At 45.8% G+C, this 1,153,433-nt stretch overlaps 8 protein-coding genes, 10 long non-coding RNA genes, 1 other non-coding gene and 1 pseudogene across 49 annotated transcripts in view; 9 read left to right on the top strand and 11 right to left on the bottom strand.

The window, feature by feature from the left end:
* Positions 1-58,278: 58,278 nt before the first annotated feature.
* On the top strand, positions 58,279-72,605 carry ERRFI1 (ERBB receptor feedback inhibitor 1). The gene is made up of 4 exons (XM_038537857.1): positions 58,279-58,420; positions 68,591-68,784; positions 68,904-68,980; positions 69,895-72,605. Exons 2-4 carry the CDS (start codon positions 68,663-68,665, stop codon positions 71,055-71,057), a joined length of 1,362 nt encoding a protein of 453 aa, XP_038393785.1. The 5' UTR covers positions 58,279-58,420; positions 68,591-68,662; the 3' UTR covers positions 71,058-72,605.
* Positions 72,606-88,407: 15,802 nt separating this feature from the next.
* Positions 88,408-88,506, bottom strand: LOC119872116 (annotated as a pseudogene).
* Positions 88,507-102,008: 13,502 nt separating this feature from the next.
* PARK7 (Parkinsonism associated deglycase) lies at positions 102,009-118,730 on the bottom strand. 4 transcript variants are annotated; one of them, XM_038537854.1, is made up of 7 exons: positions 117,862-118,018; positions 116,795-116,907; positions 115,309-115,410; positions 113,324-113,383; positions 112,442-112,511; positions 108,952-109,038; positions 102,009-102,603 (listed from the first exon to the last, which is right to left on the bottom strand). In XM_038537854.1, exons 2-7 carry the CDS (start codon positions 116,882-116,884, stop codon positions 102,443-102,445), a joined length of 570 nt encoding a protein of 189 aa, XP_038393782.1. In that variant the 5' UTR covers positions 116,885-116,907; positions 117,862-118,018; the 3' UTR covers positions 102,009-102,442. The 4 variants fall into 4 exon arrangements, 3 of the variants coding, with proteins under 3 accessions (XP_038393782.1, XP_038393781.1, XP_038393783.1); XM_038537853.1 differs by having other exon boundaries at positions 117,836-117,994; XR_005359856.1 differs by lacking the exons at positions 112,442-112,511; positions 113,324-113,383; positions 116,795-116,907 and having other exon boundaries at positions 102,551-102,603; positions 117,836-118,708.
* Positions 118,731-123,591: 4,861 nt separating this feature from the next.
* Positions 123,592-128,169, top strand: LOC119871908. The gene is made up of 2 exons (XR_005359854.1): positions 123,592-124,524; positions 124,675-128,169. It is a non-coding gene; the product is annotated as an uncharacterized LOC119871908 (long non-coding RNA).
* Positions 128,170-132,357: 4,188 nt separating this feature from the next.
* Positions 132,358-145,389, top strand: TNFRSF9 (TNF receptor superfamily member 9). Of its 2 annotated transcripts, none has more exons than XM_038537851.1 (8): positions 132,358-132,931; positions 133,672-133,855; positions 134,233-134,340; positions 134,938-135,075; positions 136,524-136,590; positions 138,218-138,348; positions 138,859-138,993; positions 142,844-145,389. In XM_038537851.1, exons 2-8 carry the CDS (start codon positions 133,741-133,743, stop codon positions 142,930-142,932), a joined length of 783 nt encoding a protein of 260 aa, XP_038393779.1. In that variant the 5' UTR covers positions 132,358-132,931; positions 133,672-133,740; the 3' UTR covers positions 142,933-145,389. The 2 variants fall into 2 exon arrangements, with proteins under 2 accessions (XP_038393779.1, XP_038393780.1); XM_038537852.1 differs by having other exon boundaries at positions 132,362-132,931; positions 138,218-138,306; positions 142,844-145,388.
* On the bottom strand, positions 138,141-139,076 carry LOC119871909. The gene is made up of 2 exons (XR_005359855.1): positions 138,866-139,076; positions 138,141-138,333 (listed from the first exon to the last, which is right to left on the bottom strand). It is a non-coding gene; the product is annotated as an uncharacterized LOC119871909 (long non-coding RNA).
* Positions 145,390-153,276: 7,887 nt separating the features above from the next.
* On the bottom strand, positions 153,277-175,468 carry LOC102155268. Its single transcript, XR_005359853.1, has 3 exons — positions 175,397-175,468; positions 164,375-164,612; positions 153,277-153,907 (listed from the first exon to the last, which is right to left on the bottom strand). It is a non-coding gene; the product is annotated as an uncharacterized LOC102155268 (long non-coding RNA).
* Positions 175,469-178,578: 3,110 nt separating this feature from the next.
* UTS2 (urotensin 2) lies at positions 178,579-190,594 on the top strand. Its single transcript, XM_038538817.1, is given in 7 exon segments — positions 178,579-178,701; positions 185,861-185,936; positions 185,939-186,024; positions 187,101-187,215; positions 188,532-188,642; positions 189,684-189,725; positions 190,409-190,594. Coding segments are annotated over 7 exon segments (675 nt in total). The 3' UTR covers positions 190,531-190,594.
* Positions 190,595-194,601: 4,007 nt separating this feature from the next.
* PER3 (period circadian regulator 3) lies at positions 194,602-248,348 on the bottom strand. Of its 12 annotated transcripts, none has more exons than XM_038537839.1 (22): positions 248,284-248,344; positions 247,610-247,917; positions 247,021-247,166; positions 246,063-246,178; positions 244,652-244,853; positions 239,957-240,005; positions 236,504-236,646; positions 234,587-234,665; positions 233,032-233,138; positions 232,415-232,571; positions 230,133-230,238; positions 229,136-229,264; positions 228,549-228,678; positions 217,941-218,073; positions 217,376-217,500; positions 216,971-217,144; positions 211,443-211,685; positions 210,378-211,042; positions 208,654-208,762; positions 197,725-197,908; positions 197,035-197,185; positions 195,496-196,004 (listed from the first exon to the last, which is right to left on the bottom strand). In XM_038537839.1, exons 2-22 carry the CDS (start codon positions 247,771-247,773, stop codon positions 195,921-195,923), a joined length of 3,396 nt encoding a protein of 1,131 aa, XP_038393767.1. In that variant the 5' UTR covers positions 247,774-247,917; positions 248,284-248,344; the 3' UTR covers positions 195,496-195,920. The 12 variants fall into 12 exon arrangements, with proteins under 12 accessions (XP_038393766.1, XP_038393767.1, XP_038393768.1 ...); XM_038537840.1 differs by having other exon boundaries at positions 247,610-247,865; positions 248,284-248,321; XM_038537838.1 differs by lacking the exon at positions 248,284-248,344 and having other exon boundaries at positions 194,602-196,004; positions 247,610-248,238.
* Positions 248,349-253,249: 4,901 nt separating this feature from the next.
* VAMP3 (vesicle associated membrane protein 3) lies at positions 253,250-263,184 on the bottom strand. Its single transcript, XM_038537837.1, has 5 exons — positions 263,081-263,184; positions 260,627-260,708; positions 256,957-257,115; positions 256,147-256,198; positions 253,250-255,095 (listed from the first exon to the last, which is right to left on the bottom strand). Coding segments are annotated over exons 1-5 (315 nt in total). The 5' UTR covers positions 263,083-263,184; the 3' UTR covers positions 253,250-255,075.
* SCAMPER (sphingolipid Ca2+ release mediating protein of endoplasmic reticulum) lies at positions 260,540-261,780 on the top strand. Its single transcript, NM_001003197.2, has one exon. The coding sequence runs from the start codon at positions 260,905-260,907 to the stop codon at positions 261,235-261,237; it is 333 nt and encodes a 110-aa protein (NP_001003197.2). The 5' UTR covers positions 260,540-260,904; the 3' UTR covers positions 261,238-261,780.
* A 1,625-nt stretch (positions 263,185-264,809) lies between the features above and the next one.
* CAMTA1 (calmodulin binding transcription activator 1) lies at positions 264,810-1,112,972 on the bottom strand. 16 transcript variants are annotated; one of them, XM_038537825.1, is made up of 27 exons: positions 1,112,843-1,112,972; positions 1,102,626-1,102,689; positions 1,096,933-1,096,996; positions 1,084,431-1,084,500; positions 1,079,093-1,079,211; positions 829,176-829,243; positions 692,447-692,582; positions 509,264-509,335; positions 370,176-370,329; positions 355,547-355,687; positions 352,147-353,993; positions 346,576-346,702; positions 341,033-341,167; positions 295,424-295,575; positions 292,835-293,031; positions 292,360-292,438; positions 291,862-292,177; positions 290,885-291,408; positions 285,695-285,882; positions 284,943-285,189; positions 283,843-283,914; positions 282,081-282,101; positions 280,434-280,627; positions 279,648-279,722; positions 276,992-277,022; positions 272,988-273,166; positions 264,810-268,106 (listed from the first exon to the last, which is right to left on the bottom strand). In XM_038537825.1, exons 1-27 carry the CDS (start codon positions 1,112,865-1,112,867, stop codon positions 268,052-268,054), a joined length of 5,352 nt encoding a protein of 1,783 aa, XP_038393753.1. In that variant the 5' UTR covers positions 1,112,868-1,112,972; the 3' UTR covers positions 264,810-268,051. The 16 variants fall into 16 exon arrangements, with proteins under 16 accessions (XP_038393753.1, XP_038393757.1, XP_038393754.1 ...); XM_038537829.1 differs by lacking the exon at positions 1,096,933-1,096,996 and having other exon boundaries at positions 1,112,843-1,112,920; XM_038537826.1 differs by lacking the exons at positions 1,096,933-1,096,996; positions 1,102,626-1,102,689.
* LOC111095978 lies at positions 361,862-387,027 on the top strand. The gene is made up of 6 exons (XR_005359847.1): positions 361,862-361,947; positions 367,071-367,132; positions 382,098-382,231; positions 384,132-384,431; positions 385,695-386,047; positions 386,362-387,027. It is a non-coding gene; the product is annotated as an uncharacterized LOC111095978 (long non-coding RNA).
* LOC111095980 lies at positions 560,733-562,810 on the top strand. The gene is made up of 2 exons (XR_005359849.1): positions 560,733-560,959; positions 562,155-562,810. It is a non-coding gene; the product is annotated as an uncharacterized LOC111095980 (long non-coding RNA).
* Positions 698,943-699,049, bottom strand: LOC119872109. The gene has a single exon (XR_005360292.1). It is a non-coding gene; the product is annotated as a U6 spliceosomal RNA (small nuclear RNA).
* LOC111095981 lies at positions 824,026-832,132 on the top strand. The gene is made up of 3 exons (XR_005359850.1): positions 824,026-824,269; positions 825,718-825,849; positions 826,423-832,132. It is a non-coding gene; the product is annotated as an uncharacterized LOC111095981 (long non-coding RNA).
* LOC111095979 lies at positions 955,757-958,943 on the top strand. The gene is made up of 3 exons (XR_005359848.1): positions 955,757-956,384; positions 956,513-956,627; positions 958,451-958,943. It is a non-coding gene; the product is annotated as an uncharacterized LOC111095979 (long non-coding RNA).
* LOC119871907 lies at positions 1,022,036-1,028,760 on the bottom strand. Its single transcript, XR_005359851.1, has 2 exons — positions 1,028,303-1,028,760; positions 1,022,036-1,022,230 (listed from the first exon to the last, which is right to left on the bottom strand). It is a non-coding gene; the product is annotated as an uncharacterized LOC119871907 (long non-coding RNA).
* A 10,401-nt stretch (positions 1,112,973-1,123,373) lies between the features above and the next one.
* LOC119871905 lies at positions 1,123,374-1,142,204 on the bottom strand. The gene is made up of 6 exons (XR_005359844.1): positions 1,142,093-1,142,204; positions 1,141,838-1,141,992; positions 1,139,995-1,140,196; positions 1,138,021-1,138,104; positions 1,126,036-1,126,181; positions 1,123,374-1,125,546 (listed from the first exon to the last, which is right to left on the bottom strand). It is a non-coding gene; the product is annotated as an uncharacterized LOC119871905 (long non-coding RNA).
* Positions 1,142,205-1,150,783: 8,579 nt separating this feature from the next.
* Positions 1,150,784-1,153,433, bottom strand: part of LOC111095977 — a 4,684-nt gene continuing 2,034 nt past the window's right edge. Inside the window, exon 2 of the long non-coding RNA XR_005359843.1 lies at positions 1,150,784-1,151,060. This is a non-coding gene — a long non-coding RNA (uncharacterized LOC111095977). The remainder of the gene's footprint in view (positions 1,151,061-1,153,433) is intronic.

The raw sequence follows: 1,153,433 nt of genomic DNA, 5'->3' as shown, positions 1-1,153,433 counted from the left end.
GTACTCATCCCTTCCACCCCCACAGCCCTGGTAACCATTGAACTTTTTACTGTCTCCATAGTTTTGCCTTTTCTGGAATGTCATAGAATTAAAAATCATCTGGTACATGCACCCTTCAGGTTGGCCTTTCACTTAGTAATATGCATTTAGGGTTCCTCCATGTCTTTTGCTGGTTTGATGGCTCGTTTCCTTTTATCACTGAAGAAAATCCCATTGTACAGGTATAACCATCTGTTTGTTCATTTGCCCACCAAGGAACATTCTGGTTGCTTCCAAGTTCTGGCAACTATGATAGAGCTGCTGTAAACATCCATGTGCCGGATTTTGTGTGGACATAAGTTTTCAACTCATCTGGGTAAATGCCAAGGAGTGCAATTGCTCGATCATTGTGAAGAGTAAGTTTAGTTTGGGAAAACCTGCGAAACTGTCATGCAAAGTGGCTGTGTACCATTTTGCATTCTTTCTGTGCACTTTTAAACCGTAATGTCTCTTGGATTTATGAAATCTACAAGTATCTTTTTTTCTGGGTTTGTTGTTGTGGTTGTTTGTATTCCAAGAGAGAGGACAGACTGCCTTGCTTCAAAATTTCAATCACTGCATAGAATTTCATGACATCCCTCCAAATCATTATCCTTATGAACCATGCCATCTGAGCTCATCTGCTGTTTCAGGAGTAGGGGCTATGAAAGGATTTTCCTCCCAGATCCACAAAGTCACTTCCATCAATTTTCTCCCTTTTCCCTGCTGGACTCCTCCACCTATTTGTCCACTTAGACATGCTCTTCCCCTGGTCTTTGATTAATTCATCTCTCTTCTGTCTTTCTTCAAACTCTTCCTCTCTATGAGATCATACTTGTCAGTGCTCCAACCTTCTCCACGGTCTCCTATCCTCCAACAAGAAGATGAGGAGCAAAGAACCCAACAAGATGTCCTGGGCCCCACAGCCTCCTTCATCACCTTCTCGCTCTGCTCCCTTTTGTAGACATGTCCTCAAGAGTGGTCTACATACCTCTTCTTAATATTTTAAAAATCTCTTCCCCTCTAGAGTCAAGGTGCCTCCTCCCCAAACCCAATCCAAGCTTGCCTTGGGTTGCCTTCCAACCCAAGCTTCCTTTCCAAACAGTACCATGAATGAGTTTTAAACATCCAATAACAGAATATCCTTTATTCAGATGATTTCAGTAAAAAGAAAAGAAGAAAGGAAAGAAGAAAAGAAAGGAATAAGAAAAAATCGAGGGAAAAATTGTCCAATAGTTTAATGAGAATAATATAACTCTGATTCCCAAACTGAAGACTGGATGAGGACATTTAAAAAAAACAAAAAGTAGGCAAATTTCACTTATAAACAGAGATGAAAAATTTGGCAGTGGAGATGGATATGTGAATTACAGAAGGAGATTCCCTAGCAGTAGGATAAGCTGAGAGAATATTTACATTTTATTTAATTTCAAATAATTTTAATAAGAGTTATGTAATAAAACACTGTGTTCCACAAAGGTACAGGTGGATTAATGTCAGGAAATCCACAAATATAATTCACTATGTTGATGATTTAATAGAGAAAAATAATATTATTTTAATAGATACAGAGGAAACATTTGATAAAGGTCAACATTTATTTAGTAAGGCTGTGCACCAAGAATATAAAACAAATGTTACACTTAATAAAGAAATTTTAAATACAAAAAAAGTCGATTATGCGAAAAATTGTGAAGAACACTTATAAAAGAATGATTGTAAAATATACAAAGGCACAAGTACACACCCATAATCTCACTATGGGTTGGTTGGGGCACCTGGGTGCCTCAGTGCTTGAGCATCTGCCTTTGGCTCAGGTCATGATCCTGGGGTCCTGGGATCAAGTCCCACATCAGGCTCCCTGCAGGGAGCCTGCTTTTCCCTCTGCCTGTGTCTCTCATGAATAAATAAATAAAATCTTTAAAAAAAACAAAAAAACAAAAAACAAGGAAGTCAGAGATTTCAAGCATGAGGGACATTCAGCCCACAATTGCTGGCCTGAATGTAAAGTGGACTGCCTGGCAAGGAATGTGGGCAGCTTCCAAGTGCAGAGAGCAGCCCCCCCCAGCTGACAGCAGGGAAACAGGACCTCAGTCCTCCAACCCCAGAGCTAAATATCTCCCACAAGAATGAGCTTAGAAGCAGATTTTCCTGCTGAAATTCCAAAGAAGAACTAAACCCAGTCCATATGTTGATTTCAGCCTTGTGATATTCTGAACAGAAAACTCAGCCACACCATGCCAGACTTCTGACCTACAGGACTGTTAGCTAATTAAATAGGCATCAAATAAATTTTTTAAATCTTAAAAAAAATAATTAAACAAGTGTTGTTTTAAACTGCGACATTTATGCTACCTTGTTACATAGCAATAGAAAACAATCCCCCCATCCAACATTTTTTCCAGAGCATTTATGCCTGTCATAAATGTGCATATTTTCCTTCTACAAAATGAAATCTTATTGTATAAACTATTTTATAATCAGCAAATTAAAGATTCAGTTTGCCAGGTTCCACCAAAAGCAAACAAAACGTAAACAATTGGTTGAAATTTTCATCAGAATAACAGGGAATCAATAAATCACTTAGAAGACAATTGACATGTTTAGGAAGTTATGGAAATAAGTCAGATAGAGAAAGACAAATACTGTAGGATATCACTTATACGTGGAACCTTAAAAAGCCAAACTCATGGAAACAGAAAGTGGGGGGTTACCAAGGGATGGGGGAGATGGGGAGATGTTGGTCAAAGACTATGAACTTTTAGTTAAAAAGTTCAGGATCCAGGGACAGTGTTGTGATTATAGGTAACAATATTGCACTAGACACACTGGTAAGTTGCTAAGAGGAGAAATCTTAAATTTTCTCACCACAAAGAATAGATGGTAATTGTGAGATGTGATGAAGATGTTAGCTAACACTGAGGTGGTAATCGTACTGCAATATTTAAGTGTAGCAAAGCAATAGGTTGTACACTTTAAAGTTACACAATATCATGTCACTTATATCTCAACAAAGTTGGGGTGCAAAAGAGCTCATGTCTTCAAAAACATGATATAATTTTTCACTTATTTAGGTCTTTAACATCTGTTGGACAAATCTTATAATCTTATAAAATTCTTGCTTATTTTCATTATGCTTATTTGAAGCATTATTGCAAGTGGTATTGTTTTTATTACCTATTTTTCACTAGCTGTTGTTGGTTTAGCAATGCTTTAGAAATGTAATTGATTTTTGTACTTTGATTTTGCAGCAATCTTTCTTTTTCCCCCCAAAGATTTATTTATTTATTTATTTATTTATTTATTTATTCATTTATTTATTTGAGAGAGAGATATAGAGAGAGAATGCGCGAGGTGAGGGGGCAGAAGGAGAGAATCTTCAAGCAGACTCCCCACTGAGCACAGGGCCCAATGCAGGGCTCAGTGCTGGGCTCTATCTCAGGAACCATGAGATCACAACCAAGAGTCAGAGGCCTAACCTACTGAGCCACCCTGATGCTCTGAAGCAACCATTCTAAAACCCTCTATTCATATATGTGTGCATTCTTTAGGATTTTCTCAGAAGCCAAATACATCTCAAATGGTTTCTTTTTACTTTTTCCTTACCAATCCTATAACTTTTCCGTTTCTCCTTGTCTTGCCTCGCTGACTAGTACCTCGATCACCATGTGGACTAGCAGAGATAGAACTTGGTGTCTTTGGGTTGGTCTGAATTTTAAAGAGAATGTTTTTAGTGCTCCAGCATTAAATTTGAGGTTTGCTGTCTTTTTGTTTGTTGAAACTGTGTTTATTATGTTAAGGATATCCTCTCCTACTTGTAGTCTGCTAAGATTTTGCAGGGAGGGGGATAATGGATGAATGTTAAATTTTATAATTTGCTTTTCTGCATTGATTGAAGCACTCCATAGTTATCATTCTTTAATCAATTGAGAGGGCAAATTACAATAGATTTTCCTAGGATTGACTTTATCTTCCTTGTACCTTCCTTCATTTTGTTTGTTAATATTTTATTTAGGGGCAGCCCAGGTGGCTCAGTGGTTTAGCACTGCCTTCAGCCCAGGGCCTGATCCTGGAGACCCGGGATTGAGTCCCACGTCAGGCTCCCTGCATGGAGCCTGCTTCTCCCTCTGCCTGTGTCTCTGCCTCTCTCTCTCTCTCTCTCTTTCTGTGTCTCTCATGAATAAATAAATGAAATCTTTTTTTTTTAAAGGATATTTACAGCTAAATTCATGAGTGAAACTTGCCAGGAATTCCCCCTCCTTGTATCATTCTTGCTGGCTTTGGTGTCATGGTTATACAAATTGATTTGAGTTTCAATCAGTTAAGATATGTTCTCTTCATTCCTATTACTTGGGAGAGTTAGTGCAATGTTGGAATTGCTTCTTCTTGAATGTTTGGTAAAACTTATCTGCAGATCAGCCAGGCTTGACATTTCCTCAAAAGAAGATTTTATCTTGTGTTTCAATTTCTTTAATGGGTTTAGAACCAGGTAGTTTTTCTATTTCTTCCTGAGTCACTGTTGATAAGTTACATCTTCCCAGGAACTGCCCTATTTGTAGTCCTAAAGATGTTTATAATATCCTTTGCCCTATCTGTATTTATGTGTCCTAATTCAGCCTTGGTTCTATTTGCTCTGATCAATTTTATTGGGGTGTGTGCTTGGCACAGGGCATGGACAGTGCTTGGAACAAATGATGAATGATTCTCCTATTACAGCATGTGTGTACGTTATGGTTAGCTATGTTATATGCAATATGGCTAATGTATATTATATCTTATACCAGTTGTTAAGCTACACTGCCATTTGGGCAGAAGGTAGAAGGGAGATAGGATCGGCACATCTCCCTGGTGATGGTCAAAGCCAATAATCTTACCAATAAAGGACCATATCAATGACACAGAGCCTGCAGACCAATTCTTGTCACCACACCAGCCAAGATCTAATTTCTGGTTAAAAGACTAGAAAAATTTTTCCTTTTACTACATACCAACTTTGACTGGATCTCAATGATGCAATTCCCTTTTTTACAATTACTGAATAAATGTATTACTAAATACTAAGTATTAGTAAGTAATACCAAGTACTACTAAATACTAAGAAGATAATCTAAATTTTAAAAGTCTACATATATTCTATGGATCGCAAATCTATTTTGATTTTGAATGCGGGGGAAAATCCCCCCAAAACACTTTCCTTTTCCCTGATTTGTCCTCACACAGTCACGGCTGGACTAAATAATCCATTTATTAGTCAATTATGGTTTTCCAATCAAGAGGCCTCACATTTGAAACCAAAATTAAGAAGGTATCTTGCTTCAAGGAGAATCTTGCTTCAAAGAATAAGAAAAGGTACATTATAAGTAGAAAAGCTATTTAGGGGGGTTTGTCCTGAGAGCCAGGACAACAAATAATTCACTAAATTTGTTCATTCATTCATTCATTCATCCATCTGTTCACCATGTATTCATTTGATGGTGTGGTAATATAATGTGTTTGTCTCCAACATCCCTACAAATGATCCCTAGCACTCTGTTTGACTTGATAACTATGATTTATAGATGTCCTTCCTGGAATATAATCAACGCCATGAGCTGCATCTTCCTCCTAAATATAGTTTAGCTTATGTTTCCTTAAGTGTCTGTACGGCATACTTATCCACATGATGCTTATTTACTATTCGTCCAATCACTCACGTGGCCCATGCAACTGGTCTCCATTACTTTGAAATTTTAAGTAGCTGTGGCCACACGGTCTCTCTGTGCTGTTCCTTATTTGGTAATCATAATAAGTGTGTAGCACCTTAGGGTCCCCAATAAACATGGAAATAATAACAGATTCCATCCTTGATAACTACTGACTTCACAAAACTAATGAGGCAGTTGCTTTTGTACCTCAATATATTCAATACAAACTGTAATTATTTGCTGCTATGAAATCTATCTGCCAATGACAATAGGAAACTGGATGATTTGGAACACATGTCCTAGCTGCATGTCAAGCTGTGAGTTCAGGCATTTCGAGGTATGTCTGTAAAGGCAGATCTACCGGCACAGGAAGTCAGTGTCCCTGGGGCCTCAGGGGATGTCCTGATCCTAGTCTCATTCCCTTTGACTTACTCTCTTCCCTGAGTGAAAGGACTTTCACTTCCCCTTTCTGATAGAAATTCTTACCTAATAGGTCCCTTCCTCCCAGCCTGTGCACTTCATTATTCTGCTTTCAGTTTTAAAACCAGTGAGATGGGGGGTGGTAAGAAAACATCCCCACTGCAAGATGGCATTGGTAGAGCTGTGATGGTGACAACCAAGAAGTAACAAGAGTGATGGTAAGTATCATGAAGAGTGATGTCAATGCAGAAACTGGGATATGTGGGGTGAGAGATGGGGCAAAGGGGCAAAGAGGAAGGCTACTGTGTGCTCTAAAAAATCACTCTAATAGCACCTCAGAAATTATATTTAAATGGATGAACCTTGAGGACGTTATACTAAGTGAAATGAACCAGTCACAAAAAGGGAAATACTGTATGATTCCATTTCCATCAGGTACCTAGAATAGTCAAAATTCGTAGAGACAGAAAGTAGAATGGCGGTTTCCAGAGTCCATGGGGGAGGAGGGAATGGGAAGATGTTAGTGGGTATTGAGTTTCAGTTTAGCTAGATAAAAAGAGTTCTGGAGATTTGAACTCATATAATACGTACTCTTGTATCTGGCATCTGTCACTCAGCGTGTTTTTAAAGTTTATCCGTGTGAATCACCAATTTGTTCCCTTGAGTTGCAAAATAATATTTCATTGCATAGGTGTATCACAGTTTATTTGCGCATTCACCTGTGGATGGATATTTTGGTTGTTTCTAGCTCTTTGCTAATTATGAATAACGGTACCATGAACATTCATGCACAAGTTTTTATGTAGACCTGTGTTTTCATTTATCCCAGATGAATACCTTGTAGTGGAATTGAATCATATGTGTTACTTTATAAGAAACTGCCAAACTATTTTTCAAGATGGTTGTACCATTTTATATTACTATCAGTAATGTGTGAGAATTACAGTTGTTCCACATACTTACCAACACTTGGTATTGTCATCTTGAATTTTAGCCATTCTAGTGGACATGTGTGGATTTAGTTTGTATTTCCCCATGCCTAATGATGTTTCTGTTCATGTACTTATTGTATCGCAAGTACTGTCTCCTGGGAGAAATGGGACTCACCTTTTTTTTTCTCTTAATAGCATCTTGCCAAGAGCTAATGTTTTTAACTTTGAAGTCCATTTTTCAATTTTGTATCATTCATATTTTTTGTGTCTTTAGTTTATATTACAAAATATGGTTCATTTCAAGTTAGTTTCGTTTAGAGTGTAAAGTAAATACAAGGTTCCTATTTTTCATGTGGATATCCAATTTTTACTGCAAATTTGTTGTAAAGATTCTCCTTTTCCCCAGCTGAATTATCCTGGCCTTTTGTCAAAAATCAATTGACTATATATATATATATATATATATATATATATATATATAATGGGTCTATTTCTAGTACCCTCTAAATTATTTTATTGATCTATAAGTCTATCTTTCTACTATACTACAATGCCTTAATTACTGTAGTTGAATATTAAATCATGAAATATTGTGTTTTTACTTTCCTTCGGTTCAAAATATTTCCTAATTTCCACTGTGATTTCTTCTTAGACTCATCGGTTATTTAGAAAGGTGTTGTTTATTTTCTTAATTATTTGAAGAGTTTTCAGAGATTTTTCTGTCCTTCGTTGTTTAATTCCTTAACTTTAGCCAAGTTCCGGGTGGCAAGGGATTGGTGAGGTGCTGTCCCTTGGCTGAAAGCTTCTCAAACACTTAAACCATTTAATTTACTTAGCCAGGATGCCTGGGTGGCTCAGCGGTTGAGTGTCTGCCTTCAGCTCAAGGTGTGATCCTGGGATGTGAGATCGAGTCCCACATCAGGCTCCTTGTGGGGAGCCTGCTTCTCCCTCTTCCAGTGTCTCTGCCTCTCTCTCTGTGTCTCTCATGAATAAATAAATAAAATCTTTAATAATAATTTACTTAGCCAACAGTTTTTTCCCATGGCCCCTGAAAAGGTAAATTTCAGACACACGTTCTGCATTAATGAAATCTTAATGTTGACATTTAATATTTGATATTGTATACTTTAAGCAAAAAGTATTACTGATTTTAAACAAATATTAATTTTAAGTTAACACTTGAGTTCTTGTACTTTTTTTAACTTCTGGATTTTCACTCATATTTAGATCACTTAATTTGAAACTAGAAAATAAGATGTCTAAATAGGCAGGACACAGAGGTTTTTTTAGGGCAGTGAAAACTACCCTATATGCTACTATACTGATGGATACATGTCTTTATACATTCACTGAAACCCACAGAATATACAACGCCAAGAATGAACCTGAACATAAACTATGGACTTTGGGTGATTATGATGTGTCAGTGTGGGTTCATCGGTTGTGACCAAGGTATCACTCTGGTGCAGGCCATTGATAGTGAAGGAGTCTATGCATGTTGCGGTGGGGGGCAGGGGGGCAGGGCCATATGGGAATTCTGTACTTCCGACTCAGTGTGGCCATGAACCTAAAACTGTTTTTGAATAAAAATAAAGCCTATTTTTTAAAGTAGTCATAAGATCTTATGATATTCTGAATATTAGATTAATGTTTTATAATATTTTCACATTTGTTACTGCCACTAAATTAGGTTCTCGAATCCCATACGGTTTCAAGTGTGACTTTTTAAAAATCCCCCTTAAACTTTAATAACTCGACCAGTTGACAGTAAAATTACTTAGATTAAGCTATATTATTTTAGAAATGAAGCATTTTGAGGACTCCATCAAGTCCCTGGGATGTGAGTCAGCTATTAAATTAATTATGATCTTAAGGAAAAAGCATCCCTTTTACTACTCACTCATTTGCCTTCCCTGCTGAGTGTATAAGATTAGCATTACATGTGTTGTACAGCTGCCTCTCCTAGCAGTCCAGTAGAGCTTGGTAAATAATATCAGAACTGAGTCATTTATGGTTGAATGACACAGAATGAAAAATAAATGACTTTCAGGCAGTTCCTGTTGCCTAATATGGGCTAAGAAGCAGATACTTTAACTAAAGTGCCCCACCTGTGACCCAAATGAACCTTTCCCTATAAGGATATTGATCTGATTTCCTGATCAAAAAAAGGAATCCAGAAACAGTAAATGATCCGTCTGGGCCTGAATGCAGGTGAATTTTCTCTACCCGGAAGCCTTGTCAATGTCAATGTATCACATTTATTTCTTCACTAGCTAAAGATGTTTTGTCTTGTTTTGAAGAGTTACAGTTAAAGCTGCTATTCCATCCTAGTGGAAAGTCATCCAGGTGGCTCAAGTTTATTGCACTGGGAAGAGGAAACAAGATAACTGAAAAGAGATTTCACGTTTAGAACTTGGAAAACCAGGACTGGTATTTCCATAGGGTTTTGTTTTGTTTTGTTTTGTTTCAATACAACTCTCCATTCTGCAGTGACTAAGAAGCCCAGAGCAGTGACATCTCGTACAATTTAGCCCCCGGCCTCTTACCTGGCAATAAAGGTGAGATTGGTATATAACATCCTCTTTCTTTGAGAAGTAGGAAACAGGAGGCTAACATGACAGCTTTCAGATAACCGAATCAAACTTTAGAAAGCCATAAGAAAAAGACGGCCCTTCTCTCTAAGGAAGTGACAGCAGATTCACAAACTGAATGATTCATCAGTTGCTTTCAAGTTGCAAAACTGATTATGAATCACCGAAGAAAAACTTAAGATCTCACCAAATCTGAGTTTTCTTTTAAGAATCAACAAATGTACCCTCTGCTGTTCATGAACATATCCTTATTCACCGACCTGAAATAACCTCTCGGTGATGCTAAAATAGGTCAACTTGTACAACACATTCCTTAGAAATATTTGTTTAAAAACCTTGATCTGGCTCTGGATTTCTTTTGAATGAATCATAAGAGTCTGGATGATAAAAAGAATTATGTTTAGAAAAATGTATTAGAAACAGAAACATTGGATAAAAATATATAGAAATTTCTTTTGGTAGAAATCTATGTATTTTTGAACCCTTCTTCAGAAGACTGTTCCCTTGAAAAAGGATTCTGGTTGAATAACAACCTGATAAAGGAGGAAGTGACCTTGGCGATCATGACTACCAGTTAAGAGGGGAAATGTTTGAAAGTGGAAATCTACAAGTGGTTCTTTATATAAAAACCATTAACAATAGGTGGAATTCTCTCGAGGTCAGAATGCATACTGTGACGTTTAAGAATCCACTTTATGCTGTTTCAGAACTGCAAACTAATGGATGGGCCAGGAATGCTCCCAAGAAATGATGAATAATGTCAACGCGAAGATTTTAATCATTAACTTCAGAGCAACATCAGACTCACGTCCAGGTTCAGGAGCAAGTACAGGACGGTGGTCAGAAAGATGACATATTTGCTAACTGACTGGAAGCTTCGAGATAGTGAAGGTAGATAAAAATAATATTTGAGTGTTGGGAATTCTTCTCGTGTTTATATAAGGGCAGTTTTACTATCAGCATTTAGGAAATTGAAATATAAATAGACAATAAAAATTTATCTAGACCATGTAAACATTATGGGTTTTACAATTTGGCCTGAAAATCTCCTAAGATTTACTTGCTGGATTTCCATGTGATAACCTCGTTGAACATTAAACCCCAAAATGGAGAGGGGAGATAGATGACAAGGGATCCTCAAACCAAACAGCCCTCAGCTCTGAAGTCTGTTTATCAAGAGGATTTTTAATTCCCTTCAGGGTGTAGGTAAACTTGTTTCCATGGGCCCAGATGGGTCTGTTTCTGGCATTTTTTCTCATGGGGCGCCCTTGGTGGAGTAACAGAGAGGAGAATTTACAACCTGGGCACCCGGGCTTCAGTTCCCGTCCTGTCACTCACTAGAATGAGGTTGGGGAAGTTACTCAACCTGTCGGAGCCTCGGGGTCCTCATCTCTAAAATGGGCTGATAAAACTGCCTCATAATGTTGTGGTCACTGAATTAGAGAAGGTATGTGTGACAGCGTGATGTGGGCACCCCATGAATGTAGAGCCAGAGTAAATCTTAAAGCTAATGGGAGTCCTCTTTTATGTTTGTAGTATTTCCTAGTTAGAAGTATCTTAAGAATCGCAATTATCTGGCGGGGGCGGGAGGTGGGGTGTGCAGAGTACTTTCAGTGTCATTACCGCCAAGGATACAGGTTTCAAAGACTGTATTTGTGAAGGCTGCATCGCACACCAACAAAGGATTCTAAATTCTCTCCTGCAAATCCCTCTAATTGCCTGAGAAACTATTCTAGGCCAATAAATAAATTGATTACAGTAACGAACAGAAACTCTCTTTCGTGTTGGAGAAATCTTCTCACCATAGGCAATACTCAACAAGCACATGTTGAGATGAGTGTACACAGAAATTTGAAAAGATTCCAGTGTTTTCTTCTGCCTCTTCAGTTCATTGCCCTGTGGAAAGCGTCCCTGGTGCCGGACCACAGGACCAGCTGCCAGCCTCTCCTGATTTACAGCTTTTCCTGAGAATTGCTTTCCTCAGAGCTAAAAGAGGATGTTACGTTCATATTTGTTTTACTTCTCCCCTCTCACCAGGCATTTGAATCAACTCAGGTCAAGAAATGTCCAAAATGTCCAGCACGCTTTTTGATCTTTAGTGGAAGTGTAACGTGTGAAACACGCTCACTGGCTACGGACACCTTGCCCTGCTCTCACTTCCAGTGGATGGTGCGGAGAAGGTCACCACATCTCAGTGAGAAATACAGAACCGGCTGGTGCTTGGAGAATGGATGTGTCTTCCTACGAGGCCTTGTGGCTCTCATGAGAGTACGGCATTCAAACTTTTGGGTTCCTTTAAAAAAAAAAAAAGTCATTATTAAATCTCTGCCAAGATTTAAAAAGTGAAGTGGATGTAGTGACTTCATGTTTGAATGAAAGAGGCAGTTCATTGGGTGGAGTTAATGAGGGCAGAGGTGACTCATGGAGTCCTGAGTTGTGCATATAATTACAGCTCATTTAGAAATAAGCACGTATGTACATGACCTTTATTCTCCACCAAAGCTGCACAAACGTCCGCTTCCATGCTGACACAGACAACCAATGGAAAGAAATTCAAACAGCAGGAGCCCGACATCTGATCACGTTCCAGGAGATTAGATGGCGCTGAGCGGATGAGGCGTTGAGAAATACCACGCGTACATTAATCACACACCTCGAGAGGTCAAGGTGCCCAACTGACGGCGGCTGGTCTCCACCACTGTGCTGGCTTGGGTTGATAATAGTTCTCCAGACTGACACTGCATCTCTGAACTTCCCTATTCCTGTCACCAGCTTCCAGCTTCTCGCACGTTCAACCCTTTAGAGGAAACTGCCTCTTCCTTCCCTTCAATAATCCCTGATGCTTGGATTCTTCTTCATGGTTCGCAGTCCCCTGTCCCCGAGTCGTGTTAGTCTTTGCCCTTAAAATCTCATCCTTGGGGCACCTGGGTGGCTCAGGGGTTGAGGTCTGCCTTCATCTCAGGGTATGATCCTGGGGTCCTGGGATCGAGTCCCACGTCGGGCTCCCTGCATGGAGCCTGCTTCTCCCTCTGCCTGTGTCTCTGCCTCTCTCTGTGTGTCTCTCATGAATAAATAAATAAAATCTTAAAAAAAAAATCTCATCCTCGCCCTTCTCTCCTGTTATTTCCTATTTACGTGGATCCTCTCCTCTCACCTCTAACTTCCTCCACCCTTCAGTTCATCCCATACATCACTGCCAGATTTGGGTCCCTAAAATGCCCTTTGCAGATGTCACACCTAAGCTCAGAGATCACCCCTCCCCTGCCTGCAAGCTTCTCAGCCTGACTTTCAGATATAAAATCTGGCCCAAATCTATTTCCCCAGGGTTTTCACCCGGAGCTCCCTTGCACCTGAATGGCCACCTTTCTGTAACACCCTCAGCGGGTTTCAGCTGGGGCCCTTGGCCCCAGAACACCCTCCTCTTGCCTCCCCTGTGCCGGTGGAGCCCTCCCTGGCAGGCGTACCCCCTCTGAGAAGCCTTACCCAGCCATCACTTGGCTTTTTTATTTCTGCTACTTGAATGCATTGCTGCTCTCCCTCCCTCTCTCCTCCGCGCCCCGCCACCCACCCCGAGGCATCAGCTCCTCCACAAAGCATTCCTGATCTCCAAGTCAGAAGGATTCTCCCCACTGCCACCTCCACAGCACCCTCATGACTGCTCATGACACATGTCACAAACTGCCTGATTTTATAGTTATTTCCCTGTTAGATTATAAGCTCATTGGCAAAAGGCACCATGTCTTACTCATCCTTTTATGCCTTGTAGCACCCAATAGAGTATATTATCAAGAAACATCTGTTGAATGAATAAAGAAAGCATCTAAATAAAGGACCTTTTCAGAGCAACAGACATCTTGACCCTAATTGACAGAAGTCCTTTAGTCCCGTCTTTTAGGCAACATCATACTAATCATCTTGCGTCTTTAAGGAGGATCCACCGTGGTCACCTCATTCTTCAACAAAAGTTGTGCCAAATTATTTGTGATGTCACAGTTTTGTTTGATAAATTAATGTGTAATAAGGAAAATAAATACCATATTTCAATATTTCAAAATCGTAGGATTATCCACTGGCACATCCATTAGAGGTCAACCCTGCCAGCCTGTGTAACACATTGCTAAAAAATACAAATTATTCAAGTCAAACAACAACTGAGTATGAATAAGGTAGAAAGATGACACATGCACTGGGTGTCAGACCCCAGGTCCAGGAGGTGATTCACCTTAACACACACTCTCTCTGTCCTGCATCCTGCTAAGTGTCCATCCCTTTATAGCAGCATTGCAAAATCCCGGACCGAATACATCAAAAGGTCCTGAAATTAAATGTCATTCTCCTCACCACTCATCTCTTTCCAGCTTCACACTAGTCACTCCCCATCGCCCACAGTTTTTCCTGTCCATGAGCCTTTTTGGTGCTAAAATGCCCTGTGTTCCCTCTAATAGTGACACTAATTGGTCACCACCACGGTTCTGTGTCATGCCTATTTCAAAGACACTCTGAGTACTTTATGACCGTCAGATTATTAACATGTTATTAATTGACAAAATAATTCCATGAAGTAATTAACAATTATGCTCCCCACTGAGGAAACTCAAGCTCAGGATGATTTACGTAACCAACCCCAGGATCACAAGGTCAAAATCAAGGCCCAAACTGGAAAGAAGGCCTTCTAATTTGGTGCTATACTTGGAAGGTCAGGCTTTCTTATCTTTTCCCCATGGTGTGCTCTAAAAGATACAAGAAACCAGTAGCAAGGCATTAAAAAAAAAATGCTATCTTCTAAAAATAGCATGACACATTTAATCCCCAACTGCTCAGTTATCTGAACAAGTGCTCTGTGCTCTTATTTTTCCTTGTCTGGTGAGACCTGCCCTGTCTGTAAACACTGGAAATCGTCTTTCCCTTCTTCACAAGACCTTCTGTTCTGCAGTCCCTGGTTCAACAAAGCCTCTCAACTGCTCTTTCTGCTTTGAGTGCTAAGACACAGTTCAGATCAGGTCGCTTCTCAGCTCAAAGCCTGCCAATGGTTTCCCTCAGCTTTCAGAGTAAAAGCCAAAGTCCTTACTGTGAGGCCTTTCAGGATGTGGCCCCTGTTCACTCTCTATCCTCATCCCTAACTCCTCTCCCCCTCATTCACTACATTCCAGCTATGCTCTTGCATTCCTCAGGCACATTCCTGCCTCAGGGCCTTTGCACATGCTCTTCCCTTTGCCTAGAATGTTCTTCCCCAGATGACTCAGATACTATTGAAGGCTTTACACAAATATCACCTCCCCAGTGACGCCTTTCCTGGCTGTCTGATCTATCATTTCAACCACTCTTCTGCCTCTATCCCAGCATGTTCAAGATCTGCCTTTGCCCGGTTTTTTCCCCTAGTACTTGACATTATCCAACATATTTTACTCATTTATCTTATTTGTTGTCACTACCCAGTACAACAGCGTAGTGAACATAGTTGTGCCAGAAACACACATCTTTGTGTGAGGGATACTATGTGCAATTGTGACTAATGCTGTCATAAACTGTGCTCACTTGTTGCTCTTTATACTACTCCTAAGCACTATTACAAAGTCACTTGTGGTTTGAATTACTTTAAAACTCGGAATACTATTAATTTCCGGTGAATAATTCCAAGAAACATGGTACTTGGGGAAGAATTAAGATGTTTTCAGAACAGCACAAAAGGCTGCCTGCTGTGGATCTAGTGGAAAAGACCATCCTGCTGAAGTCATTTTCCTGTTTAGTAAACCACAGCAGGCAGTTTGGTGGATATTTTGAGATTTACTGTACTCTGATTCATTCAAAATGAGATTCCACACGATAATTTGTTTCTTTAAAGTGTTTTGAAAGAAAGTCATTTCCATTCCAGTTCATATTTTTATTTAAAAAAAAAAAAGCATTTATCATTTCTAAGTCTAGAAGTTACTGAATTTATACCAAAAACTTTCTTATAGGTTACTCCATAAGACTTTAAAAAGAGAGCAAGAGAGAGACTTTATTTTTTTAATGATTTATTTATTTGTTGTGAGAGAGAGATTTCACGTGGACACATCTTTTCAACCACATTAGCATTCATCGAGTGCCTTCTGAGGTGTGTCCTAGAGCAAATCATCGAGCCACGCTTTTCTTCGTTTTGTGCGTGATAAGGGGCAAAGGGGTCTGTGGCCTCCTGTGGATGCTGACTGTAGGTGTCCCCTCCTTACCATGCCTTCTTGGGGTGTAGGGATAGAGGCCCGTGCGGTGCTTGGTGGCCTGGTGCAGCACGATGCCCTGCTCTCACATGCATCTCAGGGGCTGCTGCTAGAGGTGAGAGCTGGCACCACATGTTCCAGAAATGCCTCCTGGTGCCATTTGGCACTAGAGCTCGGGGCCTGTGGGAGCTCTGATTTTCTTCTCACAGAGTCCCCACTCCTGCTGATCCCTCTCCATGACCCTGAGCGTGCACACGACAGCTGCAGAAACCACGGCACAGCTTCTCTCCAAGGACCACTGGTTTTGAAGATTGCCGCATTTCTCACACGATTTGGAGCAAACACATGGGATGGTGATTGGGACTCTTCACAGGAAATCCTCTCTCTGCCGGTGTCCCAGTGTTTCTTGAATGCTTCAAAACATCCATTAACAGGCCTCTGCCGTCCTCATGCCTGTATCCCCAAACATCTAAGGCAGTAACTCGCATATAATAAATGTTCAAGAAATAGTTACTGAATAAAGGCTTTAGTTGGATGAATTTTTCAATGTTAAATGTCTTACAAGACATTTATCTGTCTACACAGAAAGCCTCTAATCATGTTTCAACACTGAGCTTTTTGAAAGAAAAGCACTATGCATATGTGCACAAGGCAATACGTTTAAAGCTGAATTATATAAAATAATTTAAAATATATGTAGCATGGCACTGTAACACTAAAAGAATCTGATGCATCAGGTGCTAAAAGGCTAACTCCATATAAACAGAACATCTTCACTGTTCATCCTGCGTACGCTGGTATGTTTACACAGTAACGTGCTAATGCAGTAAAAGGAATGAACTAGGGATACACACCACAACGTGGATGTATTTCAAAGACAGGCAGAGTGAAAGAATCTTCACACATTGTATAATTCCATTTATACAAAGTCTAAGACAGGCCAAGCCAATTGATTTTAGGAAAAATTAGAATGCCAGCTGTCTCGAAGCCAGAGCAGGAAGTAACTGGGAAGGAGCACGATGTAACCTTATGAGGTTATGGGAACGCTCCACATTTTGTTAGAGGTTTGCTTTTACACAAGCATATACACTTGTCAAAACGTATCTGATGGTATACTCAAGATTCGTGAGTTTTATCATTCGTGCATTTTACCTTAAAATGAATAAAAAGGGAGAAAAATGTATATAAGTTGAAGCCTAGTGAATGACAGGCATGCCAAAGTGTTTAGGGTAAAAATGTACCAACAGCCACCACTTACTATGAAATTCATCACAAATAAGCTGGATCCATGTAGGAGAGAAAGGGATATGTGGAGGTGTTCATGAATCTGCTAATGTGTCCGAAAGAAATATAGGAAGGATAAATCAGACATAAATGAGATTGGTCACCTGTGAGGAGTAGATGGGAATGTGGCAGAAAGAATAGCAAAAAGGCAACACTTCTCTGGATGGACATTTCTTTATCACTCCAACTTCAGAATCATGGCAATATTGTCATTCCCCATACACACCAAAAGAGTATTATTATTTTGAATCAACCAAGATGTGGAGGTAACTGAAAATAAATTACAAGCAGTAACAAATGAACCTAACTGTATTACAAAAGAATAACACAACCACACTGAAGAGGGTAGGGAAGAGAAGAACTAAGCTAAGCAATTTTTGGCTACAAACTATAATGCTAAAGATAAAAAGATTGGTGTATAAACATTAGACTCGAGTTAGTAAAGAGGGAGGCTATGGATTAGCAATTCTGAAATCACTTTATGTGTGTATGAGGACTAGATAAATAAGTAAGTATACTGTGGGTAATGAGAAGCCATGTCTTCCACTGTGGAGCTAGAAATTATTTGTTAAGAAAAAGAGAAATCCGGAAGGAAGCCCTGCTATTGAATTGGACCCAGAGGCATCAGCATGAACTCATGATTTCATATATATGGCAATATATGTATGCAAATATATATGTGCACACATCTACTCACACAGATGGATAAATATGGAAATACAGATGTTACACATTAATAACACAATACACTTCCTATCTCCATCCACGGGGAGGGGTACAGTACTCCAGTAGCAGTAAGCACATTTAGGGCCTAGATCTTGATTTCTAAACACCATTCTCTCATAAAAGAACCCACTGCTCCTTGGAGAAAGTAGGGAAAAAGCAAAATAAGCCTACAACATCTTGTGTTGCCAGAAAGTAAGAAAGTGCTCTAAAAATGTCGGGGTAGGTCAAAAAGATGTAGGAGTTAATCTGAAGGGAGCTTTGAATGATCCAACAGACAATTGGCGCAACAAAATAAATTGTGATAATACTGGATTATAACCCAAAGAATGAAAGAAAGATCTTTGGCTCCATCTTGATATAAATAAACAATTCAATAGATAGATAGACAAAGAGGGGATGCCTTTTATCAATGTAGCCAATCAATGTAGAAAGAACCAGGGACATAGGAAATCACCATTAGAGAGCACGGGCACAACTCCTCAATGCCAGCTATAATTTGTAGGTAAAGTTTAAGGAGAAGCAGAAGATCTACATAGCCTCAAAACGTCTCCTCCAAAACACTTATTATTTATTTACAAAGTGAAAAATAATAAATTTATAGTGGAAAAGCTGGCACATAGCCCCGTAACCAAGTGATAAAAGATACATCTGTAGCAATTACACAGAGTGCCATGATGCCCATTCCCCACCATGTGATGAACAGAGAAGGGCGTAATCTCATTTCTGTGGTCTACCTGCAAAAAAAATGCATAGTCTCAATTTAATCATGAGAAAACTTCAGACAGACCCAAATTGAAGGAACTTCTACAAAAGAAGTGGCTAGTTTACCTCAAAAGAAATACATCATAAGAAAAATAAAGACAGAGGAGCTGTCCTAGATTGGAGGCGAAGGACACACAGCAACTGTATGCAGGGTGGGATCCAGAATTGCATTCTGCACCAGAAAAAAGACCTTAGTGGGAAGATTGAGGAACTTCAAATAAGATCTGCAGATTCATTGATAGTGTTGTAGTGTTTTTCCCCAAGTTTTTATTTAAATTCCAGTTGGAAAAACAATTTTTAAAATAAAAAATGGGGCACTTGGGTGGCTCAGTTGGTTGGTTAAGCATCCAACTCTTGGTTTCAGCTCAGGTCATGATCTCAGGGTCGAGGGATTGAGCCCTGCTTCAGGCTTCAAACTCGGCACAAAGTCTGCTTGTCCCTCTCTCTCTGCTCCTTCTTCTCTCTCTCTCAAATAAATAAGTAAAACTAAAACAAAACAAAACAAAACAATACAAAACAAAACAAAAAACAACCAAACCCTCGCTATTTATTAGAAAGGTTAAAAAAAGCAGTGTTGTAGTAATGTTAATATTTTGTTAATTAATTTCAATGATGACTCGATCATTGTACTGTGGTTTTGTAGATGCTAATCTCAGGGGAAGCTGATGAAGGATATTTGGGAACTCTATGTATCATTCTTGCAACTTTTCTGTAAATCTAAAATTATTTCAAAATAAGAAGCTAAAAAGATGAGATGGGTTGATGGATGGCTAGATGGTTATATAATATGCATATATGAAAATGATCATTGTAGACTCTGAGCGACCAGTACAAGGTTGTTCACTCTACAGTTCTTTCAACATTTCTGTATATTTGAAGCTTTTAAAAATAAAATGTTGGAAACATTTTTTAATTAGGTTTTTTAAATTTTAATTCCAGTGTAACATAGAGTTATGTTAGTTTCAGATGTACGATGCATCCAAACATGATGTATAGAACAGTTCTATACATTACCCTGTGCTCATCATGACAAGTGCAGTCTTTAATTCCCATCACCAATTTCCCCCATCTCCCCAGCTAGGAATATCCAATTTTTAATAAATTCCACTTAACTGGGATCCCTGGGTGGCGCAGCGGTTTAGCGCCTGCCTTTGGCCCAGGGCGCGATCCTGGAGACCCTGGATCGAATCCCACGTCGGGCTCCCGGTGCATGGAGCCTGCTTCTCCCTCTGCCTATGTCTCTGCCTCTCTCTCTCTCTCTCTCTCTCTCTGTGTGTGTGTGTGTGACTATCATAAATAAATAAAAATTAAAAAAAAAAAAAAAAAAAAAATTCCACTTAACTTCGGTTCTCGTAGTAACTTATTTCTTCCTAAGGGAACATCAAGAGCTTTGTGACCAGTAATTTGACACCAGCAGAGTGGAATAAAAAGACTCTGATCAGGATGACATAGGACAGGAGAACCTCATACCAGACTTGGCAGTCAGAACAATGTTATCTAAACAATGAAGGGTCAAGTGAGCAATAGCAAGAGAAGAACACTCAAGACCTTAAAAGTAAAAATGAAATCATTAATGAGAAGACTGCCTGTGTATTTAGATTCACGACGCCCTCTTATTCTCAAAGTCCTGAGTGGAGACAGGCCCTGTTGGGAAGCTCCTGCTCCGTCTCCCCAGCAGGCCCATCCCTGTGAGTGCGGCTCAACCTTATCAAGCCACTGATTAGGAGAGGGCAGAGGCGGTGGACCCAGCGAAGCCAGGGCTGGTGTAAGTTGGTACAGTTGCCTTATTTAATATTCTTTAATTGCTAAATAAACTGATCGAGTGAATCAGCCCCGCAGTAAAATGATGTAACGAGCAATAAATCTGCACTGGTAACCTTTGGTGTCGCGTATGAATGTACACACTGTAACCCACATATTTATCACCAAACGCGGGAAATGGTGGAGTTGTAAAGAAACACACACATGCTCCTTGGAGACTGAGATCAGGAGATGATGAGGGGAAAAACATGATCTTCATGCTTTACAGATTCACAGATCAGGAAATGTCCTATGAGATAATTCAGAAAGCTTCTGGTTCCCAGTATAGAACAGGAAACGCCAAAGGTTCGATTCAGCCCGAGCAGGATAGACATTTAGGGAAAATTTCAAAACCTAGTTCTCCTGGGACCTCAGAAAGGAATTGACTCAGGAGGGGGAGATTTCGTCGGCTGCTAAACTTTTCTGTTTCGACCAGCCAATTGTGAGTGCTTGGAGCCTCATAACACAGAAGCCAGTGTCAGAGTCGCAGTAGAACTGAAAAGCGCTTTCGCAGAGGCGAATGGTCTCCTTGGAACGGGCGGTATAAAACCTGGGTATGTCAGTGTAGACCTGAGAGACCACATGCATGGAGAAGGAAATGTAGTCCATAATCGTGACCCTTTGGGGGCACAAATTGAGTCCTAGGAAGTGAATAATCCCAATCATCATGTTTAAAAATAATGGTTAATATTCATTAAATACTACAATGTGCTACAATCAGCAATCATGCGTATTAATTCACTTCGGAACAGTAATTTCTTCCCAGAGTGCTAACTGAACCTCAAAAGGATGCAGAGCTGACCTATTGTTTACTGGCAATTCCAAGAGACAGAGTGATGACCACTGAGTACATCCAGCGCTTGAGCCTCCTCCCCAGGTGTGGGGTGGGTGGGGGTTGTACACACTGCAGGATTGCCAAGGGTTGAATCGAAAATTATTCCAGCTGCATTTACTTCAAGACTGCCAAGTGGGGGGTGGGGGAACCACTGCTGCGGCCGGTACTGCACTGTTCATTTCTAAGTCCACGTGGCACACTTGTACCACGATTCTCCCTCTGATCTTCAAAGAAGCCATGTCTTAGAGTGAAAATCCATTTTGTGACAAAGCTGCGCTCAGGGTGCCTGGAAAAGACTACAAGTCACCAAAAACACATAGATCCACTCAGAGATTCTGCAACAAGGGTCTGATGTGTTGAGAAGAGTCCAACTCTACCACAACTGTATCGAAAGTCGGTGGGGGGGGGATCCCTAGGTGGCGCAGCGGTTTGGCGCCTGCCTTTGGCCCAGGGCGCGATCCTGGAGACCCGGGATCGAATCCCACATCAGGCTCCCTGCATGGAGCCTGCTTCTCCCTCTGCCTGTGTCTCTGCCTCTCTCTCTCTCTCTGTATGACTATCATAAATAAATAATAATAAAAAATGTTAAAAAAAAAAAAAGAAAGTCGGTGGGGGGAGATGCGCATGAACCCCTCAGTATTATTTTAAAGGTCAACGAAAAACTCTAATTCTTTTTCTGAGCTAAGGCATTAAACGAGCACATTGGTTTGGCGAGCCCTGACACACAACTTCTCACTGCGTCCTTTTGAGTGAACTGAAAATCAGCGTTGGTTTTTAAAGATCGATTGATTCCACTGCTGCTCCTATAGCTGGACTTTATTGTCAGTGAGAAATGCACATTAACGTGCCGTTTGAAATTCAGGCTTGTGCGGATGCCTGGTCCGAAACACAAAGATCCAGTTCTCCTGAGTAATAATTCGAGTGTCTGAGATTTGTGCTCTTGCTCATGGACCACACCCACCCACCCACCCCTCATCCCAGCTGTCGAGCAAACCACTTCATGGATTTGGGGGAAAGAAGATTTCTGGGACGCCTGGGTGGCTCAGCGGTTAAGCACCTGCCTTCGGCTCAGGTCATGATCCCGGGGTCCTGGTATCAAGTCCTGCATCGGGCTCCCTGCATGGGGCCTGCTTCTCCCTCCGCCTCTGTCTCTCTGTCTCTCGGTCTCTCGGTCTCTCTGTCTCTCTGTCTCTCTCTCTCCTGAATAAATAAATAAAATCTTTAAAAAAAAAAAGATTTCTTAACACAGCTCAAGATATCTCTTTGACGTTAGGACATGCGAAGACTCCCTGACTGTTTCCAATTATAAAACCAAAGTACTGACTCGGCGAGGTGCTAGGAGGGTCAGACAGTGTTCGTGTACAGACACAGATGGCAACTGTGTCCCTTCTGTGAACCATCCCAGAGCTTCTTGCTGTTCATCCTCCACAGCCTGGGGTTACCCTATTATTTCGGGTCACAGGCTCACCCCAAAACACATGCAAGCCCCATTTTGTGGATCGAGTCTTCAATCCTCAATTCGCCCCCTTTCTACTGTAACCACACCTCCACATTCACCAGCCCCGTCTTCTCCATCTAGGGAACAGTGTTTCTGATTCTAGTTCCCGTGTCTCCCCTCCTGGTTTGTATTCCTTCAAGTCCTCTCTCTCAGTTGCTCTTTCTTTTTGCCAACAAGTGAGCTTCAGTGTCCTTCCCTGAAGAAAAACTTTCCCTTTTGCAGGTCCTCCCTAAATCGCAGTGTTCTCTCTCCTGCCTTCTGGTGCTGTGTCAGCTCCTGCATGATTCCCGAATCCCTCCACTTCTCTTCACCCTCGTTGCCAGAATGCTGGTCCAAACTCCCATTATTTCTCACCTGGATTCTTCTACTTTATTTTGAAACACAAAACTATGTTCGACCATCCACAAGTTAGCTGTTTCCTAAATGTTCTTAGATCCTTATTGTCACTTAAAAGAGCCAATATGGGCTCGGGTCACTGGGCTTCCTCTCTCTACACTTTGCTCTGGCTTTCTTCATTGCCTAGAATATTCTGCTCTCTGCCCCCACCCCCAACCATTTCACTCCTGTTCACCCTTCAGGAATGAGCTCAAAGATCGTGCCTGCAGCGGTACTTTGTTGAACCCAGATTGGATCATGCTTCAGTGCTGGGCACCATGTTTTCTTCCATCAAAGCCCTGACCCAAGGGGTAGTGGAAAAGGAGGTGGGCAGGGGAATGGGGAGACTGGGTGATAGGCACTGAGGGGGGCACTTGATGGGATGAGCACTGGGTGTTATGCTATATGTTGGCAAATCGAACTCCAATTAAAAAAAATACGCACACACACACACACACACAAAGCCCTGACCCAGTTTGTGACGATAGACTTACTGTGTGTCATTTGATTAGCATCTAGCTCTCCCATGAGACCCTAAGATCCATGAGAGCAAAGCTTACATCACCTGGCTCAGGTTTATGTCTACAATGAATGGCACAAGTTCCAACCTTTCTCAGGAACTCAGTAAATATTCACTCTTGTCAAATGTTAACCTTTCAGAAAGAGAAAGCTAGACTTACTTCCCCTCCCCACTTCCCATTCTCCACTTATCACATGTGTCTTCCATTCACACTGCTCTCCTGAAAGTCACCGGTGATTTCCTAGTGGTCAATCGAATGCGTTCTTTTAATCCCATCTGACTTGAAGATACCGTTGGACCTTGCTGCCAATGCTCCCACGCGTTCCATTGCCTTCTGCATCCTCCTGACTTCCGGGATAGAGTTCTGCCCTGCTAATCTCTTTGGCCTCTTTGGCTCCTCTCTGCTAACTCCTTAAATGCTGATTTCTCCTCAGAGTTCTGACCTTCTTGTTTTCATCTTCCCATTCTACAGCAGTGATTTCTTAACCTTTGATTACCTCTAAGAATCTGACCAAAGTTACAGATATGCTCCATCCCAGCATGCCAGGTGGAAGCTCACAGAAAATCCTGCTCACAATTTCCAGTGGTTATAGAGCCTTGAAATCCAGTCACTGGAGCCACCATGGATCCCAGCGAAGGACCCCATTCCACCTGTTCTCCCCAGGTGCTGTCCCCCACTTCTAACTACCACTTTTGTTGCTAAATCTCTTTCCAGCTCTGACTTCTCTCCAACTCAAAGCCCTGATTCCAAATGGCAATTTTCAGCTCTTCCTTGATGGCCCACAAGTACTGCTAGCACAGAAACTCACTTATTTCTCCAAACCTGCTATTTCTTCCTGCTTTCCCTGTCTCAAGCAGTTGCCCCAAGCTAGATATCTTTCTGGTTTTAAAGAATTCCTTTTGGTGGTGGTTGAGTGGCTCAGTGGTTGAGCATCTGCTTTCGGCTCAGGTCATGATCCCAGGGTCCTGAGATCAAGTCCTGCATCGGGTTCCCTGCAGGGAGACTGCTTCTCCTTCTGCCTGTGTCTCTGCCTCTGTGTGTGTGTGTGTGTGTGTGTGTGTGTGTGTCTCATGAATAAATAAATAAAATCTATTTTAAAAAAATAGAATTCCTTTACTTCATCTGTGGCATCTCTATAAAGTCATCCAGGGTCCCAGGAGAAACAGAAAAGCAGGAAAAGAAAAAAGAAACCCATTTTCTCCATCTAGTTTTCAAAAAGGTTTTCAAAATGCCTTCAACCTTTTTCCTGAAAACAAGCCAATTCCAGAACAAACTAATTAACAAATAAAACATATGCATGTAAAGAAAGGAACTATGAAGTCACCTGAACAGACCCTGCCTGCCCCTCAGCACCATCAAGAATATAATCAATGTGCTAAGGTACAAATGAAGAGTGCGTCCTTAGCAAGAAATAGGGAGGGAAAGAAATGCTCTCACTTTGGTGAACGTCACCCACAGCACCCCTGTCAGGCCCTGCTGTTATATCTAGCCACACCAACACCCCAGTTATGCTCCACAACAACGCCTTGGCCGGCCTCCTCCCTGACCCCATATTTCGTCAAACTAACACTCGGCTCTGCTGTAGCCCATTCCTTCAACCTGGCATGTGTCTCTGCTCTGTTTTGACTTTGCAAGTATTTCCTCAGGCCCAGAACAAATGACTCATATATGGGCAGCCTGTCACCGCCCAGCCTCCCCTCTCTATCTAAAGCCCGAGCTCGGCCTCTTCCACAAAGCCTTCTCCTATGCAGTTATGTCAGCAAATGCTTCCCTGGCATGCATTCTGTATAAAGTGCCGTGTACCATGCAGAGGCCAGAATGTACTAGAACAAGGAGGAGATACTCGGCAGGACAAGCTCTGTGAAACAATGCTAACAGCAAGTAAAACACGAGGCTGGGAGACACAGGCATTGGGGTTCAGAATGATGCAAAAATATAATCTCCACTCTCCCTGAAATTGCATCTCCCTCGTGAATCTGTGAGTTGAACATGTTAATCTGTAGCCACAACTGGTCTGGAAGCTCTCTGAGGGCAGGTGCCTACTCTCCCTGGCTCTAGTGAAGCCTCTAGAACTGGCCTCTGAGCAGAGGAGAGGCATGCCGGAGAGCAGAGGAAATGCAGCCAGAGGTCATCTGTTTAAGGAACACATTCTTATAAAGGTGGCTCACCTCCTACGGATCGTAATAGTAGCGAATAATGACCATGAGTATTAATAGGCATCTCGAGGCTTGATTCCATGACTGGGCCTCAAACTGAACCCAACCTTGATTTTTCAAGAAAGTGGTCACTTATGCACCAGAGCACATGCAGTGGAATTTTCAATGATGCTTGGTCTTCTTAGCAATCCTCAACTGAAGTTAGGCTTCAGGATGACCTCCAAGATCTTGTAGTAGCAATCGAGAAATACAACTTGGGGAAAACGAATAATAGCATCTAGGTATCTGAACCCTGCTTTAACTGTCCCGCAAAGGTGAGAGCAATGGTCAATAGCACAACACATGGGGTCAGGCCAAGCAGCTGCCGAGCCGCGTCCGGGCCAGGGTCTGCGGCCAGCTGTTACAGTAGGTGGCTTGCTCCCGCCTGTGAGTCACACACAAGGGAAGCTGCAGTTCTTGACCAGTGCTGTAGGCGCTAAGATCCGGTATTTGCTTTTAGACCGTGGGAGCAAAGACTAACAAGGAAAATGCACCAGAACAGCTGGGAAACCAATTCCCCTCTGACTGCACAAAAATCGCTACTGCCAAGGCATGTTCTATCTTCGAGACAGGGGAGGTCTTCGAGGGATGTGTGCTTTTATATTTTTTGACCCTCAAATTCATGTCTTTTGCCTTTCCCCCAGCTTCACGTATCACTTTACATACCAAGCTTAAAATGATACTGAGCTACAACCCTATTTTATAACACAAAGGATAGCAAAAACATGTCATGGTAAAAAAAAAAATATATATATATATATTTTTTTTTTTTTAATGTATTTTATCCTTTCAAACACTGCATATTCGGCAACTTTGTGATTATGGATACACACTATGTTGGTGTTTGCTTTATGGTGGCATGATTTTACCTCGTCCTACCAAGACAGTTTCCTAACTTCATACAGTCTTATTGTCTGGACAGTAGAAATGAAAATTCAGACTTCATCAAACACTACTGGCCTAAGAGAAAATTCTATGGCCTAAGAGAATGCAATTTTTTTAAAGGATTTTTATTTATTTATTTATTTAAGAGAGAAAGAGAGCAAAGCACAAGTGGGAGGAGGGACAGAGGGAGAGGGAGAAGCAGGCTCCCCCTTGAGCTGGATCCCAGGACCTTGAGATCATGGCCTGAGCCAAAGGCAGCCAATTAACCAACTGAACCACCCAGGCACCCCTAAGAGATTGCAAATAATCACCCCTTCTCTTGGCTTTAAAAACATGTGAACAGCTTCATCAGAAAACAGTTCTCTTGAAAAACCACTTAGATTCCAACAAAAAACCATATAATCAGAGTAAATCCACTGCTGGAAAAATCCATCCATTTTAGGAACTATGGTTTATCATTCAATGCTTAGAATTAAAAGTAATTTTTTTAATCAGGCACTCTTTTTTTTAAAGTTAACTCGGTGATAAATCCATTTTTCTGGATACAAATATCTGGCAACATAGCTTAGTTTTTAAAAAGATTTTATTTATTTATTTGAGAGAGAGAGAGAGCAGAAAGAAGAGGGATAGAGAATCTGAAGCAGACTCCCCACAGAGCTCAGAGCCCAGAGACCATCTCGAGGCTTGATTCCATGATCTGGAGATCATGATCTGGCCCAAAACCAAGAGTCAGATGCTATTCGACTGAGCCATCCAGGTGCCTCACAACATATCTTACTATGTTAACATTAATTTTCATGGCATAGTTTCAATTAACACTTCCTTCTACCTAGCTCTTCCTGCTAGGTATGAGTTATCAGCAGCAGGAACTGGGACATCCTATGTAAAAAAGGCTATTCTTGGGGAGAGTATGTAAAACTATCTAGTTGAAGTAAAGGATACAAACTAGATGCATAGAAATAGTAATGCATATGCTTTTGATTATCTGTATCCAGTCAGATCTGACCGACTAGTAGCTTTTCCGCATCAGCCTGGCCCTTCAGCTTTCTGGGCCTGTAAGTATGCAGGATCTTATGCAAAGAGTAGTTTAAAGTTGCAGACGGGAAAAGGCAAAATTAATAGGAGCTCACTTATCTGAGAATCACCTACACAGCAACCTCAACTGGTTGGAACCCTGCTAGGAAAAACAGGAGAAAGAAAAGGAAAAGAAAAAGTATTTCAACAGTCAGAACAGAAGGGACAAAGCAGGTGCTCTGAGTATCATCTATGGGGAGGAGTGGACACAAGGAAAACAAGCAGAAAGGCAGAATGAGCCAGTGTCATGGCAAAAACCCCAACACGCTCCAGAGCCCTCGCACATGCACATCGGTCATGGTAATGGGACAGACAAGCCACCAGCACCCAGTAGGCCCTCAGTGTGCACACACTGAGGATGATGGACAGCTGATGATTCTGTGCTGATCCAAGACCTCCGTCATTAAGATTAAGATAAATCATACTTAATGTAATTTTACTCACGTGTGGCCAGAAGTAGAGTGACATTTTACTTTTTTTCCCAACAAGCTTATTATAGAAATAAATTTATTTTCTTTTTTTTTTAATAATAGAAATCAATTTCTTTATATAATGAAGCAAGCATAAGCTTATGGAAACAGTTCTGCTGGTTCTAAGACAGGATATGGGTTGATGTCTACTCTAAGGGAAATGGAATCGTGGTGCGCCCCCACAGGAAATGGCCAGGTGTCGAATTCTATACAAAAGGGCCATGTTAGTTTCCATTCTTTGGGGGCAACTTTTGATATTTCTTTGCTCCCATGTACAGATTAAAGAAAATTGCTCTCTTAGAGTCATTACTTTAGAACTCAAGCACATGCTGGGTAATTAATAGGCATCTCAAGTATATGGAAGCTGAGCTCCCCATCTGTCCCCCAAAACCTGCTCTACCAGCCACCTGTCCATCCCTTTACTGGCAGCTCCATCCTCCGGTCACCCAGGCCAGAGCCCTGGGCATCATTCTTGACTCCCTACTTTCCCTCACATCCCACATTGGGCCCATCAGCAAATCCTCTTGGCCCTTCCTTCAAAACAGATCTAGAATCTAACCATTTCTCACCACCCCCACTGCTAGCTACTAGGTCAAGTCACCACAGTCCTTCCGCCTGGATTTTTGCAAAGCTTCTTAACTAGCGTCCTGGCTTCCTGCCTTACCTCCCTCTGAGTCCATTACCTATACAGACGTCAGAGGGATCCTTTTAAACTGCAAGTCCTAAGTCGGATTTCCCCCCACCTCCTCTGCTCAGACCCCCTTTGCCTGCAGAGTAAAGTTCAAAGTCCTCGCCCCCGCCCCTCTCCCAGATCACCCTGCTCCAGCCTGCTGGCCTCCAGGCTGTTCCTTGAAAACACCTGCTCTGCAGGCTTTCCCTCTGCCTGAAATGTTCTTCCCCAAATGTCCCTCCAGCTCACTCCCTCACTTCCTGCAGGCTTTTGCTCAAATGCCAACTCCATAAAGCCTTCCCTACTACCTACACCCCCACCACCTCACCCGGTGTGCCCCATCCTCCTCTCCTGCTTTCTTATTCTCCATCATCTAGCATACTACATATTTTACTTAATTTATTATCGATCTCTCCCTCCTAGGATGTAAACCCCACGAAGGCAAGAATCTATGGCTGTGTTGTTCAGTCCTGTGTCTCTCGCCGGGCACAGAGTAGGGCATCAACAACTGAATGAATGAGTACAATAATAGGAAAGTAAATGGGATATCTTTGACTAGGTGTCACTCTTTTTTCTATTAAAATGAACATAGAACAGCCACACTCCTATGTGCAGCACACAGCACTCGGCAGGCTCCGGGGGGTGCAGAGGTGAATAGGAGAGGCACGCCCCTGCCTTCAGGGAGCTCCCAGACAAGTCTAAAGAATAGTGGAAGAGTCAGGAACAGAGATGTTCAGGAAGCCCATCACAAGGATGCTCAGTCTAGTTTAGGGGAAATCAGGAAAGGCCCACTGCCGAGAAGTAACATTCAAACTGAGACCTAAAGGACAGTACAGTTGGCCAGGCAAAGAGAGAAGAGAATTTTCTAGGCAGAGGGAAGAGCAGAACTAGGTCTGGGATTGAGAGAACTGAGCCTGGCTAGTTGAAGGAACTCCAAAAGAAGACAGTGGCAGAGAGAGAGGGAGACAAAGAGAAGAGAATACTGAGAAACAGCCTCAGACAGGCAGGGCAGCATCCTGAGGGGCTCTTGGTCATAGGGATGTGTCAGACCCACGTCCTTTTAACATTTTCTCTGTGCTGTGAAAAGTGAATTGGAGGAGGCAAGAAGGGGCTCAGGGAGGTACGTTAGGAGGCCAGAGCCGACGAGAGCTTGAACAAAGCTAGTGGTAGTGGGAACTGTGTACTAGGAATGGAGTGTGGGTTCATATAAAACCCTCAGCCTAATTCAGGTACTCTGCTTCCCTCAGATCTCCATGACTCAAAATCACCTGACAGCCTGAACAAACAGAAAGGCTGGCGTTGTATTGGGCAAAACCACTTCCATTATTACAATTTTACCAATCATTTTAGAAACCTTGCAAAGCAACTTAATATTATCATTTTTCAGGAATTATCAAAACAAAGCATTGGAGAGCATTTGCCAGATTAAATGTGCCATTAGCAAAGAACAGAAACCATATCTCAAGGATAGCGCTGAAGAAGATGCACTCAAAAGTGTTTTTATTCCATTTTACGAAGGAGGAAATTAAAGCGCAGAGAGGTTAAGTTACTCCCCCAAGCTGAGAAATGATAGCACAGTTAGAGGAGTCCCAGGGATGTACTGATCACATAGCCAAGCAGTGATAGCCCGGGGACTTACACCCAGCCTTTGGGACACCAAACCTGGCTTCAATCCTCTGACTGTCCCATACAGTGTAAGCGTCCAGTAGAATCCTTTGATGTGTGACCCTGTCTGACTAAATGCTTCATTCAGGACTTTGCTCATGAGAAATACTTCCACCTGTCTACCTAGTGTCCCTATGTACACAACGCCAGGCTCTGTGGACACTGTCACAGATGAGACCAGGCCCTGACTTCATCGGGCTTACGGTCTTGTAAACGGACAATGATAACGCTACCTGCAAAATGCTACAGGACCAAAAGCACAGAGTGTTAGGGGCATATGTCAGGGGCAAGGACCTGGTTTTGGAGAGGATAGGGCCAGGCAAAACTTCTTTGAGGAATTGTCATTTAAATTACCCAAGGAATGGGGTGCTGGAAGAGCATGAGACTCTTGATCTTGGGATCATAAGTTCAAGCCCCACATTAAAGTGTAGAGATTCCTTAAAGAAATAAATAGTAAATTACCCAAGGAAGACTCTTCCCAATGACCACCGCAGTAACCTCGCTCCAGAGTGAATTCCCAACACAGATGCCCTTTTTTGCCTGTGTCATGTTTTCCTTCCAAAATAATAATGGCAGAGTGTTTTCAGGACGAGCTTGAGCGTTCATGGAGTGGCTTTGTGCACAGAATCTCATGTGATTCCCACAGCCGCCTCGGGAAGCTGGCCCTATGGATGTTAGAATTCTCACGTCACACTCGAAGGAAGTGGGGACTCAGGAGATTCCATGAAATGGTGCAGTTTCACACAACTGATAAGAAGGGAGCTAAGCCTAGAGCCCAAGAGTTAAGATCCAGTCATAGCTCTTCTGGCCGTAAATTTCTCGTTTAGTTTACATTCTAACCTCCACTCTTTCTCTTCTTTCTGACCAGTTTCTTCTCCTATCAAAGGCTTCCATTCTTGCACCATGCATGGACAAGAGGACGCAGGATGTCCGGGAGGTGGCTGGGGAGGGGAAATTTCCAGAATCATGTGCAATGAATGAAAGAGCTCACGCTAGATTAATGAAGAACTTTCCAACACAACTTGTGATGATAATTTTGCAGGAAAGGGAGAGATAAAGGATGACAGGAATGAACGGTGCAATTTACTCCCCTTTATCGGGCCTGGAACGAAAAGTACTCCTAAATTCCAGGAGTACGTGTTGGTTTTATTTAACCAATTAGTCACCGGTTAGATGAAGCAACTTTTTGAAAAAATGGCGCAAGAGGGAATCCACGCACAGACACTGGTCATCAGAGAAATGGAAATAAATGCATCCTGAACGATGAAAACAAAGTCACCTAGAATCAAAGGGCAGCATCAAGGTCGTTTTTACTGAAGAGCTAATCTCACAATAAATGTGAAAGGAATCAAGGGCTCTGAACAAGGATTTGTAGAGTTAATCACCACCACGGGTGTCCTGTGGTGCCAGGCCCTGCAGGATCTGTTACCGTGGCTGGGGTGCAAACCTGAGGCAATCAGGGACACTGTCTCACATTCATGGGGTAAATGCTGTTCAAGGGGGTACTGCAGGATCACCTCACTGTGCGAGAAAGTTCTGGAATTCATTTTCTACAAGTCTGAGATAGCAGCCAGATCTAATGCACTTTTTCTCTTGAACAAAGGAACAGCCATTCCCAAGCCCAGTCCAACCTGAAATACCAGATTTCCTAATGAGAAGTCAGCCCAGAGGCCTGTCCCAGGAACCTCCTGCCATGCTTAACCCCTTCCTTCCCTCCTGCAGGTTCCTAGAATTTTACTTTCTTTTTTTGTTTGTTTGTTTGTTTTTAGAATTTTACTTTAAATATCATGAAGGTTACTTGATTTTTAAATAATAATAATAAAATACAGTGAAAATCCTCATGTCTAACTACTTTTTAGCTATAAACTTGAATTAACATTCCTGTATACATACATACATAATCATTCCAAAGAGTACCTAACAAGAAAACTGTAGGAGGTTAATAAACAGTACCATCAATTATCACAAAGTCAGGTATCAATCTTTCTAATTCATATAATTTTTTGGATAAAAAGAGAATGGAATTAACAGTTCTGATCATTTTTAAAACAATGTCACCAAGAGATCTTGAGTAGGTCGCAAGCAATATATGCCAGATGTCTCTTAAATTATCTAATGTCTCTCTGTTACTAATTAAACTCTACACAGTCTCATTCCAGACTGAGTTTCTTTGATTCTAATTGTTGGTATTCCTGTTGTCCTTTTTAAAAGTCAGTCTTTGAATTCTGGAGTTTAAAGTCTTTGTGATTCCTCTCAATCATAATTAATACATGTAATGGCAATATTAGCAGGCTTTTTGATCTCTTGCATTTAATTTATGAAGATTTAAAAGAAACTTACTGGATATGAAAATTTTTGATTATTAAAAATCCTGTGATCAGGGTGCCTGGGTGGCTCAGTCAGTTAAACATCTCCCTTTGGCTCAGGTCATGATCTCAGGGTCTGGGGATTGAGCCCAGCATCAGGTTTCCTGCTCAGCAGGGCTCAGCTTCTCCCTCTGCCTCTGCCCCTCCCCCTGCTTGTGTTTGTGTGTGCTCTCTCTCTCTCTCTCTCTCTCTCAAATAAGTAAATAAAATCTTTTTTTAAAAAATTCTGTGAGGGCAGCCCGGGTGGCTCAGTGGTTTAGCACCACCTTTGGCCCAAGTCCCACATTGGGCTCCCTGTGAGGAGCCTGCTTCTCCCTCTGTCTGTGTCTCTGCCTCTCTTTCTCTCTGTGTCTCTCATGAATAAAAAAATAAAATCTTTTAAAAAATAAAATAAAATTAAAAAATTCTGTGAAGGATGCCTGGGTAGCTCAGTGATTGAGCCTCTGCCTTGGCTCAGGGCGTAGACCTGGGGTCCTGGGATCAAATCCTGCATTGGACTCACTGTGGGGAGCCTGCTTCTCCCTCTGCCTATGTCTCTGCCTTTCTCTGTGTATCTATCATGAAGAAATAAATAAAATCTTTGAAAAATAAATAAATAAATAAATAATCCTGTGATCATAAAAATAATGGACTCTGAAGCATAAATCTTTTGTTAGAAACAAATAATTCTGAGGCACCTGGATGGCCCAGTTGGTTAAGTGCCCAACTCTTGGTTTTGGTTCAGGTCATATTCTCAGGGAACAACTGAGCTAGATTTCAGGACCCTTATGTGGGGCTCTGCACTCACTTCAGAGTCTGCTTGAGGTCCTCCCTCTCCGTCTTCCTCCCTCCCCTGCCCACTGCTTGAGTGCACATATACTCTTTCTCTCAAACAAATCTAAAAAAATTTTTAAAAAAGGATAAATTAGAGCAAATGAGGGTGAAGATTTCCCCCTACACAAGCAAGACCTTCTTCATTTGTCTTTTCTTTCCTTTGGCTTATGAAGGTAGGATAGATGAAAAACAAGATAAATACTCAGTGATAGCAAAAGTGTGGAGGCAATGGACACTTCCAAGTACTGTTGGTAGGAGTATGAATGAATAAAACCTGTTTGGAAGGTAAGCTAGCAATTACTATCCAAAGACTCATTTATTTCCTTTGACTCAATCATTCTACTTTGATCAATTTGTACTAAGGAAATAATTAAAGATGCACAAGAGTTTGGGGGTAAAGGATGTTCATTTCAGCATCATTTATAATGGTGAAAAGTGGAGTCATCCATGGCGAACTGAGGAACCATATGACCGTTCCCTGATTCACGCAGTCAAGGAACCAACACCAGATGTCTTTACTTCTTACTCACGGTTCTGCTGTGTGGTTAAGGTAACACCACATGAGGCGCTTAATCTACCCACTGGATTCTTCAGAAACCCAGTAAATGACCTGAGTAAATTACAGATAAGCTACCAATCAGCCAAGGCTCTGACTAAGATTACTAAAATCCAACAACTGCAGTAAACTTCTCTGCCCAAGAGTACAACGCTCCTTTATTTTAAAAGATTTTTAGTTTTCTAAGAAATCTACCAACAAAGAACAATCTGTTGCAATAGATTTTTAACATTATCTGATTATCTATTTTACAAATAAACACAACAACAACAAAAATAAAATGTTTTTACTGTATTTTCTCAAATAAAATCTATACAACTCACATAACAGCTTCTTTATGGAATGAGTGAAGCACTAAGGTTGTCACAGCCAATGTTCCAAGCACTTTGCACACGCTAATTCACTGAATCTCCACTATAGTCCCAGGAAGTAGGGGCTACCATTATCCCCATTTCACAGATGAGTAAACTGAAGTACAGAGAGCTTAAGTAATTTGACCACATAACCCACTAGGAAATGCAAAATTGGAATCCAAATTCAGGCGGTCAGCATTCAGAGCCCAAGGTCTCAACCACCACACACACTGGTTTTAAAATACAATAATTAGATAAAAATGTAATAATTAAAATATATGGCACCTAGATTAATATTGGAAATACATTGGGATTTTTGTTAAACAGAAGCAGAGGAGAGAGGGAAGAGATGGTCAGGGAAGGCTTGTTGAGGAGGTGATGATGCCAAAACCTTCACTCAGCTTGGGGATGGGAGGCAGTCTAGTGAAGAACATTCTGGATCAAAAGACAGACCTAGGAGTCACTGGCTTGTCCCTGAGGCTAGAATACCAGGGATGATGACAGCGAGGTGGACAAGGTTTATGAAACAAGAGATCTGTGCTTCATCTTGTCTTTGTCTTTCTTTGTCTCTATGTTCTATGTCATCTTTTTCTCCTTCCTCCTCTTCTTTTGCTCCTCCTCCTTCTTCTTCTCCCTGTGAGAAATGAAGGATTCTCAGTGGTACAGTGATATGATCAGGAACATATTTCTCTAAAAGCCACCACCATGGCAGCAGGGCAAAAGTCAGATCAGAGATCGGAAGATCCTGAGGTCAAGAAGACCAGTTCAAGAACAAGAGGTAGAGTAGCCGCAGGGCAGCTGAATTGTAGAGGAAGGCACAGATTAAGAGCGTCATTTAGCAGATGGAATTCAGGCTTTGATCACCAATTAGATGTGAGGAATTAAAGGAACAGTGATGTGACAGAGATAATTGGCTAAGGAAAAATTACTTAAGCCCATGCAATATATTTTAGAGAAACCATGCTCGGTAGATTACTTTTCAGCAGACCACTTGAGTTCTGGAAGGGGAATTTACTTTCTTCCTTCCTTATTAGATCTCCCATCTTTATATTAGCATCATGAATCACCATCATTCTGTTTTCTCTTTGAATGACTGGATTATCTCAAAATAAACAAAACATAAACAGAGTTAGTTTCTCAGCCACCTTTCCATAATCAAATTTCCTTTGATTTCGTTAGGGACCCACGAACTCACAGTTAATGCAGGCATTTCCTCATATCCTTGTTTTTTTAAAGCATAAAAATAGTTTTAAAGTATAGACCTGATTCTGCTTTAGAAATTCAATACCATAAAAATCTCCACTTTACCTCGCTCAAACCTTACCCCGAAAATAGTCAGTTCCATTTCCTAACATACATCTAAAGGAATATAATTATAAATCTATGTCCTGAAGGATAATTAAATAACCAGGCGGAGTATCTCAGCCCACAGTAAATGTGCCCTTGTCTTGTCTAAACTGCAATTCAGTCTAACCAGGATAGCAAGTTGTTGAAACCATTTTCAGAGGCCGATTAAATTATGAGCTGAGAATTATACATTTAAATTAAATAATAAAAGCCTTTGAAAATGACTAAAAGCACTAGAAAACAATTCTCCCCAAAGAACCAGAAAGCTGCATCTGAAAAGCCCATACTGGACACAGTTGGGATGACACATCACAGAGGCATGAAACAGCTCTGCTGTCCCCAAAGACGGGACCCAGATCTCTGCTAAAGCTGCATGTCCCGACCTCCGTGGCTGGGATGCTAAATGACAGCCTAATTAGGCCCTAAAAAAGAAGGCTTTGTCTTTCTTCTCCCAGGAGGTGCAAAGGTAAAGCTGGAATTGTAATTTGCTGGATGGCCCAGACCAAGCGCAGCTTTTGCACCACCCTCTGAAGTATAAGCAAAGTATAGAAGGGAAAAGCTTTAATGGAAATATGAGACATTGCAACAATTACCCCCCAAAAAAGCTATTTTGGACAAATGACATTTAAAGTCCATTTGAAGTATTTTCTAAACCTAGTAACATTCCCTCTTAGCAATAAATGCTGTCACTAAGTAATAACAAGAATAAGAAAAGTACATCGGCTTTGAGGTCAGATAGGACCACCACCGCTGAGTAGTTGTGTGACCTCATGCAAGTTACTCAACCTCTCTGATACCTCATTTCTTTCATCTGCAAAATGGTGGTAAGTATATCTACTTTCACAAGATGGCATAAAGATTAAATGAAATAATATGTGTAAATAAATACAGCCTCTAGCACAGTGCCTGCTATGTGACAGTTTCCTATGAATGATTATTACAATAGTATGCCTGGAGCTTCTTCCTTAACTTTGTATTTCTAGGGATGTCTGGGTGGCTCAGCGGTTGAGCGCCTGCCTTCGGCCCAGGGTGTGATCCTGGAGTCCCAGGATCAAGTCCCACATTGGGCTCCCTGCATGGAGCCTGCTTCTCCTTCTGCCTATGTCTCTGTCTCTCTCTGTGTGTCTTTCATGAATAAATAAATAAATAAAAACTTTAAAAAATAACATTGTATTTCTAAAAAATAAGTTATGAGAGATTTTTTCCCCCTTTTGCACCAAGTAGAGGCAAAGTTGGCTCTTCTCTTCCTGCCTACCCAACCTGCCTCAGCTCATGATTTGAATCATGGAAAAAACACAACTAAACACTTGCTTTTTTTTTTTTTTTTTTCTGTGTGCAACCATTATCTTACTAAATGCTATGGTAGATTTGACAGAAAAGAAGGGACAAGCTGTGCCATCCTAGGTCTTAGGACACAAGCAAGGAGGTGAGACCTCCAAAGATGAAACAACTAGAATAGAGCTTAAAAAAAAAAAAAAAAGATTCAGTGCCAGATTTTATGATACACACTGACTTGCCATGGTGAGTCACAAGTGGAATTCTCGAACTATCTGTGGTGAAGAACCATTTTTGTTTTAATTTCCAACCCATCATGAACCAACAAGTGGTCCTATTGCCCATCCCTGTAACATAGCTCATGCTACATCCAACTCATCATGTGAGTCTGACAGCACCCAGAATGGATTGTGCCCTGTCAACAAGACTAACTCACGGACCACATCCTTGGATGTTGTGGTAATGCTAAATTGCCCAAAGTCTCTCAATTTCCCTACTCATCTTGTCGCAGACCAGTAATAGTTTTTGAAATAGTTTTGAACTAGTAATCTGTGGACTTTTTTCTGAGTCATCCTGAGCTGGACCTAACGGGGTAGGATTCCTATTTTTCCAGGGGCATCCCAGAAGGAGCAGTGGAGAACAGATAAAGCAAGCACCCAGAAGCTAGAATAAGCCCTGTATGTGCTTGGGATAAATATTTTTTATCACAGCTTGGAACAAATCAATAGATTTTGGGTCAGGGTCTAAAAAAGAATATCAAGAACTTCTGTATCTCATTATTCAAGGAAACAGTACATGCAGTACGGCTCCCAAAGACAATATAAAGGAGAGGATCTACATGAAGGCATTCCAAAACCATCGCCTAATTGGCTTATCAGCTATTGAGGAACAGACTCCAGAAGTGCACTCTTTGGTAAGAACAGTCAACATCTTTGTTTGCACACACATCTTAGGATTCCTCTTAGGCATCAAAGGTAAGGAGACAGGAATGAGTCCAAAGCTTGGGTCAAGCCCTGCCTGTCATGAGCTAATGAGCTCAGGCTCTCAAGCCACGCTCCTAGGCCTCAAATCCTGGCTCTTCCATTTACTAGCTATGTAATCTTGGCCAACTGGCTTGATAGCTCTCTGGTTCAGCTTCCTCAACTAAGTGGTGACAACAACCATGCCTCCCTCAAAAGGTTGTCATAAGACCTGAATGAGGTCATGGGTGTAAACCCCTTAGAACAGCACTTTGATGGGCCACCTGGGGGACTCAGTCAGTTAAGAATTCAACTCATGATTTCAGCTTGGGTCTTGATCTCAGGGTCATGGGATGGAGCCCCATGTCAGGCTCCATGCTCAGCAGGGAGTCTGCTTGAGACTCTCTCTCCCTCTCCCTCTGCCCCTCGCACTTGTGCTTGCTCACTCTCCTCTCTCACAAATAAATAAATCTTTAAAAAAAGAAGAACAGTGCCTCACACACTGCCAGCACCAGCTGCTGCTGTTAGACTTTTCTCCTCCAGCAGGTTCATCCTCAAGGCCAACTCTAGAGGTATTTAGGAAACTGTGGTCTGGTACCCTTTAACTCAGATGATGAAGCCCTGGTATTCAAAAGCCTGAGGTCTAAGCAGAGCACATGGGAAGTGCTCCTGCTTTGCTTTCGCTTCTCAGATAGTGGCTACTCATATCCTTCAAAGGCCAGTTCAAATGCCACACCCTCAAGCTGTATTAATTAGGAACTGCATATAGTAGAAACCCATCTCCTGTGGTTTAATCAAATAAGGGCTCATGGTGAGCACCTCACAAGAATTCAGGAGATAGACACCAGTGGGCAGCAGATCCCACATAGCATCTGTACCCCAGGCTGTTTTAGTTCTACCATCTTCATCCCGTGACTTCAATCTTCATATCACTCCATGGAAAAAGCAGAAGGAAGCACTGAGGGTGAAGAGGTGGGACCCATACCAGGAAAGCCATACTCAGCTGGTGCCATCTACTTCACTCCCACTATGTGAGCAATCAATGTGATGTCAGGTAGCCATCTCTAATTGCAAGGGAAGTACAAAGATGAATACCTTGCTGATCCAAACAAAATCAGGGTTCTGTTCATAGCAAAAAGGAGAAGAACGTTTAATGGAGAGGCAACTAGCAAAGCTTTCCTTGACCCCTAAGACCAGCTTGGGTCCTGCTGTAAGATACTTCCATAGCATCATATACTCCTTCTTTGTGTGTCACTTACATGTAAATTGTAATTCAATAACTTCTGATGAAAATAATGTTTAGTATTTGCTTCATACCAGAACATAAGCTTGGGGAAGGCAAGAACCATGTCTCTTCTGCTCTGTTTGTCCCAGGATCCCCAGAATCTAGCCCAAAGCCTCGTAACCGGTAAGTACACAATAAATATATGTGGAATTGGTAAACAAATCCCTTCATAAAAGCTTATTGTTAGACTTACTAACTATACACAATTAACTTCACTTTTTTCTTGTTTAAACTCAGACTAGAAATATTTATATGCCTTATAAGGTTAATGTTATGAAGAATATGTGAAAAGAAAAAATCAAGAAACACTGGGAAAATATGTCGAGTAAAAACTTAATATGTGTGGCAAGAGAGAAAACAGAGCCTTAGAATTCATCAGGGATATGCTTTAAGGTCATGGGAATAGAAAAATGTCACACAGGAGAATGCCAGGAATATAATTGTATTATTTCATGATAAATATGGGAGGTGGGAACATATTTAGATATGGTTGCTTTTTCTTTTTCTTCTCCTCTTCCTCTCCTCCCAGGAAAAGAGAAACATGTTCTTATAAACTGAATTTAACAACTCAGCAGAACTCATTTAACAATGGAAGTTCATCTTCATTTATTCACTCTACCAACAAATCAAACACTTGCGGGGAACATGCACCATCTTGGATCCTCAGAGCACAACAGTTATCAAATGAACATGATCTTGACCCACACAGCACTTCTGTGCCAGTTGGGACAGTGGGGCAAGACAATAAAGGAATAAATAGATGTACTGCTGGTGATAAATGTTATGAGATGCTGTGGTAACAGAATAACGAGAGGGAGGTGATATTTAAGCCACCACCCAAGAATGAGAAGACAACTATTAGAATAGCCAGGGAAAGAACATGAGGTGATCAGAACATTATGGGAAAGGGGAGAGGGGCTTGATATGGTTCCTTTCTCTGATCCTTTCTCCTGTTGCTCTCTTTTACTCACTAGCCAACTCTGCTGTTACTTGAACATGCCATGCACACTCTTGCCTCAGGCCCTTTGCATATACTGCCAACTTATGCTCCACTTAAACATTCCCATATATCTCCTTATTCACTCTGATTCAGATCTCTGCCCAGTAAAGTGATAGGGAAATGGATGATGCTAGAACTGTATTCATTCTCACATTAATTCAGTGCATTTTGGTTGAACTCTTACTGTTCTAGGCCCTGGGGATATCTGGTTAGATGCACGGTGAATTTCTTGCTGTTGCAGGTCCTACACTGTACTTGGGGCAAGAGCCAAACATAAAATGTCAGACAATGATCCATGTAAGTGGACGAGGGATTCTATTTTAGAGAGGGTGATCAGAAGAGGCCTCTTTGTTTTGTTTTTTTTTTTTAAATAATAGCTTTATTTTTTTTTAATTTTTATTTATTTATGATAGTCACAGAGAGAGAGAGAGAGGCAGAGACACAGGCAGAGGAAGAAGCAGGCTCCATGCACCGGGAGCCCGACGTGGGACTCGATCCCGGGTCTCCAGGATCGCGCCCTGGGCCAAAGGCAGGCGCCAAACCGCTGCGCCACCCAGGGATCCCAGAAGAGGCCTCTTTGAAGAAGTTTTGAGCAGAGAGCCAAACGCTCTAAGTAAGCCATGAGAAGACTAGAACAAAGATACAACAAATGCAAAAGTCCTAAGGCAGAAACTGTCTCAAAAATCCACAAGAAGAGATCTCAACAAGGATGTTAAAAAATGATGTGGAAACTATATTAAAATTTTGTGTCCCCCTCAAAAGATATGTTGAAGTCCCAGCCCCCAATACTTTACAATGTGATCTTACTTGGGGAAAGGGTCTTGCAGGGTTCTACTGCGTACATTTACATGCTGAATCCAATATGACCAGTGTCCCTTACAAGAAGGTAATTTGCAGAGATTGAAGAGACGTGCAGCTTCACGTCCAGGAATGCCCAGGATGGGTGGCCATCACCACCAACATGAGGAGGATTCCCCCTAGAGTCTCAGGAGTGTGGCTCTGCTGACACCTTAATTTTGGACTTCTGGCCTCCAAAGCTGTGTGACAACAGATTTCTGTTGTTTGAAACTTTCTGGTTTGTGGTACAGTTGATGGTAGCCCTGGGAAACAAATAGATAACTTTTAGACATCCAAGTTCTGGAGGTGAAGGGAGAGTTTGGGGTCAAGACATTCATTAGGAGATATAATTGTAATAAGATGAGCAAAGAGGCTAGACTTCAGTCGACAGCAAAATCCAATAGTCTGTCATTCACAGGAACTACATGACCATGAGCAGATGCCAGCTTTTGAAGGAACCAGATGGCTTACATTCTAACATGCTTGTACAAATATAAGAAGAGCCAAGTGGGGCCATAGTGTTGGATTCAATCAATGCCACAGCAATAATCATCAGCAGATAAAAATCACCATATGATGTAGACCATTAAATGATAAAACCATAACACACAATTCATGATCCAATAAACATAATAAATATATTTCACCTTAAATGGTGAAATGCTACCAATACACCTATATATTGGTAACTGGTGACCTCAACAATTACCAAAGTGACAGAATTAAGTATCAGAGAACAGACAAAGAGGTAGCCCAGGATGATATAGCAAGTACAACAGAATTATCAGGTATAAGTGGAGAACAGTGAGGAAGAGAACTTATTTTTTTCCCTATGCTTCCTTTGCAAGTATACAGGTATCTCCAATAAAAAGTCACCAAATTTTAGAGCAGACATTGGCCACATTCTTAGATCCAAACCACAATAAGAACAAAAAAATGAACAAAAGGAAAAGGTACCTTGAGGTAATCAAAACTTAATAAAGCATGGAACAACATGGAGGATGGGATAAAATTCAGAACTTGTCAGACCATTTTCACGGTGATCAAGATAATACCTCAATTTGTAAGATGCTCTCTTAAGTTAAAAAATCATGTCCATTGGGTTCTAGGGTATGAGAAAAGTCTGTGTGGTAATGGCGTCATCCGTCTGATTGCCGGGGTCAGCTTGGTGGATAGGTCAGGCCCCACCCAGAGGGAGCAGGCTACGCTTTTTGTGGAGAAGCTGTACCTCCCCCCACCCTTACAGAAATTCTACTGTTTTCTTTCTAACTTTCTGCTATGTTTTTCTAACATATGCCCATTTTTAAAGAAATCTAACAGATGCCCATTTTTAAAGAAATCTCATTGCATCTAAACTCCAGGTCCAAATTTTTATTCCAGCAGCCTGATCATCAAATTAAAAACTGTGTAGAATCCATTTTTAACAAACGATGATCCTCAGACTCAAGAGTGTAAGTGGGTGTCTGGCAGCAGCAGGGATTTCCTGCCTCTTCTGTTGGATGAAATCTCTAGTTATGACATTGTTATGTCACCAAGACACAGAGCTTGCCAAACCTCATCTTCAACATTTATGTGGGTTTTCCCGAATTCCCTTCAGCAATTTAAATCTGAGATGTTATTGCCAGCTACCAGGGAAATTAAATAGGGAATATTCAGGAAATATAAAGTGACTAACAGTTAGCATTGCACAATTCTTTCTCATGGGCATTTTCCATGGCTGGGAAACAAACTTGAGGGTACAGTGGAACACAGTAAAATGTTCACAGACATCCTGAGGTTCAGAGTCTTCAGACATATGGAGAAATTTCTGGTCCTGTTCCTGGAAGGACTGAATGTTTTCACAGTAAACCTCTCTGCCTGGGGCTTGTTCGATTGTATCTCAGTAGTCGTGATTAAATACAATCGGCATTGGGCATGAGCAAAAGTCAAGATTAAATTGATGGACACACAGTCAGCCCTCTCTCCTAAAGGCAATGAATTCCTCGTCACCTGAAATCAAGAACTGTCCTTAGAATCACATCCAGGACTTCCTATCCAAATGTCACATTCCACAGTCATTTGAGATTGAATTATTACGCCTTCACCAGAAACAGGGAATCTAAAGAGTAAGTGCTAACTTGCTGCCTAAATAAAGAATGGAGACAACGTTGAGAGATAACCCTGGTGTGGACCTCACTCCACAGTGTGACCCAACTGGAGAGACATGGCCCAGGAAGGGCTTTTAATTCTTGGAGGAATAAAGGATGTGAACACTATCAGCTGAGAGTGTTCTCACATGTAGAAGATGGAACAAGGACAGAAAACCCTACGTGCCGGCTTGATGTGAACTAAAAAGATACATTCCAAAAACAGAAAATAGAGTTTTTTGGCCAGGATCCTTTCCATCTGGAATCTCCTCTGTTTTCCAGCATAAAAGGAATCAAAACCTTTAGTGAAAACTTGACTTTTAAAACAGGTGTGTTTTATCTTAGACTTTTTTGTAGAGATTGAGTTTGTTGTTCATGTCAGTGTTAGCGTGTGAATGCACCCAACATAGGGAAGGAGTGAGAGGTAAGTTTGTTCTCTCTCTCTCTTCCTGCCCTTAAATTTATGGAACAATAAAACTTTAAAAACATACTTGTTGGGCATGTGGGTGGCTCAGTGGTTGAGCTTCTGCCTTCGGCTCAGGTTGTGATCCCGGGGTCCTGGGATGGAGTCCCACATCAGGCTCCCTTCAGGGAGCCTGCTTCTCCCTTTGCCTATGTCTCTGCCTATCTCTCTGTGTCTCTCATGAACAAATAAATAAAATCTTTAAAAAAAAAAACTTGTTATTTTCACAAAACACGTTTATCTAAACTTCTGTGCCTTATATCCTAGAACAAGGAAACATTTACCTCTTTCCTAGATACCACTGTATCTGTACATTTCTAATTTCCTTAGAAGACATCTATCTACAATCTATTTTTGTATTTTTAATCCAAAATGAGTAGTATGTGCTTTCTCTGTCCCCATTCATCCTGTAACTACCAAACACAGGGGGTGAGGGGTGGGGGTGGCAACGCAGAATCTATAAAATCCTGCTTCTGTGAAATGTTCTTTGTACCTACTGATCCTGTCTCACAAACTAATAAACTGTCTAACTCCATGCTAGTCTGCCCTCCAGAATACACATGAGAGCCAGATGGAAATTCCACTGACCAAATTAAAACAGACTAATTGGGCATCAAATTTCTCCTGAAAATGTTCCTTCCCAGCATCATAGATGAGGTACCGTGTGGGTGTCGGATGTACAGCTAAGAGGAAATTCATCCTTTCTGTACAAATAAATCATTCATATTCACTTTACTAAACTTTCTTATTGGCTCCTGGAAATGATCAAATGTAGGATGTGGGAAATTTAACTGCTCAAATATTTCAAAGGTTTATTCAGTGAAAGGACACAAGAATATTGGAAACAAGACAACTAAATCGTTTTTTAGATAACACATGTTCCTTTGCAAAAACAATTCTAGAAAAATCCAAGGCTATATCTCGGATACAGACATACAGATGCTCTTAGCTTCATATGGATGCATGCAAAAATATCTGCCATTCAAATATGCTAAATGTTTAAAGAATTGATCTTAAGACTAATGTAACATTAACTCCTAGTTCAAACTATTCACCAAAAACACATTGTATAAAATTAACCTTCCAATTAGGGAATTCCCATCAACATAGCCAGCTCCATGAATTGCAATGAACTTTCCAGCTATTGTACAATTTTCATGATGAAAAATAATAGAACATCCAAATTTTTTTCAGAATAGTTGACCCAACCTAAATGCCACTGATTATGTTTATAGAGGCCTTAAATAATTCTGTATTCCTCGGTCAAGGTCAACATCAACAGTGACAAATCATGTTAATACCATATACCCTTGATATGATGTGATAAAAATGGCATTTTACCTCTCTACGGTCTTCCTCTTTTAAGCCAAAAACATCATGAGAAAAACATCAGATGAATTCCAATAGAGGGACATTTGACCAAATACCTGACCAGTCTTCCTCCAAACTGTCAAGGTCATCAAAAACAAGAAAAGCCTTAAATTGTCACAGCCAAGAGGAGCCTAAAGGAGACATGATGACTACTGTTATATGATGCTGTGGATGGACTCCTTAAACAGAAAAAGGACATCAGGAAAAGTGGACATCAGAAAAAGGACATCAGGAAAAAAAATTAAGGAAATCCAAAAAAAAAAAAAAAAGAACAATGGACTTTAGCTGATAATAATGTATCAATATGGGTTTATTAATTGTAAGTAATGTCAACCCATGGGAGAAACTGGGTGCAGAGGACATGAGAACTATAGACTGCTTTCTCAATTTTTCTTTAAGTCTAGAACTGTCCTAAAAAATAAGAACTATTTAAAAAATTTTTATGGCTATCGTTTAAAATGTCAGCTTCATGTCTGTAAGTTATCTGTAAATGGTTCAAATAAAAATTATATAGACAGAGAAAAAGAAGATTAAGACAAATGTAATAAAATGTTAAATCTGAGGACACTGGGCAAAGGTATCTGAGAATTCTTTATACTAATCTTGAAACTTTGATGAAAATCTGAAACTATACAAAAATTTTTTTAAAAATTTAGGGTAAAGAATTGCCGTAAACCACCACAACAAAAAAAAAGACATATCCTAAAAAGGGAAAATATTTGTAACATATGTGATAGACAATGAATTAATTAGTTCATATAGAAGTCATAAGAATAAGGCAATACCACAATAGAAAAGATAAATAAACAAGTCACAAAAGAAGTATAAGGGCCAATCAACATGTGTACGTATGTATGAATGTATATACATATATATGTATGCATACATGCACACACATATCTACTCAACTTTAGTATCAATAAGGGTGATATATATTTTCCTAAAATAAAATTTTACTTAATAAATTGACTCTCAAAAACAAATAAAGAAAAAACCTAAAACTAATCAAGAAAATCCAAAGTTGGAGAATGTATCATTAAATGAGCACTGTACTGCTAGTGGGTGTCCCAACTGGTCCAATAATCTGGTTGTAATTTGGGAATCAAAAAAGTTTTGAAAGATGTTCAATCCCTTTGATTCAGTATTTCCTTTACTTGATAGCATTTATCCCGAGGAAATAAGCAGAGGGGTAGAAAAATTATATACAAGGCAGTTCATTATAACATTATTTATAATATTATGTAAAAAGCTTAACCATTGGAACTGGTCAGGCATAAATCATGCTATATCCATATGATGGATTACTAAGTAGCCATAAGAATATCATATTGTGAAAGAGTGCTTATTGACAGCAGGAAATGTTAATATATACACTGCTAACACTAGTTATCTTTGGGTGATGTCATTACTGTACTGGCAATAATCTCAGACCATGAAAAGAGATTCTGTATGGGTTGTAAGACATAAGTAAGGTAATTCTATTTCTGAGGGAACACAATGGCTGCAATAAGTAAATAACAAGCCTAAGGATCCACCTTTGAAAAATGACATGGACTTTACAGTAAAATATTGAGTTTTCCCAACTTAAAGAGATGCTATGTGTTTATTCATTTTGCAAATATTTAAGTGCCTGCCATATTCAAAATATTATGCTAGGTGCTCTGCAAGGAAAGAAGAGAAGCCTACCAAGTTGGATATGGGACTCTCTCTGTCCTCCATGAATTTACAATGTAGCAAGGATGCTCAAAACAGTTTTGCAAATAACTGTAACATAAAGCGGAATGCTGGAGGAGGGAAGGAATGTGACCAATTGAGATGACATGGGAGAAAATGGTATCTGAGATTAAATGGAGCCATCTTTTAACTGGTTGCTATTGCTATGGGGAAGGCCAGGAATGAAACGTGTAAGGATAGTGCAAGGAACAGTATGATCATGGAGGAGAAGTGATCAATGGAAGGTTTATTTAGGAAAGTGTGAGTTTTCTAATTTGGCTGAAAATGTGAAGTAGCGTGAGCTAAGAACTGGAAAGATAGGCTAAAGACAAAGACCAAAAAACCTTAAACGCCCATCTGAGAAGTCTGCACTTACTATGTTAGGCAAACTTGGTTATTAAAGGTCTCTGAGCAGTTTCAAATCTGAGAAAATGTGTACTGATAAGACAAATCTGACTTTCATTGCCAGGAAAAAGGTGGACTAGGTATCCAGAGAAGCCCTCCTGGTTGCAGAGCAACTCAACTACAAGCACAATATTTGAAAACATCTTTGAAGTACATGACTGGACTGGCATCTTTGAAGTACATGACTGGACTGGACTGGCAAAATAGTAGATGAAATCCTCAGAGATCTGACATAGGAAAAAAGTATGACTCCAAATGGGTAAGAAAATGAGAAAGTTAGCATCTGCCAACTCCTAATGGCCAAGAGCAGGGGGTCAGCAAACTATAGCCCGTGGGCTACATCTAGCCAGGCACCTGCTTTTGTAAATAAAGTTTTACTGGAACTCAGCCACACCCATTCATTTATGTATTGTCGATGGCTGATTTCATGCTATAATGACAGACATAAGTAGTTAGAACAGAGACTATGTATTTTAGGCCTGCAAAGCCTAAATTATTTGTATAGAAAATGTTTGCTGATTCCTGGCCTTGAGTTTTAGTGGGTTGAGTTTGTGGGATTTGGGAGACAACGCCAGGAATCTGCATAGAGTGGGATGCCATAGAAAAGACTACAAAAAGTTGGAACCCTAAAAGGTGACACTTTTAGTAGATGAATTAGGAAGATATTTATTCAAGAGAGAGACAGAGAGGATACTTCTTGCCTATCTTGGCTGTGGTGGAAAGGAAAAAAATTCCCCTTAAAATTTCTTATTATTAACCCATCCTCAGATCCTACATTATCTGTGTGTGTGTTGGGGGGAGGGGGTGTCCAAAAAACCCTCAGCCAAAAATTTAGTTTATTCAATTAATCCTGGTTCTGTAGGCCTCTTGGTGTCTAGCATCAACAAAAACCAATCTTTGAATTCTCACGAATAAAGTTCCAAAAAATAGAAGCTTCAAATCAAAAAGCAGAAAATGCAGGAGTTAAAAAGGTTAGTAAAACAAAAGCAGAAAAAAGCAAACATCAGGAGTAGACCCATAAAATCATAGATATTAGAATTATTAGACTCCAATATAAAATGTTATGTTTACTATAAGAAATAAAAGAAGATATAACCAAAGGAAAAGATATTATCAAAAATGACCAGCACATTTAAGATTGAAACAAATAAAACACCAAAAATGATAAATATAATAATTGATATCATAAAGTCAATGAATGTTAAAGTAGCAGATACAGATAGAAAATAGTAAACTGGAAGGCAGATTTGAAAAAAAATACACAAAACTCAACACAGAAAGACAAAAATAAAAAGTACAGAAGAGTTAAGAGACACAAAGGACAAAGTAAGAAGGTCTCTTACTCATCTAGTCAAAGTTATAGAAGGAGAAAAAAGAACAAGGAATGTACAATAGAAGTAAGAGAAATAATACCTAACAATTTTCTAGAACTAATGAAATATAGTGATCCTCAAATATAAATGAAATAATTTCCATAGACTAATTATAACTGCAATGCACCAACAAAAAGAAAGGCTTTAGGAGCACCTGGGTGGCTCAGTCAGTTAAATGTCTGCCTTTGGCTCGGGTCATGATATCAGGATTCTGGGATTGAGCCCCACACTGGGCTTTCTGCTCAGCAGGGAGTCTGCTTCTCCCTCTCCCTTTCTCTCTGTCCCTTCCCACCGCTTGTTCCCTCTCTCTTTCTCTCAAATAAATAAATAAAATCTTTTTAAAAAAATCATAAGGAAGAGAAAATACATTTACAGTATAGTACTGTATTTATCAAAAAAATTCATGTGTAAATGGACCTGTGCACTTATATTTCCAAACCTCTGTTGTTCAAGAGTAAACTATATTGACTATATAAATAGTAATAATAATAATAATAATAATGTCCAATCAGTGGTGTTAAAGAAAGAGAGATTAGAACTATAGATGAGAAAATAAAAATTGGGAGGCAGTGATATGAGTTCACATGGTCTTAATGTGTTCTTTATATTTTTCAGGATAAAGATATTACCTTTAGACTACTGTTAAGTATGCATTTCATAATTTCTAGATAACTATTAAAAAGAGAACTAGAGAGTATAATTTCTAAATTGGGGGATGGGATGTGAAAAAAATATAACAACTACCCAAAAAACAAGAAAGAAGTAAAAAGAAACTCCCTAGCGCAAGATAAATAGAAGGTACAGAATTACATGATAAAAGTAAATAATGATTTTTAGTAAATATATCAATAATCACAATATATATAAGTGAACTAAACTATCCAGTTAGAAGACAACTTTGTTTTTAAAAAACTAGCTCTGTGCTTTTTACAAGACACACCTAAAACTTAAGAAAACCTAAAGATTAAAAAGAAATTTTGGGAGAAGATTCACCAGAGTACAAACTAGAAGTCACTAGTGTGACTATAGTAATACCAAACAAAACAAACTTTAAGGCAGAAGTTATTACTAGTAGAGGCTCATTATATATTAAGAGAATATTCAATTTACCAGAGACAAGTTTAACAATTCTAAACTTATATGCACCTAATAACATAGCCTCAGAATATCTAAGTAAAAATGTCAACTACATTACCAGAATAGAATGAGGGAGAATAGACCAACAAAAGCCAGGGAGAACAAAAGGTAGCTACTATAATGAGCTACCTAGATCCCCTGAGGGCTGAAAGTCTTACCTCTGGGATTAGGCCCCATACTTCTATGATTGCTGCCAGAAAATAACCCTTAGCTGTCAACACTCTTTAGAGAATGTCTCAGCCGAACTAAACTGCTTTGCGCAAGATTACTCTTCCTCCCAAGGACAGCCCACATCCAATGACTGGCCAATGGGGGTGGAAGGAATAAAGACCCAGCTCCCTTGCCCACGCTAGGACAACTCTGGAGGGCCAATCCAACTCCAAAGCTTTCCATATGATCAGCTAAGGCCTACCTTGGGCCTGCAACACAGCTCAACTTCTCCTTCTGCCCAAATCTACTCCTTCCTCCTCCCTTTAATAGATTCCAAAAGCACATTCTAATAAACTATCCTCCATCCCAAAGCTTGCTTCTCAAGGAGGCCAATCTGCAACAGATATCCAAGGGATAAGCACTAGAAGCATCCAAAATCACGGAATTAGAAGTCAGGAAAGAAGATAGGGCTACAATTAGATTTTGGTGTAATTCATATACAGGCGATAATAAAAGTTTAGGAATTGAATGAGATGGCTAAGCTACGAACAAAGATTGTTCCAGAGGATGCCTGCAGTTAAGCATCCTAGGAAGAGAAGACCAGAAGGCTGAGGAGGACCAAGGAGGAATGTCAAAAATGTGTGACAGTGTAGTGTCATCAAGGTCAAAGATTAGAAAACTTTAAGGTCTTTGTAAGTTGCAGTGTTAAATGTTTATCCTATGGACAAGAAAATTGTTGTTGTAGCTACTTGACATATACCAAAAACATCCATTTCCCTTTTCTCTTAGTCCAATGTCCAATTTGACTGGAGGAGATTACCACCTCCTCTGCTTTTAGGTGATGTGCTTCAGGTGTAGCTGATTCTACCCATGGTTCCAAGGGTGGGTTCATGCTCAGGCTTGGCCTATCAGAACACTCATTCCCTGCTTCACTGTTTGAAGTAATGAGAATCAGGCCCAGGGTTTTTCTCAAACTATTAAATAAGTTTTTGGGGTTTTTGCTGGTTTTTTGTTTTTAATTAAATGACCCAGAGTTTGCTGGCTGCCATCTTACCTCAGAGCTGCTGACAGCCATCATGCTTCCCAAGGAACCTCAAAAGAACAAGGAATGTACATTAGAAGTAAGTGAAGAATAGGACATGAAGTCACTGCAGAATAGGACAGAGCCAAAAGTTGGAGAAAGCCCTGATCTGGGTGACATTAACTGAGCACCTGAATAAAGCAATGCATGCAGCCACACACCCTTAGACTTATCCATAACAGAAGCACTGAATTCCCTTTTTTTTCTTTTTTAAAATTATTTATTTATTTATTTATGATAGTCACACACACACAGAGAGAGAGAGAGAGAGAGAGAGGCAGAGACATAGGCAGAGGGAGAAGCAGGCTCCATGCACCGGGAGCCCGACATGGGATTTGATCCGGGGTCTCCAGGATCGTGCCCTGGCCCAAAGGCAGGCGCTAAACCACTGTGCCACCCAGGGATCCCCCTTTTTTCTTTTTTTTTAATGAATCTGAGTTGGATTTTTCTATCACTAGCACACTAAAAAAGTCCTGAAAATGTGAGGATAGATATTCCACATATTCAATTTCATATTCCACTTTTTACACCAAGCTTGATAATGGAAGAATTTGTAGTGCTTGAAAGTAACTGTCTCGGCTTAAACCCACAGTTACCAGTTTTGTAATCTTGGGCATATTACTTCACTCAGTCATAAACTGGGTATAGTAACAGCATGGACTTCACAGGGTTGTGTGAAGGTTTAATTAACTCATATAGGTAAAGCCTGAGAACAGAGCCCACTTCCTAGTAAATGCTATAAAAGTGTTAGTTCTTATTAGTTATTATTATTCTTAATTATAAAATCTGCATAAGCATAATTTTAATAGCCAAGTACATAGTCAATATTTTATGTGCCAATTGTCCTACTCACAGGCCAGTTTTTCACTATTATGAACGACACTGCATCAGACAACTTCGGGTGGAAAGCTTTGTTTATGATTATTTCTTTAGTGTAGAGCTAGTGAAAATACTGGTTCAAAGAATCTATTTGAGTCTCAAAGTTTTTTAAGAAGGCGGAATCTACAGTCTTGTTATAAAGACTCTTTTGCATTTTTATATCAATTAGGTTTCCTGTGTGCTTGTTTATAATCCCTACCACCCAACATTCTCTGAACATTTCTCTAGCTCTCTGCCCAGTACCTAGCATGGACTGGCACATATTGAGTTCAATAAATTAAAAAAAAGAGTTCAATAAATATTTATTGATGATTGTATGAATGAATAAAGGTAGAACCCCTGGAAGTGTTGGCATTCACTGAGTTCTCAAAATGCTACTGTACCTAGTCACTGGGTATATCCCCTTGTCCTTGCATGATAAATGATACGAGAAAACGATAAATCTGTTCGTGTTTAAAAGTTCTGCAGGGGTTTTATGTACAAATGAAATCTGTTTTTCTAAAGGACACATGTCTATGGATATTTATGAGTATGGTTTTACAAGATGATGCTCACAGATTTGTGGCTACTTGTTACCTTCCCTTCAGAGATGCTAAGATTCTTCCCACCACCCCAAGTGGATCTGCCCAAGGATTGCTGGTGTCTGAAATTTCACTATGGCGGATCCTCTTCTTTGGCTTAAAATTTTATAGCCTCTTAAGTGGAAATAATGCAGATCAAGTAAGACATTTTATCTTATAAATCGGTTATGCTCCTGGTATTTAACGAAACAACTTACCAGACAAATTAGATCATGTATACTAATAAGCAATAGAGAATTTTGGAATCTTGCAAAGAAAGGTATTTAAAAATCCCTCAACAAGTATGTTACCAGCCATCACAATGAGAATATAGCAATAATGATAAAAACAGGTATTTTTATTGAACCCTGCCTGGTGCCTGGTTGTGTTCTAAACACTTTCCCACGTACAATCTCATTTCTCTGGCCGGGAACCCTGTGGAGTAGGAACCACTATTATCTAGTAAGTGTTTGAATCACTTAGCTGGTGAGAAAGGATGTAAGCCCAGAGCCTGGGCTCTTCTTCACTGCACCAGATTTCTTATTTTCCTTTTACCCAGAATAAAAGAAAATATGTGTCACTGACAGATCAATCTGGTAAAATAACAGCAAATAATTTCGGAACTAAATCCAAAGAAGTAAACATCTCAAAACTTTCTTTTTTTAATGTAATAGTTTTGCTCTCCATTTATGTTGAGCATGCTGAGTAATTCGCCTGTGTCTATATAGACATACCTCACCTTTGTTGGTGGCAATGAAGGAGTGAAATAGATTTCTAAAATCTCTTCATGAAGGGTTTACATTAATATTTTTATTTTTATTTTTTTTTTTTTTTTTTAAAGATTTTATTTATTTATTCATGATAGACACAGAGAGAGAGAGGCAGAGACACAGGCAGAGAGAGAAGCAGGCTCCATGCACCGGGAGCCTGACGTGGGATTCGATCCCGGGTCTCCAGGATCGCGCCCTGGGTCAAAGGCAGGCGCCAAACCGCTGCGCCACCCAGGGATCCCTACATTAATATTTTTAATTAATTTATCAATTTATTAATTTATTTATCTGGCAAGGGACTAGAGCGCACCCTACTGGCCAGCTAATAGGAAATACAGCATTTACTTGGAGGAAAATGTAAAACGTTAAAATTTGAAGATAAAATCAGATTCACGTTTTAAAAAACCTGAAAAGCACTGTCTTGCAAACATCCACGTATTCAGTTAATGCACCTATTGGACACTAAAATGTTTCTAGTTATAAGTTCCAGAAATGGGCTAGAACTGGAAATACAATAATCACCAATAGCATCACAGGTTTCTTAAGGAAGAATCAGGTCAATGAAAAGTGGTTCAATTTAAAAACAAGCAACTATAGAAATAGGCTCCCTAAAACTCATACTAAGAAAAAAGTAGTTAAACCATGACCCTGACATTTAAACAATAGAATGATACATTAAAATCAGCCTGCTCAGTCTTCTCACAGGCTTATACTGCACATATGTTTTTTTCATGAATGAATCTCAGCTCTTACCAGGGTGGATGTTTTGCAGTAACCCACAAAGGTTATTGGATATATAAATATATATCTGTACCTGGATGTCTCCAAATCATAATGTGGCATATTAACAAATGACCTATAGGAAATGCAATTTTTCCATTATCGTGTATTTTTTTGTACACTTAGCTATAAATTAATAAAAAATAAAGGTGCATAGTCACATTTATATCATGAATAGACAAAAGCAAATGCTCTAGAACTAAGAGGGTAAATCAGAAAATGTCTTACTTTAAAATACTTCTTCATAAACAACATGGAAACACAAAACTATCTATAATCAAGAAGAATAAACACCAAAATGTGTATCCTTTTCTGCAGGATTCAATAATATTCAGACATAAATTTGGGAGGGTTGTAAGGCCTCTGTCCAGCATGTTCCTGCTTACACATGTCTCGTGGTATTGCTAAACAGGAGGAAAAAGAACAATGTCTTTAGAAAAGCAGTGTCTGTGATTCTGTGGTTTCTGAGCCAGAACTGCTCCTTGCTCTCACTCCAAGGACAGCTTCTTCTTACACCAAAAATGGGCAAGTGCAGAGGGACAATTTGGGTCAATGTAATGTAAGTCTAACATTTTAGATGTTATCTTTAGGTTTTTATATTAAAAAACAATCGGCTAATATAAATTCCTTGGGAAGTGCTTCAAAATTAAATGGACTGTAAGAAATGTAAAAAAAAAAAAAAATGTCTGACTTTAAACTTCTCTCTTACCAGAGACAATTTAAAACAAGTTAGGTTCAGTACAAAGGGAGTATTTTTATCCTAAACCTCTAGTTAGTCTAGTGTTCTAATCTGTTAAAAGTCCATGGATGCTCACTTGATAAACACAATATGCTATTATTTCAAGTCGCTTAGCATTTTCTTTTTAAACTCTTCCCAAAATATTCTACAATATTACTGACATGACTGTGTTGTTACAAAATATCACTACTAAAAGATCTGTGGGATGTAAGTCTACTCATGCAATTCAGCCACAGCTGAAAGAGCAATATTTACATGTACATAATTGTAAACAAAATTCAGTAAGTTATCAGCTATAACTGTTTTTTTTCTCCAAAAATGAATAAACCAAGATGTTGATTTTGCTGGTTTAAAATAGATCAGAAGTGGGGCACCTCAGTGGCTCAATGGTTGAGCATCTGCCTTTGGCTCAGGTCATGATCCCAGGGTCCTGGGATCGAGTCCCACATCAGCCTCCCCATGTCTCTGCCTCTCTGCCTACATCTCTACCTCTTTGTCTCTCGTGAATAAATAAAATCTCTTTAAAAATAGATCAGAAGAAAAAAATGTATTAATTGTATATTACTCATGTGATTTTATGAATTTTGATAATTTACCAAAACAGTACACCATACAGCTCATAACCATATAGCAAGTATCCTGTTGATCTTTTTTCTCTAAAGAAGAGGTGTGTTTGATGGTTGCTCTGGTAATTATCACTGTTAATGAATAGGGGAATGTAACAGCATGCCAATAAGGCCAAAGCACAAATTACAACTGTATTGTAGTGGCTTGAAATAGCGTAACGAGGGTTCCTTTTGGATGGAACTTGAGCTCATCTAGGTCCCCATTCAGTAAATGCCGCACTGTGAGGTCTGAAAAGATGTTCTCTGGCAAGTTCTCAGGCAGGTCCTTTTGGTACACTGATAACAGCATTTGGGTAAGTCTGAAACATAAATGAGACCAAATTGGGAGGAAATGATCTGAATAGATTTTCTGTGAATCAAAAAACCTAATTCAGTAAGAAAACCAGCAAGTAGTTGTGACTGATTTCCATCATCCTAAAATAATATTAAACAAAGGGCAATAAGATCGTAAGTTGATAGTCGGACTAACTGAATTGTTGGATAAGCAGCACAGGCATGAAAATGACCCAAAAGCCCCTGCAGGCCAAAAGGAGCCCATCCAAAAGAAGAGTAGAGCTCTGCTAAACATTTATTTATCCTGCAGCTGAAAGGGGGCAAAGGGATCCTTCAGGGGAGTGTGTGTGTGTGTGTGTGTGTGTGTGTGTGTGTGTGTGTGAAGGCTTCCAATTCAAAATTAGGCCTTGGAATTAAATTTAAAAGAATGTAAGTAAACAATACAGGAGAAAAGGCAAATCATTTCATGGAGTGCGTGAGTTAATAATTAACCCGATAATGAGGTCAGAATCTCATTCTATATGTTAAACCACCCCAATTAGGGAGTGCTAAATGTGTAACTCTCAGGCACAATTGCTGAACCCCAGAAGGGGCTCTAGGAGACTAAGGAGGTCAGCCGAAGGTCTGTGGCCTCCACTTAAAGAGACAGTACCATTGAGGGGACTGTTGTAGTTAAAACTGGAGGGTTTCTGTCTGTTTGCTTTTTTTCTTACTTTAGTTACTCTTGGTTTGTTATCATTTGTATTATTTATTTTATGGTTAAACTATAAGCCTAAGTTGCATCACCATCCTGAGGAGAAGCCTCCTCCCTTGGGCTTGCGGGAGTTTTGTCCTTGGGCATCACTGGCTGCCCAGGTGCCCAGAGATGCTGAGAGCAGCGTGAGTCTCCTAAGTAAAGGCAAGACTGGAGGGACACCTGGGTGGCTCGGCGGTTGAGCATCTGCCTTCGGCTCAGGTCGCGATCCCGGACACTCAGGATCAAGTTCCACATCAGGCTCCCTGCATGGAGCCTGCCTCCCTCTGTGTGTGTCTCTCATGAATAAATAAATAAAATCTTTAAAAAATTTTTTAAAAAAGGGCAAGATTGGAGCCGGAAAGAGGCCTGCCTGGGGTTGGGGGTGTTCCTTATGGAAGCCCAGGGGCTACCCTGGGCAGGGCAACCGCCACCAGCGCCTGGCACTGATTTTCAAACACGTGGTAAGAGGAGAGGTGGCTGGCAGACCTGCGGTAAGCGGTCTCATGAAAGGCCTTCAGCAGGGTGGCCTCGCTGCCCCTCGAGGTCTCATCCTGTCCCAGGCAGTCCCCTCCGCCCGACACCGTGCAGCTTTGTCCACGTCCACACTGTCCATCAGTGCTCCACTCTGCCCCGCAGATGAGCTCTGTTCATGTCCATGCTGTCCCACACTGTCCATCGGTGCTCCACCCTGTCCCACTCTGTCCCCCTCTGCCCCACACTGTGCAGCTCTATGTCCCTCACTGCCTCACACTGTCCATCAATGCCACACTCTGTCCACACTGTCCCCCTCTGCCCCACACCATGCAACTCTGTCCCTCCACGTCCACGCTGCCCCACACTGTCCATCAATGCCCATCTCTGTTCACGCTGTCCCCCTCTGCCCCACACCGTGCAGCTCTGTCCCTCCACGTCCACGCTGCCCCACACTGTCCATCAATGCCCTCAGTGTCCATCAATGTCCCACACTGTCCACGCTGTCCTCCTCTGCCCCACACTGTGCAGCTCTATGTCCACGCTGCCCCTCACTGTCCATCAGTGCCCCTCACTGTCCATCAATGCCCCACTCTGCCCATCAGTGCCCCTCACTGTCCACCAGTGCCCCGGGCTGCCCATCAATGCCCCACTCTGCCCATCAGTGCCCCTCCCTGCCCACCAGTGCCCCTCCCTGCCCACCAGTGCCCCACTCTGTCCACGCTGTCCCCTGCTGTCCCTCCCCCGCCCGGCCCGCCGGCCCCCGGGGGTGCGGGGCCTCCAGGACGCAGAGGCTCCCCCAGCCTCGGCCCCGGGGGTCCTCGGCCACCCTCGCGGGGGCTGCGGCCCGTGGACGCAGCAACGGCCGCCGAACCCCGCCGGGGGTTCCCTTTGGCGGAACGCGGGCCGAAGTCGAGCTGCCCGCACACCTGGGAGAAGAGTTCAGCGTGAGGATTGTGGGGGGTCGGCCGCTGCCGCTCGGACGGGGCAGGGGGAGGCGCGGAGGCCGCCGAGGCCGGGAAAGGGCTCGCTCCGAGACAAAGGCGGCATCCTCGCTGGGCCGCGCGACGCCGGTGGACCCCACGCCAGCGCCTGGGTCGCGGCATCGCCCCTTTAAGCGGCGCGCGGCCCGGATTGGTCGAGCGGGGGAGGTGGGGCGCCGAGCGTCGACGTCACGGCCCCGCCACTCGCTATATAAGGCGGCGTCGGCTGCCGCGCCGACGGCGGCCGAGTCGAGCGGGGAAGGCGAGTGGGGAGCGGCGGCCAGCGAGCGGCGAGGCGCCTGCGCGGTGTCCGGGCCCCTGAGCCCGCGGCGCTGAGCCAGCCGGGACGGACATGCGCGGGAGGGCGCCGTGGGGCAGCCGCGGCTCCGCGGGGGTAAGGGGCCTGCGGGCCGGGTAGTGTGGGGAGGGCGGCGCTGCCCCGCGCCCCCGCCGGGCCCCTGCGCCGGGCTGCGGGCGGCTCCCGACGCTGGGCGGGTCCCCGGGGCGACGCGGAGTCTCCCGGGACTGACGGACGGAGGGCCGGGGCGGGGGCCGGGGCCGGGGCGGGGGCCGGGAGCGCGGCGCGGGGCCGGGGCTTCGGGCGCGGGGGGCCGGGGTCCTGCGCCCGCGGGGCTGGCGGCGGCCTCGGCGGCGGCGCTCCACAATGGGGCTGCGCTGCCCGGCGCGCTCGGTGCCCGCCAGCCGTCCGAGGGCTGCGCGGGGGGCGGCCTCGCGGCGACCGCGGTCGTCCCCGGGCGGAGGAGTCCCGGCCCCCGCCGCCTGGCTCCCGGCTCGGCTGCGCGGTCCTTGGCCCCGAGCGCCCGCAGCGCCGCTTCCGAGGGAGCCGCAGCGCGGAGCCGTGTGTTGGGAACGTGACTGCTCATTGGGTGTTTTCTCGTGTGTATTTCTGTGTATATGTCACAGCCTCGTACACATGAGATGACTTCTCCGCGATTGGTGCTGGATTGGTGCTTGCTGAGTCTTTATTAGGATTTCGTCATTGCTTGAAAGGAACCAGTCTCTTACCTGATATAAAAAAAAATTATACATATGTGTGTATCTATATGAATAGATTGTTAGTCATAAACTTAAGTGCAGTCAGAATAGACTGTAGCTTTAAAAGAGATGTGTTGGTGACTTTAGGTACACCTGCAACACAGGTAGGGCCGGACTGGTTCCTAAGCAACTGTCAGAGGTGAAGAAAGGTGAGGTTAAAATGCCTTCCCCCCCCCCCCCCCACCTTCTGAAGGACAGTATTCTGCACGGTTGTCAGCTTTTATAAATCTTGTAAGAACGCAAAGGGTATGTGTTTGTTGAGGCTACTGAAACACTCACCATGCCGAGTCTTGCTTTTTTTTTTTTTTTTTTTTGCATTTCTGTAATTATACAGTTTTCAGCAAAGTTTTACGTAAACAGATCAAAAACAGGAGGCCGGGTATCCATTTGAAGAAATGACCAAATTTTGCCAAGACAAAAAGTTGGCTTCTTGCGAATTATGCTATGATTGGTTACCAGTATGTTATCAAGTCACATACTGCTCTCTTTTCCAGATATGAGCAGATCTGAAAAGAAATGCATAGAGCTTTTTAGCCTGAGCTTCAGACACTAATTGTCAGCTTCTTCACTTCACTCACAGGTTTATTTTCAGCTGGGTGTTTCAGTGGAGTCTGGCTAATCGGTGATAGAGGTCCTGGTCTAACCATTTATAACCTGACATATATTCGATTGTAAACTCCTTAAGGGCAGGAACTCTTCCTTGTACAGCTTCTATCTTGTGCAGCCTTGCACATAGTTGATGGTTGATAAATAATTGCTTGAAAGCATATTGTACATCTTTAAAGCTCAGCAGGATTGGACCAGTCACTGATAAGGGTGCAAAGCAAATCTTTTTTTATGGCTGTTATGAAATGCCTGAATTATTCATATTTTCGACAGGTGAAATTACGGTTTCAGTAAATTGTTTCTCCTCCTTTCAGCTCACAATAGCTACTGGCCACTCTTTCTTGAGGTTTAATTATATTATAGACTTGAGTTTTTGTGTGAAAATAACTCTTCACTGATGCTTCTCAGAAGTTGAACCAGATAATACTCCCTTTCAGCTAATACTAATGGTAGCTTTTAAAAGCAAGTTGCCTAAATTACAGGTACAATCTAACATGCTTGAAACTGACCTGAATGTCTGCATACCATCAGGTTGCTTTAGAAAGGTGAGCAGAGGAGGGAAAGGTGGTGCCAAGGGTAATTCCAGGAGTTTGAATGTCATCAGCTCCCTCTGCCAGAGAAACAGCTCTCCTTTTAATCTAAATAAATTTGAATTGGTACCTCTTCGTGAGGATTCCTTTTGCACCTTTTGGTGCTGGTGTTTGGCCATGCTTTATAAAAGCTAACAAATAACCTACTAGATAAACAAGATCCGGTTGTGGCATTCTGGCATTATGGGCATGGCATTAGTGTATGCTCTGTAAAGGTGGGTAAAACTGCTGAGTTTCAGGGTGCTGAATGTTAGTTACTAGCCTAATAGAGAAATTTGATTTAAGGTAGGGAAAAGTTAGTGTGGGATTCAGATTTCAAAAGGAGAAATGGATTCTGCAATTTGAAGTCATTGTTGATGCTTCAGCCCAGTTCCTCATACTGTAAAATGGGGCAGTATTACTAAAAGGTAAAATCTGCTAGACCTCAGGGAATATATTTGTAAAATATGGGGCTTGGCTACATGAGCTTTAGTCCTGTCCCACTCCAGAGTGCCATGATTCAACATTTCAAGGGAAGCAATAGGAAGGTAAGGATGAGAAGACATTGTCCAAAGCTCTTCTTGAAGACCCACAAGAATATGAAACCTGGCCAGGTACAGATTACTTCAAATAGTATTCCCTCTACGTGGAATGCCCTTCCAACTCTTCTCATGGCTGCCTCTTTTTCATCCTTAAATTTTAATTTAAAAAATCACCTCAGGGAGGTCTGCCCAGTTGGCCCTCATGACTCCAACCTCCCCTCCCTGTCGTCCCAGGGAAGTCATCACAATCTGAAATTGCTGGTTGTCTCCTCATTAGATTGAGGCTTTCTCAGGCAGCAGCCACATCTCTTTCACTAGCATAGTATCTACTCCAGAATAAGCACTTGAGAACCATTTGTGGAAATAACTCATCCTTGCCCTCTAAGAATTTGTGAGCAAAACCCTGTGCGTGGAGCTCCAGGTCCTATCTCTGTGATTGACACTCACTTAGGTCTTGAGCTTAGCCATCCCCTCATCAGTTTCCCCACTGATAAATAAGAACATTAGAAAGAGAAGTGAGGTTGGGGGTACCTGGGTGGCTCAGTCAATTAAGCGTCTGACTCCTGATTTCAACTCAGGTCATGATCTCAGGGCTGTGAAATGGAGCCCCACTCCCACCCCCACCCCCAGCCCAGTCATGCTCTGCACTCATTGGGGAGTCTGCTTGAGATTCCCTCCCCCTCCTTGCACATGCTCGCTCACACTCTCTCTCTAAAATAAAATCTTTAAAAGAAAAAGTGAGGTGGTTATCTAAAATGAAGAGACCGTGGAGAGGAAAGGAGTGAAAGTGTAGCAGGGGTGTGCTGCATCAGAGGACAGAAGAGCCTCACTGGCCTTTCTGCTAACAGGAAGATGTTTGGCCTCACTTCCTCATCTGCAAAACACAGAGTAATCCCTGCCACCTCTCACAGGGATGTTGTGGGGATCAGGTGAGATGATGTGTCAGAAAGTGCTTTGTAACTTGTCGAGTGCTTTCCAAGTACAAGATATTCTGGTATTAAATCCCAGACTTTAAAATGGAGCCTGATTGTAGGACCACTGCTGGGAACCATGCTGCGAGAGTGTATTGAAAGGAGACCCATGGGGTTTATGTAGGGACCCCTTCTTATGGGTAAAGACAGACCGGCACGGGGAGGCATCAGCTGGCATCAGCATATGCTCCGATTGAGAGCTTTGAAAGAATTGCTTGAAATGGTCACAGAGTATAAAATTGATACCTTAACCCACCCTTCCAGAGGATACATAGGCCAAATCTGAAGTTAATAAAATAACTTTCACAGGAGGATTTGAGGAAGTCGAAGTAAATCAGGAACTTTCATAGTCTAAGGGTTACCCAAGAAAAACTTACCAAGCAGCAAATCCCTAGAAAAGCCATGTGAGCCACCCTTCACATAGGCCTTGTAGTGGGTCAGATCTTATTACCGGTTGAAGATCATGAGGGGTTTGGAGAGGCCAGGTGGTGTGGTGAGAGCCTGGCCTAAGTCTCTAGGCCCCACCATTCACCAGATGTGACCTGGAGCCATCTCATCCCTCATCTGTAAACCGGGGTCATAATAGTAACTCACCCTTCAGGCTTGTTGAGAGGATTAAATAACTTATATGTATAAATCACTTAGAACAATGCCTGTCAAATAAGTTTCCAAGAATTAGTTTATTATTTGTACTGGTTTTATGTCCATTGTAACAGTCTGGAGTTAGCCATTGGGTGACTCCAGTGCTCATTAAGTAAATTTAAAGTTTGTAAAATTGGGCTATTGTGCTCCTTGTCATTAAGATTAGAATAGAACCCACGTATTTTTTCCATTTGGAAATCTATTATGTGTATGTCTAAAAGGAATAATATTTTTCCATCCTGTGTGTGTGTTGCTACTCATCGTAGCATCTGTAGGAAGAGTACAAAGGACAAGAGACTACATCCCCGCTGACGCACATTTCTGCCACTGCCTGAAGACTGTGTAGACACAAAGTGAATCAAAAGGCTATTGATGACGATGGCTGTAGAACGAATAGGTTTTTTGTTAGTTTGCTGTTTCTTAAAATACTCAGCTAGAAAATACTCTGAATTATTCGAGAAATTATGTCACTCGGCTTTGATTTTGACAGTCTGAAGATAAATTATTTTCCTTGTTGCCTCAGTTTTTACCACCTACAAGTGGGTTGTTATGTGCTCGCCTGCTCAAGGGAGGATGGGAGCCACAGGGGACAAAATGTCTATCCTCACCCCGCAGAACTACGTCGCCACAGGTCCTGAAACCATCACATTTACCTTGATTTCATGCAAGAGCATTTTACTTACATTTTATTTATTAACATAAAAGGTGTTAAGTCCTCTGTGCTTTTAACACGAAGGCATTTATGCTTCCTGTGGTAGCAGGGGGCCACAGAGGACATTCCTGCCTGCCTCCCCCTCCACTCTCTTCCCCCAGATCAACGTCTGTTGCAGTGAAATCTGAGAAAAACCCTGAATTAGGGCCTTTGATTTTGAGAGTCCTTTGCTCAGTGAGTAAACTCAGGTCATGCAACACTGGAACTGTCATAGACACTGCATGTGTTAGATGACTGTTAAATCAGTAACTTTCTCATATTATTAATAAAAGTCAAAGTCTGTAAAACAGCTGCACTAATGTTCAGTGTGTCCGATAGCTCAGCTGCTAGTGCTGTAGACACTAATCACAATAAAAACGATGGGATTTTGTTCTGTTTTTAATTTTCTCAAAGGTGATTATTTTAAGCATTTTCAGACTGAAGATAAGCATGCAGATGGTAGTTTATTTGGGGAGGATCTAAAATCATGGAATTAAAACAAAATTCTTTTTAAATAAAAAATAAAATCATGGAATTTGTCATGTTCTGTAATCAGTTTCTTTTTACAAATCTTGGCTCCGAATAGGATTATCTTCTATCTCTCTCTGTAAGGAAATAGTCTTGTAGGTAGTTGTTAAATAAGGTTGAAAAGACCATTTATCACCCTGAATAAACAGAAATCAGGTTCTAAAACCAGATTGAAAGAAGGAAATTACATCACACTTTTAAATAAGGAAGCGCTGGGCAGAACTGGATGAGTTGTATGACAAAAATGTGCCCCTCCTCCTCCTGTGGATTGCTTTTGAGATTTATTAATGAGATCTGGTGGCAAGGTAAGCACATCTAGGTTACTGTCTTAAGGTAGCCTGGTTTAAAAAACAAAAACGTTTCAAAGTGACTTTGTCAAGCTAAAGGCATGTGATTTCACCTTAATAAAGCATATATGATATGCTTTTCAGTGTGGCCGTTTTTGGTTTGTTTTCCTTAAGGAAAGTGACCTTAAATTTAACAACAACAACAGTAGGTGCCGAAGGAATCATGTGGAAGAAAAGGTGAAATTCATTATTTTCAGAAACCTTCCCCCTGGTTGCTTAAGTGAATGTACAGTAATAGAAACCAATTGAGAAATTTACACTGTTAACCACTTAAGTTTAGGGTTTTTACCCAGCCTGCAAGCTGTCCATTTTAGATTTTGGAAATAAATTTAATGAAAATTCCTTGCCTGCTGCTTACCTAAACTGGCTACATTATTATTGGGGGGCGTCTGCCCATGTTAGGTTGATCCCTCAGTTCTTCACTGATTTACACTAAATGTAAACCTGTCATGTCATTACTTCTTTTAAAAATGAGATGAATATTTTCTCAATATCCATTTAATAAATATTTTTCAGAAATGAATGATAGCAGGATCCACACAGGAGAGGGGAACAGAGTCCCATCCCAAAAGATTTGGAGGATGATCAAAGAATTGGGACACAAAGTAACTCAAGGACATAGAGACCCTGCCCTGGCCTTCAGAAGGGAGCCAGTTAGTGTACAAGGTGGTGGGACAAGTGGCTTCCAAGGAAAAGGTGAATTCTAACAGAGATTGGGGAAAAGAGAAGCAAGATCTTGAAAAAAGGTGGTTCAGGGCCTGCCTTGTTGCAGAGGCCTTAGGGCCAGCCTGCAAGAGCTTTTATTTAGAGGCTTTGGAGACTTTTGAGCAGTGGAAGATCCAAATTTGAGCTCCAATTCAGGAATATAGATCTGGTACTGGTGTGTTAGGCGGATTAGGTTATTTTCAGACCCAAGGCAGAGCGATGCCCGTGAACAGAAGGAAGGTAGGTCTGAGAGGCAGTGTGGAAATAGGCTCTGGGACTGGATGATTGAACATACGTCTGTTGGGACTCAGGTTATGAAAAATGGTGCCTGTGGGAGAAGTGGGGTCCTCGCAGACCCTGAACTGGTTTGGAAAGGGGGAGGGGGTGTGAAGTAAGTGACAGGAGTTGGGTCTGTAGAGTTGCAGATGCCAGAAGCCCAGCCGAGTGGAAAGATAATCACCAGACAATAGGAAATGCAAAGTGGAAGCTTGAGCCCGGCCTGGAGTGGAGATGCAGGAGATTGAGAAGCTGTCTATGCAGGGTTGAAGCCACAGAAGTGGATCAAAACTCAAAAGGCGCAGGGTGGGGGAGGGGGCGTGCAAGGAGAGCAAATCAAAGTGCAGCCGCAAGAAACAGATCGTTTTACGAGATACTGTTTCTTGTCTTTTTGAAAAAGTGATGTTAATAGGAAAGAGTAGTCCACATTTGGGATTGGTATTTAACTGCAGTTTTGACACTAAAAAGGGTAAAGATCAGTTCACAAATTTTAGGGACATTCTTTTGCCCAAGGTCATTCCGATCCTGTTCTACACCACGCTGCCTGGGTTCACATTCGCTCTCACATTTTGCATTTCCTAACAGAATGCCATCTTATGCTTAGAGGTCCTGATTTCCCCACATAGGAGTATTTTTGCAGTTGCTTTTCTAATGAATTGTCAGGTAGAACTGGCTTAACAGTTCCAGAAACAGAACTTGAAACACTGCAGCACTGGGATGCCCTGGTGGCTCAGTGGCTGAGCGTCTGCCTTCAGCTCAGGGCCTGATCCCAGGGTCTCAGGATTGAGTCCTACATCGGGCTCCCTGCATGGAGTCTGCTTCTCCCTCTGCCTGTGTCTCTGCCTCTCTCTCTCTCTGTGTCTCTCATGAATAAATAAATAAAATCTTAAAAAGAAAAGTAAGAGAAACCCTACAGCACTAGTGAAATTTCCCTGGACCATTGTGTTTCTTTTTAACTTGAGGTTGCCCGGGCTGATTTTTCCCGAGGAGTGTACGTACTGCAGATGTGGGGAGGCGGGGAAGAATCGCAGGTCGCCTCCTGCCTCTGCTGGCATTCCTAGGACCATGCTGAAAACATTTGCTTCCAAACCTACGGGTAGGTCACCCTTCCTGAGTCTATGGTTGGAAGTTACTTCCCAAAAGAGAACATGCAGTTATGTCTCCCTCCTCGCTTCTCCCATGCAAGCTAGTAGGAAGTTCGGACAGTTTCATAACACGTCCCATTCACAATTCCCCATTGAAATGTAGAGGCAGGTCACCTTCTATGAATACACAAAGACACTATTGTGGTCAGAAGTGAGCTGGCTTAGTGAACACAATTCTTTTTATACTAAAAAAATTTTTTTCTTAAGAAAGCTAACAAGTAGGTGATAGAAACAATGAATAAAAAATAACTTTCTAGAACATATACATAATTTTAAGGGGCCACTGAAATGTGAGTTTAGAATTCCGAGGCCATTCCAGCAGAGGCGATAGTTACACAATCATTCTGTTGAAAGCTAAGATTTAGATGGCATTAGGAGGCTGACACACAGTAATTACGAGGAGCACTTGCTGGCCTGCAGACAGGTGGGGGTTGGGCCTCCAGAATCCCCCGCAGCATTTTCCTGTAATCTGGATGAGCGATCTCTAAACGTGTGCTTTCAAACTACTTAAATACCATATTCTTCTTCCTATCTTGGCCTTTCGTTTTTACATCACCACAGATACTTTCCCTGTGCTCATGCCCGTGCTTGTAGGGTGCTCCGGGAAAGCGCCACATACCACCAGGCCAAGTGCCCGGAGGGGGCGCCAAGCAGTGTGTTCTAAAAATGGGTTGTTGGTTGTTTTTTGTTTTGTTTTGTTTTGTTTTGTTTAATTTTGCGTAGCTTTCCTTAATCCACGTAAAGTAAAAACACGTGTGTTCATTTCAAGCCTCTGAAGACCAAAAATTTAAAAGATCCCCCAATAACTTAGATTTCTTAGATGGTGGGGTTTTCTTTTCCCTGTTCTTAATCCTATGCCTTGGAGAGACTGCTCACAGGAAAAGAGCGCTTGACTGTTTGAAATCCTGTTTGAAACCTATTTAAGTCTCTGCCTAATGTATCAGAGCAGCTGGCTTTGGGATAATAAAAAGCTGAAGAACAGCCCCATGTTCGCTTTGTCACCGAAACATGACTGTCTCTCCATTTCTTTTTGCATGAAGCACAAGCACTTGCAGAGTATTTGTTAGATCTGTAGCTAAAAAAGAAAAGACCCCGTGCTCTATTCATCGTGTACATCCAGTTGATACTGGTGATGGTAATAATTAGATGGCAGAGTGTAGTACTTCATTCAGTGAGCATTTGCTTCTTGAGCACTTGCTGATGTGCCAGGTAGGGATGATTTATGATTAGAACCTAGCCTCTTTCCTGGACTCACAGTCTAGTGGGTGACAGATGTGTCCATAAAACAAATGACCTGTGTACCCCCTTCCCCACCCCCACTGCATGCTCGCCTCACTCATCTGTGTCACCACCAGTCCCCAGCACACCACCCAGCTCTGGGTGGCTGCACACATGCTTGGTGAGCACAAGATAGAGCGTCACAGAGTGTCTTTGCATGTCCCAGAAGGGGTCAGTGTTACACAGAGAGTTAACAGATTGTGTTCTGGTGTCTAAAAGAAAAAAAAAAAAAAAGCCTGCACTTTCTCTAAAGAAGCATGTATCTGAAGAGAACAGGGATGGATGCTAACGAACACTTCTAGAAAGAAGGCACGGGGCGAGCTACTGGTTGACTGCAGACATAGACCATCTGATGGGGAGAGGGGGGTCCTCACGCTGGGGAACTACTAGATTAAGAAAAGGGCATTTACTTAGGCCCTGTAATCTTGCCTTGGAGCGAGGCAAGACAGGAATCACGAGGCACTTCATACAGGAGAATGTGAAGAATGTGCCTTTAAGTTTGTCTTTGAGAGGGAGGAGGAAACTGTCCCAGGCCTCTGCTGAAGCTGGTGACCTTGCAGAACTTGATTTTTACAGGATAATGGAAATTAGGATCTTCATATCTATTTCTTTATTCTCAAGTAGGTAGTAACTGGAGAATTTGTCCTCCCAGGGTCAACCCTGAAATAGAGAATCCAAACAAATGCTTGGCCATGGAGTAATCCGGTGCCACTGTGGACTCTCTTGTTCAGAGCATTGGGTTTTAGTGAATGTTGATTCTGCAATATTGAATACAGTCATTTCTGAGATGGCCCTGGTGGCCTGGGAGACTGTGAGCTCACTATGCGCACGCTCTGGAAGGTCGGGTCATAGTTGGTTAGAGAACTGTGTGCGCGCTTTGGCCAGCAAGCAGGATCTGTTGTGCAGCTGTCGGGCTGCAGTAGGAGGTCTGCCTCTGCTTGCTGTGGATCGTTTCTCACTTTGCTGAAAACATTTCAGAGCTTTGATTAGTATTTCCAAAAAAAAATTGTTCTCAATGTCTCCGTTTAAGTACCATCATGAGAAGTAAGAATTGGTTCATGCAAAAATGTGAGGATGAAGTGAACATCTGTAACTAAATTTTTCTGTCCCACGTCCCCCACACCCCCACCAATTCTCTGATATTAGCTGTGCGTGGGTATTTCCGAATTGTTTATTCTCTTGTCTCTTCTGTCTCGCCCCCCACCTAGGGAATGCAAGCTGCTGGTTAACTGCAGATCCCCAGGCCTCAAGGGTGTGGAGACCTCCCAGAGTAAGGCACCATGTCCACGGCAGGAGTTGCTGCTCAGGAGATTAGAGTCCCATTAAAAACCGGATATCTGCATGATGGCCAAGCCATGAGGACCGTCAGGACCTGCTGGGGTGGCCGCAGTGAATTTGAAAAGTAAGCGCAGGATGGAATGGCCCTGAAACCTCTAAGCCGGTACTGTCAAAATGAGATCTGAGATCGGGGACATGACAGCTCCTTATTTGTGACCCAAGATGTCTTTGCTTTCATTTCAGTCACTTTTTGAGCATCGACCCAATCACCATGGCTTACAGCCTCGACTCTACTGCTCAGGAGCGCCTAACTTCTCTTGGTACGTGTCCTGGAAACTAAAGCAAGGCTAGTGCTTGAGCAGGAAGTCCACAGTCGGGATAGTACTGGCTGGTCCTCCAGCCTGATGTTCGAGTGAGGAAGCCACCTGAACTGTTTCCAGCAGCAGCCTGACCCCTGGTGGCAGCAGGTTCTGGAGAGAGCCGTGTGCTTGGCTTTCGAGCCACCCTGCCTTTACTCTGAGTCACCGATGCCCTGACCACACCTTTTTGTGGAAGTGTGATCTTTCACAGTCAGTGAATTCTGATCCCTGCTCTGATCCACACTTAACTTCTAGAGACCTTGGACAAGATCTCTCCTCTCACGAGTTTCGGATGCGCGTCCCAGGGCGATCGAGTAGTGTCCACGTGGATAAACACTTAGGAGAGAGTGTGATGTGCAGTCTAGGACTTCTGACGTGGGCACTGTGTTCCTTAGATTTTGTCAGGAGCATTTAGCACATTGCCAGCAGGTCTGCACTCTTCCTAAGGTCATGATGGCACTAACAGTGCAGACCCAGTCTCGCTTTACTCACACCCTGCCTGCCTCGTGTCACCGCGTCTCTTAAGTGGCGGGCTACTGTGGTGTGGTCTTCACGTAAATTATATGCTGCTCATCATCTGCGAGTTTTGCACACGTCACAAAACCTGCCAAGGTGTGTGGGTGTGCACCATGCACATGTCCAAGGGAGATAGAAGAGATAGCTTGTTCTTTGAACCCAATCATGTGCAGGAACAATCTCCTGGCCCCTAATTAACACCTGTGGCTCTCCCATGGGTGTTCTCAGGGTGGCAGCCGTCAGGTGTGTGCTGCCTTCGCAGGGAGCCGTGGGCACACAGGTAGCTGGGCTAGGCCTCGAGCGGTTGGGGAGGGTACTGCGCATGCGGGCCTTTCCCTGACCTCTCTCGTTCCTTCTAGGGCACGCTGCGACGTCTGGTCCAAGGAACGGCCCTACTCAGAAGCCCAGCCTCGCCCCTCTTCTTATTCCCCCAGGCGAAGACTTGGGGCAGCGCGAAGAGGAGCGAGTCGTGTGTGGCTTTAAGAAACTCTCAGTGAACGGGGTCTGTGCTTCTCCTCCTCCGCTCACACCCATAAAGAACCCCCCGTCCCCCTTCCCCTGCACTGCCCTCTGTGATCGGGGTTCCAGGCCCCTCCCGCCGCTGCCCATCTCCGAAGACCTCTCTCTGGATGAGACAGACTGCGAGGTCGAATTCCTCACCAGCTCGGACACGGACTTCCTCTTAGAAGACTGTACGCTGTCCAGCTTCAAATACGATGTTCCGGGCAGGCGAAGCTTCCGTGGGTGCGGACAGATCAACTACGCATATTTTGATACCCCAGCTGTCTCTGCAGCGGATCTCAGTCAGGCTCCTGACCAAAATGGAGGGGTGCAAAGTTCAAATCCTCCTCCACCTCAGACCCACCGAAGATTAAGAAGGTCCCATTCGGGACCAGCTGGATCCTTTAACAAGCCAGCCATAAGGGTGTCCAGCTACATACACAGAGCTTCTCCAAACTCCGATGAAGACAAACCTGAGGTTCCCCCCAGGGTTCCCATACCTCCTAGGCCAGTGAAGCCAGATTACAGAAGGTGGTCAGCGGAAGTTACTTCTAGCACCTACAGTGATGAAGACAGGCCTCCCAAAGTGCCACCAAGAGAACCTTTATCCCGGAGTAACTCCCGCACACCCAGCCCCAAAAGCCTCCCGTCTTACCTCAATGGGGTCATGCCCCCTACTCAGAGCTTCGCCCCTGACCCCAAGTACGTCAGCAGCAAAGCTCTGCAAAGACAGAACAGCGAAGGGTCTGCCAATAAGGTCCCTTGCATCCTGCCCATTATTGAAAATGGGAAGAAGGTTAGCTCAACACATTATTACCTACTACCTGAGAGACCCCCGTACCTGGACAAATATGAAAAGTTTTTTCGGGAAGCAGAGGAAACAAATGCAGGCCCCTCGACCCAACCCCTGTCTGCTGACTGCAGTGTCATCTCCACCACAGAGAAGCTGGACTCAAAGACAAAACTGGACCTTGGTGGCCACGTGAAGCGCAAACATTTGTCCTATGTGGTTTCTCCATAGGCTTTGGGGTGGTGGCTTGACAGGGGCTCCCTGGGAGCAGATGGTCCTTAAGCCACTTTCTGGTTTAGTTGAGGTTCACAGGGAAAGGTTTTCAGATCCCAGAATGAAATATTCGAACCCACCATCTGAAAGAGACAGGGTTAGAGCGGCCGGGACGCATGCTCAGGCTGGGAATCCCTGATTTTGCTGTTCCGACCCGGAGTGTAAAGATGTGCAGGCAGAGAGAGAAGGCTTTGTGAGCACGTTAGTGACCCATAGAAGCCTGTGGTGGAAGCACAGGCTATAGTTGCAGGTTAACCAATTAGTTGCTACCTTAGAGTCACATATATTCAGAATGATAAAACAAGCCAGAGGATGGCTCCTGACTGAGAATTGAGCAAATGGAAGAAAACACAGTATTCCTTAGATCAGAATCATTAAAAAAAAAAAAATGCAAAAAAAAACAAAAAAACATAAAACAAAAAAAAACAATTTTCACCTAGTCCATTTGAAACTGCCCAGCTCTTGGGCCCGAGAAGCTCTGTCTCCTTTCTGTCTGCAAGCAGCCTGTGCCACCCAGGGCAGGGCGCGCGTCCGTCCCGTGGCTCTCCCTGCCCAGGTTCAAAATCGTCCCAAGACCTGGCTCCCCACAGCTCCTCACTCTCTGCTCGTGGAGGGGAGGATGGCGGTGTGCCGGGCAGCCATGCTTTCACCTGTGCATGCATGTCTCGCATCTCGAGAAATGAGAAGATGACAATTCATTAATCATTTCTCCCCCAGAACTTCCTGCTCTGTTCTATCCACTAACGTGGCCTGTTTGTAGCGTGGGCCTCACAGCCACAGGGGGCCTGTTAGACTCATGTCGAAAGCAAACCGTTCATCAGTGTTTGGGATGTCAGTCACACAGTCGTGAAACAGTTTGCTGCATGACAGCGTCACCAGGGAGCATGTGTTGTGTTTTTGTACTGGTTGTGTTTTTTTTTTGTTGTTTTTTGGGTTTTTTGTTTTGTTTTGTTTTGTTTTGTTTTTTTAGACTGTATTAAGAAACACGTACAGCACAAGCTGGCCTTGTGTTGCTGGTTCCTGTTCAGTATTTCCTGGGGATTGTTTGCTTCTTTAAGTAAAACACTTCTGACCAATAGTACAGTATGTCTTAATGGCACAGGTCACATCAGCATCTTTCTGCTTTTGAGACTCTCTCGGCTGGCTGCTTCACCTGGATTCAGGGAGACCCGTAGCCTGTGCTTGGGTTTCCACGTGCTGCGATGTATCTTGTATAGATAAGCACAAAAGAGAAGGTGCTCACTAACAGAGGTACATTACTACAATGTTCTCTTAACAGTTAAACAAGCTGTTTACAGTTTCAACTGCTGAATACTATTTGAGCTATTTAAAGCTTATATTTTAGTATGAACTAAATGAAGGTTAAGACATGCTTTAGAAAAATGCACTGATTTCTGCATTATGTGTACAGTATTGGACAAAGGATGTTATTCATTTTTGTTGCATTATTTTGAATATTGTCTTTTCATTTTAATAAAGTTATAATACTATTTATGACACCGTTAACAATGTTTCTTGCCTAAACTCTTATAAAAGTTTATGTCTCAAGTACGTCGACAAGTATTACCATCTTTAAGCACGAGGGAAGATTTTTTTTTTACAGCTTCCTAAATGCTTGAAATACACTGTCATCCCTAAAAGAAATGTGAACGATTGATACACACGCACAGTGAAAACGGGCTGTTTGTTTTTACCTTCAACAGTTCAGAGAGGGGACTGGAACTGATGCCAGGGTGTTGCTGTCAACACAGCTACTGCCTGGAGAGAGGAACATACGGAAGAAATGGGCTTTTGTACACACCCGATGTGGCCCACACTGAGTTTCAGGACTAGGTCCAGATTATTGTGGGCCCTTTGGGTGGCTCTGCTTCTTGCCAGACATGAGGCCACCAGAGGAACCCTAGCCTGCCCTGGCTTCTCATGGAGAAGACAGCCATGCTTCTCGCAGCTTCTGGACGCAGGAGTAAGCCGGTGGCCGAACGTGAGGGCAACTCTCCAGCGCTGCCGTGCCCTATGCCCAGCTGTCCCCTCTCCTGGGCCCTGTAGCCAAAACCCAGCTGCTCTCTCCACTCCACGAGCTCCTGGACAATGGTGAAGTTCTCTGTGAGCTTGATGGAGACCTTGAATGTGCTTGGTATCCTCCAGAGTCAAGAGTGAGGGCTCAGAGGTCAATGAGTAGACCACCTCCACCTCTATGTGTTGGGCAGATTCTTTAACATCTCTGTCCTTGGGTAGAATTGGAGTGGGGGTGTCGTGATACCCACTATAGGGAATTATCTGTGGCAACTGCATATAAACCATGGCAGTTGGTGTGTGGTGAAGGCCTGGTATGTGCGTGGATTTTGTAGTCCTAGTTTACTTGCAGTTGCCCTGACAGGTATTATTTCTGACACTTTATAGATGAGAAATGGGCTCAGGGAGTTGGTTCAACAGACACTTGTTGGGGAATGCCAGCCACATGCTAGATCCTGGGACATGGGCATAACCTCTGCCCTCTAGAATTTATTTATTTATTTAAAGATTTATTTATTCATGAGAGAGGCAGAGACCTAGGCAGAGGGAGAAGCAGGCTCCCCACAAGGAGCCTGATGTGGGACTCGATCCTGGGTCCCCGTATGAGCTGAAGGCAGACAACCGCTGAGCCACTCTGGTGGCCCTGCCCTCTAGAATTCAAGCAGTCCCTCTTTATGTCTTGCGGAGAGCGCCAGCATGGGGTGAACAGTGCTGGTAGGTAGCAAGGGGGCTGTACTCTCTAAGGTGATATGATGTAAAGGGTCAGACTCTAAGCTGAAGGAAGTGGAATGAATAGGGAGGAAAAAGACTGAGGGAACAAGTTATGTGGGAGCCCCTGAGGCTGGAAAGAAGAGGCCGGTGTTTTCTATAAGCCAGACGTTGTGGCAGCAGGAGGATGGACGCTGAGCAAGGTAGTGACCACTCAGAGATCCAGGCAGGGGAGCGACGGGATCGGATTTATCTTAAAAAGATGACAGTGGCTGTTGCAGGGGGAACAGCATGAAGAGAAGCCGAGGGGATCGATGATGCAGGGGGCACAGCAACGCCGGGATGTCAGGACCTGGAGAGACAAGGGGACACAGGGGAGGGGTCGGGACCGGAGATGGAGAAAACTGGCTTAGAGAGAACCTTTGAGGTAGAAGCAGCAGCTTGGATACCTCAGGGGTGGGATGAGCCCAGGAGCCTGTGGCTGTGACGCCCCCACCCCCACCCTCACCCCTGTGTGAGTTCCAGGGGAGCAGACAAGGTCCAGGAGAGGTGAATGGAGCACTCCCACTGACCTGTATCTGCATCTCACATCTTTTGCCTCTTTTCTTTCCCTCCTCTATTGTCTCTACTTGTATTGTGGTTAAGACCATCTTTTCTTTTTTTTTAATCATTTCTTTATTTTATTTTAGAGTGTGGGGAGTGCTAGGGGAGGGACAGAGGGAGAGAGAGAATCTCAAGCAGATTCCCCACTGAGCACAGAGCCCAAGGTGCGTGGGGCTCGATCTTACCATCCTGAGATCATGACCTGAACCGAAATCAAGAGCTGGACGCTTAATCCACTAAGTCACCCAGGTGCCCCAAGACCATCTTTAATTAGCTCATATTTGCTTCCCTCTGAATCTTGATGTTGTTCCTTGATTTCACAAGAACACGCCTTTTCCCCTATCTTTTCATGGCTAAATGTGCCTCGCCGCAGCGCTAATCCTCTACAACTAGAACGCTGTCCGGAGCACCAGCTCAGTCCTCCGGCAACACACAGAGCCAGTGGAGCTCTGGAGAGTTCTCTGGCACAGGCCAGCCCAGGCCTGCACTCTCAGCTGTTGCAGAGACCAGCAGCAGGGGGAATCAGCTATTGGCCGCCACTGGATGCACTGTTACTAGGCAGGTCCTATATAGTGACAAAGCTCTGTCCTCAAGTCAGGAAATGTAGGCTCCAGTCAACCTCCTACATTCGATGCGAAGGATTCCCCTAGCTTCCCTGAGCCCCACTGTCCCCTCAACGTGAGACCAGGCCCCAGCAGGCCCAATACCACACAAACCACAGGGATTTATTATTAGGGACTGTGTCATGGCAGACAGCAGATGCTAAGGTCAGGAGGACCACTTGTCAGTCAACTCGAAATGCAGATAACATTAAACTTGAAGTCTTCCCAGGCTGCAATAATTGATCATGTGTTGCCTATCTTGTTTAAAGGCCACATGCTTATTTATATGTTGCTTATTTCTCTCTACATCTCTAGGGATGTCTCAACTAAGTAATGAACTTGAAGATGTCTCGACAAGTAATGAAAAGAGACTGTCTCTTCACTGCTAGGGGCCCTGTTCGAAAAAAAAAAAAAGGCCAACAGATTCTTCCAGAGAATTTCATAGTTGGAGAAAAGAGGTCTACATCCCTCTGTCTGTTGCCTTGAGGATCAGAATATATATTAAGCTATTCTCTATGGTAGTTTTCAATTTCATCACCTAATTTGTAGCTTTTGAGGTACATGGAAACTTTTTCTTAAAAATGAACTCTTGGCATGATTATTTCATACATAGTTTATTGACTTTATTTTATAGTAATTATGGACTCACAAGAAGTTTCTTTTTCTTTTTTTAAAGATTTTATTTATTTATTCATGAGAGACACAGAGAGAGAGAGAGGCAGAGACACAGGCAGAGGGAGAAGCAGGCTCCCTGCAGGGAGCCCGATGTGAGACTCCATCCTGGGACCCTGGGATCATGATCTGAGCCAAAGGCAGACGCTCAACTGCTGAGCCACCCAGGCATCCCTCACAAGAAGTTTCAAACTAGTACAGAAAGATGCCCTGAGCCCATTACCCAGATTCCCCCAAAGATAGCATCTTACAAAATTATAGTCCAGTGTCAAAACCAGGAAATGGACATTGTCACAATACTCGTATTCAGTAGTTGGTTTAGAAAGAGTTCCTATCAGAAGGGACTTGGGTCCCACTTTTAAAAAGTAACTTAGAAATCAATTCTGGCATTCTGCTAGGCATTATGTGAAGAGCTAATAAAGCCTTAAAAATACATTGCCGTGTAAATATTTATCCATTATGCTCATGGTAATTGAGGAGCTAAAGCTGATGTGTGTTAACTTGGATCGGCCAAGATTTTCTGCAAGATTACTTTGCCTGAGCTCCAGTAAGCTACGATTTCCAACCTTGAGGATTCGCGAATGGTTTCCCAGAGCCTTGAGGTACCACAACTTTGAAACGTTGTAAGCAAAGCAGGAGATGAACTGAATTTCCAAGGTGGTCCGAAAGCTTTGAGGTATCCTCGTCTGGAGGAAGTAAGTCGGGCTCAGACTACGATGCAGAGACAAGTTTTCTCTGCAGACTAGACCATCTGACAAATGTTCCGGTCCTCTTCCCCCCACATGCGAATCCTACCCCTGTTAAGAGACGTTTTGGGGTCTTGTTTAGGGAAAAGGGGAGAGGGGAGGAGAACAGGGAAGAAGGCCCGAATGTGCCCGAACCTGATTAGCCTTGCCTTTTACTCCTCGTGGCGGAGTGAAGTGACCACATCTCGGCATGTCTAAGGCAACTGGAGGGTGTGAATTTTCGTGCTTGCTTTTCACTCGAATGTATCAAACTTCAAGAACATTCTGCCTAAGCCCCCGAGAATCTGTCCCTGGAGCGAGTCGAAGCAAGCTGGCCCCTGCTTTCATGTCACCTGCGCAGAAGTCAGAGTGGCAAACCTACGTGGCGTGTCTGACTCTAGTGTCCGGGGAAAGCCTTCCCAACAGAGCTGCCCTGTAAGCTGTCCCTCGGGGTCACCTGCCACCCGGATGGGGAGCGAGCAAAAGCTGGTCAGAAAGGACTCTTCGGGGCTCTACCTTCACCTGCTAGATCTAGGAGCGTGGCTATCAGGCTGCGGCGCTTACAGGTGCCTCTCGATGCTTCCAGAAAACTGCCCGGAACCCCCAGCTGGTAAACCTGCTTCAAGTTCACTAACACAGCGTCCGTGACCGTGCATAAATCTGTTTCTCCCCACTCCCCCTGGCCACGAAGTAAAAAGCACCCCCACCCCGCCCCCCAAGAGGAGGCAATTTGTCCTAACCAGGGGACCAGCCTTGGGGAGTGTTTGTGTGTCCCTTGACTTGACTTTGTGGCCTCCTGGAGAAAGGCAGCAACTTCATTCCTTGGAAATAACTCTGGATCCATGTCAAATAAACATCTTAATCACATGCTTCCTGCATATTTCTTCATTTTACAGTCATGAGGGCTTAGCCCGGTGCCTCCCCCCGGGACTGCCTGACTTTTGCACCCTCCCCTCTTGTGTAAGGCAGGAGGAGTCTGGCGTCCGGGCCTGGGCCGGGAGCCAGCGCTCCCGGGAAGCTGTGTTTGGGGCTGTGTCTGGTCCGCAGGCGCCCCGGTGTCCTTGCCCAAGCTGGCGGCCTCGTACCCCACTTCCACGGAGGGATGGGTCAAAGTTCGGGGCTGAGCAGACGCTTGGACAGTTCCGGAGGCTCAGAGAGGCCCAGGCGCCGGCTCAGCAGCTCCGAGCTGCAGAGAGAACTCCCGCACCCACAGCGGCCCAGACACATGATAAGACTTGTCTGCGCATCATCCCGGCCCGGGAGCCTCTAATTACACGTCTGGGGCTTGCAGGAGCCCAGGTGGCCGGGCTCACATGATCCCAGAACTGTGAAGATAGCGCGGGCCGGGTTCTCACTGCCTGCGCAGCCAGGTGGGGGAGGCACCTCGGAGTCCCGTGCGTCATTTCAATACAAATTAGAATAACTGCATTCCAAAGACAACAAGAGTCCTTTTAACCGGGGCTGTTCCTTCTGCCCAAAGCATTGCCACAGTGTTTCCCCTCGACCTTTGCGGCTGTTCCGTCTGCCCCCTTCCTCCTGCTCCCCGACCCCGGGACAGCAGACAGCTGCCGGGCACTGCAGCAGAGCTGGGGTGCAGAAGGGCACAGTGTCGTGTCCCCGTGTCGCGTGCTTCCTCCACGCCACGGAGCTCTGGCCCCAGACTGCCTCGTGTGACAGCATTCGAGCCAGCGGAACATGCTCGCAGCTGTCCTTCACCGTATCAACAGCCCCTGGTTCTCAGACACCTGTCACCGCCCGGCGCTGCGCTGGGTGCACCGAGTGTGCAAGTTGCTCACATCGGAATCGGCCTTAGAACCAGGAGGCCTGGCTGGCAAGGAAACACACCTGTCCGGAGCCAAATGAGAAAGTCCCTGGGGTCGGGGCCAGTGAGTGGCCCACTGAGGAAAGCCTCGCTGTGGGAGCGTGTAACCCAACAGTTGTCGATCCTGTCGGTAATCAGCTGTGTAGGAGGATTCCGAGGACCGCAGCCAGAGATCTGTTTTTGTTTTTTGTTTTGGAAGACTCGTTTTGTTTTTTTTCCTTCCAGGCTCTGTGGATGCTGAATCAGTCCGATTGTTCCTTTTGCAAGAATCCACAAATTTTTAACAGTGATAGATAAACCGCCATGTGTCATCTGGTCATTGATAAGGATCCCATAAAGAAACGGATGTACTGAACTGAAATGCTTATTTAAAATGTTTTTCTCCAAAATCTTCCCTACCAGTCTGTAGGCAACTTCTCTCCTTTTTTTTTTCTTAAATCATACTCCTCAGGATTCTGTGTATGCATGCATTAATTACAAAAAGTTTTCTGGATACTGAGTTTTCTCTGAACAGCCTTGGTATAGGAAAAAAAAAAAAAAAGGAGGTGTTACCACCCACCAGCATGCATTATAATTCTGTCCTTGCTTGATCCCCACCCAAATGCCCATTTCCATGTATACAAACTCATATTATTCTTTCTGAATCATACCTAAGTGCCACACCCTGAGTTGCACATAAAACTTGGCCATATTATTTATACACCAGTGTGTACTCACACAGCTGTGGCTGACTTAGAAGTCCACTTATATTTCTCTCTGGGATTATTTATCACTTTACTTCTCCATTACTGATTCTACGTGGGAAATTCCCTGAAAGGTTTTCTTCTAAAATTTGGTAGCTTCATTTTAAGGACATATGTTCAACTCCTTTTCTGCTTACCAATCCTGACGTTGGCGGGTCTCTTTAAGTTTGAATCTCAACCAACACAAGCTGAACTAATTATTCAGAGTGGTGCAGCATCCTATTTTATAACTCACAGCCAGGAATGCACAGTAATAGAGTTATGGAGAGTCTGTCAATAGCCTAATATGTGGGGGCCTCTCCTGTTGCCCTCCTAAGCATCTCCTGAAACCTCCTGAAATAAAGGATCAATCTGTCTATTGGCATACCAGACCGTTTGTCTATTGGTATAAGTAAAACCCAAAATTGTCTATTGGCATATCAAACCATTTCAGGAATTCATGAAAGATACAGAGCAAGCAATTGTGATATGATGAAGAAATAGGATCAAAGGAAAAGAAAGGCTAAAATAGTCATAGGACATGACTTCTGTGACAGCCCCTCTGAAAATTCTGAGAAAACTCTGCCTTTACGGACATGGAACAGAAAGGAACACTGGGGCAGGCGTCAGGGTGATTATCTGGGGGAACCCCTTCCAGAGTACCGCCCAACTTCTTCCCCTCTCCCCTTGTGTGAAGCTGTGTCAGTGAGTGTGTGCCTACAAGCTGGATCATTGGTGACAGAGACATAGCAAGGCCCCAGGTAGCAAGAGATATCTAGGCAGGATGGGAAGCCCTCCCACTGGAGAGTGCCCATCCCAACACTGTCTAGAAGCATGGCCTTCCCACTTCCAAGCCCATGCAATCAGAAGGTGGACCTACAGACAGGAGAGTGGGGATTTTCAAACACAAATATGAGGATAAAATGAAAAATCACCAAGCACTTGGGGAAAATTAATGTCAAGAGAAGCACAATTCAATAAACAGAGACCAGCACACATGCAAACATTTCACAAAGCAAACAGATGTTAAAATAATCCTCAGCAATTAGAATATTATATCCACAAAAACAGGCTATGGTGAAAAAGAGCCCAAGGACAGAAAATAGGAGGAAAATTTAAGAGGCATTTAGTATCTGAAAAGACAAGAATAGAGAGTAGCAGAAAAGAAATACTTAAAACATGTATTTGTAATGTATATAATTGTCAGATCACTAAATGATTTTAGGTTTCATACTGAAACCCGAAACTGATATAACATTACATGAAATATAATATGTATATGTAATATATATTTTATAAATATAACATATTATGTCAACTATCCATCAATTAAAAATTTTAAAAATAATAATAAGAAAAAATTTCCCAGATCTGAAGACCCGGGTCTTCTTACAGAAAGGACTCTCAGATAACAAGTAATTTACTTGAAAATAAGACACACGCAGAAGCACCTGGGTGGCTCAGTAGGTTAAGCAGCTGCCTTTGGCTCAGTTCATGATCCCAGGGTCCTGGAATCAATCCCCATGTCAGGTTTCCTGCCCAGTGGGGAGCCTGCCTTCCCCTCTGCCTCACTCCCCCAAGCTTGTGCTCTCTCTTTCTCTCTCAAATAAATAAATAAAATATTTTTAAAAAAGGAAGGAAGGAAGGAAGGAAGGAAGGAAGGAAGGAAGGAAGGAAGGAAGGAAGGGAGGGTGGGAAGAAAGGAAGGAAGAGAAAAAAGAAAATAAGACACACCCAGATACATTTCCCAAACTGCAGAATATCAAGCTTGGGGCGCTGGGGGGGACTACCTTCCAAAGGGAAAAAACAAGCAGGAAGTTACCCACAAGGAACAAGAATTCTATGAGCCCCAGCAGCACAGGATGCTGGAAGAAAATGGAGCTGCATTATCAAGATTCTAAGAAACAGGGATTCTGAACCCACAGTCTTGTACTTAGCCAAGTTAGCATTCAAATGAAAGGTCAGAATGAAATACTCTGGGCATACAAACCTCAGAAAGTCTGTCATTCTCAGATGGGCTTTCTGAAAGCATTTCTCAAGGATTGCAACACAGCAAGATGAAAAGAATCTAAAGAGGAGGAAGATGTAACCAATGGGCAATGCCAAGTAGAAAAGCCATTATAACTTATAGTTGCCAAGTTTACATGATTTTTTATGCATGACTAAAGAATTAATACTAATGGAGAACTAAGATCCCAGGTTAATCCCAGGAGGAAGAGAATGAGGAGGAAAATGAAAACAGACTAAAGTTTTAGTCTTTGGAAGGAGAGGATACAATTGACTAATTCTGGTTATTGTTGTTATTATTATTAAATGTACATTTACAAATTAGAGAATAAATTCCACTTTAGGTAATAGCAGAAAAATTTGCATCATATTAACCATCTTGCCTGTGACAATTATAAAGTCAAGGTAAAATATTTTAAAAAACAACTATGTGAAGGTAGTAGAGAGCAAAAGTGCCCTGGGATAAAAGGAAACAAACTAGTGCAGATCCATGTATAACCAGCTTTCTCCCAAGACAGTTTCTTAATTCTCTCAGCATACAAGAAATAGAGTTCAAAGTGAAAGTGGCAGTTTTACTGGGCTGAAAAAACAGAAGTTAGAGTTCAGGGTTTCCTGCCAGAGTAGATGGAATTGAGGGAGGGTAGATCCTGGAAAGGAGGAAGCCCCAAAATCTGTGTACAAACATCCCCCCAAATCCTTGGTTGAATCCTGAACTATGCATGTGCAGGTCACATCTCCAAGGGATCAAGTGGAAAGCAGCAACCAGAAGGCCAAAGGAACTGAGCAGGAATTTCAACAGCTGTCCACCTACGGAGATAGAGTTTAGATATCATGTCCAGTCAAGTTCAAGGTGCTTGATAAACCCATTGGGCTTTCTACTAAAACCCCAGAAAGAACACATCCCAGACTGAGGGCAAAACTGAAATAAACACCCTAAGAAAGCCTATAAGCAAACAACCACAGGATCAAAGTTATCTGATGGTAATTTGTTTGCCACCTAAAACAAAATGTATCACTTTTTCAAAGGAAAATAACAGAAACCATTGTATATCATCCACAATGTTCAGTATATGATAAAAATACACAAGGCATGAAAAGAAGCAGGAGAATGCATCTTATAATTAAGAGGAAAAAGCAGTCAATAGAAGCAGACCCACAGATAACCTTATGCTTAATTAATAAAGATGCTAAAATAATTACCATAAATATAAAGATTTCAAGGAAAAGTGGATAGAATGGGTGAAGATATAGGGAATTTTTAGAAGTAACACAGAAAATATAACAAAGAACCAAATGGAAATCTTAGATCTGAAAAATGCTATATCAAAAAAAATTTTTATTGTTTTAGAGGATTAACAGCAGATTGGATAAAAAGAAAGAATCATAACATGAACATAAAGACATATGAATAGAAAGTATTCAACCTACAACACACAAAAAGAAAAAATGATCAGAAAATTGTCTCTGTTAGGATACTAGAAATTGGATGTACAACTTCTAAATCATTCAATGAAAAAGAAATTAAAACTTTAAAAAATGATGAATCCAACAAATGGAAAGAAAAAGGGGGAAATGTAACATTAAAAAATCATAGTAGGGGCATTTGCCTGTCTCAGTCAGTAGAGCATGTGACTCTTGATCTCAAGGTTGTGAGTTCAAGCCCCATATTGGGTATAGAGCTTACTTAAATATAAAATCTTTAAAAAAAAAATCATGCCAAAAAGTATGCAAAGTAAGTTTACAGGAATAAATCAGAACAATTGGCAATCACAAAAGAAGAATGAATTAAATCCCCATTTTAAAATACAAAGACTTTTAGATTTATTTAACAACAACAACAACAAAATCTATACATTATTTACAGAAGACACATAAAGAGAAAGTTATGTATTGGTTAGAACACACTACCCAGGGAAGGATTCATATGGTGTTGTTTTGCATTTCCATCGTAACTTAAAGGGAAATGTTAACAATGTCCAGAGTCCTTGATGTTCTCCAAATGAAGGAGGAGGATGTCCTCAAATTCCGTGCAGCAGAAACCCACTTAGGTGGCACCAACGTTGACTTCCAAATGGAACATATACAAAAGGAAAAAATGATGGTATCTACATCATAAATCTGAAGAGAACCTGGGAGAAGCATCTACCAGCAGCTTGTGCCATTGTTGTCACTGAAAACCAAGCTGATGTTAGTGTCTTATCATCCAGAAATACTGGCCAGCAAGCTGTGCTGAAATTTGCTGCTGCTATTGGAGCCATTCCTATTGCCAGTCGCTTCACTTCTGGAACTTCCACTAACTAGATTCAAGGCAGCCTTCCAAAAGCCAAGGCTTCTGGTGGTTTCTGATGTCAGGGCTGACCACCAGCCTCTCATCTTATGTTAACCTGCCTACTATTGCTCTGTGTAACACACTCTCCTCTGTACGATGTGGACATTGTCATCCCTCCCAACAACAAGGGAGTTCACTGAGTGGGTCTGATGTGGTGGATGCTGGCCCGGGAAGTCCTGCTTAGCCTGAAGTTGCAGACTGGTCTGAAGGCATGCAGGTGCCCTCTGTGCCTATTCAGCTGTTCCCTACTGAAAACTGGATCACTCAGCAGACCACTGAAGACTGGTCTGCAGTTCCCACTGCTCAGGCCACTGAATGGATAGGAACAATCACTGAGTGGTCTTAAGCTGCTCTTCCACAAAGGCAAACAAAATGGAAATAAGGTTGATTGAAAATAAACAGTTTCTAAAAGTTGAAAATAAAAACTACTTTTGAGTATAAATAAAAGAAACACCACCTAACAATAGCTGACAAAGCAGGTTTATTTTTCTTGTAAATGGAAATGAAGTCTGGGAGTATGTGGCTGCTGGTCTTTGTTCAGTAGTGTAGGGATGGTGTCTCAGCATTTCTCTTGACCTTCTCTTCATGGTCACAGAAGTGAAGGCTAGAAAAGAGCAATACTAGTCACATTGTTTCCTTTTTCAGGAAAAGCAAAAACCTTACCAGAATTCTCAACAGATTTCTGCTTGTGTTTCATTAATCAAACCACTTGCCACCTGACAAGAGAAGATAGTCATCCCTACACTTTATAGTGAAAGCATACAAGAGAGAACAGAATTAGAAAATAGTGCTCAGTGGCCAGTGAATAGTGTCCCCCATAGGTTCAAAATAGGGGGATGGAAAAGATACACTAGACACATGTTGACCCAAGGCTAACAAAACTGAGCTGTTACAGAAGCAATGAGAAGCTAAATGGTGGTTCTATACTGAATATGATCAGCAGGACTCAGTACACACTACTGTTCCTACATTGTAGAGGCTAGAAAGTAAAAATTTCATTTCTGAGGGGCTCTTGCCACTAGGCTGTCTGGCCAATTGCACAGACCTGTGTGAGATTTGGTAGATGGAACTGAGGCAGAGGCGGTCTTTCTGCTCACAGCTAAGGTCACGGAGGCAAGTGTGAAAGACAGTTGTGGCAGTGGCCAGCATTTTAGGGTTTTATCAGCAGCTTTCTGGGTAGATATGGTTGTTATGGTAACAGCTTCAGTAGCTTTAGTGGCTTCATAATCCTGGTTTCCTTATGCCTGAATCAAAACTATGGTGATATGGTCTTCAACTGAACAGTTCCAGGGAGGCCTCCTGATTATGACTCCTCTATTTTCCCAGGGATTGTATAAACATCTAATTTCTTGTTTGAAACTCCTTTCTGCATAAAATATACTGAGTGGTTTCTATGTTTTGCACTGAACTCCAAAACTAATACCAAGTGTGTACACATGCAACACACACACACACACACACCCCACACACCACCCATGTTGGGATAATAGGGCCCTCAGATGAGTTGCAGAAGCAAATGCAAACCCTCTCTGGAAGAAGTTAACCTCAATCTAAACCTCAAAGAATTCCTATAGAATGAAAAATGAAATAGAGGAAAATGAACACTTCCCAAGCAAAAATCACAAGACACATAAGGAAACAAAGTGCCATAAAATAAGAACTGCAGAAACCACAGACAGCAGACACAATTACAACTTCCAATTTTAGAATTATCAGATACAGAACATAGAATACATGTATTTGGGATGTTTAAACAAATAAATATGTGCATAGAATAGATTTTAAAAAGAACAAAATAAAACATTTAAAAATAAACTTTATATGTAATGATTACAATTCATAATTCAGTGGATGCTCCAGTCACCAGATTGGACACAGATGAAGAATGAACTGGCTGATAGATTTGAAAAAAAAAAAAAATCACAGAGAATGCAGCACCAAAAGACAGAGGGAAAGAAGACATGAAAGAGAAGTTGAAACAAAATATAGGATGAAAGGAAATAAGTTATATTGTCTGGAAAGAGAGACCAGAGAGAATTAGAAAAAAAAAAAAAAAGCAATATTTGAAGAGACAATGGATAAGAATTTGCCAGAATTGTTCAAATATACCAAGGCTCAAATTCAAATATCTAATAAATCCCAACACATTAAAAGAAAGAAAAGAGAAAAAGAGAAAAGGAAGGAAGAAAGTAGATCCACAAATCATAGATTTGCACTGAGACTGAAAGATACCAAAGAAAAGAAAACGTTTTGGAGGCAGCCAGAGCAGGGAGAAGAAACAAATCATCTACAAAGGAATAACAAGTAGATGACTAACTCCTCGACTACAACAAAGTCAAAAGGAAGATGCTAGTTAAGAGAAAACATTGTTGAGCCAGATTTAAAAAAATAATTCCTCTACATATTGTTTGCAAGACATCCTTCCAAAACATAAAGACACTAAAAAAATTTGAAAATACAGATAAAGATAAACTGGAAAAGAGTAGCCAAGAAAAGACTGCAATAGCTATCAAACGCCAGACAAAATAGATAAGAAAGCAAAAATTGTCACCTATGATAAAGAGGACTACATAATGACAAAAAATTCCAATTCACCAGGAAGAGATAATGATTCTAAACTTGTAAGCATCCAATAACACAGCCTCAAGACATATAAAGCAAACATTTGCAGATCTATGAAAAGAGACTGACAAATCTACTGTTATGGTGGGAAAGTTTAGCACAACTTTTCTTAGTTTGACAGATCAAGTGTGTAAAAAATAAGTAAGGATAGAGATTTGACCAGAACAATTAACAAGCTTGATTTAAAGAGATTGATTTTATTTTATTTTTAAATAATCTTTACACCCAATGTGGGGCTCGAACCCACAACCCAGAGATCAAGCATCACAGGCTCCACCAACTGAGCCAGCCAGGAACGTCTAACAAACTTGATTCAATGAATATATAAATATTGTACCTAGTAATTAAACACCACACATTCTTTTTTTTAACTGAAAATTTTAAAAGATTTATTTATTTGAAAGAGAGAGGGAGAGAGAGAATCCTCAAGCAAACTCCCCACTGAGCATGGAGCCTGATACAGGGTTCCATCCCAGGACCCCAAGATCATGACCTGAGCTGAAAACAAGAGTCCAACATTTAACAACTGAGCCATCGGGTCACCCTTAACTGAACTTTTTTATTGAACAATAACATATATACAGAAAAGTATGCAAATCAAAAATATATGACCTAATGAATTCCCATGAAGTTGACACACTAGAGACTCAAGACTTGGATTAGATCAGGAAATAGAACTTCATGGTACCCTCAAACCCTTTATCCTGCCACTGCTCCACCCCCAGTCATAGTACATGTTACAAGAAACCATCACCCTAACTTCAAATGTATAGATTAAATTTGCCTATATTTACTTAATATAAATGAAACCATAGAGTAGTATTCTTTTGTGTACCTTTTGCTCAATACTATGTTTGTGAGATTTATGTGTGTGGAAATATCTTTTTCATTCTCATTCCATTGTATGAATGAACTACATTTATCCGTTCTGTTGATGGACATTGAGATTGTTGCCTCTTTGCAGGTAGCATAAATGGTGCTGGGATGAACATTCTTTTGTTTTTTTTTTACCTTTATTATTATTTTTCTTTTAGTAATCTCTACACTCAATAAGGCATTTGAACTCGTGACCTTAAGGTCAAGAGTCATGTGCTGTACCAACTGAGCCAGCTGGTGGGTGTCCCGGGATGAACATTCTGGTAGATGTCTTCTGATCATGTGTGTATGTATTTCTGTTAGGTACGTTTAGCCTTTGCAGACATTACCCAAAAGGTTTCCAAATGGTTGTAGCAATTTATATTCCCACCAGCAGTATGTGAGCCTTCTAGTAGCTCATACCTCATCAATGCTTGGTAGTATTCCACTCTTCATTTAAGCCATTCTGGTGAATGTGAGAAGACCCATTCTTTTCAGTCACACTTGAAATATTTACAAAAGTTGACCAACTGTTAGGTTCCACATATTTCACAGGATTGGTACCACACAGACCAGGCTCTCTGACCACACTACAATTAAGTTAGAAATTAGTGGCAAAATACAGCTAAATTAAATTGGGATAAAATGCATACACTTGGGAGGAATCAGAACTGAACACTGACACAAACTGAAATCAATGTATAGAAACAGGGAGTCCCTGGGTGGCTCAGTGGTTTAGTGCCTACCCTGGCCCAGGTCGTTTTCCTGGAGCCCCTGGATCAAGTCCCGCATCAGGCTTCCTGCATGGAGCCTGCTTCTCCCTCTGACTGTGTCTCTGCCTCTCTCTCTGTGTCTCTCATGAATAAATAAATAAAATCTTTAAAAAAATGTATAGAAACAATGTTTAGTCCTGGATATGTAAGTTAGGAAAGAAGAAAATCTCAAAATAAATGAACTAAACATTCAATTTTAGAATTTAAAAATTCTGGAAAAGAAAGAACAAGAGTAGAAGTTTCTGAAAAGCAGGAAAAACATAAAATAGAAAGTATTATTGAGGTGCCTGGGTGGCTCAGTCAGTTAGGTATCCAACTCTTGACTTCGGCTCAGGTCATGATCTCAAGGTCCTAAGATTGAAACCCCGAGTTGGGCTCTATCGGTGCTGGGCATGGAGCCTGTTTAAGATTCTTTCTCTCTCTCTCTCTCTCTCTCTCTCTCTCTCTCTCGGGCAGCCCCGGTGGCGCAGTGGTTTAGCGCCGCCTGCAACCCCGGGGCGTGATCCTGGAGACCCTGGATCCAGTCCCACGTGGGGCTCTCAGCATGGAGCCTGCTTCTCCCTCTGCCTGTGTCTCTGCCTCTCTCTCTCTCTCTCTCTGTGTCTCTATGAATAAATAAATAAGATATTTTTAAAAATTCTCTCTATCCTTCTGCCCCTCCCTACCCCTCTATCCTATCTCTAAAAAACAAACCAAAAAAAAGTATTATCAAAGTTAATATCGACATTTTCGCCAATACATTTGAAAACTTAGATAAAGTAGTAGGTACTTTCCTAGAAAAAACACAACTTACTGAAACCATCTCAGGAAGAAATAAAAAACTTGAATAATTCTATTACCCAAAAGAATTTTTTTAAAAATATGGAACATTTCACGAATTTGTGTGTCACTTTGTGCAGGGGCCATGCTCATCTCTGTATCATTCCAATTTTAGTATGTGTGCTGCCAAAGCTATTTGAAAAGAATTTGAATGGTGGTTTCTTAAAAAGTTAAACATAGAATTACCATATGACCCAGCAATTCAACTCCTAGGTATGCGCACAAAAGAAATGGAAATAGGTACTCAAAACAAATGATTGTACATGAATATTCATAGCAGTACTATTCACAACTGCCAGAACGTGGAAACAACCCAAATGACTATCCATGGATGAAGAGATGAACGAAATATGTCAGGTCCATACAATAGAATATCATTCAGGCTTAAAAATGAAATTCTGACACATGCAACATTAACAAACTTGAAACATTCTGCTAAGTGAAAGAAGCCAGACTCAAAAGGTCACACACAACATAATCCCATTTATATGAAACATCCAAAATAGGTAAATCCATAGAGACAGAATGTGGAGGAGAGATTACTAGGGCCTGGGGGGCAGGGTTGGAATGACTGCTAATGGGGACACAGTCTCCTTTGGGAGCACTGAAATGTTTTGAAATTGGATAGAGGTGACGGTTGCACAACATTGTGAATGTTCTAAATGCCACTGAATTGTACGCTTTAAAGTGGGTAATTTTGTCAGGCTCCCTGCTCAGCAGGAAGTCTTCTTCTCCCTCTGCCCCTCCCCACCCTCATGTTCTCTTTCTCTCTCAAATAAATAAATAAAATCTCTTAATAAAAAAAGTAAATAAAGTGGATAATTTTATATTATATGAATTTTAGCTCAATTAAAACAAAAAGACCAGACCCAGATGGATTTAAAGGCAAATTGCACTGAATATTCAAATAAATGAACGTATATATATATGAATGATTAAAATTACATCCTTATGTACATGTATATATATGTACATGTATATATGCACATAATTTTAATCATTCACAAATGTTTATCTAGAAAAAAAAAAAGAGGGCCCCTTCCTACTCAAGGTATGACCTTAGCATAACCTTGACACAAAAATCATACCAGAAAGAATACCAGATCAACCTTCCACATGAGATGCAAAAGATCCTAGATTAAATACTTACCAAACAGAAGTTAGTAATGTATAAAAAAGATAAAACATGATAACCAAGTTGGCTATCTCAAGCATGAAAGAGTAGTTCACTAGAAAATGTACTAATATAATTCATCACATTAACAGATTACAGAAGAAAAACCATATGATCTTAACTGAGAAACTTAGGACAGTCATTTAATAAATTTCAACATCTATTTATGACAAAAACTTAGCAATCAAAGAATGGAAGTGTATTTCCTTAACCTAATAAATGATATTATGGTAGATGTGAGACAGGGAAACTAAAGGAATCTCATGAAAAACTGCTTTTTTTTGTGTGTGTGCTCCTTTTCCTGCATCTGTTCTTGCTAGGACCTGCCCCCACCTTATACACGCCTTAGAGCATAGATAATGTATGTCCTCCGAGTAGAGGTCAAGGATTTAACAATTTCTTTGCAGGCTTCCAGCACAATAGATAACATCCAAGGAGTGACCAGGCAGGGTCGTCATGGGCGTTTCCTAGACCACAGGCTCACCCAGTCCCCAAGTGCCCTGGCTCCAGGGCATAAGTGACTTGTAGAGTACACCTAAACACTCACCTTTGTTTTAACGAGTTCCTGGGCACCTGAGAAAACACATTGCCAGATTACAATTCTCAATAAAAACCCCCAAACCCGAGCAATGATGAGACTCATTCTCCTTTTCTTTCCAAGTCTCCCGATTGCTCTGTCCATTATCTGCACTTTCTCTGTCTTCAATAAACTCTGCTGTGATTTCCTCTCGGGTCCCATTTGATTTCCATTCTGCGTGAGGCCAGGAACCCTCTTGACTGGTGTTTGTGGGACTCTCTCTTGGTCCTCGGACCCAGCCAGCCTACACTGGTTGGAATAATGCTGCCTGCAACCTGCCTCCCAAATATGTCCCATTCTTATCTCCAAAACCTATACATTACCATTCAGGACCTTGAAATGGGAGATTATTTTGGATTATCCAGGTGGTCCAATCTGATCATACCAATCCTTTAATGGGGAATACCTTTTCTGGCTGCAGTGGGTCAGACCAGAGGGACATGTGACCATGGAAGGATCAGAGATGCAGCATTCCTGATTTTGAAGTTGGAGGGTCGGGTCACAGCCAAGGAATGTAGGTGCCTCCAGAAAAAGTCAAAGAAATGGCTACTTCTCTAGTGTCTCCAGAAGGAAGCATAACCCTGTCCACACCTTGATTTTTGCCCAGTGAGACCCCTGTCAGATACCTACCCTCCAGAACTGTAAGATAATATATTGGTGTTGTTAAACCACTAAAATTGTAGTATTTTGTAACAATAACAATAAAGGTGGAATACAAGTATATGCCAAAAATGACAACTCTACAATAAATGTTATATTTAACTCCCTTTAAAATCCAATGTGACATATGTTGCCCATTTTGATCACTTGAATTTAGCATTGCACTGAAGATCCTAACCAGGATAGAACAGCAAGAAAGAGAAAACATTTAAGGATCGGAAAGAGAGAAATAAATTGTCATTCTTTGCTGATGATATGAATAGATATGTGAAAACTTTAAAATAATTTATGGCTACATTATCTTAAAATAGGAGAGTTTTTAAAGATTGGATACACAATCAATATATAAAAGTATATATCTGCATTTTTATATACCAGCAACAATGAGAAAACAATTTTTTAAAGGTCCTTACAATATCAGAAATAAAAAAGAAAGAAATGAAAGGTGAGAAGGAAGGAAGAACTAATAATAATTCTAACAAAAGATGTGTAAGCCTTTGCTAGAGAAATTAACAAAACTTCATTGAAAAGACATTACATGTTAAAGAAGATCTAGATGAATGAATGACTATATTCTTGGATAAGACTCAATAACAGAAGGATGTCAACTTTCCACAAATTGTACTACAAATTCAATGCAATCCCAGTAAGAATTCCATGAGTATTTTTTGTAAGATTTGGCAAGCTTATTCTAATATTTCTCTAGAAGAGCTGAAGCTGTGAATAGCCAGGGTACACCTGAAAGAAATGGAAGACTTGCCTCCATCAGGTAAAGAAATTTGGCTGTGGGGATGCCTGGGTGGCTTAGCGTTTGAGCTTCTGATTTGGGCTCAGGTCATGATCCTGGAGTCTAGGGATGGAGTCCCACATTGGGCTCCCCACAGGGAGCCTGCTTCTCCCTCTGCCTGTGTCTCTGCCTCTCTCTCTGTGTTTCTCATGAATAAATAAATAAAATCTTTAAAAAATAATAAAAAGAAAGAAATTTGGCTGTGTGGTATTGATGCCAGCAAGGAACAATAGATTGTTGAAACAGGGTAGAGCCCAGAAACAAAGATAAGCACTTAAGGAAGCTTGATTTTGGACAGAACTGGAACTGCAGATTAGTGGGGAATAAATAGATTCACCAACTGGTACGGGACAACTAATTAACCATGTGGGAAAATAATGAAATCAGATCCCTACCTCAACATACACAAAATTAATTCCAGGTGAATTGAAGACTTATATGTGAAATACAAACCTGTAAATAATTTAGAAAACAATAAAAGTGGAAGTCTGCATGATCTTAAGATAGAAAAGAATTTAGCACAAACTATAAAGACAAAACGTTGATAGATTCTACTATATTAAAATTAAGAATTTCTGTTTATCATGGATACCATAATAAGGACAAGCCATCATCCAGAAGAAGATACTTGCAATATATATAAATAACATGGGTTTTTTTTATTATTTATTTGAACAAAACTAAAAACACTTCATCCATTTCTCCCCATTTCTTCTCATATAAAGAATTCCTACAGGGGTGCCTGGGTGGCTCAGTGGGGTAAGTGTCTGGTTTTGGCTCAGGTCATGATCCTAGAGTCATGAGATTGAGCCCTGCATCTGGCTCCTTGCTCAGCAAGGAGCCTGCTTCTCCCTCTCCCTCTACCTGCTGCTCCCCCTGCTTGTGCTCTCTCTCTCTCTGTCAATAAATAAATAAAATCTTTTAAAAAATTGTTTTAGGACAGCCCCTGTGGCACAGCGGTTTAGTGCCACCTGCAGCCTGGGGTGTGATCCTGGAGACCCGGGATCGAGTCCCACGTCGGGCCCCCTGCATGGAGCCTGCTTCTCCCTCTGCCTGTGTCTCTGCCTCTCTCTCTCTCTCTCTCTCTCTCTGTGTCTCTATGAATAAATAAATAAAACCTTTAAAATAAAAATATTAAAAAAAAATTTTTAAAGAATTCTTACAAATCAGAAAGAAAAACCAAAAATCCAACAGAAAAATGAGCAAAAGACAGATATTACACAGAAGGAAAAAAACACATGGGGGATCCCTGGGTGGCGCAGAGGTTTGGCACCTGCCTTTGGCTCAGGGCGCGATCCTGGAGACCCAGGATCGAATCCCACATCAGGCTCCCGGTGCATGGAGCCTGTTTCTCCCTCTGCCTATGTCTCTGCCTCTCTCTCTCGATCTGTGACTATCATAAAAAAAAAAAAAAAAAAAAAAAAAAAAAAAAAAAAAAAACACATGGAAAGATGCTTCATGAATAATCAGGAAAATGCAAATCAAAGTCTCAAGAAGATACCATTTCACATACACCAAACTGGTACCATAGCTGGTGCTGTCACGAAATGAAACAGCAGTCAGTCAATTCACCATGCATGGAGTATAAAGCACCATAACCACTTGGGAGATGGGTTAGCATTTCTTAGTGAGAGGATTCTTAACCTGGGGTACGCAGATGGAACTTGGGGCTCTATGAACTTCAATGAGTAAAAAAAAGGAAAACTATGTATTTTTGCTAATTTGTAACTGAAATTTGTATTTTCTTCTATTAGGAACCAAACTAAAGTAGTATTAGTAGTAGCCTGTGACTTCCACCAAAAGAATATAGGTTATCACATTAAACTTGTTGCTGATATCTCAAAATATCATTTATGTTTATCATGATTTCAAAATTAGGGTAGGTATGGGGCACCTGGGTGGCTCAATTGGTTAAGTGTTTGACTCTTGATCTCAGCTCAGGTCTTGATCTCAGAGTTGTGAGTTCAAGCCCTGTGCTGGGTCCCATGCTGGATGTGGAACCTACTTAAAAAGAAAAAAGAAAAAAATTAGGGTAGGTGTGAGACTGATTACTAAATATTACCATTTAATTATAGGAGGACATGGATTTTATCACGAATTTGCTTTCTTAATATTTTGAAAACTATATTCCAATATAATTGGTTTTCTTTGTAATCGTATGTATTCTATTTTATATATTTTTAAATGTTTTTCTAGGAAAGTGTCCAATGGCTTTACTAGTGTGAGAAAAGGGCCCATGAAAAAAAAACCAGCTAAGAACCCATCACTCCTACAATAAAATATGAGTGGTTCACAGCAAAGTGTCTGCCCTGGAGAAGCTCCTGCACATGTACTTCAGGGGACATGTGCACAGCATTGGAAGTGACCCAAAAGTTCAGTGTACAATGGACAAATTGTGGGATATTCATGCAGTAAATTCATGAAAGTAGTTACCTTTGGGTATCAGGTTGGGGGCTATGACTGGGAAGAACCATCCAGTAAAACATTGGTAAAGTTCCTTTTCTTAATTTGGGTGGTGAGGAAACAACCATTCATTTAAAACTGCATTTTTCTTTTTTTATTACTTATTATTTATTTATTTTATTTTTTATTTATTTATGATAGTCACACAGAGAGAGAGAGAGGCAGAGACACAGGCAGAGGGAGAAGCAGGCTCCATGCACTGGGAGCCCGACGTGGGATTCGATCCAGGGTCTCCCGGATCGCGCCCTGGGCCAAAGGCAGGCGCCAAACTGTTGCGCGCCACCCAGGGATCCCTATTTTTTTTTTTTAATTAATTTTTTTTTTTAGAGAGAGAACATGCAAGTGGTGGTGGGGTTTGGAGGGGGAGGTGAGGGAAAGGGAGAGAGAGAGAGAGAGAGAGAGAGAGAGAACCCCAAGTAGGATTCATGCTCAATGCAGAGCCCAATGTGGGGCTTGATCCCAAGACCCTGAGATCATGACCTGAGATGAAATCAAGAGTGGGACAACCAACTGACAAGCCACCCACGCACCCCATGTACAGTTGCATCTTCATCCAATCTTAGTATGTAAGCTATTTCACAATGAATATTTGTAAATAAAAAGATGGATATGGAACCAACCCACATGTCCATCAATAGATGAATGGATAAAGAGGAAGTGGTATGCATATACAATGGAATATTACTCAGCCATAAAAAGAATGAAGTATCGCCATTTGCAACAACATGGGTGGATCTATAATGCTAAGTGAAATAAGTCAGTCAGAGAAAGACAAATACCATATGATTTCACTGGTATGGAGAATTTAAGGAACAAAAATACAAGGTCACCCGGTTGGCTCAATCAATAGAGCCTATGACTCCTCATCTTGGGGTTGTGAGTTTAAGTCCTGTGTTAGGCATGGAACCTACTTAATTAAAAACAAACAAACAAAGAAATAAAGAGACAAACCAAGAAACAGACTCCTAACTATGGAGACCAAGCTGATGGTCACCAGAGAGGAGGTGGGTGAGGGGAATATATGAAGGGGATTCAAGACTACACTTGTCATGATGAGCACTAAGTGATATATAGAATGACTCACTATATTGTGCACCTGGAAGTAATGTAACACTGTATGTTAATATATGGATAATAATCAGAAAAGTGGATAGTAATCAGCATTGTTGAGGACAGAGGGAAGCAGGCAAATTGGAGAACAACTTGGCCATAGCTATCAAATTGATGTAAAAAACTTTCTAAAAATATTCATACTTGCACAAAGATATACACACAAATTTGTCCCCTAAAATATTTTCTTAAATATTGAGTAACTGTTTAAAAAACTTAAAAAGCAAAACAAAAAAAAACAAAAAAACTTAAAAAGCATTTAATATCACCAACAAGAAAACTAAACAATCTGATTCAAAAATGGGCAAGACTACATAGACATTTCTCCAAAGCAGACATACAAACATCCAGTAAGCACATGAAAAGGTGCTCAACATCATTAATCATTAGGGAAATATAAATCAAAACCACAGTGAGCTATCACACCCATTAGGATGACTACTCTCCTTTTCTTTCTTTTTTTTTCAAAGAAAAGCTTAAGCGTTGGGGAGGATGTAGAGAAACTGGAACCTTTGTGCACTGTTGGTGGAAATGTAAAACTGGTATAGCCACTGTGGAAAACAATTTAGTGGTTCCGCAAAAAATTAAAAATGGAATTACCATATGATCCAGCAATTCCACTTCTGGGTATATACCCAAAAGAATTGAAAGCAGCCTCTCAGAGAGGTATTTGTACACCCATGTTCACAGCAGCATTACTCACAGTTGATAAAATGTGAAAGCAGTCTGTCCATCAACAGACAGATGATGGATGAGTAAAATATAGTACATCCACACAATGGAATATTATTCAGCCTTGAAAAAGAAGGAAACTTTGACATGTGCTACAACCTGGGGAAACCTTGAGGACATTGAACTAAATGATATAAGGCAGTCACAGAAAGACAAATACTATATGATTCCACTCCTAACAAGTACCAAGGAAAGTCAAATTCATAGAAACAGAAAATGGAACCATGGTTGCCAGAGAGGGAGGAATGGGGAGTCAGTGTTTAATGGTGATGGAATTTCAGTTTGGCAAGAAGAAGAGTTCTGGAGATGGAAGTTTGCACAACAATGTGAATGTGCTAAATGTCATTCAATTGTCTATTTTTAAATGGCTTGTATGAGGGGCACATGGTTGGCTCAGTCAGTAGAACATGCAACTCTTAATCTCGGGGTTGTAAGTTCGAGCCCCATGTTGAGCATAGAGAGTACTTAAAAAAATAAAATCTTCAAAAAAAAAAAAAAGAAAGAAAAGTTGCAGAACTTCCTTTGGCATTTGAAAGAATTATTTTTAAAATGGCTGAGATGACAAATTTCGTGTTATGTATATTTTATCACAATTCTGAAAATAGGAGGAAAAAAATCCATCCGTAGGGGAGTGGTTACAATACATCTGTGCTGTTCGATGGTCACATAGATAAGGTCAATCTGATACAGTCAGATCTCGAAGACATTCTAAGTTTTTAAAAATGAGAGACACACAGAGAGAGGCAGAGGGAGAAGCAGGCTCCATGCAGGGAGCCCGACGTGGGACTCGATCCTGGGTCTCCAGGATCACGCCCTGGGCTGCAGGCAGCACTAAACCGCTAAGCCACCCGGGCATCCAGAGTTTTAATTTTTAAAACTCTAACGTGCATATCTATGTGTGTGTGCAACCTAATACAATGTGTGTGGGTGTAAATGCGTATTATCACACATTTGTAAGTTCATAGAAACCAGGCTGGAAGAGAGACCCAAGTGGGACTCTGGGGCAAGGCTGGGGTGAGGGAGGGCATGAGGGAGCACTTCCAGGTCCTGCTTCGTGCATTCATGTGTCATCTGAGTCTTTTCCAACGAGCAGGTATTGACGTATCCATGGTATAATTACATTTTTTAAAAAGCGTTTTAAGACTCAGGTGGCACTGAGCTAGATGGCTCATGGCATAATGACCTAGTATTATCCACGATCCAGAGGTAATTTGCTGGGCCCTAAGTGTGCTGAGTGGCTGTCATTCTTGGATAAGGGATGTGGAAGTATAACCAGGTATTAGAAAAGACGATGACCTCATTCCTACTCTCGAACCCGCACATTTTATTCTCTCACTGATTCGCAGCTTCAGTGCGAAGGAAGGGATGGTCTCAGACCCCAAGGCTGGTGGACCATCTTCTACCTGCCTCCCACCTGGCGAGTCACCCTTCCCAAGGCTGCGTTCCCGGGGCGTCATTTGGCAACACGCAGGGGGACAATTCTGCTTTTTGTGAAATTGACCCGCAGGTGGTATTGGGGCCTGGGGCTCAGGACAGGCGGGGTCCAAGGCCTCCCCACAATAGCCGGCCTGGAAGGACAGACCCTCAGAACACAGGAAGTTAGAACAGACACCGGCTACATTCCATCTGGTTGTAAAAACAAAGCATGACTTTCTCTTGGGTAAACGTGGTGAAATGATTCTCCCTTTGAAAGAAGAAACCTCAGACAAGCATGCTTTTTATGGCATGCTCACCTTTATCTGGCTTAAAAAAAAAAAAAAAAAAAAAAAACACTCACACAGAGATGTGGACCCAGTGAGGCCCAGCGCCCTGAGCCTGGTTGCTCTAGCTCCCCAGATCCTCTCATCCCCACCCAGGGGGCTGTGCCTGTGTGTGGCTCCTGCACTACCTACAACTTTGTTCTTGTCTTTGTTCTTTAAGACAATGAACTTTTCGTTTTGACTTTTTTTTTAAGATTTTATTTATTTATTCATGAAAGACACACACAAACACAGAGAGAGAGAGAGAGAGAGAGAGGCAGAGACACAGGCAGAGGGAGAAGCAGGCCCCATGCAGGGAGCCCGATGCAGGACTCGATCTGGGGTCTCCAGGATCAGGCCCTGGGCTGAAGGCGGCGCTAAACCACTGGGCCACCCAGGCTGCCCACTATTTTTTTTTTTTTTTTTTTAAGAATTTTATTTGTATTTTTTTAAAAAGTCATCTCTACCCCCAACATGGGGCTCAAACTCATGACCCTAAGATCAAGAGTACTGCGCTCCACTGACAGGCTGCCAGGTGCCCCTCTCATGTTCTTTTTAAGCCTAGTAAAAATTTCCAAGAGCAGACCGAAACTCAAAAACAGATTATGTTTTAAAAAGAGAAGACCCGAGGATGCAGAACTGAAAAAGCAAAATAAAGCAGCAGCCCATGAGGGCTGGCGGGGCAACCTCATCTGGCTCCTCGATCACTGCCGCCGGCAGTGGTTCGGGAACCTGGAGCAGCCCCTTCGGGCTGCAGGAAGCAGAGTGGGTGGTGATGATGAAGATGATAGCCATGGTGGAAATGGTGAGCACGTGAAGCCTTCCTCCAGGTCCCAGGGGAGCTCGGGGCCAGAACTGGGACAGTGCCAAGGGCCAGCTCCAGAAGGACCCCGCCCTAGGAGCAAACGCTAGGATTTCTTGCGCCTTCCTGCACCTCACAGCTGGCCTCATGAAGGAGGCTGAGGACTCGGCAGGCAGGCGGGACTTCGTAGAGTCCCCTAAGAGCAAAGATAGGAATTTCCTAAAAAAACCTAGATTATTCTGCAGGAAGAAAAATTTTTTAAGATTTTATTTATTCAGGGGGATCCCTGGGTGGCGCAGCGGTTTAGCGCCTGCCTTTGGCCCAGGGCGCGATCCTGGAGACCCGGGATCGAGTCCCACGTCGGGCTCCCGGTGCATGGAGCCTGCTTCTCCCTCTGCCTATGTCTCTGCCTCTCTCTCTCTCTCTCTCTCTCTGTGACTATCATAAATAAAAAAAATAAAAAATTAAAAAAAAAACTGCTTTAAAAGATTTTATTTATTCATTTATGAGAGACACAGAGAGAGAGGCAGAGACATAGGCAGAGGGAGAAGCAGGCTGCATGCAGGGAGCCCGATGTGGGACTCGATCCCAGGACCCCGGGATACACCCTGAGCTGAAGGCAGACACTCAACCACTGAGCCACCCAGATGCCCTGCAGGAAAATTTAATGTTCACCTCATTTCTTGGGGAACAGACACTGTAGGATAGAAAAGATGTAACCAGATTCTAAAATGAGACAGTAAACATAACACTCTACATTTGAACGTTTCACAGTGTAAGAAATGTACTGACTGCCCTTGTACTGTCGCCTTTGATCCTATAGAGCACAGGACAGACAGAGTCTTGACCTCTGAAGGGACGAGGTTTTTCTCCTTTCTTGGAGGGATGGCAACCTCGGTGGCGCGCTGTAGGGCTGCTGGCGCTGGAGATGCTGCTGAAGGGGGTAGCGTGCGAAACGTCTCCGTACTGCTAGACAACACTCTCTCTCCAACATAATCAGAGCCCAGACAAGGGGCAGAATGAGGTGACACTCCTGCATAAAGTGTGAAAGAATTGAGTCACCCAGCTCAGTGACTGGTACACAGTAGACGTTCAGAAAGCTGTGGCTCCTTCCCTGTCCTGCTATTCAGCACCTGGGGACTCCATCAGAGCCTCTCACGTACCCTAAATCACACTGAGGGACAGTTACAGTCGTCCCCTTCAGAAGAGCCATGTGGCTGGTCACCTCCCATGGGCCCCAGGAACGTGTCCCGCCAGGATGTCTTCTCCTCTCTCAGGGGGACTGAGAGCCAGGCTGGAGCTGAAGTTCTGGAGCGGCTCTCCTCCATAACCATCAGGGTGACGAGGGGAGTCTGAGGGAGTGCTCAAAGCTGCGGCCAGTGTCCCTAAGGGAGAGCGCACCAAGTGGGGGCCAAAGTCCCATCACCTTTGACCTTCGGTGACCTCAAGCCTAGGCGGGGGTCATCCAGGCAGGCTGGACAGACCACACTCCTAAGCTCCAACACCAGGTATTTTCAAATGTCCCCAGGTTTTGTTGGTCCCCCTCTCCCCAGATTCCTAGGTGGAGGCAGGTGTGTTTAGCACAGAAAAGCAGTAGCTAGAGAGGGTGGAGGCTCTTATCAACGTGCCTAAAGCCAGTAATTCTCGACCCAGCCAGAAAGGGCCTAGGTTTAGATAAGGCGGCTGTGCTGCCCCTGCCCGAACATTGTCAGGGGAAAACCCTTCCCTACAACACCTGAGCCCTGATAAAGGATCCTCTTAGAAATGCTCCTTCACTGTCCCTTCTGCAACCACTTTTCCTGGCTGCCCTAAGGGCACAAAAATTCAAATCTTTACTTCGATGGTTCCCTTCCTGTAGATCCTTCCTGTAGATCTGGCTAAAATTCCAGGGGGCTTATTTGGAGCTCCAGGCAGCTGGTCAAACCCAAGTAATTCAGGAGTTTACAAATGCTCACTGTTCTCAGGTTAGTAATTTGTGACTTTCTGGTTTCTCTTTCCTTAGTGAAAGTGTATTTTTTTTTTTAAGATTTTATTTATTCATGAGAGACACAGAGAGAGACAGAGAGAGGCAGAGACAGAGGCAGAGGGAGAAGCAGGCTCCATGCAGGGAGCCCGACATGGGACTCGATCCCAGGTCCCCAAGATCCCCAAGATCAGGCCCTGGGCTGAAGGTGGCGCTAAACCGCTGAGCCACCCCGGCTGCCCTCAAAGTATATTTTCTAGACACCGCAAGTTCGTCCAACACTGCTCTAAATTCACCCCGCCCACCACAAACCACCTCCTCCTGCTCCAGACACAGAGGCTCCACTTGACCGTGTTCAAGTAGGAGATGCAGCCACATGCCCCAGGTACACGCCTCTTCCCCCGCGAGTGCACAGGCGCCCCACTGCTGCCTTCTGCACCATGCCTCAAGCCTCCCACCCAGGGACCCGCAGCAGCCCTTCTCAGCAGGGTCTTTGAGCCAAGTAGGACTGGGTTCCTCCTTGATGGCTCTGAGTCAGTTCCAAGCCTTGGCTCTGGCTGCCTCCCCAACTTCACCTCCTCGAGTTCCCCCCTCAACCAGCCCCCTTGCTGTCCCTCCACACCTCCTGTGCTCCTGCCTCAGGCCCTTTGCACTTCCGGCTTCTCCTTCCTGGAATGCTACCAAACCTGCCTCATTCACACCCAAGTCTCCAGAGCTTCCGAGGTCCCTTTCCAGAGAGGCCTCTTCTAACCAGCTGCAGAGAGTAACCCACCACTGCCTCCTTTACCCTACTTTCTTCTCAAAACGGTCTCTCCTGTTCTCTCTCCCTTAGCAGTCTCCATAGCTTCAATAGTTTATCATATGATAAACAGTTACAGGTCTGCATTAAAAAAAAATTATCTGCCTTGCCTCCCAGGCCAGGGGTCAGCAAAGCATGGCCTGAGGGCCAAATCCCCACAGCTGCCTGCTTTTGTAAATTTTGTTGGAACACAACCAGGATTATTGCCCAACGTGTCTTGTCTGCTGCTTTGGGGCTACAAGGCCCATCGAGTCGTTGTGAGAGACTGTATGGCCCACAGGTTTAAAATAGTCACCAGCTGGCCTTTCCAGAAAGCTTGCCGTCATTTGTTCTTTGCCAGAGGCGGGAAGGGGTAGAAGAAAGAGGAAGGAAGAGAAGGTATCTCCCGAAGAGGCTGTTCAGGTAAGAGTTGTACTTACCAGCTCCGTGGTCCGCAGCCTGAACCTCCCCCCTCCAGCCCTTTGGAGCTCGTCGTGAGACAGAAAAGCCAAGGGAATCTGATGGCTTCTGTGAACAACCCAAGAGCCGTTCTTGCTCGGCTTACAGCTGGCTCCCAGGTCAGGTACTGTTCTCAGCGTGTCTGGGCAGGCTCTCCTCAGTGACCCCAGGATGGCTGCCAGTGGGCCCAGGATGGAGTCCCACCAGCTGACGCGTCTCCCCAGGGTCCTGTGGACAGGGACAGAGGGGGCTCTGGCTGGTGGGCCCAGGCCACACACGTCAGCCCCTGGAGTCTGTTCCCTGAAAAAGGGAAAACAGACCTCGAAACGTTTTCCCTTCTGAGGGCCCTTTCCACAACGGGAAAAGGAGGCGGTCGCAAAAATCCACTACGACTAACAACTTCACTGGTATTTTTAATAGCACATTAACAATATACAATTAACAAATGGGGGGAAAATCACAAGCTTCTTAAATCTTTGCTTTTATGCTTTTCCTCCTTGCCATGTCAAACATGTTCACTGCTCTTTTATCTCAGTCGCTGTATCAACACTTAACAGCTGCAAGTGACGCTGACAGTGAATTTGGTTTCACACACAAAAAGGAGGAATTGAGAGATAAATGGAGTAACAACCAGTAGTTTGCTAAATGCCATTTACTCTGCCATCAAGGCTCAGGACCATGAGGACCTGGGCGCAGGTGGGGAAGCTCGGTGAGGCTGCCACTTCGCAGCCAGACTGCGCGGGAACTGCCCATTTTGCTTAAAGTGAACACAATGAGAAGGATGACAAACGGCACATTTCTCTACTTCATCATCGAAGATTTCTGCTTTAATCTTTAAGAACAAGCGGGGCCTTCACTTGGTCAGCCACATCCTTGCCGCTCAGCGCCTCGACAATTGCAAGCGCAAACTCAAAGCTGGTTCCAGGCCCACGGCTCGTGAGGATCAGGCCGTCCTTCTCCACACGGTTCTCAGAGTAGCTGTAATGACCTTCAAAGTAAGAACAAAAAAGGGTTACATCCTAACAGGCTCATATAAATTTCAAAAAACCAAAAGCCACCCTGTCGCCAGCCACAGGAGAAGCTTCGGGAGGCACTTGGAGCTCTGGCAAGGAGGTGCCGAGACTGAAGCAGCCGCCTGCCGCAGGGAGGCGAGGACAAACAGCTGTTGAAATGAAATAGATAAGGACACCCAGGTTAAAAGCAGTTGCGAAAGGCCTTGTACATGCGAGGGTGAGTAGGAGTGAAGGCCGATTATTCACGTTTCTATCATCAACAGATGCTCAGGGGTCCGCCCGAACACTGGCATGCCGGCAGGTAAGCAGCGCCTGCCACCTCAGAACGTGCTGTCTTGCCACCAAGCAGTAAATGTTTTGAGCTGAAGGCCCTTGCAAAACAGCACTCGTTGGGAGAGGCTTCCTCTGGAGCCCCCTCTACTGCCTGAAGACAGGTCCTCCTTGGCTGTCTCCCCTCAGGAGTCCATCAACTGGGGAGGAGGGACTCATGTCCTGGGAGAGGAGACCAGAAGTCCACGCCACACACAGGCTTTGTCACCAACAATCACACCTCCCATCTGTTCTCCCAAGGGCCCTTTCATCTTTCTTGAAAACCATTTATTCCCTCCTGAGAGGCCCACCTTCCTTTCCCCTTGTCAAGCAGGCTCCGTGTCACACATACTCCATGTAGGAGAGTGGACATGCCTGCCAAGCAGACTTCCTATTGTACAGACTCCGTGTCACACACTACCTATCATATAAACTGTTACACAGACTCCCTGTCACACCGATTCTCTATCATACTCTGTCATGCAGACTGTCACAGACCGCCTGTTACAGACTCCTGTCATACAGACTCTGTCACAGAAATGCCTGCCAAGCAGACTTCCTACCATACAGACCCTGTGTCACAAACTACCCATCACAGAGACTCCCTGTCACACAGACTGCCTGTCATACATACTACCTGTCACAGAATCCCTGGTACAGACTGCCTGTATCACACACACTCTGCTGTCTCAAAAACAACCAATGTTCTAAAAATTACATAGGACACGCAGGGAGGGGAGGAGGCGGATCACAGAGGGAGCAACCATTCATTTCTTGGTCACCCCCTTCCATGTTCCCCAACTGGCTTTTTGGAGACAAATATCATAAAACAAGAATGTGCTTCTCCTATATTTGAATTCGGTGAATGATGTGACATCTGGACAAATCACAGCCACAAAGCTGGGCTTCCTCAGCATCAGCTTCCCCAATGCCTTACCCTCTATAGAAGTCGTCAGCAAACCCACCCTGTGCATGGACTGACTAGGCCTGAACTCATGACCTGGCCCCCCTCCTTCCCCAACCTGTTCCCACTGGGCTCCCACCTGGCACTTCCTGGCCCCCCTGCTCCCACTGCCTGGAAAGCTCTCACCTCCTCCCACCACCCCTCAGAGGAAGCATATGTGATCACTCCCTCAATCGGGTCCCTCAGGTACCTCGCAGCACTGACACGATATGAAAATAGTCCCCATTTGCTGTCTGCTCTTTAAAAGTCTGGGCCTTGGGACACCTGGGTGGCTCAGCTGTTGAGCATCTGCCTTTGGCTCAGGGTGTGATCCTGGGGTCCGGGGATCGAGTCTGCATCAAGCTCCTTGTGAGGAGCCTGCTTCTCCCTCTGCCTGTGTCTCTGTCTCTGTGTCTCTAATGAATAAATAAATAATCTTTAAAAAAAAATAAAAGTAAAAAAAAAAGAAAAAGCTGGGCCTCCATCAGCCTCCTGTGGCCTAGAACACTAACAGTACCACGGAGATGCCCCTAAGTATCAGGCGAACCTATGAACATTCCTGTCTTCTCCTCTCTGCATCTGCTGCCTTCATGCAGGATCTCCGTGTTCCAGCCCTCTGATCCAGCTGCCCTTCTTTCCACTCCCTGCTCAGCCCATAAAAAATGTCACCTTTCCAAAGTTTACGTCAGAACATAGCCAGTTCTGTCCCCAGGAGAAGCCTCTGCCAACTTTCTCCAGCACCTAAAGGTGACTCTGTACTCCACATCCTGCTGGGCAGGCCCCCTCTGGGTCTGGCCTGCACAGAGACTGGACTGGAAGGAACCAAAGAAGACAGTAGGAGCTACTGGTGACCTGGGTATGGACAGTGGTGACAGGGAAGAAATGAAGGTTTGCGAAAACTCTGAGACAAAATGCCCACAGCTCAGCGCTGGACTGAACGTGGGAAGGTGGGGAGAATGACTCTAGCTGTCTGTCCTAGGTGATGGAGGGGCTGGCAGCGCCACACAGACACCACTCTTCTGCTGTTCACGCCCTTTCCCAGTGATCACAAACACCTAGAGTAGCTGCTATCTTACTAACCTCACCAGAGATCAAGTCACCCACTGAAAAACCCAAATACAGCACTTCACAAATGTACACTAGTTACACTACTGTAGAGAAGAGGACCTCTAGTTTGAAGGGAAAAGGCTTGCAAAATCTAATGTCATTTACTGATGGTTAAACCGGGCCAAGACCATTTTAGATGCTAAACCATAAAACCGGCTGGGTCCAGTCTCCCAGAGCTATGAGATGGACTGCCCAGACTGCCGCGGTGTGAGGCAATTTTTAAATGGCTCACCGGACAATCTCTTCGTGGGCAAAATATTACAAACACAGCTTAGACTAGTTAAAGACATTTCAAGGTTCCACGGTTCAAAATTTCAACCAGGAAGAGCAAAAAGGTCTACACTTACCAACTACCTCCACCTAGTGGCAAGGACAGACAAAGACAACGCACACACACCAGGCCCACCAGCCCCGTGCATACACACAGCTGATTCAGACTGGGGAACTCTGCATACCTACACCCCACAGTCACTGGCATAAAGCATTAGTTATTAATTTCTTGTTAACTTTAAGCAAGCACCCCAAAGCCGGGAAGTCTCTTCAAAGAAACCCAACCGGGGACCCTAGACGTGAGGGGTCAGCACCAAACAGCTGCTTTTACCGGCACACAGGGCACCTACCAGGTCAGTGGCTCTGCAACAGCAGAGCACTTGCTATACAGACCTGAAGTCCCTGAGAGCCTGAAATATTTACCATCTAGCCCCTTAAGGAAGTCACTGACCTCTGAGCACAGCAGCTCTTGGTTCAACTGTGAGGGCTGATGTTTAGTAGGTGTCTGATCTCTTTGAGCCTCACTTTCCTCTTCTGTAAAATGAGGAGGATACCAACCTCCCAGGACTGCTATGGGAGTCCAGTCACATGGATACCAGGACCAAGTGGTAGTGTTATTACAACAGGGTACTCAGCCCAGAGCTGGGCATGGACCAGCTCCCCCTTTCCCTGTGCAGGCTCGTGCCAGGCAACATTCTGTGTGCATTACACACACAGTAACTCACAGGGCCTGTCAACAGTGCCATGTGGGGGGGGCCACTGGGATCCTTAGAGGACAGGTGAGAAACCGAGGCTGGGTGGGGGAAGGAGACAGCCCACAGCCAGGAGCCACACCCACAGGGCCTGGCCCAGGGGACGCAGCTCTTCACTGCTCAGCTACAGGATGGGGCCTTCAGATGCTTGCTAGAACAATGGACAGGTAGGAAATGAAAAGATTATCAAAGTCACTATTTCTTCATTTAAGAACTGAGAAACAGGAAGACCTTGTCCTTCAGATTGAATTGCTTATCTGAGCAAAAATGTCACGCTGATCTAAGTACATGATGAGGACAAGGAGGAGGACCAGAGGAGACACCCAGGAGGTGACGACAGCTCCACTTCTCGGAGCGCTCTGAAGGGGCAGATGTTTCAAACATTTTTTTTTCCCCTCACAGTAGGATTTACTGGCTGAACTCAATACCTCGTAACTTAAACATGTGTGGGAGCCTCACTGGGACAGAGGCGGGGCCAGAGTTCCAGCCTGACTCTGGGCAAGTTGCCTGGCCTCTCAGAGCCGGTATCCTCATTTGTGAAGTCAATACCTGCCTTGCTAGGCACCAGTGGAGATAATGCTTGTGAATGTACTTTATAAACCTTGAGAGTTAACAATCTAATCTTCCTCTATTCCTAATCAACCTCAGTGTTCTTGAGGCATTACAGGGAAACAGACACAACAGATCCACCTTCAGATAAAGGAGGAACGTGGCCTACTATTCGACCCTTCCCCCCAAATGTTGTAACTACTAAAAAGGAAGCCTGATTCCAATCTGACTCTCCAGAACCTATTAGCTCCAAGTAAATTCTATTTCTACATTAAAAAATGCCCAGCAGCCAGGGCCTTTTAATTAAAAAAATAACTTTTCACACAGATGGTTTTATTGACAACTTAGTATCTCTCTAACAACTAAAATAAAGTTAGAGACTTTTAAGAAAATACTACTTTGGATCAAATTTAAGAATATTCACAATCTGGGGCACCTAGGTGGTTCAGTGGTTGTGTCTGCCTTTGGCTCAGGGTGTGCTCCTGGAGACCTGGGATTGAGTCCCACATCAGGCTTCCTGCATGGAGCCTGCTTCTCCCTCTGCCTATGACTCTGTGTCTATGTCTCTCATGAATAAATAAAATCCTTGGGAAAAAAAATATTCAGAACGTGCAACAGTTAGCACGAACACTTAGGTAAATGATGGACTCGGGGAGCTGACAACGCGTAAGGATAGGTTCATGGACTGTAACACAGGTACTGCTCTGGTATGGGAGAGGAAGGCAGGGAGACTGTGGGGGGGTGGGCAGGGCATGTGTGGGAACTCAGCATTTTCTGCTTAATTCTGCTGTGAACCTAACACTGCTCTAAAAAGCAAGGTCTGTTACTTAGAAGGAAAAAGCACTACAGTGAAAACGTACAACTTCACGTGGCTGTAGAGAGAGTGTAAGAGATGCTACGGCCCTCTTTGTTGTTTTAGTTCAGAACCAGCCTCCAGCAGGACTGAAAGAGGGGAGAAAATGTATCTCTGGCACCGATGTTTCCAAAGCAGTGCTGATGTTACTGTTTTGTCTTTTTGTTTATTCACTGAAATAAGGCTGGCTGATGTTTTACCTGGAGCCAGTCACAGTCTCCTTGCTGGCCAAATGCCAACTGAACCACTTTTGGCTTCTAACTGGAAATTTTAGATGTTCTTGCAATGACCCACACTAGTGTTAGTTTTCTTTCTCTGTGCAAGTTCCTGGGCCTCTGCCTCTGTTACAGACACTCAACGGACAGACGGCAGAGGAAAACACCACCTGTCTGACAAAAGACACTATTTGGTTGGTGTTCGGAATGTCACACTGAGAAGCGTTGGCTGTTATGAGGGAGGATCAGTCAGTACATAGTTGTACATTCAGATAGTTATACTGCTTTGCTGTGAATTATACATCGCTCTCTACTTAAAGAAATATTCAATAGATGACCCCCCCCCCACTGCCAAAAAGATACAATCTTAAGTTTAAAAAGCAAGCTGCAGAACAATACATTTAGCAGATCTCATTTGAGTAAAAATATTAAACTGCAGAGGATAAAGAGTATGTGCACAGAAAATCCTGGGGTTACACAGAGAACTTTCTAACAAAAGTTACCTCTGAAAAGCAAAAAAGGGGTGAGGAAGTAAGAAAAGGCATATGTATGTTTTTACTTCACCCCCTACCCATACCATCTGCACTCTACCTGGAATAAAAATTATACTTATAAAGATAAATTAATAAAAATTAGCTGTCTAGCTGGTATTTATGAAAGAAACAAGTTATCCAAGAGGGTGCCTGGCTGGTTCAGTCAGTTGAGCAACTGACTCTTGGCTTCAGCTCAGGTCACAATCTCAGGGTCCTGGGATCTAACCCCCCATTGGGCTCCATGCTCAGCGGGGAAGTCTGCTTGTTCCCCTCCTTTTGCCCCTCCCCACCACTCACACTCTCTAAAAGTAAATAAATCTAAGGAAAAAAAAAAAAAAAACAATAAAAACAAAACCCTGTCACCCAAGGAAACAGACCTGCCACCCATGAAGAGAGTAATATTCACTTTACTTTGGACTGTGGGCAAAAGGGCATTTTCTGAAATTGCTGTCGAGGTTTAAAGTTTACCCTCAGGCTGCTGGCAGTGTTTAGTAAAAAAAATCCTAGTTAACCTGGCATTTCATAATCATTCCCATTGAGGACAATAGGGTCTCTGGCTGGCCTTTACTTAGTCCCTGAACCCCCATCAGGGCACAAACAGAGACAGGCACGCACCACCTCTGTCCCACTGCCTGTTCCCTCTCTAGGTGGAACACTTGAGAAGAAAGCAAGGAACACCCCACACCTGAACTCCTAGAGTCCCCCTACACAAGGTTATCCTGGGTGGGAAACAATACTAAATAGCAGCTGAGAAGGTCTTTCTGTATATTGAAAATAGAAGCATATACTTACTTCCATTCATCATTTTGTCTTTAGCAAGTGGGTGTGTTGTAACTTTGCTTCCAAAACCTATTTCATGAGCCAAAAGAGCTGTAGGACCTAAAAAGATTAATAAAAAAGACTTCAGTGTGGATACAAAAAAACCAATGGTTTAAAAATTGCAGCAGCAGAAGTATTCCTCAAAACCAGGAGGCTTTTTACCTAAAATATACTTATGATTTTGAAATTAAACACTTTTTCATATGAGGTAAAATATGTTTATAATAAGCCATCTGCTCGGCACATCTGGCAAAAGCGTACAAACTCAAAACACAACAATACCCATTTAAATATAAATCCTACCAAGCAGCATCCAGATAAACAAGAGTGTGGCCCCCCTCAAGGAACTGCAGGCAAGGGTCCCAGGGGTCAGAGGGGAGGCCACCAAGGCCTTCCTCTTAGCAAATGATCTAGTCGCACATGAAAGGCAGCCAGTGCTCTCCGAACTTCTGGATTTGATTGCTATCTCAGACTACGGTTTTCTACTTGAAAATGAAAGATTAGCAGTCATCCCTCCACTTACCTACCCAAACATCCCAGGCAGTAGGATTATCACAACGAACAGGACATTGTCCAGCTCTGTGAACTGTCTAGAAGTCTGAGATGTAAGGGTACTAGCATTTCTTTATTAAAAACCACTTAAGACCATGCACAAATATCAGTAATGGTCCACAAATAAGGACTAGAACCAAAAATATTTGAAAATATCTGAATATTTGTTATGATGCCTTAAAACTTAAAAAAAGTAACTATTCTAACTTTTTTCTCTAAGCCTCATGTCACACCTAGAAAAATATGCTTCAGAACAGCAATGTGACCTTGAAAAATGGGTTAGGGTGCCATGGCTAAGACCCGAGGACAAAGCCTGTATGCTTTAGCTTCAGCCAACGCACACACCTGCTCTCACTGACCTTTCATTTATCAACACAGTTCCAAGGAAAAAGGAGTTGTAGACTATACCTACCGGCTAGATCACAGCTGCTGTTCACAGGAAGATCAACAAATAATACTTAATTACATGAGCCTTCCGCCTGACATCAGGCCAAGTCCCGATTTATATCTCCTAAATCAAAAGCCTCAAATAGATTTGATGTCTCTCTCTCCATCTTAATTTTATCCCACATACCAGACAGCCATGGTAGCAAATTTTAAGTCTGTAAAAACTGAATAATTATCACTCAATTTTTATTTGAATGGACTCATCAATTACCCTTCATTCTTCCTTTGTAAGATTTTAAAATATAAGAAATAATTCTCTACATGATTTTGGATTTAAAAGTGAATCTTGAGAAGCAACCATTCAGTGAAGAGAGAGCAATCGTAGTGAGTTAGGAATTTTTAGGCCGTTGCCTTCAGCAAATAAAACTGCTGCCTACAGTAACGTTAATAAATTTCTGTTTCGGTTGAATGTAGGACTTTAGTGACGCCTTACTCATCATGGTAAGCCCATAATTACTCCTTCTGGGGCTTAAAAATCCTATTTGGAGAATTCGAGAAGAGATATCTACCTGCCATTACTTGAGACCCTGGCGGATGAAAATGTTGCTGAGTCTGCAGCAGGGACCCAGCTGAGTGAGAGCAGAGGGCACCACAGACAGGAGCCTCTCGGCCGCCACTACACTGAAGCCAACAGCGCCACCACGCGGTGATTTATGGAGAGAACACAACGCAGTCAGCCCAGGCCCTCCAGGTCCCAGGGCTCAGCCAGCCAGGCACCTGACAACTCCTGGGCCCCTCACCTCCAGGCTCCTTTCCCTCCCTGACCCAGAGTGAGTATCATTTTATTTTCTGATCAAGACAGTCTCCCTTCCAGTCTCTGTTTCAGTCCCTCCACATCAGGGGCTAAGCAAACACTTTTTCAGCTCAGTACGCAGCTCCCAGCCCCTAACTGCAACACTTATGAATCGCCTCGTTTTTCATCACATCTCCTATTTTTGCTGTACCCAGAGGACAGTACAGGATATTCAACACAAACAGAAGGCTAGCGTGCTGTTTATGGCTAACATCGATTTAAACGATTATAAGGTCTAAGCTCCTTAGCATGGCCTTCCAGCTGCTTGAGCATGAAAACAGTGAGCCAGATGTAGCTAATAATTCTGCCCCCTTAGCGACATAGAAGGACCAACTGACATGTGGTTTTCACTTTCAGCAGAGCATGAGGGAACAAATCCAGCACAAACCCTTCCTTTCTTCCTTCCACTAGGGAAACTAAGGATGAGGCTGTGGCCAGGTGCTGGGGGGCAATGAAACTAAGTCCTCACACACCTAACAGGACCTAAAACTTCCTACCCAGAGGGATGGAGCTGCATGGGCTGCAGTGACTGCAGTGTCCTTCAGCCAGAAAGCCCTGTGCCCTGAGGGTAGGTCAAGAGGCCAGTGCTGGCTGGAACCCAAGGACCGGGCCTGCCAGTACAGTCACTCTAAGGTCCTCAAACATCCAGGTCTTAGGACCCTTGAGCTCTTATGTGGGTTACAGCTATCAGCAACTGCCGTGTTAGAAATCAAAACGGAGATTTTTACAACAATACTTGAGCATACATGCCACACCCAAATGATGGCAGCATCCCACTGCCAGGTCACTCCTGTGAGAATGAGAGGGCAAAGAATGTCTTGTCTTAGTACCTGCTTTCACCTTATGATACCTTTGAAAGAACTCTGAGAATCTCTGCTGTAATTAATGCAAAGTCCCCAGGATCCCCGGCTTATACTTCTTTAACAAGTCCACTGTACTGAACAAAACATCATGTCATTTGATCGAACCATCCATTTATTCATTTTATTTGTTGTTTTGACAAACATTTCATAAAGACCTAGGCACTGGCTAAAATTACACTCTGGAAAAAATGCAAGATTGCAGAATATCACAATGCTGGAGCATTAAGACTTAATTTTACAACGGTATCAGAAATCAAATCATTACTAAGTTTAAAAGATGTGGGGACATCTCTGAAGCACCAACAACCTTCTTCTAAATTACGTGACAGATATCACGGTGCCTAAAATCTAACACTTAACACTAAGGATCAGATGGAAAGCACCCGAGGCCTCTGAATCCGTAGGGCAAGAACAGGACAGAGCTGTTATGTTTATGTCTGACCGATTCTTGCTGACTGGCTGCTGGCAGATACACTTTCTGGCACAGAGATTTGCTGGAACAAGCTGTTTACTGAATTCCAGAGGGCATTATTTTCCTCAGAGGTCAACCAAACATGGAAAACATTAAGTTTCACGGAACATAGACCAAAAGCACACAGAGGCAGAAAACAGAACTGTACTCGTTTCTGAAATGACACCAACTTCATGCTACCCAAATGAAACATGCCAAGACGGATACCCTTCATGCTTTGAAGGGAAAGAGGTATTTGGAACAAAACCTTCTAATTCGAGACTACCCCATCACATTTTTTTTTTTTTTTGAAGAAAACCAACAGCACATTTTATCCAGGACAGTTCTGCCCATTACCTGCACAGATGGCGGCTATGAGGCCCTTTCTGTTTTCTTGTTCCTTCAGTATCTCCTTCACGGCAGCAGACTATTCAAAGAAACCCCAAACACATCAAGTTATCATGAAGCCAATCTCCAGCTGGAAAGCTTAGGAGGATCTGCTTTTAATTTAAACTGCAAGACCTTCAGTCTGTTTTCTGACAATATTTCTAATTCATTAATAGAAAAATTAGCAAATTCATACTCTTTCTACATCATTAAACCTGATCAAGGCATTTATTGCAAGAGAAAGGCATAGTTTTTTTAAATTTTTTTTTTTTTTTTAATATTTTTAAAGACGAGATGAGAAAAGCAACTTCCCTGGGGCAAACTGACCCTTGCCATCTTATGATCCTGGGAGAAAGGAGGAGAAGGGTGCGTGGTGTTTTCAGATGGCAGAGCAAGGAACAAGGTCCGGCAGAGTGCCAGGTATCTGACTAAACCTGCTTTGTAAACATCTATTGGCCGTGCCCCTTCTTCCTTTCCCGCTATTCCTGCAGGCAGACCCCTCACAGAAGACTTCAATGAAGAAGCAGTGGCCTCTTCTGATGCCATTTTTCACCTCTGCTGGCAGTTTCAGTCCCCTGCAGCTCCCTGCCCCCAGCCCCAGGGTCTTTTAGCTTTCTACTCTTAAACCTTCATGAAACACAAAATTAGATTCACAGAATATATTCATAAATAATAGTTCCACCAATTCCACTTACTTGTGTAGTAAATATCACTAGAGATGTTTTTAAGCTAGAACACCATTTTGTTTCACCTGCTCTTAGTTTATTCCCAGCCTCCTTCCCGAAATATTTTAGTAACAAAACCAACATAACACAGGCAGATACTGAAATACTTCCTTTATATGGTCTTTACCTCACATAAATTCTGTGCACCCAGATTACCTCCCGGCAGAATCACTACGTCATAAGGTCCCTGTAGTTAAGACCAAAAAAAAAAAAAAAAAAAAAAAAAAAGAGTGAAAACATTTCATTTGAAAGGTGCACTATAGTGACAGTCCTAAATGTGGGTCAGAGCAAAGAACTGTTAACAGAAGAGCAGTTAAATAAATCAAAGTATATCCCTACAACACAATGTTGTAACTAGCAAAAAAATCAGAATATGGTAATGTGAAAGGATGTCCATGTTGCAGAATTACAGGTGTAGCATGATCTCACTCTTCTAAAAAGAAAAAAAGGGGCATGTGGCTGGCTCAGTCGGGGGAGCATGTGACTCAACGTCAGGGGCTGTGAGTTCAGGTCCCATGTTGAGTCTAGAGCTTACTTAAAAAAAAAAAAAAAAAGTATGCAGTTGGCAGTTGTGTGTATATGTCCCTGACATACATGTGTACAGTCTATAGATACTCACAGACAAAAGGCAGCCAGGTTCTAATAGGGTATGGTACAGGACAGGATGGTGGCGAGGGGACATAAGAAAGGAACATTTAACATTTGGACTTTCTGTAGGTCTACAGTGTATAGGAGTTATTTTTTCAACAAGAATGCACACAATCTTAGAAAGAATTAAAAGAAAAACAAATTTTAAGTGAAAGGCACAGACAAGTTTTTACCTCTTTGAGAAGTAGGACTTAGGGGAGAAGATGATGGCAGTATTTTATTGTCCTAAACACCCAACACCCCCAGAAACCTACTGAGGCCAAACTTGCTGAAATTATGAAATGGAAATTGGTTTAACAATATTTTAAGATGTGAAAAAAGATTTTTTAAAATTTAGTTATTTAGCAGATCACAAAGTGAAAATTTAGTACACACTTAGGGCAACACATACTGCTTAGAATTACTCTTAAAGACAATGAACATCCTCCTGTCGTTTTAAAACCAAGCAAAACTACAAACTACACAGAAAGTGTGAAGTGCAGAATTTCTTTCACTCCTTTTAGAATCTGAATAAACAGACACAAAACGTAACCACTGTTCTAAAATACCCAGACACCACAAGATGAAAAAGAACAAAGAGGGAATATTTTCTTCTACTCAGCCACTTTTAACATGCTATTTAGAATGGTTCAATAATTTGTATGTAAATACCAATACTCCTATACTCCACAATCTGGCACTGAAATAACATGAATTTATTAGATAGGAATAAACTTTTCTCTGTGCATTTGAGGACAGCGAGCATAGGAATCATGCTCTGGGCTCCTTCACATGGCACAAATGGATCTGCATCCATGAGCTGGCTCTGCCTGTTTTCCTGTCATGTTGACACTCCCAGAGCATACAAGTCACACCCACTATCACAATGGCCATTAAGCAGTGAACTACATGAAAGGGTGTGCAAAAGTGCCTACGCACGTTTGGGTGGGCTCGCTCCTGAAGAAGGGACCTCAGCTCTTGATGGAGTCCCAAGTGTTAGTTGCCATCAAAGGTAATGGTCAAGATAAAGAAAAAGTAGCATAATTTAACTAGAATTCTTACTCCTCCTTTCATCCCACCACTAATCAACTACAAGCTGTTCCATGTAAAATAAATCACACAGCTATGTCTATATCACTGAAAATGGAAAGGTAAAAAGCAGCTTTCAAATAAAGAAACAGGAAATGTGGCAGTTGGTTCCTTGTATCAGGTAATGAAGTTATAACAGGAGGCAAAAGGGCCTTTGAGGCCAGATGAACACTGATGAAAGTGTCCCACCACCAAGCACAGGCAGCAGGAACTGCCAGCTTCCTTGAATACAGAGTCCTTGACTTCCCTGGGCTTATTATAGTGGGGAAGACATCCAAGGAAAGTAACTTCCTTAAAATAAGTCTGTGCTAACAGCCTGAAATATAATCAAAAGACATTTCAAGAACCTGATAGAGAAGCCATAGGAAGGAATAATTCCATGTATGGAGAACAAACCTCTTTTTTTGCATCTTCCAGACTGGCATCAGGACAAATGATGACGTCTCGGCTACACTGTACTGGGTCTTTCCCAGCCAGACCCGCAACGGTGACTTTAATCTAAGAGAAAGACGTCATCACATTTAACATTGAAACATAAATTTAGAGTAACATTTTCACAACTGCTGTTTTAAAATAACTTGGCAGGAAATACTGCAATGAAACCATGCTGACTTTATGCTACTAAGTTAGCTAAATATATTTAATAACTAGGTCTGTCCCAGTTTGTCTGGGACAGTCCTGATTTACAGATACTATCCTGGTCCCCTGCCTGGTTAGTGTCCTTTCTCCCACAAGCTTTCTGGTTTGGGCCAACATCCTGCTAATAATCCATCTTGCAAAGTTACTGTTGCTATTTAAATCTCATGGTATTTCCTTAAAATAGAAAGACAAGTTAGAACAATGAAATACTACTTTAGCTTGCAAAAAGTTAATAAAACCAAGAGCTAGTCCTGGAAAAATGGGGATTGTCCTACACTGCTGGTGGGCCCACACGCTGGTACTCTGGGGAGTCACTGGACAAAATCTGGTAATGCTAACTATGGGCTGTCCTTTGGCCAAGCAATTCCATTTTTGGGCATAAAAACCAGGAAAACCTCCCACACATTTGCATAAGGAAACCTGTACAAGAATATTAGAGTATTGCAATGTCCTGAAACACCCTAACAAAAGAATGGAGAGACAGCAGCATATTCATGCAACGTAACAATAAGCAGCAATTTTAAATTAAAAAACCAGATCTAGAGGTGTCTTCATTTACGAGAACCAGAGAGATGAAGGGCTAACAGACTCTGGGGCCAGACTGCTGGGGTCTAAGTACTGGCTCTTCTCCTCACTAAGACAACAACATGGACACTTCATGTAGTGTCCCTGTGCCTTAGTTTCTTCAACTGTACAACGAGGACGGTCAATAACTCATAAGGTTGTTATAGGACTTAAGCAAGTTCAGATGCTTAGATGAGCATCATCTAGCATCAGTCAATACTACTCGTGTTCACTAGGGATATATATGTACATATTATATATATATATTATATATATAGAGAGAGAGAGAGAGAAATAGATGTAACTGTAACTGTAAAATGTAATTGTAGTGTAACACTACTCTGAAGACATCCATGGGATGGATACACATTAATGAGAGAACAGAGTTATCCCTGCCGTTGAAGGGGAATAGTATCCAGGAAATTTACAAAGAGGGCTGTGCAATGCTTTATTTCTTTTTAAAGCATCTGTTCCTCAAGAAGAGGAATATTTACAAGAAATTTGGCAAAATGTTAACAAGTATTAAATGCGGACAATAGACAGGCATTTATTGTTATATAGTCTCTGCATTTTTGTGTTTGAAATATTTTATAAAGTACACTGAATATTATTAAAAATGCCTTCAAAACCCAAAAATGTTTGAGAAGGGGGAGGGCTGGAAAATGTTGGGAGGACTTACTCCAGCTCGTCTCATGACATCTACAGGAATGACTGTCTCCATCTCCTCTGCTCCTTTGGCCAGGATGACCAGAGCTCTTTTCGAAGCCATTTTTATGTTGTATTTTTAAAAGACTTAATTGGGAGAAGAAAAAAAAAAAAAACAAGATTTTCAAAACACTTGCATGGCAACCCTAAGATAGTCAAAAACCTCAAGTTTAAAAAAAATCTCAAGTTCAGGAACATTTTTAAGCAAAGTGACCAAGTGCCTCCTAAGGAAAAGATCCTGAGAGACAAAACAGTACGTGAAAAAAAGCATTTTAAGGTTAACAGTGGTTTACACAGAATTTCAACTGCTGTTATTTTTGAGATGAAAACACAGCAGGGTTGCTAACACGTGTCAGTACCGTTTGGATTTTCTCTGACCATGTTTTTTATTTTGTTTTGTTTTAACTCAATATACAAAACTTACTGCAACCAGTACTTTCTAAAACACACACACGTGGGTCTTGCATTTCACACGATGCGGGGAGATAAGCCTTATTCTCGGAAGCACTATTTTCAGAGAAACGTCCAAACTTAAATTTCATGGGCAAAAAGCTACACACAGTCTGCGATTTTTGGAGGGGATTTTCTTTGAAGTTCCAATAACTGCACAAAACCCTCTTGAAAGTTAACAGTGTTAAATATTTCACCATATATATATTTTTAAATGATGTCGAAAGGTGGGAATTCCCCCAGTAAATTCAACGCAACGGGACCCTCATTGCTCTTGGCTCTTCGGTAAACGGCAGCTGCCAAGCGGGGCTCCAATAGTTTGCAGCCTGTTCTTTCTGGGGAGTCCGCTGTGCGCGCAACACAGACGCTAAGGAAACCCCGTCAGCAAACAGAGCCCTGACGAGTTACAAACTGGGGGGACGCCACGCACACAACCCCGGAGGGCCCGAGGCCGCCCGCCCGCAGGCGCGGCGTGACTGCGACCTGCGGCGCCCCCTTCCGAAGCCCGCTCCGGGCTGCCCGTGGCCCCCTCGCCGCCCGCAGCTCCCCCCGCAGCGACCCGAACCTCGCCTCTGCCCACAGCCCCGGCACCTCGGCCCCGTCGGCAGCAACTCCGCGCCGGAGACTACCGAACCCAAACCGGCCTAAACGGGGACGTACGTGTGTACGCACGCACGCACGCCCCCCGAGCGCGAGCCCTCGGCGCCGCACTGCGCAGACGCACGCCGCCCGGCTTCTGGTTCGGCCCCGCCCCTCCCCCGGTACTGCGCAGACGCCCGTCGCGCAGACCCCTCCTCGTTCTCCCTTCGTCCCCAGGCCCTGCACTGCGCAGACGCACATCGCCCGGCTTCTCTTTCTGCTCGTTCGTTCCCCTAACCACGCCCCCCTCGGTACTGCGCAGACGCACGCCGCCCAGGCCCCGCCTCCTCCCCAGCTGCGCACGGCGGAGGCTGGTGGCGCTCGCTCACGTGCGTCACGTCCTCCCGGACCCACGTGGGTTAGCATCCTCCCTGGACAGCTGGGGATGTTTCCATTTGGTGCACCCGGCACCACGAGAATCCCGCGTGTTCGCGCAGCCTCACGAACGCTCCCGTCCCCCGTCGGCGCGGTCCGGCCCGCCGCTGGCGCCCACGGGCGTTAACCCGCCTGTGACCGCAGCCTGCCCGCGCGCGGTCCCCTCGGGAGCTGCGGCGCTTTGCTGCCAACAGACGTTTCCGTGGAGTTGCACCTTCACGCTTCTCCCGCACTCTCGGCGTCCCTATCCGGGAGCGCCTTCTCGTTTCCCCCCGACCTGTTAGGACTTCAAGGTTTTCCCCATCCTGGGTCCCCACGGTGGGCGCCCGGGCCTCGGGATCCTGCGCGGCTCCCAGCACGGGTTTGCGTGCGGTGATTGCCCGTGTGATGGTTTCTCAAAGTTGTTTTTTTCCCTAACATCCCAGCGCTGCTGCTGCTGCTGCACCCACAGGCTTAGAGCACTGCTGAGCACCCGGACCTGATAAGTACTTGGTGACATTTAAGTCAGAATCCCACACTTTGTTCTTAAAAGTTTGCATTGAATATTGATACTTTTACCCATTTCAAAAACCAAAGTCGGGCATCCCGGGCGGCTCAGCGGTTCAGCGCCGCCTTCAGCCCAGGGCCTGATCCTGGAGGCCGGGGATCGAGTCCCACGTCGGGCTCCCTGCATGGAGCCTGCTTCTCCCTCTGCCTGTGTCTCTGCCTCTCTCTGTGTGTGTCTTTCAGGAATAAATAAATCTTAAAAAAACAAAAACAAACAAAAAAAAAACCAAAGTGCTGAAAGTTAACGTTGAACCGATGGACTCCTTCCTATCCTTGTCCCCACTCTCTTCCACAATCCCCGCTCCCTGACTCCCTGCGGGTAACTTTATAGTCGTTTCCGGAGCATCTTTCCAGGATTTCCTCACGCAAGCACCAGCAAATACTTTGTTTTACATCTTTTGTATAGAAATGTAGCAGACTGTATGCATTGTTCCGTCCTTCTCTCTCTGCTGCCACCTTAAGTGAATGTTGGAGATCTTTCCTTATAAAAAGGAACTTCCTTTTTTTTCTTTTTCTCAGACAGATAATATGCCATTGTGACATGTCCCGTAGTTTATTTTATCGGTGCCCTGCTGATAATACTTAGGTTATTTCCAGCCCCCTTTTTTTTTTTTTTTTTTTTGAAGTAGGCTCCACACCCAGCATGGAGCCCAACCCTTAGTTTGAACTCTTGACTCTGAGCTGAAATCATGTCAGATGCTTAACGGACTGAGCCACCCAGGCCCCCCTGTGGTCACTTTTTTTTTTCTTTTGTGTGGACAGCACTGCATTGCATACCCTTATTCATACGCCCTACTTGTGTAGGTATAACTGGAGGGTAAATTCCCAGAAGTGGTAAATGCACTGGAGCAGCTTCATACCACTTGAGTCACTTATCACTCTCGCCAGTAATATGTGAGGTTGAACAGTATTTTAAAGTATGTCAATGTTTTTGAAGTTTCAGTTTAGATATTAAAGACGCCCTTATTTTCAAGAAATAACTTAAAAGCACTTTAATGTTATTTCATAAGATCCTTACAATGGTGTTGAGAGTGGCTTTAACTTTAAGATTTGCAAACAGATTTTTACAAATTACAACACTGCATTGTGCAAAATTTTTAAGTGTCTTTAAATAATCATTTGGCATTTTAAGAAAACATTTTGGGAGTTCTGGAATATCTTCATCTCTGGTTATTTGCAAAGGAAGCAGGCAAAAGCCATCCCCTTTCAGTTTTGAAGTATGGTGGAAAATAGGCAAGTGGTCAGACGTGTGTTTTCAAAAACCAAGGAGGAATTTAGCTAGTTGAAGGAAAACCAAGAAAAGATGGGCTGTTGTGGTCCAGTGCCCTAGTAAACTCTTGTAAGGAGACAACCATGCTGGTGTCCTGCTGCAGGATGAGCTAGCCAGCACAGAACAAAAATGGCAAAACAGAAGTTCTTAGCAGCAGAAGGAAAAGAGAGAGAATGAACCTGACTTAAGATTCCTGAAACATCTGCATCACCATCTAGATCTGAAATGGACCTGGGTCATCATTGATTTTTATCAGATGAATAGCATACAGTGTTTACAACTCAAGTATTGCTTATGGTAGATTGGCTTATCTTTCAGAAATGTTCATTCTTTCCTCACCTGCATGAGTGGCAGATAATCCCTGCCCCTGGACTTTGGCCTTGTTTATTTTTTTTCTTAAGTTTTTTTTTTTTTTTTTTAATGTATTTGAGAGAGAGAGAGAATATGAGCAGAGGGGAGGGCAGAAAGAATGGGAGAAGCAGACGCCCAGCTGATGAGGGAACCTGATGCGGGGCTCATCCCAGGACCTGGGGATCATGATCTGAGCTAAAGGCAGACACTTAGCCAACTGAGCCACCCAAGTGCCCCAGGTTTGGCCTAATAGAATGTTAGCAGGTGAGGTACGATCAAAGCCTTGAAAAGCATTGACCTGATGATCAGGCTTGCTCTCTTGTACTTTTGCATTGTCATAAGAAGAGCCCCTGGGGCTGCTGCTGCTTCCCATTCAACCTGGATTTCAATGAACACTTGTGGAACAGAGCTGCCCAGGTCAACCTGGACCTGTGCCCGAGGCAGTCAGCACAGCCAAATGACAGACTGTTGTCCTCAGATTCTGTTACACTTTGTTTTTTTTTGTTTTTTTTTTTCTGTTACACTTTGATAGCTCAGTGATACAGCTCTTAAGAGGCTCATAATGAAGAAGTCTTCTGATTTAGTTATTCTTGCTTTCCAGAGACAAATATTTTCAACTTTTTAAATTATTTCTTGTAATAAATAAATAAATAAATAAATAAATAAATTCTTGTATTTATCTCAGTACACCATAGGCCTGAATTGCATGGGTCTGCTTATGTAGATTTTTTTTTTCGAAGAACACAGTTCAGTATTCTAAATATATTTTCTCTTATGATTTTCTTAACATTTTCTATTCTCTGACTTTATTATCAGAATACAGTGTATAGAAAATATAACAGAAAAAAATATATGTTTATTCACTTTGTGTTATTAGTAAGGTTTCTGGTCACCAGTGGGCTATTAATAGTTAAGTTCTGGGGGAGTCAAAAGTTATATGTGAATTTCAGATCACACAGGGTGAGGAGTGTTTGGTGGCCCTAACCCTTACAACAATATGCTCATACTGTTATTTTTCCTTATTGGTTTTAGACATTATATATTAACTTCCTGGAAAACATACTTTTCATTTCACAGTTGCAGAAGTTGGAGTCTGGAGGGCTAAAATGACTGTAAAAGGTCCTGTAGAGTCTTGGTCAAAATCAGGTGTTCTGAGACCAAAGTTCATACTCTACCCACCATAAACTCTATCAGTATTACTCAATAAGTCCACAACAATCATGACACTCTCCTAACTATCTAGTTCATACCTATTTCTTATCACACATTTGCAGAACAAAACAAAAAAATTAAACCATTCACCAAAAAATGTTGCTCTATTACTGGCAGTGAAGACACCTCATAATTCAGTCTCTGATTTCCAGGCACAAAAACCTCATCCTATTCACCACTTCTTTTATTCAGCACTTGACAAGTCTTTGTGCACTGTAGGAAGTGCCAACTAAAAGTCTGGCTATTTTCACTGATCTTAACATCTCCTTTTCTTGGGGCACTTGCAACATCTAATTGAAAGATACTGTTCTGCTTTGCTGAAACTCACAATCCAACTGCTGTTGATAATGTGAGTGAAGGAGTTCAAGACATGGTACCTTGGCATATCGTTTGGAGTTAAAGGCATTTTTTAAACAACAGGCGCAAGAAAGGCACTCAGATTCCCAGTTTTTCATCCTGAACGCAGAAGATGAAACTCTCAGGTAAGAACTGCCCTCCCAGTGTCAAGAGGAAAGAAGCATCACCAGAGAGACACTTGAATCTGCACATGGAGAATGGAAGAATTTGCACATAAGAGACCTTGTTAAAATAACTCCTACCTTCCTTCAGTCTCCCTGGTTTACTATATCACCACTCTGTGTTCAACCCAATATGTAAACATTTAGCTTTTGCCACCTCTTTGGGTCCTCATTTTCTTACAAAGGCTCCTGGGTCCCGTCAGACTTACATTAAACTGTATGCTTTTGTTCTGTTAACCTTTTCATGTCCATTTAATTCTCGGGCCCTGCCTGCCAGAGACCCCAAGGAGGTGGAGGTAAAAAAAATTTTTTTTGCCTGCCCTACATTAACAGCAGCCACCAGCGGCCATTCTGATCCTGGTTCCAAAAAACAACCCTTCCCCAAATTAGTCTGATCACGATAAATAGCAAAGAATCTGCAGCCGGAGTACTGTATTATTTATTCTTCCATGCATCACATTTTGCATCTCAGCTCACTACTCATTTTCTACGAATGTGAATGTATCTTGGATCTCGTCCATAGTATTTATCTGGCAGCTTGTCTTTGGTTTACTGTGTTTCCTTCTAACCCTGTGAACCCAGTAGGACCTTCCTGTCCGGTCGCTGCCAGAGCCCTGGCATCCGTCTGTTACAGTCCCTGGCACATGGCAGGTGCTCAGCAAATACTTGCTAAGCATGATCTTAGTCTCACCCTAAAGATGATGTTCCCTCCTTTGACTGTGGCCATTGATTAATGCTTTACATGCGTAGAGCACTGCAGTTTACAATGGGGCCCCAACCGACGTCTCATGCCTATTTTAGTCTTTTCCAGGTTAAATTCATGTCGCCCGGCGGCGAACGGGAGATATTTTGTGCAGCGGCTCGGGTGACTTTATTTTCACCGTTTCCTGGGCTCACTAAAAAGGGCGAGGGGCTAAACTGCCGGTGTTGGGTTCAGGAAGGCATTTGCGGCCTTCACCATCCACCACCGGCTGCTCGGGGCAAACTCCCGAGAGGTCCGGCAGCTACGGCGAATTTCCCCCGCGAGCCCCCGAAAGGTTAGGTCGGCGAGACAGGAGCAGAGTGGGCGAGCCCTGACATTTGAGGCAGCGCTGGCGCCAGGGGGAAATTCTGACGCCGAGGTGCGCGAGGGGCCCGCGGGCACGCCTCGCCTCTGCTGCCGCCGGGTGTGAAAGCCCCCCCAGCGGGGGCCCCCGGCGCCACGCCCACCGCCCGCCCGGGGCCACCGGGCTGCCCGCGACCCGCAGGACGTCAGGCCCGCTTCCAGCCCCCGGGGCGGGCGGTCCCCGGCGGCGCTCGGGATTGGCCGAGCCGTGCCGCAGGGGGCGGGGCTGCGCGGGGGGGGCGGGGCTGCGCGGGGGGCGGGGCTGCGCGCGGGGGCGGGGCTGCGCTCGACTCTGGGGCGGGGCCGCGGTGGTCGGCGTCGCCTGTGGGCGGCCGGAGGGACCGGAGGACGTGCTGGCCGCGGTGGGGCCGCCGGGGCAGCGCGGTGACCCTGCGAACTTTTGGGGGAGTTTGCGGCCGGCGTAGGCGAGGCCGGAAGCCGACCCTTCCCACCTCCGCCTCCCAGGTTGGTTCCGGCGGCGGCGGCGGCTCCAGGACCAGCTGCGGGGCCCTGTGTCCCTGGCTTTGTGGAAGGCCCCGCCCGGCGCTGCTGCTCCTGCCATTTTGTGGCCAGCCCCGGGAGTAGGATCGGACGACGGTGTCCATCTGGGGTCATCAAAAGCGATCAAAACACCTTTCGTATGTGCAGCGGGGACAGCCAGGCCTGCCCGGAGCTTGCGGAGAGCCTAGAGGCTTGGAGATGCGGGGTCCCTTCCGGCGGCTTCCTGCCGGGGCCGCCTCGGTCCGCCGCCGTGTTTGCAGAGTGCACGACCTGGGTCGCCGCGTCGCGGTGATCAGCATCCCGGGCGGTGATCAGCATCCCGGCCGCAGCGCACACTGGGGTCCAGCCGGCGTTCTGGGTCCTTGCTCCCGCCCTTGGTGTCCTGTATCCCTTTGTTTTCTCAAGCCCACTTACTGCACGTGCCGTTGAGCTGGGGCTGCGTCCACAGTGAAGCCCAGATACCGTGGCGACCTTTGGCGAGCCTGCAGAGGGCTTTGGCAGCGCGCTCCTACGGAGGGGTCACAATCACTAGAAGCCGTGCTTAGGGCGTTCGGGCCCCAACACTGTGCTTCCTTGTCTTCCACGTTCTTACCTCTTACTCTCCCTCACTCATTTTATTTTATTTTATTTTTTTGTTCGTTGAACACAACCTGCGCTTTGCTTTTTCCACGCTTCGGCATGAAGCAGTTCCCTCCAACTGGAGTGCCATCTGCTTCCCTACCCAGCAGCCTTTCGAGGTATTCATTTTGCAAAACCCATTTTTACGGCGCAAAAGCGCTCCAGGAGACCGTCTATTCCCACAGCGCTTTGTTCTCCTATCATAGAATCCGTATGGCTGTGTGGCCTTATCAAAGTTAACTTGTGTAAACTTCTTCCTTCCTTTCTAGGGTGTGAAGGCTGTTGGCATGGTGTCCTATCTAGAGATGCCGCACAAGGCACCCAAACTCATTCAAGAAGCGTTGAGGGCCTGTCATGTGCACAGCCCTGCTCCGGGTGCTCCCGGATACAGCAGTGAAAAAAAAATCAGTGTTCCCTCTGATGGAGCTCATGTCCGTGAGAGTGGGAGAAGACAAACAATAAGCAATACATGCGAATGACTCTATGTGCCAGGGGGTAATATGTACCATACACGAAAGCAGAACGATGAGAGGAGATGGAGAATAACAGGGAGAGGAGAAAACCCGAGTGAGATGACGGGACAAGTCATCTAGAAAATGAGAGGACGAGATTTTAGATGAACAAGCCACAAAGAAGGCCCCTGAAGCAGGCATGTGTTTCCTCCATCAAAGTAACAGCAAGGAAGGCTGCCTTGAGGGGAGTAGAGTAGAAGGATGCAAAATGGGAGAAGTAATGGGTCAGATCATGTGCACACACGCATCAGACATTCAATAAATGCTCCTGAATCAAATTTATTGAATTGAAAAGGGACTGAGAATAATCTAATGATAGTAACAATCAAACCTGGAAATTGCTGGAGTGGGATAGACCTCAGGCATATATTAGATATTCGCAACTTACATGAGTATATATTGGAACTCTTATTTCGTGGGACGGCATTTAACCAAAAAAAATTTCAGTGAAAACCGATGGTGTATGCAGTGGTCTTCCATTATAATGGAAATCTGGAAGAAAGGCAGATTTTGTAGAGGATGAAATGGATTAGTGTGTGATTGGAATCATTTGGTAGATATTGATCAGAATTTAAAAGTCCAGAAGGAAATGAAATCCTCCTTCTGATGTTGTCTTTCTTTTGATTTAGAGGGAAAAATACTTGTACGTTAACCGACAAAAGTTGAGTTTGTGAAATAATTGGATAAATTTGTATATTTGTTCATGATAAAAGCACTATTTCTCCAGGGCTAAGGAGAATGCTAGGGACAGGGGCCACAGGCCGAAGCTGACTTTCAGCAGAAAGTCATAAGCTTCAAGACAACATTGCTTGTTGGGGTGAGTTTTATCTTTGATCACAGTTGTCACTTGCAGTCCAAAGAACATTCCCCCCAACTGACCTATGGCAACTCTCCAGTGGAATTTCAAAGTATAAAACACTTGTTTACTTAATAATTTTTGTTTACATGGCCTTAAATTTTAAAAAGTCCATCTAACTTCCTCCAAAAAGTGGCTACTATTGATTGCACTCTTCATCACATTTCTCAAAGTTGAGATTGACTGTCAGTTTATTGGCAATCATTCACATAGATGAGCTCAAATGTGGTTTCCGATTCAGCTCTCAAACCACTACTTCGGCAGTCTCAGGCTCCGCTGCTGAGTCAACAGATCTTTTTATTCATTCACAGGAATGAGTAGCTCCTGAGTTAGTCATCACTCTTGGCATGATGTTAAGGTAACCTTGGAGTGAGAACAGTAGGAGTCCGGCCCTGGCTTCTTTCCCTAACTGCAGCTGTCCATTGTGCTGAGAAAATACACTGTCTTGATTCCAGCCTGGCTGGGCTTAAGCCCAGCTCTGCCCCCATGTTAGCTAGATGATCCTGAGCAAATTAACTTGACGTTCATGCTTCAGGGGGCCCCTGTCTCTACAACAGGGATAACTTTGCAGGGTTATTCTGAGGTTTAAAGGAGTTAACAGAGATGAAGCTAGAATAGTGACCCATAGTAGACACTGATGCTGTCATTAACACTTGGCTTGGTCACTTGAATTCTCTCAGTTTCTGTTTAACATTAGAAGACTAAATGATACTTCTTGCCTTGTAGAATTGCTAAAAGGCTAAATATTTAGTGTGCTGAGTCCAACAAAATCTGCAATGCAGGAAGCAATCAGTAAGTATTAGCTGTTATTAAGTATTAGAAAACATTTGTCAATATCGCAATCTGTTTAAATTCATCAATGAAGAGCCCATAGGAGAGGAACATGGAAAGTGATAGACTGTAAAAAGTGTCTCATCTTGATGGGGATGATGAGGGATACAAATTGTATCGATAGAGCTTTTTTTTTTTTTTTTAATTTATGATAGTCACACAACAGAGAGAGAGAGAGAGGCAGAGACACAGGCAGAGGGAGAAGCAGGCTCTATGCACCAGGAGCCCAACGTGGGATTCGATCCCGGGTCTCCAGGATCGCGCCCTGGGCCAAAGGCAGGCGCTAAACCGCTGCACCACCCAGGGATCCCTCGATAGAGCTTTTACCATAAAGTGCGGTGACAGGATCCACATAAGGATTCAAAAGAAGAAAGAATTGAAGATTAAGAGCAAATTCCCAGAGCTAAAACTAAGTAATGAGTCTATCTGTCTCAACACAAGACATGAAAGGCAGCAAGGAGGCTAGAGTACAGGGGTTGTGATCCTGGGGTCTGCAGAAGCCCAAGGGGCACAAATAAAAATCAGGGGTCTGTGAACCTGGTTGGGGAAAATGATATCTTTTATTTTCACTAACCTCTAGCAGACATCTAGTATCTCCTACAATCTTGAATTTAAAAACCCACAGTGCATAGCTAGAGACACAATACCTGTGATATCACACCAGTAGAAATCAGTTCACATTATAGTTATTGCAGGCATCCCAAAATACCATTTACACTCATGATTGATTTGAAATTATGACAGGTATGTGTTAATGATGAAGTCCATATATTACCACATTGCAAGATGGCTTTTTAAATATTTGGTGAGTAGATTTCAAAACAATTCATTTCCTCTGTAATCCTTTGTGTTGTATTTTACAAAACTACGAATATTATTCTTTGAGGAGTAAATATAGCATCTACAGGATGGAAGGGTATAGTGCACAGAAAGGTTAAGAGTCTTTGTCGAGAGCATGGGCTCCAGAGTCAACCAGCCAGGGGTGAACCCTTCCTCTGCTTCTGACCAGCCAGGTGATACTGGACAGGCTACTGGGTTCTCTGTGCCCCCGTTTTCTCATCTGTAAAGTAAGGATGAAGGCTGTTGGAAGGTATCATTGGGGAAACTATGGAAACACATAGAATAGTGCCTTGCAGGGAGTAAACCCTCAGTAAATGTTAGCCATCAACAGAAAACCATCTTCAGTGAGACTCAAGGAAGGAAATGATACAGCTTATTCGGGGGTACACACACCAGAATGATTTCCCAAGGGAGAGAGAGAGAGAAAGAAAAGGTTAGGTCATGAAGAGATAGGCAGACTAGGAGACTGGAGTTAACAAATTCATCCATTCATTTACTCATTCATTCATTCAATAAAGGTTTCTTGAGTGCCTGCTACGTGCCTCTCAACACTTGCACTAACTCTTGTGGGGTCTGGAACAGGTGTAGAAATGGAACTCACATACCATATGTCTAAATATTTAAAAGTGGCAAATCAAGCCAAAGATGTGTTAGATGTGTTCTATTTTTCTACTCCGACAGAGATGTGTTCAAAATAGCAAAATAAAAATATTGTTTTTATATCACAAAGTTCAGAAAATATCAATGATAACCAAATTTGATTATTGCAGATATCTGAATGTACTTTGATGGTCTTGAAATATTTAAATGGGTGGTAAAGACACATAATTCATAAAATACTATGTAATTACTCCATAAAATTTATTTTTTATGCCTTTATTTCATTTTTTGTAATTGAGAATTCACATAATTCGTGCTTTGTTGACAATGCTGATAAAGGAGTACAAAAACATAGATAATTATACTCAAAACACGCAGAATTTATATGCATGTAATGTAAAATGTAAATGTACATATGTATAATTTTTCAATTAAAATTATGTTTCATGTTTGCTTTTAAAAAGTTACTCTACTAAAAACTTTAAAATTTTCTATTAAGATAAAATTATAATTGGTAAATATCAAATATCTAAATTATCTCAGTATATCTGAGACTTTATTTTTGAAATGTAACTAAATTTCATTAACTTTTTTTTTTAGAGAAAATGTGGGAGTGGAGGGGGAATGGGTAGGGGCAGAGGGAGAGGGAGAGAAAATCTCAAGCAGGCTCCTAGCTCAGCACGGAGTCCAATGCAAGGCTCGTTCGTTCTCATGACCCTGAGATGGTGACCTGAGACGAAATCCAGAGTCAGATGTTCAGCCAACTGAGCAACCCAGGCACCCCTGTTTGTTTATTTATTTAAATAACCTCTACACCCAACGTGGGGCTCAAACTCACAACCCCAGGATCAAGAGGCGCATGCTCTACACTGAGCCAGTCAGGCACCCCCAACCTTGCAGTTCTTATGTTTCTTACTATGCATATGCATATTTTAAAGGAATATGAATTAATATTGCAAAGGGTTCCTCAGACTTAATGTATAACTGTTATGAATTCCATGCTAATTTGCAAGGACTTTCAGAACCACAAGCAAGAACGTAATTAGAATCAGGAAGATGGACACTTCGGTTAAGGGAGGTTAAGAAATCTGTTCAAATAATAGATTATATGAGAATCTATTACATCCCAGGTATTTGAGAAGGATTTGGCTAATTAGTCTTTCCCAGCCACAGTACTCTGGGGCTCGCACTGTGCCTGCCTCTCCGAGGGAGTAGCACAGCACAGAGACACTGCCACCATGTGTTTCCAGGCCGCAGACAAGAGGTGTGGGGAAGCGTTTACCTTTGGTTAGCTTGGATAGTACGTGCATCAGGTTAATGAAAGAATTTGCCTTAGCTTCCTGTGATGGTTTTATCAAACAAGAATGTGTCAAAAGAACAATATACAACTCCTTGAACACTTGAATGAGGCTATGCAGAGCCTTCAGTAGACTAATTGTCCGGCGGTTGACTTTGTGTAACATAGGCTGGTAAAACTAATCTTGAGAATCTCTCCTCTCAGTAAAGGCTTTTATGTCACTAGCCCACCTTGAAAAAGTGAGCTAATTACTGTGCTGGGAAATGAAAGACGTCATTTTCAGAGGAGGTAGTATCTCTGCCCACAGACTATCCAAAACGTAGATTAGTAAGTATCATTTAGTTAAACGAAAATGTAGTCCAGTTAAATGTCATGCTGCACTGTTAAGTAGAGTGTCACATGTAAATGAGGAGGCGACTTGGTTAGATCGGTGACTTTGATAATGTTAGGTGATCAGCAGTGTCATTTTTTATATGGTATGAAATTCCTGCATGGGGCCAACTCTGCTGAAGCCCGTGGAGGGGATCCCACAGTTATCACAGGTAAAGCAACTCTCCGAGAAATTTCAGAATTTGGGAATAAGTTCTGTGGACAGCCCATGCATTTTCCTTCTCTCTTGCTACTTGATCTAGTTGCTTTACTGATGACCTGCTTGGGAAGCTAGGGAAGGAAAATTTGAAACAATAAGTCTTGTAATAACAGTTGCTGTTTTTTTTGAGGACTAAGTGCCAGGCATTGAGCTAAGTAGTTCATATTCATTGTTTCATTTAGTCCCCGCTAAATGAGGATAAAGCACAATATTACTGTATTTGTAAGACATGGGTGGAAAAATTGACTCAGGGAGGTTAAGAAATTTGTTCAAGATCAAATAGCAGAGCCTGGATTCAATCCAAGTCAGTTTTACAGCAAAGCTTGGGCTCTTGTGCATGTGCTATGCTCTATTGCTCCCAGCATATAGGAGCACGCAAGGAACATAATAAAATTAGGCTAAGGGTAGCAAATGAAAACCACAATGAAGTACACCTACCAGGATGACTATAATAAAAAGATTTTAAAATTAAAAATAAAATGAAGGGCAACCTGGGTGGCTCAGTGGTTTAGCGCTGCCTTCAGCCAAGGGCTTGATCCTGGAGACCTGGGATCGAGTCCCATATCGGGTTCCCTGCATGGAGCCTGCTTCTCCTTCTGCCTGTGTCTCTGCCTTTCTCTCTCTCTCTCTCTCTCTCTCTGTCTCTCATGAATAAATAAATAAAATCTTTAAAAAATAATAAAATGGAAAAATAACAAGTGCTAGCATGGAAGTTGGAATCCTTATACATTGCTGGTGGGGATACAAGATGGTGCAGCTGCCATAGAAAATAGTCTGAACATTCCTCAAAGAGCAAAACAGATTACCATACAATGCAGCAATCTCACTCCAAGGTATACACTAAAGAGAACTGAAAACATGCTTACTCAAAAGTGTACACACAAATGTTCAAAGCAGCATTATTCATAGTAATCAAACACCAGAATAATTCATATGTCCATCACCCAATGAATGGATAGACAACACGAGGACATTCATGTGAAATTATTCTAAGTGAAAGAAGCCACTATGAGTCTATGGATATGGAATATCCAGAAGTGAGTCTATGGATATGGAATATCCAGAAGTGACAAATTCATAGAGATAGAAGGCAGATTAGTGGTTCTCCGGGGCTGAGTGGGGGTGCTCTGGGGAGTGACTGCTCATGGGTATCTTTTGGGAGTGATGAAAATGTTCTGGAATTCTGTACTAATGATAGTTTCACAACATAGTGAATATACTAAAATTCACTGAAATATATACTTTAAAATAGTGAAATTTATGTTATGTGAGGTATATGTTAATTTTTTCAAAGGCGACTTCAGGCCCCAGAGGTCCTTGAATACTAGGCTAAAGTATCTGGGTCTCCTTTAGAGACAACAGGGAGCTGCTGAAAGTTTCTTTCTTTTTTTTTTTTTTTATTTAAGATTTTTTAAAGATTTATTTACTTGTGAGAGACACACAGAGAGAGGCAGAGACACAGGCAGAGGGAGAAGCAGGCTCCATGCACTGGGAGCCCGACATGGGATTCGATCCCGGGTCTCCAGAATCGCACCCTGGGCCAAAGGCAGGCGCTAAACCACTGCGCCACCCAGGGATCCCTATAGCAAGTGTTTAATAAACATTAGCTCCTTCCTCCCCTTTCTCCCTCCCTCAATTTGACACTAAGCCCCCATGTCTCCTGGAGGAAAATAGCTCTTTTTTGTTTGGATCCTAACAGAAAACCTTCTGTTTTAGTTGAAACCACTCTTGCTATAGTTCTCCTGGTTCACTTCCTGGGGGTTCCTAGCCTCTGGCTGCTGGACAGGTTTACCCTAGAGCATCTTCTTCCTCTTCCTCCCTCTTCCTCACCACATCTTCCTCCTCTCCTCCAGCACTTTCTCTTCTTCCTCTTTTTTTTTAATTTTTAGAAAAGTTTTTATTTATTTATTTAAGTAATCTCTACACCCAACATGGGGCTTGAACTCAGAACTCTTGAGATAAAGAGTCACATGCTCTTCTGGCTAAGCCAGCCAGGCACTCTTTCTTCCTTTAAAACTTTTTTTGAAAGAATGGTTTTCTAAAAAACTGTTATAGATTTTTAACTTCACCCAAAAATCATTCACCAGATAAGTTCTATACCTTCCTTATCTCCACTTTTCTTCATTTCTCCCTCCTTCTTCCCCCATCTCACCCATACAGCAAGGAACTCAGCAGAAAAAAATCAGGTTGCCCTGGTTTTTTTTTTTTTTTTTTTTTTTTTTTTTTTTAATTTATGATAGTCACACAGAGAGAGAGAGAGAGAGGCAGAGACACAGGCAGAGGGAGAAGCAGGTCCCATGCACTGGGAGCCCGATGTCGGATTCGATCCAGGGTCTCCAGGATCACGCCCTGGGCCAAAGGCAGGCGCCAAACCGCTGCGCCACCCAGGGATCCCTGCCCTGGGTTCTAATTCTGGCTCCCCATCCTGCTGATTATCTGGCTACACTCATAGGCTCAATGCTCTCATTTGCATAATGCTGTTCTAATAATAATGATTGTATCAACTCCTGGGGTTCTTTTGAGGATGGTATTCGTTAAAGAGCTTATGTGATGCCTGGTACATCCGCGCCCTCAGTGAATTATGGCTGGAGCATCACTTACTATACAGGTAGGGTGTCAGGCATGGCAAAAGTCCTGATATTTATTTAGAAATGGATATCATCCCTTGAATCTCTATGTGTAGGATGCATTAAAGGCTTTGACATGGAGGACTACTTTAAGTGACAACGCTCTTCCCAAAGTCCTAACAGTAGATAGCAGCTTCCAAGAAATGGTTTGAAGTGCCATTATCAAGGGGGGACGGGGGCTTTAGGGGATTTTAGGGTCAGCAAACATCAAATGAGTGAACTCACAGAGTTTGGCGGGGATTTCCCACGAGGCCCCGCCCCCGGCTGAGTCACCAAACCCCTGGGTTTGACCTGCAGCCCAGCTCAGCAGCAGAACCTCACTGCTCTTGAAGATCAAGGAGTGGAAAGTTCTTCACCAGCCCTGAGATCTTAAGGTTTGTTCCTCTGGGGCAGCTGGGGGGAATGGAGTTGGGGCGAGGATAGAAGCTTTATTCCCTTTCTCCATGTCTAGACTTTTTTGCCTTCCAATTTCTAATAACTTTTATTCCATAGCCTATTAAATAAAGCTCAAGTACCTGGTCAAAAAACATTTCTTACTTCTTAGTTTTGTTACTTTATGAGCTTTAAATCTCAAAATGGGCAAATGTATGTCTGTTAAGAAAATGTGATAATGTGTTGAGTAGAGCGGTGCTTCAACATTTTAGCAATTGGGTGTTGAAATTTTCACATATTGTTCCGACAAACGAGAAAGAGTGATAATGAGCTATTTCCCCACTGAGCTGAACTGCTGGATAAGGACGGACAGGTTGTCATTTTAACAACTCTATCTCAGAGGCAGGAAACAGCTGGCATTGTTGAAATCTGGATGCTGATGCTAAGTGTCTATGAAAGTCCCCAAAAATTCTTGTTATTGTTATTTCTGCATTTTGGCAAAACATGTTGGAAAGTGCACTCTTAGCCTTTGGCAAATCTGCACAAAACTATATGTGTAGTCATGCTTTACTATCATAGAAGTATCTCTGCATTTGCCACCTTTCCCATAATATTCCATCATTAATTGTTTCTGAAAAACCCTGAGTTATGGTCTTGTAGAATTGCATGGGCAGTGGTTGAAATATAGATAATCCTAAAAAGGAGAAACTATCTCATTCTTGGAAATTTTTACCTTTTGCAGAGTGGTATTTGTGAGACCAGCTACTTTGATTAAAACTCTTTTGGGATCTGCTTTGCACGTATCCTATTTATGCAAGATTTCACCATGGGCAATGGCTATTACAACATAGTGGCTACCGTGTTGTTGGTCATGAATTTTGAGAGGACAAGATCCATACAGGATTCCTGTAGTAAATGCCCAGCTGGTAAGAACCAAATTAACATGTGTGTTTCATTATGGTTCATTAGCTAGTAGCCAGGGTTAATGAGTTCTGTTTCAATGATCTTTTTATTCATTCATTTTGAAATATTTCTCAGATGCTACATCTTAACTGTATGAATGTAGCCATGTTTTCTTTCTATCAGTTTATTTGTTGTAATATCTATACTTTGTAATTCTGTGACTATGCTAAGGGCAGTTTTGCAAATGTATAATTTTAAAAAGTCAAACAAAATAAAATGTAAAATGTGCCACCTAGAAACTGAGCATTGTTTCATACTTTAGTTTTCGTGTGAACTTCATAATACCTGGGGTGATGACTGTGCATTGTCAACCACATACGCCTATTATCTACCTTCTTAGGTACTTTCTGTGGGAAAAACAAGAGTCAGATCTGCATTCCTTGTCCTCCAAATAGTTTCTCCAGCACCAGTGGACAAAAGGCCTGTGACATTTGCAGGCAGTGTGAAGGTATGCTTTAAAAGATGCATGTTGATCTGGACATATTGGGAAGACAGGTTTTTATTCCCTAGTGTATTGATCTTTGTGGAAAGTATTAAGTGTTAAATATGCTGTTTCCTCTGTCAAAAGGCAGGTCCAGTACAATAATTCGCTATAAAAGCAATAATTTGTAGATTGAGCTTTTAAATATCAGAGATATTTTGACGAGAGACAAGCTTTTAATTAGGAAAATGTAAAAACATCTTCTATAGAGATTTATTTATTTATTTTTAAAGATTTTATTGATTTATTCATGAGAGGAACACAGAGAGAGGCAAAGACACAGAGGGAGAAGCAGACTCCTCAAGGGGAGCCCAATATGGGACTCGATCCCAGGACCCCAGGATCATGACCTGAGCCCAAGGCAGATGCCCAACCACTGAGCCACCCAGGCGTCCTTTCTATAGAAATTTAAAAATAAGCTTTATACTTTTAAGGTGATTAGGAACATTATAAGAGTGCGCATGGTTTTCATGGGGTTTTTTAAATTATGATTTTTATTGCAGAATATAAACTTGCTTCCTGAATTCAGAGGTCAAGTGTAATATAACTTGGGGAATTTTGTAGGTGTTTTCAGGACCAAGAAGGTGTGTTCCCCCATCAGCAATGCAGAGTGTGAGTGCATCTCAGGATTCCACTGCTTGGGGGCAGGATGCACTATGTGTGAACAGGATTGTAAACAAGGTCAAGAATTAACCAAACAGGGTAGGTTTGTTCTTCTTCAATCCAGATCAAGTTTGTTTATCTAGACATATGCCATTAGTTTAAGTCTTGGTCCTTTGAATATAAAGTAAAATATAGATGGGTAGAACCTTAAAAATCACCACTGAGTCACATATATGATATTTACAAAATTATTTTTCAGTCAGTGGAAATAATTTGAAGTCACATTTGTTATTCACCAGGGTCATGCATTTGCATACATTACATATATATACATATATATATATAGTGCGTGTGTATATATATATATATACACACACACACACAATAGTCTATGTACAGTTAGAATAAAAATATTAGTTGTCTTGGGATTTTGTTTCAAGAAGCATTACTGAACAGTCTGTAGATTGTATTAACTTAATGACTATTTTTTTAATTTATTTTTTATTGGTGTTCAATTTACCAACATACAGAATAACCCCCAGTGGCCGTCACCCATTCACTCCCACCCCCCGCCCTCCTCCCCTTCTACCACCCCTAGTTCGTTTCCCAGAGTTAGCAGTCTTTACGTTCTGTCTCCCTTTCTGATATTTCCCACACATTTCTTCTCCCTTCCCTTATATTCCCTTTCACTATTATTTATATTCCCCACATGAATGAGAACATATAATGTTTGTCCTTCTCCGACTTCACTCAGCAGTTAATGACTATTATTAGGTAACTATGTTCATCTTAGGAAAACTTATGAAATCATGAAAATATTCCTTTTTTTCCCTTGATAACCATTATAGATTCTCTTTATAAATACCATTTATTTGCTATATGACATTCCACTTGGGTGACTAAGTCCTTCCCTTTAAAAATTTTTTTATTTAAATTCAATTAATTAACATATAATGTATTATTGGTTTCCGAGATAGAGTTCAGTGATTCATCAGTCTTATACAACATTACATCATCTGCCCTCCTTAATGTCCATCACCCAGTTACCTTGTCCCCACATTCACCTCCCCTCCAGCGACCCTCAGTTTATTTCCTATGATTAAGAGTCTCTTATGGTTTGTCTCCCTCCCTGATTTCGTCTTTATTTTTTCCTCTCTTCCCCTATGATCCTCTGTTTTGTTTCTTAAATTCCACATGTGACTGAGGTCTGATATGAGGATTGGCACCCGAGCTTTCTTTCAATGTCCATTAGCATGATAAATGGTTTTCCACCCCCTTACTTTCAGTCTGGAGGTGTCTTTGGGTCTAAAATGAGTCTCTTGCAGACAGCATATCTATGGGTCTTGCTTCTTTATCCAATCTGATACCTTGTGTCTTTCGATTGGAGCATTTAGACCACTTACATTCACAGTAGCTATTGAAAGATATGAATTAGTGCCATTGTATTACCTGTAAAGTTACTATAAAGTTACTGTTTCTGTATGTTGTCTCTGCTCCTTTCTGGTCTAAATATTCCCTTTTTAATTATTGCTTTAATTTTTATGCAGGTTGTAAAGACTGCCGCTTTGGGACATTTAATGATCAGAAACATGGCATCTGTCAACCCTGGACAAAGTATGTATAATTTCATTTTGCTTTCAAAATAAAGGATCTCAGTTAACCTTTTAAAACAAAGAATGTTATAATTGAAACTTAAAAAAAAAATCTATCAAGTATCCTGGGGAACCTGGCTGGTGCAGTTTTTGGAACGATCCAGGGTCTTGATCTCAGGATCATGAGTTCAAGCCCCACATGCACGTGCAGCCTACTTAAAAAGCCTATCAAGTATAGGCATAGAAGAGCATACAAATAGGCAGCATTACCTATAAATAGGTAATAATTATTTGATACACAAAGTAGGCATTTTCTATAGAAATAATGCCCAGAGCATTTAGCTCAGATGGCTGGAACTTTGTTACTGTCTGCCCCAGCTGTTCTGTTCTGTTTCCTTCCAATCTCTTTGCTGCCTCTTACCTTTCCTTACTGATCAATCAGCCCATCTTCAAGAGTGCAATGCCACAGCACTGAGAATGATACAAGAAGGGTAAAATATGTTTCCTACCCTCAAAAACATAACACCTACTTGGGCAAACAAGCCCATCACAGAAGTAAAATAGCCAACAGCATACATGGGAATTTGTCTGTTGACTTGTGTAATCAGGATCAGAGCTACTCAAAGTGTGGTCTGCAGATGGGTGCTAGCCCATGGACAGTTTGTGGTGTTCATAGCAAAAACACTACACACACTAAAAGTGAGTGTTTAGAATCGTTTAAGTCAATTGACAGTGGTGTGCCTGTCAACTCTAATAAAAATGGAGGTCTTGTATTTTGTATACCTTTGTTCTTTTTTTTTTCATTTGATTTTCTTACTAGAAAATCATTTTTATTATTATTTTACATTGACATTCTTAGGTTTTACAAAAATATTGGTTGGTACACATTGGTAAATTTTTTTAAGGTCTTTCAACACAAATAGTTTAGAGAAGTCAATGAGTCTGCATGGAAAGCGGGATTAAATTGGTTTTGGAAGAAGAGTGGGTTTGCATTAGATAAAGGGATGAAGGAAAAGATATAGGACAATGATGATGGTGATGATGATGATGATGATGATGATGATAGCTACCATTTATTGGAATGTATGTGTCTGGGTTCATAAAATCCAGCCCCTGCAAGTGTGTCTCTGGGATCATTCATCTGCTCTTCACAACAGTGCTGGCAGTATGTATACCTTATTTTACAGATGAGAAAATAGGCTTAGAGAGATTTTCTTAACTTTCCCATGGTCATTCTGCACAGGGACAGACCCAGGGCTCAAACCCTAGTATGTCTGAGGCCAACATGTCATAGGGTTAAGAACTCCTAACCCCTTATATATGCCAGAGATGGTCAAATATGCTTAAGAAATTAAGGGTGAGAGACTAACCAGGCAAAACAGTCTGGGGACAGTTGTGGGACAAGGCTCCCCAGCTGGGAAGAAAGAAGAACCCAGTTAGGTCAGTAGAACAGGGTGAATTATGGAGAACTGTGAACGCTGGAGGAAGCCAGCCAGTCAAGTGTATATTTTCCATAATATCTTTATGAACTCGGACCCACACATCTTTGTCACTAGGCTGCATTACTGGATGGAAAATGTCAATATTTTTTATTAGAATGATCTGTACCTAAATTAATTATTTGAATTCTTTTCCTTGGATTTTCTAAGCTGTTCTTTGGCTGGCAAGTCTGTACTTGTGAATGGGACGAAGGAAAGTGATGCAGTATGTGGACCAGCCTCGGCTGGCTTCTCTCCAGGTACAGCCTCTGCCACCACGCCAGCCCCTGCAAGAGATCCAGGTAGCTGGTTCACTGCTATTAAATCAGAGTGGATGTATTGTGGCTATTCTGATTGGAATCTAATTTGCCTCAATACTGTGACATCTCACATCTCTGCCTAAAACAGGCACCTCCTGCATGCCTTCCTTCTTTTATCCTGGCATCAAGAAACCCATCAATATTTTCCAAATATTTGTCATGAAATCTGAGACATGCATTTGTAAGCAGAGCAAGGTGAGACTTGACCCAGATAAATACTATACCTTTGATAATGTGAAATAAAGGGGATTATAGAGTCCCAGATTTTCTATATTCTAGAGAGGTCAAGCCACTTAACTTTTGTGGATGTCTAGAAAAATTATTCTAAAAAGGTTTTCCTATATGCAGGCAAGTGTATTAAGTTAGCTGGTTGGAGATGACCAAGGCACTGCTTCTCCTTGTGATCAGGGGTTTACCAATGTAACTATAAATATAAATATACTTGCAAAACTGAATATCTGCATGCATTTCTCCTTTTGCTCTTTTTTAAAGGTCATACCTCCCAGATCATCATCTTCTTTCTCGCACTGATGTCAGTTGCCGTGCTGTTCCTGGTGTTCTTTCTCATCCTCCGTTTCTCTGTCATTAAACATGGCAGAAAGAAACTCCTGTATTTATTCAAACAACGTAAGATCAATATAAACATATTTGATGCGAGCTCTTTTGAGGCAAGGCTTTTTACAGGACAAAGGAAAAGATTCTTTTTTTTTGGTTAGGATAGCACAGTGGTTATCAAGGAGGGGCAATTTTGCCCTGAAGCGGACATTTGGTAATGTCTGGAGACAGTTTTGGTGGTCACAACATTGGGGGTGTGGAAGGTATCTAGAAAAGAGTCAGAGATGCTGCTAAAATTCTATAATGCACAGGAAAACAATTATCCTCCCAAGCTCTCACAAAACCTCTGATTTAAAGAATTATACTTCCCACCTTCACCCCCACCTACAATGAAAATGCTTTGCAAGAGTAATGATGAGTAATTAGTGAGCTGCAATGAAAATGTAATCCATTTAAAAAATTTTTAGGCTATTTAAAAAAACTTTCTATTTTGAAATAATTATAGGTTTACAGGAAGTTGTAAAGACAGCACAGAAAAGTCTCATGTGTCGTTTATGGGGTTACATCTTCTACACAGTATGAAGACCAGGCAGTTGACATTGGCATGTTGTGTGTCTATAGCTGTATGTCATTTGATCGCATGTATAGATTGGTGTAACCTCCAGCACAACCAATACAGATGTATTCCCTCACCACCGGGATCGCACTCCTGCTGGTCCTTTGTGGTCACATCCACTCCCTCCCAGCAGCCACAAGTCTGTTTCCCACTTCTACGCTTCTGTCACTTCGAGGATGTTATATAGATAGAAGCATGCAATGTGTAAGAGGATTATACGGGTGTGACCTTTTCAGATTGTTTTTTTCATTGTCAGCTTAGTGCCACTGAGATCCATCCAAGGCATGATGTGCTTCAACAATGGGGTTTTTGTTTGTTTGTTTGTTTTTTAATTTTATTTATTCATGAGAGATACAGAAAGAGAGGGAGAGGCAGAGACACAGGCAGAAGGAGAAGCAGGCTCCATGCAGGGAGCCTGATGTGGGATTCGAGCCCGGAATTCCGGGATCACGCCCTGGGCTGAAGGCAGGTGCTAACCCACTGAGCAGGGATCCCTGTTTGTTTTTTTAATTGCTGACCAGCATCCGTGGCATCATTGAACCTCACTGTTCACCAAATAAGGGACATTTTGGTTGTTTCTAGTTTTTAACTATGATGCCTTTGTGATTTTATTTATTTATTTGAGAGCGAGAAAGAGAGAGCATGCATGCACATGAGTGGAGGGAGGGCAGAGGGTGAAGGAGAGAGAATCTCAGGCAGACTGTACATTGAGCCCAGAGCTGGATGCAAGGCTTGATCTCGCAACCATGAGATAATGACCTGAGGTGAAACCAAGAGTCAGGTGCTTAACCAACTGACTCACTCAGGTGCCTACATTTTATATTTGAAGTGAATTTCTTATAGACAACATATAATGGTCACTCTACTAATCTCCACCTTTAATTGGTGTATTTATTTTTTTATTATTTTTTATTTTATTTTATTTTTTTTATTTATTTATGATAGGCAAACAGTGAGAGAGAGAGAGAGGCAGAGACACAGGCAGAGGGAGAAGCAGGCTCCATGCACCGGGAGCCTGACGTGGGATTTGATCCTGGGTCTCCAGGATCGCGCCCTGGGCCAAAGGCAGGCGCTAAACCGCTGCGCCACACAGGGATCCCTAATTGGTGTATTTAAACCATGTATTATTTAATGTAATTATTTATATGTTAAGGCTTAAGATACTATTTTATTTTTTGCTTTCTGTTTGCTTTCTCTGGTTTTCATTTCTCTGCATTCCTAGGATTATTTGAACATTTTTTTAGAAATCCACTTTGACTTGACTATACTTTTTTTTTTAATGTAGCTCTTTGAATAGCTCTTGTAATGGCTGCTTTAGTTATTATAGATAATTTATCCATCTACTAGTATCAACATTATAACACTTTGAATAAGGTATGAAATATTACCTCCCTTTGCGTCCTTTAACTCCCCCTAATTTATAATACACATACCTTCAATATTACCACTACGTACTTTGAGAATCATATTAGACACTGTTATAATTTTTGCTTCACTGTCAAACATAATTTGGAAAACTCAAGGGAAGGAAAATTTACTGTATCTACCCATATATTTGTTCATTCCTTTTTTCTTTATTCCTTCTTGATGTTCCAAGATTCTTTCTTTTATCATTTCTCTTCTATATAGAGAATTTCCTTTAGCTATTGTTTTAGAATAGACCTCCTGGTCTCCTTCTGGTGACAATTCTCTTAGCTTTTCATCTGAGAATATCTTGATTTCCTCTTCATTCCTGAAAGATATTTTCACCAGGTATTGAATTTGGGCTTTCAGGAGTTGTCATCAAGCCTTCTGGTTAGATGGGGCTGGAAGACATTCTCCACATCAGGTGGAGTTGTAATTTAACTCTTTGCCTGGGCATGGGCAAATCAAGCTCTATAGCAGGCAAAACTCCTTGTTTGAGGATCTGAATCAGGCAGATTTCACCTCCTCAACTTCCCTGGTCAAGCTGAGCCTTCCACTTGGTTCTGTGGATAAACAAAGCTACTGGTTGGGATTGCTATTTGGACTCTGCAAATATGTACTCAGTCTGCCAATATCTGTGTGCTGGTTGCTGCAAACTCCTCTTGCTTCTCCACCACAGTTAGAATCCTGGTGGTGGGTCCTACAGATTCCCTTGCCATCCCTGTGGTGTGAGATCAGAATAGGAGCCCCTGTAAGGTGACTCCAATACTGGGAGAAAGTGGTAGTTACCTTGAGGTTCTCTTTTCCCACTGGAGGAACCAGAGGCTTAGCGAGACCTATCGGTGTAGTGCTTGCTGGTCTGCAGCAGGGACAATGTGGTCAACATAACTGCTTCTCTTACCCTCCTAATACAATCTGTTGTGGTCTCTGTGCTGCAAAGGTAGGGATGCTGCAGTTTCATCCTCATGTTCTAGGATCTATCTGTGGAGTCTTGTTCTTAAATGGTTGTCAGTTGTTCTTCTTATGAAGGAGACCAGTCAGGAGCAAACTGTGTTGCCAACTTGTGATGTCACTCCCTTTGATTACTTTTTTTTTTTTTTTTTAATAGTAAGAAACATGTAATATCAAGGCAGGCCCTTTTGCTTTGTTGGGCTATTTTATAAAATCTGTTTAAGATGAAAAGTTGCTCAGGGTTGGGTGGCTCAGTTGGTTACGCATCTGACTCTTGTTTTTGGCTCAGGTCATGATCTCAGGGTGCTGGGATCGGGCCTGCATTGGGCTCCACAATTGTCCCTCTCCTTCTGCTCCCTCATCCATGGAGAGATGCATGGATGCTCTCTCTCTATTTTACATAAATAAATACAATCTTTAAAAAAAAGATGGAAAGTTGCTCAGCAGTAACATAAATACTTCACACTAACATGTAAAAGAAAACAAGGAAGCTAATGCACAAATCAGTTCTTTAATTGCTGGTCAATGGAAGTAGTGGGAGTATCTTTAATATCTTGGTGCCAGATGCATTTCATTTAAAAGAAACTGTCTGGTGTGTAATCTGAGTAACCCTCTAGACTAAAATATATACTGTTTAATTGAAACTATGGTTATGTTCGGGATATGACTAATTTTGTACTATGGTGATTCATGCTCAAGTTTTTAGCCATTGTAGAAAATAAAGAAAATCATTTTTCAGGACCAATAAGAGTCATTGGTAAGAAGAAATTGTAAATAATCCTGAGAAAAACCTCCTACTTGCTGTCATCTCTCTTACTGATGAACTTGTTCAAATTAGAGTTGAGCATGGTTGCTACTTAGAGATGTTCTGTGACTGTGATTTATGGAAAATGAATATTAAATGGTTAAAACAAACAATGAAAGATAAGTTGCTTTTAAATTATTTTTCAGCATTTATGAGACCAGTACAAACTGCCCAAGAGGAAGATGCCTGTAGTTGCCGATTTCCAGAAGAAGAAGAAGGAGAATGTGACCTGTAAAGCAGAAATCCAAAACTCCACTGGGACGGTCTTGAGAAGAATCAAGGGAGAAACTTGAGTGATCCCACCATAATATCTTTCTAAATTGAAAAACATCATCCTAGATAAGACTCAGGATTATCCCCAAGTTTTCTTGAAATGCTTATAGGTTGGCCTTTAAAAACATACCCCTTTTAGTGCATGAATGGGACAGAGCAGATGGGAAAGGGGCATTTTCCAGATAATGCTTAATAAGCTTCAGCAAATTTGCTTTTGAAATCCAAAGAAAATGATACTTAAAATTACATCATGTAGGCCAATGGTCCAGTTAAAATGATAATCAAAAATCAATTCTGTTTTTTTTGTGCGTATGCTAATTTAACATATAACAAAAAGCCATAAGATGCAGGAAATACTCTCAACGAAATTTTCCATTAGTTCAGATATTCAATACAATGAGCTCTATTGATGTGAGGGGTGGAGGAGTTATGACAGTGCCCAAATTTGAGGTCAAGGGAAAAATATCTCAGACCTTGAGGAAGAGTTTTGGAAAGCATTCCTGTGTCTTTGCACATTTTGTGGTCCCTCTATCTTTGTGTCTTCTACTTTTATGCTGCTCTTCTTAGAACCAGGGCTTATGTTTTGTTTTTTTTTGTTGTTGTTGTTTAAAATTTTATTTATTTATTATTGAAGTATAATTAGCACAAAGTGTTGTGTTAATTTCAGGTGTATAGCATAGTGGCCCCACAATTCTGTACATTACCCAGTGCTCACCATGATAAGTGTTGTCCCCATCTGTCACCATACAATATTATTACAGTACTATAGACTGTACTCCCAATATGATACTTTTCATCTCTGTGACTTATTTATTTTATAATTAGAAGTTTGTGTCTCTTAGTCCTCTTCATCTCTTTTGCCCATTAAAAAAATTGGCTTATGTGTTTTTAATTCTTAAGAACATTAAAAATAATCTCTGATAAATGGAACAGGTAGGAATGAACAATCCCATGAACCCATAGCCCATCCAGAGTACTAAAGCAGGAGTGCTTAAATTCCCATGGGCCAAATCTGAGGGGTCGTGTGCCTTTGTAGGGTTTATGAACTAAAAATTATTTTTACATGTTTAAATAATTAAAAACAAATGAAAATAAGAGTAATATCCCACGATTTGAAAAAGTATGCCAAATTCAAATTTCAGAGTCTGTAAATAAAGTTTTATTGGAACACACAGCCACAGTCAGGTGGTTTTGCATTATAACAGCAGAGTTGAGTAGAGACAAGAGACTGTATCTCTATCTCACAAAGCCTAAAATATTTCACATCTGAGCCTTTGTAGGGTCAGAGTCAAGGTCAGAGTGTCCATCTGTGTGTTACTTCCCTCCCTCATCTTCTGCCTAATTCCCCACCTTGCCCCCGGGCGCACCCTCTTTCAGGACCATCAATTCAATCCATTCCTTTGCTCAAAAAAAAAAAAAAAAATCATTGCTGCTATATTTATGTATCCCAAAGCTATGTTAGTTTTGCTTGTTTTTGAGCTTTATAAAAATGATACTGTGCTGCATGTGACTTGCTTTGATCACTCAAAATCCTATTGATAAGACTTGTTCACGTTATTGTGAGTAACTAGAATGCATCCTTTTGATGATTGTATAATTTTGCAAATATACCACAATTTATCAATCCACTCTGAACCAAAGGACATTTGAGTTGTTTCCAGGTTTTTTTTACAGTTATAGACAATGTTGGTATGAAGGTTCTTTTGTGTATGTTCTGTGGAAGAGTGTCTCTAGGGAAATTTCCTTAGAGTGAAATTTCTGGATCTTAGGGCATATGAATGTTCAACCTTTTGATCTAAGTTATGCAGAAATAACAAACAATCGTCCTTACCCTCCTCACCTTCTCCACTCCCAAATCTTAATGGATCACAGCAAAACAGCAGAGATGCATTTCTTTTGGTCATCACAGGCTAATGGCAGGCTGGCCATGGCTTCACCCCACATTGTTTCACTCAGATATAGGTGGAGGGAGAAGCTTCTACTTGGAATATTGGTCATCTGATGGCAAAGAGGGTACTGGCCACTTTGCTCAGAGAGGATTGGTTAGGTTCTAGCCTTTAGAGCAAGTCATACAGCGAAGCTGTGCATCAACAGAGCAGAGGGGAAAAAAAAGAAACAGAGCAGAAGGCATAATCTTCACACAGGGAGGACCAGAAAATATGTCTGTACCATAAGAAGTCGGCTCTGGTGCTGAACTGCTTTTCAGAGCAGTGGTTCTAAGTCATGCTCCTATCAGCCTCACTGAATCCCATCCTTGCTACCCTCTGGGATTGTCAGACCCTTAATTTTGCCCATTTAGTGGGTATAAGAGGGTATCTCACTGTGGTTTCATTTTGCATTTCCTGAATTACTAATGAGCATCTTGTTACATGTTTTTTTTTTTTAAGATTTTATTTATTTATTCATTATAGTCACACAGAGAGACAGAGAGGCAGAGACACAGGCAGAGGGAGAAGCAGGCTCCATGCACCGGGAGCCCGACGTGGGATTCGATCCCTGGTCTCCAGGATCGCGCCCTGGGCCAAAGGCAGGCGCCAAACCGCTGCGCCACCCAGGGATCCCCATCAGCATACATTTTGATTGGAACACTTTCTTTTTTTTTTAATTTTTATTTATTTATGATAGTCACACACACAGAGAGAGAGGCAGAGACACAGGCAGAGGGAGAAGCAGGCTCCATGCACCGGGAGCCCGACGTGGGATTCGATCCGGGGTCTCCAGGATCGCGCCCTGGGCCAAAGGCAGGCGCCAAACCGCTGTGCCACCCAGGGATCCCTTGTTACATGTTTTTATATCATTTGTGTTTCTTTTTGTGAAATGCTTGCTCATGTTCTTGCTCATTAAAAAAAAAAAAAATTTACTTATTTATTTGAAAGAAAGAAGGCATTCATGGAGGGGCAAAAGGGAGGGAAAGGAGAAAGAGAATCCTCAAGAAGACTCTCCACCGAGTACAGAGCCCATTCATCTCAAGACCACAAGATCATGACCTGAGCCGAAATCAAAAGCCAGACACTTAACCAAATGAGCTGCCCATGTGCTCCATTTTTTGCTCATTTTTAAAAACTTGGTTGTCTTTTCCTTATTGTTCATAGTTCTTCATATATTCTAGATAATAATCTTGGACACTTGTATGTATTATAAATATCTGCTTTGTTTGTAATTTTTCCCTCATTTACATTGTGGCTTTTCAGTCTTTCTAGTAATAAGCAAAAAAATAATCTTACTTTAAGTTTAAAGCTCATTTCTTTTTTTTTTTTAAGATTTTATTTATTTATTCATGAGAGACACAGAGAGAGAGGCAGAAACATAGGCAGAGACAGAAGCAGGGACTTGATCCCAGGATCCTGGGATCACTGAGCCAAAAACAGACGCTAAACCACTGAGCCATCCAGGTGCCCCTACAGCTCATTTCTTTTTTCTTTCTTTTTTTTTTTTATGATAGTCACTCACAGAGAGAGGAGAGAGAGAGAGAGAGAGAGAGAGAGGCAGAGACATAGGCAGAGGGAGAAGCAGGCTCCATGCACAGGGAGCCGGACGTGGGATTCGATCCGGGGTCTCCAGGATCGCGCCCTGGGCCAAAGGCAGGCGCCAAACCGCTGCCCCACCCAGGGATCCCCCTACAGCTCATTTCTTATACAGTTAACACTTTTTTGTGTGCTGATTAAAGAAGCCCCTCTCTACCCCAGTATCATATACTTCCTTATCTTTTTTTTTTTTTTTTCTGAAAGTTTTAAGAGTCTATATAAGTCTAAGCTATCAAGAACTGGTTATTGTGTATGTTGTGAGGTCATGTTCAACTTTGAGTTCTGTGCGTGGATCATCACTAGACCCAGTACCATTTATTCCATGGTCCATCTTTTCCCCAAGGGTCTGCACTACCACCTCTGCCCTTCACAGATTTTCCACATGTCTGAGCGTCTGTTCCTGGGTTCTCTACTCTGTTCAGTTGGTAAAGGAGTCTGCCTCCACGCAAATACCACACTTTGTTACTGTAGCTTTATAAAAGCTCTTGATACCTAATAGGACAAATATTTATTTATTTATTTATTTAGACAAGTATTTAATGTCCAACAAAGTTTTATAAAGTTTCTCCAGGCTTTGTTTTTACATCCTTTATCAGACTTATTTCTAGGTACCTTGCTTTGTGTTTGCTTCTTATTTTAGAATTTATTTATTTATTTATTTATTTATTTATTTATTTATTATTATTTTTTTTTAATGCAGGCTCCATGTTCAACGTGGGGCTTGAACTCACAACCCTGAGATCAAGAGTTGCTCACTCTATTGACTGAGCCAACCAACCAGGCCTTGCTTTTTAGGTGGTTTTGTTTGTTGTCAGAGTATAAAGATGTAGTTGATTTGCTTATATTAGTTTATAGCCAGCTTCCTTTCTAAACTTATTATTTCTGATAGTACATATGTAGATTCTTTTGGGTTTTCTGTACAGATAATCATGTTATTTGCAATAATAATTGTTTCTTCTTTTCCTAATCCTTTGTCTTTTATGTCTTTTCTGCTTGATTTAGTGCTGGATCTTGCAGTACAATGTACTAGTCTTTTCCATCTTATTTATGGGGGATATTTTCAGGACTTTTTTTGGTAAATATACTTGATCAAGTTAAGTTCCCTTCTGCTCTTGGCTTGTGAAGAGGGCTAGTTTTTATTTTTATTTTTATTTTATTTATTTATGTATTTATTTATTTATTTATTTTTTAGTTTTTATTTTTAAATCATGAATGTGTTTTGAATTTTACCAAATGATTTTTCTGGGAGAGAAAAGAATAATTTGCCGATGACTCAGCCAGTTGTCCTATCATCTTTGATTTGGATCTGAATTTCAGCCACATTCCAAGAAAATCACTACCTGAAAGAAATTTAATGTAATAATAGATATTTCTGTTTTTCCCCCTTCTTTAAAAGATGCATTTTTAAAAAATGCTTTGGTGCATGATGTAATTATATATGCTCAAAAAATTTGTTGTTTTATTTTAAATAGATAAAGTACCTTCATTTGTCTTTGAATCTTGAGGATTACCAGTGCCATTTCAGGAACAAGGCTGGAGTACAAATTCTAGAGTGGCATCCCCTCTCAGCTTTGGACACAGGGTGTATAACTCTCTGTTGTCCATTATCCACATACACAAAGGGATTGGTCAGGCTCTCCCATCTTGGGTCCCCCTCTATAACTCAACTAAACTTATCTGTCCCAGATTAGAAATACAGAAAATAAACAAATAGTTTATTGTGTTTATTACACAGCCTGTACGATACTTTTGTCATAGTATATTTTAGTATAATATGCAAAACTTAAAAGTGAAAACCACAGGAACTTAGGGTAGGAGTCATTTTCCCCCTAAATAACAGTTAACAAAGAAAGAAAATCAAGACAGAATATTATGATTCCCTTTGGGGGTTAATTTAGGAATCCAATAGTTAAATTTGATAGAAATGAGTGTACCTTTTTTACAAAAATAAATGAGCATATTTAGGGATGTGCATATTGGAAACATTTTTCTAAATGCTTAAAAACAAGCTTAAGTTACTTCTGAAACACGTTTTTATTTTCTTTTTGTTGGAAGGTATCATTCTGATGGAAACTTTTTTTTTTATTTTTTGATGGAAACTTTTGATATGAGGGGCACATGGCTGCTAAAGTGGGTGTCTTTCTTCTGTGCAGACCAGACCTTTCCATTTGTGGGTGAGAGGTACCCATGGACCTCAGCTTGGGTGCGTTATTTGTGGTCAGTGTGTGGTGGGGTGGGGAGACTGACTGGTCATTACTGATGTTTTTTGAAAAGCACTCTAGAATAAAACACAAAGCTATCATTTTCACAGAAAAAAAGAATAAGAAAAGCTTATTTTAAAAAAATGTCTTATTACTATTGCAACATCAAATTGTAAAGGCTAATAATGAAATAACATGCCATTCTTTGTAAACCAGGGAAGCAGGCTTTAGTGCCAGGGTATGTGACAGATTTAAAGTTTGGGATTTCTTAAAAAAATAAAATAAAATAAAGTGTGGGATTTCTTGCTCCCAACAATATTACCAATATTGATTCTGATGGCTGTGTTTCAAATTAATTATCATTGAAGCCTTTCAAATAGATCTTTTACAAATTTATTGAAGAGGCTGACTCTGACTCTGAAATACAGAAATACATCCCTTCACTAAACTAGCATCTCTCCAGTGCTCTACACCAGGTACCATGTGAAGGCGTAGAGATAAAGGACCCAGTGGCCACCTGAGGGCTTTGAGTCCAGGGGACTAACCAGTACAACCAGAGAAGAGACACCAAGACCTACTGTGTGCCAGGAATACCACTGTGATAGAAGTTGGAAGGAGTGCTGCCTGACTGGTGCTCCAGCCTGGTAGGGAGACAACTGTTGTGATGGGGTAAGGGGGTAGGGCTCTGTGTGGTGGGAAGCTCACTCAAGAAGGGGTGGAGGGAAGGCTTCCGGGTGAGGAGGAGCTATCTACTTCCACTGTGCATTTCCCAGAAGGAGCAAAAGGCTCAAGAAATGGGAGGGAGGGCCAGGGCTGGGGACTGAGGGCAGATGAAGGCAGCTTCAAGGCCAGCAGGGACCAGATACCCAGATCTTACACGCTATGTTAGGAAGCTTGGATTTTAAACTGTAGACACTGACTTTGAAGCCAGGAAGGGATTTGATCAGATATGCACTTGGGAAAGATCTCCCTGATTACAGTAAGGAAATGGATCAAAGAGAGGCAAGACTAGACTCCAAGCCAGATGAGGGGGCTCCTGCAGGAGTCGGGGTGAGCCTGTTGGGATGAGGCACGAGGCCTGATTTCTGACCCAGGCAGCTGCGGGGAATGGTGCGTAGGCAGAGCCAAGGTCCTGCAGGAGGCGCTGTTGGAAGAAGGAGCTGGTCCAGTGTCAGCACAGACCCGGGGGTTGCCCGGCAAAGGGCTATGTTGATGGTGGGAGAGAGGGACAGGGGAAAGTGGCTTTCAGAGGCCAGGGCAGGGTCTCCAGAATCCAGTAGACAAGAGAAGAGTCAGGCTCACCAAAGGTCACCAAGATGCCAGGAGGTGACAATAAAACATACCTTACATTTAGCAACTTTGGAAGGCCTTTTGGGGGAATATTAACTGTGAAAGCCAAGCCCTGAGACTGAGAAAGGCATGGGAAGTGACAGTAAATGCATTCACACTTTTCAAGATTCAGACAGTGAAAGAAAGGAGATGATGTGAGACCTGAGGGCTGCCTGCGGCCTTGGGGTAGAACATCACATAAAACATGGGATACCCAGTTAAACCCGATCTTCACTTAAACTGCAATGACTTATGCTCAAGGCAACATTTGGGTCATGCTTTTACTAAAAATTATCTTAAATTCAAATTTATCTGGAGTTCTGTATTTCTATTTGCTGAATTTGGCAAACCTAGTAAAAGGGGACCTAGTTGGGGGTTTAGGGGGTGCCTACACCTCTGCCCCCACAGTTAAAAATCTGCCTATAACTTTGGACTTCCCCAAAACTTAACTACTAACAGCCTACTGTTGTCCAGAAGACTTAAGGCTAACAAAACAGCCAATTAACACATGTATGTGTAATGTGTATTACATGCTGTTTTCCTATAATAAAAACAGCCAGAGAAAATAAACTGTCAAGAAAATTACAAGGAATAGGCTTGCCTGGGTAGCTCAGCAGTTAAGTGCCTGCCTTCAGCCCAGGGCGTGATCCTGGAGTCCCGGGATCAAGTCCCACATCAGGTTCCCTGCATGGAGCCTGCTTCTCCCTCTGCCTGTGTCCCTGCCTCTCACTCTCTCTGTGTCTCTCATGAATAAATAAATAAAATCTTAAAAAAAAAGAAAATTACAAGGAAATATACATTTATAGTACTGTAAAAAAAATCCCTATATAAGTGGATCTATGGAGTTCTAACCCGTGATCTCTTTATCACTACATGTTACTAGTTTACTTACAATATATCTTGGTGTCACTGTGCTTTTGTTGATTTTGATGAGCCTTCTTTGTGCCTCCGGGATCTAGATGTTTGTTTCCTTCCCCAGATTACGGAAATTTTGAGCTGTAATTTCCTCAGATAAATTCTCTGTCCCCTTTCCCTCACTTCTTCTTCTGGGACTCCTATGACATGAATGTTATTACATTTGATGGAGTCACTGAGTTCCCTAAGTCTATTCTCATGATCCATGATTCTTCTCTCTCTGTTGTTGATCTTCCTTATTTTCCATTACTTTGTCTTCTGTGTCACAAGTTCATTCTTCTCCTTCTTCCAGCCTGCTGCTGTTCATTACTTCAAGCCTGTTTCCAATCTTGTTTATTGGGCTCTTCATCTCTGATTCTTTTTTAACTTTTTAAAAATCTGTGCAGAAGGGCTCCCTGATGTCTTCCACTATTTGCTGAAGCCCAGTGAGTATTCTTATGATTGCTGCTTTAAATTCTCCATCAGGTATGTTACTTATATCTGTTTCACTCAGATCTCTGGCCATAATCTTTTTTTTAAAATTTTTTTCTTTATTTATTTATGATAGTCACAGAGAGAGAGAGAGAGAGAGAGAGAGAGAGAGAGGCAGAGACACAGGCAGAGGGAGAAGCAGGCTCCATGCACCGGGAGCCCGACGTGGGATTCGATCCCGGGTCTCCAGGATCGCGCCCTGGGCCAAAGGCCGGCGCCAAACCGCTGCGCCACCCAGGGATCCCTCTGGCCATAATCTTATCTTGCTCTTTCATTTGGGATGAATTCCTTCATCTTGGCATTTTGTCCAAGTTTCTGCCTTCTTCCCCAGGTCAGAAAATGTCTACTTTTCTGTTATGTCTCCTGCTCCTAAAATAACAGTTATGTCTCCTGCTCCTGAAAATAATGGTTTTTTTGAAGAAGAGGTCATATGCTGTCCAGGGTCTGGTGCTTCATGGAGTGTCTCTGGTGTATGCTGCATGTGCTCTGTTACTGTGTTCTGGCTCCCCTATCCTTCAAGCTAGTCATCTGCAGAGGCTCTCTTTGCCTGCTATAGGCTGTGTTTGGTCCCTGGCCTGAGTGTGGTGAGTTTTAACGAGGTGGGCTCTGGTCTGCTTGTGAAATGAGACCTGACACCACCTCCACCAGAACTAAGGCCCTGCAGAACTCTCTGGGCAGGATACATGGTGTGGGCAGGGTTTTGTGCTGGTCTTCTGGAAAAAGGGCCTTCCTCGCTGGGACTGAGGTAAGCATGCCTGAGAAGCACAAACCGACCAGAGTACGGGGGTGTGGCACCGTATAAGCAAGTTAGGCAGCCAGTGTCCATGCTGCCTGCCTCCTGAAGGTGGCTCTGTGTTTATGCTGAGAGGTGGCAGGGGTGGGTGGGTAGGGGCAGTTATGAAATGGTGCCAGCCAGCTCCTTTGTTCCCAGAGAGGCATCTCACTGAAGGTTTGCCTCTCAGGGACGTGCTCTGAGAAGATTTTCAGATGGCTGTTTCTGTGCTGTATGCTCCCAGGTTGTTTGCCTGCCTTCTCTCCAAAAGCAACACAGTGCCCTTTGAGCTCTACCCCCATCAAGCCACTGACCTTTAAAACTCTAGGTTTTAAGCCCTGCTGGGGGGATCCCTGGGTGGCTCAGAGGTTTAGCGCCTGCCTTTGGCCCAGGGTGCGATTCTGGAGTTCTAGGATCGAGTCCCGCATCGGGCTCCCGGTATGGAGCCTGCTTCTCCCTCTGCCTATGTCTCTGCCTCTCTCTCTCTCTATGTCTATCATAAATAAAAAAAGCCCTCTTGGTTGCAGGAACTCACAAAATTCAGCCTCTCTCATTTTCAAGTCAGCAGCTTTGAGGAAACATTCTCCTGGTGCATTCCTTTGTGAGTTCCTTTCTCGTGTCCTTCTCTATGACCAGGGCCCCTTCCTCTCTACAGCAGCCATGATCTGTTTCTTCTCCAAATCACATCTCTGCACTTCCTACCTTCTTCAATATGGTCAATGTGGAGTTTTTTTCTGCCAGTCTTAAGGTTGATTTCTGGGGTATTTGAGAAGATTTGATAATTATCTAGTTGTGTTCATGGGACAAGACAAGCCTAGGGTCTTCCTACTCTCCTGCCATCTTCCTCCTCTTCTTCTAACCCACATTCTCTCCCTTCCCCCCACCTCTCTTTCTCTCCTAAGTAGGCTCCATGCCCAACATGGAGCTCAACACAGGGTTTGAACTCACAACCCTGATATCAAGACCTGACCTGAGATCAAGAGTCCAACGCTTAATGGACTGAGCCACCCAGGTGCCCTCTTGCATTCTCTTTTAATAAGAGAGACTCAAGGTGAGATGCAGATGCTTCAGAGAGTCTAGAATGGGGGTTGCAGCAGCTGGTGCCTAATGACCCAGAGTGCAGGGAACAGGGAGGATGGAAGATTCCGGCTTCATAGGAAGATGGGGGCCAGATGAATGCAGAGGCTGATAGTCTCCTGATCTTGATGGAGGAGAATAGAAAGGGTGCCTGCTAGAAAATTCTCTGGGGTCCTCTGTGGGTGTGGAGGATAATGCATGGGAGGCTGGAGGATGGGAGAACGGGACTTGTTTATGGGAGACTTGGATTGCTGCCAATCCAAGGCTCAGGAGAGGTGGAGCAAACTGCCCCCCAGGCCGAGGTTTTCCAGGGGGGGAGTGACAGAAGGTCAGAGGGACAACGAAGTTGAAGATACTGGCAAGAGAGTAGTAAAAGGATTCCACATTCAGATTTTACACATTAATTGTGTATTTGATATAAGGGCCATTTAAATTCCTTATTCAATCTTCCTGAAGACAGGTTAACAAAAACAAACACACAGGTTGATGATAGCAGCAGCACCCTACAAAGCAGCCTCCTCTGGGAAATGGGGTGTGAGTGTTTCACAGGAACAGAGTTTCAGTTGTGAAAGATGAAAAAGCTGATGCGAACAGATGGTGGTGGTGACTGCACAGTATGAATGTGCTTCGTGTCCATAACCTGCACACCTAAAAATGGTTAAAATGGTAAATTTCATGTTATATATATTTTACCTCAATTTGAAAAAATAAATAATTCTTTAAAAACTACAACGAAGGCAGAGACAGGCTGTTTTATTGACTGCTCTGTCTCCCACACCGCCCACAGTGCCTGGCATGTAGGAGGTATTCAGTAAAGGCAAAATGAACAAGTAAATCAGCGAATGGCTGAATTCATCCAAGAGTCAGAGATGGCCAGAGGGTAAGTCAAGTCAACCGGCCACATATGCACACATAGTCTTTTGTTCTTGGGTTTCTTTCTTTCTACTTATGTGCTCAGGAGAGGTTTCTAAAAATTATCCAGCTTGGCAAAATACATCTTTTCTTCCTGACATATTACATCAAATACAAAGAAAAACACATGCCAGCTAAGAACTTGTCTGCTTTCACTTTGGGGGCCCCTTCCTCCTTCCTTTCTCCCCTGCCAGATATTTTCTCATCTTTCTGCTCTTTCTGCAGCTGTTCTCCTGAAAGCTCCAGCTCAGCCCTCTGCTGGTCCAGACCTCAGGGCCACATTTCCGGGGATCTGCATCCAAAAAAATCCCCAGGATCATTCATGTAACTGTGCTTAGATATGCCACACCTTAAGATCATAGCTTTATTTTTATAACTTATAATTTTTTATTAGACAAATAACCTTTATAGATAATTAGGAAATACTGATAAGTTTAAAAAATAGTAAAACCACCATTTGCTCATATGGCTTTGTAATAGAGGAAGGGTCTGTTGAAGATGATCCACGTATGACACTGGGATGTGGATCAGGGAACCTTCCTGCCAGTGTTATTTTTTTTCTAGAATAATCTAAGTGTTGAATTAAAATTTCCTCCTGGTTCCAATCAAAGAAAGGGAAGCAAACAAGAGCTTCCCAGCATTCCCAGGGTGAAGTTCAAAATCTCAAGTCTGCATCCCAGCCAGCATGGAGCCAGTCTTCCACTGCGTATCACTTCTCCACACACACCATGCTGTTCCATGACTCTGGGTTTGACCATAGGTTTTCCCCTCTGCTTGAAATGCCCTTATCTGCCTGACAAAATCCTGCTCTTCTTTCAACATCTGCCAAAGCAGCCTCCTTCTGTGAGTCTGACCTCCCTCCATATAGCCCTCTCTCCCTCTTGGGTTCTCCCCTGCGCCTCCTATGTCACCCCATCCCTGTGCCTCTTGCAGTCTGCCCTGTGTCCATCTGTTGGTCTCCCTTACCTGGCTGTAAACCTCTTGAGAGCAGGAACTGTGGCTTACTCATCTCTGAATCCTCAATTCCTATGTAGTGTACTTTATGTGCTTAATAAATGCCTCCTAAATATATTGAGTGTCTCCTTTAAACCTGAATGGGGGACGGATGCCTGGGTGGCTCAGTTGGTTAAATGTCAGACTCTTGATATTGACTCAGGTCAGGGTTGTGAGATCGAGCCTTGCATCGGGCTTTGCGAGCTTAACATGTAGTCCGTTTGAGATTCTCTCTCTCTCTTCCTCTGCCCTGCCCCCTACTCACACTTTATAAACCAACCAACCAACCAACAAAATCTTAAATAAAGCAGAGGTGCAGGGAAACCTTACATATCACCTTAAGGAACACTGCAAGGAAAAGAGAGGCTTATCTGACTGACTAAACTTTTGGTGATTCTTGACAAATACCAGCAGTTTTCTCCTACGGAGTTCGTGAGTTCTTGACCACTTACACTAAAGAAAGAAGAAATGGTATGAAAATGGAGTAGTTTATATTTGAATTGTAATTGACCTAGGCAGGTGTTTGACTAAGGTTTTAAACTGATTGACTTTTGCATTTATACTCTTTTGTTATATAACATTCTCCATGGATACCCTCATGCAGCAAAAGATGGAAGGAAGGAGCAAGGCTCATCACCTGGGATTTTCAATCTGTCCCATATAATCCATGTATGGATTAGTTAGAGTTGGTACACAGGAAGTTTAAAAACCTTCCAGATTTAAACAGTATGGAGGTTCCTCAAAAAGTTAAACATAGAACTATCCTACAATCCAGTAATTGTGCTACTGGGTACTGACCCAAAGAATACCAAAACACTCATTCAAAAGGATACATGCACCCTTATGTTTACAGCAGCATTATTTACAATAGCCTAACTATGGAAGCAGCTCAAATGTCCATCTGTAGATGAATCGATAAGGAAGAGGTCACACACACACACACACACCCCACTGGAATATTATTCAGCCATAAAAAGAATGAAATCTTGCCATTTGCAACAACATGGATGAAGCCAGAGTGTATTAGTTTAAGTAAAATCAAGCAGAGCAAGACAAATACCATATGATTTCATTCATTTGTGGAATTTAAGAAATCAAACAGGGATCCCTGGGTGGCGCAGTGGTTTGGCGCCTGCCTTTGGCCTGGGGCGCGATCCTGGAGACCCGGGATCGAATCCCACGTCGGGCTCCCGGTGCATGGAGCCTGCTTCTCCCTCTGCCTGTGTCTCTGCCTCTCTCTCTCTCTCTCTCTCTGTATGACTATCATAGATTAAAAAAAAAAAAAGAAATCAAACAAATGAGCAAAGGGAAAAAAGAGAGAGAGAGAGACAAACCAAGAAAACTGTAGAGGACTCTTAACTGTAGAGGACACGCTGATGGTCACCAGATGGGTGAGATGAGGTGATGAGCACTGAGTAACCCATACAACTGTTGAATTGCTATTTAGTACACCTGGTCCTAACGTAACACTGGAATATGTAACTATATATAACTAATATAACTGTACTGGAATTAAAATGAAAACTTAATAAAAAAATTTAAAATAATCCTTCCAGATTTTACAACTATCTCAATCACAGTATTTCCAGCATAATTCGTAGAAGTTGATTTCAGAGGATTGCTTCCCTGGCCAAGGTCTGACTTGAATGAGACTGCTGAGTGGACACTGCTGACCTGACTCCAACCAAATACAGCCTAGGATGCTGTTCCTGGCCAACTGCAGGCTCATCCTTCTATCCTATGATGTCCTACATGAACTTCTCTTTTGTGCAGCCTGCTTTCCTGACAACCCAGGACAGTCAGAGCTCTGCTTCCTTTCACAGACTTCCATTCATTGTTTCAGTTTCATCCCCCAAAATGCTAACACTGGCTAACAGACATATTTATTTGACACATTCCTTAAAAACCAACGGTAAACACCAAATTTATATTAGAACCACACAAATTAAAATATACTGAAATTGACAATAAATAAATTCTAATACAATTTAGGAAAGCGTTTATTCTGAGATCTGAATTTTTGAAATCACAAAACCTAAAAATTCTAACTGCGGTAGTTGAGGGTCAAAAAATTCTTTCACCTAATTTTTATTGTGAAAAGTACATACTTTTCACAAAGTGATGAAACACATGAAGTTCATTTCCAAGATCCAAATTCAGAGTACTAGTCAAGGAGAAATAAGGTAACCATTTGTTTGGAGCCCTTTGGGTTCTCTCTCTCTCTTTTTTTTTTTTGAAGCTCTATGATTTTGATTTTTTTTTAATTTTTATTTATTTATGATAGTCACACAGAGAGAGGGAGGGGGGGCAGAGACACAGGCAGAGGGAGAAGCAGGCTCCATGCACCGGGAGCCCGACGTGGGATTCGATCCTGTGTCTCCAGGATCGCGCCCCAGGCCAAAGGCAGGCGTCAAACCGCTGCGCCACCCAGGGTTCCCTGCCCTTTGGGTTCTTGCACAGAATCTAAAAGGTGGTGGCTTCGTTTTCTTTGCTTTTTCTTCCCTCCCTCCCTTCCTCCTCACTTCCCTTCTGCCCTTTCCTTTCCCTTGCTATCAGCAAGCATGACACTGAAATATAAACATAGTAACACATGTGTGTAGGCCTTTACTCTTGGAACATTTGATCTTTTAGATTCCAGTAGAAGCTTTTCAAGTCCATCACCTGGAAAGAACAGGAGCCTTCTGCCACAAGAGGGCAGTAAACACCACTCAGCAGAGGGCTGGCCAGGGATCAGAGGGAGGGAGAGCTGGCGGGAAAGGAGAGGCCATGGCATTCCTGCCTTTCCTATGGATGGAAAGAGGGAAGGTTGTAGAAGTTGGGAGGCTTGTCTGAGATGGTGGAGCTAGCTGCCAGAGTCTGCTATCCTCAAAGGTTAACATGCCCCCAAGTGAAAGAATGAAACAGGAGATGCCCAGGTAGGGATGCTGTTCCCCAAAAACTCAGCAGTCAGATGATGATGTACAACTCACCAGAAGAAAGAAAGTATAGGCTCTTGGACAGGGAATGAGAAACTCTTTCCTGCTTTAGGACATCTGAGCATTTGAACTTGCTGTTCCTTCTGCCTGAAATGCTTTCCCCCGACCTAGCTCCCAGGACTCAGTCTCATGCACTGAATTATCTGCTGGACGAGCCTGTGTGGACTCGCACAGACATCTCCAACTCAAGACGTTCCAAAGTGGTTAAGGGTTGTTGCTTGGGGTTCACCGACACTGAACCGACCCTCCTCACTGTGATGGTGACTGGTTACTTAACCTCTCTGGGTTTGTTTCCTCATTTATTAAATGAAGATAAGAACATCTGCATCACAAACTTTTCCTGAGGCTTTGGTGAGGTAACACATTCAATTAGATTGTATTTCTCATGTGGCATGGTATGTGATCTGTAGAACATCTTGATGAATAGCAGCTTCTTCCTCCATAAACCAGCCCTTCTCACTTCGTCTCCCAAGGCCAAAAACAGATTAGCATCCCTAGACCATCTCTTTTACCATCTGCAACTAACTAACCAACAAGTCTCAGTGTACATTTCCAGAATCCAGTCCCACCTTTCCATCCCACTGTCACCCTCCTAATTCATGCCTTCAGTACTTTCTGCCTGGACCACTGTGGCTGATACCCAGCAGCCTGCCCCCCATCCAGGTTCCACAGCAGGTAAAGTGGTCTAAGTAGGATGGAACTTCACCATGTAATAAGAGATTACCAGGAACAGTGAAGTCACATGGGTTTAGGGCTTAATTTGATCAAGATTTTAGCCTCTGTTTTGATTGATCCATTTGGAACTGGTTTTTATGTTTGGTGTGAGGCAGGGATTCCATTCCATTTCTTCTACATGGACAACCAACCTGTCTCCTCTTCATCTGCAATGTCTCCATTGAAAACTCAAGTATGGGGGCACCTGGGTGGCTCAGTGGTTAAGCGTCTGCCTTTGGCTCAGGTCGTGATCCTGGGGTCCTGGGATCGATTCCTGCATCAGGCTCCCTGCAAGGAGCCTGCTTCTCCCTCTGCCTCTCTCTTTATGTCTCTCAGGAATGGATAAATAAAATCTTTAAAAAAAAAAAAGGAAAGAAAACTCAAGTATCTAATTATAGATGAAGTGAAGACACAGCTTTTGGGCTTCATTCACACATTAAGGTTCAAATAAAGCCTAGGAAAAAATTCGCTCTGCACTTCACACATTTCCCTTAGAAAATGTTTTCAGAATGAGCTAAAATGGGGAAGTGGCACTCAGTCTCCCACACTCATTATCTTGTCTAGACGGCAAAAACACAGAAATTTTACTCAAGCTCTGATTTAAACAAACAAGCAGACAAGGTTGCTTCTAAAATTTAGCCTATCAGTGACCTGAAAAATGGAGAGAACATCCCATAATGTACATTCAGGTCTTCTATTCCAGTTGTAATATGAAATTCTTTAACGAACTCTAACAATTCTTTTTTTTTTAAGATTTTATTTATTGATGAGAGAGACACACACAGAGAGAAGCAGAGACACAGGCAGAGAGGAGGCAGGCTCCATGCAGGGAGCCCGACATGGGACCCGATCCCAGGACTCCAGGATCATGCCCCGGGTCGAAGACAGGCACTAAACTGCTGAGCCACCCAGGAATCCCCGAACTCTAACAATTCTTGATTGTTAGACTCTGACAAGTCTTGATGAGGACTGAACAATTCAACTTTTATTTGGCTTTGAGTATGAAGGACTATTTTTCAAATGATAGTTATCTTTACACAAATAATTGATGAATTATTGATTCTAAAAAAGTGATGTGAGGTGCACCTGGGTGGCTCAGTTGGTTAGGCATCTGCCTTCAGCTCAGAGCATGATCCCTGAGTCCTGAGACCGAGCCTTGCATCAGGCTCCTTGCTGAGCAGGGAGTCTCCTTCTCCCTCTACTCCTCACCCTGCTCATGCTCTCTCTCTGTTTCAGATAAATAAAATCTTTAAAAAAAATAAAACTTCTCTGTGTTGTTTCTCACCTCCCCTTTGCCACCAGCATCTATGCTGTGAATTTCCTGCACTGAACACCTAGCTCGGAGCCACTGTCTTCCTTAAGAGCAAAGGGAATGGCATTAAGAGGACAATAGTCGGTTCAGACCTTCTAGGTAGGGCCAATTGGAACTGATGCAATGGATGAAATCTGGACATTTATAATGATATAAAAAAACCAGGAGACAAAAAAAGTCAGTTAAAGATTAAAAACAATTTCTAGGTCTGAACAGTGGCTTGCTTTCTTCCCCTCTATTTCTCAGTGATCTGAAAAGCTCCTTGTTGTTGTAAACTTTCCACATATTCTATTGACTTTCTGGGTTTTTGTGTGATTTTTTTCCTCCAGTGAATGTGGCAAAGATCCCATAGAAGCATCTGGATCTGTTATGGTAAATTCCACTGTCAGATTGCAACTTGTGTGTGCCATGGATTCAAGGGCAATAAGGTCATTGTCCCAGACAACTCCCTGGGGCTAAGGGGCACAGGGTGAGGAGCAAATCCTGATAGGGAAGCTGAGAGGAGGGTCCTCTTTCCTGCCACTGGGATGCCAGAGCGCGGAAGGTTGGCCTGGGAGGGTCTGAGCCCTGAGACTCGGAGAGAAGGTGTCAGGAGCACTGTCCGCACTCTGGTGTGTCTGAGGACCAGGAAGAGAGGATGCCCCTAGCAGCATGGCCTTCACCTACGACGCATACCACCAGCTCAGCTCTTCTGGGCATTGGGCTGCTTGATTCATTTTAAAGACAATGTTTCTCTTTCATCTCATCCTTACCTGTGTCAGTTATTGATCAAACCAACATAATCGGCGTCTTTCTTCCCTTTTCTTTCCTTTCTTTTCACAGAAGGATCTCTATAAACCTCATGACCAGCACTCTCCCTCTCTGGTTTTGTAAGGCCCACCATTCCTTCAGGAGGATCCCTTAATACTTATCCACATAGTAGTCATCTAAACTGGCTGGATTCTGTCTGTACCTCAAGCCCCTTGAGCAGCCACCCTGCTTGTGTCTGAGGGAGCCCCAGCATCCAGCACAGTCCCTGGCACAGGGCAGGCGCCCCAGGTAAGGGCCACCTGTAGAGACAAGAGAGGATGTTCCAGCAAGATAAGCCTATCGAAGGGCCAGTGAGCTTCATCACTCACTAATCCTAATGAAGGCAGCAGAGTGAGGTATCACTTACCGAAAGAAGATTTGCATCCAAACACACACATCCTTTTGGGAATGAGGAAGAAATGAAAGTTGGGATATACTTTTGTGGATGTGGTTAATGTTTGGAGAAAGCAATTACTGGTTTTTCATACATTAGTTGTTGAAGGTGGAACTTGGAAACTTTTCTTTCCAGCATTTTTGTTTCTTTCCGCTTTCTGGCTATTTGAACATCTTTCTAAACAAATTTCAGAATTTTTGAAAGTTTTTAGGAATCGATTTTAGAAAGGTTGTCAGAACAAAGGTAATTGTTAATTTGTAAGTCTCATCTTAGCTCTTTGCTTTGAGACCTATTTGCTCTTCAATCCTCACAGAATTTTTTTTAACTGCAAATGTTAGCTAAGTATTCTTTAATAATTTTCTGCAGGTGAGATCTTGTTGTAACACATTACCATGAAGAAGTTTAAGCAGAAAGTAAAGATTCATAAATCTCAGCCATAGCCCCACTTTCTGATAAAATCAATGGTTTTTAGGAACAGAAGAACCTGGGCAAGCTGCTAGTGTCCACTGAAATAGGATCTCACCTGTATTGTGGCTGATTCTGCTCTTAAATCACCACTTTCCCCATGGTGTCAGCTTCCTGCTTCCACGACCAGCCCGACTTGGGGTTCTCTCATGTGTATTCTTATCTCACAGAGAGGTAGGGCTTTGCTGGTACCATGCTCGCCCAGGAAGGACAAAACTGGGGGCATTGTTCACTGAACAGCTACATGGTCCCTTAGACACTTATTTCTGGACTCACACAGGAAGACTCAGCAAAATGGCACCAAACACCCAATTTTCCATGTTGGCACTCCGTGTTATGTTCTAAATGAGCTGTTTCCCATCAGTCTGGCCATCATCATTCCTAGATTCAGCATTTCAGGGGCCAGCAGAGCAGTGGGTCAAGAAAAAGTTTCTGAAGCCCGACTGCTTCATCCTTCCTGGGAAAACGAGGCTCCTCGCTTCACCTCACTATGGTCATGGCCTCACCCAGAAGGGCTCAGGGCCTGTCATGAGGAAGAATGAGTTGATGTTTGCAAGGGGTTCAGGACACAGTGAGAGCTAGGTTCGATGTTCATTAACCAAACACATAATTTTAACATTCTCAAAAGGTAAAAATAAAAGGATATGAACTCTACAATTCAAATCCATTCTCGGACAGTGGTCCTGAGGAGTCCTTGCACACTCTAGTCTTTCCTTTGTTAATAGTTTCAGATGAACACGTGCCTGCAAACTGCACGCTACTTGTCCTCTAGCACCCCGGCAGAAGGGCCAGCAGGCCGGTCTTACCCCCGGCCTTTGCACTGAGGCAGGTATATGCATAATTTCTTTTTTTTTTATTATTCATGAGAGACACACACAGAGAGAGGCAGAGACACAGGCAGAGGGAGAAGCAGGCTCCATGCAGGGAGCCCTACGTGGGACTCGATCCAGGACCCAGGATTATGCCCTGAGCCAAAGGCAGGCGTTTCAACCGCTAAGCCACCCAGGCGTCCCTATGTGTAACTTCTTAAGGTATACATAATATGATTTTTAAAGATTTATTTATTTATCTATGTATGTATGTATGTATGTATGTACGTATCTATTTCAGTGAGAAAGAGAGCAGAGGGGAGGTATAGAGGAGAGGGAGAGAGAAACTCAAGCAGATGCAGGGCTTGGTCTACAACTCTGAGGTCACAACCTGAGTTGAAACCAAGAGGCGGATGCTTAAATGAGTGAGCCACCCATGCATCCCCATAATATAATTTTTTTTAACAATATATTGTGAGAGGTCTTTCGATGTCAATAGCTAACATGCCTCATCATTTGTATGCTGCTAGAAGCATCTTTGCAAGTAAACATTTGTGTATTTTCTGATAATCTCTTTGGGATGTATTTCCTTAAGTGGTGCTACTACATCAAACATGATCTACCTTTTCGAGATTTTTTGAGCCATAGTCCCTGATTTGGGATGGAAAAGCCTTCTGCCTACGTGGCCCTTGGGGTGAGGGTAGACATTCAGATGTCCACTTGAAAAGGCTTTGAGGGAGAGGGAAACCCGGTTCTAGTCTGCTGGACTCAGTCAAGGCAGGAGAGTGAAAGGAGAGTGAAAATGATTTTCAAGCATTTTTCTAAAAAAGATCGTCTTACATTTGGTTTTATTAGTATTTTTCTTGCAATCTTTTTTTTTTAATATTTTGTTTATTTATTCATGAGAGACAGAGAGAGAGAGAGGCAGAGACATAGGCAGAGGGAGAAGCAGGCTCCATGCGGGGAGCCTGATGCAGGACTCAATCCCAGAACCCTGGGATCATGATCTGAGCCAAAGGCAGACGTTCAACCACTGAGCACCTAGGAGCCCCTTTTTTCTTGCACCTTAATGAAGTGCAGTCATGGGGAGGCTGGGGAGAGGGGCTTTATTTATTTATTTATTTATTTATTCATTTATTCATTTATTTGTTTATTTTAAAGATTTACTCATCCATTCACTTGAGAGAGAAAGAGAGAGAGAGCAGGAGCGGCAGTGAGAAAAAGAATCCCAAGCAGACTCCATGCTGAGCACAGAGTGCGACATGGGGCTCCATCTCATGACCATGAGATCATGACCTGATTGGAAACCAGGAGTCAGATGCTCAAATGACTGTGCCATCCAGCACCCCAGGGGCTCTATTTTTAAAGGCTGTATTTAAAGGACTATCTTATATTGAATTGAAGTCTCTGTCCTATGTCTTCCACAAACTGGACCCCTTTGTGTTCTCTGAGGTCTCTAGGATGGAAAAGCCTATCATGCCTGCCATCATTATCATAATTAACATATGTTGAGCTCCTCGCCTTATTAGCATCTTTCACCCCCACACAGCCCCTGGAGGTGAACACTGTTCTTGTCCCCAGTCTGTAGGAGGAGAGAACTGAGAAGCAGAGGAATTTGGCCAAGGTCCCACAGCTGGCCTGAGGCAGGGAGAGGTTCCCACCCCGGAAGTCTGCCCAGAGCCTCCTGGGCCCAGCTGGCATCCATAGGACCTCCCTCACAATGTCAGCAAATGGTCCCTATGTCCCTCCAACCTGCACAGTTGCTTGACTTCTTCCTCAGTCCGAGGGATGGTTTCCAGACACCCAGCCACCGCCTGCACACAGTTGAGTTCATCAAACGTTAGGCCTGAATATCACGTTTTCCATGTGGTCTGACGAGGCAAGATGCCAGCACTTTAACCTCCTTTGTCTCAGACATCATGTCTTGGATGATATGACCAGGAATTTTCAGCAGCAGATGCCTGTGTGGGCTCTTGTAGACAACAGAAACCTTGAAGTAGACAGAGAGGAGATGATGAAGGGCACAAAAGAGGAATGCTACCTTGTAATGGAATGACCAGGGGCCATAAGGAGAACAGTGACTTGCAGATGATGCATCAGGAGTTGAGGCTGGTCCCCAGGGGCTGGAGGGGGGGTGAGTTAGACAGTGGTATTGGGACCAAGAAGGCTGAAGCTGCTGAGTGCTCTTTTGGAATCGTTACATTTCAGAGGAAAGTGCCACGTACGTGAAAATGAGTTGTGGGGAGTTTTCCAGTTGGAAACACAGTTTAGGTGAAAAAGGATCAGAGAGACAGATGTGAGTCATAAACACAGACACAAGGGTTAAAGGTGAACTGTAAGGGAGACCCAAAAAAGCAGAGCCTGGACACAGGATGTGGGGGTGTTTTTGTGTCTTCAGTTGATGGAGAGACACAAAGGTTTAACATCTTAACTCTTTTTTTTTTTTTGACATTTTATTTTTAAGTAATCTCTACACCCAAAATGGGGCTTGAACGCACAACCCCAAGATCAAGAGTTGCATGCTCCCCTGACCCAGTGAGGCAGACATGTCTGATTTCATGTGCTTCTTTCCTTGAATGATTCCCCAGAATCTCAGCCTACTTCTGCCAGAACCAGGCAAGAAGGCTTAACATCTTCCATCGGTGCAGCTTAGGCTTTGGAAAGAGAACCCTGTGGGGTTCTGCTCCTATGGCAGATGGCTTTTGCCCTTTGAGCGTAGCTGAAAGTCAATGCTATAAAATATCAATCTTCATTTTTGAAGAATGATAACTCATGAATATCCCAAGTTCACTTCTAATCTGTTTTTATATTTTAGGTATTTTTTAAAAACAATGCATTCATCATTGCTGCAGGTAAAGATTTAAACTTGCTCTGTGTGTGATCACATTCATTACTCGAGAGAAGAATTCAGGGGCGCCAGGGTGGCTCAGTCAGTTAAGTGTCTGCCTTCGGCTCAGGCCATGATCTCGGGGTCCTGGGATTGAGCCCTGCTTCAGGCTCCCTACTCAGCGGGGAGTCTGCTTCTCCGTTTTCCTCTGCCTGTCCCCCCATTCATGCTCTCCCTCTCCAAATAAATGAATAATAGTGTTTAAGAAAAAAACAGTAATTTGGGGGGAAAAAAAAGAAAGCAAGAAGAATTCATCCTTCTGCTTCCTTGATTTTTGCCTTGGTCTTTGGATCACAAATGTGCCCGAGGCCAAAGGTGCCTTAGATGCTCCTCTGGATCCAGACACCCTGCCAGCGGGAGAGAAGGCACTAAGAGGTGCTGTCTGCAGGGAGAGGCCCTGCTAGAAAGGGCCAGTCCAGCTACTGCGTCCCATAATGGGACCTCTCAAGAACTGGGCAAAAGAAATTGTGCCAAAGGAGCAGATAAAGAGCTGGAGAGAATCTATAGGCAAAGGAAAGCTCTAGGAGCACAGCAGAGGCTGAGTCCATGTGAATTGAAAACTGACCCACGTTCCAGTTCTAATGCTGTGTAACAAACAGTCCCAAAATGGAGTGACATAAGACAATTATTTTAATATGTTCATGGATTGTGTGCATCAGGAATTCAGACAGGGAAGATATGTCTCTGCTCCACCAAGCCTGGGCCTTTAGCTAGGAGATTCCATGGCTGAAAGTGATAGGCTATCTGGGAGATGAGCTCATCTGGAGGCTTCTTCACTCACATGTCTGGTAGTTGACGCTAGCTGATAGTGGGAGTTCAGCTGGGCTGTGAGCCAGAACACCTACACATGGCCTCCCCTGTGCCCTAGGATTTTTCCTGACATGGTGACTTCAGGATGGTCAACTTCCTGCATAGTGACTCACACCTCTAAAGGTGAGTGTCTTAATGAACAATGAAGAAGCTGCATCACCTTTTATGACCCAGCCTCAAAAATCACGCAGTGCCACTTCCCTGCATCATATTTGCTGGAAGTCACAGGGTGTAGGACTTTTTTAAAAGGTCCACAAATCCTTTGATTCTGCCTTCCGAGGGTGCACCCAACTCTCCTACTCTGTACTTAGTGACTCTTGTGTCATGAATAGAATATGGCAGAAGTGACAGGAAACAACCTCCCGGACTAGGTAATAAAAGCCACTGCAGCTCCTTCTTTCCATGCCCACCCCCACCCTATTCTTGAAGCCAGCTACGATGTCGTGATGACCCTCAAACGGCCCTCCAAGGAGGTCCTGCCAATAGTCATGTGAGCCAGCTATTGTGGACATGGATTGTCTTTGTTTGTTTGGGCTGCTGAAGCAAAATACCCTGTACCAGGGGAGCTTAAACAACAAAAACTGATTTCCCACAGTTTGGGAGGATGGGAAGGCCAAGGTCAATGTGTTGACAGATTTGGTGCCTGGTGAACACTTACTGGCTTCTTCATAGATGGTCAACTTCTTGCTGTGTCTTCACCCAGCAGAAGGGTGAGAGAGGTTTCTGGGACTTTTTTTTTTTTTTATATTAAGGCACTAATCCCATTCATGGGGGGCTCTACCTTCATGACCAAATCACCTCCAGGCTCCACCTCTAAATACCATCATTTGGGATTAGGTTTCAACATGAGTTTTGGGAGGACACAAACATTCAGCCTATAGCCTGGATCGAGCCTTCAGCCAATATCTTGACTATAACTTGAAACCCTAAACCAGAACTATCCACTTAAGCCATTCCCAGATTCCTGTGCTCAGAGACGGAGATAATTAATATCTGTAGTGTTACGTTGCTAAGTGTTAGGATAACTTGCTATTCCACCATAAATGATTAATACACAGGGCTAAGACACATTTGAGGGAAGGTGACATACACTCCACTTATTAATGGGGAAAGCATAAAGTAATATGTGGACATGTTTTAAAACTGCCTTAATTTATACAATAAAGAACTATTTTCTTCCCCATTCACCCACAAAAATAGCGAGTGTTCTGTGGAAGCTTCACCATAAGACCTGCTGTTATTATTTGTTCTTCTTAATGTCAAACGGTAACATGTATTAGGAATCCTGGGTACTTACTTGGTCAAAAAAGAGTTCTTGATGAAACTGGCCTTTCACCAATGGCTTTATTAAAAATATGATTCCTTTTTTCCAGAATTTCTCTCAAGGAGCTTCCCTGAACATATTATGCTTGATTTCACCTTTAATCACACTATTCTCATGCTGGTCCCTACTCTCCTCTCCAATTTCCATTAGTGGGAAATGAACTCCTATTCATCCGTTATGTCTCAAGCCAGGAATTCACCATATCTAAAAACACACTCACTGAGAGAAGGCTTCCTAGGAACCCACTGTTGCCTGGGACTCCCAGTGTCACTTCTCTCTTATCGTATTCACTATTCTGTATTATGAAGATCTGTTTGTGTGTCTGTCTTCCCCATCTGAATGTGCTGCATCAATTGTGTCTTATTTTTCACAGTAGTGCCAGCACCTAGCACATTGGGAGCACTGCCTGTCAGTAAACAGTGATGATGGTGTGATCTCCACACCTAAAGGACGACAGTAAGAGCTGATACCATACGCCATGATAAGCACATTTTCACACCCTCTCTTTTAATCCTCACAGTGAGAAGATTGACTGCAATTCCCCTTTGGCAAATGAGCAAACTGTAGCACAGAGAGATTGAGAAATTGTGTTACCCAGTTGGTGAGTGGGACCACCCACCCATTCACAAGAGTCATCTTGTTCACAGAGTCTGCACTACTGTCACTACTGCAATTCTACATTGAAATCTAGATTCTCAGTCCGAGCAAAACCAGTTTCAACAGCTAGGAACCTTTAAATAAGTAATGCCTCTTAGATATTCTATAATTATATACCATGTGCCATACTATTAAGTGGTAAAAGAGAGGATGAAAGAGAATAAAGTATGACAGAGTCATTTTCATAACAAATTTAATGCATCTTAAATAAAGTGTGTGCACAAAAAAATGCAGGAATAGGTAAAGTTGGGAGACTGTAAGACCCACTCGCACTTAGAAACCTATAGGCTCAATGACCAGGAAAGAAACCATCGAATTCTTGAGCTGCATCCTGACATTTTTCATTTTGAAATCAGTGACTCCATTCTTCCCTCTAAAAACTTTGGCTCCCCCAAACAATTAACACAATCAGCCTGCATACAGGGAGAATGAAAGGAATGAGACTCCAACCCTAATCCACTGTAAAGACTAATAGAGACCTCACATAAACTTAGGAGTTGTATTTCCTGGAAGTGGGATCTCCTGCTGTAATGTAAGTATACTCCAATGCAGCCATTGTTCTCTAAAATGCATTTCAAAGCACACTGGTTAAGTTAGCTGCTCCATATACACAGGCTAACAAAATGGCGGTGGGGTGAGGTATACAGGATGCAGAATGAACATGAGATTGACCTTGCAAAGGTCAAAAGAACAGACGCATTCTCCAGGCTTTTAAAACACTAATCATGCAGGGAACATTTTTTTTTAATAATAAATTTATTTTTTATTGGTGTTCAATTTGCCAACATACAGAATAACACCCAGTGCTCATCCCATCAAGTGCCCCCCTCAGTGCCCGTCACCCACTCACCCCCACCCCCCGCCCTCCTCCCTTCCACCACCCCTAGTTCGTTTCCCAGAGTTAGGAGTCTTCATGTTCTGTCTCCCTTTCTGATATTTCCTACCCATTTCTTCTCCCTTCCCTTCTATTCCCTTTCACTATTATTTATATTCCCCAAATGAATGAGAACATATAATGTTTGTCCTTCTCCGACTGACTTACTTCACTCAGCATAATACCCTCCAGTTCCATCCACGTCTAAGCAAATGGTGGGTATTTGTCGTTTTTTTTTTTTTTTTTTTTTTTTTGTATTTGTCATTTCTAATGGCTGAGTAATATTCCATTGTATACATAAACCACATCTTCTTTATCCATTCATCTTTCGATGGACACCGAGGCTTCTTCCACAGTTTGGCTATTGTGGACATTGCTGCTAGAAACATCGGGGTGCAGGTGTCCTGGTGTTTCATTGCATCTGTATCTTTGGGGTAAATCCCTAGCAGTGCAATTGCTGGGTCGTAGGGCAGATCTATTTTTAACCCTTTGAGGAACCTCCACACAGTTTTCCAGAGTGGCTGCACCAGTTCACATTCCCACCAACAGTGCAAGAGGGTTCCCTTTTCTCCGCATCCTCTCCAACATTTGTGGTTTCCTGCCTTGTTAATTTTCCCCATTCTCACTGGTGTGAGGTGGTATCTCATTGTGGTTTTGATTTGTATTTCCCTGATGGCAAGTGATGCGGAGCATGTTTTTAGGAGCATCCCTGCTCAGAAGCTTACTGGTCTACAAACTGGGCAAACGAGGTGTGTATGTGTGCAGTTTATTCCTTTGTGTTCTGAATGCAAATGTTATTATTTGAGGATTTGCACAAAATGTGACATAGAGACATCATGAAGAAAAAACAAAGAGCAACTCTTTCATAATTGTGAAAGGTAAACAAGAAGGTAGACTGGTAGGGAAATCAAACCTGAAGATTTGGGAGGTAAGTGGAAAGTTTCTGATTGTTTCTCCTCTTTTCTTTCCTGTCTTTGAGTTTGGCTAAGGGCAACTCTGGTCATAGAACTGTGTAGCTCTGGGATTTGTTTATTTGTTTTGTCTTTGTTTTTTTTTTTTTTTTTGCCAGAGAATCAGGAAAAAGGGTCCTCACAAGAGAGTATGGAAGAATCTTTTTTCTTTCTTTCTTTCTTTTTCGGGGTTAGCTTGAGTGATGTTATGTGAGGATGGAGGGAGGCGGGAGGGAGGGGAGGGGTGGTGGAGGGAGGTTGAGGTGCGGGCTTCTGCGAGTATTCTCTTGCCCTTTATTTTCGTTGTTCTTCTTTCTTTCTTTCTTTCTTTCTTTCTTTCTTTCTTTCTTTCTTTCTTCTTTCTTTCTCTCTTTTCTCTATTTTATCTCTCCAGGCCCTGACCTGACATCAACCCCAGTCTCTGATCTATAAGGTAGCAGAGAACATAGTGATAACTGAGAGAGAAAGTCTGGACTGCTGGCCACAGGACTGAGAAATGGGCCCCTGAGAGCGAGAGGGTGCTCAAGGGATTAGAGACAGGAGAGCTGGTGAAGGGGATCTCTTAATTCTATGTATCAATGGGCACATGTCCTCAGCTTGCCCTTGGGCTGTGCATATGCAGGAGAGACCCAGAGCAACACAGCAAAGACTTTGAGAACTGAACTGCAAACATAGCATCTGCCTGCACCCCAGGCCAACCTCCAAGTGCTACATGCATGAAACAGACACAAAAGAACACAACAAAGATTTGAAAAACTTAAGTGACATTGAAACCACCATTGACAGAAGGTAAAATAGACCTTCTGGTAGGAATGTAGCCAGGTAACTGCCCACTAAACAGCAAGTCAGTGTTCTCCAGAGGACTTTAGCAGGACACAGAGTCTCATAACAAAATCAAAATGTCAAACACTGGCACAGGAAAGGCCAGGAATATATAACCAACTATCAAGAGAAAAGAAAATCAACAGATACCAACCCTGAGTTCACCCCGATATTGGAATTAACCAGAGGCTTTAAGGTGGGTATTGTAACTGTGCTCCAGGGGGTAAAGGTAAATACACTTCAAATGAATGGAAAGATATAAGCCCTCAGCAGAAAAATAAAAAGCATAAAATAGAAATGGAAACTTTAGAACTGAAAAATACAATGCCTGGAAGAAAACAGAATGGAGTTGACAGAGGAAGGAGTTAGTAAATTCAAAGATAAATAAATGGAAATTATTTAATTTGAAAAATGAAGAGAATGATTAACTACAAACAATTGAACAGAGCAGAGACTCAGGGACCTCTGGAATAATAACAAAACATCTAATATTTGTGCCACTGAAGGTCCAGAAAGGGAAGAGAAAGAGACTGGTATGGAAAAATATTTGAAGAAATAATAACTAAAACTTCACAAATTTGGTGAAGGATATAAATCTATAGATCCAAGAAGTTCTGTGAACTATCAAACAGGATAAACTCAAGGAACATCAGGCTGAGATATATAATAAACTGGTGAAAACCAAAGATAAAGGAAAGATCTTGACAGCAGCCAGAGAAAAGTGACATCTTGTACAGGGAACAATTGGAATGACTGTAGATTCCTCACCAGATCTTACAGAAGACAAAAGGCAGCAAAGTATCATTCTATATTCAGTGCAGATACTCTCTAGGAATGACAGCAAAACAAAGACATTCTGAGATGAAGGAAGACTAAGAGAATCTGCTGCCAGTACACTTGCTTAAAAACAAATACTAAATGAGATTCTGTAGGCCAAGGGGAAGTGATACCATAGGGAAACTTGGTACTCAAGAATTCCTTTAGGAATGAAGGAAGAACAATAGAAGTGGTATATACCCGACTCAGTATAATGGACTATTTTCTTAATTTCTCTAAAATATGTATACTGCTGAAAGAAAAAATATAGTATTGTCTGGTAGAATTTTCAGTGAATATAAGTGTAATATGTAGAAACAATTATAATATAAGCAGAGAGTAGGGGCATCTGGGTGGCTCAGTTGGTTAAGTGTACAACTCTTGGTTTTGGCTCAGGTCATGATTTTAGGGTTGTGAGACCGAGCCCTGCAATGGATTCTGCACTTAGCGCAAGGTCTACTGGAGATTCTCTCCCTCTCCCTCCCCTCTACTCCTCCCAACTGATGCTTTCTAAATAAATAAATAAATAAAATCTTTTTTTAAAAAGGGAGGATAAAAGGACTTAGATGCTTATAAGATCTAAATAGACCGTGAAAGTTAGGTATGCGTATCATAATCCCTAGAGTAACCACTATAAAATAATATGAAGAGAAATGGGCAAATAAAATTGATAAATTAAAATGAAGTACTGAAAACATTCAAATAGGGACACCTGGGTTGCTCAGTGGTTAAGCATCTGCCTTCGGCTCAGGAGGTGATCCCAGAGTCCTGGGGTCGCATCCTACATCTGGCTCCCTGCGAGGACCCTGCCTCTCCCTCTGCCTATGTTTCTGCCTCTCTCTTTGTTTCTCTCATGAATAAATAAATAAATCTTTTTAAAAATAAAAACATTCAAATAATCAAAATAGTGTAGAAAATCGGGGACAGAGGAACAAAAAACATTGAGAGAAAAAAATACATTCTATAAAATGGTCAACATTTTATCAAGTCAGCAATATCAATAACTACATTACATGTAAATGGTCTACATTACATCAACTAAAAGAGTGATTGTCAGGATTGGAAACACAAGACCCAAATATATGCTATATTTAGAGAAATATAATGACGGGTTAAAAGCAAATGGATAAAAGAAGTATACTATGAAAACACTAGTCAAAAAAAAAAAAAAGAAAGAAAGAAAAAAAAAAAGAAAGAAAATACTAGTAAAAAAAAAAAAAAACCCTGGAGCAGTTATATTAATATAGACAAAGTAGATTTCAAAAGAAAAATGATGAATAGGGGATCAAAAAGAACACTACATAATAGTAAAAAGACCACCAAGAAGGCACACCATTCCTAAATGTGCCTGCTCTAAATTCATGGAACAAATCATCATAGAATGAAAAAGAAAGTTCATAATTATTCCTGGAGATTTCAACAGTCTTCTCTCAATAATTAATAATGTTTAGTGCAGAAAATCAGCGAAATATACAAGACCTGAACTATAAATCAACTCAATCTAGATTTATAAAACATTCTATCCAAAAACAATAGGATACACATTCTTCTCAAGTGCACATGAGACATTCATCACAATAGGCCATATTTTGGGTCATAAAACAAACATTAACAAACTTGAAATAATTAAAATTTTGCAAAGTACATTTTCTGGTCATAATGAAATTAAACTAATAATCAATTACAGTAAGATATCTGGGAAACACCAAAACATTTTGAAATTACAAAGTACACTTCTAAGTAATCTATGAGTCATAGAAAAGTCACAAGAAAAAAAATCAGAAAATATTTTAAACTGAATGAAAAAATATAACATCAGAGTTTGTGGATTCTAGCTAAAAGTTAGTGGTTAGAAGGAATCTACAAGGTAGTTCCTAGAACTACAAATTTAGCCAGATCACAGGATATGAAGTAATATACAAAAATAGAAAGTATTTTTAGATACTAGCTGTGAGCAATTAAAAATAGGAATTATACAGACAGGATCCTTCTAATAGCACCAAAAACCACAATGTTACTCCCAAGTGAAAAAAAATTGTAGAGTGATACAGAATCTGTATGCCAGCATGTATAGCAGTGTTATTCATAAGTGCCAGAGACTGCCCTTCAAATGGTGAATGGATAAATCACGGCACATCAAAATGGAATATAAAGTAATAAAAAGAACCGAAGTATTGATTCAGATGAAATTCAAATGCATTATGCTAAATGAAAGAGTGAGTCTCAAAAGGTTGTGTGCCGTAGGATGATTCATTGATAATGATATTCACACAAAGACAAAACTTTAGGGATAGAGGGGGCACTGTTATGGATGTGGGTAGGAGGAAGCACAGACCACAAAGGGTCAGCATGAGGGAACTCTGGGGGCAAATGGAACTATTCTGTATCTTGATTGTGGTGGTGGTTACATGATTATCAACTTGTCAGGTCTCAAAGAACTGTTTGGCAAAAAGGGTACATTTTACTGCATGATAACTTAAAATTAAATAAAAAATTTAAAAAAAACAACGAAATCCACACTCCTTAACTGAGTCAATCTGAACTAACAAATCCAGTTCAAACCGGTGTGGGATTGCAAAGCAGTGTTCTAAATCAAGGACATTAGAGGAAATCCATTTTTGTGAAATAAGGAAATACGGGAAATAAATGTGCTGTACCATGTTATAAAAATAATGATATGGCCAACAGCTGTCAATGGATTTTTTTTTTTAAGTCAGAGGATATTTCCCTTTAGAAGAAAAATACTGACATAGGGAAACCCTATTAGAACCAATTGCTTTTGTTTGGAGTATTCTAGTGAGTGACGGGACTGTTCACAGCCCTAAATCTGATCTACCTTGACTGATGTAGCATGGGTTTGCGTCCTATGGGTTAACATAAAAAATAATTTATTTTAGGGTCACCTGGGTAGCTCAGTGGTTGAGCGTCTGCCTTCCGCTCAGGTCGCGGTCTGGAGTCCCACATCCGGCTCCCTGCAGGGGAAGCCTCCTTCTCCATCTGCCTATGTCTTGCCTCTCATGAATAAATAAAGTCTGAAAAAAATAACTTCTTTTATATTTATTTAAAATCCACACGAGCTTGAACACTGTCTTAAGCATCCCTGTCTGAGCTGGATAGGACTCTCTGGCAATGCTAAAATGGATTCTCCGTGTCTGGAGATAAATAGTAACCATTTGCGTCGCTTGGGGCCAACTGTCATCTGTTGCCGCAGCTGGGCGGGGACAGGTTTGGAGCGAGCCGTCGGCACTGCGGGAAAGGGCCAGAGCCCTGAAAGCCTCTGAGCCCCCAGACTCGGCCAGACCTTCCCCCGTGTTGTCAGGGAGACGGGTGGCACGCAGGTCCCCACGGAGACTTAAACCTGGACACCTGGAATGCCTTATAACTCGAACAGGTGCGGTGCAGGCGACTTCCAAGGGCCCGCGAGACCAGAGCCCTTGACTTTAGGGATGCAGCAAGAAACAGGGCCCGGGTTTCAAGCACAACAGTCCAAGTACCAACACCCCCCCTGCCAGAGCTGTGTCTCAGCAATCGGCCCGGGGCTCCAAATCCCTCCCACCTCCTGGGGCTCGGCCCCAGAAGCCCCTCCTTACCCGCCCCCCACCCACATTCCTGGGGGCCTCCCCGTCTCACTCACCAGGCTCCACCCGCGCAGTCCTGGGAGGCCTCGCCCAGTCTTGACCACAGGCCGCCCCGCCCCACCCGGCCCGGCCCCGCCCCGGCCGGCCCCGCCCCGGCCGGCCCCGCCCCGGCCGGCCCCGCCCCCGTCCGGCCCGGCCCGGCCCCGCCCCAAGGCCCAGTCCCTCAGGGCGTTGGCCACGCCCCCTCCGCCAGGCCACGCCCCCTCGCTGCGGCCCGCCACGCTTTGCCCCACCTTACCCAGCCCCAGCTCCGCCCCATCACCCCTCCAGGCCCCGCCTGCCCGGTTCGCCCCGCCCCCGCCCCTTAGCCACGCCCAGGGCCCGCCTCCGCTCTGGCCGGCTGGGACGAGAGGCGGCGCCCCCGTGCGGATCCGCAGTCCCCCTCTCCCTGCGCCCTGTACCCCTGACCCCGGGTGGTGGTCCTACGCGGGACTACTGCACTGCCAGGGCCAAGGCACTTCCTGACCTCGTGCTCAGGCCACCAGTGTTGCCTCCCAGACCCCCCGGCCCAGCCCAGATGTTAGCGAAGCACCTGATACAGCAGTCCTATGATTATAGACACATGGACACAGAAAAACAAGAAAGGAAAACTCTTTGGGAAACGTTCCAAAGATGTTCGCTTTCTGAATGAGACCTATGTATAAACCAATAAAAGCTGTAAGCGGGTGGATGGATGGTGGGTGGCAGGTGGATGGATGGGTGGATAATGGGTGGGTGGATGAGACTGCTGCTAATTATCTTTTAGAATAATGGCCCTGGAAATCAGCACATTGGGTAATTGTACTAGAAAAGACCAGGTGTGATTTGGCCAGGCATGTATGTATCATACAGATAACACATTTTTTTTTCTTTAAAGACTTTGTTTGAGAGAAAGAGAGAGAGGGAGAACCACCATGTGGAAAGGGCAGAGGGAGAAGCAGCAGAGTCTCCGCTGAGCAGAGAGCCCAATCCTGATATCATGACCTGAGCCAAAGGCAACACTTAACCAGCTGAGCCACCCAGATGCCCCCAGATAACACATTCTTTAATTAAAGTTCAGCATCAACAAATTTTTAAGGACCTGCTATGTTCCAGGTCATGAGAATACAGCAGTGACCAGAGCAGAAGGCCCTGCCCTCATGGAACACAGAGACACTAGATAGACCCACTGCATGTCAGAGGCTGTGGAGAAAAGCCAGAGCAGGGTGAGGGGACATAGGAGGTGAGGGAGGATCGTAAGGCAGCATTTGATTAAATGAAATTTGTGCTCACAAATCACTGAGTGTCCATCACGGAGAAAGCTTACTGTGTTATGTATTTGAGAAATAAGCACACAGATGGATGGTAAGAGCTCCTGGCAGTGGGGCTGGCCCCCACAGCTGGTCCTGTTGAACACTGATTTCATGGAACCCCATCAGACAAGGTCACCTTGTGTCTGTCCTGGACCAAGACAAAACAACAGCGCCGGAAAGCAGGTCTGCTCAGACAAAAACAACTCATTGGAAACACAAAAATAATCCAACACCCCCTATTCTGGCTTACATGCGAGATGGCTGCTTCTCTTCCAATCAAAGCAGTAGCCTCAGATGGTTTGTCCTATTTTCTGGATTAGAATTATTGAGATATCCAAGCAAAGAATCACCTCTTCATCCAATCCAGAGCACAGCCCTGCTTCTTGGAGCCCCCACCCCGCCGTATCACCCACCCCAAATCCCGTAGGTCCTTTTCAATACCTCCTTACTGAGATACTGCATGGTTCCTCGTGATACATGGTTTTATGAAATGAGTCAAAAAACACAACTTTGTTTGGCTATCAGTGTGCAGTTTTTTTTTTTTTTTAAGATTCTAAAAAATTTGTTGACTTGAGAGAGCCCACACAGAGGCTGGAGGAGGGGCAGAGGGAGAGGGAGAAGCAGACTCCCTGCTGAGCGGGAAGCCCAATGTGGTACTTGATCCCAGCTGGGCTCAGCGCCCATTCTCCTCATAGATCTACGGTTCCGTTGAACTCCACACCCAGACCTCAGACACAAGGAATATTCTAACTAAAAGCCTCCTGTGACATCAGAAATATGAAAAAATGTTGGCGGAAGCCTTTTGGGCCTCATTCAGGTGACATTTGAGTCATTCCCTTGAACATTGCCTAAAAGGGGCTCCTATGCAATTGGATGAATCAAATCAATAAAGAGAGTGGATATTTACCTGGCACCCTTCCTCTCCCGCCCTCATTCGCAATGCGTGACGCATCCCCCGGCGCATTAAGTCCAGACCCGGAGTGTCACAGCTTTGGCAGCTCATCCTTCTTTGGAAAGTGGCCTTCTAGGTCACAGGGATGGGGATGGACGTGTCGGCTAGAAAAATGATGCCTGAAAGTGAAGATGCAGCCCATCTGTGGCTGCCTACAAGGTCTCATGGAAATGTGACATTTTCAAGACAAATGGATGGACTTGTCTTTTAGTTTATAAGAATCTAGGCCCATCGAGTAGTGCTGTTATCACTAGACACGTTGTGGTCACTCCCTTTTCAGGGAGGGCTGGGCAGGGCCATACTCTTCCAGTTCCACAAAGTGGCTCCTCTCAGGCATCCCTGCAGTGGAAGGACCCCTGAGCACCCAGGGCTCCCCTTGAAAGCGCTTGGTCACAGAGCTCCCCCCTTCCAACAGTGTCAAGTACGGCGACACAAGCAGCCCGGCCAGACGTGGGGCCCTGTCGCAGGCCCAGCGCTCATAAGCTGCAGGAACTTGGCAGGCTTCTGGACCTTGTGCCACCTCCCTTCAGTCATCTGGAGAGCAGAGACGTTGCTGTAGCTCTGTCCCTCATCCTGGAGACTCTGGCACATGCTGCACGCACGGCGCAGAGCTGGGACACCTGCGTTGCCATCATTGTTACTATTCCACCGGAAGAGGAGGTGCTCAGCCTATGAGGCTTTTCCATGTTATTTCCTGAGCCCATTCTAATCAGTCTCTCAATGCTCGACGCCATCAAAATTGCTCTTGCCAAAGACTTGGTAGGTCTCCTGGGCCCTCATCTGCCCCTCCTGTCTGCCCTCACATTCTTGGGGACTCATGAGGCCCTTGTGGCTTTACACACCTGCTGATCCAGGTATTATCTACGGTCCAGGTCCTCCTCCTGGACCCTGCACGCCTCCAGCACCTTCTTGACCTCTGCCCAAGGTGAGGGGCTAGTAGGCACCCCAAACCAACATGTCCAAAGCACTCTTGACAATCCTGTGCAAACCTGCTCCACTCATGGCTGTCCACATTTTGTCTACAGGGGACACCGCCCTTCCAGGCTCTCAGGCCAAGAACACTGAGGTCATCCTTGATGTCTGTTTTTCTCTCGCACCTGATTCTCCAGCAAATCCTACTGGTTGGTCCTTCAAAGTAGCTATAGTCTGGCCATTCCCACCACCCCCAGTTCCAGCCTCCAGAGGGCGGTCTCTCCACTTCTGCCCTGCCCCCCTTGAGGACCTCCCCACACAGGGGCCTGGAATGAGTCTTTTAAAACATAATTCACGTATTGCCATCTTTCCTCCAAATGGGCTTCCTACTATACTACTCACCTTAAACTGCAAGTCCTTAAAATAGCCATCAGGAATCTGTATCTGTCCCTCTACCACCTTTCTGTTGGCAAAGCCTCACTGTTCTCCTCCTTGATCAACTCTACTGGAGCCACACTGACCTCCTGGGTGTTGCTCAAAGAAGGCATCACCCAGTCCTACCCCAGGGCCTTGGCAATCACTATTTCTTCTGCCTGGAATGCTTTTTTTTTTTTTTTTTTTTTTTTTTTTGTTTCCTCAGATAGCCACGTGGCACTCTCCTTTTGTTCCATATAGATCTCCTACCTAAAAGGGCCCCCCTGCATCCCAACACCCTCCTAAGCCTGGTGTTTTTTCATGGCATCTATCATCACCTGATAACCTGGATGAGAACGACACAACTCCCTAATTTAAAACCCTTTCTTGGGGCAGCCTGGGTGGCTCAGCGGTTTAGTGCCGCCTTCGGCCCAGGGCATGATCCTGGAGACCCAGGGTCAAGTCCCACATCAGGCTCCCTGTATGGAGCCTGCTTCTCCCTCTGCCTGTGTCTCTGCCTCTCTCTCTCTCTCAATCATGAATAAATAAAATCTTTAAAAAAAAAAAAAACCTCCCTTGGGGGCACCTAGGTGGCTCAGTGGTTGAGCGTCTCCCTTTGGTTCAGGTCATGATCCCGGGGTCCTGGGACCAAGTCCCACAACAGGGAGCCTGCTTCTCCCTCTGCCTATGTCTCTGCCTCTCTCTCTCTGTGTCTCTCATGAATAAGTAAAATCTTAAAAATAAATAAATAAAATCCTTCCTTGCCTCTCCTCTTCGCTATTGAAGGACAAAAATCCAAATTCCTCAACTTTGTGATGTGATCTAGTCCCATCTACCTCCCAAGTCTTAGCAAGCTGGGTCCAGCTTTCTGCAAACACACTAAGCACCTCCTCTGCGCCTTGGTTCAGGCTGTTTTTTCAGTCGATCCTCATTCACCTCTCCCACGAAGCTCCTGATACTCCTGGGGTGGTGCTGGGTGGCTGTGATTCCCAAGGGTTAGCGCTGTAGTGCAATCAACAAGGGAGGCATTCAATAGCCACTTACATGCGATGGTTATCTGAGATATAAATTAATATAAATTAAGCCTATAACGAATATAGATTAGGTTAAATTTTTCATTAACATACATTAACTCTACATCTGTATAACCTATGATTTTACATGAATAGAAATGAGTGGATCCCCATGATGTCTGAAATGTCATCGGAATGTGTCAGGGACGAAGTTCTGCCTCCAGACTGGTGTCAGCGCTGCACTGTTGGTGCAACTGTGCAACTGTTTGTTCACTGTTTGTGTCACAGCGCAAATACGTTCCTGATAGATTGTCACTGAATTTTGATGGTCAGTGCTAAGAAAGTGCTGAAAAGGTTCAAAACACCTGGCAAAGTCACTCTTATCAACTTCTTTCTAGGGAGCTGTCATAACTGAGGACCATACGCAAAAAGTTATGCCCACAGGACACAAGGGTAGAGACGGCAGCAGAGATGGTGAACTCAGATCAGTTTCAAAACAGACCAAAAAGAGATTTTTGACTTTTATGTTACCCAATAGACTCTGGTGCTCCATGGGTACAAGTCACCCAAAACACATCATATTAACTGTTTGCTTCTGCAAGACACAAAAGATATCTCTCTGGTTTAAAAAGGTAATTTACAGGGTGCCTGGGTGGCTCAGTCCATTAAACATCCGCCTTCCGCTCGGGTCATGATGCCAGGGTCTTGGGATCAAGTCTCACATCAGGCTCCCTACTCAGTGGGAAGTCTGCTCCTCTCTCTGCCCCTCCCGCACCCTCTGCTTGTTCTCTTTCTCTCAAATAAGTAAAGTCTCTGAAAAAAAAAAAAAGTTAATTTGCAACAAATAAAAGGGACTCCATCTCTTCCAAAAGGTGGTCATCGTCCACACCTGTTCTGCCATAAACACAAAGCTGCGTTGCTTAACGCAAGGACTGTTAGGACCGAATGATGTGCTGTGCATTTCTGGGACAAGGTGACATTGTCATTGATGGTCTGTTGAAGGAAAAGAAGCTAATTTTCTTTTGAGCTTAAGCCTTTAGTAGTAACTTAATTAGGCCATCCTGTAAAATCATCACTAATAACTGTCAGAGGAACCCCTGAGTCACCAGAGGATGACGAAGCTTGGCAGAGAGCCTCTTCCAGAGAGAAGAGGCGTCTAAAGTTCACCGCACCTCTCTCAGAATTGTCCTCAAGGGACACCAACAACCCCCACACTTCAGTCTGCCTGCTTCCCGACCTCACTGCAGGACTTTGCTTCATGGGTGTCATAATATCACACACGTGTAATACATACATACATACATACATACATATATGTAATATATAGGTATGCAATATATACAATAAAATAGTATTTTAATGGAACAGCCCTTTACCCTAACACAGCTTTTTTACTTTTGAAATATTACATGCTAGTTCTTGTCCATAGTCCTCTTTTTTTTTTTTTTTTTTTTACATAGGGTCAATCTCCTTGTATCCTACTTCTTTAACATTATTCTGTTTTCCAAGTTTCCTTTTTAAAATTTTTTTTATTTTTTTATTGGAGAGAGAGAGAGAACACAAGCAGAGGGGAGCAGCAGAGAGAGAGAGAGAGAAGAAGAAGACTCCTCGCTGAGCAGGGACCCGGATGTGGGACTCAATCCCAGAACACCGGGATCATGACCTGAGCCCAAGGCCTGAGCTACCCAGGCACTCTGCCTCCCCCAAGTCTCTTTTCTTTTTTAAAAAATTTATATTTAGGGCAGCCCCGGTGGTGCAGCCGTTTAGTGTCACCTGCAGCCCGGGGTGTGATCCTGGAGACCCAGGATCGAGTCCCACATCAGGCTCCCTGCATGGAGCCTGCTTCTCCCTCTGCCTGTGTCTCTGCCTCTCTCTCTCTCTCTCTCTCTCTGTGTCTCTCATGAATAAATAAATAAAATCTTTAAAAAATATATCTATTTATGAGAGAGAGAGAGAGAGAGAAACATGTAGTGGGAAGAGGCAATCTCAAGCAGACTCTGAGCTGAGCATGAAGCTGTATGTGGGGCTCCATCCCACGACCCCGAGATCACAACCTGAACTGAAACCAAGCGTCAGAAGCTCAACTGATTGAGCCTCTCAGGCGCCCATGTTTTCCAAGTTTCTATAATCAGTTATTATTTGAATGATCACTAAAACTATGTGTTGCTAAGCTCCATGATCTTCTAACTTATACATTTATTTTGGGCATTTAGGGCTGAACCAGGTGCCTGTGGGTGTGTACTATTTGACAGACATAGTGGACTTACAGAACTTTTTATCATTCTTGTTTTTTTCTTAATTTTATGTTTATTTATTTAGTTAGAGTGCACGGCATGGGGAAGGACAGAGGGAGAGGGAGAATCACAAGCAGACTACCTGCTGAATGCAGAGCCCCGATGCAGGGCTCCATCCTTGAGATCAAGACCTGAGCAGAAATCAAGAGTTGGATGCTTAACTGACTGAGCCACCCAAGGACTCTTGTTATTCTTGTTTTTTTAATTAGTTGCCAAGAGAAATCATGAATAGCCCTTAAAATTCAGATTTCTAATATTGAGATTTGGCAACCAGCAGTAGGAGTCCACCCTCAGAGAGAACATAAACTTTCCACTTTGCCACACTCCTCACCACTCACTATTGTCATTCATAAAGCCAGCTTTGCTCATTTACATGATCACTTCTTGAGTCCTGTATGCAGTTCAGTCTGCATCCTTTGACTCAATGTTTTGGACTCCACAGATAAGGCTGTAGAGGATGCCTTCAGATAATGTTTTGCTTCTGCTGTATTATTTCCTTAGGGTATATTTCTGAAAGCAGGATTACTGGGTGTACTTCTTCTCCTGCTATATGGTATTCCATTTGGATGTCTGTTGGGTCCACGGTCCTCTCTTGGGCAATAGCTGCCCCCAGGCACCCTCCCTGCGGGCGTTCAGCAAAAGCTGGGCCAGTTTAACGCTTTATCCCAGGAATCTGCAAACTGGATTTAAAGATAAGATGTAGGAGCTGATCTTCTTAAACTGAAGAAAGGCCAATTTTGGGCAGTGGGGTGTATGTTTGGTCAAATACATGTGGGAAAGAAAAGAAAGCCAGTTCTGCAAAGAGCAAAAAGATGAGCTAAAAGGCAAGGAAATTTGGAGCCAGAGAGAGGGAGTCTCCTGGTCCAAGGCTGTGTCCACCACCTGGCAGTGGAAGAGTGCTATAGGTGCTCAGGTGTCCACTGAATGCATAGACGAATCCACCCTCCATCCCACTAGACCTGTGAGCATGTGAAATTTCCCTGACATCGTCACTGTCCCTGTCCAGGAATTGACAATCCCTTGCTGCCCATCCCAGGGATCTGGACCATTCCTGCCCATTAGCAGCATGCCCCTCCTTCCTCACCAGTAATAGGACGCTCAGGCCATTCCCCTATTTCCTCTGGGAGATCCCCCAAAGTATGGCTCCCCAACTCCACCTGGGTCTCTGCTCACATTTCCCCTTCCCAGAGGCTACTTGACAGGCCCTCTGACCGTCTACCTCACTGTGCACCGTCTCTTCCCTCTGCTTTATTCCTCCTTATAGCAATAAAAAACTATCACAGCAAATACTTATTTTGTTGGCTATTGCCTCCAGTGAGACAGTTCATGAGAGGAGAAAACTTACTTTGTTCACCATTCTGTCCCTGAAACAAGGCCCGACACATGGTTGACACCTCATTCATTGGTTAAACATATTTACTGAGTGCCTATTACATACAATGACCTGAAATATGTAACCATGCTGGAAGGTGCTTAGTACAATGGGATAAATTGAGAGAGGCAAGAGTATGAGTAATGCTGGGGATAGGTTTGTTGCAATTTTTAAAAAAGGTTTTATTTATTCATGAGAGACACACACAGAGAGAGGCAGAGACACAGGCAGAGGGAGAAGCAGCTCCCTGCGGGGAGCCTGATGCGGGACTTGATCCCAGGATCCTGGGATCACAACCTGAGCTGAAGGCAGACACTCAACCATTGAGCCACCCAGGCGCCCCATTTGTTGCAATTTTTAAGTAGTCAGCTCAGGGAAGGCCTCATGTAGGAAGCAGCATTCTGGCAAACACTCAAAGAAGGCAAGGAAGAGAGCCAGGCACACATCTGAGCAAAGAACATTTCAGGAGGGGAGCAGCCACTACAAAGATCTTGAGGCAGTAATGTGTTCAGGAAGCCGTCGAGTTAAGCTCTAAGGGGAGAGCATCATTGAAGAAGTGAAACATGAAATAGGAGGGCAGCCCCGGTGGCGCAGCGGTTTAGCGCCGCCTGCAGCCTGGGGTGTGATCCTGGAGACCCAGGAAGCCCGAGTCCCACATCGGGCTTCCTGCATGGAGCCTGCTTCTCCCTCTGCCTGTGTCTCTGCCTCTCTCTTCGCTCTCTCTGAATGAATAAATAAATAAATCTTTAAAAAAAAGAAAAAGAAACATGAAATAGGAGCCAAGGGAGATTTAAGACACAATCAACCTTATTAGGTATCAGTTACATAGGATAAAATGTACCCATGTACAGTTTTGGTCAATGCATATATATAACCATGTAACCACTGCCTTGGGCAAGATATAGAACATTTTCATTCCCCCCCAAAAGTCCCCGAGTCTCCGCACAGTCAACCCTCCACCTCCTGTGGAAGTGTGCTGCAAGTTCTAGAATTTCATTTAAATGGAATCATGCCACATGACTCTCCTGGGTCTGGCTTATTTCACTCTGCACAAAATTTTTTCAGATCACGCTGTGTTTATCAGCAGTTCCTTTGTACGTTAAGTAGAACTCCATCCTAAGACTTAGTATGGCTTGTTTATCCATTCGTCTGTGGATGGACCTCTCGGGTTGTTCGCAGTTCTCTGCTATTATGAATAAAGCTGCTATGAATGTTCGCATGCAAGTGATTATTGCATCTATGTTTTCATTTCACTTGAGTATATGGAGACCTAGCAGAAGGATTTCTGGGTTATATACTTTAATGTATGTTTAACTTTATAAAAAAGTTACAAACTGTTTTCCAGGGAGGTTGTGCTGTTTTGATTCCCCCAGGGGCTCTGCATCTTTGCCAACATTTGAGATCATTGGTCTTTTAGACTGCAGCCCCTCACTGTGATTTTAATTTGCATTTCTCTGATGAGAACAATGTTATTTCTTCATGTCCTTATTAGAGACTTGCACACTGTCTCTTGTGGAGTATGTATGCATTCCTTTCATTGGGTTGTTGGCTTACTGGGACATGGTTCTATATAGATATAGATATATTTTATATCAATGGAGAAGTCTTTCATCAGACATGTTTTCTGACTTTTCTCATAGCTGGTCTTTTCATTTCCTTACCAGTATCTTTCTCAAAGAGCAGATGTTTCTAATTCTGGTGCAGTTCAATTTATCCATTTCTTGCTTACATGGTTGATATCTCAGCTAAGAGATGTCTGCTCGCCTCAGGGTTGTGAAGGGGTTCATGTTTTTTTCTAATAATTCTGTAGTTTTAACTTTTATTTCAGGTCCATACAGAGTTCTGAGCAAGGACCTGACATGATCCGACTTCTGTGTCAGAGGCATCCTTGTGCTGTGTGGACGCCAGTGGGGTGGAGTGTGGACCTGAGGGCACCCACAGGGAGGCCATGTGATGGTCCAGGCTGGGGCCAGGCCGGGCAGAGTAGGAGCAAAACACAGCAGTTAGGCTTGGGAAATACTCATCAGTGAGGTTTTCAGGTTTGTGTTCCATCCCTCCTCAATGAATAATATTGAAATTTAAGACATGCTCTGATCCTGAGTGTTTGCTGTGCATTTTAACTTAGCTTCACTAATGTAAAGAACCGGTTTTAAGTTTTAATCCAAATATTGTCATTCTTCCGGTATGGCAGCCCTCAGTACAACAGGACAACTCATCAATCACTCTTGAAAGATTAAGGAAAGGGAAACTAACACATTCCATGTCATGCTCTGCATCACTCCTGCTAGGACTCACAAATCCATGTCTTTTCCCTTGGCCACTTCAACTCATGTATGACCCTTTCTTTGACTCATGATTTATTGCTCTCAGTTACTCCTTTTGCCAGATTTATAAACGTAACTGTTCTGTCTTTATATAATACCTACTTGGGACACTAGGCAATGACAGTAAATTTATTGTCTATGAGTTGTTACCTTGAAAAATTACATCAATGCAAAGTGATTGCCTTTTAGCCTCCATGGCCAATAAATTTAATTTTTTGGAGGGGGTGATGTGAGTCATAGGATCATATATATAATCACTGATCACAGAATGAGGAGCAAGTTGGAAGTTCTGAGCAACAGAAGCCAAGAAGGGAGACTCCTATCTCTTGCTCGACATGTATAAGCTGATATCCTGTTTGCTTTTCCTCGGATGCTTACATCCTCATTTCTCTCTGCCTGTCCCTGACCCCAGGGAAGAGGTCCTACAGCTCTCAGGTAAGATGAATTTGTTCCCCTTCTGTTTGTCTTGAAAAAGTCTTCAAGGGTCTCAAACGCAAAGTTAGAGATAAGAATGGGAATTCTTGTTTGCAGGAGTCTTGTTAAATTAAATCCTAGATATGGAAAAAATACTAGAGGATCCTTACAGAGCACATTTTAGTTTTTTTTTCTTTCTAAAGTGTAAGAGGAAATAAAAGGTAGCTTTGCTTATTTCATGTCATATCTGCAATCCAAACTTTTGGTCAATTTTTTTTTCGATTAAAAAATTGTACTACATTTTAAACATCATTACTTTTAGTTTCTATTTTAAATGAACTGATTAGATGTAGAATTTTGTTGTTCCAATTATAGATTAAAACTCTTTTATATTTAGTTAAAAAGCAATCATCTGACATGTGCTATATGAAACAAAAATGTTTATTGAAGAATTAAAAAGGGACAATCTGGAGCTAGAGATGACATCATTTTCCAGGTCAAGTATCTTGTCCTTTTGATTGATGTTTCATTCAGTTTAAGTGTAGGTTGAATTAAAAAAAATCATATTAAAAAATAATAGTTTGGCTATTTCCTCTTAATTTAGTTTAAGACATAAAACAACTGATGCATAAAAATTTTAAGTGGATTTTAACTTGTCTTTAACTTTGGGTACTTTTAGACTTTTTTTTAAGGAAAAAAAAACTCTTCTATACCATTGATTTTGTCATTCCTAGTGTCTAAGTTTCTCCAAGAGGCTTTTTGATGATAGGCAAGCACTGTTGGCCACTCATGTCTGCCTACCCACTGCTACAGCTCCTGACCTCCTGTCCTGTTCCTGGCTAAAAACAGGCATTAACTTTGTTGAATCTCTGCTATTTAAAAAGAAAAGTGCAAAGCAAACATGAGATGAAATCAAGATTGATTATATCACTGTCTTCAATGAAAATGTACATATTATTATGACTTTTTTTTTTTAAACTCAGATGAGTGCATTTTATGTAAACCCTTAACAGGTGGTAGCCTCCCTTCAAGTTCTTGCCTCAATTTTTCAAATTTATTTGTTCCAACATAAATGAGCCTCATTACACACACACTTACGTGTGGCCAAATTTTACAGGTTTTTCATTAATATTCTTCAGAAATATTGTGAATGTACTCAGATGCCTTTATAATGAATTCAATTCATTGTCTTCCAAGTGAAGTTGTAGCTAAAGATCTGTAAGCTGCAAGCATGCTGGTATTCTGGGACTCCTGGAGCCTCTGACTTCAGCACAGCAGCAGCCAGCCAAGAGAGCTATCCTGGTGCCAAGTCTCCACTGAGTGTGCCTTCCACCGTCCATGCGCATCCCATACTCATCTTACACATCTTAACCATACATCTTATATTAAGCTGACCAAATTTCACATTAAAAATGTTACTATCAAAGTCTTGAAAGAGTATTTCAAAGGCTGACTTTTTTTTAAGATTATTTATTTATGATAGACATAGAGAGCGAGAGAACGAGAGACAGAGGCAGAAACACAGGCAGAGGAATAAGCAGGCTCCATGCAGGCAGCCCGATGCGGGACTTGATCCCGGGACTCCAGGATCACGCCCTGGGACAAAGGCAGGAGCTAAACCGCTGAGCCACCCAGGGATCTCCTGATGTTTTTCTAATAATGATTATATTCAAATCTTGAAGGCTAGGAAGATAAGGAGTGGTGCCATCTTATTTGGTTTACTGGAACATAAACAATCTTGGCTCCCAGAGAGGCACCCCTTCATTTTCCCTCTCCAATTTTATCCTCAAATATCTACAAGTAAAATGTAATGAGCAGCAGTAAATAGAAACCAAAAGGCACCACTTTTGGAGTGGAAACATTTTTTAACTGGTCCTGTGGCTCAGCTCTGCTCTCCTATTCAAGGCAGCTGAGCAGCTTGGCAAAGTCACACATGGCAGTGAAGAGTCAGACTTAGATCCACTCCTGATTTTCTGTCCTGCCAGCTTGCAAATCAGACATAGCATCTTCACCTCTCTGTTAAAATACTACTGACAAATCATGAACACAGCATTTGAGGCATCTCTAGTATTCTCTCCCTGCCCCAGTGCCCCCCAAAGACAATAGGGAACAGAAGTAATTAAAGGGCGAACACTGTTACTAACCTGTATTATTACTCTGTGTAGCACATGATGGAGATGCAAGATTGGCCTTGGATGAACTGGAAAGAGTGTCCCTCTTGCAAATGCTGCTGGAGAGACCAGGGGCAGAGAGGGAGGACGGTCTTAGGGAAGCAGGTAAAATAATTCTTGCATGTCTAGTGGTCTAATTTTTATTGCTACTGAATTACTCTCTATTTCTATCTACTAGATGAGGTTAAACACCCGTTTAAATAGAATAATAATTAAATAGAATAGAAAGATGACCTATAATACAGGCTAATAAATTGCCCAACATTCTCCCTTTCTGGTGTGAAGACTCCTCTGCAATCTTGTTTTCTTTCTCATTGACTCCTTGCATGCATCATGCTCTCCTTGGCACCTCAGCATAATATAAATTTTTTAATGCATAGATTTATTTGGATAAGGAGGGTGTTATTGCAGTTTCCAATAAGTGCCATTTTAAATCCTGCTCCCACTTGCTAAAATCTTAAGCAAGCTACTTAATCATCTGTTACCTCAGTTTCTTCATCAGTAGGCAGGGTTTGTATACATACCTACCTCTCAGGGCTGTTGTGAAGTTGATGAGAAAATGCAAGGAAAATGCTCACCACAGTCACACCCAGCCCCCAATAAACCATCAGCTTTTACTGTTTTCTGACTGTATGCCTCTATGCACTGACACAGGTGATCAGAACATTCTGGAAATGAAATGGAGGCTTTTTTTGAGGGGGAAGGGCAGAGCAGAGGGAGAGGGAGAATCTCAAGTAGGCTCCCTGCTGAGCATGGAGTCTGAGGGGGCTCGATCTCAGGACCCTGAGATCATGACCTGAGCCCAAATCAAGAGTCGGACACTTAAGAGACTGAGTGACCCAGGCGCCCCGAAATGGAGCCTTTTAATAGACACTGTTTAATATTAAGAAAACTCGTTCATTTAAAATGTTTCTAATAAACTACTGAACTGATAACTTCTTGGGGAGAATGCAGTGCCCTCTGGGAATTCTATCAGCAAGAAAGAATAAGGGTCCCTGCCTAGCTGCCTTCAAGTAAGTATCGCTACAGAGTGAAAACAGAAAGATTAGAAACTAGACATGACTTAGTCCTCTTATAGTCTAAGTAAAACAAGCATAAAACAGAAATCACAGATTTGATGAATAGTTTTCAAATACTGTCTTACAGGTCTCAGTACCGACATTGCTAACCATAAAGGAAGTATGAGAAAGGTAAGTGACTCTATTTATCACAGTTAGGTGAGGCATTTTATACTTCAAACGGTTCTAAATTCTTGAACGGGGTTTGCCCTGGGTGAAATCATACCTTCAAGCATGTGTTGAAATCGTACCTTCAAGCCAGTGTTATTTCAAAGCATTAATTTTTCTAAATTCTGATTCCTATATGTGACCCTAAGAACTCACCTAGTGCCTGTTTGGGGTATATTATTGTAACAGGTTTAAAAGAACAAACAAGAGGTAAAGCCATCCTCTCCAGTCTGTCACCCCTGTGCTTTCTCTTTCATCATTCCCACTTATGGTCCAGGGGCCAGCAGCCCTGCTGTCACTGGAAGTTTGTGAGAAATAAAGGTTAATTTCAGGGGAAATATAGGATCTATTTCACACAGAAGATAGTAATGTAGAGAACAGGCTACTGGTCGAGTATTTAAATAGAAATAGGTCAATGAGGGCTTGGGACACATCATGGCAATCAGAGGGCTCAGTGGACGGGGGGACCCCTGGCTGGGTGCAGGGAGTCCTTCCAAAGCCATCACACTCCAGGCTCTCACCACAATTACATTCCACACAACAGAGCACACACACTTTTCAAAGGTCCTAAGTCTTAGCTATGGTTCCTTTTTCTTGTAGGGGTCTTAATTCACTGATAACCTATGTTTGTTTGTTTGTGGATTTAATTTCAGGCTTTCTCTGGACAAGATCCTAACATTTTCCTGAGTCATCTTTTGGGCAGAATCAGGAAACCAGATAAGAAACACGGACCTTCCTCTGAATGCTTCTGGAAATACTGTGTCTGAAGTGAAATGAACACCTACCTACTAGTCAACTCAAAAACAATCATCTTAGAAAGTTAAAAACAAAAATGCCTGATTTGAAAATAGGAAAAAAAGAAACCTAAGCAAAATAAATCCTCTATGTTTTGCAAATATCATGAGTGGTTATTTTACTTATAGATGTGTCCTGAAAATTTGCAATTTTTCCTTCCATCAATTTATCCTTAAAGAATTCTTTGAGGGATGCCTGAGTGGCTCAATGGTTGAGCATCCACCTTTGGCTCAGGGCATGATCCTGGAGTCCCAGGATCGAGTCCCACATCGGGCTCCTCACATGGAGCCTGCTTCTCCCTCAGCCTATGTCTCTGCCTCTCTCATAAATATAAAATAAAATAAAATAAAAAAGAATTCTCTGAAAAATTAAAAGTAAAGCTAATAAGTGAAAATTAAGAAAAAGTCACAAAAATAAAATTTAGTTAAAATAGTTAAACTACAAATCGCGGGCAGCCCTGGTGGCGCAGCGGTTTAGCGCTGCCTGCAGCCCAGGGCATGATCCTGGAGACCCGGGATCGAGTCCTGCGTCGGGCTCTCTGCATGGAGCCTGCTTCTCCCTCTGCCTGTGTCTCTGCCTCTCTCTCTCTCTATAAAAAAAACAAACTACAAATCGCTTAAATATTATCTTATTTCTATGTCCTATTAACCTTGAAAATAACATTATTACTTAAAAAAAAAATCAATACCTTGGAGTGGAAAAATTCCCTAGGTGAAGGATATATAAAGATGTGAGCTGGTAAATGTCTGACTTCTCCTCAGTTTTTGGCAGGTGAGTTCACATGCTCAGATCCCTCTTAGCTGCCAAAGTGCTGAACACTTGAAAGCTTTCATCTCTTAACACTGACATCCATTTGATCTCGGTTCCTGTGAGCTCAGGGCTCACAGCTCACTTACACTAGATCGTCTCCTACAGAGTGAAGAAAGCTGAAGAGGGAGCTCAGATTGTGGAATGAAAGGAAGAGCCTGGTTTGTTCACTTTACTTTTATTATTATATTTTAATTTATTATTTATTTTTTAAAAAAGATTTTATTTATTCATGAGAGACAGAGAGAGACAGAGAGACAGGGACACAGGCAGAGGAAGAAGCAGGCTCCACATAGGGAGCCTGATGTGGGTGGGACTCGATCCCGGGACCCCGGGACCACGCCCTGGGCCAAAGTGGGCGCCAAACCACTGAACTACCCAGGGATCCCCTATTAACGTATTTTTAGAGAGTGAGCGCATGAGTGAGAGTGAGAGTGGGGTAGGGGGTATGGAGGGGCAGAGAGACAGGGAGAGCTTCTTGAAGCAGACTCCATGCTTAGAGCTTGGAACCCAATGTGATGCTCGATCCCAGGACCCGTGAGGTCATGACCTGAGCTGAAATCAAGAGTCAGAAGCTCAACTGACTGAGCCATTCTGGCGCCCCCCGGGTTAAAACCCACTTATGTCTGTGTACACACTGACTTAAATTCTGTTAAAGTGCCCACACAGATGCAGCTTCAACATGTACAGAATCCAGAGTGTGAGCTCCCAGCCTGAAGCAAACACACGGGAAAGCGCAGCCAACACGAACTGCCCTGCTGCTGGTCTCTTCCATCAACCACACAGCAGTTCAGAAGGAATGGAGCTTCAGAGCTGTACCAAACTGCCCCACATAATCACTGCTGTGCTTGTCAAGCATCAAAGATCTCTCCTACAACACACGTTTAAAAAAAACTTTCACTTTCTGAGGGGCATCTGGGGAGCTCAGTTGGCTCAGGTCATGATCTCATGGATCTTGGGATCAAGCCTCTCACAGGGCTCCCCTACCCCTCTGTGCCTGCCCTCTCTCTCTCAAATAAATAAATAAAATCTTAAAAAAGAAAAAAGCTTTCACATTCTGGGTTTAAGACAAGGACAAATCTATAGAGAAAGATGTCTCAAACTCAAAGAATGGATGCACTGTCTCAGAGATCATGTTGACAGTAATAGCTATGATGACACCGTAGTATCTCACGTTGAAAAGAAGCTAATACTAGTTCTCTAACACACAACTCTGGCACCACAAAACTATTTTATATTTATGATGCCAGAAAGAGCTTCTGTGGAATCCCAGTGCAGGGTAACTGTGAACCCTGGCCCTTGTTTCAGTGACATTAGGCAACTACTCCATGGATGGGGCTCTGGGGTGGGATTCAAGCATTCCAATCCCTGCTCTCTACATACAGGGCACAGGGTGAGTCCTTGACCCCATTAGGACTCCCTCTGCTTCAGCGTCCTTGTCTGCAAAATGAGGATTCCAACAATGCTTCTCTCTAAGGTGGTTGTGAGCATGAACAATTCATGGAAAGTGCCTGGAACAGCCTCTCATAGAGCCATGTACACTGATAAACACCTAGCTATTTTTACTTCCTGGTGTTATTGGTTTGCTACAGAAAGGTGAAAACGATGTGATGAGGATAACATGTACAGTGTCGGCTTCAGGACCTTGTCCCATGTTTTAATTCTGAAATTCTGTTGCTGCCAGTTACACACTTTGTGAAGTATAGGTTTGCTGTATGGAATCTGAATGAGTGCTTCTGATACTGAATTTTATGGACTAGGCACTGAAATGAGTGTTAACAATATACACGGTGCTGCTGGGAGGGCTTGATGAGATAAGGAATTTGAAAACATAGCAAGAGCTCAGATGCTGTGACAAGGCAAACACAAAGTGCTGCTGAGAAAACCAGTGCTGATCTGTGCACCTTGCAATGCATTTTATCATGATGATAAAAAAATCCATATTCAGGGCAAAGGTTTATTGACATAGTACAAAAACGTCTCAAGTTCCACATGTACCCAGTTTGTTTTTACTTAAAAAAGATAACTGACTGAAAATATTAATAAGCATTAAAAACAAGTAAATTCATATAATTAATTATAAATTCAGTTGAAACAAAATTTCAGTTTAGATTAAATTTACCTTGTGAATTATAATGAAGTTTTTCTTAATTACCAAACAACTCCATTCACAGAGCATTCTGTTTTTCATAAATCCTGACCTCTTACCCAAGGAAATGCAGCCTTTTGGGTAACATTTATGTAAACATGGAAACCTATAATATATATTTTTATTACCAATTTCTGTAGTTATTAATATAAAAAGTTAATATGGGGGATCCCTGGGTGGCTCAGCAGTTTAGCGCCTGCCTTTGGCCCAGGGCGTGATGATCCTGATGTCCTGGGATTGAGTCCTGTATCAGGCTCCCTGCATGGAGCCTGCTTCTCCCTCTGTGCCTCTGCCTCTCTCCCAACCTGTGTCTCTCATGAATAAATAAATAAAATCTTAAAAAAAAAGTTAATAAACTTTAAACAACAAAGTGTAAAAGTGGGTACAGCCCCCTTGTGGGGCAGCAGTGTCACTGCTCAGCCTCCTCTCCCCCCTCCAGCAGTGCGAGCATCATGGTGCAAAATCTCTAAATATGCCTAGTCTACTTATCACCATAGGAAAGTCATCAACAATATTACAGATCTGCCTACAACAAGCACCAGTTTCATATGAAGTCTGGTATAATACGCACTTTTTAGTACATATAAACTGTGTACTAAGGCAATGAGATCAGCAAATTCAAACAAATATCCAGAAAGAATGAAAAAGAGGTGCTTCTGTGACTGGAGAGCGTAAGGTATAAAATGTGCTGCATGAAGCAGAATGACCTCTGACAGCCACACATTATTTCTGATTCATATAAATTAAAATTTTTGCCCCTACAGAAGGTCGTGATGACTCCACTGATGGACAATATCTGAGCTGGTTAGTTTTTTAAAATTTGATTTTTCACCAGTGGCAAAAATACTGCGCCACTTAACCAACATGACAAGGGCTTCAGAAATCACCCAGCGATCAGGGTGGAGTAGATTATGAGAGCTCCTGAGTTACCACATTGGAATATTTGCATGGAACAGCTCAGCATCTGAAAATGGCTCTGACACACAGAATTACCTTCCAGGAAAATGTACTTTAGAAAGGAGATCCAAGCTATGGGAGTTGAGAATCAGGACCCAACAGTCATCATGGATAAAAAGGACAAGTCTCCTAATTATTATCAGGATGTATTTTTATAGAAAGGTTTAAAACTTGAAAGGAGGAAGTGTATTTTCTTAAAACAAACAAAACAACAACAAAAAGAAAAATCAGCCTGTTACATAAAGATAAAACGTTACTGCTCCTTTACTTGCTTCTATTCCTCTTTCTGGTCTGCGTGGGTCATCTGTCATTCCAAGTCTGGGCAGGAATTACTGACTTCTCTAAAGAACAGGGAGCTAACTTATCAAGTAAACAATCCACTCACTTCCTAGAAGATACAATGAAGGCTGGCCAGTGCAGTGCACTGATCTCTGGCCAAGCCTGTACCCCTGCGAAGATGAGGATGGCTGTGCTCTTGTGGACACCCACTGTTACCGTGCAGCCCGTCTTAGCACTTAACAGATCTCCAGCAAAAATGGCCAGACCTCTTGTGTGTAAATTGATTGGAAAGAAAGAGTTAACTGTTGGTTTTGGTGAGGCAACATTTAAACACCAAGGCATAAAAGAACAATAATTATTTTTTACATAACTTCTGAAACTTTTTACAATCATTATTTTAAAAACAAAAACATTAGAAAGGGGAATATCACTGATTAAGCGAAGAGCTCTTTCTGTTTTAACATCACACATCCAAAAGCTAACTTCAACTCTCCAAGGAATAAGCTCATGGTAAATAGATTGATTATTAGGATAAGACTTTGGGAATTTCCGTTGAAGGTGGAAAATTAAAAGAAAAGGCGTCTACAAGAACAAAGCTCAAAATCCAACCCTAACAACTAGGTATTTCCAGTACCGATGGGTGGTATTTGTTACTACTGGTAAATACCAAAGAGACTTGTGTTGTGGGCAAATGAGAATGTTTCATCTGAGCCATGGAGAGAAGCTGTACCAAGCTGTACAAGAACCAGATGAAAGTACTACATTTATGGGAACCATTTAGGTAGGATGTCCTCAAGGTCTCTCATGGGGAAAATGATTTCTGTAACAACAGAACGAAATAAAGGAAGCCAAGGTTTGGGGCTATTTCTGGCTATACCTCTGGCTACCACTGTTTTCGGGTGCCATCTGTGTACACAGTTCTCTAGAGGCCATCCAATCTCAGAGGACAGCGGAATCAGAACCTGACAGCTTCAGTGCACCAGGAACAGATATAAAAGACTGTATATACGATATCCGCTTCAGAAAAATGATGCTGATTAAAAAAATCAAGAAGGGAAAACCATAACATTCTGTGACAACTTCATGGTCACTTGGAGTCAGGGGTTTAAAGAGATGCACAAAGAGGTCTGGTTGTCCAGGGGGTCCCGGCAAGTGTGTCTCCACAGTCCCTCAACTGCTGTTCGCTGCTGGAGTGTGACCACAGGATTCTGCGAAGACACGGACGGATTCCTTGCTTTCACAAGTGACACAGTCCTCCAAGAAAGAACAAAAGCAGACAGCATGATGTACCATCATCTGAAAAGTTTTAAAATCCATAATACGCTGGCCAAACACCTTATTTCTAGTCCCCAATTTATTCAATTCACATCTAAGAAGAGCTTATGTGACAGTTCATTCCTTATCATTAGAAGGAATAGGATAATTGTTTACACACTTTTGCTTACATTACTTTGGGGCTCATTCATACACTCTTCTCAAAACCCACAAAATAGTATTTTGAGAATGAAAATGCTTAAAATGAGTAATGGGCTCAGCTCCCGCTTTTCAGCAATGCCATCTGTACCAGCCTTAAGTTCCAGGAACTCGTTCTGTTCTTTAAAAATGAGGGTGGGGAGGATTCCAGCACATATTTATTTCAGAAGCCTTAATATCACACTGTTCTGAACACCTAGTTTACTTCTCTTGCTAGAGTTCTTAACTTCACATCATCACATCCCACATTCACATCTTGACTCCTGAGGGAATAAAGGGCTCATTACTGGTACAACTGTCACAACCATTCCACAGAGCCACCATGAGGACCACTGGCAAATCAAAGCTCCATTGCCCAGGCCGTTCGCATATGATCTTATTGAGAAGATCTCATAACAGCAAAAGACCACCTGGGTCTCACGGAAAATCCTGCATGAACACTTCCTCTAGTATGAATCTTACTCCATTCACACACAAATTGAGTATCTGAAATGCAAATCTCTTAGTCCCCTCCTCCCCTCAATCATATATCAAAGCAGGTGCCCTGCAACATTCCAACCAATAAATACGCTCTCAGTCAAAAAGACCTGTGGTCAAAATGAGAGGGACTGTGCAACCATATATAAATTATTTAATATCTATACATGTTACTTTGGTGTTTGTAGGTAAAGTAGGGAGACTAACACCTACGGTGGAAATATCTGTAAGGACTGTATTTTCAGTGGGATCAGTGGGAAGTGTATGAAGTGCCTCGGGCACCACCTGGCCCAGAAAAACATCCACACTGGATAGCTGCTGTCACTGTGCTTACCTGGATGTCTATTCCTTGAGGGACAGTCTGGCTCTGAATCCAGGAGTGCACAGTGGCCAGCTCCTGCCTCTGCCCACGTGAGAACCAGGGCTGCTGCCCCTGCATGCTGGCCAGCTTCTCCAGGTCCTCTCTCAGTACAGCCTCTGTAACTCTGGGGACAAACAAGCAACCTCAGTCCTGTATAAGGCACTTTTTGGGTTTGCCATATATTTTATATCTCTTGCTAATATACAATGTGCATGTTAAATAACAGAATCCACACTTTGTCAGGTCGGTGAAGCCAGAACATTTTTTTCTGGTGCAAAGCATCTGTGCAGTGCTTGAAGGACGCTGACAGAAGAAACAGATTCCCCTCAGCTCCTCTCTCTTTTTAGAATGGGAAAAACCAAGGGACAAAAAGAAAAGTTCTGGCACTTGTGTGCTATCTTGTGAAGGGCTGCTTTTCTTTGTTTTCTGGTCTCATGATGCACAGCATGCTGGTTGAGCATGGGTCTGAGTGTGTGTGTGGTACAGTCACTATAGCCACTGTTCTAGGATCATTCATCACTTGACCTCGAATGAATGTGAAAATATATTTCTCTAAAAGCATGTATAAAAGACGTAATTTAAAAGTCACTTTGTATTAAACAACATACTTAAACTATAAAAAAAAACTCATATAAAAGTAGGTCTTCTAAAGTGCTTTCTTACCTCTCAGGTACCTGATATGTCATCAGAATGCACTCAGGTGTTTGTTTTATTATTCTCCACATAGACTCTTCAGCTAAACCGGGAAATGTTTCTTTTCCCTGTACACCTTGAAACTGCTGCCCATTTGAGGTGATTTCAGAAGAATAATCACTACTAGCAAGGTATATACTGCTGTCACTGCTTCCTATCAAAGATCAACAATAGTTACAGGTTAGGAGAAACCTGTTAGGGGTCAATTTGCCAAATTTATTCTTCAAAGACTCTGGCAACCAGCTGACAGTCTTTGTTGCCACCCAGCCCAGCCAAGCCCTGGGTGACCCCACTTCCCAATTTTTCTATCTTCTCCTCCATCTTCCCTAGATCTCCCTCTCACTCTTCCCAACCTGTCCACACTAAAGTCCATGCCTCACTTTTTCATCATTAGCAACTATTTCATTGCAGCTCCAACTCCCAAATCACTAACATCTCAGCTTTACTTGTTCATCTGCTTGTTCAAGTGTACCAACTACGAAGCTCAAACAGTGCCTCAGCCTTTCAGCTCAGAGCCCAGAGTCCATCACTCAGTAACACACTTTGCAATACCTGAGATTTCTTTTTCCCTCTTTCACAACTATTCAAATGTCAATTCTCATAAAGCCAACTGTCAATTCTGTTCTTATGTAAATCCAAATAGCCAAAGATATGGAGAAAAGTCATATATAATAAGGCACATTGGTTCATCATCAGCAAAAGGATCATCCAAATGCTGCGTAATTCTGTGACAATCTCTAGCCAGCACACCAGCCTGTCCCAGCAAGCACTACTTTCTACTTTTCTGATCCCTCACTCTCATCTATTAGAAATGGAATTCATTATCTTGATACTAAATGTAAGTTTACTCATATCTACACTCTCTCCTCACCTCTTCCTGTTACAATAGAGAAGCCATCCATTCATCCTAAGGCCCATCCCTTTATGGCTGCTTTGAATGAGCCTTGCAGATCATTCCTTTCCTATCTTGCATTTAACCTTTCTAGATCCTTCTAATCAACTCTGAAACAATAGAACAAACAAAAACTCCAAAAGTACCTAATTTTTTAAAAAGTATACGGGCAGATATAAAAGATGTTTTTCCTCATTAAAAAATATTTAAAATTTAAAAAATTCCCTAAAAGGTAATTGTTTAAAGCAACTATAACAGTAATTTTATTGTGGGGTTTATAATACATGTAGAAATAATATTTTTTGTAAGCAAAAATAACACAGAATATGAAGGGGAAATGGAAGTACTCTTTTAAGGTTCTTAGACATAAAGTGATATAATACATATAACGTTTGAAGGTTAACTGTGATAGGTAAAAGATGAACTTGTAAATCCTAGAGCATTGACTAAAAAAGAAAAACAAAGAGAGGTACAGCTGAGAAACCATCAATGGAGAGAAAATAAAATAATTAGAAATACATAATTATCAAAAAAGGAAGAAGGGAGGAGAAAAAAAAGAGAAGATGAGACAAACATAAAATATATAGCAAGATGGAAGATTTTATTTAAACTTGACCATATAAATAATCACACTAAATGTAAATGGTCTAAGTATTCCAATTAAAAGGCAGAGGCTGTGATATGAATTTAAAAAATATCAATATCCAATCATATGCTGGTTATCAAAAACCAATTTTAAATATACAGATAAGTTAAAAGTAAAAAAAGGAAAAATATGCCAGATAAACACTAACCAAAATAAAGCTGGAGTGGATACACTGATACATAAATAGATATAAAGCAAAGTACTTTCCACTATAAAGAGTTCAATTAATCAAAAGGCCTAACAATCTTAAATGTGTATGCACCTAATAAAAGAGTATCAAAATATATGAAGCAAAGATTGAAATTACAGTGGGATGATGTAATGTCTCAGTAAACCATAAAACAGAAAATCAGAATGTAGAAGATTAGATCAACATTATTAGCCAACTTGATGTGATTTACATTATAGAAGAAACTACTCAACAATAGCAGAACACACATGCTTTTTAAGTACACATGAAACTTTTATCAAAATAGACCAAATTCTGGACCATTAAACAAGAGTCAGTACATTTTTAAAAAAATATAATGTTTTCTGACTATAAGTTAGAAGCCAGTAAGATATCTGAGAAAATCTGAAATTAAAAACATTTTTAATAACCTATGGCCAACAAAGAAAATACAAAGGAAATTATATTTTGGACTGAATGAAAATGAAAATACTCATGTCAGAATTTCAGTAATGTAGTAAAGTAGTGCTTAGAAGAAATTAAAAGCATCAACTGTATATATTTAGAAAAGAAAAAACAAAAAAAAAGAAAAGAAAAAACAATCTCAAAACAATGCTCTGAACTTAAGAAATTAGAAAAGAGCAAATAAAATTCAAAGTGAAAAGAATAAAGATTAGAGTAGAATTGGATGATACAGAACCAGAAAGCAATAGGAAAAACACTCAATGAAATCAAACGTTACTTCTCTGAAAAATTATAAAATTGGCACCTATCCAGCCAGAATGATCAGGAAAAAATTAGTATCAGTAATAAGAGAGAAGATGTTACTACAGATTCTACAGACCTTAAAAGAATAAGGGAATATTATAAGCAATTTTGTGCCAATATATTCAACAACTTAGATGAAATGGAGAAACTCCTTGAAAGATATAAATCACCAAACATCACTCAAAAAGAAATAGATGACCTAAGTAGTTCATATCTACAAAAGAAATTGAATTTGTTGCCAAAAGCCTTCTCACAAAGAAAACTTCAGGCCCAGAGAGCTACTACACTGGTGACTTCTACCAAACATATAAAGACAGAATATTATTTCATTATAAATTCTTCCAGAAAACAGAAGAGAAGAGAATATTTCCCAACTTATTTTTTAGGCCAGCATCACCCTGGTACTAAAATCAGGTAGAGATATTACAAGAAACGAAAACAAAGGGCCAATACTTGCTATAATAGTGTGATAATCCCTAACAAAATCTTAGGAAAGAAAATCCAGCAATATAAAAAGGGTAAAATAGCATGACCAAATACAAGGTTTGTTTAATGTCTGAAAATTAATGTAATTCACTGTATTAACAGAATAAGGGAAAAGAACCATATGGTTACCTTGATAGATGCAGAAAAATAATCTCAGCAAATTAGCAGAAAAGAATTCCTCAATTGTACTGATAAAAGGCATTTATTAAGACCTACATTTAACATCACATTTAATGGTGAAATTCTGTCTGCTTTCCCCCTAAGACTGCTAAAAAGACAAGAGTATCAGTCTCACCACTTTTGTTCAACATTAGGGGTCGTAACCATTCCAATAAGGGAAGACAAATAAAGACATGCAGATCAGAAAAGAAGTAAACTATATTTGCAAACAAGATTGTCTACATTGAAAAGTCCTACAGAACCTACAAAAGAGCTACTAAAACTAATAAATGAGTTTAGTAAGATAGAATATACATTCAAAATAAAAATTCAATTAGATTTCTATATGCCAACAACAAATACTAGGAAACTGAAATTTTATAATGCCATTTACATACAATAACATAACAAAATGAAATCCTTAGGGATAAATATAGCAAAATATGTGTAAGACTGGTACAGAAAACTACCAAATGCTGCTGAGAAAGATTAAAGACCTACATAAATAGAGAAATACATCATACTTGTAGATCAGAGGACTCAATACTATTAGGATGATAATTTTTCCCAAATTGGTCTATTGATTCAACATGATGTCAATAAAAATCCCAGCAGGACTTTTTGTAAAAACAAACTGATTCTACAATTTATATGGACAAAGGACCTGTAATATCCAAAAATTTTTTGAAAATAAGAATAAAGTTGGAAGAGTTTACTTCCTTAGATTTTAAAACTTATCTGAAAGCTACATTACTCAGGCACCTGGGTGGCTTAGTTGGTGAGTATCTGCTGCCTTTGATTCGGGTAATGATCCTGGGGTCCTGGGATTAAGTTCCACATCAGGCTCTTCACAGGGAGCCTGCTTCTCCCTCTGCCTATGTCTCTGCTTCTCTGTGTCTCTCATGAATAAATAGATAAAATATCTTTAAAAAATTTAAAAAGCTACATTATTCAAAAGAATATGGTATTACCCTAAAGCTAGCCATAAAGATAAGTAAAACATAAAAGAGAGCCTACAAAGAGATTCAACATATATGGCTAATTTATTTTCAACAAAGGTGCCAAGATAATTCAATGGGGAAAAGACTAATCTTTTCAACAAATGGGACAGGAACAACTAGAGATCCATATGCAAAGAAAGTGTATCAATCCTTACCTCACACCACATATAAAAATTAACTAAAAATGGATCACAGATCTAGCTACAAAAGAATATTAAAAAAGGGGTGCCAGGGTAGCTCAGCGGGTTGAACACTGAACTCCTGGTGTTGGCTCAGGTTGTGACTTCGGGATTGTGGGCTCAAGCCCCACACTGGGCTCTGTGCTCAGTACAGAGTCTGCTTGTCCCTCTCCCTCTTTTCCTCCCCTTGTGTTCTCTCTTAAATAAATAAAACCTTAAAAAAAAGATTGTTAAAAAAGATACAAAAGGAGCACCTGAGTGACTCAATCAGTTAAGTGTCTGATTCTTGATTTTGGCTCAGGTCATGATCTCAGGGTTGTGAGACTGAGCCACAGATTTGGGATTCTCTCTCTCTCCATCTCTCTGTGCCCCAACCCCCATTCGTTTGCGCATGTGCACTCTCACTAAAAAAAAAATAAATAAAAATAAAAAATAAAAAACAAGATACCACAAAGGAATCACTTGTGCTAAGTCCTATGTCAGCAAACCAAGACTTAGCACCGTTAACCTAACTGCAGTTTCATCTTCCCAGGAATGTAACTTTTAATCAGTCAACATGGAATTACCTGGTCAGGACTAATGATATAATCCACCTGATAAACCCCTTCCATTTCCCTTAGGACTGTGACTTTGCCTGAAATGCATTCTTTACTAGTAACTTCCTTTTTCTGCCCCCTAACTGCCAAAAATAACCCCCAAACCAAAATCAAAACCAAAAAAACCCTTCCATTTTGTAGAGCCCTTCAGAATTCCTCTCTATTGCTGGATGGGATATTGCTCAATTCATAAATCATTGAGCAAAGTCAATGTGATCTTTACATATATTCAGTTAAACATTTGTTTTTTAACAAGATAAGCCTATTAAACTTCAAAAGGAAATAGAAGACCATCAGTGACAAAAAAGAAGAGCATTACATAATATTAAGGGGATCAATCCAACAAGAATCTATAACAATTGCAAATATCTATGTACTGACAGTAATATAATAATATTGGGAAACTTTAACACCCCATTACATCAAAGGACAGATCAGACAGGAGACAATGGCTTGGGAAAACACATTAGACCACACAGGACTTATATAAATATTCATATTTATTTAGCTATTAGTTACTTAATGTTCCATCCAAAAGCAGCAGAATACACATTATTTTCAGGTGCATATGGAATATTCTCCGGGATAGATCACATGTTGGCCCACAAAACAAGTCTCAATAAGCTTTAAAAGACTGAAATCATATCAAACATCTTTTCTGACAATAATATAAAACTAGAAATTAATTATAAGGAAGAAACTGGAAAAAACACAAATACACAGAGGCCAAACAACTTGCTACTAAACAGCCAATTGATCAAGTCAAAGAAGAAAAAAACACATGGAGACAAGTGAAAATGTAAACATAATGGACTAACGAGAAGCAGCAAAAGCAGTTCTAAAAGGGGAGTTTATAGCAATAAGGGTCTACCTCAAGAAACAAGAAAAATCTCAAAATAATATAACTTTAACACCTGAAAGATACAGATAAAGAGCAAACAAAGCCCAAAGTTAGTAGGAAGAAGGAAATACAGATGAAAGTGGAAATAAGTGAAAGGAAGACTGAAAAAAAACAGAGAAAAAGATCAATGAAACCACAAAGTGATTCTTCAAAAAGAAAAAAAAAAAAACAAATCGATAAAACTAGCCACACTCATCAAGAAAAAAGAGAGGACTAAAATAAATAAAATCATAAATAAGAGAAGTAACAACTGACACCACAGAAATGCAGAAGATTAAAAGAGACTACTATAATAAATTATATGCCAGTAAGTCAGACAACCTGAAAGAAATGGATAAATTCCTAACAACATATATTCTTCTAAAAACAAAATCAGGATGAAATAAAAATCTGAATAGACTGATTACTTGTAATGAAATTGAATCAGTAATCAAAAAACTGTCAACCAACAAAAGCTCAGAACCAGATGGCTTCACAGGTGAATTCTACCAAATATTCATTAAAAAAAAAATTTAAGTCCTATTTATTTAAGTAATCTCTACACCCAGCGTGGGGCTTGAACTTATGACCTTGAGATCAAGAGTCACATGCTCCACTGACAGAGCCAACCAGGTGCCCCTAATTCCACCCAACATTTAAAAAAAATATTTATTTATTTATTTATTCATGAGAGACACAAGAGAGAGGTAGAGACACAGGCAGAGGGAGAAGCAGGCTCTTTGCAGGGAGTCTGATATGGGACTTGATCCCAGGACCGGGATTACACCCTAAGCTGAAGGCAGATGATCAACTGCTGAGCCACCCAGGCATCCCTCTACCAAACATTTTAAGAAGAGTTAATACCTATTCTTCTCAAACTATTGCAAAAAATAAAATAAGAAGAAAAGCTTCCAAATTCATTCTATGAGGATAGTATTACCTTGATACCAAATCCAAAGACACTACAAAACAGAAAAACTACAGGTCCATACCCCTGATGAACACAGATGCAAAAATCCTCAACAAAATATTAGCAAACTGAATTCAACAACACGTTAAAAGGATCATTCAGCAGGACAGAGTGGGATTTATTCCAGGAATGCAAGGATGGTTCAATATCTGCAAATCAATCAATGTGATACACCACATTAACAAAATGAAGGATAAAAACCACATAAGCCTTCTCAATTAATTGCAGAAAAAGGATTTGGCACAATTCAGCATCAATTCATGATAAAAACTCTCAACAAAGTGGGTTTAGAGGGAACACACCTCAATATAATAAAGGCCATAAACCCACAGCTAACATGCTCAATGGTGAAAAACTGAAAGCTTTCACTCTAAGATCAAAAACAAGAAAAAGATACCTATTCTGACCACTTTTCAACATAGTACTGGAAATCCTAGCTTCAGCAATCAGACAAGAAAAGGAAATCAAAGGCATCCAAATTAGTAAGGAAGAAGTAAAACTTCACTGTTTGCAAATGCCACGATACTATATATAGAAAACTTTAAAGACTACCAAAAGCCTATTAGAACAAATCAATTCAGTAAAGTCGTGAGATACAAAATTAATCTAGAGAAATCTGTTCTATTCTTACACTAATAATGAAGTAGCAGAAAGAAAAGTTAAGAAAATAATCCCACTGGGGTGCCTGGGTGGCTCAGTCAGTTGAGCATCTGCCTTTGGCTCAGGTGGTGATTTCAGGGTTCTGGGATCCAGCCTGGTGTCGGGCTCCCTGCTCAGTGGGGAGTCTGCTTGTGCCTCTCCCTCGGCCCCTGCTCATACACTCTCTCTCAAATAGATTAATAAAATCTTTAAAAAAGAAAATAATCACATTTATATAACTACAGCACGAAAATATTTAGAAATAAACTTAACCAGAGATTAAAGGCCTCTAAAAACTACAAGACCCTGATGAGAGAAACTGAAGACATAAACGAATGCAAAGATATACCATGTTCATAGATGGGAAGAATTAATAGTTAAAATGTCCATATTACCAAAAGCAATCCATAGATCCAATGCAGGAGCTACCAAAATATCAAAAGTTTTTTTTCATAGAACTAGAACATATAATACTCAAATCTGTATGGAACCACAAAAGACTCCAAATACCCAAAGCAAATTTAAAATAAAGAACAACACTTGAGGTATCACGATCCCAAATTTCAAGATATACCACAAAACTACAGTAATCAAAACAGTATAGTACTGACACATAGACCAATGGAACAGTATAGAGTCCAGAAATAAATCCATGTTTGTATGGTCAATTACTCTATGACAAAGGAGGCATGAATATACAATGGGGAAAAGACAGTCTCTTCAATAAATGGTGTTGGGAAAACTGGACAGCTACACGGCAAAAGGATGAAATTGGACCACTTTCTTATACTACATGTCAAAAGAAACTCAAAATTGATTAAAGACCTAAATCTGAGACGTGAAACCATAAAACTTCTAAAAGCAAACATAGGCGGTAATCTCTTGGACACTGGCTTTAGCAACATATGAAATGATATGTCTGAGGACACCTGGGTGGCTCAGTGGTTGAGCGTCTGTCTGCCTCTGGCTCAGGGTGTGATCCTGGGGTCTGGGATCGAGTCCCACATTAGGTTTCCTGCAAGGAGCCTGCTTCTCCCTCTGCCTATGTCTCTGCCTCTCTCCTCTGTCTCTCATGAATAAATAAATAAATCTTAAGAAAAAATAAATGATGTCTGCTCATGCAAAGGAAACAGAAGCAATAATAAACTATTGGGACCACATCAAAATAAAGTTTGTGTACAACAAAGGAGGCCATCAAAAAATGAAAAGGAAAACTACTGAATGCAAGAAAATATTTGCAAATAATATATTTGATAAAGGGCTACTATCCAAAATATATAAAGAACTCCTACAACTCAACACCAAAAAAAAAAAAAAAAAAAAAAAAAATCTGATTAAAAAAATGGGAAGAAGACCTGAACAGACATTTTTCTAAGGAAGACATACAGATGGCCAACAAACACAGAAAAGATGCTTAACATCACTCACCATCAGGGAAATGCAAATCAAAACCACAATGAGATGGTACCTCACACCTGTCAGAATGGCTAGAATCAATGACACAAGAAACAACAGGTACTGACAAGGATGTGGAGAAAAAGGGAATCCTTGTGTACTATTGCTAGAAATGTAAACTGGTACAACCACTGGGGAAAAAGTTCCTCAAAAAAATTAAAAATAGAATGACCATATGATCCAATATTGGATGTTGGATATTTATATTAAAAACAAACAAAAACGCTAGCAGTGCCTCAGTGGCTCAGTTGACTAAGTGTCTACCTTTTGGCTCAGGTCATGATCCCAGATTCTGGGATCCAGCCTCATGTTGGGCTCCCTCTCCCTCTGCTCCTGTGTGCTTATTCTCTCTCAGATAAATGGATAAAATCTCTTCAAAAAACCACCAAAACACTAATTTGAAAAGATATATGCACCTCCATGTTCACAGCATCATTATTTACAATAATCAAGATATGGAAGTAATCTAAGTGTCCATCAATAGATGAAAGGATAAAGAAGAGGTAGTTTATATATAACAGAATATTACACAGCCATAAAAAATGAAATCTTGCCATTTGTGACAATGTGGATAGAGCTAGAGAGTATAATGCTGAGCAAAATAAGTCAATCAGAGAGAAGTATCCTATGATTTCACTCGTGGAATTTAAGAAACAAAAGAAACGAACAAAGAGAGACAAACCAAGAAACAAACTCTTAACTACAGGGAACAAACTGATGGTCACCAAAGGGGAGCTGGGTGGGGGGATGAAGGAACTAGGCGATGGGGATTAAGAGTATACTTGCTGTGATGAGCACCGTGTGTTATACAAAAGTGTTAAATCACTATATTCCACACCTGAAACTAATATAATACTGTATGTTAACTCTACTTAAAATAAAAACCTTAAAAAAATATGAGATGTGTGTGCATGCATGTGTGCACGCGTGCGCACACACACCAGAGTATTACTCAGCCTTAAAAAAAGAAGAGATCCTGTTATCTGTGACAGCATAGAGGACCTACAGGGTATTATGCTAAGTGAAATGAGTCAGACAGAGCAAGACAAATACCATATGATTTCACTCACATGCAGAATCTAAAAAACAAAAGAACAAAGCAACCAGAAACAGACTCATAAATACAAAGAACTAGTGGTTTCTGGAGGGGCAGGGGTTGGGGGATACGCAAAAACTTCCAATTATAAACAAGTCACGGAGATGAAAAGTACTGCACTGGGAATATAGTCAATGATATTGTAATACTGTTGTATGGTGACAGATGGTAACTATACTTATCACGGTGAGCACCTTATCACCTAGAACTGTTGAATCACTATGTTGCACGCTGGAAACTAATATAACATTGTATACAAACAAGACTTTACTAATAAAAGTAAAATAAATAAAGTTAACTATACACTTACCGCACAACCTAGCAATCTCATTCCTAGGTATTTACTGACTAGAAATGGAAACACATGTCCACCAAAAGACTCAGACTCAAATGTTCATAGTGGCATTATTCATTATAGCTCCAAACTGGAAGCAACTGAATAGTCATCAACTGGTGAATGGATCTCCATACAATTTAATTCTACTCAGTAATAAGGACCAAGCTACTGATACACACCAATAAGAATGAATCTCAGCAGCACTGTGTTAACTGAGAGAATTCTAATACAAAAAATTACATACTGGACAAATTAATTAATATTACAGAAAAATTAAAACTAGTGTTAGAAAGTGATAAAATTAGTGATAGAAAGCAAATCAGTGCTTGCCAGTAGCTGGAGCATCAGGGCAGAAATGGATTATAAAGGATCACAGAAGAAATTTTCCAGATGATGGAAATGCTCTATAAGATAACTGTGATGCTGGTAACATTAATGTATATATTTGTCAGAATTCTTATTTTGTATACCAAATCTGGTAAATTCTGTTGTATGTAAATATACACCAAGGAGGCTTTCAAAAAAAAGAAAAAAATACTTCCACACCAGTGCCAAAACCAAATGGCCTATCACACAGTGATTTCTTGGCCACAGAGTGTGAAGAATTCCTTATTTTGATCCACTACCTGATGCTGTAGAACCCGCTCCAGATGGAGACTCCTCAGGAAGTAATGCCATGGACAGTTCACTGGCAGTAAAAGGATTCTTCTTACTCCCACTTCTCCCTAAGACACCCTGCAGGAAGTAAGGACACAAAAACAGATTTTAACAACCTGAGCATCATATGATACAATAACTGGTGGATCTTTGATGCCACATATTAAACAGAATAAACTGGATAAACTGCATACATAAGGGATATGTCAAACAGTTTAGCCTGTCCCCAAGAATGCAGTTTTGACCTTTCTGTGTAATACTAAAGATACTGCTGGTTTTTGAGCACCTACTACACACCAGGTACCATACGGTTATATTTTGTTGTTGTTGAGTCATTCCAAAAATATATACTGAATGTTTTTGTATGTTTTAAGCACTATTCCCAAAACTAGGAATATAATAGTGAACAAAACAAAGTTACAGCTATTTTGAGCTTATATTGCATGGGAAGAAGGACTATAGGAATATTACTTCATATACTCCTCAGAAAAAGCCATCGAAGATTAATCTCTTCATTTTTCACATAAGGAACAAATAAGGAAGGCTGACTAACTTGGTTCAGCAAACAGGCTGAACAAGGGACAGAGCCTTTGAACACGTGTATTATTCTACAGCCTGGTTTTGCTCACTGGAATATACCACCTTGCACTACCCTTCAAGCAAGTGCCCTAATATCAGCCTTTCAAATTTGAGCATATTTTCTTGACTTGGAACATCAGATTTTGAATATTTGTCAAAAAAGGGTATTATGCCTTAAAGGGAAAACTGAAGAAAAACTATATAGATTCACACTTGTCTTGAATCCTATACCTAAATATAGTAATATCATATTGCAAAGTTCAACTGGATAAATACATCTGAGAATTTTTTTTTTTTTAGGTAAAGAGATGAAAAATTAAAGGAAAATGACCAAGCCATTTTTGGGCTTAAAAAGGTGCGTACTTTACTGCCCACTTTACTGAGAAGTAATGACCAGAAGTGGCTCTTCCTCCCTCTGTACATACCTACTGGCCCTCAACCATGCCTGCAAGAGTGCACTCACTCAATTCAGGTCCTATGAGTATGGTTTACTCCTGTCTTACCAAACCATAATCCAAGTTGTAAGAAAGAAAATACATTTTATAGGCAATGGATATGTTATGTTTAATAACTAGATACTAAATTTTTAAAAATGATTTTCTTTTTTTGTTTTACAGAGAGAGAGCATGTGTGTATGAGCTGGGGGAGCGGCAGAGAGAATCTCAAGCCGATCCATGCCCAGTGCAGAGCCTGACATGGGGTTTGATCTTGACTCTGAGATCATGACCTGAGCTGAAATCATGAGTTGGATGCTTAACCGACTCAGTCATCCAGGTGCCCCTGGATATCAAATTTTAAAGGTGGGGAACCCAGTGCACACAGAAAATGTGAAAGATAGTACTTTGGGGAGAAAACCCCACAAAGCAAGAAACCAGGACATAATAAATTCTTTAATTCTTGCTTTTACAATGGAGCCAGATAGAGACCGTGCATATTTCTGGAAAACAGAGCTGTATCAGCTCCAGCTGTGATGTCCATTACCCGCTAAGTCTTCAGTGTTCAGCCCTAGTGCAAGAACCTTAATTTTAATGAGGACCCACATTTATGTTCTCGCTCATGTGCTGGAGATTAGTGTCACTTCCATATTTAACTTCTGGTAAATATCCCCTCTCACCTGATCTGACGATTCACAGGATCTGAGCATGTCTTCCTGCAGTAAGTTGAGCTGTAGAGGTGAGCTGCTCCTCGAGTTAATGCAGTGGTGCTCTCCATGTGGCATCTCCCATCTTCCCTCCGCCTGCCTTTGGCTGAGGACTGAGGACAGCTGCTCCAGGTGTGGAGCCACCGCTGATACGAAGGGTGGTGTTCCAGAAGAGCCTGCTGCTCCCAGGAATGCATAAGGACAGAATGATGGTGACAACAGGGGACAGCCAGTGGGGTCAGGCAGGAAAATGGTCATCACAGTATCTGAGGAAGGAGAAGGGAGAGCAGGAAAAGAGTGCAGGCCATTCAGTAAAGGTGGCTTAAGCAGATAATCGAGTGTGGTCAGTGATGCTCCAGGCTCTCTTTGGACAGAGGGCAGGGCTGGGATCCGGAGGGCCGGGACGAAGTAGGGAGCCAGGCTTGGAACCATCATGGCAGCTGGGAATGACAGGCCAGGGGCCTGCAGACAGGAGGAGAGGGCAGGGCCCCAGGGCTGCCTGGACTCGCTCTCCCCTCCAAAGTGGGGACAGAAGGTGTCCTGAGTGCCTCTGCTGTCCGACAGCACCGGCAGCTTCTTCTGCTTGCTCTTCCCCTTCTTGCAGCCAGTGGATCGGGTCTGCTTGCCAGCACAATCTCCTGAAAGCATACAGAGGGAGGCATATTGTGGAAAACTAAAACCAAAAAAGATGACAGAATGCCACTTACAGGTAAATCTAAGTAGATTAGGAAGGAAGAAACACTTGTCAACAGTAACTATGTCCACTAACACTGCTACTGAAAACATGAACAAGATCCTGGATAAAAGCTGTTGCTATAAAATAAACTTATTTAGTATCTCTCAATCACTTTCTTATAAAATCAGCTTCTCAGATCCAGTATCTAAGAAAGATCCCACATAACAAATTGCTTTGAGTTTATGTCAGCATCTCTCAGTTTCTTAAAAGCAAATCCCCAACTCTTTACTCCATATCTCCCAGTATTTACTTACACTATTTATAAAAACTGATAAGTGAAATAGTTTTTAAAATGTAATCACCTTGAACATACAAATGTTTAGCTCTGCTTCTGCTTTCTTGCTGAAGACAGGATCTGTAGGGCGATAAGAAGATCTTTTCCCGTAATTTATCAACATAGTTCTGTTCCTCCTTCTGGGTGTGGGCTGACAGGACAGCCTTTGTGAGCCCTATGTGTTTAAATTCCTCTGACATCAGTGGAGCTGGGCTTGTGCTCAGGGTCCAGGGCTCACACACTGGGGCAGCATCCTCTGTTGGAGTCACTTCTGCTGAGGTAGAAGGGGACAGACTTCATTGTAATTGCTACCAATGATTTGCATTTATTTCTTTTCACTAATTTAACTGATTTTCAATAAATTCTTACAACCATTATTACATCAACTGGAAAATAAAAAACTTCAAGCTAGCAAATAAATTGGTATTTTTTTCTTTCTTTATACTCTTTGTATACCCGTTATATACATTTTAGAGAGTTGTAATACTCAGTGTGCATATACATATTTATTAAAATCTTATTGCAAATATTTTATCCTAGATTCTTCAAAAATTTTATCTTTGAATTAATTTTACAAATTGGTAATAAAATTCATGTGGTTCAAAAATCAACAATGAAAAGGCAGGCAGTAAATTCTCCCCACTCCTACTATGTGCCTAGTTCTTTATTTTCTCCTATTTCCTTATCTACAGTCCCGTTTCTTTATGCACCTATAAATAGGCATGAATACAGATTTTTACCCCAGAGGCATGTAATAAGTACACTATCTACAGCATATTTTTTCATTTAATGATATCCTTTTTACCAGCACAGCAACCACTATCTTATACTTTTTACATATCACAGCCTTCCATTTTATGTGGATACCATAATTTATTAAGAGTCTACAGACAGACTTTGAGTTGCTTCTGAACATTACTTCTCCCCAGTACAAAAGATTTCATGGTGGACATGGTGGCAGGCTCCCCCCCCCCCTCTGTGCAGTATCCAGGCAGCGTGGGTGTGCCTGGCCCCACTCCACTTCCAGAAGTAGGCTCTGATTCCTCTAAATCAACACAGCACAGCTGAGATGGAGTAATAGAAACTGGATTTACCTTCCTGCCTGAACCAACTAAGAAAATGGACCAAACATATGAACCAGTAAGTTCCAAGACACCGAACATCAGTGAACGAAGGAGAGTGACCCCTGGGGAGGGAAGACAAATGAGGTGAGCCCTAGGGCTGTCCCAGCCTACTGCCTTGAGAGTTTCTGAGGTGCAGGGTGGGGAAACAAGGTGGAGCCTGTGAGCCCCCAGAGCTGAAGAGGCAGAGCTGAGAGTCTGGTTGGTGGCTAGAGTTTTCAGGGAAGAGTACCAGGGAGGACAGCTGCATAGAGTGGGCTCCACACAGCCAGAGAACGTTCTGGTGTACACACCAGTGCATCATGGGGGATGCTAAAGAGAACATCCTCCAAGCTGCTGGAGAGAAGCTGGGCTGCAAACAAATCAAGGATGGCAGTGGATTTCTCATCAGAAACAGTGCACTGAGAAGATGGCAGAGCAACATCTCTAAAGTACTGAAAGATGAGACTGCCACCCAGAATTCTATCCTCTGCCAAAATACCTTTACAACATGAAGGTTGTTGTAAAGGTATGTGTAGTCCAGACACACAAAACCAGAAAGGCTTCACCACCAGTTGATCTATACGACAAGAAAAAGTCAAGGAACTCATGCAGGGAGAAGGAGAATGATCCCGATGAGTCTACATGATGAAATGAAAGCACTGGAAGAGGTAACTACATAGTAACTAGCTGAAAAGATAACCACTACCTACATGAGAAGAACAGTATAGGGTATGATTTACAATATATGTAGAAGGAAAACATAAGCCGACAGACAAAGGCCAGAAGGAGGAGGCAGAAATACCCTATTGTTGGTTTTTCACACAATATATGAAGTGGTATAATATTTCCAAATGGTGGAATGTGGAAAATTAAACATGTATACCATGAGCCCCCCAAAGCACCCACGAAAATAAAGACCACTCTAAATACTAACATACCCAGGTTAAAAGTAAAAAGGTTGAAAAGACAAAACAAGCTAGTACCAATTAAAAAAAATGCTGAAGTGAATATATTAATACAAAACAAAGTATATTTCAGAGCAGAGAATATATGAGGGAAAAAGATCATTTCCCAAGGCAAAAATGGCTGCTTCATCAAGAGGACATGACAATTCTAAACACTTATGCACAAAACAGGAGTACTTTCAAAATGCATGAAGAAAAAACCAGTAACACTGGTTTTAGAAACAGACAAATCCACAATTATGGTCAGAGATTTCAGTTCTCCTCCTGAAGCAGAACAAGTACTGAGAAAACTATTAAGGAGTGACAGGACCTGAACAAAAGTATCAAACACCTTGACCTGGTTTACACCGAGAACATTCAAACCTACAGCAGCAGAGTAAACAGTCCTTCCTTCTAGTACACACAGAATAGTCATCCACAGAGACCATATCACAGACTGTAAAACTCTGGTTCTTGACAAATAGAGAATTTGAGTTCTGTATTTTCTCTTACCATGATGGGATTAAATTAGAAATCAGTAACAGAAAGAGCTGTGGAAAAGCCCAAATATGTGGTACTGGACTAATGTGTGATGATGAACACAGAGACATGTGACCATGAATGATTTCAAAGGAGATAGCTAGGGGACAGAAGTCAGTATTGGAACACGATGTAAAGGGCACCGTCCATCAAAAAGCGTGGGATGCAGCTAAAGGTAAAAAGAAAATTTGTAGTAAAATCTATTAGGAAAGAAAAATGTCTGAAATCAACTACCTCAGCTTCCATGTTGAAAAACTCTTCAGAGAAGAGCAAGATAAAATCAAAGCAAGCCAAAGAGGAAATAACAAAGACCAGAGCAGAAGTCAGTGATGTAGAAAACAGGAACACAATGCACAAAGCCAGTGCAAGCATAAGCCGGTGCTTTGAAAAGACCAAGCAAACTGACCAAACTCCAGTCAGACTGATGAGGAGAAAGAGAGGAGACAGACAGAAGGTGCTAACCTCAGAATGCTGCCAACTCAGAAAGAAAAGGGAGTGTCATTAGAGATTGTACAAGGGTCAAGGGGAGAATAAAGGAGTGTCATGAACACTTTTATTCCAATAAACAAATAACAAAATAACATAAACATAAACAACATAAACAAAATACACCAATTCTTTGAAAGACACAAAGTTCACTCAACAAGCAGAAAACCTGAACAGCCCTGTATCTATGAGAGAAACCGAATCTGTAGTTAAACACTTAGCCAGGAAAACTCTAACCCAAGATGGCTTCACTGGTTCCTAATTGAATGATTTTCAATTTGAGACATGTTACAACCCAACATAGTTTATATCTCAATGAACGTACCATATACGCTTGAGAAGAATGCATATTCTTCTCAACACGTATTATGATTGCTGTGTCTCCTTGATGAACTGTTTGCCACCCAAAGCATCTCTGAGAAGACCCTATCTTCAAGTCTGAATCACTACTGGCATGCCACCTTTCTTATGCTTATCGTTTGCATTGTGCCTCTTTCTCCATTTGTTCTCAATCCATTTGTGGATTTATATTTAAACTGTACTTCTCAGGCAGTATATGGATGGGTCTTGATTTTTTAATCTGTTCTGACAATTCCTGCCTTTTAATGGAGTGAATATAATTGGGTTTAGAGTGATTATTATTAATCTGACATGTTGCCTCTGGTAGTGGCAGCTGTTGTTCTCTTCCTCCCTTTCTGCTCTTCTTTTGGATTATTGGTGTTTATTATGATTATTTTTTGTGTGTGTGAGAGAGAGTTTGTGTTGCTCAAGTGGTGGTGGTGGTGGGGGAGGGAAATAGACAGAGAGAGCACATACCCATACCAGCACAGAGCTCAATCCTATGACCCTGAGATTATGACCTGAGCCCAAACCAAGAGTTAGATGCTTAATCAAGATTCAGATGCTTAATCTACAGCCACCCAGATGCCCTAGGATTATTTGAGTGTTTCTTAAAATCACATTTTATCTCCTGGCTTTATTTCACACTCCATTTTGACCCTACTACAGATTTAAAAATGTGTTAATGGAAATGGTTTCTGAAGATTAGTTACTAATGTCTGATTCCCTACTCTGCCATTCATCTGCTATGTGACTTTGGGCACATAAGGATTAAGGAACTTAATCTGTTTGTACCTTAACTGCTCCATGACTGGCAGGGAAATGCGTTTGTGATCATGGTCCTCAGATCCAACTCATTGGAGGAGTTATAGTGTAAGCTGCAGAAATATAGGCTTTCCAGAAAACAAAAGACACATAGATACTCTACAGATCCCTTGATTCTGTTTCCTGTCCTTGGAATAAAGACATGGCCCCACACAGGCTGAGACTGGTTTAAGATCAGGAGAAACAACTATTATAAATATTCCCTTAAATGAAAGCTCAGAGACTTCAGTATGAAATCCTTCAAAATGGTAATATATACCAGAGTACAAAAAGTTCAGTGGCATAATAAAAAAAATCTTTCCCCATTGGATGAGACCCACCTTGTGTGGGCTGTGTCGCTGGCAGCTGTATGTCCATATTGGAATCAAAAGTGTTAAGAAAAGATACGCTAAAAAAATATGCATCTACTCCTTCCTGAGAAACTAGTTCAGCTATGATAAAACTCTATTTTCAGTTCATTAAAAACATAATCTTAAAAAAAAACACATAATCTAATCTCCCAATGGCTGTGTCTCTGGTATCTTCCCATCAACGCCCAGCCTGCCTGTCAATAATATACTATATAATACTCTCCATCTCCCAGGGTCAGTGTGAGAATTAAATGAGTTAATTCCCATGAATGACTAAGGACAGAGGGTGGCACAGAGTAAGAGCTCAATACATGTTTACAAATATGCCACTGATGCCCAGCAAAGAGAAATAAGAGCCCCCAAACCAGATTTAATACCTTTGTCCCCAGTTCTTTTCCACCAAATTACAAATTACAAGGACAAAAATCAAAGGATAGGAATCAGTAAAAAGGAACAAAAGGAGGATATTAGAATAATTTACCAGATATATACTGTTAAAAGGAAGGGAGTTTTAAACACACTCTCTTCATTGTCATCAGGCCAATACAAAAATCTGGACATATATACCGTCAATCTAGTCACAGCCACAGTCAAAGCTTGACAAGGACACCTTCTTTCAAGGGCAGCAACAAAGTGTCTTAATACAGCCCCCAAAAAAGACTTCATTAGTGACAGTTAATGCTAACTTTGCTATGTTATCAAGTACTATGTTACCAGGTATCATTCTAAGTGCTTCCTACACTTCGGCTGATGTATCAACAAATGACAATGACTTAGAAATACAGTCCAAACTATATAATCGATACAAACATGGTGGTTTTTCCAAAAATGTTTTCACTGAAATCAAAGAAAGGAAAATGTAATTATAATTTAGAAGTCATTGCTAAGTAACTGTATGAAGGACTTCTGTTTCTCATAGTAGTGTGTCTCATGCCCAGCGTATGTTAGAGCAGAAGGTAAACGTGGCACCTGACTCTGGTGGTGGAGCAAGAACCATGGTGCTGCTGTAGCTGCACTGGCTCATGCCAGAGCCCAGGCTCAGCGCCGCTGGGGCCAGGGTCCTTGGAGTGCCTTCTGTAGCATGTGTGGACTGCCAGGCAGTCGGTATCTCCAAGTTAGCTATGGCCGGAAGCTGAGACACAGCTGGGGGCACAAGAGACATTGACAATGAAAAGAAAAATCTCCAAAGAAATTTATGTTAAAGACCCAGTTTGCAGATGTTAGAAGCTGTTGAGCTAAAACCTACCGGCCACAAAGGAACGATATGAAACTAGGCTTTTTATGATTAATGAAATAAGACAAAAATTTAAAAAGAAACAGAAAAGGATGGCTTTGCAATCATCCTCTATCTACTTAGGAGGGCATTCGTGTTACCTTGCAAGGCTTGGGCATGATGTGCCTTGTGGTTCTGTCCGTCTTCTTCTGAGGATGAAGAAGTTGTATTGGTACAGGATATGCACTTTCTTTTCAAAGCTGGAATGTTGTAGCTCTTCAGGTATCTGCAACAACATATTAGGTCATGTATGCCTGCCTGTCCCCTCACTCTGCACAACCCACATTTCTGCTTTTCTTGCAGCACTTCTGTGTGGGTACTTTGTACTCTCATCTTTAAGTATCCCAGCCTCAATCACTGGCCTGTCTCTTTTACTGAAACCTTAATCTCCAAATCTTGCCTCATTTAATTTTTATGATCAAGATCTTATCTTCTCAACCAAACCATGGCTCCTTCTAAGAAGGGATCCATCTTCTAATTTTTTTGCCTCCTCTAAAATGTTCAATTTATTATAAACTATAATGTAAGTAGGCACTCCATAGTATCTACTGACTTGGAGTGAAAAATCCAGACAACCAATATTAAAAATGATGTAGGTTGTGTGCTTACAATGACGATGTATACTTTTGGAAAAACTGACATGTTCTCAGAACTTGTGTCTCACACCTGATAACACTGTCAATGCAGTTTATTTGCTGATAGGATGGGCTATGCTGGTCTTTTCTCCAACCTTCACAAGACTCCATGTGCACGCTGTTGTTTTTCAATGTCTGTAAGGGAGAAGAGGCCTTCTGCTCACCTGAAACAGAATGAACGGATGTGTAATTAAAAATATCACACATACCTAAAAACTTATCCAATAAAAAGAGATCAGGTCCCTTAGCGTGTATCCATTTGATAGAATATTAAATAGGTATTAAAGACGAGTTCATCCACCCCAAGATTGCTAGAACTCATACACCAATTTGGCAGTGTGGCAGGATACAAAATCAATGACCAGAAGTCAGTGGCATTTCTATACACTAACAATGAGACTGAAGAAAGAGAAATTAAGGAGTCAATCCCATTTACAATTGCACCCAAAAGCATAAGATACCTAGGAATAAACCTAACCAAAGAGGTAAAGGATCTATACCCTAAAAACTATAGAACACTTCTGAAAGAAATTGAGGAAGACACAAAAAGATGGAAAAATATTCCATGTTTACGGATTGGCAGAATTAATATTGTGAAAATGTCAATGTTACCCAGGGCAATTTACATGTTTAATGCAATCCCTATCAAAATACCATGGATTTTCTTCAGAGAGTTAGAACAAATTATTTTAAGATTTGTGTGGAATCAGAAAAAACCCCGAATAGCCAGGGGAATTTTAAAAAAGAAAACCATAGCTGGGGGCATCACAATGCCAGATTTCAGGTTGTACTACAAAGCTGTGGTCATCAACACAGTGTGGTACTGGCACAAAAACAGACACATAGATCAATGGAACAGAATAGAGAATCCAGAAGTGGACCCTCAACTTTATGGTCAACTAATATTCGATAAAGGAGGAAAGACTATCCACTGGAAGAAAGACAGTCTCTTCAATAAGTGGTGCTGGGAAAACTGGACATCCACATGCAGAAGAATGAAACTAGACCACTCTCTTTCACCATACACAAAGATAAACTCAAAATGGATGAAAGATCTAAATGTGAGACAAGATTCCATCAAAATCCTAGGGGAGAGCACAGGCAACACCCTTTTTTAACTCAGCCACAGTAACTTCTTGCAAGATACATCCACGAAGACAAAAGAAACAAAAGCAAAAATGAACTATTGGGACTTCATCAAGATAAGAAGCTTTTGCACAGCAAAGGATACAGTCAACAAAACTAAAGGACAACCTACAGAATGGGAGAAGATATTTGCAAATGACGTATCAGATAAAGGGCTAGTTTCCAAGATCTATAAAGAACTTCTTAAACTCAACAGCAAAGAAACAAACAATCCAATCATGAAATGGGCAAAAGACATGAACAGAAATCTCACCAAGGAAGACATAGACATGGACAACACGCACATGAGAAAATGCTCTGCATCATTTGCCATCAGGGAAATACAAATCAAAACCACAATGAGATACCACCTCACACCAGTGAGAATGGGGAAAATTAACAAGGCAGGAAACCACAAATGTTGGAGAGGATGCGGAGAAAAGGGAACCCTCTTACCCTGTTGGTGGGAATGTGAAATGGTGCAGCCACTCTGGAAAACTGTGTGGAGGTTCCTCAAAGGGTTAAAAATAGACCCGCCCTATGACCCAGCAATTGCACTGCTGGGGATTTACCCCAAAGACACAGATGCAATGAAACGCGGGGACACCTGCACCCCAACGTTTATAGCAGCAATGTCCACAATAGCCAAACTGTGGAAGGAGCCTCAGTGTCCATCGAAAGATGAATGGATAAAGAAGATGTGCTTTATGTATACAATGGAATATTACTCAGCCATTAGAAACGACAATACCCACCATTTGCTTCAACGTGGATGGAACTGGAGGGTATTATGCTGAGTGAAGTAAGTCAATCGGAGAAGGACAAACATTATATGTTCTCATTCATTTGGGGAATATAAATAATAGTGAAAGGGAATAGAAGGGAAGGGAGAAGAAATGGGTAGAAAATATCAGAAAGGGAGACAGAACATGAAGACTCCTAACTCTGGGAAACGAACTAGGGGTGGTGGAAGGGGAGGAGGGCAGGGGGTGGGGGTGAATGGGTGACGGGCACTGAGGGGGGCACTTGATGGGATGAGCACTGGGTGTTATTCTGTATGTTGGCAAATTGAACACCAATAAAAAATAAATTATTAAAAAAAATAAAAAATAAAGACCAGTTCAGATATAAAAAAAAAAATGCACCAATACTGAAAAACATCGACATGGAATGACTACATGAATGATTACATTTGGTTTTTTGTTTCTTACAAAAAAGGAATGAAAAATGTTTCAGGTAAAGACTAATAATAAAACTATCAGGTGAAAGGCTGATGGGGACTTTACGATAGTGAGCTGACACTACCTGGCAACTGACCAATTTTGGCATCCCTGGGAGTGGGGTGAGCAGATACAGTGTGAAGTGCGAGGCATTGCACTACAGACCTGTGCCCAACAAAACTTTCTGCAGTGAGAGAACTGCTCTTAGTCTGTGCTGTCCAGCATGATAGCCACCAACACCACAGGGAGTGATTAAGCATGTGCAGTGTGGCTACAGCAACTGAGGAACTAAATTTTAAATTTTATTATTTGTGACTTATTTGAATCTAGATTGTGGCCAGTGGTTGCCACACTGGATGGCAGAGGTACAGGCTTCAGGTTGGGGCACTGATGAATTAAACCTTGTGTGGAGAACGATGAGCCAAGAATGGAGTCTGAGAAAGTGCACGGAGCCTGCCAATGTGGCGTTCTGGAAACCAAGACGTAAAAGTGGCTCAAGGAACGAGGAACCAGTTATTTCAAACCCTGCTGGGAGGCATCTTAGCTTCCTGGATGACGATGCTCCATTTCCAGAGGGAATTATAGAAAAAGACCTGCTTTGCTTAACTTTCACTCAGTAACTTTTACACTTAAAAACTTTTAAGATTTCATTTTTGCAAGTAATCTCTACCTTGAATTTATGACCCTGAGAGCTGGAGTTGGAAGCTCTACTGAGCCAGCCAGGAGCTCTTATACTTTTATTTCTAAATAATTTGAATCTTGAAGGGGGCTACAGAAACAGTGGAGTTTCTGTATACGCTCCTCGCTGCTTCCACTAACGTAACATCCTACAGAACTGTAACAGAGTGAACAACACTAAGAAATGCACAGTGGTGCATGGCCTATGTGGATCTTATCCGTGAGATTAGATCTCCGTGAAACGTCATTTTCTGCCCCAGGATCCAACCAGGGATCTCATGGTTGATTTCAGCTGTCAGTGTCTCTGTCTTTCCTGGTCTTTCCCAATCTCAACTCTTGTGAAGACAGGAATTCTATGGGAATGCTGAACTTGAGTTTCCCTGATGTTCCATCATGATGAGGTTGAGGGTGTGCATCTTGTGGAAGATTCTTGCAGAGGTGCTGTGCTTTTCTCAAGGCCTCACACCAGGGGTACATGATCTTGATGTGTTTACTATTGGTGTGTCAGCCTTGATCATTGGTTAAGTTCCTGTCTGCCCGATTTTTTCCGTGTAAAGTGACGATTTTATTTGTAAAACATAATATAAACGATAAAGGTTTCAAAGGAATACTTTGAGACCACTCAAATATCTATTTCTCTTACATTTTCTTTTCATTGTCTTACCAATGTCAGACAAGTTTTTAATTTTGATAGTCTATCTCATAAATTTTTTTATCCATCATGCTTTTGATGTCATATCTAAAACTTTTTTGCCAAACCCAAGATCACAAAGGTTTTCTCCTAAATTTTCTACTAGTTTGTTTTAAGTTTTTTTTTTTTTAAAGATTGTATTTATTTAATCATGAGAAACACAGAGAGAGGGGCAGAGACACAGGCAGAGGGAGCAGCAGGCTTCCCATCAAGCCCAATGTGGGACTTGATCCCAGAACTCCAGGATCATGCCCTGAGCCAAAGGCAGATGCTCAACTGCTGAGCCACCCAGGTGTCCCACAGTTTTAAGTTTTATATTAGGTCTATAACCAATTTTAAGCTAGCTTTTATATGACATGTGAGCTATATGTTGAGGTACATTTTTTAACATATGTGGATGTCTCATTGTACAGCACCATTTTTTTTTTGGAAAGGCTATGCTTTGTCATTGACTTGACCTTGCACCTCTGTCAAAAGCTGACTATATTTGTGTGGGCCTGTTTTGGGACTCTCTAATCTGTCCATTGATCTATTTTTTCACAGATTATTTTTTCAAAATTGTTTTGGCTGTTTTCATTTTTTTTTTCCATTGAAGTTAGGGGATCTGCTTGATGATATCTATACAGAAAAACAATCCTGCTAAGAGTTTAATTGGAATGACACTGAATGTACAGATCAACCTGGGGAGAACTGACAACAATATTGAGTATTCTAGACCATGAACTTGATGTCTTTTCATTTACTTAGTATTTTTTATTTTACAGTTTTTCTTTGTTTTGAAGTTTTCTTAGTATCAATTATTTCACATATTGTTGGATTTTATATCTAAGTAGTTTGGTTTTGGGTTGTTTTAAAAATTTTTTCCAATTGTTCCTTGTTAGTACACAGAACTTTTAAGTGATCTTACACACTGGCCATGGATCTTCTAACCTTGCTAAAATCAGTAGGAGCTTTTTGGGGTAGATTCTTTAGAATTTTTCTATGTAGACAAACTCTATCATCTATGAATAGAAAGTTTTATTTCTTCCTTTTCAATCATTATGTCTTTTATTTCTCTTGCCTCCTGCATTGAACAGGACTTCCAGTCTGATGTTAGGACAAGGTATCTTTAACTTGTTCTCCAGGTTAGGGTAATAGCATTTTCTCACCATCAAGCACGTTAGCTATAGGTTTCTGTGCGTGCCTTTTTTGATAGATTAATGAAATCCCATTTCTACTGCTAATTTTTGAGCATTTATCATATGCTTTTTCTCTATTAAAATAACCTGCTGGGTTTTTAAAATTCTGTTAATATGGTAAATAAAAGTGGCTGACTTTCACATATTGAACCAGTTGTACATTCCTAGGATAAATCATACTTGGTTGTGATATATTTGTCCTTTTTGTACTTACTGGATTTAATGATTTGCAAATACACTGACAAGGGATCCCGGTCTGTAGTTTTCCTGAACTGTCTTTATCTTGTTTCAGTATTAGGGTATTAGGGTAATAATGAGGTCATAAAAGGAGCCTGGGAGTTTCCTTTCCAAACTTCCTCCTTCTATTTTCTCCTGTCCTCTATTTTCTGAAAAAGATTACATAGAAACTGGAATTATATCTTCCTTGAATGTTTCTCAGTGAAATCATCTGGGCCCAGACTTTTCTTTTTGGAAGATGTTAAACTTCAAATTCAGTATCTGTAATAATTATGTCTATTCTAGCTGTTTCTTTTTCATGGAGTTCCAATAGGTTCTTTCAAGTTATTAATAGACCAAAGTTTTGGGAGTAGAGTTGTTTGCAGTCCCTTTAACATCTGTGGGGTCTTTCATTTCCAACGGTGGGTATTTCTGTCTTCTTTTCCTGTTCAGTATGGCCAAAGGTTTGTTACTTTATTTTCATCAGCTTTTGAGTTCATTAATTTTCTCTTATTGACTTCTCAATTCCATTGACATATGGTTTTTACAATTTCTTTCCTTCTGCTTACCTTGGATTTAATTTGCTCTTCTTGCTTTTGTTTCTTAAGGAGGAAGCTTAGATTATTGATTTAAGAACTTTATTGTTCCCTTGTATCATTTAATGCTATAAATTTACCTTTAAGCACTACTTTACCTGTATTCCACAAATTTTTTGTTTTTCAATTCATTCAATTCAAAATGTTTTTAATTCCCTTAAGGTATGACCTATGGGTCATTCAGAGGTGTGTTCTTTAATTTCCAAACATTTGGGAATTCTCCAGATAAACCTATTAATAATTTCTAGTTTAATCCATTAGGTCAGAGAATATATTTGGTATGATTTATATTTTAAAAAAATTGTTAAAAGGCTTGTATTATGGCCCAGAATAAGGTCTATCTTGATGAATGGTCCATGTGCCATTGAGAAAATTAAGCATCATGTTGCTATTGCTTGGAGTGTTCCATAAATGTCCATTACGCCAATCTTGTTGACAGTGCTTTTTAAGTCTTCTACATCTTTAATGATTTTCTGTACACTTGTTTGATCAATTACAGAGAGAGGTGTGTTACAGTCTCTACCACTGCAGATTTATTTCTCAAAGTTTTTATCAGTGTTTAAAGTATTTTGAAGCTCTGATGTTAGGTGTATAACCTTTTAGGACATGCTCTCAGAGAATCAACCCCTCTGTTGTCATGCAGTATCCCTCTGAAACCCTGATAATGTTCCTCGTCCTAAAGTCTACACTACCTGGTATTAATACAGCTCTCCAGCCTTCTCTGGACTCCCGTTAGCATGTGTATCTTTTCTAATATTTTGCTCTTCACCTATGTTTTTATTTGCAAAATGGATTCTTGTAGATACTATATAGCTACCTCTTTTTTTCATTCAACTGATGATTTCAGTCTTCCAGCTAGTACACTAAGAACATTCACATTTAATATGATTATTGAAACAACTCGATTAAAGTATGCCACTTCGCTGTTTTCCATTTGTTCCATCTGGATTTTTGTTTCCTTTCTGCCTCATTTTGCATTAAATGTTTTAAATTCCACTTTATCTCCTCTACTGATATTATTTGTATTTTAGAAACTAGTTCTAATCATTGTTATAAAGTTCACAACATACACCTTTAAGGAATCAGTTTTTACCTCCAAATAACATATTGCTTCTGGTGTAGGACTCCACAGTATGTTCCCAGTGCCTCTCCTGATCCTTTGCAATTTTTTACATAGGCTACAAATGTAGAAGAATATTTCTGCTTTAATAAGCTACCTTCTAGGGCAATTTAAAATAAGCAAAATATAAAATTTCTTCATTCATTGTTTCTAGTGCTTTTCATTTCTTTGAGTAAATCCAAGTTTTACGTCTGGTACCATATTACTTCCACCTTTAGAAATTCCCTTAGTGTTTCTCATTCAACAGATCGCTGGCAATACATCCCCATTCCCAGTTTTTGTTTGAGAACTTTTTATATCTCCTTCATTTCTGAAAGATACTTTGGTAGAGAATTCTTCCTTAACAGTTTTTAGTCTTAACATTTAGTCTTCTACTGTACATGGTGTCTAAAGGAATGTCTACTGTAATTCTTTGTTCCTCTGTATGTAGTCTTTGTTGCTCTGGCTGCCTTCAAGATATCCTTTTGCTTTTGTTTTCAGCAGTTCGAATAGGATATTTCCAAGTACGTGGTGGATTCTTTTTTCACGTTTGTGGCGTTTTCATTTTGTGATTGGTTTGTTTGTTGTTTTGTATCCACACTAGTTGATGTTTCTCATATCTGTGGGAAATTCTTGATTATTTTTTCAATTATTTCTTTTTTTAAAAAAAGGATTTTACTTATTCATTCATGAGAGACACACAGAGAAAGGCAGAGACACAGGCAGAGGAAGAAGCAGGCTCCTCACAGGTAGCCTGATGCAGGACTCGATCCTAGGACCCTGAGATTACAACCTAAGCTAAAGGCAGATGCTCAACCCTTGAGCCACCCAGGCTCAGTCCCTTCTTCAACTATTTCTTCTGGGATTCCAATCACTCTTATGATAGATCATTTGACAGTGTCTCAACATTCTTAAAAGCTCTATTCTATATGTTTCTTTCTCTCTGTGTTTCAGTTTGTGTAATTTCTATGTATCTATATTCAAGTTTATGGATTCTTTTTCTTGGTTGTGTCAAGTGCCCATCAAAGGCATATGTGCACCTCTAACATCTCCATTTGATCCTTTTTTAAAAAATAAGTTCCATCTCTACATTGTGACTACTCATGTGGTTCTGGATATTGCTTACTGTCCATTAGAGCCTTTAACATGTTATATATAGATATTTTAAATTTTCTGCCAGGTAGTTCCAACATCTCTGTCGTATCTGACTCTTGTGTTTTTTTTTTTTTTCTTTTTTTTAATTCACAAGAGACACAGAGAGAGGCAGAGACATAGGTAGAGGGACAAGCAGGCTCCCCCCCCCCCCCCCCCCCCGGGATAACTAACGCCTTGAGCCATACGCAGATGCTCAACTGCGGAGCCACCAGGCGTCCCCTGACTCTTGTTCAGATGACTGCTTTGTCTTTTGGGAGGGTTTTTTCCCCCCCTTTTGTATGTTTCTTAATTTGTTGGAAACAGAACACCTTGTGTAAGACAGTGGAGACTGGGCATGTTTTTCCTTCTGCTGGGGCTGTGTTCGAGTTAACATAACTAATTTATTGGCCAGGTCTCAGGTTAGTTGTTGCTATGGTTTCATTCAATGTATCACAGCTTTCAAATTCCTCTAGTGACACTTTGTGCTTTCATGGTGGCTGGTGTGCTAGAGAGCTTTCCTTTTTTTTTTTCAATATTTGCTCCACTTGTAGCCTCTAGTCTTCCTTCTGCACTGTGCCTCAGAGGCCTGCCTCTTACAAGTACTGATTCCATCAGTCAGGCACCAGTATCCAGGGCTTGATCTCACCTCTCCCTGCAAGCATGTATCCCCCTTGTATTTTAAACCTGCTGGCTGCCCTATAACTGCAGTGCTCTGATAGGTCCAAGAAAGCTCATGAATTCACTGCCACGTGGCTTTCTTCCTTGTCAGTTTGGAATGATGCTCCTTCTACTTCTCCCTGAACACAAACCAAAGCACACTCACCCTAAATAAGTTCAGTTCATGGATCAATGTTTCTCCCTCAGGTGCTGCCACAGGAGTGGAACAGTCGATTTTCTCTAAGTTCCCAACTGCTTCTGGCAGCTGGCACCGGTATTTGTAGCTGATGAAGAGGCTTTGTATCTTTGTTACTCCTTGCCTTTCCATATTCATTTCTAAAATTTTCCTTCTTACTCTATTTCAAGGCCTAACCTGCCCTCGTAAGAAAGATAAAAATATAAACTTAAAACCTTATGCTCCTGTTGGCTCTGGTACCCTGTATATAAACCATGTATATAGTGATTTTTTAGTATTTTGCTTTTGATTGGTGCTATTTCTAGTATTTACACTATAACATTTCTATCTTTAAGTTGCATACTAGTTTCCTTTGATTAGAAAGTAATAAAGATTTTTTACTAGCTCTTTAAACTTGTAGGTCTTAAGATGTTAATAAAATCTGGATGCCCAAGTTACATTATGTCCCCGCAAGCAATATCAAAATGGCAGATTTTCCCTTTCCCAAAAGTCACATCCTATGTGTTTGAGAGTCAAATAGAGCACATATCTTAGTAGGATAATGTTAATTTCCAGACTACCATCATAAATACACAGAATTAGTTATAGGTTGAATTTTATAAAATGGTGAATGATAGAATATTGATGTCTGCTTTAAAATACAGCCTCTGAACCATGGTACTGATGGCAGTCCAGACCAATGGCAGATGATAAAAAATGGAACAAAGCAGAACGTGAGAAAGAATTTGTACTCTGGCAAGAAATACAGAGATCAGGATATAAAATCATGGCCCTAACATGAGGTCCTAGGCCCAAGCAGCAGTGAGCAGCACAAAGTGGACCAGACCATTAAAAAAAAATTAGAAATTTTATGCTTCATATCTTCCTAAAGAAGTTCCAATGCTAGGATACGGGATAACGATATACAACAAGGAAGATACTTAAATTATTTTGCAATGAAGGAATCTGATGGCTTCAAGGGACAAAAAAAGGTGTTGTTTCTATCTTGTGCCCTTCTACCACAAAAGAAACACATAGAATGTTAAATCTCCTACTAAGGAGACAAGAAAAACTCAAGGAAGGACAGGATGTGCTCTATCAGGAGGGGAGCCTAGCCTGTGATATCACCTGTAGGAGTAGTACGTAGATATTTTTGTTTTATAAATCACGGCAAGCCCTGAAAAGTGTAGCTATTTTTTTTTTTAATTTATTGACCTTAGAGAAGAAATTTCACCCCTACTGTGTAAAACACCCACATCTGACAATGACAGAAACCATTAATAACATCCAGGGTACCAAACCTGTAAAGACTTCCAAAGTCATATTAACATTCAGAAAAACAAACGAAGGAAAGGTAGCTAAACCAAAAAGTTAGTATAATTTCATCTCTACATTATAGACCTTTCCTCTGCTATTTAAGGCCAGTAGTAGATTGACTTTTCTAAATAATGTCAATTGTCCTAAGTGATCCAATTCCTATGGAATGCTCTCCCTTACCTCCTATTTGAGAAAAGTAAACACGTATCAAAAAGAAAGTCCCCAGTTTTTCATTCAATTTAGGATATACATATCTTTCATTTGTTTTAAGTGACAGGAAGGATTATGACATTCATTCTAAAAACAACTCTTTTGATTGACAAATGCCTCGTATGGGAGAATCTATACATCTGTTGGTATTCTCGAAAACATTAATTCCTCGACGGAAATGTACAGAAATTACACCCTAATAGCATTTGGCTTCCAGCGCAGTATTTGCTGCTACCATTAGCATTATTACTGTCATCCTCTGAGCTGGTAAATGTGAAAGGTGGCAGCAACGGGGAAGAGGCAGAACCAGGGGAGGAGGTTGGGGGCTGCCCTGCTGACTTACCACCAGGCCGCGCTGGGTGTGTCCCCATCGCGTGTTTATCTGGTGACCTGGCCGCTGCTGACTCGATGTGGAGCTGCCCACCCAGTTTCTTCATCTTGTTTACGCTGGCACAGACCCGCTGCAAGGCCGTCTTAGGGAAAAAAGCGATAGGATACGTTTCAAAACTGTAAGATTAATTAAAAGATAGGTAAACAATAGACGAAATCAACATATTGAAGATAAAACACATTTAACTTCCGGTTCTCTGAAGGCTGAAGGCGCTGCGACAGGGTTAAGCCCAAATGCTGCGTTAGTACAAGTGTTCGTTAGCCGCTAATTAGGAGAGCGCGCCACGAACCCAGACCTCGCCGTCCACAGGTCATGCTCTCACTTCCCAGGCACGGTTTCCAACCAAAATGCATGAGGTCGCCTGTCAGTCAATAAGGTCCCCGAACGCGCAAGAAGGCCCACGTGCCGAGGCGCAGCGGCGGCGCCCACGCGCTCTGCACCACGCGGCGGAGGGGGAAGGAGCCTGCACGCACGCGCACGCGCACGCCCCCACGCAAGCGCGCAGGCCCACGCACACGCACACGCCGTCGGCCACGTACCGGCGCCCTGCGTGCGGCCTCGCCGCGAGGCCCGCCGGACTCCCTGGACGACGCGAGGCTGGCGCGTGGCTCCTGCGAGTCGCCGCTGCCCAGGCTCCCGAAGCCGCTGGAGGCGCTGGCGGGAACGGGCTGAAGGAAGGAGGAGGCCCCGCTGTAGAGTCTGTGGACGCGGCCCAGAGGAGAGGCTCGGCGTCCACCTCAGGGCCCCCGCGCGGTCGCCCGGCGTGGGCGCGAACCTCCGTGAGATCCTGAGGCACACGCCTCGCCTCCGCTGGCCGCGGCGCCCGGCAGGGCCCTGCCCTCCCTTCTCAGTAACTCGGGCAGGGCTCGGTGCCTCGCCTGGGCGGGCGCTTCCAGAACAGCCGGCGCTGGGAGAGCCACACGGGGACTCCGGCGCTCCGTGAGGAGTTTAGGAGGGACGAGAAGTCAGATACACAGCCTGTGCGTCGGTGGCCGCCACCGTGGACCTGCAGAGGCTGCGGAGGGAGACGGGAGCCGCCGGGCTGTTCCCTGCGGGACCCTCCGCAAACGCTCTGGCCTGCACCCGCTCACCAGCGGGATCAAGGAATCGTTTCTGGCATTTGTTCCCACAGAGGGTTTCGGCCACGTTTGCCCGGTAATAACCGGACACCGAGAGCTGCCATCCCTCTGCCCCCACCTTTAAAATACTGGGCGCCTGGGCAGGGTCTGGAACACGAGGAGGATGCTCTCGCTGAGAACCAGCTCCCTGCCCGACCTGCTCACTGGGACCCGCTCTGCCCTCCTAGAGTGGGATCTCACAAGAATGTTCTGTGCATTCACTCAGGAAAAGGAAAGCAAGATGAGTAAAACTGAATTTAAAAACAAAAACAGGAAGACAGAACTCCCTGGAGCTCAGAGGATACAGATTTCTCTCTCCTCGCTTCGTATTTTTGGGAGGTGGCTTTATGAAGATCGAAAGTTAACATAAAACACAATTATGGATATTTTGTGTTTGCTTTTTAAAATCTCACTTTACCTGTAAGAGAAGTTTGTGAATTTGTTCTTGTAGTTCTGTTACGTCTTTGTCATTACTGTTCATCTTTTTTATTCTGGTAGCAAAAACATCCTCATTCAGTGGACTCCTACAAAGTGTCAAGTAAAAGATGGAGTCAAGCAATTCAAAATTAATTTACAATAAAGTCTAAAGAGATTTTTAAACAGAATGTTCAAACACTAAATCTGTATTTATACAAAGCAACTCTTGGGGCTCCAAGTAGAAAACATGAAGCTTAAGATCTCATCCGTGGAAGCAGGAAAAAAACTGAAAAACAAATGAGACGTTAAGAGCCTTCTTTGGATCATCTAAAGCTGTAATCTTTTAACATCTGTGTCAGCACTGTATTTGTAGAAATCTAAAATAAGTGACAAGTAACCGTAGCCACCAAGATACCTTCAACAACTACTGGTCTCAAAATTTAACATTAACTGAGCAACCTATCGTAGGAATTTTAAGACCCTAGATCCACCAAATATTAAATGTTTAATGTACCTAATCACTTCAGCAACCCAACTATTGGTGAAAATGTGGCTGTTACAACCTGCAGTCCTGTTAACACTAGAGCGTTCCAAAACTACTATCTGAACACAGAGGCAGATGTGCCAACAGAAAATATCACACAGGAAATGACGTTCATTTAGGATCCTCTATGTGACAGGAACCATAATGCTCTTATAACATATAGCAAGAATAACATTTCCTAAACCCATATGATGTGCCAGACACTGTTCCAAGAGCTCTAGCAAGTTTTATCTCCTTCACCGGAGTTGAAAACTTCTCAAGGTCACCTAGCTGGTAAAGTCTAAGTAGGTATTCATGAAGGGACCAGAGTCTAGGCTCTGACTTTATTTTCACTTCCCCACAGATTTCCCTACTGGAGGGAAAAGGTCCTTTCTGACCAATACGCATAACTTATATTTACTTGGCAGTCATATTTCTTGATTATTACATTAGTAATAATGTAATAATACATTATTATAGTATAGTTATAGTTACTATATTATTATAACTATAGTATAGTTACTATACTATAATATAGTATAGTAATAATATATTATTATAGTATAGTTCCAGACCTGTTCTTTTGAGAGGCCAAATCCCAGAACACAAAGACCTAGGAAGACCTTGGAAACATTTCTTACCATGGTTAGGTATCCTCTGTTATAGTATCAAGACATGACAAAAATAAGTCTTACCAGTGAGACCTACTGTTCTCCATTTTATGCTCATGTGCACAAAGCTTTACAATAAAACACAAAAGGTGTTATTTCTCAAACTCAGCATGATCCTAAAGAGTTAGGTGTAATTTCCATTATAAAAAAACAAAACAAAACAAAACAAAACAGACATCACCAGGTTCCCTCTGGCCCAGGTGAGAAACCTACAGGTCAATTTTAAATTTAACCCAAAAAGTCAAGAGACTGGGAGTATTTTAGGCTAGAAAGAGTGGCAGCATAAGTTGTTCTAGATCCATTTCACAAGGTTCTGTTACATGGATAGGTAGCAGTAATCAAACAGGCTTGAGTCGGTGTGTTGGCAGGAATATAAAAACCAAAGCATCTAATTTTTAAAAATAAAGATTTGATAGAATAGATGCAAATAAGTGGAATTTGACAGAAGAAGCTGATATAAAAAGATTTTTTTTGATATAAAAAGTTTTACGTGGTCGCTAAAGAGAACTTTAAAATTCAGAAAAGATAAAAAAAAAACCTTCATCCATTAACCATACCCATAGCCAGAATTTATATTTTATTTCGTTTCCTCTTCTTTTTCCTACTTCACAATGTTTGTGTGTCATTTGAACATATTTATATTCATACGGTATAAATAATTTTGTATGCTGCTTTTTTAATCTTTCCATTTTTCAGTAAATTTCAGAAATTTTCAAATTTCTTTTTGATCAGTAACATGTCAAATAGTCTAGAACTTACTTAACAACTGATATAAGCTAGCTACTCTAAGTCCACCGTTATGATTAAAAAATGGTACAAAATATATCTTTGCTTTCTAAAGCTCATTCTAAATAGGCCTGTATTTAGGCATATTTCCTTAGACTGTTTCTTTCTATAAGGAAATCATGGGGTCAGAGACAGAAATCTTCCAAGGTTCTTGACACATACTGCCAAACTGTCTTCAAAAAGCATTTAGAAAAAATTATCTGTGGTTAATTTGTGTGTCAAATGAATCAAAGGGAGTCAGTGGGTGGAAGAATACTATTTGGTAAAAATAGTCTTCAAAAACATGGACGTTGACTGACTTACATTCGAACTTTATGGCGACCAATGATGAAAGACACCTTTCGGCTCCATGGATTCACAAAACTGGACCAGCTGGAGTCCAAGATGATGTAATCTCCATTTTGAGTACAAAATCGAATGGGTGAGTGTTCAAAGGGAGGGTGGCCTGCATACTTCAAGACTATATAAGATAATACGAGATTAGAATTTATTTTATTTTATTTTATTTTTTTTAAGATTATTTATTTATTCATGATAGACATAGAGAGAGAGAGAGAGGGGCAGAGACACAGGAGGAGGGAGAAGCAGGCTCCATGCCAGGAGCCTGATGTGGGACTCGATCCCAGGACTCCAGGATCGTGCTCTGGGCCAAAGGCAGGCGCTAAACTGCTAAGCCACCCAGGGACCCCCGAGATTAGAATTTATTTAATGCAGCTATTTATTGCAGATGTCTTTTTCTAGGCATTTATAAGTTTTTCAGAATGCCAGAAGAGAAAAAAATTGTTTTTAGCACCTTCAACACAGGGCTCACCTGTTAAAGGTTGAGTGATTAGAACTTATGAAAAGGTCTAAAAAGAAATGAAAAAGAGCAGATGAGTGGCTACACAAAAACCTCTGACTATAAAGATGCAGATCCTTACCTTTTTGGTGTACAGTGAGCATGAGAGAACGATCTTCTGGATGCAGATATGTTAAGACAGACCTTCCCATCAGATCCTGAGGCAGGTAACCCAGCAGAGGCACTGCTCTGGGGTACAGACAGAGCACAGACAGCACATTACATGCAGCAAGTAATTTCTGTACTTGTACACTTTAGAAAATACTTTTAAACTTAATTCTAAATATAAAAATAGAAGGTATGCAAAAGATGTCATTCCAGCATTTTATACAAGGAGCAAACTACCTCAGAGCCCATGCCATGGGGAAATGGCTCCAGAATCTAAGAAATGCTGGGCATTAGACATAGTGCATCAAAGCTGCCTACGGAACTTGCTAGAAAATGATTCATTGGCTTACCACAGGCTAACTCAATCAGAGTTTCTAGGGTAAGACCAGGAATCTATATGTTTAGCAAGTTCCTTAGGGGTCTCTGATGTCCCCCTACATTTAAATAGTTTAAAAAGATCACATCATAATGTAGAAGAATGCTTATGGTGTTAAGTAAATAAAGCAGGCTACAAATTTATACAGCACCATTAAAACTGCCCAGAGACAGTGTCTCCCAGAAGGTAGTAACAAATAGACAAAAGGAACACAGAGACACATGCAGGGTGAAGCTTCATGGGAGAGCGGTGAATGCAGAGCTTTCAGAATGATTTAGAAAGAACGGACTCCATAAATGTTTTCTGTGTGCACAAATTCACATTTTCTAATGCAAGAAATTTAAGCCATTACCAGTAGGCTATTATCTGCTGCTAAATATTCTTACTTTATACAAACTACATGATACAAAGTATGTCACCAATTACTGTTTAGTTTGGAAGTATCTATTATTAAATAAATCTATTTTCAGATGTTAAGATTTTTTAAAAATCAAAATTAACAGCTATCATAACTGTGTCAGCTGTCTGGACTTTGTTGCCTTATATGTATATGTGCCATGGTGCACTGATTCCCCAGATTTTCAGATGTCACAAATAAGTAAAATGTAAAAATAAACGGGGGGCATGGGTAGCAGAGGGTACTCATCAGGGGATAACATTTATTTTTCCAAATAAAACTATTAAAAAACAACAATAAGCAACGACTACCATCTCCTATCCCAATTTTTTAAGGAAGACCACTTCAAGACCAACAAAAAAGTAGAAAAAACATATAAGTTCAAAATCACTGATAATGTTTTAAATTAAATAAACTTAGCTTTACCAAAAAAAAAAAAAAAAATCTGAAGCTGGAGGCCAAGGTTGGAGTTTTGGTCTCCTTCTGAGTACAATCACATACCATGTGGCCAGGTACATTGTCCTCTTGTGTAACACAGAACAGTAATTACTGACTTACTACTGTGAAATCATATATAACTTATAAATCATATAATATACAAGATACTTAAAACATAAACTTCAAGCTAACATCAAATGGGTAAATGCACAGATATCTACTTCATAATGTAGAAGTATGTAAACATGATGTAAATGTTCTCACATATCTACCTGTACTCAGAAACAAAATTTCTTTTAGGCTTAAGGAAGTGCTTACCTTTCATCTATTTCAAGAAAGACACACCCAGGGGTGTGTGTTGTGGTAAAAATTCTTTTATCCACCGGGATTCGAGGAGCTAGGAAAAACAGAAAGACTCACCTAAAGGCAAATATCTAATTACTCACCTACTTTACCGAACACTTACATTAAAAAGGGAACAATATCTCTATACAAAATGGTAGAGATCTCACTTAGGGGCCTGGCCTTCAAGAAGCCAAAACTGTGGTGAAATTATAATACCTGTCATTATTTACTACGTTCTGATTGGGTCAAAACGCAATGCCTATTAAAGTTAATTTTAAGTAGAGTTTGTATACACGGAAAGCTTACTCAACACAATGCAGCAGTCAAAGCTGGAGGAAATTAAAGGTCAGGACTAGCCCAAGTCTGGTCATATTTGGTGATTGTGTATAACTAAGTACATTTATTTGGTGTGTGATATGGATATTTTAAGTCTGTGTAAGAAAACCCGACATGGTCAGTTCTACTGTTGTTCACTTTGAAAATGTAGTGATTTGAAATCATGCACAATTTCATCTGCAAGAAACGAGAGGTGAATGGAGTCACCCAAGAATACACAAGCACATGCACACACCTCAAACATCTACACCTCTGTGCACCCCATGTTGCAAGACATATATTACAAGACATGCCCATCCACATTTGACTTCTGGCACCACAGTAGCTCAGGAGCTGTGACCCTGCCAACACCCAAGTCTACAAGCCACCATGGGCCTTTTCCAAGGCGAGGCACTGTGTTTATTGTGCCATTTGTGTCTTTCTTAACCATTTAACGTGTGTAAAGCTGTGTTACTATTTTTATTAGATCCCTGTATTATTTTCAATGTGTGGTTAAGTTTTTGAGTGTTGTGCCCCTAAACCCATTTTTTCCTTAAGCTCTGTGATTTTGTGTGTGTGTGTGTGTGTATGTATGTGTGTGTGTGTGTCTGTGTGTTTGCATAGGACAATAATTTTTAGGAAAGCATATGTCAGATTACAGCAGAACTGACTTTAATTTCAAATAATAAGTGGAGGGCAGCCCGGGTGGCTCAGTGGTTTAGCACCGCCTTCAGCCCAGGGCCTGATCCTGGAGACCCGGGATCAAGTCCCGCATTAGGCTCCCTGCATGGAGCCTGCTTCTCCCTCTGCCTGTGTCTCTGCCTCTCTGTGTGTGTGTGTCTCTCATGAATAAATAAATAAAATCTTTAAAACAAAACAAAACAAAAAAACAAATAATAAATGGAAGCTGCTCCTGTATTAACATATGAGTTTAGAAATGTAGCTCTGCCATCAGAGGACATAAACTACAGTTTTCATTCAAGGGCTTTTAGAACACCTAAAAAATATAAGCTTGTTCTTGTGAAATTACAATTTTCATGCTCTTTTTAAAAAAATATTTATTTATTTACTTGAGAGAGAGTATGTTGTGGGGGGAGGAAGAGAGGGGGTATCTTAAGCAGACTCTCCACTGGGCATGGAGCCCAACATGGGGTTCGATCCCACAAGTGGTGAGATCATGATCTGAGCTGAAACCAAGAGTCAGGTGCCTAACCAACTGAGCCCGCCCACAGTCGCCCCCAAGTTTCACACTCTTATTTCACACAGGGCAGAAGCAGAAAGCCCCGGGATAGTCACCAGTACAGAAAAGATTAGAGGACCATGTATCGGTGGCCAAGTCTATGCTTAGACCCTTAAGCTGTGCCAGCCTTGAGGGAGACAACCACTGAGAAGTTCAGGGTCAGTACACAGAGACTTTAGGGAAGATCAGCTCTCAAAGCCCAAGAGCTTAGGGCCAATGTGAAGCCCTGAGCATTCTTTCCTGGTTCTGTGGCTGCATTAAGCAGGCTTTCACATGTTTCTCCCTAAGGTACTGTCAGGTTACATGTGACCTAAAAGCAGACGCTCCTGAGTTACCTTCATAACCAGAATGAATCTTCTCCACCAGGGTGAGACAGCAGGGCTCAGGTTCTGGCTGGGCAGCTCTGTGTACGTGTATCAAATAGGGGATAATCCTGAATGGGTAGTAATGCTTCTCTTGCTCTGCATCTTTGCCTCCCCTGAAAAGCAGGGAAATGATGGGTCAGTGAGCCCACGTGAAACTAGGCCAGGAGAAATGCCTTCTTGGTGATTTCTGAGACAGATGTAGCCAAATTGAAAATGTTCAAATTTGTTTATATTAAAAAGAAATGTTAGTGTATATTTTCAATACCCAAGGGTAATTATACTCATTGATTATTCAATGGAAGAGAGGTTTTACAGAGAACCAGTTTACTGAGTTGAAGATAGAACCAGCTGTCCTACAACTTTTCTTTTGACTTCGAAACCATAACTTCCCAGTCTTACCTCCTGCGTCTAAATTAAGTACCCCGTGACAGAAATAGGGTTCCCTGTGATCATACTCCCCAAAGCCAGCTCTCCACCAGCCCTACCTACCCTCCCTCAAGGGACTGACTGCACCTCACAGCTTCAGACACAACCCGGATGGGCACAGGGCCCCAGGTGTGGTGAGGCTCTCCTTGCTTGCCTGCTGAGCAGAAAGGCAGAGCTGGAACCTGCTCGCCAAGCCCTAGCCCCAGCTGTGGGGCCTCTCCCAGGCTTCTACCCAGTTTAACAGCCCCAGCTGCCCACTTCTCCTTGGATACACCATGGTCCCCTTTGTGTCAGCATGCCCACAACTGAATTCATGCTCCCCCGTTTCTACCAGTCACATCTTGCCTCTCCCACCACTGCTTGAAGTGATGCCAGGTGGTCCTCAGCTGCCTGGAAGCTCCGCATTCATGTCCACATCTGCGTCCACATGCACTCGTGCTCCCACCCCCGCCTGGCTTCCTCGCCTCTCCACAGACTCTGGGGCCTCCACCTGCACCTCCACTCTCCACCACAACCCTGCTTCCACAGCTGAGGGCCTGAATCTGACCCCGACCCTGACCCTGACCCATCAGCTATACTGTCTCCCAGGCTCATCCTGTCCCGTATGTGCTGAAGACCCAGTACTTGCTGCTGCCCCGCCTTCTCCCTAAACTCCATACCTATGCACCACAAGTTCGATTTCCAACACCGTAAGGCAGTCCAACTGGTCTAAAACCAGGCACTGTGCTCTTTCCTCTGCACTCCAGGAAGCAGCTCTCTCAGTGTCCTCTGCTCCAGTAAAGGTCAACTGGAGCCAGAGACCCTCATGTCACCCCTGACCAATCCTGTTTCACACCTGAAACCAGTCCATTCATGAATCCCAATAGCTCTGCCATTTAGAAATATCCAGAATTCCCAAGATATTCTCACGTCCTCCTGCTACCACCTCCTGGTGTGACAGGTGTGACAGCCTCTCTCTTCCCAGACCTTCCCCGTCTTCTCGTCCCTGCACAGTGTCCAATGTGGTCCTTTTATGTCAAAATAAGGCTGCTCTGTTTCTGTCCACTGAGCAGTCCCAGAGGCCAGGATAAGCCCAGCAACACCTCCCCACTACCATCCAGAGCCAGTTACCATACGGTGAAGGCCGTGTTTCCCCACAAGGAATGGGGGATCCTCGGAGAAATGACTGGCTCATGTCTGGGGTAGGAAGTGTCCAGGTTGAGCCTGGGTTACTGTCTGAAGCAAAGGAAGCTGTCACCGACCACAGGAGTACCCTCTCATGGCACTGGAGCTGACCGAAGCGGCTCCGGCTGGTCACAGACAGGACAGTTTGAGCATCATGAAGATTAACAAGAACCTTCTCTTTTAGCTCACGTTCTGAAATGCTTATGGGGGAAATGCTCCACAGTCTGAGATCTGCTGCAGAATAACAGGCAGGGGCTGAGGAGCAGGCAGTGGCAGAGATGACACGAGACTGGTCACGGGCTAAAGTTATTGAAGCTGGATGGTAAGTACATACCAGGTCACTGTACCATCTCCTCTACTTCCACATTATTTTGCAAATTCCAAAAGTAAAGTTTTCAAATAAATGATTAACCTGAACAAAACATTTCCTTCAGATGTCAAAGCTCCCCATGTTCTGGTCCCTGTTTCTTCGTTTCCTTCCATCCTCTGCTCCAGCCACATTAGCTTCCTTGTTACTCCCCTACAGGCCAAGCATCCTCTCCCCCGGGGCCTTTGCATTTGCCTGGAACACTCTTCCTTTAGATAGAGGTATGGCTCGCTCCCTCACCTCCTTCAGGCTCAGGCTGCAATCAGGCTTCTTATCAGAGAACATTCCTTAACCACCCTGAATATACTAGTAATCTCTCCCTTGCCCAGAATTCCCTAACTCTCCTTCACTGTTCCACACAGAACTTTCTGTCAGCTGACATATACATAGGTACCTGTTTATTATCAGCAGTTTCCCCACACACACAGAATGTAAGGCCCATGAGGCAAGAACTTTACACCTGTAATCCTGCCTGGCTCAGAGAAGACACACAAATATATTTACTAGCAAAACAAACACAAACAGCGCTTAGTAGGTGGCAAGCACTGTTCTAAGATCTTTGTAACAATTCCTCTGTGAAGGACTGAATGAACACAAACACAGCCCTCCCTCCTGCCCTGGACCCCTCTCCCCAGAGTTCCCTCCCTGAGCACTGGAATGCTGTTAGCTCAAGAACCCCTAACCCCACGGAGTGCTGACTGATTCATTACAAGGAGTTTTGTCTTTAGTTTTCCTCATCTGGAGCAGTTAGTAACTTCAGTACTCATGCTGGCAATCGTGATGTCACTGAACCACATTTTCTTATTGCAAAAGTAACGTGAACGCATTACAATAAATTCAGGAGAGAAAAAAAATCACTAATAAATCCTACCAGAAATCAACTATTATTACAATTTTTGTCTGTTTTCTTCCAGTTCACTATATCTTGACCTTTTAAATCCTTCTCTGAAACACATCTATCTAAATTTCTTTACAGTTATTAAAATTTTTTTAAAGTTAGGGGCGCCTGGCTGGCTCAGTTGGAGCATGTGACTCTTGATCTCTGGGTCACCAGTTCACATTTGGCACAGAGCTTGCTTTAAAAAAAAAAGTAAAAAAATAAAGCAAAATTTCAAAAATTAAATGTGACCAAAGGGCAAAAAGCAAACAAAGCTTCCCTAAACAGTGGGCATTTGAAAGTGTACTTAACATCATCCAGAGGTGCTTTTAGAGAGAGAGAGAGAGAGAGAGAGAACACAAAAGACTGAGAGTGCGAGCGCTGCCAGGCTAAGAATGATCTTTCTCCTGACTGCATTATTATCTAGTCATTTTGTGAGTGAAATCTGCATTTCTTCCCCTCAATCCAAATACAAATTGCTTGTGGCAAGAACCCAGCACTAGATGGATACAAAAGAATCTATAAAGGGCCAAATAAAATCAGAGTATAGCCCACCCATTCCAGGTCCCCCATAAGCCCCCAAACTTACCGGATCCTGCAGAAAAAGGATTTCACCGGAGCGAATTCATACTGAGATGCTGTGGGAAACAGAGACAAGTGTTAATCACCCACTCCCAGAGCCACAGGGCAGAGCGGCCCCTCCTCAGCAAGACAAACTCCAACTCTCCCCATGGAAGCAAGAAATGAAATTACTCTTTCAAAGAAGGAGATACTTTTGATCTCCAAACAGGGCTCCTGCTCTCACTTTGAGATCTAGTCACAACCAGTGCTTTCCAGGGGGCTTTCGTACTGTAGCAGTGACCCTCAGGGAGATAATGTGGATGTGTGGGAACAGGACCTCATCCTCCTGTTCAGACTGCCCATGTTCCTCCTTCCAATGTCAAGGCAATAATCTGGGGACACATTTACTTCGGTCGTAATATGCTATTTCACCATGATGGTCTGGATGGGCCTCAAAAACTGCTGATTTGGACAAGTTACAGCATTTAGGTATATGATACATATATGTCTTTCACTTTTTTCTTTCCTTGGACAAAGTCCCCAAAGTTGGGGTCCAGGGTTAAACAATACGATCTTAGAGGATTCTCCCCATATAGCACCACACTGATCTACAGAAGATCATACCATTTGCACAGGGTCTCTAAGGACATTTTCTCACAACCCTCAGGCTAATAGTTCCATCAGTTTTAATGATTTCTGCATTAATTTTATGAATTTGTGAGGTGGTAATTCAGAACTCTTTCAATTTGCCTTGATCAAGGGGCTGAACCTTCTCCCAAGTGTTTGTTGACTACCTCTCCTCTGCTAGAGCTCCTTGAATTGATATTTTGGGCATTTGCTCACTGGGGTGAAAAATCCCCAGTTACAGGAACCAAGGAAATGCTTAAAAACAAGGAGATGTTTTTAAAACATGCACCGATGGAGCATAAACAATGAGAGCTCTGAAGAATCAAGATGCTGCATGTGATCCTGCTCTTTGCACTTCTGAGGAGAGGATCACAGGAGGGGTCAGAGAATGGGCTTTTGAATGATCAGGGAAACTGTACGTGATTAAAAAAGAAAAGAAGTCAAACCACAAAATACTCCAGTTTCAAAGACAACGACCTCACTATCAGAATTCAGAAAACTAGGAAAGTCACAGGAGGTCCTGAAATTCTGAACCTGGAAGACCATTCATAGAGCTTGTGTGTGAGAAAGCAGGGAGGGCGCTGCTGACAAAGGAGACTCTCCAAACTCCCTGCACTGCTCAGCAGCCCTCACAGGGACGCCACCTCAGGAGAGGCTCAGGTGAGTTTGCAGAGAAGTTATGGCAAGACAAGGACATTTCGAAAATATTCATTTTTTGAGATGGTTTGTAGGAACAGGAACCAGTCTGTGGTGTGGCTTTCAAAAGCCTGCCTTAAGAGTGCCTGGGTGGCTCAGTGGTTGAGTGTCTGCCTTTAGGTCAGGCTGTGATCCCGGGGTCCTGGGATCGAGTCCTGCATTGGGCTTCCTACAGGGACCCTCTTCTCCCTCTGCCTGTGTCTCTGCCTCTCTCTCTGTGTGTCTCTCATGAATAAGTAAAATCTCCCAAAATAAAATAAAATAAAATAAAATAAAATAAAATAAAATAAAAGCCTGCCTTAGTTTGACCACACGTCTCCCATCTGAAGGCAAAAATCTCCCAGGGATAGCTGTGTTCACCAGGGGCCATGGCTTGGGGTGAGGGTCCTGGACTCTGCCCACCAGGGTGAAACCTGCCATCACCTCATGACTGGCAGTGTGACCTGGGGTGAGTTCCCTTAGCCCTGGGCCTCTGTGATGGCAGGGCCCGAGCCTGGAGGGCCATACCTGACCATAGGCTCCAGCCACTGCCCTGTGCCTATGCGTGAGCAGTCCTGAGGTGGGATGCAGGGCTGTTCTGGGGCCTGACCATGACTTGGATTTCCCTTTGACTGGCCGGCCAAGACTCCTCCTCCTGCCCCATCCCCCTTGTTCCCGCTCCTTCCACAGGTGTCAGACATGCCTAGTGGGCCGAGGGCACCGCTCCCCTCCTCCCCCCAGCCAGTCTCTCAAATGGCTAACCCTATCTTGGCATTGGCTATGCAACAGACCTACTGACGCAGTCACCTCATCTGTCAACAGGGATGACGACAGTATCCATGCCTCATAAAGGTTTTTGTGAAGATTAGTCAACCCACTGAAACCTGGAAAAAAGTCCCTGCCACATGGTAACCATTCAATAGATGGGAGCAATGAAGATGACCCCTAATGTTGCATAATGTGCCAAATACCTCAAGTGCTTTCCCCGCCATCAGCCTGCTTGCTTCACACAGCAGCCCTGTGTTAGCAGGCTGGAAGGAGAACTATCACTATTTCATGACGAGAAGCTAAGTGGCCTCAATCATTCATGAAGGGACAAAGATCAATTTAAAACTCGGATCTTCGTTATACAATTTCATTCATATGGTGAACATAAAAAACAGTGATAGGGATTATAGAGGAAGGAGAAAAAATGAGTGGGAAATATCAGAGAGGGTAATAGAACATCAGAGACTCCTAACTGGGAAACGAACAAGGGGTAGTGGAAGGGGAGGTGGGCGGGGGGATGGGGTGACTGGGTGACGGGCACTGAAGGGAGCACTTGACAGGATGAGCACTGGCTATTACACGAGATGTTGGCAAATTGAACTCCAATAAAAATATATACATCAATCAATCAATCAATCAATCAATCTTGGATCTTCAGATTCCTTGCTTAAAATTCTTCACACAGGAAATACTGCAACCCTACCGGAAGATAGACTTGGGAAAACTATGTGTAGAGTACACCAGGCACCTGAATTCAACTGCATTCTCCGGGGGTCGTGTAGGATGCAGTACCAGATTGTGGGATCTCAAACAGTAAATTCTAGCCCTTATCATTTCCACACCTCAGCTGTAGCAGGTGAATCCTTGTTTTCGGAAGTGCATTATAAAGAAACAGCAGTCAGATCTTTCTGTGAGGTCGGTACAACAAAGTTGAAACGTGCTCTGAATGCCAGGCCAAAGTCTGACACCCTGCTGAGCTTATAGCTTCCTATGTTCCCCTAATGTTCTATGAGCTCAAAGGAAGGGGCAGGAGGAAACATGGGCCCAGCCCAGAAATGGCGCAAGAAAGAGCTGGAATTGCTGAGATGTGCGAGGTGAAGCCCAGGGTGAGCAGTCACAAGAGGCACCTCCTCTTTAAGGAAGATGTCAATATTGAGGTCCAAAAGACAGCAATTTCAGGGTATATTATATGTTTACATGGAGAGGAAACAGCATGGTAATAACTAATTTGCAAAGATAACACAGCTAAAAAGAGCAGAGACCATAGAGGCATCGCTGGAGGGATGGTGGCTGGAAGGGCAAGAGAGTAGGCAGACAACCTTGTGGTGTGTCTGCCCCGCTCACAGCTCTATCTCAGCACCAGGAACAGCTCCGGGCCCACAGTGCTTGCTGAATAAACATTTATGGAGTGGATGAACGATCGATCGATAAAAGGAGAGAAACAAAGATGGACACTTAAAGGCTGAAAATATGTGTTAAAGAAAGAGGAAGCGAAATAAAATCAATGTTTTTGAGTGAGGGGAACAGGAAAGAGCTAGAAGCAAGCAAGGAAAACAGGTGTGTGTTCTGAAGTGTACACAACCTGTGCATAAGAGATGGGGCAAAGGTCTGCCACTGAAAAAAGCTGCATCTGAGACTGTGCCCACTGGACCACGTCCTGCCTTAGAAAGTCAGAATGGGCAGAGGGCCCTAGACTTGCAAGATGAGAAGGTTCTGGAGGTGTGTTTCACATCCATGCCAATGTACCTACCACTATTGAACTGTACACTTAAAAATGGTTAGGATGGTACATTTTGCTAATGGGATTTTTTTACCATAATAAATCAAATTTAAATTTTAAAAAAATTAGAAAAAAAGGGCTTGGAATTAGAAGAAAAAGGTTCATCTACACTCAATTCTTTAAGATACACTTCACAAAGAATATGAAATAAGAAATATAGAGTGACTTTAAAAGAAATAATGAATAATTTTTAAAAATTATACAGGACTGAATGTCACAAAGGAAACTAGGACTAGGCATTCCTCAGTTCAGGAAATTAAGCATTTCAGAAAAAAACAAAGTAACAAGATTCATGAACTTTTAGGGAGAAGAGAAACTAGAAGGGGAAATAACCATGAGAAGTTTATCTCCAAATAAAAGCAAAGAAATAATGAAGTCAATGTAAGAGAGAAAACATTTAATTTTATTAACTTAGAGAAAACAGAGTCTTTATAACAACTAACTTGCTATATGGTGTGCAGCTTGCCAAATCATATTTTTAAAAAAACCATATTTATGATAACAGAACTTCTAAAATTAACTTGACTACATGAAAGCATATTAACTGGAACTTTGTTATTAGAAGCACTTAAAATGCTATTTCTATCACAATCTTTTTATTTATTTACTTATCTTTATTTTTTTAAGCTTTATTTATTTTTAGCAATCTCTATACTCAACGTGGGTCTCAAACTCAGGACCCCAAGGTCGAGAGTTGCATGTTCCACCGACTGAGCCAGCCAGGTACCCCACATTCTGACTTTGAAATAAGGAAATAAGAAAAACCATATAGCTTACAGGTTCAAAATTATGTGTTAATTCTGGTACTATTTCTGAAATAATGAAGCTGATCTTTAAGAAGCAAGGTAAACATCTGAGCCTCGGTCCCATTACCTCTTTGGGTCCAATTGTTCCAGAGGGGAAGCTGAGTGTGGGCAGTGTGTGCACAGAACACTCTCACATCTTGAGGAGCAAGCAGTTCCATAAAGTGAGAGGACTCCAAGAAATCTTTCTTACAATTCAGGATCAAAGTAGCCTGTTCAGAAACGTGCACTAACCTTCCAGACAGAAATGAAAAAACTGCCACAAAGGTATCCTATGAAAAACATTTAAAATAATGAAAAGATTGAGATACTTACAAACAATATTCCCTGAAACAGAATTTCTTCGAGACTCCTAATGTGATCAACACACACAAACACATATCCTGCAAAGGCAGCATAATTCTCCAACATATCCCTTAATAATCATCATAAAACCTGTGTTTTATCTTCTGAAGGACTGATTTCTATACCAAACAATATACCAGCTCTTCCTGCATCGACTAAATGTGCGTATGACGTACCCACTTTTGATTCCTTCTCTTTTGCAAACTGAGGGGAATGTCTTGTCTTCACCAATGCCTGATTCTAAGCTTCAAGACCACACTCAAAATTCTCTTCCTTCATGACACTGTCTTTGACCAACCTCACTATGTAAGAATCATTTCTCATGTCTGTCCCATCAGACATCAATAACATTTACAGTTGGCCACGGCTTGTGGCTGCTAGCATTGGCATGTCTTCCTCTCTAGCTTTATTCTGAAGATCTTAAAAAGGGAAAATATCTTCTTAAACTTTTCCTTCTTATATTCCGCCATATTCAGTAGTGTCCCATAAACACACAAGTCAGTAAAACAAGTATCTATTGTGATACCAGGGACAGCTCCTGTTCCACTATTACAAGATCTTGAAGTTACAATCTTGTTGAGGTCTAAACATAAAACTAAGGGATATCCATCACATCAGTAAGGCATGAGGCTGAATTATTTTGTCCACATGAAGAGATTAAAAAAATGATACGCTAAATGTCTCTTCCAAAATTTTACAGAAAAATGACAGCATCTCAACTCACCTGTTCTATAAAATCCAGTTGTTACAACTTGAAGTAGTAGGTATTGGAACTAAGAATGATATAAATACAAATTAACAATTCGGAGATTAGAATAAAAATGGGGGCAATTACTCTGCATTTTATGTTTTCCTCTTAATTCAAGAGAACTCAAGGATGCTCAGAAGGCAGGGGCGGCACGGAAGGGAAGCCCAGTAGACCACCCCTCACGTGCTGCCTCTTGGGTTGAGATCTGTGCTCTGGCAAGGGCAGGAGAAACTATCTATACAATGCCTCTTGGGCAGTGTGCTTCTATTCTTTGCCTCGCACTGTGGTTACTAAAACTCTGAGGTTATTAGGCTTAAAAATCTACGTCTTGATAAGGTTGTCAAGAAATATCACCCAGGTTGAGACTGCAAAATTTGTGAATTCTTACTGTGTTTTTGGAAGTATACCCTGAAGCAAGAGTGGCCAGCTCCTCAAGACTGTACACGGTCGCATCTGTTTGAAGTGTTCCACTCTGACTGAGAATCTGGAAAAACTCACTGCTTGCTAAGAAACACAGGAAAATAAACAGACAGTCCAGTGACAGCAATATCTTTAGGAAATAATTTTTACCATAATCAAAGTTGGCTTATTTTTTAGATGAGGACACCTTGGCGTGTATGCCTCAAAACCAGATCATCTTCTTTCACCTATAACACGAATAGCTGTACAAATGTAAGCTTTTGAATTTTAGCATTTCCTGATGTTCTGCATTGCCAGGAGCAAGATCCACATAAGGTACTGAAACCCAAAATTCCAAACACACACAGGTGATGTGTTTATGGCAGAAACATTACTTTCGTATCCAAGAACTGTGTGTCATACATGAAGTTAGAGAGATTTGTTTTAAAGAAAATGTATACTTTATTAAATCCCTGGAAAAGAAAACTCAGAGATAAAAAGGAAAAAAGTTTGCAACTGTTCATTTTTAATTTGGCAAATTCCTGATATATCATGAATGCACTCTAATTGTATGTGGATAACGGCAAGGTGAGCTGTATTTAATCAAATGTATTTTTTCCCCAATATCCTTAGAAGATAACGATTGTGAAAAAGTGACTCTTTAAAATGTGCTAAACCCTACTCTCCTGCAACAAATCATCAAAATCTGGCACAGTCACTAAGCAGCAGTTCCTAAACTATTATACAAATAAGATCCTCCTGATGTTCCTAATTTGCAAAACTAAGACATAGTTTCTGTGTAGATTTGCTCATCTCACATCAAGCACCATAAAAAGCTCAAAACATTTCAGGGACTAGAAGCACACTGACAACTCTTCCAGCTTGGCCAATGTTTATGAGCAAATTGATGCACTTGCATGACTGCAATTCCTCCCCAGCTCATTTACCTTGTACACTGTGTACACAGCGAAGGGCATAGTTGAGAGCATCTAGGGTACTTGGCTTACTGTGTCTGCCTGATGGAAAGTATTTTTTCATTTCTTGCACAACCATTACAAGTTCTTCAGAAACTCTGTTTCGATCTTGCTGTTCACTGTAAGATAAAAAGAAAAAAAAAAGCTTGTCAATTCACACTTTCAATTTTAGGAGCAATCAACATCTACTGTATGAACAGCATATGATGTGCCAAGCAACTTTCTAGATGCTTCCCATGGATCAACTCATTTAGTTCACAGGTTTATTTTCCCCTTTGGACAGGTGGTGGGATCTCAGCCAAAGAAACTGGTCAACATCAAATATTTTCCATCCATTCTCATTCCCACTTCAGCCCCCCGCTCAGCTAAATCCTTCACCACTCTTTCTGTGCTTCTGGTATTCTTTTTTGATAATCCTTCAGTTTCCCAGAGCGTTACGTCCCAAGTTGTCTGAGCATCCCCCCTGAACTTTCTCCTAGGCTTATCAACGAAGGAATAAAACGATTTAAGCTCTCCTTTCCCTGTACTGATCATCCAAGAACAAACAGATCAGGGGGGTCACCTGTTGGTGCTCTCCACCTGTGGGCTCTGCAGTTGGGATTTCTCGCTCCACACCTCCTCCTGTCCTTTCCCCAGGGCCTCAGAGCAACAGGCCTGTGGTTCCCGAGGCTCGGACCCCCTGGAGTCCAGAGATTTGGACACTCCCAGGTCTTCGCGGGGGTCCATCTTTTTTGCACGGCTGCTCTGGGTCTGTTGCCCGCTTCTTTTTCACTTTGCAATCAGCGACAGAAATGTCTCATTTTGGTCCATGCCATTGCCTTAGGGAAGGTGATCTGTCATCAGGAGCCAGCAGACACTGATCCCTGTCACCTGGAGGAAGCGTCCTCTGCAGGATCTGCATGCAGTCTTGGGTGGCTCCGCTCGCAGGGGCAGCCCGGGGCGGGGCAGGAGGCCGAGGGACAGATGCCCAGTCACACGGCTCCTGTGGGCTGCAGCCGGGCTGTGACAGCGCCCCCGCCCCGACCCCGCCGGCCGCGCGGCCAGACCCTCCCATTCAGCAGCCTGCCCCCCGGGGCTCCGCAGGGGTGGCCGCGCCCGAACACTGGACCCGGGCACGGGGAACTTCCAGCGCCAAGTTCCGGGGCCCCGGGTTCCCGCCCGGCGCCACCCGGCCGCCGGCCCCAGTACGGAGGGCGGGCTCGGGGAGACCGCTCCCGGCCCCGGGAGAGCACTCACCCGCCACGGCCACCGAGCCACCGCCGCCGCGCGCCCCGCCCCGCCCGCCGGGAGCAGTCCCGAGGCCCGCCGCGTGCTGGGGGGAGCCGCCGCCGCGCCCCCCGCGCGCCACGTGACGCGGCCCCGCCCTCAGCCACGCGATTGGCTGCCGCGGCCGGCTCTGCGCGCCCCCATTGGCCAGGGGGCGGGGCCGCGCCGGGGGGGGGGGGGCCGGGTTACATAAGCGGAGGCGGGTGGGCGGGAGATGGCCCCCGGGCACGTTCCAGAGCGCCGGGGGTCCGGCGGAGGGCGGCGTGCGGCCAATCCCGGCGGGCCGGCGCGCAGCGGAGGGCTGGGCGGCCCCGAGGGGCCTGGGGCTGGGGCCGGGCCAGCCGAGCGCTCCGCCCCCTCACGGCGCCGGGAAAGGGAGGGGCGGAAGCCGGCTGCGGGGCGGGGATAGGGCGCTCGAGCCGCCAATCACGAGGGGCCGGGACCCGGGCGGGGTTGGCCCGCCTCCAGGTGAGGGGCGGGGGGAGCCGGGCGGCTGCGAGCGCGGGTGGCGGGGGCCGCCAGCTCGCGGATGGGGGCGCACCTGGGGCGCGGGTCGGGCGGCTCCCGGGCAGAGGGAAGAAGCGCGTCCGAGCTCCGTGTCTGCGCCGTCTCGTTCCCTTGTTTGCGTCTTGCTCATCCTTCCTGCTCGGGCGCCCGCTGGTGCTTGAGGCTCCGAGATGCTTGAGGCTCCGGGGGTCCGGGCAGTAAGCAGCCCCACGGAGATCACAGCCGAGTCCGGAAACGGAATACTGACGACGGACTCTATACACATTTTCCTGGGCTTTCCTGAAGTTACAGGTTGATTTGGCAACTGGGGGAAGACGAGTGTATGTAAAAGACGCGGTTTCAGAGAAGGAAGGTGTAGCGAAGTCCTTTTAAAAATAGCAGTCTGAAGGGCCTTCAGATTGTATGTGGGCTCATCCGAAGTGCAGAACTCCGCCCCTTTCCAGTGCCTGGAACGTGAAAAATCTTCAGTGTTTATCGGATGAATGAAAGGAATTGTATAGAAAGGGAAGGGAGGGGGGAGTGACGTGCGGCAATTGTTCATACCGTGTATTGGATGAACCACTGATACCAGAGCTGCCTCTCAAGCTTTGTTTTGTCAAACTGCGTTCATTCAACAGATAGTCATTGAGTGGATGATCTAGGCCGAGGGGATTGTGGTCCCTGAGACGGAGTGGTGGCAAAAGTCCCTGCCATTCAAGGAGTCAACCTTTTATGAAGACGTAAAACACAAACGAGTGCACAGAGGTCAGAAGTGGAAAGCGCTGTGTGGAACGTGAAACAGTATTAAGTGTGGCTGGACAGGGATGGAGGGTGAAGCAGGTGGCAGATACATCAACCTGGTGATGGCGGAAGCCTCTCTGAGAAGACGAATTGAAACCTGAGTGTGTGGGGGGAGGGAGATGGGGGCAGGACACCTGCAGTGCCGCTGATAGAGCAGGTGTGTTGTTAAGAAAGAGAATGACGGTCTGCTTTGGTTGGAGAGTTCCCAGAGCGAGGCGGAATGGTGTGAGGGGAGGTCAGGAAGTTAGGAAGTGCTGGATTATAATTAGGGAATGCAATTTTGATTTTTTTTTTTTCTAATGGTAGTGGAAAGAGGATTTAAAGTAAGACAGTGATCTGTATCAGCCAGACTTCTACACAGGAAGCTGTTAGTTACACGAAGAGGGCTGAGGATCCTTTGGACTAGGCTGGTGCCAGGAAGGATGGTGAGAGGAGGCTGGAGGTGGGATGCTTCTGGAGCGCAGACCCTTGCTGATGAGTTGAATGTATGTTGTGAAATGAGAGTTATCAGGCATGACTCCTGGATCTTTGGTTTAAGCAGTGCTGAGTGTCATGGGTCATCGAGTCATCAACTTAGATGGACAAGTCTGGGGATGGTAAGTTTTGATGAGGGGAGAATGGAGACTTGTTTCCCACACACTGTTTGAGACATGCATTACATGTGCCAGTGGGATTGTCCGGTGGGTGATTGGCTCTCCCAGTCTGGGATGTAGGGGAGAGGCCAGGGATGGAGATAGACCTGACATTTGGGGGAGGCCAGAGTCCCTATGGTATTGATAGACATGGGTGAGATGGTGTCAACATGGGAATGCAGACAGAGGGATCCCTGGGTGACTCAGCAGTTTAGCACCCGCCTTCGGCCCAGGGCGTGATCCTGAAGACGTGGGATCGAGTCCCACATCAGGCTCTCTGCATGGAGCCTGCTTCTCCCTCTGCCTGTGTCTCTGCCTCTCTTTCTCTCTGTCTCTCATGAATAAGTAAATAAAATCTTTAAAAAAAATAAAAAAAGAGAATGCAGACAGAAAAGGGCCAAAGGCCAAGACTGAGACATGGGGTGGGGGTGGGGGGCAGGGAGATTCAGAGGAAGAGCAGAGAGCCAAGCAAAGAATAAGGAGCCATAGATGGGGTTGAAAGAAAAGCAGAATGTTGGATCATGGAATCTAGATAAACTATTACAAGGAGAGAGCTATTGACTGTATCAAATGCTGGTGACACTCAGAGTAAGACAGAGAATTTTCTGTTATGCTTCACCAAGATGATGACCTTGGTTAAAGATGTCTCAGTAGTGTTGGTGGAAGGAAAAGCACAATGTGAGGCCGTGGAGAGGGATTTTGCTGTGTGGAGCCGGAGACAAGTGTTTGCACAAGGGAAGGAGGTGGGACCACGATTAGGGTCTGATGGGATGACCCAACAGGGAGGGAGAGGGGACAAGCAGGAAGAATTTCAGCAGACAAGGGGGGAATTGCCGGAGGGAAGGCTTCTGTTGGGCTCCAGATCCAGAGCTTTGCCTAAGGCAGGCACTTGTGTTAACGGGATTGTCTAAGGTCTTGAGGGTATACAGACAAGTAGAATTTGAAATGCACTTAGCTGGCTGTTTAGAGGATGAGAAAACATTATTTTTATTTTCTAATAATTATGCAATAACTGGTTTATGTGGTAAATTGTAGTTTTACAGATTGAATTTTCTGCTAGTGTGAAAAGCAACTCAGTTGTAAATAAGGATGTTATTTTTTTTAAGATTTTATTTTTAAGTAATCTATATACACAACATAGGTCTCAAACTCACAACCCTGAGATCAAGAGTTGCATGCTCCACTGACTGAGCCAGCCAGGCGCCCCCAAGGATGCTATTTTTAAATGTACTAAGCAGCCTAGTCAATCTGAAACAAATAATCCTCACTCAAAACCAGTTTTTAAAAAATTACCATACTTTCAAAAACATCTTATTAGTGATGCAAATATAGAATTGCCATGTAAGATGCACAATTCATTAGAAAATACTTATGAACCAAGGCGAATTTGCCCCATTCTTTCACTGAAATTGTCAGCAGGAAGGCAAATGTTCACAAACCCTGCATTTCTCTTTCCGGTGACATGTGTTCCTGGCCACCTCTGAAGTTAGGCATGGTCATGTGACTTGCCATGGCCAGTAAAATGTGAGCAGACTCGCAGCTGGCAGCTTCAAGAGCCAGCGCACAATTCCTGATGTTCCCTTCCTGCCACAGTGATAACCTGAAACAAATGTTTACAGTAAGTCCCTCCCTGAGGGAGTGCGATTAGAAACTTCCTGTTGCCTGGCATTGGACATGTAGCATGAGCGAGAAACAAACTTGGAGCTTTTCAGATTTGGAGTACGTTTACTATTATAGCACTCCTCCAATACATTCTGAGTGATATATATGGTGAATAAAAATACCAAGTCCAGTGGACTTGTTTGGCATGGACACTGGATGGCTGGTGGTACCATTCTCTGGAACATACACTATTAACTGTAGGAAGAGGAATGTGCAGCAGGAGAATGCTTAATTCTCTTTGGCCCACGCTGAATTTGAGAGGCTTATGTCCATTAGGCCAGGAATCAGCAGTACATTAATGAATAGAGATGTGGGAATAGGTAAGTTTGACCAGGAAAAGTGAGTAGAATGGAAAGAGAAATTGGCTGAGGACTCAGCTGGCTAAGGAATCCTGACATTTATGGGAAAGGCAGAACAGAGCCCATTTATTGTAGATTTTCCTTCAAAATCTCAAAAATGGCACCAAAATTTTATAGAAAAAGTCCTGAAACGAGGACTGAACAGCACAATTCTACTGTGAGTACTTTGCCTGGACATAACAGCATTCCAGATAAGAAGAGCGGTGACCATCTATCCAAGGCCAAGGCAACAGGAAGAAGTCAACCTTTCTCCCAGTAGGACTTCTATAGGAAACGGACATTTTTTTTGTAACTATAAGCAAAGGGCATTTCCACCCATATTACATTGATCCTTAGGGGTGGCAGATTAAGAGTGGAAGTATATTCAAGGGGAAGGAAATGCAGAATCAAAAAGAGAGCCATGTATTTGGAGAAGTCTCTCACCCATCCACGTTATCTTCCCCAGGTGCCACGTAGGCAGCTGTCTCTTCTATGACATATAGAGCCAGCTCTGCACGTTACTCTTTAAAGAACATATATTCAAGAAACTCAAAAGCCTGAACATTTTGGTTGTTGTGAGAAACATAGCTCCCCACTCATCTGCTATACTTTCCAGGAGGGGAAGGTCTGCTTCTGTTCACTAGGGTACTGAGAAATGTAGGAGACTAAGAAATGAGTACTTGGGGAGGGAACTGGTGAGAAGGAAGAGAAAGTGGGCTTTGGGGTTTGTTGTAAGTGAGAGGTCAGGGCAGCAGCAAGGAATACCATTTTTAAAATTTTTATTTATTTATTCATGAGAGACACAGAAAGAGAGAGAGAGGCAGAGACACAGGTAGAGGGAGAAGCAGGCTTCATGCAGGGAGCCCAATGTGGGACTCGATCCTGGGACTCCAGGATCACGCTCTGGGCCAAAGGCAGGCGCTAAACCGCTGAGCCACCCAGGGATCCCCAGGAATGCCATTTTTAAGACTTGGACCATGTGCAGCTATCCTCCTATAATCAAGACAGCTACCAGAATTATGTTTATAAACAGTTTATTCAGTTCATTATAGTGGGCAAGTTCCCAGCTAAATGCACAGATACAAGCAAGGTACCCCTGGGTTAACGCAGGAGCCAGCGGGTTACATGGGGCTAGGCACGAGGCAAGGAGGGAGCACCAAGATTTCAGTCAGACCTGGCCAGAGCTCCTGAGTGAAGGGTGGGCTCATGGCCTGCCCCACATTTGACTGCTGCTTCCTTCTCACAGCTGGGCATCCTGCAGGGCATGTCTTCAACATTGCAGTGTTTCAGTGATGCCAGGGAAACAGATACTAAACAAAGCCCGTGTCCCAGTACCCCCCAACTGTTGTTGCTTTCTAAGTCACATGCTAACATGTGAATAAGAATTTTAGAATCCTCCAGTAACAATGGGCCAGAGTGGTAACACCTCTGTATTCCTCCTTCAGCATCTCCTTGCCTGTCTGCATGCCTACCTGAATTCCCATCCTTAAGCCACCCACCCAGATGATGAAAGTCTCACACAAGTCTCTCAGATGACAAAGCTATTTCCAAAGCAGCATCTTATGCAATCTATGACATCGAAGAGTTTCTGATTAGCTATCCTCTGTGAAGAGTCATCCAGCCCTGACCGATGCCCAATTGAAAGCATAATTTAGAAAACAGATTTAGAAAGTGGAATACGGATAAAAATAGGAAACAAAAATAGAAATATGGATAAAAATAGGCTATCGTCACTGGGAACTGGGTTCAGGATGGTCTCACTCAAAGGCTGCAGAAGCTGTTGCTCACATTAATTCTCATAGACCTCCTGGAGTCCACAGTTGACAGTCTGTGAACCATAGCGTAGTACTTGGGCTCTAGGTAGGAGATGCTCAGAGTCTAGCCTAAACCTTCTCTAACCCCTGGGAGAGATGCTGAGTCACAGGCAAGCTGCACCACCTACAGTATTCCACAGGCAAGAAAGGCCTGGTAGGATATAGAAGTTCACAATCTTATCATTTTAATTGTGAAGGGCACTTTAAATTCCATTTGTCACATTTCTGAATTTCTCTGTTGGGATCAGACTTAAGGACACTGTACTGGCATTCAACTTTTTGGCAAAATAGAAACTTTGGTCATAGCCATAGTTCTATAAAAATGTTTTAAAGAGGCTATTATTTCTGATTAAAATAATATTTTTTAGCAAGTGATACAAAACAGTAACAAGAAAGTAAACATCTTCATATCTCACGTAAGAGCAAAAACTCTTTATCTGCATCTTATTTTAAATACAGCGCAGGACTCAGTAGTGCTTATAAACAGTAGAGAGTTCTCTTCTATGGAATCAGAAAAATAGCAAAATAAGGCACAATCTGTTATTGTTACAGATTTGCGTTAGGCAGTAGTGTTCTTTCTGGAAGGCACAAACTGGAAATCTGATTACCTAAGTTTAAGAATGTGGTTCTGAAAAAAAAAATTAAAAAAAAAAAAAAGAATGTGGTTCTGAAGATGTCCTATGACAGGGATAGCTAACTTGGAACAAATTCCCTTAACTGGAATTAATGGCAATTAATGAGACAACATGACTTCTAGGTTAACAACACTCGGGAACTTAAGAGATCCTCATCACCAGCCACACAGCAGTCTCGGAAGGCACTGGGCTGGGTATGGGCTGGGCAGCTGCACTTCAAGTTTGGAGTGCTTACAAAAACAAAGGCACGTTTCCTAGAAATTGAACTTTACAGTAACAAACAGAAAATAATCAGTTTAGATAGAACAGTAGGCGAGCTCGAGAATATAGCAGGTTCTAAGTCAAATGTCTTGAAGAGATTTCTTGAACAGCAGGCTGGGGCCACACTGGTTGTTCACGGGGAAACATTCCACACTGAGAAGCAGGGGAGACACAAAAAAAGCAGAGGAAACAACAGTTTAGTCTCTCTCCCAGAATTAACATTGAATGTCGCAGTCTAAATGTGAAATTCCATTTGGCCAACTTCCTACTGGTGGCTTCTCTCTACATTCTGTAGAGTGCCTGAGGATACTGTTGAGAGAAGGGATGGGAAGAACTGTTTTTGCAAATGGTTCCCATGTCCCAGGCTATAGATGTCAACGTCCTGTTGCAGTATCGTATATGGTAGCAGTAGGAATAATACCAGTAATAATACTTCTGTGCACGTAACCTGTGTGCGTTATGTATTTATTTACTTATCCAGCTATTATTAATACTATATGCTGGCTGCCATCCTATGCACTTTTCATACACTGGCCAGTGGTGTCCTCATAGCAAACATATGGGGAAGGTACTATTATCATCCCCACTTTACAAGTGAAGAAACGGAGGACCAGGGATGTTAACTTGCTTGCCCAAGCACATGCCTGGATGGTAGTGGCGCTATGGTGGGTATCAGGTAGTCATGCTGTTAATTAACAGACTATACTGTTTCGTGTAAAAGGAAGTATCAGATGAAAATGTACCCAGAATGAAAACAGAGAGAGGTCAGTGGAAATGAATACATTTTCCCTAACTTCAAAGGATCAATGTTTGTATTTAAAAAACCATCCGATTTTAACGAAATAACTCTATTTAAAACATTTACTGAAAAAGGGGATCCCTGGGTGGCTCAGCGGTTTTGCGCCTGCCTTTGGCCCAGGGTGCGATCCTGGAGTGCCAGGATCGAGTCCCGCGTTGGGCTCCCGGCATGGAGCCTGCTTCTCCCTCTGCCTGTGTCTCTGCCTCTCTCTTTCTCTATGTCTATTATAAATAAATAAATAAATAAATAAATAAATACATCTTTAAAAAAAATTTACTGAAAAAAATAAAAATCTGTGTAGTAAACTAATAGTTCTGCAGGAACTTTTATTCTGAGGTTTTGTACATGCCATTAGCTGTGAGCACACAGACAACTTGAACAATGAGTTTAGGCAGGAGAACTCACCGATGATGATGATGATGATGATGACCACGACGACAATCCCTATCGCCCACATCTGTGACGAAACACAGACCATTTCACAATTCCAAACACAGACATTAGCGTGCTCACTGAAGGGTATAATATTCTAGTCACTGACAGAGAAATTAAGGTACACTACAGTTGGAAATAATTCTTAAGTTTTAAAGCCTAAATTGTTCTCAACTAAGGCATGAAGCTATTTATCTGCTTTTGGTGGTCCCTAGAAAGGCATTTGTTTGTGTAAGTTCTTCACATAGGAAGGGCTACAAAAGCTTGTCCTGTGTATCAGAAAGTATCACTTCTATACCAGGAAGAGGGAAGATACATTTGGACTGTGGTGTATGTATGAAATCTGTTTTGGGCTCAGCTGCTTGCCTGGCTGATCCCTGCACTTCTGTGGAGCATGCGGCTTTCAAGCACTGCCATCTTGAGACGCTGGAGCCATTCACTGAACCACATGCCAACTGACCACCAAGCCCAGCCCTCTCCTGCCAGTATGTGTTCAGGGCTTTGAGAGGGTAGAGGGCTGGAAGGGGCTTATGTCTGTGACTGATTTTGGACATTGCTGTTCTATATACTTCTTGAGGTCAGGCACAGATGAAGCATTCCTAGCTAAGGAGATAGGAAAAGGTATGCAGTCAGTGTTTTTGACTCCGAGTCAATCCAAATTTCCATGTGCAGCACGTCAAACTCACTTCCAAGATTCAGGGAAGTCCAACACTTGGAGCCTTGGTTGACCCTCTGAGAATACAGAGGGTGACATGATGTAAAAACCAGTTAAAAGAAAATTACCTTGCAATTCTTCCACCAATATTTTCTCTTCAACTTGGCAGCACTTGTTTCAAATTGGGATGCTCCTGCCTGTAGCGCGTCTGCACGATCATCTAACTCTGAGAGCTTCTGATCTCTTTCCAACACCTTATCCACATTGACTCTCATGATGTCCACCACCTGAATGAACACGATCACATCAAGTTACTCATAAAGGAAGGGAAGAACAAACAAAACCTTTAGTGAAGTAAATGGGCACATTTTCTTTCAGGCCAACACTTTATTACTTTGAGCCAAACTTTCATTTAGAAAGGATGGGGCAGGGAGTGGCTCACTCTTTCATGATAAAAACAGTCAGCAAATCAGAAAGAGAAGGGGACTTCTCTAACATGATAAAGGGCATTTATGGAAAAACCCACAGCTAACATCCATGCTCAACAGTGAAGGAATGGAGCATTTCTCCCTAAGATCAAGAACAAGCAAAGATGCCCACTTTTACTAGTGCTGTTCAAAACTGTTCTGGAAATTCTGGCCAGAGCAGTTAGGCAAGAAAAATAATAAAAGACATCCAAATTGGGAAGAAATAAGTAAAATGATCTCAATTTTCAGATGATTCCATATATGGAAAATCCCCAAGAATCCACAAACTACTAGGGTCAATAAAAACATTCAGTAAAGGTTTAGCACACAAGACCAACACCCAGAAGTCAGAACAATTCCACACATGAGAAATGAAAAGGAAATTTAAAAAGAATAATTCCATATACAATAGCATCCAAAAGAATACCTCAGGGATAATTGAACCAAGAAGGCAAAAGATTTGCACACTAAAAACTACAAGACACTGCTTGTAGAAATAAATTAATTGAAGAAATTTAATTCAAGAGATTAAAACCTAGCTAAATGGGAAGACATTCCCATGGTCACAGATTGTTGTTAAGATTGCAAAGTGCCTCAAACCAATGTACAGATATACAGATTCAACACAATCTCTATTAAAACTCCACTGTCCTCCCCCCTCTAACGTCCCCTCCTAGAAACAGAAGAGCCAATCCTTAAATTTTTATGGAATTGCAAGAGGCCTGAATAGCCAAAATAATACTGAAAAAGAAAATGTTGGAGGACTCAGACTTTTCAATTTCAAAACCTTACAACAAAGCTATAGTAACCATAGTAGTGTGATTCTAGCATAAGGACAGACATACAGACCAATGGAATAGAATCGAGAATCCAAAAATCAACCCAAACATCTATGGCCAATGGATTTTTGACAAGGCTGTTAAGATCATTCTGAGAGGAGAAGGATGGTCTCTTCAACAAATGGTGCTAGGACAACAGGACAGCTGTATATAAAAGAATGAAGCTGAACCCTTATACAACACCCTATATAAAAAAATTAACTCAACATGGATCAATGACCTATTAGTAAAAGAGTAAAAGAGCTAAAAACTATAAAATTCTTAGCAGAAAACATAAGAGCAAATCCTTCTAACTTCATATTTGGCCATGGATTTGACACCAAATCAAGAACAATAAAAGAAAAAATAGGGGCACCTGGGTGGCTCAGTTGAGCCTTCAGCTCAGGTCATGATCTCAGGGTCCTGGGATTGAGCTCCCCTGCTCAGCGGGGACTATGCTTGTCCCCCTCTCTCTACCCCTTACCCCTGTTCCTGCTCCTGCTCTCTCTCTCTAGCTCTCTCTCTCAAATAAATAAAATCTTAAAAAAAATAAATTGAGCTTGATAAAAATTAAAATTTTGGGGGCATCAAAAGACATTATCAAGGATATGAAAAGACAATCTACAGAATGGAAGAAAATATTTGCAAACCATTTATCTAAAAAAGTTTTAATATCCAGAATATATAAAGAACTCTTACATCCCAATAACAAAGTGAGAGACTACCCAATGAAAAGCCAGGCAATAGACTTGAACAGACATTTTTACAAAGAATGTATACAAACGATCAACGAACATATGCATAGATATTGACACCACCGGTCATTAAGGAAATATAAACCAAAACCACAATGAAATACTTCATATTTACTAATGAGGATAGCTAAAGTCAGATGAAACAGAAACTAACAAGTGTTGATGAGGATGTGGAGACCTAAGAGCCCCTGGACTCTGCTGGAGGGAATGTAGACTGGAGCAGCCACTGTGGAAAAGTCTGATAGTTCCTCAAAAAGTTAAAACACAGAATTACCATATAATCCAGCACTCCTATATCTATCTATCTATCTATCTATCTATCTATCTATCTATCTATCTATCTATCTATCCTATCTATCTATCTATATCCCAAGAGAAATAAAAACATATATCCACACAGAAATTTGTCTATGAACGTTTATAGCAGCATTACTCATAATAGCTGAAACATGGAAACTCAAAAACCCCGCAACACATGAATGGAAAAACAAATTATGTACACACACACCATGGAACACCATTCAGCCATAAAAAGGAAGGAGGTAGTGACAGGTGCTACCACACCGATGAACACTGGAAACATGCTGAGTGAAAGAAGCCAAACACAAAAGGCCACATACTGTATGATCGCCTATATATGATACATTCAGAACAGGCAAATCCATAGAAACAGAAAGCTGATTATAGGTTACCAGGAATGGGAGAAAACGGGAATGGGAAGTGACAACTATATGTATACAGGGTGTTCTTTGTGCGTGATGCAAAAGCAGTGAAACTAGACAGAGGTAATGATTGCACAACATTATAAATACACCGAATATCACTGAACTGTACAAGTTAAAATGGCTAATTGTATGCTATGTAAATTTTACCTCAATTGAAACAAAACAAAACCTCTCCTTAAAATTCCTTTGGTTAAGAAAAAGGACCCAATTTGATTTTGTAAGTAAACAAAAGTTTCATCCCCGATGGAATCAGAATGGGTTTCTTACCGTGGAAACGTAAAAATTTTCAGAATTCAGTTCATAAACAAAACCATAAGACCAAAACATTACCAAATGATTTAATAATGCAGTCTAACCTAAACTTAACTCTGCTTTTTAAAGCAGCTAAATCCAGAAAGATCAACATGTCTTTGTTGGACATTGGTAGCTCTCCGGGCTATAGAAACATTAATCTGAATTTCTCACAGTCTTCCATTGTGGGTCTGCATATACAGAGCTGAACAAAAGATGCTGTGAGGGTTCTCTAGTTCAAGAATTCCACAAGTATAGATTTGTTGGGCTAGACCAGTTTGCCAGCATCTGCCTTATGTACGTGAATGGGCGACAGCTGGAACTGAGTTCTAGAGGCTTGCTCATGCCTGGTAACCTGTACATCAGGCTACACTTTAAGCAGCATTTTGATGAAAAATCTGGTCGGAGGGACTGGTCTTGGCTTGAACAAACTTTAGACCTAATCCTTAAAACTCAATTACCCTATTTTATAAACTAGTTCTTTTTTTCTTTCCAATTTTTTTAATTGTGGCAAAATATATTTTATAAAGTGATCCTTGGAAGAATGTTCTCGGGAGGAGTATTTGTGGTTTAGATACGTGATTTGGGTACTGACTTCTCAGAAGCTTAGCTCATTTGTTATGAAACAGCCAAAATTTCCTTTTCAGTCATGCTTTTAAGATACTTTTTCTAAAAAGATTTATTTCCAGAGTGTTCCCATGTTGGTTTAAAATTCACTGTTTTCAACATTTTAGAGCAATACCTCATCTACTTGATTTTGTGTCTGCTGAAGTCTTCGGTTGCTGCCAGAGGCAGCACTTGACCCTGGGGTTGCACCTGCAGACCTGAAATGGGTAAAGGCACAAGCATGAGTAAACTATGATTCCAGATACATTTTTTATAAGTATGAAGACATTATCCCAAGGCATCACTGTTTAAAGGTTCAGAACTTAAGCAGAAAAAGAAACCCTTCCTACAGTAAGGAACAAAGGTTCTAATGACATTTCTTCTAATTCCTCTATAATTTCCAGGATTCATCATATGTTAAAAGTGAGCAGGGTCTCAAGTGAAGGTTTAATATCACTTTCTATCACTGAGGCACCTGATCTTAAGATCAGGGATCCTAAGATAGAGAAACTCTACCTTCCAGTTTTTTATTTAAATGCACACATCTACTTAAATGCACTCAGTACTCTCCTGAACTCTCATTGTGGCGAGAACTGTTTTCATGGTTATGAACAATTACAGAATGCCACTTTTCCAGTTTGGAGAAATATATTCATTTATATAAACAGGGTCAGGAACATCAAGAGGCAAGGAGGAGGGGGTGGTGTGAGTGGGAAAGGTGAGATGAAGCAGTGCTTCCTCTCTTAAAAGGTACTTCTCTTTTCAAATCCTCAACTGAAGGCCTATTGCTCTCCAGCCAGATCTTTCTTGACCACTGTGGCTTTGAAGTCCTTATCGCTTCCGTTTCTTGGCTGGCCATGCTTTCATTTTTCACACACACATACACACACAGCTGACCCTTGAACAAGGTGGGGTGTTTGGGGTGCCGACGCCGACCCCTCCCCCTCCCCATGGTTGAAAATCTGCATATAACTTTTGACTCCTCCCAAAATTTAACTACTAATAGCCTACTGCTGACCAAAGGCCTTACCAATAACATAAACAGTCGATTAACAAGTATTTTGTATATTATATGTATCATACACTGTGTTCTTACAGTAAAGTAAGCTAGAGCAGAAAATGTTAAGAAAATCGTAAGACAAGGGCAGGCCAGGTGGCTCAGCAGTTTAGCGCCACCTTCAGCCCAGGACTGATCCTGGAGACCCGGGATGGAGTCCCATGTCGGGCTCCCTGCATGGAGCCTGCTTCTCCCTCTGCCTGTGTCTCTCATGAATAAATACATAAAATCTTAAAAAAAAAAAAAAAAAAAAAGGAAATCGTAAGACAGAGAAAATACGTTTACATTACTGTATTGTATTTATTGGAAAAAAACCCACCTGTAAGTGGACCTGCACAGTTCAAACCCATATTGTTCAAGGGTCATCTGTAATGTCTTGCCTTCCCTGATAGATCACAGACTCCTGTGTCTTACAGGTCTCTTCCCTGTACCCAAGACAGCACCTAGCCTGGGCCTTGACTACAACAGCTACTGATGCACCCACTGATTCAAGTTATTTTATACCTACCACATGTCAAAGACCAGGGATGCAGCAGATCCCATGCCTGCCCTTACACTTTATTTTTATTCTCTGATAGGTAATAGCGAAGAACCATGCAATGGCACATTTTCTCACTTAGCATTTTTCTCATTCAGTCCTTTCAACTCTTTGAGGGTGTGTGTGTGTACTACTATCAACCCCATTTTCTGGAAGCAAAAAGTGGGATTTAGAAAGTCAACAGTGCTGGTTGCAGTGGAACCTGTCTTAGACCAGGTCTCCTATAATTCCACCGATCTAGACCTTAATTAACCATTGTGATTTACTGGCACGGCAGCCGCGGCAGGTACACTCCGGAGAAGCGACCCTAGTCCCCGGAGGGAACCCGGGAAAGTACCCATGCCTTCCTCCTCCGTAGACGAGCAAGAACAGTGTGGAGGGGGCTAGACGGTCCTCGTGACTCTTGACAGTTTCCTCTGAATGTTACTGCGGGAAAACTTGGGGTTTCAAGGGCCACTTCGAGGCGGCCTCTGCTTAAAGAGGGAAGATCCACGGCTCTGCTCCGGAGTCCACTCTGAGCACTGGAGCCCGTAGGCACAGGGCCGAGGTTCTTTCCCTCGCAACTTCCGGAGCCCAGCCCAGCCCCAGGCGGCGGACAGGCGCTCCCAGGTCTAGGGCAGTGGCCACCGCTCCTCTCGGGGACCCTGGGCCGGGGGTTAGGGAAAGGGGAGAAGGGGTGGGGTCGGGGTCGGGGTCGGGGTGGGGCGTCTCCTAGCTCCGGGAAGCCCTGGGGCTCCCCGCCGCCGCCGCTTCCGCGACAGCCCCACGGCCGCAGGGCTGCGGGGTGCGGGGTGCGGGGTGCGCGGCGGGGCTGGGTCGGCCCGCCTGCAGCCCGCACACCCCCGGGGCCGCCGCCCACCCCTGGGCCTCGGGAGCCGCTGCGCAGGCCCGCGTCCGAGCGGCTGCCGGCGGGAGCCGAGCCGGGGAAGGGTCCCAGCCGCGGGCCGCCGCCCCCTGGGGTCCGAGGCCGCCCCGCGTCTCGCCGCGTCACTCACATTTTGGCGGCGGCGGGCGACGGTCAGCCGAGCGGCGCAGCGGGACCGAAGGCCGGGAGCCGGGCGGGGCGGCGGCGCGGGGCCGATGACGTCGCCGGGCGCGGCCGCGGAGGGGCGCGCCGGAAGGGGGCGTGGTCCAGCGGGGGCGTGGCCTCCGGGGGGCGTGGCCTCCGGGGGGCGGGGCCTCTGGGGGCGGGGCCACCGAGGGGCGGGGCTGCGCCTCTGGCTCGGTGGTGCCGGACGCGCTCTGCCCGCAGCCGCCTTTGCGACTCTGGGGGACGCGGCGCGTTAGGCCCTGTGCGGGGAGGGTGCAGGGAGGTGCAGGGAATAGAGGGCGGGGGCTGGTAGTTTGTCCTGGGCCCGGAGGCCATTCCCCTGGCCGTGACAGTCCTGCTTGGCTGCCGACCGTCCCGCCCGAACCGAGTGGTCCTGGGGACGCCGCGCTCCCCTCCCCCCCCGGGAAACTTGTCGAGATAGGAAGGCTCTTTGGGGTATTTATCGCGGGCGTTATGGGGTTAGACACCCTCGCCTCGTGTGCTCGGTTGTCGTGCACACTGTATGAGGATCTGGGGACGGGAGCCTGCACGGGAGGAGCTAGCTGTGTTTACGCTTTTTTTTTTTTTTTTTTTTTTTTTAAGATTTTATTTATTCATGAGAGACACAGGCAGAGGGAGAAGCAGGCTCCATGCAGGGAGCCCGACGTGGGACTCGATCCAGGGACTCCAGGATCACGCCCTGGGCCCCCCAGGGCTTCCCTACTCTCTACCTTTCTGTATTCCCGGGCCCCGCGCAGAGCAGGTCCTCAGCTTCTGGTCGGGGCCGTAGGCGGGGGCCCAAACCCGAATGCAGCGAGGTTCTTTGCAACGTACTGAAAGTTGTTCCTGGAAGTATTCCTAACGTAGACGACGCCTACCTTAAACACCCAGAACACTGCCAGGTCAACCGGCAGATGAGATGAGAAATGAAAAAAAAGACAAGCAAAAAACCAAAAACTTAAATACTGAACTGTCTTTTCCGACTGTCAATGTAATAATTTGAAAAGGGGAATGTCGGTGTGTGTTAGAATAAATAAGAGTGTCACCGAGGAGGTGGGATTTGAGTTGGGTAAGTAGATAAGAAGAGAACTTTCCAGGCAAGGGATGAACAAACATGAACAAAGGCAACAGTGGAAATGGGCACGGTTTGCAACCGCCCAACCAGAAGGGGCAGGCTGGGGCCCAGGTGAAAATAAGAGTAAGGAGTGAGGATAGACAAGAAAGGAAACTATCATTTAAATGCAAGGGCTCTGGAAGCCACAGGGCAGGGAGCTAGGGGAGACCCTACAGGAGATTTGGCAGTAGCACTCCCACCCGCTACCAGGGAGAAAGGGTGATGCTCTGCAGTGGAAGGAAAGCAGATAATGACAGAATTCTCAGAAAAGAAGATGGATCTTAATAGAGAACAGCAGAGGTTTTCAGCAGCAGTGGTGAATTCAGATTGGTGTCTTTGTGTTTCAAGTAGCTGGTATGTTGAGAGGTGCCTGAGAAGACAGTTAAAAGCAAGTGTTCTAGGGGACAGTGGCTTCCTAAGTTTTTCTTTCATGGACATGTCTGAAACTCTGTAACAGTCAATGCCAAGACACTGTCTCTGGATCTAAGGAAATACATGAAATCATCTCCTAAGGGTTTGAAACCTGCTGGTCACCCTGGATTTCAGTGTCAGGTCAAGTTAAAGCAAAGCACACACATAGTATGGGGAAATTTTCTTCATTTTTAATTTACAGCAGAAAGAATATAAAGCATTCAGAAAACATTTTCCATATTTTAAGGGCAATTCAAAACATTTTGCATGGTTTCCAGCAGCTGAGTTCTTCAACAGATCCATTGATTCAATGATGCTTTACATGCACAATTACAAAAATAAAACTTACAAAAAAGAAGACATCTAGACTAGTTTTACATGCAAGTCTCAGGGACCCCCCATTGGGCGCCAACTACTGTGTGGAACTGCCATAAGCGACCGTGCAGCCAGAGAGGGGTTCGAGTTATTGTCTTTATTTCGTTCACACAGTACAGCTGATTTCAAATGGGTAACAAGAATAGCAATTAAATCTTCAGGAGACAGAATAAGATTAGCTATTAATTTTATAATGAAATCCTACTCCTGGCACTTGGGAATTCAGATTATCCAAGAAAGCTGCGCTTACCTATCATCTTATATTCAAAATTAAGATTCACAACCAAGAAAAAGCGGTCAGAAATGCTTCATTTCAGTGGAAGTGCATTTGTACCTCACCTAGGATTCACAGTTGTACTGGTAGGCTACACCGGTAGGTTTCGAACCTACTTTCTATCCCCTCCATTAAGAACCCTCCTAATTCTACATGAGTCTTTATCTTCCAGAAGTTTCTAACTTACTCAGCTAATAATGTAGCATGGGAGACATTAAAAAAATAAATGAAGAAATAAATGTGAGGGTTAAAGCAAATCCACTGAGGTCATTACTCTTGTCAAAAGATCAGTTATTTGTACCATCATAAATGGAATAAACATGTCTAAATTCGGTACTAATGTGGGATATTCTGAAAGAGCTGGCTTTCACCTTCCTATTCCCATTTACGAATACAGTTGGGTGTTTGTAAATTACTCAATGTCCTCCTATAGGTCAAATTGTGTAAAATAATAGGTATTTGAGGGGAGTGCAACAGCTGCAACATAACCCACACATTTAAAAACAAAATCGAGCCAGGTCAGTTTACAAATGTACAGGTGGCTACTAGTTGTGGGGCTGTCACTGTTGTCAAAGCTGATCACAAGCGGTAAGACATATACTGTACAGTAATCCAAGGTTGGCAGTGAAAGGAAGTAATTAAAAAACAAGTACAATTATAGAAAAGGCACCAAAAGCACTGACCCCAGTTTTTACCACAATCTTTTTGTATCTACCTTCCTTCTAAAGACACCAGTTTAAAAGCTTATTTGTGAATATTTTTAGGCTTCACAACAAGCCTTGAGTTTTAACTTACAGTTGGCAGCCAGAACCAAGAAAAAAAACTCTTATCTCAGCTTTACACCAACTGATCCTGAAACTTAACCTGGGAATTTTAAACTGGCATCAGCAAATGCGAGCTTTATTCTCTCAATTTAACGTTAGTAGTTTAATTTTTAAAAGCATCAGATTTCTTTGGCTCCTCATTATATGGAAAGAGTAATAGACCATGACAACCCTACGAGACCAGTTTGCATCTTTTAAATTTTTAGTTATTTTTTGTGCATTTTTTGTTACATTTTCTGATTTCCAGCAGGAGATATGAAAACGTCAGACGTTTTCCTACTTTTCACACTATTTCTTTTGTCAGATTTTGATCGTTCTAAGTGTTCTTTTGTTGGAGTGAGTGGATGGTGTTAAGCTATATACGGATTCATCTTATGATTATCTGTTTAGCAAAAGTAACTTAATTTTTTAAGCAATATTAGCATTCACATTACTTGGCACCATTGGCAAAAAAATTTTAAATTAAAGAAAATAAACTCCTGGTAGCCAAAATTAAATGTAAACATATCCTTTTTTTAAGTAATGTTACTCTGCCTTTTATCCTAAGTCTAAATACAGTAGCTCTTTTTTTTGTTTTTTGTTTTTTTGCAGTTTAGTCATGCTTTAGCAAAATGTTCTTCTAAAGAACATTTAAAATAAAGTACTCTTATAGTGAAATAAAGTTTTTTTGTTTCATTTTACAGACCATAGCCACTAATGCTTTGCTTTTGTTCATTTCTTTTTTCTTGATTTCATGCACATATCTCTTTGTTTTAATATATACAATATATACAAACAATACATCCACATTTTTCTCGCTCGTTCAGACAAAACTATACAAATAATTTTATCTTGCCATGTTATTGACCTTTGTGAATAAAATATTTAGCAATTAATATAATCCCTTTCAAATATTTTCTCACTTTCCGTTTCTACCTTCTATATATACACAGAAACTGCTCTGTTTGGATGAGATTATAGCCAAAAATATGGAATTTACTGGCCAGAACGCAGCACCACACTGATCTTTTAGGTGGCAAATGTCCAGGCAAGGTTTATGATTCCTTAGAATGACTACAGTTTCCAAGGTTACTAAAAAAAGCTCCATGCTGTACCAATTCTCTAAGTAAATCTCATTGCACATGAAAGTAAGGCCCAAAAATTAAAGTGCTGAGCATGACAAAAGGGACAAGATGATCGCTATATTCGCAGGTTCTTGGGAGGTGGTGGGGACAAGAAAATAAATTTAAGGTCCGTAAGCTGTTTCTCATTAGTTCCCATGCATTACCCGTTTACCACGCACCCGCCCCTCTGCAAATTTCCACAAGACATTAAAAACCTGCAGATTTTAAAAGTTGCATTAAGTGTGCTGTAGAGATTAAAACAAACACAAATTAAAATAAAATAAGATCAGTGAAGGAAATGAGAACACACGGACCCAATAAAGATTTGTATGATCTACGCCCTCCACTGAGAATCAATCCCAAAGATTCAGCTTCTTGGAAGTAACTGACAGGTGCAGGAGCAGCATTCTTTTTTTTTTGTTGTTGTTGTTGTTGCTTGTGCATCCCCACCTTTGCTTGTCTATATTTTTGGTATAAATATTTGTACAGTTCCACACGATGTTTGAATACAGCCCTATATGAGAAGGAAACCGGCTTCTTCCTAAGAAGAGGAAGCCTCTTTCAATGCCTCGTGGTGTCTTGTTTTCCCATGATCCAACAGAAGATTGAGTTCCAAGATGTCTTGCTGATCAAATTAAAAGTTGTCCATGAAAGTGCAAATGCAAATGACCAACACATTCCTGTTAAAATCCTGCAGCTGATCTCCCCAAAACTGCAGAGGGATTGTGTGTGTGCGTGTGTGCGTGCGTGTGTGTGCATGTGTGTGTGTGTGTGTCGTTGCATGTCTCTGCTAAAAACAGAAATGAAAACAGTCTGCAAAGCAATGTCACATTGCTTAGGGATGCTGCTGTATGTCTTCAAGTTCCTTGGCCTTTCTCAACTCTTTCACTCTGGAAGAGAAACAGAACAGAACACCAGGTGATAGCTATGTAGTGAAACCGTGGCCAGATGCGGCAAGGGCATTACTGTTCCCTCTGAAGTGAAAAACCAAGACAAATACCCTTTGGAAGATTGATGGCAAAAGAAACTCCTGCTAAATTGCTCAGGGAAATATCCTGAGAGGAAAACATGACCCTTCCTGAAACTCTGCTCTGTACTGAGTGCTCTAAACACAAAGCAAAACCGAAGTCTACTACATTTAAGGCACGTGTGACAGTAACGTGATCATCTTAGAGTTAACCTCACCTAACTTTCCTCTTAGCCTATTGGGACCACCATTAATGCCCGGCAATCCCACAGGAGGCAAGTTAGGGAAACTGCACACAGACTTACTTCACTTATGACACACCCAGTGATTGATCTGCTTTGTTCACAGACTCAAGACTGCAGGTATCTCGAAGCTGATCAAACGCCCGCACAGCTCTACTACTGTGCTCACGTCTTGTGGGGGTCTGATTTTCATTATTCCTTACCTTCCTCCCATTCCACTTTGTAACTTTACAAGATGTTCAGGCCACTTCCCCCAGTGCTCCCAGACGGACAGCAACAGGGTGCATACCAATAGGGTACTTTTCTCTATTTATCAAACATATTGTAGTTAACAGATTTAAATGAAATTGTTATCAACAGAGTCAGCAAATTATGTGTTAATTATCACTTCCAGTCTATACTTTCTAATACAAAAATTTGCCTTGGGTTTTGAATTATGGCTATCTGATGAAGATGGGTTGCCAGGGAAGAGGTTGTGAGCTAGAAGCCTATTTCCTTTTCTTGACAAATAATTAAAATTTTGCCTTCATTAGCAAAATGATCAAATGCAAGTGTGACTTCAGGGTCTAAGTCCTGAAGGCTGTATGTGTGGTACATGGCATAGGCGGTGTGCAGCTCAGGGTACCATATAGTAACATTTGTTTCCCAAAATGTGTGTGGGAGTACGAGTTTAGCCAAACAGAAGGGCAGTTTCTCAGGACCCGTACACTCTACACCTCAACAGCACAGAAAAAAAAGTCTGATCTGTTTTTCTCATGTGGGCCTATACAGAGGTCAGTAATTCCCAAATAAAGTTTTCTGATTTCTAAGGATAAGGTTTCTGCTGTTATCTTAAGTGATACCAGTCAATTTAAATTCTATTTTAAAGTAAATGCTAGTTTACTTTCTAAATAGATTCTCGTTAAAACCCAGGGGGAAGAAAACATTTTAAAAAGCATCAGGAAGTTATCGTTATATTACATAGGCGGATTCAATGGACTGGCACATATGCTATTATGACAATTTAAGAAAACAATATATTTACCACCTCTCCAAGCGGAATCATTTCTGAGTATTCTACAAAGTTGATACAATCTCTTCAAAGAGAAGTTGCTCTCTTTCAGAAAAAAAGCTTTATTATTTTATCATCATTAATATTGAAAAGAATGATCATGTTTGAAAACTTGCTTATTTGCCTGATTTATTTACTAAATACACCAGGTCCAGCTTGATCAACAGTGTATCTTCAAAACTGTTAAATCCTCCTTTCTTAAAACAGGTGCAACTCAGAACACATTGCTCTGTTCATACTGGATCCAGGTATTAAGGTATTATTTAGTTTTAAATTTTAGAATTAAATGTACCATGGATTATTAAGTTTTAGGGTAATTTGGATCATATTACAGTACAGAATTGTGCATCGTTATAGGTCCCTAATTTTGGACATGCATACTTGATAAATAAATGGCTTTTTAAAAATTGAAACATGCTATATTGTGTGTTCAATTTTTAAACATGCAATATCTATACTAACAGCCCTTTGGCTGGAAAAATGCAAGGCATGCACTGATGCCACCTTTACTTCTGGGCATGCAAAATATCTGTACTTGTGCAGACCTAGTGGCTGAATCACCGCAAAATGTGCATGCTACTTCAAATTCGACATTTTATCTCTGCACTAGTACAGAACTCATTCACAAATATGCAACAGTGACTCCATCACTGATGAGATTTCTAGAATTTGAAGAATTCTCAACTCAAAATCTGACAGTGTAAACACAGATATCCATCCACAGTTTTTCTAGAGTGAAGAGGAATGCTTTAAAAATACTAAGTTCATCATTGAGATGAAAGAAAAAGGAGAGTGAATTATAAACCAGAAATGTTTTACACAGTCTCATACCAAAGAAGCTGTAATCAGCTGGTCATAGTGGATAAACCATAAACGGTTTTTCTTTTAGTTAAAATGGTCACATTTGTTTTTGCAGGTTTTTTTGTTTGTTTTTAACAATTTCTTTTGAAACCAATTAAAAAGTCAACTAAGTTTTCATGAGATTTCAAAGTCACCATGTAAATACTCTGCTATGAACTAGTGGAAGCCTTGCAAGACTCCAGGTTAAGGAGAGATGCATGTCCATGCACAGAGAGGACTGTGATTGTCTATGCTGGAAAAAGGAGATGCCCTGATCTCAGAATCATTTTCTAGGCTTTCATCACTCCGGATCTATGGTGGAGAACTTAGTTTTTACAGTATGTTAGGATGATAAACAATACCCGAGTGGCTTTGATGGCATAGGTTTTTTTTTTTTAAACAGAAAGATGTTCAAGGAGAAATTAGGGAAGAGGAAGAGAAGGCTTCTGTTCCAACAGCTGTACAGTCTACTTAGTATTCATTACCTTGTTCAGTCCTCCCAACAGATCCCCATTCTCTCCAATTTGTAAATGCAGAACCTGAGATTTATAGCAGTGAAGCAACCTGCCCCAAATAATACAGTTAACAAGTGGCAGAGTGGGAATTTAAATGAGCCCAGGCCTGACTTTACCTCTCCACCCTGCTGCCTCAAATGTACCTCAGGATAACAAAACAATGGGGGGAAAAACCCGTTACTGTATTGGTTTTTCCAAAGGTATTTGGAAAATCTCCATGGCATGAGAGAAGTCCATTGTTGAAAACTGGTAACAATTAACATCTATGTTCCTAACAACTACATTTCCTCAACTCTGAGATGCTGCCTGTTAGGAGACCTCATGTTGATTTACTATGGTGTTTGGGAGAACAAAAATTCCTCCACATAAAATGTACTTATCAATTTATAAAACGAATCTAAGATCTGAAGATAGTGGGAATAAGAATCAAGGAAATGGAAGATTTTTATCCTCTTCCAATTTCCAATTGGCTGACTACATGGATGTCAATTTAACTCTCAAAGTTTAGATGAAATTGAGAGACTTTTACAATCTGCCCTACTGAAGTCATAAATGGAGTTCTAAGTTCCTTGAAGGCAGATTATTAGGAAAGGCTAGAGGTACCTAATTTTTTATTTTGTTTTTTTTTAAGTCAAACGTCAACTGGACAAAAAGTAATGTTTGAATGTTATATTGCCTCTAAAGAAATACAAAATGATGAACTATATCACCAAAGCAATTTGGAATATTTGCTACTAGAATTTGTATTAGCAAATCCTAAAAAACAGATGTTTCAAATGTTACAGAATTTTGTTATTCCCTTGTCTCAGCCCGGACATGAATAACCACTAAAAGGCACATGTTAACTAAACATACATCTCTCATGAGAAGTATCACAAAAGCTTAGCTGTTATTACCTCTAGGTTTTTCTCCTTGTTTATTTGTATTTCCAAAATGTGCTACAAGGAGTATGCTTCTTTTGTAAAAATTATTCCTGCCTGTCATTCTCCAGAAAAAAAAAAGAGTTTATGTTTTTCTATCCATCTGTTACTACTACTATGGCTCACAAATGATGCATTCACATAACACACAAAACTAACTGAAAAACTCGGTGGAGAGAAAACAATCAATTTTATAGTCCAAAACCAACATCAACTCACTGGTGTTGTAGATATTACCTGCACTGTAGGCCTATTTTTTCAGTATACAAATTTGGTAAATATAGGCCAGCATTTTTGAAGTTGGACTTACACTTGAAAATCTGTCATTGTATTTCTAGAGCTTAGAAAATTTGTCACTGTATTTCTAGAGCTTAGAATACAGATGTTCCCTGCTTTTGTTGTGTGGTATGTGCTATCCACATGCAGCTAATGGTTGCTGAGGTTTCAGTCCTGTAAAGGAGTTATACCTGTGAGATTCATTTGGGGCCAAGAAAAAAACCTTACCTAAGAATACCCTGGCCATCGAAAAACAAACCCCATTGTTATTACGCTTGTGTCTGACTTTCACCACACAGAAGACGGGCAAAGCAGTCTTCCATGGGACTGTACAGATAATTAATCTGAGACAGAAACTAAAGCTTCTGCAGCTACAAGGCTCTCACTACTGTAAAGAGAGCTGCAAGGAGCACATCTCTGAGCCTCATGGGTAATCAGGGTCGCAAGACTTTGACCTGTGACCATTCAACTATTAAAATTGAAAACAACCCCAAGATTTGCCCAGGCATTCTAGGCTGAATAATTGCCACTTTGGGATACTACTGCAGTCTCAACAATAACAACAAAACCCAAAAAACTAAACAAAACAAAAAAACCAACCCCCCCAAAAAATAAAAAAACCAAAACAAAACAAAACAAAAAAAACGAATGTTGCATTCTAATGTACTGAAGTGATGTAGTAAGCAACAGCACTGAAAGCCAGCAAAAGCCCACAGGGTTTATTTCCGTCAGACGTCCAATGATAATTCATGAATAAATGAAGTAGGCCTGCTTCTGAAACTTGTAGCAAACAATGGCTCCATGGGTAAAGCATAAGGCAAAGCTGCTTCATTACATCTACTAAGTAATGCTCAGCCAGAGAAATGTTTCATGAGTCAGTGGATTTCAGCAGGTATATTCTTGCAATGCTGGACGTCAAAAATATACAGGGCAGCCAGATGTGGCTTTCTGATTAGTTACCTGTTGCTCTGAGAGCTGCAATAGCTCGTGGGGAATTTAGGAAAACAGAGGTCTTGCCATTTTCCAGAAATCTCATTTGGATTGCAAAACAAAAAAGACAGAGAGGCCCAATAAGAATGACACAGAGCATGTTGTCTGCAATTTAACACACACCACTGTGTTCCAAAAATATTCATTTCCTAAAAGAGGCAAGTAAGACAAAATTACTCTGGATATTTGAATTACATCCATGATGACACATCCCACACATTCATTTCCTACTCCTCACCAAATACATTGGACCACTTGGGAACTACACCTCATGTCAAATTTAACAAAGGAAGCATGAGGTCATGGTGGTTGACCTTGAGCACTACTTCTCTCCATTATACAGCAGACTTCCGGGCACTTGTGAGAGAACTATCCCTTGGATTAAAGTATATACAACAAAGCAAAAAGTTTAAGTGTAACCTGCAGAACTTGATAATGACCCACTGAAGAGATTTCACAGGACTGCTCTCAAGAGTCAGTGCTGAAATCACTACTTACCCAGATAACTGGAACCATCTGGCAAAGTTAAGTGTTTGGAAACCCAGTTGTTAACTATAGAGAAAATCGGTTGCTTAAATATTTGTGACTGGAAAGTGTTACCTCTTCTTCCTTGAATTGGGGTTCTTTTATGCCAGTAGGATAGCTTTGCTACCTTTACGGAACGTGGGTACTAGGTCCGCAACTTACAAAAACAGGTTACTGGAAAAACAGAATTCTCACGGTGTATGATAGTGACTGTTCTAAATGCCCTCTCACAGAAATATTACCCCAGGGAAAAAAATGAATTTGTCTAGGAATTGCTTTTCAGAGAGTGGTCTCTCTCATCTATGAGAATACTTCCTAATACCCACAAAAAAAAAAAAAAAAGTATCTTGAAGAGCAGAAAACCATTTTTTACTAGAAAAAGCATCACTGCCCTGCTGAGTCTCAGTACTTGAAAGATGAGTCTGTCACATAATTCAGGTATTTATTTTTTGACATATGAGATATCTTGGCTTTCCACTAGGACATTAATACCCTGTTCAATAAACTCCAAACCCAGCTGGAAAGTAGTGTTTGCAGCAATGTGCACCTCAAAGACTTCTTCAATCTTAGAAATCCTCCACTTTTTTTAAAGTAGCATAACACCTAAATTAACTGAAATAATAATTAAGACTGTTGATTTAAATATCTCTCTGTGCATAACAGAAGTTTTCTCTTAAGTGGACAGTTATTGTGTCCAAGACAAAACAAATACCTCCAAGAGTTATCGAGAATTTGGAAACTCCATTTTAAGTGGGTAAAGTAAGGGCTTAGCCCAGATGAAAGGCTGTGTGAAAATAAGCTGATGTGGTGAAGGGTATTTGGGGCTTTTTCTTAGCCTTCCCCAAGTGAAGACTAAAAATTGGAAGATATGATGGCATTTTCAGATTGCTATATTCCTGGAATTACCCTATTGTGCCTTAATTCTGATGACTGACATCACCTGCTTTTCTAGATAGCCTTCTGCTCCACCCATCTGGGAGGTGGGGTTCAATAGTGGCTGACAAACGCTGTGCCGCAAAATTTAATTCCTTCAGTTTTTGAGTATTTTTTAATGTATCAACCTTACACATCTTAAATATGGTATACTTCATACATTAATAAAACCAGCATATTAACTCCTTTGACATAAGTCAGGAAAAAGAACTCTCCTCAGAGAACGCTCTGCCTCCCTAGAGTCATTTCAACTTGGGGATTGTTGGAGGAAGTGCCACTGTGAACTCTCTGAGGGAAGAGGGGAAGCAAGAGCTTCCTGGTAATTAGGGTCACAGATAATGCATAATACAGGGAGAGAAAGAGAACCACTCTAGAATGAACCTGAACTATTCAGCTCCTATCTCTCAAACTCCCTGAAGACTGCAGGCACAGGGGTGCCAGGGAATTCCAACTTTCCATGCCTGGATATGAGTTTGAGGAGCTTGAGATACAATGCGGCAGGTGCTAAAGAAGTTAAGGTAGGGACTCTAGTGTTGAAGATCACCTTTGGAAAATGTACTCTGTGACTCTAGTGTTGAAGATCACCTTTGGAAAATGTACTCTGAAAACGATAATTGACATTCCAGAAGCTAACAAGTTTCAAAAGTGCATAAGCAACCACTTTTACTAAATGTTGGTTCCTTGCAACGATTGTATTAATTGCACATCACATGCAAGATACTACAACTTTTAGGTAAATTGAACCCTAGGGCATGCATCTGTTCTTTGGGAGGGGTTTGTTTTTTCACGTGAAAAGAAATATTATCTATGTATGCAGAGAGTGAGAAGGAACGGAAAGAGAAAAAAATGGAGATTTTTGTCCACTTTTTCTTTTATGTTTCAAACACAGACATCTCTGAGCCAGTTCTACCATATGGGACAACTGTAAAAAATGCCTAGTTTTCAAAAGGATTAACTAGTTAAATTTACAGACCAATGTATCGACTTTTATTTTTTTTTAAATGTTTTCTTTCAGTGACTAGCCATGGTTTTAACCAGGTGAGACTTTGAGTCTTTTACAGGGATAGGGTCTTGTGTTAGGAAGAATTTATAAAAACTCAATTCTCCTATCATCATCAGTCAGCAAACTATAGTCCATGAGCCAAACCCAGCCCAACAAATATCTGTGTAAATAAAGTTTTACTGAACACTAGCCATAACCATTCATGTACATATTATCTTCGGGTGCTTCCATGCTCCAATGGCAGAGCTGAATAGCTGTGACAGTGACTGTACAGCCCACAGAGCCTAAGATATTTACTATTTTACTAAAGTCTCTTAAGAAAAAGTTAGCTGATCTTTGACTTGAAATATAATGAGTAAAATACCAGCATCAACATAAATGTACTTGGATGAAAACTATTAGCTCCAGAAACACTTGAAGTTTTAGATTTTTTTGAATTATAATGTCTTCTCAGAAATCTTACAAATGACTCAAATATTACTGTAGTGTTACAAAGGGAGGGCGCTGAATGTAGCTGAGTTGGTAGTTAACTCCCATGTTATTTTTTTAAAGTATATCTTCTCTTAAGTCTATTGGACAAAAGTTGTCAAATTAATCTATATTCAAATCTGATTTTGGTGAATTATATTCCTGGCTTTAAAAAAAATTTCCAGACACTACATTCTTTACTGTAACTGCAGGCATGTGATAGTCACATCTGGCAGAGACTTCTGCCCCTTGGGTATACCTACAAATCAGTGTCATGTTCTAAAATCGCTAGGACATTGACAGTGTCTACTGGATACTTCTCCGTTAACATTTCTTTAAAATATAAATTCTACTGGAACATCCAATCTTCACTGCAATACAGAATATACAGATTCAAGACATTTTACACCATGTTATCTTTATTCAGCGTTGCCATTAAATTCTGGAGGTCAGTCAGGTCTGCTTGCTCTGTTATAATGAATGTTCTGCATTGCTTCTGAAAGGGCAGCTTCAATGTGCTGACTTACCTCATGGCACCAGGGAAAGGGAGATTTAGAAAATGAAATTAGAGGAACAAGGTAACGGGGACATAGTAACTCTAAATAAGAAATTTATTCATTAAAAAAAAAAAAGGCAGTATCACCTGCTGAGTTTTCTTGCTTTAGAAATTTGGACCTGGCAGTAGTTGAAAGAATTTCATTGTGGCCAATCATCTGAATCAGAAAGAACCACCTGCTAGATGTTTTCTGAGGTGTAGCCTTGTTTTGACTCCACCAACTTCTAAGCATGCCCTGCGGTGGTTTCAGAAGGGCCTCCCTTTCTCTTACTCATGCATCTGTACATCTGCTGTATGTGACTATTTTCATGTTGTATAAGGTAGCAGTGTTAGTAATTAGGGTTAGTTTTCATTTTATCTTATTTCATTCAAAATGGATGTGAAACTTACTGGCATACCTAGGCTGCAGCCCCATGCAAGCAAGCAAAAAGCAAAATATTGAAAATGGAAGATAAAGGTAAACACTGGCTAGCAGGCAGCTAAACTCACCCTTTTGTACAGCCTATGGTCCACCAGGGGGCTTTAGACAGTAAAACAACACCAAAGAGCTATTAGCACGTGAGGGTCACAACAGAAACCTTATACATAGCTTTATTTCAATAACAAAACAAAAAAAGAGTATAAAGTGGTTCCTTTTTTGGAAAGGAAGAAAAGGAGTGGTGATGGGGTATGTGAAATGAGCAGGTACAAAATTCACCAATTTATCGTGAAGTCTGAAAATGTGGGGGTCATATGACTTCGCAAACTCCTTCAGAAATGGGACACTTCTTATTGATTCCTGAAGCCGTTACCTACCTATGAGAGGGTGTCATGTGAGGTTTTCTATTTTAATGCTTCTCGGGGACAGGACAATGACAGTTTCTCTTAAAATAATATGCAGTACCCCAGAATGGAAACAGGGCTACGTTCATCCTAGGGAAAATAGGAACTCAGACTTTTGGTTCTGTGGATCTTCAGGATACAGGGATGGGGAGAGAATACTGGTCTGACACAGTCAGTATACAAAGGCCATTAAAATTTGTCTATACAGTTTTCCCGACATCTGAACTATTCCAGATCAAGTGAGGAAAAGAGGCAGTAGGGGTCTTTATTTCATCCCAAACAATGAATAGGAAGTCAGAGTCCATAATCTGATGTTCTCATAACGAACCTTCTTGCCACCCTTAAGGGGTTACTATGAGTTAAAATACGAACCCGAGAAAGGCAAAATCTTCACAAGCCTCTTTCCTACTAGTTTACAAAAAGAGGACTTTGAAAACAAGAGTGAAGGGATTCCTTTGTTCAGTCTACTCTGGGGGCCAGCAGCCCTTTATGCACGTCTGTTTTGTTTAAATAGCTTACCCTCTCAATTCACCCAGTGTAGACACAGGGTGTTTTGGATGAGAAAGAAAAGAAGTGTGGGACTTTAGGTAAATTTGCTCATAACAACTGAGGTGGCACTATCTATATGTGTTTCCAAAGCTCAAGGAGAAGATAGGAAAAACAAGGAAAATATAATTTGTCAATGTTTGGGTTTGCTCAAAGTGGCCTAAGGCAGAGCAATGTAAAGCTGATTTTCTTGAAAATAAAATCTGTTGGGAAAGTGTTAACCACAGTCTCAGCAGGGCTGGGTGGAATCAATCTCCCTGTATTTTTCCATCTTGCAGGTAGGAGAGGAAAAAAGGAAGAAGGGAATGAGAGCACATGTGAGAACCTCCAGAGAAGGGTCTAGGGAAATCTCAGATGTTCCACCAAATGAGGAAAACCAAACACTCTAGTTGGTTGCAAGTATTCTCACGCTGGCGCAGGTGTGAGTGAGGGGGAGAGGAGAGATGAGCCCCATGAAGGCATGTAGAACTAATGTGATCATGTCACAGGTGCCTCATAGTCTCATATGCACTCCCTAAGAAGACTTCCTCGTTCAGTGTTGATACTGAAATCTCACTGGCTAGCTAACCATGGAGAAAAAGACCCCAATCACTACGTCTGTAGAGAGCAAATGTGCTGTGAAGGCCTAGTAAGTGTACATTAGCTTCTTTCAAATAGCATTCTAGTTAGAGAATATCAAACATATCCTAGAGAATGTTCTCTTTGAAGTTTTTATTACTGTAAATGGGTGGCTCTGTGCACATTTCCTTTTATCATCATAGATAAGAATCCTTTTGTTAACAGAAGTAAAAGTACAAATGGACAGTGGACCCCTATTAAGGTCTCAAAGTCAAAATAGTTTCAAAGTCAGCAAGCAGACAGGTTTAGGAGTACGAAAAACTGAAGAGGGAACCTCTGTGGAATTGAATTGAATGTGGACACTTGGGCTTCTGGCACAATGAAATAGGAAGAGGAAATAAGATGTCAAAGAGCTTGCTTCAGAGTTCAGTTCTATAAACTGCGTGGCTCCTGATGCACAGGGAAGCAACGAAACCACACAGGGTCACCTACACACAGCTCAGAGGGCCATGAGGACAGAGGGCTAACCTAACCAAGGAAATAGAACAACCTCACCGGCTCCCCCAGAGCTAAGGAAGGATCCTGCTGTTGACAAAGGAAGATCAAATTTGAGGAAACAAAGAGAATCCCCTCTAACTGGCTTCGTGGACAGCTGCCCTGCCTCCAGGGAAGGCTCAGGTCACCAGAGCCTGTTTGCTCCTAACTGAAAACGCACCTCTCAACTCAGATGGAGTCTCCTTCCTGCACATCCCCAGCAGAGGGCACCCGCTAATCAGGTCCTATGTTGGAAAGCTCAGATGGAGTAAGTGGTCTGCTACCCTTTCCTTGAGAATAGAAACTCACTTATTCTGTTTGGACACACACTGGCACAGGGAGGGCTTGGAAAAGAGCATGCTGCAGTGTGGCATAGAAATAAGAGGTTCAAGAGAAAAGGGAATGAAGAGCTCGTCCTGCTAAGCTGTCCTCACACCCAAACTAAGACAGAAAAATCAATCTCCACTGTTCGACATTTACCACAGAGTCTGAGACAGTCACCTGGGTTCCCGAAGCAGCAACTTGGTCCCTAGTTAGAGTTCTGCTCTCCTACTGCAATGCGGGATGTTTACTCTGATGAATGTCAGGGGGTTCGCTCTGCGGAGGCGGTCATGCGTGGTTAGGAGGGTTAGGGCTGCTTTACTGCTCTCGACGAGCAAACTGTCTAGATGAGGAGTAGGGTTACCTGTGGCGGCAGCGGCGGAGGAACCTCATTATTTTTCGAGCAGCTTGGTCCTGCTTTTTGGTTAGCAAACTGCTCCTGAAAAAGCCGGAACATCACTGTCACGAGAAGGGTATTGTAACGCTTAATGCACACACATTGAAAGCAGGTGAGCAGTGACAGAAGACTTTTAATGAAACAGTTCAGCCAGTGAACCCAACACATGGGCAGGCATGGCAGCGCCATCAGGGAAGGAAAGAGGGGGTGGCGGCACCTTCCCCTGGTGGTGAGGGACACAGGGCCCAGGTCCAACATTCGATGATGCTCAAGTATGCTTTCACAACCCTTCTGGCCTTAGGCTGAGTGTCGAAGCTGACTCACCCGAGTTTGATATCTTCCTGAACTTCTATCCATGTCTCCTTGCTCAGAACCCCCATCACACTCTCTAAATTGGACTGGCTGGCCTCTAGCTATTCTTCCGAGGTCTCACATGCAGGGACCCTACAATTCACAGTGCCCTAATGGAGCGCCCTCTCTGAGCAGGAACTGTGGTCCTGACGGATTCCTGCCCCAGCTGAAGGCAGGTGGGGACCAAAATAACCAGGTGGACTTGGAGAGGACAACAGGTAAACAGACAAAGGTGGGCTGGCAGCATGGGTATCACCACACACTGTCACGACATCTAGAGTGATCTGTAAAGAAGGTCCCTGTGACGTGCATGTCTCCCCTGACGTCGGGGCAGGGCTGTTCTTTCCCTAAAGCCAGGGCTCTCTCCCCTCCACAGCTTTGCCCCGTGAAAGCTCAACCCACCTGAGTTTCTGTTGTACAATTACGGCTGTTCGGCGAGCCTGCCGTCTCTTGCCACACTTCTTATAACTCCGGTAATACTTCTGGATCAGCACAGCAGCACGCCGGCTCTGCTGAAATTTTTTTTGTTCGTAGTAACTTCGGAATTTACTCTGGATTAGGATGGCAGCCTGTGTCATCTTTTTATAAAGTGCATACTGCAGGGAAACAAGAATAAGCAGTACAGTAACAACAGGAGCTGTACAAATCCATGTGTCCTCTGGGTGTGCCGGGGAAGGGAAGGAGAGAAACAACTTTTCTCCTTTAGCATCATAGTCTCTGTTTTGGGTTCAATCATCAAAGAGGCAGCCTAGGAGCCTGTTTTCACCTACCTTTCCCAAATGTAAAATATTAGTTTAAGGGTTGCCTTCAGACAATGTATTGCTGTAAATGTGCTTTTTCCCCTGAAGTATCAAATATTTTGCCCTCCTTGAAAAAATTTTTTTCTAAAAGCAACAGGTGTAGACATTTAGGAATAATAAAAGCATATTTAGGAAGTACAATTTAAATGTTTAAGATTAATATTTATTATTTGAAGATTAATGTTTACTATCTGATTTTGAAACATTTCAAAATAACCTTTCTTATGCATCCCAATCACCACCATATGCAAGCCCACTAATAGCAGTCAGCATGTGACTCCTAACTACTGTTCCAAAGGACACATTTCTGAGTTGCAAGGTCCCAAATACAAGGCTTATCATGAAACGCTGACACCTTTAAGACATTTAACCTGCAAAAGATGAACACTCATAAGACCAACATGGGGGTGAAGCCATGAAACCGGGAAAAGTGTCCCAGAAGCGGGGGTACTGCTTGGGAGCCAGTGCCATAGCCCTCCACCCAGCCTGCTGCAGCACTATGCAAGTAAAAGATGAAGGCACAACAGAATGAGTTCTCTTCCATTTTGGTCTCTAGTCACTAAAAATACAGAGCTCTCCATATTTAAAAAATGCGATGTCCAAACTGCTAATGAAGTAGAATAGGACTCTGGGGATAAGAGGTCACAAGAACCGCATTTTCCTTGCAAGAAGGTGACTTACCATCATGGGGAAAAATACTCCTGAGAAAATGCCTGTGCCTAAGTACATCTCTGCCTGTACGAGCTGGAATAAGGGAAGGGAACTGACTTCTTGGAATGTTCAAGACACAAGACCCTTGAGCAAGAATCCTCTTATCTCGTCTGATCTGTTTTCCATTTTCCTTCGCCCAAACATCTTTGAAGACAACTCTGCATCCTACAGGGCTCCTGTGGCTTTTATCCCCTTGGCCTGTGCACACTGCACATTCAGAAATTACTGGACCACAGTGAAGCACACTGGGAGGAGGGGAGATGCATTTAGTGGCTTGCTGGGCTCACAGTAACTGGCTCAGATGGATTCTTTAGATTGACATGGCCAGGAAAATGTCCAATGACTGGTAATGCCAAAACCCACTCCAACTGAATAACCACATGGTCCCCAGAGATGCACTGTGGTTAGGTGGCATGGCAAGGAGAGGACACCTGTTTCCTGACCCTGCCATCTTAATGGCCCCTTCTTGTAGCTGGTAATGGGTGTGAAGTTTGTGACTCTGGTGGAATGGTTTGTGAGGGGACTTGGGTGTCATTACCTTCAAGGCTATCCATGTCAGCTTGGGGAGAAACAGAAAATACAAGATTAATGTTAGATTGCTGAATATAAGGAAATTAAAAACCAGAACCAATAAAACTCCCAACCGGAAAAAAAAAAAAAAAGGCAATCTGGCTATATTAATGCCTTCTATCTTCCAAAATACTTGTCTTATACTTGTGGATATTTCCAAAAATAATGCCTTCTGTTTTCCTGGTTGTAGACAACACTTCTTTGGGAGGGGATTTTAAAAAACAAAACCCAAACCAAGACTCATCTTTTGGAATAAATACCTGTTTAAAGTTCAAAGACTTGAAACTTTGTGTGTTTCCTTTGTGCTAAGGACGGTCCCCTGCTGGGGAGCTACAGGTACTGTGGTGCCAGCGTTTACACAATAAACCTTCATTTTCTGGGATCATGAACTCAATTGGCTATAAGTTGAAGACTCCTCCCAGCCCGCCCCCTTTCACTAAGAGGGCTTAATAGGAGAGAAACTCAAGAACATGGCAACCCATATAAAAAATCAAAATGAGCCCTGCATCATAACAAGAGAACACAATATCACACTTCCACACAACTATTACACATTTTGGCATGTAGTATTCCTTTAATAAAATCTACCTAGGACACTATCTACTAAAAGGTTTTAGAATCTACTGACAGTCCTGAACTTTATCATATGGGCCAGTAAAAACTCAATTAGGCAAGTTTTTATATTTTCTAACCATCCAGGTGGCTAGGAAAATCTAATAGTGACTTAATTTCTCTGAGCCTTAGCTTCTTCATTGTAAAAGGAATATAAAATTGTTTATTGCCAGTAATTGTAAGGAGCAGATGTGATGAGATGATGTGGCTGCAAGTCTAGTGCATCCTAGGGCCCTAAACACATCAGGTCCCTAACCGATATGGTGGCAGTTAGGTAACCTTACAGGGTGTTTGGGAAACAGAAATACTGCATGAACGAACACTTAGGTATTCTTTCTGCATCTATTATCTCTCTCTCTCTCTCTCTCTCTCTCATTTTTAAGATTTTATTTACTTATTCATGAAAGACAGAGAGAGAGGGAGGCAAAAGTAGAGGGAGAGGCAGGCTCCCTGATGAGGAAGGAGCCCAATGCGGGGCTTGATTCCCAGGACTGGGATCACGACCTGAGCTGAAGGCAGATGCTTAACTGACTGAGTGACCCAGGCACCCTCTTCCTGAATCTCTTAAGTAAGGAATGCAAAAGCAGTTTAAGATGTTCTGGGCTTCTCAAGATTTTCAGAGATTTTTTCCAAGTCTTCATTTGAAAACGGACAGGAAGAAGCTGAAAGGAAAAGTGGCTCAAGAGTAGAAAATTTCTCGGACTCAAGGTCAAAGAACTGCTGCTGTTTCTCTTCTCTGATTACCACATCAAAGTCCCTAGGGTGCCTCAATTACTCCAGGTACAATTACTGGAACACAGAGCCTCACTTTAGATACAAATAACCTTCTTTGTGTCAGATCAACATCTCAGGTAGGTCATAATACTGAAAGGCCAACAATCTGCACAAGAATTATTTTGTGGCATAAGTTTAACCGCCGATGGTTTTTTGGTTTGTTTTTTACCCCCACCTCCCTGCTCTGGAACATTTTCCTCTGGTTTTTGGTCATGCAATTCAAAGTCTTTGAATCAAGTGCTGGACCTAGCACTCTCTGGCCAGGCCACATGCTAGAATCCTCAGGGGCCTGTCGCTGTTTGGACGAGGTGCACTTCCTACTGCGACCCAAAGCTGTGCTTTACCTGTTTATATTTTCTGTAACAACGCTGAATGACAGCAGCAGCCACTTCCTGCTGTTCCCGCAAGGGTCGGCCCTTTAGGGTAAAGAGAGGGAGAAACATGATTTAGTGCAAGAAATAACGATTTACTGTAAGAAATATCAACTTTCTTAAGACTTAGACAGAATTATTAGTCATTTATAACTTTTTCAGAAGCCTCAGGTTTACTAAAATACAGTGATAATGAATTGTAAGTAGAAATTAGGAAAAATGAATTTAAAGACTAAATCTCTAATTCTTGCTTCTAAATAAAACTGATATTTGGATGTTAGGAGGTCTAAAAATACTCATTTTCCAACTATTTAACAAATCAGGTATTGTACTATTTGTCCTTACACATTGTCAGATTTCCACTGTCTTTCCTTTTTTTTCCTTCAGATTTTATTCATTTATTTATGAGAGACACACAGAGAGGCAGAGACATAGGCAGAGGGAGAAGCAGGCTCCCCAAAGGAAGCCCAATACAGAACTTGATCCCAAGACCCTGGGATCACAAACTGAGCTGAACAGTTCAACAACTGAGCCACCCACGTGTCCCTCCATTGTCTTTTCTAACATAACCCCCAACTACTCTACTTTGGGATCAATGATTACTGGCTTTTAACACCTTCTTAAGGAGGTCAAAGAGTCTTTTGAAAATCTGTGGAAGGCCACAGACCCTCTCCCACCAAAAATACACACACAAGCTTTACCATAAAATTTTAGGAGTTCAAGGGCTGCCCACAGGCAGTCCCAGTCCCTTAAGAACCCCTACTTTAGGTTATAAATTCCTTGTGGTAGAGGTATCAACTTCCTCTATATTAACTAGATAACAAATATCCATTACCATTACCAAGAATAAATTGAGATGGTGATAACTATCACACTACTGGTCAATTTTATTCCACTAAAGCTTCTGAAAATTATTAATAATTTCTTGTGACATAATATTCCCAAATAACAATTCTAAAGACTTAGCAGGGGAGGGCGGGTAAGGCCTAAGTTTTAGTCTGGATGATTCTAACTTCTGCCTGTGTTCCTCAATCTTACGAATGTCACAACATCAGGACTCTGTTCTACTTTACCTTATATTTCCGGAAAGCAGTTTGGACAAGCCTGGCAGCTTCATAGAGCTCTCTCTGCTCGTGATCGGACAGAGTCAGCTGAGCAAATTCATTCTCCACCTTCTCACTGGTAGACGCGCTCAGGAATTCTGACCAATCTGCTGCTGAGGGAAGGCTGGGTTTCTCGAAAGCTATTTCACTGACTGGGGAGCCAACAGGGCTCAAGCTGGTATTAGAAGAAGGAGTTAGAGGCTCATTATACGCACTTCTGAAACAAGAGGAGACACAAGGGAGAAAGACTGGTGATTGATCTGCACAATCCATTACATACTGAGTAATGAGACAAGAGCCACTGCATGCTATTAAGAATACACCTCCGTTCAGTCCAGAAAGTTGGTAAACATATTCTGTACTTTAAACTGTCCTGGAGTTAGTAAGTTCCTACTGAGTACCTATTATGAATTTAGCACTATGCTAAATACTAAAGCCACTGAAGACGCTGCCTGGCCTTTATGAAACTTCAGCTGAACTGGGGGCGGCGGGGGGATATCACAGGACATGACCTCACACGCACTACAAGGGGAGAGAAGTCACAGAAGAGGTGAGGATGTGAGCAGGGACCTGAAAGTAGTGAAGGAACTTGTCCCAGTGTTTCTTTGCTTCCTTCACGAGGTCTCACATTACACAGCATTCATCAGATCTAATTAGCTTCCCAAGTCTTCCATTGAGCCCAGGAATTTACGCCAGTCAGTGATCCACAGACTTGCACTGACCTGATCTGGGTAGCACTTGGCAGACGATCGACATCGGCTAGGTAACTGGCCAGCCAGCTCATGGTACTGCTAATGGTGGCAGTGTCTGTCCTTTCCAATGCCGAGGGCTCCGTGGGCACAAAACTCTCCTGCTTGATTCGGTCAGGTGTGGCTTCGATGATGTGCTCTGCCAAGGTCATCATGTTCACCTGGATTCCAGAGTTCACAGAAACACTCGTTAAGAGGGAATCTTAGAAGTTATCCAGCCCCTCATCTACCCCACCCTCCCTGGGGAAGAAAAAAGAAGGGAGGGCGGCCTTCCACCTCAATCCAGTGCACCACAGTATCACTGAAAGGTCTTATTACAATTCGGCCAAATATGCTGAGACCTGATTCTCTCCAAATCATCTCGCCAAAACCCTTTAGTCAGGTGTTAAAGAATTTCTGCCCCGTGCCTAGTCTCTGTTCTCAGCAAGGATCAGCCATTTAATGATACTGTGACTTGTTCTTTAGCCAGTTGTCACATTACCATGGTGACATGACAGGTGACCTAAGCAAAGGCCACTGCACCCCCCACTTTGGCATTGCCTACAGACCCCCAGTCCTGTAGAGGGCAGCAACGAGCCAATCTGAAAGGCCAGCTCCCGGTTGACATAACCCAGTTAGATAATCCTCTTGACCTCCCACCTTCCTGTGCACTGAGATGAGGATTGTGACCCACTTCTGGACCACCTGGACCACGAGACTCTACAGACACCTGCTGCAGGGATTGGGGAAAAGCTTTGGCTTTCATGATGAACAGGATTGATGCCTTTGGCTCTTCCCTTCTTCCTGCCTTGACTCCAAATGAACTCCAGCACCCACATTGTAACCATAAAGCAACAAGAATCAAGAAGAATTTTCACCAAAAAGAACAGAAAACTCAGGGGGAAAATCTGGACCCCTCTGGGCATCACTGAGCAAGTGAGCCTCTGGACTTCCTGTCATGTGAGAAAAATCAATCATTTGTTATTAAACCACCACAGTTAGGCTGCTGACATTTGCACCCCAGGTACATTCCTAATAGAATTAGGAATCTTCAGAGCTAGTCTGCATTGCCACAAATATAATTAGGCTTGGAGGTATGGCCTTGTTTTTAAAGATTTCCTTGCATGTCTCTTGAAAATGGAAATTGAAATATAGTAAAGATTTTAAGTGAATTGAAAGTATTCTGAAAGGATCCATACAAAAGTGACAAAATGCTTATCTTACAGTATGAATGAACCTCAAAAACAGTGTGCTAAGTGCAAGAAGCCAGACACAGAAGCCTGCAAAGTTTATGATGCCATTTATATGAAATTTCCAGAAAAAGCAAAACTCTGGGTATAGAAATCAGATGGGTTGCCTAGGACTGGGAGGGGAGCGGAGATGACTGCAAATGGGCATGGACAACCTTCTGGAGGTGATGGAGTTGCTCTAAAGGGCACTGAGGGGAACAGCTGCACAGCTATGCACACTGACATCACATGGAGCGCTTAGAGGGCTGCGCTCTATGGAGTGTGTGGTATACCTCAATGAAGTTCTTAAAAACACTTATCTTGGGTCATTTTCTAAACTTTTAATAAACAAGAATGATTCTTGTAATAGGAATAAAAATGAAAAATAGTGCAGCCTTTCTTTTCCTTCCATATAAGCCTCTTGATCTGTGACTTGAGCAGCAGGAAATCCTACCTTGATACTTTTTCCATGAAATTATTTACATATTTTATTAAAATTTCTGCAGACTGAAGGTTATAACTCTAGGGCCACCCTCCAAAGTCCCTCATTTTATAAACATGTATTAGTGTGAGAACACCTGAACATCATAAGTGCCACACTCTGGGATAGCACACTTTTTATTGTGGTGGCTGCCAAAAGCAAGGAAATTTAAATGACTTTATTTTTATTTTTTTAATGACTTTATTTTTGTAAAAAGACTTTTATTTATTTATTCAGAAGAGACACACAAAGAGAGGCAGAGACACAGGCAGAGGGAGAAGCAGGCTCCATGCGGGGAGCCTGATGCAGGACTTGATCCCAGGACCCCAGGATCATGCCCTGAGCCTAAGGCAGATGTTCAACCACTGAGCCACCCTGGTGTTCCTTTAAATGACTTTAAACAAAATAACAACATTCTAAGCAGTGGGACCTAAAAAGTCATGTCATCTGTTTCTAAATTTCTTGTACTGTTGTTCAGAGAAGACAAACTTTAAATGTGCAGCTTTGGGTTTTTGTTTAAATTCTCTTCTAGCATATGAACAATTTTCACAAATGTGTCTAGGATATCTAAAAAGGAAAATCATATCTATAACTTGCTATGCATATGAACTGCATACATCTGCATAATTACATGGTAAAAGCGTATCCTGTATTAAATCTATCACATATGTTAAATATATACATGAAAGCCAACTTTCTAATTGCCTCGTAACATGTTTTCACATTCTTCCTATATCTACTTTGACAAATTCTGAGTAAATGTCAGTACCACATATGATTATAAGTGTGGTTCCACATTGCCCTGTTTACTGGTTTTTGCTTTAGTATTCAGGAACTGTGTTGTGAGTTACACAACTGTTGATGAGTTATATCTTCTTGACAAAGGATACATACTATTTGCCTTGAATTGTACTTTGTGTTTTTTTTCTTTTTATGCTTATTTGCCTGTTCTATCTTTGCCCATGGCTTCCTTTTCATTCTTTCTGTGTCATCGCCTTTTAAGTATGCACATACTATGTGCTAAGCTAAGTAGCACATAGTATGTTTTGCCGCCTTTTTCTTTTTTTTTAACCCAACTCTGAGCATCTTTTTTTTTTAAGATTTATTTATTTATTTATGATAGAGAGAGAGAGAGAGAGAGAGAGAGAGAGAGAGGCAGAGACACAGGCAGAGGGAGAAGCAGGCTCCATGCTGGGAGCCTGACATGGGACTCAATCCCGGGACTCCAGGATCGCGCCCTGGGCCAAAGGCAGGCGCTAAACCACTGAGCCACCCAGGGATCCCCCTGAGCATCTTTTAATAGAATTGCTAACTAGCAAAGTGGGAATAAATCATGTTTAAAAATATCCCTACACTATGTTTTCTGCTTATTATTTATTTTGTTGCATTTTTACTTTTCACCATTTCTGAACTTTTCCCAAATGGGTCCCAATTCCTTTTTTCCCTTCAATGACTTAGAAATTCTATAGATTGTTTTTATGCAATCTATTAACCTGACATTTCTAACAAGCCTATTTCAGCCTATACTTACCTATCAATAATACAAGTGAAAAAAATTTGTGATCTTTCCCAAACAAGAAAGCTGCTTTAATACCCTTCATTATTTCTTTATTTCCCTACTACTCGCATTTTATTAAAATAATAAGGATATTAGTTCTAGGTTAGTTTTAAAATATGATTCTTCCTCTATTTAAAGAATCCCTTCTTAACAAGTGCCTTGTAGGTATAGTTACACTGTCAATAAGTACTTAGAGGTATCAGTTTTACTAGTTTTATTGTCCACTCCTCCATGAACTCTGGCTCGAATTATTTCATTATTTTTTGAATTACTTATTTTTTATGTTTATTTTTTCATTTGGGTGAACACTTGAGACTGTTGGTTTTTTATAGATGTATGCTCTTAATTTAGCAAAATATTGCTTCTCAAGGCTCAGTGAAAATATAAAGTAAAACTTTTCAGGTTGTTCTGTGTTTCTTGCATCAACCCCATCTTAGCAAAGGCCAACCACTACAAAGCTCTGCTATCCAACGGCTATTTAAACTTAAATTAATTGAACTTACATAAAATCAGAAATCCAGTCCCTGAGTCACACTGGCTTCGTCTTCAGCCATGGATACTACGTGTGGCCAGTGGCTACCATAATGAGCAGTACAGACACAGAACCACAGATCATTTCCATCACTGCAGAGAACTCCAGTGAACAGCACTGATTTTCACAGTCTAGTGATTTATTATGTTTATGTTTATAAATATTGTCCTAGGTTGCTTAGTATTGATATGTGATATGGCCAAATCCAGCCACCTACCTGTTTGTGTAAATACTGGCACATAGCCACACTCATTCATTATTACCTAAGGCTGCCTTTGAGCTACAAAGGCAGATTAAACAGTCCTGACAGCCAATATAGCCTACAAAGCCTGAAATATTTACCATTTGGTCCTTTATAGAAAAACTTTGCCAACCCTTTGTCTAACAAATTCTTTGATTTCCCTGGCGGGCCTCCCCACAATTGCAGTGGTTGGGAGACAAGTGGTGGAACACCCACTCCACCCATGAGGAATGGGGCACACAAGCTTGTCACTCTGTGCTAACAGCAGGGGTGGCAGGAAGGGGATCTGAGGATGAAAAGGAGCAGCTTAGCAATGGCCCTCTCTCTGGGAATGCAGGCCAGGACAGAGGATCTCCAGGCCCCTTCTTCCTGTGCCAGTTCTATAAGCCTGGTGCCCTACTGAATTTCTCCTGGGATTTTTTCCCATTACATTTGTTTTGGGTCATATAGGAACTTGGAAAGAGAGTAAGTCAAACTCATACTCTTTTGGCTACTCATTTGGTCATCCCCTATATAGTATATTTTATTTAATGGAATTTGCTTGCTTAATAGCTTCCAAGTTTACTGCAGCATATACTCTCTTAATCCACTGCAAGTTTAATGCCCCAACAGGATGCTGGAGTTTCTAGGTTTATTATAAGATAGCCAGTTATCAGCTTTAGGGATATTTCCACTGCACCTTAAGAGCCTCACACCACATATGCCTTTACAATGGCCAGATGACAGCTGTGCTCATCAAACCACTTAGGTCATTCAAATTCCATCCACAGACCTCCTGTTTTAGCGATTACCAGGCTGTGACTCTATGAAACTAGTACTTAAATGGGAAGTCAATCTCCCCAGATGCAGGAGGGAAGCAGAAGAGCAATGGAGAGCTCTGAGTGAGCTTTGAGGAGCTGGTGTGAAGAGGGAAGGCTTTGCTGAGACCCAGGTCACGAGTGTTCAGGCCCTATTCACAATGTTTGAGTCAGGATGAAAACGTGGCCCGAACAACGGCGGCACTCCAGCATTCTTATGCCCAAGATCGTATGTTTAAGCCTTTGCTGGTTGAGCAGATCACGTGGCCTGGGGGAGCTGGCTGTAAAGACAGAGGGGGTGAGATGGACACCCTGGCCTCTGCAGGCTTACCTTATCCGCGCTTACCTGTATCTCATCCATAGGTTGTGAGCATTCCGCGCTCTCTGCACTATCGCGGTAGGACCCCATCTCTGTATTCACCACCTCTCTGTTAGCCATCATCAGGACACTCATTGGTTCCCGTGGTCGCACCTGTGAAGGTGCTGCATCCTTTCCTACACTGGTCCCCTTCGGATTTCCAGTCACCTGTACTGTAGACACACCAATGTAAAGATCTTTGGAATTCCACTTTACTACAGGCTGAGATCCAGAGGCTTGGAATCCTGCAGTCTCTGGAGTGGGAGGGGAGGTTTCCCGGATGCAGTCCCTCACTCCTTCACTGGGGCTGATTGTCTCGGGGACACACTGCTTAGAACTAGGGCTCTGCTTCCTGATATTTGGCTGTTCCAGACTCAGTGCAGTGGAGAGCAGCTTCTCCTGCCTTGCCTGGAAGTACTCAGGGTTCAATTTATGCTTTTTGGGAGCTGGATAATCTTTGTGGCTCTCACTGCTGTAGTAATTAGAGGGTTCAGAACGAGGTCTTCTCAGCTCTGAAAAGTACAGTAGAAAGGATAGTCAGGACAGGAGATAAAATTAGGAATCCTAAAGAATTAACACTTTCCCTATGCCTGAGAGACACAAAGTGCAAAGCTGGAACTTAAGACATGTCCCTAACATTTAAATATTCCCCAGCAGCATATACTGTATTCAGATAGTCCTCCTCCATAAGTGTTTCTTTCTTGAATGGAAACAGATTACTTTCTTTCTTTCTTTTTTTTTGTTTCCCACTACTTTCTGCATATATTTTTGGGAGGGGTGGGGGGAAGCAGTAGGCTTTCTTACAGCTAAAAGAAAAATTGGAGGTATAAAAAACAAAACAAAACCAAGCCCTTAAATATATGTGAATATCCTATGAATATCCTATGGACTTTTCTGAGGGTAGCTGCATGAAAGCAAATGGGAAATCTGTCAAGTTCTGAGAAGTAATAATATTGAATTTTTACCTGGATTCGTACTTGCAATAACGGTGACTCCTTTGGGTATTTCTGGAGAGTTGATGGCTTCACTATGCCACTGGGTCATCCAGCTATCCGTATTAGGCTCTTCACTTGGAGGACAGTGTATTCTGGGGTTCTGCCCCAGCTGAGCCTGCTCATCTCTCTGCAGGTGCTCCAGACACTCTGCTAATTTCACATGACCCCTTGACCTGGCAATTCCCAAAGGCAGCCTTCCTAGAGAGTCAGGAATAGAGATGGCCCGACGGTCCCACTTGTACAGCACAACAGCAGCTTCTAAGTGCCCTAGAGCACATGCCCACATCTAGAAAACATGAAAATGAAGCAAACTTTCTCAGTACAAGTTAAAAAGAAAACATATTCTACTTTTGCTATGGCTGCCAACTGACAAATTGGTCCTTGCCGGCAATCTCAATGGGTCCATATTACCATATTCCCATGCCAGTTTAGAAGAATAGTTCAGCGAATAAATGACCTATTCCTTACCAGAGGAGTACAGGAGAAGTGGTCCACATTCAAGGGGTCAACTTCCAGTTCCAAATCAATGCTATCTGCATGCTTTGTGCTGTAAGGGATAGCACCAGAAATTACTGCACAGTTAACCAATGTTCAAGAGAGATACTAGAATATCATAAAACCTGCAAAGATGAAACCAAAGGAGCACCTGACTGGGTACCTTCCCAATGCAAGGAAATAGAGTCCCTAACTTCATAGGGTGGTTTGGCCCAGTGGTCCAGAGCAAACAGGAAGTACAACATTTAGTTAGTACCTCACTCCGCATTTCTTGGGCAGAAATTCATAAGTTTCCCTTGCAAACTATCCTCAGAGAAAGCCCTTTGTTCACAGGTCATGGTCATGTTCCCTGAATGGCCAGATTTCTCTCTCCCAGTGGAAACATTCAAGAAGAAGAAGCAAACTGATAAGCAAGGATGAGCCCCAGCCGTCCACACCCCCGTCTTACCGCCATTTGATGAGGGTCTGGATGAGGGTGGCATAGCCCTGTGCAGCAGCCAGGTGCAAGAGGGTCATTCCACGGAAAGTCTTTGAATGGATCAAGTGCTTAGACTTTGCCCAGCAGGCTCGGCTCATCATCTTCTCACACACAACAACCACACGGTTCTCGAAGCAGCTCCCCAGCGTTCCAGGGCCAGAAGCACACTGGGAGGAGGAAGCAGGTATGAAGGACTGAGGACCAATGGCCTCCCCTCCCCACTGCCCGTCAAGTCAGCCTTTTCATGTAGGAGAAACAAATGCTTTACGGTTAGCCACTCAGAATGGGAATCAACAGACTGCACATAAAGAGGCATCATAAAACAGAGACTAGGATGTGCCTGGTTTAGCTCAGCAGAACTTGTCCATACTTGTGGCACAGGGTAATTTCCCATAACTCTGAGAACACCAGAGTCAATCACAGCTGAAACTCTGATTATGAACATCATGCTGACCCATCTCAGGGAAAGCATATACTGCTTAAAAAAAAGGGGGGGGGGGGTGCTACTGCTACTTCCTCCAGTTGAAGTACACACTGTAGACCATGAATGAACTGGTAAGAGAGCAAAGCAGGGTAGTCATCCCAGTTCTTGGATCTGCAGATATACCTGGACCTTTGCTTCCCCTACTCTTCCTTAAGGAGAATTAAGTCACTTAAATGGGGAATCTTTTCCCCCCACGGAAACACTTTTGAAAATCCAATAACAATCCCATCCTTTGGGGAAAGCATTGGAGATCTTGAAATTGATGTGTTATTAATAACCATAGAGGCATACAGGAAAGAACAATTCACCAATTTTAACTATGGTTTTCTTCTCTTGATTCAGTTGTAAAGCAAGAAGAATAGAATCAAACTTAGTAACCTCAGAGGTTTATCTGAGTCTCTGTGATGGCAGTTCTCTGCTGAACATTCCCCCCAAATAAATACTTCCAGTTTGACTCTTATCTCTGGAGTTACTCAAAAGTATTTTTTTCCAGTAATAAAGCCCACAAAACTCAATTACTACAGAAATATTGTTGCTTTCCATTGTTTTTTTACTTTTAGGTATGGAAAAAAATGCCTATAAAAATAAAAAGGTGGATGACAGATATAATGTCTTCCGTAAGGCTGTCAAAACATCTTAATGGAGCACAGACTGGTGATCCCAACCTGCAGTAGAATGACCTTGACTCAAAAGGCCCAGGCAGAGGTGCCCCACACGTACCAAACAGAACTTTCACAAGCACATAGAAGTTACGGGTTAGTGAACAAGAAGGGAATATTTTTATATATGTATATATTTTTTGCATTAACAAAAACTGCCAGATCTTTATCACAAAAGGCGGACACAGAGATGTACTGAAGCCAACCCAAATTGATGAAAGAGTCTTCAATAGTAGTTAATATGGGATCAGGTCATAGGAGGCCCGTTACTGAATGGTGGAGCTGTAAGATGACATTAAATTCTATTCCCTTCATGCAACCTTGGTTGGTGTGAGGAAAAGGTTTTCATGGGAATCTGTTATTTGAGCCATGAGATTCGTTAAACAATGGTTGCTTCTTTCCTAAAGTTTAGGAATATAGGTGAAAAAGAAGCCTACTCCAGCCTTAATCATATTTTACTGTGTGCCGAGTCCTTCTTCACTTCTAAAGACAGGCGAGAAAGAAGAAGAAAACTTGAGGTAAAGGGGGTTAGTTTCTTGGATGTGGTCTATAAAATGCTTTGTTTTTACCTATGATTATTGTTAAAATATTACTAGCATTTGATATTTACAAGGATCGTAAAACTCAAAATGTTCACCAAAAAACATAACTGCTCACAGGAAATCATCATTCATTTTGAAAAGAAAAAGGAAGAATGACTTTAGGCTTGCAGAGAATAACTCAGTGGCAGAGATAGGAACACTCTCCATCCCTTTACATTTGTCTTTAGGGCCCTGAAAAATAATTGCTGCCCAGGATATTTTCTCAAAATGAAGATCCTCAATGAAATTTATATAAAGTTTCTAAGGCTAATGGGACCCTTAAAAAAATCTAGTAATTTCCCTGTATTTGGCAAAATCTTCATGGAATATATGAAGAAGCATATGTGAAACAAGATAGAATGGATAATGTTGTTCCCCACCAAATAATTACAGAAGCAGTTTCTCTGGGTCCATCTCATATTGGTCATCTTGAGTTTATAAAAGGCTTCAGAATTACTGAATTAAATTATGTTTCATATTTATACTTAAAATAGATAAAGAATACAGAATACAAAGTAGATTCCATCTGAACTGAGTCACCATCGGGCCTTTTTTTCATTGGATCCCTCAACTCCCACAGCCAGGCAGTAGCAGTGAATTCTGAGATCAATAATAACGATTTAAGGCCCAGGGAGGTCAATATTGGGAAGGCCCCACAGTTCGAGGCTTCTTTACTATTACATAGGTTTTAATACTCGGGCACAAGACTATGAAATACTCCCTGGGACTAGTCCAGGAATGATACCACTACCAGACAAGGGACTTGAGACCCACTGCCTCCCTGATCAGTAAGACATAAACAAGACAAAAGGTGATGGTCAATGCAGGTTCATACCTGAGCTTGGCTTCCTCCATTCCCAGTCCCATTGCCCCCTCCACTGCTGCCTCCTCCGCTCCCCTGCTTGTGCTGCTGGGACCCCGTCATCTCAGCCATCCTCCTTTCCATCTGCTCCAGGCGCTCTAGGATGGACATCCTGAACTGGTTATCTAGGGCAGAACAGGGAAGAGTGAGGTCGTGTTCCAGAAGAAGAGCAGTCGACATGCGGCCTAGTCAAGCCTGCAGGACTGCCGTCAGCCTAACCGAATCACAGAGGTTTGTCCAGGCCAGGTTTCTCTGGCGTAGTAGTGAGTTTTGATGCCTCACACAACACTTGCAGCATCTACAGTGGATCAGAATTCTCTGCTAAAGGAACAGAAAATCCCTTTCTGTCAAAGTCCTAGTTTCATGTTCCTGGCACCCGATTTCCTTGCCAAATTCCCCAATTGAAGCCTTAGAGAGATCTGATACGTAAGCCCCTAGAACAAATAAATGATATGATTACAATTTAATTTAAATCAATGGAAGAAAGGAAGATGTGTGTGTGTGCCAGTGTATATATAAAAGTTATCTAGCTAGTTGGTTATCAGAGTAGTAACTGTTTTATCCAAACACTGTGGAAAAAAAGATTTTATTTGCTGATCATTCACTGGCTGAAACCCTTACACATTTCCTTTAACACATGACACATAACACAGTCTTTTGAGACCAATACAACCAAATCTTTCACCTCTACATAAGAAAAAACATCAGGCCATTACCATTGGAGCTAGGATTGTAACTCAGAAAAGTCTGATTCTGTACCATTATTACCAAGATTAGATTCCCTCTCTCTCCACATTCATGCATTTATAGCCACATACGTGTGCATGCACATGCATACATGCATATCACGATTTTGGTTGCATGCATATGTAAGAAAGGAGTAAGACCATTATTAAAATCATTAGCACCTATATTTATTCAACAAATTTTAAATAATGCTGTATCAGATATTAATAGTAACCTGGTCTAAAAAGGCCTCTCCCCGCTCCAGTAGGGGAAGCAAGAAGGATAATGTGATGAGGAACAATAGGGTGGGCTAGGATTTAGGTAAGTCAGGAAAGGCAACACTTGAATTTGACTAATGAGAAGGAGCCAGGTCTCTAAGAGCTGGGCTGAGTTACTGCAAATGCAAAGGCCCTGAGGCAGGGCACTGGAGGGGCAGAAGGTGGATGGCTGAACCCCAGCAGAGAGGAAAACAGAGGGTGAAGCTGGGAAGGGAGCCAGTACCCGATAGGACATGGTTAGGAACGCTGGCTGTGCCACAGGAGAGCCCTGCAGCTTTCAACCAAACCTTTAGTGCCTCAGTTTCCTCAACTCTTAACTGGAGAAAGTAACTATACTTACCTCAGGTTGTAAGGATTGAGTGTGTGCAAATGTGCAAACATGTAAGTTCCTCCTCCACCTCATCTTCCAACAAACGAGTTAAATGTCACTAGGAATTTTGACTGAGTAGCTGTGAAGGCCTATTTGGTCCCCAAATTGTTAATGGCATGACTATTTTTGATACAGAACTACCTGAATCATGAAAAGGAAGAACCCAGGAACGAAGTATTTTATCAGCATACCTGGCCATCCTGACTACAAATCCCAACACCAGTGAGTAATGCTCACTGATTCTAAAAGAAATAAAACACCGGGCAGGACCAACACTTAGGGAAGGCTTCCTATGTGCCAGTCACCATTTTGATCACTTTACAAGTATTAACCCACTAACTCTCCACAACTATCGTGAGGTAGGCACTGTTCCTACCTGCTTCTTACAGAGGAGGAAATTGAGGCATAAGACAATTAATCTCTCCGGCTCCGGAGCCTGGAGCTTAACCACTATATGACACTAGCAGGAGGAAGACGTTGTGGGAAGAGAAGATGCACAGAATTAGGGCTACCCCTGGAAAGAGAACCTTTTTCTTACAGCAACATGACAGTAAATACCTGCTTGACTGGTTGTCAAACTGATTCCACTTGACTAAACCATAAAGCCAGAGGAGGAAGATAACTTTTCAAAGATTGTGATATTATTTTCTAATAAAGCTATTTCCAGGAATAACATGAAAAGAAAAATCCTCCTCCTTTAAGAGTGAAAGATAATGTCCGTGTGCCCATGGCAAACATACACATGGATACAGCAAACCCTGAGGCCCCTGCTGCTGAGCATCTTGCAGCCTGGTCATCTACGGGAAGTACCCTGAGTGTCAGTGTGATGCACTCAGAGGGTCGTTGTCATCCTGTGACCCTAATGCCTTCAGGAGTGCTACCAGAATCCTTATTCCATGCCCTCTCCATTAGAAAAGGGACACTTTGCAGAATGCAGGACTCCTTTCTGTGGGGCCAACTGAAGACTAAGAATCTTCCCTTTCAATTAGAGTTGACTCCAAGTAGAATGGCAGTTATGCCAACTCTCCCTGCTTTTTCCCCTTCATGCCCTTTATCTACTCACAGATATGCATGCATCCCACTGACATGGGGTAAGCTTCAGAGCCGCCTACTGAGGATTTCTTCTGTGAGCCTACAAATCTGCAACTATTAAACGAGTGTTCAGAATCCATTTTGCTTATTTGGAGCACTTGTCTGGAGCCCGGTGGCCAACATTAACCTTCCGTGTCACGCATAGGGGCAGAAGGGCAGAGAGGGCAGTGCCCAGCTGCACTCCACCCCGGTGGAGGGCTGTGGGGTGCCTGCCTTGCCACCTGGTCCTATGGAGATGGCTCTGTTCTGGCAAATGCACTGCTGCGGTGAGGTCAGCCTCTCATGCCTGCTGGTCCCCCTGCCCATTATGGAACAGGGCCTCGCCCATGGTGTCTCCAGATCAAAACACTGATAGTTAAAACTCCGTGACTGCCACCAAAGTCTCAGCGCTTTTTCTGGGCTATCTGTTCAGCACCATCCCCACAGCTAACCATGCAGTTAGCTCTCGTGTTATTAAGCTGCTCTGAGAAGCACTTCATGAAGATACTCAGAAGCAATTATTTGCCTCTTAACAAAATTATATCTTGCATAATGGCATCTCTGAGCCTCTCAACTCCAAAGGGGGAAGGTAGTGATAATTAAAATACGAAACAACCTCAAATGGAAATGATTGAGCTGGCGTCCCATAGAGTATAGGCCTGTTGTACTGTGTTGACCGAGAATCAGAAGAGCCTTCTGATCCCACTTCCTCTCCTCTGTGCAGGGCCAGGGCCCCGCCCTGTCCACAGAGCTTACTCAGATGGATGAAGTGATGGTCTTTATGTCTCCATCACTGGCAAGTCAAAATCAACAACTGTATGCTTGTTTTGGTTTTACAGTTTTATGATGATGTGGAAACTGTATTGTAAAATACTGGAAAAATACAGAACTATTGCCTTAATTGTATATTATGTGTGGTCATGGGATAAAGGGAATATAATTACTGAGAAACAAAAAGTTCTGATGATGTTAGAGTAAAAAAGTAGATTTCAGGATTCATTTATTCATTCACAAATGTTCATCGAGTACCTACTACGTACCAAGCACTGGGACTGATTCATTCGAACATTGGCGAAGATGTCCCTGCCCTCCTTTTTTGTTAGGTGGCATCAAAATCACCACGAGGGCTTCTTAAGACAGATGGGCAGGCCCCAATCCCAGAGTTAGTTTTTCATAGTAGGTATGGGTGGGCCCAGAGGTTGCACTTCTAATTCTCAGGGGATGTTGATGCTTCTGGTCCGGGGTCACATTCAGGAGCAACTGCTCTAAGACTCCACCACCTCCCTGCATAAGAATGAATCGTCTTTCCACCTGAGTGTTCTTTAAAGGGCAGTCTGAGGACCCCCTGCTTCAACAGATGCACGGGTTGCTGCCCAGCATGGACACACGAGACATTACCTCATGTAAACCATGCTAGGTCCATCCACACTAGCTCTGTCAACAACACTGGGTTGCACACTTTTTTCTCACATACACAGCCAATTAAAATCTGACAAAACCTTAAAACTATTTAAAATCCACCCACCTGTACCACTCTCCATAATGAAGCAGACACTACTTTATCTCCCCATCGAATCTCACCTCATTGCTTTCTTCACCTCTCAGCTGACTAAATGGGGTGTCTTCCCACATGTCTTTGTGTCTTGCTTGTCTCTAAAGCAGTCTGTTTACCTGCATGGTTTCAGGGAAGAAGGACTTTCAACCATACACAGCAATTCCCTCCCATGACATTCATGACACATGCACACATGTGCCTGCAGCCCAGACAGAAAGTAAATAATCCTGATGGCTCTGCAGCAGGAGTCTGGCTCATGATTCATTCAGCCTCTTCATGGACTGCACCCCTTTTAGCAGAAATGGCATTTTTAGCCTGGGCAGCTGCAACGGAGTGGAAGGAGCATGGGAGTGAAGATGAAAGCTCCAGGTCTAAACCTGTTGCTGCGTGACTTTCAAAAAATGGCCACTTTGCACCTGTTTTCTCATGTGTAAGGGGGGGATATCACTATCCTATTGTTTTTGTGGGGATGAGATAAACTTACATAAAGTTGTTTGAAGTGGTGAGGCTTTCTTCAGTCTTAGCGATTCTTTGACTAGGACCTTCTACCCAGTCATACCAGTGAGATTCTTACTAAGAAAAAATGCATTTTAGGGGCATCTGGGTGGCTCAGTCAGTTAAGCATCTGCCTCTGGCTCAGGTCATGATCTCAGGGTCCTGGGATCAAGCCCTGCGTCAGGCTCCATGCTCAGCGGGGCGCCTGCCTCACCCTCAGCACCCACGCCCCACAAGCCCTTCGCCTAGCTTGCCCTAACAGTGACATCTTACATATCTGTGGTGCATCTGTCAAAACCCAGTAGTTTCATTACTAACTCAACAACAGACTTGAATTAGATTCACCGATAGAATTAAGGTACTTTTTTTGCTTCTGAGATCCAACTGCAGATGCCATGCTGCATTTAGCTGTTCCACACCCTCTCTCTCCTCTAATGTGACAGTCTTCTCTGTAGCCCTTAGTTCCACAATCTTCACAGTTTTGAGGAACACCAGTCAGGAACTCTGTAGATGTCCCTCTGTTCAAGTTGTCTGATGCATTTTCTAACAATTGGACTGGACTCATGAGTTTTCAGGGAGAATATCACAGAGGTCGAACACCCTGCTCATCACCTAACATCTGCCGTATATGATGTCTTGCTGATGTGGACCTTGCTTTTCGGTGAAGGTGCTGTCTGCTAGACTGCTCTATGATGAGGCTATCATTTTTGTCTTTCCATACTCAACTCTTTGGAAATAAGTCAGTAAGTCCAGCCCACACTCAAGGAAGAGGAAATAAAGCTCTACTTCATGGATGAGGGAGTACATCCATGTATTCCTGGGAACACATATGTTATTTGGAGTTCTCCTATAAGGGAGACTTGTCTTTTTGAATTTATTTGATCAACCATTTATTTATATCTATAAGAACTCATGCATATTTACTTTACACTTTGGCCATAATCCAATACTATATTAGTTTATTGCTCAAACTGTCGCAGCTTTGGCCAATGGGAACTCTTTCACGCTGGCTCCTGTGTCCTCTGTCTGATAAGCCCTCACCCTCTTCCCTTCTTTTTCAGGCACTTCCTTACTTTCTGGGATTATAAGATGCCCAGATTCATCTTTTACTTCCCCTGTCCCAGCTCTATAATCAGCAATTTCTCTAAGGAACTCTGGTTCCTTTTATTGGAGAATGGAATTTAGAAGCCAAGAACCGGGCTCCGGGTGTGCTCATTGCTGCTGGGGCATCACTGCTTCCAGGCCCTCCCAGCAGATAAAGCAAGGAAACACATGTAAGTGTAACCCATGTAAGCTAACACATCTATAATTGTTCTATATCTATCTGTAACACACTGAAATAAACATGAGCCAATGTTGACATCTACACCTCTAATGCAACATTGCAGTGTCCACCCTTGCCTTCCAGGGGGTGCTTTAAATGTAGATAAGATGATGGTGGAAGTAACTATGTGTTACCTGGATATAATAAACCAATATATTAAATGCTGAAAAGAAATCTCACTGACGTATTAAACTACAAAAAAGAAATCTAGGGCAGCCCTGGTGGCTCAGGGGGTTTGGCGCTGCCTGCAGCCCAGGGCGTGATCCTGGAGACCCGGGATCGAGTCCCATGTCAGGCTCCCTGCATGGAGCCTGCTTCTCCTTCCGCCTGTGTCTCTGAATCTCTCTCCCTCTGTGACTCTATGAATAAATAAATAAAAAGTTAAAAAAAAAAAAGAAATCTAGAAGTCTAATTTCTGTCACTCAAAAGTATAGGTATCGAACATAGCATAGTAGTTTATCCAACTACCTTGTCATACTCCAATTCTTAGAGTTCCCCAACATTAGAAAACATACAGAAAAAATGCTCATGGTCCCAGAACAGCTTTGAGTGTTACAAAGGTCAAGAAGAAGATGAAGAAACACTTCCAGCCAATCACTGGCTGGAGGGTCAATGGATGGTTCATTGGGGCTTCATATCCCCTTTTCTTTTGCTGGGTTCACCGTGTCCCAGCCTCCCCTTAGGTGCTGTTATGCAAAGTGACATATGGCATAGCAGCAGTCATGGGTCATCTCTTCTCTGATAGGGATTTCCAACCCTCAAAGGGACTCATTTTAAAATGTCCCAGGTTAATATTTGCCTAAAATTTTAAAATTCCTAAACAATATCAAAGTTTTAAAGACAGAAAATTTCATGAAGTCAGACTTCCCACAGTATGTTTTAAGTTTAGAAAGGTTGGTGCTGGCTTCTGTAAAAGTGGATAATCCCAAGTATTTAAGGATCTGATGTAAGAAAGTGTCTACATCAGGAAACCAACTAATAGCCAGACTTTCCAAGCTCTCAGCACCCAGCTGTACCTGTTTCCTCTAGATTACCTCTCTGTAAATCTTGGAACCTAATTAATTTTCATGGCTATATTGAACAATACAACATGAGAAAGCTTCTGATATTATATTAGATAATCTCGTTTTAAAAACGTAAGTCTCCTTCACCCATTGACCTACAAGACAAAACTGAAGTTCTCTGGCATGGCATAGAATGCCCTTGACCAGCTGTCTCAGGCTACTTTTTAGGGACTCTCTCATTACTTGCTGTTCTTCAATCCACTGGGGGTTTTACATGCCTCTGGACCTTTGGTCATGTCAACCTCTTCCTGTGCCCACCTGGTAACTTTGCTGCTCTTCAGAGCATGGCTCACACATTACTTCAGTATTATTACTGAACATCCATGGCAGGCCATTCCACATGCATTATTTCTAGTCCTCAAAATAACCAAAAGAAAGCCTTTCCTCTTCATTTGACAGATGAAGAAATTGAAGCTGCTTGCCCAAGGTCATACTGCTTTTAAGTATCAGGGTCGGGATTTGAACACAAGCTGGACTACAGACCCATGTTCTTTCTGCTATGCCCAGTGAGCCTTCATGTCTTGCCCTGTGTCCTAACAGTCCTCAGCAAATGAATGTAGAGTCATTCTCCTACATGCGTCATTTCTACTAGAGGGAGCTTTTTGAAAGTAGGGAACTTGTCTGCACCCTGGCACCAGATACAGAGTGGGTGCTCAGTCAAAGGTAAAGAACATTATTTTCTAATTTAAGCTTTGTCTGGAAGCCAAGTGATGGATGAGGTCATCCAAACTCTGGGACAAGGTCTCTGAGCGACCTCCACTAGCCACAGTGGACTCCAGGGGGGCTGTATACCAATCAGCAGTCTACCACTTGTTCCAGTGAAGATGATGGTTGGAATTATCAAAAATCCAATGGAACGGACTTGAAAGTATGTGAGAAAACTCTAGGAGTTCACTTGGCTGGCTGCCTTTCCGCTCAGGTAAGGAAATTATGTACCTCCAGTGCATTGGTGCAAGACTCTGGCAAAAGAGCTGAGAAATATCTGACTTCTTTAGAGACACAAACTGAGGTTTCACAGCAGTGCCACTCTTCTTTATCCACTGAGCTTCACGTTAAAAATATAGATCCCTACCTTTTATGTATTCCCACTTTTTCCTGGCAAAATGGAATATCTGGAACACAAATAGCTGGCAGCACATCTTAATGGAAGGAATGTCTACAATTAGTTACAAAAGTGCCTCACAAGCCCATCAGTGTAAACATGAAATTTTTATTGTCTTAAAAAAAACAGTTTTTAGAACAGCCTCATTAAGTATGCATGCATCTGAATGCCTGAAAATCGGCTCACGAATATCTACAATCACGAGAACTTGTTGCTACAATTGCTTGATCTGAGCCACCTCCAGTCTTGCTGCCAGAATGGGAGAAAAAGTTTTGCCTTGGCAGGTAAATGAATGAAGGAGCAATCATCAAATACCACCTGCTATTTTAAAACGCGTTATTTGTAGCTCAAGTGCACATGTGCCCTCCTGTTGCTATTTGGATTGGGAATGAGAGGCCATCTCTCATTCCATTTACAGCCCTTGGCCGCACTGGCAGGAAGAGCTGATGAAGCAAAAGGAGGCATGACTTGAACTATTTCTGTAGGGACTGCAATTGCTGCTTAGGAAGTCTCCTAAATTTTTTAGGAAGCTCGGAAAGACAGGGAAAATGAAGTCACTTAATTCCTTCCCAGAATAAATGGGGCCACTGGAGCACATGAAGCTGTCCTCTCCAGCAAGCCATTTAAGATGTCCAAGTGCAGAGGGAAGGGTAAGGGCCGGACAGAGATAAGGCACAAGCTGTACCACTCTGATTTTCCAAAGCAATGGCTAAATTTAGCCTCAGGAAAAAAAAACTGCCATACTCCACTTTTTAAAAACTTCCCAACTCTATATACCAAGACAAATGGAAATTAGCAATTCCTCTTAGACTGTCTTCACTTGCAGTGACTTTGGATTCATATTTCTTCTCATTGGTCTGTGTTTCACACTAATCACAAATTCAGAGTCTTGGACACATGAAGGAAAAAATTGGTTAGGATGCTGCAAAAACAACTCACAGCCATGAGGAAACAAAACATTACAAGGAGGAAGGCAAATGTATGATTATTTCTCCCTTGAACTCTTTCAAGGCTAGAGCTATGGGTGCATAAGGGCAAGAATTTCAAACCTATTCTCCAAGGACACGAAGGCTTGGTGGAACACCCTAGGAGCTCAACTATACTGCCATGTGGCGTAAAGCATGTAAGAGCACCCCCAAATAATTCAGGAGCCGACTGCATGGTCAATAAAGTAGCAAATCCGACTGGAGGTCAGCATAGTAAAACTCCAGCTAACTGGTGGGAGAACAATGGAAATCAGGAACTCTGATGCTGATTCCGTACCTACCTTCACAGCCTACAGAAAAGTAGAACATTGTAAGTTTGCTAACTTCCAAAAGCAATGTATTTGAAGGGCACTGCCTCAACAGTTTCAGTAGCCGATGAAAATAAGAAATGTTACAAGCACAAACTGAGATGTTCAAAAGTAGTACCTGCAAAACTAATGAAGAGCAGGGGAGCGTATCACTACTAAGACTAATGAGGTCTTTAAAGAAGAGTGCTGCAGTGAGACTCAGGGGCAAGCAACCATCTCCCTCACTTGGATGCCAAGGTGTGACAGTGGAATGAAATGTAAGTGCACACAGGAAAATGGGAAATGAAAATCCTAACACCCAAGAACTGACAGTGCAGAGAGAAGCTACAAACTGCATAGAAGTGTCAGGAGGCAAGATACTTTAATGACCCACCAGCAGGTTGATCCACTGTGTGCAGTTTGAAGAACAAAAACTCCCAAACACTTAAAAACCTTTGGGAAGAACTACAAAGGATCAGGGCCAGAACAGGTTCATTCTGCAAATGCCTAGTCAACTCCCACTCCTAAAGCACGACTGCTCGGCACTAGTGTACAGAGGTCCTGCAGATGTTCACAATCCAACGGTGTACAAGAAAACGCACCACATCATCGTAGCTACCAGTACGATGGCAGCCTTTTTTTTCAAGAACCTCAGTCTGATGTAAAGGTAAAGAGAAGCCTTATGAGCTTCTGTGAAGCCAGCAGCTATGATCAATCTGTTCACTGAGATATTCTCAAGGCCTAGAGGAGTGCCTGGCACATAGTAGGCCCTCAATATGGATTTACTGAAGGAGTGATTTCATTTCATGTTAGAAATAGAAAATATCACACACACACACACAAAAGAAATAGAAAACATGAGTTTTAAAGAAGACAAGGCAAAGGAAATTCTGTACCATAAAATATGTTTGTATTAGTCATTTCTGCTGTGAGCTTTTCTCCAGCCAAGTTACTAAAAGTGGTCCTTTCCCTTCTCACAGGGCCACCTTTTACCTGATCTCATCCGAAGGTACCAGGAACCAGGCATTTGGAAACAAACAAAACATCTGATTGAGACTGGTACACAGTAACTCTTACATTTGGTAGTTTCCACCTTAAAAGTAGCATTCCAGAACAAAGTCAGGGTGGAGGCATTGTGGGGGTAAGGAAGTGGGAGGGAGCTGAAAACTCTATGAAAAAAAAATTTTGTGGACACCTGGCTGACTCAGTCAATAGAGCTTGCAGTTGCTGATTTTGAGGTTCTCTGAGCCCCATATTGGGTGCAGAGATTACTTTTAAAAAGTAAAAAATCTTAAAAAAAGAAAGAGAAATAGAAAGAAAGAAGAAAGAGAGAAAGAAAGAAAGAAAAAGAAAAGAAAGAAAGAAAGAAAAGGAAAGAGAAAGAAGGAAAGAAAAAAGAAAAGAAAAGAAAGGAAAGGAAAGGAAAGGAAAGGAAAGGAAAGGAAAGGAAGAAAGAAAGAAAGAAAGAAAGAAAGAAAGAAAGAAAGAAAGAAAGAGAAAGAAAAAGAAAGAAAGAAAGACTTGGCTAATAACATAGGCTACCTGGTACCTGAGGGGGGAAAAATCTGGCTGCTTTCAGCTAATTCTACTAATCATAATAGATGTTACTTGCCCTGAGCTCCTGGTGACTTTCAATATCTGAAAAACCATTCGTTCAGGATTCTAGCTGAAAGAGTCCTTCTCTGTGTCCAACTCATTCTGCATACATTATTTAGAGGCCTGCTGTTGGCAATGCTTTGTTCTCAGAACTAATTGCAGGAATGCCATCTGCACAGACATTCCCAACTGTCTTGCCTACTCATGAGAGTTAAAGTCCAAGATGTTCCAAAAATATGTGTTTTTTGGTAAACACTGGATTCTCCATAGAGAGGTTTCAGTTCTAGAACTCGAAAGTTTATTAACTATGGTAATAACTTTTTCAGAATGCTAGATTTTGAATGCTAGATTTTTCAGAATGCTAGATGGATAAATATCTGGAATGAATATTGGTGAGGACACCATTTCCAAATGAATAGACTGAAATGTGTATATTTTAAAGAAAGCAGCTATATTACTTTAAAATATTAATTTTAAAATATTGGGTATATGATAAAGTAGGTCTTTTTTTTTTAAGGTAGGTCTTGATAGGTAAAATGATTTAAGGATACTATTTTGCAATTTATCATAGGCCTTTCTGACAATAGAGAATAAACATTTTTAAAAATCCAAGTTATACCATTTAAACATTTTATTCAGAAATAAAAATATTTCCCAAGGGAGAAAACCAGGGTTTTAGAAAAATTTTAACCATTAAGCTCCTTTTTAGAAGTATCATGATCCCTGAGAGGGCAGTTTGGCTCCTGGCCCACCTGCCACATTGGAACGCACCATGGTCTGCTCTCCTGTGTCTACATGCCACTCACTCCCACACTTGTGTGCTACATCTCCCATCGTTGTCTATGCCTGGACCAGAGAAATCTTCAAATTTCTGCAAATTCCAAATCAGTGAGGCCTGAATGAATATATTATTGAGGCCAGTATTCAAACATCCCTTGGACTAGGCGGGAAGGCTAATAAAGTATCATGCTTGCCACTAAACAGGGATGCCACTTGATTTCATAGAGTTGAGGGTGCTGCCCTGGTCTTGCTATCCTCATGGAAGCCCCAAAGCAGGCTTCTGTAATCACGCCACTTGGAGCATAGCTAGTCATGGAGTAAATACTGGAACAAAAGGTTAATAATCAACTCAAAGGGCAGCAGGTGCTAACCGTGGGGAACATCCCTCACAAACCCCTAACACATTCCCACCATCTCATTTTCTCCCCACTCTTCCTCATTTTCCCAATTTACCTTCCCGGCCCCCAACCCCATCCCTCCTCAACCTCTTTATTTCCCTCCCTGCTCTTGCCTAACTGGTACCAGTCCTAGATTCTGGTAGGTCTGTTTGAGGCAGCTGACACAAACACTTATGATTAATAATAGATTAGGTAAGATTGAGACTCATGAAAGAATAAAATAAAGCTCATGTAAAGCTATGTGAGATCTGGCTGAACTTGGCAAATGAAGCAAAACGGCAGGCGGTTTCAAGATCACAGTCAGCTGTTTTGGATAGCATGTGATGTCACAGACTTTGACATCCTTGCAATAAAGGCAGTACTGGGTTTCCAAGGACTATTTATCACCATTTTTAGTATTAGTAGACACCAAACATTATTTCACAGAAGCAGTTCAACAAAGATCTGGTGTGGACTGACTTGAGAGCTCTCTGAGGATTTAGTTTGTCAAGGGGAGACTGAACTATTCCATGCATGTCTGTTTTTTACTGTTCACTCTTTCCTAAACAGTATTTTATGATCCTGATTTTTAAATCTAAAAGTAGGCAAGTTGATGGTTTTCAATTTCCTGAAAGAAGAGCTTTCTGTATTTAGTTGGTTTTTAGTAGTTTATCATTAAGGAGCTCTCAATGGATTTCTTTTCTGCGGGTCAGTGGCTCTCAACTTTTAAAACAAACCTTTTTACTGCAATGAAATAACACATCTTGTTCGTTGGGGAATAAATATATCTGGAGTTTAACGACAAGGCAGTGTCCTACATAGGCAATTTCTTTCAGCTCCCAGTGTTTAAATCTATTTGACAATAAGCCTAACAATTGACCAGTCAGCTGCCTGTTTGCCACTAAACAACCCTGAGTAAAATTTTAAAAAATAAAATAAAATAAAATAAAATACCCCTGAGTGACACCCTGCCTGCTGAGTAATGTCCCTCTGCAGATGTAAAAGGTACAGGAGAAGCCAGACTTCCCTTTTAGAAAGAACCGAGAACAGTGATTCCTACCCTTCATCATTCATTAGTGATAAAAGCTACAAACCCTTTCCTAGAAAAGTACCTCTGTACAAAATTGTACATTCAATATCAGGGGACTCATGGACCTACAGGAGGGCCTTGAGTTCGAGGCTCAGGATATTGTTGTGAATGATCCACTGAAACATTTCCCAAACTGCATGCTGCAGAAAATTTCCCACAAGATGTTACCCAGTAGACCATAAAAACAAATCGTGTTGAGATGTTTTTGAGGTTTTTACTAGGTTAAACACAACTAAATACATTTGATTTTCTTTAATGTGTGACTTTGCTGAACCTTAACATGCTAACATATGCTGTAAATTGCTGGTAGGAACATTTCTTAAACTTATTTGAACCTTTCTGTATGAAGTTAGAGGAGCTTCTTATAAGCATTTCTTGTAATTAATGTTCCCACAGAAGAGTTTAAGAACTAAAACTAATCCTAAAGAATACCCCGATACAGACAATGTCTGGTGAGGAAATGCCTGCTCCACACTCATTTCCCTTTTTCACTCACCAGGCAAGGCTCAGGTGCCATGCCAACCAGCCATAGGTCCCAATAAAGTTATGTGGGTTGAGGGTGAACATCACCCAGGGACTAGTATGGGAAGCTCTTTGTCTGATATCTCCCTTCTCCCTTCTCCCTTCCTAGAAGACTTTTCTTCCTCTGATGGTTTAGTCCATTCCATTTTGGACAAATTCGGACACATATAACCACTTCGTTAACCTCTCTGTCCATCCCTTCTTCTCAGGCTAGCCTGGGAACACACCTACCATTTGTTGTACAGTTTATCTAAGAAATATTATTCAATTGACTTATGTTTTTAGAACACCATCAGTGTTAGGCTGGTACCTTCCTATTTTTTACATTGTTAGATAAAATATCTTTCACACAGACACACAAATGCCAGAGGCATGGATTCTGGCTAGAGCAGAATGAATGGTTTCTTTCATTAGACAAGACAAAAAGCTATTTAAATGAATTCTTTGTTGATTAATCCAACCAGAGTGTATAATATACTAAGGACTTGAATCATATTTTCTGAAAATGGTCAGGAATTGTTAGCCAGCACCTATTAAATGGTGAAGGTTCTGATGTCTTCTTATTTAAAATGAGGCCATAACAATAAAATCAGGGACTCAGCCTTATTATGAGCTTCTGTGGTTTCAGAATGAATGCTGTTTTCTTTAGGAATATGACCATCAGGCTGAACATCACAAAGTACCGGTTTCCTCACACTATGCCTGCCCAGCATCCCTTCTTCCTTCCCTCCCTGGCTACCGCACCTTGTTTCTCCTTTGGGAGCTGTTCCTGCCCTATGAGTTGTTCAGGTGATGCCGACCCCGATTGTTTCCAGGGAGGGAGAGGTAGGTCTTGCTAATGAGAGTACTGCCTCCTCTTATTCCAGTGATTGGACACATGAGTCAAGCTGAGCCAGGAACAGAACATTTCCTGGAACAACTGGCAAAGATATGCTGTCTTCCCGGAGATATTTGCTAAATTGGCAAAATACAAGCCTGGAGCTTTGTGGGGGCCATCTTGCTACCACTGTGGAAATTGGAATAAAATCAACATAGACAAGTGTAGCGAAGATAACTCCAAAATTGGACTTCATTAACAGTCAATACATTTAAAGCCAGCTGGAGTTGGAGTTCTGTTACTTGCAGCTAAGAGAGGAGTCTATAGTGACTCTGTTAACTGAAACGTGGTTCCTTTCACTAAATAGTGAAAGTCTGTTCTCACAAATAAAAAAAATATTCAATTCGATATTAATTACATATACCTTGGTAGCACAAAATTATCATTGGAATCTCCTTATGAAACATGGGATAAATTGTTGTGGAAATAGGCTGTCGTGTTCATTTGAAACATTCTGACTACCTGAAGAAATCAGAAAAAGGCATACTGAGCTTCAGCTGATCTGGAGACCGTCTGCTGTTGAATTCTGTACCCACAGAAGTATCTTGTTCAGCCTTAGGTGAACCAACTTTCGTAACACACACACCCCATGGAAGAGAATCACTACAGAACACTGAAATTTAAAGAGCATGCAGGAATTATCTGGTCCAGGGGCTTTCAACAGCTTTTGATTGTGGCCCACAGAAAGAACGACACAAGGGCGTGCGTGCGTTCTGAAACAAAAACGTCCCAAACCCATACTTACCATATGGAGGGCACTCTGACTTTAGAAACTAATGATGCTGACCACTAATCTCTTGAACCACTCCTAATAGGTTTAGAACACAGGTAAGGCACTGATCCAGAGATAGAAGGTGATTTACCTGAGAATTCTTATTTACTCAGTGGGACAGCTGAAAAATAAAACAAATACTCATCCTACTGTATTCTGTCAAAGCAAACAACTGTTATCCATACACATTCCAAGATGGTGAGCGTCTGGCCAATCCTGAGAGAGCCAGAATGATGCAGGTGGTAGACTTAGCTATTTCACACTGGTATAGGCTAGGACTCTTCAAAACCACTTACAGGAAAACCCCAATCCCCTAGGGACCCTGAACGGCTGAACATGGGAAATCCTGGGTCATTTGTGTCTAAATGACTAGCAGACAAGACTGAACGGAGTGCAAGAAGTAGGATCAGAGACAAGTGTGCTTTTGCCCTGAAGAAACATTCCCATCACATTCTTCACACGCTATCCAATAAGTAACACCCTAAGTAATCTGCTAGTCAACTAACCGTAGTCATGAAACTCCAACTCCCAGATTTCTTTATGCTTGTGAAGGAGGGGAGCATATAGCTTAGGTGCCACCTTGCCCAACAAGGAACTGCTAATCTAAGCTGGGAGATGAGGGAAAAGGCTTCATTAATAAGACCTGAGTTAGGCTCAGAGAATTTAGAATATTGAGTAGTTGTTGAGAGACAGAGGAAGGCTAGCTAAGAGTGGGATCAGGTGTGAGGGGGTAGAAGTCGGGGAAAAGAAAGGTGAAAAAAATAGAAATAAGTTAATTTTGGTAGTTGATGAATGCTAATTTAACATCTTTGGAAGAACTTATATTATTTGTCATTACGTTCAATATTACAAAAATGTTATATAAGGTTAGCATCACTAGCTTAACTCCTATAAACATCCACTCTGATTAAATTCCTTCCATATTTTACCTTCCTCAATGATGTTATAATTTGCTGAACAGGTAACATATAGTAGGTACTTTTAAAAATGCATTGACTGGGCAGCCCGGCTGGCTCAGCGGTTTAGCGCCGCCCTCAGCCCAGGGCATGATCCTGGAGACTCAGGATAGAGTCCCACATTGGGCTCCCTGCATGGAGCCTGCTTCTCCCTCTGCCTGTGTCTCTGCCTCTCTGTCTCTGTGTCTCTCATGAATAAATAAATAAAATCTTTTAAAAAAATAAAAATGCATTGACTGATCTTTCTATACGTCATATGTCTGAAGCTATGCTCTACATTCAGTGCTTACAAGACAATATAAAATGAAACAAATTATAGGTACCATGGTATTTTCAAAACTAAAATTTGTTAGGACACAAAAGCAACTTTATTGAAATAAAGCATCAAGCAAGATCATACAGGCCTTGTCAGTGCACCCACCCACAAAGGTAAAAAAACAAAGATGCTATTAACAAAGTATCGTGCCATAACTGTAATGAGCCTCTGTGCTACACTGCTTAGGGGGCGGAGCATAACTATTTCCTGCCAGTCAAGGCACCTCCTTGCCTGCCTACTGCAAGTTAACCCATGTCTAGACATGTCAGAGAAAAGCAAAGGAAAGATGGTCATTTGACTTCAGGGCAATCTATTTAGGAAGGGGACAAGATCATCAGTGATGGTCTCCATGATCATGAGCTACATGATCTTCATGCTATTAGTGCCAACACTCAGCAGGCTCTTGAGCACTTCCCAAATGTTAAATGTGACTAATAGTGAGCTGCAGCTTCAATATCATTCAGTGCATCTCATCTGGGCTTCTCCCAACAGCACTGAAAAGTCCTGGTTGACTGTCAGACCTTACAAGAGAATGTAAGAAAATTCATGTCAGGTGTAAGAAAGACAAAATTAACCCTACCTCCCATCTATAATTGCCAAAATCCCAGAATGCAGTTTATGGCCTGCCTCGAGAAAGTATGTGAGATTTATGGAATGAATGTTACTAACTTCATGAGAACCCACTTTCCCTTTCCTTTTCCTGTACCCTCACTTTCCTTTGGCCTTATTCTTCTTTACTTCATCTATTTTTATCTTACTTCATTGTATAATATACACAGCCATACCTTGGAGATATTGTGGATTTGGTTTTAGACCATCACAATAAAGTGAGTCAAATTTTTTTGATTCTCAGTGTCTGTAAAAGTCATTTTTATACTATGCTGTAGTCTATTAAGTGTGCAACAGCATTAGGTCTTAAAAATATATATACCAACTGAGTTAAAAATACTGCCAAAAAATGCTAACCATCAATTGAGCTTTCAGCAAGTCATAATCATTGATCACAGATCACCATTAACAAATTAATGATTTTTTAAAAAAATCTGAAATATTACAAGAATTACCAAAATGTGGCAGAGACATGAACTGAGCAAATGCCGTTAGAAAAATGGCACTGAGGGCAGCCCCGGTGGCGCAGCGGTTTGGCGCCGCCTGCAGCCTGGGGTGTGATCCTGGAGACCCGGGATCGAGTCCCACATCGGGCTCCCTGCATGGAGCCTGCTTCTCCCTCTGCCTGTGTCTCTGCCTCTCTCTCTCTGTGTCTATGAATAAATAAATAAAATCTTAAAAAAAAAAAAGAAAGAAAAATGGCACTGAAAGATTTGCTCCCTCCCACACAGGGTTGCCACAAAGGCTCCAATTTGTAAAACATGCCTTATCTGTGAAATGCATGAAAGTGAAGCACAATAGAATGAGGCACACTGGTATCTCTGTAAGGCTCCCTTAAATCACAAAAAAAAAAAAAAAAAAAAAGGTGCGTATATACAAATTACATCACGTGTTCATGCCAAATGCTTTTTGGCAAGGGAATATATAACTGAAATAACCTCCCAAATATTCAGCTTATATACTATGACAGGATGCCATGGTTGATATTTAACAATGAAGACTTGGCACCACTAAGAGAGTCTCTTTTTGAAAAGATCGATGGAATACAAATATTAAGCCACTTTAAGCCAGAGAAAGCAAAACCCTTTAAGTGTGAGAAGACATGGCAGACACACAGTTGGAAAAGGGGTGGGAAAGTGTACACCACTAAGAATAAAGGACTTCGAGAAACCACTGCACCAGCTAAGAATGGTGCCAAGTTTAATAAAATGGTCTTTACTGATCTTTCTGGGTGATTCCAAAAGTTGTGTTTTAAATAAATGTATTAACAATTTTTCCCTTAGACATTTAACAAAAGCAGCTTACAAGCACAGTTCTGAAGGTTGCAAAGTTCACAATGGCAATGATTAAAACATCAGAAAAATTATGATGGTTCCTAGAGGAAACTCCAGATCCCCAAAATGTCCATTTCTCCCACTGCCAGAAGATTAGGGCTTTTTGCACCTTAGCTGTCAACAAGAGCTTCAGCGCTTTGGCTAGGAGAAGGTTCAACATCAACTAATTCTTCAACTTCACTATCCTCCTCACATGAAGTAAAAAATCCTTAGTTCTACCTGTAGTCTATGCTCTCTAAAAAAGTCCAACATGAGTAGCCTATAGCAGGGACAGCTGCTATTATAGACAGGAAGGCCCAGCAAAGTCTTAAAAGACTAACAGTCTTTAGTCTTTAGTCTTAAACTCTATGTGTGTGTATCCCAAAAGCAGAAAAGTTGATTTAAAAAAATCTTTAAATGATACAATGTTGTTATTAATTACTGTATTAAATACTGTGTTTCCACTTTGATTATGTGGAATATAATTAATCAGGATTGAATGGACATCCCTTCAATATTCACAGCACTGCTGTTTTTCACTAAGCTAAATTTATTGGGGAAATGCATATCCTGCAAATAAATGTTATTTTCTAGAACATTAAGCACGATTACTCCCTAAATCTAATACAAAGAAAATAAAATACACAAGCTTATTTGCTATCATCTAATTCTGGTCTTAAAATAATATTTTCCCATAAACACACACCATGAAAGGTGCTACTGCTGAGCATGTTTCTCTTTATTCAGGTTCTCAGGCAATAGTTTCTATGATACATCGCTTCTGTAGGAAAACTGAAAAAGTCCTTTGGGCAGAAACAGAAAACGACTCCTTTATAAACAGCTGGCCATTTCATCATATATGACAAAATTTGGGGGGACAGAGTTCTAAAATTTCAGATTTGGGCTTCATTAGTAAACGAAATATAATGCACACAAGCAAACACATACACGAGGCAGTTCTGTCATATCTGAGAGCACCGAATCTGCTTTATTAATCACACACCTCAGATTAATGAGTAGAAATCATACTGATCAAGAGCAAACAAACTGCAAAATAGACTAAAATTATCATCATTCCCTGGTGAACCAGTCGATGAAAAGACACTTTGCAACAATAGGAGACTTTCAGAAATCTGTTTTGATGCCCACAGAAACCTACGGAGATTGAAAAAGTCTCAAACATCTGAACACAATCAGGGCCACCTCTCCAAGTCGTGCAATACCGAAATGAAATCACGGGAGATCCTGCGAATAAATAAATGCAAGAAGGCCACGGGGAGCCTGTCTACTGCAGCCCACCTGAGCCTGGCCGGTGGAAGCAAGGGTGGATGCACCTCTCTTGCTCTGGTCTGCAGGTAAGCCAAACTCCCAAGTTCGTCCAAACCTCTTAGTGTCTGAACTCCACCAACTTTCGCGGCCGGGTTCTACGCACACGTTAATAAAACGTTCATTCACTCCATTGGCTTGCTAGGAAAGGCAGCCTCCAACCGCCGGTCCCGCAGACGCGCCCAGGGCCAGCTCGGGGCTGTCCCGGCCCCTCTGCCAGCGCCCCGCGGAGGGGGCACCCGCCCGGGCCTCCTCCCTTCCTCTCCCCTCCTCTCCCCTCCTCTCCTCTCCCGGAGAAGGGGGCGCGGGTCCGGATCTTCCCTCCGCCCTCCGTACCAGACCCTCCCCCTTCTCCCCAAAGTAAGGGAACCCGCCCGGGGCCCTCTCCCCACGCCCCACAGGGCGGGCTTCTGTCCCCACCCCTCTCCCCGCCGCGGGCCACGTGTCCCCCGCCCTCTCCCCGCGCGCCCCCCGCCCCCCGGCCCCGCCCCCGCGCGGCAGGAGCGGGCGCTGCACCCGGAGAGCCCGCCGCCGCCGCCGCCGCCGCCGCCGAGTAGCGCCCGGCAGACAAAACCCAGTCGGCGGCTCCGTGGGCGCCCGCGCGCGCCCCCAGACCGCCGCTCACCCAAACACTCCACTCCCTCGCGCACACACGCGGGGCCGCAACCCGCTCCCGCCCTCGCACCGACGCGCGCGCGCTCCGCCCCGCTCCTCGCGATCCCGCGCTCCCCCACTCGCCCCGGGAACACGCGTGACCTCACACCCACCCCCAGCACACCTCCTCACCCGCTCGCTCGCTCCGCCGCCACGCGCCGGGCCCGCGCACACTCACGCGTCAAAACACGCTCCGGCCCGTCGCGCTGCCCATCCACGCGCGCTCCCTCCCTCCCTCCCCACGGCCCGCAAGCACGCGTGTTCGCACGCCCGCTCCCAAGCGCACGCCTGCCCCTCTCCCCATCCACGCGCGCCGCTCACGCTCGGCCAAACACCCGCGCCGTAAACACACGCCGGAGCCCACGCACACTCACGCGTCAAAACACTCCCTCCCTCGCGGGAGCACGCGCGCCCCTCGCGCCCCTCACGCCCCCCACGGCCGCGCGTGTCCTCGCGCCCACTCCCCCGACACCCCCCGCGGCCCCGGGCGCGAACACGCGCGCCGCCCCACGCCCCACGCCCCGGCCCGGCCGGCCCGGCGCGCGCCCGCCCCCGCCCCCGGCCCCGGCCCCGGCCCCGGCCCCGCCCCCGCGCGCCCCAGACGCCCCGCGCGCCCCCGCCGGCCGCCGCCCTCGCCCCGCACGCGCCCGGCCGACTCTCCCCTCGGCCGCACGCACACTCACTCGGACTTGGAGAGCACGGCCGCCGCTCGGTCGGGCTGGCGCGGAGCCGCCTCTGCGTTCCTCCCCTCTCCCGCGCGGCCCCGCCCGGCCCGGCCCCGACAGCCTAGCCCGGCCCCGACCCGCTCAGCTCCACACGCCGCAGCTGGAACGACTCGGGCTCCGGGTACCGCTGTCTCCCCGCCACAGCCCGAGTGCGCCGCCGGGGCCAATCGCGGGGCGCGGCGGTGAGCTCACCGGCCTCGGCCCCGCCCCCCGGGCCGCGGGGGCCAATCGGAGGGCGCGACGTCAGCCGGAGCCGGGCAGAGGCAGGTGTGGGGCGCGGAGCCGCTCGGCGCGGGGACTGCGCCGGAACTGCGCCGGGGCCGCGCGGCGCCGCGCTGGACGGCGGCGGCCGGGCCCGGAGGGTGCGGGCGGAGCGCGGCCCCGCGGCCCCGGGCGCCCGCACGGGAGGCCCGGGCGGGCCACGGCCCCTCGCGACGCCGCCGCCCGCTCCCCGACCAGGCTCGCCGAGGCCCGCTGCGGGGGCGGCCGCGGTCCGCTCGAGGGAAGGGACGGCCCGAGCCCGACGGCCGCGCCCGCTCCCCCGGGCTTACGGCCTCGGGAGGCTTCCTCCGGGGCCGCGCGACGGGGCCGCTCGGACCGCGTTGGCCCGACTCCCGGCTCCGCGGCGCCGTCGGGTCGGCGCTGGAGACCCGCGCCCAGGGGGCCCCGCGTACCCGGGCTCGGCTCCCGGCGCGGCCCCGGCGCGCCCTGCGGCGGCGGCGTCTGCATTGCAGCCGCGGGAGGAGCCGGCGCTGCGCTGCGCTGCGCGGCGAGCGGGGGAGCGCGGAAGGCTGGGCGGGAAGGAGGGGCGCGGGGCGCGGGGCGAGCCCTGCGCCGGGGTGCAGAGGTGCGCGGGCGTCGGCCGGGGCGGGGGCGCGGGCGGGGCCGGGAGGTCGGGCCCCTGGGACTTCGGGAGCGCTCAAGGCTCCCTAGCCGGAGGCGCGGGGCCCCACCTCCTTAGCAGGAGTTCCAGGGCCTCCGCCCGCTCCTCGCTCCCCGGGTCTAACCCCGGTGTCCCAAAGTCCTGGCTGCGGCTTGGCGTTCTCACTTGGATACTTCTGCATAACAACCCCTCGCCTCGCCTCCGCCCTAAAGTCCAAGTCACACCTCTCCATCAAGGCTCACCGTGTCCAAACAGCCTTCCCAGGCATCCCAAATGGACACTACCACCCTTTCCCCGTTCCCTTTAACATGTGTAGCCTTCCTGCTCGTCAGTCCACCACCCCACACCCACCAGGGGCCTTGCGGCCTTGCGCATGCAAAGCGCTTGACCCACGCGGACTTTCCTTGAGGCTATCTTTCCTTTTTTTCCTTCATGTTGTCAATTATCTTTAAAATTGATTATATCTCGTTTCTGCCATCTGGGTTTAAAAGAATCTCAAAAGATAGGGACGGAGTCTTTTTTTTTTTTTTTTTTTTACTCTACCCGAACACACGTGTAAACAACCACAGAATTTTGCACAGTCCTTAAGCCTGTACAACCAAAAATGAATGATTGGTTAGAGGCCAAGCCAAGGATGCCCCTGGCGAGGCTGGGTCACATTCTGTGCCACGCATCTGAGCCAGGGAAACAAGCAGGTCATGTACAGTCTCACTTCTGGGGGCTGACCCTGGCTTCCTGTCTGCAGCAAGTCTCTCTCCCTGCCCTGGCAAAGTCACAACACCCGAACCTGTTCAGAACCCTGCTCCAACCTGCATCCATCCTGCTGTTACCACACAGGACCCCTGCATTTCCCAATTCTGCTTCCCAACTTCCCTTTATGAGCTAGGGGCACCCCTGTCCGTTCCTTAAGACCTGGCTCCAGCCCCCTCACCCCCAGCAGGACTGATCCAGGAACGTTGTTAGTGCATCCCTATTGCCGCACTTTCTGATTGGGATCTATTGCTTCCAGGGCAGGAAATGTAGAGGTGGGTAGTCAAGGCGGAGGGCTCTGGAGACAAACCATCTGGGTTCAAAGTCAGACTCTCCCACTTGCTAGCTGTGTGCCCCCACTTATGCCTTCATATCTATGGGTGAAAATTAAATGAGCCAATAGATGTGCTTATACCAGTGCCTGGTGCATAAGGCACAATCAGTTCGAGTTGGCTCCTGCTGCTACTAGAAGTCAGGGTATCTGAGGGTGATGACTGGAAAGGGGAGGGGAGGGCTTCTGGGTTTCTGATAATATTCTATTTTTGACCTAGGCACTAGTTTTAGTTTGTGAAAACTCATTGAGCTGAGTTTCACATACTTATGTGCACTTTTCCATATGTATATAGTACATTAATAAAAAGTGCTTTAAAAAGTGGGGTTTTATTAGCTGAGATGGAGACAGCTCTAATCTTGGGAATAGGAACAAAGCCTTAACTCATCTTGCACCTTACACAATGCCGGGCACACTATAAGCCCTCAGCTAACAGTTGTTGAATTACTCTGAGTGGATTGTAAGAGAGAAGTGGAGAGGAGGGATCATGAGGGGCAATGCTTGCCTTTCAACTTTACAGTGTCAGTGAGCTCAGGATAATTAGGATCCAGGTTCAGGCACTTGGCCCCCTGCTAAAGAGAAGTCACCTTCAGTCTTTTCTTTTAGGCAGGCATGTTTGTTTTTTTCTTTTCCCCTTGGGTTTGTTTTTAAAAAGCAGAGGTTCAGACCTGAACATCCCAGCTGCCTGAGGAGGGGCATCATGACCCTTCACCCTTCTTCCACCAACTCCACGTACACCTGGCATGTGAGAAAGGTAGTCATGGATGCTTCAGCACATTGGCTGTGCCCTGATGATACAGTTGGGGTCAGCAGCCTGAAGCTCTCCTCTCAGGCAGCCTGAAGTGACATTTCTGCAGTAGTCCCTTCACTGTTCCTCTGCTGGGCCCATTAACTCTCCTGGAAGATCTGCCACTCTAATTCCCCACTGCACCTCTGTCTCAGGATGGAGGCCCCAAGAGCAAGTGCCCTTTTTGGGCACTTTCATGGAAAGTCGGATGGCACTGGGTGGGGTAAACTAGATGCTTCTGAAGTAAGTTCAGAACTCTGACAGCATGCTAGGACCAAGTACCCACAAGTTGTCTTTCTTTATGGGTCTTTCTAGCAGGTTAGGAAATGACAGGGTAAGGTATGCATGTGCTTAGGGCAAATTATTACACTAGATTTTTATGGGGCTTTGAGTCTGCCTGGGTTGTTTTTAAAAATAGGGAAAAAGAAATTTTGCTCAGTGTTGTGATCACTTGGCAGCACCCAGAACAAGTGCAATTTTTGCCCCTTAAAGCAGGGATGGTGAGTCCTGATCCTAGCCCTAACCTCTGCTGAGGGTCTCATGATGAACCAAGGGGCTGCATCCTGGTGCAGATGTGGAAGAAGGGAACTACAGTTTGTTGGATGCCTGTTATCTGCCTGGTATTATGCTAAATACTCACATACACTGCCATTATTTTTCCTGCAAGTTGCACATTGTATAGAAGAAAAAAATAAAGGCTTTAAGAAGTCAGATAAATTGCCGAAAGGCAAACAGATGGTAAGTGGCAGATCAGGGTTTTAGGTTCTGATACTGTGCTCATTTTGCCTCTCTGGTCGTTCTCCAACTCTTGCTACCATTTAGATACCATTTGTTTAAGAAAGCAGTCCGAGAAATTTCTAGGAACCACCACATTCTTTTCCCCAGCCCTGGCAACTGTGAAAGCCTGTTTATGGGAAGAGGTAGACTCTCCCCAGCCAGGTCCCTGAGTGACTGTGAAGAGTAGAGCTCTACCTATAAACTGACATTGGATTTGAGCACAAGTGAGAAATAAAGCACTAAGACTGGATTGTTTGTTAGTGCAGCATAATATTGCCTCTTCTAACTCATAAGAAGTCAAATCTGTTTCTAAATATTTCAACTTCCAGTAAAAGAATAACCAAATAGGAGTCTTCTCTACGAAATGACAATTTAAAAATAAGTGCAAGATGCATATTCAGTGTATCTTTAAGGCACTCAGAAATAATGGAGAAAGAAGAATCTTTTAAACAAATAAAACTGGACAACTGGATATCCATGCAAAAGAATGAAGTCGGACCCCTACCTCACACCATATATAAAAATGAACTCAAAATGGATCAAAGACCTAAATGTAAGAGCCAAAACTACAAAATGCATAGGAGAACACACAGAGGTGAATCTTCATATCCTTGGATTTGGCAATGGTTTCTTAGATCTGACATCAAAAGCACAAGCAACCAAGGGGGGGGGGTGTGTGTGGAATAGATAAATTTGGCTATATCAACATTTAAAACATCTGTGCTTCACAGGACAGCATCAAGAAAATGAAAAAGAGAGTTCACTGAATAGGAGAATATTCGCTACTCATGTATGTGATAAGGGATTTGTATCTAGAACATAAAAAGAATAATTAAAAATAACTTTTTAAAATAGCCTACTTAAAAAAAATGGGTGAAGGATCTGAATAGGTATTTCTCCAAATATAAACAAATGGCCAATAGATATGGAAGGATGCTCGACATCATTAGGCACTGGGGAAATGAAAATCAAAACCACAATGAAATACCACTTCACTCCCACCAGGAAGGCTATAATAAACAAGATGGACAACAACAAGTGTTGGTGAGGATGTGGAGAAATTGAAACCCTCATCCCCTGGTGATTGGAATGTAAAATGCAGCTGCTTTCAAAAACTTAATCATAGAGTTGCCCTATGACCCCCACAGTTCCATATATCCAAGAGAAGTGAAAACATTTGTCCATGCATATGGACACTCATCTAGCTATAAAAACGGAATGAAACACTAACACATGCTATAACATGGATGAATCTTGAAGACATGCTAAATGAAAGAAGCCAGCCACAGGAGGCCACACGTTATAGGATTCCATTGATATGAAATGTCCAGAATAGGCAAAATTATCAAGATTGAAAGTAGATGAAGTGTTGTCTTTTGCTTGGTAGGAGGAATGCTGGGGAGAGTGCTGGGGCATGGCTGTTAATGTTTTTGGAGGAATGAAAATGTTCAAAAATTAGATTGTAGTGATGTCTGCACAACCCCATGAGTCTACTAAAAATCTTTGGATTGAAATAGGTGAATTATATGGTATGTTAATCATATCTCAATATAGTTGTAAAACACACACACAATAAGGAGAAAAAGAATGAAATATAGAAAAGGATCAGTGGATTAACTCTGGAATAGACTGAAGGATAGGAAAAAGAAGACCAAGGTCTAGGGAACTGATGACCTATCCTTGGAGTCAGCTGTCTAGCCTTGTTCACCAAGCCCCTTGTGTCCACCCCAGGGTGAGATACATGGGTAGAGAACCCAGGTAGACAGCCCCTGCCAGGTGACTGCTCTTGAGACAAGATAGACATAGCAGAGGCACTGAGTCCGTGATGGCCACATCAAGGAGCAAAAGGAGGTCAGAAGAGGGGTCATTTCTAATTGTGCTTATGAAAGTCTATAAAAAAGCCAGGGGTGGGTCTGTCAAATCCCTGCTTACAGTGATTGCTTTCTCCCTGGCTCAGGATCCTGGAGAGAACAGCGTCCTGAACTTGGAGTTCCCTTTGAAGAACTCCCTGGGGTGTTGAAGTTTTCCATCACAATGGTTGGCTGATTCTGATGTGAAAGTAAGATTTGCAGAGAGCCTCAAACCATTCTATCTGAGCTGTAAATATTCTTATCAGGACCCCTGAGCCTTCCGTATGAGGGAGATACTGAGGGCAAGGGGAAGGGTGTAGGCCTGAGGTCAGCAGTCTGGGCTCTAGTTCCAGTTCCACTGCTAACTGCTTGTGTGGGAAACTCCTTACTCTCACTGTGCCTCAGTTTCCTATTTTGCAAAATGAGATCAAAGACTGTGTAGAAGGGGTGCTGGCATACGTCCAGCATGACCTGATCTGCCACAGCAATTGCCCTATGCTTCAGCTGCAGGGACTCTGGATTTGAAATGACCAGTCCCACAAATGCAGCTGCATGCTTGAGCCCAGGCAACCCACAGCATCAAGAGAATGAATTCATGGTTGTTGTTTTTAGCCACTAAGCTTTGTAGTAGTTTGTTATGCAGTAGTCGATAACTACTACTTCTCAGATAGGGAAGACACTGGTAAAGGGGATGGTGGGGAGAAAGGTGTTTGCTACCAGGGCAAACCATGCTACCATGCTGTGATTTATATCAGCCTGGGAAGTCTATCATATTTGATCTGGAGGGTGGAGGGGAATCATTAGCCATCAGCCTGAGAACTTGGGGATTTCTCTTAAAGGATATAATGCAGAAAAAGAATCCAAAGAAACTGGGTGAATACACCAACTCCTTCTCCCAGAGGCTTATACAGGCCCATCTGTTACCTCCCTGCCTCCCCACTTCCCCCCAGTATACTATATGAAGGCCAAGATGATGAAACACATGGCTAGTCTCTCTGTGAGGGTAGGACATGCTCTGCTCTAAGGGGCACAGAGTATCAAAAATGCATTCAGGAAGTGGTAGTGTGTGGTAATAAAGCACCCGATGGGCTTTAGTGTCTGACACCCTGAGTTGGAATCCCTAGCTGTGAGCCATAGGACAAGTCACCTGACTCCTCTGAGATTCACGTTCCTCTTCAGTAAAATGGGGATGGAAACATCTGCTGGAAACACAGGATTAAACTGGATAACGAATAAAGTGAGTAACACAGAGCCTGTTGGATACCTAGGGAGAGCTTGGGGACTAGGAATATCTTCATGATAAACTCCAGGATCTTTTGGAATGGTGGATTCTCTCCTACTACAATTTACTTCCTCTGCTGTTAAAATGAGCTTGCCTTCCCTAGCACATGGTAGCTGGGTGGTGGAGCTGGCCTGGATGTCTTAGATGTGGCCAGTAATCACACACAGGAGGAGAGAGCCTGTGCCTCAATCCTACTTCTTAGTCTTTCAGGAGGAACTGGGACTAGAAGACCCAGACCCCTTAGCACATGCCAGTGTAGCTCATGGATCCTACGCAGGCTAGCCCTAGCCTACATATCCTTTCACTTCTCCAAAGGTCCCATCTGTTCTAGGGATCTGGGCAATACAGTCCTCACGGAAAAGGTGGTGCAATGCAGTAAGTCTGCAGGGTGATGAGAACCCAGTGAGCAGATGCCACCTGGAGAGATTTACTCTTCCTGTTGAGGTGGGAGCTGCCATCATCACCATCATCGTCATAGTCTTTGTCATCATCATTGTTGTCATCATCATTGTCATTGTCATCGTCACTGGCCTGATAATCATCATTGTCATTGTTATCATCATTGTCATCATCATCACTGTCATCATCATCATCATAGTCATCATCATCATTGGGACAACAGTCACTGAGCCCCAACTGTGCTTCTTACCCAGGTCCATTCTTTCCATATTTACACCAAGCCTGGGAAGCAGGTGCCGCTATTATCAGAGCTTACAGAAGAAGAAACCGAGGCACAGCAGGCTTATGTAACTTGCCCTGGCCTGTGCACTAGTGAGTAGCAGAGACCCCACCACTATGAGCCCCCATGCTCTGGAGCTGGAGCTCTTAGCTGCTTCTTTGTTCAACTTCACAGGGAGCTAGAGAAGCACAGGTATAGGGACAGGCACAGCCAGGTGAACAAGAAGGCAAGGGCAGGCTTGGCTGCTTGGCTGACAGGGCTACTGCCCCTCCCTCCCCCGAGCCCCCTTCCTGAAGGAATTCCAGTCAACTTGACGGCCACCCTCTGGTGGCTGGAGGTGCATCTCAGATCTAGTCAAAGAGTTAGGGTCATGAAGCCTGAGGGCCCACTAAGCTGGGCCAGCTGGGCCAGTCGGCCTGTGCTTTATTTGAACCAGGAGCCTAAAATCCCTAGAAGGCAGAGCATCCATGCAGTGAGTGTTCTATTCAGGAGTCAGAAGGGCCTGGGCACTCATGTGTTCCAGCTCTGACACCTGGAAAGGGTCTGTTCTCTAGGACTTGATGTGCCCATCTGTAAAACAGGGATGAAAACAGTGGCTGCATCACAAGCTCATCGTAAGGCCTCAGTGAAATATTTGTGAAGCTCACAGCCTGGTGCCCAAAAGGTGTTGGCACTTTGTCTTAGCTAAACAATGGAACAAGGTAAACTGGCCCACACCTTGGCCAAGATAGAAAAGTAGCAGAAGCCCTGGTGTCCGAGTGATGGGCCTCCATGAAACCTCAGAGGGAGCATCTAGGGCCTCAGAAGAGCCCTTCTGGAAGTGATGAAATCCCCTTCCAGCAGGACTTCCCATTTTTGGACAATAACTCTGTTTTGGGCTGAACTGTGTCCCCCTCAAATTCACGTGTTGAAGCCCTGACCCCCAGTACCTCAGAACGTAACTGTATTTGCAGACAGGGCCTTTGAAGAGGTGATTCAGTTAAAATGAGGCTGTTAGGGTGGGCCCTCATCTAGTGTGACTGGTGTCCTCTCCTTATAAGAGGACATTTAGACCTCCAGAGGGACACCAGAGATGGAAGCATATACAGGAACAATCATGCGAGGACACGGTGAGGAAGTGATCATCTGCACGCCCAGGAGAGAGACCTCAGAAGAAACCAAACCTGCTGACACCCTGATCTCAGACTCCCAGCCTCCAGAACTGCGAGAAAATACAATTCTATGGTTTAACCCCGCCAGTTTATGGTATTTTGTTATGGCTGCCCGAGTGAATGAATACAAACTCTTTCTTCTATGCACAGCTCCCCCCGCTTCCATGCATCTCTTTGCCTGCCTAAGGGCTTACAGATACTCAAGAATTCGTGGGTTTCTCTTATGGCTCCCCCTTCAATGCCACTCTTGCCAAAGCAGAGCCCAAACCCCAGAATCCTTCTGGAAAGGAGCTGAGGAAGCCTGGGTGCCTAGGGTGTGAGAGAGCACCACAGGTGCCCTCTGGGCACCTGTGGGCCTCTCCTCGAGGCAGGAAAACCCAGCAAACCTTCAAAAGAGGCTACCGTGCACCCACGTCCAGTGGAGTCATGCTTGTGATTGGAGGTGTTTACTGGAAAGGTACCCTCAGAATGCACTTATTAAAACTGCCATTGTGTGCTTTTTCATAAAATAGATGCCACGCTTTCTTAACATGGAAATCTGATTAAAGAGAAACGAGTGTGTTCTCATAGGCAACAATTGAGTCCGAAGATCCATATGTTGTATTTAGGGTGAAAACCGCTTTGAGATCACCAACCTGACGGTTGCTGCCTACCCAAACCTGAAGCTCATGCGCCAGTGAAAGCAAGAGTTAGAAAGTTCTCCTTTTAAGGAAGCAACTAGCAGCTGCCTAGGAATAATAATTACTGAGGTCACAATGGCACCGGGGAATGCTGTCGCACCACGTCGTGTTCTGAGTTACCAAAAGAAGAAAAAAGCAGTCAAAAGACAAGGCACAATTAGAGACCAGTGCACCTGTACGGGTCTCTAATTTAGACCTGTACCCCTCTTGTGCATGTCAGAGAAGCAGAGCTGACACATTAGCTTCAGGGAGTTTTAGATCCCTTTGGCGCTAAAGTGAGGAAAACAAAAAGGGGACCAGGGAAAAAAAGCAGGTATGTGTCATGCACACCCCCAGTTCACCTCTCTTTGACACCTCAGGTCATGTTTCTGCTGTGGACCCTCATGTTGTGGCCACAACCCCGCATAGGCCTGCAGCTCACTGGCTTCTTCAGGACCTGTAAGCCAGCATGGCTCTGCTACCCATGGGCCTGAGAAGCACCATCCATCCATTTCCAAAGAGAAATGCCCTGAGCACCATGACAAGAAATGCAGCCCCGCCCAACGATCCTCCTGGCTTTAACTCACTTTTAAGTAACATGGGAAATATAAAATGAGCACCCACTCACTTTCTTCCTAGGTATCAAACACGGGGATGTCAGGGGAGGAATGATGTCTTTAACTGCAATCAGGCCCTGGAGTCAGACTTCCTGCTGCATATTTGCTTTCTGCTGGGAGCTGGTTCTCTCCTGCTGCTTTTCAAGTGAGGAGCGCAAAGACTCGTGATGAATGCATTAGCCATCTCCAAGTTGCAGATAAGTGGGGGCTTTGTATACCTCGGGCCCAGCACCGTGAGGCTGTGCTTGCAGTGGTTCTGGGGTGGCTCCAGAGCACCCCTGTGCAGGACCTACTCTGTTGGAGGTACACAACGGAGCTCCACTGGTTTTCACAGCTCCCGCGTGACCCAGGCCAGGCCTTCCAATGTCATAATAAACATCACTGAGCTTATAAAATTAGAGCATTGAGTCTGAAGAATCACACTGAATTGTTAACATCCTCGAAGGTGGCTGTGAATGCCGCCTCTATGTCTTCCCTTTCTCTTAGAGGTGAATTACTTGCCTCGGTCCCTGTCCTGGCTCTGAGATCCCCAACTGTACCCAGCTGGTCACCATTTGCAAGGTCTGATCCATTCCCACCAGTATTGGCAGAAGAAAGAGAAGCACTGTTGGGAGAGGGGGAACTGGTTCTAGGGCTTCTTCCAGGCTCCCAGTCCCCAGTATCCAGGAGGAAGACGGGAGAGAGGGCAGGAGGGAGGAGGCCAGGCTGCTCCAAATGGAGCTGCTCATAACCCTGCAGCAGCAAGTGGAGCCATCAGGAGAACACTTTAGGAAGAAGAGAACATTGCTAGAGCCTGGGGTGCCTTCTGCAGGATGGAGATGGGATGCAGGTTCATTTACAGACCATCACAGGCTGTGGCACAGGTGAGTAATTTAAAGAGGTAATTGAAATAATATGTTAGAATAATAAGCTTGGCCATCAAAGGCTTCTAGAATTTCTTCCTTAATTCACAGTTTGGTAGACTGATCTGTAATCTGCTTATTTTAGCATCTCTGCCTAGGAAATCTTGAGCTTTGGACAATACTCTCTGCAGAAGACAAGGTATTCACCCCAGCCATTTTTTCCTAATAAAATGTGTTCTTTGGCCCCAGAGAATTGCTGAAGACTACACAAGATCTGTGTGGGGGCAACACTTCAAAAACAACAGCAACAAAGACAACAGAGGGCAGCCCCGGTGGCTCAGGGGTTTAGCGCCTCCTGCAGCCCAGGGCGTGATCCTGGAGACCCTGGATCAAGTCCCACGTCAGGCTCCCTGCATGGAGCCTGCTTCTCCCTCTGCCTCTCGCTCTCCCTCTCTCTGTCTCTATGAATAAATAAAATAAAATCTTTAAAAAAACAAAGACAACAGAAAACACACATTTCCTCTCTCAACGAAGACATGGGAAAGAAATTGGTCTGTTGTGGTGAGGAGCAGGGGAGGCAGGTGAAAGCAGGTGGGAACAGAGAAGGAGGAGGTACTGTCCTCCTCAGTAAAAAATGTAACGTTGCCCCGAAAAGAAGTCTGGCCTTTATCCCCGCCTTTGAGAGATGATTTCTAAGCCCTTGGAATGTTAAGGTTTATGGGAGTGTCTTTGTTTGCCTGGAGGCCTTGGGTGACTGGTTGTCTAACAGTATGATTTAAAGTAAGGGCTGGTCCCAGGGGATATTTGTAGGGTGGGGTTGGCCACACTAAAAGGACCAACAATGTGATTTAGGGTGGAGGCTTTTAGTCACACAGTGTTGGCCACCTCTGGAGATCAGCTAGGTGGGCAATTGCTCATGCTCCTGTAATGGAGCCCCAATAAAAGCCCTGGACACCGAGGCTCCTGTGAGCCTCCTTAGTTGGTGATGATACTCCAGGAACACTGTCCCATATGGTTGCTGGGCAAACAAACACTTTCCACGACTCCACAGGGTGGCCTTCTGGTCTCTGCCCTTTATACTTATTTCCTTGGCTGGTTTTAATGTGTATCCTTTTGATGTAATAAACTGTAACTGAGTATAACTTTTGTGAGTTCTGTAAATCCTTTCAGTGCATTAGCAAATCTGAGCAAAGACTTAGGGACCCCAGAACTTACAGTTCGTATAAGAATTGAGGGTGGTCTGGTATGGATTGTGCGCCCTCTAACCTCACAGTTGGTTAACTCTCTCACATTCTTTCTACATATGGAGACCACGTCTATGAGCAAACATTTAAGTTTTCATGTAGGATCAGCCCCTATCAAACACATTTCCTTCCTGATGGGGGCACAGAGGGATACCCCTGGCTCTTTCACCTGCTCCCATAACACTCAGGACCTGCCTCTATGGAGCACTCATCACACCAGTTGTGTTACATGTTTGCCTTGGGTCCTAGGCCATGAGCTCCCAGAGGCAGGAACATGCACAGTTGACTTATAAAGCCATGGGTCCAGCAGAGTGGCTCTCAGGAGGCCATGGTGCCTAATCAGTTCTGGACACCCTCCCCAGCCTGGCTTGACATCAGGGATGCTACAGCCTAAAGCTAAGGCAGTCAGCAGTGACAATGATGGTCACCAAACACCACTGGCTATCCATCAGTCCATCCATCTGCTCATCCATCCATCCATCCATCCGTCTATCCATCTATCCATATGTCCATCTATCTATCCCTTGAAGAAATATTTATTGAGTACCTACTGTGTTCCCAGTCTCTTGAGATATGATGATAATTAAGACAAAAGTCCTTGGCTTTAGGATTCAGCTATATTCTCACTTTTGTCAACTTCATCCACACCCCTTGACCCATTTCATCCAATGCCACCTCCATGCAGACTGGTCACAGATTACTCTCTTCTGCCCACATGCTTCTCTGAGCTCTGGAGCCAACATCCACTCACTCACTATTGATTTTTCACATGATGTCCCAAAGGCCCTTCAAATTTAGCCCAACCTATGACTAGTCCTCGCCGGGGTGAATGACATAGAACTCTCATAACTAATACACCTGCATTTAATATTGATGCCACCTCCTGAATGTCTCTTGAGTTTGTCCCTTCTCTCTAGAACCACCAAGCACAGCATCATTTTCAGGCTGGAGGATTAACTGGTCTAACCTCACCCGCTCTGAACCCCCTTCCATCACTCTCAAAACAGCAGCCAAGAGAGCTTGAAATGCACACCTGGCCATGTCACTGCCTCTCAAACCCTCAGTGTCTGCCCTCTGCTTGGGGACAAAGCCATCTCTTCTTAGCTTGACCCACACAGTCCTGTCCTCGAGCACTCCACTAGCTTTTGTGCTCTGATCCCCACTTCCCTCTCCACCTCACCAGCCTTCATGTGGTGAGGCTCCCTTATACTCATGGGGTTCCCTCCCACCACAGAGCTTCTGTGCATGCTATTCTCTCTGCCTAGAATATTCTTGCATCCTCTCTTCATGGAACTAACATCTTCTTCCTCAGATCTCAGTTCACAGGTCATTTCTTCAAGAAATTACTCCCAGATGTCCTGAGGAGTCATTCCTCCCATTACAAGCTCCCCAAGTTCTTGTTTGTGGGAAGGCTTGGAGGCCAGGTCTGATTTTTCTTCCGCTAGATGGTAAACTGGTTGAGCACAGGCACCTCTTCTGGTTTTGTTCATTTGTTTTGATTCCAGCACTTGGCCCAGTGCCTGGCACCAAACAGTTAGTGAATAAATGATTACAAAGAATAATCACTAATGGAGGAATTTATCAAGTGTGATGGGAAAGCCAGGAAAAAAGAAGGCACCCTGCATATGAGGGAAAGAGGATGAGGTGGAGAATTGGCTTTTATAGGGGAGGGGGCTTAGGGTAGATGTTTTCAATAGAGCAGAGGTTCTCTAAACTGATCACAAGGAAGAGACTCACGGGATCAGAGGGAAAGTCCTTACGAAGATCTAGAGGTGGGAAACAGCATGGTACATAGGGGGAAATCTGAGTATTGTAGTAGAGAGCAGAGTGGAGCATTACCCAGGGGACAGGGAGGGCTGATGATGAGCTGAGAAGGCAGGCTGAGGCCAGCTTACAAAGGGTCTATATCCGACAACGCTGGAAAGTGAGTTTATCCAAACCTTGCCAAGGAACAGAGGACCCCTGCCTCCCTCCCAGCCAGTGCTCCCGCAGCTCCATCCCTCCTTCCCTAACAGATCTCGCTACACCCAGGTTATGTTTGCCTGTCTTCCTGGCTGTCTCTTCTGGCAGACGGCACCTTGCACAGCACCTGGCACACAGTGGGTGCTCCATCCATCCTTTCTGAATGTAATCAGTGGCCTAGAGCATGGATGGGAAGGGAAAGAAAGTGGTGGGTAACTGGGAGGCCCTGGCGCATGTCTGGGAAAAGAAAAGCCTAAGATGGGACAGCAACAGACCCAAGGGGAAGAAGCCCTGTGGGGCTTGAAGGTACTAATTTGCAAACTGCTTGGCTGGAGAGAGAGCATAATGGGAAGAGAAGAGCAGGGACAAGGGACGCTTCTAATTCCCACTGTGTAGAAGTCAAGAGCAGGTGGGTGGAGTCATGTCCTCATGTGGAGGATGGGGGATCTTGTAGGCTGCTGGAAGTTTAGTGCATCGATTCACCTAAACGCTTCATGGCAAGGGCCTGGCAGGTGGCAGGGACTCAGATGTCAGCCTGCTGTAACCCCTGGGTGGGCAGCTCTGTTCTAAGAAGCAGCTTCTGCAGAAAGAGACAGTCATGGTGGCTCAGAGGTATGCCAGCTCTCCCTTGTGTGTCAAGACCACCGGATGCAGCTTGATGTCACTGAAATGACACAAGTTGTCACCAGCTCTTCTCAATGCTGGTGCTGCTGAACGGGATGAAGACTGGGGCTGAGTGCCCTGCTCTCGTCACTAGCACATCACGGACTTGGACAAGAGAAAGGACGCTTGGGGAGCCTCCCCTCTGCCGTCAGAACCAGTCCCTCTGCCCATGGTTCCCACTCTCTCGTCAGTGCTAATCATGGGAAAGGGCATCAGCTCATTGAGCCCCGACACCTGAGCAAATGTGGACCAAGGGAAAGAAACCACAGTCCACCACACCAGCCGTGGCTTCGAGCCAGCTCATTTCTCCTCCCCACCTGCATCCTGGTTCCCAGAGCTTTGGTGAGTCTGGCTATGCAGGGAGGGGAGCTCGCTGGGCTAAGGGTCAGGAGGGGCTTCTGTTCTGATTTAGTGATGGTTTGGGGCAAGTCACCGCCCTTCTCTGGGCCCAGATTTCTGCCAAAAGGATGAGGAGGTTGGACTACCTGCTGACTGAGCTTCCTTCAAGTTCTAACTCCCGAAGATTCTGTTTGTTTCTGGTGTGTCAACTATTTCCCCTCTGCCGCTGATTTTTAAAATGTCTCCTGTTATTCTTAATAAGCATGGAACATCTGACACATACCTGCCTGCTACTTTTTGTTCTCAAACAAAGGACTTTGGGTTCACAAGTGTAAAGCGTCAGCAGGTTACTGCAGTAGAGGAAGCCAGTCTTCAGCCTGTCAGACTATTTTGAATGGCTTGTTGTCACAGGCAGGGACAAGGTCATCAGGCTGCTTAGATGGATCAGAAATGTGTGTATTTTTAGGAGCTTTTAAAGGGAGAGGCCTTACTCTTAGCCCCAGCCAGAGGCTGTCTGGCCTGCTCAGTCCTGTGTGGAGCTGGACTGCAGAGAGGTGTCTCCCCTTACCCTGTCTGGGACCTCCGGGACTCACTTCCTCCAGGAGGCCAGGGGCAGCTGCCTCTTCTCCTTGCTGGTGACATTCTGAGTATCGAAGTCTTAGGATCATTGCTCCTCAGTGCTGGATAAACAGATCAACACCTCCACTCTTTTCCAGGGAGGTAGTCAGGAAGCCAGATCCCAGGAAAGGATAAGGAAGCCAGCAAAACACTGGCTTGCTGTCTGTACCCCAGGTCTTCTGGTCTCCTTGGGGTCCCAGCTTTGCCAAGAGGCTTCTCTTTGAGGCTATAGCTTCTGGAGCATAGCTGCCCACATCCAAATGCTGTGTGATAGGATAATGGGAGTCTGATACAATCATATGAGGAGCTAGGGGTACAATTGCCCGAGTGGGCTTGCCAGGCAGTCTTTGAGCCCATCCACACAATTCCTGTATTCCAGCCACAATCAGGGTTGGGGCTGACAGCTGTCTCGAAGGGGTCTGACAGCCACATGCCCTTCGGTGATAAGTCACAGTTGGTTCCTGCCTTGGGCTCACCCCCAGTCCCTGAACCCCAATGGGGAACAAGTGGGAAAGAGCTTGTCCCAGGAATTCAGAGCAGTTGCAGGATGTCTCCCTGGGTCCAGGGACAGGGAAGCTGCCTTTCTGGGCTAATACCAGAAGGCCAGACAGGCAAAGCAGGCCTTGTCCTTCCTCTTGCTGCACAAGGAAGGGCAGAGGTATTGGAGGCATAAGACCTCCTGGGTCAGGTAGGAGGCGGAGGGCCTTCTTGTCCTGCCCTGGACTGGGGAAGGCCACGGCTCTGAGCTCAGAGACAGGTTTGGCACCATCTCATCCAGAGCTTTCAGCCACTTCTCTGGGTTCTTTCAACTCACATGGCTCTCTCTTGCCTGAGGATCTCCCTCCATGTGGCTTCCTCTACCCAGAATGCTCTGCCTCACTTTTCACCTGGCAGGTGACACAGATGCCCACAGCCTTTTTGGTGACAGCCCCTCTTTTCCTAGCCTCCCTGGGGTCATGTCCTCCCATCTTCTTCCTGACTTGCTGGCTGCTTCTCCCCAGACTCTTTGCCAGCTCCTTTCTGTTGACATCCAAATATCTGGGGGAGCCAGATATTTGGTGGACCCTGTACCCACCCACCCTCTGTTATCTACACTCTTTCATGGAGCAATGGCATTTAGCCCATGGCTTTAAATTCCATCTATGAGACGATGACTCCTAAAACTGATCTCCATTCTTGACTGTCCTTGGCCTACAGACTTCCAAAGTACTCTTGGTGACCCTAATAAGGCAGTGGAGCACAACATGAGCAAAACCAAACTCCTCACTCCCCATCTCCCAAACCTGTTGCTTCTTCAAACTCCTCCATCTCAGGGAATTATCCACCGTACCCACCAAGCCCCAAGCCTAGGTATGACCCATCGTCTCTCTCATTCTCCATGTTTAAATCATCCACAGAAGCCTTGACTCTACCTCCAAACCCCAAACTGTGTCTCTTGGGACTCATCATTACTGGCCCCCTTGGGGGCCCCCATCATATCTTGCCTGCACTGATGTAAGAGTGTCAGGTGGCTGCGGATCAGAAAAACATAAACCTGAGGGTGTTGACTTACCTGCATAAAACCCTCCCGTGGCCCCCAATTTTGTCCTCAGGATAAAATTCCAGCTCCCTGCCTTGGCTGATGGGCTGCACGTGGCCTGGCCCCTGCTGACCTCCTTAGACTTGTCTCACTCCCCTATACCTTCCCTTACTCTGCTCAGCTGCAGGGGCTTCATCAGCTTTTTCTCTCCCTGGCAGCCTTGTTCTTCTTATTCCCTCAGCCTGTAATATTCTTCCCATGTTCTTACTGTGGCTGGCTCTTTTCCTGTTATATTGTCTTCCCATAGAGGCCTCCTTGGACCACCCCCCGCCCCCTCGAGTAGCCACCCTGGCACCCTCTACTAGGCCACCATTTTATTTTATTTTATTTTATTTTATTTTATTTTATTTTATTTTATTTTATTTTATTAGGCCACCATTTTAAGTGCCTTGATATTTTCCTTTGTGATTTATTTGTTGTTTCTCCTTCCCACTGGAATATAAACTCCATGAGAATAAAGGTTTTCCAGAGCCTAGAGCAGTGTCCAGTGCACAGTAGATGAAGAGCTGATGGCCCTGGTGAAAGGAGGCAAGATGAAAGGCCAGAGGACTAGTCAGCACATGTGAGGTTACGTTGGGCTGCATGAAGGTGGTGGACAGGGTATGCAGGGAGGCAGGGGAGATTGGTGGGACAAAAGCATTAGGACGGCAATGGGGTGCAGACAGGGGTGGGCAAGGGGTTTTGGGGTGACTCCCAGCTTCCGGGGGTCAGGCCGTCCACTGAGGTGGGGAATGTTGTAGGAGATGGGGGTTGCAGAGGGCAACAAAAGAATGGTAGTGAATAAGATTTGTGACATGTTGACTTTGCCCAAGAGAAATCCGAGCCAAGCTGTTCCTGGGGGACCGTTAGATGGATGGTTCTGGATCTGAGAAGAGGCACAAGGGAGAAGATAGTGCACCTTCACCTTCCTATACCATAAAGGGAGCTCCGGGTGAGGGCAAGCCCTCAGGGAGAAGAGAGTGGCCCAGGAGAGAGCACCCTATTGCCTTTTAACTGCCATTCAATTTGTGGGCTTTCAGTACCTCTGACCCCATTGGGTGTCCCATCCCCATTGTGAGGCTCTCCAGACCATAGGCTCTGTGACTCCACCTTCTCCTGGTCCCTCAACTCCCCTGACTGTTCCTTCTCAATTTCTATCACAGGCTCCTTCTGGAATGTTCTGTGAATGTCCAAGTAGCCTGCTTTCTCCTGGGGCACTCTCTTCTCCCTCTGCCTCAGAATGCAACCTTATTTGGAAATAAAGTTTTTGTAATTAGTTAATTATAGATATAAGTAGTTATAATGAGTTTATACTGGATAGGGTGGGCCCTAAGCCAATGATTGGTACACTTATAAGAAGAGAAGATGAGGACACAGGGACAAGGTGCTGTGTGATGATAGAAACAGAGATGGGAGTCATGTTGTCACTAGCCAAGGAACGTCAAGGATTGTCACCAGCCACCAGAGGCTGAAAGAAGCAAGAATTCCTCTATTGCTTTCAGAGGGAGCATGGCCCTGCTGACACCTTGATTTTGGACTTCCAGCCTCTAGAACTGAGAGAGAATATATTTCTGTTTTAAGCCTCTGAGTCTGTGCTCATTTGTTATAGTGGCCCAGGAAATGAATGTGATGGTCAAGTATAAGTTGCTTGATACTGACCACCAGAGGGCCTGAGCCCCCTACCTTGATGCCTCAAAATAAGCCACCTTACCCTCAGGTAGCTGGGAAGCCAGTACTACAAGAGCGCCCACATCTGGCAGAGATCTGGGGCTCCCACATGGATTTTACTCTGCTTCCTGCCCTAACAGCCAGAATGAAGATGCAGAGGCTGCCTCCTTGGCCTCTGCAGATGCTGGGCTTGCTCCTCAGTGCTCTTTCTCTGCAGGGCACCATTTGTCACTGCTGTAAGGAGGCGGGTGAGCTCCAAGGTGACCCATTCCCTGCCACACAGAAGAGCTCTATACAGATCTATTTGGTGTGGCCCCAGCTGCCAACAGCGGGAGATCACTTCTCTAGGAGGCATCTGAGGACCAGGCCCCTTGGTTTCTGGCTAAGGAGGGCTAAGGACAGACACCCCCAATCTATAATGATGCAGACCCCACAAAGACTGATTATGGGAAGAGAACCCACACTTTGAAGTAAAGCACTGGCCAGACAGGCTGTAGGTCAGACAGGGGGATATTCCTGCCACTCAGCTTCAAGTCCTACATATAAGACTAGGTCAAATCAGCTTTTTCTGCTGCCACCTTGTCTCTGGAATGAGGTCTGGGGCACATCCAGGCAGGTTAGCTTATGCAAAGAAGTACCCAGAGACCCATGAGCTAATCCACTCCAGATGAGTGCCAGAGGGCTCTTGGCAGTACCCACTTCTTTACTTTTGGGGAGGACCCCTGTCAGTGCTCCTTCAAGCTTCTCCTCCAAAGTCCTCCCAGAGGCAGGTAAGGGTGGGCCCCCGGGGCACTGGCTATGGATATACTTCAAGGCAGCTCTTCAAAGTCAAGACAATTCACTCCTGCTGAATGTCTTATCTTAAAAAGTCTTGTGAATTTTGTATCCTGTTCCATAAAATAAACTGTCTTATTTTTAATAAAACAGTGATATTTTAAATTATTTACAACTAAATTGTTCGGCTCCATGCATGTTCTCCTATGTGGACAGTTGGGCATCACACCATAAGCGCAGAGGTGGGTAGCTGGGAGGTGGGCTGCGGGTCTGCAGGAGGGAGGGAGGGAGCCAGGCCAGGAGCAGCTGGCGTAGTATACACATCAGAAGGCCCTGGAGTGTCACTATGGGAGGGAAAAAACACCCAGAGGCTTCTGGGGGCCCGTCTCACAGCTGGAATGCCCTCTCCTGTTGCTACTGGACTACCCCCATGGTCTCTACGTCATGTGTGGCCTCTGGCTCCTGGTGGGTGGAGGCTGTTTTTAGAAACCTGCTTTAAGGGAGAGGCTGGCAGGAGCATGCAGTGTGTGTGTGTGTGTGTGTGTGTGTGTAAGGCAAGCAGCATGAAGGTGGGGGGCAGAGCTGGGAACCACCCCAGCTACACACCTTCCATCTGTTAGCATAGAGGGTTTGGTCAGAGCAGAAGGCCAAATCAGGAGGCCAAATCTTGCTTTTCCTTCTCTCCACCTCCTTAGTAGAGAGTAGCTCTCCTTACTCTCCATCTTTCCAGATGTCTAACCCCAAGGCAGGCTGCCCTGGAGGCTGGCTTACTGGATAACTTCCCCTGGCCTTGCTGAGTGCCCATCCTGCCCTGAGGCTTCCTATGCAGGAAGCAGGCACCTAGTGGATAAAGTCAGTTCCAGCCCCTGCTCCCCACTCTGCTGGAGATGACAAGGTCCCTCTCCTGCCCCTAAGGGTCAACAGGAGGCCTGCCCAGGTGGCCAGCTGTCGAGCCCAAGAAAGCTGCATCCAGGCCTCACTCCAATCCTCTTGCTCAGGCAGAGGCCCAGCTGCCTGAGAAGCAATTGAAAATAGAGTCTAAGTCTAAGCAGCTTAGTGGGGTTCCAAGAAAGGGGCCAGTGGGGTGGGGGTGGGGCCAGAGGGACCCCTGGGCTTCTCAATCTGGCTTTGAGAAGAATTAGATGGCTGCAAGAGAAAGAACAGTGCACCCAGAAGTTCCATTCATCTTCTATTCCAGGGACAGGAGTCACTTAAAGGTGTCCCAGTGCCCTTGGCTAGATGTGAGCCCCACCCCCTCAGCTCCAGATCCGCAGTGTCAAATGGCCTGGGTTTACTCTCTGCAAACACAGGCACAGGGAGACCATCCACAGGGACAGCACATCCCCGGCTGTGTCTGCAGGACCCAGAACAGGCAGAAAGAAGAGACATTTCCCAGAGTCCCTCCACAAACGTCTCTGGGGTAAACTCACTGAGGGCCTCTAGCCTATAAGAGGTCCCGCTTCCTTCCTGAAGGCACAGCTGGCCTGCCCCAGACACTCTGGGGTCGGGCCCCCGGGGGCGGGGCGGGGCGGGAATCTGTTCTGAATTTGCACCTTTGGGTAAGAAATAGTGAAAATGGTAGTTCTCAGAGTGCCCTGGCCAAAGGTAGCCACCGTTGCATCTCCTCAGCCTTCGCTGCCCCTTCTCCCTGGGATACTCCTTTTCATCCCTCCTGTTTTAGCTGATGCCTGCTCAGGCTCCATGTCTCAGGTTGGGGAAGCCTTCCTGACCACTGGGCGGGATTAAGCTCTACGGATGCGTCTGGTGGGCACTCGTTCACTCACGCGTGCATTCACAGGACAAATGTGCACCGTGGCCTGCAACCCGCCAGGCCGGGCTAGGCGGTGGGGGTCCAGGCAGACAGGCTGGGGGTGGGTGGGTAACGCAGGAGAAGCCGCCAAGGTCTGGCCGAGGAGCTGCAGCTCCTGGGATTGGATGTGCTGCGTTTCCCAAGGTCGGCCCCAGCTAAGTGGCGGCGGGAGCACCCCCTTTCCCCCCACCCCATCTCCTCCTTAGGTCTCCGTCCGGATGGCCGCGCTCAGCTAAGATTTTGGGGCCATGGCACCGATGCCCCGCGGGGGGGGTGGAGATTGCCCCCCACCTGGCCCTGCGGCTCAGACAAAGGCCGTGCGGGAGGACAAAGGCTGCGCCACCACGGCCGCGCGCCTGTGCGGATGCGCCGCGCTCCACACTCGTGCCCCCACGCGGCCCTTCGTCTGGCAAACGTCCATTCAAAAAGATCAAGTGAAGGCAGAAATCCTCTTCCCCAAACATCTCTGCCCCTCCGGGCTGGGGTAGGGGCACAGAGCCCCCGCGATGGGGAGCGGGGCCGCGGGGCCGGAGCGCACCGCGCTCCCCGCCGCTGGCCGTCCGCGGGGCTGGGGAGAGGCGCGGGGCCCTGCCGCAGCGGGCGGGCGCGAGGTGCGGCGGTGCCAGCCGGCCGGCGAGGCGCCCCTGCATTGCAGAGCAGGGGGGCGGGGGGCCTGCGTGCGCGCATGTGCGGGCCTGGGCGCGCGCGTGTCTGTGTGTGTGCACGCGCGCCGCCCGCCGCCGCGCCCCTGCTCGCCCGGCGCCGCGGTGCCTCGCCCCCTCCCCTTTGCACCCCCGCTCCTCCCCCTCGCCGCCGCAGCACGCGCGTCCCCCCTCCCGGCGGCGCCCAGGGCGAACCTGCCCAGTGCCGTGGGGGCGGGAGGGGAGGGGAGGGGAGCTGAGAGGAAGGCTGCGGGCGGCCTGGTCCCTGCGCCGCGTCCCCCGCGCGGAGTTCGCTGCCAAGCCACGGGGCTGGCCCGGAGGCCCGGAGACCCCTACCCTCAGGGCTGTCCCCGCTGTCCCCTTTGACGGGGCGCATTTTGCCTTGGCGCTGCGGCTGCAGTTCCGGCTCCCCCCTCCCCGCACGGTTATTATTGATCAGGCTGGTGAAATCCTGGGAAACTTTCCCTTCGGGCTGGATGAGGCACTTGTATTCCTTTAGAGAAGGGGTCTCACGGTTGCTCTGCTCTGGCCACCTTCCCCTTACTTGAAAGGACACCTGGCCAAGACCGAAGGGAGCGGGATTCGCGAGGTCTTGCAGGGCTCCGATCTGTTCTCTGTAGTGCGGTGGGCCTCCCACGTCCTTTCCCCGACTCCTGTCTTCTCCCCTGTGTATTTTGTCAGGGGCTGGAGGATGTTATTTCAACTGGAGGCCTCTGGAGGTCAGAGCTCCAGGTCCCCTTGGGAAGGGGCTGCTGGGGAGCAGGTGTCCAGCTTGGTAGCCTGCTCATTGCCTAAGGGACCTGGTATGGCCTAGGACTCAGAGGTGTCTTTGTGGTGAAGCAGAGATGGTTTCCCTTCTCCATGGTCACAGCATCCTCCCCAAGCTGTACCAATAACCTCCTGGGCTTCTGGGGTGGGGTGGGGGGGGGCGGCTGGCTGATGTTTCCTGTGCTCCCAGTTACTGCCTGGCTGAGGCTTGGCTCTCTGAAGGGCTCCCACATCCCAGGCAGGTCCTCCATTTGTCCCAATGTCCTTCAGTCCATCCTGGTGAGGTGACCTGGTCACACAGGGAGAGCCAGGACTCTGCAGAGTACCCTGCTCCATTTCCCATTTGTTCTGCAAAACTGAAACCGGATTTCCTGAACGGGAGCCCCTGGTCACCCTGCCCTTCTCCGTTACATCCTGCAGGTCATCGTCACAGCTCTGGCTGGCTTCGGTCTCGCCCAGGGTGGCTGCCAAGGCCAGCCTGGTGCTCCCGCGCAGCTACTGCCAGGGTGCAGATGCCTGCTGACCCAAAGCCACCTCTGGGAAATAGCTCAGAGGATTTAGTGGCCGGGGTGGCCGCCAGGCACCCTGTCGCTGCTGGAGCCGGCCTGGGATGAGGCTGAGATTTGCACATTGGGTGGCTCAGGGCATGTGCCCTAGCCCAGAAACTCTCCAGCAGCCAGCAGCAAGGGGAAGCCTGAGAGTTGATAAGGCAAAGGGCTGTTGTGCACAGAGGAGAGGTGCTTAGGGAAGTGATCCCTGCAGAGGGCCCAGGGTCGGCTTAGGCACGGCCCACACCTCAGGCTGATGAGATCCCTGGGAGGACTCCACAGACCAGCCCTTCTGCTGGCTGACCTGACACTGACATGTGTGCAGCCATCCCTTCCACTCCATCAGGGGGTGGAGAGCAGACTACCAGCCCAGCTCCCCAGGCCAGTTCCGGGGCTTCTGCTAGGCATGAACAAGCTGGGAAGGGCAGCCTCTGACCTAAGCATCCCCCACCTGTCTTTGGCAGCTTTTCTCTGCAGGGCCTTTGGTGCCAACGCTAACTTATATTCAAGGCCATTGGCTCTCAGAAAGCTGGCCTTGGACAGCAGGTCCTGTCTCCTCCATTTGAGCACATTGGGGCTCCCCGGCCCTCCACCCTCAGTCATGATGATGATCCTAGACTTGTTTCAGATGCCCCACAGGGCAGAGGCTAAGGTAGAAACAGCCTAGTTGCAGGGGGACCAGTATTTGAGGGTTTCCTTGAGGTTTGGCTTGTTATCCCTATGAGGCAAAAGCACTTAATACACAGCTCCCCTGTCTGGGCCTTGGAACATGAAAGGAGCTGAGCCTGAGATGCCTCCTCTCAGCTGCTCACATTGCTTTCATCTCTAAGAGACTCAGGGCTTGGTGATGGCCACTGGGGGCTCTCTGTTCAAGGACACCCTAGAAATTGGCTTGGGGAGGGGGCAACAGAGGATGCTCAGACCCTGCTTCTCTTAGCAACCCAGGGGCTTGTCTGGCCACCTGTATCCCCTGGCAGGAATGACAGCCACAGGCCCAAACTCATATACTTCATTCCATGCCAGAGAGAAACCCAGATTAGGAGTAGGGACCCTGTTGGTCTTTCCACAGTGAAGACTTTTGCCCTAAGTAGAAGTTAGGAAGTTTCCTTCTTTTTCACACCTGTGTGCAGGGTCCCCAAGTGTCCCTTTTTCTCAGCACCTGGCAAGGATATCCGAGCGCTGTTCTTACCGTCCAATGACAGCCAGTCATGCTGGGAGGAAGGGAGTGTGGGCAGGGCCCGAGCTTTGTACTCAAACACCACTGAGTTGGAGATGATCTGGTTGTTGAAGGCAACTTGTAGGGTCACAAGACCAGTGTCATGGGCTGAAAGCAAAGGAAAGAGAGGTCAGAGCGAGGGGCAGGGGGTGAGCACCCTTCACCTTGATGTATCATACAGGAACCTGGAGTGCCCTCCCTTCACTGGGTGATCCCAACCTCTGTCTACTCATTCCTAGAGGCCCAAATGTAATGCTTCTTCTTCCAGGAAACTTCTCTGGACCCCAGACTCAGCTGGGTGCCCTGTGATCACTCCCACACCTGGTATTATATTACCTGTTTGCTCCTCTGCTCCGTGGTGAGGGCAGGTACTGGGAAGTCAGTGTGGATTTGCTGAATGAATGAATGACCCCCAACCCTGCCTGACCCATGGCTGCCTGACTTCTCCCCTACCCTATCCATCCTAGATGGGGCCTGGGTACAGCATTTGCTTTGGGTCTTTGTGCTTATTTCTCTGTTTCACTTAATCCTACAAGCTTGTCCTGTTGCACTTAGCATGGCCTTCCATGTATTTTCAGAAATTTCTCTGCCTTCCTGATGAAGGTAGGAGCCTCTGCCATGCCTGTTACTCTGGGCCCACGGGTGCCGAGCTGGGGTGCTGGCTTGAATCTTACAGCTCCCTCCAATGCCTAGACAGTAGGCTTTGGGAAGGCAGGCCCTTGAGGGTCTCATTACCTGTTCTGTCCCCAACACAGGGCTCAATGAAGGCTGTATTGCTTGAATAAACAACTGGGACATTCTAACTGTTGGCAAGAAGAGAGCCCACCCCTGGCAGAAACCTGCTTCATTTCTGGGGTTAAAGATGATACATGGCTCCTGTTGAAATCTTGGGGGCTGTGACCCACAGAGATGGACCCAGGGGGCCAGGATGGGTGCACAGGCCGCTCCACCCCACCAGGCCTCGTCCTCTGGTAGACATCAGGGTTATGTGCTCTCTACCCTGCTTTTTTGGAACACCAGATACAGTGCCCAGGGCCTCCCCAGAACAGATTTCCAGGGAGGACGCACACAGGGATCATGTTACTGTTTGGGCTCTTGGCTTTCAGAAGCTTACAGACTTGAGAAAGCTGTCCAAGTCAGCTGTTCCCCAGGGCAGAGTAGAGCTCTGGCTTCCCTCTCATGCAGACTTCCCATGGGAAAACCAACTCATTGACCTGTGGACTCTGTTCATCCCAGGTATACATACCATGCCACTGTCCCCAGAGCATGGCTTTAGGACATCACTGCCCAAGGGTGACCAGTGGGTTTTCCCCCTCTGCTTCCCATCCTGGTGTGGTCTCTTAGCTCTAGACCACAAACTGAATCAACTGGCTCCATGATGGGTGGAGGTCCCATAGGCCCTCCTGTGGTGTCTCTCTGGGCTGGGGTTCCCAGCCAAGCCCAGAACCTTCTGAGACCCTGACAGTGTCCCCAGCAGACTTCCAAGTTCATGGTCATTCATCCTCCCTGGGGTTTTGCCTGGTTTACCTCAGAAGGGCATCTGAGACAACAGAAAGAAGGCACCCCATCTGAGCCCGCTCAGCTCTGCACCTATTAGCAGGCCTCCCAGCCTTGGCCGGTGGCTGGGGAGCCCAAGGATTCTCTGTGACAGATGTTCCGACCCGAAGGAGCTCCTCAACTGCTGTCTTCTTCACCACCTCCTGGCACTTGTACAACCTGCAGCGATGCTGGAATGTGGGTGATTCAGAGCATCCCATCTTTCCACAGAGAGAGACAGAATGGAGAGGAGAGGACCTATCATAGTATCCTGGGTCCTGGACCAGTAGCTTGGCCCTTGCAGGCCATAGCTCCCAGGCACTTCCTCAGTTCTCCTTCCCTCCTGTCATCCAGTCTGGCAGTGAGTCCTGGTCCCTCTATTTGTCTCTATCTCCCTGGCCACTCTTCTGGTCCAAGCTGCCAGCATTTCTCACCTGGAGTCCTGCTAAGGGTAAGCTCAGCCCCCCCGGAGACCTACCTGTTCCTGCTGGGATGGAATTGGGGGGCCACATTCCAAAGTTCTCACCTGAAACTGGTGAGAATATGTTGCCCGGAGCACCCCCCCCCCTTTATGTTGGGAAAGATCACTCCTCTGCTTGCTTCCTACGGCTTCCCTGTTTCTGGTCTTCCCCCCTACAATCTGCTCTCCCACACACCCAGAATCATCTTTTAAAGATATAATTTAGATCACATCACTTCCCTACTTAAAACTAATGGCTTCTCATTGCAAGTAAGACCAGATCAAGCTCCTTCCCCTGACTCAGAAGGATGGATGTGGTTAGGTCCCCCCCCCATCTTCTTCAGCTCTTCCATGTTCAGCTCTCCCCACCTTATCTCCCTCCGACTTGCTTGGCGATTTTGTCTCCTTGTTTCTTTCTGCCTCCTGCAGTAAAATGTAAGCTCCATGAGAGTTGGGCATGGGTCGCCCCTTCATGCCCAGTGCCAAGCTCAGTGCCTGGCATGGTATGGCCACTCAATCATTTGGTGAATGAATTGCTTCAAAACGCAGTGCACTTGCCCGCCTTGTGTTGACTTTTACCCTTTGCCTTTGGCAACCTCCCAGGAATCCAGGGTGGGGTGTCCTGCTGGCCAAGTCTTCTGGTTGGTGGCTTCTTCTGTCTCCTCCTGAGTCCAGGGAGCCTTTTCTGAAGTCTCAAGTCTTCCTTCACCTTTCCCCCCGAGCTCAGCACCCTGACTTGGTTGTCTCTCTCCTGCTCTGGGAGCACTGCTAAGACCTTGTAGGATGCGGATGCCATGCTGCATGTCGTCTGTGGCCTGTGACAATGGGGGACTATGTTCCTGGTCAGGGTCCAGTCTCCTCGTCAGGGTGCCAGGCTAGAGAGCGGCGGCCATGTGTGCTCCCCATGCCCCTCCTCCGTGTCATTCCCAGCTCCTGAGGTGGCTTGGCTTGTGCTCACAGGCCTCTGACACCTCCTTTCTGGCAAGGCCAGATGGGTTCTGGCTTCAAATGTTTCTTCTTCAAGATCAGCTCATGTCCCCAAGCCCTTGGAAGAGGCGCCCAAGCAGCCCGTACCATTCCCCAGGGCAGGGGCTTGTTTGCCTGTTTCCTCCCGAGACTGATTGCTCCTTGGGGTCAGAGTGGGGCTGAGGGGTGGGGGCTTCTGTCCCTCCTTACGCTCTGCCCCATTTTAGATGCTTACCAGTGCCTGGTAAATGATTTGATGAATGAAGGAGTGCATGTGTACATCCAACACTGTCTTACAGAGTGACATGTTTTCATTTGGGCCTTAAGGCAGAGACGTCCAAAGGGGACCCCCTCTTTGCAGTTGGTCGCAGAACAAAATGGTGCTCTAGCAGCAGGGCCTTGGCTCTTGGTCTCTGCCTGAGCCTGTGGCTTCCCATCTCCGGTTCCAGATGTGCTGTGTTAGAGGAGCCTGAACCACTGGGAGACATGCTAGCCTAGGTGGACTCTGATGCCAGCTCTTGGGACCCAGGAATGCTCTGGGACCAGGACAGCTGCCTGCTGAGAGACCTAACAGCGCTGATCCCCTCTCCCCCTCGAAACAAAGAGCTAGAGCTCTTTCTTCCTAGAGTACCTTCACGAACTGAGCCTATGAACCAAGTGCTCCATGGTGTCCTTCCTTCACCTCTGCTCTCACCCATCTGGCAGGTGGTTTTTAAGATATAGAAATTGAGGCCCAGAAAGGTCAAGTACCAACCTAACATCACCAGATGGTAACTGGTGGATCTGGGATATGCTGTGGTGTGACTGCTTCACCACCCAGAACTCGCCAGGTCCTGGCCTGGGACATCGTCCAGAGGGCATGCAAAGGCCAGTCTTTTTTGTGGAGAGGTCAGATAACCTAGGACAGGCAAGGTCTGGGTCCTCAGCCAGGCCAGAACCAGGTACAGGAAGTGGCTTCTATTTATAGGCCAGGCCAGTCCAATTCCAACAGCAGGTGGTGAGTGGACAGTGTAATAACATGCTGCCCTCTCCCCCTACCCCCCGGGGTAGAGGCGGTGGGGGAGTGGTAGCTGCATTAACCATGTAGCCCGAGCTGTGAGAGGCTGACCCAGCCTGGGCTGGCGTCCTGATGGCTGTGTTCCAGACCAAGCGGGGCTCCCGGGAGCAAAGGGGGCTAAGTGGGTCCTTTGGGGCCAGCCAGGCAGTGGTGACGGCAGACCAGTAAGGGCAGAGGCCACCAATGGCACCATCCCTGACTCCCTGAGATGTTTGTGGTGTAGGAGGTGCTGAGTTCAGGTGGAGACTGAACATGTGAACCCAGCCCTGGAGCATTCTGCTCTGGTGGGCTGCATAGGGAAAGGAGAGAGACAGAAGGAAAACTGTTCCATGTGAATTCAGGAGCCCCAGGCTGGGGGGATGGTATGGGGAGTGGCAGATAGCTGGGGTGGCCTAAGCTCCCTGTCCCCACTTCTCTATACTAATCCTCAGCCCCCACAGGGAGCGCTCTCTCCTTTTGTAGATCCCCTGGCATCAGATAACATGGGGTAGGGCTCTCTCTCCACTCATTGCCTGGGCAAGCTGGATGGGCCATCCCTGGAGCTAATGTCAGCTGAAGAGTTTCCCCAGCACCAGCACAGGGATTGGAAAAGGAGCTCTAGAAACAGATTCCTTCACAAATACTGATCTCTGTCTTGTGATGTGCCAGCCACTTGTAAGCCCTGGGGACACCTGGTGACTGGGAAAGACACAGAGGCTGACCACATGGAGCTGGCAGGCCCATGGGGAGGTAGTGATGGCCAGAGGTCAAGGAGGTGACCAGACAGGGACGCCAAACTAAGTAGATGGCAATGAGTGAGTGAGGGCAAAGGACAGGGACAGCAGAAGGGTTCTTGCCCCTGAAACTGGAAGCAGATTATGTGCATGTGAGTTTTTCTGGGCGCAGGGTACACATGTCCTCAAGGGAATTTATGCAGATTATTCTCACTTTGACCCCCCTGCCCCCACCCTACAGCGACCAGGCCTTCTTCACCTCTCTCTGACCTGCTCAGTGCCTTGGGGGCACTGACTCATGGACCAAACAGCTTGGCTGTCTCTCCCTCTGTGGCTTCCGCTGGTCTGTAACTGTGGGAGGCACAGGCCAGAGGAGGGAGGGCTGCCTGGTTGCTGCTCTGACCCTAGATGCGGCTCCTCTGGGGCTCCTCTACCTGCCTGGCTCCCACCACCAGCTCCGGGATCCTTTCAGGTGGAGGGTGTCTCTGGCTTCCTGCTATGCCCAGTCCTGGGTGTGTCAGCCTGCCTTCCTGGCTGTCTGGATAGTCCCTCATCATGTTTTCTTCAAAATCCCAGCTGAGCAGGCTTCGTAACCCCATCTGATAGGAGCGCCATGAGCCCAAACAGATGACATTGTGCTAGTTGGCCTGGGACCCCTCCACCCCAGCAGAAGACACTGGAGGCTCAGAGTGATGGTGCCCCTGGTCCCAGGTCGCTCCCAGGCTGATCCTCCATGCGGTGCTCCTAGGGCCCCCACACCTACGGTGGGGGCTGGGCTTCTCACCTGGGCAGTAGCAGCGCAGAACCCCGGGCTGAATCAAGGACGCAGGCACTGAGATCTGGTCAAACAGGCAGCTGTAGTTATTGCTGGCTTCTTGCCATGGGCCTGTGATGAGAACCTTCACTCCTCCCTGGAAGGGACAGAGGGGCAGAGAGGAGCATCAGCCACAGAGCGAGGGACGGGGAAGCCGGCCTTCCAGGCTGCCCCCACCCCCCGTGCCTGGTGTACATGCACGCTACTGGACTACAATGTGCCCTGACTTTTGAGAACTGCTGTTTCAGGATGGCAGCAGGAGGAGGAAGCCTCTGGTGGGGGGGGGGGGGGGGACCCCTGCTGGCATCTGCACAGGCAGCCAGCAGTTCTGACCCCTGACCTCTCCTGCGGAAAGGAACTTTTGGTTTTAGGCAGAAGGTGGCACAGAGTTGTTCACTCCTTTTCAGCACATGGTGCTCCTGAGAATTGGCCAGGCAGGAGCCCTGGAGGGAAGGGGAGAGGAGGGAGGGAGCTTTCTCTGTCATTTTACTTGCAGACAGGTTTCAGGAACTCCGAGTTTTGAAAACAGGCTTGAGCACGTCAGTGTCACTCCAGGGATGGGGGTGTTCTGGTGGGGAAACAGGGAGAACTGCAGGATCCTCAGGGTATAGTAGGGATGGGCCGGCTTCTGGGCTTCTGCAGTGGGAGAAGGGGCGTGGATGAGAAAGGCTTGGGCTCAGAGATGGCCCTGAGTGGGACAGGGACTTACAGCTGGGGGCTGGGGAGGCTGGCCTCTCTGGCTTTCCTTGGGTGCCCCCTCAACCCCCCACCCCCACCCCACCCCCCTCCCGCAGGCTCCAGCCACTTTTCCCGGCAAGGGGCCCACACCTGCGCAGGACAGTGTGGAGAGCGCCACCTAGTGTCCAGGCTTCAGAACACTGACCGGCATATCTACTGGAGACTGGGGGTGGGGGTGAGGGTAGGGGGTGGGGGTAGAGGGTGGAAGGGAGTGAAGGGTGCAGGCCCCTTTCCCCACCTTTCCAGGCCAGAGAGGCCAGACCCCAGCTCTCCCACTACTGGCCCCGCCAGAGAGACACTCTCCTGCCCAGTCACCGGGTGTTGCACGGATCCTTCTTGGCACTGGCGTACCCTGACGTGGAGGGACCCCCAGCCTCAACCCAAGGCTTACCCTTGGGATGCCCACAATGCTTCCGGAACCCCGACCTGGACCAGGGCTGGCCTTGGGCATCAACAGCAGGAGAGGGTGTTCCCAGGGATGAGGTGAGGGTGATTCTCCTACAGCCCAGCACAGGAGGGTTCCCCTGGTGGGCAGGCATTCCACGTGTCCTCTTGGATGGGATGGGATGGTTTTGGAGAAGTCACTTTGCCACTAGGAGGCCGAAGGTGGGGGACAGTGGAGATAGCCCAGGCCCCTGCTTCTGTCCCTCAGGAGCTCTGTGTCCTCAGCCCAGTGACCCAACCTCCCTGGTAGCCCTTCTGGTCTTAACATTCCTTGGTTCTGCTATATGGCTCCATAGGGGCATTTGGAACTCTGTCAGGATGACAGGACTGGGGCCAGCATTCTGGGTGAGGGCGGGGAGGGGTGCTCATGGCATAGGTAGAACCACAGGCCAGTTCAGGGCACGATCCTCCCTGGATCCTCTGAAGTGGAAGAGCAGTGGCTTCAAAAAGCCACATTTTCCATGTGAGAAAAAAGGAAAACAAAACAAAACAAAACAAAACAATAACCCCAATCAAGAGCTGCTGGCATGAAACTAGGGCTGCTGTGAGAAACAAAGAACTGTAGAAATGACTGGAGAACATCAGGACCTTCTCCATGGAAACCGCTGCAGGATGGGCTCAGCATCCATCAGTTCAGGGGATGGTTCCCATGGCAACGCTGGCCTGGCTGCGCTCCATCCGCGGTGACGCAGGCACCTGACGGGCTCTAATTGCAGCTTCCTCCGCCTGGTGTAGTGAACTGTCAGTGGAGGCAGATGACGCAGAGAATTTGGGGGAGTAGAGGGGGCAACACATGCCATCTGAGGTCTGTGCCCTGATATAAAGGACCTAGGTGTCTGACGTAACCAGGGTAGATCTTGGGGCACATGTGTGCACATGTGCGTGGATGTGTGTGTGCGTGCATGTGTGTGTATGTGTGTGCTGGTGACCAGCTGCAGCTGCAGGTGAAGAGGGGGACAGAGCATCTGGGAGGTGGGGAGGGACGCTCCCAGAAGAGACAGCAGGGTGGCCTGGCCTTAGCTTTCTGGCAGAGTGGATTTTAGAGCTGGGCCAGTTTAGCTCACGCTCATATTTACAGCCTCAGAAGTGTCTGTCCCCCAGCCTAGGTGTCTTGCTATGTGTGTTGCTACATGTCTTGCTTGGCATAGTGTGGCTAGAACCGAGCTCCTGGCACAGTTGGCCAGGAAGACAGGGGCAAACGTGCCAGCCAGGAGGCTGTGAGTGGGAGAGAAGGGTTGAGAGAGAGGTGTGTCTCGTGTAGGGGAACCCAGGAGGGGGTGGCCCTTGCTGCTGGACTGGGGACTGTGGCCAGGGAGGGGGAGGATGGTGAGGAGGAAGTAGCTGGTCAGAGTCACTGGGGCCTCTCTCTGCAGAGGCCTCACCGTGTGGCCATTTGGCTCCAAAGGGACCAGCTGGGTGGCATCTGTGCATTTTCCATATCAAATTGAATTTGAGTTGCTTTTGTTTCCTGGAAACCTCAAGGGCTTCTGGAAAACCAGGGCTGGAGGCTCCCTCTTGGAGGTGCCCAGACCCACATTCTTTCCTGCTCCCGTGCTGCCCTCGCGTGGCAGGCTGCTGAACTGACTTTCCTTGAGGTACGATTTGGGGACCTGCCGGTTTTTGGGTACAGAACAGGGGACCAAGTCTGCTAATAGCTCCTTGCTAGTGCCCCAGGCCCACAGTGGCCAGACTGCGGGCCTGGACCCATGCCGGGGGCTGGTGTGCACAGGCTGAGGCTGGGGAAAGAGAGGTCCCCCTTATCCCTTGGTCCAGTTCCTGCAGGACTTAGGCTCTGGTGGCGGGGGTGAGGGGGAAGTTCCAAGGGTCCTGACAGACAAATCTCCCAGGCCTAGGACCTGCAGGGTCTTGAGGCCACCCCTCTCAGCCATTTACAGATAAGGAAACTGAGGCCCAGGGAGTCAGGTCTCACAGTTGACCTCTTGCTACATACCCCTCTCTGTCCCTCTGAGATGCTTTCTTAGCCCTGTGCTGGTTGGGAGGAGGGATGGGCAGGCTGCTGGGCTGAGCTGACCTGGGGTGGGAAGTGAAATGTGGTGGGGACTATGAGGATGCCACTGGGCTCAGCATCACGGACAGGGTCAAACTGAGCCATACCAGGAGTAGGCTTGGTCAGAATCTTCCGAAGTCTTGGAGGTGGAGCACATGGAGGTGGATGGAAGAGGCAGGTGCTGCCTGAGTACTTTACTCAGTCCTTAATAACAACTCAGTGAGATAAGAGATATCATTGCCCATTTCAGAAACAATAAAGGTGGCAACCTTGCCCAAAGTTACCAGCTAGTGAGTATGGGGCACATCCTGTCTGGCCCCAGCCCCATGCTCCTCAGCACACGAGGTAGTGGCCTCTGGACACCTCTCAACATGTTGTACACAGACACGGTGCATGGACAGAAGCTGCTCTGTCTAGACCCCTGCCGTCTTTCCGGGACCCCCTTGTATGAAGCCTGGGCCACTAGCTGAGCTGATGTGGCATCTTTCTGAGAGCTGGGTACATCTGTGCCTGATTTTATCTGTGCTTTGCCATAAAAGGAGAAGAAGTAATGAGCCTCCTGGAAAGAATTGTTAACAGTGAGGCCCACAATCTCGGTGACTTCCCCAAGGTTGTAAGCAGTCAACCAGTGAGTAGGAGGGACAGGAAACTGCTTCGTGTGGCCTCTGTGCCACAGTCATGGTGGCAGGACCCCAAAAGGACCACAGGAAGCCTCAAGCTGTGACAGCCACAGAACAAGTATTCACTGATTACTTACTACGGGCAAGTACTAAACCAAAATTCCTGGCACTACATCTTTGCCCCAAGGAGGGTACGTCTGTTACCCCCATTTTACAGATGAGGAAACCCAGTCACAGAAAAGTGACATCATTGCAGAGTCCAATTGATACCTCGGAATATCCTCTAAGATTTGCTCCATCCATGGGCCATGTTGTCCCCTTCACCAGGGCCCGAGGGGGAGACAAAGCTGAGACTGAGCGGGCATCTGGGTGGTTCAGTGGTTGAGCATCTGTCTTTGGCTCAGGTCATGATCCCAGGTTCTGGGATTGAGTTCTGCATTGGGCTCCCGGTGCATGGAGCCTGCTTCTCCCTCTGCCTGTGTCTCTGCCTCTCTCTCTCTCTCTCTCTCTCTCTGTGTCTCTCATGAATAAATAAATAAAATCTTAAAAAAAAATGCTGAGACTGGCTCAGTGGAGCACTCCACTTCTCAGAGCACCCTGTTGGTCTAGTCCTGAGACTCCCGCATCATCCTCGGGAGCCCCTCAATCACCTGGGGCTGTAACATGCACAGGCTTTGGCCAGAGTCCCTGCACTGCCTGCACCTGAAGAGCTTTTGTGGAATCTGTATTCTTGCTTTGAGCTACCCTGTGAGATTCATGGTCTTCAAGAACACCCTTCTCTTGGTCTACTAGACAGCCGCCCCTTACCCCAGTGTCCACAGGACACACAGCAGTGGGACCAGGAGATCCGTGGGCAACCACCTCCCTGGAAGAAAGTGTGGTGATTGCTCTGCTCCCCAAGCACCTGGCAGGTGAGCTGGGAGAGGTCAATGAGCGAGCTGCAGTGTGCAGCAGGGCAGTAGGGAAACCTCGGGCCACGCTGTCCCCTTCCTGTGCCATTTAACCTCTGAGAGAAAGCAAAGGTTTCTTCTTTAAACGCCATGCCACTGTGGCGAGACCTGGGTTTTCCGACGACCCTGGCTTTGGGATAGTGATCCTCCATGTCAGAGGTCAGCTGACAGGAACTGAGACTACCAGAAGTGGCAGAGAGTTGGGGAAGGGGCACAGGTGGGGGATCCTGAGTCAGGAGATCAGGTCAGGCTCCTCTACAAAACCAAAGGTCAGATCCTACTTTTGATTTTGTAGAGGCTGGATTTATCCGAGAAATTTTCACGGATGCCTATTTGGAAGCCATACCCTTCCTCTCAGGTTGATGGGAATTGGTTTATATTTTGTTTTTAGTGAAGCAAATCAAGAGTAATGGCTATGGATGGTCTATGGTGGTGAGTTTTGAATTTGTTTTGTTTTGTTTTAGCAGCCCTAGGACATTTTTAAAAAGAAAAAAAAAAAGGAAGCAGAGCAAAACTCAGATGGAATGTTAATACTTAAGCCATGTAACAGCAGACTGTTACTCCGGGGGCAGTGGGGAGGCCACCTGGCCCCCCGGAGATCCTTGATTGTCAAGCTACTTGCTTCAGTGAAGTCTGAGAAGCATAGCTCATGGGGACAGAGGAAGGGGACAACTCTGTCTGTATGTCCAGAGCTCCATCCAAAGGGCGGCCACATGGAAGTGAGCCTCCCTCGGCTGCGCGCTGGCGGCAGGTTGGGGAGGCCAGGGCAGCAGCAGCTTACCTCTGGGTAAGACCACTCCGGGGAGTAGTCGGTCACCATGAACACCCGTCCGCTCTGCTGCAGCATCCCCAGGGTGCCCTGCGCCGGGGTGGCAGAGACCACCTCAGCCACGTGCATGTAGGCCATGGTGCCGGCCCCGCCCTCGGCACTGCTCAGCTGCAGGCTCCCCTGCTGGGGGCTGCAGCAGGGGATGCACATCTCCGCCTGCGCGAAGGGGGCGCGGGCCCCATCTTCCGACTGGGAGAGCGCTGTGCTGTCCCCCGACACCAGCTGGTGCCCGTAGATGGTGCTGCTGCCCCCTTCCACGGAGATGAAGTCATTGATCAGGTCGGAGAACTGGTTGCTGAAGGAGATGTCAAAGTGGTCCAGGCTGAGCTCCATGTTGGAGGCGTTGCCCAGGCCAGGCTGGGCCACGGGGTAGAGTCCCTGCACCACGTTGCCCGGGAGGATGGGGACACCGCCGGCACTGCGGATCACCCCAGTGGTCTCGGGCTGCAGGTAGTGCTCAGAGCTACAGGCCTGTAGCTCCCCAGACTTGATGAGGCCCTCGCCCCCTTCGGCCACCTGAGAAGTCTCCATGGTGACCTCCCCTTCCGCAGCCATGGCCTGGAAATTGGCCTGGAACTGCATGAGGTGAAGGGAGGAAGTGGACTCTATCCTTGTCTCCACGTGGCCGCTGCAGGAGCTGGTTTGGGACGAGGCCTCCGTTTTCACCGTGGGCATCACAAAGGTGCCCCCGGAGTCATTCAGGCTGCTGTGGGCGTTCTGCTCGAGGGGGAGAGGCTTGCTGGCATCCTGCAGGAAGAAGCTTGGGGAAGGGGTCTGGTGGACGTGGGGGCTGTGACCCGTCTGGCTGAAGCTGGACGTGTAGTCTTTGTTGGAGTCGATTGCACTGAAGTCCATCTGCTCCAGGGTGGTGCTGGGACTCAGGCCGCCGCCAGACGGCAGGAGGCTGGAGCCGGCCGACAGGGTGAGGGAGCTGGAGGCTGCGGCCGCCGCCGAGGACGAGTACGCTTCTTTGGCCATCTGCTGCTCAAAAGAGGTGTCCTCGGTCTTAATCTCCTTCGTGAGGACGGTGGTGAAGCTGAAGCCCCTCTCCACTGGTGGCGAGTGCCGGACGTTGGTGCTGACCATCTCCGCTTTCAGGCCTCCACCCCCATACGTCTGGCCCTGCTTTGGGTTATTGAGGAAACAGTCGGGGTCAAAGTTCATGGTGGTTTCTGGAATCTTCCGGCCACCATCGAGGGTGGTGGAGAGGACCAGCTCTTCGGACACGTTGGTGGGCAGCATCGACAGGCTCTCCGAGCTGCCCGCGGTGGGGAAGGCGAACTTGTGGCCGTCGGAGCTCACGGCCAGGACGAGGCCCTGAGAGGCGTCAGGCGAGAGGAGGTGGTGGTTGGGGCCAGTGGTAGGGGACATGGTGTATACGGCCTCGTTGGTGACCTCAGACATAAACACCGTGGCGCTCTGGGACAGGCTCCCCATCACGGAGGCCACGGCCATGCTGGACACACCCGTGACCACGGGACTGTCCACCATGTCCGGGTCGCTGTTGAGGCCGCTGCTGATGGACACAGGGGAGCTCTGGGTGGTGTCGGGCACCTCCACCTGGTTGGTGGAGGAGACCTCCGTGCTGTTCTGGTGCAGCAGCACAGGCTTGGCCACCTTGCCGTTCCTCTTCTCGCGGCTCGAGCCTTTGCTGTGGCTGTGCTCGTGCTTGCCCTCGGACACATCGTTGTGTTGCACCTCTGCGTGACTCCCGTACCCCCCTGTCCGCGGCTCGACCTTCGGCGAGATGATACGGTGTTTGGCACTGTTGCACTTGTGGTGCACGCTGCTGCCCGCTCCTGTGAAAATCAGAGGCACACCATGCACACACGCGCACGCACACATGCACACACGGCCACACACGCACACGCAAAGAGAAAATCAGAGCTGGGTCTGCAGCAGGTCCTGTCTCTGAGCAGCTGGGGGCTGGCAAAGCCCAACCTGGGAGCCCAGACAGGCCACTCACCCCTGGGGCTGGCGTGTGACCCACACTCAGGATCTCTGGCCTCTGGACCCCAGTCCCCGGGGCTCTCACACACTCAATGTAACCATCAATCAGACCAGTTGGGCTTTCTCCCTGATGTGTTTATACTACTACTACTACTACTACTACTACTACTACTACCACTACTAGTGCTCCAGTACACAGGTGGCTGGGAAGAAGAAGATGGAGAGCCTGTCACCTTCCGGGAAAATCTTTTCCACCTTCAGAGACAGATACTATTTAGTGAAACAGCTCTTGCTGGCCAGATGGGCTCAGCCCAGAGTGGTGGTCATGTCTCTCTCCCCTCCCCCAAATTTCCACACCTATTCAGGCTGCACAGTGGGGTTTTGGGGGTGGGGGGGTTGAAAAGCAATGCTGTCTCTCTGGATTACCTCTCAGGCTCCAGGACCAAAGAGGGTTCTAGACTCTGCTCCAGAAGCAGAAAGGTATCTGCCCCTCTTTCCCATTTGGCCAGCCCAGGCCTGTCCTCAACTCTTTGTGGGTCAAAATCCCTGTAAGACCCAAGCAAAGACAGAGCCCTAAACCCCCAGCTCAGTGGCAGAGAGGGAGAAAGTCCTAGGCTGAATCTGGCCAGTCTCCCCAGGGCTCCACAAATGAGGTCCCCCGCACACAGCAGCCAGGTCGACTCTTCTTTCTCTCCCCTCTGCCATTATTTTCATTCCATCTGATGAGGGTCACTTCACTTTTGATAAAAAGGTGAATTCTCCCTTGAGCCTATTATGGCCTCACCATGATGATTCCTAAATGCATGGACTTTGCACAGAAGTGACATGACCCTCTAATGGAAATATCTAATTAAGGTAGAGAAGGAGGTGGAGAATGCACATTTCTAAGAGCAAATATCATTATCAGAAAAATAGACACATTAGGACAGGGAGTGCGGGACACTTTATATTCTTGGAAGAGACAGAGGTTAAAGAAGGAGGTTTAGCTTGAGTGGTCCCATTGACTCAGGGCTGACCTCCCTGAAAAGCCCATGTCAACCCTGTGCCCGGGCACCTGGGCTTCCTGCTGACGATACCCAAGATGGGGCCTGGAGGGTACCTGCTGTGTGTAGACAAGACCTGGATCTCCAACCCCATGCACTTCCCAACACTGCTGCCCCCATTCCTAGTGGGAGCTGGCTCTCTGGAAATTGCTCTCTCCTGCCTCAAGTGGGCTGCCCACGAGCCCCATGGGGCAGGACTAGAGTGAGTGTGTCCTAGGTGCTTCCTGCACGGGGTCCTGGCTCCTGGCTGACCCTGCTCAGCTCACTGGACATCGAGGCTACCCCTGAGGTGGAGAGCCACACCCACTATCTGGGAGAGCCTCCCCCTTATCCCCCCTGCCCCAGGGGGCCCTGCTCACCCAAGCTGCCAGTGCAGAGGCAGTTGTGAGTCCGAGGCTGTGGCTTTGTCTGGTGGCTGTCGAGGATCTGCTGCACCAGCTGCTCCACGGAGAAGCCTGAGCTGCTGTTTCCATTACTGCAGGTCCACTTGATGCCGTGGACTATGGGGGAGAGAGGCAGAGGGGCAGACAGAGGTCACGGGGTGCAGGGGCAGCGCCTGGGAGGGATGGCACCTGGGCCCTCCCAGAGCGTAGCCCCCTCGCCACTGGGAGGCTGGCTCTAGGGCTGAACTGATGCACACGAGGAGTGGGGGAGGGAGGAGGGAGGACGAGGGGGGAGGGCCAGGCTGCCCTACCAGACCCCCCACTCCCACTGGGAGCTCCGTGCTCCTCCTCTGCCTTTCCTCCTCCCCTCCCTATGGTGCCCTCTGGGGGAGGGGATCGCCTAGAGATTCACTTCTGTTTTCCTAAAGTCCACGTGCCCCAGAGAGGCTCTTCAGAGGGTCCAGGAGGGAGATGGGCAGGGCCCCCCAGATAGTGGAGATTTGCAGAGGAGATGGAGGCTGTGTGCTGGGGTGGATGCCCAGACCTGGAGGGGATCGTCTGCTTCTCATTCTCACCAGACCTCCGAGGGCTGCAGGCTAGGCAGGGGGTGGGGAGGGCAGGACTGAAGGGCCACATGGCCTGGCCAGTGGATGCTTGCTGATGACCAGCTACCTGGACAGCCAACCCTGGATGGATCCGCAGGATGGCTGAGGGTAGGCTTCCTGCTTGGCCTGTGGACTGATGGGTTTCATGCCCACCTGCTCCACAGTCCTCAGCTGAAGCCGACCCGGCCGGCACCCCAGGCATATGGCATAGCCCAGCTCTCTCTGGTGGCTCTAGAGGGCCAGGTTCCAGAGGCAGGGAATCTGGACATAGCCCTGGGGCTGGGGGCCAGTGCCCAGGGCTCCAGGAGGGACCCAGCTTGCTGTGAATCAGGAACAGTGGGAACAGGTGGCCTGGGAAGAGAAGCCAGGCAGGGCCATGCTAGGGAGAGGCCAGGGGCTTTGCCAACGCAAAGACTACTTCCTTTCTCCTCTGGAGGAGCTTCTTTCACACAGGTTTCAGGGAAAGAACCATCACAATGCTCAGTGCCTGCCCTGGCTCTGTGAGGCTCCAGAAGGCAGTCCACACAGTGTAGGAGTCAGATCCACATCTGGATGTGAGTCCAGGTTTCAGTTTTGTTGTGTGAATTTGGGCAGGTCACTGAGCCTGTCTGAGTCTCAGTGCCCTAACCTGTGAAATGGGAACAGGAGGAAACCCCACCCACCTGCCTTGCACCTCGTATGTATGCAACAAGAACAGCTGTGGTCCTGACTGTCACTGGTAGTGATGGGGATGACCAGGCACAGGGTTGGTCTTACCCCACAGCCTGGCCGGTGCTGTGAGACCTGGACTTGGGGGAGAAAGTTGCTTGCTGTGACAGCCACCCATGGCTCTGCTTCAGAACACCAAGGGGGAGAGCTCACGGCTGTTGTTCCTTGTCAACTCGTTTATGTAGGACTTCAGTGGTTTTTCAAAGAAAACCCTTCGTGTGTGGGTGGTGATATGCTGGGAATCCTGGCAGGTTCTTTTTCCCTTTTCTGTGCATCTGCCCCAGGTGTCCAGCCCATTCTGATGAGGCCTGTGGCCCTGCTCCCTGAGGGTCCTGGCTTCTGGTGCGTCATCGCACGGGGATGGGAGGGTTGCTGCTGAGTGGCTTCCGTCTCCAAGCTAGCTGAGCTGCCCTGTGAAGTCGTGTTTGGCTGTTCCGAGGGCTGTATGATGGGCACATCCAGGGGGTGGTGGGGTGATTTCCAGTCTACCTGCTTCCACCTTGGATCCCTCAGGGAGCTCTCTGGCAGCCCTAGGTCACCTGCGCTCCTGTGGCATCAAGCCCCACCTTGTCTTCTGCAGCCAAAAGGGAAGGCCCAGGCCAGGGATTTGCAGATCTCACTAGAGCTATGGAGCTCTTCTCAAATAAACCTCTACTTGGAAATCCAGTATGGAAGACGATAACAGCAGAAGGGGCCTGGTCAAGGCAGGAGTGAAGGCCAAGGTCCACTATCTGTCCTCACGCCTGGGACCTCCTGGCTGAGGCCTTTTTCTACACTTCTTGTTTTATAGAGGAGGAAGCAGAGGCTGGGCAGGGGGAGGGAGGGCAGGGTTTGAGGACCTCTCCCCTTGCACTATACTGCTGCATGCGGAGATGGCGTATCCCAGTCCCTGCTCCGGGGTGGTGCCAGGTTTTTTTTGAAAGCTCTCAGGAGTTCCTCATGGGTACCCAGGATGGCAAACCCACAGCTCTGTCCTAAGCCTGAATCCTGTAGGTACTGCAAGCCTGGGAGCAAAAAAACCTCCGGAGGCCCACCATAGCGGGTCCTACCTAAGGGGGACTCTGAGCGGGTGCCCGTTGCAAAGCTAGACCAAGGTGTTCTCAGGAAAGCCCCCAACTGGGTCTGAAAGTGGCTCACTGGAGAGAGGACCTGTGGGCTTCCGCACAGGGCAGCCCACCTCTGGTTTCTGGCCGCATGGCCACTCCTTGCCCAAAGGTCTGGGTCTTGGGGTGGATGGGCAGGTACCTCTACTGGAGTCTTCTGGCATTTCTGACCAGAGCCCCCCCCTCGTCCCCCCACCATTCCAGGCTTCCTCTCCAGCCCTGCCATGCGGGTGTGCTTGCTGCATTCTTTCTGCCTCTTGCTCTCCTCTTTCTGTTGTGAAGGTTATAAAATGAAAACCCAGTGAAGGGTGACAGATTGCAAGCAGAGAATTTCTGGATGCTTAATGCAAATTACCTACGGTCTTGGCACATTCAATATGCAGATTGTGTGCCTCCCCCTCTGGTGGGGGCGGGGAGAGAAGCCCCCTCCTCCAAGCTGGTGAGTTGTTAGTACTGAATATCAAATACTATCAAGACGGCTTTTAACATGTCATGCTCTGCTTCCCGACACGTAATGAATCAGCGGGAAAGGAGATTTCTATGGGAAAAGAGCTTTTTATGAAGGGAAGGTTAATAAACACGTGCGCTGCCTGCCTGTCCCCTGCCCCTCCCTCTTTGCAAAAGCAGCAAAAGGGAAACTGCATTAAAAATACATTTGATTAAGTGTAAGGTCATGACCTGAGGTCGGTTGGAGAGGGGGTTGGGGTGAAGGTGGATGCGAAGAAAGAGGAAAGGGAATTCCCAGAAAAATAGCATCCTGGTGGCTCTGGGTCATGTTTGTCCCCTCTGCTTGCTAGGTCTCACTGGAGGGCATCAGGTTCCTAATTCCCAGGCCATAGTCAGCCCCTCAGATGGGAGGAGCCCAACTTGTGCTGAATCCCGGGGGGTTGGGGGGGCTTCTCACAGCAACCTATGCACAGCCCTGGGCAGTAGTCCCAGGAAGGCTGGTCAGGGGAAGATACCACAGGGGGAGAAGGCAGGTATGGGTGGGCCAGGCCCACTCCTCCACAGGCCTGAACAGGCCAGGAGTTACCAGGAGGGACCCGCTTTCCCCCAGAAACTGGGGTGTGCAGGTGCTCCCGTGGCTTCCCTAGCAGCTCCACAGCCACCCTGAGACTTGCCACCTGCTCTGGCTGGGCTGCCCACATCATGCCCTGCATGAGGATGGGCCAGCAGAGCACAGGCCAGATGCCTGTTACAGGAACCCCTAGTCCACTCCAGTGGTGACCTGGCCTATAGGCGACACTTACCCTAATTACCACCCACGACTAGGCAGCTATAATCCCACTAATATGAATAATCAAAATGAAATCAGTGACAACAGCATGTGGCCATGCCTTGGAGAGTATCTTCTGATGAACAATTTACCCAAGAGGAGGCCAACCACCGTGAACAGTCACTGGGATCTGGGAGAGGGGCCTAGGTGGGGGTTCGCTGCCACCTGACGTAGGGTTATAGTTGCTTGGCTCCAGACTTGTGGTGGAGGTGGGGGTGGGGGTGGGGTGAGGGGGAGCTTTGGCTAGGTGGGCTCGGCCTGAGCCCAGGTGGACCTCCCTGTCATCCCCTTGGTGGAAGGAATTGCGTGCCCCCAAATTCTTAGGAATTCTTAGGTTGAAGCCCTAATCCCAATGGGACTGTGTTTGGAGACAGCGCCTTTCAGGAGGTGACAGGTTAAATGAGGTCCTAAGGGTGGGGCCCTGATCCAACAGGACTCCTGACCTTGTAGGAAGAGGAAGAGACACGGGGAGTATGTGTGCACAGTGGAGGCCACGTGAGGGCAGAGTGAGAGACAGCCGTCCGCAAGCTCTCCACCAACCAACCCTGCTGGCAGCTTGCTCTCTGACTTCCAGCTTCCAAAATATGAGATTATTCCCGTGGGTGAAATTCCCTGCTCTGTGCTATTCTGTTTCGGAAGCCCAGGGAGACTCAGTGTCCCCTCCTCCCCAGGCTTACTGACTGGAGCCCTAGAAGCCCCAGGAGAGAGCCACCAGCCCTGTGCACTGCACACTGGGTGTGTGTGCGTGTGTGCGCACATTCAAGAGGCCCCGAGATCAGGGACTTTCCAGACCCCAGCACTGTGCTAGTTTCCTTATATGTTGACTACATCGCAAAAAGAAATACGTAACAATATTTTCTTTCCCCGCTGGAGCATTTACTGTGGACAGGGCGTTGGGCGTGCTGGGCCACTCAGACTGTGGTCCTAGAAGCAGTGCAACCACCTGGGATCCTGCTAGAAATGCACATCCCCGTGCCCCAGGCCTACCGAATAAGAAATTCTGTCAACTGGGGCTCAGATCTGGGTCCTCAAAAGCCCTCCAGGGGATTTGATGCTGGCTCAAGTTTGAGACCCACTCGTCTAGAGAATATGTCTCTAATCCCTCAACAATCCTTTAAGGAAGAATTATCGTCCCATTTCATGAATGTGAGGACTGAGACAGGAAAGTTACATGACTTGCTTAAGGTCACACAGCAGGTAAGTGGGGCTGCAGAGTCTAGCTTTTCCCACTACCCCACCTGCCCCCCAGGGCCTCCGGGGCTGCATCCCTACAGGGACCAAGGAAGGGCAGGAAGGTTACTTAGTGGGCGGAGGAGGGAGAGCTACCCCATCAGGTGCCTGAAAGTTTCTTCCATTTACAGCTGGACTCACTTCACTTCCTCGGGACAGAGTGTCTGATTTCCTGGGTGGCGATCACGCAGGGGACCCTGGAATCCGTGGCTGGGCCAGGTGCTGTCCTCTAGCCCACTGCCCATCCTGACTATGGAGGGTGTCAGCGGCCTCAGAAGGGCCAGACGGGCAGCCAGGCAGGGCCACCAGCCCAGGGAAACAGGACTTGCTATGGACCTGCTGTTGGAAGACTGGCTGCCAGCAAGAGAGGGAGGAAGGCTTTGGGAGCTCATCCCGATGTCTACACCTGGGCTTTCAGGGTCCCCAGAAGCCTGCCTGGCCTCAGTTATCTTGGCAGACTGGGGTGTGTTCAGGGGAAATTGCTACAAAAGACAGAGAACTCAAAGAAAGACTCCTCCCAGGGAATGTGGGATTTGTGAGGGCCAGTGTTTGTGTTCCTCACCTGGGTTCCCAGTCACTGGAGGTGGGGTGGGGAGGGGACCCACAGAGTCAGGGACCAGGGCCCCAAAGGCGGCCTCCTCTTGGGTGTCTGCAGAAGCCACAAATGTCCATTTCCACCGTGGCTACCTTAAGCAGCGGGAGAACTTAGGGGGAAGGCAGGGCGAATTTCTGAGCTCAGTGTCCCAGCTAGCTGTATGGGAAGAAGATCCTGGGGCCGGGTAGGGGTGGGAGGACAGGCTGTGGGGATGCACTGGCCTGAGGTCAGGGGTGAGCCTTGGCAGCTCTTTTCCTCACGTGCATGTGATCTTGGGAAGATCTTTGGTTTCTCTTAGCCTCAGTTGGCTCATGTGTAAAATGTGTGCTTCACCTGACGGCACTTCATTGTTCCCCAAGACCGTTAGAGACAGGTGGGGCCCACACCCAGGATTCTGATTTGATGTTGTCCATAGGAGCTTTGAGGCATGCCCAGGCTGAGGACCCAGAAAGAGACCCCCTTTCTGTTCTGAAACATCAGGCCTGGAACACTTCGGACAGGAGCTGGAGGGAGTCAGAAAGAACTCGAAAGCACTCCCTTACCCCATGGCGGCTCTAGAAGGCTGGTAAGAGCCAGCTGCCTGTCCCTCTTTGCTCTGTGGGGCAGAAACTTCTAGAGGTGTGACAGGGCATGCTGGCAGGAGCTTGGGTAACCACACAGGCGGTGCCTGCTGGAACTGATGTTTGGTTTTCTCTGCATGAAAGAGATTTCTTGTTGCTGTGGCAATCAGGGGACAAGTGGAATGTTGGTGACCAAGATAATCCCCTCCCCTCTCTCACACGGAACACGAGGCCTGTGTGGGGAAGGGGGTCCCTTCCTCCTTCCCCATCAGCCTGGGCTCCTCCAGTGCTCCTGCCCAGGTACTCAACACTCACGAATGACCCATAAATAGGGTGGCCATTTGACCTGCCATCCAGACAGGTCACCTTGCAGACTGACAGGGACACTGGGATCACGTGGCTGTACCATGGTATGAAAAGAGCCGCTTCCAGGCAGCCCTGGACCTGTGGTCACCCTACCTAGGAGCCACGTGATGGAGGCAGGCGGGAGGGGGCCTGCCACATGCCTCTTGCATGAATGAGCCCATTCTGATCCTGCGAGTTGTTGACACTAAGGCTGTCTCCATGGCAACAAGGTCAATGGGAACCGGCAGCCGCTAGTTTCATCTTGACTGTGTTCTTGTTGATGGGAATAAAGGCCCTGCTTCTGACCTCTGGGTTCAACTGGATAAAATTTTCATTAGATTTGACTTCTCGTATCCAGACCCCCACATGCTATTCCATTTCCCCATCTCACCCTCAACTCTGTTTTCCTATGGGTCCTGAGGACAACATTTCCAGAAATCTCATTTCAAGGAGTGCAGAGGCTGAGTGGGGACAGGATGGCATGCGTGTGCAGGGATGCAAGTAGTTCCCAGTTCTGGAAGTCTGGTGATGCGGGGCCTCATCTTCTGTGGGGGGGCAGGGGGCACCTTGTTCCCACGGCAAACATGCTCAGGAGAGAGGTGGAGGGCCTGAGAACGGAGTACTTCTTCCAGGTGGGAGAGGCCAGGGGCCTCAGAGGTGACAGGCAGGGAGGGGACCTTTCCAGTGGGGAGCCTGTCCGGGCTGTTCCGTCCACATGGGAACAGGATCCCTGAGCCAAGTGCGTGGCCTCCTGGGACATCTCCTAGGGGCCCTCAGACATAGAAAGTGGCTTGAGCTGGGTGATTCCCTGCTGCGGCATTGCGGGGTCGGTGGTCGGATGGAGGCTCTCGGCATCTCCTCCTGATTTGCTAAGTGGCATGGTTGCTGAGGCAGGGAATTCTTTGCGCCCTAGTGGGGGCGTGAATGTGCTTGGAGCTCTCCTTGTCTAGTGATGTTGGAAGCTCAGCTGGCCAGGACAGAAGCTCCAGCAGTTGTCCCACATCTGGGGAGCTACATGGTTCTGGAATCTTCTTCTCTCCCATTGGGGTTTGACAGTAGACCATCTCCCAAAGCCCCGCTCAGTGGCAGAGATGGCAGGAGTGACCTCCTGTCTGAGCAGCGCCCCCAGACCACTGGCAGTGGGGGCAGGGGACCACGTGGGATTTTGGACAGTTGCATCTTGCATCTTTCGAGACTCTGGGCTTGTAAGGATTCTGGAATCCGGCGCCCTCTCCTTGTGTCTGGAGGCGGCACCTACATGCTGAGGGGCAGGCAGCACTGAGACACCTGCCTCGTGACTCCTAACTGTGTGGACCAGAACCATCGATATTCAAATAGAGGCTGAAAATCTGGAGATTTTAATACTGGCAACGAATTCTAAGTTTAACAGAACCACCTCCCAGCGCTGAGGGAGACTATGTCAGCCCTGGGTGGCAGTCAGGCACGGGTGGGTAGGGCTGCTGTGTCCTCCACACCAGCACAGGGACGCACTCCATCAGGGCTCACTGGACTAACGGATGGCTAAAACAGGATTCTGTAGCAGCAGGGGGTGCGTGGCGCCCAAGCAGCCAGGGAGAGACAAGAAATCAAAAGGAGTGTTTCTCTTTCAGTTTTCCTGCTTGGGGGCCAGATCAGCCAAATACAATTTAGCCTGAGGGAAGGAGGCACATTTGCAAAACAAGCCCGGATCCTCTGAGCAGAGCAGGAAAAGGAAGCTAGCCCAAACCAACTTGTCTCTGATGCCCACTGTCTGCTCTCCTCCGTGCCAGGGTGGGATGTGCCAGGAAGGCTCGCGGACAGAAGCAGGGGACATAAGGGGACCTACTGCCTGTTCCCTTTGCCAGCAGCTCCTAACTGAAGAGACAAGCAAAATGGGCAGGAAAATTTTCTCTAGGCCCTTCTGTACTGTCTTCACCTCCCCCAGTGACTCTAAATCCTGTGGACACAGGCAGGGAGCAGGGGGGAACTTCAGGGTCTCGCAGGTTCCATCCACTGATGAGTGTCTCTGCTCTTAGGGGCGGAGCTGCAGTCCTGGGCTTGAGCCTGCCATGGGGACACAGATGTGCTTCTATTCACGGCACACAATGTTTCTCATGAGTTCAAGTCATGGAAGCATGTGTGGGGGTGCATAAAAGTCTGCAAGACCCCATCAACTGCCTGGCTTTCACATGGAACTTTCAACCTAAGGAAACGTCTAGGGTAGCATATCTTAAGAGTCTATGGGAAGACTTCACCAGGCCAATTACACACCCAGTTCTTCATGCATGTTTGAGATTGGCTCTGCCTCCAGCACCTGCTTCCGTTCCATGTGGATTGGACAACCATCTGATGCTCAGAGGGGCCTGTGGCCCCAGAACGGTGCTGACCTGATCTCCACGATAGGGCTCTTTGGTGGGGCTCTTGCAGGAGCCTGATTCAGGCTGGGATCTCTCAAAAAGCATAAGAATCTTATCCAGACCTGTGAAATCAGAAAGCCTTAGGGGCTGAGTGGGTGGAGGGTGAGACAGGAACCTGCCTTTTATCGGTCTGCCCAGGTAGTTTCATTGTCGACTGCTGCTCCTGGCACTGAGCCAACACCTCTGCCCAGGCTTTGTGGGCCTTGGAGCATTGGGTGGGGAGCCACGGCTGCCCTGGCTCCCCTGAGCCCCAGGAGCGGGCCACCGGCCATGCCCAAGCTCATTCCTGCCTCCTGGTCCCTCGCTCCTATCCTGGGTGTAACTTCAGAGAAGGGGAGGCTAGAAAGTGCTTCCAGGTGAACATTTGTCACCAGAAAGAAACCTTCCAACCTTGTCTTACAACACACTCCCTTCCCCTGGCTGTTCTCCTTTCCCCACCCATCTCAGTGCCCCTGTCTGCAGCTACATGGGGCCAGCACCTTGCGACTTGCTTTGCTAACTTCCTCTTACCACCCACAGACTCTGGCCAAGACTTGGAGGATGCCTCCCTTGTCAGGGTGGAGCTGCCAGGCTCTTGGTCTTGCACCAGCCGAGTAATGTCTGATCAGGATAGACTAAGTCAGAGAGGAAAGGCAGTGGGTGTCCCTCTCCCTGGGGCTCCCTTCTGCTTGTTCCAGCCCCAGCCCGAGCCCAGGGCTCCAGAATCACAGAGCAGGCCCCTGATGGCCTCCCACCGCATCGCAGACACCGGGTCCACGGGCAGGGGTGGCACAGTGCCCCACAGTCCCCGGGCTGCTGTGGACACTGGCCAGGGAGGGGAGTCCGGCTCCTGCAGAGGGCTCCCATCTCTGAGCCGCTCTGCTGCTAGGGCCACCAGGTGGCGCTAACCGACCAGGAACAAGGGTCCATGCAGGGCCCCCGAAAGGAAAGCCTTTGTTGATTTTACTTCTTGATATTCTATAATCACCAGGATTACAATCTAAGCAAAAAAGCAAAACAAATAAACACCGCCCCCTTTACTGGATCTTTGGTCTTTGTCTGGAAAATTATGAGAAAACAACAGATGCATTGACTCTATAAGCAAGCCTGGGGTGCAGCGTTGGTGGGGCTGCTGGGACAGGTGCAGAAAGGGCTGGGGGCTCTGGACACGGAGGGTTCCGTTGGCTTCAAGTGGCGGTAGGTGCCGGCTGATGAGCCCGCTTCCCTCCAGCCTCTCTGCTACAACAGCTACTTCTCAGCAATGTGGGGTTCCCTGTCTCCAGTCACCTCGGCCATGGAAGCATGTGGGGGGGTGCAGGCCCCGGGGCTAGGCAGGCTCCCCAGCCAGCCCTCCTGCTTTCCCACCCAGAGGTCTCAGGACCTTGGGAAAGCAGTCCAAGTAGAGCCAAGCCCATACGTGGCTGATGGAAGTGACTTCATGGAAGTCTTTGGGAAGGCCCAGGACTTGCTGGGCGATGCAGGGCTACCAGCCAGCCAGCGTGCTCCAGGAGGAGCCCCTGGGTGGGACAGCTGGGGCACGATCTCTTCCAGGGAAGGCTGTGAACACAGCTTAAAATTCACGCCCTCATCCCTCACTCTGGATGGCATAACCTCATCTACTGCTAGCTGGGAAGTGGCTGGCATGCCTGTGCCCTCCCAGGCTGCCAAGGAACGGGGCCAGGCAGAAAGCCACGGATGTTCAGGGCCCCATCTGACTTCCTGCAGGCTCAAGTAGAGCGAGGGTGGAAGGTGCAGGGCACAGCGGTTCGGAGCCACTGTGGTTCTGGGCGGCCGAGGATCACTGAGCAAAGACGGCGGCACAGAGCTCCCTCGCACTCTTCTCCACTCAAAGTTGACCCCGGAGGACGGAACCCCACCTGGCCAGGCCCTTGCTCACACTCTGGGGATTTGCCGGTCCAAAGCTGGTGCTCTCAGACCAGCTGCACTGGAACATACCCCAGAATGTCTGATCTGCTTCAGATCACATTCACTTGAATTCTATAAACTCCCACTCTCAGATGGGGCCCGAGGCAATCATTCTCAGGTCTTGACCTAAGACAAGCAATTCTCAGTTGAGGCCCCACAGGGACACCCCAGGCTAGCTCAGCTCCACTCAGCTCTGAATGACTCACACGCAGAACCCTATTCCCCAAAGTATGTTAGGACGGTAGTGCTTAGCATGAGACTATACTTCCCAGACTCCTTTGCAATCAAGGGTAAACATATGACCAAATTCTGATCCATGACATATGAGTGGAAGTATTATGTGCAACTTCTGGGCCCTGTTCTTGAAAGCAAGAAGCTTGCCCTCCACTCTGTCTTCTGTGCTTCCCACTGGTTGGAATGCAGTTGCAATGGTAGGAGCTGGAGCAGCCATCTTGGACCACAAAAAAGAGAGCAGCACCCTACGAGTGTTAGGCCAGTCAGCTGCAAGGAGCCCCGCGGATTGATCCCTGGCACTCTGGGGCTGCCGTGTCAACCCTGAAGTGCCATGTGAATGTGAATGTGAATGTAAATTCTTTTTTTTAAATTAAAGCCATTGTTCTTTAGGTCTTTGTCACAGCAGCACCCTTCTTCTAACTGTCACAGGAGGGATTGCAAAAGATAGGAAGCATCTTTGGAAAATATATCGAGAATTCCTATCAGATATCTAAATTTTTCCCCCTGTCTTCCTTTTTTTTTTTTTTTTTTTTTTTTTGTAAGAGGCATCCCTCAGATGGCAGATTGAAGGCATGAGACCAAATGGCACAATCACAAGAATCAAGGTAGGATTCTCAGAATCAATTTGGCTTAGAAGTGAGCATTTGTGGGATTCCCAAGGCTCAAGAATAATAAGCCCCCCATCTTGCAACAGGTGAGGCAGAGGCTGCGGATCAGAGTTTCCCTTCACCACTGATAAGCACAACATTTTGATTAAACCACTGACAACTCTGCTGTAGGGCAGAGAAATTTGGAAACATCAGCAAATCAAACTGTGAAGTCTTTGAAGGAATGTGATTTATGTGAAAATGTGATGAAGCTAATGTGTTTGGCTCCAGTGTTGGGTGGCACGCCTGATTTTGGAACCAAATCTGATGCCTTCTTGGCTCCCCGCACACCTCTGCTTTCCCCAAACATGGTTAGCTGGTGCCCTACGTGTGTTCCAAGACTCATCGCGTGTAAAGCTTCCACTGGAGCCTGAGTTCCAAGGCTGTGTTTCCAGGCTATGCATCTACCACCAGAGCCATGCACACACATGCACACTCAGTAACTGCGTGCTGCTTGCTCCCCGCCCCCAGACACACCAGCGAGCCAAGTGTTATTAGATTTATGGGGAGTTTGTTGTAGTTTTACATAATTTTCTTGATGCACTGCAGACTTTTGAGCAGGCATTCATGGTTCCCTCCAGGTAAGCACCAGAGGCTGACTCAGGTCTGGTTTGCAGCCCCTAGAGCTCATGGAGCTTAATCCCCTTGCCCCGAGGGAGGTGGCATCCTTGTCTGACATGGGGAGGCTCCTGCACTGGGGGGGGCGGGCAGGTATTGTGGGGAGGTAGAGGCAATGAGGAGAGAAAAAGGGAGCTGATAGATTACAGGAGTGAGGACAGTGGTGATGGGGTGGCTTCTAGAAGAACAGCCCTCTGTGCGTCTTAAGAGGTATTTGGGAGGACCCAGGCCAGAGGCTCTGACCATTGTAGCCTCCTGGAAGGCATCTTTTCCTTCAGGAATGCCTCCTTGGCTAACCTTTGGCTAATGTGATCTCTAGAACTTCCTAGGAAGTGGGATGAAATTGCATGCCCAGTGCTTTGGATCTGGGTCTGCAGAGGCCCAGCCCTTGACCTGGGCCTAGTGGAGCTGGCTGAATGCTGTGGATCTTGGTTGGGAGACTCTGGATTCTTTCTTTCACCTTCTAGAAGGGGCTTGGGGTGCAGAAAGTGACTGGCCTGAGGTCACATAATGAAGCAGTCACAGAACCAGGCCCACCTGGTCCCCTAGCCTGACTGTCCTCCCCTGCCCAGGTGGATGAGTCCTGTACATTTAGACACCACCTCAGTACCGAATTAGAAGGAGAGGGCAGGCCGGTCTGAGGCTAGGATGCCCAGTACCATTGCCCTGGCTCCCTAGACTCCTGGACTGGCCTTGGAGGGTGCGACCCAGCAGCCCTGGCTCCCGGGGCCTGGACACTGGGGGCTTTTGTCCAAAGCTGGGCACAGATGCTTTCCATTCGACCATCCCACAAATATTTACTGAGGGCTTTCCACATGCCCAGCACTGTACAGGGCCCCAAGGGAGGGCAGAGTACAGGAAAGATTCCTGGGGATTAGCTGCAATGTCTTCAGTTTCTGGGTGCTCTGCAGAGTGTTGAGGAGGCTAGAGAGGCCTCTCCAGTTAAGCATGGGAGGCTAACTTCAGTCTGATGTCTCCTTGGAGGTCCTGAAGTAGCTGGGCAGTGGGGACAGGGGAGGGTAGAGGGCATTGGCGGGGGGGGGGGGGGGGGGTCAATGTGAAGCCCAGCCAGTAGTAGGGAAGGGCCTGCCGAAGAGGTGATGTTTATGCTGAGGGCAGAGAGATGAGGTGGGTAAGAAGATGAAGACAGGGGAGAGTGATCCACCCTGGGAACATAAGGAGGTTTAAACAAGATGAGTGTGTCACATATGTAGTTAAGGAGGATTCCACGGGACATAGCCTGAGCCTGGAAGACCCCTGGGCCTCCTTGTCCTAGATTCCTGGCAGCAGCAGCAAGGCCAAGATGACTGGAGCTCCCCACCAGCACCTAGCTCAGGATGATGGCTCAGTTTTGGGGTCTAGCCCCTGGGCCTCTTTTCCCACACAGACCCATCTTTCCTTCCTGTCCCCAACCCCAACCTTGAGAATGGGGTGTAATCCCCCCATTGGAGCACTGAGGAACTCTCAGGATTGACTGGTCACTGCAGGTGCCATCAAGGTCTCAGCTTGGCTACTCCTAGTGACAGGACACCTATGGTCCCCCAGAAAAGGATATTTTAGTTGCTATCTGGATATGGTGTCCATTGGCTTCTTCCCTGCAGCCCCACCATGGGTAGCACAGGTTCTAAGGGACCTGGTGGCTTCTTCTCAGAGGTTCTGTATGATGACATGTATTTTCACTGAGCCTCAGAAATCAATGTTCTGGAACCCTGGGCCCTGAGTATTGGATGGGTCTTCTTGGGTCTGGCAGGCCCCTGCCTGTTCTTCTTGAGTTCAGGTGGCAGGAGAGGCCACTGAGAGCCCCCAGCGGCTGCCCATGGAAATGGAGCACCAGCCATGCCCAGCTCTCCAGACTCACTTGATGTTCCGATTCAGTGATCTGCACCTGACAGATGCTTCAGAGAACATCACTTCGCTGACAGAATGAAATCTAGCTAATTCTGGTCAACTGCATGCCACCCAGTCTGGGAGCCCAAGCCCGAGCCGGCCCCATGTCCAGGAGCAGATGGGCTGGGGGTTGGAGGCAGGCCAGCTCTGGCCAGCTCCTCCTCTGTTTCCAGGCCTCACTGTCCCCAGACTGCCACTGGTCTCCTGTCTGCAGCCCGTGAGACAGCAGGGCAGGGCTCTCTTGGCTCTGCTCCTCGCTTCCATGGCCTTGTGCCTCTGAACCTCATTGCTGTCATCTGCAACATGGGCCTGATGTTCTGTGCCCTGGTTACAGGGGGCTTAGAGGATCAAGTGAGAATAGGGGAGGGGTGGCCCTTATAGAAGCTACAGTCACTGTCATCCAAGTAGGATGGCTGCAGAGGACCTCTGACCCGCCCGCATCGTGCTGGCCTGGCCTCCAGCGCAGGACCCTGGGCCAGGTGGGCCAGGTACTCACACATGGGTTTCAGCTGCCCGATGAGCTCCTCTTTCGTCCATTTTGCCCACTCCTTCTTGTCGGTGTTGATGGAGCAGAGGATGGGGCCGCATGGCTTACCGCAGTCCTCGATGGCTGGGACGTTCAGATAGTGCACCAGGACGATGTCGGGGTTCTGCAGGGAGAGTACAGAGACTGGCAGCATGAGAGAGGCATGGAGCCCATTCAAAGGGTACCCCCCAACAGGTACAGACAGGCTGAGTGTCCCTACAGCAGGCTTTCTCAAACTTGGCACTGCTGACGGTTGGAACCAGATCATTGTCTGGTGTGGGGCTGCCCTGTGTGCTGGCTTCCACCCACTGGATGCTAGTAAATCCTGCCCCCTTCCCAGCTGTGACAACTAGAAGTATCTCTAGCCATTACCCATTGTCCCTTGAGGGACAAAATCGCCCCCAACTGAGAACCACATGGGCTGATTTGTGTGTAACTAAGGACCACACACAAGGTCAGACATAATCACTGGTCCAACATTCGGGATTTTATGCCAACAGCTGCCCAGGAGCTCTGGCCCCTCTTCCGTGCTTTATACGAAGTTCCTCATCACAGCTTGCTGGACATCCCCCCACACAGGCATCATCACCCCCTTCCTCTCCGAGGGAATTGGAGTTCCCAGAGTTTAAGGCACCCCACTTCTAAGGGCTGGACATCTCTCTGCACTTCAGTCTGTGGGCTTCTCTCCAGACAAACAGCCCCATCAGCCTGTCACTTCTGAGCAACACCCAGGAGGCAGCTGTCACTCAGAGCCTCTGGAAACACCTCCTGGGAAGCCTTTAGAACAGAGAGAACTCTGTGTGAAGACCTCATTTTGTCCCCAGATGGTTCTATGGAAATGGGTCAGCCTCTTCCCATGAGAATCAATTCAAAATGCCCTCTGAGCCTTTCTGCCCACCACCAGTTCTGATAGCGACGTGCCAAGGGGATCTGGTAGGGGCAGCAGCTTCCCTGCAAAGAGCATGGGCCTTCCATGGCTTTCTGTGGCCCTCGAGGATGCAAGGCCATTTATTTGGCCATAACAGGCCTGACAAGTTTGTTAAAAACAAAACAAAACAAAACAAAACAAAACCCAATCATATCACTTTAGAGTGTATCTGGATAAATCCAGAAACACCTTCTACCCCAATCAGAAAGCACTGCTCAAATCGTAAGGAAACCTATGGCAATATATTAACATGCCCCAGGGAACTGCGGATACAGCCCCTTAGAAGGCCCCATCTCATGCTTTTCCCTGGACTTGTGTCCTCTGCTTTTTCTGAGTGATACTCGCCGGCAAGTCCCGGGAGGGTGTGACGACCCCCGGCACAGACAAGGCCACAGTTGCCTTTTTTGGATATGGCCAGGGCAAGAGTAATAAATGACTATGTGAATCAATCAATGCCTTCATAAATAAAGACCCAAGACTACACCATGACCAGTGCAAGAAAGTAGACTGGTATAATTTAAAAAGATTTTCAATAAGGGTTGAAACACAGAGTTTTTTTTCTTGCCAACGCTCAGTTAACCAGGAAATTAAATCAACATGAACAGGAGCCTTCTCGTTAATGGCAGCTTTTCTGGATTGCGGTAATCATGCTCCTTAATAATACTGATAATCCCTGACATCGGCACGGTACTTTATTCTTCTCAGAGCACTTTGCAGCCATTACCTCATGGGTTGCCCGTGCTAGCCGGGGAGGCTGGCCCGCCGGGCCGCGCTGGGCAGGGCTGGGCAGGGCGCCCTCCATCTACAATGAGCCGACTGCGGCAAAGCTGTGTGCTTGGCCAGGGACAGAGCCTGGGCTGGAAGCCAGGGTTCAGACTCCAAATTCAGGTCCGCCAAGACATCTGGTGGCCTCTTTTTGCTTGGTCTAAGTGCTTTCCCACCTCATATTTCACTTTATCCTTGCAATACGCCCAAGAGGTAGGTGGGTTGGGTAGATATGTAATGCCCGTTACATAGATGGGGGAGCCAAGAAGAAATGGGGTCATACACCCAGGTCCCTGCCCTGTGTTCTTCCTACAGACACTGTGGCCTCTCCAGGGTTGCATCTGAGCTGGGACCTCCTGCCTGAGCCTGTGCCTGGCCAGGTGGCAGCACCAGCCACTGAGCGAGATGAGGAAGGATCAAAGGGCTGCAGGCCCCCGGGCCACAGGGGGCATCCTCTGATCCCAGACCATGAGCAGGAGCCAAGCCCTGCAGGAGAAAGCCAGGATGTCAGCCACCTGTGAAATGAAAGGGCCACAAGCTTCCTGCCCCACAGCCTCACTGAGCTCCACTGGATGTGTGGGGAGGCTGTGGGGGCCAAGGTGGTGGGAGGGCAGGTGGGGGCTTGGGGAGCAAAGGGCCACATTCTCCATGCACCCAAAGTTTCAGAAGCTCTGTTCCTTCTTCAGGGCCTAGCTGCATTTCTGCATAACCAGCTTCCATTTAGTCTCTGAGGACAGGCACAGGGATCGCCTCCTCCTCTAGGAAGTGTTTCCTGATATCTTGCCCTCCGTATATCTACCACAGCAGGATGGAGGTTTGAGTCTTCATGGTCTGTGTGCCTCTGCCTCCCTTAACTCCTCAACCACAGGGACCATGTCTGGCAATGATTGGTGCTCATTTTGTGTTTGTAGAATTGAATTGGGCTGTCTCGGGACTCCCCATCCTCAGGCTCCCCAAGCTTGTGTTCCACGGACATCTGGCTTCAGTTTTCTGGGTCTTTGTGGGCAGAGCAGTCTTTCCAAAATACGCATTCCTAGGAAGCTAAGAGGTAAGGCTGGTCCTTAACCTTTTCTGGGTCTGAGGCCTCTTTGAGAATTTGATGAAGGCTGTGGATATTCCACTTCTAGTTTCAAAAGCTACCCAAGGCACATCAACACTGCATTTAAGGGGTTCACAGATCCAGTGGTCTGTGCACCCCACATCTGTAACTACTGATTCAGGGTTTCTAGATTCACCATTGCTCTGTTGATTCGAGGAATATGCTCAATGTGCAGGGCCCCTTGTGGGGAGCCTTTGCTCTGCATCTGTGCTTCTTGGGGGCCTTGATACAGTTGAGGAGAAGGTGCCAGCCCCTGAAGGTCCAAGGGGTGTGGGTTTGGGGTTAGGAACTGCAGGAGTGGATGGCGCCATGGTCTGTGTCTTCAGTACAGATTCCATCCTAAGGCCTGGGGTTCCTGTGGCTGAAACTCCTGGGCTGAATTTTAAGCGATGACTTCTTGGCTTGGGCTGGTTTTAAGACACAGAGTGATTGAAGTATTTTTGGAAATTTGGGGCACACATCACTTCTTGGCAACGTTGCAATTTTATTCATTAGTTGTACGTTTTATTGGGTGTTTTTGGCAGAAAAATATATTAGCCATAGAGTCCCAATGCATCAGCTTCATGGAGTGCTCATAACAGTGTCAGATCCTGGCCAAGAACCGCTCTGCTGGCCTCACACAGTGGGCGGGACAAGTGCTCGCCCATGCCCAGCTTGGGGGGTACCCAGCCAAGGACACACCCCAGCAGACCCGCCAGGACTCTGGATTCTGGATGGCTGGGGAGCCAGCTTGCCTTTGTCTTCCCTGGGCTGCTTGCATGTTTCCTGGGGGTTTATCACTCAGCTCAGGTCTTACAGGTCGGGGCTCACACAACAGCCTATCCAGAGGCTCCTCCCTGGGCAATGGAGCTCCTATGAGCATACAAGAGCCCAACCCCCACAAAGAGAGCATGACCCTTGAAGATGGGCCCCCTGAATGTCCAGGAGGCCTGGTCTGGGACTGAAGGCCTGAGGGAGGGAGTCCTGTGGGGGCAGGCTGTAGCTGTTGAAGGAAAGCTGAGAGTAAGTAAGAATCTTGGAGAATTTCCAGAACCTTCTCGAAAGCACTTCTTGCCAAGCTGCTCAAGGGAGCCTACCCAGGGCTTCTGAGAGGTGTGAAGTCCCCTTTGGACAGAAGTCCTGCTCTTCTGACTTCCAAGTGCCACTGGGCCAGACCCCAAACCGAACTCTGACATTTTGCTGACAGAATGACCAGAGTTAAGGTAGAGGCAGTTTCTCTACCTCAAATGCATTCCCTCTCTGTGACAGCCCCTCTATCCTAATTCCTCCCTACCACCCCCCTAGTGCATGGAGACTCCCCTTCTTCTATGCCTCCCAGTGGGGTCCTTGTCCTTCTCCTTTCTTGGTGACCTCATGCAGCTTCATGACCTTACAACTGTTGAGTTGCAAGGATTCTAGATCTCTCCCCAGCCCCACTTCTCTGCTTGGCTCCAGTCTCACCTGTCCAACTGCCTATTGACAGCCCTGGTCGGGACTTCCAAAGTACCCCTGGTTAATGTGGCTGAGCCCAATGTCCACAGGGCCCACCTGGTCCACTGGACCCTGCCCGCCCCCACCTGTGAAGGTCATTCTTTCTTCTCACTCACTCCCTCCTCCTCCACAGCCAGTTCGAGCGAGCCCTGTCATTTCTTCCACCCACTCTGCTCCCCTCTCTGAGCCCTCATCCCTGCCACATGGACCCTCTGCAGGCTTCCTCACTTCTGCTCTGGCCTCCCTCCCCACCCACTCTCTGAGACCAGCAGCCATGATCCATGATTGGGCCAGCCTCCCTGGCCTGCGAAGAAAGCCCACATCCCTGACATGGATATAGGAGAACCATCCCTTTCTCTCTGGGGCCACTTCTGGCCTCACACTCCCTTTGGCCCACCCACCCTGACATTCCCATTCCCCTGATTGCCTGTCTTCTCCATTTCATATGTCCTGGAATCTCAACACCTCATGGACCTCAATCTCCTCATGGGCACCTTGTCTAAGACCCTATCGAATGAATTTCCCCACTCCTGCAGTCCCAGCACCCTTCACCACTTCCTGTTTGGCTCTTGCCCCCATTTCTTCTTTCTTTTTTAAGATTTTATTTATTTATTCATGAGAGACACAAAGATAGAGAGGCAGAGACATAGGCAGAGAGAGAAGCAGGCTCCATGCGGGGAACCTGATGCGGGACTCGATCCAGGATCATGACCTGAACCAAAGGCAGTTGCTCAACCATTGAGCCACTCAGGTGCCTTCCCCCCTTTAAAAAGACTTTCCATTTCTTATTTCTGAGCAACTACTGCTTGGACTGCTTTCTCACCTTATGTGTGAGCTCTGCTAGCCAAGCTCCTTTGTTCGTGGCTGGCTCCCCAAGCCCAGAGGAGAGCTGGCATGTGGTAGGTGCTCTGCCCCTATGTGCCGAGTGCTGAGGGTGTGGGACAGCTGAGCTGCCCTTGGGGCACAGGCCAGTGAGCCTGCCAGGCAGCTGACCTTGGGAGGCAGCATAGAGATAGCTGTCTCCTCCCTGGTGACTCAGCATTTGGGACCCACCCAGAAGACCTCCAGGTGTGTCTTCCTGAGGGATGCACAGACTCAGGAGGAGAAAAGGGTGGTGTCTGTCCTCTTGGAAGTGGGGCAGCAGCATCTGAGGGGGCCCAGGAGCCCTTGGCCCCTTGGTGGGAGGCTAAGCTGACCCCTTGCCCCAGTGCCACCCTAGTTTTTATCTGAAAATGTGACGTTTGGATTTGCTCAGTTGCCAGGACTCTGTGGGACAGAGACTCATAACATAGGTTAAGGGTGGTGGAAGAGTATGCCCTGAGGGCCGGAGCTAGTTGATCTCCTAAGACACCTTTTCCAAATGGCATATTTCATCTGACCCTCAGGGACAAAGGGAAGTCCAGGATGAACAAGCCAAGGACCTATGTCTGAAAGCACAGGAGTGCTTAGGAATGTTCTGGAAAGGGCATGCTTTGCCAAAGTCACACAGGCTCCTTTCCTGCAGGCCCAGTCAGTCTTTACAGCACCCTGCTTAGGAGGACACCTCATAGGTGTTGTAATAAACAGGCTTTCCAAGCTTATTTGAACATTAGCCTGAGCCCCTCTTGGGAACACAGTTTGGGAACCATTGTTAGAGTGCAAAGCCAAAGGAAATGATGGTTAGCAGTTCTGGAAAACAGCATCCCACCTCCTCCCACCCAGTTCCTTGTGCCTCTGGGGCATCAGGGCTTCAGATGCCCAAGAACTGCCCCCTTTCCCCTGGTCACCATCCTGTCCTGGCCCAAGGCTCAGGTGGCATTTGAGCTGCTTTCACCTAACCACCAAGTTTCTGAGGTATCTCTGCCCTGATTTGGTGCTCTGTCCACACTCTCTCCCCTTCCTGGTCACCATGGCCAAAGTTCTTCCCCTACCGGGGCTGGGCCTTCCTTTTGGAAAGATGAGCAGAAGAGGGGTGCCAAGTGGGGGGATTGTGTATGCCCCTTCAAATGTTGGCGCATTCTTCCTGACCTGGGCTCCCTGGGCCACTGGGGTCCTGCAGGGAGAGGGAGGCAGGAAAGAAAGCATGACTGCTCATTTAATCTGGTGATGGAATTTGAGAGAGGGAGACCATGTTGGATGAGAGAGTATCCCTGCTCCCCCTGTGCTGGTGGCCACTATCATGTGGCTGCTCGGTGGCTGGGTGGGCAGCAGACCGGGAGAGCGGCTGGTGGAGGTGGGCCATGTCTCTCTGAGGGTGCCCATGGGCTTCCCTAGCAGAGACCCCGCCAGGGAGAACTGGACTCACCCTCCATGGGGGACTGGACCTCAGACCGGGGCTGGAAGCAAGAAGGAGAGGCAGAGGAAGGGAGGAAGGAAAGAGAAAAACAGACGAGGAGGCTCAGCAGACATGTGGGAAGCCCATGCTAGTGGCAGCCACGGGTGGCTGAGAGTGGGTCAGACAGTGGGGAGGGGTGCTAAGCTTCCCCCTGGTCCCCAGAGAGCTCCGACTTCCAACCTGGAGACAGAGCCCCATTACTCCTGTGGCTTCTGGCTCTAGCTTGGGCCAGCACCTGACCTGGCTGAGTCTCTGTGTCTGCCCTGTAGGATAGGGGAGGACTATGAGTGGTTTGACCTGGTTGGGAGAGAGGTGAGGCCATAAGGAGCTCAGGATGGGCCTGACCCATGATCAGGGCTCACAAGCAAGGCCACCGACACTGCTGATTTGACTGGGGGTTCAGTAATTTGCTATGGGTTCAAGACAGAGTTGGGGGGACATTCCAGTTTGCAGGGAGGAGCTGAGCCTGAGCCTGCTGCATGCAGGGCCCAGCCCCAGGTGTGTAACAGGCTCTGGCAAGGCCGGCAGGTACAGCAGTGAGCTCCCCATCCGAGGCCCCACTCGGGGGGTACCATGTCCTCCTCTTGGCCACCGCTGGATTTGGCTGCTGCTGGGTGCCAGGAGGTCCCCCCAGCCCCGGCCTTGTCTCCTTCACCTCTATGGGAAGGAGAAGGCCCAGAGCCAGCACCCCTTCTGTGGAGGAAGTGGGGCAGCAGCACACGAAGTGGTTAAAAATGCAAAAAGCTGTTGGTTTTGATAAAGAAAAATGCAGCTGCAACATCTGTTTGACTCTTGTTTGCAGCTTCATCAACGCTAAGTGGTCGATAAATCAGAGTGGCATGGCGTTCCGTTTCTTCTGTGGCTCAGTCATTAATCTCGTGCCAGTTCTCATGAAAAATGAAGGAGAGAGGCTGTGTGATAGTGAAAATGTATACATTACCCAGAAAGTCATAATAGCGTGTAATAGTGCCACACACCTCCCCACTTGCTGCTGGGGTGCGGGGGTGGGCCTGCGCACTGCCCGCCCAGGAGGGGGACAGAGTAAATCACCACCGTGTGAGCCAAAGCCCATTCTATTATTGCATCTGTCACGTGAGCACCATTTATGCAGATTCCGAAAGCCCCACAAGCCTGATCTTAAGAGGCAGAGGCTTCCCCATACCTGGGTGCTTAATAAACGGGGTAGATGCCCATAAAACAGGAGTGCAAAGCCGGCAGAAAGAAGGGCAGGATTTATTAGGGAATGAATAAATGATGATACCAGGCATCTCAGGGCTGTGGGTGTCACCATGCTGCAAGGCAGAGAAAAATCCTCTCGCCTGTGTTCCAGCTGCCCGGGGCAGCCTGGCATCTGTCCTCTGCTCTGGATGACGCCCTGTCCCCATCGGAAGGGAGGCCAGTCATGGAGCCCTGGGCAGGCTCCAGCTCTCTCCCGTTTCCCACTGAGGGCTGCCAGCAGGCAGGCTGAGGGTCACGCTGGTTGGAGGACATGCAGGAACTGTGCTCCCTGAGGAGGGCCAGGGTGGGCACAGGGTGTAGGGTGGGGGGCAGTTCCTGGCTGCCTTGGTCTCCTGCGGGCTGCTAGGCCCTTCCGGTTCTCTTCCCTGCTGCAGAGAACTCCCGTGTACAGAATGGACACATTTTATGTCCTCTCTCCTCCTGGGGGAGGGGGGCAGGAACGTGCCTGTACCCCCAGCACACACCTCACAGTGGGCACCTCTGTTTGCAAAGATTGCTTTCTGACTGTCAGCTGCATGCCGAGCCCCACCATCCGGCCCTGCTGACCACCCCTCACTTAGCCCCTTCAACAACACACGGATGCAGGTGCTATTGTTATGCGTTCCAGGGATGGAGGCTCACTGCCCAGGATGCTGTAACTCGCCTCAGCCATGAGTCCCATGCCTCCTCGCCTCCTCTCCTCTGGGCCCCAGGGTCTCCCAGGGGACTGGCCAGAGCTTGGGTGGGGGGAGGGGTGTTCAGCTGCCCAGTTAGCATCTACGCCAGAGCACAAACTAGTCCAGGGAGGCTGGCCAGGTCATGCGGGGTGCTGGGAGCTGATGGGAACAGGGGTGTGGCTGTAAGTCCTGGCCTCTGCGTTGGTCTGTGAGCTTCTCAGGGCAGGGCCGGGCAGCAGAGTCCCCATCTCTGTGTTCAGGCAGAGGAGTGAGGTGGGGCAGGGGACAGCTAGGAGCGGAGCACTTGGTGACTGGGGCCAGACCCAGGTCCCCAAAGTTGGGGGTGGCTAAAGACCCCAAACAAGAGAAAGAAGGGAGAGAAAGAATAGAGAGGGGCCCAGTAAGCAGTGAAGCCAGCGGGCGGCGCACTCCCTGGGAGCCAGGCCTCGCCTCTGCCCTGCATGGCCAGGGACACAGACGGCCTCCCTGCTCCCTGGCTAGCGCCCCACAGGGCAGGGGGACTTGGGGTGATGCCCCGCAGGGAGGGCCCACAGGGGGCCTCCTCTCCTGCTCCACGTGGGGGCAGAGGCCGGCTGCCCTGGGGGAGCCCCCACGCCCCTGCCTTCGAGCTGCCCTCATTAAGCCACCGCGCGCCACAGGGAGTCTGGGGCCCTTCCCTGCTTCGGAGGGAGGCTGGGAGGCTTAATTAGTTAATGTGGGTAAAGTGGTCTGAAGATGAAAACCCTGGGTAATTGCCGAGTGCTGCCACTGCTGTTGTTATTACACAATTACCAGAGTTTTCCAGTCTTGGGAATAGACTTAAACAGTTTCCACCTGGTGCGGAGTTCCGGGAGCCGCGCCGACTGAACGGCCGCCCGCGCGGCCCCTGCAGCTCACAGATGACGCGGGAACCCGCGCCTGGCACGGCCCTGGTCACATCCCGGGCACTGGGCAGTGCTGGCGGGAAGAGGAGTCACCGTTCTCCAGGCGCACATAAAAATGCATGGGCTTCGAGAGTTGCCAAGGATGCCACCTGTCCCGACCTTCCTGAAGCCTCTGAGAAGGTGCCACCTAAAGGCTCCCTAGAAGGTCAAGCCATCCTGGACAATGACTGTCGTGGAGAACATTCTATTATGGAGCAAGACCTGGCTGCCCACCGCACCTGCCAGCGGGGTGTGTGGGCAGGTTTCTGGACGCACACATGGAAGCCGTGAGATTTGCGGTGGTGTGGGGCCAGGCCTTGTCTTATTTAAAGTCATTACAAATGGTCTGAGGGAAGGAATGCCCAATAAAATCTCATTTGCAGATGACACTAAATTTTTATGGGTGACGAAGTGCCCATAAAGTGCCCAAAGTTTGTGATCAGTCCTGAGAGGATCTCTCGGGGTTGTATTAGTGGGTGCGGAGTGACAGATGGAGCCCATTGTGGGTGAAACGCAAGGCAATGAGCTTGGGAAGAATAAAACAAATTGGCCATGGAGGCTGGGGGGCTCGAGTGCCCAGGAAGACCTCTGGGCTTCATGGATGCCAGTGTCCGCCAAGTCGTCCCTGGGACCAAGGGACCACGCCTGGTGAGCTGGGCATACCCGGGAGCTGGAGTCGGAGCAGCAAAGGCTCTTTTATTACGAACCATGATCTGGAATAGTGAGTGCAGAGGGGAAGGGGCTACCAATGGAAGAAAGGCATTGGCCACGGGGAAACTAAGATTAAGGATTTTTCTGGCCAGAAAGACAAAAGCCAAGAGGAAATGCAATGTACGTGTTTTAGGTTAGAAAGAGGAGAAGGTGAATGTATGCTTTTTTTTCACTAGATCCCCAAATGCTAAGAATAAGGGTTCCCTTTGGAGCTCAGGAAGGTAATTTTAGCACAAACAAACTCTGCGCGATGGGCAGTTAACGTATGAGACTCATTATCCCAAGGGGGACACGGGCTGAAAGGTAGAAATACATATATATTTTTAATGGGTGATATTAGTTCCTGGGTGGCTGATCCATAGGGGTTATGGAAGGGTTATATCAGAATATTGGGAGACGTTGGGAGTCATCTCTCTATGGGACCCAGATCTGGGGGGGCACCTACTGCATGGGGTCAGGGTTGGGAGTGTCAGCCAGGGTGCTCAGCCTCTGCCTGTCATTTCCCACTTGCCAGGCACCTGCCAGGGATGTGCGTGGCTGTCACCCTGTAGTTGGCAGAGCCTGAGCTTGAATGAGATTGTTAGTTTTTCTCCTGCTATCACCTCGAACTCATTTTTGATTTATTAAAAGTCGCAGCAAGTGTCATTCTAGCCAGCCCTGAGGTAAGATGCCTTGGACCTTTCACTGGGACACTGGGGAATGGGTCCTGCTCAGGGTTTGGGCCTTGGCCCAGAAGGGACCAAGGGGGGAAGCACTGGGGCTGGTGGCATGGATGCTTGGTACTCCGTCTTGAGGGCTGCAGTCCCCACTGCTCACATCTCTCCCATCCCAGGAGCCACATCCATGGGCCACATGATCCCCTTCTCACCAGCCTCTGGCCGAGACTTGGCCGTATGCTCCTGGAAGACTGGATACCAAATCCACTGCCCTCTTGTCCCTTCCTCTCCAAGGACATGTGCCTCAGTCTCGCTCCCAGAGCTGGTGTCTCTGCTTAGAACCGTGCCCCATTAGGCAGTGAGTCAACCCCATCAGATGACAACGGCACCACACAATCATCCAGGCGTCTGACGTGCTCTGGAGCCTTTCCTGTCCATCTGCTCTTCACAATAGCTCTGGAGGAAGCTGAGCATGTGCTGCTGTCCCCACTGGCCACATGAGCCCTCTCTGACGGAAAGGTGCCACAGGATCTGGTCAGAGATACATGGCTAATGGGAGGCAGAACTGAACACAACTCTACTGGATTGGTGTTTTTTTGTGATAAAAGTATCCAAATGTACTTTAGGGAACAAACCACTTCTCTCTGACTCAGTCCAGGGAGGGAGCATGTGACTCAGGCTGGCCAACTGGAGCCCTACATTCTCTGGGCCTTGATGACTGGCCATGAGTCCCAGCCAGAGGCAATCACAGCTAATCCCTGGACTTGGCTGGAGCCTCTAGGGAGTAGGGATGTTCTTTCCTGCTGGACCTGAGTCTGGGATGATGAAGCCTAGTGCTCCTGGAAGCCATCTCTTGCATCCAGGGCATGGGGTCCAAGAAGGAAGCTGACGTGGAGGTAGAACTGAGGGAAGGAGACACCAAACGTCCATGTTATTGATTGGGCTCCTTGATCCAGTCATGCCTGAAGCCAGAACACCTCAAGACTTTTCAGTAACTTGAACCCTCAAATTTTCTTTTATCCTTGGAGCTAGTTCAAATTGAATTTTCTGTTGCATCAACCAAATAAGAACCTTAATTCCTAAGCAGATATGTCATCCTTTTGCTAAGCCACTCTTCTCTCCACTCTACAGTTCAGACTGTCCGCTGGTTACTACAGCAACAGCAGTTACTGTGATTGCTGAGAGCTACCATTTATTCAGCACTGGTATGTTCCTGGGTGCCTCACAGGCCTTAGCTCATTTAATCCTCACCAGGACCCCATGAGGTAAGGACTGCCTTGCATTATCTCTACTTTACACACAGGAACATGAAGTGAAAAGAATTAGGTCGTCCACCAAAGTGCCACCTTGAACCCAGGTCCATGGGATGCTAAAGTGAAAGTGAGGTGTGCTTTGGTTACACATGCTGGGGTTTGCATCTGAGTTCTGCTACTTCCTAGCTGTGGGCGTTGGGCAAGCCCACCTCTGTACCTCAGTTTTCTCACCTGTAAAAGGGGGGAGAATACTGGTACCTACCCCGTACGGGTGACAAGCACTTGAACGGTGCCTGACATGTTGAAGCAGCCAGGTGACTCTCACAGTGACCTCTCAAACCCATGTGACTTCATCATTCAGTATTGCTACAGACCACCTTTCCCCAAGATTTCACAGAACTTATGTGTGGAGTGAAACCAAATTGATTCAGACATGTCTTTTTTGGGAGGTGTAATTCTCAAAGACAGGAGCCCATCGAGGCAAGATTAAGAAATTCTTCTCAGACACTGAGGAAGCATCATTAGCACCAATGCATACTCAAGCTTTGGAGGGGTTTTGATGAGCTAAACACGGGTCATTCTTGGCCAATCATGAAAAACAGGATCTCTGAGATAATTTTTGGCTATCTTCTAAGTGTTGGAAGAAAACAAAACTATATTTTTCAAGAAATATTGTGTGATTTAAGTATCCATGAATTCAAAGAGATACCCACCCCAGCCACATCCTGTCACATGGTCAGAATGTGTGGGATTCTCTTTGGCCACCAGAGTCATCTCTAATCCTTAGCCAGGTAAAAGCCATGTCACAGGACCTCAGGTCTTTCAAACTCTTCTCTAATTAATTATTGCTTACCTCCTCATCCAGATGCTTTATATACTTTAATTTGTACATGAAAGATCCTTAAGGATCCTGCAAATCATGGGCCTCTGGGACTCTTCTGTGTATTCCTCTTGGAACAGAGGATGATTGAGGTGGGAAGACACCTATGGGTTGTCCAGACCAACTTCTGCATCCCCTTCCCTGGAAAGGGAGAGAGTGTGACTCTCACACTCAAGAGAGGCTGTGACTTCTAATGTCACCCAGTGGAAAGGGAGAGAGTGAGGTCAGGGAGCCATACTCAACTTCCCACCCCCTGCTTGCTTCCTGGTTTTGACCCCTCCTGGGGTTCAGAACCACCCCCAAAGCAATGGCTGCACTTCCCTTGCTTTGCAGAGAGAAAGTAGAGCAGGGCAGAGCTGGCTGACGTCCACCCCATGTGGTATTCACAATGATGCTGGCTTCCTGGCCCATGACCTTCTTTGCAACCTTGACCATGGATGGGCGCCCCCGAGATCCCCAGTGAGCTGCACGAGGGCACTGTGCTTAGCTCTTGGAGCTCATGCTTTCAGGCCAGCTTCTTCCTTGTGGTAGCCATGGTGGGGCAGGTGCTCTAAGCAGGGATGTCTGGGCGGCTGGAACCTGGGCCACCCTCCCTCTGCTCTTGGGGAGCATCTGGGGAGCCCCTCCACTAAATCCTGTTAAAGACATAAGCCCCAAAGCTCTTCCTTGAATGACAAACAGGCAGAGTATGGAGGCAGGAGAGGATGAATTGTGCCTGGCCCACCAAGCATCTATAGGATTTTTATGCTCTGGCAACTGTAACGGTGAGATTCTAGCAATTGTTTTAGAGGGAATCATGATTAAATTGGGCTGTATGTTTTTTTAATGTGGTCCCCAGTTCCTCTTTAATACCTTGGTAGGACAAGATAAAGTGTAATCACTGAAGTAATTGTGGCACTCAACAGTTTATGTCTTGAAAGAGTGACTGAGGGTTAACAAAGCCACTGCAGGGCGAGGTTTGGATTAGAAATTACAGTTTTTCTTTTTGTTATTTTCTTTTTAAATCCTTCTTTATCTTCTTCCTTTCTCCAGTGGCTCCTGGAGCTGCCTGATAACCTGTAAGCCTCCTTCGGTAATAACGGAATCTGCTGTACTAATGACACAGGCAAATCCGGGGGCCGCCTCCTCTGCAGAGCCACTGCGGCAGGCCCGCCCCTTCCCCAGAGCCCATGCCCTTGCAGGCAATGCCGACCTGTCCCCCAAACCGGCAGGGCTTGACATCCTGAATACCAACACCGGACAAGGCCTGGTCTCTGCTGCTGCAGACCGAACAAGCGCTGGAGCCGAGTGCCGGGCTGCCCCATGCTGGCCCCTTGCAAACAGCAGAGCAGGGTGAGCTCACCAGCTCTGAGTCTTCTTCCAAATGTCCCCCTCTCCTGGCAGATGCCAAAGGCCCTAGTGGGGTGTATGTGTGTGTGCTGTGGCCCCAGGGAAAGGATGGCTCTACTCCTCCCCAGATGGTGCGACAGAGAGATGGGCATTCTCCAGCCTCCTTGGGGCATCTCCAAGCTTTGTGCTTGGAGAGCAAGACCCACATTTGCTGGTGGGGGCAGAACCAAGCCATAGACCTGGGAAATTCCAGAAGGATTATATGGCTGTGGCTCTTGCCGCACTCACTAAGGCACGACTGGTGCCAGCAGAATGGAAGGAGGGTAGAAAGGTGGGCATGGTGAGGCTTTCTCTGTCCCTGAGGCCACTGCCCCAGTCTGGTCCTTATCCTTTCACCCATCAACTGGCACCGGCCTTCTGATGGGCCCCATTGGATTCTCAGACCCATTTTCCCAAGTCTCAGCTCTGTTGGCACCACTTGCTGCTGGCCGTCCACGACTCCTCATCTTCTGTGAATTCAACCCACAAAGATATGAGTCTTCCACGACGGCCCAGATCCCTTTGATCTACACCTCCACACACCCTCCTCACATCCCTGGCACAGTCCTTGGGACCACTAAACCTCTGCCCACTCTGCTCCTTTCACCCCATCTCTGCCAGTCCCCATCCCACCTGCTTGTCCAGACCCAGTTCCAAAGCCACATTTCCCCTGAAGCTTCCTCTGACACTCCCAACACCAAATAACTGCATTCTCCCCAGATTCCCAGAGCAGCCTTCTGAACTTGTACCATATTTTTTCACTGATATTTGGACTCAGGTCTACATCCTCCTTTAGACTCCAAGCCTTCTGATAGTAGAGTCTACATCAGAAGGAAATTCATAACCCAGTAGGGGCCAACAGGTACTGGTTGAATCAACGGCTGGTTGACATCTGCCTTTGGGGGAGCGGTGAAGTGGCGCACCCAGTATGGACTAGTCGCTGGGGGCTGTGCCTTTGGAGGATAACAAGTGTGTCAGCCAGTTGGGGGCTCATATACCCTCCATCTACCCACTACCCTCTCCTCCCTCCTGCCATTGCTGAGGCAGAGTGAATGAAGCTGCATGGGCCATTCTGGGTACTTCTGCATTTGAGCTGATTGGACTCTCCATGTATACACACGCACACACACACACACACACACACACACGCACATACTCACACACACACAATTCACACACGCCTCTCAGCTGTGAGGCCTGCAGCTCTCTCTCCTTGTTTGTTTTTAGGTCTTACCACGGCTGCCTTGAAGCTGAGAAGACAGACGCTGGGCCGAGGGCCTTGGCACCAGCCCAGGGTAACTGGGACACCCATGTTTGCAAAGAAAGCATTTGTGAAGTGTGAAGAAATCAGAACAGGGCCGTTCAAAAACTGTGTTTAAATTTCACTCAAAATGTTCTATTTTGTGTAAGGGGCAGAGTCCCTTTAGAAAAACACTTGCTGGCATTTGCGAACCACTGTTGCCATGGAGCTGTTAAGAGAAGTTAGCTACCCAGGGTCGGCAATTAATTCTAGTGGCTGTCGGTAAAATGAGCCAGCAGCTCCTTTTGGAAAAAGCCGATGGGTACACGGAAGCTGAAAGGTAAAAGTTGAAAAAATACCTCTTCTGATTGAGGGTTTTAGACTCACTTGAGCAAGGTGCCTTTCTTAGTTCTTTCTGTATGCTTCCCTTGCTGTGCAGGAGAAAGGGTGCAAGTGCTCGGAGCCCATAGAAGATAAGGCTTTCTTTTCTCTTAGTTGACTTGAGAGAGGGGTGGGGGATCCCAGCTCATCACTCACCAGCTGGGTGCTCCTGGGTAGGATGCCCAGCCTCTCGGAGGAACAGCTTCTTCTCTGCAGAGTGGGGGGTAATGGTAGTACTCACTTCATTCATTCACCCACTCATTCATTCAACAGGTATCCATCCAGAGCCACGACGTGCCATGGACTGGTCTAGTGAGTAAGACGAAGTTATTCTCAAAGAACCCAAAGGAAAAGATAGGCCAGGCATATTCGGAGAAAGGAGAAGGTGATTTTTGAAGGGCTGGTGCTATGAGTATAAAAAGCCTGAATGACGGGTATCCGAGGGGGGTGTGAGATGGAGTTTAGGCAGGGAACTCTGGAAAAGCCTTGGAGGAGGAGACCTTGAGTTGAATCTGGAATAAGAATCCAGCCTGGGAAAGATCTGGGGGAAGCAAGGGTTCAGACCCAGGCGGGTGTGAAGGAAGAGGTTAGGGCAGCCTCAGCCCTCCCCACCCTGCCCCGGGGACATTCAGGAAAAAAGCCATACCAGAAGAAATGGAAGTTCCAAATAAGAGAAGAGCGTTAGGGCTGGTGAGGGCCACCCTCTGTGGCAGTAGCTGTGCATCTGTCTGCTCATCAGTGCCTGGCCTGAGCTGGGCCATGTTCACATGGCAAACATGTGAAACAGTTCAGGAATACAACATTGTTAAATGAGGCTCCCCCTTGAACTCAAGACTCAGTGTCTTGGGATACCTGGGTGGCTCAGTGGTTGAGCATCTGCCTTTGGCTCAGGTCATGATCCTGGGGTCCTGGGATCGAGTCCTGCATCAGGCTCCCTGCAGGCAGGCTTCTTCTCCTCCCTCTGCCTGTGTCTCTGCCTCTCTCTCTCTCTGTCTCTCATGAATAAATAAATCTTAAAAAAAAAAAAGACTCAGTGTCTCAGTGGAAGAAAACCTGTACTTTTTATGAAGAAATCCCTGGGGAGGGCTTCCACTGGCAGCCAAGATTCAGTACGAGGTGAAACATGCAGTTTTACCCATTCGTGAGAAAGTTACCAAAGTTTAACTTGTTTAAGGTTTGTTCTGAAAAAACAATCTGTTTTGTTGGCCATTTGTTGAATGAAGGCATAAAAGATGGGTTATAATTAAGTCAGCTGTGTTCAGTAGCGGGTACTAACTTTGGAACTAAAAGATGATAGAAACAGTGCACCCATCTGTTATCTTGCCGGCAGCCAGATGATGGGAAGAACTTGGACTTGGAATTGGACCTTGGCTCAGGCCCACCTGGGCTACTTTAAACTCAACGTGATCTTGGCCGAGTTACTCAGCCCCTCTCTTTCCCCTCACCTCTAAAACAAGGGTCATCACGCCAACCCAACAGGGCCATTGTGGGGTCAAATGGGAAAACATCAAAGAGCCCCCAACACAGTTCCTGGCAAGTGATAGCCACTCAGTCACTGGTTAGTGACCTCACAGACAAACCAATCCCTGTGCCCTCTGTCTTTCCGTGTGCCCTCTGTCTTCCATACCTCTAGAGTCATGAGCTGGAACAGGTCAGTTTTACTGTTCCTTCGGAGGCGAGCAACTCTCCATGTGACTCTGGTTTCTGCAAAACCAAAGGTTTGAAGTGACTCCAATAACACACAAGGTCATCCCTGAGAAGATGCTTTGCTTTGTCCTTAGCATAGCTCTCTGGAGGCAGAGGGGGGCCAGGATGGAGCTGCATGGGTACCTGGAATTTTGCAACATGCCAAGGGTAGGTGAAAAATCAAAGTCACCTTCTCAGAAGTGATGGTTCCATGGTCAGGGTGTGTTGCAGGACACCCCTGCCCTGCTCAGGTTACACAGACTTTCCCGTCCCTTATCCAGTAAACTCCCAGATGGGCCAGAACAGCACTTGGCACCCCCTCCCATTCTCCTTGTTACTTAAATACACCCCAGATGATGGAAAGCATTAAGCTGTCACTGCTGGGCGGAGGCACCTGGCAGGAAATTAATTTCTTAGCTTCTTATTAACTTTGAGGGGAGTATCTCTATTGAGCAATGCTGCCAGAATAGGGTTGACCGGGACTTCCAGCAATTTTAATATTGGAGACTGGCAGCAAAGCATGACCCACAGCCTCTCTTGCCACCTTCTCATGCTGGCATCTGGCTTAGCAAACATCTCCAGAGGTAATGGAAAGCTCCCAGCCTCTGAGACTCAGCCCCCAGTGGAAGTTCTGCTGGCACTGACAGGTGGCAATGACAAGATATTCCTGTTATGGTCTGCCACTAGAGAATGGAGGGGTCCTGGGGCTCGCTGGTGCCTGCCACGGTGGTCCCCAGGGCCTTAGCTTCCCTCAGACCAGTGGCCCCTCTCTTTGTGGCCACCTCCCTCTGGCTGCTCTCTCAAAAGGCCTACTTTCCCTTGGATGGTCCCTGCCCTGCTCCCTCCTCTCTCCAGCCTTCAATCAGGGCTCTGTGACCTCTCCTGGACTTTTGCCTCTCTCCACTCCTGGCCTTGCTCTTTCCATTACGAGATGGAACATTGACAGGCTCCATTTCTGACTCGGTGACCCTCCTTGGTTCTTTCTCTCTCCCTCTTGCTCCACCTTCTCCCGCTCCGTTCATCTTGCATCTGGCCCTGGGGGCTGCCTCCTCTGACCTTCCCACCTCATCTCTCCTTCCTACCTTCTTTTATCAGGGGACCCTTTGGCTTGGTCAGAATGGTTAGGTTCAATTTCTCTAGCAAAACCTTTGAGTCTCTCTGACCAGTTCTTGAATGTCTTTCTTCCCTAGCTAAAAACCAACTGATCTCAGCACCAGCCAAGGTTTGCCTTGAGAATCTTGGTCTCTAAATTCTTTCCTCCATCCTCAGCCCCAGATATTTCCTCCTACCTCATCTCCCCTCCCTCCTCTTTCCTTCCAGCCCATATCTATGGAGTACCTACTATGTGAGTCCTGGCATGGAGACACGGACAGCTAACCAGGACCCTGCTCCCCAGATGCTTACAGTCCCTCAGGGGCACTCATGGGGAACAAGGCAGAGTGAAATATTTGTCTGCAGAAGCAAAGGAGAGTTCTGTGGGAGAAGGGAAGGAGAGATGACACCTGGTCCTGTGTTTTCCAGCTTCCAGTCACATCTAGTTGGGAAGTCATCCTCCTCTCTCCCCTCCCCCCCTGGGAGCAAAGCACCATGGGAATATCCTGGATGCAAGCCAGGCTTAAACACAGCTTTTCAACCTCACACCTGCAGACATTTGGGGTTGCATATTCTTTTGTTATGGAGGGCTGTCCTGTGCATTGCAGGATATTTAGAAGCATCTGTGATCTCTATGACTAAAAGCCAGTAGCATCTTAGAATGGTAACACTCTCTAGACATTGCTAAATGTCCCCTGGGAAGCCAAACCTGTTGCTGTTGAGAACTACTGAGCCTCACAATGACACCAGGTTCCACTTATTCTCCAGGTACCACGTTGCTCAACTTTCAAGGTTCCAGAAGGATGGAGAGAATAAGACTGTCTTTAGAGGGAACTTAAAGGTGCTGGGGCTGGTTCTGGTCTGTTCTGGGGTTCATTTTATCATTACTTTGGCTTTTTACACATATATTTCTTTATGTCCACCATTTAATAAGAATGCTACATGGCTTTATGGTGGATGCTGCTGGGTTGTCTACCAGCATTTATTCTCCACCAAAATCCCTCACTCCCCCTGTACAGCCATGAGCCTGGGTCAGTGGGTGAGAGTGGAGTGGGTGAGTGGGTAAGGTGAGGCCCAACCAGCCAAGTGTTCTCCTATCCTTCCCATGGGGATTACTCAAGAATGAACCTATGATCCAGTTCTGGCTAGTGAGGTGACTGAAGTGTAAGTTTCGATAGGAGGGTTTCCCACTAGCAAGAGATGTAGGACCTCCCATCTTTCTCCCAACATGTTATATGGGATGTGACCCTGGACTTGGTTCTGCCATCTTGCTCCCAGCAAAAGCATGAAGCCACAATTGAAAATAGCCGAACAAAGAGTTGGAAAACACCTGGGTCCTTGGTGACACAACCAAGCCTCTGAACTTACTAACCTCGGCCTGCACTCCCTCCAACTTTCGTTGTAGGTGATGTCACAGATGTTTTATTGCTTAGGCCAGTTTGAGTCAGGGCAATATCCCTGGGGCAGGAATATCTTGCCATGGCATCATTTGGTAAATATGGAAAAAGTCTCAATGGAAGGAGAGAAGCTAGATTGTGGCTTTCCTCCTAAAGAATCAGATCTCTCAGTCCACCTTTTTGTGCTCTCTTGTGCTGGTCAAGCTGTAAGGCCCACTGCTTTGGAGGGAGGCTGCATAGCTTCAGGGGCTCCCTGGGCTCCAGCCTCCCTAAAATCTGCAGCCAAGATCTGCATCCCAGTGTGAGATGCAAATTTCCTAAATACATTTAAATAAGTCCCTTACTTCCCTTCCTGATGTCTAATCCAAGATCAGGTGAAGAGAGAGAAAGAGAGAGAGAGAGAAAACACCTTTCTGGAAGAAATGGATGGCTCTAAATTGAAACCTGAATAACATAACAGCTTTCAAACTGGCATTTGCAATTGGGCTGAGCGAACCTAATTCCATATCAAAGGAACAGGGAAGTATTTTAATTATCTCATTCTCATAATGGAAGAAGAAACTGGTTCTGTGGGAGGTAAACACCCTAAGCCACAAGGTTTCCCTGTAAATTACAACGCTCAACTTGAGCTGACAAGGAGAGGGGACGCTTCTTCCTGTTTGATGGCGTTCCCTGACGTGTGGCCTTTTACTATAGTCATAAAAGGGCAGTAAATTAGGAAGGCGCTGTAAAATATCATCAAAACCAACTGGGATCAACCACAAGAAGCCAAATTTCCAGCCAAAGTCTTGAAAATGGGGGAGACAAAAACAGCATTAAGCCTATTACTGGGGTAGAGGCTCCTTGGTCAGGGAAGAAAGCAGGACGTCGCCTTCCAAAGGTGCAAAGTTGCAAGTCTGGAGCCATACACAAAGCAAGATGACAGGAGGCTGCAGAATTTGAGGGCCGTCCCCTCCTAGAAAATGGTCCTACTCTTTGGGGATCTGCTCAGGCTTGGTACTGGCTCCAGAGCCAACTTGGGCTGAAAGGCCCTCTTTCCATTCACCACTCAGCCAACATTTTCTTGAGGTCCTATATGTCATGCACTGGAGGTGTGGCTATAGGAGAGCAAGTTCCTGTCTGCAGAGCCCTGGTGGTACAAGCAGGTGATGTGTTAACCACACAGTCTGACAGAATCAAGGTCGGCCAAGGTGACAATAAGGAATGACAATGGTGACGGCCACGATGGAGCACTGCCCAGGTTGCTAGGGGAGCATCTCATCTCAGAAGCAGACTCAAGGCCATTTGAGTAGTTTGGGAGCAGCTACTCTGTGCATGGGGCGGGGCTGAGTTTCTGCCCAGGCAATGGTAATAAAAGCTAATGTTGACTGTGCTAGGTAGGCCTAGGTTACAGTTTCACATGGCTTCCTGCACTGAATCTTCCTGAGAATCTTATCAGGCACTGTTATTATGATCTGTTCCACCTCAGAGCTGAGGAAATGGGCTCTGAGGAGTTAGGAAACCTGTGTCTGGTCATGGCTTCCTGTTAGAGGTTCCTGTGCTGGAACCCTGAGCAATCTCATCTCACTCTGACCAGCTCGGCTCCAACACTGAGTGTATGAATGGTTGAGACTCTTGATTCTCCATTTGTTGGATTATTTCACAATTGAAAAATTGACATCTGAGAGCAAATTTCTTTGAGGAAATCGATCCAGTCCTGGGGAAATAGTGCCTTAGACCTTAAGGGTGTGCGTGTATGTGTGTGTATGCTAACCAACGTCTTCTGGATGAATTCTCTCAGTGGGACATTCACCCCTCCTGCCTGTGTCTTCCTGAGTATGAGTGCCTGATTAGCAGAGTCAGGGTCCACCCCAAGATTTGAATACTAATCAGCCCTGAGGTCATATTTGCTCTGCTGGTATGCTGGTCTGAGAACTGAATGTAGAGGACTCAGGTCCTGTGAATTTTCCTAAGGTCCTAGTTTTCCCATTCACCCCTTGGTTCCAGGCAGGATTGATATGAGTCCCTTCAGACAGAAGGACATGTACACTTTCACAAGTCTGTACAGGGGGGATCAATAAACCTCTGAAGTTTTCCTCTTGTTTCACCTAATTGTTTGCTGCTACGTGTTTGTGCTCTGGTGCATCCTTCCCCTTTGAAGATGGGAAGGGTCCCAGCAGACAGGATCTCCTGATATTTAAAGATGGAATCTAGTGACTCCCAGCCAAGGGTGGGCCTTCCATGACCCAGGAATCTCAGTCACCTGGATGGAGGCCAAATAGCTCCAGTAGTCTCTTGGCTGGAAACAAAGCTCAAGGCCACCACAGCAGCCCATGGCTGAGACCAGAGGAGGCCCTGGCCTCATGCCCAGCCCCTTCCCTCAGCTCCCAGCAGCCACACTTTTCCCGTGGGAAGGGCTGTTTATAAAACAGAAGGAGCAGTCTTGGCCACACTTTACCCCAAGAGCTCAACTCTCCATGTCTTAGAGAGAAAACTTCACTGCAGGGGACACCCGTGGAATGGCAAGACTTATTCAGGCAACAGATTTATAATAAACAGCCTTATTTTATAGAGCCCCAAATATTTGCACAAAAATGAGCCCTTCATATAACTTGTGCCATTTATCTCTCTGCTGTCATCCGGTATATCTCTCTATTTTATTACTTTATTTTCCAGTTCCTCCCGCTTCCGTGCTCACCTCTCTCCTCTCATTTCCACTGCAGCTGTCACTCTGGCGGGCCTTGTCTCCCCTCCCTTACACGCTCTTCCTTCTGTCTGCTAGTGTCCCACCCCACCAGGGTACTTGGGCTCCCCAGAGGACCTCATCCTTTCTCTAGGATTCTAGGGAGCAACAGGAATGTGCCAGTGGGGAAGGCCCCTCACCCAAACACCCACCCGTCCCTGCCCTAGGCCTGGCCCTCCGTTTCAGCACCATGGACAACCCCAGGCCCCGTCCTTTCCAGCACCTAGGGCAGCACCAGGACCAGCCCTCATTTTCAGCACTCTGGACAGCACCGGGCAGGTCGCCGCCGCGCCCCCCCCCCCCCCCCCCCCCCCCCCCGCCTCCCCCAAAGCACCCTGGACAGCAGGATCTTAAAAACAAAAACAAAAACAAAAACAAAAACCCCCAAACCTTTCAGCACCCTAGACAGCGCGGGGGCCCTTTTCAGCACTCTGGACAGGCGCCCGGACTGGGCTTCCTTTTCAGCACACTGGGCAGCGGCGGCATTGTCCCCTCCACGTCCTTTTTTTTTTTTTTTTTTTTTTTTTCTTATTTTTTATTGGAGTTCAATTTGCCAACATATAGTATAAAGCCCAGTGCTCATCCCGCCAAATGCCCCCCTCAGTGCCTCCACGCCCTTGGCCCAGGCCACTTAAACCGTCTCCCTGCCTCATCTCTTAGCGTTTCTAACGCTACAAAGTAAACCCCAAGTGGTTTCTGACCTTCTGCTACTCCAAGACACAGGCTCAATAACAGATTGGGAAGTGCATGAAGAAAGAAGCCATTTTAATTTCAAAGTTCTGCTGACATTTGAGGGCTCTCAAGGTTTATATAAACAGAACGCCCCGCTTGAAATATCACTTTGAATTCTGTTTGTGCAGTCGCGCCTCTAATGTGCTGCTGTTTTGGTTTCCCTCGGCAATGGGAGCCTTTGTGTTTTAATATTCAGAGGCACAAGAAAGCAGGAAAATTATAGCTGGGGACTCCCGGGCTTGGTTCTTCATCATCCAAGTTAAATTTGGCTGAATTGAGGGAAAACATCCTTTTAAAAGGGTGGTAAATGGGAATAATAATCTCTTACATTTACAAAACACTGGGTATTTTCAAAGCCTGCTCACATTCATTATCTTGTTAGATTTTCACAGCAATCCTGCTCAGAATGTTCCACAAATAGCTATTGTAGGTGCTATATATGAATAGCAAAGCTCAGGAAGGCCGCGTGGCAAATGGAGAAACTGAGGCTGAGGGCATGCAAGTGATTGACCTAAGGTCACCCCAAGGTGGAATGCAAGGAAGGCCAAGGCCAGGTGGCGGCCATGCCAGCCACTGTTCCTAGCAGGCTGCCCCCTGCTTCGTGTCCTTTCCCTGTCTTCAAGTGACCACCAAAGGGTTTCTCCACAAGTGGAGATGCCACTCTCTCTCAAGTGGAGATGCCACTTGAACCCTTCACTGGGGCTTCTGCCTTTTAAGAGGAATTAAAACTCAAAGCAAAATGAGAAAAATCCTTAAAATTAGCAAGAGTCTTCATTTACAGAGCATTTACTTTGTGCCAAGAAGTGTGCTATACTACATCCCTGACATGAGTTATTTCATCTGATCTTCTTAACAACTGAAAATGATTTCCATTTCGTTTAATGCCTGAGAAAACTGGTGTTCATAAGATTATAGCTAGTCAGTGTTGAGGCCATATCCACACTTGGGCAGCCTGCTCCAAAGCCTGAGCTCCCCATTAGCATGCCATGCACTTCCTATTTGTCTCTCAGGGCAGTTTTTAGCATCAGTCATGGCAGGTGTGGAGGGGTGACATGGGTGAGGTGTGAGGCCTGCTGTGCCCTTCTTGTGAGTATCCAGGTTCTTTCCCTCCGTGGGGCTGCTCCTGGAGTGAGGACCAGGTCCTGAGGCTGCTCCCTGCTTGGAATCATGCCCTTCAAGAAGAGACATTACTGGACCGCATCCCATGCATGGCCTGATCATTCACACAGCGTCACAATCACCCCAGCAAACATGCTGCTGCATGGATGGCTGAATGGCTGAATGGCTGAATGGCTGAATGAATGAATGAATGAGAGCACCTGACTCTGCATGTGTGCAGAGTGGAGCAGTTCAGTGGAAGGACATGTAACACCTGCCCCGGCTCAGCCCTATGCAGTACCCACTCTGCACAGCCCTGTCAGTGGTGACAGCCCCTGGTGGCCATGATGAAGCAGATGCAGCGGGGCCCAGGGCTTCCAGGGTTCAAGGTGAGTGAGGGTGGTGTGAGACTCTGAGGATGGCAGGAGGGTCCATCAGATAAGCCTGATTTGACGTTCATGGTCTAGTCAGGGCTGGGCAAGTTGAGGGTGGATTGTTCCAGGCTCTGTCTTCGGAGGTGGTGTCATTTATAGGTTCTTGAAATTTGTTACTGTTGATAACAGTGATGAGCCATAAATATCTCCAAGTGAGGAATGTTAATAACACAGGAGACATTTTTTAAGTGGTGGCTTTGGGGAGCCTTCAGCATGTCAGCGCCAATGGGGCCGCCGTTGTCGCTGTCATATATCTGGAAAGTTATTCCGGGAAGGTCGCCTGGTGACTCGATTGTCATTATGTACAAAATATTTCAATTTTCTAGAATAGAGTTGGTTCTGGCGTCAATGAATCTTCATCTTCTCTACTTTTTATGTCTCTCTGTTTGTCTCTGGGGTCTGGTTTTGTGTGAGTAGGAGAAGATGGACATAAATAGGTGGCTCAGGCTGGAATGGGACACTCCACATCAGAGCTATGAAGGAGAAGAGGGTCTGGGGATGTGGGAAGAGCCCTCAAGACCCTCTGGGGGAGTAGGGGGCAGATGGGGCCAGCTTGGGACCCTAAAGGAGCCCCTTGCACACCTTTGGCCCCAATTTGTCTGCTCCAGCTAAACCAGTCCTCAGATGCAGCTTGCACCTCTGGGTTCCAGGCTTTTGTTCACGTGGTCATTTCTCCTGCCAAGTTCCCTCCCTGCCTGCCCACCCTTCAGAGTCTAGGCTGCCCCCCCCCCAACCAATCACTCTCCTCTGACCCAGAGCTGGTGTGGTGGGTGTGATTCATCTGGCACTTAATCACGTGCTTTTCCCCTGCCGCGGCTCCCATCCCCACTTGGCAACGGGGCTTAAATCTTGTTCTATTTAACTTGTCCCCAATTTGTCACCACCTCCTCGTGAGCAAGGACCATATCATATATGCTTCTGTGGTTCCCAAAGAGGCTGGCTGCTGCTGCTTCTCCTCTGTGCCTCCTCTCCCTCCTGGCAGGGCAGACCGCTGCCTGTTCCCCATGCCTCAGCGACAGCTGACCGCCTCCAGGAACCACCCCAGCCGGGCTGGGGTCCCTCCTGCATGACTGTGGGACCAGCCTGGGCTAGCCATCACTGCAGCCTGTATCCACAGCTCAGGACTCTCCTCCCTCCTTGTCTGTTCATCCCAGCCCAGCACCAGGCACACAGTGGGTCTTGAATAGATGAGCAGATAAATAGTAGCACTTCATTGGGGGATCAGATAGGATTCCAGACTTTGCTCTGCATTCCAATTCCAAGGTGAAAATAACTATGTGGCCAGACTCCAATCTCATGCCCATCCCTGGGTCATGCATGGATTAGACACAATTGCCCAATGTCTTCCTGCTCTCTCTACCCCAGGTCTACAGGGTATGGGTCTGGTTGGGCATCTGCTGATGCCATGGGGTAAGCGGTGCAAAGAATTCTAAGATGGGGTGTCTGCCTTTGGGAAACACACACTTGGAGGTGAGACAAGACTGGCACACACAGAATGATTAACAAAGAACACAGGCCCTCTGGGTGGAGAGAGGCAGCCTGGGGCGGGGGGCGGAATGGTGGGGGTTCCTGAGGAGCATGCATTACTGCAGGAGTGGGTGCTCGGCTGGAAATCTGCTCTCACAGGCTCCATGTATCACTTCCACCGCCTTCTGCTCCACTTGAACCTTTTCTTTGAAATGCCTTATTAACTTGCAAAGGGCAGTCACGTCCTCCAAGGGCCCCTGCAGGACAGCGCCAGCCCTTTGAGCGCTGGCCTTGCTTAGAGTCTGGCCTCCGCATAGTCCCCAGTCTCCTGAAATGTCAGAATGGCTCTGCCTGGCAGGCATCTCTCCACATGCCCCCAGTGAGCTCTGAGTGGGTGGGGCCATCGCGGTCACAGGCCCAGGCAGGGTGAGGCAAGGCACAGAGCGGTGAGGACCAGTGGCCATGCCAGGGCAGGTGATGGGGGAGAGGCCAGGGGCAGCCTGAGGCAGCAGCAGCCCTCGCTCTGCCTCTGTACACAAGTGCGGCTGGGGAAAGGCGTCTGGCAGGTGAGGCCAGGACGAGTCTTCAGTCACATGCAGCTACTGTCAGACTCTCATTAGCGAATTGGGCCCGGCTGTGGCTGGGCCCCCCAGGGGTCTCTTGTCTTGTTCTAATGTGGGGCACAGCTTGCCTTCTGCTCTCTCACATCACCCTAGTCAGGCTCAAGACTCAGTGGTGGGGAAACTTCCTTTTCCCTCCAGAGAGTCAGGTCAGCAGTGGGACTATGCACATTTCTGGCATTCTGTTCTCAGGCCATTTAGGGAGAAAATGAAACCCTGTAGGGTTTCCCAGCTGGGGCTGGATCTTGCTTTCGAGAAGGGGCAGAGGTCCATTCTGGCTCATGCAGGGTCTGTGTGTGGCTTCAGGTACCTTCCTTCCTCTGGGCCAGAGTCAGGTACGGGCCCCTCTGTCCTCCTGCCCTGGGGCAACCATTGCTGACAGGCTCTGAGGCGGGGAGGCACTCTCCACCACTTTTGAACAACAGAAAAAAAGATCACTTGAGGTGTTGGAGATATAACCCTCTGGTCTATTGCCTTAATTCTACAGGAGAAACTAGAGTGGGGTGGAAGGTCATGGCTAATCGTGCCCAACCAGTCCTGTTCACTGCTGTGTCCTTGGTACCCAATACATATTTGTAAATTCCCTTCATTTGACCAATGTTTATTAAGCATAAATTCAGTGTGCCGTGCTGTGTATACGTGAATAGGATGGGGAGGGGCTGATGATCAAGGTGGACCCTGCCCTTGCTGGGGGGAGCTGACTGTGAGGACGGGCGGACAAGCCAAGGGGGGAAGGAAGAGAACCCAGGTGTGCCATCTCCTTCCTCAGAGTCATCGTGTGCTGAACTGGCTATGTGGGTATTTGAGAAGTCCTCATGCCTGTCTGGTGCTGCTCCTGTGTGTGTGCGTGCATGTGTATGTGTGTGTGTGTGTGTGTGTGTGTGCGTGTGTGTGTGCACAGTCCCTCACTGGGCTGTGTGCTAGGTCTGTGTCCCTGAGGTTCTCCAACCCAGTATTTCATTAAGAAATGTCCCAGGAACCTGCTTGCCAGGCTGTGGCCACTCAACCGCATCCTGTAACCCACTCTCAGAATAGCAGAGGACCATGCTGTGCTCCAGGTTAGCAGGCTCGGGGGCACCTAACTCGACCCTCTCATTGCACAGATGGGAAGATGAGAGAAGAAAGCCTGGGGGAGGTGAGGCCATAGTAGTGAATAATCACAGCCCCGTGCTTTGATTTACACCCCGGGAATTTTGCCCCAGGAACTCACTCATGTTCCCCGCTGCCCTGTGGGAGAACCATGCCCACTTGGCTTCACAGACAAGAAAGGGAAGCTCAGAGAGACCAAGTGACCTGCTCAAGGTCACACAGCCTGTCAGTGGAAGGGATCCAGCTAGGACTCCAGGTTGAGCTCAACATTCTCAGCAAGGTTACAGGGTCACAGGGTGGCCACAGGGACCGACTCCACGCCCTGCTCCTAGAACCCTGTTCTTCTCTCTGCTTGCACTCTGGCTTCTGCAGGGCTGGGCTGGGCCGGAAGAAAGGAGCTTTGAGGGCAGGCCAGAGACCCCTGGGCAACCCTTGGGGGGCTGGAGGCCAGGGCCAGGGCTCCCCTCCTGCTGCTGCCAGGCTCCCACTCAGAGGGGCTTTGATTTGCTGTGAACACCCAAAGTTGAGCGGAGTATCATGAATCATTCATGAAGGTACTCCAACGAGATCATTATTTTGAGTGTTGAGTGTCAGGAAAACAGTGTCTGACGGGTAAACATGATGTCTGATGACACAACAGCCGATGGGGTGACCCGGCAGCCGGGCACCTGCCAAGCTGCTGGGAATTTTTAAACATTTGGAAAAAAAATCCAACCCTGGCTCAGGGAAGAGCAGCAGACTCATCATAAATCCCTCATCTGCTGTTGGGGCCAGGAGGCAGGGAGGCAGGGAGGAGGGACATCTTCTGGCAGGAAGTGACTCAGCATTGCCCCCAGCCCCATGCGGGCCTCCTTTCCGCTGCTCTGAGGTGGGCTGCTCAGCCCGGGGGGCTCCTGCCCTGGCTTTCTTTTAGAATTTCCCCATAGATTGTCTTCTGGAAAAGGCCACGGAGGCCTCCAGCTCCCGTCCATCCACCTCGGACCGTGCCACCCTCCCATTCCCTGGGCTGGACCTGTGGCTGGCCGAGGCCCCCGGCCCCCTACGTGCCTGGCCATGTTGAAGTCACTTTCTAGCAGATGACAGCTTGTCAATAGCCTCACTACCTGCATTATTTAAGCAGAACAAGGTGAACCTCGGCTGCACCCTTGAGTGCAGATCAAATTGATGGGCAGAGTGGAAGCTACAAGCAATTAGATTTTCTAAAGAGGAAGGGATGCTGAGGGGACTGGCATGGGCCAAAGGGGATCCTGCTGGCAGGGTGGGGCTGGCCCCCTTCTCTTCTACCAGCCTCTCACGGTGCCCATCTGCCCTTCCCTGTTGAGGCAAGTCTTCATGTCACCTAGTTGTGAGCCCCGCCATGCCCTCTCCCACTCCTGGAGGCCCTGGCTCTTATGAATGGGATGACAAAGACACATACCTGCCCCCAGAAGAGGGTCCCCCCCAACACTGAGACTTTCCCAGGAACTGGGTCTAGAAGGCTCTGCCCTGGCTCTGTTTCCCTCATCCTTGCAGGGACCTTTCCAGAAGCTTCCCCCATCTCTCATACACCTCGCCTCTATCAGGGCCCACCCAGTCTTGTGACCACCACATACTTTCTGCTCTCTGCGATCACCTTCTCCCAGGCCTGCTGAGGCAAGCTCCACTGCAGCATCTGAGGCACGGGAGGAGGGCGGGTAGGGGCACTGGGTCTGCAGCCAGGAAAGAGTGTCCTAGCCACGTGTCAGCAGCAGCAAAGGTCGAGTATGGGACCCCCACGGGATGCATGGCTTGACCCAGAGAAATTAGCTCCTTGGCCTGGCTGAGGGCACAGGCTCAAGAGGACTCACTCACATAGCTCAGAGCTGCAAAGGCCCTTGGAAGTCATCTAGCCCTGTCTCCCACCAGCATGAGAACACCTTCTACTATACCCACAAGTCCCTCCTCTTGAACACTTCCAGGGATGGGAGCTTGCTCCCTCCTCACACCATCTATGCACCAAAAGCAATTTCAATCTTTCTTTCTTAACCTGGAGTCAAGTCTGCTACCCTAAAGAATCTGCCATGGTTTTATCTTCTGGATCTACAGAATATAGAACTTCACTCTTCAGGATGTGATAGTTTTTCAAAGATTTGAAGACAGATTCATGTCATCCATCCATTTACCCATTCACTCATCCATCTGCCCATCCATCCATCCATCCATCCATCCATCCATCCATCCTTCCATTTAATATGTATCGAGGGGGCTCCTGGGTGGCTCAGCAGTTGAGCGTCTGCCTTTGGCCCAGGGCATGATCCTGGAGTCCCGGGATCGAGTCCCACATCGGGCTCGCTGCATGGAGCCTGCTTCTGCCTCTGCCTGTGTCTCTGCCTCTCCCTCCGTGTCTCTCATGAATAAATAAATAAAATATTTTTAAAAAAATAATATGTATTGAAGACCTGTCAAATGCTGATACCACTCTGGGTATTGGAAGATGCCATCTCTGGTCTCCAGGAACTTATTCTTCTGGGGCTGAGCTAGGCATATAACCCGAGTCACACTGTAACTCAAGTGACAGATGAGGGGAATGAAAACATGGGAAGGCATCTGCAGCCCAACACTCCCAGTTTCTTCCCTTAATGGTCCTGAGGACTCCAGAGACCTCCTCACCCTTAACAGCTTTCTCTGGATGACTTCTGGTCTAGACAGCATCCTGTTCAAGCAAAGTTCCAACTGTGCTAGGAACTGTCTTGTCTAGAGCCAGCCCTCTCTCATTGCTGTGGGCAGGCCAGGCCTGGGCCCATGGGTGGGCCTTCAGCTCAGAAGGTCTGACAGGGCAGTCTCTCCTGAGGTTTGAGGCTGGGGGTGGGAATGTCTTCCCATGTTCCATCCTCTGGAGAGGAGGAAATGTTTGTGCCATTAACCTGAAACGCTCTTCCAAGCTTCTTCATAGATCATGTCTGGTCGCTTTTCAGTGCACCAAAGAACATTTCAAATGAGTTCCTGGCAGGCTCAGTTGGGAAGTTCTTTTGGCCACTTAAAATTTGAGCCTCTGAATGTAAGGCATGCTAGCAGTAATTGTTCAAGAAAATCATATGAAAGTAGATACAGCAAGTTTCTAGTTATTTATCAGCCATAGATATAGGCCACTTTTCATCATGCTGAGCCTCCAGAAAAGATAAAAGAGAATTGATCTGAGTCTCTATTGTGGAAGTGTCACGTATTGCTGGCATCCAGGTTCTGTCTTAAAGGAACCATTTCCTAGCCTGTGTTGTATCCTGGGAAGTAACTGCTGGGTCTCAGGCACTTCCCCAAATATTCCTCTACAGAGGTTGTGGTTGCCTGGCATCCCTTGGTTGGAGGCTCCTGGGGCTCTGGACCTGAGTAGGATCTTAATTCAGGATGAGGGTTCAGGGGTCTGTGCCCTGTTACACTGACAACACTAGCTTCTTTTCTTCAAACCAACCAGGGTAACTTTCTTATTCTCTGCCAAGGGGCCTGGCCTGGCTCCCATGACTCAGAGGGCACTAGTCTTCTGATGTGGTACCTGTCCTTTGCTGAAGCCCTTCCACAAGCTACACCCCAAAATGAGAGGTCAGGGGTGGGAAAAATGCAGACCAGGCAGGGGTAGGGCCATCACATCCAAGAGACCATGGTGTTGGTGGAGGATAGCCAAGGACACTTGGTTTTTCCTCCCTGTGATGGTTAATTCCATGTGTCAACTTGGCTAGGGCATGGTACCCAGATATTTGGTCAAACACCAGTCTAGATGTGGCTATGAAGGTTTTTTTTTTTTTTAAAGATAAAATTCACATTTAAGTCAGTAGACTTTGGGTAAAGAGATTACCCTGCATAATGTGAATAGGCCTCATCCAATCAGTTGAAGGTCTTAAGAAAAAGACACAGGTTCCCCAAGGAAAGGAAGAAGAAATTCTGCCTACAGACTGACTTTGGACTTAGGACTGCAACATCAACTCCTCCCTGGTCTCCAGGCTGCTAGTGTGCTCTAGAGAATTTGGACTTGCCAGCTCCACAAGGTGGGGCTGATTTGGCAAGCCAATTCCTTTAAATCAATCTCTCTCTTTCCTAGTATGTATGCACACACGTACACACATACACACAATCCTATTGATCATGTTTCTCTGGAAAACCCCTCACCCGGAATCTCCTGCTCTGCTCCACCCATCCTATCAGATCCTCAGGGGCTGTCCAGCTCTGCTGGTCTGTCTCTTCCTTCCTGGGCAGACCTTGGGGCCAGAGTAAGCAATCAATCAACCAGTCAATGATAAGAGAAAATCATGGTGCTTCCTGATACTTATTGAGCATTTGTTCTGTGCCAGACATTGTGCTTACCCACCATATACATCAACTCATGTCCTTATGCCAACTCTGGGAGGCAGGTGCCATCATCACTCTTCTCTGGAAGCAGAGGAAAAGGAAGCTCAGAGAGGTTAAGCATCTTGCCCAACGTTAAGTGCAGCTGGTAGTGGGTAGAGTCCAGCTTTGAATCCAGCTTTGTCTAAGGCCCTTGCCTATGTGATGGGTTCTGGTCCTAGTATTTATTAGAGAGCCCAGGGAACAGGTTGGTGGTGTTATGAGCAAGCAGGCTACTATCTTAGGGCAACAAAGAGGGGGAAGATGCCAGCAAAGATGAATATCTAGGGTCTCAAATGGAAGGGAAAGTGGAGATGCCCACGCCCAGACCCTCCATGTCCGCAGGCTCCTGGGGTCAATGTGGGAATACAGCCCATCCTCAAGAACGTTAGTCCTGTTCATGTTGGGAGTTCTAAGTGCCATCACCTTGTCACTCTCTTCCGCAGATAGAGACATGGGTGGGGGCGGGCAGTGGGGAAATGAAATCTAAAAAGCCGTGTCATCCTGAATGATTCTTCAGCAGCTGGCTGCCCCTCACTGCTCCAAGAAAGGCAATAAAGCCAGGAGAACCTATAAAAGCAACTGGCGTGGGCTTGATAGATCGGACTGTCCTCAGCAGGTGACGGCCAATTCAACCACAGAGTAAAATAGAAGTTGCAGTCAACTGGCCAGGGAGCAAGTGACCCTGAGAAACCTGGCCCCACTGCTCATCTGAAGAACGGGACCTTGTCAGCCTGTGTGGGAGCAGCCCTGGGCACGGCCTCAGGAGGGGGCAGGCCATGACATGGAGCTATGGGTGGATATGAGTCTTATGGATGGGAGGTGGGAGTGTGTGGTTGGTACATGACATACATGTGGGTATGAGCAGGCAAGGGGCTTGGGGAAATGAGCTGAGGACCCTAAAATTCTGATGAGGTTTGTTCTAAGTCAAATTGTGTCTCTCAAGAGATGAACCCTGTTTCCAAGATCCAGCTAGTCCCTGGCATGGATCCACCCTGTCTGAAGCCTCCTCCATTTATATCCACCTCTGGTCGCGCAGCCTGGTTGAGAATGGACAGGCCAGCCCCTCCATGCTAGGGCAGGGATGCAGCATGCTGCTCTAGGCCCATCTTGGACTGCAGTGTGGGGGGCAGAAGCAGGCCACCAGCCTTGTGGACTGAGAGCCCTTCTGCTTCCCTGCCCCGGTAGCTAGGCCTCACCTGTACAACCCTCCAGCTCTGTCTTCTCTACCCAATCTGTAGGCTCCAAGGCCTTATCACTTCTGCAGTGGCCCATAGGACTTCCTACCCATCTCCAAGGATACAGGGAGGTGCCAGGACAGTTTAGGCTAAACCATTGTCGCTGGGGACCCAGATAGCCAGAGAGACCATGACCAAAGGGCGGCTGGGCCTTCAGCCACAGTTCACCTGGACACCAATTTCCTTTTTCCCTTCAAATGACACCTTTTCGGGGCAGATAGCTTGCCTCTCTGGAAGGCTGACTGGAGGCTGGCCAGGGCCAGGGTGGGGGTGTCTGTGAGAAGAAGACTCTGCCACGGGAGGGCAGGTGCCCAGGTTCTGTGGAACTCTGAGTAGAGGGCCTGTTTTCTTAGCTGTGGTGGGAGGGGTGATGGCATCAACATCCCTGGATTCTTTGGACTTGTGATGCACAGTTTGGGGAGCAGGAGGGCCATGGGTAGGACATCTCAAACTTCACTCAGTGTTAGAATCACCCTGGAAGCACCCCAAGAATCTGCTCCCCTGAACCCAGTTAACTTGGGGAAACTGCACACTTAGCAGGCACCCCAGGGACTGGTGGGGGCCCTAACCCCTTTGAGAATTGCTGGAGCCAGGCTCCTGCAGTGGGTCCAAACCCAGCTGCATCCTGCCCCTGCTGCTGACCTGGGGACGTGGCAGGTGCCTATGAGGCCCAGTGGGTGGGGAAGCTCTGAGGGGATGAGGAGAACGAACTTTCAGTGTATAGCACATTAGGGTCTCACCCTGGTCCCTCCGAGCCCTGGCATCTTGGGCAAGCTTCCTTTGCCTCAGCTCTAAGACAAGATCATACCTACTCAGCTTCCTATTTGCCAGTTTGAGCCTCAGTTTCCCCATCTCTAAACAGAGTGGTGGGGGAATTCATATCCCTCGTTTCCCCTTGTTGATTAGATTCAGTGATGGGGGTAGGGTGTTGGAGGCCGAGTCTGCCTGCCAGGGCGTCCCAGGAGCATCCAGGCGCCGAGATGCTGAATGAGAACCAGCCTCTGGGTTCAGCCGAATTGAGGGAGAGACAGCTCCCCGACTCCTTTGTTTAAAGAAGAGCCAGATTAAAGCACTAAGTTTATACATTAACTTTGCTGCAGACAGGAGAATTTAAATAGCTTTCTAAAAGGTATTTTTAAAAACTGCTTTTCAGTGCTTCATTGAAAGTTCTGTGCCTTGCTTTGGAGTCTTCTGCAGTTGCCAAAAATACAATGAAAATTACTAACATGTAGTCTACACTGGCTCTGGAAGAGGTTTGCCAATTTGCCTCCAATCATCTAAAAACTGATCACATTTGATCTGACACACAGGCCCTTTTTTGCCCAGTGTGATGAGCTAGCTGGAGCCTCATGGAGGGGCATCTTTGTTTACAGATCCACTGGGCTCCTTCCCAAAGGACTCTCTTCTTAGTTGATGGCACCCTCTGCTCCTCCTCCTCTCATGAACTGTAAATGCTGGGGTGTCTCTGGGCTTGGTCTCTAGCCTCCCATCCTAACTGCTAATTCCTGACCTAGGGTCATGACCTCCCCACTCAGTTCCAAACCGATAGCCCCACTGCCCATTGGCACATGCTCTGGGCTGAATGCCTGTGTCTCCCGAAACCCACATGTGGAAGCCCTAACTTCAGTGTGATGGTATTAGGAGATGGGGCCTTTCGGAGGTGATTAGAGTTACATGAGCTCATGAGCGTGGGACCCGGGGAGAGAATTGGTGCCCCTCTATGAGCATAGGAACATGATGAAACCAGAGGGCTCTCTCTCTGCTACATGAAGACACAGGCAGGAGACAGCTTCTGTGAGCCAGGAAGCAGGACTTCACCAGACCCCAAATCTGCCAGCACCTTCCTCTTGGACTTCTTGTCTCCAGAGTTGTGAGAGGTACTTGTCTGTGGTACCTTGTGATAATAGCCCCAGTAACCAAGACAACAAGTCTACCAGGGCGTCCACGGGCACCTTGATGGCAGTATGGCCAGAGCAGCATTTGGGCTCCCACCAGGGACTTCTCTTCTGAGTACATGGCACTGCTGCCTGCACACTTCTTCCAGCCCTGAGTTCATCATCACACTGATTCCTCTCTTTGCCTTAACCTCACATCCAAACCATTAGGGAGTTCTGTTAGCCTCCCCATCCCAGACCAGTGTCCCTCTCTCCCTTTTCACTGCTTCCTCTCTGGTTCACATCACCATCCTCTCATGAGGCTCCTGCCAGAGCCTTCTGGCTGGTCTGGAAGCTCCACTCTGGCCTCTTCACAAACATCCATTTTGCCCATAGCAGCCAGAGGAAGCTTTTAAAATGCCTCAACCAGATCATGTCGGCGCCCTACCTAAAACGCCCCAAGGCTGCCCCTAGATTCGGCATAAGATCCACACTCTGCCCTTCCTCCGGGGCCTGGACCCTGGCTGCCTGCTGCCTGTTCTCCTGTTCTGTCCCACTTGCTTGCCACCCATGCTTTCTTTCTTTTCCTGTTCTGCCAACCTCAAGGCCTTTGCACTGTCTGGTTCCTTTTCCTAGAACATTCTTATGTGTTAGAGCTTGTGTCACCTCCCTGCTGATCCCAGATCAGTAAGACCCTAGACCTTACACACATTCAACATTTTCTTGTTCATTTGCTCACTGTCTTTCCTTCCTTCCACTAGGATCCCTGCCCCCCACTGCCCTCTCCATGAGAGTGGGGACCCCAGGACTCCAAATGCCTGAATCTAGAATTGTGCCCAATACACACCCTTCAATAAATGCATCCTGATGAATGAACACATGAGAAGTAGAAGCCGTCCCAGGCTACCTACCACCTGTTCCCTATGTCCACCGAGGGGGACCCAGCCCCTTGTTGAGCTGTGGCTGGCAGCTTGCTCATGAAAGCAGGCCTGGCTTAGGAGTCACTGGCCCTGCAGGCTGAGTGGCATTAAGCAGCATGAAAAGGCACAGACAGCAGTGGAGCAGAATGGATTTTACAGTGCAGGCATCTGAAGACCAAGTTCCTTAACTTCTGAGCATCAGCTTGCCCATTGGCACAGGAATCCCTACCTCATGGCCTTAATGAGGTAAAAGGTGATATGCCCTTTCTTGAGGTGGACGGTGCCACATCCTGCCCAAATGCTTTGCAAATGCTCCAGTTATCATCCTACCTATTACCATGGACAAGAGACTGTGGTGTTTGGGGGTTGGAAAGAAGTCACGGAGAATCCTCATTTCCCAAAGAAAAGGCCACAGGAGATCCCAGCTGGCCTCTAAAGATTTGGGCCCTACATAAAAGGCACAGACAAGCATGCTTCTGACTGGATCCAAAGCCCTATGGGCCATCTGCACACACTCCCTGGGTGCCCACTACTTCGTTTGCACCAGTGGGCAGCTTGAAAGACAGCCAGGCCTCTCACATTGACCCTGCCCTTGAGTCCCTGCTTTGTACACTCTCTGGGGTGCGGGTCCATCCCAATGAGACACAGCTCGTGTCATGTGCCTGGAGCTCTCACAGCACAATCACTTATATTCCTTTTGGGAATAGAGTGCTACATAGCAAGGGGCTGGTGGATACAGATGTTGAGGCTGGGGACTGGGCTGGCCAGGGGGTGGGGGTGGGAGACAGGCAAGGGAGAGGTAAACTAAGAAGGCCACAGCTGCAGCCACCCTGGGAGTCCAGACAAGGCAGAGACGCAGGAGACCGGAGGGGTGGGTGGAAACCCAAATGTGCAGGGTGTACTTTGGCCAGAGTAGAAATTTGGGATTTTCTCTGAGAGCAGGGGTCACTGAAGGGACGTGAGTGGCCATCAGCCCTTTGGATGTCACTGCAGGGTCTGGGTTTCCCACCTGTTATCAGGAGCCCTTTCTTGCCATTCGATTTGCTTAAACAATGAAGAACTGATTAGAAGTTTTAATTGTTTCTGGAAACTTTAAGGCCTTGGAGCGGTGTGAAAGGCCTACTTTCAATGTTTTACAATAATGGTCTGTTAACAAATTCCAGACTTAATTTATCCAAGAACTTGTTAAAATTCCCTCTGTGCAGCCACCAAAGGAATGCGCTTTTGAAGTCATTTACTTACCAATAAATTACAATGGTCTGAAATCATTAGCAGCAAAGTAAATTGTTTTAATTGATCTGAACTTCCTTACGACCCAGGGACTCCGTTTCTATGCAACTGCACTTTCTAAAAGTCTAAAATAACAAATTAATCTCCCTTGAATCCTGTCATCTTTAGAGCAGTCCTTTCTCTCTGAGATCAAGCAGGGGACAGAATCCATGGTGAGAACAAGGTTTTCTGCATGGCCTCAGAAGTGCCCAGAAATACTGCACTTTGGGGGAGGGCATTCCTAGTTCCTGGTTACTCTTTCTGGTACGGGGGAATGAGCAAGCCTTGGAGAACCAGCCTATGTGAATAACGTTGCTTTTCTTGTCCCGCATTGTGGTCACTCACTTTATAATTATTTCTCCAGCTGCTTGTGTTCCATGCACTTTTCCACATGTACACTACGTATGACAAGAAAAACAGGAGCAAATGTGAAAGTAGAGCTATATAAAAAGCTGGGAGAATCTGAGTCTAGTGACCTTATTCCCAGACTGCTTCTTGGGAGAAGCCTGTGATGTGCCCTAAGGGGTCAGGACAGTGACAAACACGCTCTGGTCTCCTCATCTCCTCCCTGATGCCGCAAGGACCTGGTACCTAGTGCCCTATCGCCCTGCGATGTGCGCAAAGGTGCTGGTCATTTTGGAAGCCGCATCATAAAGGAACCGGAACCATGCTTCAGGACTCTTCTGGGTCCTCTCCAAAATTAGCCCTGCCTGGTTGAGGGGGAGAGGACAGGGGACGTCGGGTGGCTGTCAGCCAGCCGCCAACCCCAAGTGCAGATAGTGGGGGAGACACTTTCTCCTGAAGCCCTCATGAACCACCTCCAAGATATGAGTGTTGAGGCCAGAGTGCCCCACATCATGATCCTGTGTGCAGAGATGCCAGCCTAGGGAGGATGTCCTGGGTCCCGGGCTCCCTTGCCCTTCATTCTCAAGAACGAGACCCAAACTGGTCTGGTAATACTGGGGAAGGGGGAGTGGGAGCCCTAGCATCCATCCAAGTGGCCTCAGCTTGTTCCTGAGTCCCTGCTCTGTCCCTGTGGAACGTGTCTTGAATTTTCCTTCCTCTTAGCTCATTGCTGCTATGTGGGCGGCTCAAGGCAGCCCCCCACCAAGGCACCCAGCAAGGCCAGATGGTGCTGGGCTGTGCACAAATCCTGCCAGAGGTGTTGTAGTTTTCAGGACAGTGATGGTGGCTTGTGTCCTAGAGACTCCCCCACCCCACTCTCATACCCCTGGGAGATGGGAGCCCCAGGATGGTCTGCACAGGCCAATAGGTACTCAGGATTCAGAGAGAGGACAAGCAGCTAACTCAGCACTTGGCCTGCAAGTTCCCGTTTCCAGAGCATGCTTGTGTGATCCTGCCAAGCCGAGGTGTGCGCAGGGCTGGCAAATCCCATCCGCACACAGCCTGGTCTTGTGCAGCCAGCCATGGGGGAGGCTGATCAAACAAGACGAGGCCTGGGCTGAAGCCACACAGCCAGGAGGGCAGCTGGGGTTTGAGGCTGTCACAATAGTTTATCTTGCCACATTGATGGAGGGGCCTCGGGAGGTAACTTAAATTTACAAGCGGGGAATAATTTACATCTCAGCAAAAGCCCCTCTTCTTATCCCTGAAATAAAAGAAGGCAGGCTAGGGCTTTGGGGGTCTGTCCCAAGGCCTTGCCTGCCTCCCCACTGTCAAGCCACCAGAGCAAAGGATTTCTTTCTTAGAACGTTGAACACACCTCCAAGACTCACTCTGTAGGAGCTGTGTGGCAGAGGCTGGGGGGGGCGGGGGACTGAGGAGGGTGAGGAGGCAGTAGGGGGCTGGAGGGGTAGGAGAGGTGGGGGCTCGGTGGTGGGGGCTAGGGGAGTGGGGGAGGCTTTGGGAGTTGGTGAAGAGAATCCTTGTCCGCCAGGAGTCAGAGGCCCGCATGTGGCCCACGGAACAACACACAAACGCGTCACAGACCACTCTCCACTGTCAAAGCCACAAGCCTGGACTCTGCACTCACCAAGGGGCTCTGGCTTCTTACAGGCCAAACATCCCAAAGTCAACCTCTCTTCCTCAATCAGGAAGGAAACACGAAGGTCCTAGGAGTTTGGCTTGAGAATATCTGTCCCTGAAAGCCTGCAGGGCTGTGGGGAGGAGCAGAGGGAGCCTGGGCTGGAGGGGAGGGAGGCGCAGGGCCCCCAGGCAAAGGGCACAGCTCAGCCCTGTGTGTGCACCCTCTCCCTCCCACACCTGAGAGCCTCACCCCTGCAGGCGCAATGCTCAGCCCAGCGCCCGCCCGCCTGACTGACCGGCCCAGTGACCCGGGAACAGGCAGAAATAACGCAGGAGACAGCCTTGCCAAGAGGAAGGGAGGTGACCCCAACACCCTTAACCCCCTGAGTCCTCAAAGAGAGGTGCCTGAAGGCAATCTCCGGAAGGAGGCAGGAACAAGATGCCCTGACAGCCAACACCCTCCCCCAACCAAGCCCAATCTTGGGGAGGAAACAAATGTTAATGGGAAACACTTAAAATGGAAAGGGAGTCTATTTCTCCTTAACTGTCTCTGGCTGCACAAAATTCTGAGAAGCGATTGAAGGTAAATTGCTTGGTTTTCAATTTTAAGCTGCACTTCCCCAAGCACGATCAGTCTTCCCTGATAGTGGCAGAAAATAATAAGCGCCTGATGCGGAGTTGCCCTGGTGCCCAATAACATGGTGGGATCGCATCCCCATTTCATTATGGGAAGACACAGAGAGCCTTAAGCAAGTTTATTGATATGATAAATGGCCCCATCACTTCCCTTTGGGTGAATCTGCTGCCTGGAGGCTGTTGGCCCGACTCTGGGGGCTGCTGGGGTTGGTGTCCAGGTGGTGGCCTCAGAGGGATGTGGCCCATCAGGCCATGGGTTCCCCTGCGGGGAGTGAACTATGGGTCATTTGGGCCAGGGTGTGCTCCGTCTCCCTGTCTGTGCTGTGGGGGGTGTGAGAGTCCACGTCCTGCGGTCTGCTGGGCCTGGGTTCCAATCCCAGCCCCACCCTTGCTCTGCTAGGTGATCTCGGGCACGCCAGGTAGTGAAGCTGGTGGTAAGGGTTACATAAAAGGCCCGTGCAAGGCAGCAGGTGTAGCTTATGCACGCAAACTCTGGAAGCTGTAAACATTACAGAGCCTTAAGCTGTCCTTGGCCCTGGGGGGCCATTCCCCGCTCTAGTCCTCAGCCCAGGCCTTCTGTGCAGAGAGCTGGGTGCTCCAGACTACAGAGGACCCACCCCCAAATCCGGCAGAGCTGGAGTCCCCTGGCAGGACTGTGCCATCAATGGGTATTGGAGGGTAGCAGGACTAGGGTGGGGGCCACCCTTCCTGCGTGGCCTCCTGGCTGGGGGCTGGCCCTAGGAATGGGGTTGCCCTTGACTGGGAGGACAAGAAGGCCTTTTGCCAGCAGATCCCTGAATGGGCTGAGTCTGTGCCCTCCTGTTGGACCTCAGCCTCGAGGGGTTCTCTAATAGCCCGGGTACCCAGAGTAGCATCTAGCAGACCAGTGCCCACCTAGCACAGTGGAGGCTGCCACAACTACTTGAGTGCGTGCATGCGTGCATGAATGAATGAATGAGCTGGAGTGACAGCCATGGACAGAAGGTCTGTCTCCCCAGAAGCCGCCGCAGGTCTCTGGGACAGGGGAGGAGGCTTGAGGTGCTGTTGTCTCATGAGCTCCCTGGTTGTACTTCCCTTTCAGGAAAAATCTCTAAGCTTGACTCCTATCTCTGTTCCCTTGGGGGCTTCTCTGCCCCCAGGACCCTCCCCTGGGGAGGAGGCGCCTCCAGGTCCCAGCCAGCCTGGCAATGTGACCCTGGCCCTTGCACGGTGAACCAGGAAAGGTTCTCGCGGAAGCTGAGTGCCTGGGGAGCCAGGTGTCTCGAACCTGTCTGAGGTTCTCATCTCTAAACACTTAATGTGAAGATAAATGGATCCGAAAGGAGCATTTCCCCCTCAACCATGTAAACAGGGAGCGGCAGACGAGTAAGTAACATTAGGCCTGACACGAGGAAGCTGTGAGGTATTACTCACTCTGATAAGTTTAATGTATAATTTAGAAACATATCATCAAAATGGGAAAAAAGGGAAGAACCTCTTAAATAACTCTGAAAGATATTCAGCTCTGAAATCACAGGCAGTTAGAGTGGAGGGTGTTCAGCAAAGTCCCCTGCAGATGCGCAGCCCGCTCTTTGAGTAATTGGATTTAGATGGATCTGCGCCCAGCACTCTAGGGAGGAGAGGCTCACCCTTTCCAGAAGGGGGACCTAGGTAGGGGGCATCCTCCTGACCAGGGCCCACCCGGAACCTCTGCCAGGCCCAGCAGGGCTGCCTGAAGGAGTCAGGCTGGGTGCTGTAGGCTCTGAAACCCCTCCTTGCTGCTCCCTCAACCCCACTCCTCTCCTCTGTTCCTTCTAGGGGGAGCCTCTTTGTTCTCACCCTTTTCCTGGGGGTGGGGGCGTGGGCAGAGGTGGGGAAGTGTGCAGAGTGACCTAGGGAAGGGAATGATTCCTGGCATTTACACCCCTCTGCTGGGAGCTGGTGGGGGTGCGTGGGGGTCTTCAGGGAGCTCGGTGTGTAGGTAGTGTACTGGGTGGGCCATAATGGGGGGATTTCAGGGACATCACAGGTCCCTACCTGAGCTATCTGAGCCACCTTGGGTCAACAAGCCCCTGCTGAGTGATGCAGTCCTGGTTCCCAACAACAGGATGGTGGGGGGTGGGGGGGTGGGAGGGGGAGCTCCAGCCCACTGGTGTCAGAACACTTATTCCTGGCTCAGCCACCTGCTAGCTCCAGCACTGAGCCCCTCTGAGTCTGTGCTGTCTTCTCTGTAATGTTGGGGGGCTTAGATACCCTCCGCTCCAGTGATGTAAGGATCGAGTGGGACACCCCCTAAGGAGGCAGTGCCAGCCTGTGTGCCCAGGAGGGGCATCTTTCTCTCCCTTTCAGGTGTTTCTGCCTGATGAGCCCAGGGCAGAGTGCTCACATGGGAGGCAGGCTTTGGGGCCACTGGGTACTGGTGATGGGCCAGTCAGGGCTGGGGCTTGGAGCAGGGGTTTGCAGTCCTGGCCTCAGGCTTTGAGAAATACTTAGTCTGCTCCTGGGCCTGTCCTGGGTTCTCAAGTAGTCAGCTGGCCAGTGGACAAACCCTGGTGCCGATATTGTCTGAAAGCTCCCAGGTGGGTTTAACACGGCTTCAGGGTTAGAACAGCAGGCTGCAGGCTACACAGTGCCCTGGGGAGTCCAGATAAAGCTCCTTTTTCGGTAAAGGGGAGGACTCAGGTATGAACCAAGGACATTTCCCTAATATCTGGGGGTTTATCTTCAGAGTGTGTCTGTAACTACCACTTATGACACAGTTGGTGACACCCATGACTCGGCCCTGAGACTCAACTAGGGGAAGACTCTGTCCATGCTGGTGGGGGCCTAGGTGGCTGAGGGATGGACACAAAACAGGCCTCTGGCAGAAGAGGGCTCAGCTGGAACAGGAGACTCTTCCTGAACTTGCCCTTTACTCTTGAAACGTCACTTGTCCTCATTCTGGCTCCTTCTCCCTGGTCTCCAGTGCCTTCCCTAGAACTGCTCTGACCACCCTGCCTTTTCCAAATGTCCTAGGGATGGATATCTGGTGTGAACTCTGTCCTCGCCCCTATGAGCTCTCCCGAGGAGCTTTGTGCCTGGAGTACTTACTGGGAGACACAGGGATAGAAGCCTCAGTCTGGCCCTCCAGGCCATGGAGCCAGCTGGGGAACCAGACACGTTTTCACCCCCAGACCCAGCATGTGGGTTGAGAGTGACCCAGAGGGAAGGTAGAAGGTGGGCTAGCTGGGGGCTGATTGGAGCAGAGGCCGGGAGGCAGGAAGCTCTGGGTGGGTTCGGGACTGATGAGCTGAGGTTCAGAGAGTACTGATGTGCTCCCCACCCAGGACGCATGAATTGGGGCTCGCTGGGTGCTGGTCATGCCCCGCTTGTCCTTTGAGGCCTGCTCCCATTCTCTGCTCTCCCTCCTCACTTACAGTGAAACCCCAAGTCCTTCCAAGGCTGCAGGCTGAGCACACCTGCTCTGTGGTCAGCTCTGCAGCCTCGCTGCCCACTTGTCTTCTCCTTGCTCGTCCACTGGGGGTGCACTGGCCTCCTGGCTGCTTCTCAGACTGGCCAAGCTCCATACCCCATGAGAACCTTAACACACCTCCTCTCTGCTGGGAGCACTTTCCCTGGACGTACTCATGGCCCATTTCCTTACTCCGCTCAGTTCTGCGCTCAAATGTCACCTCCACAGAGGCCCCTCCTTGGCCGCTCTATCTAAAGCCCTGCATTACTCCTTCTCTTGCTCTCCTATGTTTTTGTTACAGCATTTATCACTATCTGAAATTATATTACAGGCTCACAATCCAATTCCAAAATCCATAAAGCTCTGAAAACCAAAAGCTTGTTCATAACTCATTTGGTGGCAAAACGTGATCTGAACTGACGTGAGGCTATTTATAGTCTTGGTTCATCCCTCTTAGTGTGAATATTCATACATTTTGCTGCAGAAATATTAATGCGTTTGATTACGGGGTGTTACTCCACACCCCGCTGGGGACGTTACATAATATATGGTCTGTGCACCGTATTACGTTTCTAAAATGCAAAGTCTGAATGCCAAGAACAGGTTTCTAAAGCTCGGCACTGCCGGCTGGCATTTGGGAGCTTGATAATTCTTTGCTGTGCGGGGCTGTCCTGTGCACGGGAGGATTTTGAGCAGCATCCCTGGCCTCTACTCACTAGATGCCACTAGCTGTCCCCCCAGCTGTGACAAACAAAAATCTCTCTAGACATTCCCAGACTGCCCCTAGTTGAGGACTGCTGGCTGAAGTGCATGTGGCCCGAGGGCTTTCTGATGAGGGACCATGGACCCCTCTCTATTTGTTTACTTGTATGAAATATACATTTTGTAGGGGCAGAAATTATTGCAGAGCTGGCCCTTAATTAATAATTTTTACATGTAGGAAACAAGGACTCTATGGTTTCCCCAGCAGGCACCTGGGGTCCTCATGCCATGGGTTTATCAGAGTGCCCTGCAGACGTGCACCCCGCTCCCTGAGCAGAGTGCAGTGAACAACCTGCTCTCCATCTTGGGTCATCGCCAGGGACGCCGTAGTACCCCTGAGGGTGTGGGGCCCCAGGCAGCTGGCTGGTTCCTTCCTTTGACCCCACAAGCACTAAGGAGTCTGGCCATTGCTAATCTCAAGCCCCTGATCCCTAGCGTGAGACAATGACCCTTGCCCACATCTTGAGACACCTCCTTTATCTTTTTGTGTACTTGGGACAGGTTGGGGCCACAGAAAGGCCTTGTGGACCAGGCCTTGATGACTTGTGAAGAGTTAGGGCCTCCAATCACCAGTATGATCACGGACAGGCTGAGGAGGGAGTGAGGGTTAGGGATAGGGGTCCTGAGTAAGATTGGTCTCTGGCTTTTGCCCTGATAAAAAGTACTCAGGTGGGAAAGGTTACTGGGTCCCACCCACATCTCTGTCTAGTGATAGTTCAGCCTCTGCTTACTTACCCCCAGTAGCAGGGAGCTCATCCCCTTCTGGGACACAAGACAATACTCTCTGCTCACAACAATGTTTTTGGAATTCTCAGGCTCCCTCATTTCACATCCATGCAGGGCCACCAATATTCTGGGTTTTCCCAGTTTTAGTCTCTGGGACTAACAGCATCCTTTCAGTATCCAGTGGAGCTCACTTTTCATCTGAGGCTTCTAGTTAGACCCCACATTCCCTGACAATATGGAATCGATTCCCTGTTCCCCCAGGGCCATGGGCAGAAGAGACCAGACTTCCTGGCAAAGACAAAGCCCTGCCATTCTCCACCGAGGACATGCCTGATCCTTATAGTCTTGCCTTCAGACTCCCTCTTAGCTAATTTCTACTAGATGGTTCCAAAGAGTGTGAGCTCAAGGCCAGATGATACTGAGTGCACAGGGGCGGGCAGAGCTAAGGGTGGCTCTGTCTGGGACATAGCCATGGAGCCCATGGCAGGGGTCATGGCTTTCCCAATGTCCACTTTCTTCTTCGTCCTCAGTGCCCAATCTTCTGGGCACACGGCCTCCTGGGCTAAAACGACATTTCCCAGCTTCCTTTGCAGCTAGGCATGACCACGTGGCCAAGCTCTGGTCAAGCGGGTGTAAGTAAAAGGGATGTATGCAAGTTCCAGGAAGTGTTATTCCTGGCGGCTGGGATGCAGACGTGATGGCTGGAGTTAGAGCAGCCATACTGAATGAGAAGCTACTGGAGTAGATGGCAAGCAACAAGACAGAAGGGGCCTGGGTCGCCTGCAAACCATGGCTACCGTATGAGGACTTGACTGTTTATATATAGAGAGAGGAACCTTTAGCATTTGAGCCTCTGTTAGCCTATGTTTTCTGCCCATGGAAGCTGAATCCATCCCCAACCAATTCAGAGCCCGAGCAGATCTTTCAGCTGGAGGTAATCACAGAGGCTCACTCATGACCACACTCAAGGGTGCCAGGTAGGAGGCTGGTGGAGGTCAGGGTAGTGAAGGGTTGCAGGGGGAGGGGAATTAAGAACTCGGGAGGCCAGTTGAAGCACTGCATTATCACAGGGACGGAGTGAACAGGAACTGGCTCCTTGCGCCCCGGGCTACCCTTTATGGGGACAGCCAGTTCCTAGCAAAGGTCTCTGCTTTACCCAGAGACAGACTCCTGCTTTTGGGGATCAGAGCCAGTTCCCATTGCTGAGAATTACAGAAGCAACAAATGTTGCCTTCGGCCCTCCAGGAGCAAGCCTCCCCGAAGCTGGCTGAAACACAGAGTATACACCGACAGGAAGCCCGCTCACCTGCTCTACTCGCCAACCCCCCGTCCTGGGTTCTGCGGCTTTGCTCAGCTGCCCCCCCACAGCCCTCGATCCTCCGCCCCCCCCCCCCCCCCCCCGCCGCTGCAACCACATGAGAAGCTTAGGGGGAGGATTCCTGTCCTCTTGTGGCAGAAGAGGAAACTGAGGCACGGCTTCACAGAGCCGCTCCAAGCCCCCAGTACGGAGCTGGGAAGCAGACCTAAGTTGCTTGAACCCCAGGCCATGGGCAGAAGAGACCAGACTTCCTGCTAAAGACAGGAAGTTCTCCTTCCATTCCAGACAGAGCCAGCAAGAGCAGGGTGACAGACGCCCAGTGTTGGAGCTGCGACGACGGAGGCAGAGGTGCAGGGGGGCCCTCGCCGCTCTTGGCCTGTCCCCCGGGGGCGGGGGGGGGGGCTGGCTCGTGGCCTGGCAGGGGGCTGAGGCCCTTTCTGCGGCTCTTCCAGCGCAGGCCTGGGGTGGGCCTGGCCTCCTGCTCTGGCGCCTGGCCCAGCCATTGTTTCTGTCCTTTCTCCAAATTAAAAACCCATTGCTGCCCCTTCCTAGGTAAAAAGAGTTAATTTTCAATTCGAGCGTGTGGGAGGGTGTCCCCGGGGAACAGAGTAATGAAGCCGCTAGTGCTAGTTGCAAAACAAATAGATAAATCAATGTTTCAATTTTCTCCATGTGAGAGAAGGGGTTGCGTTGCTTAGCAATTCAAAGAACATTACTGCGGGCTCTTGGAGGCGGCCATAAACGCTACAAAAGTTGCTGGGGTTTGAGCCATATTAGAATGAAAACCAAACTTACCTCTCCTGCCCCCCCCCCCCCTCACCGTGGGAGCCACGGAAGGAGGCCGGTTCCAGGAGAAATCCCTTCAAACCCATCGTCTCGCCTCATAGCGCCAGCGGAGTAGAGCGGGGAGCCGCTGGGACAGGCAGGCAGGGCCGAGCGGAGTCCCCACCGGCACTGCTGGCACCAGTGTACTTAGATGAGGCCCCTGTGACCTTTCTGGGCCACCTGATGCCCTATAGTAAAAAGGGGATGCCTGCCCGCCCTGGACCTAGAAACCCCAGCCCCCAGGTCCTGCCCTGCCCTGCCGAGGTGCCTTGACCCCCAGTCCTGCATATGGGAACACAGCGAACTATCTTCATCAGGCCCCTGACTTCGGCTCCCACACCTCCCATGGCTCCCCAGTACGCTGGGCACTGATACATCGAGAACTACATTCTGTATCACTGCATTGTATAAACCCTGCACATTATCCCTTTTCCTCAATAACCTTCAAAGGTAGTTTCTATTATTGTACCCATTTTATGGATGAGGAAACTGAGGCCTGGCAAGATTATGTGGCTTTCCAAGATTACATGGTCAGAACATGGCATTTTTAGGGTCTCTGTGTATAAGTCTTACGAGGGACACAGAGTTGGAGCAGATGTTGGTTGGGGAGGCAAAGAGCCAAATCCCAAATTGGGCTCCCACCAACAGCATACTGGAGGGAGACAAAGCATGTGAGGGACTTTGTACAGGGCTTGGCCCAGACTCAGCCCTCAGTTCCAGGAGCTGGGGACCTTTGACCTGTGGGCATGGTAGCCTCTGGCATCACCGAGGGTAAGTGATATTCTCCATTCCAGACAAGACTGTCCTAAAGCTGGCCTGTCCCCCACCCCGCCCAGGCACGGCATCAGTGCACTGTGTATGGAAGGCACTTTGGAGGCTTTTGAGTCCATGATGAATGAGGCCAAAAGCAGGGTCAAGAGACACCCTACAACTCCCTCGGCCTGACACTCCGGGCTCCCATCCCCTTCCCATCTCTTCCTCCCCCTGAACCCATCCCCTCCTCATTCCCACCTCTGGTCACACTTGTCACTCACATCCAGGGTCCTCTGCAGTCCAATGGGAGCCCATGTGATTCCCAAGGTCCACGCTTGCTAGTGGCTGTTCCATGTGTGGGTGTCCAGTCTGCCACGTGGCCAGTGGGAGAAGTCTCTGTGGTTCCCATGGTGCCTGCTACCCCTGTGACCTCACCATGGTCCCCCACGCCTGGAGGCGGGTCCCCGTAAGTCCCTTAGCTGCCTTGCCACCCCAGTCTTCCCCAGACTCCCCTACTGCCTTGATGCTCTGTCTGGAAGGCTCCTCCCTCTTCTTCACTTGCCCCCTCGAAATGTCTCAAAGCCCAAATGTCACCTCCTGCTGATGCTACTCAGGCAGGCCATCCAGTCCGAATAGACATCGTTCTGCCAGAAACTCATCCTGCAGCCTGAACTCACACACTGGTCTCCTCTTTGGACTTTGAGCCCCTGAGGGCAGAGCCAGCCTCTTCTGGCCCAGGAAGCCCCAGCCCACAGCCCATGCCTGGCTCAGAAATCGGCCCGCGAGCTGGCTGGACGCAGGTGGATTTAGCTAAGCAGTGGAGAGATCATGGTGTCACCGCCTCTCATAGTACATGCCACGGCTTGGGTGCCACGTCCCAGGACCCCAGAACTGCATGGAAGCAGTGATGACGAGACATTTGTACTTTTCCAGAGGTCTGTCCAGATATTTAAGAAAATGGATGCTGGAGTAATACCAACCAGAACTGAGATCTTGGCTCGGCTGCTTCGGAGTGCCCGGAACTTGGGAAATTCCTGACTCTCCACCCCGGCTCTCCTGGTATACAACGACAGGAAATAATTGCACCTCCTCCAGGGCTGTTGTGAGGCTATGCCAGCGCACACTGTGAAGCCCAGGGCCCCATCGACGTACCGCCTGATGACTATGTATTATGATGGTCTGAGTCTGTTTTCTTTCTAGAAGCTTTAGGGTTTCTCCAGGCCCGATGAGGGGTATTCACCATGCACTGGTCTGAGGGTCCGAAGATCAGGGCCAGCTGCCCTGTGATTGTCCTCTGCCAGCCCTGGTGCCCCCAGAATAGGCTCAGTTGCCCCTAGGCAAGTGCCCTCTTCCTTGATGGCAGGGGGTGGCCCTTTATCCCTGACACTGCCTTCATTGGCCTGAGGCTCTGTGTTTGCTGAAGGCAGAAGTTTGGGCTACACCTGCCGGCTGCACCCCTAGGAGCCAGGTGGATGGTGGGAGAGCCCCTACCCTGAGGGCCACACTCTGTGGGGGCATGGCCATCTGTTGCCATGGCAACAGGAGTAACTTGGGTACACTTGTCCTTGTCCATGTAAGGAGCAGGTGGGCTGGTTTTCCCCCAGTACTGGGTCTGAGATCCCAAGCTGTGGGACAAGAAGCCCTGCTGAGACTGGTTACTGGCAGAGCTTGGAGCTGGGGCTGTGTGGGTCGGGGGTAGGCACACTTGGCTCAGTTCTTGGTGTTCTCAGCTCCTTGGAGGACCCGAGGCTTTAGTTACCTCTTTGTGAAAAGGAGAGTCATGGATCTGTTGTGTACTGAGCTCTGCTACAGGCCATATCTCCTCATCCCCACCCTTGGAGGAGCCCACCTCCGCTCCTGTGTCCACCCTTCCTAAATTGTATCAAGAGAGATGTTAACAGGGGCACCTGGGTGGCTCAGGTGGTTGAGCATCTGCCTTCAGCTCAGATCATGATCCCAGGGTCCTGGAATCAAGTCCTGCATTGGGGTCCCTACAGGGAGAAGAAGGTTCTCCCTCTGCCTATGTCTCTGCTTCTCTCTTTGTTTCTCATGAATAAATAAATAAAGTCTTTTTTTTAAAGATTTTATTTATTTATTAATGAGAGAGAGAGAGAGAGGCAGAGACACAGGCAGAGGGAGAAGCAGGCTCCATGCAGGGAGCCCGACGTGGGACTTGATCCTGGGACTCCAGGACCACGCCCCAGGCCGAAGGAGGTGCTAAACTGCTGAGCCACCCAGGGATCCCCAATAAATAAAGTCTTTAAACAACAACAACAACAACAACAACAAAAGAGAGATGTTAACAGATACATGTAGGAAAAGAAGAAACAAAGTTACCAGGTCCTTCTGGAAACAAGGGTTCTACAGTCAGATGAGAGTGGGGAGCAGGTCTTTTACCCCACTTGAGGGTTCTCAATGTAACATTAACATATTTTTAGGAAAACCTGACAAACTTTGTTTTATCCAGCGTTTCCCAAAGCCAGCTGATCACAGAACCTTGTTTTTATGGGACAGCAAATACGAGTGCCCTCACAATACAGTTTTGGAAATGAAGCTTGAAACCAGGGGGTTGGCATGCTATATCTAGCCCCTAGGTGAAATCCAGCCTGCCACCTGTTTTTGTAAATAAAGTTTTATTGGAACACAGCCACACCTGTTCATTCACACTTGTATTGTTTCCTGGTACAAAGTAGAGCAGAATAGTTGTGAGAGAGACCACGAGGCAGGAAAGAATGATCAATTCACCCTTTAAGAAGTTTGCTGACCTTTGCTTTAGACCAAGGCCTCATGAGACCATTTTAAAAGAAATACAGGCTGGTGTGGGTGTAAAGAAAACCAACGCATTTTTATACCACCAGAAGCATTTCCAGTTAGGAAGGAAATCTGATGCTAAAAACAATGCATCTCATATTCCAAAAGAAAATCCCAAGCTTGTGTCCGGATTCAGGTGTCCCTCTAAGAGGGCTGATTTGAGGTTCCTCAAAAAGTTAAAAATAGAGCTACCCTAGGACCCAGCAATTGCACTACTAGGCATTTACCCCAAGGATACAAACATAGTGATCCAAAGCGGGCACCTGCACCCCAATGTTTATAGCAGCATTTTCAGCAATAGCCAAACTATGGAAAGAGCCCAGATGTCTGTTGACAGATGAATGGATAAAGAGGATGTGGTATATACAAAATGGATTATTACTCAGGCCATCAAAAAAATGAAATTTTACCATTTGTAATGACGTGGATGGAGCTAAAGAGTATTATGCAGGTGAAACCAGTCAGTCAGAGAAAGACAATTATCATATGATTTCACTCATGTGGAATTTAAGAAACAAAACAGAGGATCATAGGGGAAGAGAGGGAAAGTTAAAATAAAATAAAATCAGAGAGGGAGACAAACCATAAGAGGCTCTTAACTCTAGGAAACAAACAGGGCTGCCGGAGGGGAGGGGGTGAGGTAATTGGGTGACGGGCATTAAGGACACTTGATGGAATGAGCACGGGGTGTTATATGCAACTGATGAATCACTAAACTCTACCTCTGAAACGAATAATACACTATAAGTTCATGAATTGAATTTAAATTTTATAAAAGAGGGGAAAAAAGAGGGTTGATAGAATGGCCAGTGGGTGAAGCCCCTGCATTGTCACAGCCAGCCATGAGGGGGCGCGCTGGCCTGTGCTGGTGACACGCAGCTGTGATGCCCGCCGGCCTGGCTTCCCTGAGTCCCTCCTGGCCCGGCAGCCTGGTGAAGTTAGAGCACCAGCTAGGAGAAGCTGGGGCTTCTCCTCAAAGCTCATTAATCTTAAAATAAATAATAAACACAACCGGGCGGTCGGGGTGGGGGCGTTGGAGCTTCTGGGACTTTGGGCCTGCTGCGCTCCACACACCAGATATGCTTCTGGAGTGCCTGGGGAGGCTGTGGTCCTGGACAGGGAGAGATGACAGGGCTCTGAGGACCATCTCCATGGGCCTCTAATCTCCCAGCAGGGGACATACAGTGCTGGCCTTGTTGACACTTCACGTCAGGCAGTCCTGGGACTGCTGCATTCTTACTGCCCTTATATACCTCCCCCACCCTCGCCCTCCACTGCTTTCAGAGCTCCGAGTCAAACCCTTGGCAGCAGGTGATAATCTGCCATCCTTCTACCTCCCTCCCCTGGTGGACCCTACAGGCCCCTGCTAGACTAATCTCTCTAAGAGATGAATTTCATGGTGTCTTGCCCCTTCTCAGGGACTGTCACTGGCTCCCTAGTGTTGCTCCTGTAAACTGTGGTGCCTGCCCTGAGCGCTCTCCATAAATAATAGGGCCCCATTCTGCATCTTAAGGTGCTTCGTTCGTACTGTCCTGCACCCCAATGTGAGGCCTCCCTGCAGTCAGGCCTATGTGCTTGCCTCACTGCCTTGATCACTCTTCTCTGCCACCTCCTTTCCTGAAGCATCCAGGGAGGCAGGAATGGGAGGGGCCCTTAGCAATTATGGAGAATGGTCCTGCCGAGTGCATGATAAATGATAAGTACACCTCATATCCCCTGCCTGTATCTGTGCCAGACATTGCTAACTGATCACAGCATCTTTTCTGTCTGTGTCAGAACTCCGACTCTCTCTTGACAAATGTTATTAAAAGCAATGTTATTAAAATTTTATTTACCATAGTTTTGCTGGGATGGAAACTGAGGCCTGGGGAGAGGAAGTGACTGGCCCAAGATCACATGGCCATTTGAGGCAAAGCCAGGCTTAGAGCTCTCTTTCCTCTTCCAGGCCCAGTGTTCTGCATACCACAGGCCATCTGCAAACTCTAGATCTTTGTTCTGTAAATAGGATCCTGCCTTGAACAAGTGGGAGAGATTTAGCCCTGTAAGGAGCCCATGCCCCTGGAATGAGGCCCAACCCACTGCCCTACTTGTCTGTTGGTGGGTGTGATCCTAATGCACTAAAAATAAGAAGGCACCCATCCCAAGAGAGGCTGACTAGAGCAGTGTAGGATGAAGGAGCGAAGTACAGACAGAGGCATAGCCGAGCCTCTGAGTCAAGCTTGAATCTCACCTTGGGTTCAAACCTCAGCTCCCAAGGTTATGAGGCTTAGCAAAGTATCCTCAAAAGATGTCAGCTGACATTTACCACTGGCCTGGGACAGAAAGCCAAATCCTCCATGTGGTTTATTTCATGGGCCCCTCCCTGCCCTCTGAGACAGTCGTATGAACCCCTTTGAGGCCTCAGAGGCACAGAATTTGATGACTCGAGAACGTGTGCATAGAGAGGCAGGGGACAGGCATGAAGCAGCATGAGAGCAGAGAGCAACATGTGAGTGTGAGTGCCACTGGGGTTACTAATAAGAGTTGGGTCTACACTTAGGTCCTTTCCAGGGGCCTCCCTAACCACAGGCCTCAGAGTAAGCCAAAAACTGGGTGTCTGGAGTCTGTGAATGATGCCAGCAGCTGGACACCAAGTTGGCTGGACTTGACAAAGCAAAACTGGGGGAAGCTGGAACTCGTGCCCCATCTCTGCCAGCCTGACCCCTTGCCTCGCTCTGCTGAGCCTTGAAATCTGACCTTTCCCAGGAAGGTGGGGAGGGTGAGGCAGGGGGGCAGCTTGGGGTGAGGGCCAAAGCTGGCCAGGGAGCCTCGTCCGCACGGAGAGGGAGCTGAGTAAACAGCCCTCCCTTTCTGGAAAATGACCCTGCTGATCCCAGAGTTAAAAATAGAGGCATATCGATCGGGGGCCGTGTCCAGCGTGAGTTATCAGAGCTTCATTGGCAAAATGACTGGCTTGAGTCAGCCCCTCAGGTGATTTATTTTTCCACTCAGCTGGCCAGGGAGCATCCCCTGCATATCCAGGGCTGTGCAAATGAGGCTCGAGTGTCCCCAACACTATGGCTCACTCACCAGGTGCCTGAACCCCGGGAGGAGGGGCTGCCATTCCGTTCCTTTCAGACAGTGCTCTGGTTCTCCAGTAATTGATAACTCTGGGAAATGTCTGCTTTGAAGACCTATTTCACAGGCTAAGGCGACCAGCTCGCAGCCCCCAGCCCAAGGCTCGGAGCTCAGCACGCCACATCGCGTCCTCTCCCGTCATGACCTCGGTGGCCTCACTCCTGTTTGGTGGGCACCATGCTGGGTGCCCTGGGCCCTCTCTGGGTCTTGGCAGCAGTCAGACCGGGGCCCTGGCCTGGGTGGGTTCCCACACCAGTGGCTCATGCACTGAAGGCTCTGGGCACAACCTGGGTTCCCAGCCTATGGGTAGCCCCTGCCCCCTTCGGCCAATTTCTTCTTCCCTCAGGCCCTCACCAACAAGCATACAGATGTTGCCACTTAGCCGGTGGGGGTTGAACAGCATCCCCACAAAATTTGCATCTACTTGGAACCTCAGAATGTGATCCTATTTGGAAGTAGGGTCTTTGCAGAAGTAATTAGTTAAGGTGCAGTCATACTCAATTAGGGGGAGTCCTAGATCCAGTGGCCAGTGTCTAATGTAAAGAGGAGAGACACGTAGGGAGGAGGCCTTTGGAAGATGGAGGGAGAGATTAGAGATGCCGTTATAAGCCAGGGAACTCCAGGGATTGACGGAGGCATCAGGAGTTGGAGGGAGCCTGGGAGGGGTTCTCTCTCAGAGCCTCCAGAAGGAACCAACCTGCCAACATCTTGACTTCAGACCTCTGGCCTCCTGAACTGGGAAACAACGTGTTTGCATAGTTTTAAGCACCACCACCCCCCCATCTGTGGTACTCTGTTATGGCAGCTGGGGGGTCAAAGTCCCCCAATTGGAAACTCCATACAGCTCATGTCAGGATGGCGAGGGAAGCTGCCATGGCCCTGGAGCAAAGGCGGAACCCCTGGGCTACGGCCGATGAGACAGTTCGCTCTTGAAAGCCTCAGTTTCTCTGACCCTAAAATGGGAATAATCTCCTCTTCCAGGGGGCCTTGCACATCCTGTGAAATCTCTTGGTCAAGTCCACTACGCCGTCCAGGTGCAAGCATGCTGTGATGGGGACGGTGGGATCCCTGAACTCTCAGGGTTCAGCGGGGTGCCTGGCCCATCTTCCTGCCCAGTTTCCAGCCCCCTGCAGGGCGCTCACCCCCGTTCCTGCATGCCGCTCCATTGGCTCCCAGGATTTGAGGCCTGGTCCAGGGAGAGATTCTTAGAACCAGAAAGGTGAGTACACCTTAAAATGAAGATGATGCTTTCTAGCAGAACACGGACCAGGAGTCGGGCCGTGATGAGTTCAGCCTCCAGAAGAGCTGGGGCCGAGAGGGAAGCGAGGGGGGCATCTGCACAATAGCTGAGGCACAGAGTTGGTTTTTCATCAGACAAGCCCTCGGCCCCCGTGGCCTTTCATTCTGTCTTTCCTTTCCCTCTGCCTTCTTCAGCAAATTCCCTTTCCCTTGGAGATGGTGGAGGAGGTGAGGATGGGGCAGGTCGCTGCTGGGCACTCATAGGCCTGGTTCTGGGAGGGACACTGGACGTCTCCCACCCCACTGAATTCTCACAGCATGCCGTGGACGCCCTCCCCCGCTCCAGGGCTGTAAGAAATACACACCTATGGTGGAAGCCCCCACAGTTTATGTTTCTCTGTTGCAGCATTCTGAGCTGACTAAGCCACAGCACTACTGAGACTATGATGATGGCCTCTGTTTGCAGTTGAGGGAACTGGGGGGCCAGAGAGGTAAAGGAGCCCCCTGATTTCACCTACCCGGTTCATGGGGGAGCTGGGTTGAATCTTTCCCTGGGACCCCCAAGCTCCCTCCACTCTGTGGACCCTGGCAACAACAATTTTCCCTCCAGGGCTGAGGGTGGTGGAAAACACAAGCATACATAAATAAAATCTTTTTAAAAATGGGGAGGGCCACCTGGGAGGCTCAGTGGTTGAGCATCTGCCTTCAGCTCAGGTCGTGATCCCAGGGTCCTGGGATCGAGTCCCGCATCGGGCTTCCTGCATGGAGCCTGCTTCTCCCTCTGCCTGTGTCTCTGCCTCTCTCTTTGGGTCTCTCATGAATAAATAAATAAAATCTGAAAAAAAAGAAAGAAAGAAAACAGAAGCATGGCCCATTGCAGCTGCCAGTGACTGGGCCTGGGGAGGGGGAGGTGGGTGTCCTGGGCAGGGCCTGTGCTGACCCCACAGAGCCCATGAGTACCTTGACCTTGGTAAACAGGGCAGCGCCAGGCTCAGAGCACAGACCAGATTAACTGATTGTCAAGGTGCTACTCTCAGAACAAAGTTTAATAGCACTAAACAAATCTCCTTAATTAAAAACTAATATCAGAACAGTTTCCAGGTCCCTGGCTGAGGTCACATGCAGCCAGACTGCCCCTCTGCTGCTGACTGTGGACACCCCGGGCTAGCCGTGGGTACATGCAGGGACTGGCAAGAGTGTGCCCCTAGCTACCCCCCCTGCACCCGGCACCCCCCCCCATGCTTCCTCTCTCCATCTCCCTATCCCCTAAGTACTAAGCTCTCCCACCTCTCTCTAAAAGGGCCCTAATTCATACAGTGCAAATGACCCACAGTAGAATATGGGAGTCCTGTCAAGGATCATATTTCATCAAAAATCACAGCCAGAAGCTGGGGCAAAGGAGTTCTCCTGCATGAATTTTAGGATTGGGTCAGAGGAAAGAGGTAGTGTGAGGGACATCAGGTCCTGCAGAGACCCTCAGGATCCACACAGTGCCCACCAGGAGAGCCCTGTTGTCCCACCAGAGGTCTTAGTGGGATTAAGCATGGTGGCCCTGACGCCTCCCAGGATCCCTACTTATCAAAGCAAAAGTAATTTTTTTTTTATCACTCTACTGCCTTTAAGAAAGGTAGAGAAATGGACACATGATTTTAGAAAATTTTCCACTGAGTTAAAAGGATTATGCAGGGCAGTTAGCTGAGTGGGAGAGCTCGTTGTCTGTGCATCTCCTGACTAAGGGGACTTGGCCATTGTGGCTGTGATCTGGGACACATTGTCTGCACCGAGATGCTGCAGTGATGGTGATGGTGGTGACGGTGGTGATGATGATGATAGGAGGGCACAGGGAGAGTCAGGTCCTGCCACCCTGCAGGCCCCAGCTCTGCCCACCACCTGAAACAGCCACCTGCAAGCACAGCCCGGCTCTGAGAACCTGCCCCCTGTCCCCTGCCTTGGAGAAGAGTTGGGCCAGGCTGGGAAGGGCTCACTGCCAGCAGCCAGGCAGAAGGTGCTGCAACAGACCCTCACCTGGACTCAGTAGCCGCTGGGGTCAGCTGGGTCGAGGACCCGTGTGGACTCTGGCCATTTGCCCACTTGCCCTCACCTGTGAGGCTCATCCAGAAGGGAAGGAGGGAATGGGAAGGTGGGCTGGGCACATGCTGCCTGGGTGCCTGAGGGTAGCAACATCCTTGGACAGACGATTGGGATACTCCAGCTCCGGGCTGAGGTCACCCTGGGCATAGGGGTGGGACAGGATGTTTCCAGGGGCCTCTGCAGGGTGGGCAAGAGAGAGCTCTCTCTGGAAGGCAGGGAGGGGGCACTCACAAAAAGTTTCTGTGATGGGCCTGGTAACCCCAGACCTCATCAGATTTAAGGCCACTGGGGTGGGTGGTCCTGGAGCTCTGGCTAACCCTGGAGCAGGAGGCACCAGGAGATTCAGCAATGTATGCATCTGTGGCCTGCAGGGGTGCTGGGGCTTCAAGGGCCAGCTGCTGTCTCCCTTGGGCATCACTGGGGAGCAGAAAACAGGGCTGGGGAGCCAACTGTCCGGCCTTGCAGGGGTTAACGCCAGATGCAGAAACCAGGCCTTCTCTGGAGCCAGCCTGCGTTAGATAAGCCATCAGAGCAACATCCTGCAACAACTCAAGTGTCTTTTCAAACGGCAGTGGGTGACACCTCCGAAAAAGAGGAGATAACATTTCTGGAAAGTGCAGGTAGCATGACAGCAGAGTTACGACAACCTGTCAGGGGGCCTAGGTCGCCGTGAGGGGGAGCAGGAGGGGCTGGGGTGCAGAGGGAGCCGGCTTAGCCACTCAGCCAACTGGGATGAAGGCAGAGAAAGAAGCAGAAGTTTCAGGCGTCGGCGCAAACAAAGCTTAAATTACCCAAACTGCCGGGTCTTCCCAGTCTGCTGCTAGGAGCCGCTGACACCTAACTGAGTTATGCCTCTAAACTATGCAGGAAAATGCTGAATTAAACAGCTTAGTGCCTTTACATATTCAAACCGAGGCAAACACCATAAAATATGCTGAGTAACAGTTGTCTAATGCACATTCCTTAAAGTTTATTTTTGTGTTTGCAATGGCAGGTTGCGGAAGCCCGGGACGCAGAGGCAGCAGGGACCTGGCCTCTTGCATAGACAGAGGCTGCAGGCAGGCTGGAGGCAGGCATGAGGCCGGCAGGGGGCCCTGGGCAGTTACTCCTAGGGCAGAGCGCTTCCTCTGAGCCCCATCTCTGAGCCACCATCTGGGACACAGCTTCTGATGGGGGAAATCTGAGTTCCACTTCCCTGGCGCTCTCTCCAGACACTGCACTGGCTCTCAGAGCCAGGACACAGCCCTGGGCAGAGAGAGGAGTGATGGAACTTCAGAAGCGGGGTGGTTGGGGACAAATGCTTGTGACCTCTGCACTGATGCTGCTTTCGTCAGGCCAGAGTGCAAGCAGAGCTTAGGGCTTAGTCTCTTGGACCCACAAGCCCTCTGACTCTGGGAACTAGGGAGGAGTCATTCTAGGACTGTGGCCCCTGGGTCCGGGGAAGGGGGTCCTTCATGCCCAGCCAGCTCTGCCTCCCAGTGCTCTGTGGAGGGGCCTACTGTCTCCTGTCGTCTCCCGATCCCTCCCGGGCCTATGGTGAGTGCTCAGGGAAGGTTCTGCTCATCCTGCAAGATGCAGAGTGTGTTACCACAGGCAGGCGGTGTGCAACCCTGCGGGGACTGGGAATGGTAAGAGGAGGCCTCCTGTCTGCCGCCTGGCTGCCTATCCCTCTGTTCCCCCCTCACCCCCACGGGCCTCTGGAGGCTCCTTTGAGAGTGCTGACCTCAGCCTCCATGGGTGAGTAGAGAGCAGAGGGGCTCTCCAGGGCCACCATCAGATATGCTGCTGGGGGGTAGTGTGATGGGACCCCTTTACCTGCCCACTGGTTACCCCCAACCAGCACTTGGCTGTGCCTGGGATATGCTTGCCAAAGTATGAAATGTATGAAATGAGTCGCTCGGCCTAGAAAGTGAAGGGTAGAGATTTTCTTTTCTTTCCTTTTTTTAAAAATATTTTATTAATTTATTCATGAGACACACACACACACACACACACACACACACACACACACACACGCAGAGGCAGAGACACAGGCAGAGGGAGAAGCAGGGTCCATGCAGGGAGCCCGATGTGGGACTCAATCCTGGGACTCTAGGACCATGCCCTGGGCCGAAGGCAGGCACTAAACCGCTGAGCCATCCGGGGATCCCCAAGGGTAGGGATTTTCAGTGCAGACCCTGGCCCTCACTCTTGTATTAACTGCAGTGGCTACTCCTATCCCTAGGCCTCTGGGGTGGCTGTTGTGAGGTTGACACGCCACCCCTCCTGCTGGCAACCTCCAACACTGCTGACCCTGCTTCTCTAGGCTCCAGTTCCCAGCCCCCATGTTTCTCTCTTCCCAGCACCTGCCCAGCCCATTTCCCAGGCTCTCGATGCTCTCTGTTGAGGGCACAGCCAGGCGCATCGGATAGAGCAACTCTAGTGGTTTCGTTAGTGAGCAGATGGTGGGTGACACTGTCTTAAACCAGCTGAAATGCATATCTGCTTCGTGACCTTCAAACTCATCATCAGGTCACACTCCGGCTCATGCTGCTGGTCCAGCCAGCCCTGTCTGGCCCTGTGCATCCGAGGGCCCTGATGGTGGCTTTGGGCAGGCTGGGCCTCGGCTGTAGCTCAGATGGCAGGTCTCCTTGGGGTCTGATGGAGTCATGGACAGCTCATGTTGTCCACAGAAGAGGGGACCGAAAGCCAGAGGGGACAAGGAAAGCTCCTGTCCTGGGCCCTGGCTCCCTGCAACACCACATGAGTGATCTGCGGGTCACAGTAAGCCTCTGTGGGGCTCCAGTGGGCTCAGGGCTAGAGGCCTGGGCTGCAGGGTATCTGGGCATGTGGGCCCAGTGTCCCCATCTCAGGGGACACGAAGGGACACAGGGGCAGTGGGGCTGCAAGGAAGTGGTGGCAGGTCCCCATGCAGGTACTACCTACGCCTGGCTCCCTCACCTCTCCCCTGGGGTCAAGGGACCATCTGGGTGTGCACCATAACCCCACAGAAGGTCAAAGGGAGAAACCGCCCTGCCGCAGCTGGACATCAAATCCCATTTAGATTTACTGTCAGCCTGGGCCCAAGGGTCTTCCAGTCACGAGTGATTTTGGAGGAATGTGCATTTATTTCACCCCAAATCTCCAAATTAGAAAAAATTGCATTTTCCTATGAAGAGCAGAGAACCAAGCTTTCATCCAAGAAGCCAGACATGTTCTGAAACTCACTGACCTGTGCTTCCTTCTAGAACTTTCTTCCAGCCAGGACCCATGTCTCTGTGTGTTCATTTACCTCTCAAAGGCTGGATGTTCAGCCTGGACCATGGCGAGCTTCTTCAGTGAAGGTTCCAAACTCACGGGGCTCTACTCTGGACCCCCAGGGAGCCGTGGGTACCCCTACACCCCCTGTGTGGCAGAGGCAGGCCCCCCCACCTCTCCAGATTGGCCTGTGGCTGTAACAGGGCCTCTGTTTCGTTCCAGGCTCTGCTCCCAGAGAAGACAGGAATGCCACAGCCAGGCTCCCTGATCCCTCTGCTCCCTGATCCTTTAATCTGAGACTATTAAAACTTCATTCCACTCCTATTGGTAAACCATCAATCATGGTCAGCAAGCAGCCTCTGGCTTGGGCAGCCCAGCGGGGGAGGACAACCGGGAGGGGAAGCCACTGCCATTGGGGGCGTGAGGCCTGAGGGAGGCCAGCAAGCCCCCTCTCCTGGGCACATCCCTGGGCTCCAGAGAGCTAGTATGACCTTGAGAAGGACAGGGCTGCTGGGCGACAGATGGGAGGCAGAAGGCCTGTGTCTGGGGACAGAGAATGGCCCAGGGCTCCTGAGAGCCACCACTCAGGGCCCATGTCAGGGGGGTGACAGCAATGCCCATGTCTGGCCTCCTGGGCGCAGACGGCGCCATCCACACCAGCTGCCACCTCCCTCCTGAGCTGCACTGTGAGGGGTAGACCTTGGCCCTCTCTCTCTGAGCAGCCTCCTGCTTCCTTCCTGGCCCAGACCCCCAGACCCCCTCGTCCCTCTTCCCACAGCCACCCTGGCCTCAGCAGGGGGGACGGAGGTTCTGGGGCCCAGCCCCCAAGGTTAACTTCTGAAAAGGCAGCACCAGCCCGGTGCTGGCAGGATTATGGGTCTTTTTCTTAATTAAAAAAATCCAATTAAATTAAGATATCAGAACTGAATAACACTCGAGTCATTAGCGCGACTTTTATCTTAATGACTACAGCTGCCGAAATCCTTCTCTGATTCTGGTGGCCTCCTGCCACAGCTGCGGGATGGGTTTTGCTGGAGAGGGGACGGAATAGCCTGCAGACACAGTGGGGCTGGGTGTGGGCTAACCGGGGAGCCCCTGCTTTCTTCTGGGCGCCTCTTCCATCCTAGGGATGCACTCATGGCCAGTCAGCCCTGGTGGATGTGAGGCAGTTTTGGAAGGGACAATGGGGAGTCCCTAAATGCATTTAAATAAGCCTCCTCAAAAAAAAAATAATAATAATAATAAGCCTCCTCGCCCCACCCCAAAGCATTCCCTCCTCTCTGCTGGGGTCAGGGGAGCAGAGGCCTGTGCTCTGCAGGTTCTCCTGCTCTGGGTGGACAGAGTGCTCCCTCCTGGCCCCCAGGGCCTCCGTGAGGAGAGCCCAGTACAGAGGGGCTCCTGCCTGTTCCCCTTTCACCCTCTGGAGCTTTGATCCCTCTCTTCCTTCTGGGCCCAAACAGAAGCTCCAGCTATTCCAGGAGAGAATCCAGCCTTGCCCAGAACTGTGGCCTGGGGCTGGGCGGAGGGATGGAGGCCAGGCGCGCTGGGGCTGGGGTGAGCAGGACTCTGGGAAGCAGGAGATAAGAGGCTGCTGGGACCCAGTGGGCCTGGAAAGCCAAGTCTCAGTAGGATGGCTCGGGGAGCCAAGCATGCAGGAGTCCTGGTTATCACTTTGCCTCAGGACTCCCTACAAGGGCAGGGAGAGGGAGTCTGAGGCTGGAGGGTGGGGGCACTGCCGCAGGAGCTCTGGCTGTGGTGGGGTGGGCAACACTGGAGGAGGAGCTCATCGGGCTCATCCTCTGCCTCCTTCCTGCCTCTCCCGGCTGTGGCCCCAGGCAGCTTCCCTGGCCTGTTCCCTCCTTTCAGATGCTGACAGACAGGGCAGGCTCCCCCAGAGCCCGGCACGGCCTTGCTACCACTTTCCACCTCTAGACTTCAGGGGCTGAGTCTGTAAGTGCACTGAGGGCAGGGTCAGAGTCCGTCTCATTCACAGGACCCTCGGGTCCAGGCCAGAAGCTGGCACGCAGGTGCTCAAGAACTACATGGCAACCAAATGACTGAAAGGAGCCGTGGGGAGACATGGACTGAGTCTTCCCACTGACTCCTATCATCTTACCCTGAAATGGGTATTACTGCACCAGTGGTTGTTAAAAGCAATGGCAATTACATCTTTCATTGGCTTTTCTGCTGAAAAAAGATAAAGACCTATGAAGAAAGAGGCTATGGATCATTCTGGACCCTAGAACATCACAGCTGGGGAAAATGCCTAGTTTAATCTTCACTGTCTGCCAGGAAAGTGAGGCTCAGGGATGGAGAGCTGGGGGTAGGGCTCCAGACACCCCCCAGCAGAGGCCTTTATGTGCTATTACATGTCCATTTTGGACATTGTGGGATCTGATGGGGCCCATGTCAAGGCCACTCGGTGCCCCAATGGACTGGGTTGAGTTGTGTCCACCCCAAATTCATGTCCACTTAGGATCTCAGAATGTGAACTGCCCTGGAAAATAGGATCTTTGCAGATCTAATCAGTAAATTAAGGCAAGGTGATCCTGAACTAGGGTGGGCCCTAAGTCTAGTAGGACTGGTGTCCTTACAGGGAGAAGGGGATTTGGATACAAATAGAGAGACACACAGGGGGAAGACCACGTGATGAGGGAGGCAAAGTTGTGTCTATAGGCCAAAGACCTTCTATGGCCACCAGAAGCTGAAAGAAGGAAGGAAGCATCCTTTCCTAGAGCCTTCAGAGGGAGCATGGCCCTGCTGACACCTCAATCTTGGGTTTCCAGCCTCCAGAACTGGGAGGCAATAAGTTTCTGTTGTTTTGAGCCACACAGTGTGTGGGACTTTGTTAGGGCAGCTTGAGGTCATTAATATACCTCCAACCAACCTGCAGCATGAAAAAAAGCCCCTCCATCGGACCCTTCCACCTCCACCTTTGGATACTGGTTTTTCTGTTGCTCAAAATAGGATACAAGAGCCTGGAAGGTGGGTTCAGGGTATGGCATAGTCTCCCTGGAGGCTGGGCCTTGACTATCCCCAAAAAGGATAACCCCTGGGGGTAAGGACTGTTAAGGGGCACATTGAGAGGTTATGGACTTTTAAAAAAAGATTTATTTATTTATTTATTTGAGTGGGGGGGGTGGCCCCATCCAGTGGGGTGGGGAAGTAGCAGAGGGGGAGGGAGGGGGGCCAGCAGACTGCGCTGAGCTGAGCAGGGAGCCTGGAGTTCACAGCCTGCAGTCAGGTATAGGCCTTGATGCAGAGCTTGAACCCACGAGCCATGAGATCATGACCTGAGCAGAAACCAAGAGTCAGATGCTCAACCGACTGAGCCACCCAAGTACCGAGAGGTTAGGGACTTTGAAGTAACACCAACCTCATCTGAAACCCAGGCTTTGTTCCTTTCTAACCACATGACCTGGAAGCCATTAAATCTTCCAAGACTCAACTGCTCATCTGAAGAATGCGGATAAGCAGGGATACCTACCTTTCAGGGTTGCCCACAGGTTTAGAAATGTCTAGGGAGTGTCTGCCATGAGCCATAGTCTGTGATAGTTGCTGGGGATGCCCTGGCAGGTGCACAGTCTGGTGGGATCTGGATCTAGGACTCACACCAGCTGAGGCCTCACACCCAGGGACAGGAGCTTGGTTACATGAGCACTGTTCTGCAGGGATTGGAAGGCTGAGCAGTGGCATGAGGTCCAGGCTGATGGAGATTATTCCAGGGAACGCGTGCATGTGCACATCTCGATGGAGCACACTGGAGAACCTACCAGCCAGCCAGTTGTGAGAAGTGGTAAATGACTAACTTGAGGGCACAGGTTTCATTCATATGAGACCAGCTGATCGAGAGCAATGCCCCCCAGCCCCAACCTCTTCTATCAGGCTGTCACATTCCAGGCCACTCTCCCCTGCCCTAATCATCCAGTACCAGGTATAGACAACAAAAGGGCCCCTATGCCCCAGAACCCACTGAAAATGCTCAAACCAGCCAACTCTAAACCTACCTATCCTGCCTCTCCTGTTCTTCTTACAAAACCACAATGAAGACTCTCACTCACATTTCCCTTAATCCCTCTGCCTCCTGACTGACCTTGGTCCTCATCCTCCCATGGCCCATCGTGGCCTGGTGGCATGCCCCAACTGCCTTGGGAACTGTGAGTAACAAAGTCTTTTAAATGGCAATAATCTCCTGCTCTGTTGGCCTCACCATACCCAAATATCAATAAAAGCAACAATTGGAGGGGATCCTGTTAGGATCTCAGAATGTGAACTGCCTTGGAAAATAGGATCTTTGCAGATCTAATCAATAAATTAAGGCAAGGTGATCCTGAACTAGGGTGGGCCTTAAGCCCAGTAGGGCCCTAAAAACCAGTATCCGAAGGTGGGGGTGAAAGGGTCCAATGGAGGGGCTTTTTTCATGCTGCAGGTTGGTTAGAGGTGTATTAGTGACCTCAAGCTGCCCTAACAAAGTCCCACACACTGCGTGGCTCAAAACAACAGAAACTTTTCCTCCTAGTTCCTCCCTCTACTGCTGGGTGGCTCAGCGGTATAGAGCCTGCCTTTGACCCAGGGCATGATCCTGGGGTCCCAGGATCAAGTCCCATATCGGGCTCCCTGCATGGAGCCTGCTTCTCCCTCTGCCTGTGTCTCTGCCTCTCTCTGTGTGTGTGTCTCTCATGAATAAATAATTAAAATCTTTTTTTAAAAAAGCTACAATTGGAAACAGAAGAATCATGATTGTATGGATTGGGGCTGATAGTGGGCTGCAGAAAATGGCTGGATTTGAGCTTATGGTGGGGGTGGGGGGGAAGCAGGATGGATGGATGGACCTGGTGGTGACTTGGGGATAGAAAGTGAAAGAGGAGTGGCAAATGTCTGGGGTTTAGGCCCGTTGTGGGGGGACATGTCCAGGTGCTTGGCTGATGTGCTGGGGCCATGGCTCCGTCCCCTATGAAATGGGGACAGTGTCGGCCTGCAGGAAGGTATCGCCTGGGTTTCAGGAAGGAAAAGAGGTGAAGGCAGAAGAGAAGAGCTGCAGGGGTCACAGGTGGGCAGGGGGCCAGGGGGCTGCGCTGGCCTGGTGGCAGCAGGAGGGGTGGAGAGGTGTGGAGAAGCTCTGGTCCCAGCCGCCCTCCAGGGTCCTGCCCACGTGCTCTCCTCGAAAAGCGTCACTACTTTAAAAATGGAAACAAACGGTCCCTTGCTTTTTGTGGTGTTTTATGTCAATCGGAGCTGTCGGTCTTCTCTGGTTCTAAATAAGGGAGAGCTCTGCGGGCCCCATAAATAGATTTCCAAAGCTGTGGTCCCATCGCGCTCCCGGAGCAGCCCCACCCCTCCGCAGGCCTCCGGGGTGCTGCCGAGGCTCGCCCCCTTGGCTGGAGAGCAACCGGGGCTGCAGGTGCTTGGGAATATCTGGAGGCTCACAGTTTACTGTGAGGTGCCAGCTTTCGCACATCATTACCCGATGTTGACAGAGGCAGCTGATGACTGTGTGAGCCTTGTTCTCGCCTCCATTAGCAGATTGCTTGAACAAAAAATCTGAAAAATTCAGCTCTCAGATGTGAGTCCCCACCATCTGGCTTGGGAAATCAGCTGGGTTCTGTTTCTGCCCCCCAAGAGGTCTGGATCCTGTTCTTGGCGATGGAGCAAGCCAAGGATAGGGGGCCTGGGAGCTGGGGACACTCTGGCAGGTCATGGAAGCTTATGTCCTAGGGGAGGGGGAGACCCCAAGTGATGGTCAGAGGGGGCTGCTGAGGAGACTTGGGAGGGATAGCTCAGCGTTTGTGTGAGGTTGGAGAGGGGAGAAAGAGCACAGGGCCAGCAACAAGCTGTCTGGTGACAGTGACAGGAGGGGGTAGGACCAGGGAGAGTCAAATGCTTCTATTTTATTCCCAGCTTCTACCAAGCGCTGCAGGGCCAGGCTGAGAAGGATTCTGGGACTGCATGCAGGCTGAGCAGGAAAGACTGCTGAGATCCATTAGTAATGCCTGCCCAGGGCACGGGAGGGGTAGGTGGGAGCCAGCGGATTCCTCATCCCTGAGCTTAGGGCAAGTGGCTCAGAACTAAGATGGGAGACAGCAGTGTCGCCATCCAGAGCATCCTTCCAGGTGCCCCTGGAATGCAGGGCTAAAGTGGCGGAAGCTACCTGAAGGAAACATTGGGATCTCATCTCTAATGACTTCTCGCCCCACCCAAAATTCCCTGAGGCCAGGCCTGCCTGAGTTACAACTAGGATGCTGTCCGGTGCCTGTAGGTCTCTGCAGACACTCACAAATGACTGGTTGCAGGTGCCACAGGGTGGAGCAGAAGGGGAGACCAGGTTTGGGGAGTTCCTGAGCCCCAGGCCAGCCAGGGGGATGCCGTCTCAGATTGAAAGGCACCAGGAAGGCCTCCTGGCCCTGCCTTTTTTTGTTGAGGCATTTTGGGGCTCCTACCTACCACCCGGGTCATCCTCGATGTTCACTTCCCTCTGTCTCCTTGCAGACCCCTCCCTGCAGTTGCACTAGAAGAGAGCACCTGTCCAGGGAATTCAGGGTGCAGAACTGGTCACAGTGTGCCAGGCTGGAGGACCTAAGGACACGTTCCCCGAAGGCAGGCGGGTGGTCATGCTGGTCCCGGAGCTCGCCACAGGCCTGTCGTCTAATCCTCGACCCTTGAGGGGCTAGCTCAGACCTGGCTCCCCCTCACTGCAGAAAGTTCCCTCCCTTCTCCTTGGATCCCACGCCAAGCTCCTGATTGCAGAATCTCTTCTCGGAGCCGCTGGCCCAGGGGTCCTGGCACTTTCCCTCAGCACTCCCAGGGAGTGACCTATCCTGTTTATCCCAGCTTCTGGGCTTCAAGCTCTGAGCCAGGCTCTCTGAAGGGATGGGGACACATGGGGGCTAAGAGGGCAGCAGACATAGCCCAGGCATAGAGCTTTGGCCCTCTCCCACCCTCACCCTTCTCTGGACCAGCTGCAAGCCCCACTCTGGTGGGGGTGCTCCCCCTGCCCCCAGGGCAGCCAGTCCTACAGCCCAGCCTGTGCATAACAGTACCCAGGACAGATGGCAGCCATGAACGGATGGCTTCGGTCTCCTTCCCTCCCCGCCACCATGCTCTTCTCCTCCACCGTCCTGTTCCCTAGCAGTTTACCGCTTTGCAAAGGGGCCAGACTGTGGCCACTCCAGCCCACATGGTCCGTCCGTCCCCCAAGCCTCCACAAAGGCTTCCTGCTCAGCCCCTGCTTATGGCCCACAGCCCCCGAGGGCTGTCACTGCCATAACTGGCCTGGCCCCCTCTTGGCGCCTGTCGGGCTCTGGGGAGGCCATGCTGGAGGCCTGCTGTGGGGGCCTCACCAGTCCTTGCTCTGTCACTTACTCCTGTTTGCTGCATTGCATCTTCAGGGAGCTGTCAGGCTTTTTCAGAACCCAGAACCTTTGAACGTGAGTAGGAAAGCCAGACCTCACCTGTTCTGTGAAAAGAGGAACCTGCTGGACTATGCGGATGGCAACCCAGGGTGGATGGGACTCCCAGTGGCTGGGCCAGGAAGGCCTGGTGGCCAGCCTCTGAGCCTCCCCCCACCGCCCCTCCTGCTGGCCGGTGCTCTGTTGCGGTCCCACCCAGGGGTTGGGGCACCGAGGTTGGGTGTCCAGCACTGTTTCCCTCCCGGGTGTGGCCAGGGCTGGTGTGGCCACTGTTACCAGTACACAAGACCAGCCACTGCCCCTCGGAGGGTGGAGGCAATGGAGGCACCATGTGCCTCCGCATGTTTTACCAAATTTGGAAGAAGGCTGAGTGAGGTCAGGGATTAGGAGTCCAGAGACACTGCCTCATGTGGCAGAAGAATCATTTCCTCAGCTCCAAAGCTATACCAGAGCACAGGGGGCACTGGGATGGCCTTGGGAAGGCTACTTGTGGAGAGCTGGGTCTCTGCTCCTGGCCCTGCTCCCTGCTCTGCTGAGGGCATGCACTGGGCTCAGGGTTTCAATCTCAGCTCCATTCTCTCCTGGCTGGGTAACCTCTGGCAAGTCACCAAACCTCTCTGAGCTGCTCTTACCCCATGTCTGGAAGAAGGATATGCCTACTTCCAGGATTGTGGTGAGGATTGCCCAGGTCTACACTGGAGTCCCAGGCCCACGTAAATCTCCTTCCTTAGGGCTCTTCCTGAGGTGGGCTCTGGGCTGGGGCCACAGGCCTACAGGAGAGCCTAAGATGTGGTCCCAGCCCCTGAGAAGAGCCCTGCCAGCTGGAATCAGCTGATCAGGGAGTCAAGCTGCAGCAGGGCTGTGCCAGGGACAGAGCCCAGGCTCTGAGGGAGAGCCCTAGCTCCCTCCCTTGGAGAGTCAGGAATCTCCTGCAGCCAGAGGTCTCCAAGTAGGGAGGGGCTGCTGGGAGCCTGGGCTCAGGGTCCCACCCATCAGTTAGAGGGCAGGTGCTGGGCCTCCATCAGGAGGAGGGGGGTAGACAAGGTCCTGGGAGACTGGATGCTGGGGGGTTGCTGGGTGGGTGGCATGTCCCTCTCCCAACAAACACTCACACACCTCTACACACTTTCCGCATATGGGTGTCCACACCCCCCACATACGGGGGCACCCACTCATACTCCATACACACCCCCCACATGGGTGCACACACACTACACACATGGGCACACACACATACACCCCCCCCACACCCCCACATGTGTGCACACACACAACACATGCCATACACCATACCACACACACTCCACATGGGCACACTCACACACACCTCACACACACACAGGTGCACTTGCCCTGCAGCCTCTGGTCAGCCTCCAGAACTCAGCTTTGGCCTCAGAATGTGATGGCCACCTTTTCCCGAGCAGAGTGGGAGTTTTGGGGGGTGGGGGAGGCAGAACAGCCTGGGGTAGAGAAACGGGAAAGACCACAGGAAGCACTGACTAGTTGAATTCAGACATGTTTCTCTGTGTGAGGGTGAAAGTCACATCTGGCCATTCCAGGCCAGTCGGTTCTTTTCCAGAACATTCAGTGAAACACCCAGGCACAGACAGTCCTTGTACCTGTTCCAATCAGTAATCAGACAAGAGTCTACTAAAATGAACTGGAGGTGCTCCATCCAAGGGCTCCTTTAGTGGAAAGAGGTTTTCCTTTGTCCATACTCTATGAAGGAAGCCAAAAGAGACTCCTCATAGGGAGGGGGCAGAAAGGGTTGGGCTCCTCCGGGTTGAGACAAGAACTCCACCTGCAGTTGATGGATCTGGGAAGAAGAGGTCTGGGTGCAAGCGGTATGAGCCACTGTTACCTGGCAGGGTCAACTTTATTCTTAATAAAGTTAGGGACTTGTTAGGACTTTGTTAGGACAAAGTCTTGTTAGGGACCTTCCCATTCTACATAAGAGGGGCAGTGAGCTGGAAAGAAACCAGTGAGGGAACTTTGTTGTGACCTACAGAGATTAAGTGTGACCCTGACAAAGAAGGTCAAAGATCACAAGAACATACTCAGAACTGTGCCTTCCTGGTATATCCAACACATAGGATGACCAGATGACCTGGTTGATACCTATTGTCCCCGTCGTAATTATCAATGATGTCTCTGAAAATTATATGGTCATCTATATAATATGGATGCTCCTATTGATTACCCTAAGTCAGAGGTAGCTTATGCATGGCAGACTGCTCCATACATCCTATTCCTTGATCTGTGGCAGACATGGCTAATCGATGACATCACTCTTTTCCCTGAGCCTGCAGACTTCAGAATCCTTCTAACAATAGCATTAAGGCATATTGGTGGGTGAGGAGAGTGTGCACATTGGGGAGGAGATGGTGGCAGAGATGTGAGATTGGTTGTAAACAGGGAGATTGATCAAAAGTGTAAGCATATTTAAGGATAATAGGAGACAGGTTTCTTACTATTGGAGGAGATAGTTACAAATATCACAAGGGAGAAAGTAAGAATGAGTTCTCTAGTGGTGTACTGGAATCAGGTAAATCAGAATAAACTAATGGTTTTCAAAATGTTTACCTCCATGCAGAAATATAGATGTAAACATGTGTACATATTCACATGCTTGTATGTATTATAACATATATTCCCCGGCTCTATCCATTGAGAGGGTTTGGGAGTAGTGACATTCCAACAACAATGAACACACTTATGCCCAGATCTTGGCTTCTGAATACCACCTCCCGCTAGAAGGAACCAGGCTTCTTGGGAGATATGTTGATTCCAAGAGAGGTCAAGATGTTCCTGAAAGATATTGTTCAGAAAGCAAGGAAGTTCTCAGAGAATGATGTCCTATGAAATGACACAGAAGCCAGCTTGAATGAGCACCCACCAACCATCAAAATAAATAATGATAGAACCCATGGAATAATGACATTAGGAGTCCATAAAATTATAAATAAATAAACTAAAGGTTTGATGAGGAATAGTATATTTATATGAGCTTAATGGACCTCCCCACAAATACTTATGATAAAGGGGAAAAGGGTAGCTTTACTGTGGGGAAACCTTGAGACACCACCTTCATCAAGTGATCTGAGTGAACATGAGAAGAAGTACGCAAACAGAAGTCCTGGACCACCCAGCAGATCTCAGCATCCCTTCTGTGAGATTCCTGCCAAAGATGCACAACCTGAATCTACTCACGAGCAAACATCAGACAAACCCAAACTGAGAGTTAACCTACAAATAACTGGTCTGGAATCTGCAAAATGGCAAGATCCTGAATGTCAAGGATAGAAAGAAGAACTGCTCCACACTGAAGGACATGACCACTAATGTGACATGTGATGCTGACATTATTGGGACAATTGGTAAAATTACTGAGGATGAGGCAGTAGCAACATATACGTTAGTTTCCTGATTTTGAGTGTTCTATGGTTATGTAGGAGAATGCTCTTGTCTGCAGGAAATATGCACAAAATTGTTCTCAGGTAATGGGGCATCAGATTGACTGCTTTCAAATAGCTCAGGACAAATTTCTTTGAATTATCCCTTCAACCTTTTAGTTAGCTTGTGATTGTTTCAAAGTTTTTTTAAGGGGGCAATTAGAAATTCCAAAGAACACAAACAAAATGCTGCGTAGGCAAATTATGGTTCAAATAAAAAGCAAGATAAAATGAGACACACATGACCACAGTAATATGTGCATTTTTTGGTGCTTTCATGGGAACAAAAGGCAAGACCCTGCACAAGGCCCTGGATGGCCAGAGATGGCCCTGACGCCTCCACACCAGGGGAAAGAATGTTCCATAACCGCTACTGGCTACAGGATCTATGGGTCCCAGTACAAAATGAAAACATGAGATCCCTTGCCGAAGAATCATTAAGAATTTCAGAGATGTGATAGCAGAACGTTAAACCTAGTGTAGGTTGCACATGCAAACTGGCTCTTTCAGGAATATTTGCCACCGGCTGTTGCATTAAGAACTTGCCCTTTTATGGGGAACCCTCTTGCACTGTTGTTGGGAATGTGAACTGGTGCAGCCACTCTGGAAAACCTGTGTGGAGGTTCCTCAGAGGTAAAAATAGACCTGCCCTACGACCCAGCAATTGCACTGCTGGGGATTTACCCCAAAGATACAGATGCAGTGAAACGCCGGGACACCTGCACCCCGATGTTTATAGCAGCAATGTCCACAATAGCCAAACTGTGGAAGGAGCCTCGGTGTCCATCGAAAGATGAATGGATAAAGAAGATGTGGTTTATGTATACAATGGAATATTACTCAACCATTAGAAACGACAAATACCCACCATTTGCTTAGACGTGGATGGAACTGGAGGGTATTATGCTGAGTGAAATAAGTCAATCGGAGAAGGACAAACATTCGATGGTCTCATTCATTTGGGGAATATAAAAAATAGTGGAAGGGAATAAAGGGGAAAGGAGAAAAAATGAGTGGGAAATGTCAGAAAGGGAGACAGAACATGAGAGACTCCTAACTCTGGGAAACGAACAAGGGGTGGTAGAAAGGGAGGTGGGCGGGGGGGTGGGGGGGTGACTGGGTGACGGGCACTGAGGGGGCACTTGACGGGATGAGCACTGGGTGTTATGCTATATGTTGGCAAATTGAACTCCAATAAAAAAGAAAAGAAAGAACTTGCCCTTTTGTGATACTTGGGCATGAGATAAAAGATTTGTCAATAAGAATGTCCGTCAGACTATTATTCATTGCTGAACACCAGAAGAATCACAAATGTCTAGCCATTTATTAGAATGAATAATAAATTATAGTATCTCTATGAGATGGAATTTTATGCAGCTATTAAAAATGTTTTAAGGAATATTGCATGACAAGGGAAAAGCCTGTTGATATAATGGCAAGTGAAAAAATATAAAATATGAAACTGCATAGATTTCATATTACAAATTTTATAAAAACAATTGACATACATGAGTATGGCAAAATGATTGACAGGAACTATGCCAACACGTGAACAGGGGTTATCCCTGGATGATGGGACGATAGGTGATCTTTATTATCTTTTTAATAGCTTTCTGCAACTTATAAATGTTCTATCATGAGGGGCACCTAGGTGGCTCAGTTGGTTAAGCATCCTACTCTTCATTTCATTGCACGTCTTGATCTCAGGGTCATGAGATCGAGCCCCATGTTGAGCTCCGCTCTCTTCCTCTCCCTCTGCCCCTCCTCCTGCTTACTCTCTCTCTCTCTCTCCCTCTCTCAAATAAATATATAAAATCTTAAAAACATTGTTCTACCACAAGCATATCTAACTTTAATGGTTAGAAAAGTATTTTTAAATATTTAAAAATAATTTATTAATTTGTTATAATGATTCTGTTTGCTTATGTAATTAAAAAATTTCAATAAAGGGTAAAGCTTAAAACAAGGCCATTCATTCACATTCAACTGGTATTTATGGAATGCAAACTCCATCCTGGCATGATGCTTGGGTCCGAAGGAACATAGAGGAAGTGTTAGAAGGACAGGTGGTATCTGACTCCATGGGCTTATCATCTTGTTGGTGAGGAGAAAACAAAAAAGCACTCTGGAGCTTCCCACAGACCTCTGCCTGGGATCCAGGAAGGTCCCAGAAGGGGAGCGGGACCCTCGGTGCCAGCAGGCTGAGCCTGGAGGGGTGAGCCCGTGATCACAGCCACGCTGGAGGGCAGCGAGCCCCTGGAACTCCTGTGTGTATAATAGTGCACGCCGGGGAAGTTATTCGTTGGGCACATCACCCTTTAATAAGCTATAACTTAAAAAGCAATGGCAGGCTCTAGGTAATCAATACCGCATTGTAATAATTTCAAGCACACAGATTTATATTCTGTGCACCTTGGACAGCAATTACTTTATTCTTCTAATATACTTGCGAACGCTGCTTTATTTTCACTTAAACCAATTTGCTTTATTGACCAAAGCAAGTCCGATGCCCATAATACCAACCTTTCTCCCATCCTCTAACTCAGCGAATCTAGTTCCCATCAATAATTATGACAAAGGTGGTGATTCTTTCCCCCGAGCCCAGACAGCACTGATGAGATCTCTCCTGGGGGGTATCACTCTCCCCTCTCCCTTCAGGGAGCAGGGGAGGAGCAGGCAGGGGGTCAGACAGCAAGTTCCGAACAGAGCTTCACAGGGAAGGAACAAGGAAGTTGGCAGGGGTAGGGGTGGGGGTGGGGTGACGGGAGGGACAAACATTAAGAAGTCAGAGAAGGAAGAGAACAGGAAATCTGGGCCACAGACAACTGGGGTAGCAAGGAAGGTCACCTTGTCCTGCTCGGCACAGCCCCTGCATCTCTGCTGGTGAGAGGCAGTGCACAGGAGGACCCCGCCGTTCTCCAGGTCGATGTGGTAGGGCAGTTGGAAGCAACTCAACGGGGCATGCCATTAGCCAAAGACCAGTGACCTGCTCTCTCCTCTGGGCGGCGAAGCAACTTTGTGCAACTAATCAACTAATTCATTAAACTTCAGAGAGGTAGGTCAAAGCCTCTATGATTTAGTCAATTAATCAAGGACCAGAGTTTCACTTGGTGTTTGGATCTTAGCAATAGTTTTCTTGACCTTTCTTGGACTGTATGACTATCCCTCAGAAGCCTTTAACTTCCTGCATTTTTCATCTTCAACTGGTCTGTGGGTTTCCACCTGCACAAATAGGAAGGGCCAGCAATTAGTCCCGAATGTCCGGGCTGGTGGTGCCTGTGAGAAATAGAGGTAGGAGGGAGGGGAACTAATGCAGCTGTCCTGCACAGATGAAGCCCTATGGTACTGCCTGCACCAATTATAAGCGTCCTTGAGAATAGAAATCTACTGAAAGCATGGCCCAGGGGGGCCAGAGAGCAGAGCAGATACCTGGGCAGCAGGACTGCTACCCTTCAGCTGCTACTCCCCATAGCTAAGGCCACTGTTTTGGGTGGGTGGGGTGGTGGGATACAAGAACTCTCAGCCAGGAGCTCAGAGATTTAGTGGCAAGGTTCTTCTGGTGAAACCTGGTTCCAGAAATGAACCTACCCTAAGCCCTGCTTGTACTCCAGTTCTAATGCTGGGCTCCATCCTCTATGTTCTCTCTCCATCCATCCATTCATCCCATCCTTCCTTCCACCCATACACCCTCCATCCACCCATCCCTCCATCCATCTCTCTATCCATCTGATTAACAATTAATTATTCATTGACTCCTAGCCACGCACTAGCCCACGTCCTAGGCACTGGGGACATAATCCTGGACCAGGCACATGAACAACACAGTGGGCCAGATCATGTCAACAGAAATACAGTACACAGAGGAGCACGCACAATGTTTGCTGGGCAGGTGCAGGATTCTGAGGAAGCCCAGAGGAGGGCATGACTAACTCTCTGGAAGGTAAGACTTCCCAGAGGAGACAGCATCCTTGCTGGCTTCTGTAGGAGGCCCAGAAGTCAGCCTGGCAGCCCATGCAGTAATAATGATGCACCCAGCAGAGGGGGCTGCTTGGTCCCCTGCCTGGAATCTCACCTCTGAGGCCATCTAGTTAGCACCCTCTTGCCTTCCAGGCCTTTCTCATGATGCCAGTGGAGGACCTTCCACACTGGGGCTGCCAGTCTCTGGGTCCCACTCTCCCCTGTTTGCTCTCACCATGCCTCACCAGAATTTCCATGAGAACTTGGAGGGTCTGCCCACACGCATGAGTGAAGTGGGCCAACTATGTGCCAGAGCAATGGCATCTGGAGCGGAATTATTTTGACATCATTCCTCTTTGCACGGTAAGTACACAGGAACCAGGGAGTGCAGGCAGTGTGGTGTGCAACCGGGAGGCGCCGCTCCCGCAAACATGGATGTGAACGTGTCCCCTGGATGGTGCAGTACAACGGTCCCAGGAGGAATATTCTTCACTCCCACAGAGAAATATGCCATGCACATTACTCTTGAAACATATGGACAGCTTGCTCTATCTTTCATTTCCCACTTTTGAGAGAAGCCTGGGTCGAGGGAAATATTTCTCTAAGAGAAACCACAGTGCACCATGAGAAATGGCAGTTACTTTTTGGCCCAGGCGTCGGGATTGGTGGGTGGGTGGATGGTGCGGGAGGATGGAGCATGGAGGACGTGACCTGGGGAGCTGACGGTCCCCATCCCATCTCATGGGGTTAGCAGTGGCTGCTCAGCAATTCCTGTCTACTGCTGCCCTTAGGGGATTTAGGCCAACAAGACTAGGTCTTCTGGGTTTTCAAGAAAAGTCTGAAATCTAAGTGTTTGTGTGAAATCTCCTGATTTGCGTATGTTGGCTCAAATCTTTATAAAACATTGTGTAAGCCAAATGTAGTGGGAGGCCTGAGAAGTCCAGGTTTGCTATACTCGCCCTGGAGGGTGTGGGGTACAACAGGGTTCTGAGCATCGGGGAGGCTGGCAGAGGTATAAAGCAGGTTGCGGACTCAGGATCCAGACCCTTTGAAATGGGACTTGCTAAGAAATGTAGCCCTTCAGAACTCCAGTGTATTTTCAGGAGGTTCAAAGGACTGGAGGCTCAGGAACCCCATCCTTCTCAGTGTCAGAGTAGCATATGGGGGCTCATCAGCCACTGCCAGTTCTGTGATGTCTGGTCTGAGCACAGCCTGGTGTGCAGCCGTCCCTGGGGGACCGGCTGGGTTCTCACACTACCTTTTTAAGAAACTCCATCCCTCCATCATAATAAGGGGCAGATTCAGTACGTTGGGGTCTGAGTTTTATACAACTTGGGAGGCCTTTGTTAGGAAAAAGAATGCATAATTTAGAACACAAAATCAGGGGCCATGTCCTGGAGAAGGTATGTAATAGCATTGCTGGTGCTGGTCAATTATAAGTATTTCTTTCCAACAGCACTCTGAGACATCATGTTGGTAGCCTGAAATGGACCATGGTGGAGTACTCTACGGAAAATTGGAAAATCAGGGATCCCTGGGTGGCGCAGTGGTTTAGTGCCTGCCTTTGGCCCAGGGCGCGATCCTGGAGACCCAGGATCGAGTCCCACGTTGGGCTCCCGGTGCATGGAGCCTGCTTCTCCCTCTGCCTGTGTCTCTGCCTCTCTCTCTCACTGTGTGCCTATCATAAAAATAAATAATAAAAAAATTTAAAAAAATTTTAAAAAAAAAGGAAAATTGGAAAATCGGCAAGTGATACAAATCAGCCCTCCCCCCCAAAAGAGAGCCAATTGTTAAACATTTACCAGCACAACCAAGTCCAAATGAGAGGTGGGCTTAAGTTTGGTCAGGGCCCTGATAAATCTGCCTCTGATCATAATACATTCATTAGATAGGAATCCACTGAAGGATGGAGGGGGGTGGGTAGGTGGGTAGAGAAAAAATCCAAAACAGTGCTATCAAAAAGGAGGAAGAATTTTTTTTTCTAAAATAGAAGAAAACAGGAAAAGATCCTTCTGAGAGGAAAAGGTTTTCCCTTCTCAGTTTGAGCTGGGGGGGAAAAAAAAGGAGAGACAGAGTGAGAGAGAAGTCTTTTTTCAATTCCCCAAAGGCTCCACTGAACCCGGAGTTTCCCTTTGAAAAGTGCATGGTTTTGGGGCATTTGCTGAATAAAATCATCCCAAATTAAAATCTCATTTCTTTCAAGAGGCTGGAGAGTGTGTCTATTTGTCTGGGACTAAAGGATTGAAATTCATTTTCAGGGAAGAGATTCATCAGTAGGGACAGGCTGAGAGTCTTCTGGGGAAAATACTGCTCCAGCTCCCCCATCCTGATGCCCTTCAGCAGAGAGAGGGGCTTCTCCTGGGGAGCTGGGCTGGAGGCCCGCACCTGGGGACTTGCCCCAGGCCAGGCTCCTGGGAGACAGCCCCACCCCTGGGCTCAGCCCTGACCCATCTCTGCAGCGGGAGAGCACAGATGCAGGCCTGGCACAGCAGCACCTTCAGGAAACAGGCTGTCGGGCTTTCTGCAGCCAGGGCTGTGCTGCTTGCTGCCAGGAGGGGCCTCTTTGTCCACATCGGGCCCCTCAGAAGCTGGAGGGGCTCCATGTGTCTGCTGGCTCCTCTGAGATAGCAGAGGCAGAGGGGTTTGGGGCTCAAAGCATCCTGCAGGTGAGGCTAGGGGGTGCTCTGCTGGCTGCTGGAGTTGGGGCTCTGCTGGTTCAGACCTGCTGCCCAACAGGCAAAGGGTCACAGGAACAGTGTCCCTTTCAAAGACAGCCTGATGTCATCCACTTAATCACGCTTCGCCCCATAAACCGTGGGGCAATGCGTCCCTCCTGGTTAGGCCATATGCCTCGGCTCTCCGAATGCCGCATTTGTCAGCTGTGGGGGAGGAGGTGGCTCACAGCCTGCAGCTGCTGTGGAATGTCACCCCCTGCATGTTCCTGGGCACCTGCTAAGCGGCCACTACCCACCGGCTGGACAAGGAGCTTGTGCCCCAGCTGTGAGGCTGCAGGGAGGGAAGCTGGGGCTGAGGGTACCAGCTGGAGGTGGAGGAGGGAGCCCAGTCTGAGATGTGCCAGAGGGACCAGGAGGGACTCCACAGGCTGAGGAGGGGGTGAGGAGCGAGCAAAGCTCTGACCAGCATGGGTTCCGGGGAGTTGTTCAGGGACCTTTAGGGATTAGGGTTTTGAGCTGCAGGCCAAGGGGCAGTACTTGGGGTGGGGGGGTGTCGAAGGCCTTTGGCAGACCTGCTATTTAGAAAGCACACTGGGCTGATGCCCAGAAATCTGCACCACTGTGAGCACCTGCCCTGAGATCTAGCCATGAACCTGCCCTGGTGTCCCACAGAGACAGCCCTTCACACGCTTGGCTGGAGAAGAGCTGCATCCCAGCACTGGCCCCTGCCTGAAACAACCCTGCCTCTGGGAACACTAGGCTCTGCCCTCCCAAGGCCTGCCCACCTCCAGCAAAACCAGATCCTCATTCTGGGACCTCCAGCTGCCTCTCTCAGGACCCCTGAAGGCCTTGGACAGAGGAGTTACAGAGAAGCAGAGCAGAGCTGAAGCAAAGGCCAGGAGCCAGCCGGTGGGGTCACAGTGAACCCGGGGGTCTTGTCGCCTCCGCTTGTCCTTGGATGAGGCACAACGCCCCTCCTCACCACCCACCCTCAAAACGCTGAGTCAGACGCAATAATTTTTTAATGAAAATGCAGTACAATTTATTTTGCATAAGAATCTTCAACTATCTGCCCCATGGGAGCCGGACAGCGGTGGGGAGAGAGCCATGGGGTTTTATGAGCCCTGTCGTTTAATACATAGCCTCACTGGTGGGTGGGATCTGAGCTCTGGGACCTCCAGGGATGCTCAGCCCACCTCTGCCTTAGTCAGCATTCAGTTTAATGCCAGGCGGAGGTTGTTATAGGCCAAGTCTATAAATAAAGGATTTACAATTAAGGTTATTAGCATCAGGTGGAACCTAAACTCGGCAACCTTGCATTGAGTGCACAGAAACAAGCATGTAGTAATTTTTGTTCTGATTTTTAAAAAAATAATGCCCAGAGCACATGAGAGCTGCCCTTGCCAAGACATGGCATTTCCATCATGTGGGACGTATGTGGGTCCTCGTAGGGTAGCACCCTTTTGCATGATGCCTGTGGGTCTCAAAGAATCACTGGCTAGCTGGGTGTCACCTCCTGGGCACCAGGGCTGTGGCCAGAGGGAAGTGGTTGTTTGTCTAACCTGCTGGGTCCGCTGACCCAGGCACCGAGTTGGTCTGTCTCCATAATAGATCACAAGGATTTCTCCAACTTGCACATGGTGACTAGTTTCCAGTCCTGAAACTGCGAAAGCACTGAGGTCAAGCAGTTTTGCCCACCTCTGTTGGGTGACTGAGCCCGCCCCGAGGTATAAGTCAGCAAACCAGCAAGCTTCTGTAAAGATAAGGCTGGCTTCAAGAATGAGGGGCACCCTTCCTGTGACCCCCTTTCCCCCCGGCCCTTAGTAGGCATCACCCTACAAGGGGCTGGGGCCCTGCCTGGGGTGCCTTGTATCAGAAGACTTGTGCAGGCCAATCAGAGCATCGTGTACCACACTCATTAGCTAATTAATGCATTAAAATTCATTTGGACCCAGTCCTCGTTCCTGGCAGGGACTGGCAGCTGTGGTGTCTCAAAGGCCTGTGGGTGGTTGGCCTGGGGCAGGGGCGCTGGCCTGGGGCTCCAGCCACCTTCCTGTCACCTGACTCCTCATTCTTGGGTAGAGTTTCCTCCCCTCCCCCCTTCCATTCTCTCTCTCTACTCCTCACCTTTCTTTCCTTATCTTTTCTGAGACTGAGGCAGAGTCGTTTGTAAGAAGCAGAGGCAACCCTCAGGATGAGCCATAAGTAATGATTTCCGCTGCCCTCTCTCCAAAGCGAGGCCTGTTGGAGCCCCGGACAGGCCTCTAGGTCCCGGCTCAGCCACCTGTGGCCTTCCAGGGTCTCACGGAGAAGGAGGGAGGAAGCCCCACTGGGGCCGCTGCCACTGCCATTTGGCAGTCACAGGAATAAGATGCAGGGCGTGGGTGGGGGCCGGGAGGGGCTGCAGGGGACAGGGGAGGAGAAGCTAGCACCCCACGGGGCTTTGCCTCAGGTCTGCTCAGTGCTTGGGAGGCTGGTGACTGGAACTTGTTTAAGGGGAAATGGATTTTGCATGAAACGTGACACAAATTTATTTGGACAAATAATACACCATTTTAAGCTGCATCTCTTGCTTGGCAGCCTCCCATTCTCGGGTGGGTGGCGAGCTCTCCTGATGTGGGCAGTGAGGCACTGGGGTGTCAGGAAAGATTTCATTCCTCCTTCTCCCAAATGAATGTTGGAATGGGATGTTGTTGCGATCTAAAAATAGCCCCACGGCCCCCAGCCTCGGCCTCCAGCCAGCAGGGTTTTGCCCAATATTATGATGATTCTCACGTAAAGAAAAGACTAATGGGTTTCTTCCTTGAGGCAATTAAAAAGTGATTTGTCACACACCAAGATGTATGGCTTTGTATTGGCAGATCTAAGGCTATGGAAGGCGGGGCAGGGTCCTCAGGGCCTCTGTGTGGCCGAGGGGGGCTCCCAGGGGCTCCACTGACCAAGGGCAGGGAGGAGGTGAGGGGGACAGGGACAAGGAGCTGGGGTCAGCACACAGCTGTAGGCCCAGCTCAGAGAGGCTCCCCTGGCCTTGCCACCAGGCTTCTGGAAAGGCCCCTCCCCAGCTTCAGGGAAGAGGTGGGTCTGAATGTTTTTCTAACACCTCAGATGGTTGGCAAGGTCCCGGAGCCCTTGGCCCCTGCCGCCATCTGTTCACACCTCCCCTGAACCCCTACCCCTGGCCTCTGCCCCACCGACTGGGGGACAGCTGGGATCAGAGGGCTGGACTCAGGGGGCCCTGGCTCCCCTCCTTGTGCTCATTCCTTGAAAAGGAAGCCACAGAGGATGGGAGACACCCCGTCCCCCCCGCCCCCATGTCTTTGGCTCACTCACAGACTAGGAGGGAGTCTCCTGACTCAGGAGTTTGAGAACAGTACAGGGGCATGCAGGGTACCTCACCCACCCACTGCTGCCCCACACCTGGGCATGTCCCATTGCTGCCCCACACCTGGGCATGACAGCTCTGTCAGGAATAGAGCCAGGTGATCATCTCTACCTGCCTTACTCTTGTCTCACTTGATAGGCTCAGAACTCAGAGGGGGAGAACAAGGGGCTAGTTGTCAACCTCCCAAGTGAGTTCCAGACATAATCCCTCCTTTCCTGAAGAAATGCCCATCCTGGCCCCAGAGGACTGAGGTCTCAGGGTTAGCTTCACCTGTTACCTCCACACTGCAGGCGACCTTCTCTTTCCGTCATTCTGTCCTGCCTTCTCCACTATGTACTACATGTCTCTTTACTCCTCCCTCATGCTCCAGTTGGCCATGGCACCCACCATCTCCGTCCATGCTAGGCTGGTGGAGCTGGAGGTGGGGGTGGGGTGGCGGAAGGTACTGCCTTCTAGAACTCCAGAAAGAAGGTGAGGTCGCCAAGCCCCATACCCCACTGAGCCTTGCCTACTGAGCCATGGTGTGGGGAAGACGCTGAGAAGGTGCGCCTGAATGGGGTGTCACGGCGGTGTTGCTGGGCGGGGGGGCACTAGAGGCAAGCAGCCTCTCCACCGGGACTGAAGTGGCACAGGAAGGAGGGAGCCATCCTTGCTGGCCCTGTGGGATGCAGGGGGCTGCCCCTCGGGCCGCTGCCTGGGGCTGAAGGACTCCCCACCAGCTGGCACTCTGGCACCTCAGGGAGGGCCCTAGAGCCTCTACTTGTGGTGGTGCCTGACCCCTCTTCCTCTGATCACTTCATCCTCCCTCCTTCTCTTCTACTGCTTTCATTTCTCTCACGATCTCAGACACCTAAGGGACTAGCATCATTTGAAGCCACAGAAGCGCCAGCAGTTTGGGGCATTTTGTAGGTGGATTAAAAACCTTTTCATCCACTCTGAAGCCAGTGTTCAGCTCAGAGTTTCTGTGGCTGCTCCAGATGGACACTCAGCTCATAGGGTGACTTACCCCCTGAGTCCCCTGAGTCTTGGGGCCCTGGTGACTGTAGGCATGGCACGGAAATGCTTTGCTTGTCCTGGGATGCTGCTCTAAGAGACCCTTTGCTTAGAGGCAACTCAGCCCCCAAACCATCAGGAACAGAGAGGCAGAGGCACCCTGATCAGTCTGTGTCCTGGGGCCAGGCCAGAGGGAGCCCCTCTTCTCACATCCCCTGAGCTCAGGGGACCCGGGGACACCTCTCCTGGGCCTGCTTCTGGTCTGGAGCTCTGGTGGATTCCTCTTCTGGGGCCCCTGGAACCTCGAACCTCTGTGCAGATTTGCAGCATGTTAACAATGGCTGACAACAACTGGGGCTCATTCTGTGGCTGCAGCAAGTGCATCTACAGCATTAGCTCATTTCATCCTCCCAGTAACCCAATACATTAGGTGCTATAATAATTCATCCCATTTTACAGAAAAGAAAGGCAAAACATGGAGATGCAAAGGAACATAAAGACGGAGAGTTTGGAAGATGCATAGTAACATCAAGTTTGTAAAACTGACTCTCTTAGAGCATGCCACTCTGCTGGGTACTCTGACCAGGACTTCCTTCCTCCTTCCCTCCTTCCCTCTCTTCCTCTCCCCTCCTCCCTTCCTCCTTTATTCCTGCTCATCCATCCTTCCATCTGAACATTAATGAGCATATTAAGAATTTAGACTCTGTGCTAGAGATACTTTAGTGAATAAAAAAAGTCCATGTCCTGTTCTCATGGATACAGGGCTTACATCTTGGGAGGAAATACTAACACACATTAAACCAGTCCCTACTGTGTGCCTGATACACAGCCCCAAAGTGGCAGAGACCCAGACTCAGACAGATCCAAGTTTAAATCTTGGTTTTCTCACCTACTAGTTGTGTGGCCTTGGGCAAGTTCCTCAACTTCTCAGACCCTCAGATCCTCATCTATAATATGCCTCTGAGTGCTGCTGGGAGGGAACTTGGGTTAGTAACATTGTGAGGCTGCAGAGCTCCCTGGTGTGGGCTTGGTTTCCATAAATCACGAAAACGAACGCATGTCCCTAGCTGCTAGGGACCAACCAGAGCGCCACTCCACATCGAATCAATAGACTTAATATTTAATAATAATCCGCTGAAAGGCACTTTGGTCAGCTCAATGCATCAGTGCCACACTAATAACAAATTACCTCTTAAATTATTAGCTTTGGTTCCTTTCATGAAGCTCTGGTTCAGTTTGTAACAGGGAAAGAGAAGGATGAGCCCGGCCCAAGAGGCCAGGGTGGTCCTGCGTGGGCTGAGCCGTGCGAGCCTGGACCCTCCTGTGGGCAGTGGCTGTGGGCAGTAGAGTGCACCTGGGCAGATACCCCCTGTTCTTGGAACCTCATGCCCAGCCCATTCTGGACACAGTCCCAGACGTGCCCCAGGACAGCCTTGCTCCTGGGGCCCATCCTAATCACAGCTGCCACTTGGTGAATGCCTACCATGTACTAAGCTTTACATAATGTCACTTCATTAGAAAACCTAACAGTGTCTGTATGAAGGGATTGTTTTCCCCAATTCACAGATACAGAAACCAAGGTGTCTTCTTCAGGGCCAATAGCTCAAACCTAGAGATCTGAGGCTTACATCCGAGCCAGTAGGACCAGTAAGGGAATGTCTATAACCTTTGCATAGAGGAAGTCTCGCAGAACAGTGAGGAGTATGGGCTCCAGGCCTGTTTGCATGGTTCAAATCCCAGCCTTTTACTGACTTGCTATGTGACCTCGGGTAAGTTCTGAAAGTACTCTGTGCCCCAAGTCCCTCATCTGTAAAATGAGGGTGGCAACCATAGCACCTGCCTTGAAGGGTATCTCATACGGACTAGGTTGAGAGTGTCTAACAGGGTCTGGCACCAGGCCAGGGTGATCTGTTATAGTCCTACCTAGAGTCCCATCTTTCTGCACACTTTCTGTACCTCATCACTGCACATCCCCACGCAGGGCTGGAGGGGAGGGCTGCGGGCCCTGGCCCATGCAGGAGGAGGAAGAGGGATCCAGACTGTGCCCCATCCCACAGGGAGAAGCAGGTGTAGGCACATCCAAGGTCACAGTGACTTGGGGCAAGTCCGTCCCATGCCTGTCTCTGCACCATGCCTCCCCAGCAAAGGGCAGCACCCACTGGCGCACTGGCTCATGATGCTCCTGCTCCTCTCCACCCCAAGAGTGACCCTGGACTCCTGTAGAATGTTTGATCTTTGACCTGGAAGGGGTCCAGGAGCACAGCACGGGCACGTGCCCTGCCCTATAGGAAAGCTCCGTGCGCAGACCCATGCAGGCACTCGATGGCAAGATATCCAATACAAATCTGATTCAGAGGGGAGTAGCCAAAGCCCCGGGAAAGGAGGCTAGCTCTCTGGGGCCATAAAGGAGACCCATGGTTGTACTTTTCTTTACAAAGAAAGAAATTTTACTGAAATATGAACCACGCTTATCTTTGAGGGTTGGGCTTTGAAGCTACTTTAGTTTAAAATTAGTCCTGTCTGTTTCATCTGCAGTTTGTAAAACTTCATCAGTGAACATGGATTTCTAGTGTCATGAAAATGAGAATCAAGGGGTTGAGGCTGTAACCCCTCCAGGCTAGTTTCCTTGAGGGCTGAGCCCTGAGACCTGAATTCTGTTTTTTCTGCTGCCAAAAATGAAGAGGAATCACATGGAACTGGTAATGACCTAGATGAGTCTCCTGCAGAAAGTCTCGGGGGCCTTCTTGCTCTCCTGCCAGTGAGGCCGGGCTCAGTCCTCCCTGCGGGGCGGGCTTGGCAGCTAGGAGGTGTGGGTGCTGCCCATGGCCCCCAAGCTCTGTACCCTCCACAGTGAGGCCCAGGGAGGGTGCAGAGACTCAAGTCTGTCTTCTCTGGAGTGGGAAGGAAGTCCTTGGCTCCGGAAGTGGAGCAGGCTTGCTCTCTGCCCGGCAACTGCAGAGTCCACAGCCCCCAAGGGAACTCAGTGGGGGCATTTCTGGAATAGGGGCAGAGGTGTGGGTCCGGCAGTGTGTGGGCCGGTGCTGCAGGGGGAGCAGGGGAGGGCACCCCTCCTCCAGGCCCCCTGCTGTCTGTGCCCTACAAAGCTTCCCCATCCTCTAAGAGCCATATGTTCAGTTTTGGTGTGGCTGTTTGTTCTAATCTCTGGTTATTTTCAGAGAGAGAGGGGTCTGAGTGGGACAGACAAGCACAGGTGCAAATCTGTGGGGCCTGAGGACCCCCATCAGTGATGGGGCTCTCAGGAAGAGCCCTCTCCCCTCTCATGATTGGGGCATAAAGGTCAGGGCTGGACCCTCACAGATCCGGCTCTTGGGACAGCACCTTCTAGTGACTTCCAAGAGGAAGGCCAGATGAAGGTCTTAGCCTTTTTTACATCCAAAAAGAGGGCCTTAAGTCAATGGTGCTATTTCCCCTGCTACTTCCTTTGACCTTCCCCTGTCTAGAGCACCTCTTCAAGGTCAGGCTTCAGGCTGTACACCATGCCCTTGGCTCTCATCCCAGCACGTCATACAGCCCTCCTGTTCCAGGGGTGAGTTTGAGGGTCTCCATGTTCTGGTGAACTAACTTGGGACGCTTTTCTGTGTTTTGAGGCCAGAGGTTGACCCCAAGCTGCCCATCTTCCTGCCTGAGGAAGAGCCTCCTGCATGGTCAGGGGATGATGACTAGTGGCTAAGAGTATGACCCCATTCAGATCCTGACCTCTCCGTAACAGGCAAATTTGGCCAATGTTCTGAGTCTCAGTTTCCCTCTCTGAAAACAGTCATACCTTCTTCAGGGGGATGTCGTGAGACTTACAAAGATCATTATCTATCAAGCTGACACAGGGCTGGGATCCGGGATGTGGAGTCGGCAGGCCTGGGACCCTGCTCCTAGCAGGAGGGAAGAGCCAGCTGGCCAGAGACAGGAGGAGGCAGGCCTGCCAGAGCCTGATGAAGCCCTGGGGGTGGGCAGACATTCCTGGCACTCAGAGCCCCTGTTTGAAAGGCTGGTTTCTGGGAAACACAGGCCCCAGCAGCTGAGCGAAGAGGAAAGTGGTCTGATGCCCAGTGATGCAAATGGGGTTGATTATTCAGAGTTCCTGGAGATGGTCAGGATCCTGGAGGCAGCCAGCCTAGGCTCAGCAGGGGCTGGAGTCCAGCCCCATCTGCTGCTGGAGCACAGGGACCAGAAAGCCATAGTCCCCCATTTCAGCTAGGCCCCCTCTGGGCAGGCCCTGGCCTGGCCCTGGAGGCCCTGGGGAGGCCCCGGTGGCCCACTTCCAGAACCAGGCTGGTGATCTCTAAGCTAGTGGCTAATCCTGTCCTGGCATGTTGGGAAGTACATGGCCCTCACTGCTGTGAATCATGCCCAGAGAGTCATCCCAGGTGGAAAGGCCCCTGCCCCCACATATACCCCAGTGGTTACTTTCTGGCTTGTCCTGCCTCATCTTACCTCATCTGGTACAGCCTAGGCACTTCCTCTTAGAAGTCACTAGAAGGTGTTTTTACCCAGAGCCAGGATGCTGAGGCTCCTGCTGTAGCTTTATGCCCCACTTGGTTAAGGGGAGAAGGTACTTTATTTCAGAGCCCACCCTCCTGGCCTCCCCCTACAACTGGTTTGGGCTCCCAGGGCACCCGGCCCAGGAGCTAGAAGTGTCAGGGTTGTGACCACTCAGAATGTAGAGTGGTGTATCAAATAATACCCCCCTCATACGTCCCTGTCTTAATCTCTAGTTCCTGTGACAGTGACCTTAGATGGTAAAAGAGACATCACAGATATGATTACGTTAAGGATCTTGAGATGGGGAGATTATCCTGGATTATCTTGGTGAGCCCATCCTATGGGCCCAATATAGGGAGTCATGGGGGTCCCTGTAAGAGCAATGTAGAGGGGGCAGAATTGGAAAAGGTGGTTTGACAATGAATTTGGAATGATGTGAGGCCACAAGATAAGTAATGTAAGCAGGGGCAGCCTGGGTGGCTCAGAGGTTTAGCGCTGACTTCAGTCCAGGGCATGATCCTGGAGACCCAGGATCAAGTCCCGCGTCGGGCTCCCTGTATGGAGCCTGCTTCTCCCTCTGCCTGTGTCTCTGCCTCTCTCTCTCTCTCTCTCTCTCTCTCTCTGTGTTTCTCATGAACAAATAAATAAACTCTTTTAAAAAAAATAATGTAAGCAGTTTCCAGAAGCTGTAAAGGCAAGGGAACAGATTCTCCACTGGAGCCTCCTGAAGGACTGAGGCCCTGCCCACACCTTGATTTGAGCCCGCAGAGACCGATTTTGGACATGTGACCTCCAGAACTGCAAGATAATAAATGTGTGTTGTTCTAGGCCCTGCAACTTGTGGTGATTTGTTTGAGCAGCCACAGGAAACCCATGCAGGCTGTTCTTGCAGGCGTCCTGTCTTCAGAAGCTGAGGAACCTGATGAGATTAGCCCCACTTGCATGGTGGGCCTTTCCGTTGGGGGTACTGGCCACTTCTAATGAGCAAGTGTCTGTCAGAGCAATGCGGGCATAGGTCTTCAAAAGATTAACACCTCCCATCTCAGGTGACTCAGGAATGGAGCTAGGGTAGAAGAACAGGAAGAGGGAAGGCACTGTACAAAATATTATCCTCATATTCATCACCATTTACCAAACACACCTACTGCGTGCTAGCCTCTCCCTTGGACGTCATCTTGTACAAAAGCTCACGTCACCTCACCATGAACTTGGGAAGTAGACGTTGTTCACCCCATCTAACAGATGATGAAACCTGTGCTGAGGGAGGATCCTGTAAGAACAGGTAATAAGTGGAGGCAGCAGAAGTTGGCCAGAGGCTCTGCTTCAGGATTGGTGTAGGGCCAGGTGGGGTATCCAGCCTCCATAGGCCCACAGGCTCTGATCGTGCAAGGGTCCGGGTGGGGATGGCAGGCCCCAGGTTCCTCCTGCTGCTCCCTTTCCTTGTCTTTCTCTTCTCTTGCTTGTACTTCAGCCTGCAGTGAAGACATCCCTTCTCTGGAAAACTTCCCATAGGCTTTCCTGTCTTTATTTGCACTTTTGGTATTTTGTTTATCATGGATCTTTTGCATTAATTTTGACTTTAAAAAATATTGAATTTTGTGCCCAAGATGAGTGCCTTGCTCTCTCACCATTGTCCGGGCCTTCGGAGGCCTCCCGAGTCTGGCACTGGGCTTGTGGAGCTGTGGGACTGGCCATATATCCTGCATTGTCCTGCCAGCTTCCCCTTTCTGACTGAGCAGGACCAGCTCTACCTCTGCCCACCTGGTCTGGCCAGTAATTGGGGCTTACACAGTCAGTAGGTGCTTAGTAAATGCTTACGGAGGGAGGGCCAGGCTCTGGCCACAGCCTGAGACAGAGGAGGTGCAGTATGGAAGGCAGGGAAGGGTGGGGTGATTTCTCAGACATTCAAATGAGAACATAATAGCCAGGTATCTCTTCATACCTGATATCTTCCCAGCTGGGACTGTTCAAGGGGAAATGAGCCTCCCTCTCCTCCCAGGAGCCTGCATGATAATGCTAAAAACCATAAACTCAGCTGCTCTCCAATTCAGCCAGACTCTGCCTGAGGCCACACTGATAATAACATTATTATTATTATTGAAGAGATTTGCATATAGAGAAATTGTTCTCTTGATTAAAAAAAAAAACCATAAGAACATCAATAGTACATCATCCTCTGGCTGTGGGGAGTAAGGCAGTTAGTTCATGGCTCTGCAGAAAGTTCCAGTGTCAGGAGCTGGGATGGCAAGAGAAGGCCTGTCCATCCTCTGCTTTCTGGGGCCTGGAGGCTCTGGTTGTGCAGGAGAGGGTGGTACAATGAGGGCCAAGGGCCAGCTGGCTGTTCCCACCCAGCTGCGGGGTGGCTGGGGGTGGGAGGGTAGGGCTCTGGGGGATGGTTTGGGATATATGCTTCCTGGAAAAAAGAAATGGTAGAGTGGAGCTGCAGCCCCAGCTACCCTCAAAAGTGGAGCAAGGAGATGGATAATCATATATAAAGTGATGGGAGCTAAGTGGAAGAAATGGACTTCATGTATTAGACTAAGTTTCTCAAGAATGAAATGTGTATCCTCCAGGGTCAGGCCTAGGGGTCAGAGCTTGCTGAATGAATGAGTGGGTGAGTAAATGAGTGAGAAAGTGGCCCTGCCTCTGGCTGGAACACCACACTGAGGAGGGGCCTTGGCAGAGCAAAGAGGGATGGGTGGGTAGGACATAGGGATTAGAGCCAAAATGGGAGCTGGGAGCCCTGGACCCTCACCAGCCACTGTGAGCCCTTGAAGGTCGAATGAGAGAGCAGCTGGGAGGTGCAGCATGTGTTTGGGACAGACTGGAGATTCCCAACGTTTCAGATTTTAAGGACAGCAAAATTTAACAGATGAAGGAACTCTCTTGGCAAGTTAGGAATGCAAGGAAGTGATCTCAGCTTGGTAAAATGTATCTACAAGGAGTCCACCCGCATGGTATTTAATGGTTAGACTGAATGCTTTTCCCCTAGATTAGGAATAATCCTAATTAGGAACTTACCCAACATGGTGCAGGAAGTTCTATGGGTATAAGGCAAGAAACAAATAAAAGGCATACAGATTGACCAGAAGGAAAAAAAACTGTCTCCATTTGCAGATGACATGATTGTCTGTATAGAAAATCCCGAGGAATCTATAAAATCTACAAAAAGATCTCCTAGAGCTAATAATTGAGCGCACTAAAGTCATAGGCTACAAAATCAATGCAGAAAAAGCTATTGCATTTCTATATACTAATAACGAACATAGGGAAACCGAATTTAAAAACACAATACCATGTATAATCTCTTCAAAGAAAAATTTTAAGCATATGTTTCACAGAACATGTACAAGATCTATATGTTGACAATTACAAAATGCTGATGAACAAAAATCAAAGAAGATGTATTAAATAAAGAAGCATACCTTGCTCATGGATTGGAAAACTCAACAGGATTAATGCGATTCCTATCAAAATCGTAGCAATATTTTTGATAGTCATAGACAAATGTATTCCATAATTTACATTGAAAGACATGGGCCCTAGAATAGCTAAAACAGTCTTGGCAAAGAAGAATAAAGTAGGAGGAATCACTCTACTTGATACTGAGAGCTAACTATAGATATGTATACACACCCACACATATATACTATATATATACTATAAATACACACAAAACAATCAAGACTTTGTAATTCCGAAGGAGGAATAGACACATAGATCCATGGAGTATGATATAGAACTCAGAAATAGCCCCACACAGATATGCCCATTGATCTTTGACAACAGTGTAAAAGCAATTAAATAGAGGAAGGATAATCTTTTCAACAAATGATGCTGGAGCAATTGGACATCCAAAAGCAAAAGGTAAGAAAAAAAAGAAAGAATCTTGAACAAGGTCTCACTCCTTAAACGGAAATTAACCAATAGCAGAGCATGAACCTAACTGTAAAATATAAAATTATAAAACTTTTAGGAAAAAACACAGGAGAAAATATTAGGGATTGAGAGCTAGGCAAACAGTTCTTCAACTTGCTATTAAAAGCATGACTCAAAAAGGGAAAAATAAATAAAGTGGACCTTATCAAAATTAAAAACTTTTATTCTGCAAAAAGCCTGCTTGAAGAGAATAAAAAGATGCTACAGACTGGGATAAAGTATTTGCAAACCACATAACCCACATGGGAGTAGTATCCAGAACATGTAAAGACACTCTCAAAATTCAGCAGTAAAAGCCATCAAGCAATCCAAATAGAAAACGGGCAAAAGACGTGAATAGACATTTCACTGAAGATGATATACAGATGGCAAGTAAGCACATAAAAAGATGTTCACCATCATTAGTTTCAAAGAAATGTAAATTAAAACCATAATGAGACATTACTACATACCTATCAGAGTGGCTCAAATAAAAAATACTGACAACATGAAATCCTGATGAAGAAGTAGAGAGACAGGACCCCTCCTGCACCGCTGGTGGGAACCCGAGATGGCACAGCCACTCTGGAAAACGGCCCAGCAGTTGTCGTTTGTAGAGCTAAACGTACAGATACCGTGTGACCTGGTGGTCGCACACTTGGGCATTCATCCCAAAGCAATACTTACATTCACATAAAAACTAGCACGTGATGTTCACGGCAGCTTCAGATGCAGCCCTAAGCTGGAAACACCCAGAGGTGCTTCAGGGCGAGAATGGTTGAATGAACCGCGGTATCTCCGCACCTCAGAACACTACTTGGCAACAAGGAGTGAACTACGATATCGTGACAACGTGAAAGAATTTCCAGTCAGTATCTTGATTGTGGCACTGGGTCTACTAATGTGCACGTGATGAAATTGCATGGAACCACACCCGCATGGGCACACACACTCACACATGCGTAGACTCTCTTACACAGTGCACACACACGCACACTTTCACACACGCACAAGTCTCACACTTGCACACACACGTCTGTACAACTCACACACATCATCTCACACGTGTGCATGCATGTGCATACACTCACATGTACACATGTATGCACATGCACACGTGCACAAAACTCTCACGCACATTATTACACACATGCACACATGCAGCACAACCCTCACAGTTGCACACACGTGCGCACAACTCACACATACACATGTGTGCACTCTCACATGTGCTTGCGCACACGTGTGTGCACACATAGAACTCTCATACGTGTACACACGCTTGCACACAATTCTCACATGCGCTCACACGTATGCACACACACACACACGTATATACATGCATGCAGACACTCACACGTGCACAACACTCATATGCACACTCTCATGTACATGTGCACATGCACGCACACGTGCAAGTAAGAACAGGTAAAACTAGAAAACTACGATTGGGGGATTGTAACAATGTCACTATTCTGATATTGTACCTTTATTTCCTAAAATGTTAACATTGGAGGAAGCTAGGTAAAGGGAAAGGGATCTTTCTGTATCATTTCTCACAAATGCATATGAATCTACAATTAACTCAATAAAAAGTTTCCATTAAAGATGGGGGAACTGGCAGAGATGTAGCCTGTAAGTCCTTAGAAAACAGTCGCCGCATCACTGTCACCGTGCTTTCATAGGAGAAAGGATGCTTTAGGCATAAAAAAGGCAAGGAGGTCAGAGTTCAGAACAAAAGATAGTCCTTCTAAAGTGAACATTTAGCTTATGAAAAGCTTGCCACATTTTTCATATTTCTCTCATTCTCCGTGGACTGATAAGAACTTCATCCTAGGCTACAAAGGATTGAAGACAAACATTTGGGAGCCACTAGACTTTAAGTATCAGCCAGTTAGATACTATGGGGAAGGTGGTGTGTGTGTGTGTGTGTGTGTGTGTGTGTGTGTGTGTGTGTGTGTGTGTATGTGTCTGGACACATGCGCACACGAGCCTGCCTGTGTACAGGGGATTTTGGATCTCTAGCTGTGCTCAGGGAAGGCTGGATCAGACACCACCTTGTGACACAAGGTGTATAGCTCTCTGCGTTCTGAGCCTGGGAGCCCGATGGTGGGGGGCTGGGACGGGGTTGTGCCCTCAGCAGCCAGCTTGCCCAGTATGGTGCCCAGTGAGATGCCCCTCTGTCCCCTCGGGCAGCTGCCCCAGCAAGGCCTGCAGGGAGACTACCTGTCCCCATGTCCTTCTCTTTAGCTGCAGGGAATGGCATCCCTTTTAGCTGGACCCTCCCTGGGGTGGATCCACATTTGCCCTGTGACACCAGTGACTGATGGCTCATGAGACTGGAAAGGATGCTATGCCTGGCTTGCCCCTACCTCCCTGCCAAGAAGCTTGTACTCAGCACTTCTGAGAGGGCCTCACTCCGGTGCCTGGCCACTAATTGAATAACTTTCAGCTCCAAGTTATTCCATTTGGCCAGAAATTAGATGTCGCTCAGCCAGCTCCAGAAACTGTGTTAGCAGAGCTTTAGAGAGGAGGGTCCCTGGAGGAGGCCACTATCAGCCTGCATCTACTGGAGGTCTGCTGACAGAAACCGGCCCCACCCTGAATATAAGGCACACCTTTGCCAGAACTTTTGTTGAGTGGACTTTTTGTGTGGCCGAGGCCCTGAACTCACTATCCTCAGGTGTAGCGACCGGCAGGCAGGATGATGGCAGTTGGGGACAGAGTTGTCCTCGGCTAGCAAGACGCCTGCTGCCCAGATTCCCATATAATGCACCATCTTGTAGGGGTGACCATGCTTTGGCTCAGAAGCTGGAGGTGAGTGCATTTCCTGAGCACAGACGTGTTCCTTCACCCAGGCAAGTGGCCCCCTGTGAATTCATCCATCCACCACTCAGCATTTACCATGTACCGGCACCAGGACGGAATCTCTCAGAGCCATGAAGAGCAGGGGTTGGAATCCCAGCTCCACACCCACTTGCTGTGAACGTAGGCAAGGCTCTCAGCCTCTCAGTGCCTTGTTTCCTTATCTATGAAGTCGAGATAACAACGGTACTATCTCCCACGGTAGTGATTTCATTGGGGTAAGGAGTTTTACCACAATGCGGGAAAGGGTAAGCCCTCAAAGAAGGTTAAGCACAAATGAACACAACCTGCATTCAATGCTGAGGCACAGAGGACAAGACCCCCTTCCTGGCCCCTAAGCAAATTCATAGTCAATTAACATCTAGTGATGGCAGAGGATGGCAGTTTGAACGCAGCAGGGAGAGCTGTTGGAAAGGCTGAGTCGGGGCTCCACCAGCAGAGGCTCTGATCCTTTACCACCTCAGTGGGCTTGGGACTTTGTATTTTTAATGAGCCCCCAAGTGCTTCTGATACAGCGGTCCACAGACCCCACAGCAGCCTGGGGGAGGCAGGTTCAGAGTGCCCCCTTAGAGTGGGGTGTCTGTTGGTTTTGAGGTGTTTCTTGAAAAGAGAGGCATGGGAAAAGGAGGAGGAGCAAAGTCTGGTGCTCCTGGAGGCAGAGCCGGGCGCTGGAGTCCATGAAAAGTGGATGGAGCTTGGGGTGGGGGTGTTTTTTCTCCTATAGGACAAGGGCCTTTGAAGACTCTTGGGTGGGAAATGTGATGAAATGACATCTTTTGGAAAGACCACCAAATGTGGTGTTGCTGTGGCCCATGGAGCACGAGCGACAGCTGATGTCCCTGAGATGAGCAAAGATGGTGACAAAGGTCAAGGGCAGAGGTGAAAGACCTGGGGAGGGCATGGCCCTGCAGGTAGAGAAGCGTGTGGGGGCAGGGAACAGACTAGGGGAAAGATTGGGATAGAAGGACAGGTGTGAGCTGTCCATGGTGGGGTGAGAGAGGGAGCAGAGGGGGAGCACAGTGGGAGGAAAGGGCTGGCTGATGAGAGCTCAGCAGGACCCCTACAGAGGGGAGGTCCCTGACTGTCCCAGGGAATGTCTGCGGATCTGCAGCTCAGGGGTGGCTTGAGGCTGGAGACAACCACCTGTCATCTGCGGCCCAGGTCCCAGAAGTGGGATGGGAGACTCAGACTGATGTACAGGGCGGTGGGGAAGAGGAAGGTCCTGGCTGAGGAACAATGAAGGGAGCACTCACAGAGCAGGGTAGAAGCTCTGCCTCTAGATCCAAGGATCCTCAAAGGGTTGTTTGGGTTGCCACCTGCACACAAGGGCTCCAGGTGTGTGAAGCTTTCTCTGCCGAGAAGGCCCGAATGGCGGCCGAGCAGGAAAGCCACCTGTGGAACGTCATGAGCAGGAGCTGCCCACCTCTGAAGATTGCTCCTGCCTCTCCTGGCCCCTGCCCACCTGGTAAGGCCGCAAGACGATAGGTGAGGATCCCCCCCAGAGTCCTCACCAGCACAGAGCTCCACACTGGCACCAGAATACCTCTGCCGTCTCCCCTTGTAAATGAGCTTTTGATGATTTGAGGAGACTTCTAATTAGAGCATGTTTATTATTTCAACTACAACTGCATATTAACATTTTTTTTCCTTCTGTCTCCCTGTTCTTCTGGAAGGCTCTCTGCAGTAGTGGGTGGGAGGAAGGCTGAGAGATTTCCTTGGGGCCCACCTTCGTCTCTGGGGCGGGGGTTGGGCTTTGTCCCTGGCATTGGGCCAGGGCCCCTCCCCTCAGCACCTGGGCCATCCCCACGCACAGGGGCTGGCAGGCATGCAGGCATCACAGGCCGGTTTTCAGAATACTTAATTGGGGTATTGCTAAGTTCAACCTCCGAAGGGAGATTAGTATTCACCAGGCTCCCTGTGCCCATAGGATGTGTGGGTCCTCATGAATTTTCGTGGGGACATTTGGCTTTTAGAGAGATGGTGGCAGTGAGTGATGGGCACTCTTCAGGAAGAGTGAACTGAATGGAGCTGTCAAGCACACCGTCCTCACGGGGCAGGGGGGTAGGGTCTGCCTGGCCCCTTATGCAGACTCAACTCTGGGTGGATGACAGCTCATCTCCCTGAGGGCAGGTGGGAGGGACCAGGCTCCCTACCCATCAGGCTGCCCAGCCTCATGCTTTGTTTACTCGGCTGACCTCTCCAGAGTGGGCTGGAGGTGCATCTCCTATTGGCAGCTGCCCCAAGGGGACTCCACCCACATGGACCTCTCTGTCACCTGCACTGGGGCTGTCATTTGGGCTCCTAATCAGCTGATATGGATGAGGGTCAGGCCCAGAATAGAGAGGCCCTTGGAAAAAGAAGAAGCAGCATTTTAGGAAAGGGGGCTAACTCAGCTTCTAGGAGGTCCAGCCACATCTCTGGAGAGGGCGCCTAAGAGCTCTGGATATCTTAGTGCCAACTTCATTTTACCAGGTGTTTTCTTTTTTTTTTTTTTTTTCCAAATTACATATGAAAGAGAGTCTATAACCAGCCCTTTGAACTGCCCATGGTCCCCTCTTCCTGACATGTTCTTCCTAAATATAACCTGACTCCCTGTAACTGCCCCATGCCTTCTCATGCCCCCAGAGAAGCTTCTCTGAACCCTAGCCCTCTCCTCCAGGACAGAACATCAAGAGTATTTCAAAGAGTCTCAACCTCAGAAATGGCCCCTGTATCACGCAGGACCAGGTACAGGAGGGCTCTTCCAGGCCACCTGGGGGAAACACCACCTTCCATGGCAGGACTTCTTTTTATAGGATCTTGGCTCAAGCCTCTGCTGGGACTGACTCCTTTATCCACTCTGGGATGGGTCTCATCAATAGAAAGTAGGTCCCAGGTCCCAGGACTGAATGGATACCATGTTTCTCTCTGAATGGGGGAGGGATAATATAGGGCACACGGAAACATGTGTTGGTTGTCCTAGGCTCCTCAGACCTAGAAAGCTTATGGACAAACCCCAGACATCACTCCAGCTTGACTGGCGTCCTCACCCACTTGGAACTTAGCCAAGCATGTCCTAAGCCTGCATATCCTTTTTATTTGTTCTTCCCTTAAGATAATACAATGAGAAGAGGTAATATACACTTACATGTTTTGTAAACTGAGAATTGGCACATAATGTTCACAGATTAGAAGCTAACCTTTAGCAGCACCTACTAAGTGCCAGGCTCTGTGCCAGGTCCTGCCACCTTCGACACAACTCAAAAGAACAGATTTATCATACTCATTTCACAGGTTGGGGGCACAGCTTCAGGGAAATTAAAATACTTGGCCACATTGCAAGTAGAAGTGAACTCAAATTTTTTTCCTACCATCAAGAAGTCCCCCTGGGACCCAACAAATTCATCTCTAGAAATCTGTCCCGAGGGTACAGCCAGATCAACACAAAAAGCATTATCAGAGGAGCCCTGGTAGTTAACTGTGAAAAATTACAAATAATTACACATAATCAAATGGCCAACTACCGGAGACCAGTTAAAGAAATTATGGCGCATTTGTGTAATAGAATATAATGTGGCCACTAAAAAGGTTCATGTAGATCTGTATCCATTAGCCTGAAAAGATGCTCACAAGATGTTGTTTAGTGGGGGGAAGAAAGCAGATGCCAAGATGGCACTATATAATATGAGTATTTTTTTTAAAAGTCCACAGTCATGTGCCTAAAAATAGCTTGGAAATTGATACACTAAAAGTATTAAGAGTTCTCATATCTGGATGGTGGGATTTCATATGATTTCTACTAGCTTCCCATTTTTCCTATTGTTGTATCTTAAAGCACGGGCACAGATGATTTTCATAATTAGAAACTAATAATAGAGCTGTGTCCATTCTACAGAGAAGAGGCCACAGAGCATCTTGCACATGGATGCCCTTCCCTGGCAGATAGGGCTCCTTTCTAAAGGGATTTGTCTAAAAATATGCACCATCTCCTGCAAGTGGGCCCCTTTCTCTGGACTATGGGGAATGGGAGCAGGTCTGTGGCAGATGGGTGGTCCTCTGCTGCCCCTTGGGACAGCCTTGGTCACTTCTGTCTCTCCATGTGGGGCTCTCAGGACAGTTCCCTGGATTTCCTCCCATCTTGGAATGAGGGAATGAGGAACAGAGACTCCAGAAACATCTGAACAGGAAGGAGCCTTGGGGAGCCATCTGGTTTACCCTTTCTCCCATTCTAGCAGCCTCTACTGCCAGCCTGGCCATTGGAAGGGTCCAGCTCTGAAGAGGCTGTGTGGCAGCCTGGAAAAAAGCTTCTCCCAGGCCGGAAGAGGTGTGTGTGGGCTCTGGAACCTGGCCAGGGAGCTGCCTGGTCACCACTGGCCGCCCCCACAGCCCCTACCTCCTCCTAGCCCCCCAATTCCAGTGTGACTCTAACAGGAGGCTTCAGGACAGCAGAACAATTTAAATCCTATTACAGTATAAAAATTAATAACATTAAAATGTCATGATCATCCCACACTAATTAAGCATCTAATGAATAATTAGCTGTGGACACATCTGACATTTTTGGTCATTAATTTGAGCAAGTGTTTTAAGTTCCAAACAAAACCCCTCTGTGGTGAAGCCTGCAACTCTGTGTTAAGTGGTAGAGCCTCGCAAGGCAACATGCATTCCCCATCCAGGCGGCGGCGGGAAGGGAGCGGGTTTTCCACCCCTCTAGCCTGGGAGACTCTCCTGGGGAGGGAGAGAGCCCCTGAGCCCCTGGGTCTGAGCCACCGCAGTCTCTCCGCACGGGCTGTTCCTAGCCAGAGGCTGGAATCAGGCAGTCATATGGGACCTTCTGCTCCTCTGGACCTGTTAAGTCTCAAGGAACAGCAAGAGCCTGGGGTCACTCAGCAGACCTGCAGATCCCGGGCAAAAGGGGAGTCAGGTCTGTCTGAGGTTCACACGAGACGTAGCTGGGCAGGGGGCGAAGGAAGAATTCGTTGGGAGATCCCTTTTGTCCTCTGGTGCCTCTCACTTCAAGATGAGCTGGCTAGGCTGGAACAGGTCACCCTTGGTAAGGGGCAGCGTGATGTCCCGGCAAGGGCCCTGGAGGGCAAAGCCCTGACTGAGCACCTCCCACAGCCACACTTGAGACAGGCGCCGAGTCCCGCGCTCAGTGCTCAAATATGTAACCCAGGAGGACACAGCAGCACAGAGAGGTTAAGTGTCTCACCCAAAGTCACACAGCAGAAAAGTGGCAGTGCCCAGGTAAGAATCAGGCCATCTGGTATCACAGTCTGTGATTTAGATGCTGCTCCTCATGACCTACTTTCCCTAATGTCCTAAGGAACCCACCCTCAGGAGAGCAAGGAACTGCCAGAGCCAGATAAAAATATCCCAGGAGTGATGCCATAAGGAGACACCGTCTCAGGCGGAGCGATTCTGCAAAGACCCTTCTGGGTTCTCCAAGTCAAACAGAAAGCAACAGAGCTCTTGTCCTTTGATTTTTCTTCCAGGTCTTGAATCTCGGTCACGAATCTCAACTGGTGTGTTCTGTGGCGAACACGGGGCAGGGGGGAACCCCGAGGGTCCGGTGTAGAACAGCCTCAGAAGCCCTGGGACTCATCACTGTTGGATCTGCACCCAGGTGCTCCTGCGGGACAATGGGTCCCTTCCACCTACTGTCGCTTCACAGCCCCGTCTCTGGTGACAGCTCTCTGCCTGCTTGGGGCTGTACCCTGCAGCCTGGGCACTAGGGCTCTGTCCACCTCTGCTCCCCAGACCCTTGTTTCTGAGCAAAGAGCCCCTTTTCCCCCCATCCTCTCTCCCCCTTGCCTGTCCCACATTCCATCTGTCCTTCAGAGTCTTTCCAGGGACCACCCTCCAGCCTTTTCCCAGACCCTAGGGCTCTCTCTGGTGCACTCTCAGATTCTCCGAGGTGCATGGCACACAGTAGGTGCTCAGCACTGATGGAGACAACAAGAGGATGGCAGACTTTCCCCACTTATGCGCATCTTTCTGGACCTGCCCAGCTGCCTCAGGTATGCCTTCTGGGGGCAGGGGCTGGCTGGAAGAGCAAGGTGTCCCAGGAGAATCCTGAGCTCCCTCCCTCACCCAGGGAGCTGGGAAGAGGCCCCTAGGCCTGTGATGTGAGTCAGATAGGGGAGGCCTGTGAGGGGTCCGCCAACTGGGATGTGCCCCACCCCCTAAATCCATACGTCAAAGTCACCAGTACTTCAGGATATGACTAACCCGGTAGCTCTGGCTGCTCTAACAAAATACCAACGTGAGAGCCTTAAACAATAGACACATATTTCTCACAGTTCTGGAGGCAGGAAGTCCACCACCAGGGTGCCGGCAGATTAGGTTCCTGATGAAGACCCTCTTCCTATATCCTTGCAGGGTGGAGAGAGATCTTGTATCTCTTACTCTTCTTATAAGGACACTAATCCCATCATGGGGGCCCCACCCTCCTGACCTCATGTAACCCAATTACCCCCCAGGGGCTCCCCTTCCAAATACTATCACCCTGGGTGTTAGGGCTTCAACACAGGAATTTGGGGGAGATGCCATCATGTAATCTGTGGGGTGACCTTACTTGGGAACAGGGTCCCCGCGATGACACTGGCTAAGATGAAGTCATACTGGACCAGGATGGGACCCCGATCCAATATGATGGGTGTCCTTACAAAAAAGGAGAAATTTGGGCACAGGTGCACACAGGGAGAAGGCAAGTGAAGATGATGGAGGAGGTCAAGGTGATCCTTCGTAAGACGAGGGACACTAAAGATTGTCAGCAAAGCAGCAGAAGCTAGAGAGGCGCCCGGAGCAGCTCGTCCCTTAGAGTCGGCAGGTGGGACCAGCTCTGCTGTCACCCCCAGCTTGCTCTCCCAGCCTCTAGCACTGGGAGGGGACAGCTCCCTGTTGTTCAGGTCACCCAGCCCGTGGTGCTCTGTGACAGCAGGCCAAGGGAGCTAGTGCACACGTCTACAGGCTTCTGTGATGTGAAGTCCCCGCAGCACCTGTGATCCCCACAGCCTCCATCACGGTTGGCAAGACCCCTGCAGGCAGCCCAGAAGCTTCTCTTTCTCTAACCCCACACCTGCTCAGCCAGCAGACACCACAGCTATGCCTCAGAATCCATCTAGAATCGGTCCCTTCTCTCCACCCCATGGCCGCACCTCGGACCTGCTATCTTCTTCACACCTGGGTTGCTGAAAGCCCCCACCCTGGCCTTCTGCTTTCACCTCTTTGTCCCCACAGCGATTCTCTGATGAAGAGATCAGTGGGCAGGGTTGGAATGTAAGTCACTCAAAGCCCACAGTATCCCCACCTCACTCAGAAAAGGTGCTCAAGGGGTTGCCACCATCTTCTTTCTAGAACCATCCCCCTACCCTGCAGGGCTGCTCACTGTCATGAAGAAGCCAGGCTGCCTTGAAGCCTTGGCACAGTCTGTTCCCTTTGCCTGCATGTTCTTCCTGCTGTCTGATGCCTCCTGTGCTCCTCTACCCCCCACTTCCCAGGCTTTGCTTCTGCGGGGCCCCCTGTGTTGCAATGGGGAGACTGCACTGCCATTCAGCAAGCATTCCTCCCTCCTCTCTCTACTTCCTCAGCCACTGCTTCCACAGAACCTGCGGCTCAGCCACTACAATGGAAATACCTGTTCCTGTCAACCCCCTAGACTCCCAGGCTGCTTGTCACACAGGAGCATTGCAGCAGGCCTGACTACCCCCCAGACCTTGAAATGCATCCTCCTTCCACGATCTCCTAATCGCCTCCTTATTCCACTTCGCTGTCACTTTCCCACAGCATGACAGTCTCCTCTGTGCTATATAACTTACTTATCATGTCTGTTGTTCGATGTGGTCTCCCTTTTGGGGGTGAGCCCAGGATGGGTGCACTTTGGGCCGCTTTGGTCTTTGGTACATTCCTGACCCCAGGGACAGTAACTGCATGGAGCAGGTGCTCAGGGAACATTTTTGAGTGTATGAATAGATGGAAAGTGCCCTCATGGGTTGACAGCTGGCACTCCACCGAGGAAAAGCCTGGGCTCTTTGCAAACAGGGGTCCCTGAGTAGCAGCCTGGCTCAGAGATGGGCAACCCTTGGATGTGATTCTGTTTATCCAGGCAAACCCATGACTCCCACATCTGGGCCCGAAATCCTAGAGCTTCAGAAGAAATTGGAGAGAACAAGGTGGGCTCTCTGCCACCTGTTCCTACAGCTCCCGGGAGAAGGTTTAGAAGGGCCTCCCTCGGCAAAGTGGCGCTCAGGGACCAGACAGCCACCATGCCCCCCCCCCCCCCCCCCCGGTCTTAAGCATATGCAGGTGCCCAGGGCCCCAGTGACAAGAAGGGATCTGGCCGTGTTTGGGGGACAGAGGCCCCTGGAAACATCACTTTCAAGGTCTGACTCCAGGGCTGGGACTTCGCCTGAGGACTGTTGATTGTTCAGACAGCCCCAGACTAATCCAATCAATTCCTGGGGGCAGGGAGGCAGGCACTGCATTCTTTTACAAGCTCCCTGGGCCTCAGAACCGCTGGGCTTCATTCCTTCACTTTGCAAAATGTGCTACTCTATAATCAGCGCCTTAGTGAAAACCGGAGTGTGACATCCAGCCCTATGGTACTCAGCGTGGACACGTGTCCTAGGGTGGAAGTCGGTCTGAAAGGTGTCTCTGGGTCAGTGGGCTTGCCAAAAGGGGACCCAAATGGCTTTGAGGGAGGCATTTCTGGGGCAGAATGACAGTAAACCCAGGAGACTCCCTGGCAGGCATACATTTTCACCCCATCAGTGGCTCTCCCGCCCAGAGCACTGGCCTTGCTAGCTTGTGACAGTCCTTTACTGGCAGCCGTCTGGAGCGCACAGCTTGCTGGCCAGCAGGAGGGAGGCCCCGTCTTTGCATCCTCAGGTGTGAGACCCTCCTACAGCAGTCTCCTTTGTTCTGCGGCACACCTGCTAGATGTCCCTGCCTGGAGACGGGGCAGGGAATCAGGCGGCTGCGCATGGTACAGCCTGAGCCTCAGGCTTCGGTGCCTTTTTATGGCCAAGTTGTAAACCTCTGAGAAATGGGGTTTATAATGGAAACTCTGACACCACCTAAAATATATCAGCACTACTGGGTGCTCCCAGGATACAGCCCTAATTTATAAACCACTCAGGGATCCTGGGCCATTTCGAAACTTACAGACAATAATCCAGAAACAGAGTAAACCAGGAGGAGAAAAAATGGTACAAGTGTCCACAGACTATAAAGTCTGTTGAGGCCAGCAGTTCAGAAATCAAATTGGTGTCACAATGTTTGGTCCCTACCCTGAATCCTGCAGTCCTCCCCACCCCCGAGTGACACCCGGCCCTGGGGGAGGCCTGTGGCCCTGTCATCGGGTCCGATGCCACTTTGTTCGTCTTCCAGTGTGTTTTAGTGTGAGGGTTGGGTAGAGTGGGCAGCAGGGGGTGGGGAGAAAGCACCTCCCATTTGGATTGCTGGAAAAGATGTCTTTGTAAGAAGGTTCCGGTGCACTCTCGTTTAAACCGAAACACTGGCAAGGTGAACTCACCGTGGACACAAGTTTATCACTAAATGCTTTTGGGGTTGCCTGTTGTGCTGGGCTCGGCAGCCCCCTGACAGGCCTCATTCACGACTCCTCTCCTCTCTTCTACCTGGGAGGATTCTGTAGCAGGACAGCCCGGGAGGGAGCCTGGGTCAGCCCTGGCAAGGGATACTCCTGCTCTGGCCCCCCGATAGCATTTAGCTCTCATCTCAGGCCAAGGCTATCTGTTTGTGTGTTTTCCAGCAGTCTGCTGACCCTTTGGAAAGGCCCTCACTTTCTTACATCGGCCGAGCCCGTGGCAGAAATCAGGAGAGAGATGAGGGCCCTGGGGGATCACCACAACCTCCTCCTTTCTCAGGGCTAGGGATGGATGTCCGCTGACATTCCCGCCCGCTCTGCATCCCAGGAGTCTCCCAACCAACCTCCCTTCCTCCCTCATTCATTAATTCCACTCAACAAGCATTTTCTGAGTCTTCCCTATGAGCTGGGCTCAGTGCTGGCTGCCGGGGACACGCAGTTGACTCAGGGGGCTCATGCCCGCAGATGAATAGAGGCACTAAAGCAGCGTTTCTCACCCATTTTAAGCCGGGCCCCTTTTTGCCATTCTTCTTTAGTGTCACATGTAATTTCAAAATAACTGTCATGACTAACAATGAATCAAAGTCACAGCCATTTTGAGGACGCTTTTTCAAACCACACCAGCCCCCATCCCAGCTTCCTGAGGACTCTTAAATGCCTCTTCTGATGGAGACGTAGCACCCTCTCCCCACTGCTGGCACCCACAAGGAGTTGACCATGGCCAGGACAGGGGTCAGTGGGCGTCCTGGGAGCCATGGGCCTGGCACAGCGTGGGCCATGTGGAGGGCCCGCCAGCTTCAGAGCCAACCTGGGCCAGAGACCCCAGTCCAAGCCCAGTCCCGCTTCCTCTGAGGTGAGGGGCTGCGGCTCTGTGCTCCAGCTTCCCCATCTGCTATGTGGTGGTGCCACCATCTCCTACCCCATGAGGTTGTTGGCAGATTTTCTGAGATAATACGTACAGAGCTTAGCTACCTATCTGGAAGACAGCTGGGTGATCACAGTATTGTGGGATCTGAAGGAACCGGTGAGGGAGGGAACCATGCGAGCAAAGGCCCTGAGACACGAACCAGCGTTCAGTCAATGAACACTTGTTGAATGGCTGCCGTGTGCCATTGTGTGACCTACAGGAGAGGATAAAGAGCCTTTCTAGGATGAAGCTTTTAGGAGCCTGGCACAGGTGGCAGGCAGGCCTGCCAGCTCAGGGCTCAGATGCTCTCTGAGGGCTGTGTCAGGGTTGTGTCCTTGCGTGGGGTAGGCTGTCCCAGGGAGGCGACTGGGGACCGGGCCTCTGCTCTGGGCCCAGAACTCTGTGTGTGCCTGTGTGGTGCCAGCTTTCAAAGCCGCTCCGCACCCCCACCTCCCTCCCTCCCGCACGTCTGTCTCTCACGGCTCCTCAGAAAATGCAATTTGAGTCAAGCCACTTTCAATTACTGCGATGCAGTGTTCTGAGCCCACGAGGTAATAAAGGGCCTGTTTTCCCTCCTGGGAATGTTTGGGGTTTTCCAGGCGCCAAAGGAGAGAGAAAAAGGAAGTGGAGCTAAGTGCTGCTTGGAGGAGCAAATGGCTTCGCTAGACTCAGAGCTGGGCTTGGGCCCCTCCCGCCCTGCGAGCTGCGGGCGCCGTGCAGGGGCCGCTCTGGAGTGTGGCGGCTGGTGGCCTGAGAGTATGCGTGAGCATGTGTGTGCGAGCGCGTAAGGGCAGGAGAAAGGCAGAGTGTGGGTGCATATGAGCACGTGAGAGCATGTGTCAGTGTGGTGGGAGAGGATGTGTAAGCATGTGTGTGCAAGGGTATGAGGAAGGCAAAGTGTGTGAGTGTGAGCATGTGGGTGTGTGCTACTGAGTGAAGGCAACAGATATGTGAGTGTGTAAGCATGAGACTGTGTGTGAACACACAAGTGTGTGAGTGTGAAAGGCAATGAATGAAGTATGCAAGTAGTATGTGATCACGAGGGTGGGTGTGCCTGTGTCTGTGAGTGTGTGTGTATGCAGGGTGAGCTGGTGTGTGTTGTGTGTTGAGGGTCCTAGTGTGGAGCTGGGCACTCATGCTGCTGGGCGGTGGGCTCACCTGCCTCCTTGGGGTTGCTGGCTCTGTTCACCTGGGACTCAGCCCCCACCGCAAATCTCCCTCAAAGCACTTAGGAGTATTCTTTGGTTTTAGGAACATTCATCCCCTTCCTGCCTCAAATCCTGATGAGGAAGGCCAGTGGGACCTGGGAGGCCATGGGGCCTGGGAGGTCTGTGGATTTCCTTCCTCTCTGTCCCCCCCCCCCCACCCCGTCTGGTCTGTTTGCTTCCTACAGACATGACATGGCATGGCCCACCAACCCCTCCTCTCCTCTGGAGCACGTTGGCCAGGCAGGCAGCTGGTGGACCCTGTCACCTGAGAAGTTCTCCTACCCAGGCAGGAATGGTCAGGAGAGGTCATGCAGGGGAAGCACCCCAGGGCCAGGTGTGCCTGCTGGGACCTTAGTCAGGGTTCACTGCCTGTCACCACCTAAACCCTTGCCTTCTGCTACCCCAGGGGACCCCCAGCATCGGGGCAGGATGCCAGGTTCAAGAGGGACTGAAACATGCCTCCAGCCTATTTGGACCCCCAGGAATGGATGTGGGGGGTGGCCTGGCAGACAGGCTCTGTCTGGCAACAGGCTCTAGGCTGAGAAGGACAAGGGGCAGCTCAGCAGGCTGTGACATCCCCCTCTGTTGTCCCAAGGACAGTTCCACATTGTCTGTCAAGACTTCTCCCACCCTTCTCCCAGGCCCCTAACTATTGGCTTGTTCAGCTCTGGGTGGGTTGTCATCTGGCCTAGTCCCTCCCTGACAAGTAATTATAGCTCCAGGACAGAAGGCCACCACCTGGACACTTCCAGGTCTTTCACTTCTGGGAAGCACATCTTCCTTTACTGCTTTCTTCTCACAGAGCAGCTCCAGGGGATGTGCAAAGGGACACACAGGGATGGAGGTTTGCCCATCTATCTTACCTCCTCTGGGGTATAGTGCCTGCCTCATGGTGACCAGTCATCCTGCTTTTGCACTGAATGCCTGAGTCCTGGGAGACCCTCAGTGTGGCCCCAAGGGGATCTTGGCAACCTCAGTGTTCACAGCAGGCCTCGAGACCAGAGGGAGCCCCCGGCCCCACTGAAGTGGCCCATGAGCCAGGGGACCACAGAATGCTTCCTCTTGGACCACCAGCTGTCTCTGAGCTCCAGGAGCTCAAGGAGGATGAGGATCTCATGAGCAGGATAGGAGGCTTCCGCTTTGGGTCTGTGCAGCGGGCCTGTGTGAGCGTCAGCAGTGTCCATACATGTGTGTGGCATGGGTGTCAGGTGAGCGTGTGTGCACCTGAGTGTGTATTCACACATGTCTGATCTGCAGGTGAATCATGCAAATCATGCATGTCCCATGAGGTACATGCAGGTGTGTGTGTCCTGTGTGCCTGTGCAGAATGATACTGAGCCTTCCCCGGTGACTCTGAATCTGGGCGTGGGTAGATGGGCATGCCACTCTGAGAAAGGATATCCATGTCACCTTGGAACCTACATGTCCCCTAGGAGAGTGTCGTCTGCTCCCTGAAGTGATCAGGACCCATATTCCTGCTGGGCATGGAATATCTCCATTCTACATGCTGGAGCAGGAAGAAGATGGAGGACCACTGCTCTGGAAAGTTCTTGACTTCCCTCACCCTCTGTTGTTGCCGACATGTGGACTGTCCTTTTGTGCATCCCCCTTTCTTCCTCCTGCAGGTCAAGCAAGGGCGGTCAGCCTCTCACAGCCCTGTGAAAAGCTCTGTATGTTGGAGTCAGTTAGTGGAGAGACCAGATAAATTTCTGAAGGAAGCTGTATGCAGGGGCCTGTGGGGCTCATACAGTCTGAGGCTGAGCAGTCTGAGCTTGGTCCCCTTCTTCCCTGAGCCAGGTCGGCCAAGTTGGAGGCCAAGCCCAGGTACCAAGGGAGGAGGACTGGCTGGAAGCAGCACACTGCCCACACCCAGGTACCCAGGACCTGCACCTGGCTGTCCCTCGGGCCAAGAGAAGCTGTGGCCACAGGATCCTATTTCATCTGAAGCATCCTGGGCAGCAGAACCACACGGACCCCAGGAGGCTGACTGCTGGGGCCCCTCACTCAGCCTGTGCCTGTCTGTCCCCACACTTGGGGCCCCAGCAGCAGTATATGTTGTCACCTGAAGTCTTGGGACAGGGGCTTTTTCCTCTGGGTTAGGATTAGGTGGTAATGGCTGACGTGGGCTGTGGGGGCAGCCCTTTTCTGTCAGGAGGCCCCCTCTGGCTGCCTGGAAATCGTCAAGCCCTCTAGGGTCAGGCAGTCCCATCACATCACCTGGATTTTTTCTTCATGGGCCCCCTAGGTCCTGCTTCTTCCCAGCTCTCCATCCCACTGCTGCCTCCACTTCTCCCTCCATGGCTCTGTGTCCCCAGACAGAAAGGGGAGCACACAGAAGTGGCTCAGGGGAGGGGCCTAGGAAGGCCTGGATGCATCACATCTGCGGGGGATGTGGTCGGGAGGTGTTTCCAGGGCAATTCAAATGGCAAATGGGCAAGCCTCCCTCAACTCTGACGGCTGCATGCCTAAGCGACAGGGAGCCACGGTGGACCCGGGTGGAAAGGGAAATCACCACAAGAGAGAAAGCCGGCAAAGTTCTCCAGAACCAAAAGGAGAGCCCAGCATAGCTTACAGCTTTGGGTTTTGCTGACCACCCAGTACGGCTTATAGATGGGGCTGAGGGCTGAGTCTTTGCAAATGCCGTCCCATGGGATGCTCACAGAAGTGTAAATTGGCTCAGGGAAGCCAAGTTTTTTGCTGGAGGCTGCCCAGTAGGTGCCATATCTGAGATTAGAAACCCTCTTCTGTGTCCTTGCTATGAGCCGTCCTCACGATCTGCCTCTGGGAGCCGTGGGTGAAGGCAGCGGCCAGGGCTGGTCCAAGGCAGATGAAGGCCAACTCTCCTGGCCACTCCCTGGGCTGGTGGTGTTCTCCCGGATGAAAGGCTGGGGAATCACCTGCTCTGAGGCCTGAGAGCCACTCTGCAAACATGCTCTTTGGCTTTTTAGTTTCCCTTTTCCACCTACATTTCCTGTAGGAGAGGCCTAGGCACGTGGGGCCTTGATGCCGTGTCAGCTGCTGAGCTTGGGAGCATTTTTCCAATGACCTGGCACTGCTTCACCAGGATGAAGGTGGGGTATTGGGTCGTGCTTGGAGATTCCTAACAAGCCAGAGGGTGAACAGTGAACAGAAGACGCCCCTATCTCTGAGGGCCCATGGCGTGGCTGTCCTCTCTCCAGTGCCACCTGGCACTCGCTGGCCTCACTCTCTGTGCCAGGCCCAGGCTAAAAGCTGAGAATAGAGAGGTGAGTTGAACCCTACCTCACCTGCAGGAAGCTTAGCTTCTAGCACACATTTCCCATGGGATGCCTGAGCAAGACCCACACACCTGTCTTCAGCCCTGGAACTCTTCCCTGAGTGCTGAGCAACAAGAATTGTCAGAAGATAATAAATGAACAGTTACTATACTTCCCCCACTAGTCGCAGCAATTCATTTCTATTCCTTAACTGACTTTAGGTTTCCATACACACCGGGTCCCCACTGAGTGTCTGGCGCCCCCACGTCCTTATGACGGCCCAACTCCAGAGCCCCCAGAGCCCTGGGACTTTGCTCCTTCTCCAAGAGGCTCCCTACCCTCCAACCTGGGGAAGCAGGGGGCTGCGGGCAGGTCTGGCTCCAAGGGACCCCGGCTAAAGAGAGGCCATTTGCAGACTGTAGCCGGGCTCCTGCCTAAGCCAGGGACCAACAAACACTTGGAATTCGTAAGGAGATTCTGCTGAGCTGCCGGAGCCCATCAAATTTTTATTGAATGCATTTCCTCTGGAGAACTTGTGTACTAAATCCTGCCCAGGCTGTATTAGAGGAATAAAAATTCCATGCACAGACTTGACTGCAAATGTTCCTTCCCAGGGCAGAGGACACACTTTCTCAAAGGCCACTTCTTTGCACAGAGGCTGGTTTGGGCTTGTCCTTGGCTGGGGGCCAGAGGGAAGCTGAGAACTAAGGCTCTTGGGAGCCAGGCTTTTTCCTTCCATCTGGCAAGGAGTAAGATGGGGACCACTTTGTGAATCCTACCAGCCCCCATCCAAGGCTTCTGTTGACCTTGGACTCGTCCTAGTAACCTGCAATCTCTGTAGCATGGTACCCTATGTCCTCACTCACAGCAGAAACCCATCAGCCACCCTGCTTGGGATTCTCCTCCCTTAGAGGCTTGGGATCACCACTAAGACAGAGGGCCCCCCCGCCCCCCTACAACCTTCAGAGGCACAGGCTTGCTGCAAGGACAGGAGCCCCAGCGCTCCTAGCTGGAGGCCCTGGGAGCTCAGGGAAGACTCTGTAGGGAATGGGGACCCCTGCAGTGCTACAGGCAGTGGAAGAATTTCGGTTCCAGTGGGTGTTCATCCATCATATAATCACCAAACTCTACTCAGTGCTGAAATGGATGGAAAAGCAGAAAGAGGCACAAGAGAAAAGCCCACAGCAGAGGGCTTGCCAGATAAGATAGATGATACCAGTTCAACTGGGATTTCAGAGAGATAATAAATGCATGTTTACTATAAATATAACCCAAATATTGAGTGGAACATGCTTACGCTATTTTTTAACTTGTTGTTTATCTGAAATTCAAATGTAACTGGGCATCTACAAATTTCACTTGCTAAATGTGGCCACCCTACACACCAGCCTCCAGGGTTTACTGCACAATCTCTGTCTCCTTGTCCTGCCAAAACCCACACCTCACTGAGCACAACGTTATAAAGAGGTGTCTTCAGCAAGGCTCTCGAAGACAATAATCTGACACGGCAGCCTGAGAAGACCTGCAGCTGGGAGGGCACATCTGGTTTGGGATCCTGTACCAAATCCCCGTTATCAGGCTTCTCCCTTCATCTCTTGCATCAGACCTATGGTCCACACTTGTACTTAATCTCAGCAAACATTCTCCCTCCTGCCCTCGGCCTCTGTTACTATTTCTTTTTTTTTTTTTTTTTTTTTTTTTTTTTTTTTTTTTTTTTTTTAAATTTTATTTATGATAGTCACAGAGAGAGAGAGAGAGAGAGAGGCAGAGACACAGGCAGAGGGAGAAGCAGGCTCCATGCACCGGGAGCCTGACGTGGGATTCGATCCCGGGTCTCCAGGATCGCGCCCTGGGCCAAAGGCAGGCGCCAAACCGCTGCGCCACCCAGGGATCCCTCTGTTACTATTTCTTCAGACACCTGCCTCTGGGATGACTGCTTGCTGGAAGGGCAGGTGTGAAGCAGTTTTCCAGGGAGATCCTCTCTCTTGCTATACTTCCTGGCTCTTGGGCAGTGGCCGGCAAAGACGCCAGCACTTGTCACAGATGCCTGGTGATAGCTAGCTCCTGCCTTCCTGAGGGCTCCTGAGGGCTCCTGGTGGCTCTACAACCCTCTCTCCCCCATGGCTCTGAGTCCCTGTCTGGGACCCCTCTTGTCAGACAGGTCTGACCAATCATGTCTGAAACCCTGACACTTTTGAGGGTCTGCGGAGGCAGGATCTCCACTGGGCTGCATGCAGCATCACCAGACTCACTGCTTCAAGCCAATAAAGTAAACGGGGAATCTACATCCTTCTCCCAGAAGACAACTGCAAACCCCAAGAGAAAAGGAAAACCCACAGGGGCTGTCAGTCTTGAGTGGAGCCAGCCCTGACCTCTGACTGAGTCATGGTATTTGACTCTGGGCTTCCTTGAGCATGAGAATGGTTGGGTGAAGGAAGACCCACGAGAGGCTGCTGTGGCTGTGGTTGCAGATCAAGGGCAGAGCCTGGGATGCCTGCCCAGAGGGTCAAACCACATCCTCAGGGTATTTCTCTTCTGGGCTCTGACTCTGTGTGGTGTGTCCCCAAAGAGATTAAGTCCCTTGAGATAAGGTGCAGCAGAAAAATGAAAGTGATGATGTCCATGGAATATTAGAAGTATCAGTGGAAGGCCTGCACAATGTGGGAGGTGACTGCTCTAGCATCACACTAAGAAAGTGCCAGGGTGAACCTGCAGAGGGCTGTTGGTGGACACAGCACCATGGATGGTCATGCAGGGCCAGGTCCTTCTCACTTTCTGAGGGATGGGCTCTGACCTCCGACCTTCCGTGATGAGTGGGGGCAGAGCAAGGGTCCAGAATCAGGATGGGATGGGCTGGGCTCTCATCCATGGGTGAGCTGTTGGCAAGCAGTGGGGGGCTGGCTCCTAGCTCCAGACATCACTTAGGGACAGGGCAGTGCCCATGACCAGCACTGGCACTGATGGAGTGAGAGCCCCTGATGGGGGCCCCACTGTCCGGGGGGCAGGGGCTCTGGCAGCTACTCCAGCCTGATAAATCCTATGGGAAGCCCTTCTGGCAAGTGGCCTCATGCAAATCTGCAGCCACTCTCTTTTCTGAATATCTGGGACAACGGATTTACTGTTTGGTGAAATGAAGGACAGCCGTCTTAGCAGCCTTGGCTGTCCATCCTGACCCTAGGTGCCCTGGGGGTGGTGCCCAGTGAGAATTCTGTGCCTCTCTCCTCAGCCTGTACCCAAGAAGGGAACGTGTTTCTGCAGACCCTTAGGGTGGAGGGTGCTGGGCTGCATCCAGATCGAGGGCACCAGCCCGACCAGGCAGGTGACCAGCAGCCCTGGGAGGTATAGCTGGGCAGAAGGAGCAGTATGCCTGTGGGGTAACTGGCCCACAGCTGTGTGGGAGGCAGGAGGATGGATGGCATGATCTCCCACACATCTTCCTCTAAAGGAGACAACAGGTTGGGGCAGGGATGCCAGTCTCTCTCTGCCTTTATTTCCCAAGCCACCTACTTTTTAATTACGGCCGATACCAGACGAATGAGGCCTGACTTAGATGCTGGTGATCTGTTCCCAGGGAAACATTGCAGTGGCTGTGACATTCAGCACGGTGGCCGTCACCAGGGTTTCAAATGAATGCTATACCACTAAGCTCTCGTCTGCCCTGTCTGCTGCAGAGAGGCCTGGACACATGTGTGCGCACATACGTAGCCAAATGCATCAGCCCACACAGGCTGTGAGGGGCCCATGGGCCCTGTCAATGTACACTATATACTCCCCTCCATGCACTCTTGGGGGCTGACACATTCACACCCACACCTTTACTGCTGACTCAGAGTCCCTGTCTGCAGGCCACTCCACACACTCAGAAAATTGTGCACGCGGGCTTACGTTGTCCCACATATGGCCCTGTCCTACGGAGAGCCTGATACTGGCTCACACACACCTCTTTCTCTCATTCCTGCACACCTTCCCACATGTGGGCTGCTTTTCAAGTACAAAGAAGCCCTAGCCTATTCAGGCGAGCTGTCTGGCGCCGACCTCAAGCAAAGACGAGGCCCACCACATGGCTCTGAGCCGTCCCTACAGGTCCAGACGGCCAGCTCTGCTTGGGTCAGGCCCCGCTGGCTCCCGGGGAGGCTCAGAGAGCTGGCCCTGGCCCAGGAGAGAGAGAGGAAGTGGTTCCTCAGTTCGGAGGGAGAGGAAAGAAGCTTTCATCTACCTGAGATTAAATTATAGCCAGGAGGCACCTCTGAACAAGACCAAAATAGATAACGGAGAACATGCAGCCCTCCTATAAATTCCCAGGATTTGCAGTCTTTCCTGGACTGGTTTATCCTTGAGAAGCTCCGGGAGTAATTTTGTTTGAAAGAGATCTAGGGGCTCCACGTGAAAGGGTATGTATGGGCTTCTGGTTAACAGAATCCTTGTTAGCAGAACCCCCAGGGCAGACACTGGAATCTGTACTCGCCACCTGGCCAGGGACCCGAGGAGGCTCCAGAGTGGGTCCTTCTCCACCCGGCAGGAACCATGTTCCACTCCTGCCATGCTGCCAGGCCTGATTGGCCCTCGGAGCGAGAGGCCATGTGTCCAGGGCTCAGCAGCCCTGAAGCCCTACTGTGCTCAAGCCGGGTGGACGCTGGTTGGTGGTCATTGCAAATCAATTCTCGGTGAAACACTGGGACCGGAAGATAAATGATCTTAGAAGGGGCCCTGACATTGCAGAGAATGCACTGCTCCCTTGCCCCCATGTCCTGAATTTGACCCTTCCCTCAAAGAACCCAGAGCACAACTGCAGGAGACAAGTGAACCCTAATACTAAGGACCAATGCGTGACAGAGCCAGATGAGAAAACTCACGAGCTAACAGTTTGTGGGCGTACTTCGTCTCTCACCAGGACGCAGGCTTGCCGTCTGGGTGGAAACAGTGATTAGATTTTTAATCATTCATGAGCTTGCTTCTGTCACTCCTCTCTGGGCAACCAAAGACGAATCTGATACGTTTGAAAGAAGATTTTAAAAGATGGGGGCCCTCTCTTTTGGGGAAACAGCATGGCGCTCAACAGAGGCTGAGGTCTCTCTCATCAAGAAGCAGGAGCAGCATTGGTCCAAGTCATCACCATCCTTGGCCCCTGGCCCTGCTCCAAGAACACACAAGGAGAGCAGGGTCAAAGTCCTCTATCCCAGGATGAAGCAAGCCTGCCAGTCAAGGCTGCCAGGCTGTGGGACCCTCACTGTTGTCCTTCCAGCTGACCCCCTGCCTCCTGTGGGACCAGGGTCTCTTGACCCTTGACCTCCATCCCCCACCCCAGCCCAGCGCAGCAGCCTTGCTCAAACACCCTCATGGCTTCTACTTCCCAGAGACTGCCTGCCCACCCCCCGCCCCAACCCACACACAACACCCCTGCCAGTGACCAACGGCCTTTCTGGAGGATGTCCACAGCTCAGGAGATTGAATTCATTCATATTTCCAGGTGCTATACATTCAGATAAAGTTCTTCGGATCTCCTGCCCAGAAAAGGATAAATATTTCTGATCTATAGCAAATGTGTTTTCCTTTAGCTAACATCTTGGCAGGCAAGTACACTAATCTCCCAGGAAAATCTAGGGCCTGAATAGCAAGCAGATTTTTTTTTTTCCCTGAGTAAATAGAAATTCTGAGTTGCTTTTTTAATGCTGCCTTTTTTTTTTTTTTTTTTTTTAAACAGCAGATCTGGAGAAAAATCACAGTCCATTAAATCTGCATCTCTTGAAAGAAAAACCCACAAGGCCACCTCCCCATCAAAGGCAAAATGAACAGAGTTTGGAAGTGTGTTTAAAATGCACCAAGGGAGCAGCGGCCATCCTAAATTATCCTGCTCAGCCTAGGATGGTGGGGGCTGCCAGCATTCCCTACGAGACAGAGCAGGAGAGGCCAGTAGGTGCTACAGGGGTGGGGGTGGGGTGGGGATGGGGGGGTGGGGACAGGGAAGCGGACATAGGAACAAAGCCAGGGGTCTCCACTTGCCCATCTGTCACTGCCACAGCCTCAGTAGCACCCCTCCCCTCTAGGTGCCATGTGACCCCAAAACTGGGCAAAGAGCACACATAGCAAGACCACAGACTCCCCACAACATCCTTATTTCGCATTCCTACATTTTATGGGTTCCTTCTGTGGCCAGACTTAGATTAGGAAGTGGCCCCAAGGATAAACTCCATCCACCCCTGTCCCCAGGGGGATGGGGGCCATGCTTTTGAGTAATGAAACAAAGGTCAGAGAATGACTTAACACAATGGATCTGCTCTTCTGTGCAGGCGCTGCGTGACACTAAGAAGCAGGTGTTCTCTTCCTCATTTACTGCCATGGAAAGTTCTTTCCATCCCACTTTGCTGCCTCCAGACTGTTTTAGGTTTCTGTGAGAGGGAAGTGGGCGGGCAGACTGGAACTGGTCCTGTGCACACCTGAGCAGAGCATCCCTGGACTTGCAGAAGGCACACTACCCATATCAGCTCAGCCCAGCCCAGCCCAGGCCAGGGCAGGGCGGCTCTTCATCTAGGCTCACTGGGAAGTTCCATGTCTGAGTCTTTTCCTCTAAAAGGGAAGTTGGCTGCTCCAGCTGTACTCAGTACACAGGAGATAGCCCTCCCCAAGAGGACTTGCTCAGTACCTTTTAAAGGGGGTGACCCACCATGTTCTCTTTGGGGAGGGAGCCCCTCAGCCAGGTGGGAGAGTGCCCCATCCCAGAGGGGAGCCCTCCATGCTGGAACCAGCTGCTTGCCTGGAGCCTCCAGCTCGCAAGCTCAAGCCAAGCTGGATGGAAGTGGGAGCCAAGCTGGATGGAAGTGGGACATCGACAATGTGTGAAAGAGACTTCAGCCTGAGCGCAGCATCAGTGTGTGTGTTTTGTTGAGGAGCTCTGAGGGCTCTGCAGAAGGGGGCCCCTTTAAGCTTGCATTTCCATCACAGAGCAAGTAAACAAACCCAGAGGAAGAGCTGCCCATCACTGAGCTGGCTTCCCGACAGGAAATGGTATGAGTGACTTCGTTTTTAAACATTATTATCCTCTTGAAAGCAAAAGATAAAGGACGCCTTGGAGCAGCCAAATTGCTTTGGCTCAAAAATCATTTTAAATACCATTTCCTTTAACAAGCCTACTGCCTGGGCAACGGATCAACACTATTCATTTTAACCTTAGTCAGTGGAAAAAAAAAAAAAAAAAAACAACCTCTGAAGTGTTTATAATTATTTAGGTCTCTCCCTTTCTCCCCACCCAGATATGTTAACTAATGACCCAAACAATGCGCAGGCAGGTCCTATTTCAAGCAGTAGAACATGCGCACACATCCGAGCCCATTTTCTCTCCTGGCCACTCTGAGCCAAACACTGGAGATTTGAGGCCTATGTTCCACGCTGCCCAGACAGTGCTGGAGACATCCTTCACCTCTATGGCTTTGTGTTTGTGAAAGCACCAAGTTCGAGTGGGAGCTCACCTTTGCCCTTAAGACGAACAAGCACTGGGAAAGTCTCCTCCTTGAGATGTCTTTATGAGCAGGAAAGATGGCAAGTGGAGTCCATCTGCCTCTGCCTGGGGTGGGCCAAGTGTGGAAGGGGCTCAGGCAGGGGCAGGGGTGGACAGAGCAATCTCTCAGGGTGCCGTGTAGATGGAAATGCTATTAAAAAAAGAGCTTGGAGGATTTCAGATGTGTAGGTGGAACACACATTATAGTCTCCTTTTTGTTTTGGAAAGAAAAAAAAGGAGTTTTCACTAGGTTATTTGCAAACAAACAAAGAAGTAATGACAGTCACAGAAGGAAGCCTGTGTTGGTGAAATGGGGTTGAATTGATGGATTCTCCCTTGGTAGGGTCAGAGACACATGCAGAGAGGGGACAAAGTGCCTTTGCTGCTAAAACCAGGAGGCCTGACTTGCTTTTGGGTCATAGCTCCACCTGGAGGGCTCGGGATCTCCCCAGGGAAGACATTCTCACCCAGAAAAGGGCCACTTGTCTGGTCTGCAGTGTCCAAGGAGGCCATCTCCATGTCTAAGGACCCAACTTAGACATGTCTAAGACCCGACTTGTGGGTACTTCGACCTCACAACCAGATTGGAAGTCCCCTGAGGGCAGCAGCAGCTTCCCATAAGACCCCAACAGGAAATGGATGGGCTTTGGTGCAAATGCCTCTGGTCTCCCCTTCATCCCCCACCCCCGCCACTCCTCCATCAGGCCAAGGAGCGGCTCTTAATGCCACTTCTTAATGCCACTCTTGGTAATTATGGTTTGGGCTGGCTGTTGTGCTCCTGGGGATCACTTGAAACAGTAACTGCCTGCCCACTTTTAACAAGCCCCCAAAACTGCCCAAAGAGCAGACATGAGGCCAGGAAATCCGGCGAGGGAAGCCTGGCTTCAGATTTCCTATGAGGACAGTGTGCTTCTGGGCGGGGGTGGGGGGGAGTGATTTGCCCCCAGGGCACTCCATGACATTTCCCAGAATGCCCGGGACACTGGTAGAGGAGCACGCGGTCACCTGGGGCCGGGCTTCACCTTCAAGTGCCTGGCGGGGCTGGCCAGTGAGGCTCAGCATCCTCGCAAGCGTGTGAACATTTCCACTGGGACCCACGTGCCCTCCTGTGCCTGCTGAAAGTCACCCCATGTGCTGAGCAGCCGGAAGCAAGCTGATGACGCCAGTATCTGTCGTTCCTCCCGCCCAGGGGACCAGGAATGGAGCAGTGTGCAGGGATGTGTTCCCACCTCTTCTAGGTCATAGATGTCAGCTGAGGGCCCCAGGGATGAAAGCTGTCCCACCTGGCAGGGGCTCCCTGTGGGGAGTGGAGGGCGGGACTGGCAGGGCGAGGGGTCGTCCTCTGCCTTAGGAAGCTGAGTGCTGCTTCAGAATCTTTATACATGTCTGCATCTGCAGGACGGATAAATCCAGGGCGCTGCACTGGGCCCATGAGCGTGTATGCACTACGTGTGCCATCCCCTGCATTATAAGCTCCCCGAGGGCAGGGGAGCCATCGTCCTGGCTTCTCCCTGCATCCCCAGCACCAGGCGGAGAGCCAGACCCTTCGTATTTGCACTGTGTATATGCCTGAAGGCTGCCTCCTCCAACGCATTTCAGACAGGATCTCAGAGCCTAGCACGGTGCTGCAACACCACGTGGGGGGCTGATCTGTGCCTTTTCTAGGTGCAGCTTTGTCCTGAAGGGCTGCCTCAAACCAGCCTGCCCAGGTCTGGGCGGCTCTTGCCCACCAAAGCCTCACGAAAGACCTCTTGCTCGTGTGTTTATCTGAACCCTTCTGGAAGGTGCTGTGTAGCATGCCATCCACTGAGCCGAAGGGGACAAATGGGAGAATGCCTTGGGGACAGCAGGGTGTCACTGCCCACCCCCAGGTCAGTCCAGCCGCTGAGGAGGCCCAGCTAATAGGGTTTCCTGTGTGCGTAGGAGCCTAGAGGCTGTTCCTGCAGGGGCTGGAGCACACAGAGCCACTGAGGACCGAGGTAGACTCGGCAGAACCAGACAGGAAGGAGGGAAGGGAAGGGAGGTGCCGAGGAAGAGCAAGAGGAGGGAGGCCTGTAGACCCTCAGGAGCGAGGGGGTCAGACTCACACTGCTTTGCTTGTTTTCTCAGATGCAGGGACTGAGGCCCCGAGAAGGGGAGGGACCTCCACAGGGTCTTGTGGCCAGAGGAGCAAAGGGACCCACATTTACTGTGTGCCAAGCTTCATGTAAGTGATCACCAATCACAAGGTCCCTACCAAATGGTCCTGTGTCACCATTTTATAGACAGGGAAGCCGAAGATCCGAAAGATTAAGAAAAACGCCCAAGGTCTTGTGGCAGGATGGCACAGGAGGGAGGTAGGCGGTGGAAGATGGTCAGGAGCCACCAAGTGGCACAGCATCTGGACAGCACGCTGCCTCCCCATTCCTTCCACTGGGGGGGGATGGGTCCTGGCACCCAGGAGATGCAGAGCAGCTATTTCACTTAGCCCCCCACCCCACAGACCACTGGGAGACCACCATCCTGCACACCTCCCTCCCCTCCCCCCAGAGCAGGCACAGAACTCATCTCCAGCATGGGTGGACAGAACACAGGCAGGTGCATGGCGGGGTCACTGCAGAACAAAGATAATGTGCTCCCCCACTCTGTCAGTGAGCCCCGAGCCTCAGGAAAGCTGAAGCCCATTCTGGGCCTTCTGCTGATGGCATGACTTCATTTCTTAAGTCCAGAGGGTTTTTTTTTTTTAAGATTTTATTTATTCATTCATGAGAGACAGAGAGAGAGAGAGAGAGAGGCAGAGACACAGGCAGAGGGAGAAGCAGGCTCCCTGCAGGGAGCCGGACACGGGACCGATCCCTAGACTCCAGGATCATGCTCTGGGCCAAAGGCAGGCACTCAACCGCTGAGCCGCCCAGGCGTCCCCAAGAGCTTTGAATACAGGCTATTCACACGCCCATGGAAAAGTCTCAAGTGTCCACTTGGGCCTGATTTCCAGCAACTTCAGGAGGGGAGGGCTGGTCACATGCATGATCAGATCTCCAGGACCAAGCCTTCCTCGTGTTCCTGTAGTCACCTGGAATCATGCCTGGAATCATTCCTGACGGGCCTATGAGTGTCAGGGAGGGGACCATGGCATCACAGGGCCATGGGAGGCCCTGTAAAGGTGGTGGTTGAGAGTGGCCCCTTCGGGGGAACTGGGAACTCTCGGGTTTGTGGGCTGTGGAAGACACGTGTGACTGGGAAACATTTTCTGGTTTCTGCAAAGGCTTCAGCAGGAGCGGCTTCCGAGCCGTTTGTGGCAGGACAGAACAGAAGGCTGCCTAGGAAAACAAAAGCAACAGACCATGGGCCGAGGCCCAGGCCAGGCCCTGCGGGGAGGCTTGGCAGCTTATCTCTTTTCCTGTATTCTTTCAGAGAGGAGGCAGGGGACTAGGAGCGACATTGGAGAGCGAACAGGACCTAGTGAAGGTGGCCGGCAGTGGGGATGGGGCGCTGTACAGGGAGGCAGGCATTTGGTTCAAGGCTTTGCCAGACCCTGGAGGAGAAGCTGCATGACCTGGGGGCCCCCATCGTCCATGGCAGAAGGGCCCTCCTCAGCTCTGGAGGCAGGAGAGGGAGAAGTGTCTTCCTGCAACCTCCCAGTCACCTCTCTCCACCTCCACCAGCTCTGGGACTCCTGCGTGAGATGTGTACAGTGCTCCTGAGGGCTCAGAAGCAGGGCGCTGACCCCCCAGCCCAACGCACCCCCCTCTTCCACATCTTTCACGCCAGTCACAGAGCCCAAGAGCAGTTTCAGAAGGGACCCCCGTCGTCCCCTGGGGCAGCCTACCCCCCCACCCCGGTCCCCCAGGCCTGTTGTCTACTACAAATACCCACACCTTCTGCTTGATTTTGCAGAGCCGGGCCTGACTGGGACCCTTTAGAAGCATGTTCCCGCTGTAGGAAGCGAGGACTCTGCCTTAGCGGCTGTCTGGTGAACTTGCTGGCTCCCTGCGGTCAGATTAGTGAAGCCACAGCGAGGGCACAGCCTCTGCCTCCGGTTTGCGGCCCCCACGCCCCGGCTTCCTCCTGGCAGCCCGCAGTGGTCTCTCAGTTCAGGCTGAAACACCACACCGGGCAGGCATGATCAGCAACGGGCAGGAGCCGGGCCTCAGCGGCAGCTCCCCCTCCACAACTGGCAGCCCCTCCACTCATCATAGCCTTTCTTGTGAGTTCCTGAGAAAAATGTAGCCTAAGTGTTAATAAATAATGTATAAGCATCTCAGCGATGGAAACACTCGTTCTGTGGAGTGTTTTCATCTCTGAGGGAGGACCTCCCTGGGCTTCTTCTTCCCTCCCTCCTTCTTCCCTTCCTGAAGCTGGGGCCTTCTGCAGGGGTGTCAGGCTCTCCTGGGGGCAGGGTGTATGCGTGTGTGGGTGCGTGCGTGCACACGTGATGACATGGGTACAAATGCTGGGGGCAAAAAGCTGAGGTGCCGTCTCTGATGCCAACCCTGCCCCAGGTCTCTTTGGTCCCAGAGGCTTGAGGAATGAAGACTAGGGTTTATAGGCTCTTTTGAGGGTGGGGCGCTGGACCAGAGTCTGGACCCATCCCTGGGCCTACCCATCCCATCCAGCCCTACCTCCTGCCAGGGGCATAGCCAGCACTTGGGCCCAGCCTGCAGGAAGCTGCTGGCCTCTGGATCTGACCGTGGGAAGGCCCTGGTCACCTGAGTGGCCCCCAGGCTGAATGATGAGCATCAGGAGAGAGTCAGATGGTGGATAGGCAGAGTCACAGGAAAAAGGGAAAATATTCTAGTAAGAATATTTAAGAATAATAAGTAAGAATAGGCTGTTGTGGTTTTAGCTCCCTGGAGGAGGTGTGTGGAGATCATGGAAAGTGACAACATGTATGTTTTTTATTTTTGCATCCTTTGGGTAAATACCTAGCAGTGCAATTGCTGGGGCATAGGGTAGTTCTATTTTTAACTTTTTGAAGAACTGCCACACTGTTTTCCGGAGTGGCTGCACCAGTTTGCATTCCCACCAGCAGTGCAGGAAGGTTCCCCTTTCTTCACATCCTTGCCAACACCTGTTGTGTCCTGTGTTGTTAATTTTAGCCACTCTGACAGGTGTGAGGTAGTATTTCACTGTGGTTTTGATGTGTATTTCCCTGATGGTGAGTGATGTTGAGCATCTCTTTTCATGTGTCTGGCCATATGGATATCTTCCTTGAAAAATGTCTATTCATGTCTTCTACCCATTTCTTAACTGGATTATTTATTTTTTGGGGGGGTGTTGTTTTAGTAAGTTCTTTGTAATTTTGGATACTAACCCTTTATCAGATATGTCATTTGCAAATACCTTCTCCCATTCCGTAGATTGCCTTCTAGTTTTGTTGATTGTTTCCTTTGCTGTGCAGAAGCTTTTTATCTTGATAAATTCCCAATAGTTCATTTTTGCTTTTGTTTCCATTCCCTTTGGGGACGTGTCTAGTAAGTAATTGCTGAGGCCGAGGTCAAAGAGGCTGCTGCCCGTGTTCTTCTCTAGGATTTTGATGGTTTCCTATCTCACATATAGGTCTTTCATCCATTTTGAGTTTATTTTTGAGTATAATGTAAGAAAGTGGTCCCCTGATATTTCTAGCAGCAATGTCCATGATAGCCAAACTATGGAGAGAGCCCAAATTTCCATCATCCATGACAAATGGATAAAAAAGATGCATTACACACACACACACACACACACACACACACACACACACACACACCAGAATACTACTCAGCCATCAAAAAGAATGAAATCTTGCCATTTGCAACGATGTGGAGGGAGCCAGAGGGTATCATGCTAAGCAAAATAAGTCAGAGAAAGACAAATGCCATATAACTTCACTCATATGTGGAGTTTAAGAAACAAAAGAGTCGACCATTCAGGAGAGGGAAAACAAGAGAGAGAGAAGGAAACAAGCCATAAGAGGCTCTCAACAATAGAGAACAGACCGAGCGCTGATGAAGGCAAGTGGGTGGGGGAGAGGCTAGAAGGGTGATGGAGATCCAGGAGGGCACTTGTTGTGATGAGTACCGGGTGTTGTATGTAAGTGATGAACCACTGAATTCTACTCTTAAAATCTGTTATTGCACTGTGTCTTAACTACCTACAACTTAAATTAAAAAAAAAAAAAAGAAAAGAAAAGAAAAGAAAAGAAAAGAAAAGAAAAGAAAAGAAAAGAAAAGAAGAGATAGTGATCACAGCTCAGGGAATGGCTCAGAGGCCCTTGAGCCAGATCTGGGTGCAGATCTTAACTGAGAACCCTCCAGCTGAAACACAGCAGAGAGCCCAGGTAGGGGTTGGGCGGGGGGTACAGGAGGCAAATGTCAGGGCCAAGGACAAGCCCAGGCCTGGGCCCCTGCTCTGGGAGCATAGCTCTGAGAGCACTGGAACAGCCTCAATCAGGGGTTGGAAACCTACTCTGAGCCAGGCCCTGGACCTGGAAGGCTCTGTCCTCATGTGTCCTGTAGGCCACCTGAGCTTTGGCATCTGAATGTGGATTCTTCCCAGAAGTTTTCTTGAATCATCCTGTCAGGGATACTTGTGAGCAGGGGCTGGCCCTTGGGGCCTAGGGTAAGGTGATGAGCACTCCTCTTGGGTGGCAATTTAAGGGGCACCCAGACACTCAGCCATCAAGACAAATGCTATTTTAATGTAACCTTTGAAAAAAAAAATTAATTCAAAAATCCATGATGAACCAAATATCAAACTTTTAAATAAAGACAGGATTGGCATCACTGACTTCCTCTTTTGCTTTAAGGCTCTGATATGGCTTGGCAAGGCCCTGGAGCTGGAGGCAGCAGCTCTATCCTGAGCAGTGGTTTACTACCCCAAGTGCTAGCCACCTAGTCCCGTTCTGGTGGCCACACGGCTTTGCTCCATGGGTTAACCAGGAGATCAAAGAGCAACCAACGATTGCTGAGGTGCCCTGGCATATGTGCCACAGGAAGTGAAGAATATGGCAGGTGCCAATGGCCATGCGTCACACTCTACCTTTTCCATCATGAGCTCCCATTTATTGAGCACTTACTAGGTGCCACATCAAGCTGAGTGTTTCACGGGAGTTAGGGCTTTTGTTCTTCTCCACAATCCCCTGAGACAGGTACTATTACCATCTCCCCAGCGCAGGTGAGGAGAGGTTATGTCACTCCCCGGGGAGGGGAGGGGGAGGGCAGGGCTGAGGTTCATGCCCAGAACTTGGGTGTGGGGAAGGAAGGCCCTGTTCCTGCCTCGGGTGAGATGAACAATGGAATTTTCTGAGGCAAGACTTCGCCTTGTGAAGGTGCCGTCCTGGGAGGAGGAGCTGGGCTCACTCAGAGTGGAATTTTGACCACCAAAGTGGGACCAGGTGCCAGCACTGCCACAACGAAAGTCCACCTGCATAATCCCAAGCATGGATGAGGGGACAGGAGGGGTGGAGGGGGGAGGCTAGAGCCTAGGTTGGCATGACATGGGAAGCTCATCAGCTGCTATGGGACAGTTGAGTGACAGAGATCATCCTGAGGCCAGGTCTCAGATGGCCCAAACAGGCCCCATTCTGTCTCAGAAATCTCCAGCTCACTTGTGCCAGCGGAGACTCAAAAGGGAGACCCTGCCTTTTCTTCCACGGAGCAGGAGCCTCAGTGTTAGACAAAGAGCGGAGAGGCTCAGACAGTTCTTGCAGTGTGGGACACGGGCCTCAGTTTCCATGTCTGTGCTAAACTGAAATAATAAAGCAGGGCTGTGTGGCTTATACTGGCTTCTCAAATATTCATGAATGTTGCAAGCCAACGGACATCAAATTGATATCTTGAAACCAGCTATGGTGGTTTGTACCATGGAAATCGGTAAATGCTACTCATCAGGCCTTTGGTTTTTCTAGACTGGTTGTTAAAACATTTCCCAGCATGCCACGATGTCACAGGACAGAATCTTTGCACCTACCAGCGCCCGGCCATGTCTCAGGCGGCCACAGCAGTGGACGGGCAGCTGTGTGTCTCTTCCACAAAGAGGCAGTTAGCACCCCAACAGCGGTTAAGTTCCGACCTCATTTCTGGAGCTGAACGCTCAATCTGTCTCTGGTAGCAGGACCATCTTTGATCTAATTAAGCTCGACTTGGGCTGAAGTTGTGAGCCTCACTCTCTGACCAGACACCAGGGCTGTGGCTGAGCTGTGCTCTGGGCACCTGGAGGGCTGGCTGAAGCACTGTGCCTCCCTAAGGGCTCCCCTGGAAGGGGTGTCCTGCAAGGAGACCTGGCCTGGCTGTCAGGAGGCAGCATTCATGCCCAGCTCTTCCTGTGACTCAGGGACCCAGGGAAGTCATCTGGCTCCATGTGACAGCTTTCCTATGTAAACAGGGGGTTGGGCCAGCTAATTTTCGAGGTCCCTTCAGGCTCTGCTGCCAATGGAGTTGAAAGTCACCAAATCAAGCAAGGCTAGGGCTGGGCCTGGGCCTGGCTCATCCTGTGTCACTTCCCCAGCCACCCTGCCACCAAAGGCACCTGCTCCCAGGAAGCAGAGAGCAGCGGTGTGTCAGGGAGCATCATGGTGGCTGTCAGCACAGTGATGCCTGTCAGGAGGGCTGGCAGAGACGGGCCTCCTTCCCCTCTCCCCTGGGGCAGTCGAGCTGACTGCTTGACACCCAGGAGAGAGGGGTGTGATGGAGGCAGGGGTGACACATGGCAGGCCGCAGCTGCCTGACATGTGCCCATGCGGGCTGGCAGTTTCAGTGAGAGGTCAGGAGTGCAGGAGGGCACTGGCCAGGAGAAGGTGGGGCCGTGGGGGTGGCCTCGAGCTCAAGGGGCAGGTGGGTGAGAGCGTGGGGCAGAGTTCCTAAATCCTAGCTTATGTGAGACAACAGAGAGAGCTAGTCGGGTCTGGGTAGCCCTGGGGACTTTTTTGGAGTTAGCTGGGCCAGGCACATCCCATGGTGAGCCTGGACCCAGCCCCGGCCAAGGTCTTTGGCTGTGAATGCCAGAAGCTGGAGGCTTAGCCAAAGCAGAGCAGGAGACTCTTGTGATGGTCAGGGCGGGAAGGACCCAGAGCTGGGGCTCTGTGAGGCCCAGGTGGGAGTAGGCAGCTCTGTTGGGGTCTGGGTGGCTATACTGATCCGGGTTCTAATCCTGTTTCCAAAGTGGCCTGGAGCTGTGGCTAATGAATACATACTTGGGGCTCAGTTTCCTCACCTACAAAATGGTGCAGTGCTGTTGTAAACACTCAAAGAGGTTTTAAAGTGTTTTGCATCAGGTCTGACACAGGCAAGTGCTCAGAGAGTCGTGCTATCATTATTACGATTGTCACACTGTTAGAAACCCAGGGCTAACACTGACAGAGGTGCAGTCCCGAGGGGGAAGGACTGGCTGTCCCCAGTGTCACCATCCAAGTGACTGAGTGTGGTGGCTCCTTGTTACTAACATGGGGCTGTTACTAACAGGTTCCATCTCCTGTTTCTAAGTAATAAGGCCCTCTCAGGCTGCCCGAGGCCAGTGGGGGCTCCATGCCCATGGGTGCCCGAGGAAGACCCCAGGTGCTGGTGAGCACATTTATGGTGCAGATCACCCCACTTGTGTCCCGTCCCCATCCTCAGATCTTAACCAGATCAGGGATCTGGGCTGGGGCCTTCGCATAGGAGCCTCCTGAACCCTCCTCCCTCCAGCAGAGAAGCAGGAGCAGAGAGAGAGAGAGAGAGAGAGCAAGCCAAGAGACCCATAGGACCTCATGTCTTTGCAACTGACAGCATTTTTCTGAGAACTTTGTCTCCAAATTAAGCAATCTTTTAGCAATTCAGGATCAACAAAACTTTCTGCTCTGGATTTCCTTCTCAATCCTCCAGGATAACGTTACAAATTCTCAAGCCTCATGTCTCCAGAATCCCCTTTCCTGGATGTGCCACAGACTCCGACATCTCTCAATATTATGACCAGTTTAACTAGGTCTCTGAAGAGCAAACCTTCCCCCTCTCTGGGAGGAGGGTGGAGGCAGGCTGAAAGGGAGGACGGGGTGGGCTGTTGATGAGCTGGTCCACTCTGCTGTCTTTACCCAAATCTGATACCTGTTCTTATTGGGCATAGCTGGGCCAGGTGCTTCCTCAGGAAGCCTGCCTTCTGGTTGAGGATAAATGCACTTCACACACACCCACCAGATACAGACCCATGGGCCAGGCACAGTTCTAGACACTGCAGAGGTAGCAGCAAACACAGCATGATGCCCCTGCTCTTAAGAGCTCACTTCTGAAGGCTGGGGATAGGGGCGGGGGAGAGACAAGAATGAACCAGCACGGTGGTGGTGTAACAACCCGCATGAATCGCAGGAGATTTTGCTGAGTGAAGGAAACCTCACCCTAAGAGGATGAGGACATGCTGTAGGATTCCATTTATATGAAGTTCTAGAACAGGAAATACGAATCCAGGGTGGATATTCAGAGCTGTGGTGGCTTCTAGCACATGGCGTGGGAGCCAGCTGGGAAGGGACATGGGAGGGGAATCTCTGGGGTAATGGAAACCTTCTAAATCTTGCTGTCGGCTTGGGTTATGTTGATCACAACTTGTCAGCTAGTACATTGACATCTGTGCCTCTAATTGTTTCATTGTGTGCCAATTTTACCACCGAGCAAAAGCAGAAGTGCACATACCTTGAGCTGGGGTTAATGATAATGATACCCACACTGACGTACATGGGGGAGGTGTACTGCTGTCTGAAACTCAGTTTAAAGTGCATGAAAAATAAATAAGATGGATGGAAGGACTTATAACTGGTGAAACAACATAAGAAAATGTTAACAGTAGAATCTGGGTGCTTAGTTACAGGATGCTTGTAAAATTCCTTCAACTTTTCTGTATATCTCAATATTTCATTGAGTTCATGATGGGAACAGAGTGATTTTCCAGAGAGCGAGGGAAAGTTAGATGGGATATCAGGAGGACTCTGCTGAAGAGTTGAGGGTTGGACAGACACCCAAATCTTAGTGTCAACCATGGAAGCCCAGTTTGGCCTCCAGGCAGCAGGAAGAGTAGGTGCAAAGGTCGTGAGACCAGAACGTTTGGCTCAAGTGAGGGGCAGGAAGAAGTCAGCATGGCTGGAGAGTGCTAAGGAGAGGAAGGACAGGGTTGGGCTAAGGGTTACCTCCAAGGCCTGGTAAGGGTTTGACTGTTACTTTAGCTACTATTCAGACTTTGGGGCACCCGGGTGGCGCAGTGGTTGAGCGTCTACCTTTGGCTCAGGTGGTGATCCTGGGGTCCTGGGATCGAATTCTGCATTGGGTTTCCCACAGGGAGCCTGCCTATCCCTCTGCCCATGTCTCTGCTTCTCTCTGTGTCTCTCATGAATAAATAAATAAAACATTTTTTTAAAAAAAAGATTGCTTAAGTGCTATGTAGATTTATTGAACTTGTTGAAAGCATGAGCCTTGGTATGATTTGGGATGAGAGTGACCCACTCTGGATCCTTTTTGGAGAATGGACCACATGTTCAGGGGAGAGTCACGTTGGTACAGGAGAAAGCTGTGGCTTTAACTTGGTAGCAGCAGAAGAGAGGGAGATGGGAATACAGTTGAGATACATTTCTGCTGGGGAAGAGGACAGTGGCAAAAGATGGGGACCAAGAATGGCTGGCTCAGGTCCCGGGTGGCAGTGCTGTGGTGGCTGCAGTGGGAAGGTGAGCACACGGAACAGATCAGATTCTGCTTTGGCTGAGGGAAGCCCGAGATGCTGATTCTGCACTTGGGTGGGATGCTGAGTGGGTGGCTAGATGTGATAGCCTGGTGTTTAGTGTGGAGGTCAGGGTGCAGGTGTCAGTGCGGGAATCGTCAGCATAGAGCTGGAGAGTGAAGCCATGAGGGTGAGTGAGATGACTCAGGGAGACAGTATAGACAGAGAAGAGAAGGCTCAGGAAGCCCAGGGATGTGCCAACATCTAGGGGTGGAAGAGAAGGAGAGGAGTCAGCAAAAACAGGCAGAGGGGCGACAGCCAGGTAGTGTCCCTGCTGCAGGAGAAGAGAATATTCCAGAAGGAGAGAATGGCTGACTTGGCAATTGCTGTCTGGAGGTCAGGAAAGGGGATACAGTGACATGACCTTTGGATTTCACAGATTGGTGGGCATGGGTGAGCCTGAGCTGGCCTTGGTGTGGCCTGTGGTATGGAGAGAAGGGAGCAAGGAGGGAAGGAGAGCCTGAGGCATAGGATGGGAGAGAGCAGGAATGGGGCGCATAATCTGAGGACTCCTGCTGGAAAGGGGAGCATTTTATTAAGCAGGGAATGTGCCAGTGGTTGATGGGGATAGGGAGAAGCAAGAGGGCAGAGTTGCAGGAAAAGCAAAGAAAGACACAGGTAAGACCGCTAAGGACGAGGACCATGTGAGGCCACCAGGTTCTAGAGACTTCTGCAAGGGCTGCTCTGCTGGGCTATGCCTCTTGCTTTGGACCCAGTGAAGCCTGTGTTAGGCAAGAGAAGGCAGTCACATGGCTGTCATCTCCCGCTAACCAGGTGGCCAGGAAGGTATGGTTCCCCGTCACCCAGGAGGACTCTGGTGTGTCTGGAACAGGAGAGGGGAAAGTCCTCAGGATGTCCTGCCAGGTTTGGGAGTGGTGGTGGGGATGGTAAGAAGTCTCCTTTGAGCTTCCCGGAACCCTTTACAGAGAGGAGAGCAAGAGAACTGAGAGGGGAGGAGTGAGGAGTAGTGACACCTGTGTTCACCTGTGCACACCTTTGCACATCTGTGGGTCTGGAGTGTGTGGTGTCTTGCATGGGAATAGCTGCATCCTGAGGACCACTGGACCATTATGGTGGTAAAAGCAGTGACGATGCCATGTCACAGCCTAGAGTCTATCATCTGCCCTGGCAGGTCAGCTCCACCAGCTGGGGGGACACCTGGGGGCCTGACGGTCACCAGGGAGCTTGTCACCGAAGGCTCACAGTTACCATTTCAGTCTATCAAGTTACATCCAAATTTCACTCTTGGCCCTTTGAGTTCTTTCAGAGGCAAAATAGAAAGTGTTTCCTTTAGGCAAACTTTTGTCTTTCGCTTGGAAACCACCCTTTCCCCTTTGCTCCAAAGGAGATTAGGATATTGAGGACAGAATGTCAGTTGAAGATTACATGAAAAGGATAATTAAACAAAAGCCCCACATTATACGACATCTAGAAGGGAAATTAAGCGGCTTTTGCCTCCTTCCCGTCTTTGAAGGATGCTCTGTAGAAGGGGAGCAGGGATTGTTGGACTCGATAAATACAGATAGTAACCAAACTGTACGGCCCATTGTTCTCCCTTTCCATTAAAAGCAATTGCTTAGCCAAGCTGACAATACACACCGCGGAGGCATAACCCCCTCTGCAGACGGAAGGATTAAGAGCCTGACAAGTCCTGGATAATAAGACTAATTAATAATTTCCATCTCCAAGGAGCGATACCTCCTTCTTGCTCTGTCTTCCAGTCTGGTCCGGGCAACTCGGTTTTCAGAGGGCTGAAGGACAGAGGAGGCTTTGCAGGATGGACCAGGCTAGAGGGTGGCCCTTCCCAGCAAGGCAGGGAGCCGAGGGGACATGGTGGGGGCGTGGGGTGAGCAGCGCACAGATGGCTACAGCGTGGAGCTTCCCTTTCGCTAAGTGAGCACCAAGCTCCGGCCTGAGACCACAGGTGAATTAGCAAACAGGACCTGCTACCACACAAGCACATGGGAGGGACCTAGAATTTTGCCACATGAAAGGTGGTCTGGAGGAGACCTTTCAGACCTCCGGAACGACAGCCACCCACACCGTCCCCTAGAGCCAAAGCTGCCAGTTATAGTCATGGAGGGGTGATGAGCAGAGTCGCCACTGCCAAGCATGACATGAAGACCCACAAATAAGCCTTGGCTTATTTCATCCTCCCAGTGACCTCACGAGAGACATCCTTCATTCCTATTTCACAGACAGAGAAATAAGATTCAAAGACGGTCATTCACTTGGCCAGAGTTGGTGGCTAGGGAAGTGCAGAGCTGAATTTAAACTGAGCCCTGGGGGTCCCCGAAGGTAGCCACTGGGAGCCTTTCCTGGGGCTTCAAGGTCTTCCTGCTGAGCACCTTCCTGGTCCACGAAGTGGGGGCAGAGGGTCCCACTCCCCCTCTCCATCCCACACCCCTGCCAACGTGGGCTCCGGCTGCCCAAGCAGCTGAGATTTGCAAGGCAAGGGCCCAGTAGCTAGGACCTGATTGCAGGTTGCTGCCCCAGCCCCCAGAGAAGGGGATCAGAATGAGGGAATCTTCTGGAAAATACCCAGTGACTTTCCTTGGAGAGAATAATGGCTGCTTTGGGGAGATGGCCATATTTTTCTGGAGGCTTTAGGTGGGTACAGCAGAGGCCCTGGCATCATAAATTGCAATCAAGCAAAGATGTCTAAAAAGGAAATAATACCCGCTCTGCTGTGCAGCCTGGCAAAGATCCTGAAATCTTAATGGAATTGAGCAATTTTTTGCATAGCACCGTAAATTCCTAGTGTCTACCTTATCTTCTCGTCACGTTATTCAAGGCACATTAATGGAGAATGGAGTGGAAGCTGCTAGTTACAAGAGAAGCAGCACAAGGAGGCAGTTGAGGAATGAGCCCTCGGATCCCGCGGTGTCGCCCGCAACTGCCTTCTCCATACCTGCCCCTTCCCCAGCCGCATGTGCTGTGCTCCCCCGAGAAAGAGCCGATAATGCTTTGCTCCGTTCCCCTGTCCCACAGCATCTGCTTTGCTACCTTCTCTCCTGGGGCGGGGGAGGCGGGACTCCTGCCACCTGCAGTATGCCCTCACCTCTCCTCTCTTCCCCCTACGCCACCCCTGCTTCACGGGGCTCCCTCCACTCACCTCTCCTTCGGTGCCAACACCTCCTGGAGCCCCATCCTGTTACCCATAGACCCAGAGCTTCTTTCCAGGACTTGCCTGCTGCTACCATTAGCTACCAACACAACCGTTTGCTGGGAGCTCCTCTTTCTCCGGGGCCCCCCTAAGGCACTTTCCCTTCATACCCCAGCCACACTTCCATAGGGTGATGACAAAGTCCAGGCCTCACGGGCCTGCACAGGGCTGCCTGGCACCTGGGGCCTGGGAGCCCACTACCCACGATGGCTACTGTTTCTCTTACCGATGCCGATAATGCCAATAACCTTCGTCAGCCTGGGGAAGACTCCATGGCGGTACTGAACCTACAGCCTCCTGTGGTTTGGCCCCACCTCTCCTGCTCTCTTCCCCTGGGCCCAAGCAGAGATGGGGGGTCGGGGCTCTCCCACACTCCCTCCAAGTACTTGACTGACACCAGGGCCTGAGACTCTTGTCCTGAGGACTTCTTGGACTGTGGGGCTGCAGCCTGTGGAGCTGGGACCCCCACACGGCCTTGCTAGCCCTACCTGTCCCTGTGCTCTGCGGCCTACGCCTGCCACATGTCAGAAAGGGCACGGAGGACCATCCCACCTCCTTCTTCCATCCTGAGCACACCTCCTCCTCCTCCAGGAAGCTTCCCCTGACCACCCAGCCCACTTGATTTCTCCTTCTCTGGATTCATCTCACCAACCAGCTTCAGATGCCACCTACTGGGCCAGCCAGGTGCCCCTAGGCATGTAAATTCAGGGTTGAAAGTGACCTTGATGCCATGGGGTCCTTCAGCTGCCACTCCACACAGGAGTGCTCTCCAAATGCTGACTCTTCCCCTGTGTTGCTCCATCCCTGGTTTAAGGAGCCTGGACTCAGCCCTGTCTGCCCGTCTTTGGGGGTTCTTTATTCTCCTGGAACCTGTTTCTCCATCTGTGAAAATCAGGGTGAATTCACTCTGCCTTGATTCCCCCAGGGCAGCTGTGAGAACCAAAAGACACTGGACTTAGAGTCCCCACCAAGTGTTGAGGGCCAGCCGGGGCCTGGCTGTGGTATCTGTCATGCGCACCGTCAGGAGACCCTCTGCCTAGCCCAGCCCACTCCTAGCATCTCCCACATTCTCCTCTCTCTGCAGCTGATGGGAGGACACCAGCGCTGTGCTGAGCTCCGGGCTTTCCAGACAGCATCTGTGCGATGAGCCCAGAGGGTGTGGCTTGCCTGGGCACCGTTCTTCCCCACCAACACAAGCCTGGGGGTCAGGGACCCACTCAGGCACCAACTCACTTCTCTTCCTTGAAGCATGTGGGTCAAAATGCCCCCCCTTCCCCCCCCCCCCCCACGAGGACAGACAGCCAGCCTGCTGACACTGCCTCCTGTTGCTCTAATTCCCATCAAAGCCACATGTCATGGCCAGGCCCACGAAATCTCAGTCTGGGTAACGCACGACATGTTCAAGGGACCACATGCAGAGCATGCTCCGGGACACTTTATTTCCCAGCCACTTCTATTCCACCCCAGTGACACATAAAAACGGTTACTGAGCAAGAAGACTTGAGTATTTTTTATGAAGCTATAATATCTTCCATTAGAAAACAGGATGAAAGAAAGAGAGGGGATGAAAAGAGGGAGGGAGGGAAAGAAGGAAGGACAGAGGGAGGGGGAGGGAGGGAGGGAGGAAGATCTCTCTTTTGCTGGACTGTCTCCTGTATCTTAGGGATGGCCCGCTGGTAGGGTCCATCTCACTCTGAGTGGAGATGTCCCCACCACTAGGATGAGCCTGAAGGCTGAGGGGTGAGTGTGGATACGCTCCTCTAGGTGCTTGGTTGGGGATTCTGGCCCCTTCTGTGAACTAGCTCACCTGCAGGGCACCCCTGAGGGCTGGGGATGTGGTCCCAGGTGGGGCCGCACTTCCAGAAAGAGTGAGTGGATGTCGGGGAGAGGGGTAGCTGGGTCACAAATTATAAAAAAATTGATCATTCCCCAGATGGATGTCAAGTCTTTTGGGGGAGGGCAAGGGACATTTATAGTGACAACAGTGCTACCACTTTGAGAATGCATCTCCCTCAGTGTCCTGCTGCAGAGGAGGGGGGCTCACAGGAAGAGAGACACTCTGGCTAGCCTGTCCTGCCCAGCTCACGCACTGGTCCCAGCTCCCTGCAGCCTCACTGCACAGGGAAGGGGGTGATGTGGGTTGGGGGGGACACTAAAGCTTTCTCAGGGGTATTGGGTTGCTAGCCTACAGGTCCAACCCAATGCGGAGGGCAGCGAGCTATGACCCATTGGGCACTTGCTGTGTGCCAGGAGCTGGCAACGTGTGTAAGAGCACCATGTTACTGTCCCTGTTTACTGATGAGGAAACAGATGCAGAGAAATTAGGTGAACAGCCCAAAGGCAGCTAATAGGTGCTTCCCTGGGTGACCCACCTCCACTATTTTAGGGGGTTAAAATAAACACCATCCCAAACAGAGGGCCGATGGCGCTCATTCCCTCTACTCTGTGCAAAGTGGGTGCCCCAAAGGGCAGCCTTGGGGGCGATGTGCCAGGGACAGTAGCAGGTGTTCTGTGACCCTGCAGAATGCCTACCCCTGACCCAACCGTGCCATCACTTTGCCACTTTTGGGTAACAGTGATCTCTGAGGACCCTTCCTGGGGAGCCAGGGGTAGTACAGAGAGAAATACATATGTATCAGGACACATTGCACCCCCACAGGGGTGCCACAGCCTGATGCTGGCGAGGAGGCCTGTCTGCCCACAGCCTGCTCCCTCCCCTGCTGGCTGGGGCTGCCTGGGTCTCAGTGCACCCTCAGACCTGAAGGGCAAGTGGGGAGGCCCCAGTGGAAGGGAGGCAGGGCTCCCTTGGAGTGTGCTGGAATCAAGGCCTGTGTCTGGTGGAGAAGCTGACATGGAGCTGTTCGTGGCGACGTCCCCAGAGCGGGAGCAAAGGTGCTTCTCTGGGGCCCTGTCTGAGAAGCTGCAGAGCCCTGGGTCAGCCTGGGGAGCTGCTGGCCCCTGACTCTTCTTCACGGCTGTCATTTCAGCCTCCTCCTCCAGGCAGGAGAAATTGCAGGATCCAATGCCAGCTGTGGACTCACAAGCCAACAAAGGGATTTAGGGCTTCAGCTCCACCTCCAGGCCTGACCGACCAGGTGCAGAAACATGGTTCTCAGGGCACTCATGAGGGGAACCCAGAGCCCTGCCCAAGCAAGAATGTGGGTCTCCTTCTTCTAGAAGACAGGAAGTCCTATCCTCCCTCCACCTCTGGGCTGGGAGCTTTAGTGGGGTGGCCTGGAGCTAGCACCCCGTGAACTGGTACCCCCACCCCCTGCACTCCTCCAGGCTGGCACCATGTGGGCCCCCATGCCGCGGTACTAGGTGTAGACAGCTCCACTGCACCTGCTACTACAGTGGGCGGGGTGGTGGTGGGCTGGGCTGGCTGAGCTCAGGAGTAGGCAGGAAGCAGAGAGCATGGGGTGACAGGCCCAGAGATGCCTCCTTTCTGGCCCTAAGACCCGGGACCAGGTGCCCAAAGCTGGCTGTCTGCAGCCCCTCCCTATAAGAAAGGTGACACTGGTGCCCCGGGGAGGCAGAGAGGGCAGCAAGGGGTGCCCTCTGTGGACTGGGTGACCATGGAACGTCTGACAGTCTGGGCTTCTTCTGGGTGACTCCGGGTGCATGGTAAGGATCTGGTGCTCTGTCTGGACAGGACTTGGTGCCTGTGGTGGCTGGCTATATGGTCACAGCTTCCGATGCAGGTCGTCAGGGCAGAGCTAGAGCCCAGCTCGTCCTTGGAACCCAAACACCCGCCATTCTCCAGTGATCTAGGAGCCCCCAGTCCTGGGGTCCCACCGAAGTCCGGGTCCCGGCGCTTGCACAGCAGGGCTGTGAGCCCACAGGCCTCCATGGGTGCCACTGCAGTGGGCCAGGCAGGAGAGCTCCTCGCTACCTCTGCCCCAGTGAGCCGGCCTCCGCAGCCTAACAGCCCCCCAAATGGCAGTGGCAGACACAGGGACACACCCCCTGCTTCACTCAAGCACAGAAAACATTCATTAAGCATTTTAGAGGACAGGGCACAAAGAAAAACACTCATTAGAAGCAGAAATAGTTTCCAAATGAGCCATACAGAATCTGCTGGAAAGTCTAGCCTGAAACAAGGGCCTGTTCTCCTTGAGGCTGTGGACAGGGGAAGAAATGGCCAAACGGATGGAATGTGGAGGCCCAGGAAGGGGATGCAGGGGGCGGCAGGAAGGCCCCACGCCCCAGCACTAGAAGATCCCAAACAGGAGAGGTTGTGGGCGGCAGGGATGGAGCCTGAGGCCTGTGCACTGTCTGGCTCACCCTGGGAGCAGCCCAGCGGCAGGAGCGCCCACCTCCTCTGGCGCCCAGCAAGGCTCAGGGCCGGGATGACTGCAGTGATCACTGTGTTCAGGCCGTTGGAGGCAGAGGCAAGGAATCAGGAGGCCTGCCCCCAGCTGGCCCTGTCGCTGACCAGCTGGGTGACCCTGGGTCTGGCCCTGTCCTCTCTGGGCCTCTGTGTCTATCTAGGAAATGCAGCAGCTGAGCTCAGGGAAGCCTAGGGGACCTGCCAGCTGTGACACATGGAAGCCCCAGTGTGCAAATGATGTGACAGATGAGGCAGGTGTCCCGGGCAGCGGTGGTGGCTCCTCGAGGCCCCAGGGCAAATCCCCCAGAGGCCCTGACCCAGCTGGGCAGATGACCTCGTGTGGTGCATGCCAGCCGCGACAATGACCTTATGAACCCTCCACTCTCAGGCAAGGCTCTGGTTCCTCACTTGTCTCCCTGCTCACATCTTAATAAAATATTTATTAGCAATGGACAGGGGGCAGGGTAGCTTCCTCCTCAGAAAACCAGGTCACTCAGAAACTTTTAAGTGTTGTGTCAGCTCCTGTCCCCCTCCTCTCCCTGACCCCCTGCTTCTGGCAGGGGCGCTGACTCTGGCCCCGGGTCTGACACACGCTCCCACCCCCGGTCCTGACGTGGCCGGCCCCTCCCTGGCCGGCTGGGACTCTGTGCTGGGCTCTGGAGGGACGGGGTGGGGGTGGGGTGCGGGTTCCTCCCTCAGGGACCTCATGGTCTGGCTGCAGAAGAAAATCAAGTCTGCATGGGTGGAGGGCCCTGCTGCCCTAAGTGACCTTGCGATGAGTGGTACCAGTTTGGGATCCCAGAAGCCCCCGCTGGCTGCTGGGCTGGCACGACAGTGGGGGGGGGGGCGCCCCTTGAACAAACTCTCCTTTACCCAGAAGCTCGCTTTCCCTTGCTGCTCCCCCAAACCCCCTTCCTCTCAGGATAGCTCCCCATGTCCCTCAACCCCTCACACACCACTGCCATGAGGGGTGTGGTCAGCAGCTGGTGGCTTCAGGGGACCAGGCTGGCTTCCAGGGAGCCAAGGGCTCCTACCTCACGCACTGCCCTGATACCTTCACTCCCACCCAATCTTTTTTCCTGGTAATTGGTGTCAGAGACAAACTTGGGCCAATTTCCATCTGGGCCAGTGTCTCATAGCTTCTTTCCTATTTAATATCAGAGAAATTAAACCTGGCCACACCGTCATTATCCTGGTGTTGTAATTAGCACCGGAACAAATTGCCCTGAGCCGTGCCGACTGCTGCAGTGTCTATCAAGCTCATGCGGAAGGGGCACCCCACTAATTGCTTTGGCCTTGGCTCCTTAACCTGCTACTGCCCAGCATGGACCGGGAAGCAGAAGCCCCCACCCCTGTGTGTATCCCTTCCGGTCACCTGCTCACAGAAACAAGGGCAATGCTCTAGAGTGACCACTCCCCGGGGCTGGAAAGAGAAAATAAGGGGGCCCAGATCTACCTTTAAGAAACCAACTAGTTCCTGTGATACTGGCCTTTGGGGACACGGGCTCCCCTGCCAGCTGGAAGTGACAAACCCAGATGAATGTACATCACCCCAGGTATGTCTCTAGCACATAGTGGCCAGGACTGAAGCACCGGGAGAGAGGCGGGCTGGGACCGCAGACACTCCCCTCCAACCCCGACCCCTGACTTCCCACCGCCTGACTTCTTCCCTGGCCCCAGAAACAAAATCTGAGTGGAATCCAGTTTGGACGGTAATGAGCTCACACCCCATGGCTGCCGGATGGTGTCTGATTCTAGGAAAGTAAATTTAGTGGAATGAAAAAGCCACAAGCACGTGATGGAATGAGAGGAGACAGGCGGAGGCGTGGGTGTGGGAGAGCAGGCCTGGAGGAGGGAGCACCCCTGAGGAGTGGAGAGTGGGCTGCAGGAGAGGCTGGCTGGCAGGAAGCTGGCTGGGGGCCCTGCTCCAACAGGGGGCAGTGGCGGCCAGGAATCCCGAGAGTGTGCCCAAGGGGTGTTTCAATAGGGCATCAGACTATAAAGAAAAAAAAGCCAAAACAGGCCCTGGTGCCTTTGGAGGAGCAGGAAGGAGGTGACCCGGGTGCAGGCTGCTCCGGGTGAAAATATTCCTCGGCAGGCAGCGTGTGACTCTGGGGACACAAGGACCTGCTCCAACTGCACCAGATCCCTGCTCTTGGGGTAGGAGGCCCACATTCTACTCCTGCAGCCGGGTAGAAGAGAAAACCTTTCGTGTTAACAAGACCAAAAGTATCAGCCCATGACCACGCGGAAGGCCCCTTTCACAGGAAAGCGAGGCCGAGCAATTAGGAGACGGTTCTTCTAGGCCAGCCTCCCAGGGAACTGACATCCCCGGAAACTGACAACAGGGCAAGATGTCAGGGAAGCCGTGTCTTTGCAAATCAGCACATCCTCGGACAGTCTCAGGCGTCATCCACTAATGAACTTGCTGAACCACAAACAATTATTTCTGGAACTGAGGGGCAAGGGCGAAGCTTGGAGGCAGGGCCTGGGCAGGGCCTCCACATCCACACCAAGGTGGCTCTGGGCCCCGCAGATACCTTCCAGGCCACCTTCCCTGGTACCAGTGGCCCCTTTGCTCTCTCTGCTCCCTGAATGCATGCTGTGACCTTGGGCATTTTCCAATCTGTCAGACCCCTCCTAATTGCACTGCCAACTGCAAGCCAAGGAGAGCCTCTGGCCTCTGTAGGAAGTAGGAAGAAACTGGGGCAGCGGCGCCTGGCCCTCAGGGAGGTGGGGCCCACAGAGAGCGGCTACAGATCAGAGGACATGCTTTGCAAAGAACCCAGGTCCAGCCTGACCGATAGATCCCTCGGACCTTCCCACCCACAGGGCAGCACCCTCTCCTCAGCAAGGTGACCACCAGCGACCACCAACGGGGAAGAGGCTGGGCAGCCACGCTGCTGAGCCAGGCCCGACTCCACCAGGCTGTGCACCAGCACCACAGACTCTCATGGGGCAAGGGTAGCTGGGGGGCTCCTTCACCCTTTTCTCTGTCCCACTGCAGAGCAGACATCACAAATCGATTACTGGGCTCCTTCCCGCTGAGTCACGGGCTCCTCCTCTCCCAACAACCATTCCAATCAATCCAACTGCCACCGGCATGCCTCTGAGAGCCGATTTTCCACAAGTGCCGACGACTAACTAACCCACAAGGGAAAACGAATGTGCAGCTTTCAGCCAACACGCATTTTGCAATCAGGGGCAAGATGCTCAGCCTTGTTTCCGTCCTCATCAAGAGGAAACTGAGGCACCCTGGAAGCACCTGGTGGGGCTTGATTCTCCTGGGGCAGGAAGCACTAGCCCCCCCACCAGGCCTCTCCCCTCCCTGGCACCTGACAGCCACCAGGCCAGCCACACGCCCGGCCTCAGCACCACACGCCAACACCCCTAGCTCGCCAGGGAGCCTCGGCCCCGAGCTGCTGCACGCAGGAGCCCCACGCCCGCGCAGCTCCCTCCGCACACATTCCCCAGCACCGGAGACGGAAGAAGAATCCAGTCCCAGCCACCTACCTGAAGGAGCCAGTAGCACCTCCGGTGGAAGGTGGGGATGATGGAGGAATGGACATAGCAGCCGTACAAGCACTAGGGAGAGAGGAAAAACGAGAATTCAGTTGGAAAGAGGGAAGGAAGGGAGGAGGACGGCGCAACAGAGAAGGAGCCAGAAGGGGTCACGGACTCTGCCAGCACCCTGGGGCCTGAGGGCGGGCGCCTCTGGGCCTGGCTCCAGGGCTGGGACTGACGCCTGGGTCCGTATCTAAGAAGCAGAGTTGGGAAGCGCTAGTGTGCACACCCTGATGGACAGCTGGGGTGCTTTCCCCTTTGGGGGCCATGCAGGCATGTGTGAACCCAGAAAAGCCAGGGACCAGGGGAACACACATATGTATACGTTTTGCCCATAATATTAGGGGCTCGGAGTTACCCTGAAGGTTCATCCACAGAGCCTAGGTTAAGACCCCTTGGTGCACAGGGAGGGACCGGAGGCATAGGGAATTGATTCAAACACATGTACACACCGCCCATGCCAGACCTTTCCTGGTCAAGGGCATCGTGCCAGGCAGGCGAGGTGGCCCTGGCTGGTGGGACCTCTGAGGCTGGTGGGGGTGGGCTTCCTAGGACTCTGACCTCTAGAGGCTGAGAGGCCCCTCATGCACAACCCACGTGCAGGCTTTTATTTAGTTTTTCATTCATATTTTTTGTTTGTTCTAAGGTTCAAGCTGCATCTTTTGCAGATGGATTTGGTTTTGGAGAATCAGGTAGGTGTGTGTGGGGGGGGGGGGGCAGTGGGGACTCAGGTGGGTGGAGCTGCCCGGTGTGTTGTGCACACAGCACTGGGCCCTGTGGGTCAGGTGTCCAGGCAGAGGTGGGATCAGGGATCGGTGAGAACAGACCTCTCAAAACCCAACTCTGAGAGTCTTAGGGGGACAAGATTTTGCCTTTTCTTTTGTAGCCTCCAATTCTAAACCAGAAACTCTCTGTTTCCATCTCCTGCAGAGTTTCCCTGGCTTCCCAAAGCACACGTTCCAGAATCGGTGGGGCAGAGAGTGCAGGCAGGACCCCAGAACCTCGCAGACCAAGGATGAGCACAGTCTCCCCTTGACCTCTCATTGCTCATTTGAACCTCACCATAGCCACCCCCTCCCAGCCCCGGTGCTGCAGGGAGAAGTGGCCAGCAGCTCTGCATTTAAAGCACCCCCCAAAAGACCAAGTACAATTTGCTTTTACTAGGAGTCCATCTGAGCCCTGCCTGTCTGATTAGCCGAGTTGAAGAGAAATCAGTCTGGACTATGGGATTCTGGCTGTAAGAAAATCAGATTTCCAATATGTTAGAACTTTTACAGATTGCTGTCAGCTGGGACTAAACCCTGTACAAACCAACCAAACAAAGCGGAAATTAATTTAAACGATTCCCTTGCAATTCTTGCCCACGAAATGTATTTATTATTAAGAAGGCAATATTCTTTCCTGACTTTTCTGGTTTTTAATACACTGTGTTTTTCTTTTCTCACTTTTATTTTTGATAACTCACTCCTTCTTGCAGAAAGAGATGCCTGTTTGGACGTTTCCTGTGACCGTTTGTTTGCCACGAATGAGCAACCCACCTGCAACTCTAATCAGCTCTTTTCCTTTGGAATTTGCATATCCTCATGGGCAGTTTCATTACTCTTACTCATGTAATGAGCCAAATGGAGAGAGACATAAATTGTTGAGAGAAGAACTCTCTCCCGTCTCTTTGAAATAAAAGGCTGCACATCTGCTTTTTCCCACTGTTCGTTCCTCTTGAGGGTTTGCAGACTTCCCCCCTTCACCTGTCTCCTTCTCTTCCCACTGCTTTTTCTCAAACTTGAAAAGAATGTGGCTGATGTGCAACTTCATTCCATTCCCCCCAGTTCACTGCTGAGCAGCCTGGGTTGGGCTGCGGCGTCTTTGAACCACACACGAGGACTCGCTGGGAATTTACCCAACACCTACTGTGTGTCCCTTCTGAGAGTCCACAGGAAGGAAGAAGCATGCGCCCACCCTCCCCTGAGCCACCCCTGCATGTGTGGGCAACCTCACCTGCCCAGAATTGCCCAGAACCATCCAATAAGCAGGATGATGTTAAAAAGAAACCGCCGTTTCTACATCAAGGCTCATGCATTTTAAATTTTTTTTTTTTTTTTTTTTTTTATTTATGATAGTCACACAGAGAGAGAGAGAGAGAGAGGCAGAGACACAGGCAGAGGGAGAAGCAGGCTCCATGCACCGGGAGCCCGATGTGGGACTCGATCCCGGGTCTCCAGGATCGTGCCCTGGGCCAAAGGCAGGCGCCAAACCGCTGCGCCACCCAGGGATCCCAAGGCTCATGCATTTTAATCAGAGGAACACTCGGGGCCTCACTTAGAACCTAGTTACTCTATTTTTAGATATTACTCTAACCACCCTGGTGATCTGATGGCTCTGGTTTCCACAGATGAGAAGCACAGTCTAGGAAGGCTGGAGAGAGGGAAAGCGGACCATGATGAGATGAGAGCGAACCATGTCAAATAGCATCCAGGGAGGGAGGGAAAGCCCCCCCAGAGAGCCCCAAGGACTTTAGGAGCCCAAGGGCATTGCCTTCTCCCCATGTCACCTTGTGCAGCACACGGGGTCACCACCCCCACGGTTCACTGCCCATCTCTACTCCCGGGACTGGGAGCCTCAGACCCTCTGAATGAAAATAACTAGCGACCATCCCACTGGTCTCCACAGCCTGTCACAGGAAAGGACCCTAAGCCAATAAATGTTTCATTTTTGCTTGTGGTATTCCGAAGGCTCAGGTCTCTGAACCATGGACTAAAAAACCATCCTAGAAAAATGGCTCCTCATTTAATGCTTAAAGGGCTAAGCTTCGGTTTCAAGGAACTCTGACTCATGTTGAGTAGCTGGCTTATTGTCCCTGTGGTGAAAGAAGTTTCCAGTAATTCACCCTTGGTGAGTTGAAGTCGGTAAAGACTCCAGCTTCTGGAGAGATGGGTCCTGCTTGGGGAAGGGGACCTGCTGGGAGAGTCCTTGTCCTCCTAGGCTGTGAGAAGGGCACCTTCCTCCTCCTGTCTCCTAGGTGGCTGTGAGGGTGAAGAGGAGATGCCCAGGTGGGATGCTCTGGACAGTCCCAGAGGACAGTGGGAGAGGGGGTCAGATTTAAAGCAGGGAGGTCAGTTCAGGTCACTATAACTGTGGGGGCCACGGCCAGGAGCTTGACTTGGTCCTGAGACATCATGAGCAGATCTGCCCTTCAGAAGCTCACTGTGGTATGGTGTGGCCAGGACACAGAGCTGAGGAAGCTAAGGGGCCCCAGGCCAGCCACGTGAGCCTGGAGACCCACTGGCACTGGATGGTGGTAGCAGTAGAATTTGGGTGTGGAGAAGCAGCCACGCTTGCCAGGTATAAGGACGGTGCCTCGCTTTCTGGCTGTACAGACAGATGTGTGTGTGTGTGGGGGGGGGGGGTGGCGGGCAGGGGACAAGTGGTCCTATCCATGCTCCAGGACAGGAAACTCCAGGGCTGCAGCAGCGTGGGGTGGGGGAGGGGGAGAGAGGCTGATTTCAGATTTCTGCTTGGTGAGGTTGAGGAGCTTGTGAGACATTCAAGTGAAGACACAGGGTGGAGCAGTATGCAGGGATTCAGTGCTCAGTCTGGGCTGGACACAGCAATCTGGGCATAGAGACAGCGTTGGAAGGCAACAGAGAAGCCGGGGAGTGGGTGTCGGTTCAGGCTGGCTTCTCCACTCTGGTGCTGGTGAGGCGTGAACTTGCCGACACTCGGCAGGTGACTGGCCTGGCTCGCCATGGGCCGGGCACCCTGGGCCTCTACACTTTCGTTCACGGCACGCCCCCAGCCAGGCCCCCAGCCCTGACCTCAGACTCTCTTGCCAGGGCCCTTTGTCACCAGGTCTTCACTCTGCAGCTCTTCGTCCATGACAACGTCCTCACCAAGCCACCTGGGGATTAACTGCACACTATTTCGTGAGGCAACATATCAAATCCGTTCTTTTACCTGCTCATCAAAAAAGCAATCAGGTTTGTCTGTAGTGATCTGTGTTTTACAAACTCCTGGTGCTTTTTGATCAGGCCTGGGGCTCCCCTTGGGGCTCTGTGGGTTGAGTTTTTTGCTTGGGGGCCGTGATGTGATTGGAGGGAGAGTCACTTCCTAGGGCTGGTGGACACAACTGCATGTGTGTGCGTGTGCACACGTGTGCAGGGCTGTGTGCAGGACAGCGTACTGTGAGCCCCTTGTTTATGCATGCACACAATGAAAGAAAAAGAGAAAGCAACTAGCTATTTATAGGAAAACTCGGGAGAACCTCACCCCTAGCTGGAAGCAACTTTCAAATTTGTTATATTTGCAGAATTAAGGCCTGACACCTTCCCTTAAACGTGACAGCTGAGCAGGGAGGAATTTTTTCTTAAATACTCAAAATTGCTTTTATGACACAGTGGGGCTTTTTTCCCCTTTTTAATAAAAAGGAAAGATACATTTACAGGGAAACCAACAGTAAACAGGAGCTCCCTTTAATTCAAAACAAACACTTCCTATAAAGAAGGGGCACACTGGCTGCGAATCTTGTCCATTGGATTTCTCCCCAACAGACTCAGCTGCTGGGGGTCTCCCAGGTGCCAGACAGTCTGACAGGCTTCAACACCCAATGGTCTCAGTGGGCAAAAGAGGGTAACACCTCTGCGTGATGAGCAAGGCTTTACTGGTTGGGAGACTAGGACACCGTCAGGTGCTCCCCTCTTCTGTTCAGCTCTCAGTGGCTTCATGTGAGCAGCTGATTATCCACCTCTCTCTCTCTCTCTCTCTCTCTCTCTCCTCTCCTCTCCTCTCCTCCTCCCAGGGAAACCCCAACCCTCTGTCATCTCCTCCACTATCTGCTGGGATTCCAGGACACGGATGCACTGTCCCCAGGCCAACCTTGTGGCTCCCATTCCTGTGCTTCTCCTCTTGTGGTCCCACTACCCGTGCAAACCCCACCCTGCCCGAGACATCTAGGTCCTCCCTCTCCAAGGAAGCCCCTTGGAAGCCCCTCCTGACCAGGCCAGTGGAAGGAGTCCCTGGACAGGGACAGCCATGAGGATGTGGGTTCTGCCCCAGGTGTGATACACACTGCCACTGTGGTCTTCAGTCCTGCTTCCTGTATCGCGGGGCTGGCACTTTTTGTAAAGGTCAGATAGTAAATATTCTTGGCCTGTGAGTAGATGGTCACTGTTACAACTGTTCAATCCTGCCTTCATAGGGCAAAAGTAGCTTTGGATAATAGGTACGCAAATGGGGATGACTATGTCCCAACAAAACCTTATTTGTGGATATTATAATTCGAATTGTGCATAATTTCACATGTCATCAATATTCTTCTTCTTTTGATTTCCCCCTCCCCAACCATTCTACAATGTAGAAACCATTCTTAGCTCAGGCTGAACAAAACTAGGTAGTAGGAAAAAAAAAATAGGTAGTAGGCCACATTTGGTCCATGGGCCATGGTTTGCTAACCTTGACCTACCAAATAGAGAAGAATGTGAATTGTATGGTCCTTTGTAAAATTCCCCACAGTGATTTCCACCTAGCAGATGCTCAGTACACTATGCTTCATTTCCATGTGATGTGAATATGTAAGCATGGCAAAGAGGGAGCAGCAAAGACCTAAATGTGTGGAAGGTACAAACACACATGACACGGGAGACTACAGGATAGGTCACGTCTCTCACCATCGTCCACGGCAGTTTTCACAGAACTTGGATGTCTTTCAAACTGCACTTAATTGTGCTTTTGTTTGTTTGTTTGTTTTCTGGGCCTGAGAATGTTGTGTATCACCCTAAATGCCTTATAGGAGATTAGCTGACACTCAGGCATGGTGCTTGGATCAGAGGACTTCTTGGCATGTAGTAGGTGCCTATGAAAACATGGCTTCCTGTACCTGTCAAGCACCTTCTTATTAACTAAAGCAGAATTGAGTGAGAGAAATTACAGAAATCTGACTGCAGCTACCTCAGCATTGGGGACTTGGCCCTTCATCTCTGTGGCCTCAGCTGCCAATGGAATTTCTTCTCTGCAGGAAACATTTCATTCTGTTTCCTGAGGGCCTCCTTCCACAAGAGGCAGGGAAACCCCAAAGCCAAGTTTGGCTGTTGACCTCCCTCTTTGGGAAAGTGTGAGCCCAGCATCTCACTGCATGGCTCCCCAGTATTGCTTGCCAGGCCTCTCCAGAGTGGCAGTACCCAACATGGCAGCCATAGGCCATGTGTAGCTATTCAGATTCACATTCACATTCAGTAGAATGAAAAAAAATGGAAACTTCACCTCCCCAGTCACTAGCCTCACTTCAAGTGCTCAACGGTCACATGCACACGTAGTTAGTGGCTATGGTGTGGGATGGTATGAAACAGTCTGTCATCGCAGGGAGCTCCATTGGACACTGCAACTCTAGAGAGCAAGAGTGGAGATCCAGTGCAGAGATGTCTGGCTGAGACTCTTGGAGCCTGAGACCCCAATGGCTGGGATGTGGGGGATCCAGGGTTTGGAGGGAGATGGCACGTCGAGGTTGGGATTTTGGATATTGGCTCCACTTTGGGGAGCTGGAATGTCCACGGGTTGGTACATGTCATTCTACCTGGGCCAGCTTGAATCAGTCCACAAGTGTCTCCTAGAGCCCCTGTGCCGCCACAGAAAAACTTACTCCTAGCCTCTCGCCACCCAAAGCCTTCTCTGATGCAGGCATAATTCCTGCTGTGTCCTTAGACTAGGGTGTTTATGGCATATCGCCATTTATAATCCCAAGAGCTGGATTAGGCTTGTGTTGGCAGCCCCAAGTCCCCCCAGTGGCCTGGCCTGGTCTCCCCCCCACCCCAGGTGTCTGCACAACAGCAGTCTGAGTGAAAATAGATTTTTAGGTGCTTGGTTTACCTTGAATCTGATGTTCACATGACAAAGATGAATAGTTTTAAAAATGTGTCATGGTATAAAGGAGACAGAAGACAAAGAGGTGATAGAAGGGAAGGGGGAATCCGCCCAGAAGATAACAATTTAATCCTGCTCTGAAGTGATGAAGGCGTAAGGGGCCATTTGTTCAGAATATTCTCGGCTGAGGCAGGTGAGAGGCAGTGCCAGGGCAGATGGGGTGACAGGCAGACCCTCCAAGAAAGGGCACCCAGGGCCGGGCCGGGTCTTGGCTCGGTTGTAAGAGGGGGGCGTGGAGCCGGATTCTCCTGAAAACAAGTTCTCACTTTGTGGACTCTTCCCTGTTGTGGCCTATTCCCCAGCCCAGTCCTCCACGATCCCCCATGCTCCCCTGTGGGAGACAGGAGCAAACCAACAAAAGCAGATCAAAACAGGCCTGATGCTAAGTGCAAGATCCCCAAGACAGGTTGTGATGGAGGTCGGGGGAGGGAAGAGTCTCTTTCTCATGCTGATGGTCAGCCAAGTTACCTAAGAGGAAGTGACATTTGTGATGAATCAGAAAGGGTGAGTAGCAGAAGGCTGGGGCATAATTGGTGGAAAAAGCCAGGGTAGGTGCACAAGAGCAATATCTTAAGTGGAGGGATAGATGGCCGAGTCTATGAGTCGCAGACTGTTCTGCTGTCCCCCCATGGGACCTGTGATGAGCGGCTGGCAGATGGCCTTGCATGGATGCTAAGGCCTGGGATTTTTATGGCTCTGCCCTGCTGCACTGGTCCAGGCTCTGCATGCCCAGGCAGGTTTCCTGGAAGGACTGTGGGGAGCTCTGCAAATTCATGGAAGAAGTGCAGATGCAAGATTAGAACTTTGGATCTGGCCTTACCAGCTTTCCCTCCCTCCCTCTGTCTCCATCTCTCCTTGCTATTTGTCTTCCTGGTGCTTTCTTCTCTCTCACTGCAGCTGGGCAGGTAGCAAGAATCCCATCCTTCCAGTGTGACCCCAGAAGCACGAAAGTGTCTTGCCTGCCTGGGCCGTGAGCCGGCCCTGGGACTCTCAGTGGGGCAGGAAGGCACCCGAGCAGGTGTAGGGCAGAACTGTAGGGCTCCCAGGTGGGGGTAAACATGGTTCCTTTGTTGCTAAAGCTTTGACTTCCTGGGACAGGTGCTCTCCAAGGAGCAGGTAAAGGGAAAACCCTCCAGGACCTCCCAGATCTCCCTGGACCAGCAGCAGCTGCTGCAAGCTACATAGTCTGCTGCTCCCCTGGTGCCCTGAAAGCTGGAGCTGATCCCGGAAGGCACTACTAGAAGGTCTTGTGTGAGAGTGCTGGTGGGGGTGGGGTGGGGGGTGACACAGACTTTCTCCTGTCTCTCTTCTCTAGCTCTACATTGTCCGGCAGAGAGACATCCTGGGGAAGGCTGAGGCTGGGCAGGATAGTGGTTTGTCCAAGGTCACACAGCTGGGAAGAGGCAGAGGGAGACTCAGACCCATGCCTGCCTGACCCTGCCCAGCGGGTCAGCCCCTGCCAGCTTCACTCAGGCGTCCATGCCAATGGCTGAGGGTCAGGCCTTCTGCTGGGCCTGCCTGCGTCAAAGACAAAGGGGTGAAGTCCCGGGCTGCTCCCAGGACTGTCCTCACTGAAGGATTTGGTTCGTATTAATTTAAGATTAGACCAAATGATTCAATTCGCATGCTGCCTGCAAAAGCACTGGGCCTCAGAACTTGTTAAATAGTGAATTGCTTTAAAATTAGTTTGAGCTAAATGGATTGCAGTCTGATTTGGCCTCCGGGTTGGGTGACAGGAGAGATCTGGAATATTAGATCATCATTGACCCGGTCTCCATCTTGGCCTCTCTCCTAAGACAATCAGCAATGGCATCTCCCAGTATGCTGAGGCCCTGCCACAGCAGGGGACGGAGGTCAGAGAGCAAGGGGACTGGCCGAGTTTCCCAACCTGACACCGGCGGGTCACACAGGCAGGTCCCAGCCGTGGTCACCCTTAGGTTGCCCAGTGGAACCAGACCCTTCCCTGGAGGAAGCCCATTAGCCCCATAACTTCTTGCGGGGTGGGGGGGGTGGGTGGGCTCTGGGCCTGCAGGATCCCAAAGAGTCATCTTCCAGGGCCTCAAAGGACTCCTCCTTGAGACTGGTTACCTCCAGGACTGGGATCCTGGTGGCTTGCTCTTCCAGGACATGAAGTCAGTCATTCTGCCAACTAACAGAGAGTCTCTTGTGCTTGGTGCTATAGTTGATCTGGGGGCCTCTCCATTACCCTGGAAGGGGGTGGTAGGATGCCCTCTCTGTAGTTGTGAGAGCTGGGGCTCAGAGATGCTAGTTTCTCACCCAAGGTCACAGGGACATGTTAAAGCTAAAATCTGAACCCTGGGAATTCACTGCCATCTCCCGGGCAGAAGTTTTGGTGCACGTTCCAGAGGAACACTGGGGACCAGGTGGCCCAGCTGGGCTGTGGAGGTCAGGTCCCCAGAACTGGAGGAATCAAGGGGCAGACACAAAGGATTGGGCAGCGAATTTTGTAAGGCAGGCGGCTCTCTGCCCCGTCCCCCCAGATGGGCAGTGTACAAGGGAGAGAGCCAGAAAGAGGGGGTGCCCAGCAGGCCTGGGGCATGTGTGTACCCCACCCCATCACCCTGTAGACAGTTCTGTGGACCCCCAGACCCTGGGACAGGAGTGTCCCTGGGCACCGGCATCAGCAGGAGCTTGGCGGAGGGGGTGCACAGGGGTAGCAGGACCTTAGACAAGCAGAGAGAGTCAAAGAGACCCTCTGGGTGGGGGACTCTAGGCAAGGAAGGAGGAGCCACTGTCCTCCGCACCCCCAGGCTTTGGGGCTTCTGGGTCGGGGTAAGGAGTAGAGAGAAATGCTGAGAGGTGCTCCAGGGGAATCATGGAGAGGGAGGCCTTACACTAGAGGCTCCCCAACATCTCCACAGAAACATCTAGATCATCTTTATAGCATCTTCAGGTGTCCAGTAAAGGGACCTGAAGGGGAACATGAGCAGCAGAGGTCATGGGACAGTGTGAGCTCGAGAAGCCCCTTCCAGGGGTGGGGGGAGGGGACGTCCTGCCCCAGGGCCACAGCAAAACTTCAGAGGCCACGGGGGCCTTGCCCTGGCAGCCCTGCACCCCCACCTGCCTCTGCTCGCTGAGCTGCCTCCCCAGGGACAGGCTGAGCATCTGCCGGACAGCACACCCGAGCAGGGCCGCGTCGGCCTAACCGCAGCGACATGAGTGAGAAGGGCGATAAAGATCAAATGAATTTTTAGATAAAAAGGCATAAAAATCATGTTTAAAGATATAAATAAAATCCTTGGAGCTTCAGCTTTATTGTTTTTTTGGGGGGTTCCAGGATTAATAAATTAGTGGATATAAAACGGAGTAATAGCTAAAAATTGATAATGAGGTAAATTTAGATTTAGGGAAGGAGGTGATCTGAGACATGGCTCTCCAGCAGAGAAGAGGGGCTGGCAGCTTAACCCGGGTCCTCCTGGCTGGCCTGCGGGCTCTGCTCTGGATTCCATGGCCAAGTGGAGGGGCTTCAGCAGGGGGTCCGGTCCAGACACCTGGTTGCCCTTACCTCCTCGCTTTCCTGCCCTTGGGACCTTCAGCCAGATGGGTGTGGGCTCCTGTCCATCCTCTGCCCTCGACAAACAGCTGTGGGAACCAGCTGCTCTGGGGCATTCTCACGTCTCAGAAGGCCCTCTGGGCACCTGGCCCCCCACAGGCTGTCAAGGGTGTCCCTTCCACCCTGCTCCCCCTCGCTGGGGAGTGCTAGGCAGCTCTGCCCCCGCCCCCCCCGCCCGGGAACTGCCAGCAGGGAAACTATCCTCACTATGTCTATGTACAGACCCACATCCTCTGACTCAGCTCCCTGCCTACACTCACAGTCTTACTCTTTGAGCCTATTTCAATATATATATATATATCTGGGTTGTTTCTACTTCAAATACTTCCTAAAAGTACTGGGCATAAATAATAAATAAATAAAGTGAAATTTCCTTTCTCTCATCAAAGCGTATCGCTGAGACCTCTTTCTTGGTGCCCTGCCAGTGGCTGGAACTGATCTAGAAAGTTGTTTATAGTGATCAGGGCCTCCCTCCCTTCCTCTTGTGCTAACGGCCATGGGGTCCCCTGCGGCGAACCAGGCACCCCTGTACTGAGGACTCTGAGGAGGAGAATGGACTCCCACAAGTAACTCTTGGTCTAGTGCCCCCCTTGCCAAAGGGCCAGCTTTGCACATTTCAGCCAATGCAAATGCTAATGGGGGACACTGAGCCTCTCTAGGGGGGGCCAGTCCTTGGTCCTTGGTGCTAGGGGTTTTCAGTATATGATCCAGGTGGCTGGCCCTTGTCCTTACTCATGATCCATCCCTTGGTCCCCGTTCCCAGAAGGTGCAGGGGCTTGATGGATGTGGAACACACCAGGACTTGGCTCTGAAAGCCCCCAGAGGCCTTTATAGGTGGCACAGAGGCCAAAGGGTTGCCCAGAAACCGGCCCTTGCTCTACCACCTGCCCTGCTCGGTACTCTCGGGGCTGGAGTGCCCGGCTTTCCTGCTGTAATTATTGCTCTGCTCCCAGACCTGCTAGAACCCGGCTCTTGGCACCGCCCCACCCAGGTACCCATGACACCATCCAGATACCCACGGCGCTCGGCAACACACACGGCTGCGTGCAGCAAGGAGTCTAAGAAAGGGATTCTTGCTTACGACAGGCAATGGGTTTTGTTTATTAAGAAGGTGGAGGGAAATGCCAGGACCCAAGTCTGTGGCCATGTTAATGTGAGGCTGGGCTCCCTGCCAAGGCATTAAGTAGAATCGAATTCCTGAAACCAGCTTTAATCAGCAGATTTTTAAGGTTAGAATTACTCTCTCCTCTCGAAGCCTTGCCAAGGTTAATTTGGGCCTGAGCATGCAGAATTAATGGGCTGGACAGAGGGAATCGGCCTTTTCCCGATTTTTTCTCAAGTTCACAAAAACATCACTACAAAGTGGGGGGTGGCAGGGAAGAGCCCTCCTGCAAAGGGAGCACCCCTGGCTTCGGACGATTGATCTGAGGGCCTGTGTCAGAAACACACCCAAATGGGATTACACCAACCAGCCAGCTCCAGCCAGAGATGCCGGGATGGGTAGCAAGTCTGATTGTCCTGGGAACCTATGGGATGTACTGAGCAGGATCTGAACCTGGTCCTAAGGACCCTTAGCGTCCCTCAAAGAGTCCTGAGCTGTGTCCCTTCCCCAAGAAACAAACATGTCAAAAAAGCGTGTGGACATCCCACCCTTGCCAGGCCCTACTCTCAGTGCCTCCAAGGATCTAAGCACATGGGATGCCCCAGGGCCCTGCTGGCACTCAGCTGCCATATGGACCTGAGTCACTAGGTGCCCTGGTCTCAATTTCCTCATCTGTAGAATGGAAATATAATAATGATGGTAACAATAGGAGTGAGGCTTGAACAGTACTGGCCACCCAAGGAGGTACCTGTGGTTTCACAGTTGTGACCTTAGAGGAGAGCCCTCCATCCTTTGATAGGATGATCAGGAGTGCTGGTCCTTGTGGGAGAGCAGGGTGAGGAGGGAACGTCCCTGAGGAGCTCCAGGCCCTCAGACGGAGAGCCTCTGTCCAGCCTGGGGCACCTCTGTAGGAGGACAGGGTGGGAGGGGGGCTGGACAGAGGCCCTTCCCTGCCCTTCCTGATCTGTCCTGGAGTCAGGGTGTAAGCACTGGAGCTAGACTTGGGTTGGAAACTCCCGGGCAATTCTTAAATCACGCAGAGGACTGAGAAAGCCTAGGGGTGGGTGGTGGGGGGCTTGGTCTCCTTGAATCTCAATGTCCCTATTAGTAGAGGGTGGGGACTGATGACTCAGATCTTGCAGGTTCGTTGAGTCAAATGAGATTAGTGACAACATGTTTTCTGTATGGGGGTATAGGAGGTCTTCCTCAGTTTCCCTAGATGTACCCTCTACTCCCCAGCAGGGACACCCCTTCTCCACCACAGGCCCTGCGAGCTCCCTAGCTAAGTGGGCTGCTCACTCTCCTTGTTCCCTAACAGACACACAGTGTCTTCCGCCACCTTCAGTCCCTTGAATGATGTGGGCACTTCGTTTCCTGGAGCCTGGGAGCTGATTCACACATCTCTTTTGACCCTTGTAGAGAAGCTGTGGGCCATCCCTCAAAAAGTGAAACACAGAATTACCATATGACCCAGTCACTCCCAAAGGATTCAAAATTCAAAGGATCCTCACACCAGCACATGCATACACACTCACTGCAGAGCTCTTCGCAAGAGATGGAAGCAGCCCACGTGGCCATCAGCGGATGGGAGGAGAGACAAAATGTGGCACAGCCACACACTGGAACATTGTGCGGCCATGAAAAGGAATGGAGTGCTGACACACACCATGACGTGTGTGAACCTTGAAAACATTGTGTGGCGTGAGAGAACCGGACCTGGAAGGCCACATAGTGTATGATGCCTCCATAGGAAACATCCCGAGTAGGCAAAGGCACAGAGCCAGAAAACTGTTTGACCCAGGGCAGGGGGCCCGGGGTGGGGAGGTGGGACGGAGAGGGGGAGGTGATAGTGGCATAACCCCGTGAATGTTCTAGATACTGCTGAATTGTTCACTTTAAATGTGTCAATTTTATGTTATGTGAACCTCACCTCAATGAAAAACAAAACAGGGCAGTCCCTGTGGCTCAGCAGTTTAGCGCCACTTTCAGCCCAGGGTGTGATCCTGGAGACCTGGAATCGAGTCCCACGTCGGGCTCCCTGCACAGAGCCTGCTTCTCTCTCTGCCTGTGTTTGTACCTCTCTCTGTGTCTCTCATGAATGAATAAATAAAATCTTTAAAAACAAAACAAAACTGTGGCTCGGGGAACAAATGAGAGTCAGGGACTCCATTGCACCCAGTCCCTGGAGACGCTGCCTTGGCTTCAGGAACTCGAGAGGACCCAGGAGATAGAGGCCCATCTGCACCGTACCTATTCAGCTGGCAAACACTTGCTGAGCATCATCCTGTGGGAGGCCCTCTCAAGGCACTGGGCAGAGCTGAGCCTGCCGTCTGGGGCTCATATCTCGGGGGAGGGGCTGGCCCACCCTGCTTGCCTGGTTTCTTGCCTAGTACACCTGCTGTCTAAGTCTCAGCCCTGAAGTGAGAGCTGCCCTACCCCTTGGCAACCCATCTCTTCACTTTCTGAGTCCTGTCTTCTCAGTGAACCTGTCTACTCCTCATGGGCAAGGGCTTGACCTTACCTTTTCCTTCTGCTGACAACCTCCATCCCCAACCCCAGGTCCTCACAAGGCCCAGCACAGAGGACGTAGTGGGGAATGGCACATTGTTGGGACCCAGCTCAGAAGGAACAGGATTGCAAAGGGAAGGAGGCCAAAAGGCCGTCTGGGTGGGCTGGGGATGACTTGCCCTGTTAGTGCTTTGTGGACAGACGCTCTGTTCAAACTCAGCCATCTATCCCAGGCCTTGTAAGGAGCCTCTGCTGAGGAGGAAGAAAGGACAGAAGGCGTCCCTCCCCCTTGAAAAGCTTCTCAAGGTGGTTTGGACTCACGTTCCTCTATGTCTCCCTAATCCTGGCACTGAATGTTCTGGTTGGGCCAAGGATGGACGGAGGAAAGGTTGCTTAGGAGAGGTGGAGCCTGAGCTTCCAGCAGGGAGGAAGGTTCCTCATCTCTGCATCCACAGAGCAGACTCCTCCCTCCCCTAGTAGAGCCAGGCAGATGCCAGCGGGAAAGGAGGTCCCATGAGGCCAGGGCCCAAGGCCTGAGCTGCTCTCAGCCATCTAGGCAATGGCAGCTTCTCTGCATGCCAAGATCTGAAGCTCTGGAAACCCACTTTCCAAAACCCACCCCTGTAGGTTCTGAGAGGTGCACTGTGCAAAGGAGAACATAAATGCAAATAGCTCTCTACTGGAGCAGAGGCCGCTCCCACACTTGAATGGGGCTGGGTGGGAGGACTGGTCTCCCTGGACCAGAAGCCTAAGCACAGTGGGGGTGGGGGTGGTCTCCAGGCTCAGCAATGTGTACTTAAGTCTAGCAGCGGACCCTCCATCCATTAAACCAAGGCCCTGCCTGGGCCTCTGTAATTACACCTGTATCTCCCGGGCAAGCGCCTTCCCCAGCCTCTCCGGGGAAATAACAGATTGTCCTGCAGCCTCCAGGAGATGAGCCTCCCTGGGGGTGGAGGCGGTGGGATAGATTCTTAATGGTGAGAAGCCGACATCCTACACTTGACTGCTTTCTCGGGGCCCCGTCAGAGGGACTCTGACCCACAGCCCTGCATTTTATCTGCCTTATGAGAGATCTGCAGGTTCTAGAAAGAAAGAATGCAATATTTTAAAGTGTGTAATGACATGCAGGCTGCATGTGGTACAAATTTCCTGGGTGTATAAAATGGGAAAGAAACAGGTTTTCTGTCGCCTGCAACTATTCGGCAGCGTTAAAATATGACTCGTTGGAATCCAATATGCTGCTAACCTGCAAGGGGCGGTATTGAATCTTGCAGGCAGAGCGGAGAAGTGGCGGGCTTGCAGCCCCGGGCACCTGTGGATAATTCAATCCCACCTGTCTCTGTTCTGCATCTATGCCGCTTACAAGGCCAGTGAATGCCGCCGCTCCTTCCCTGCCCTCCTCGCCCCTTCACACCAGAGGTGGGCTGAAGCCTAAGGCCCCTTGCTTTCCCTCTGGCTGCGGCTGATAACAAAGCCCCCTCATGTGGTGCCACGTTTTCCGTGTTCTGCAGAAAGCTCGGCTACCTGGGGCATCCCCCTGGGCTTTTGCACGTGTCTGGTCAAAGTCGCCTATGCACGTGCCACCGCATGCTGGCTACAGGCACACGTCCTTCCTCTGGCCTCACAACCACCCATCAGGGTGGGAATTAGCACCCCCGCTTGGTGGAGGATGACCCCAAACCTTACAGAGGCCAAGACTCTTCCAAGTTCATTGGGGATTCTGATCAGGGCTGCCTGGAGGGTGGACTTAAAGCCAAAACCCATGGCCCTGAGCATCTGGACTTGGCAGGACTTCACCCTTCATCCTGTCTCCCCATGCAGGACACTGAGCCTTAAGGGTAATGTGATGGCAGGTTCAAAACTGGAACCCAGACCCACCGTTCTATCTTAGTCCCAAGCCAAGGCCTTTTCTCATCAGCCAGGGAGCAGCTTTGAGAGGACAGGAGGAACCAGCATTTACTTAGGCCTGTATTCTGGGAGAAGACCTTGAGGCCATGGCCATGAAGGGGGATTCAGGACCAGAGTGCAACAGTGGCTGCACCTGTCCTTGGGGTGCTCTGGCCACATCCTCGTTCATCCTTGTAAGAGCTGGTCAGTCTCCCCTGGTGCCCTGACATGAGATGAGAGTCAGGAGCCTCATCTCAGGAAAATGGGGCCCCTGCACCCCACTGTGGGCACAGTTTCAAGTTAGGAAACCCTGGGCCCACCCTAAGGAGGGGAGCCAGTCTGGCATCCCAACGTGTCATCAGTTCTGTGACTTGTCCACAGCATGCCCCACACTCCTGGGGTCAGCCTCTGCCATCTTCCTTAAGAATGTGTCAGCAGTGGTTTCCGTCAGGTTCCCTGAGCCTCTGGCCATGGCCCTCACCACCTTCTAACTCAAGGGGTCTAGACAGGCCACGTTGGGAACACCATTCACAACGGGTTACTGGCCATTGTGGGAAATATTTTGGTTCTCTACCTCGAAACGCTTTTCTATCTTTGTGCGTAAAATATCCCCGATAGCTGTCGCAGAACAAAGGGGCCCCTCTGCAGGAGACCTCAAAGTTCCCCCAGCCAGGCACCAGCTTCTCCACTGGCACGTGGTCCTTCCTCTAGGCCTTGGAGGCTCAGGCCCCCTGAGGCATGGGATTTCACCCTCTCCTGTCTGCTGAGCCAGTGAGCTGGAGCTGGAGGCCCTTGCAGCAGGGGTCACTTATCAGAACTCTGCCCAGGAGAGCCTTCACTCCCATACCTGCTGCCAGTGGGGAGGAGCCCCTCAACACCTGTGGCCTCCTCCTCACTCCAGAATCTGTCCAGGGAAGGAGGACAGAGGTGGGAGAGGCCTGGGCATCCAGACCTTCTGCTCTGCAAATGCCCAGGGCTGCTGTGAGGAGGGAAGAGCTGGTGGCAGAGGTGAGGTCTGTGCACTTGCTGGTGACAGTGACATGGGTAATCAATGGGCTGGTCTGGTCATCCTTCTGCTCCTTGAATGTGGGAAGGGTGTTAAGGGGGTCCAGAGAAGTCAGGGCTGGGAGGTCAGGGATCCTCAGTGTGGCCGGCATGCAGTAATGGCTCCATGGCCTTGGGGTAAGGGCCCTGGTGGGGGAAGTCTAGAACAGGCAGGGATAAGGGTGGAAGCCACCAGCTCTGAGGACTTCAGGGAAGATGCCACGTGGCACCTGTGAGCCAGCCCTGTGGTCACTCAGGTCCCGTGCTCAGCAGCCCCCACCTGGCCTCACAGGCCTGTACCCATGCCCACACATAACTGGCTCTATGCTCTGACTCCAACTGGCTTGATTTTGCCCTCCCTCCAGCCAGCACCCAGCCATCCACACACAGCAAGTGTTCACTGCCTCTCTTGAGAGCAGAGTTCTCAACCTGGGGTGGGTTCACCCCCAGAGGACACCAGGCAATGTCTGGGGCCACTTCATGTAGGCATGATGGTGCGGCGGTGCTGGGGAGTGCACCCTGGGGTGCCAGGCAGCCCCCACCACGAGCAATGACCCAGTCAGCAACACACAAGTGGAGAAGCACCGCTGTAGAGCCTCAGCTCTATACCTGGGAGGTGGGGGCACACCACCTGTGCTGCCCGCAGAGAGCTGCTTATACTCCAGTCCTGTAGACCAGGTGCCCACAGGAGCAAAGGCAAGGCCATGTGTACAGTTTGGGAGAACCCTGGAGAATACCCCTCACTCAGCCCTCAGGAGGGCCTTCCAGGTGTGCAGGACAGAGGGCCCCACAGAGTCAGCCCTGGGGGAGAGGCAGCCCTGGAGGAGAGCCCCCCACTGCCGGCTCAGATCCCAGGAGTCCCCCCACCCCCAGCAGCTCTGAGGCCACGTTGTCACCTGGGGTCCCTGAGGCCGGTCGCCTCCCGAAGCGGGATTCCCTGTGTCCCGTGGGAACTGAGCCTCAGACAGATTCTCACCCTCTCTGAGCCTGTCAGGCTGTGCAGCTTTTGTGATCAAATATTGTTATATTTACCTAAGGATCGGTTAGGAAGCAATTTTTGAGATGATGAATATTTAATGCAATATTTAAATATTTAATAGGAACTTTTTCAAACCTGACTTAATAATCCATGTCTTAGGGAGAGGAAAATGGGGGTTGTGTTTTAACATTTTCACTTCCTTTAGTACTCTCCATGTTTGCTGGGCTTATTTTTTTTTTTCTTTTTCACGGCAGAGTTTTAATTATACTCAATATTCCAGAGAGAAATTCTTTTCTCATTAAAACTTAACTCTTGCCGACAGCAAGGTGAGTGGGTGGGTGGAAGATGCATCAAGTTGGAAAGTGTTCAGAGTAGAAAGGGGCTCTTGCTTTCATTTGCGTGCTGGCCCGACTGCCTTATTTTCCAGATGAGGGAAGTAAGGCCTGTCTGTCTGTCTGAGGTTGGGCCAGGCGTCAATGGCCTTGCCCAGAAGTCAGGAGCTCCATCCATGACACCACCTTCCTCCTGGACGTTTGCTCAAGTCAAGGCCCGGCCCCCAGCCCAGCGGGGCTCACAGCAGGAGACACCTCCAAGTCTGGGGCCCTCCACCCCTGGCCGTTACTAAGTGCAGCAAATTGAGCCTTTCACCACTTAAGAAGAAGTGACTATAGACTTTCTTGGAAGAAAATTCAAACCAAGTGTGAGACTCTTCTAACATGAGCGTAGAGGTAGGTGATGAAGCCCTGCTGGAAGCCAAGTCCTTGCCCTGTCCTGCGTGCCCCACCCTCTCCCTGGGTTCCTCTGGCATCAGGAAGCCTGTGCCTTCCAGTTCAGAGGTCAACAAACTCCTTCCACCCTGTGAGGGGTCTTAGGACAAACCCATCACTCCAGGCAGAGCTCCTCCCACCCTGCCCCAGGTCCAGGGTCACCTTGGGCAGTTTTGCTCTGGCTGGCCACTCACAGACTGCAGGCTACCCCAGCTTTGCCTCACAACTCCGTGGGGGCGTCCCTCTGCTGAGTCCCTTCAGACTCAGCTCAGATCACAGCTCCCATGGGCTCCCCACTCTTTACCCACCCTGTCACCACCTCCTTTCTGTGGGCCCTTCTGCAATCTCTTCTCATAGCATCTTCTCTTCCCTGCTTGGATCACCCCAGAGGCTCTAGCTCCCTCCTTCCCAGCACTCTGAATCTCCCACATGGGAGGCCCAGGCCTTTCCCCTCTGCTCCTCAGCCCTTTCTTGGTCTTCTCCATCTACACCAGCCCTGTGCCCCATCTGTTCAGGCCACCTGCATCTGAGTGAATTCTGAGTATCCCTCCAAAGCTGCCTAGGCACATGTCCTCCTGGAAGGCATAGAGGTAATCGCTCCTTCCTTGGTGCCATAGAGGTAGCTGGAAGATGCTTTCATTGGAGCACATTTCACTTAGCATCAGAGGCTGTTTCTAGCCCGTGTCCCCTGCCAGACTGCAAATTGTACATGGGGTGGGTTCATGTCATGCACATTTCTGTATTCTCAGTGCCTGGCATGGTTGTTGGCAGACATTAGGCACTCATTTGTTTGTGGAATGAACATGTCACATACTTTCAGACTCTATGTCTTTCATCTGTTTTGCTTTGTTTTTGAAGTGTTGGGGAAAGCTCTGTTTCTAGGCTCAGTGAACTCGCATTTGTCCCTCCAGGTGCCGTGCAAACACTCGCTTCTCCTCTGAGCTGGCTCTGACTTTCCCAGGGAGAGCTAGGTGGTCCTCCTCGGCTTCCCTGCCCCTCCCTCCCTAGGTGGGAGCTCCTTGGTGGCAGGAACTCGGCCTCCTTAGCTTCCCTGCCCCCACCAGCCTGGTGCCAGGGAGGGGGAAAGCAACACACAGCTGTGGGCTGGACAGAGGGAGTCCAACTTGGAAGATGGGTGCAGCCCACCCTGCCTTCCCCACGTGTGTTCTGAGATCTGCTCAGGCTGGCACAAGCCCTGGGTCACCTTGAGGGGGCGCTGTGGCAGGAGAGGCCCAGGCTGAGCTGCTGGATGTCCGTACACCGCACGGTGCTGAGCGCACAGTGAGTCTTCAAAAACTACTTGAGATATCTCAGGTTCCAGGGCAAAGGTTATCCTTGGCAGGAGTGCTTGGACACGGCCTCACAGCCACGTGCCAGAGACAGGACATGAGAGATGAAGGGCTGACATCTTTAAGACAGTAACTCTTTTAATAAGGAGTCTTTAATTATTTAGCAAAACAGTGGAAGAGGCCAATTCAGCTAGGAGTGATAGTTTTAATCTCACTGAGCACCAGTGGGTTTCTTCCAAGTGAAGGAATTTAGCTTCTCCCCTCTTTCCCCCACCCCCCTCCCAAACTCTTGCAGTCTCTGTCCAGGGGTCTGAGGGAAGGCTCACATGGCTCATGGGCTGATCACAGGGTGTGAGCCCATGGATGAAGAATGATGCTTCCAGGTCCTTGTGTCTGGGCAGAGGTGTGGGTGGGAGGGAGGCTGGGCCTCCCTGTGGTCTTTGCAGCCAGAGTCCCTCCAGAGGCTGCCTTGAGACTCTGACCCAGATGCCAGGAGGCAAAAACAGACAGACAAAAGGGTGCCAGGACCTGAGGGGCCATGGCAGTTTGAGTGTGCCCACCCCTCTGCCTAGAACCCCCATTCTCACTTCTCCCCCAACTCTTCCATCTCCAAAGGAAGCAGCCCTGGTATCTGCCTATCCAGAAAGTCGCCTACCCCTGCTCCAGGCTTCCCTCTGTGGGACACTAACCTCAGTGCACTGCAGTGATCTCTCTACTTACACACCTCCCCTATCCTACTCAATGCTGCGGGAAGGTGAGAACAGGTTCCCTGAGCCTCAGCAGAATCATACGTCAAGCAGGAGCTCAGTGAATGTTATTTCGCTGACATGGTCCAGGACTCGATGCCCAGAAGATGTTGATCTGCATATCGGGGCTGGGTGGTTCTCTACCTGCCTGCTCTCCCTGGCACCACCACCACCATCTCTGTGACACTCCAGAGGCCACCTCAACCCAGCATCTGTGAACTCAGCAAGCCTCTGCTGATGTGCCAGGCCCTGTGCAGGCTCTGAGGATGCCCTGGGGACCGGAGTTGACACGGTCCCTGCCTCCTGGGGTCTACTGCTCATGTGAGCACAGCCACAGTTTTCAGGAAGAACATCTCACATATCAGGGGCAGGTCAAATCTGGGACTGAGTCATGAACAAGAGGCTGCAGTGCTCAGTGGTGGGAGTGGGGGTGGGAGGGTTGTCACTGAGGCTTTGAACTCTTGGGAAAGCAGCACCCTTGAGCTGGCCAGGAGTCAGGGACAGCGTCTCTAGAAGCAAGAACCATAGGAGGCAAGTATGAGAAGATCAGAGAATGGGAAGACACCACATGCCTGGGTTCAGAAGGCCAGTAGAGAATGCGGTGCCTGGGAAGACCAGGGCGGTGGCCAGCCGCTCCCTTCTGTGCCTTGGTGAGGAGACCCCGCTGCTTCCCCAAGCACCACACCAAGCCCTCGTGTGGGTAGTGCTGACTCCTAAAACCCAAATCCTCAACACAGCCGGGAGCTCTGGGTACCAGCTGCTGCCCATCTCCAGCCTCTCCCAGAATATCCTCCACCCTGGTTTGCTGTGTGTCTGGCCACCCTGGTCCTGGACGCCAGCCCTCCATGCCTACCAGTTCCTCTGGCGGGGCCCCATTCATGCCTTTCTCTCCCTGGGGAGCAGTCCTGTGACCTCTCCCATGTGCCAGCTCTTCATACTGCAGCCCTAGGCTCTCCTGGGAGCTCAGTCCAAACGTTCCTTCTTCCAGATGGTCGCCCTGCCCCCAGACTGGACAGGCTCCTCGGTTACTACCGCTCTCCCTGACCCTGCTGCGCTCTCCATGGCCCTCGCCACCACCAGAATGGAGCCGCAAAGTGGGATCTGTGTGTCATGTCTGTTCTCTGCGGGAACACCAGCCCTAAGCAGGGACCACGCTCAGATTATTCCTTGTAAATCTCTGAATGCCGGCACGGTACTAGCAAATAGTCGGCACTTGATAAATATTTGTAGGATGCCTAAAAAGTGCCTCACAGAGGTCACCTTATGTAATCCTAATGACTACCTGATGAGGGAGGTCCCAGTGGTATCCACATCTCGCCAGCAGGGGATGGAGGCTCCAGAGAGGGTAAGAACCTCAGCCGAGTCACATGGTGACTGAACTACGGAGGTGGGATTTGAACCCAGGGCTGCTCTGACTCCAAAACGCATATTCTCAACTGGTGCACAATTCTGACGCCAAATCACTGTGGGGTCTGCTTTAGGCAGAGCAGCTTCCCTCCGGCAGCTGCCGCCACCACCTCCACGAACACAGTCTGGCCATTGGTATGCAAACCTGCACCCTCCCCTCCCGGGCCAACCGCTCATCTCTGCATATTTCTTTATTAAAATGGGGATACTTTAATCTCGGTCTAATTTTGTCTTTAGGGAAGCTCTGTCCCCAGGCTGCCTGCAGCTCGAGCCCTCAGGAAGCGGGCGCCTACTTGTGATTCAGGCCGGCGCCTCCATCTGTCAACACGTTCGTCTCCTGTATCTGCCATCTCTTATTTATAATCCCGCTCAGATTAATGAATGACAGTAGTTCTCATCACAGGAAATTTGATTAATCAATTTAAGTGCTTAATCACCACAGCCTTGTTGAGCGCTGAACATAAGGGATCTCGCTTTGATGTAGATGAATTCCAGAAAGAAATGAGAGTCGAAACCAACCAGTCAGCACTTCTCCCTGGAAACACAAGGGGTGAGGGCAGCTTTGGGGGAAGTCCTGGGGGTCCCCAGGAGCCAGAGGTGGGGGCTCTTGAGACAGCCCTGCTGGCTGGTGCAGGCACAGAGCAACCCTCTGAAATTTCTGGAATCAAGGCCTCCCTAGGCCCTGATTCTGCCCGGAAGGAAGCCAGGTCTACCCCAACAGGAGCAGGTGAGCTCAGAGCCTGGCCAGGTCTAGGAACTGGGAGAAGCAGGTGTGACTAGGCCACGGCACCTCGGTTGGCCGGAGGTGGGAGCGGCGGGGAGGTGTGGGGAGCTGCCAGCCACACTGCAGCACCTCAAGGACTTTATGCCCAATTATCAAGCGAGGCAAGCCACAGCACACAGCTGTTTCCTACTGGCTGCCCCCGGCCAGGCTCAGCCCTACCTCAAGCTCCACCTGTGGAGCTGTCCTTCCTCTCAGCCAAACCCAACTCTGCCATCTTTTGAGGCTCAGCTCAGGACCCCATCTTCCAGAGAGCTGACTCTAGCAACATCTTTCTTTCTCTGAGCTCCCACTGCCCCTGCCCAGAGCCTGCCCTCCCCCCCACACCAGCAGCCACTGCGGTACAGCCTGTGTTCACCTCTCTGAGGGCAAGAGTGGGGGGACCCTGGCATTGTTCTCTACCACTCAGATCAGCCCAGCCTGGGGCAGGGCACACCCCAGGCACTTAGTGTGACACCAGCAGCTTTTATGCTCAAGCCATCAAGACACTGACACTCACTAACCATCTTTCAATAGGAGTCAAGGGTACGTGCCCTTGGGGGAGCAAGTCAGGATGACCTTATTCACTATTAGAGCATTTTTATTTGGGGGAATGCAGAAAGACCCTATTGTTTGGAATTACAAAACAAAACAAAACAAAACCAAAAAGCAAAAAACCAGAAACAGAACTCTCAACAACAAAACGTCTTGACTGGTAGAGAAACCCAGGAGCTCACTGAGGCTGGCACCTGCCGGAGCAGACAAGGACCCACTGGACACCTCCATGCAAAGGGGACAGGAGTTAAAAACAAGCATTTACCATCTGGTACCAACCGGACCAGTAAAACTGAGATGGAATCAGTGGCCCAAAGCCACCAGGAGGACAAAGAATGGAGGAGAAGGAGGCTACTAATCCCTGAATGTTTACTGAGCATCTACCATGTCTGAACTCCACATTTATTTGAACCTCAGAATAGCTTCATGAGAAACCCAAACCATTGCGGTCTTGTGGCTGAGGGAACCAGGGTGTGGAGAGGTGCAGAGAGGTGAGGGCGCCTGCCTCCAAGCCACGGGAGAGGCGGCCGTGGCCTCCCTGCGTGGCCTCCCTGCACCACACCTGCCTCATGGACTCTGAGTGCCCGGGGCCAGATGCTCCCCAGCCCCCAGGGTGTGGGTGTCCTGGGGACAGCACCTTCGTCTGCTTCTCCCTGGAAGGAAAGCAAATATCTGCTGCCGACAGGTAAAAAATGCGTCTCGTGCTGTTTGTGATCGCTGCTATACAGAGAGAGGCTAATTTTGGAAACAGATTATTAAAAAATATATCCACTCTGAGCGGCATGATCAATCAGGCTCTCCAGATGCAGATTCACCCGGTGCTCTGGGCCTTCCTGGCAACACGCGCTCCTTCCCGGGCCGCAGTCCAGCCCTGCCCAGGCCTCCTTTCCCCTGGGGCTGCCCTGGCTCTGCGCCACCCCCCTCAACCCGAGGCCGCCTCTCCAGGCGCCAGTGAGGACAGCGAGGGGGCCAGAGTTCCTATTTGCTTACTCATCTGGAGCGGCTGTGACAGTCAGAACTGCAGCCACTTGGGCTCCTGGCTCCCCACCCCTTAGAGCACTGGGGGATGCAGCGAGCCCTCGGGCCCTGAACTGGAAACCTCTCTCCCCCAGGTGGGGGGCACAGAGAGCCCAAGTGCCTGTGTGAGGGGTCTGGAGCCCCTGTTTTCACCTGCGCAGTGGGAACAATGCTGTCTGTGCCAGGGGCTGACTCACCAGGTCTGTGTGGCATGTGTGGGAGCCCGATGCAGGGTCTGCCTATTTTCCCAGAAGCTGCCTCCCTCCTTTGCCACTGAGACTGGCCTGCTGCACTTCTGCAAAGCCTCACAGAATCCTAGAGGTCATCCCACCAAGGGACCTAGAGCATCTTGGTTTTTCAAATGGGGAAACCAAGGCCCAAGAGGCCAAGCAACTTGCCCATATGCATCACAGAGTGCAGGTGGGTCAGGTGCTCTGAACCTTGGAAAGCACCAGATATCAGGATTTGCTCCCATAATGGGGGAGTGGGGTACTGAGCTCTCTCCCTTCCTCTGTCACCCACACCTGCACCCTGGAGGCCTCCGTGTTCCAGATGTCCAGGAATGGGCTCTGGATTCAGGAGGCTGTGTGGCTGGCTGGCCAAACCCTGCACATTCTGCACCCAGGCCTTCTTGCCAGAACCTGCAAGGCTCAGGAGCCCTGGGTGAGGCAGAAAGGGTTTTGGGACACCTGCCCCACACAGGCACTGAGCTAAGTCCCCATTGGGTCCTTATGGAAATACAGAGGGAGGAGTGCCATGCAGCTCACAGATGAGGAAACTGAGGCAGAGGACTGGCCAGCACTCATCGTAGCATGAGACCCTGGTCTGTCATAGTAGGTCAGGCCTTCCTGGCTCTGAAGTCCAGTGCTTTCTGCCTCACCAGGACATATGAGGCCCTCCTAGTTCTAAAGTCCACCTGATTCAGGGTTTGGCAACCCTGTGCCAGGAATGGAGGCCACTCCCCTGCTTCTGCCTGTCTCTGATCCCCCTGCTTCTGCAGGTGGGGTATGTTGGCTATAGCTAAGTGCAGCAGAGAGAAGACAAGCCCTGGAGGGGGTCCTGGCCACCTCCCCGACGGCCTCCTTATTGATTCCTGGGACACAGGGCCAGGCTTCAGTCCCTGGAGCAAGGCTGGGGACTCATGACTGAGCCCCAGTCCTTGGGAGGCTCCCTCTACCTCCATAGTGACGGTCGCCCAGAGTGACCAAGACACTCTCCAGCTCACATCCCTCCCAGCTCCTAGTTGCCCAGCTACCCGGCCTGTGCGTTGTTTCTACTTCTTTCCAGAAGGTTTTGAAAGATCTCAAGAAAAGCTCTAGCTGGCTTTTTCCTGGAACAGACTCCTTCCCCATCAGGATGCCATTGTCCAAACATGCCCCTCAGACAATGACTCACTGCCACAAAGTGTCCGGGCCGCCCCTGACACGGGGATGGAGGCCTCTGACCTGCCTGGACTCTGCTCACCCGCCTGCCTGGGGCGACAGGCCGCAAGAGCCACAGTCCACAAAAGCTGGCATCTGCTCCCCCAATCCTGCAGCACTGGGCTTCCTCCTGCCTCCCAGACCCTGTAATTCTTTACCTGTGGTTCTCTGAACCTCAGTCAGATTTCAGCTCAAATGTCCATCTCTCAGTGAGGCCTCTGTTATTTTCTATCATGTTCCCATTTTATTTCATCCATAGTAGCTCTCATGCCCACTTGGGATAATTTTTTATATTTGTTGACCTTTTTGTTTGTTTGTTTGTTTGTTTGTTCTGACTCTACCTAGAAAGTTAGACCCAGGCAGCAGAACCTTGCCCACATTCCTCCCTGCTGTATCCCAAGTAGAAGGACCGTGCCGCATGGAGCAGGTGCCAGTAAATGCTTGAGCAGATGAACGAACGGGTGAGTGAGGCCTGCCGGCTCCAGACTTACCCTACAGGGGTCCCCTGAGGAGACAGAGACCCCTGTCAGGGCCCCCAAACCGCCCACAGCTAGTCTTCTCAGTTCTCCCAGGAAAAGGGTGTGTTTCTTTGCTAGTCAGATTAGGAAAACAGGTTGCATTATATTCTCTCGAAATTCATATGCTTAAGCCCTAACCCCAGGTACCTGAGAATATGACCTTATTTGGAAATAGGACCTTAAGGTGAGGTCACAAGGGCAGGCCCCTGATCCAATATGGATGATGTCCTTACCTAAAGGGGAATACTGGACAGACTCACACAGGGAGAACCCATGTGAAGACGAAGGCAGGGGTCAGGGTCAGGGTGGCGTGTCTAAAAGCCCAGTGACACCAATGACCACCAGCAAAGTACCAGGAGCTGGGGCAAAGCCTACAACTGATCCTCCTTCATAGCCTCAGAAGGAACCAACCCTGCCCACACCTTGATCTTGGACTTCCAGCCTCCAAAGTGAGGAGAGGTCCATGAGACCTGTTTAAGCACCCCCATCCGTGGTCCTCTGTTACGCACACTGTACAAATACATCCCCTTATGGGATGATATCCAGAGGCCGCAGGCCAAGGAGGGGCTGGGCCAGCTGGCTGGATGGCCAGAGACAGGCTCAGACCAGAGGCCTGTGAGGAGACAGACTGGAGTGTGGAGGGGCCTCTGCAGGGCCCCCTTCCACTTGGGCAGTCCCCTTGGCTTACCTGTAACTGCTCCCTTCCCCTTTCTGTTCTTAGCCCTACCTGGCCAAGGCTTCCACCTATGCTCAGAGACACTGAGATTGCAGATTGGAGAGATAGGTCAAAAATGAGATCTGTCCTCTCACTTCCCTGCCAGGGACCAGGCTTTGCATGCAGGTCAGAATGCACCCTGCCTCTGTGCCTGGCATGGAGGCCTCCGGTGTCTCTATGTCCTCCAGTGGAATAGCAGGGCCCTCAGCTCTCTGCCAATCCCACATCCCACCCCATACTGTCTGCACATAGGGATCCCAGCCTCAATCCTTCCCAGGTCTGAAGTGGGGAGCTTGCAAGTTCCTGAGAATCTGCATCACAACAGGATCAACTGCCCTGGAGTTAATTATGATGCTTCAGGCCTGTGGGTAGAAGGGACAAGCCCTGGGAATCAGCATTAACTACCTGGACATCCGGGGTGGGAGCAGGGGATAAAGGACCAGGTCTGGCCAGGAAGGTCCTATTATCTGCAGGTGAGGGTGGCCGGAAGGAGGCCAGCCTGCTGGCTTGACAAGAAGTGTGTGTAGCCCAACCCTGTGCTAAGCCCATGAGACAGGACTTCAGGGCTCATCAAAGGCACTGCAGGATCCTGGGAGAATCCCTCCGGGGGGGTCCCGATTTGGGGGTCCTCACAAGTGTGCACTGGAAATCAGTCTCAGAACCAGCCTGCCATCTGGTCCCGAGGAGAGCACTATGGGGGAGACTTGCCAGCTTCGAGTGTCCTCTCCTGCTGGGCCATCTTCTCCCATGCCTGGCCCCCTCTTGACTTCCCTGCTTGGAGAGCTTCCTGGCAGCCCCAGGCCTAGGGGACAAGGCGAGGGCACATCTCTCATCAGTATGCACGCCAGGCTGTGCTGCTCGGAAGCTGAGAATCTACTTGATAAATATTGGGCGAAGAAGCCCAGAGCTTCCCTCTCCTGCTTGCAAATCAGGCTGGTCTCCTGCAGTGGAGGGTGGTAGGGTGATTCCCAGCTCCCTCTCCTGCTCCCTCGGAGCCTCTGCAAGCTGAGGAGGAACCTTTGGTGGGGTGCGGCATGGCCAGGACCCTCAGTAGAGTGCTGTGAGCACAGTTCTTATCAGGCCCCACCAGAAGCCAAGGGTGCAGGAGGAGGGGTGCCGCCCCCTGGGGAAGGTCATCTCGAGGGCCCTCTGCCTAGACCATCCAACCTCCACAGAGCTCAGCCTTAGCACCAATGTGACTATGCGCCCCGACAACAGACCTCCTAACCTCTGCCAGGCTAGGCATGCTGTAGGCCTAGAGTGTACTGCTGCCTACTTTTCCCTGGTGATGAGGGCTCCTTTCCTGGAAAACAGTAAGGTTCTGCTTTACTCTATAGATGTCAGGAGGGCAAGGGCCCAGCTGGGAGCTGAGGCTGAGAGCCCCTGTGGAGACACACTGTGGCCCCAAACAGGAATCTGGAGCTTGGGGACTCCATGCCACAACATGACAGGATCCTGGCCCAAACTAGCCCCTGATAGAGGAGTCCTGGGGCCTGCTCCCTGTACAAGACTGAGCTCAGGGGGCCAGCAAGCTGATGCCAGGCTCATTTCAGAACATCTAGTACCTAGGAGAGTCCTAGAACATGTCCGGGATCTGGGGGCATTTGCTGAAGGAATGAATGAATATATGAACAAATGGTACACTCTTCCCAGATCCCCTGCTGGGAGAGCCCAGGGTCCATAAGTAGCTGCTCTGGCTGAGGTGGAGAAGGTAGATGTCCCTGCCTGTGTCTGGGCTTAGCCCTGCTCTCTGAGTTCCTGCATTCCGGCAATCCTTGGAGGGGACAAGGTCATGGCTGCCACAGTGAGCCAATCCCTAGGGAAAAAGCAAAAAGTGCTGTAGATGCTCAGAGCTGTCGGGGGCACGCCTTCTCTTTCCTGAGAGCAGGTTTGGAAAGGAGAGGAGAGAGGGAACTGAGGGCAAGGATGCGGGGGTACACTCAGGGGTAGAACTCAAGGCTGGTCCACAGGGGCCCCACTTCCCCTTCCACCAGAGCCTGTGTCCCCTGCACCAGGAGGGCTGATCCCACTTGCCTGTCTTTGGGGCCGAGAGCAGGGCTGCCCGCTGTCCTGGGATTCATGGGTCTCTTTTCCTTCACAACCTGGATGTTGACATTGACCAGTCAAGACACAATGTTCCCATCCCACAAGGGTCCCTACTTGCTGCCCCTTTAGCCACACCCATCTCCCTCCCCCACCACACCCTGCCTAACTGCTGGAAGCCACTAATCCAGTCTCCATTTCTGCCATTCTGTCTTTTCAACAATATTATAGAAATGGACTCATCCAGCCTGCAGCCCTTGGAATTGGCCTTTTGCACGTGGCAACGTCCTCTGGAGATTCATCCAGACATTGAATGGTTGTGGGTTTTAATAGTTTGTTTCTTTCTTTCTCCTACCAGTGAGTTAGCTACCACCAGTGGCCCCTGCATGCTAATGGCTTTGCCGGGACTGCCCTTCCCCGAGAAGCAGGCACCCGGAGGGACTCTGCATCAGGAAGCTCCTGAGTGGTCCTTGGAGACCCCACAGGTACAGGGCTGGAGTCGGCTGGACTGGGCAACCATATAGGTCAAGTGGCTTTCAGAAGCCCCCAGATGCAAATGTCCCATCTGAAGGGCTGCCAAGAAAAGGCAGTGAGGTGTCACGGAGCCCCCAGCCCACCCAGGAGGAAAGGGGTCCTGGCTGTTAGGAGAGAGGCTTAGACAGAGGTGGATGGTGGAAGTGGGCAGGGCAGCCCTTCCTCGCACCCCTACTTCCTTTTGGGACACCCACCACCACCAGCCTGTTGGAGACCGAAGCAGATCCATTCCTGGGGGTGAACCCCCTCAGGGACATGGAGGGCAGGAGGCAGGCAGCCTGAGGTCTAAGGGACCACAGGGGTGAGCACTGGGCCCAATCACTGGAGGAAGGCTCCTATTTCCTTTCGGAGGGGCTGTTGGACCTGGAGACCCTTCTGGGGCCACCTGCCTCATTGCTACCTATATCCCAAGGGGGCTCAGCGCAGGCATCTCCAGCAAAGAATGACATAAACAAGGCCATAAATACCTCCCTCCTGGTGAAGCTGGGAGATAGGGAGGCCCTGGGCGGGGATAACCGAAGGTGACAGCCAAAAGGGGGACAGCAAATTTTGTTGGTGTGGAACTTGGACAACAGAAGTCAGCTGCTAATGGGAAGGAGCCAGCTGCCTTCCCCAGAGCCATGCTCAGGAGGGACTATCACTGTGCCAAAGATCTAGCCCTGTCGTTGGCCCTGCATCCTTGTCCACGTGGAGGCAGAGTGATGCCACCAGCTCCCTCCATCCTGGCCCAGCCATGGACCCTTCCACGAGGCTTCCTCACCCAGATGAGAGCCTTTGCTCATTCTCCCCAGTAGGGAGAAGGATCTATGTCCCCCATCTCTTTCACTGCTCCTGGGACATGCTCCTCCTATCCCTGCTGGCCCTATAGGTCATACTGGAAACACTCACAGAACTACCTGGACCAAACTCCTGGGACCCCACTTGGTAGTCAGGGTCTAAATCACAGCTTCCATACTTCCTGGCTGTGTGACCTTGGGGGGGGGGTCACTTTCCCTCTCTGGGCCTCCTTCTCCTCTGTTGAATGGGGATGTTATACCTAGTTACAAGGTCACAAAGTAAAAGTGAGGCTGAAAAGAGAAGAGAAGAGAAGCATACGCTCAACCAACATTGGTTCTTGTGGCTCCAGCTCTGTCTGGGGTCCCCTCAGCTCCCCACCGCTCAGCCTTGCTCCAGGCTGCTTTATAAGCCTGGAACAAGAGTACGGGGCAGGAATTCACCCAAGAGGTCCTGGTCTGCAGATGGGCTGGGCCAGCTAGAGACATACTGAGGCAGGATGAAGTAGAGGCCACCAGAAGGCTTTACCCCAAAGTGGCTCTCTGTCCAGGGTGAGTAGTTGGAAGTAGCCCTTTGTCCATTTGCCCTGTGGGCTGCCCAGCATGGCACTGAGTCCACTTCTGGGACAGGCAGGGATTGAGGCCCACCAGGTGCCTGAGACTGAAGGCTCAGTGGGAGCTGAACTCCAAGTGGAAACTGGAAATCTGGATGCCCACGTGACTAGATCCTCTGGGGTAGGCTGTGATGACCACCTGGAGGCAGCCAGATTTAGTCAGAAGCCATGGCCAAAGGCTTCCCACTTCCCCCCTCCAGACAAAGCTTCCTGACTGGGCTCGTTGGGCCCTTGACTGCTGATTGGTCCTGAAGGAGACATCCCTGAGTTCTCAGAAATGGCCCAGGAGAAACCCCAGGTGTCCGGTGGCTTCCTCTCATAAGGCTGAAACGGTACCTCTGAGTCGGCAGAAAGCTGCTCTCCCCGAATCCCCATAAAGTGTCCTGTGCTTCCACTAACTCATTGATCCACATGTTTTCCCAGGCCTGAAGATTTCTTAACTGTCATCACAAGGTTAGAAGAATTGTGAGTTGGAAAACCATGCAGCATATTAAAGTCAGGCTGAAATATTGCCACAATACAGAGAAATATTTTATATTTATTCTCTTTTAGAAATTGTTATAAAGGGAATATAATGAGAATGTTGCAAACGAGTGGAATATTTTCTTCTAACCTGACAATAAAAATATGTCAAAGGGATGCATGAAACTCTAATAGGAAACAGCTGATGGGCCCTGGAAGAGCAGGGGTTTAGCAAAGATTTTGCTTGGTGCATTTACTAGCCCACAGGACAGAAAGAGAGGCTTCTAGAGCAGACTTTCCTGTGGGTAAATACACAGAAGATGGGAGAGAAGAGGGCCGGATGGTCTGTGTGCCTGATCAGGGCCTGGCACTGGTCAGATATCAGATAGGCTTACAAAGACCTTAAGGCACAGAGGCTCACAGAGCCTCAAAAGGGTAGAAGTATCTTCACCATCCCCATCATCATCTTCATCATACCCATTATCACCATCTCCATCACCATTCCCATCATTTGCATTATTCCCATTATCATCACTACCATCCCCATCCTCATCATCTCCATCCTCACTTGCCCAACCTTCTCCTCTCCATCTTTATCCCCATCTTCACAATTATTATCTTCTTCATCATTATCCCTATCATCATCTTCATCACTACCACTACCCCATCATCATAATCACCATCATCCCCATCCTCATCATCCCTGTCATCACCACCTTCCCCATAAGCTTATCATCCCCCATCATCATGACAATCACCACCATCATCATCACCATCACCACCACCACCATCATGACATCATCATCACCATTGTTACCAACACCACTATCACTATACCATCATCGTGACAGTCATCATCATCACCACTACTACCATCGTCATCATGCTAAGAGTTTCCATTTGTTGAACACTTACAATGTGCTGTGCACTATGCTATAAGATTTACATAAATTGCTATATTTTAACCTTACAATAATCATGTGAACTACCCTTAAGTTTATGATAAATATGGAAGCCGATGTTTAATGAGATTTAGACTTTACTCAAAGACACACACTCTATGTGAAGCTCAAATTGGAACCCAGGTTATTCTGGCTCCAAGTCCTGACAACACTTGTCTCAAATGGAAGAGCTTTCATGAAACCTAAAAGCATGCCAACAATCTCAGAGTGGCGAGGAATCTTTTTTGTGTTAGGTATATATAAACTCAGGGCAGAAATGACTTATCCCATCACTGTGGACTGACCAGAGGAAAGTCCATTTAGTAAACGCCTACTGAGTCCCTGCAGTGTACCAGCCGCTGGGGCTGAAGGAATCAGACATAGAGACCTCCAGCATGTAAATCCAGTATGCAAAGGCCATGCAACACAAGATATGGGGTAAAGGGAATCCTTCTAATTTGCCACAGGGGTGGAGGTGTTGGGACTTGAATAGGACTTTGAAGAAACTGATACAATTTCACCAGCTGGATATGGGCCAGGATGAAGTCACCCCAATGGAGAAGGTAGTGTGGAAAGTAGAGGTATAGTCAAGAGTTCCAAGTGATTTCAAAGTAAGATTCTCGGGGGGAAGTGTGGGGAGGCCCTGAGGGCTCCACTGCAAAGCCCTGACCTGTGCTACATGGGGTGGGAATGGGGCTATGGACCTGATTCTGATGAGGGATGTGAGAACCACCAAGGCTACTGAGCAGGGCAGTGGGATGAGAGTCCCAGTCCCTGATTTGTGATTGGCCCTTGGCAAAGTCTTAGAGGCAGCAACCTATGGCTCAAACATGCTTCTGTTTCCTTCCTTCTGAGTTTCACCCTAAAGAACTCATTAATATAACACATCCTTATTTGTACCTCCTCCATGCTAGGCACTGTTCCAGGCACTGGGGTTGAAGGGTGAAGAAGCCATTCAAGGTCTGCCCTCTAGGGATCCACCTTCCATTGCACAGACCACATTTCTAGGCCAGGCTGCCCTGACCACCTGGCCAGGGTCCTGCTCCCATCCATCCTTCCCAGCAACACCGATGTCCCCACAACTCCCCAGGGTCTGTCAGTTGCCTAATGGCCTCACTGACCTCACCTCTCACCCAGATAGCACACCTGTGTGCTAGTCATAGCCTTTTACAGACATATTTTCCGCAGATACCAACTCCAGTGTTGACTGTTTTGGGTCTGTGTGAGCTGGAAGGGGAGGCTGTGTGGGCAATTGGGGGGTGGGCTGCAGTAAGTCATGGCACCTTCCCTCTCTCTGCTTTGGGGCCTTTCTCTTGTTCCTAGGTCATCTCTGTAATATCTGAGAAAGGCAGATTCCAAAGAACAGAGGAGCAGCAAGGTGCCTGGAGAAAACTCTGGAACCCAGAGCTAGCTCTACCTCATGGCTGATCCTGGAGCATGCCACAGAGGATGATTGGCCACTAGTACTCCACTCCCTCCCTGAGGAACTGCTGGGATTATAACTCTTCTCTAGGCTGAGGGATGTGTGCAAAGGGCTGAAGAGCCATCCTGGGGGAAGGCTTTCTCAAATTGACATTCAATTTCCCATCGCTAAAAATATATCTGAAGCCAAGCCACTCAGGATTATAAAAGAGTCTAGAGATTGAACATTAAATACATATGCACTCAGTGTTGGGAAAGGTTTGACCTTCAAAACTTCCTTTCGATGAATTCCCAAAGAAAATACTATTTATACAGCTTAAAGCAAATTATTGTGTAGGCCAGTACTAAATCTTCACATTCCAATTTAGACCCTGCAGACCTTCCCGGAGGTTGGCTAATGCTGGCAAGCACGATGATCAGCCAAGTGCTCAAGAAGACCTTTCTGAACCCATTGCTGTAGAGATACTGAGTGTGGATCGCCCATAATCAACTTATAAATATTACATTCATGCTCCTCACACCCAAATGGCTGGGCATCAATCCCTTCAGCTTAGTGACTAAATGTGCTGGAATTCACATCGCACAAACAGGAATGGAGCTTTTCTGACATTTGTGGGCCACTCAGGAAGCGGTCAAAAGGTTGACATGGTCCCGGTATGAATTTTTTATCAAAGACGGCCTAGCTCATTTTCAGGATTGTAATAAACAGCCCTCCTTGACTTGGACACCTCCTGACCACCACCTGCTGGCACCCTCACTTGTACCTGGGGGTGGGTACACCACCTCTTCAAACTGTAAGTCGCTGCTGTTTCTAGAAGATTCATCCAGGACAGCTTAAGAGGGATGACCCTCAGGGGTGTTGAGTAAGGAAAATGCGATTCTAAAGGCCATTGCTGAGGAGGAAGGCTTTAGCGGTGCCCTGACAAATTTCTAAAAACACAGGCCAGATTTAAGGACCAAATTTAATCTCAACTTGCCTCCCAGGAGGACAACTGTTCAGGTCTTTCTGATTTTGCAACTTTATGATGGCCCTTATTTATAAGTCACAAGAAGCAAATATGCTGAAAGGAAGCACAAAATGATCCAATTCAGAACCCCCACTTCTCCACATCTCAGGCTCCTCCTTCCCAAATGTGGCCAGCAAAGGAGTTTCCTGTACCCATTCCCTCCACCCCCTGCTCTTTTTGGAGAGTTCTCTCTAGCCCCCAATTACAGAAGCTCCGAGCCAGCCTGATTAATTATGGATTTGCCAAACTTGGAGGCTTTCACTAAGTTAATCTTTTAAATGATCTCCATGCAGATTGGGCCTTGCCCGGCCCCATCCAGGACCCTCTGCTTTATCTCACAAATAGTATCAATCGAATTGATGCAGTTATTTAGCAGATAATGGGCTGCAAGCTGGCAACCCCAGGTCGGCAGTTCTTGGAGTAGATGGCTTTTTCTGGGCCTCTATTAACACCAAGACAGGAGTCAACGCTGCCCCCAGCCAGGCTGCTCCCTCCTGGCCCCATCACCCACAAGGCTAGGACCCAGGAAAAGTGAAAGAGAGGGGACAGAGACACTACTGAGGATGTCAGAGCTCTGGTGCAGACTCCCTGGCCCCTGGGTCCCTGACTATTAAAAGCAAGGCCTGCAGGAGGCACTCTTCACTTTTTTCAGCTTTTAGATGTCAGGCTAGAAAAGTACCCACTTGCGATGGGGATGGGTGTTAGCGCTAGGGGAAGGAGGGAGGTATCGTACAGATGTCAAGAGCCCCCTCACCCGGCCAAGTTTTCCCAGGGACACAGCTCACCCATGTTCTTGAGGTTAGGAAGTAGTTAATAGTCACTGTGGCCTGCTTTCTAGTCCCTGGCATCATGCCTGGCCCTGATAGGCACTCAGTACATAAATGCATGTTGGATGAATTAAAGCCTAAACCGTGGCCACCAACAACTCTCCGAGGTTGCCTGCTCCACCCAGTGGCTACTGGGACAGAGAAGATGAGCAGCCTGGAGCCACAGTGTATGCCTCTCACTGTACAGTGAGGCCAGAGTCCGGAGTGCAAGGGGAAACCTAGAGTGCAGGTGGGCCCTCGTGTCCTCACCGAGGATGTGGGCAGGTTGCATGATCCCTGCCTACTCGCTTGTCCTCCCAGCAGAGTGAAGTGTGCAGGGGCCCTGCTGGCCCTAGGGGAGGCCCTTGGGCATGAGGGGGTTCCCAAGCCTAGAGGAGGGTGAAGGGGACCTGGCCTCCCTCTGACTATCCTCTTGTGCTTTCAAGCCTCAGCCCTGACCCACAGCCCCTGGAAGCCCTATTTCCACTATCTCCTCTCCCTTTGTCTGCAAGAGCCAAAGGGTTTGTCCTTTTTCACTAAGACACAGCCACTGGGGTGGCTCCCAAGGACTCTGACCATACAACACCCCACCCAGAAAATCCCCCCAGAGGACTGTCCTTCTGCCCCCTGCTGGGATTCATAGAGACGGGTGACTCAGGATCAAAGGAGGCTAGGGCCTGCCCCCACAGTTGAGATGCAACAAGACCACAGCGCCAAGGGCCCCTTTTGGAGCCCCCAGGAGACTGTGCTGTCTCTCTTCAAGGATCCCTGGAAAACCCATCAGATTTGCCATCCAGTGAGTAAACTGAACCTCTGGCTAGTCTTGTGGTTGCCTGAGCCATAGATCTGCCTGATTCTTGTCTGCTGCCATCTCGGTGCCTGGCTGGATGCAGAAATCTGCTCAGCAGATATTGGCTGCATGAATGGTTGGGTACAATAATTCCTGGTTTCAGTCTGCACCTTTCTTCAGGAGGAATCAGCACTTCCTTCTCTCTTCCTGGGGTGTCTTCTCCATGAGATGTCCCATGTGCGGGCAGCAGCAAAGGCCCACGTCCCTGGACAGAGACTCTACCTTGGGGTCTGTGGCCCTCTGAAGCCCTGCAAACAATGTGTGGTGGGCTGATGTGCCTTTCTTTCTTTTTCTCTGAGGACCAGGTTTACAGCTTTGGTCCAGTTCTCAAATACATTCAAGTTCTTCCAGAAGTAAATAAGCACAAATGTCTAAGCGCTTAGATTCGATTCCCTGAGATCTCCTGGAAGTGACTTTGAAACCAACTCCACTCTATCTCCCTGCCTGGGTAGGTACACTCTTCTTGCATCCCCTCTGCCAGCTGGAACACAGCATCCTGCAGATGATGCATATGGCCACATGTGAACCTACATATTATTATTTTCACTTCAAAAGGGAGCAGTTTATCAGGCTTGGGGACATCTTCTCACTACAAGTCCTGGACTCCACAGAACTTGATCATGTCCCCACCCATCCTGCCTTAATATTGAGCTGCAATTTTAGGCTATACTTCTCTGGTCCTTGAAGGCACATCCCACCTCCCAGGAGCCTGGGCCATGACTCTGGAGGACTCTGGAGCCACCAGAGTCAGAGCAATGCTGACTAGGCCTGTTTTCTTACCTTCAGCCCATCAGCTGTGCCAAAAGGCTGAGTTTCAGGCCAAGACGAGGCTGCTCCACTAACTTCTAGGTGTGGGGTATAGATCGTAATGTGGTGTCCCCCTCAAACAAGCAGATCCCCACCTGCCCTCCCCTCACAATATAGTCTTCAAGCCCTTCCAAAGGAGGAATACTTTTCATGAAAGACCCCTCACCATGACATACTATGCAAAAATGATGTCTTTAAGGGCTGACCAGTAGTAAGAAAAATCAAAATAGTTTCATTATAGAGCAGAGGAAATGGGGGCTTGGGGGGAGCTTTTATTTTTGTTTCTTTTATAAAAATTTCTATTCATGTTTATATGATATGTGACTTTTCAAAGTTTCTTGTTGATACAAGAGAGAAGTAGCTGCCTGCACAGGATGATTGTATCCTAGAGGCTGCCTGGTGGCAGGGAGGGAGCAGATGCTTGAGAGAAGGCAGCCACGATTGCAGATGAAAGGTCCACTTTTATCCATTCTCCCTTCACCAAGCACCTGCCAAGAACCCACTGTGGGTGCAGAGGTGAGGAGAGCCCAGTGCTCACCCCAGAAAACCACAGCCTGGTTCTGGGGCACACCGTGACTGTTACCAAACAGCCCACAGAATTCCCTGAAGCCTTTTTTCAGAGCACTTTCTCCACCTCATGTGTATATAGTGATTTGCCCAATGAATAAATGAATGAATAAAAAAATGCCCACACAAAATGCCGGAAGCACAACACCTGGCTATATAAAGCCTTCACCCCTGTTATCATTATTGACTTAAATAGTAGCCCGAAGAGGTAGGCAAGGCAGGTAGTAGCCCATTTTATGGATAAGGAAACTGAGGCAGAGGGAGTAAACAATCTGACCACTATGGAATTCATGCTAATTGACAAAAACAGGAAATAAAATTGAATATGTAGTATGATCTCATCTAAAAAGGACAACAGGTACAGATTGAGGAACTCCCTCAAAGTGTTGATGGCTGGTTAGCTACGAGAGAGTATGTGGATTGTTTTCCTTCTTGTAGCTACACTTCCAGATGATTTTCAACAAAGTGAACCCAGCCAGGAGAGGGTGGATGCATGCAGTGGCTACTATCTGCGCCCGGGGTTCTAACTACTTAGGTCAGGCTCCAGCTGGGGGCTCTTTCTCCCTGAGACACTGCCTAACCCGTGCTATATCTTCATTAGCCTTATTGGTAGTAATCAGCTTCCCATTGAGATTAAGAGAGAAAATATTTTCAAAGCACTTAAACATGCACTTCCATTAATCTATGTTCTGAAAATTAATCTTGTGGGGCAACCTGTGAAAAGTGCTCATTGCCCCTTTGGACACAGTCCACAGAAGGCTGGCAGAGGGCTGCCTACGCCTACCCATCAGCCTCAGAGCCAGAGGGAATGTCTGTCTTCAGCTCAGTGCTTTGGGACGAGGCAGCCCGGGGCTGGCTGTGTCACTGTGGGGGCTGTGGGGGCCATGCAGAGTTGATAGCCCGGCCCTACTGGTAGTGAGCTGCCTGGCTGTGGTCTCACCCTCTCCAGCCCCGACTCTCCTTATCTGTCAAAGAGGGATCCTAAAACACTTGCTTTTCTCACTTTTATTTTCTTAGTCCATTGTCCAAAAGATGCAGCTTCATGATGGCATCCTGTGCCCTGCCAGGTTTCTGGGAAGAGCAGCAGAGCCCAGGTGCAGAGGTCAGCTGGCTGTACTGCTGGCCCCTCTTCCCACAGGTGGGGGCATCATCCCCACCACCACCACCATCCTTAGGGGCTGTTATGGACTGAACACCTATGTCCCTCCACAATTCATATGTCTCAGAGGTGGGGCATCATTGTGTTAGAAGAACCTGCTTGGGCATCTGAAAGAACCACAGGAAGTGTAGGGCAAATTCCAAAGTTGCTGTTTCAGCAGCTAGTATTAGGCCCAGCTACATGTGACAGGAGATCTCCAGGTAAGAGCCTGTTTGTGCAATAGCCATGATGTCTGCATCCTAGCTAGTTGGAGGAAGGGATCGGAGGGCCTCTTTCTCCCCTCCCCCAGCTTTACTGAAGTATGGTTTGTATACAAAAAAACCCCACACATAATTAATGTATATGATTTGATGAGTTTGGACGCATGTATACATTTTACTGCATCACAATCAAAGCAATAAACATTCCCATCCACATTTAAAAAGCTCAAAGCTAAAAGAAAAAAAATTGTATGTTGAAGCCCTAACCCTTGATGTGATATGGAAATGTGGCCTTTGGGAGAAAATGAGGTCTAGAGGAGGTCATGAGGCGGAGTCCCCATGCTGCAATCAGCGTCCTTACAGAAGAGACCCCAGAGAGCATGCTTGCTCACTCGCATTCTCCTGCTCCCTCTCTGCTCTGTGAGCACCCAGTGAGAAGGCAGATGTCTGCAAGCTGGGAAGAGGGCTCTCACCAGAATCAGACCACACCAGCACCCTGATCCTTGACTTCCAGCCTCCAGACTGTGAGAGAATAAATGTATGTTGTTGAAGCCACTTGGTTGGTGGCATTTGTCACAGCAGCCTGATCTGACAGAGATAGAGGCCCAGACGCAATGTCTCCTCTAGGGCAGCAGTCCTGCCCTCACCAGGGTTAAACACCAGGCACTTTTTGGACCCCTTCTTGATCCTCTTTCCTGTGTGGCCCTCTCTCCCCCTTGAACCCCAAGGTGCACACATATCTGTGGCTGCCCCTTGAAACTTAGTGTCTCAAAGGCAGGTTCCGCATTTGAGTATCGGACTCACAGCACAGAGTGGGGCTCACCGACACTTGTCCAGCTCCTGCCTGGCGCTTCACTCACCCACCAGGTGGCACTTGGATTTTGGCATCTTTATGCTTCCATGGTTTCTGATACACGGCATATATCTCCCTAGGCTGACTGTAAATCTCTGGAGGACCTTGAGGAGGGTTATAGGTGTGGCCTGGAGATCCAGGTGCCTATCCACTCACATGGTCATCACTCACTGATGGATCACCTTGACTCACCATGCTCTTCTCTAAATGTGGAGGTGGGGTGGTAAACAAAGTCACGGGAGGAGGCACCCTATGCTAAGCAAGATCTGCTTGGTCATGTCTCACCTGCCCTGAGCCATGGAGCCCACTGTGCCAGGTGACCACAGATGCCCAGCCCTGGGAGGGGCAGGACCTTACCTTCCCATTCCCCAAGATGCCATCACCTGATGTCACTGCCAGTGACAACAGTAAGTACTGACACCTGGGGCCCTGCCATGTTCCATCACTGTTTTCGGGACTTCACATCAATTATTCATCATCACAGCCCATGGGGGTGCTGCTATTATCTCCAGTTCACATATGGGGAAGCTGAGGCCAAGAGACATCAAGTGACTTGCCTATGGTGACCTCACCTGTGAGGCACAGCCCTAGTCTTCACATTAGACACTCTGCTCTATGCCTTCTGATGAAACACACTCAGCCAACACTCACATGACACTTGGGGTCCTCAGCCCTGATCCTAATACTGAGAGTCCCCTAGATGAAGGCCAGAAAGCAGTGAGAGAACAAGCTGCTTTTCTCAGGTGAGGGCATGAGACAGTTGAGACTTGATCCCCAGGGAGGCACATTTGAACAGGTGTCCTGACATCTCCGGGAAGTGCTCCCGGAGGCCCCAGAGAACCTTCAGTCCAGGCCAGGGTGACAGCCCCGTGGCTGGGACTGTACTTCCCAGGATCTGGCTGAGGCCCCTCTGCCCACACAGGCCCTGCTGCACAGATGGATTCGTACTTGAATGTTCTGATCGCTTTGCTACCAATTCGGAGACTCAAAGAGTATGCTGATTTGGCTCAAGACACTGCTAATATTTGAACTGTGAGGTTACATGCGTGGATTTCCAGGGGACTGAGCATGGAGCGAAGACTTGTTGACAGAGCAAATGCAGCATCCACGGAGAAGCAGGCCGGCCTGGGGCTCTGGGGTCCAGGCAAGCCAGGCACATGTGCCAAGGAAGGCTCCTCAATCCATGCTCTCACTCCTTCATTTGTTAGACACTATTTCCCAAGGGCCAGGCACAGTGATAGACCCTGGAGATATAGCAGCAAACATATCTAGACCCCATGAAGTTCCACTCTTCTGAACAGGCAGACACAGATAAATGACTAGACACAAAGTATTCCAGATGGTAACACAATGCAATGGAGAAGAGTAAGATGGGCAAGGGGGTGGGAAGTGCTGGATGGCTGGGCCGGGCCAGTTGTTTGGTGCAGAAGCAGGGAATGTCTGAGCAGACACGGGGAAGAAGTGGTGGGGAAAGAACAGGCCAGGTGTTCCAGCTGGATGGGGTGGCATGGGTGAAGCCCCCAGGGGCAGGTGTGCCTGGAGCGGTCATGGAGAAGACTGTGGAGTCAGGCTGGCGGGTGGGGCTGAATGGAGGAGGGCCCTGTGGGCACGGTGAAGGTGTGGGCCATGGTCCTTAGCTGCCGTCTGGTGACTTCCGAGCAGAGAAGTGACATGAGCTGATGGCTGCCACATTACAAATAGACTGGGGGCCAAAGGTGGAAGCTGCTGCTATCATGATAATCCAGAGAAACATGACAGCAGAGTGATCTGGAGCTATGCGAGTCATGCAGGTGGCGGGAAGCAGCAGAGTGCTGTGAAGACAGAGTCGGTGGGTGTGTGGAGGGCTTGCAGATGATGGGGGGTGTCAAGGATGATGCCCAATTTCTGACCAAATGACTGACGGGTTAGAGTGGCCAACTCCTGACTCAGCATCCACTGTGAGGGAGGGAGTATATTGGGTGGTGAGGGCGGGGACCCAGGGGGTGCCATGTTAGTCTGGATACATAAGCATCCAGTGGGGAGGCTGAGTACACATGGAGGTTCCTGAGTCTAGATTTCAGTGGTGAAACCAAGGCCCTCAGTATGGGCTTACGAGTCATCAGCTTACACATGACATTTAAAACCACAAGACTAAGTGAGCTCACCTAGGAAGTGTGTGTAGACAGAGGAGAGGTCCAGGAAGGACTCTAATATTTACAAGTCAAGAATAATTTGGTGAAACAAGCCATGGAGACTGAGAAGGGGTGGCCAGCGGGCAGGAGGACAACCGAGAAACTGTGGAGTCCTGGAAACCAAGTAAAGAAGGCATTTCAAGAATGAGGATGGTGCCAGTTGGGTAGAGCATCACAGACAAGGAAAGATCAGAAGGGAGTCAGAGCTCTGAGTCTGGTGATACAGAGGCTGCCAGTGACCCACAGGTGGGAGCCATTGCAGGGCTCTGAGCAGAGCAGTGACCCACCTGACCGGTTGGAAGATGAGTCTGGCTGTGGGTTGAGCATTGAGGGGCAAGGGTAGGGCACATGTACCAGTTGGGAGGCTGCGGCAGGGGTCCCAGCATAGGAAGATGGTGACTCAGTCCCAGGCTCCAATGGAAGGGAAGAGCCAACAGGATTTACTGATATGGAGGGGAAGAGGGGAACATAAGGTAGGAGTCAGGGATGGCTCCAAGGTGCTTGGCCTGGGGCTTTAGAAGGATGGGTTGCCACTGCCTAAGCCAGAAAGGCTGAAGATGAGCAGGTTTGGGGAGGGGGAAATCAGGACATACAACAGGGGAGACATTTATTTCACAGCCACGTGCAGACGTGAGGTAAGTAGCTGGAAGCCCCTATATGAGATTAAGGAGAGAGGTCCGAATGGGGGATAAAAATCTTGGAGGTAATGGGATGGAGATGGCATTCCAGGTCCTGGGGCAGGAGATGAGTAGGAAGTGCAGGAGACGAGTAGGGAGTGAGTGTCAATGAGTAGGAAGAAGACCAGGAAGTGGGCTCTGTGCACTTGCTACCCCATTCAGAGTGGGGAGGGAGGGTCTTGAAAAAGAGCAAACTGAATGGTAGGTGGAAGGCCAGGCAGGGGGTGTCCTGGAGACCATGTCAGAGCAGCTGGTAAGAGAAGTGGTCCATGGACTAGACCAAGGCTTCCAGAACTGGCTGAGAAACAACAAAAGAAATGAGGAGGTTGGGGTTGGGGGTTAGGACAGGAAGAAGGGCCTAGATATTCAGACCGAAAGCATGGTCAAAAGTTGGCTTGATTCTACGAAAATCATTCACTTATTCAATCTAAAATGGGCCAAGATTCTCTCTCTTCACTAATCAAAGACCAATAAAGGTCTGTCAAGGATGGCCTCAGCCTTCTGAATCACCATCCAAAAAAGGTCTTCTTCCAGTCAGTGGAAGGAGTCAGTGGCCTTAGGTCTTTAATTTAATCTGATTCTAGTTCTTTCAAAGGCAGTGATTCCCATAAAATCAGTGAGCTGCCTCAGTTGACCAGAGCGTGGACACCGAGCACAGCAGGGTGTGCCTACTTGAGGAAGAATGCTCAGGTGGACCTCCCGAATGCAGAACAGGCAGGGCTGGGGCCAGTAAGATCCAGACACATCCCTGTACCAATTTTCAGACCCAGTCAAGACACTGTGTCATAAAGGAAGCCCACATTTGTGTGTCAGAGCGCAGAGGAACGGGAGGGCTTTGAAATGGCTGAAACTGCTCTCCCAAGACCCAACACAGCCCCCTCCCAACACTCACCAGTCACAAGAGCAGCAGGGCATGGGAAGCTGTGTTCCAAACCAGCTAGCCCCCGTCCTGCAGAAGAGAACAAGATCTGCCACTAGAACCAGGCTTGTGGTTGGGAATATGACCTGTGGACACAATCTGTTTCATTCTCCAGAAAGTTAGTGACACGCACATGCACACAAGCACATGTCCACTCTGGATCTTGCAGGGCCCTGGAGAGATACTACCTTGAGTTAAGTGCATGGCATAGCTAGCAAGTCCCTCTCAGCAGATTGTCCACGTCTGGAACTCTCTGGGTTGTGCACACTATCTACTTTCTGACACACAAAGTAGCTTTGACCTGAGGACTCAGTATTGCCAGCCCTGCCATGTGGGCTGTGGGGATGTCCTCAAGTGGATGGTCAGTTCTTCAACCTGAGCTGAAGTAAGCATCTTCAGAAGCCTGTGGTCCCTGATCACACATATTGGCCAGGACTTTCTCATCCTCTCTGGGGGACGTTTTTGTTGCTTTTTCTCAAAGAGTTGTGGTTTTTATGGTTATCCACTCTTTGAAGGTGTTTCTGAGTCAGGGTCTGTGGCTTAGCCTGTTCTAACACAAAGCCATCTGACTGTCTCTGAGAGTCACTTTACATCCCTCTTGTGGGCTCCTAATCATCCAGAGGCTTGAGCCAGGGGACTGTGGTGGCCAAGACTCCCCCGCAGCCACTGTCAGTGATCCTCTGTTACAGGCCCTGGTGAGCCACATAATCCAAAGGCTTTTCCAGGGACCACTTCTGGAGGACTTTGGTTCTTTCTTTCCAAGTTGTCTCAGCTGCCCAGCTACAATCCATATGGAACAAAACCCCAGTCCTGGCCTCATCTAGTCTTGTCCTGCAGAAGAATCATATTTCCTATTCTTTTGAAAATCAACAGTCACAGATGCTTTCTGCTCTCCTTCAAGGAGGATGGAGTAGAGGGACTCAGGGGACCAGCCAGGTCCTCAGCCCTTTGCTGAAACACAAAGCTTCTAGACACTGTCCCCTCAAAACTGCTTGTCCCAAGGCAGCAGCTGAGCCCACAGTCACAGGGCAGGGGCTTCTTCCTGCTCAGTAAATCTCCTGACCCCTCATTCATGGCCAGATCCAGGCTGGGGCCCTCCGACAGACAGGGAAGGCTCCCTGAGCTCAGAATGCCAGAATGCCATGTGCTAATTTGTCTGCCAACAAAAGAGCTTGGGTGCCACTCTGTCTCCCCAAGGCACCCTGGATGAAAGGTGGGGTGGGGAATTGGGTGTTCTCTCTCTGAGAACAAAAATGGCTTATTTTCATTTGAAAGCTAAATGAAGTGTTTGTCTCTTGTCCTGGTTAAAAGATTTAACTTCCAACTTCATGTACTAGCACACAACCTCGGGCAGTGAGGTTTCCTCCCTGAGCCTGTTTCTTCCCACAGAGACAGCCATCATCCATCCCCAAGGGGAGAGGTCAGTGCCCTTGCACACAGGTGCCAAGCAGAGTCCCTGGCACAGGTCACGGTCACTCAGTGTCAGCCTTTAGCATTACTATGGCCTGTGAGGTGCCAGGGGAGGACTTAGCAGGTGAGGTTCCTCAGTTCCTTCTTTCTCTCCAAAGCAGCCTGACTGGGTCCTCTCCCAGCCTGTGGGGTGAAGGGACTGGGGGTTGGTGGCTATGGGGGCAGGGCTGGCAGCCTTTTCCAAGGAAGGGCAGCAAGGCTGGACATCTACAGATGTCTCAGATTGATGACAGGCCCCAAGCAGAAGCCTTCAGACAGCAAGCTGCCCTGTCTTTCCCTCCAAGCTCTCTTCGGTTCCCTCTGTGTCTCTATCTGGGGATGCCCAGTGTGAGCAGAGCCAAACCCAGACTGCAGCCCATCAGTAAGAGGCCCTGTCTTCCCTCTAGGTAGCAGATCTGCTACTCCCAGTGGTTCATTGCTGGGAGGGTAGATTCACTAGGCTCAGTTCCTTCTCCCAAGCCGCTGTCATGACACCTTGGAGGGAAGGCCATGGGCAGGTATGAGGGGCGAGTCATTGCCTGTCTGGGCCTCAGTCTCCCCATCTGCAAACTCCAAGAGGTAGCCTAGATGGTCACTAAGCCCTCTGGCTCCAATGCTGGGCTGGAAAAGGGGTAACAGAGGACTAGGAGCCAGGATGGACACCTGTGGCGCAGAACTCACTTCAGACATTAATGCCCAGAAGTCTGTGGCTACACATACCCACCTGGGACCATCACTGAAGTTGACTTGGGGGGGGGGTGCTGTCTCCCAGAGGGGAGGCTAGCCAGGCTGTGGTGCTGCCTAGGCGGCTTCCTCCTTCCCATCACCCCGTGCACTCCTGTGATGTTCCCATGGGGGGCCCTGGGGTACACAACACGATGACTGCCAGTGTAGGCAGAGGCCGGGATGAGAGACAAAAAAAGGAGGATGGATGGTGGGCAACTTGCCATCTTCTGGCTTAACGGGACCCCAGCTGGGCCACAGGAGAGGGCAAGCTGTACCCCCTCAGCTGGCCTCCGGGACAGGGCGGGGGCTGGCAGAGCAGGTGGTGGGGTGTCCCCTATGAGCAGCAGTCCTACAGCCTGGGCACCAGGCCGGCTGACCTGCCTTGGAGGCCAGGATCTCTGGCTTGCTCCTTGCTGCGTCACTGTATCAGGAACTCCTGGGTCCGTCCTTCCTTCCTTCCTTCCTTCCTTCCTTCCTTCCTTCCTTCCTTCCTTCCTTTCTTTTCCTTTCTCTTCCTTCCTTCCTTCCTTTTTCTTTTTTTAAAGATTTTATTTATTTATTTGATAGAGATATTGAGAGAGCACAGCAGGGAGAGCTGCAGAGGCAGAGGGAGAAGTAGACTCCCCACTGAGCAGTAAGCCCAATGCAGGGCTCGACCCTAGGATCCTGAGACCATGACCTGAGCCAAAGGCAGACACTCAACTGACTGAGCCACCCAGACATCCCACTCTGGGGTTCTCTACAGATGAAGACAAGTCCTTCTCTGAGAGGTATGACCATCTGTCCTGAATGCAGAGGTGACTCAAAACAAAAATCACAATGACTCAAGGCAATCAAGAGAGCTTTGGCTTCCTCCCCTCTGGGGGTTCCCTGCCCCCAGTGTCCTGGGCCTTGGCCCATGCATCTGACTCCCTGTGGCCACCCCCCCCAAGTCCAGCTCTGATGGCATCTGTTCACCTCTCCTTAGGTTTCTACCCCAATAGCCAAAAGCCCCCCGAGTCAGCCTCCTCATCAATGCTGCCTGCTGACAGGCATTTGTAAGGTAATTAGGTAGCGGCATGTTATTGAAAACCTATGCATGGGATTGTGCAGCATGTCACCAAAATCCACTATAGAAGGGTTTGCTCAGTCAATCTGTCTTTTATTAATCAAGAGGTGTTTAGCAACCATATAACAACTGTCTTACCAAGTGCACTCGCTTGCCCTGCTGGGCTGGGGACACTGGGTTTAAAGAGGTAGGAGATGGAGATATGGGGTCTACAAGGGCCCCCCAATTTAATTCAGCCCAAATGTCCACTCAGTAGAGTGTACCTGCCTGGGGAGGGGGAGGCTGTTTCTGCACAACAAATCAGAAACAAAACAGAAACTCAAGGAGATTTCTTAAAAAGCCCAAATAACTCACCCAGGGCTTGGGCAGCAGCAGACTGCCAGGGTCATAAGGATAAGGTCACTTGCTGCCAGAGCAGGACACTAGGGTGTGGTCCCTTCAGTGTGTGTTCCTCTGTGTGAGGATGATGGTGCATGCACACGGGAGCACCTAAGATGGAGGGAAAAGGCAAAGCCAAGGGCATTGCTGGTGATTCAAGGACATCTTCTAAGTGCCCATTGTCAAGAGTCTTTTCAAAATCCTCTCCATTGTTGGTTGTATGTCTGACTTTGATAATCACCCTGCCCGATGGCATCTGGCCACATGTCTTTCAGGACCACTCACTGCTAGTTAGCTGCTGTGCAAAGGGCCTCCTCTCTCCTTGCAGGAGTCTGGGGGCCTCCATGCTGTGAAGGCTGGGCCACTTTACCCCTCTCCCTGCACCACTCAGGGACCCTGTGTTGGCCCCTCCCTGTGGTTCCTTTTCCATTCTCCTCATCCAAAGGAATCACAGATTGGGCAGGATTTACTTTCCACAGGAGGAATGGGCCCCACCAATCCTGGGCAGCTGCAGAAGCTCCAGCTCCACATTCAGGCAGGACCCTCCATCCTTATGAGGGAACATTTGTCCTGATGGCTCTCCTAACCTCCTAGTGCAGTTCTGGATGAGAACTGGAGTGAGAAAGATCACTGTCAACTGTTAAACCTCCCAAGAGCAACAACAGGGCAGCCGTGTAAGAATGGTGCTCCCTCCGTCCCTCCATAGCAGGGGACGGTGCTGTCCACCTCATCCAACACGGAGTTGCACTTGTTAGATCTCGGTCCAGCACTGGGCTAAGTGTCGTCCTCTTGTTCATGGAAGCCAGGCATGCAAAGTGTGCTGTTATCCCCATTTACAGATTAGGAAACTGAAACTCCACACAAATAACTCACATGTCCAAGGTCAGAGCATGTGGCACCCCAAGTCTGGTACTCATTCGGGGACACCTGAATCCACTGTTGAGGCAGGCAAGGGTCCCAGCTGATGAAGAAGCTTCATGGAGGGCACACTATACCGACCTGCAGGTGAATGGGGAGGACCCCGGAAGTCCTCCCCTGGGACCAGCCCCAGCAGCAACAGTACCTCTCACCTGCGGAGCATAACCCATACAATATGCGTAAACTTTAATGCTGCCCCCATATTCATGGTAGTTCACCTCCGTTCAACTGTAAAATTAATGGTTAACTTATTGTTATACTAAAAAGACCTTTATTTTATGCTGATCATTAACTAGGGAGGCTCCATACTCCAGTTTGGTTATAGAGAGACGTGAAATTGCTTATATCAATCTCCTTGTTCTGCAGGAACCGACTTTTTCAAAATGTGTTTTAAATTGTTTTCCAGTCAAAGGATGGGAGGCCTGCTCTTTCTTGTAGGAGGCGTCTAGCAGCTCAGGGTGGCCCTACAGATCTCTCAGCCTGGTTTCTGACAGGGACCCCTTAGCAAGACTCCTGGGAGACTCCCCAGGGCCCAGGGAGTGACACTGAGCCTACAGCTCAAGCTAAGGATGAGGTCCCTGGAAATCCTGGAGCACAGAGGTCTCCACCAACAAGAGCACACAGAGAAGGCAGCCCTCCAACCCCAGAGCACATGTTTCTCATCAGCCTTGTATTTGGCCATAGGCTAATCTCATGGGTGAGCAGCACAGAGGGGCAGCCTCCACCTTAGGGTACCCACCAGAGGGTTATCAACTCCAGGGCACATCAAAAGTCAGTTCTCTAAACCCCTCAAAGCAGAGTGGGAGCCATTGCAGGGGGGTTTTGGAGAGGCACAGGTAGAAGGGTGAGATCCACATAGGAAAACCAAAGTCAAAGGGAATTTCATGAGGGTGGACTGGTGGGACCAGTGATGGCGTCCATAGGTTGGGCAAAAACATAGGGGGGCACGGGGACAGGCAAAATTAAAAGAGGGGTCAAACTGCAACATGAAGGTAGACTTCAGGTCAACAAGCAAAAAATGAGTCCAAAAGGATACTTTATGATGCTAAAGGATGCAGTAAACTGTTAGGGACCAGATAACAAACAGCAGCCTTACTAAAGCAAATGTTAAAGAGGATGGATGGACAAATAGTGACAGGTGCCTTTCATTCCCTTTCTCTGCCCCAGATAAAGTGGACTGAAATACGGAAGGACATAGAAGACCTCAGCAAGATATGTTTTAATTATCAAATAGAAAAACTACAAATGCATAAGTACCCTCTGCCCCAGCGAGCCCATTTCTGGAATTTATCCTACAGATGCACTTGCACAAGTGCTAAATGACCTCACAGAATTATTTCCCATGAGAATGCATGTCAGAGCAATACACTGGAAACAATAATAAATCATGGTCCGTCTACCCAGTGGAGTACTATGCATATTAAAATAAATGAAAGGGAGAAGAAGAACAAGGAAACTTTTGACATACAATGGGAACACTTTCCAGGATACATCACTGAATGACAAAAGCCAAAGTTCATAATTGTGAATAAATAAATCGGTAAGAAGTGTGAAAAGGGGGAATATGTGCATGTATGTGCTTTTGTACAAATGCTGGAAAAATACAAAAGAAGTATAAAAGTATACTTTTTAAAAATACCATCTTGTTCTTTGAGCCATAGTAACATGGTGGGTAAAATAACAGACACCCAATAATGTCTATGTTTTCATCTCTGGAGCCTGTGACTGTGTGGCCTTTCCTGATAAAAGAGATTTCACAGATGTGATTACATTCAATATCGTGAGGCAGGAAGGGTGTTCTGGACTATCCAGGTGGGCCCAGCAGAACCACATGCATCTCTAAAAGCAAAGACCCTTTCCCAGACTGTGGTCAGAGGGAGATGTAACAGTGGAAGGAGGGTCAGAGATGCAACATTGCTGGCTTTGAAGATGGGAGATGGGGCCATGAGCCAAGGAACAGCGGCTCTAGGTGCTCCAGATGCTGAGGAAGGTAAAGGAATGCATGGTCTCCTGGAGCCTGCAGAGGGAGTGCAGCCCTGTCCTTGATCATAGCGCAGCGAGACCTGCATCAGGTGTCTGTAAAATATGAAATGTGTGTTGCTTTAAGCCAGTAGGTTTTTGGCAATTTGTTGGGGCAGCAGTAAAAAACTAATGCAATTACTGATTTTTAAAAATTACATTGAAAACATCAGGAAAAACATGTTTTAGTTTGTCCCACTGGTCTGACTTAGACATTGCTGGTGGTAAGAGATTCCTGGATCAAAGCTGACCAGGCACACAGCGTGCTGGCATGCCGTAACCTCACCATCCAGGTCGAGAGCGAGGAGTCTGGATGCCCTAGCTAGGAGTTTCCTTGGCAGGGATATGGTCCTCAGAAATAATCTTGTCCTATCGACTGCTCCCAAAGCCTAATGCCACTTGGCAACTGGGGCCAGAGTTAATCCAAAAGTGAGTTTATAGGCCTCAGAGTTTCACATGGCACTTCTTTCAGCCAAGCAGCTTTTGAAAGGCTGCCTGGAGGGCCTGCTGACAGCCAGGGACAGTAGTGACTCACAGCCTGGCCAGGCCCAGAAGGTGCCCATGGGATGGGCCTTGCCACACCCTCTTTGGAAATGCCAGTGTGGCCTACAGAGTTGCAGTGGGAAGGCCATTCAATGTGGCCAGCCTGCTGGGGAGGTTGGAACCCCCAGTGGATGTGGCTGGGGCAGCCATGGTCAAAGTAACTTTTGGAGTCAGGTCTGGGCCGGTCAGGTCAGTGTTTGGCGCAGGGTGGCCACAAGCCTGGGTGAAGGGGTCCATAGTGGAATGGCCTAGGGCAGAGGAGGGACCCAGAGTGCCTAGGCCATCATGAATGGGGAAGGAAGAGCATCATGGACTTCCAGTGTGGAGCCTCAGTTACCCAAACCAGAAAAGCCAACATCATCACCATTGGCAGAAGCACCTCGACAGTGTGGATCCCTGGTCCTGCTATCATCATAAGGCCATGTGTGACCATGGGCAGTGACTCTCTCCCAGAGGACTTTCCCTCTGATGGCATAAAGGGCTGGCCAATGACTTAAGAACCAGAGATTTGGGGTCAGGACCAAGAGGACAAATCCTACCTTGTGACCTTAAGGACAACAGGTAACCTTTTGGGCTTCAGTGCTCTCATCTGTAAAATGTAGATAAACCATCCATCTTAGGTTTGTGAGGACTAAACGAGATTAGGGATGCTAGCTGCTGGCACAGTGGGGTACACAGCAATCGATAATGCCACCACACAGTGATTGGGGCCCGGCTCCACCACTGAGAAGCCAGTGGGACCTTGGGAAAGTCACCCCACCTCTCTGTAAATGGAATAACCCCAGAGCTTCCCTCAGAGGGTGTGGGGAGGATTCAGTGAAGACCACCATGGGCTCCCAGCAAAGAGGCCAGACGTGGTGACTCTTATAACTTCTTCCATGGATAACTAATGACTTTCTTTCTTTCTTTTTTAATTTTATTTATTTATTCATGAGAGACACAGAGAGAGAGAGAGAGAGGCAGAGATACAGGCAGAGGGAGAAGCAGGCTCCCTGCAAGGGGTCTGATGTGAGACTCGATTCCCGATCCCAGGATCATGCTCTGAGCCAATGGCAGACGCTCAACCACTGAGCCACCGAGGCATCCCGACCAATGACTTTCTACTAACTGTCCCAGTCTGCAAAGCCTACCTGCAGTCATGCAGCTGCTGAGTGTCCTCAGCCGCGGAAGGGCGAGGCACAGACAGACCTCACCCACCTGCCTGTAGCTTGGCCAGAGCAGCAGGCTGCTCCTATGCTCAGGGTGGAGCTGCTCCCGTCTACCACTTCCCCTTCCTTTGCCCTCTCCCCAACACCTGACCAGCTGCTGCTACTCATCACTGAAGGTCTTGTGTCACCTCCTCCAGAAAGCCCTCTTGGGAGCTCCCTCTCTACCCTCCCTACATATATCTTTATCATTAGACTTACCCACACTGTTATTTTTATTTTTGTGTCCACTTCCCTCACTAGGCCATGATATTGTTGAGGGTTAGCATTGTTTCCCACTCGTCTGAGTATCCCAAATACCTAGTATAGTGCCTGGTATGTAAGCCTGGTCATTCATTCATTCATCCATTCATCTATTCATCATCTATTCCATGAGTGCTTACTTGGCACCAGGGACTATTTCATGAATGAAAGAGTAATGAGTGGATGTTAGTGGGCCTGCTCTTTCCTCACAGTGGAAGAGAACACTCTGCTGACAGGGTCTGGGCAAGGGTGTTTCTGATGGGGGCCATGCAGGAGGCTGATATGCTGTATTCTGGACTTCTCTTCAGTTCCAATCTCAACAGTAACGTCAAGCAGGGCTCCTGACCTCCCCCAGCTTCTGCTCACCACCTCTTCTTACCAGTGACTCTGCTAGCTTTGCCTGCTGGTGCTTGCTGCCAAGCCAACAGAAGCGCCTCGTAAAGTGACTGCAAACCGTGAGGAAGAAAGGAAGAAGTTGGAACTCCTGAGAGAGGCATGGTGTCTCTCAGTAACATGGCACTCCCACTGTGACTGGGGCACTGATGGGCCCTGTGACAGGCCACAGAAATGAATGTGATGCCCCCCTGATGCCCACAGTATGGGCGTGGGGTGGATAACCAACCCCAGTGAGGACAGGGTACCATTAGTCACTGCCTCAGAGATAATGACAGATGCACAGCCATGGCGTGCTGTGGCAGAAAGCAGGGAGAAAAGGCTCACTTGGGTCTCCCCAATGGGTGAGAGAAAAAAGTGAGGGGAGAAGGTGCTCTCAGGTCAGGGGTGGACACACACAAGGGAGGCCCCCCAGGTCTGCTGAGCCAGTGTGAGAGACTGGTGGGTGGCCACTGGAGCCCTGCAGAGTGTGAGCAGCTGTCTCCTGACTCATCCATCCTCCCACATCATCCACTTTCCCCAAGATTCAAATGATAACACCTGGATTGGAATAAAAAGAAAAATGACTAGATCTCAAGTATGTCAAACTATTCATGTCAGAGTGCCGAGGCCCTTGCTGTATTAGTCACTCATCTTGAACAGTCCTGGGAGTGATGGAAGAGCAGGTGGCTCAATCCTTGTATTAGAGAGAAAATCTACAGTCAGAGGCTGGCGACTCAGACTCGGGTGCTGGGGCAATAACCCAGTAACCCAGTTCCCAGACCCAGTGCCTGGTGCCAAGGAGATAGCCTGGGGGCATGGTGCAGGGCTGAATGTGGAGCCAAAAAGACCTGAACTCAGCTCAATACACAACAAGAGAAATCAATCACATTTCTCTATAATGGCAACACACAATTGGAAATGGAAAAAAAATATCAGTTGTGGTAGTAGCAAAAAGTACAAAAGTTAGGAATAAATCTAATAAAATACGTGTAGATCTGAATGCTAAAAACTATAAAACATTGGTGAAAGAAATCAAGCAAGATGTAAATACAGGCATGTTCCATATTGATGAACCGGAAGGCTCAGTAGTAGTAAGCTTTAATTCTTCCTGACTGAGCTGTAGATGCAATACAATTCCAATCAAAATTGGAGAAATCAACAAACTAATTCTAAAACTGATATGGAAAGGCGAAGAAGTAGAATCGCCAAAACAATTTTGAAAGAGAAAGACAAAGTTGGAAGTCTTACACTACCTGATTTTGAGACTTACCACAAAGCTACAGTAATCAAGACAGCATGGAATTGGCAAAGGGGTGAATATCAGTAGAGTCCAGAAATAGAACCGTATATGCATGGTCAATCGATATTCAGCAAGAGTGCAATGGCCATTCAATGGGGGAAAGGATAGTCATTTTAATAAATGGTGCTGGAAAAACTGGATATCCATATGTTAAAAAAAAAGAGCTTCAATCCATGCCTCATACCACATACAAATATTCATGCAAAACAGGTTGTAGACATTAATCTAAATCTAGGAAAAGCACAGAAAGTCTTTGTGATCTTGAGTTAGGCAAAAACTACTTAGATATGACATGTTCATCAAAGAACAAATTGGCAAATCTGATTTCATCAAAAATAAGAACATCTGTTTTTTGAAAGACGCTATTAAGAGAATAAAATGAGAAGCCACGTGCTTCTCATTTTATTTAGAAAATACTGGAGAAAATATTTGGAAATCACATGTATGATAAAGGACTTGTAGCTAGAAAATATAAAGAACTTTCAAAACTCAATAATAAGAAAACAAACAACCCAAAGGAAAAGAGGCAATATTAATTTGAACAGACATTCCCCAAAGAAGATTTTACAGATGGTATATAAGCACATGAAAAGATGCTCAACATCATTAGTCATTAGGGAAATGCAAATTAAAAGTGCAGTGAATACTACTAAACACGCATTAGAATAACCTAAAAATGACAATATCAAATGCTGGCAAAGATGTGGAGCAATTGGAATTCTTGCACATTGCTGGTAGAAATGCAAAATGGTGCAGTTTCTTGAGAAACCAGTTTGGCTGTTTCTGATAAATAAACTCACCAGGTGACCCAGCAATTTCACTCCTAGGACTTTATTCCAGAGATATAAAAACTCACATCTATACAAAAACCTATATGTGAATGTTTATAGTTCTTTACTTACAATAGCTGCAAACTGGTAACAGCCCAGATGTCCTTGAGCAGATAAATGGTTACATAAGCCGTGGTATATCTACACAGCAGAATACAACTCACCAATTCAAAGGAGTGAACGTTCGACACATGTGACGATGTGGGTGAGCCTCACAATCATTGTGCTCAGTGAAAGAAGGCAGACTCAAAGGGTTATGGTAACTGTATGATCCACTTATATGACATTCTGGAAAGGGCAAAGCTATAGGGACTGGAAACGGATCAAGATTGCCAGGGGTTGGGATGTGGGGAGGACCTGGCAACAAAAGGAACACAGGGAAATTTTTTGAGCTGATGGAAACATTCTTTATCTTTTTTTTTTTTAAAAAAAAAAAAACCCTAGTTAACATCTGTCACTGTACATAATTACAAAGGAAAAAATTTTTGTGTGTGATGAGGGGCATTTAAGATCTACTCTCCTAGCAACTTTCAGATATGCAATCCAGTATTATTAACTACAGTCACCATGCTGCACATGACACACCCATGACCCGTTTATTTTGTAACTGGGAGATTGTACCTTCAGACCCCCAAAATATTCTGTATCTTGATTTTGGTGGTGATCACATGACTATATGCTTTTGCCAAGGCTCTCAGAACCAGACACACAAGGGGATATTTTACTGTGTGTTCATTGTACCCAAGCACTTTCTAGCCATGGGACCTGGGGCAGGTGGCTCAAGTCTTTCTGAGCAGCAGTTTCCCGATCTGTAAAAAGTGGACACAAAAGACTTACAGACTGTAAAGAGTCAGCAGAAGGACCTGCTTATGGGCTCTGTGTAAAAGGTCACATGAAGCATCTAGATATTTGGACACAGGAAACCATCCCAGAACCAGGGAACCAGCTGGACATGTCACCCAGCACCTTTGACAGAGAGGTGATCTCCTTCCTGTGAGTGAGTGCAAAAATGACCAGCTTGGGAGAGACAGCCGTGCCTCCCGAGCACTTCCGGCACTGTAGGGAGAGCCGCCTGCCTCAGGTCCAGGCAGAACTCTGCTGTCAGCTGCAGGGTGTGACACCTCGGGCGGCAGGCTACTCATTCCTCATGGAGACATGAGGCAGATTTGTCCTTTTCTTCAGGGTGGAGGGGACTCCTGGGCATCCCGCGTTCTTTCTTTGGTAATGAGTGCTTACCATTCGGGTCCTGCCAGGAAATTGTCACACATGGGATGTCTGTACTAAGTATATTTTGTTATTTTCAGTATTCTTTATGCCTTGGCAGCTGGGGTCTTGCCCACCTGACCTGGGAGGCACTGCCCTCCCCTCCAGCTAGCTAGTTCTGAGACATAGCAAATGACTCACCACAGAGCATGCCTTTCATATGCAACCAATCCAGAACCCACTCTTAGAATCACCTGCTCTAGCTGGCTCTTACACTCCAGGGAGCAATATTCCTCTGCCCTGATCATCCCGGGACCACAACTAGACAGCATGGGAACAGTCCCTACAGCCCAGAGTGCACTGAGGTTATTCAGATTGGCCAATCCTAAGCCTGCATACCCTGCCTTGCCCATTCCTTCCCACAGAAACCACAGTAAAGGCTCTTGCCCACATTTTCTTCTGGCTTTCTCAGCCTCCTGAATGACTCTGGTGCTTCCCCATGTGGCCCTGCATGGCATTCTGATTCTAGGGATCTGTAAGTTATAAGCTTCTCTATGACACTCATTTGCATGTCTGGTGACCGACCATAGCTGGTTGAAAGAGGTCCTGGGCACAGGAATAGAGATTATTATCAGCCCCACCTTACTCTGGGTAAAAGAGGCCTAGAGAGGAGAACAAAGGTAGGTTCCTAGTGTTAATACATGGTGGGGCCATTCTTGGAGTGCGGGTCTGTCCGCTTCCCAAAGCTGGTACTGCTACTTGCAGCCAGCCCCTCGGACAGACACGGGGTGTCATACAGGCAATGGCACCCACCACCCTGGGTCCAGATGGAGTTCTAGGGGGAGGCTGGTCTGGAGTGTGGGGCCAGGATGCCCACCTAGAGTGAACCCCAGAACAGCAGGTCCCTGCCTTATGCTGGATACTTGGAGAAAGCAGGCACTTGCAGCACCTTGTGTCACCCTCCTCCCCAAACCAGTGAACCCTGACCTTTAGACATGGGAATCTGGCAGGTTCCTGAGGCCCTGACCCCAGCCGAGTTTCTCCAGGTCCTCAGACTGCCAGGACAGGAGTGGGATGGGTCAGCCCTGAACATGCTCAGGCTCTAGGCTCTGCTCAGCCTCCTCTCCTGCACCCAGATCAGCCCCCCAGGAAGCAGCAGGTAAAGGTGAGTCACTAATTCAGAATGCAGGCCAGGCAACAGGTAAGTTTATGAAAAGTAATTGTGCAAATGCTAAAATAGTGCATTCTGATAAAAGTGCCTGTGTGCTAAATTAGTTCCCTAGGCTTGGAAAGCAAACCTCCTGGCAGCCATTAGACCCCCAAATGCAGCCTGGACTGAGCCCACCCATGCCCATGAGGGTTAACCTCCTGTCTTCCCCAATGCTTCAGAGGCCACCAGGTTCTCCCATCTGTGCCCCCCCCCCCTTGGCCTCACCCTGTTCCTCTGGGGACTCTGCTTCCACCCATTCTTTCCCATCTAGAGTACCATGAGGGGCTTCTGTAAGCTCCCAGAGACACAGGCTTTCCTGTTCCGCTCTCACACTCCTGGTGCTAAGATCAGTGACACCCACAGTCTGCCCACATGCAACACACTGGAGGCTTGTTTGGCCTCGTGGCTGCCAATGTCTCTAAGGGACCAGTCTCTAAGGGCAAATGAGCAGAGAAGGTGGGCCTGCGCTCCCCCAGAGACATTCCTGCCTTCCTGCTAAGCCTGGAATGGGTAGAGTCCTTTCTGCTTGTCTCAGGGTCTAGTTAGGAAGCAGATTGTTCTATAGGCAACGCTAAGGGAACTCACTGGGCATGTGTGAGAGGTCTGGACACCTGAGACTCCTGGTACCCAGAGAGCCAGCAGGGCTGCAGGAGGGAGCAGTGGTAGAGTCCAGAACCACCGATAGCCCCAGGGGGATAGGCTAGGAAGGATGGAGCTGGGCAGCCACAGGCCAAGGAGAGACCGCGTGGAAGTGGGGAGTGTCTGGGGGCCATCCCACGGCAGAGTAGACCTGCTCAGGTCCCTCCAAGGAAAGTCGGCCAGGTTGAGGCTTGTGCCGGGAGCTCCCGTCCTCCCTCCCTCCCGTGGTCCTTACTTCCTGCCGCCCTCTCTCCCTCCCTTCCTTTCACTTATGGAGCCCCTACTTAGGGCTTCCAGGCTCCGCATGGCCCTGGGGATACAGTAGCGGATGGTGGTGGGCCCCGCCCTGCCAGGGGCCTCCAGCAAGGAGACAGGCCCAGGAAGAAGGCAGCACAAGCAAAGGGCACGCCATTCCGACGCAGGGAGAGCCGGCCAAAGCCCCTGCCCCGGATGAAGGTGGCGGAGGCCGAGGCCCCCAGCCTGGGTCTCCGTGTCTGTGTCTGTGAATGGACAGGCCTCCCTGGGGTGGAAACGGGAGCTGCTGACGGGAAGCAACGGGCTCCACCTGACTCTGGGTCTGGAGAGGGAAGGGGCCTTCCTGGGAAGCACATCCTCTTTGGGCTTGGCAGGGAGAGGGGTTGGCCAACCCCCCCGGGGCCCAGCTGTTCGCCAGGCCTGAGAACAGCGTCTCCACCCAGCGCTGGGCTCTGAGGCTGCTCCTTCCAGGAGGAGAGGGTGGTAACAGCCCCCACCGACTGCATGAACATCCGATACCAGTGAGGGGGGCGCATTGGTGCCCCAGCCCCCCAGCCGGGCGCTTCGATGGGCCCCCCCCGCCCCCCGATGGCTCGAGGTCAGAAGGTCCCATGGACAAGCACAAGGAGACACTCTGTCTGTCCGGCTCACCACGGACAGAGCTGCCCCTGCCTCCTCTCTGGGCAGCAGTCTAGACACCTGGCCGCCAGGCCTCCCTTGCCAAACCCCCACCAGCATCCGCGCCATTTCCGGCTGGAGACCTGAGGCCGCCAGCTTGGCCCCGGGCAACCTGTGGCGGCTCCCGACAGCGTTGGGGGGGCCCCCAGCTAGCTGAGGTGGCGCGGGCGCGGGAAGCAGAGCACGGGCTTGTGCCCAGCTCCGCCCTCCGCCGTGGCCGCAGTGGCGGGGACCACAGAACAGCCCCTGGAGAGCGGGGCCCACTGCAGCTGCGCGTTTCCGTGTGCCCCAGCGCCCAGTGCCCCCCGCGGCCCTGTGGGAGCCCCCCACCATTTCCAGTGCTAGAAATGATCCCTAGGATGGCAGTTTGCCCAAGGCTGGGCTTGAAGCTGTGGTGCCCCCTCCGCCTGACCTCAGGGGAAGGAGGGGCAGCTCCGAGCAAGGGCACACCTGGGGATGGCTCCAGCAACACAAAGGGCTTTCCGTGCATCATCTGCAAAAAAGCCAAGTGAGGGGAAGGGAGGAGAAAAGCAATAAAAGCAAAGATCAATTGTGTTGAAGACAATGTGGCAGGAAGACAGATCTTGCTGGAAATTCCTTCTGACTGGACTCTGCCAGGATCAGAGTATTTTTCATTCCAAGATTAAGCAAAATTCTTTTCCATCATAACCTCCTACCCATCTGTGTCCAATCTCCCGCTATCATTTTTATACCATGCACAATTTAAAATCTATTTTGCAGCTTTCTCTCTACGTGCATTAGTTGAGGATGCGCCTCTAGCTTTAAGGCGGGCAGAGAAGCACATGAGGCCTCAGGGACTCGCAGGAGGAGGAAGCCCCCCGGCTGGGCCAGGGGAGCTGGACCCTGCCTGCTGCAGAGGTGGCTGCAGCCAGGAAGCTCAGAGACATGGCGGAAAAACAGAACAGACGGGAGGAGAGAACCCAGAGCCTAGTTGGGGGTGGGGGGTGGATTGGGGATGTGGACGGCAAGCAGAAATTAGGATCATGAGGCCTCCTGGTTCAGGGACTGGGTGGATGCCGATGTTGCTGTGACTGTAGCAGGGACTGAAGCTGGACATTTGGTGGTGCTGGCGGTGCTGGTAAGAGGTTCCAGCCAGCATGTTCAATGAGAGAGGGCTACAGAACACACGGGGAGTGGGAGGGGGGCGCCAGCCAGGGCTCTGAACTCAAGAAGGGATAAGATCCCTGCCTGGAGCAGAATGCAGGGACACTGGGGAGCCAGGAGGCCAAGGGCAGGATTCTAGGGGATTATGACTTTCAGTAGAAGCCAGCAAAGGAGCCTGGGAACCAAAAGTTTAGTAAGATAAGAGGGGCCTGAGAAATAGCATCAGAGAAACCATGGCAACAGGAGTGGGCAGCACCACCAAATGTCATGGGAAAGACCAAAGAGCCACTAGACTTGGCAGTAGGGCTTCCTTAGCCGTTTCCGTGGCCTGTGTGGGTGTTGGAGGGGGAGGAAGGAGCCTGTGTTTTTCACCAGTTATCTCATGACTCCTCAACACTGTGCAATGTTGAGGAATGTTGGGGTTCCCTTCCACTGAGGCATGGGTGGAGGTCAGTGGGGATTTAGCTACTTGTTGCAGGTCACACAGCTGGTAAGACCTCCCACCCCTTTTGTCGTGTCACAGAGCATGTTCCTCTCAGGCAGAAGGGGGGGCATCACTGAGCTAGAGCACCTCGGTGGGGGGGGGGCTTTAGGAGAGGTGAGGGAGCTGGGAATGAGATGTAACCACAGGATATAAGGAGAAGCTGCCCAGTGCAGAGCTGAGGACCTGGCCATGGCTGAAAACCACATGTCGGGGCTGGGGCCCTTGGTATTGTTAGCATCACCATTGCCATCACTGGGGTGACTCAGAGCCTGCCATCTCTCAGTGGATAAGGGCCCACGTCAGGGTCTTCAGATACCAGGTCCTGCTCTGCACTGACCAGCTCCGCTGGGTGACAGTATGGCTCCGGAGGCCAAGGACATCAGTGGGACACACACACAGAATCTGAGCTCAGCATCTGAGGTCTGTGACATCCACTCAACACCATGCCCTAGGCACAAATGTGGACCATTCAATTCATACTTGTCCCAGATGGAAATCAGGCTCAAAAATGCAGCTTTATTGACAACAAATCATCTTTCAGAGCGCAGCATCCCCAAGAGCATTGTGGGGGGCATTGGTGTCTCTCCTTGATAATGGTCACTGAAATTGGATTTCCCAAGGGGGTCTGCCTTTAACAGCCGTGGGAAGCAAGGACAGGCTTTGGAGGTGCCCTTCAGAGTAAACTCTGAGGGAGGCACAGTGCAATGTTGGGGTGCCAGAGATGTGTGCAGCCCAGAACCTTGGAGTGAAAGAGCTTCATGCATATAGAAAGTAGCTCTACACCACAGTGGATGGAATAGGACCATTAGATAGGCCCCAGATTTCCAATCAGACAGAAACACCTGGAGCCAGAAGGCTGGATGTGGATGGGAGCAGCTGGCAGGGTGGGGCCCCAGCTGAGCTCTAGCAGATGTAAGTGGGTAGAGAGGGTACCCCAAAGTTACTTTGAACACCGGGGACCATTGTGCCTATGGCAGATGGGGGGTGAGCTCAACATGCCTCCGGGACACTGCTGGGCAAGCACCCCATGAAGCCTTCTCCAAATGGCTCAGGGCTGGCCTGGCTTCACCAGAACACTTTCCTTCTGGTCTTTGCTGCTCCTCTTTGTGGGGCTGCTTCTCCTGCTGGCTCGCTCACTAGGGAGTGCTGATTGGCCTCTCAGGACCCTTTCCAGCCTGTCTGGTTCCCCTCACTTAAAGTACTGGCATGTGGGCAGGAAATTTAAATGCCCCAAACATCCCCACAGAGATGCTATTCAAACAGCAGAGCCTAATTAAACATATTCAAGTTGAAACGTAAAACACCTAAAGCAAATGTCTATGCAGCTTTATTTGTTCTGGAAATATTGCATGCTGCTGTACAGCTAAAATCAAGTGTCATGCTAATAGCAAGCAGGGTGGCCCGGACAGTAAGAGGGGATGGAGGGCAGGACTTCCTTCACCAGCTGAAGCCCACAGGGGGAGTACTGTCCCCTGTGGCCAGAGCTCAAGCCTGTGAGTCCTGGATCCATCTCCTGCCAGACCTGGCTGACCCCATCCCCAGACAGAGGCACCTACTGGTAAGGGGAGTCAGAATCCTGCCAAAGTCTGGGAGGTGGTCAGATGTGTCCCTGAGTCCTTCTGTCCCTTGCCACTCATGTTTCACTGGAAAAGATTTAGCCTCTGGATGCAACATCAGGAGTCATGGGACAGGTTCAGGCTCTGACAAGTGTGTGAAGGCTGGGAGCTGGCAGGACCAGTCTTTTACTGGTTCTTACCCTGGAGCTGCTATGTGTGGGTGTGAGCCAGCACCACCACTTCACCTTGGACCAAACGTTCTCCATAGGTGAAGGAGCTGACTTGCAGATGTCCAGGGGCTGGCCAGTCCTGACAGGCTACAGAACAGCCTTCTGGCCAGCCTGCCTCACACCCAAGCCCGGGGCAGGGGCGGGGGGTCCCATCAGGCCCACAGAGTTGGAAATTAAGACTGCAGCCTCCAAGAGAAGAGTGGTAGGCGGGGGTCCTGTTGAGTGTGATCCCCACTGGGAAGGAAGCCTCCCAACTCCACACAAAGGCAGCGTGGCCTCAGATCTCAAGTCTTCAGAATGGCCTTCAAAAGGGGGCATCTCCCCCACTAAACAGTAGGGGGTACTAGACCTTCTTGGGGTAAGCAGCTCTAGGGAGGCTGCAGTCTGGGGAGGAGGCAGGTGTCTGTGTGTGTGGGGCGGGGGAGGACTGGGGGACAAGCTCATTGAGGGTCCCTGCCAGAAGCTGATCCCGAGAGCCACCGCCCTGCCCCTCCTGATTAACAACCACGCCTCAAACCCAGTCACATGCTGAAGTGATTTATGGAGTTTTTTATGGTCTGTGATTTAGCACACCTAGACTTAACTATCTCTATCCTAATTATATTAACAAAAAATTAAGTGACAAAATGGCAAGGAATTACTGATTTATCTAATGTGTGCCCTTGCTGCTCAGATGGACACAAACTCCTTTTAACTGTGAATGATACAAAAGCAAATATCAGGCATTCCAGTTACTTATTTACCAAAAATTTACCAATGGATTCAGAGGAGGTTCTCTAAGGCCAGAGATCATCACAGACAGTGCTGGTTCCTGCAGGGCTGCACAGCGATCGGCTTAGGGGAACAACTGGTCCCGGGCACTCAGCATCACTACCAGGCAAGGTTCACAGTCCTAGAGCCCTGGCCACTTCCAAAGCTCCCCAAGAAGCAGTGAGTACACATTGTTTTGTGGGTGGCATTTCCAGCCAGCTGAGTGGAGCCATGGCCTCCTTTCTATCTGTTGTCCCATGTGCCCACACCCTGCATCAAAGCCTCCCCATGGAGCCTTCCCGAAAAGGCAGCTACAGCTTTCCTATGACCCCTCTGCCTTCCCAAGTGGCTTTCCATGGAGAGTGAGAAGAGCTCTGGTGAGAGCTCCATGCCTTTCTCTGGAGCGCAGACCTCTTGTGCTGTTCCCTACACCCCTGCTGCCCTGTGGCCCTCTCTGGACCCATTTGCTCCTTGCTGCGCTGGGAGTTTCTCTGTGTTCCTGTCTGCACACTCAGCACCAATGGTAGTGACTGGCATGTTGTGGGGGAACTTAATAATCCCCTATGACCATCAGCATCTCCATCCTCCTCCTTTTCCTCCTCATTGTCATCAGTGTCATCCTCATCCTCATCACCATCCTCCTTAGCTTCAATGCATCATCACCATCTTCCTTGTCAATGTCATCATCATCACCAACCTCCTCCTCATCAAAGTCATACTCCTCCTCCTCTTCATCATCAGTGTTATCATCCTCTTCCTCATCAGTGTCATCATCATCACTGCCCTTCTCTTCTTCTCAATGTCATCATCCTCATCACCATCATCCTCATCCTCCTCATCAGTGTCATCATTACCATCCTCCTCCTCTTCATCAATGTCATTATCTTCATCATCACCAATGTCCTCCTTATCAATGCCATCAACAGCAGTGTCACTAACCACCATCCTCCTGAGCCAGCACTTATGTAGGGCTTACCCTGTGCCATATGTTACTCTAAGTGCTTTAGGTATAGTAACTCGCCTCAATGCTTTTAACAACCCTAGGAAGTAGGTATACAATTATTTGCCCTCATTTTACAGATGAGAAGACTGAAGCACATGGAGATTAGTTACTGAGCCATAAGAGACAGAATCAGGATTTTAACCAGTTTGAATATGTCTTCAGAGTCCATGTTCCAGATCACCATACCACACTGTGTTGAATGTGTGCACAGATGAATGAATGTTCAGTGGCTGCCAAGGAGCCCTGGGGAATAAAGGCATTTTCCACTATTTGTATTTGGCAACAATATCCATCTTGACCCTCCTTCTTCATTTCCTGTGGCAAAGATCTCTGTTTGTCAATGAAGTGGGGTTGGGACCCACACTCTCCAGGCATCAGGCTGTTTCTGCTGTGCCATTTATAGGTAAGTGTACCCTTGTTTTGTGATGATGTGATGATCTTGCTTCTGACCCCCATGGAACACGAGGCTCCATACAAGCACAGAGATGGTCTGTTTGCTCATCGCTATATTCCCAGTGATCAGCACACTGCCTGGCACAGAGGAGGTGCGTAGTAAATAGATATTGGTTGTATAAATATATGAACTAACACAGAAAGGGAAGCATCCCCCACAAATTTCTTAGATTCCACCATTACATAACATATACATATATAATATACATATATAATGTATATTCCTATGTCAGACTATTATATATATGTATATAATATATTTTAAAGATCTTATTTATTTATTTGAAAGAGAGAGTACAGAAAGAGAGGGGGAGAGAGCACAAGCTGGGGGCAGAGGCAGAGAGAGAAGCAGGCTCCCTGCTCATGATTTCAGGACCATGGGACTGTGACCTGACTTAAAGGCAGACCCTTAACCAACTGAGCCACCCTGGCACCCCTATATATGTATCTTGTATATATAGAAATTCCTAGGTCTGTGTTCGTGTGTGAGTGTGTGTGTATCTGGGTGTTTTAGCTAATAAATCACTGTAACAAAGTGGCATGCACTTAATGCTTTATGTCAAATGTTTCCTTTTATTTTTCCTACATGCAGGAAGGTGCATACATGTATAGAGAAATGAAAAGAGCACTGGTTTTGACATCTGAGTGATGGGTCCAAGTTCTGAGACCAACCTCCCTACAGTGGGGGCATGAACACCTACACACTGGGTTATTATGGAATGCAAATGTGGCAAGGTGTAAAGACACAATGTATAAGCTACAGGCTGTAAAATAAATGATCTGGCTTTCCAGCTCCCCCTAGGGATTTACCAGTTCCTTAGTGATGGAGCCTGGCCTCAGACTGAGGAGCAATGATGACTCTCACCATTTCCCAGGCTCTCTCTGTATCTGGCCTTACACCACACGTTGCAGAGTGACTGTCTCGTGTATCTTTTAAAACAGTCCTATCAAGTACCTGGTTTTACAGACTTTATAGATAAACATTTATGATATTCTGAAGGCAGATCCTAATTCAGTTAAGGCAAACTATCAGCTTGCATCTAGGTCTCGATGGCAGAGAGAGCTTCTGCACCCTTTTACCCAATCTCTTCTTTGAGAATTAGTTGGGTCCATGGCCACCCAGAAGAAAAACTATGTTTCCCAGCATCTTCTGCAGTTATATGTGGCTGTAACTGAGTTGTGGTCAATGGAATATAGGCAGAAGTATTCTCTCCCCTTTCTTGCTGCTAAAAGACAGACAGTATGGCTTGAGCTCAAGCACCCATCTTGTGCCATGAGGTAGAAGCTGTGTATTGAGAATGGTGATGCTGCATTATGGGAAGCTGGGATTCTGATCAGCCACGAGCTGCCATGCTGGCTCTGGATCCTCTAACCAATCTTTTCCAAGACAGTGAAATGAAGCTATTCTAGTTAAACCACTGCCATTCAGAGGTTTTGGTCACTTGCATTCTATTCTAATGTAGTCTGACTCCAGAGCACATTTTCTTTTTTTTTTTTCTTTAAAGATTTTATTTATTTATTCATGAGAAACAGAGAGAGGGAGAGGCAGAGACACAGGCAGAGGAAGAAGCAGGCTTCATGCAGGGAGCCCGACGAGGGAATCCCGGATCTCCAGGATCACACCCTGGGCTGAAGGCGGCACTAAACCACTGAACCACCCAGGCTGCCCAGAGCACATTTTCTTAAAACACTTTCTTTAGAAAGCAGCTTATCTTCATCAACCTTCCAAGACCTTAGGATGTTATGATGAAGCCCTTGGCACAGTCTAGTCCAGATGAATGCTCAATAAATGCTAACTAGCCACTGTTTTCATTGTTTGGTGGCTCCTGCTGCTGCTATCTGCAAACATGTTCGACTCTGACAGCTTTGCTTAGCAATTCAGAATGACCTGATCAACCAGGTGGGCGGGCAAGGCTGTTTTCAGAAAGCCTAGAGTGCCCACCCCTGCCTGGCAGGAAAGGAGGACCAGTATTTCGTCTCCAGAAAGTCTTCAAACTATTTGTACCAAGCACGTATTTATGCCAGAGTCTTACTTAGCCAAAATGGAATTACGCTATAAAGAAGGAGAATTTTTTTCAGCTCAGCAGCCCCAGTGGAAGGGTGGCCAAAAGCAGTGAAATCTGATCTAACCAGAAAACCTTTTTGAGAACACCCAAGGAGAGGGACATGCCAGGCTGATGGACAGTCACTTTCTGAGCTTGCAGGAAAACTAACCCAGCAGTCTCTCGGGAAATCCTTTTGTGAGAGCCATATTTGCATATAAATAATAGACATGTCGAAACATATGATGTCTGGATTCTGGTATTCATCCTAAGAGTTGAATGCACAATTTGTAATAATTTCCTCAAATTCTAGAGAAGCTCTCGCAGACTGTCCTGAACACTGGCATTGGGCAATTAATTAAATTGCTGTTATATTTCCCAAAGTGGTGACTGCTGATTAAGAATTGCCTTTCCCACCCTGCTTGCTTTGGCAGTCCTGTGTCAGCCTGGCCAAGGCCTCACCGCGTCTGTGCTAGAGAACACAGGTGCAGAGACACAGATAGCTTTTTTGGCTCCCCAAAGGTGTGGAGTTTGAAAAATAAAAACACAAGGAAACATTTCCTTAGGAAGAGGAGGTGGGGAGAGGCAGTCAAGCAGACTGAAAGATCAAAGTACAGAGTCAGAGGCAGAGAGAGTAAGAAGTTCAATCCCCTTTCAATCCTGCCTGCTGGTCCAGGCGGCCACTGCCCTGGCCGCTGGGGAATTCTACTGGTGAGAGGCACAGAAGTGCCCCAGAATGCCCTGAAGAGAACCCAACAAGAAGATCCACAGAGACAGCGCTTTGTTTTATGTTTCCTGGGCACCGATGCCAGCAGCCTTTTCTGCCACCAGCTCGAAATATGAGACACTGGTGTTTGTTCTGGGCTCCCTGGATTTAAATTACACCAGGGAAGAAACATCCCGAAGGAAATGAATCCCCAAAGATAATGATCCCTCACAATGGATTTCAAATTGTAATAAAAATATAACTTGAATGTTAAAGGTGAATTTCAATTAAGGATTCCATCACATATTTTGCTCCAGACCACAATAAAGAAAAAAAAAAAGAACCTTTTTTTCACTGCCAACAGCAAGTCTCCCGTGACATCTCTTTGAAAACCAACTATTTTTGAAAGCCAAGTTAGAAAAACACATGTGCTCTAGGGTATAAAGAAAGCGGCATTGTGTATAAAATGTAATACTGAGAGGTAGATCTTAGTATATTGACATTATAAAAACCAGGTAGCGATGGGAAATAATATTTTTACAAAGGTGGCAAACATAAATGCCAAACCTGGAGGCAAATTTATAGACTCTGTCATGCAATGTGGCTTTCCACCACCAGGGTGCTAAAGAGAGCCAGGTGAGGGGGTCGCCTGTGGTGCCACCCCAAGGCATGCAATCGGCTGTCAGAACACCTCTGCGGGGGCGGAGAGCAGGGGCCGCTGGGGCACCTGGGGCGCCGGCGGGAAGCCTATGGGGGACACGAGCTCAGAAAATGTGGGAATAAAGTTCTGCCAGGAAACCAGGCCTTGGCCCTGGGGCTCCTCCTCTGAACACCTATAGAGCCCACAAGCCTTCCCATGCAGTTTAGCGCAGGCTCTTTAGCTTTGATCTTTTTAAATCGAGATAAAATTCAGGCAGCATAAAACTCACCATTTTAAAGTGTACAATTCAGTGGCATTAGCACTTTGGCGATGTTGTGAAATCATCACCACTAACAAGTTTCAGAACACATTCATCATCCCAAAAGGAAATCCCGTACCCATCCATTAGGAAGTTACTCCCTGTGACCCCTCCCCGCCAGCACTTGGCAACCACCAGTCTGCATTCTGTCTCTATGGATTTATCTATTCCAGATAGTTCTCAGATATGGGATCACACACAGAACATGACCTTTTTGTCTGGCTTCTTTCACTCAGTGTCCTGCTTCTGAGGCTCATCTATGTTTAGTTCATGTCAGTACCTCATTTCCCTTTATGAATGAATAATATTCCACCCTATGGAGATACCACGTTTGTTTATCTATTCTTCAGTTGAGGGACATTTGGGTTACTCCCCCCTCTGGCTGTTCTATTTAACGTGGCTTTGCTCTCTTTCTCTGAATCAGGTTCTCTCTGGTTGGGCAAAGAGGATAAGTTCCACCTACGTTGACCAAGCTTCATCTGCTGAATGAATCCATGAATAGGATACGCTAGCATGGACTGAATCCCGTCCCAGCATTTATTCCATCCTCTGCCCCATTATGTCACCCTCATAAAAGTTGAGGCAATTTCCTCTAACATCAACCTCCAATGTAGACTCAGGTGTGTTTAAGCCAGGGTTGGCAAACTTCTTCTATAAAACATCAGATAGCACATATTTCTGGCATTGTAGGCAATAAAGTCTTTGTTACCTTTTTGATTCTGCAGTCATGCACACTATGTAAACAAATGGGCTGTGTTGCAAAAAAAAAAAAAAACTTTATTTACAAAAACAGTAGACTGAATTTGGTCCATAGGCTATGATTTGTCAACCCTTAGTCTAAACTAATTGCATCCTCTCAGCCAAAGTGATTGTTTCCAAGTAGTCAGATGACCTCAACTGATCCAATCAGAGTGAAGCCCATTTTTCCTTAATGGTTGAGAAAAGACAGGTTCTGTCTTCTTTTGGACAGTAGACGATGTGCCTGTAAGGTCTGAAATGCCTACACCCATTTTATTAACATGAGGGAAGCCAGCTGAGGATCAGAAAAACCCAAAGAGGAGGGAATCATAGAAAGCATCACAGAGAACAAGTCAAAATCTTGATCAGGCCATGCCTGAAGTCTCCTCTACATCTGGACTTCCATACCTAACCTATGTATCGACCTTATACATTTATTACTTGTCTGTCTCTCCGTCACAAGGGTTTGTTAGTTGTTATATTCCCAATACCTCACACTTAAGTCCTTAAAAATTTGCCAAATGAATGAACTCTTGGATTTTTTTCAGATCTTTCCTGGGGTAGTGGGTATAGAGAGGAGACGCGAATGAGCCAGAATAGCTCATACTCTCTTGTGGACCTGCCACCCCGGTGCTCTCCATGTGCTGGGATTGGGGTGGGCGCTTGCTAGCAGTGCTATTATGTCACAGAGAGTCCTCTTTAGAATGCCATACAGCAGAGGCCACACCTCCAGATTGATCCAATCTGTGATCTCATTCACAAGAGCCTTCTGACATGGGCTCAGGATAAAGCAGCCCTGAGGAGCAGCACACATCTGGGAGGTGATTTTGCACACGTGGGCAGGAGGTGGGGCAAATGATAATCGATATCAGACACACAGTGCATTGGCTTCCATCTTCAGAACGACAACAGTCCCAGGTTCAGACCACAGGGGTTGTTTGCAGTCGGGAGGGCCTTGAGTCCAGTCTGAGTTCCATGATGCCCCGGTGCCTGCCTGGGACTACAACTTTTTCCTCCACTGACTTGCACGATAAAGCAGGTATACTAATTTCCACCTCTTAGGAGGACAGTATCATTGAGAGAAAGGGCCCCCATGAGCTCACTGGCACAGAAGGACCAGGTCACTTGGGCATGCTGCCTGCCTTTATTAGGCACTGTTTTTGTAGACTAGTTCTAGGTTCTGGTGTCAGGACTACCAAGACAACAGCACATCCCAGCTCATGCTCAGGTATGGTGGCAGCACATTCTCCTCCCGAGTTCCCTGGAGCTATCCTTCTAGAAGGTGAGGAATGAATGCAATGCAGGGTTTCCACTAAGATGCTCCCTGAGCAGGCAGGCAGTTGCCAACAGCAGACAAGCACAGGACCAGCCAGAACAGAGCCACTTGCTGTCCAGTTATGCCCAGACCCATCCAGGTAGTATAAGCAGCAAAAATAAATAAATTCATCATCAAATAAATAAATAAAGAGCTGCATTCTTACTATTCATACTTCTGCAATTGGAAACATTTCTAGATAGAGATGGCCACGATTCTGGAAATAAATAAGACCCAAGGGAGACCTTGGGTGACCTTGAAATATTTATTTGACTTCCCCACTAGTGTTTTAAAAGCTGAGGACTCATGAGCTCCCAGTCCAAGGCAGGCAAGGGAGTAGGGCAGCTGGGAGGCCTCAGTAGGGCTGCTCCCTGCAGGAAGGGCCCACATGGGATGGCAGAAGGTGATCTCTGTCTTTGCCCGCTCCCTTCTGCCACCCCAGGTGCCCCTCCCTATGACACTCCCCGACTCTCCTGTCTTTGCCAACAACGGGGGGGCCTCGAGCTGACTCCATAAGCTTTGCATTAATCAATGGAAAGGTGGTTATGGTGGGAAATTCACAAATTCACAATCAAACCTGTGTCTCATGTGTCTTGCCTGGGACCAGGTTCCCAATATTTAGATATTTAGGAGGATCTAGGCTGGTGATATAGGGCCAGGCCTGCATAGGGGAAAGGCCCAGTCCACCGCTGTTTGGGGAAGGGAAATGAGTCATGATGGTTGAATACATTGCCTGTCCCCACCGATGCAGGTCCCATGACTGGCATTCTTCCTTTCTTTGCCAACATGCTTATTATGTGTGTCTGCCTCAGACCCCCCAGTGGCGACCAGGGAGTTAAAGCCAGGTTGGTGCAGCTGTAATTAGTCTTTGAAGCAGGATTTTGCTTTCTCTGGTCACCAATCCTGCCCCCACTGTAGTCCACGGGGTGTGGCCAGTGGTGGGGAGAGGGCTGTGGGGTGGCCTGGGACCAGGCTGAGTGCCCTTCTCACAGGTCATCTTGGCTTTCTCAGTGCCCCAGAGGAAATGACTCAGACCACAAACTCCTAAGTTGCCTGCTTCCAGAACTTTCTAAGAACACACAGCTCTAGCAAGCATCATTCCCTCTCCAACCCACCTGGCAGGGCTGTGGCTATCTGCCAGTTATTTTAACAGAATAGTGGCCTAGTGCCTGGATCCAGAGGCCTCCCTTCCCCTCCTAGAAGCCCCGATCGCCCTGGCATCTAGTGAGCATGCATACCTATCACTCCCTTCACTGCCATCCCACTACTTCTAAAGGTTCATCTAGCAGCTGGTCCACCAGTTCATCCAAGTCTTGAGAGCCATTACAGTGCATCAGGGAACACCAAGAGACTTCTCAAAACTTCTTTCCCTCCACTCAAGCGAGGCTGACATGCAGCAAATTGCATCTGTGTTCAGGCGAGGCAGCTACTCAGGACCTTTTTGTCACTGTCCATGGCCCCATACCTGCACTGTCTGCCCAGTGGCAGGCTCTCTTCCCGCCAGGCGGAGGATGCAACAATCCCCTTTGTGTGGACTGTGCAAGTACCTCCATTTCCAGTTTGAGGCTATTACTCTGATTTCCCCTCTCTCAGCAGGCTATGAATTCTCTAATATGGAGAAAACCGCGCAAGGCAAATGCACACACATTCTAACTTTGCGCCTCCCTGAGTTGTGGTATCGAATAAAGGCTCAGTGAGATGTTGATCTCTGTGGAGGAAGGAGTGGTTTGGGCAGGGCGCTCGCTGGCTGTCGGTGCTGAGATAGGCGGTTTTCCATCAGGGACCACGCTGCTTCCTGGCAATTTGTCAATGCCATGTGCTAAGTCTGGGCTTCCACCAGAGGCTGCGGCTGTCAGTGTGGGCCAGGAGGCTGACTCTGGGGCCTTCTCCCTTGGCGGGGTCACCGGTCAGGACCCCTGCCCACTCTTCTTGCCTTTGCCCGGCTCGGAGCCACCGGCTGTCCCTGTTCATCCCATCCGTGGGAGCATTCTTTATTACCCAAGGAAATTGAGGATGTCCAATAGTGAGGGAGGAATAAATCATTGTTCTCCGCTAAATGGAGTAGTGCAGATCTGCTGAAAATGCTGCCTTTTATCAGCAGTGCAAATAATGAAGATTCCATGCGCTGAGAACAATGAAATGAGCCACCGCACTATTGATGGGGTATTTGTACAACTCTGTGAGTTATGTTTCAAAACTAGGCTCTATTAAAGATGCAGAACCTTTTTCAGAAGCAAAAAGACTAATATTGCTCTCCAAATAATTTATAAGTTTCCCCACAAGGCAAAAAGGCAAAGTTGTCTGGAAGCCGGCGATCGTTGTTTTGGGTTTCCTGCTGCTCTTGGCTCCTCTGCTCTACTGGGTTCTGGTTGGGTTTGGATGCAACCCTTTTCCTTCCATCTGCACAGGGGAAAGTTATAGCCTGGGGAGGGGCGGTGAATGGAGGCAGAGCATTCCTTCCTGCCTGCATGTGTGCAGTGTCCATGCCTGGGCCTCATTTCATTCAACAGCAGCCAACTCAGGGTGATAGAGTAGTGAGGGGAACCAACATTCCCAGATTGTCAAGTCTTGCACTTGAGCAAATGTCTTCTGTACATTGCAGCTTTGGCAGGGCTCTTCAACCCCAGCGATTTCACCTCCCAGGCATGTTTGGCAAAGTCTGGAGACATTCTTGGTTGTCACCACTTGAGGTGACAGAGTTGCCACCGGGTAGAAATACTCCAGCGGATGGAGACAGGGATGATCTCGAACATCCTAGAAGGCACAGGACAGCCCCAAAGCAAAGAATGATCCAGTCCAAAACACTAGTGCCAAGGTTGAAAAAGTTGGGATTAGAGTGTCCCTCTTTCATATGCTCCTGCTGTCCAAGTGCAGGGTGCAGGGAGCCAGCAAGGACCTAAGAAGTGTCCATCTGGGACACTGGGCTGGTGATGAAGCCATTTCAGGGTGACCACCAGGGTGAGGGTGTAGCCACTGAACAGCTTTGTAGGGTGGTGGCTGAGATGATGGGCTCTGGAAAGTGTTTCTGGGTTCAGGCTCTGGTCCTGCTGTTGACTAGCTCTATGACCTGAAGCTGCTTGTTGCATCTCCCTGAGCTTCCTTCCCACACATTGGGGTGACCCGCACACGCCTGCCACATAGGGCTGCCATGTGGACTGGATTAGCTCTTACATGCAAAGCACTTACAACAGCGCCGGCACATGTGAGCACTCAGTAACTGTAGGCTGTTATAATTATTAACATTGACGTTGATGGCATTGACTGAGAAACACAGATTCATGCTCATGTGCAGGCTAAGTAAGAAAAGGAGACACCAAATCACGTGCTTGTTATATTTCCAGCTCCTTGGGAACAAGCTTGCGACAGACCCCGACCAGAAAAGATGGGTGCCCGCTACTGGATAGTGGGCTAGGAAGTAGGCTTCTAGATATTTGTTGTGTTTTGAAGAAGAAATGAAATGCTAATAACATAAAACAAAACACCATAAACACACCAGCAGGAATCTTCACAAAAAAAATAAAAATCAACATCTTTGTCTTATAATGAGTTTTGGATCTTACCTGGATTTGTGTTGCTTGGCACCAAGCAGGAGGACTGTTGTCCCCATTGAGAGCCTGCAGTGGCCTCACCAATATTACACGGGAGAGCAGATAGTGAAGCAGGGGATTGGCCAGCCTAGGGCAAGAACTGGCCATGGTGGTGGTTAAAGGTGCAGGGAGACTGGGAAAGATTTAAGATAGGACATGGCCACTCCCTGCAGCCTTGGCCCCAGTGGACCTGGGACTCTTGATGCTGTGGCAGTAAACCACAGCACCACCAGCAGACAGTTCAGGGACAGGCCAGAGCAGGGGGCCCTCAGCTGAGAAGACAGTTTTGCTGTCAGCTCAGGGCTTCTCCAGATTGACAGCTGAGGTCTGGTCAAACATGTGGAAAGAACTGGGTGGACAGAGGGGTGTCTTGCCAGTCTCAACCACTGGCTGGTTGTGTGAGTAAAGAAGACCCAAAACCTTCTTACATGTCAGATGTTACTAGGTGCCAGAAGCACCCTCCCCCCGTACCCCAGGCATGACAACCAGAAGTGTCTCCAGACATCACCAGATGTCCGTGGGGGCAAAATCTCTCCCCACAAGAGATCTGCAGAGCCAGAGGGGGTCTAGGCTTTTTTCGGCCCTCAAATTTGAAGACCATGGACATAGATTGGTATTTCAAATGGAGTTCGAAGATGCGAGCAAATTTCTGCAGGTGATCCAACAGAGGCAGGGCCCATTCCTTAGAGAATTTTCAAGACTTTTTTAGCCACAGAAAGAGCAGAGAGGGTTTGGTGAGGCTGACCAGGAGATTAAAGGACAGGACACTGAAACACACTGAGCCCGGGACCCCAGGACCTGGAGCAAGGAAAAGTGAGTGGCAATGTGGATGACACGTGTTGAAGATGCAGGTGAAAAGTCGGAATAAATTTTTGATGAAATGTTAGAATGGAAAATTGGCATAATGTCTCTACTGATATATTAATTTATGTGGCATGTGGTTTTAAACATACATGAGCAAACACATTCATAAATAGAAAAAGCCCAACAACGTCAAGTATGAAAGCCCCTCGCCAGGCATGCTTTGCTTCCTCGCTTGGCAATATGTTAATCCCGGCACCAGTAACACGTGTCAATAAATAACAGTCTGCAGAACATGAAATGTTAAAAGCGTTTCCAGTAATGTGTGTCTTCCCTCGAATCCGACCTGGATCATAATGGATTATTTTACTCCATTTCTGGATATGCATGTTTCTTACGTATATTTTAAAACCCTTGGGTTCAAATGTACCTTATTACATTTTAAAGTCTTTGGATTGTAGCAGAAAAATGTTCTGCGCTATAAAACATGGAGCATAGTTGAGGTTTGATGGGTTTGCTTCTATTTTCTACCCCACAAAACGCTTTCTAAATGCCATTAAAATTTAGCATACACCATAATAACCAAGCTGCCTTTGTTCCATGTTTAAGTCAATTGGCTTCTGAGTTTTATTTCTTTCATATACATCAAATCAAATACAGTTGTTGCTGCAGCCAGAGGTGAGGAACTTGATGTGGTTCTTGTGTCGACCAGTCCCCGCTGCCCCCATAGAGGGCTGGGTGGGGGCTGTCGCTGCTGGGAGCCTGGGAGGGAGAGAGGTGACAATGTGACAAGGAGAACAACTTGTGGGTGGGGTCAGAAGTTAGGGTGAACCTGGGGACCCCAATTTGTAGGTACTGTCAGGAGTGAGCGTGGTCTTGTGGCTGTCCCCTGACTTCTCACACGCGGACACTGGGAGGTAGTGAGAAGAGCACCAATCAGGAGTCCCAGGTTCAAGTGTCAGCTCTGACCTTCTGACCCTCACCAGCCGGGCAGCCTGGTGTACAGGGCTCGGGTCCGCTGCACTTGGACAGCATCCTGGCTTCCAACCAAGACCAGTAGGAAGAATGGGAGTCCTCCCTCTGCTCCTGAGCCCCAGGCTGAGGATCCAGTTCACATACTTCCCACCAAGGACACCACTCTACCACCTCTAGGTTCTTGTGACAGTGGGGGGTAGGGGAGTGGGAGAGGAAGGAACTCGCCCAACCCGGGACCTGATGGAGCCCCTCTGGGACCTTTACCTTCACATTATCTCCCCTCCAATTTTTAGCAACCTGTCAGTTCTGACCAAACCACCCCCCCCTCCAAAGCAGAGCCAAAAATAGAGGAGGTGGAGGGGTGGCATGTCCTAATGCCTTATGACAGTTGTGGTGTGATGGCAAATCAAGGAAATGGAGTGGTCGTGGCATGGGCTTCACAGTGGGACAGTTCAGGCCAAGCCCGGGCTTGTGTTTGACCAGCTGGGCAGCTGTTCCTCCCGGGGAGAAACTCGTCTCATTTTGTGCTCACCCACTCATTTACAGAAGTGCACAGAGCAACAGGCTAGGTGTTGGGCAAGGTGACAACAGGAACCCCTGTCCTCATGGGTGTTGGGGGTCTGCAAAGCCTTTGTCAGCTCAGCCATAAAGTGGGCACAGAAGGCTGCTTTGCACTTTGTGGGCTGGCTGTCTGGACCCAATGTAACAAGGATCTGCTGAGGGTCTGGGTTGGAGTGAACACTGTCAACAGGGTCTGCTGTGGTATGGGCACCTAGGGCCCTACCCTTGGTCCAACTATTCTCTTTGTTCTGGCCTGGGATTAAGGAAATAGCAGCAGAGTACAGAGTGCAGAGTGCCACAGACCTCCCACTGTCCCCCCAAAGGTGCCATCTCGGGCCTGGCCAGAGCCAGGTGGGCTGAGGACCCCATGTCAGTGGCTAGGACCTCAGTTCCAGCTGCCAGGTTGGCCTCACCAGAGGAATGTGCAGCCACCCTAATGTGTTATGACGGGAAGGTAGTACAAATAAACATAATAAATCTGGCGGAATGGTCATTATGATGTAGAGTCTGAAGTGGAGCTGGGACGGGGGCACTTGGGTCCCTTTATGTCAAGGGAGCTTAGAGCTAGCTCTTCCGTTTTACCTGGGGCTCTGTTCTTTACAGCAAATTGGACCTTTCGCTCTGAAAGAAATAATTACTCTCCGAGGAGAAGAGCGCTGGCCATGAATGCTGATATGACACACAATGTCACCTTGCCAGTCAGGAGAGCTCCAGCTCCTCAGCTTGGGTCCCGTCCAACTCCCCGTTCCTGTCTCATAATGGAGGTCACCTCTCTATAGAATTTGTTGATGATCTCCAAAATGACAAGTAAGAAAGCTCCTGTCAGCAGGATTTTTTTTTTAAGAGGAAAGAATGGCCCAGAGATGAAGAAGCAGGCGGCATGGGGGTGAGGAGAAGAGAAGGGACCCAGAGATGAGGACAGAGGTCAGTGTTTGCATAACCAGAAGCGAGATGACTGTGAAGCTCCATCGAAAACTAACTTCTGGATCCAGTGACCCAGATGGATGAGTCATATCAGAAATAGGGTGCTGCCCGTAGTCCGTCTCAGGGAGGGAGGCTGCACCGGGAGCCCAGCTGGTGGGTCTCATGTTGGCACAGGAGGCTGGCACTGGTGCCTCTGGTGCCTTCACTGCAGATACCAAGGCTCAGATGCCAGGCTATCCCAGGGAGATGCAAGTGTCCACAGTCACAGCCCTGAGGACCGGCGGTGGGGAGGGAAGAGCTGAGCATTACATTAGCTCTCTGCAGGGAGGGAGCATCTACTTGCCTGCCGCAGCTCATCTGCGGAGCAGGAAAATCTTGGCCCTGGTGGCTGTAAATAATTCCATCTGCCGAGAGTCCAGAAAAGCATTCTAGCCGTGTGTGCACCCGAGCAGTGCCTACGTGGGGGCTACAGAGCTATTCTGAGCCTTCTCCAAGGCCCTGGAGGAGCAGCCCCTGGAGAGGAGGGGATGGCTTTCCCACCAGGCTCTCACCAGCTGCAGATAGGCATTTCTTTCCTCCACTATAACCCCCAAGCAGACTTGGCCACAAGGTCTCACCCCAGGCTGTGACACTAGGATTTGTACCCACAGGGAAGCATACCTCCAGGTTTGGGTCAGGGGAGCTAGCCAAGAACAAAAGGAACCAAGGGAGGAAAGTGGGTGTGCTGCAATTTACTTGGCAGGATGTGTTTGGCCTGGGAGATCCAGAGGTGCCAAAAGCATCACCTCAGCCCTAGAGAAGTCCTCAGGTCACCACCTCTCAGAAGAACCTCTCTCCAAACCCACTCTGCTTTCTGGGTGCTGATGTTAATTCTGACAACTATCAGACATTTTCTGAGCACCGCATGCCAGCAGCTGTGCAGAGTCCACCAGGGTTACTGCAAACAAGCAGATGCCTGGAGGAGGAAGCATGTAGTGAGCTGATCACGTGAGGGTGGCGTGTGAGCCTCATGGAACCTGGAGGACTTCCCCAGGTCACAAAGTCAGACCTGGGAAGCCAGATGCCTCAGTGCAAGGTGGGGGTGCAAGGAAAAGAAGGAGCATTTTCCATGGCTTCCCCTGCCCTGGGGCCTTACCTCCATCTCTCCTGGAGGCTAAGCCAGCTCCCCTGGGCTCATCAGTCAATGGAAAGGCCAAATCGCAAGGTATATGGTTAGCTTTCCCAGCATTGTCTTGCTGGCAAATCACTCCAGAGCTGGCTCAAATCAGTGACAAGGGGAGCTGCCTTTGGGGCCAGGACTGCAAATGAGAATCCTATGCCTAATTATAGCATACGATTACAATCTTATGAAGCAACCAAGGCAGAGGAGTAAAGAGGTGCCCTCCTCCCTGGGCAGGGGCATCACAAGTGGGCCTGGCATCCTGGACCTTGAGGGGCTTTCCTCTGCCACCTACCCTGACAGGCCCATATGCGGGCATTAGACTCTGGGAGAGAAACTTCACTGCACATTTAGACTTTCAGGAGCATACAAAAAAATAGAAAGGTCTGAAATTATTTTTTAAATATGAACAGGAGGTTTTAATCAGAACAGGAGAGAGGAATTCCTTTCAAGTAATAGCCTAGTAATAGCACTTCCGAAAGTAATGAGATTTCAGTATTCAACAATAAAATGTGATCTATTCAGGATTTGAGGAAATAAAACTCTAGAGATAATTTTTAGGGTGATTTTCAGATGCCTGAATTGGTGTTACAGGTTCAGGCCATTAAACCCACTCACGGGAGGGGACAGCCAAATGCTTGATGTCAGGCCTCCATATAGAGTGTGGAAGGCAGTGTCCACTGAGGCCCTCATCCCTGACACCTGTGGGGATCAGGCCCCCTTCCCTCAGCCAGTCCTCAAAGCCAACTATAATGGGCTGGTTGGATGTCACTGTTGCTCCCTTGGTTTGGAGCCCTGGAGAAGGTCACTGTCTGAGATGACTCACAGTCCTCCACCCTCAGTCATACGCAGACCAGAGGTCACTACAGATCTCACCACCACCACCATCCCATGATCGAAGAACTCATGGTTTGATAGGTGGCTCATTCACTCATTCTTTCATTCCACAGATCCATTTTGGGGCTTCTGCTTTGTGCTGGGGACTCTGGCAGATGTCAAAAGCCACGTTTCCACTGGGTAATCCAAGAACCACAGGCAGGTGACATTCTGTAGCCTCCGTACGTGACCCAGCTGGACATCCTCCTCCCACAACCCCAAGAACATCTATTCATCCCTTAGGTCTTACCTTCAACATCCCATCCTTAGGGAAGCCTCTCCTTTGTCCCTCTCCCCGATGTCCACGGCGGAGCAGCCGCCACTCCTCCTTCACTGCACATGCCAGAGCCATGATGCTCGCTATGCACTCCTGGTTTACTAGGCATCTTCCAGGAGGCCAGGGACCCCTACATCTGTCTTGTTCTTTGTGAGGTCCCCAGGATGCCACATAACAGCTGCATATAGTCAGCACTTGGAAAACGTTTATGAACAAATGAAATAAATCTAGAGCCAACCCATAATGGAGAGTGCTGGGCAAGAAGGCCAGAGTTCAAGATTCAGGTAGAAAATCAGTTACACCCATATGCAACCTTGGGAAAGGCCCTTGACTTTTCTGAAGTACAGCTCCACTCTGTGAGCTGATGGGGTTGGACTAGATAAACATTTTGTTTTTTTTCTGGCTTTAAACTTCAGTGACTTTATGGTTCTGTGACTCTCCCCTGGGCTTTACCTCCAGGTGTCCTGGTCCTTGTGATGCTGGCTTGCTGTGCCTTTGGGGAGGGCTAGCAAGGTGTAAAAAAAAAAAAAAAAAAAAAAAAAGCTTTAGCAGAGGACCTGCCTACAGAAGATCATTTGAGAGACACTTACACCTGCCTACCTGGCTCCGGGGCCATCATACTCCACACAGAGAGCCCCTGTTGGGGTCAACAGGACCTTGTCCTGGCTTTGAGTAGGCAGACATAAGACCACATACCTCCCACACTGGCTGGGCCTGAAATAGATATGCTATCACAGGGGCCAAACCCCGCCTAGAGTCCCAGGGACAAGGCAATAGTCTGATGTTGTGTCACCCATCCTATGGAAATATCACTCACTGGCAGGCACCAAACCACCTGACCTGCAAACTGCCGTACCCTGAAAGCCAGAAGACAGTGCAGAAGACAGGATTAAGTGAAGTTCGGCTGACAGATGATGTTCTACAAAAGGTCACCCCCCCCCCCAGATCATTCCTCCATTCATTACTTATTAACAACCTCCCAGACATGAGCATTACATCAAATGTCCGGCACAGGAAAATGATAAAGTAATATTTTATAGCTGGAGGCCTCTTAAAGGTGTTAACAAAAAGCTTACAAAGTGATTTCAATGTGTTACAAAATAATTTATTAAGAATTCACTGCAGCTGAACATTAAAAAAAGATATTAATCACCAAGTAAAATGGACGTAAGAAAAACAGCCCAGCCCAGGTCCATGAGGGGTACAGTGAGTGAGCCACATCCATGTTGATGTAGCCCTTGGGTCAGAGAAGAGCAAAGTACACACCACCCACATCCTGCAAGTTTACAACTTGGCATATGTCTGCATTAAGAAATTTCCTAAAAATGCTCCAACTTCTATAGAGAGCCTTCCTTGTCTAGGTGGGTTGGCAAAAATAGTCACATTGCCCCTGTCATGTTCCACCAATCACCTCCACCCCAAGTACCCAAGCCCACTGACTCCGCCTGTGCCCTCCCACTGTCGGAGGAAGGCTGATAGGATGGAGTAAGTGTACACTACAATGTCATCTGAGTGGAGCATGAAACAGTCCAGGGTCAGGTGGATGGCCCTGTGGGTCACTGGGGAAGAGGTATGACTACTGGCCCCCTAGTCCTGCCCAAATAGAGAGAAACGTTTCATAGTTGGTTTTCTGAGACAGGTGGATTAAGGCCTATGAGTTCTAGGGAGTGAGTGGATACTGAGGACTCTTCCACAGAGGAGCCAAGGAAGAAGGCCACTCCAGGGCAATGGGAATCAGGTCAGAGGTGCAGAAAGTGAGGAAAGGAAATGGAATATCAAAGATGGACTATCTACATGAACTCTGCCTGGAGGAGGGGGTGGATGGCTCCCACCAGCGGAGTTTTCACGCCAGACTCCTTTAACCAGTAGCAAGTCCTCTCTTGCATAAGAAATTGATTGTGATGTATAAAAGTTTAATGTACCCCCAACCTTCCAGGTTAATATTTATTGCATGAAATGAGATTCACCTTGACTTTTTAAGAAGGCGAGCTGTGGAAAAGTCACTTTGGTGATGGGGTACATAGGACCTGTATATTCTGGTTCCTTCGACCACGTAAACAACGAAAATCACAGAAGTCCTTGAAGGAAGAGAACATAGCTCCTTGGGGGTCTTGGGTTCTGCAGACTCCCATCTCGGCCTGGCCAGCTCCGATTCACCCATCAGGCATCAGCCAGAAGGTGCTTCCCCACAGAAACTTTTCCTCTGTGGGGGAGGCAACGACCACCCCCATACCTGAAGGTTCCTCTGCTTGGTTCTAAGTCCCATGGGGGATGGAGTCCACATCTGCCCTCTTTACCTTTGTATCCCTAGTTCTGGTGACAGGCCTGGCCCAAGCTAGCTACTCAGGGGAGTTTTTGTTCAACAAATGAGTGAGTGTTCAGAGAGGCTATGGCGCCCACCCCTTTTGTTCAACCTAACAGTGGCAGCATGGTTACAATAAGAGGCCTTACGTTCTAAACACAGTGTCCTTCTTTTTCCTGTTGAGGGCACTCCCTTGACCAGGTTGGCAGGCAGCGACAAGAGAGTGAGCTTCTATCACTAAATCTCCCCATGAGCTGGATCCCCTCCCAAGGAGGAAACCTCCAGAGTGATGCGCTAACACCCACAGCCCCGTTTTCCAGGGGTAAGTCCCATTAACAATGGCTGGGTACCAGTCGCCCAGGAACCTCAGCCAAGCACAGATTTATGTGCTGCAGAAAATGACCCTATTAAGTTCAGCAGTAAACTCCCTTCAACCAAGTCGTGGTGTGCCCTGACTGCCAAGTGGCTGTGGACGGATCTGGTAGAAAGAAGATGGCCAGCGTGGCAGGACTCACACATCTTCCCTTGCTGCAGATCCTTGTACCTGCGCTGGCCAGCATTCCTTGAACACACTGCCAGGCCAGGTGAGGATGAGGCTAATGGGGAATGGGATAGACAGAAGCCCCTCAGTGATCATACGGTCTCAGGGATGTGTATGGGGTGGGGGGGCAGACACAAAATCCTTGAGCATCAACCATGTTCCTGGCAGAGTGGGTGCACAAAGATGTTTGTCTGTTATTTTTCTGGCCCCCAGATGAGCCTTTAAAAGGGATGGTTAGCCCCATTTTACAAGCAGGAAATGGAGCACTTGGAGAAGCTAAATCACCCAATGGAGGTCACAGGCCAATAAGCAGTAGACCTGAGGCTTGAACTGTGGTTTACATGGACCGTCTCGCCTGCCCCACACACTCCATTGCCTCAGCACAGGGGGCCCATTGGGCTTGCTCTTAATGGGAATCACCTACTAAACCTGCTTCTTTGGTGAATTCCAGCTTCCATGTCAACAGGGTGCCTTTTCTCTTTTTTTAGCTGCTATGAATTAAATTGTATCTCTCCTAAAATTCATATGTTAGATTCCATGACTCCCAGTTTCTCAGAATCTGACCTTATTTGGATATAGGGTCTTTATAGACATAATCTAGTTAAAATGAGGTCATTAGGATGGGCCCTAATCCAATATAACTGGTGTCCTTATAAAAATGGGAAGTTTGGACACAGACATGCACCCTGAGACAAAGATGAAGGCAGAGATCAAAGATGCCAGGAGACTGCCAGGAGCTGAGGCAAAGCCTGGAACAGAGTCTCCCTCCTGGCCTTCGAAGGACTCACCCCTGCCAACATTTTGACCTTGGGCTTGCATCCTCCAGAACTAGGGGAGGAGAAATGTGGGTGGTTGAGCCTCTGTGTCTGTGGTGCTTTGTTAGAGCAGCCCTAGCTGACCAAGACACCTGCTCTGAAAAAGCCCATCCAGACCCTAGTTCTGAAGGTTGGTGTTTTATCCTGCCTGCTTGTCATGCTCATACCCTGCCCTCTTCCCTTCCAGAGCTTATATTCAAGAAGCACAGAGCACATTCCCCAAACCAGCTCTAAAGGAACCACTACAATTGAGCATGGCCCACTGGTCAATTTGCAGAATGCCCTGTCTCTGTAAATGACAATGGTCAAGAACATTTCTTGCCACAGTAGAGCTAAAAACCAACTGTAGGAGAACAGGGGAGAAAATGAATGAATGAGCTTGTAGCAAAGATTGCAGGGAGAGGTGAGCCATAGGCAGAAGGATAAAGATGGTTCTGAGCCTCAAATCTCAGGGGATGGGAGCACCAAGGGGGCATCAGAAATGCAGGGCTCTCCAGCCTCTTTCAGAGCACAATTCAGTGAGGCCAGCAAACTGCCCCTTCTGTTATCCTCCATGAAGCCTAACACTTACTGTGGCCCCTACTACGCATACCTTCTCAGACTTTCCATGACCCCTGCACATGGCACCGTGACCCCTGCACATGGCACCCCTGCACATAGCACCAGGAAGAGGAAAGGCTGGCCATCTTCCAACCCGAGTCTCACTGGAAAGAGATCACCTGACGCCACAGCTGGGAACAGGGCTGTAGGGATGGAGCAGAAGCAAAGAAGCCCGAGGAGAGCACCCCTCTTACACACAGGTGAGCCTGCCCACCCCAGGCTCTGTGGACAGGGCAACCCTCCCAGAACATCCTAGGGTGGTCCCCATTTCCCTCTGTGCCTTTTGGGTTTCTGAAGAGTGAGATTTTACAATCAAAGCCGCCAGACTCCAGGTCCTTGGGGCTTGTAGCTATTCCATCTCTTCCTTAACTGTTAATGCCAGTCAGAGACACACTTTCACCACAGGGCTAAAGAGACAAAGCCAGGGTGACCTGCCTACCCATAAACAACACATTTCACGGCAAGGAGCCCCATTAACAAAACCCCGAGGCCTCATTTGGTCTGCAAACAGCAAGTACTTCCCCTGACCGTGCGCCTACTGTGGCACATGAGGGTGGTTAGCTGACACAAGCAGGAAGGAAAACATATTGATATCCAGCACCTATGATCTATTTCTGCAAGCTCGCAGAGGTAGCCAAGCCTGAAGAGGAGAGTCTGAGTGCGGTGAAGAAGCAGTAGCGGAGGCAAAGTGGGGAAGGGGAGGCACCAGGCATGGAGAGACCATGGGGTCTCCTGGTGGTGGGGGGGGGAGTAAATCCAACTCTGCAGTGTAAGCAGCCCCATCCCAGCCTGCCTTAAGTGATGGCCACCCGAGCGTGACTACATCAATAAAAAATACAAACAGTGTAAAAAGTCATCAAGCAGAGATGAGTTTATTACTAATTATGAGAAGCTTGACATGCTCCAACTCCTCGTGAAATAAATGAAGTCCATTTTTAATATCTGCTTCCATGACTTCTAGATAATAGGCAAATTTACTTCAAGGTCACATCTCATTTATCAAGTCAAGGTTTTTAGCTACAGATTCAGAAAAGCAACTGGAGATCCTACCTCCTCCACCAGAGAACAGAAACATGAGGAGTAGGGCTATCTTGTTCCCTATGACCACCAACCACAGCTCTTTATAGTTACTCCTTTATTGGCAGAGAAAGGTGGAGGAGCCTAGAAAAGGGGATGTTTTCTCTGTCCATCAGCCTCCCAAAGATCTGGGCTCGGACCTTCATTCTGAGAATGAGCCCACAAACTCCCTCATCCTCCCAGCACATGAACAGCCTTGGCACAGCCCAGGAAACAGCAGGCCCTGTTTGTCACCACCCAAAGTTGCACCAAGGATGAGAAAAGCCTTTTGGGGAAGATGATGGATGGTCTCCATCTGGTTTCAGGGTGGGAAGGGGAACCGAGGTGGGGAAGGCATGTCAATACCCTGCTCAGACACTAAATGGAAGCCTACCTGGGGATTTCTCCAAATTAAAGGGAACATGCCCCTAGAAAGGTCCAGAAGCATAACTCACAAGACCCTGGAGGCAACACATGAATTTCAAATAAGAGCCACCTCTGAAGGAAGGGGGGGAAGGAGAGGCATCCTTCTAAGGCAGGGCTATGGGCTGGCTGGCTCTCTGCATGGCTCAGCCAGTAGCCATGTCTCTTGGCAGTGGCATTGAGCACAATATACTGTCATCCAAAATGGAGTGTGACTCTGGGTTTGGCCATCAAAAGCAGCCACAAATAGAGGTGGTATACTTATAAATAATAACCTTCATGTTCACTGAGCAAGTACTAGTGCCAGGTGCTTTCCATTGGATCTCCCAACAAGTCCAGCAGGCCAGAATTCGTATTATTGCTCCTAATTGTCAGGTGTGGAAACTTGGGCAGGAGGAGTTAAGGAGTGCCAAGGAGTGTTAAGTAACTGGCTCAAGGTCACAGAGTCAAGAGGCTGCAGAGTTGGTATTCAAATTCACATCTCCTTGGCTCTAACTGTGCTTAACCCCTGCGAGTGAGGGAGCAGAGATGACAGAAACTTGGGCAGGTTTCCCAGCCAGGCTTCCCACCAGAAGGAGCTAGAAGGGCAAGTAGTACAAGTAGAGGATGGACAGGACGACATAGAAGTGGAAGCAGAATGACATCCTCAAACTAAAAACAATTTTTAAAAAAATTTCAGAAACAAGAACTAAGAAATAAAATTTAAATTCCCTGCCTTTGAGTTCAAAATGCTCTAAGCTTGCTTACACAAAACTGGTAAACTCACTGGATGTAAATTCAGTAAAAGTGCAAAGGACTGTTGCATTTTCTGGGCCCAGAGACGGGTCTCTGCACTTGGGCAGGCCTCGGCCGTGGTGCAGCATGTGAGCCAGGGTGGCTCTGAGACCCTCACCCTCCACCGCCACCAGACACACCAGAACCCCAACCTCAGAGAAGCCCCTTCACTCTTTCTGCCCCCACCAAACACCGTTTCAGAACACTTCCTTGTACCTCAGTTCCCTGGGCAGGGGTGGCCCAAGGGCCTGCCACTAGAGATCCAGCCATTCCCTCCAAGTTGGAGTAGAGTTGACTGAGTTGGTGCACATGATCCAGAAGATGGGCAGCTAGCCCCACAACAAGCATCACCAGGAACATAATGGGAGGAGTTAGGATTATCAGGTATTTTCTGTATGCTGGGTCCTCTGTTAAATGCTGTGGATGTGTCTCATTCACCTCTTAACCTCTTAGAAGTACAGGCTAACAATATGCATAAAAATCATGAAAGAAAATAAACTGAAACACTTCTACGGCTTTCTAGAGCCCTCTGGAAAAAAGGTGAAGCCTTCAGGATGGCAGGATGGCCCTGTAGCCTACCTTATCTGGGCCTCATCACTACCCTCCCATATTTGTGAAATGAAAGGACTGAACAACCCCTGGGTGGGAATCATGATCCCTACTTTACAAATAAGGAAGTGACTCACCCCAACTGCCCAGCTGAGAGGGGTGATGTTAGGCCTGAGACCTCAGCATCTAGGCAACTTAGTTCCTCTCTTGTGTTGGTCCTCTCCACCAGACCACCCCCTCCTTCTCACCAGGAGCCCTGGATCCCTCTCATGAAGCAAAGGGACAAGGCTTGGGAAAGGGTGGGCTCTTGAGAATCACTGCTCAGTGATTAGGGGTAGAAGGAAATGGAGAGTAGAGAATTCATAGATGTGTTCTCTCGTCCTGGGACTGGATGCTCCATGACTCTGGATAATATCATAGGGACATTCATTTTATCCCTAAATCCCTTATGAGCTGAAATCCACCAAAGCACTAATAGGGTTTGTGTATAGCAATATCCTTCACCTGGACTCAGAAGATGCTAGAACAGATGGACTCTAGGGAGCCTGCATCAACTGTGAACTGGCTGAAGGGCCAGGTGGGGATGTCAGTGGGTAGGGCCATCACAAAGATGAAGATGTACAGAGGGCTGAAAATCTCAGTAGCAGGTGACATGAACATGGAGCTCACCCTAGTCCGGGAGGCAGGCACTGCATTGGCCCCATCTCAGAGGAGAAGACTAAGGCTCAGAGAAGTCAAGCAACTTGTCCTTGATCCAGTGAGTGGAAGAGGCAAGATCTGAACCTGGGTCTACATGACTCCAAAGGTCCTGTTCCTAACCAATGTTCTACCATTACCCTATAAAAGCAGCCACCAGGAATGGGGTAGCCCGGATTCCTACAGAGCTGAGCCCTGGCATGGTGGGGGGACCCCTGAGGACAGGGAGCTTGCCTGGTGGCCCATAGGTTTGGGATTCCCCTTCACTTAGATTTGGGGATTTGAGGAGGAGGTAGTAGAAACTGTCATGTACATTTGCAAATTCCCTCAAACCATCTGTAGATTCCACATGCATCTTGAGGAGGAAGAGGCTCTGAGGCTCTAGGAGAACATGCCGTGGGGCCTTCACTATCTCATGGTCTCTGCTTGAGCTCTCTCCCAGCTTCCAGATAGTGAAGGAACCTTTCTGTCCCAGGACCTGCCCAGGGATCCTTCTTGGGGAGACAGTGGGACATTCATTCCTAGCCCTAGATGGGTGCAGCTACTTGTGCAAAATCGGGAGGAAGAGTGTTCAAGTCAGAGGGAAAGGTGCTGGGGGGTGTCCAGGTGTGGCAACCTGAGACCAGCAAGGCTGGAGCCCAGAAAGCAAGAGGAAGCCTGCTGGGAGATGAGGCTGGAGTGAAGGGCTGGCCAGAGAAGGATGTAGGCCATAGGAAGAGTGTGGATCTTACTCTAGCCACAGAAGTGCTCTTGAGCATTTTGACAGGGAAGCATCATGACTTGATCATGGAGAATGGATGGCAAGAACCTTAGCAAAGGGCTCTGCAGCCAGGGCGGACTGGGGATAGGGCTGTCGGGGTTGGCTGAGCCATGACATGAGGAAGAAGAGGAAAGGGCAAAATCCAGGATGCCTCCTTGGTTTTTGGAGAAAATGGGTGGGTGGGTGCGTGGGTGGGTGGATGCGGAAGATCTGGAAGAAATGAGTTTGGTGGAAATTTAGGAAGAGTTCCATTTGGTTGGATTAAGTTTGAGATGCCTGCTAACCCCCGAGGAGGAAGGGTCTGGGGCTAGAGCTAGGTGTCTGGGCTTCAGGAGAGAGGACAGAGCTAGAGAAGTAAGTTGGAGGTTACCAGCATAGAGGGATATTTGGTGTGTCATGTGGGCCAGGCGCAATGCTAACAACGGTGAACAGGTGATGAAACTGTAGCTTCAAGAGGTTAGGGAACGTGGCTGAGGTGACGCCATGACCCAAGCTGACTACCTGGGTCCCTTTCCCCTGGTAGGCAAGGCGGTGCCCTTGAGTGTCTCCTCAGTGCCTGGAACCTACAGATGTTCCACAAACATCTGTGGCTACCTTAACATAACCCCAGGGGGTGGGGCGGGGTCACTCTGGACCTCCCTCTGTTCCACCAAGAGGCTGGCTCACCAGAAGGAAAAGAGACCTTCTCATTAGCTTCCTGCTTTTTCTCTCAAGACCAGGGCTTTGCCACAGGCCATGGGTCCAGCCAGAAGGGAGGTGCACGTTCCAAGGGATCCATGGGTGAGACATTTGGAAAGGTGCCCCCGCCCATCCCTGAGATGGACCTCAGGGCAAGGCCACCCTGAGACCCCACACCACTTCCCTTTCTCTTCCTCATGTGGCAACATATCAGAAGGTCTACCTGCATGCTAAGGGCCCTCCCAGGACCAAGGCCAAGGGGCCCAGAAGACACATGGCTCATCATGGCTGATTTAAAAATTCCTTTTGTGGGAAGGGGACCGTGGGCCAATGGCCGAGGAGCCTTCCCAGAGGAAGTTAGGTAGGATGGCTTCTGAAATAAATACCACCCCCTTGGAGTTAGGAACAGGCATCGCCTTGGCCTTTCTGCCCATTAATGTCCCGAGGAGACGGTCGCATCCAGGGGGTGGCAGGCACCAGGACAGACACACTTGGTGACGTCCACATCTGGTGCACCTGGTCTTTGGAGACTACAGCCTGAGGAATCTTTGCAATGATCCTTTGTAGGAAGTGTCAAGGTATGCACATGGTTGAGCATCCTAGGTGACAAGTGATGTCCCCTCCCCCTAGAAGGGACTAGTAGCTTGGATCAGCAGTGACTGCAGAAAAAAAAATCAATGCTAAGAGCACAAAACCTTTTTCTCTCCTCCCTCCTCAGGGTTCCCTGCACCTCCTGCCTCTCCTGTTTCTCTCTCCCCCTCCCTGCTTTTCCTCTCTCCTGCCCCTCCTCTTCTTCTCCGCCCTCAGGTCCTCTGTCCTTCCTCCTTCCTCCTTCCCTCTCTTCGGTGGGGGGAGGGGGGACCCGGTGATCCCTCGGAGGCCATGCCAGCTCCCTAATTTCATCAGTGGCGACTTCCGTCTTGGCTGCCCCGACCTGACACTTTCCTAATGGTTTCAATTTTCTGGTCTTCGCTTCCCTGTTTTATAGCAGCAGTATTAAAAGCGGGAGCATATCACTTTGTTCTCTTTTGTATAAAAACTTCCCTCTCACTTGCGTGCACTCTCAGCTCACTGCCTTCCCCCTTGGTCGGAGGCTCATGATTCGGTAGTAATAACGCTCTGCTTATACTTGCTGTAAATGTCAAGCCCAAATAATATGCTACAATCAAATCTTATCCCCGAAACTCCAGGATTTATGTGCAGCTCCAAATGCAGAATTATAAGGCTTCCCAAATGACTGCAGCCCCTTGAGAGGGCCAGGGGCATCCCTGGCAGCCCCGCCCCAAGTGGACAGATAAGCACACGGGCGTGATGTGCTAACCAGGTAGATCATTCCCCCAGTCTGTCTCCAGCCCGAGGACCCTCAGAAACAGGTTCGTGACACAGCCAGGGGGCCGGACCATCCACTGCAAACTAAGCAGAGGCTACCCGAGATGTTGGAAACTTTTCTGGATGGTGGGACTCGCTGCCCCACATCCAGTTTGGAGGTGCTATGGCCCGTTTTAACACAGCAGCCTCATCCATGCATTCTGCATTTCGGCTGGGTCAGGAGCCTGGAGGCATGTCTGGCCTTCATTCTGCTAGAAGTTCCTACCTGGCTGTTTCCAGCTCCCTGAGCGTCTGGTGTAGCACTAAGATTAGAAGGCGGAATGCTTCACCAGCTCTGCACATTCCCCAAATGAAAGTAATCCTTCAGACATCAGGATAGTGCCCAGGAAGGGCATAAGGCCACTTGGATTCTCTCCCTGAGAAAAATGTTCCCCCTGGAAGGTGGCCCTGTCTGGGTCAAGTCCCAGAGGTCATGCTGCCCAGCCCCCACAGCTCCTGGGTGTCCTCAGATGGTGAGGTTTGCCTCCACCTGAGTGCTCCGAGGGATTGCAGGGGCCCTTCCCTCCACAGGCCTGGAGGACACGGCCGCAGTGTGGGCGGCGTGCAGGGACTACCTGCTGCCGAGCACACAGGCATCTTTGCATGGTAGCGGCTCCCACCTCAAGCCAAGGAAGAGAAACAGGTCCTGGGAGAGCCTGGTGGGACAGAGACCCAATTCCAAGAAGTCCTCTATCTTGTGCAGTGTGTGTGACTGATATGCTTATACACACCTCCACATATTCACACATGTATACACACATCATTAGGATTTCCTTTGTATACCCCCCCACACACACACACACAATTCCATATCAGTGGTTTCATACAAAGGCAGGTATCCTGGGAAACAGATCACAGATCCTTTGGCTTTTCAGACAAAGGCCAGACACCAGCTTCCTACTGGTGACATCACAGAGCCAATTAGACCACCCTTTGCCCACCTTAGATCCTCTTGAACACAAGAGGGGAAAACAAATTAAATAAAAGACAAGATTCCAGGTACCCCCAAGGTCAGGGATTATGTGACTGTGTTCTTAAGGAATCAAGGCACAGCAGGGGCTCGGGGCCTGGGGGTTGGGGAATCAGAGGATGGTGCATTTCACACCCACCCAGGCACCTTTCCCAGGCCCAGGACGAGTGTGTACCCACAGTTCCTGGTGCTAAGCTGCATTTGGTGTGGGGAGAAAGCTAGAGGGGAGGATGAGCACTAGGGCAGAAGGCAGTGGGTACTCAGGGAGTACGAGGGAGGGAGCATGAGGGAGGGAGCACCCCTCCCCAAAGAGCTGCACAGGGGCCTTGCCAAGGGTCATGGGTCCAGCCAAGGAGGGGGAGCTCTTGAAGGATCCTGAGGGACATACTTAGAAGGGCATTCCCCATCCCCAAGTTGGACTCCAGGGCAAGCCCACACTGAGATGCCACAGTACTTCCCTCCATATGAAGGTCCTGTCCAAGAGCAGGCCTGCTGGACCATGGCTGGAAGGCCCGGAAGGCACATGGCTCACCACTGCTGACTTGAAAATAAGGATTTATGTGCCTCTCGCTGCAGTGCTGTCATGGGCTCCACTGCGTCCCCCAACAGGTGTGGAAGTTCTAAACCCCAGTACCTGTGATTGTGACCTTATCTGGAAACAGAGTCTGCAGATCATCAGGTTAAAATGAGACCATTAGGCCTTATTCCAATACAACTGATGTCTTATAAAAAGGGGAAATTGAGACACAGAGAAAAGATGATGTGGAGGCAGAGAGAAGATCATCTACTAGCCTGGAAGTGCCTGAGGCCACCAGGTGCTAGGAGAGAAACTCAGAAGGCATTCTCCCCGTGGCCTCAGAAGGAACCAGCCCTACGGACACCTCAATTTCAGACTCTGACTTTAAAACAAGAACCAGCATACAAACAAGCAAAGGAAGAAGAGAGAGAAAAAAGTGAACTAAGAAACAGAAACTCTCAACTACAGAGAATACACAGATGGTCACCAAAAGACGGGGTGGGGCGGGGTTGGGGGAATAGGTGATGGGGATGAAGGAGAGCACTTATTGTGACAAGCACCGGGTGATGTAGGGAAGTGTTGAATCACTAAATTGTACACCTGAAACTAATAGTACACTGTACATTAACCAAATGGAATTTAAATAAAAACTTAAAAAAAAAAACCAGTGTGACAAGCACCCTAGCCTGATTCTGTCATCTTTTTCTATTTCATAGGAAGAGAAACTAATCTAGTCCCAGAAGGGATAAGGGGTTTGTTCTGAGTTACTTCTGAGTTGGTGACAAATGACACGGGCTTTAGAATCAAAAAGACCTAGGTTCAAATCCCACTATACCAGTTACTTGCTGTGTGACGTTGACCATGTCACTTAACCTCTCTGAATTCATTCATTAAAAAATAAAAACAAAAAACAAAAAACAACCCACCAATAACAACCTGAGCATAATCATAGTATATCCTTTACAGGATCACTGTGCAGATAATAAAAGAACATGTATATAAAGATGTAGTATAGTGCCCAGCACATAATAATTGACCAATTTTTCAGATAAAGAAAACTTAAATCTAGCACCCAGCCAGTGCCCGACATAAAGCACGGACACTTGACAGCATCACAGCCCCCAATAGGTTGGCCGCTAATGCTGCCCTGAGGGTGGGAAAAGTTGCCTACAGACCATCTGATTCTCCCTAAGCAGGAATATGCCCAACTCCACCCAGAAGAAGTGGGACCATGTGATGTCCTGCCCAAACAAAATACTTTTGAGGTAAAAGGGCCTGTAGGCCTGATATAATTAAGAGCAGCTCCTTTCGAGGGCGCCCCAGTGGCTCAGTCGGTTAAGTGGCCGGCTCTTGATTTTGGCTCAGGTCATGGGATCGAACTCTGCATCAGGCTCAGTGCTCAGTGGGGAATCTGCTTGAGATTCTCTCTCTCTCCTTCCTTCTGTCTTCTCCCCTTCTGTATGGACACATGCATGCTCACTCTCTCTCTCTCTCTCAACTACACAAATGTAAAAATATATATATTTTAAAAAATAAAGAGGTGATTAGGGTAAAATGAGGTCATATGGGTGAGTCCTAATCCAAAAGGCCTGGAGTGCTTATAAGAAGAGGAGACCAGGACACAGGGGTGCACACAGGGATGAACAAGTGAGGACACAGGGAGGGGAGAGCCATCTGCAATGCCAGGGAGAGAGGCCCCAGGAGGACCCTCCCGACCCTCACACTTGATCTTGGATATCCTGCTTCCAGAACTGCAGGAAAGCCAATCTGTTGCATAAGCCCATGGTCTGTGATGCTTTGCCCCGGTAGCCCGAGCAGGCTGATACAGTCTATACCCTTGGCAGCGATTCTGAAGGCACATGTCAGCCCTCAATGGGCCCTGGGATGGGAAGGGATGGAGGAGACAGGCAGGAGAGTGAGTTTCCCTTAGATCCCCAGAGAGGCTGGAAGGGAATGTCAGGAATGACGGGCTCATAAGGCAATAATTAACAGTCGCAGGAAACTCCTCTCATCGGATGCTTTGGGATATTGTGCCAGTCTCCATTTTGCTGACTTTGGAGAAAGAAATGACGATAAATAAATGTAAAGCACACTGGTGATGGTGTGAAATGATGCTTCATCTAATTATCACTATTCCGTGGTGTCATTAACATATACTCGAGGAGAATGGTAATGGCTTTTACGTTTATATCAGCGCGGATTTGCTGTCTGAAGCCCACAGCACAGGGACACGATATTCCCCAGAACGGCGTCTCTTGCAGACAATGATAGGACCGAGAAGGTAGGAAGAGGGCCTCACTGCTGCCTGGCTGCACACGGCTCCAAGCGAACACAGGGAGCTCCGGAAAGGCCCAAAGAAAGACCTGAGAGTCAGGAAATGAGGAGCAGGTAACTGCTGGGCGCCCGGGGAGTTGCTGGAGAGCCTTTCCTATCACAGACATCCCTTCCTGCCTAATGAGGGCTGCAGTGCAGGGAATGTGGCTCCCTCTTCCTCAGATACTTACAGGATCATGACATCCCCAGAAGTTTCTGTTCTGCATCTAAGGAATGAATGAAGTCCTGACTGATACTAGAACATTCCCATGCGGTTGCCTTTTTCACGTTCCTGTTATCTGTTTCTCTCTCCGTCAGAGTGGGGTAAAGCTGAAAATACGCCAGATAACTGACAATGTGACGATGCCATGTGTGGACCCCAGTCCCCTGAAGTTCTCCTACACAAGCACACAGCCACTCTGCACCCATGTGAGCATCCCGCCCTCCAGCCCGTGCCCACTCCATTCTTGCCCCTTTGGAGGGCAGACCATGGTGATCATACTTGGGACCACAGCCCCTCCTGCTGCCGGCCCAAGAGTGAGCACACAGCCTGGGACAAGTAATCAGCAGTCTGGCCTGGCCCATGTCCTCTGCATTGCTGTGAGAGATGGGCACACCCAACGGGATTTCCTCCCTTGGGGTCAGACTGGGAAAAGGCACAAGAGGAAGCAATTAAGAGCAGAAACTGGGGCAGAGAAGTGGCTCAGCCTGAGGCCAGAAGAGGTGACATGGAACCAGGAGGAATCAGGATAAGGTCTGAGAAACAGGAAGCAGGAGGATGAAGTGTAAGAAGCAATGGAGACGCTGGCTGGCCTTGAGAAGGCAGAGAAGCAGGAACCCTGAGAAAGCAAGGTGCCCACGAGGCAGGCCAAGTGAGCAAGCATAGCCCTCCCTGTGCCTCCACACCCCCCTGGCCACCCTCCCCTGGCTGCCCCCCCCCCCGCCCCCGCACCACCTTCCAGGAGCCATGAGCAACTTCTAAGGCAGCCGTGTCCTAACTCTGACTCTGTGGCTGTGACCTCACTTGGGAATGGTGTCTTTGCAGATGTAGGAAGGCACTGAGATGACACAATGGAATAGGATGGTCACTTACTTCGTACAAGGAGGATGTCCTTACAAGAGAAAGAAAAGGATATATGAGACAGAGAAGTTGGGGGGAGATGGAGGCAGAGACGGGGTGATGGGCCAGTGAGCCCCAGGTCACCAAGTATTGCTGGCAGACACCAGGAGAGAGGCCAGAAGAGAGGCAGGGAACAGATTCGTCTTCAGAGCTTCTGGGAGGAACCAGCCCTTCCGCCACCCTGATTTGGATTTCTGGCCTCCTAAATTGAGACAAAATAAATCTTTCTTGTTTTAAACCACCCAGTTTGTGGTGATTTGCTATGGAACAAATACAAGCGGTTTGAGCAAGTTGTGGCTCCTTGCAACCAAAAGAACACTTTTTGAAAAACATAACTTCATGGCCATGACCCAGAGGGTGGGTGTGACAGCAGAGGTCGGGGGTGACTGGGCCAGATATGCCTTGGGCACTAGCCACTCTGTGGTCTTTCCCTCAGTGGGGTTCAGCTGCCACCATAGAAAATGAGAAATGAGGGATGAGCTTCAAAGCCCCTTCCTGATGCACAGGCCGGGCCTCACCACAGATTTTTATGGAGAAAGGCTGAATGGAGACGGGCCAGCGATGCAGGGGACAAATTCCAAGCTTTTTTTTTTTTTAACTGATCACCACTCTCCTCTCCAGGGAGAGTTACTCAGACTCAGAATGGAGATGAAGTGGCTGACTGTTTCCTGCCATAAATAGCTCAGAATCTCTTTGCCACCAATAGCTCAGAGTTGGAAAGGGGTGCATGCAGTCTTTCAGAGGCATGCAGCTGAGTTGCTCAGGCCAGGTCACCTCTGGAGGTAGAGGGTGAATGCACCAGGGCTGTCCACCCCATTGACTCCATGCTTCTATGTATGACAGCTCAGGATTGCAACCAGGACACCAAGCTCCCGGCTGCACCCAGGAAAATTTCTGGGTCTCCTGAGATACCTGGGTCTGGATACCTGCCTGAGGTGCTACATGCCCTCGGGCAGGCAAACAACTACCTGCAGCGAGAAGTTAGAGCTCAGAGAGAGCCACCGCCCACCAGGCCAGGAGCTAGGAAGATAAGCAGTCTCCAGGGAGTGAGCCCAGTTCCATTTCTTAGGCCCTAGCTTCACTGTCCACTGTCTCGAAAATCCCACTTAAAAAATATTTCAGGGTGGGAAAAGTGGGGAGATGCTGGTAAAAAGGTACAAACTTCCAGGCATAAGATATATAAGTTCTGAGGATCTGATGGATAGCACAGTGACTATGGTTAATAACACTGTGTTATGTGCCCGTGAATGTGGCTAATAGGGTCCCATATGGTACGTACATGAGGTGATGGGTGTGTTAATTAACTTGATTGTAATCACCACAATAGATATGTAGAGCAACTCATCACTTTGTACACCTTAAATATATACCATTTTCATTTGTATATTGCCTCAGTAAAGCTGGAAGCAAATTTAAGAATAGAAAACAAAACAAAATACTTCAGATTTTCAAAACAATATTTGATGATTGTGACAACTCCTGAGGAAGAAAATCTTACTGGCAAGGCTCGTGTGCACATCAGCCCACCTCTCAGGTGGCAGCCCCTCCCAGGCCAGCCTGATGATTCTAAACAATATGGAGGTAAAACCCAATTAAGAAGCAAACTTTCTACAAAATCAAAGCACAGAAATCAGTTGCATTTCTACACACAGTGAGACAGAAGACAGAGAAATTAAAGAATCGACCCCATTTACAATTGTACCAAAAACCATAAGATACCTAGGAATAAACCTAAACAAAGGCATTAAGGATCTGTACTCTAAAAACTATAGAACACTTATAAAAGAAATTGAGAAAGACACAAAGAAATGAAAAAAAAACATTCCATGCTCATGGATTGGAAGAACAAATATTGTTAAAATGTCTATGCTACTCAGAGCAACCTACACATTCAATGCAATCCCTATCAAAATACCTAACAAATAATCCCAAAATTTGGTATGGAACCAGAAAAGACTCTGAATCACCAAAAGAACGTTGAAAAAGAAAACCAAAAAAAAAAAAAAAAAAAAAAAAAAAAAAAAGAAAACCAAAGCTGGGGGCATCACAATTCCAGACTTCAGGCTATATTACAAAGCTATGATCATCAAGACAGCATAGTACTAGCAAAAAAAAACAAAGAAACAAAAACAAAACAAAACAAAACAAAAACAGACACATAGATCAGTGGAACAGAATAGAGAACCCAGAAATAGACCCTCAACTCTATGGTCAACTAATCTTCAACAAAGCAGGAAAGAATATCCAGTGGAAAAAAGATAGTCTCTTCAACAAATGGTGTTGAGAAAACTGGACAGCCACATGTAGAAGAATGAAATTGGAGCATTTTCTTACACCATATGCAAAAAAACACAAACAAACAAACAAACAAAAAAAACAAACCTCAAAATGGAGGAAAGACCTAAATGTGAGACAGGAATCCATCAAAATCCTAGAGGAAAACACAGGCAGCAACCTCTGTGACCTTGGCTGCATCAACTTCTTGTAGACAGGTCTCCAAAGACAAGGAAAACAAAAGTAAAAATCAACTATATGGACTTCATCAAGACAAAAAGCCTTTGCACAACAAAGGAAAGAGTCAACAAATCCAAAAGAAAACCTACAGAATGGGAGAAGATATTTGCAAATATCTTATCAGATAAAGGGCTAGTTTCCAAAATCTACAAAGAACTTATCAAACTCCACATCCAAAAAACAAATAATCCAGTGAAGAAATGGGCAGAAGATATGAACAGACACTTCTCCAAAGAAGACATACACATGGCCAACAGACACATGAAAAAAATGCTCAACATTATTCAGCATCAGGAAAATACAAATCAAAACTACAATGAGATACCACCTCACACCAGTCAGAATGGCTAAAATCAAGGCAGGAAACAACAAATGTTGGTGAGGATGTGGAGATAGGGGGACTCTCTTACACTGATGGTGGGAATGCAAACTGCTACAGCCATTCTGGAAAACAGTATGGAGTTTGCTCAAAAAGTTAAAAATAGAGCTACCCTATAACCCAGCAATTGTACTACCTAAATATTTACTCCAAGAATAAAACATAGTGATCTGAAGGGGCACCTGCACCCCAATGTTTGTAGCAGGATTATCAACAATAGCCAAACTATGGAAAGAACCCAAATGTCCATTGATTAATGGATAAAGAAGATGTGGTGTATATATACAATGGAATATTACTCAAAATCTCATCATTTGCAATGACGTAGACAGAACTAGAGGGTATTATGCTAAGTGAAATAAGTCAATCAGAGAAAAATGATTATCATATGATTTCACTCATATGCAGAATTTAAGAAACAAAACAGAGGATCATATAGGATGAAAGAGAAAAATAAAATAAGATGAAATCAGGGGGGTGACAAACCATAAGAGAATCTTAACTCTAGGAAACAATATGAGGGTTGCTGGAGGGGAGGGGGTGAGGATGGGGTGCACAGGGGATGGGCATGAAGGAAGGCACGTGATGGAATGAGCACTGGGTATGATCTGTAACTGATGAATCACTGAACTCTACCTCCGAAACTGGTATAGACTATGTTAATTAATTGAATTTAAATATTAAATAAATAAATAAATAAATGCGAGATTTCAGTTGCTTACATTTCAAGCTAAATCTTGGGTTTTTCTTGCTGCAGTCCCATGTCCTTAGCTTGAGACAGGACAGCATCATCAAATACCTGCTGCTGTCATAGATCTGGAGAACACTGGCAAGAGGAGGGCCCAAGAGACTGTCTAGACCACTGATGGCCCCTTGCCTTTTAAAGAGAAGTACTTGACTATCAGAGAGGAAGGATGGCCTAAGGTCACACAGCAAGGACAGGTGCAATTGGGACCAGAATCTAGGGCTTCAGGGCTCTTGTCTCCTCTCAATTCCTGGCTTCCAGGGAAATATCTTCTGACTCACCCCAAGGCTTTCAAACCCTAATACCATACACCTCACTAAAAGCAAGCCCCACATTACCACTGAAGAAGATCAGGCTCTTCTTCAGCTTAACTCACAAATGCAACCACCATCTGGGCTTCCCTGACATTTAGGAACTCACTGTGGTTCTCCAGCAGGGGACCTTTCAGAACACCCAACATGCCTGCTCAGGATCCTGCAGTCCTGATGGTTCTCTCTCTCCCATCTTTCCACAGATGCACAGTGGGCTTCTCCACATGTGGAAGGAGGCAGGGAGGTCACTTATAATATTACAGCCAGAGTGACTACAGCCAATGCTTCAAAAGTCAGCTTAGTGATGACAGCTCCCAGATATTAATACTGTCAACAGCAAAACTTTAAAATTTCAAGGAAGATTGTGGTGAACATCTCTCTGACTTTGAGAGAGGGAAGGATTTCTTTTTCAAAGAAGATTAAAAAGTGCTAACCATAAAATAAAATATTGATAAATTTGCCTATATCAAAAGTGAGAGAAAAAAAGTGAGAACTTCTGTTTATCAAAAAATAGCTTAAAGAAACTGAAAAGCTACAAACTGGAAAACAAAAGATATTTGCAACATGTAAGGAAAAAGGATTCACATCAGGAAAATATAAATAATTCTTATAATAAAAAGCTGCAACTGAGTAGAAAAGTGGGCAAAAGACTTGAAAAGGAAAGAGGAGAAACACATGGCCAATAATCATATGGGAGATGCCTCACCTTACTCATGATCAGGGAAATGTAGATAAGGTCATGGCCAGATCCCATTTAAAACCCATTCAACTGATACCAACTAAGAATCTGACAAGATCTGCAGAGAGTGGAGATCTTAAGAATCGCTTATGCATGGTTGGGGGACTGTTGATGATGCAATCACTTTCAGAAAACAACTTGGGTTAACTAGCAAAGATGAGTATTCACCTACCCTGTGAGCTTCAGTAAAGATAACCACTTTTGCTTCTCCTCTTCTGTGAAACCTAATTGCTCTGGCCCTGGGACCTGGGCTGACCCAGCAACTTGTTCTACCAACAGAATATGGTGGGAGTGCTGGGCTAAGACTTTAGGGTTAACCGTCAGAAGCATCTGGGAAAACCTGCACCAGGAGACCCAAGTTGCCATGCTGGGAGAGGCAAGGTGAAAAGCCCATGAGGAAGGTCCTGGATTCCAAGGAGGGAGAGGTGCCAGACTAGCCCCAACCATTCGGATCAGTGTGGTTGTGTGGGACAGTGGGGTGGTTTGTGTCACAACAGTAGATGGCTGGGGACCCAACCTGGGACTCCCATCCAAGTACACCAGGAGACACACAGACACACACATAGCGGTTCTGGGCAGTGCTGAACTGGAAACAACAAATGCTCATAGGCAAGGGAAAAGTTAAGTGAATTGTGGCAGAGACTCCTGGTGAAATATTACGCAGCTGTGAAAATGAATGAACCATAGCTATAAACCAACATAGCAAGTCTTGGCGTCACAAAATTCAAAAACAGGCAAAGCTAAAAATACCCCCCTCCAAAAAAATAGGCAAAACTATCACACATATTATGTAGAGATCCAGGTATAAGTGATAAGACTGAGACTATCACAATAGTGATAAGGAAAGATAAGTACAATTCAGGATCATGATGATCTGTGGGAGATAGAGAGGTGGGGGAGCGATGGGGTATCCCCCACCGAGCACAAAGGCAGATGCATCCACTATTATAGTGGTTAAAGGAACTCTCTAAAATAAACAATAACAAGTGTCATGAAATAAGATAGTAATTAATCCCATTACTCTAATTTACCTCTGTTTTAAAAGCAAATCCTCCACTAAACAGATAAGCAAGGCTCTGGTCTTACAAGACCCCAGGGAGATGGCCAAGATGGCCCAGGCAGGAGCCTCTAGCTTCGGACGATAGAGCATAAGTTATTAATCACTGCCAGGTGCCATGCACCCCACAATCCAAGAAGCCTGGCTGGCTGGAAGCTCACCACCATAAAAAGCAGCCTTTCCTCCCAACCCCCAAGCCACCTGGAGTCACTGAGCCTTGTGTTTTATTTTACAATTGTGTGCCTACCACTTAACGTGGAAAGATATTATTTATAAAAGATGATTCCTGAAAGGAAAGTTTGGGGTTTTATTATACCTCTGGGCTAGATTGGGCGATCATTGAAGAAATAAGGTTGTACCCTTTTCATTTCCTATCGGCAGGACAATATTTTAGCAGTGCGCAGGGTCAGGGAGAGGGAGCTGAGGACCCGAGCCGTGTGATGCGTGGCAGTGGAACCAGCACCCACAGAGCACAGAAGACACTGGTTTCAGACCTTCACAGGAGCAAGGAGACCCAGATCTGACAGATGCTCCAGGAAACATGGGAAATGCTTCTCGAAAGACAGGCATGGGCTTGTGGAAAACAGCCAGGGAGGTGGTCAGTATGCCCACTGGCCAACCAGGGCTGGGAACGTTTGGACCCTGGCCCCGAGATGGGTCCATCTTCAAGTCACCTGAGCATCTAGTCACTCCAGTGACCTGCTGGGTGAGTCAGACATCACCTCCCCTTCCTCTCCTTCTTCCCCAATCTCCACCTGTTTCCAAGATAGGGGTTGAATTATTTGGTTCCTGATGTGGCTCTGTGGCCCTATGTTCCAGGATTCTAAGTGTTGTAGGATTGTAAGAAATGAGGAATGTTCTTCCAGGGTTACCATGAGCACCCTGCCGTGAGCATGGGGAGTCATTTCTTCCCATCCTAGACCTCAGAGCTCTCCAGCCCTACCTCTTCCTCACGGCTCAAGCCCCATTCCTACAAGCACAGTTGAGCAGGTTCCATGTCAGAGTTGTGGAGGTGAGGGTTCAACAGGGAAAGAACTCAAATTCTCTGCCCTCCACTCCAGGCCATCTGAGATCTGTGGCCACTCAAGAGATGCCCCCATGTGGCTCCAACAGCATTTGGGGGGCAGACTTGGACCCCAGGTCCATTTTCTCAAGGGAAGAACCACTGTATGCCTCAATTTCCTTATTTGTAAAATAGAGCTGCTGATGGCACCTCCATCACAGGGTTGGTGTAAAGATGAAATGAGGTATTACATGTGAAACGGCTCCTAAAACAGAGCAAACACACAATCAATGAAGTGCCTCCCAGCAATATCGAGAATTGTCACCTGTTACCTGCTCTCCAGCATGGTGGGCTCTGGGGCTACAGGGAGCAGAGGACACACAGGCTGGCCTACCTCAGCTCACCCTCACAGCTCCCAGGAGGCCAGCCCAGAGCTCCTTCCCAAATTCTTCCTTTTAATTCTGTCTCCAGCTCAGGGCAGAGACACCACATCTCATTTATCCCATGGGGACGAGACAGTCACGATTCTGAGTTCTGTAGAGAGAAAGCACTGGACCCTGGCCAGCCTGCCGAGCCCAGTCTGTCTGAAGATAACGCACACACAGATGATGTTTACAGCAGAACAATCACGCAGACATTAGGCTGGTGGCAGCCGCGGGAAACCCAGGCTGGCAAATGCCAGCCAGGGCTGCTTTCACCGTCATTTGCAGGGGAGCCAGCTCCATACTGGGCGACAGCTCAATTCAGAGGGAGAAATGGACTCCCCTAACAAGAGAGCTCGGCCTATTCTTTGTTACCGAAAACAATCTCCAACCTACTTTGTTTGCTCCTAGATAACAAAGAGAAAGGAAATATTTTCATTTCATTGGACACAATGACAGCTGCTCTCCACCTCCTGGAGGGTGTCCTGTTCTGCTCAGCAGACATTTGCTGGTCACCTGTTTCCATGGGTGAGAGGACAGAGGTGACTTTGCTTCTCTTCCTCATGACCAGCCCCCTACCCCCAACTGCCAGACACTCCTCAGCACTGTCCCTGTGTCCTTGGGAACTAACTCTCCTTCCCATTCCACATCTCAGGGTAGCTAAGGGCCCTGCATAGCTGAGAGGCAGGCCTCTGCATGCCCTGGACCATGATCCAGAGCTCAGGGTATAGGCTGGCCAAGAGACCTATAGAAAAAGCTTGACCACAGAGATCCTCTGGAATCAAGGAGCTGGTGTCCTGAGAAAGTAGTCTTGGTTTGGCCTAAGAAGGAAGGGCTTCCGGGGCAATAAGGGCTCTGGCCAACACTGTAGGTTACTCCTTGTCATATCTTTATCACAGCACTCACTCCCTTAGTTTATAGGCTATGTGAGTTTGTCCATGGAGTAAGCCTTGAGAGCAGAAACTGTGTCCTATTCTCCATTGAAGCCCTTTAGCCTACTTCATGGCCTTGTGCTGAGTAGGATCTGAGGACTTGTTTATGAATGAGGTACTGCATGAATGGATGTATAGATGGATGGATGGATGGATGGATGGATGGACAGATGATGGAATAATGCATGAATGTATGCATAGATGTGTGTTGGGGGGAGTGAATGGGTGAGTGGATGAATAGAAGGAATAAGGTAGATATGTACAATGTGTGTGTATGTGTGGTTAGGTGGATGGATGTATGGATGGAGGGGAGTAGATGAATGGATAGAGGGATGGACAGATGGATGAATAGAAGGAAAATGTATGGGCAGCCCACGTGGCTCAATGGTTTAGCACTGCCTTTAGCCCAGGGCTTGATCCTGGAGACCCGGGATCGAGTCCCACTTCAGGCTCCCTGCATGGAGCCTGGTTCTCTCTCTGCCTGTGTCTTTGCCTCTCTCTGTGTGTGTCTCTCATGAATAAATAAATCAAATATTTTTTTAAAAAGGAGAATGTTTGTGGGTGGGTAGGTAGATGGACAAATACATGGATAGATAGAAGGAAGAATGTATGCAGGTATCTGCAAATGGACAGATGGATGAAAGGATGATAGGTCATTAGTGGCCCATGGGAGAAAGCAACCATGCAGAATAGGCAGCTTCCTGGGACTTTCCTTTGCCTGGGCCTTTCCACAGAGATATGTCTGTGTGTCTGTGCATCATCCTTTTGCTCTGGGGGAATCTAGCCAGGTAAAACATCTCACATACCTTTTCCTAGACACACATTGAAGGGGGAGACAGTATTAGGCCTCCCTCCAATCTCAATCTCTTTAGGAAGTCCTTCCTAAAATGACAACCAGATCAGGAGTTGGCCAACAGTGGTCTCTGGGCCAAATCCAGCCTGCTGCCTGTCTCTGTAAAGCTTTGCTGGAGCACAGTCGCATCCATTTGTTCACATATCCATGGCTGCTTTTGTGCCATAGCAGCAAAGTTGAAGAGTTGCAACAGAGACCATATGGCCCACCAAGTCTACAATATTTACTGACTGGTCCTTTATAAGACAACTTTGCTAACTCTTAGGATGGAGTATTGTTTAGAGCCCTATCATTGGCTGTGGAACCCTAGGTTAGGCCCTGAACATTTGCTTCTCACTGTGTCTGCAGGAAAAAAAAGAAAGAAAGAAAAAAACTAAGGACACCTATAAGAGAGGTGAGTATGAAAGCAGTATGAGAAGGGGAAAAGCAAGCAGAATCCTGAACGGGAGCACAGAGAAGGACAGCTCTGGAGGCAGGCCAGCCTGCGCTTACTGCACAGACCTGCTACTTTAGACAAGTTGGGCAACCTCTTGAGATGCCTCTGAAAAATGATGATAAAAGCTCCCACCAGATGTCACCTTTTCAGAGACGTCTCCTCTGACTTCTGTATTTGAAATGATCCACCCTCACCTGGTTCTATCTCTCTTTACCCTCTTACACAGCTGGTGGGAATGTAAGCTGGTGTAGCTACTCTAGAAAACAGTATGGAGATTCTTCAAAAAGTTAAAAATAGAACTACCCTATGACCCAGCAATTGCACTACTAGGTATTTATCTCAAAGAATACAACACTACAGATTCGAAGGGGCACATGCACCCTGATGTTTATAGCAGCAATGTCCAATAGCCAAACTATGGAGAGAACTCAGATGTTCATCCTCTGATGAACTGTTAAAGAAGATGTGGTATATATGTATATATACACAATAGAATATTACTCAGCCATCAAAAAGAATGAAATCTCACCATTTGCAATGATGTGGCTGGAACTAGAGTGTAACATGCTATGGGAAATAAATCAGAGAAAGACAAATACCATATTATCTCACTTGTGTGTAATTTAAGAAAAAAAAACAGATGAACATAGGGGGAGGGAAGGAAAAATAAAATAAGATAAAGACAGAGAGGGAGGCAAACCACAAGAGACACTTAGCCATAGAGAACAGACTGAGGGTTGATGGAGGCAGGTGGGTGGGGGAGGGGCTAGGTAGGTGACGGGGATCAAGGAAGGCACTTGTTAGGATGAGCACTGAGTATTGTATGTGAGTGATAAATCACTGAATTCTACCCCTAGAATTAATACTACACTATATGTGAACTAACTTGAGTTTAAATAAAATCTTGAAAGAAACAAAATAAAAAATAGAAGATAGCTTTACTGAGATACAGTTCATATGCCATACCATTCACCCATTTAAAACATAATTTAGAGCTTTAGTTTATTCATATACTCGTGTAGTCATCAGCAAAATAAATTTTAGAGCATTTTAAAACTATTTTAAATTGAAAGAAAATACACCTAACATAAAATGTACCATCTCACCCATTTTTAAGGGTGCAGTTTAGTGGCACTAAATAAATTCACATGTTTCGAACTATCACCGCATGGATCCATCTGTTTGTTCTACTTTATTTTTTCTTCATGCCACTTACATCTACCTGAAAATATATTGTTGCTTATGTTTTATTATTTACTTAATGTCTTTCCCTTGTAAACTCCATGAGGGCAGGACTTGTTCTCGTTCACTGGTTATCTCCAGCACTTGGAAGAGTGTTAGGGACCTAGCAAATGCTCCATAGATATTCAAATAAATGAATGACTAGTGAGCTGATGTGCTGAGTCCATTACTGTGTACATGGTGTAATTTCTGTAAAGGCTTAGCGATGTGTCTGGCACAGAGTCCTATCCACAGGAAGGCAGCCAGCTCCAAATCAACCAGAATTGCACCAGTGTCTTTGTGTAGCATCCCTGGCCCCTGTAGGCATCCTTCACTGCTTCTTACCTGGCAGAAATCTGCAAGTAGCATGGTCATCTGCAGGCACTTGTTTCCACAGCAGGTGGTGTGCTCTTGTACTGCTCCCAGCCTTTCCTTGTGGGAACTAATAGAGGGCTGGGGGCTAGTTGGGCAGCCAACAAGAGGGTGAGTAGCGGAGTCAAGAGCAGAACCTCCACAATTCTGGAGGAGTGGCACCACCATCCCTGTATTGGTGAGGATTCTCACCTCTGGTGAGAAAAAGAACCAGTAGGATATATACAGAGAGAGAGAGAGAGAGATTTCTTTCAAGAAATTGCCTCACATCATGGAGGCTGGCAATTAAGGTAAGAGTTGATGTTGCAGTCTTGAGTCTGAATTCCACAGGGCAGCAGGACAGAAACCCAGGTAGGGTTTGTAGATTGCCATCTGGAGACAGAATTCCTTCTTCTGCAGGAAACCTTAATCATTTTCTCTTAAGGCCTTCAATTGATTGGACAAGGCCCACCCACACTATGGAGGCTAATCTACTTCACTCAAAATCTACAGATTCCTTCACAGCAACTGGTGTTTGACTGAAAACTGGGCACCATAGCCTAGCCAAGCTGACACATGAAATTCAGCATCACAATTCCGAACTACACATGTCCTGTCCCCACTTTCCAAGTCCTTGGAAAGGGAGGAAAAGGGTAATAGGGCAGACTGAGCAGACACCTGAGAAAAGCTACAGAGAGGACCCAGGCCCTCAGTGCCCATCCCTGCCATGAGGTGACAGGTACAGATCAACTAGCTATAGGCCAGGCCTTCTGGGATAGATGGGTGACTGGACTCACCAACTTCTTGCTCAAGGATCTGCCACCATCCTCATAAGCCACTCCCCAGAGAGGTCAAGTCCTTAGTCACGGTTGTTGCCTCTGTGACCTCAGGAGCATAAGGCAAATGGAAAATGGGCTTCTGGGCCCTGGTTCCACCATGTTCCTTCTTCCCAGGTGGAAGCTATCCCTCAAAGCAAGATGTGAAAGGAGGCCTTCAGTCCCCTGGCATACACGTGGGGACTCAGGAGGACAGGAAGAGAGAAAGACCTGGCTGAGGCCTGCAGTTGGCTCTGGGAGCTTCGTGAACCAGACCCAGCACTAAAGCCTCAACGCGATGTTCCCATCCAGCCTGCGTTCTCCTTAGGATGTGAAATACAGAAATGTGATCAACCGAGGCCAACTATATGGTACATTGCCCTGGCCTTATTGACCTCAGGTCTCTCTGCCTTTTGTTTCTCAGCAAAACTTTCTGAACCTCTTCGACATTCCCAAGTAGCTTATGAGACAAGCCTGTGCCCATAAGTCAGTTAGCTTTTTCTGGGTCCCAGTGCCCATTCTAATAAGGCTGGCTTCCCATACCCAAGCCCCCCAGGCAACTCTGGGCTGTGTGAATGGCCCCAATCTCCAGCCCTGATGAACACGTGCCCTCTAGTATACCTAGCCCCAGGCTGCCAGCCAGCAGAGCTACCTAACTCAACTCAATGCAGCTTCACTGGGGGCCATCTGGGCACCCCCTTTCTCTCCCCAAACCCCTGATTGCTATCTCAAGTGTTCCAGCCCAACACCCAGTCCAGGGGGGCAAAATCCACGCAGAGAGTGGGAGTGGCCAGTCCAGATAACCAATCTGGGCTTGTGTTGTATGTCCCTGTGGGATAATGAATGGGAAAAAAATTCACAGGGCGCTCAACATAGTGCTGCTTCTTGGGCAGGAAAGCCCAGTTCTCAGAGTTAGTGAGTCAGTGGTTATGTTTTAATTAGCTGATACATAAACTACACCTTTGAGGCACCCAGTCTGCCTTTACAGGCTCTCTTTTCCACCACTAATAGGTTAGTCTTATTAACCACATTTTAGTTATGACATAAACCTGGGTCTGTGTCTACACTACGAAGGTTGCAGCAGTCTTGTTTTCGACACTATCTATGAACACATCTGCCTCTACTGACTGGCACCATTTCTGCAACTGTGACTCATCCTTGCACACTCAGGCAGGAGGAATGTATGTGGGTGTTTGCCCAACCTTTCTGGGCCCAAATCCTGGCCTTGCTCTCATCTGTGTAAGGGCCTGGCCTTGGTTATCTCCCCAGAGCGAGATGTATATGACTCTCAGGTGCAGGGTCATCTTTTAATCCAGAGCATCAGGAAGCCTCTAGCTGAAGCCTGAGCTCAAGGGCATCAGGCTGGGAAGCTGCCGATGAACAGAGCTGAAAGCACTCAGCTGTTCTGATGGACATCTCAGGGACAGAGTGTGTCCCAAGGAACTGACAGGTGGCTTCTGGGTAAACTGTAATTTAACCTATATGTTTACTTTGATAAATGTGCCGATAGGAGCATGCTGCCTATAAATTTCAGTCCTCAGGGAAAGAGTCCTTTCGTTCCCATGATATTGATTCCCGAACATTGCATTCCTCATCCCTTGGCTTTGCAGGCCAGACAAGGACTACACCAAAAGTCTAAGATCTAACTCACTTAGACCAAAATAGAAACTTTCACAGAAAAATCAAAACAGAACCCCAGAGGGTGGCCACTGGCTCTGACTTGCCTGAGCCTTGGTATTGGTCTCTTGTATAGGAGGCACCTGACAATCCTTCTCCTCTGTGGTGTTTGGGTACAGTTGAATCAAGACAGGCGCATCTCAGAGCCTGGATTCGGTTTAAAAAATGGTTTGTCCTAGAGGGAGCAGTATGAGCTTCAGCAAGCAGATCCATCAGTCTAAACTGTCTGCGGAGTGCAAAATCCGAGCTTCCTCCTAAGTCACACTATGACATGTTCTAGTTAGGAAGTGAGCTTTCCTGCACTCCAGATGCCAGGTGATAAGAATTACTGATGCATTGCTTTCAAAGCAGTTGGTTTTATGGCTTGGCAAGACTGGCTTGGAGATTCTGCTGGGCTTCATTTGCATATCGAATGACAGTGTAAGAAAAGGCACCGGAAGGCCTCAGACACAGTTAGCCTCTTCCCTCTCTCCTGCCAGTTATAGGTCATTTTAAACTAACATCTGGTGAGCGTACTTTTAAACCATATCTGTAGCTTTAATTAGGGATCTCCTGGGAGTGTCAGAGGAGGAAAGAGAGAGACATCCCCAGAGGAAGATTAAGACTTTGGCAGTTCCACTGAATCAAAGTCCCGGAAGCTGCCCTGGCCCAATTTCATTATACCATACGATCCACTGTGATAAAGGAGCTCTTTGCACAAGAGGATCTTAATACCAGCTACTTGCTGGCATAAGCAGAAATTTGTTTCCTCATTCAGAAGAACCTACTGCCTTCAGAAAGTAGCTTCTGTGCACCAAGACCTGAGTGGAGGTTCCCCTTATGCAGCCACAGAAACCAAATCTGCCCCTAAGATGCCCCCCAAGGAGTCGAGGTCACGTCAGGACTCTTGCCGAGAGCATTTGCGACAAGGAACCAGTCAAGGGGCTTCTCTGCCCTGCCAGCGAGGATGATTTTTCCCCTCCTTTCCTTTTTCAGCAAGGACAATTCTTGAATGGTACCTCCTTAAATGAAACAGATTTTACTTTTCACATAGGTCAATGAGATTTAATAGTCTCCTTACATATGTTCATTTCTTTCAGTGATGTTTGAGATCTAAAGCACTATTTTAAAATTCTACAAACTCTCAGGGATAGATATTTTAAACCCAAATAAAAATAGCCTTTCCTCTCCTTTCTGCTTGCCTGGCTAAATTGCATGCTTAGCTTACATCAGACCATAGCCCACTGATGAAGAGAGAAACCAGTGGTCTAAAGAGAGGCAGCCCTACCATTTGGCTGTTTCCATCCCCACCTCCTCCCCTGATAAATGTAAGTAATAAAAAAAAATCCTCCATTTCACTGGAATGCCCATTAAAATGTAAACACAGAGAGAGGATTTTGAGTAGGCTACAAAAATGCTTTATTCGAGAGACTGCAAAAGGCAAACCAAATCTAAAGTTGACTTTTAAACCTAGTACATATGGTATGTAAATACGCCGGGCTCCCTGTTTCTAAGGGGCACGCGGAGAATCTACGTATTTATTGGAAAATCTGCAACATGGTGTCGGGGGGCTGTCAAGAACCCCTGCAAAGATGCAGGCTCGGCCTTTTCCCTTTACCAGCTGTCTGTCTGAATCAGACACAAAGATCCTGATGTCCATGGCTGCACGCGGCAGGAGCCCCACGGCATGTCTCACTGACAAAATATGGGACCTCTGCCCGGAAATCTCCCAATGAAAAGGGAATTTCAGAGCAGAAAGAATGGCATGTTCTACTTGCACCCCCTCGGGATGCTTTTTTCCAGGTGCAGCCTTGAATGAAGGTGCACCAATGCAATTGCTCTTGCCAGGAGTCCAGGATTGGATCAGAGGCCATCCACAGGTCTTCTCCTCATTGTCAGGAATGACAGATTCCACTGGTGCCAGTGCCCACCATGTGGTAGTAACTGCCAAGAGTCCGGGCTCGTGGGGGAAGTTCATCATCACTGCTAGAGTCGAAATCTGACATGTTTCCCAGGCCTGTCTGAAAGGTGCGAAGGGGGCCATCGTCAAGTCTCCCACAAGTTCAGCAACTACATGCCTATCAGCAGCTGGGTGCCACACTGCTAGAATAAGGGGAATCCTGCTGCTGGCAACCCTTGAAGTGGAGCAGGAAAAAGTGGTCGAGAAGTGAGCGGGAACAGAGCATCAAGGTCAGCATACTTGCCCTTGTCCCTCCAGCTCTCCAGAAGCTCACAATCCTTGAAGAGGCTGGCCAAAGAGTCTGCTGGAAACTTACAAAACACAACTTTCCCTGTTCATCATGAGAAGCTAAGTTCATGTTTTGTGCAACCAATGGGGGCTACAAGCCTACTAATAGGTATTGTATGCGTGAATCTGTGGATTTGTGCATATTTATATAATCTGTGAGTATATTCTTTATTTTTACTGCCTGCTCTGCTCAGCCTGCAGACAGCACTAAGATCATCAGCAGCCTCCTAAATTATAGATTGGCTCACCAAGTACACTGTGTCACTCATTAGCTACATCATCTCGCAGCTCAGCACAACAATAAATTAAGTAACACAATCGCTGCAGGGAAATTAGGTGAATAATTCTCACATTAAACTAAAAAGTTTGGGACGCCTTTGGTTTCTTCCGCACGCAGCTCCTAAGACAATGCAGTACCATGAATAGACGACAGACAGGACTCTAAATTCCAAGGGTACAATTCTTCAGAGCAAGTTAGGTGTGGTTTACATTAAAAATAGAACAGGCTCCTGCAAACAGACTTGTATTTATATAGAATGTTGCGACAACTGTCATTTTACATTAGTCAGAGAAATCCCATGGGACCGGTGTAAGTATTAAATGTGGCAATTTTTTTTGTTTACCGACAAAACATAATAAAAAGAACACAGCCTCCTGGATGACATTCTGGATGATTTTTTTTCCTCTTTCCCTGAAGTCATTCATAAAATAAACATGTGTTCCCAGTCCTTGCAAGGCTCCTTTATGAGAGTCTCCTGACAGTGAACTAGGGATGACAGAGTGGGCTCCTCCACTCCCCACCGAGACCCCAATCCAGCAGCTCCCACTCAGGTCCTCTCACTGCACTTCCATTTGCTGCCCGAAAAGCAATCACAGAGCATAATTCTGGAGTCTTCCTTGAACCGTGTAACAGGATTTCAGTAGGGACATGTGCAATATGGGGAAAGCCAGTCTTTCCTGTACAGATGAATTGGAGGGGGAGTCCTCTAAGTCATGAATCCCAAATAGTTTGCCATGTGCTTCTTGCTGCCTAAATATGGAGATCGCCAGAGTCCCACAAAACCACCCAAACAAGAAAAGAAGGATGGGGGTTAGGTCAGCTGCTTAAATAAATTTGGCAGCCTTTGTAGGCCTACCTTCTCCTGCTCCCAACTTACTGCTGGTAAGGGGACCAAAGAGGCAAAAGACCAGGAGACAGTGCTGACTGCAGCATGACGTCACCTCTGATGGCACTGGGCTCATGGTTTGGACCAGAGCTCCCTCTGGTCAGCTCTCCAGGGCTATACCATGGGCAGAGCTTCTCAAGGCGTGGTGAGCACCCATACTGTCCTCATAATGACCCTAAGACACAATTTGCCTCTAGTGGTGCTGTCCAGAGGCTCTATGACATGATGATGTGCTTGGCCTGACAGCTCATGGAACGTGCGATGCTTGTGTTTTCCTGGGTTTCAAAATTCCTTCATTTTTTTTTTAAATGAAGTTTTTATTTTGAATTCCAGTACAGTTAAAATATGGTGTTATATGAGTTTCAGGTGTACAATATAGTGAGTCAGTAGGTCCATATGTCACCCAGTGCTCATCACAAATGCCCTCCAAAATTCCTTCAGGTCTAACTCAAATACAGTAATATCAAGAGATATAATTCCACAATCTAAAGCTCTTTGAGATCCTCATTGAATTTTAAGAGTAAAGGAGTCCTGAGACCTATACCCATGTTCTCAGGCTTCCCTTAAGGTCCTGCGGTGGGGACCTCACTGAGTTTTAACTCTAACCTGATGAGTCAAACACAACTCCACCTCCCAAATCCCTGCAACAAGCTCAACCTGCCCCTGGAGGGTGTTCGTGGGCACCAGAGACGCTTCTCCCCTTTCTGCAGACATCTGGCTGCAGGAGAGGATAAACATAGCTCCTGCGTGACCAGCCTTGTCTGTACAGCCAGTACATTAAAGAGAGAGGATCGTCACAGGGGAACTTCTTGGCATTTAATACTTTCCTCTTATAGCTTAACAGCCAATGAGTACAAGTAAGTGTGATTGAAAGTATCTATTTATATTTATATTTACATTTATATTTTCTACTGCATATCCACTGTCTTGTGTAATGTGTTTATTTAAAATTCAGGCACGTGAGACTGGATTTGAAGTTAAAGGTCTACTTAATGAGGCCAAATACCCAGATCCTGCTAGGGTCACTCATGGCTCACACAGGTAATGCTGGTTTCACCTCTGGTCCTAACTCTCGTCTGGGCCAGAAGGATCCTCAGAAGAGCTCACCCTTGTCTCTCAGCCAAGACAGAGGGGCTAAGAGACAAGGGAGCTCACAATAGGAAAGGGACGCACCTCTTCCCCAGGGTTTGCCGTACCTGCAGGCCCCTCCTCCCCGGGGTGGTTGTGATATAGAACCTGGGACTTATTCAGACTACCACTGGCCATGTGGCTATGGCTGACCATTTGCTGTCTTGGGTCTTCAGTCTCTTCACTGTGAAATGGAGACAATAAATCTACTCCACACTGTTCTAGACAGGAAAGGGAGCCTCAGCCTTGTGCCTACTCAGTCCATATGAATTCCTCCACTTTCCTTCTGACAGACATGGCCCAGAGCTGAATCTCACGACCACCAGTCCTGTCTCCATGTCTGCTGTCTGCCTAGAGGCCAGAGGAGGAAGTGTGGGGAAGGAGGGCAGGAGGGTTGGGACACCCACCACTGGCTGGAAAACCATGTGACTTTCTGAAAACCAGAGACAGCGTGACTCTTGTTCCCTCTGAGCATGGGTCTGGAGGAGGCGCTGGGAGAGAGATTTTTACTGCATACCTTTTTGTATGGTATGTATTTGTACTGGATCTATGTGTACTTTCATAATATTAAAAAAGGGAAAACCTGTTGTCCTACTGGAATACTCATCACTAAGTGAGAATTTGTTTCATTGTTTATCAAAGTGACATTTTTGCGACACTTGGCATTATAGAACCTCAGTAGCAATGAATTTGGGCTCATACAGAGAAGAGACGGTGCATCACTTCAGTAATCAAAGGGACTCTCTCCCCATTGCATTATCACAAACAAATAACAGGTATTTGTTGAAAGATACTTTTTCTGGATGCTTCAGCTTTAGGGTGGGTTGGACCTCTAAGGCCCCCTCAGCTCTCAAGTCTGTGATTCCAGAGAGAACAGCCCCAGGAGAAAATTAAAGGAGTTTCCAACTGAGAAAATTAAAGCCTGAGAACAAAACGTGTTGGTTAAAGGCAGGACAAGTGGGCATCATAAAGAGGCAAAATTTTCAAAAAGTTATTTAAACATTTCTTGGTTCTGTTTGGTTTAGAATTTTGGAATCTCTTTCCACTAATGAAAAAGGTCATACATGAAGGGGAAAAATGATTAATTATGAATTCAACTGCAATGTCCTAATTATTAAAAAATATTAAATTTAATTATTTAGAAAATATTTAGTCACAGTTTATGTTCATCTAGGGAAAGAGATCTAAAAACCCCAACACAATTAGAAATCACATTAAGTTATTAATTAAGGGCTCATGGTTTTATTTTGTTTTGGTTTTTTCAAAATGTTACTTCAACTTCTGTGACTTGATTCTCCTGTAGCCCAGAATCTAGGGAAGGTCCTCACATTCCTAGGGTGGCAAGGGCATGTGCAGGAAGGATGAGGATGCCTTAAGTGGCATCACTGCATTTTGACATTATTGCTGGTGCAGGTTTTTTGGCACATGAGGGTCCAAAGGAAGAAACCACTGAGCACAGGAGGAAACAATCCTCTGTAAGTGAAAACCAACACCAAGAAAATCAAGGTAAAAATCAAAACTGCAAAGACCCAGATATGGGAATGATCAGAAACAGAATCTACAACTGGCTTGTTTGGTCTGCTTGCAGAAAGGGAAGCAGAGGGAACTCAAGTAAGATGAGGGAGCAAGAGAAGCTCAGATCGGATGAGGCAGATTTTAGGTAAAATGGAAACAGAACTTCTTGAAACAAAACACAGTGATGAACATTTACAACTTGATGTGGGAAACATTAGACAGCCAGAGAGAGAATTGGTGAACTGAAAGATAAATCAGAAAATATCACTAGGAAGGCGAATGTGGAGGGCAGGTATTGGGAAGGATGATGCGGAGATGAAGGGTGCAGAGGCGATGCCCCACATGAGGGCTGGGCTCATAAGGAGGAGAGGAAAGGTGGGCCGCAGGGGCTGAGCCTGCCCGCCAGCATCTGTCCATGAACTCTGAAGGTCCAGAGGCAACCAGCCATCCACAGATCTCGAAGCCCAGTGCATCCGCACCAGGAAAAGTGAATGCAAACCCTCACCAGCTTTGCCACTGGGGGAACTCAGACCACAGAGAGAAGGAGCCTCAGCAGCCACGTCAGAAAAAGAGAAATGACAATTAGACCAGTTGATTCCTCAGCTGCAACAGTAAGTCCCAGGAGACACAGACCTAATATTTTCAAGTGCTGAGAGAGAATAACTGTCAACCTAAAATCGTATATCCGGAAAAAAAAAAATCTTTCAAGAGGGAGGATGGAATGAAGATATTTGCAGCAGGAAAACAAAAACCAAACCAAACCTGACTGCTGGGAGGACTCCATGAACGAAGCTCCTCAAGGATGTACTTCAGGCAGAGGGAAAACAACCCCAGGAGGAAGGCCGTAGAGCTGACAGTAAGGAGCAAGGGAGGACATGGTATAACTGAGGAGACATTCGAGGAGCTTCTTTCTCACTCATCAAAGATGAACCCTCAGCAGATCCTCACTCTGCTCCATCTCTCTCCTCATCCCTCCTCAGGGTTGAGTCCTGGAAGGTGGCCTGAGGCAGTGGGGTCTTTCCCCCATGAGCCTCAGGGTGATCCTGGGCTGCTTCTCTCATACCCCCTTCCCTTAGTGAACTGGGTCCTTGGGTTTGCCAAGAATGCGTACCACAAAGTTGGACCCTTCAGACCAACAGGAATGGATCATCTTCAAGCTCTGGAGGCTGCACCGGACTCCAGGTGCTGGCAGGCCCAGGTTCTCTGCGGAGGTTCGGGGGAAGGGTGCTTCCTGTCTCCTCCCCATGTCTGGGGTGTGCTGGTGAACTTCGGTCGCCCATGGCTCGGCAGCATCGTTCCAAGCTCTGCCCTCATCATTTCATGCCCTTCTTGGCATCTGCCATCTATCCCCTCTCTTCTTATGAAGGACCCCAGCTGTACTGGACCCAGGACTCACCTTATTTCAGTACATCTGTCAAGGCCCTATTTTCAAATAAGGTCATGGTCACAGGTACTGGTGGGTTAGGACATGAGCATCTCACAGCTAGAAACCCCTCTGTGCTGATGACATATGCATTCATATTTCTGGCAGGGACTTCCCCCTCTCCCGAAGAGACAGTTCTCTATAGATTTAGTAAGCTCCAGTGTCTGGGTCTCTCTTGTATCTGATTTTTAAACAATTTTTCATTTTATTCTGAAAGAAGGCCTTTAAAATTGTAAAAGCTCCAGGCCAACAACAAATGCCTGGATCTACCTTTGAAACCCCAGACTTGGGTATCTGATCGCCTAGCTGAATTGAGACATCTCAGGTTCAGTATATCTGAAGTGAAACTCCCATCTGCCCCTCAAACCTGCTGCTCCTACAGCGTGCCCATCTCGGTGAACGGCTACTCTATCTTCTAGCTGCTCAGGACAAAACCCTCTGGGGTGTGCTTGATTCCACACCACACCGGACCTGTAAAGAAACCTATTTGTGCCACCTTTAGATTAAACCTAGTATGAGAACCCTTATCATCATCTATCTGGCTACACCCTGGCCCCAGTCACCAGCATCATTTGCCTGGATTATTACATTAACCTCCTAACTGGTCCCCCAATGAAGTGGACTGAACGTTTATACTCCCCATTCATATGTTGGGATCCTAACCCCCAGTATGATGGCAGTAAGAGATGGGGCTTCTGGGAGGTTATTAGGTCATAAGAATTGAGCCTCCACAAATGGGATAAGTGTCCTTTATAAAGGGACCTCAGAGAGCCTCCTCACTATTCCCCCATATGAGTATATAGTAAAAAGTCAGTAGTCTGTAACCCACAAGAGGATTCTCACCAGAACGCCACCATGAGGCAATACTTATCATAGACTTCCAGCTGCCACAACCGAGGGGAATTTATTTAAAATTTAAAATCCACCCAGTCTATGGTTTCTTGTAATAGTAGCCCAAACTGACTAAGACACCCTATTCCCATCCTTCTTCCTCTTCCCACAGTGTACTGTCAACACAGCAATGGGAAGGAACCTTTCAAAATATAAAGCAGATCTCACTGCTGGTAGGCTCAGATCCCTCCAGTGATGTCCCACTGCACTTAGGTTAGAAGCTAAAGTCCTTACAATGCACAGCCTACAAGGCCCTCTGGGACCTGCCCCCCAACCCCCGCCCCCCCCCGCCTCCTGTCTGCTCTGCTCTCCTCACTCATTCTGCTTGGCCCTGGTGGTCTCCTTGCTAACTCTAAATATGCCAGGAATGCTCCTATCTTATATCCATGTTCCTCCTCCAGTGAACATGGCTCCCTCCCTCAGCCCTGCAGCCTTCACTCAGATCTCACTGCCTCCCTGAGGTCAGACCTGACCACCCCACCCCATAGACAACTGCACTTTGCATTCCTCTCTCCCTTGTTCTGTTCTTCCATTTTCCCAGGTAGTTTTCTCTTTCTAACCTCTTATAATTTACTCATGGATTATGTTTCTGGTTTAGAATCTGTCACCCCTCCAGCTGAATTGTAAAGCCCATGAGGGTGGGAATCTTCCTCTGTTCCACCCACTGTGTATCCCAAGTACCTAGAACAGTGCCTGGTGCATAGTATTCAATAAGCATCTGTCAAAGCAAAGAATGAAAATATTAGCTGTGTAAATGATAATGATAATAACATCTATCTTGATCAAAATATACTCAACGCCTTTACAGCAAGAACATATTGGTTGGATGAGGAGGGTGTGGGTGGGGGATGGTCATAACTAAGTCCCTTACATTTCTTGTCTTGTTCAAGAGGATGGCCAAACTATTGATTAACTTCAGGTTCTGGTAAGTCAGTTTAAATGTTAATCCATATTAACATTTGCAAGATAACCATTAAAGAAATAAAATATATAACTTCAAACCACAGGAGTTTTGTAAAAGATGAAAAAGGGAAAAACACAAAGTTCAATTAATCAAAAACATGGGAAGAAAGGAGAATAAAAAGAAACACACACAAAACCCCTCAAACCAATGGAAAGTTCTAGGTGACAAACACGAATTCAATTGATTGATAATTATAGCTAATATAAACAGACTCAAATCTCAAATTAAAACAAGAGACTGCCGGCCTGGATTAAAAATAAAATCTCGTGATATGCTATTTAAATCTCGAAGAAGTAAAACATAAGGAAGTGAACTGTTTAAAGCAAAAAAGATGGAAAGAGATCCACCAAATACTAATCAATAAAATGGATAAAATAGACCTTAAGGCCAAAATCATTTACTAGAGATAAGGAAGGTCACTACAGATTGATGAAAGCTTCAATTCAAGAGGATATACACCAATTTCTGAGAAGGTAATGGTGGAGCAAAGATCTGACAGGGGTGGGGAAGTAAACCATGTGGATTTCTGGAGGAAGAGTTTTCCAGGTAGAATATCATGGAAATCTTCACCCTTGCCATGTGTCTGGAAACCTTAAAATACTCCAAACAAGCCATGGGCCATACAGAAAAAATAAAGTGAAAATTATAAAACACACTGAACTAAGTGCCAGCAGAAATGTTACTGATTAAAACATGTGGGTGTACCTGAAATAGCACTTGGAGGAAAAAATTATATACTTTAAGGGTTATTTTTTCAAAGGAGAAGATGGATGAAAATAATGCATTAAGTAATAGGAGGGAGAAAGTAAATGCAAAAAGAAATAAATCAACAAACAGAAAGTAGAAAGAAAAAAATAATACAAATCACAGCTGGAACTTATGACATGGAAACAAATATATAGTAGAGAGGATCAATGAAGTCAAAAGTTGATTCTTTGAAAAGTCTAATATTGACAAATTCCTCTGGCAATTATCAAGAGAAAAAGAGCGAAAGAACATTTAAACAATATTAGGAAGAAAACAGGCACATAAGTGTAAGTGAAGCAAGGATTAAAGAGATAAGAGAATGTTATAAACACCGTTAGCCAGCTAGTTTGAAAACTAAGGTGGAATGAATGAATCACTAGTAAAGTGCAAATAACTAAATGTGACTCAGAAAGCAATAGAAAGTTGCTGTACCATTTTACATTCCCCCCAGCAGTGTCTAAGCATTCCAGTTGGGATGATGGGATTGCATGGCTATTGCCACAGATGCTCTGCAACAGAGGTGAGCAAACAACTGCCTGTAGGCGGCCACCTGTTTTTGTAAATAAAGTTTTATTGGCACACAGCCATACTCATTCATTTATGCAATGTGGTCAAGCTGCTTTCAAAAAAGCAGAGTTGAGTAGCTGCAGCAGAGTCATCACATGGCTTGCAGGCCTAAAATATTTACTAGCTGTCCCTTTCAGAAAAAGTATGCTGACCCTTGATTTATAGGAAGATCATGAAAAGCAAAGGCAAATAGTAGGCAACTGAAAACCAGGTATGGAGGCCTGCAGGGCAGACCAAGTTTAGGATCTAAATAGACCAAAGGCTGAACCGCAGAGCAGATTAGATATCCAATCGATGCATGTCTGTTATGACAGGGACAAAGACCAAGCTAGGAAAATTGGGAACTCTGGGACACATGGGATGAAGGCATCTGGGGAGATGCCCCCAAAGATTTTGATTCCCCCAAACAATTCGGAATCTTCTGAGCCCACATAAGTGCTCACCCCTCCCTAGGAAGACCTAGTGCTCTCCAGTGCTAGAAAAACAATGCAGAGCCCTCAACTCAGGATATGTTCCCACTCCCCCTACTGAATATTGGGTTAAAGAGCACCATAATCCAGGAAGGATTGCCGGCCTGATAAAGAATGTCAGGGATTACACCCCAAAGTTACTGCAAGTCCTGGCCAGAAGTATTGGAGGAAGGAAATGGGGGATGGATTCTGAGGGTGCTTGGTCAAAGAGGCTTGACCATAATTTTGAATAGTGAAGAGCACATGTGGACCTCGGGGCTCTCTCCTGAGATCTAACACTCTGGTGAAGACCCCTGGTGATGGTGTAAACTCTCTACTGAGATGGCCCCTAAAAATATGCAAAAAAGATAAATTTAAATGCCAGGAATGCCCTGGTCAATGGCAGAGGAAGGGATGAAAGGGCCCAGGAAGCAAGCATGCTAGAATGGTCCTAACACCTACGGTCAGAACATCTGCCGGTGAGGATGCTCCATGGGAAGGAAGGACCAGAGGACACACTATACTCTAAGATCAAAAGGAATGTGCCAGTGAGAGGGGCCCAGAAACACTACAAAGTTCAGTGGTGGCCATGGCTCCTAGGCCAGGGCTGGAAGGCTGAAAGAAGGGGAAGCTGATAGAGAACCTGGCTTGCTGATAGCAATGTGGTGATAGGATGTCAAAGCAATAGAGGTGGTAATGAAGAACTTAGAAGCCAGGGGTCACAATTATTGAGATAAGCAGCAAGATCAGAGTAACAGTTAAAGATCTTCAGAGAGTTCAGAGAAGGTCATGGGGCAAGAAAGATGAGAAGCTGGCAAGCTTGTTCAACAGAAGAAATCAGCAATGGTGCCCAAGGAGCTAAAGGCAGGGAAATTGCCCCAATAAAAATTCACAATCCCTTATCTAGTCTCTGGACCTGAGCCAGTTTTTATCCTGAAACCATTGGAAGAAAACATGACCATGCGCCCAAGAAAAAAGATTCTACAATTTCACAGCAAGTATATACAATGGGATGATTCCCCTAGTCCTTCTTACTGCCATTTTTGGGGTTACCTGTGCACACACTGTATATAGTCAGAAATTGGAGGACTGTTGCTAGACATAGAGTCTGAGTTAATATCAAGACTCAGAGATCCCAAGTGTCAATATGTTTCTCCCATTAATGTGGAGGCCTGGTAATAAATGGACTCCTGATCAAAGTCCATTTACAGTGGGTCTGCTGGGTCTGTGATCTATCTGATAGTCATTTCCCCCATCCTCAAGTGTGTGATTGGGATTAATCTACTTGGCAGGTGATGTAGCTCCACGGTGGGCTCTTGGTTTGTGAGGTACAATAGAGGAAAACAAAGTGGAAGTCTTAAAAATTACCCCCGCACCATGCTAGCTAAGATAGCAAACCAAGAGCAATATTATATTCTAGGGGCCAGAGCAGAGACAAGTGTCAGCCTTATGGATCTAAAGGAAGCAGGTATGGTGATCCTATTTATGTTGTTATTTAATTCACCAGTAGCAACTCCTACAGAAAATCGACAGATCCTGAACTATGACTGTAGACTACTACAAGCTCAACTGAGTAGCAGTCCCAGTCAATTCACAGCTACCATGACAGATGTCTTTCCTAGAACAGATTACTGTTGCTTCAGAGACATGGCATAGGATGACTGATTTGGTGCCTGTATTCTTTTCTATCTCAATCAGCAAAGATCGAAAGGTTTTCATTTACATGAAGTAGATAACAATATTCATTTATAACAAGAAAAAGCTCTAAGCAAACTAGGAATAGTATGGAACTTCCTCAATTCAGTAAGGAATGTATTTTAAAACCTTATAGCAAATATTATAATTAAAGATGAATTATTGAAAGTTTTCCTTCTGATATCAGCAAAACAAGGATGTCTGCAATCACCATTTCTCTTTGATATTACACTGGAGGCCCTAGCCAGCATAATAAGGCAGGAAAAAAAACAAAGGTATAAAGATCAGAAAGGAAGGAATAACACGTTAATTATTTGCAGATGACATGATTTTGTACATGTAATATGAAAAAATACAAAAGATTCTATAGATCAGATATTAGATTGAATAAAAGAGTTTAGCTAGATACAAAGTCAATATACAAAAATGAATAGTATTTCTGTCAGCAGTCATAGGATATACAAAAAAATTTTTGAAAGGTAAGATTTAGGGCAGCATCAAAAATATCACCTGCCTAAAAATAAATCTAACAAAATATATATAAAACTTTGTAGTTTGTTTTACGCTCACTGAGGATAAGGACCTTATTTTACTCACTGGTGAATGTTCCCAGCACTTGGAACATGCCCGGGACATAATGGGTGATCAATAATTATTTACTGAATGAATATGCGTATGTGATGCTCATTATACTTTTCCCCTTTACTATCTAACACCCTTCCTTTCGTGTCATTTCCTTGGATAGGATTTCCCTCAATCCTGCACCATAGTAGGTTTTCACGTTTTCATACATCTCTTTTCTAGTGCCCACCACAATTGTACTTAAGTAAGTAATTGTGTAACTGCTCATGTCTGCCTTCCCCACTGGAATGTAGATTCCATGACAAATATACTGATACAAGGAGGTGCCCCCCAAATACTCTTTGACTAATTAATGAGTCACATTTACCTGCAATTCAATAATGTCTTTGAGTCTCCTCAGCTGTCCATTTCTACCCATCCAGCACACATGACTCCGTCCTGCCTCCTCTTGCCTAGTTTACTCACCTAGTACATCTTCACCAGTCACCATTCATTCACTCACTCATCCCACCAGTATATTCTGAGACATCTGCCTATGCCAGGTGCTGTGCTAGGATCTAGGGATGCAGCAGTAGGGCTGGCCTTCATTGGTAGCTGGGGGTGGTCACTACACATCAACGGGGAAGATCTTCTTATCTGGCTGCAGAAGAGAAGGGTTCTTCCTTTTTTCATTTTATGTAATCCCCAAAAGTAGCTGAGGAAAGACATTCCTCCTCTGCCATTTGTCACATCCAATAATCCTTTCCCATGGAATTCCAATTTGGTAGCTCTCTCGGCTGAGCAGTCATCGAAGGAAACCCCATTAATACACGGTCAGAGCCCACACGAGCTGTGATTCATTTAATACCAAAATGAAGGAGAAAAATCAATAATACTTAGCTCTGGTCACATTACATTTTTCTTTAACCAAAGTGTCTCTCATAAATATCCCCCTAAAATGGTTGTGAAACTCACTGCCCCCCTCCCCACTAAGTTTGCCCAGTATTGTGTTTCATTCAGAGTATACCAGAGACCTCCTACAGGAGGCTCCCAACGAAGTTGTCACTGACAAAGTTCACATCCTCCAGTGAAGCTTTTACCAGCCCACTCAACGTGAGAAAGGCGTTATGCCTCCCTATGTCACTGCAGTGCAATTTCTGCCTTATCAGAAGGAACATGGCCTGTTCTTTGCACAGCAGTACATTACAAGGCAGGGAAGGGGCTCCCTGGCACTGAATGGGAGCACTGGGCTCTGACATCAGCTGTACAGATACTTCCTTTCCCTTTCAACCATGTTAGCTCCACACACCTGCCCACTTCCCAGAGCTTCCTCCCACCCTATGCAAGGCAGGTGGCATACCAGCCAGTAGGTGGTAGGAAGGGCCTCTATGAGGAAAGCATTTACCTCTTCGTAGGGCAAGAAATGTGTCTAAGATTGGGAAGAAACAGAAAAATCAATAAAACTTAGCTCTGGTCACATTATGTTCTTCTTTAACCTATGTGGAATGTCTCTCATAAATATCCCCAAAAAGAGTTGTGAACCCCACTGCCCTCTGCCTCCTGGTTAAGTTGTGCAATATAGAGCTCCATTCAGGATATACCAGTTGACCACCCAGGAGAGACTCCCAACTAACCTTCCACTGAGCAAGAGCACAGGCTCAGATGTGACACATGCTACATGGATGCCATTCAGCTCAACTGCTTTCAGGATTTTGTAGTCTTCTCCATCTCCTGGGTTTGAAACCATCTGAGCAAGATTAAGAGACACTGACAAAGAGCTCTTTTAACTCATTTAAAAGCCCCTTTGACTGGGCAGTCTACCAGATGGCAATACAAGCAAAGCCATGAGCAGGTTCAGTGTGTGCCAGGCACTGTTCTCAGTGCTCTACATGTTCTCATCTATCTAATCTTCATGCTGATACTCATGTCGTTCCCATTTTGCAGATGAGGGCAGGTTTCTCCAGAGAGAGTAACTAACCACTGAAAGTTCACATGGATTTATCCAAGATCATTCATCCTCTCAACAGCTGTAGCTAATGGCTGATATAGGCAGCTCCAAGGTTCTAGGCCCCAGGCTGAGGCAGGGTGAGACAGGTGAATGGCTGTTCTGAGCTCAGCTTCCTTGATCTAAGAGCCAACTTGGAAGCCCACCTTGCCCTCCTTTCTACTCAGGCATGCCTGTTTCTATCCCTTCCCAATCTGAAGTCTTCCTTCCCCTACCCCACTAGCAAGAAGCTCCTTCCCTTCTCATGGCTTCGTCCCAGGTGGAAAGGAGAGGAAGGACCATGCTCCCTGTGATAGGTGCAGCTTCAGTCCCAGGATGGGGGTCTATATACCCATCATGTGTTTCTCTTCCACCTTTCTTACTCTCAGTGATAGGGCACAATCTGCCAGAGTTGGGGGTCCTTGCTACAGCCAAATGAATAAATGATGCTTTCCCTTCTCTTAACTTTTGCACACTGCTGCTCCCTCAGTTGTTTTGGGCTAACCCTTACTCACCCTAAGTCTCATCCCAAAAGCCACCACCTCTGAGGATCTCCCTGATTCCCTCAGGGGGCCTGAGAGCAGCTTCCCTCTTACTTTCCCAACACATACACCCATATCCACTGCAGTTATCCTGCTACAGGTATATTCCTCTTCCCAGAATGTGAGATTCTTGAAAGCAGCAGGCCGTATCTTTCATTTCTGTATCCCTCAGCCTAGCAAGAAGAATGTCTGGCATATAAAGGTCTGTGACTAAATGAATTAACAGAATTGTTATGGATACTAGGAGTAACAGTAAGGCCACCCAGTAAGTGCTCTCTAAATGGTATAAGTAACAATAATAGATACCACGTATTGAGCACTTACTATGTGTCAGACATCACGCTAAATATTTCACATGTGTTATCTCATTTAATTTTTAAAGTATATATACTGGGTTGAATAGCATCTCCCCAAAATTTATGTCCACCCTGAACCTCTAATGTGACCTTATTTAGTAATAGGGTCCTTGTAGATTAATGAGTTAAGATGAGGTCATGTCAGCTTAAGGTAGTCCAGTCACTAGTGTCATTAGAAGAAGGCACAGGAGGATACAATGTGATGACAGAAACATAGAGGAAGAAAGCCATGTGGTAACAAAGGCAGAGCATGGAATGATGTGTCTAAAAGCCAAGGAATGCCAGGAATAGCTGGAAGCCACCAGAACCTGGAAAAGACAAAAAAGGAGCCTGTCCTAGAACCTGCATGGTCCTACTGAACTTTGATGTGGACTTCCAGTCTCCATAACTGTGAGAAAATAAATTTCTGTTGTTCTAAACCCCCCAGTTCATGGTAACTTGTTACTCAGCCCACATCCTAAGGGGTAGAATGCCCACATCTTGCAGGTAAGGTATTCAAGGTTCAAAAGAGTTTTCTCTAGTTTTCCAAATTGATCCAGATAATAAGCAATAAACCAAGGTCAAAGCCATGTCTGCTTCCCATGCTCCATCCTGAAGTGTTAAACCAATCCACACTGGGGGAAAATAGTAAAGAGGGCAACCATCCCCCTCCTTGTTTTGCACATCTCAACTCCTTTACACAGAAAAGAAAAACAGAACCAAATTCTGCCTCCCCAACACATGGACCCAGGCCAAACCCTACACTTCATACACAGAGAAGTGTCTTGAACTGACAACAGTGATAACGTGTCTATAGCTCTAAGCCTTGAATGTCCTCCTTTTGGCGGCTCAGTGTCCTAAGGTGCGTGGGTAGATCCAAGATGAACCTCAGCCCCAGTGCTGCTCTGAAAGTCAACAGCTGACAATTGCTTTCCAGGAGAAGGAGCAATGAAATTGAACCTTTGAGCATGCTCTCATTCACTCTTTGTGCTTGCTGACACCCATCACTGACCTGCAGGTCCAAAACTCCTTCAACATCCTCACCCCTGGCCTTTCTTTCTCTGAATCTAATCATACATCTTGTGGATGTCTCAGGGTTGTGTCTGCCCTTCAGCCAGAGAGTTTCAGGATGATTAAAACTTGGGGATTCTCTCTGAGAGTTGGAAGAAGGGCAGGTTCCCTGGGGGTCAGAGGCTGTTACTATTAGATCTCAGATGTACAGCAAAGTACTTTAGGTTTTCTGCGGGTATGCCTGGAGCTCAGCCCCATAAATATAGAATTGGGGGCAAGGGAGTTATATTCCAGAGGCAGAAATCTATAACTGTCAGAAACATGAAAGATTCATCAATGGCACATGGAATTGGGTACCTAAATTGTGAAACATCAGTCACAATTCCATTTGTTGTATGATGATGTAAAAGCATAGCTCTCTTCCTCTGCTCTCCTTTTCTCTCCAATCACAGCCTATTTATGCATTCATTTGACAATTACTGGGAACCAACAGGCATATAAGACACTGGGGTTCCATAATTAAAAGAAGCGACAATGACCTATCTGGAGATTGTGGTTGAGGACCATGGACAGCACCACAGACACACTTCTGCTGGGCACAGACCGGCCCCCCAGAACTCCATCCCTGTCTGGCACTGGGAGTTATGTCTTTTGACCCAGGTAGGGTTGTCTCCACACAGCCCCAGAGACTGCCATTCTCTCCAGAACTGGCACACAAGGAGCTGCTGTTGGCAAAATCTTCTGTTAAAGAACTCTGCCTTCCAGTAGAGGAACAGATGACATAATTGTGGAGAGGAACAGATTCGTGGGGATCCTAACTAGAGAATAGCACCAAAGGATACAAGTAGCTGGAAGCTGTCACAGGTCTCTGTGACAACTTGCCAGGAACTGAACTGTTCAGCCCTGGAATGGATCCTCTTGAGGGAATAAACTTCCATTCATTGCAAATAGTCACCTCTTGGGAAAACTGCAGTGGGCTGCCCAGTCTGCCCTGAGTAGGAGTTCAGATTCCTGACACAAAAATGCTTTCATAACATGGAATTTTTTAATTAAGTGGCCCTAAATTGAATTTAAATAAAAATTTAAAAAATTAAGTGGCCCTTTAGTGCTCCAACAGCTCTTTCTGCCCTCATGTGACCCTCTGCTCTGCTTCCTAACTGCCTTCCCAAGGACGATGACAAATGGCTACACTAAGTAGCTCATCCTCCAAGCCCATCTTCTGATTTTTCACATATATTGTCTCCCCACATACTTCTTCCCTAATATATATCAAGTTAAATTTATAAAGACAATTTTAAGGATATCTAAGATTCTTGAGGGCAATCTGATAGTATGTATCAAATTTTGATACATATTTTGACAATACATATCAAAATAACCCAATCTGAATAAAGGGGAAAGGAGAGAAAATGAGTGAAAATATCAGTGAGGATGATAGAACATGAGAGACTCCTAATTCTGGGAATCGAACAATGGATAGTGGAAAGGGAGGTGGGCAAGGGGTTGGGGTAACTGGATGATGGGCACCGAGGGGGGCACTTGACGGGGTGAACACTGGGTGATATGCTATATGTTGGTAAATTGAACTCCAATAAAAAATAAATTTTAAAAAATCTAAAACAAACAAACAAAAAAGCAAACAAAATAACCCTATCCAAACTCTGGTTGTAATATGTTGGAGCAAATATGGTATCACTCTGTTCTTTTCCAGGAGATCACTCCCAAACATTACAGAGAATAAAAGAAATACAAACTTTGGCTTGATAGCCATAAAATCTCTCTACTCTCACAACAGTGTCTGCAGAAGGGCTGCCCAATGCAGCACGGTCCAACCAGGCTTTGGGAAAATGCTCAAAGAGGAGGTCTACAACTGAAGATCAGACAAAGCCTGGAGAGAATAGCTCATCACAGGAAAGAGCATATGCCTTAGGACATAAAACGTACTAGTTTGTATTTGGAACAATGGAAACAAGATTCACAGGTAGCAGAGAACTGCCAGGACCCACATGCTGGTCCAGAAAACTGGATGTGGGAGATTAAGAACTAGGAAAATCTCAACTTTCATAGAAAAAAATATATAGATGTTGGAGTTACTTGATCAAGACTTAAAATCAGTTATTATAAAAATATTCCAAAAAAAATATTCCAAAGTTGGGGGTGGGGCACCTGGGTGGCTCAGTCAGTTAAACGTCTGACTCTTGGTTTTGGTTTGGGTCATGGGATCAAGCCTTGTGTTGGGTTCCATGCTCAGTGTAGAGTTGGCTTGGGATTCTCTCTCTCCCTTTCCCTCTGCCCCTCCCCCTGCTTTGATTCATATTCTCTTTCTCTCTCTTAAATAAATAAATACATACATACATACATACATAAATCTTTTTTAAAAAGAAGAGTAAAACACTCTTTAAAATATGTAAACATGAAAAGTCTCAGAAAATAAATAGAAAATATAAAGGAGAATCAAGACATAATAACCCTAACTGTGTATGCACTTAACCAAAGGCTTTATAATATATGAAGCAAAACCTGAAGGAACTGTAGGAGAAAATAGACAAATACACAGCTCCAGTTGGAGGCCTCAGTACTTTTTTCTCAGTAAAAAAATAGAATAAGTTGACAGAAAATCAGGAAGGACTTTAATAAAAACTGAATAACACCATCAACCAACTGAATCAAATTGATATTGAGAGAACATTCCACCCATCAACAGCAGAGTACATTCTTTTTAAGTGTTCATGGAATATTCACCAAGAAAGACCATATACTGTGTCATAGAACAAATTTTAAAAGGTAAAAAAAACTGAAATAATATGAAGCATGTTCCCTGATGACAATGGACTTAAACCAGAAATCAATAACAGAAAGACAACAGGAACATCTGCAAATACTTGGGAATTAAAAAGAACACTCTTTTAAATAACCCACAGGTGAATGAGAAAGTCTCAAGAGGAATTAGAAAATATATTCAACTAAATAAACAATTATAATCAAGATTTGTAGGGTGCAGCTAAAGCAGTACTTTAAAATATTCATAGCATTAAATGCTTATAGTAGGGGGAAAAAAAAGAAAGGTCTCAAATCAGTAATATAAAACTCTACCTGTAGAAACTAACAAAATCAGAGCAAATTAAGCCCAGTGTAGGCCAAAAGAAGGAGATAATAAATATAATCATGAATTGCAAATAAAATTGAAAGCACAAAAACAATACAGAAAATGAATGAAAGTAAAAGCTGGTTCACTGAAAGATAAATAAAAGCAAGATCAGTGATTAACAAAAACAACAAAAAATTAGGAATGAGAGAGGAGATATCACTACAGACTCCACAGACATGAAAAAAGTAATAAAGGAAACAATGAACAACTCTGCATACATAAATTCAATAACTTAAATGACTCAATTTATTAAAAACTACAAACTACCAAAATTCACCAAAAAAGAAACAGGTAACCTGAATAGTTCTATCACCACTAAATAAGTTGAACTGTAATTTAAAACCTTCTGAAAAAGAATTCTGCAGGCCCAGATGGTTTCACTGGCAAATTCTACCAAACATTTAAAAAACAAACAAACAAATGCTATATAATTTCTTCCAGAAAACAGAAGAGGAGAGAGCATACCCCTGGACTCCAATAAAAAAAATAAATGATTTTATGAGACCAGCATTACTTTGATACCAAAACTAGACAAAGATAGACAACAAAAGAAAACTATAGATCAGTATTCCTCTGGAATATGGACGCAAAAATCCTCAACAGAATATTAGGAAATGAAATTCAGCAATATGTAAACAGAGTAATATGTCACGAGCCAATGGATTTTATTCTGGGAATGTCAAGTTGATTCAATATCCATGAATCAATGTAATCCACCCTATTAATAGTTTAAAGAAGAAAAACCATATGATTGTATCAATCAATGCAGAAAGAACATTTGACAAAATTCTACATCTATTCACAAAAACAATCTCTTCAAAATGGAATAGAAGGGAACTTCTTCTTCAAATGAACGGCATTTGTAAAAACACACACACACACACACACACCCCACAACTACCACTATCTTTAATGTTGAAAGACTGGAAGCTTTCCTTCTAAAATTGTGATCAGGCCAGGACTCTGAAAACTCCCAAAACTCCTATTCAACATAATATGGAAGTCCTAGCCAGTGCAATAAGGCAAGAAAAAGAAATAAAAGTCATATAAATTGGGAAGGAAGAAGTAAAACTCACTATTTTCAGACAATATGATTGTCTACATAAAAAATCCTAAGAAATATATCCCCCAAATTAACCCTCTTAGACTTCAGGTGAGCTTAGCAAGGTTACAGGTACAAGGTCAACACAAAAAAAAATTAGTTGTATTCCTATACACTAGCAATGAACATTTAGAAATAAAATGTTTAAATATAATTTACAATATATCCAATAACTTAAAATGCTCAGGTATAAATCTAACAAAAGTTTTATATTATCTGTATACTGTAAACTACAAGACATTGGTGAAAGAAAGCAAAGCAGACCTCAATAAATGGAGATATCTATCATGGTCATGGATTAGGAGATTCAGTATAGTGAAGACTTCAGCTCTCCCCAAAGCAATGTGTAGACTTAATGCAATATCAATCAAAATCTAGCAATAATCTCTGCAGCTATAGACAAGTTGATTCATATCAAAATTCATAACAAAAGACAAAGGAACTAGAATAGCCAAAATGATTTTGAAAAAGATAATCAAGTTGGAGAAATTTTATTACACAATTCAGACTTGTTACAAACCCTACCGTAACCAAGACACTGTGGTATTGGTGAAATGATAGACATACAGCTGAATGGATAGGATATAAAGTCCAGAAATAGACCTTCATGATTTAACAAAGGTACACAGGCAATTCAATAAAGAAAGGGTTCTTTTTTCAACAAGTGTGTGTGTGTGGAGGGGTAACAATTGGTCATCCAAATGCACAAGAAGAAAAAGAAACAATCTTGACCTAAACCTTTATACAAAAACTAACTCAAAATAGATCATATATCTAAATGCAAGATATAGGGATGCCTGAGTGGCTCAGTGGTTGAGCATCTGCCTTTGGCTCAGGGCAGGATCCAGGATTGAGTCCCACTTTGGGCTCCCTATGAAGAGCCTGCTTCTCTCTCTGCCTACTTCTCTGCCACTCTGTCTCTCATGAGTAAATAAATAAAATATTTAAAAAAATAAATGCAAGATATAAAATCATAAAATTTTAGAATGAAACAGGAAAAATAATCATGACTTGGAACTAAGCAAAGATTTCCTTAACACTAAATGCAAGATCCTTTTCAAAAATTGATAAATTTGGGGCAACTGGGTGGCCCAGTTGATTAAGTGTCCAACTCTTGATTTCAGCTGGGGTCATGATCTCAGGATCATGGGATTAAGCCCCACCTGGGGCTCTACACTGAGTGTGGAGCCTGCCTGGGATTCTCTCTCTCCCTTTCTCTCTGCCCCGTCCCCCTCACTTGCACATGTTCTCTCTCAAAAAATTTAAATAAATAAATTAATTAAATTAAATTAAAATCAATAAATTGGACTTCATGGACATTTAAGAACTTTTGTTCTGTGACAGGCCTTCTTAGGGTAATGAAAAGTCAAGCTACAGAGTGGGAAAAAATATTGGCAAATAACATTTATGACTCAATGGTAAAAAGAATTTTTTTTTCTTAATGGGCAGAAAACCTTAGAGACTTCACTTAAAAGAGAATATGGGAATGGAAACCAAGCACATGAAATGTTGCTCAACATCATTGGCCATTAAAGGTATGCAAATTAGAGCACAATGAAATACCAGTATATATGGATCAGAAAAGTGACTTAAAAAAATTCAAAACAATAAAAATGGTTTTTCAGGGATGCCTGGGTGGTTCAGTCAGTTAAGTGTCTGATTCTTTATTTCAGCTCAGGTCATGATCTCAGGGTCTTGGGATTGAGCCCTGAGTCAGGCTCCACACTGAGCATGGAGCCTGCTTAAGATTCTCTTTCTCCCTCTGCCCCTCCCCACCATTCATGCGCTCTCTCTCTTGCTCGCTTGTTCTCTAAAACATGGCTTTTCAGTTTCTTATAATAATTAATCAAATATTTACCATATGATGCAACAATCCCAGTCCTGAGTATTTACCCTGGAGAAATAAAAACTTACCTTCAGACCAAAGCCTATACACAAATGTTTGTAGCAGCTCTATTCATAATCACCAAAAACAAGTTTATTCAATGAATGGGTAGGCAAATGGTAGTATATTCACACAATGGAATACTACGGAGTATAACGACTTGGATGAATCACAAAGGCATTCAAATGAATGAAAGAAGCCAGTCTCAAAGGTTCCACACTGTGTGATTCCATTTATAAGACATTGTGGAAAGAACAAAACCACAGAGATGAAGAACAGATCAGTGGTTGCCAGTTTCAGGATGGGGTAAGAGTGTGACTACAATAAACATACCAGCCAGGGTTTGCTTTTAGGTCTGGACACTCATTCTGAAGTTTGTTAGAAAAATGAACAAGCAAGAGTAGCCAACAACATTCTGGAAAAGAGTAATAAAGGTGGACTCGTTCCATTCATATGGAAATGTATTCTGTAACTACAATAATAAAAAGAGTGCAGCAGTAGAACATGAGCAGACTAATCATTGAAACAGTATAGAAAGGCCAAAAAAAGGTCTATATATAATTGGGAATTTAGTATATCATAGAGTAGGTGCATGCCAATCAATAGATAAAAAGCAGATTAATTCAATAAATAGTTTGGGGACACTTGAATAGCTATCTGGGGGGTACTGTACACTGACCCTACCCCTTCTATCTTAATAAATTACAAATCAATCAAAGATTTAAATTAAGAACAGAATGAAACCATTCAAGTACTAGGATAAGGTGGGGTTTTTTTGTGTAATTTTAAAGTAAGAAAAGCCTTCTTTCACTACGCCACACATCTTGGAAGCCATGAAAGAAATGACTGATTAATTGAACAACTTAAAACTTTTTTGAACAGATAGAAAAAATCTTAATAAAAAAACTTAGAAATATTTACAATACATATTTTGGAAGAAGGGCCAATTTCTGTAATATATAAAGAGCTTCTCCATACCAATAAGGAAAAGATCAATAATCTAATACACAATATTACAACATGTGAACACATAATCCACAGAAAGAATGTTCACATTCTTAATAATATGATAAGTGTAAAGTCCAACTACAAGATAAATGCTTGCACATGTCAGAACCACAGGAAACAGCATGACAACACAATGTTTTAGTAAGGATGGGAGGAACCAGACATATAACACTGGTTGCAATGTGACTTAATTCAGCATTTATCCATCAACAGGGTGTTGATTACATTAATTTTGGTACATTCATCTGTTGAAGACTAGCTCCCAACTCAAGGCCTTGCCCTTGCTGTCGTAACAGGAAAGCTTCTCCCCCACATTTCCCAGGGCTTCCTGACCCTTCAGCTCTTTGCTCTCCTCTTTCTTTCTATCTCTTTCTTCTTTTTAAAAGATTTTATTTATTCAAGAAAGACACAGAGAGAGGGAGAGTCTGCCCTCTGCCCAGAATTCTCCTTCTGCAGGGAGCCTGATGTGGGACTCCATCCCGGAACTCCAAGATCACACCCTGGGCCAAAGGCAGGCGCTAAACTGCTGAGCCACCCAGGGTTCCTCTCCTCTTTCTTTCTCGATGGAGTCTTCTCTGACCTCTCAATTTATAATTGTACCTGTTTCCCATGGCTTTTCTCTGATTTATTTTTCTTAATCATACCCACCACCATATATTTTTTTCATTATTTACTGTCCATCTGCTCTCTCTAAAATGTGTGTCAACAAGGGCCACTACATCTTTGGAACCTAAAACAATGCTGGGCACATAGTCGCTGCTCAATAATACTCCTAAGAATGAGGGAGCTCTATATATACTGATGGAAACCAATCTACAAGTTATAGTCTTAAATTTAAAAAGCAAGGTGTAATTTGCATGTGAAATATGCTACATTTGCACAAAGGGAAAAGAAAAGAAGTGTCACCTCTGGAAGGATCAATGAGAAAATGGTAACATGAGGACCTCTGGGGGAGGTGGGGGAGGCAAGATGGGAGGTAGACTTACTTTTTACTATAAAGCTTTGTCTATCTTTTGAATTCTCCATCATGTATTTTTCTTCAAAATTCATATAGAGTTTAAAAATGCATAATTTTTAAAATATGAAAGCCCTTTAGTTCATGATACCATTTCTAGAAATTTATTTTGAGAAAATAATCGGAGAAGTATACTAAAAAATGTTCAAGGATATTCCTAGAAGTACGGGAAGAAAAAAAATCTAGAAACAACCTATTTAACAATAGAGTAGGTCCCTCCAGAGGACTACCATGCAGGTGATAGAAGATATTTATTTGTATTGATTTGTTTTATTTGTATTGATTTAAATAAAGTTCATAGTACAGTGCTGGTGAAAAATGATACTTTTGAATGTATATGTGCCAAAAATGTGTGTGTGTACGTTGGATTTAGGGGGGACTTTTACTCTCCACACATTTTTATATTGTTTGCATTTTTACAACAGGTTGCTTTTGATATCAAAAGAAACACAGTAAATATACTTCCATGCTGGGGAACATACAATGTCTCTCATTCAAACCTTACAATGCTGAAGGCCATGCTCTTTAACAAGGAAGAAAGTGCCCTTGCCGAGATCTCGCCCACTAATTCTGAGTGTTAGACAACAAGAAATCAAGTAATAACAAAGGTGGTTATGATAGTTAACATTTCCTGCATGCTTAATTTGCACCAGGCATCACTCTAAATAACTGCTATTACACGCAGGAACCTATAAAATGCCTCCAACAGCACAATAGGGAACCTGGGATATGCCCCAGTCACAGGTGAGGAAGCTCAGCTACAGCCTTTGTTCAAAGTCATTCTAGCGTCAGAGCACCTGGGTACCCCACACTCTGGGCCTCATCACCCAGGACTGTCATCACCTGGTAATTTATCTGTCCCCTCAATAGATGATGCACATTTTCAAAGACCAATTCAAGTGTGGATCTCCAGCCTGGCACGGTTCGGAAACACGGCAAATGCTACTGAACTTATGTTTACTGAATCCACATCAGTGTCAAACAAAGGGAAAGGCACCACGCAGGGGAGCCCAGCACTTGAGAGGTGTCTCCTAGAAGGGCTTCCCTGGAGAAGAATGACCCTCAGGAGGGCCTCCCAGGGGGAGAAGCCCACTGTGGGCTTGACTTGGGGAACAGGTGAAGTCACCCCCTCATTCCGATGTGCATGTGGAATTACAGGTCTTATAACTGCAAATTTATAGGTGCATGTTTCATTGCTCTCAGCATTGCATATTTATAATTTAGCGGTGTGTAAAAATTTATAAAGGTACAACTAGTGGTTGGTTAATGACAGTTACTGTGGCAGCCCATATTTAGTGTGTTTTTCATGTCACAGAAGTCTGGCCTGGAACAGAATGGCGCACACACAAAGCAGGTGATGAAAGAGAAGAGATGGGCTAGGGGTTTGGTGACTAAACGTTCCTAGACTCACAAAGGCTGGCCTCTCTGCTCTTGCTGAGGGGTGAGCTGCTCCAAAAAGGAGATGTGTGGGTATCTCTCAATGAGCCAGACACATGGAAGCCCACTGCCAGCCAGGCTTCAAAGAGAAAAGCTTTCTGACAGAGAATAATTAAGGCAAGAGGCCCCCAAGAGAAAGCAGTCGATGCTATTGCTGTATTGACAAATGCATAATTTTATCTTGGAAAAAGAAATCCCCTGCCTTTCCAAAAGTGAGTCCTAAAATAGCTGCCTTTCAAGGACCAGCGTCCTAATCAAGTTTTTATTCATCAGTGGCTGCAGATGAGCCAGAGCGGGTCCTGGAAGTTTACCCCCGAAGCCATAGCTCTGGTCTCACAACTCATCAATTCCATGCGCTGGATGACATGGGGCCGGGCCCAGGGGCCGGAATGCCCGAGGCCTGTGATGGAGCTAGAATGGGTCTGCTCCGGGTGGGGCTAGGAACGGGGAGGCCTCAGTGCTGTGGAAGACAGAGCTGGCTGGGCGCAGTGGTGCTGGCTGCCCTTGCAAAAGGGGATGGAGAGAATGGCAACTTTGCAACAGGCACCCTGGGAGTCCCTGCCCCACTCTCCAAAGATGATAAAAGGGCTTTGGCTTCTCCCATCCTAGTAACACTGTGGGCAAGAGGCACGTGGACTTGCAGGCAGATGTCATGAAATCTATCCACAGACGAAGCGTTGCCAGGCTCTCCTCAGGTCACACAGGGGCAGGTGGAGCCCAAAGTGCTGCCTCTGCAGGCTTCGAGGGATTCTCCCCAGGCCCCATCTGGGAACCCCCCTACAGTTGCCAACGAAGGCTGAGAAGTCATAAGACCCCTTTGTATTCCCCAAATGCAAAGTCAAGGAATTTGATAAATAGTCATCTATTCTCACTTAGTGCAACAATTAAAGCAGATCCATATTTTCAAACCATCACCCTGAACAAGTCAAACCACACTACAAATCAAAAAAGAATAATTAAAACCTACACTTCTCGCAATACCACAGAGTAAAGCAATTACACCACGCTTCTAATGAGCAATTTATGTAATTTAAAAAGTCAGACCCATAATATGCAAAGAACGCTTCCAATGAATTACTGTCGGGTGACTTGGTGCACTTTGATCCTTGTGACTGGCCCCTGCCCGCTGTGACTTCTCTGTCACCCTCTCTTCGTATTTCTGGGCTCCTGGATAATAGCCATGGAAGATTTTCTGCATAAGCTCAGAATGCGACTCATATTTAGAAAGTGCATTTAATACCGACTTGCATAAAGCATGGTGGGTAATTGCTGCGAGCACCCAATGTGCGCGCTGTATCTCATCTATGATATGCAATTTAGAAGCTATATTCTAGTAAGAGAACTTTATAACTTGCTGTCATGATAAATAAAAGTTTATGGCATAATGGAATTAATATTTACTTTGAGTGCAACACAGACTATTCAAATAAAGTTGCTCTGGAATCACTTTAAACCAGGAGAGTCTGAAAATGTCACCAACCAACATTGGGATCTGAATTCGCTTCCCCTTATTGCCCGCCAATTACTTACAACCTTTCAATTTTCTGGTTCAATCAATTTCTATACAATTTTCTAAACAATTACTGTAGTTAAAAACACTGGCATTGGGATCCCTGGGTGGCGCAGCGGTTTGGCGCCTGCCTTTGGCCCAGGGCGCGATCCTGGAGACCCGGGATCGAATCCCACATCGGGCTCCCGGTGCATGGAGCCTGCTTCTCCCTCTGCCTGTTTCTCTGCCTCTCTCTCTCTCTCTCTCTCTGTGACTATCATAAATAAATAAAAACTAAAAAAAAAACACTGGCGTTGTTTAGATGGGACATATTAAATGTGGAAGGTATCTAGAGGGCTGACAGCTTGAGCAGGGATGGGGCAGGAGGGGTAAAAGGGAAGGGGAGGGATGGGGTGATTCTGCACCAGGCCTGAGGGAGCTGTTGGAGGGCTCAAGGCAGCCTTGGAAGGAAGAAAATCATGTTTTCTGAATAAGCCCATCTAATGCAGCTGTTTTCAGAAGGGCATTTGTGACTCATTGGACATTCAATCTGTTGTTGCTTTAATGTGAAGGAAATTTTTTTTTAAAGAATGTTATCTCAAATCTGAATTACGCAGTTGGCGGCTTCATTCTAAAATATACAGCAAGCAATTCTCTTCTTTTATTCTAAATTAAAATTTGCTTATGGTGCAGGGAGCAGTTATTTCGAATCTTAAGTGAATCAGAACAATGGGCAGGTTTACCAGGAAGCTAACAGCGTTTAAGCTTCAGGACCCCTTGAGTTGCGTGGACCCCTTCTAAGATACAGGCCTGATCTTGTATTTGTCATTTTGTGTTGTTTATTCTTCTATAGGGCCCCCCATCGTATCGGCTGCGGCCCATAACACTGAAAGCTGCCCCTGATCAGAAATAAACTCACATTTCAAAGCAAAACACAATGAACCCATAAGAGGAGCTGGGAATCCTGTGCCAGGGTGGGGTGGGGACATCTCAAGGTCCTTAGCACAGGGTTCTCTATGTCTGTGGGGTGGGGGTGGGGGGGTGCTGCTGCCTGAAGGTGACTAGAGAGGAGATGGGGATGGAGGACTTTATCTGAAGGCTCCAGGAGACTGAGACACAATGGCCAGCTTCTGACTCAGGGGAGCTGCTGGCTCAGGGCAAGGTTGGAAGCTCTCCGAGTCTGAGTCATGCAGCAGCAGGAGGCAAATTGCCCAGACTATAAACAAGTGGGAGAACTGCACAGAAAGTGTGGATTAGTAGGGTGGGCCAGACCCCCCCGCTGCTCCCCCCACCCCGCCCCGCCCCATCCCACTGAGTCACACACAGGATGCTCAAGAGGGGAGAGCCTGCTGACGGCGCTGTTGCAGGAACAAGACCAAAGCTCTGGCCCAGAAGCCAGGATTATCTTAGTAATATTTCTAGATGTACAAAGTGCCTCTAATAAAAAGAAATCAAGTCACTGTTTCATAGGCTGTTTTGCTATGAAGAGCAGCTTTACTCTTGGTCTTCCTAATGACCAGTCCATGAACACAGGATGTGCTAGGCCAGGAGGCCAGGTCTCTGCACCTCCTGCTCACATTTTGAATCTGAATTTTCAGATTTTCTGGAGAGGAGGAGCCAGGCACAGAAAGGAGGAAGGTACTTGGTTAAGGCCACATAGCAGGTCACTGAGAGGCAAGGTTCAAACTCAGGACATCTGACTATTACATTAACCCCATTCATTAAAGCCAGTGACCTCCTGGCATCCAGAAACCCTGTGCCTGGTGGGCAGTACAGGAGAGGCCAAGGGAAGCCAAAATGCTGACTGCTTAGGAGTGCTGGGTCCTAAGAATTTTGGTGACAACTATCTCAGCACATTAGACTATACTCCTCATCTCTCTGAAATGGCCCCTCAGTGCATTTCTGAGGCCCTGGATTGCAGATTTGGAGACCCCAGAACCTAACACGATGCCTGGCACATCTTGGGTGCTTAACAAAATTTGCTGCATAAATAATTTAGAAGTATCTGTTATAGAATGTATTGATAAATACATAAATAATCCCCCAGATAGAAGTGATACAACAGACTTTGGTAACCCAGGGCCAATAAGACATAAAACTCTAGAATTTCCTATAGCATGTGACAGGAGTTCCAAGCCTGTAGATGGGGAACGTACCTATGTGAACAGGCTCCCAGGAGAGAGAGGGCTACATGTATCAGGTCAGAGAGAGCTAAGGGCTCCATTTCAATTCACTGCCAGAGAAAAGACAATCACTGTCCCTTCGAGCAGAAAATAACATTCCTGGGGAACCCAGGGGCCTGGGCAGAACCTGTCAGTGGCTATTCTAGAGCAGAAAAGAATCTTTGATGTGAGGAAGAGGGGATCTGTCCCACATTTGGACAGCCTGAGGGGACCATGCATCTCTGGGGAAGGTTGAGGGAGAATTCATCCCCCACTGCAGCATCCAGGACCCCTGCCATGTTCCCCCTGGTCCTCTCACCCTGTCCCTATCCCCCAGGAAGCCCACCCTAATACTCAGTCCTATGGTCCTCTGTCCAAGGATGTCCCATTGAGCCTTCCCTGGGAACCCTTCCCTATGAGTTCCCTATAATAGACACTAGCAGTCTTGACTATGGTCTTTGTTCATTTCAGATCACAAATTGTCTCACTTGATTTTATTTCAACCAAAAGGACTGCTCCATATCACATAAAACTGTCACCAATAAGGGTGATAGTCTGGTGCTGGAAATGGGAAGAAACTGGAAACCTCTGGGTAGCCCCGGTGGCTCAGCGGTTTAGCGCCACCTTCAGCCCAGGGCATGATCCTGGAGACCCAGGATAGAGTCCCACATCAGGTTCCCTGCATGGAGCCTGTTTCTCCCTCTGCCTGTGTCTCTGCCTCTCTCTCTCTCTCTCTCTCTCTCTCTCTCTCTCTCTCATGAGTAAATGAATAAAATATAAAAAAACAAACAAAAAACAAACAAACAAACAAAAAAAGAAACTGGAAACCTCAAATAGGAGTGACTCGGCTTCCAGACACACTTGACCTCCCCACCACTGAAAACAGCTGAACAACTAGACACAACTGTCGGATGCTACTTTGTCTGGGCACCGGACAATAGGAAGTTCAGGACTGTGATCCTATAAGAAGGAAAACCCACAAGATGAGCCCCACGTTTGCCCGGCTTTCTGGACCATTACACAGGGGTCCAAGTGGGGCACAGCCTCCTTGGCTGGAGAAGGCAAAAATCAAAGAACAGCTAGAACTTGCAGTTCTCGATCCTGGAGTGAAGGGCCATGTACAGAAGCAGGCCCCAGGAGTGAGCCTGGGGGTTCCCTGGGAGTACCTGGCTGAGGGCAGAGCTCCCCCTAGGCAGGGCTAGTCTTCACTGTTGCTGTAGCCCTGAGAGCTACACACACATGCTAGAGGTCATGCAGGGCTGGGGGACCTTTGTGGTCTGGCCCAGCCAGACAGGAGAAGCCTGGCTGAGTACCTGGTGCATTTGTTTAAGACTCTAGAAAGTCCAGGTCTCAAGAGTAAGAACCATGCCCTTACATTAGGGCCAGAAACCTCAAAGGGCAAGACCAAAACAGACAAGCCCTTGTTAGATTCAAACCAAGTGTGACCAGACCAAGAGGAGCTGCCAGCAATTTAACTGCCTGTCAGAACAAACTGAACACCGTTTGCTGGTGTTTGAAAATAACATAATCCAGACATATCTTCCCTAATACCTAAATATACCATGTTTGTGGATCAAAAGTGGTCCACAGATTTAACAATCACAACACAAAGGAGTTGTTTTTTTTTTTCCAGGGAGGAGAAACTATCTTGACCAAATTAGGATGTTTATGAATTTACAGTTTTGCAGCTTTCCCATCCCACCCCCTAAGCACACTCAGGAGGCACCTGCCACAGCTCCCCACTCCCTCTTTCTTCAAGTCCCTCCCACCCAGCTTGCAGATCACCACACTTTGCTGGCTCTCCAGCTGCCTCATGGGCCCCTTTTCTGGCTCTCCCCTTCCCGCCAGACTGCTAAATGTTGCAGGTGATACAGAGCCATGGGGCCTTTGCCTCAGCCAATTTCTCTCTTCTCTTCTCTCCCTGGGTAGTCATCCATGGCCAGTGCATACAAAAGTCTGTATCCCTGGCCTGACTGCTCCCCTGAGCTCTGGGCTTGTGCACTCAGTGGCACCCTGGATATCCACACCAGCGTCACTCATAACATGGCCAAAACGTCACCCTCGGTGTACTCCCCAACACCCACTCCTTCCTGTAATTCTCTGAGCCCATAGATAGTGCCACCCAGCTTCTTAGGCCCCATCTTTGCAATCATCTGTAACGTCTTTCTTCCCCCATATCCCCACATCCAAGTTGTTAAGAAGTCCATCAACACACATCTCAAGTCAGTTCATGTCTCACTGCCTCCGCTATGGCAAAAGCAACTGAGGCACCATCTTCTCTTGAAGATAAATAGGCAGAGTGATGGTGGGAGAGCTGATGCTGGAGCCAAACCTGGTCCTGCCACTTGCTAGGTGCATAACCTTAGGCTCATCTGTCATAACCAGTTCCATCTGTCAAGTGGGGTTTCTAATAGCACCCACTGCACTCAGAAGACTGGCACCAGAGACTGTGAGTTGAGGGCCCTAGCAGGCTTGCTCTCTCCTCTCTGATGATGTAGGCTGCTGAGCTGTGAGGGAGCCCTGGAGAGGCCCACATGGCAAGGCTCTTCCCAACAACCACACAAGGGAGCTTGGGAGAGGGTCTTGGTCCAGTTAGACCTAGAGACGGCCACTGCCTGGCTGTCACCACAACTGGTCTTGTGACACACTCTGAGTTGGAGGGCCCAGCTAAGCTGTGCCCGGATCCCCAGCCCACACAAATGACTAGATAATATATGTGTGTTGCTATAAGGCACCACGTTTGGGGGCAATTCATTGCACAGAGATAGATAACTAATCCACCCTGCCTTCTTTGTGGCACTAATCACCTCCTGGATTGTAGCTGTCCCTTGTCAGTCTCCCCGGCTGCCAGGTAAGCTACATGAGAGCATGGATATGATCTGTCTTATTCATTTCTGAGTCCCCAGGAACTAGAGCTGGTCCATGGCAAGCACTCAATAAATATTTGTTGAATAGATGAATAAATATCACATAGTGGGCCTTCTCCCGAGTGGCCGTGTGATGCTGAAATGATGAGCACCTGGAAGTAATTTGGAACGGACTTCTTAATCTACACTCCCAGATTCACGGTATCATCAACCACTCAATCAGCCAGCCGGTATTCCCCGGGTTCCTACCACGTGCCCAGAACTCTGCTAAGAGCCTCTGTTCAGGCTGAAATGAAACACAGCACACCTTCCCCTCAATGAGTTACAACCTAACCTGGTCTAAGGAAAAAGGTCAGTTCGTGAGGATGAGTCAGGTGCTTTAGTTCTCAGACTGGGGGCGCAGACTGAAAGATCATGCACGCAGGTGCAAGCGGAAGAGACAGGGCTGGACTGGGTCCCAAGGACACTGAGTGCATGTGTGTGCGGGCACCGCTCCAAGCATGGAGTGCTTGGAGACATAGGAGTGTCCGACCTGGAGACATAGGTGCCAACATGATCCCTGTCTTACAGACAGACAACCAAAGCAAAAAGGAGTTAAATGACTGCTCACGGCCACAAGACAGGTAAACGGTGGCCCCGGTATTTGAACACCTGACATCTGACTGCAAGCTTGTACCCCTTGACTTCCACGTGATAATTGGCCAGGAGGCAAGGAAGAGGCACAAGGGGAGGAAAGTCCACAACAGAATGACCTTGGAGACCAGGTCCAGTGTGGAGGGAAGGTGGGAGACAGGCCTGTGATCAGGGGCTGTGGCTGCACAGCCCAGTCGGGGAAGGATTTTGGCGAGAGTCGCTGCCTGGTGACTGTGCCCCAGGCAGGGCTTGTCCTCACCTACAGACGCAGAGGCCCCGTGTGATTGCAGTCTGAGACTGTCCATCTTCCCTGTAGCCAGGTTTGTAAGGCACTGGGATAAAATGAAAATACCCATTTATTAATGTCTGACAGGAAATCACTATGCCAGGGACCAAAAAGTTGTATGATTTAGAGCATTCTCTCTGGGAAGCCAGGAGAATAGGTGGGTGGTTTCCATGTTTAACGCATTGGGCAGATGTGGCCAAGGTGGCCCTTCCTCCAGAGCTGGCCTCACCAAGGACCAGGTATGAGCTGGCTGCTAGCCAAGATTGCCTGTTCCCCAAACGCTGCCTCTGAGACTCTCCCTTGTCCCAGGAACATCAGGTCTGGTCCAGTCCTGGGAACCTGAATACTACTGTCCTTTTAGGAGGATGGCATGTCTCTGCAGTTGCCTAATAACTACTGAGAGCTGATGAGTTTGGAAGAAGCTCAGCATAGCCCCCAATACTGACCCTGCATAAGTTGGGAACAGTATAAACCCTCAGAGGGGTCAGACTTGGCTGAACAGAACAGCCCCATCCATGAAGCCTTGAGGGAGCCTCCTCCCACCTGGAGCTCACCTCCGCCTGCCTCTCCTGCCTCTACCTGAGGCCTTTGTACTTCTAGGGGAATTTGTTCTGAAGTGACCTTGTCTGGTGCCTCCACTCTAGATGACCCGATGCCCTCTGCACAGAAACGAGGGAAGCCTAGATTACTCTGGACTTGGGGCTCAACTGCGTTTCCCCTGGGAAACTACCTGCCCACATTATCTTTGTAAACTTTACCAGGTGGAGAGCATGAGACTGCTGGCAAGGAGCATAAAAAGAATTATAAAAGCCAAATGCTCACGACTGAAAATTCTCCTCCAACAGGCTCCAAAGAGCCCCGACGGGGAGCTTCTGAGTCGGGGGCACATCAGAGCTTGGGACTCTGGGCAGCCATCAGGTGGCAGCAATATTATAAGAAGCCCTGAAGATGCTCTTTGTCCTCATCCCCAAGGGAACATGCACACCTTGAGGCATTAAGCTGGGAGAATTCATGTCTAGACTCCCCCCCAGGGATCCCTGGGTGGCGCAGCGGTTTGGCGCCTGCCTTTGGCCCAGGGCACGATCCTGGAGACCCGGGATCGAATCCCACATCAGGCTCCCGGTGCATGGAGCCTGCTTCTCCCTCTGCCTATGTCTCTGCTTCTCTCTCTCTCTCTCTCTCTCTCTCTGTGACTATCATAAATAAATAAAAAATTAAAAAAAAATAAAGTTTAGACTCCCCCCCAGACAATCCTAAGTGCAGTGCAGTCCATTTCTGCCACCCTGCCTCAACCGCATTGAAACAGGAGCATTTTTATTGTAGCAGATGAAAACAGACCACCGCATTACAAAAGTAGTGATGATAAATACATTTCCCAGTGGATGGCCAGAAAGCAAATGACAAACAAACCAAAACAGGAAGGTGCACACATGGATCACAGAACAATCTGGGCCTTCACCCCACAACACTCTGTATGCTCAATAAATCGGCTCATCGTGACTCTTCTGTCTTGGCTGACAAACAACCCAATGGGCTCTGCTCACACTGAGCGCCAGAGAAATGCCAGCCCCGGAACAGCCTCCAGGTGCTGGAGGGAACGTCTCTCTGTGGCCGGTGGCCTGCCAGCACACGTCATCCCCGGCGCTGCGGGCCTCCGGCTGCAGCTTCTGGAGACGGGTCTCTCCTCTCATTGCTGGGACAAGCTGTGCGGGATTCTCTCTCCTTTACCAGCCCCCACAGCTTCTCTAGCGCAGTCCCCTCCCTATCTGCTGGAAAGCAATAAATGGGTGGGATACAGCAGAAAACCTACATGGAAATTATCGGGGCTTTACAAGTCCCAGCAACCCAGTAGGGAGTTGGGCCGCATGCTGAGTGCTTGCTGCTTCTTAGCTTGGTTCTTCCCTCAGCTCCCTGGGAGAATGGGGGCGGGGGGGATCTCTTTTCAAGAGATCCCTCCAGATGTCTGTCTGTAGGGAGGCGGGAGGTGGGGGAGAGGTGGGCAGCACTCTGCAGGATCTCCAATGCGTATTTCCTAAAGATGAAAGCAAAGCTGCAGAAAGTACTTGGCTTTGAATTAGGAGTTCCTCTCCAAGGGAGCTGGGACCATAAAGAGCAATGACATCAACTGGCTTGGGCAGAGTGGCCGAGTGTCCCGGCTGTGTCCGTGGGTGCAGCCTAGCACACAAACGCACACGAGGTCACAGGAGCCCCTAACAGGAGCGAGAGAGACGGCAGCCCTTGTGAGTTTTAAAGGGCAGGGAAGGGGTTTTTTCAGAAGGAATTCAATCAGGGAACATTTCAAAAATGTAAGCCAGAGCTGAGTTTGAGCTTCTGTCTCCTGTGTACTGAGAAGGGGGGTCAGCAGAAAGAAGCAGTACCAGTTTGTACCATGCTTCAGAAGATAATTAAGTCCTCAGGATGAGTGAGGCTGGGGTAGCAGAGGCAGGGGTGTGTGTGGGGAGCAGGGGAAGCAAGGATGTTAATGCAGCCCCCAGCCTCTCTTGAGTGTTCAAGCAATTCCCACAAAGATCCTTAAGAGATACACACATTCGCCAGAGCCGAACTACAAGGTGGCTTCCAGAAAACAGAATATCGGCTCTACTGTTAAATAAGTTCTTTCAAAGAACTTTTTTTCCCCTTTTCAAACGGCCAGTATGTAAGAGTAGTTCAGAATTGATCCCCAGAGAAGGCTCTGTCCAATAAGCCTTCCTCCAGCTCACATCCTGGGAAGCCTTGGAGCAAGCCACCGCTTTGGCAATTCAATCTCCATATATTTTATTTTTAAAATATTTCATTTCTGGCCACCAGTCCTTAGATCTCCAATTTGATTTGGTTTCTATAAATGGATTTTTCATAGTGTAGGTGGAAAGTATATTTAATTTCAAATTTCTGCAAACTAAAATATTCAATATAAACGTCAGGGTGTGTTTGTGCCATACGTCCTCCCCACGACGCACGCGCCAGTTTTGAGATGGGCATGTATGCCCTTGGACGGCGTTTTCAGATGTTTCCATCCACGGAGCCCAGTCAAAACAGCGGGGGTGGCTCACGGCTGGTTCTCTTCCCTGGTTCTCTGCATCACTTTCTGCTTCCAGACAGTTGTTGGAGAGAAGAATGCACCTCGAGAGCTCCAACTAAGATGCCAAATTTGGGTGACAACCAGAAATGTCTGACAGTAATGCTGCCAGTGGAATGGAGCCAGGCTGGCTGCCCTGTCCACACCAGCCACCCATTCCTGGGCTAAGTTCATAGCCTCTCCACTTCTGCTAGCATAGAAAAGGGACGTATAAAGCCTTGTATGGGCTAGAGCGTTTTGGGCAGCTGAAGTAGCCCCAGTGAACATCCCTCCAGCAACCACTAACTCATTGCTAGGAAATACCCAGAGCCCAGAAGACCCACAGGCCATTTGGTAGGTGTGATGGGGAGGATGCACTTAGAGGAATAGTCAGCCCACTGGGAATAGGTACTTCACATGCGCCTCCTCTCAGCAACTGCCAGGAGTTCTGCATTAGTAAGTCTATTTTAGATGACAAAACTGAGGTTCAGAGAGGCCCACTGTCACTGCATGATGACTGCATGGCAGAGAGAGGTCGTGCTGGTCCCAGAGTCTGGATTCTCCTCACCAGCATGGTGCCCTCCGGTCAGGCACAGCGCTACTAATCCCAGCCCAGCAGAAGGGGTGGTCCCTCCCCTGAACTTCTCTGCCTGCTCTTGTCTCCACCTCCCCAGCCCTGGGGCACCACATCTGTTCCTGGAGCGGAGGCCCACCTGGGGCTGTCAGTGGGTGCAGCCTGGGGAAAGCAGAACATTCCCCACTCCACTCCTCCTGCACATGGCTCAGCAGCTTCCGTGGCCCCAAAGTTAATAGCAGACTCAGAAGAACATGAAAATGAACTTGGGAGCTGTACAGTGCATCCAAGAGCCAGGGGCCAGTTCCCATCCCGCTACTGAGAGCTGAGTGACCCTGGGAGAGTCACTTCACCCGTGGGTCAGCTTCCTCATCTCCTACATCAGGGGAGATTCCAAAACAGTAAAGTCTAAAGGAACCTCAAAGAACATGTTGGTAAAAAGCACAAACTGAAAACTGTTGGGGGTTTTCCAGGGATTGGGAGTGTCACTCCACTGCTCTCATCCATCAGAGAGGGGCATGTGAAAGATGCTGCCTCACTTTCCCAGTGTGATACTGATGGCGATGACGGACACAACGATGGTGACAGTGATGGTAATATAACAGATGAGAAGGATTTATATGGACTCGAGGAAGGAAAAGCTGAAGACAGCCACTTTTAATGTGGAGAAAATATGTAAGATTTATTTCGATGGGAGCGGGAAGATTAAGGCGGCAAGTACTTGGGCGGCAAGAGTTCCAACACATCCATTTGGAAACGTGGACCAGCCTGGACATGATCCGGGGGCATGGTACTGTCTCCCGAACATCACGCTCCCCCAGTGGTTGGAAGGCAGGCGACGTGCACCCCAACTTCGGCACTCTTTCCCAGTCCAACGCTGAAGCAGATGCACTGCTTCTACTGAGAGTGCAGGCAACCAGTAGAAGGAGAAACCATGTTTTTTTAATCACCTAAATCCGGAGAGACTGCAGATAATGCAGGAGAAAGCCTCTGAGCCAAGGGAAAGCACTTTCGAAGGTGGAAACTTTGAGTTCTCCCCCAAGCCACCCCCTTACCTCTACCAGGCTATGTCCAGGACTTTCCCTTTTATGATGACTTTGATGAAAATGTCACACACCTCACGGTAATTGTGCATTTCCCACTACTTTCAAATGAGCCTTTATGTTCCCCACTGTATTCGTTTCCCGGGACTGCTGTACAAATTACTACAACTGCATGTTTTCAACAACAGAAATTTATCCCCTCACAGCTTCAGAGGCCAGAAGTCCAAAACCAAGGTGTCAGCAGGGCCATGTTCCCTCTGAAGGCTCCAGAGAAGGATGCTTCTTTGTCTCTTGCACTTCTGGTGCTGTCACAGATCTTGACACTCCCTGGCCTTTGGCTACATCCCCCGGTCTCCGGGTCTATCCCACAAGGCCTTCTCTGAGTGTCTGTGTCTGAGCTGCCCTCTTATACAGACAACAGTCACCGGATAGGGACACTCTATTCTAGGATGACCTCATCGTGGCTTGATTAATTATGTACAGAAGGTCGTATTTCCAAATGAGTTTCCATTCTGGGGTTCTGAGCGGACATAACTTCTGGGGAACACTATTTAACCCAATACACCTAAGATATCTATGAAGGCTAGAGGCACCAGGAGAAGCACCCTCATTTTATAGATGAAGAAACTGGATGCATGTTGCTCTTTTTCACCAGTCTCAGAAGGAAGAATGCTCCTTCCTCTATGAGGTCAGCCCTTTGCCTGTGATCTTAATCTCCTGCCTTCCTCTGTCCTCTGGGCCTGGATCTCAAAATCAACTCTCTCCTTTTCACTCTTGCCCCTCCTACTCATTCTTCCTCACCCAGACACACATGGAAGACTCCCAACCTCAGCCTGCCTGTGACCATACTGCCCATCTGTCCTGTTAACACCAAACTCTTCACAAGAGCACCCTGTACTAACTCACCGCCTTCACCTCGTCCCACTCTTACTCGATCCTTGGCATTCTGGCTTCGGCCCATCATTTGTTGCACTTTCCACAGGCGCCAATGACACCTTGGTTTCTTTTCTCTTCCAGTGCTCTCTCTCTTCATGCTTGTGCTGTATGCAGCATTATGAGCCAGCTCCTCCTTCTCAACCCTTACTTTGCCCTTGGACCTCCTGCATCCAGCACATTGCCCTTCCTCTGGGTCTTAATCCACATTCTTCCTTTCTTGCCTCTTCCCTTCCATACCCATGGCTCCAGGCTCTCTATTGACTTAATGACCCACACCATAGTCATTAAGTCATACTCTCTTCAGTGCTGGCTAAGAATCTGTTAGGTGAAGGACAATGCAGAGATGCATGTCTGACCTTGATTCTGAAACTTAAAATCTAGTAGAGAAGACAAGTTGAATGACCACAATGCAAAGTAAAATAGAGGTAAGGTGCTCTGGGGGTTTAGGACAAAAACCAGCCCCTTTCTGTCAGAAAAGCACTCTAGATGTCGAGCTCTTCATGTGGGCTTGAATTGTGTTGAATGTTCCTTTAAGAGTATAGACTTTAGAGTCTCACATTCTTATTCCTGAATTCTAGCTCTACCACTTAACCAAGGCAAGTCAGGCATACTCTGTTCTTCAGGTTCCTCAAATATAAATAGGGATCATAATGGCATAACATCTTTGGGGTTCTCTGGAAAATCAAATGAGATAATATATACATGGTAGAGACTTGGCCAGTGCTCATCGATGTCATTTCTTCCTCCCAGGCAAAGAGAGACTACATTCCCCAGCCTCCCTTGCACTTAGGTTGGCCATGTGACAGAGTTCTGGCCAATAAAATGAGGAAAAAGTGATAAATACCATCTCTGGGCCTGGCTCCTAAAATACCTCCTTTCTTCTCTGTCCTCAGGGATATGAAGTAAAGACTCTAAGATAGTAGAGCCCTACAATGAAAGGAGCTGGAACCCCTAAGTTTTGGAAGAGACTTGCTTGGAAGAGAGGCACTCTGGAAAGCTGTCTGACCCTACGAGGTTTCTAATGAAAGAAGTCAACTCATATTGTATTAAGCCAAGGTGCTGCAGGTTTATTTGTTACTGGGGCTTGGCCTAGTCTATCCTGACCAATACACCATATAAAAATATTAGCTGTGATGATGAAGGAAAAGGTGGAGGACCTTCTTCGGAATAGCCCAGTTCAGTCCCAAGAACAGTCTGTACATACAAGTTAGCAATCTCATGAGACCAGACATCCTCAGGTGATGACATCTTTGCTCTCAGATGATGACAGTGCTCGCGTTTGCACTATTATGATGAGGTAAGACCCAATTTGAGTCCTGAAACGAATGAACAGTGATAATCGTGCACCCTCAAATATGCACTCTGCAGACACAGAAATGCCCTTGGTGGGTGTTGAGCCCACTTTTTCCCACCATGCTCAAGCTGCTCCTGATGGCTAAAAGTTCCTCCGTAGCATCTCCCTCCCTCCACCTTCAAGTCTGTTCTCCTTGCCAAGTGTTTTTTGATAGAAATAACTTTGCTTTTCCTCATTCTCTGATCTCCCCCGAAAAAGCTCAGGCAGGCTGATCTCAGCCATAAAGAATCGAGTTAATTTCTACTGATCGGATAAGACTCCTGGTGATAATCACAACAATTTTTGATGCTTATAGTAATAGGGATGGGAGTAGTGACAATGAAAGGCACAAGCAAAACTCTACACACACCATTAGGAGTCCTTAGAGCTCCTCTGTCCTTATTTTCAGAGGGGGAAATGAGTCTGGGAAAGGTTAATTCACATGCCTGAGGTCTTACTGCTTGGAAATGTGGAGCAGGGATTTTCACTCAGGCCTATTCTTCTCTTTGCACTCAGCTTCCATAACCCCCCCAAATCTCTAACTTATTGACTGTCACACAGTAACATTCAAGGTCACTTAAGACCCTTCACAATATTAGCCTACCATACTTTGAGATTTGAGAGCTAGCGCTCCAGCCTGGTGGTTCCAAAAATCTTCACTCCATGTAGAAAAACGTTGGCTACCAAAACCCTGATTGATATGGTGATCACTGCCATTACCTGTCAGTGCTCCTTGTGGTGATCATGGTATTACCACTCTGAACGGATGTAATTCCAGCCAAAGAGAAGAGATTGGACACAATTGCCACAGACACACCTTATCATGGAAGATCTTTGGGTTTCTGAAGTGCTACAAACAGTGGAAACCCCAGTGACTATCTTCAGGAATCACCCAAGATCTAGAATCACTGCTCTAGTAGTTTTAAAGCATGCAGCACACTCTGGCACATTTGTCTCTCCACCCAGATTGTCACCCCTGCCTGATGCCAAGATCTATCTGATCTGCTCCTCCTCACCCTTCAGGACTCCAATCAATGCTGATCTCCATGTGAGGTCTTCTCGGCCCCCACCCCACCCCACACTCCCCCATCTGCTTGGCACTCAGGGCGTAGCTGCCCTGAGGGCAGAAACCACGTGGCCTTGATCCTCAGAGCCTGGCACACTGCCTGGGATGCAGTAGGCTCCCTCAGCACAGTGGTGGAAGCATCAGAAAGAGCCACTTTTGAGAACATATGCTGGAGGAGCAGGTCTCCTTCCTGGCCTTTCCGCTGTGAGAAGAGGACACATGTGGCCTGTGAATCTGTAAACGATTTAGAAATGTCCATGGCCACCTGCATCATGAGTCTCCTGCTGGTCTCAGCTTTGCATTGTAAGGATCTCTGCCATTAGGGCAGCTTGGAACAAGTGAAGCATAATTACAGTCGTTGCCAGGTGCTACCGTCACCAAGCTTTAGATGGGGCTTCCAGGGACCCTACCTTCACCTGAAAAGGAGGACTGTGAATCTTTGGCTTTAAAGAAAGTGGATCAGATCTGGGGGTTGGTTGCCTAAACACTGGTTTCCCCTCATGTGATGTTTAGATTGGGGAGTCCTCTGTACCGACATCTTTAAAATAGCTCTTCTGGGGGTGCCTGGTTGGCTCAGTTGGTTAAGCATCTGCCTTTGGCTCAGGTCACGATCCCAGGCTTCTGGGATTGAGCCCCATGCCAGGTTCCCCTGCTCAGCGAGCAGTCTGCTTCTCCCTCTCCCTCTACTCCTCCCCTTACTTGTGCTCACTCTCTCTCTCATGCACATTCCCTCTCTCTCTCAAATAAATAAATAAAAACTTAAAAAAAATAGCTCAACTGTTTCCAAGCTGTAGTATATGATCTGTATTTCAGAAAGAAAAAAGACGACTTTGGTGTCTGTTTAGAAGACCTGCCATGAGAGGGGCAGCACTGGTGACTCCCATCTAATGGCTTTCAGAGAACCACGGGTGATCCTTGAGTCAGAAGTCACTAACACCAGAGGCCAAGAACTCCCACAGAGGTGACACCATGGGCAGGATCAGCCTGCACATCACAGAGCTTCCCAGATATGTATCAGAATAATCCACCATGGAATGCACTATAAATCATGGACTTGGCTGGAAAGTTGCTCCAACAGTTTCCCCTCTGGGACATAATTACCTGACAAGGTTCTGTCTGTCTTCTCTCAAATTAAAAGAAAGCAAAGAACAGGAAATTGGCTCTTGCTGATCCTCGTGATCCATTTTCTGACCAGCAGCTGTGCCTATGGGGGTAGGGGTAATGTGGATGTGGGAGTGAGCTGTCTGAAAAACTCATCTGCTGGGTGCACACACGGCTCTTTCCAGCTCAGATTGGACAGTTACTCTCTCTGGGGCCACCTGGCCAGAAGGAGCCTTGGGATGATGAATCACCACCAGAGGCCACCAGAACATTCTGGGAGAGACTTGCAGGAGCAATAGGCTCACAAGAGGGTGGTTTGAATTGTGTCTTCCCCACATAGAGCACTGGATCCTGAGAGCTCCAGTCCACCATGCCATCCCTCTGGGAAGGGGCATCCAACATCAGGGAGATGTGGTTTCTGGTCAGTGAGGCCAGGAAACAGCAATTAAGCTAAGACCTGAGGATACGTTAATTAGGGGAAGATGAGAGGGAAGTAGTCCAGGCAGGGCAATGTGTGTGCAAAGGCCCCGTGGTGAGTAGGTACAAAGAACTAAAGGAGCCATGTGGAGTGCAGGGCCAAAAGAAGCATATGACACAGCAGGATGGTGGAGAGACAATAAAAGCCACTAACATTTAAGGGCTTATTCCATGGTCAGCACATCCATGTTAACTCAGGAGTTTCTTACTATAATCCTTACCTTACAAACAACAACAGTAGAATAATAACAACAGCAAATACTGAAATAGCCTTTCTGTGTGCCAGGGCTCAGTGAGGAACACTGTGACTGACTCACCTAATCCTCACAGAAGATGAGAAAATGAACATGGGAGAAGGTACATAAAACACAAGGTCCCACAGGTATCAGGAGGAAGAGTGGAGACTCCACCTGGGCAGTCTGGCCCCAAAGTCTCAGTTTCCAAGTAGCAGTCTCACATCTCCTCCTGAGAACAGAAAAAGGACTGATGGGTTTGCATGGTGGAGAGACCTTCAGTGGTGGTGCAGAGAATGGCTGGGGGCCAGAGCTGACCCAGAAGCCCCACTTGGAAGGACAATGCTAAGTCCACAAGGTGATAGCTTAAGCCTATGTGAGGGCCGAAGGGATGGCAGGAAAGGGATAGATTTGTGAGCTTCAGGAGGTAAAGGGATCTGAGTTGCTTGGATGAGGGACCAACAGAGAGCATGTGAAGAACCATTCCTGGTTTTGGCTGGCACAACTGGATAGATGGCATTGCCTTTCACTAAAACAGAGACACATGAAGACAAAGGTCATGAGTTTGGGTTGGACCTGCTGACTCTGACAGGAGGGACCAAATGGGTATCTGACTGTCCTATCTGGAGCTCTGAGAAGAGGTCGGGGGGCAGGGGAAGGAGAGAAGTTCGAGTCACCTGCAGGCAGGTGCTGATGGAGCTATAGTCATGGATGGACTCGCCTTGGAGAAAGTGGAGAGTGGGAAGGAAATGTTTCTGCCTGAACTTCGAGGAGTGCTGTACCCCAGAGCAATAGATGTGCATTCAACATCAGGGCGGCAAGGAATATGGGAGGACATGAGAATCTGCTTACAACATAACATCAGCAGAGAAGCTGCAGCAAAAGTACAGATGGCATCTCTAACAGAGTTGGGCCAGCAGTATATACAGTGTATACTGTGTATCTTGTGTGGTGGTTGGGGGAGGGGAATACACAAAACCCATAACAGCGGGTAGATCAGGGGATAGGATTAGAGGTGATTTATTTTCTTTTTTGTTCTTCTTTATGCTCTTCTATATAATCATTTACTCAACAAATATTTATAGAGTACCATGATTTATATAACTAGTTCCTTCTTGCTGGAAAGTTAGGTTGTTCCAATCCCCACACTTATCAATACTGCTGTAATGAGCATCGTCACACATAAATCTTGTGGACACTTGTCATATTTTTCTCCTGCTCAAAAACTTCACTTGTTCCCTATGGCCCAAGGCCACCAAACCAAACTGCTCTGTACCCTAGTGATCTCTAAATACCAACCCAATCTTCCTTTCTTGTACTCAGCCTTCAAGTAGAGTTGCTTTCAAGCCTCAGACCAAAGCCCAAATGAGATGGGAGTGGCAAGAGAGAGGTTACCAAGACCCAGATTTCTGGGTCAAGAACACCAAGAAAGAGGAGTTTTACGGAGGCCAAGATGAGCTGTTATCGAATGCTACCAACGATTCCTGAGAGGCAGGATGAACGCTCTCCAGGTGAATGAAGTGAAGATCACTGGTCACTAGTGCCCCAGTGGACTTGTTCTTGCAGATCTGGGGCCGGTTTCAGAGAAGTGAGAGCCATAGAGAATGAGAAGGATGTTCATGGGGACAGAGATGGCCATACTCCATCACAAGGACAAGAGCCTACAGGATGTGTGGAGCAGACCAGTCTCAGAGTTCCCAGAGAGCCAGAGAAGCATTGTGTCAGGAGACATAAGGGTGCTGGGACTGCAGCATGTTTAGGCAATCACCATCTGGAATTCCTCTCTAGTGTACTGGCTGTTTCCATTGTGCTCTGTGAGTCAGAGAATCCACAGGAAATGAGCTCCCTTAAAACTCCCTTCCTGCAGGATCAATGGGGCGATTGTCCCCCACGACTGCAAAATGAAGGGCTAATCTGGATGAGTGTGAGACCCCTCTTTGTCTGATTAAACTGAGCATTTCTCAGGATAACACAGAGACCTCTGGCCCTGGGGAAAAGTGGAGAAAATGCTGATTCTCTGCACAGTTGACAAGAATGAGGGATTGGTTCTCCCCTATTCTACAAAGTACTAATAGGAGTTTAGACTCAAGCGCATGTGCACACGTGCACACACACACACACATACATACGTATTTCTCACTCCTTCCGTAAACAACAACCACCAAAACCCCACATGGATTTGGAAGGGTTTCCAATGATAATTTAAGAACCACTTAATGCCCCATGAAATTCAAGCTGGTAAATTGAATGGACAGTGATATTAAAATATTTCATTAGATGTTTTTTATGCCAAATTAAGTTGCTGCAATTATATTGATATTCAGTCTGCATTAATCTAAAACTACTTTAATACTTTTTCTAATTTAGCATGATTAATTCTTTCATTTAAGAACATACTCGTTTTAAGTTTTTGATTGTTTTTCTACTTTGCTTCTTTGACATCTCTTTGCCTGAATGTTTAATTCACAAGGGATTCATACTCAAGGGGATGGAATCCAATTTTTCAGGACATTTACCTACCTGGGAACAAGGTTTTATTCTTGTTTCTACAACAATTATTTTCTCCATGTGGCAGACCAGGTCTTTGACAATTAACCATAAAGCACTTCACTTTATTAAATATATACCTACAACCTTCAAGCCCAGAAGGCCATTTTTTTAAAAAGAGATTCCTGAATTGGTTTGCAAGATTAAAATTCTATCTAGTTATAAATAAAAAAAGTTAACAAGTCTGTGTTTTAAAGAGTGAATGGATATCTTTACTACAATTTCTACTGCCAGTTGGGCTAGGGGTGGGGTGGGCTGCAAGCATTGGAGCCCAGTGCTCAGGAGGGACCTGGCCAACTGGCTGAGGGGAAAAGGGAGCATCTCCATGTTTGCTGGCACTCATCATTTTCCTGTGGAAAGTTTATCAATGGAACCATTAATTCTATGTTTGTAAAGAATTTGGCTCTTTAAGTCAAAACAAATGTGTCACATTTTGGATTCTTGTTTATGAAATATTTGTTTTAGCTTTTCAGCAGCTCTCTTCTAATTTGGCTTTAATAATTAAAAAAAGTGTACAAGTTACTGTGCCAATTCCTTTCTCCAAGATGCACCACACCATTGTTGTATCAATTACTCAGACAATTTCAACCCATCTAGACATTAATGTCATTATTCCATGGAGAACCTTTCTAAATAATTTACATAGAAACTGCCTTTACATGCTAAATGAAAAATGTGCAGCTATAGTCCATGGAATTTGAATTACAATCCCACCACATGCAGGTTGGTTTTATTCGTGCTATTTATTAAACAGGAAGGAGGTGATGCAGTTAATTACAAAACAATTTCCTGAACCGTTTCTGCGAACCTGGGCCACACGGCAATTAGAACGCTGCCTACCCAAGAAGAGCCTGCCCTTGGTAGCTCTCCTGGATGCCCACAGGTGCCAAGAGCCCACCCTTAGTGTGCTGCCACCAAGAGTCCTGAGGAGGCTATCTCCACAGGAGACCCTTCTTAGAGCCACACTTGTGCTAAGCACAGGAGTTTCATCCTTGGGTCAGGAAGGTCTTACCATTGAAGCAGGGGGCTTGGGGAACCATTTCAGTGTTCCCACAAATGAGCCAAGATGAGGCTGCCCAGATGAATTCTCAGTGTTCTGGCTGGTGACTACAATTCAGAAAACCAGAGGGCTTCTGATGACCGGCCAGCCAGACAGGGTGGAGGAATTAGCATGAGGCCAGGCACCCAGGTGGGAGAGAAGCACAGATATGTATCAGGCTGGGAAGACCATGGTCACTGGTTTTTGTTTTTTGGGTTTTTTGAGGCCAGGTGTTTCTGACGTTTATAGGAATAAAGGTGTTCAGCGAGGACTGAGTGGCCTTTACAGATGCTGCAAGGTTTCTACGGCAACCAAAGCCTCCTTTCCTGATGCAGTGCTCTTCCTCCTCTCTGGGCCTGCCTTCTCTCCCTTCCTACCTGAGGGACTCTGGGATAAGGTTCCTGTTGGGCAAGTCCTTCCTCTCTGGTCCAGGGGCCCCCAGCAGTAACTGAGCCTGACTCTCGTTCCAAAGATTGGACGTGGCAAGGGCGGCTCTCAGAATCCTGCTCCCGCCTCAGCCTTGGCATGTTAGCATGCAGACTGCACAACATCCCAAAGCCTCAGTCCCAAAGCCCCGCACTGTGGGCTTTGGAAGTACCGAAGACAGATGCCGGAAGAGAAAGCCGGCCCACAGCGCGGCCAAGTGTGCTGGTGGAGGCCAGAAGGCTATCTGCAGAAACCTGACCGTTTTGTTTATGGTGTTCTGACAATGCTCGGAGCCGCTCAGAGCAGATGCTCCTCGTACCAAGCTGCTTGACATTCTGCCGGGAAGGTAGCTGCAGCTCTGGAAAGATGACTTGTGTGACATATGACAGCTTTCGGGGCTGCCGGTCCCCTGACTTCACTGCTCTAAGACCCGAGCCATCTGTAGCCTCTCACTTCTGAAGCCTGAGGCCCAGAATGGTAAAACAGAAGAGGGAGAAGAAACTAATCAAAACAGAAAAAAGAAGAAGAAGGAAGAAAGAAAAAAGAAGAGGAGCTGGACCACCTGCTTGGAACAGCGGAAAGGGAAGTCCCTCCTGTTTGAATCTGCGCCCCACCCCTGCCAATCTTCCATGTCATCACCCAAACAGATGTTTTTAAAACAATAAAAGGACACCACTCCCCTAGTTTAAACCTTCCAATGGCTCTCATTGCTCTAATGCTAAATTCTAAATGCCTTGGCACAGCTCAGGAGACTCTGCAAGGCTCAGTTCCCACTCACCTCCCTGTCTCTTCAGACTGAGCTCCACATACACTAACTGGCCTTCATGCCTTTCCTCTAACACATCACCCTTTGTCATGCCTCAGGGCCTTTGCACAGGCTCTCCCTCCACTGGAATGCTTGTTCCTTTTCTGTAATGCCCTTCCCACCCACCCCTCACAGTTTCGGGGAGCATACTTCTTCAGAGCTGCCTTCCTGGATCTTCAGAGTAGATCAGATCCCTCTGCTGGAAGGTCTTAGAGTCTTTCACTTCTCCTTCATGGCACCAGTCAGAGTTCTTTTCACACAATTAAGTGATGAAATTATGTCTCCTCTACCTGGCTGGAAGGTCCATGAGGGCCCAGACCTCACCCACTATATTCTCTCTCAGCCCTTGGAAGGTGCTTGATAAATACTTCTGGCATGGATGAACTCCAAAGCCAAAGCTTTTAGAAAAAGAAAGACAAGTTAAAGTCCCCAAATTCCTGACTGGAGTTTGAATCTGAGCTTGGGTGTGAGGGTGTCTTACACTAGAATCACGGTAGGCCATTCAGTAGCTGAGCTGCCCTGTGATTGGTCAACCCTGCGGGCCTCAGCTTCTCATCTGTAAAACATCCAGAGCTGTGGAATTAAGACAAGGTATGAAAAGCACTCAGCAGCATCAACGGTGCCTTCTATTATTCACGTCCTTGTTACTGAAAGGCTGAATGGAGTTGGAAAACTCACTGTAGACGCTGTGCACACACTGAACGAGGGGTGGACTCTTCTTTCATCTCTGAGCTACAAGAAGGCATGACACACATATCTGTAGTGATGTGCTACAAGTAACGTTTGTGAAACAAAAGATTTCACCCCCCTGTTTATAATTATTACCTCAGTTAATGATATGAGGCACCAACCATGTGCCCTGCCTGTGCCAAACACTGTGGGGTGGGCCCATTTGTTTAAGCAGCAGGGCCTCATGATCATTGCTGGTGCGATCGCAAGTTCATGCCATCTTTCGAAAGGATGCTCTAGCCATATGTATCAAATTTTTAGGTGGATATGCCCTTTGACCCAGCATTACAATTTCATTTCTAGGAATATACCCAAGAAAGCAATTGGACAAGTATGAAAAGCCTGGCTCGTGATAAGTCCTCAAATATTTGTTGAAGGAATACTGAATAAATACAAGGATGCTACAGTGTGATTTCTAATAGCAAACAGTAATAATATTCTGTGTCCAGTGGCAGGGAATAAGTTGAATATACAGTATCACACAGAGCTATTAAAAACGACATAAATCACTTAATAGGGACTCAAGTGAAAAAAAAGCAAATGCAAAATAGTGTGTATGATATGATGACATTTTTTGGTAAAAGTGTATGTGTGTGTGTGTGTGTGTGTGTGTGTGTGAAAATCCTTCAGAATTGTGTGCACCCTGCACAGTTTTGTCAACGGGATTTAGACTTTAGGGTGAATCTAATCTCTTCCTCACTTTTCTGTATCATCTGACTTTTTGAATTTTTACAGTGGGTATATATTTGTTTTGAAACTGTAGAAAAGAGGAAGGTGTTTTATTTTCAGAAGGAGGAGAGAGAAGAAAAATGACATTCTCTCTGCCACAGAGGGGCTTCCTGGGAAAGTCAGTCTATCTATTGGGCAATGTGAGAATAGTCTGTATGGTTGACATTTTTTATTTTCTGCATATTATGATGTTCTGACATCTTCTTTCAAACCGCTTTATTGAGGTATGATTGACATATAAAAAGCTGTACATATTTAATATACACAACTCAATGAGCTTGGAGATTAATATACACCCATGAAACTATTGCCACCATCAAAGCCATAAACATATCCAACCCTTCTCAAGGCTTCCTCCCACCCTCAGTATTTTTATTATTATTTATTGTCAGCATCATCATTATTATTTTGTGTTCATAGTAAGAACACCTAACATAAGAGCTAAGAGGTTAGCAAATTTTAAATCTATAATATAGTATTTGTTAGCTATAAGCACTATGCTTTTTAGTGAATCTCAGGAATTTAGTCATCTTGCATTTCTGAAGCTCAAAAACCTTTCTGGCTAGGGAGAGATGCCCTTGAGGGCTAGCTGATTCTGAGGGATAGCGGAGGGCTCAGCCAGGAGCATGCCTTTGATATGCAAACTAACCAACTTTAGGCCTTACCTCTGCCTGGCCCTTAATCCCAGAAGGCAATATTCCTCTGCTTTAATCATCCCAGGACCAAGCACCAGGCAACTAAGGACTATCCCTATTGTTCACAGTCCACTGAAATTATTCAAACCACCCAATCCTAAACCGTTTATCCTGCCCTCCCCTGCCTTTCTCATGCAAATTACAATAGAGACTGTGGCCTAGGTTTCTCTCCTCCCTTCATTTATGGTCCATTCTGTCTTGTGACCACCCTGGTGTCTTTTCATGTGACTCTGTGTGGTGTGACATACCCCCTGTTCCTAGGACCTCTGAGTATAATAAAGTTTCTCATCCTGAGCCTCTCCTGTGTCCCTTCTTGTGGCAGCTCCAGGTTGACCACCATATAAAAGAACATAGAGCCCCCATCTCTCTGTCTCTGTCACACACACACATACAGACACACACACACCATCATTATCAGGGAAGATTAAATTAATTCTCCAGTTTGGCTCCCAGGAAAGTCCAGAAAGAGACCTGAAATCCACCTGTCGGAGACATCGATCCACCCAGTGATACCAATACCATATGGTCTTGCTTATTGTAACCATAGATTTAAGTATTAAAATCAAGTAGTGTAACTTTTTAATCTTTGTTTTTTATTAGTCCTTTTAGCTATGCCAGGTCTATTTTGTGTTTTATATAAGTTTTAAAATCATCTTATCAATTTCTATGAAAAAAAAAAGGTTGATGGGATTTTGATTGGGATTACATTGAAGCTATAGACCAATTTGGAGAAAACTGCCATCTGAACACTAAATCTTCCAAATCATGCATAAAGTATATCTCTCCATTTACTTAAGTATTCTCTAATTTCTCGCTGGAATGTTTTATACATTTCTGTTTACACATACTTTGCTAATTTTAGCCTAAAATATTTCAAATTTTTATGCTATTTTAAACTGTACATTTCTTTAACTTCAATTTATTTTCCTAATATATGGAAATGGCTAATATATGGAAAGTCATTTGTTCTTTAAATACCGAACTTGTTCCCTGTGGACTTCTTAAATTTATTTGTTAGCTCTGGCAACTTTTCCCATAAATTCCTTAGCATTTTCTATATATATGTGCATGCTATCTGCAAATAAAAAATTTTACTCCTTCCTTTCCCACTTGTATGTTTTTTATTTCTTTTTCTTGCCTTATTGCACTGCCTTGGATAGAAGTGTTAAGAGTGGACATACTGGCCATTTCCCAATCTTAAGGGAGAGTGAAATAATACACTATTAAATATAATATTAGGTGTAGGCTTTTTATAGATGCCCTTTATCAGACTGAGGAAACTCCCTTCTATTCCTACTTTGCCAAGAGCTTTCCTTTTTTAAGTCATGAGTAATATTATATCGAATACTTTTTTATCTGTTGAGATAATTATATAGTTATATGGTTAATATCCTTTGCTATTTTGTTATGGTGAATTACACTGATTGATCTTCAAATGTTAAAGCAATAGCATACCAGCAATTAACCCTACTAATCATGGTATATTGTCATTTTCACATATAGCTGCATTCAATTTGCTAAAATATTGTATTAAGGAATTGTACATTTATTCTCATGACAGATAATGGTCCACAGTTTTCTTTTCTTGGAATGTCTTAGTCTGGTTTTAGTATCATAAAATAAACTGAAATGTGTTCCAATATCCTATATTTTCTGAAAATGTTTGGTAAGATTAACATTATTCTTCCCTTAAATATCTGATAGAATTCACTCTGAAGGAATTTTCTCCATGGGAAGATTTTTAATTACAAGTTTAATTTCTTTAACAAATATAAAGCTCTTCAGATTTTCCATTTCTTTTCATGTCAATTTTAATGATTTTTGTCTTTCAAGAAATGTGTCCATTTCATCGAAGTTGCCAAATTTATCACTGTAAAGTTATTCATCATATTCCTTGGTTTTACCTTTAATGTGTGTAGCATTGGTGGCAATGTATCCTTTTTCATTCATAATGTTAATAACTTGTATTCTCTCCCATTTGTTTCTTGATCAGACTAGCTACAGGTTTGTCATTTTATTGATCTTTGTAAAGAGCCAGTTTTGTATTATTTGTTTGTCTATTTACTGTTTCATTGATTTCACAATCATCTTTGTGATTACCTTTTTGCTACTTTGGTTTTCACTGGCTCATCTTCTAGCTTCTTAATGTAAAAGCTTTGTTTATAGGAATTTTGTTAATAACAAAACAAAATATACAAACAAATAGAATATAACAAAACAAATATAATAAACAAAACAAAATATAACAAAATATAATAATTTTGTTAATTCCTTTGTTAATAGGAATTACATTTATTGATTTTAAATGTAAATATCATATAAGCCCTTAATACAAGCATTTATAAGAATAAATTTCCTTCTAAGACCTGCTTTAGGTGCATCAGACAAATATGTTGTGTTTTAATTTTTAATTAATTTATTTCAAATTAATTTCTAGTTTCCTTTATGTTTTTTTTCCTTTTACCCTTAGAAATGTGTTATTTAATTTCCAGATATTTGGAAGTTCTTCAGATATATATTTTTTACATTTGAAATTCTAAATTAATTCAGTTACTTCCAGAGAAACAGTAATCCTTTTAAATTTAATGAGACTTGTTTTGTAGTATAGCACATGGCCTACTAAAAGTTTTATGTGCGTTTGAAAAAATGTATTTTCTTCTATTGTTAGGTATTTTGTTTCAAAAATGTCAATTAGATCAAGTTGGTTGATAGTATTATTCAAGTTTTGAAGTCCTTACTAAATTCTTGTCTATTTTATTCATTACTGAGAAAGGAATATTGACATGTATCACTATAATTGTGAATTTCTCTGTTTCTCCTTTCAGTTCTGTCACTTGGCACATATTTTGAAGCCATGTAATTAGGTATGCATGCATTTAGGACTGATATGTCTTCCTGATGGACTGACCCTTTTATCACTGTGAAATGTCTCAATTTTTAGTAGCAGTCCTTGTCCTGAAGTCTAGTTTGCTTGATAATAGTCACTTTAACTTTCTTATAGTTTGCACACTAAGTCTTATAGATACAGATATATAGCTATATAAATACAGTTTACACACTATATCTTTTATCTATCTTTTTACTTCTGACCTACCTGTGTCTTTATTATTAAAGTGAATTTCTTGTAGAAAGCATGTAATTGGGCCTTGCTTTTTTTGTCCACTCTGATAATCTCTAGCTTTTAATTGGAATGTTTAAGCCATTTATAGTTGATGTAATAATGCATACAGTTGGGTTTATCTCTACTATCTAGCTATTTGTTTTCTATTTGTCCTGTTTCATTTTACTCTTTTCTTTACTTCACTTTTTTTTTGTTTTCAGTATTCCACTTCATCTCCACTATTGGCTTGCTGGCTATTTCTGTTAGATTTTAGTGGCTGCTATAGGATTTGCAATATGTATCTTTAATCACAGTATTCTATCTTCAAATAATTATAGCATTTCATCAGTACTCTAAGAACCTTTCAACAATACATTCCCACTTCCCACTGGTTTTCTTCGTATTATTGTTGTCATACATTCTGCTCTATATGTTACTATTTTTGCTTTGGACAATCATCTTGTTTTTAACAATTCATTTATATGTAAATTATGCACCATAAAGTTCACCCACTCAAGGTGTCTCTCAATATTTTTAGTATATTTACAATCTTGTACAATCATCACCATAATCTAATTTCAGAACACTTTTATCACCCAGAAAGAAACCTTATATCCATCAGCTGGCACTCCCCGTCCCCAAACAACACACACCCCTTCAGCCCTAGGCAATTACTAATCTACTTTCTATCTCTATAGGTTGTCCTATTCTGAGCATTTCATATAAATGTTATCATGTAATACATGGCCTTTGTGACTGGCTTCTTTCATTAAGAATAATGTTTAGTGGTTCATCCATGTTGTAGCATGTATTTGTACCTCATTTATTTTTATTATCAAGCAAGATTTCATTGTATGGATATACCACATTTTGTTTATTCACTCATCAGTTAATTGACGTTTGAGTTGTTTCCACTAAGTGGCTATTATGAATAATGCTGTTACAAACATTTGTGTACAAGTTTTTCCTTAAACATATGTTTTCATTTCTCTTGGGTATTATATACTTAAGAGTAGAATCGCTAGGTCATATGGTAACTCTATGTTTAACATTTAAGGAAATTATGAACTGTTTTCCACGGCAGTAGCACCATTTTACATCCCCATCAGCAATGTATGAGAGCTCAAATTTTGTACGTCTTTGTCAACACTTGTTATTATCTGTCTTTTTTCATTATATTTATCCTAGTGGATATGAATTGGTATTTTATCATGGCTTTGATTTCCCTGATGATTAATGATATTGTTGAATATCTTTTCATGGATTTATTGGATATTCATATATCTTCTTTGGAGGAAATGTCTATTCAAGTTCTTTGCCCACTTTATTTGAGTTACTTTTCTTTTCATTATTAAGCTGTCAGAATTCTTTACATATTCCATATATAAGTCAGCTTTATAATTTGTAGAATTTTTCTCCTAGATTGTAGGATGCCTTTTGATTTCTTAGTGACAACTTTTGAAACACAGAAGTTTTTAATTTCAGTGAAGTCCAACCTATCAATCAATCCTCTCTTTAATTACCTATGCTTTTGGTATTATAACTAAGAAATCATTTCCTAAATTAAAATTACCAAGATTTATTCCTATGTTTTCTTCTAAGATTTTGATATCTTTAGCTCTTACATTTAAGTCTATGCTCTACTTTGAGTTAGTTTTTGTGTATGATACAAGCATGGGGCCCATATATCTCATTTTGTTTGTATATCCAGTTGTTCCCAGAATTATTTGCTAAGAAGACTAATCTATCTTGATTAAACTGTCTTGGTCCCTTTGTTGAAAATCAATTGACCAAAAATGTTAAGGTTTATTTCTGGACTCTCAATTTTATTTTATTGATCTATATGTCCATCCTTATGCCATAACCACACTTGATTAGTGTAGAGTTATGGTAAATTTTCAAATTGAGAATTTTGAGTCCCCAACTTTGTTCATCTCTTTCAATATTGTTTTGACTACTCTGGGTCCTTTGCATTTACATTTAGGTTCACTTCATCAATTTCTAAAAAAAAAAAAAAAAAAAAAAAAAAATCTAGCTGAGGTTCTGTTAGGGATTGCCTTGATTTTGTACATCAGTTTGGGGACTGTTGCTACCTTAATAGTAAGTTTTCTTTTTTTTAAGATTTTATTTATTTATTCATGAGACACAGAGAGAGAGAGGCAGAGACATAGGCAGAGGGAGAAGTAGGCTCCCTGTGGGGAACCTGATGAGGACCTTGATCCCAGGACTCCAGGATCATGTCCTAAGCTGAAGGCAGACACTCAATCACTGAGCCACCCAGGCATCTCAATAGTAAGCTTTCTGATGTATCAGAATGGATTGTCTTTCCATTTATTTAGGTATGCTTTAATTTCTTTTCAAATGTTTTGCAATATTCAGTTTACACAAGTGCAAGTCTTGTGCTTCTTTTAAGATATTTATTCCTAAGTATTTTATTCTTCTTGATGCTATTATAAACTGGAATTGTTTTCGTAATTTGATTTTTCCCTAATTTGATTCTCAAATTATTTATTACCAGTTTATAGAGATACAATTGGTGTTCTAAAGTGTTCTCTCTTCTTCTATATTCTGGACTATCTTGTGAATGACTTGTGTTAACTATTCTTTAAATGTTTGGTATTACTCACTAGTGAATCTATCTGACCCTTGGCTTTTCTTTATCAGAAGACTTTTATTTTTTTTAAAGATTTTATTTATTTATTCATGAGAGACACAGAGAGAGAGGTAAAGACACAGGCAGAGGGAGAAGCAGGCTCCACACAGGGAGCTCGACATAGGACTCGATCCCGGGACTCCAGGATTACACCCTGGGCCGAAGGCAGGCGCTAAACCGCTGAGCCACCCAGGGATCCCCCAATCAGAAGACTTTTAAATTAATATCTTGTTTTAGGTCTGCTCGGATCCTCAATTTCTTCTTGAGTCAATTTCAGTAATTGTATCTTTCTAGGAATTTGTCCATTAATTGAAATTATCTGATTTATTGGCATATGGTTGTTCATAGTATTATTTTATGAAAGTTTTTATTTCTATAAAGTCAGTAGTGATATCCTTTTTTTCATTCCTGATTTTAGTCACTTGGGTCTTCCATCAGTCTATGTATCACCTATCTATCTTATCTATCTATTGTCTATCTATCTATCTATCTATCTATCTATCTATCTATCTTTGTCTAGCTAAAGGTACAATTTCACTGATCATTATACCCATTGTGATAGACTCTAAGACAGCCCCAATGATCTTGACTTCTATTATTCATACTCTTGTATAATCTCCATCTCTTTTTCATGAACATATTGATGACGTGCTTCTAATCAATACTATACATTAAAGGTGATGGGATGTCACATCTGTGATTAGGTTACAAGAGATTGTGTCTACTGTTCTGCTAGCAAACTCTCTTTATTGTCTTTTTGTCTTTTATACTTTGATGAATCAAGCCGCCAAGTTGGAGAGGTCCATATGGCAAGGAACTGAAGGTGGCCTCTGGCTAAAAGCCAGGTAGGAACTAAAGCCCTCGGCCCAACTATTACCAGCTATCTCAGGCATCTGATATACTATTACACAAACAGCCTCTGGCTACAGGGGCTATCTTTGTCCCCTCAGAGGATCTCCAATATACCAAATATACAGAATCGACCACCTAGGAAACTCTTTAAGAATTACAACTGCCCATGTCCCACCCCAGACTACGCATTAGAACCCTACTCGCTACAGTGATTCTGATGCACCACCAAGGATCATTCTGTCATCTCATATATTGTGAGGCCAAGAAACTCACAAACATCAAGGCTGAAGACTTCAAACTGCCAGTGCCTTGTAAGCCACCCACAGTCAGCCCTGGGGGGACATGAAGGCTACCCAATCCAAAAAATAGAAGACGCTGAGCTCTCTCTGAATCACAGGAAAAAACCTTAAAGATCATTCTGGCTAGCTTCTTTTCTCCTACCTCAGCCATTCCACTTCACAGGTAAAGAAACCAACACCTCAAGGGATTAAGTGACATGCCCAGTATCACTCAGTCCAGGGCCCAGTTACCCATCCAGAACTTTCCCCAATACCCCCGAGACCCCTCCTAAAATCCCTTAGAACAGAATCCAAAATCCTTCCACCATCTGAGCCCCCACCTAACCTGGCTCCAGGCCACACCAGCCACATCTCATACAATCCTATCCTGTCACTGCTCTCCAGGCACACTGGTCCCATCCCATCAGCAGGAAAACAAGGTCTTTCCCACTGAGACTCATGCTGTCCTGTTTGCTGAGAATGCCCCATGCCAGCTCTTCATCCTTTGCATCACAGGTAGAACGTTCCTGCCTCATCCAGGCCCTCTGGGACCACCAAAGCCCAATGCCTGTCCATTGTTCTCTGCTTGGGTGCATGCCTGGTTTGTCACCCTTAGCACTTTGCTCAGGGGTCCTGAGGTACTTGCTGCTCACCTCTGTCCTGTCTATCCCCACTCCATTCAGTGGAGAGCCTCAAGAGAGTGGACAATGGTTATGCTTTGTGGGTCACTGTACATCCAATGCCTAGCAAAGTGACTAGCATGCAGTGGGCTCATAATAATGTTTCTTGAATGAATAGATAGATGGGAGAAGTAAAGAAATAACTAATCAACAAGTAAAGAGTGACAGAAATCACTTTGTCTTTAATCCACCTAGTGCTATGGGGGCAAAGAGCTCTAAGCCCTTCCCTTCAGAGGTATACCCTGGGGTCTTGGGGTCTCAGACTATGCCCTCCCATCCAGAAGACCTCCTGGCATTTGAACACACTGATATCAAACGTCCAGATACCCTGGCACATGGCAGAGCATAGGTCTCCCCACAAACAGAATCATGTCCACCATTCCCTGCTCTAAGAAGCATGCCCCGGCTCTGCAGACCTGCCTCAGGGCAGCCCTTCTCTCTTGCCATTCAAATGGGTCTGCATACATGATGAAGGAGAATTTAGGATTCACCAGTTTCCACTCTGAAATAACCTGGGAGCTGGGCTCCTCCATCCACAGGCAAAGACTTTAATATTCAAGCTAGAAGCATCAGCCCAGCACTATCAAGGGATAAGAGCTCAATTTTCTCATATCATGTTGTTCTCCTATGAGCCCTTCAAATCTCCAACCACACTATCAAACAGGACCTGCCCTTCCCACGACATCGCATCTTAAGTTTCTGATTATGAGTCAGATACTAACGCAGGGCCAGTGGAAGAATTAGAATCAGAGTCTAAATTATGGGCACGCTTAAAAGTAATCCAGGTCTGCAGCTTCCTGGTTAGTGTGCTACAGTCCCAGTGCTGTTCAGTAAGTACAGCACAAGCCACATTTTAAATTTCCTAGCAGCAAGGGTAAAGAAGTAAAAAGAAACAGGTGAGACTAATTTTAATGATATATTTTATTTAGCCAATATATTTAAAATCTTTTAACATGTAATCAATATAAATATTAATGGGTTATTTAACAGAGTTTTTTTTTTCATAGTTAGTCTATGAAATGCAGTGTGTATTTTATGCTTCCTGCACATCGCAATTCAGGGTAGGCACAATGCAGGTGCTCAATAATGACACGTGGCTCATGGCCACGGATTCCAACAGCACGGGAAGGTTTCCTCCGCTCATCAGGGGGAGGCGCCATGGCACCTACCTAAGCTGCCTTAAGAACTTACTTTTGGAAGACAAAAGGAAGGAAAACCTGCATCCAGGCCCCCACAGCCCCTTCCTCACCCTGCCCTCATTGGCACTGATGTCAGGCAGCAGGCAAAGCCGGCAGGAGAAGCCACCATGGCTGCTCAGAGCTCTAGGTGCTTGGATTCCCTCACTTGTATTTATTTGGCTTTTGATAAACAAAAGTCAGACTTAACGCATTCCATTCATCATGAGGAAAGGGCAGTAATCCTAAGGGTATCTGTCAAACAGATGCTCTTTCTGTAAATAAATAAAAAGGTGACTGCAGGAAAGGAAAGTTACACTGAAGCGAAATCTGAGGGTTTTTTTTTTTCCATTTTAGATCCATAAGCCAAAATATTGCTAAGGCTTTTTATAAACAAAGATAATGAGTTGTATAATTTATGTAAATTAACTAATGCTGCTGCATTTTCTAGACGTAACATAAACTGCATTATTTATTTGACGCGCCTTTTGGAGTAAAAAATAATTGTAATTGGATATTATACCTAACAGGTTTCTCCTGTTGTTTTCTTATTAGTATTTGTGGTTTGGAACGTAAAACACAGGACCTCTGAGTGCACTACAGGTGTGGCTTCCCTTCTGCATATAGGAAAATGAGGATAATCTTTTGAAAAGACCAGAGTCGGACCCCTGACCACTACTTCTGCACCGAAAGGAAACCGCATGTGCTGGGTACCATGGGCTTGGCTTGGTCAGCAGGTATTGGTTATTTTTAGCTAGTGAGGGGTACTAGTTAGTTGAACAGCAGCTCCGTGGATCCCTCCCTTGAAGATGTTTTCCCATCTTCACTCTTCAAAGTGTGTGTCAAAGTAGCTTCACTCTACTCAAAGCAGCATCAGCATCTCCTGGGAACTTGCTCTGGATGCAGCACCTCAGGCCCCCCACCCCTGGGGCCCCCAGACGAAATGAATCAGAACCCCCAGGGAGCTGGCATGCACAGTAAAGTTTGAGAAACACTTTCCTACATCCTTTCAGTGAAGACCTGGTCCCTTCCCAGACCCCTCCTGCAGGACACAGAGCCGGGTCCCAGCCGGGCGTCAATCCATGTTCCCCCTCACATCTAGCATCTATTCAAATGAGCGATACACTATCACACTCTGCAATTCTTAATATTATCATATTAAGAGCATTAAAAATGCAAGAAAGGATAATTAAGCAAAATAAATTAAACAAGGATCTTGAAATATACAGCCTTGGAAATACTTTTGTTGCCTAAACGTTTGCAAACATCTGTTAGCTGCTATCATGCTTGCTATCCTTTTCTGATATTCAAAGCACAAAGTATGGTCAAATACCAAATGTAAATAGCTCTGATTCGTAACCTTATTTGTGCAGCAAAAGATGGCCCTAAGGCAGAGGAAGGAACTCTATTGAAAGTCCATTGATCTCTGGGAGGAGCATCGTGTTTGAGAACAGAGGTCTACCTCTGAAGGAGCCAACCTCATTCATTCAATACCAGGGGTGAGGAAAAACAAAACAAAAGTATCTCAGACCGAAAAGGAACACAGGGTAATTTACTGAATTTATTTCATCTCATCTCCCTTAATCATGTAAAAACAAAACCCAAAAATGTTCTACATTCTGGTTTGTGTCCAACACAATGTGCAAACTAATTGAGTGTAAAAAGCGTTGCTTTGCATTATATCAGTTAAAGTAAGTGTAACAATTGCTCTTCGTACCCTCGAGCTCTGTTTCATTTCCGTTTTTGTTATAATTCAGTCCATTCACAATATGTCATTGCAAACACTATTTGCAAAAGAAAGTATAAAAAACAGATTCTTTATTTCTTAGTGCATTTATTTTCATTTCCCCTCTCAAGCTCTCCACATTTATACCGTGCTTCCATCTGGAGGGCTTAAAAAAGTTATAGACGAAGTTACTATACATAATGAGGCGCACACTCATCTGGTATTTAGCCCGAGAATTTTATTGCCAGGTGTTGTGAAAGGAAAAAAAAAATACGGGCAAAATACTGTGCTGCATTTCGTTTCCAAACATTTCATATCATGTCTGAAAGTGTTCATTAATTTGGGAGGGAAGCTGCTTCCATGAGGTTTACTTCACTGCCTCCCAGGAAAAGGCAAAGGAGGGGGGCTCCGCCCACAGGAGGCCACTGCACCCCAGTCCCGGCAGGTGTCCCAGTGCCCACGATGCACGCCTCCACTAGGGTCCTGGACCAGCCTGCCCTTGGGCACCCCAGACTCTGAAGACCAGCTCTCCACTCCAGCAAATATAAAACTGAGTCCCTCCGATGTTCAGCCCTAGTGGGACAGAATCTGACCAAACAAACAAGAAAATGGGAATATGCCCAACCCACCTCCTGTTTCAGGGGCTCTGATTATTGGGCGTAAAGGGAAGATGAATCCCATGAAAGCAGAACAACTACACACAACCCCTCTGTACCAACCAGGGAGCTACTCTGTGCACACCCTTAGATGGGGACTATAGTGTAGATTCTTTCAACTATTTCACAGCAATTAGAGAATTAAAGGTCAGTAGCAGCAATCCTCTTGGACTGATTAGTCCTGTGGAGAGCCAAGCAGGTTCTGTTTGTAAGAAAGTACTGCAAACCTCGGTGTGTATTCTTTGGGGAAACTGAACTTACCATGGCATTATACTGACAATTAGGTCTAATTTCACGTATAAAAGCACACAGCAAAGTGAGGGGTTCAAGTACAATATCAGTGTCAGGACGTTACACCATGGAAGGATTGAGCATGTGATAGGGTTGCTCTGTGCATGGATGAGTAAGGAAACTGGGGGGAGAGATAAGGAGTCTTGGGATCAGGGCACTTGGGTGACTCAGTGGTTGAGTATCTGCCTTTGGCTCAGGTCATGATCTGGGGTACTGGGATGGAGTCTCGCATTGGGCTCCCCTCAGGGAGCCAGCTTCTCCCTCTGCCTATGTCTCTGCCTCTCTCTCTGTGTCTCTCATGAATAAATAAATAAAATATTTTTTTAAAAAGGAGACTTGGGGTCCCCCAGCTAGTTTCCCACAGTCTCCTACAGTAACAATTACCACATTTAACCATCTGTCCAATATTTTGGAAAGAAGAACAAGACAGGGAATATTCTGAAACTCAAGCTATCAGACAACCCTGATACCTTCAAACTGTCACCATGAGGTGTGCAGACTTGTCCTTCTGACTAGACATCCCCAGGAGTTCTGCATGCCCTCTGTCCTGAGGCCACACCTGCTAAGCCTCCCTAGTTCTCTGTCACCTGAGAACGGGCACAGCTCCAGGGTGTGCCCATCCACTCTCCTCGATACAGATGCAGCCCACCAGACTGGCTTTGCTACCCATTGGCTTCTTCAAGAATGAGTTCAGGACATCCTATAACCTATATGAGCTGACCACACTTCCATCAGGGTTCTGAGAACTCCCAGTCACTCCTTGTTTCCTCCTAGACTTAAACAAATCTTTTAGGACATTTCAAGCAAAAGGAACACTATCCTGGTCTCTGCCAGCATCTCAGGTGCTGAAATGCATAGCCCTCAGCAGAGCTGTTTAAGAGCATTAAAAATTAGATACAGGGGGATAAAGACATGGAGATTGAAGGACTCTGAAGGCTAGGATAAGAGTGGGTCAGACACGAGCACAGGATGTACGGAGCCAAAGGGAGGGAAGAACCATAGCCACTTGCTCGGAATTTATGTTTCCATAAGTGAAACATTAGGATTCTCGTATGGAGAAGAAATTATTGATACGCGTGTTCCCTTAAGGAAGGCTTCTCAAGAGGCCCATTCCAGATTTAATAATAATCCATATTCTTCCCCTGAAATGGCAAACAGTCTTTGATTTCCTTATCACTGCCGCAGATACATGAATCATTAAGCTGCAAACCAGCAGAGGTTCAGTTTATCACACGCCACCTAGAATATTTAATAAAATAAATTCTAAATAATCAATTCGTGAAGAGTCAACATCTCTTACACTTTTGTAATAAATGTCTACCTCCTGCATCCATCATAAAACTGTATGTAAACTGTGGCAGCAAAGATGAAAGAGAAAGTCCCCAGTTTTCTTGTGCTGTCATGTAAATACTTAAACACGGACAAATAACATCTGTACCCTCCCTATGGCCTGTATTCTACGGGGGACACTGTCACATCAACCATGGCTAGGCTACCTTCAAAGCACTTCAGGTTTAAAAATGCAGGTGGTTCAGCCTTTCCCTCTTCCATGAGAGCCTGATCCTTTGACCCACCTAGTCACAGCAACGTCACATGCCTTTGGCTCAGCTGTCCCTGGACAGGAGCTCAGAGTGCATCATAGAGACTTCCCCCTCCTTCTCTGCAGCGCCATGGAACAGGCTTGTGGGAGAAACAGGACACTTCCCGACTGCCCTTGCAAGGGACACCACCTAGCTTCTTCAGACTGAGGACAAAGAAGCCTATGTCACGTGGACATAATACCACTACAAGGAAAGAGAAAGAAGACATCCTGCCCCCACCAGGACAAACATGATGAATAACACTGTCTGATGCCACAGTGTGCCATGAGCAAAAATGTCAATTCCTTACAGAATTATTAGCTAAGCCTGAATATTGATTTTCAGGCTATAGACATGAGTCTAAAAACATACCAAAAAATAAAAAAATAAAAATAAAAAATAAAACATACCAGTGCTCCAATATAAGAGGCAAGTCCCTAATCACCCCCCACCAATCTCTCACTGGTTTCCAAAGCACACTGCTCCTTCCAGAACCTGCTGCCATAATCTAGAACAGGGGTCAACAAGCTACATCCAAATCTGGTCCTCGGCCTCACTTTGTAAATAAAGTTTTATTGGAACATGGTCACACTCATTCCTTAACTATTGACTATGGTTGCTTTCATACCACATCAGTGGCCTGACAATATTCAGGCTTGGCTAGTAATTCTGTAAGGAATTAACACTTTTGCTCATGGCACACTGTGGCATCAGACAGTGTTATTCATCATGTTTGTCCTGGTGGGGGGGCAGGTAGGATATCTTCTTTCTCTTTCCTTGTAGTGGTATTATGTCCACGTGGCATAGGTTTCTTTGTCCTCAGTCTGAAGAAGCTAGGTGGTGTCCCTTGCAAGGGCGTTGGGAAGTGTCCTGTTTCTCCCACAAGCCTGTTCCATGGCGCTGCAGAGAAGGAGGGGGAAGTCTCTATGATGCACTCTGAGACCATCTGGCTGGCAAAACTGAAACTATTTACTGCCTGACCCTTCATAGAAGAAATCCATCATTTCATCCATTTACTCAAAAAAATGTTTATTGTGCATCAAATGTGTAGCAAGTAGCATGCCAAACGCCAGGCTAGAACAAGGACAGAAATTGTAGCTAAACAATGCGGGAACAGGGCTAGCTGACCTGGGGAAGAGGATCGAGGAGCCGGTAGTGCAGTGCCAGCTGTTGTGTTTTGCTGTCAGAAACCCACTAGTCCCTCTCCTTCATGGCCAAGGGCAGAATAAGGAATGCTGGGCTCAAACTGCATGATCAGAGATTTCAGCTAAATGTTTTTTAAAGGTGCTGAGAGTCAAGTAATGAATTACCAGACCAACTTGTAAAATTTTCATTTGGACGTTTATCTTAACCTAAGATTAAAACCAAACCAAACCAAACCAAAAAAAAAAACATATTCCTAAGGCTGAGTCACCAAGGGAAGATCCCAGCAGCAAGAGAATGGCTGTGCCAATCCTTTCCAAATGAATGTGCCAATGAATCATGGAGGGAAATACTAAAAGGCAGATTTTGATTCAGTAGAACCAGGGTGGGGTCCAAGATTCTGCCCTTCCAGTGAGCTCCCAGGTGAGGCTGGCAGTGCTGACCAATGGGCCACACCATAAGTAGCAAGTGACAATGTGACTGTATACGTTCCTGTGTGGCCCCTCAGGTATGGCATGAGTGAGATATGAGTGTTTTGCAGCAGGAGGTAAAGACATAACCCAAAGAGCATAAAGCAATATAATGTATTGGAATTAAGACATGCAAAAAGGAAATGAAAGGTCACTTCATCTGTCTCAGAGGAAAACAAGAACTGGAAAGGTGGTCTGTCACGCAATCGCCAGCTTTCCACCTATGGTGCCAGCCCCCCATCCAGGAAGGCCCAGCAGAGAGTGGTTTAGCATCTTTTTTGGGGAACAAGCACACAGAAGGAACAAGGAGACCAGAATCTAGCCACCATCAATGCAGCCTCTACTGGAGCAGCTGGGTGACTAGCTGTTCCCTTCTTTTGTTTATGTACTAATGCCTTCCTCTGCCACTCCTCCTGGGTACACAGAAGCCCTCCACCACACCTCTATCTTCCCCATGATTTTTGCTGGTCTGGGGGAAACAGACAGACACAGAAACCTGGGCCTGATTAGTTTGCAAAGCGTCTGCCTTCCCTGGGTCGGTGACTAACCCATGTCAGCTACAGGGGTCAGCTGCAATCTCTCCTAGGATGGGCTGGAGATTCGTGCCCTCTGAGCATGGACAGGACTGCAAGGAGATAAGCCACAGCCATGGATGACAGGAGTAAATTTCTCCAGCAATGTCAGGGCATTGAAAGATGTGGAGAAGATCAATAATTTACTATTCGGTCAAGTGAAGGCCAGAGGTATTCTTTACCCAACACAAGCAGCTGTATCTGGTCATTTACCCAGGTGGGTGGAATATATATCACATTCTTAAAAGGCATCCCCAGCTTCTGGATGAGGCCATAAATTATGCTTACAAAATCAAGGTTATATGTCCTGAGTAACATCTAACTTTGTGCCTGCTGTACATTGGGGCCCAAATGGAAAGGCCCTTGGGTGAATTTTGACAGTGGTGTTCAAGAGCTTCCATTGTAATTGAATATGCTAAAATTTCCATTCATGTCCTTGTGGGCTAATCTGCAATCATGTTAAGGGACTGTTATGATAATAATTAAATACAAGTTCAGCATACCAAGTTGGTGTCTTGCTGCTCTACCTTCGACAGGGAGTTTCTAGCTCAATAAGGCTCAAATCAAGTTTAAAAAAGGAAATTGCAAAATATTTTACAAACTGCAATCTACAGGAGAGATGAGGAAGGCAGAAACTGTAAACACATCTCCTTCAAAATCTTCCTGGCACCTCTTCACCAACAAGCTCTCCAAATGCCACTGGCAAGAGGCCTGCTTCCTCTAAGGGCATGACCTGGGCCTCCAGCAGTCCTTGCAGCCCCCAGACTCTCTGTTTAGAGAGACTAATAGGGTCCCCAGGCTTGGCAGCCCTTGGGTTTACAAGAAAACTGCCAAGAGTGCCTTCTCTCCTTAGCAGTGGCCAGCGTCCTTCCTGGTTTTTATGGTTCCTACATCGATTATGTGTCTGGAGATAAACCAACTCACTTCCTCAAGTCCTCAATGAGAGCAATACCCAAGCAGCCAAATCTCTGTCTGCAAAAACTCAAAGGAAACTGCCCTGTGGTCAGAGGGTGCTGGATAAAATACAAGACACCCAGCCCAATGTGCATTTCAGATAAGCAACAAATAATATTGTAATGTAAATATGTCATACCTGTGCTGAAAATTATTTATTGCTTATCTAAAATCCAAATTTCACCGGGCATCATGTATGTGTGTGTGCATGCGTACACGTGCAGACACTAAATCTGGCAACCCTGCACAGAGAGAGTGAGCACACAGACCTCCCATGCCAAAGTGAGAATGTCCTGGAAGCTTGAGAACTATTGCTTCAGGACAGACAGAACTGACTATTCATAGTGGGATATATAAACACAACTTGCTGTTCCTCAATTAAGGTTGACATGGGAATATGACAACCTCGTATAGGACCCAGCTAAAGAGTGACGGCAGGTCCTGCAGGTATTCAGAGTGCTCAGAGACAAAATCTCACCCACTGAAATGGAAGGTGAGAGGCCTCTCATACTTCTTGCTGCCTCTGGTGGCCCAAGGAAGCTGGGTTCCTGGGCTGAAAGAATGGCTGGGCAGTGGTGGGGGGTGGGGACTCTTTCTCCTTTGACTGGTTGGGGTTATAAAGAAGGGAGGCCCACTTGTACTAGAAGATCTTCCTTATCCCCTATCTCACTTGAGACCCATGCTTGGGTGCATGTGCTGCATTTCAAACCCCTGCACTTACAGACCTCCCTGGTGTAAGCACACATCTTCAGGGTATCAAGGTGCCTTGAAAACCAAGGTGGTCTGGTGATGAGGAAACTGGGAATTTGCCGTCAGAGAGACCTGGGGTAGTATCTCAACTCTGCTACTGACCAGCTGGGTATTCTTAGATACATTTCTTAATATCCTGGAAATTAATCCCATTTTCCACAAGGATGAGGAAAACAGCATTGCCTACTCGATGAGAATGTTGCCAAGTCATTGTATAAAATGGTGCGCATAAAGTGATAGGGGCAGGAACAGGTATGTAGGAAGTGTTCGATAAATGCTATCATTGTCACTACTGTTTTAACTGCCTTTGGCCAGGGAAGACAGAGCCTTAAGAAAAAGAAGCAAAACTGCCATCTGGGCCAGGCCTCCATGAGCTCAGCAGAATGTGTACCGAGCCTGTTGCTGTTTCAAAGCGTAGCTAGTTTAATGTTATTTATTAGTTAAAATTTAATTATATGAGCTGGGTAGGGACACGTCACCAGGGATGCTAAGTAATTAGAAATTAAAGAAAGACTATGGATTCGAGTTCCTGAATTGATTCTACCAAAACACATCCAGGTAACAGGAAATTAGGTTTTAACGTGTTAACGCACCAGCGGAACACTACACAAAAGCTCAGATGATTAAAAGCCAGCAGAGAGCTCTGGGAGACCCTCCGAGTCACCGCTGAGCAGGCTGGTTCGCTTCCCTGGAGGCGTCATGAGACAAGAACACCCCAGCTAGCTGCACTGGACACCAGAGAGGAGGAAGGGGGATTACAAATCAAAAACCTCAGTCAAGTTCCCATGGGCATAAACATAGCTGATTCACAGGACTGAATGGCAAGGCTGGGGATAGGGCTCAGATAATGGGTGCCTATGAGAGCAGCTGGTCACTCAGCAGATGCCACTGCTCAGAGCAAGGGCCCATGGGTGACCAGACCCTGTCCTCAGAGAAGGGAAACAAGCTCCTTCCAACACTCCAAAACCTCGATGGTGGCAGTTACCACATCTCATTAAAATGACCCATATTGTGTTTCTGTAAGTTTTTTGAGCATGATGCTGCACCTCATCGGCCTCTCTCTATTCTTCCCTTAACAGGCCCTCTAGTGCCTAGATACCAGATACGGACCTTCTTGTATTCAGAAAATACCATGTACTTAATATAATATGTTTATTGAACTGGACAGGCTAGTGTCAAGTCAGAGAGAACACTTCCTAAAGAAAGGTACGGATGGAGGGCCATGGAAATGAAAGAGAGGGAATGATTACTGCTGGCTGGAGAACGCCAAGGGAGATGCCCCTGGAAGCTTCAGAAGTCTCAATGTGGACACAAGAGAACACAGGTTAGGAGCAAGGAGCACTTCGAGGTAGAGACCAGCAGGAGTGTGGCAAGTCCAGAGGGGAAAAAAGGGAGACAAAATACACAGACCAAAGGCACACTAGCACCTACAAAAACCAAGAAGTATTTATTCCATTCAAAAACACATGGTGACAACATGCAGACTCACTTGCCCTTCTGTGAGTTTGAGCTGCTCAGCCACCTTACCTCCTCTTAATCTATTCATAGCTGTTTTCCAAACTTGATTTGGGCACCATACATGTGTGTGGCTGGCTATTTTAAATATATCCCATCAGCTGCAAGCAAGATACCTATTTATCTTATGGCTGCAAGCAGAGCTGGAATGATCTGGCGTCGCCACGAGGCAGACAGTTATTTCATGCCCTGTTAATTCCTAATGCGGTAACTACAATATCATTCCTACTTTTGAAAGAGGTGCTTTTTTTTCTTTTTAATATGTGGCCTAAGTGTCCAAATAAAGAACATCACTTCTAATGAGGCTGAGTCCAAAAACATAACCTTGTTACCACTGCTGCTGTGCTCACAACAGGCTTCGGGCTCTCCGGCAGTTAGTCAAGAAGTCAAAGCAACTCTTCATTGTTTGAGGCAGTACAAACAGGTCAGCAAAACTAAACTTTCTCTTCACTGCTGAAAATTCCAATCAGAGGTGATGCCTGGCATTTCTGCCAGGCAGATGGTCCAGGCCGGGGGTTCCTGTCCACCACAGCATGGGCTCAGTGGGGAAGGATGTTCTTTGTCCACGCTGCCTACAATTGAGCCAACAGCCTCTGTGCAGTGACCACCCACTGGCTCCAAAGGCAGGATGTCTGTGGCAAGGCGTGCCTTATGATCAGAGCAGAGAAGGCCTCATCCCCGGGAGGTGAACATCTGGTCTGCTTGGGGCCGGGAGAGATTCTGACATGGTGCAATTCTGGCCACCTGTTGCTTTAAATCACATTAGCTATTTTTCAACAGAGTCTGTCACTGCCCACTGCTGTGTCTTACCCCTACCTGTTACTTTCTAGCTTCCACCAGGGCCTCTTTCCCTGTATTTATGTCACTTCTTTATGTCCCAGTCTGCTTTAGGTATGCTTCCTACGTGTTCCGCACAAGGACTTGCAATTTCTCCAACACACGCCTCATGACCTGGCGTTGGGAGTTGCATGCTTGATTTTTCTGTCCCCCTCATGACATCAAAACGATGTATCACTGCATCTTCAGGATCTATCACAAGGTGCTGGATGGAAAGCATTTGACAGATGGCTGATGGATGGAAGGTATGTGCCTGATTCAATCTAAAAACTCTACAAATCCCTCCAGGATGCCCAGGAGCAACTGGTGTCAGAGCAGGCACTTTCACCATACAACCAGGCAAATCTTGGCTCAAGTCCCAGCTCCATGCTGATTTTTGAAGGATATGTGGTGGGAGAAAGCCTGTCTGAGGCTCAATCTTTTCATCTGTGAAATGGGTATAATAATAGGTACTTTACATGGATGTTTCTATGACGGTTGAATGAGATGGTAGACCTGGTATATATATAGGAGATTCGTAAACCAGTGGCCGTTGCTGTACTAAATGCATGGCTTCTATCTGTTGTGGAAACCTGGCAGCTAAAAGGGTCCGGAGGTAGACAGCCAAGTGGTAGCCTAGGTTCTAAGATACCTGGCTCTCTCAGGAGGGTGGTGTGAAGATGGCTTCTGGGGGCCAGAGAACAGCTTCGTAAACTTTAAAAGTATGTGAGCTCTCCTGGCTTGGCCCAACGACTTCACCCAGCTCACCTAACCTAGGATGTGGCAATCTGGGAGACATGGGGATGGTTTAGATGTGCCCCTCTGCTCTCAGGGAGTCTCCTATCCCCAGACCTCCTACCCCATCAAGGCTCCAGATAAGCAGGCACGAATCTACATGGGGAGCAGGGCCAACCTCAGGCCTGCTGAGATTTCATCTCATGAAACGTTGACATCACAACCACCTTCTCTTTCCTCCCTGCCAACCTTTGTCGTCCCTGGAAACCTTATCGAGCTAGCTTCTCCGTGGCTTACAGACAAGACAACTAATCGTGGACTTAACAGCTCGTCAGCTTCAAAAGCGGCTGCCCCCATCCTGTGCCTGGCTGAGAAAATCAATGTGCTTTTGAGCTGCTGTGTGTTCCTAGGGCCCCAGCCTTGGAGAACAAAAGGAGCTGGACTGCCGAGCAGTTCCATGAACAGGCTGGAAGTTTTCCTGGCCTAAGGGAAGGCTTATAGCAAGTAATATGTTAAACGGTAGACCCAAATATCTTTATCATGCCCTTGAACTGAGGAAACCATCTCAGGTGGTAGAAAAATCACAGCTCCAAGGCCCCGTGCAGGACTATCTGCCACCCTCCACAGTAGGGGCAGAGGCTGGCACCATGCCCGGAGGAGGGAGCAATAGAGGTAGTGAGTCAATGGGAACCGCCCGATTGAATCCACTGAAGGATGAATCAGGGTTCACATGGGGAAGCCTCCTCCTGTGAGACACAAAACTCCATGTATGTCTGCATGGCAATTTCCCAGGTGGAAAGGAACACCTGTCCACTGTCCCCGCATGACCTCTGGGCTTCCCGGCCACTGGTCCCGATCAGAGCAAATGCAGGAAAAACACAGTGAGACATAGGGCTGCTCTTGTCAAAGATGTCTTTCTTTGGGGCTGTTTTAAATTACAACCCGTGGCAGACAATCTACTACAAAGGACTTCCACTAACATGATGTACTCACCCCCACAAATAATTAAGAAAAATCCGGTTCAAATTGAACAGGGTACCATCTATTATCCATCAGTGTCCAAGAGGGTACAGAAGAGATGGTAATTCTCGGTGCTGTTGGGCATACAATTAGCTCAACCATTTGGCAGAGTCTAGTAAAAGGAAAGATACTCAGAGCTCACACTTAGCAATCCTAGCAGGTCTGTGTTGCACAGGTGTACAAGCAGACGTGTATAAGCATGTTTCCTGAAACACTGTAATGTTGAAAAACTGGACAGAATCTAAAAGTCCACTGACTAGGAGGTGACTGAAATGCTTCCACGGTGGAATACTACAGAGCAGTTAAAAGGGATGAGGGGATATGAATACCAACAGAGATGTAGCTCAGACCATAGTGCGAAGTGGAAAGGGGAGCCCTGAAATACTATGTATGTCACACACACAGTCCCACCCAACTTCCAGAGTTTAGCTTGGAGCCCATCTAACTAGGCAGCTTCTCTGAGCATCCCAGCCCACTCTGGACTCTCTGGACACTTGTCCTAGAAGCTCAGGTTTCCAGATTTCTCAGCACTGTCACTTGACTCTCAGGCATGGGCACAGCTGCCTCTTCAACTTGATCACGAGTCTCTGAGGCAGAACACATGGCTTCTGTTTTCCCTGTGGATACTACAGGGCCCCACAGAGAGTAGGACCACAGTCAATGCTCATCGACCATGCCCTGAGCTCAGAGGAAGAGGCCACCCATGCCACAGGCCCGCCAGAGGGGGCTTCACTCTCTGAGAACTGGAAAGCATGCCCCTTGTGTTGTCGACTAAGGGTCTATAAGCCCATCTCCCACTCCCCACTGAGACTTAGGCACAGCAAGTAGAAGGATGTGGAAGGGAAGACCCCCCCGCCCGCCCCGTCTGGCCCATTCCCTTCCCCTATGTTCCGAGGGTCCCAACCGCCCCCATACAGGTGTCTGCATGGGAGACTGTAAGCCTGATTCGCAAATAACTCCAGACACAAATATGACCTAAAAAATAACCGAAAATCATTCTGATTCCATCTAGTGACAATTCAAATTGATAACACAGGGGAAGAAAATGAACACTGTGACTTTTTTTGGCCCTGGGCTTCCGAGCTGCTGCTGAGGGAGACTTCCACCCCGCTGTTCCGGACAATTAGAAGTTCCTGATTTACATATCACTGAAGACGGAGCCCTGCCAGAGATCTAAGGGTATGAAGCCTGCAGTGCGGCTTTGGTGTGAGTTCCTGCAGATCCTGGAAGTCCCAGCAAGAGTCCCACATGGGTCCTGCCCACACTGCTCGGTTCCCACGCCCCAAGGCCCCCACAGCCACGGCTGATGTGCTGGCATAATCACCAGTCACTGTCCTAGAGCTAGGTCCAGGGCATCATGTTCAGAGCGATCTGCATTTTAATGTCTCACCAGTCGACTAAACCATGCTGTGCAAACACAGAACCTGAGAGAATGTAGGAAAGTGGAATTTCTCGTGTTGCGGCTTCTCTTTGTTCATCATCATAAAGCATTGTTATTGGGTGTTTTAAAAAAACACAAAAACATAAAACAAAAGTTATCTCTCTCTGTGGGGTAATATAATAAAAGCCACTGGATGCTATTTTTAACAGCCATAAAAGCACATGATTAATATAGAAAAAGTCATAATGACAAAGTGCATCACAAAGAATGTCAGCCTGGAGTGTGAGCCGTTGAAGTCAAGTGGGCTTACGGTCCAAGTGATCAATCCTGGCAGGCTGGAGGACCCAACACACCAAAGGTCTCCAGGATCCCTCTCTTTCACTGGTATGAAATACCAGGTGAATCACAGGCCAGCGTCCCCGCTCTGGCCCCACACAGCATCATATTCACAGGGAAGATCCTTTACAAGAATCAGCAAGCAATGCAGTGAAGTGGGTGCTCACTAACCAGCAGGCCACGAATGCACCGCGGTTCACATCCTCTCCCTCTACATGATGGCACATGACTCGGGCTCTCAAAACAATGAAAGGACCCCAGGAGAACGACTCCATGACTGCCCAAGGGTGAGAGCCTATGGTGTCAGAATGATGGCAAAGAAAACATCCTGCACCCTATCTTCCCCCAGAACCCAAACTGAAGTTTGCACAGATCCCAAGATGTGTCCTGCAGCACCTACCTCCACCCCAGCCACAAGAATCCTGCACACCTTGTGATCCCATCTAATTATCATTAGCACTTTCAAGCTTCCTGAGGTCGCAACACCCAGAGAGACATTGATGTAGCCATTGGTAGAGGGAGTAGAGCCAAGATCTGGTTGGAAATCACCAGCTCCCAAAGGACCCACTCAACAAAGGCAGGTCCAGGCCACATTGAGAGGGAGATACCTTAGGCAGCCTCCTCCTCCCTCGTACCTGCAGGCTCTTCCATGATACATACAACACTGGATTCTGCAGGAAACTTACAAATCCCAGTCTACACACCAAGGACTCCTGAGAAACAGGAGTACTTTATCTAAGTCTGGTTTCATGGAAAACTTGAACGGAGATTGTTGGGTAAGAAAGCAAGAAAAAAACAAACAGCAAACAGGGTCTTGGCAAACAAAAGTACTTTTGACTGGCAGTCACTAGAGGTGACTGGCAGCAAATTATTCCAAAGTGATTCCATGTCATTGCAGCCCAGAAACAACATTTGTGGAACAAGAGAGCCTTTCTGCTCTTTACCTCCACTCCCTGGACTTTCAGCTTCATGTGGTCCTCTCTGGTCGTCTTCCCATCTTTCCTCTTTTTCCAGCAATATCCATCCTTCCTGTATTTCACTTTCTTCCTGTTGTAGAGTATCATTGAGCCATTCTGTGGTCTGGAAACAACAAATGGTTAAGTTACCAAGAGAACCAAGTGGAAGAAAAATTTATGAAGAAAGATATCGTAGACCAGTAAAAGTCTCTACAGAAAAGCAATATTCCACATTTGCTGGGACATAATTTTTCACCTTTTATTGCAGCTCCCTGGATTAACCATGTTTTATGGCCAGCCAAAATTTGCTTGTGGATTTGGTACCTAATGAATTAAATGTGTCAATGATAGGCTTAAAAAACATCCCCTTAGTAATATCCACCATCTAATCAAGATATACGATGTGGGGGCCTGAGCTCTGCACTAAAATGTAGAAAAAACAGCAAGAGAAAGCAAAAAGAGCCGGGGGTGTTGTGGCAGCCTGCAATATCTTATCTCTTGTAGAAAGATTTTCTACACATCTTTTAATCCATCACCCAGCATTAGGAAATAAATAAGTTTAACGCAGACGCTAGATGACTATGTTAAAAACAGACCAATGGAAAGACTAGTCGTCCAGGCCAAACGCTCTTGATTCATTGCCCGCGTTTAGATCACTGCAAGATTCAGAGGAACATCTACGGCCCTTCTCAAGCAAGCTAAGTACATGATTGTTTCACATTTGGGCTTCGGCTGTCGGAAGGCTCGGCACTGCCAAGTAAATTTGTCTAGTTGGTCCATGACCACCATAACCTTAGGAAAACAGTTTGCTGCCCACTTGCTAAATGCCAAGAGTGGCTGGTTGCTCCAGTGCCATTCAAAGAGCCTTGAATTTTCCAAAAAGAAGTCATGCGCCAACCTCAGAGAGCAGAGGATGTTCGCGCGTGCCTCCGCAACTGCAGTGGGTGCATACTTTGGTTTGGAAACACCAAAGACAGAAAGAACGAAACTCCTCTGGCAGCATGTCTACAGTACGCCACTTCCAGAAGAAAGCGGCAGCAGAGGTGGGCACACTCAGCCCTCAAGGAAGCCTGAGAACCCCCTGAAGCATCACAGCATCCTGCTCACTCCCCGTGGCCAGCTCTGCGTCCCCCTGAGACTGAAATCCCAGCACAGAAGAAGGGTCACAAATGAGTCTGTGGGCCCAGGAGACCAACACGGGCACGTCTCAGTCCCAGCCATGGTACCAGGGCTCCTTACACAAACAAGGCAAAGGAGGTGGTTTCTTCTAGTGCCAGTGGACTTCCCTGTCTCTGCTACAGCAGAGATGAGAGGGCAGGCCAGCAGGGCTTCCCCATGACCCCAGGGACAAGATCCTCCACCCCGGGCTCCTCTTCCTCTGAACAAGGGGGCATTTCACAGGCAGGCACCCAACACAGGCTAGTGATGTCTTACTACTCCACTGTCTGAAGTGGGGGGGAAGGCACACCGGGGTGACAGTGGCTAATTATTGTTCCCACCCAGCCAGACTGTGTCCTTCTACAGCAAGCTGATGACTGAACAGCAATTCCATTGCATTGGAAATTATAGACTTTCAACAGCAACTCCCAACACTTCATTGTTTGCCAATCATGGTGCAATTGGTTTGTGTCAGTATTGGTTTCCTCCTAAAGTCTGGCCGACTGAAACAATTGGGAAATGGCTTCATGCGCTTGTCACAACGCTGTCACCTGACCATCTTGTACTCACAAGTCTGCACTGAAAACCTTACAGTATTTTCCCATTTCTAAATGGCAAGTAGGCTCAAATGTGTGGCCAGCTGTGCCTGCCTATTTCCATGTCACTCCTGCTCTAGGCTCATACCATTGGAAGAGCCCAAAATCCAACTCCTATGCTTAGGGCCAGGGTCCCAGGAGTAAGCAAGGGAATACATGTTTTTTTTTGTTGTTGTTGTTGTTTTATTCATGAGAGACACACAGAGAGAAGCAGAGACTTAGGCAGAGAGAGAAGCAGTTTCCCTGCAGGGAGTCCAAAGCAGTACTCGATCCCAGGACCCCAGGATCATGACCTGAGCTGAAGGCAGACGCTCAAACACTGAGCCACCTAGTCACCCCACAAAGGAATACATTTGATCATATAGACAGGTTCTGCATTTGTCTTGCCCCTCTCAGCACAGGAATGAAGACATCCACAAGAGTGTTGCAGGGACCCCCTTGGTCCCAGGAAACTCGTCTGCGGCAACATCAATCCAGTCTAGCTTCTGGTGAGTGAAGAGGCTACATAAAGATTTGCACTATCCTCCCTTTCTAAACATGGCCAGTAAACCCCAGCAGTGTATTCAGGCCAACTGTCTTCAGATCATGACTGGTATGACTCAGAGAGAGTGAACTTCCCAAAATACTGTCAGGTCCACAGTCCGTTGTAGTCCACAAGTACACCCACATAAGGAAACCCATCTTCCTCCAGTGACCTGCCCGTTGCATCCTGAGAACGTGAGAACAGCCTCATCACCTGACACTTTGAGATGGACACAATCCCACAGGGAACCGAAGTGTCCACCTTAAATGGCCTTAATAAATAGAATCATCTCTTTAACTTGCAATAATGACAACCTAATAGTGTTTAATCCAGCACTCTGATTTTATTAGAACTTGCCTCTGCTGTGTGATGGGGAAAGTCCCTGCCTCTGTCGTTCTCAGGTCCTAAGAATGGCAAAGAGAAAATCAGACTACAGAGGGGCCCCACAGCTTGAAGAAAACTAGGCTGAACAGCGGTCCCAGAATATAATCAAGACCAAGTCGGAGCTAATGGGAAGGGATCCAGGAAAGGAGGGAGGGGTGAGGGGGATGGGCTAGGGCCCAAAGGAAAGGGCCAGGCAAGAAAAGGCTTGAGTACATCTCATCACAGCATGAAAGCACCCACCTGAGAAAAGCAGGGAAATGGTAATGGAGTTGAGAACAGAGAGTCAAGTAGGAGGCACAGGAGTCCTGCCACTTATTGATCCCAAGCCCCAGCGAGGGCCTGGCATGGGAGGAGCAGGATACATGTGTGTCTATGCCCCTGTCTACCTCCAAATGTATGTCTACACCGGCATCTACAACTATATATGCCTGCACCTCTACATACCTCTAGTTCCATCTGCATCCACCTGTGTGTCTCGATGTTGACACCTGCACCTACATCACATCGACCTCCATAGCTACATCTTTGTCCAGTTTTTGCAGCCTCACACCAACTCTGTGAGGTAAGATTATCATTCCCAACATATAGACGAAGAAACCAAACCTTTGAGGCCAGAAAGCATCCGAACAGGATTCACTCAGAGTCAGTGTGACTCCAGAGCCTCCCCCAAGTCTACTGGCTTAACATAGACTGTGGGGCCAGTCTCAGTTTGCTCTACTGGTTGGGTGATTTTTAAGGCCCTGAAAGCATTGGGCAACTTGGGGGTGAAGTCCTGACTTCCTCACCCCACAAATGGGATAACTCTGAAGCAATCCTAGGTCTCTTCACCCCATGTGTAGGACAACTCTGGATGCTCTATCTATATGGTCTTCCAGAGCCTAAGTTCCAACTGCCCAAGTGGAGACCTGCTGGACAAGAGCCCTATATTTGTATCCTTCTCCCTCCTCTCTCACGTTCATGCCCCCTGCTGGTGTTTCCCGGGACTACCTCTCAAATAAAGGGCTTGTATGCAAGTCCTCATCTCAGGGTTTCCTGGGGTAAACCCTGATTAAGCTGACAATCTTAGAGAGCCTCAGGGAAACAATCCAAGACCTCCACTGCAGCAGAGAGAGGAACATCTAGGGAAATACCATGGACAACAGGGAGCTTCATTCTAATGAGGGAGGCTTCAAGCCAAATAACCTTTTAATCTGAGAAACTAATGGCTGGCAAAACCAATAACACTCATGCAATCTGGTAAAAGATCATGAGATCAATGGAAAAACTACTGCAGATTATAAAAGTAAACAAGAAGGTATAAAATTAAGATACATATTCAATAGTTTGTGTATGTGATGTGCACACCCTCACACACAAATAGAAGGAATGACAGAGGACTCCACCGAATATATGCTATATGACTTTCGTAATACAGTAAATGCTATAGAGAAAAAGAAAGTTAAATACTTAGGCATAAATTTAATAAGAAATTCCCAAAACCTGAGGGGAAAAACTATAAAAATCTACAGGACAAAGCAGGTTCAATAAACACAAAAACATAACATGTTCTTGATTAAGAAGAGCAAAGATTATAAAAATGTCAATCGTCCCCAAATAATTTATAAATAAAAGATAATGACAATCCCATTAGGATTTTTTGCTGGATCTAAAGAATTTTTTGAAAAATTTATTGGGAAGGAAAAAAACACCAGGGATAGAAAAACTTCAATAAAGAGGCCCGAGGTATAGAAACTAGCCTTAACAGTTATTAACATGTCCCATAAAGTCTCTGTATTTTCAAAAGTATGGAATTAACATATAAATACATAGAAAGACCAAGAGAATGGGATAGGAGATCCAGAAATATCCCCACTTACATACGCAAATTTAGCATGCCCTAAAAGAGACATCAAAAGTCAATGGGAGAAGGGGACTGACTTTCTAATGAGTGATATTGGCATCTGGAAAAAGATAAAATTGGATCTACCCCTCATAGTGTACAGCAGCATGAATTCAAAATGGACCAGAGATTTAAACGTGGTAAATAAAATCACACTACTAGAGGAGAAAATATAGGTGAATTTCTCTATAACCTCCAAGTGGAGAAAACTTCCTAAGCATGATTAAAAATCCAGCAACAAGAGGTGAAAGATAGGTACATCAGAGAACATAAACATAAAACTGCCAGACTGTGTTCCAAAGTGGCAGTGCCATTTTACTTTCTGACTAGAAATGAATGAGGATTCCAACGTCTCCGCATCCTTCCCAGCATTTGGCATTGTCTCGTCACTTGGATTACAGCCATCCTCTTGGGTGTGTGGCAGTGTTTTCATTTGCATCTCCCTAATGATTAATGATGTTGAGCGTCTTTCCATGTCCTCATTAGCCATTCATCTAAGTTCTTTGGTGAAATGTCTATTTGAATCTTTTGCCCATTTTTAATTGAGTTGTGTTCTTCTTTATGTGTTGTAAGAGCTACTTCAATAAAACCTAGATAGAAGTCCTTTATCGATATTGGATTTGCAAATGTTTCATCCCAGTCCATGACTTTTCCTTTTCCTTATGGGTTTCTTTTAATTATTTATTTTTTAAAGATTTTATTTAGGGACGCCTGGGTGGCTCAGTGGTTGAGTATCTGCCTTCGGCTCAAGGCGTGATCCTGGAGGCCCGGGATCGAGTCCCACATCGGGTTCCCAGCATGGAGTCTGCTTCTCTCTCTGCCTGTGTCTCTGCTTCTCTCTCTGTGTCTTTCATGAATAAATAAATAAAATCTTTTTTAAAAAAAAGACTTTATTTACTTGACAGAAAGAGCATAAGCAGGGGGAGTGGTAGAGGGAGAGGGAGAGGGAGAGGGAGAAGCAGCCTCTCTCTTCCTCAAGCAGGGAACGCGATGCAGAGCTTGATCCCAGGACCACAGGATCACGACCCAAGCCAAAGGCAGATGCTTAACTGACTGAGCCACCCAGGTGCCCCTATGGGTTTCTTTTAAAGAGCAAGTTTTTGGCTTTGGTAAAGTTCCAATTTATCAATATTTTTCTTTTATGAATCATGCTTTCAGTATCATATCTAGGATTTTTTTTCCTAACCTGAGATCACAAAAATCTTCTCTTGTGTTTTCTTCTGAGCTTCATAGTTTTAGCTTTTACATTTAAGTCTATGATGCATTTTGAATTAATTTTTGTGTATGGTGTGAGCTAAGAGCCTACGTTGATTTTTGGCACATGGATATCCAATTCCCAGCACCATTTGTTTTTGGTTTTGTTTCTGCTTTAAAAAAAAAAAAAAAAAAAAAAGCTATCCTTTCCCCCATTGAACTGCACTTGCATGTTTGATAAAAATAAATTGACCATAAACATAAGACTTTATTTCTGGACTTCATACTTTGCTCTTTTTTCCATCCTTATTCCAATACTATACTGTCTTGATTGCTACAGCTCTGTAGTAAGTTCTGAAGTCAAAGACTATATGTCCTCAAACTTTGCTCTTATTTTTCAAAATTATTTTGGCTATCCTAGGTCCTTTGTACTCCTATAGAAACCATTAAGGTTAGTTTGACAATTTCTGCAACAACAACAACAACAAAAATGCCTGATGGGATTTCGATAGAGGTTGCAGTGAGTCTAAAAATCTATTTGGAAAGAACTGCCATCTTAACAATATTGAATCTTCCAATCACTTCTAATCACAGAACATGGAGTGCCTCTCCATTTATGTAAATCTTTCATTTCTCTAAGTAAGACTTTGGAGTACAGGTTTTATGCTTTATAAATTAAATTTATCTAAGTACTATATCCTTTTTGATTCTACTATGAATGGAATTATTTTTCTTTTTTATTTTTTAAATAAAATACTTGAATACTTCACAAATTTGGGCATGATCCTTGTGCAGGGGCCATCCTGATCTTCTCTGTATTGTTCCAACTTTAGTATATGTGCTGCTGAAGTAAACATTGTCATTATTTACTTAAAATTTCCTTTTTGTATTGCTTTTCCATGTTTCCACTTATAAATAGATATAATTTAATTTTTGTATGTTGATCTTGTATTCTATGACTTTGCTAAACTTATTAGTTCTAGCAAAATTTTTTGCAGATTCTTTAGGATCTTTTACATTTATAATCAAGTCACCTATAAATAAGTAGCATTTCAGGTCTTCCTTTCCATTATAGATGCCTTTTCTTTTTCTTGCCTTATTGCACTGGCTAGAACCTCCAATACAAAGTTGAATAGAAATGGTGAGAATAAACATCCTGTCTTGCTCCTCATCTTAGAGGGAAAACATTCAGTTTCACTTAAGTATGATGTGAACTGTATCAAAGATTTTAAATCATATAAAAAGGACTCAAGAACCAACTTGAAGAGGTTCCAAAAATGGACCATTTCAGCATCAATAAGAATAGCAATTGCTCTGGGTTAAAACACATTAAACATATTTAAATCCATAAGTTCATAATGAAACTAAAGCACATAAACAAAAAACCCAAGTGATCATTGTTGGAGGCTAGTGACCCAATACATTGTTTTGAAAACTAAAAAAGAATAAGGAGGAAGAATCAGGCATTTATCTTACCTTTCCTGCACCAACAGTTCCTTTGAGTTAACAAATTACAAAAAAAGAGGACTTTCTCTGTAGAAGTATTCCCGCCAATAAATGAAGAAGTGACAAATCACTATTTTCAACCCCTGATAATTAATGAATCATCAACAGTGACTGACATCACAAAAGAAAGACAACCAGACAAAATGTGTCCCTGATAGAATACGTTGTTGTAGGAAAAAAAAAATTAGGAGTTTGAAATTATTCAGATCTCTTGATCTACCACTTTATAAGATCCACAGAGGATAGAAGAACATGGTAAAGGATATCATGGGGATGTAATCAGCAAAACCCAGATTGTGGGAAACTCCACAAGACAAATGACCTGGATTCTTCAACAAATTAAGTGAAAAAGAGAGTAAGAGAATGCTAGAGTAGAAATATATAGACTAAAAGAGACAAAAGATGTATCAACCAGTCACAACATGTGAAAAAGAGAGTAAGAAAATGCTAGAGTAGAAATATACAGATTAAAAGAGACAAAAGATACATCAACTAGTCACAACATGTAGGCCTTACTTGGATACTGAGGTAAACAAACTCTCTGTAAAAAAAAAAAAATTATATATATATTATATATATCCCAGGACCCTGGGATCATGACCTGAGCTGAAGGCAGACACCCAACTGATTGAGCCACTCAGGTGCCCCAAAGAGATCTTATATTTTAGAGATATATACTGAAACATTTACTGATGAAATTGTATAGTGTCTAAGATATGTTTCAAAACAATGTTTGTGGTGGTAGGTAGGGGATGTGAGTGAAACAAGACTGGCCATGTGTTGGCCATAGTTGAAAGTAGATGATAAGTATATAGGAGTTTATTATATTAGGCTGTCTATATTTGTAGATGTTTGAAATTCTCCATAATAAGTTTTTTTAAAAAAAAGATGATCATGAGATTTGAAGTGAGCTCTAGGTTATAATCTTGGCTCAGTTCTTTATAATCTATGTGACCTTGGACAAATTATTTGATCTCTCTGTTGTAGTAGACATACTGCATGTGAGGTGCCCAGAATGCTGCCCACCATGTAATACATTCTTCACAACTAATAATGATAACAAACTTGGCCCCCTTTTGTAGGGTCCTACTGCCAGGGACAATGATGGAGGCACTTAGGATATGATAAAATGGCTTGTTGTAGGATGCAGCTAGAACATCCACCCATGGGAGAGGCCATCTGTCTGTAAGCAGTGAGGCACACACACACACTCATCCATTACTTTAAGGCAAATTTTTCAAAATCAGTAGCTAGGAGACAACTGATAACTGAAGATCAGAGAAGGAAGGTGTTCTTGAGAGGTTTTATATTAAATAGGAATTTTTGAAGCCACACTGTCAAGGCAAGGTTAATCCAGACAAATCCAGGAATGGTCTGGATACTCTTTCCTGAGCACGTGTCTAACTTTAGAGATCAGTATACCCCAAACAGCTCAGGTCCATGGCCCTTCCTCCTAGAAATCCCCTTCCCCTATCATCATCAGGGATGATACAGATCATCTCCAGGACCTTGACAACCACCTTAATTTCCATGCAGACAACTGAAATCCAGCCCACCACCCCAGCATCCATGGGCTTCCTGGGATCTCTTGTCAGCCCCTTCCCTTGGCCTGGCCCAGATGCAGCAGCCTTTGTGCAGCAAGCTCTGATCTGACTGATTGGCTATTGTTCCACTGAATTAATACGATATGATATGTCCCTGTGGCTTCCCCTGGAGAACAGATAATGTCCTCATGCCTAGTGAGCCTCCATAAGCAGTGTCTGGATGGCTTCAGAACAGCAAGCATCTCCAGAGAGTTCCTTTTTCCAGCTAGAACCCAAACCTGGGCAGGCTCCCCCATCTCCTTCCCTTTTATTCATTGCCCTCGGTCCCATCACTCACACAGTGAGGCACAGAGATGGACCTGGGTAGAGAGAAATGCATTTCTTGTAGTTCCAATGGCCTCTAGGCCCTGACCCCAAATGTGAAGCAGGCTCCTGTGACAAGGCACAAAGTGTAGTGTCCTAGAGCAGGGGATACTGTTCCTAAGGCCAATGCTAAATCTCTGTTCCTGTAGGTAGAAAATGAGAAATGCCACTCTCTACTGCAGCTTACATATGTGTACCCACACCCTTCTTTCTGATCTTTCCAACACAGAATGACCTGATTTCAGTGTACCATTAGAAGTACCTGGTCTAGTCCAAACGTCAATAATTGGCATGACAACAATTGCTATGACGACAAGAGGGGCCATGTATCAAGCGTTCACCATGTGTCAGATGCAGGCAAAGCCCTTCGTACCTACTTCTCATTTGAATCCCATGACAACTGTGGATGTTGTTATCCTTATTTTACAGATGAGAAGGTTTGGGGCACAGAGAAGGGAATTAATTTTCTCAAGGTCATACAGCTGGTAAGGACAGAACAAATGAACCAGCCCACTGTACCCCTTTCTGGTGTCTTGCCACAAATCCCTGGCATGTCCCCCAGGCACCCTCCTTCTCTAGGAGCAACAACCCAGGATACTTTCAGAGCCCATGGTCCCTCTCACAGCAGAACACTGTATATAAAGGAAGGATCGTTTGAGCCTGATTTAAATTGGTCCTTTAGTTTTTCCTTTTGTTGCAAAGAGAGGAAAGGAATCTGGAAAAGGAATGTCTCCCTGCTTATCTCCCTTGCACACAGACCCAGCAAGAGTAGTAATTGATGGCTGGAGCACAGCAAGGTTGATAGGATGCCAAACGGAACCCCAAGAAGCCACAGCGACAGCCCGAATCTCACGGTCAGGAGCTGGCTTATTAACTTTCAATCTGGTGTTTCCTCCTGACTTGTTTATAGGGTCTTCGCTATTTGGGGGAACAAGGAACAAGAAAACTGGTAGGGAGCAAATGGGGTCCTCTCCTCCCCCATCCCAGTCTGGCCACTGCGAGCTATTTATGGAATGATAGGGAGGAAAGGGCTGTCAGGCCCGGCCTGGGCTGCTATCTGCCAGATATGAAAACCAATTGCTTTTCATAATAAATTCCAGCTGGAGCCATAGAAATAATAGGGACCAGGAGAAGGTAACACCAATTTGCTTTATTTGATTAGCTCCTTCTTGGGCGGTCCAACCCTAGCTTCTTTTCATTAAAATAAGGGCAAATTGAAAATCGTAAAAGAGCCTTTCTTATCAGGAAACAAACGATTGCACAGATTCGTATGCCTAAAAGCCCCGGTAGCCTGAGCCAGCAGGGCCCGCGCCCGCTGGTGCTGTTCTAGATGAGGAGCTCTGGTCAGGGTGTCTTGGGCCTGTTTTCATTCTCTGGAAGGAAGGCAGGTACCAGCGCTGCCAAGCCATGAGTGCTGTGTACGCCCTGAGTCCTGCAGGCCACGCTGCACCCGAGGCTGGCCCAGCCCACAGGGCCGGCCAGGGAGACCCCCGAGGGTGGGCGCTGGACCCTCCCATCCACAGGCCAGGATGAGGGGCAGCTCAAAGCTGCCTGCACCCAGAAGCAGAAGCCAATCTGCATTTCTAGAGGAGCACTAACTGCAGCCTGCTAACCACAGTTTTGTTCCTCTAAATGGAGGCTGGAGGTCACCGGAAAGACTGCCCATAGGAAGAGGTCACTGGTAATGACCAGGAATCACTCCAGAGTAAGTCTGCAGGGACTCATTAATGGCTCCTTTACTAAAGCTCCCAGGGCGCTCAGCTTGAAATTCTATTACGACATTCAGTGATTTATTCAATTAATATTTATTGAGCAGCTATTATAAGCCAGGCATTTGTTTATGGTGCTCTAGAAGTGTCCCAAGCCCTGTCTGTGTACAGCCTGCTGTCCCGTCAGGTGGGGCGGGGGTGGAGGCTGCTCTGTGCAGGCTGGGACAGGAGGAGCAGAAGGAAGTACCCAGGGGCTTCAGAAGACCCCACTCCAGTGGGCGAGACAGGAAACGACAAGGGAGCACATCCTGTAAAGCTGGTGGTGACATGGGGACAACAAGCCTGAGACCCCTCCTGGGGCGCAGCATCTGAACAGAGGCCTAGGTGAAGGCCAGGACTCCCAGGAAAGAGAGCAGAGATATCAGTGGCCGAGAAACAAGTTTGAGGGCAGAGAGCAGGTGGGGGACAGGCAAAAGGTGAGGCTGGGGTAGACAGCCGGGCAGGCCAGGGTTGAAGGAGTGTGGATTTTGCTCCACGTGTGATGAAAGATGCAAATGAACCAGGTAGTAAACCCACACGAGTGGCAAAGAAAGAGTGGTGAGGAGTCTGGACGTTCATGCAAGTGTGACATAAGAGCAAAGACAACATAAATGAACTCTATCAGCGCACCTGCAGCAAACACAATGGAGCAGCAGCATAGGGCACACATCACAGGGAGGCTTCCTCTAGGTTGAGGCAGTGGGGCTGCTCCCCTTCAGGTCACTGCCCTCCACCCCCTCTGAGAATTCTGATCTGAACTTCACCTTTGCAGGGATGGGAAGCAATGAAGGGTTTTGAGCAGAGAAGTGGGGTGATCATGAGACTTGGCATGCCCGGCTCACCCAGACTACACACGTGTGCTGTGCGTCCTCCACCTGCCACCGTAACATGTAAACATGTTTACAGTCAACACTCTGTAAATGCTTGTCAAATAAGCGAGTTAAGCAAGCAACTCTGGCTGGAACAAAGAAAGTCCTATATTTTTTCTTGAAAATAAACAGAAAGCACCACTTACATTTAAAGTGTTTGGTCAATGACAAAGCAGAAGAAAAAAGTGAGAAAGAACATATGGCATCACCTTTCTTTGGATTAAACACTGCTGGAAAGAAAGAGAACTTTCTATCCCTGCTACTCGGCACAGCCCAGGTTATGGGAGCCTGAGCCCAGTGGAGCGAAAAGAGTATTGCTCAAATGCCACCAGCATCTGGGTCACGTTTGACCCCACCGACATCTCATTTGGCTAAAATCCATGCCCCTAAATAGATCCTGGCACTTCTATAGACCCTCACTTGTCACATTCCAACACTGATATTTTATTAATAATCCAATGTAAATCTGAGGGAAAATTAATGTGTCATCTCCTAGCAGGAAGGACTAAACATCTCAATGTGACGGTCTGTTAGAGTTGTCATTTATCATTAGCATGCAATTCAAGGCAAGCGTCCCACATTCTGGTGGGAGCGTTCGAGACAATGAATCTCTGGGAATTAGCTTCTGGTCCAATTATTCCTGTTTTTCCCCCCACCTACCTAGGAGATAAATTCTGTCTCGGTGGGAGGAAAAAAAAAAAAAGAGAGAGAGAGTGAAGAAAAGCAGGAGGAGGGAGTTTGCTATTCTCCTTCCTGGGTGAAATCAATTTTTCTCAAGGAGACAAGGCAATATTCATTTTGTGAGAAGGGAATAAGGCTGTACGCTAAAGGCCAATAAATGGAGCCGTTCTGATGAAAACTTCCTCAAATCAAATGTAGGGGAACCTCTTAATGGGCTTTGTTCTTCTTTTCCATAATCCATAACTATTAAGAGAAAGATGGGCAGACAGAGGATCCGCCAAGGGGGAGCTGTGTAAACATCAGGCAGGGCCACCTTCCAGGGAGATGCAAAGAGGTCACTGCACATACGGTCCCTCTCGCTCTCCACACGCTTCCAGGAGCTTCCTCCATGCCAGGCCACTGTCGGCTCTAGGGATCTGCTGGCAGGCACGTCCTGGTCCTCAGGGAGCTTACAGTCTAGCAAGGGAATCCATCAATAAGCAAACTAATAAAATAGACAAGTGCTATACAGAAAATAACCCAAGATAGAAATGCTGTGCATTAAAATAGAATTGTTTTGTCTAGTAACTTTTTTTTTTTTTTTTTTGATCTTCAGTGGAAAACATAAAAACACTCTCTAGAGTAAATGACACTTCTGGCTTTAAGCAAACAGAATAGCCAGGACGAAGGCTGGTTTCTCCTGCCAGTGGGAGCCGGCTAGGAGGACCCAGGAAGCCCAGGGCCAGCCCTGCCTGGGCTGACTGAACTGTCCAGCACAGGCACAGCTGTGCCTGGGGGCCTGGGGGACCCTGGCTCAGACACCACAGATGGAAATGGACAGACCAACCTTGCAGGTGCTGATCAATGATGGTGTGTCCTCCAGCATGGCAGGCGGGGGGCCAAGGGACAGAGCATTCAGCTCTGGAGTCCTTCAACGGGCCCTGTTCTCTCTGCTGGGCCCATCACCATGGGGGAGGTGTCTCCCCACTATGCTAGCCCCAACATATTTCTGCCAGCCCCCTGCAGGCCACCCATTGTGACACTCAGCAGGCTGAGCTGTCCCTACTCCTATAGCCTCTATGAGGCCCTGGGCCCTGTGGGTTTGTTTGAGCCACAGGAATTCTCTCCTTTTACCCATACAACTCCATTAGGTAGCTGCCGCGAGCTCCCCATTTTGCAGAGAAGCAGACCATGTCTCAGAGGGGACAAATGCCTCAAGGTCACAGAGCTGCCAGCTGGACGGTGAAGTTGGCCCTGGTCCACTGCCTGGCTGCCGCCCCCTCCCCCCCTCATCACCTGGCAATCACACCACTGACTCTGATCGAAAGCCTCACAGCACTGTCATGCTAGCTGAACATGTGATGAGTGCCGGAGGGGTGGGGCATGATGCCTGAGACCCTCCACCCCCAGCCAGCCTGCCCCTGCCTTCCTCTCTCCTGCCTGTCCTTCATCTTCAGACCCGGCCCAGACAGCTTTGGCCACATCCCAGCTTCAAACCCACAACTGCAGGGCGAAGATGCTGCCTGTACAGACGCCCACAGGGTCAGAACTGAGGCTGCCTCACCCCCCAGGGAGGGCACCGATGGAAGCTCTCATTCAACAGGAGACTCCAGGGCAGCTTGAGTTGGGAGTCTGTTCTTACCACATGACCAAAGCTGCCTCTTCATTTTGAATGCAGGTACCTGGGGGCCCAGGAACAGCCCCTATACAACCTGCCATGGGCCAGGCACTGAAAGGTCCCTCCTCCTCTGGCTACTGAAGACTCCCACCAGAAGTAGGTATGGGGCCAGGTTGTTCTGGGCTCCGAGAGGGACCTTCGAGAAGGGAAGATGCTGTCCGCCCATGGGACAGGCCCTGATCGGTATAGCCCTGGGCTTTTAGAGGAGTCACGGGCGCCAGTTCTCTGTACCCAACTGGCACGGAGCCCAGGGGCTGCAGGATGCATTGGAAATCATCTCAGCTGCCCTTTACCTGGGCCGAGAAATGATGACTTTCTCCCCAGTCTCTCAGTCTTGGGCTCCCAGGCATAAAAGCCTGAATGATACCTCCATCCAAGGCCATGACCTGCAGCTGTCACCTCCATCTTGACATGAACAATGATTTTCTCCCACACAGAAGACCAAAAACCCCAGTAAACGCTGCTGGGATTAATAACAGAATCCGGGAAATGACCTTTGGTGCAGATGGAGGGGTGATGAGGCAGAGAGATTCAGGGGGATGTTCCAGATGGCAGAAAACAGGCAAGGAAGGAGCTTTTCCATGAGCAACGGCCAGTCTGGGGAGGGCTGCAGGGAAGAGGGGTCAGCCCAGAGGAGCCGTCAGGGAGGACACAGGGATGCTAAGTGGCTGCAAGTGCCCGGGGCCAGAGCCAGAAGCTGCTAGGTTCCCTCAAAGATGTCTTCTCCCCCTCCACATACCCCTTATCCCTGACCCTAATCCTCTTTCCTGCTTCCCAGAAGCTCCCTTTAATTGGCAAGGGCTCCCCTGGCCTTCTAGCAAGGCTCTGCAACCAAAGTCCCAAAAGCATGGCTGTGAATCCTGAAGCTGCTACCTCCAAACCAGAGTTTTGGGGACAAAAGAGTACCAGGTGATGCTTTCCCCAGGTTAGGGGAGGGAACCCTCCTTCTGAGTACACAGTACCAGCTCCTGAATCTTCCATGGGCTCACACCTTGAGTGCCTTTCACTTGGCTGCTCGGGCTCAGTGGCCCCCAATGACACCATTCTTCTGGCCCCCAACCAGCTCAAAGCCCCCAGGAGGAATATTTGGATGAAAGCAAGAATGAATGCCAGGCCCCACATCTTTACCAATAGTCAGCTGTACCCAAAGGACTTTAAGGGTCTGTTTTCTTCCTTTTGCCTAACTGTATTTCCAATTTGTCCACAATGAGCCATACTGTTTTTTGTTTTGTTTTGTTTTTGTTTTTTAATAATAAATTTATTTTTTATTGGTGTTTAATTTGCCAACATACAGAATAACACCCAGTGCTCACCCCGTCAAGTGCCCCCCTCAGTGGAGCCATACTGTTTTATAGTGAAAGAAAAAAGGAAACTCTCTGTCATTGAAAAGTTGAATTCTTAGGGATGCTTAAGTGGTTCCCTGCCATCTGTGCCTGGGCTTGGCACCCCTCTAGGCTCACACTCCTGCCCCCTCTCCCCTCCCCTTCTGGGCTTCACTCATCTACCAGGCCCCCCAGACTCCCTGTTCCTCACCCCAGAGTCTATAGATCCTGCCTCATTATCTGGCACTTGAGGTCTAGTTTTATCCTTCTGGCTCCTTGAGAACAGACATCATGTTTCAGACCTTTGTAAAGTCCCCCTTTTGCAAGCATTGGGCTTCCATGGGATGATAAACAAGGCAGGTGATGCTCTAGCACTGACAACCCCCACCCCGAGCCCCACCCCTGCTCTCACCTCCTGCCTTGATGTGCAACTCCACAGAGTCACCCACCCTGGGACAGAACCTTACTAGCTCCCCTTTCACCTGCTCCAGGGTGACCTCCAAGTCTCAAACCACACTCTGCTAATATGCTGTGAGTGAAGCGTTCACTAGCCTGGCATCCAAGACCTTCTGCCAACTGGGCTCAGACTGCTTTGCTGTCCTTTCCCACACATGGCCTTAACGCACCAGGGACCCAGCCCCAGTGGGTCACCTGCACATATATCTACGGGCCTCTGTCCCCGTGCAGGGTATCACTCTAGCCTAAAAGTCCCTTTCTTCCTTTCCTAGCCAAAGCCAAAATCCTGTTGGGTTCTTCAAGGCTTACCTCAAATGCTACACGATTATTGCCTCCTGTGGAATTAAACATTACCTGCTCTGCCTTCCATAGCACAACACGGGGTCCCTCAGTCTGGACCCTCCCTGCATGGGTCCTTGTTTGGTTCCAGTTATTTCCACATGTTTGCCTCCCCAGAAGGCTGGAAACCCCTGAGCAGGAGCCATACATACCCTTTTACTTAGGGTCTCCTATAGACCTAGAAGGGTGTATTAACTATGGTGGGCCTCCCAAAATACCTCCAATGGGTTTCTAACTAGGGCTGGAGGCAGGGGTGATCTATAAAGGATCCCTCAAACCTTGGTAGGAGCCAACATGTACTGAGCAGGAAGTAAGTGTCGGACACTGTGTTGAGGGCTTACATGTGTGATTCCCTTTGATTCGTGCAGTGACCCTTAGCAGTAGGTAATGCTTTCATTCCTCTTCACAGAGGGGACCACCTAGGTTCACAGAGGCTAGACAATTTTCCCAAGCCTACACAGCAGTCATGAGTGACACCAGCATCCTGTGCAGGCAAGTGTCACCCCACCCTAGGCACACATTTGACCCCTGTCCTATGCTGCCAGTCCCCCAACACCATCCCAGAAGATGGTTATGATATGTACAGAGACTCAGAACCCAATGACACCAGCAGAGTATTTGGAAAAGGTCCATCTAGTCCACCTTGAACCTGACTGGAAGTGGCTTTCTGAACAGCCTAAACACCCCATGGTGCTATGTGCCACAAGTCTGCTGTGTGTGCTCCCCAGATGGAAATGCATAATCTGTACTTTCCAAGGTGCTGCAAGCACTACCCTCACAGTGCAGAGCTGCACTATCAGGGGGATTCGTCTCTGACTTTCATTAATTATAACATGGATTGTGCTGAAGGTGTTTTGGTCAATAGAGACCTCCTTGCCTCCTCTCTCCAGAGCTCGTAAATCTGGCCCTGTGGTCTAACAGCCATGATGTTCTTCTAATCATGTTACTGCAATATTAATAAGGCTGTTTAATGCAACCAGTTCCTTCTAAATTGTCACATAAAAATTTGGTAAATGTCAGACACATCATTTAATAGAAAACGATGTTTTACTGCCAGGGGAGCTAGGTGGCTGAGAGGATGAGGTAAAAAGCCCAGCGATGACCTGAAGGTAGGCTTGAGGCACAAAGTTCTATCTAGGGGCTCCTGCCTCAGGCCCTTCTTCCCTGGCAGCCGGTCATGGTCCTCATCCTGCTGCGCATAGGACACTAGGCAAGGACTCCTGGCCAAAGGGTCAGGGTCAGGTTAGAAACAAACAGTAGTTCCTGTTCTCATGCAACACACAATCTTGTTGGAGCAAGAGAGAACTACTAGGTCTTCTCAGTCACTCTCCAAGGTGTCCCTTGTCATAGGGAATTATAACACTTATTTTAGGAAGCTGAGAAAGTTCCCAGGGACACTGGTCCCACATTTAAGCAATCTCACTGTAAGGGGTGGATTTCCAAAAGCCCACCAAGAGGTGAGTGGCAGGGCCACACTCACCCTGTGGGGGTCGGGAAGCCTGGGTGGCTCAGTGTTTGGGCACCTGCCTTTGGCTCAGGTCCTGATCCCGGGATCCAGGATCGAGTCCCACATCAGGCTCCCTGCATGGAGCCCGCTTCTCCCTCTGCCTGTGTGTGTGTGTGTCTCTCTCTCAGTCTGTGTCTCTCATGAATAAATGAATAAATCTTTAAAAAAAATGTGGGGGGCTCCCCTGCCACCTACTAGGCGAGGAACAGAGTTCCTCAGGGAGAGTGGACCTGGACCCCAGACTTCTCTACTGGAGAGGACTCAGAGCTCACTGAAAGTCTTCACGTCTGACTGCAACCTTCTCCAGAGAAGAGAACCAAGTAGAGAAGTGAACCCCAGAAATGGAGCTGAATGTCCTATGGATCCTTTGCATTTCTCTAGACAGTCATCAGCCACTTGGCATGTTACATGGTGCCAACCTTGCCACTCCTCTGCATGACCTGACTTCCTGGGAAGTTCCAAGCTCCAGAAATCCAATGCCAGAGAAAACAAATTCCCATTCCTGGTCAGAGAGTCCTGGTGAGGACTGCACCAGTCTGAGGTGCCCCATCCCCACCTGGCACCCTTGGGCTCCTTTCTGACACTTCTAGACTCTCCAACCTCCCTATGGACTGTGGCAGGTTAAAGCACTTTACACCATTCCACTGGCTACAGGCTGATGGTAATACATGTAGTATGAATCAGGGCTCTTCACACAGCAGCCCTTGTAGACAGGCAGCAAATAAAGCTGCAGTGTGGTGAGCAGGGTGTTATCAGTCTGTCCAAAAATCACATGGAATAGTTGATACTCAGGGCCTTGGACAGCTGGGCCAGCAGTAGACATGCATCCACCAAACACTCCCATGCAAGAGCCTCAAGGGAGCCTTGGCCAGGGCCTCACTGGCCCTAGAGCCTTACCCTTGACAATCACCTGACTCCAAAAGAGAGGACACTTCCCTCCATGCTCCCAACCTGCTGACAAGGACTCAGGACCCCACTTGAGCGGCAGAAGAGGAGAGCAGGAAACCTTTTTTTTTTTTAAGATTTTATTTATTTATTCATGAGAGACACACAGAAAGAGAGAGGCAGAGACACAAGGCAGAGGGAGAAGCAGGCTCCAAGCAGGGAGCCCAACATGGGACTCGATACCAGGTCTCCAGGATCACACCCTGGGCTGCAGGCAGCACTAAACCACTGAGCCACCGGGGCTGCCCAAGGGCAGGAGACCTTGAGATTTTGTGCTGCCATCCAAAATGATAATGGTGTCTAAAGATAAACCAGTATACAGCAGATTTCTTTAAAAACTTAATTTTAGCAAGTGGGAAATCATTTTAGATAATGTTTCTATCGTGGGCCTCACTGGGAGTGTGAACACACTGGGATTCTCCAGCTGCTGGTTTCTCTTCTTCCCACTGGGTGGGAGCTGAGCCACCCCAAGGCAGTGCCCCTGCCAACTGGAATGAGAGCCTGCAGACTGGTGCAAATTTAGGCCATCCCTCGGAAAACTCATCAAGCGCCTTAGCCACTGGCTTGCAGCCTGACCTTGAGCAGCTATTACATTTCCAACCAAACCCACAGCCTCTCCTACTGTAAAATGAGGCCGGCAAGACCTATGGCCCTACCTTGCAGGGAACTGGCTTCTCTCCCACTTGGGGAGCTGCAAGAATGTCTGAATTCTTTGGCTTTATATAAAGGTGCTGCACAAGTCAAGGTACCACAGAAATGCTTATGATGCTTATGATTCACAGTAGTGACTGTAATTATGACTATTCTCTGGTCATAATAGCCCAGCAGCTCCCAGATCATCAGCTATTGAGGGATCTTGCATCCAGGACATCTCTTGCTTGACCACCTCATCTACCCTCTACCCATCACATGGAAGATGCCTTCATTAAATTTCTCATAGATCCAAATGAAAAACTTAGATCTAATAAATAAATCAAAATACATCTAATAAAATAAAATTTGAGATTAAAAGGAAGCTTGCTTACATATTCATGAATCAAGTGAAAACTCAGATGAGCCATTCTTAAGCTTCTTATTCACAGGGAGTCAGAGATTTAACATGTGCTAGGAGCATTTCTTAGCAAATATAAGCTGTCAAAGGCACATCTACTGGTGTATTCAGTGAACAAGCATTTATTAACCATTACCTTGCATTACTACTTATTTGGCATTTCCATCCCTCTTTGTAACCCTAGTACCTCATATAAATAATAGGCACTCAATCGATTGCCTATTGATGTGACTATTTTTTCTAAGGCCCTAAAAAGCACAACCCCTGTCTTTAAGTGGCTTATATGTGGTCAAGGAGAGTTACTTCCTCCATGAAGCCTTCTTGACCCTAATGGACCCTGGGGGGTGACCCTTCTATGCATTTCCCAAGCAGTCCTTACTCTCCCTACCTAGTATCCACTACCACCACATGCACATGCACATGCAAGCACAGACACCTATTTCATATCTCTACCCTCTGCTGGACTGTAAGCTTAGTGAGAGTGGAGATTGATCCATTTCGCTACAGTCTGGCATCTACATAGAGGGAAAGGCCAATAAATCACTGGATAAATGAAATAAGAAATGTATGTGAGGATGGATAGAGAATGGATGGATGAGTTGGTAGATAGATGGATAAGTGGGAGATGGATGAATGGTTGGGTGGCTAGAAGGAAAGAAGGGAGGAAGGAAGGCAGGAAGGAAGGAAGGAGAGAAGAGGTGAATGGGTGGATGAGTGGGTGGGTGGAGAGATGGATGAGGAGATAATGGACAGATGGGTAGGTGGATGGGTGGATAAATGGATAAATGTGTAGATAAGTGGATGGGTGAGTGGATAGAAGGAAGAATAGATGGATGGATGAGTGGATGGATAGGTGAATGGGTGTATAGGTAGATGAATGGATGGGTAGATGGATGAGTAGACTGATGGGTAGATAAGTAGATGGGTGGGTGGGTAGAAGGATGAGTAGATGGATAGGTAGACAGATGAATGGGTAGAAGGGTAGGTGGGTGGATGGATAGATGAATAGGTAAGAAAAGACAAGATAAAGGTCGAAGCTGTGACCCATGATAAAACGTATTGAGAGAGTGACTGGCAAGAGCAGGGAGGAATGAGGGCATTTGTCAGCAAAGGAAGAAGATCTAAAAGGAAATGGTCCCGAGATCTTAAGGAAAAGGAAAGATTTGGCATGGGAAGTAAGTTGATATATTCTGATCCCTTCTTCTGTGCCAGGCAGTGTACTGGATACCTCATAAGCATCACAATGCATCCTCACATCACATCTGAGGAACGTATTTTACCCTTATAGAGAAGGAAACTGAGCTCCACAGGGTAAGCCTGCATGACTACCAAGCCAGCACATGGTGGAGCCAAGATCGGAGATCATGTAGCTGGCCTAACATAAACTCCCTCCTGATGCAGAAAGACCAAAGGACAAATCCTGGAAGCGTGGGACTGTGCTATGAAGAAAGTTATCTATAAAGTTTCTCTACAGAGAGCACAGAGATGGCAGCCAGGCCCCCTCACAGCAAAGAGCAAAGGGTCAAGGCTCTCCAGGGAGGACCCAGGATCCATGACCCCCTCTAGCCTGAGCTCCCTGTCCCACCAAGCACAGCCACCATTTCACAGAAAGAGTGGAGTGGGCTAGGGAAGCAATATGACTTATGATATAATGCAGTTGCCAGAGTCTCAGGCCAACAGAGATGGAGAACAGGAGTGGGAGGGAGAGGAAGAGACAGCAGTGCAGGGGATCAGGTGTTCCATAGGATCTCTGCTCTCCACAAGCAGTACTTTAGACAGGAAGTGCAGGCCCTCACAGCCAGCAGCACCCAAGTAGCTGACCAGCCATGCCCCAGGCCTCCCAGGGTCCCACTACCTGTCTGACATAACACTCAAGGGTCTTTCCCAAAAGCATCATCTATTTAGCTGATGGCCCCGAAGTGTTTCATTTAGCTGGAAATCATGCTTGGTCCATTTCCCAGATCTAACTGACATTATAAGAATCCTGCACATTGCATCTGGCAGCAAGGCAGTTCAATAACCCACTGCAGCAAGTCAGAGTCCTACCACCCCCGTCTGGGAGCCGACAGTTCAGACAACTTCTAAAAGGCAAAGTCCCTGCTGCCTCCCAGGCCAGGACTGTGGAAAGCCTGTGTCCTGTGTTTGCATGCACCTGTGACTATGCATGCATGTGTGCATATACATGCTCACATGCACATTTTAAAAGGAGGCAGGGGCTACCAGACGGCACAAAGTTGTAACCATACCTTCCTGTCCATAGGTAAAACTCATCAATTCCTTTACCTTATTTAATCTCCCACTGAGGCAAGAATCATTATCCCCAAACTACTTGTGAGAAAACCACAGTCTAGCGAGGTTCATGTGATCTCAATCCTATAGCTATGAGCGGCAGAGCTGGGATCGAACCCAGATGTATCTAAATGCAAGTCCATGCTCTCAACCATGACCCTCGGATCACCCCATTCAGCAGACCTGATGCTGCTGCACAGCGTGTTCATGGCTCTGCCTGTTTCACTGTATGGAGGCGCAGAATCCATACCCAAAGAAATTTATACATTTTTCAATTTAGCAAAATTGAACAGGTTTGATTCTGGACGGGCTTCCTCCTTCAAAAGCTAACAGATTGTGAGTCCCCAATAGTCACAATAGCCACACTGCTTTTCAAAGCCCCCTGAAGGCAAATGCTCGGAGCCTATGGTAGATTCTCAGTATCTAGCACCATTCTGGGCACCAGGTAGGAGACTGTAATAGCCAGACAGTATGTGAGTGAGTGAGTGAGTAAGTAACAAACAACAAATGCCATGACTGACAGTTCTGTCTAAAGATGCAAAATAAGGCTCTAGGGGAAAAAGCCACAATGGCACCTGTTCTATCACCCACAGCTTCTCCTAGAGTGTCACACATTCCTGAGCTGCCCCTGACGTTCCCCACGACAGTTCTGAGGAAGCCATACCATTAATTAACTGTACCACCACCACATGCTGGTGCCGTGTGGGCTTTCAGGGCCTCCTGCCTCTTGCTGTCCTGCCTGGTGGGCCCAGGAGGAGCTCATGATGCCACCTGGCAAATATGAGACAGGAGAGCTGGTCCCCAGGGTGGAGCAAGCTGAGCTGGAGGTCTTCAGAATAGAAACAACTGCTCAGAGACCGGCCCCACACATGCCTTCATAGTCTTGACTGGCTCCCCCTGGTCTGAGAGTGTGGGGGGTCGATGCCCACAGTAGGAAATGGGGCTATCAGACCCAAGGGAGAGGAAGGGTTTATCTGGACACTGGAACACAAACTGGTAGCCTGACCCACTATCTGTTGACCACATGCTGGATTCACAGGTACCTCCTCAGGGAGAGGAATTCCTTCTTCCTTGTCTGACTCAGTTTCACATCGCCTCTCATCCTGAAAAGGCAGCTCAGACTTAAGTGATATCCTTTCAGAGAGGCTGTCTGAGGCACCCGCCCCCTCCCATGGAGGGGCCCAAAGCCGTGAAGCTGAGGTGGCCCCCTTTTCTGGAGACCACCAAAAAGGAGAGAAGATGGGGCAGCATCCTGAGGCCCCCAAATGAGCAAACTCACCAGCAAACCCTTTCCTGAAGAGGCAGAAACAGTTGCCAGTGAGGTGGGTGCTCTTGGGAGCACAAACTGTGCCAGGAAGAAGGGTATCGATCCAGAGAGAAAACGAGCAGGCCAGGATCCACATGCCCACGGGAGGAGGAGCCAGTGGCCCAGCCTGGTCCTGGCAGTGCAAGGAAGCTCCCTTCAGGGGTAGGTTTGTGAACGGCACTTCCCAGAGCACACCAGCTCTCTCCTGTGCTTCTCTAGGGCCCAAGAACATACACAGGTACCCCAGCTTTTCCATGCACAGGCCTGGGTTTTTCTACTATAATAACTCAGAAGTGGTTTATTTTCAGAACAAAGATATTCAGTATGATCCTTCCACAAATATTCTCAGGCCTCCACATTGTCAGGCACTGAGCTGCTTCCCCCAGCCATGTAGAGCCGAATCAGACTTAGGCTTTAGGCCTTGCCTGAAAAGTCTGCAAACACATGGTTGGATGGCGAGCAGTCTCTCCTCAACAGAGACCTGGACACATGTGCACATCATGGCCACTAGCTTACTAGTACTCTTCTCTGGCAACAGAATGGCAATGCTTCCTTTAATCTGTCACACCACCAGTAAAAGCCTCCCTGGGTCCGACCTCACAGCACAGGAGCTACTAGCTCCCTGAAATTCACCTACAATATCTGTGAGAACAGGCTGGCTCAACAGATGGGGTGTAAATAAGCTTATAGAGGGGACGCTGAACCTTCTTAAGAAGCATACCTTTTCGAGCATGTCCTCAAGATTAATTTGTGTACAATTAACAAAAAATACTATGTTAATAATAGGCTCAGGTTCTCATTGCCTGAAATTGAGTAACTGCACCACCTCCTAAATGCTACATAGGGATCTTCCCGGTAGCCAAGGTAACCATGACCACAAAAATCCCAATCTCCCAACACGTGCTCCCAAAACCACCCAAGTCAACAAGAAGAGTCCCACCCCAAAAAATCACACACAACCCCTAAGTAGAGAACAGAGTTCCCAGGAGTACATTAAAATTACCTGAGAAGAGAAAGTACACCCTAAGTACAGAAACACTGAAGAGGAGTGCAGAGGGACCAGACCACTGACCAGGGGGAAAGGGCTTAACGTTGGGCTCCCGCCTCCAGAGGCAGCTCAGGAAGCGAAGGAGACGTCGAGGGAGAGGGTGGGCACCACCCAGGAAGCTGCAGTGAAATGAGGAGAGCAAGAGGTGGACACCCAGGAATAAATCCAAGGGCGCACCCTTCTGCTGGCACAGCCACTGCCACAGAAGCCAACCGTTCAAGAGACTGCACTCTGCTGCACTGACAGGAGAGGGAGCTCTTGAACCAAAAATCAGAGAATCTGCGCTCCAGCCGGGCAGTCTGTGGACCACAGAGGTGTGAGTGTCCTCATCGGTAGAAAGGCTGCTACAGGAAGGAAAATGAAAACATGACTAAGTATTTCAGCTGATGAAAAGTCATCTAAAAATACAACCACAGAGCAGGAGTACAAACTGAAACAGAGCACTGCATGGAATGAAAAACCCTAAAGATGCATTTGAGAAGATATCCTCACGGCCTGTGAACTAAGGGACCAAATAACTTTCCAGAATAAGAGATGTAGACCCTTGCTAGACCCTCAAGAGCATCCTGGGCTGGGCAGGGCAGCGATGGAGCAGTATGTTCACAAAAGTCAAAGAAAGAAGCTGTGAACTGAAGAGATTAGTTCCAGCAAAGCAGATCCTCAAAAAATCTGAGCTATTAAAAAAAAAAAAAAAAAAAAGAGTTTTAAACAGGTAGGAATTGAGGAAGAAATGCACCCACCAGCCATCCTCAAGGAATGTACCGGAAAATTAACTTCATCTCGTGGGGAGATGACTGAGGGGGTGCTCCTTGGCAAAGGGACGTGTGGGAAACATATTCAATTACAGATCTAAGTTAAATGTGGGAGTAAGGGTAGAAGAATAACATAGAGATGCTACATGTTAGATCAAAATAAAAGTACTACAACTAGAAAACAGTAGACAAGGGCACCTAGGTGGTTCAGTAGGTTAAGTTACAGACTCTTGGCTTCAGCTCAGGTGGTGATCTCCAGGTTGTGAGATCGAGTCTCGAATCCAGCTTCACATTCTACATGGAGTCTGCCTAGGATTCTCTCTCTCTCCCTCTCCTTTTACCCTTATCCGAGCACTTTCTGAATCTCTCAAATAAATAAATAAATAAATTCCTTAAAATGGTAGACAATGAGAAGAAGACAAAAACAGAATAAGCTCCATGATGACTTTATTCAACATCGTGCACAATGGTGGTTGTACAGGGTCAAGAGACCCATCTGCAACAGAAAGTCAGACCATGGAAGTGTGCTAGGAGTGAAGGGAATTTTAAAAGGCAGTAAAGACAAAGGTCACCATTCAAATGAAAATGAAAACTTCTTAGATATCAAAAGAAATTCAATAAATGAACAAAGAAAATGCATCATGTAGAGCAAAAAATACAATCACCAGAACATAATACAGTATTTATTATATAAAATATTATTAAATAGTTCAGACCAGGTATATCAATCATATAAATATTGGGCATATAAATAATTGTGAATGGACTTAAATCACCTACGAAAAGAAGGCAATTTTTAATTTGACTTAAAAAAAAAAAAACAAAATCCAACTACATGTTGTACACTGAGGTGCACTTTTCAAAAGGGATTCAGAAAGGCTAAAAACAAAGAGGTAAGCAAAGATATATCAGGCAAATGGAAATAATAACACAACAGGTATTACAAACTTGATATCAGACAAAGTAGAATAAATAGGGCTGGAAGAACAAAGCTTGTGACAGGCACTTTCTGATGTGTCTAAAAATCCCCCCACGTCACAATAAAAATACAATAGTAATGAATGTTGAGGTACTAAGCAAGACTACAATTATAAATAGAAATTGTAGAAAATGAAAGGAAATGTAGATGGAAACATGCTAATACAGTACACTTTAATATACTACTTTTAGCACAAAAGAGAGCAGTTAGACACAAAAGTTAAGTAAGGATACAGTGTCCTAAGCACATAATCAAGAAGGCAAGTTATACAAAGATATTTATATATCTGACATTAGAGAATGTGCTTAAATGTATGTAGAATATTCACAAAAATTGACCATGTATTAGGTGACAAATAACCAATGCTTATAAAGCAGAAAATGACAAAGAATATTTTCTGATCATAGTATAACAAAACTAGAAATTAGTTTTAAAAAACTAAAACTAAAATAACATGAATTCTAAAAAATATATATATGTAACTAAAACATGACATATCAGAGTTTATGGGACATATTTAAAGCAGCAATCAGATAAAAACTCATAGCCTTCAATACTTATTTCAATTAAAATGGAGGAATTAAAAATGTTATTTTTTAAATTTATTTTTTAAATATTTTATGTATTTATTTATTCATGAGAGACACAGATAGAGAGGCAGAGACATAGGCAGAGGGAGAAGCAGGCTCCCTGAGGGGAGCCCAATGCAGGACTCCTTCCCAGGACCCCAGGATCATGAGCTGAGCCAAAGGCAGACGCTCAACCACTGAGCCAGTCAAGTGCCCCTTTATTCATTTATTCAAGAAAGAGAGAATGTGGGAAAGGGAGAGAGAGAGAGAGAGAGAGAGAATCTCAAGCAGACTCCCCACTAAGCTTGGCACCTGACACAAGCCTCCATAGGCAAAATAAAGAAGAGCGAGAGCAAGAGTGAGAGTGAGAGCGAGAGAGAGAGAAAACAAGCTCACTCAACCTAAGACCATTCCACACCTATAAAAATTAACTCAGAATAAGTAATAGACTTAACATAGGGAAAATTTGGGGATCTAAGGCTAGGCAAAGAATTCTAAGAATTAACACCAAAAGCACAATCCATAAAAGGAAAGATTGACTAACTGGACTTCATCAAAATTAAAAATCTTTGTTCTATGAAAGATGCTGCTCAGAGGGCAAAAAGACAAGATACAGATCAGGAGAAAATTTTGCAAACCACATTTCAGACAAGGGACTAGTATCTAGAATATATTTTTAAAAACTCTCAAAACTCAACAGTAAAAAAATCATTTTAATAAAATAATTCAATTAGAAAATGGACAAAGGACACAAACACAGATATTTCACCAAAGAGAATATAAAATAGCAAATAAGCACATGAAAAGACGTTCAGCCTCAGTAGATATTAGAGACATACACATTAAAATTCCAAGGAGAAAAAAAAATTCCAAGGAGCTATCACACCTATCAGGATGGGTAAAATGTAAATTAGTGACAAATGTTGACAGGATATAGAGAAATGGGATCACTTGTCCACTACTGTTGGGAATGCTAAGTTTGCCTACTCTGAAAAATATTTTGGCAGATTCTTTAAAAGCTAAAAACATAACTACCATGCCACCCAGAAACTGGACTCCTAGGCCTTTAGCCCAGAGGAACAAAAACTTACAGTCACACAAAAATCTGTACACGAATGTTTGTCTCAACTTTACATGTAATAGCCAAAAACCTGAAAACAGGCAGGTGTCCTTTGATGGTTAAGTGTCTACACAGAAATGATCCAGCCACACTACAGAACACCATTCAGCAATCAAGAGGAAGCAAAGACTACTATACAACGACTACAGGATCTCCAGAGAATTATGCTGAGAAAATAGTCAATTCCAGAAGTTTACTTACTGTGTGATCCCATTCATTCCATTGAAATAATATTATAGAGATGAAGAAACAGATCAGTGGTTACAAAGGAATAAAGAGGGTCAGGAGGAAGAAGGAATTGGATGTGACCAAACTGGGCAACAGACAGGATACCTACCCTGTGGTGATAGAAATGTGCTGTCTTTTTTTTTTTTTAAAGATTCTATTTATTCATGAGACACAGAGAGAGAGAAAGGCAGAGACAAAGGCAGAAGGGAAGCAGGCTCCATGCAGGGAGCCCGATGTGGGACTCGATCCCGGGACTCCAGGATCACACCCTGAGCAGAAGGCAGATGCTCAACCACTGAGCCACCCAGGCATCCCAGGAAATGTGCTGTGTCTTGACTACATCAGTGTCAACAGCCTTGTTGTAATAGGTAACTATAGCCTTGAAGATGTTACTGTTGGAGAAACCGTTTAAAGGGTACACAGATATAGATCTCTCTATTATTTCTCACAATTTTATGTGAATCAATGATTAGCTCAAAATAAAAGGCTAAATTTTTTTAAAGTAATGTGCAAAGCAGTATCTCTCTTTTGTGTAAGAAAAAAGGAGAAAATAAGAAAATATACATGTTTACTTGCTTGTTTTAGCAAAAGAAATATAGGACAGATAAAGAGAAAAAAGACTAGTTACCTACCTGACCAGAGGGATGGAGGCAGTGATATATCTCTGGGTTTAGCTTTTTTGCATAGTCTTACCTTTTGTAACGAGTTAGTGTTTTACATACTAAAAAAAAAAAAAAAAATCAAAAGAATGGAGAGGACCCCTAAAATTGAACACAAATGAAACATGAACCCAAAATTATATAACCCAGAATAAATGGAAGTAAGGAGAGGGAGATTAATCCAAGTAACTTTTGCACACAGTATTTCAACCATATGCACGCAAACTAAAAACAAAAAATGCTATATACAAATTGAACTCTAGTTCCTTGAAGATTTGTTTTCTTCCATGGTACAGGTTAATTATTTAACCACTTTATATATATTTTAGTATTTATAAAATGAATAAATATATTCAGAAAAATGTCTCCACATTGGAGAAGGAAGTTCCATTTATGAAAAGATGAAAGACTAGAATGAACCCAGTGGTGATGGATTGGAATTTGTATCACTGTGAACTCATGGTTTTACATACATACACTGACATGTATAAAGACATATGATAGAAATAGATGTAGACATATATGTGTTTATGTATTTATAAATGTATATTCTCACATGTTTCTTAGCTTTTTCTATTAAGGAAGAGAGCACCTAGAAGCAATGGGATACCAGTATGAATAAAAATATAACATACCAATGAATACACCTGGAATTCAGAAACTATTCTCTGCTAAAAAGAGCCAGGGCTCCTTGAAGAAAGCTAATCCCAGGGCTTATGCAAGGAAGGTACAAGGCAAGCTTGGAACATTTTGTTGTGCCAGAAAGTAAGGAAGTGCTAAAAAAAAAGAAATGAGGGATGAATGAATGAATGAATGAATGAATGAAGTAATCAACAGCATGAATAAATCTGAAAATCATTATGATGAGAATTGCCCTCACACAAGAGAATATATACCACACATGCTCCATTTACATAAAATTCTAGAATACAACCTAATATATGTTGCTGGAATAGTGATAGCTCCTGAGGAAGATAGGCACAAGAAATGATTGGAAAGAGACATGAAATAACTTCCTTGAGAGTGATGGCAGTGTTCTACATCTTGATAGGGGTTTAAGTTTGGTGCCTATATTGCTCAAAATTCATCAAATGGTCCGCTTAATATTTTTACATTGCCTTATATGTAAATTTTACTTAATAAAAGAACTGTAAACAAATTTTGACCTCCAGACAATATCCTGTCTGCCAAGATGTTCAAGAATGAAGAGTAGTGATGTCTACAACTTACTTTGAAAGGCAATTTAAAAATAATATGGATTGCTGGATGGATAGATGGTCAGATGTGTAATAAAACAAGCATGGTAAAATGTAATTTAAAAATGTAGGTAATAGGGCAGCCCCCGTGGCGCAGCGGTTTAGCGCTGCCTGCAGCCTGAGGTATGATCCTGGAGACCCGTAATCGAGTCCCACATCGGGCTACCTGCAAGGAGCTTGCTTCTCCCTCTGCCTGTGTCTCTGCCTCTCTCTCTCTCTCCTCTCTCTCTCTCTGAATAAATAAATAAATCTTTAAAAAAAAAGTAGGTAATAAGTGTATGGGTGTTCACCAAAAAAATCTCTTAACTTTCTGTGTATCTGAAACTTTTCATAGTAAAATGTGAAAAATATGGGAATTTGTCAAAAGGACATAGCAGCTAAATTGGAGGGGCTCCCAGTGGCCAAATCTGTGACAATTTAACCATCAAAATAACTAATTTATAAACCATTGGACAAGTATATTACCCACTGAATGGAACTTACTTAATATAATTTAGTCAATGTAATTCATTGTCTAAAATGGGAATACATGAGTACACATGGGTATAAATAAATAAATGAGTAAATAAATAAATGTAAGAAAGCAGAAGCTCTTCAATACAGTAGAAAGTACTAAACAATAAATAAATTTAGAAAAAACACCATCTGGCAAACATTATAATAATAATTGATTCAGAGAAGAATTATCAGTGGATGCTAAAACAAGTGGGTAAAAGTTTAATGAAGAACAATATATTTACATATACATAAACTATCTCCTCACAAAATACTAATTAATTACAAAAGAAAAAAACAATAACTTCACACTGGAGAAATACAGCACATACCATCTTAACCAATGATCAAAGTTAACAACTCCAGTAATGAGATAGTTGGTACCATGTGCCTTTTAATAGGATGCACCGAGAAGGACCCAGCATCACATCTCTCATCTTCCTGCCAAAAATGCATGTCCTGAATCTAGTTACAAAGAAATATCAGACAAACCCAAGTTGAAGGACATTGTTCAAAATAACTAACTGGCCTGTATTCTTCAAAAACTGTCAAAGTCATGAAAGACAAAGACTGAGGAACTGTTCCAGATTGATGGAGATTAAAGACACGGAAATAAATGTGAAATTTTACATGGGAACTTAGAACAGATGATGATGGTGATGATAAGGATGGTGATGATCATGGTGACAACGATGATGATGATGGTTATAATTTGCTATAAAGGACACTACTGGGATATAACTGGTTATAAGAATAAAGTCTAGATTAGATAATCAAATTGTATCAATGCTGTTTTCCCCATTTTAATCATTGTACTGAGTCATGCAAGAGAATGTCCTGGTTCTTAGGAAATATGCATTAAAGTGTTCAGGAGTAATGAGACATCATGTCTGAAACTTACTTTCAAGCAGTTCAGAAAAAAATGCACATGCACACACATAGAGAATGATAAAGCAAAAATGATAAAATGTTAACAATTGAAGAATCTAAGTGAAAGGCATAGATTTCTTTGTACTATTCCTACAATTATTCTGAAATTTTGAGATTACTTCAAAATTAAAAGTTTTTGAAATGTAAACTAAAAATAAGATGCTATATAACTTAAGTTATTCCCTAGTTCTGACTAGTCTCTCCTGGTCGAAAATGGAGAGGTGCCACCAATTCAGAAATCTCTAAAGCCTGAAGAGACACAACATTGAAGGTACAAACCAGAAGCCAATCAACCAGGGTGACCTGCAGAGTAGATAGGCAATGCTCTTAGATTGAAGAGTGAGGCTGTTTCATACGTTACTCTGGCCAATTCAACAGACTATTGCTGACAGAGCCCTGAGTTCTCTCAGAGAGAGTGCCAAGGAACGAGCTTAACAGCTGCCTCCCCCTTCCAGTTTCTGGAACCACCATCAAAGATGCAATTAATAATCCAAGGGCAAGACTCCTCTATCTCACACAGCCCTAGATACAAATCAACCCCAAAGTGTTAATAGATCAACAGTTATCTCTAATACCAAATACAATTTGCATTTAAGATGACATCTGCAATATTTTAAAAGCCAAAGTCTAAAACAACAAACTTGGCGTTTTTTTCTGAGTAGCAATTAACACAGTGACTAATCCTATCAAGGAGACAGTAATTGGCATGGAGATATCCTTCTCACACCAGCAGCAGGTTGAAAACCTTAATCCTAACCTCTTTTTAACAGCACAGACTCTAGAGCATCTCTGCTCATCAAGGAAACTAATGCAATTATTAAGGACAAGGGTAATTACCCTACAGCTTCAACAAAAAAAAATAAGAGTGCTCGAACAGCAGTCACACAGGAGAAGGATGAGAGGCTTGATTCATGGATGAAGGCTATTTCTGTGTCATGGCCATATCAGAGTTAGGCTATGGTAACTCCATGGCCCTGTCCAGGGCAGCAGGTCAACCACAGCCCAACCACAGCAGTTCTGCCCAGCATTGGCCACTCTAGGACACAGAAACTCATTGTTCCATGTGGGCTGGCTGTATTTGCACCCTCAATAGAACCACAGGGTTTCACCAATCATGACTCTGACCTATGCACCCTTCACATTACCTAGCACATCTAGACAAACAGGAAAAGTTCTGACAACAATCCCACAAGCTCTTGGATGCTCAGAGACACCCACTGCTCTGTGAAGTAAGGGAAGATAGAGGCTTTTTTACATGTGAGTATTTCAACTGACAGGATAATTATAGAACTTTCAGTGAAGTACACAATATGTGTTTAACAAATTAATGAATGACTAAGTGAAACCAAAGAATAAGCCAACTAGCATGAACTGGGCCAGTTTGCTTAATAGACTAGCAAGTGAACCTAGTAAGGCTATGGACAAGATGTCTGTACAAACCAACGGGCTTCCCCCTGGAGCACTGGTTGGCATAAACTGTCTACATCTGCAATGCTGCCCAGCTGCCTCGAGGGTGTGCTGTTAGCCACAACAGTACCAGGCGATGTGAAAGAGGCACCCAACTCTAAAGGGACAAGTCACCCTTATGTAAATTGGATGAGGTGGCACTTTATTGGGCATGGAAACTTCTTACCCATATGGTGTGACCAAATCTTAGTCATACACCCAGTTTTGGCTGGTTGCAGAATGAGGGAATTGCTAATTAAGGAAATACCTGAACCTGGGTATTTGGGCACTCAGAATTGAGAAGCCAGGAGAGGTAGCAGGGCTTAAACACCAAGAGGAAGGGAACAGCAGCATTCTCAGAAAGGCTGAAGAGATTGAGAGCTCTAATCTTGGAGGTACCAGGAGTCCAGCATAAACTACATGAGGAAAATCACAGAACCAGTGATCTGGTCATGAGAAACAAGGGCAAGGCATCTGGTGCTAGGTCATAACTAGACCAGCCGCTAGGTCTCATGACATAGGATCTTGAAACATGCCCACTTAGAATTAGATGGAACTCACATGGAAGTTCCACTAGGTGAACCCAGACTCAAAGGTAAAATTTAAGTTGTCAATGATTGTATGGGTTGGAAAGACAGGGGAGATATTTTAGATGTTGTATGCATTTTTACTAGGATGAATTTAGTCTATTTAATGCAAGAAGAAGAAATACAATGACAGCTTTTCCCACTGAATTTGTAATATGATATGAAGAAAGAAATATGCCCTTTTCTTTTTACATTCGTTTTTTGTAGACTTTTGTATCTGTATCAGCAACCTGGCACATGATCCTCATGGGGTATCATTGGTGTTATCTAGTGGTATCTTCTAAGGTAAACATGTCTTCTCTTCCAATTAGGTTATAAGGCCCTTTGAAGTAGGAACTGGGCCTAATTCATCACTAAACCCTGTACAGAGCCTAGCAAAGTGCCAGATTCAAGCTGTTATTCAGTAAATGATGATTGTTGATAATCATATAGCACTAATAAATACAATTAACTCAGCAAAGAAATTCCCTAGGATGCCTGATCTGAGGCTGAGCTGTCCTCATCGAATGAACTGTACATTTAACTTTTTTTATAGAAGTACCTTTCTCTCAAAGGTATGAAAGAGTCATCATAGTTCCCAATTCCTATCAGAAGCCAAATGCTTCTGAGTGAGACAAGAGTGCTGAGAGGAAGGAGATACTAAAGCTGCAACCCACAGAGACTCTGTCCTTGCTGGGGGGATCATTTGGCATTTGGGGCAGAGTTTAGAAGCAAGAGCTTAAGAATAGTCATTAAAATCCATATTACTCTAGGGGTGCCTGGATGGCTCAGCCAGTTATGCCTCTGGCTCTTAGTTTCAGTTCAGGTCATGATCTCAGGATCCTGAGATCAAGCCCCAATTCAGGCTCCACATGCAAGATGGAGTCTGTTTCTCTGCCTTTCTCTCCCTCTCTTTTTGGTCCTCCCCTGACTTGCATGCTCTCTCTCTCTCTCAAATAAATAAATATGTCTTTAAAAAAAAAAACAAAACCATATTACTCCACCATTGGCTGCCCATCAGATAGGCCAAATTTAAGGTTTGACAATGGCTAATTCTAGCAAAACCATAAAGCAATGGACTCATACACTACAGATGAGAATGAGAGATGAGAAGTGATAAAACAACTTTAGAAAACCACTTAGCAATTTTGACAAATAGGAAATAATCTAAATGTCTATTCCCATATGACTAGATAAATAAATATATTGTGGTATATTCACACAATGGAATAGAATACAGCAGTGAAAATAAATAAGCTGAGCTCCAGGCATCCACACAGATGAACCTCAAGAAAATATGCTGGAAAAAAAAACCCACCGCATTTATAATTCAAATTAAAAAAAAAGGATTCAATAAAATAGCAGAATATAAATGTGGCATTCAGAAATCAATATCAGAGAGAAAATCTTATTCATAATGGCAACAATATACAATATGTAGGAATAAACTTAGCAAGAGATACACAAAACAGCTATAAGGAAACTTTTTAAAACTAACACAAAACACAAAAGCCTTCTTGAACAAAAGGAAGATATAAGTTGTTCTTGGATGGGACAATTAATATCATAAAGACATCAGTTCTCCCTAAGTTAATTTATAAGTTTAATGATACTTTATGGAGCTAGACAAATTGATACTAAAGTTCACATGAAAAAATAAACTTTCAAGAATAGCCAGGAAAACATTGAGAAAGAAAAGCCTCAAGGGGAAATAAGCTCTATAAGACATTAAAAATACTACAATGCCTCCATAATTAAAACAGTGTAGCACTGGTGTATAAATAGACACAGAAGTGGAGTAGACAAGGAAGTTCAGATATAGATGCAGCTATATTTGGAAATTTTGTATATGATAAATGTGGCCTCTAAAATCGCTGAGGCAAAGAAATAATTTTTCATAAATGTTGTAGGGACTGGCTAACAATTTGGAAAAAGATAAAATTATATCCACACCTCACATCAAACACAGAAAAACTTCCAAATGGATCAAAGATGTAAATATAAAAATGAAACCATAAAAGTCTAGAAGAAAATGTGGGTGAACTCCTTCACAGCATGAGTGTAGGGAGAGATTTTATTACTATGATTCAAAAACACAGATGCAGTAAAATATTGATAAATATGACTACATAAAATACAAAAATTTTGTATATGAGACACACTTGAGATTCAAATATACAAATAGATTGAAAATAAAATGATGGGCAAAAATATATCATGCGAACAACCACAAGAAAGTTGGATTATACTAATATCAGACAAAATAGACTTTAAACAAAGAATTTTACTAAAGATAAAGAGGAACATTTTATAATTATAAAGGTAAATGTATCAGGAAAGATAACAATTATAAACACAGATGTACCTAATAACAGAGCACGAAAATACATAAAGAAAGACTGACGGATGAAGGTAGAAGTAGACAATCCTACTTTAGTATTTGAAGACTTCCATATCCTACTTCCAATAATGGATAGAACAAATAGAGAGAATATCAACAAGGAAATGGAAGACCTGAATAACACTATAAGCCAACTAAACAGATATTTTTAGAATACTCCACCTTACCACAGAATATACATTCTACTCAAGAGGACATGACACATTCTCTAATATAGACCATATGCTAGGTCATAAAACAAACCTCAGTAAATATAAAAGGATAGAAATAATACAAAGTATGCTTTCTAATCATAATGAAATGAATTTAGAAGTCAAAATCCAAAAAATCGGGGTAAACTCATAACTTTGTGTAAATTACACAGCACTTCTAAATAACAAATTGGTTAAATAATTTAATGGGAAATCAGAAAATACATTGAAATAAATGAAATTGGAAACACAAGATGCCTACACATGAGAGGCAGCAAGAGTAGTGCTAAGAGGGAAATATATAAAAGAAAAAAATCTCAAGTCAATAACCTAACCTTCCACTTTAAGACTGGAAAAAAAGTAAAGTAACCCTAAAACAAGAAGAAAAGAAATAATAAACATTACAGTGGAAATTAATGACATAGAGAACAGAAAAATATAGAGAAAATCAATAAAACAAAAGGCAGGCCCTTTGAAAAAAAAAAAGTTACAAATTGACAAATCTTTAACTACACTGACCAAGAATGAAAGAGAGAAGATTCAGATTACTAGAACCAGAAATGAAATAGGGGAACATTACAATGACCCTAAAGAAATAAGAAGGATTTTGAAGGAATACTATAAGCAATTGTAAACCAACAAATTAGAAAACTTAGATTGAAATGAGAAAATTTCTAGAAAAATAGAAACTACTAAAGCAGATGCAAGAAGAAATGGGTGATCTGAACATACCTGTCACAAGTAAAGAGATTGCATTAGTAATCAAACAATCACCCACAAAGAAAATCCCAGGCTGAGATGACTTTGCCACTGAATTCTACTAAACACTTAAAGAATAATTAATCCTTTACAATTCTTTACAAACTCTTCCAAAAACTGTAAGAGGAAAACAATTTTCAATTCACTTTATAAAACCAGTATTACCCTGATACCAAAACCAGACCAAGACATAACAAGAAAAGCAACTACTACTCACCAACAACTTTTAGGAATGAGCATGCAAAAATCTTCAGCAACATATTAGTAAATTGAATCCAGCAACATAACAGAAGTCCTCCACCCTTATCTGCAGGTTTGCTTTCCATGGTTTTGGTTACCCATGGACAACCACAGTATGGAAGCAGATGTTCTGCCTTGTAACATGTTGTCAGAAGGTCAATAGCAGCCAAAACTACATTATAATGCCTATATTATTCACCTCGCATTATCTTCATCTCAACACATAGGCATTTTATCATCTCAGATCATCACCAGAAGGATGAATACAGTACAGTAAAATATTTTGAGAGGGAAAGACCATATTCTTACAACTTATAGTACAGTATATTATTATAATTGTTCTATTCTACTATTAATTATTGTTGTTAATCTTTTACTATGCCTAATTTATAAATTAAACTCAAAATAGGTATATGTGTATGAAAAAACATAATATATATATATAGGATTCAACACTATCCATGGTTTCAGGCATCTCTGGGGTCTTGGGATGAATTCACCATGGATAAGTAAGAAGTACTGTATAAAAAGAATTATACATCATAACCAAGTGAGATTTATAGCAGGAATTAAGGTTCATTTGGCATCTGAAAAGCAACTAAGTAATACATCATATAAATAGGCTAAAAACCAAAAGTCACATGATCACCTCAATAGACACAGAACAAACCTTTGTTGAAATCCAACACTCTTTCATGATTAAAAAAAAAAAAAACACTCAATAAACTAGAAGGTAATTTCCTTCACCTGATAAATGACATATACAAAAAAAATCCACAGTTAGCATCATAATTAATGATGAAAGACTGGATTTTTTTCCCTAAAATCATGAACAAATAAGGATGTCACTTCTCAACACTTCCATTCAACATTTGTACTGAAGTTCTAGCCAGGGTAGCTAGGCAAGAAACAGAAACAAGAGACATCCAGGTTGGAAAGGAAGAAATAAAAATATCTCTATTCACAGTTGAGATGATCTTGTCTATAGAAAATCTTACAGAATCCGCTAAAACAAAAACCTATTAGAACTAATGAACAAGTCCAACAAAGTTGCAGGATACAAGGTCAATAAACAGAAATCAATTGTATCTGTATACAGATACAATTGGCAATGAATAATTTTAAAATAAAATTTAAAAAGCAATTCCACTCCCAATAGTATGAAAAAGAATAAAATACCTGGAATAATTTTAATTAGAGGAGTACGAAACTACACTGTGAAAACTACAAAACACTGTTAAGAGAAACAGACCTAAATAAATGGAAAATCATCAATGTTCATGGGTTGGAAGACTTAATGTTAAGATAGCAATACTCCCAAACTGCTCTACAGATGCAACACAATGTCTAACAGAATTCTTTGTAGATACTGACAACCTGACTCTACAATTCTTAATGGAATTTCAAGAGACACAGAAAAACCAAAACAATCTTTTAAAAAGAATGAAGTAGCAGGATTCACACCTCCCAAATTCATACTTTGCTACAAAGCAATAGTATCAAGGCAGTGTGGTACTGGTACAAGGACAGACATACAGATCAACAGAATAGAATTGAGAGTTAGAAATAAACTCAAACATCTATGGTCAGTTGATTTTCAAAAAATATGCCAAGACCATCCAATCAGGAAAGAATAGTCTTTTCAACAAATGGTGCTGGGACAACTGGATAGCTACATGCAAAAGAATGACATTGGACCCTTACCTCATACCACACACACAGAAAAATTAACTCAAAATGGATGAATCAAAGAACTAAATGTAAGAGCTAAAACCATAAAACTTTTAGAAGAAAACACAGAAGTAAATCTTCATAACCTAGAATTCAGCAAAGCATTTTTAGATATGACACCAAAAGCATAAGGAACAAAAGAAAAAAATAGGCAAACTGACTTTGTCAAAATTAAAAACTTTTGTGTTTCAAAGAACACCACCAAAAAGTGAAGAGACAACCCACAGAATGAAAGAAGGAAAAAAAATATTTGCAAACCACATATCTGGTAAGAGACTTGTATCAAGGATATAAAAAGAACTCTTACAACTTAATAATAAAAAGACAAGGAGCCCAATTTTTGAAAATAGTTAAAGGATCGGAATAAATATTTCTCCATGGAAAATATGTTAATGTAAGATATTCAAATATACACTTCATTAGTCATCAGGAATATACACATCAAAATCATAATGAGATGCCGCTTCTCATCCACTATGATGTCTAGAATCAAAAAGTCAGATGTTAGCAAGTGTTGACACAGAAACTACAACCCTCATACACTGCAGATGGAAAGTAAAATGGTGCTGCCACTTTGGAAAATGGGCTGTTTCTGGTAGTTTCTCAAAAAATTGGAGTTATCGTAAGACCCAGACATTTCACTAGTAGGTATACACCCAAGAGAAATGAACAATATAGCTACACAAAAAATTGTACACAAATGGTTGTAGCATCATTATTCATGATAACCAAAAGGTAGAAACAACCCAAATGTCCATCAATAGACAAATGGATAAACAAAATGTTCTGGGGAATACTATTTGGCCATTAAAAGGAATGAAGAACTGACACAGGCTACAACTTGAACAAACACTGGAAATATTATATTAAGTGAAAGAAGCCAGACACAAAAGTCCATGTATTATGTGATTTCATTCACATGAGAGTCCAGAAGAGAGAAGTGTATAGACAGTGAAAGTGGATTCATGGGCTTCATGGGGCCAAGGACTAGGAAGTGGGGAGAGGGGAGACAGTGAACTGATAGCTAAATGATACGGGAATTTTTTGAGGCAATAAATATGCTTAACATTGAGGGTGGCACATACCTATAACTCTACTGAAAGCCATCGAACTGTATCCTTTAAATGGGTGAATTGCATAGTATGTGAGTTACACCATAATAAAGCTGTTTTTAAACAGCTGTTATCTATTATTTTTTTAAACATTTAAGAATTTTTTTAATTTGATGAGAAATTAGATATTCACACAATCCCCAACTGTCACCTCATGAGACACTTATTCATTACAAAAAGGAAAACAGCCACTTGACATTGGAGAATCCACCTAAACCACGTGATCAGACAACATCACTGGCGGTGAGACGGGCATCCCATGGCTCCTGGAGGACGCCCGGAACAGGCCATCACATCACTTCTGCTGTATTTTGGACAAAAACCCTGTATCCTAATCTACCCAGAAGGAAACATCAGACAAAGCAGAACTGAAGGGGTGGCGGCCTAGCCTCTGAAAACGTGCCACACTCAAGAACCAAAGAAAACAGACTGAGGAATGGCTGCCGGTGAGAACAGACAGGAGAGATCGGACAACTAGGTGCAGCCTGTTGCTCCTGCATCGAGTTCCAGACCAAAACCCAAAACTCATTTTTGCATCTGCCATAAAGAGCATTAGTGAGACAACCGTTGAAATTTCTATAGGGTCCCAGGGTTAGATGATAGTATAGTAACAAGGCTAATTTCCTGATTTTGATACTTGTACCATGCTTCTGTAAAGGATACCTTTGGTCTTAGGAAACTTGCCCTGAGGCATTTAGAGGTAAAGGAGCATCTCCAACTTATCTCAAGTGTTTCCGAAGAAAACTGTTACGTATGTACACAATTTCATATCTGTGTGTAAATATGTGTGTGTGCATGTGTACACAGAGGGAATGATTATGCATATGTACTAAAATATTAACAACTGTGGAATCTGGAAAATGATACACAAGTGACATTTGTACTATTTTTTGCAACTTTTCAAATTTGGAAATAGTTTCAAATAAAATCAATTAATTTAAAAAGTGTTTGCAGTACATGCAATGATTTATATAAAGTTTAAAAATGTGAAAGGAAATTACTCATTCAGAACACATACATATCTAGCAAAAATACAGAAGCATTCACAACAGTGGTCGGCTCTAGGGAAGATGGAACCGAGTATAGACTAGCTGTGTTTTGCTTCTCAAGCTAATGCTGGTATGGGACTATGCATTTATTATCACTTATATTTTTGTATATCTAAATATTGAATACTAATTTTTCTATTAAAAACAAAACAAAACACTCCTCTCCCTTCATCTATCCAGCACTCCTTTCCTCCGGCAATGCAGGACTTAATAGAGCAGCCAGTTCCCTCTTGCCCTCAGATGTATTTCAATAGCACTGAGAAATTCTCACTGCACACAGGGGATAGAGTCCCTGGAGGAAGAGACCAGGGATAGAGAGTCTCACATACACTTTGTTCGCCTTAACGGAAAAGACGAAGTCTTACCAGACAGTAAGTAGCTGGATACTTTTGCACAGGACAAGAGAGGGGAAGGCTCTGTGCCAGGAATGGGGGTGTTTGGAGCTGCAGGGGCAGATGGTTTCCTGGCCTCAGGGAGGAGCCTGGCAGGGGCCACCCAGATCTGGGAAGCAGTATGGGGTTCCCACTGCTGCCTGCAGAAGCTGAGCCAGCAGGGCATTCTCCTCCCTGAAATGGAACACCACACTGTGTCTGGACTGTGGTAGAAAAGGCAGTGGCATCTGCCTGAGTTACTAATGGCCCTCTGGACCTGGAGTGCCCCGCTGACCACCACTGATGTCCCTGACAAGCTGTAGGAGACCTGTCCAAGCAGGAAGGCCAGCACAGGCAGAGGAGAGAGTGCTGGCTGGAACCCAAGCCCCACAGCAGGGCTGGGGACAGGTCTCCACCTGCCATCATGTCAAGGGCAGAGTCTGTCAACAAGATGGAGAGGGCACCTACCACAAGCCATGCAATCTTCTAAGCTCTCAAAGAGAGGAGGGGAAAAAAACTGATTGGAGCTTCTTTCCTTCCTGGAGGACCTTGGAGCAATGATGAAGGAATGAGGAACTCTATGGGTATGGGGGAAAAGATACTGCCAGACCATGGCAACAGCAGTGCAAAGGGCACTTCTGTCTCTTGGTGGATCCCAGAAGCAGCAGCCAGCATGAATGACATTGAGATCACTGGGTTGTTGGGGGCCTGGTTGGCTATGGATTTGCTCAGGGTGATGTGGGGAGCGCTGGAGCCTTCAGAGCAAACTAACAGGTTTCTGAAGACTTCTCAAGGGTTTGCAGCCACCACAGCTGAGGGGTAATGGGGGTACATGCTAGGTCAGCACCTGACTTTGCAAATGGACTCCACATTTTCCTCTTATGGTGTTGCTTCCCATGAGAGTTAGAGTCAGGACTGTGGGTGCAGGGGCAGAGTATCTAGGATACAAACTATCAGGAGGTAGTCTTCTCAGGGCCCCCAAACACAGGTCAGTACCTGAGAGTCCCAGCCCAGCTAAATGTGCTGAGCAGAGGCCACTAGGGGGAGGGGGAGGTTCACAAGCTTGAACACATCTACCTTTCATGCAAGAAAAGAGCCTGGATTCTTGAATTTAGGGGCCAGCTCGATATTCTAGAACTTACTGAGAAGCTAGGCCTTGGCCTGCTATTCTTTGGAGCACTTTCTGTACCCTTAAAAGGGGCATGGCCAGGAGTCAAAGGCCTCTCCGCAGTCTTCTGGCTAAGTGACCTTGAGCAAGATTTCCAACCTCTGGAAGTCTGTCTTCTCATCTATGAAAATGGAGTAAAAAATACTCTGGTTGTTGAGAGAAGTCAAGGAGATTAAAGAAAAAAGCACACACAGGGCCTAGTACAGAGGGACAGATATCACAAACATCCTTTGTCCTTTCCTATCTTCCTCTCTCCCAAGGACATTCTATGCTCTAGTTCCTAAAAAGACCAGCCACCTGTCAGGTCCCAAGGAGCTGGGAGCCCACAGTTTCTCAGGAAATTATGCTAAATCTTGGCGTGATAAATGCCCACATCTGGTGGAATCAGACATCTCCAGAATCCAGCCCACACCACTGGAGAGCTCTACCTGTCTTTGGGAACCCCCAAAATTCCTTCCTGTGTCCAGTTCTGACCACAGCTATGCCCCATCCTGGAACATGGACCCCTCCTTGCCTTGGCCAAGGCTAGCAAGTGCTTCTGGACTCTACATCTCAGCTTCTTTCTGAGCTTCTGCCAGTGCCCACTAGTTCCAGTGAACCTTGTGTCCCTACATTTTGGTAAGCGTCCATGAGCGGCTCCCAGGTTCTCAGATGGTTTCACGAGTTAATCATCCCATGAATTTCATACTTCTGGGAAGTTCAAGAACCACATACATATTCGATTTTTTCTGTATTTTCCAAGGCTTATGGCACAGTGCCAGACTACCAGTATGTGAATAATAGGTACTTGTGGACTTGAAGATAATAAAATATATATTCATTTAAATTTTTTAATTAGAAAAAATGACTAAAATTTGATAATGAAAGTCTGCCTCGTGGACCAAATTTGAACTTTTTCTAGAAACACTTTTTTTTTTAATGGACTTTGCAGGGAACCAAGCAATTAATGCCTTTTCATTACAATTTAGGACTGAAACTGGAATATTAAAATTGCCATTCAGTGGAATGTGCATGAAATGCTGAAAGTCTCCTGGTGAATAATTCCTGGTTATAATGACATGCTATAGACTTAAATCTTACTCCTAGACATGAAAAAAGACAGTTAAATCAACTTTGTCCATTTAAATATCATTTCAAGATATCTAGAACCCATCTCTTTATTGCTCAACAACCCTTGGCAATTTCTTTTGCCCTCATTTATTTCTGGTTCCAAAGGGAATCCTGTCTGATTTATTGGAAATTAGTTCTTACAGCTAGTAAATGCTTTAAACTGTTTTCATATAAATCACTCCAAAATCTGCTAGTGCACTGAAGCCTGGTCAGAGTGCTTTCCTCCAGCAGTGCTGAGGACCAGCACATCCTCTCCCCTCGGACAGACACATCCTTTACCACCACCACCACCCCGCCCCTGGGAAAGCTCCACAGAGTGGCAGATGTGTCTCTAAAGAAACTGACGTTTTTCTACACACACATACACACAATCATCTTCTCCTTCACCTTCCATTTGTGGACAATGGTTGGCTACATTTCAGCATGTTAATAAGCCAGCTTCCTCATGGGATCAGAGTTACCTCTAGAAGAGGCACAGGGTACAGATGAGTGTAAGCACACTATGTGCAATGGGAGCATTCCTTGTGGGGACTGTATGCTTTACTCCCACCTGTGCTAGTCAGGGAGGTTAGACTCTGCTGCGATAACAATGAAGGTTTATTTTGTGCTCACACCACACAGCCATTCTGGCTCAGCGAGGGCCTTGGCGGCACACAGTGTATGCAGTCCTCACTCAGAGAAATAAGCTGGTGGAAGCTCGTCCCTACATCTTCAAATCTGTGCCTTGAAGTGATACATATCATTTCTGCTCACATTTCACTGGCCAAAGAAAGTGGCGTGATTACCCCAACCATCAAAAGCCCAGAGGAAGGGGAAGCCCATCATGTATGCTCAGAAGGTGGACAGTGCTGATTGTGATCATGCTACCTGACCCTTCCCTCACCTGTGCTAGACACGGCAATCCTTGACCATTTCTGGTATGTGTGTGTGTGTGTGTGTGTGTGTGCACATGTGTGTGCATGTTCACCATAAAACCAGGAACATTCTGTCTGGCCAGTAGGCATCTTTCTATTCTGAAAAGCCTGACACTTTGCCACATTGCAGCCCTTGAGATGCCTAATGCACTCTTTATCAGAATCAATCTTAAAAACAAATGGTTGTTATTTAGGTAACTACTAGGAATAGAAAGAGAGCTCTTAAAATTGACAAAGAAGGAGTGGGGGAGGGAGGGAGGCCTTGGAGGCATAAGTGGAAAATAAAAATCCCAGGATTCTAAGACTCTTGACAAGGGAGAAAAGCCAGACCTTCCTCACAGCCCAGGGACGCTTCACAAGAGCTCAGGGAGGATGGAGGTTGGGCTGCTCCACCCTCCTCCCCACCCTCCTCCCCAGGCTCTGGGCAGATGAAATACAGTGAGTCCTCCTTGCCCTCACCTCTTTTTTGGTTTTCCACAAATAAAGAGCTATTTTCAGAAGAAATCCTCCAAGCATCGCTGTAACACAGCAGGATACAATGCTCACTACAATAACAAATGTATGTAAAAGATCATCTGTAGAAATCACTTTTAAGTTGAGATATCATTCGAAGGCAAAAATGATCTATATGCTGAAAGACAGTGCTCATATATCTTTTGGAGAAATGATAGGGTCTTATTTAATGATTTAAAGAACAGCACCATAAAAAAAATAATTCCATATATAAATATTTAAGTATGGTTTATTATATTCAATACCTGTCCAAATATATCCTCCATCTAGATCTTTTTCAACTGCACTCAAAGCTAGTGAACTCCAAGAATAGTAGAAAGTATCAAAAAACATCAGCTAGAAAACTTTGCCATGTGTTTGGAAGACAGGGCTGTTCTTTAAAACTGACTTTCCAGAAAAGCAGCTGTGTTTCCACCAGCTCTTGAGGACAAAAGGTGATTGCAGATGGAGGGAATTTAGTAAAAATATTTTTTATTCTATTTCATGTCATACTTCTAAAAACCACATTTCAGGAGCTAAAAATACTTCCTATTATTAGGTATAGGTCTGTATTTAATACCCATCCCCTACATTTTGGTCACAATATGCATATGTATATGTACATAATGCTTCCGTTCATGTGTATCCCTGTATCTATCGATGAGATTTGGTGCTAAGGGCATGAAAGATTTTCAGTAAAATACAGGTTACCATTTGTTCTGTTGTTGTCTGCAAGGACCCTGTCAAGTCCGCATCAGAGATTGTGGAAATCACTAATGGAGATCTGACAGCTGGTGACAACTCCAAGTCAGGAGTCTCTTCTATAAAATATATCTGAAGAGGTAGCCAGAGAAAATAATTTTCCAAATCTCACATTTTTCCCCCACTGCATGCTTACAGAATTCTGGGCTTTGAAATGCTTGCATTCCACCATGTGGTGCAGCATTCAGAAGAGCCACTACCCTGGCTCTCTGCACTTGGACCAAGCTCTGTCCCACTATCCCTCAGGTGGGCTCCCATGGGTGAGATTCATGTCTCCAGGGTCTGTGTCCTTCACGTCCCCATCCATGTCCCTTCTACCAGACCATCCCCTTCTGCGGCAGCTGGCGTTCCATGAAACTTATCTACTATCATCAGAAACGTCAACAGTTTTCGAGAAACAGATGCAACTGGGCTGCAGTAACCTACTTAAGTACCATAAATTCCAGAAGGCGCTTGGCTTTCATGGATGACATGTGACTTAAAAAATGACACATTCTTGAGAGAGCAAACAACTATTTTTAAAGGACTAGCAGAAGATGCTGGACTCCTCCAGAAGTTCTGGTGCCTGTGGGGATCTCCGGCTTCGTAGGGAGCCCTGCCCTGGTGCCACCTGAACTCAAGCCCTCCCCCACATAACAAAATCAACGAGTGACTCAGCGTGGAGCTCTTAGAGTATGATTCAGGACCTTGCTTACATGCTTGCCCAATATAGATCACCCACCCTCACATTCTCAGCTCCTGCTCCCGCTGGGGAATCTGCTTCAACTCTCCACTTCTGGGTTCAGATCCTAGCCCTGCCAGAGATTCAAGGTGTAGCTTTTGGCATATCATGTAACCCCACTAAGCCTTGCTTCTTCCTTTGTAGGCAGCAGTCATGTGCCTCAGCTGGAAGGTTGTTAAGAGGCCATAATGCTTAGAGAGCTCCCAGCACCACACCTGGCAGGGGGCAGGCACTCAAGACCTGGTCTTTACTAGAGTTACCACTGCTCTGGGAGGGCCCCCTGCCTGAGTGGTTAGCATCAGCCATAAGCACTGACCTTCCACCCAAGCTGCCTATGGCCTTGGGTTCTAGATCTAACTTAAGAATTCCCAAATAATGCAACCCCAGGCCCTCTTTCCCACAATGACTGTATTTCCACCGTCAGACTGTCTGGTTTCAGCCCCTTCTCGCATTGGGATTTGCCCCAAAGTACTCACATGTTCTCAACTTCTGAAAGTTGCAGCTACTAATGGTGAATAGTGATGCCATCTTAGCTGAAGGCCAAATGCCAAAGTCCTTGGCCAGGGAAGACACCCACACAGCACAAAGTGAGCTTCCTGGGCTTGTTAAAGCTTAGCCCCAAGGTGGACAAAGCTGCTGACCAAGGGGCTAGCTGCTAACACTAGTCCACCATCTGTTTGTATCTGCATGTCTGATCCTGAACACAGATCAGAAGAGCAGAAGAGCCAGGAGGGTAGTAAAATAGAAGACAGTAAATGCATTTTGACATGTGATTATCCAAATAACGAGTCTCAGAGCTTTCTAATAGCTCCTGATGAAAGATGGCACTATCCCCCCACCAGCCCTTGAAACATGTTGAAGGGACAGGACATTATGGGCATTAGCCCACTTCACAGATGGAGATGTCAATGCACAGAGAAGCAGGAACACGTGTCCAAGGTGACACAGGAGGTTCCCAGGGTTCTCAGGAAGGAAGCCCAGCTTCCTTGATGCCCAAATGTTCCATACCGTCCTTCTCACCACAGGAAGAGAACATTCCTGGAGACATTAAGCAGAGGTGAATGTTTCACCAGGAAGCTGATATCTGGGGGGTGCAAACTAGTGGTGCAGAAACCGTCAATGACAAAGTGTTTCCCCGCCATCCTTTGCATTTGTTATCCCACTTCTGTCCTCATCCCTCATGCCTCGCAGCTGTACCAGATGTGGAGAAAATTACATGTTCCCTGAAACTTAATGACCAAATTTAAAGCAATTTTAAACTAATCAGGGTTCTGTTAAGCTGATTTTATTAATTTAACAGTTTTAAGAGTTTAACAAAATGATGCACTTGGAAATCTTTGTTGTGGAAGCTGCTCATTTAGGTGCAGAAGGTCTGGCACCATCCAAGAAATCCTCCTTCAAAGGAAGGGATGACTTGCAAAATAACAAAATAATGCTTCTCAAAAACGCACAATTATTGATAACATAGTACATGGTGGGATGCTACACCTACCACTTAGGCTATTAGGAAAAATTTATACATGGTGCTCAGGCAGAGGTACCAATGAAATATTTCTATCCAGAATTAGAGACTTCATTGTTAACTTTAAGATAATCTATCAACTATCCACTCACAATTAGGGTTCAGAACAAAGCTGTGAGTTGTCCTGCCTCAAAATTCTTTTTCCTTAAAAGAAACACAGAACCTTTCATTTCTGATGGAGGCTGCTGATGAGCTCCTGACACTCTTCTCATGACTAAGGGCTCTTAAGAACAGAGAGCTGTGAGGGCACCTGGGTGGATCAGTTGGTTAAGCATCTGCCTTTGGCTCAGGTCGTGATTCCAGGGTCCTGGGGTCGAGCCCAGCACTGGGCTCTCTGCTCAATGGGGAGTCTGTTTCTCCCTTTCCCTCTGCCCCTCCCCCTGCTTGTGCAATCTTTCAAATAAATAAAATCTTAAAAAAGAGAACAGAGTTCTGTTCTAATGAAGCCAGAGCAAAATAAAATAAAATAATAAAAAGTCAGACCCAAATGGTTCTTGAATCTTACAAGAAGAATATATGTATGGTATCTCATTACTTTCAAAGACAAATCAGAAGTTCAAATCTAGATTTTTAAAAATCGCCTGTGCACCTGTCTAGAAGACAGTTGTCTCATCATTAAAGAATTATGTGCCACTCACTAGCTATGTGACTTTAGGTGAGTGACTTCACCTCTCTGAGCTTCTTTGTACATCTGGAAAATATGGACAACCTTCAACATGTGGCCAGGGAGGATAAATGAGTGAGTGCATTTAAATGCACTGAACAGAACCTGGCTCAGTAAGCACATGAATAATACTGACCATCACTGATGGGATGTCAGTGCAGAATCGCTGTGTGTGATATTTAGGTCCTAAATATATGCAGCACCATGACTGACAGCTTGTGCTTCGTGACTGGCACATCAGGCTCACTGTATTTGGGTTTTTTTCTTTCTTTCTATTTTTAAATTACAGAAGTGATAAATTCTTGCAAAAAAAAATAAGGAAGGAAGGAAAAAGACAGAAAGAAAGGAAAGAGAAAGAAAGAAAGAAAGAAAGAAAGAAAGAAAGAAAGAAAGAAAGAAAGAAAGAAAAAGAAAGTCAAACAATTGGAAGTATGACAAGTAAAATCTGAAACTCCCTTCCCCTAGCAACTTCAGTCTCATCCCAGAAGTAATCATGGTCCACAACCTCATGCATACTTCCCCAGAACTTTCCATGTGCATGTTTATAAAAGATATATGTATCACACACACACATACACACATACATATATTTACATTCTCTGTCATTTATGTTATGGATAGGTATATAAGAATCACTTACATGCCATATAATGCATCTTACATACATTATACGCAATCAGATACACTTCCACATAGTTATGCACACATGTCATTTCTCAGGTTATTCTCTGGCTTGGTTGCTTCACTTAACAATGTATCATAGACCTCATTCCACTTTAGACTTTCAGACATAACTCATTCTTTTTCACTGCTGCATAGATGTTCATGATCTGTATGTGGTGTACATTATCTAACCTTTCCTTTACTAATGGGCATTTAGGGTTTCTCTGCACTTCTTTATTAAAAACCATGCCATGCTCCCTACCTGGAGCCTGATTCTCCCTCTGCCTGTGTCTCTGCCTCTCTCTCTCTGTCTCTCATGGATAAATAAATAAAATCTTTAAAAAAAATTAAAAACCATGCCATGAGCAGAGTCCCTTTCATGTATAGACTTGAGCACAATGCAAGCACAGTGAGGGGTGGTAGGGGCCAAAGAAAGGACAAGGAGTCAGGGACAAAGGGTGGACGTCTGCTTCGCATATTACTTGGTAATAAAAATATAAAGCTTTATGTGTAATGGTTTGATACTACTTTACACCCATGACATTGGCTATCATCATTAAAAGAGGAAAATAAAAAAAAAAAAGAGGAAAATAATAAGTGGAAAAAATGGAACCCTTGGGCACTGTTGGTGGGAATGTAAAACAGTGCATCTATTGTGGAAAACAGTATGGTGGTTCCTCAGAAAATTAAACGCAGAATTATCATATGATCCGGGAATTCTACTTCTAAGCCTATATCCCAAAAAAACTAAAAGCAGGCACTTGAAAAATTTTTTGAGCATCCATGTTCATAGCAGCATTATTCACAAGAGCCAAAAAGTAAGGATAACCCAGATTTCCGTAGACAGGAGAATGAGTAAACAAAATATGATGCGTACATACAATGGAATATTAGCTTTAAAAAGGAAGAAAATTCTGGCACATGCTACAACATGGACAAACTTTGAGGACATTATGTTAAGTGAAATAAGGCAGACACACAATGACAAATGCTCCCATTTATTAGGCACACAGAGTAGCCAAATTCACAGAGACAAAAAAGTAGAAGGGTGAGTGCTAGAGTCTGGGGAGGGTGAATGACCCAGTAGTATTTAATGGGGAGAGAGTTTAATTTGAAGAAGATGGAAAGCTCTGTAGATGAATGTTGGTGATGGTTGCACAGTAATGTGAATATATTTGATGCCACTAAATTCAGGTCCACCTGAAAATGGTTAAGATGGCAATGTCATGTTACATAGATTTTACCACATTTTTTAAAAAGAGGTAAATGGTTGCTTCAAAAAAAGTGGCTCCCAAAGAACTCTGTGAAAAGAACTGCATTGAATGGCATGTGCCTGGATAATATCTAGTCCCTGCCTTTGAGTATGTCACACTAATGGGTTGCAGGAGGAGGGGTAGGTAAACAAACCATCAGTGACAATAGAAATGGCAAAAACACTGCCACTACAGAGGAGTGTGGGCTTCTCTGAAATCCAGAGGGCAGGTAAACCAATATTCCTCTTATTCTCTATAATTTTCTGTATGTTTAAAATATCTTATAATAACAATAAATCAATTTTTATTAATAATTTTATTAATGTTAATACATTGATGTTAATACATTAATAATTTTATTATTAATAATACATTCTTTTTTAAACTGGAAAGTGCCATGAAACTCTGTTTAGGAAATATAGATGCCCAGGTTCCCAGATGTTTCAATTTTATGATCCAGTTTTTAAAAATGTAATGAAGAGACAAATATAGGACTGACAACTTTTTCTTTTGCCAAATAAGGACACTAAAAAAACTTGCCATCTGCTTTCAATATTATTCATAAAAGAAGGCATATTTGATGTTAAAAAAAATGAGCTTGGACATAAAAGATTGTCCTTCCCAAGAAAAGGAAGTTGGCAACACTTCCCAACATGATTGTTCAGGCACCATATTACCGTAATTTCTTGCATTTCTCCATAGACCAACATGAACTTCTCCAGAGGCTGGGACTAGTCAGGGTTCCTGGATTTGGGTCCCCCACCTAAGACCACATTCCTCACCTGCAAACCCAGAGTCATTTCCAGTGTCAGCTCCAATGTCTTCAGCTTTCCTCACATTGTGCATTCCTCCACCCTGGGCTCCAGCATCTCCCAAACTGTCCCAAGCAGAGCTTCACCACCTGTCTTACATTCCTCTCTCCCAGGAGAGCATTCCATTCCTCCTCCCAGACTCACTAAAATTAACTGCCCAGAGAGACTCCTGAATACACCCACCAGAGAGAGTCTCAATACACCCACCAGAGAGATTCCTGAATACACCCACCAGGGACACTCTCAAAACACCCACCAGGGAGACTCCTGAATACCCTCACCAGGGAGACTCTCAAAACACCCAGCAAGGAGACTCCTGAATATACCCACCAGAGAGACACTCAATATACCCACCACGGAGACTCCTGAATACAAACACCAGGGACACTTTCAAAATACCCAGGAAAACTCCTGAATACACCCACCAGGGACACTCTCAAAACACCCACCAGGGAGACTCCTGAAAACACTCACCAGAGAGACTCTCAACATCCACAAGGGAGACTCCTGAATACACTCACCAGAGAGACTCTCAATACACCCACCAGGGTGACTCTGAATACACCCACCAGGGAGGCTCCTGAATATACCCACCAAGGAGACTCCTGAATATACCCACCAGAGAGACACTCAATATACCCACCAGGGTGACTCCTGAATACACTCACCAGGGACACTCTCAAAACACCGACCAGGGAGACTCCTGAATACAACCACCAGGAGGACTCTCAATACCCCCACCAGGGAGACTCCTAAATACAACCACCAGAGAGACTCTCAATACACCCACCAGGGAGATTCCTGAATACACCCACCAGGGACACTCTCAATATACCCACCAGGGAGACTCCTAAACACACTCACCAGAGAGACTCCTGAATATACCCACCAGAGAAACTCTAAATATATCCACCAGGGTGACTCTGAATACAACATCAGGGAGACTTTTAATATATCCACCAAGAAGTCTCTAAATATATCCACCAGGGAGACTTCTGAGTATACACACCAGAAAGACTCTGAAAACACCCAGCAAGGAGACTCCCAAGTACACCCACCAGGAAGACTCCTGAATACACCCACCAGGGAGACTCTAAATACATCTACTAGGGTGACTCTGAATATACCCAACAAGGGAACCTTCAATACACTCACCAAGGAGTCTCTAAATATATCCACCAGGGAGACTTCTGAGTATACACACCAGGGAGACTCTGAAAACACCCAGCAGGAAGACTCCTGAGTACACCCACTAAGGAGACGCTGAATACACCCACTAGGAATAATCCCAAATTACATCCAACAGGGAAATTCTCAATATAGCCACCAAAAAATATGTACCAAGTTGTGTGTGTTTCTCCACTGTGTTGTTTTACATACTTCTTTCCCTCTAACTGGCTTCTTGCAAGGAATAGTGCCTACTACCTCATTTTTAATAATTGATGTTTATAGTTAATAAATTAAATAATAAATGACTTAACCTCATTCTAAAGTAGATCTAACTAGAAGATAGATCCCCAAAAATGATGGCTTAGGTAGGCACAACCAACCTGCAGTCACACACTGGGTGGGTATCAGAGCAGAGTCATAAGTGAGGCTGCCATCCACCATCTGCCAACAACTAAGGAAGTCCCACAGGTCAGCCTCTGAGCAGTGTTGCCGTCATATAGTAAGAGCTAACATTTCCTTGGTGATTCTATGTTTAAGGCCCAGCAGTAAGCACCTATACTTATTATCTCATTTAATTCTCCATCACTAACTACCAACACATTTTTATAGGTGTTTATTTTGAAACATTTTAAGACTTAACAGAAAATTTGCAAAAATAGGACATTGTTGTATAGCCTTTACCCACATACCCTAAATGTTAACATATACCTCATTCACTTTCCTCTCCCTCTCTTTCTAGACAGGCACGTACACACACACGCACACACGCACACACACACACACACAATTTCTGAAGTATAGGAGAGTAAGATAAGGCCATGGTGCCCCTTTACTTCCAAATACTTTATTGTGTTATTTCCTAAAAATCAGAACATTAACATTGACACAAAACCATTATCTCATCTACAGACCTTCCACTGTCACCAATTGTCCTATAATGTACTATAGAGCAAAGGAAAAGAACAAAACCTCATCTGGTTTAGGATCCAGTCCAGCATCACACTAACAACTACTTTTATCTGTTAGGCTTCTTTAATCTGGATAGTTCCTCTGGATTTTTTCTTTCATGACCTTGACATTTTGGAGTACTGTACAATTATTTTGCAAAAGTGCCTCAATTGGGGTGTGTCTGCTGTTTCCTCAAAAGATTCAGGATGTACATTTTTGGCAGGCAGACCACAGAAATGATTCTGTGTCCTCCCTTAGTGCATCATATCCAGAGGCACAGGGTGGCTACTATCCCATTATTAGTGATGTTAACTTTGGCCACTTGATTCAGGTAGGGTCTACCACATTTCTCCACTGCAAAATCAGAATTTTCCTAATTTTCCAAAATTAGAAATTTCCTAATTTCCTTTGAAATTAATAAGAATTTTATGTTGGGACTTCATAAATCCCTTCTACATTGTCAATTTGCAAAAAAAGAAACACCTTTCTTTCTTCTCCACTTATTTATTTATATGAATTTGATGATAATTTGCTCAACTAACCCAGATTTGACCCCCAGGAGTCTAGTTCTTATGTCCTTTTACCGCATCTCCATCATTCTTTGAGCACTTCCTTACTTTCCAGTCCATCTTTTACTATCTTTGCCCCAGCCCTGGAATTAACCAAATCTCTAAAGATTTCTGGTGTCTTTTTGTGGAGAAGTTATTTAGATAATCAGACCTGGGGGGTTGGATTTGCTATTGAGCTGTCACTGCCTTTAGGCTCTGTCAGCAGACAGAGCTACATCGATACTTCCATCTACATCTTTACCTAGCTCTATGTATGTGTGTGCATGTTCATGCAGACACCTCCAATTCCCATCCACCTCTCTATGTGAGTAACTTCCTTCACTGATTTGGAGAAAACTGGCTCCCCTTACTCCCAATAAAATTACATATTTGCTCAATCTTGAATATAAATTAAAGTATATAGTGTGCAACTATCACCACCATCCAGTTTTATAACACTCTATCACCCCCCAGAAGTACCCTGTGTTCATCTGCATTCAATTCCTGCTTTCACCCCCCGCCCATCCCCATGAAGACACTCTTCCATGCTTTGCTTTTGTCTCTTACCACTATATCCTGGAAGAGTCCCCCATGCTCATTCACGGAGACCTCCTTCTTCCTTTTGACAAGTGCATAGTCTCCATTGTATGTGCATATCAATGATTATTCAACCACTCCAACATGTTTGGACATTAGATTGCTACCAATATCTTGCAATTACAAATAATTCTGGAGTGAATAATCTTATGCATGAGTATTTTCATACCTTTGAGATATATCTTGAGGGTTAACTCTTAGAAGTACAATGTCTAGGTCAAAATGCAAATGCAAAGGTAGTTGTGATAAATATTGCCAAATTTCCCTTTGACAGTGTTTTGCCCATCTGCATTCCCACAGCAATGTATGTGAGAGCCTATTTCCCCACAGCTTTGGCAACAGATGTCTTGTTGAGCCAACATGATGGGTGAAAAATGGTATCTCAGAGTCCACTCAATTTGCATTTCTCTGCTTATAAGTGAAGTTGAACATCCTGTCATATGTTTAAAGACCACCTGAATTTCTTTTATGCAAATTATCTTCTCATTTTTTAAAATTCTATTTAAACCAAAACAACAATAACAACAAAAAAAAAGTTTGCCCATTTCTCCCACCCCCCCATGTCCCACCTCTGCCAACTAACTACCAGTCAGTTTCCTGTATCTAGGAGTTATGTTTTTATATCTTCTGCCCATTTCTCTATCGGATTCTCCTCTCCCCTAGTTTTAATAGTTCTTTATATATGCAATATATTAATCCTTAGGGCACCTGGGTGGCTCAGTTGATTAAGCGCCTGCCTTGGGCTCCAGTCATGATTTTGGGATCCTGGAATCCCTACTTAGAGGGGAGTCTGTTTCTCCCTCTCCCTCCCCTTCTGCTCCTGCCTGTATGCTCTCTCTCTCTCTCTCTCTCTCTCTCAAATAAACAAAACCTTAAAAAAAGATATTAACCCTTCACATCTGATATATGTTGCAAATATTTGCTCCCACTTTGTCATTTACATTTTGACTATGCTTATGGTGGTTTGGTTTTGGTTTTTGCCCTGTCAAAAGTGTTCTGTTTTACATAATCAAATGTATCCAATCCTTTCTTTTACTAAATCTAGAGTTTGAGTCATAGTCAGAAAACCTTTCCCTAGGCCCATGTCATAGGAAAATTCAATCAGGTTTTCCTGCAGCACTTTTATGATTTCATTTTTTATATTTAGGTCTCAGATTCCATTTGGAGTTTATTCTTGTGTACAGTGTAAGAAATACATCTAATTTTCTCTTTTTCCAAAGGACTAGCCAGTAGTCCCAGCAAAATGCACTGAAAAGTTAATCTGCTCCCATAATGTGAGATGCCACCTTTATCAATACTAAATTTCTATATGCCATTGGCTCTACTTCTGGGCTTTGCATTCAATTTCACCCCTCTCTTGTCTGTTCATGCCACAATACCATACTAGTTTAATTATAGAGGCTTTAGAGTTCATTTTAATGTCTAGTAGAGCTATTCCCCCTGAAAAGCTTTTATTTCTCAAGATTTTCATGGTTATTGCATGTTTGCTTTTTCATATGAACTAGAGTATCAACTGTCTTAACTCCATAAAAAAGCTTATTGTTCGTTTTCACTGGGATTGAGTCAAGTCATAAATTAACTTTGGAAAAACTGGCATTTTTTTTATGATGTTAAGTCATGTCATCCAAGTTCAAAGGATGCCTTTCTATTTGTTCAAACTATTTTTGTGTCTTTCAAAAGTGTTTTAAAGTCTTCCTAATATAGGTTTTGCCCATTTCTTGCTAGATTGATTTCTAAGTATTTTATCTTCTCTGTTGCTATCATGTCCTCTATCTCATTATTATTTATGTATAATAAAGCTATTGATTTCTGTATGTTAATTTTTTAGCCTGCTACTGGAGTGATTTTATTGTTTGATTTGCTTTTATCATTGACTTTCTAGGACTTTCTCAGCATATTATCATATGATGTGCAAGTAAAGGGAGTTTTGACTCTTTTTTTCTAATACTCAGGCCACTAATTTCTAATACCTCCAGTACAATTGTGAGATAATTGTGGAGATAATGGGTATCCTTCCCTTGAAAATTATCTTTGTGGAAAAGTCTCCAGTGTTTCTCCATCAAATAAGATGCCAACTACAGAATTCAGGCATCTAAAGTATTTTATAATATTCAGAAGTATCTATCTATTCTTATTTTCTTAACTGATATATAAGTCATGGGTGTTGAATTCTATAAAAGGTTTTTCAGGATCTATGCAAGTAACCCTACAATTTTTTCCCTCTTAAGTGTATTATATTAATGGATTTCTCATGTTGAACCAACCTTGCATTCCTAAAAAAATTATTTTGTCATGGTGCATTGATTTCTCAATGTCATATTGGGCTCAGTTTAGCACCTTTGCTTCAATATTCATAAGTAATGTTCTATAATTTCATTTTTTTGTGCTTGCTTTTTAAAAATTTGGGTATCAATGTTATACTTGCTTTCAAAAAAGAACTATAATGTATTCCTTCATTTTCAATACTCAGAAACAATTCATAAAGAATGGAGAATATCCACTCTTGAAAGCTTGATAGGCTTCCCCTGTGAAACCATGTAGGCCTGGTGCTTTTTTGGTGGAGTACTTCCTGAGTGATTTTTTCTAGATTTTTCTAGAAATCAGTTTATTTAAGCTTCTTATAATGAATGGAGCCAATTTTGGTACTGTATTTTATCCAGGTTTTGATATATATTTTATAGAGGTCTGCAAAATAGTCTCATAATGTGTTTAATTTCTTCTATCTTAATGGTATGCCCTCCTTGTCATTTCTTATTTTATATATTTGTGCTTTCCTCAATTTTTTATTGTTAGCATTTTGTGAATGTTTCAAGCTAGATTTTTGAGTTATTAATTACATCTATTATTCCTCTGTTCTAGGCCTTATTTTCTTTCTTGTACTTTCTTTTAGTTTACTTTGTGGTTCTTTTTTGAGTTGAGAATTTAGTTCATTTCATTTACTTTTTAATGCTAAAAGTGTTTGCGGATATAAATTTTTCTGATCTAAATGTGTCCCATAAATTCTGCTAGATAGTGTGTTCACTATCATTTCTTTTTCATTTTCAATTTATTTGTTTTTCCTCTTTCATCCAAGAGTTGTTAAATAGAGCTTTTTAAAACTTCTAGATCAAAGTGTCTTTTTGGTTTTGGTTTTGTTAATGTTCAGTTTTAGTGCATCCTGATCAGAGTATGGTAATATTTCTACTTTATAGAATGACTGAAGTTTTCTTTGTAACCTAATATATGATGCATTTTTGCAAATGTTCCACATGCACTTAAGAAGAAAGCATAGCCTATATTATGATGGCATTAACTTGTATATGCATATTAATTATCTGCTTCATTAATTATGTTGTTACATTTTTATCCACTTGATTATATTGTGCTGAGTGTGGTTATGTTAAAATCTCCCATTATTAGCATGTTTCTATCTAAGTCTTCTTGTTTCTTTGTAATTTCTACTTTATAAAGGTGATTTCTGTGTTACTTAGTGCATAGGTGTCAGTTATGGAACTGTTATGGAACTGTTATATAACTATTTTGAATGATTATTAACCCCCCTTTTTTCCAGATGCATGAATTAAGCATCAGCTATGCACAAGGCAATATCCATACCACCACTTATTCTTCCATGTAGCTGGGAGCAGTAGTCACAGAGGGATGTAGAAATGCCTTGCCTTGGTCATGAAGATACCCTGGGGCTACAGCACAAATGTTCCTCACTTAGGGCACCATTCTTTAAGCTTTCCTTATTTGTTCTAGAAAGAACTCTTGGCTCCTAGGCTATTCACACCTGTCCACTCTGCCAGTATGCTGGAGAGCACTTCCACAGTCAGAGCCAAGCAACCTACTGCTGCTGAAAATGGATGCTTCCAGTCCAGTTGTGTTTTTAAAAGATTAATACAATACAAATTAAGGACATCTCTGAGGTTATGATTCTTGACACAGCACCATGATCTATTTAGCTGAATTATGGCAAGATTTCTTGTGAAGAAACTGACGAGAGCTTCATCCTGCATGCTCCAAAACAATTGTAGGGAGCTCTCTGCACCTTGGCTACTCTATAGGACCCTTTCCCTTTTGCCTCTTTAGGGAACACCCTCCCTGCCCACTCAGGTAGCCAGCTCCCTTTACAGAAGTGGCATAGCAGAGAGGCACCCTCTTTGAGCACAGAAAGCATTTTGGAACCAAAGCTAGCAGCCCTTGGCTAAGAGTCAAGTCAAGATGTAAATGCAAAGAGAGCCAGCTACTTCATTGATTAGCAGAGTACCAGACAGCCCCAAGTGAACCTGGGGTTAATCAGCAGGCTAGGGGAGGAGGTGTGGCTTAGTTCAATGCCATTAACACATGCACCCTCCTTGCCCCAACACACAGTCAAAAATGTTATGCAGAATTTGCCAGCCTAATTACAAAAGTTGAACTTTCATTTGGTAGGCAATTAATAGTCACTAGAATATAAATCAGGGCAGAGACACAAACAGGATAACTTTTAAAAGAACCTTTAAAAATATATCGGCAAAGACACAGCCTACCCAGGGGCAAGAGTGAGAGTTGGATCTTTCCTGTCCACTCACACTCTGTACCAGTTCTGCAGGCCTGGACACAGAGAGAGGAGCAAAGCCACTGGAGAGAGAATAGACTCTTGTTTTTTTGAGGTATTCAAGCCTGTTGTCAGGTGGGGCTTCACAGGAAGACAAGTGAGTCAATGCAGCAGGAGCCTCAGTTTGGGGGAGGAGCTGCGGTATGTGGGAGAGGCCTCTGTGCGGAAGAGCTTCAGTATATGAGAGGGGCCTTCCTGTGTGGGAGGGGCTTCAATGTATAAGAGGATCCTTGGTGTAGGGAAGGGGCCTCTGTATGAAAGAGAGCTTCGACATGTGGGAAGGGCCTCAGTGGGTGGGAGGAGACTCAGTGTGGGGGGAGGAGCCTCAGTGTGGGGGAGGAGCTGTGGCATGTGGGAGGACCCTTGTGTGGGAGGGGCCTCAGTGTGTGGGAGGGGCCTGTGTGGAAGAGCTTCAGTATGTGAGAGAGGGGCCTTAGTGTGTGGATAGTGCCTAGCCTATTGCCTTGCCTGTCCCAGATACTCCACTGTGCAGGTGCTCACCACTGTATTTTTCTCCTCTCCCTCCTGGGCACACTACAAAACAGTATTTCCCAGCCCTCTGCAGTGGTGGACTCATGTGACTGACCTCTGTCCAATAGAAGGTGCCATAAATGATGCATGCCACTTCCAGGCCAGATCCGTCATAACGTCTCCCATGTAGATTGTCTATCTTCCTTTGCCCTCCAGCAGTGAGGTAGAGCTTAGCCTTGAGCTTAATGACATCATGAGGTGGAAGGAGTCTAGGCCCCTAAATGACTGCATGGTGCGGCCCCCACCCCAACAATTGCACTGGACTAGGACAGAGGTCAGTACACTCTAGCCTGCAAGCCAGATCCTGCCCACTACCTGTTTTGTAAATCATGTTTTATTGGAACATAGCATTTGTTGATGTATTTCAATGGCCACTTCCACACTACAAAGACAGAGAACTTATCACCCACAAAGCTGAATGTATCTACTACCTGGCCCTTTATAGAAAAATGTGTCAGCCTCTGGAGTCCAGAAAAAAAAAATACGTTTTTTATTACACATTTTTTTTAGCCCTGGAGATTTGAGGGTAGCTACCACAGTTAGCCTACCTGGATTCATCTATTAATGTGAACTTCCTTTAAAAAAAAGTCTTGGAAAGAGTGGAAACCACTCAAATCAGTTACACATGATGCAATAGTCCACCCAGAGGGGCTGTGATGATCTTACAGTCATTGCAATGGCAGAAGCTAACTGAGTGACCAGAAACCAGAAAAATGGTTTCTAATACCATTTTCCAATGAAAGGAACCAGGGCTTCATGGAAAAATGACTGATTCTAGGGCAGGGGCAGCAAATATGCAAGAGGAGCTAGAGCCTGCCAGAAAACAAAGAAGTACTAGGAAAAATACTCAGTAATGGAAATATGTCAGTGTGGACACAGGAGACAACTGGAAGATGGCCCAAAGATGGAGCAATTTGAGCAACAAAATACAGTAGCACTACATACTAAATATCCAAAGCACAAAACAGAAATCTGTAGGTTCATATGGATATAGATAAATGACTGAGTGGATGGATAAGTAAATAAATAGGAAGAAAAAAAAATAAATAGGAAGAGACCAATCTCCTGTGCAGAAGAATTCCAAATAATTTATGTAGATACTCCTCCCTGAAGGAGCAGAGCCCCAGTCCTTCAGAGGAAAGGGAGCCAGGACCATAAGTGCAGGCTGCATAGTGACTTCCCCCTGAGAGAACAGTATGGAGGGGGACATAAAGGAAGTTGCAGCACAGACACCTGGCAAAAACCACCTCAGCCAGGTGACCAAGGCTACATCAACAGTGGTGAGTCATGTTGACAGCAGGCGCCCTTGATATGACATGACGGAGAGGGCACTGTACCTCGCCGTCCCTCCCAGAACCTGTCACCCAGTCTAACCATGAGAAAAATATCTGACAAATCTCAATTGAGGGACATTCAACAAAATACCTGACTAGTCCTCAAAACAGTCAAGGTCATCAAAATCAAGGAGCATCTGAGAAACTGTCACAGCTAAGGAGACATGACAACTAAATGCAATGTGGTGTCCTGGATGGGATCTTAGAACAGGAAAGGATATTTTTCTAGTTTTTTTACTAAGGAAATCTGAATAAAGTATGAACTTTAGCTAATAGTAATGTATCATCAGTAGGAGTTCATCAATTGTAATGAACTCACCATTCTAATGTAGGATGTTAACAACAGGGAAATGGAGTATGTGGGGACTCTGAATGAGCCCCACAATTTTTCAGTAAATCTAAAATTGGTCTAAAGAACAAAGCTTGTTTTAAAAAGTTTTACTATGTCCTCCATAGCCATCAGCGTCACACTCAATATGTGACATGCATATCTCACTCAATCCCCAGCAACATGAAGGTGAATATTTTTATAATAATGGGTTAGGAAGTGATTACCTCTTTTCTATCTTTTGACAAAGACTGTAACGAATTGGTATAATTTCTTCTTTAAATGTTTGATAGAATTCACCAATGGGCCCATATGGGCCTGGTGTTTTCTGTTTGGGAAAGTTATTAATTTTTTATTCAATTTCTTTAATAGCTATAGGCCTAGTCAGAGTGCAGATTTCTTCTTGTGTGAGTTTTATCAGATTGTGTCATTCAAGGATTTGGTTCATTTCATCTAGATTATCGAATTTGTGGTCATAAAGTTGTTCATAATATTCCTTTATTATCCTTTTAATTCCATGGAGTCAGCAGTCATGTCCCCTCTTTCTCTTCTGGTATTAGTAATTTGTGTCTTCTTTCTTTCTTTCTTAGCCTAGCTCAGGTTTATCAATTCTATTGATCTTTTCAAAGAACCAATTTTTTATTTCTTTGATTGTCTCTATTGATTTCCCGTTTTCAATTTCAGGTGGGGATTTTTATGATCTTTCACCTGAAAGGTGAGGGTTCAGGAGACCTCAAGGTGAGTTACCTCAAGGGAGACTTGAGGTGGCCTGACCATTGCTACAATTCACCCTTTTATCACTACACTGTGCCACTGCCCAGTCCATCCATTCACCCAAAGCTTTCTATTAAATATGATATACCAGGATCCAGACACCCAGAGAGGGGTTCTGGACAGGTGGCCGCATGATCAGTACATCCCTATCCATGACCCAGGCCAATGAGGAAAAAATGCAAGTGAGCTACCAAGTCAGAAGCAGCTGGGACAGGAGCCCACAGCTCCTGGTGGGGTTCAAAGGGCACTTGGACTCTAGCCTGAATCCGCCCTGACCCTGAGGCCAGAGAACACCCTCTTCATGACTGTGCAGGGTTTCTCAGGCACTCTGAAACACGCATCCCATTTCCTGAAGCCACCTTAGCTCATCCAGAGCACAAAAGCACCAGTCCCTCAGAAGAGGCCCCTCACCTAGACTCTAAGCAAGGGGCAGGAGTTAGCAAGCCTCCGCCCCAGGGCTTTCATTTTTTCCAAGATACCCTGGGTGATCCCAGGATCATCTTCTGTTACCACAGAATTCCAGATGCCCTGAGTTTGGGATTTTTTCCCTTTGGTTTTGCCCTCACACCTGTCCCCCTGCTCTGGCAGTGACCACGGTGCCAGGTACATCTAACTCCAAGAAACAGACTCTTAACTACAGAGAACACACAGATGCTCACTAGAGGGGAGATAGGTGGGGGAAGGAGTGAGATAGGTGATGGGGATTAGGAGTACACTCATGATGAGCACTGGGTGAAGTCTGGAGTTGTTGAATCACTACACTGTACACCAGAAACTACTGTAACACTGCCTGTTAACTGTACTGGAATTAAAATGTTTTTAAAGAAAGAGAATTCTTGCTGCAAAAATCTCATCTTACAAAATGCAGCACGGGGTAGCTGACCACATTATAACAAGATTTCATCATTTTCACAAAGCTAGAGATGTCCATTCCCACCCCAGACTGTGTCCAGAGAGGGGGACTCTGAGGGAAGAACAAAGGAGGGTGTGCACACCCACCACCTGGTGGCCCCCAGAGGGACTGCAGCCCCCCCAGGGAGTGGCCTTCTTAATCCATCCCAGTGTTTGCCTATAGATCATTAATTCCATAAGGAAAGGTGCAGAGAAACTGATCGCAAAGTGCGGGTAAGGACTGACAAAATCAATGAGATGGAAAATAATATTTTTAGAAGTCATAGTGTTTGTCGGTAAGAAAGAAGTCTCCCTGCCACTACATTTTCTGAAACCATAACAGCATTGAACAGAGCTTGCCAGTCCAGAATGTGATGGCCAAGGAGACCTTGTTTGCCCCTCTCAGCTGGCTACTGCCAGAAGAGTGCAGTGGGAGACCCTAGTCAAGAACAGGGCTTTGCACCAAGGTGCCATTCCAGCAATGGGTGGTTTGACTCAGAGTCCAACTCAGGACATGGCCAGTTGCACAATACATCACAATACATGGCTTTGAGATTTGGGTTCAACAGTGGAGTTGCTTTTGCAAAAGAAGCCTCACCAGAGAGAAGAGGAGCCACTGAGTGATGCTGAGGCAGGTCCAGGACCACCCCTCGACCTACCCGTGCCCTTTGCAACACTAGCAACATTTGGGTGCTACCGTCCAGCCTGCGGAGATCCATGGATTTAGTGGCAAGGATACCTATCAGTTCTTCCACATAGCAGCGTGAGCTCGATAAACTCACTTTACCTTGGTAAAGTCTCAGTTTTTTCATCTTTAAAATGGCCATACCCTTGACATGGTGCCTCATACATACATATCCAGCAACTAGCATTTATTAAGCACTTACATGTGACAGGGCTCCCCAAATACCAAGATGAATACAACTCAAGCAAGCAAATGTCACTAAATGCAGGACAATGAGAGGTCAGAAAGCAAAGGCCTATAGGAACCCAGAGTGACAGATCATCAAGCCTCAAGGGACAGCAGGAGCCAGTGAGGGAAGACTCAGGGCAGTGGATGAAAATTCAGAGGCATGCACACACATATGCACACATCCCAGACCTGGATCCTAGATGTCTGACTTCAGCCTCTACCTGGACCAGGCAGTAGTGCCTCCTTATAGGTCTGAACTGAGGAGGGGGTACCTTCCAGGCTGGGTCCTACAGCCTGGCAGCAGGGCTCTGATGCAAAGAAGGGTGGGCAGCCCCCCCAGTGTACCATGCCTTGCACCCAGACTGTGAGCACTCATGTGCATCGATCCAGCTGGCCCCACCCCAGCAGCCCAGCCACTGCCCTCTGTGCACCCTACTCATTCAGTCTTCTAAAGGAAAGCACATTTTAGAAAGGCTGGGATTCCACATTTTAATTCTGATTATGGCTTAATACGACACATAGACCATTTGGCTTGCTGCCTTTCTGCTGAATGTATGAACATTTTAATGGAATTGGGTTATCACACACATGTGTAGCCAACTGTTCAAACAAGACACTCTATCTGGCTTTCTTGAGGAGCCAAGCAGTGGGGGGGAGAACAGAAAACTGAGGAATAGTGATTCCAGTATGGAGCATTTATACACTGACAAAAATATCTCCATTATTTTACTGACATGCATCTAATGTCCCCATCACATAATCTGTGGCACTAAAACTGTCACCAGCATCACAGCCAGATGTCAATGACCCTATTGGTCTTTCCAGGGTGTCCATAGGGACAAGAGGCAACACCTGGACACATGAAAGGTGCCAACATCTAGGCAGGTGCTTTGTCACCCAGGGCAGAGTATCTGCCTCTTTCCCCCTCTCTCCTGCCTCTCTTTTATGCATACATGCACACACATGCATGCACACCAGGAAGCATCAACATCATTCATGGAATCATTTCCTAAATTTCTAATTTTCTAAATCATTGCAGAATTACAATATTTGAAACTCTTTCTAGTTTTCTAAGTTATTCTCAAAAAGAATTAGAAAAGCACCACATGCTAATCCTGGAGAGAGACAAGCTGGATGCCTAAAGAGAGCCGCAGGCCACCAGCCACTTGCTTTCCCACTTCATGCTTCCCCCTAGTTCCTGCCCACCACTCCACTCCGGCAAGGAGAGGCATCCCCAGCACCACAGTCTGCTGCCAGAGAACACCAGGTGGGTGCATCTGCCCCTCCTGGGCTCCGCATTCCCAACCACTCCTGCCCTGGTCCCAGGACTCCAAATCCTCAGGGTTCCCCACATGCAGGGAGACACTCCGCTGACAGAGCCACAGAAAACCAGCTTCCTCCTGTTTGGCCCCCACAGGAGCAGCTGGAATCATCAGAAATGGGGTCCAGGGGTCTGCTCCTCATTTCCCCTAAATGCAGTTCTCAATATCCCCTCAGAAGCGGTGGCCCGAGCCTCAGGCCAGATGCCCCTCACACTCCCGGTCTGGAAGGAAGAAGTGTGCCCTTGGCCCCGTCTCCTGGCTTCTCCTCTGGAAACTTCTAGAGTCACAAACAGAGCTCTCTGAGTTACCTCTTCTCTCACCCAAGGCACTAGTAAACACTGACTTTTTGAAAAAGGGCCTTGTGTATTTTTATGTACCCAAGATTTATGGAAATCATTAAGAAATTTGATTACAATTCCATTGTAGCTGTTTACTTGGAGAACAAACCTTTCTTGTGAACACTTCTCCACACTGACTAATGTACCTGAGTTTCTTTTTATTTTTAAGGCATAAATTTTGCTTGTTGACAGTGATTTTGTATAGTGGTTGCAGCTGGGGCTGTTTTTACTAAGTTTCTAATCCAGTTAGTTCTGCAGAAGAATACTACTGTTTTCTCTACTCAACATAGAGAAGCTCCTTCAGGGGATAGAGGGCCTGGAGAGCTTTCTTCCCATGGCTCCTTGATGGGCCATTCTCCCTCAGGAGCAGGAGATGAGGAGCCAGGAAAAAAGCAGAGTAACTCTCATGTCAACCGACTAGAAGGTTTCACAGTCCCAATGACAAGGAAAGGGACCCAGGGACAAAGCAGAGCTCCCAGATGCACCCTGGAGAGTAGGGGTAAGGGAGCTTCAGTGACCACGGTGACCCATGGTAAGGCTGAGTCCCTCTGGGTCCTGCTGGGTTTTGCAGGAAGGGAAATCTACTCTTAGGTCCTCCCTACCCCTTCCCTCCAACCAAAGGATCACATAAAGAAATCTAGAAACAGATACATTTTAAAACATATTCTCTGCTGCCCTGCACCAGCATGAAGACATAAGACCGGCCTGACATTTATTGAGAACCTATTGCCAGGCAACTTCTATCTTATTCAGCCTGTACAAATCCATGATGTAGGGATTTCAATTCTCAGTTTTGGCAAATGTGCCTAGGGTCACAGGGCTGGGAACGGGAGGGACTGGGATTCAGACACAGGCCCTCAGGAGGACACAGGGCAGCAAAGTGCTGTTTCTGCCACCTGTACAGACAGCACAAGCTGAGGGGAATGAAGGAGCAGTGTCCTGAAGCTGGGGATTCTGAGCCTCACCCCTGAGCCCACACCTACACAGGCTGTCACCAACCACACTTTGGCACAGGATAGATGGATAGAGCTGGCCTGTCCTCCCCTAGGCACTGGGGAAGGAATCTAATTTTAGCTCACAGAGCCTGAAATTGCTGGTGCAGAAGAAGATCATTAAACACTTGGCTGTTCCCAACCTAGGGGATCACAGCGGAGAGTCTGCAAAGACCCAAGATGTAAGAAGCTGATATAATTGCATCACTGTCCTCATACCTCACTGCCCAGGGCCCCAAGGATGCCAGCCACTCACAGGCACTGTCCCAGGAAGCAAATGTCCTTCCTGTTGCCTAGTACAAGTGTCCCACCACGTCCTCAGGGGAGGCCTGGAGAGAATGAAGCCACCTGGCTGACAAAGATGCAGCAGCCTGGTGAGACAGTTGTTCAAAGACCAAGGAGGAGAAATCCCAAGGCTAGTTCCCCCTTACCAGAGGTGCATGCACAGAAATCCAGGCTCTCGTGTGCTGATTAACTTGCCCAATACTCTGGCCTCCCGTGCTAAACTCTGTGATAATTTAGAGTCCAGTGGCATCCTCCATCTACAGACCTGATATACTACTGGCTGATGTTCCCCATACCCTCGCCCTCCACAAAAGCTCTTCCGAATTAAGATACAATGGAGAAGGGTTCCACATCCATTGGCTTCAACCTGAACCTCTCCTGTGACAGTGAAAAACAAAATATTGGGTGAGGAGGCAGAGTGAGAGGAAAGGAAAAAATACCAACCCAAATACCCATCAGAGGATAGATAGATTAAAAAAAGGTGGCACATCCATACAATGGAGTAGTAGTCAGCCACAAAAAGGAGCGGCATTCTGACACATGGTACAATGAGTGTAAGAAACCAAACCAAAGTCACACACTCTGTGATTCCATTTATGTGAAATGTCTGAAGTAGGCAAATCCATGGAGACAGAGATCAGATGAGTGTCTCCAGGGGCTGGGGAAAGACAGAATGGAAGTGACTGGTTAATGAGCTTGGGGTTTTACTTTGGTGTGATGAAAATGTTTTAGAACTAGACAGATATGTGGATACCTAGATGGCTCAGTGATTGAGTGTCTGCTTTTGGCTCGGGTCATGATCCCAGGGTCCTGGGACTGAGTTTCACATTGGGCTCCCTGTAGGAAGCCTGCTTCTCCCTCTGCCTATGTCTCTGCCTTTCTCTCTGTCTCTCAAGAATAAATAAATAAAATCTTTTTTTAAAAAAAGAACTAGACAGACATGGTTCCACACATTGTGAATGTGATAAATACCACTAAATCATAGTGAATTGTATTTAAAATGGTTAATTTTATGTTATATGAATTTTACTTCAATAAAAAAAATGTTAAAGGGATGGATCTGACTGGGAGAGGATGGAATAACTCATAGGAAGTAGTTTCTAAGGGCAGAAATTATTTCAGTCCAATCAATACCTGTTGACCACTTATTCACTGTCAGCCCTGTGTCCAGCACAGGGGATAGCAGAGGACACACGAGTGGAAACAATCAGAGTTGAGCACAGCTTGGAAGATAAAAAGTTCACCCTTGACCAAAGGGTGGAGAAAAAAGGTGGTTAAAGACATTCTAGGCAGAGGGAACAACACAAGCACAGGCACAGAGTCATGAATGCATGTGACCATGTTTCTAAATTACCACAACTGAACGTATTCACAGCAGCTCAGTGCTGCTGAAAATGATAGATTTGATTCCAACCCTCCTTGAACTGGTCACTGGACAAATGGAATGAGGAACAAGCTGTATTTTCCTCTAGTTCCAGGAGAACGGGTTGAAAACAAATTTATCAAGAAGTGAAGTAGTCAATAAAGGAAAGCTTTGACAGAAAGACAAGGAGAAACTGACAAATCCACCATTATAAATATGAGTTTTTTAGCACCACTTTCTCAGTTATTTGTAGATCAAATAAAAACTAAAATCCTAAGGACAGAGAAAATTTGAACAATTAACAAGCTTGACCCAAAAACATATTTAGAACATTACATCCATTGAATAGAAAATACATATTCCATGTTCCATATCCAATGGAACCAATACTGGGTCTGAAAATTTTCAAAAGGACTAGCAATATCAGAAAAGGAGACAGAACATAAAGACTCCTAACTCTGGGAAACGAACTAGGGGTGGTGGAAGGGGAGGAGGGCAGGGGTTGGGGGTGAATGGGTGACAGGCACTGAGTGGGGCACTTGACGGGATGAGCATTGGGTGTTATTCTGTATGTTGGCAAATTGAACACCAATAAAAAATGAATTTATTATTTTAAAAAATCATGTTCTCCAAATAATAATTAATTATACTAGAAACCAAAAATTCAATTAGAAATCAGTAACAAAAAAAAATGATAGAAATATCCCTGTATGTTTGGAAATTAAGAAATCAGTTTCAAACAACTCAAAAAGTAAAACATAATAAAAGTTTTAAAATATTTAGAACTGAGTGATAAATAAAACATTACATTGTAATAATAAATATGTGAAACATAGCTAAAACATATTTAGACAGAAATGTATATATTTCTCATGCTCATATAGAATGCTCATATAGAAGAGAGGAAAGGCTAAAAATTAATGCCAAGCTTCCAAACTAACGCATTAGAAACAGGAAAGTAGAATACATTTTAAAAATGTAGAATGTAGGAAATAAACATAAAAGAAAAATTAATAAAGTAAAACACATATATGAAATAGATATGAACAGCAAAGGAAAAAGTTGGTTCTTTGAAATGAACAATCTCATTGACAATATCCTGGTGGAAAAGAACAATGAGATCAGAAGAAAGAGCAGAACTTTAAAGATTGAAACGTTATTGAGAAGATATATGGCACTCTACTGACAATAAATTGGAAACTTAAATGAAATGGACAAACCACAAGACAAAAAAAATATCAAAACTGCCTCAAGAAGATATAAACATGAGTATTCTTGTAAACACACAAAAAAATTGAGGCAATAGAGAAAAAGACAGGCCCAGATGGTTGTAGCATTTAAATTGTCCCATATTCAGGTAACAAATAATTTCAATCTTACACAAATTTTTCCAAAGAGTAATTATTCCATAGCCTCAAACTAACACAATCTTGACACTCAGCCTGACAAGGACATCATAAAAAAAGAAATGTAGAGGCCAATATCACTCATGACATAAATGCAAAACTTCTAAATGAAATCTTAAAAAGCCAAATCCAGCAATGTGTAAAAATGATAATACATCATGAACAGGATGGAATTATTCTAGGCTTACAGAGTTAGCTTAGCATTATAAGGTAAATAAATATAACTCATCATATTAACAGATTGTAGGAAGAATTATACAATTGTTAATAGCTGCATTAAAAGCAGCCAAAAACTTTTAATATACATTTGTGATCAAAACTCTTAGAAAACTAGGAATAGAAGAAAACTCTTGATCTAATAGTGTTACAGCATTATTTACAAAAGCCAAATTATGGAAGCAGCACAACTGTCCATCAATAGATGAATGGATAAAGAAGATGTGGTGTGTGTGTATATATATACAATGGGCATTTGCAATAACGTGAGTGGAGCTAGTGGGTATGATGTTAAGAGAAATAAGTCAGTCAAAGGAATACAAATACCATATGATTTCACTCATATGTGGAATTTTGCAAACAAAACAAATGAATAACGGGGAAAAAAGGGAGAGAAAGGCAAACCAAGAATCAGACTCTTAACTATGGAGAACAAACTGATGGTTACCAGAAGGTGGGTGATGGGGAGATGGGTGAAATAGGTGAAGGAGATTAAAGGGTGCACTTTCATGATGAGCACTGAGTAATGTATAGAATTGTTAAATCACTATATTGTACATCTGAAACTAATATATAACACTGAATGTTAGCTATACTGAAATTGAAATTAAAAACTTAATAGGAAAATAAATGAAATAAAATAAAAGGTAAACTACAGCAAATACCACTATTGGCCATGAAATCTTAGCAGAATTTCCTTTAGTATCAGACATGAAGCAGGAGTTTCTACTATTACCATTTCTATTCCACACTATATTAGAAATCCTAATTCACACAGTAATACAAGAACAAGAAAAAAAAAAGCTGTAAGTTTTGGAAAATAAGAAAGAACACTCAATATTCAGATGATGTTACATAGAATCCAAAAGAATCTACAGACAAGGTATTAAGTTAGGAAAAGATTTTACCAGAGTGGCTGGATATAAGACAAACATACCACAAAGATTATTTTTCTATACAACAACAACAAACAGAAAATATAATTTAAAAGATACCATTTATTTTTTTAAGATTTTATTTATTTATTCATGAGAGACACAGGGAGAGAGAGAGAGAGGCAGAGACACAGGCAAAGGGAGAAGCAGGCTCCATGCAGGGAGCCTGACACGGGACTCGATCCCAGGACTCCAGGATCATGCCCTGGGCTGAAGGCAGCACTAAACCGCTGATGCACCCGGGCTTCCCAAAAGATACCATTTATAATTGCAATTAAAAATATACAGTTCTTAAGAATAAATTGATGCATAAAATAAAAACTTTATAGAAATACATTGAAGACCTACATATGTGGAAAGGTATACTGTGTTCAAAGATATAAGACTCCTTAATACCCATCACCCATAAGGAGGACACCTGTTATGATGAGCACTGGGTATTATATGTAAGTGATGAATTACTAAATTCTATACCTGAAACCAATTTTACCATATATGTTAACTAACTGGAATTCAAATAAAAACTTGAAAAGAGAATAAATAAATAAATAAATAAATAAATAAATAAATAAATAAATGTCTTAGCATAGTGAAAAGATCAGTTCTTACCAGACTGATAAATAGATTCACTGTAATTCCCATCAAAATATCCACAGGAATGTGATGATCTTGACAAGATTATCTTCCATAATGCTCATGGAAAAGCAAAGACTAAGAAGAGGCAAGACACACAGAACACAGCAGGTAGGGAGAACTTGATCTTCTGCTCATCAAGACTTACTGTAAAGTTATAGTAAACTTCAACAATCCAGACAATAAGTACCAGGGCAGAAGTAACAAACCGACCACTGAAATGGAACTCAGAGTCTAGAATTACACCTACCCACTCAGGACTACTTTCTCAGGATACAAAAAAAAAGTCACATGTGGGACCTCATGTGACTTTCCCAGGGCAGACCCTGGGAAAGTGTGAACTGCTCAGTAAATGGTATGGGGACAACTGGTTTCCAACATGGAAAAAAATAAGAATTTTCCTATGCAAAATGAATTCCAGTTGTATTAAAACTGAAACATGAAAGCCAAAAGCACAAAACTTTTAGAAGATAATATTTATGGTTTGGGATAGGGAAAGATTGATTAAATAAGAACAAAAAGCACAAATAATAAAAAGTAAGATTGATAAAATTGAAGTCAAAATCAAGAATTTCTATCCAACAAAAGACATCATTGAGAATACTTTTCTTAAAAGCCTCAAAATGGAGAAGATATTCGTAATACATAGCGCTGGTGAAGGATCAGTATCTAGAAAATATAAAGAATACTGACAAATCAATCAGTAACTAAAAGACAATTCAGTAGGAAACAAATGGGCAAAGGAAATGAATGAGAAATTCACAGAAGAAAAGCAAATAGTAGATAACACATGTGAAGAAGGCCAGCCTCACTGGTAACAAGGAAATAGAAATTCAGACATAATGGGGTATTTCACAGGCTACAAGTTGGCAAAACTTTTACAGTCTAATGAGAATGTGGAAAAATAGGAACTCACATACTGGTAGTTGGGAGCATAAGTCAGTGTCATCACTTTGGAGAGAAATTTGACAGTATCTGGTGAAGCTGAGGATGTATATACTCCACCAACAAGGAGTCCCACTCTTAGGAATATAAGAATAAATAAACACACACATACGCTTTAGAGAAATACTAGCACACACATGCCAATGCAATGAAACTCTATACAGCAGCTAAAATAAGTGAACTAGGATGACATATTGTATATGTGTGAGAAATATATACATAATATAATGATATATATGTATATCAGTAAGGATAAACTTTAAACAGTGTTTGTAAGAAGATATCAGATGGTCTCATTTATATAAAGTTTTAAAATCTACAAAACAATGCTATGTATTATTAAGGAGTATGTAAATATGTGATAAAAGTATAAAAAATGCATTGGAATGAAAAATGTGCATGAGAATAAAACATAGTGAGCCTGAGGCAGGAGGGAGGTAAGTAGGATTATGATGTGGATGTGGATGTTATGCTTTACATCTTCTCAAAAATATCAGATGAAATGGGGCAAAGGTTGTGATTTGATAAAGTTGTGTGGTGCATGAACAGGCGTAATTGTATTACTTCTCTGTATTTGTCTGTAGGTGCCCTATTATGAAAAGCAGTTAATAATCCATTTTGAATAAAGATTTCTAACCATTAGTTTATATGTTAACAACTTTTGTCCCTCCTAGGGTAATTTAGCTATCTTAACCAATTTTAATTGACTTGACAAAATTTCCTTTCCTTTTTTAAAAGTAGATCTTTTATTTTTTCAGCCAGTGACATCTATTTTATTAGTCATGCTTTTAATGTTTTTCAACTGTCTTGTATTTAAGCAGCTCTGCAAACAATTTTTTCATAAAGTGATAGTTCCAAAAGAGACAGAGGGACAATTTTAATGTAGGATGCTCCTGAAAAGGACAATACCATTAATGATATTTTTACTATTGAAATATCAAAGAGGGCAGAAATACCTGTCTGCCTCATTTCACTGGGCATTCCAATAATCACAGATATTGGTGGACACTTTGCCCTAGATACACTCAGACACAATTAGATAAAGCTTCTCTTAGCTCAATTGATTATTCTTTATAAAGGTGAAGTAAACCTTACTGGCTGAAATGGTGCAAACACTAGCAACAAAATCATCTTAATTTTCAAGCAATCTGTCCATGCTCATTTCTCGCTGGCTTCCAAAGGTGCAAATAGGATGAGTTCAGCACTTCCTGTGGGGTCTGACCTCAAGCCCATCTCAGCACATGGCAGGACAGGGCCAGCCCTGGGCACGGGACCTGGGACTCCGGCTGCTACGTGTTGCTGGCTCCAAAGCCTTGGAATTAATAAAGCACCAGGCAGAGTGAGGGATGCCAGCTCAAACACAGGCCATGCTGGCAGCCAGCCGCCTGCCCATCAAACCCCTAGCACTTCTCTAGAATCCTCAGATGAAATAAATATTTGGCAAAGCACCGCTGGCAAAAATGACAATAAATCCAACTCAATTCCCACCACAAACTGGCAAACTCCTTCAACAACCCAATCCAATCTGTCTGCCTCAACTTCCAAATAGCTAGTAATGAGGCCAGCTGGGGCCTGTGGGATTCTTGTAGTTCTAAGTCAATATCTTATGCCTTGTTATTTGCCAAAAAAAAAAAAAAAAAAAATCTGAGATAGAATGTAGGGAAGACATGGTTCAACCATAAGGGTCAGAATGTGGAAGAACTCAAGAGATAGGGACAGGAAAGCCTCCAATGTCACAGGCCCTTCTCTTAGGCCCTTAGCTGGTCACTATGCCCACACTAGCAGGCATGATGGGGGAGACTCTTTCTCTTACTCAGTCCACAAACACTGCTGAGCACTGACTAGGCACTAAGCCCTGTGCTAGAAATCAGAGAAACAGACATGAATAATAAAGCCTGAAAAATAGAATGCACAGTCTAAAGAGGGCAAAGTTATACCAAAGGTGCCAATCTGCTTTCAGGTCAAGCCCAGATGATGTCTGCTGTTCCTCAAGGATGCTTTCTGAGTCCTCATCAATGGCCCTCTTTCATACCCCAAGTACCACAGAACCTAAAGCTGAAGCTAGTGCCCTCCTCATTCACTGTTACCAGCTCCAAAATATTTTTCCTGTTTCCTCCTTCAAAACCACAGTTCCTTGAGAGCTGATACCACTACATCATACTGCCTGTCCTTTCCTTCTTATCTCTACCATTACAAATCTATGGGCCATCCCCCACACTCTGCTCTACTACCCCCAGATCATTCTTTTCCTCTCCAATCTGGTCTCTGTCATCATAATACGGTTTAGGTTTTTTATTTTTATTTTTTTTAAAGATTTTATTTATTTATTCATGAGAGACACACAGAGAGAAGCAGAGAAACAGGCAGAGGGAGAAGCAGGCTCCACGCAGGGAGCCTGATGTGGGACTTGATCCCGGGTCTCCAGGATCACGCCCTGGGCCAAAGGCAGATGCTCAACCACTGAGCCACCCAGGCATCCCAGTTTAGGTTTTTTAATAATAAATTTATTTTTTATTGGTGTTCAATTTGCCAACATACAGAATAACACCCAGTGCTCATCCGTCAAGTGCCCACCTCAGTGCCCATCACCCAGTCACCCCCACCCCCACCCCCGCCCACCTCCCCTTCCACCACCCCTTGATTGATTTTTATATTTCTCTGAGAAAACAGGAGTGCTGGGTCATGAACTAATCCCACGTTCACTCCACATCCTGCTGTCCCACCTAAGCACCACCTGCCTTCCCCGCATTCCTTCCTGCCCAGTGCTCCTACCAGGGGCCATTGTCCCCCTGGGCTTGGGTCTGGTCCCTCATACTCTCAGACTTCCCTGATCATCCTCTCCCTTCTGAATCATCAGTCTAGTCAAAACTGACTAAAAAGTTTCACGGTTATGACTCACTGCCCTTTCTCTCCTTTACTCCCATCACTTCGGCGTGCTCTCCACACCACAAAAATCACATGTATGTGGCCACATGTAATGGTCATTTCTCAGCCTCCAAACAACTAAGACTTCCAGAAGCATGCGACACTATTCTTTTTTTTTTTTTAAGATTTTATTTATTTATTCATGAGAGACACAGGGAGAGAGAGAGAGAGGCAGAGACACAGGCAGAGGGAGAAGCAGGGTCCATGCAGGGAGCCTGATGTGGGACTCAATCCTGGGACTCCAAGATCACGCCCTGGGCCGAAGGCAGGTGCTAAACCGCTGAACCACCCAGGGATCCCCTGACACCATCCTTCTTAAAACATGTCCCTCCTCTCTGTTTCCATGAAACCTCCCATGGTCTCCTGAGCTTCCTCCTCCCTCACTAGAAGTCATCTTCAGACTTCTGCAGTGGAGTCTTCCCTGCTTAACCCCTAAGTGCTGGAGTACCCCGTCACTCATTCCAAGACCAACTTCTCTGCCTTAACTCCCTCTGCAGGTTAACCAACATCTTCAGACTATAACTGTTATCTCTAAGCTGTAGTACCAAATGTGTCTCTCCAGCCCTGACCTGTGTACTCGAGTATCCACCACCTTCTCCCAGTCTCTTCTCAGAATAGGCGGTAGGCATCTGAAACTTAATTTATGCTCAGGAGAGCACCTAGTTACCTCCCAGTCCCCACTACCTCACCAGGTGGCACAACCACCCACTCTCTGACCTTAGAAAGCCGTCCTGACTCTTCCTTCCTTCACAGTACATGCCACCCCAGAAACTCTGTCAGCAAAGCCTCCAAGATGCACCCTGACCTTGCCTCCATCTCCAGGGCAAAATCCCAGTGTAGAGGATCAGTTCATCTCCCCAGAGGTCCTATAGTGGTCTCCCAATAGGTCTTCCTGCTGCTACTCTTTCCCCCTTAACCCAGTCTCCATGGCAGGAGAGAACTGAAACTTTTAAACCTTTCAAACTAAATCTCGTGTGGAAATAAAAGGGTGCAGCTGCTTTAGAAAACAGTCCAACAGTTCCTCAAAAGATTGAATGTAGAGTTGCCATGTGACCCAGCAATTTCATCCCTACTTACATGTCTAAGAGGACTGAAAATGTGTGTCCACAGAAAAACTTGTACACAAACATTCACAGAAGCTAAAAAGTAGAAGCAACCCAGATGTCCATCAGCTGATAATGGACCAGCACAATGTGGTCCATCCACATAGTGGAATATTATTTGGCCAAAAAAAAAGAATGAAGTACTGACACCTGCTACAGTATTAGCAACCTTGAGAACATTATGCTAAGTGAAAGAGGCCAGTCACAAGAGACCACATATTGTATCATTTTATTTATATGAAATGTGCAGAACAGGTAAATCTATATATAGAGAAAGTATATTCATGATTGTCTTGGGCTGGAGGGGTTGGGGGGAAATGGGGAGTGAAGGCTCATGGGTACAAGGGTTTCTTTTTAGAGTAATGAACATTTATCCTGATTATGAAATTGACTGTTGTGATAAGTGGTACAGCTCTGTGAAGACACTAAAAATCATTGAATTGTACACTTTAAAGGGGTGAATTATATTGTAAGTGAATTGTCTCAATAAAGTTGTTATATTTTTTAAAAACTGTATCAGACTGTATCACACCTTGGTTAAAACCCTCCAATGGCTTCAACCGCACTAAAAATAAAATCCAAACTCTTTACTGTGACCTACAAGTGATGAGTCTTCCCCCAGTGAGCCATGGAGGCCTGATATCCTACTGCTCTCCTTGGGGCTCGCTGTGCCCCAGAAACCTTGGTCTTCTTCCTATTCCTCAAACATATCAAGAAGCCCCACCTCGGGGCCTTTTGACTTGTTTCTTCTTCCTGGGCTGTCTTTCCCCCTGATCTTTGCATGGCTGGTTTCTTCAGCACTTTCAGGTAAAAGCTCAAATGTCACCAGGAGTAGATTATTTGATGTTTCTGACTTGGTACTGTGTTATCTTGTTTTACTTTCTTAAGTGCTATTAACAATATTGGAACCTACCAGATGAATCATTTATTCACTTATTGTGCACCCCCCCCCCCATAGATATCAGCTCTGTGAGGGTAAGAGCCTTGCCTCTCTTCCTCAGCACTCCAGCTCCGTGCCTGGATGGAGTAAGCAAGCACTCAATGAGTAGTGTTGCATGAATGAGGAAAGAGATCAGAGGAGGCTTCCTAGGGGAAGTGGCAGCTAAGCTGAGTGCTAGAGGATGGGGAGGAATCATCCAAGTGAACAAGGGGAGAAGGAGTGTCCCAGGAAGAGAGTACAAGATGGAAAAGCCTGCCAGGCAAGAGTTGGACCTGCTGTGATTGGACACTGAGGACCTGAGGGATGGAAGGGGTGGTAGAAGAAGGGGCCACACAGCAGCCTGGGGCTGGACTAGGCTCCATAATGTACATCTTGTGAAAGAGCAGCTGGGAGGTCCTATAAAGTTCTATGTAGAGACTGATGTCACCAAAATTGAGGTTTGGGAAGTTATTGTGGTCTCAGTAGAAAGAACAGATTAAAGGAGGACAAGAAAGACAACAGGGAGAAGAGTAAGGCTTTTGCATGTCCAGGAAGGAGATGGTGGGTGCCAGAACTAGGATAGGTACAGCAAGGACAGATATCGGCAGAAGTTGACATGAGTGGTGACTGATGAATATGGGAGCTGAGAGACAAGAACTCAAGGATGGCACTGTAACCCACAACAGAACTGGAATGTATGCACATTCCAGGGTTGGGGAATGAGCACGGGGCGTCCAGGTGGAGGTGTCCATAGTACCATGGACCAACCAGTGTTCTGACAGCTAGGAAAGCTGTGGACTGGGAATGGGGACTTGGCTGTCACCAGAGGAACCAAAGCCATAGATGCAGATGAAATCTGGCCAGGTCTTGAGGGTCACCAGCCCCTAAGGGATAAGCATAGAGATAGGAGCTCACAAAGATAAAAGAGAAGGCAGCAGGAGTTAGAAGGAATGCCAGAGGACATCTATATGAATAAATAAACGTGGTTCAGAGAGGCATCCAGAGAAATGAGGACTGAGAAACCAGGAGGTCATTGGTGGGAGCACTTTCAGGGATTATAGGATAGACACAGCCAGTGGGGGATCACTTCAAGACACTTGGGTGAAGGGCACTAGTGGAGGGTGAAATTATATTAAATTTTATAGTGAGATACAGAAAGGAGGCATAATGGGCAGAGTTAAGTCATTAAGAATAAAAGCTAACAGCTCATGTTTACTCAATTTGTGCAATATGCCAGGCACTATTCTGAGCACTCTAGGTATGCTGATCTTTTCATGTGAAGTAGGCACAGAAAGACAAGGCTATCCCCATATTTATCCAGAAGATGGAGGGAGCCAATGGTTGGGTGTAGAGCTCAGAGAGATGGAGCATGAATGGACCACCTTCCCAGCTGTCCAAGTGAGACACAGCTGGGAAGCTGGTAGCTGTGGGGCATGGCTAGGATACTCTGGTTTCATTTCTTCTGTTTTGCTTTTTTTCCTTGTAAAAAGTTTTGATTTAAATTCCACTTAGTTAACAGTATAATATTAGTTTCAGGTATACAATATAGTGATACAACACTTCCATAGAACAACAAAGGAAATAATCAACAAAACTAAAAGGCAGCCTACAGAATGGGAGAAGATATTTGCAAATGACATATCTGTTAAAGGGTTAATATCCAAAATATATAAAGAATTTATAAAACTCAGCACTCAAAAAAAAAAAAACCCAAATAATCCAATTAAAAATGGGCAGAGAACCTGAATAGACATTTTTCCAAAGAAGACATCCAGATGGCCAACAGATACTTGAAAAGATGCTCAACATCACTGATTATCAGGGAAATACAAATCAAAACTATAATGAGATATCACCTCACACCTGTCAGAATGACTAAAATCAACAATACAAGAAACAACAGGTGTTGGCAAGATATGGAGAAAGGGGAGCCCTCTTGTACAGTTGGTAGAAATGCAAACTGGTACAGCCACTGTGGAAAACAGTGGAGATGCCTCAAAAAGTTAAAAATAGAACTAACTACCCTACAATCCAGCAACTGTACTACTAGGTATTTATCCAAAGGATACAAAAATATTAATTCATGTCTTCCGTTTTGGTTGGAGAAGTAGGAAGTGAGATCATTTGCTGAAAGTGAGGAGGAAAGGTCATTGAATTTGAGGTCACCAGAGTTGGACTCCCAGCTGTACCAGCTCTTATGTTTTTCTACTAACATTTAAATATAAGCATACTGGGGGTACCTGGGTGGATCAGTGGGGTAAGTGTCTGCCTTCAGCTCAGGTCATGATCCCAGGGTTCTGGTATCGAGCCCCATGCCAGGCTCCCTGCTCAACAGGAGCCTGCTCCTCCCTCTCCCTCTGCCACTCCCTCTGCAGCTCACCCTGCTTGTGCTCTCTCAAATAAATAAATAAAATCTTTTTAAAAAATAGATAGGTGGGATCCCTGGGTGGCGCAGCGGTTTGGCACCTGCCTTTGGCCCAGGGCGCGATCCTGGAGACCCGGGATCGAATCCCACGTCGGGCTCCTGGTGCATGGAGCCTGCTTCTCCCTCTGCCTATGTCTCTGCCAATCTCTCTCTCTCTGTGTGTGTGACTATCATAAATAAATAAAAATTAAAAAAAAAATTAAAAAAAAAAAGATAGGGGCATACTGAATATATTCATCATGTTGAATTTCTGCAACCAAATAAAGTCAAAATTTGAAGAGACACTTTCCAAAATTATGGAAATACCATCTTTTACCCCATGTAGGATTCCTGCTATTTAGTGATAAAACAACCCTTCCCCTGAATTCCCTCTTGGACCCAAGCTATTTAAAGCCAATTTAAAACTGAACTCCCCTGACTCTAAGATCTCATTATTTCCTTAAAAAAATTTTTCAGAGCCCTACAGATTTTTAAAAAATCTTGTTATATAATCCTTAATACATAAAAGGATATATGTAAATTACAAAGCTTAAGTAAAAGACCCATTAACTCAGCCCCACCTCACCCCCTACTTAGAGACTAGAACATTCCACCCAAAACCATAGTGGGCATTTCTTTGAGCCCATTCTCAAAAGCCCAACCAGAAAGACAAACACTATTCTGGTTTGTGCTTAAAATTCCCTTCATTTTTTATCTGTTTTGATCAGATATGTATGAATCCATGAAAGATATATTGCTTAGTTTCCCTCTGCCATTTGATTATGAAAACTATCATGCAGAAAAGCTGAAAGAATTTCACAAAGAAAACACTCATTCTCATCACCTAGATCCTACAATGAACATTTTTGCTATATTTGCTCTATCTTATAACTATCCAGCTGGCCATCCTTCTGTGCATACATTGATTCCTTTTATTTTCTGATGCATTTCAAAGTAAATTACAGACATTACTACACTTTTGCAGGTAACTAGAACTCAATATTTGTTTGCAGCTATTTTTTGTTTGGGGGGGGGTTAGGTAATATTTACAGAACAAAATAAATGTGTGGTTCTCCAATGCATCATGGGATGAATTTTGACAAATGCATATAACTTTGTAACCCAAATAACTGTCAAGATATAGGACATTGTTATAACCCAGAAAGTTCTCTCATGTCCCTTCCCAGTAAAACTACAGACACAATCACTCACAATAGAGGCAACCACTACTGTGAAATTTTTTCACCATAGATTAGTTTTGCCCAATCTACAGCTTCATGTAAAGAACACATAAATATGCACTCTTTTGTGTCTGGCTTCCTTCACTCAGCATGATGCTTCTGAGATTCATCCTTGCTGTGACATATATCAGTAACTTGTTCCTTTTTATTGCCGGGTATTATTTCACTGCATGAATAGACCTCGCTCCATCCATTCACCTGTTGGTAAATACCTGAGTACCTGAGTTGCTTCCTATTATTAGTTATTATAAATAAAACTGCCAAGCACATTCTTATACAAGTGTTTCTGTGAACATATATTTTCATTTCTCTTGGGAAATACCTAAGAGAGGAATTGCTGTGTCATAGGGTAGATATATATTTAGTTTAGTTAATAAGAATATACCCAATATTTTTCTAAAGTGGTTATTCTACTTTGTATCCCCACCAAGAATGTATGACACTTCCTATTATTCCTCAAACTTCCCCACTTTTGGTAATCTCAGTTTTTTAAAAATATTAACCAGTTGGTTGGGTGTGTTATATACCTGTGGTTTTAATTTGCATTCCCTATACTATAAATTTTTGATAGTTATACTTGCCTTTCATCTCACTGACAAGGAGACCTTCTATCCCCAACTTGATAGAAGTTTTTAATCATTGGTTTGTGTTAATTTTTATCAAATACTTCTTTTCTGCATAAGAATTTTTTCTGGCTCATGATTTTCTCAGAAACAAATGAGATGATTGAGAATTGCTGCTTTATTTATTTTTTATTTTTAAGATTTTATTTATTTATTTGAGAGAGAGAGAACACAAGCATGAGGAGCAGCAGAGGAAGAGGGAGAAGCCGTCTCCCCACTGGGATCATGATCTGAGCTGAAGGTAGATGCTCAATTGACTGAGCCACCCAGGCACCCCTACTTCTTTTTATTATTTTATTTTATTTTATTTTATTTTATTTTATTTTATTTTATTTATTTTTAAGGAATCTCCACACCCGACTTGGGGCTTGAACTCACAACCCTGAGATCAAGAGTTGCATATTCTACTGACTGAGCCAGCCAGATGTCCCAAGAATTTTTTGCTTTAAAAGCCTCTCTTAGAGTTCTTGCTGGTTCATAAGCCAATGGCAATAGTAAGAAAAACTAGTGAGTGGTGGTCATGGTCTCCTCAAGAAAGAATAATGCACACAATAAAGGTAGTACTGTCTTTAAAGTGTTGAAAATATTACTTGGTCCAAGGAATCTGAAAATCGTGAATGTTCTGCTTGCCATGAAATTAAACACTGGCCATAAAACCATCCAAAGGGTACCAGTTATGCTTAGTGCAGATACTTTGAAATCTTCTTGGTCTTGGGATGAGCAAGCCCAAGCGGGCTCCATAAAGCTGTAGGCAACTTGTGAAGAACAGCTTATGCTATTTTGTATTCACTATGGGGTCTGGTTCAGCCTCTTGCAAACAAGGCTAGTGCCCTGTGATATCTGTGGTTCAGCCAAATGCTCAGTGTGGGTCAAAAGGAGATTATGCTGAAGGGAATTCAGCTCAGATGTTATCTCCTTATTGGGAAGCCCTCTGTGGCCCTCACAAGCTGGCTAGGCACCCTTCTCTCCACTCCCACATACGTATTTCTTCCTCCCTGCATTACCTTATAACTAGCCAGTTAATGTCTGCCTCTTCCACTAGACTGTGAGCTCTTTGAAGACAGAGACAATCTCTTATTTATCTTTGCATCTCTTTCTTGGCACAGAGATAGACCTACAAGAGATGCTTAACACCCTCTGGAACTGAATGAATGCAGAAACAAATGGAAACTGGACCTGGTAGACACATGGTCTGGAGTTGGCAATGCCAGGCATGGAACCACCAACAGTCACAAACAAGAATCTCGTGTAAGGGGTTACTCCTGGGTTTAGGCCATGCATCTTCAGACTCCAGTAAAGGGTTCCCCTAAACTTTGTAAGTGAGTGGATGCCCTACTCCCTGCATTTTCACTGCTCTCTCCTATGAGGGGTATTAAGTACCCCCTCCCTCCAACAATCCCAACCTCACTGTGCATAAAGATGAAGCAAGTCTGTGTAGCTAGGAAGCAAGGGCTCACTCACAGGCATTTGCGATTTCCAGTGCCTTGGTAATCTTCTAGCCCAACATGTCCAGGTACAGCTGGGACCCCTGTTGGCCCCAAGAGGGATCTGCTATGCTAAGAACCACACAGGAAGCCAGTGGCAGGACCGGACAGGAGCTCAGGCCCAGTGGCTCCTGGTTCCTTTGGTCTCTGTTCCACATCACAAAACAGACTTTTTCGGTGCTTCACTTAACTCCAGCCTTGTTGGGGCACATACACTGTCATTCATGATATGCACCCCAGACACAGCATTCCTCTCCTCTCACACAAACGAACCCCAAGCCAAGAGAAAAGGAAGAGGGTCATGGAGCTCAGGACCAAGAAGCAATAGTGCCCTTGTGCAGGAAGTCAGCTGGGGTTGGAGGCTAGATGGCTCCAGTCCCTTCCACCCACAAAAGACCTCATGTGAAATGTCCCTCACAAGAGCGGGAAGATGGGAGCACTGGTCTCTCACCATCTCCAGCGCCTTCCCCTCCCTCCTGGTCCAAGACTTTCTCCTTGGACACTGTTTATCTCTTTGGTTCTCATGATTTCTTCAGAGGGTCACCTACAATGGAGTGAGAGACAGAGCCTGCCACTGATGGGGGGGAGGGGTGGCAGCCAATCACTCCTTCTTGGATCTCCCCCTAAAATAACACTTGTGAATGGAAACCTCAAGCCAGATGGAAGGTGTGTGCCTTTCAAATAGTGGCCTAAAATGCTTTCAATCTTTTCATTTTTTTCCCCTTCTACAAGCAACAAAGGTCTCCAGCTTCTGATACGATGTCCAGTTTCACTTTGCAACCAAGTTTCCAAAGAGCAGGGACTCTGTCTTTTTCATGAATACAAAATATTTCCATTAAAGCTCTACCTTTTTTTTTTTTTTTTTTACATTCCAAACACTGCAAGAGACAGAAGCGGGTTCGAGACATTCATTATGCATCTCTCACGGTGCCTCCCGTGGCAGAAGTCTGATAAACTACCACGATTCAATAACACCCATCCTGCCTAACTCGCTTCAAGTGTCTATGAAATGACCTCGAGGTTCTTGCAGTTTCTGCTGCTGATGCAGTATGCAGATTTTACAAACAAGATTTAGGTTCACAGCTGGTTTTCAGAACAGCTTAGAGTCAAAGATTCAAAATACAGAACACGGCGAATGGGTTCTTATCAAAATGTCAAAATCGATTTGGCCAGAAAACCTTGGCCTGCAACATCTGTGAGAGGCTGGGGGTGAGCACCACTCCCTCCGGCTTGCACAGAAATTAATCAGGGCAAACGAAACATGACAAAGCAGCATGAGGCTCCAGTTCCTCCCAACCCACCCACCCACCCTGTCTCTGGAGTGGGAGCTGGTATCAGGCTTTGCGGTCAGCAGGGACCAGAGACACCTCCGGATAGGCAGAGGTGACACCCATCACTGAGCAGAGAGAAGACCAGCCCAGGCATTCCACCCCTTCTCTGCCGGGATCTCAGACACTCAGAGCAGGGACCCAGATCTCTGTCCTTGTCAACTTGCCCCTCTCTCAGCACCACTCTGATATGGCCTTGGCCCAGGAAGATGAGAAAAGTGTCAACACCAAACACAAAAATCCAAACAGAAGCCTCTAGACCCATCCTCCTGGTGGGTAACATCACCTGTCAAAAATGAAAGCTGGAGTTGGGAGCCTGAATTTGGGGGCTTCAACATGTCTGTCTGCCAATGGGTAGAAACCACGCCTACCCTGCATACTTCCCTGGAGGCTGAGTCTAGACACAAAATACTTTACCTGGAGGGAAGTGCTCTGAGCCACAACAAGAAGGAAGGGGAAATGCAAGGTTTTGTCACTGCTGATCTTACCAAAGAGCCCAGACTAAGGGCTCCAAGGCCTCACCAGAAGATTCTGGCTGCTTTGATGGCATAATTGACATCATCTCCTGCACAGCGTAGGTTTGTGTGGAGGTCAGAGCTAATTACTGATTCTAATTTTTTTCACTTCAGACAGAATCATAACACTATTAAGATCTAATACATTTATGACTGTGATTCTCAACCGGGCAGTATTAAAACTTGTGAAAGTGACTTTGCAAATTACCAAACAGTCACCAAGCTAATGAAGCAGGACTTTTAAAGTGACTGAGAAATAATTCCTATATTATAAAGACAGCAATCTGTGAAGGGAGATTTGGTTTTAAAAAAACACATTATAACGTATAATGGAAAATGTTAATCTGTGGTGAATCCAATCAGAGCCAGTTGAAGAGTAAAGCATAAGGGAAAATACAAGTGCAGTGTGTGTGCTCCTGAGCCCAAGTGAAGAAGCCTTTCCAGAAAGGAGGTTCCCTCCAGGGTCCCCCGGTAGTCACCAGCATGGCACCAGCAACCTACGACGTTCCTGGCTGGGAAACTCCCGCAAAAGCCAAGGAAGAAGCGGGACAATTCCAGTAAGAAAGCACTGGGGTCCCCATCTGCCCTGATCCATGAACATGGCCAGGAATCCGTGGCAACCATGACTCTGTTTGGTGGCTTAGATGCTCTGGCAAGAAAGAGGAGCTTATATCTCAGAGGACAGTAACATCAGACTCCAAACAATGGCTCCAAACAATGGCCAGAGCTAAGAGGGGTGTCACCAGGGGGATTCCACACACATGCAAGGTCCAGACAGCCCTGCTGGGCAGTGAGAGCTGCCTGAGGCCCCCTGAAAAGAGATGAATGGAAAGAGGACAGGTGGCCCCAGGCCTGTGTTGGTGCTAGTGATGAATCATTAGGCTGGGTGCTACCTTGCAGGAGAAGCACTTTCAATAATGGAAACACGTTAGAAGGTGTCACATCCACATCAAAGCACAGTGCAGAGGAAAGCCAAGGAGACAGACGTGCCAGCCAGCACTGGCCAGAAGGGAGAGAAGAGGCCCGTGTTTCTCGTTAGCATCTGACAGCAAGCACCGTGTGTTACTTAGTGAACCAGATCCTCCTTTCTGCAGAAGTGTTTTTCTCATTCTTGGCCCAATGGTTTCAACGGTTGCTCCCCACAACAGATTTCAAATCCTATTATACAGTAAACATCTGTGGCATTAATTTTCACCCTATAAACAAATGCAGGCAGCTGAGGCAGATCATTTGATGAGTCAATCAATATACGAACAGCACACAATGCCTGCTTGCTTTGCACGAGTGAAACGAAACAGTCCTAAGCCTGTCTGCAGCACCAGCCAGCAGTGACGATATCTGAAGGGAAACAAACTTCCCACTTGTGCATCCGACCAAGAGCCAGGCCATCTTCTTGGGAGCAGCCAGATGGAATGACCCCTACCCAGCACCTGGGCTTCATGTCCTACCCTTTTGCAAATGCACTTCGGTCCCCAAAGTGCTAAGAATCCATATCTTCCACTGTGTAGAACAATGCTTCTGCTCCCCCAAGGGAGAGTGGACAATGTCTGGGACATTTTTGGTGGTCACAGCTGGGAGTGAAGGTGGGTGCTACTGGCAACTAGTGGGCAGGGACCAGGTCTGCTGCTACACATCCAGTAGTGCCCCCACAGCAAAGACTTATTCACCCCAGCTGTCCATGGCATCAAGGTCAAGAGACTGAGGTGTACAGACTTTTGTACCTTCAAGGAACCACATTTCTCTCCTTGACAGGATGTAGTCCCCTATGATGGAGGAAGCAGGGATGTTCCTTCATTATGCCCTGTGGCTGCATGACTGACTTTCCCTTTGCCATTCTCCAGGTGGACAAGCATCTCTGTTCCTGCCCAGTCCCAATGGGCACTGTGTCCACCTGTCTGGGCTGACCTCTGAAGCCAGCCAGGACCTCCCAGGCAAGACTGCAGTCAGCTGCGGAGGAGGCGGGTAGGTGGCTACCGGGTCTGACTGAGGAGGCCCTGGTGCTCTTCCTGCACTTGCCTTACTCCTCGGGAACCTTGGACAGCGCTCAGAGTTAGCGGTCCCTCTGAGAGCATCAAAGGGGCACTTCTTTGGAGAGGCTGCTGCACTGCTGGGTAGGAACAGTCTGGCTGCCGGAGTCTAATGCCACCATTTCCTTGTTCAAATGAATGTCTCAAATCTCTGTTTCCCTGTTGAATCCTAGGCTATCCCTCTCCCAACAATGAAATGAACAATATGAAAGCTCACCTGGCACCACAAGCCCTGGAGAAGAGCAAAGGAATGAAGGACTACCATTATTCCATGAACTGTTGTCAAGATTTTTTACTGCCATGAAGGCTGTGGCTATTACTCTCCATCTTCCCACCTCCTCTTACACGGGCACTGTCAGCACCCCTGGCCTAGCTCTGACCTTCTGGCCGCCTGCCCAGGCACAAGTTATTCTGGGAATTAGGCTGGACGTGTCCCTTCCCCCCAAAGCTCAAAAACAGCCATCCCTTGAGAACTAAGCACCCCCTACTTATCTCCTGTTCAGTGTGTCTGAGGCCAGCTAGGACATCTAGCCTGGCGTTCAAGCCCAAACAAGAAATAATCCATGTTGCTGACACTCTACCCTCATGGGCGTTAACTCATTTGATCTCCAAACAACCCTAGGAGAGAGCTCCTATTATCCCGGGCTCAGAGAGGTTAAGCAATTGGCCTCAGATCACACAGAGGTAAAGTGACCAAATGATCACTGGGCTACAGATGGTATTTCTACAACTAGGGGGCTGTAGACAGAAAGCATTTCTCCTGCCACATTTGCTCACAATTGAGGAGTAGAGAGTGAGCAGAGTTCCTTTGGTGGGAGCCCCCAGGCCTTGCAACCCTGAGCAGGTTGCCCTGGGAGCCTGTTTTCAGGATCAGACCTTTCTTGGTTCCAGCTTGTTGGCTACTGTTTGCTCTGCCAGGGAGCCCTTCTGCTGCTCAGAAACAAAGACCAGTGTGCTCAGACACAAGCACATTCCCCTCCAGGAGGGATTACCCCTTCCAAACCCAGAACAGAATTGGGACTCCCAGTTTCCAGTAGAGAAAGCTGACCCTCTCAACACAGCTGTGGCTTGGCTGGAAAACAGCAAGAAGGGACTCATGCCTCCCCTTGCTCCACCACAGGTCCCCAGAGGAGCCCCTGCCTCACAGCCCCCTTCTGAATCTCTAGGCAGCTGGCAGGGAGGGCATCATGTGGAGGTACCAGGTCACCAGAAGAAGTGCTCGAGAGCACAGGCCACTTCCCTCCATCCTATTCCTCAGAGATGTACCCGACAGGGTATGTGTCCTCTGACATCTGTGAACAAGACAACAAACATTTCTGTGCCTTCTCTGTGCTGGGCCCTGAGCAAACACTGGGGCCTGGAAACAGCAAGCCAAGCTCTAACCTTGGGGACCCACAGTCAAGCTGGGCAGAGAAAAGCAAGTAACGAGACATCTGACAGTGGGCTAGGCAAGAGAGAAGTACTGCCCATGCTTACAGGTCTGTGCTATGCAGGGACTGCCTTGTGACCACCACATTCAAAAGCCCCTGCAATCCTAGATAACAGAGGGAGGAACTAGAATCTGGTGAGCAGATGACACACTGGACTTCTGGATGTTCCAGGACTGAACAGGCAGTCTGGCTACACTCCAAACCGAGACTGGAGAATCCTGACAGCACACTCAGAAGGTGGCAAAGCTGGGATTGGACCCATTCCACCCTCTGATAGGTAAAAATGTCTGGTAGTGAATGCAGATGCCAGGCCTACAGGGGATGAGTGGACAAGGCAGGAAACGTACCTCATCAAAGAAGAAACATAGATGGCAAGTAAGCATATGAGAAGATGCTCCACATCATATGTCATCAGGGAAATGCAAATTAAAACAACAATGAGATATCACTACACACCTACTAGAACAGCCAAAATCCAGAACACTGGCAACACCAAATGCTAGGAGGATGTAGAGCAACAGGGATGCTCACTCATGGCTGGTGGGAATGCAACATGGTGCAGCCACTCTGGAAGACTTGATGGTTTCTTACAGAATTAAATATGCTCTTACCATACAATCCAGCAACCACATCCTTTGACATTTACTCAAGAGGAGTTGAAAACATATGTCCACATAAAAACTTGCACATGGATATTTATAGCAGCTTTATTCATAATTACCCAAACTTGGAAGCTACCAAGATGTCCTTCAGTAGGTAAAAGGATAAACTCTGATCCATTCAGACAATGGACTATTCTTCAGGGCCAAGAAGAAATGGGCTATCAAGCCATAAAAAGACATAGAAGAATCTTAAGTGCATATTACTAAGTGAAAGGAGCCAATCTGAAAAAGCCAAATACTGTATGATTCCAACTATGTGACATTCTGGAAAAAGCAAAACTACGGAGGTAGTGAAAGGATCAGTAGTTTCCTGAGTTTGGGGGTGGAGGAGAGGGATGAACCGATCAAGCACAGAGGAACTTCAGGGCAGTGCAAATACTCTGCATGACACTATATGATGGATACCTGTCATTATACATTTGTCAGAACCCACAGAATGTCCAAAACCAAGGGTGACCTTAGTGTAAACTGTGGACTCTGGTGTTGATGGCATGTCAACACAGGTTCATCTGCTGTAACGAATGTCCTACTCTGGTGGGGATGGATGTTGGCAATGGGGGAGGCTGTGCAGAGTGGGAAAGGGGTGGAATATGGAAACTCTCTGTACCTTCCCCTCACATATAATGTGAACCTAAAACTGCTCTTAAAAAAGTAGAGTCTTAATTTTTATAAAGGAAGGAAGAGAAGCAGGACTGACATTTGGAACAAAAGAAGCCCTCTGTGTCCTTGCCAGAGGTCCCCATGCTCACCTTTCTCCCACCATCTGACACTCCAAGCTATCCCTCCACCCAGCAGTCCCAGGGGGGACCCATCCCCACGAGGTAAGACAGGTCTCCAAACCCAGTGGGAGGCCCCCAAGGCCCTGCTTTGAGCTCAGTCTAGGAGGCTTCAGGATGCTGTGGGTTTCCAGTGTGGAAGATAAGGAAGGCCATGCAGGCGAGCATCCTGCCAGGCAGCATTCATGCAGCACGCTTCTACCAAACCAATGAAACAGATCTTCCTGGACAAGACTCCTGGCGGAAAGAATTACTGCCTTTCTTAATTGAAAGATAACCTTCCTACATGTTCTTATCTCTCCACTTCTTTCTCACATGTGCCTTTCCCCTTCAGTATCTGTGAAAATTAACATCTAATATTCCAAGGCCCTGGGAAATCCACATAGCCACAAGGGAGGCAGGCTCACGAGCAGACTCTGGGCTGTGGGGGGCCTGCAGAACTCTTTCAGCACGGACTCCGCAGGCAGGATCTGAGGCCCATGAGTTCTGAAGGTGGAGAAGGAAGAGCTGCCCTTATCGAGCATCCCCCAGAGAGAGATACTCAGCTGGGCCTTCAGAAACATCTAATTTAAAGAAGATGACCCAGGGGTGGCTGGTAGCTCAGTCAGTTAAGCAGCTGCCTTTGGCTCAGGTCATGATCCCAAGGTCCTAGGATTGAGTCCCATGTTGGACTCCCTGCTCAGCAGGCAGTCTTTTTCTCCCTCTGCCCCTCCCCCTGTTAGTGCTCTCTCTCAATAAATAAGTAAAAAGTCTTTAGAGAGAGAAAAAAAAAAAAGAAGACCCAATTAAAGCACATGGCATAACGCCATGCACATAGTAAGCACTCGATAAATGGAAGCAACAAGTCCTGTACACACCGATCTAGAAGGTACTACTGTCTCTGCTGTGTAAACAGAAGGCCGACATTCAGGAAGATTAGGGCATACAGCTCACAAACAGCAGAAGGGGATTTGAACCCAGGACTGTGCTAATCAAAAGCTTTCCTCTACACCACAAGCACCCCACCACACTCTAGTTCCCTTAAAGACAGCCTCTTCTACTCAATCAGAAATATCACACACACCCAGCCAAAAAGCCAACATCATATGGCTGGCTGTGGGCAGATGTAGGGCTTGTGGGTGTCCAGGGGACTCCAATCCCTCAGCCTCCAGAGGGCTCACAGACTCATGATTAACACGGCCCCCTCCTGATGGCCCAGGTCTAGCTCCCGCCACCACCCCAGGGTCATTGGACACTGAGCAGCAGGTGCTATCCTACAACCCTGCCTTCCCTGGAAGGTCTTTGCTTGGGCCCTGCCCTGTGCCCATTGCCCTCCCTCCATGCTCGTTGGCTTCCCTGGCCTCTCTCTTCTCCAGCCCCGCTGCCTCTCAGGGTTACCAGGCAGATCTGTTCCTTCTGTATTGAAAGCTCAGTTTTCCCTGCGCTATTAAACAAAATTTCTTCAAAGATAGAAACTCACATTAAATTAAACCCTTTTTTGAAGTCTTTAGTGGTTTCCATAAATACAGTAGATGAAAAAGCTGGCAGCCACTAAAACCCTTACTTAAAGCAAGATAGAGTGGGACCCGGATCCCCACATAAGCCATGGAGGAGCAGCAGAAAGGTCTTCTCCCTGCCCCAGCCCAGGGCTGGCCCCAGTGGAGGGGAGGCATCCCTGCCTCTTGTGGCTCATATGGATTTTTATGTGATGCAGCCAGAGGGTCCTGACAAAGGGCTCTCTTTGAGACTCATCCCCTGGAAGGTGTTGGTGTTGGTGTCATTGACCCCCTCTTCCTCCCATCATTTGCTCCCCGAGGCCCAGTGATACAGCAATAGGGGCACAACTCTGGGAGGAAGAGAATCCATCCAGCTTCAAGTCTAGCCATGCAGCTCTGACCCATTACCCAGCCATCCTTCATCTTGCTCTGCCTTTGCAAAATGGGACCAATAAGGAAGGTCACATCATGGTTTGCTGTGAGGCAAAAAATGACCAACTTCTAGCTGACAACTTACAGTTTTTCAAAGTACCAGGAACATTCTCAATTGCTATACTTTGAATAAAATTGTACTATTTGGAGAAGACACAGTAGCTAAGGCCTCAATCGATACTAGTTTGGGATGCTTACAGAGGTCACCAGATGAAACTAGTAAAAAGAGGCAAATAAATCTGACACAGTTTTAGTAATTATTCAGAATAGTATGACTTCACAATTACAAACTTTAATGCCTTGTAAAGAGCTCTTGTTGCAAGTTGCCTTGCAACACAGAGACTGCAGCATACACCTACAAGGCAAATTTAAGAATCCTGCCTAATATTCTATATGTTGGGCCTCATGGCCTAGTTCTGTGGACTAAATTGTGTTATCCCTAAATTCATATCGTGAAGTCCCCAAGCCTCCAATGTGACTGTGCTTGGAGGTAGGGCTTTTAGGAGAGATTAAGGTTAAGTGAGATCATACGGGTGAGGTCCTAATCCAATAGGCCTGTGTGGCCTTATAAGATCTCTCTCCCAAGGACACAGCAAGAAGGCTCTATCTGTAAGGCAGGGAGAGTCCTCATCAGCACCCAACCCTGCCAGGACCCTGATCCTAGACTTCCAGCCTCCAGAACCATGAGGAAATAAATGTCTGTGGTTTGTACTGCCCATTCCATGGAACTCTGTGATGGCCCTTGAGCTGACTCAGACATACGGTATAAAATTTCCAGTGTAGCATTATTTCTAGATTCAAAAAGTAGTGTACCTTTGACAATAGAAATATGTACCATCTCGACTGTGTATACGGGAAGGCTCACATTCAGGGAGATTAGGCAACATGCACATGAAGAATTTTAATAAAAACTATTTCACAAAATGCAAGAATGGAAAAGTCACATTTCTACAAATAGTTTATATACATATGACTTTCTACATGTTCACACAACTAAATCGGCAGAAGTAGCATAAGTTGACATCTGAGTTACTCTATCTAAATCCCTCGAAGTCACTACTTCAAGTTGACCAAAAACACATTTTTGTCCTATTTTTAAGAAAGGGGGTGTTTGCCTTATGGCTGAGGTCGCCCCTCTTCAGGCAAGTGCAGTACTTGCTCTGTAAGGACTCCTCAGGAGAGGGTGAGAACACTGGGTGAACTGATACCCCAGGCATCTTGCTTTCTCTGGGAAAAGAATCTCACTGTTGCCTGTAGACGTGGGCTGTTGCCATAGAAAAGAGCTGACAGGTGGTAGCAGGAAAGGGTCCCCCAAGAAGCCAGTAGGAAATCCCACACCACCCAAAATAATCAGACCAAAAAAGCCAGCTCCGTCCAGAGAAACAGTTGGAGAAAGCCAACTGTTGACATTCAGGAGTTGGATGAGGTGAGCAGAGCATAATTAATTCTGGCTTCACACATCTGAAGTGGCTGTGCACAACACTGACTGTGGAATATTTCAAAGAAGGTTTTTGCTTCTCATGGAGACTAACACTTGAGGATGAGATTGATATGCAAAATATGTGATAGTGATTAGAAGGGAGACCAACATCTTTTGCCCAGCAGAGCAAGGGCTTGGCTCTCGCCAGCATCACTCCCTGGAACACATCGGGTGGCAGCCCATCTCACCTTGCTACTGACACCCCCTCCCATCAGGGGGATGTGGACCCTCAGAGCATGGAAACCCTGAGTTCCCTACCTGCTCTGGCCTGACCTTCCTCTTCAAAGCCCCTGGAGGGTCCAGCACATTGTCAGATCAGTGGCCCATCTTCCTTCCAGGCCACCTTGAGGGAGAGGGATCTATACTCAATCCTCTAACATGGATCTTAGACTGGGAAAACCAAGACCAGAGCAGAAATGAAAACACCAAATCAGAACTCACATGTGGGGCCTGAGAGCACCTTGAAAATAGCTGGCTGCATCCATTTTTTTCTTTTTTTTTTTAATTTATTTTTTATTGGTGTTCAATTTACTAACATACAGAATAACCCCCAGTGCCCGTCACCCATTCACTCCCACCCCCCGCCCTCCTCCCCTTCTACCACCCCTAGTTCGTTTCCCAGAGTTAGCAGTCTTTACGCTCTGTCTCCCTTTCTGATATTTCCCACACATTTCTTCTCCCTTCCCTTATATTCCCTTTCACTATTATTTATATTCCCCAAATGAATGAGAACATATAATGTTTGTCCTTCTCCGACTGACTTACTTCACTCAGCATAATACCCTCCAGTTCCATCCACGTTGAAGCAAATGGTGGGTATTTGTCATTTCTAATAGCTGAGTAATATTCCATTGTATACATAAACCACATCTTCTTTATCCATTCATCTTTCGTTGGACACCGAGGCTCCTTCCACAGTTTGGCTATCGTGGCCATTGCTGCTAGAAACATCGGGGTGCAGGTGTCCTGGCGTTTCATTGCATTTGTATCTTTGGGGTAAATCCCCAACAGTGCAATTGCTGGGTCGTAGGGCAGGTATATTTTTAACTGTTTGAGGAACCTCCACACAGTTCTCCAGAGTGGCTGCACCAGTTCACATTCCCACCAACAGTGTAAGAGGGTTCCCTTTTCACCGCATCCTCTCCAACATTTGTTGTTTCCTGCCTTGTTAATTTGCCCCATTCTCACTGGTGTGAGGTGGTATCTCATTGTGGTTTTGATTTGTATTTCCCTGATGGCAAGTGATGCATCCATTTTTTTCTAAGATTTTATTTATTTATTTATTTATTTATTTATTTATTTATTTATTTATTTATGTGAGAGAGAGAGAGAGAGCATGTGCATGAGCATGAGCAGTGGGGAGAGGCAGAGAGAGAGAAGCAGGCTCCCCCCTGAGCAGGGAGCCCGACACGGGACTCGATCCCAGGACCCTGAGATCATGACCTGAGCTGAAGGCAGATGCTTAACTGACTGAGCTACCCAGGCACCCCTGAACCCTTTATTTTTTATGGAAGGAACCTGAGCCCCAAGGAGGGGATGTCACCTGCCCATGATCACAGAGCTGTAGGCCATACTGGGCCTGGCCCTCTTCCTGTCACTGTACCCTATCGTCATCTACCTCCCAACAAGGGCAGCCACACAGCACCTCAATGGAGATAGCAGCAAGCATGAAGAAAGCCACCAAGTAGCCTGGTCACAACATTCCATCCTGACTGTGCTATGGTTCTAGCTCAAGGGAGACATGAGCCTGTCACCAACATCAGCTGACCTGTGTAACATCTCTCCTGCAGCAGTGGCCACCCTAGCACCAAACATAGCACGCTGCATGAGGCTGGCCCACAACTCTAAGTCAGCATGATGCCCAAGCCCCCCACCCCTCCATATGGGCCTCACTGGCCTCCTCTTCCCCAACCTCAGGTCCCACTCTTTCAGGAAGCCTGGCAGTATCTAGAACCATATGCAACACAGTTTGGCCTGGGTTGTGGATGATGCACCACACCCTCCACCACCAGATTCTTATGTGTAGGGGTTGTTTCCCAGGCCAGTAAACTGCAAGTCCAGGAGGAAGGGGGATCCTGGCTTTTCCTGCACCCTCAGAGCAAGTCATTCCAGAGTGAGCTTGGAGCAGAATCCCTTTCTCCCGTGTCCAATCCCTTCTTAGCAAATCTCCCACAAACTCCTGGTATCTAGAGGGCTGCAGGGCCCGGACTGCTGCTTTCCGAGAGCATCATCACAACTACATGCCAGCACGAGGGAAGGAACCACATGTCCTGCAATGGGGTGTAGATGGTACTGGATGCCTAGTAGAGGTATGAGGAAGCAGAGAGGCCACTGAAAACTAGAAGGTTCTTTACAATCCAGGGAAATACTCTATGGTCAGTCACTCTGCCTAGAGCCTGAGATGGTGGCAGCAGTCAATAGGGCTCTTGAGGACAGCAGGGGCACCTGGATGGACATTGCAACAAAGTAACAGAGAGCTATAAGAAACAGCCAAATCCTACCACTTAGCCTCAACCCTTCCCAGTGGAAAGCAAGCTGGGAGGAGGCGTTGCCAAGGTATCAGAAAGAATGGGGGGAGGGGTCAGGGAAACCAACTCTGGCTCAGCTGGCTGTGCATCTAAGTGAGCACCTTCTCTTCCAGAAGCCCCTGTTCTCTGTCCTGAAAGCCTGGGGCATTAAACAAGATGATCCTTCAATTCGAAGCCTTGTCTGATGGCTGACAGACCTCCTAGGCCATGTAAGGCATGGCTTATTTCCTGTCATTCTGCCTGTTGGCAGACTCCAGAAGGATCCTAAAGAGGGCCTACCAGGATCTGATTATAATTAGAAGAATAAAATATTCATAATCTCAATGATAGCCAATATTTATTCAAGACTAGCTATATACCAGGCTCCATCATAGATGTGCTATAAGATTGATCTCATTTAAAAAAGTAACACTGAGTGTATTTACAGCTGTTAATTAGCTACCACCAGAACCAGGCTTGGGGAGGATTCCAGCACCCAGCCTGCCCTTCTGTGTCCTTTTCTCTCTGCAAAGGCCATTACCCAGGTACTGATATCCACTGTCCTTATGGTGTTCTGGGAAGGATCTGGGAGCTTCAGCCATATCAAGGGGTCAATGGCTGATGAGTAACCAGAGAATGAAACATCTATGTAATTAACATCTCTGAAATTAAACACCTCTGCAATTAAAGAGATAACTTTTCACAGAAAAAAAAATCAGACATCAGAAAGTCACAAGGAAGGCTTTTGGGGGGTAAACATGAGAAAAGGGTCCTAGGAGGGACCCTGGCATGCCACTGAGGGCAGACATCTTCTAAGCCTGTTCACACCTTGGCCAGCTCAGGAAGAGCTCCTTACCTCCGGGAAGTTCTGTTACTCTCTCTGTTCCTGGAACTGCTACAAGAGGTTGGAAGGCTTGGTCAGCCAAAGGTCCCACAGCCTGGACAACAGCAGATACCTGAAAGCTGCCCTTTGGTCTGGAGAGGGCCTGAGCCCAGCTCAAGAGCCACAAAAATTAATATTTAATTGAAAAGTGATTTCCTGCATAAACATCCCCAAAGGTTCATGGAACAGTCATGCTACCTCATCTTCTGTCAGTGAATTTTAAGAAAAAGGCGAAAAGGTAGCAGAGAGTGGGGATGGTTCAACTTTAAGGTACATTTTTAATTAAAAGAAACAGATCAGAGCTGCGATGCGGCATCATAAAGCAGATAATTTTACAGCTGGATGGTCTCCCTCTGATGTACTTGAAAACCATTTTCAAGCGACATAAAGTTTAACATACCGGTACATCTGCCTACCCACTAGATTCTACATGGAATTTAAAATTTAATTATATTAAAGCTTTGTTACAGTGTGCATTGCAAGCATGCTAACCAAGTGGAACTTTAACAAAATCTCCGCAGATAGCTTTTTTTTTTTTTCCTTTTAAACTCAGTTTTGTAGAACCCAGAGTTTGACAAACAGTTAGTTGATGGTGCTGTCCAAAGTGTGTCCTGCTTATATAACAAAACACTCAGGACCTAAATGCTTATTCTCCTGGGTCTAACTCCTGAGCATGTCTTCTCTTTGCTAAAGCAGAAAAGTAGCCAAAGAAATCAAGTAGTCAGGGAGCTGAGGTTGACACTGGTGAAGCCATGCAAGGAATTTTTTGGGGGAGTGGGGCGGGAGGCAGAGGTAGCGTTAGTTTTTCTGGAGAGTCTTTTCACTACTAGTCTTATGTGCAAGTTAAAGAACTACTTTCACAGGAAAAAAAAAAGTTGCCATATTAATCTATTAATCATAAGTTGGTTGCTTTCTGCAATTAAAAACACAACCAGCTCCAACAGAAGCAAACAATTCCTTGCAAACCTGGTTCTCGGTAAGAAAAGTGAATCAGATAGCCCTGGTTTGAATCCTGCCTCTGTCACTAGCACATTCTTGAGTAAGTTACTTCTGACCCTGTTCTACAAAACAGATATAATAACAGTATCAAATTCACAGAGACTGTTGAAAATTAAAGAAGACAATGTATATAAAGCATTTAAGTGCAGTGTTCATACAGAGTAAGCACTCAATTAAGTGGTAACAGCAATTTTTACTGTTATTATTGCTAGTGCTGTTTATTTGTTTTTTAAAATGCCAATGCAACACCATGACTGAGCAAGGCAGCAATTTCCCCTGGTGGACCAAGGGAAGAATTAGCTCATGTCCCAGCCAGCAAACCTGCAAGATCTGTGTTATGAAGCATTTTGAGGTGTCTTTTAGTTAGGAAAAAAATGGAAGAGAAGCTACTTTTTTCATTTTTCACTTACCCAACCATTCATCCATCCAAAAGCATCCACTGAACCCACAATGATGGCAGACACAGAACTACAGAAGACACACCTTCTGCCTGGTCCCCCAGAAGTTTGTAATCTAATGCATCAGAGAAGCAAGGAGCCACACTGCAGGCAGGAAGGAGGCAGCAGAAGACAGATGGGGAAAAGTGCCAGGAAGGTTGTGACATGGAAAATGTGACACTCAATTCAGAGAATTCAGGCTTTCCAGGGAGGGGCTTTTGAACAGTGATCTGAACCAGCAGGGCATACCTCTGGAGAGAGGGAGGGGGCAAAATAGATCTCTAGGTGTCAGACAGTCACAGAAAATCTAGAGTCATTAGCATAAAAAATATCTTTGGTATGTATTTAGGTGAAAAAAAAAGAACTATATAGTACAGAATAAGATAACATTTTAAGAAGTTCGTGTGTGTGTGTGTGTGTGTGTGTATTATCTATTCAGAGAAATGACATACACAAAACTGTCAACGGAGGTGAACAGCTGGGGACAGTGTGATGGGAAGAAATAGAAATGGGAGAAAACGTAGAAGGGGTCATCTTTCACTTTTTATTATGCATTTTTGTACAGTTTGAATCTTTAAAATTAGCATAAATTTTTTATAATAGTTATTAATGATAAAATGCAATTCAAATTTTAAGTGATTTTATTCCCTTTCAGTCATATTTAATTTCCGAAATTTAAATTAATATTAAAGGAAGACATGGAATTTTTGTTTATTAATCGAGGACATGGGCTGAAATGTATTCATTCTAGAAAGATTTAAGGAGTCCCTGTGGCAAACTGGGCCCTTCTCTAGGCACCAAGTAATAGAGCAGTGAGTCAACATGCCTGCTACGTGTATGCTCCAAGGGGCCAGAGGCAATGTAACAAATTCAGAGCCAAGGCAGTAGGACAGGAAGGAGAATGAGAACTTATTAAACTCAACACCAAAGAAACAAACAATCCAATCATGAAATGGGCAAAAGACATGAACAGAAATCTCACAGAGGAAGACATAGACATGGCCAACATGCACATGAGAAAATGCTCTGCATCACTTGCCATCAGGGAAATACAAATCAAAACCACAATGAGATACCACCTCACACCAGTGAGAATGGGGAAAATTAACAAGGCAGGAAACAACAAATGTTGGAGAGGATGTGGAGAAAAGGGAACCCTCTTACACTGTTGGTGGGAATGTGAACTGGTGTAGCCACTCTGGAAAACTGTGTGGAGGTTCCTCAAACAGTTAAAAATATACCTGCCCTACGACCCAGCAATTGCACTGCTGGGGATTTACCCCAAAGATACAGATGCAGTGAAACGCCGGGATACCTGCACCCCGATGTTTATAGCAGCAATGGCCACGATAGCCAAACTGTGGAAGGAGCCTCGATGTCCAACGAAAGATGAATGGATAAAGAAGATGTGGTTTATGTATACAATGGAATATTACTCAGCTATTAGAAATGACAAATACCCACCATTTGCTTCAACGTGGTTGGAACTGGAGGGTATTATGCTGAGTGAAGTAAGCCAGTCGGAGAAGGACAAACATTATATGTTCTCATTCATTTGGGGAATATAAATAATAGTGAAAGAGAATATAAGGGAAGGGGGAAGAAATGTGTGGGAAATATCAGAAAGGGAGACAGAACGTAAAGACTGCTAACTCTGGGAAACGAACTAGGGGTGTTGGAAGGGGAGGAGGGCGGGGGGTGGGAGTGAATGGGTGACGGGCACTGGGGGTTATTCTGTATGTTAGTAAATTGAACACCAATAAAAAATAAATTAAAAAAAAGAGAGAAAGAAGGGATGAGGGTGCTATCATATGTAGGGTGCTCAAGGAAAACTTCCCTGAGAAGGTGATTCTTATGGAGACACCTGGAGGACATGAGGGAGGTTGCTATGAGGACATCTGGGGAGAAAGTACCTCAAGCAGAGGAAACAATGTGTAGAAGCCCAGAGACAGGAGCATGCAAGGAGTAGTTAAGCAGTGAGGCTGGGGTAGAATGGACAGGCAGAAGATGAGGTCACAAAGGTAGGAAAAGCCAGGTCCAACAGGACTTTGTAATCCTTGAGTAGCACAGGAGGTGCTGGGGGCTTCTGAGTTTTGGGGGTGACATGAGAGAATGTGTTAAAAGGAAATCCTAAAAGAGAGCTCCAGTGATAGTGCAGGATAAAGATGAGGGTGGTGTAGATTACAGGGAAAGGAGTGAGGGTTGTGGTGGTGGTGGTGGTGGTTTTAATCTATTTGATAGAGAGAAAGCAAGTGTGCGACCAGGGGGAGGGACAGAGAGAAAGGAAGAGTGGATCTCAAGCAGACTCTCCACTGAGCACAGAGACCAATTGAGACTGCTCAATTCCATGACCCTGAGATCACAACCTGAGTAGAAATCAAGAGTCAGACATTTAACTGACTGAGCCACCCAGGCATCCCAGGAAAGGAGTGAAGGTTCTGAAGATGTCCGTGGTTCTGGATCTAGAGCCAATAGGATCGCTGATGGGTCAGATGAGGGAAGAGAAAGATAAAGGGTCCAGGATGACTTTGCCAGCATTAGGGCACACTGGAGTCACCATTTCCTGAGATGGGAAGTAGCAGGGTGTGAGCATTTTAGGAGGTGACATTTAGGAACCCAAATCGGGTCAGGGCTGGAATGATAAATTTAGGTCATCAGCACATGGATGGCATGTAAAGCTGAGGGCCTGGAGGCAGTCACCAGGGAGTGCTTGGGTAGAGAAGAAAAGAATATGGTAATTGAACACTGGGGCACTCCAGCCCTCACAGGTTGGGGAGATACAGAGTTGCTCAAGGGAGACAGAAACAGAGCCAAAGGAGCACCTGGAGAGAGTGGTTTCTGGTGGAAGGAGGTGAACCGGTATGTTAGGTGCTATTTAGAGGCCAGTAAGGTGAGGACAAAGAGTGGGCCACTGGTTGTGGTGTCCTTAACAAGAGATTCTGGAGGAGAGTAGACAAAAGCCTGGTTGAGTATAAAAGAGCACAGGTGCCTAAGTATATCAGTCTGACTCTTAATTTCAGCTCAGGCCATGATCTCAGGGTCGTAAGATCCAGCCCCGTGCAGGCTCCTCTCTCTCTCTCTCTCTCTCTCTCTCTCTCTCTCTCTCTCTCTCTCCCCCTCTCACCCTCTGTCCCTCTCTACTCTAAATAAATAAATAAATAAGTAAAAAAAATAAGAGCAGCAGAAGAGAGGAACTGGAAAGAATGAATGAGACAAACAATGCAAGCTGTTTTGCTGCATGGGAAAGCGGAGAGATGGGGCAGAAGCTGCAAGGAGGCACTTTAAAAAAAAAAGAGAGAGATGTTATAGACTGGTTATGGTGATAGGAACGAACTGAAGGAGAGGAAAAATCTCAGGGTGAATGACAGAGAGGGAACAAGTGCAGAAACAATGCCCTTGAGTAAGTAAGAAGGAATGGGATCCACCACACGAGTAGGAGCAAAGACAGGCTGTCCGCAGGAGTGCGAGGGAAGGCTGGGCATGGACACAGGTAGACGCACTGATGGGCCACATGCTGAGACTCTCTTCTGATTTATTCTGCTCTCCAGTGAAGTCAGAAGAAAGACTGAAGCCCTAGCAGAGGTGCTCTTTGAGAGAGGAGAAGCTGACATAGTTTGGCACAGGTATGAACAGAATTCTGTATAGTGTCTCCGGGTAGCACAAAGGCCTTGGGGGAGGGATTGTAGATATAAAATGAACGCACTTAGCTTCAGTCTGTATTCTTCTCCAGCCACACTGGGCTGCTTAGATGCAAGCCTTCAGAAGGTACACAGTTGGATTTAACAGGTGAATACCAGGGGGGTGTCTGGTTGTGGCATAAGCAAGAAAGAATCTTTTGTTAAATTAAGCCTTTGAGATGTTGAGGTTTGTTTGTAACAGCACAGGGCATTACTTACCATGGCTAATACTCCTGGGTTTTGAAAGGATAGCTACATGGATATTAAAATCACCAAGACATATGACGCGTGTGGTGTTGTAAAGAGACAGTGAACCAGGTGCTTCAAAATCTTCAAGGAATGAGAAAGAGCAACTCAAGGGAATCTGTAATCATTGTAAGAAGGAAAGATACTGGATGGTGGGGCTGTGAAAGCACTGAAGGAGAGTTTGCAGGGAAGATGGGATGACAGTGGTCTGAGAATGAAAATGAGAAGCAAGGAGAACAAAATTAGAAGTCAATCTACTCCCCCAAAATGCTCTCAGCCAACTAAAATAGAAGGGAACATCCTCAACCTGATAGAAGGCATCTATATAAAACCTGTAGTTAATACCCTTAATGATAAAAGACTGAATCTTTTCCCTACTAATATCGAGAATGAGGCAGGGATTTCTACTCCACCATTTATTTTCTAGCCATTGAAATAAAGTAAAGGAAAGAATTAAGGGTATATGGATTTGGAAAAAAATAAAACTGGTTTTATTCACTGAAGAAAATGGCTGTTTACAGAGAAAATCCTATGGAATTAACTAATAATAGAATGAACAGAACTAAAATATGAGTCTAGTAAGTTTTCAGGATACAAGGGCAAAGTGCAGAAATCTCCTCATACTAGCACCAACAACAGAAAGTCAAAAAGTTTTTAAATTCCACTTATAATAGCATCAAAAAAATATTAAATACTGGGATAAATATAACCAAAATACATGCAAAACGTGGACAGTGAAAACTATAAAACACTGTGAAAAGGAATTAAATAAAACATAAAGATGTATCATATTCATGGAAAGGAAAATGTGGCATTATTAAGATGCCAATTCTCTCAAAATATAACTACACGTTCAATGCAATTGTAACCAAAATCATAGCAGGCTTTTTGTAGAAACTGACAAACTTATTCTAAAATGTATATGGAAATAAAAATTACATAGAAAAGCCAGAATAATTCAGAAAATGAACAAAACTGGATTATTCACGCCACCTGATTTGAATATACCTTGTAAAGCTGTATTAATAAAGTATGGCATCAGCACAAATACAGACATAGAAAAATGGGACAGAAGGTTTAGGAAAAGACCCACACATACATAGTTAATTGATTTTCAGCAAAGGATGATCATTTCAACAAGCAGTGTTGAAACAATCAGGGGGCGACAGAGGGGAAAGAAAAGAAGAGAACCCTCATCCTCAATCACACCACATACAAATGTAACCAGAAAAGATGATAGACCTAAATATAAGATGTAACTATAAAACTACTAGAAGAAAACATAGAGGAAAATCTTAATGACCTTGGATTTGACAAAGGTTTCTTACATATGATTTCTTAAATACAAAAACAAGGGCCATAAAAGAAACAATCAACAAATTTGACTTCATCAAAATTAAAAACTTTGTATCTCCAAATGATCCTGTTATGAAAATAAAAAGGCAAGTCACAGGCTGAGAGAAAATATTTGTGAAACATATATCCAACAAATAATTTGTTATCTACAATATGTAAAGAACTTCTGTAACTCAGTAATAGGAACATTCTAATTTAAATGGGCAAAGCATTTGAATATACACTTCATCAGAGAGGACGGCTGGATGACAAATAGGCACGTGGTGAGATGATCAACATCCTTAGTCATTAGGGATAAAACTACACAGCCAGCAGATTAGTTAAAACACGTTTTAAGTAAAAAGCTGACCATCCCAAGGGGTGGCAAGGATGTGGAACAAAGTGGAACTCACACACTGCTGGTGGGAATGTAATCACTTTGGAAAACAGTTTGGTGGTTTCTTATGATATTAAACACATGCCTACCATACCATTCAACTGCTCTACTTCTATGTATTCATTTACCCCAAAGCAACAAAAATATATGTCCACACAAAGACCTGTATGTAAATGTTCATAGCAAACTTACGTGTAAGAGCCAAAAGTGAGAAAAAAAGCTGCACAATAGGTGAACAGATAGGAAAAAATACTGTGATATGTGCATAAAATGGGATACTACTCAATAATTTTTTATTAAGTTTTTATTTTAATTCCAGTATAGTTAACATATAACATTCTATTAGTTTCAGGTATGCAATATGGTGACGAGGATACATGCACGTTGATATATGCAACAATGTAGATAAATGTCAAAATAATTATTATGTTGAGTATAAGAAGTCAGATGTAAAAGAGTACATGCTATGCTGTATGACATAATTTATATAAAATTCTTTAAAATGTAAACTAATCTATAGTAACAGAAAATATAAATGTTTGTCTGGAGATAGGAAAGATGGGTTATAAAAGGACACAAGGAAAACTTTTGAGTGATGAATGTGCTCATTATCTTGACTGTGGTAATGGTTTCATGGTATGTACATATGACAAAACTTATCCAGTTGTGCACTTGAAACATGTATAATTTATTGTCTATTACACTTCAATAAAACTAAATGAACAAGCCTACTGATTAAGCACTACTATTATCTCCATTTTGCAGGTACAGAAACTGAGGCACAAAAGTATTAAGAACATCGCGTGAAGCAAAAGCCTCACACAGTTGGGGTTCCAGAACAGTCACCCTATCACATCAGGGACAGAACCCTTGGTCACAAAACTCTTCTCCAACCCAAAGGCGACTATACACAGTACTCTTCCAAAGCTGTTAGGCCTGGAGAGACAGTAGACCCAGAGGGAAGGAGTGAAAACAGCAATCTGGCTTAACTGTTCTCAGTTACCTTTCTCAGGAAGGCTCAAGCCCTTGTCTGTACCATGGATCTGCCAGAGAGAACCCAGGATTGCTAGAAGCCAGACAGACATAATAAATTAATGGCAAGCTCTGTCACATACTGGCTGTGGGAGGCCAGGCAAATGATCTTATTTTCTCCATCTTTAAAAATGGGACTAATCTTTTCTATTTTGTAGGTCTGCTGTAGAATCAGAAATAAGGTAAAATCCAAATTCCATAATGTGGCTAAAAGGCCCACCATAATCTAGGATTTTATACCTCCATCTCTGGGCCTATGTCACATGGCACCCTCCAGGGAACATCTGTATCCACACTAAACTGTTTCAGTTCCTACCTCAGGGTCTTTGCACAAGCTCCTGGGTTTGCCTATGGTGCTTTCCCATACACTGTCTCACCCCTACTATTCCTCAAGGTCTTAGCTGAATGTCACTTCAAGAGGCCATCCCTTATGTCCTGTGTTAGGGGATTCTAAGACCACTCCAGTTTTGGTGATTGACTAGAAGGACTCACAGGACCCAACATATGGTCATATTCATAACTAAGCTTCATTACAGCAAAAGGATGCAGAGAAAAATCAGCAAAGGGAAAGGTGCATGGGGGTGAAGTCTGGGGGACACCAGGTGCAAGCTTCCAAGGGTGCCCTCCCAGTGGAGTCCCACACTTAATTCCACACTTAGGACACACTTAATTACTCCAGCAATAGGTTGTGACAACACAACAAAGTATCATCTGTCAGGGATCAGGGAAGCTCATCAGAGTCTCAGCACCCAGGCTTTATTGGGGGCTGGTCCCATAGGCATCCTCTGCTTAACACATATCAAAATTCCAGACTCCAAGAAGGAAACCAGGTGCTCAGCATAAACTACACTATTTATACAAACAGTTCAGGCACAGTGAGCCATTCTTACCATTTAAGGTAAGTTTTATAACAAAGTAGAGAACTGTGTCCAGTCCAGTTCCCAGACACCAGCCAAGGACCAACACTGCAAGCAGGCCTTTCTGAGGATAGCTGATGGGCCCACTAGGCTAGCTTTTTTTTGCACACTACCCCACACTAGGCTTAAGTCTTCATGCTGGTTTCCCTTGTGCCACTGTCACACCTGGACTTAACTGAGTCATGTGTAAATCATTGATTCAATGTCCGTATCCCCTTCTGGGCCATAAGTTCCATAAGGGCAGGCGTGGTGCATGCTTGGCACAGAATTCAAGTTTAATAAATATGCATTGAATGAATGAATGAATGAATGAAGAAATAATGAACATGAAGAGTCTAGCAGAGTGGCTGGCACATAATCAATACCAGCATGTGGTAGTTTTCATCTGTTAAAAGCTTATTCTTTTTTTAAAATATTTTATTTATTTATTTGAAAGGGGGGCACAGGAGCAGTGGGAGAGGGAGAAGCAGGCTCCCTGCTGAGCAGGGAATCCGACCTGACCTACGTCTCCACCCCAGGACCCTGGGATCATGACCTGAGCCAAACGCAGATGCTTAACTGACTGAGCCACTCAGGCACTTCTAAATGTTTGATTCTTGAGCCTCTGTGAGAGTTCTAGGGAGAGATCAGCAGCCACAAGCAAATAGAGTAAGACAAAAAGGCTGGAAAAGTTAAGACACCATGGCCAAAGTCTCAACAAGAAGGGCAAAGGTGAGTTCAAGGAATATGAGCAAAGCCCCTGGGCACAGCGGTTGAAGACCCATCTCAGATCCCAAGGGAACAGTTTCAAGCTGTTTAAAAATAAAAAACAAAACCACCTCCAAACTCCCTCAGGCCTTTCCTTCACTCCCAGGCTACAAACACCCAGGAAAAGCTGAACAGTCTGGGAATTCCCCTGGGGTTCCCACATGTAGTGGCTCCTATACACTGGGCTGTCCAAGACCCCAGACTGCCAGTGCCTCAAAAAATAGCAATCCTATAAGGCAACAGAAGGAAGAGATAGAAATGATAAATATTTGTTGCAAGGTATGCATTGGTTGGGTCTTCAGCTATTAAAAGAAACAAACTTTTTAAGGCATACCAAGTTCTAAGGATTACTCAATTATTTTAATATGGCCAGATACTACATGATCAATATGAATCCTTGTATTTTTAATGTGAATCATTATTCAAAATATGTCACTGCCCAATCAATACAAAGTTAAAACTCATCAATATTTAAATTTTTCCAATTGACATCTTATCATTCTATCCAGGAAAGAGCTCAGCAGATCACAAAATCCATTATTTAATCTTTTAAGTTTGCGGAGTTCAGAATTAGACACCATTCTATATCATTACCTGCCTGAACGGAGGCCAGTGGCAGATCATACTGGGGGGGGTCTGGAGGAGTTGGGGGGAATCCTTAGGCTGAGTTGCCTCAAGACAGGAAGGCATTTGTCCAGTGTCTATGGACTGGCCAGGCTTTGAGAGGGAAGGTAGAGAGAAAGCGCTGCCTGAAGCCTCTGCCATGTGACCTGGCTTTGGCCAAAGCTGAAATTCCTTAGCTTGAGTGACATATGAGGGCCTCCAGGGCCTGTTCCCTCAACCCTCACCTCCATCCTTATGTTTTGGTCCTACTGAACCCCATGTCCCTCAGTCATTCCACACTGGCTCTCTAGCCTCTATACTTTTCAATACAGCTTCCCACCTAAAATGTTCCTCACCCTCCCATTGGCCTGGCCAATTCCCTGCTCCTCCTTGGGATCTCAGCTTAGATGCCACTGACTCCAGGAAGGCATGTAGGATGGGCAAGTGGCCACCATATATGCCACCATGGTACTCTATGCTGACCTTGAATACAGTATCTATCTAGCTTTCAATCACTCTGAACTTTTCTGCCACAGAAAAGTTATAAGGATAAGGACGGATCCTATCCACTCTGAGCATCTGGAACACAGGAGGGACTCAATCAGCATCAGATGGAAAAACAGATGGATGGATGGACAGATGGATAGACGGTTAGCTCCCTGAGACCCAGCAGATCTCTTTATGTCCCTGAAGCTGACTTAGAGGAGAGTGACCCAGGTAGTCAGAGCAGCCCCTGTAGGTAGTCAGAGGTTGACTCCCATATCTGGCTCAACCTTCTTGACAGGTACATTCCTCCATCTTAAGATGGTATAGAAGCAGAGGATCATTAAAATCTTATTGTTTCCTGGGGACTCTTCTCAGGAGAGCAGGTATGGCTTATGATAAAGAATGGAGAAAATGGAGACTTTCTACTCTGAAATCAGATATTCAGTCTGATAAGGAAACCCAGGCTCAGAGCTCCCTGAGGGCTCACAGACGAGAGGACAGGGTGCAGACATCACTCTGAGTAAATTTAAGGACACCACGAAAACCTGCCACACAAGCACCTGCTACTCCTCTCCTTTCAGGTCTTAATCCCCACCTCTCTGGGCTTCCACCAATAGAAAGTCACTTCTTTAGAGCCCGAGGGTCTTTGTTCTCTTAAGAGTTCCCTGCTAAATTGTACAAAACCTGGGAAGGCAGACATTAAATCTCTGACAGCAACTTCATTCATTCTGTACATATCTACTAGGTCCTCTTTCACCATCAGCACCATGATTCACCATGTTGAGAGGTCTAGAATGAGGCCCAGGACCCTAAACTTCAGGGAATCTGTTTAACACTCAGTGATGGCAAAGCCAGAAAATTGGGCCAATGAATCTATTGGGTAGCCCCCATGTGCAACATAAAGCACTGAATAACAAGCACATCATCCCCAACTTCAAGGAGTTTATAGTCAAGCAAGGGGCAGGTCGAGAATAAACGTCTATTGAGTGAGTTACGGTTGCTCAGGTACCATCTACATACCACATAAAACTGCCTCACAAAGAAAGAGCAACTGAATGGCACTGCAGATATGAAAAGAGAAGGGGCATTTGATCTGAACCCAGAAGGATGAACAGAATGTTCTAGGTGGGGAACTTGCTTCAACAAGAGGAAGCATTACTTTGTCCTTGTGGCTGGAAGGAAGGATACAGCAGACAATGAAGGTCTCAGATGGAATGGATTCATTCCAAAAGGAGGAAGAAGAACACAGAAAGAGACACAGGACCCTGAATCAAAGCAGCATGTTGCCACTTGCAAACTCCAGACACAGTGCTCTGGGCTCTCCTGCTCAATGGAGTCACCCACTGGGGCCCAGCTAAGTAATGCAAAGAATAACAGTGTATCCTGCATGTGTCCAGCAAGGTGTCTCCAACTGGAAACAGACAATAACTGTGCAGTGAGGAAGTCTATGCCCCAGAGCCCGCCTCACACCTCTGACTGACACACCTCTGCAGATGAGAAGCCACAGGGGTGGCTGGGCCTGGGCATGTCCTCATGGCTCACACCTGAGTTCACCGTCTTAGGCTGACTTCATGAGATACCTTCCCAGCAAATCCCACAGCCACTCCCTTGGCTGCCCTTGGACTGGGACACAACATCACAGACTTCTCCCACTGCAAGGCCAGGGTTCCCACTGTACCACCAAAGGGACAAAGTGAATAGGCTGGACACAGTCTCTTTCCTTATGGGGAAGTCATCCCCATAGGGGAGGCAGGCCAGGTAAGTGAGTCATAGAAGAGGATTCCAGATACTATGGGAGTGATGTCAGGGCCCTCCCAGCAAGGCGGGAGTCCATAGAAGGCACCTGTGAGGAAGGAACCCAAGAGGTGATCAGGGATCAGCTGGGCAAAGATCCTACCCAGGTCAGGTACCCAGGGCTTATCCAAAGCAAAGGGGATGGCACATGTTCCTGGGTGAAGGCAAGCAGCAGGGAAGAGCTTGGTACAGCCAAGGAACAGAGAGGGAGCAGGTGTGGAGAGAGCAGAGGGCACATAGCACACGTGGCATCTGTTCTGAGCTAAACTGTGTCTCCAAAAGATGTTGAACTCCTAACTCCCCAGTGCCTGTGACTATGATTTTATTTGGAAACTAAGTCTTTGCAGATGATAATGTTAAGATGACATCACTAAGGTGGATCCTAACCCAGGATGACCAGTGTCCTTATAAGAAGGGGGAATCTGGACACAGATACACTCAGAGGGAGGACTAAGTGAACACATAGGGCGAAGACAGCCATCTGCAAGCCAAGGAGTGCCTGAGGGTACGAGAAGCTAGGAAAGAGGCATGGGATGGATTTTCCCTCACAGCCTCAGAAGGAGCCAGAATTCTGGCCTCTGGAACTGTGAGATAATAAATTTCTATTATTTAAGCCACTTGGTCCCCATGCTTTGTTATGGCTGCCCTAGGAAACTAACACAACCTCTAACGAGTAAATGGTGCTGAGGGGACAGTCTGGGGCTGGGCTGCCAGGGCTCACTGGCCACATCCAGGGTCTTGGGTTCCATCCTGGGAACTGCTGGCAGCCACAAGGGGTCTTGACAGAAAAGTAATAGGGTCAGACTTGCAGTTTTACAGAATCTCCCCGGCTTCTGTGGGGACAGTGGCTGCGGGGTGAGGGTCAAAGAGAGACCAGCTGGGACGAGGGCACCAGCACGCATGATAGAGGGAACTCAGGGATGGTGCCCAGCTCTGGCTTCAGCACAGGGAGGGTGGTGGCGCTGAATTCGGAGCAATCTTGGTCTCATTTTCATCATCAGGCTCTAAGCCATTCTCAAACAAAAGCCCCTGAGGGAAAAAATCCAAATCTTCTACCAGCCGTTCTCTTCAGGCATCTTCTTGAGATCTGTCTTGGACAGAAATTAGTGAGAATTTTCTGCACCCCTCATGGGAAGGGAGTGGGGTCTCCATTAGGAGAGCTGGGTGGAGAGGAAGAAAGAGAAAGCCCCTCCCCTCCACATCCCCTGGGTCACTCTGGAACCTAGAACAATCTCCATAGCCTTTCCTGAAATGGCCTCCTAGAGCTTCCTTCTCTGCCAGCCAGCATCCCCAGGGGTCCTTCCCCTGGAGCAATCCTGAGGAGCCAGGTAAGAGACTGACAAACCAGAGAACCAGCCTTGTCCCTAAGGAGAAGGCTACATCAGACAAGGAATCAAAGGACAAATGCAGTGTCTCCCTATATGGAGCCATCAAACCCCCCAAGACTCAGGAGCACAAAGCAACTCCCGAAAAGTGCCCTAGTATCCACTTCACCATGCCCTTCCCTCCACCGTGGATCCTTCACCTAGCCTGAGTGCCAACAACCAAATACAGGGAGTCTAGCTGAGAAGGGCTTCCAAAACGAACATGCTGGGCCCTCTTGTTTCAGCTGGGAACCCCACCCCAGCCAGCAGAGTGCAAGAGCAGGATTGTGCCCCATTTTTCTTTCTAGCAGCCCCTGCAAGACCCAGCAGGACACTTTGGGAGATTCAGGAATCACCCAGCTATAAGGACATAACCACCAGTGTCCATGAATCTCACAGAAAAGTGAATTAACGGTCGATTATCATGGTTCTCATGTACATTTTCACCCAGGAACTATGCCCATGACCCTAAGAGTTTTCTAATTCATTCAACACTGACTGTTTCTGGAGGGAATATGGTTGATCTCTGATAACCAGAACATTCCAGTAATGGAAACATAAAATTCCTGACAATGTTGGAGCTTTATTTAGTCCACCTTATTCACCTACTTTGTGTTGGAAGTCATTGCCTATTTTTTATGTCTCTCTACAGTATCTGCCAGGATGTCCTACTGGCTCCCCAGAGAGTCTCTTCACACACATCACTCAACCTGCTCTTCGCATTTAAACCCAGTCCTGGGCCAGCCTTGGGAACAAAGCCAGAGTGACTTAGTGGCACAGAAATGCACACAGATCTTTGCCTCCCATTGAACTCAATTCTCCAGACGCTGTGATGGGCTCTTCTCCTGGGAGATTTTTTTCCCTTAAATTGTGGACACCATGACCTTAGGAGCCGTCTGGATGCTTGACACCACTGGCTTTTCTTAGCTGCCAAAAACAGGAGAGTGTCTACAAAACAACCCATGCCCTTGACATCTCTCCTGGAAACAGATTCACTTTCTTTGAAAGATAATTTTATGAAACATGTAATATTGCATCTCATACATTAATCAAAAGTGTGGCTCTGAGATTTTAATTCTGTTCCTGATAGAAAACAATGGAAATTTTATCACCTGAGAGCAGACAGTTCAATTAAATCTCTGGGCCCATGTGGGGCATCTCCAAACTATCACCAATCAGGTCTTCTCCATTCCACAAAGGGGACTGCAAGGCCTGAGCTGGATTTTGGTCTCTGTGGTGGACAGATTCTCCAATGTCCTCAATCACCCCTTCCTCATGGTGTTCACACCCTCGTGTGATCCCCTCCGCTTAAGTGTGAGGAGAAGAGGTGCTTCACTTCTAACCCACAGAACACAGCAAAGGTGATAGGACATCCCTTCTACAGTTAACTTACATAAGGTTATAACGCCTGTCTTGCTAGCAGACTCTATTTCCTTCCTGACTTTCATGCTTTGATGAAGTAAGCAGCCATGTCAGAGGGGTCCAGCATCAGGGAACTGAGGGTTTCTGCCCAGGAGCCTGTGAGGAATTGGTGTCAAACAACTGGACAAGCTTGGAAGTAGACCAGGCCCCAGCTGACCCGCCATGTGAGACTGCAGTCCCAGGGGACACAGAGCTGTGGCCCAGTAAGAGACTCAGCTAAGCGGAGCCTGGACTCCTGACCCACAGAAACTGATGTGTGCCCTGTTAAGCTACTACGTGTGTGGTCATTTGTTATGCAGCAACAGATAACTAACACAAAGTCATACGGATCTGGGTTCTGGTCCTCGTCCTGCCATTTACTATCTGCAATCTCAGATAATAACATTACTCAGCATCTTCAAGACTTGGTTTGTTCATCTGTAAAATGGTAATGACATCACACCTATCTCAACGAGTGGCTGTAAAGATGAGACAAAGAACCCAAAGAGTTTAGCCTTCTTTACATCAGCTGTTTTCAACGATGGTTCCCTGAAGGAGCAAGCCCTGGTGCCCACAGGCATCCATGGACAGTAAAGAATTAACCTCCTCCCAATGTATCAGAATGGTACTAGCTATTACTATCCTTGAAAGAATTGAGTAAAAGCCATACATATCATTTTCTGCACGGCTTAAAACCTCTCCTGGAACCCTGGGTAAGAAAGGCAGCCAGTACTCAGTAAATGGCAGCTTTATCTTCCATTACCGTTCTGTGTGATATCGGTGCCCTCACTCTCCAAGGGTGGACCCTCGCAGTGTCTGCATTGGTATAAAGGGGCCTCTCCAGAGTCCCCTTCCTCCTGCTACAGAAACCATTGTCTACTCTAGCCACCGATTAGCCCAGAAAGCAGATCTCAGGGTGATGTAATGACAGCAGCATTTCTTGCCAATAACAAGCATGTTCTCCTCTGTCTTGGGCTCAGGGGTTCACTGTGTTAACTCTCCAGGACCCTAATTTGACAGGACATAAATAAAAAATAATGGTGCCTCCGTTAATTGCCATGCTTTTCCAAGGATTATGTAGGTCTGGAAAGGAGAGCAATAGTGAGAAGGTTAGGGCTCTGGTGGTTTGTCTCTCATATTTAGCGCTGTGGGTTCTTATGTGTTTGCTTCTAAGTGGCTCTTCCAATACCTTCCACACTGGACTCCATCTGGGGCCCAGCTTGAGGACCCAGAAAACAGCCAGAACTAAAGATGGGGTTTGAGAAGCTCTTAGCTGATTCTGGGGGGGACACTACACCAAAGGAATCATTTTAATGAAAATAGATCAAGTAGTAGCTGGTCTTCAGAGAAAACAGAAAGCACTTAACCCTTTAATTTCCAAAATTTGAACTGACATCAGGGGTCCTTTAAGAACTCTGTGAAGTACGGTAATTTCTTGCACTCCAGACCCTAGGCTATGTGTGAACTGCACAGGTATCTGGGAAATACAGAAGTTACTGGCTTAGCAAATTATTTCTCATTCCACATAAAGATAAACCCTGTTCATTACACGTGGCACTCTCTGCTCTTCAGCATAAAAATCAGCTTCTGAAGTCAGCTCATCTTCTAACAAATACAGCTTGTTATACGAATGGGTCTGTATTCAATGAGCCTGAATAGCAAGTTCCTCCTAACGTAAGCTCTTCGGTCAAGGTCTCCTGCCTCCATCCCTGACACACAGATGGTTCTTGTACCTCCAAACCACATCCCCCACTTCTGATGTTTATTGCACATTTGCAAAAGTGAATAAAGTGCCATTTATCTAACGCACTGCAACACACATTTTTCCACAATGAAAAATTTTAAACAATGTATGAAAACACTGGTATAAACATTTCTGATTCCAAAAAGCATCAAAGCCCTAAGTGGGATGCCAAGATTTTGAAATCTAATTCTGACCCATCCTACTCCTGAACTAGGAGGACCTAGTACCCCCAGGACAGGAAGAATGGTGGAAAGATTCTGAAAATGAGTTCCAAGCAGAGATGGCTGTATCCATCAGTGGAGACACCCACTGGCATCGGAAGATTTGAGAGATGCCCTGGGGCCTGACTCACTTATGTGAGTCAGCCCACCGTCCAGGCAGGAAGTACACAAAGCTTTTTTAAGCCAACACCTTGGCTGAAAATGCTGTTAAATTAATCAGCCAACTGCCTAATAGGACCCTCAGGGGCTGGGACGCAGAACAGAGAAGTTTTGTAGGAAGAGTAAAGAGCCAGGAAAGCTCAAAGCTCCATGTGATGAGGGCAGGCCCAGTAGGGGGTGATGGAAAGCCCAACAGCAGCACAAAGTGTCTGAAGAGCCACCCACCATGCATAAGGGGGCAGTCAGGCGTTATAAATGTGAGGAGAAGCTTGTTGCTGAGTGAAGATGATGAGGGCTGAGATAGGCTGATTTTTTAATACAGTAAAACTGACCCATGCCTGAAGCCCACTGCCTGCCCAAGACTGAAGGGTGGTGGGCAGTGTGTGCCAGAATCATTGCCCACTAAGGAGAGCCAGTTGTTAGTTTTTCAGGGGACTTTGAGCTGGGTGGGCTGTGAAACCACCTGTACATTGAAATCAGCATGATGGGAGTGTTTACAGCAATGGAAATCTGCAGAAGTCACAGGTTAGCAACACCACCACCCCCATTAAGGAACATCTATCAGCACATTTACCACAGGTAGTAATTATGCTCTAGGATGCTGTGCATTTCTTGATTCATCAGGTAATTTTATATGTGTACCAAGAGTCAGTTATGTTTATTTCCAAGCCTGTTTGTGCCAGCTGTATTCTTGATTGTAATTATGTAAATAAATAATGTACAGAATAACGAGATGTGAGAATAAAAAGATGGTTGTTTCTGTGAAAAGTAAGTCAACTTAGGAAGATTCAATGGAAGTAAGTTGCATGAAGAATCTGCCAAGTTAGAGGGGACTGATTCAACTATAAAATGTCAGTGGGGTGGCTGGGAAACTCTGGAAGGATTCTGTACCCAGATTGATTCACAAGTGTCCTTAAGTCTCCCCTCCATTTTGAAGAAATATAAACTGGAAATGGTAGGCAAAGCATTACAAGGTGATATGTGAACGAAGATGGAACTCATCTGGAACTAGCAGGCCAGGGAGAATCACACACCTTGGCCCCAAATCAAAAGATTAGTACGTCAACATCTATCTTTAAGTAATTTTTAAAAATTAACTGATTAATGACTCCACCCAGCTGGGTCAGGGGTCAAGCACTGGAAGTCACCTGCCAGAAAGAATGGTTGAAGACCTGGGAGCAGAAGCCAACGAGCAAAATACAAAGAGAAGAGCCAGCAAATGTGACCAAGAAAGGAAGCTGAAAACAGGATCTATGACATTTAACTTTACGTGCCAACTTGCTTGGGCCACAGCATTCCCCAACAGTGGTCAAACATTATTCTGAGTGAGTCCGTGAGGATGTGTTTGGATGAGACCAACATTTGAAATGGTAGACTGAGTAAAGTGCGGTGCTCTTCCTAATGTGGATGGGCCTCATCCGATCTGTTGAAGGCCTGAATAGAACAAAAGGGCTGACCCTCCAGCAAGTAGGAGTAAACTGCTCCTGCCTGACTGCCTTGACTTGGGACATTGGTCTTTTTTCCGTCTTCAGTCTGGAACTGAAACACTGGTTCTTCCTGGGTCTTGGGCCTGCTAGTCTGCTTGCCTAGGTCTCCAGCTTGCCCACTACAGGTCTTGGAACCTGTCAGCCTCCATGGTCATATAAGCCAACTCCTTATAATAAATCTACACACACACACACACACACACACACACACACACACACACCCTATTGGTTCTGTGTCTCTCTAGAGCCTTGGCAGATATAGAAGGCAAGCAGGACAGAGCAGAGAAGACTTCCCTGACCACTAACCCTCTTGGGCTCTCCCCTCCCACACCCCGTTCACCATCATCACCACACTCACCTGCCCCTATGCCTCTGTGGTCTGGGTATGTATACAGGTTGAGATCTGAGGATTGAGAAGAGCCCAATTCATAGCACTTGTCATGTGTTAGGTGCTCCATAGAATTAACTAGAGAGGACTTTGACAGACAGTCCACCAGTCCATGGGGTCAAATACTGCAAAGGTCAAGGAGAATGAGGACAGAGGAAATCTCCCTGCATGAGGTACGTTAGTTGGTTACAGCCATGGTGAAAGAGGCTGTGAGCAGCAAGAACGAGCCTTGAAGAACCAGAAACAGTGATCCACGGACTGAGCAAAAGAAAAGCCCCTGCAGCCATAAGGCAAAGGTCTCCTGTGGTTATGGCACCTTCCAGATAGTCTGAGTAAAAGTACTGAGAGGTGGAAACTCCTACATCACTGTGACTTCACTTTGGCCAGGCATTTGGATGCAAGAAGCACTCATTTCTTTCTGTCTGTTATATTTTTGAAGCATAAAATATATTGCTAAAGCGAGAGAATATCATTAAAGGTTAATTATGAGAAACTTAAAGGTTATTTTTGCATATCTCACCTCTTGGACAAAAGCTGCTTCCTCATTACCATGTTAGAATATAAATTAATCTGGAAAGTATTTAAAATGCCACAGACGCTGTAACTTTATTATGATGTGAAACACCATAGGCACACATGCACAGCCCTGGTCTCTGTGTTGGAGGTCTGGCTACAACCCTCCTTCCTCTCTCCATCCTTCTGATGCTGTGAAGACATTACTGCACCAAAGCTTCTTCTCCAGACCCAGGGAGTCAGGTCAAGACTGCTCTTCCAGAGGGAATGATGTCTGGCTCCTCTCTCTCCCAGGCAGCCCCATCTAGTTAAAGGGGCTATGGGACACATTTGAGTACGGGGTCCAGGCACACACGGGAACCCCAGCCAGAGCCCATGCACTGGGGCTCAGCATACAACCAGCACAATCCCCCCACTCCAGAAGCCATCGTGTCCCGGGGCCTCCTGCAGAACCTGCCCCCATCTGTGGCTTCTGACAGAGAAGGATGGTTCTGGCTTTAATAAAGTTAGACTGAGTTTCACTGAATAATTTATTTGCACACACTGCATTTCAGAAAGTTGCTGCTTCTCTTGCTGATGCTACACCTTCCTGGGGTGAGCTGGGAATACAGTGGAAAAAGCAGGAGAGATGGGGCCAGTGCACCCGGAAAGGGGCTCATGAGGTTCCACTGATGGGCAGAGGCAGAAGGGCGAGGACAGCGAACCAAGCCTCACTGGGCGGCCATGGAAATACCTGGAGCCCCACCACCCCGTGCAAGGAGGTGAGTCCCCCGGGTCGCCTGTGTGGCTCAGTGGTTGAGCATCTGCCTTCAGCTCAGGTCGTGATCCCAGGATCCGGGATCAAGTCCCGCATCGGACTCCCTGCAAGGAGCCTGCTTCTCCCTTTGCCTGTGTCTCTGCTTCTCTCTCTCAGTCTGTGTCTCTCATGAATAAATAAATAAATCTTTAAAAATAAAAAGAAGAAGGCGAGTCCCGAGAGTGAATGGAGTAAACAAGTGGACCCTGGGGTTAAACACCACATCCCCACCTTTCCAAGAGAGCAGTGGCTTAGCACCCAGAGAATTGGCACTCCCCAAGGAATGTGGCTCAGGGGACAGTGCGGCTCCGCAGTGTGCCCCTGCCCCTTACTGCTCAAGGACATGAGTGAACAGGACACTGTTGGTCCCCAGAATGTGCTGCCATGAAGAGAGAGGGAAATGGGGAGGGGGAGAGCTTATCAAGAGCAGCCAACGTCCTCTGGGCATCTGAGGAGAGAAGGTGCTGGAACAGGAAGAAAGGACACTCAGTCTTGACCAGAATATTTGTGTTAGTGATCAGTTCTGGCCCTCATTCACCATGCAACCCTGTGCAAAGCAGGGACCATAATGTGTACCCCAGCCGGTCACCTCAGGGGACAGCAGATGGCCCAGCCAAACCCCCTGAGGGCAGCAAGAGCACAACCCCAAAGATGGACACTGTTAAGATTATTGACAGATATCTGGAGAGAAACAAAGAAAAAGGCCAATCTGTCCGCGTTCGAAGGGACACATGGCTCCATATCCTCAATGTGAGAGGAGGTCTTAATGAAAGACAGACAGAGGAAGGGAAGCAGCAACCTGCAGCTCTGTGAGGTAGGCCCACCACAAACGCACCAGCTCTGAGCCCAACAGACACCCTCACGCAGCGTCCAGGTTGTGTACTAACAAGATACAAACCCCTCAACAGACACCTGAGCTCAGAGAGATGAAGCATCCTGTCCACTGGTCATTAGCTGTCACGCGTCCAACATCATTCTCTAGCACACAGGTGGCAAAATTAAAATGGCCCAGCTCTGTCTCCAAAGCCCATGCTCTTAAAATCACACTAGCCTGTCTGCTTAGGGAATCTCTTGGGGGTTTCTTCTTGATATAAATTTCCAGAAAGCCAGGAACAAGGGAGCCAGAGCAATGTAGCTGAGGGAGGCAGAACGAAGCTCCTGCTGAGGAGGCAGTCCTCATCCGTGGAACCTGTGACTGCATGGGGCTATGTGGCAAGGGGGAGTTAGGCTGTAGATGGAATTAAAGTTCCTGGCTCACTGACCTTGACACGAGGAAAATAGCCTGGATTATCTGGGTAGACCCTACGTGATCACCAGGGTCCTTCAAAGTGGAAGAGGGAGGCAAAGAGGCCACCAGGGACAGAGATAGAGCCCTGCCGCAAAGCTGGCTCTTGAGATGGAGAAATGGGCAGTGAGCAGAGATGTGTGGTGGAGAGGCAAGGAAACCGACTCCCCTCTTGGGCCCCCAGAAGCCCAGTGAGACCGTGTTGCACATCTGACCTACAGAACTATAAGATGATTAATGTGTTGTTTTAAGCCACGAGTTAATGGTGATGTGTTCTGGAGGCGAAAGGACATTACTACAGAAGGGATGTACATGGGGACAGCACTCACCTAAGAGTCCCTAAGTTGGGAGGGGCCCAGAATCACTTCCTGCTGTCACAGGAAGGAGACCACCCCAAAGGGAACACGGAGAGGCCCAAGGATCAGCACCGTCCCTCTGAGATCAGAGGGCAAACCAACCTCCTCGAAAAGGCAGGAATCCAACCCTTCTAAGAACACCCATTCATCTGCCCCCAAGTGAGCAGCAGCTGTCGGTAAAAACAGCACTGGCCTCCAGGTTGCCGATTAAATATTACAACAAGAGGACCCACATGCCCCTGCAGCAGGGCTGAATAATTCATAGCGGGCTTATTTGAATGAAGCAGAAGGCAAGGAGCTGAACTGGGTCAGGCTGGCCTGGCCTGCTCAAGCAATGCAGCTATTAGGTCATTTTAAAACAAAAGGGATGAGCTGTTGAAAGGATTAATTATTGGCCTCTCAGCTCTCCTGAAGCACAGTGCCTAAAAATCATTGCAAATCGATGTCTATTAAACTGCCTCTGAACATTCCAGCCCTTCAGGAAAAGAAACTTTAAAATAAGGGGTGGGGAGGGCCTGGAAATTCTAATGGGTTGGGATAAAGGGTTACATGGCCCAGAAAATGTGCTCTGCTCCTTGTTAACAGAATGCCCCAGCAGCTACCGGAAGCAATGACTGGGTGGTAGCAAGATCTCAGAAGCAAATTAAGCCAACACCTGGAGCCCAGGAGCATGTTCCAGGAAGGAATAGAATGAATCACTTGAAAGTCAGATAAATTGAATGCAGAAACACCTCGGGCCACCTTGAGCTCATTTCCAGAATGACCTATGCTCCCTTTCCATGCTGCCATAGGCAGGAGAGTCACTGAGGTCAGATCTGCCTCCACGAGGAACCAGAGAGAAGCCTACCACACCATTGAAAAGGCCAGGTCATGCCAACCCCATGCTGAGTTTCAGAACCCACACCCCTCAGCTGGTGTGCCCCCTGCATCCTCTAACCTGGAATCCAGGTGTTGTATGAGAAGGGAGGACTGGACAATAGAGGGGCCACCCAATGTCCCCAAACACTAAGCAGTCAGCTTTCTCAATGACAGGAGGACAGACTGTCTACCCTATTTAAAATACTGCAACAGGGGCTCCTGAGTGTCTCAGTCAGGTGAGCATCTGCCTTCGGCTCACAGCTCAGGTCATGATCTCAGGGTCCTGAGATCGAGTCCCACATTGGGCTCCCTGCCCAGCAGAAAATCTGCTTTTCCCTCTCCCCGTGCCTGCAGCTCCCCCTACATGTGCTTTCTCTCTGTCAAATACATAAATAAAATCTTTTTAAAATAAAATACTGCAACATCTTGATTGATGGTCTGCAGTGACCTACCACAGAATGTCTATTTACAGATCACTCAGCAAAGGCAAATGGATGTCAACACGACTAGTAATGGCCCTCTGAAACGAGAGCTGTGTTAAGAAGGCTTCTGAGGCTGAATCCAGCTCTCAAGAAAATGGAGTCATGATTAGTGATGCCTGCCTTGGGCATTGATGGATCACACATATATGCTATGTCCAAATCCAATTCAACCATTTTAAGGAGAAGGAAACTGAGTAACAGAGAGGCAAAAGCACTTTGCCCAAGGTCACTCAGAAAGTGAGTGTGAATGCCATGATTAGCTCCCCAGTCACACTATGCCTTTCTTCCCAGTCTCCATGTGATACATGATTATGGTGGGGAGCATCTCATTTAGTCCCTGGTGATCCTTGCCTCCTGCAATTCATGCCCTTGTGTGATGCCCTCCCTGGCTGTAAAATGGACCTAGTGGCTCACTTCTAAGAAACAGAGTTCAACAAAAGTGATAGGATGTCATTTATGAGATCTGATTCTAAAGAGACTCTGGCTTTGGTCTTGCTCACCTTCCTATACTATCTTGCTAACTTGCTCTGACCAATGAAGCAAGCGGCCATTTTGGAGAGGCCCATGTAGCAAGAAACCAGGGTGACCTTGGCTAATGGCTGGTGAGAAACTGAGCCACTGGCCCAAAGTTGATGAAAACCTGAATCCTCCAACAACCACATGCATGAGCTTGGAAGAGGATCCTGCCTCACTCAAGTCTTCAGATGAGTCTGGGGCCCCAAGTGACACCCTGGCTGCCACCGTGTGAGACACTCAGAGGCAGAGGGATCTAGCTAAGCTGTCCCACATTCCTGACACACAGAAATGGTAAATATTTATTATTTTAAGCCACCTAATTTTGAGGTAATTTTTTTAACTTATTTTTTATTGGTGTTCAATTTACCAACATACAGAATAACCCCCAGTGCCCGTCACCCATTCACTCCCACCCCCCGCCCTCCTCTCCTTCTACCACCTAGTTCGTTTCCCAGAGTTAGCAGTCTTTACGTTCTGTCTCTCTTTCTGATATTTCCCACACATTTCTTCTCCCTTCCCTTCTATTCCCTTTCACTATTATTTATATTCCCCAAATGAATGAGAACATATAATGTTTGTCCTTCTCCGACTGACTTACTTCACTCAGCATAATACCTTTGTTACACAGCAATAGATAACTTAGTGATCAATAAATATCTTTTGCATGGATAATCAGTGAGTTTGGGCTTTGAGTCTCACCTCCTGTATAACTCTGACTCTTCCGGCAATCACCTCCCACCTAAAAGGCCCTTCTCTGCTGAATGTTTTGACATGAATTCCAATAATACTCTCTCCTCTCAGAAACTTGTTTATCCCAAAGATCGTTTTTGGTAGTTGAGAATGACATGAGTCTTTAGGCCATCATTCCATGCAACCACAAAAACAGAAGCAAAAAACAATTGGTCTGTGTGTGTGTGTACAGAGCCCAGGGCCATATGGGACTGCTCTTCCGAACGGATTCCTGGCGAGATAATCATAGTGAATACAACAAAGCTGTGTCCTAGGAGCTCAGCATTCATTCATTTACTCCTCACAACAGCAGGCATGTTGTTATTCCCATTATTCAGATGAGGAAACAAAGGCACAGGGAGGTAGTTAACGGCCAATAAGTGGCAAACCTAGGATTCAAATCCAGTCTGGCTCATGACCACCATGCACTTCGGCATGGAATTCCCTTCACTGACATCAGGGTTTCTCCACTTCAGCTACCAACATATAGGGTTAGATAATTCTTTGAGGTGACAAGCTGCCCATGCACTGTAGGACACTGTAGGAGGTTTAGCAGTGTCAGCAGCCTCTAGCAGGAGATGTCAGTAGCATGTCTCTTCCCATTGCGACCACCAATATGTAATATGTTTATGTCCTCAGGTATTGTCAAAAGTCTTGGGGAGATGCCAAAACTGTCCCCAGTGGATAAGCACTGCTCTCAAGTATAGGAAGAAGTCAGCATGATCCCAGCTGCCCACGAGGGTGACCTTGTAAATGGTTCCACTCATGGTCCTATGAGGTGTGCAAGGGCAGAGGACCTACAGAGGCTTCAGAATTGGACAGATGAGTATGAATCCCAGCTGGGGAAGGCCTTCTAACCTCCCTGCACCTTCCTAGACACTCGATAAAAGGGGGCTGTAGTCGTGTCCTCCAGGGCAGCTCTTCAGCATCGTGAGCAGCTTTGTCTCCTTACTCAGCCTCTGCCAGGCTCCCCACAGACTGAACACAAATGAAGACATCCCAGTGGCAGCCCTCCCCTCCACTAAGCTATTCTTTCTGGGCTTTCATTCCATCCTAGTGCATTCCAAGGCCTCTAGAGCCTTCTAATCACTTATGCCAAAGCCACCAATTAATCTGCTGTATCCATGGTTTTAGGACAAGAAAAGTCCAAGTGTCGCCCTCCTGTCCCCCATCAGGGCGCACCATCCCCTCCCCCCAGCCAAAGTTCATGATTTTCTGATTGAAATTCACCCTTACAAATGTTGCTGTGCTGTTTTTCCCAATGAAATCAATTGAATCCAATTGATCTTGGCCCCATTTTGCATTCTTCCTACAGCTCCGTGTGTGTGCGAGCGCATGCGTGCATGTGTACACACGTACACCAGGCTCTCCTGTGTGTGCTGTCTGGGAATTACTCTCCAGTTATCTCAGATATGCATGACTTGTCTCTCCAATTGGATTAGGGGCCATGTTTCCTACCGCCTTTGTAACCGCACATTGCCTAGTACAAACCTATGCACACAGCGGGCACTCAATAAAGGCGTGTTGACGAATGCTGGAGATTATAGAATTGCATTTCAACAACCCCTGTCCTCGCCCCACCTGCCATCCAACATCCCTGATGAGACAGGCTGTCCCTGCTGGTTTCCACACCATCTCCCCTGAGGCAGCACTTCAATCTGCATGTTAGTGATAGGATCTAACCCTCCAAGTTAACAAGACCACTATCCCAAACCAGAAAGAACCCTGGAGCCTCCCTGAGTCACAACCAGAAAGTCAAGATATTAAGCCATCTGCCTGTTGGAAGCTACTTTCCAAGCCAATTAGGAATAATTTCAGGAGAGCAGGTTCATGAGATGTAACATCAAATGCTCTCCTCTGAAATGAAGGCTTACTGTAGGATCAACTTCTCTAGAGCAAACAAGTTTTGCTAGAAAATTATAATGAACACTTGGTGATGCAGAGAAAACTGCTCCATTGGGTTATAAATACTCCCCAGTGCCCCACTACTCGGGGTGGTTAAAAAATTATTTTAAAGCACTAAGATGCTGAAGTTGAAACAAAGTACTCCAATATGAGTCAGAAGGACCTGGGCTATGGTCTCCACGTCTGTGCCTAATTAAGCTGAGTGACCTTGGGCGAGTAACACAATCACTAAGACTCAGTGGCCTAGGCCTTGAGCAGAGGGAAGTGGCTAGGCAGGAGAGGGAAGGACTCCTGTTCTCTCCCCACCACACCCACCCCTTACCCTTTATCTCTGTCTTTCTCTGTCCCCCTCTCTCCCTGCCAACAGGCACTCTCCACTTTGCAGGGCTGTTCTGAGGCTTGAGATCCCAAATTTAAAGCAGCTTTGCAAGTTATCAACAGCCTATGAGGTACTGATGAAGCTTCAGTGCTGGTCTGTGGGTCAGGGCTCCAGCAGTTTCACGAATTAACATAAACCAGACCTCAAAGAAATCAGATAACTAGAAAACACAAATAAAAACTGAAGCCATAGTTAATCCTTGGCTGAGAGCATTGCTGGACAGGAAGTCACAGCACATATCTCCTGGAACTCCATGGGAAAAACCAGGTATTTTAAAATGGACTTTGAGATGTGTGCATATACCATTCTTTTTTTTTTTTTTAAGATTTTATTTATTCATTCATGAGAGACACAGAGAGGGGAGCAGAGACATAGGCAGAGGGAGAAACAGACTCCCCACAAGGGAGCCCAATGTGGGACTTGATCCCAGGATCCCGGGATCACGACCTGAGCCAAAGGTAGACCTCAACCACTGAACCACCCGGGTGCCCCTGCATATACCATTCTTTTTTTTTTTTTAAGATTTTATTTATTCATTTATGAGAGACACGGAGAGAGAGGCAGAGACACAGGCAGAGGGAGAAGCAGGCTCCCTGCGGGGAAGCCGATGCAGGACTCCATCCCAGGACCCCAGGATCGTGTCCTGAACCAAAGGCAGATGCTCAACCATTGAGCCACCTGGGTGTCCCTGCATATACCAATCTCTTATCAGAATGTACACCCTCATCACATTTGATTTGGGCTAATATTATGATGTAGTTCCTGAACAAACAACAAATAGCTCAAAGCAACAACCAGATGCTGGCTATAAGGGACTCCAGACCTGCCCTCTGCGCACCCCCATGTCACTGTGCTCCTCTCCAAGCCCAGCGGAAACTGGGAACACTGCAGGGGGAATCCTCAGCGGACTTGTGGAATGTTCCTAAACTAATGGCAATGTTCCTTCTGTGAATTCAGACACTTATCCAGGTGATGAAGCCCTAACTTTCTGGCAAGGGGTAAACTCACTAAGCAATGACCTTAACTTAGTAAATTAATTCCAAAGCACAATTGTTTTCAATCTTCATTTGAAATCAGCCTTTGTTAATCTAGATTTAATGGCATATGAAATGGAAATTCCCTTAATAAAATAAGTTATGAATATTTATCATCCCATTTTACCTGAAAATTGAATAATTCATCAATTAACTTTAGTATTAATTATTTAATACAAAATTAACAAACTGCAAAACTCTGATGTATCCTTGTGGTCCCTCTGGCACTAGAAAGACAGTGGAGCCCTGGATGACTCCAGACATAAGCTAATGGGACATAGGAGTTAAGGTTGGAAGTTTTCTACAGGAAGCAGAACCAAACCACTTACTCATAAAGTAAAGGGATAAATTTCCTTCTCAGCTTGGAATTCTGTACAACAGCCAAAAAAGAACTCCAAGTTTGGCAATCATTTCAAGAGAATATTTCTCCTGTGTGTTCCTCCTGTCATCCATCACTATCACATTGTCATTAATATTTTTCTAACACGTAGATGGGCCCATGCCGTGAAGCTATCATGCCCAGCAGAGCCCCTGGGGAGCCCTGCCTCCCATGGAGCCTCAGGCAGGACCCCTATTTGAAGAGGAGAGAGGAAGCCAAGGAGGAGCACAGAACACGAGGGGACCAAGGGACAGGTGGAGGTGACAGCAGCCGAGGTGGAGCAATAGATATTCTAGGGGAATCAAAGCTCTAGGCTCTGAGCCACTGAGCCCCCAGTTCACCCAGGGAAGCCAAGAGTTCTTCTGACTCTCTAAACTCACAAGGCTAGATCATACCATGTCTTCTGAGAGGACAACAAGTAACAGGATGTTGCACGTTCACATAGACAGTCTTTCCATCACTAACAGGTATACCTGCAGAGGCAAGTGAGAGCTCTGGGTTTCTCCACACTTCCCTTCTTGTCCTTCTGGTTCACTTTCCACCTGCTCAAAACCCTCCCCTCAGTGTCCCCAATGGGTCCAGCACTAGCTCCAAATCCTTGCCTGGTCTACACAGCCCTCTCCAACCTCAGCCTCAACTGCCCCTCCAACACCACCACTCAGCTCACCGTTCTCCCCATCCTTACTACCTCCAGCGCAATGACTTTCTATCCAGTCTCATACTCCCCTAACACCCCCTGCACACATACTCATGCACACATGCACAGGGACACCCACATATACATATGCACACACCCACACATGGGCACTCACATGCACACTCGCACACTCACCTACTCATCTGTCAGGTCTCTGCCTGATATTGAGCCTTCCAGGAAGGCAACCCACCCATCACTCCCTCCACCCCCGCTGGGAAGGGGCAGCCTCTCACTGCACTTGTCCCTTGTAGCACTCCTCCAAACTGCCATTATTTTAAGTTCTCTGATTCACTGCCACCTCCCCAAAGCCCAGCACGGCACCTGGCACGTGGGGAGCAATCAAAAAGTACTCACTGAATAAACAAATGAACGGAAGCAGAGCAACAATGACATAAGGTGACAATGTGGTACTGTGTGGTTCAAGAGTAAAAGGGCTTACATGTAACACATGGTCTTCCCCCAACAGAGCCCCTTCAAGCCCCAGATCGGGAGTGGGGCACGGCATCCCCCAAAGTTGGTAAATGGGATTCATGACTGGGAGCCCATGACACTGTAGGCAGTGAAGCCACAGGTGTGCATGTGTGGGAAGATGCATGGAAATGGCACGTTTCACAGTGCAGGCTGTGCTCCTGGACAGAAACACACATGCCTCATCTCTTTTCTCCTCCTAAATCTTTCTTTCCCTGATTTCACTGCCTTTCTCCATAGCTTTCCCCCTAAACCTGGCAGTGGTTGCTTCCCTGACACCACAGCCTGGGCACACCTGCAGAGGCAAGTGAATCCGGTTCCTCCATAAGCAAAAAAAGCCTGTGCCTCAAGAATCCCCACAAATGCCTGCTCCCAAATTCCTAGAGACCTCGTTGGAGCAGTGATGGAAATCACAGAGCAGCCAGCCCAGAAGCCACCTCGGTGAGGCCATCACCCTTGGCTCAGTCACGACCCTCTACATCGCCCCCTCCTGGGGCCTGAGGCCCCTCTGTTCCCAGAGTCCCCTCAAATGAAGTACCTCAACCAACAGTAAATTTTCTACCCAGTGAGGTCAGTGCAGCCACTATGGAAGAATTTATTTTTTCTTTTAGGAGAAATTTTATTTCATCCCATCTTATTAAATTCTTGAATGAAAAGAAGGAAATTTTTCCCAGAAATATTGCTCTTACAAAAGAGAACAGTGACAGAAGGACAGTGTGTGTGTGTGTGTGCATGTGTACCCCTGTGTGGGTGGGTGTTGTGTACTTGTGTATGTCACATACATGTGTATATGTGCATAAGTGTATGTGTGTATCTGTAGGTATGCATGTGTAAACATGTGTGTCAGCACATGTATGTGTCTATACCTATCTATGGACATGTATGTCCATGTGTGTCAGCATATTATACATGCATGCAGGTGCACCTGTGTGTCTACAGGTGTGTATGCATGTATCATGTGTGTGTGTTTGTGTGCATGCATATAAACACACCACACAAAGTAAAAGCTCACATGGAAAGTGGAATATGCTGGAGAACCAGGAAAGGTTTTCTTCCTTTGTTTTTGGTTATTTTCAATTTTTTTAAAGCCCCATAATAAAGAACTGTGGGGAATCTCAGAACAGCAAAGACAGTAATAGCTCCTAACCAGACTGAGAACAGTAGGAGAACCTCTAGGCCAGAATATCAAGCTAATTTGGGAATTACTCATTACACAGAAGACCATGAATTGCAAAGAATGGTCTCTCCCGAGAACGTACCTTCCCACCTAACATTGCCGCCAGGCACACGGGCAGCTCCCTTTACCTGCAGCCAGCAACAATTTATTAGATCAGAACTGATCTGCAGGAAATACCACAGACACCAGCCTGGCCCATTACAGAAATACTAGATAATCCTAATTTTCCAAATCCAGGGGGGGAATGAAGACATTAAGAATGAACTGGCATGAGCAGAAACAAAGCCAGATCTCAGGGCGTGGGCACTGATTAGGACCGTAAATGCCATCGGTATGTGTAAGCACAATGCCAATAAGAACAACATATCTCGTTCTCAGAAACAGTCGTCGCTGCCAGGTCATCCTGCACAGACACCAGCAGGAGCGCCTGAGAAAGCTGTCCCCACAGGTGCCCCAGCACCTCAACTTTGCACCACAGGGGCCCTGATGAGAGCACCTTGCCTCCTACAACCCCAGGAAGACACATTTGTAGCCACATAGCGAGAGAAAGCATTAAGGCACATGGTCAGGTGACATGCAAGGCATACCAGATGGCCCCTCAGTAGCCCCCCAAGCCCCCAAAATTCTGCCCAGGGAGAGGCCAGCCACACCCCTTGTGCTGACACCAGGAAAGGCTCTAAACCAAGGGTGGTCCATTGAAGAAGGTGAGGAGGCAAATGCGGTGGGCGGGGGTGGGGGGGTCAGTATGCCTGTGGGGCTGCATCCTTGCACACAGGGGTGTGCACATCTTGGCAATGGGATTTCCAGGGCCCTGAGTGGGTTGTGCATTGTGAGGCTTTTCTTCCTGAAAAAGAGATAAAGAGAAAAAATAGCAAGAGAGTGAAACAGCAAGTAAGATGGAGCATGAGCGTGAGTGTGAGCGTGAACAGCAGAAAAGGGGCCAGCCAATGTGCAGGGCCAGCCGTGGACGAAGGAAAATAGGTGCAGACCCATAAGGATAGGGCAACAGCAGCAGAAATGGGAGTGGGACAGATGTCAAGACATCCTAGCAGAGTAGAAGCAGCCCAAAGCCACGTGCCCCACAGGGAACATCGGGACCAACAAGCCCACTTTCCTGCAGAGCCTGAAAAGACTGGCAAATTGCAAGAATTAGGTGCCAGAGAAGGCAGAAGTTTGAAATGAGGTGGGTGACAGGGAGAGTTTGCAAGTCTGTGCAGGGAACAGTCAGACCCTCCCAGGGCCTTACATCTACCCCGAGCAGCCAAGCAACCACCACTATTGGAGACAAACTTATTCTCTGGAGAAAGAATCCCTGTAAGACTCTTGACTGTGCAGAGGAGAGGCAGGAAACACAGATATAAACTGGGGGGGAATTCATTAATTGATGGTGAAATTCCACACCCCTTCCCTGCCTGGTTCCCAGACCACTGGCAGTACCCCGGAGAACCAGGCTGCTGAATCTCAGAATCCCACAACCAAAGCCCTTCCCCCAGGTAAGGAAAACACAGCATGGCAGAGCGAGATAACTAAATCCTCAGTTAGCTTCCGAGGAAGTCCAATGACAACCATCTAAACTTGACACAGCAAGAAATAGCAGAATAACACATGGAAAAGTCTGGAGGTAAATCTCAGAACTGAGAGAATTACAAGTGGTCACTCCTGGGATGTAGGATTGAGCTATGGGGCAGAGATCTGCTGCTCCTTCTTACAAGCCCTTTAGGACTGTTTGACTTATTAAACTATGTGCATGGATATTTTTGATAAAAATAAAACTACTGAAAGGAAGCAGAAGCGGCAACCAGGAGCTGGCAACTGTCTAGTCCAGGGAGACCGGAGACACAAAGGTCCACTCCCTGTCTCAGCTCCCTCCAGGAAGGCGGCTTGCTAGACTGGCTGTCCTGGCTCCTGGAACTGAGGAGGGAGGTAATGAAAGCTGGCCTGGCTGCTGGTGCCATTTCAACAAGCTGCTAAGCCCAGAGGAGGACCCATTACCCGCTGCCCACTTGCAGAGAGGACAGCAGGGGAAACCTCCCAGGAGATCCAGGGACACCGGGACCTGGGCAGCCCCTGTCCCCACACACAGGGCATCCTGGAGAGGTGGCCTCTGCCGGCTGCCCCTGCTTCGTCTCCTCTGCAGTCTGTGATTCCTGATAATGAACTGGAATCTGGGACAGACCCACTTCGATATGGAGGCTAGGGATTTCCCCACCACTGTCGAGACACCAGACACTTTATCAGGATCCAGGTCACAGCTAATTCCCTGCCTCATGGGGAAAGGTCTCAAAACTCAGGACCCTGAGGCAGATGCCTTCCGGGAAGGTCCCAGCGGATCGGGCTGCTCATGAGTCCTCAGGCAGCAGACACCGAGCCTACGAACCTCCTTGCACTGCACTTGCTCTTTGGTTAATGATGGTAGTTTGCACTTCGTCGAGGATTCGCTCAATATATTAGGCAAATACTGAAATGGATGTAACATGACACATCGTTATGTTAATTTGATAGCAGGTCCCCAATTCAGCGTAACGCAAAGGTCGCCACATTGAAATGACTGCTGACCCAGTTTATTTTTTCTTTGCAGCCGCAAAGAACAGAGTCCTTGAAATGATGTAGATATAAGGGCTGCCCTCTCTAACTCCATCCCCCAACAGAACCCCCTCCCTACACGTGCATGCACACATGTACACACACCCACACACACTTGCACACGCAGGGCCAATCTCTGACCACCCACTCTGCCCAACTAGACACAGAAAGAAGCCACTATGGGAATCTTTTTTTAATCGTTGTCAAATACAAGTAACATAAAATTTACCATTTTTACCACTTTCAAGTGTGCATTTTAGTGGCATTAAGTCCATCCACAATGTGGTGCACCCATGACCACCATCCATTCCCAGAACTTTCTCATCTTCCCAAACTGAAATTCTCTGCATGAAACACTCACTCCCCATCCCGTCCCCCAGTCTCCCAGCCCCCACCTTTCTTTCCTCTGTCTCTCTGTGAGTCCAACTCTTCTAGGGACTTCACAGACTGGAGTCACACAGGATTTGTCTTCTTGTAATGGGCGCACTCCAGTGAGCGAGTGTCCTCTAGTCTAGCTTCAGCCATGCTGCCGCATGTGTCAGAACCTCATTCCTGTTTCCTTCTGAGAATTCTTTAATCACCCAAATAGGAGCTCCACATGATCTTCGAAATTCTATTCTGGTCTCTCAAGCAGCCTCCCCAGCAATCAGGGCTGTCCCAAGGATCAGAGGCCCTTCAAGGGGCCAGCAGGTTATGACCCCCATGCACCCCTTGCAGAGGGCTGTGGCCCTAGCAGCACCAACTGCATGGGGACCAGCCTGGGGCCTGATTGGGTTGGCTCTCTAGGTGGAGCCCTGTGCCCACACACTGGTCCCACTCTACCAGCCCATGCTGGTGCACACCTGCTGCTCTGCCCTGAGTCTGCACACCACCCTGTGCCCCATCAAAGCTCCCTGTACACTAGCCATTCAGAGACAAAAAAGACAGCATGACCCAGGGCAGGGGGCTCACCATCTCACTGGGAAGGCAAGACTTACATACTGATGACAGCGAGACTGTCAAACAGTTGACGATACAGAGAATGTGGGCTGCAGAAGCTGACAGGGAAGAGGGCTCACTACAGGTTGATGTGTTTGCAGGGGCTCCCAGAAAGAAGTGAGATTCAAAGGACAGGCAGATTGGGTTGGGCATGGAGCATTCGAGATCTGAAGGCAAAAGGAGGGGACACGGAAGATGTGTTTGGAGAGCAGGAAGCAGCCCCCTAACTGTAGTAGGTGTTCTGAGGTAGGAGTCAAAGGGAAACACTGAAGAATATGGGTTAAGGCAGGAGAATGACCTTGGGCTGAGGGAGGAGAATGACCTTGAACTTGAAGCTAGAGTGGGACTTATCACATAGGAAATCTCTGAGGCATTGGAGGGGAACAATGATGTCACAAAGGAGCATTGTAGGACAGCTCATGCAGGGAGGGGAGTCCATCCCAGAGAGGGAAGCACAGCGGGAATGGTTCCCTAATCCAAGCGTGACATTGGTGGTACAGGCCTACCTGGGGGAATCAGGTTGCGAACTCCAGTCTGAAACACTGGCAGAAGCACTGGCTAACTCCATCCAAGGGACAATAGTCCTGGGTAGGGGACTGGTAAGCAAGAGCAGAGGACAGAGGACTCAGTGTCCACCCTCCCACCTGGCCATCACCGGGAGCACAACAAGCAATGCACAGGTGGGGTCTAGAGAGATAAGAGAGGGACAGTGGGATGTGTCTGGGAGTCACTTGGGTCTTTTCAAAACTTAGGTCTCACTTTTCTTTTCCTTTCCTTCCAGACTCCCTCCCTATCTTTGGCTGGTTTACTGTTTATTGACCACGAAGCATTTAGTGCTCATTATAGGAAAATTCTATTACTAGACCTTTAGTGCTTCAGTGTTAGGTGCTATCTATATAAATCTAATTAATTAATTAGATAATTAATAGCATCTTCCAGCCTCTTCTAACTAGTGTACACAGGATTCCTGGGACAGAAGTGCTTCCAATTTCATCTTAAGCTTTGCTTGTCCCCGGCTTCCAGGGAAGGTTGCATGGTTCCCAAGGGAGGAGCAATAAATTATTGCGATTGCTAAATTTTGCAGCCTTTCCCCCACCCCCACCCCATGCCCTGCTCCACTCTACATTCTGCACTGCAGGGGAGTGTGCAGTTTCCCGCACTGTCCATGCCTGGGAGGCTGCATCCAACTCAGGAACATACCTGACAGACACACCTGAGCCACGCTCACCAACACAAGGACGCTCTGCCTGGTGCCTGACTCTCCAGTGTGGCTCAGAAATTTTGGAGGTGGGAGGTGGGAAGGAATATCAAAACTATTTATTGGGCCACCTTTGAACCCCACACCCACACAGCGGTACAGCCTAAAAGGTAAGATTACAAGCTTTGCAATAAGATAACCCTGGGCTCCAGCTCCAGCTCCAACATTTGCTGTGCAGTCTTGGACAGATTGTGTACCCTCTCTGCATCTTGCCACCTGGCAGAACTGTTGAAAGGATTTAAAAGCACAGGACTAGGTCAATTAGCTGATCCTTGGGAGACACACAGACAAAAATAGAATGGAGCAAACCCAGCTCTCTTCCTTCACACACTCACACTCGTCTTCTGCCTCACTCTTGTTCGTGCCACAAACGTGCACTGAGTGCCCACCACATGTTCAGTGCTGTTCCAGGTACTGGGGACACCCCAGGAACACACCAATGCCTCGTGATATTGTCACTGTGGGGGAGAGGAGGTCAGATCATGAATAAGTGAATTAGACAAATAAATAGGTGAAATACATTGTGTGTCATATGGCAATAAGTGCTCCAGAGAAACATAAAACAAGAAAAAAGGAAAGGAGGTCTGGCTGAATGGGAGGGGTGTGGTTTTAAATAGTGTGCTCAGGGAAGACCTCACGGAGAAAGTGACACCAAATCAAGGCCAGAAGGAGGAGCCTGAAGAACATTCTAGACTGAGGGAATAGGCTCTTAATTCCAAGACTCCGAATTCACCTGGTGGGGTGGGATGTGTTGTGTGTGTGTGTGTAGTTCCCCTGGGGCCTCCAAATGGTATTATTATATTGCTGAGCACACAGCAAGTGCCAAATAAAGACGTCCTGAAGGGTGATTTTTCAAACTGCCATTTCCAGAAGGTCCCAGTTGCTGATAATATAATATGGGCTGTTTAAACATTCAACACTCAACCCTGCCATGGTGCCGCCGCCGCCCCCGAGGCCCCCAACCCTGGGAGCCTCCTTGTAGCACACCTCATTATGAAACAGGTGAGTGGGGCTCCCGGGACCTTCTCTGTAATTAGGGCAGTATCTGAGCAAGGGCTATATTTATAACCCCCAGCCATCAGCAAGCCACCGAGACAAGGAGTGGGTCCCTGAGCAGCTTCTATACCAACATCTATATGTGAACCGATTACAACAATTAATTTAATAGGGATTCCTCCACACAAACAATGTATCATTTTATTAGGAAACTCTATAAATGTCAGTGGTGCAATTCATTTTTATTAATTTTCTAAAATGAAATTAGCAGTGGCAGTGGCGGTGGCACACAGAAGTTGCATTGCCTTCTCATTCAGCAGAGTATTGGTGTCATTAATTCCTTAGTACCAGGAGGCCGGTTTGTATGAACTCAGCAGTTAACTGCACCAATTAATTTCAATACTAGAGATGGGAAGGGGGGTGGGGAATCCAAACTCAACTCAACAACTAATTTAGGAAGGTCCTTGAACAACCACAGCAACTTTTCCTCCTCCTGGGATGAGAAGCTTTCAAGTGTAAACACGAAGTGGATATTATAATACTAATAGGAAACGTTCTGTCTTCACCCTCTGCCTTCAGGAAAGAAATTCATCTTTCCAAAGCCTGAAGAAATTCTGGCAGATGTCTCCTGAAGTTGCAGCCTGCAGCAGGCCCGGGGACCACTCCTCGCAGACAAGAGGATCAGGAATATCCGCTGGCATCGACACTGAGCCTCATGGCATGCAAAGCAAGTTCACAAACACTGTCTCACTCGACCCTCATAATGGCCCAGTGAGGACAGGAGCATCAACTCCATTCCATACGTGAGGAAAAACAGGGGAGCTTTTAATGAGGAACTAAAATGACTTTCTAAAAGTCACAAAGTGATTGAGTGACAGGGCCAGGCCTCAAACCCAGCTTTGTCAATATCTGATTCCCACATTCCCTCTCTGCTGCACGCATGCCCCTTGTGCCTCGGGATGGGAAGTCTCCTGGCTCTATTTATACTCCAAAAAGTCAAGTGAGTCAGGCATGACCGTGAGTGACATTCACTTCTCAACTGAAACCCAAACTCTGAAGGCTGAAACACGAGGCAAAATCCCCGCTTGAAATGTTCTACTGATCTGCAGTCAGAGGCTGTTCTGAAGCACAGCACGTGTCTGCGTATCTGAAATCAGATGTCTGGCCCGGGACGCGTTCCAGAGAATCTCACTCTCTGGCTAAAGAGAAGCTCTTTCCTTCCACTTAGATTCAAGGAGTGTTTCGCTGAGGAGTGAAGGGCGCACACAGAAGCCACAGGCTGCTCAAGATGAGGGCACTTTGTAGAGTCAGGGAATAGTGCAGAGAAAGAAATTGGACAGACTTCCTTCCCCGGCACAGAAACCAGGGCAGTGGTTCTCAGAGTGGGGCCCCAGGCTGGCTGCATCCCATCCCCAGGGAACCTGTCAGAAATAACAGGTGCCCAGGCCCCACACCAGGAGTACTAAATCAGAAACTCTGGGGGTGGGGCCCCGGCATGTGTATTTTAGCAAGGCCTCCAGCTGATTCTGGTGCCTGCTCAGGTCTGGGGATGTCTGCCCTGAAAGAAGATGCCCCCAGAAGAAAGAGATGAGTATGCCAGGCTTTCCCATAGTCAGGAATACGGCTGTGCTCACCAAACAGTAGATTGCATCACCATTTCCTCATCCACTCCACCCCTACCCATGCACCATGGAAGAATGTCGTTCCTGCACCTGCTTTTATTGGGCTTGGCCACAGGAATGGCTTTGGCTAATGGACTTGGGAGCAAGGGTGACAGGATGCCACATGCAGCAGGGATTCTCATCGTGCCTACATGGATTGCCTTAGGCTTATAAGCCTCTGCCATGCTCCATGACCATCTGTCCCAGACTGTGGGTGCTTCTTCAGCCCAGGTCCTAGAACAAAAAGATACATGGAGCAGTCCTAAACTCTACCAAAGCCATAGCCAACCCGCAGACCCATGAGCAGGGGGAAAAGAAGTCTGCTGTTCCACAGTCACTAAGTTTGGAGATTGTTTCTTAGATAGCATGATCGCAGCAAAAGCTAACTAATGCAAACCATTTGATTTTCTAGCAAAGGAAATCATGGCCCCAGAAGGCTGAGGAATGAGAACATCCTGCAGAGGCATTCAGGCTGGAAGATCAAAAAAAAAAAAAAAAAAAATCAGAGCCAACCTCTAGCCCCACCTATGGAGATGTGAATCTCAGAATCAACCTTTCTCCTCAATATCCTCCAACATCCTCCAAAATGGACACTTTTGTCCTTGTCTAAATGATGCCAACCAATAAAAACTTAAGTTTAATAAAGTAATAATTTAAAGTACCTTCTAGAATGAGCAAGCATTCTAGAGGATAAGACCCTCTTTCCTCCGTGGCTCAGAAAGGACAGAGGTCAAGGAACTGGGCAAGGGGGCAGAGGACACACCCCCGCCCCTTTCCCTGGTCTCAGGTAATGTACCTGGAGAATTTGGTGCTTCTTCCCCCAGAGACAGACTGAGCTTTCTGCCTCTGAAGTCACCCCCACAGCCCAGCCACCGTGTGAGCTGCACTCTGGCCAACACCCATCACACTGACGAATGCCTGACCTGTCACCACTAATGGATACGTGGTAGCAATTGGTGGCCACGTATCTCCGAAGCTCTAAAGTATAACACACCAAAAATAAAGCTGAGAGCAGGGGAAGAAAGAAGAAGCTGCCTTTTAAACAAACCCCAAGCCCCAGCTTCACTGCTCTTCACACAGCAGTATGATTTGCGCGGCCGAGTCATCATCACCCATTCCCTGTCCCCAAGTAGTGTGGGAAGTACCCTGTCTGTGGCAGTCTGTTGGTTCAGCACATTTGCTGCATAATAAACTGCAATTTTAGTCCCTGCTTCTGATTTGGGAGATCTTCTCACCACAACCAGGAATGACCCAACTTTGAGTTTGTAAAACATGTTGAGACAAAGGTGGACAGTGAAGGTAGTTTCTCATTTAAAGACTGAGTTTCTAGAAAACACTAGAAAGTGCAGGGGGGTACTTTCCCAAAATAAAGTTCCCCTGATGTACCCACCCGCCAAGGCTTTCAAAGTAGCTGGCTGGGAGACCCAGCATTAAGCCATCAAGTTTAAAAGCTTCAACTTCGTGTGACAGCCTCCATGCTGTTTTGAAGCTGTCTGATTGTGTTCACTGCCACTGTCTTGGGTCAATTAATGAGACCTCAGTGTCGCACGCTATCATATGCAACACGGTATGTGCAACTTGCCCACGAACTGATCAGCCAAACCAGGTAATCAATGAAAATCAATCCATTTACCGTACATAGTTGAAGAACTGCAAGATCTGGGACATTACCTTGTCTTAGGGGATGTGGTTAGCCATTCCTCGTGTTTCTCAAATGTTATTAAATAAGCTGCAATTTCCTGAAACAGAAGAATAAAAAAATAATAATAACAATTAGCTCACATCAGCTCCTGAGACGCAAGAAACTTCTTGTTGCTTCCCAGCTGCTGCCTCCCTGGTGAGGCTGGACCCCCATCTCTGCCAGAAAGCACCGGACTTGGATGGTGCCTCTATTTTGATTTTGTTAAGCTCTTTCCATTCAGCCTGCCATACAATCATCATCAAAGCGCTGGATTTCAAAAGATGAGTCAGTGGCAAGGACAAAGATATTTCTCTGTGGGAAGAAAACACCAGACACAATTTCAGATACTAAATGTCATTAATTTGAAGGAGGGACAAACAGATGCCAACAACAGGTCTGCACCTGTGCAAGGTTGTCATTGGAAAAGTTTTGTCTGTCTTCTTCTGAAGCTGGACTCATCTTTCATCATTTTCACAAGAGACGTCACATTCCCTCGGCTTGACTCCCACCCCCCCGAGCCAAATCATGCAAAGATTAAAAAGAAAAGATAAAGCCATACTCCAGAGCGAGAGAGAGAGAGAGAGAGAGAGAGAGAGAGAGAGAGAGAAGTTAACCTTTCCCTCTACTGATAACTTAATCTATTGAGCGGTGCTTCAGAAACAAGAGCAATGTCAGCAGAGTTTAAGGCAAAGATGGAGGAAATGTGGGCACCTGAAGGTAAATTAAATATTTATAAACACAACAACATCACTGCAGATAGAATTACTGATTTATTAATAATTTCCATAAAAAGCCAGTGGGCGACATCAACATAAGTCATTGCTCCAGCTCTGGGGCATGATATGGCCCATTACCTCCAGCTCCAAACGGATCTGCTAACATGAAATTGGCACGGATTGGGACTTAAATTAAGGTTGGACTCGTACACATTTCCCTTGATCTTGGTGATGATACAACATAAAGCTGCTGCCCTTGACCATCAAAACATGCAGAGAGGGGGCCTCTGTCTCAATTCTCTCTGCAGCGGGGGTTTCCAGAGGGCTTATGGTGATGCAGCAGCCCATCTGCCTAGAGGCTCAAAGCCTTCCTCTGCAGTGAGCCTCCTCTGGGCCTGGACATAACGGGAGGTGACACCTTTGACCAGAGGCACTAAACCTGCCCTTGAAGAAAAAGAAGAGACGCTTCCCAAAATCAGGTTAGCAGAGCAGGTGAAAGTAGAAAATGCCATCCACACCATGCAGTCTGAAGGCCACAGACTCAAGTAGAGATCAGGATCTCCTATAATCAGCCACTACCACCAGGCAGCCAGTGACCGGTGACCCAGAGCCCATGCTGCCTCATTCTGGAAGCCCAGATCTTTCACAAAGAACCTGGCAAGCAGAAACTTGTGGCCAAAATAGAGCTCCCTCATTGCAGAGATTCCTGTCACCAAGTGCAGCTAAAGAAGCAGATCGACCAGCACACTATTCTCTCTCATTTCTGAAGCTGTTATATTCCATATTCTATTTCTTCTCCTTAGAAAACACCTTCCCTGAGGTCTTGCCATAGACACACACCACCTCCCTAACTATCCACAGTGGTGGGGGGGGTCGCCTGCCCATGCTGTGTGCTCCCATGGCACCGCACCATCCTCCATTGTGTATGATTTATCACTTTGCAACCTAATTGCTTGTTTACTTGGTAGCATCCCCCCACTGGATCATGAGCTCCTCGAAGGCAAGGAATATGTCATCACTGATATATCCCCAGGACCTAACAGCATCCTGACAGGCGTTTGTTAGGCAGATGGATGGACGGGTGGGTAGATGGGAGGGAAGGAGAAAGAGTTGGGGTGAGAGAAACAAATATGCAGGTAGAAGTGAGTCTGTGTGTCTGTGTGCATGTGTCCTGAGTGTGTTGTGTCTTTGTATAGGTTTATTTTTAGGTGAGGTATAGCTTAAAAGCAGCAAAATGCAGCAGTTCCTAAATAAACCATTACCAGTGCTTTAATTAACTCCAAGCCACTGTAGCAAGGTAATGTAGTATCACAGTTAAGAGCACATGCTTCAGAAGCAAACAGACTTGGCTTTGGGTGCTGGCTCTGCCACTTGTTAGCTGTCTGATCTTAAGCACATTGCTTACTGTGTAGAAACCTTGGTTTTCTATGAAACTGAGATAACACCACCTCATGGGGCACTTACAGGGAGCAACAATTCTTAGGACAATGACTGGCACATAGCAATGCCCACAACCACAGCTACCACTATTCTCATTTTGAGGTCCACGTGATGTGAGCTGCCTGTCTGGAGGCCCCTGATGACATAGCAGGGACCAAACTGGTGCAGCTCAGAAGCTGCCACCACTGCTGGACTTAACTCCATCTATCCCCACCTTCCATCCCTTTCTACCCTCTATGCTCACAATGAATGGTAACATCACAGTGGCTGTTCAGAGTTAGTTGGAGTTGATTCTTCCATGTATCTATTGATGCCCATTTGGCTTCACAAAACACTGACAGCAGGCTGTGGCTGGAGTCAGTGAGTGGATAAATTGAGCCACTTATGTATATCAACCCATCTACCTGAATTTCAGAAGTCTTGGCATCCAGAAAATAGGCTGTGCCAACTAGAACCCCTTGGATCCATATCCTTACCTTGGATTATGCCACAAGCTAAGTGACCCCTCCTGGCCCAGAATGATGGGGGCACAGTACATCCCAGCCACCTCCAGATTAATCACAGCATTCTGAAGACCCAAACACCCAAAGAAGACCTTCATGAACATCCCTCGGCCAGTGCTTACCCCAACCCAGCAGGTACCCCTGCCACTACTGCCTTTCAAATAAATAAACCCCCTGGACCACTTATTGCCTTCACTATTTACTCTAAAAATATTTTTTGAGTACCTATTTTGTGCCAGTCAGTGAACAAGACCACTGCTCTTAAAGGACTCATGGTCAAGTAGGCAATAGAGACAAGTTAACACGATGGAGCAGCATAAGCACCATTACAGAGTCACTAGTCCAAGTCAAGTCTGTAGCCACACCCAGCAGGTCATCTCAGGCCTAGTGAGCTATTGTATGAGCAAACAAAGCCACAAGAAGTCACAATGATTTATGATCTAACCTTTGAGCACTGACCACTGAGCACTATTACCTCCAAGGTAACAATACCTCCCACACGATGCCCTTTGGTGGGGCATTCATCCCACGTAAGAGCAACCTTTCTGAGCAAAGGAAACTGAGTGCCCAGACCCATGTAATTGCCTCTGTGGTGCTCAAGTTGGCTGCCTGGCTTCCAGCTAGACTTGGCATGTCTGAGTCACCTATCTACTCCCAAACTCATGCTACCCAGTCCATGCAGCCCATTTCCCTGATGCAGGTCTTGGTCCACCTCATCATCAGATGGGCAGACCATGGGCCAGACCCACCCTCCCAAAGCTAAGGAGCATATTGGGAAAATGGATATGCACATGCCAAAGAACCAGAGAATACTAGATGTTAAATAGTGTAGACCAAAGTAAGGACCGTAAAAATTCAGAGTAAGAAGAGTCAGCTGGGCCAGGAAAGGGGATAGTTCTGTGAGGGAAGAGAGATTTCATCATTTGTGTCATCATCGCTATCATCACAATGGTTAACGTTAATAGAATGATGCCTAGGGCCTACCACTCTAGGACTTTATAAGGGATAATCTCACTTAATCTTCATAACAAATCATGAAGCAGGAACCATGCCTGTTTTATGAGTGGGAAAATTGAAACACACAACAGTTAGGTGGCTTGCCCAAGGTCATATGGCTAATCTCTGTGCAACCTGAACCAGAACAAGTGTGGAAAGATTCTAGAGTCTACACTTTCCACTACTGTTCTGAATTTATGATGTGCTCAGAAGGAGGAAAAGAAACTAGCACATGGAGAGTCATGCTTTCTCCAACACAGTTTAAGAGCTTCCTGCTCCCCACTGACCCGGAGGCACTTCATTCCCCCGCCACCCTCAGGGAACCGAGGGAAGAAGCCAGGCCGAGCATCCATCAGTAGGATTCTCTCCTCCCAGCAGGATCATGTTCATTTTCACCCAGAAGTCCTTGTATGATTCATGAGACCATCTACACTTCACTGACAGGGAAAATCCCTTGTATTCAGAAATCATTTACTTAAAATATCTTACAATGCAAAGAAAAGCAACAAACAAAAAGAGAGACAGTCAAGCTAAAGAAGGGAAAAAAAAAAAAAAAGATCTTCAGCCCAACTGTCTGGCCTTTCCCTCTTTCCTCAAAGCTCCACTAACCCAGGGCTCCAAGGAAGGCAAATGGAAAGAGATCTGGTCGACCTCATTTTTTATAGAGCAGGAAACTAAGGCACAGAGGAGGAAAGAGACTTTCCCAAGGTCAGCATTTGTGGCTGCCCCAAGCTGGGAACCAGGGCTCCTGACTCACAGTGCCTGCATGATCTTGTTGGCTCTCAAAGTCAAGTCTGGCCCAGGAAATTCATGGAATGCTCAAACAAAAAGGGAGCTTGCCCCCAAAGAAGTGAAAACAGGAACTCAAGCAAAATCATGTACACAAATGTTCACAGCAGCATTATTCACAGTCACCAAAAGATGGAAGCACCCCAATGCTCATCACAATATAAATGGATACACAAAATGTGCTATATATCCACACTGCAGAAGGCTGTTCAACCATAAAAAGGAATAAAGTTCTGATACATGGATGAACCTTGAAAACATGCCAAGTAAAAGAAGCCAGAAAATAAGAACACATATTGTAGGATTCCATTGATATGAAATGTCCAGAACAGGCAAATCCATAGAGATGGAAGGTAGACTGGTGGTTTCCAGGGGCTAGGAGAAGGGGGCAATGGGGAGTGACTGCTGATGGATATGCATTTTCCTTTTAAGGGGATAAAATTGTCCAGAACGAAATTGTGCTGAAGATTACCCAAAATTGTGAATGTACTAAATGCCACTGGTGGTAATAAAAAAAGAACAAGTAAAGAGTATAGACATCCAGCTAGGTGTGGCACTGGGATGCCAGCCCTCCTTCCCACAAAGTTGGACCTGAACCCAATGGGCTATACCCATGCCCACAGGCCTCCTCCAGCTCCCCAGCTCTCTTAGTATCTTTCCTCTTGGACCCTAAATACTGCAGCAATGCTGAGAAGAATGACCCGACTGTCAAGATGAAGGAATTCACTGCAGGCTCCAAAGCAAAGACTGTCCAGCTTGCAGATTTTAAATGTTCACTTTGTCCTTTGGACGTTCAAATAGAAAAACTGCCGCCAAATTATGGTATCTGTGTGTGGCAGGGGCTCTGCGAATAAACTGTGGTGAGTCCCACAGGCCTCTGTATCTGCTTGGCACCAGGTTCAGCCCCTGCAGACCAGGGAGGTGGATGGGCCCCTCCACAAAGTACTGACCCAGCCCCATCCAGGAGGATAGAGGCAGAGGAACCAAGGGGAAGCATGGCTCCACGCTTGGCATCATTGTCTTGTTAAACGCTGCATTGTCGTGAATCTCCATCATCCAAAAGCATCATTGCCTAATTGCCAAGTAAGGCTGGGCTGGTTTGCCCTCCGGCTGATGAGGGCTAATGGAGGACTGCAAAGCCCCTTTTGGTGACAAGCAGACTGAGGTCATCCACAAGGGCTGCCCTGAGACTGGCTCTTTTTGCCCCTTCCCACCTCAGCCCGTAAGCGCTGATTCTGCCCATGTCACCTGCCTGGCCCTGTTCATAACCCTCCTCCCCCAGGGAATCTTCTCTGCTGCCTCACTCCAGTGAACTCCACTTCCCATAACCTCAATAATGGTTGCACCATTCCTGGCCTCTCAGAACACAGTACCCTCTGTTGCTAGCATTTCTGTGCCTGCTGTTCTCCCTTCCTAGTTTTGCAGCTTCTGGGGAGGGCCTGAGCCTCTGAGTTTCAACACTGTAGAGTCCCAAACAATTCTGTACCTAGACATAACAGCAGACCTAGCAATGTAGAATGAAAGAACTCCCAGTTCCTTTGTAAAGGACACAAACAGAAAGAGCCCACGTCTGAGCCTACTCCTGCTGCAGGTTGGGGGTTGTGTAGGTAAACAGACAAGGGCATGGTTGCTATCAAGGATCCGTGCCCTGTGTGCAGAGGTGCTACAGAAATGTCTGCTCAGCACTCCACAACCAAAAGCAGCACCCAGCCAACCCATCAGTACCAGAGCAGCCCTGTCCAGTAGAAACAGAATGTGAGCCACAAATGCAAGAGGGCCACAGGTTTGATTTTTAAATTTCTGGAAGCTATGTCTTCAAAAAAGTAAAAACAAACACAAGAAATTAATTTTAATGATATATTCTGTCAATATATTTTATATTTTAACCCAGTAATTACCAGGTAAGGCTGGGCTTATTATTAACTCATTAAAATCATTATTATGATTTTGCTAATTTAAAGAAAGCAGTCGTGAGCTATTTTGCATTCTTTTTTGTACTAAGTTCTCAAACTCCAGTGTGTACTTTCCACCACAGCCCATCTCAGTTTGGAACTATCATACTGCAAGTGCTTAACGGCCATGTGCAGTTGCCACACTGGACATGCAGCCCTAGATACAGACATCAGAGAAACCCGCAAAAAAACAGTATGCCTGCATTCACAGGGCTGACGGGGAACCTCATGTGAATGCAGAAGTAGCCACAGCAAAAACTTCCCCAGAAGCAGGGCTCATGCCCCACTGGTCCCCCTCAGGGGTGAGGAGCCATAGTCCTACCTCTGATGCATGGGGAAGCTGCATCTGCTTGGGAGAGGATCCAGGATTCTCAGACAGGCTGAATTCACCCCCATCTCTCAGCGCAAGCTCGCTGTCACTTCTATTCTGTCTCCAGAAGGAGTCTCCCACTTTGGACACTCCATAGAATCATCCAGTCCAGAGAAACTGACTTCCCCTTCAACAGTTTTGCCTGGAACAGCCCTCAGAAAAAGGAAGGGAATCCCACCCAGATCTCCCTGGGACGGTCCACCTTCGATCTGTCTTCAAGGCATGCGTTCAATGTCAGGGAAAAAGTGGGGTCAGTCTCAAGGGGGTCTTTAGAGCTTATTGGGACACATTAAATAGACAAAAACAAAAAAACTATTATGTAGAGATATGTTTTGTTTTTATACTCCTGAGTCCAAGTAATAAAAATATCTGTAGTCTACACAATCTCAGATATTTTTGCACACTAGAAAAATGAATCTTCAACCAAGGGATAATTTTTAAAGTTTATTTTTTATGAGAGTTCTGCATAAGGGTTTTATCTGTAAGGGACCAAAGCTGGGGGCTGGGGGGAGGGGAAGCCAGGACTCTCCTAGCAGCTGGCCCCAGCATCTGTTGGAGCCACGAAATGCAATTATATTACTCCCAAACGAGAAGTAAAAATATCTTGTTTCCAATACTCTTGGTTTTAAGACTCATACTTAATGTCCTCTGGGTATTTCAATGGTGCCAGATCTCTGTGTTATGTACTTTATTAGGGATGTGTGAATGTCATATTAATGACTTCTAACCAACATGTTTATAGTGGAAGCACATTTTCCCAGAACCCACCGCTCACTGCACTTTACAAAAAATAATTGGCCTTAATTTAAATAAATAACCAGTCCATAACCCTCTCCCAGGGGCATCTCTCACCTGCAGGGCACCCCATACATAAAGCTAATGGGTCTCCTCCTCCATGATAAATATTCCAACCCTAGGTCCAATAGCACAATGTCCCTTCTCTATACATTCCTGTCCCCATTCACTGACATACTTCCCAAACACCCAGCTGGCCAAGCCAACATCCTTTACAGGATGTTCTGGGTCCCCACTCAGAGGTCAAAAACATCACCCCAAATCATGCCTTCAAAATGACCAGCTCTTGTAAACAGCTAGAATATAGAATAATGGTTTATATTTTTTATTTATAATAATGGTAGCATAGTTCTATGCTGATAATTTATGAGATTGTTGGTGATTAAGATCTCAGGGTTCCAAGGGCATCTGTAGGACTTTCTACAAAATGGTAAAGTAGCAATCCAGGATAAATTCCTGACAGCCTGAGCTTCCACAATAAAGCCTGGTCCAGTTGGCTATCTTACTTAGATACGGTAAAGCATCATCATGACCATTAAAGTGTCAATCCCAGCAGAAACAATGAACCCTCATAAAAACATTCAGAGAAAGATTTGGTGAAGAAGCAATATATCCAGTCTTTCATTCATTTCATTATCCGTTCATTGGTTCGATCATGTGATGAATTACTGAGCACCTACTCTATACCAGGCCCTATGCAAGGCCCTAATGATACAGGCATATGAGTAATGGTCCTGGGAAATACAGCTGGGAAGAAAGACAGGGCTGCAGGATCCAGGGCTATTGTATCAACCCCACAACAGTTGTTGATGCCAAACTAGCAGCACGGATCATGTGTCCATGCTGAGAAGAGAAGTGAAGGTCTCACCAAGGAGCTAACATTTAAACTGGGTCTTGAAGAATGAGTAGGAGTTACCAGGCTGACAAATGGTAAAAACATTAGAGAAAGGAAACTGTGAGTGCAAAAGCAGGAAGGTGGGAGAAGCAAATGTGTTTGGGGAACTTTGAGCAATAGGAAGTATAGGTAGAATCTGCAGGGCCTGGGGAATGACACAACCCAAAACTGGAAGGTTAGGAAGATAACAGACTGGGGAAGAATTAAAATGACCAGTGAATGGAGTTTTACCCACAAGAACCAGGGGAATCATTGAGAGCTTTCATGTGGAGGGGAGATACAAGAAGAGCTGTGCTTTAGAAATAGCACTCTGATCGTGTGATGGTGGGGAGGGGACTACGGCCCAGAAAGGTGAGAATGGGATCTTGAACTACAATGTGAGAAAGTGGAGCAAAGTTGAATTTTTTCAAACGTGAAGTAAAGATGCTTAAAAGCCAATTGGCCTGAGCAAATGAGGCAATGAGGGCCTCTCCAAAGCAAAGAAGCCCAGGGTGCTGAATGTACCCAGAGATGTGCTGATTTGGTCTACACAGTATTTGTTCCCATTCGGCATATTTGCCAACATTTCAGAGATTCCAGCTTCTCTTGAAAAATAATATCTGGCAATTCTGGGCCCATGTTCCTGCAGAGTATATCCACTGGTTGGAGCTGAAGAGCAGAGCAGCTGCACTTTTGGATGAGCATGAGCTTTCAGAAAGCTCATGCCCATCCACCTGGCTGGCTTTCTTTACTCACAACACCTGCTTGAACCTTGTAGGCACATGACTTTGTGGCTGATGTTTCTAGCATTGAAAACAAAGTGTATTTTAAGACATAAACCATATAGGTTATTCAGAAAGAAAATGGATTTAGAGCAATAGGTTTTTGAAGAGAGATATGCTAGGGGCATCTGGGTGGCTCAGTTGAGTGCTCAACCCTTGATTTCAGCTCAGGTCATGATCTCAGGGTTGTGGGACTGGGCCCTGTGTCAGACTCCATGCTCAGTGATGAATCTACTTGAGATTCTCCCTTTCCCTCTTTCTCTCCCATCTCTCTCTCCCTTCTTATTCTTATTCTTCTCAAATAAATAAATCTTAAAAAAAAAAAGGAGATACATTAGCCAGAGCAGTCATTGCCTTAATACAATATTTGCTAATTAATCTGGACCTAAGATTTCCCCACCTTCTATTTCAATATTATGCCAGTTGTCAATGAGTATCTTTTAGCTCCAATTTCACCCTTATTTGTACTGTTTTGTGACACTGACAATGGGCCCTGTAAACATTTCTCCTGGACCAACCACTTCACAATAGGGAGCAATGAAGTCACCCTACAAGATGATAGTGGCAAGGAGACATCTCTTTCCAGTTTCCGCCCTCTATCATAGTGATACTGTTTTTAGATTTTATTTATTTATTCATGTGAGACACAGAGAGAGGCAGAGACATACGCAGAGGGAGAAGCAGGCTCCATGCAGGGAGCCCGATATGAGACCCAACCCCGAAACTCTGGGATCACACCCTGAGCCAAGGACAGACGCTCAACTGCTGAGCCACCCAGGCATCCCTCTATCACTATTATTAAGACCATCATTATTATTCAGAGTGGGAGCCCAGTGGCCACGCACATGACATCCCACAGCACGCTCCCTGGTAGGCTGTGGTTCTGGTCCTCCCAATACGCTCAAGCAACAACAGGTTACCTCTACAGACCGACTGCAGCCCATACCCTTTGGCAGCCAGCATGTTCCTGAATTGGACAGGTGCTCTGAAGAGGTCTAAATTTCATCCCATGGGGTTCACAGAATTGTTCTTGTCTTTAGATCAATTATGGTCTACTCTTCCTCAACCTATAGGTAGTAGCTGCTCTTCCAGAAGTATCTGGTACTTCTAGAAACCTCAGGATTCTTTTTACCCCTATTGGTAGTCAACTACCCTTTTTTAGTTAACAATTCTTTTACTAAATTTTCTCTGTTCAAATAACCAATATGGTTTCTGTGTCCTGACTGGACCCTGACTGTTAAGAATCATCCACAGTTCTGAGGATACTCGTGAACTCACTGCTGTGTCATCCTAGAAAACATACTAAAAAGAATAGGATAATGAAAAGACACCTCAAGGAGAAGCATGCATTGGGGGGAGTATCCAAGTTACCCCAGTGAGGACTCTACAGCAAGTTTCCCAGATAATCAGTTACACCGTAGGTTGTTTGAAAGGTATTGGAATGATGTGTACCCTTAATTTGTGAGAAGATCTAATCTGCCTTTTTTGGGGAAATAAAAAGCATTTCTTGTAGAATAGAAAAATGTCACTCCATCTCCCTCTGCCTTCGTAATTTGGGTCAAGTGACTTGACATTTCCTCACCTGAGCTCTGGGATAACACACTGTATTACTACATAGGGTAATATATGCAGATTCTAGGCACATGATTGTTGGGCTAAAACGTTTTTAATCAGTTCTGTTGAGGTATAATTTACATACAAAAAATGAAACTCCTTTATTCATTCATTCATTCATTCATTTTGCTGGAAACTCCTTCTGATGTTTTTCTATGGCAATGTACTTTATTCTTTTTTTAAAGATTTTATTTATTTATTTATTTATTTATTTATTTATTTATTTATTTATTTAAGAGAGAGAGTGTGTGTATACATGAGTGGGGGAGGAAAGGCAGAGGGAATCTCAAGCAGACGCCCCAAGGAGTGCAAAGCTTGGACACAGGGCTCAATCTCACAACCCTGAGATCAGGACCTGAGCCAAAATCATGAGTCAGATGCTCAGCTAACTGAACCACCCAGGCACCCCAATGCACTTTTTTAAAAAATGAATACAATGTTATATTAGTATATGGTGATATATTAGGATATATTAGTATATGGTGAGTTTACAATGCTCACCATAATAAGTATAGTTACTACCTATCATCTGTAAAGTTATTACAAGTATTATTGACTATATTCCCTATACTGTACATTTCATCCTTGTGACTTATTTATTTCATAACTGGAAGTCTGTACTTCTTCATCCCCTTCACTATTTTGTCCATCCTCCCCACACCTCTCCCCTCTGGCAGCCATCAGTGTGTTCTCTGTATTTGAATATGTTTCTGATTTTTTGTTTGTTCATTGGGTTTGTTTTTTAGATTTCACATATAAGTGTAATCACATGGTACTTGTCTCTCTATGCCTGACTTATTTCACTTAGCATAGTAATCTCTGGGTCTATCCATATTGTTGTAAATGGTAATATTTCATTCTTTTTAGGCTGAGTAATATTCAATTGTGTATATATATCACTTCTTCTTCATTCATCTATTGATGGACACTTAGATTGTTTCCATATTTTGACTAATATAAATAGTGCTGCAATAAACATTGGGGTGCACATATCTTTTTTTAATCACTCTTTTCATCTTCCTCAAGTAAATACCCAGAAGTGGTATGGCTGGATCATAGGTTACTTCTATTTTTAACCTTTTAAGGAACCTCCACACCACTTTCCACAGTGGCTGCATGAATTTTCATTCTCACCAACAATGCAGGAGGGTTCTCTTCTCTCCACATCCTTACCCAACATTTGTTATTTCTTTTCTTTTTGATACTTGCCATTCTGACCGGTGTGAGATAACATCTTATTGCAGTTTTGATTTGCATTTCCCTCATGACTGGTGATGTTGAACCTCTTTTCATGTGACTGTTGGCCATGGGTGTGTTTTCTTTGAAAAAGTCTATTTGGGTCCTCTCCCCAAGTTATGACCAGACTGTTTCAATTCATTTTAAACACACAGTTCCATGAATGTTAACAAGTATATTATGTATCTATCACCACATTTAGGACATAAACTGTTTCCAACACCATGAAAAGTCCCTTCATACTCCTTTTCCATCCATCTCTGTCATACCTCCAGCCTTAAGCAGCCATTGATCTGCTTTCTGTCATTGCAGATCAGTTTTGCCTACTCTAGAATTTTATATAAATGAAGCCATACAATGTATTCTTTTTGTATCTGACTTCTTTCATTCTTTCACTGTTTCAGAGATTAATCCATGTTTTTGTGTAGTAATCCATTCCCTTTTATTGCAAAGTATTATTCCATTTTAAAGATTTGTCATCATTTGTCTATTCATTCAAATGTTGATTGACATTTGTGTTGTCCCACTTGTAAGCTGTTATGAATAAAAGTTCATAAGGAATTAACATTCATTCACAAGTCTTTGTGTGGGAATGTGTTTTCATTTCTCTTTGGTAGAAACCTAGTACATGGAATCACTTGGTCATAGGGTAAGTATGTGTTTAACTTTATATGAAACTGCCAAACCACTTTTCCAAAGTGTTTTCACTGTTTTATATTTCCATCAGGAATGTATATGAATTAAAGTTGCTCCATGTCTTTGTCAACACTTGGCACTATCAAGCTTCTCAATTACAGCCCTTGTAGTAGGTGTGTAACCATCTCATTGCAGTTTCAATTTGCTTTTCCCTAATAAATAATGACATAACATTTTTTCATGTGCTTATTGACCATTTACATATTTTCTTTTGTAAAGACTGTTTTAATTTGTGTCCAGTTTTTAATGGGGTTGTTTGTCCTTTTTGTTGAATTGTAATAGTTTATTTTGTATTTTGGACATGAGTCCCTCATAACATTTACACATTATGTGTGTTTTCTTCCCATCTCTGGCCTACTTTTTCATTTACTTAATGATACAATCAAAAAGCAGAAGCTTTGTTGTTGCTTGTTTTTTCTTTTGAGAGAGAGATGGCAAGGGGGCAGGCACAGGGAAAGGGAGAGAGAGAATCTTAAGCAGGCTCCACGCCTAGCACGGAGCCCAACATGGGAACAAAAAATCAAGAGTCTTATGCTCAGCCAACTGAGCCACCCAGGCGCCCCAAGGAGAAGTTTTTAATTTTGCTCAAGTTCAATTTATTTATTTTTTTCTTTTCTCAAAAGCTTAATTTAAGAAATCTTCATCTACTCCAAGTTCTCTGCTTTCTTTTGGGAATGTTTAGACTGTATTTAGTGTAATTATCAATGTGGTTGAGTTGAAATTTACCATCATACTATTTGTTTTCTATTTGTTCATTTGTTCTTTGTTCCATTTTCTTTTGTTCCTTTTTTTTCTTGGCCTTCTGTTGGATTAACTGATTTTTTTTTTAATTTTTAGTATTCCATTTATCTCCACTCGGCTTATTAGGTTTGCTTCTGTTTTAGTTGTAGTTGCTCTAGGATTTACATTATGCATCTTTAACTTAGCAGAATCTACCTTCAAATACTAGACCACTCCTGCATACTGCAGACTAAACACTATACTTCCACTTTGCCCCTTCTCTCATTCCTGATATTATCTGTTGTCATATACTTTACTTCTCAATTATGTTCTAGACCCTTCAAAGCAGGGATCTGAACCACTGATTATCTTTTAAAGAAATCAAAACTGAAGGAAAATATCTTAGGTTTACCTAAGTAATCGAAGTAAAATATCTTACATTTACCATTTTTAGCACTCCTCACTGTTTTGTGTAGCTCCAAGTTTTCATCTGGTGTTATCCTTCACATTAAATTCCTTTAACATTTCTTACAGCACAGGTCTCCAAGCAATGAATTCTCTGATGTGTGTGTGTCAATGTGTGTGTTTGTCTGTCTGTCTATGGGAAAACATCTTTACTTTACTTTCTTTTTTTTTTAAGGATAATTTCACTGAATATGGAATTCTAGGCTGACAGGTTTTTTCTCTTTAGGACATAAGAGATTTTACTCCACTGTCTTCTGGTTTGCATGGTTTCTAATGTGAAATCTGCATAAATTCTTATCTTTGTCTCTTGTGTTGTGTCTTCCCGCCCTCTCCCCAGCCCAGCCTCTGGTTGACTTTAAGATTTCCTCTTTATAACTGATTTGAAGCAATTTGATTATGGTATGCCTTGCTGTGTTTTTCTTTATATTTATCTTGCTTGGGGTGTATTGAGCTTCTTGGATCACTAGGTTTATAATTTTCATCAAATTTGGAAAACTGTCAACCATTATATCTTTAAATAAAGAGTGGTAGGCTTTGCTCTGGCAGGCATTTGAATTACTTGTAGATCAACTTGATCCTCTTAAGACTTATTCTTAATCTTTGTAAAGGTGGGTTTACATACCTCTTATTCAAGAAATGTTTTAGCTCAACTATTATTTTTTTTTCCTTCTGTATTATATATCCCATTCATCCAATCTGGCTGCTCAGAATTTGAACACGTCCCAGTCCTACATGAGTTCTGGGAATTTTTCACCTTACAGCCGAGGTGTTTTAGCCCAGCCTTGGCAAATTTCAACAGTTCAATATCCAATAGCTATTTCCAGAGGACCCATGTAGAATTCTGGAGCACCTTCTCCACGAGGCTTTCTATTCTCTGACATTCTGTCTTCTGATACCTGGCGTCTCAATCTCCTCCAATTCTGATATCTGTCTCTTCAACTCAGCAAGATGACTGTACTCTGCTTGGGGTAACCTCCTTGAAACCACATTTGAAACGCCTCCAAGCTGAAATACCAAGTGGTTTTGGACTCACAATATCCTCTGGGGAACCAAAGTCCTACCCTGACTATTGCATAACATCTGAAAATATTCCACGTATTTTGTCCAATTTTATACTGTTTATAGCGAGAGGAAAAATCTGGTCCCAGTTACTCCACCAGACAGCAGCAAAAGTCTTTACCATGAATTTTTAGATTTTTAGATTTTTGTTTTATTTTTTTTTGAGAAGTCAGCAATCTGGTGAATAAAGGACATGGCCTGGGTTAAAATTTCAAGGGTACCATTGCTGCCTTAGAGAGAGGTTACCCTGAAGTCTATGGGGATCCAAGCTTTCTCCAGTATCAAAAAGTGGGAGGAAGAGATAATGTCCAGGGACAACTGAATACTGATTCTGTCTTAACAACACCCACCCTTCACTTCTACCCTTGGATGAAGATGTAGACTTGCTGATCTGACAGATTCAGTTCAAGAATCAGAAGAGCCTAAAAGAGCACAGATTGTTGTTATAAGTCCTTCCAGAATAGTGATATAAACCTGAATATAAAACAGAAGCAGTGTTGCAAGAATTTGGCTTCTTTTTCAACCTTGGCAGGATTCTATCTGTAGAGAAAGTGTCACTGACAGCCACACACTGCCAACTCCCATTAAGAACTAGGGACAGGGGACAAGCCATGTAAAAATATCCTGCATCTGCTGGTCTTTGTGTACCTACCTCCCTGTAAAATAAATTCTGAATCCCTAGCTATGAAAATCAGGAATTTATTTCTGTGTGTGTGTGTGTGTGTGTCTGTGTGTGTGTGTGTTCTCTTGCTATCAATAGATAACCCTACCTACAATGCTAAAATCTCTACCTCTGCTCTAGCATTAACCAATAGAATCCTTTGGAAATGGGTCTTAAATCATTCAAAGAGGTCAGAAAAGGACTTGAAGGTAACAGATGATGGTTCTGAGAGCAAAACTCTATAAGGACAGAGTAAAGGTGGGCATTTTGACTTGCTCTTGGCCCTTCCTGCCTCCCAGCAAAGCAGAGCAACTTAACTCTGAACAACTAAATTTCCTTGCAGAACAAACACTAAGACTCATCCTAACCCCTCCCCTACCCCAAATCCAATGAAACTAATAAAAACAGAAGCAAGCCATCTTAAAATTAACACATCCAAGATACAAGCAGAAACCATTGATCAAACCTCCTATCTTCCCTCACAGCCGACAGTTCCAGAGCAGCCCTAACACCCCATAATGGAATCCCATTATCTACAAAGGAAACTCGTTCCAGAAGAGAGCCACAAACAAAGAAAGAATCAAAGGAGGCAGGCAAAGGGGGAGACACCAGCACTCGCCTCTGCTCTCATAGGAGGGGTACAACACTCAAGCTGAGAGAGCCATTAGAACTGCAGCAAGGAGGAGGTACTTGCCATAAGTTACAGAGCTGAGAATGAAATTAAGGAAGAGTCCAGTGGGGAAGAAAGGCTTGAGAGCCTACTTTTCTCCATCTGTGCAAAAGCAAAACAAGCTCATTTCATGTAGGAAGGAAATTGAGTCAACAAATATCTGTCCTTAAATTCCAGAACCGCCTGAATTTGGAAAATACAGGATTTTAGCTAAAGTAGGGAGCAAGTAAGATTAATTAGCAAATGCCTCAAATCTTTAATTCACACTTCAAACAAACAAGTTAATTGTGTAGCTAACAGAGTGTGACTTGATTATAGGCCACTGGTGGCCATTAATAGATGAAAGGTGTTTGGATTTCAATAGTGTTTGGATTTCATAACCTGCCTTCATAAAAGAAGTTAAGCTTAGTCACCACCTCCATTTGCTAACACCTGTGATCATGAATCCCACATGGCAAGCAAGTACCCCCAGCTTTGAGCTTTTGGAACTGAAGAGTAAACAGGAGAAGAATTCATGAATTTTCTAGAGGTAATTGTTCTACTCTGCTTTGAAGAGCAGTTGAGTTTGGTCTCAGAAGGCCTTAACATATGCATGAACACAGCCTTCCTAGCTGACACACAACTCAAAAGGCCCACTACTATGCTGTTTCAACAGGAATCCCTTGGGAAGAGCAGTACAGGACCCGCCTCCAACCTGAAGATAATACTGATCAATCATGCAGATACCCTACCCCCAAAGACACAAATGTAGGTCCATCTCAGGCCTTAATTAAAACTACAAATGGGAGATGCATCCAAAACCTGCTCACTGATAGTCTGTACAGTCTTCTCTTTGACAAGCTGGGCCCTACCCTCAGAATCTCAGATTACTTTAAAAGGAAAAAAGAGATCTTCCTCTTCTCTTGTTTCTTGATAATATCAAGGAGTAAGATGAGTGATAAGGAGCCCACAAGCATCATACTGTGTCATTTGAAGAGCAGTATAGGCTGCAGGGCAGAAAACACAGTCAATCAAATCTATCTTCCTGAGAAGGTTGTGATGTTATGATGAACTTAATGTCAAAACTTTTATTAAAAGGGAGCTTGCTTCACAAAGGGTCACAATATGGCAATATCAATAGGATGAGGACTGAACTGGCCTTTTCTCTGGTCATGTAAAAAAGAAAAGGATTCCAGTAAAGGGAGACCTTCCCTGTCCAATGTCATAATAGTCTACGAAGTCATTCCCAGTGGATCTGCAGCCAGCTGCACCTCCAAGGGAGTAGCCTTGATATAATATTCTTAGCTTCACTTGAGCTCCATTAATTCCTTGGAAATCTGGGTTGGTCATTATGGGGGATAGAAACCATGAAGAAGGCCTAGGCCCTCTCTCTAAACAGCTTTTGGTCTTGGAAGACTAGGTACCTAAACTAGAAAGTGGTGGAGACTCTAAGACCACTAAGATCCAAAGTGGGCCATGGGAAATCCAGGAACAGCCAAGTGAACACAAGCTGGTAGAGTCAAAATAAGAAACCAACATGCAATGCCAGGGGAGAGGGTGTATGGGGATGCTATCCTTGGTTCTGAATCAAACTTGTGGTTCCAGGGCAGCAATTTCTTTTCTTTTTCTTTTTTTCAAAGATTTTATTTATTTATTTATGTCTCTGAGAGACACAGAGAGAGAAGCAGAGACACAGACAGAGGGAGAAGCAGGCTCCATGCAGGGAGTCCAATATGGGACTTGATCCCAGGTCTCCAGGATCAGGCCCTGGGCTGAAGGCGGCACTAAACCGCTGAGCCACCCGGGCTCAAAACAGCAATTTCTTACTGCATGCCATAACCCATTAACCCATTAGTGAATCCTTAAGTCAATCTAGGGTGGGAACTGATATTTCTTTGGAATGGAACAGAATGGAATGGGGTGGGGTGGGGTGGGGTGGCATGAGGTGGCATAAGGTGGCATAAAGTAGAGTGGAATGGAATGAAACATATCAGAGTACACCACAGGTAGCATTGTCCCTTGAAACTTCTGTTCAGATAGTTCATCACAGGTAAATATATATGTGTATGTTCTGAGTCAGAACATGAAATGTATTTCTAGATGTCAAGGACAGATGTTGGGAAATAACTGCTCTAGGGTACAGTTGTTTCTTTCCATACTTGAATATGAAGACTCCTCTCCCCAGGAATTCTAATGGAAGTTGTAACTAAGAAGCAGTGGTAGAAGAGAACACAGAATGAAAATCAAGAGAAACAAATAAATAGAAGACCACAACTACTAAGAGATTGTAAGAGAAGGGATGAGGAGAGACTTTTGATGTTTTTATATGAGTTACCTAAATTGCTGGGATTTTACCCTGCAAAGTTGAAGTAGGAGGCATGCCTCCCACATCTACTCCTAAAACTACAGGCATTTCAAAAAGAAAGTAGTTGCCTGGCAAACCCAGGGAACACTGGCTGTTTTATTATCAGTTCTCTCATTCTTTGGTCCTCACATTCAATGAAGGACTTTAACTCAGCCTTAAAGGCTTTACTGTAAACTAGGAATAATGACTATACCTGTGTCAGAAGGTGATGATGAGGATTAAAAGACTTAACTTATACCAAGTACTTCAAACAAAGCCTGAAATTCAATAAATGCTATATAAGGGTTAACTTTTTTATTTATAAATTCCTTATGTATTTTTTAAGATCTTATTTAAATTCATTTGCCAACATATAACACACAGCGCTCATTCCATCAAGTGCCCTCCTTAGTGTCCACCACCCAGTTACCCATCCCCCCACCCTCCTCCAGGGTTAATTATTATTATTATCACTTTACTTTGATATAGGTTTAGGTGGCAAACTCAAAGATTTCATATTACCCAGCCATTAAAAACATGCATGAGAATTTAATGCCTAATATACAATATTGGGGACAAAAACTCAGAAACAAAGCTATATAGTTTCAAATACGTTTTACACATGTAAGCAGTATATCAATCTCAATTATATTTTAAAAGAGTCCATAAAAATATTGGAAAAAATCTACTGAAATGTTAACCGCAGTTGGATTTGGGTGTGAGACCTTAGATAAATTTCTCTTTTGTACATTTCCTTCAACTTTTCAGGTTTTTTTCTACAATTAGTACGTGTTTTTATAATCAAAAAGAAAATACTTCAGAGACTCTAGCTCAAAGTCCAAATAGCTTTCATCTTGAAATGTGACATTCTGCAAAGCAGGCAATAAAACAGAATATAGGAGTGGGTACGGCAACACACCTCATTTGCATAGTCATGCAGATAAGCCAACCACCTAGCAGGACTATGGTATTTCTGACTTTCTGATCTTTCTGTGCCACTTCACAACTGCTGAAAATGGGGAATTTACCTAAACTTTTGATTTACTTCCAGCCTCAGGAGGGCAGACTATCAGAGATTACCTGAAACAACCCTGGACACAGACACACCAGCTCAGATCCTCCTGCCCACACCTCAGCCATGGAAGTCAGGTAACAGTACTGGCAAACATGCAGGATCCCTACTATGTGCCAAGCACTGGGAGTGGAACAGCATCTCATTTAATCTTTCCCAACAGCTCTACGATACAGGCATTATCATTGCCCCTTTTCACAGAGAAGGAAGCTGAGAATTTAAAAAGCACAATAGCTGAACTATGGAAAGAGCCCAGATGTCCACCAACAGATGAATGGATAAAGAAGATATGAGGGTGGGGGAGATGGATGATAGACAAAATGGAATATTACTTGGCCATCAAAAAGAATAAAATCTTGCCATTTGCAATGACATGCATGGAGCTAGAGTGTATTAAGTTAAGTGAAATAAGCCAGTCAGAGAAAGACAAATATCATATGATTTCACTCATATGTAGAATTTAAGAAACAAAACAGATGAACATAGTGGGAGGGAAAAATAAAATAAGATGGGAAAAGAGAGGGAGGCAAACCATAAGAGACTCTTAACTCAAGGAAACAAACAGGGTTGCTGGAGAGGATGTGAGTTGGGGGGATGAGGTAACTGGGTCACGGGCATTAAAAACACTTGATGGAATGAGCACTGGGTGTTATATGCAACTAATAAATCACTAAATTCTACCTCTGAAACTAAAAATACACTGTATGTTAATTAAATTGAATTTAAATTAAAAACTTAAAAAAAATTTTTTTAAGTAACATTACCGTTCTATCCTATGCTCTCCTTCAGGGCAAACTCCCTTCAAGAGTGTCCATATTGGCTGCCTTCAAATCCTCTCCTCTCATACTTTCTTAGGCTCATTCCTGTCACATTTTTACTCCCACCATTCCATCAAGACGGTGCTCGTCACAGTCACCAATGGCTTCCACATTGCCAAAGCCAGTACTAATTCTGAGCCTTTACCTTGCTTGTCCTTGCTTGTAGAAACACTGTCTTCACTCAGGCTCTCAGACTTCCATCTCTCTCTCTTGGTCTAACTTCTACTTCTCTGACTGCTCTTCTCAATATTTTTCACTCATTTCTCCTCATCCTGCCCTCTAAACACTGGAATGCCCCAAAGTTCAGTCCTTGGACCTCTTCTCCATCTCCCCCCAACCCCTGTCACCTCATGGAAACTCACAGCTCCAAACATCATCTCTACACTGATTACCCCAAAATTTCTACTTTCAGGCTGGACTTGTACCCTGAACTCCAAACTCAAATATCCAACTACCTATTAAATACCCACCTGCGTACCTGCTAGGCATCTTAAAATCCATATGCCTCACATGTGAGCCCTTGAATGCACCTCTCCACCCACACACACACAAAACATCCTCTCCCTATAGTTTCCCTATCTCAGCAAATGACACCTCCACCCTTCCAGTGGCTCAAGCAAAACACCTGAGAGCCATCCTTGTCTCTTCTGTTTAGAGATTCATGAGCAAATCCTGTTCATTCTACCTTCAAAATATGTTCAAAACCCAACATTTTTCCCACCTTCTTTGCTGCCCTCTTGGTTCCAGCTGCCAGCACCTCTCACCCAGAGGATTGCGCTGGTCTCCTGGCTTATGCCATATCTTCCTTTAAGATGACTCCTACCTCACTCAAAGTCAAAGCCAAGGTCCTCAACAGCAGTCTACTAGCCCTGTATGATCTGGCCCCACTCCCTCTATGATCTATTTCCTACCACTCTGCTACAGCCACGCTGCTCCCTTGCTACTCAGTGGACAGAACAGGATGCTCTTGCCCCAGGGCCTTTGCATTTGCATGTCTCTAAACTTAGAAGAGACTCTTCTCTCAGAATTCCACTTGGCTCATTTTCTCACTTCTGGATCTCAAACCAAAGGTTCCCTTATTAGTAAGGCCCTCCCTAATCACTGTATAAAATAGTAACATTCCCCTATGTACTCCTTTTCCTCTTCACCCACATGACTTTTTCCTATGGTATATATTACCACCTCATATTCTGCAATATACTATGCATATTGCTATACTGTTTTTTTTAATTGTCCCTCTCTGTTCTTACCACAGTCCCCACTAAAATACTGACATTTTCTCCATTTTGATCACAGTCCCTAGAATACTGTTTGACCCAGATTCAATAAATATTTATTGAATGAACAAGCAAACAAACAAATAAGCCTGTTCAAGGCCATCTGGCTAATAAATTCTGGTGGCAGGTTTCAGACCTAGACCTTGTGTCTCCAGATCCCACACACATCCTATCTACATTCTCCTGCCTCTGGTTGCCAAGACATGTTGCCTGACAACCTTACAAAATCAGAAATATCCAACCAGTATGCAGCCAGGTAAGAAGTCGGTATGAGGCCCAATGTGGCTAATAGAACCAAATATTTAAAATACAAGGTTTGTACCAGGAAATTTAGGACATATGATCATGATGCTAATAACATGCATCATGTAACACAGCTTGGATGAGTTCAGTATTGAGAGAGTGGTCCAGGAGCTGATCTCCATGCAGACCATACTGCACACAAAACCCCAGCAAGCATGTAACAAGGATTTACCCTTGACCTCAAGAAAGCTCAGAAGACACAAGGCAGATAGGCCAACACAAATCTACCTTTACTATCAGAGAAATAGTCCAAAACCCTGATCCTACCAACAAAGCCACTATCCCCTACTTCATCCCTCAAAGACTGGATTGACAGTCACCTTCATCTTCTCTGCTCATTTCCTGACGACCCCAGGCAGCATGGCATAGGGTATTTGCACCACATTATGCCCAAATCCTTTGCTTTAATTGGTCCTAGGCATTTCTATTTTTAGCTTCTTTCACTTATTTGGTTTAAAAAGTTAATCTCTGCATGATCCAATAGGAGTCCAGAGAATAGATAAGATAGTGAGACTAATCTACAGCATTTGTGTTTAACGGTTAGATATTAATTGACTTTTTTTAAGTGTGTAAATCGGTCCATATTCAGTCTTTGTAATCTGTTCATTCTCATTAATGGAGGAGCAATACTCATCAACAGCTCTATACTACATATCACCTTGTAAAACTATAGTCCATTTATTTTTTTAAATAAAATAGATTTATCACGATTTGAAATAAAGTCATTAAAATAATAATTAAAAACACAACTACAAGCACAATAAAAGTTCCATGATAATAAACCACATTTTAATGTATACTAATTCTCCTAATGATTTACTCTCTACATTTTACAGGGTCAAATCAATGTCTGTACAAAAAAAAGAAATTCAATTAAATTCTATTCACTGTATCTTTCAAGTGAGTCTATTGTTTGCTTTTGTTTCCTATCAGGCCATTTGTCAGTTGTTCTAGCCCAAGATTACAAATAGGAGGGACATGGCCCCATCAAGGTCAGGAGAAACACGTCCAGATCCTACCCAATCCACCTTCACCATCTCCTGTTCATTTGTCATTTGTGACCTTGCTCAAAGAGGGGAAGAGAAGGAGGAGGCACCATACTCCCGCACAAGCCGTGGGCCTGTGGGCTCTGACTCACGTGCCCTCCCCTCTTATACTCAGCCAACACAGGTACCTCTGTGCAGAAGCAGAAGCCACTTCTGCCAGCAATGGCAGCTTGGAGCTCAGACTGTCCCTCTCTGAACTTTCTCTTGCCCAGAAACATACACACAGGCAGTCCTCCCCTTCTGAAGAATATCCTGCCTGGGTGCTCAGAGCCAAAGAAAGCACATCTGCTCCCCAGTCCCTTCTACCAAAGCAAGTTACTTACCAAGTCTTTAGCATGCCTGAGTGATTTTTCTAGAATTCACACGTACATACACAGACACACAGATGATTTCTATGCTTGGGGAAAATGGCAGGTACTGACAGTTTGATGAGATAGAAGGATGGAGGGTGGAGGCAACTGGGGAGGATATGTCTGCCTGTCCCCTCCCTGCCACCAACAGAAAAGGGCATTGCCCAGTGATGTGCTGGAGCCAATGTATGGAGACAGTGGTCCTGGTCCTGGGCTGGGTCTGAGCTAAATGCCCCTTTTGTTATCACCACTAGGGCTCACTGGGCATGACATGACCTGCATATCAGAGATAAAGCCAGCTTCTCAAAAGGCATTTGTTGTGCAAAGCCCAAGGAGCATTAGCATGCAGAAAGGGAAATGTGACCCCAGAGGCTCACTCTAGAGTCATAGGGAGTCAGCAGTGACCACTAGCACCAGAATCCACCCACTTTTCAAGTAAGGGAAAACACATTACTGAATGAAAATTATTTACTTCAGGCTCCAACATGAACTAATGAGGAACCTGAAATAAGGCCAGGAGTGTGGGGCGGGGCAAGGTGGGAACCCTCTGGGCACCTGTGGGGTAATAAAAGGAAAAAGAAAAAAGAAAAATTAAAAAGAAAAGGCCATAAGTGGCTATTTAATATCTATGCTTTTCTTGTAAGTCTAGAAAGTCTAGTGCAACATATACATTTCCTTTCTGGAACCTTCCTGGCTCCATGGCCATGATGTCAGGAGAGCCCATGGAGCCTCCTTGAGATGCCCCCAAGTGAGCTGCACTGATTAAGCTATCTTCCTTTCCACTGACACAGGAAGAAGGGGTGCCTGTGACCCCCGAAGCTGTCACATCCGGGAGTTGGCCAATCCAGGCATTTCCAGGCCCTGCCTGCAGCAGAGCCCTCTTCCTCCAGAGAACAAAGGGTACATATTACCCAGGAGCCTCACTTCGACCCCAAGGAGCAAGAGCATCAGAAAAGGATGAATGAGCAGGCTGGGGGAGGCCAAGGAAGTGAGCAGGAAGTGGCAGAGGTTCTCATTAAACAAGACGGCCTCATGCTGGTGCTAGGCTTTATAAGTCTCAGCTGCACAATGCTTTTTAAAATATAGGTGCAATTTGGGCCTGTGGTTAATACTGTTTAATTTTATTTTGTACTGTGTAATATTTTCCCAAGCTGGGCCTAGAGTACGTCTAGAGTCTCACTCAACTCCAGACCTGGCTGGCCTGGCAAATGCACCTGGTCAGGCAGCTGTGTGCAAGTCCTTGGCTGCCCCACACCTCTCAAAGTCTGCAGCCACACAGCGATGATGCTGTGGGCCAGGCTCTCCTTGGCTGCTCCCCTCAGCCACTGACTCAAGATCTATCCTGCTGGCTGGCCCATGATCCGGTTCATTTGTTTGCACCTTCAACAACTATTTATTGCCTCCTCACTCTGTGCCAGGCAGTCCGCATCCAATTTTTGGTTTGGAAAATATGATCACTGTGATCCTCGTGGAAAGGAGTGAACTTCTAAAAGAGAAATTGCAGATTCTAATCTTGGTTCTACCACTTCCAAACTAGGTGACCCTGGGCAAGCCACTTAACATCAGAGTCTCCTTTCTGTCCTCCAAGGGTCTCCTGAGATGAAGCAGGAAAGCGCTCTGCACAGTGCATGGAACAAGGCAGGTGCTCAATAATTGATGACTGCTCCTTCATGGCTAATGTAGACAGCCTTCGCCAGTTCTCTTTGGGTTAAGGGAACAATCAGGGAAGAAAGATGTTATGTGAAATGGGAAGACAACCCCCATAGGACACTGGGGGCCTAGCAGGCCCATGAGGGCAAGGGCAGTGGGTGTCTGAAACCTGCCTTTCCTGCCTTTTGGCTGCGCAGGAGTGAGGCCCGCTGCCACTCCCGCTGCCCCAGGGGCTCTCCAGCAGGAGAATGATGAGGGACAATGCAGAGGGTCCATTCGCCCTCTCCATGAAAACAGGGCAATAACTCCACTCAGCTGAAACACCCCATATCAATTAAATGCCAATATGTAAAAAGAAGAGGAAGAAAATGTTCATGTTCAGCATGCTAAGAAATAAGAAAGGAACTCTGTCTGTCTCAGGGCAGTCTCTGAAAGGGCCAGAGGGTCCTCTGTGATGGGGAGCTGCCAGCAGCTAATCAGGATCTAGAGAGCTACATGGGGCCCATGTTCTGTAGCCATGAATTTTTCTGAATCCCAATAAAGTACATTTTACTTTATCTGTGCAGATTATTTATAAATGGATTTTTCAATAAAAAAAAAAAAAACAGAGCTTAGGCCATATGATGGATTTTCCTTGGCACCTCCTTCAAGACACTTTCATCCCTGGCACCACCAGCCTGGTCCAGTAGTATCTGCCCGGATCAGCCCGAACTCCCCTCAGGCCACTGATTGGCTTTCAATAATTTCTCAGAACCCCGTGAGTAGTCACTAAATTTAAAGTCCTATCCTTAAAACTCACATTTAACTCAGTAAGTGCTTACTGATATCTTACTATAGGCAGAACACCAGGCGACCCAGGCGCTGTGCAGGAGAGAGGGGATGCAAGACAGAAGCAAAGATTTCCTGAAGCACTGGCAAGTTAGAAAAGGAAGCACTTTTGCATGAAACTGAGTGCAGGACAAGGAACATGGGAAAGGGTTGAAAGGAGGCTGGTGTTGACAGTGTGTGGATTGAAGAGAGAAGCGTCTATATCAACAAGAATATGTCTGGCTGTGAGATCACAGAAAATTGAACCTAAACCTGACCCAAGAAGGAAAATGCATTATCTCATGTCCCAGGGGGTTTGGAGGGACGGGTGATGTCACTGACATCATCGGGAACCTGTGTTTGTTCTTTCAGCTCGGACGCACTGACCTCGGGCTGCACCCACATGGCAGCACTTGAGTGGCAGCTGGGAGGTCACAACAGCTCCCTGAAGTCATCAGGTTCTCAAAGCCCAGAAGAGTGAACTCTCACACCCCCTTGAAAGAGCTAGGAAATTTCTCCCAGCTCTCCTGCACATCCCACTGGCACTGAGTCAGTGACAGCCTGCCCCTAAACCAACCACTAGTCGTGATGGGTTAGATTGATCCAATTTGACTCTCCATGGCTAGAAAGAGACCTGGCCTCTCCCCAAAAATCTGGCCATTGACACCTGTTAGCAAGAAAGAAGACGGGGACTGCTGTTGAGCAAACAATCAAAAAGCTGCCCCGCCTGGAGAAATTGACCTTTGGCATTAAGCTACCAAAATATACACACTTAGAAGCAGGGCGCATGTCTGTTTTGTTCTCTCTATACCCCCTGTGAGTAGCACAGTGCCCCGTATTCAGTGGGCACTCAAATGTTTGATGAATGAATGAATGCTAAAAGTAATCGAGGGACTGTCTAGAAATAGAATATAGAACATTCAAACCCCAGTCAGGTCTCAGGGAATCAGGACAGCAAATAGGATCACAGAGGTAAAGGACACAAATGCGTTCTCCTAAACTATGAACCCAGGGCACCTCCCAGATGACAATTTTGTCCAGCAAGGAAGCAAAACTTTCTTTCTCTCAATTTCACCTATTAATCAGATGAAATGAGCCCCAGATGCTCCCCCTGAGATATTACCAGGCTAAGGGAGGAAGGCGGCTATCACATGGCACAGATATCGTTAGCATCAAGACTTTCAAAAGGATGCAACCTTTTTATTCAAGTAGTCAAATGGATCTTTAGCTCGTTTGCTCTTTTTTTGTAAGATTTTATTTATTTATTCATGAGAGACACAGAGAGAGGCAAAGACATAGGCAGAGGGAGAAGCAGGGTCCCTGCGAGGAGCCCGATGTGGGACTTTCTAAGATTTTTTTTTTAATTTTTTTTTTTATTTATTTATGATAGTCACAGAGAGAGAGAGAGAGAGAGAGAGAGAGGCAGAGACACAGGCAGAGGGAGAAGCAGGCTCCATGCACCGGGAGCCTGATGTGGGATTCGATCCCAGGTCTCCAGGATCGCGCCCTGGGCCAAAGGCAGGCGCCAAACCGCTGCGCCACCCAGGGATCCCCCGATGTGGGACTTGATCCCAGGACCCCAGGATCACAACTAAGCCCAAGGTAGACACTCAACCACTGATGCACCGAGGTGTCCCTAGTTTGCTTCTTCTTTAACTAGTGTTGTTCCAAGACGAGAAAAATCTGTTCCAACTATTTTCAATGACATGCCCTGCTTCTCAATAATCAGTGTATGTACACAGACAGATGTACCTTTCATGCTTAGTATGCCCAGGTGGAGAAGCCCACCTAAAACCAAACAGTGCAGGTGGAGCCAAGGACAACACTGGTGAGGCTGTCACCCCCAGGAGAAGAGGAGCCAACAGGGAAGGAGGACATGTTTGGGGTGTGGCAAAAGGCCAGAGAGAGAGATGACCCCAGGCAAGAGTGGGGCCTAGAAACAGAGGCTGGACAGGAAGCCAGCAGTTAGGACACCAACCAGCATGAAGTCAAGGTCGGTGGCCTCGGCTTCTCCCACAGAAGTCAGTCTGTCCTGTCATAGGCATGACAGGCCTCATTTCTTTGGCCAAGATGGGTGATGCTGAACCACTCCAGCCAACTCAGACGCCCTTGACAGAGTCAAACAAGTGCCATGTTCTTCTCTACTTCCTCTTACTCAATCTAAGTACTGCTACACTTCCCAGTGTAGAAGGGCGGTGGACATTGATACACACACCTGAGGCCACCTGCTCCTTGAAAGGAGAAAAATCCTTCTCCAGGTTGGAAGAAAAAGTATCTCCCTGGTTGGTCTTTACTACATTCAGATTTGAGCTTCCACCACCAGTCCAGCTCTCTCTTCTGAATCCCTCCAACCCTACTGTCTTCCCTCCTGTGGCCACAGAGAAGCACCCCACCCCAGGCAGGTCAGGTCCCTCAAGTGTTGCTCTGCATCTCATCTTCTCTCACCTTCTCAAGCTTTCTCTCTTCTGTGTCATCCATTAGCCAAAATTCTTCTCCCCGTCCTCTCTCTGGCCCTCTCTGTTGATTCATTCCACTCCTATCGCTCCTGTCTCCTCCGTTTTTGCTAAACTTCTCCACAGCCGGTCTACCTTCAGACCACCAAATCCAGTCTGGCCTCTTTCCCACGTCAGCTTCCCAGCGGCCTTGCACAGAACTGACCACACACCCCCTGCCTGCCCCACCCTCCCTCTCACCACCGCTATCACCACCTCCTCCCTTCCCCAACCCAGGACTTTGAACCCTGCAGGATCCTGCCTGCCCTCCTCACTCCCACACCTGCACTCTCCTGAGGCATCTTAGCCTGGCTCATGGCTTGCAACAGCACCTAGTCTAGTCATTGGCAAAGAAACTTACTTGTCTGAGCTCCTGATTCCTGTGCCCAGCTGCCTCCTTGGACATATAATAAACATCTCACATTTAACATGTTGAAAATAGTCTTGTTTTGCCTCCTTAAACCTGTTTCTCCTCCTCGATATACTGCACTGCTCATCACCTGGTTACTGAAGTTGAAAACCCACAAATTCTTTGGTTCTAAGTCTAAGGGCACCTCAGAGCTGTGCACTGCTCCTCACCACCACTGCCAGGCCCCTCCGGTCTCACCTGGACACCTGCTCAACACCTGCTTACCAGGGACAATGGTGCCTGACCACACCCTGCCACATCTCAGGGCTCTCTTCTACTGCCCCCCCGCCCCCTCCCACCATGCCCTCCCTCACTTACCACCACCTCAGGGTTTCAGCAGCCAGTGGGCTTTCCTTGGCCCTGGACCACAACAAGCCCCTTCCCATCCAAGGCCCTTTGTAACTTCAGTTCTTGCCACCTGATGCGTACCTTTCCTAGCACTTCCTAGGCCACCTTCCTCCCTCCCTTCCCATCCCAGCTCCTCAGGGACTAGCCCCCGGAGCATCCCCCGCAGACCACCACTCCCTTCCACAGCACTTCTTACCAAGGATGTGGTCATGACTATCTATTACCTGATGGCTTTGGGCTGAACCACGTCCCCATCAAATTCCTCTTGAAGTCCTCATTCCCCATGTGAGGCACCTCCCTCATGATGGGATTAGTGGTTTGATAAAAGGAAGAGAGAGACAGAGACAGAAACAGAGACACAGAGAGACAGAGAGAGCTCTCCCCACCATGCCAGGACACAGTGGGAGGGTGGCCATCTGAAGGCCAGGAGGCAGGCTCTCACCAAAACCCAAAGTGGCCAGCAGCTTGCTCTTAGGCTTCCTGGCACCCAGGACTGTGGGAAAATCACTGACTTGTTGAAGCTGCCTGTCCCACAGTATTTTGTTACAGCAGCCAAGCTGACTAGTGCACTGATTTACTTTCCTTGCTCCCTCACTAGCATGTAAACTGCAAGAGCAGAAAATGTCTCTGGCTCTTTCACCATTATGTTTGCTCCCCCGCAAGCAGGATGCCCCACGGGGACAGGAACCCAAAGGGTATGACTGTCACACTGGCTCCCGTTTTGCATCTACAACCTGCTGTTTTTTATGAGAAGAAAATGTCTACTACTTTAAATCTAAATCCAAATGCAAATTAGAGCCAGGACGTATTTCAGATCCAAAACATGTTTAAAACCACAAAAAGGGAGGAAGGGTTCATGCAATGGTATTTCTTCAGAAGGAGTCTTTCACTGCAAGAAGGGGAAGCTTCTGTCTGTCCCTGCCTCCTGTCTGCAATGCAGCTAACCCAGCCTTTCCTACGGCATGCGCCACAGAACGTTCTCTCCACAGATGTTCTCCCAAAATAAAGCAAAAAGGATGGGGAAGCAGGGGGAGGAGGTAGAAAGGTGCTTGTGGTCAAACTAGTTAGTGAAATGCTTCAGACAACCGCCCCTGGAGGCTGTGCCTCAGCACATGCTTGAAGGCCTTGTGGTACAGATACCCCCGTGACTTTCCACCAGCACTTTGAGACTGGATCCGGCTTGCTCTTGAGGTCTGAATCACGTCCCCAAACAGATATGCTTGAGTCCTAACTTGGTACCCGGGAATGTGAGCTTATTTGGAAATAGAATCTTTGTGGAGGTGATCACGCTAAGGTGAGGTGGTACTGGGGTAGGGTGGGCCCTACAGAGGGCACAGCTGTCTCACGTGCCTGGCCATGTGCAGACGGATGCACCAGGGAGGAGGCCATGGAAGCAGAGACCAGAGGGATGCAGCTGCAGGCCCAGGAACGCCAAGCATCACTCACCTCCACCGGAAGTGAAGATGAGGCAGGTTTGTGTCTGCTGGCCCTGCTGGCACCTTGCTTTTAGACACCTGGCCTCTGAAACTGTGAGAGAATGAATGTTTGTCACTTTAGGCTGCTGGGTTTGTGGGACTGGTTACAGCAGCTATGGGAGACTCGCACACCTGCCACCCTCATAGCACAGGTGCTGGGGCTCCCAGAGCCTGCTCTTCAGGCCTGAGCATGAGCCCCACGGTGGCAGCACTGCCACTGGGCAAGAAGACTCCTCACGAGGACTTCGTTGGGCCTTCCCGCACAGCCTCACTTGACTCTCAAGGATGGTGTCTCCCCTGTCACTCACTGGGTGCTAAGAACTTATGAGGGCATCTGATAGACAGTTCTGTGTCGCGCACTCCACCATTTAACCCTGTCTCATCTTCTCTTCCTTTCATCACTTTTTGCATCAAAAACATTTAACTGTATTATGTTTCCTTATAATTTACCTTAAATATATAATCTAATACACAGCCATTCATTGAGCATCAGCCATGTGTATAGAACCGAAATCCTTTCTGGAACAAGGCGGGATATTAAAATATGTACACTTTAAAAATGTAATTGGACCATATAAATCATCACAATAAACCCTTTATTCATTCATCCTCATGACCCCTGGCACTGCTGCATGACATTCAAATCCCTGGTTATCTGGCTCGGGCTCTTTTTCCCAGCTCCCTCTGCCAGCCCTACCCTCCACCCAGCTACCACCGTCTGGTGCTGCGCCCACTCCATCCCCACTACCAGCGCAGTGCTTCTGCCTCTGCCTCCTCCCTGCTCTGTCACCACCTCACCAAGCCCACCATGACACTGACTGCCTCAGAGCCTTGGCACAGCCTATGTCCCCTACTTAGAATAGCCTTCCTCCTGCCCTCTCCAGTCTGTCTGCTCAACTCTATTAAAAATCTGGCCTAGCCATCACTTCCTCCAAAAGGCCTTTCCTGGTACCTAACACTCACCCCAGCCCCCTTGTATCTATGTGCCCTTCACAGGGGTAACATCCCATAGAATAAATGGTTTTATAGACACCACTACCCAGAATGGACACAAGCTAGAGCAGAAGGAGCACTCAGGGAGCTTGGGGTGGCACCATCTTTATCAATAGTTATGAAATTGTTTCAATAGGTTAATAGCCTGTGAGCGCAGGCAGCTGGCAGCCCAGCTGAATATATATCCCGGGCTGTGTGGGACTCACCTTGAGAATACGTGTGTGTTTACATGTCTGCCCTGCTCAGGACACGACTGGATTTTACCCAGTTTCAGAGCCTTGGCACCTGACATCATACCTGGCACAAAGGAGTTACTCAATTAATATTTGTTGAACTGAACCAAACTCTTTCAGGCAAAGACAAAATGGAAAGACTGGGGATTTTCCCAGACTGTCACATCGCCTTGGTGAGCCAAATAAAACCTGTTCCTGGACAGTCTGTTTGCTCAGATGGCGAGTCTGTCAGATTTCACAGCTTCAGCGACCTCATGAAGCTCTGACCTGAAAATAAATTGAGAGGGAATAAAAAAAGAAGAAGGAAGAACAAGGGAAAATGATCTGCTCCTTCTGAGGCCGCTCTTCTGGCAAGCACACTCCAGTCAGTTCCAAGAAACAAAAGGAAATCTTCCTTGTGTCAGAAAAACCGACATAAATCTCCAACAATTCTGCTTTTCTGGCAACACTTTACGTGCTCCTGGGAAATTGGAACCCAATTCTCGAACAATTTCGATGCAGAAGGCTTGTCTTGTATTATACAAGAGGCCACAAAACTTTCCACAGTCTGGAGAAAATGTATGCTGCTTTGGATGGCACATAAAATCCAGGGGTGCGAGGGCTCGTGGCCATAACATCTTCCAGTGTACCCATGACCTGCAGCTCACTGGTTTCCCCTGGCGGCCGGAAGCCATGTACACCATAGGTAGAGGAGTGGCCACCTCAAAAAGAAGCCACCAACGTGGAGCAGAAGGCCCCTGTAATGGAATGAATGGTGTCCCCCTGCCAAATTCACACATTGAATTCCTAACCCCCAGCACCTCAGCCTGTGACTGCATCTGGAGATGGGGCCTTTAAGGAGGTGATTAAGGTAAAATGAGGTCCTAAAGGTTGGCTGTAATCCAACAGGACTGGTGTCCTTACAAGAAGGGAGACACACCAGGGATGCACACATGGAGGAAAGATGGTGTGAGGACACAGCAAGGGGCAGCTGTCTGCGAGCCAAGGAGAGAGGCCTAGGGAGAAAACCAAACCTGCCAATGCCAGATCTCAGGTTTCCAGGCTCCAGATCTATCAGAAAATAAATGTCTGTGATTTAAGCCACACACACAGTCTGTAGTACTTTGTTCTGGCCACCCAAGAAGACTAACACAGCCTCTTAGGAAGGGAATACACCCACCATAAGGTTCCCTGCTCACAAGTGTCCACCTAAGATGCATGGGCACCACAGGCTGTCAGGGAGAAGGCACACCAACCATGCCAGCAGCCTGGGGCCCAGTCTGGGGGCAGGTGCACAGCTAAGGGCTAGGGATTTAGATTGGAGTCCTGCTTCTTCCACTTACTTTTTCTGCTACCTGGGCCTTAGACCACTCCTACCTAAAAGAGGGGTAATAACAGCATCTGCTTCTTAGTGTTTGGGGGAGATTTAGATCCAATTATATTTTTAAAGCACTAAGCATAAGTGCCCAGAACAACGGAAAGCTCAATAAAGCCCACTCATTATATGCTATTTTCAATCCTCCTCAACACACATGAATCCACTCTGATTGCTTTAGGCATCAGGACTGGGAAGAAGTTCCCTTGAGAGTAAAAAAAAAATGGGGTGCCATTTGAGGAAGAGTGAACATAATCAGACCAGCATGGTAACCATACTAAGAGATTTCTTAAATTCTTCTAACTTTGCCAGGTTTGTCAGCATCACCCCATCCACCCTGCCATCCACTTGACATCTTGAACTGACCCAGACTAGAGTCCTTGGGGTAAGTAGAGAAGCAAGGAGTTCACTGGAGCTCCTCCTCAGTCAGTCTAGAGAGAACTATGCAGGGGTGGGGTGGGGAGGGAGGGCACCCTGAGATGGAGAGGATGGTGGTGGGACATCCTGGGGAGACCGAGGGGCAGATGCAAAGGAGAGTTCAGGAATAGAGTGGCGATGCTGAATGCCCAGGGAGGCCAGGGAGGACCCAAGTATGTAACTCCCCGGCCCATGAATTCACACCCTGAGTCTAGAAGAACACAGCTTCCAGAGCCTACAGACATGGCCTGGAGCACACAATAGGAAAGAAAGAGGTGGGGTGGGCGTGTGTGCACGCACCCACCATTCTCTATGCTCCCTTCAGCCATTGGAAACTGATTTATCAGAAGTATTTTTTAGCCTTCCATGGGGCCAGATGACATCTAAATTATGCTAGTTTAAGGAAAAGAAGGGATTTTCATAAGCCATGGTCTCTGTGTTCAGACCCTAGAACTTGGGTGACTCTATCCATCCAGACGTTATCTCTGAAAAGGAGAGCCCAGCTTCAGGGGAGTCCCACCCCCAATAGGACTCTGACACTCACAGGGCCACCCATCACCTCTCACTCATCTTCCACCTATTCTTTCATCCCACAAACATCTACTGGGCATCAGTCTGAGTGGAGGGACTATGTGAATGCCCATCCTAGCCTTCTGGGCAGTAGCATCTCCATAGCAATGACCTTCAGCTTCTGCCAGCCCAGAAGCAAGGGTTCCAGGCAGACCAGTGGCCCATCAATGGGGTTCCTGGATGTCTTCCTCCACTTTTCCCCACAAAAGATCAGGCCTGGAACAGAAATGAGAAAACCCAAGCTACCCCTGGCCAAGGAACACAGGCTGAGTATAAAATAAATCAGCAAGGTCAGAAACTCTCTCTCCCAGTGCCCCAGGGAAGAGGGCAGGAAGCTTCAGATTGGGGTAGGGGGTACCTTGTCCTGGCCACTACAGAGGTATCATGACACTGGGGAGTCCAAGGAAGAGCCTCAGGCAGGCAAAGCTGGATGTCCGCAGGGCTATTTCCATCTGGTGTGAGGGGAAGGAGGGTGGGGACACTCTCCTGCCAAGGCGGTCCCCTGGGGAATAAAGCCAAGCTCATGGACTCCCACACCTTGGGATACCAACCTCCACAATGGGGGGCCATCTCTGAGAAAACCTGATCTTGCTGAAAGTGTCCCCTCTCTGCCTCTGGAGTAGAAAACAGCCCTCTGCTCTTCCCAATTCTGCCCAGACCAAAGGGCCTTCCCTGGCTGGTCTTCCGGGATCTGGGTTCAGGAAAGAAATATCCCCCTACAGGAAATCTTCCTCCTAGTCCAGGCTGAGAAGTCATTGGGTTTGTTCCAGCTCAGAGAGGAAGGCTTTATGGCCAGAGTAGAGGACATGATGCAGGATCCATGACAAACCACAACTACACCAGGCTGGAGTGCCCACTCCACTAAACCCTCATCTCTATCGAAATCGGCATGTTATCAGAACCAACTGCCAAAATGGTTTCCAGAAAGGCCTCATGCAAATGTAAACAAAACCACTGCTCTGCACTTGACCTGGATGGGACATCACCCTCATGGGTCAGATTAGTCCAGCGGCAGCTGGACACCCTCCCAAGCACCTAAGGAGGCCCCTGGAATCTTGGCCCCTTGTCTGGAAGGAGGGGAGCCATAGCCTGAGCAGAGTATGGCCTGAATGCAGCAAGAGCCATCCTGCCAACCTGAGATTTGCCGAGCCCGCTGCAAAGAGGTATCGTAAAATCCACTTTAAATCTATGTTTAAATACCTGTAAAGTTGGCCTTTTTATATACTTTGTTCTGGCAGAGATATAAGCTCTTTCAAAGATCAATCCCCAGGACCACTCCTGCTAAAGCAGCCAGTGCATGAGTAGGTTTACACGCCTTGCAGGATGCTAGGCAACTGGGGCAGGGAGCCCCGTGCCCATGTCTCCATTTCCCAACTGAGAAACTCAAGGGCAGAAATGGAGATTACCTTCATCGCCCAGCAGGCAAACTTCCAAAAGAGCCTTGAACTGCGAAGAGACAGAAGAGCATGGGGAGCCCAGAGCTGGACCCTGTCTCAGGCTTGGTGGGAAAGAGCACAGAGCTGGAGGCTACATCTCTTTACTTCCATCCCATGCGGGGGTCTCCATCCACCCAGAGGGGTGCCAGCCCCAAGCCATGAGGGTGAGCAGGAGAGAGTGAGGCCCAGAGAAGCTGTGAACAGTATGGAGCAACACATGAGCCTGGGATGCCGGCCCTGACACACCTCCTGGTCTCCATGGCTTTAGGAGTGAAAGCTACACACCTGCCTGTGTCCACTCCCTAAAGTATCACAGGGCTCGGGTTTCCCAGTCCTCTCGTGGCATGGCAGGCCCCTCTCCTGAGCCATTCCCTTACTCACACTGCCTTCTCAGTGCCTGGCAAGTGTTCCTCAGAGATCTGCCTCGCCCTCCCCAGATTCTGTGCCCCTCCATCAGCAGGAACACTCCATCATATCCATTGCTATGTCCTCAGCACCAACCATAGGACCTGGGTATAAAAGGTGTTCTGTAGGGACATCTGGGTGGCTCAGCAGTTAAGTGCCTCATTTTGGCCCAGGGTGTGATTCTGGAGTCCTGGGATGGAGTCCCACATCGGGCTCCCTGCATGGAGTCTGCTTCTCCCTTTGCCTGTGTCTCTGACTCTGTGTGTGTGTGTGTGTGTGTCTCATGAGTAAATAAATAAATAAAATCTTAAAAAAAAAAAAAAAAAAAAAGGTGTTCAGTAAACATGGGCTAGGTCCACCCACCCAGGAGCACTTACATCTGGTGTTCTGCACTATTTGGGGGGGGGGGGGGTGTGTCTGTGTCTGTCTGTTTTAACAGAGTACTTTTTCTTTTATTTTAAAAAGTAAAAATTGCCAGGAAAGTCATGATTGCAAAACGCCTTTTGGGTAATCACATACAGCCCCAGCAAACAGGTGAGACCACGCTCACCCTCCCCACCTGGTGGTGGTAAGTCCTAATTGCAGGCTCAGTTACTTTAGAAGTTAAAAATAAAGGATTGAAAATAAAATAAAATAAAATAAAATTAAAATAAAATAAAATAAAATAAAATAAAATAAAATAAAATAAAATAAAATAAAATAAAATAAAATAAAATAAAATAAAATAAAATAAAATAAAATAAAATAAAATAAAATAAAATAAAATAAAATAAAAGATTGAAGCCACAAAGGTAGATATTCAAAAGCACTACAGTGACACGGCACAAACCATGCATGTCTGTGGCATGCCATTCCCTGGCTGGTTCCAGGTAAGGAGTAACCCTAAAGATACGCATCCTGAAGGCCCCTGGGCCCTGGGAACCAGCTCTGTGTCCTTGCATGTTGCACTCACCTCCAACCCTTACCAAAGCCTTTCAGGAGTGGGATTGTGCAGAGCCTAGTGGGAAGTACAGAAACTTCGGGGGGGTGGGGGGAGAGCAATGGTATTCCGTGTGCCAAGTGAGGAGCAAGGGACAGGACCTAATTTGGAAGGCCCCCCAGAAAGGCCCTTCGGACCAGAAGTTATTCTCTACTGGGGTTGTTTGAGTCAGCCCCAACATCCCTCCAGCTGGGACTCTCAGCAAAGAACACAGCCCTTGCGTGCCTGCACTGGCCCTGACAGGTGAAGCCCTGGGTGGAACAGACTAAGCAAGTGGCCTAGGTTCTGCTGAGGGGGGTTTTGGGGCCTTCTGCCATGAAGCCACCACAGCCTCTGGATAAAGATGGAGCCACCCAGGGCAGTTGGCCACCTCCCATGGCACCCAGAAACTAGGGCATAATGAATATTTGCTGCATGGGGAGGTAGTAACAGATGCCAACAGTTCCTGACATGTACATTGTGTATTTGAGTTCAGAGCCCCTTCTCAAATGTTCTCTCATGTGTGCCTCATTTCACAGCCAAGGAAGGGGGTGCTCAGGGACGCTGTGTCCCACTGGAGCCACCGAGAGGCAGAGAAGGACCATCCTTGCTCTGTGGTGCTGCACGCAGATTTCTTAACACTACTGTAAGGGGAAGTCTCTGATTCTCAATTCTAGGGCTTTGCCTAAAATAAGAAGAGTTACCGGTGAATACTTCCTATGTTTGCACTAGTCGTGCATTCTCATTCAATCTCACAGCACCCAGTGAGCTAGGTGCTACCACTACTCCATTCTGCAGGTGCGGACACTGAAGTGGCAGCAGAGTAACTCGAGTTTAGGTCAGCCTGACCCAAAGGCCACACTGTGAGCTGCTGTGCTTAGCTCCTGGTTAGGATGGTGCCCTGCAAGCTATCTGCACAACACTGTCACATTGGCCTACATGGCCTATGCAGGGGCTGGGCCTGCTCCTAGGGTGAGCTCCCCAAGAGGCCTGAAAGAAATGGTAGCACCACGACTTCTCTGCCCTCCCCCTCCATGGCAGGTCCAGCTCAGCTCATCTTCAGGCGGAGAGAACATGCCCCCGGGCCCTGTAAGTGGCCTCTGACAAAGTGGCCTTTCCTGGGGAAAGGAAAGGGAAAGCAAGAAGTAGAAGATGAGTAAGTAGGTGAAGTTCTCTGGCCCCTGGCTCACCCATCGGTCTTGCCATCAGACCTCAAACTCAGACAAATGCAGGGAGGGCATGCTCTTTGTTGTGGGAACCAAGGGATGCTGGACAGCGGTCTCTCTTCCCATCCTTCCCCCCAGGGATGGATGGGGCTCATCCGGGAACTGTCCATGAATCCGCAGGAGAGCCCTCGGGTCCCTGTGTAAGCTTGCAGTGAGAACAGTGGGAAAGGACATAGCTGTGCACCAGCCATGACCCACTCAGAGGTGAGGAGGGCAGACGGCTTGTGATGAGACCATGAGCACATGGACCCCCTCCCCCAAGCACTCACTGCAGCAAAGGGGATGGGAACACATGGCCAGTGGGGAAGACATCCCCAAGGCCAATTAGTTCAGAGGCCTGCAGGGCCCACAGGAAGGGATCACGCCAGAGGCTGCATTGCTAAGAGAGCCGTCTCATCAGAACTCAGTGCCTCTGCCAACAGTGTTCATTCCTTTGTTCCACAAATGTGCACAGAGCACCAACCACTTGTCAGACTCTGTTTAGGTGCTAGGGACACAACAAAACAGACAGAAGTCCCACTGTTCTCACTGCAAGCTTATAGCAGGAGTGAGAGGGAGCCACACTGATACTTCGGGGAGAGAACATTTGAGCCAAGAAGAGCCTGTGCAAAGGCCCTGGATTCAGAAACAGTGAAGGGGCCTATATCTTTGGGCTGAGCAAGGGAAGAGGTGAGGAGTGAGCTCTAAGGGACGTGGGTGGGAAGGTCCCATTGGGCTTTGCTGGTCACAGTAAAGACCCTAGTCTAGCTCAAATGAGAGGGGGCCCCATGCGAGGGCTATGAGGAGGGAGGCATGTTCTAAAGAGATCTATCGTGCAGCTGTGTCAAGAATGTACTAGAGGAAAGCAGGGGTGAAGCAGGGGGACACACTACAGAGGAGCAGAGGGGAGGCTGCTGCAATTTACTTTTGTGTCGGAACCTGAGGTGGCGGTAAAATCAGAGGCAGTGAGTAGAGAACTCATCCTTCAAGTGGGTTTGACGTAAAGGGAACAACACACAAACGGAGTCAGACTTGCAGGCGGAAACGAGTCTAGAGGGTGTTTGTTAATGACAGGAGCGTATGTGGATGCTGATGGGAAAGACCCAGGAAAGGAGGTGGCAAGAGAAAGAAAGGTGGGAGAAGGCACAGCCAGTGCAGGAGAGAGGAAAGAAGAGGGCAGCACAACAGGATCAAGTTTACAAGGGGACGTGTCTTCAGAGAAGAGCATGACCAGCCTGTGCTTCCACCTGCCCCAGGAGTCACTCCGTGTGTCCCTGTCTGATCCCTGGGCCTGTCACGTCATCAGACGTGTTTGCTGGCACCCTGGGCCTCCCCATCCCTAGTCCCCTCCTGCCCTGTGCCCACCTCCTGCCCCAAGCCAACCCAGCCAGCAGAGCACAGAGGTGGGGGGTGAAGCAGCCAAGAGGCCGGCTGGCCTTCTGAATGTCTCCTGTCCTCTCCTGGGTGAGAGGGCAGGCAGGAGGGAGGGAGGCTGCTGGAGAGGAGAAGAGAGGAGAGGAGAGGAGAGGAGAGGAGAGGAGAGGAGAGGAGAGGAGAGGAGAGGAGAGGGCAGGAGAGAATGGGGGAGGGGGCACCGCAGGTGATGAACCGAAGGCCCTGAGGTTCCCCAAAGGCAGGGGATGGGGCAGGCACAGGGCAGGAGGGGACTAAGTGTAGGGAGGCCGGGGGCTCCAGCAAGTATGTCTGATGATGCGACAGGCCCAGGGACCAGATGGGGACACATGATAATCGAGTGGCATCTGAGCTGAGTTAGGAGGAGCATGAGGGAGACCATGACACCATGACAGGGATGACCAGGATCCCTGGCTCTGGGACAGCTGTCATGGCAGAGGGGGGGAGGAGGGTGTTGGAAGCACCCAGAGGAAAGAGCAAGGAGAACGGGAGGGTTTGGAAGGGCATCTGGAACCTGAGATCATGATGGCAGAGGTTGGAGGGTACTAGATTCCAGCAAAGGAAGTGAGTCAGGGAGAAAGGTGGAGGAGGAGCCGTGGTGGGGAGGAGGTCAGGGACCTGGGATAGTGGATACCATCACATCATCGTGGGCAGAGAATGTGAAAACCTGGTGGAATAGGAGAGGCTTGGCACTGCCCAGTGGGGGCAGAGTGACCCTACATGTGACTGCAGAGTGCTGGGGAGCAGGACCAATAAGGACTAACTGGGGGAGGGACACTGATCTGGAAAAAGCTCCAAGGACCAAAGGCGTATCTGCTGCAGGACCAGGGTGAGAGCCAGAGGGAGGAGGGGGAGCCAGCACTGGGGGTGGGGGAGGGATGTAGAGGCCTTGCACAGCAGAAAGCTCCAGGACTTGGGGACAATGGGGTCAGAAAAGGGGGTGCATGGAGCTGTATGGGGATCAGAGTCTGGGAATAGAAGACAATTTGGGAGCTCAGAGGAGCCACTTACTTAAAATGAATATGGACCCAAAGGGAGCAGCCTCTGTTTCAGGAATGTTCTGAGTCTGTCCCAGCAAACAGGGATATTTTTCCTCAGAAAGGACATTTCACTAAAGAGCAAACAGCAGCTGAGTTCCCAAGCTCATCACCAACACTTTGAACCTCCCCCACCAGGCTGGGTGCCTCAAGTGAGCCCATGGCTTGGAGCCCCCAGACATGGACGGGCCAAACCCCAGCTGCACCATGAGCCCCACAGACACAGGACTTAGTAGAAGGACCAGTTTGGTAAGTGTCACCTGGGACAGGAGCTGCAGTGACAGTGGGTAATCTCCCTTCTCTCTGGTGCGGGAGGGTCACCAGGCCACCTACAAGCCTGCAGCATCACTGTCACCCAGAGCACGTGGCCTTCCCCCATCTGCCCAAAGCATTCGGAATGAATTCAGAGTCACCTTTCCAAGTTCTGAGATCTTCAGCCCATAAGCAACCAGAGAGAACTTTCAGACCCGGTGGAGGAGGAGTGGTATCACTTCCCATCAAAACCTTTTATCAACACACCTGGATGCTGACCTGATTCTGGGTGTCTCCAGGCACCTCCCCACAGCACCTCGCCAGCCAAGACCAAAACAGAGAGGGCTGACTGGGGGGCCAGGCTGCGAGCACATACAACCCAAATCACCCCTCCCAAAATGGTCAGCATGGCTATTATGCCCTCAAGCTGAAGACAAACTCTGCTGGGATTCACTTCCAAAACTGTGCTATGTGCAACTGGTTCTCCAGCTGCTCTTGCATCTGGCTCTCAGAAACATGCCACGATTTCTCTTTCTCTTTGTCCTTGGGGGAGCCCCTGCCTCTCATCTCATCTCACCCCACAGAACCAGAAACTCAAGGAGCAAGGGTTTCTTTGGGCGTACCCCCTCATCTCCGTCACACCCTCTCCTCCACCCACCCTGCCCACAGCTCCTCCCCAAATTTGCTCTGTCACCAAGGTCCTCATATACAGAACCATGGCCCCAAGTTGAACTCGTCTTCCTGGGTGCCAAGAGTCAGGGGGACATGCTTGCAAGGACACATTCCATAGTCTGGGTGGCCGTGTCATAGCCCATGGCTGGCATTTGCAGAAGTCTGAAGTTCTCCCCCTCCTCTATCCACCCCCCACACCCCCTGATGGTGCTCAGTACAGCCAAGGCCTATTTGAGAGAGGGCTGATGTCCAAGCCCCCCACCCCATCAGGATCCAAAGGAGCAAAGAGTAGCAGGAATGTGGACCCAGCCATCCACAAGGGCTTAGATTCAGCGGTCTGGCCCTAGTGCTGCCCCTGGAGCATCTCAGGGTCCGGGTGACTCATGATTTACAGACTCCTCCTGCCCCATCTCCCCAGCCATACCAGACACGGAGGCTCCCATCCAAGGCTGTTCCTCCACGGCCATGGAGGCAGGGTTCTGGTGGGGAACTGCGGCCCCCAGCCCCTCTCAGTGGCCTGAGGCCCATCTCGTCTGGATCTCCCAGCTCCAGCCTCACAATCCCCATTGCCCTTTAGAAGCTGCCAGGCACAATCCCCTCAGGGACACTGCACTTGCTACTCTCTCAGTCCCCAGATGTCCATGTGGCTCACTCCCTCCATTCCTAGGGCTTCACCCAAACAGGAAGGTAGACTTCCTGCCCACCCTAGTTCGTACTGCCCTCCTCCCATGCCCTGCACCCCCCTCTCCCTTCCCTTCCCCTCCTTTCAGGGCACAGGTCACCCTGTGAGACATCACCAAGTTCACCTACTCATCCTGTTGACTGCCTGAACTGCTTCTCCGGCTCAAAAATAAACTCCATGAACGCAAAGGTCTGAGACTGTTTTAACTGCTGTATCCCAGCATCCAGGACAGTGCCTAGCACACACTAAGTGCTTAAACATTCATGAGGTAAGTAAAGACTTTGAAAATCGTCGCATCTTATTGAGTGTTAATTGTTTCTTTGACGGATGCCAGGGTGGCTCAGTGATTAAGTGTCTGCCTTTGGCTCAGGTCATGATCCCAGGGTCCTGGGATCGAGTCCTGCATTAGGCTCCCCACAGGGAGCCTGCTTCTCCCTCTGTCTATGTCTCTGCCTCTCTCTGTGTCTCTCACAAAAAAAAAAAATTAATAAAATCTTTTTTTAAAATTGTTTCTTTGAAAATGAGGGACAAAACATAAGGATGGCACATAACCATGAGTGTGCTGCGAGTCACTGCATCCCCCAGAATTGTAGAGGCACTGAGGGGGGCCCAGCGGAGCACCAGTGGCCATCTGCTCTGCTTCCCCTCCGGGTCTTCCTAATGAATCTTCTCTGCTCCAAGCTCATGTCATGCCGGCCGTTCTGACCAGACTACCTTCCCGTGGACTCCTCACATAGACCCCATCTGGATCTTCAGCTGAGGCCAGGACTCAAAACAACACTCAGTGAGCATGTGACCCCATACTTGAAATGTGCTGTGCTTGCAGCCCAGAGAACGACCGATTTCGGTGTCAAGTTAACCAACTGACATTTGATGACAGATTCCTCATGCACGATATCAGGGAGCTGCGGGTTGAAATGAAACTACGCGTTGCATGTTCCTGAGTCAGCTTAGGTCTAGGGAGATTTGGCCTCTCTGTAACTTTAATTTCAAGCTAATTCCTAAAGCTGGAGGAGATTTGCAACACAGGTTGATGGATCATCTTAAAGTCTCGAAAGTCCTATGAACAATTTCGAATGCACTTGGGGAAGACCTTATCACAGTGCTCAGCTTCAACTGGCCAACCACCCTAGGAAGACAGAGAGGCCGGTTCCAGCACCGCCCTGCACACACCTGCAGGCTGTATATCCGTGTGTAATGCAAGCCATCGTCCCAGCGACAAGTGAGCCTGCTGACTCCTGACTCCAGAGCAGCTGAGAGGGCACAAGGAAGGCCAGAGCTTGCTGAGGGATGATCAGAAGTGGGCACATGTGGGGGGACCGCTGCATTCCTTGTAGAGCTCAAAGGGGACACAAATTCACCCGTGGCATGGAGAGAGTCCCTTCAGGCCAGGGCTGCGGGAGCAGGGCTACCCACGCCCCAGCTGCCCAGCCACACCAAAGCACACAGCAGACTCTCCCTCCCCCCGAGAAGACTCATTCTGGCAACTCTTAGTTTACTGATTCCATCAAATATTAAACTTTTAATTGTATTTTGTTTTTCAGACGACTCCCACTGTGACTATCTGGTTAGCGCTTGCCTCAATCGTAATTACCTGGACCTTCCAAGTGCAGTGTTATTTTACCTCAGAGTGACTCTCTCTCTCTTTCTTTCCCCACACTCCAAAATTTCTCCTTGTCATAATAATTAATAAGCTCTGTTCCCACAGTGATTGTATTATTTTCCTAATAAAGCACAGCTCTGAGTGCCATCCAGCCAAAGTCTTTATCCCCACTAGGCCGGGAAGACTCCACCCTCCCTCCCACCAAGCTCTGTGTCCCAGGCCCTGGACGAACTATAAAGCTGTGACCAGCAGCCTTCCCTTCCCAGCAGCAGGGAATTCTGGGCCACTTCACCTAGAATTCACCCACTGGCTAACCAGAAAATATGTAGAGTGGTTGAAGCCATAAATCTCTTCTTTTTCACTGAAAACTAGCAAAAATCACCTGGGTAACACACATTCAGGGGTTTATACAGCATCTACCAGGTCACAAGAGCTCAGGACCTAGGGCGGCATCAAACGTGCATAGATGCCCTTCAAACATCCCTTCTGCCCAGCTTGCTGGCACTTCACAGCTGTCCCCACATGGACAGTGGGGAGCCTCCCTCGCTCTCTAACCCTGGTAACCTCTGAGGGAGAGGGGGGCAGGGGGAAGCCTTGGGTGCAGGAGGGATGATGCTGTGGAGTCCTGAGATGGACAACCTCACTGGGGACACAGGCCGGTCATGCCACAAGCACCAGGATCACCAAGCCTCAGCACACCTGGCAAGAGAAGAGTAGGACCCTGGAGGCGAGGAGATGGGGATGGAGTGGAGAGAATGAGACAGAGGAGTGGAGGCAAGAGGAGGAGGGGCACACAGAGGAGATAGAAATCTAATCTCGAGAGCCAGGGGTGCCGTCCTGCAGGCACCGGTGCACCAGTGTCTCCACCCATAGTTCCCTATTCCCCTGTGTACCTGGAAAATTCTGGGTCCTGATGGAAGAGGGGGCTTGAATTTACCCTTTACCTTCTCATGGAAAGGAGCAAATGGATCCTCTCAAACATTTAGTCAGGATGTGCCAAGTTCTGCCATTGTAACAATCAATCTTAGAATTTCAGTGATTTGTTTCTTATTCATATCACAGGTCCAGTGCATGCTGTTGGGGAGGAGGCTCTGTGCCTCATGGTCTCTCAGGAACCCAGGCTGGTGAGCATCTGTGTTGCCAATTTGGGGGAAGGGCACATAGCAAACCACATACCAGCACTTAAAGCTTCTGCCCAGAAGAGACACAAGTCACCAGCCAAAGCCAGTCCACAGATGACTTCAAATAGAAGAGGGAAGCACAGTCCTACCATGGGTCCCCCAAGCAGAAATGCAGACACTGATGGGCAGCCCTCACCAGGCCAGTAGCTGTGATGGGCAGTATCCCATGACACTTATGCATTTGCTTTTATAGCTCATTCATATGTCAAGCCTGGGGGGAAAGCATTGCTATGTGCATTTGTTTACAGATGAAGAAACCAAGGCCCAAAGAAACTAAATATATTTACTGAGGTCACACGTCTATCAAGTGAAAAGAGCAGTATTCAAAAACTAGTCCTATGTGAGTCCAAAACACACAGTCCTGCCCCATCCCACATTCTTTCTCTCCTGTCTCCCACCATATCTCCCATTTGACTATGAGTTCTTCAAGAGAAATGTGGTGCCTTCTCCATCTGACCAGTAGTGTTGGGCACTCAAAAGTTTCTGCAGAATGAGCACATCAGCTCCATGCCAGGGACATGTGAGCAAAGCCCGTGCAGCCCCAGGACACTGTGGCCCTTCCCCCATGAGCACTGGGAGCTCCACTAGAGACCCATGATGGGATCCACTCATGGAAAGCTCCTAGATGGCAGTCAGTAACCTTGCAAGCAGATACTTCACACACCTAGGAGGCCATGTAGGAGTTATCAGGGGACTTAGGGGATGGGGGTGGGGAGGACCTGCTGTCCTGGCCTCCTGTTGCTCCAGGGCATGCTCAGACCTAACAACCCAACCAGAGAAATCTGGGAGGTTGTAAACAATGCTTCCAGGTTCTTACCAGTGTGGGCTTTCCCACACTGGCTGCTGGCTTATTAAATAAAGTAAATTAGGTCTCAATTATTTGCTTACATACCAGGCAGGAAAAATGAAATTTTCAATTTAAAAGTAATGCTGCTATTTATATGCAGAAGCAGATCTGAAATTGGGCTTTCTGTGTACTTCTGCCAAGAGAGGTCAGAGGCCAGAGATGCTCGCAAAGGGGTCTCCTCCCTATCAAGGCACCCCATGGGAAGAACCCAGGCCTTTCAGAGAAGCTGGGCTCTGGACACCTGGAAAGGCAGTTTAAGAAGGAATAGAAGCATCTAAGCCATTAATTTAATCTTGTCTTTTATTTTATTCTTGTTTAAGTGCCATATTGCTGCCAAATGACCTGAGGACATTTGTCTCTCATGCGGAAAAGTCTCAGGGCACATTTGAAGCCTCTGAATGCACATTTTCTAAGGGAGAAAGATTACTAGTATCAGGTAGGGCTGCGGTCACCCCAAGCCCTTATCAGTCACACAATCCAAGAGCAGATCTTGGAGGACATCTTCAAAGAGGAGACTCCTGAAATCCACTCACATTGCTTTATTCAGGCTCCATGGACACAGTGCACTCTAAAAGCATTCAATTTCATATCTTGAATGGAAAGAACCAGGACTCAGTAATATTGGTCACATTCCAGTCTGCCCTCCAGAAACCCTCTTCCCTCAAGGGTATCTACGGTAAGCATGTAATGGTTCTAATGGAATAAAAAATAATCTTCCAAATGTAGATATATTTAAAAGTTTAAACAGTTCCAGCCTGACCTGGGGGGCAATTTAATGATTAGACAGACATACATGAAGGGGATTTCATGCAAGATGGAAACCAGGGTTTTTCTGATTTAGCAGAGGGCAGAATGAACAGGAAGGATGCTTCCAACTACGGCAGACAGGAGTTAGACAGGCAGGTATGGCTGGTGATAGCTGGGGGCCTTCCCAGGAGAGGCTGGCCACTGTCCCTGGAGGTAACATGTGAGAGGGGGTGGTGAGCACAGGCTTCCGTGTTCTGCCACCTTCCAGCTGGGTGACCTCAGACAAGTTATCTTTTAAATGCTCTGAACTTCTGTTTTGCATCTAAAAAATGGGGATAGCATTAGTACTGGCTTCTTGGGGTTTTAGGAGGATTAAAGAGATAAGCATATAAAACATTTGCTTGGCATCTGGCACAGAGTTAAAAACAGGATAGATTCATCTGTGCAGAGTTTGGGGGGATAAGCTCTACTTTGCAAGGTCTCTTCATGCAGAAGTTAGCAATGACTGAAGAGATTTATTCACTGGGTTGAAAAAAGAGGGCTGCTTCCAGAGAACTGCAGAACCTGTGTAGAAACCCTCATCTGTAGGATTGGGGCTTTTGTTCTCAAGCCCAAATGGTGGGATGACATGGGGATAGGAGGTACAGCTGGCGCACAGGAAGAGGAAAGAAGGGGACAGGAAGGAGGAAGGAGAGGGAGAGAGGAGACAAGGAACAATGGCAGGGAAGACGCACCAGGAGGGATGCAGGAAGACAATACCCGGGGACAAGTGTCCTCTCCAGAGCAAGCAAGAAGCAGGTGCTTTGGAAAGTCACCTGAGGAGCCACGGGAGGGCCAAGAGCTTCCTGCCTCTAGCTCATTCGGGCTCTGGAGGACATGCCTTCAAGGTCAGAGAGTGCTCTCCTCTTTTGGAGCCCGCCACAACATCTGTGCCACGGAGGCCCCTCGGCAGGTGCCAGTCCTGCCTGTGCCTTTCCAGCTTTAGATCCCTTTGGACCAGCTGAAGCCCCCAACACTCATCCTGCAAACTGCAGACCCCCGACAGCACTCTTGGTCTCTCTGGGTCTCCCAGGTCTCCTGGCTCTCCCAGCCAGGCAGGGCCAGACCCTGTGGCCAGTCTGTGGACTTGGGTTCACAGGCCCAGATTTGCAGCCCCACCATTGATATTGCCAGCTTGCCTGTTCTGCAGCCCTAGTCATTTTCCGTGTGTGTGTGCATGTGTGTGTGGCACCTCCGCAGAGACATCCAGGGGAAATTACTGCTGAAGGCGGCTGGCAACAGCATGTCCTGTAGATCACTGCTCCTGACCTCCTCCACTGGCAGCCCAAACAGCCCTCCAGAGGACCCAGGTAATGCATTCACCTTCCCCAAGACCCATATATCCTCCAAATGTTCCCAGTGAGGAATGTGAGCACCTGCATCCAAAACCACCCTCTCCTCATGCTGCCTGGCTACTTGCAGAGATCCGCATGCATCTCTAATTTCACTGTGTTCAGGCAATTCAGGCATTTGGAACTGGAAAAGAAATGATTGCATGAGAAACCTCACAAAGCCTCCAGCCTGAGGACCGAAGTATTTGCTTAATGCAGGCCACCTACCCTCCCACCTAAAGCTCTAAGGTTCTCCTGCCAGCCACCCACCAAAGATGCAAACACTGTCCCTGGAACACACATTCAGATGTTGCTGCCAACAAAGGCAGGTGTTTCTTGCTTTCAACTGACAGCATCAACATACAGAGAGGATGGCCAAAGACGGCAGGAGGGGGACACCATGAGCCCCTGAAAAAGAGTTCAGGCCACTCTTTGGAGTGTAGATGCTTCCACTGATGGTCCTCCCCAGAAGAATGTTATCAACGGCTGACATTTATCAAGCACTTGCCATGAGCCAAGCACTGAGCTCTCTGTATCTTCTCTTTTTAACACCAAACAGCTCTCAATGGACAGTAGTGTTACTGACTCCATGTTACGAAGGGGGAAATGCACACATGCACACACACGCATGCACGCACACAGGCATATGCACACACAAGCGTTCCTGAGAGAGCCTAACTCCAAGATGGCTGCAAGAAATGGACTCTGAAAATGCAGCTCAGGGTGTGTGTGGGGTGGGACAGAAGGAGAGCCCTCCCGCCGAGTGTGGGACCCCTGATGCCCATGACAGAACGCCAGCCAGAGGCCAATGGCCCTGGGAATCCACCCTTCCCCAAGCAGCCACTTGCCGTTTCTGCCAGGCTTTGCATCAGGGTAGATCGAGTGAGGAGAAGTCAGGGCTGCAGGTCCACACCCCAGAGCACATTGCAGCACACCCAGGCCAGCTAGAAAACTGGGGGGGATTTTGTTTGATTTCATTGTAATTTTTCAAGCCAACTACCAACTTAAGACTCTCTGAAACACCTGCTTTCCACCTTATTACAGTGACCTCTGGTGGCCAAGAACCAGGCATTGCAGGCCCAAATTAGAATTAAATTGCTTAATTTCAAGCAATTCTAAGTAACAAACGCCTTGAGGTTCTTTTTGAGCTTCCAAGAAAAGCAGAAGAAAGGGGAGTGAGAGAGGAGAACTGCCGCCAGCCCCATTTAAGTCATGGGCTGGCTGTCAGTGGACTCTGGATGTAACCCAGAGCAAATGCGAGAGGCCTCTGAGCTCCAGCCTGGGGCACATCTCAGCCTCAGCTCCCCACCCCCACAGTAAGTGGCATCTCAAGGCCAGGCTTAGAGGGCACAACTTTTTTTGGAAAAGTTTCAATCCTGCCAGGGGACCTGCTAGGAGCTCAGTGGGGAGGGAGGGTTTCTAGAAGGCTTGTGATCTCAGTGCTGCCAGCCAGTTTCTGCTCTTGCCACCCTGGACCTCCTGCCAGCAGATAGAGACCTGGGGGCTGAGTCCAGAAGGAGGGGAAACAGCTACTCCTGTTCCCAACCAGAAACACAATCCCCAGCCAAAAGAGGGTCTGCCAGGAACAAGAAGGGGAAGGGGCTTCTGACGAGAGGCCAGGGTAGCCCAGGTGAGGGATGAAATGAAGCAGGAGGAGTGTTATGTGAGAAAGGTACCCTGGGAGGTAGAGCATGATGGGTACATGGAAGATAGCCCTGTCCCTGGCTGAAAGCAATAAAGCTTAGCCTAAGCTAGGAATCTCTATCAACCACCCCCAAATCATCCCTGGCAGATGCTTTGCCATCCTAAAAACTCCTAAGAGGAAAGGACCCAACAACTTCAGAGTCATCCAACCTAGTAGCCTCTAGAAGCTTCCAGCTCAGCACATCCAGAAGTGCATTTTTCCACTTGTTATTTCAACCTCTTGGTCCATCTATGGTGTGTAGGCTTCCACCAAATCCCCAAACACAAATGACAGATTCTCCCAAGGTCCCTGCAAGCATCAGCTCCGACAGGCTGGGCCTCCATTCGGAACAAGAAAACAGACTGGTTTGCTATCCTGGTATTCTCTGGAACTCAAAATGGATGTAGAATATCAATATTGTCTCAATTTTCCTTTATCTGCAAGAAGACGTCAGCAAACCTTTCTGCCAAGGATCGTACAAGGATCATTAAAAGGAAAATATCCATGGTAATCGTGCCTTTATGCATATTTCTTCACTCCAATATTCTATAACATAATAATGTTTCACATTTCTACAGAACTGTCTTTTCAGCATGTTTTCGCATTATGCTTAATTTCGTAAGAGTTTCTCAGCCCCACATAACGACACAGTTCAATGCAAAATCAGATATAAATCTAGCTTAAGAGACTCTCAACAGGAATTTCATTTAAAACTGTAAATGTTAAAAGATTCTGGCTCTGATTTATGTTATGTTGTGTGTGTGTTTCAAAGAGAGAGCTTAACCAGCCCTCCCAAACAATAGATGCTCGAGAACCCACAGCCCCCACGCCCCAGGCCTTCACAAGGCTAACCAGCCGGTCTCGGTCTCTACTCGTCCAAAAAGGAAGAAGAAAAAAGCAGACAGGCCAACCTGTGATCAGAGCACTAGCTCCCAATCCAGCTGGGGCCATGTGTGTGAAACGAGCAGAGGATCCAAGATGCCATCGCCTGTGCTGGCTCAGGGGCAACTTTTAAGGAACGATACTTCAGCCTCTGCTGGCCTCTCTTCTTCTCCATTCACTGGGGTGCCACGTGAGGGCCCTCCATGTCCCTGCTCCCACTTGTCCCTCTCTTTATTTTTTTTTCCTCTCTTTATTTTAAAAAACCAAAAAGAAACAAAAACAGAGATGGAAGGGAGAGGCAGAAAGTCATTGGTCGAGATTGTAATCTGCACTCTACCTGGCTGTGTTCCTGACCCTAACATGATGGACGCCAATCCTGATTCACAGACACATCTAGGAGTTGGGCAAACCGACCTGCTGCTGATGGCCAGCATGAGACCAACCAGGCTGATGCCTCAGGAGCTGTGAACTGTGAATTCATGATGGAATTAATGAATCTGGAGGAGGTATTCACATCCATTGTCTAAGCACATTTAAGACAATTTTAAATATGGATTATTTACATACTGGGCTCTAATGACTCTGAAGCAACTATTACAGTCCGTCATGTAAAACCATATCCAGGCAATTTTATTGCAGCCTATCACACACATGCCGTGTTTAGACAACTTATAATACACAAATTATTTACATCGTGAAAACATCTCTGTGGCCCTGCCATTATGCTATCAACAAGAGACAACACAGCAGCAGTAGATTAAATTGAAATATGCTGGCTGCTCCTGAAACTTTAAACTCTATTCCAAAATGCTAAAAGCCCAAAAATTCACAGTTAGCATTTTGGAACCCACCGTGTCTAAAATTTCACTTAAAAGGTGGAGCTATTGTGAGTTGCAACCCAAAAAAGAATAAGTCACCACTTTGCAATTGTAAAATCCATTTATTTAAAGAAGATTGAAGTATCCAAACCTTCTGATAGCACTTAACATATTGAAAAATATGCACTGCAAAGCTCTAAAAATTCCTGAATTCCTCCATAAAAAAATGTTTTTGCCACTTCTAATGGACGCCACCCAACTCCAAGCAGGATCTGTAGGATACACGCCCCCAGGAAAAAAGCAATTGAAATGACTTGACTATATATCTTTCCAGGAAAGTAAATTATATATAGGTCTGCATTCACACCCCCCACTCCCCTATGGTTACCCATTTTTCCTCCCACACTCCACAGCCCACAGAAATGAAGAGAAAATTATCAAGTGGGTTTAAGCACTTGGATACCTAATTGCAACAAAGCTAAGAGCCTCATCTTTCTGCCTTTTAGAACTTTGGTTTCAGACTTTAAAGCGAGTCCCATTAGCCAAGGTGACACATGCCAATTAGCTTCATGCATTTCACAGAATAAAACGCCCCTCGAGATAAATCACCCACATACCCACATGTCTTCCTCAAATTCCCATTTGTTTTTCAATATTTCGTTAAAATAGGGCTCTTATGTGACGGTGCAGATGTTTACAGGAGTGCTAGTACTTTTAATTCAGAGATCTCATACAAAGGTATCAGAAAGGACCCCAGACTTCATTAAGGACAAAACAAGCGTCTCCGATTAGAAAAGTGTCCCATTTTTGTCCTTTTTGCCACATGAAATGCAGGGGTTGCCTGAGTGTGTTGTACCTTTACAATAGAGGTTCTATAACTATGTTTGCTGCTGCTCTGCTGTTGATGGTGATGGTGATGATGGAGGTGGAGGACGAGCAGGGGAAGAAGAAGGAGAAGGAGGAAGAACCACAATGCCATGCTCCAGCACTATATTAAATGGTATAATTCAAATTTTGTAAGTCAAAGTGCACTGCTCAGTAACACCACTCCTAACAGATTACCATACTGGTACCATAACAGATACCAACTGGTTTGCTATGGTCCATGTAGACCCTCATATATAAACATCTTCGCTTATGACATAAATGGGTTCATATAATATCCGTATTATTGTAAAACTAATTTTACAAAAGAACTGTAAACAAGTAATGGACTCTAATCAATTTATGCATGCTGAAGTATTTGGGGGGAAGTGTACTGATGTCTGCAACTTTCTCTGAAATGAATTAAAATATTAAGCTACTGGCTAGCTGGCTAGAGGAATGGATATGCGACAAAGCAAGTAAAATAAAAGGTTAATGGTGGAAACTAGTTTGTAAGTATATGGGTCTCACTGCAAAATTCTTTCAGCTGTATTTTATGTTTAAAATTTGCAACCTGAAATAGCAAAAAAAAATTAATAATATGGCACCAATCTCTTAACGTGTTAATACATTCAAATCTCTCTATTCTTTTTTAAAAATATTTTTTTATTTATTTGAGAGAGAAAGGGAGGGAGAGTGTATGCACACACTCTCCAGCCAGGGGAGGGGAAGAGGGGGAGGGGGAGGTAGAGAGAATCCCCAGCAGAGCCTGAAATGGGGCTGGATCTCATGACCCTGAGATCATGATCCCAAGATCATGACCTGAGCCAAAACCAAGAGTCAGACACCCACCCAATCAAGCCACCCAGGCGCCCTGCTCTTTACCCTTTTTAACAGCTACACTAGATTTCATTTCATGGTTAACCAATCCCTCATTGGATGGACATTTAGGTTACTTCACAGTGCCAATGCCACAGTGACTATCCACCTAAAAATGTCTTTGAATACTTATGACAACTTTTTTATAGGATAAATCCCTAAATGTGAAGTTATTGACTCAAAGAGAATATACAGCTTAACTTCTGCTATGTAATAGCAGCTAACACCTACTGCAGGTTTACTCTGTGCAGACACTGTGGTAAGTACTTTTCATGTATTATATCTTGTACTTACAACGACTTAATTAAGTACTTTGTAACCTCATTTCATAGTTGAGGAAACTGAGGCACAGAGAGACTAGATGACTTGCCCAAGGATATACATCCAGAAAGTGGCAGTCGACTCCAGAACTGGTTATTTTTAACCATCATGCTTATAAATTAAAATCAAAAAGATCGAATTAATATATATTCCCACCCACAGTGTTTAAAAGTCACAGCTTCTCCAGACTGTGTTGTTCTCAAATTTATCTAAAACTTAAAGAAAATACTGTCCATACTTCCAGATGCCATGAAGACAGATGCGAAGACCCCAACATGCAGAGAAAGCGGCACAGTGGGGTCAGAAGGAAATGAATGCCTTGTTGGGGATCCCTGGGTGACTCAGCGGTTTAGCACTGCCTTTGGCCCACAGGTGATCCTGGAGTCCCAGGATCGAGTCCCACGTCAGGCTCCCTGCATGGAGCCTACTTCTCCCTCTGCCTGTGTCTCTGCCTCTCTCTCTCTGTGTGTGTCTCTCACGCATAAATAAATAATTTTTTTAAAGGAAATGAATGCCTTGTTAATTAGAGCAGTGGCACAGGGGAAGGTGTAATAGCCCACCTCCATGCAGGATTCTGTACAGCTGATGTAACCCCGTCTCTATAGCATATACCCTCTCCGGCTTCTGCAGGAATGCTGGCAGGTAAACATACCTACAAAACTCTCAAACTTCTATTTTTAAATTCTATAAATCCTCAGCCCATCTTCCTAGATGCATTAATGTAATCTCAAGGATACTGCCTCCATTCTTCTTTATCAGACAGCTGCAAGTGGGTAAAACTACACGAGTATGTAGATCATCTCTTTCCATCATCTACTCAATTAACTCAAATTAATCTCTAGACAATGCTTGATGAGTCAGTGGGATATTATTACCAACAACCTCAAAAAGTTCTTTTGTTTTATCACCTAAAACACTATAAATGATCCCACTGCAAAATTGATCAAGAAGTCTTCCTATAGCAGGCTATAGTACCAGCCCCAAACTTCAAGGCTTCACTGAACAAAGCGCAGCCTCGATGCAATTAGCTTCAAAGACAAGAAAGCTGCAGCCACTGGAAAGAGCCCTCTGCAAATAGCAGGGCATCAGCCTGGCTAGATCTCACAACACAACCAAACAATAATAATACCTAATAATACTGCTGCATTATTGTTGCTATAGCAACAAACACAATGTAATTGATCCAGCTGGCTCACTTAGTAGAAACATAACAAACTACAAAAAGGGGGGGATGTGGAAGAAGAGCTAAAAGAGAAATAGAAAACTTCATATGAAAGCCAGTCATCTCACACATTAGTAGAGGGGGCAAAGCACAGACCTGGAACCCAAAAGACCTGGATTCCAACTGTGATTTCACAACAGTCTAGCTGCATTACCTTGGGCGAGTTACATATTGCAGAATGTGAGTGGTCTCAGCTGTAGAATTAGGACGATAATCCCATTTCATAGGTGATTGTGAAGTTGAATATGAAGCTTGGTCAAGTTCTGTGGTCTCGTGGTAAATGACAGCTGCTGGCACCAAGATAATCCCATGGTGAGCTCATCAGCTAGTGCTCACCGAGCCTTGTTGCCATAGAATTGGGAACCTACCATGTGTTGACGCATCTTATCTTTTTGTATATTTCTCAACGCCGAGGTTGATGATGATGAATATGAAGAGTTTCAAGCTTTATCAAAACTAAGAATATTATAAGAACCTACCTGCCCACCAACCACATTGTCAAGTTTTCCTATTCTGCTGGATTTCCTCAGATTTATCTTTTGGAAATGAAAACTAGAATTATAGATATAACTAGAGTTCCTGTCACCTACCCGATCTCATTCTCCTCCCTCCAAGAGGTAGCTTCTCTATGCCATTTAGTTTTTATTCACTAAATATGTAGATATCCATGAATACATAGTTTTTGACATTTTAAGCTTATTTAAATGGTATCATACAGTACATCTCTTTCTGCAATGTGCCTTTTTTCTACCCAGCTGTTTTGATCTTTATATATATAGATACATACAGCTTTAGTTGGTTCATGTATTATTCATTATATAAATATACTACAATTCACTTTTCCATTACACTGATGACCACGTAACTATTTTCAAATTTGTATTAGTGTAAACAATGCTACAAAAAAACACTCTTGTACATATATCTCTGTATGAGAGTGTCTGTGGTGACAGCAGTTCTCAAAGTATGGTCTGTGTGTGGACCCTTGGGACATCCCCAAAACCCTTTTAGGAAACTGTGAGGTCAAAACTATTTGTCTAAAATACTAAGAAGTTATTTGCCTTTTTCTTTGTGTTTATTTTGCACTGCTAGAGCAAAAGCAATGGTAGGTAAAACTGTTGGAGCCCTAGTACAAATTAAGGGAGTAGCCACAAACTACTAGCAGTCACATTCCCCAACACCATGAACTTCCTGAAACACACTCTAGCTTGACTTAAGAATTCCTTAATGAAACAGTAAAAATGATGGGTTTCTTTTTTATTGAAGTATAATTAACATAGAGTGTTATACTAGTTTCAGGTGTACAATATAATAATTCAACAATTCTATACATTACTCAGTGCTCACCACGGTAAGTATAGTCACCACCTGTCACCAAATAATGTTATTATCATCTTATTCACTATATTCCCTATGCTGTACTTTTCATCTCTCTGACTTACTAATTTTGTAACTAGAAGTTTGTACCTCTCTTAATCCCCTTTATCTATGTCACCTGCCCCCCAAACCTCCTCCCCTCTGGAAACCACTAGTTTGTTCTCTGTATTTAAGAGTCTGGTCTTTTGTATTTTTTTCCTTTGTTCATTCAGTTGCTTTGTTTCTTAAATTCTACATATCAGTGGAATATGGTATACATATGATATTTGTCTTTCATGTAGCATAATACCCTCTAGCTCCATCCATGTTGCACATGACAGGATCTTGTTCTTTTTTATGGCTAAGTAATATTCCATATTGTGTGTATGTATCCCACATCTTCTTTATTAGTTTTTTAAAGATTGATTTATTTATTCATGAGAGACACAGAGAGAGGCAGAGACATAGGCAGAGGGAGAAGCAGGCTTCTCTCAGAGAGCCCAAGGCAGACGCGATCCCAGATCCCAGGATCACACTCTGAGCCGAAAGCAGATGCTCAACCACTGAGCCACCCAGGCATCCCTTCTTTTTTTTTTTATAATGTTGTTGGTTTTTTTTAAGATTTTATTTATTTATTCATGAGAGACAGAGAGGGAGAGGGAGAGACACAGGCAGAGGGAGAAGCAGGCTTCAGGCAGGGCGCCCGCCATGGGACTCGATCCCGGGACTCCAGGATCACGCCCTTGGTGGAAGGCGTCGCTAAACCACTGAGCCACCCAGGCTGCCCTCCAGGCATCCCTTCTTTATCTATTATTAGTGAATGTTTGGTCTTCTTCCAAAAATTATTGGTTTTATTAAATGTCAATCTTTGGTTACATGTCTTTTCAGTATTCTGTGTGACACAGTGAAAGTATGCCTAAAGCACTTCTGCTGCCAGCTGAAGTGTATAAGATGGTTGTCTTGGAGAAAAGCATGTGTGTGATTGTTGCAAGCTAAACTAGCTACTTGTTCCATGGAGCATCATTTTTACTTGAAAGGATGACTGACAAATTATGGTAATTCAGAGTTGGGTATTTGGCAAGACTTCTTCTGGCCAAGATGGAGTAACATGGGCTTGATGTATTCTCTGGCTCAGAACAACTAAAAAGCTGGACAACATATAGGAGACACTGATTTTCTAGACATTAGACATTGGGCAATGAAAGACAGTGATCCCAGAGAAATGGGAAATAAACAAAGTGAGACCTATCTGCTTACAAGACAAAGTCTGTAGGCCATAACACAGGAAGGGGACACAGGCAGAGCACAGCAATCTCCCTGAGTTGGGGAGAAAGACTAGGAATCCAAGGAGGCCAAAGCAGGAAGAGCTCATAGGGCAGAGTACCAGAGAAAGCCACACAGAGAACTCCAGAGCTACACAGAGCGTTCCCCCCTCAAGTATTCAGAGAAGTACAGTGCATGTATGTGAGGAAACTATCTGAGGTCATATAATGAATCATCCAAAAGAATTATCAAGAACAATCACCATCATCCACTCTTGGGCCTAGAATATGGCCTATTCCCACCTACCAGAGTGAAAAACTTCATAATATCTAGGACACAGGGTAGAGTATTTAGTAGAATTTTACCTTAGTCATAGGGGAAAATTAGCCCTAGATTCAAGGCTGTTGTGGATCACCTAACAAAGCTCCAGGGCAAAGCTCAAGAATATTTATAGAAATGAAAATGTATACACTACCAACAAGGTGAAATTTGTATGTCTGGGGGCAAACAGAAATTTTCCAAGCATATAAAGAGGCAAGAAAATATTACTCATAATGAAAATAAAAATCAACCACAGCCAAACCAAAAATTATACAATAAGAATATTAGCAGGTAAGATTGAACACATTAAGAGACATGGAGGGGCACCCAGGTCAGTCAGTTAAGTGTCTGCCTTCAGCTCAGGTCATGATCCTGAGGTCCTGAGATTAAGTCTAATGTCAGGCTCCCTGCTCAGTGGGGAGCAGTGCTTCTCCCTCTGCCCCCACTCATGCTCTCTCTTACTATCTCCCTCTCTCTCTCAAGTAAATAAATAAAAAAGAAGAGACATGGAAATTTTAAACAGACCCTAGCAAAATTTCTAATAAAGAAAACTGCAATGAAAACCAAATATGCAATATAAGATAAAAAACCCACTGGATAGGATTCACAGAAAATCGGACATATCCAAAGAAAATATTAGTGAATTAACGACATGGCAATAAAAACTATCCAAAATGAAAGATAGAGAAAGAAGGGGGAAAAAATAAACAGAGCATCAGTGACAACTTCAAGCAGTCTAATACACATAAAATTCCAAAGGAGAAAGAACAGAAGAAATTTTGAAAAAATATGGCCAAAAAATACCAAAATGTGATAGAAATTATAAATCCACAAATCCAGGAAGTTTGATGAACCCAAGCACTAAATAAATAAACAAACAAACACACAAGGCACATAATAATCATGTGCACATAATGCTTAAAACTAGTGACAAAAAGAAAATTGTAAAAGCAGTCACAGAAACAGGACACTTTGGGGATCCCTGGGTGGCGCAGCGGTTTGGCGCCTGCCTTTGGCCCAGGGCGTGATCCTGAAGACCCGGGATCGAATCCCACGTCGGGCTCCCGGTGCATGGAGCCTGCTTCTCCCTCTGCCTGTGTCTCTGCCTATCTCTCTCTCTCTCTCTCTCTCTCTCTCTCTCTCTCTCTCTGTGTGACTATTATAAATAAATAAAAATTAAAAAAAAAAAAAAAGAAACAGGACACTGTGTACAGAGATACAATGATATGGAGACCTGCAGATCTCTCACCAAAAACAAGATAAGGAATAGGGCTTCTGGGTGGCTCAGTCAGTTAAGCATCTGCCTTCAGCTCAGGGTCCTGGGATCAAGACCCACTTCGGGCTCCCTGCTCAATGGGGAGTCTGCTTATCTCCCTCTGCTTCTCCTCCCACTCATTCTCTCTTTCTCTCTCTCTCAAATAAATAAATAAAATCTTAAAAAAAAGAAAGAAGAAATGTGTGGGAAATATCAGAAAGGGAGACAGAACATAAAGACTCCTAACTCTGGGAAACAAACAAGGGGTGGTGGAAGGGGAGGAGGGCGGGGGGGTGGGGGTGAGTGGGTGACGGGCACTGAGGGGGACACTTGATGGGATGAGCACTGGGTGTTATTCTGTATGTTGGTAAATTGAACACCAATAAAAATTATTTTATTAAAAAAAATAAAATAAAATAAAATTAGCAATGCATAAAAAAAAAAAGAAAGAAGAGAAGCAAGGCAGAAGATGCAGAGCATCTTCTATAAAGTTCTAAAAGGAGAAACTGTTAACCTAGAATTCTTCCCCCAATAACACTATCTTTCAAAAACAAAGACTTTTTTCAGAGCTACAAAAGCTGAAAGAATCCATGACCAGCAGACATACACAACATGAAATGTTAAGGGAAGTCATCCAGGCAGAAGGAAAAATGATACTGTATGGAAAACTGGGTCCACAGAAGGAAATGAAGAGCACCAGAAATGGTCAATATGTCAGCAAATATAAAGACTATTGGGGACCCTAGGTGGCTCAGTCAGTTAATCATCTAACTCTTGGCTTCAGCTCAGGTCATGATCTCAGGGTCCTGGGATCAAGCCCTGTGTCAGGCTCCATGCTCAGCAGGGAGGATCCTCTCCCTTTGCCCTTCCCCCTGCTCACTCGCTCTCTCTCTCAAAGTTAAATATATTGAAATATATAGATTTAATAATACTTAATTGTATTATTTAAATCTCTTTAAAAGATAATAACTATTTAAAGCAATAATGATGATGATGATGATGATGATGATGAATTATGGGGTTTATAACATATGTAAAGTAAAATGTATGAGAAATATAGGAAAAGGATAGAAGGGAGAAATGGAACTATACTGTCATAAGCTTCTTACACTATACATGCTGTGGTTCAATATCACTTGAAAGTGCACTATGATGAGTTAAAGATGTATACTAGAAACTCTAAAGCAATCACTGAAATAACAAAGAGTTATAGCTAAAAAGTGAACAAAGCAGACAAAATGGAATAATTAAAAAAAAAAACTCTGTCAATCCAAAAGAAGGTAGAAAGGAGAAAAGGGAAACAGAGCAGATGGGGGAAAAACAGAAATCAAACGGAAACCCAACCATACTGATATTCACATTAAATATAAATAAGCTAAAACTTCCAATAAAAGAGATTATAAGATTGAATTTAAAAGCAAGATTCAACTATACGGTGCCAGCACTAATCAAAAGAAATCTGGAGTAGCAATATTAATATCATGCAAAGCAGATTTCAGAACAAAAAAATACTACCAGGGTAGAAAGGTCCATTTTTAATCAAAAGGACATCACAGTCATAAATGTTTAGGCCCCTTTTCATGTGTTTGTTGACCATTTGTACGTCTTCTTTGGGAAAATGTCTATTCAGGTCCTCAACCTATTTTTAAATCAAATTGTTTGCGGGAGGGGTGTGTGTGCTGGTGTTACATTGTATAAATTCTTCATATATTTTGGATATTAATCCCTGATTGAGATCATTTGCAAATATCTTCTAACACTGTGTGTCAACTGTACTCAAATAGAAGCTTTTTAAGTAAATAAAATCAAAACATCCAATAGCCATAAATAAACATATGTATGTATGTTTAGACACCAAATAAAAAATATTCAACATATGTGAAGCAAAAACTACTAGAAATACAAGGAGAAATAGACAATTCTAGTTAGAGATTTCCATGTCTCCCTTAATTGGTGAAACAAATAGACAGAAACATAGTATTTAGAAGACCTGAACAACACTATCAGCCAACCTGATCCAAATGACAGTTATAGAACATTTAAACTAACAACAATAGAATACACATTCCTCTCAAGTGTATATTCTGGGCCATGTAATAAACTTCAATAAATTTAAAAGAATTTAAAGAATTCAAGTCATACAAGTATGTTCTCTGGCCACAATGGAATAAAGTTAGAAATTAACAACAAATAGGAATTTGACAGATTCTTTTCAATTGACCATACTTGCAGGCAATGACAAAATTGGAATTTTCAAGTAAAAACTAGAATCAGGGAAAACTTACATTCACCACTATGAACCTGATAGCTTGCAAAACTTGAAGACTTTTCTAATGACATCCATAGTAATGCTATTAACAAAGATGAGTTTTTTTGGACTATACAATGAAATATGTCAATTTTGGGGAGATCTGCACAGCTCAATGAACCAATATTTTCAAAATGACCAACGTGATTTTAGAAAACCATGCCTGGGTAGATCTTTTCAAAAATCTATATTAAAAGACAGCCTTCCTCAAAAAAAAAAAACAACAACAACAACAAAAAAAAAAAAAAAAAAAACTATAGGCCAATGTAACAAAATACAAAAACCATTCATCGATAGACTTTCAGATTCCACATTGCAGTTAACTTCTAAAAACTTGTCAAGTTTTGAATAGTATCAAAGAAGACAATTATAATCCTTCTTCCTTTTTTATATTACATGTCTATATGAGACCAAATTTCTTCATATATTTCAAATATTGTAATGTATTGAAAGCAGAAGCAGACATATGAATTCAATGTTCTTCTATGAAGCTAGACATTGAAGAAATGTGCAAAAATGTAAAACAATGTTACTCTTCTCACTAAATTTTGTTTGGTGTTGGAAAATATAGTTACTTTTCTTTAAATAATATGCATTTATATGAACCTGAAATAAGTTTTACTACTGTTATGGGTTTTTTAAAGATTTTTCTTTATTTGAGAGTGAGCGAGAGAGAGCACAAACAGGGGGAGGGGGATAGGGAAGGGGCAGAGGGAGAAGCAGACTCCCCACTAAGCTGGGATCCTGGGACCATGACCTGAGCTGAAGACAGATCCTGAACTGACTGAGCCACCCAGGTGCTCCTATTACTGTTATGTTTTAATGAATAATATAGATTTTAATAATTTCTGTTTTTTCTTTTTTTAAAATATTATATATTTATTTATTTATTTATTTATTTATTTATTTATTTATTTGGAGCAGGGAGAGAGAGAAAGCAAGAGCAGGAGGGAGGAACAGAGGGAGAAGGAAAACAGACTCCCCACTGAGCAGGGAGCCCAATGCAGGACTCAATCCCAGGACTTCCAGATCATGACCCAAGCTGAAGGGAGATGCTTAACTGACCAAGCCACCCAGGAACCCTTTGTTTTATTTTCTAATGCAGTAAATATTATAGCTATCATCCAGAAGCAAAAGATCTTTGGAGTCCTCAATAACTTTTTAAGAATGTGAAGAGTTCCTAAAACCAAAAAGTTCAAGAGCCATTGCTCTAGAGAAGTTGACTGCTCGGTTGTAAGGCTATACAAAAAAAGATGTTTCTAGATGTTTGCAAAATCACTGGGAGATTCTAAGCTAAACAACAGACTGTTCTACATAGAAACAACTGGAGCCCTTGATTTTATAGTAACTGTAATGATGATCAGAGTAGCAACAAAGGCTTCCATGTACTAAGCCCTACTATGTGCCAGTCATTTTCTCAAACTGAAATCCTTGTTTTGCAACAACTGCTGTGGAAAATGAATACCATTCACATATGATGGACAAAGGAACTGAGGTCCAGAGAGGTTAAATTAGTTGCCCTAGACGTTGAAGGGGTCAGGTTTTGATCCAGAACTGATTCCAAACCAATAACACCACCCACCTTCAAATTGCTCCAAAACTGTGCCATGCCATCACTGTGCAGTAGCATTCATATATTGTCTCTTTCTACTCCATTAGACTGTAACTCCATGAGCTCAGCAGATTTCAGTCCATCCTCCTATATCTCAAGATCTATAGCAGTACCTCGGACATCATGGCAGACAACAAATAAATATTTGCTGAATGAGTGAATGAATGAACCATCATGGTAACAAACAATTCTGTAATCTATAGTGCTTAGAGCTCCAATTGCACTGACATTTGTTATAGTCCTCATTGATTTTTTTACATAAAAAATTCTATCGGGCTTAATTTATGCATATCATATATTCCTATAGTGTGGATAAGGATAGGGATAAATCTTCCCGTTTTATGGAAGGATAAGTCAAGCTCCAGAGTGTTGTTTGGTCCAGGTCTTGAGGCTTCAGAAGCTCTCTGGCTTCAGGTTAGTGTTTGGTCCCCAGATCTTAGGACAGAGACCTTTCTTTAAGTCTTGGGGAAAGATGGGTGGTGTGTACGTTCTCACCTGGACCTAAGAAATAAGGGGGAAAATTGAAAACTAGGCATTCAGTCTTTAATTTGTCTGAGGGTTCTTTAAAGTTATTAAAAATCCTAACTTGGGGCAGCCTGTGTGGCCCAGTGGTTTAGCCCCGCCTTCAGCTCAGGGTGTGATCCTCAAGACCGAGGATCGATAGAGTCCCACATCAGGCTCCCTGCATGGAGCCTGCTTCTCCCTCTGCCTGTGTCTCTGCCTCTCTCTCTCTCTCTCTCTCTCTCTCTCTCTGTCTGTCTCTCATGAATAAATAAATAAAATCTTTTAAAAAATAAATAAATAATAAAAATAAAAATCCTAACTTCAGAATAGTTTGAGGCCCAGGTCAGAAAGAACAAGAGTGCAGGTTTATTCATCTCCAACATCCCAAACACTTACTGAGCACACAAAAGTTGCCACATGATGCCCTAGGTAGACAAAAGGGCAAGGAGACATGGACCCCAAAGCGGGAAGACAGGTGGGAACACAAAACAGGAATGCCAATACCAGAGTGCCTCTCAAAGCCCTGCAGGGATACCCATGGAAAAGTGCTGTAGGCAGTCCAGAGTTGGGCATGGTAGCCAAGGGTTAGGAGGACCAGAAAAATTCTGGGAGTAAGGACAAACTGCAGAGTAGAATTCAGATTCCTGGATAGGAACAAGAAGGAAAAAGTATGAGAAATCAAACTAAAGTTTCAGAGAAGCAACCAGGAGCCCTCCTGTGTCTAAAACAGACTCTTAGGTTGCAAAAACCAAGGGGCTCAGGGTGGTTGGCAGTTCCTACTGGTTTAGGCTGTGTAGGTCCCTCCCTGACCCCCAGCCCTACCACCCAAGGCTCCCCGGCACTAATATCAGTGCTCCAGAAGTAAGACAACGCAATGCCTGACAGCCATGTCACTGCTCACTGCTCCACATTACATACTTTTCCTCTCCAGCTTCATTTCTGCCACAAACTTGGACCCAGATAAATGTCAGGAAGAAAAATGCTAAGGAGTATTTCTGGTTGACAGTAAATGCACATGTAGGCCTTACTACCGAAGGGAATAAATAAAAAGTCACAGCATCACCACATCTGCCACCAAAAACACCAGGCCAATTGAGTACATTGAAAATACGGGCCCCACCGAACAGAAAGATTTATAGAACATACACAAAAATCTAACGTGGCCTATCTTGATCCCCAGGTCACTGAAATGTATGAGGAAGCCTCCATTGGTCCCTCCCCCAGGGCCAGTCGGCCTCCCAGGGGTGGTGGCCTCTGGCTTCAACCTTAATTGTTGGTTTTTAAATGCAGCATGTGTATTGCTATTGATCCTCAAAGAAGCCTCTTAATGCAGATATTCATGATGTGATCATGAATCCCAGCAGTTAGTAAGTGATATATGTGTGTGCATGTGTGTGGGCATGCGCACACATGTGTGTGTCCCCAAATACAAACAGGAAAGGTTGGGGGGTTGGTTTGGTTTTTACTTTATCCCCCAGAGCTGGGAAGGAAAATGCTTCAGCATCGACCCTTCAGCTGTTTCTTCCCCACTCCCTTCTCTAAGCACTAGAAACTGGAAACTTCCTGAAGCACCAACCTTCACCAACCATGTTCAAAGACCAAGACCAAGGATCCCCTCCCAAACCCAGCTCTGACCCCTCTCGGAGAAGGCCATCAGCACAAGGATAAGACCTATTGAAGTGGCCAGGGAAAGTCTGTGCCAGAGAAGGTGGACAGACAGCTCTCCATCCCCCTACAAGCTTTAATTCCTGAGCCAAAGGCTGGAGAAATGTCCCCCTCCCCTGTTATTCAAAACCACCCGTGAAGGTCCCTAAGACCTTTTAAAACTCATTTGTGGCCTTTGCTTATATGTGAATTCTGGCAAGAGGAGCAGCTAAGCAGCAGGAAACCTCGAACTGCTATCCTTTCTCCATCCAGCCTCTTGCCCTCCAAAATCCACCCACCTGCATCACACATGGGCTGAGCCACACATGCCTGCCTAAATACGAACTTAAGAGTAGCACAAATATGCCACCACCAACCCCATCCTTGTGGTCCCTTGCTGTAACAGCATGTCCCCCCTCTGGGCCTTTGCCCATGTGGTCCCTGCTCACCTGCCCTTGCTCAAATCTTACTGACTCCTAGATTTGGCTCAGATACTACTTGTCCGGGAAGCCTTCCCAGAGCCAGCCCCCTCTTCCACCTCCGCTTCCACAGTAGGTAAGCAGTGGTCATCTGTGCCTCAATCAGATCGCTACCACTTCACCAATCTGGGTCACTGAAATCATCTGTTTGGGTGTCTGCTTTTCCTACTCCCTGTGGAGCACCTGGAAGGCAGAGGTCTTGTCTTTATTATTTAGATGTTTCCCCAGACCTAGCCCAGAGCCTGGCACAGAGACTCGCTCAAATTCCCAACAAATGCAGCTATGCCCACCCTCCTCGACCACCCTCACCCTACTGAGGCCAAAGGGACTGAGGAGATTACCCCAGAAACAGGTAACTACACTGTAAACTCTACATCCTACAGTTCCCTCCAACACGCTGCAGTTCTTTCCTTTAGGAGACCCCAGCTATCCGTCTATACATGCCAAAGGTTTGAATGTCCCTTCTTCATTGCAGCACAACAGCATGGCCAGGACCCCCTGGGCCTCCAGAGCCAGCTCTCGGGTCCTGCAGCATCTACTCCCACAGGGGAAAGTCATTGCATTCAGATCAGCTACCGCGGCAATAGGTCAGGCTTCCAGAAGCCTCCCCCAAACGCTGATTAATGGCCAGGAGCGGCTCTTGCGCATCTCATTACGCACATAGCTGCAATGAAACCATCTTTGCTTTACAGTTTTGTGTAGGACATAAAAGTGGGAAATATCCCAGCCTTCAGAGGGAACAGGCTATGAATATTGAAGCAGACCCGGGTTATTAATCCAGCACCATTAGTCTTAGGGAGTCACCCTAGCACTGACCCCCTAGAAGGAAATTTCTCTTGCTGTCCATTTCTCATTGCAAATTATCCATATAGCCACCATACCTACCACCTGTGAATTATTTGATATTTTGGAGAGGAAAGTAAACAATATAAAAAATCAGCAGAACTTAGGGGATCTATAAATTCTTTGCAAGTTATTTTCAGAGTGAAGAAAGCTGATTCATATGGCACTTTACTTCCCAAGATTAATTTAGTTTGCTTTTTTTCCTTTATTAATAGGAGGTAAGCACCCTGGAAATATCACATTTCTGTTCTCAGCAGCACCTGTCAAGGGGATCCCAGGCCCACAGCCCATATTTGAAGGTTTATCCCCAAAAGGTATTCATGGAGCAGACACTGCGCTAGCGACCGTCAGACCAACCATACTTCACGGAGCACTAGGGGCAGACACACAAGGACCCTTCTGCTTTTAAATCCAGCATTCCATTGCTAGGGCAGACTGGCTAAAGCTCATTTTCTCCTATAATTTCCCTAGCAAGACATATTAAAATATAGAAAGCAGCCCCTATTCTGCATTTTCCCCATTTTATATTTACCCAAATCAGTGAGGTCTTCTTGTGACTGTTTTCCTGGGGGTTTTAAGATACCTCCTTAATCCCTGGTGTTCACTCTTCCCACCACAACCTATCCACACATGGATTTATGCTTTTATTTATTCCGCTCGGGACCCCATGTTCATTTTCAGTAGGAGGGTTTTTGTCTTTCTTTATTCCTTCGGCGATATTTCTCCCAGGTACGCCTGCCTCTCATTCTGTCCTCTCCTTCTGAGACCCCATTAGATACACGCTGGACCTCCTCGCCCACGGCTGCCATCTGTGCTTTCTGAGCCAGCGTCTGGATGACCTCCTCGGGATAGGACAGGATGCTTTGCTAACTCTTTCTTTAGCCATGTGTATATGCTTTTGACTTTTGTTTGCCCCACCTGTTAGGAGTTGGTTAGGGAGGGGGCTTTTTTTTTTTTTTTTTTTTTAGTCTCACATACTAGATATTTTTATTTCTAGAGCGACTAATTTGATCCTTAAAACAAACAAACAAAAACTGTCAGGCAGCCCGGGTGGCTCAGTGGTTTAGCACAGCCTTCAGCCCAGGGCATGATCCTGGAGACCCGGGATCGAGTCCCACGTCAGGCTCCCTGCTTAGAGCCTGCTTCTCCCTCCGCCTGTGTCTCTGCCTCTCTCTCTCTCTTCCTCTGTGTTTCTCATGAATAAATAATAAAGTATTTTTTTAAAAAACTGTCCCATTATGTCCTGTTCAAGTCTCATGGCTTTTATTTCTTATTTCATCTCTTCAAACATTTTAAACATATTTGGTCTAATATATTTCTCATATTGTTCTGTTATCTATAGTTCCTGGCACATGAGCCCTCCTTTCATGGCATCTGTGGGTTATCTCTTGTGGCAGGAGATATTCTTGTCTGCCTTATAACTCTTGTCTAAGAGCTTAACTACATTGGGAGTTCCCCAGTTTTCTTTCCTTGGGAGTCCCACCTGTGCCCTCTGCTGAGGACTAATCCTCACAGGGCAGTTTTACATTAACACTTGACTAAACTCAAGGGTCGAACTAGGTCTGGACCAAATGTTATGGTAGGTTCTCAGCTCAGGGTTTCTGCGTTGTGTGGACAGCACACGATCCAGCCTCCTGTCTACACACATTGTTGACTTGCGTGGTCTCCCTCTAGCTTGTAGGAAACTCTTTTACAGCTACAGCTTGGAGGTGGGACATACCATGCCCCTGGGATGATGCACAGGATCCTTCGAGTTTTTCCTGACAGAAAGGATGGCCCCTTCTTGCTCCCAGTTTCGTGCAGGAGATCTAGCTCCACCTCCCCTGGGACCTGGGAAAACCCAAGTAGAGCCACTCAGCATCAGGTTCACATCTCCTCCTTTCTGACACCCACAAACCTCCCCAATTCTCCTTGAAATTAGGTTATGTTTCACTGCAATTGTATCTAACCCAAGCTTTCTCTGAAAATAGAGTTAGAGGTATGAGTCCCACTGGGGCACAGTCTGTCTTGATGGCAGGCTCATCTGCACCACCCCACCCCAAAGGGTTAGATTCCTGCCTAATATTCACCAAGATCACACTAAGCCATAGACATTAGCTTGCCCTCCTTCAAGAACCTCAGACATGGGGCCCACAAATACCAACCAATCAGAGAGAGAAAAGATGATGGCAGAAAAATGCCACCCAGCATTTGGGGCCTACTTACATATCTAGGATTTCAGAGGCTGCCAAGGCAGTTTTGCCTGGATGTTCCAGAATCTCGGAAACCAAGGTCTGACCAAACCTGACTTCTTTAAAGAGAGACTGTTGTATATCACCCTGGACTGATTAAGGAGGCCAAATCAAGGTAGAAAGCCCACTCCCCGTGTACCCTGGCTACATAACCAGACACACAACACCAGCCCCACCCAATGTTCATCAGTGACATCCTGAGTGATCCCCATCGACCTCTCTCCACAGCCAGCCAGCCAATGTCTGGACAGAAGAGATAATACAGAGCCTACCCAACAGCACGGAAGGCACACTGCCGGAAGCGAGGACATGGCAGAAAGAGGAAATGAGGTGGGCAAGAGAAGCAGACCATCTTCTCTTCAACCTCGAGCCAAATCTCATGAGTAGGGGGCAGGCACTTTCCAACATCCTTTGACAATTGTTCCAAGTGGCCCTTTTGTCACAGCCAATGACTGGTGGTGGAAGAGAGATCACACTCTGGAGTCCCGAGTGTGATGCAGGACTTTGCAATTGACCTGTGTGGCCTCAGGTGTATCACTTCACACTTTTCCTGAGGCTCTGAGGACAAGCACAAGAGCTATTTCATAGGCTCGTGAGGTAGACTGAACTGTCTGCCCAACACAGGAGTTGTTGATGCTGTTAATAATGATGTTAGAGCACTCAGACCTCAGAAATAAATTGCCCTAGGCTGGGTCTTAGCCTCCCTCTAGTTTACAGGGAAACAGAATACAGTCTTTTCTAAAAGTCAAATATTCGGAAACATATCCTTATTGCTCTCCCACTCGAAATGAGTGAGATTTTCAAAATCATCTTTATTGAAGTAGAACTGACACACAGACTTAAGGTGTGCATCTGATGAATTCTGACACATGTCTACACCCATGAAACCATCACCAAATCAAGACAGTGAACAAATCCGCCATCCCCAAATCTCGCTCCTGCCCCTGCTCACTCTGTCCCACAGGCCGGGTTTGATCACAACGAAAAATCTAATACAAAAGGAGGAGAAAGAGGGACAGAAAGAAAAAGAGGGAGAGAAACACTGGGAAGGCAAGAAAGCAGAACAGGTGTTTGATGGCCACGTTATGGCCGGAGAGACAGAGAAAAAGCATACGCATGCAAGGAACAGAGAGAGAAGAGAGAAGCTGAGGACAGGCATGCACATCTGTCCACTTCCCCTCTGGGAGCCGGAGGAGGTACCCACTGTCACCCAAGGGCCTAGGATGCCCTGCTCAGGTGCAGGGCTACAGCTCAGCAGGGACCCCGCACCGTCGCGCCCCATTGCATGGCCCCATTTTTCACTGTCAAGGCCCTGCTACAGCACAATTCATCACGGCCATGTTCGGAAACTAACCCTGTAAACACGGAGTGATTCCACCTGGCAGGGGCCTGATTGCCGACACCGTCTGGTCTGCGTCAGACAAGACGGCTGGTATCTGGGCGGTCTGTGGGCTTCCTTCTGAGACCCAAGTGCAGAGAAGGGTTAAGAGTAGGCAGTGACCAGGCCTGGGCAGCCCATGCCTCTGTAGAATGCAACTCCTGTGGCCTGAGCCTGGGATCCAAGAGGCTGGTGCACTGATAGGGGACAGTTTCCCTAAGCACAAAAGAGGAGACCCACCCAGCTCTATGTGACAGCCTTCGAGAGCAAGCTCCAAGCTGAGGCCTCGACAGGGCAGGACACTCCGGCTGCTGCCCACTGCTTGGGCCATCCCCACCTGTCTGTGGTACTGTCTGACCCTTGTCATCATGCTGCCTCATGTCACACCTCAAGGTCAAGGCCACAGTCTGCAGCCCCCAACACTGTGACAGATGCAGAGCACATATCCCACTGCCTTCAGAGGGTCCTAACTCCTAAGCCTTGGATCTTGGGTGATAAAAAATTCTTTCTTCATCTATTTATTTATTGCCTGTATACATTTTGGAATATACTCCCAGCCCTAATTGGCTCCAACTCACATTCTTTCAGAACTCAGAACAGACTGCCTCCTTAAGAGACAGAGCATCATTCTGCAACTAATATTGCCATCCTGGCTCTCCTGGAAAAGCTGGCAGCCAGTCATATCAACCTCCAAAGAGTCCCCTAAATGAGAAACCATCAACGCCTACCACTCTGGGGTTTGGGCCTAAACTGTTTCTGGAATCACAAGCCCCATGCTTTGGAAAGAGAGGAAAAGCAGCCATTGATTCTCAAGACTATTGCAAAACGGTGGAGTAAGGGAAGGCCCAGGGAAACAGAGTGGGCAGAGTGGGGAGCTGGTTGCAGGCATGTGGACACAGAATCAGAATCGGTTTCTCCAGGATATAGCTTGGTTCAGGGTCAAAGGCAAAGAGCCTACAGTGTTCTGCATCCTTATTCTATCTTGATGGAAATTTCTACTGAGTTTACATGGTAGCAGAATAAGCCGGTGCCAGCTTACCATCTACCATTTATTTATGTTGCTGACTTCTTATACTCTGATGGTCCCACAGCATCTCTGACAGTGCGACAATGTCCCCTCTGGGAAGCTCAGAGTGTGTCTGGTGCAGATCCAGAGTTCTGCCAAGAGAGGCTTCACTCCTCAATTTGGGGCTTTGTCCCCCTTGCCCCCATACTTCCTCCACAAAGTCCTCAGTTTGGGGCTTTGTCCTCCTCACCCCCTGACCCATGCATCTCCACACACACAGGGTACCTTGCTGAATTCATACATAAAGCCTAATTCCATCCCCAGCCCAAACTTTGGACTGTCTTGCTAGCCAACAAGCTAGGCTGTTGCTCAGAGGGGGCCATTCCCAAATGTTGCCAACTGGCTTTAGAGAAACCATCCAAGTTGACAGCAAAGGCTTGGACCAGGTAGACCCTTCAGGAGGTTTGCCCGGCCCATCTCTGTCTTGAAGCAAACCAACTCCTGAGTACTTAACTGGTCCATAGATTCCAGAGCAGGACTACACTGAAGCCACAAGAAATGTCAGTTCTGAGCATTATGGGAGCTGTGCCTCTACCCCACTCCTGGCCCAGATCCACCTCACTGCCAAGGACACTGGAGGTGTGCAGCATCTGCTCTGCCCACCAGAGCACTCATGCCAGGATGGCAGCCCACAGAGCCAGAGCCGAGTAGACACTCTGATGCCATGAGGGACAGTCTTACCCATCCCCAGTGCCCTCTCTTCTGGGTCCCTCTCTTCTGCTTCTCTGATGCTAAGCACAGATAACAGAGCCAGGACACCCAGTCAAGACAGACAACTGGCTTCTCTCAGGGCAAAATGATGCCAGAAGAGGATAGAAGATATAATAGCTGGGCAGAGAAAGGATGGGCATTAAAACCAAGAAATGACTCCAAAAATGGTTTTGACCCCAATGACTGGAAACCAAGCCTCCCTCATGTACACATGCTCTGTGATGACCATAGCTCCATGGCTGGAAGGGAGGCAGATTCTACTATTTGTTATTGGGAACATATAATTAGCTATCAAAAAGATACCTATTAAACCAACATTTTCCACAGAGAGTTTCCTTTTGCTAGCAACGTATAATTGGCGGCACAAATTTGGGTGGGAGAGGGAGGGTTAGAAGGATAGAGAGTGTTTGTAGAATTGCCATGGAGTTTCCAGATGGAGAGAATAGAATCCTAAATTAATCTGTCCCTACCTGTTCTCTCCAGGATAAAGATAATAGTAAAATGCTATCCCCTCTCAGAAAGACCACTGGGGACACAAGGAATGCCCATATCCGCCAGGCCACAAGCACCTTAACCAAAGGCAGGTCCTCCTTGTTGCCTTCAGCTGAGTCTTATCTATTAACCTCCATGACTCTTTTCATGTTAGCCTCATTTGAGATTATAAAAATATGTGCTCAATGGAGCGGCTTTCTGATGTAGGAGTGAAGGGATAGGTCCAAACCCCCAGCTCCACCCACCACCTGTGTGAGCTGACAAGGCCCTTGACCCCTGAGAGCCCAGGAGGACCAGAAAGTGGTGAGTGCTGAAGCCTCGGGAATCATGGAGGGCAGAGCAAAGATGCTGTCATAGGAATCCTCCACGGCGGGTAGTCCCAACACTGCCTCCAACGTCAAGGAGCACGCCCAGACCAGGAAGGACCTAGTTGCATTCAGTTCTGCACTGGACCCCTTTTGGAGAAAAGCAACTCCTCCCTCTGCTCTTCTGTTGGGGGCAGAGTGAATGGTGCACAGAGGGCAGGTAGGGGTGGGCCTGGGCGCCAACCATGCTAGTCCACGTTTCTGGGGCGCTTGGACATCCAGTCTGCAGGAGACTCATTTGTAGGACACCAACCTGAATCTGGTAGTCCCAGAAAAGGAGGCAGAAGAAAAACGAATGACCCAGAGAAGTTAGACGGGGCCCTGATAACACAGACCTGCTCTTTTCATGTCCCCTTTTTATTAAAAAAAAAAAAAAAAAAAAAAAACACAAAGACTTTAGACAGTATTTCCCAATCTTGCAAACATTAAAACTCTCAAGGTCAAAGTGACACACAGCGGGCCCTAATACATACTTGCTAAGTGAGCATATGCACTAAGATGCAAGGAATTTATACTTTACAATTAGTGAAAGCCATTGCCTTAGAAAACCCCCTTGCTAGTGTGGGGACGTCTGCACGAATGGGTGCACTGAGGTCATCTGGTCAGAAAACCAGATTGTCTCGGAGCTTGCAACATCTGTCTCAGCTTCATTGTTGAACAGACGTGTTCAGAGTAAAAAAACTAAAGACCAGAGAGGGGAGACAACTTCAGTAAAGTCACAGAGCTGGGGCCAGCAGAGTCAAACAACACAGCCTCTCCACTTCCAGGCTGAACCCCCCTCACTCTTGCTGCACCTGTTCCCCAGACAGGGTCAGACAGCAAACTGCCAAGCCTCAGGCCTGTTCAGGACCTTCCGGGAATGCAGTGTTTCCTCTCTACCTGCAAGCCACTAAAAGCTATTGGCCATGGGGCAGAGGAAGGGGAAGAATGCTCTCTGGACATGACACAGAAGGGGATGCATGCACACCAAGAAGAGACAAGAAGCAGGTGAACAGGTAGTAGGAATCCCTGGGATAGGTTACACTGATTTGCTTTTAATTCAGGAAACCAAACGTTATGCTTAGCAGAGATTGAAGGCAGAGCAAATAGTTCTATAGAATTCATGTCGCTCTCGTGTCACTCACTACAGTGGACTCACTCCATCCATTGACGGCCGAATGCCTACTCTTGGCATAGCACTCAGGAGGTTATAAAAATTAACCAGGCACTGGCCCCGCTATCCTGCTCAGGACACAGGACATAGGACACGCACAATAGAAGGTAAAGCTCACCAAGACGGGGCGCAAATAAAGTGCTGTGGGTATGGATTTCACACCAGCAACTGGAAGGAAGCAGCTCCTGATTCGCACAGGTTGGGTGAATGTCAGAGACATTAGGTGGAGTGAAGAAGCCAACTTCAAGATGACATTCTCAAGACCATACCACGGTGTGGGAGAGCGGCTCAGTGACCAGGGGTCAGGCAAGGGCAGGAAGGGGCCCCGGGGCAGCACCAGGGAGTACTTTGGGTGATGGAGCTGATCTACCCTGAGTTAGCGCTGGTTATGTGAGCTAAAGTTCATAGAAATGCACTCCCCTCCCCACAAAAAAACAAGTTTACAATCTGATCATTTAAAAAATACAATGTTTTAAATTGAAAAAAAGTAACACCATGTGCAGGTGTTACCAGGCAGCAACCCCACAGGAAGACATCTCATCAGACCCTGACCGCTGCCAGGATGGGGACCCAGGGAGCAGGGGAAGATTTCAAGCAGAGAACAAGCCAAGGTGCTGAGGTGGGAACGTGCTGGAAGGGGGTGGCTCTGTCGGGTGGGGGGGGCGGTGATGAATGCAGCCGGAGGGGACCTGCGAGATGCGGTGGGAAACCCAGTTATCAGCGCATCGCGTTTAACTGCCTCACTCCGTCCAAAGAAATAGTTATTGTGCCATGAGGAGAACACAGCTCATGAGTACAGGAGCTAAGAGCCTCTCTGAAGACTAGAAATCTTGAACATTCCAAGATACCCATCCATCTAGCAAAACCCAGCATGACACTAGGAATGGAAACTTTCAAATTCCTGGCATCTGTGCCGAGAGGGACTTGGGATAATAGAATCAGAGGTGATCACCAGTGCAAGAAAATTTACAGATCACTTAGCGTGTGGTTGTGGGGTCAGGGAGCCCTCAAGAATCTTAGAAAAAGCTCCATCCTCTTTATCCAGAAGGAGACACACAGAGACTAGTTATGTAAGTGATTATCAGGTATTCCTGAACTCGCTGACACTCACCCCTGGGCACAGCAGGGCCTTCAGACTGTCCACAAGTGCCAAATTATGACCCCAGACAGGACCCTGGAAGGCCTCAGCTCCCCCAGATCATGGGAATCATGTAGAACGTGAAATGTCCAGCACACCTGACCTGGCCTCGTCTCATCTATTCCGAGGATCCGGAAATGGTGCCAAACAGAAGACAGTTCCTTTTGGGAACTGAGTCAAATGTTGAGTGACAAGAAGTAATCGGAGGCTGGAGACAAGGGATGGAGCTCACACCCTGTCTTGCTGCAGCCAAACGGCAGCTGGGATAGCTCTACCTGCAGCTGGGCTGGGCTTTAGCCCCTGCAGCCACTCGTTCCTGCGCTGCAGCGTGTGACTGGTCGCTGCAGCGTGTGACAGGGCGAGCTGGCACAGGGAGCCAAGATGAGCTCACATTTCTAGAGGGCGTTGGGATCCCCGAGAAAAGGAGCCTATCTCCAGCTCCTTCACAGTTGACTCAATCTCCAACCCCCTCAGGCCTCCTGGGCTATTTATAGCTTCACACCCAAAACACAAACTGTTGTTTGCAGCTTTTCCAAGGCCCCAGGCTCCGCTTCAATTCAGATTTCCCTGTGCGCAGACCAGGAGCAGGTCACAGGACTGCTTGCAGGTGGGGTTTCAAGAACACAGGCTGGACAGGCCCCCCCGGGAGCCGAGCCTGCGCCTCCCCTTCCCCATGCAGACAGGGCCGAGGGTGCCAGCCGCAAGTGCCCTCTTAGGGCACAGCTGCCCGAGAGGCCCTGTCCCCTCGGCAGGGCGGCCCCATAGAACCTGCATGATGGGCAGGCTCCCCGCTCCCACGCGGGTGGGTCTATTTTAGGAGTTGTATTTTTAGGATGAGCAAATGCGCCGGGTTTCTGTGTTCCAAGGTCGCGGCCTCGACTCTGGCGGCAGCTGCACTGCCAGGCCTCCTTGTGCTTGACTTTGGAGGTCGCTTTCAGCTGACTGTTTGTGGTTTGGGCTTTAAATAAGCAGAGTCTCGAGGAGGAAGACAGTGTTATGAGGTGGTCTGGGCCTGGAAGAGTATAGGTGAGATGTGAGGGAAAGTTCTGCTAGCTCCTGGAAGCTGAGAACTACAAAGCCATCCTCGCCCTTACCACCAAGAACATACAAGAACCAACAATCTGTGAAGGGCCCTGGCCACACTGAGGTGGCGGCCAGTCAGGTAGATCCAAGTCCAACTCCTGATTCCATCCTGAGAACCTCTGTTACCTGCAGCCAGGTGTAGAACACCTCTGGGCCACACGGCTCACCTCCACACTGAGGTGAGGAGAGCCAGGCCTACCTTGTAGGGTCGTTGTGCATGAGTGAGGTGAAGCACTGGAACTCTGTAGTCCTGGTGGCTACTGAAGGGCAGGTATCCCGCTACCATGGTCAGGAAGCCTCCGGGATCATTTTATCATGGGGAAGACCATGGGGGCTTCAGGAAGCCCTCCCCTTGGCCCTCTCCTCCATGCCACACCCAGGCTGGTGACACTATCTGGGACATGATCAGATAGTGGTCCTGGTCCTGGGTGGGGTGCTCCCTTCATCACAGCCACATCCTCAGCCAGGGACCTCCTGCCCACTCAACACCATCTCTGCCTCAAGTCTGCATGTTACCATCCAGGTAAGCATTCTAGAACACAGATCGGAGCCTGCCATTCCCTTGCATGCTCAGAAACCTTCCCGATCTTCCCATGCTCTCCAGGAGAAAACACGACTCCTTAAGCCTCACAGGCAAACCAGGCTCACTCAAAACTTCACCCAACTCAACAACAACAAAACAACTCAATTCACAAATGGGCCAAGGACTTGAATAGTCGTTTCCACAATGAAGATGTACAGATGGCCAACAAGCTCATGAAAAGATGCTCAACATCACTGAGGGCAATGCAAATCAAAGCCACAATGAGATCCCACTTCACAGGCATTAGGGTAGATATGACCAAAACAAACAAAGCAAAAACCAGAAAAGAACAAGTGTCAGTGAGGATGTGGAGTCACTGGGAACCCCAGTGCACTGTCAGAAGGAATATAAAGTGGCATGGCCACTCTGAAAAAGAATATAATTCTGCCTTGAAAAATTAAACAGAATTACAGTATGACCCAGCAATCCCACTTCTCGGTATAAACCCAAAAGGACCAAAAGCAGGGACTCGAATAGGTATTTACAGAACAACAACGTTCAGAGCAGCATTACTCACAATAGCCAAAAGGTGGAAAAACCCCAATGGTCCATGGACAGATAAACAAAATGTAGTCTATATACACCATGAAAAATTATTCAGCCTTAGAAAGGAAGGGCATTCTGACATATGCTACAATATGAAGACATGATGCCCAGTGAATTGGGCCAGAAAAATACAGACAAGGATTATCTGATTCCACCTACACAAGGTGCCTAGAATAGACAAATTCAGACACAGAAAGTTGAATAGTGGTTATTAGGGCTGGGAGGTGGGGGGCCAGCAAGTAGTGTTCGATGGGGATAGTTTCTGTTTGGAGTCAGGAAGTTCTTCAGAAGGATGGTGGTGAATGTACTTAGTGCCACTGAACTGTATACTTAACAATGGGTAAATAGTAGATTTAATGTTACGTATATTTTACCACATTTTTTTTTAAAAAGACAACTTGATTCAACACTGTGTTTCCAGTCTTGCCTCAAGACTGGCCTCCCCAGGAACCACCAGGATGTCTGCTGGGTCCTGAAACACACTGTTTTACCTTCCTTCCATGCCTTTGCTCAGATGCCCACTGTGCCAGATGGGGGAGAAGAAGCTCTTCCATTCTTCAACTCAGCAAACTCATTCAAATATTTATCAAGCACCTGGTCTGTGGGAGCCAGCGTTCTAGGTGCTAGGGACACACCAGTGGGAAAAGAGACGAGTACCACTGTGCCCATGGGACTTCCAGTCCAATGTGAAGGCAGAAAGTAAGCAGGGGTAGTAAGTAAACACATGTCACCTGTGGCTTCTCAGTAACAGTGCTGGGGAGGAAAGTGTATCATGGACGGGGAGGGGCTGAAGCTGTCACTGAGGGCTCACTGGAGAGGTGATACTTGGGGAGGAAGAATCACGAGCAGCCCATATGGCAAGAGCATCTATTCCAAGTCAGGTCCCATCCTATGAGTTTTGCACGTACTATCTCAAGGAATGGGGCTGTATTTCCTCATTCTGCAGATAATGAAACAGCATCTCCAGTGAAGCAACTAAAAGAAGCTGGCAATGCAAGAGGAGAGGAAGAGCATTTCCAGAAGCTGAAAAAGAAAGGTCAGCAGGTGCAAACGGTGAGGCTGGGGGCGGGGGGGGCGGTGCCCGCCTTGCAGGAAAAGCAAGCCCTGCAGCCCCTCAGGAGCAGAGGGGAGGCGGGGGCAGCCGCGACGCAAGCCCAGGGAGGCAGCAGGAGGGTCAGTGGAAGGGCATGTCCTCTTACTCCTGGTGCTATGGGAGCCACTGGAGGTTCTGAGCACACAGTGGCCTTCATCTCAGCCCAACCGCCCTGGCCACAGGCATGAGGAGAGGGTAAAGGCCAGGGCAGAGGCTGGAGAGCAGGTGCGGAGACTGCAACAACCCGGGGGAACTGGGGACGTGGGCCCTTCAAGGGTGTGAGATGCCAGATGTTCTGAAGGTAGAGCCAACAGGGTGTGTTGATGGACAGGATATGTGGAGACAGAAGTGGAGCAGCTCAAAGATCATCCCCAGGCTCTTGGCCTAAGATGCTGGGTCGATGAAGATGGCAGGAGAGTCAGAAGCTCAGGCTTGGGAAGAAGGAAGAGCAGCTAGCTAGGTCTGGGCTGTCAACCTGTGGAGGCATCAGAGGGGCGGCTGGACGGGAGAGTGTGGGGTTCAGGAGGGAAGCCCAGGCCACAGACTCCTAGGTGGAGGTTATATTTAGAAGCACGCAGCTGGCTGTGAGTGGCAAACAGGGAATCCAAGGACAGAGCTGGGACACTACAGAATTCAGAGCCGGGGCGGGGGGGGTGGTGGTGTGACGGGATGAGCAGAGTCGGCAAAGGAAACTGAAAGAGAAGGAGCCCAGGCAAGACGGATGCCAGGCAAGGCAGGCAAGGCCACCATGGGGTCGGGAGGGAACCTGGCACTGAGATGGCGGCAGGAGGTAGAGGCTGATGGTAGGTGGCATGCCGGATTGACAGTCCAGATGCTGAGGGCTGGCGGGGCATCAGCAGGCACGGCAGTACCAGCAATGCTCCTGGCAGGCAGCTGGAGGGCAGTGAGGTCAGCAGAGAGGTGGTTCTCATGTCCTCCTTCACACCTTTCCAAACTTCCCAAATTTCTGTATATTACTTGCCAGATCTTCTATTGTAGTAGAATACATGTAACATACCACTTACCGTCTTAACCCTTTGAGTGACATTAGGGACATTCACACTGCTGTGCAGCTGTCCCCACCACCCGTCTCCAGAACTTTCTCATCCTCCCCAGTGGAAATTCCATCCCCATGAAATACTAATGCCCCCATTGTCCCCTCTCTCCAGCCCCAAGCACCCTCCCTTTTACTTTCTGCCTTAGATTCTAGCTCCTCTCATATAGGTGAAATCACGCAGTTTTTGTCTTTTGGGGACTGGTTTGCCTCACTTAGCATAATATCCTCGAGGTTCACCCATGTTGTGGCATGTGTTGGGAATTCCTTCCTTTTTAAGGCGGAATAATATTTCCCTGTGTGGATGGGCCACATTTGGCTTCCCCATCCATCAGTCCAAGGACACTTGGGTTGTTTCCCAGGTGATTGGGGTGATTGTGAACACGGCTGCTGTGAACATGGGTGTACACATTGCTCTTCAAGACGGTGCATTCAGTTCTTTTGGGTACAGACCCAGGAGTGGAACTGAGGGATCATATGGTAGTTCTATTTTTAATTTTCCGAGGAACAGTCATACTGTTTTCCATAGCAGCTGCACCATTTTACATTCCCACCAACAGCGCACAAGGGTTCCAATTTCTCCACATTGAGAGGGATATTTTTAAGATGGGAGAAATTGTGGCATGTTTGTATGCTGATGGGAAGATCCAGGAAAGGGAAAGAAATCAATGCTTGGGAAGGCAGGGGAGCAGGATCAAGAGCAGCAGCAGAGGACAGAGCCAGGGCCCCCGGGTAGCCACAGAGAAGGTCGTTCACGGGCACAGGTGCACGAGCCGGCAGCTTTGGCAGGAGGAGCGTCAGGAAGTTTTCCGCTGCGATCTCTGCTTAGCAAGAGAGGGCAGGAGGAATGTTAGGGGGTTGAGGGGGAGATGGGAGCCTTGGAGAATGAGAGGACAGACAGGGTACCACAGGGGCCATGGGGCAGCAACACAGAACTGTGGAGCTAGCACGCTGGTGGCTCCCTTTCCAATGACATGGTTGCAGGCAAGAAGGCAAGAGCGTGACTTTAGCAGGGCTGTAGGTTCACCAAAGGGAGTGCAATCAGGTGAGAACGGGGCCAAGTTGGAAGTGACTGGTGACACTGGGGACAAGAGCTAGTGAGCAGGAAACAAGGACGAGGAGGGGAACGGGCCCTCAGGCATCAGGGGTCTGCTGTCCAGGACGCTCGGAGGAGTGTAGCTCCAGGAGAGGACAGGGTCACGGACAATGTCCATGGGTGTCTCCAGATGCCAGCCTCCACAGGACAGGACCGCAGAGAACTGACATTCCAGCTCTCTGGAATGGGGAAGCAGACCAGACAGGGAAGGGACAGATAAATAATAAAAAGCTTCAAACTGCACTAAATGTCGTGAAGGAAGTAGACACACTCTGTGCTGGGGGAGGGGCTTCTCTAAAGACAGTGACCAGGTGGCCCCCTGAGGAGGCAACCTGAGTGATGGGAAGGGACCCAGCGCATGCACAGTATTGAGGGAAGGCCCAACATCCTGCAGAGCAGAGAGCAACAGGGAAGGGTCAGAGAGTGCTGGGAAGCTGGGCCCGGGGCCTGCAGGCCATGAGGGGAGCACCAGGAGCTTGTTCTAAACGGGGGAGCTGAAGAGTTCACAGCAAATGAACCAATCCAGAGTGGAACATACCATCGTGAGCAGACCACACTGTCGGTGCAACCAGCCACAAGTCTGTGCTGGCTTCCTTCTGAAGTGATGAGGCCAAGACAGAAAATGAGAAGGAGCTCCCACGCATGACAGCAGTGTCTGGATGGACAGCTGTTGGGATGTTTGAGGCTAAAATTTTTGCCCCAACAGTCAGAACCAGACAATACCTGGACCTGGATGTCCAGGTGACAACCAAGCCCAGCCACTGACCAGGTCACAAGTGCCACCCAGAACTCTGTCCACTGCTGGCTCCACCCAGAGGGTTTGGCTGAAGTGGAAGAGAAGGTGATCAGGAGGCGGAGTACAAGAAACCATTAGCAGCAAATCTGACTGCTCGCAAATGTGCTGAAGGGAAGGCTGGTGGGTGTGGGGCCAGGAAGCACATAGCAATAGCTCCAGGTCCTACCTTTACGAGCCTTCTACGCACTGTCTTGTGGACTCTTGGGCCCCGTATATTTTCCATTTTAGAGACAGTGAAACAACAGCAAGCAGGAGAGCCAAGATTTGAACTTGGGTCTTTCCCACTCCAAAGTCCATTTGCTGTTAAGAGCTAAGCTAACAAAATCGGGAGACAGGCAGGCTGTTTTCAGAAAAGGTTTCTTGGCACCCTCAAGGCTGATCCAACCTGGGGGTGTCCAGAGGAGGCTCCCAGAGGAGGTGGTGCCTGAGCCCAGGGCTCATCATGGTTGCCAAGCAGAGCGGAGCTCAGGCAACGTGCAAACAAGACCTGACAGGCCTGAGCTCTGGATACAATATAAGAAGCACAGGCCAGGGAGCCAGACACGGGCCCCAGTTCTCCCGCTCCCTGGTAGCTTCTGAGGTCATCATGTCCTCCCAGGGGCAATGTCCCGCAAACCAATGGCTCACAGTTATACCTGAGGACATCTGCCCTGGGGACAAACCCAGAGAGAGCAGAAGTCTCAGATCTCACCCAGCACTTGAACCTGCTGCCCTAGGTGAAAAGCAGACCCAAACCCATGGCCTCATCAGTCAGAGGTGGTTCGGAGGCTCGGCACCAATCAGCTGATTGGGGGCCTGTGTCTTGGCCTTGAGGCAAGCTCATGAGCTCATGGGGTCCTGGCTCTGTGTGGCATGGAGGACAGGTACAGCTGACAGGCTCACCCCCCAGCTCCCCAGGGCTGCGAGTTCCAGAGTGGCAATCACAGCCTGAAGCTTGCCCCTTTCTGAGGCTGCAGGTAATCATCTCCAGGGGCCACCATGGCACAGGTGCCCAGCAGTAAAATGTGCCTGGCAGCCTGGCCAACACAGACGGCATAGAAAGTGAAATGCAGAGGTGGGGAAAGCACTCGTTGAGCCCCTCAGCCAGGGATGCTGAAGCACAGAGAAGGGCAGGCAGGGGTTCTTCTCAGGCCACTGGGCTGACCCTGGTCTTGGAATCAAACAGCCCCCAAGAAGACTTGGATCCCGGGTTTCCTGCCTGCTCTTACGGGAGGGAAGGGGGCAAGGAAAGGCAGCCATCCTAATCCCAGCTCCTCAGAGCCAGAGCAGATGCCTTCCAGCCCCGGTGCTGAGGTTGAATGAGCCCCAGAAGTCAAGGTACCAGCCTGCTGTGCACTGAGAAGCAAACAGATACGCCCTCCCCAGCCCCGAGCTCTACTAAGGGCCAAGGGCAGAGGTCACTGCTAACTCTAGGCCCTACACATAGGGCTGTGTGTCCAAACCCCAGGGGCCATCCCACTGCCTAGACAGAGGCGGAGCTGTGGGTCTTCCCTTTCAAGTCTGTATCTGGGGATCACCACGGCCACGCTGGGGAGGCTGAGACTTGGTCAGGAACGTGACCTCAAGCAAGGTCATGCAGCCCAAAGCAACCCTCCAGCTTCCTGGCTTCTCTGCCACCGTGAACGGCCACCACTGGGGAGAAGGCACGTGAAGGAGCCATGCCCCAGGCTCCCCACTGACCCACAGGAGGAACAGAAAGTGCCAGAGCCTCCCAGGGGCTCCTCACCCAGAAAGGCTGGCAGGAGGCCTGAAGCATCTATTTCCCTGGGGTTTTTTTTCTCCAGCACTAAACCATAACATTTATCCTTAGGTCACTTAAAGCAAACATATCAGGTTAAATATTTTACTCACTAAATAGCTCAGATAGTTATGGATTCTACTGTAAGAGAGCAGAAAGTTAATTCTACCTCATAATATGAAATAATCATCTTAAATGAATATTTTACAGTTTGCATTTATTAGCAATCCAATTCCTTTAGAGATGCTCGCGACGGGTCCCAAATTCAAACAATTGAGATGAAGCCAGGAATTTGTTAGAGTTTTACCAATCTGGCCCTGATTATGGGGTGAGAATGTGCTCCCCCAGTCCTGGGCAGGGTCCTCTGTGGAGGGTTTTGGAGGCCCAGCCCCCCTGACTTACCAGATACCCAGACCCAGCTCCTCCCTTATCCAGGAAGCTTCCGGCTGAGATGAGTGGGTCTCCTGCCCCACACAGAGTGGAACTCACAGTTGCCCTGTCCAGATTGTCCCACCTGGGCTCCTGCTCACGTCGATGAAGTCAAGAAACCCACAAGCCACACACACCCTTGATGCGGCATATGCTGTGTGTGAGGTGCTGCATCTGCCTCTGCCCCCGTGACACTCCTGTCACCATCAGGGCCACTTACACTGCCACCGATGGTCACTGCCCAGAGTTCTTGCCTCCTCTCCTTCTGCACACTCGGTTCCTCTGCATTGTTCACCCCACATGCATATCCCCAGGTGGGGTTCTAGGAGAATATCCTGGAGTAAATTGGAGGCCCTAGGCAGGAATTAAGATTCTTTATGAGGCTGGCATCCCTCTACCCCCACAGAGTGCCCCAGACAGCACTGACCACAAGGTCAACCCCCCACCGACCGCCACCATTCCAAATCCCACCCCCCAGATGAAGGCAGTCTGCTGCGGGTCTTCCCTTAGAAGTCTCTCCTGTCCTGCTCCTGAATTGGGGGAGGGGGCTCACCACAGGCCTGCCTTCTGCTGCTCCTAAATCAGTTAAAAATCACTAAGTACTTATGTGCAAAGGCCTTGGGGGTTGGTAGCAAATGGAATGAGCCCCTGGTCTGCCTCCCTTCGAAGAGGGTGAGCAGATGATCTCAGAGCACTGCAGGTAGGCAGGTGGGATGGGAGCAGTGCTGTCAGAGGCAGAATGCTGGGAGCCCCAAGATGCCTTGGTGAAGAGGTTGCACCCAGGAACACGCAGAGCACCCAGAGCAGGAGGATTGCATGAAGCAGCCAGTGGGATAAAGGAGGGGGGAGGGGTGGGGCCGGAGGCGGTGAGTGGGAGCTCAACACAGGATAATAAACTGAGACCCCATCTTTAGGACCATGAAAGGAGTCCTAAGCAATTTAAACTACTTCCAATGGGAAGTGGGAATGCCCTTGGCGGGGACTCAAGGCAAAGGAAGGACCCAGGAGTGATGTTCTATCTCCCCAACTAGACGGGAAGCTGAGTCAGCTCAGCCAGCAGGTCCTAGCACTCGCCATGGCCACTCAGGGGAGTGGCATCCTCAGCAGGGGTCCCTATCTTGGACCCTCATCTCTTGAGTCCTCTTCTGTTAGGCCTTGGATTAGATTAAGTCTGGAAGTGTTCACATGTCTAAGCCTGAGCTCTAAGCACATGTGCTCTAACCCACTGGGACAGCAATGGGCCTCTCTCCTGATTCACATCCCTCAAGTAAGAACCTATGTGATCAGCTCCTTGAAGGACTTTTTTTTAAGTATTTATTTATTTATTTATTTATTTATTTATTTATTTATTTGAGAAGGAAAGAGAACACAAGTGGGGAAGCAGCAGAGGGAGAGGGAGAAGCAGGCTCCCTGCTGAACAGGGAGCCCAATGTGGGACTCAATTCCAGGACCCTGAGATCATGACCTTGGCCAAAGGCAGATGTTTAACTGACTAATCTACCCAAGTGCCCCCCCTTGAAGGATTTAGTGACAAAGTGGCCCTTGTCTCAGAGTTGGTCTTTTCCTTCCGAACAAATAATCAGGCACCCCAGTAGCAGCTTTCCCTCCTGCCCCTGACTACCAGGCACTTATAGCTAAATGTGAAGCCTATTATAATAATGTTATGAATACAGGTTTTTTTTAATTTTTTACTTCTATCTGGCAGCCTGGTTGGAAAAGTGAATTTTATTATAAGCCATCACAAATCCTTCCTGGAAGTAAATGGGGTATAAACCAAAGTACAGATCTTCCTTGACTTACAACAGGGTTACAGCCTAATAAACCCATCATAAGTTGAAAATACTGTGAGTTGAAAATGCATTTAATACACCTAACCTACTGAACGTCAGGGCTTAGCCTCACCTCCCTTGAACATGCTCCAAACGTATCACCTAACATGCAGCCTATTTTTATAACAGTGTTGACTATCCCACGTAACTTACTGAATACTGTGCCAAAAGTGACCAGTAGTTGCTGCCAGTGTATGGGTCCCTCACCCCTATGATCACTGTAGCTCGCTGCCACCACCCAGAAGCATGACAAGAGAGGATGATGAGGCATATCACTAGCCCAGGGAGAGGTCAAAATGCAAACTTCAAAAAAAAAAATTACAAATAAAAATAAAAAAGGAAAAAGGGCATCTGGCTGTCTCAGTCAGTAGAGCATGTGACTCTTAATCTCAGGGTCATGAGTTCAATCCATGCGTTAGGCACGGAGCCTACTTGAAATTTTAAAAAGTAAATAAAACATTTTAAAAAAGAATTTAAAAATTCAAACTTCGAAGTACAGTTTCTAATGAATGCATACCACTTTTGCACCATCGTCAAGCCAAATCATCAGAAGTCAAGCTACTGGAAGTTGGGGACCAACTGTAAATAAATAAGTCCTCCAACCAGGAAAAAAAAAACTGAAAATTATACAGTGTTTCCAGTGTTTGATTTCATAAAGAGGTTAAAGGAGAAATCCTAGAATGTGCGCATGGGAGATGAAGGAAAGACAAGTCTTGTAACTCAGGTGGGGACAGAATCGTGCCCTCAGTGGTGAAGGTAAGCTCAGATATGTCAGGTGCAGATGGTCCTGTGACAGGTGACAGGAGCTCACTCACAGCAAGTACCCAGCACAGGTGGCAGCCTAGGGGATGCCTCATCCAGTTCAGTGCTTCAGAGGAGGTCACCACCATCTCATCCCCCCCAACTTCATTCCTAAGCTTGCCTTTAGGAATAGGTGAGCTCCTATATCATTTTCCTTATAATCACTAAACTAATTTTCTGTGCCTGGGCCTCAGGGTAATTCTGAAAGAAGTAAAGGGTTTTGTTGTTTTGTCCATCAGATAAACAATAAAAGTAATAAAGCCTACCACCTTCCATTCAATAGAATCTCTAAAACTGATACTACACTCTGGTAAAATACCATCATATCTTTTCTTTCTCCTTTCTACTTTTCTGTAACTTTTGGAATTTTCTGTAATAAGTATATGTTAGTCTATAACCAGAAAAAGCAAACTCTGTTCTTAAAAATCTCTTGGCTCACCAGACCCTACCATACAGGGTTGTTTGTTTTCTTTTTAAAGATTTTATTTATTTATTTATTTATTTATTTATTTATTTATTTATTTATTCATGAGAGACACAGAGAGAGAGGCAGAGACACAGGCAGAGGGAGAAGCAGGCTCCTCATGGGAAGATGTGGCACTTGATCCCAGGACCCCAGGATCACGATCCAAGCCAAAGGCCAGGTGCCCCACTATCCAGGGTTTTAAGAACAGAGTTAGGAGGATCAGAAGACATCCCATTGCCCAAGGCAAGACTGGACAGAAATCTAGGGAGTTTCCAAGCCCAAATACTGTGGCCTGGTCTAAGAAGCAAGTCCCAGTGCTCCTCCAAGTCTAGCTAAGCCCAGAAAGTGGCATTGGCATGGCCCCCACTCCCCATCCTTCCCAATGCTGCCAGCCAACCTCCCGCTCTTCCTCTCGGTCTTCCTGGCCTCTCTGAGCATTTCCTCCATCACACCCCCTGCCTTTGTCTGTCCTCAACCATCTCCTACTAGGACAGCTCTTAGACCTGCTACTCACAAGGAGGGCCCCTCCAGACCCAGAGTTCTGGATGCATAAATTCTGTGAATGATCTTGTGCATTTGCATGCTTAACCCACCTAGGTGGGTTTACAGGACTCTGTACACATAGGACTCATGGTAGCTCTCACTGGAAACATCTTTTCCTCTTTCTTTCCTGCATGATGCTATCAGGCTTAGACTGCTCAGGCTGCTATAACAAAATACCACAGACAGTGTCTTAAACAACAGAAGTTAATTGGCTCACATTTCTAGAGATTGGAAAGTTCAAGCACAAGGTTCAGCAGGTTTCAGGGTCTGGTGAAGCTCTCCTCCTGACTTGAAGATAACTGCCTTCTTGCTGTGTCCTCATGTGGTGAAAGAATAAACTCCAGCCCCTTACCCTTCCTAGAAGTCCCCATTAGGGGCGATCTACCCTCAGCATCCCACTTAACCCTAGTCACGTCCCAAAGGCCCCACCTCCTAATACACTGGCAACTAGGGCTTCGACATGTGAATTGGGCGGGGGGGGGGGCACAATTCAGTCCACATCAGGGTCTCCTCCTTTCGTTCTGAGGTCCCTGCCCTGCCCCTCCTAGGCTGAGTTAGTCCCCTCCTCCTCTACCCTGTACATCCTCTATACCACTCTTTGTCATTATCTGTACATTGATCAGGCTTTCCCTCACACCCAGCAGATATGATCCATGAAGGCAAAGATCAGAGACCCACCTTGCCAATCCGTGTATCCCAGCACCTGGCACAGATCCTTACTGTGTTCAGAAAATATTTGCTCAGGGCTGCTTGGGTGGCTCAGTCAGTTAAGCGTCTGCCTTTGGCTCAGGTCGTGATCTTAGGGTTCTGGGATCAAGCCCCATGTCAGGCTCCCTGGTCAGTGGGGAGTCTGCTTCTCCTCTGCCCCTCCCCCTGCTCATGCTTGCTCTCTCTCTCTCTCCCTTCCTCCCTCTCTCTCTCTCTTTAAAATAAATAAATAAAATCTTTAAAAATATTTTTCTTTTCTTAAAGATTTTATTTATTTATTCATGAGAGACACACAGAGAGAGAGAGAGAGAGAGGCAGAGACATAGGCAGAGAGAGAAGCATGCTCTTCGCAGGGAGCCCGATGCAGGATTCGATCCTGGGACTCCAGGATCATGTCCTGGGCCGAAGGCAGGTGCTCAACTGCTGAGCCACCCAGGCATCCCAAGAAAAGAAAATATTTGTTCAGAGGGAGAAGAAAGAGAAAAGGGGAGGGAAAGATAGAAAGAATTTAATGAATTAACTCATTGATGGGTGATTGGTCATTTTTCCCAGATAACTAATCCTGGACCCTTAGAGGCTCCAAAGAGCCCCAACCCCCTTCATTTTTCCAGGAGCCTTCAAATGGACATTTAGCATTGGTCAGGTTTTGGCAAATAGAGTATCTGTAATAGAGAAGTCTGGAAAACTGGCCTGAATATAAACCGGCCTGAATATGACCTAAAAGCCTGCCTCCGAGGTTTACATCTAACAATTTCTCAAGGTAAAAAAAAAGTAGACGTGGCAAAATGGTTACAGTCGGTCCATGTAAGTAAAGGTTAGACAGGAGCTCATGATATTCTTCTTGCAATTTCTACGTAGGTTTAAACTTCTCAAACTCAAAAAATTGAAAAAATTGGCAACACTAAATTATAGTGTTAGAAGTCAGGACAGTGGTTGTCTTTGAGGATGGGGTGATGAGGTGAATGGGCTTCTGAGGTACTGGCATGTTCTTGAAATGGATGGTTTTCACATTTTCACTGATCTGCAGTTTTGTTTGGGACACTTTTTTTGCATATATGCTTAACATCACAATAGAAAGACTTAAAATTTTTTAAAACAAACAAATACATTCCTGAAGCCTCCATGAGATGATGAGCACATTCTAACACTAGGATGGGACCCCATGAGCTCTGTCTAGCTGATTGGCCAAGCCCCCAGGTCTGATTCTAGAAGTCCATGCAGCACAGCTGCCTCCCCTTCCCCATCCGAGCTCTCCCAGCTGCCTCGCATGGAAGTCCAAATACAATTGATGCCAGACCCTGTTTTTGAAGAAAACAACAGACTCGGCCTCTCTGCTCCTTGGCAATTATTCTCTCTTCAAATAGACAATTTTTCACCATTAACTGGATGACGGGACTTTAGTTTATAAGGTGATCCATCTAGAAAATAATGTAGTGTCCACCATAATTCCCATTTCCTAAGCATGTTGGGCTATTTTTTATTTCAGGAAAAGCTAGGGAAATTATTTTCTGTAACTGGATGCATTCTTGTGCTCAGATCATCTCAAAATAGCTTATATTGTAAAGTGGGAGTATCCCTTGGAGAGGCATAACACAGCCTGGCCCCTTTGGGGAGTTAATTTTCAAAATAAAAATAATAATGATGAATAATCTCTTGTTGGACAGGCAATGACAGGCTTATGCCTCACCTCTCTCAACTGCTATTACCTCCCAGGGCATAAACGAGATACTTTTGTAAAGCTGGAGGTTCTCCATTATTTTCCTCCTCAACCTGTGGTGACATGGGTTTGCTCTCACTGGTGTATGAAGATTATTACTCTTTCTAATGGAAACAATAACTTCTGAACAAAGTATCTACGTGGCTTCCCCTCACTGCCAACCTATCTGCTTGAGTGATTACTTATAATCAAAGAAACTTAGAACATGTCCCTCGATTTGGTTTTGCTGCCCCCAACCACAATAATGAAGCCCCGAAGCTCCTCTGCTATGCACAGACAAGATCTGAGAGTCTGTCAACATCTTCCCCAAGACTCAAGGCTAATTCCACTTGTCTGTCATGGACCACCCACCGCCCCCGGTTCTCTAGGTCCCAGATATTTTTTTAAAGATTTTATTTATTTATTCATGAGAGACAGAGAGAGAGGTAGAGACATAGGCAGAGGGAGAAGCAGGCTCCCCATAGGGACCCTGATGTGAGATTTGATCCCAGGACCCCAGGATCGTGACCTGAGCCAAAGGCAGACCCTCAACCACTGAGCCACCCAGGTTCCCCTAGGCCCCAGATATTAACCTCAATTTGGTTTTGCTCTACCCCCGCTCTCACCCTGGCACTAAACACACTTCTGGGCCATATTACTCTATGCTGACAGAGCAAAATCAAAGCATGTGAACTCATTTTAATACTAATCTTTGCAAAATGCAATTAGAACAGGAAATGTATTCTGAAGCCAAGTTCAGAAAATGTGGTGGTAGCAGGTATCACCGTTTTCAATATTTCTACCCCTCTCTCCTTTAGTTAGACCAATGGTTTTTAACGGGAGCACCAACCCCCACCCCACCACCGGCCCTGCCAACCCAAGGGACATTTGGCAATGTCTAGAAATATTTTCTGTGATCACCGCAGCTGAAGGTGAGTCATCTAGTGGGTAGAGGCCAGGGGTGCTGCTAAACATCCTACAATGTGCAGGATAGCTCCCTCACAGCAAAGAATTCTCCAGCCCCAAATATCAACAGTGCTGAGATTGAGAAGCATGGAGTTAGGCAGATCACAGGCAATTTACCATGGTCTTTACTATGTGTCTTCCAGAAGTCACTGATTTGTGTGCTCTATGCTCTATGATGAAACGCTGGGGACTATCGGTTAGGGAAGCACCTGGAAAGCAGCTAGGAAGAGTGGGAGCCAGTCCAGGACCATGAGAGTCATGGCATACCATCACGTGTCCCTTGGTAACAGGACTGGAGCTCTACATGCCTCAGTGTCCCTGAGCTTCAGCAAGGCCACAAGCAAAGGCCTTCATGTTATCCTTAAAAATGAAGCCATACAGGCTAGACAGTAGTGCTGGTGGCAGATTCATCACTGATTGAATAACCAAACTTGCAGAGTCTAGAATAATAGATGTCAGTCACCCCAGGGGGAAGCCTCCAATAGCGTCCAATGGGCTTTGTCCTCAGCCCTATCACATGGGACACTTCTATCAACGGGTTCAATAAAGTCTTAGAAAGGCCTTATGACATCCCATGAATAATAGCTTTGAGAAGGATGCTGATATTCTTGTGGGCTGAGCACAATTCAAACAGACCTCAATGGATTTTCAATAGAGTAAGGCAGGTATACCACATTAACAGGGGGCCTTAGACATCTTTATGGCTTTTGAAGCACTTTCACACTGGGCTGTTTCATTGGATCATCACCATTGGATCACAAGTCCATAGTGTGGGCAGGTCTCCTGAGTCCCAGCCCAGTTCCTTTCTATACCCTACCATGCTGAGGGGTTGAGCCTGCACCTAGGTTCAAAGCCTCTTCCAGCTAGAGTCCAGGACCAGGGAGAGAATCCACTGGAAAGGGGTTTTAGCTGAGCAAACTTGAAAGGTATTAATTTGGCTGCATTCGTGCAAGGAAATGTCAAGGAAAGGAAGGTAGCAGTGCCATTACTCTCTGCTCTGATCTGCAGCCATGCTTGTGGTTTGGTGCTGGGTTGGCAAGGATTGGTGACCACATTTACAAGCAGACTGAAAACAAGATCTCACTCAGTGGAGGATAATTAGATGGAGAAGAGTATCAACATTACGCCTTATGAAGAAGATGGAAAGAATGGGGAACATATGCTTGCTAGAGGCATCTCAGGGAGACCACCATGCCGGTCTTCAACAGCAGAGGGGCCGTCATGGACAAGATGAATGAATGCAAGGTACTCTCTATGCTTCTAGAGGACAAAAGCAGGAATAATGTATATTGAGGGGGAATAATCTAATCTCAACAGACATCAGAACTTCCTAACTACTCATACCACTCAGAAATGGCAGACAGGTCACTGTGCCAATGGATAGCTCTCCAGCTTTGAAAGTGTTCAAACTTAGCTGGCAGTTAAGAGAAAGGGTCCACGTAGGGTTACTAACTACATCATTTATTCACTCAGCAAATACACACTGAGAGCACTGACCCAGGAGCTGGAAAAGACAGCAGTGAGCAAAAGACAAAATTTCATTCTCATGGGGTTGGGCATCTGTGATTACAGGGTTTTAGGCAATGCCAACTGAGACATGGGGCTTTCAAGAGAAATAAGAACTTCCAGGCAAATTTTTTGCCAACCCTATTCCTCCAATATTCAGATCCTTAAAACTTAAAGAAATTAACAACAAATAACTAAATAGGTGTGCAGCTAAAAGAAAGTGTGGGAACTTTCCTATGGGAATGGGATCTGGGTCCCTTATATGGGTCATTAGTGAGTCAAAGATAAGATCATCTGAAATCAATGAGATCTGTTACCTCCAAGGTCCCTCCCTGCCCAAAGACACTGGAATTCTATAAAAACATGTCTGTGATTCCCACACACTCTTCTGAAACAAGCCCCACCACTTTATAACGGAGCAAAGAACTAGGAGTCTTTGGCAGCCCACTAGGCAAATGAGAGAACAGGAATAGGGGAGGTTAACAGGTAAAAGTGGGAAAGAGAAGCAATGAATTTGAAAGTAAACTCATGTAGTGACAGGTCAGACACCCAAGGTCATAGCCAAGAGAAGCCACATAACCCAGAACCTCAGGTCCCAATGGGCAGAGGTCCCAGGGAAATGGCCATAGGCACCTGACCACCCCAATGCTTTCTAGCAGGACTAGGCCTGGCCTGCTCTGGGTCCCACCCCACAAGATAAGCTCCAAAATCATCACTGTTCCTTCTCTGCAACTGCCCCCCAAAGCACAGCCATTTGAAGTCAACCTCTCTGTCAAGTGACCTTCAGAGCACTTCAGACTTCACAAGAGGTGAGTTGACATAGGGTGCAGGCTCTCCATGCTTTGAAGATGCCCCTGAACAAGAAGCAGAAACTTAGAAGTTCTCAGGAAGAGAAAGATATAGAGTCCCATGCAGGGATTGGCAGGACTGGGCAGTGGGAGAGGTACCTGCTCCATAGTGAGCAGGTGCAAGGAAGCTTTCCAGTGGCCCATGGCTCTACTCTATCTTGCACTGGATGGTCATTTCCTACCCTATCATTAGAGGATGAATAGCCAAAGAGCAAAAGCACCAGTCCCTCACCCAGTACTGCCGTGGTGACAGGGCCTGGCAAAGGTGAGAAGTCGGTGACAATAGGAATGGATCTCAGGGTGGCCCCCGAGCACTCTGCCTCATAGGCAAGGGATTTGCAGCAAAGGCTAGCAGCTCTCAGAAAACAGACTGGCCAGGGTGCAGGCAGAGGATCTAAAATCAGGGAATGGTAAGGCCCAGATTAACATCTAAGTTCTCTACCTTGTAGGGCACCCCTGCCCCTGACCATTCTCCAAAACTCCTCAGAAAAAGCCCAATATGGGCCTGGGCAAGATCTTTCTGCCAGGTGCTTATTACCAAAGGCAACTGTGGCTCTGAGAGAAAAATAATGAGACCTCTCAGGAGAGCAGCCACCCTAGGAAAAAGACAGTAGACACCCTATATCTGTCCATAAAGCAGAATTAGTTGAAAAAACACAACAAAAATCCAAACCAAGCAAATAAATATCCTCAAGGAGATAAGGGAAGATAATTGGGAATATAAGGTAGGAACAGGTAGTCATAAATAAGACCCAACTGGATGGGCATTAAGGAGGGCATGTGATGAGATGAGCACTGGGTGTTATACTATATGTTGACAAATTGAACTTAAATAAAATATAAGAAAAGAAAAGAAGACTCAACTGGAAACACTGGATATGAAACACATAAAACTTTTATTTAATGGGGACAGAGTTTCTGCCCGGGAGATGAAAAAAGTCTGGAGATGGATAGTGGAGATGGTTGCACAGTAATCTGAATGTATTTAATGACAATGAACTGTCCACTTAAAAAAGGTTAAAATAACAAATTTTATACATTTTACCACAATAAAAACATACAGGAAAAAATGAATAAGTGAATATTTAAATAATACCATGAATGTAAAGACCCAAGCACTATTTCTGAACAAAGAAGATATCCAATAAAAGGTAGCTCTTACAAAATAATAATAATAATAATAATAATAATAATAATTGAAATAAAGAATACAGTGTAATCATTGGTTCATGTAGCAAATACTTATTGAACATCCACTATATGCCAGACACTGCACTGGGTGCTGGAGAAATATGAGAACACAAAACAAAACAAAAGATGCTACATTCTGCCAGAAGAGACAGAAAATAAATAAGATAAAGAAATGAAATGCAGTGTATAGTAAGCAGTGATAGGTGAAGAGAATGGGAGTGGATTCTGAACAAACTGGTGAGGACTGGTGTCACTGGGAAGGGGCCCTGGAAGTTGGGGCTCCTTGTGGCAACTGTTGATAAGGGGCAGATAGTGGTGGCAAGGGCACAAATGATGCACAGGAGAAGTGGGGGCAGGGCCAAGAGCATACACCTCCCTCTGGGTCAAATGAGGGGATGAAAGTGGTCAGAGTTTCAAGCTTATCATATTCTTGTCCTAAAATAAAACATTCAACAAGTAGCTAAAGAATAATTTTTTGAGATGGAAGATCACATCAGGAAACTTTTCTGGAAAGCACCAAGAAAGGATAAAATGCTGGGAAATATTTTTTAAATAAATAAGTGAAAGGAAATATGGCAAACAGAAGTAGACCTGCCAACACCCATATTCTAGGAACCCCAGAAGGACAGAGACATAAATGGAGGGAGAAACTAATGAAGAACTAGTAACCAAGAATCTCCCACAATTAAAGAGAGATGTAAATACCTTACACTGCAGAGTACCAAAGGATAGATAAGAGAGATAAAGGAATAGTAGCTGCTTCTGAAAGGAACAATAACTCAAGAAGATATAATGATCATGAAAAGATACATACCTAAGAATACGGCCTAAAAAAAAATGTAGAATAACAACTGCCAGAGCTACAAAAGGAAATAAATAAATTGAGAGATTTGGTTGGAGGCTTTAACACACCCCTCTCAGAAATTGATGGCTCAGATACACAAAAAAGGAAAATACAAAGAAAAAGAGGCTTATTAATGTTGAACTAATAAATATATGGAGAACTCACCCAACAGAGAATACACGTCCTTATTGAGCACACATAGATCATTCACAAAAATTAAACATGCACTAGGCCATAAAGGAAGATTCAGTAAAGGCCAAAGCATCAATATCATACAAACTACGTTTGAGATTGTAACATAATACAACTTTAAAATATTAACAAAAGGACTGATGGCAAATCCAAATACCTGGGGACTAAAAAACTTTCTATTGATCCTTGTTAAAGGTAAAATCATAGAGGAAATTTAAAATACTTGGAACACCAAGTAAAACCATAATATGTCAAATTCCATGGGATACAAGAAATACTGCTTCCAATAATGGAGGAGTAGCTCATATTGGATCAACCCTCTACATTTAAAATACATATTTGGGGGGGATGCCTGGGTGGCTCAGTGGTTGAGCGTCTGCCTTTGGCTCAAGGTGTGAAGAAGGAGTCCCAGGATCGAGTCCTACATCAGGCTTCCTGCATGGAGCCTGCTTCTCCCTCTGCCTGTGTCTCTGCCCCTCTCTCTTTATGTCTCTCATGAATAAATATATAAAATCTCTAAAATTATATATATATATATATTTTTTTTTTTAATCTAAAGACACCAGAGAGAGACCAAAAGCAGGTAGAAAGTGGAGAAATTTGGGCACCTGGAAGAAGATGATGGCATTGGGTAAGTTTCTCAGTGTCTTTGTTTTTAAAGCTTTTTGCGTGAAACAAACCCTTGTCAATGTCATGAAGCAGCTATTATTCAAGAAACTTGCAGACTTATTGGTTGTAGAATCAGAGGACAGAGCGCAGGGAGACTACAGTAGCTAAAAAATGAGGGAGGAAATCAAAAGGAGAGCACTACAAAGCAAGAGTTCCAAATTTGGTGTATAAATTCTGCCCAAATCTCTGGCTGATCCTGGAATTACATGTGCATGGAGCTGACTCTTAGCAGCCTGCTAATGCTATAAGACCTAGGCAGAACTGCTGGGGATTTACCCCAAAGATACAGATGCAATGAAACGCCAGGACACCTGCACCCCGATGTTTATAGCAGCAATGTCCACAATAGCCAAACTGTGGAAGAAGCCTCGGTGTCCATCGAAAGATGAATGGATAAAGAAGATGTAGTTTATGTATACAATGGAATATTACTCAGCCATTAGAAACGACAAATACCCACCATTTGCTTCGACATGGATGGAACTGGAGGGTATTATGCTGAGTGAAATAAGTCAATCAGAGAAAGACAAACATTATATGGTCTCATTCATTTGGGGAATATAAAAAATAGTGAAAGGGAATAAAGGGGAAAGGAGAAAAAATAAGTGGGAAATATCAGAAAAGGAGACAGAACATGAAGACTCCTAACTCTGAGAAACGAACTAGGGGTGGTGGAAGGGGAGGTGGGGGGGAGGGGATGACTGGGTGATGGGCACTGAGGTGGGCACTTGACGGGATGAGCATTGGGTGTTATTCTATATGTTGGCAAATTGAACATCAATAAAAAATAAATTTATTTTAAAAATTTGAAAAAAAATAGAAAAATTAAAAAAGACCTGGGCAGAGATTTCTGCTGCTGCCCACTGTGAGAGAGATAGTTTAGAGTTTGAATTTGGCAAAGTGTACTAAAACAAAAGCTCAATGTTATTTAGAAAAACATGACAGAATCTGCAATCCCTGAAACATATCATCCACAAGATCCAGAATATAATCCCAAATTACCAAAAAAATACAAGCAGGAAAATGGGATCCAGATTCAAGAGAAAGGCAATCAGTGGGGACTAACTCTCAGATGACACAGAAGTTTGTATTAAGCAAATCATTTTATTCTGATGTTTGAACATCTTGGGGCCTTGTAACACTGAAAGAAACTACCCCTCCTAGGGCTAGCTCACTCCTAGACAGAGACAACAAGTTTAACAAGGAGCATATCTTTCATATGCAAGCCAACCAACCTGAAGCCCATACCTCAATTGCCCCTTTTGTTGGGCTTTCACAAGCATCTTCCATACAGACCACGATCCCCAAGCCCCAGCACCAGCTACCAGATAACTAGGAACAGCCCCTACACCCCAGAGCCCACTGAAATTATCCAAATTAGCCAATCCTATCCCTGATTACCATGCCTTGCCTTGTTCTTCTTTCAAAAACCCCAACAACAAAAAACAAAAAACAAAAACAAAAACCCCAACAAAGGCTCTTGTCCACATTTTTCCTTCATTCCCTCTGCCTCCTAAACAGCCTTGTTCTTCCCTGTTTCACCCACTATAGCATGCTGTGTCCCTTTCCCTTGAGAACTATAAGTGACAAATTATATTTTCAATAGCAGTCATTCTCCAATCTATTAGTCTCACCATACCTGAATAAGAGTAAGACCTATATTTTAAGATGCTGTTGAAATTAGAAGACAAAAAGTTTAAAGGAGCTATTTATAGATGTACTCAAGTGAGGAAAGAAAATACATTTGTAATGAATAAACAAATGGGTCACCTCAGGAGAAAGGCAAAAACTATCCAAAAAAGGGCCAAATGAAATTTCTATAACTGAAAAATAAAATACGAAAATGTATTCACTGAATTGAAGAGAACAGACGAAAGAGTTAGTGAACCTGAAAACTGGATAATTTCTATTGGTTTATCTCACTAATTCTCAACTGGAGGTGATTTTTGCCCCCGCAGGAACATTTAGAAATGTGTGAAGATATTTTTGGTCATCACAAATGGGAGGCTATGCTACCAGCATCTAGTGATCAAGACAAGGGATGCAGCTAAATGTCCTACAATGCACAGGAAACCCTTCCCACAAATAATGATCTGGCCCAAAATGTCAATCATACTGGGATTGATAAATCCTGTTCTATCTGAAAAACAAAAACGTTTTCAAAAAGTGAACAAGCATCAGTATTTGGTGGGAAATAATGCAAGGTCAAGTATACATATAATTGGAGTCCCAAAAGAAGAGAATAAGAATAGGGCAGGAAAAAATATTTGAAGAAATAATAGACATTTTCCCAAATATGTTGGAAAATGTAGATTTTCAGATTCAAGAAGTTCAATAAACCCTAAAGAAAATAAACAAAACATAGTCAAAAATATCTAGGCACAAAAAAAAAAAAAAAAAAAATTATCTAGGCACATCATGGTCAAAGTGAATAACACCAAAGATTAAGAAAAAATCCTGAAGGCAGCCAGATACAAACAACGTATTACATAAAGGAGGTAAATAAATAAATGCTGAATAACTTCTTATCAAAAGCAATAGATCGGAAGAGAGGAGAACATCAACTTTAATATGCTAAAAAGAAAAACTGTCAGCCAAGAATTGTATACACAATGAAAAGATCCACAAATAATGAAGGCAAATAAATGCATATTGAGAAAAATAAAATATAAGAAAATTCACCACCAGAAAGTATTCCCTATGAAAAAAAAAAGTTAAATGAAATTCTTCAGGCTGAAGGGAAGTGATACAAATGGAAACTCTCATTTCAGAAAGGAATGAAGATCCTCAGAAATGTGTATGACTATAAAGGTATTTTGTTCTCTTATTTTCCTAAGTTACATATGACTGCTTAAAGCAAAAAAGAAAAAATACATTATAGGGGCTTACAGCATACATAGACATAATGCATAAAACAAGTATAGCATGAAGAAGTGGAAGTACATTAAACTACATAATTACAAGATTCTTATAACTTACATGAAGTGCTACAAATACTAACTGTAAGTAGACTATAAAAAGTTCAGAATATATATTATATTCCCTAGTGCAACCACCAAAAAATGCAAACATGCAAAAGAGCAAAGCTTAAAAGCCAATAGAGAAATTAAAATGATATTCTTTTAAAATATTTAATTAACCCCAAAAAATGAAAAAATAAAAATAAAATATCAACATGGTAGACCAACCATATCCACAATTACATTAAATGTAAATAGACTAAATACACCAATTTAAAAGCACAGATCGTCAGAATGAATTAAAAACCAAGATAGTTGTATATGCTCTCTACAAGAAGCATACTTTAAATATAAAGTCAAAGAAAGTAACATGTGAAAAAAAGAAATGTAAATCATGTAAACCATCAGCATAAGAGAGCTGAAGTGAGTATTATAAAGTAGTCTTTGAGATAAAGAGTGTTACCAAAAATAGAAACATTCCATAATGCTAAGTGAGATAATTAATCTAGGAGCCATTACAATCATAAATATGAATATGCTCAATAATAAGGCTTAAAAAACAAGAAGCAGAACCTTACAGAAAGAAAGAAACTGATAAATCTCTTAATTCAAGATTTTTAACAATAGTGTCCAAAAACCATAAAATACCTAGGAATAAATTTAACAAATGATGTGTAAAACCTCTACACTAAAAGCTATAAAATATTACAGAGGGAAAATTTAAAAAGAACTAGCTGAAGAGATATTCCATATTTGTGGATTGGAAGATTCAATATTTTAAAGATGGCAATTGTCTTCAAATTGATCTATATCTTTAACACTGTTCCACTTAAAATACCTGAAGGATTTTTTTTTTTTTGTAGAGATTGACAAGCTGATTCTACAATTTAAATGGAGAATGCAAAGAAAGCAGAAGAGTCAAAGCTATTTCGAAAAAGAATGCAGTTGAAGGACTGGCACCAAAACAGACACAGAGATCAATGAAACAGAATACAGAACCCAGAAATGGACCCTCAACTCTCTGGCCAACTAATCTTTGACAAAGCAGGAAAGAGTATCCAATGGAAAAAAGATGATCTCTTCAACAAATGGTTTTGGGAAAATTGGATAGCCACATGCAAAATGAAACTGGGCCACTTTTTTACACCATAATACAAAAATAAACTCAAAATGGATGAAAGACCTAAAAATGAGACAGGAATCCATCAAAATCCTAGAGGAGAACACAGGCAGCAACTTCTTTGACCTCTGCTGCAACAACTTCTTGCTAGACATGTCTCCAAAGGCAAGAGAAACAAAAGCAAAAATGAACTATTGGGACTTCATCAAGATATAAAGCTTTTGCACAACAAAGGAAATAGCCAACAAAACTAAAAGGCAACCTATGGAATGGGAGAAGATATTTGCAAAAGTCTTATCAGATAAAGGCTAGTATTCAAAATCTATAAAGAACTTATTAAATTCAACACCCTAAAAAAACAAAAAATTCCAGTCAAGAAATGAGCAGAAGACATTAACAGACATTTCTCCAAAGAAGACATACAAATGGCCAAGAGACACATGAAAAAATGCTCAACATCACTAGGCATTAGGGAAATGCAAATCAAAACCACAGTGAGATATCACCTTACATGGGTCAAAATGGCTAAAATTAACAACTCAGGAAACAAATGTTGACAAAGATGCAGAGAAAGGGGAACCCTCCTGCACTGTTGGTGGAAATGCAAACTGGTACAGTCACTCAAGAAGACAGTATGGAGTTTCCTCAAAAAGTTAAAAACAGAGCTACCCTATGCCCCAACAATTGCACTACCAGGTATTTATCCAAAGGATACAAACATAGTAATTCAAAAGAGCGCATGCACCCCAATGTTTATAGTAGCAATGTCCACAATAGCCAAACTATGGAAAGAGCTCAGATGTCCATGATAGGTGAATGGATAAAGAATATGTGATAGATAGATAGATAGATAGATAGATAGATAGATAGATAGATAGATGATAGAGACATGTATATATAGATAGAGGTATGTATATATAGATCTATAGATATAATGGAATATTAGTCATCAAAAAGAATGAAATCTTGGCATTTGCAACAACATGGATAGAACTAGAGGGCATTACACTAGGCAAAATAAGTCAGTCAGAGAAACACAAATACCATATGATTACTCATACGTGGAATTTAAGAAAAAAAACAGATGAACATAGGGTAGGGGTAGGAAAAATAAAATAAGATGAAAATTGAGAGTGAGGCAAACTATAGGGGGCACTGAATTCTAGGAAACAGACTGAGGGTTGCTGGAGGGGAGGTTGGGGGGGAAGGGATAATTGGGTGATGGACATTAAGGACAGTACTTGATGTAACGAGTACTGTGTGTTATATGCAACTGACCAATCATTAAATTCCACCTCTGAAACTAATAAAAAAAAAGAATTTTTTAAAAATCAACAGCAATCAAGATAGTGAAGTGCTAACATAGGAGAGACAGATTAGACCCATTCTTATATGGTCGATTAATTTTAGGCAACTTACCAAAGCAATCCAATAAGAAAAGTCTTTTCAACAATGGTGCTGGATATAAATATAAATAATAGTGAAAGGGAACATAAGGGAAGGGAGAAGAAATGTGTGGGAAATATCAGAAAGGGAGACAGAACGTAAAGACTGCTAACTCTGGGAAATGAACTAGGGGTGGTAGAAGGGGAGGAGGGCAGGGGGTGGGAGTGAATGGGTGACGGGCACTGGGGGTTATTCTGTATGTTAGTAAATTGAACACCAATAAAAAATAAATTAAAAAAAAAAACAATGGTGCTGGCACAACAGGACATCAATGTGGAAATTAATAAGTATTGTCTCCGGCCTTACGCCATACACAAAAATTAATTTAAGATGAAAAGCAGACTTACATTTAAAAGCTAAAACTATACAGCTTCCAGAAGGAAACAGGAGAATATCTTCACAACAAGGTGGTAAGCAGAAGCTTCTTAGAGAGGACAGGAAAAGTAATAAACAGAGAAGGGGAAAAAGTGATGAATTAAACTTCAGCAAAATTTAAAACTTCTGCTTGCAAAAAGATGCCATTATAAAAATGAATCAGCAGGCCATGCCCTAGGAGAAAATATTTTTAAAACACATAGTTGGGAAAGGACTTGTATCCAGACTATACAAAGTACTTCTACTAGCCAATAATAAAAAGGAAATCCAAATTTTTTAATGGGAAAAAGACTAGAACAGACATTTCATCAAGGAAGATACATGAATGATCAATAAGCATATGAAAAAAATACCATTAGTCATCAGGGAAATGCAAATTAAGACCACAGGAAAATCTACTACACGCCCACTAGAATGGCTAAAATTAAAAAGACTGACAACATTAAATGTTGGTGAGTATGTGAAGCAACTGGAATCATCAGACATTGTTGGCAGAAATATGAAATGGCGTGATCACTTTAGGAAAAAAATCTGTCTGTTTCTCTTAAGAGACAAAAATAGCACCCAACAATTCTCTCCTAGGCATTTATTCCAGAGATATAAAAACACACATCCCCAAAAAAGACTTGTACAAAATATTCACAGGAATTTTATTCATAACAGCCAAAAACTGGAAACACACCAGATGTCCATTAACAAATGGATAAACAAACTCTGGTACATTCATACAATAGAATACTACTCATCAATAGAAAGGAAAAAAAAAACACCAATACTTTCAACAACAGAGGAATTTCAAAACATGCCGAGTGAAGGACTCACTACCCAAAAGAGTATATATTATATGAATTCATTTACGTGAAGTTCTAGAACCGGCAGAAAGAACCTATGATGAAAAAAATTCCAACAGTGGTGGCTGATGGGAGCAGGGCATTGAATAAGCAAAGGCAAAAAGGAATGTTCTGAACTGACTAAAATGTCTATACCTTAATAGGAATTTGTACTACGTGGGTATACTCATTTGTTCAAAATTTAGCACATGGTACTCCTAAAATTGTGCATTTCACTATATATAAATTTTCCCTTAAAAAGTAAATAAATAGTTCACAATATGCATTCTGCAATATTCAGGGGTAACATACTGTTACCTGCAATTTGCTACAAAAATCACCAAAAACTAAGATGGACTGAAGAATTGAATATGTGATCAAGCAAATATAGCAAAACGTCCTAGTGGCAGATATGTGGATGTTAGCTACGATTGCTTCAACTTTTCTTTTCGCTTGAAATTTTTCATAACATGGCATCGTGGGGGGAAGCAAAACAATTGTGAGATACAGCATAGGCAGTATTTAAGGGGAATTTTATCGTTAGAATGCATTTAACAGCAAACAAGAAAGATGGAAGAACAAATGCACTAAGCGTTTGTGCTAAACACTGTTGGTGGTCGACCAATATCCACTCTCCTCTTCTTCCTACACAGTTCGGCCTAATTGCACCAAGGGCAGGAAAGTGAGGAGAAAAGGATGACCCCTCCCAGGGCTTCCTGCAGAGGGGTGGCCAATGAGGTATTACTTCAGTGGCCAGGTAAGACTCCCAGGAAAGCTGTTTGGGGAGCCCACAGAGAGCTGGCCGGCCCTCCCCTCATTCACTTTCCACCTGGAGTTCAGGAGCCCCCAGGGCTGCTCTGACTCTACTCTCCTACCCCCCATGCAGCTCTGTTCCCCCATGTTCCCCAAGACCAGGACCAGCCACCAAATGATGACAAAATACATTTTTAAATGCTTAAACCTCTTAGCAAATAAATGACGTGGCTGTCCAGAGTCAAAAGCAGATGGTTGTGCTCTCGGAGTAAAGCTGCAGCAGCACCAGAGTGGCTACACAGGCCGGGCCAGCGTGATGCTCCTTCTAAAGCCGGAGGGCACCCACCGAAATGAAGAGGTTTACTGCCTCACTTAGGAGCAATAACAGTGCAGATACCTTGAACCACGGGTTCTCATAAATCTTGTTTGGGGAGAAAACCTTTCAATTCCCAGTGGAAATATGCAAAACAGCCTCCACACTGTAAATCTTGCTTTTCAGTTCTAAGGAGATAAGCTGGACCTATTAACCTCCCGTGTTATTTTCAACTTCATTATTTGAGCTGACACGACAAGAGAGCAGTGACGGCTCTTTCTGGCAGAGTGCATGTAAATCGCTTTCTCAAAGGAAATTACTTCTCCGGCCTGAATGTTATTAATCTAAATTCTCCGTTAGTCAAATTGTTGCCCATAATAAATATGGAACAGGTTCTGATACTCATCGAGTGTGGCACTCCTAGGGGATGCCACATCCGCTCCTAGCCCCCTGCCATGGAAGCGACCCCCAGGGCCCCTGACTACAGGAGGTGGGAGGTGGCTCCCTGGAGCGGTGGTCCTTGCTGCATCCCTCACTCACCCTCCTGGCCCTACTGGAACACTCCTGATGGCCTCCCACACTGAGATAACATCTTTCAAGGAAACTAGCAGGACAGGGTTTGAGTCACCTGGCTAGATGGGCAGAGCCTCTGGGCTAAGTGCTTCAAAGACCAGGTCTCCCCAGTCCCTCGGGCAGCCAGCCAGATTATTCACCGGCTGACACCAGGGTTGTGGGTTAAACTCTTCATAAGACCATTTAAGTCAAACTGTGCTCAGCTCCAGAGTCTTTAAAAATCATGCTATTTTCTGAGTCTGGGTGGGAGGAGGGAGTCGGCTAACTTGCGTGTGGCCCAACTGTACTGTTGGCCAGGCCCCGGAGAACTCTTCATATCAAGATACTCATTTCCTACAAAACCGTCTTAAAGATGGAGAACGCTGGCTGCCATGAAGCAGGAGTGGAGGAATACAAAAAGCTTTTTTTCAGTTTCTACTGGGGTTTTTTCCAGGGTAATTACAAGAAGTTTAGGATCCATTCGGGGACTTGTAGTTCATTAAATGAATTTCCATCTGTGTATCTACCACCTAAGAAGTATCGCATGGTACAATACTCGGGTTTTTATTGTATATAAGTCAGATTGTTAATTTGCAACATGCAGCACTGAAAGGATCATTTCAGTAGTGCCTGATTATGCAAAATGAGGCTGGGTTTTCATTAGGTTTGGCTCCTGTGCTCCTTAACACTTGATGGGGTGCCAGGATGCAGGATGGAGCCCCGTTCAACACAGGAGGCTCAGCACCAGCTTGCAGAGCACCCCGGCCCCTCTGCCGGAGGGGTCTCAGAGCCTCTGCCCAGACCTCACTCCCACCTCCCCAAACCTGCACAGCCCAAGACCGCCGCTAGGGGAGCCCTGACAGGAAAATGGAGCTCGTGAGTGATTAGCTTCTAGATTCCAAGTATGTCCTGGGTCTATTGATTTTAGTTAAGGGATAATGTTCCCAGGGAGGAGGAATGGGAGGTAGAGTAGCCCCTGCTGATGGTGCAGTGCTGGAGTCCAACGGAGCCGGCTGAGCCCCAAAGAGTTACAGGGGGAGATGAAAGCTTACAGAAGCCAGCTCTCTCTGCAGATGATGCTCAGCCAGGGACCACGGGGCTAAGGTGGAGACCACGTGGCACAGGCTGAACACGGAAGAGGGAAGGAAGGAGTGACAGGGAAGAGGGGAACCTGACTCCTGGCTCTAAGGGCAAGGTACCCCTTTCTCATGATGACCTAGAGGGTCTGGTCCTGTGCACCCAGCAATGTATCAACAGCAGTGAATATCTGTAGTTATCAAAAGAGAGGAAGGAAGGGTGAGAGGTTTTATAGACAGATGGCCTTTTGTCCACAGCTGAGTTGTTTGTCCCAATAAGACCCATGTTCTTCCAGCTAAGTCACCTGAAGACCAGGTTACCTGCCTGAATGGTCTCTGGGTCCTCAATCTGGGTGGCACATTAGAATCACTGAGGGAGCCTGGGCCCCTCCCCTGATCATTTAAAACAAAGTCTCTGAGGATGAGCTCTGGAAACCAGTAGTTTTCTAAGGTTCCCCGAGGTGATGACAATATGTGGACGGGGTCAAGAACATCTGGGTCAGATCATCTTTGAAAAGTTTATCAAAATACTCAGCCCAGGAGACACACAAAAGAACACTGGAGCCACCTGACCCCAGGAGTCTCAGATGCCATTACAGGCCCAATCAAACTGCAAAATCTGCCGGAGAGCCAGTTTACAAAGATTGGCACCACAGACACCAAAGGGCTTGCTTCCCAAAAGAAAGCAGCAGGGGGTACTTCAATGGGAAGATGGGCTGAAAACTCACCCCCACCACTCTGATGGCCGGAACCATTCTCTCTGGATTCATTCTCATCCTTGGCATTCTTCCAACCCCCTTGGTGCCAGGAACCAACAACGTACCAGGAACCACCTTCCTGGGGCCCCTGTCTCTACAGACTCTTGGGGATTCATGGGGTGACATGGACAGCCTTTCCTGGCATGCCCCAGCACTCACTCTGGTTTGTATGCTTCCAGGGAGAATTGTTGGTGAGCGGCCTAGGAGCACTGTACCTTCCTCCATATTCTCTCTCCTTAGATCTTAAACACACCCCAGGGCAGGCATGGTGGTGTCCAAGTCCTCTGTAAACAGTCAGCCTCTCCCAGGACAAGGCTATTGGTCCACCCTGACCCTGACCAAGGGGTCCAGTTCCCTTTCTCTGGGATCTACTCTGCCCAGTGAGCCCTCCTGGGATTCCCTCTGTCATATCTTGGGCTGCATCCTTTGCCTCAGCTGGGGACAGAAGGTCAACTTTCTCCTCTCACTAAGGGAGATCTAGACTTCCCATCGGCCATCCGCGGATGCTGAAAGCACACCGCACCCCACTGAGTGACTCAAGCACCTGAGTAGGGCTTGTTTATGAAGAGGTGATCTGTGGCAGCAAAGCCCCGCTCCCCTCAGACCCTCCACCCTCAGACAGCCACCTGCAGGTGCTGCCAGGGGGATGCAGAGGAAGTCCCACCAGGGCTGGACCAAGACCCAACCTCTTAAAAGTCTGAAAGTGCAAAGCCTATGTTTCCAGAATGTTCTCCCATCCCTGAAGGAAAGAGGTCAGCCCAGGAAGAGTTAATCCTCACACAGTCAGAGGTTAGAAGATGAAGCTCCTGCCCATACACAGAGGTGCAGAGAGCATCCGGAGCATGATAAATCTGAGCGTGCAGAAGGCCTCTCTCCTCATTTGTTAGTCAGCGATGTGTGAAAATGTTAATGAAGGGAGTTATAATCTATGAGAATTTCACTATTAAAATGTAGTTCACGTCTGAAGGCTTCTGCTTACACGCAGCCCACTGTACATCAATCCTTCGCGTGCACTGCTAATAATAGACGTAATTGCCTTGCTCTGTCTAGCCACCTTCACCCTGGCAATTCTAAGATTTGCTACAACTGTTATTGTAGAAATTATTTTCATGCTATTAACTTTGAGTTTTATTATATGTGTTCTTAAAGGAAAATAAATGCAGAGAGATTGTAAGTGTATATAGGGCCCCCGATGAAAGTATTTTTAAAAATATAACGTAATGACAAGAAGCACTGAAGTAGGGTGATATAATGGTCCTTTCCCTTATTGAAACCTAAATTAGACTCTGCATCACAAAAGTGCATAAAGAGGTTTCCTTCTTTTCATGGAGAAAATTTCTAGTCTGAAATGGCAGCACATTGCCTATTGCAGAACTAGATGGGGGAGAAGAGCGGGGCTCCTCTGAAGAGCCCAGGTACTGGCTCCTTCTTGTTTTACGGTGAGTGTCTGATATAGTCCGACAGATTTCACTTGGGAAAACCCATGAAACTTTTACTGGGGGGCCATGACAGTTAGAGCTACCATCATCTCCCCAAAACCAGGCAGGCCTGGCAGGCCTGATCTCACCTCTGCAGGTGAGCCTCACTGCTCTGCACTCATAGCTCCAAATGGGCAGGTTTCCCGTGCTTGTAGCTGAGGGGACAGCCTTACAAACAGTGCAGGCTTCTAGGTCTGGGATCTAACAGAGAGAGCACTAGGCAGTCATCAAATGGGAGGTAAGAATGCTGGACAAAACTGCAAACAATCCAGGGTAGGCTCAGCAAAACTGGTGCGACGTACAACGGTCCCTTTCTCTGAGAAGTGACCCACACGCACATCACAAGGGTGTGCTCCCACAGTCCAGATGTGTGACTCTGGTCCCCCCAGGAGTAAATGGCTCCAGACTTTCTTCCCCAGGAATCTGGGATTGGATTCAAGGGCCTGCCAGTCACCTCTTCGCGTGGCTGACCTGATCACATGTAAACTCAGGACTGAGAGTACCAGTGTCCTCTCACATGGACTGAGGACAAAACCAAGTCAGTCTTCCAAGAAAGAACAATGCAATGTGCAGAGAGGCACAAGTTGGAGAGAGAGTCTGGATGGCCTTTCCATTCCCTGTTCTAGTTCCTACCTGAGCTTGCTTCTCCCTGTGAAACATTCTTACAGCCTCACAATAAGTTCCCTTTTCTCTCAAGCTGGCTTAACTCATTTCTGTACTTGTGACTTCATGGAATGCCCCAAAAGTAGTTCATATTCCTAACCATCCATGCATCCATCCAACCACCTATCCATCCACCCATCCCTCCACTCAACCATTAACCCATCTACCCATCCATCCACCCAACCATCCACCATCCAACCATCCATCCATTCACCATCCATCTATCCATCTACCCACTCATCCATCCAGGCTTCCACTCACCCATCCACCCATTCATCCATCCATCCAATAGATCTATGTACTGAATGCCCACCATATGCCATGCACTGGGCTATAGCAGTGAACAAATAAGCTATGGAACCTACCTCCATGAAGTGTTGTAGAGAAGATAAATGTGAAATAAAATAAAACACTAAAATAAATACATAAAGACAAGTTGTGATAAATATTACCACGGAAAAGTATGTAGGTGATGACACATGGTGACAGAGGTGCCTGGTAGGTTTGGAGGGTTGAGATTTAAGCTGAGACTTAGCAAGAGTTAGCAGATGAGGTGGGGAGAACAGAGAGTGGGTGCCTGAGGCCCTGGATCTGAAAGGCAGCCAGTATAGCAGCTGGAATGCAGTAGAGGGAAGTGTGGGACAAGGCTGAGGGGTTATACAGGCCCTAAAACCTAGTCCTTTCTGAGAACAATTATTTTTCGAAAGACACAGCATAAATAGGAAGAGTTTCCAGGAATGCAGTTTTCCCCACACACACTCTGGGCTTCTTCCTGGAATTCACACTTGCACGATCTGCCTCAGGGGACAGTGACATGGGAGAAAGATAGTAAACAGGACCCACACCCAGGACCTTCTGGAAGCCCTAGTGGGTGTTCCCAAACCCCAAGAACCATCTAGGAAAGCATAAACAGGGAAGCTCAGAGGCTTCTCCACCCAGAAAAGACTTCAAGGTCATGTAGTCCAAAATCCCCACCTCTATCCCCATGCCCCCATCTCATGGGAGGGTGACAAGAAGCCTGAAAGGAGGACTAGTCATCTCCAATGGCCTGCTTCCCACCAAGCCCTGAGTCAGGCAGGCAAATCTGTGTAGGAGAGGGAGACAGAGCACAACTGAGACACAGGCCACCCTTGCTTCTCCCCACCCCAGGCTCTCCCAGGGCCAGCACACTCACCAGACCCACTACCCAGAGAGCTGAAGGAGGACCTCTGTGGGTGAAGATGGGTGGCCAGAGGTACCCTCAAGGAGCAAGAGCCTGGAGCCACTCCTCTGCCACCTCCCTAGGGATGGGGAGTCGGTGACAAGGTGATGCTGATGGCAACTCCAAGGAAAGACATTGGGTTATGGGAGTTTCGGACACTGAGAGAACAAAGAAGGGGCCCTCAAGTGTGAAATAAGGCAAGAAATACTCACCTTCAAGGGCAGTACCACCCAACCATGTGAGGGGCCTGATGCACACACCTACTCTGCCTCTCCTTCTGCCCTCAAGTGCAGACAAATGCAGAGCCACCTTTCCAGGACCTGCTTTCATTTTCCAGGTTGATAGGCTTCTCCACTGCGGATGGCCCACATGGAAGAGGAAACAACCTGGAAACAGCCCCAGAGTTCTGCCCAGAAGACTGCCTCCCAGACCCACCGCACACAGCTCCTGGAGGCCTCATCGGGGGCCATCCCAATGCCAATGGTCCCAGATGCTGGGCGGGGGGGGGGGGGGGGGGGGGGGGGGGGGGGGGCTGCCTGTTGATGCTCCAGTCTGACTGGTGGAGAAGCAGCATGTGTTGTAGGGAGAAAAGCTCCAGGCTGAGGTGTGAGATGCGGGCTCCTCACAGCCGTGTAACCATGGAAAAGGCTTCAGTGTTCAGAAACATACAAAAGTGTTTGTTATGTAATAAAAAGTGAAAAAAGTAAAGTACAAAATTGTACAGAGGAAGAAGCCAGCTATATAAAAAATACATGGGCAAAAGTCTAGACATTGGTTCTGTGTGGAATCTAAAAAAACCAACCAACCAACCAACCAACCAACCACCCAACCAAGCTCATGGACACAAAGAGCAGACTGGTGGCTGCCCCAGGTCTGGGGTAAGGGGTAGGCAAAACGAGTGAAGGGGTTCGCAGGGCACAAACTTCCAGCAATGAAATCTATGTCATCAGGTAATATCAGGTACAGCATGGAGACTCTAGTGAACGTTACTATAGTGCATATTTGAAAGTTGCTAAGAGATCTTAAAAGTCCTCATCACAAGAAAAAAACCTTTGCAATTCTGTATAGTGACAGATGTTAACCAGACTTACTGTGGTGATCATTTTGCAATACATGCAAGTATCGAACCATTACATTGTACACCTGAAGCTAATGTAATGTTATTTATCAATTCTATATTCATAAAATAAACTTTTTTAAGTCTAGAAATCACCAAAATTGGGAGCAATGGCCCCCTCCTTCTAATGGGTACGTTTCTGAACCTTTCAACTTCCCCTCAAGGAGCATGTGTTGCTACCAGACTCAGTCATGTCCTCTCTTAGAAATTCTCAAATCCAAAAGACAGGAAATCCAAAGTTTTTTTCTTAAATTTGGTACCATGTAGCAAAACTTAGTTTGAACTGATACAGTTTCTAGTCCTGTTTACCCCCCACTTAGGGTGAATATTTATGTGTTTTGCTGCAGAAATATTGATGGTTTTACTTAGAAGATGTTGTTCCAAAGCCATTGAGGTTGGGCCAGCCTATGCACTGTATTACTCATCTGAAACCCAAAGGATTCTGATTCCTGCAAACAACTGACTCGGAGGTTTTCAGGGAGGGGAACGGATATTTGAAACGCACAGCCAGTGACAGTAAAGGAAGCCCAAGATTCCAGGCTAAGTCTTGTTTCTGTTACCAACTTGCAATCTGATCTTAGGGGAGTCACATCCCTCTGGGGCCACAGTTTCTGGATGTGCAGAATCCAGAATGAAGTCGGAAGATCCAAACCCTCTCCTGGGTCTGCCTTTCTACACACTCTTGATTCCTGGTGCCACTGCAATTTAACAGGTTCCTAAATGGGACCCATCTCTTCAGCCTACCTAATGGGGGGCTGAAAGGCAACTGCCCACCAGGGAAGAGAGCGCCTGCCCTGGATCCCACCCTGAACTTGCAGGTCCCTCCTGGGTAAGCCCAAAGCACCACTGCAGGTGAGCCAAGGGATCCCTCTTCTCCAGCGAATGCTCCCAGCAAAGGGACAGTGGAAGGGGTTCCCACCAAGGTTGCTCCTCTGGAAGAAACGCCCAAGGTAGTGAAGCCCCAGTGGTGGGATTTTTAAGGACTTGAATGCAGGACAGGTGGAGGGCGGGGTTGTTCCTTTACATCTCACAATTCAAAGCTCTACAACACCCCCTTCTTCACATGCACTTAGTGGACCCTTCCCACAGCTGTGCTGTGCAAGGAAAGCACAGTGGGTGTGTGCAGGACAGAGAAAGTGCCCCACACCTTAGGGGCCCTCTCTCCCAAATTATACCACCACCACCATCACAGCTTTGTGATTTTTAATTTTCTTCTAATTTTAGGATTGGAGCAGCGTTCTAAGAACCCCTCTAAGTGTTTTAGGGAGATGGTAATGGTCCTACACTAAAATAATTCAACCAACACTATAATTTTAGTGCCACCATCAAAATGAAATAATGGCTGTTTACTATGTTACACCTTTCAAATGACCTTCATTTGAATACAAATTGTGGCTTGAAATTCTAAAAGCTGCTCCCGTTCCAGAAGGCTGCAAAATGCAGGAACTCAATGATGGCTCCTCTTCTGAGCCTCCTCCCCAGGACCTGCAGTTTAAAAGGATCTCTTCCACTGGAGCTGCTGGAAACCCATTTAACGTCTCCATGCAGAATTGAATGGCCCTGCCCTTGCAAAGCACATGGGGAGCTAGGGTGGTGGCCCAGAGCGCAGAGCAGGTGGGAAGAGGTTACCAGTGAAGCACAGCTCTTCTGGGCTTGGGGCATGGTAGAGGAGGCAGGGTGGTTTCCAGGAACCTCCTCAGTGGAGACAGATGCTGCCCTGCTCCTTCATCCGTCCATCAACCTCTTAGCTCAGCCTATCTGCTTGTTCCCAAACTGCCTTCCATACACCCTCCTCCAGTTGCACCAGACCACGAGGTCCTAGGCCTCCTCCGTGATTTCAGACACCAACCCCACCCAGTGGAAGAGGGAACAAGTATTCCAGGCCAACTCCTGCTTGTGCATTTAAGGCGCCAGTTCAACAAGCATCTCCAGAAAGGCGAAACAGTGGAGACACACAAGCAGGTTGTGTGTGTGTGTGTGTGTGTGTGTGTGTGTCCTCAGCATGTCAGGGAGGCTACTAGGATCAGGGGTGTGTCCTACTTGACACCTTTGGAGTCAAGTGCTCAGCCCACAATCAGCGACTGTTGAACTGAAAGCTCACTGCTAGAAGTGAGTAGTGGTAGAGTCTATCCAGTCTAAAACATGCTGTACTTCCTTCTGCTTACACCCAAATGAAAACTTTCTTAGATATGTGATTGAGGATAAGCTCTTAACTTCTCTAAATCTTAATAAAGTAGTAATGAGAATAAAATCTGCCCTGTAGATTGTTGTAAAGAGTAACATAAAAAGCTTACCCCGGTGCTTTGGAGCATAGAATATGCTATATTTAAATGCTGTGTTGATACTTGCCTGGCTGGCTTGTTCCCCAGTGTTCTCTGCAAGTTGCTGGTGCCAACCTAGGGCCAGACTCACATGATTCTCTCCCATCCAGTGGCCCTGCTCCTGTTATTGGCCTGGCTTGTATCTGGAATATTCCCTTCTGTCCTCTCTGCCTGTGTATGGCTCATCCATCATTCAGGGAGAGTGTCTCTCCTGATTCACAGATGTGCTACCTGAAGGCCTGATTTTCAGGCAGATCTGCCCTCTCAAAGGCAATTTCCTTAAAAGAGGAGACTTTGTCTATCAGGTCCTCCCTCCAGAGCCCTCCAGCCAACTGAACTCTGTACCCTGCCATCACTCCAAAGGGTGGGCACAAGTGGAGACTCACCTCTCCCTTTGTCATCAGTCACCAGACAATTCATGCCCTAGGCTCCAGCATCTCAGGCCAAAAATGTAGATCTCCCTCTCAGTCCCTCCTCAGTCCCTCACATGCATAGACAAGGTCCCCAGAACCTTGCCTGTTCATGCTTCTCTTTCTGTTCCCTGGTTATGACTGTCCTTGCCTCCTACAAAGAAACCCAAGAAAGCCTCCTTGCTTATCTCTGCCTCCAGACACCTCTGTTTCGTCTGACCCTGTTGTCAGACTGAGCTTCTCAAAACTTCCATTTGATTAGGTCAAACTCCTGCTCCAACAGCTTCAGTTTAGGCTTCCTGGTGCCTAACATGAGTTGTATTCCAGATGATCCAATCTATATCCATGTCAGGGAATATCATTCAGCAACAGAGGAAGGAAGCCCTGACGTGTGCTACAACACGGACCAGCCTTGGAAACATTGTGCTAAGTGGAAGAAGGTAGGCACAGAAGGCCACATACTGTAGAATTCTACTTCTGTGAAATGTCCAGAATTGCCAGGAACTGTGAGAAAATGGGGGCTTTGGGATAACAGGTAAAATGTATAGATTACTACTTGGAGGATGAAAATGTTCTAAAGTTGACTGTAGTGATGCTTTACAACTCTGCAAATACTTTAAAAGCCACTGAGTTGTACCCCCTAATGGGCGAACTGTACCATATATGAATTGCATATCAATAAAGCTGGCTTTATGCTCCAATCAGGAATCCCTCCCTCTTAACCCACCATAGTGCACCACCAGCCTAAACCAAAGAATACCCACCCTTCAAAGTCCAGCTCCTCAAATTCCTATAGCATTCATTCATTCAGGTATGCATCCAACAAATGGTATCCATGCACTAACGGACATTTGGGGGCAAACAAGATACTGTTCCTGCTTCCAAGGCACCCACAGCCTAATGAAAAAAACAAAGAAAAGTAATAGCAAACAGCAAAGCAAGCAAAAGGATGATTACAGTATAGTAATGCAAACCTTACCACTCTCTTGCTCCTTAATTTTTTTACTAAACTTTTCAGGTTTTACTCTTCTTCCTCTTGAGAAGACCCCAAGCCCCCCGCCCCCCAAGAGCAGGGACAATGTTCTTCACTTCTCCAGAGGTCACACAGTATGTGGTAGGTGGAGTGAGTGCTGGAGTTGGCTTTGGAAGACCCAGAAATGCTTCTGGCTCCATCGACTGTGTGACTCTTCACCTTGGTCTCATAGTGTTCCCTAGAAAACAGTGATGGCACCTCCTTCACAAGAAGAGCTGTGTGCAGCAGAGTGATTTCTTGAGAATTTAATATCAGTGGGATAATCTGTTGTAAAATTAACCTATATCTTGTACACTCATCAGAAATGAAAGAAAGGTATTTTTCTCTTCTCCCAGGAAGATGGTAGACCTTTTATTTATTCCAACACATACCTAATATTTGTTGACTGAATGGATGATTTTTTTAAATTATCACTTACTCCTGCAGGGAAGTAAATAATTCTCTTATGTTTCCGGGCTGGAAGAAATTGGGCCCTGAAGGAATACCCCTGGATCCTAAGCTGACCCCTGAAGTGGGAGAGAGCTAGAAGGTTGTTCCAGAACCCAGAGAACTCCAAATTTGGGACCAAATTCTAATAGAATGTTCAAGAAAAAAAGGTTGAGAACAGAAGAGAGTGGATATCCTATTATCAATGAATGAGCAAGAGCCTTGCTACTCTTATAGCGCTATTGGAATAAAAGGTAAGGCGCCCAATGATTATTTACTGATTAATGACACTGAAATCTTAGAAGGTTAAGATGCACCTGAAGACACAGCCTATGCCTGGGAGATCTGCAGGGAGGGGTCCCAGGGACACATCATTTCAGTTGCCAGGGGTTAGGAAGATGGCTATGGATCTCAGTGAGAGAAACTTCTCCAAAAACACAGAGGTTATGGATGGCAAACAGTGAGGCTCTAAACTCATGAGAGATTGACAAAGAAAAATATTCCAATTTTATGTGGCTCAGAGATCATCCCCAGTCCTGCTTCAAGCAAATCTGCAAAACATAGCACTCTTTTTCAAACTTCAGCCTTCTGTGACCAGTTCCAAAGTGCCAAGAAACCATAGTCCTGATGCCTAGAGGATTCTCCAAGACATCCAGCCTCCTGAAAGGAGTCCAGCATCTTCAGAGCCTCTGTCTTGGGAGCCTCCTGCCCTCCAGAGCCCCAGCAAGATGTACCCTGGCATTGAGTCCAGAACAGACAGGAGGACATCAGACAAGCTTCCCCTTTCATCTCCCCAGCCACCAAACAACTCCTCAGCTCACAGAAAGCTTTCACTCTGGGACAAAACCCAATACAGCGACCATTTCCATCATTCTCTCAGCTTGTTTAAGAAAAACTGCTTACCTACAATGGCTGGCCACCATGCTGTGTACCACCCCATTTAGGGTTTATTTTACATTAAATCTCCAAGCCAGAGACCCTCCAGTTGGTCTGCATAAAGCAGAATTATTGGTCCAAATGTTTTTAAAAATAGATGCCACTCCAGACCCCAAGAAACTGAAGGGGTATTAGGGGAATACACAACTGTATTGTTTTGTTACTATATGAAAAATTAGATTCTCAGCTCCTGTGTTCCCCTCCTGCCACCTCACTCCTCCTTCTCCTGGCTCCCCACGTGAGATGCTTGTAGCTCCTGGCATCAAGAACAATATATATTACAAATGAGCTCCCTGTCAGAACAGCCCAAACCAAGCTGTAGGGTCCTGAGCTACTCTGTGCGCTGTGCCAGGGGGCCCGATTAGCTCCAGCTTCCATCTTTCTTGAGACCAGGATGCCATTCCAGGCCAAATTTTAAATAATGAGAACTCCACAAAAATCGACCACAGCTTCAAGTTGGATTTGGGACTCCCAAGCAAGACCAGACAGAGTTCATTTTGGCTCTGAGATTTGGAGATGGGAAAGGTCCCTCCCCAGCCAGATGTCCTAGATGGAGCAGGCACCAGCTCCAGCTTAGGTTCCCCACCAGCCACAGTACAAGTAAGATAAAGGGGATCCTTATCCACTCCAACGGCCACAGGAACAGCTAACGCTCATGAGCAGTGCCACAGTCTAGACTTGGCGGAATGTCTGAGGCCACAACAGCCCTGTAAGTTAGCTGTGGTCTGGCAAGGGAGGAGACCAAACAGGTTAAGAAACATGTCCAATGTCCAGAACAAATTAGGTTGTGGCTGTCTGTGGCTACAGAGATGAAGCCTACACTCGCCCTGACTTCTCTCTAATTTCAGCACCTGATATAGACTAAATGTTTGTGTCCCCCCAAAATTCACATGTTGAAATCCTGATCCCCAGTGCGATTATTACTAGGAAGTGGGGCATTGGGAGTGATTAGGTCATAAGGGCAGTGCTCTTCTGAACAGGATTAGTGCACTTTTAAGGCGATCCCAGAGAGTGACTTCCCAGCCTTGAGGACAGTGAGAAACAAACTTCTTTTGGTTATAAGTCATTCAGTCAATGGTACTTTGTCATAGAAGCCCAGATAGACTAAGGCAGATCCTTTCATCAGGATTTCCCTGGCCAATCGCCAGCCCCTAAGACAACTGGGTAAGACTTCCCTCTTCCCCTAGACAGCATTTTCCTTAGAACATAAGCTCAGTGAAGGCAGAGCCCACCTGGTTCACCACCCTAATTCCAAAAAGAGCAGTCTGGCATATAGCGGGCCCTCAGTGGAATTGGATGGAATGAATAATGGCTCATTGTAGATGCTGGTGCAAGAAATTGCTTACTAACCACAGACCAGTGCTCCAAATGCAGGAAAAATAAAAATTCAAACTCTTGTCAAACATCAAATCAATATTAATTTACTCAAGGGCATGAATAAATGTCTCAAACGAGGCTTTTTTATCCTTATTAAAGACAGATACCCAGGTGTGTTACTAATAGTACACATGGGATTTACTTTTAGGTTGCTTACTAGTCCTTCCTGCAACCTACAGAAGCTTACACTCTTTAGACATTCTAGAAACCAAAGTCTCTCCCCTCCAGAGCCATGGAACAATCACCTCCTTCTCTGCATATGACCCTGCCTCATCAAAACTTCTCCATGTAGACGCTCTCTACTGGAGGGTCCAGAGAACACACAGAAGACATCCCACCAATTGTTCCCTTTGGAGTCCCCAGTGTGCACCCCCGTCTTTCCCCCAATAATGCCAGGCACAATGCAGCATCTGAGCTGTCTGCAGAGCCCTGCCCTCCTGCTCACCTCACCAGGATGACCCACCCCCTGCTCGCGGCCTGTCCAGGACACACAAAGGTGTCCCCTCAAAACAGCAACCAGCAGCTCCAGCATGAAGCTGAGGGGACAGCAGGTGGCGAGCCAACACCAATGGCAGAGTAGCCTGAGTCACACCTGGGTGGCAGGGATGGTGCCACTGGGAGAACCTGGAGCTGGCGCGGACTAACCTGCCTACTTCTCCAACATGGCCCTGTCCTCTCCTTTCTTTTCTCTCTTCTTAAGACAGCAGGAAATCTATGCCTGTCACTTACCTGATAATGATAGAGAATGGTCATGGGTGTTTTTATCCTGGCCATAGACACCATTATCGTGCACCAGATCAGCTCTAATGCAACGAAGATTTAAAAACTTATTCAACACGATTTAATAAAAGGCTTGCCTGTGGATCTCTTCATCAGCTACAAATCTACCCAGAAGGTGCTTTTGCCGCTGTGCAGCTTAAGAGACAAACTGTAAAATTCGTCCATAAGGGTGGAAGGGGAAGAAGCCCCACCTATCCACCACCGGTGTGCTTACAAACTCTTTGGGATATTACAATTTCAAATTTTCTATTTTCTATTTACTTGTAATCCTAATTAAAGTTGCAGCAGAAAGACGCGGATACAATTGCACATTCTGCTATGTGATTACCTTTTTATAAGCACAGTACCGTAAAGATGAAATTTCAACACTCCAGCACAAGAGGTGTTGCTATAAATACTCCCACTCCCAGACACCCACGTGGAATTACTCACAAAGTGAGGAGGATGAGGAAAGACAGGAGACCCATGATGTGCTTTCCTTCTTCAGGAACTTCATGTGCTCTTGCTCTATTAATTACTTTCAAGGTTTTCTCCACCTCTGCTTCATGCTCGGTGACAGTCCTGGGACCAGCAAGCCAGCTGCTGGGTGATGGGCAGCCAGGCCTCACTGAAGAGCCAAGGGGCTTCCAGGCCCTCACAGAGACAGCAGACAGGGCTGCAGAAGGCACCCTGGCCTCTCCGTGATGCCTGGTCCCCACCCTGCGCCACCCAGTCTCACCCAGTCCCACTCCATGAATGCTGCTTGTGCCTCACTCTGTCCAATAGGCATGGAGGATGTGTGTGGTATATCAGGTGGAAAAGCAGGGTATGGAACCCCACATGCATCAGGATTAAAATACACTAAATATATAAATATATACATTAAATATATACATTATATATATGTTAAATATTTGCATATATGTAAAAGAAGACAAAGAGGACATACACTGAAACGATGGTTGTAGCTGTCTGGGCATGGCCAAATAGCAGGAAGACTTTTCTTTACATGTTCTTAAATTCCTGGAATATTATTATATATTATTATAATACAAACAGATACATTCATAATATAAAATAATCTTGCAGAGATGGAGCACAAACCAGTGGTTTCCTGGAGTCCGAGATAATGACAAGGGAGGGTAAGGACAGAGAAAGGGCATGGGAGACCTTTGTAGTGGGGGGGCGTGTGCTAGATCTTGACAATGGGGGAGGTCCCATGAATCTATACATGTGACATTAAGTGGCCAGAAAAATACGCACGTTGTATTAATGCTGGGTTCTTGGTTGTGACCTGGCACTACAGCGGGCTGAGATGCAGCCACCAGGGGAGCTGCGCGAAAGGTAAGCAGGGCCTCTCTGTGCCATCTTGGCGACTTCCTGTAATTTTATAATGATTTCAAAATAGAAAGTTTAAAATAGATCTAACTATGGTCCACATCTAATGCGGAGAAATGCAGATGAAGCCGAAACTGTGAGGCTAAACTGGTTTTTAAGGCCAGTAAACAGCCATCCAACTTCTGCCTTATAAACAGAAAGACCAAGAGCATGCATGCACTTTCTTGTGTTCAGCCCCCAAGAAACTCAAATGGAAAGTCACCATATTATAGACACGGGTGCTGAGGCAGGAAAAGTGCACAGAGCTAGAGCAAGCTCATCTGTCCACAGGCTGCCTTCAAAAGCTCATCTCAGGTGGGTGCTACTTCAGTTCTCTTCAGCACAGCAGCAAATCAGGTGTGATCATCCTTATTTCCAGGTGAGGAGCCCAGCCCAGCCAGGTTACGGGGAAGTGGCAGCACAGTAACAGGAGTCCAGAACTCTGGCTGCCAGGCCCGACACTCCCCCTGTCGGGCCACCTCGCCTCTGCAGCATCCTGACACCAGTCCAGCTCCACTCAGGTCACATGCATGTGGCTGCTGCCTCCACAAACCACAGACACCACCTCCTTCCTGCCCAGACTCCAAACTCAGGCCCGTAACTTGCATCCTGTTCATAAGCTGCCTAATTTACCAGGGCGCAGGTTAGTGGGACAGTGCACTTGGCAGTGGATGAAGCCACTATCTTAGCCGTTGCTGCAAATACTCAGGGTGGTCAAGCAAGGACCCCTCCCCCACCCCCACCGCCGTGTATCTCAGCTACCACTCTTACCCTCTTTGATCCATTCGCCGACAGGCAGCCAGGAGCTCTCTAAGGCAAGACAGGGGCCCTCCACAGTGGCTCCTCTCTCATTCAAGATAAAACTCAATTTCTTTATATATCCCCCACTTGGCTGGATGGTTGAGGCCCTTGAAGACTTACCTTGGCTTATCTCTGCAGCCCACCTCATCTCTCCCTGACGGACTCCATCCTGTGGCCACACTCATACCCTGCATTCTCTCCTCGAAGCCACTGTGCATTCTGCCTCTGCCTCCCATGCTTTTCCCTGTGCCCCGCTCCCACCTCCACTCTCTACCCAGCCACCTCCCCTTGCCAGAGTGTCTCCAACTCATCCTCAGGTCTAAACTTAGATAGCACCTTGTCTGAGACTTTTCACTGACCCATCAGGACTAGATTATATGCCCATGCTTCTAAAACACGCATTGATGGTTTTCCTATCACTGTCTACTTGCTTGTCTGTCTACCCCAGCACACTATCGGCTGCAAGATGGCAAGTACCATAGGCACTGCCCAGCACATCATCTGGCATGCAATAGGTACACAGTAAATACCTGTCCAATTAATAAATTTCAGACAAAGAAGTTGATATGACTTCCCAAGGCCACATTCACGAGTGGGGAGCCAGGACAGGAACTAAGGTAGTGGCTACGGTTTTTCTAATTTAACCAAGGGTAGGAGAAGGCCAAGGGCAAACCCTCAGCTGATCTTGTCCCAGCACAGACAGGAACAGGAAGTAAGCCAGGACACGCTCCAGAGAGTCTGAGATCCAGGAGAGCACGTCCAGAACCACAATGAGAGCAGTTTGCCCGGCACACAAATGGGGCAATGGACTGCTCCTGAGGGTAGGATCTGGGGCAGGGTGAGCCAAGGGAATTCTTAGATTCCAAGATTCAGGAGATAGGGGTGGTCTCGGCAGCAAAGGGAACAAGCTGCCCAATGCCTCAGGCTGTTTGGTAATTCGTCGATGTTCTTCGAGTTAATGCATTATTATGAGTTTGCATATTTATAATGTGCCCTCTAGTTATTAACGGTGATATAATGCCAACTGAGAAAACCAAGAGACCTCAGAAATATTTACATAGCAGCATAATTAAGACTCAGAGCTGAGTCACTGAGGAATCCTACTGATTTTCTGGGAGAGGAAAATATAGGACATTCTGTCTTTACACCCTGCCCTAAGACCCTCTCTAAATCTGTGCCAGGCAGAAGCCCACCGTGCCTCCCCTGGAATCACCCTCTACCATCAGCAGAAGACAGACCATCTCTGAAATGCATAACCGCTGCCCCTCTTCAGCAGACTCAGACCAGACCTTCAAATTGGTGGTTACCTTGTACAGCGTGACTAGAGTTTATGGGGAGGTGGGGCCAAGGCAAGAACACGAAATCATTCCCTGCCCCTAATCCAGGCTGCTCCAGAGCTCTCTCCATACTGGTGTCCCCCAGAAATTCCTCAGAGAGGCCAAGGCTCCTTTTTGATACAGAAATAAGAGCAGCAAAGTGCCCCCAGGACCCCAACATCAACCCTTGATCAGAGGTCACTGACCTCCTGCTGAGTGAGCCCCTCACCAGGCCAAACTGCAAAGAATCAACTCTCTCGGGGCACAAGGGTGACTCAGGGGTTGAGCGTCTGCCTTCAGCTCAGGTCGTGATCCCAGGGTCCTGGGATTGAATCCCACATCAGGCTCCCCACAGGGAGCCTGCTTCTCCCTCTGCCTATGTCTCTGTCTCTCTCTGTGTGTCTCTCATGAATGAATGAATGAGTGAATGAATCTTTAAAAAAAAAATCAGCTCTCTCTTTTCAAAAGGACCCAGTGTCTCCTCACAACCTCTGCTGCATCCAGAACTCCACTTTTCATCAGGAAAACTCAAGTTTGTTCTAACGGGCCCAACCAGGATTTTTTCACATATCTTTTAAAACGAAAAAGGAAAGAGATTTTATACAGGGGGGACATCAACTGATGAAAACCAACAAAACGTGCTCCATCCATATAGTGGGCTATCACTCGGCCACAAGTAGGAGGGCGCACCGAAACATACAACAATGTAGGTGAACCATGAAAACAGGATGCCGAGTGAGAGAAGCCAGACACACGTGAATGATTCTACAGATACGAAATGTCCAGAGTAGGCAAATCCACAGAGACAGAAGGTGGGTCAGTGGTCCTTTAGGGCTGGAAGGCGTAAGGGGGTTGGGGTGACAGCTAAGGAATCAGGGGCTTCTTTGGGGGTAATGCAAATCTACATTTAACTGTGGTGATGGTTACACAATTTTGTAAATACACTAAAAACCATTGAATCATGTATTTTAAATGAGTGAAGTATATGGTATGTGAATTCCATCTCATTTTTTTTTTTTAAGTTTGGGAGAAATTCCTGTGTCTCCTACAATGGAGCCTGAATCCCAGAATGGCAGTCTCCCCAAGGTCAGCCCCAACAGTCACCCAGGCAAAGCGTGATCCTGCAAATCCCTTTGGGGGCCACCCCATTCCCCACCTGGGGCACCCCCCACCACCACCATGCCAAAAGTTCTAGCTTGCTATCGACACAGGAAGCTGCTGTGCCAAGTCTCAGAAAGATCCCAAGACTGAAAATCTACATTCCACAGGACACAACAAGCAGTAACTAATGCCAGACACGCGGCATCGAGCTTGCAATAAATGTCATCCTGTTTGGCTTCTGAAAGGGTCTCTGATATGCAGTTAATGCCGCATTCAGGCTCCATCCAGCCTCCATCACGGGCGATATGCAAATGCGGCTTTTGTCACAACCGGCACTAACTCTAATAACTCCCAAAGTGAAAATGTTCCCATAAAAACCACCATAAAAAGTCCCTTATTTTATTGCCAGCTAAGTTTTCTTTACTTGTTGTCAGGACTTTCTCCTCACTGTTGATTAGCTAACAGGCGGCACGTCATTTTTTTTCTTTTAGAGAAACAGGGCACACAATCACCAACCTGTCCCCTCCCTCCATCTGGAGCATGCCTTGCTTCAGCTGCCACCACTGCCCAGCCCCCATCAGAGCTAACGGGGCTTATAAACCACATTTACCTTCCCCAACGGGCGCCTGAAATGCATTACCTTTGGTCTGCTGGTTGCACTCCCTGCTCAAGTGGGAATATAAAAATCAGCCTTATTTATAACAAAAGAACACCTCTGTTCCCCGGATTAGACGTGGCTTTGTGCTACACACATGCATGCATGCACACACATGTGGCACACACATGCACACAGACACACACCCATGTGAGGACATATAAACACACATACACAAAGTACACATGGGCCTGTGCAAAAGGGCACTCGAACACACACGCAAGCATGCACACAGACACAAACACACACACACACACACACACATACACACACACCATGCCACTTTTCCCAAAGCAGGATACCTCACATTCATCCCACAACAAAGAGCACAGCCAGGCCCTCCCAGCTAGACCCCACCTCTCTGTGCCTCGGTGGTGAAGCTGCTCCTCTTCCAGCCCACCACCATGCACCCAGGTCAGAAAGGACTGGGCAGATCTCACAACCAAGCCCCTCTCTTTCCATATGAGAACACAAATCTCCACCTGCCATTTTGAGATCCTTGGAAGAGGGCTTGAACCTCCAAAGGAGACAACTCTTTCCCCAGCTGACCTGGCCTCCCCTCCCTGAGCTTCTATAGAAGATGACATGATGGAAGACAATCCCCTGCTTTTGGCCACAAAGGCCCACAGGCCTACAACAGACTCATCTCTGCAGAAACCTTCTAATCCTCCTTCCAGAGAATTCCTGGTGGCATCCCACAAGCAAGACACACTGGCTGCTTCCAGCAAGAGGCCCCTTGGAGAGAAGAATCCAACCACCCGTCCCTCCACTGTACAGGAACCAAAGTGAGCCAGTGTCTGCAAAGGTTTCTTACAAAAACCGTAAGAGATGCTGAACTCTAGGCAAACAAACTGAGGGTCACTGGAGGGGTGGGGGATGGGGTAACTGGGGGATGGGCACGAAAGAGGGCATGTATGGGACAAGCATTGGGTGTGATATGCAACTGATGAGTCACTAAATTCAACTTCGGTAACTAATAATACAGTATGTGTTACCCAAATTGAATGTAAGTAAAGAATTAAGAAAAAAGGTAGATTCACTCACTGAGTGAGTGAATCAGTCACCTTTCTATTTATGACCCTTTGCCTAGGGGAGCAGAAAAGTGGGAAATGTAGCCTCCTTTGCGTAAAATGCCTGGTGGACCCACTGAGTGGTCACTGCCAAGAGGACACCTACCCCAACATGGGAGGAAGCAGTCACCACCACCACACTTTCTGCCCATGCAACAAAGACCTGAAGTCTCAGACGAAATGTGGGTCCAGTGGTTCTCTGAGGCTCTGTGAGTGCAGAAGGAACACGGAGCAGCCAGGATGCGGCGGCCCTACTCAGGGCGGGCTCCGGCCAAGCTGGGATAACCTCAGGAATAAAGCAGGCCGCCCGCCTTCACGAGCAGCCCGCCATCCTCACCATGACCTTCTCTCCCCACTAAAGCATCTGAGGCCCCGACCGCGGGGGGCAGTGGAGGGGGGAACCTTTCCACTCACTCACTCCATCCCCCCCACTGGTCACCGTCAGGGTACAAGTCGCTATTTCCCGTCCCCCAAAAGGGCCCACCAGCGCCCCGGGCCCCTACACCCGCCTGGGGTCCTCACCACCCCAATCCGGTCAGGGGGATCGTGACCCCCGAGGGCAGGTGGAGCCCAGTTCAGCGCACCACCCCCCTGCCCCGTTCTTCTCCCGGCAGCTCTGATTCCTTTACCGGGGGTTTTAAAGGTCATGTTCTCCGTCAGCGGAAACATTCTACATGACACTTGTGAGGCAGAGGCTCCTTTCGGAGGCATTTAATCCAAGAACAGGCACCCTCTGAAGAAAAGGGTTTATAGGTCACGGCTCAGAAGGCCACATAAATCACCGGGCCTCCTGCGGGCGTGGTGGGGCCAGGGGGGCGGGGCCCGGCAAGGGAGGGGAGGGGGCGGGGCAAAGAGGGAGGGCGGGGCCAGGCGCCCCAGGTGCGGGCTCCCGGGGCTGGGGCGCTCGGCCTCGGCGACGTGCGCGTCCAGGCCACCAGCAGCCAGGGCGAGCTGACCTTGACCCAGCGGAGCGAGGCGGCCTCACAAGTGGGTCTGGAGAGGGGCTGCCAGGCATACAGTGCGGAGGACGGTGGTAACTGAGTAAAGCCCCTATGCCCTGTTGCCCCTGCGCCCCACACAGAGCAGACTGTGTAATGAATACAAAAAGCGCCTGGGAGAGGCATGGCCAGTCCGCACAGCAGACTCTGCAGAGAAACCGCCCAGCGCCCAGGCAGGTCTGGAGAAGGTGCATTAATGGGACAATGGAGAGGGCGACTGAGGCTGAGGACTTAGATCTGACAAAACCAGACAAGATGATTCCTGGCCTGGAAGACTGCACGGGCTGCAGGGAGTGGGGCACAGCCACCTGCCCTCCCACCGGTGCAGAAGGGAGCCCCCACCTTGCCTGGGGCCAGGGCGACAACCTTCAATAACCCTGAGAAAGGCCCCCTCTGTCACCCTGCTCTCCCAGGACACCTAGACAGACCCCGCTTCTCCTGATCTAGGGCCTGATGCCATCCCTGGTGAAAAGAGACAGCCCTGACCCCTGTTTATGCCTGTTTCCAAACCTCCAACCTGGGCTGGCCTGTGTTGTTTGTGTCCCTTGGATCCAGCCCCACAATGAATGGGCTTGGATCAATTCAATCAATCCCCTCAAAATGTTAAAAACCTGAGAAAGGTCACTGTCAGTGAATATTCCTTTCAGGAAGAATCATCCGACCAACCCCACCCCCAACTCCAGAAATGTGTCTCAAGGAAATATGACTGTGAGCCTTGGGCCCTCATGCTCTGCAGCCCCCATGACCCCCACCCCACCCCTGTGGCCACGGGCCCACTAAAGGCACCTGAGGAGCAGGAACTCAAAGCAACAGACAGGCAGCTTCTGGCAAGCTCCGGAAACCTTCTCGCCCACCCAGCAACTCCCACAGACAGTCTTAGCAGACCCCTAGTTTTGTTTGGGTTTTCCCCTTCTTTACCATACAGTCAGTATGGTGATGGCCTGTGGGGGTGGGTGACAGGAAGACTGAAGATGAGGGAGCACATCCCAACAGGTCTGCCCTTCGGCTCATCCTTCATAGGTCCTGGATCCCCAGAGCTTGTCCAGCCAGTGAGTCCACTCTGCAAGCTACAGGAGAATCCACTTCGGCTTAATTTAGCTACAGTTGGTTTCTGTGGCTTACAACAAAGGAGTCTTAACTGCATCGCAGCCCAAACATTTTTCCAAACCTTCCTAAACTCAGACAAGTTAAGAAAAAAGAAAAAAAAAAGTGAAATAAGAATTAATTCCAGAGATTCTATAGTAAGACTCATTGCTCACAATCAGAATGGACTTATTGGTAAGACTGCTTTAAGCAGCTGTGTCCACCCCAGACAACCTGGGATTCAAGAGCCCAGCTCTACCGCTTGCCAGCTACATGATATGAAGAAGTTATAAAACCTCTCTGGGCCTGTTTCCTCACCTGTAAGGTGGAGATAATAGAGTGGATCTCCTGTGGCTGTCATGAAGAGTAAGTAAATTCATCTATGTAAAGGGCTCAGGGCAGGACCTGCATGTCAGAAGGGCTCTGTCACTAACTGTTGAATTAAATCAAATTCAATCACCTGACAGTCTGTCATTTACTCATTTATTGAGCACCCACTGCATGCACACTGCTGCCCCAGGTGCAAGGACACAGAGTGGCAGGGGACCTGCCCTCGAGAAGTCTCTGTCAGCTGGAGAGGGAGACTTGTAAACACATAAATCCAGTCCTATGTGATAAGACTATTCTGAAGGTATCAACAGAGAGCTGTGGGAACACAGAGGAGGGGTGATTAATTTTGCCTCGGGGGTTGGGGGAGTCTTTGCAGAGGAGGTGACATTTGAGCTGGACTTTGAAAGACGAGCTCTCCACAGAACTAAATCTGGACCCAGTGCCAAGAGAGTCAGCCTCAGAAATCAATCCAGCCACCGCGGGAGGGGCAGTCGGGCTGTAGACTGACTTCCCACAGGCTCCCTGCCCCCAGGACAAGGACAGATGGGGCCTCGGCCCCCCCAGGCTGTGAGAGCCCACACTCTCCCAGGAGGCCTGGCCAGGCGTCTGTGTACAAACTGCTGTCTTTTCCCACCATCCAGCTCACCTCCAGGTAAGAGCTCTCTGCTCCAGGTGGACTCCCCCACCCTGTCTCCACCTCTTGAATGCAACTTGCATTTTCTTCCCCCAAGAATGAAAATCATCATGATTGCTCTAAATTACTTCCTACTTTTGTAGAATGCTTTACAGATTTCAAGAGACAAGGAATACAGAGGACCGGTCAAGGGCAGAGCTTAAACCCAGCTCTGCCACAAATTATCCCGTGACCTTGGGCAGGCTATTTAATTTCTCAAGCCTCGGTTGCCACATCTGTACAATGGAGTAATAGGGTTGCCATGGGGATGAAATGATTCACAGATGTGAAGTTTTCAGAACAAAATTCGCAACAGTGGGCACAATGGAGAAGGTTACTAAGGTAAAAACACACCATGTGCTTCATTCATACCTGGTGTGCGAGACACTCTCAGTAAACATTGGCTTCTTTAATTAACTATATTCTCTTTCCTGGAATCTAACTTTCCTGTGCCTTGTCTCCCAAGCCAGATTGTAACCTCCTGGAAGTCTGGGCCACATCTCACTGGTACTGCTGACAGTCTGGTTTCTCAGAGCCCTGGGCCTGCTCTGAGCAAGTGGCTTCATGCAGGTCAGGGCTGGACAGGTAAGCAGTGGTGCTGGATGCTCCCACACCACTTCCTGAAGACCCGGTCACCATGCGCCACCCCCCACCCCCAACGACCAGCCCCAGCCTCCCCATGTTCACATGTTCATCTCTCCCTGGCATTATTTGAACTGCCTGTTTGAAGAGGATTCTGGTCACCCTTTTCTCCCAGAACAAACTGTGTACAAATCTGTAATTTCCCCTGGATATCTATATAATTTTTTCGACACAAACTGAACCGAGGATGAACATGTTTTCAGGACTCTCTGTAGAACTGCTGATGTTATTTCCCAATTGTTGGCAGCAAGGACTCTACCAAAATACTCAAGGTCAAGAGACCAGCATGGTTCTAGGCAATCTGTACCTCTTAAAACAGTGACAAATATGTTATTTAATTTTAATGAGCTTTTTTGCATCTCAAATCTAATTACAGCATTATCAAGTACTGCTTTGAACTGCAGGTGGCTTCTCATTACGTGTGCAAAGCCTGCCACGAGCATTTTTCGTGAATACTAATAACTGCTTAATTTTACTATCCGCTTAAAAAAAATAAAAACTTCCAGCAACTTATAAGGCTGGGCTTTATAAAGCATCTGTGGAGGGTGAGCCACACAGCAACACAGCTTAATTAAAAAAAATAAATACTGTATGTGGCCACCCTCGAGGATGACAAGCTCAGGAAGCTGCAGAGGCACGGTGGACTGGGGCTGGGAGGAGATGCGCTTCGTGCGCTTCTCGGAGGCTCTGTTTTATTGCAGGCTTATTGCATCACATTCAAATTTCCCAATTTGCTTTCAGTTCAGAGAGAACGGTTCCGTCAACAGATTTTCTGGGTGACGGACTTCAGTAATAGGCCTGGAGCTGGAGGTCCCTGAGGACACGCTCCAGAAATCTGTTGTGCGGACAGGTCCAGGGAGATGCCTGCAAATCATCACGAAAGCTGTCCGAGAGGGAGTCCAACTGCTTCCTTTATCCAGGCTGCAGTGGGAGAGGGTGGAGGCAGCCTGTCAGGCTGGGCTATGGGTGAAAGGCTTTGCGGTCCCAGAATGGAGAAAGTTATGGAGCCCCTGCCAGTGGGTCTGTGCCATGTCTGGGGTTTGTGTGTCATTCATTTATTTTGAAAATTGTTAACTCTGGGGGCACGTGGGTGGCTCAGTGGTTGAGCATCTGCCTTTGGCTAGAGATCCCAGGGTCCTGGGATCTAGTCCCGCATAGGGCTCCCCGCAGGGAGTCTGCTTCTCTTTGTCTCTGCCTCTCTCTGTGTGTCTCTCATGAATAAATAAATAGAATCTTGAAAGAAGAAAGAAAGAAAGAAAGAAAGAAAGAAAGAAAGAAAGAAAGAAAGAAAGAAAGAAAGAAAGAAAGAAAGAAAGAAAGAAAGAAAGAAAGAAAGAAAGGAAGGAAGGGAAGGGCCTTACTCTTTCCCCTTCCTTGTTCTTTTTTCTTGTTTCCTTTTTCCGTCCCTTTCCTTTCCTTTCCTTTCCCTGAAAGGGACGAAAGGAAGGAAGGAAGGAAGGAAGGAAATTGTTAACCATGAACTTCATCTTTTAAGGCCAGTTTCTGATTTGCACCTTCTCCAGGAAGGTGGTCTAGGATGGAAAGGGTGCTGCTGACTGCCCCCACCCCATCCACTTGTGATTTTCATTCAGGAAGATTCCAGCAGTCGGTGATGCTGTGGGGCACATCTCCTTCTGGGTTTTTTTCACACATGTCCATTTCCTCCTGGAAACCACAAGTCCATCAGTACTGTAGGCCTGTCCCCTGCATGGACAGGCCATGCTGTTGACCCAACTATGCTTCTTCCTCTTTCTCACTTCCTGTAGGACCAGCTCAATGATCCTCCCTCATGTCCAAGCCCTGCCTATGTCTCGCTGAGAGGTTACAAAGGCCAAGCCGGCACACAGCCCTGCTCTCCACCTGTTTCTGGGTGATCAAATATCACCTGCCTAAAGATGCCCAGGTCCTAATCCTCAGAACCTGTGAATGTGCTATGTCACGTGGCAAAGGGCAAGTAGGATTGCAGGTGCCAGGAAGGTTGCTAAAGAGTTGATCCTGATATGGAAAGATTATCTGGGTGTGCTCAGGATAATCCAGAGTCCTTAAGAATGAATGAGAAAGAAGGCAGAAGAGTGGGTCAGAGCTGTGCCTTAGGAAGGACTCCGCCTGCCACTGCTGGCCTTGATCATGGAGGAAGGATCCCCAGGCCAGGAAGCTGGTGGGCCCCTAGAAGCCGCCCTGCCCCACCTTGATTTTAGCTCACTGAGACCAATTTCAGACTTCTGACTTCAGAGTGTAAAACAATACATCCATGTTGTTTTGAGCCATAAGTCTGTGATCATCTGTTTCGGCAGCGGCAATAGGCAATGAGCATGGTACTGAGAGCTGGTCTGCTGGAGCTTAAGGTGTCACCCCATTAGGCTGCCCACAGCGGGGGTGCGGGGGAGAAGGGACAGCATGTAAAGGACCAAAAACACACTTAACAACCTACCTACCAGTCTTCGTCCTCCTGAGACTTGTGGTACACAAGGTTTTCTTCTAACAAGCAAGTTGGAAGCCAGCCTCCATCGTCCCCACTGAACCTTGTGGTTTTACAGCTCCCAGACCCATGTCCTGCCTCGGATTCCCACTTTCCAAGTGTTCAGCTTAAGAGTGGCAGACCATGGGGTGCCTGGCGGCATAGTCCATTAAGTGTCTGACTCTTGATTTCAGCTCGGGTCATGAACTCAGGGTCGTGAGATGGAGCCCCGCATTAGGCTCCCCAGTCAGCATGGCATCTGCTTAAGATTCTCTCTCCCTCTGCTTCTGTCCTTCCCACATCCCCCACCACCCTCTCAAAGAAGTAAATAAATCTTAAAAAAAAAAAAAAAAAAAGAGTGGCATATGGCACTGGCCAACCCAGGAGGCCAGCAGAAGCCCCCCTGGGCCCCACCAAGGCCACACTCACCAGCCCTCCTTAGTATGGACCACATCCCCTCTGGTCCCTGGTGCACTGCCTCCACCCCGGACTCAGAGAAGGCCACACCTTGGGCAGGACAGGATTCCTGATGTCAGCTTGTCAGATGGATGCTCTGCCACCACTCCCTCATGACAGAGGGAGTTAATGGGCCAACACAGGGCCCTTTGTTTTTATAAGAGAACAAGTGGTTCATGACAAAGAACAAAGTTTCCTTCTTTACGAGGCCATCCTTGGTGCTCCCTCTCCAAGCCCATTAAAGCCTAGTTATCTCACGCACAGCACTGCCACACAGGTACCGTTGCCACCGACAAGTTCATTTAGGAGGATTTATGGCCTGATTGTGCAGCTGTTGCCTTCTGAGTCAGTTTTAAGAGATTGTTACACAAGCAGTGTCATAATTTAGTCATGTTTTCATCTCACAACTGTACTGTAATTACTGCTGTTAACAGCAAATGGTAAACAGGAGCGCGAGGAGGGCCAGCCAAAGGGAGCGCTAAAACACTGTGGACCTAGCAAGGCAGAGGGAGGGACGACACATGGGACCCTGCCCCGCTCCCCGGGAAGACCAGCTCACCCAGCAGGCCCTCAGCTTGACTGCAGTGTGCCCCCGAGTGAGCCCCTGGCGGACACGAGGAGTGGGGTTCCGCCTGCTTCCCCAATTCCTACCTGGGCCTGGGGCACTGACGGGGCTGCCAGAGGCAGAACTTGACAGGACCCAGGATGGTTCTGGACTTGAGGGGCAGGGAGCTCCAGGTGGTGTGCCTCGGTGTAACAATGGATGCTCAAGCCACATGAGCTGTGGGTCTCCAAATGAGAGCCTGCTGCAGCACCTTCTCAGGCAGAAAATGAGGCGACCATAGAAGCAGCGCTGAACCTTACTTCCCCTGATGCACAGCTTCCCTCTTAGCTGTTGCCTGCAGGATTATTTATTGGCACAGAAAGACCCAATGGAGCAAATCTCTTGGAGGGCTTTGAGTCTTCTCCCACTGGCCATGGGGAGGACAAAAGTTAGATCTCACCACCCCAGCAGCCAAGTCCCACCCAATCCAAACTGCTTCCTCCTCACAGGCAGCAAAATGGGGAGCCTCGGGCCCCAACCAGAGCATGGAAGGGCTCAGTAAACCACAACCCAGATGTAGTACAAAGGTTAGAGACAGATGTAATCCAGGCAGGGTCCTTGGAGAAACCAGTTCCCAGCGCACAACCACAGCAACAATAATGTAATCCTGAGGGCCACTCCCACAGCAGCAGCAGCTCCCCATGCTCTGATTCTCCCCAGTGTATAGAGAAGCTAACTACCTCATCTGCAGCCACAAGGCCAAGCCTCCACCCAGATCTAATGAACCCCAAAGCCCTGGCTCCATCCCACATGCCATCTGGACCTGGCCTGGGGTTGCCAACAAGCAGCAGCTTCTCTCCCCAACCCCATGTCTGACTCTGAACCAGGGCAGCCCCCTAGCATGTTAAGGGACACGTGTCTTTGACCTCCAGGTCAGAGGAGGCATGGAGGTGACAGAAGAGGTGGGAAGATAGGCAGCAGGTGCAGCGCCTGGTGTCATCTATTCTTTGGGGAGGTCCCCTGGGCCTTCTCCCTGCAGCCCCAGCACTATTCACCCCACCCCACCCCCACCCCAGCTTGCTCAGAGCCACTGACCATGATTAGTGGGAGCTGATTAGGGAAAGGTCGGATGCTCTGCAGAATCCGGGGGCTAACAAGGCTGGAAGACTCGTTTCCAGATTGCCGGAGCTGCAGAGAAAAATTGAAGGTCTGGAGACAACAATCAATAAACATGAAGCCCTTCTAACAGAGGAGAATCATGAAGTGAAGAGGCATCAAAAGAGTGACCAGGAAAGCAGGCACAGACTGAGAAGGGGCAGGGCCAGAGTACAGCAGCCTGCTCAGGCCAAGGAACTGCCCGCCCCAGGCAGATAGAGGGGGAAAGCGGTGGCAGAGTCCCAACCCCATGTGCTCAGAAAGAGGTACCCGCTGGTACTGTTCCAACTCCCAGCTGCCTGGAGACCTCACTAAACTTTTAAACAGGCTCATGTTCCTTAGAGGCTTGGCCTTGGACCTGGGCTGCTGAGCTCAGGGCCTCTCTCCTGTGTGGCACTGGACAAGGGACACGACGTCTCTGTTTCTCATGGTCTCATTGGCAGAGTACCCACCGCTGGGTTACTCTGTACCAGACTCAAGCCTGGCACAGAGTGACCATGCTATAAACAGGAACTCTCACTCCCATTCTGCAAAGCAAAACTCAGACCTTAGGACACCACAAAATACCTACTGCAAAATACTTGTTTGAGGGTTCGAGAAGTGACCTGGGAGATGCACTTTGGATAACAAAATACTGGGACTTGTAAGACTGGTAGGACAGAGCTGGGGTTTATGAGAATACACAGAGGAGTCGAGGGTCTGAGGACAAATTACCCTCACTCACACCATACCTTGGACATGACTGGGAGGTGCCTCCAACCCTGCACTGGGTACCAAGCAAATGCCCTCCAACACCCAACCCTCTGGGACCTGGGACCAAGCTGGTGCCAGTATCTGCACACAGCACCCAGCACTTCTGCAGACAGCCATCACCCCTCACCAGCCTGTGCACAGGTCAGTCATCATATTGACATCTAAAAAGGTGCAACATGGGACTGACTCTCCCTAGCCAGCTGACAAAAGCAAAGCCAACTTTCCAGAAAATGGACAAGTACAAAACAGCGTATGTGGCTGATTCTGGAGGTCAGGGTTCAAGCCGTGTCAGCATCAATCCCAGGAAGGGGCCTGAGCCTCCCACCCCCAGGACTGAACCATTCAAGTGCTGCCCTCAGGTCAGTGAGTGCACACCTTGGCCCTGAAATCCAGACCCTCCTCAGAACTGGAGGACTACAGCTTCTCCCCCAGAAGCTAGCCCATACCTTCCCGGACTTTCACATTGGTGCTGGGTTTTTATGCCGGTATAATGCTCAGCCATTTTATGTGGGATTATGCACTGTGTGTACCAAAAAGCTCATAAAAAAGGAAAAAAATTGAATGAACATTGTTTTTAAAAGGCCCTTAAAAGGCTATAAAGTGCAGTGACTTTCATACCCTTGGGTTTTTTCCATCTTGTATTAGAGAGTTCCTCAATCAAAGCAGACTCTGGGCATAAGGAGGTGACAAGGAGGTAAGAAAAGTGGATTCCAAGGTCAGGGAGATGGGAAATTCTGGAGCAAACTGGCTCCCTGTGGGCACTGGCCAGCATGCTTAGGTCCTAAGCTTGTCTATCATGGGGTGGTCAGCCCTAAGACACAGCAAGGCTGCATCTCTGGGTGGGGTCTGGTTCTCAGGTCTGGGGGTGTGCAAAGCCACAGCCTCAGGCATGATAGCAACAGTGCCCACAACCCCTCAAGGCTAAGAGCGGCTTGCCTGAGGGCAGGGCCAGAGCAGGACCAGGGACTGAGGACCCAGTAACAGGACTCGACTGCCAAGTCTGCTGTGGCCAAGCCCCCAGCTTGGACCCCAGCCCTCTGGCATCCCTCTGGTCTGCACAGCTCATCAGGGCCTGCGACAGGTATGACAAAGGGAGAATTCTCTCTCTAGAAACTTTCTCCCCCTCAGATGGGACCAAGGTCCACAAAGGGAATTTATGTTGCATTCCTCGAAGCTAGAACAACAACATAGAGAGAAACGATGGAGAGCTGCACGAAGGGCTCTCAGGCAAACGTTAAAAATCATGTTTGCAAAGAATATTTAATGACTAGGGAGGGGAAAAGCTCACAATATGTTGTTAAGTGAACAAGTAAGCTACCAAAAATATGATCCCAGCTTTATGAAACAAAACAAACACATGTCTAGACAGCAGGGGGCTGGAAGGAAACAGTAGCGACTTCTGGGAGGTGAACTCTCAGGGTGACCCTCCTTTTCCCTCCAAATTCTTTTCTGTATTTCCTAAGTTCCCTACAATGATTATTTTTATAATGGAGATCAATTATGGTAAAATAAATTAAATATTTAAATAATATTCCTCCCCAAAGAAAATGCAGCCTTTTATCCCATTTGGTGCCAGAAATGCCTAAACAGCCTGATGTTACGTTTTCCTTTTCTATACAGTTGTCCCCACAGATGGCAAGCACCAGAGGGTGCACACAGCAGTGGGGATCCACTGGACAGAGGCTAGGCAGGTGGTTCAAGGGAACAACAAGGTGCTATAGGGGCAGGGGTAGGGGGAAGCCAGCCCAGACGAAGGTAATAAAACAGCCCTTCCCCATCACAGGGACCCTGGACTCTCTCAGGCTGACAGCAGGGGAGGAGGCCCTTCCCAGGACAGGGCGATCTCCACCCCAGCCACAGGATAGGGCAAGCCTGGGAAGGCCCAAGGAAGGCTCTGGAAAGGAGGAAGGAGAACAGTCCCCTACAAAGCCCCCAGACCCTAAAGGCCAGGAGGACACTAAGGTCCCCCAAGTGCTTACATCAGCCCTGGGCTTTGCACAAATTGTCCCTTTTGGCCTTTCTAACTGTCCCATGAGGTAAAGGTAGGTGCCTCTTAGGGTGCCTATTTCACAGACCAGAAAACTGATTTGTTCCTTCAACTGGAATCCACTGTGTCGTGTGTGTGCCAGGCCCCTACCAGGGATTTTCATGTATATCCCACTGAATCCTCACAACTACAATCCTCACAACACTGATACAAGGTATCCCCCTGCCACTTTGGGGGATAGATCCCAAAGTTTAGAGATGAGAAAGCCGGGCAGCCCAGGTGGCTCAGTGGTTTAGCACCACCTCCAGCCCAGGGCGTGATCCTGGAGACCCGGGATCAAGTCCCACGTTGGGCTCCCTGCATGGAGCCTGCTTCTCTGCCTCTTTCTCTCTCTCTCTGTTTCTCATGAATAAAATCTTTAAAAAAAAAGAGAGAGAGAGAGAGATGAGAAAGCCAAGGCTCAGAGAGGTTAAGTGACTTACCTAAAGGCACACAGTAAGATGAGCAAAGCTAGCATTCAATAATGGATGGATGGACTGATTGGCGGATGAGGCCCCTCTGATCCAGGTCCCAGCCCTGCAGGCAGCTGTCACACTCCTGTTTTCACTGTGTCTCCCAAGAACGTCCACTGCTTGACCACACAGAAAAGTGGGAACAAGCACATTTCCTTCCTCCCTGACCTTGTCCTTGGGCTCCATCAGGATTCCTGACCCCAAATCAGCTACAGAAATGATGTCTGCAACTCCCAGCCGACAGCCATAAGGAAAAACCAGGTGAAGATGGTTCTCTAGTCTGATCCTTCTGCTCCACGACAAAGTCCAGACCCTCCCTGAAGGAGGTTAACACAGGCCTCAGGGACACCACTGGACACCCCTGCTTGCTGGACAGCGCCATGGCAGGAAACCCCTCCCCCACCTAGAAGAGCTCTCATCCTACTTCTCCTCCTCTACTGTGATGACTTCTGGGACCCCCTTACAGCATGTGGCAGGACCTGCCCCTCTGACCCGCCCTGGTTGAGGGGATGGGCCAGGCGATGAGTTCAGTCTGTGAGCTTTGAGGTAGTACATCACTTCTGGCTGGAACATTTAATACCCAGGTTAAGACCCACGGCTCTGGCTTCCCCTCTTGCAGGGTGACCAACATGCTTGAAAGGGGGGCTGCTCCAGCAGCAGGTCCCTGAGTGGACCCAGTGAGCCCAGCCCTTGTCCAGCTGCAGTGATCCTGAGACAGGAGTGGCAAATCACCCACTGCCATTCCAAGTCACTGAGACTTGGAGACCAGTATTCCCACAGTATATCTTGATATGCAGTTTGGAGGAAACCTGGCTCAGAAGGCACTGGGTTCCTTTCTCACCAAAGTCCCAAAGCTCTCAGCCTTGGAATCCAAGGGAATACCTCACCATCTAAAATTTAAATATATAATATGAAACACCCCATCAAGATAGGAGGCTGCCAAGATGTCAAAGGAACTGACAACCTCCACGGGTCCCAGGCTTCCCTTAGCAAAGTAGGCTTACATGCAAAGGGAGAGTATGGGAGGCAGTTTAGGAGCAGAAGGTCACTCCTTGCTCACTGCCTCCTTCCCAGGCTCTCGCAGCCAATACTAGCCCTGCCCTGGGGCAGAAGAGGCCCCTGCTCAGCATCCAAGAGGCAATGGCTGGTGGCTGAGCTGAGAGCCAGCTGGCAGAAAGGTCCAAGGACACATCCAGTTTTGGGCTTTGGGGGACCAACACAGGGCTTGGAGTCAGGCACACATAGATTCCAGTCCAGCTCAGCCACGTTTTTGCTGTCGGTCTCAGCTACTGAGTGGGGCAGGAGAGCACCAGCACCTATGCAGCTGGTTATGAGAACCAGAGGAGATGCATGGTACACTGCTGGCAATCACCACGTATCACTGCCCTTCCCTCTGTCACTTTCTTCTTGCATGGCCTTAGGGATAATTCCAAAATTCAGTGCCTCCTTTGGAAAAATGAGCTCAGACTAAGTGAGCTCTAAAATGAGAAAATGGAGGATGAGAAACAATCATATGCTAAAGGTCATACAGAGAGCCAAGGGTCTGACTCAACATCCAGGCTCTACTTACCCCAATAGCAGGGTCTGAGGTGCAGGCTGGCTGGGTGGGCTTCCTGGCCAGCAGCACCTCACCACACTACAGCAGCCATTGGCTTTGGCAAATCTGTCCCTGCCTTCAGGGAGTTTTGTAATCTGGGAGCAAAATGTTGGCCCTTGAAATAAAATAGGAAAGGAAAGCCACAATGAAGCAACCTCCTTATCCCAGAATTCTCACCCACAGCACCTTCCACGAGGTCTGTACAAAGGGGACCACCCTGCATATACCTGCCCCCGTGGCATCAGGCACTACCCTGAGCATCCAAATGGGATTACCTGTGATGTCTACAGAAGAGGCCTCAGCGCCACATGGGACCTGGTCCCAGCCCTGCCTGCTGGAAACACAGAGGTCCCAGTGGGTTCACAGACCCCCAAAACACCCTTGCCCACCTCCCCCAGGGTACAGACATCCAGGTGTGGGGCTGAAATGGGAATGATTTAACCCATCTCAGTTAATCATCAGTTCTAAAGATAGTCAGGGAGTGGATTAGTCACAGAGACTGGATTAGTCAGACTTCTCTCAGAAAAGGCAGGAGTTTGTATGAACAGGTCTCTGCTTTTCCTGCAAGATTATCCACTCTCTCAACAGCAGCTAAACCAAAGGGGCCAGGGGCAAGGGTGAGTCCCACAGCAAGACGCCACATCTCCAGGAGCAACAAAACCTGGCAAGGCTGGCCTTCTGGGGATCGTGCTTTTTCCATGTTTGTTTCCCTTTAATGAATTTCCTTAATCATCTCGGGTCTACTGGTGCAGGGACAGCAGGTACAATTTCTAGGGTCAAGCCCCTGGGTTTGAGGGGATATCCTGCTATTTACGAGCTGCATGCACAGAGCCACTCTCTTAACCCCAGTAACCATCAGTGTTCAGAGCAATAGCAAAGGGATAGTGAGACTGAGTGAGGATTAAATAGGATATTGTATGTGAAGTGTTCAGCATAGCATCTGGCATATAGAAGATATTCACTCCACATGACATCCCACCCCATCCGTCCCACACTAACATTTCCAAGAGGCCAGGCAAGCCACCCGAGCTCTGTGAGTACCAGCTCCTTATTCGTACAACGGGGACACTAAGACCAGGGAGGATGAAGTGAGATACTGGAAGAGGAAGACTTCAGTAGAATGTACAAATGTTATAGCAGCTTCCATTTTGCTGACTTGCCTATACAGGCACCTATATGGGGTACCCAGTACACAGAGAGAAGCTCAGTCCTGCTTGTCAGATCTGCAGAGCTTGCTATTAAATCCTCTGAATGTCACCAACCCAGTTGGCTTTGGTCTGTCTCCAAGTGCCCACCATATATAGAGATAGTACAATGAGAGGAGAAAGGACTCTAACAAGTAAACTGTAGGTAGCAGTTCTGGCCTGGGACCACAGCTCTATCACTTGCCAGATGCATAACCTCAATTTACTTCATCTCTCTATAGCCTCAGTTTGCCTATCTGTGAAATGGTAATAAACTTTCTAAATATTATAGTCCAATGATGTGAGCATTAATTAAAATTCATTTAGTCCTGAGGCGCCTGGATGGCTTAGTCAGTTGAGTGTCTGACTCTTGATTTTGGCCTGGTCATGATCTCAGGGTCATGATCTGAGAGTCATGAGACTGAACTCTACATCAAGCTCTGAGCTCAAAACAGAGTCTGCTTGCCTCTCTCCCTCTGCTTCTCCCCCCAAGCTTGCTTGCTTTCTCTCTCTCAAATAAATAAATAAAACATTTTTGTAAAATAAAGTAAAATAAAATTCATTTATTCCTTCCATTCAACTTTGTACTTGAGATTCTAGCCAGAGAAGTTAGGCAAGAAAATAAAAGGCATCCAGATTAGAAAGTAAGAAGTAAAAGTATCTCTATCTGAGGATGAGATGATCTTAAATATAGAAAATCCTAAGGAATCCACAAACAGGGGAGGGAAAAAAAAGCTATTAGAACTAATAAACAACGTTGTCAAGTTGCAGGATACAACATCAGTATACAAGAATTAATTTGTTTCTATACACTCATAATGACCAAGTCCAAAAATGGAATTTTTAAAAATTCCATTTATAATAGTATCAGAAAGGATAAAATACTTAGGAATAAATTCAACAAAAGTAGCACAAAACTTATACTCTGAAAACTATAAAACATTGTTGAAAGAAACTAAAGAAGATTTAAATAAACAGAAAGACATCTATGCTTATGGATCAGAAGACTTAACAGTGTTAAGGTGACACTATTCTCCCAAACTAATCTACAAATTCAACACAATCTGTATCAAAATTCCAACTGGCTTCTTTGCAGAAATTGACAAGCTGATTCTAAAATTCATATGGAAATACAAAGGATCTAGAATAGCCAAGACGATCTTGAAAAAGAATGAAGTTGGAAGTCTCATGCTTTCCAATTTGGAAATTTACTACAAAGCTATAGTAAGTGAGGCAGTGTGGTACTGGCATAAAGATAGATATATAGATCAATGGAATAGAACAAAGAGTGCAGAAACAAACCCTCTCATTTATGGTCAGTTGACTTTCAACAAGGGTGCCAAGATCATTCAAAGAGGAAACAATAGTCTTTTCAACAAATAATACTCAGACAAATGGATAGCCACAAAAGAATGAAGTTGGACTCCTACCTCACACCATATACAAAAATAACTCAAAATGGATCAAACACCTGAATGTAATAAAGGACAGATAAGTTAGTTCAAAAATGGGCAGAACATCTCAATAGACATTTCTCCAAAAAAAAAAAAAAAAGATAATCAAATGTATGCTCTACAAATACGCAAATGGAAGATTTTCAAAATCATTGGTCATCAGGGAAATTCAAATAAAAAACCACAGTGAAGGGATCCCTGGGTGGCTCAGCAGTTGAGCATCTGCCTTTAGCTCAGGGCATGATCCTGGAGTCCCGGGATCGAGTCCCACACCGGGCTCCCTGCATGGAGCCTGCTTCTTCCACTGCCTGTGCCTCTGTGTGTGTGTGTGCCTCTCACGAATAAATAAATAAAATCTAAAATAAAAAACCCACAGTGAGATACCACCTATAACCCCATAGGATGGCTATAATCAAAAAGAAAGATAACATTGGTAAGGATGTGGAGAAATTGGAATTCTCATATACAGCTGGCAGGAATGTAAAATAGTGCAGCCACTTTGTAAAACAATCTGGAAGTTTCCCAAAAGGTTAAACACAGAGTTACCACATGACCCAGCAATTCCACTCCCAGCTATATATCCAAGAGAAATGAAAACATATGTCCACACAAAAAATGACTTGTATGAATGGTTACAGCAGCATTATTCATAATAGTCAAAAAGTGGAGACAACCCAAACATCCATCAACTGATGTCTAGATAAAATAGGATCTATCCATGCAATGGAATATTATCCAGAAATAGAAAAGAAGGAAGCACTAATACATGCCACAACATGGATGAACCTTGAAAACATTACACTAAGAGAAAAGAAGCAAGTCACAGAAGTCCATATGGTATATGACTCCATTTATATAAAATGTTAGAATAGAACACAGATAGAACATAGGGCTGGGGGGTTGGGGAGTGACAGCTAAAGGGTTTCTTTGGAGGGTAATGAAAGTCTCCAAATACTCATGCTGATGGCTATATAACTCTGGGAATATGGTAAGAAACTACAGAACTATGTACTTCAATGGGTGAGTCATGTGCCATATGAATTATATCACAATAAAGCTGTTACCAAAAAAAAAAAAAGAAGAAGAAAAATTATGTATTCATTCAACAAGTAGTTATTGAGTACCTATGATGTACCAAGCTCTGCTCTAAGTGCTCAGGAAACTTCAATGCGCAAAACAGAAAGGATTTCTGCCCTCTGACAGTAGGAGGAAGATAAGAAACATAATAAAAAGGTAAATTACATAGTATGGTAGATGGTGATAAGTGCTATTTTTATGCAGGCCAGGAGGATATGAAGGACAGAGGAGGGGTATATGACGTAACAAGTGATCAGGGCGGGTGTATCATTGGAACAGAGACTTGAAGGAGATGATAGAGGAAGCCAAAAGGCTCTCAGGAAAGAGTGTCCCAGGCAGAGGGCACAGAGGGACAGCCCGTGCCTGGGCCACAGGGCAGGAGTGAGCCCTCCTTTCTTCTGGGGAAGAAAGGAGAGCTCAGTGTGGCTGCAGAGCAGCCTGGGGTTGAGAACAAGAAAAGAGACAGGCTGGACAGGTCCTCATGCGCCATCATATGGGCGTGGGCTTCTCAGCAAGAACTGGAAGGCCACAAGTAAGCAGAGGACTGTCATGGTCTGATTTGTTTAAAAAGAATTGCTCTGTATCTGTATACCATGCTCACAGAGCATTATTCCACCAGTGTCCATCAATGGATAAACAAAATGTGGTAGCTCCATAAATGGAATGTATTTCGGCTTCAAAAGGAAAGAAATGCTGATATCTGCTATGATATGGATGAACACTGAGGATACGATTATGCTCAGTGATATAAGCCAGTCACAAAAAAGACAAATTCTATGTATATGATTCTACTTATATGATGAATGGAGAGAGCAATCAAACTCAGAGACAGAAAGTAGTACAGTGGGCGCCAGGGGCTGGGAGAGGGGAAAGGAACTTCGTGTTTAATGGGTGCACAGCTTTAGTTCTGCAAGACGAAAATGTTCTGAAGATAGATGGTGGGATGGTTGCACAGCAATGTGAACACGCTTAATGCCACCGAACTGTACACTTAAAATGGTAATTTTTACATTACACGTATTTTACCAGAGTGCTTTTAAATTAAAAAAAGAAAGAAAGAAAAAATCAGTCTGGCTGCTGAGTGGAGAGGAGTCCGAAGGGAGGCAAAAGTGGGAAATGAGTCAGGAGCTAAAGGCCATTAGTGGTGTCCACACGTGTTTCTGGCACAGGACAGGTCCCATTGCCCTGCCCTCCGGAAGTAGGTGTCACCGGTGTCTGATGCCCCCTAGCCTCTTCCCTCTCCAACTCGGGAGCAGCAACATCTCAGAGTATAGCAGCCCAGAGGGAGTCCACAGGAAAGAAGGAAACCAAAGCTGAGCCCTGAGGCCTCCAGAGGAGACTGAGAAGCAGCCGCCACCACAGTGAGAGGAAACCTGCTAGCCAGGCAGACTGTTCCAGGGAGGAGGAGGGAAATTAGCTGTGTCCAATAATCTGGTGGGTCACATGACATGAGGACGAACCACTGCACGGCTATGGGCTAGTCACTGTGACCTTGATAAGGAGTAATACCTGCAGAGTGATCAGCACATTGCCCAGCACACTGAGGGCCTCCACAGAAATGACCAGAAGATGGGAGGCCTGGGTACCCCTGCATTAACATTCTCAGCCCACCGCGAGGTACCATCCCAGACCCGGCCAGCACAAAGCAGGCTGCCCAGGTGTGTCCTGGCAGCATCTCTGGTGTGGTCTGGCCCATGGGCATGACTCTGGGTCAGGGTGTGCTCGAGACCACCCAGCTGAAGTCCATGTCCCAGCACACACAGACCCTGCCCAGGGCAGCCCCACACAAGGTGAGCACACTGGTGAAGAAGGGTGGCCATTGGGTTACTCACTCCCTTCTCTGCTGGTTCCACGAAGAGCCCGTGGTTTCAATGCTGCCGTTTATCCACCAGCCAAATGAAGAGGAATATTTTACAAAATTGCAATACCGCATGAAATTGCTAAGTACATATATAAGGCTAATGTCACTGTAATATTAAAATACTAAATTCATTTATATACTTTTTATTTAAATTGCTGGGGCAACTTGCCAAAACTGATTAAAAATTCTGAACAGGGTGGATTGTGTGGGCCAATTTTGAAACAGGGTGTAAGCACTGCAAACAGCACTGTAATATGCAGAAGACCATTTGTAAAATGAGTTTCATCAAAACAAAACAGGTGAACAGAGAATCAGGGCATAGAGGGAGGCTTTTGTCAGCCATTGAGTCACACACTGAACCATGTGGATGAGGCCCCTCAGGAGGGCAGCACAGCCCTACCCACACTCTGGGGCCAGGGAGGCCGGCTTCTGTCCTCCCTCATTCACAGGCATCCCGCTTTTTCAGGCTCTTTGGTGGTAGGAATTAATCACAACACATGCCTCCCACCTCTCCTGGAGTCTTGGGAAAGGGCCCTGGCCACACCTGGAGTGGCCACACCTGGCTTCTGGTCTAGGCACTGCCTGGCTGGGCAAGGTTACAGAGAGGTGTGATTCCCCCCATGCTGCTCACACCATCCAGGGATCACCCACAGATCTCTCTGAGCATCTGATCACTGCTTTCAACCTGAGCTCTGTGGGCCTGTAGGGCTGCCCAGAGGCACTGGGCCACTAACACCATAGGAGTGACTCTCAGCCCATGAGAGACAGGAGCTAGTGCATCGATGCCCTGCTTTGTCATCCCCCTCTGCGCTGTGCTCCCACATCTCTGAGCCCATGGTGCTAACTGCTGACTGACACCCCCCCACCTTCCAAAAGGCACCATATCTGGGCCTCAGGGTCAGCTTCTGGGGGAACCACATGAGGACACCGATCCCTGCACTCTCCAGGTCATGGCTTCCCCATATGGAATGGACACCAGCATCTGGTCCTGGAGGGACTGGGGTCAGGAAAGAGCTACTGGAAAGCTGGGCACACATGTACTCCCAGAGGGCCTGAGGGCTATGTACTCCGAGAGGGCCTGGGGGCTGCTAGGCCTCTTTCTTGTGGGGACACCATAGCCTCCCAAAGGTGTCCTGTGGCTTCATATACACTGGGCACTGCCAATGAATAACTGAAGCTGGCTTGGGAGGAGCTGCTGGGAGACCCCATTGAGCTGTGAGACACCCCCTGGGAGGATGTACTCAGAGAAGCAGTGGCAGATGGAGGCAAGAGAAGGTTCTGGAACTCTCCTGCCCTGCACTTACTGGCCCTGTGGACCCTGCCACAGGAGAATAAAACAAACCACGCCCACTTGTCAGGATGCCCCACAGACACCATGGGCAGGCAGGGCTGAGGACAGTGACTGACAAGGAAACAAAGCCCATAGTGACACTTGCAGAGTAGATCTGCTGTGCCCTTCTCTGTCCTCCCTGCCATGATCCACAGCACACCATCAAACCCCTGATTTCCACTGCCTCTGGAGACCTTGGATTGTTACTCATTTTGGACCCTTGGTTGCCCAGAAAGCCCCTCCCTTCTTTATACTGAGTGATTTGCAGCCCCTAGCCCAGCACCAGCCCCAAGCAGGCCTCCATCCCCCCTCTGGCTAGACTGTCAAAGGTCCCACACAAACATAAGTGAATGTACCAGGATGCTTGGCACTAGCCAAGTGGCCAAGGCAGGGCCATTCCTTGCCCTAGAGGAGCTCACAGTTTAGGGGAGCAGACATTTCTTCATCCATCCATCCATCAAATAAATATTTGTTGCACACCTGCTACATGCTATGCACCATTCTGGCTGCCAAAGACACCGGAATGAGCAGATGAACTCCCTGATCTCCTGGAGCTCAAGTGGGAGTGAGGAGACAAGTACTAAGAAAAACCCTCAGAGAGTAAGCGAGGGCCAAGGTTTGAAAAGAAAACCTTGTGATGTGATCAAGAGTGCCCAGGGTTACCTCGGTCTGGAGCAGGGAAGAAAGGCTTCCCTGAGGGGAAGGCCCCGTTATGGTATGTCCAGCGACAGAGAATCAGAGGGTCCTGGACAGCAGAAGGCCAGGCAGTTAGGACTCGCCTCCAGGACTGGGGCTGAAAGGGGCCAGGCACTGCCCCAGGAGGGGGGCTAGCTCCGGATTCCATGCAGGGGGCGGTGCCAGGTCCTGAGCCCAGCCTGTGAGCGGGGATGTCAGCTCTGACACCCCTCCACACATCACCATGGTGATTCCCTTCCATTGGAAAACAATCGTGTTTATTTTCTCTTCTACGTTCTGGACTAAGGCCATATGATAATTACAAAACGCACAACCCATAATGTGTTCTAAACTGTCTCTGCATACTCTGTGGTTTTGGAATAATACATAAAATGCTTAATAAAAATTAATGTGGAAAGGAGAGTCATGAGCCTCACTCAGAAATAAAATCGGTATTAATTTCTTTGCCCATGGTTACCCTGATAAGCTAGTCACGATGTGTCTCGTCTCCTCGACCTTTGATACGACGCACATGGGAGACACCTGCTCCTATGACAGTAACCTCAAGTTCTGATGGCCCCAGGGTCTGGTAATGACATGCGCGGAACATGTTGGACAGCCACCATAGCTCCCTGGCATGCAGGAGACACACAACAACTATTTGCTGAAAGCTATTCGCCAAGAGACTCGGAGCAGGTGGGCCCTGTGCTCGTGGAGAGCCAGGGTAAGCCCCGGGTTCCTGCTCTGAGTGCAGAGCTGTGGCAGCAGAGGAGGGTACAGCAGGTAGCCGCACCCTGTCGTGTGTCTACGCAGCTCAGCCATGGATATGAAGACACACACTCTGCCAGCCTGCACTACTACAGTCAAGCATCAAACCTTGAGCCCCTGTGGGCCACTAGGTGCCAGAGGAGGGCACGAATGACCAGAAATATAAAGATCAGGGCTGCACTGCTTGTGAGGGGCTGCGAGTGATCACTTAGGAGACTTGGGAGGACACCGTGGTTGAGCCCAAGGCCCACCAGCAAGGTCTCCAAGGACCCCACCCCAACACTCCAGCGGCAGAGGCCCCCGTGCTGCCAGGATGGAGCAGAGGCCGCAGCTCCCCTGAGCCATCCCACTGCCAGCTGTGACTCTGCCCTGGTCCTACAGACCCAGGCCCCACAGCACCACCTCTGGGTCCCCACACAGCTCTGGCTCGTCTCAGGAACCCTGGTTCCCAGAGCTGAGAGAGTCAACTACTCAGAAAAAGGAATCCTTAGGTGTTAGTCTTCAAACTCGAGACTGCTGACGTCCTCAAACTGTTTTCTTGACAAGAACAGAGTTGGCTTTCTCATCCCTTCCTTTACCCTACAAAATTAAATATATCCATTATACATTTTATGTTTGTCATATATGTATTTAAATTTCCTAACTGAAAAGGTATGATTGAGCTCCAGGGCCTGGTTTCAGGTCCCAGCTCCACCACTTCTCTGAGCTTCAGTTTCCTCATCTGTAAACTAGGCATAATAGTATCTGCCCCGTGGGATTTAAAGAGAGGATGAATGTAAGACTTAGCCAAGGGCCTGGTGCATGACACGTGGTGCTGTGATGATGAATGTGGCCATGCCATCATGGGGGCCATGGCAGGGGTGCTGAGGATGGACTCCTCTCGCTGGTTTACAGGCAGAATCTTGCAGGAGCACTCTGCTCACCGCCCCAAGCCATAAGCCAGAGATCTCCTTTCTCCCCCAAGCCTCAGGTCCTGCAGGCTCAGCAGATGCAATCTTGCATCCTTATTCATCAAAGAGAAGGTCAGAGGAAATGAGCCCCTCCCTGTGCCAGCTCACATTCACAGAAACCTCATCCCCTCCCGCCCCATCCACAAGCATCCGCCTCCGGCCACCAGCACCACCAGGCACCTTCAGAAACACTCAGCATCATCTCTCCTTCTATCCCAACTGCTAAGCCAGTTATTGTGTTTTACTTTCAGTGGAAATTCCATCACTTTGTACTAAATCCCACTATATACAAAATATTGAGTGGCTTCTACTGATAAGAAGAGATAGAGCAGGAAAATTGCCACATTAGATACTATTATCTGGGCTATTTTTGTTGAAAACTGCATCATCTTAGGCACGGGCTAATGGCACAGACTCCCAACGGCCAAGGTAGACTTTCTATGGCCTTCACTCCACGAAATCCAATGCTCTCTACCAAGTCAGAGTGCTGCGGCTCTGTCCAGGGTTTTGCTTTTCAGAAGGTTTCAATACAAGACAAGCAAGACGGCAGTGCTGTGGGGTCACCCTCTAGGCTCAGGCTCATCACCCCAAGCGACTAGACCTCTCCTGGCCACAGGCCGCAAGAACACAGGGGCTTCCATCCCATGCCCGCCAGCCCTCCAGCCGGGCCTCTCAGGTCTGTGGGATCCCCATGTGGTGACAGAGAAGGACCAGGGAGGGGCTCCCTAGCTCTCTAGAGCTCCTCCTCTCTGAGATGCAACCAACAGTGATCTCTGCGCCTAGAGCAGAAACAGGAGCATCCGCCGTCAGGTGGCACTTTACAATCCAGGAAGGAAAATAATTCATTTCGGCTCGGAAAGGCCATGGAAAAGTTTACTTCTTGCAAATGTTTTCTTTACAAAAGCCAAATCCCAAAGCTAATATGAAGTGGGGCGGATTAGACAATTAAAGCAGGCACACGGAATACAAATCTGCATTTGTTCAGCTGGGTCTACAGGAGATCGCCATTCCCTTCCTCCCACAAGTCAATTTACTCAGAGAGAGCAGCCTTCGCTCTAGATAAGCACATTGACTTTAAAATAAAGTGTGTGCCAACAGCTGCAGCCCTGCGACTGGAGCAGGCAGAGATGTGGCATGGAATGATAATTAAATATATTTTCATCATCCGTCATTTTTTTGCTGCAGGTGCCAGGGTAATAAATCTGGACTCGCCTCTTTTGTCAGCTGGCAGTGAACACATTTGAACGTGAAATCTCCCGGGAGAAATTAAGAGTCACTTGGCCTTGTAAAGGAGAAAGGGTTTTACTTCCAAACTGCCAAGTGGGGAGCTCACAGCTGATTGGTTTCATAATACTTTATTATTTGACAATATATATGCCTCGGGTTGTATTTCAGAGTACCACACCTACGGGATAACCAGTGCTCCAGGAGATTTGTCATCAAATTCTAGAATAAAAACTTATTTGGGGAGATTTTCACCACTATTTCTTTTTATGAATCCCAAATTTAACGTATTATTGACTAGGTATATTCCCGTATTTTAAAACTTTTCTCCCATTCTTGAAATTCCCCAACAGCTTTCCCCTCACCGCCACCCCCTGTAACCCATTGCAGGGAAAGCTGTTGCCTTTGCTGCCTGTCATTGGGAGTTAAGTGCTTTCGACTGGCCTAAGGAGTTTGCTTGACTTTTTATTTTGACAGTTTCACAGCTCCTTCTCTCCAGGGGCAGGCTCTAGTGAACAGTCCTCAGAAAAGCCCACTGAAATGGCACATCAGAGCTTCTTCAGGAGCTTTCCTTCCTCTCCAACAACACATCCTCTGCAAAATGCCTTCACTGGAAAGCAGGTGTGGGGGAAGCCAAGGCACCTGCTATGGGGCCTCAGACAGCCCCTGCCAGTCACAAACCAGCCCCGGAGGAAGTGAGGAACTCCACGGCACATACTAACAGGCAGGAGCACACAGTGACACATGACCAGCCCAGGCAGGGCCACAGTTCATAAGTCTTCTTCTCTTTCCTTCTCAAAGGAACATTCTGGAAAGGAAAGCCCTGCCTAGCCCACTACCAGAGTTACCTGAGGCTCCACACAAGGTCAACATGCATTCATACCTATAGAACCTCAAGTGCTAACACTTAAGGCAGATGACAGGGTCAGATTAAAGAAAAGGAGATCCACTTGTACTTTCCCAAAAGGACTGGCAGTTTCCTTGCCAAGCCTTGATCTAGGACTACGAGCAATGGAAACTTCCACAAGCATGTTTGAATTTGTCAGCTCTGCATTCCTCAGCAGGGACCTGGGCTCGGCCAAAAAAAAAAAAAATCAAATCCTGACCCCCTAAGGTCAATGCACAGTGTCTCTGATTATAAAGAGTAACATCCTCTCCTTCTACTGACTACAAGTGCCTGCCTATCCAGCCACTCACTTGACCACACAGCTGCCCAGTGTGGGGCACTGCCAGGTGACAACTCCAGAATAGAGAACCCACAGAGAATACAATCTGAGGCTCGATCCTCATAACAATCCCAGCAGGCCTTTGTTTCAGAAACTGGTGAGCCAATTCTAAAATCCATATGGGAATGCAAAGGACCTAGAGTATCCAAAACGACCTGAAAGAGAAGAATGCAGTTGGAGAGCTAATTCTACTTTGATTCAAAAGGTTTCAAGACTTGTTTGTTTGTTTTTTTTCTAAGACTTATTATAAAGCTATAGTAGTCAAGAGACTGTGGCACTGGCATAGAGATACATGACCAGATCAACAAAATAGAACAGAGTCCAGAAATAGACCTGTGTGTATATACAGACAAATGATTTTTACAAAGCAGCAAATGGCAATTCAGTGAAGAAAGGGGGAGGCGTTTTAACAAACAGTGCCAGAATAGCCATCTACATGCAACAAAAAAAAAACTAAAGTGGGCTTCATCCCTTACCTTACACCATATACAAAAATTAACTCAAAATGGGCTGCATACCTAAGTTTGAAAGCTGTAATACTTTTGAGAAAAAAAAAAAACATAAGAGAAAATATTTATGACTCTGGGTAAGGCAGAGACATGATACTAAAAGCACATCTTGAAAAGCAAAAATATCAATAAATAGTACTTCATCAAAATTAACTTCAGTTCCTCAGAAGATACTGCAAACAGAATGAACAGAGAAGCCCCAGACTGGAAGAAATCTCTGTAAAACATTTGTCTGCTAAAGAACTACATACATAAAGAACTCTCAAAACTCAAGAAGAAGAACACGTATAACTCAATTTTTTTTTACATGGACAAAAGATTTGAATAGACATTTCACCAGGAAAATACAGGAGTGGCCAATAAGTACATGAACATTGTTAGTCATAAGTGAAATGCAAATTAAAACCATAACCAGATGTGACCACATACCTGGTAGAAGGCTAAAATTAAAATGAATAATCACACAAAGCGCTGGGGAGGATAAGAAGGACGGGGAACCCTCAGACCCTGCCGGCAGGAAGCTACAATGATGCCACCACTCTGAAAAGCAGGTTAGCAGTTTTCATATGATCTGGCCATTCCACTCTTAGGTATTTACTCAAGAGAAAAGAAAGTATATGTCCTTACAAAGACCTGTACACAAATGTTCCTTGCAGCTTTGCTTGTAATAATCAAAAACTGTAAACCACCCAAATGTCCACCAACAAGTGAACAAATTGTCTCCTACCCACCTCGTGGAACACTACTCAGCAATAAAAAGAAGTGAACTGATACACACAACATGGATGAGTCACAAGATAATCGTGCAGAGTGAGAGAAGGCAGACCAAAAAAAGAGTACAGACTGTACGCTTCCAATTATATAAAACTCCAGAAAATGCAAACTAACTATAGTGAACAGAGAGCAGAACAGCGGTTAACTGGGGGCAGGGAGGCAGGGCAGGCCTGGAGCAAGGGATTACAGAGGAGCTCCAGGACACTTCCAGAGCTGGAGCCAGACCTGTTCACTCTCTCGAGTTAGCGATGGTGGCACCAAAACCCACCAGGTTGTACATATTCGACCTGCACCGTGACTCGTATGTCAATCATGCCTCAGTGAAGCTGCTTTTAGACAGAGGCTAGAATGTAAGCAGTGCCCCGCAGGTTGTGCAAGGAGGCTCACAGGAATGTGCAGGTGCCATGAGCCCCAGGAGAGAAAAGAAAACACGTCAACAGAAGGAACGGTGATTTGCCCGTGACTAGTGGTGAGAAAGCTCGCGTTAGAATTTGAAACGCCCCAGCTCGTTCATTCAGTCAGTAAATGGATGTTCCAAGCCCTGAGGACACAGAGAAAGATATGGTTACTCTCCTGAAAGAAATTAGGACAAGAACACTGTTCTCTATCTTGGCCCTAACTATGCACCCCCACCTGCAGGTGTATGGGGTGAGTACACAGCCGGACTCCCAGCTGACTGCACTTTGGCAAATTACATAAATGCTCTGAGCCTCAGTTTCTTGGCCTGTAACAGAAGGATAATAGTATCCTTCACCTCACAGAGTTGTTATGATTTAACAAAATAACATCATCTTAGATTCTTAGAAGGATGCCTGGCACATTGTAAGCACTCAGTGTGAGCCACATCTCGTGCTATAATTATCTCTATTTTCATCACTCAACTATCTGTAGAGACTTACACCAAGATATGAAGAGGTCTCCAGGGGCTGAGATAAATGACAGACTCTGCTTTTCTGTATTTCCTTACTTTTCCTCAGTGCTCCTGTATTACTTCTAAAACTGAAAGTACATACAAATACACAAATGAACAAATGAGCTGGAACATGGTATTCACCTGGCACAATTTAAAGGCAAGCTCCCATGGGTGCTGAGCCTACACCCTCTCCCCTTCCTCAGATGCCCTAGAAGCCCCCCAACAAGAGGCCAGATCAGAACATTTACCTGCAGCAGATTAACATGTGGGAGGTGGGTCTACAGTTTCTCTTCACCCCCATTTCTCATAGCCTGTAATTCTGACTCAATCAAAGGTGTTTTCCCCTGGGAGAAGGGCTGCTATGTGGGACAGACAACCCAAGAATCAAAGCCATGACTTATGAGTTTCAGAAGCTAAGACCTGGATGTATGCAGAAGAGGTGCAGAGGATGCCCCACCACTGGGGGCTTCTTCCTGCCCACAGCCAAGCTGGAGGGAGACTGGGGGCTTGATATGCAGAACACGGATCCCACCTCCTCCCCGCCCTGGTGATGGGTGATGTGAGAAATCCCACAGGGGCCTGTGCTCCCAGCAGGGGCCTCGTTCCTCAAGAGGAGCTGATAGCATTCACCCTCCTAGAGACACAGCAGCCAAAGGGCTCCTCACCCACCCAAGAGGGGTGCAAAAGCAGCTGAAAAGGACCTGGCCCTAAAAAGGCCTCACATGGGGTTAGAGGGGCACAGTGGTGACTTGTATGGAATGTGAAGAAGTGGCAGTCACTAAGGACCAGACCCCTCACCTCCATGCCCTCCTCACGCACCAATAGGCCCAGTAATGGATTAAGAGAAGCTTTAAATTGACTTAGAAACCCCAGAACTAAATGAGATTATGTTCCTGTGGCCTGGTGGAATGAAGGATTGAAATAGAAATTAAATTCAGTTATCGAAAGAGAGAGAGAGAGAGCTGTGTCAAAGATCCCTGAATTGTGGCCCAAGATTGGTCCTTGCTACACACTTGTACATGGACATTGTCAGTCGACAGTCCATCCTTCCACAGATTAAAGCAGCACAAGTGCACAGTGAAGAATGCGGCCCACTGGGCCACCATGTACACAAGGGAGGGAGACCTGGATCTGGTCCTGACAGCTTATCTCCAAGAGGAGACAGGCGTGCAGACAAATGATGACAAGGTTGCAGGTCACCAGGAGAAAGGGAAGGCGAGGCCTGTCCTGCAGAGCTTCCACAGAGTACATCTGGGCAGGATTTGGAAGTCTCCAGGGAGGGATTAGGGCATTTGAAGCGAGTGCAAAGGCAACTTAAATCTAAAAGTGGTTTCTCCCAGGAGGAGTTTACAACTTAGTGAAGGACACACACATCACAAGAGCTATATAAGGATGGCGTTGGGGAAGACACTAAGTTCCCTGGAGGGTGAAAGTGGTGTCCCCCAAGTGTTCACTGATGGACTTACATTTTTTGTGAGAGTTTTCTTTTTTTAATTAATTTATTTATTTGAGAGAGAGAGAGCACGTGCACGTACGAGTCAGGAGAAGGGTAGAGGGAGAGGGACAAGCAGACTCTTCAGTGAGTGTGGAGCCCAACTCAGGTCTCGATCTAATCATCCTGAGATTATGACCTGAGCCAAAACCAAGAGTCAGATGTTTCACTGATTCTGCTGGCCAGCCACCCCTTTTGTGAGGGTTTCACATGAGACAAGAGGGGTAATACAGTACATTTTCAATAAAGTTAAACGGATTCCAGTTAAAGAATGGTCCTTTATTCTGAGATTGTATCTTTCCAACTTTCTTTTGTGAAATGTTAATGATACATGGTTGCTAGACATTTTCTGTATTCCTTGGCAAAACTAAAAGTTGGTGACCCTATAAGTCCCTCTCATTGAAAAAAAAACTCTGTGAAAACATACACTCAGCAGGATGCGTCTGCTGGGTGCCCACGATGGGCCAGCCCTGGGGCCAGGTACAGAGAAAACAGCAGTGAACGGCACAGATACAGGTGCTGACATGACCTCTGCCTGGATGAAGCTTGTGTTCAAAAGGCTGTGAGGAGTAAACCGTGGGGCTGGGGGTTTTCTTGAGACAGGGTCCTCATAGACAACCTCTTTGAGAAGTGACAGGTGAAATGAGGCCTGGAAAATGAGCTAAGGTCAGTCATGGGAATGGCTGAAGACAGAGGGTCCCAAGTGGCGGGGGTGGGAGGGAGAGTGGCAAGTGCAAAGGTCCTGAGGGGAGATCTTAGAAGGACAGAGGGCCAGTGAGGAAGAGACACTGCAGAGGCAGGCAGTTGGAACTGCATGTATGGGCCTGTCTGGGAACCAGGCAGCCAGAGGCATCTTCCGAGGGCAGACAGAGATAATGAACTCTTCCCTGGGGAGGGCTCAGATGGAGCAAAGGTAAAAAGAAAGTCTGTGAGAGCTAGAACAGAAGCAGCAAAGGCCTTGGGATGAAGCACCTGTTTAATAAGACATGGCCCTGCCCACCTGGGTTTATATTTGGTCTATACCTAAGACACAGGCACCTGTAGAACAAGAAAGGACAGAATATCTGGTTCCTCTCATTTACACAGTGGGCACCACATCTTAAAAACCTTTTCAGACTCCCTATCTTATAAGTCCAGTGGTTTGGGGAGCTCCCTGCCCACGGAAGCCATGGATTTCAAGACTTTCAGCTGAGACCATGTACTCACCACCATGGAAAAGGGTATTCTCAGCTCTGAATGGCAAGTGGAATTTTTGTTAGTGTCAGCAGCATGGCCATGGATTGGAAAGCATTTTGTTGAGAGGGAAGGTTTTCTTAATTCATCTCCTGGAGGATTCAGATCACCAAGTTCTTCCATGAATGTGGAAAGGATGCCCTTCCATCCCCATCCCCACTCCATGGCTGATGCTCCCGGCAGGTGAATGGGACGCAGAGGGAGTGAGAGTGCGGAGTCCACCCCTGCCTGTCCCGAGGGATGAGAGATGAGGGAGAGGAGGAGACAGAGGAAGAAAATGGGACATGAGATCCTCGTCCTCTCTCCTGCCCCACCCCCAGACAGGTTTATAAGACTCTAAGAGCCTGAGGACTGAGGATCAGCTTCCGGGGAAATGAAGAAACTGTCACAGGCTCTGGGAGCATGCTTTCCAAACTCTGCACCAAGGCACCCTGAGGAGCTTCAGTAAACTCCTAGGAGCCAGCAGAAAACCTTCAGGTATTGAGTGATACTAAGGATCTGTCAGACACTGCCTGAACCACTAGTTTAGTTTGACCATCAGGTCACCCTACAATCCCTTCTGAGTAGGTGATGTCATTGTGGAGCTGGGTTTTCAGTGCTTGCTGAGATAATCAAGTGCCTTGCAAAAATCAGTATGGAATGAGGATGGGTGACACCCAATCTGATTCTAAGATTTGAAAAGCTGTCCAGACGGACAGGCACGCATATCCCATCAGTAAATAATTTGGTTACTTAAGAATAAAGTAAAAAATTATGAGTATTTTTAAACTGCTATTGTTAGGACACAAATATTTATTAAGGTATTTAAATCTAACTACGTAATGAACAGAACTGTGAGGTATTTCTTGTGGCTTAGGGACACACCGAGGCACTTGGGAGGTCAAGAATCAAAATAGTTTGGGAACTTCTGCTCTGGGGCAGGTAGGGGAGGAGGGGTTCTTGGCCCAAAGACCCTCCCAACACAGGAAGGTGGATGGACAGTAATGAGTATTCACTGAGAGCAAACATGTCAGGTGCCATCCTAAGTGACTGACTTGGTGTGAAAGTATAGACCACTGCTTGGCACAGTGAGTGAGTGATCAGTAAGTGGTGAGTATCATCACTATTATATTACCATGACTTTTGTTAACATGACACCAGCAGGAGGTAGGGGCCACGGAGGGGAAGGAAGGACCCCACAGCTATTCACCTGGTGAGGGGAGCAGCATCCACAGCCTGCCTCCTACCCCACACACAGTCCCCAGGGGGACAGATAGGTGGAGGGCAGCTTAATGCCTGGTTGAGAGGACACAGAAATACTGAGGTCTCTGATGGTCAAGATGGAAAGGCCTCTTGGGAGAAGATGAAGATGGAACCAGGCTCCACCTCTGAGGGTTACTCCCCCAAAGTCCAGATGGGGTCAGTACTCCCAGACCTTCAACAAGGCGGCTCTCTGCAGAAGGGACCTTGGCCCTCAGCTACCACCAGGTCCCAAGGACACATCCCTCCCTGTCCCCAGGGCACAGAGGGAGTCTCTGAGAGGCACTCAGACTGAACAAAAAAAGAAAAGAAAAGAAAAGAAAAGAAAAGAAAGAAAAGGAAAAAAGAAAAGAAAAAAAAGAAGAAAAGAAAAGAAAAGAAAAGAAAAGAAAAGAAAAGAAAAGAAAAGAAAAGAAAAGACTGAACATGGGTGCAACATAGCCAGGTAGAGACAGAGTAACGAGCCACGGAAATCAAACTCACCGGAGTGGAGCCAAAATCTGGGACCCTAGCCCTCCTCTCTCTCACCAGCAAGCTCAGGCCACTTAGAAAAAAGCTACATGTTCTCATGTAAGTGAGTGACCGTGTGACCCCATGACACAGCAGACAAGGCATCAGGGGTGAGAGATGTGGGAGGAAGTGAGCCAGGGGTGAGCCAGCAAGACTGAGCAGCCCCATGGCCCGGTTCCATGGAGGAAGGCAAAGAGCAAGTTCCAGAATAGCTTCCCCAAGTCCCCAGGCTCCGGAAGCCCACCTGCCCTTCATCCCACAGCCAACCAGGGCCCAGCATGGCCTGGGGCTGACGTGTGTGGCTGTAGTGCAGCACCCCTCCTTCCCATCAAAGCTAGACTGTTGCATGAAGAAAATGTCCAGAGAAATCAGACCAAGAGACAAACTTTGGCTGCCAGAGTTCATCAAAATCACTATTTGCAAGATTTTTATCTGCCCTACTCGAATCGTTTCAATTCCAAAGTGCTAGATTCCCTGGTATAGTAATAGAAAGGGTATTCATAGGCACTCTGGCTTCCAGTAAGATGTAAAAACTTCGCTCACATTTTTTAAAGTTTATAAATAGCCTCGGAAAAGAAGCTGGAACACGCTTCTTAGTAAATACAGCTGACCCATTTTCCTCATTCTTCACCAGGAATAAAGCGACTGTTACCACGGAAAGTACAGAAGAGTCTAAATATATATCCCCTCCTCACAGGCACCCAGATCAGAAAAACAGAGTTGACACCCAGGCGCTGAAGGAGGAAGAAGCCAGGCTAGGGAGGGGCAGCCCCCAGCTACCTTCCCACACTTGAGAGGGCCAGGGTGATGGGGAGGGTAGGGGGTAGCTCCTATGGAGCCCCCTCTCCCAGTTCTGGAAGGGGGCAAGCCTGACTCCAGGCCCTGCAGGCCACTGCTCACTGCCCCAATGTCATCTAGATTGGCCAGACTTTCCCCGACAGCCCCCCCTCCCCAGCCCAAGCAGCTGGATCTTTCTCCAGCATTTCATATGTTTCTACTGCTATCTTCCCAGTGAGAAGGGAAGCTCCCTCTGGGCCCACTATTTACACCCAATCCCCGGAACGGGGCCTGGCACATGATACATAAACACTGATCAGATGAATGGATTCGTGTCTGTGTGGCCAGGCTTGACATAGCTTGTGTTTGAAGCACCTCTGTTACTGATTATGGGTGGGCCTCTCCTCTATTTGGGACACTGCAGACCAGTCTGTCCGATGACCATGGAGGGAGTCCTTGTTTTTTATTAATTTTATATCTAGGGAACTCTTTCTCTCCTCCTCCTTTTGGCAGCAGCTGTGGTATAAAACAATTATCCACCAAACCCAGCAGGTCTGGCTGACTAGGAGAAAGAATGTGACTTTCTGGGCAATCCCGTGGGGAAGGTAAGAGTGTCTGTCCACTACTCTGTCCCTAGAACCAAGAGGTGTGCCTGGCACATCACAGGTGTTTGATCACTTTCCAGGAGTGGGCACCTCTGGCAGAGCCCCTTGTGGGTGTTTGGCCGGCTTCCTGAGGACCCTGAGATGTGGTTGTGCTTCACATGGACCTGGTAGAGGACCAACTACCCTAGAACTCTTCTCAGAGGGGTTGTAGATAGGGCAGAAATCCAAAGCCTCCCACTTGATTTTTCCAAGGAACTGCAGGACACATAGAGAAGAGGCCAGCTCTGAAGGGTCCTCTAGGGATGGGGCTTGTCACCTGAGGGAACCAGAAATTTCCCTCTGACATTTCAGAGCATAGAAGTCTCCAGAGTGTCTGCCACACAAGGAGGGAGGCACAAGGGGCAGACACAGCCAGTGGGGAGGAGGTGAGGGACCCTTGAGGAGGCTTTGCTGCTGGGAATAAGAAGCTGGGAGGCCAGAAGAGGAGAGAATGTAGCTGGGTCAGACCCAAGGGGAGGCACCTGGTTTCCAGTCACCAGGAAGCCAAAAACTGACATGTACACCCACTCTTCGACCCACCCCAGCTGACCCTAAATACACCCCGGCTGGCCAGCTCATCGCCATGAAGAGCTCTGTGTAGTCAGCCACTTCCTGCACACGAGACACCTCCCAGGCTGGTTGCAACGTATTTCCCAGCCCCATTTCACACATCAGACCTTGAATATCCAGGCCTTGTGACAAGAGACCAGCGAGAGCTGCCAGCACCATGCTGGGGACTGGGCCAGTGGCTGGTGGAGATGGTCCGTTATTCCTCCTCACCTTCCACGGACCCTTACCTTAAATCTCCCGAAAGAGAGGAATCTCTAGAGCACCTCTGAGAACCAAAAGCCACTAGCACCCTAGCCCACTAGCCCAACCCAAGCAGAGTCCGTCCTGCACTCTGGTCCTGATGGGGCCACACAGGGACACTCCAATCTGACCATGGACCTTGAGGAGCACAGGTTTGTACCTGTCCCACCTCTGCACACCACCAGACCCCCACATACCAGCCCAATGCCTTGCATGTAGCAGGTGCTCAAGCAGAGCTAAAGGCTGCCGTCTCAGAAAGAGTAAGTGAGTGCTTGGCATTCTGTGAGTTCACACCAGACTCCTGAAGTCTCTGTTCTTTTACTGGCTATTTCTCTAGACTGACTTCAATTCATCATCTTGGCTATGATCATAAAAGAGCTTAATTGATACTTAGTTGATGGAATCTACCTTACCTATGAAATTTATTACTCCAGAGAAGTGCAAGCAGGGAGACCTGGCAAAGCCCGCTGTGCATCACCAGAGAGCCACCTACTTTATCCTCCACCTGACTTGTTCCTGAAACAAGGAGGGGAGGGGGATTCAGATCTCAGTGCCCCAGATTAAAATCTGGTTTTCCAGGGAGCTTGGGAGCCATGCAATGCTTTTAAAACATGTCTACAGGGATCCCTGGGTGGCGCAGCGGTTTGGCGCCTGCCTTTGACCCGGGGCGTGATCCTGGAGAACTGGGATCGAATCCCACGTCGGGCTCCCGGTGCATGGAGCCTGCTTCTCCCTCTGCCTGTGTCTCTGCCTCTCTCTCTCTCTCTCTCTGTGACTATCATAAATAAATAAAAATTAAAAAAAAAAAAAAACATGTCTACAAACCCCTTGGATTCCTCCCATCAGAAAGTTGAGTCTAAGTCCCCTCTCCTTGAATAATGGCACATGGAAGGGACACTGTGTGCTTCCATGGTCCACCTGGTTCTCTCAGGACACACAACTCTGGGGCCCACATGCAGTCTGGCTGTCCAGAAGCTGCCATGGAGACTCCTGGGGTGGGGGGTGCATGTGAAACCCAAGTAGCCCCTGCTGGTCTAGCAGTTTGCATCTTCCCAAACACAGGAATGGCACTAGACCCCAAGGGACAGCCACCTGGACACGTCTGGCTAGGCTGCAGAACCAGGAGGCCTGGCTAGGCTGCAGAACCAGGAGCAGCAATAACAAGGAATGAATTTGCTAAGTCTGTGGTGATTTGTCATGAAACCAGAAATAGCTACACCAGTACACAGACCTCTCTGGCTGTGGGGCCCTAGCCAGGCTTCTTCCCTCCTTTTGTTCCTCTGAAATGAAGGAATTGGGGACCAGGAACAGACTTTTGTCAGCTTTTAAAAAAGAAAGAGAAAGAAAGAAAAGAAAGAAAGAAAGAAAGAAAGAAAGGAAGGAAGGAAGGAAGGAAGGAAGGAAGGAAGGAAGGAAGGAAGGAAGGAAGGAAGGAAGGAAGGAAGGGAGAAAGAAAGAGAAACAGGTAAAGTGGATCAAATTCTTCCTTAAGCTAAATTTATTCCATTTGAAGAAAAAATATTTATCTTGTAATTACGTCCCTTTTACATTGTTGGTGTTAAAATATTCTTCCTTTTATGAATGAGGATATAGTAGCTGGTGACTGGCTTTTAATAGCCTCGGTCAAATTAAAAAGTTTTGAAAAACATGACCAGCCTGTGACATCCAACATCAGGGAAGCCACCTGGTTAGATGGCCTCAGATCACTTCCACATCTGATAGGCCGTGATTTATGAAATTCCTACAGAAAAGACGGAGCTACTTCTTCTCCCACCAGATAGACTCTACAAAGCCCTACCCTGCCTTATCAGCTCAGACACCTGGCTCTGCTCTAACACAGCTCGTCGGTCATGTGATGAGTCCTTAACAAGCTCCTGCAAACCATTCCACCGAAGGCAGTGGCCTCTGGCCTGCCTGCCCTGCTCTTGGGGCTCACTCCTCCCCATTGGGCCCTCCCAGGCTCCAGGGCCACCGAGTGGGTGGAGAGCTGGAGGCTCAAACAAAAACAGTTCCTCCAAACCACGGCACAAAGCGCCTGGCTTCTGAGCTGAGTACCTCCTCCAGCAGCATCTGGCCATCCAAGACAGGGCAGCTAGCCACAGAGAGAAACACAACAAACCTCCAGAAAAAGGTGTCAGCAGATCTGCACTTTCCAAAAACAGAGTGTTTTCAGGTCACGGAACAGAAAGACAGCCAGCCAAAAAACGCTGTGGACTTCATTTCTAAAATGGTGAAGCAGCCTGCAATGTTTTGCCCTCTGGTTTCTGGTTTGCCCTGGAGCTGCCACCCCTCTGTGGGGAGGCCACCACAGCTGCCAGCAAAGGCAGGCCAGGGGCTTGGCCTTGTCCCCTCTGCAGCCGCAGAGGAAAAGGTAGGGAGCTCAGAGAGACCACCTAGGTCAACACAGCAGGGATCCCCAAACTCTTGGATGCCCCTGGGCCTCCTCCAGAGAGGCCGCAGGCAGGACCAGCTAGTGTTGATGGTTTCCCGATGCCTGATAAACACCGTTTGAAGCCACAGTATTTCTCGAGCACAAACAGTACAGTAAAGCCCAGACATTTATATGCAATTGGGAGACATTTATCCTGTGACAACATTCTATTCCAATGACTTTTCTATTACCGCCAATGATTAATGATGTAAATTCTGTCACTTGGGATGATGGATGCAGGGCAGCTAAGGGGCCTTTGCATAGATTACCCAAATCCCGGATTCCCATTGGCTCTCAGGATAAATGTGGTCTGTGCTTCAGTCAAGCATAAATGTAAAGTTCTTCTAGATTAAAAAAATATTATTCTTCTTCAGTACTCTCCAGTAGCAGCTTGGGATTGGGTGGAAGCTTTCTTCTTCTGGAACAAGTTTTTGCTCTTCAGCGTCAGGGGTGCTGAGAATAACTGCATAACTTTGCAAACAAGAGCCAGGAAGGCCTTGACCACTGGGTGCCACAGCAGGAAAGTTAGAGCCAGGAGAGCGAGCAAGGCCCAAGGCCTCAGGCATTGGGGGCCTCCCTCCCTCTCTGCTTTGCATGCTGGTCCAGCAACCTGGACTGTCCTTCCTAGCCCCTCATGAGCTCCACCCACTAGGAACTGCCATTGTTCCATACCAGAGAGGACATACAAATGTCCCTGATCCTGCTTTGTGGTCCTGCCTCTGTCCCTCCCTTAAATGCTATGCTTTCTGGGGCTCTCCAAGGCTCTCTTCCTTCTCAAACCACTTCTCCCTTGAGTTTCCATCTACCTCCAGGGATTCATCTGCTGATGGTTCCCAAACCTGCGTTTTCCAGACCTATCACAGTTCTGAGATTCATGTTCCTGGATCCTACTACACATGGGTGTCTCTGGGGTCCCGACTGCAGCCTTCCATACACCGCTGGGTCCTCTGGCAAAATAAGGTCTCTTCTGGCTCAGCAGGTCAACAGAGAAGCCCTGGGGCTACAATGGACTCCTCTCTGGCCTCACTCTCCATCTACGATTGATGACCAACTCCTACAGATTCCTTTCCTGAATGACCTCTGGCCCTGTCACTCCAGTTCCACTGCTCCAGTTTGGCCCAAGTGTCACTTAGACTAATAATAGCAAGTTTACAGTCTCTAAGCAGCTCTCTGTGTGTCTGTTCTGGCTTTCCCCTCCGAGCAACACAACTCTCGGCAGCCACCCCTCTCCAGAGCCCTCCAGAGTCTTCCAAGGCGCGTGATAGAAATGCTCCACTACAGCTGACTGAGCTCTGCACCACCTGGCACCTGCAGACAGCTCCAGCCCCATCCTGGGCACACCTCTCCCTGGCTCCCCAGGCTACACACTTTCTGGACTTCCTGCAGTTTTTGGACACGCCATACTCTCTGGACACCACATTTTGCAGGGCAGCTCTCCCTGCCTACAGCAATCTTCTCTCTCCCCAGCCCTCTTCAGCCGGCTAACTCATTCTCCAGGTGTCAGCTTTAACTGCACTTGCTCAGAGAAACTTCCTTGACCCACCCCTCCAAAACAGTCTCTGCTAGGGCTCTGCGAGGAGCCTGTGATTCTGTCCTCCTACTTCTTGGCACACCTCTCCCTTCCCCATAAGGTGAGCTCAGGGCCCACTTGGGCCTTGGTCATCACAGCGGCCCTAGCACCTCCCACTGCGTTGGCACTGAGTAACAGTCTGTCACACAGCTGCCCAGCAGCTGCACTGGGTGAAGAACTGATCTGCACACCCAGCTTCTTCCCATTCCTCCCAAGAATGCAAACTCCTTGAAGCCCAGAACCGTGCCAAGTTCATCTCTGGACCCCTGGGGAGCCTGCCATGGTCTCTCCACAGAGTAGGTGTTCAGAACAGGCTTATGGAGATATTAGGAAAGAAGAAAGGAAGAAAACTCATAAAAGCACAGGGAACCCAGAAAACCAGTGGCCTCATTCATAAGGCAAAGGCTTAAAAGTTTAAAGAAGCAGAGAGAATTGATGTGAAGTGTACAGCCAATATGCAGGCCTGTAAATCAAGCTGTTGTCAAAGCCACGAGGAGAGCTGCCCGGCTTCCCTGCAGACAGACCTCTGAAGCAGCTGTAATTCAGGGGCGGAGCCGGCCTTACAGGAACTCAGCGCTCTGCTCGCTCTGCTCACGGGTCTGAATTCCTGGCACTCCTAACTCAATTTGGCCATCTCTCTCAGCGTCCTTTCTTGGAAAATATATGGGCTCTCTACTCTGTGAGGCCTGGGAAAGGCCCAGGCTCTGCGCTGACAGCGGGGGAACCGGATACAGTCCAGCCGGGAGGATTCCCTCCCCGCCCCCCCCGCCAGGGGGCAGGGAGAAGCACAGAGGAAGAACATAGACACTGCACACCCCAACTCCCCTCCTGACCTCTCCAAGGCATCTGGACCTGGGGCAGGAAGGCGTTCACAGGGCGTACCCTGGAGACTCTGGGGCTCTGTTGCCCATGCCCAGTGCATGGGACCCACAGACAGGGTATCAGTCCTGTACCAGAGTCTAGAAACAACGGCCTGATGGTGGGATCAGACTCTTGGTTGTAGGGCAGAGGGCCTGGGAAGAGTCACTGGGGCCAGCCCTGCTTCCAGGCCCCAGGTTGGTCAACAGCAGGGCTGTTTGCTCCCTTTCTTAGCAATCATGAACATCACTGACTTCATGCTTCTTCCCAAACCCGTAGCTCTGGCCCATTTCACAGGGCCACAGCTGCAGGAGCTGGAGGCCAGAGGCCAGCCGCTTCCTCCCCCGATTCATCTGTCGACCTGCATGTGCACCTCGTCCTGCCACCCTGGCTCTGCCTCCACCCCAGAGACCTTCCTCCAGCAAGCTCCTCCTTTTAGACCACCTCTTTGACCCCTCCCTTTCCTTGTAGACTGCACTGGTCTTTCCCATCTTGAAAAGTAATGTTTACTCGGCTCTACCAAAACTTCCCACTGCGTGCCCTTCTTCCTCTTCCTGTGAAACTTCTCAAACTAGAGCCCCACTCAGGAGCCTGGGCAGGGAAGGAGTTCAAGCCCAAGTCTCCAAGAGAACAGGACAGAGAAAATATGAAATGCAGAAATTCAGAGATCTCATAAAATTGCTGCATTTCTTGGCTGAGTGAATGCACATACCTCACTACAAAAATTATTTTCCAAGTTTGGCTTTTAGGTTCCCGGAGTGGAAGGAGTAAAACATCTAATTTTTGAAATCTTCATAAATATATGCATTTTTTTTTTTTATAAAACTACTTAAATGAATCCACTTTTGCCTGACAAAGTAGAGAAATCCAAAGCTCTGGGATTTTAAAAGCTTCCATTAAAGCAGCTTTTCTTTTTTCAAAAAATAATGAATTGAAAACTAAATCAGAAGGCTTCATTAAGCCCAGGGCCAATAAGAGGCCGCCAGGACAGAGCCCCCAACAAGCCCAGGAAGCTGGAGCGGGGATACATCTCCTGCTTTTCTTATTTCTGCAGCAGCGCCAGCCAAAGGCATGCTTTTGAATCGTACAGAATTAGAATTCCGCTGTGTTTTTTTCAGGCAGTACAGTATGTCTTCATTGGTACTCCAGCAGGCTCGTAAATTAAGATAAAAAGCTGGTGAGGTGGAGACAAGAATGTGTTCCTGGGGAGGGGAGAGAGCAGAGCCGTGCCCCAGACTTTGTGGCTGTTGACACCGCCCTGGCCAACAACATGGGCTCCCCATTTCGCCTGACCTGCTGAGCTAAAAGCCCTCACATTTTAAGCCAGGTCTAGGCTGGCTGCATCCGAGGGAGAGAGAGAGGTCCGTGACCCAACCATCCACACCTACCACCCACCACTCACCCAGGGTCTGCCTGGGACCAGACCTGAGAAGGGGCAGACAGTCCCCAGACAACCTACCCACTAGTCAGAAGCTATGATAAATGGCCACGAGTGGTCACTAGCGGGGGTGTTCTGTAGCTGTGTGTGTGACTTCACTTCACCTTAACTGGTGTGCGTCCCCATTCATCCGAGAGCTTATATAATACCTGTGTATACATCCGGCAATGTCCTAACACCAGAGGCACACAGTGAAAAGCTCAGACATGGGCCTGCCCTTTTGCAACCTATTTTCAACTGGGGGAGACAGGCATCAGACCAAACCCCTCCAAAATAATCACTTGTGATGACACTTAGAACCTCAAAGGCAGTAGACCAAGCGAGCAGAGCCCCTCGCCCCAGTGCAGCCTCTCTGCCCGCTCTCAGAATGCTGACAAACCCTGTGCTGCAGACAAAATGGACCTTCTGTGTGCCCCCACACCCATCAGTGCTCCCGAGCCCACATTCTCCCCCACTAGGGAGGCCCCCAATCCTCAATCGCAAACATCCTCCTCCATCTTCAGAGCCCAGTTCCATCCACCTCCTTTGTTAGCCCCCTAGGAATGAACCCTCCTCTCCCTACTTTTCTCTCCTCTGTGCCCTGAGTGCACAATCTGGCACAGCACAGAAATGCTCAGCCATGAAGCAACCTGAAAACATTCAGGAAGAGAAGAGCACAAAACCCAGTGCAAAGAAATAATCCATTGTTGGAAGCTTCCAGGAAAAAGCCCATTTGGGGTCCAGGGCAGAGGAAGCTGAGGTTGGAAGAGGTGGGGGGAAGCCAGGTGCCCCAGGCAGGGGTCAGGGCCTGGCCAAGAGCTCCTGGGGGTTAAGCAGAAGGCCTCCCTTTCTTGCTCTGATGGTGCTCTTGTGAGGAGGGCATTCCAGTGCAGCTGGAGGAGCGGCACAGCCACTCCAAACAGTGGCAGCCGGAGCAGAGATACAGGCACAGGCCTGGAGTACAGTGGGAGAAAATTAGTCCCTAAAGTCCAACCCTTTCCTCAGTGACCTTTGTCCTCTGGAGTGTTCACACGTAAGAGGAAGGACTGTGCATGGTTCTTTGATGGAGGGCAACCAAAGCAAAGAGAGTGTGACTCACTCCAAGTCACAGCTCATGGATGGTGGCCCTGGGAGGCCAGGTCTACAGCTGGGAACAGGAGGTGCTGGGGAAGGCAACACGTCATGGCAGCTCTAAGCCCAGGCACGGGAATGCATGGCACATGGGCTGGGTTCACACCCTGCCTCTGTGATTTAGCAGAGCTGCAACTTTGGACAGGCCACATACCCTCACCAAACCCAAGCTTCTTCCCTGTGAAGTGGGAACAGAAACACCTCCCTAGCTGCCCAACTGTGGGGTTGGGAGGACTCTGACATGTGCATGATGACTAACAGTGGGCCTACCTGAGTCAGAGCAGCTATGACAGCATAACCCCTGTGAACTGGGGTCAAGTCTTCCGTTGAAAAGGAGGCAGAGGTGGGGCATATGGAAGTTGGGAAATGTGCCAGCCTGGGGGATAAGTTGCTGGTAGAACCAACCAAAGTAACCCTCCCCAGGTACGCCACACACACCTCTGCCCCACAGAGGGAGAGAGCCTCAGTCCAGCCAGCCAGCCACCAAACACATAGTATGAACTTCTATGGCAGCAGAAATAACAAGGTTATCTTGAAGAGTACTAAGAAATGTTAATTCCCTGGGGCTCTTTATGTAAAGACGACTAAAGTCAAGAGGATAGAGTGGCCCCCAGGAGACAGACTGGAAGAGAGACAGACTTTAATATTTCATTAGTGTCCCATTAGCAAGACAACACACATTTTCTCACTTGGTGACTTCTTGGGAATAACATCTCATTCAGAAAAAAACAGGGGACCCCACTGGCCTGCTAAGCAGCCCGAGGCAGCCAGTCAGAAAGGATTTGACCTTCAGGGCTCTGGCTACCTGAGACAATGAACTCAAAAGTGCAAGACTTCCTGGGTGCCTCCTACAAAACCTGCTCCTCCGGGATTGAGACCCAAGCTATCAAGTGGAAGGAGGCAAAACCTTTCTTACGCTTCTTATGCCAGGTTCATACTGCTCACCCCTTCATGTCTGGCACAGTACAGCCCCCCCATCCACCAGGGCATTCTAAAATCTGGGCCATGAACAGTGGAGGGAAGGGAAGGGGTGGGAGGGAGCAGGGATTTAGGAAGATGAGGGTTGGGTGTCCTTAGCTATCATTGTGCAAATTGTTGTCACATTCATTTGCTCAACAAATATGTACCAGGCTCCCAGTGTGTGCCAGGGATGAGCTTGAAGCTTGGCTCAGGGCAGGGAGCATGCAGACCTCAAACAAGGAAGCAGAGAGACATAATAAAGTTGTGGATTTAACTTCAGGACAGAACCGGCAGGCAGTACCATTGTTCCCACTTTTCAGATGAAAGCGCTAAGGGAAGTGAATTGCCTTCAGCCGCTCAGGCCAGACTCAGCTGCCTCTTCCTCGCTCCTGGGGGTGGGGGAATGGCACAGGGAGGGGCCTGGCCAACCTTCCAGGGTATTTGGAGATACGTGTGAAGACACCGTGCTGGGGCTTTGTTTCTGGCTTCTAGACTTGTCACTAATGTCTCATTCTCTGGATGGACAATAACTGTCGATAGGAGGATTGGCACAAAAAGTCAAAGGAAATGACAACAGGCAGTGTCCTCTCCAGCTCAAATGGGCCACCTTCAGAGAAGTGGCCTCCCAGACTCCTGCACTACATCCCAGGCTCGCCTCACAGAGCCAGCCCACAGGTCCTGGTCCTGAGCAAAAGTCATCATCCACATCCCAGGAGCAGAGGGCATCTAGCCTCCAGGGACACCCTCCCCAATTCCCTCTAATTTGGTCTATTAATTTAAAGCAAAGGAAGCTGGCCAGGAGTGGTAGGCACAGGGGATGTCTGAGAGGATGTAATTAATGCAGCTGCTCCAAACGGAAGGTAATGCCTTGCCTCCTCATTAGCAGATGCACAGCAATTTAGGATGACATCCTAGAGGACAGCAATGGGGACACAAAGATCCCTTCAGGTCCATGCCTCGCCCGCCACTTCGATTTCCTCACTGTTGGACAATTACAAAGTGCTCCCAGCAGAACCTTCCAAGCTACAGGATGCAGGGCAGACTGGCAGCCTAGGGGCCAGGCCCAAAACACCTCGGATTCATCAACCACAGCTTCTCACACAGAGACCTATCAGTTGACAGAAGAACACAACTCCATCCTTGAAGGATTCCCTCATTCTATACTCAGCATGGGTTCCTGACCCTGTTTGCTGCCTCTGTAAACAGAGAAGGCACAGGATGGGACTGTGAGGACCTTCCCAAATTGTGACATTTCAAAGGAACACAGGTGTGCAGAGAGCTGTTTCAACAAACACACATCAACTCGTATTAGCATTTTCCCTTCAAAAAAACAAGACCAGCATTATTATTATTTAAATAATAATAATTAAATAAATAAAAAGCTAGCTTTTTCTTGCAAACTTCAAATGTTGCAGAAACATTTCTGTAGAAAGGATTAACCCTGCAATGGGGTGTGCCAGTCTGGCTCAAAAGAGATACAGGTTCTGGGCCACCTGGGTGACTATGTGTGCAGAAGCTGGAAGCTAGAAGATAGCCAGAGGAAAAAGGAGTAAAGAAGTTGCCATATTGGAGTTTTTAGACTGCATCTCTTCTTTCCTACCCAGAGGTCACCTACTGGAAAAATCCATGGTAGCTTTGGAATCATCTGGGTTGTGAGCTTAATTATGACCCAGAAGAAGGAAGACAAAGTGCCCCTTCAGTCACTGTGCAGCCACCCGGGCTTTCCTTACAGGTGATGCTGCCTTAGCACAACCACAGCAAGGGCTTTGGGCTGGACCCCAGGACCTCCTCAATCCACAGATAAAAACAAAACCCAACATGGGACAGCTACAGAGTCCATGATGGTACATTGTGAGAAAGGCCAGATCTGAGGACTGGTCAAGGTTGGCTGCAGCAGAGCTTCGCATAGGCTGGGCAGCCCTCCAGGCCAGCAGCTGAGGAAGGTGCAGGAAATCCTCCTCAGCATTAGGTTAACGCCAACCTCTCACAGAGCTGAGCATAGAAAGTTCACTCAGGGGTGGTTTTCACAAGTCTTCTTGTGTACCTGGATTAAGTTTACCTGGTCAGAGATAAGCCGGAGAGGGCAGGTGAGTGTACCCAGGCCTTATCTGGTACAGGGCTGCCTCTGGTGGACAACTCTGCCCACTCTACTGAGACCCACATAGTAAACTGTCAGGACCCCAGCCTCACCAGCTTCTTAGACTAGAGCCTTCTACACCCCACATACTCGCTCCCTCTCCCACATGTGTCCACCTCTGCCAGGTAGAGCTTCACCCCTCAGACATGTCTAATGGCCCAAGGGTCTGCTCTAGGGCCCACCTCAGGGTGGAGACCCCATTCACTTGAGAACTACACTCCTGTTGGAGAGGCCTCAAGACCCAGTAGCCCTGAGATGGGCTTTTCCTGGCTATGAACTTCTAGATGATGCCTGCTCCCAAACTGCCCCGAGGGGTCAGCAGCATTTCTTTGTGTGTCATTTTAGGGAGTGCCCAAGAATGAAACCAACTATGATTTTGCTTAGAAAGAACAGCCATAGTTTGTTTCCAAATGCAGCTGGAACGGGGAGGCAATACTGACCTTTCACGTGTATTTTTGAATTAATTCAGAATACTCTATCCAAATATAGAATATTAGGTGACTTTACTTCGTGTGCCCTTTCCTCTAAATTATTAAAGGTCTCAAGGATTCTCCAGCCTGCATATAATATTTCAGATGACCAAAGCAGACAAATAAATTGAGTTTTCTTTTCAGGCAAGGAAATCTTTGTTTTCCTGAAGATTAAAAAAGAATGTGGCAAAAATAAATAAATAAAAATAAAAAATAAAAAAAAAATAAAAAAGAATGTGGCAAGTCGGCCTGCTTAATCCTACCTGCCTCTGTTGGAAAAATGAAATAAGGATTAGGATATAAAGTGACCAGGATGCTTGTGGTTATTATTGTACTTTACCATGTTATTCTTGGAGTCAATGCCTTTTAATTAAATTTAAATTGATCAAGCAGTTCCAGCAATGATTTCTCAATGCTCATGTGTGATTCTGAAAATGTCAGAACCTGGCTAAGTTACCGTTGCACACTTACCTGTCAGTAACAACTCCTGTGAAAAGTTGCACACTCAGGAGCCAGGTGAGGATGGTCCCACTGAGCAGGGCAGGTAGGGCAAAGCAAAGGGCATCTCGTACACCATCCCAGCCAGCGGTGTAGTTTGGGCTTATGATTCCAACCCCCGCTACCTCATGAACAGGATTTTGGCAAAGTTGAATCAAAGAGTATTTTTTAAAATGTTGTATCCACCTTCCGATTCTCCACCCAACAAAATAAAATAAATGAGGACTGTAGTTCACAACTATCAACTCTGGGCCAAATGTGGAGAATGGGACAGGACCACGGTCCCAAGAGACTCAGATTTATGGAGGAGGATCAGGAGGTGAGCAAGCTGCCAAACTGCTCACACAAAAACCTTTTCTATGGAAAAGCACACTAAACTTTTACTTCAATTATGCTTCTTGAATATTCTAGCTTAGCATCTTCAGTGAGCAGTGAACGACATCTCCTGTGCCAGAAAACAGGGAAGCTGTGGGTAGAAGGCCTCGCTGGGGAGTGCGAGACAGAGGCCTGGTCATTGGCCTGAATGTTGCCCAGGGCAGCGGGGCATCTTTGGCAGGCACACGCGCTCACTTGGCACCAGACCCGGGAGGCCGGGGGCCACAGTGCCCACAGTGACAGCTAACAGCAAATGTCCCTTCGTCCTGCCACAAGGCAAACAGAGGATACATGGACAAGGAGATGCTGCATGGCTGAAGGCTGGAGCACCTCGCAAGAAGCCAGGCAAAGGGCTGAGGGTGCATGATAGAGGGGGTGGTGACAGAAGTCACCCAAAGGGTGCGTCTGAGCACAGCTAGGGGAGAAAGTTGGAGAGAAATGCCTGGGGTTCTGGGGAGAAGGAACAGTAAGTACCTAGGCGTGGGGCACAGAGGGTCTATGAGCCAGACCACCTGAGGCCTAGAGATCACAGGTGTCTCTGAATTTTACCACACATGTGATACAATCCGAGTAGAAGGGCTGGCTGCTCACCCCTGAGAAGCCAGGGCCACAGCCTCTCACAAGTGCCCGAGGGCATCCTGGGGTGAAGGAAGGGCACTCCCAGCTCCCTCTGCCCAGGCCAAGGGTGGCTCTGGCCCCTGGGACAGCCAATCCTACTCCTCTGCTGGGCTGGCCTGGTACCTGCTGCTGGACGCACAGAGCCTTCAGTGTCTCACCAGGAAGGGAGCATCAACTCAGGGAACAGCGCAAGCTCACCAGAGAGCAGGAGGCACAAGTCCCAAGAGGTGCCTGGGCCTACACAGGCCCAGAGCAGCTGTTAGCAGGAGCCCTCAGCTGTCTGCACCTGCATCTGCGGCACACCTTGCTCAGGAGGAGCTCCTCAACTGAGCTGCCCAGACTTACTCCTGCCCTTTAAAATCTCCCCACCCCTTTTAGAAACACAGGGATGCGGGAAGGTGCGAGGGGGGCATCAGGGAGGATAGCGGCTGAGGCTGCAAGCCAGTCTGTCACGTCTCCTTACGGCGAGAGTTCCTAGAGGTCAGGGCCCGTGTCCCTTTATCTGTCCCAGAGCCCAGATGTCTGGCGACTCAGCAAACAGCGATTGTTGATGATGCTGCCCAGGCTCCAGGACATCCTATAACTCTTCCCATCTCACCAACTCAAGGACACAGTGGAAACCACACACCGGATTTTGAAAAAGCAAACAAACTGAAAAGCAATTAGGACAGACAAATCACAAATATTTAAATATTGAGGCCTGAAATTGATGTCTATCTTGAAGATGGATCTCCATTTCCTCTTCGGACCCAGAGGGCCCTGCTGAGCACAGCAAGGCTGTGTCGGTGGCACAGATGGCACCTGCAGCCGCCTCTCGGGCAGATCACTACTGCTTCTCCTCAGGTGCCCACAGCTGCGCAGGCAGCAGGGTTGCAAACTTCGCTAAAATGAGGATTTTGATTTGCCGGAGAAACTTGCACTGGCCCTGGGCAAATAATAACTGTAAGAGAATATTTCATATAGCACCTTCCTCTTCCACTCCCTCTAGGGAAAAGACGGCTGCGCTCAAAAATGAGGGGGAGGAAAATTAAAAAATATATTCAAATAACAGCCACAGAGCAGGGATGGGAGGCACGGATTTCTGAGCCAACTTCCAAACTCGTGCTGTTCTGATTTGCCTTTGAAACAATCTCACTTTGCCTTCTGTTGCTTAAACAGTAATTATTAAAGGCATCAATTAAAAATGCCCAACTCTGCTGTCCCCATGGCCACGGTCCCCACCATGCCTATCACCCCGCCTGTGGCACCTGTCACCACCCTTGTTTTCTGTGTCAGTGGGGTAGCACCGGTCCAGAACAAAGCCTCTCCTCTGGGTCCACAGGCCACTGTATTTTAGGTTAGGAGCAGGATCGCTGCCCACCCGCAGCCCTGACAGGAGTGAGGAGGAGGGAGCAGGCCTGACATGAGCCCTTTCCATCTGGAATCAGCATCAGTAGGCCAACACAACGCATGTACTAGGCACGGCAGATAGTCCACCGTTAGGACAGTCCTCTGCTAGTATCCCACACCTTCACAACCTGCAGAAAGCCCCTAGGTGGGGTTTTTTCCCCACCCTTCTGTCCACCCCTACCCAGGAGCAGGTGAACCCTGAGAAAGTAAGACCACTAGAACCATTTGGACAGGACATGAAAGAGGAAACCCCTCTTCTTGGCACCAACACTGGACAGCTTCCAGATCACAGAGTGGTCCCTCCTGGCTTCTTTGAAGAAATTGTGGGCGATTTCCGCTCACAGTTCCAAGCTGGCTCGTTTGGCCAGAGCGTCGACATTCAGCTCGGCTTCCCCTGGGGCATCTGGAATCTGGAGGAGCAGAGACAGTGTGTGGGAACACCGGCACGGGGCAGGGATGGAGGGGCTGTCTGGTCTGGAACACAAGTGATCCGGGTATGATCCCCAATGCATAGGGACACATTCACAAATTATTAAGAAGGAAACATGTGAAGTGCCCTCACAAACTCAGAACAGGGAACAAGCCATCCTGCCGGGGGATGAGGACAATACAGAGAGGAGGGATAACTGACACAGGTGTTCCCATCACCCAGGTACAGAGGGGACAGGTGCTACAAAGAGGGTTTCATGGTCATCCTAAGGAGATGAGGCTATAACCTGCAGAATAGGGGTAACTGCCTTTAGATGAAGGCAGAAGCAGGTTATAGGAAAAGGAAGAACAAAGTAGGGAGACCCAGGAATAATCTAGGCTCGTGAGGGCCCACATTGGGTAGTGTCTATGGAGAAGACAGGCAGAACCTGTGGACAGCCATTCAGACTCCAGGGAGCACCAAAGGGCATCAAGAAAGGTGCCAGAGCTGTAAGCCTGGGGCAGCGGTCTCAGGGGACACTCTGAAACAGACAAAGGATCAGCTGGAGGGGAAACAGTAAGTCTGGCTTGGAACGCAGCAAGTTTAAAGCGTTCAGTATGCAACACAAAATAAAGATGTGAAATTCGGGCGAGGGGTAGGGCCTAAAGATCCAGATGTGGTGCTATGGGTGTAGGAATAGAAACTTAAGCCATCAGATAACAGGACACAGGCCAGGGTTCTCTCATAGGAAGACAGCCAGGGACACAAATGTGAGGCACTACAATCTCAAAAGATGGCCAGGAGAAAGGCAGGGTCTAGGCAGCAAAGCAGGAGAGAGAATTGTGACCCACAGCCAAGGGAGAGAAAGATTTTCTTTACCCCCAAGATAAAAGAGGAAAGCCAACATTAACAAAGGTTATACAGAAGCTAGGAAGGAGGAGGGCTGAAACCAGGCCACAGGATTGAGTAACACTCAGTGAATCCTAATAGAAGGTTCCATTGTAAGGGACAGAGATGTCAATGTCCAATGTCTTTGCTGAGGAGAAGATGGAAAGGAAATGCAGAGATGACGCAGCTGCAGGAACAGTTTGAGGACAACTTCACACAAAATGAGAATAATAGCACATTTCTGAGCAGAGAGGACAGAGCAATACAGAGGGGATACCTAGATAGCTTTGACTCAGAAGAAGAGCATGAACTGCAGATCATTTGGGAATTGTCAACACACTGGTGATGGTAGAAACCACGCCCTTGGACGACACTACCTACAGAGAGTATAGCAAGAAAAGAGAGACCAAAGCCAGAGCCCTGATGTTTACAGTGAGCTGGAGCAAGAGGATCTTTTCCAATCACCTGCCTCACCCAGCCAGCTCGGTCCACAGGGCTGAATGCCAGCCATATCAGCTTCCAGAAGGGGTTGCCCCCATGCATAAGGTGCATGGGAGTCTTCAAGTTCTCCACGGCACTGAGCTCCTATACATGGTGAGCCAGTAAACACAAGCAGATCCTATAGGACACAGAGCCAAGAAACACAGGGCTACTTACCTGCCCTTTGACATTCTGAAGCTCTGGGCCATGTCAAACCATGGAATCAGAAGCTAAGCCTTTCCTCCTGCCCATTGGTCACTGCACCATGTCAACAGGTACCACAAAGAAACCTGGGTTTATGCAAAATGCATGTAATGACGACCGAACAGAATAAATGTTTTTTTAAAAAAGGATTCAATAAAATGTCTATAAAACTGAGTTAAGATCATTTTATTAAGGCATAATGAACATACAGTCGAATGTACGGATCTGAATGTGTTTGTTTTAACAATTACACATGCCCACACAATCACAACCTGAAATGGGATTTAGTGCACTTGTATCACCCTAAGTTTCCTTGCTCTCTTTCAAGTTACTTACTCTACCCTCTGTCCTCAAGAACCATTTTCCATCACCATAGATGGGTTTCATAGAGTATGTACGTCTTTTGTTTTCGAGATCCATCCATATGGTTGTATTAGTAGTTCATTCTTTTCTGCTCAGCAGAATTCCACTGCGGTAACAATTTGTTCATCCATTTTTCAGAAGATGGATATTTGGGCTGTTTCCAGTTTGGGGCCTTATAGAAACATTCTTGTGCAGGTCCTTTTGTGAACAAATATAGGAGCATGCCCTTATCCACAGGAAATTCCTTCCAAGACCCCCAGTGGATGCTTGAAACCATGGATAGCACTGGGCCCTACACATATGCCATGTTTTTCCCTATACATACATACCTGTAATGAAGTTTAATTTATAAATCAGGCACAGTAACAGATTAACAGCAATAACTAATAAAATAGAACAATTATAACAACATACTGTAACAAAAGTTAGATGACTGTGTGTGTATCTCTCTCATTGTACTGTACTCACCCTTCTTCCTGGGATGATGTGAGATGATAAAATGCCTGTGTGATGAGATGAAGGAGGTGAATGATGTGAGCAGGTAACACAGCACTGGCTACTACTGACCCCCTGGCGCTCCATCAGAGGGGGAGGATCAACTGCTACCAGTAACGGAAACTGAAGAAAGCAAACATTGAGTAACGGAGGACTACCATATTTTCATTTCTCTAAGGTAAACGAGAAGAGTAGAATTGCTGGATTATAATCTAGATGTTCAATTTCATACAAACCACCAAACAAGTGTCCAAAGAAGCTGTGTCATGTGATGCACCCACCAGCAACGTATAACATGGCACCCAACAGTCTTAATTCATACCTCCCTTGTGAGGGAAGATACTGAGGACCTTTCCACATGTTAATTGCCCATTCATATACTTTCTTGTGTGAAGTACCTGTTCAACATATCCAGGTCTATATATTCTGACAAACATGTATAGTTGTACAATCACAACCATAACCAAGATAAAGTTCCCTTGTGCTCTTCTGTAGTCAACTCACCTCCACCTTCAACGCCAGCAACCACTGATCTTTTTCCATGCAGCTTCACCTCTTCCAGAATGTCACAGAAATGGAATCAGGCCATATGTTGCCTTTGAGTCTGGTTTCTTTCCACTAAGCATAATGCATGTGAGAGTCATCCATGTTGTATCAGTTTGCTTCTTTTCCTTGCTGAGTAGTATTCTACTGATCTGAGAGGGTCATTCGACAGTGGAATGACACTGGGTTTTCTGCTTTGGGAAATCATGAATAAAGCCACAGCCCACACACAAGTTTTTGTATGAACACAGCCTCTTATTCTTTCACATTAATACCTACAAGTCACACTGCAGGGCCATATTTTAAGTACAGATTTAAGAATTTTTAAGGTGCGGGTTTATAGAAAACTCAAAATTTCTTCCCAAATGGCTGTATAATTCTGCATGCCCACCAGCAAGGTATGAGAGCTGGTATTACCAAGCCTTCTGTTTTGTTTTGAAGACATTCTATAGACTATAGAATACATACATAATGATATACATTAGCTAGTATATCACCGTGGTTTCTACTTCATTTCTCTGATAACCAAGGACCCCAAATGTCTTTCATGTAGTCAGCTGCCATCTGTATATCTTAACACATCTATTCAAATCTCTTACCCATTTTTAAGTTGGCCATTTTAATAACTCACGTTACTGAGTTTTAAAAGTTCATACATTCTGGATGCCAGTTCTTTATTACACATATGCTGTGCAAATGTTTCCTCCCAGTCTGTGGCCTGTAGTTTCATTATCTTATCACTGTCTTTGGAAGAACAGAATTTCTACTTTGGATGAAGTACAAAATCCATTTTTTTCTCTTATGGATTGTGTTTTTTGGTATCTAAGAAATCTCTTATTCCAAGGTTACAAAAACTTTATCCTGTGTCTTCTTCTAGGAGTTTTATAAAAGTTTTAGACTCTAAACTTAGATCTATGATCCATTTTGAGTTAATTTGTGTATATAGTACAGGGTATGGGTCGAGGTTCCTGTCATTTGCATAGGATGTCCAATTGTTCCATTACCATTTGTCTAAAAGACCATCCTTTCTCCACTGAACTGCCTAGCACCATAGTCAAAAATCAACTGCCCATGTATGTGTGGGTCTATTTCTGGCCTCTTTATTCTGCGCCACCAATCTACATGTCTATCCTTTAGCAATACCACACTAGATTGACTATTGTAGCCTTATAGGAAGTCTTGAAAATCAGGCAATGAAACCTTCTAGTTTTGTTCTTTTTTAAAACTGACTTGGTTTTCTCAGGTCCTTTGCATTTCCATCTAAACTACAATCAGCTTGTTTAAATTTTAACTAGGATGGCGCTGAATTCCTAAATCAATTTAGGGAAAACAGACAGACATCTTAGCAATATTGAGTCTTTCAATCCACAGCCTAGCCCTCCGTTTATGTGAGGTCTCTCCCATCTCTCTCAGGAACATGTTCCAGTCTTCAGGGCAGAAGTCGTATAAACATTCTGAGATTTTGTATTGGATGTTTCTAAAGCTATTGCCAATAATACTGATTTTCTAATTTCAGCTTTTGCTAATATACACAAATACAATTGACTTTGTATCTTGTATCTTGTTGAATTCACATATTCTTAGAGGTGGAATATATAGATACATATTCTTTAGGGTTTTTCATAATCATGTTGTTTGCAAATAAAGGTTAAATTCTGAAGCTGGGTTAATTTGACTGAAACTCCAAAAGATAGCTTTTCAATGACTAGAAAAGTATCCAAACTTTCATGGCGGGGGTGGGGGGGGGTGGGGGAGGTGGCACCCTGGAAAAATTTCACTTTAAGATAGCAACATTTCCACTCCGTTTTATTTTTCTCTTACAAGGGGTGGTGGTAGGCCATGTCATTGTGTGGCGATGGGATGCCATCATTGGGGAACTGCGGTAGCTATGCCAGGCATGGTTTCCCTCCCCACACCCCTCCTCCAGCACAGTGCTGTAGCTGGCGATGAGCCTGAAGGAGCCAGTGCACCAGGGAGTGAGGCAGACATATTCGCGTGCCTCCACTCTCTGTCATCCAGAGAGTCACCATAAACACCCGCTGGTGTGATCTCCCTCAGCCTGGTAAACAAACTCGGATTCTAGCTGTGACTTTTCAAAGAGCTCTCAATTCCACCTCTTAAGGAGCTCCAGGAAGTGGGGCTGTCAATAGCATTTTTCCCACCACACAAGAGGCACATGAGAAGGTCTCAATTACAGGAGACCGATAGTCCAACAATCCCAAACACACGGCAGCACTTGAAATGTAAACACCAAAGCCCCTTGTTTACCTGGGAGGCAGCACCAAGTTCACGAAGTTTATGGCTCAATTACTGAAGTGCACAGAAACAGGGAACACATCACCTGATGAAAATCTTGATGGGGGTTTGGGTCTAAAATGTATTTCCGCCACCATCTGATTTTTCTCCATCCTGTAACCTGATACAACTTGACTAAGGTCCTAAGTCACATCTGTGGTATCAACTGCTAGGATCTGTTTGAAGCTCATTACTGCCTCCATCACAAAAGTCAATAATTTTCACACTAGTGTTTCTGGCCAGTGGTTTCAGACACGACTTCTTTATTATGAGGCAGTAAAACCATATAGGAGTGTGCGTTTGTGTGTGCGAATTATATATATAATTTTTTAACGGAGAAATAACTCTAGAGCACTCTGCTGCCATTCTATCAAATGCAAGGCAAGTGATTGCTGAGTTCCCAATTATGTTCAACCTTAAATCACACTGTTTGGTCTGGTTGTATATCCAGCCCTACAGGGAGTTGTGCGAAGGCATATATTTGGCAAGCTTTCAAACCACGGCTACAAAACATGTGCTGAAGAAAATGATTCAAAATATTAAGAAAGCAGTCATTTATTTTAGAAAGCCTGTTCACGTGAGACAATAAGCTGCTTCCCAGAATAGGCTCCATCCATCAGGAAAACACTACCCAGCACACACTGGCTGGAGCTTGCCTTTCAGCAATCACACTGCCATGATTATTATTTATCATCCATGGTGCATCTCAGATGGCTAAGCAAGCTGGGCACACTTCCATGGTGACAGCAGCACCGTCAGGGGCAGCAAACCGTCCCCCACTCTGGAGAAGCCCTCAAGTACAGATAACTTCATGGACCCTACAGGACTACCTGGTCTGCCCTACAGATCCACACAAGAGCAAGCTGTGGGCATCCAGGCACATGAAGAACATGAAAGGCAGGAGAACCTTGGTGCTTGGTCTAGATCATCCACTTCTCCATTAAAAAGATAATAGTTCAAACAAAGCAAACCACGGGATCCACATCAACCAGGTACCTGTTTGGAGGTTTGCTATGATGAGAGGGTGGGAAGTCCTTCTAGGAATCAGGCAGGCTGAGCCAGCTAAGCTTGGCCAGCTGAAGCAAAAAGGAGATTCCACTTGAGAAAAGAGTCAGGAAAACCCCTTTCCAGCATCTTCCCTGAACTCTTCCCTGGAAATCGTATCTACCATCCTGAGGGGCCAACTCACAAGCCAATGGCACCCAAGAGAACCGCTCCCGATTGATAGCACATTCTCTCACCATCATCCTAAAGGACAGAATCTTTAAGCCTCATCATCAGTACAGGTTGAGGAATGGGCAAAAGATGGATCCTAAAATATACACAGTATTAGTTTTCTCTAATCTAAGTCAGGACACACTGAAATTTAACAAATATTTTCTCAATCAACCTGAAAGATTAACACAGTTATCAAGACAAGGAATGTAAAACCACTTCAGTGGCTGAACCACTGGAATCTCAGATCTCCTAAGGCAACAACTTTGGAAGTTGTTGGATGTTGTTTGGATGATACCACCAACCACAGCATCTGCAATGAAGAGGAAAGTTACGGATGGGTGGTTAGCCAGAAATCTCTGCAAATATCTTGGCCATGAAAGGAAAGACCAGAAAAAGAAAACCAAGCAATTTGCGGGCAGGAAATCATTTTGGCTTTTTTAAGACTGGGAAAGGAGATGGGAACAATAGTAAGTAGGCGCTTTTTCCCTTGCTCACACGCAATGCCAATAAGACACGATCAGAATGCCCTTCCAGAGGGCTCACTTCTTCAGGCTGGACCATTATACTCTGGGTCATACTCAAACTATTAAATAATAACTGCCATGTATACTGTGTGGCAACCACACTGTCAAGTGTACTGCACAAACTAATTTCCAATCATCCAAGCAGGAAAGTCATTGCTCTTCAAATACTTACCAGCCAGGTAGGTACGTATGAGTCTGTTTAGAATATCCAGTTGACGAAGCCGGCACCTTAACCTCAAAAGCAACCAACCAAAAGGACCAAATCAGAAAAGAGATACACCTCAGGGGTATGCCGTAGACGGCTTCTCAGCTCCCAGCAAAAACAGGTGTATGGAGTTTCCAGTAACTAGGAAACCACAATGACTGGTTCATCCTCCTACTCTTCTCCCTGCCCCCAACTGGCCCCACACACACCCCAGTTCACCAGCTCCGTTACCAGGGGAAATGCCTGTTGCGGTTGCCCACTTCTTACATACAAGACCCTCTGTAAGCTCATCGAAACCTGTTTTCCAGCCCTATCCAGCCACCCCCACTTGACACATCTCAGTCTCTGGCAGGCCAGGCCCTTTCTTAACAACCTGTCTGCTCCCCCCAGCTTGAGCCTGCTCTCTAGCCAGGCAAGTGAGGGACCAGGCAGTCAAGGCACTGTGCCGTGGGTGGCACTAGGCTCCAGTCACACATGAGAAGGGGAGATTCTCTTAAATCCAGCCTCATGAGCTGATGTTCAGTCAAAAGCAATGCAAACACTCCAGCTCATGGGCTCTGTCCCTAGGTCTCAGTTCTAAGAAGGCCTATTTCACTATAAAATAACTGAGAAGTTAGTGTTTTTACTAAAACAACCCAACACCATAACAACGTCCTGAAAAAGACAGCAGCAAGAATGGAAGGTTGCACAGGGGAACTTTTGCTGAGGTCTCCTGAGTTCTACAACCCAGTCCCCAGCTAACATATGTGAGGCCAAAGTAAATGCTTTGACAGACAACCTGCAGCGGCATATCATATTTGAGATGGCCAAGAGTTGGAAATGTGATTCTTTTCTACCCTAAGAAAGTTGAACATGAAAGGTTTGGTTTAAGTACTTCCAAACATCCTCATCAATGTTCCAGCTATCAGTAGCCTCACCACATTTTCCTCCTAAAAGTCTGTGATGTAGCCAAGTGGAGAAACAGGGAAGCTAAAAGCTACTCACCAAATTTTAGACTTCTGCAAATGCTGGTATCTTAGGAGATCTGTCCCCTAACCCCAGAAGGAATGTGGAACATAGAAAGTGTACCTGTCATGCTCTTAAGAAATATGCCACAGGTGCAATCACAGAAAATGAGGTCTAGCTCTCAAGCTAGGTGTGGGTGAGTTCAAATTCAGTTCCGGCAAAGTCAGGCACAGCCACTGCCCCAGCGAGGAGGCGAGACCCCCACTGCTGAGCTCCCACTGAGCCAAGAGTAGGGGGAATATTGACTTTTCATCTCACCTGGGGAGCCCTGAGAGCAAGGTCCCGGACCTTCTCAGGACATGGGCTCAACTATGATCCACATGGTTTAGCCCGTAGTTGAGCCCATGTCCACAGCCATTCTTAGAATCCCCACATGTCAGCTTTCAATGCCAAAAGGCAAGGTTTAGTGGTGTTTCCCAAATGGTTCCAAAAACCATCTGGGGACCACGAGGACTTCATGACTATCCTTTTAGGTGCCCAGTTACACCAGGTCAGCTCCCTCCTCAGACACTAGTGCTGTCCAGGGCTCCTGTCCTGCATTATTTTAATCAGTGGCAATCTGTACACTTGCAGGCCCTTGTATCTGCTGAGAAGACAGCTGAGATGGACAAAGCTCATGCCTAAAAGAGCTCACATTCTAAGGGGATGGGGGAAGAGTAGAAGGGAAAGGAACACAAAAGACAATCTCAGACAATAATGAATTATACTCAAAAATGCCACATGATAGAGTGACGGAAGACTGTGCTAGCATGAGTTGCCTGGGAAGGGCTCCCTGAGGAGACATTTGAAGTAAGACCTGAGTGGCATGAAGCAGCCAGCACACAAACACAGGATAGGAGGGGACACCACTCCATGTAGAGGAAATGGCAAAAGAGCAGCACACCAGGAGTGTTCCAGCTGTGGGAAGGGTCAATGAGCCCAGAGGAAGAGCAAATGGTCGGGCCTGAGAGCTAAGGCAGGGACCAGGTCACATGGGCCAACTCTACTCCAAATGGGTGGAAAGTCGCTGTAGGGTTTTTAAGCAAGCTACTGACCTCACTCTGGTCACTCTGGCCCCTGCACAGGGAGCGAGACAGGAAGAGGGGACGGACATCCAAACAAAGAAAATGAAGGCAGCCTGGACTCTGGAGGTGCCAGCAGAGATGCACACAGGGGGACATAGCTGAGAACAAAGGGACCCACAGGTGGGTTCCATGTTTGGCAGGAGACAAAGGGCAGAATCAAGGCCACATCTGAGCTTCTGGCCTAAGTCCTGCTCAATCTGGTGACACTCGTCTTCATTTTCACAAATATCCTCCCAGGCTCTTTTCACCAAAATTGAACTTTGACCTCATCAGACACCATTTAACCATAGACAGAGAATGCTGTACCCACTCCAACACCAAAAAGCAGATTTAGGAACTAATACTTGTGAACAAAAAGTTTGCAAGCTCAGCCTGAGGGACAGCTTACAAGCAACTCCAAGCAGCTGCCTGAACTACCTGCCTCCTCTGGTGACATCATTGTCCCTATGGAAAGGCTTCCTTCCCCTGGCTTTGCAAAGAGACCCTCCACTTGAAGCAGCTGCTCACAGAGCTTCTCAGCTTCCTTTTACCAAGCTTTTTTAAACAGATACTTTCCCTACCCTGCATTTGTCACCATGTAAAATGTTGTGCTAGTTAGCAGTAATTATGTAAATGCAAGCAGCCATTTCTAGTTTTAAAAGGGAACCCCATTTGGCATTCTCACATTCTGAAATGTTTAAAATAGCTAGTCCAGTGATGTTTTCACTTTATTCAAACTGTTTGTGTGGATTTAAATACAGGTTCAGCAGAAACCAAAGCAAGTCAAATATTTACTTTCTATTAAACATCTAAATCAGAAGATTAAAAACCTATTTTACACTTAACAGAAAGAAGCCGTCAGATCAGCAGAGCAGCAGTGGCTTCACCGTATTTACTGCCAAGCGGGGCTGATGTTTGAGGAGCAATCAATTTAGGAAGGGAGGGATGGATTTCTTTAAACTCTTTAAAATGGGACAAATACATTTGAGCAAATCTTTTAATTATAGTATCTTCCAAAGAAACTACAAAGCCTTTATTCTTTCCAAACTTAATGCTTTGTAAAGTTAATTCTTGCCCCTTAATTCCACATGAAATATTCAGCATAGCATAATTAAATTTTATTCTATGCTATTTTTATTAGGTTCACAGAAGTAGAGGGTGGCATCATCTCTGAAACAAAGTTCCAGCAACTTTGCATTCACGGTGAATGAGTGGTTCTCAAAACTGAACTTAAAAATGCAAAAGCTACTCCAAATGCCTGCTTCAGTCCAGGACAGATGGGTGGGTATTAAAAAGATAGGTTCCATCATATGTCACACTCAGCCTTCAAATAAACAAGTGCCCCAGTTCTGTGCTTACAGTGCCTGCCACAAGGTGCCTCTGGGCACGGATCTTAATTTTCAACATGCAAATACTGGGAGTCTGTCTTATTTTTCAGTGTGAATCTATCTGGTGGGGAAAGAAAACAGAAAGGAAAAAAAAAAGAAAAAAAGGGCCCCATGGCTGAAAGAAATTTATAATTTGTGTAAATATTTGGATAAATGGATGGTTTGTGGGGAGCAGACATGAGGTTTTGGGTCATTACTGTAAATTATACAGCTAAAGTCTTACTCTTCTCCAACAAAGTCCATTGACTTTCTTCCAGTCAATGTCAGAAAACTCCAAGTGAACACTAACGATCCCTTCTCAGACTGGCCATTCAGGTTCCCCAACCGCTCTGAGAGGGAGGCAGTAACTATTATGGGTGACTCACAGCCACATCTGCCAGCCGGTAGAAGCCCAGCAGCCTCCAGTCTCATGTTCCCGGGGTCCGTCCCACGGAACTGCCCCGGATGGGACCACCGCCTATCATCACACGCAACTCCCCCACAATGTGCCCGTGAAGCTAAAACTTCATTCTGAATTCTGCCAACACTGGCAGGGACGATCTCAGATCAGTGGTTACCCAACCTCTCTGACCAGCCAGACAGCCTCATCTGTTTTACAACTTCCTAAAAGGCACTAACATGAAGGGGATAATCAAAACAAGAGCACAGATTTTCCCATGTGACCCATGGGACTGTTGTAAGGGAGCAGCACACCCACCCCCACTAGAGGCCATGAGGAAAACCACCAGGGATTTACCCTGGATGCTGCTCCAGGACTCTGAGGTGCCAGGCTGGAACCAGACAAGCACTTGGAGGCTTTGTCTGCATTAAAAAAAAAAAAAAAAAAGATGGTCCTTTTAATGAAACTCTTAAAATTTGAAAAGATTAAAATGTATCTTAATTCTTACACTTGACTTTGGCTTTGTAGATTGGCCTATGTTACTGATTAAAACCAAAACAAAACAAAAGAAAAACCATCCACTCAACTCCCCAAAGTGGTCAGTGAGACTTAACCATCTGGGAGTAAGTGCCACTACAGCCACCAGCACATGGGTTCCTCTGAACTCATGGTTTCAGAAAAGTTAAATGAGATGCTGTTAGAAATGGAGACCTAACCAAAAATAAACAAATGAGAACAAAATTAAATTTTATACCACAGAAACAGATAATATAATTTATATAAAAGCATCTACACCTGCCATATTTGCAAAAAAATTTTTGAGGAGACTCACTTCTGTTTTCTGATTATATCTATATGTGTAAGTAAATAAGATGTTCTGCTAGCTTTTCAAGAACCTGGTCCATTTATCACTTTTTCAAACTACATCGTTTCCTCAAATATCTCTGTGGTTCTTGTAAAAAAAAAAAAAAAAAAAAAAAATCATCCCATGTATCTCCAATGCCCAGGTTCTCACCAGCACAATACCCAGCCTGAAGATCACAGGCTGCCACTCGGAGCAGGCTGCAGGTACACCAGGGCCTACAGATGCTCAGGGTCAGCAAAGACTGTGACTTCCCCCCTGAAGGCCCAGGATGGTGAGATTCTGTTAAATCAAGCCTAATAATGCTGTTCTGATAATGTTCAGGAAAGATCTAGGTTGAACAAAATATATAAATCGTCAATTAGGTATCCAAAGAAAACTGTGCATATTAGAAGCACAAATATGATCCCTGGGATGGAATTCAGCCAACATGGAAGAGGAAAAACACCATTTTATTTATTTTTTTTATTTTTTATTTTTTTTGAAAAACACCATTTTAAAGGTCACATTCTTAGAGGAGTGCTGGGGGAGGCCTGGGCAAGAGATGTTTGGTCATGTGTAGAGTGGTTCTAATGAACTTGGCCTCCACCAGTGACCCCCTGGCCTCTCTCACTTCATTCAGGTGCATGAAAAGGGGGTGACAAAGCTCTCCCCACCTATCTCTCAGGGTTAAGAAACCAAATGACATGTTGTCTGTGAAATCATTTTCTTAGACTGTAAAAGTTTATACAATGTGAGCTGCTACTGTTTTTTATATACTAATTACAGACTATATATTAAAACCAGCTGGTGGGCTTTTGATTAGGAAGCTGCATCAGTTCTTTTTGTATTTCCAAATATAAGAAATGTTTTTGGGACTTCAGGGGTTTTTCAGAATATGCACATGCTTCTATTCTGACTTAAAACTGTGACAGTGTGAGACACGGCAGAGGGTGCTGATGTGCCTCGGTGACATGCTGACACCAACTGCCTGCCTCGTCTCCTCTGTGGGTGCACAGCTCATTAACTGCATAATCAGGTAAAGTATTTAGGTGTTAAGATCGTGGCAAATCAAAGAAAACTCTATTGTCAAGTGGTCACACATGGACCAAGGTAAAAACAGAAGGACTATCTGGAAGCAAATATCATATCTTCAGCAGAATATAGGTATTCAGGCAAACATTTCAGCCTTAGCCAACTGCTAAATGGGCCTTTTAAGCCAAATGTGATTGAAGTTCACAGGGATTATAAATGAAAAGTTATCAGGAAACCTCAACAGTATCAAAGTGAGGCCTGTGGGAGAAACTAGGTAAAGGGAATATATGCAAACTCTGCACCACTTTTGCAACTTGGCTGTAAATATAAAATTATTCCAAGATTAAAAGTTCATTTTTTAAATAATCTTTTAAATTAAAAAGGAGGGAGGAGCTTGCTTTGGGGAAGAGAAGGAAAGTAACACATACGTAACAGCAATCTGCACAGTTTACGGCCTTCTCACATAGGAACTCGAATTTCCACCACATAACTATCTTCTGATGTAGGTTTGAAGCAGCAGCAGACCGATCTTACAGCTAAGAAACTCATAAAAGGCAGAACGACTGTCTGAGGGTCCCACAGCTTTTCAGAGGTGGGGGTGGGATGCTGTTCCTGGTCTACCTGACCCCAAAGCCCAAAGACTAATAAGTGAATCTGGCCAAAGGACCCAGGCATGAAAGGCAGGGCTGTCCTCCAGGAAAGATCTAAATGAACGAATGCCCACCTACTTCCAATCCAGCAGGTAGGTTTGTCTCAAGCGGCACCAGTGAATCACCCAAAGGCCATCATCCAGGAAGTGACAGGGTCCCCTCTTCAAAAGACAAATTAAGAGATGCATCTAAAAATGGAGATCCTGGTCCCTTTTGGAAAACCTTAACATTGGAATACCTTCCTACACTAAGTTCACCTGAAAATCCCCTCACCCGGAATTTCATCATAGCCTACGCCGCTGAACAAGTCTTCCTATAAGGCTGTTACTAGTCAACTCCAGGGCCACGGCTTAATGGGCGAGGGCACTGATGAGCACCCAACACACGAAAAATAAATTATGGATGGGCATTAAGTCAACCACCATTGGCCTTTTCAAAACCCACCAAAAAGAAAAGCTCTGAGAGAAGAACCAATTGCAAGATGGTTCCTCCTCCTCAGGGTATCTGAAGTTCATGGGTCAGTCCCTCTCTGCCTGATGCCCTCTACGTGCCACCAGAGGGCACTAACTCATGTAATCACTCTTAAAAACTTCTGTCCCGTTTTAAACTGCAAGAATGTTGAATGAAAACAAGATTTCAAATCAATGAAGTGCTAGGTATGTAATTTTGATAGCAGCTTTAAGCATCTGCTGGTCATAAATCTCTAAGTTTTATGGAATTATTCCATAAAACTTAGAAGTACACACATAGAACGAAGGGGTGTGCTAAAAAAAAAAAAAAAGTCAACCAAATCTTCAGGTTTAATGGATTTCCAAAGACAACTAAGAGTTACACATTTGCTCCTGCATGTCTGGGCTCTGGGCTGTCATCTGGATAACCTGTCCCAGGATCTTACACATGTCACACATAAGAGCCCAAAGAAAAACGTTTCAGTATCTCCCTGGCTTTAAAAGCCACTCTTGACTGAGTTAAAGTGGACATTCACCATATTGAATTACAGTTCGGTTTATTATGCATGATTAAAACATGATTTAGTCTTTTGTGCTAAAATCCTTGTAAGAGATAAAGAGCACACATTTCCTAGTGCTCACTACGCCCTGGGTTGCTATTCTGAGCACATTACACTTATTTAATACTCACAACATCCCTCGGAGAGGCTGTAAAATTCTATTTTAGTGAAAAGTTCAACCTTGCATTTCTTGAATGCAATCAAGAATTTTTCTTTACATCTGTATCCTCCACTGATGATTTATTTGCCCACAAAACTATAAATGCAGATTTGTGAGTTCTGCCTCATTAACCACCTTCTGCAATTATTTCTTCACCCCAGAAAATTCACACTTCTTATACTTTCACGGGAGGATAAGATTACATAATCAAAATAGTTCAGCGGTAAGTTTAATGAAAAATGCATTATGCCCCGAAAGGTTTTGTTTTGCTTTGTGGTACATAAAAATCTGCTCTTTGCTTTTCACACTTTATTTAAAAGGAAGTGAAACGTACTTACTGACTTGATCAGAAATGTTGGGTACCTCTCTACGTGACATAAAATTCAAGCTCAAGTAGGCCTTTGGTTTTCCTGGTTTTAGGTGATTCTTTCAGTGTGCAGTAAGTAACTGAAGTTCACGACGAAATGAACAGAATCTGATGAAGGCAGGCAGCTATACCTGAGAAGCTCCAGTTCTGTAACCAGCCTGACACAAGTTGGTGCCCCAAATAAACTCACCTTGAGAGAACAGCCTACGTCACAGGATACAGTTTCCCTGGTTTTTGACCTTTGTATTAAAAACTAGCAAATCCTCCTCAAAGGTTCTTAAGAATGTGTGGGTGTTGTGGCCTATGCCAGCACACTAGGAATAAAGAGGGGAGCGGCTGCAATGCATAGGTATTCTGGAAGACAAGTACTTATGTTAGTACATCTAAAGAACTGCCTCCAAGCGCCCTCCATGTCTTTGTTACTGCCCCTTGATCTAGGAAATATTTTGGTTTATTTTGTTTACTTGATGCCAAAATCTATTATTTTAAATTATTAAATATGAAGAAAAGTTTAAAATGTCTACTATTTTTATTTTTCAATGCTTCTTTCTAGACTTTCACTAAACGTCCTTTAAGATTTTATTTATTTATTTGAAAGAGAGAGAGAGAAAGTGAGCGCACACAAGCAGGGAGAGCAGCAAAGGGAGAGAGAGAAGCAGGCTCTCCACTGAGCAGGGAGCCCGACATGGGGCTCAATCCCAGGACCCTGGAATCATGACCTGAGTGAAGACAGACACGTAACCCACTGAGCTACCCAGGCACCCCTCACTAGATATCTTGATATTAAAATAAAGGAGAGCTTGTTTTATTGTACTTGCTTTACTGTGCTTTATAGGTATTGAGTTTTTAGTTGAGTGCTTGTGGCAACCCTGTGTCAAGAATGTCTATGAGCACTATTTTTCCAACATTTGCTCACTTTGGATCTAGGTCACATTTTTTGTAATTCTCACAGTATTTTAAATTTTTTCATTATTATAATATTTTTTGGTGACCTGTGATCAGTAATCTTTGATGTTGCTACCGTCATCATTTTGGGACACCACAAACCATATCCACAGAAGATGGCAAACTTTACTGGCAAATGTTGAGTGTGTCCTACTGGTCTACTGACGGCTGTTCCCCCATCACTCCTCCTCCTCAGGCCTGGGCCTCGTTATATCACTGAGACACAACAATATTGAAATTAGGCCAGTTAATAACTCTACGATGGCTGCTAAGTGTTCAAGTGAAAGGCAGAGTCCATGTCTCTCATTTTAAGTCAAAAGCTAGAAATAATTAAGCTCAGTTGAGGAAGGCATGTTGAAAACCGAGACAGGCAGAAAGCTTAGGCCTCTCACGCCAAGCAGCCAAGTTGTATAAGCAAAGGAAGAGTTCTTGAAAGAAATGAAAAGTACTACTCCAGTGAATATATGAAGAAGAAAGCAAAACACCCTTAGTACAGATATGGGAAAAGTTGTAGTGGTCTAGATAGAAGATCAAACAGCCACAACATTCCCTTAAACCAAAGTGTAATCCAGAGCAAGGCTCTAATTCTTCAATTCTTGAAGGCTGAGAGAGGGAACAAAGCTGCATTAAAAAGGTCTAAAGCCAGGAGAGGTAAGTTCAGGAGGTTTAAGGAAAGCCATGTCCATAACATGAGAGCACAAGGTGAAGCAACAACTGCTGATAGAGGAGCTGCAGCAAGTTCTCCAGAAGATCTAGCTAAGAGGATTCATGAAGGCAGCAACATGAAACAATAGATTTTCAATGCAGACAAAACACCTTCTGTTGGAAGATGTTATCTAGGGTTCCCACAGCTAGAGAGGAGAAGTCTGTGCCTGGCTTTGAAGCTCCAAAGGACAGGCTGACTCTCTTGTTAGGGGCTGATGCAAGCTGGTATGTTGACGCCAATGCTCATATACCATTGTGCAAATTCTAGAATTATGCTAAAGAACTATGCTGAATTTACTCTGCTGTGCTCTATAAATGGAACAACAAAGCCTGGATGACAGCACATCTGTTTACAACATGGTTTGCTGAATGTCTTAAGCCCACTGTTGAGACCTACTGCTCAGGAAAAAAGATCCCTTCCAAAATAGTACTGTTCATTGACAATGCACGTGGTCACCCAAGAGCTCTGATGGAGATGTACAAGGCGAAGAATGTTGTTTCCATGCATACTAATATAACATACATCCTGCAGCCCATGGATCAAGGAGTAATTCTGACTTTCAAGTCTTATTATTTAAGAAATATACTTCATAGGGCAATAGCTACCATAGATATGAATTCCTCTGATGGATCTGGGCAAAGTAAACTGAAAACCTCTGGAAAGAACTATCTAGATGCCATTAAAAACATTCATGATTCATGGAAAGAGGTCAAAATATCAACACAAACAGGAATTTGGAATAAATGGATTCCCACCCATATGGATGACTTCGAAGGGGTCAGGACTTCAGGGGAGGAAGTCACTGTAGATGTGGTAAAAAGAGCCAGAGAACTAGAATTAGAAGTGGAGCCTGAAGATGGGACCGAATTGCTGAAACCTTATGATAAAACTTGAACAGATGATGAGTTGTTTCTTATGGACAAGCATCTTGAGGTGGAATCTGTTCCCGGTGAAGACTGTTGAAATGACAACAAAAGATTTAGAATATTCCATAAACTTATGTGACAAAGCAGTGGCAGGGTTTGAGGGGACTGACTCCAATTTTGAAAAAAGATCTATTATGGGGGAAATGCTATCAAACAGCATCACAGGCTAGAGAAAAAGCATCTATGAAAGAAGAGTCGATCTATACAGCAAATTTCATTGTTGTCTTGTAAGAAATTGCCATGGCCACTCTGGCCTACAATACCCACCACCCTGAGCATCTTGCAACCACTACATCAAGGCAAGACCCACCACCAACGAAAAGGTCACAACTCACTGAAAGCTCAGATGATTGTTAGCATTTTTCAGCAATGTTTTTAAATTAAGGTTCTGTACATTTTTTAAGACATAATGCTATTACATATTTAATAGAGCACAGTATAGTATAAACCTAACTTTCATATGCACTGGAAACAAAAACACTCATTTGACTCATTTTATTGTGATACTTGCTTTATTGCAGAGGCCTGGGATGAAAACTCCAAGATCTCTGAGGTATGCCTGTATTCCAGACACAGGACTCCTGTCTCTCCTACATCTATTTCCTATGCTTTATCATCAGGAGGCATGGATGCCAGGACGGAGAGTAAACACGTAATCCAATATTCTAAAGTTCCAATTTGCTCTGGTAACTCATAAACACCTTGTGCCACTTGCTTCAATCACAAAATTTTTACATTTACCCTCATTTCACTGTTTTATCATTTTAAAAAGTTATATGTAAAAGGTAAATTAAAAGCAAACATTCAAAAAGGATGCCATTCCAGTTGACCCATTTATTCACTCGACAGCATTTATTCAGACTCCACACTGCGCCAGGCCCTGCCCTACACACTGAAGATATGAGATGAACAGGACAGAGGCCCTGCCCTTGTGGGGCTTCCATTCTTGTAGGAGACAAGACAGCAACCAGCACATAATTCTATCACTGCTCTGGAGACAAGAACTTTATGAAAAGAGAGGCTCACCAAGGGGCCCGAGGATGATCACTGAGACCTCTGTGACCAGGTAGCATTGGACAGACTTGCTCTTCCACAGCCAGGTCACACTGTGGATCTCCCACATAAGAACTGTGAGTAAAGCAAGAGTAGGCCACTTTAAATGACTTCATTTTCAGTGACATTCAGCTCACATTAATTTGGGGTTTTAAGTGTGATCACTTCACTAATGGAATTATCTCAGAGCCAGATGTGGGGCTGCAGGATGTCAAGATCCCCTTACAAGTTCCTCCAGTGCTCAGTCCAAAGGGCCAGCCCTCACCGCTCCAGCTCTGTGGGTCCCTCTTCTTGCTGCACCCATGAACAAGTGTGTGGTGAAAGCCTGAAATAAATAAGTGTAAAATGGGTCAAGACCATCGCTTCTATTTCTGTTTTTAACTGAAGAAAATGTGCCCCATTTCCAGAGGCAGAGAGAGAAGGAGACGTCTGAATAAAGACAAACTACGGTTTGTATAGAACACATGTATGTCTGTGTGTGTGCGTATGTACATATAAATCACTTCCCTACAGTAACTCAAAATTGGGTGTTTTACAATCAGCCTTTTTACAATCATTACAATGTAACTTTTATTAGTTGTAGGATGTATCTTTAAGAGGCCACAAGAGTTTTTAAAGGGGTTGAATTAAAAATTAAAGGTTCAAAGATGATCAAGGTTCAGATTCAATTAATACTAATTTTAGAAGGATTTTTTACTGACTATGCATATTCAGTAAATGACTTAAGTTTTTGTTTTCTTTTTTCTACCACAGCATCCCCAAGGAGTCATTATGTACAATCAGCTCTCTAATTCAGATTAGCGTGTCTAAGTACATATTGATGCAACACAACACAATGCTTTGAGAGGCTCCCCTGCTAGACACCATTAGGTGAAGCACAGGAATGAGAAGGTGGACAGCTCACACTAAATCCCCAGCACTGCCACTCGGTACTTCCAAGCAGCTTCACAGGTCAGAGGAATGCAGTATTCCAAAGGAATATTGAATGAGGAGTAGGAATAACATTTCCTTAATTATGTAAGATCCTAATAAGCTACAGGTTGACTTTCCACAGTGGCCCTTAAACCACCAAATGCACACTAGTGCTGAGGAAAGCAGCAGAAGGTCTGCTCATTCTGATCTGTCTCACTTACCTCCCCTTGCTTGGGTGCTACTGGAGGGGAAGAGCCATTTTAAAGTCAGTGATTTTGGGTAAAACACTGAACACTCGTGCTAATGAGTCTTTGAGAAGCTGGGAAAACCTCTGCGAGGGGGGTTGAAGGGGTGGGGTGGGGGGAATGTGTAATGCTAATTTGCTTTTCTACTATGGGAATGATTTCTAACCAAACCTCAAATTGACTGAACAGAAGCATGACTAGTGAATTCCCATGGAGCCAGGTACTTATGAAAGAACCATCATATTCAAGCATGTATCCAATGCAGAGGCAAGTCAGTTTCATAAGCCTCAAGGATGGTACTAAAAAGGACAGGTCATGGAAAGAAAAGAGCTGTGGGCTTCTTACAAGGAGAGTCCTCACATTTATGATCTATTCCCCTAGTTGTTAGTCAATTAAATAATTAGTTAATTAAGACACCAGAACAACAAACTGAAGATTTCTAGGCAATTAAATGTAAATTACATTTTTTTTAAATATAAAATGTGACTCTCTGTGGAATCAGACAGCAGCTTCTGACTTGTTCTCTGAATATTTGCTTTCTGCCACCCAAATTATAAGACTACATAAATGAAAATGGTATTCATTCTCTTCCCCTGAAATATTAGGTTTACCTTTTTGGCTTGAAAAGGTAACATTGGTTACCTTTGGTAACAGTGGTAACATTTGGTTACACTGGTAATATTGGTACATTACCCCACCATTCCTTCCTGGTTCATCCATACACATTCATTTACTCACAGCCATGCACAACGCTGGGCTGGGCTCTAGGGAAAGAGAAGTTGGTGAGGTCTAGCACCTGCTCCAAGGAGCTCAAAGTTTAGGGGACTAATAACACCAATAAAGAGACAAAATACAATATGCTGTGGCCAGGGACATGGAAAGCAGTGCCCATTAAAAGTGAGCCAACAGGACAGGCTGTGCAAAAAGGGTGCACAGAGAAGTGACATCCGGGTTGGCCTATAGAAAGAGCCTGTCTGCCAGGCACAAAACCAGGAAGGGTGGGAGCAGAGGAGGACAGGGGGAGTGGTGGGGCAGGTGGGGCAGGTGGGGCAGGTTGTATCTGTAAATGAATAGCCCCAGCTACATGCACAGATGGGTGTTTTGAGTTAATAAATGCTTTATTAATAAACGCCAATTGAGATGACAACACAGAGAAGCATCCAGAGAGCTGGTGTACACATGAGTTCTAGGACAAGGGCAGCCGAGGGCTTGCCCCCTACAGAACAAGCATCCACTTTGGTTAGGGTTATGAAGGCCACGCTGGATCAAGTTTCAGTGTCAGCAGTAAATTTCTGAAGGAACAAAAGTACAAGTTCAAATGTTATGCTTTGGATTTTTTTTTTTTTTTTGAGGCGAGAATTATAAGAAGAGCATGCTAGTGACCCAGATCTAAATAAAAAATAATGAACAAGTGTCAAAGCGCTTACTTTCCTAGTCTCCTAGACACACTGACCTTCACTTTCAAGAAAACTAGACTTGTGTGTGGACCAAATTAAGTTAATCATTCCAAAAATGCTTTTAAAAAGCTAATGCTTTGGTTCTCTTACATAACATGTGTTATCATTTACAAGTAGCATCATAAACCCACTCTTCTTTTGTTGGAATAAGTTCCAGTCCACTCGTCATAAAGATTTATGTGTGAAGGAGTGACTTTATAAGCAAAACACCATTTAGTAGAGAGAAAAAGCTCAAAACCAACTGCAATAAAGCCATCAATGTTCTTTTAACTTCTCGCTTAATTTCCACTTCTTGGTATTCATCCACTTCCCTATTAGATGGAAACATTTTAATTAGAATAAAGAGAGTTTAAGAAAACTTATGTAATGAGTAAGCTTTCCTTATTACTAAATTGTGTTTACTGAGTTTTCTTTCGCATGAGTACAATGGTGCCAGAAGAAAGACATTACACTTATAGACGATGCACACTTAGCAACCAGGTGGACTCGGTGACACTCATGGTTATTACTGAAGTCTGGATGCTAACAAAACAAATTACCTAGACCCCACATTCTCGCACCATTAGTTCATACAAAATGAACAAGCAATTACTCCTTCAAAACAGAAGTCATCCAAGAATATAAAGTTCACAAATACATGGCTCAAAACAGACTCTTCCTAAATATCAAGGCTGGTAAGATTTATTTTATTTTATTTTATTTATATTTTATTTTATTTTACTTTATTTATATTTTATTTATATTTTATTATTTTATTTATTTTATTTTATTTTATTTTATTCATTTTATTTTGTCTTACTTACTTACTGGTTAACCTAACCAAACTAGAGAGAAGCTAAAATAATTTAAACTTGATAAAGGTACAGAATTGAGGTATCCATGCACCTGTTTCCCCGGAGCTCATTAGCTGTATAGAAAGGAGCAAGAGCACGTGAGCAGCTGCAGCATTCCCATTTACCCTTTCTAAACACTTGAATTTTCCTGGCCTACAAGGCTAAAAAAACAGCTTCCGGCCCCATCATCAACTTTTATTAATCTTTAAAGACATATTGTGGATCAAAGCCAAATACTAAGTGTATTTATCTATGTAACTTACTATACACCCAGGTATATACACCCAGGTGTGCATGTGTACCATATATTTATATAAAAATCCTCTACGCGGTAAAAGGCTGACCATGACCATGCCTGCCCTTTCAAAAGCATCAGATGAAGACAGGCAGGTTTTGTAGGCAGCCGTTTGCATCACATGGGACTACCTCGAAGCTACTAAACACCAACTTCTGTAGGGATTCAAGCACATTTCAGGGTGAAACATAACTAACATTTGAGGTATCTGAGGATTATGCCAAAACAAAGACCAAAATTAAAGATAGGACTAAATAAAGATAAAAATCTAAAGGGTTATTTTTTTCCTGGTGCAGGGGTGGTGGTGGAGGAAATGGCTATAATGAGTTGCCCACATGGAGTTAACATTTTCATTAGTGAGGCAATGAAAAGCCTTCTGGATGAAAATAAAAACCCAAGTGAAAAGCTGCCATTTTTGGAAGATCTTGTCAAAATTATGGCCTTGTGTTCTGACACTTCACTGTGACTCAGAAGTCTTGTCCCAAACCCATCATTCCAAGGAGGTACCACCTGGATTTAAAATGAGGCTAGAGCAATCCCTCAGAACCTCACAGATGCTCTGAGAAGTAGGACAGGGTTAGAGTTAGGAAATGCTCTTTGGTGGGTAGAAGGTTAGAGCAGTGAGCACTGAAACATCAATCATACCAACAGCCACAGCATCCCCCTTCTGCCTCTCCAACCCTGTTACTCTCAAAAGGGGTCATACGTGCTTTCAAATCCATGCAGACAATCCTTCCTAAACACTGGCCTGTTCCTTGACCCACTCCTCTCTAATAACCTTACTTGAACCATACTTCCACGATAATCTTCAACCTGTCCAAGATGGTAGCCATGAGCCACATGTGGATACTGAGCACTTGAAATTGTGCCTGGTCTGAATTAAGAGATGCTCAAAGTATAAAATCCGTTTTGGATTTCAAAGACTTAGTACAAAATAAATGTAAAATATCTCAAAAATTTTTATATTAATTACATGTTCACATATTTTAGATATTGAGCTTAATGTATCATTAAATTTAATTCCATTTATTTTTCACTTTTTTAAAACATGGCTTTTAAAACAGTCAAAATTACACATGTGACTCACATTGTATTTCTATTGGACAGCAATGCCCTCGGCCTTGATGTTAACCATAACTGCACTCCATCACAATCAAATTCAAGCATCCCTGTCTTTGACTATCTCTATTCCAACCATTCTTTTTTTTTTTTTTTTTTTTTTTTTTTTTTTTTTTTAAAGAGAGAAGTGGGTGGTCAGGAGGAGAGAAGAGAGAGAATACCAAAGCAGGCTCCACGCCCAGAGCAGAGCACAAACTCGGGGCTCGATTCTATACCCTGAGATCCATGATCTGAGCTGAAATCAAGAGTTGAATCAGATGCTTAACTAACTAAGCCACCCAGGTACTCTGCCCCTCCACTCCAACCATTCCTGATCCTATTCCTTGAAAAACTCTGATGCCATGGCCTCTTGCTGCCCTCATCTCCCTCATGCTTCCCTTTTTGCTATCTGTCTGGCTTAAAGTATCAGTCCATCATTACAGCTCAGCTCCTTTGCCCCTTCCCCCAGCAAAATCCCAATCCCCGGTTAAACCCTACTCTGCCCCCTCACAGCATGCATTTGGGCAGCAGAAAGCAGAACTCTTTGAATGCACCAGCTCTGCTTCCTGTCCTCCCATTTTTGCTTGAACCAGCCGGGACAGGGCTTTTGTCCTCACCACTTCACTCATCCAGCTCATATCAAAGTCACTACTGACCTCCATGCTGCCAGGTACATGGTCAATTCTGTCTGCATCTTAGCCGACCGTTAGCAGCATTTGACACAGAGGATCATTCTCTCTGCTTTGAAACACATTCTTCCAGACCTCACCCTCTTGGTTTTCCTTCTTCTGGTGGTTCCCTACCATTCTTATTTGCTTCCTTCTCCTTCCTCTTCACACCCCAGTGCTCCGTGTTTGAACACCTCTCCCTATCCATACCCCATTCAGATCCCATGCATCCCACAGCTGTAAGAACCTTCTATATGCCAAAATACTGAGAAGTCTGGCTCGAGCCTAGGCCTCTCCTCTAGATTACAACTCATATATGTGACTGTCTAGTCAACACCTCCACTTGGCATGTTAGAGTTAACACGTCCAAAACACAACTCTTGCTTTCTCCTCACCCTTTCTCCCCAACCTGCAGCTCCCACGGGCTTCCCAATCTCAGCAAAGAGAAGCTGCATTCCCCCAGCTGCTCAGTGCAAAAACATTGGCATCCAACCCAACTCCTCATATTTGCACACAACCTGTCCGCTCTCCCTCAAAAACACATCCAGTATCTGACCACTTCTCACCACCCTGGTTCAGGCCACCATCAGACCTCACGATGGTCTCCTCACTGGTCTCCTTACTTCCAGCCCTATGGCCCTAAACTAGGGTCAGCAAACTTTTTCTTAAAGGGCCCGATAGTAAATATTTTAGGCTCTGTGGGCCAGATGGTCTCTGTCGCAACCACTCAACTTGGCTGTTGCAGCTCAAAAGCAGACTCCAACAATATGCAAATGAATGAGTGTGGCCCTATTCCAATAAAACTTGAACTTAAATGGACACTGAAATTTGAATTACGTATAATTTCCATGTACAAATTATTACTCATCTAATTTTTTTCAACCATTTAAAAATGTAAAAAGCATCTTAGTTTGCAGGCTGCACGAAAACAGGTACCTGGCTGGATCCAGCCTTCACCTGATGGGCTTGCCGACCCCTGCCCTAAACTATACTCTGCACTGCATTCAGAATGATCCCTTAAATCATGCTATCTTCCTGCTCAACAATTCTCATATGGCTTCCTTTCTCATTCGCTAAAATCAGAAGACTTTACTGTGCCCCATCAAGCCCTGTGAGACACGGCCCCTGGCTACCTCATCCTACTCTTCTCACCACACCCACTCAGAGCAATCACACTGGCCTCCTTGCTGTTCTCTTCACTTCTCCTCCAGTACTGCCAAACCCACATCCATCTGGGGACCGTTCCTTCTGTTTTCCCTCTGCTTGGAATACTCTTACTCCAGATACCACCTGGATCACTGTGTCACTTCCTTCAAATCACTTTACCAGACACCTGCCCAAGTCAAGCTCTCTAACATAGCACACACCTGCACACCCCCAGGCTAACATCCAGGAACCCTCTCAACGGTTCACTTTGCTTTCACTGATCTTCATCACACCTAGTATCATCAGCATTTCTGTGTTGGTGTAGAAATAAACAGATTAGGCGGTTGCTTAAAAGAGAAAATCACATAGTGTGAAGAGCATGAAACCTGATGGCAGGTCAACAGGGTTGGAAGACCAGCAGCACCGCGTCCTGCTATCTGACACTGAGCACTTATTTCTATCTCTCTGTACCCCGGTTTCCTTGCCTACAAAACAAGGAGAAGAACACCTACCTCCTCAGTGCTCTGAGGAGTACCTAGTTAATAAACACTACTGGCACACAGAATCCTTCAATTACTGTTACTTAGTTTCTGTTTATTGGTTGTGACTCCTCCTCCCCCACTCAGAAAACAAGCTCTTTGAGGAGAATGGCCTTCTTCTGTTTACTGCTTTATTTCCAGTAACTAGGACAGCGCCTGCTACTAGGCATTCAACTAAGTACTCAATCAATGAATAAGTGCTTGGATTTAAGTCATTTGAGGGTGGACAACACTCCACCACCACCACTCCCAACCCCATCAACACCCAGGTACTGGGGAGAGCAAAAGCTCTCTTCATGCCCACCACAGAATAAGAAATTAAAAACCTCCTATTCCAGGTGGGTTTCTTTGCTGATGCTTCCTTCTCCCTGTGGAGAAACATTTGCTACCCTGAAAGGAGGAGCTTCTGTCATCCTCTGAGCAGCAACACATCACCTCCTAGGAAACCTCCTACAACCGAACACTGTGCTACACACAGGAGGGTTACATGCTAAGGTCTCCAACCAAACGAGAGAAGAAACAGACTTCGTAGCTGGTCAAGTTCAAATTCTGCACATAAAATGGCGACTCACTACTTAGGAGCACTTTGTCTCTAAGGTCTGACAGTATTTCCTGGACACACACATCCAAGACCACTTATTCAAATTAGCTTGCATTTATTTAACTGGCTTCTTCTAAAACCAAAGAGGATCTCCCCAAATAACAGAAGTCTTCCCCAAGCAAAAAGACGGTGAAAACATTTCTGTCTCCTCATCACATGGATGTGTCACTCACAGAGCATCACAAGTTTGTAGATTTGGCATGTCTGCTAAGATGATGGAGTTCTGATTTACCGACAGTATTATGAGGAGTTAAAGTACTTCTGGGTTCTACAACTTTGTGACACGGTCTTGTGTGTGTGTGTGTGTATGTGTGTGTGTGAGAGAGAGAGACACGGTCTTTAATGTGAAGACACCTATATACATCCCGGTGTGACACAGGCTTTTTCTGTTGAGAGCCCTGTTTCCTTTAAAAGAAACAGGGATAAGGCCATGTCGCACTAAAAATTGTGGCGTATTACAAAAAAATAATAACAATAAAATAAAATAAAATAAAATAGAATAAAAATAAAATAAAATAAAAATAAAAGAAACAGGGATAAGGTCTCCTACAATTAAGCAAAGCAGAAACTACTCTCTTAACCCTCTAAACTAAGATGTTTCACTGTGAAATAGAAAATGAACATCTTCAATGCTGGTTCTAACAAACAGAAAACAAATGAGTGAGACATAGGTGGTAAAAACATAGCTACATCAACTGGCATGTAACTGAGCTATAGATCTACCCACCGGCAGTGCAGTAATTGCAGAAAGTCATGAGCAAAGATGAGCAAACGATTACAAGGAAGGGTAAGAAACTGGAGGCTAAGGAGTGGATGCATCTCAAGAGGTCCAGGTGAACTGGCGTGGACCTTCCATAGCCTCTTCTCTGCACTGCCTTGGCCTCCTGCTAACAGTGGCATGACCTAAACACGTTCATGGAGCTCCTTGGGTGGAGGTTCTTCTAAGGGGTAAGACCTGAGATAGGTATCTTTTTGTTATCCCCTGTGGTTGTTATGTTTTTTTTTTTTTTTTTGAATTCTGTACTTGGTTGGTCATTAAGGTCACTGTGACATAAGCAGCACAGAGGACCTATACAAGCAAGGCAGACACATATCCCCTATCTCAATACTACACTGCTATATGGTGGCAAAAACTCGAAAAAATTGGGATGATAGCACTCTAATTTAAAACTGTATTTAGCTGATGATCCTAAATAACACTTTGTCAGCTTTTGTGATCTAGCACAAAACCACATGCCTTGTGATATACCAGCTGGGCTGTGGTAATGCCCTTGACTGAAGTTTCAAAGCTTTGGTTGGGATATAACTTTGATGTATCGTGTTTCCATTTCAAACTACAGTGATTATCCCTGGATGTGGCATCACATAGAGTACTAACAAAATTAGATTAGGCTAGTTAATACGAGTACCCCTCCCCTCTGGTGCCATCCCTGAGAGATGCCAGTCTCCGCTTTGCTTGTTTGCAAGACCAAAAAGCCATGGCTGTTTGGTTTACAGGATGCAGGCATAAGAACCATCTGCCTGGTCTGGTGTTTCTTTAATTAAAACTTTAATTACAGATATATCTCTGCACAGATACGTGCAGTCTATCAGCTCCTGTTCTTAATTACCTGTGCTAATGAGAATGGAAAGAGTGAGTGTTTGCTGAGCGTCTACTATGTGCAAGCTCCTGTGCCAGACGCTGTAACTTGTACAGGAGCCGGCAAAACCAAGTCAAGGCAACAGCCCAGCCCAGGGTTTCAACCCTCCCTATCAGTGCTCCTGCCACTGTACATATGAGAAGTAAAACACTCAGGTTTCTCCTTGGAAAAATGAAGGGCAAAGAGGGGTAAAAATACTCAAAAGGACCAGCATGGGGGGTGGGGGGGACTGGACAATCAAACCAGAATAACCAAAGTTCTGAGGTAGGCACATGTGCTATTTGTCATCAGGCAGTGTATCTGCAAACCTAGGTGAAGACGTGTGCACAAAGTGGAAAGTCTGGTCTAAATCCTAGGATTTGGGAGCATGTCATACAGTCCACGGTAACCACGGCCACAGTTTCCCAGGGAAACAAGAAGCACCAACAAGAACAAACAAGAAAGGTTTCCCGTGCTCTCCTGACCATGCAGCCACATGGCTGCCGCCTCTCCTCCTCCAACTCCCTCTCTGGCAAGAGCTGAGTGCCAATGAGGAATGGCCAGAACAGCTTCTCATCCTCGGAGCGCGTTTCCCAGAGCCAGAGATGCCCAAAGAAAGGCGAACCTCCATCAGAGGGCTCCCACAGTGGCCAGATGGGGGCCGGGAGGAGGCTCCAGGGTGGCCCCCAAAGCACTAGGCCCCGCTGAGTCTGTTCACGTGAGGGGCACAGACACAGGAGGGCCAGCTGCTCAGCCACCGTATCTCAAGGCATAAGAAGAGTGGCACACAGCCTCAGGTGTCACAGTTCCTGTTCTGCTACCCTCACTAAGTGTGTGTGTGAGGGGGCGGGGGACGCCGAGGAAGGGCCTTCCCTTCTCAGGAGCAAAGTGAGAAGTCCAACCCACACAGCCTCATAGTCTAGCTCTAAACACCATGCAGCAAACACACGGAAAGCTTGATACCAAGGGCCTCAAGAACGATCAAGTCCATCCTACTGCCCCACACTCTGTCCTACTCAGTGAATCGCCAACAAAAGCTGACAATGTTCAGACTAACACTTCTAAAAGATCGATAGGAAGGCAAATTAAGAAATGTTGATGTGAACACCTATTTCATGTTAGGCCCCCTGGAGGCTTCCAAGTGCTTTAAGGTCCAAGGACAGACACATCCAGAGGGATCTGCCCCAGGACAGAGACGAAGAAAAAGAGGAAGGACAGGAGCAGGATGAGTTGGGAGCTAGAGGAAAGGAGGGAAAAATAAAGCAAACTAGATGGAAGAAGAAAAGAGAAGTGATAGAAGGTGGCATTGGAGCCCCCTAACTGTATTCAGCTCTGTGACTAACTTCAAATCCAGTTGTGGAGAGGGTCAGATGCCCACTTTTTAGAAGACTATGTTCTACGGAGTGGACAGCTGGGACTTTTCCCACAGAAGGGGTGCTGATTACAGGTGGCTGAATTACTAAATTGGCCCGCAAAGGCCCATTTAACTCACAATGTAGCTAACTATAGAATAGCACTGGCCCATGTTCTAGAAGCAGAGGTCCAATTATTTAACTTTTTTTTTCTGTTCATAACATAAATTTCTTGTATTTCTGAATCTACCGATTCTGCTAGAATGGCCAGATCAGACCCTGGGACACGGCCAGGGCTCCATACTTTAAACCTGTACAAGTGATCCTGGATGTGCAGCCAAGAGGGAGAAAGCCCTGTTAGGGAGCCCCTGTAAGCATCACATGTATGCTGGAGCCTTCCTGGCAATGGTGGTGGCAGGTCACTGAGGCTTTACTAAGTTGGGGTTACGAAGAGCTAAGAGACAGTAATGCACATGGCTGAGTCTCCTGCAACCAAATGGCAAATTTATTTTCTGTCAGGAGTATAGCCACATTTGCCGGTAAAAATAAGGGGACAGGTGCCAGAAGGACAGTACCTACATTTAAGTCTCAGTCCCATTATTTTCTAGGAGTATTGCCCTATGAGGGCTGATTTAACCACCTGATCAATCAGTGTTTTCAGGTGCAAAATAGGGTGGACACACTACTCACACCTCATAGATAAATTTAGATAATTACAATGTATGGAAAGCACCTGGAAAAATACGTGACCTGCCCTCTGCAGTGGTGACTTCCTTCCCCTTCTTCAACTTTGGAGGAAGCACAGAAACCTCATTCAGTTTTCTGCCTCCTTGGGAGCCAAAACTGTGAAAGACATGCCTCTCCCATGGATTTCTTTTCTTGCATCTCCACAGTCAAAAACCACTAACATGAATGGGTTAAGTGCTCTTACTCATCTACCTTTTCTTCCTAAAAGGTTAGAAGCCCAGATTTGCCTTTACACACCTGAACCTGAATATGTTCAGAGGTGCCCAATAACTGAGCATCCCAGACCCTCTTCCCACAAGCACACCTGGCTCTCCCAGACAACATCAGGAGACTAACAGGGAAGCTCTCTGAAGCTTCATGTCCTGTGACATTTGTGTCTCCCTCAGAATTCTGTGTCACTGAAACTCCACCCTGCCTGGGTCTCTCCCAGCGTGCCACAGACACTGCCTCCCCGCATGCCACCCCTTGCTCTAAGTACTTTGCAGACACCTACCCCTAAAGATGCACCATGACCCTCTGAGCAGGGGGCTGTTCTTATCAGCTCCATTTTAAAGAGGAAGGAAACTGAGGCACAGAGAGGTCAAACCACTTGCAAGGGGCCAAGGTGGGAGGTGACACTTGACCCCAGGCAACCTGGCCATTCACCACAGACTTCACTACAACCACCTCTCAGCATGACAGTCACAGCTGCCAACAGCAAAGCCACAGGACAAAGTTTAATTTCAAAAGTACCCTCCTTCTGGGTTCCCAGTGTGTCCAGCATACTGTGTCTCATTTATCCTGCCAACAACCCCAAAAAGCAAGGAGACATAACAATATCTACATTTCACGTGGGATAAAACTGAAGATCCATGAGATGTTTTACAGACTCCTTTACTGTTAAACTGAACAACTGATTTCACTGTTTTTAATAACATCAACATGGAAGTCCTCTGAAGTCTTTCTATTACAGTTCTTTAGTTTTGTAGAACTTCCTCAAAAGATATAAATGGCACATCCAGATACCCTGCTAGTCAAAAGCAGGTTTTTCTGACTCCCAGATTAGTTTTCTCTGAATCATGCGTACAAAAACTATATCCAGGTGGCTTACAACTTACTAGAATCCCTAAATACTAACCGAATAAGCAATGCTTATTGAAAAGTAAGTAATAAGTATGTCCGAATGCTAGCTCTCTTAGAAAAATTAAGTTATTTTAAAATTTGCTAAGCAAAAAACTTTAAAGAAAACCTAACTGACCTAATTGCAAATAAAACATCACAATAAAAACATTTCTCTTGTGCATCTATTTGTCTCTTCAGCTCCTACTGGATTTAGGAATAATGTAGCTGACTATCTCTAGGACACATGGGAGCCTACAGGCAAGATGTCAAGAGGCCCTGATTCTGTCAACAGGGAGCTTGTGACTCTCTGGGGACCACGAGCCCACTCCCCTCAGGGATTAGGTGGCTACAGGCTGTTTCAGCAAGAGGAGCAGAGCACATCCTGTGCAATAAACTCAAGCTGTACACTAATCCTTCAATGGAGGAAGGATAACACATCAGAGGAACAAATAATGGGTGGAATCTGAAAAACATTCCTACACAACTCTGAAAACATTCTCATTAAAAACACACACACACACACACAACACCTTAAATGCAAGGCAACAAATAAGTTGCTCACAGCTATTGAGACATTCATTCCATATACTTTCTGTCTTTGTAATAGGATTTGTATTTCTCAGCTCTTGGTATTTTGAGATTCTGTGAAAAGATAGCCAAGGTCAAAGACAGTTTTCCAGGTATGTAAATATAACAGACAAAAACAAGCTAGTACGCCTGAAGAAGTGTTCATGAGAGTTCCAATCTCCAACGAACAGCTCACTACACCTAATTTTAATTTGTGGTTCTAATGAATGACATAAACTTTTATAGGTATCAACAAAGCTCAGAGAGGACTTAAATCCATTTCAGTGCTCATTTAGCAGCTTCAGCTGTGTGCAATTAAAGCATCAGCATTAAATGTTAGAGAATAAAATAATGAGACACTTAAAAAATAATCTGCACTTCAGCAGGCCACACTAAGAAATTTCACATGATTTTCTTTTAAGGAACATGATTTCTTAGGAATATCTGAGCGGTTCAATTCAAGTTTGATTTTTGTTTTTAGACTTTGGTTTGTTTTGATTTTGAAAAAGAATTTTCTGAAAAGCAGAATACAGTTAAAAATGTCTGAACAACAGTCACAAAACAGTATATGTCATAAAGCAATCAGGTATACAGACCAATGCAGCTGACTACCCAGGCTTCAGCAGAGACAAAAGCACATTTCTGACCGTGTTAAAAATGTTGCTTTTTTTTAAGTTATGCCTCAAATAAAGAAATAAATATTAAAGGAGGAAAAATGTACATTCTGAGAAAAAGATAATTTTCTTATCTTCTAGTCCATACATGGAATTAGAGGCTCAACTTTCTGTCTAATAATACGTGAGAATATAAAATGTAATCTGAGGTTGTAGTATGTGGCAGCTAAGACTGCTAAGCTCAAATTGCCACTATTTCTGAAAGAAAGAGGAGGTAATCTGTATAGGAAGGGGTGTGTGCTGATGGGGAGGGGGTGTGTGTGGAAGGAGGTGGTGGTGGCTGGCTGTTGTGCATGTGAGTTATGTGTGATCAGCAAATTAGTCTAGCTATTACAAAACATGAATAGAAAAGGAGATCTACTGTATGGGGAAATGCACTCACTAAACTTAAATTTTAAAAGGATGAAAACACAGATTACACTTTATTTTAAAAACTGAAATGAATTTTAATACAGAAAATGGAGACAGCATTTTGCAAATTTATCGCTCAAAGGGGTATTTCTATTTGAGGAAATCAGCGTGTTACACTTTGAGAGATGAAATGTTACAGCTTGTACACCAAAATTAAAAAATGAAATTAAATTAAAAAATGAAATGGTTACCAAGGTAATGCAGGTCAGGGGATCAAAGGTGAAGGGTCACACATTATTAAAAAGAAATCCAAAAGGACGGCTGCATCATGATCTCTGCAAAACAAAGGAGCTCTAGTAAGTAAAACTAATATCTCCGAGAATTTAAAATCAAGTTCTTGAAAAGAAGACTCCCCTGTAATTGAACACAAGTCATTCCTGATTCTGTGTAGAGGCATTTTTATTTAGGCACAAAACCAAATTTCAATTACCTGTTACCAACAAAATTTTTGTAAAAATTTAACCACACAATCATATTGAAACCCAAAATATCTCCAAATTCTAAGTGACTGAGAAGTACTGACATTTCCACTGGACCCCATACCCTGGTTTCTGGAAATGACAGTGTTTGATAAGTTGCCAATATATCAGAAATCTAATTTGGTCATACTGTGGTGAGTTTTTTTCTTCTCCTCAAGGAATGAGTTCCAAAATTGAGGTTTTGCAAATTTGTTTCATTTGAAGTAGCTGCATAAAATTTCCATTATTGGAACATTTAGTATAACAATGTTCTAGAAGACAGCAATAAAGTGATACATGATAAAATAAACTGTGTAACTCTATCTATTAAGATCTAGTTTCACATTCAACTCTCACTGCACAGGGAAAAAAAGACATTTGAAGCAAAATAACTTGCTAGTTCTACTGGAATTACACCAAATTAAGAGAAGCTTGACAAGAGGAATATCTGACAATGAAAAGTATCTGACACGTTAGGCTTCAATTTCTTGTTATTATTTACTCCTCTTCCTCATTAACAAATTAGAATAGTTTGCTTTAAAAAGGACCAAAAGAACTAAGGTTTTGTTTGGCAACACAAAGCTACCATCTACATCACAACAAACCACACTTAACTTTGCAACAACAAGCATGACAATTAACAGTCACAGCAAATAATTTCCATATTCCTTTTACTACTAAAGGAAGTGAACAGGATCATGATACAGTAATCTTTAGTCTGCTCTCTAAAACCAAACTGAAGCAGGCTGAATTCCCTCATTTCAGGATCCACAGTCCACAGCACTTACTGGACAGCAGGCTCTAACCAGCAGCACAAATGATGGCTCAAGGGTGAGAGGGTAAATGGGAACATAGCTGGCACCAAGGGGAGCAGAAAAGGACCTGGTTTAAGTATCATCCTTCTTCCAGGACCCTATCTGCGTTCCATCCCACAGTACCCAACATCAGAGTTTACCTTGTTAAAATCAAATTCCAAAAATACTTATATATTAAAATATAGACAACTGCCCAAAAGGATTTTATTAGAAGGAACCGCATATTCTTTCTGATGGCTTAGAGCAATCAATAAATAAACAAACTCTATAAAATCAGATTTCTGTTCTCCCGATTAGGTTTTGTTAAAAATAACTTACAGAGCTTCATGCACTAGATACAAGTATGTTAGTGCCTTAAGGCCACGATTCTGAAAACGTGATTTCTTTTTTTAAGTTCCATAGCTACTGAAAAGTAAACTAGCATTTCATTTCTCTGGAATGCTCATCTCACGTAAAGCCTGTCACATATGTATTTGTGGCTGGGAGGCATGCAAGCAATTGGGAACACTACAGGAATCGATAGCCCATCAAAAAAAGGTGCATGTTCTTCTTGCAGTGCTCATGCCCACAGCACTCCAGGTGGTTTGCAGTAGGAGGTAAGGAGCCAGCAGTATAACGTTAGGTGGTTTTACTAAAAGATTTCCTATTAAAGTAAGAAAAACCATATCAACTCAGATCAAGGATCTACGTGGATCCCTTCATTACCAAAATACATGTACTTATTAAATAATTTATTCTTAAAACAATGAGTACTTATAGAGGCTTTTCGAAAGTCTTCCAAATCCCTTCTAAAATTCACCAACTCACAAAAATATGCTAGCCCAAATGCTGTACCAGTTTAAACCCTGCCGAAAGTTGCAGAGACTCCAAACCATTCCAACATCATAGAAGCCCAAGTAGTAAGGAACTGCTCTCACTACAACCAACCAAATTCCCATTGATAATTCCATGGAAATGACTACAATCTAAGTAATAAACACACACAAACAGAATAAACTCTCCAACTAAATACTTTCAAGTTCTGACAAACAGGTGACTCTGAATAAATCTGTACCAATAAAGAACACTTTACATGATTCAAGAAAATCTACAAATAATTTTGCTAACTGGGGTGGAGGAAAAGTGTTAAAGGCCACCAGGAAATAGTACATACCTAATATTCAGGGGTCCTAAAATATAATTTAATGCCTAAAGAGGGCTCAAGGACATGGCTCACCTGGGGAACACCTGAATTCAACTTCAACAACCACACATTGTCACCCAGAGCCCCTTCACTGGGGCAGACATTTGCAACATACATACATTTTCCCACAGAAACAATCTGGTAGTTGTCTACTTAACCTGAAATTTGTTGAAGCGACAGGTTGGCTCTGAATTCTAGAAGCTATGAGGGCTGCATAGCTTTTTTATTATTTCCAAAGGACTGGCCCAAGCTGAAACTTGATGTATACAAAAGATTTTCCTAGCTCTCTTCCTGGGCCCCAGACAGAGTGGCTCAGAAGCCAAATGACCATCTTCAAGTCTCCTCCAGGAGCCCCCCATCTCTCCCCCAGGCCAAGCACTGGTTGACTAAGAATGGACTGAATTTATACATACCAATGCATGTAAAGACTAGGGGGGCTTCCTCAACCAAAAACAAATCCCTCACTGGTATAAATGCCATTTTTACATCAAGGGATACAGAAGGTTCATCTACTGCAAGACAATCCTCTTCCAAAATAATGACTAGTGACTGAATTCAACAAAAAAATGATCAAAAAATTCTAATAACCCCCCAAAACTTTAGGGGCATGACTAACATGCATGCTATCCTCCATCTAAACTGGAGAACTATGCTGCCATAGTGCAGACCATCACAGAAATACACAACCAAGCTTCACTGTCATAAAACCATCAGGTCATCAGAGTTACAGTGAAGAACATTCTTCCAGGGAAATCCTCACCCTTATTAAGCTCTCAACATCTGGACCACTTTTTAGAAGGACATGTTTTCCAACACACCCACTTTGTATTCTAGGTTAATTTGTTTTTGTTTTTGTTTTTTGTCAAGGACCTGCCAGCATTTATAAGCACAGAGAATTGGTTCATTTCTCAACTAAACAGACACATCATTTCTAACAAGGTTAAATCATGACACAAATGCTGCCATTTTTACCTCAAGCATATTACTTACAAAACAAAATATGTGGGAGAACCAAAAAGAAATGAAAAATAAACTGAGAAAATTCAGAGAATCAAAAAGCTAGGAGACAGCCAGAAACAAACATTACAGTAGAATCCTATCTATCTTCCTACTTCTTTACAAAATGTCTAGTTACTCAACGATATGATGCTCAACAGAAACTAATCTCAGCAAGTATATTCAGAGATGAAAAAAGAGAAATGTCCAGACAAAAGTTTATTACAGTGTGAGGCAAAAAAAAAATTTTTACCTATAAATATAAATAAATCACCACCATGTCATTCAATAAAACAGACTAGAATAAAACACACTTGAGCTAAGTATATCCTTCAGTTAAGTGGGTATTATATTCCTATTATACTTTCATGATAGAATTTGTTAGGAATACCATCTATTGAAGAACTAAGTAAATAAAAGCATTTGGTCCTCTGTGCCCTTCCGACAACAGTCACCATCTCTACCATTTCTTCAACCTCTCTAGAAATAAAACTCTGCCAAGTTTCTCAAAGACAGTCTGTTCTAAGATATTTGTCTATTTTTCAAAACTTTCTATCAATGACAGAGCAACCTACACCTACAATCATCGCATTACTTCCACTAGTCCTCAGAAAGAAAAAAGCTAAAAAATACAGGTTAAATCATAGGCCTTTCTACCTATGATTTTATCCTCACCAATACCATTTTTTCTTTTCCTAACAGCTTCAAAGATTTCACAAAAGGATGAAGAGAATGGAAGGAAGGGACAGGGAAGAGCTCCCAGGAACTTTTCAGAGTGATGGACACGCTCGTTATTGTGGAATGGGGCCGGCCACACAGAGTGTCTATGTACCGTTTATTATATGCCAATTATACTTCAACAAAGCCACTTCAGAATGAAGAGGGATGCAAGACAGAGGTCTTGCCCTCGCCTGCACCGTTTGAGCCATGCGGCCACCACGCTGTGGTCCCCACACAGAGAAAGTACAGAGCCATGGGGAAGTGCGGGACAGACGCTGTTGCTGAGCCACTGAACCCCAACACTGGAACCACATTTTCTAAATTGAAAATCAGGGCACTCTGACGTAGTTTCTCTGAGACTACAAAAATCAGTTTCACACATACTCCTAGCTTTGCAAATGTTATGTAAATTCATGAAATAGTCTCACATTTTTCCATCAGATTTGAAATGTGTATTATGTCAACTTGTCGTAGCCAAGACCCATTTCTTTCTGGTACTATCCCACAAGGGAAAAATAATAATACAATATGTGCCAAATTCCCCCAAATATAAATTTGTAAGAAATAAAACAAAAGGGAAACAGATTCCTCCACTGTATGTTTTACTTGTACATTACTTGTTTCTAAGCTAAGTGTGCATGCCCATACTTTAACTGTTCTGTGGCTTTCTGCACGATAGTAAGGATCTTTAAGACTCCTACCTTTCCCATCTCCTCTATTCACTGATTCTCAAACTTCAAGCTGAATAAGAAAGAACCCCCTATTTAAATCAAGTCATTTATACAAATTGTTTCCCAAGTCCTGTCACTAAAAGATTACAATTTAGTATATCAAAAGAGGAATTAAAGACTGTAGTTTTGGTAAAACCACTAGGTGAGTCTAACCACAAGAGTCACAATCCTCACTGTAAAAAAAAAAAAAAAAAAAAAAAAGTGCCCAGGTAGGTCTAACCCCACCTTCCCATCTCCCCACACACACCCTGCCTCCTGCTGGCATGGGGTCACAGATGTCAAAGCAGCCAAAGTATAAAGTTAAGGAACAAATTCCAGCTGATAGAAGCTTCAGGCAGTCCTCCCTCCCAATACTATTCACATTTTTTAAATGCCAATTGATCCCTAAAAAGTCTTTAAAACCCAAAAGAATGAAGCTGCACTGGAAGGTCAGTGGCTTCACAAGACACAGGGAGTCCTTCCTGGGCTCTGAAATCAGGTCATGAGGTTCTGGCTTCCAGTAACTGTTCTACCGCTTACTACTTCCATGACCTTGGACAAATTATTTAATTTTTTATCTGAGTCTCACTCTCTTCATTTACAACATGAAGATAATGACAGCCCTACTTCATAGGGCTGCTGTGAGAATTTATGACAGTAAGTAATATCAACTCCTTGGCATAATGCTTAGGACCTAAAAAGCAATCAACATTAGCCGTGTAACTGTAATGATTATGATACTGATCATCTTATATTCTTTTTCTTATCTCATTCTTTCCAAGACTTACAAGAGGGAGAGATAATGTTATCCCTATTTTTGCAGATGGGCAAAGGTTAAGTTCAAGACATAAATCTCAAAAATGGCAGAGCTGGAATTCAAACTACCTCTGTCCAGATTTGCCCGCTACTCTCTGACTTAGTGCTAGAGGGAACAGAAGGTGTCCCACAGGGGATCCCTGGGTGGCTCGGCAGTTTAGCGCCTGCCTTCAGCCCAGGGTGTGATCCTGGAGTCCTGGTATCGAGTCCCACATCGGGCTCCCTGCATGGAGCCTGCTTCTGCCTCTGCCTGTGTCTGTGTCTGTCTGTCTGTCTGTCTCTCTCTCTCTCATGAATAAATAATTTTTTTTTTTTTAAGTGTCCCATAGGCCCCAAAAGTGTCACACAGGCTCTGTGCACTGCGGCTCCCAACAAGTTTGGATGATGAGGCAATGAATGAGTAGGTAGGTCCTTGAGGTGAATACACACTTCTCGATCCACTGCTATACCCTTCAGAGGACCACACACAATTCATTTACGAGGACACACTACTATCCTACTATCCTAGGATAGGTAGGATTTAAAGCAGTGGAATGGCAGAATTAAGTGTGCAAATATGCAAATAAGTCTTTTCGTATTTGCATGCTTAAAACAAGGAAGATAAACTGGTTTCCATTCTGCAATTCTACCCACTATTTTAAATAAAGGACAAATTATTTTATTCAATAAATATTTATTGAGCATGAAACTCTGGGGCAGGCTCAGTACAAGAGATCCCCGGGGCACACAGTGAAGGGCAAGAGGCCTGAGCCAGGGAGTGAGGATTCCCACACAGGGCCCTGAGCACAGAATGAAAGAGGAATGCAAGACCCTGTGGAAACCCATGCCTGGAGAACCCCTTGGCTCACAAGGGGGCTTAAATTTTTCCCTAAGGAAATACCATACAGGTGCAATCTGAAGGACCACAAGGTGGGTGGTGACCATCTTCTAAGCAGAGCAAGCAGTGACAAGTAAAAGGCAATGTGGCAGGACACACCTGAGAGTAGAGGGACTCAGGGAGGAGGAAGGGCTTGGGGCTAGGGCAAAGGCTGGACAGTGACAGACATACGATCACACAGGCCTCATGGACCAAGTCAGGACAGTATCTTAAGTACAAGGGGAAATCAATCAAAGGACTGAGAAAAGGGGTACTGCAACCCAAGCACATTTGTGAAAGACCACTCTGGAACCTAGGTGAAGACTGCTTGGGAGGGGACCAGAGTACAAGCAGGGACAGCAGCCACGAGATCCCTCAAAGCAATCTGGGCACAGGTTAATTGTGGTTAGACAGCAGTGGTCGCTGTAAAAAGTGATCTGGACAGAAAGGAAGTTTACTTGCAAAAAGAACTAGCAGGTTTGGAGCCAATGCAGAGTAAAAGAAGGAAGAGTCAAAATGGACTCCAAGGGGAAAAGAGTAACTTTACAGTGGAAAAACCTGATTCCCACCACCGCCTCAGTCAGGTGATCAAGGTGAAGGTCATCGGTGAGCAGTCATGTTCACAGCAGGCACCTTTGTATGATGTGATGAGGATGGCAGCATACCCCTGGGGTCTTCCTTCCCAAAACCCATAACCCTGGCCTAGTGATGAGAAAAACAGAAGGACATCATACAAAATACCTGATCTGTCAAGGTTGACAAAAACAAGGCAAGTCTGAGAAGCTGTCACAGTCCAGAGGGGCCTAAGTAGACCTGATGACTAAATGTAATGTGGCATCCTGGGTGGGGTCCTGGAACAGAAAAGGACTTTAGGGGAAAACCAAGGTAATCTGAATAATGGGTGGGGTTTAGTTTATAATAATCCATCAGTATTGGTTGACTGGTTGAGACTAGTGTACCAACTTAATGTTAATAGGGGAAACTGGGTGGGGAGTACACAGAAACTCTGAAATATTCCTGCAACTCTTCTGTAAATCTAAACCTATTCTGATTATAGAAGTTTATTTTAGACTGACCCCCAAGCCTGACTTGAGCACCTGGGAGGTGTCCTTTATTGAGACAAGAGAGACAGAGAGGAAGACAATCAGTTCTATTTCAGACCCTCCAGCAGAGATATCAGGTAGGCAGCTCTGGTGTGGAGCTCAGCTGAGAGCGCTGAGTTCAGAAAAACTGAGGAGCCCTGGATGGGCTGAGACTGTGGAATTGGGCAGGGGGAGGAGGTGGTCATTGCGAGAAAGAATGGAAATCAAGAAGCATAGGCCCTCAGATTCCCAGAAATATCCACATTTAACAGTCACACAGGAAAGACGGTCTAGTTTCAAGCCCTAAGGAAATTCCACCTTTAGATGCTGGGGATAGATCAAAAAGAACAACCAGCAGTAGGGAGAAAAACCACGGGCATACACCATCCCAGAACCAAGGTGAAAGGCGTGGTCAATTTACTTGACTATATCTGAGAAACCAAATCAAGTCCTGAAAAATGCTCCTTACATTAAACAACTCTGAGGTTACTGATGACCTAAGAAATAAGTTTCAGCAGAATACTGGAAGCTACATTCAGACTGGAATATCTGAGTAAGAGGCAAAAAAATGGGAGGAGGGATACAACCCTTCTAAGAAGTCTGGCTCTCAGGTTTGTACACCCATGTTCACAGCAACATGAGTCCCAACACCCAAAGGTGGAAGCAAGGCAGGTGTCTATCAATGCACAGATGGACAAAGTGTGGTGTATACATAATGGAACCTCATTCAGCCTATAAAAAGGAAGGACATTTGGATGCATGCTACAACATGGATGAACCTTGAGAACATTATACTAAGTGAAAAAAGTCAGTCACAAAAGGACAAATAATGCATGATTCCACTTATATGAGGAACTTAGAGCAGCAAAATTCACAGGAACAGTGAGAAGAACAGAGGCTGCCAGGGACCGGCAGGCAGGAGAGAAGAGGAGTTAGTGTTTAATGGGAACAGAGTTTCAGTTTTGCAAGAGGAAAAGAATTCAAGAGATGGATGGTGGTGACAGTTATACAATGATGTGAATGTACTTAATGTCAAAGAACTTTATACTTAAAAATGGCTAAGATGACAAAATTGATGTCATATTTACCACAAATTAAAATAAAAAGAAGGCTGGTTCTGAGAATGTTAAATCCATATGAAGCTATGATGACTTACAGTGAAAACTACTTAAAGCTAGACTACCTTAACCTAGGTCAGCTATTCCCTAATGACACACAGCACATCACACGCAGGTTACAAATGCTGAGCCCCTCAAGTTCTGCAAGGAGCCTACGACACCCAGATCCTTGCCCAGCGGGCTCTGACCTCAAGAGAACTCACCCACTAACCCAGCACACCCTGGAAATACTTCTATATTTGATGTGTGCCAAGATGGGAGGAAAGGTAGAAAGCAACAGCCAGAGAAACAAAGCATAGAGATTATTTTAATTCTATTTTCAGTGGCAAAGAAAAGTTACTTTAATTCATTTTCTTCATCAACCCACAACACCTGCTGCCAAAAGAAAAAAAGAATTGTGACCTCAGCTTACAGAAAATGGTGTCAGCTCAGAGAAGCCAATGAAGTCACACTCCGTTTTTTGAAAGATCTTTAAGACTAGGAGAATAATTTTCATGATACCTTAGACTGATAAAAATTGGATGAGTGTGTAAGGAAAGAACACAAAATGTGGGACTGATGAAGACACACTAAAGAGATAAAAGAAGAGAGCGTATCAGGTAAAAGAACCATGTGTTTGTAGAATTTTAGCACAAGGTAATCAGGCAATACTTCAAATCAGTGTGAAAGAATCAATGATTCAATAATTAGCATGTATTGGGGGGGATGAGTGATTCAATAATTAGCATGTATGGAGGGGATGAAATTAGAGCTCAATCTCACCCTCCCATCTATAAAAACTGTTAATCTGTATTAAACATTTCAGAATAAAAATATGGAACAGATAAGAAAATCTAGGGAGAATCCCGAATAAGGGAGCCTGTCCCAGGCATGCTAACCAGGCCAGAAAGATTCAAAGTCTCAGTGCATGACTCACAGGACAGCCACAGGATGTATAACGAGTTAAGAAAATTAAAAATGAAATATAGGTGACTAGCCAGGGAAAATTATAATCACAATTGTTTACAGAAAAACACACAGAAATCAGAAACACAAAGATGCAGAATCTACTTAAAAAAAAAGGACAGAAGAATGATCAAGACAAGTCAGAAAAGTAACCCACGTGGCCAAAAAAACATGCCAAATCATAGGAATATGCAAAGAAATGCAAATTAACAGAGATACCATTTTTCACCTGAGAGAAGATTTTAAAAACCTAGTGTTGGTTAGGGTTTGGGGAAATGGATACTCTCAGCTACTGAGGATACAAATTGGCACAACCTTTCTAAAAGGCACATGACAAATGTTTCCATTCTCAGATGAGCAACTTGGACCAGTAGGCCTCTCTTGTATGGAAATAACTGGAGAAGTGTGCAACAATATGGGAACAAGAATGTTAAGTGCATCAATTAATATTAATTTGCTGATTACATGAGCAAAATGCTGGGACAATCCATAAGGGATTAATTTAAAATTTGTACAGAACTTCCCTGCTCTGCAATTATGCATAGCCACACCCAGGCATTGGTGTGGGAAGTGACCACAGTAGATGGCAGCACTGGGAAAAGAATGGTCAGGTGAGAGGCATGCATGATTCCTTATGAGTGTCTATATATGTTTACATACATATAGATGTAAACATGCATATATACATACTCATGCACACATGATTTACATATGCATTTTTAAAGCTCAGGGAAAGATATTAATCAAATTTTTGACAATGGTTATCTCCTACAGTGTTCTATTTTAACAAAAGGTTTCAATTTTTGTTGAATTTTTAATCTCTACATTCCTTTGTTAGCATGCTTCTGATGACCATTTTTAATAATAAAATAGATATATCTGTATACTTTTAAAAATATTTTATTTATTTCCAGAGAGTGCTAGCAGAAGGAGGGGGAGAGGGAGACGGGGAAAGAGAATTTTAAGCAGGCTCCACGCTGAGCACAGAGCCTGCAGGGCTCAATCTCATGACCCTGAGAGCATGACCTGAGCTGAAATCAAGAGTTGGGAGCTTTAAAAACTACACACCTTGTCTGTATACTTTTATGACGGAAATATAATAAAGTGATTTCTATGGGAGGGGTAGACTACCTATGGCAAAAAGGATGTAGGCAATTTAGTGCGCTCCCCATTCCTCATTCACAGATGAAATCCATCATATATAAGCCAGCTTCCAGCTATGACTGGTCTTAAAACATCTGTATTAAATTCTTTTCAACAAATGAATGCCCTGTACTTATTAGTCAGAAGTTCTATATTCTTGAGCTATGATGTTACATATGGCACTGGAATCCTCAAACAGAAAGCATAAGACTTGACAAATAAAGGGCAATCTTCATGCACACCTAAATTAGAAGGAATTATGTTCTGTCTGTATGATTTCAAGCAAACAAAAAGATCATCATGAGGCTCAACTCAGCAAAGGCTACATGAAAACTCACTGAAGGGTCAGTCCAATTAATGGATCAGAAGAATAACTGCAAGGAGTATAACTTTAAACTCAATATATAACTACTGCTAAACTGTTGAACTCTAACTAAACGGTTTAATTGGTATAAAGCAACCACCCCACATATGCACATCCCCCTCACCAGCACCACCATCTTAAGGCAGTATAATACAGCAAGACAGGTGGTAAAAGAATTTCAATATATAAATCAATATATAATACCAATTTGATTTTAAAATTACTAGAAGCAGTCACCTTTCAATTGCGTAATACCCCAGAGGATAAGTAGATCTGTAAATTATAATTAATAAAATTGAGAAACATACAGTGGACAAAACTAATGCCATGAAACCAAGAATTCAAAATATAATTGAACAGTTAAGTCCTTTAAAAGCAAATATAATTTACAGTAGTCCCCCATCATCTGCAAGGAATAGGTTCCACGACCCCCAGTGGATGCCTGAAACCACAGCTAGTACCAAACTCTATATATGGTGTGTTTCTTCCTATACATACATACCTGTGATAAAGCTAAATTTATAAATTAGGAGATTAACAATAATTTAAGAATAGAACAATTATAACAATAAAATGTAATAAAAGTAATGTAAATTTGGCCTTTCTCTCAAAATATCTCATTGTTCTGCATTCACCCCTCTTCTTGCGATGATGTGAAATGATAAAATGCCTACATGAGGACATAAAGTGAGGTCAATGACACAGGCACTGTGACAGTGTTTCTGACCTTCTGACACTTCTGACAATATGTCAGGAGGAGGATCATCTTCTTCCAGACCGCAGGTGACTGTGTGTTAAGTGATACTACAAAAAGCGAACCACAGTTAAGGGGTGATTACCATAATCTGAATTGGGGATACCAGTAATAGTATCCCTACAATATGCAAACCCTCCCTAGAACAGATCTTCATCCAAGACTAATCTTGTTTTGGTCCCTCAGGTGGAGATAATAGATACATTAGTCTCTGGCCCCATGCATGGCACAAAGCTCCCAAAACCTTCACAATTTTCCTAAGTGATAAGATTATCTTTCTTTCAATATTTGGTATTCCACCCTAACCCTGACACAGGGCTCCTAAACCTTATGTATCCCTAAATAATAAGGGCACCTTTTGTTCTCATGAGGCAACTTCACTGGGCTCCTGAAAAGTGGCTAGTCACCAGAAAAAACAAGCTATGATTAGAAGCTTGGGTCTTTCAGCCCCAACCCACTTAACAACCAATCATGAGGAAGCCTCCATAAAACCCCAACAATATGGGGTTCAGAGAGCATGTGGAATGGCAAACACATCTGTACAGGAAAGGTGCTATACCCCACCCCCTCAAGGACACAGACTCTTATACTCGGGACCTCCTAACTCTTGCCCTATGTATCTCCAATCTGGCTGTTCACCTGTATCCTTTTTCATATCCTTTAATAAACTAGTAAACCTAAGTGTTTTCCTGAGTTTTGTGAGCCGCTCTAGCCAATTAAACGAACCGGAGGAGGGGGCTGTAGGAACCTCAGATTTATACCTCATCAGAAGCAGAGGTAAGAACCTGGACTTGCCATTGGCATCTGAAGTGGGGTGGGGGCCGTCTTGTGAGACAGAACTCTACCTGTGATATTTGATGTAATCGCCAGGTACACAGTGTCAGAACTGAATTAAACTGTAGGACACCTAGCTGGTCCTGGAGAGAACAGCTTGGTGGGGAAACGCCCACACACACATCTGGTGTCAGAAATGCTCTGAGTATGGTAGTGGTGTGAGCATCAGGGAGACACAGGTGAACTGAGTTTTCCCACAACTCATTACTTCCCATCCCTGGGAACCTGCATCATTCATACAACATTTACTGAGCATGTACTGTGTGCCAGGCACCTCTCCAGCCTCTGGGATACAGCACTGAATAAAACAAAAAAAAACCTCTGCCCTGGTTATCTCGCATTCTAGTGACATCAAATCCATCTCATCACTTAAAAAACTACATCCCACTGCCTGCCCTACCTCAGCTCTTGTATCTTCCTGTTAACAGGTTCTGGTTTTTTTTCCTTTTACAATACATTTAGCACCTTATTTTGTTTATATTCAGTCTCCTCCTTTGAAATGTAAGCTCCTTGAAGACAGAGTTCTTTTTTTGTTTTATATATTCCAACAGTGTAGAATACTGCCTAGCATAATAAGCCACTCAAATATTTGTTGGGCTAGTAACTGCCTTCTCCTCTCTATGGTCTTTCCCTACCAAGAGAAGTCACTTGCATTCCCCACCTATAAAACGAAACACAATGCTGCCTACTTTATACCGCATCCCAGCCTTCCACTTTATAGCCAAGCTTCTTTCAAGTTGAGAACTGCTGTAGCTTGCAATTCTCCTGCCATGCTCTATCTCATCCTAGCCCCAGCCACACCCTGCTGCTTCTCCCACTTCTGCTTCAGATGTGCCAAAGCTCCTCTTCCCTGTCTAGAACCTCCTCTCTGATCACTAATCTCATCAAGCTAACTCCTTCTCATCCTGTCTCTTCGTCATGAAAATATCGCTTTTAAGAAAGCCTTTCCCTGACTTCCAATCTAAATTAGACCCTAGACCCTCCCCTCTTATAGCAGCCTGTGTTTCTCCTTCATTACCCTTTCAACTCTGTAAATACATCCCCATTCTTATGACTATCTACTTACAGGCTGTAAGTAGAAGGCAAAGGGTGTCCTGATCACCGATACAGATATAGATCTATATATATCTATCCCCAGGGACTAGAGCAGTGCCTGATGAAGGAGCTTCACTGACAGAATGGCTGGTTATCCAACTAGACTATAAACTCTGCAAAAGTAACTTCAGTGTCTATTTTGTTCACTCAAGTATCTGTAACAAACAAATTTCTGTCTGGCACAGAGTGTTTAACAACATGTATTAAATAAATGCTGAATGAATACAAACAAGGGGAGACATAATCTTATCTGCTAAGTTAAAAAAAAAAAAACCACTGGCACCATCTTGGCATCTTGATCTATAAAGCCTTCTGAATGCTTTCATTTAAGCGTCCAGCTCCTTCCACACGTCGCTTCTCTAGCATCTATCTCCTGCAGCTCACCTAGCACCCACCGAGCTCCTGTAGTGAGTGCAGCAGCTTCTCTGGTCTCCAGAGACTAGCACACAAGAGGCCAGCATTGCCTGGCAGCCAGCAGCTTCCCCCAGAATCACCACCTTGGTGAGTTTGAGAGCAGGGTATCTCTAGTAAGTTCCCCCACAAAAAGCTTTCCTATAATGCACTAAGGAGCAACTTCTGTCAAGTTCCAGAAGGTAGGTTTCCATCAAGCTCTACCAAGCTCCACCAGCACGACACCAACAACCATGTTTCAGCCTTGCCGTAAGCCACAAGGTCTCAGTCCTGGGGGTAGGGGACCTTGTCCTTGGGGGCTGTCTCTCTCTTAACCCTAGAGGTAGCAGCTACTCTGCATAACTGCTACTCTTATCTTATTTAGAGTTATTTCTTATCGGCTAATCTCTCATTACTTCAATTCCCTGTTACAGTTACAATTCTTCATACTAAATTTTTTCTTTCAATTTACTGTTTGGCTCCTCTTTCCTGATTAGATCTAGCCTGGTACAGATTTGGAATTAATTCTATGTTTGTAAGGTAAGGAGTGACTTATTTCCCACATGAGTATCTAATTAACCAAACACCATTCATTGAAAGGACTGTCCTTTCTCTACTATTCAGCAGTGCCTCTTGTGCAATAAATCAAGTGTCCAAATCAGAGTGGGTCTGTGTCTGAACTAGTATGGTCATTGGTCTACTTATCTAAATAGCATTCTTCATTACTACAGCTTGATAAGTCTTGCTATCCAATACAGTAAGCCTGCTCAGTTTGTTGTTCTTCGAAATTATTCTGGCTATTGCTTGCTGTTTACATTTCCTTGTACACTTTAATAAGTTTGTCAAGTTCCACAGAAAAGAAAAGACTATGCTGGCATTTTCACTGACATTATATTTGAGAAGAATCAATGTCTTACAATATTGAGTCTTCTAATCCATGAACATGGTATATCTATTTAGATCTTTAAGTTTTTCAATAACATTTATCATCTTCTGTATAAATGCCTTATATTTCTTTAGATTAATTCTGAAAAATCTGATTATGTTATTGTAAATGATATTTATTACATTTTCTGTTAGTTGTTGGCATATAAAATTGCAATTGCATCCTACGTTATCTTACATCTTGCAATCTTGTTATTAATCATGATTATCTTATAAGGAAAATTTTTTATTTTCTTCATACACAATCAGGTCATCTACAAAATCGGTTTTATTCTATACTTTCTGATTCTTGTACTTTTTGTTTTTCTCATCTTGTTAAACTAAGTAGAACTTCTAGTAAAATAATGATGAGAAATGGTAACCGTGAAAACAACTTATTTCTTCCCCTGTCTCAGAAGGAAGTTTTTCAGCATTTCACCATTAAATACGATGTTTGCTAAAGGACTTTCCTAAGTAATCTATCAAATTAAGGACTGTTACTATTTAGTCATAATGTGTTATGGGATTATTATCCATAATCCATTTTAAATGGTAATTTTTGTATCTATTGACATCATATTACTTTTTTGTTTTACCTTACCAGCTTAGTGATTTACAGTGGTTTTTCAAATAGTTAAGCCTATCTTTCTAAGTCTGATTTCAACCTTTTGAAATTTGTCAAGAATTACTTTGGAGATCAGCAATTTTGATAAACGTTCCATGTTCATATGAAAAAAACATTCAGTCTATAGATACTGGATACAGTGCTCTATTTCATATTTCATTTTATTCTATATTTCATTTTTTAATCTTTTTAAATTATTTATTTATTTACTCATGAGAGACAGAGAGAGGTGCAGAGACACAGGCAGAGGGAGAAGCAGGCTCCATGCAAGGAGCCCAATGTGGGACTCGATCCCGGCACCCCAGGATCACACCATGGCCAAAGGTAGATGCTCAACTGCTGAGCCACCCAGGTGTCCCCTATATTTCATTCTTATGTTTATTTCAGTTTACTAGTTCTCTGTCCAACTGGTAAACGCAGTAAGATCTCGAGTTTGTTAATTGTGTAACTGACATCTTTTATATTCTGATTTTTATTAGTTAATGAAGTATATTAAAATTTCCCACTATGATTGTGGATTTGTCTATTGTTTATTAGTTTTGTCAATTTTTGACTTGTGTATTTTGAGACTATGTTTTTAGGTACATACAGATATAGAACTGTTGAGTTGACTATTTTTATCATTATGAATGTCTCTCTTTATTCCTGGTAATGCTTCTCTGCCCTAAGTTCTGTTCTATTAATATAGGAACGTAAGTTTCCTTTTGGTTAGTGTTTGAATGATATATCCTCTTCTACCATTTCACTTTATACTTATCCACATCCTTGTAAGCAGCATGAAGTTATAATTCACTTTGTTTTATAAACTAATCTGTCAATCTTTGTATTTTATTTTATTTTTTTTTAATCTTTGTATTTTAAATGAAAAAATGTAGTCCATTTTTATTTCATATAAATACTAATATCATGGTTAAAATCTATCATCTGCTTGCTTCCTACTTTTCCCAAATGTTCTCTGTTCCTTCTTCTGTCTTCCTGCCTCCTTTTGGATTAACCAAATTTTACTTGATGACAAGTCCTTCTTCTCTGTATTTCCTTTTTATTAGTTTGTAGGTATATATTCTTTTACTATTCTTTTAATGAATATCTAGAGATTACAACATGCAACCTGATTTATCAGTCTTAAGTATATTACTATTTTTACCAATTCCTGGACAATGCAAAGACCACAGGATGCTAACTCTGTTTACGTCCCCAGACCTTAAATGCTATTTTAATATACATTTAATTCTTATGTATATTTTAATCCATACAAGACACTATTGTTTTCCTATACATCAATATTCTTCATTTGCATTCACCCTTGCTTTGTTCTTCACTTTTCCTGTACCTTAAAGGTGCAGGATTATTTCCCTTCTGCCTAAAAAAGAATCTCTAATATTACTCCCTTCAGTGCAGGTCTGGTGAGATTACTTCTTTCCATTTTTTGTTGATCTAAAAAGGTGGTATTTTGTCTTTATTTTTGAAAGGTTTTTTGCTGGGTATAGAATTCTAGATTGTCAGTTTAATTCCTTGTTTACATTTTAAAAATATCCAATTGTCTTTGGACTTCTGCTTCTTGTTGAAAAATTAGCGGTCAGTCATACTGCTCTACTTTTTTAAGATTTTATGTATTTATTTATTTGAGAGAGAGACAGAGAAAGAGAAAGCATGAGCAAGGGAAGGGGCACAGGAAAGGGGAGGAACAGACTTCCTGCTGAGCAGGGAGCCTGATGTGGGTGGGGCTCAATACCAGAACCCTGGAATCTGACCTGAGCCAAAGGCAGACGCTTAACCAATTAAGCCACCTAGGTGATACCATCCCTTTAAAAAAAAAGAGAGCGCGCACACAAATAAAAGCTGGGACAAGGTGGACAGGGCAGCAGGAAGGGGGTCCAGAGGAAGAGGAAGAAAGAATCTTAAGCAGGCTCTATGCCCAATGTGGAGCCCAATGTGAGGCTTGATTTTATGACCCTGAGATCATGACCTGAGCCTCAATCAAGAGTCAGATGCTTAAATGACTGAGCCACCCAGGCACCCCTATTGCTCTTTTGAATGTAATACATAATTTTTCTCTGGCTACTTTAAAGATTTTCTTGTTATGTTTGGTTTTAAGCAATCGTTATGTTCAGTGAGACTTTATTTGAATTTATGTATCTAGCTTAGGGTCTATAGTATTGCTTGAATCTGTGATTTGATGCTTTTGTCTGTCATAGGCAATTCTAAGTCATTATCTCTCCAAATACTGTTTCTGCACCATTCCTCCTTCCTCTCCTACTAGGATTTTGCTTACACACTCATTAAACAATGAATCTCACATCATACATACATTCTTTTATGTATTTCCCATATATTTTTCTCCACATTTCTCATCATTCTGAATATTTTCTAATTATTGCTACTATTATCTACTGTTAAGACCCTGGATTAAGATCTTAATTTCAATTCAGTTATAATCCTTCAATCTAGAATTTACATTTGGTTCCTTTTCTTTTTCAAAAGTTCCAGTTCCCTAATTCTTAATCTTGTCTTTTATTTCTTTATACATATCACATTTTCTAAAACTTCATTCTCTGGATCCCTGTGAATCTATCCACTTCCACAGTCTGTTGTTTTTCTTGGTTTCAGTCAAACTGTCTTAAATTCTCATCTGTTGAATGAGTGATGAGAATCACTGTACATATCATATACATACATACAATCATTGTAAGTAAATGCTGATATCATTTGAGGCTCTGGGTAATGTTATCTTCTTCCAGAAAGGATTTACATTTATTTCTGTCAAGATCACCTTGATCCAATAAAAAATGAGAGGATCTAAAGTTGGACTTAAGCACTTCTGAGAGACTACTATTGCTAGGATACAGGCCTTTGAGGCTTCTGCTCAAAGCCTAAGAAGTTTTCCAGGGTCCCTCTTCCTTGATCTATAACAAAGTATAATTTTTGTCCCTCCACCCTCCAATCCCTTGAATCCATCAAGATCTCTATTCAGCTTTCCAGCTTCTTGCTTGCCTGCCTCTTCTTAAATTAGCAGATTCCTGTAGGACAGAAGCAGATTCAAATCTGATCTCATATCTATGACCTTCCCTCTTCCCACAGATTTTGGCCCTACAAATCTTCACCATCTTCTAGCTCCCCATTACTGTCAACATAAATTTTGGTTTAAATTACGTCCAGCTTTTCTACTTGCAAGAAAGAGGGTCCAACCACTTAGTCAACCATTAACAAAAATTTTCCCCACTCCCATATTTTCTATCTTTGTAGATATAGAACTCTTGTAATTCTCTTCTATCATTTTATCAAAATTTTGGAAGGAAGTAGAGATAAATCCATTTTAATGAGTAACTGCTTAGCCAGAAATCTCCAGTTACTCATTTTATTAATAGATCTTCTATATATTAAGGATATTAAACCATTGTCAAAAATGTGACAAATATTTCTCCCAGTTTGCCATTTACATTTCAATTTTATAGTATATTTAGTACATAGAAATGGTGAATTTATATGCAGTTCAAATTATAGCCTTTCCTATCTAATTTTGGTGCCATTAGAAAACTGATCACTTTATAAATATAAGCCCATATTTTCTTCTAGTATTTTTATTATTTCTCCTTTTTATATTTAATTTTTGGATTTATTTTATATAAAGTATGACATATAGACCTACCTTATATTTTTTTCAATTGGTAAGCCAATTGTCCCAAATCCTTTTAAACAAGTAACCCTTCATTTTCTCCTCTAAATTATACCTTAATCACACAAAAAATTGAAAAATATTTTCTTAATATTTATAGAATTTCTCTTTGCAATTGGCACTGCTGATCCCTCTTGCCCATTCTCCTTACTACTCTGTTCTCGCTTGGTTTCTGTGATCCCCCCAGTTTTCTTCCTCTCCAACTATTCCTTCTGAGTCTCTCTCATAATAAGCTCAATTTCCTTCCTATTCTCCTCATCCTCTCTTACTTTCCAGAGAGGATGGGGAAAACAGTCCTTTTCTCTAACCTCCCTCTTTTCTCATTCTCCCTTCTCTCGTTGGAAAATACCACCTGTAAGATCAGTTTCCTCAAGCTCTCTCCTGAGACCTAGATCTATATCCAATTGCCTTCTAGAATCCCTAAGTATTCCACAGATGTTTTAAACTCAACTATATAAATCTTAAATTCAAGGTCTTGAAACTTGCTCTTCTTTCTATATTCTATTATTACCTATAGTATCATCATTATTCAAGCCAGAGTCTCAGTATTTCTCTTCTCCTTCACCATTACATCTTAGAGGGAGGCCATGGTAAATCCTGAAGATTCTAAGCTCTCACGCAGGTCAGATCCTTCTCTACTGCCATTGCCTAGAAACAGGTTCTAATTATCTGTTATAGATTCCTCCCCAGATTTCCAGCTTCCCTCCAAACCATTCTCTAAATTGCCCACAGAATGACTGTATAAAATGAAAATATGATCATTTTACTTTTTCTGATTAAAATCTTTCAGTTGATCCCTATTACTTATGAGATAAAAATATAAAACCAGTGTGGCATATAAAGCTTTCTGTGAGCTGGCTGCTACCTAAGTTTAATTTATCCACCTGTCTTCTTAAACTTTAAGCCAGGCATTCTTGATTACCCAAGGAAGTAATTCCTTCTTCCACTCCTTAACACAAGTAGTTTCTTCTTCCTGGAAAGTTTTCTTGCTGATTCTCTTTGCCTAACGAATTCCTAATCATCTTCAAAATACAGCTTGAGTGTCATTTCTTATACAACAGCCACCATTTATATGTCTCAAATTTATCTTGTACATACACACTTCATAATTTCATTATATCCTTTATTGTACCATATTGTAATTACTTTTTTATATATGTCTTCTGACATGACTGTGATCACCTCTTTCTTCCTTCTGAATGGCTAGGCTTTAGCACAGGGCTTAGGGTCCACAGTAGGTGCTCAAAATGATTACTGGATAAACATATTAACAAACAAAATGCTTAATTAACTGGCTTTACAAATTATCAAAAATGTGTTCCTTGGGCACCTGGGTGGCTTAGTCTTTTAAGTGTCTGACTTCAACTCAAGTCATGATCTCAGCGTCCTGGGATTGAGACCCACGTCTGGCTACCTGCTCACTCTCCTCCACCCCTCTCCCCAACTCATGCTCTCTCCCTTTCTCTCTCAAATAAATAAAACCTTTCTTAAAAAATGCATCTCTTTTTAAAATATTTTTTAGAGTAATCTCTATATCCAACATGGGGCTTGAACTCCTACCCTGAGATCAAGAGTTGCATGCTCCCCCGCCTGAACCAACCAGGTGCCCCAAAATGTATTTCTTACTGGAAAACCAGAGTGACATTTGACTCAAAATAAAACCCTACGAATCTCATTATGTAACAAATGAATCTCTGGACTTTTGCAAATAGTCCAGAGGTACTAGAAGTAACTGTAATGAAGCTCTATATTATAAATTTAACCCATATAGAAATGATGGTTTGGAGGCTCCTGTTAAGGAGTTAAACTGTCTCATTCAAGTACCTTGCTACTTATGTTCTATACCAAAAGAACAGAAAGCTAAAAGTCTCCACAACGACAGCAAAAATTTTTCTAGCCTTTGCACACAAAACGTACAAGATATTCTGTTTTTGAACTTCTGTAAAAACCTTCGCACCCATTTCCTAACTACGGTACAAGTACCGCCCCAGGCAGGAAAGCTGCATAACTTTCTTCATTTGGACAACTGCTTCCTCATTACAAAGAGGATAAAAAGAGCCACAGCAAACATTCAAATAAAAAGTGGCTCCATGTAAATGAAGAGTGGATAAGGGCATTTTCCACTAAGTTTTAAATGATGAAAATGTTTTGATTTCTCAGATTATCAAAACAGATTTGTTATGACTGCTTTAATGAATCTTATAAAGAAATCTTAAGTATATAGAAATCTTAGTTGAAATTTTAAAATCAAATATATACTGTAAAAAGTGATAGAAATAGCCTATTAACCTATTTTCAAAACTACTCACAAATGTGTCAGGAGCTCTTGGAGACCTCATTACCCACAAGTCCTGGTCACAGCCCCTGCTGCCTCACAGTAAACACAGACACAGACAGAAAAGCAGCAACTACTACCCTGAAACTTCCAGATCCCAAGATGGAACACTGAAAACACCCATGTTAACATCTTTTAATCATTAAAAAGCTAGAAATCTCAGACTAGAGCACACTGTGCCCCCGTAACTTGATAAAGTTACTGACACACCACCTACCACATGAGGCTGTGAATTCACAGCTACCTCATGTGTGTGTAGGCTGCCTCATGCCATCTACAGAAGACTGTGCAGCCACAGGGCAAACACTGTGGGGGCCCCTCCCATAGAGCTTCTAACATACCACCTTTGGAAGGTAACCAATATCCTGATTTTTGAACTCATTATTTCCTTGCCTCTCTTTAGAGTTCTCAACCTATGATACTCTTTGTTTAAATATCAGCTTTACAGAGATATCATTTACATACAATAAAGATTATCTTAGGATATTCACAAGGTTGTGCAAACATCGCTATAGCCGTTTCTACCTCAATCAGTTTGGTGAAGCTGGACTTTCCCAGCATCCATTGCCCAGCTTCTCTCGCAGTTGCATAGGCTATTCTTATAATAAATAAAACCCTTATTCCATAACACTCATAGTGGTTCTGCCGCCCTGATACCCACTAGCTATGTTTTTCCTGATGATAGCTGAGCATTGAGCTCTTTTAAACTTTACAAAAACAGAATCAAATACTGCATTTCAAGACTCTTCCATGTCATTACATGTAGCTCTATTTTACCCATTTCTCATCAATAATCTATTTTACACTATATACCATTTTAACAAGCTTTCTATTGAAATATTATTTACAAACAGAAAAAAGCACAAATCACAAGTATATTTGTATGTGTCCACATACAGGTATCATACCCACAATCAAAAACTAGAACATGACAGGCATCCCAGAAGCCCTGCTAACAGACCCTCCCCTACACTCCAAAGGTACCTACTCTTGACATCCAACCTGTGGTTAATTTTCCTGCTTCTGACCTGTTTTGAACTTGTATCCAGAACCACACAACACATAAATTTGTGAGTCTGGTTTCTTTCACACCACAGTATGTTTGTGAGTTATTCGTTTCCTGAATATAGCATAAGTTCATTCATTTTCATTGCTGCACAATTTTACATTATATGAATAAAACACAATTAATTTTTCCATTCTGTTGTTGGTAAGCATCTGGGCTATTTCTGGTTTTGAAGAATTTGAATCACACTCCCGAGAATGTTCTTATACATATCTTTGGTATACATATGCACATGTTTCTGTTGGGAATATACATGAGCAGTGGAAATGCTGTGGTGTGTAGGTCTTCTACTCTGATAGGTAATTCTAGTTGTCCAGCACTAACGTGGACGCCCTTGAGCAGTGTATGAGCTCCCACTGCTTGGTTCCCTGCCAGCATCTGACGGCTGTCCTTTTAAGTCACTTGGGTGTGTTAACGGCATGGTGCTGTGGTTTTAGTTTACATTCCCTGATGACTGATGAGGACTTATATATACTGACCATCTGTGAAATGCCTGTTCAAGTCTCTGGCCCATTTTCTATTGGGTTTGCCTTAGTGACTTACAGGACTTCTCAAAACCACCTGATTATAGACCTCTGCTGGCCAATCCTACTCTCTGATCTGTCTTTTCATTCACTTAATGGTGCCTCTTGATAAACAGAAGTTCTTCCAGTGTAATCCAACATAACAGCCTTTTATTTTACACAAAGTTAGTGCTTATGTGTTTTACTTAAGCATTTATTTAATATAAATATGGGCAAATGAACTAATGTTTTGTAATGTTTTATATTAAGGATTGTATCTGTTAACTCATGGAATCCTCCAAACCATCTGAAAAAGCAAGGCACCTGGGTGGCTCAGTTGATTAAATATCCAACTCTTGATTTTGGCTCAGGTCATGATCTCAGGATCCTGAGATCAAGCCCCACATAAGGCTCTGTGCTGGGCATTGCTGTTTAAGATTCTCTCTCTCTCCTGTCTCCTCTGTCCCTCCCTGTTGCATGCATACTTTCTCTCTCTCTAAAAATAATAAATTAAATAAACAAAAATAAATAAAATGTAATAAGTTAAATAATGTTTTTAAAGTAAGTAGGATTATCCTGGAGGCCAACAGTGTGGGAGGTGCACTGAACAGAAGAGGAGGCTGCCAGATCCAACAGGTTCTTATAACCTTAGCACTGTACACTAAACAACTTTTTTTTTTAAGACTTTATTTTATTTATTCATAAGAGGCATAGAGAGAGAGAGGGAGAGGGAGAGAGAGGCAGAGAGAGAAGCAGGCTCCATGCAGGGAGCCCGATGTGGGATCCGATCCTGGGTCTCCAGGATTCTGCTCCGGGCCGAAGGCGGCACTAAACCGCTGGGCCACCGGGGCTGCCCATACTGAACAATTCCTAAGAGTGCTCTTCAAACTACACCTAATCCCCACCCACATACAGAGAACACACACAGTGTACATCACACATATAATATTTATCTACATATAGTATATACACATAAATAACATTTACCTACATACACAGAACACATACAGATACATATAATATCCACACAAATAGAAGATGATGTACATAAAACATTTACCTACATGCATGGAACATGCATGTACATATAACATTTGTCCATAATACATAGGACACACCCATATATATACAACATTACCCACATGCACAGAATATGCATACATACATGTAACAAACGTGTAACATTTACTCACATACACATAACATTTCCAGCCCACATTTCAAAAATTAAAGAAGTCAAGAACCAATGAAGTCAGCCTGACTGAATACTAAATTGTGTTTCCAATGCAAACTCATGAAAGAGAGAAAAGATACAGGGCTAAACCATTAACACCAGCATCAGTTCACAGAGAAGCACAAGCAGAGAATTTAATGGTACAGATAAATAATTCAAAAAAAAAAATCAAATAGTAAAAAAACTGAAAATTAATCAGTGGGTTTAAAGGAAAACAAATATTTTGGTGAAAGCAAAGTGAGATTAATCTTCATTACACATTTGTGAAGTATTTTTAAAACCATACTAAATCTGTTGTCATCGTGAGCTTATGTCACTGTCAGGAGTAGTGCAGTGAAGGAAATTTGTAAATGTACAATGAGGATGGCTATGATTACTCTCAATAAGACAGCTCTCAATGGAACAATTATGAGAGACCATGGGTAGCCAACAGCTACTCTGAGAACTCCTCACATAACCTTTTGGTCTTTTTTTCCAGCAGATCCTTCCCTCAGTAGGTCAACAACATCAGTTTTCTAATAACTGAAGTTTCTCAGAAACTGATCATCTTGTAAAATATGGGGTCTTTCCAAACTGAATGGACACTTTACCAGGAATGCTCACTGTCACAGTGTCTTGGGATTAGACAGGAAATGGAACAAATACTGAAGAGCCTTAGAGTATGGACAGAGAACAGTAGCTAAGTGATGGAGATGGGCTACAGGAGAAAAAAAAGAAAGAATAATTTGTTAGGAACAGGTGCTTCAGTGAATTAGGCTAAAATATTCAGAAAATAAAAAGGGATAAAGAAGGCAACATGAAAAACAGAAAAAAATAACCTCTGCCCAAACAGACACCAGACTCTGAATGTTATTCACAGCTTGAATCTTAGTCCAAATTCGGAAGTGTCAGCTGGTTCCAGCGATCTGTGTTCTGATAATGTAATTGTACATTTCATAAAGCCCACTTGACTATTACAAATGTTCCCCTCCAGATTTCCTTTTGCTTACTTTTAACCACAGTCTGCTTAATTACAATGATGGCTTCTTCTGAAAGCAGTCAACAGTAGAGTTGAGGGTGGTGATTCTCAATCCTGGTTGCACTTAGAATCTCCCAGGGAGCTTTTAAAAATCTGAAGCCTGGGGCTCACCCCAGAGACCTCAATTTAAGGGGTGGGGGAGAAAACCCAGGCCCTGGTATATTTAAAAAGCTTTCCAGATGATTCTAACATTCAGCCAAAGCTGATAACCACTAACATAAAGAAAGAGCACTGGGAGCAAGAGCAGGGACTGATTTCTCTAAGCTTCTCCATGAAGACATTTTTACCATTTTGTACAGAACCAGAGAAGACCCACACAGACACTCACCATGACACCCAAGAGTGTTCCCATTTATTTCTAAATACCCTTTAAGGGGTCAGCACCAGCCCCACATCACAGTCACTGGTCCAGACAATGAATGGGTCTGGTTTGTACTAACTTGGTCTCCACGCCTCTAGGCCTCAGTCTCCTCAGCCACCATTCAGGCCTGTCATGCACTAACCTTGCTTCTGATACCCCAGAAGCCCAGGCCTCACTGTGGCAGACGCCACTGGAGGAACCCAGAAGGCCAAGCAGGCAGAGTATAGCTCTGCTCCCCAGCTTCAACTAGAGCATCTCTTACTTTTTGTCTGTTTTATAGATTTAGGTTCCCCATAAGTTTATACTTAAAAACAAATGGTTCAGCTGCCTAAAGACATCTTTTAAGTTTGAAAACTGGCAGACCTTCCAGTTCAAAAGTACTAGCATTCAACTGAGAAACACAGGCTGCAAACTGCATGCTCCTGGCGTACTCCTCCTGTACCTAAGGCCGGTACAACCTCCACACTCGGCACAGAGTGGAGACTTAGTAAATGACTGGCCAACAAGCAGAAGAGGAGTGAGAAGGAACCTGACAAAGTGATTTTCTTTCTCCTGTTTCCATCTACCACTTGGATAACTCCTCACAGGCATCTCTGAGACTGCAAATTTGTTAAGAGACTCCACTCCTGTAGGTCATGTGTGGCTTGGCACACAGTGACCACAGCACACTCTGTCTGTGAGGCCCTCTGGAGAGGCATGTGGAAATTGTTTCCTCTTTTAAGGATCCAAGTGTAGATGCCTGGGGGTGGAGGGTAAGGTGGGAGGGAGCTAACCAGCTTTAAGACAGCTCCCACCATCTTGGCCTCTAATATAAATCAAGTGTGGGCAAGAGGACCCACAGGTGGACCTGAGTTGCTTCTAAACGAGAACACAGACATGTGATGGGATGCAGGTGATTGCATATGTGATTATATCACTTTAAGACTGCAGCATTAGGACTCTCCCTTGCTGGCTTTGAAGGCACAAGTAATGAGGAGCTGACAGCTATCATTAGTTAATAACCAGCAAAAAAGACTGAGGCCCATAGTCCAACAGCTCACCAGAAACTGAATGCTGCCAACAACCCCATTAGCTAGGAAGAAGATCCTTCCACAATCAAGCCCTCAGATGAGAATCCTGGCCGATACCCTAAATGTAGCCTCAGGAGACCTTAGAGCAGAGGGTCCAGCTAGGCTATGACTAGATGTTGGACTCACAAAAACTGTGAGACAGGAAACATAGAGTGTGTAAAGGAACTCAGTGTGTGGTAATATGGTCATGCAGCAATATATTACAGTATGCAACAAAGGCAGAAATAGCATGGTCCATGGTCCTATGATGGGAAGAGTAAGGCACAACTGCAGAGCTGAAAGCACATACATGGCTGATGCTCTACCAATGTAGGGAAGAGGGCCTAAGATGAAACTGGAGAGGGAGGGTAGCCAGGCTGAGCAGGGAGTGTCAGCCATCTGTTTAAATTTCTATCCACGAAAGAGTGGAAAGCACTTGAAGAGTGTAAAGCTGGGGAAAAACATGATTTGATTCGCATTTCGCTATTTTAGGAAGGTAACTCTGACTGCTGTGGGGGAATGAACTAGAGGAGGTCTAGAGCAGAGGCAAGGGAGGGGCAAGGGTGGGTCATGGGAGGTTCCTGTGGGTGTCCAGGGGAACAGTGGTGATGGTGGCACTGGGACAGTGCAAGGGTCACAGCAAAGACAGAACCGGGTTTATGAACTTGGATGAGAAAAGAATATATCCTTATTTCACTAAACTCCAACTGAAATGCAGTATTTTGTTTAACTATGAATATAAGCAACAAACCTCAACAACACAGCTTGTACCTGTGACTTGTACATCTCGGATGTTTTTCATCCCAATTACCAATCTTGTGACTGGAAGTATCATTTCTGTTTATTATTTCTTCAAATTTATGGTAGTTACAGACCCACCACTAGATCTTGTTATTTAAGAACATTTAAGGAGTATACATGTTGTCATATCATGTTTCAGATCTGTGTTTTATTAAGATTTTGATAACCATTTCAATGCAATTGGTTTCCTTTGTAATCCCATAAATAGTTTGCTCTAAGAAATAATTCCAAGAAGGTATTCACAGGCTTCTTCATTCCACAGCAAAAAAGCCCAAGAAAGCCCTGGGCAGGTGGCAGGGAAAGACCTGGTACGATCTGGTGCCGCATTCGATCTGGGGGTGGGAAAGAGGGAGAGTAGGGACTACTGTACAGTCAGCAGAGTTAGGGAAAGATCCAGAGTTCAGTTGAGGATGAGCTGCCTGAGGTGTCCATAAGCATCTGTGGAAAAGTCAGGGCCTGTAACTGGGGACATACAGATGTATCCCGAGCTGTGTAGGAGTGGTGTCACTCAAGATACTGCATGATGTGAACAGAGACACTGCAGGGCAGAGCCTGGGGGAACCTGACCCTAAAAAGACTGGATGAGAAGATGGGCTTAGGGGAACAGAGAGGCGGCGGCCCTAGAGGAAGGAGCGCCCAGAAGATGCCCAATCACAACCACAGAGAAAGGTCTGGAGAAGGAAGGGCTGTCAAAAGGCTACAGGGTGTCTGCTGGGTTTGGCAAAATATACGATGTTGGAAAAAAATGGGCAGTTTCACTACGGCAGGGGTAGAGGGTGTAGGTACGAATTTTTTTTTTAAGATTGTATTTATTTATTATGAGAGACACACAGAGAGAGAGAGAGAGAGGCAGAGACACAGAGGAAGAAGCAGGCTCCAAGCAGGGAGCCCGATGTGGGACTCGATCCTGGGACTCCAGGACCACACCCTGGGTCGGAAGGCAGACACTTAACCACTGAGCCACCCAGGCATCCCTGTATATATGAATTAAAGAGTAACTGGAAAGTGAGAACACAGAGGAAATAAGTGGATTGTTTTCTTAAGAAATTTTCATGTTGAGGATTTTAAAATGGGGTTATTGATGGAAAGGGACGCTGTTTTTGTGGATGTTAACCTGGACAATCTGGTAGAAACGGAGGAACCGAAGATGCAGGAGAATGCAGGATGACTGCTGGACTAAAGTCCTTGAGAGGGGGAGGGGCTGGCACCCAGCACTCTTGTGACCAGACTGGCCTTCAACAGTAGTTAGGAAGACTCAGTTGGTGGGAAGTGGTGGTGGAGTAAAGAAGTTCCACAGCTAAGAGACAACAGTGGTGGTGACAGAAAAGGGGGTGGTCTGGTGAGAAACACTCAGAAAGTATGAAGTGGTCATGAAGTCAAAACAGGATTAGTGGGTGGAGAATCCTAGAAAACTGTGGGTGGTTCTAAGTGCTCATTTGGTGACCAAGAACTGACAGAAACAGAAGCCTGATTTTTTTACCTCATTTTTCTCCAGCAACATTGAGCTGCTTGGGTGCAGGCACACAGAAGCCAGCAGACAGGGAGGATTCACTGGGAACAGGATTTGTCCAGTTGGGTGTGACAGCAGGAGAGAAGGGCAGGAAAGTTAAGGGCATGTGTGAAAGTGATTACATACTCTGGACTCTGGAATTTAAGCTGGATGAGAAAAAAAGGGAAGAGAGTATACCTCTGGATGGAGGTTCAGGGAAGGGCTCTCCAAGAAGGGTGTGAGGAGCACTGGGTCATCCTCTAGGGAAGTGAGGGGGGCTGTGAGTAGCTGTGGATAGCTGCAGGTAAGGAGCAGGAGCTCTGCCAGCAGCAGGAAACGCTGGCCTGCTGCTGAAGGTGGCCAAGTGATGAGGTGAAGAGAAGGTCCACCAGCTGGTTAAAGCATCCAAGAGCCCCATAAGAGCAGCCCACATAAACTCGGTGCCTTGTCTCCTGGAGATGACAGCTCTGGACACACCTATTAGTCATAAGATGGGTCCTCTAGAATGCAAGCCCAACAGGGCAGGGATCTGGTGGTTCAGGCTTATTTTGCCCAGAGCCTACTGCTCAGTAAATACTACTGCATCTGAATGTTATTAAAACACAATGAAGTGAAAGAAAAAAACCAAGGCAGGAAAGGACTAAGCTCTGTGCTGCATGCAAGACTCACTTTCCCCCTATGGCACAGAGCTGTGGTCAAACCATAGTGGGTCCACGAAGAATAAAAGGCAGGTATTCTACTCAGACTTCAGAGATCTGGCCAACCACGGAAGGAATGACAACAGCCTCTGACAGGGTGGTGGGGTGAGGACCTTGTAGGAGCTGCTGACAAACATTCTGTCCACTGACCCAGGGGCATGCAGATGAGACATGGGTTATGTTCTACTTTATTGTAAATAACCATATTAATTCTTTTTTCAGGTGTCTCCAACGCTATAAGCCAACTGTTGGTCTTGCTCCAGGTTCTTGGCTCAGGTAACCCACTCCACCTGACACCAGACTCAGACTCTTCCTCAGAAGTTTTCCCTGAATCTCTGCACCTTCTTAGACCCGTGCTCTGTGCTTCTCTTGCACACTGAGCCATAATTCCTTTTCCTTCACAGGAAATCTCCCATCAAGAATCACTAACAACTGCAGGCAAATCGAATCCAATAAAAAAAATACATTAAAAAAAAATCACTAACACTTGCAGCCCCTACACCCTCACCCATCTGCCCTTCCCCCTACTCCAACAGGGGCCTCTGCGCCCACCATGCCACTGAAACCACCCACCTGGGTTACTAAGAGCCTCTAGGTGCCCAAATCTAATGGTGACCTCATCCTCGTTTTCCTCCACTTCTCAGTAACCTCTGATTACCCCCTCTGTGATAGGACAATTAATGCCCCCACCCAAAGATAGCCACATCCTAATCCCCAGAACCTGGAAATAGGTTGTATTACATGGCAAAGTTGCAGGTGGAGTTAAGAATTAAGGCTGCTAATCAGCTGAGTTTAAAATAGATTGACCTGAGTTATCCAATGGAACCAATGTAATCATAAGAGCCCTAAAACTGGAAGCAGGATACAAAGAGAGGTCAGAAACAGAGAAAGGGGTGTGGCAATGGGAGAGGGGTCAGAGACGCTATGGTCTGATGATGGCTCTGAAGACAGAGCTATGTTGATTGCTCTAGAAGGTAGAACAGGCAAGGAAGGAAACAGATTCTTCTCTAGCACCTCCAGAACAGAGCACAGCCCTGCCACACCATGATTTTAGCCCAGTGAGACCCGTGTCAGATATCTGACCTACCAAACTCTAAGACAATAAATCTGTGCTGTTTTAAGATGCCAAGTTTGTGGTAATTTGTTACAGCAGCAAAAAGAAAACTGATACACCCTCCTCCTTGAAACACTTTTTTCTCTGGGCTTCCATCTCACACTTGTGTGGTTTACCACTACTCGCTCTGCTGCCTCCTCCTGCTCCACTCAGGGCTTATCTCATCCCTTCTCTTAAATATCTTTTGCCCCCAGGGTGATCTCATCTATTCTAATGGCTCTCCAATTTAGATCTCCAGACAGGACCTCTCTCAGACTCCCAGACAGCTGCCTACTCGATGCTGCCACTTCAGTGTCTAACAGACATGGTAAAATCAATACATCCCAAAAGAGCACTCTTGATCCAGCCCCACCCTCCCTTCCCTCAGTCTTTTTGGTCTTTTATAAGCACCAGCACCAAGGTTGTGGCTAAGGCCACAAATTAGGAATCCTTCTTAACTTCTTTCTACCGCCTATGTCCAGTCCCACGAGTCCTAACACCTCCAACTCCAAAGCATATCCCACTTTTCACCCTCACTCTTACGAAGATTGCCAGTTATTACAACAGCCTCCTTGCTGGTCTCTCTGCTTCCCCTTTTGGCCACGGTGTGGCCAGAAAAAGACTTTGAAAATAAAAAAAATCCATATTATGTCACTCACTTCCTGAGAGCTTATCCTTCAATGACTTACTGTTACTCTTAAAATAAAATTGCAAGTCTTGATGACTCCCAGACACTTTGAGAGCTAGCCCCTGCCTACCTTACCTATCTCACCTTCCAGATGTCCACTCTGCTCCAGCAAAAAAAATGTCTTTTATTGTTCCTCAAACCAAATACGTTCCTACCTCAGGGCCTTTGTACTTGCTATTCCTTCTGCCTCAAGTGTTCTTCCCCTAGATCCTCAAGCAGCTATCCCTCTTTCATCATTCAGATCTCAGCTCACTTCCTAAGAAAGTCAAACCATCCAACAAAAGGACTCACACCTCAGTGTCCTGTTCTATTTTCTTCTTAGCACTCTCTGAAATTCTTGTCTTTCCTTCTAAACTATAAACTCCATGAGAACAGGAACTTTCGGGATCCCTGGGTGGCGCAGCAGTTTGGCGCCTGCCTTTGGCCCAGGGCGCGATCCTGGAGACCCGGGATCGAATCCCACGTCGGGCTCCCGGTGCATGGAGCCTGCTTCTCCCTCGGCCTGTGTCTCTGCCTCTCTCTCTCTCTCTCTCTGTGTGTGACTATCATAAATAAATAAAAATTAAAAAAAAAAAAAAGAACAGGAACTTTCTATCTAGTATCCTCATTATCCTCAACCAGTACCTGGCACATACTAGGCCCTCAAAAATACTGGTAAGCATAACTGATAGCAGGAAATACAATGGAATACTAATGTGCAGTCAATAAACATGATGCTATGGATCACTGTCAAAAAAGCCCTAGGATATATACAACATATTAAGAAAAAAACAGATTACAAAACTACATACAGAATAAACCTATTCTGAGTTAATAAAATATACAGACACATCACCACAGAAAAACATCTGAAGAGGTATCTATCAAAAAGTCAACTGTTTCTTTCTCATGGCAGACTTTGGGGTGATTTGGCCACCTTTCTACCTATGCCGAACTGTGTGAATTAGGGGCAAGGGAGTGGCGATGGGAGGGTCCTCCCTCTCCCTGGTTTCATTTCCCACATGGCAAGAGCTCCTCCACAACGAGAGTCTTGGCTTCCTGATTCACACTCCTTCCTGTTCCTGCCCTGGACAGGGGTGACTTACTTATCTGACTGCTGAGTTTGAGGTAAGAACTGAGTTCCTGCCTCAACCCTTGTTTTCATGGATTTGGGAACCCGAGTGCTCATGGGGAGCACACACTCTGCTCTTCTCCACATCACAACTTTTTCAGGGGTACCTCCCATGGATCTGTTTGTCACTACTAATGATTTTTACTAACCTAGACTGTAGAATTCAGAGACAAAGTATTAGCAGCACACTTGAGTAGCAAACCTAAACCGCATCCATTGGTCACTAAACACCCACTATGTGCCAGGTACTGTTTTAAACTCTTCAGATCTGGGATGCCTGGCTGGCTCAGCGGTTGAGCACCTGCCTTTGGCCCAGGGCCTGATCCTGGAGACCCGGATCAAGTCCCACATCGGGCTCCCTGCATGGAGCCTGCTTCTCTCTCTGCCTGTGTCTCTGCCTCTCTCTCTCTCTGTGTCCCTCATGAATAAATAAATAAAATCTAAAAATAAATAAATAAATAAACAAACAAGCAAACTCTTCAGATCTATCAGTAAAAAGAGCAGATGAAGACCCCAGTCCACCCAGACCTCACAGTCCAACAGGGGCAGCCAGACAATACACATTAAACAAAGTGAATTATACAGTATATTAGATGATGTTACATGCTAATTCTAAAACACTTACATCTCACCATCCTCATTTATAAAATAAGAAATACATAATCACCCCACAGCAGGCTCTCTGAATTGCTTGAGGAATGGACTGTTAAAAATTAGTGGAAAATACATAAAAATTTTGATTAATAATGATTGAAGAAAGCATCTAACAAAACTGATTCTTAAATAAAACAATTAGAGTTAGGAAGCTTAAATGTTCAACAATACAAAAATAAAATATAACCCTAGCATGCACATTAACAACTGTCTTCTGATGCCGGGAAAGGGGTGTCTGTCACTACATGGTTTAAAGACAGGAAAAATAGGAAATGACTCTACTCTGACCTCAATTTTATAGATTCTGCTTAATTTCAAGCTATTTTAATGTATCCTTTCTCAGAAACGGGAAGCAAATGGCATTGTCCCTCTTTCTCTCCAATCTTTAACTTTTTAAAAAGGTAAATATACTTAAGTGTTTTCTCTCCTCTTTCTGAAGAAAGTGGTTTTTGCAGCTCTTTCTAAATAAGAACTCAGCTTCCAACAGGATAGCCTTCTTCTTGGCCAGCTTCTCTGAATAGGCTCTGTCCCCTACACCCAGAAATCGGAGAAGGTGTGGCCTTTCCCACCTTGTCCTTGACCTTCTGTGTTGGGACTTTCCCCCTTCCCTGAAATGCTCTCCACCCTTTCTTTAAAAGGGAACTACTTTTAGGCATGAGTTATATACAGACTGATGGTCCCTCTTTTTTTCAAAAGGCTTTTGGTCACTGAAGACCCACTACATACCAAGCAATGTTTTTAAGTGCTTTGGATGCATCAGTAAACAGAGCAGATGTTTGCACTGCAAATGTTAGGCCTTCTGAAAAATCCTAGAGCTAAAAAGCAGTTGTAGAAAAGTCTATCACCTTCCTATATACCAGTAATGAACAAGTGGAACTTGAATTGTAAAACACAGTATTAGCGAAAAGAAAAGAAAAGAAAAGAAAAGAAAAGAAAAGAAAAGAAAAGAAAAGAAAAGAAAAGAAAAGAAAGAAATAACTAGGCATAAATCTAACAATATGTACATGATCCATGATCTTTATGAGACAAACTACAAAACTCTGTGAATGAAATCAAAGAATTATGTAAATAAATGGAGAGATACTCCATGTTCACAGACAGGGAGACTTATTCTCAAGACGTCAGTTCTTATCAACTTAATCTATAGATCCAATGTAATCCCAACCTAAATCTCAGCAAGTTATTTTGTGGGTAGCACAAATAACAAAATGATTCTAAAGTTTACACAGAAAGGCAAAAAACCCAGAAGAGCCGAGTCAATACTGAATGACAAGAACAAAGTCAGAGGAATGACACTACCAAACTTCAAGACTTACTATAAAGCTACAATAATGAAGACAGTATGGTACTATCGAAACAGACAAATAAATCAATGGAACAGAAGAAAAAGCCCAGAAATAGACCCACATAAATACAGTCAACTCATCTTTGACAGAGGAGCAAAGGCAATACAATGGAGCAAAGACAGTCTTTCCAACAAATGGTGTTGGAAGAACTGCACATCCACAGATCAAAAAAGAAAAAAAAGAATCTAGAACTATATCTTCACAAAAAAATCAAGTAAAATTGGATGCAGACCTAAACATAAAATGCAAAACTATAAAACCCCTGGAAGATAACACAGGAGAAAATCTAGCTAACCTGTGTAGCATTACTACAGCAAAGGCAGGATCCATGAAAGAAGTAACTGACTTAATAAAAATTAAAAACCTCTATCCTATGAAAAAAAAAAGTCAAGAGAATGACTGGGAGAAAATACTTGCAAAAGCACATCTCATAAAAGACTGTTGTCCAAAGTACACAAAGAACTCTTCACACTCAACAATAAGAAAACAACCTAATTAAATAGGCCAAAGACTTTAACAGACCAAAGAGATACAGATGGCAAACGAGCATATGAAAAGATGCTCCATATATGTGTCTTCAGGAAAATTAAAACAATGAAATACCACTACATACCTATTAGAACAAGCCAAAACCTAGAACACCAACATTACCAAATGCTGGGAGCATGTGGAGGAATAGGGACTCTCACTGTTGCTGGCAGGAGTACCAACAGTACAGACACTCTTAAAGAACAGTTTAATAGTTTCTTATAAAACTAATCCTACTCTTACCATATGATCCAGCAATCACATTCCTTGGTATTTTAAAGAGGTGAAAACATCTCCACACAAAATTCCTGCACACAGATGTTTATATCAGCTTTATTTAATATTGCCAAAACTTGGAAGCTACCAAAAGTCCTTCAGTAGATGAACAGACAAACACCATGGTCCATCTAGACAGTAAAGTATTAGTCATCACTAAAAAGAGATGAGCTAGCAAGCCATGAAAAGACATCTTAACACCAAGAGTGAATCATAATATAAATTAGGGACTCTGGGTGATGATAATGTGTCAATGTAGGTCCTCAATTGTAACAGAGGTACCACTCTGGGGGGGGGGGGGAGCATTGATAGTTGGGGAGGCTATGCAAGTTTGGAGGCAGGGGTTGTAAAGGAACTCTCTGTACCTTCCTCTCAATTTGCTAAGAACCTGAAGTTGCTCTAAAAAAAATTAAACCTTAATAAAAAAAAAAAAAAAGGTAAACAAAAAGTAGAATGTGTGGCCTACACCCAAGTGCTCTTATTGCAGCACCTGTGGAGGCCAATCCCTCAGCCACACGCTCCCTCTGACTTCTGGCACAAAGGACTCTACTTTCTAGCCCAGGTCAAGCTACTTTTCAGCTTCCTGTTTTCTCAGACATGGAACCTTCTCTTTTTTCCCATAAACTCCTTTGGAATCACAGAAAAATGAACTCAAGGCAAAATGAAGCTTGCCTTAGAATTCCACCCCGGTTCTACTACAGCTGCCCCACCTGGTTGCATGCACATGTATATGTACACACGCACACATCTGCTCAATCTTGTCCAATTCCCCAGAGCCCCAGCAAATGTAAACAACAGGTTCTTTCGGCTCTACATTGATTTCAACTCTACACCCTTGACCAGACCAGAGAACACACAAGCATGGAAGCATACGAGAAAGCCTCATGAAATCCATACGTCCTGCCCATAATATTCTCCCTTACAGAGAAAACACTCTCCCAAACACAAATTTATCTTCATCACATCCACCCCAGCCCATCTGTAGTTTCTCAGACATCTAGAAAGGATTCTTTTGTTTGTTCTTCTTCATTTTTTTCCAGCTTTCTAAAAAGCATTAACACTGGAAAACTTAAGATTATATTTTAGGAACTTCTCTTAAAATCTTCAACAGAACTTCATCATCACCAAGATAACAGACTTTATCATTAGAAACATTTGGAAGGTAGTATTAAAAAGACTGGAAGGTGGGCAGGCAAGTACATAGGTAAGTAGGTACACTATGACATTCAGCTTTGGGGTTCTGCTATTTTCAGGTATTTAGGCAAAAAGGAGACGAAAAAGAAAGGGGGAGGTGGAGATGATCCTTCATGCCACCTCTTCAAAATAAGGTCACAAAAATTAGAATAAGCCTGCACCTACCACTATCGCCATCTGTACTTTAAAAGGGCTTCCTATATAATAAGACATTATTAACCAAGCCCAGAGAGATGGAAAACCTGAGCTGTTGGGGTGATAAAAGTGTTCCAGAATTACATGGTAGTGATGGCTGCACAACTATGTGTAGACTATGCTAAAAAACCACTGAATCATACACTTTAAAAATAAAGGATGATTAACGGCAAAAAATAAATAAATAAACACATACACCAATTGGCCCCAAGCCTGCCCTGAGTGTCCGACTGCAAACAACAGTGCAAAAGCAACAGAGATTTGGCCTCCAAAACTGGAGAACGCGGCTCACGGCATAGAGTCACTTGGCACAATCATTCTATCTCTAAGGGTCACTTAGCACGATCACCCAAAACTCCAAAGAGGCCCAGACTGTGGCTCACCTGGCACTCAGTTGACTGGTGGCAGAGCCACAACTAGATAGAACCAGTTCCTGATTGCCAGTTGTGTATCCCTTCCAGGAGATCAGTGGTCCTTGAGTTCACTATGGAAGTTTTCATTTTACATCTTAATTTATAACCTGAAAAAATAAAACCCATAACCAATTCTTTTAACACACAGATCCACTGCTCAAGTCTGTGATCTGTGATTACAACACCTGGGTAGCCATTTAAGTTGTTCTCAGGCTAATGAGAAAATCCAGAAGTGAACTTCAGACTAAATCATATATTTGTTCCAAGGCCTAACAATGGACTTAGAAAAATGCCTGCTGAGCCAAAATCAGTTTCTAAATAGTTCAATGGGGAGAGGGGTGGGATCACTGCCACATGCCAAATTCTAAGGATCCTGCCTGAGTACAGTCACTATCATATTCGTGTTGCAAGAGACAAGTTGGTTTTGGCAAAACATCATCCATCACATTGAACTAATGCTGTTAATATAAATTTTATTTGTTTTCTAGTCGTTTTTATGTAACATATATATGTGTGTGTGAGTTTTATAACTGAACAAGAACTCCAAAAGCTCAGAAATTTATACTGAGGACTTTTTTTTTTTTTGTATTTTTACACATTTCATTCTTGCAACAAATATTTACTGAACACTGACTATGGGCCAAGTATTCTTCTAAGTGCTATATTCTGAAATAATACCACATAATAAGAATCACCGGGGTCAAAACTGAGGCAGGTCCACAGGAATTTTCTTCCTTTAAGGAAAATTTTCCTTAACATCTTATTCAAATGTTAAAACATTACTCTACTCTCTGCAAGTAAGATCTGCTTCTCCTGCCATTTCTCAGAGCTAAACCTGCCTGTCTCGACCTCTCCTCACCTGTCTCCCCCCAACAGGTGGGGAACTACATCTACCCCCAGCATTTCAATACATCCAATCTGCCTCTGCTACCACCAATGCTAAACTGATACCACAGGCTGTCTGATAGACAGGTGTATGCTCATTTGGATTTAATATCCATTCACCTGACCTCATACTACTAAGTTAAACAGAGGAATTACAGTTAACCCAACTGCTACAAAATGATCACATTTAATTTGAAATTTGGTACCATAGATCATATTCAAAAATCAAATGGCATTCCTCTTAAAACTTGACTCTCTGTGGTACTATTCATATCTGCACTTTCCTATTTGCAATTAAACAGGAGAGCCCCACCTGGACTCAGAGAATAACTTGAGACCAAACTGTTAGCACTGCCAAAAGCTACAGAGAACAAAGGCCAACCTCAGGGTTAACTAGCCTTCTGAGTCATCAAGACCAAATACCTCACTCACTTCATAATGCTAATGTTTTTCTGTTTAGATTGCATAATGGAAGTCTGAAGAGTGCTAAATGATCCCCTTCAAAATGTTGGTCTGTATTTCAAAAAGATAACTTATTAAATATACTAGAAAAACCAATCACTGAAAAAATTACAGCCCTTAAAACTATGACTCTAAGGTTTACCAAGAGAAAAATTAAAAACACAAAAAACACTAAAGAATATATGCCTACACACATACACACACAAAAAATGACTAAAATTTTGAGAAGGTGGCTTCTTATTAAAACAACTGAAATATTAATTTCATAAATCTCACAGTCTTAAAGTCTATTTTTCTTACCTGAATATAAAAAAATTAAGGGAAAAAAAAGTACTTAAGATTTAAAAAGGTAATTCTTTCCCTATAAAAAGCATTACACTTAGGGTTTTTTCCTCCGGGTTCTTTGGCATGACTTAGAATGTACCAGTGGATAGCTACATGTGCTCTACACAGACATTTTTACCATTAAAAAAGATGCATTTAATATGAAAATCTCTAAAGCTATCAATCGAAAACGTCTGATGCAACTTTTTTAAAGATCAGTACAAACTAGAATTCTATTTTGTTTATTTACTCTAGAGAAACTTTGTATTAGAGGAAAAACAAAAACAAAGAGCATTAATAGTGCAAAAACAGTAGCACACAAAAGTGATTTGAACATTTAAGGAGAATATTTTCATTACAAAAGGTTTGTTGGTGTATTAGTTCGGCTATGGAAGAATGCCATCTAAAATCCAGATCCAGCAACTGGGGGAATGCAGTAGTTGTATTTTAAGTCAAACAGCTAATTAATGACTAAACAAAAGAATTTCAGTCTGGACAACATACATGGAGTACTAATATGTGTAATTATGAATAATCATTTGTGCAATCAGAAAGTTGCATTAGCATAATTATTTCTGGCTCTGGGCCTTAAAAATATTAACTTAAAATGCAGAAACCTTATAATAGTTCACCTAATAAAGATGTGAATGCCAAACTGATTATGGAATAAGAGCTGGTTCTTTAACAATTTTGCTCTGTTTAATACATTGTTTCTCCCCTACACTGGATATAAAAATCAAGCCCAACCCTCAAGTAATGCACAGGTTCAAAATTTCTACTTTTAATATTTTTTTCATCATCCAGAGCCTACATATTAATATTCATTAAGAATCAAAACTACGGGGAAAAAAAAAAAAGAATCAAAACTACGGGATCCCTGGGTGGCGCAGCGGTTTAGCGCCTGCCTTTGGCCCAGGGCGCGATCCTGGAGACCCGGGATCGAATCTCACGTCGGGCTCCCGGTGCATGGAGCCTGCTTCTCCCCCTGCCTATCTCTCTGCCTCTCTCTCTCTCTCTCTGTGTGTGACTATCATAAATAAATAAAAATTAAAAAAAAAAAAAAAAGAATCAAAACTACTTCCCTAAGAAATGAGTGCTTTTTTCTTCCTTTTTGTAAGTAGGCTCCACACCCAGTAGTGGGGCCCAATGCGGGGGATTGAATTCGCAACCCTGAGATGAAGACCTGAGCTGAGATCAAGAGTCAAACACTTAACTGAGCCACCAAGGCACCCCGAAATAGGTGCTACTTTAAAAAAAAAAAAAAAATTCATGTAAAAATACATTAAGTTAAAAAAAAATACATTGTTTATGTATAATACCTGAAGATCTAAATAAATAAAGAAGCAAAAAAATTCTATAAAACAAAAGGATGAGAAGTCACTAAACAGCTACAAGATCTTGAGAAAGTCTATTTGAAAGTATTCTTCAGGACAGAACTGGAGAGAGAATGGGCTCCGAAATCAGGCTACAAGGTTAGAGTCCAAAGTCCACCACTCTTGGGCTACCATATTATTTAACATCTCTGTGGCTCAGATCTCCTCATTGATACCATAAGGAAAATCACATCTGCCTCATAAGATGAATTTAAGGAGTAAATGTGATTATTCACATCAAGGACCCACCAATGTCTCACACACAGTACATCCTCAGTCAATGCTGGCTGCCATAATTACTGCCACCATCATCATCACCCAACTTTATCACCTGCAAGAACACGGGTGAAGGCTTTGTGTGGCTGAGAAAGCATAATCCAAAATGGATTTGTCTCTAGACAATACATTTATTTTGCACTTGCAAATAACATTTAAGAAGGGCAGGAGAGGGGATCTCTGGGTGGCGCAGCGGTTTGGCGCCTGCCTTTGGCCCAGGACACTGATCCTGGAGACCCGGGATCGAGTCCCACATCGGGCTCCCGGTGCACAGAGCCTGCTTCTCCCTCTGCCTGTGTCTCTGCCTCTTTCTCTCTCTCTATCATAAATAAATAAAAATTTAAAAAAAAAAAAAGAAGGGCAGGAGATTTTACCTATCCCAATGCATTAAGAAAGGTTCCTTAGCTGGGCCCTAAGACCTCCTTATCTCCCGGTAGTCTTCCTTTTTAGTGACTTTCAGCTTCACCAAATATTTGCATATGAACCCACAATACCAATCCTGTGTTAACTCTTTTTATTTTTTTTTAAGATTTTATTTATTTATTCATGATAGACACAGAGAGAGAGAGGCAGAGACATAGGCAGAGGGAGAAGCAGGCTCCATGCACCGGGAGCCCGACGTGGGATTTGATCCGGGGTCTCCAGGATCGTGCCCTGGGCCAAAGGGGCAGGCGCCAAACCGCTGAGCCACCCAGGGATCCCCTGTGTTAACTCTTTTTAATCCAAAATTAAATGACAGATTGGATTTGCCGAGTACACTAATGTGGTTAAGAGTTACGGGTCTGGGCAGCCCCGGTGGCCCAGCGGTTTAGCGCCGCCTGCAGCCTATGGTGTGATCCTGGAGACCCTGGATCAAGTCCCACTGCCTCTCTCTCTGTGTGCCTCTATGAATAAATAAATAAATAAATAATCTTTAAAAAAAATTTTTTAAAAAAGAGTTACGGGTCTTTGATTAAAAGCCAAGACAATGTTACAACAGAATGAACGTTCCTAAGAATTAGTAAACAACGTACAAGAAATTAAGCTTAGAGACAGGCCCTAACAAGAGTGCTATCTTGACCAAATTAGTTAACCACTTTTTACCACTACACCCTCATCACTAAAAGGAAATAATACTGCATATCTTGTAACGTTATCAAAAGGCTCAGAAGTAATTATACACAGTACCCAGCCACTAGCAAGGAACAGGGGCTCGATAAATGGCAAGACCTGAATGGGCACAATCTCACTCTCCACCTCTTAAGGAATACACTGTAAAAAAGCTAGGTTTTCTCAAATAATCACAAATATTACACTACAGGTCTCAGTAAAGGAAGTTCTCAAAAGTATGGAGGAGTCACATGATAGATATTCCAGAACTAAGCTGAACACATCCAGCAGAGAGTGAGCATGGGAGACAGAGACACCTCACAGAGGCAACTCCAGCCACCAGTCTGCTCTGTGGACATATGCTACAGAGTGACACGGAAAATGGGACTCAGATGTGCTCTCTGTTGCTCTCCCCCACCTCACACCCCTCCCAGGGAGAGCACCTTGTTCCAGGGAAGGGGGATCTAAAGCAGTTTTTGTACAACACTGCTCCTAAATACAAGCCAACGACTACATTTTGGTCTTCCACCAAAACACAGCAATCTATTCCAACCCCAGCAGGAGACAGGCCCTTACTAATGGCAGTATGGCTACACTTAAGTCTTCTGAGCAATTCAAGAGACCTCATGGGCATTCTGCCTAAGCATGACGCTGCCATGAGTGGGACCAAGGGCCCCAGTGAGACGAGTCCGCAGAGGTTCGCTTCCTTCAGGCTTATGTCTGTGTGCAGGGAAATGTGGGGAAATGCCAATACCCACTAGATCAAAGGAGGAACTGCTTCAACAGAAGCACTGATTGTTTGGTTCCTCCTGTTATCCAAGCCAGTTTAAAAAAAAAAAAAAAAAAAAAAAAAGACAGGTTACCATCACTGCATAATACTCTAAAGAATTAAGGACTCCTAAGTCTTCAGCTGTCACCAAGATTCCCCTATTTTTTCTTAAGGCCAAAAATAAACAAGAGAGCAAGCCCATGTCCTCTACATTGAAATGAAATATGGGCCAACTTTTAAATTCAGTTCTCTCCTAAGAGTTTTTGTCAGTGTGCAGCTGACAAATTACTGAGAGAACGGGTCACATGGAAAAGGGTGTGAGCCTTGGCCCCTGCTGGCCGAGCCACCCCTCCTGCCTCCCACCACCCACAGGAACATACTTTGTTCACTGACGTTTCCAGCAGCAGTGGCAGCTAGCACACAACAATCCATGTGTCTCAGAGCCCCCAGTTTCATGTTTCACCAGACAGAGGGGGCTGCAGTCTCCTCCCTGGACAGGGACTTTCATTAACACTGCAACCTAAACCAGTGATCTCCGAGGAATTCTGCAGCCCAGGGTCCTAGAAGTACAAAACAGCTCCGTATTTCCCTTTTAATCTCATCCTCTAGAAAAATTCTTTATTAGGTGTTTTATAATGTACCTGAACTATAAGTGGAACATGTCAAAACCAGAGGTAAATACGTGAAAGGTGAAGTCCCGTGCAAGGATCTGAACAGTCTACCAACTGAGCTTCAGATACTGTGACTCCAGCCTCAGAAGATCCTAAAGACCACAAATTTTAATTAAGCACTTGCTGGTTTCAAATATAATTTCAAGTCATAAGTAAATATAAACTGCCAACTTCACAGAAAACATAATATTGAAAAAAATATATACCAATCACGTGTTTTGTTTCATTTATAAATAAACTGGAACTACTGTATAATAGTAAAGTAGCAGATCCATATTTCAGAGAATGCTAAGAAACATACTGAGTTTTTAAGTAATTCATGACCTAGTTATGACCTACCAAATGGCTCCCAAATCATATTATTTTGCTGATAGAGCAATGGTCTATGATTAAAACTAATTTTCAGCATATTTACTTTGTTTTCATGTTTAAAATAATCAATGACTGATTAGAACAACAGGCCTCTACACTAGCTAATGTTCATCAACATAACAATATTCTGTCTAAGGGGGCAATATAATTTATGCAAATAACCAAAATATACATACCTTAAAAAGAAATATGAAATCAGTTGAGACAACATATCAAAGCTATGAGGGTCTAAGGAGGATTTAAATCTGTAAACTAGGATTAAAGTAGAGAGACTTTCACCCATATAACCTCTTAAAACTCAAAATAAAAGCACTCTAGGTCAAGAAGTTAAAACAAAATCACCTTAGAAAGATAAGGGTAATAAGCAGGCAGCACTATTGCCTCCTTGTGTCTTTCAACAAAACTGAGGGCCCGATTTAGAGCAGGGCGTTATATTTAAACAGCAACACAAACTGCCTTACACCAACTCTGGAAAACCAGTAATCACAATCAATTGAAGTCAAGGAATATTAAGTCCCAGATTGATGGAGCATACCGAGTTCTCATCACCACACTAAATGAGCATTACCCTAAATGGAAATATTCAGAATTCAAAATTAAAAAGATGACAAAGCAAACCACCTTAATATTAAGACTCCCAGACTAAGATTTACCAAAAACAAGAAACATCATCCAAGAAGATACTTTCATTCATTCTACTTTACCAATCTTCTAATTGGATGCCAAATATACAATCTACCATACAGCCTCCATTCTTAATTTAAAAAACTCCTATCATTAAGGTAAACCCATCAATTCTCCATGCAATTTCTTATCATCACAGAAGACTGAAAGCTGTTTTGCTAATAAGAAGCCTACCCTCACCAACTCTACAGAAACTTCACAGTCAAGACGCTGCATGTTCTGTGGAACACTGGGGCTGTCTCTTTATTAATTCATGACAACATAAGAACTAGCGTTTATCTGAGATGCAGGCAGAGTTAACCACCAAATGCAAGACGCTAAAATGCAAGAGAATACAAGTATAGTAACTCATGCTATCTTAGTAAGTCAGCGTGCACATTTTATATTTTCCAACACCGGCCAAGCAGATTAGAGATAGTTCAAGAAACGTTGGTTTCTGTTAAACCCAGATTAAATATTCTTCTCATTTACAATCCCCTAGTGCAATATTTTGATTTTAAAACTAATAAAAAGTAGTGTACTGTGCTAAATGACCTCACAACTTTGCCCTTAAAATAATTATACCCCTAAAAATAGAAATTTATCTACCTCATTAGTGTTCCAACGGTGCCTCTCTTTGGGTAAACTTGAACATTTCGGCAGACATTCAAGCAGCTTTTTCGGTAAAAAGATTTTTACATGACTACTATTGCTGTTCCCATGATCATCTATAAAGAAGAAAACAATAGATTCAGAGAAAATAATAGAGGAAAATCTCCTTTTAAGTATACTGGCAAGGTCAGAAACGGCAGCTTAGTCTGGTCACGGTGAGACCAAGAGGGCCATTCCTCTTGGTCAACAGAGCTCATTTACACACTGATCAGACAGGTGGCAGCAAGAATCTGGTCAAGAGGCTCTAAAGTAAGATCGAGCTTTTGCTCCATGACAAGCGAGTGAACAGGGAATATCCCAGCAGCTGCCCATAAACAGAACATTACTTTTCAAGGTTCTCCCACCAGGTTTCCATGAAGTACATCCAAATTGCAACAGGATTTAACCTCACAAAACCCAGAAATCTTCTATTAACCAGTTGAAAAAGGTTTTTAGGGAAGAGGAATTATAATAAAATGACTATTTTATTCATAAACTAATACTACTACATCCCCAAGAATACAAATGAGACTTACCCTTCAAAAGCAAATTACAAATCTTAGAAATACAAAGAATTTAAACCTGCAGTTAGCTACCTAGGTAAATAGAGAGGCTGGTCCTTCTAGCCTACATCTAAAAACATATCATTTTAATTAACTTGATTTACATATATACATATCTATTTCATTAATGTCTTTCATCAAAATGTAACTCTTCTAAATTAATGAAGAAAAGTTCATTACTTTCAGACAAGATGGCATGTCTCCCTGATATAATGTTTCCCAGACACCTTGTAGAAGAGATCATTCATTTCCTTTATGTATTATTTCATTCATTCATAGATTGTTTCTTGTTTCATTCCCGTAACAAAGTCTCTTTGCCTGGCTCAAAATCTCTTGCCAGTTTTGGCACATTTAGGTCCACGTTTTGAATTACCCAGTCCAAGTTTGTTTGTTTTTTTTTTAAATGCTAAAAGGAAGCCCCAATATCCAAAGAGTGCAATGCATAACCAGATACTAGGAGCAAGAAAATACTAAAGACTGAATTTGCTCCAGAAAATCATAGTTAAAATAACTTATTCTGATATAAAAAGGTATAATCAAAACACTGAACTCCAAATCAAGAATCCAAGATTCTGACCCAGTTCTGCTACTTTATAATTGTGTGACCTTGGGTAAGTTACTTAATATTCTCAGTTTTCTAAATCAAGGAGAATTAAGTAATCACCAATTCTCCTCCAGGCATAAATCCCTATGAAATTTACTGCCATTCAATAAATTTAAATGCCTTACAATTAAAGAACCTTATAGAGGCATACAGGAATTAGTTAATAATATTAAAACTGAAATACAACAATATATCTTTCTAGTCATTTACTGTAATTTTGTTTAGCAGAGCCTATTTTTTGAACATGTGAAAACATAAAATAATAAAAAATTTTCTACAATCACAACAAAATCCTCTCCAAACATGCTTCATCTGATTAACACATTTCTTCTCAAGGAAAAGATCTTAACAGAAAAATATTGGGCACAGAAATAAAGCCTAAAAAATTTACTACATCATGTGGAAATATTTTAAAGGGAGGAACTTAAGAGAATTTTAGTGTACTAAATCTTTTTTGGTCCATGAACTACACAACCAATTGAATTATAATGCCCAATCCTCTATTTCTGTAAGCAGTATAAAAACTTAAAAACTGTTTTTAAGAATCTAAAATTTTTAACAGCAAACTAAAATTAAACTTTTTAAAAATCTTGCTGTGAAACCAAAAAACAAAGTGTTCAACTAAGAGAGTGTTCATAGAAAGTTCTGTATTAATTACCCTCTATAAAACCAGTGTAATGTTATGTGCTTATGCATGCTCCCTGCACTTCATCCTCCCAAGGGAGGCACCATGGGCCATAAAACTTTAAAGCGCAGAATACCAAATCACATGAGACTTTACCTCCCTTCTCTCTTCCCCTAAAGAGGTTTTATTCTCTTCTCTTTTTTTTTTAAATCTCCCATGATGTGTACAATTCTGAAAGTAGAGGTGAAATTCTAAAATGTATACTCAATTCAAATAGTCACCATTTACAGGATGCCTTTTACCATTTACAGGATGCCTTTTATGAAAACAGTATTACACTAGGTGCTCAATCAATAGGCTTACTATGAACTATGTATGACTAGTCATAGCTCTGAGAAAATTATTATTTAAAGTGTGATTTTGAACAATAATGAATAGATGATTAAACCCCAGCTTCTATTTTTATGTTTATGATCACAACCTGATATTAATTATCTGTTCTTTTAAGCCTCCTTGAGAGACCCAGGTGTCCTGTGGCTATAAAACATAGTTGTGTGTGTATACTCCTACATATGTGTATACACACGTACACATGGATAGACATGTGTACTCCTGCCTGTGTGTACATATATGTACATGTACATACATGTGTGCACGCGCCCACATGTGCATGCACGTGGAGATAAAGAAAGGTACTCAACAGCACAACTAACTGCCACCGAAAAGGCTCTGTCTTCTATTCTGATACCAAATCAGGCAGTGGTGAATCGGTCCAAAGGCTTTTAAAGAGGGAAAGGAGAATGGCTGTGTAAGCACTGTCTCAATCAAGATTCCAAATATAGTACTTTATGGGGATGTGCAGCCATGGGTTCAAAAGGAAGAGGAGTATGACAGGCCAATGGGTTCCCCTTAATCAGTTTTTAAACTGTGCTATATCTAGAATTTTAGGTTCATGCTGAATATAAATTGGATGTTTTTTAGAAACATAACAATGGGTAAGTTTTCCCACTGTGCATTATGAAGATGGCGATTTTAATACCAGAGAAAGAATATTAGGAACTCAAACAGGCAGAATCTCACAACTTGTATTTTCAAATTTCAGTTTTTCCAGTTACAGTTGTGATGGGAAAACAACTCTACCTTCACACTGGAAAAGAACTGCTCACATGGCCATACTCTACAAAACTCTGTTTTTTTATTAAAAGCTGCTTTTTCATTGTTTTTAGAATAACTATAAATGATATAATAATTAGATAAATTCATGTGCCAGTTTTTAAATGTTCGTCTCAGTACTAACACTATTAACAGTATCTTGAGTTGCCACTGAAAGTAAAGTATGTACTACTGGTTTCAACTGTATCTCAGCATTTAATCCAAATAGTTAAACTCTGACACTACAACATGGAAGTGTCAACCAAAGACAGTAAAACATTTCATTATCTGGCAAAATATGCGTGTATGATATATGACTTTGCAAAATAGTTTTCTAACCTACTTCACAATAAAAATAACTAGTGAAGCTCTTGAAATTGACAGATGATGTGCTTGGCTGACAGCTATAATTCTAGAGAATGTACCATCCTTTCCAGACAACCTTCAAATATTTTCCAAACAATAATTTTAGAAACATAGTACAATTTAACAGAAGCTCTCTAAAACGTGCAAAAAATGCTCATTTGCTTAGTTAATTAGGCAAAAAGTAAAATTCTTGTTTTCATGTGTTATTTCCGAAAACTCACATGACCAAATCTTTTATTTAAATCCAAAAAAATGTGTTCAAACCCTCTCCTTGGAACACACTACTGACTCCTATAAGGAAAATTATAACTATATTAACTGTAACCTGGAATTGATAACATCCATTTTATTTTGATTTATAATTTAAAAAATTAAATAATTTTGGTTCTGTGAAATGGGAGACCTGGGTGGCTCAGCAGATGAGTATCTGCCTTCAGCTCAGGGGGTAATCCTGGGATCCGAGATCGAGTCCTGCAACAGGCTCCTCTCCCTCTGCCTATGTCTCTGCCTCTCTATGTGTGTATGTCTCTCTCGAATAAATAAATAAATAAATCTTTAAAAAATTGGGGGCTCCGTGAATAATTATGAACACTGTTATTCAATCAAGTCGATTATGATTAATCTCTCAACCTCTAGACCAAACTGTTTAAAATAAGTTGGTATAACAGTGTATCCAATTGCCAAATCTTATTAGGAATATATTTGATCAACAACTTGGAGTGGTAAAATTAAAAGGAAGCTCTACAATTTTTCTGTTCAGCTCTAATTATTATGTGCTTAGATTTAATTAGTAGGATAGGAACTGATTCAGGAAAACATAAGCACATATTGTTATATTCAAGTCAGCACAGCACTCACAGCAGCAAATACCGCCATCAGTAACCTAAGACCTTCAAATCACTAGGCATCCAAAATAAATATTAATTAAGCAACAATGTGCTTAATTATGTGCCAAGCATCAGTATGCTATCTCTCTAAAAGAAATTCTCCAAAATGAATTACTCAATTGTAATTATCTAAAAGACTTTTTTAAAGTTGAAAAAAACTAAAATATAATAGTTTTTTTTTTTTTTTTTCCATAGGAAACATAACTAGTTCTGCTACTTAACAAGCCTTTTCCTCTCCTTAGAGTCTGTGATCGTCAAATCTCACCCTGTCTTTTTAGGTGGCCCACGTTTATCCTCTCCCTGTCAATCATACCACCAAATCTCTAGTCCGGCTTTAAGTCAACTCCTAACTCAGGTTCAATAAGCTTCTCACTATTTAGTTTCATTTACATTTTCAATTTTAAAATATGTGAATAGAGGCAGATAAAGTGGGAACACAGAAGGTATGCAATCAATTGCTTCAATTTGGATTTAGGGGTATCCTCTCCTGCTTCATTCCATTCAATTTCAATTTGAGCAGCACGTGATCAAGTAAACTTATTTTCTACTATTTACTATGAAGTAAACATTTGTGGGGACTCTACATCAGGCATCCAGAAAGAGATTTTACATTGCGTTCTCTCATTTAATTTTCACAATTACCCATCAGGGCATAATTACCCCCACTTTACAGATGAAGAACCTGAGATTCGGATTAACCTGCCCAGGAGCCGCAGCTAGTGACTCAAATGGGATTCAAACATGACCTGTGGTTTTTCCCACAATACCACATGGCTCCTACTCAAAGTCCCAGGAATTGGATACTAGAATTATAGAATTATTGTATTAGTATCTAACTAATTTGCAGAGTGCTTTGAATTTCCCATGTGATTAAACACTTTGCCTTTTTGAACCCTCACAAAAACTTGACAAGGGAGTAGTATTTTGCTACCCCGCCGAAGGATTAAGTAACTCATCTAAGATCACACAGCAAGTTAAAGGCAGAACCCAGATCCCCTAAGGCCTGGTCACAGGCTATTTCCACTGCACTACGATGATGGAATTACTCTCACTGCCAAGCCCACCCCTTCCTGTAAGTCAAAAGCTTTTCGAATCCTACCTTCTAGAGGTGGCACGGTGTTGAGAACACAGTAGGTGCTAGTTCCGCAGAATACACTTTGGGAAACGCTCTAAGGAAACAGAAAATAAAATGTAAAACTAATCTTTGAAAAAGATATATACTGGCTCTTCTGTGATATTCCTGCCAAAGATGCAAAACCTGAATCTAATCATGAAGAAACATCAGACAAATCCAAATTGAGGAACATTCCACAAAATGACTGGCCTGTAATCTTCAAGAGTGTCAAGGTCATGAGAGTCAAAAAGGACTGAGAACTGTTCTGTATTAAAGGAGTCTGAAGAGACAAGACAGTGTGACCCAGGGTCCTGACTGGACCTTTCTCTACAAAGGTCACCGCGGCGTCACCCGGCACAGCTGCAGGAGCATCTGAGGATCAGAGGGTAGAAATGTCTCAGTGTTAATTTCCTGATTTTGATCACCGTATGGTGGTTACAGAGAATGTTCTCATCTCTGGTTTGCAGGAAATAGGTAAGCAAGTATGTGAGGATAATGAAACATACCAGCAACTCGGTCTCACACAGTTCAGGGGGGAAAGAGCTCTTCGCACTACACCTGCAATTTTTCTGGAGACATAAGAGGGGTTTCAAAATATTATGTGTGTAAAAAAAAAAAAAAAAAAAAAAAGACACATGCTGGTAAACACATATTATGTGTATCATTTTTTCAATAGGGACCATATGTGCTGTACATACAGGAAATGTTTGCTAAGGAGAACCAATGCCACATCATTTTGTAGATCAGTCAGGATTCAACAGCATTGCTAACCATTTCTCAACAGTGAGCCCAACCCCCAACTTGTTCCAAAGGATCTAATGAGTGCCAACTAACAGTACAACAGGTGCAGTAAAGTCAGGAAGAAGTTGGAAGACCAGGTCTCTGTTCTCAGGCTGCTTCATGTAAATAAAATTATAGTTTTCATGTAAAAAAAAAAAAAAAAAAAAAACTACACAACAGTAACTTTAAAAAAAGGAAAACAATTTCTGTGAGTCTTGTCAGTCCATTATTTCGGTCCTAAAAATATCCTTCTTCAGTTGCAGTATTAAAAAAAAATTTTAGATTATTCATCCTGCATTATAAACCACGTATTTATATACTTAGGAAACCAAGGATAGTTTATAAATTCAACAACCACCCTTAACATTTTATATTTAAAATATGAAAAGCTCAGTTCTCTCACTTACTAGCTAACCCTTGAAAAAGTAAACTACCCTCTCTGTATGATCTCATCAAAAAAGGTAGTGATGGTGCCCTCTCTCTCCTATCTCACAGGGTGTTGGGAGAATTCCATGGGATGATGTATACAAAGTGCTTTAAATTCAAAACTACAACACAACTATGAAGTGCTACTGTTTCTGTGCTTGGGAAGCATAATCCTTAACAGTGTTAACATTTTTTAAGAACTGAGGATTCCGTGGATTTTTTTTGTGCCAAAGAGTGTTGAAATCAGACTAAACTTGACCTATGAACTTTTCATTTTCCTCTCCTTATATCCATGATCAAGTGTTTCACCATAGATTAGGTCTTTGTCCACAATGTGACTGCTAGCTACCAGGATAAACCATCAGTTCCCTAATTATTTACTGTTTCTGGAAAATTCTTGTTCCAGGGCTATTACTGTCTCTTCCTGTTTTGTTTTGTTGTTGTTTTAATTTTTTTTTAAAGATTTTATTTATTTATTCATGAGAGACACAGAGAGAGAGGGAGAGACACAGGCAGAGGGAGAAGCAGGCTCCATGCAGGGAGCCTGATGTGGGACTGGATCCTGGGACTCCAGGACCTCGCCCTGAGCCAAAGGCAGGCGCTTAACTGCTGAGCCACCCAGGCGTCCCACTTCCTGTTTTATTTAATCAATAGTGGTGCCTACTGATTAAACAACCTGTGGTAACATCAGAGCCTAAGAATTCTCCCTATAAACTATGGACTATGCTCAGTATCCATGTATCCTTTGGAAAAATCAACATTCATCTCTTCTCCAACTGTGAGCATAGAATTACAGGACATTATAAAGAGTGGCTGATGTAAAGCCAACAACAGTCTGACTTCGAGTAACATCTGCAAGAGCCGCCGGCAACAGCCTTCTAACCACAGAATGCAACATCTCATCTTAACATCATTTCAGAATTGAAACTTGAAATTTTATGATGTTAAAAAGAATGTGCTACATTCAAGGCTTAACATTTTCTGGCTTCCTATTACCCAAAAAAGATAGTATAAGTTTACCACTTAACAAGACATCTTAACAAATCTTAACGTCAAAAGATTTAAAAATGACTAGCATACAGTGGGACACACTAATGAATGGCTTCATAAAAAGGACTTTTACACTTAACTTCAAAGTTCAACAATAGGTAAATAAGCAGTAAAACATACCAAATCACAAATCAGAAGAATTAAATACTAAAAAAAGAAAAAGTAACAAATATCACGAACAATGGACTATGACTTCTCTTCAACACTGACATAATAAAGTCTTAATAGTTAACCAGAAAAGAAACTCACTCACATAAACTGAGAGTGAAATCAAGTCATTCCAGCCTCAAAAACACCCGATTCTCAAGGGAAAGAATCTAAAACACAAGAAAACTTCCATGAGAAATGGCTACCCCATACTGAAGACCCACAGGCCAGACTCTGGGATAGGCCTTTCACTCTGCAGACCCTCAAGATCAATTCCTAAAACCTGTTCACAACACCAACCCAGAGGTGGCTCTGGGAGGGAGGAGCACCAGATTGAGGGTCTGCAGACGGAGCCTCCATCCCAGTCCTACTAACTGCTTAGCAAACAGCTGGCCTCTCTGTCCCCAGGACAACACTCTAAGTGCAAGTGCCAGGACAGACAGGTCTGGGGCCAAGTCCACCCTCAGCTGCACATCTCCAGGCTGCCCTCCCCGCCCGGCCCCCCAGGGCTAACTCTTCAGCTTGATCATCCTTTGAGAGCCTTCCAATGATCAATCGCCTTACCAGTGCCATCTGAGCAGCCTGCATTTTCCTCTGTATCGTCATAACTCCTAGTTGTTCTACAAATATTAAAGGAGCATCTGACATGTGCCAGATGCTACCCTAGGAGCTGGGACCTAGCAGTGAACAAGACAGACAAAGGTCCTACTCTCGTGGGGTACCTGCCAGTGGGGGAAGCAGGTGGTAAGCAGGGCAAATGCTATGGATATACAATGGGTGGTGCAGAAATCAGGTAAGGAAGACACACCATATCTGAACGTATACCCACGAGCGGAATAAAATGCCTCTTTGACTGAAGCATCAAGAAAGCTGGCTTCTCTCATCAACCAGATGAGTGGCTCTCAGTTTGACTGCATGTCCGTTGTCCAAGGATATTTTCTGAATGCTGATGCCCAGGCTGCAATCCTGACCAGGTAAGTCAGAATGAGTGGGGCTGGGACCTAGGTATCAGTATTTTGAAAGGTTCTCAAGTGATCCCAAGATATATCCAAAGATGAGGACCACTAAAATAAACAGCTGTGTGACTCTGGGCAACCCCCTACTTTAAACCAGTTTCCTCAACAGTAAAATGGGGGGTTGACCTTCAACAGAGCAGCCCCAACTTAAACATGCACATGGGTCCCTTGAGGGGTTAAAATGCAGGTTTGGATTCACAGGTCTCAGTGTGGCCCCTCTAAGAGGCCCCCCCAGGTGATGCCCATGCCAGGATTCAGGGCCATATCTTGAGTATCAGGAACTAGACAGCCTAAAAGATCAGGAATTCACTTAAAAATATCCTTCCAGTCATAACATCTCTCCATAATTCTATGAATTCCTAACAGACTATAAAAAAGCACATTTGTCTGTTAACACAAATTATGACACAAAACTATACCAGAAAATCCAAGCAAGATAATTAAAAGAAACTACAAGGATGGTTACTCAGTGTCCAGTGTCTCTGGAAGTATCCAAGAGGGGAGAAATACAGAAGCTCTATAAAATATATTCCCTGCCTTCACAAAGTACTCTACCAAGTTGCAGACAATACTAAAAAAATGTCATGAAGGAACAATACATAATTTACTAATAGCAAAAAGGAAGAGATAGTAGCAGTAGAGAAACTCAGTTAACTATCTGTGTACCAAGCACAAATTCTCTGGAGGCGTGGACTCTCTTCAGAGAACCTAGGTCAGGATATGACACACAGTTCTGGGACGCTGAAATAAATGAAACAAAATGCTATATAATGAGATGTGGTTTCAGGCTTTTGAACAGAGAAGTTGCATGATGAAAACTGTATTTACAGTTCTTTGAAATAAGGACTCAGAATGTTTAAGTCTCCATAGAGTCCCTTTAAAGTCAACTGAGGCCCCACACAGCTCATCAAATCAAAGATGGAGAGAGCCTACACTGAATGCCAATAAGCGACTTGTATCAATTAGAAATAATACATTAAAAAACTTTTGTCACATATTTTATCATGACTTAAACTGATTCTTGAAATTCACTGGTCATCCCATATAACATGACATCTAAATAATCAAAATTAAAGCTGAGTCCGAAATTCCTAGCACCGTGACTAAACTCACCAGTGTTGCCCAGCGTTCTAGGCATTATGCCTAGACCAGTTAGGGATGCTACTCAGAGCAACTGTATCATGGCTCAAATACTATAAATATTTACTTCTTGCTGGTGTAAAGTCCAAAACAGGTGTTCTTGATCAGTAGAGGGCTCCCCTCCAAGCAGCAGCTCTGGCACCCGTGCTCCTTCCATCTTGCGGCAGGTAACCTCCTTGGTCACTAGGCTCTTCTGCCTCAGCCAGCACAAAGGGCAAGGGCTGGGGGAACCATGCCTGGAGGGTTCTACGGGGCCAGGCCTGGAAGTGGCACACTTCCCTGCTCTCATTCCATTGGCTAGCATTTGGCCACAAAGCCACGCCTAACTGCAAGACAGGCTGGGAAATGTGGTCTGGCTACATGCCCAGAAGAGGAGATGGATTTCTTGATCAGCTAGCAGTCTCTTGCACAATGCCATTTGTGTTTTGTTTTGTTTTGTTTTGTTTTGTTTTTAATTACAGAACAATCACTCCTTTCAGAAATGTCTTCTGTTAACCAAAAAGCCCACCTTTAATCCCTAAGGCTATTCAGCAGCTAAAACCAATCTACTAGTTTTTCTTCTCTGATAAATATTTTTCTAACATTCTTAAAATAAGACTATCTCAAGGGCATCCTTAAAGGGATGTCTGGCTTTTGGTCCCGGTATCTCCAGTACTTAATACTTAATGTCTGGCACACAAAGGAAGCTCAAATGATGGTTGAATTCCCAGATGAATGACCTTCCCAGAAACTGTGGAAAGGAAAAAGAGTGGCCCCACGTCTTGTGGTGGCGATGGTGGGATTTACTGCAGCCATCAGCGGTCTTAAGACCCGTTCTCCTTCCCCTACTGCTGCCCTGAATTGCCACCCCTCCTCTGGTCCCCTAAGAGGCAAGCAGCAAAGACAAAAACTACTTCAGACCTACTAAGAGGAAATAAGGGGTGAAAAGCCTCAGCAGTGCTCACAGACACCCAGAGAGCCAACACTTTTCTGGCGAGAGCACAGGCCTGCCAAACAAGAAGGAACATGAGGTCTGGCAAAGGCCCTGCTCAGGAGACACTCCATAAAATCAGGGTAATGATCTCTGAGACTGTACCGCCTAAACTCAAGTAACTTCATCCTCTTTCTGAACCACAAAAGCTTAGTGGAGAAAAAAATTAGGTGGTACAGTACAAAAATATTTTGTGCACACATATTACCTCTTTTCAAGAAGTTTAAAATACACTACAGGTGCTACTGTAATAACCCTTAGAACATTCCTGTGGGACAGAGACACAATTAAAGTATGTACTTAAGTTAAAAGGAAAACCGTCTGATAGGTGGCAGACTCCCTACCACCAGGGCTGGCTCAATAAAAAAAGTGAAGCCGTCAACTCTCAGGTAATTGGGGCACAAGCCATTTTAGGCTCTCAAATGGAGTTCAACACCTAGAATTGAGTTCAAAAGCAAACAACTAGAGAAAACAAACCACAAAACAGCTGAAGTCCTACGAGGCTTATACAGGAACTAATACAACAATATATAAAGCCTGATTTATGACCTGAGAAATCACATTAATTGATTCGCTATTACCAGAGATTCATGTAAAGCGTATTTAAAGTGATTTCAGAATGAAAAAAAAATTATTCTTTCTAGATATGAATCATTGTATCATTAGAATTTTCATAAATTTAATTTGGCTAGGAAGCCAGTACATTCAATATTCTGAAAATAATCAAAGAGCACTTATTAAATGTCCACATTTATACAGATTCTAGAACATGTTCAGAAAAAAAAAAGATATAAAATTTAAAATTACACTGTTTTAGCAGCACTTATCATTACCAACACTAATAATAAGAACTTTTTTAACTCCTCAAAGATAGAGCACTATAAAATATCAACAAAATCAGCCCAATAAATTAGGCCTTCTATCTGATATTACGCATGAGTACCAAGCATTTTCATATGTAAAATCCTATTTTGGCCCCAGCAGGCAGCAGAGCAGACATGATGCCCATGCTAGAAAAGGAGTCACCACAGCATGGGCACAGACACTTGCCAAGGCCACCGGCTAGAGAAGAGCAGAGCAAGAATCAGGAGCGGGTCTTCCCACACACTCCAGTCTGTCTCCACAAGAACAAAGGCTCTCTCTCTCCCTAATGATGCAATAATGCTTCTCTACAAGGAAACGGTGCAGAAGTTTGGGCAGAGGAAGTACACGAGGCACTCTGTCAGAAAAGCTAAAGCAAATGTAGACACTGAAGGATATCCAAGAATATCCAGCACCTTAACTGGAGTTCAGCGTCTGCAAGGAAAGACTAACGAGGGAACGCACCACAGTACTACATACTCCTAGATGTTCATCTGCTGGAAAGACCTTCCATGCTCCTCAAACACTTTTTTTTTTGGTCCATGACCTATCAGCACTTGCTACTGCCCAAAAACTAAACCTCATCAAAACTAAAGGAGAGAATGACACCCTTTCTCATAACAGACCAATGAGACGAACACCAAGAAAAAGGCAGCCACACTCCCCCTGAATGGAACTCAAGCTATGTGGGCACCTCACCTAATCTGCACACAGCCAGAGCTAGGAAGGAAGCTAAGACACATTCTGAGGCCAAAAGAGATTTTTACAAAGTCCACTCACCGAAGCTCCCACACCTTACTGTGAGAAGAGCTCTCTGATCCATATTCCTAGCTTGATTATTATTAAATTACCCACAGTTCTAATAAGCTTAATTATCAGGTTGCCAACCCCAGAGAAGATCAGAAACAACAAATGAGAAGGGGAAAGGATAGCTGGAAATTAACAGATCAGTAGAAGCAAAAGAGTGACAAGAGACAGCAAGGACAGATCTTTCACTAACAATAAAAACTGGATACAAGGGCTTGAAAGGTACAGCAGTTTGGGGTCATTTATCATAAAAGCAAACACTACTCAAAAGGCTTTAAAAATAGCACAGTATTAAATAAAGCCCAGTTCAATAACTTAGGTAGAACATAACAAAATGAACCCATGTTAACAAGTAAAATGTACATTAAAATCCACATATCCTACTAAACATGGGGCTCAGGAGAGAACGCACAGTTTAATACTTTTGTTTGCACGCCACTTTACATTCAATAAAATACTTCCATAGGAATTACCTCATTTGGTCCTAAGATCCTAAGGCAAGCAAGGCAGATACATCTGCTGACCAAGAATTTGCTGGTTAATTATTTAATTTTAGCAAGGCAGAAGGGGTTACCAATGGCAATTATAATACAGCCTCTTCATCTGTTTAAAAGGAAGGAACACGCACCCACCGTGTTAAGGGATGAAGAGAGAGGCCAGGGAAGGTTTCCAGAGCAATGTTGCCAACAACTGTAGTTGAACCCTCACTTGGAACTTCACTCCAAACTTCCCTCTCTAAAATTTTCCATTCTGCCATCTGTACCCTACAGGGTCTCTTTCTGAAGAACAGTCCTATGCCTTCTAGTGCCACCATCCCTTCCTACTGTGTTGGACAAACTCTATGTGGACCCTCCATGACCCCATCATTTGATGTTATTAACATTTAACACACATCGTTGTGTAACCAACCCTACCCCTTGAGTGCACTGGACCTAATGCCTGGTCCTGCCCCACCGGTCCTGGCACAGGTGACAAGCTATCACGTCTGTGATCAGGTGATATACTGTGCTTTCTGTCTTGCTAGCAGACTCTCTCCCTTGCTGGCTCTGAGAGGTAAGCTGCCGTGCTGGAGAGGCCCATGTAGCCAGGAATGGAGGGCCTCAGTCTAATCACCCACAGAGAAGTGAATCCTTCAAGCTGTGTAAACTTGGAATTCCAAATATTCTCCCTCAGTTGAGCCTTCAAATGAAACCATAGCCCTGGCCAAACACCTTGGCTGCAGGTTTGTGAAGCCCTGAAGCAGCAAATCTAGCAGAGCCCTAACTGAACTCCTGACTCACTGGATTAGATAATAAGGGTGTCCTGTTCTACACCACTAAGTACGTGGCAATTGTTATAGTAGCAACAGATAATGTGTACACCCACGGTCCACCGGGTCCCAGGGACCTCTCTTCTCAGCTTAGACTTCACCTGTCATGTCACTATCGTTTTCACTAGCACTCCACATTTACCACCACAACCTTTGAAGGGATTATCTGCCCTCCCACCACCTCTTTTTCATTCTTTCAACTCACTACCAAACTGACAAAATCAATACCTTTTCCTCAGTTTTCTTTCTCTCCAAACTCTCTGCAACATTACAACTGATAACCTCCTTGCAACCTTCTGCATTTATGCTCTCATTCTATTACCTCTGACCATTCTGTCTCAATGGCCACTCGTCCTCTCCCCTCTGGTGACACATTTCTGCTCTCACGTTCCTTCTTCTCCCATGACGATTTCACTCACTACTATGTCTTCCAATTCTTTTGAACTGATTCATTCATTCTTTCAACCAGAGGGCATTACTCTGGGCAGAGAGGTATAACAATAAGCAAGACAAAACAAATCTCTACTTTCATGAAGCTTATATACTCTACCAGAGGCTGCGCTGGCATCTCAACTTGCCCTTCCAGGTGCTACCCACCTGCACGGTGCCAAGAAGGCTACTCTCTATGGGCTCCATCACCAGGGCCCCCTTGCCCTCTGAGAGTTCAATGAAGACAAAAAACACAGTGACAGGAATGACTCCCTAATCTTTGACCCACATTTGACACATCATATTGTATAGGTACTTACATCTAAATAGTGCCAATTCATTTGTATCCAATCCCCCAAAACACATCCTCCTGGACTGCCTATCTCGGTTTATGACGTTCCCTAACCTCAGCTGTGGAGGCTCAAAAGCTGGGAGTCACTTTCAACTATTCTCACCCTTCAAGGCCAAAAAAACTGTGTCTCTCACACACAAACAACTCAGTCACACTCACTCCTTTCAGCAACCCAAAAGAGTGCTACACTCTTGTCAGAAGCTACTCTCTCCCAACACCAGCCCTTCCTCTTCATTCCTTCACTCACTCAACCAACAGACATTTACTAAGCCCATTCTCGGTGCCACGTACTTAAGTCTCCGTATAACTAATGAAGGGAGAAAGAGAAATAAGCAACTCCCATACAAACTTCAATGTGCTTGAACGGAGAAAACCACAGAATGCTGTGGATGTACACGGGAAGGGCACACAATTCAATCTGAAAAGAGAGGGAAGGTCAAAAAGGCTTCTTGGACAAATCTCACTTAAGCTGAAACCCAGTGGATGAGGAGAGTTGACAGAGCAGAACACATGTATGGATATGTGTGTTTGTGTTCTGGAGAAGTCAAAGCAGTGGCAATATACAAGGCTAAAACCAAGAGAAAACATGGTGCCCCCGCCACTCAGAATCTACAAAAATTTCATATGGCTGGAGAGTGGTGGAGAGGAAGCTGGAGAGGTAAGCAGGAGGCCCTTCCTAGCACCTTAAAGGAAAATGGACTTTATCCAGTCAATTTCACTCTTCTGCTAAGGGAGGACGGGGGGGGGGGGGGGGGGGCACTCACCTCTAAAAGCCTTTTCCAAAGCAGACAAAATAAAATCCAGACTCCATAGTCTGACTTTCCAAGTCCTACAACCTGCCCCACACCTACTTTTCCAGGCTCATCTACCCACACACCCCAGAATTCCATCCACCCCCTTACTCTCCTGGCTCTGTGCCTTTGTTCCATTCCCTCTGCCTGGAATTCCTCCTCCAACTACCATGTCTGCCTGTCAGTGATGCCAGGTCAAATTCTACCTCCTTCCAGAAGTCTTCCTGGTTCCCCCACCCCCACCCCCTGCCCCATGCCTGAAGACAGCATTCTTTATGACCTGCCTTGAATCAGTCACATCCATCTCTGCTTCTCTGCAGACTGGAGGCTTCTGGAGTATGTATGAACTGAAGTGAATCCCAAATCTAAAGATTAGGAAAAATGTTCAGGAAGATATTCATTTTACCAGTACTGCATTCCTAAGTAACCAACCATGGAAAAGACCAAAAAACAAAAATTAGTTTTAGATTCTATAAATACAATCAAAAGCCTAAATTTAAGTTTTCATATATTATCTCTAAATAAAAATGGTTATGCACTGCCCCATAAGATTAAAAAACATTAAGTAAATAAGTTCAGAAAGGTTAAGTTACTTGTGCAAAGACACAGGGCACTTAAGGGGCAGAGTGATGACCTGAGTCAAGTCTTCACATACTCTTTCTCAAAAGCTATAAAAAGCCAGAACATAACCAGTGCATCCCCAACACATCTCAGTAACCGACTTATTTGATCAGTGGAAACTTATTTTCCTCATTCTTCCTTCAATTAGTTCCCATTTTCCTTCAGAGCTCAGCTCAAGAAGCATCCCCCAGTCCCTCGGGTCAGTCAAATCCCTTTAGAATATACTGGCCTTCACAGCACAGACCTCTTCGTGGCAAAGGGCACCTTTACTGTCAGTTTCCCAGTCAGGTCCGTGAGGACAGGGGCTGTGTCTGTCCTTCTCTGTGCCTGGCACTTTGTTATTACTTGTCAAGTAAATGAACTGACTCAGGAATAGTAACACAACTGACGGTTACATGGCCCCCACGAGCCAGCAACACCCTAAACTCTCCTCTGACACACCTGACAATAACAATGAAATAAATTTTAATGTCACAATCTTATGGTAACATGCTCTCACTCTTGGATAACTAAATACTCATATGTGGAATCTGTTAATTCTCTATTAATCATAATGAGTGTTAACTAAAATACCACTTCTTTTTCAAAACAGGTAAGGTATCAGTAAACTTTCATAACAAAAGAACACACATACAAGCCCAACTATAGACTATATGAATAGTTAGTCGCTCTACTGAAGCCTGAAAAGTCCAATTCCAGCCTAACAGTGAACTGCAGTGTTTCAACCAAGGCAGCCTACTATATTAATAAATTAAAACAATATTCTTTTTAAGTTAAGATGCTTGGCTTGAGTTACCAGTAGTTCCCAAAGCAAACACCAGATCTGGATTCATAAAAAGGATTTAAACTCCCCAAGTTGATCCACAGATTTAACATAATCCCTATTGATATCAAAAGTGCCTTTTTTGTAGAAACTGACAAGCCAATCCTAATATTCATATGGAAATTCAAGAGATCCAGAATAGTCAAAACAATCTCAAAACAGAAGAACGGGGTTGGAGGACAGACACTCCCCAATTTCAAAATGTAGCTACAAACTTAAGCGTAACTTAACCAAGAATCGAGACAGTGTGGCACCGGCATAAGGACAGACATACACATCAATGGATCAGAATTGAGACTCCCAAATTAAATGCCACATATGGTTTTTGACAAGAACCCCAAGAAAATTCAATGGGGAAAGTATGGTCTTTTCAACAAATAGGGCTGGGACTACCATATATCCACATGCAAAAGAATCAAAGTGGAAGCCTACCTACCTCACAAAATTACAAAAATTAAGGTGAATCAGAGACCTAAATGTAAATGATAAACTATAAATCTCTTACAAGAAAACACAAGTACAAATCATCATGACCTTGGGTTAGACAATAGTTTTACTTATGACGCCAAAGAAACAAAAGAAAAACCAGATCAACTGAACTTGAAACTTAAAACTTTAGTGCTTCAAAGGACACCATCATAAAAGTGAAGAAAACAATCCACAGAATGGGAAAAAATATGTATCTGTACATTCTACATCTGGTAAGGGACTGATACAAAGAACAGCTACAACCCAACAGCCAAACAACAAACAATTCATAAATGGACAGAGGACTTGAACAGACACATATCTGAAGCAGACAAATGAGTGGCCATTGAGCACATGAAAAGATACTTCACATCATTAGTCACTACAGAAATGCAAATCAAAACCACAGTAAGATACAATTTCACATCCACAAGAATGGCTATAATCAAAAAGACAGATAATAACAAGTGTTAGCAACAATGTGAAGAAATTGGAACCTTCAAACATTGCTGGCGGGAATGTAATATGGTGCAGCCACTTTGGAAAACAGTCTGGAAGTTCCTGAAAAAGTTAAACACAGAGTTACTTCATGACCCAGCCAATTCCAATCTCAGGTATATACCCAAGGAAACTGAAAACATATGTCCACACAAAAACTTGTACACAAATGTTCATAGTGCAATTACTACTCAGAGTAGTCAAAAAGTAGAAATAACTCAAATGCCCACCAACCGATGAATAAATAAAATGCAGCATATCTATACAGTATCGTATTATTCCCCATAAAAGGAATTAAGAGGAATGAAGTTCTTTTTTTTTTTTTAAGATTTTTTAATGTATTTGACAGAGAGCACAAGCAGGGAGAGTGGAAGGCAGAGGGAGAGGGAGAAGCAGGCCCCCCACGGAGTAGGGAAGCCAATACAGAACTCCATCCCAGGACCCTTATGATCACACGACATGAGCTAAAGGCAGACACAACCAATTGAGCCACCCAGGCGACCCAGGAATGAAGTTCTCATGTACTACAACGCAAACCCCGAAATCACTATGCTTTGGGAAAGAAGCCAGTCATAAAAGGCCACACACTGTAGGATTTCGTTTATACAAAATGTCCAAAAAAGGCACATCTGTAAAGACAGAATAGATTAATGATGGCCTAGAGATGGTAAGAGGGAGGAATGGAGAGTGGCTACTAACAGGCAAAGGTTTCTTTGTGGAGTGGTGAAGATATTCTAGAATTAGATAGCGGTGATAGTTGCACAACTGTGTAAATATAATAAAAACCACTGAATTGTATATTTTAAAGGGTGAATTTTGAATTTTATGGTATATGAATTATATCTCAATAAAGCTGTTATTTAAAAAGAAATCAAATCCCTTTAACTACTATAAACTACTTTGATGGTTATGTTTCTTTAAAACATTAAATACAGGGGCACATGGGTGGCTCAGTGGTTGAGCTTCTGCCTTCAGCTCTGGGCGTGATCCCGGGATTCTGGAATCCGTGATCCCGGGATTCTGGAATCAAGTTCTGAATCGGGCTCCCCACACAGAGGCTGTTTCTCACTCTGCCTATGTCTCTGCCTCTCTCCCTGTCTCTCCTGAATAAATAAATCTTAAAAAAAATAAAAACAAATAAAAATTTTAAAAAATAAATAAAACATTATTTACTCTGGGGCACTTGGGTGGCTCAGTCAGTTAAGAGTCTGACTCTTGATCTCAGCTCAGGTCTTGACCTTAGGGTTGTAAAATTGAGCCCTGCATCAGGCTCCACGCAGGCCATGGAGCCTACTTAAAAAATCAATCAATCAATCATTATATACATTACTCTCTTGTTAAGTAGAACATAACAAGTATTGCTCTTCTCAAGGTACCTGAGGGTCATCACTATGAAACATCAATCCCTAAGCAGCAGCATCTGCAGAGTGCTCAATGGCACAGACTACTGGCACTTTACAGCCTTCTACCTGCCACCATGAGAAATCAAGAAAAACCAGAGGCCTGATGGATAGAGCAAGGAAAAGCCAAACAAGTGTGCATCCAGGTGGCCACACACACTATAACAGAAGCTGTTTTCTTTCCCTGACACCACTTCTTCTGAGGTAGTGTCTCCCTTTCTTACCAAGGATGCGTGTTTCTAACCTGTCGAGTTTAGTGGTCCACAGCAAAGAGAACGGGGAGGAAGCCCACCCAAGTGTCTGACTTGTGGAAAACCTCAGATGACACTGACATCCCCAAACTGCCTTATTCTACCTGAGAACTACACAGGGCAAAGACTGCACAGACCATCTCGTTCCAGTGCATCCTCCCTGCTTCACCAACGTTCAAAGCACAAGCCCTGGAACAGTCACCACATTCGCTGCTGACTTATTCCACACAAACCTGGGCTGGCTGGCTGAGGACGCTTGGCCTCCTACCTGTAGCTACAATGAACATTTTCTCTGCAAAAAGTTGACTCCCGATAGCAAGCGAACATAAAAAAGTCCATTTTGGAGTCAATATCCTTACTTCTTAGACTAACAGGAGACAGAGTTTGAGATGCAAGGACCCCATGCTACAGAACACTTCTCACACAATCCCCTGTGCCTCCTCTAAGCGGTCAGCAAGCCCATGGACCCTAACCAACCCTCCTTCACAGTCGACTAGACCAGGACAAACACCTGGCCTATGGAAACAAAGCAACTGGCTGAGAGGAGTCAGTGCAATTCTCTGTCTTGAGTATTCTAAATACAAGCATATGAGACTGGAGCCTGACGATGACAAGCAGTGGGACCAGAGTGAGGACATGTAGGAGCCATGCCTGGGGCTGTGACAGGCTATGGTGGAGCAAAGAAACTACATGGAAGTATACAAATCTCATCCTCAAGAAGAAACACAGAGAAGAGAAGAGCCATGAGCTGTGGCGTCCCAAGAGACCCCAGCTCAGCCCAAGGGGTCTCCAGAGGAAAAGCCTACTACCTCAGAGTCTCCAGGCACAGTTCCTGGACTGTCTAGCTGCACTTCAGTTTCTGTCCTAGGAGGCTGAGAGTGCTTCTAGCTCTTCTTATACCCTCACTGAACCTAACTGGAATGGTTTGTGTTCCTTGTCATCAAAACTGCTCTAACTAAAAATAAAAATAAAAAAATAAAATAAAAATAAACTGCTCTAACTGAAACAGGACCTGTTACCCTCCCTGAAACCAAGTGTTCTAACATTCACTTTCTTGGGGCCTGATTACCATCATTTATTGTGTGTCTCTGTGTGTGAGAGATTCTGAGACATTATTCAAGGCACAACATCTCACCTTGGGGTAATGAAAATACTGTCAAATATTTACTGTTAGGACCTTATAGTTACTTTTCTCATTAGGTCTTACCCATCTGGAGAGTGTGTGTGAGTGTGTGTGTGTGTGTGTGTGTGTGCTAAAATATACATAACATAAAGTTTACCAATTAACCTTCTCTGAGTATACCATTTAGTGGCATTATGTACATGCACATTGTTGCATACGATCGCCACTCACCATTGTTAATTTTTAAAAGCATTCTGAAAATCATGACTTTTCCATTCTTTCTTACTAAACAAATGATTTCTGTTTATGGTCCTTCACCAACAATAAAGGCAAGGAAGCTCATGGAAGTGGGGCTGAGGCAGGCTGGTGGAGAAGGTAACCAGGAACATCCACAACCGCTCAGAGCAGCACCACAGCAGTTAAATCCATCCTCAGTTGCTCTAGACATGGCCACAGAGGCTCGAGACTAAACATCCCTGGAGAGGACAGATAACAGCTGTCAAGGATATCAGCCAGTTAGAAAGGTTGCTGTTACCGCCAGATTTGCATCAGAAGACACCCGGACAGGCAGCAATGGGTCACATATAGGATAATCAGATTCAGTGGAGGAAGACTGATACTCCTTGCCTCCTGGGATGCCTGGAATCAATCTCTAGGCCTCGAATTTGGTCAAGTCATCTATGATCAATTTCTGGAGGACCCCTAGGAAGAGAAACAAGTACTTCAAAAATGTTGAGTGGCCACTCACCGCCTTCTGCTTGTTACAGCTTTCTTTTTAAGCACAATGGCCTCTATCAATAAAATTAAAAAGGGAAAAAACCACCATTAGAAGTTCTGTCAAGGCAAATGATCCAACCGGCACATTTCCTCACGGCAGAGACAGGAAAGATGCAGCAGAGAATGATGACAAGAACACCAGGAACTTTAACTTGCCCCTCAGTACCTTTAACTTATGGGAAAAAAATATATATATATATTGAAACACAAATTATGTTGAAGGCCTTTCCAAATGCCAGGCTTGTAGCATCTGGAGTAGGCCCAAGAGAAGATCCTATGTAATCCATTTTAGTGGACTCACCAAAAGTCCCCAAGTTTTCGGGTTTAAGATTTTATTTATTTATCTGAGAGAAAGAGCAAAAGCAGCAGGGAGAAGCAGAGGAAGAAGGACAACCAGGCTCCATACTGAGGGCAGAGCCTGAAGAGGGCTCGATCTCATGACCCCAAGATCATGACCTGAGCTGATCAACCGCCTTAGCCACCCAGGTGCCCCTCTACGAGTTTCTTAATAGGAAGAGTCTTGTTTACTGAATTACCAGGAATCTATTCATTTCATAAAAGTTTTATCAACCAACCCCAGAAAATACAATCAAATGAATATAAATAAGACTGACTACCCTACACAAAAAAAGCCTGAGGTTAGCAGACACCTCTTCATCCGTAATCATATGATATGTAAGTCTATTTCTCCAAAACTGTGAACTCTCATCCACATTAGAATAAAGAGCTGATTAATGGGCTAATGGTAATGGAACAGCCAAGCAGAATGAACATTTCTGTACCATGCAATGTATCTTTAACAACTTTAAAAATTTAATAATTTTTTACATTTTTTAAAGTAAACATTAGTGACAGGTGTTAGACCTAAAAAATTAAGCCTTCTATGTACACCAGGAAGAAGGCACTTCAGAGACTACAGTTCAAATTCCTCCAAATTCCTCCTACACAGCTTGAGCTGAAAATATTAATTCTTGATCGAGAGCAAGTACCTCAAAAAGAAGAAAGTTACACAGACTAAAACAGCTGCATTCCAGCAAATTAGCCATAAAGCAAATTCCATACATCCAACTTCACTGTCATCCTAAATCAGGACAGGAAAAGAACTCTATGGGTCATCACTAAGACAACCCTTTACTCAACACATGAATCATCTCAAAATTATTGCCAACTAACTCAGTACACAAGATCTCAAGTCTAGGGAAAGCAGGATGAGAAGTTGTGCCAGAACCAAGAGTGATGAAGTAGAATCTGGTAAGAAGAGAAGGTTGTGGAGGCCAAATGAAGAGGCTTCTAGTACGTGGTCTACATAAGTGGCAGCAAGAACAGTAGAAAATATACCACAAGCTGGGGTCCTTGGTCCTACTTGCCAGGTTCCTGGCTATGAAAGAGAAGAGCAAGAGCTGGAAGCCACAGTGGTCTTGCATTAAAAGCCACAACAGATACCTAAGCCTTCATGACCAGAGGACTCGTCTAACACTATATGGTTTGGGGCATGACAAAACTGTGCCAACACGGACACCAAAGCAAGTGTTCCCCATGTTCTGAAATTTAGAATCAAAGCCCGTAACTTTTCATAAATACTGCAGTAGAATACAGCATTAAAAATTAGAGAATGTTTGCAGAGACCCTCTACCATTAAATATTCCTTTCTTCCATAGTATTTGCAATTAGATTCCTTCGTAGAAATTATATTTAAATCATTTTAAAACATCTTAGTTCTTAGGAAAAATTATAAAAATTTAAGTCATCTTCAAACGCTTATTCACATCTACTTGACCTTATTTCTTTTCTTAGAGCACATAAGGACAAAGGACAAGACTAAATGACAGACCACACATCTCTGTTACCCGTCAGACAACTCAGTGCAACCTAAAGAAACAAAGCTCTCGTTTCATTCAGGATGGGAGTAGACAGTATTTCTGAGTTGCCATGAGGTTTAAAAAGTCATCTCAGGAGCAACACTGGGTATCAATCAAAATGGCTGCAGTTCGCATCAGCTACTCTAGCCATAAATTGTAACTGAGCTAAAATGATTTCTAAATATAACACACTTTATTTCTAAATGTTTCTTGGCAATTAAATATCTAGAAAGTCAACAAACCCCCAAGAAAGCGGAGAAAATGAACTTTTTGAAAGCTCACCATTCATCAACTACAGGAAGCTTGAAAGATGCCACACGCCAGAGGCTCAGCCTCAAACTTGGCCCTGCAGAGGAAAACTGCAAATAAGATTTCTTCAAGAACTGCTCTCACGCAGTACTAAATTACAAGCAGTGACCTCCCTGCAGTGACCTCCCTGCAGGAGAAATGGGAGTCCACAGCCACAGGGAATACCCTGGAGTGTGCTGCGCCCCCAGGGGGGTAGAGAGGGGACATATTCAGACACTAGGTGCTAGCATGCCAGTTACAGAGTAACAACTACAGGCTGCTCATAATCTGTCTCAAGCAACAGAGTTACTGAAAATACTTCATGACCAACACAGTGCCCTCCCCTGCCCCCCAAAATTCCAAATGCATTCCAAAAGCAGTTTGAGTAGAACATAATTTAAGGCCCAGGCCTCACCTCTCTGAAATAAAGTAGATCCTCCAATTTGGCCAAATTATAACCAAAATGCTACTTTAGAACAAAGGAACTGCAGCAGAGCACTCTGAACTTCATGAGAGAACAAAAATATAGTGTCAATATGCTCACAACAGGGCTCAATCCACAAAATCATGAGGTAATTAAACTGACTGGTTTTAGGTTTCAATCTGTTTCGTGAAAAACCCTGTCCAAACTACACTGATGCAAATCAGCATGAGCAACTATAGCTCTATCAAAACAACCCCAGTATCTTATCTTTGTTTTACCTTTTATCGCTGATTTATGGGCTGACTAATGGTAAACTGATTTGTGCATGTGCCAGAAGTCAGTTCAGGAATACAAAACGAGAAGAGAGAGTTAGAAGAGCAAATTCATGAATGAAAATGCTGACGTCATAGTTCAGCTCTCAGCAGAGCTCAGGGGAGTCTGTGAAAAAACAGTGTACCTTTTGGGATGTTAAATCACCAGGCATTTAGGAAAGGCGATAAAAGAAAAAAAGCCCTTGCTCAGGACAGGGACGGTGAAAAACAGAGAAAGAAAAAAAGAGCTGTATTAATCTTTTTCCCTAGACCAAAATTGAAAAATGCTCAATGTGTATGCCACAAACAAGCATAACTTCCAAACTATGCAACTGCTTCACAGTCTTGTTAAAAGTAATATTTCGTAAAGATATGGTTAGCATGTCTCTAAATAAGTACAATACAGTCCTATCCCCAACCTTAAATCTTCCTCCTACCACGTGCCATCACATTCAAAGAAAAGAAGGCATAATATAGTTTTAGTTCTTCTCAGAAAATTACCTGGTATTGCCATACCACACCTAATTTTGAGCAATTCTGAATATAATGGGGTGGGACTCCATGATCTCAGGCAAGCTACTAGAATTTTTTTTGTGCTAGGGGAAAAAAAAAAAAAAAAAAAACGCTTTTATCTAATGATATAATATAAACTAATAAAAAAAGATTATAAAAATTTGATTTACTTAGAACTATTAAAAGCGGCTAGTGGTGTGGACTGTTCACATTTTTCATCTCTTGGCAGGGCTGAAAATACAACCAGTAATACAAACTTCTGTAAAGTTTAGACACAATTTCCTAAAATCCTTTTACTAAGGACACTTAAGTCACTGATTCCTAGATGCCTAACGCTTCCCAGGAAATTTAAGATTATTACATTCTTAGAAAATAAGCGACCCCCAGGTCCTTGGTAACCTCTCCAAAGCACAACACTACAAGGACATCCTCTCTTTACCATTCATATGGCTTAAAATAGCCATTCACCCAAAATGGGATTTTTTTTTTTAATTTAAGCAATAAACAATTTTGCCAATAAACATTTTAAAAGAAGATCTTATTAAGTTAAAATGCAAACATACCAGCTTTATCTGTAAATCTAAAATGTTAAAAGAGACCATCTCACATTTCCACCACAAATATCTTTGATAGAACATCACTACCCCCTTGTGGATTTGCAATAAAAAAATCCTTATCTTTTATGTTCACTTTTTAAATATATCATTCTGAACTTCCATTAAAGTTTACATTTTCTTCACCAAGAAGGGTTATTTTATTCCAATTACTTTTTTAAAAAGAGAAAAAAAGACTTAACATTTTAAAATAATCAATCCCATTAGCTTCTTTATCTTCTAAGCATCTCCATGTTGGGGAGTGTTGTTCAAATAATAGCTCTGTGTGCCAATTTCAACATGGTACCCACCGCAACATTCCATTTTTCCTTAGAATATCTGAATTTACACTTCCAATCATTACTGTAGATTATCTTCAATGATAAATAGGTAATTTCTTCACTAGTGCATCATTTTTCTATTTGATAATTTCACACTTTATACCAACTTCTTTTTATCCAAATGGTTAGATATCCAAGTGTCCCAGAAAACCAATGGGGCACATACATCCTCAAAAGTAACTTTTCAGACAAGGATTAAAAATCAAATCTAAGTCTCAAAAAGATTAACTCTTGATTGTATTACTATACTTTCAGAAATGCTTTCTGGCAATCTAAGTCACCCCGATGAAAGGGAAAAAAAAAAAAAAAGATAACACCTGTTTTTCAAAACTAGAAAGAAAGGTTTTCTTTTTCTCTCTTTGTTTTTAGTTGCAGGAGTACCTCCAGTTGTATCTGCAGATCATTCTAATAAAACACATAGATATATCCTGTTAAATGCATACTGTAAAAAAGATTAAATAAACTTAAACATCTGGTTTATCATGTGTTACAGACACTAGACTTGGCTTAAAATATAAATCATCTCCACAATAACATATCGGCTACGGAGAACAAGTCTGAGTCCGGACTAGTCCCACTGCCGTCACTGGAGTTAGCTCCCCATTTGCTCACAGATGTTGAACACAAAAGTAGGAACACAATAACTTACTACTATCATGAAAAGTAAACCCCAGTTTTCTTTCCAATGGTTAGGTGAAAATAAAGGAAGAAAAACAATCCACATTGAAAGTATTTTTAAGTAACTAAATACACAAGCTTACCTTGTGGCAACGGATAAGGAAAAATAAAAGACACAATGTGTGATCTTCTGCTAAATGACTGAATGCTATGTGTTCCAAAGGCTTTCACAGGTCCTCCCCAAAGCTAGTGGCTCAACCGTACAGTAGGGGCAGGGGCAGTCAGAGCTGGCCTTCAGTTTGCCTTTTTTGGGATTTTATCATGATTTTTGTTTGGGGATTTTTTTTTTTTTTTTTTTTTGAGAAGGTAGGTAGAGATATTTCAGGTGACACTAGAAGTAAAATTAGTGGTGAGAGTAATGCCACTTAACTAGTCTCCAAGCAATAACACGTTTAAAACCATTAAGAACTCAAATCCATAGGTTTCTTTGAAACCATGTCATTTTGTACACTGGTAACCATAAGACCACACTGCAGAGCACCAACTGAGGAACACAGCCCCAGACCAGCCCATCTCCCCCGAAGCCACTTTCTGGGTAGTCGCAGGCAGGAATATGGTACATGACTTGAAAGGCCTGGCTAAATCTGAAAAAAAAGTAAATAAAATGTGACTGCACTTTTCCAAGTGAGTAAAGGACTTGTATATGAGAACATGCAACTCTATTAAGAATGAGCAAAATATGGGGTGAATGCAAAAGAACTATTTAAAAAATATCTCTGAAAAAAAAATACCTCTGGCCATTCCATCTTATGACACATCCATCAGTTGAAAAGAAATAAACAACCCTCTTTTAAAAAAAAAAAAAAAAAAAAAAAAAAAAAAGGTGGAAAGGGAAGTAATATGGCTGACACTTGGCCTTTCTTTGCAGTGGGGTACATAATATTTCTTTTTTAGTCCAGGGTAATGAGCTAAAAAATGCTCAGGAAGCATTACCAATCTTTACACAAGGAGGCCCATGACCTTCTACAAGCAATGGCGCTCAAAGCAGAAAGATGCAATACAACCTTAGAAATACACAGCCAGCATACTGATGGGTAAAAAAACACCTTTGTCCCACCATATAAAAAATCAGGAACTGCTATTATCAATATATACAAGAGAAACACTATCCTTACCAACACATGACAAATATCATGGGATGGAAGACCATCACATTTGACAGAACAGCAACACATCTTAATGACAGGACTGATGGGCACTACATCCAAGGATGGCACAAAATACAGGGATTGGATAATGTCTGGTCAACCTATATCCTGAACCTGATCAGGTTTGCAAAATTAAAGAAAAAGAAAAAAAAAAATAAGAAGCAGACAGATTACACACTATAACCTGGAAAAGAAAGTGAATGACTACGCAACCCTACTTATATTATGTGGACAAAGAAGTAGAGTACAAGAACACTTCCTACTCTCACCCTCAAATACACCAAAGACTATAACTAGTATGACAGTAACATTATTAGAAGACCCCCACATATTTGTGAATGAAGGTCCCAAATGAAGTAGTATACTTGCTGGCTCTGCCCAAAGAAATTTACTATTATAAAGCCAAAGAGACAGAACGAAGCTGGCTAAACGCAGCAAAATCAAATTTTCAAAATCCTACAAGAGGCATCTCAGATGCCAGAAGGACACAGTGTTTCACCCTGAGATGCTATCCACTTACAAATACTATCACCCCTGGCCTTGTGGCTTAAACCCCATTTCATCCCTCTATCCTTAGGGGGACAGAGGTGACACTGCCTCTTACTACTACAGGACAAAAGGAATGGTAGGCACCCCACTTTCCCAGAGACAGAAAGACTTTGAAAACAGTAGACCTACACATACTTTTTTATAATAATGACAAAGGCAATAAGGAAACTTCTTCATATGGGAAAGAAGAGAGGTAGGACTTAGGCCATCTAGAACATCAAAAAGGGCAGAATAAGTGATTCTAGAAGATACAGAACATTTAGAAAATCACCTGTTTTAATGAAAACACATATCACCTGTCCCCACAAAAAATCTTGTCATATATTCACGTGAATAAAGGACACTGCCAAATCACAGACTATAACAACCCTAAATAAGACTTAAGAGTGAAATACTAGCACAACTGGTTTCTACAGACATTGTGGAGGGGAAATCTGATTTAATATAGAATGAAAAAAATACATTCCAGATTAATTCTTTATTATTATTACCATCATTCAGCATACCAAACCTACATCCAAAAATAATGAGGCTATTTACCCCAAAAAAAGATAGGACACAAAAGCCTATTAAAAAAGTATAAAGTATTAGAAGTCACATAATAAACAAACACAGTGATAATTTATATTAGATATCTAGCCAAAGAATGGTCACCACAATTAGGCATTAAATTTAGATATAACACATCCTGGCAGCAAAAAATGTTACAGCATCTCATTCAGTTCTTACTATCTAAGGATATGAAATATACCAGTTAATCCTAAAAGGAAATTATTTTTCTACCCTTTCCTTCTATAAAGGATGCGTTTGATTTTATGTTCTACACAATACCTAGTATGTTCTATACAATACCTGGTATGCTGCTGTTCAAATGTTAAACAAGCATTCCAACCAACCATGTATGCAAGCGACTTAAAAGTTAAGCCTAGCCATTTAAAAAGAAGATTGACCTTACTTTTTTCTACACATAGTCTGAGGGAAAGCTGTTAAGTGCCTCTCACGCTGCCTTCCACCCTCTCCAACACCCCCAATCCTGCAGGGAATGAGTAAGAGTTCACTGAGATAGTACACCATTAGAGTATCTTTTTTGCAAGATTACATTCCAAACAATCACAATTCCGAAAAGAATTCCTTAAAAGAATATATAAAAAGACAAACACAAGATACACTGAAATGTCATTCATGCTAAGAGGTCTCAGACACAGTCCCATAACCACCACAGATCCCTGCACATAAAAGAAGCTCAGTGAATGTCTCCAGAATGAATGCGCTCAGTGACAGGATATGGATGCAAAAACAGCTTCTCTCCAAAAGGACAAATTCAAAGGTCCTGCAAAGAAGGCAACGGACACAACTATCAGGGGAAAGAAAGAGAACACGAGAATCACCTTCCATTGCTTTTTCCATAAAGAAATCGCAAAGAAGTACAACTGCACACAGGGAGGTATTTCCCTAAACCTTAGAAAATGGGAAATGAAAAATGGCCCAGAGCAATGAAGGAGTGGTTAAAAAAAGAAAAGTTAAACCTTAAGATGGGCTACTTTAAAATCACTGAATAAATAAATAAATAAATAAATAAATAAAATAAAATCACTGAAAAAAATATTAAAACCCCACCAGGAAAAAGAAAATAACATATAAATAAATAAATAAATAAATAAATCCGGCCAGGCACATGGGCTAGCATAAACACATAAACAGAGAACTAAAATAACACCACTTGACACTAAAGCATAGGCTACTTTAGGGAAAGCCTAAACGCTAAAGAAATGGAAAAACATGGGTAAGCAGGATATATAAATATGGCTCAAAGAACAAGCAAGTGCAATCCTACTCTTACAGAAAGGAAAATCCAAACCAACCTGACCTTGAGTAGAGGCTGCTATGTACATGTCAACATTCTGAATTCACTAAATGATGAGATAGAGAAACCCAACATTTAACAGCAGGATAAGTCAAGTCTTCAACAAGACAAGGGAAGAGATGTCCCATGAGTCACCCAACCTTGTCCAAAAAGCTGGAGGTAAGGGCTGAGGGGGAGGAGAGAGTGATGTTCTAACAGAAAAGATGTAAAAAAGAAAAGTCCTTAAGAGAACCCATCTAGCAAGACTGCGAGAGAACACTGTGCACTGGAAGACTAACAGGGAAAAGCTGATTCCCATCATCTGTGGGGCGGGTGCCACAGAAAGTACAACCACATTAAACTCAAAGAGCCTACCTTATTTTTTTTTTAATTTTTATTTATTTATGATAGTCACAGAGGGAGAGAGAGAGAGGCAGAGACACAGGCAGAGGGAGAAGCAGGCTCCATGCACCGGGAGCCTGACGTGGGATTCGATCCCGGGTCTCCAGGATCGCGCCCTGGGCCAAAGGCAGGCGCTAAACCGCTGCGCCACCCAGGGATCCCCCAAAGAGCCTACCTTTACACACTAAGCTCAAGTGTGTTCCTCTAACCCTTAACCGTTTTCCTTCCACTGCCCCACTGTACAGAGAAAGCACCCCAATTAGCAGAAGAAACCCGGAAAGGCAGTCGATGGCAGGCAAAAAGACAGGAAAGGATCCACCACTGGAAGTGAGATGGGAACACTCACTCTCCTGGGAACACCCCAACATCTACAGCAGGTACTCAACCATCATTTTCCAAAGGTCATTAATATCACACCCTAAAAATACACAATTCCATCAAGCTGAGTATAGATATACAGACAGAATGACAATAGTATAAAAACTTTGAGGAAAAAAAAGGAAATTGAGGTTAAAAGTGATCCTCTGGAGCAGTGGGTTTTATGCCCACTTGATAGCTCCATATTACCTGAAGGGCAAACTCTTGAAGTCAAAGCCTAATGCTGACCAATCCTCCAGATCACCTTGCCTCCTTACTTACTACTCCAGCTGGAAACTCTTACTCAAAAAATGCTTAACGGTCCAAACACTCAGAGTCTGACAGAGCTCGTTGGGGAGGATGGGTCTCCACACAAAGCCTGTCAAAAAGTAAGACTTCACTGTTGAGTGACAGCAGCCATTCCAAGCTCCGTGAGCGAACGGAGCAGGGCCCCAGAGGCCGCTCCATCATGGCCGTGCCCCAGAGCCAATCTGTAGACTTGTGATACTCAGGACCAACCTGGACAACAGTCCCTCCCACCCTTTGATGAACTGTCACAGGCCTTCCCAAAGGTACCTTTTCCTAATGTGCAAACCTCTCTTGATTATTTAAATGGCCAAAATAAAACAGCGACATATATACAGCTGTTCATTCCTAGTTCTGTCACAGAAACATATATTCTCACCCCCTCCTATCGATGCCCCAAATACATGAAACTCTTTCCCCTACCCAGCAGCAAAGAGATCAAGAGGAGAACTTTTCACCTAGGAAGAATCAAGCAGAGACTACTGCCCCTAAATTCAGAATGCCTAAGTTTTGGTATGCGTTGGCAGGACTCTACACTTCATGTATTCGGGGGCTTGGTGAGCATTCAGGATGTCATTCTGCTTATTCAGTACAGTACAAATGACAAATGAAAGAATGGTAAGAATTGGCCATTTATCAATGAGTTTTCTGATTCTTCTAAGCCTGAAGAGTTACTGACAACAGCAATATATATCCATATACGTTCACATTGAGGTCCCCACAAACATGCAGAACACAAAGCTAGCCATCTAACCCTTCCAACTTAAGCTGTACACGTGACAAGTGTGACTTTATCTGGGAATGCAAACCTACATGTGTATATCCATAAACAAATGCATGGCATTTTGTCTTTTGCCAAAAGAGAACCAAAGCAGAAAAAAAAAAAAAAAAAATAGGAAGCATCCAAATTTCCCCTTCACCTGAAAGCTAAAAGATCAAAAAACAACAACAAAAAAGTTAAGATCCCATGAGAGACAACACGAGGCCAAAGGAAGGTTCTAGTACAACAAGAAGCACGCTAGCAACCCCTTCCCGAATGGCACGTGGGCGACATGAGTGTCTACACTCCCTTTTCTAGATGGAAAGGCATATGGCTTCTTCTTACCCAGCCAACATGAATACAATTTAAGAAAATCAGGAAAAGTCAAGGTAACAGGCTCACTAAATATGGCTGACTGGGAAACAGAAGCCATAAGGAGGATATGGGTTCTCTTAAAAAAGAAATGGGAAGTTTATTTCCAGGGAAGGTTCAAAAACTCTTGTATGTAGGATATACAAAGTCAGGTTCTCACTGCACAGAAGATAGTAATGGGAACACCAAAAAAGAAGGACACGTGACCACATTCCTGGTAGGGTAGTGTCAACTGGTGAATGCTGCCCCTACCTCAGAGACCAGAGTGAAATGGAAGCAAAAACAGACCCTTGTTTTCCTGAGACACAGAGGAGTAATCACCGTGGCCCCCTCTCACTCAAGTACTAGGCACCATGGAAGCCCTGCCCTACATCTGATCCAGGCCCCCACCCTCACCCAGACAAGAAACTCCTGAAGACAGAGAACACGTTGGGGGAGATGGACAAATGGGGAAAGGAGCACCGTAATGTCCAGTTTCTCCCCTAAGAAAAAGAGGCCAAGTCAAAGGGTATTCAGGAAATGAGCTCACCCTAACCCAGGAAAGTGAGCACAGAGTATGCATAATCTATAAGAAGTATCTGCCTTCCTATTTAGAAATGACTTCAGGGCTGCACAGGCCCCCACTACCCTCTGGGTGAGGGAAGAAGAACGTGGGGAGCCCGAGTCCCCTTGTCCTGGCAGAAGGGTCAATAGATGGTGTGCAAAGGCCCCAAAAGATGCCACGGAAGATGAGAGGCAGGCTGAGACAGACCCCTCTGCCAAAGAAGGATCAGGGTCACAGAAGGTAAAGGGCAAGGGAGTATGGAGATCCTCACTTGCCATAGAAACGGAGACCCCACCCTCCTAGCTGCGAGGGGTGCAAGGGCAGGAGTAGGATGGGAACGACTGCCAGGGGCGGGGATGCTGCGCAGGCCCCCTTCCCAGGAAGGGAAGGGGGAGGGGTCACACGAGGCCCTTCTGCCCGGGGACGCTCAGCAGGAGGGGGTCCCCCTGGCGGGGAGAAGCACGGGGCCCCCCCGCCGGCTCTGGGAGGCGCCCACGGGGCTCCAGGGTGATGCTGGACGGAGTCCGCCTGGCCCTGCCGCCCGAGAGCCCCCGGCGGCGGGGCTGAGCGCAGACCGTGTCCCCGACCGGGACCGGCCCGGGGCAGCGGGGCGCGGGGCCGGAGGGGGCCCGAGGCGGATAAACTTTCCGCCCCGCGGCCCCCACCGGGCCCGGCGCGGGGGGCGGGGGCCGCGTCGCGGGCCCAGGAGCGGCGGGGATGCCCGGTCCGGGTGGGGGAGGCGCCGGCCCTCCCTCCGCCGGCTCCTCCTCCTCGCTGGGCCCGGCCCCCGCCCGCCGGCCCCCCGCCCCTCCGGCCCCAGCCCGCCCCCGGGTGGGGGTGTGCGGCGCCGCGCTCCGCCGCCCGGCGAGTCACCTCAGGACCCGGCCGCGCTCCGCCCCCCCACTCGCCGCCCCCTCCCCGGCCCGGGGCGCCCGCCCGCCCGCCCGCCGCCGCCGCCGCCGCCGCGCCCCCGCGCTCCCGCCCGGCGCCGCCGATGCCCGGGATGTCCGGCGGGGCCGGGTCCCGCCGCCCGCCACGCTGCCCCCGGCCCCTCACGCGCCGGCTCTTACCTTCCGGCTTGTTTTCGGCAGCCATTTCCCCTCCGCGCGCCACATCCTCCTCCTCCTCGCGACCGGGACCCCGAGCGCGCGCCTCGTACCGCCGCCGCCGCCGGCCCAGCCACCCCGCCGCCGCCGCGCACCCGCCCTGGCCCCGCCCCGCGGCCCACGCACTGCGCCCGTTGGGCCGCACGCCTGCCACTCATTCTGCCCGCCACCAATCGCCACGCACCAGGGGTCTCACTACTCTCCGGGAGGAGCGTCCTATCCGCCAGGCCCATTGGCTGGTCACCACCCAACGGAATGAAAGGATTGGTGAAGAATCAACGCCCCCGCCCCACCCACTCCCAGGAAAGCCCGCCTTCCGGACCTAAACAAAGCTTCCCAGTGGCCGGAGCCGGGAAGAACTGCCCAGTCAGGACCGGGCCGACACGGAATATTTCCTCGAGGCCGAGACGTGGCTCTTTGATTGGGCGTCACTGCAGTGTTTCCCAGGCCGTCCAGACCAATCAAAGGGGGTTCCCGGAACTCGGGAGCGGCGAAGGGAAGCCCCGCCCCCGAGCGTGACCGTCAGGAGGAAGGCGCTCGCTCATTGGCGCGCTGGGGCTTTTCCCGCGTGCTCCCGGGGCTGAAGGACGTTCCCGGGGAAGCCGCTGCCGGCGCGTGGGGTCCCGGCGGCGGCGGAGGACGCGGCGGGATCTCCGGAATCCCGCGGCCTGCAGCGGCCCGGCGGCAGCGCGGCCCGGGGCCCCGCGGCGGAGGTCGGCCGGGCGCCGCGCTCAGAGCCCGCCGGCCCGGGAGTCCGGGCGTCGCTGCCGGCCGTGGGGGGAGGGGCGCGTCTTGCAGGCCCCGCCCCGTCCCCTCCCCCGCGCCCCCGCCCCCGCCCCCGCCCGGCCCCGGCGCCCGGCGCCCTGCTCCGCGCTCCCCGGGCCGCCCGCGCCGCCGCGGCCCCTCACGCGGGTGCCCGGCCCGCCCGGCCCCGCCGGCGCCCGCCCTCCGCAGCCCGCCTCCGGTGTGCTCCGTTGTCCCCTTTTCTAGCGGCTTAAAATACTGAAACTTTATTTTGGTCACGTTGGCCATGTGACCCACAGAGCCGATGACTCATAAGTGCTTGTCCCGGGATGAGGCCGCCGGAGGCAACGTTGGAGGAGCGCTGAGCCGCGGCGCGCCGGCCCGGAAGACGAGGCCGGCCAAGTTCCCCTCCGTCCTGGGCGCACGGTCGCCGCGCTCCTGGCGCGTCCCCCGGTGCCCGCGCCGCGCGGCTTGGCGGTGCCAGCCTGGAAACGGGTTCCCGAGCCTCCCGCGGGGGGCGGGCGCACGGCCGCGGCCGCTCGGAAAGCCCAAGTGCCCCCCGAACAGCCGAGCGCGGAGCAGCCGGGAGGCGCGGCCCGGCGGCGGGGAGGTGCCCCCTGCACCCTGCGGAGAAAGTCAGCCCTGGTGCACGTGGGCAGGTGCAGCCCAAACAAAGGAGAGGGTAGAAACCTCCAAGTTAGGGCGGGCGCGGGGGCCGGAGGAAGGAAAGTTAGTTGAAGGAGCACCGGAGCTCCAACCCCTCTCTGTGGGTCCTGTCTGGTTTACGGTGGGAACATTGGACTTTCCCCCTTTGCGACTGTTGAGGACGCCTAGCAGAATCCGCGAAAGGTCTCTGTTGGAGAATCTTGGCGAGAAGATTTGACTGGCAGAGTGAATTCTGTGCCAGTCTTAAAACAGGCGTCCTTTTCTAGTGTTCACAAGTAAAAATTTCTTATGTTTTTCAGAAATAGGGGCACCTGGGTGGCTCAGTGGTTGAGCATCTGCCTTCGGCTCAGGTTGTGATCCCGGGGTCCTAGGATGAGTCCCCCATCGGGCTCCCCGCAGGGAGCCTGCTTCTCCCTCAGCCTCTGTCTCTGCCTCTCTGTCTCTCGTGAATAAATAAATAAAATCTTTTTTACAAAAAGATAATTTTCCATAAATAAAGATGTCCCAAGAGAATGTTTTGTCTTAGACTCTCCTTCTTCAGCAAACTTTAAATCTATGAGCCTCAAAAAAAAATGCAAAATTTTGACAACTAAGGTACAGTAGTTTATCGATCAGCATTCTTAATAGGACTTATGTTGACAATTTGAGTAGGGAAACATTCCTGAAAGTGCTGGTGGCATTGAAAATTAGTATAACCCTTTTGAAAAGCAATTTTACTGTATGTATTAAAAGCCATAAAAAACGTCTACATCTTTTGACCCCGTAATCTTACTTCTGGGAATCTATTCTAAGGAAATAACACAAAATGCCAAAAAAGCCGTATGTGTGAAGGTATTCTTCACAAGATCGCTGTATTTATGACAACAACGATTTGGGAGCCTAAACAGGCTAATGTTGGGTATTTAGGAAGAACAACAGAGAGAAAATCTTACCCATTCTAGGTGAGGGGGAATAAATTATTCAAAATTATGATGCTAGTTTATTATATATGATGTGGTTCTAGTTCTAAAAAAACTGCTTTTGTAAAAAAGACTGATACAAAACACAACCAAGAAATAACATTTGGGTGATGGGGAGTGTTTTTTTCTTAGTCTCTATTTTATAATATGGTCATAACTATACAACTGTTATGATTAAAACATGCATTTAAGGGGCACCTGGATGGCTTAGTGGTTGAGTGTGTGCCTTTGGCTCAGGTGGTGATCCCAGGGGTCCTGGGATGGAGGCCCACATCGGACTCCCTGCAGGGAGCTGCTTCTCCCTCGGCCTGTGTCTCTGCCTCTCTCTCTCTCTCTCTCTCTCTCTATCTCACAACTAAATAAATATAATCTTTAATTTTAAAAAAACATACATTTAAATTAAAAGGTTATTTTTATCCGATGCCCAGGGGAGGCCAGACACTGTGTTAAGTCCTAAGGATATAAAGGTGAATAAAGTTGAGTGTCTCCCCCACCAGGCTCACAGCCTAGCAGGGGTTGACAAGCATCAACCACAGCAAGTCGCAGGTTAAGGTGCAGTGGGGACACAGAAGTCGTGAATATCACCAGAACTTCAAAAGAAGCAGGACTCTCACAGTGGAAAGCACCTATGGGAAGCTCCTTAGACTCCCAACAGAAATGGCAGTACTCAAAGTGCAGCCTGCATACCTGGGGAGGTGGGGGATCCTTAAGACCCCTGCGGATCTATAAGGTCAAAATCGTCTTCCTAATAATACTGTATCAGTCTCTCATGGGTGTACAGTAGGGATTTCCAGAGGCCATATAATGTACGACATCAAAGTAGAGCAGAAGCAGATAGGAGAATCCAGCTGTCTTCTATTAAGTGAGGGATTAAAGAGACCTGCAGAACTGTAAAACAATGCTGCCCTCATCATTAACTTTTTTGTTTTGGAAAATTTAGTTGTGGTTTTTTTTATTTATTTATTGTAAGATTTTATTTATTTTTTCATGAGAGACAGAGAGAGAGGGAGAGAGAGAGAGGCAGAGACACAGGCAGAGGAGAAGCAGGCTCCATGCAGGGAGCCTGACGTGGGACTTGATCCCGGGACTTCAGGATCATGCCCTGGGCTGAAGGCAGGCATAAACCACTGAGCCACCCAGGGATCCCCTGGAAAATTTAGCTTTTAGTAAAAAGAAATACATATGTTAATATGTAATAGTTTATTATTTTTTTAAGATTTTATTTATTTATTTATGAGAGACACAGATGCAGAGACATAAGCTGAAGGAGAAGCAGGCTCCCTGCGGGGAGCCCCATGCGGGACTTGATCTCAGGACCTAGGGATCATGACCTGAGTGGAAGGCAGACGTTCAACTTCTGAGCCACCCAGGCATCCCTGGTTTATTATTTTTAAGTGATCTCATAAATATTTCTTAAATTTCTGTATATACCTAAGCTAAAAATGAACATCACAGGGTGCCTGGGAGACAAAGTCAGTCAAAGGTCCAACTCCTGGTTTCAGCCTAGGTCATAGTATCAGGGTCATGAAATCAAACATCACAGGGGGATCCGTGCTCAGTGCTGAGTCGGCTTCAGAATCTCTCTCCCTCTCCCTCTAAAATAAATCAATAAATCATTTTTTTTCATTTTTTTAATAAACATACCACAAATAAAAGTTCTTTGGAGTCCTTAATAATTCTTAAGAGTGTAGAGGGATCCTGGGTTTGAGAACTACTAACCCAAAGGATGAGATGCTAGGGGTGGGGTGCTGGTTGCCATGCTGGTGTCTTGGTCAGTTCAAGCTGCTATAACAAGGTACCAAAAACTGAGTGGCTTATAACAACAGAAATTTATTTCCCACAGTTTAGAAGTCTAAGATCATGGGGCCTCCTTCCACTGTGGAAAGCAGAGGGGGGAAGCAAGTCCTCTCATGACTCCTAAAAGGGCACTAATCCCATCACAGGGCCCCATCTTCACAACTTCATCCAGTGGTCATCTCCCCGTGGCCCCACCTCCTAATACCATCAGGTGGGGGGTAAATTTGGGGGGTGGGGGCAGGGAGAGGACAGAAATATTCAGTCCATAACAACTAGTGTTTGTCTTTGCTTAGGAGGTTTCCAAGAGGTGGGCATTTACAGTATGGGAACTGCTCACTTAGAAACCAGCTAAATAAGCCCATTTTGTAAGGGGAGGAGTCAGAAAATATACTGGACCCTCCACTGTCTGAATCCTTGCCCCTTTTGGCACCAATGTTCTTCAAGGAAAGAATGCTACCATCAGGGAACAGATGAAGGTAGGTAAATAATAGGAATATTAGATTGTTACTTTTTCACCTCAAAAATAATTGTAAAGGAGTACTCTTTCTTGGTCAGTGTTCTGAAGTGATTAAAGTGATTGTTTATTATCACAAGTGATGAGGATAATAAGAGTGCTAGGACTTGCTTCCTTAAACTGGAAGTTACTGGACTTCAGGTTCCTGAGTTGGCAGAAAAGCATGCACTGAACCCACTTCAGGGGCTTAGAGACTCCTACTCACTCTTTCCTGACACAGGACAAGAAAGAAATGAATTGCTCTGCCTATACCTTGTTAAAAATTGCATTGTTAGAAGATACTATCCGGGGGCACCTGGATGGCTCAGTGGTTGAGCGTGTTTGCCTTTGGCTCAGGTCATGATCCCAGGGTCCTGGGATCGAGTCCCAAATTGGGTTCTCTACGGGGAGCCTGCTTCTCCCTCTGCCTATGTTTCTGCCATTCTCTCTGTGTTTCTTGTGAATAAATGAATAAAATCTTCAAAAAAAAAAACTCTTAAAAAAATAAAACCACTGTCCAAAAGTTCCACTTCCAAAAGGTTTCTCCCCTTGCTTTTTCTTTAATTTTTTTTTATTTCACAATCACTGTAGATTTTCATGCAGTTGTACGAAATAAAACAGGCAATCCTAAATCTCCTTGCCTTTATAAAACATAATGAAAACTTGTGAGCTTTGTTAGATAAGTATCCCATTTTTCCCAATCTTGCAAACCTCCATCTTTCTTCCGTTGCGCACCCCACCTGCCTCCATACACAGTATGTCAGCCATTGTCATCTCTAGGGGTTACTTCCAGTAAGCAAGAGTACAGACTTATCAGATAGTCCACACAAAATGAGATCTTTGGGCCTAGTAGGGCTGAATTTCAGCTCATTTGAAATGTAATTTGAACATAAAAGTCCTGCTTTGTGGACCAGGAATCTGTTGAAATTTTGAACATTTTCAAAATTAAGGTGCTCCATATTTCCTTCACTGAGTCAGAGGGGATGGGATGTCTGAGGACCAATCCACACCACTTCTGGTGGATTCGTTTTCCTTTTAGTATTAGAACCCAAAGCAAAACATGATCCTTGTGATAGGGACTTCAAGAGATGTTGTTTAAACAACAGTTTTAATCGTAAAACCTTTCCATATCACCCAGCCATTACATAAAACAGACCTGAATGCACCTGCTCTTCATGGACCCTCCTTGGAGTTACAGCTAAATGCCTATGATAAGACATATCTCATCTTCATGCCTTACTTAAAAAGTCAATCCAGTTTTTTCTGGACTATCCCTTTAAAACAAAAGTCTTGGGGTGCCTGGCTGGCTCCATAGAGTATGTGACTTGTGATCCTGGGGTTGTAGGTTCAAGCCCCACATTGGATGTAAAGATTACTTAAAAATAAAATCTTAAATAAATTAATTAATTAAAACTAAAGCCTTTTCCCTCCCTCTTGAGCCTTCTGGTATTACAGACTAATCATTTTTTATTGAATTTGAACCCAGGATCAAAGAAATGGCTTCTTTTTTTTAAAGAGGGGAAAAGGTTAAAGAGATGGGTTTTGCTGGTTCAGAAGGGCACTATGCAAAGAGCTTCGTGACTTCTGGAACTAAAAGATTTAGGAGACCAGGACACTATGTCCGCTTCCTGGGACCCAGAGAGATGTTAGTGGGTCTCTGTAGAGCAAGGACTTAGGCAGCAGTCTGATTGGAGGGAGGGGCGAAAGCACTTAGCATCTGCCCTGCAAACCCACCCTTGCACATTCATTGTCTGTTTGGGTGGTTCCCAGAGGCAAATGGATATGGTAGTTGCTCATCACTGCCTGGTTACCATTGAAGGTTGGAGAGAGTATCTGGAGGGCTCCTAAGTTTTGTTTTATTTGCTTTTTTATTTGCCTCAACCCTTTCCGGTGTCATTTATTTTGACTCTCAGTCTTACAAGGAACCTTTATTTAGTTGTTGAAAGTAAAATGACGTGTCAAAATACCTGAAGGAAAAAGTTGCTGATGTACACATCAGTACATATCATCTCTGATGGGTACCTAGGAGCACCCGAGAAAAATCAGCCTGCTCCTGTCTGCCAGAGCCCATAAACACAGTGTGGATCCAGAGCATGTAACTGTCATTAAATTCTCCATGTGTCAAATGAAGTGAGCAATTTATTTTTCTTTAAGTATTAAGCTGTGGGATATTACACAGCCATTAAAAAGATGGGGGTATATCACCATGCGCTGCTATGGAAGCTTCTCCAGCTTAACCATTAAACTGGAAAAAAGTAAGGCACCAGGCATGATATACTACTCTCATACATACACAGATCTAACATCTATTGCACATATAGATATTCAAGCATATACAGAAAATGTTTCTGGAAACACAACAAGCAACCTACCTATAGTTTTCTTTTGAGGGTAAAGTGTAAAGTAGAAATAAGGCATACTCTTCATTTGATATGGTTTAAATCTTTTTTTACCATGTGCATTCACCCAACAAATATTTATCGGGTGCTTACAATGTACCAGGTACTGGCTCTTGGTGCTGATGATATAGCAGTGAACAAAACAGACAAAATGCCCACTTTTGTGGAACTGGCATGGAAGTAGGAAAGACAGATGATAACGAAATATGTGATCGGGGCAGCCCCAGTGGCTCAGCGGTTTAGCGCCGCCTTCAGCCCAGGGCGTTATCCTGGAGACCCGGGATAGAGTCCCGCATTGAGCTGCCTGCATGGAGCCTGCTTCTCCCTCTGCCTGTGTCTCTGCCTGTCTCTCTCTCTCTCTCTCTCTCCATCTCTCAAGAATAAATAAATAAAATCTTAAAAGAAAGAAATATGTGATCAAAGATTAGAGAATAAGTGCTTGAAGAAAAATTAAGTAGGACAAGAAGGTAGGGAGTTGGTGATATTTTAGGTAGCAAGGGGTCTCTGAAGCCTGAAGGAAGTGAGAGTGACCCATGTAGTTATGGATAGGGTAGAGGAACATTCTAGGCAGAAGAAACAGAAGGTGCAAAAGCCCTGAGGCAAATGCATACTTGGTGTGTTGGAGGAACTGCAATGAGGCCATTTGGGAAGAGTACGGGACATGAATCCAAAGAGGAATCTAAGGCCAGATCCCATAGGATTTTGAATCCATGGTGAAATCTTTGGATTTTATTCCAAGGGTCCTAGAAAGTCAATGGACAGTATTGAGCTGGGTGTATATCTCAGTGGTGTTTTTAAAAAATCATTGTGACATGAAGTGGAGAATAGACTGCAAAAGGGTAAGAGAGGAGGCCCAAAGGCTCACCAGGAGATGATGGCAGTAGGATTTGATGGTGGCTCAAACAAAGCGTATTAGGTTCCTGTGGCTGCTGTAACAAATCACCTTAGTGATTTAAAACAACAGAAATTTATTCTCTTACAATTCTGCAGGCTAAAAGTCCAAAATCCATTTCATTCGGCCAAAATTAAGGTGTTGGCAGGGCTGTGCTCCCTCTGGAGGCTCTAGGGAAAATCCATTCCTTGCCTCTTCCAGCTTCTAGTGGCTGCCGGCATTGGCGGGTGGCCACATCTCTCCAATCTCCAAGGCCAGCAACTTCAAAACTCTCTCTGCTCCATCTTCATGTTGTTCTCCTGTGTGTGTGTGTGTATGTCTGTTTGTTTGGTTTTTTTGGGGGGGCGGGGAGAGGCAGGGAGAGAGACAGGCTGAGGGACAGAGAGAGAATCTCCCTCTGCCTCTCTCTTATAAGAACATTTATGATAGCATTTAGAGACCATCCACATAATCTAAGACTGTCTCATCCATGTCAAGACCTTTAACTTAATCACATTGACAAAGACCCTTTTTCCAAATAAGGTAACATTTACAGGTTCCAGGAATTATGACCTGATATCTTTGGAGGCCATTATTCAGTACAAGGGTTAGTAATTTTTTTTTTCAGTAAAGGACAAGATAGTAAATATTTAAGCTTCGTAAACCCTGTGATCTATCACAACTACTCAACTGTCAGAACTGGGGAACTGGGGACACCTGAGTGGCTTAGCAGTTGAGCATCTGCCTTTGACTCAGGGCATGATCCCAGGGTCCGGAATGGAGTCCCACATCAGGCTCCTGCAGAAAGCTCCCTCTGCCTATGTCTCTCTCTCTCTCTCTTTCTCCCCCCTCTCATAAATAAAAATCTTTAAAAATTAAAAAAAAATTAAAAATTAAAAACAACTGTCAGAACTGCCATGGTAGTGCAAAAACAACCATGGACAATGTGCAAACAAATAGCCATGCCTATGTTCCAAATAAACCTTATTTACAAAAATGGGAGGCAGATCATAGACCAAGATGGAGGACTTAGAGAGGTGGATTTTTTTTTTTTTTTTGAGAGGTGGATTTAGAACACATATTGAAGGAAGAGATATTGCTCAGCTTTTACTGAAGGGTTGATGTGAAGTATAAAAGAAAGAAGCTATTTGGGCCAAAGTTTGACTCCTAGGATATTGGCCTCAGCAACTGAGTTGGTCAGTGTTGCCACTTAAAGACTGGGGAGAAGCAAGTTTAGGAGAGGCATCCATAATCCCATTTAATTCTGAATTGCCTGTTAGATAGCCAAGTGGAGACATCAAGAATGCAACAGGATATATTCATGTGGGGCACAGAGAGGTTGTGGCCACAGATACAAATCAGAGAGCAATCAGCCTTCAACAGCATCTAAAACCATGGGACTAGCTAAGGTTTCCTGGGGCAGGGAGTATAATTCACTCTTTTACTTGCTCATAATTTTCAAAAAGCTTATAAAAATCATGACTCTCACACAAATATAAAGTGAGTATGTGTCGAGAATTGTCTTTAGCTCTTTAGATTATGAAGTAACCAGTAATATATTGACACCAGCTGGAAGAATTTGAAGAAGAGAGATACATTTATAAGGCAAGCAAGAATGTTAGCTAGAAGATGCAATAGTGGTTCATATCTTACAGGGCAATAAAGTGACATGTTTGGGATCCTCTTTTCCAGAGGGCAGAACTCAGTCACATCTATGGGCAAGAATGATCTGCATTCCTCTCAGCTTTCTGCTTCTACCCAGTCCACAGATATGCACTTAAAGGTGTTCACTCTGATAGAATGACATCCTCCCCAGAGGGTCCCTTAGGCAATGCCCAACACTTTGCTGAATGGGCAATCTTGCTCATTTCCAAATCCTGGACAATTTCTTTTCTGATACTGTGATTCCACATTTATTGAGCATCCTACTAAGTGACAGGCACTACTCCATGCAATGAAAATACATCACTGAATGAAAAAACACAGATTTCTGCTCTTTTGATGCTCACCTTCTAGTGAAGGCAATAAACATAATAAAGAAAATCTATAATATATGGGAAGTCCATAGTGTTACGGGAAGAATAAAAAGTGGTCAAAGGTGATCAGAAACACCAGTGTTGGGGAGATACAGTTTCAAATAGAAATGGCCAAGTTGAAGGCCAGTTAGCTCAGTGGGTTATAGCATGGCGCTGATAAATGGAAACAGCGAAGACGTCATTAAGAAATTGATATTGGGGGGAGGGGTGCCTGGCTGGCTCAGTTGGAAGAACATTAAACTCTTCATCTCCGAGTTGCGGGTTTGAGCACCATGTTGGGTATAGAGATCACTTAATTAAATAATTTTTAAAAGGAAAGAACTCGACATTTGGGCAAAGACTTGAAGGAGATAAGAGAGTCGGTCTTGTGGATACCGGAAAGAAGATTGTGTAAATATAAGAGTTCGGGATTTTCAGGAGAAGGTTAATTTTGTTTTTAATTAGTGAAAGAAAAAAATGTAAGCAGTAAAATTTGAGTCATAGATTGAGTCAAAACAGTTTGTTTTCCTGCCTGCGACGCCTTCTTTCCAGTCCTAAGCAGACTGTGATGCTGTGGATACAAGATAAATGTTAAATCGGAAGAATGATTCTAACAGTCCTGATCTTTTCGCCCTTTCAGAGTGAAAATTGGCTCTCCTTTCTTATTGGAGAGGAGTCCCATCTGCCCTGCTATCCCACCCACAAGGAATTTGACTGCATGTGTGACAAATACTTAAAGGAAAAATTAAACTTTTAGTAGTAAACAGCAATTCAAAAATAGGTTTCTTGAAAGAGAATTTGCTAGTTAATGGAAATGCTACTCTGGAGTAGACCTGGAATTCCTGATCTGATTTCTAAAACTCTGCTATAGTAAACATATAAAAATGAAGTTTTGTTTCTCTGCTCTTTATTTGGGAGAGAAGCGGGGGCGGTGGGAGGGGGACTGGGATTATTTCCATTTTAATTCAAACTGTGTAAAGCAAAGTCTTAAGACTTGGGCAAAGATTTCTCAAAGTACAATTTTCTTCTGTGACAAAAGATTTCTTTTTTTTCTCATCTTGTCAAACATAATCACTCACAGATAAAGTCAATTTGCTCTTTTTGCCTCTGTGTTGGGCTATTTCCTTTTGCCAGCTGACTAACGTTTTCTAGGGCAGGTTGGAATTAATCATTCAGCACCCTGAGATTTTTCAGGCCAGCCGGGGCTGAGGACTTGTAACAATAAAACCACAGTTCGCCCTCTGACAAAAGACCTCACACTTGGCAAGGAATGAACCACAGACCACCTTAGAAAGAACAGTTTGGAAATTTTTACCTAATAGCCCGATCCTGAGTCTCCAGATCTGGAAAACTTGTTCATTTGTCACCCTAACTAGAAGTCATTTGGTGCTAATTATTCTAGAACCGGTGGCCGTTTCCGCTTCCCCAAGAGGCCTCCCCATCAAGTGCAAGCACGCACACTTCATTGTTTTATCTCTGAAAAACCCCAAGCCTGCCTTGCGTTTTCATCCTGGTAGCTCTGAGCCGTGAATGATGGTTCTCCATCTTCAAGTGACTTGAAATGCTATGTTATCCCTTCCACCAGGGTGATGTCTTCTTCATCGGCCCCTTCTGCAGAACCAACCTCCTCCGGCCTGTGTTCAAAAGCCTTGGCCACTTGCCCTTCTCACGTCTGGAGCTTCAAGACCAAAAGGCAGAACGTGGTCGCCGGCACACAGGAGCAGCAGGCTGGGAGCAGCCAGGGCTTTTAGGCTGGCCGGCCAGGGTGCTAAAATAAATGTCAAGGGATATTTGCTGCAAAGAGGCTCCAGAAATAATGTAAAATTGTTCTGTCCTTTTAAAAATGGAAAATGCCTTGGCAGGGTGATATATTATTTGCCTGGCTGCATTTTCTCTCTGTCTCCGTCAAGGCTTGAAAAGTACTGGCACTTCTGCCTTTTCAAGCGGAGCTCAGTGTAACTGGACCACATCTAATGCCTGTACGATGCAAATGAAGATTGAAAGTGTTGTTTCCTTTGATGTGTGTGACTAAATGCTCAAAGGGGATATTTTCTTTTCGATCCTCCAGTGGATAGAGCCTCTTTAAAAATACCTGTTGGCTCCCTCTTCCCATTGGCAATTGAAGTAATTCCTGCGCTTTGAGACGGAGGTTGGGGAGAGTCATGATGAATGTCTTTCTCTGGGAAGAATACCCTGTTCGTGTTTGCGATGATTGTTAAAGCTCTGGAGGGAATTAAGAAGCGTGAAAGGCACGTTAATGATGGGTGTCTGCAATGAGCCACTCAGGCTTGCCTGAGAAAGTCCAGAGAGCACATTTTGAGAGAGAAGTTGGGGAGGCAGATGAGTCACGGCCGGGCTTCATAGTGACGCTAGCTCTTTCTGGCACTCCATAGCACGAGGGGCCTGGGAAGCCGGTGGGGCTGCCGTTCCTAAGACAGGCTGACCCCATGGTGGCTAATCGCTTTTCCCCACTAAGAGGGGAGACGATCATTACCAGTGCCGGGAGCATCCTAGCTCTTCTCTGAATCTGGGTGGTTTCTGGAGACACACAAACACACACAAGGAAATTAATAGCTCTGAGCGTTGTCAGAGCCGCCAGCCTCCAAATTGGCTGAGCTGGGTGCTTGAACCACTTTCATAATGAGACGAGGCATAACTATAATCCACCTCAGCTACTTTGTCTTGCACGCCCATGTTCAGCAAGGCAATCTACGAGAGAAGCCTCTGTGTAAAAGCAAGAACAAGCAAACAAACAAACATTTGGATCCATCTATAAATCATGATCTGGGTCATTAAATTTACTTTTTATGTCACCTCTTTCCCCTTTTTCCCTGGAAGATGTTTGCAGTAGCTCATCTAGGGAGGAAGCTGGAGCAAGGATCATTTTGGAGATGGGAGAGGAGATAGTAGCCTCAGAGTAACAGGGGCTTGGCCACAGCCACTGCTGTGTGCCTCATGCCCAGACTGGCCCAGGCCAGGGACATGTGCAGTAAATACCGAATGAATGAATGCTCAGCCCACCCTTACCCAAAGGAATCACATTGTTTGAGGGGTAGGAAATTCACATACAGAGGAATTAAAGACAGCCCTTGGGCAGATACTGTGCTAATCTGCTTAGGCAGCCCTAAACAAGTGCCACAGACTTGGTGGGGGTGGGGGGTGGGGGAGGGGTCATGGAGAGTGGACAGAAGCAACAGAAATTTATTTCCTCACAGTTCTGGAGGCTGGAAGTCATAGAGCACAGTGTCGGCAGGTTTGGTTTCTCCTAAGGCCTCTCTCTTTGGGTTGGAGATGGCCATCTTCTTTCTCCCTGTGTCCTCATGTGGTTCTTTCTCTGCACACCAGCATTCTTGGTGTCTCTGCGAGTCCAAATTTCCTCTTCTTAGAAGGACACCAGTCATATTCGATTGGGACCCACCCTAATAACCTCATTTTAACCTAACCACCTCTTTCAAGGCCCTATCTCCAAATACAGTCACACTCTGAGGTACCAGGGGTTAGGGCTTCAACAAACAAATTTGAGGGGCACACAATTCAGTCCATAACTGGTCCAGACTATTCTCAGACTAGCGCTCAGTACTTTGGTGCTTCTTAAAACAAAAGCACAGTGAGGGCACTTGGGTGGCTCAGTGATTGAGCATCTGCCTTTAGCTCAGGTCATGATCACAGGGTCCTAGGATCGAGTCCCACATCAGGCTCCCCAGAGTGAGACATCTGCCTATGTCTCTGCCTCTCTCTTTGTGTCTCTCATGAATAATATTTATTTTTATATTTATTTATTTTTTTAAAAAAGAGCACTGGTCTCATTTTCTGCCATGTTAGCTAGGGCTACATTTTCCAGATCTTTCATTCCATACTCGGCAAAACATGTTATGGAAGTATCCCTTCCATGTAAACCCTGTTGCACTTTGTTTTTTAGATCTCAGGTTTCAGACGCATAGATCAATGGAAAAGAATAGAGAACCTAGAAATGGGCCCTCAACTCTGTGGTCAACTAATATTCAACAAAGCAGGAAGGACTATCCACTGGAAAAAGGACAGTCTCTTCAATAAATGGTGCTGGGAAAACTGGATAGCCACGTGCAGAAAAATGAAACTAGACCATTGTCTAACACCAGACACAAAGATAAACTCAAAATGGATGAAAGATCTAAATGTGAGACAAGAATCCATGTTCTTTCCATTTCTTGACAGGATTCTTTTTTTTGGGGGGGGGGTGTTGAGTTTAATAACTTCTGTATGGATTTGGATACTAGCCCTTTATCCATAAGAAATTTGCAAATATCTTTTTCATTCCTGAGGTTTCCTTTGAGTTTTGTTGACTGTTTCTTTTGCAGTCTAGAAGCTTTCTATCTTGATGAAGTCCCAATAATTAATTTTTGCTTTTGTTTCCCTTACCTTTGGAGACATACTGGTTTATTTAAAATCAGATAGTTTCTTTCCTTTTTAGTATGCTGTTGTAGGAGTTCATTATATATGTTAAATATTAACCACTTACCTGGTACATGATCTGAAAATATTATCCCCCATTTGGTAGTTTGTCTTTTCATTTTGTTCATGATTTCCATTGCTATGCAGAAGCTTTTATAGCAGGATATAGTCCTCCTTGTTGATTTTCATTTCTGTTGCCTATGCTTTTTGTGTCATTTTCAATAAACCATTGTCAAGAAAAAAAAATAGATCTCGGGTTTCTATCTTTCCTCTGTATCCTGAGAGGCAGTGTGACATATTATCAGGTGCCCCCACAAATTGTTGCCTGGAGCAGATCACTTGACATTGCTGAGGGCCACCTCACCTTCAGAAGGGGCTTACTCATCCCTGTCCTGCCTGCTTCACAATATCACTGTGATGATCTCATGATGTCGTATTTACATGTCCAAACCAGGTACTTGTGCCTAACGAGGTGTATAAGTCTCCGCATAAACAACGTCCATCCTTTAGAAAATCTGTTTTAAAATATCATTGTTATATTAAAATAAGCACAGATGCATTAGGAAGCAGAACAAAAAATTGGCATGAAATGCAAATAAAACTGAAGATTTCAAATAAAATGTGTCCTTGCTGCAGCCTATGTGTTTCTGCCATCCCAGATACTTGGGTGGGAAGTTGAAGCAATGTTGGTTATGCCATGAAGATGTATGAGGCTGCTCTCCAGGTACTGATATGGAACAATTGCCAAGATATATTACAGAGTGAAAAAATTCAGGTGCAGAACAAGGTGTTACCATTTGTTTAAAAAAAGCAGGGGGTGTGTGGGTATTTATAAATGCTTGTGAATGCCAAGCATACTTGGGAGTAATACAAGGAAATTCGTAACAGGAGGTTACCTCAAAGATAAAGACCTGGGGAGCTGGGAGGCAAGGATGGGAAGGAGACCTCACACCAAAACCTTTCTGTATTGCCTAATTTTTAAAGATTTATTTATTTATGTGTGTGAGAGAGAGAGAGCACGCACACGCATAGACACACGAGTCGGGGGAGGGGCAGAGGGAGAGAATCCTCAAACAGACTCCTCACTAAGTGCAGAGCCTGATGTGGAACTTGATCCCACAACCCATGAGATCATGACCTGAGCCAAAACCAAGAGTTAAGTGCCTAACTGACTAACCCACTCGATGCCCCTACCTCATTTTTTAAAACACATGGAGTACCTGTTTTTAAAATGCATTGTTTTTAAAAGCCGCAGTCCTGATTTTAAAATTATTTTATGGGATCCCTGGGTGGCGCAGCGGTTTGGCGCCTGCCTTTGGCCCAGGGTGCGATCCTGGAGACCCGGGATCGAATCCCACGTTGGGCTCCCGGTGCATGGGGCCTGCTTCTCCCTCTGCCTGAGTCTCTGCCTCTCTCTCTCTCTGTGGCTATCATAAATTTAAAAAAAAAGAAAAAAGAAAACAAAACAAAAAAAATAAAATTATTTTATTATCATTATTCAAATGATAGTTGTATGCACTACATAAAGTATATGAGTTATATGGACTATATGTGTTATATGGAGTATATGAGTAGATGGGCTATAAGACTTATATGAAGTATATGAATTACATGGACTATATGAGTTATATGGAGTATATAGGTATATGAGCTATATGACTTATATAGAGTATATGAGTTGTATGGAGTATACGGATTATATAGAGTATACGAGTACATGGACTATATGAGTTATTTGTGGTATATGAGTTATATGGACTCTACAAGTTACATAGAGTATATGGAGTACATAAGTATATAGAGTAACAAATATATGAAGTATGTGAATATACGGAATGAGAGACTTTAGATGCAGCCCTGGGCAATGCTAACATTAATGAGGTTGATTGGATTGGAGACTGAGAAAAACAATAACCAGAGACGCAGAAAAGAAAACCCAAAAAGTGTAGAGGAAATGAAGGAAGTGAATTTTGAGGAGTGTTTATAGAGTCAAATACCACAGAAAAGTCAAATTAGAACAATTTCACATCCACCAGGATGACTATTACCAAAATAAAAAAAAACAAACCAGGGGCGCCTGGGTGGCTCCATTGGTCAAGCGTCTGCCTTGGGCTCAGGCCATGATCCTGAGGTCCTGGGATCCAGCCCCATATAGGGCTCCCTGCACAGCCAGGGGCCTGCTGCCTCCCTCTCCCTCTGCCACACCTCCTGCTTGTGCGGGAGTGCTCTCTCTCTCTCTCTCTCTCTCTCAAACAAATAAATAAATAAAATCTTTTAAAAACCAAAAAACAAAGAAGAATACCAAGTGTTGGGGAGGATGTGTAGCTCCCTGGGGGAGCTAGCTCCTTCCCAGCACCATCCTAACGGCTCCACCCAGGAGATGTAAATGTGGAGTTTCTCTACTATGTCAAAAAGCTCATAATCCAGAGTTTACTTTCTGCCTATTCTGCCACTGGTAGGTGGAAAAGGAACCTGTTACCAATGTTAATAATTTAAGAGTAAAATGTTTATAATTAAGAATAAAATGTTAATAATTGTGCAGCCTGTCCCTTTTTTTAGAGAACCAGAATGCAACCAGAACCCTATCATTTCTTGATTTTCAGAGTCAATGTCGATGTGGCTTATGCATCAGGAGAGTAAAGGCTTGATTTCAGTTTTTCTTTTTTTTTTTTTTTTTTTTTAAATTTTTTTTTTTTATTTATTTATGATAGTCACAGAGAGAGAGAGGCAGAGACACAGGCAGAGGGAGAAGCAGGCTCCATACACCGGGAGCCCGATGTGGGATTCGATCCCGGGTCTCCAGGATCGCGCCCTGGGCCAAAGGCAGGCGCCAAACCGCTGCGCCACCCAGGGATCCCCAGTTTTTCTTTTTTAATGTAGACAGTAAATACCTGTCTACCTTCAGAATATTGAGAAGTCAGATGTGTCAGAAGTAGGGGTGTCCCTAAGTGAGTAATGCACACACCCTTTTCTGGGGGACACACCTCTGGATCAGTGGTACACAAGGTGGGGTCCCTGGGTTAGCCACATTCAGCATTTTCTGGGAAATTGTGAGAAACGCAGATCCTGGGTGTTATTCCAGATCCACTGAGTCAAAAATCCTAGAGAAGAGGAGCCCAGTGCTCTGTGTCTTAACAAATCCCCCAGGTGATTCTGGTGAGCATGGACCCTTGCAAAGCACTGTCCTGATGATCAGCACCTACCCCCTACCCCAATTCCTACCTTCAGAAGGGATAGACCATGGGAAATTGGAATGCAAAGAGACATTTCTTTATGCCTTTATCTTCTAAGTTCCCTCTCTGGAGTTTATTTGTAGATTGTCTTTGCTTATTTAAGATGAACACGTGTAAGCAGCGAGGACCACATCCAGATATTTTGCAGTGGGCACTCAACCACTTACACACATACATGTCCAATTGCTCTGGCAAGCCTAACACAACCGGATGACGCATACAATTTCTCAAGGTAAGAATAGCAATATTGAGACCTTTTTTCCCTTGTGCCAGTTACAGAGTTTCTCTGCAGAGGAAAACAGTGGTAAAAATGTGAAATGATGTTATTTTTTAAACACTAGTCAAATATGAGGCTCACTTTTTCAATGTTTGTGTGATCAGGATAAAACCAACTGTTCTTTTGGCTAGCATCAACTCATGTATCACTCTTTCTAAACAGGACATAGGGGAAACCCTACTAAGCTAGCCTACCTTACAGTCTGAAATGCATAAAAATTCAGTCTTTTCTCTTTGGTGTGATAAAAGTTTGAATCCTTACAGCAATCCAGCTGTCCGCTCAATGAGACACTCACTGCCAAGCTTACCAAACATGGACTCAAAACCACAAGGAGTTACCTAACCCTCCTTACAGCCCCACAGTCTGGTGGCCCATCCATCTAACCATTGGATGGGCCACCATCCATTCTTGCCATTCACCAATACGTTCTCAGGTTTTGAAGGAAAACAGCTATGCCAAGAATTTCATATGAGCAGTCGGTGCTGAGTCAGCATTGATTTGGCATATAATATTTTCTTATTGGCCTGATGAGACAAGTCACCAGACTATTTCCCACCTTCCAGAGCCGGAAACCCTGCATGGGAGAGACAGTCTGCCTGCCCCAGTGTACACAGAGAGTCTGTGTCAAAGGCAAGGAGAAAATTCTCTCATTTCCCATGCCATTCCTCAGAGGCTACTTTCTCTGAGTAAAAATAGTCCCGAGTTATGACAGGCTCTGGGAAGAAGGAGGGAAAGCCTCTGTTGGAGCTCTCCCTCATCCAGGGGCAAGCTGAGGCTACATCTGGACACAAGATGAGGAAGGGTGGTTCAAGCATAAATAAAAAGGAGCATGTGCCCATGCCGAGGAGCAATGAGCTGCCTGGAGCCTAAAATGGTGATGCTCAGCTGAACACGACACTGCCCCTCCAGCATGCCTCCAGCAGCGAGTTGTATGGGTCCCAATGCCAGACCCGGTATGAGGAGGAGGCAAGAGAGGTGGCCCCGCCCCTGCACTGCATAACCTGGCAGCAAGCACCTCCTCAGTTTGCACCCAGGCCTCCCCAAAGACACAAATGAAACACTACAGAGGATTATTGGACAAGACAGGCTGGAGCCAATACCAAGCACAATGCTTTGAATCACATAGTTAGCAGTAAATGTGCAAGATAGGAAATGGAGAGAAAATTTGAGGGAGTTTGCTTCCAAACTCTTCTTTGACCATCAGCATTGTGTATGAAGAGAAGTTCTCAGCTTCCCTCACTGTTCCCAGTACTTCTTTGTAATTTGGGAACATCTGTGAAAGGGGCTGGACCAATGGCCTGTCTCAGCCAAAATGACACAAGGGCACTGGGCATTCAGCAAGCCATGCAGCTTCTGTGATCTTTGGTTTCCTACTCCAAAGAAGTGCATGATAACTACTGCGGCATCCCATGAGCTGTGAGTGTCAGAGAATACCTGTAAAAGCTCTTTTGAAAGGGATGCCTGGGTGGTTCAATGGTTGAGCATCTGCTTTCAGCTCAGGTCATGATCCTGGGGTCCTGGAATTGAGTCCTACATCAGGTTCCCTGCAGGGAACCTGCTTCTCCCTCTGCCTACGTCTCTGCCTCTCTCTGTGTGTCTCTCATGAATAAATAAATAAAATATTTTTTTAAAGTTATTTTGAAAATGCAAGATATTTCAGGGGCACCTAGCTAGCTCAGGTGGTAGACCGTGCAACTCTTGACCTTGGGGTTGCAATATTGAGCCCCATGTTGGGTATAGAGATTACTTAAAAACCAAGTCTTAGGGGATCCCTGGGTGGCTCAGCGGTTTGGCGCCTGCCTTTGGCCCAGGGCGCGATCCTGGAGTCCCGGGATCGAGTTCCGCGTCAGGCTCCCGGCATGGAGCCTGCTTCTCCCTCCTGTATCTCTGCCTCTCTTTCTGTCTCTGTCTATCATAAATAAATAAATAAATCTTTAAAAAAAAAAAGAGTCTTTTTTTTTTTTTAAATGCAAGGTGTTTTATAGAAATGGGAGGCACAAAGGTTGCTATTTGCTCTCAATTTTTTACAGATCTCTGGCCAGCTAGTCATTTTCATTCCAAACTGTAGAACCCCCATTGGAGGTTATAGGAATTTAGGGAGCAATCCCTGGAGACTCAGATGGAGCCTTTCAAACACATTTTACTTGTTTTTTCAATATTACTTTCTATTGGTGTTTACAAAGCCTGTTTAGCCCACCATGCTGAATGGAACCAGCCTGGCTGCCTTCTGGGCTCAGAAAACAAAGAGGCAGCACAGGCTCATATGTAGTAACCTTTGAGTAAAGGGTAGCTCAAACTAGAGCCACCAATGATATACTCATGATTCGTGAGAAGAGATGTTTTTCACAAATTCCAAACACTAAACTCCATTCATTCAGCTGTTTTTTGTTCATTCACTGACCTCCCAGAAACTCCAAAGATTTTGTGGGCCATTAGAATTAGGGAAGGAGCTCCAAGCTGCCCTCTAGAGAGGGAAATTGAAGGATACCTGTATTAGGGTTGTCCAGAGAAACAGAACCAGGAGGGGAGAGAGAGAGGAGAGAGAGAGAGAGAGAGAGAAAAGGGGAGAGAGAAAAAAATTTATTATGGGCTCATAAAATTTAAAATTGGCTCATGTGATTGTGAAAATGAAGAAGTCCCATAATCTGCCATCCACAAGCTGGTGACCCAGGAAAGCCAGTGGTATAATTCAGGCTGAGTCCAAAGCCCTGAGAACCAGGGATCTATGGGTTAAGTCCCAGTGCAAGTAACAGAAAAGATGAGCTAAGATGTCCCAACTGAAGCAGGCAGATAGAAGCAAAAAGGGGCAAATTCCTCCTCCCTCTGCCTTTGATTCCATTCCAAGCTTCTGTAGATGATGACACCCATCTACACTGGGAAGTGAATCCATGTTACTGAGTCTGCCCATTCAAATCTTCTTGTCACTGGGAAATACTCCCACAGACACAACCAGAAATAATGTTTAATTGGGGCATCCCCTGGCCCAGTCAGGTTGACACTTAAAATTAACTACCAAAGTAGCCAAGCAGTTACATTATGAGTACTCCAAGAAATGTCACATTGAGTGCTGGGGAGAACAAAGGAGAGATTGCCTCCATGGGAAGACACCAGGGCAGCTTTACAGGAGAGGGTTGCCCAAGACGAGCCTTGAAGGCTGGATGGCATAACCATCCCATAACATTGTGATTGCCTTCAGAATGCTTGTCCCTCTCTGGATTCATTCATTGACCCCACAAATATTTGTGTTTCTATACCAGCTCAGGCCTTGATGATATGGTTCGAATGCCCTGCCCTTACAGAGCAGAAGATGGACAAAAAAAAGAGAAACAGTTACAGTGTACAATGTGATAGGTGGTCTGAAGTCAATGACACAGGGAAATAGGACAGGGAATGCCTCACTGGGCGTGTGGGATAGCAGGTGGAGGTGCTGTTCTTGCTGGAGCTGTTATCTTCTGGAGGCAATGCATACCAGGCACAAGGAATAGCCTGTACTATGGCCCTGAGGATAGAATGAGCTTGGTCTGAGAAGCTGATATGAACACCAGACAGGGAAGAAAGGAGCTCGAACTCAAGGATACTTGTTGGGATCCTGATAAAGAGCTCAGATTTTATTATAAATGTAGCAGAAGTCTATTTGTAGGATTTTCAGCAGGGGAAATCATATGATCTAAACATTTAAGGAGCTAGGACTTTGTTTCTCAATGGTTTTCAACCATTTATTGAACTAAATTGAATCTCATCCACTCTCCCAATCTAGCCATAAGACCTTGACCAAATTCCTTCACTAACAATTGTCCTGCAGCATCTCCTTTGCACCTAATAGGCTTGAGCCCAGTATATGTTACATGAAGCTCTGGGTTGCCTCCCTATGATAGGTAGATGACGGCTTGGGCGCTTTCTGGTTCCATGAGTTCCATGCATGAGTCTGTGACCTCAAACCACTGAAACGGTCATAGATTTACCCAAGCTTCTCCTGGTGCTCAGTTCCAATTGGATTATAACTGCTTATTTTCCTCCAGAATGACCCAGACCCCTCCCTTGACTCTGCCACAAAGGGAAAATTAACAGTAACATAAAAAGTTAAGAAGGTGAAAGAACATTATCACTCTTGTCAACAATAAAATCTGCTGCTGATATTCAGTTGTGAAGACAGGCACATCTATTATTTATAGAATACAGATTGTTAAATATTAAATACTTGAACCTAGGACAGTGTGAGGGTAAAACCAGGAGTGTGAACTTGTCAAAATCATAAAAATGGTAACTCTTTGCAAGGGTGGAGTGCACCTACATTTATGACCGCTTTTATTGCACTATAAATTAAGGGGGGAACCTATGATGTGTCAATTCCAAGTTCTAAGTGATATGCATTATCTTTGGGATGGCATCTGTTTAAGTCTGCTGCACAAACAGCTACTGGCCCACCTGCCTAGAACTTTTAACTATTTTGGCTGGGAAGGTGGGGAAAGATAAGGTTTTCTTCCTTACTTATCACATGAGGAATTGGCAGACAAGTAAAACATTTAATGAGTTGGCAATTTTTCTCATATTACTTGCATGTCTGATCTAACATTTGCCCAAAGGTTTGTGTTGATGAAGGCAGAAATACTTCTTAACAATCTTAAAAGTCAAGTGATGACAAATATCTTAATTTTTATATGATTTTGATGTTTTTCAATTTACCCTAACTTATTTCTGGCCTGAATTTTTCATGCAAATTTTAAAAACTTGAATCACTGCCTTTTGCTTTATAATATGAAGTGAGATACAGTGAGTTCTGTCGCAATCTGAGCATCTACTCAGCCTATCCCTAACGCTCATAGGTGTAAAAGCTTGAATTCTTGATTTACTGCTCATAATAAAATGATTTTTCTGTCTTCTTGCAAAGAAGATTTGCACATTCAATTTGTTCTTCCTTTTAAAAAATGTGTTGAAGTTAGCCAAAAAATTTCCAGTGAAGCACCTGATTCAAATACAAATTCTGCCCACTAAAGTAGGCTGTCTTATGTTTAATAAGTACTCAGCAAGGATTATGCATTAAATTATCTTCCTCAAAAACTTGCTGATAGCCTTATCAATATTTGGCTTAATTTTAATGTTAAAGAAGCAAATTCTTAATATTTCCAGTTTAGGAGGACAGGAAACCTATGACTTAATTGTATAATAATTTTAACCTTGATTATCCCTTTTTCTGATTGAACACTATACAATGATATTAAATTCAAAAATTAATCTACCCTGCAGGATGGATAATTAGTCAAAAGCAGGGAAAAGTCACAAGAAATTAACAATGAAATCAATTCCTTGATTTTGTGTCACACCTCTTTCTCCTGGGCATTCTGAGGCAGATTTTCAATATGAACTCATTTCCTTCTTCTAAATTCTGCTGAAGTTATATTCTAGAAAAATCTAGACTTTTCCTCTTACAGATGGGAAAATTGAGTGAAAGCAAAGTTCCTTGGTGACAGGAGGAAAAATCAGAAGAAGAAATTACTCAGAAAGGGTTTAGCTAGGAACGAGGGACGAGCCAGAGATTGGAAGCAGCTGAAATTACTGGCAAAGAGCAGGAAGTCCAAGTGGTTAGAGGTGGAGCAGAAAACTGCTTTCAAAAGCTGCTGGGAAAATAAAAAATAATAAAATAAAAAAACAAAAGCTGCTGGGGATCTCGCAAGCAACCATCCAGTTTAGAGCAGGAAAGCAGGGAGTTCCAGAAGGTGAAAATAAATGGTGTAATTGAGAGCTTGAAAAGGACTCAAGAATAGGATTAAGGCAAGTCACATACAAAGAAAGAAAGAAAGAAAGGCCATTAGACCTTGGAGGCAAAACAATAGGAAGAATATAAGAAATGATCGTCAAAAAAGAAGCAAACAAAATGTGTCATAATTTTAAGCAGTTGATGGAATATAATAATTCTAATTTTTTTTAATATTTGGAAAAATGGCACACAGTTCACTCTTGGTATCAAACACTCCTGAGGATGTCATCATAATGTAAAGCCACTCGTTTTTTAGCTTTTCAATTCAAACTGTAGATACAGCCCCCAAGATTTGGTTGTGTTGTTAGAATGCAAATATTACCCTGTTGTTGTGAAAGTGCAGCTAATGGATATAACAAGGAAGGAGGGAGGAAAGGATGGGTATAAATATCCTTGTCTGACAAAGTGAAGGATCAAGTAAAATTGTGGATGATTGATGTACAAGAAATCAAGACATAAGCCTATTATTTAAAGTTAGGAAAATGACTTTTAGAAGATTTAATAAGCATATATTTAAAGATTTTTTACTTATTTATGTGACAGAGAGAGCACAAGTAGGTAGAGCAGCAGTTAGGGGGAGAGGGAGAAGCAGGCTTATCACTAGCTGAGAGTCGGACACGGGGCTCAATCTCAGGATCCTGAGATCATGACCCAAGCAGAAGACAGATGCTTAACTGACTGAGCCACCCAGGTGCTCCTGATATTTACATCATATTTTAAATCTACGGGAGTGCCTGGGTGACTCGGTTGGGCATCTGCCTTCTGCTTGGGTCATAATCCCCAGGTCCTGGGATAGAGCCCCCCACATACACCAACTCACCCTCCCACACAAAAGCCCAGGCCTAGATGGCTTCACTGGTGAGTTCCACCAAATGTTTAAACAAGAATTAATACCAATCCTTCCCAAAGTCTTCCCAAAAATAAAGCAAGAGGAGATATTTCTCAACTCATTCTATGAGACAAGCATCCCCTAATACCAAAACTGGATAAACACATAGTCCAAAAAATCAAATACCAATATCCTTGCTGAAGATAGATGTAAAAATCCTCAACAAAATATTAGCAAATAAAATCCAGCAATGTATGAAAAGGATTATATGATGAAGTGGGATTTCTCCCAGAAATGCTATGTTGGTTTAACATGTGAAAATCAACTATATTAATAGAATAAAGGAAAAAACTACATAATCACCTCAATAGACACAGAAGAAGCATTTGACCAAATCCAACACTCCTTCTCTTAATAGCACTTAACAAACTAAGAATAGAAGGGAACGTCCTAAAAAAAGAAGGAGAAAAGAGAAGAAGAAGAAGAAGAAGAAGAAGAAGAAGAAGAAGAAGAAGAAGAAGAAGAAGAAGAAAGGAGAAGGAGAAGGAGAAGGAGAAGGAGAAGGAGAAGGAGAAGGAGAAGAAGAAGAAGAGAAATTCCTCAAGCTGGTGAAGGCATCCATGGAAAGCCCACAATTAACAGCATACTTCATGGTGAAAGACTGAACACTTACCCTCTATGATTAGGAGTAAGACAAGGATGGCTATTCTCACCACTTCTGTTCAACATTGAACTGGAAGTTCTAGCCAGGGCAATTCTTCAAAAAAAAAAAAAAAATCTAGATCAGGAAAACTATTTAGAAGTAGAACTATTCACAAATGACAAATGATATGCTCTTATATATAGGAAATCCTAAGAAATACACACATACACACACTATTAGAACCAATAAACAAGATCAGGATATCCTGCAAGGCTGCAGGATACAAAATCAATATATAAGAATCAATTATATTTTTGTACACTAACAACAATTTGAAAATGAAATTAAGAAAACAGTTCTACTTACAACTGCATCAAAAATTAAAGCTACAAAACATTATTAAAAGAAATTAAGGAAGACTTAAATAAGTGGAATCCATGCTTATGGACTGGAAGATTTAATATCATTAAGATGGCAACTCCCTAAACTGGCCCACAGATTCAACATAATCCCCCAGAGGTCTAAATGTGAGAGCTAAGACTATAAAAATCTTAGAAGAAACCATTGAAGTATATCTTCATGACCTTGGATTAGGCAATGATTTCTTAGATATAACACTGAAAGCATGAACAGCAAAAGGAAAAATAGGTGCATTGGTCTTGGTCAATTCTAAAATATTTGTGATTAAAAGGACACCATCAAGAAAGTTAAAAGACAACCCATAAAATGGGAAAAAAAATATTTGCAAATCATATATCTGATAAAGATCTATTACTCAGAATACACAAGGAATTCTGACACCCCAACAATAAACAAGCAATCCAATTATAAAGACAAAAGACCTGCAGAGACATTTCTCCAATGAAGATCTATGAATGGCCAGTAAACTCATGAAAAAAAAAATGCTCAAAATCACTAGTAATTAGTGAAAATACAAGTCAAAACCATAGTCATAAACCACTTCATATCCACTAGGATGACCATGAGAAAAAAGACAAATCTTGGGTTGGTGAGCATGTGGAAAATGAGTAGCTGCCAGGGGCTGGGAGGAGAGAAGAGTAAGGGGCTGACTGTTGATGGAGATGGAGTTCCTTAGTGGGGGCCAAAATGCATAATGTGCGGGCTTTAGACATGGTTGCGCAACTGTGAACATGCTGAAGAAACTACTGAATTGGGGATGCCTGGATGGCTCTGCAGCACCTGCCTTCAGCCCAGGGCATGATTCTGGAGTCCCGGGATCGAGTCCCGCATGGGGCTTCCTGCGTGGAGACTGCTTCTCTCTCTGCCTTTTTTTTTTTTTTTTTTTTTTTAATGATAGTCACAGAGAGAGAGAGAGAGAGAGAGAGAGGCAGAGACACAGGCAGAGAGAGAAGCAGGCTCCATGCACCGGGAGCCCGACGTGGGACTCGATCCCAGGACTACAGGATCAAGGAGGGCTAAAGGCAGGCGCTAAACCGCTGCGCCACCCAGGGATCCCTCTCTCTGCCTTTCTCTCTCTGTGTGTCTCTCATGAATAAATAAATAAAATCTTAAAAAAAAAAAAAAACACGGAATTGTACACTTGAACAGAGTGAATTTTTCAGTATGGGCATGCTAGCTTAAGAAAGCAGTTATAACCATAGAAGTCAGAAGAGGGCAAAGGGGAAAGGTTGGGGGTGGGTGAGCTATAGGGTGAATGACTCCTATCTTTCTAGTTAGGAGTCAAAAGATAAGTGCCCAAAATTGATAAATCTAACAATAGAGGCGTAATCCTAGAGCAGCATGGGGAAGCTCCGGAAGAATTAAAACAAGGAACAGGTGAAGTCATTTTGAGGAGAGGGCTGGGGGATGTTAGGGACAAGAGCTGCTTTTCAACATTATTTCTGTTCTACTCATTTGTTGCTACATGTGTGTGCATGTGTGTGTTATTTTGACATAATGGGGAAAATAAATTAAAAATGCAAGCATTTTTTTTTCAAAGCTCCTGGAGGTTGAGGCCAAAGAAAGGGAAGCTTTCAAAGGTACTTATGGGATACAGAGATGGAGCTTCTAGACCAAGCTTCTTCCAGGAAACTGTTCTCAGTGCTGAAATCTTGTCTCGGCTGTATGCCTGCCGCTGCTCCTCACTGCTGCCTCCCGCTGTGGCCAGATGACCCTGTCTGGGCTCCAACAAGGGTAATGACCAACAGAGACTCTTCCCAACCAGCTGAGATACCAGAGAGTGACACTGTCAAAAAAAAAAAGCAGTAAAGAATTAACTGTAAAATTAATTAAATGTCATGCATCAAAATCACAGCAAGATTGGAACGAGAGCATGGCCATGGTTTAAGCAGTCAGTACCCAACTTTTGCATGCCTCTTGAACAGCCCACCGGATGTGCCAAGAAATTGGGGTTTGCACTGTCACTAGTGGTCTGTATGACTTTAATTGTAAACCACTCTTCTTCTGGGTCAGATCTGTTGTTTAGCTAGCACACAGCTCAGAGAGCTCTCCATTTGATCCAACATTCAGAAGGAAAAAAAAAAAAAAAAAAAACAACAACAGCATGTAAGGTAATTTTGTCCCAGATCTTCCCCTCCAAGTCATGAACATAATAGATTTGACTTTTTACATCGTGTGCCCCCCTAAGAAGCATAAAAGAAAGGTTACACTGGCAGGCAGCTAGAAAAGAGTTTAATTAATCCCAAAGTGTGCGCTTCATTTGGAAAGTGCATCACAAAAGAATCCTGTGTTTACTGAACTAGATCCTTAGGGCCATTATCTCTCCACCAATGGTGAGATTTTTCTGAGGGAGCCTTGTCCCTTGTGGTCTGGAAGGTACTGCCATTAAAAATAAGATCCACACAGGGAACCAGAAATGAAGATGCTGAGGATGCAGGCACTTTCCCCTTGGCAGAGGTAATTGGCGTCCTGATATTTGTGGAGAGATCTAAACCCTAATCCTGGAGACTTTGATGGGGCCAAGCCAGCTTTCCCCAGACCATTCCCACGAAGAAGCCGAGGGGTGGTCTATGCTTGGTTCCCTCCTCACTTGCTATCCCTTTTTTGAAAGCAGAGCTGCCCTGTGTCAGCAAACATATGGTAGGGCCGGTCAGAAACTACTTGCTTAAAACAAGAACAACAACAACAAAAAAATGTAGTTGTGCTTTAGCTTAACATTACTATTATTAGATGAGTGATTTATTTAAAGGCTTAGGATGCTAGATATGGATGAACCTTGAAAATATTATGCTCACTGAAATGTGCCCATTACAAGAAGATAAATCCTGCATGACTCCACTCCACTCCTGCATGAGGTCCCTAGGGGAGTTAGACTCACAAAGACAGAAGGAAGAAAGGTAGGGGCTTAGGGGCTGGGTGGCGGAGATGGGAGGTGAGTGTTTCACAGGGACAGAGATTCAATTTGGGAAGATGAGAAAATTCTGGAGAGACAGGTGGTGGCGATGAGTGCACAACACTGAATGGACTTAATGCTAACAAACTGTATACACTTAAATAAAATGGTAATTTTATGTGATATATACTGACTACAATTTTAAAAAATACATTTTTTTAAAGTTAGGGCTCATCCTATTAAAAAAATAATATAAAAAATGAATAAATAATAATAATAATAATAGTAACACAGTGTTGTGCTTTAGGCTAGGTGCTTATCTTCGTGCTGATTCCAGAGGAGGCTTGGAAGCCAGGGCAGGGGACCCTCTGTGGGCATCTGAGGGCAGACCCAAACTCTCCTGGAGACTGGGAGGAAGAAATTTGCCCTCTGCTCATGAGTAATGACTGTGGTTTTCTGGCAAACATTAAGGAGGAAGGAACTACAAATACTTATCGGACACTCTGCCAAAACTCCACAGCGCTCAGAACGTACCAGGCCAACATGCAGAAGCACTTTCAGAGTGAGAGGGATCAGACTAGACGCCAAGGTCAAAATCATTTCACACCTTCTCCTCCACTCTTGAGCGGCTGGGGCACAGGAGGAGGGACCAGGCATCCGGCGCAGCCCCGGCCAGCTGTCCAGAACCACTGCCCAGGAGAGAGGAGGCACAGAGGACTGGTAAGAGCCCCCAGGCGTGCCGGCCAGAGTCCTCACTCCCACCCAGTGGCAGGGCTCGCTGAGTGCTACCAGGCAGTGCCTTTTCTGCTTGCCAGCTCCCAGAAGCTAGGAGAGAAAGAGCAACATAGACATTTCCCTGATGCTTCCTCCAAACTGCTAGAGTCAGGCCCCAGACACCTGCAGAGTGGGTGGGAGAGAAGGAGACAGAGGTGTGAGGAGGGAGCCCAAACAGGGTCTGGCCCTCCAGACCCATGCTTCTCAAACTTTGATGTGCAGGTGTTCGCCAGGGGAGCTGGTTAAACTGTGGTTTCTGGGGCACCTGGTGGCTCAGTGGTTGAGCATCTCCCTTGGGCTCAGGTCGTGATCCCGGGGTCCTGGGATCAAGTCCCTCATTAGGCTCTCTGCCAGGAGCCTGCTTCTCCCTCTGCCTATGTCTCCGCCTCTCTCTCTGTGTCTCTCATGAATAAATAAATAAACTCTTAAAATAAAATGTAGTGTTTTTTTGTTTGTTTTTTATTTTTAAATATTTTATTTATTTATTCATGAGAGACACAGAGAGAGAGGCGGAGACATAGGCAGAGGGAGAAGCAGGCTCCATTCAGGGAACCTGATGCAGGACTCGATCCCTGGGACCATGCCCTGAGCCAAAGGCAGACGCTCAACCGCTGAGCCACCCAGGCATTCCTAAAATGTAGTTTCTGATTCAACAGGTCTGAGTAGGACCAGAGGCCCTGATTTCTAACAAGTGCCCAGGTACACTGATGCTGCTGGCCCAGGGACCAAGCATGAAACAAAAGCCCACCAGGCACAGGCAGCAAACTCGTTTTGGGGTGGGGTGGGGTTGGGAGTAAAACTAATAGCAGTGGGCTATTCGGGTGTGATGAGCTCCTGGTTTGGAAGGTGAAGGCTTTCTAAATCCTGAGCTTGTCTGTGCAACTGGCACTGGAGCCAATGGCCCATGATTTTGTATCTGCCACATGTGAGAATTTTACTCAGTATAGGCAATGCGCAGGAACCCCGTGGGTGTGGGGGTTAGTGGCACCCACTAACCACTAGGGGAAGTGTGTCACTGCAGAGAGGGTACACACGGACCCAAATGGGTAAGTCAGGGTATGTGACACAGGGGTTCAAGCCCCAGATATTACTAAATCATGACCACAGACACCCTGTTTCCAAGTACTTACGATGTCTAGAGGTCAGACAGGCTTGGGGGAGGGGGATCCCCAAAAAGCAAAGACTTTAGAATCACTGATGAAGCACAAATGGGACATTGGTCCTGATGATGATAGCTGGCATCACAAATTTCCCTTTATCTAAGGATTAAAGTCCACTTTCTAGTAATTTCACAAAGAAATGCCATTTTAGGGGCAGGGAGGAAGGATTGTAAAATGGATAATGTGCAGCCTGAGTTTCAGGCTGATGGAAAATGGAGCAGACACAGAACTGAACCTCATAGGAAGAACTTGCTGATCCACACCGTGGCTACAGCCCTAACTCCACCTAGGATCTCACGCAGCTCCCAGATTACCAATCCTGGACCTGGGCCAGGGCATAATGGATCATAACTATAGAGTAAGTTATTCAAATTATGATCATTTCAGGAACCATTTTTTATGAGAAAATAAATTTTAAATAATAGCATTTTAAACTTTTTATGGTTACATTTGTCATGTGACCTGAGACAAGGTATATTTTTGCACTAAAATGGGACACATTAATTATCTCCAAAGTAATACTCAGTAACAACATCAGCAGGATGAAAGGACAGGCTGAGCCAGGCAGCCATTCCTTTTATCTGAGAGACGTGAGTGCACACACGTGTGCACACACCAAAGGATAAAGGTAGGACGGTTTGGCTCTTGGGTCCAACATAAGTCACTGGAAGGCAGAGGAAGATTGCACACGGGCAGTGGATTTAATGTGGCCCAGCAAAACTCGTAGTGTGTGTGTGTGTGTGTGTGTGTGTGTGTGTGTGTGTGTTTGCTTTGCTTGCTTGCTTGCTTAGGAGTTAAACAATTAGTTTAACTTTGGCCATATGATCCCCCAAACTCCTAGAAATGGAAAAGAAATTTCTATCTGCTATGATTCTCCACCTCTCTCTCCATATTCCCATGGAAGCCCAAAGAGTCTGAGCCCATCCATCTATTGTCTATGCAGGTTATTGGGGGTCTGGCCACAAACAGTTGGATTGTGTGAACAGGTTTCCTGGCAGGAAGGCACATAGGAGGTCCACACAGGAGCTTTGGGCCCTGGGAGGCAAGATAGGAGGCTTGTAAATAATAAAAATAATGTTTTGTATAGTGCTTTACAGTTTACAACTCCTTTTACATATATTGTATCACCTGCCTGAGACTGGCTATATAATTTCTGAGGCTGGTGCAAGATGAAAATGCAGAACCGTATTTTAAAACTTTTAGGAATTTCACGACAGCAACGGCAGAGCATTAAGCCAAGCACAGGACCCTGTGTGATTGCCCAGGTCAGCCGTCTGTGAAAGTGGCCCTGCTTCTGCTGAGATTCAGAATTAGCCATTTGAGGCATATGTACTACCCATTATCTCCAATACCCCAAGACTCCTCCAACTTCCCCTCCACCTCCTACCCCTCATCCCTCCACCGGTGCTTTCAGCTGCAAAGTACAAACACCCAAAGCAAATTGGCTTCGACGACAAGGAAATGTATTGGATCACATGACTAAAAGCCAAGAGAAAGCTTGGGCTTTGGGACCTGTCTAATCTGCTGGCTCTGGCTCAGTTTCCCCACCTTGCTCTGGGTTCTGCCCTCATGGGCAATGACATCATCCTCAGGGTGGAAGCAAGAAGGATTGTATATCTGACCTCTACCAACTGTTCACCACAGTGCTGTTCGCTGACCCAACCTTGGATTCTTAGACCAAGAACTAGCAGGAATGGGGGAAGTAAAATTACCTTTACTGATTTCAGCAGCCCCTTCACCACCCTGCTGAGGTTCACCCCTGAACCACATTGCTGTTGCACCACGATGGGTATTGTAGAGACAAACTCACACGACGCACCAGTGCCTGCCCATATGCTTGGTGAAAGCTGTCATGAGCAGCCACGTTTTCTAGCATATGACACTGACCTCTAGCCATATTTGTTGGGGACAAGGGTACCCACACCTGACGACCAACCATCCATTGGCTACATGTTGCCCTATAGAAAGATGGGTTGGACCAGATTGTTGCTCTGGGCATTTGAAGGAAGAAACTACAGGAGCTCGAGAGAAGGGGGGCCAGTTAATGTTTAAATTGGAAGTTTAAACATTACAACATAAAAAGAAGTCAGAGAGGTCACTGTGGGTCTCGTGTAACTGAAATCATGAGCGGGAACGGACATCAGCAGAAGCCACAGAGCAGAGATGTTGAGTGAGAGGCGAGAAGCAGGAGGTCAGGAAACCGAGGTGCTGAGTAGCCTCCCGAAAGAAGGGCAGAGTGAAACCCACAAACACCTGCTCCTTAGAGCCTGAGGGCAGCCCTGCATCCAGGGGGAACTCTAAGTCTGCGAGCTTCACGAGCTTCACGGGTGCTCTTTGCTATTCTTCCCTGTTCTCCCAGTGGGTTTTTCTCACAACGAAGGGAGCCTTGTCTCAAACAAGGGATCTTAGATGTATGTAACTGCACTTTTCAGCTAAGAGGAGAAACATACAAGAAAAGAGCCTTCAGAATTCAGAACTCAGAACTCGAAGGAGAGCCACTCTGCCAGGCTTTGGGGATGCTGCAATGAACGTGGGACAGGGGGGGATGGGGGGACGCTCTCCAAGACCTCACTGTGTAGCCTTGGGGGAGGGGAGGAGGCAGACAGGAAAACAAGTAATTATGCTGTGGTGTGATGAGCATGACAGGGAAAGGAAGGAAATGATTAAAAGGTCCCCAAACTCTGCCATCTCTGAGGGAAATGTCCCCCAAAGCTTCTACCACATTTAGAATGTGTGCTCTAAGCAAGGATGAGATACAAATGCTGGATAATAAACAAGCATATGGCCAAATTCTTCAGTTCCCCTCCCCACTGTTTCCCCTGGATCTGTAATCCTTCCAGCTCCATGAGAAAGAATGAAAAACAAACAAATAACCAAGATTTATCCTGAGAGCTTTGCACAGATTAGTCCTTACAGTGGGTAAAACCCACAAAGTACAGCTTGTAGTTACTGAGAACTCTGATAACCAAAAACCATATCCATGGTAACTGATCAGAAACATCGGAAATCTATGACATAGGAATCTCTGATGAAACAGAGTAATCAGATGGATGATACTGACTTATGAATCTAGTTATGGAATTTTATGAGAAAAAGCAGAGGAGGGAGAAGGAAGAGGGTTCACATCTCAACAGCACATCCATCTGCGTCAGAACAAATAACCTCACCTTGATTCCAAGGGACTTGCCTTTCTCTCTGAAAATACCCAGGGATCTGAGACTGAAGAGCTGGGCGTGTGTTGGTAGGTTGGGAAGGCCACAGGAAATGAAGAACTTGCATATTTCTTTTTTTTTTAAGATTTTTATTTTTTTAATTTATTTTTAAGATTTTATTTATTTGATATAGAGAGCACAAGCAGGGGGAGCAGCAGGCAGAGGGAGAAGGAGAAGCAGACTCCCAAAGGAGCAGAGAGCCCAATGGGAGTCTCGATCCCAGGACCTGGGATCATGACCCAAGCTAAAGTCAGATGCTTAACCGACTGAGCTACCCAGGTGCCCCAAACTTGCATATTTCTAAGGGAAGATTTTTTTTTTAGATTATTTATTTGTTTTTTGTTTTTTTGTTTTTTTTATTTATGATAGTCACAGAGAGAGAGAGAGAGGCAGAGACACAGGCAGAGGGAGAAGCAGGCTCCATGCACCGGGAGCCCGACGTGGGATTCGATCCCGGGTCTCCAGGATCGTGTCCTGGGCCAAAGGCAGGCGCCAAATTGCTGCGCCACCCAGGGATCCCTATTTATTTGTTTATTAATGAGACACACAGAGAGAGAGGCAGAGACACAGGCAGAAGGAGAAGCAGGCTCCCTGCGGGGAGCCCGATGCGGGACTCCATCCCAGGACCCCAGGATCATGACCTGAGCCAAAGGCAGATGCTCAACCACTGAGCCACCCAGGCGCCCCTCTAAGGAAAGATTTAACCACACTTTCTTTATCCACTTATCTATCCCATGGGCATTCAGTACCCGCACTGTACATTCACAGGTGGATACTTTTTTTTCTTTTAAAGATTTTATTCATTCATTCATGAGAGACACAGAGAGAGAGAGAGAGAGGCAGAGGGAGAAACAGGCTCCATGCAGGGAGCCCGATGCGGGACTTGACCCAGGACTCCAGGATCACGCCCTGGGCCAAAGGCAGGCACTAAACCGCTGAGCCACCCAGAGATCCCTACAGGTGGATATTTGATATTGAAAGGCTGATTTAAGAAAGCGTTGAGTCCTACAGGTGGGAAATCCTCTGGCCAGAACTCTGCAACAAAAAGGTCCAAAGAAATTTACTCCAAACTTTGGAGAGGGACATTCGCTTAATTCTTTCAGGGACATAATTACAGATTTTCTCTCTCCTCGCCTCATTGAGACCTCGCTAACATACAAAATGTGCTGTTAAAATCTGAAAGAAATAGCACTGTATAAATCATAAAGACTGAAATTTAATTTTTAGATGACAATAGAGAAAAGCGAGCCTGAGAAGACAGCCCTAAGGTCACCCAAAGGGGACAAGAATTGATTTCTTCATGGAGTCACTGTTCAACAAACCCCCAGCCAGATGTGGCCTGGCAAATGTCCACATCTGTATCAGGGAATCTAAAGCCATCCTTTCATACTTAGAAAATAAATTAATAACCAAGCAAGTCATGATTACATTAACAGCGCAACAGCTGCCTATCTGATGATTTGGAATGGGCAGTAGTATATGGAAGTTACATTTTCGGAGTCAATGAATGAGTTTTGATAATTGAGTTTATCCCTTGCAATGAGTACAGTTCTAGGAAATCTAGAAAAAAGTGTTACGGGCTTTGTTTGCCTAAGTGTTTCCTGAGAAGGACCATTAGCTTCATAAGACTTTTCGGATGCTTTGTGGTCATTCCATCCAGGACAGGATTTTCGGTGGCGCTTTCCAGCACCACTTTCAGCCCAAGGAACCCCTTTTTTAAATAACATATGGAAAGGCAAACAAATCACACAGAAAGAAGTCCGGCAGCTGTCTGCTTGGTGGATGGCTAGGAGGGGCTACCCCTTTTCTGTTGCTGAACCCCCCATCAATCACACAGTAGCCCTAGAGGGGGTACTATGGAGCACAGTTCGAAAACCACTGCATTATCCACAATAAGCCTCTATGATTCTTTCCTAGTTAATGGCCTATGGCTGAAGCTTTAGGAGGATTTGGGTTTGGGTTGGCCTTGGTTTGGGTCTGCATTTGCAGAAAGAAGAGAGCTGTCTGGAAAGAGAAGGCATTGGGGAAAAGCAGCAAGGGATGGAAGATAATCTGGGGTAGGAGGAGCCTGGGAGTCACACAGATAGGGTACCCTGAGGGATACCATACGATAGGAAGGAAAGAGAAGATCAGGATGAGACAAGGACATAAAGGGTCTTAAAGACCAAGCTAAGAAATTTGGCCTTTGTCCTGTGTCACTAGGCTCTGTGTCTAGCTGATCAGATCAGTTCCCTAAGGCTCCTGTAACCAAGTGCCAGAGACTGGGGGCCTTACACCACAGGAATTTATATCCTCACAGTCTGGAAGCTGGAAGGCTGAGAGTAAAGTGTTGGCAGGTTGATTTCTTCTGAGGCCTTTCTCCTTGGTTTCTGGATGGCCACCTTCTCCCTGTGTCTTCACATGGTCGTCCCTCTATACATCTGTGAGTGTCTCGTCTCCTCTTCTTGTAAGGACACTAGTCATGTTGGATCAGGGCCCACCCTAATGACCTCATTTTGACTTAATCACCTCTTTACAGACCTTGTCTCCAGATGCAGTCACATGCTGAACTGGGGGTTAAGAGTTCAATGTATGAATTTTGGGCGACACATTTCAGCCCATAACACTTTTTTTTGAAGATTTTATTTATTTATTCATGACAGACAGAGAGAGAGAGAGGCAGAGACACAGGCCGAGGGAGAAGCAGGCTCCATTCAGGGAGCCCGACGTGGGACTTGATCCCGGGTCTCCAGGATCACACCCCAGGCTGAAGGTGGCACCAAACCACTGGGCCATTGGGGCTGCCCAGCCCATAATATTTAGATTTATAATGTAACACACACATTTATTTATATATATATATAAACATAAATATATTATATATATAAATATATATAATATATATAATACATATAATATATATATAAATATACACTTTAGGGGGGCTTTAGAAAAATCATCTAGCAATAGTGCAGAATAAACTGGCTGGCTCCAGGCATAGCACAGAAGTGGAGGGAGAAAAAGTGGGAGTGAAGTATGAAGCGCGGGCCTATGGCACTGCTGTAGAACAGCACACATACAAGAAGAGAATGGGAGGTAGTTGGAATCCAATGCTGGCTAGGATGGTGCAATCAAGTACCACAGGGGTTTGGAGAAGAGAGAAAAACCAGAGTGGAGGGCAGAAAGTGTGGTGGGGGGCTGTGGACTGATTGCACCAGGATGGGTGGGTAGGTTTGGGCTAGGAGAATTGAGGGAGGTTCTGTGTTAATGAAGAGGTGAAGACAGAGCCACAGGACAGGCTTTCCATCTTGGAGCTACAGTTTGCAGACCTCCACTTGTAAGACCTGGACAGGACTGCATTGCTGGGCTCTTCTTAGCCAAATTCATTAGCTTAGGAAGCTGCTGCTCAGAGCACAATATTTAAATATGAAGGACTTTGCCCTTGTATCTTCATTGATCCTGAAGAAATGCCCAGAGGTAATGCTGAGAACCCCAATCCTCAGAAAGAACATTTCCTTCCTTTGGTGATTTGTTTTATTTTGTTTTGGTTTTTTTTTTTTTTTTTTTTTTTTTTTTTTTGCATTTTTATCCTGTTACAACACACTAAGGAACCTCTCATTGCCTCCAAAGCGCTCCTAGGCACTCACACTAGCTCCCCGTGGAGTATAAGGGAGGGCCACTCAAGTCACAGGGAGCCTGACATCCACCATCACGTGTGTGTTTCTTTTTTTTTTATATATTTTTTTAAAGATTTATTTATTTATGATAGACATAGAGAGAGAGAGAGAGAGGCAGTGACACAGGCAGAGGAATAAGCAGGCTCCCGTCATGGAGACTGCGGGGCTTGATCCCAGGACTCCAGGATCACGCCCTGGGCCAAAGGCAGGCGCTAAACCACTGAGCCACCCAGGGATCCCCCATGTGTGTGTTTCAATGGCACTGATTTTAAAGGAATTTTTAGAAGGGCTCAAATAACAATCTAGAAAAGCCAGACTCCAGAGAACAATGAGAAAATGTAAAGAAGCCAAATATAAAAATACTGGCACATGCAAAAGAAAAGAAAAAAAATCAATTCACTCCCCCAGATTACAACTGGAAATTCCCAGAGGAACAGGTAGATTTTTGGAAGAGGAAAAGAGATTATATTTTATGGGAAGAGATACAATAACCATTCTCCTCCCATAAAGCAAGTGATGGAAGATTGTCTCTGCTCCATAGATACACACACTGCACATTTTCTGAATAATACCAACAGGAAATCAATAGGATCTTCTATATGTGAAAAGACATTATCTCTCACAAAAACTTGCCATTCACTGTTAATCTTGGTCCTGGGACAATAAGTAGACTTTAAATCCAGATCTTTGTTTATTTTCTAATTATTATTTGTTTAGAAGTAATCATGTTCAAAGCTTCACCCTTCATTAGAGCCAAAGAGCCTTCAGGTAACACTCCATGACAAGTGTCTCCACCTCAGGTCAGATCATCTCCAGAAAGCCCCCTCCCAGTTGCATCCACGCTGGGTGAAGGGCCATATCGTTAGCCACCAAAAGCTTTATCAGGGCATAATTTGGCAGCTATGACAGGCTTGACAGGATTTATGGGATCTCCTGGTTTTTTGCCTCCATTGATCTGAAATAGAACCAAAGTTAATATTAGCAAAGAGCACTTTGTGCTGGGGTAATTTCCCATGAAAGGCTTTGGCTACTGTTGGCTTTGAACATCTATTATCCAAGTGCTCTTGGCCAACTCTAGGTCATAAGTTTCATAATACTCAAAAGACTAAATTTCCTTGTCTCTCCTTCCATATGAGACTCTAACCACCATCCTGGTGAAATCTCCCATTTTTCCCAGACACTAATTTAATTGTCACTGGGTATAAACCTCATTAGTATCAAGTTTGGATTTAGCACTGGCTCTGTCCTTGTATTAGTTTCCTGGGGTTGTGTAACAAAGTGCCAAACACTAGATGTTTTAAAACAAGAGAAATGTACTCTCTTGCAGTCTGGAGCCCAAGGTGTCAGCAGGCCTGAGCTCTACCTAGGACCCTAGGGGAAAGGATCCTTCCTGGAAGCTTCCAAATTCAGTGGTGGACAGAAGTCCCTGGTGTCCCTGAGCTTGGAGCTACATGACTCCAGTGGCACAGCCACCCTCTCTCCATCTTCACATGCTCTTCCCTGTGTGCATGTCTACATCCAGATTTACTTTTTTTATAAGGACACCAGTCATATTGGATTAGGACCCACCTTAACGACCTCATCTCACTTGATGACCTCTCTAAAGACCCTATTTCCAAACAAAGTCACATTTGGAGTACTGAGGACTGGACTTCAATATATCTTTTTTGGAGGACACAATTCAGCCTAAAATAGCCCCTCAAGGAATTCACCTCTTATTTCACACAGCCTAGACAATACCTCGTATGGTTGAACTAGGGGTTCTTGACTTTGACACAAGTGACATAGTGGTGGAATAAATCTTTGTTGTGGGAAACTGTCTTGCATATTGCAGGATGTTCAGCACAATCCCTGGCCTCTACCAACTAGAAGTACAGGGATATACCCCTCCTGCCCCTTGTGACAACCAAAACTGTCCCATGACAGGGGTGTCTGGGTTGCTCAGTCAGTTAAGCATCTGACTCTTGGTCTCAGGCCAGGTCATGATCTCAGGGTTGTGAGTTCAAGCCCCGCACTGGGCTCCATGCTGGGCATGGAGCCTACTTAAAATATATGTATATATATTTAAAATAAATTAAATAAAAATGTCTCTTGACAAATGTCCCCTGAGGGGGCAACCCATCCTGAGACCATGGACGTAGATAAAAAGTAAACCAAGCTTATAAAGATGCTTCAAGTCAACTGAATGCTGAAGAAATTAGGGTGGCTCATGTCCATCAACAAAGAGTTCCTAAAAGAGACAGACAAGTCCTGAGCAATCATCTCACTGTCTGCATTCCTTCATTAATTTAACAAATATTTATTGAGTGCCATTTACATGTTGGGTGCTGAGCTGGCCCTGGTAGGGAAAGCAGAGAATGAAAGAGATTTTAAAACCCCTGACTTAAACATCATACATTTTAGTGGGGAGGCTGAAAGTAAACAAGATGAATAAAACATATGTTAGCTATTGATGAATGTGAATGAGAAAAAGACAAAACTGAGCAAAAAAGATGGGGGGGAGGGGAAAGGTGAGAGGAGGAGGAGGTATGCTGAAAGTTTTGACAGAGTGACCTGAGAAGGGCCCACTGAGACAGGGGGTGCACACCTAAGGAGTTGGGGACTGGGAGTCAGGCCAAGCAGATTTGGGGCAAGGAGGGCAGCAAGCAGAGAGAACTGCAGGCAGGGACATTCTTGGGGTGTCTGAGGAATAGGAGGAGACCTGGCTGCAGCAGGACAGATAACACAGGGCCTTCGGGTCAGAACAGAGACGTGCCATCGCTCTGGTGACATGAGAAGTCAGTGGGTGTGTGTGGGAAGGGGTGATCCGTGGCTTAGTGTGTTGGGTGATGTGACATGTGGTGAGGTTCTGAACGCATGTACCTGAAGGCAGGGCTGAGAAGATGTATGCCTGTGCCAAATGTGGGCTGCAAGGGAAAGAAGAGGTCTTTGGCTTCAACAAATGGAAAAGTCGAGTTGGTATTAACTGAAATGAGAAGTCTGCAGAAGGAGCAAGCTTGAAGGAAATGTCGGGAAATTTGGGTTTTTTACATTACAGAATTTATTATTTTGACCATCTTTAACTCTGCAGCCCTGTGGCACTTAATCCAGTTGTTGTGGTGCCACCATCACCGCCATCTATCTCCAGAACTTTAACATCTTCCCCAGCTCATGCTCCTTGAACACGTGCTGCCCCCCAGCTCCTGGCAATCACCGTCCTACTCTGTCTCTAGGGCGTGACTACTCTAGGAACCTCACATAAGTGAATCTCACAATATTTGTTCTTTTGTGACTGGCTTATTCCACTTAGCATAACAGAGGAATTTCAAGGTTGATCCACATGGTAGCA

The sequence above is a fragment of the Canis lupus genome, chromosome 5 (assembly GCF_011100685.1).
Source record: "Canis lupus familiaris isolate Mischka breed German Shepherd chromosome 5, alternate assembly UU_Cfam_GSD_1.0, whole genome shotgun sequence".
Taxonomy (NCBI): Eukaryota; Metazoa; Chordata; class Mammalia; order Carnivora; family Canidae; genus Canis; species Canis lupus.
The sequence above is the reverse complement of the archived record's forward strand: the minus strand, read 5'-3'. Positions and strand labels throughout refer to the sequence as shown.

Bases quoted from the DNA above. Each gene is read 5' to 3' on its own strand.
- ERRFI1 (XM_038537857.1), top strand. From the start codon at position 68,663: ATGTCCACGGCAGGAGTTGCTGCTCAGGAGATTAGAGTCCCATTAAAA. The intron at 68,785-68,903 runs GTAAGCGCAGGA...CTTTCATTTCAG, and splicing joins GGCCGCAGTGAATTTGAAAA to TCACTTTTTGAGCATCGACC. The intron at 68,981-69,894 runs GTACGTGTCCTG...CGTTCCTTCTAG, and splicing joins GGAGCGCCTAACTTCTCTTG to GGCACGCTGCGACGTCTGGT.
- PARK7 (XM_038537854.1), bottom strand. From the start codon at position 116,884: ATGGCTTCGAAAAGAGCTCTGGTCATCCTGGCCAAAGGAGCAGAGGAG. The intron at 113,384-115,308 runs GTTTGTTCTCCA...TCTTAACTACAG, and splicing joins TGGAAGATGCAAAAAAAGAG to GGACCTTATGACGTAGTGAT. The intron at 102,604-108,951 runs GTAAGTATATGC...CTTACTTTGAAG, and splicing joins AGACAAAATGATGAATGGAA to GTCATTACAGCTACTCTGAG.
- TNFRSF9 (XM_038537851.1), top strand. From the start codon at position 133,741: ATGCAAGATTTCACCATGGGCAATGGCTATTACAACATAGTGGCTACC. The intron at 134,341-134,937 runs GTATGCTTTAAA...GGAATTTTGTAG, and splicing joins CATTTGCAGGCAGTGTGAAG to GTGTTTTCAGGACCAAGAAG. The intron at 135,076-136,523 runs GTAGGTTTGTTC...ATTTTTATGCAG, and splicing joins TCAAGAATTAACCAAACAGG to GTTGTAAAGACTGCCGCTTT.
- PER3 (XM_038537839.1), bottom strand. From the start codon at position 247,773: ATGGACCCCCGCGAAGACCTGGGAGTGTCCAAATCTCTGGACTCCAGG. The intron at 208,763-210,377 runs GTGAGAGGGGAT...TACTTCCTGCAG, and splicing joins CCTGTGAATCGTCAGATCAG to GGTGTCTTAGGGAGAAGTGG. The intron at 197,909-208,653 runs GTAGTGGATCAA...GATCTTTGATAG, and splicing joins AGCGGGTTCTACAGCATCAG to GAAGCAGTGACAGCAGTATA.
- SCAMPER (NM_001003197.2), top strand. From the start codon at position 260,905: ATGTTAAAAGTGAGCAGGGTCTCAAGTGAAGGTTTAATATCACTTTCT.
- VAMP3 (XM_038537837.1), bottom strand. The intron at 256,199-256,956 runs GTAATTTTCTTT...GTTTCGTCACAG, and splicing joins ATTGGTGGAAGAATTGCAAG to ATGTGGGCGATAGGGATTGT. The intron at 255,096-256,146 runs GTGAGTTCTCCT...CCTGCTTCTCAG, and splicing joins CATCATCATCATCATCATCG to TGTGGAATGTTTCCCCGTGA.
- CAMTA1 (XM_038537821.1), bottom strand. From the start codon at position 1,089,293: ATGAGAGCAGGGAAGTGTGCCACTTCCAGGCCTGGCCCCGTAGAACCC. The intron at 346,703-352,146 runs GTAAGCTGCTGC...TGTCCCTTCCAG, and splicing joins CGGAGTGGTCTTACCCAGAG to GGAGGAGTGAAGGTTCTCAT. The intron at 277,023-279,647 runs GTAACCCTACTC...TACTGTCTAAAG, and splicing joins CTCCGCCGCTGCCGCCACAG to CCCCCTGGTGGACCATAGGC.